Below are 1113912 nucleotides of genomic sequence, written 5' to 3'. Positions count from 1 at the left end.
GTGATGCTGAAAAGGGGCTAGAATTCCACGAAGACACCTATTAGATTAGGAATTAAAAGTGATATGCTTACAACTGTTTCAAGGTACTTATGAAAATTTAAGGCGATGGTATGCGAACAGTACGAAACAAAAACTTTGTGTAAAAATGTAGTCAATTGGTTTACTGCTGCTTCATCATTAACTGAAAAAAGAAAATGTTTAAATATTATTGATTCATAAAAGATCGAAAAGTTTACACCCTCCTAGATTCCAGAACACCATTACTAATTTTTTAAATGAACTCTGCAGCTGTCGTGGAACTTTTACGTGTATTGTAGGTATTTTGGGATTCTCGAAGCATTCTTTGACATCTCTGGTTACATTTACTTTTGTAGATTTTTTTTATTTATCAGGCTGCACTCACAAAAGTTTAGTGAAGTTAGGTATGAGATATGGGAATGTTGTACAGGGTGGTTAGAAAGTCTGAGAAGCTCGTGAGTGTATTGTAGGGGAGGTTGTGCTGAGATATAACTGTTTAGGGGGAAAAACTGATACGTTGCACTGTTGCCGAGTTATTTAGCATTGAGAGGCTAGCCAATCAGGTCGTCGCGCGTGGACCCAAGCAGCCTGCCAGAGACTGTGTCGCCAAACTTGCTCTTCGCTTGGTTGCCTCAAACCGAACAAACGTAGCTTTTGCTCACTTAGCTTAAATTTATCACTTCCGTGGAAGGCACATTTTAAATGGTAATCAGTATTTCAACAAGTAGCTGCACATGGCACCACAGTTGTCTATGCATTAACGCATTTTCGTGCGTGCAGGTGCTAGGATTTGCGTGCGCAAACATCTGATTGGCTTAATTCAGAATTAAATAATTTGAAATGACGCAATTTTTCGAATTTTTTTCTTAACGATTATTTCTCAGCACAACCTCCACTGCAACATCCTGTAATGGTATACTGTGCGCATCATCTCCTTTAAGATCTGTGGAATATTTCGTTCGTGCTTACAGGAACTAAAACACTCATCATTAATGTTCCAAAAATATTTATTTTAGATTTTGTTGTGAACCGGTTTTCAGTTTTCTTGGCTAAAATCATCAACAAAACCGAACAAATAGTCCACTCGACAGCTAGAGATTCTAGCTGTACAAAGACTAATTTCCAAAGATCTGTGACGATGTGAAGATCGAAGCCATACAGTTATCAGTTAAACTTTCTAAGAACAAACTGATAAACTGTCGTAAGAATACTGTAGTGCACACAAAGAAGGTACGCGCAAGTAAGCATATTAAATTGTACTCAGAGACTGAAAACATCTGTAAGACTCAGCGGCTAAAAACATGTACCCGGGTGCAGTTGCTGGTTGCCTATCTAAAGGCTTTCAAGGGCGCCAAAATCTGATCTCAGTACTTCATGGCTAAATTTAAAGATTTAAAAGGCTGTCATAATCTACTCAATAAGCGGTATAATCTTGCATTAAATGTCCAACACAAAACTCTAAAATTAAGTCAGAAACTGTATATACCATGAGGCATTCTAACTCAACAACATGCAAATTATCCTGACTAAATTCATTCAGTATTTGAGACTGAGGACGCTTAGATACTTGCAACAAACTTTACACATAGTTTCAAACCTTTTAGAAACTTCTTCTCGCCGATACTCGCCCACAAAGTAATGAAAAAACATTTTATCACTTACTATATTTTCGTTTCTCAGACATTTAGAACTGTTTTATAAATGTGGTTCGATTATTTAAAGAGCCGAGGGTGGAAAGTATTATTGGTACGAATTTAAACGTTAAAACATTACACGAAGTCAGTACTAGCATATACTATGGCATGTGAATAGAAATACAAACGTTGCTGAGTCTGATGAAGTGGAAAAATGGGGGTGGCCAGAGGAGAGGAAAGAGACAATGCAACGTGGCAAGTGGGAAACATTACACAACTCACAACAAGCATATCATATTACGACGAGAACAATGTTAACTGGCTGCTGCTACTCTAGCAAGGGTGAATACTGGGCCTCTGTTTGATTACTAAGGATTAAATCTTGTTTGTACGACTGGTGTTTATTTTATGTATTTACAACACTCTCCATTAAATATTTATTTATAGCCAGTGTTTCTAGTACCGTTAATGAAACTGTTTTGCATTTATTTGATGCATGGAGAATATTACATTTAATAAAAACGAAATTCATTCAGAGCAAACTCTGCAAAGATAAAATCGTTTCCTTTTTAGGCTCCAATTCCTTTCATGTTCAGTCTTTCTTGTCGCTATAGCTGTTCAAATGGTTCAAATGGCTCTGAGCACTATATGACTTAACATCTGGGGTCATCAGTCCCCTAGAACTTAGAACTACTTAAACCTAACTAACCTAAGGACATCACACACGTCCATGCTCGAGGCAGGATTCGAACCTGCGACTGTAGCAGTCGCGTGGTTCCAGACTGTAGCGCCTAGTTATAGCTGTACCTGCTTAATCTACACACAATTTTCCACACAAATTGCACTAAATCCTATAAATTCCACTGTATTGTGAAGGTGGAATCTTGTCTCTACTGTTGAACAGGATATGGATCAGAGTACTCCTTGTGTAGAATTGTGGAGTGTGTTACCTACGTTTTCGTTTGATGGCAAGCGCACAGTAAAATATAAAATACCACATTATTGTGGAGCATTAATACTGTGTGATTCTGTTTTCAATATGATCTCTTTTACCCAAACTGCTTGATGGTACTGCCACATTAACAACTAGTTGATTCAGATAACACAACATGTGATTTTTAATTTTCGCATTGGTTTGAGGCAACCCAGAGGAGAGCAATTTAGCCCATCTTTGTAAATAGCAGTGATATGTGCGGTTTGGCATGCATCACTAAACGCGCTATCTGCCACGCTGGTTAACTAAAGTACAGTAGGAGTTAATTCCGCATCGCAGCCGTGTGGAACGGCAAAGAAATCACGTAGAGACAGTGCTCCCGCCGATTTCCGCTCGCAGAGATATTCCCCCGGTAGCTGGCCGCGCACTCGTATCGCTCAGGGATCTTCATCTTGGCGTGTGGCGAACCGGTTCTTGCCGCAAGCGCCGCGGCGGTACTGCAGCCTGCGGTACCGTTCGTTAACTGCGCACGCCACGCGGCCCTACATCCATACAGCGGCGGCGGCGCATTCCGACGCTCCGGAAACGTGATTATTAACCGGTGATTTGTTTCGGGAACGCGCTATTCGGACGCACGCTATTCCGTGCTGTAACTGCCTCGTAAAGATCGGGTGCCGTGCGTCCGAAAAGGGAGCGACTGCGGCGGGAAGGCAGCATAGCTGGAAACGAGCGTCCTTAAAAACTCGCCTAGAGCGGAGCAGGCGTCGGCGCCGCTTATTATGGACGCCCGTGTCGGATACGCTACACCTCGTAAAATATGTCAATTACACAGGAATCTCTGACTTACTGCCGACCGGCGAACGCCGATAGCTGATGATGACACTGGCGTTTTGCTCTCGCGAACAGTCAACAAGTGCAGTGGGTGTGGTTGCGCTATAGGAGAAGTCGTAAAAAGACTCACACTGCGTTACTGTCTCGCGTAATCTATGGCGAGCTTGATACGTCGTCATTGAAGGATGATAAGAACACTGGAGGGTAGGGGAGGGTAGTCGTAAACAAGATATAAAGGTCTCGTTTTAGGCAGAAAAAAAGGGTCAAGTTGACGTCATTTTGGATTTGTATGTTTCTCTTCGATATCTACATACATACTCCAGAAACCACTGTGCATTGCGTGGCGGAGGGTGCATGGTACCAGCAATTTCGATTTTATTCCCATTTGCGCCCGCGTCTTGAGCAAGGGGAAAACGATCGTCTATATGCATCAGTATGTGCTCTAATCTCTCTTATATTGTTCTTACGGTCCCTACGAGAGATATACGATGGTGCCAGCATAATGATAGTTAAGGTTCTTGTGAGATAATGAAAGGTTTGGGGATCTCAAGGTGTTACTGAACTACTTACAATGGGTGACTGCGATCCTAAAACTTGCTCTCTTTGAACACACGCCACAAAGAGTCCATGGGATATTTCCATTCAAAAGCAACAGCCACACGCTTTAAGCCATTTAGCCAGTTTCGTAGAACGCGGTCAGCTGTTTTATTTATTTATTTAATTTACTTGTTTATACGTGTTCAGAAGAGAATATTATATATATATATATATATATATATATATATATATATATATATATATATATATATAAAATTCCTGCAGTTGAGTAGGTGCTAGTGGTCTTGAGGTTCACCGCACTCACACAGATCGTCCACTGAGTTGTATCCCCATTTCTTCATGTTCATCTTACACCGAGGTACTCCAGTTCTCAGACTACTGAGGATCTTTCATGTCTTGAATGGGAGGTGATAACCTGCAGCAAGTTCTTCCTTGGGGTTGTCCCAATATTTCTCTGATGATGAGCTCTGCCAGAGTTGTATCCTACGGCTTGCAGGTGTTGTGTGAATCGGTTGCATTGTCTGGAGGAAACTTTTTCTCGATTTGAATCTTGGTGGTTGATGTTCTCTTCCAGACAGAGGGTGCCTTTGTCCGTCTCCTGCTTCTTTCCGCCGGCCGGTGTGGCCGAGCGGTTTTAGGCGCTTCAGTCTGGATCCGCGCGACCGCTACGGTCGCAGGTCCGAATCCTGCCTCGGATATAGACGTGTGTGATGTCCTTAGGTTAGTGAGGTTTAAGTAGTTCTGAGTTCTAGAGGACTAATAACCTCAGATGTTAAGTCCCATAGTGCTCAGAGCCATTTGAACCATTTTTTGCTTCTTTCCTTCTATTTTAGCTGCCGTTCTCCTTCGGATGTCTAGAGGTGCTACGCCCATGAAGTAGTAGCTTTTGTTAACAGGTGTTTCTATAACCCTATCACTACTATTGTAATTTAGTATGCTTTTACCTAAATAACAGAAAACCCTGTCTCTGTGTTGCCACGTATAACCCTCTTACTAAATTTTAGTTTAATTTCGAAATAAATTATACTATGGGAGGATAGTCCTGTTAAAAGGAAAAGGAAAAGCTAATCAATAGAGTTACCCTTTGTACAGAATTTGACCTGAGTTGTGTCTAATGGATGAGTAAATCAGACTATTAAATTCTTTTCCTAAGATCTTACCCAGGGGTTAGAAAGAAACGCAGTATGAAGAGTATTATACTGAAGCGAGGACAACTCAGTTCTAAGTTCATTTAGCGGTTTAAAATATGTAAAACGGTCGCCATCGTTTCTAGGCTATGGAATACTGAAGTATTGGAAAAGCAGTATTTTGCCTACTTTTTGCTACTGTTTAATTTGGTTTTTCAAATAAATATTACTCCACTTCAACAATGTTGGACTACACCCTTATACATTACAAGCTAAGAAATTTGGCCGTGGGAGACCTTTAGAAAAGGACTTTCCATAATCAACAAACTTAAATACTAAAATACTTAGATACTGAAGCATACACTTTTTATACTGAACATTTCACTTCAAGAAAACCTCTTTCTTACTGGAATTTATACTTTCAAAAGCACTTATTCTTTGAACTAACACAGCATAGTCATTTAACAGATTCTAGTGACTTGGCTTCACTCTGATTGAATTTTTCGTAAGCAAACTTTTACTGTAACACTTTGCAATGGCTAGGAAAACTTTCTCGTTATTTAAACAAAAACAATTTAAATGGTGCCTCTTTATATTAACTCGGCACTTCATACGTCTGTAAAACAGGATAATCGGATTAATCGAAAGAAGGAACGCTATTTTGGTGTATGATGAGGATGAAATAACAGAGTGAACCGGTTTCTTTAAAGTTAAAGAATGATTGTTAAAATACAGTTTAAATTAATGGTTCACGCTTTACAAAAGTAAAATACAAAAAAATCTTATCTGGTGGCTGTGGGCTTCGGTGTGGCGAACAATTATGACGGCTACACTACCCACAGTACGGCCTGCAAATATCTTGCTGGCGTCGTTAAAATTTACATACAGTAGCCCAACAATTCGCAGCTATGCTGTAAGCCGTTTGCAGTCTCCATCTGAGCCATTTTTGTGCAAATTTGCAGGCAAAGCTTCTGCTACTCCACAAAGGTGTTGCCTCAAACACTGATACTTACAGACTGCCTGACTTACTTCGCGCGCTTGCTCTATTAGCGCGCCAATTCGCCCTTGCCACCTTTTCCACTTCCCAGTGCAACTTCAGTTTCAAACAAAGGCACACTGGCTTTTACATAACACCTATTTCTTACATTGTTCCTAAGCGTGACCCTTTTCTTACAATTGCCAAATTTACATCAGCATGAACAGTTGCGTACCTTTGATTCAGAGTCTCCACTCGGCTCTGTACCAGAGGTTCAGACGGTTCTGCGACTGTGCAAGCTTCACATTCGTCGACTTGCACCATAGGGAGGTGGGGTTTCGGGTTCCACTACATACATCAGGAGTCCAGTACAAGCAAGGGCCGGCTACACAGGTAGCAGAGACTGTGTGGCGTGGACTGAGTTTTCTAGATTGGACGACCTCGGGGAAATACGAACAGAGCTTCAGTCTCAAAGGATGCAGATCGAACATAGGAAAAACGTAGATATAGGAACCATCAATATAATAGTCGTAAATTGTCTAGCTGTGTTGGGAAACTACCAGAGCTCCGAGCGCTGACAGAAAGCACTGAAAGCCGACTAAAGCCGTAGATAAGTTCAGCAGAAATTTTTTTGCGAAGAACCTAATGGTTCCGTACGGATAAGCAAAACACAGCTGGCGGTGGTGTGTTTGTAGCTGTTAGAAGTAATTTATCTTGTAGCGAAATTGACGTAGATAGTTCCTGTGAGTTATTATGGGCAGAGGTCATTCTTGGCAATCGGAATAAAATAATAACTGGATCCTTTTACCGACCTCGCAACTCAGATGATACAATTTCTGAAAGGTTAAAAGAAAACTTGAGTTTAATTTCAAACGCGAATCCGACTCATACAATTATAGTTGGTGGTGACTTTAATTTATCCTCGATATGTTGGCGAAAATACATTTGTAATTCTGGAGGTAAGCATAAAATATCATCCGAAAATGTAATCTTTGAAAATTATTTCGAGCAGTTAGTCCGTAAGCCCACGCGAATAGTAAACAATTGTGAAAACACACTTGACCGCTTAACAACAAATAATCCTGAGCTAATAACGAGCATCAAAACGCGTACAGGGATTAGGGAACACAAGGTTCTCGTAGCGAGATTAAATATTGTAATCCCCAAATCCTCCAAAAATAAACGAAAAATCTACCTATTCAAAAAGGCACATAAAAATTCACTTCATGCCTTCCTGAGAGACGATATGCTCTCCATCCAAATTAATAATGTAAGTGTAGAACAGATGTGGCTTGAATTCAAAGAAATATATTGATAGCAGCTGAGAGATTTATATCAAATAAATTAACAAACCTCGGAGCTGATCCCCCTTGCTACACAAAACGGGCCAGAACACTGCTGTAGAAACAACGAAAAAAACATGCCAAATTTATACGAGCGCAAAATCTCCAAGATTGACGATCTTTTACTGAAGCTCGAATTTTGCACGGACACCAATGTGAGATACTTATAATAGTTTCCACAACAAAACATTGTCTAGAAACCTGCCAGCAAATCCAAAGAGATTCTGGTCGTATGTAAAATATGCTAGCGGCAAGACAGTCAGTGCCTTCCTTGCGCGAATTCAATACTTTTGCCTGCATGTAAGGTAAAAACAGTAACTCATAATTCTGTTTTTAAGACCAGTTTCACCGGCAGATTAAGCGCTAATGCAACAAACGGGAATATCAGACAGTAACTTCCAACTCCTTCCTGAAATATTTTGTGCTTAAGGAACACACAAAAAACCTTTTAGATGCCGAATTCACTTCATGTTTTCAACTGATATAAAACTTCTCTTACAACTATTACACATTGCCACTGTATTCCAAGTTAGTAGAATAGAGAACACTAATATTTCAACGAACGAACTTTCCCTACTGAACGAGAGAATATCATCAGGTCATTCTGCTAGTATTTTGATCACGCTGCGAAGAGGGAAGAAAAAAATATGACCACTCTGCTAGATAGAGCTTCAGTTTATTTGGGTCACAAATTGTCCGGCCAGAACTATGTAACACACAACTTGCTGGGCGCCCCCGTGCATTCGTCAGGTGGTCTTTGTGCCAGTCAGAGCCATTATCGGGGGAAAGGTATTGTTCTACATACTGAAGGCGATAGGCTGCGATTTTCTTAATCCTAAATTGGCTGTGGCTGGAGCCTAACCTACTGGCTTAAGGATCTGTGATTTCCTATGATGGCCGGTATTTTCCGACATCTGTTGCAGAGAAAGTTCAAAAAGTCCTCCCAGGAAGCAGCTCCTTACAGAGGTCTCATTATCGGGAGCAACAAATGGCAGGTTAAATGCCTACATTCTACATCAGATTCTGATCGGACCAAAGGCATAAATGTTAAATAATTTCGTCGAGTGGTTTCGTGCTCGCGAAATGTAGGAGTCTCCCTGCAGCCCTCATCGTGGTGGAGTGGTGTGTGCCCTCTGTGGCGGATGTGGTGTTCGTAGTGAATTTCAGACGTCAGGGTAAACTTTCTTAAGCGTGTTATTTCCGGCAGCACGGATAACTGAGAGATTCCCAAACGTGCGTCACCGTACGCGGGCGTTAATTTCGTGTTGAACTTCCTGGTATTCTAGGCGAATGTTGCCTTCAAGTGAGCGCGAACGTGCAGCTAGCTGGATGGTAGTGTTTTAGTGATGGAGGCGGTGTAATGATCTATTGCCGGTGACCATACTACCGTCCTGTGCTTACATCTCGAAATCTTTTCTGAAAGTAGATAGCTTCAGGGTTTTTAAATATCGGCTTTAGAGTCGTGAGCAGTTTGAACATGTCTCGCGGGCCAAAGCGAGGATGGTGACATTTATTCAGAAAGGTTGGTGGAGTAGCAGAATAGGAAATTAATCTGGGTCCACCAATAAAAGTTTATTAAATCCACGGAACAGTACGTCGCGTAATTTACCTCGCACGCCGCGCATCGCTAAGAATGCTTGTATTACACCCACAGCCGCGAGTGTGATTTCGCGTGACGCCACGAAAGTTCCGACATACGGACAAAAGCAATGTTTCAACTAGCAGTAAAAAACGTAGGGTGCTACCGTTATGGAACGTTGTATTCAAAGGCCAGCTCAGGCGTTAGATGAAGCGTGTTACTGGCGCGTGCTAGTCCGCTACATCACACGCGGCGTCATGATTCTGTATGTCACAGTCAGATCTTTAATATCAAACAGGACATCATTAAAACGCATACCGCTGGCAGATGATGGAGTGCAAATGAGCTTGACGTACACGTCAAAGTGACTTCAATTACAGGACGTGTTGCGTAATTGCGTAACGAAATAGTCGCGAAAGAAAACCGCACATTAGCGCGTGTCTGTCTCGCCATGTCGTCACACCGCACAATTAGACCACTATGCCGACCTCTGTAGAAATTCTAAGTGTGTGTGTGTGTGTGTGTGTGTGTTCCACACCACTGGAGCTATTTCAACTAAACGTGCTACTCAAACGTTATGGGGTTAAAAATCACATACCTATCAAAGGGGCGAGGTGGGGGTGAAAAAGAAGCGCAGCGAGCGACGCATGAGTTCCCAGACATTATTCACGGAGTATCTGAGAATGACAGCACTTAGCGATTTGCAACAAACTTTACGTATAGCCGGCCGGTGTGGCCGCGCGGTCTAGGCGCTTCAGTCTGGAACCGCGTGACCGCTCCGGTCGCAGGTTCGAATCCTGCCTCGGGCATGGATGTGTGTGATGTCCTTAGGTTAGTTAGGTTTAAGTAGTTCTAAGTTCTAGGGGACTGATGACCACAGATGTTAAATCCCATAGTGCTCAGAGCCATTTGAACCATTACTTTACGTATAATTTCAAAACTTTATGTATATTTTTCTCGCTGACAATCAGTGTAAAATGATAAACGAAAACATTTTATCGGTTACTACTTTTATGCTTTTCAAGCAGTAAAAATATCGCAATAGGCATGGCATTATAATTTATTACAGCTTTACTACTGACTATAATCCCATCACATTTTGCAGACAGTATGCACATATACCAGTGAATCTAACAGCAAAATTTTATTATTATACGACACATGGTGCAGGAGATATGACGTCATAGACTATTAGATGAGTGTAAAACTGCAGCATCGTGGATAAAATTTAAATTTATTACTTCGTTGCTACTACTTCCACTCGCAACACATTTTGGAGCCATTGCTACATATTTCGCTGTATGTACCTACAGAATTATATCATAGTACGACACATATTCCAGGAGATGTGACGTCATAACCATGAAACACAAGGCCAGACGCTGCCTGGTACTGATGTGGCAGCACAGCTGTAAACAAATATCTGGGCTACAACGGGTTTCTCTGCTAGTAAGTAGTTAGTAAGGAAGCTGCAGAGAAAAATGTCGCGATGACGGGCAGAAACCGTTTTGTACATTGCAAACTAATTTCTGCTTCATTACAGGACGTTTCCAAAATATTCTTTGATATCATTAATCGGTATATTTACTGTGCTATGTATTACAAAGAATGGAACAGAAGGAACATCTTTCATTCATAAGGCAAGTACTATACTGAATATGCCAAGTAAGTGATTGACAGGAGCATGCAGCGATAGAAATTTACGAAATCAGTTATCTCTATAAAGTTTATTTCACTTCAGTTTCTAATATACGAGGGTTGTCCAAAAAAGTTATGCACCGCATTTTTTTTTTCATCAACAATTCTTTATTGAATACAGTGAGAATTACACACACGAAAGAATGGTGTTTTATCCACACACGCTACTTTTCCACGTAATCTCCATCCCGTCCTATGGCCTTCCTCCAGTGCGAAATAAGGGCGTGTAGGCCCTATCGGTACCAACCCTTGTCCTGCTGGCGGAGCCACTGCTTCACTGTGTAAATCATCTCCTCATCGTCATCAAAATCTTTTTCACGAATGGCACAAACAAGTGGAAGTCAGTGGGGGCTAGAACAGAGCTGTAGGGTGGATGGGGTAACATTGTCCAACTCTGTTTTACAGTGTGTTCAGTTGTCCTCAGACATGTGTGGGGCCGAGCGTTATAGTGTTGCAGCAAAACATCTCCTGGGCTGCTGTGGCGCCGAAGCCGCCGGAAGCGCGTATTGAGTTTTGTTTATATGTTGACATATCCTTCTGAATTAATGGTACCACCTCCTGGCATCACAGAAATGAAAATCACACCTTCACAGTCCCAGAACACAGTGATTATGACCTTACCCGCGAAGCTAATGCTTTGAATTTTTTCTTCCGTGGCGCGCCGTTCCATCGACTGTCGTTTTGTTTCAGGCTCAAAATGGTGAACCAAGGTTGATCACCTGACACAATCCGGGACAATGGGACAAGAAGGGCTCCCCCTCAGTTTCAAACCGTTGCAACAAATCAAGACAAATGTTTTTTCTGTGCGATTTGTGACCCATTGTTAGACACCGCAGGATCCATCTTGTCACGCTTTTGAATATCCAAGAGTGCGGATAATTACATTCACAGTTCCTTTGCTGACTGACAGATGGAGCACCAATTGCCGAGTCGTAATGCGTCTGTCGTCGCGAATGACAACACCAGCTTGCTGCAACATGTCAGGTGAGACAGCCATGGATGGTCTCTCCGACCGCTGCAAATCGTGGAGCTCCACCGAACTGCTTCCTAATGGCCTAACCCTCCGTGCCCAGCGACTAACTGTACTTCTGTGGACAGCAGATGCCTCGTAGACTTTGCACAAGCGTTTTTGAATATTCCCCAGAGTTTCTTTCACTGCAGTGAGAAATTCAATGAGGCACGTTGCTTGTAACGTACGTCACCTACAGGCGCCATTCTGAAACTGTCCTGCAGCCACGCTATGTGTTGGAAGAGATGGAAACTTGGCACTCTCACTCAGGAGACTTCAAATAATGTATATGTAACGTTTGCATTGTTTTCGGCTGAGAAAAAAACTGTGGTGCATTACTCTCTGGTCAATCCTCGTAAATTTTGTGGTTGTGGTCCTCAGTCCGAAGATTTCTTTGATGCATCTTGAAGCATGGCTTACTTATGAAGTTTTCACACTTTATACCATCTTAATTCCACTTCTCTGTTAAGATGTGACACTAAAAACCTTCAAATTATTCACGTGCAAAACAATAGATAGTAAGCACGTTTCATAATCTATAAAGCAAAAGTTACCGTATACTAATCACGGAATTCTATTGTTAGTGGTTCCAGTTAATCTGCCGGACCAAATTCTTTGGAAGTCAGATGAACATTGGTTGGTTACTGTTGTTCTGGCGCTGTGGCTTTCTCGTTCGAGCGCGTGTGCGTTTTTAATTGAGTCAATGGGAGTTAGAGCAGTACAGGCATTTCGAGTAGTACTTGATATGAAATGCAAAACTAACGATAAGTAAAACAGGAAAAATCATGAAAGAAACAAAATTAATAATACGTGGTATGTGAATGTTATTAAGGAGTATCTTTGTGATAAGAATGGGTTAAATAATTGTGACTAACAATACGTCGTAAGCAGTAAGAAAGAGTAGCTGATAATGTATGACTTTTAGAACTAAATCCTGTGGGTTTAAAGTTTCGTATCTAAATCGAGATGAACACTGAAGTACATTCTATAAATGTAATTTTGAAATAATAATAATGGCATGTAGTTTAACTGCATGGTGAAAGTTCTTCAATCGGATGCCACTTCGGCGCCTTGCATTGCCCTAACCCGCCTTATTAATTCTACCTGGGAAAAGGGACCTGCAGTTTGACGTGGTATCCAAACCAAGTCTCTTTCCTTGCGAATCGTCACAGCACTGAGAGATGAAGGATAGGTTAAAGGAAGACTGCTAGTTCCATGGTCCAAAGGGGAGTCCATCCCACGACCTTCTGGTTTCCAGGCAGGCACTTTACCAGGTCCGCTAATTTGGAAATAATTCAGATTGAAAAAACTCGTAAAGAAGGTTGCTTTGTAATTATGGGAAGAGTGATACCTTTTCCTGTTAAGATGGAGAGTTAAGGCTTGTCAAATAAACAGTGAAATTATTGCGTGCTCGATGCGTTCTGAATTAGAGATTACAAACATTCTCTAATAACTGAAAATAAGAAATTAATGTGACTAATTATCAAAATTCATTTAACTTTAACACGAAGATGCAAAGCTGGTACTTTTTGCCGATGATAGAAGTATAGCTATCACACCCAACAGACAAGAATTAACTGGTGAAATTGTAAACCATGTTTTTCGGAAAATCATTAAGTGGTTCTCTACAAATGGGCTCTATTAAACTTTGACAAAACACAGTATATACAGTTCCACACAGTAGATGAAATGACACCATTAATAAATATAGACTAGGTGTATACATTGATGAGGGATTGAACTGGAAAAAACACACTGAGGATCTACTTATGCTATTAGGGTCATGCAAATTTTGGCGATACACATCTCAGTAAATTAGCTTACAACGCCTATTTTCATTCTCTGCTTTCGTATGGCATCATATTCTGGGGTAGCTCATCATTGAATAAAAGAGTGTTTATTGCACAAAAGCGTGTAATCAGAATAATTGCTGGAGCTCATCCAATATCAACCTGCAGACACTTATTTAAAGAAATAGAGATCTTCACTGTAGCCTCACAATATATATATATATTCACTTATGAAATTTGGCTACAAGACTAGGAGAAAGGATGATCTTTACTACTCAAGGTTAAATCTAACTTTAGCTCAGAAGGGGGTAAATTATGCTGCCACAAAAATCTTTGTCCACTTACCTAATAGCATCAAAAGTCTGACAGATAGCCATATAGCATTTAAAAGGAAATTAAAATAATTTCTTAATGGCAACTCCTTCTACTCATTAGATGAATTTTTGGATATAGTAAGTAGGTAATTTCCCCAACCCCCACAAAAAAAAAAAAAAAAAAATATAAAAAATATTAAGCGTCATGCAATATTTTGTGTACTGTAATATCTTGTATAGACACCTTTTATTAACCTGACACACGAAGCGTTTCATATTTGCCGATTTGCCGAGTTCTACCCTATGAATAACTACATTCTGATTGCGTTGAATTAAATAACATAACTGAAATACAAGACGACAGACGGGAAAGGTGTCATTCTTTTGGGGCGGGGGGGGGGGGGGGCTGGGAAGGGGTGGGTGGGTTCGGGCTCTACCTATCGTCAGTTTCCCTTGTGGAAGAACTAGAGAGAAAGTGAGATACAAATTGGGAACGGTCAGAATAAGAGAGGAAACTGTTTAGACAAAGACTACTACGACTTGAGCGGTACGTACAGCAGAGCGCTTAGCGGAGTGGAAATGGCCTATAAGCGAACGCAGCAGGGGTCCGAGGGCAGCGGAGCGGCGGGTGGCGGCGTGTGGAGCAGGCCGGCCTACTCAGCAGGCGGCAGGCGCGTGTCGAGTATCGACGGCTCGGGGAGCTTGTTACGACAAACACGCCGCAGGGCAGCGCCTCGGACAAGGTCGCTGCCAGCAGGTACACGCTACCTACTGTACTCGAGTTGTGGGGGTGATACCCTAACGGGTCTTGCCTTAAAAATCAACCATTTAGTTTCTCCCGTCATCACAACGCCTCCAGCCAAAGTGGTATACAATGTCTCAGAATTGTATGCACAAAGCATAGACAATACTCCTCAACATTTTATCAAAAATCATTCTGGAAGTGACAAAAATAAATACTATTCGATACAGTGTTACAGTCTGCGAGACTAAGACATACCACCAGACTTTCAAAAGAACGTCATCCACACGATTTCAAAGAATTCAGAGACAGATAAATGTGGTAACTGTCGCAGGATCAGCTTAGCAGTTGATGAGAAGATAATATAAAGAAGAACGCCAAATAAAACTGATCATCTGTTAAATTACGATCAGTTTGGAGTTAGGATAAGTAAAGGTACCAGAAACACAGTTCTGACGCTGTGCTTGATGGTGGACGCAAGATTTAAGAAAAGTCAAGACACTGCCACACTATTTGTCGAAATAAAAAAGCGTTCTACAGTGCAGAGACCAAATTTTTCAAAATTATCTGAAAAATGGGCATATGTAGTGAGATACAGAAGGAATACCGCACGTAATAAAGCGACAGAAAACAATACCATAGGAAGAACATGAAAGAAAAGCTCAGATTAAAGAGGGTGAAGACAGAAATGGAGTCTTCCACCGTTGTTGTTCAATATGTACATTGAGGAAGCAATAGGGAGAATTGAAAAAAGTTCAGGAGTAGGATTAAAATACAGGAAGGAACTATATCACTGACAAAATTAGACAATGTCATTGTCACCCTTGATAAAAGTGAGGAGGAATTACAGCACTTGAATGGAATGAACAGGCTGCTGACCACAGAATGTGGATTGATAATGAACCAAAGAAGACGAAAGTGATGTGGAGTAGCAGAAAAGGGATTATTGATAAACTTAACACGAAAACGTGGAACCACAAAGTAGAAGAAAAGAACAAACGGCAAAATAATGCTCGACAAACGAAGCATTTATCCATTATTATTAAGGCTGTCAGAGCTGTATATACAGCAACAAACATTTCCGATTATTTGCCCAATACAATAAGATGTCTGAAAGCTATGAAAATAATTTCTCCTGGAAAATTTCTGCACAATGGATGAATTTCTATTTAGAAATTGGTAGCCAACACTTGCTTTAAGAATCATGAAAGAAGGTTATATACATGGAAGAACCCTGGAGATACTAAAAGGTATCAGATAGATTATATAATGGTAAGACAGAGATTTAGGAACAGGTTTTAAATTGTAAGACATTTCCAGGGGCAGATGTGGACTCTGACCACAATCTATTGGTTATGACCTGTAGATTAAAACTGAAGAAACTGCAAAAAGGTGGGAATTTAAGGAGATGGGACCTGGATAAACTGAAAGAACCAGAGGTTGTACAGAGTTTCAGGGAGAGCATAAGGGAACAATTGACAGGAATGGGGGAAAGAAATACAGTAGAAGAAGAATGGGTAGCTTTGAGGGATGAAGTAGTGAAGGCAGCAGAGGATCAAGTAGGTAAAAAGACGGCTAGTAGAAATTCTTGGGTAACAGAAGAAATATTGAATTTAATTGATTAAAGGAGAAAATATAAAAATGCAGTAAATGAAGCAGGCAAAAAGGAATACAAACGTCTCAAAAATGAGATCGACAGGAAGTGCAAAATGGCTAAGCAGGGATGGCTAGAGGACAAATGTAAGGATGTAGAGGCATATCTCACTAGGGGTAAGACAGATACTGCCTACAGGAAAATTAAAGAGACCTTTGGAGATACGAGAACCACTTGTATGAACATCAAGAGCTCAGATGCAAGCCCATTTCTAAGCAAAGAAGGGAAAGCACGAAGGTGGAAGGAGTATATAGAGGGTCTATACAAGGGCGATGTACTTGAGGACAATATTATGGAAATGGAAGAGGATGTAGATGAAGATGAAATGGGAGACACGATATTGCGCAAATAGTTTGACAGAGCACTGAAAGACCTGAGTCGAAACAAGGCCCCGACAGTAGACAACATTCCATTGGAACTACTGACGGCCTTGGGAGATCCAGTTCTGACAAAACTCTACCCTCTGGTGAACAAGATGTATGAAACAGGCGAAATACCCTCAGACTTCAAGAAGAATATAATAATTCCAATCCCAAAGAAAGCAGGTGTTGACAGATGTGAAAATTACCGAACTATCAGTTTAATAAGCCACAGCTGCAAAATACTAACACAAATTCTTTACAGACGAAGGGAAAAACTAGTAGAAGCCGACCTCGGGGAAGATCAGTTTGGATTCCGTAGAAATATTGGAACACGTGAGGCAATACTGACCTTACGACTTATCTTAGAAGAAAGATTAAGGAAAGGCAAACCTACGTTTCTAGCATTTGTAGACTTAGAGAAAGCTTTTGACAATGTTGACTGGAATACTCTCTTTCAAATTCTAAAGGTGGCAGGGGTAATATACAGGGAGCGAAAGGCTATTTACAATTTGTACAGAAACCAGATGGCAGTTATAAGAGTCGAGGGACATGAAAGGGAAGCAGTGGTTGGGAAGGGAGTAAGACAGGGTTGTAGCCTCTCCCCGATGTTATTCAATCTGTATATTGAGCAAGCAGTAAAGGAAACAAAAGAAAAATTCGGAGTAGGTATTTAAATCCATGGAGAAGAAATAAAAACTTTGAGATGACATTGTAATTCTGTCAGAGACAGCAAAGGACTTGGAAGAGCAGTTGAACGGAATGGACAGTGTCTTGAAAGGAGGATATAAGATGAACATCAACAAAAGCAAAACGAGGACAATGGAATGTAGTCGAATTAAGTCGGGTGATGCTGAGGGAATTAGATTAGGAAATGAGACACTTAAAGTAGTAAAAGAGTTTTGCTATTTGGGGAGCAAAATAACTGATGATGGTAGAAGTAGAGAGGATATAAAATGTAGACTGGCAATGGCAAGGAAAGCGTTTCTGAAGAAGAGAAATTTGTTAACATCGAGTATAAACTTAAGTGTCAGGAAGTCATTTCTGAAAGTATTTGTATGGAGTGTAGCCATGTATGGAAGTGAAACATGGACGATAAATAGTTTGGACAAGAAGAGAATAGAAGCTTTCGAAATGTGGTGCTACAGAAGAATGCTGAAGATTAGATGGGTAGATCACATAACTAATGAGGAAGTATTGAATAGGATTGGGGAGAGGAGAAGTTTGAGGCACAACTTGACCAGAAGAAGGGATCGGTTGGTAGGACATGTTCTGAGGCATCAAGGGATCACCAATTTAGTATTGGAGGGTAGTGTGGAGGGTAAAAATCGTAGAGGGAGACCAAGAGATGAATACACTAAGCAGATTCAGAAGGATGTAGGTTGCAGTAAGTACTGGGAATTGAAGAAGCTTGCACAGGATAGAGTAGCATGGAGAGCTGCATCAAACCAGTCTCAGGACTGAAGACCACAACAACAACAGCCTATAAAAAAGTAAGAAAATGTGTTCATTAATGTTAACAGTAGTGACGTGTAACGTATGTCTATAAACTTACTTGTTCCACATCATTCTGATATAAGAAGCGTTCGAACGATCTATGGAATATGTAGCTAACTAAAGAATTCATAGCTAGAATAAGTCCACTAGTATGGAAGCTATGCCTTAATTTGAAGAAGAACGTGTTGTGAATGTACGATTGAAGTGCATCATTATATGGTAATGAATCACGAATTATTGGAAAACCGGAAAAGAAGATAGTAGAATTGTTTGATATGTCCAGCAATACACGGATCCTGAAAATTATGTGGAGTGGTAACAAAAGGAAAGGTCCTCCGCAGGGAAGTCGAGGAAAGGAATGTGAGGAAACCACTGACTAAATGACGGTACATATGTAGCGACATTAGGGATGACGTATATCGTACTAGTGGGAACAGTATAAGGCAAACTTTTAGGGGAAGACACTGACTAAAATATATCCAAAAAATAATTGAGGACGTTGGTTGCACGTCTTAGCCCGAAGTAAAGAGGTTGGCACAGGAGACGCACTCGTGGAGGACTTTTGGGAAAAAAATTAACCAATACAATATAACTTCCCAGATCTATGACAGCGAGTGAATCTGTTATAATGATCTACCATCAGATAATCTGGTGATATCCACCAAACCATAGCGACCCAAATCTATGAAAACAAATGAATGTATTATAACACCATCAGATAATCCGGTGATATATATCAGTAGGAACATACAGTTGGAAACATGCATTGTAATTCCACTCGAGGTCAATGATATGTCTCTTTTGCTAATACAAGGTAATCAACGCATCGTCTTCCGCCGAGAATAACGCTAATAAACACTGTCATTATCTATGAATTTTGCTCTCAGCTACTCAATATTGAGTAGTTAAACATAGTTTAGTTCTGTTACTCGGGTATTCTTGGACCACCGTTCTGAGGTGCAGATATTTCCTTCTCGTACCCATTGTCTCTACTTCTTGTTTGTTTCGAATCGCTGGAGATTATTTCGATATCATCTTTGTCTCGTGAACATTAGGTAGAGTAGACGTATTAAAGCCAGACTACGAGTGAGAAAAATTCCAGGTATTAATACAAGGATGTAACGCAAAGGAGAGATAGCACAAATATTTGTAATTCCTATTATGTGATTACTTTAGATGTCGGTATTCCCTGCGGCAAAAAATGTTCAAATGCACACACACACACACACACACACACACACACACACACACACACACACTCACTCACTCACTCACACATGCCCGAGGGAGGACTCGAACCTCCGGTGGGAGAGGCAGCGCAATCCGTGACATTGCGCCTCAAACCGCGCGTCCCTACGGAAACAATGCAGTATTACTTACAGCAATATTTCTAAATAAATTCCCGTGTTTTTACAAAAAATTCTATATATTTCTGTACAGTCTATGCTCGTTAAGGTCAGTGATTCCCGAAAACGGTGTTTTCGAACAAGACTGCAGTCTTTCGACAGGAAAAGCTATTTATAAGCCTGCAAAACTGTTGACGTCAGATACTGGTGCAGGGGATTTCGAGTTATCCACAGTTCTCGCTAAATCATGAGACGCAAGTAAAATTGCTCGAATACAGGACCCCAGTAAGGTGAGTTCTAGGATTGCGGATTCGCCTTTTCGACAGCATGCGTAAATTTTGTTTTGAGTGTATTCTGGAGAGCACTTCCATTAATTATTATGTTGCATTTCTCTAAAGCAGAGACAACACTTAGAAATGACTTCCATATTAAATATGATTTGCTTCCTAAGGAAAGACTTCTGTCGCACTGCTTCTGTGTACTGATTCCGGTTCTGAAATGAGAAACTTGACCAGTATGCTCAAAAAAGACAACTCAAGAGAATTAGGTTACACAACAACCACTTTCAGTATTCACTACAGAGACCTCTAAACAAGCTGTAGCTAGCATTTGCATTGTAGACATCTAAACTGTATTCATGCCAATATTAAATACGCTTTCTTAATCGACGCTTACAGATCAAGCATAATTCCATTCGGGCTAGAGGACAGAGTGAACCGAAGGTCATAGCGACCCATCGATATGCCGATTTACTTCTGAATTAATACTGAAATATTCAATTATTCAATTTTCCCTATAGGAGCTTCCACATTCCAATCGAATGAAATCTGTCTATAGCATCTGCCAAGTGACAAACTGTCGTGACATAGGTTACCTATGCGAGACCTCGGAGCCGTCGCCTCTCGAAGCGTTCTTCCTCTCTAGCAGCGTGGAATGTCCGCTGCAGAAACCGTGGGTCCTTCGGCAGCGCGTAACGAATGGCTCTCGTGGTTTACCGGCCCGCGGTCGGGTCATCTCGTGAGGCCACTGCGATTCTGCGCCCCTATCTGATGTTAAAAGATTGCATCTCGGTCACGGTGAATGGATTTCACAAGCGCGAGCTTAGCCGTGGTTACCTTCGAAGAAAAGTAACCGATCTCATGAGACTTCCATGACAAGGAAAGAAGGAAGTAGGATTGTGGTTAACATTCTGTCGACGACGAGGTCATTACAGGAGGTGAATACGCTCAGGAAGAAGGAGGATGGGTAAGTGCTCTTCTTAACTGGTTTAGGGAGGCCATGGAAAGTTTAAATCTGAATAGTCGACGGGGATTTGAATCCTAATCCTCCCCAATGTAAGAGGTACCTTAACCACAGAATCTCCAGCATCGTAATCAGATATTATAGCAGAAGTTTGTGGCAAGTCCCAGCATGAACAGAATATAAAGCTATTAATAAAAAACATAAAAATTATTTATGCACAATAATAAAGGGGGAATTACCGCACTTGTTTTCCTGCAGAGTGTGAGAATCCTTGTGTGGAGTAAGTATGTACCTCCAAAAGAAAACAAATGTTACACTGAGAATAAAGGGTGCATCGAAAAGAATCATCCGATTTGGCACGTCTATGTTTCTGAAACTAATAAACATATACAATGAATTTTGTTTTTTGATAAACGAGAAACTCAAAAAGTTTTTTCATACCTCTTCATAGGTGTTCAATACGCCCCCCTTGAGATCCACGGCGTATGTCCATTCGGTATTCAGATTGTTCCCACACTTCAGCAAACATGTCTTGAGTACGGCTTCCACAGCTGCTGTTATGCTATGTCTCAGTTCATTCATTGTTGTTGGTAACGGAGGCACATAAACAGAGTCTTTAATAAACCCCCACAAGAAATAATCACATAGTCAGGTCCGGTGACCTTGGAGGCCAGTAATGTGGGGCTGAATAATTTGACCCATCGTTCAGTGATCCTTTGATTTAATAATTCCTGCACTTCCAGATGCTAGTGTGGTGGTGCTCCGTCCTGTTGATAAATGAAGTAGTTCGAAACAGTCTCCACCTGTGGGAAAAGAAAGTTCTGGAGCATATCGAGATACGTGCTTCCTGTAACAGTGTTCTCGGCAAAGAAAAATGTACTTACCTTTTCCCGTGAAACTGCACAAAGCACATTAAATTTTGGAGAGTTTCTCTCGTGTTGTGAAACTTCATGTGGTTGATCCGTACTCCATATTCTCACCTTATGACGGTTCATCTTTCCGTTTAAATGGAATGTTGCCTTGTCACTAAACCTAAGCGTGGAAGAACACTATCATCCTTCATCTTGACAAAAGCAAAATTACAGAACTTCACACGTTGTTGTTTGTCACCCTCACATTTTGTATGGTTTCATGTGTAAACGTCGACGCAACACACGTCAAACGGACATCAGGGGCGTGATGAGGTGTCGAGCTGCACGGCGAACGGATTGCTGCGGACTCTTTGAGAAACTATGGCGGATGCGTTCGACGTCTGTGTCAGACACTTTGGGACGGCCTGGCGATTTGCCTTCACACAAATAACCTGTTCTCGGAGTTGTTCATGCCATCGTCTAATGCTCTGTGCTATAGGAGGATCCACACTATACCTAGTATGGAAGTCACGCTGAATAATTATTACTGACCCGCAATACGCAAAACGTATAACACAAAACGATTTCTATTGTCCCGACACAATTTTTACTAGAACTGAAGTGGGCGCACACTGCTGTTACCTATGTGAACCATTTAAAACTCGAGAGTTTGCTCTTTCCAACAGTACGTTGTACACGCACGTATCTCAAATAAAATAATAGTTACGACTTTTTTTAAACAGGATGATCCAATACTGAGATATGCATCGTAAATGTGGGTAATGAAGGAAAGGTACGTGTGCAGGACACAGGCGTGTAAGGTACAAGGATTCGGTGAGTGAAATTGTGTTGAGTTTTGGTGGCCAGGAAATACTGTGACATAAAGTAAGTAAAATCGTATGACACAGCTGACTGGGAGACCCCGAAGGGCAGGTCGAGCCGCCTAATTGTAAAGATTTTCCTACCCTTTGCGCACAGTGGCATCTTTTTTAGTATCCGAGGGTGATTCGGATTGCCCGCCTAGCGTAAGTAGAGATAGAGGACTTCAGAGATAGTAGAGCTCCAGGCGACATCCGCGGCCAGCACCTGCTCGGGGCACAGTCACCACGGCAAGCACGTGAGGTGGCGTCGCCCTCTGACGAGTGTTTACCGACATAACGCAGCCCGGCGACTGCGGCTTATCCCTCGCTAGTCACTGAAGACTTACGTGTGTGCCCTTAGATAGAGTATTTTGACTTTGCCTGAATAACCATTTGTGATTTTGGCTTTAACTCTGTTTGCAGTATATGCTTTGACTACTCGGCTACGATCTCTTCTTCTGTTCGTTATTAATTCACCTCTTCATCTCCTCCAGTCTCCTCTTTACCACCAATGCGAGCAGTCATAAATGGTGTTTCTACCTACGGAAGTAGGTAGGATTTCCTTCGCGAAATGTGACAGTTCTGTATTTTAAGAATATGTGATAAGTATATGCGACTGTAATGAGTGTGTGATAAGTACATATGACAGTAATGGGTATGTGTAGTGGGTGTCATGTTTGTGTTGGGTGATGATGATGATGATGATGATGATGATGATGATGATGAAAGAAGGGAGAGGAGGAAGTGGGGGAAGGCCGGTGCCGGAACATGGCCCACTCCTCTCGCACAGCACCAAGTGGACCGCCGAGCTTAACATCCCCATCCGACGGACCGTTCATCAATAGTGTCACCTGCACACTCTATGAGACACTGCGGAGAGATTTCGAATTTAATCCAGGCATTGGGGTAGAGACTGGAAATCAGGGGGCTTCACACGCCACCACTTCCCCTCCACTTTGCCGTGAAGCTAAGGGAACGCAGTTAACAGCGGGTGGCATATCCAGGTGGTTACCCACCCAAGTACTGGCCACGCCCGACGGTTCTGAACTTCGGTAACTTGACAATAACCGGTGAATTCAGTGAGGCGAGGCCGTTGGCACTGTAAAGGTAAAAGTCTTATTCATTGCTATAAGTTACAGCACTTGTGATGTTGTGATATGTTGTGTTCTCCCAGTTGAGTCCTACAGTCTAAAATTGCCAATCATCGGTACCTCCGTCAGCGACTCACAGGTGTCACGTAAAGCGGAAAGACACAGCTGTAAGAAATCTGCACGCCTTTAGTTCCCAGCGGGTAGCCGTGACGCGGGGTGACAAATGGAGCTTCCCTGGGGTCATTAACAGCGCGACATGCAGCGAGGGAAAAAATAATTTAGCAGGCCGCGTCTCGCGCGCTTTATTTCGCTGAGCCCGGGGCGGCCGATTTATAAAGGCAGCCAGAGCAGGGCAGAGCTACCCCAACTGGCGGCCCCCCGCCCTCGCAGCCGCGCAACCTCAACCTCACAGCTCGCCTCGCCGTGTTTATTTTCCGCGCCCGGCGGGCAATCATGCGCAGACCCCGGGAAAAGGTCCCGGTGCGACGCGCAGACTGCCCACTTTTCATCAGGAACAACGCTCCGCTGTTTATTTTGAAAGACCGCGCCCACGTCTGTAATGAAAGCGTTCATTTCGGCGACGAGAGAAAGAGAAATGACGGGAAAATATCAGGACTGCTACTCAGGGCTCAGACCCGTACGGTTTTCCTGGCGGAGGGCAAAGCTAAATATTTCCCGAGACAAAATGTGCTTGTTCAGAAGATTCGAACGTTACTATAAATCAAAGGCAGTTCGCTGGTCTGTATTGTTTTCTTTGCTCCTGGGAGTCTAAGATACATCAAACAGAGGTTGCATTCCTTACAGATAATGATAGCAAAGACTGGCATGCCTGTAGTATCTGTTTCTGATTATCATATTTGGATTAGTTTAGATCAGTACCACCGAACCGCTAAAGTTTCGATGTAGCATGACAAAACGAAGAAACGTAGTACACTACGACAATAATATCAGTGACTCACAGTTGGAATCGGTGAACTTATACAAATATCTGGATGTAGTACTTTGTAGGATCTAAGCACTATGGGACTTAAGATCTGATGTCATCAGTCCCCTAGACTTAGAACTACTTAAACCTAACTAACCTAAGGACATCACACACATCCATGCCCGAGGCAGGATGCGAACCTGCAACCGTAACAGCAGCGCGGTTCCGGACCCATAAGAAACAGGCTAACGGGGGACACTGAACGTACACACAGAAGGGTAGCACTAATGGTCACAGGTTTGATTGACTTGAACTGGCAGAGTCTTTAAGATAGACGTGAACTATCCAAAGAAAGTCTACTACCAAAGTTTCAATAACCAGTTTAAATGATGATTCTACAAATATACTACAACCTTCTACGGATCAATCACATGGGGATTGTGAAGACAAATTAGGATAGTTATACCACATACAGAGGCATTCAGACAATCATTCTTCCTGTGCTCCATACGTGAGTGGAACGAGAGGAAACCCTAATTAGTGGCACAATGGGGACCCTCTGCCATGTACTTCATAGTAGTTTGCAGAGTAAGTATGTAGGTGCACATGAAGGTGTCGATGCAGATGATATGCGGTTGCAGTGGTAAATTTATACAGGGTGATCCAGCTGCCCTACTGGTCGATTTTATACAACCTGCAACGCCTTCAAAAACCACACGCGATATTCTCATATTGACTCGCTCGCTGTGAGCAAAATGTTAGTCCTACAGAAAACATGAACAGGACCTTTTTGTAGGAAATTCATTGTAGTCAAATTTTATAATGGACACATTTTCGCTGGAGGCCATGGTTCTCGAGTTATTCAAGAAAAACTCGTTTGAAGGTCACTTTTGAACATTTTTCTTGAATAATTCGGAAACTACAACCTGTAGCAAGAACACGTATCCCAGTACAAAATTTAACTACATTACATTTCGTACAAAAATACCTTGTTCATTTTTTCTGTAAAACTAATAGTTTGAGTGTACCGAGTCAAACAATATGAAAATATTGCACGTGGTATTTGAAGGTGTGCATGTTGCATAAAAGACAGCTGTAGCGGCAGGGTTTTATCAGTTGAGTTATATTCACTGAAAAGAAACGAGTGGATGATGGGTATGAAAACAACAAAGATGCAATGACATGTGAAATAGTACCGAATACCAGTCAGAACTGCTTAACCTAGAAACGAATTAATAATTTCATGTGGCTCATTGGCTACCTACAAGACTTTCAATTGGACGCCACATCATCGGCTTTCATGTCACTGGCCTACCGCGGTTGTCCAAACAAGGAAAGAGGACCTACATTTAACGCGGAATCCGAACCACATGTCATCCCTAGTGACTTCTCGCATAGCTGAGAGGTGAAAGCTGGATTAAATACAGAGTCAAAATTTCCTTGCTATGACCGGGATTCGATCCAGCGACCTCTAGTTAAAATTTGTGTTACAGTGAGACTCAAGCACCGGTTATTCGCTTTTCGCAAGCAGTGTGCTAACTGAGTACCCATCCAGGTCTGACTCAAAGTTTTGTTTTCGCTGGCAAAGAGAGTCACGATCTTTCATCGATTTCATTCCATGAAAGCACTGGTAGTAGTATTCTTGTAACATATGGTGAAATATCACTGACAGTGGAAGTTTGAATAAGGTTTGGAGACGAGCTCAGATGGTGTAGTTCCCTGTTTATGAATCAGTCTATTTAAAAAACTGGCATACGACTTAATGCACTCACTAAAAATGGTTAAGCCCACTGTTCGAGGAAAACAGTCAATTTGTCCTTGCACAAATTTATTTTCATTACTCGTGACATATTTTTGTACAATATACATGTGCAAGAGTGGATGAACAGAGTCGACAAGTGCAGCAATAAATGTAACTAAATAATTATGTCGATTTCCAGTTTACAAAGGACGTTCTGCTACACACTATGTCGATCCATTTTCGAAACTCCTCGATAAACCTTTCTGATGTGCGCATATTCGTTGTCCCATTTCTACTTGTTCTATTCCTCTTTAAAAAGCACCTTTCCTCCAGCAGATCCTTTGCTGGAGGAAACAAAGAGGTATTGCTCATGTGTACTGCTAACTCACTTTGACTCCCAATTCTGCGACAAGTTTAACCGAGTTTTCCTGTGCTACACCGTGATCAAGGAGTCTTTCATATTTTCTAACAGTGAAGTGTGGTACAGATGATCACTTGGCCAGTGCAGCATTTGTGTTGTATGGATAATACGGCATTGAAAGTAAAAAGGAGAGTGGGGAACGAGCTTCCATGCGCCACATAACATACACTATTGAAGAGCACCAGACTGGTTTCTATAATGGCTGCACCTAGACTGTGAAATGTGTGCGAGAGTATTCCTCAACGATGATGTTCTTTGTGCCTTACTTAGGATGCTAGTTGATACGTGGCAGGCAAATACACATATTTCCATCACCAGTCAGTTAACTATCATTAAAATGTATTCTTTAGAGACAAGTACCTTTATTTGACAGCGATGTACATCGTTAATCGTACACTTTCCACGACAAACTGCTTGTCTTACCTTTTTACTTTCTTTACCGATACAAATTTATCACATGCAACAACTATGTGGTGATGACAATATCCGTTCGTTACACATCATCGATATGTAGGGAACTTATCAGATTCTACTTTTTTGTGGATTCAAAGCCAAACTTGCTGCACCCGTCACAGCAACTGGAATTAGTTACGGTGCGGAATCTGTAAGCTTTTTACGAACGTATGCACTGCAGGAAATAATGACTGAATACTAAACAGCTATACAGTTTTTTGTGGTCAGTACCATATCGAATGTTTGTGAATTCGTTTCGTGATTTGCTGCTACTGTTTTTGACCTTACAGTACTAATTTTTTGCTAAGATTCTGCTATTAATCATGGCCTGCTAACATTTGGAGAGGGAAGGAAATAGCAGACATAGGGTCATCTCTCACTACGCCTGAGTCTGACCTGAAATAATTAGCTGCTAGTGCATTTTAAGCCGTCCGAAGATTCTACGGAGAATACCACAATCAGGCTGTTGATTTCTCAGCAGCTGATAATCGAAGCAATGTCCGTTAGATACAATCTGGTGTCTGCAGGGATGGAGCACGATGTAAAGTCAAAGCCAGCCGTGTTGGCCGAGCGGTTCTAGGCGCTTCAGTCCGGAACCGCGCGACCGCTACGGTCGCAGGTTCGAATCTTGCCTCGGGCATGGATGTGTGTGATGTCCTTAGGTCAGCTAGGTTTAAGTAGTTCTAAGTTCTAGGGGACTGAGGACCTCAGATGTTAAGTCCCATAGTGCTCAGAGCCATTTGAACCATTTTGTGAAGCCAAAGTTGCGTATTCCAAAGAAGCGCGAGGATGGCCTTCTCCTGGTGCAACAACACCACGTCGTTTGCTAACGTGGTCCTCGGCACGTGGACGCCTGCGTGCGCACATGGGTCGCGTTTGCCGCAGGTCGCCGGCTCGCGGCTCGCCGCTGCCCGCCAGTTCATCGGCCAGTCATTCCATGTCGCGACCCTCGTCCCCCGTCGTGCCGCCGACCGGAGCAGCATTCTTTGTTTTATCTTCTACGTGCCCGGCCCTCCTAAAGTCATCCTCCACCCGCGCTCGCTGGCCGCCGGCCGCCTCCTAACGACTAGAATCCGCCAGAAAAGTGCTGTGCGACGGTCCTCTCCTCTGTTTCGGCTCCGCCAACTGCTTGACAGCAAATATGTACCATCACACTTGGTCCCTACGTAACAAAGTGTCGTCTGATAACGGAAGAACGAGATTTCTTCAAATGCAACACGTGTAAAATAATCTCGAGTTTAGAGCAGGTGATATTAAATCTGAACACCTATTTAAATAAATTTGGGGGTACATTGGCGACACATACGGCCAGGTTCCAAACCAAAAAGCGTTTTATGGTTTGCTTATATGGAACATGTAGTGTCAAAAACGCATATTTTCAGGTACTTCTTCACGTTATCTACACCTTTTAAAGTCCAAAAGCGTGTAACAGGAATTATTTACAATGGAAATAAAAAAAAGATCCTGCCGAAGCTAGTTTCAAAGACCTTGATAGAGTAACTGTTGATTCTCGTTATATTTCTCCCCAAATGTAATTTATTTACCTTAGTCGACACAAAATACTAAGAACGGAAACAATTTTCAATAAGGCTTAAACATTCTTTTTTGGTACAAAAAGTGTCAATAATTCACGAAGACTCATTTCCAATAAACTGCTAGCGACCATAAAATTTTATCAACTACAGTTGAAACGTCCCCTTAGAACAATTATACAAGACTGTGCTTAAACTGACATACAATATTTTTAGCGCAACGCAATCTGACTTTCAATAATCCCTACAAAAGAATGGCCCTGACTAACATTAAACTATACCTTTCACAAATCACTTACCTCACAAAAATCTTCGCTACTCAAGCTACTGCAATACAGCGAGCGCCACTACTGCCAGCTAAATAAAAGATTCAAAGTACTGACGGCACTAACTACTGATAGGCATAGTTAGAAAATGAAAGATTTTGATAGAGAACAACCAATGTATTTACCTCAATAGTCATAATATATATAGCAGTTCATGACAGCCGGCCGGCGTGGCCGTGCGGTTCTAGGCGCTTCAGTCTGGAACCGCGTGACCGCTACGGTCGCAGGTTCGAATCCTGCCTCGGGCATGGATGTGTGTGATGTCCTTAGGTTAGTTTAGTTTAAGTAGTTCTAAGTTCTAGGGGACTGATGACCACAGTGTTAAGTCCCATAGTGCTCAGAGCCATTTGAAGTTCATGACAAATTACAAAACTCCGCCATCTCTCTCCCCACATCCACCACTGCTGGCGGCTCACCTCCAACTGCGCAATGCTACGCGCTGTTCACATCCAGCTGCCGCTGTCCAACACTACAATGGCAGACAACAATGCAAACCAGCCACAGACTGCACACAGCACAGCCAGTGATTCTCACACAGAGCGCTATGTAACGTTGCCAATAAGAAAACATAAACAGCCTACTTACACAGTGTAAAAGAAACCCTGAAGGATTTATACTCAGTCTATGAATATTTTCACAGAAACCACTGCGGTTTACATTAAACGACCACATGCAGGGAATTCTATGTAATATTTTGCTTCTGTACATCTTATGTGCGTAACGGGTGTAATTAAAAACTGCGAACTCTGATAAAACTGTGCACGATTTCGCACCCGTCGTTACTAGGATTCACCTGGTGACTGACTCTCGAGGATTCCGGCAGTCCTTCACCAACATTTGTTTTTCTCAACGTCTCCTGGCGTGGTGTTTAGCATGTTTTAGAGTGTCATAGCACTCTTCTCATTTGACGATGTTTGGCTTCAACAAATCTGAAGTTATTTTGTACTCTTCAGAATGTTTACGTTTATACACCGATGAGCCAGAACTTATGACCACCTGTTTAATTTCTTGTTTGTTCGTCTTTGGAAAGAAATACATCACTGAAGCTGCACATCCTGGATCCAACGGTTAGTTGGTAGGCTTAAGGAGGTATGTGGCATAACATGTCTCAACGTACAGGTCATGTAATTTGCGTGAGTAATGGGTCGCTGATTTGCATACGTGGTGATGGCGCCCAATAGCGACCCAGATGGGTTCCATAGGATCTGGTCACCGAGAAATCATTATAACGCTCCCCAAACCACTGTACAGTGGTTTTGGCTCCGAGAAACAAACAATTATACTGCTGAAAGATGACATCGCCATCGGGGAAGACATAAAGCATGAATGGATGCAGGTTCTTCGCAACTTTCAGCGTATCTCCGATTACTAGCATAGGTCCCACGCAGGCGCAGGACAATGTCTCCTGTAGCGTAATACCACTCCAACCAGCGTGCACCTCGGTGACGGTATTTGTGGGAGACGGCCGTCGACCTCCTGTAGCAAAGATATGACTCACCCGAAGACCCAACACGTTTCTACTGACCGACGGTCGATTCCCGCCGGTCCCGTGCCCACTGCCAATCGTGACTGACGATGTCGTTGGGTCCACATGTGAACACGTAGTGGTGGTCTGCTGTGGAGCTCCGCGTACAACAACGTACGACGAACGGTGTGCTGCGTAACACTTGTGCGTGCACCAGCATTGTGCTCTTTCGGCGGAGATGCCTCAGATCACCATCCATCCTACTTAACAGAGCAGACAAGCCTCCGAACCCAACGTTCTGTGTAGAATCGTGGACGACTAACCGTTTACAGCCTAGTGGTAATTCCACTATACTTCTACCTCTTTCCGTAGATGCTCACGACAGTAGCACGGGAACATTTGAACAGCTTCACCGTTTCGAGATACTCGACCACAGGCTCTACAATAACAATCTACCCTTTGTCAATGTCGCTTATCTCATTGGGTTTCCCCATTTGTTGCCCGTGTCTTCGCAACGGTGATCCTCCAGCTGCACTTTCGGACGTGCAGATTTCTTACAGCTCTTACCCTCTGCTGTATAGCGACACTTTTGAGGTGCAGAGAGTGGTACCTATGATCTGGAATTTTGGACTGCGCAGACTGTAGGGGCGGCATACTGAGTTCTAAATTGGCACAGCCGAGATTTGTGTCATCTCACGCCATTCTAACTCACGTTCTCCACACTTTTTCTAAGCAATATCAAACAGGTGACTGGATCGTGTGGTCAAAAGACCGTATCTTCCTCTTAGGCTTCGAAAGTCATGATTAGATAACTATCGAAGAATGTTAAATAGCGAAAATAAAATATGACCGTTTTAGCCATATGAAGGAGAAACCTTACTGAGATGTCCATGTGAAATGAACACACACACACACACACACACACACACACACACACACATATATATATATATATATATATATATATATATATATATTAAATATCGGAACGACATAATAGTTATGAGTCCGTCCTTGTAACTGAGCTGTCAGACATGTGAATGATCCGCGTTTACTTACCCGTACAGACAGGGATTTTTTTCTTGGGGGAAGGACTGGAGCAGAGTACATACAGCATCACGGAGTCAGCTGAAAAGCTGTACTGTCTCCAAGATTTACAAAGCTAACAATGGTTGTGAGAGCGGTGTACTAACACATACCCCTTCATACTGTATCCAAATGATGCCGTAGGTAAAAGATAGCATCGTGTGATCTTCAAGGTCTTGTAGCAGAATTTCTTGTTTTTCCCAAACTAATTAAATAAAGATAGCCAGTGCCCGAGCGAGACTCGGGCGTCGTCTCGAAGAGGTGACAAGGCGAGTCATTCAGTAGAACAGAATCACCTTCATCGTCATTGTTGAAATCACATGAAACCACTGCCTCTTTACACTTCTTTACAGGTACAATGACACCACTGTCACTGGAATCGTCCTCAGACCCTTAAGAATATTCATTCACTCAGTCATACGGATCTTTGTTCACACTAGGAACATCTGAAAAAAAAGCACTCCGTCTTTAGGCCACAAGTGGCCCATCGGGACCATCCGACCGCCGTATCATCCTCAGTTGAGGATGCGGATAGGAGGGGCGTGTGGTCAGCACACCGCTCTCCCGGTCGTTATGATGGGTTTCTTTGACCGGAGCCGCTACTATTCGGTCGAGTAGCTCCTCAATTGGCATCACGAGGCTGAGTGCACCCCGAAAAATGGCAACAGCGTATGGCGGCTGGATGGTCACCCATCCAAGTGCCGACTACGCCCGACAGCGCTTAACTACGGTGATCTCACGGGAACCGGAGGAACATCTGAATAATCGTCAAAAATCGCCGAAAGTACTTCAGATTCGTTCATTTCATTCCGTTTTCTGAAAAGAGTCATCTCTAAAACCAGGAGAAACATCAGGACGAAAATACTAACTATTCTAAAAATCAAAATACAATCATTACTCTAAATAAACAAAATGTACATGAAGGCAATGAAGTTCGATTTGTAAACACCTAAAAACACGAAGCAGTTAAAATATATCACAGCAGATGACATCTACAGAAGGCGAGTAGGAATCACGAACTATCTCAGCATCCTTAACCGATGGCGTGCGAAACGTGAGTAAACTCGGGATCCGTCCTCAATGAGTTAATTCTCTCAATGAATTCCGCGTGCTTAACAGGAATCAGAACGACAAAAACCAGAACTATTTTTCAGGATACTGGTTCACAACAATTGGTGTTACGCAAGAGCAACGTACGTATTGCTGAAGCAATCTATATCGGAAACTGAATCCAGTTCTGCGTACAAGGAGATCAGCCTACGGAAGCATAATACGACTTTTCACTGGCCAGTGGTACTTTTTTCAAAGATACTTGGATTAAGTTAGGAGTAATTTCCTGCTAAACAGGATTTTTGTTTTACTCGTAAGAGTTTAGGGCGTTACAAACGTTTTCGGTCGATTAGCTCTCTCGTAGCGAGCTATGTAATGGAGCTTCTTTCGCGCTGGCTCTTGGGAAGCCGTCGGAGAGTATTTGGCACTAACGCGCCGGGAGGTTATTTGTTGGAACGAATTGGCAGGCATACTCTTATTTTCGGTAATTGCTCTATAAATATTCATCAGATAATTGCTGTCCAGTTTGCTTTGCTTCAAAATAAACAGAGGCGGCTAAGTATTACGTTATGTATAATGGCTTGAAATATCCCTGTTGCACAAAGAAACGCTTGCAACATCTAAGGAAGCGAAGAGGGAACTCTGGCGTTATTGCATAACGATTACAAGTTGTTACTGCGCAATTCCTTCTTCGCCAAAGCCATGACATTACCAGATTACCATAAGCTTAGCGATAAAATTGACAGTTGGTCCTATTATGACGAAAAGTACTTATAATAAAATACAACAATAAGCAATACATATCTGATACCAATTTCAGTTATGAATTACTTGTAATTCCACATTATCTAAAAATTCTGAACATTTCGCATGCTGTTTTTTAGTGACGTCTTCCCCAGCGCCAGCGCGATAGAAGCTCCATCACATGGCTCGTTACACGAGAGATAATCGACCGAAATCGTTTGTAACATCTTAAACTCTTACATACCATGAGATTTAACTTGAACAATGGTTGATACATTATTGAATTTTATTTCGCTTTCTATAAGTGAGCAGAGGTAGAAGCGACCTTCAATTTCACACAAGCAAAATAGTATAAGAAGAAAATGTAGAAGAGGCTTACATCAAGCGATCAAAAATAAAATAACAAGAGCCAATTCCAAGTAGAAGAGAAGGCCATCTTGAAATATCGTTTTGAAAAGGAGATAATGTGCGTACCTTGCACGGAACTTCCACCCGAGAACATTGGGTCAAATCACAATTCGACAATTCTGCTTCAACATTTTAACAGTTTATGCTAAATTTCTCAAGGTAAATACCAAGTCAAATTCGATTTACTATATCCTCCTTGCGCAATTTGAGTTTGTGTTTAACCAGCAAAGATTGTCAACGGGACAATAAATTCTAATCCTCTTCCTATTTCGTGTTGGAGGTGAGTAATCCAACACTTTGATTACTTTCCTAAAAGTAATTCATGTGTGTTTGAAATCCTCTTTTATATTTATGAACCAAAACATTCCACCACCTGCTTAATATAGCAGCGATTCTGCGTGGCATGAATTAGACAAGTTTTTAGAAGGTTTCCAGAGGTGTGTGGCATGAGATATCTACGCATGGATCACGCAGTCATATATATTGTTTCTAAAGTCAACATTCCTTTTTGTCAACACATGTTAATCGTACAGGGATGAATCAGGTACCATTAGTAAGGTTTCTCTTAATCAGGTTCTGCCACTGAATACCTATTTTGCGCTAAAACTTACTATTTGCGGAACAGTGTAACGTAAAAGAGACTTTTAACTATCACAGGCAAAAGGGATCATTGATGCCCAGCTTCATACCTATATTTTAAGAAGCTAATTTATTAATCACGAATAAGAGACTCCCTTTTCATATTATCTTATTACAAATACCATTTCGTTTGTTTTAAAGAACTTATTCACTAGATAACTTTTATGTAGCATTGCCATACATAAAAATCGAGACCACTGCGTCAGTCCATTCTCTCTTCCGTCGTACAAGTTAACTTTATAAATGAATGTACTTCCCGAAAGGACAAATAAATCTGTGTTTGTACTGCCCTCTTGAATTGTGTTTTACCTATTACTACTACGCCCTAACATTCTTATATAAAGTACGAAATGCAGTTAAAATCTCAAAATACAGTTAGACGTTATTATGGTCGCAGTTTTGCATTTATTTACTTCTTTGCATTTTATATTCGTATTTCTGATAAGGGTACAAGGATATGTCATAAATTCATGATTGTTATTTCAAGTCTTTCGTCACATTTTTAAAGATGTTTTTACTTCATTCCCACGAGTACCCTTATCCGAACGACTACAGTCATTCTGTATATTGCCATTATTTAAAACTACAGAAGTGCGTCCTCTGTTCCCATAAATTACGGGCTGGTGGTTTGTTGGTGCATAGACGAAGCTCGATAGCATCACCGATGTGTTCTAACGGGTTCACATCAGATGAATTTGGTGTTCATTACATAAATGTGAATTCACCATCAAGCTCTTCAAAACCTCTGTGGCACGATTCCGGCCTTATGGCACGAATAGTTATCCTGCTGGATAGTGCTATCGCCGTCGGGTAATACAACAAGAATGAAAGGATGCAGGTGGCCCGCAGCTGCCATGATACTTCCAGTTACTGCCTCAGGTCACATGAAAGCCCAGACGAATGAGCCTCACAGCGTAATATTTCTGCCACCACTACGTTTCCGCGGCGCAGAGCATGTTTCGGGCTGTAGTTTGCTTGGAAGATGCCGTATCCGGACACGATCATCAGCTTAGCATAACAATAGAGGTGGGTCAGCGGACAAGGCGACTCGTTTTCATTGGTCCACAATCCCGTCTCTGTCGCAGTCGTAATTGGAACATCCGGGGATCGTCAGCCGCGGAGCCCCACGTTCAAGAATGTGCGCTGAAGTGTGTGCTCGGAAATACTTAGTTTCACCATCCGTCAATCAACTTCCAAGATGGTCACGACAGCAGCACGTGAATAGCCGGCCAGCTTAGCCGTTTCCAAGACGCTCGTTCCCAGGCGCTGTGCCGTAAGAAAGTGCCTAAAGTATTTGCTAAAATTTTTCAGTGTATATTGTTGCTTTGTGATGTAATGCAAATCAGTTGTCACATTTTTCGAAAGACTTCTTGTCCGTATTTTATAGTTCAATCGAGATGGGTAGATATGTTGCAAGCGTATATGTAGCGGCGGACGGAAGAAACACTTGAGACTTCCGCGTCGGCACTGTAGTGGATCCTAGCAAGCCTAGATTTACTTCTGGAGGAGGTCGAGGAGATACTACAACTCACAAAACATTAGATCACTTTATTAAAACTTGATCAAGATAGAATACTTAGCCTCGCGGGATTAGGGGAGCGGTCTAAGGCGCTGCAGTCATGGACTGTGCGGCTGGTCCCGGCGGGAGTTCGAGTCCTCCCTCGGGCATGGGTGTGTGTGTTTGTCCTTAGGATAATTTAGGTTAAGTAGTGTGTAAGCTTAGGGACTGATGACCTTAGCAGTTAAGTCCAATAAGATTTCACACACATTTGAACATTTTTTTAGAATACTTAACTTTGAAACAATCCCTATCCACAGGATGACAAAATATATTTGTCACTGTCGCTGAACTCTATAAGTAATAACTTAATACAGTTCAGAATGATAGTTTCTTCTTGACGTACAATTACCTATAAACTTCCGTATACAGTTCCTGCCTGTAACACAACTCGCGCTGCAGGATCTGAAGTAAGACGATGCTGCCGTCGTAAGCGGTGATTGCAGCGTGGGCTGAGCGGCACTGCGCTCTCACAGAAGCACTCTTGTAGCAGCGACGGCGTATCGAACCTCTTGAGGGCATGTCTACACCGACGGCTTTCATTCGTTGCTGAGTCGGGCAGCGACTGTCCTTACTTGTCGATCCGTTGTGAGGTACATGGGACCTTGTTCCTCGGACGGCACCGCAACATCAGTTGTTTATAGCAGTGTGCGGCTGTGAAAAGGTTACTTTTAATTAAAAGTACGCAAATGCCGCCGCCCGCCCTCCCCCCCGTTGCTGCTGAACCGTGGTGCGGTGCGGTGGCTTCCGAGCTTCAGCGATACAGACAGCCATACCGTAGGTGCAACCACAACGGAGGGGTGTCTGTTGAGATGCCAGACAAACGTGGTTCCTGAAGAGGGACACCAGCTCTTCAGTAGTCGCTGGGGCAACAGTCTGGACGATTGGCTGATCTGCCTTGTAACAGCAACCAAAACGACCTTGCTGTGCTGGTACTGCGAACGGTTAAAAGAAAGAGGGAACTAAAGCCGTAATTTTTCCTGAGGAGATGCAGCTCTACTGTACGGTTAAATGATGATGGGTAAAATACTCCGAATGTAAAATAGTTCCCCATTCGGGTGTCCAGGTGGGGCTACTCAGAAGGATGTCGTCATCAGGAGAAACAAAACTGGCGATCCACGGATCAGAGCGTGGAATGTCAGATAATTAAAGTCATATCAGTGGTAATTAGTGAATTTTGCCCGCATCTCGTGGTCGTGCGGTAGCGTTCTCGCTTCCCACGCCCGGGTTCCCGGGTTCGATTCCCGGCGGGGTCAGGGATTTTCTCTGCCTCGTGATGGCTGGGTGTTGTGTGATGTCCTTAGGTTAGTTAGGTTTAAGTAGTTCTAAGTTCTAGGGGACTGATGACCATAGATGTTAAGTCCCATAGCGCTCAGAGCCATTTGAACCATTTTTTTTGAATTTCGGTGGCAGGAGGAAGTATAAATACAGCGTTATATAAGGGCGATGGAAGAATGGATTTAATAATGAATTCGGTTAAGCTACTAGCAACAGCATAGCGAATTTTCTGTCATAGCGAAGATAGAATCGAAGCCCTTGGTGCTGCAAGAAGTATGCTGACGATGACATGGGTAGACCACGTAACTAATGAGGAGCTACTACTCACAATAGGGGAAATCGGAGAGACAAGAATCTGTGGGACAACTTGACTAAAAGATGGGATCGGTTGATAGGACACATTCTGAGACAACAGACGATCGTCAGTTTAGTACTGGAGGGAAGTGTGGGAGGGTAAAAATCGTAGAGGGAGACGAAGAGATGAATACAGCAGTCAGATTCAGGATGTAGGTTGCAGTAGTTATTCTGAGATGAAGAGGCTCGAACAGAATACAGTAGCATGGAGAGCTGCGCCAAACCAGTCTCCGGACTGAAAACAACAACAACAACAACAACAACAAGCACAACAACAACAACAGCAACTAGTGCAAATGAGTGTAGAGCTCTGGGAATTGTCTAGTTCTATTTAAGATATTGGTTGGCGCCATTTTATCAAATTATACTTGAATTACCGTTTATAATGGTCTATTAACTCCAATACGTGAGAAACTAAAGGATGCTAAATACCAATCGTAATATTCTAACAAATAAAAAGCTCCTTTCGGAACAGTTGTGCAGTGTTTGTTACCATATAAAGCAACGGAGCTTAGCGTCCGATGGGCGAAGAGGAGGCTGTCTAGTAAGGGTGGCCAACAATTAGTGGCTGCGCGGCGCGGCGCGGCGTGGCGTGGCCCGGATCGGAGAGGCGGCCAGTAAAACGCTGCCTCGCAGTATCTCCTCTCAATTAGCGGCTGGTGGATAAAACGCAAATCCCACTATCCCGGCCATCTGCAATTAGGGTAATGACTGTCGCCGGTGTATTTATTCGGAGCCGCGGCCGTTCATTAGCCGGCCTGGGTCGGCGGTGTCACGCGGACGCTCGGCGCGTGGGAGCCCGCGTCTGGAAGCCGTCATCTGGCACCGAGTGAAAGCAGCAAAAACAGTAAACACACCGTGTCTCAAGAGAGATTCATACGATTTTACAAGACCACATCTGCATGAATGAAGATAGAAACTTCGGGTTAAGTTAACTTTTGCACAGGACTACAAATCCTACCTCGGCGCCAAACTTTTGCACAGGACTACTAATCCTACCTCGGCGCCACTGTAAGTTCTCAGTTCATGTAGTCGCCTATAGGTGTATTCCTGTTCCTGTGGCAGCCAGCTCGCTCACTCGTTCATCTGGCTTTCTCCAAAGCTGCGAGAACATGCTGAAAATTTCATTTTTCAGCATTGCGGAACAACATCGCACTGCTATCTGCATGCCAGACCTGTTGTTAACACAGAGTTGTCTCTTTGGCGAATCGATAGTAAGCAGCGTACGGGTCTCGCAACACATTTGCCTCCAAGGTCGCCTGATTTCATAGTACATGACTATTTTAGTAGGATCTGCGATGAACTCTGCGTACGTTGTGTGTCTCCTTTCAACAACATCAGTGAATGAAGTAACTTTAAACAGGCTCACGGGGATATGCAACGTGTGCAATTGTCGTCTCGATGTTTGACGTACGGCCTGTGCAGGGTAAATGAAAACTTTGATCCTAAGCATAACTTGACGTGACACCTTTAAAATCGCATACTTTTTTTGAAAAGAAAAACTTTTTAGTCCTATGTGTAAGTTATCTTCATTCACGTAGAAGGTATAGTCTTGTGAAATCGGATTAATGTTTTCGAGGCAATATACACCGATAAAATTCTCTCGAGCTTCCAGCTGCGTAGAGTTGTTTAAATCCCACAAGCTTTCGAAAAAGTACTCTTCGACCACTGGCATGTAATGAATCCCGTGGTTACTGCTACTGCGTGTTACGTCAGAAGCCCCAGGGCAGCGCCTTATAAGGGAATGTTTCCATTTTTTATCTGTTTAGTTTCCTGTCACAGCTGCATACATATTCCATAATGACGAGTTTTGAACGAGTCCATTCAAATTAGAATCATTGCCTGCGTCTTTACGATGTGATTGTAAAATAATCCAGTGTAGTATACAGAAGTTTCTTCTGTTCTTACAGCATACATTCCAACTGTCTAAAGATATTTTGTTACATTGGCCTAGTGCAGCGATAGTCAACCCAGTCCCTACCGCTTACTAGTGGGCGCTCCAGCTTTCATAGTGGGCGGTAGACGATATGGGTTTAATTTTATGGAGCACTGCTATATAAATTTCAGAAAGGAAAACTAGCCGGCCGAAGTGGCCGTGCGGTTCTAGGCGCTGCAGTCTGGAACCGCGAGACCTCTACGGTCGCAGATTCGAATCCTGCCTCGGGCATGGATGTGTGTGATGTCCTTAGTTTAGTTAGGTTTAACTAGTTCTAAGTTCTAGGGGACTAATGACCTCAGAAGTTGAGTCCCATAGTGCTCAGAGCCAACTGAACCAAAGTAAAATTACTTCTCGATAAATCACCGTTACTGTGGAACTGTTGGGTGACTATAAAATTTCATTACTAACAGAAAAGTGAACGTGAGTGGTAGGTATAAAAGTTTCACTACACTTGGCCCAGTGTAAGGAAATCATTTGTGCCAAGGACATAGAGTTCGAATTATACTGTAAGAACAGAGGAAAACTATTATATACTACACTGGAATTATTTTATAATCACATGAAAGAGACTCAGACAATGGTTAGAAAATGAATGGACTCGTTCGAAATTGGTCAATACTAAGGAATATACATGCAACTATAACAAGAAACTAAATATAGCTGCTGGTGCTTTATGCTAGCGTAATGCTGGAACACAAAGATAATGTTTTGGTTGCAAGACCGCCGCGGCCGCTCCAGCCTTCCGATGGCCGGGTGCCAAGCTGTGGAACTGCTGACCGCCGTCGTTATTCAGGGTGTTTTCAGAAATATTGATCTTCATCGCTTCTTGTTTGATGCTATTTTAGAAACCATTTGTCCATTTAATAATAAGTGTTTCACTGAATGTAATTCGGTATACATTTTACAATGTTTACATTATCTCAGCGTAACTGTTGCAACTATGTTCAGAAGCACATTTCCTGTCTGAAACACTGAACAGGTTATGACAGTATTCTTGGTATAGAGTCCCCTTCCTGAAACAGACTTCTTTCTCGGGGTACACAGGTACCTGGCAACAGCACTTAGTTCACTCGAACAACAACAAAGAAGCAGCCGAGTTCAGCACCCTGTCCGACGGCTGGATCTCCATGAATGAGAGTACACGCCATCACCCCATGAGAAACTGCAGAAAGGTTTCAGCATTCACTCAGACAACGGTGAGCAGAATGTCTGCAGGAACTGACGCTTGCTAAATCTGTTCCACTTCTCACCAAGTCCAAATTTATGAAAATTTCTTTCACAACCCGCATTCGAAAAGTTCACGTGGAAGCCTAACTGCATGACACCAATATGTGAACATTACATGGAGGTCTACTGTCTCCACACCAGTGCATGCACGGAAACGGGTGACGGAACAGTCACGTGAAATCCAATAGGAAACACGGCTTTAAACTTAAATACATGAATTTCCATGATTACGTTATCTAGGTGTCAGTGAACCGACTCTAGAACTGTGGGCGTATGTACGGCCTGAAAACCTGTAGTCATCTACAAGAGCTTTTTTCCATTTATATCATTGGCTTTCTGCCCCTTCTCCAACCTTTGCACCATTCGAAGCCAACTGGGATAGCTGGCTGAATAGAATACTTTTCTGTTCTACAACAGGCCTTCATGATTAGGGAATAAAACACAAAAAACAAAAATCGATGTTCATTCGCACATAACTGTACTCTGATTCATTCTTTTCTAAATTAGCTGTGTAACTAACGTAGCGCGAGACGACACATAAAAAATTATTTTGGCCTACAGCAGAAAATGTGCTTACACAACATGCCTGCACCTTTGACGATTGTTTCGTCTGAAAATCTGACCTTGACAAGTCGACGACAATTGGCATTGGGTACTGTGGAGTTAATCTTCCGCGATAGAACATTACACGCCAATAATTTACAATGGTTCATATAGTCCTAAAGCCACTGCTAAACTGGAATAGATGATGCTGTTCCTTGGAGTGAAATGGCTCTGAGCACTATGGGACTTAACTTCTGAGGTCATCAGTCCCCTAGAACTTAGAACTACTTAAACCTAACTAACCTAAAGACATCACACACATCCATGACCGGGGCAGGATTCCAACCTGCGACCGTAGCGGTCGCGCGGTTCCAGACTGTAGCGCCTAGAACCGCTCGGCCACTCCGGCCGGCTTGGAGTGAAGGAACAACTAATATTTGTAACAGCAGTCAGTTGAAGAAACAGTGAACTCTGTAAACGGTCGGAACACGAAACACCTCTCATCAAGAATACTTTTTTAAAAAAAAACATTGGTTTCAGACAAATCAAATTTCACCTGATACAATTATGTCGCATACTAATACCAAGAGGACATTTGTGTGACTTCATTAAAAAAACATAAAACACCATGCATTATTTAGTGGAATTGTATAAAGGTAAGGGAACAAGTGTGTGAGCTAATTAGTTTGCGCATTAGTGCGGCTGCAGCATTGCAATATAAGTCACAAAATTTTAATATGAAATCTTAATATAAATAGCTTCTCAGACGGGTGAAACAGCAAATATATTTGCCCCCGGAAATGTCCACGGAAGTAAGAACTACTGTAAAAGGAAATGGAAAAAAGAACACATTGACACCGGTGTGTCAGACCCACCATACTTGCTCCGGACACTGCGAGAGGGCTGTACAAGCAATGATCACACGCACGGCACAGCGGACACACCAGGAACCGCGGTGTTGGTCGTCGAATGGCGCTAGCTGCGCAGCATTTGTGCACCGCCGCCGTCAGTGTCAGCCAGTTTGCCGTGGCATACGGAGCTCCATCGCAGTCTTTAACACTGGTAGCATGCCACGACAGCGTGGACGTGAACCGTATGTGCAGCTGACGGGCTTTGAGCGAGGGCGTATAGTGGGCATGCGGGAGGCCGGGTGGACGTACCGCCGAATTGCTCAACACGTGGGGCGTGAGGTCTCCACAGTACATCGATGTTGTCGCCAGTGGTCGGCGGAAGGTGCACGTGCCCGTCGACCTGGGACCGGACCGCAGCGACGCACGGATGCACGCCAAGACCGTAGGATCCTACGCAGTGCCGTAGGGGACCGCACCGCCACTTCCCAGCAAATTAGGGACACTGTTGCTCCTGGGGTATCGGTGAGGACCATTCGCAACCGCCTCCATGAAGCTGGGCTACGGTCCCGCACACCGTTAGGCCGTCTTCCGCTCACGCCCCAACATCGTGCAGCCCGCCTCCAGTGGTGTCGCGACAGGCGTGAATGGAGGGACGAATGGAGACGTGTCGTCTTCAGCGATGAGAGTCGCTTCTGCCTTGGTGCCAATGATGGTCGTATGCGTGTTTGGCGCCATGCAGGTGAGCGCCACAATCAGGACTGCATTCGACCGAGGCACACAGGGCCAACACCCGGCATCATGGTGTGGGGAGCGATCTCCTACACTGGCCGTACACCACTGGTGATCGTCGAGGGGACACTGAATAGTGCACGGTACATCCAAACCGTCATCGAACCCATCGTTCTACCATTCGTAGACCGGCAAGGGAACTTGCTGTTCCAACAGGACAATGCACGTCCGCATGTATCCCGTGCCACCCAACGTGCTCTAGAAGGTGTAAGTCAACTACCCTGGCCAGCAAGATCTCCGGATCTGTCCCCCATTGAGCATGTTTGGGACTGGATGAAGCGTCGTCTCACGCGGTCTGCACGTCCAGCACGAACGCTGGTCCAACTGAGGCGCCAGGTGGAAATGGCATGGCAAGCCGTTCCACAGGACTACATCCAGCATCTCTACGATCGTCTGCATGGGAGAATAGCAGCCTGCATTGCTGCGAAAGGTGGATATACACTGTACTAGTGCCGACATTGTGCATGCTCTGTTGCCTGTGTCTATGTGCCTGTGGTTCTGTCAGTGTGATCATGTGATGTATCTGACCCCAGGAATGTGTCAATAAAGTTTCCCCTTCCTGGGACAATGAATTCACGGTGTTCTTATTTCAATTTCCAGAAGTGTATTTTATAGAGGTGGTGTTGTACAGCTTAAGTGAATGCTGAGAACTGCACTATGCAATACGCAGCTGTAACGGTAGATTTTATTAGAGACGTTTGATTTTGGTCTAAGATAAGACGACATCGGTTCCAAAAACCATCTGAGCTATGCATTTCATTGTTCCATCATTGATATTAGCTGTAAATTCGTAACATTACGTCTATTTAACCTCACAAAGGTATTCGTGTGGTGTATCTATGCACTGAACAAAACTGACCTCCTTTGCTCCGTGCATGATTGCCTGATACCTGTGATTCCAATTACGGATGTGCATAGCTGAAATGGTTTTTGGACCCGATGATGATATGATCCTAGACGGAAATCGATCGTCTCTAATAAAATATACCGTTACAACTGTGTATTGCACAATGCACTTCTTAACAGAAGAATAAGAGTTAATTTTTAAAATACTGTATAGTGTAACTTATCTTGGGTGGCTGTATTTATCACAAAGTATTGCACAATGTCTTCTTCAGTGAGACAGGGCTCGCAGTTTGGAGAGAGTATAATGTGTAACAAATATCTTGTTTGATTAGTACTCGTGTGACTCACTATTAGTCTGTTAATAGCAACAATTTCTTTTCTGGAAAGCACCGAGGGGGGAACCACGGGTGACATGGAATCTGTCAATGAATCGCCCAGTACCATGCAGCGCAGCTGCTACGCTCCTTATCCTGGATGGAAAGAGAGGACGGTTTCGTACAGCAGTGCCACGCTTGACATACTCCAGACTGCAGTAAATTGATTGTTAATGATTCAGTGTATTGTACTCGAAGGTTCTCAGATTTATGTTCTACTGTGGTGCACAATCTGAATAACAATTGCTTTATTTCTGTAACAACCGAATAAATAACAGGAAACACTGTGTCCGGTGACATTTGGGCCACCTGAGAGTAAAAGACAGGAAGCCTCGCAAACGACTTTTCGAAAGTCACAGTCAGAGGAGGCCGCAGCAGAGGACGGCGCCACGGAGAATAACATGTCATATCGGAGGAGGGCAACAGGCGCCCGTGGGAACTGGCGCCCGAAAATAGGGCGAGCAATTACCGAGGCGCGGAGCGCTCGCGGCTGGCCCGCCACGGTCCCGCCTCATGCATATTCACGAGCTGCTCGCCCGCGGCGCCGACGTAACGTGCGCTGCGGCTGGCTGGTTGGCTGGCTGGCTGGCGGCGCCGCGTCGAGGCGGCAGCGGGCCGGGCAGCTCCGCTGCGTCTCCGTGCCAGACGGACGCGTCAGCTCTTCCAGCTGCCCTCCTAACAAACAGCGGTAGATAACTGCTTTGAGACCAAGACGTAATGGCCGCTATCGACAGGGGATCTCAAGTTGATTCCGTATTTCTAGATTTCCGGAAAGCTTTTGACACCGTTCCTCACAAGCGACTTCTAATCAAGCTGCGGGCCTATGGGGTATCGTCTCAGTTGTGCGACTGGATTCGTGACTCCTGTCAGGAAAGTCGCAGTTCGTAGTAATAGACGGCAAACCATCGAGTAAAACTGAAGAGATATCGGGTGTTCCCCAGGGAAGCGTCCTGGGACCTCTGCTGTTGGCTCTAAAAAATGGCTCTGAGCACTATGGGACTTAACATCTGTGGTCATCAGTCCCCTAGAACTTAGAACTACTTAAACCTAACTAACCTAAGGACAGCACACAACACCCAGTCATCACGAGGCAGAGAAAATCTCTGACCCCGCCGGGAATCGAACCCGGGAACCCGGGCGTGGGAAGCGAGAACGCTACCGCACGACCACGAGATGCGGACCCTCTGCTGTTCCTGATCTATATAAATGACCTGGGTGACAATCTGAGCAGTTCTCTTAGGTTGTTCGCAGATGACGCTGTAATTTACCGTCTAGTAAGGTCATCCGAAGACCAGTATCAGTTGCAAAGCGATTTAGAAAAGATTTCTGTATGGTGTGGCAGGTGGCAGTTGACGCTAAATAACGAAGAGTGTGAGGTGATCCACATATGTTCCAAAAGAAATCCGTTGGAATTCGATTACTCGATAAATAGTACAATTCTCAAGGCTCTCAATTCAACTAAGTATCTGGATGTTAAAATTACGAACTACTTCAGCTGGAAAGACCACTTAGATAATATTGTGGAGAAGGCGAGCCAAAGGTTGCGTTTCATTGGCACGACACTTAGAAGATGCAACAAGTCCACTAAAGAGACAGCTTACACTACACTCGTTCGTCCTCTGTTAGAATATTGCTCCGCGGTGTGGGATCCTTACCAGGTGGGATTGACGGAGGACATCGAAAGGGTGCAAAAAAGGGCAGCTCGTTTTGTATTATCACGTAATAGGGGGGAGAGAGTGTGGCAGATATGATACGCGAGTTGGGATGGAAGTCATTAAAGCAAAGACGTTTTTCGTCGCGGCAAGATCTATTTATGAAATTTCAGTCACCAACTTTCTCTTCCGAATGCGAAAATATTTTGTTGAGCCCAAGCTACATAGGTAGGAATGATCATCAAAATAAAATAAGAGAAATCAGAGGTCGAACAGAAAGGTTTAGGTGTTCGTTGTTCCCGCGCGCTGTTCGGGAGTGGAATGGTAGAGAGATAGTATGATTGTGGTTCGATGAATCCTCTGCCAAGCACTTAAATGTGAATTGCAGAGTGATCATGTAGACGTAGATATAGATGTAGATACTTCGCGGCTAATGTCCCGCGATGGATTGGTATAGCGATGCAGTTGTTTACACGGTCTCCTGTCGAGGAATAACGTTCCGGTAAGTGATGGCACGTGGGGCGGTGACACAGTTGAACGAGGGCCATTCAGTAAGTAATGAAACACATTCTATTTTTTCTGAAGGCGGGTTAGTTTCATTCAAGACTCTAATTTACCGTACTATTCCCTACTTTTTTGGCTACAAAACAATATTTTTCAACATAATCTCTGTTCAACGTGACGACCTGGTACCATTTCACTGGTAGGGCCTGCTTGCCCCCATGGTACCATTCTATTGGTCGACGTCGGAGCCAACGCCTTGCTGAAACAGTAACCTCCCCATCATTCACGTACTGTGTCCCACGCAGTGCATACTTCAGATGGGAGTCGCAAGGTGCCAGATTCGAGCTGTTAGAGTGGATGATGAAGACTAGTCCGGTGAAGTCTAGTGAGCTCTCGGGTGCGCAAACTTGTCATGGAGAGGGAGAAGTTTGTTCGTATTTTTGTCGCGAGGAACACGCTGAAGTCGTTTCTTCAATTTGCTGAGGGTAGCACGATACAAATCAGAGTTGATCGTTGCACCAGGAGAGAGGACATCAAACAGAATAACCACTTCGTAGTCGCAGAAGACTATCGTCAAGGCCGCTCGGGATTAGCCGAGCGGTCTAGGGCGCTGCAATCATGGACTGTGCGGCTGATCCCGGCGGAGGTTCGAGTCCTCCCTCGGGCATGGGTATGTGTGTTTGTCCTTAGGATAACTTAGGTTAAGTAGTGAGTAAGCTTAGGGACTGATGACCTAAGTAGTGAAGTCCCATAAGATTTCACACACAGACACTATCGTCATGACTACCAGCTGAGGGTGTGGATCTGAACTTTTTGTTCAGAGGAGAGGTGGTATGGCGCCACTGTATGGACTGCTGTTGTCTTCCCGGTTACAAGTAATAAACCCGTTTCACAGCTTTGACGGTGTTCGACAAAAAATTATCACGATCAGCCTCGTAACACGGAGACAATTCTTCATAGATGGTCCATCGTTGCTCTTTATTGTCTTCCGTTAGACGGCGAGGAACCAAGCGGAGCGGGCACACGGCTTTCAGTACCCCAACTGGTGGACGACGGTGGCAGCCCTACCAACAGAGACGTCCAGTTGAGCAGTTGACTGTGATCTGTTGATCACCACAACAAATAGCGTCTGCACTTTCAACATTGTAGGAGCTATAGCTGTATGCGGCAGGCCAGCACGTGAGAGTTCGGACCGGTCTGAAAGACCTTATTGCGATGATGACCAAGTCGCCTCGCCCGACGACTCACCGTGCTTTTGTTCACTGCCAGATCTCCGTAGACGTTCCAGTAGTGGCTAAAAATATACGCGAGTGTTTTATACATCTATTTTTAACGTATGTTATATAAAAATAAATACATAACATAATGTAATAGAGAGAGCAAGAAGTTGTTAGCAAGCAAGAAAATTGCATTTATGACTTATCGGCTTATGATTGGAGTAGTACAACCGAATCTGAATTTTCAATAACAATAAACACGGCTGAAGGTCAGAGGGAGGGGGCAGAAGGAGGAGATGTGCGGCTGGACATAGAAAGAGGAAAATGAGTGACAGACAGAAATAGGCAGTAGGAGGAGATGAAGAGAGAGAGGCGAGATGCTGAACACAGAAAAGGGGACAACGTGATGGACAGAGAGACAGAGCGAGTGAGGAGGCAGGAGGAGTTGCAGAGAGCGGGGAGAAGAGAAGACAGACAGAGGGGAAGGAGGAAATCGACAACAACAAAAAAATGTTCAAATGTGTGAGAAATCTTATGGCACTTAACTAATAAGGTCATCAGTCCCTAAGCTTACACATTACTTAACCTAAATTATCCTAAGGACAAACACACACACACCCGTGCCCGATGGAGGACTCGAACCTCCGCCGGGACCAGCCGCACAGTCCATGACTGCAGCGCCCTAGACCGATCGGCTAATCACGCGCGGCGAAATCGACAGAGAAAGGGTGGAAGAGGAAATTGGCAAAGAGAGGGTCGAAGTAAGAGGAAATAGTCAAAGAAAGGGGGAAGGAGATGGACAGAGACACTTAGAAGAAGGAGGTTAGGGCATAACTAGAACTTAGAACTAGTTAAACCTAACTAACCTAAGGACATCACAAACATCCATGCCCGAGGCAGGATTCGAACCTGCGACCGTAGCGGTCTTGCGGTTCCAGACTGCAGCGCCTTTAACCGCACGGCCACTTCGGCCGGCTACGATGGGTTTCTCGCATTTGGAAGAATATGCTATTCTTTTAGGGGCATGTGTAGTAGCAGAACCAAGAATTCTCTATTCTAATACTTCGCATTCGGAACGACGGTTCAAACCCCGCGTCCAGCTATCCTGATTTAGCTTTTCCGTGATTTCCCTAAATTGCATCAGGCAAATGCCGGGATGGTTCCTTCGAAAAGGCATGGCCGACTTCCTTTCCATCCTTCCCTAATCCGATGGGACCGATGATCTCGTTGTTTGGTCCCCTGCCCCCAAATCAACGGACCAACAATTCTTCTGTTACTCTTTGGATCCGTTTCGGTCAACTCTAGGTATTATGAAAGATGTCAAGCTCGTCGAAATATTTTGTGTACATAATATTACTTCCTCCATAAAGAAAGAAAGACGCGATGTTTAAAGCTTTCCCGGCGTACTGATTGTTCCATAAAAACACGGGAGAACTGCCGGATGTCAGTAACGTCCTGCCACGACGTGGCAGGACGTTACGGACATCCGGCAGTTCTCCCGTGTTTTTATGGAACAAGAAAGAAGCGGATCCCACTGGTCCAGTCGTCTAACCAAACATCTGCCTACAGATAACCACCTAGTACATACATGCTATAGAATTTTCTTTGCCTCTTTATTGTGTAAGCTGTGAAATTCCTGAAGGTCTTCTTTTCGTTTGAGACTCTTCTCTAAGAAATAAAATATAACAACAACGACCTCATCCACTTTAAGTGGTTATCTTCCAGCACCTTTCTCAATTGCTGTATTAATCAGGTGGCAAATACAAGCTATGAGGGCAGTACCTGGTTGAACTTCCTTCAGCACTGCCCATTTTTGTGTCATATCATTGTCGGAGCAGAAAGCCACACAGTTTTTAGTTGGTATGCTATGAGGATTCAGCAGTGATAACATCAGGTTACGTATGTTTCGCCCTGTTGAGTTCCCGTCTAACGCTGATATGGACAGCACACAGTGCTCACTACTTTTTCCTGCGGAATATCATAAAATGTAACAACAACAACAACAGGATACGACTTGGCATTCGTTATCGTTGCTTCCATCCGTTGGCAAAGAAAATGGTCCGTTCTGCAGCACTTACCAACTTCAGATGATGCATTTCTTGTCATTTTATTTACAATTCATGTCGTTTTCGTGCTACAACAGCTATATTTCTTTGCCACTTATGATGTGGGAAACATCTTAAATAAAGTACAAGCATGATCAGCCACACTTAAGGGCACATTGTGTTTCAAAAAACACTCGGTCCTAATTACGTCACTGTCATCGTTTCCAGACTTGACAAAATACTTGTTGATTTTCTTGCTATCTTCCTTCGATTTGACGTAGCTTATGCGTTCACCCCACTTCTCATGATTACTTAAATCGTTTCTTCCATTATTCCGTGTGGAATATTAATATTATACCCACATACCGCGCAAAAGGCAATTTTTTTCCCTTTCTTGATTTTAGTATGCACGGCAAATCAACAAAAGACGATTCTTTAAATGTCTGGAAATACTGTTTGTTGACGGACTTATTTTTGAATCCTACAAGAGGAGTATAGAGCATGAAAATGTACGAGAGCAAATGTCTCGATATGTACCGAAACATCGAAAGGAAGCTGGATCACTGAACGTCACATAAAATTATAACATAATCACTCAAGGCAGTCAAACACTTGATTGAAAAATGTGAAAACACACAAAGTCCTAAACCATTAAATGAACACGACACCAACCTCGTGAACAAACGATATGCACATGGTAAAAAACATACACACACACACACACACACATATATATATATATATATATATATATATATATATATATATATATGGAACGAATGCAATTGGTCCATACATGTCGAAGAATATGGTTTAAATCACAACAAGGAACGGAGCGGAACAAAGAATTTGCGGAGCGGAAACTGTCGCCTTGCCTTCAACCCATGCAGACAATCGATTGTACGGAAGTGGGGTGATTATCGACAGTTAACGCTTCAAATTATTGGCTGCAAAGTCGTAAAATGACACCGTTCATCCGTAAAACCGTGAAATGCTGCAGCTTCCGTAAATTTTACGGATAAACTGTAAAAACTGGCAACTTTGTATTAGTCCTACAGGACAAATGAATAAGGCCTTTTTGTAGGATATTTAATACAGTTAAATTTTGTACTAGGATGCGTTTCCGCTAGAGACTATAGTTTTCGAATTATTCAACAAAATTGTACAAAAGTGACATTATATGCATTTTTCTGGAATAAGTTGAAAACCGTGGCCTCCAGCGAAAATGTATCACACTACAAACTTCATTAAATTTCCTATAAAAAAGTCCTGTTCATTTTTCCTGGAGACTAAAAGTTTGTGCATAGTGCACGAGAGAATATGAAAGTTTTTTGCGTGGTAGCTGAAGATGTTGTGGGCTCCATAAAACCCAGTAGTAGGGGCAGCTGAATCACCCATAAAACAAAAGGAGCAGTACAAGTGCTTACAGATTTGTTTGACCCATGGAAGAGCGTCAAGGAGACTCTGAAAAGAATTTAACTGGCAGATACTCGAAGATAGACGCAAACCATCCTTTGACAGCCCACTTATAAAGTTTCACAAATCGCCTTTAACTGATGACTCTCTCAATGGAGAGACGTCTACAGACGTTAAAGTAACCTCTGGCGTGCCACAGGGGAGTGTTATGGGACCATTGCTTTTCACAATATATATAAATGACCTAGTAGATAGTGTCGGAAGTTCCATACGGCTTTTCGCGGATGATGCTGTAGTATACAGAGAAGTTGCAGCATTATAAAATTGTAGCGAAATGCAGGAAGATCTGCAGCGGATAGGCACTTGGTGCAGGGAGTGGCAACTGACCCTTAACATAGATAAATGTAATGTATTGCGAATACATAGAAAGAAGGATCCTTTATTGTATGATTATATGATAGTGGAACAAACACTGGTAGCAGTTACTTCTGTAAAATATCTGGGAGTATGCATGCGGAACGATTTGAAGTGGAATGATCATATAAAATTAATTGTTGGTAAGGCGGGTACCAGGTTGAGATTCATTGGGAGAGTCCTTAGAAAATGTAGTCCATCAACAAAGGAGGTGACTTACAAAAAACTCGTTCGACCTATACTTGAGTATTGCTCATCAGTGTGGGATCCGTACCAGATCGGTCTGACGGAGGAGATAGAGAAGATCCAAAGAAGAGCGCCGCGTTTCGTCACAGGGTTATTTGGTAACCGTGATAGCGTTACGGAGATGTTTAGCAAACTCAAGTGGCAGACTCTGCAAGAGAGGCGCTCTGCATGGCGGTGTAGCTTGCTGTCCAGGTTTCGAGAGGGTGCGTTTCTGGATGAGGTATCGAATATATTGCTTCCCCCTACTTATGCCTCCCAAGGAGATCACGAATGTAAAATTAGAGAGATTCGAGCGCGCACGGAGGCTTTCCGGCAGTCGTTCTTCCCGCGAACAATACGCGACTGGAACAGAAAAGGGAGGTAATGACAGTGGCACGTAAAGTGCCCTCCGCCACACCGTTGGGTGGCTTGCGGAGTATAAATGTAGATGTAGATGAATTTACTGCTGTCCCCTATGAATCGGTCCTGCAGCGGATGTGAAGACAATATTAGACTACTCACAGCCCTAATATACTTTTAAGCATATTATGCCTGCACTCCTTATTTGAATGGAATGGGAAGAAGCCCTAGTAACTGGTACAGTAGGAAGTGTCCTGTGCCATTTAGTTGAAAGTGGTTTACAGACTGTGAATGTAGATGAAGATGTAATTGCAATGCTACCTTGCGCGAAACATAAGAATTCATTTTGCCAATTTAGAGATGCTTGAAATTTTAATAAACAATAGGACATTCAATGGGCGATATCCTTGCTTGGAGACTGGGCTTGTCAGCTCTCACATTTGTCTCAGCCATAAAACGCGGAGCAGTTTGGGGTCGGCGTGAAACGGTAGTCTGGAACGAATGGAGAGCACAGCAGCGCGAGGAGATCCCGTTGGCGTCGTGACCGGCAGAGCCTCCTCGGGACAGGAGGGTTTCGGGAGGTGCGGAGGAGAGGGGTGCGCACGTAACGTAACGTAGCGCAGCCCGCGGCGCGCGTCCTCCCACGCAGCGCACGCTTTGTCGATGATTTATGTAATTCGCAGTGAATGGCGGTTGCCGTGGCGTGAAATAAGAGAACACTAACACTTCATTAAATGCTGTTATTCAGAAGAGGAGGAAAAAAGGCACAGCTCATAAATCCACTGCGAAGGAGCATAAATAACGCGAAGCAAGCGCAATACGGTGGCGCTACGGGCGACAGCGCAGCCAGACCGCACGCCCCATTAGCATAATAAAACTGCGGCGGCTGCCGGAATTCGAAGTGGAGTCGCTGCAGCGAAAGCCGAGGAGGAGTGGCCAGACGCGAATGGGAGCGCCGAAATTGTCAGTAATTAGTTGGCGGCGCCCGCCTACAGCCAATGGCCCCAGCGCGCAGCCGCGGCCGCAGACTCGCAGCTGGGCCGAGTCGCCGGGCGGGCGCCCATTCAGTGTAAAAATCCCTAATTAGAGGCACTCTGCGCTGCGCCGTGGTCGGCAGTCCCCGGACGCGATGGAGCCCCTTGCGTCACGGCAGCAGCCAGCGCAAACGTGACACGCCTCTTCTGCGGACTTCATTTCATATGCCACCATTTACAATTGACCCTCCACTCAGTGACTAAGGCAGGTCATGTTTTCCCAATATTAAGTCCTACGTGTGCATAAAAACGAAGCGTATTTGGTTTTCTAGTGTTTTAACGAAGATTTAACAGACTTACAGCTTCGTATACTTCGAAACCTAAAACTAATTAGGAAACTGAAAAGTTTAAAATTAACTGTTCGAGTATTAAGAAGATAGCACAATAGAAAGATATAGATACATAGACTGCCACGATCGACGTCGTCGAAGAGGCAGTTCTTGGGAAATACAGAGAACTTTGCTCCCCGTGATCCTACACTTAAAGTTAGCATCTGTTTTTCTTCTGCTTTAAACGGCAGCGTGTGCTTTCCTCAGCTTCTACATTTGTCTTGTTATAATAGGTTTGTTTATAAATAAATAAATCTTCTGCTACCAGTCATGATTTTTTCCTTATTTTACTATTCGCTCGACGCGTTTAGAGAAATAATTCCCACTTTCAAGTGCGTTTTTTGGTGTGTATTAAGCCATTTCTTTTGATGTTGTCAGTATGTGTGAGTCTGCTTCAGTTTGTTGACTTTTACTGTAATACATAAGAAACACGCGATTTTTAGTTGGGTATTAGTTCTTTTTGAGAGGTTAGTGGCTAAAATTTAGAAGAATTTGTACTTACAGTTTTCTAATGGTCCATTTGTGTAGAGTCTCACACACACTTAACATCACACACAACTTGTTGTACACTTTACACATCCAAAATATCTTATATAAACAAAACAGTTACAAAGATCTTCTTACAGGTAGTCCACAGAGATAACATTATAGGTCTTCCACAAATTATGATATGCTTTTGTACAGAGGTTATTTATCTTAACTATTTGGCTCATGAATTGCTTATATTGATTTTACAATTGTGCTTATTTCTATGTTTTACTATTTTTATTTAAGTATATTATCGAAACATCTGAAGAAATTCACTGATTCACTTTCAAGTTTTTCATTTAATATTTTATCTTCATATATTCTGTAATGTGAATATATCTCCAGTTCTTCAAAAATGGTTCAAATGGCTCTGAGCACTATGGGACTTAACTTCTGAGGTCATCAGTCCCCTAGAACTTAGAACTACTTAAACCTAACTAACCTAAGGACATCACACACAACCATGCCCGAGGCACGAGTCGAACCTGCGACCGTAGCGACAGTTCTTCAAGCAAATCCATTTTATGTCCTTTATTTAGTCGGTGGAGCACTTTGACATTTTGCTCTATTTTTCCAAATGGGTGTCCTGTATTATGTATGTGTGTTGCTGTTGCTGATGTAGTGTGTTTGTTGTGTGTGAATGCTCTAATGTGCTCTGTGTACCTGGAGTTGATATTTCGGCCTGTTTGTCCTACGTAGAACTTGGAGCATTCCTGGCACGTTACCTTGTATATTCCAGAGTCTGAATATGGATCATGATTACACTTTACATTATGTAATAGTTTTTGGTGTAGAAAAACCAATTTTTACTCTGTGATTTGTCTTGTTGCTGCTGTGGTCTACAGCCCAAGAACTGATCTGATGCAGCTCTCGATGCTACTCTATCCTGTGCAAGCCTCTTCATTTCCGAACAACTACTGCAAGTCACATCTTTCTGAATCTGTTTACTGTATCCATCACTTGGTCTCCCTCTACGATTTTAACCCCCTACACTCCTCTCCAGTACTAAATTGGTGATTCCTTTATTTATCAGATTGTGTCCTATCATGCGACTCTTCTTTTGGTCAAGGTGTGCCACAAATTCCTTTTCTCCCCAGTTTCATTCAGTATCACCTCGTTAGTTACGTGGTCTTCAACATTCTTCTGTAGCACCACATGTAAAAATCTTCTATTCTCTTTTTATCTATACCCTTTATCGTCCATTTTTCGCTTCCATATATGGCTATACTCCAGACGAATGCCTAAAGAAAAAAATTTCCAGACACTTAAATCTATATTCGATGTTAATGAATTTCTGTTCTTCAGAAATTTTTTTCTTGCCATTGTCAGTTTACATTTTATATCCTTTATACTTCGGCCATCCTCAGTTATTTTGCTGCCCAATTAGCAAAACTCATCTACTACGTTAAGGGTCTCGGTTTCGAATCTAATTCACTCAGCATCACATGATTTAATTCGACTACATTCTTGTTGCGCTTTGGTTGATGTTCATCTTATATCCCCTTTCAAGTACTTTGCTGCATCTGACAAAATTACAGCGTCATCAGCAAACCTCAGAGTTGTTATTGCTTCTCCCTGAACTTTAATTCCTACTCCAAATTTGTCTTTGGTTGCTTTTACTACTTGCTCAATGTACAGATCGAGTAACATAGGGGGACAGGCTACAACACTGTCTCACTGCGTTCTCAAACACTGCTTCTCTTTCGTGCCCTCGACTCTTATAACTGCCATCTGGTTTCCGTTTTACGAATGATATAAACGTAGGTTTGTTTTTCCTTAAACTGTCTTCTAATGGAACTAATAGGGTCAGTATTTCTCCAGAATACAAATTTTTCGATCCCGTGCTCGACTCCTACCAGTTTCTTCATTCCTATAAACAATTTGTGTTAGTATTTTGCAGTCATAACTTATTAAAGTGATAGTTCGGTAATATTCACACTTTATGTAATTGAAGGGGGGAGAACAAGCAAAGCGAAGGAACTTATGATATCAGCTGCATCGGGCCTTCATGCGGAATCAGCGGCGACGAGTGAAGGTGTCCCAGACCGGGATTCGAGCTCCCGATTCCCCGCTGACTGGGCAGCTGCGTTAACCACTGCGCCATCCGGCCACACTCTCTATGACAACTGTGGCCACTATCTCGGCACACCTGCCGGGCGACCCTCATTCCCACACAGCGTCACCTATCCCCAGAAAGCCAAATATCCCCCGAAAACTTACGGTACTTCGCTTAAAGGCAACAGAAAGTAAATAAAATCGCTAATATGAAAGAGATATAAGCGCAGTGTATTTTCTAGACATTTGCATCAAATCAGCGTTACTGAATCCCCATCTGCATCTACATACACGCTCCGCAAGTCACCCTACAGTCCACATGAAACTGTTTTGAGTGCGACGAAGCATCAGTTCGGGATTTGAATCATGTATTTTATTTTTGCTGCAGGTGGGACAGCAGTCACCAAAAAGTCTAGTCGCCCTTTTAGTAAGATACCAACTGCATAGACTACTTGCTACACAAAATACTGGCTAATTTTTTCTATAAATTTAATATATTTATTCAAACAAAATCGTAATATAACCACGAAAAGGAAATGTAATACAAGGAGTACAAAAACAAGTATTAAAATTAACATGGGTGAGAGAACACAACATTTTGTTACGGTCTTCAATCCAAAGATCGGTTTAATACCGTTCTGTAGATTAGTATCTCCTCTACAAGCCTCATCATGCTGCTACGGTCGTAACTGGTACGATATAGGGCTACATCCACAAGAATTTGCTTAAACTGTACAAGTGTACAATTAGTGAAGGAAAACAGACAGCTGCAGGTGGTACTAAATCATGTGAATAATTCAACGCAGCTGCAAAAAAGAAGCATTGCAGTAATCATTGGATTTAACGTCCGGTCGACATCGAGGTTATTAGAGACGGAGCACAAGCTCGGATTGTGTCAAGAATGGGGAGGGAAATCTACTGTGCCTTTTCAAAGGAACTATCCTGGTATTAGCCTGGAGCGATATAGGGAAATCACGGAAAACCTGATTGTGGAAGGCCGGACGCGGGTTTTAACCATCGTCCTCCGAAATGCGAGTCCAGCGTGATAACCACCTCGCTCGGTTAGCAGCTGCAGACTCAGTCTCAATGAAGGTCGACGGCAGTAATTGAAATCGGTACTTTTTCCTTCAGTTGTTTGCTCTCAGTCTTGTGATTATGGTTCTGTGTTAGGTAGATAAACACCTCAGTAAAAATTGCTTGTACTTAATAAAAGGTGAGTTAATGACTGTGAGCTCTCGTGAATTGTGTGAGGGCAGCCACTGAATAATTCTTTTGTGAGAACAAAATTGTACAGTGTACGAATATTACTGGCGTCTGTCTTGACATCGAAGGACCATACCGAGCGAGGTGACGCAGGGTTTATCACAATGGACTCACATTCGGAAGACGGCTCAGTCCGTGTCCAGTCATCCAGAGTTATGTTTTTCTTGATTTCTCTAAAACACTCCAGGCAAATGCTGGCATGATTTCTTTGGAAAGGGCACGTCCGATTTCCTTCCCTATCCTTTCCTAATTCGAGTTTGCGCTCGGTCTCAGATCACCGCGCTGTCGACGGACGTTAAAATCTATCGAAGAAACTTGTCACGTTCAGATAAAAATTCTTATGGGAAATAGTACAACAGCACCATTTCTGTTATAGCGGGAAACTAGACCGCGGATAACAACAGACTCAGATCATGAAACTGTGCATGTAGAATTGTATTATGAATGATATCTCCAAAGTTAAACAACACCACAGATCTCTAGCTAAAGATGAGAAAAATAAAAAATATCGAAAGCAAACATATGACCTCGATAACTTTAGCAGATTATCATTTTTGTAATGTATGGTTTCTTTTAAGTGCAATTAACGGAGCTACATCGAGTTACACTAAAACGCTTAATTCGTTTGGGCTCGGTTACAAATACTCAAATATTGAAAAACAATTGCTTTAGTCCTTTTCAGCAGTTTCTTTGCTGAGGCTGAGAACTGTCACAACAAAAACAAGGGAGAGTAACCACAGAGCACGTTTCAAGGGAACAGCCTCGTTCCGGACTCGAAGCACAGAGCGCCTGCTCTGTAGATCACCAGTCCAATCGAACTGACGTAAAGCACGAGTATGTGCGTCGTTGCGGAGGCGTTTTATTTCCCGTCAATCGTGACCTAGCGCCCACGTCTTTTGCACTTCAATGAACAACGTCTAGGACAATAAACAGAAACAGAACAATTCTAATAATTCAATGCTCACGAACTGGTGAACTCGATGGTGGAGAGCCGACGTAAATCATTGCGAAAGTTACTTATTTCAGTCGTGCTACGTACAACTAGATAACCCTGCTCGACATACACGATTACACGGTTTGCATCGTTTTCATTGCAGTAATCACTGGCCAAAGTTATTTCGTATGATTGTAAATGCATATTCGCTATCCATTATGCAGATTCTAAGCTAGACAGCAGCACTGAAGGGAATGCTGTATGTGCACGTCTATTACGCAAGGAACAAACGTACATTTGAGCGGTTATAAATCGTATCACGAATCAAAGCTGATTCAGCAATTTATACCGGCTCGGTGGTTAAATGCGTAAAGATCAGACTAATAAATCCAAGAGTTTAACGTTCAGACCATGATTTTTCCTGTTACTTATCATTTTCAACTAAAACAATGATTTGTATCTGAATAACTTCTGTAAGCTATATATAAGGGACAGACAAATTAAAACGAGACAGATGGAAAAAAGTAAGTAAACTGTTCATTATTTCAAAAGTAAGCGTCCTAACTGTTAACACATTTATCCCACTGTGACACAAGGCGGTCAGCGTCTTCATGGGAAAACCTTTGAGGTTGCCTACGGAGCCATGACTGTACCCAGGCGTCTGCCTCTTCGTCCGAAGCAAATCGACAGCCACGAATGTGTTCCTTCGGGTCTCAAGAAATATAGAAAATAGAAATACAGAGGAATCGGGAGTTGCACGTCCTTCAGTAAGAGCTTCCCAGCAAAACTGCAGCAGTCTAAACAACCTTAGCAACACGAGGGCCTTCACTGAAGAAAGACATTCGTGACCGTCGATTCCCTTCAGAAGAAGACGTGCACGCTCGGTAGAATGATGGTTCTGTAATGTAATAAAACTGGTTATTGTGAGATAAATGTACTAACCGATCTTAGATCATATGAAATGACCGATTCCAAAGTTGATGACTCAAAACCCAGAAAACCACTACCATATAGCTATAGGAAAATTTATTAACTTCAACGTATATACTTACGATGCTGATTATGGACTTCTTAAAAAGATAAGCAAAGATAAGCAATTATTTGTACTTTATTTTTGAAATATATGTTTCAAAGATGATTTTACACAAGTAGATCGATGGATGATAGTCTTTTCTTTGCTATAGGTAAATCATTGTCTTTGGGCAATTAGTAGTACGAATTTGAAGTGCGAGGATGGAGAAAAAATTGTGTGTGTTGTGTTAGCATGATGGTTGATGTTAATTTGCATTGTAGAGTGAAATGATTGAAAATATATCTATTCAACAACAGAAGGTCCACCAGTCTTCATATTATTTGACAAAATGAAGCCAAGCATCCTCTATACCGGTATATAAAGTTGCATTTGGAATGGACTACGAGCCTACAGCTTACGACAAAGAAGAAGAATAAAAGATGAGTATTATGAAAACTGTTTCTTCAAATTCTACATTGCTACCTCTCTCTACAGTGTATCACTATCTCAGTGTGCCAAGTCATATGAAAATGTCATCAGCGGCACAAATTATTAACTTACTTCAAAATTAATAATTAACTTTGGGCTACAAGATGGTGGTGACGGTCAGAACTGGCAACCACAAACACCTTTCCATGAAGGCACTGACCGTCTTGTCTCACAGTGGGATAAATGTATTAACAGTTATGGCAATTGTTTTTCAAATAATAAACAGTTTACTTACTTTTCTCGATCTGTCTCGTTTTAATTTGCAGCCCCTTACATATTTCACAGCGATACTGAATTTAGGCGATTGTCTTTCGGCATATGCCGAAAAATAAGATTTCTTCGCTGGCTGAGTTCAATGTGCCACAATGGGATAGCTCCATCGCTGAAGTGCTACCGAATTTAAGATGTCGATACTTGTGACGGAAAATGTGAAGTTTGGTAAAAAATTAAAAAAAATAAAAACCATTTTCCACCTCGACTGTTATAAAGTGTCATCTACACGACCAGCTGATTTCGGGGATGTGTCATTTTCCAGCGGCACAACAATTATCGCCGTGCTGACAGTCCTGGTCCTCAAGAAATCATTGCACTGTCTGTATGGTTGCTTCTCTTCCTGCAAATAAGGTACGTGACAAGGTTATATGATCTTACACAGCCGAGCGAACACTGTGTTTGTCCTTTAGGGTGACATTCGCATGAGGCTTTCGAGCTCCTGCAGGACGTCAAGTTTGACCTCGTAAACAAATCGATTCCATACTCGCATGGCAGTCGTGGAATGTCGACCAGCCGGCCGCGGTGGTCTAGCGGTTCTAAGCGCTTCAGTCTGAAACCGCGCGATCACTACGGTCGCAGGTTCGAATCCTGCCTCGGGCATGGCTGTGTGTGATGTCCTTAGGTTAGTTAGTAGCTCTAAGTTCTAGGGGACTGATGACCTTAGATGTTAAGTCCAATAGTGCTCAGAGCCATTTAAACCATTAGCCAATCTCGACGATTGCAAACGCAGAACGATAAAAAGTGGGTTTGATAGGTACGATCCTGCCGTTGTCGCATTTTGACACGTGCTGGTAGACGTTTCAGCTTCTTACATCAGATTTAACACGCTAGCAAACAACATTGAAATGTGATTTCTAGCAGAGAATCTCTCTCCTAGTTTTCGTCACACAAGTTGATTTGGCTGCTCCTATCGATGTCGTTTTATGCAACCCGCAATGTTGTATCTGGCCTTCAAAAACCATTCGTGACATTTTCATATTTTTTCGCTCGCTACGCGCAAACTATTAGCTCTGCAGAGTTGCAAAGTTGATGTTTGTTGCATGTAGCCTTCGTGATGGGAGAGCATGAATTGTATTGAGGGTGAAGTTTTCTTGATACAGTTGACCCGCGGGATGCCTTTGTACCTGCGCAGGCGCCATGTGACACTTGAGTCGGGTTAGATTACAAAAGTCATTGTCTTGCTCAAGTGCTACCTAATTAAATTTGATTATCGGTTTCGGCTTTGCAGTCATCATCAGACGTAAGGATTACAACAGCAACACTATTGATTTTTGTAATCAAACTAGCCGCAGTGCCCAACGTTGCCCGGGATGTTTAATATCTGCCAGACATAGTGGTTGGCGTTGTGCCTTGTTGATGGTTCAAATGGCTCTGAGCACTATGGCACTTAACTGCTGTGGTCATCAGTCCCCTAGAACTTAGTACTAGTTAAACCTAACTAACCTAAGGGCATGACACACATCCATGCCCGAGGCAGGATTCGAACCTGCGACCGTAGCGGTCGCGTGGTTCCAGACTGTATCACCTAAAACCGCTCGGCCACTCTGGCCGGCCACCTTGTTGATTCAGCGAATGCTAACCGCATGGGAAATTGCAATCGCTTTGAATCGAAGGGCGCACTTGAATACGATTTATATAATAGATGGTAATCCAAGCTAACAGCCACGCTTCCTAACGACCAAACTAAGCAATAGTCAAATAAGAAACGGTGTTGTAGGAGACTTTAAAACTTTTGGTTCCAGAGAAAGTCGAGTTGTGCTTTGTTATCAGTGTTCAATAAACAGAAATTCGATATTTCTGTTAAACTTCGGTAGGAAGTAGACGACTTCCTATTAGTATTTTCATTTCATTTCTTCAAGCAAACTTTTGTAAACCTTATATTTTCCTTGTATGAAAAGATGACCAGTTGTGGCAGCTGTTGTTACATTTTGCGATAAATATTTTGTTGCGTTTTTGGAGAATACGTCTTCTATTGTTTCAGCTCAGTTTTCACTGTTTCAAGTAGGGCTGTGTTTCAGCACGACTCTTATTGCTCGAAAAGTTTATGTCGTGGTTCAGAAAATCCGTGGTTCTGTTAGATATTTTGATTCATCCCGCGATGTATTGAGTTTTGCTGTATATCCATGACCTGCCTTAGTGTTTGTGTTGCACTGTGGATTTTAATCACAAAAAAAGCTGTGAAACACTGACTAAAATGTTTTCTAAGGTGTATATCGTATGTAACGAACGAAGGCAACTAATCAATAAGTAAGTGTCTGTAATCATCTTTCTGTAAAAATCTCGAGCTTTCGCTCGTTAAACGATCAGATGACGTGTGATGGTACTATTTCCAAGACGGGTTTTGCCTCTGTAATTTAGTCTCGCTTTAGGAATTTCAGTCAGGTTATCATGATACATTTCGTTTTTTTTAAATTTAATTTTTCGTTAATTTTTTCAGTGTTTCATCTGAGTGTAAAATTTTGAAGTAAATTGTCAAGGAACTTTTAAGCAAATAGGTCAAATACTTTTCGAGATGTTTCGTCTCAACGTTTCCCCTTTATAGATTTTCAGTATATATATCTTTTCTTAGCAGAAGAAAAACTTAGCCAAGATCGTAATAAAACACTGTATTGTGGGTAACCGGTTTCAGTAAACTATGCTACCATCATGAGATCTTCGTACAGGTTATTACAAATTTCTTGTACCAGATGCACACGATATCTTTCCATTAAATTTCCAGATGCACAGCATGTGACATGAATGATGTATTGGCACGTCAAAAATAAAACTTAAAATTATTATGTACACAAATCACCATATGTTTGAATCTGGAGATTAAATGGAAAGATTTCGTGTGCATCTGATACAAGATATTTGTAATAATCTGTACGAAGAACTCATGATGGTAACATAGTTTACCGAAACCGGTTACCCACAACACAGTGTTTTATTGCAATCTTGGCTAAGACGTTTTTCTCCTCCTACTAAAGTAAATACAGATCGCCTCTTCATACTCAGTATGGGTAAACTAATTTATATACTGTGTATATCAAAAAATACATAGCCTGTGTGCACCCAAATATTCATTAGGGTATCTTGTAGAAATATGAAGTAAATCGGTAAGAACTTTTAGAGATTTTTTAAATAACTCTTCCCCTTTAAATATTACGTACACATATGTTTTAAGTCTGATTGCGGAATCTTATGTTGACAGTGATCTGACTCTTGTTTTGAATGTAAAGAGTCCAAATTTTCACCGAGTTCGAAATAAAACTGTAAATTTGTATAAACTACGAACAAAAGGACATTCTTCTTTGTATATGCAGATCCGGTACCAATATAAGACGTTACACGCTATACGGCAGTGTGTACATACAACGATTTGGTTGAGACGCACTGTTGACTTGCTGCGCCTGCGCCTTCGCCTGCGATGTTCCCTCTCAGGGGGATGAGCAGCCGTGAATGATCGGCGCAGAGGACGCGCCGTGTCGGTCCCGCGCGGCGCTTCACTCCATATGCATGAGGCGCGGCCCGGGCGTTCACCCGCGCTCGGAGCGGCTCGGCTCCGCTCCCACCCACAACACGCCGGCCGTTCACCCTCCCCCGCAGTCCCACACACAGCCCTCCGACACTGTCCGCTGCAAACTTCTAGGGGACCCCGTAACGACCCATAGAGCAGCCCTTACCGAACTCACCGACAACGGCCCTTCACTTTAGCACACCTACACGTGAACCCCACGGCCATTTGAATCTATCGGCGGTTAAACACTCGATTACAGTGCTGCAGAGGATCTGTACCAGTCTTACACCATGGGGTGGCAATAGCTGCGGACTGCAGCAATTGACAACGCCAAAGTGCGCTCGGAAACCGTGTGAGATCGTACCTCCGCGGGAGCACGCAAACTTTTATCTCAGTCAGTAGTGATTAGCAGAAGATATAATCCGATTTGAAGATATGATCCGCAAATGGGGACGAAACTTCGGGTTTCTCCAAGAAATTCATTCGATCGTAGCGTAATAACTCGGAATATTTTAATGCACTCGAGACGGCGCCCCAGTCTCAACCGTGCACTAGCTCAGTCAGTGCACAAGTGAGACATATGCGCCGTCTCAAAAGAATTACACTTTAACAAAACGAATCATTCATAGAACGTCGTTAGTGTCAATATCACCTAAAAACACTGCATCCTTACGATTCTATACAGATCTAATGATGTCACTGTCACTGCAATAGTCCTCCGAACCATAAAAACATTCAGTCACACAGTCATCAGATCTTCAATCTCACTAGGAACATCTGAATAATAATCGTCAAAAATATTCCAGATTCGGCCATTTCCTTTCGTTTTCTGGACAGGGCCATCTCTGAAAGCAGGAGGAACTTCAAGACGGAAATAATAACTATTTGAAATACCAAATAAAAATACCAAACAAGCAAAAATTACACGAAGCCAATGAAGTTTGATACCTTGATTGCTGCTGTATGTATCTAAACAGACGAAGTAGTTAAGATATGTCGCAGCAGATGGCATCTACATATTGAGCGCAGGAAACACGAGTCAAGCCGGAGACCCGTCAGTAACGGATGGCGCGCGAAACACGAGGAAATTTGCGATCCATCCGCAGTGTGTTAAAAAAGTGAAACTTCCGGCCGTTAAATCTTACATTTTATAAATACTACAATGCAGATAGTATTTAAGATATACCATCCGTAGAAAGCGATCAGTGGCTGTGAAGATTGTTAGTGGTCTAGTGGTTAGCGTTGCTGGTTTCTGACGTGAAGATCCCGGGTTCGATTTCCGGTGACCATCTCATCCTTTTTCTGTGTTGGAATAGTCTGTAAAGGGGTTCACTCAGCCTCGCCAGGTTAAACGAGAAGCTGTTTGAGTAAACAAACAGCAAAGTGACACACAAGCTATCTGCGGCACGTCACGTTAAATAAAGTCTTGGATCAGGCTGGAAGCTACAGGCAGGATATGAATTCTGTTAGGTAGATCAAGAATTTTTCGGTGTGGTTTTGATATGAGGACAAAAGGTCGTACATCACACGTTAGAGAGGAAAAGGATGCAGTGAAAACTTCTCAAAACGTTGTAATGTAAAGTGAACAGCAATAGAGAACAACAATAAAACTAAAAGGACTTTAGCTTTCTCTCGTGTTTAGCCGTGTCATGGGATCAATGTTTCATGTTGCTTCCTGTATCGTCAGGTCAGTCACTCATCGGCCGCGCGGGGTAGCCCTGCGGTCTACGGCGCCTTGTCACGGTTCGCGTGGCTGCCCCCGTCGGTGGTTCGAGTCCTCCCTCGGGCATGGGTGTGAGTGTTGTGCTTAGCGTAAGTTAGTTTAAGTTAGATTAAGTAGTGGGTAAACTTAGGGACCGATGACCTCAGTGGTTTGGTCCCACAGAACTTAGCCAATTTTTTTTTTTCTTCAATCATCCAGGTGGTTGCCTCTGCAGCTACTGAAAAGGCTGTTACCCATCTTCATAAATATACGTCAGTCTGACCTCTCAAGAAATAGCCTTACAGCATGGTTGCACCTACGACTCAGATATCTGTTTCGTGGAGGTACCCAAGCCACCCTGCCACAGGAGAGCTCGTGGCCCATATGGGGCGCATTGTAACAGTACTGCCTGCACAACTGACTTGGAGAAACAGTTCTGTGCAGTAGCGTAACAAATATTGTACAGTTCCGATAACGTAACTGTTCAACATTTGTATTTTACCGTACAAAAATGTTCCTTTAACTCAGCTATCTAAAATGTCGAAATGCTAAACACAACACAGGGATGCAGCGCAGGAGATTTGCACGCAACTTCGGCGCCAGCAGTAATTGTAGCAGTTAGCTCCGTGATATAGTCCTGTCACGTTAACAAAGCCCTTGTCTTGGTCTTCAAGCGGACTAACATACTGATGAGGTTTATGGTGATCAAAACGGCCACAGAAAAGAGCAGATGGACAAATTCGTCGTTTTATGAACTGTCCACGAAAGTGTTTCTTACAATCGCACGCAACATTTAGCGACACCTAGCCATACTGATCCTACATAAGCATATGAACAGTAACTCCCAACTAGACTAACAAGGGAACCTCCCCATCGCACCCCCCTCAGATTTAGTTATACGTTGACACAGTGGATAGGCCTTGAAACACTGAACACAGATCACTCGAGAAAACAGGAAGAAGTTGTATGGAACTATGAAAAAAATAAGCAAAATATACAAACTGACTAGTCCATCTGCAAGATATGCAACATAAAGAATAGTGTAAGCTCAGGATCGTCGCGGTCCCGTGGTTAGCGTGTGCACCTGCGGAACAAAAGGTTATTGGTTCAAGTCTTCCCTCGTGCGAAAATTTTACTTTCTTTATTTTCGCAAAGTTATGATCTGTCCGTTCGTTCATTGACGCCTCTGTTCACTGTAATAAGTTTAGTGTCTGTGTTTTGCGACCGCACCGCAAAACCGTGCGATTAGTAGACGAAAAGACGTGCCCCTCCGATGGGAACCGAAAACATTTGATCGCAAGGTCATAGGTCAACTGATTCCTCCACAGGAAAACACGTCTGATATATTCTATACGACACTGGTGACGGCATGTGCGTCACATGACAGGAATAGGTTGTCGACCCACCTAACTTGTACACTTGGCGAATGGGTAAAAAGATTCTTCTACCTTGCCCGATTTAGGTTTTCTTGTGGTTGTGATAATCAGTCCCAAAAAAAGTGATGAAAACATAATAGTTTGTCACATAAACTGCAACAAATGAATGCAACAGTTTCACAGTCGCTCAGTTTTCCCTGTGCTCTGTCAAAAAATGTTTTTATCGTTTTCAAATTTTTCCGTGTGTAGACCGTCAAATCCTGCATATGTTCAAGCAAATCTGAACATGTCTTGGAGTTTTGGAGATCGAAGTTGACTTTGTGTGAGTGCCTGTACTTTGATAATTGTCTGAAAATAAAAAATTAAAATTTTCACTCTAGGCGAGACTTCAACCAAGGTCCTCTCGTTCCGCAGCTGCTCAAGCTAACCACGAGACCACGGCGCTCCTGAGCACACAGTCTCCTTAATTCTGCATATCTTACACATGGACTACTCAGTTTGTATATTATGCCTATTTTTTTCCTAGTTCCACACAACTTCTTCCTGTTTTCTCCATTGATCTGTGTTCAGTTTTTCAAGGCCTATCCACTGTGCCAACTTATAACTAAATCTGAGGGGGGTGCGATGGGGAGGTTCCCTTGTAAGAAAGTCTAAGAAAGTTTCCTTTTCGACTATATATGTGGAACGTAACGTCTTCCTATGAGGCAGTGACACGTTCCTGCACGGTAACTGCCATTTGTTACTTAAGCAAAAAAAAAAAAAAAAAATTGCTTTCATGCATTACACGACTCGAGATATATTCCGCTGAACAGTAGATTATTCTTATGAAGCACTATAGGTAAGACAAAAACAAGCAACGCTGTAACATGAAATGTGAAAGTAGGAAGCAAGTTTAAGACTTAGCGTCTCGTTGACACCGAGGTCGGCAGAGACAAGAAGGTTACGCAATGAAATCGGACGGGGCTTTTTGAAAGGAATCATCCTGGTATACGCCTAATGCTACTGAATAACACTTATAATATGTTGAAGATTTTAGGTTAGAAAATTCTGTATAATATTTCCTCTTCTATAATCATTGTTAGAACATTTAAGTGCCGCAATATAAAACGAACTGCACACAGTTCCTTAGCAAATGGTAAATATTTTTCATGTATCCCTATTTCCGTGCATCACAGTAGAATGACAAGCCAAGGATACTACAGTGCCATATTATGCATGTTGTGACTTTTGTATCGGATTAGATTATAAAAGTCAGTGTGTAGCTGCTGTATCATTAGATCTGATGATGGCTGCAAAGCCGACAGCGATAATCAATTTTAATAAAGTAGCATGTGTGCAAGACACTCGCTCTAATAATCTAACCTCATACAAAGGTCACAGGTCTCCTCTCCAAGTTCAAATGGGATCTCGCGGGTCAACTGTAGAAGAGAAATACATCCCCAATACATATCAGCCTACTCTGTCATTGTGAATATTCTGCAACATCCTACTGCAATGTCTCGTAAGCACACAGCAAAACAGCCTCACCAATTCTTACCCGTCGATGCGCATTTTAGCACATGTGGAACACAGAAAGACTGTCCATTTACTCTTAATGAGTAAATATAAAAATTTAACAAGATACTTGAAGAAATTAAGGGAGTTGCTGAATGCCCTATTTCCCGTCAGTTTAATTTTACAAGTTCAATCCCGTAATGATATCATATCAGTATTCGAAACTGACTGTGTTAAAGAGCAAATTTAAGTTTCTGTGTTGTAAACAGTCATGTAGTGTCGTCAGCAATAGTTGATCTCAGCGAGATGTCTGTCTACAATGCACGCGAACGAGCCTTATGAGTGATCTAGGAGGGCATGCTGAAAAGTTATGCATCCGAATTTTTATGTGAAAACCCCTGAAGTTTTTTTGAAATAAAACAAACTTTATAAACATTCTACATCTTTATTCTTCGTGTCTACATATTTGCAGCCCTCTGCCACTAGGGGCCTCCGAATTTTAGTGTGTAACATGGCAGTGTGTGTGAAACAGCGTGTTGTAACCCAGTTGAGAATTGGAAGAGTTTTCACATAAAAAATTCGGAGGCATTACCTTTCAGCACGCTCTCATATCTAGCTCTATGTAGGGCAGCCTTTAGTGGGGTAACTATGATGAATCTCCACAATTCTCTGTAAGCATTTGAGAACCTTCTTCGCCTGATACCTGTCTGCAGAGGTTGATCCCAGTGCAGAGTCCGGTTCCCTGATACCACTCTTGACTACACAATTACACTCAGAATGTGTGAGCCAAAGTTTTCGAGGTGCAGACACGTACACTTGTTGCTGCAGAACTACTGAGACACAGTTCGGGAGTGAGTTTCGTACTGGAATTCAGCAGGGTTATTTAGTCAAATAAACGGATTGTACATGCTCTGCTAGATCGTCTCTACACGATTCAGTTGTGAGTAACAGTAGCACAGGTCCCGAAGACAAACTTTCGTCCTATTTGGACACAACATGCCTGAACTGTGATCTGATAGAAAGAACCGTCGCCTTGTCTGCTACTTGGTGTATTCATACTCTACCAGTGGACGGTGCCAAAATACGCCCGACTCATCCGACGAGGTCTCCTTTCGATGGCGATGATTCTGCATACTTGCTGATTGCTACACCTGGTGACGCAGTTTAGTAGCGTTACTCCTGTGGTACGGTTATTTGTGTACTTGTATTTTACAGTGTGAAAATGGTACGGCATTGTACGGCTACTATATGTAGTCCTGCACTGAACTGGGCAACAGTATACTACTCATCGGATCGTCTATGAAGCTACTTTCAGTTACCCACAGAAGATAACTATGACTGCGAGATTTTCACAGGTGTATGTTGGCGCTATAGGCAATGGTACAGAAGTCTGAGGAAAGCGCAGTATCTTCTCACTTGATGCTCCTGAGCTCTGATTGTACGATCAGGATGAAACTTTTGTAAATCTAGTGCCTTGTCCATAGTGTTACAGGTCAGAGCAAGAATAATGACAATAAGTTCAAGTCATAGACAACTAAAACATGGGCGAGATTATTGAAGAGCCGATTGTCCAACATAACAGCGGTTTCCAGAACGAAATTTTCACTTTGCAACGGAGTGTGCGCTGATTTGAAACTTCCTGGCAGATCAATACTCGGTCCGGCAAACAATTTTAATCTGCCAGGAAGTTTCATGACCGCTGTTTATAACGCAGTTGGTCGTTACTATGTATGTTGGTGAATGAAAGCCAAGCGAGCTACAGGCATTAACTGGCGCACGCTGACGATCACAGATACGTATAAAACAGGCGATTCTACCGAGACTTCAGCGACAAAGTTGGAGGATCAGGAGGTGGCAGGTCTGCGGGAATTAGCAAAAGGCTACGGACGGTAGACAAAGGGTATACGTATTGCACGGCTTGACGGATTTCCTTTCTCATAGTGGCTCGCGAAGCGCCCACAAAAACGGCAATCAGACGGCGGCTTTGCACGGGACCTTCAGACGTGATGCGGCGATCCGTCACCGGCAGAGCTACGGGCCGGGCGGATCGTCCGTCTCGCCCAAGGGCGGCCAGCCGGCCGTGGGACACCACCCAGGCCATTCCGGCCCAGACCCACCCAAAAGTCGACGCCCTTACGTGGCGACCGGCGCTGTGCAGCTCTGGCAGCAGGAATGTACCGACAGTCGGCACGGCGGAAACACAACTGTCCCGAAGTGCGGTGGAAAACGTGACGCAGCTAATATCCTAAGTAAGGCGGCTTCCACGAACAGCGTAAAGTACGAGAGACCGCTCAATGACCTGAGGTAAAACAAGTCACCACGATTCGATGAGACACCTTCGTATACACCAAAACCACCGGGATAACTAGCAGGTAGAATCTTATTTTATACGGAGTGCATAACAATCGCAAACCGGCCCAGATGAAAGACGTAGACGTAGACGAAAGTGTACGATAATACGAAAAAGCAGTGCCTGTGTTATTACGAAGTACGATGCAATGTTCTTTAGGACATATATGCTTGTGCGAAGGATACAGGCGCTGCAGCGACTACAGACGTCAACAAATACGTAAAATGTATTCGCAGTTGCGAATATGAACCACCATCGGTCGTATATTGGAATGACGGCAGTGAAGTTTGTACCGGATTAGAAGTCAAACCCGAATTTCCCGCTTTATGCGAGCGGCCGCCTCAACCGCTTCGGCTATCCGTGCACGAATCAGAGCCAGAGCCAAACTTCCATACGTCGTTTTCGTTGTGTCACAACCTGCAGTCGTAGTTACATATATCCCCCTCCAGGAAGTTGTTGAGAGTCGAGGGCCTGGTACTGCCGAATATATACGAAACATCAGCTGTTATTAAGAAGTACGAACGCACATTCACACATGCATGCATCCGGCAGTGATCTGTGCTCGGATGGCCGAAGTGGTTAAGGCGACCGCTCGCTTAAAGCGGGAAAAGCGGCTTCGAGTCTCTGTCCGGCACAGAACTGTCTGCGAGATAATTGAGGGTGTGTGGCTACTAAGCGTCATTGACTTCATAATGGGCCGGCCGAAGTGGCCGAGCGGTTCTAGGCGCTACAGTCTGGAACAGCAGTTAAGTCCCATAGTGCTCAGAGCCATTTGAACCATTTGACTTCATAATGAAGTATTCTCCCAATTACTAGAAATTGGAAATTTGTGGTAAGATCTTATGGGACCAAACCGCTGAGGTCATCGCTCCCTTAGCTTACACACAACTCAATCTAACTTAAACTAACTTACGCTAAGGACAACACACATACCCATGACCGAGGGAGGACTCGAACCTCCGACGGGGGGAGCCGCTCGGACCGTGACAAGGCGCCTCTGACCGCTAAGCTGCCCCGCACGGCCCCAATTACTAGAAAAATATTTTAAATTTAAATTTTTAGATCAAGTCTCCACTTAATTCGGCTCAAATTTCATCCATGGCCTCCCTTAACAAGAAACACAATACTGCTCCAGCACGTTAAATGTTACAGTTTATAATACACTCGCTCCTCTTAAAGGATGTGTTCCACGTGTCGTCCGCACATTTGGATGCAATGCTGCACTCGTCTCTACACTGACAATGAGTTACAAATTCTTTCAGACACCATCCGTAAATCTCGACAAGACTGTGAAATTCACGGCTCCATTTCTCCACCTTTATCAGCGGGGGTGCTGTATACTTCATTTCTGAGATGACTCTAGACACAAACCTCCAGAGAATTGAGGTCACGTGATTTTTGGACGCCAAGATAAAGGCTCTGCTCGACCTGTCCATCTTCGACCGTACTGGCGTGTTAGAAGCCATTCTACAATAGCAAGAAAATGTGTCGACCTTCATCTTGCATGTATCATCACTACTGCTTAATTTGTTCATCAAAGAAGATATCACAATTAGAATGAAATTGCAAGAGGAGAATATTATACAAGGCGTCCAAATGGACTGGCTGAAGAGTACTGGTATCAAATACCTATATTACTAAGCGACTGTCTTGAAACCCCCGTCCCAATTTCCGTGTGGATATCCAATGACTTCCAGGACCAAAGAAATTTGATTTTCAAAAATTTCGCAAAAATTATCGACCAAGTTTAAAAAGTTTAAATGCTGTCATAATCTACTTATTAAGAGCTATAATCTTATCTTAAAAGTTTGACACACAAGACGAGTATTACGATTAGAAAATGTATGTTTGTCTTCAAGCATCGTAACTGATGGCGCGCAAATACCCGGACTTTATTCACTCTATATTTGGGAACTAGAGCACTTAGCTACTTCACACTTTACAGACAATTTCAAATCTTCGGAACTTTCCCTCGCTGTCACTCCGCACAAAATGATTAAAGGAAGAAAGTTATCGGTTATTACATTTCCGCTGTTCATGCAGCGAAAGAGTGGCATCATACATGGCATTTTGACGGCCGGTGTGGCCGTGCGGTTCTAGGCAGTTCAGTCTGGAACCGCGTGACCACTACGGTCGCAGGTTCGAATCCTGCCTCGGGCATGGATGTGTGTGATGTCCTTAGGTTAGTTAGGTTTAAGTAGTTCTAAGTTCTAGGGGACTGATGACCTCAGATGTTAAGTCCCATAGTGCTCAGAGCTATTTGAAACATTTGAACCATGGCATTTTAATTTATTACTCCTCGGAAGCAAGACGAGGAGAGTAGCTAGACTGAAAACAAGGAAGTGTTGGAAACGTTGTGTTATAGATATATCTTAAAAAAGTGTACAGAGAAATCCTAAAACCGTGACAGAAAAAGGAAGACCTGTCAGGGAAGCCTTTATAAGAAGTAAAAAAAAGTAAATGTAACATGTTGTAAACCATTCAGTTGGAGTTTACTAGGTTCCCAAAAGAGCAATACTGGTAAGAAGCTTTAGAAACAGATAAAAGTACTATTTCTGATGTTCAGTATAGTAGATGTGGAGAAATAAAAGTAATAGCACGAGCTAGAAACAGGCAGAAATGCAAAATAGCATCCTAGGCCTGATTACGTATAAAATAAATAAGAAAAATCTGTGAACAGCAATTGATGTGATATTGTATTGATGTATATTCTACTGTGCAGAGTTGCAAATTTTCTGTACAGCAACAACTTACGTTGAATTTAATGAGAACTGGTACTACAAAGACTCTTTAGCGATCACTCGCATACGGCCAGACGCAATGCGGCTCACGTTTCCTGTAAATCGATAAAAAGCGTTTGTTGCAGCATACGTACTGAATGCAGAGTCTCGCGGCAGACACGCACGGGTTCGTACGCCACCCGCTCAGTGGAGCCGCCGCGTCATAAATAAAAGCAAAACACTGCGAAAGAGTGACAGTCGCACGCACGCAGGCCAGGCGACAATGACTACAAAGGCTCTTGTAATGACAGCGAGGGAATTCTAGTAGCGTGAGAGGCGCTCTGCGACGCGCTGACGTATACCTACCGCGAGAATACCCCAGACTCTGAATGCCTGATTACTGTCGCCATGTTAATGGTTACCGTGCGGTGCAATCTAATATTAATTAAAAATAAATTCCGTTTTTCTTGCCTGACGTAGATGTCTAAGAGACGAATCATCAGCCCGACCGACTCTCACAGCGTCCCACATCTAACAATCAATCCCGTCAGGATTATATTGTCATTCAGCTTCACTCTGTATTACCGAACCTAAATCAGGAAAACGACTGGCTAATTTACCAATGCACACGCTATAATGTTGGAGCGACCGAAATGCCGAGAGAGTTGAAAATTTTGATCAGCTGCATTGGTAAATCAGGTTTGCTCTATAGCAGCAATAGATGAAATTATAATCTTCTCTCTCTCTCTCTCTATCTATCTATCTCTCTTACACACACACACACACACACACACACACACACACACCACACACAGAGAGAGAGCCGGCCGGTGTGGCCGAGCGGCTCTAGGCGCTACAGTCTGGAACCACGTGACCGCTACGGTCGCAGGTTCGAGTCCTGCCTCGGGCATGGATGTGTGTGATGTCCTTAGGTTAGTTAGGTTTAAGTAGTTCTAAGTTTTAGGGGACTGATGACCTCAGATGTGAAGTCCCATAGTGCTCAGAGCCATTTGAACCATTTTGAACCACACACACACACACACACACACACACACACACACACACAGGCACACACTTGAATCTATCTCAGATATATATGGTTTCCCGGGAGGAATAGTCAGTATTCTGGGGTAAGACAGAAACGATCATTCGAAGCAAAAAAGTCTATTAAACATTGGCCCTAAAATGCACAGGTTAAGAGCTATGAGCGGTTTTTCATCTTCGTTACTATGAAACACATCTCTTCTGCTGCAAGTACTTTGCTTCCCATATTCTGAGAGGTAGTAGTATGGACCAAAAAAAGGAAAAATTTCCAGTAAACGTGGGCTCTAAAATGCATAACTCATGAACTATGAACACTTGATTCATCTTCGCCACTCTCAAGTAGATCTCTTCTACTGAGTACTCATAGCTCTTGAGGTATGCTCTTTACAGTCCATGTTTACAAACAATTTTTCTTGTTTTGATCTATACTACCTCATCCAAAAATATGTAAAGCAAAGAGCTTGCAGTAAAAGAGGTTTGTTTCACAATATACAGGGTGAAGTGTTCCTAGGCCTTATGGTGTGCAATTTAGACCCCTTGTTTACTAGACGTTTTTGCTTCGAATGATCATTCCTGGCATATCCCTGAATACTGACCATTCCTCCTGGCACACACAGTATATTGGAGAGATCACGTCCGTTACAGAATTCGGTTGTTTTCAGAGAAATATCATAAAGATGAAAGTGCGAGAATTGCCAATGAGATTGACGTCGCACCGGCGACTTGGGTGTCTATGATGTGATGACGAAGGTAGCACAACACCCAGTCCCCGAGCGGAGAAAATCTCCGATCGAGCCGGGAATTGAACTCGGGTCCTTCGCATGGCCTTCTGCTGCGCTTAACACTCAGCTACGGAGGCGTACAATAAGCAGTGATAAAAGGAATATCGAACTCTGCCACTATGAATTTTACAATGAAATGAACACCCTTAGCTGCTTACAGGCGTTGACATACGTCAATGGGGACAGATGAAAATGTGTGCCCCGACCGGGACTCGAACCCGGGATCTCCTGCTTACATAGGAGACGCTCTATCCATCTGAGCCACCGAGAACACAGAGGATAGCGCGACTGCGGGGATTTATCTCTGGCACGCCTCCCGCGAAACCCACATTCTCAACGTATTGTCCCGCACTACATTCGTAGTGCCGCCGTCCATTATATTCATTACTCGCGGCGCGTTGCCGATTTCCGTAAAAGTTCAGGCACTGTTTGTGCATTCGCACAGAAGAAGAAGATGGTCAAGTGGCCGGTGAGCCTTAACTATATATTTACTAATGTCCGAAAGAACAGATACCATCTTAGTAAACTATGAATTTTGTTCACCGCACCGTACGTTTCAGGAGGCGTTCCTCACGGATTCCGATACGAGGGTTCATAAACTGTCGCTGAAGTCCGACATTCATTATAAATTTGGGCAAATAGTTTACTTATTGACCATGCTACACCTCATGATGGAAAATATAATATGAGGAATAAATTGTGAATAAAAATTTAGCGTTCCCTCTTTTTTCACTGCTTAGTATGTTTTAAATTTGTTTTTGTCGTAATACGGGCAAGACAAAAGTATAAAAGTATGTATGCGTACCAGGAAAAATTTATGAGAGAGGACATTCGATGGCTTGCTAAAATTGCACTGCACTAACCTGAGAGCGAAAACGCGATAGCTCAGGGTACTGCGGCGGCTCCTACTGCACGTGCCTGTTTTACTTATAGCAGCAGCAGCAGCCCGTGAGATGAGATATAAGGAGGTGAGATGCGGATGGAGATTCAGCAAAGCGCGGAAGGTCTGCACGGATGGCTGCCGCGGGCGGAGCGCCGCTGCCTCACGACTGCGGGACAGCCGGGTCGGCCGAGCGTGGACGGGACGGGAAGCCGATCGGCGATTAGCGGCAAAAACACAATCGCGCCGCCGCGGATCGTGATCTGGCGGCCACGGCCCCCACAAGAAAGCCGGCCAGGCCGCAGCCGCGTAATCAGCCGCAGCGGAAAGAGGCGGGCCGGAGCACAGGTCGCCGCGGCCTCCGACTGATAGCCGCGGCCGACGGGGGCGGTCCCTGCCACGCGGCTCACATGCATCGAGTCCTCAAACTGCGACTGCTCCCTGGGAGTACTTCCTCCATCCAGCTGCGCTGCTGCCGCGTCTCCATCAACACAACCCACCATCTCCAACTCTCCGTCTCCTTTCCCAATGTAATTTTGATAGCGTTCTCTTCCAGGCCATTAAAACATCTTTGAAATCTACTGTCCCTTCCAACCATAACCTACACCAACCCCACCGACCCCATCCCATCCTCAACGAGGTTTCAACTCATCCTTGCCCAACTGGCATCCCGTTCATCCCCCACCACTCACAACCCACCTTATCAGTTGCACCCCACATACATTTACTACTCAGGATGAGTTTACCAATGACGGTGGGAAGAACGGCAGGACCTATTGAATGCAATGAAAAGTCCGATGAGCATACACTCTCGACTGAGAGTAAATTGAAGAAAGGCTGAAGTAATGAGGAATACCATAAATGATACTGACGGTAAACTTAGAATCAAAATTGGGTACCACAAAGTAGACGAAGGGAATGAATTCTGCTACCTCGGAAGCGAAAAACAACTGCGGATGAAGCAAGGAGGGCATATAATACGAATTTCCCTAAGCTGAGAGGCTTTTTATGGCAACAAGACGTGTTATTATATTGAAGATTGGCTTTAATTTGAGGAAAACATTTCTGAGAATGTACGGTTGAGGATAGCACGGTATGGAAGTATATATATATATATATATATATATATATATATATATATATATATATATATATATATATATATATATGAGCGTATGGCATTGGTGGCCGGGAGACCCCTCGCGGGGCGGTTCGAAGAATGTTGACCATTAAGTGGACTGGTAAGATAAGAAATGAAGAGGTCCTCCGCAGAACCGGCAAGGAAAGAATCCTATGGAGAACACTGACGTGAAGAATGATAGGACACGTGTTAAGACACCAAGGAACAACTTCCGTGGTCCTTGAGAAGGCTGTAGAGGGGAAAAACTGTAGAGGAACCCAATGATTCGAGTATATCCAAGAATTAATCGACGATGTTGGCTGAAAGCGCTACTCTGAGATGAAGAGTGTGGCACAAGAGAGGAATTCATGGCGGCCCGCATCCAGGCACTCGGCAGTGGTACAACGGGAAAAAATCCACTATACTTCCCACATCCCCATCTCAACCCAGTTACCCGCAGCCCTCGTCATGCGATACTCAAAATAAAGTGGAAGTACATCAAATAAGTTTAATTTTGTAACAAACTAGGTCGCTTAATTTACCTTTTGAAATTTTATAATATGAAAGCTGAAAAATTTGTAACATATTGCGGAAGAGTGGTAGTTTGGCCGCTGCACTCTGCCGCCAAGTGGAAGGAAAATAAATGACTGACAAATGAAATAAAAAAGAAACATCCAGCTGACAGTAAACAGACTCCGCCAGAGTAATGCCGAGGTATTTCAAATTCCGAAGGCCTCCAAAGCACTTTCATGCCACAATCTACTACAGGATATTCACGTTTATGAAATGCAGGTGTCGGCAACAATATTGCAGTGGAGACATTTTGTTTTGCTGTATATGGATGATAAATGACATACCGAGACCATATACGATTGGAGTGTCTGCATATATTAGTGTACAATGAAACTGAGAAGGGAGGAGGAGATTAGTGTTTAACGTCCCGTCGACAACGAGGTCATTAGAGACCCAGCACGTGCTGGGTTACGGAAGGATGGAGGAGGAAAACAGCCGTGCTTTTCGAAGGAACTATCCCGGCATTTGCCTTAAGCGAGTTAGGGAAATAACGGAAAATCCTAAGTCAGGATGGTCAGACGCGGGTTTGAACCGTCGTCCTCCCGAATGCGAGTCCAGTCTATCCAGCTCGGTGCAATGAAATTGAATCTACGCCTTAGTTACAGGGTGGCATATGAAACGAACTGTTCTTTCTTTATTTCCGCGTTGGTCCAAGCGTCACTGATTTGTTGAGTGTCAGTCACCGTGCTCAAAAACTTCACAGCAGTGCTAAGTTACGTAGTATTTCACGATAATCAAGTGATCATTAGTTTTTGTCATCATTCTATGAAGTTAATAATTTCGTGTTCTGTAGTGACTGCTTTTTGTATTACATCTCTTCGAACATGTTACTTCCCGGCTTAGAACTCATTTACCTGTGAGATTCTAATATTATAAGATTCCACAGTTTTGGAAACTCATCTATTTGGAACTGTGTCGCTCACTTTCACTTCCACTACATTCTCTAGACTTCGTACCCAGAAGACGGTCTACATCCATGAATATATGACGACGTGATATGGTCACAGTGAGAGAGACAGGGTGTGGAATCTAATTAACCCTGATTACTGTATACAGTATGTAAGTATTCCCGTGCTGCCTCTCCTCCGGAGGAAAAATACTTTAACTTGACCCATGCTACAGTAACTATGCAGTCGATGTGCAGAACACTTCCTTCAGATTGTCAAATATTTCAGTGAGGAAGTATTCGCTAGTAACAAACAAAATAACGATACGTGAAGATTCTCAGTATTGTTAATCGTATGTGTGGAAGACAAGTGGACCCATATTGCCAAGATGATTCTGAATTCTATTTTGCCTGTGATAAGGAGAAGGAAAAGTGGTATTTGATGCCTTATAAAACCTCCAGTCTGGTAATCCGTATCAGGGTAAGGTCGATATTAAATATCATGTCGTTAATATTGTGCAACCTGCTAGAGCCCCATATGGTTTGCTATTAAACAATGCTATTCGCCTCTCCAACACGGGAGGCTCCACAGTACATAATAACACTTTTTAAATTTGTAAAATATTAGTAACAGGTTGCTGGACGAAACAAATAGGATCCACATGTTGGAGTTAGGCCACGACACTAAATCTAGAAACCATGAACTTCTTTGTGGTTGGAAGAGAAAGTGTTTTGGAGATTCGCCTACAGGATCGCTTTAATCATAAATCTGAGGTTACTTAATAGATGTACGCAGAAATTAAAGACGCTCTCCGCCTTACGATCACGAGCAGGTATGGGCTCAGCGGTGACAAGCAGCAGTCAGGCAGAGTAGTGAGGCGGCCAGCACGGTCGCAGCCAGCCATAGCTATGCTCGTAGCGTGTCTGCGGGGAGACACGACGCGAATCTAGAGGACTGCGCCTCTCTTATACATTCCGAGCCCGGGCTCATGCGCTGCCGGGCCCTCTGATTGGCGGGAAATCCCTAAAACGCAGACGGCGACTTCGACGGTCGGCAGCGAATGCCAACTACGGCGCAGAGTTCATCAGCACCGCCTCCACCCGCCTGTGTACGCCGTGCTAACGATCACACGGTGTCGTTACGTCCCACGCACTCCGACATCTGAAACCTCTTTTTCACTGTACAGTAACGGTAGACAATCACGAATGAAGTTCTAATTTCTGTGTATCCAGTTCTTTGCCGTTATCGGTTAATTTTCTGCAAGTATCACGCTTAATTTGTGCTCTACGTACACGTTTGTAACAACAAAGTACCCCTTAGTGACTGTCTATTGAGAATCTGCTTGCTGTCCAAGGAACAGGATGAAGAGACTTAGTCCTTATTTCGGCCACAGGACCACACACTAAACGCTGCAGGAGCGGGCGCCTCCCAGAAGGCCGGTGTACCAGTGACCAGGCGCTGGCCCGTTTGGCAGCGACGGCTGGGTGAGGTGAGGTGAGGGCCCACGTCTGCCAGTCACGGCCCACCGCCTCTGGCTGGACGCCGGCCACTGCCGCGGTCGCCCTCTCGCCGTGTTCGCCACCTCCCCAGCTCTTACTGCAAAACTGTAGGGCTCGCACTCTTTACTACCCACGGGGGTGTGTCATGCTTTTATAGGCTACCGCAGGACCCAACTCTTCCCCACGCATACACCAATGTCGACACGTGCAACTATGTTGTTCTCGTTGTGCTGACATGAGTCCGAATACTGATTTAAAGCAGCTCTCCACTCTAATCAGTCCTGTGTAACACTCCTGATTTCTATGTTACTACCGCAGCCTGCATCCATCTGAACCTGCCTCTATAATAGTTACCACACAGATCTTCCTCAAATACCAAATTAACCATTCCTTGACGCGTCAAGATGTGTCCTATCAACGTACACCTTACTAGTCAAGATTTTCCATTAAATTCTTTTCTTCCCACTTCAGTTCAGTATCTTATCACTATATCATTCAGAAATATAACGTACGCCAAGAACGCTTTTTATTGATTACCTGTTTCGACAGGTCTGTGCTTTCAACATCGGACCTTGTAAGATTTATCGAAACCGTTGATTAATGAAAAAAAAAAGAAAGAAAAGCTCATAAGCGACCTTGACGTACCTGATATTTCAGAATAATATAACAATTCAGATTGCCCCCAGCAGCTGACACAATGTCAAACACATAAACACATTTCTTCATTAGTTACTGAATCTACCGATCTAATCGTTGGCATTCTTCTGCATTATCACATATGAAACGTTCGCAGGAGAGCTTCTGTAAAGTTTGGAAGGTAGGAGGCGAGGTACTGGCAGAAGTAAAGCTGTGAGGACGGGGCGTGAGTCGTGCTTGGGTAGCTCAGTTGGTTGCCGGCACGGTAGCTCAGCGTGTTCGGTCAGAGGGTTAGCAGCCCTCTGTAATAAAAAAAACTGAGTTAACCGATCAAAGACGAACTTAAACGGATGTCTTACGACGTCCGCCCCGAGCACATACAACGAACGAAAACGAACAAAATGAGAATAAAAAAAAAAAAAATAAGTTGGTAGAGCACTTGCCCGCGAAAGGCAAAGGTCCAGATTTCGAATCTCGGTCCAGCACACAGTTTTAATCTGCCAGCAAGTTTCAAACTTTTTATTGATTACCGGTTTCGACAGGTCTCTGCTTTCAACATCAGACCTTGTAACATTTGTCGAAACCGTTGATTTAAAAAAAAAAAAAAAAAAAAAAAAAAAAAAAAAACCTCACAAGCGGCCTTGGCGTACCTGATATTTCAGAATAATATAACAATTCATTAGTTACTCAATCTACCGATCTAATCGTTGGCATTCTTCTGCATTATCACATGTGAAACGTATCGATCAAGCGATCGACACGTTTCATGACTTAATTTGTCACTTCCGCGTCACGTCTGCCACTCTAAAATTTATCCTGCTACAGGTGCACCAAATATGGGGAAAAGTTAAATGATGCTGTTTCATTGTATTGGGTGATTAAGTGGGTGTTCGAAATGCATTTTAGTACCATGGAGACGGCCGCTGTGACCGAGCGGTTCTAGGCGCTTCATTCCAGAACCGCGTTGCTGCTACGGTTGCAGTTTCGAATCCTGCCTCGGGCATGGATGTGTGTGATGTCCTTAAGTTAGTTAGGTTTAATTAGTTCTAAGTTCTAGGCGACTGATGACCTCAGAAGTTAAGTTGCATAGTGCTCAGAGCCAAAATATGTCCAGACAGCTGGAACTGAAGTGCTTCATTTGACGTTAGAGTGCTGGACGTTCTACAACACCAATCTTGTTTACTACGTGACTCTTTCGACTAATGTAATCTGTTGTTATATGCCACGTGAGTGAGTGATGCTTATGTTTGCACTTACGATGCGTTATCAGCTACCTTACATTTGTTCCTGATTCTCCTGTTTTGTATTTTTTAGCACTGAAGATGACTATGTAACAGTTGAAATCTAGATCTGCTGTAACAAAACAACGGATTTGGCGATAGACTGCTGTTCTTTTCTCCATTGTCTAAAAAAAGTTTAAACCGTGTTTTACTAGACATGACACTACCAGAATGGTAATCCTTTGACGTACCCAAACAGATATTCGGACACTTTCAGTGTAACGTGGACTACGGTCCACGATAGAGTTTGACATTTCCTAACACTAAAAAATAATTTCCATAGGTGAAAGACGTCATCACTTATAGAAGAAACCTTCGTTGACTGGGAATCGAATCATCGACATCTGTGTTAGCAAAGCCTACACTCTGAACGATCGAGCCGCACACAGAAAGCTTCAAAGCAAATGTTGATGTTGCAGGGTATCAGCAGGAAAGAACTGCGAGGAACAACTATAGTGCAAAATAAATCTAGGCGCACTATCACTGCCATATCCATAGTTTCAGTATCTTGAATAATTTCTACGGCCACGTTACATCGGCAGACCGCTTATACTCTGAGCTCTCCTTCCTGCTGCTTCGGCAGTTCTGCCCCATACCGGAGCCACCGTCCGTTCGTCGCGGATTCTGCAATTCATGAACGCGCCAAGGCGGCCGCAGTGGAGCAAGTTCTCGCGTCGGCCTGATGACAAACGGCCACCGCATGGAGATGGCGGCGCCAATTTCGCGGCGTCTCCTCAGGTGCCGCCGATACGTCAGCGGCTGCTGTCTCCGGCCCAGGCGTGCGCCTGGCTCTGCGGGCGGCACTTGACTTCAGACTTGCTGCATACGACGAGCACCGAGCGAACGTTGACGGGTTCTCAGCTGCACGCCGAGCGCGCGTACTCGGTGCTCGCGCTTCCCCGCACTGGTGCCAAATCAGAGTGGACGGATCTTCTTCTAGACGTACATGTGAAAGCCGCCCACACATCGGTTCCGTTGGAAAGCGTTCTGGGATGAGAAATCGTACGTCAACCTACCTACTCGTTGTTGGATTCACTCTCGCGAGAAAGTTATATATATATATATATAAGCAAGAAATTGTCGTTAAATATATTTACGTTTACACTTCACCAGCAGTTATTTTCTTTCATGGGTGAATTTTTTTTCCTTTGGAAATCCTCATTCATCGTCTGAACGATTCATTTTTATCACTTACGTGTTTCTTCATCTACAAAACAGGATGTAAAAAAATAAGTACATAGAATTTTAAAGTGTTTAGAAGAGATGAAAAGAAACACTTTTTCATGTGACGAAACTCTCCGAGATGCACCGTTTCCCTGCTAGCGGTCTTCGAAGGCTTTGACGCTAGTGATATTCAGAGACAGTGCTCTGACCCCCGTTTTATGAATATTGTTACTGAAATGTGTTCTGTTTACATTAGTGCACAAACAGAATGTGCATCCTACTGATTGTCTGACAAGCTAAAAACAACCAGGTATTTCACGAATAAATGCTGAAGCGTCACCCAAACGGGCAATCACTTCTTGTACAGTGTCTATTGGTGTCTTGCACATCAAACGCAATTGTCATGGACGAGTATACACTACCGTCCTTTCCACTTTGGCAAACATACGAGTAGTAACCTCCGCGCGATAGTGGCTATTACTTTGATCAGTCAAATGGAAACGAGACAGATGGAAAAACTAAGTAAACTGTTTATAAGCTCAGAATCAGTCGCCATAACCTTTAATAAATTTAGCCTGCTATGAGACAAGACAGTCAATGCCTTCACGGAAAAATTTTAGTGGGTGCCTCCAGAGCCGTGATCTTACCCAGGCAAACATGTCCTCGTTCGAAAAAATCAACCGCCACGAATGTCTTCCTTTAGGGCATCAAAAGTATGGATACGACATGAGGAGAAATCGGGACTATTGGAGGGCGTGTAAGAGCTTCCCAGAAAAAGTTCTGCAGCGTAGTCGAATCAACCCTCCAACAAAATGTCAGCCCACACACTGCCAAGGTTGTTTTGATAACGCTGAAGAAGTTTCGCTGAGAACCCCTTAAACGTCCTTCATATAGTCCCGATCCCTTCCCACACGATTTCCATATCTTTGGAGCCCTGAAGAAAGACGTTCGTGACCGTCAGTTAACTTCGGACGAAGAAGTGCACGCCTCGGTACAATCATAATGTCGTAGGCAACCAAAAACATCTTTCCATGAAAGCATTGGGCATCCTGTCTCACTGTGGGATAAACGTGGTAAGAGCTACAGCGATTACTCTTGAAATAATAAACAATTTACTTACTTTATTCCGTCCCTGCCGTTTTCATTTAGTTGTCCATTATAGGGCTTAATGTTAATTTGCGCCTTTGAGATTGTATACACAATTTTCTTTAAATGCGTTGTCAAAAAGCACAACTCTTCTCGTGTCCTAACAGTCGTGATTTCCTCTCCATACTGAATCGAGAAGCGGCCTATAGGTAACACATGTCACTTTCCCCAATTTTATTAGTCGACGTACGACGCTACTCAAAAGCGCGTTCAGAATATCTGACACGCCTCATAGTACTGTGCTAGTCTGGGAAGACGCAGCAAAGTACCTTTTCCAAACTTTGGCGTGATAAACTCGTCACGTAGCACACTGACGTTACAATTCACAGTCGGTGCAAGGTTGGCTTTAGGCTTGCTATGGGGATGAAGATGTTAAATGTGTGATATGTAAAAACTATGGCAGGAGAACGCATACACATTCCACTTCGTTTCGTAACTAACTGGTCTAATAAGTAAAAGGGTAACGCTGGAAGGTCAGTTAATAAACAAGTAAACTAGACTACCTGACAAAAAAGTGAAAAACCCAGAAGGGGAAAAGGAAACAAAATGCGGGCATGTGATGTTATTTTAGTGATTACGATATCCAGCCAAATTTTTAAAGAACTTGGCAGTATTATCCCAATTATCAGGATGACGTTGTACCGCCTCTGGTCTAGATGCATGCACTAATTCGGTTGGGAAGAGTGTCATAAATCCCTAGTATCATCTCCTGAGCCCAACTGTTGTAACTGGTAGTTGATATCCTGAATACTGGCACTGGGACAGGGTCGACGTCCGAGCTGGTCTCTGCTGGCCGCTGTGGCCGTGCGGTTCTAGGCGCTTCAATCCGGAATCGCGCTGCTGCTGCCGTCGCAGGTTCGAATCCTGCCTCGGGCATGGATGTGTGTGATGTCCTTAGGTTAGTTAGGTTTAAGTAGATCTAAGTCTAGGGGACTGATGACCTCAGATGTTAAGTCCCACCATAGTGCTTAGAGCCATCTGAACCATTCGAGCTGGTCTCTCACATGTTCCTCGAGAGTAAACGTCAGACAGACCGTTCATTGAGACACGTTCTATTTGTAGGCGAGCACTGCCCAGTTCAAAAACGGCCCCACGATACTGTCTCATAACAGTTAACGTATGGGGACGCACGATGTCCACGACGTACTGTTGTGCCGTGCCCTCAGTCACTTCCAGCCGTGACCCGAAGTCATACCGGACGGCTCCCCATACCATGACGCTAAGAGCAAAACCGCAATGCCTCTCTAAAATTGGAATATTGGGGCTCTCCGACGACGACAACCAGGTAGTGCATAGCAGCGACTCATCGCTAAGAACAATGCGACACTATTCATCAGCAGTCCATTGTTTCTGGTCACAGTACTGGTCCAGACGCGGCCATGTGTAACGTGATGTTAATGACAGCTTATGGGTGGGATGGTAATTCCCTGTTTCGCCCGGTCTCCATCCAGCATAGCAAGGGTACCATTACTTGTTCTCGGATGGCAGGCGCAGATGTGAATGGGTTACGATGTGCTTAATCCACAACACTGCGAGCCTCCTTTTTGGTGGTCAGACATACTCTACTGGAACCTTGACGACAAGTGCAAGTGCTATCACTTTTCCACGCAATACAGTATCGTGTAGCTGTCACGTCCGAATGCTCAACAAATCTGGATATTTCACGATTCGACCAGCAGGGCAAATGCAAACCTTCACTGACGTCCCTTTCGAAGTCTGCCGGGTGCTTATAACTCTGTCTCACACGAGTACACATGTTCGTATCCTTCGTAGTGACGCAGTTCATGCCACGTACAGACCCTATCAGGTTGTTCAAGTCACATATCTATCCTACCAGGCCTGGTAACGACACTAAAAAGTAACAACTCTAATGCACCTGTCACAAAATATTGCAGCTCTAATGATGTACACTCCCGCCAGTGGTGTATGTGAGTACGAAGTTACACTCGCATCCGATCATGTATACCCGGTGCTTCACTTTTTTTTTCTTCAGACAGTGTCTGTCTGTCACATGGCTAATGGCATGACACCTCAGTATTCACGTATTACTGACAATGACTCGAGAAACTGAGAGGCACTCCTGGAACTGAGTTGCGTTCGTAGTCATGAGGGAAGGGCGGTGTTTCGCCTTATCCCCCTCCCCCAGCCGCCAGCCTCTAATCCCGTCGCTGCGTCATCTCCCTTTACACCTCTGCCCTCAAATTTCGCCTGTTTTCTCTTCTGGCGTGTCCTCCCGTCGGCCGAGACTGCAGTAAACAGCCGCTGTCGTGCCGGACCGGCGTGTGTGCAAGTTCGCGGTGTTTCCAATTTCGCGGCAAGATAAAATCCTTTGTGGTACCGAAAAAGGGGCTTTCTCGCTTTTAATTAAATCTGGATGGAGGCGTCGACAAGGAAAGCGGAGTGCGCCTGCGCACAGATCGTATGCGTCATAATGAATTCTTCCGGCGACACAGCGAAAACTAAACTCTCGCGATTTTCGTCTGGTGGGAAGCATCTGCGGTATCCCTGACTGCTCTCTGTTGCAATTTCGAACTGTATAATTCATCATCCTCCAGCGTGGGCAAATTAGCGTTCATATGTAGAATAGTACCTCCCTGTCAATGCCAAAACTTTCACTTTGAGATATCACTTGTGTCCTAATTTTTCCACCTCAATTTCAAGTTGTGTGTTGTAATGAGTATTGTATTGTGGCGTAGATTGTTGTCCAGCTTGATCACGGCCGTCTTCACGTCTTGGTAGGATGTCCGTTCAGTTCAGATCTCAACATTAGCCGTTGTGGGATCACATAGACATCTGTGTTAGGGCTTCTTTTTCTGAGAAATCCATGACGCACATACACGGGCGAATTATGGAACACAGAATGACACACATTTAGCAGTGACTCCAGTGCTGAGAAATGTAGGAGACCAAGCTGCCTTGCAAACCGCGACTTAAGTTTTCATGGTTCTCTGACGGGCGTATAAGCCTTCCGCTTCACATGGGTCGCCTTCTACCGCTCACATTCCGGTTGCGGTGTTAGTACGGACGGTAATTTGACGGTACTTCAAAGAGCAGGAAGGGAGATCAGTTACTCGCTCTCGATCAAACTGACCAAGTCAAATGCTGACGACCCATCACATAAGCGATATCCGATGCAGCTTGCATTGCTGCAGTGGTTACACGGTCTTTGAGAGGGCACTGCTGATCCCATGCAAGCGCTACGCTCTACAGTTCCATTTGTTAGTCATTTCATAAGGCAGCTACAAAATACGTTTATTCTGCAAAACTCTTTCGCAGCACTGTAGCTCATTTCTTAATGCATTTTGAGTTAATTTTTCACCCTGAAACAGAGTGTGCGCTGTTTGAAACTTCCTGGTAGGTAAAATATGTGTGTCGGTTGCCGTGCTTTTACCGACTAAGCTATCCATCCACGACTCGGTAAGAGTATTGCTCACGAAAGGCAAGGTCCGGTACACAGTTTTAAACTGCCATGAAGTTTCATAGCTGTGGACACTCTGCTGTAGAGTGAAAAATTCACCCGAAATGAATTGTTCGTATCAAAAATGAGCTATAGCGCCCGAAATGTTGTAAAATAATACAAAAGTAATATAAAATAAACATATTTGATAGCTGCATGATAAAAATTTTCCCTTATAGAAGCTGTGGATCCAGTTTATCCACCACAATCTGGAAAAGCAGCAAAATTTATTACTTAATAATCAAATTTGAGGTTACTAAGAATTAGAACTGTTTTCCCCCATTATTAATATCGTAGCATGTAAGATCATAGAGAGAAGATTAGGAGCTAATTCTCAGATTGACCACTGCAGAAGGGACCAAGCTGTACATCGAGCCCCATCAGCATTGATGCAGCACTTCAACTATGTCGTTCTCTGAATGATACCGATTTATTATTTCCTATTTTCGTACTCCTCCGGGATTTATATAATCACATTTACGTTAGCGTGGTTCAAGCATTTTACGTTTTTCCTCCAGTCATTTATACACTGTACGATTCCTGTACCGGGCACCGGGCATTGTACCTGTTATTTACTCTATCCTCTACTGGCTATCCTTTCTACCAGTGTTTTCCATTCTGTTTCGTTATAAATATTTGCATTAAAGGGCCACAAAGCTCCTGTGGCATTCAAATGGTTCAAATGGCTCTGAGCACTATGGGACTTAACATCTATGGTCATCAGTCCCCTAGAACTTAGAACTACTTAAACCTAACTAACCTAAGGACAGCACACAACACCCAGCCATCACGAGGCAGAGAAAATCCCTGACCCCGCCGGGAATCGAACCCGGGAACCCGGGCGTGGGAAGCGAGAACGCTACCGCACGACCACGAGATGCGGGCTCCTGTGGCATTGTTTGACCAGAATTTAGTAGCTCAAGATGCTTGAGCAAATTTTTGAATCTGTCACTCTCGTACTAACAGATAGGACAGTCTCCTCGGGCATTGCTTATGACCTCAGTATTATAACAATGTTTTACTTAATCCTTTCATGTCTTCTCGTAGGTTTGCCTATTATGTGTCATAAGCACTTCCTGATCCTTATGAGAATGAGCTACTAAAACATTCTGCTATGAATCTCAAACCATGGTCATATGGTTTATTAAACTTTCTTTACAAAATAATTAAGTCCAAATCCAGACGACATTATTAGTGCCTAATGTAGAAAACTAACTGCAGAGACCTATCACAATCAAGGGGTCAACACAGCAAATTCAAATTCTGAGATATTACTCGACAAAGCACACGGAAGACGTTGATGTAGTGGGAACTTAACAAGGTTCAGCCACGTTCCAGTTCAGAGTAGTGAGTGTGTTAGTCGTAGCTTGCAATGCAAGCATGGAAAATACATTCGCGTCCAAAATTAATGCAACAAACGGAAATTTTGTAAGATTGCTTTTATTTTGTCACAAAACAGTATAAACAGCTGATAGAAAAGTAGAAACAATGTAAAGAACACAGAACGTAATCAACTGCAACATTCATAACGGTAGAGGAAAATGTTCTTCATTTCTTCCAATTTAACGGATTTGCACACACCTTCCGACAACTGGTCAGTGTGCTCACTATGGGCTGTGGCCACCTCTGGCACCCATACAGACCTGACAACGACGGGACATGCTGTGAATGTCATCAATCTCATGTTGAGGCGATAACACCCATTCTTCCCGCAGAGCTGTTCACAAGTCTTGGAGAGTGGCGAGCTGCTCACGCCATGTGTGCCATATCTTCCGGAAGAAAAAAAAACCACCCAGGCTCTGTGAGGTCGAACATTATCGTCCACCAATACGAAGTCTGTGGGCCGTAGCACCTCGTAACAACCACGCATGAGATCTCCTCACGGTACCTCACAGCAGTAAAATCTTGCTGATTCACCAGTACAATTTCATGAAGAGGTGTTGAAGTGGTCAGCATAATCCTTGCCCACACCATTAGGACTCCTCTCGATATCGGTCTCTTTCCACGTGCCCTCCAGATGCGAATCCGTCGAGAACCACTCTCCAGGCCAAATCTGGACTCAGCTGTGAAAAGAACACTGGCCCACTGTTCTACCGTCCACGTGGCGTGTTGACGCCTCCACTCTAGACTTCACCTTCTCTGATGACACTCCGGAGGTAAACAGACCGCAGGTCTCCAACAATAAAGGCCATTCTGCTGAAACCTTCTGTACACCGTTTACCTCAATACAACACGTCCCCAAAGAGGTCAAATGTCAGTTGCAATGCAGTAATAAGGCGGTACCGTCGTGCCCTTCCTGATAAATAACGGTAAACTCTTTCTGATCTCGCACGTGGTCGGCCCTGTCCTGGTTTCCGGGACACAGTTTCGGTCTCGATAAACTGCCCTCTCATCCGAGAAACAACAGAACGATTCACATTAAGCCTTTGGGCCACATCAGTTTGTAACGCTGTTTCCATTCTTCCTATGGCCCTCCACAGCAGAGAGCCTGCAGGCGTCTTCTCTACGCCATACTGCTCCGTCTGTGACTGTGTGCATAGCGACTGTGGATGCGGGACTACTCCGCTAATGCCATCTACCGAGAAAAACACGATTGTAACATCTGTTGACAGTATGTATGATTATATCATGAGTTAGCCACAGGATGTGGAAACAGCAGCTTGTTGCTTTTGTTTTGGACACCAGTGTACATTCGAGTCTACTTTTTGTTTGCGTTTTCAGTTATCTGACGACGAAGAGAACGGTGACGTAACTTGAAAGCAGAGTATGTCGCTGGTGTACAGATTGTGGAATGGGGGTCATGATGGTGAGCGAAGCGGCATTCAAGTATCCATACCATAGGAAAAGAAGTAAGGTGCAATCAATAAATATCTCACTGACGATTCGGATACTGTTTATGTGTTACTAGGAAGGAATTTATGCGATATTACGAACAATACAATGAAACATTAACTTTGCGAAAACTTCATAGCTACTGTTACGCAGAACTGTACTTCCCTCTGGGAAAAATATTTTGTCTGCGCGATTTGGTGTTAACAGCTGCTAGTATAAACGAGTCATATGAAGAACGGAATGTCAAACGTTTTAAGTGCCAATTCTCACATTTGAAATGAGAATCGAAAAAAGATATAGCTCTTTCTTTATATAACTTATTTGTGATCAAAAAACTCAGAACTATCTTGGATACTACAGAATTAAGCTGCTCGGCTCACCACTACAAAAAAACAATGAACCAAATTAGAAAATAAATAATTTACTAGGCACGTTCTAGATGCTATACCAGGAAACTAACTATTCTAAGGCCGATAAGTAAATTTTTGTTTCAAGTACCATTAACATTGAGGCACTAGGCTTTATTTGTCTTATTACAAGTACAAAAACAGAGCACTGACATTTTAACTAGTAGAAAAGTAGTCAACAAACCATTTCTCAAATGGTTTTAATTTTTACCAAGAGAAAAACAAATTTGACCTCTGCTTCTTACAAAGCTACAGGCTAGTGACCAGATGTCGCCAAGTTCACGTACAACTTCCCGCGCTGTTGAAGAAGAGATGACCACATCGTCGATATTTCTTTGTGTTTTGCGATTGATAAACATGGCTCGTCTCTAAGATGAAGTATGGCATGGCATATGTGAGCCATAATCTTCCTTATTTTGAATAAGTCACCTAACATTACCGCTGGATATATTTCGTAAACCATATCAAATACTGACGAATCGATTACACAGACCGAACGTGAGGAGAGGGGCTAGTGTAATTGGTTAATACGAACCATAAAAAATGCACGGAAGTATGTTTTTTAACATAAACCTGCGTTTTTTTAAATGGAACCCCTTTAGTTTTGTTAGCACATCTGAACATATAAACAAATACGTGCTAACAAAACTAACGTGGTTCCATTTTTAAAAAAACGTAGGTTTGTGTTAAAAAACATACTTCCGTGCATTTTTGTACGGCTTGTATTAAACAATTACACTAGCCCCTCTCCTCACGTTCGGTCTGTGGAATCGGTTCGTCAGTATTTAATGCGGTTTACGAAATATATCCAGCGGTAACGTTAGGTGACTCACCCTATATATATATAGGGTGGTTAGAAAATGTGTGAAATGCTTGTTGGGATGCTGCAGGTCAGGTTGTACTGAGGCATAAATGTTAAGAAACAAATTCGATACGTTGCGCCGTTTCCGAGTTATTTAACATTGAAGTTAGCCAATCAGATCGTCGCGCGCGTAAATTCAAGTTCCAGCTAACGAGACAGAGCACTCGTTGGGCAACACCGCCCCTGGCAGGCCGCTTGAATGCGAGCGCGCGACGCCCCGATTGGCTAAATTCTGTGCTAAATAACTCGGAAACGGCGCAACGTATCGAATTTCTTTCTTAACATTTATGTCTCAGTACAACCTGCCCTGTAACATCCCTACAAGCATTTCACACATTTTCTGACCACCCTGTATATCGAGAACACACAATAGCACTGAAAACGCGTTTTGTGTAAAAGTGTCACATAGAACGTTTGACATGGTCCACTCTCCATATGCAAACGAGAGTACGGAGTTTGCAGAAAAGCATGTTGATTAGATTTTTACGGAGAGAAATAAAATGTGGCCTCAGAATTAAATCATCCAGACGAATCGTGAATGCACGCACAGTACACCGTGAATAAATGTTGGTGAAGTGCTAGTGAGTGAAGAATATTGCAAAACAAAAGTACTGACCAGTGTTTGATTGCTCTGCTATAGAGGGCATTGGCAAACAGACCTGTAGTGTGTGACAGCTCTTTATGTGAATGCATATACTTTTCCTTTGGCCTAAACACAGTGGTGGTTCCATCCTGCCAGATGTGTAGTTTGCTTTGCCGTGTAGTAGTATCAAGGACGCCCATGGTTGTATTTTCTTGGATACTGTAGAAGTTTATTTTTAGGCACCATCGCATGAGATCATAAATATACTGCCAGTTCGTGATTTCAATAACAGTGCTCACACGATTCAGTGCAACGGTAATCACAGGAGGCGTGGCCGCATGTGCGGGAAGGCAGTGGTTTGTGGCGAGCTGCGGGTGGCGTGGTGGGCAGGCGCCGCTGCGGCCATCACCATGGCAACGGCGGCTGGGCTCTGCGGCACCTGCACGACGTCTCCAGGGCGACCGTCCGCAGCGTTAATTAACCCTTATCGTGGAAGGCGAGGAAGCATCGCATAATGAAGCCGCTCGCACCGCCACTGAACACGTCGCCGCCGTTGCCGAAATTGACAAAGTTCTACGACGACGCTCGCCTCAGCGCACTGCGTCCATTCTGAGACTCTACGGAGGATGGCTAAAAAATTGGAGGGGGGGGGGGGTGGGGAGACGAGGGGGAAGTCCCGCTACTACTGCTGAGGCTGCAAGTTTAGAGGGTCGGTCCTGCTCGCTCGTTGTTTTCCTAAGTCGGAGACAGGCAGGGACGGCATCCAGCCGTCAGATTTGAGACCAAATCCAGTAACTTGATTATCTCTGTCAGTCGCAGTGTAACAAATTTTGCTTACAGATAAGGCATAACAGAAAAATCTTGAGAATGTATTCCACTGAAATACTGTAAAATGTTGCAATGCAGTGGCTGCTACTGCAGGCATCCGTTAAGTTGTCGATGCGTACTTGGGCTCAGCATGCTGAAATAAAGACACTACTGTACTCCTACTAAACAATATATTCGTTTCATTCGGAAGGTGGTGAATATTTCATGACGATGTTAAATGTTCGTTTCGACAAGACAGATAAAATTATACACAGACTCTAATAAATTTTACTTAATTCTCTGTGAAGTACATTATTGAGTTGCTTAAAGCAGAGAAAGGAGGAAAAAACCTATTACTATAATGGCTTATTCTTAATACTATTTTCTGCGTCTGTGCTGAATGATTTCGTCACCAGTTAGAGGGCAAAAATGTGACCTAAAGTATAATGACTGTCACCTAACATATCACGCGCCTACCCGAAAGTTTTCTAGTAAAACTTTAACACATTGTCAACCTCTGAAGCATTTCTTATTCGTACGGCCATCCATGAAAAATGGTTCATCAGAGTGCACACATTTCTTCCGGCAGTCCTCTGTTATGCTGAGCGTTCTCTCTCAGGGACGATTCTTGATCATTTTCCTTCACGATTTATTAATCTGAGCGTACTATTTACATCTGGGTCCATTCCGCCTGATAGTTTTAGTTGTTCAGCTACAAGATGCAAACAAATTTTCGCCCTTTGAAAATTTCAATGCTCTCATTTCGTGCTACTTACTTTTTCTTGCACTTCATACAAATAGCGATTCACAGGTCAATACTCAATTTTCCCGTTCTTTTGTTCAATTTTTTCGTTTACCCCTGTCAGTTTTTTATCAAAGCCTCTTTCGTCGTGTAGATTAAAAACTCGAAAACAGTAAAAATGACTAACAACTTATCCTGTTACATTCTCGGTTCGTTTTGTTACATTTGCTAATATAATCCCAAAAAATGGCTTTAACAGGGCAGAATGGCACGAAATATCAAGATATGTTTTTTTTATTACCGACAGTCATATTTGTCATATCATGACAACCTCTCTGTGTGTCACACGTCCTACAGTATGTCTCAAAATCTCAAATGTGTGTGAAATCGTATGGGACTTAACTGCTAAGGTCATCAGTCCCTACGCTTACACACTACTTAACCTAAATTATCCTAAGGACAAACACACACACCCACGCCCGAGGGAGGACTCGAACCTCCGCCGTCGTGTTCTACGGCGTTCCGTGAACCATCCTGCCCACACCCGTTGCACTGCCGAAACACTTCATCCCAAACGAGCAGCAATTTCCCGGATGGATGCATCCTAGTCTCTCATGCCAGTAACGCACCCTCTTTCAAACTCACTGATTTGACGGTACGGTTCGCACATACATCTCCGGGGCATCCTGCACGTCTGCTCAAATCACTCTGGTCCATTACTTTCGCTTTATAGCGACAACGAGAGCCGCAGGCACATTTTACCGGTAGGTGGTGTTGCTCAGCGGTATCGAATCTGACCTTGAACCCGAGGGTCTACATGGTTCAAGTACTATCATTTCTGCAAAACATACTAATCTACATGTCCTGTGAACACGAGTATGAATGTCCTATCTGTAGTCGTTCAGTGTGTTCTCTTTTTTCTAAACATGAGTGTACATACGATGCATTACGGAGGCTAACTTGTAGCACTATTAGTCATTCCTCTTCCTGTTTCACTCTCAAATGGAGAAAGGTTTAAAACGACTGTTTAAATGCCTCTGAACGAGTCCCAATTTCCTCTTATCGCGCCTTCGTGGTCCTTACGCGAAACGTATGTTGGCGGCAGTAGAATCGTACTGCAGTCAGCTGCATATGGCGGTTCTCTGAATTTTCTCAATGGTGCCTCGCGAAAAGAACATAGCTTTCCCTCCAGGGATTCCCATCTCAGTTCACGAAGCACCTCCGTAATTATCGCGTCTTGAACGAACCTACCGGTAACAAATCTAGCACTAAGCCTCTCAATTACTGCGATGTCTTCCTTTAATCCGACCTGGTGGGGTCGCCGTTCACTCGAACAATACTCAAGAGTGTGTCGTCCCAACGTTTTGTTGGCGGTCTCCTTTATAGGTGAGCTAAATTTTCTTATATTTCTGCTAATAAACAGAAGTCGATTTTTCGCCTTCCCTGCTGCCGACCATATGTGCTCGTCCCGTTTCATATCGCTTTAGTGTTAAGCTAAGTTATTTAACCGGAGTCACTGTGACAAGTAGCACACCACTAACACAATATTCGAACATAAGAGGATTCTTTTTCCTGATCATCTAATTATCTTGCATTTTACCGTATTTACAGAAAGCTGTCATTCGAAGTCACGAAACATATCCTGTTTAAGACACAAAGGAATTACAGACATTGGCTGCGAGTGGGCATTGATTTAAATCAATGGGTTAAGTTGAAAATTTATGCCAGACCTGACTCGAACGTGGGTCCTGCTTACTAGGCAGCTCTGACCACTAAGCCAGCCGGACAGGGTGGTCATCGCAATTGCACAGACTACACTAGCACGCCTCTCGACAGACCCACACTCTCAACTTATCCACTTACTACTAACGTAATGCCCGTCGCCTATTATCCATTACTCGCGGCATTTTGCTGACTCCCGTAAGAGTTCGAGTTTGGTGAGCAAATGCACTGAAGAGATCATTGGTCGTCCTCGCCTTAATTTTATATACATAGTGCCTGTTTTTTTGGACACGTCCGAAAGGACAGACACCACACATTTTAAGCCATCCTAGTTTAATATAATGTAAGATTTCTGGTCTCCCACTACCCTTAATACTTACGAGGTGACCAAAGTACTCCACGTGGCCAAAAGCCACGACACGTCCATTGCCGTTCATTCCGTAAGCGTCAGTCATATAACTAATAGTGCGTAGAATGCCATTTTGCTAATATTAGAATGTTAAATCGTCAAGGACAGCTTTCTGTTAAGTTTTGACATACTAAAGGCGAAATTTGGTAACATTCATCGAGAAGCGTATCGAATAATTTAGGTTTAAATAAACTTGACACGCTACTGACTTCCTAGCTCATCTCAAAAACGTTTCACGCGGTTACGTTTGAAGTTTTTAAAACATACTGTAGTCGATATTCTTCGAACCAGGAGGAGATGATTCTTTCTTTGTGACATTGTAATTATCGTGCATTGGACATGCTCTGCTGGACAAATGACTTTTCTACATATTTGCTTGCTTTACGATCTTCAGCATGTTTTCTGATGTCATCACCCATCTTTTTTTCCAACTGGTCTTGGACTTTTCTGAACTTACGTAATCCAGCAAACAACTTAATTGGTCCAGCTACCCACAATTCATCTGTCGTCACTTAATTTTGATTACACTTATAATTACGGCTTCCAATCCAAGCTATTACCTGATGCACTTTTTGCTTTGTTTTCCAGTCTGTGTGGTAATTCAACAAAAGTATTTCACGGCCGTAAGTCAAAATTGGTAAAAAAACGGAATTGTTTGGACTATGAATATGTTGCTACAGTGTGATAAATTAAGTTTGGATCAAGTGGTTTCATAAATGTCTACAGTCACTTTTCCATCAACAAAACTAATGACCCGAGTCCAAAGCAAGATAATAACAACCGCATGCATTATCTTACCTACAGCGAATTATCTTGTTGCCACTACAGACTCAGATGCATACTGTTCGTCAGGTATCTGACAGTCAAACACACGGTTAACTGTATACGGTATCATGTAGTGTGCATCACCAACCAAAATTGCAGTCCTCTGTTGCTACACGAGACGATGAATAAGCGGTTTGTTCATGTGATCAGAGGTTCCTGGTATCAGTCTCTTGACGGATCGTTATGTAACAAACCTCTATACCTTTCTTCCTAAGTAGTTGATAAGAGTTTCTGAGACTGGTTTGTGCAATGTGTTTCAAACACACAATACAGGTTTACACGGTCGGTATTTACATAGATGGCGATTATTGCTATGAGGGAATTAAGCTGTGATTTACGGCGTATTTCTGTGTTTCTTTAACTTCTAGCAAAAAAGAATTATGCAAAATCCCTTGCATATGCGACCAAGTACACTTATGAATTGCTAAAAGAAGCATTTGCGCACTGCTTAAGGAACAAAAGAGCAATTGCACAGATCATACAGTGGGACGAGGAAACCACTAACTTCGTTTCTCCGATATTAAAGAGTTATCGAAAACCAATCACCACAACACTAGTATATACAGGCACAACACAGAAATTTTACAGAAATTTTACAGCACAAAATAACTTTAACAGGAAAGAAGAAGTGTTGAAATTAGATGAGTTGGAAGCCCTACTGTTTTGCAGTTCAAGTTGCATAACGCACGTCGGAGCATCTCAGTTATCTTAGACAGCGGTCTAACGACATCATGATCCGACCGTTACTCGGATACGAATAAGCAGTCCATATCAGTGAGCTTCTTTAAGTTTGGGCCTTTAAAGCGACTCATGATGCCCCGATATTAGAGGACGTAATATTAAGCACAGACCACGACCTCATGTCCATATCACAAAACTCACCAACTATGTGCTTTAAATAACGCAACTAACGCTTTCTCGCACGACTTCCCGAAAACTATGGATCAGAGCAGTCAGGGAGATGCAGTAGTTCTTGACTTCTGAAAAACATTTGCCTCACGACCACATCGACGCTTATTATCGAAGTACAGTCGTATGTGTTATGAAACGAATTTTGTGACTAGATTGAGGGTTTCTCAGGATAGAAAAAAATGGTTCAAATGGCTCTGAGCACTATGGGACTCAACTGCTGAGGTCATTAGTCCCCTAGAACTTAGAACTAGTTAAACCTAACTAACCTAAGGACATCACAAACATCCATGCCCGAGGCAGGATTCGAACCTGCGACCGTAGCGGTCTTGCGGTTCCAGACTGCAGCGCCTTTAACCGCACGGCCACTTCGGCCGGCCTCTCAGGATAGAGGCTGAATGGAGATCATCAGTAAAGTAGAAGTAGGTTCTGATGTGTCACAGAGAAAAGTGTTTGGATTCTTGTTGTTCATGTTGTATGTTAACGAACTCGCTGAGAATGTTAACATTAATTTCAGATTTTTCACCGATGGCGCAGTTATCTATAATGAAGTAGTGTCCGTAAAAATCTGCACAAATATTAAAAAAACACTGCACAAATATTCAAAAGAGCTATTCAAATATTCACTCATGTCTTGAGAAGATTTCAGAGTGGTGCAAATATTACAAACTTGCTTCAAGTGTTCAGAAATGTGAAACTGTCCGCTTTACAAAATGAATACACGTACCGTAGTATACTGTACTGCAACAACAACTACTCAGAACTGGAAAAAGTCGACACATATAAATACCAAGGTGGAAGAAGTTTTCGGGAAATGAAATGGATCACGATGGTTCAGTGGTAGGTAAAGCACGTGGCAGGGGTTCTTTGGTAGAATACAAGGGCAATGCAACAGTCTAGAAGGAGATTAATTACAAGACATCTCGTGTAACCCATCCTAGCATACTGTTCAAGTGTGTGCGACCCGCAGCAAACTGGATGAGCAGGGGATAGTCAACGTACATGAAGAGCAAGACATATGGTAACAGTTTTTGTTGCTCTGGGAGATAGTTACGAAAATGTAGTGGTTACCAGAGTACAGATGCAGAAATTTCAAGAGTTCCGATTAGTTGGTTTCTTAGATTACGAGAGCAATTACTGAAATTATTGCCGTCGTGATGTTTGAATTCGTTGGCTGAGATCTTAATGCAGCACGCAACAGTGGCTCGGATGACCCGGTTAGAAGTGGCCAGGGTCGGTGGAGGACTCGACCGTGGCATTTAAAGACTGTCCGCGCCAGGTAATTTACTGAAAAGTTGGCGGACTTGAAGCGGAAAGTCGACCCCGCGAACACAATGGTAACCTTTCGCCAGCCGACTAAATCCTGCCCGAATGAGCCGAGAACTCGGCGTCTCGCGTCTATACCCGGATGCGGTCCGTAGGCAACGAGACCGTCGCGGGCAGTTAGACACACAGGAATTCGCGTCGAGCGCGGGCGCCCTTGCCGACGTTAAAACCTCCGGAACAGCGCGCGGTGTCAGTCGCCAGGCGTGCAAAACGACCGCACGGCGGGCTGTAAAATGCCATGTTAACGCTCGGCAGTGCGCGGCGGTGCACGGCAGCCGCTTATCCCGCGAGTGCGGTATTTCCATTTCAAATGCTCGCGTCCTCTGGCCGGCCTCGCCTCGCCTCCTCCTCGGCCGCGCGGCGTCGCGTGCGCTGCGGCCCGTTCGCCGGCGGGCGGCAGCCGCAGCCGCGACCGGACGGGCGCGAACGCCGACTCCGCGGCGCGTGTGTGCGCGAGCGCCGGCCCGGCCCCGCTGGCATCCCGCCTCGCCTGCGCCGCACTTTAATGCCGCTTTACCATGCAAATCTGCGCCGCGCTTTACGGCCGGCATCTCTTACACAGTGTCACCGTGGCTATCCTGCCTTATCTGCCGCTAAAGCACTCGCACGCCTTTTCATGCTCCACTTGCGTGTCACGTCAAGGACTGCAGAACAAGCGAGTGCTTAGTTGCACCTTCACTTGCGAGCTGCAACGTTTTACTGCGCGAGGGGACGTGTTAGGCTGCGAAGCCTGACAGATTTTATGCCTCGTACGTATTCCGTGCGCCCGTCTCTCGAACATTCACTTGGCGTTTAGAAGAATCAAATTGACTTTAGCACCCGTATTTATTTTAAATGTCCGGATTTTTTCATTTGCCTTCCCAGTGTTCTTACATGATGAGCTACACTTCATATCGGATTTCACATTGCTTCATGTGAAATTTCCTGGCAGTTTAAAACTGTGCGTCGGACTGAGGCTCCAACCTGATATCCTTACCAATCGCGAGCAAAATCTCTACGGGTTGAGATATTTAGGAACGACTTCCCACACTGGTCGCGCTACGAATGCAGAACAACATCGGTGGAGTTTGATACTGAATAAAAGTGATAGATTTAGCTAAGTTTAATTGATACCACATATATTTCATTTCTTTCTGAGCAAGCCTTAGAATTGTTTTTATGTGACTCTTTTTCTATTGCCTTTGAACAGTAGTGCTGATTTGTTGGGTGGAGTCGTTAGGGCGGAAGTAAAGCTGCGAAGGTGGCTCAGTCGGTAGAGCATTTGACCACGAAGGGCAAATTTTGCAGTCTTGAGCCCCGTAAGGGCAGGAAGTTTCAGATCAGCTCACAGTTCGCTGCAGAGTGAAAATTCAGTCTGATTACTTCACTTATATATCACAACGGCCGGCCGGGGTGGCCGAGCGGTTCTAGGCGCTACAGTCTGGAACCGCGCGACCACTACGGTCGTAGGTTCAAATCCTGCCTCGGGCATGGATGTCTGTGATATCCTTAGGTTAGTTAGGTTTAAGTAGTTCTAAGTTCTAGGGGACTCATGACCTCAGAAGTTAAGTCCCATAGTGCTCAGAGCCATTTGAACCATATCACAACGTGATTCCTGTTGCTACACTGACAGTTAAACCCAAGGAATAGATAGTAGTGAACACGTCATGTAAGTGTGAAGTGAATAAATTTGATTCTGTCACGTGCTGGTACGTCGTGTTTCCAAGCAACATCGGGAAACCACCACTGGTCCAAGAAACGCAGCCTAAGTTACATGGTGCAGGGGCACAACGGCGATGGAACTAGCGCCAAGCTGCATGTCTCACAAGGAGACGTTTCCATATTAAACTATTCTGTATGTCATCGGTGTTCGAGTGCTCCGACGCGGTCCTTGATCTCTTCGTCTCTGAGTAGCACTTGCTATCCACATCCTAAATTATTCGCCGCATATATTCCAGTCTGCTTATTTTCTCTTTTATCCCGCGCGGATAAGCCGTGTGTGTTAACGCGCCGATTCCGGGACGACGGGATGCGCGGCCCCGGATACAATCCGCCCGGCGGATTAATGACAAAGGCCGGTGTGTCGGCCAGTTGGAACTGGTTTTTACGCGGTTGCTCACATCCCACTAGGTGAACAGCGGGCTGGTACCCAAGTACTGCCTCAACTACACGATTTGCGGACATTTAGAAATCTTTCAATAATGGTTCAAATGGCTCTCAGCACTATGGGACTGAACTGCTGTGGTCATCAGTCCCCTAGAACTCAGAACTACTTAAACCTAACTAACCTAAGGACATCACACACATCCATGCCCGAAGCAGGATTCGAACCTACGACCGTAGCGGTCGCGCGGTTCCAGACTGTAGCACCTAGAACCGCTCGGCCACTCCGGCCGGCAGAAATCTTTCGCTCACTTTCACATAATAACGTTACGTGCAGATCTTGGATGTACATGATTTCCATCCCAGGGCGCTAACAGGTTGGCGATAGAAGAGAATCAGGCCACCCCTTTAATCGTGCAAAATTCGTTAATAACCGTGCCGACGCTGCGCCGATTCCGTGCAGAGGCACAATAAAAAGAAAAAGAAGAATAAAATTCCAGTCTCTGTTTGCACCTTCTACAGCTCCCCCAAGTAGCTTGGAAGTTATTCCCTGATGTCTTAACACTTGTCCTATCATTCTGTCCGTTCTTCTCCGCAATGTTTTCCATATATTCCTCTCCTCACCCATTCTGCGGAAAACGTCCTCATTTCTTATCAGTCCACCTTACACGAAGGCACAAAAAAAAATAATGGTTCAAATGGCTCTGAGCACTATGGGACTTAACATCTATGGTCATCAGTCCCCTAGAACTTAGAACTACTTAAATCTAACTAACCTAAGGACAGTACACAACACCCAGTCATCACGAGGCAGAGAAAATCCCTGACCCCGCCGGGAATCGAACCCGGGAACCCGGGCGTGGGAAGCGAGAAACGAAGACACAAATTCACAGCCTGATCACACCGAGTGCGCATAACTAACCAGATATATTTTTTGAGCCCACGAGTAGAGCCGGTAAACCACAGAAAGCTGAGCAAGGCAAGACAGAAAGGGAAAGATCCTCCACAAAGAACAAAAGTAACGAATACCAACTTCCCGAAAAGTGGGCAAATACGACTGAAAGAAACGGTATTTCGTTCAGTTACACGCTCGCATATCCAGGGTATGCAGGCCCGTGTCCAGTATCGTAGTGCTGATTGAAATACTGATAAAGCGAATGCAAAGTTGACTTACATAGTTTGCAAATTATGACGTTGTTAGAACTGTGAGAGTTTGTTACTAATATAGTTCTTAAATCATTTGCATGACATACTTAGATTTCAGTATTTCGGATGAATAGTTTTCGGGTTTTCAAATTACGTATTTATTTGAGTGCAGTCTGCAGTCTTTGGAAGTGACGTTCAATATACTAAGCACTGCTTTAAAAATTTATTAATTTGTGTTCCGGTGGTGGAGTGCAGGGGAGGGGGGGGGGGGGGTTTACACCCAGTAACATACGTGTTTTCCTCCAAGACCGTGGCTGTTGAAAGCACTTGGCAGCCAAACAGAGGTTCCTATCGGAACATATATTTGTGGAAATTTGTTTGACGGATGCACAAAGTAGCGGCAAAGGAGCAGTGGAAGCCACGTGTTCATAACACCATAACATTGGTGAACGTGCAGTGGTCGAAGCACGCGAAAATAACAGTATGGGCAGGAGAAAAATTATCGATACAGCTGTGTTGTCTCGTAGGACTCCGCTTGTCGCTGCTATTTTGAGACGAAAGTCTCGCCAATGCCTGTATCTGCCACGTGGTCGACAGTATGCTGCTGACAGCATTGCGGGCCTCCCCATCCCAACGACCCGCTAGGGGAGCTGGAGCCACGCAAGGGATTTCACTGGGGCCAACGCTGAGTCGCTCGCCTTCCCCGGCCGCTAACCCACCGCTACCAGCCTTCACCAACTCGCCGTCGACCTGGTCCCGGCAGGATTCATTTGCATTTCCCAAGCCTCGTCCCGCTACAGGCCTCGCCTTATAACAGCTCAGAGCATATGTGTCTAGTGCTGTCCAGCCAAACGCCTTGGGAAACTCGCTTTTTCAGCTGCCCGTCAATATTTCTTCATTATTTTGAGGAGGCGTCGATTCACAGCTTCTAGAAGTTTTTGGAAAATTATGATTTGCACACAGCTATACTATCACTTTATTAATCAACCAGTTTCGCTCATAAACTAAACATCCTAAGGCATAATGTGAAAACATAATAACATGCATGACAAACCATAACTATTATCAAGCACCATGTTATAAACCAACAGGTTAAGTGAACTATAAACCTGGAGCACATATGACATACAGGTTTATAGTTGGACCAACACACTAATTTACAACAAGATGATAACAGTTTTGATTCGTCATACATCTGATTAAGAAGTCACATAACACCTGTGGATGGTCCTTTTATAACCGAAACTCGTTATTTAATGAAGCAATAGTACAGATGTGTACAAAGCAAGACTTTTCCAATATTTGTTTGTTTCTCACTAATTCAACTGTAAATTTGCTATCGACTTTGTTTACGCTCATCGACAATGATTCAAAAAAATGGCTCTGAGCACTATGGGACTTAACATCTATGGTCATCAGTCCCCTAGAACTTAGAACTACTTAAACCTAACTAACCTAAGGACATCACACAACACCCAGCCATCACGAGGCAGAGAAAATCCCTGACCCCGCCGGGAATCGAACCCGGGAACCCGGGCGTGGGAAGCGAGAACGCTATCACACGACCACGAGATGCGGGCGACAATGATTCAACACATGTGCTTGGCACAATAAATATTTTATTCCCTGAAAGCCTAAATGCCTGTATCACATTCTTATCATCTCTTAGTAAGAGGACTGCATGCAGACTGCAGCATGTTTTAATACGCTTCAAGAATTAACTGACTCCTCTACGGTTACTCTAACCGTAAATGAATTAGTGTTTTCATAAATTTAGGTCTCATTTGAAATGAGATACTAAATTTCAAAGCAATATGTTAAAGGAATTTTAAGACACCATCGTTTCGTAAACCAGCATCTAATTAATAATGCTGATAATCTTTGTTATTCTGCTTCTGTACGATAGGTGAAGATGCACCTGTGGTCTAGGGGTAACGTCCTCGGTCCCGGGTTCGAAATCCGCCACCGCTTAAAATTTGATTAATAATCAGCATTAGCGTCGGAAGACTTTCGGTATAAGAAGTCACCCTCATTCTGCCAACGGCCTTGTCAAAGACGGCAGTGGAGCGGACAGAAGTACAGGGCACTCTCTTGTCCTAGGGGTGTGAAACTGCCTGAAAGACACGTAACATGTATCCAAAGGACATGTGGCCTGTAACTGAAAATGTGTCATGATGATCTCTCCATTGGCAAAAGATTCCGGAATAGTCCCCCATTAGGACCTCCAGGACGGGACTGCCAAAGGGGAGGTGACCATAAAAAAAAGATTGAATAACCAACGAATGGATAACGTTCTACGAGTCGAGGTGTGGAATGCCAGAAGCTTCAACGTGGTAGAGAAGCTAGAAAATCTGAAAAGGGAAACGCAAATATTCAATCTAGATATAGTAGGAAGCGAAACGGAAGAGATACAAGAATTTCTGGTCAGATGATTATAGGGTAATATCAGTAGAAAATGGAATAGCAGTAGTAGGATTCCCTAGAATAGGAAGATTGGGCAGAGAGTGTGTTATTGCATAAAGATCAGTGATAGAGTTGTTCTTAGCATAATCGACAGCAAACCAATACCGACAACAATAGTTCAGTTATAGGCCTACACGCCGATGTCGCAAGCTGAAGACATACAGAAAGTGTATGGAATACTGAAGTACGTAAAGGGAGACGAAAATCTAATAGTCATGGGCGACTGGAATGCAGTTGTAGGGGAAGGAGTAGAAGAAAAGGTTACAGGAGAATATGGGCTTGGGACAAGGAATGAGAGAGGAGAAAGACTAATTGAGTTCTGTAATAAATTTCAGCTAGTAGTAGCGAATACTCTGTACAAGAATCACAAGAGGAGGAGGTACACTTGGAAAAGGCCGGGTGAAACACGAAGATTTCAATTAGACTACATCACGATCAGATTCCGAAATCAGATACTGGATTTTAAGGTGTACACAGGAGCAGATATACACTCAAATCACAATGTAGTAGTGATGAAGAGTACACTGAAGTTGAAGAGATTAGTCAGGAAGAATCAATACGCAAAGAAGTAGGATATGAAAGTGCTAAGGAATGATGAGATATGCTTGAAGTTCAAAAATGTTCAAATATGTGTGAAATCTTATGGGACTTAACTGCTAAGGTCATCAGTCCCTAAGCGTACACACTACTTACCTAAATTATCCTAATAACAAACACACTCACCCATGCCCGAGGGAGGACTCGAAACTCCGCTGGGACCAGCCGCACAGCCCACGACTGCAGCGCCCCAAACCGCTCGGCTAATCCCGCACGGCTCTTGAAGCTCTACAAGTCCTTAGATACAGCAATAAGGAGTAATTCAGAAGGTAGCAAAGTTGAAGAGGGATGGACTTTTCTAAAAAGCGCAGTCACAGAAGTTGGAAAGAAAAACATATTTATAAAGAAGATAACTGCGAAGAAACCATTGGTAATAGAAAAAATACTTCAGCTCATCGAAGAAAGCAGGAAGAACAAAAATGGTCAAGGAAACTCAGGAATACAGAAATACAAGTCACTTAGGAATGAAATAATACGAAGTGCAGGGAAGCTAAGGCCAAATGGCTGCATGAAAAATGTGAAGAAATCTGTAATGAAATGTTTGTCGGAAGGACTGAACCAGCATATATGAAAGTCGAAACAACCTTCAGTGAAATTAAAAGCAAGGGTGGTAACATTAAGGGTGCAACGGTAATTCCACACTTAAACGCAGAGGAGAGAGCGGCGAGGTGTAAAGAGCACAGTGAAGGCCTCTATGAGGGGGAAGATTTGTCTTATGTGAGAGAAGAAGAAGCGGGAGTCGATTTAGAAGAGATAGGGGATCAAGTAATAGAATCAGAATTTAAGAGAGATTTCGAGGATTTAAGATGAAATAAGGCAGAAGGGATAATTAACATCCCATCAGAATTTCTAAAACCATTGGGGGAACTGGCGACAAAGCGACTATTCACGGTGGTGCGCAGAACGTATGGCTCTGGCGACATACCATCTGACTTTCGGAAAAATATCATCCACACAATTCGGAAGACTGCAAGAGCTGACAAGTGCGAGAATTATCGCACAGTCGGCTTAACAGTTCATGAATGCGCTAAGTTTCTGACAAGAATAATATACAGAAAAATAGAGAAGAAAATTCAGGATGTGTTAGATGATGATCAGTTTGGCTTTAGGAAACATAAAGGCACGAAAGAAGCAATTCTGACATTGCAGTTGATAATGGGAGCAAGAGTAAAGAAAAATCAAGACACGTTCATAGGATTTAACGACCTGAAAAAAGCGCTCGACAATGTAAAATGATGCAAGATGTTTGAAATTTGGAGAAAAATAGGGGTAAATTATAGGGGGAGACGGGTAATATACAGTATACACAACAGCCAAGAATTACATGATCTGTTGAATGGATTGAACGATCTAATGAGTGCAGAATATCTACTGAGAGGAGTAAATCGAAAAAAAGACGAAAGTAATGAGAATTAGCAGAAACGAGAACAGGAACTTAACATGAGGATTGATGGTCATGAAATAGAAGAAGTTAAGGAATCCTACTACCTAACAGCCGAGCGGTTCTAGGCGCCTCAATGTGGAACCGCGCGACCGCTACGGTCGCAGCTTCGAATCCTGCCTCGGGCCTGGATGTGTGTGATGTCCTTAGGTTAGTTTGGTTTAAGTAGTTTTTAAGTTCTAGGGGACTGATGACCTCAGATTTTAAGTCCCATTGTGCTCAGAGCCATTTGAACCACTTACGACCTAACATGAGGATTGATGGTCACGAAGTAGATGAAATTAAGGAATTATACTACCTAGGCAGCGAGATAACCAGTGACGGACGGACCAAGGACGACATCTAAAGCAGACTAGTAGTGGCAAGAAGGCTATTTCCGGACAAGAGAAGTCTACTAGTATCAAACATAGGCCTTAATTTGAGGAAGAAATTACTGATAATGTGCGTTTGGAGCACAGCGTTGTATGGTAGTGAAATATGGACTGTGGGAAAACCCGAACAGAAGAGAATCGAAGCATTTGAGATGTGGTGGTACAGACGAATGTTGAAAAATAGGTGGACTGATAAGGTAAGGACTGAGGAGGTTCTGCGCAGAATCGGACTGGAAAGGAATATGTGGAAAACACTGACGAGGAGAAGGGGCGGGATGATAGGCCAGGTGTTAAGACATAAGGGAAAGACTTTCATGGTACTAGAGGGAGCTGTACAGGGCAAAAACTGTAGAGGAAGACAGAGACTGGAATACAGCCAGCATATAATTGAGGACATAAGTCACGAGTATTATGTGTTACTCTCATATGAAGAGGTTGGCGCAAGAGAGGAACTGATGGTAGCAGGCCGCTTCAAACCAGTCAGAAGACTGACGACAAAAAAAAGGTAACATTGAAAGCGATGAATTCAGCTGAAATAACATTATCGAAAAACTTCGCGACTTGTTGTCAAAACTGGGCACGTTGAAATAGACGAACTGACGGAATGCTGCTACCTCGTAAGCAACAACTGAAAACAGGGCATTCCTCATTAAAGATGACTGCTAATATCCCACGTAGAACTTAGTTTTAAGAAGCAATTTCGGAGAATGTTCATCTGAAGCTCAACGTTGTGTGGAAGTGAACTGGTAAGACAGGAAATGAAGAAGTCCTCCGCAGAAACGGCGGAAAGGAATGCGTGGGAAATTCCGACTTGAAGAAGGGACAAGATTATAGGACACATGTTGCGACATGAGGGTCAAACTACCATAGTAATACAGGTAGTCGTAGATATAACAAAAAACTGCAACGGAACACTGGTAGCTTTAAAAATACAGAAACTGTTTACAATGGTATGAAGGTCGCCTTTATCGCTAAAAAGGGCTGCTGAAAGAATACATCATTTATCGTCGAATCTACCTTCTATGGAATGATCCTCTTCGGTCGACGTATAGAAGAACAGAAGATATTAACAGTATCTGAAAGACTGTATAAATAAATTTCCAGTATCAAAAATATTTACGGAAGTATCATTACAAGAAATGATTACAAAGAAGATCCGCTGAAATCAAGAACCATAAAGAAATATAAAATATCTTACGTGTTTGCTTCTTAGCGTCACCAGCTACAAACGGTATCACAGGACTAGATCTGGTAAATATGTACTGACATTAACCAGAGACAAAACAAACCTAAGATCTGGATCGGATGTATCACCACACGAGAAGTCGTGTGTTGATTATTCCGCGTTGTCACAGAAATTAGGGTAATCGACGAGAGCATGAAAGCCAACGAAAGTTACCTACATATTCTAACTATGTACGAGTTTGTGAACATGTAACTAGATACTGGTAACCGGAGATATTCGAAGGAACATTCCAGTCGAAATGAAGGCGCACATTGAGTGTTTTAATAATAAAACACGACTTTTCAAAAATTGTACAAAAATCACGCTTTCGTCTACCAACAAATATTAACTAGAGAACATATACCTACGAAGCGAAATGTTTTAAAGATTCGAATACACTCAATCGTCTCGCAGAATATGATGCAAAATATGCCTGAAATACATGAATATGTGATAAGGTAGTGATTATATCGGTCCACGACGTGGCAAACTATTCATAATACAATGGCGTTTATTGGCCGGGATACCCCTTCAGGGTTCGGCCGCCGTATTGCAAGTCTTTTTAGTTGACGCCACTTCGGCGACTTGCGTGTCAATGATGATGAAAATGAGGATGAAGGAGGAATTCCCCTGCCGGGAATCGAACCCCGGCCCCCTAGCATGGTACGCCTTAACGCTACCGCTGAGCTGCGGAGGCGCACTTCATAATACGAGGGTCACTCCAAAAGAAATGCACACTATTTTTTTTTTAAATCCATCTTTTATTCTACATGTTTGAAAGTTTTACAGTGTGTAGATACATACTTTAGGAGCAATATTTTCATTTCTCCACATAACTTCAATCCCTCTCAACTGCCTTACCCCATCTTGGAACCAGCGCTTGTATAACCGCACGGTAAAATTCTGGACGAACCTGTTGGAGCCACTGTTTGGCAGTGTGCACAAGGGAGTCATCATCTTCAAATCTTGTTCCACGAAGAGAGCCTTTCAGTTTCCCAAAGAGATGATAGTCACATGGAGCCAGGTGAGGACTGTAAGGCTACATACCTTTTTTCTTGTTGCTTTGTCAACTTCCTGGGAATCCACCTGGCACAAACCTTTTTTAACGCCAACACTTTCAGTATTCTGCAAACACTTCCTTCCCCTATCCCTACGTAGCGTGACAATTCGTTCACTTTGATGCGTACGTCAGCAGTCACCATTCGTTGACTCTCTGCACATTGTTTGGAGTGTGTGCAGAACGAGGCCTGGCGCTGCGAGGACAATCCTCAATATTGCCGTGCCCGCTTTCATCACGTAACTTGCTTGCCCACCGACTGACTATACTGCGATCGACAGCACCATCTCCACACACTTTTTTCAACCTCTTGTGGATGTTTGCCATTGTCCCGTTTTCACAGCACAGGAATTCTATGACAGCACATTGCTTCTGACGAGCGTCAAGTGTAACAGCCATCTTGAAGACATGCTGTGACGGCGCCACTCACGGGAACAGGTTGAACTAAGTTTGAAAACAAGTGGGAAGGATGTATCTGCACACTGTAAAACTTTCACACATGCAGAATGAAAACTGTACTTTTACAAAAATAGTGTGCATTTCTTTTGGAGTGACCCTCGTACAATGACTGAGAACGTATGAAATTGATATGATCGCTACACCATAGTGAAAAAAACAAGTGAATATGTTTTCCACTTGTAGCCTCACGACGTAACTGAGAAAGAGGCATACAACAGTAAATTTTACGCTTAATTTAGAATCTATGAGTATGAGGGAGATTGCCGTGGCTTGCCAAATAAAGGTGAGTCTGAACTTGTCTAGCTGACATCATTCCTTTGCAACAGCTACACTCCTGGAAATGGAAAAAAGAACACATTGACACCGGTGTGTCAGACCCACCATACTTGCTCCGGACACTGCGAGAGGGGTGTACAAGCAATGATCACACGCACGGCACAGCGGACACACCAGGAACCGCGGTGTTGGCCGTCGAATAGCGCTAGCTGCGCAGCATTTGTGCACCGCCGCCGTCAGTGTCAGCCAGTTTGCCGTGGCATACGGAACTCCATCGCAGTCTTTAACACTGGTAGCATGCCGCGACAGCGTGGACGCGAACCGTATGTGCAGTTGACGGACTTTGAGCGAGGGCGTATAGTGGGCATGCGGGAGGCCGGGTGGACGTACCGCCGAATTGCTCAACACGTGGGGCGTGAGGTCTCCACAGTACATCGATGTTGTCGCCAGTGGTCGGCGGAAGGTGCACGTGCCCGTCGACCTGGGACCGGACCGCAGCGACGCACGGATGCACGCCAAGACCGTAGGATCCTACGCAGTGCCGTAGGGGACCGCACCGCCACTTCCCAGCAAATTAGGGACACTGTTGCTCCTGGGGTATCGGCGAGGACCATTCGCAACCGTCTCCATGAAGCTGGGTTACGGTCCCGCACACCGTTAGGCCGTCTTCCGCTCACGCCCCAACATCGTGCAGCCCGCCTCCAGTGGTGTCGCGACAGGCGTGAATGGAGGGACGAATGGAGACGTGTCGTCTTCAGCGATGAGAGTCGGTTCTGCCTTGGTGCCAATGATGGTCGTATGCGTGTTTGGCGCCGTGCAGGTGAGCGCCACAATCAGGACTGCATACGACCGAAGCACACAGGGCCAACACCCGGCATCATGGTGTGGGGAGCGATCTCCTACACTGGCCGTACACCACTGGTGATCGTCGAGGGGACACTGAATAGTGCACGGTACATCCAAACCGTCATCGAACCCATCGTTCTACCATTCCTAGACCGGCAAGGGAACTTGCTGTTCCAACAGGACAATGCACGTCCGCATGTATCCCGTGCCACACAACGTGCTCTAGAAGGTGTAAGTCAACTACCCTGGCCAGCAAGATCTCCGGATCTGTCCCCCAATGAGCATGTTTGGGACTGGATGAAGCGTCGTCTCACGCGGTCTGCACGTCCAGCACGAACGCTGGTCCAACTGAGGCGCCAGGTGGAAATGGCATGGCAAGCCGTTCCACAGGACTATATCCAGCATCTCTACGATCGTCTCCATGGGAGAATAGCAGCCTGCATTGCTGCGAAAGGTGGATATACACTGTACTAGTGCCGACATTGTGCATGCTCTGTTGCCTGTGTCTATGTGCCTGTGGTTCTGTCAGTGTGATCATGTGATGTATCTGACCCCAGGAATGTGTCAATAAAGTTTCCCCTTCCTGGGACAATGAATTCACGGTGTTCTTATTTCAATTTCCAGGAGTGTATATGGAATCCATACTAGAGCTTCGCGTAGAAATAAAATGAGGCGGCAGAATAGTCTAAGAATAAGCATGCGGGAGTGGCGCGCATCATATTTAAATCGCTAGCAATCTCAACTGCTGAAATTACGTGCCAGTGATGCGACCAGCTGACTCGTAATTTGAGAGTGGCCGTTTGGAATTACAGCTCCCTGCACAACGCTTGGAGTTTCTTTGACTTGCTCGGCTAATAGACGACGTGTTGCGAGTAACGTAACGGCGAATCGTAAATCAGCAGAGGAGGAGGGCTCCAGAAGGCGTCGAAGAATGGCTAATGAAAGAAATAAAGAGGCAGATGTCGCGAGAGAGATATTGTGTAAACAAGCCGCGGCCGGTGTTTAGGCCGCAGTCGCTTTGTAAATAATTCGCGGCGATTCTCCGCCGGGCAGCTAATTAATATATACCGGAGGCCGCCCACGGCCGGCTGGCGTATATCAAAGCCGCGCTCAACGGCGTTGCGCAACTCTGCCGCAGCCGGTCCGCCGGCGACACGCGCCACTCGCAGTGGGCCTCCAGAAAACCCATCGTTCCGTACTCCGCTCCTCGGACGCACTGCTGCGTACGCCGGTGAATATAAGAAACGGTTATTACCTTGTGCTCTATCGGAAAAGAAGAGCCGTGCCCCATGGAACAAGAGACATTTTATGCGATAACCAAGTTATATTGTTGGAGGCTATCACGCCTCAGTGTCAGAAGAAAGACATATCTGATAACCATCGAGAGCTGCTGATGAAATAAACTTTTATTCACTATCATCATCAGATACTATATAATTATTCACATCAGCTTGTATCATACTGTTCGTACTGTGGTGTCAAAAAATGAGGTAAAAAGACTATCTTGCTTGATAAATTGCCGCCAGTAGTGAAACTCATTAACACAGTAAACGGCAAAAACGTTCATATAGTTAAATAATCTTAGTGCACTGTCTATGTTCAGCTTCCACACTCCGGTGCAGAGTGCACTCTGCGCGCAGGATAGCTTTTTAATTAATTTCTTTTTGTGTTAGTAAGATCGATACAGTACAGGCTGATGTAAATAACTTTATGATATCTGATGAGAATAGGCTAATCGAAACTGAATAAAAGGTTATTTCATCAAAAGCTCTTGGTGCTTCTGAAATACGACTTTCTTCAAAATTTGAATATGCTTAGTGATTAGCTTTATTTCTCTAACTACCCTGTGGACACGAGGAAGCGCTGAATGTAAAACATGCTTTTTCTGTGATGGGTTTTGAAACTTAAATAAAAAAGTAGAGCACGAGATATAACTTGTAATATTACAGAAATAATTAAAAAATCGCAAGCGTCTTGCAATGCGTTTCTTTAGTGAGGAAGTTGTAGGCCTAATGATCGGCATTACAAGTCATCTACAGGGTATTATTTCATACAAGTTAAAAAGGTAAAGATACTATACGGCTAACTAAAGCGCTAAAATTAACAGAAGTACTCATTAAGTTACACATATATCCGCCTCCTGGCTGAGGCAGCTAATATATGCAGCGATAATGGCATACAATTTCAGACCAACTTACTCTGGATCTTGTCGTTAAATCTTAAAACTTACGGTAATGTCTAATTCAATGGATGCTCTAGGTACAGAAAGTGCAGAAACGTTCTAGACTGCGCTTAAGCAGTCTCTTCCCCCTTAACCTTTCCCTCTGAAGACACCAGAACAGAAGGCGATGTCAGTGCCACGTTGAAATCAATTTAGATCACAAAGCAACGTCCAAAGCTGAGGTGAAACAGCAGTGCTGCAGAATTAGTCGCGCACACATGTCTTAAGATGTAATCTGTGATAACATCAAGGAATACTCCATTTGTGTTCGAAAATTTCTCGTTACAAACGGCTGTAATTTTTATGTCGTGCAGCTTTATTCCAACACCACTTCACACTTCTATATTTTGCTTCGGATAAATTCTAACAAAAATGTAGGCACTAAAAGATAATGAATTCCTGTCAAGAAGTCATCAGTACGAGGACAAAGATTTCAGAAAATCAGTAGTTACTGTTACCAGTCTTCCTTTAGGTTTATTAAGACTTTGGTTCCCTATGTATCTAAAAAAAACTGTACTGAAACAATGAACACACGAAGTTTCATCAGATAAAAATTCTATAAATATTAGCGGCCTGCTGCACATTTGTTAAATAATTCTTAGTACGGAGTTACATCAAACTGTAACCCACCCAAGCCTACATTCATTGTGGCTTTTGAATACAAGATTGTCGACTCCTAACTAAAATTAGTCATGCAATACATATACCCAGGAGTGACATTATAAAGCAGGCCGATCGCAGTAGCTCAGTTGTAGCTAAATCAAAAGGCAAGCTGCTCGTTATTGGTAGGATGCTCAAGAGGTGTCCTTAGTCAAGAGACTGCATGCGAAACAGTTGTACGTGACTCTTCCTCTTCTTCGAATCTGACTAACAAGCAACACCGAGCGCATACAAAAAGAACGCGTATACCTCAAGACATGAAAATTCAGAATTAAAAGCTTACGGAACGTTCAGCAAAACTATGTTCTGCAGCTTAAAAACTGGAGTTTCACATCGCTTTCTGTTCATCAATTTCGTATAGGGAAGGAGAAGTTCAATTGGCCTTGATCTGAATCACTTTTTTCTCTGATTGCAAGAACTAGGAAGGGAACATATTAGATATGACCTAGATCTAAAAATTAGCTGTAGTGCGATCAAAATTAGGTATAATTAAGACACTAGACAGAAAACAACGGAATTTAACCAGTAGACAATTTCGGTACCGGTATCTGAAAGCAAAGAGTGGTTGGGCACAGAAAGCAATCACTACAAGAATAAACATAAATTTAAGTTAGAAAACACATGGCCCAGAAGTAAATTCCTGACCGATAGTCTGTCAATTGTAACGTAGGCGATGAGACATATCCTTTACATAAGCAATCCATCCAAAACATATGAATTCCCCAATTGTTAACGGAAAATAACCGTTAATTTATTTTCCTAAATACCGTGTAGGCGCTGCAGTCACACAGTTGATGAATATCAAACGTACTCTTCCACTACTATTTGAGTCATACTTTTAACACCGAATTAAAGAAACTAGGGAAGGAAGGAATATAAGAATTTAACGGAGAACAAGCTCGAATGAGAGATGGAAATCGGACGTGTCTCTTTCCAAGGAACCATTTGCCTGGAGAGATTGAGGGAAACCATGCAGAACCTAAATTTGAATGTGTGTTCTAAGCGCCGCCCGCACCTCCCACCGCTATAATGCGAGCACAGTGTACTAAATACTACATGTCTCGTTCCAAAATGGGTATTGGAGTATGTTCCACAGCCTCAAACTGTGGTATAGAGTGATCATTACCTAAACTGACTTATGATGATGACTGCACGTAGCTGTTTGGAGAATGTTGAATATGCAAGATGAACCATCTAAATCTTGCATCCCTTTTATTTCGTGAACCCTTCAACACATCGAAACAATACAATTTTCTGTTTCAGTCGCGTTTAACAGCAATCAGGTGCACATCTATTAATTATACCTTACGTTGCATTACTACGTACGCTACAATACGATATTTATGCTGTTTTGTGTGCCAGCGAGACAAGGTAGCGAAGTTCTATGGCGTGACTCTACGAGCACATCCAAATTCCTGTGACTTCTATATCAGTAAATGGAGATCCCGGAGCACGGTGCACGGTCCCAGTTGCTTTCAGGGGAAAGAAAAATCAGAATTTCATTATTTCACACAGCTCTTGGCCGAATTCAAAAATCTGAAATGCTGTCATAATCTGCTCATTAAGAGGTATAACCTTATTTTAAACCGTAAACAGAAGAAAACAATAATATAGCTAGAAACCGTGCTTATGTCGTGAGGCACCCTAACTCAAGATGCGCAAACTACCCAGACTATATTAATCCAGTATTTGAGAACGAGAGCACTTAGCGAGCTCCAACAAACTTGATACCTAACTGCAAGCCTTCATGAACTGGTTGACACACCTCAAAAAACACTGAAAGAAAAAAAAATCATGGCTTACTACATTTTCGCTGTTCATGCAGTGCAACTTCAGCACCAGGCGTGACGTTTTAATACATTGTAAGTAGGCTGTTTAGGTTTTTATGTTGGTAACGCCATGTAGCGCTCTATATGAAAATCACTGACTGCGCTGTGTGCCGTCTGAGGCTGGTTGGCATTGTTGGAACATTCGCTATTGTAGTGTTCGACAGTTGGATGTGAACAGCGCGTAGCGTTGCGCAGTTGGAGGTGAGCCGCCAGCAGTGGTGGATGTGGGGAGTGAGATGGCGGAGTTTTGAGAGTGGACGATTTGGACGTGTGTCCATCAGAGAGAGTAAATTTGTAAGACTGGACGTCATAAACTGATACACTCCTGGAAATTGAAATAAGAACACCGTGAATTCATTGTCCCAGGAAGGGGAAACTTTATTGACACATTCCTGGGGTCAGATACATCACATGATCACACTGACAGAACCACAGGCACATAGACACAGGCAACAGAGCATGCACAATGTCGGCACTAGTACAGTGTATATCCACCTTTCGCAGCAATGCAGGCTGCTATTCTCCCATGGAGACGATCGTAGAGATGCTGGATGTAGTCCTGTGGAACGGCTTGCCATGCCATTTCCCCCTGGCGCCTCAGTTGGACCAGCGTTCGTGCTGGACGTGCAGACCGCGTGAGACGACGCTTCATCCAGTCCCAAACATGCTCAATGGGGGACAGATCCGGAGATCTTGCTGGCCAGGGTAGTTGACTTACACCTTCTAGAGCACGTTGGGTGGCACGGGATACATGCGGACGTGAATTGTCCTGTTGGAACAGCAAGTTCCCTTGCCGGTCTAGGAATGGTAGAACGATGGGTTCGATGACGGTTTGGATGTACCGTGCACTATTCAGTGTCCCCTCGACGATCACCAGTGGTGTACGGCCAGTGTAGGAGATCGCTCCCCACACCATGATGCCGGGTGTTGGCCCTGTGTGCCTCGGTCGTATGCAGTCCTGATTGTGGCGCTCACCTGCACGGCGCCAAACACGCATACGACCATCATTGGCACCAAGGCAGAAGCGACTCTCATCGCTGAAGACGACACGTCTTCATTCGTCCCTCCATTCACGCCTGTCGCGACACCACTGGAGGCGGGCTGCACGATGTTGGGGCGTGAGCGGAAGACGGCCTAACGGTGTGCGGGACCGTAGCCCAGCTTCATGGAGACGGTTGCGAATGGTCCTCGCCGATACCCCAGGAGCAACAGTGTCCCTAATTTGCTGGGAAGTGGCGGTGCGGTCCCCTACGGCACTGCGTAGGATCCTACGGTCTTGGCGTGCATCCGTGCGTCGCTGCGGTCCGGTCCCAGGTCGACGGGCGCGTGCACCTTCCGCCGACCACTGGCGACAACATCGATGTACTGTGGAGACCTCACGCCCCACGTGTTGAGCAATTCGGCGGTACGTCCACCCGGCCTCCCGCATGCCCACTATACGCCCTCGCTCAAAGTCCGTCAACTGCACATACGGTTCACGTCCACGCTGTCGCGGCATGCTACCAGTGTTAAAGACTGCGATGGATCTCCGTATGCCACGGCAAACTGGCTGACACTGACGGCGGCGGTGCACAAATGCTGCGCAGCTAGCGCCATTCGACGGCCAACACCGCGGTTCCTGGTGTGTCCGCTGTGCCGTGCGTGTGATCATTGCTTGTACAGCCCTCTCGCAGTGTCCGGAGCAAGTATGGTGGGTCTGACATACCGGTATCAATGTGTTCTTTTTTCCATTTCCAGGGATGTATATATACTACGACTTTTGAAAACTATTAAGGTAAATACATTGTTTGTTCTCTATCAAAATCTTTCATTTGCTAACTATGCCTATCAGTAGTTAGTGCCTTCAGTAGTTAGAATCTTTTATTTAGCTGACAGTATTAGCGCTCGCTGTATCGCAGTAGTTCGAGTAACGAAGATTTTTGTGAGGTAAGTGATTCATGAAACGTATAGGTTATTGTTAGTCAGGGCCATTCTTTTGTAGGGATTTTTGAAAGTCAGATTGCGTTGCGCTAAAAATATTGTGTGTTAGTTTAGTGATGATCAGAATAAGTAAAGAGAGAAATGTCTGAGTGGGTTCAGTTTTGCACAGCTGTTTGAAAATCAAATAACGTAAGGGATTTACCAGCATAATCATTCATAAATTTTTCTAAGGGGACGTTTCAACATTACTTCTTTACTAGCAATTCTATTCGCAACACATTTCGCAGACAGTATCCACATTTAACACTGAATGTACCTGCAAAATTATCTAAGTGTACGAAATACATTTCAGAAGACATGACATCATAAAGACTGAGATGTGTGAAAAAATAGCTTCTTGCCTAAAACGGAGCACAGAATATCCAAAGCATACTCATCCAGAGTTTGATACTGAGAACACTTAGCGACTTACGACAATAAACAAAATTCATTGCATGCTTTCTGCAAAATTTTTCCCACTTACATGCTCAACGTTAAATATTTAACGCATTAGTTGATTTGCAAATTAATTAAACGTCTGATGCTGTTTTACACATAGAAGATCGATTCTTTAAAGAATTGCGGGTTGGGGAGGAGGAGGAGGAGGGGCGTTTTTTGGTAGATCACTAAACAAAAACAGTAACATCGCTTACAGTTCTAGGATGGTATATTTATACTGGAGTCAGAAACGACTGTCATTTATGGAATTCTCAAACTTATAATAAATACTCGACACCATAATGGCACCCATTCACCTGTCTACGAGAAATACAGCACATAAATTGTATTACTATAAAAAGAAATTATGTAATGAAAACAAGTGAAAGTGTAAGTGAACTGCCCTCAAGTAAATATTAGAATTTTTTCGAAAAAGTCTCATAAGCAAGAATTATCAATTTACTGGTATCAGTACAAAAATTTATGTTCTTGTGAGTTTTAATTCGGTTTTAAGCTAATTATGGATCGACATAGTATCGGGAGATTTCAGCTGAACGGCTATGAAATCGGAAGAAAGTAGATTTACTTCAATGGTAAATACATATATTTACTTTTTGTGGAGGAGAGGAAAATAGCGCAGTGGAACTTCACTGATTATTCAGAGCAAGCTCTAGATTCGTCTGTAGTTATGTACTGATCAATGCATCAGCGCACATCTAAAAGCGTGAAAAACACCCCTCTCCCACATACCCTTTCTCTGCCTTCTCCCCACCCCCCCCTCTCTCTCTCTCTCTCTCTCTCTCTCTCTCTCTCTCTCTCCCTCCCTCCCTCCCTTTCTTTCTCCCGGTCTTCCCTCCTCCCTCCCCCCCCTTTCCCATCTACATTGACAAATAAGATAGGAGAGGGCGAATGGAGATGCAGAAGAAGATATGCAGCCGACATCGAAAACGAAATAGTGACCGACTATGGATGTACAGCTGAAGATTCTAAGCCGCTGCCACTGAAAATTCCGGAGGTGTATCACAATCATTTTACGTTGGATTACAATCAGTGCTACAGACGGGTCCCGAGAACCATCGTGCAGCGCACAGCGCGAGGTCCTGCCCCCTGCCCCCTGCCGGTGCCTGTCCCCTGTCCCTGGCTGCCAAAGTCCCGCTCCGCCCGCTGGAGTCAATCACCTCTTTAGACCGGTCTCCGTGTCAGCCCGCAGACGCTGGCTGCCATATTCGGGCACGTTTGCCATAAGGCCAGCAAGACGCTGTTGAGCTTTTCTCGGAATGAGCGTCACGCGGCTTTAGCAATTCTAAAGACGTATTGTTCGCGCAAAATTTGATTATAAGAGGCGGCTGTCCTAAATGAGTAACGACGACCTTCCGGGGGTTTGTCAGCGGTGCAACAGCCAGTCTTTAGGCAGATCGATCGATGACGGCTGCGATGTGCGCGATGTTTTATGTATCAGCGGCGGTCCACGGCTGCAGGCCGATGCACTGCGGGCTCAAGGAGAGGGCGTGGGCCGTCTAAGGCGGCGATACCCTGCGCCAAAAATACCCGCTCGCTCATTCTTGTCTACCGAGGTCTCCCTTTACAGATTCATAGTTTTTCTGTAATTTTCCTGACGTCGTATACTCCCACCATTTCTGCGGCTAGATCGTTTCCAATCTCGACGGATCCTGTTACCATTTCAGCTCTTGCTTGTTTATAAACCCACAGCACACTCCCGATTGCGGCTAGGGACTGTCTGGTTTGCAGATTAACCGTGCGTGATTCACCGATTTCTGAAAAAATAAAAATACTAATGGCTTCGTTTCTAATACAAATATCTGATTATGAAGACGTAGATGTCAAAAACATCTGCTGGCGACTGGATAGCGACAGCTACGAGCCACGATTTAAGCAGCTAAGTGGAGCGAATATAGTGAACTACGTCTAATCGCTAGAGGAAGAGAGTGAAGTCAAGAAGATCAGCGAAACATTGTCACGCGCACCGAGGCCTTGAAATGCGTTGATCTGTTACTATACATAGTATGAGAGACAAAATATGTTTGACTATATCGATGGTTCCACTGTCCAGAAAATGAGTACTATCATCAGAAGGGACCTAACTGAAAAAGGGAAACAGAAAAAAAATGGATGATTATTTGACAAAAGTGAACTGAAACCAAGTGGGGCAAACTGCAGTGTGAACATTCGCAACTGTTACAAAACATTTAGGTAAACTAGTATTTTTTAGACCATCTAGTACCACACAGACCTTGTAATGTTTTGAAATATCCATCTTCCAATACTGCCATCCTTAAAGTTAAAAACTGACCACCAATTTGTTTTTCCAATTCTATCCTTGGTCTATAATCCACAGATGACGCCGTTGACCACAAGATTTAATTGACGAATGGGCTGCGCGAAGGAAATAAATAATTTTGGAAATTTATTTGTTCAAATGGTTCAAATGGCTCTGAGCACTATGCGACTTAACTTCTGAGGTCATCAATCGCCTAGAACTTAGAAATAATTAAACCTAACTAACCTAAGGACATCACACACATCCATGCCCGAGGCAGGATTCGAACCTGCGACCGCAGCGGTCGCTCGGTTCCAGACTGTAGCGCCTAGAACCGCACGGCCACTCCGGCCGGCATTTATTAGTATTCCTATGATCAATATTATCGTCATTACCAGGCAAACGGAGCATTTGTGACACTACACCAAAGAGCTCAGACATTTATAATTATACCTTTATCTTAAGTTATATGATGCACCCCATTTATCAAGCTTAACAAATCCCATGAATTATTCTTTTACTGAACAAACTGTAATTTAACTTATTTCAAAGATAGAGGTACGTTAGCAGTCAATAAAGACAATCCCTAACACTTATTTAATTTCTTTTTCAACGCTCTCTTAATTTATAGACCCATAATTATTCATAAAATCAATTTTGACAATTTAAAATTAATATTTTAAGTTTTATGAGGTTACGCTTACGTCATCTTCAAGAATGTCATCTCGTGGATTGGTGTAGCTCTAAAACTGGTCATAAAAATTTGTACTCGTCTGATCGTAAGTATTATAAGCGCAATAATATTTTGTTTCAAAATTAGGCTTCAGTTCGGTCTGCTGGTCTCGGGAATATGGCTCTGGCTGAATTCACTTTTCAATTTACATGTCGTCAGTTCCAAGATACGTGGGTGGATCTAAGACTTTTTAAGTAATAGAGCCTAGTACACTGTGCTTGACTGTCAGGAACACTGCAAGGATGTGCGATAGGACGCTCTTATTCTCTATAAACGTAAATGATTCGACAGGTTGGGTAAACAGCAATCTGAGACTGTTTGCTGATGAGGCTGTTGTGTACGGGAAAGTGTCGTCTGACAGGATACAAATTTCAGAATATATCAGCAGTCAGCATCAAATAATCCGTGATGAGGACGAAGATGTGGAGAACAAATGGAAAAAATTCAAACGCATCGTTCGATATGACTTAGACAAGTATGTTCCGAGTAAGGTCTTAAGGGATGGGAAAGATCCACCATGGTTTAACAGCCATATTAGTAAAGCGCAACGTAAACAAAGAGCACTTCATCTCACATTCAAGAGGAGTAGAAACCTAGCTGACAAAGAAAAGCTGAACGACGCAGAAATGAGCGTAAGGAGAGCAATGAGAGAAGCTTTCAATGATTTTGAAAGTAAGACGTTGTCAACCGAACTGAGTAAAAACCCTAAGAGATTTTCGTCGTGTGTAAAATCAGTAACTGGGCCAAAGTCATCTATTCATTCTGTCAGTGACCGCACCGCACCGTAACAGAAGATAACAGAGAGAAGGCCGAAACACTGAATTCGGGTTTCCAAAATTGTTTCACCGCGGAAGATCGTAACACTGTCCCTCCATCCAATCGTTGTGCGAACGTCGAAATGGCAGATATTGAGATAAGCGATTGCGGCATTGAAAAGCAGCTACAATCGCTTATTGGTGGAAAGGCTTCTAGACCAGATGAGATACCTATAAGATGCTATAAAGACTATGCGAAAGAACTTGCTCCCCTTGTAGTAGTAATTTATCGTAGATCGCTTGAGCAACGAAAGGTACCTAACGACTGGAAGAAAAGCGCAGGTCATTCCCGTTTTTAAGAAAGGCCGTAAGACAGGTCCACACAATTATAGACCTATATCTGTGACGTCAATCTGTTGTAGAATTATGGAACATGTTTTAGGCTCAAGAATTATGACGTTTTTGGAAAATGAACATCTCAGAAATGGTTCAAATGGCTCTGAGCACTATGGGACTTAACATCTTACGTCATCAGTCCCCTAGAACTTAGAACTACTTAAACCTAACTAACCTAAGGACATCACACACATACATGCCCGAGGCAGGATTCGAACCTGCGACCGTAGCGGTCGCGCGGTTCCAGACTGAAGCGCCTAGAACCGCTCGGCCACTCCGGCCGGCAATGAACATCTCCTCTATAAAAATCAACATGAATTTCGAAAACAGAGATCCTGCGTGACTCAGCTCACCCTGTTCCTCCATGAGATCCACAGCGCATTGGACAACGGCGCTCAGGTTGATGCCGTGTTCCTTGGTTTCAGTAAGGCATTTCACACCGTCCCGCATTGCCGTTTAATGAAAAAAATACGAGCTTACGGAGTATCGGAGCAGACCTGCGATTGGATTCAAGACTTTCTTGCAGACAGAACTCAGCACGTCGCTCTTAACGGAACCTAATAGACAGATGTAAAGGTAATATCCGGAGTACCACAGTGATAAGGCGTCGGATACTCTTTAGGGCTATTCGCAGATGATGCAGTTGTTTGTAGCAAAGGAGCAACGCCAGGAGAATTTACAGAACGACATGTAGAGTATTGATGAATGGTGCAGGCTGCGAACGTAAATAACTGTAACATATTGCGCATGCATAGGAAAAGAAATCCACTACTGTACAGCTACACTACTGATGACAAACAGCTGGTGACAGTGTGTGCCGTAAAATATCTACGCGTAACTATCCAGACTGACCTTAAGTTGAATGACCATATAAAACAAATAGTGGGAAAAGCAAACACTAGACTCAGATTCATCGGAAGAATCTTAAGGAAATGTAACTCATCCACGAAGGCAGTAGCTTATAAGGCGCTTGTTCGCCACGTTCTTGAGTACTGTTCATCTATATGGAATGCCTATTAAGTAGGACTGGTAGAGGAGATAGAGAAGATCAAACGAAGAGCGGCGCGTTTCGTCACGGGATCGATAAGATGGCGAAAAGAGCGTTACGGAGATGCTAAACAAATTCCACTGGCAGACGTTACAAGAGAGGCGTTGTGCATCACGGCGAGATTTACTACTGAAATTTCGGGACAGCACTTTTCAAGTGGAGTCGGACTACATATTACTTCCTCCCACGTACATCTCGCATATTAAGCACGAGTAGAAAATTCGAGAAATTAGAACCAATACAGATGCTTACCGACAATCATTGTTCCCATGCACTGTTTGCGAGTGGAGCAGGGTTAGAGGGATCAGATAATGGTACCTAACACGCCGTTAGGTGGCTTTCGGAGGATGATGTAGATGTAGAAGTCTTTGTGTGGCTGTAGAAGGCTACAGGGTGCCTAAATTTCTATACGATGTGCCTAATGACAGCTAAATGTAGAAAAATGTATGTTAATGAAGATGAGGAGAAAAACAACTCTGTATTGTAATATTCGAATATAGTATCGGCTATGTGCTGCTTGATACAGTCACAACAATTAAAAATGTAGACCTAGCATTTCCAAGCGATATGAAATGGAATGAAAACGTAAGATAGGTAGTACGGAAAGCGAGGTTTAGAGTTCCACTTATTAGGAGAATTTGAGGAAAGTGTAGCTCATCTACAAAGAAAATCGCATACAGAAGACCAGTGCGACGCATTCTTGAGTACATCTCGAATATTTTGGACGCCCACCAGGTCGGAATAAACGATGACATCGAAGACGTTCAGAGGATTGCTGCTAGACTTGTTATCAGCAGGTTCGATCAATACGCAAGGATTACAAAGATCCTTCGTGAAAGACGGAATACCTGGAGAGAAGACGACGTTCTTTTCGCGCAACGCTGCTGAGAAATTATAAAGAACCGACGTTTACAGCTGACTGGAGAAAGATACTGCTGCCACCAACGTATAAATCGCGCACGTTGATAGTCGTTTTTCCATCGTTCTAATTGCGAGTAGAACAGGAAAGGGAGTGATTAATAGGTTTCAAGGTTCCCTCCGCCATGTGCCATGCACCGTATGGTGGCTTGTGTAGTGTGAATGAGGGGCGTTCCATAAGCAATGCATCACTTTTTTCTGAGAGCAGGTTTTTTTTTCAGGATTCCAATACACCATGTTGTTCCCCACTCTTTTAGCCACATGACCGTTTTTTCAACATAATCTCCGTTGAATGTCACGGCCTTATACCATCTGTATGCCGCATGGTACCACTTTGCTGGTCGACGTCGGAGCCAACGTCAGTAACCTCCCCCGTCATTGGGCCGAGCAGATGGGAGTCGGAAGGTGTCAGATCCGGGCGTTAGGGTGAATGAGGAACAACAGTCAAGCCGGCCGCGGCGGCCGAGCGGTTCTAAGCGCTTCAGTCCGGAACCGCGCGACTGCTACGGTCGCAGGTTCGAATCCTGCCTCGGGCATGGATGTGTGTGATGTCCTTAGGTTAGTTAGGTTTAAGTAGTTCTAAGTTCTAGGGGACTGATGACCTCAGATGTTACGTCCCATAGTGCTCAAAGCCATTAGAACCATTTTTTGAACAACAGTCAAACGAGGTTTCTGAGTTCTTCTCGGGTGCGCAGACTTGTGTGAGACCTTGTGTCGTCATGGAGAAGAAGAAGAAGTTCGTTTGCATTTTTGTAGCGACGAACACGCTGTGGAGCTGTTTTTTTTTCAATTTTCTGAGGGTAGCACAATATACTTCCGAGTTGAGCGTTGGACCATGTGGGAGGATATCAAACGAAATAACCCTTCAGAGCCCCAGCTGACCGTCGCCATGACCTTACCAGCTGAGCGTGCCGATTTGAACTTCTTTTTCGGAGACGAAGTGGTGTGGTACCACTCAGTGGACTGCCGTTTGTTTCGAAGTGATGAACCCATGTTTCATCGCTTGTAACGATGTAAATTGTCACGATCGGCCCTGTAACGCGCAAGAAATTCCTCACAGACGGTCCTCCTTTGCTCTCTACGGTCTACTGTTGGCCGAGGAACTCAGCGGGCACACTCGTTCGAATACCCCAACGAGTGTGTCTCCGCTAGCAAAAGAGACGCCCAGTTGCGCAGTTCAGCACGTTCCAACACTGCACGAGTCACACCTGTGTGTAGCCGGCCGGCACGCGGGCGATCAGACAGGTATACGCGACCTTGTTACGATGAAGAGAGATATATCGTCCAACGACTCGTCGTGCTTTTGTTCACTGCCAGGTCTCCGCAGACATTCTGCAAGCGTCTATGAAAATTTGCGATCCTCTAGTTTTCCGGCGGAAGAAACTCAATGCAATGACAGCTCTCTGTTTGGATCGCACCTTCGTGACAGACGCCATTCTGGAGGCTACATAGGCCTATAGCGCCGTCACCTATCGAAACTTCGTGCAAGTAAAGGGGCTGAAGCGGGAATATTCCAAATGTCCTACAGCAAAACCCAGCATATTTTAGACACAAGTTGGCCGAGAAAAAGATGTTGCAGTACTTATTGAACAACTTTCGTATGTTGATGTAGAAGCAGATCAGTTGGTGTCACTGGGGTTGGGTGGAAGTTTTTGTACGTCCTGGAAGAATGAGAAACTTTTGACGATTAATCGTGAAAGCATGAAAAATTGTCCAGAGCAGCCTTCAGGTTGGCTGCTGCTTTGGTATTTTAGTGAGGAATTACGCTCGGTAGCACTGTGAGGCTAGGAACGTGTAAGCCGCGTGACGACCTCGCCCAGAGGCCAGCACCTGCCGGCTGGTGGCTAATTCTGGGGCTGGCAAGAGCGGTTCCCACGGCGCGCGCATTACTCACCGCCGCCTCACCCCGGCAGCGATTCTCCGTGCCGGAGAAAGCCCGCCGCCTAATTGTGACGTAAATTGTAACGCGGCTGTAATCTGGCGGACCTCGGTGCGGCCGTAATGAAGGCGCGCCGGCGCTACCGTCCGGACCGAGTAATCGCTGCGGACCAGCAACAGGTCGTGACGCACACGCAGTCTGACACGCACGTTGCGCGGCGTGGCCACCGCACAGCACCACGCCACGTGCGTGCGCCGAATGCCTCCGAGCCGCCGCCGTCGCGGTGAGCTCAGTGTCCCCGAATACCTCGCAGACCGCCGAGAGTTGAAGGAACTCCCCCTCCCTCTGCACCTGCGAGGCATTTCAACGGAGCGCGAGCGTCGGCCGTCATGTACGAATTGCGGCGACCGAGACAAAGAGACGCCGGAATGCCAAAATTTGAAGGCGTCGGCGTGTGACGCGAACGCCGGCTCCGGCGTGCGACCGCGGGAACGTCACTCGTTCTTTACGGGCAATAAACCCGAAACATCTGGATGAACAAGAAGTGACTGTCCTCTGTCGAATGATTAATACTGCTCTCACGGTGACAGAATCGTTGCTGCCAGTCGAGATATGAAAGTAGCAGCTTCGTCATTGTTTACTATTTTCTCCGATGTCATGTTTACACTTTAAAAATAGGTGGGCTTGGTGGTCTAGGGGGTGATCTGCATGCCTGGAAACCGAGAGGTCGCGGAATCAAATTCCGGCCAAAGCACAGAAATTTTCAGTTTGCTTCGAGTCTAGCCTTCACGTCTCAACGATGTGTGGAGTCGCCAGAAACCGGTGGTGGTAGGTGCTCTTACCCAGGCTGGATAACCGGGGCCACGCAGATCGCGAAGTGGCGTCAAATTGAAAGATTTAGTCCATCCATTGACCCACACGAAATCATTATTACTACTTTCAACATTTTTTCCGTATGAATGCTTTCCTTGGGTGTTTCCCTTGCTACCACACAAATGCAGAAGTCACTACAATTGTTATGTAATAAGTCAATTTGTCACATTCTTTTCAAAACACATGACATTTATTGCATTCAAATACCTAACAAACAGTTCTTTAAAAAATAATACTAAAACTCCCACTAACATTTACCCTATTACAAGGTTTCAATTGGCAAAATTCCCCAGTACATGTCACTTACAAATGAGCTCACACATAAGTAAATTAAAACGATACAAACTGCTGCCCACCCACTTACAGTAAAGCAGAATACAAATGTCTTCCTACACATTTATAGGAAAACAGACACAAATCTCTTAATTACAGTTAATAGTCGTGTGTAATTTAATGAGTTTGTCCTCAAGCTAGAAGCAACATCAGAGTCACAGACAATACGCTCCTTTCAACAATGAAATATTTTTAGACAAAGGTATATTGCAATACAAGATGTCCTAAACCTTTTCGCTCAAATTGAAAAAAGGGTGTAGTGGCGACTCAACCGATTATATTGAGACAGGGAACCATTAATCGGAAACGCATATTTATCTTGATATGGACGCGCACAGCGTACAGCGCATAACAACAACGTACTTCCTTGTAACTGTTCAAATCGACGACCGCCAGTCTCAAACTATGCAGTTCTGCCGCACTCTCACAAAGACCCTGATATATAGCGTACACCCCTGAGCACCAAACACACTTTACACAACTTTGCTCACAGCACATGTGTCATGTGACGATCGCACGCATCCCACCGGCGCACTAACCTGTGCTGCACGCACACTATCCCTGATGTCAGTTGTCCCTTGCATTAGATAGTGTGTGATGCATCTATTGTGAGGTGCGTTACTGTGTATAATGAGGCGTAGCCAAAGGTGGAACGTTACTCGTCACAGGGGTTGGCAGACGCATTTAATGTTCGGTGAGGCAAGATTCGGTGCCCGTAAAGCAGCACGGATGTATAGAGAATGCTTTCCCAACAAGCGTCATTCTAATTGAAAGAATAGCTCCGTGGATACCAACTTACGAGAGACGGGATCGTTCAAACCACAGAGAACCGGCCAAGATTCCTGCCAAAGACATGCCCGAATACCAGAATTTGAGGAGAACGTGTTGGATAGTGTGGCCAAACCCAGCAGTAAGCACCTGTCAACGTGCCCGCGAAACGCATACTTCGAAGGATACAGTGTGGTGAGTACTGTACTGGTGGAACAGGTATTACACCCCTGACATTAAGAACGTGTGCAGGAACTGGAACCGAAGGATTTACAGCCCCACATTCACCTCTGTCAGTGAATTATCCACCACAGTGCTGTAGTGCCGAACATCGTAAAGTTTGCATCGTTCACGGATAAGGGCTCATTCACCCGCGTTGGTGTTTTAAACAGCCGCAACAGCCACGTCTGAAATGAGGACCCCCTTACCCCCCTTCCTCCGCCACTCACATCGGTGGCCATCAGCAACGATTCTCTGTCAACGTGTGAGCGGCCATTGTTCAAGATCCCCTAATGGGACCTGATTTGCGGCTTCTCCATGTAAGGTGCCAGGTAAATCCAACACCTTCCATGAAAACCCTAACATGATAAGCAAATCCGGCAGTATGTCACATAGCTCCGAATAAATCCTGACATTAAATTAACCAAAGTAAAACGAGTAACGAGTGAGCAAATGGAATACCAAAGACTAACACAAGAATGCCTAAATGCATGTCATACCTTCCCACCGTGAGACAGACGCAGTTCCGAGGGGAGAAACGAGAACAGAGGCCGAGAACAGAACCGTGTTAAGCTAGAAGGCCCTACGATAAGGGAAGGACACCCATGTCTCCAGCTAACCGACAGGACCACCCCCAGCCCATGTTAAAAGCTAGAGCCCTCCAGAAGAACAGTATAGATCTTACGATAACACTAAAAGGGCCACACTAGCTGCAAGTTTTAGCGTGAGACTTTTTCGCGTCTCTGTTACGTTGCAAACGTTAAAAACATTGCCCCACCACAAAAAGTAACCGACAGGACCACCCCCCAGCCCATGTTAAAAGATAGAGCCCTCCAGAAGAACAGTATAGATCTTACGATAACGCTAAAAGGACCACACCAGCTGCAAGTTTTAGCGTGAGACTTTTTCGCGTCTCTGTTACGTTGCAAACTTTAAAAACATTGCCCCACCACGAAAAGTATAACGTTTCTCATTGGATAGACAGAATTTTTGTAGGCGGAGCTTAAGGTTAACATTGAGACCCTGATTGGTCAGATGAAAACACAGCCAGATAGTTTTTTTTAAACCAACTTCGGTAAATTGTAGTAAGGTGAAGTTAGAAAAGAGTTGCTTCCGAGACGGCGAGCTGGATGGCTGTGCTGCACGCCGCCCCCTGACGAACACCGACAAGGTAATGAAACGCACGCGATGCCGCATTTTTGAGCGCATAAGGCTTCACTCAGAACTGCAGAAGTCTCATCTGTTACATCCCCTTTTTACGTAATGCTAGTGTCGATCGTCAATTGAAGCTCATGGTATTCACATTTGCTACGTAAGTTAAAATCTGAAACGTGATGATTTTTCTGTTATATAATTATTGAGAAGCCACATCAGCCACTGTAATTTACGACAAGTTAGATAAGTTATTAAAGATAACTGAGGGTCACTGTAGACCATTTTGACAGTTTTCTCTTTTGTGAAACTTAATTTAAACCTAGATTATAGATGTGATATGGCATAGGTCATCCTTCGATACATTGTAGAACTTGGAAACCCATTCAGGGAATATTCGTTCACATTTTTGTTGAACGCAGTTGGTTTTTATCATCCTGTATTAAAACATTTCCTTTTATCAATAGTGCAATTTATAAACAATGTTTTGTGTGTAGAATGAAATTTCCAACGGTAAACTTAACTGCTTTTTCGACGTTATTTTCCAGCTATCTAAAAATAGGAAAGCCTTGAACCCCTTCCACTAAATTTAGTTAGTATTAAGATTCTTTTACAGGGAGTGCAGTGGAGCTGACGCTGAAATCATTAAGTATTTGGTTATATCATCGCTAGTCTCACTGAACTCTTCTGAACTCTACATGTCATGTTTGATCTGGCGTCTCCTTACCAGCAACAGGTCCCAGGTTCAAACTAGTCAATTCCCTAAAAAACACGCTCAGAGCGTCGTTGCGCGAAAGTGGTAGGGAGACACGGATTAGAACAAACAGACACCACGCAGAATGTTAGAACCATACAACTAGTCCACGTTACCTGGTGTTCCTGTGAGATGTGCTGCCATAGTTCTTGCAGACTGTACCGCTTGTTGTCCCCGAAAGAATGTGGTTTCAACACAACGGTGCGCCTGCTTACTTCGGTGTTAATGTCCACGAGCACCTCAACAATAGATATCCTCATCGTTGGACTGGAAGTGGTGATCCTGTCCCATGGCCGGCGCGATCACTGGATGTAACACTTCTGGACTGGTGTAAGAAACCCCCGTAGAAAGGGAAGAGGACCTGCTTGCTAGGGTCCAAGCTGCCTGCCTCATGATACGACAGACATCAAGTATTTTTTCGAGAGTGCTGCAGAACTGCCTGCCCCGAGGCAATATATGTGGTAGTCACTTTGAGCAGTTACTACGAGCTACTCTGTTGTGTGGTGTACGCTGTGTACGCCCATAACGCAATAAATATGCAATTCCTACCATTGGTTCCCTATCTCAATATTATCGGTTGTTGATCTACAATCACCCATTTCAGTTTGACCCAAAAGGTTTGAGACACCCTGTACACTCAAACAACGAACAACATCATCTTATTCAAATTCATCAATTAGTTCACATAGCGATACAAGTCATTACTTGTCGGTATAATATAAGGAGCGTTCAAAAAGAAAAGAGCCAGAGGCATAATTACAGAAACCAGTACTGGTATGTTAGAAGTACTGATCCTGGCTGTTGAACACTTGTCCGACTGTGACGCAAGGCGGTGAATGGCTGTCTCATAAAACTCTCGGGGCTGCGGTGTTAACCAGTTCTGCACGTACAGTTGGAGTCGTCGTCCGAGGTTAATCGTTTGCCCCTCAGAGCCTTTTTGAGGGGACCAAAAATGGCGCAGTCACAGGGAGAGAGGTCCGGACTGTATGGAGAGTGGCCGAGAACCTCCCATTTGAATTTCTGCAGGAGCGCCGAGACTGTGTTGGCCGTATGAGGCCTTGCATTGCCGTGGAGCAGAATGACCCCATGGGTGAGATTGCCTGGCCGTTTTGATTTAATCGCCTGACGAAGGGTGGAGAAAGCTTGCGAGTAACGCTGGGCATTCACTGTTGCCCGATGCTGCAGAAAGTGAATCAGAAGGGCGCCATCTTGGTCAAAGAAGAACGTCAGCATAACCTTTCCTGCACTCCTGTGGATGGACTTAGCTTTTTTTGATGGTGGTGAGACTGGATATTTACACTGGAGACTTTGTCGTTTTGATTCTGGTTCGAAGTGATGACACCATGACTCATCTCCAGCCACCACTCGTGACAGGAACGCATTCCCTTCCCGAGCATAGCACTGCAGATGAACGAGACAGTAGGGCAATACTGGAGGAAAACTCCAAAGCAGGGCCAGGTCTCCGTCCAGCAGTCGAGTATATGAACTCTCGACTGTATTCCTGCTCACCTACATCCTCAAATAAAACTTGGACTCCGCTCTGCAGTCTAATTACTCCAGAGAAAAGACACTGCATGAATTTCAAAGAAAGTAAGCGACCCCTGCCGCCCAGAACAATAAAGCAGTGCTGTGTTGGTTGGTTGGTTGGTTTGGGGAAGGAGACCAGACAGCGTGGTCATCGGTCTCATCGGATTAGGGAAGGATTGGGAAGGAAGTCGGCCGTGCCCTTTCAGAGGAACCATCCCGGCATTTGCCTGAAGTGATTTAGGTAAATCACGGAAAACCTAAATCAGGATGGCCGGACGCGGGATTGAACCGTCGTCCTCCCGGATGCGAGTCCAGTGCTGTGTTCCAGGGAGCCATTGTACCTGGAGAGCGACTAAGAAGCCATGGATCAACGTCGCGAGTAAACAGAGGTGCAGGGAAGAAATCTGTCAGCTATCAGTCAACGGCCAAATGAAAGCTTACAAGCGCCCCTGGAGATCTAAATGCGCTAGCACCATGCCAACGGCCTACATCTTCATGCAGTGTTGATAACCATCGTGTGGTGAGATAAAATGGTTAATTCCCCTCAACATGTCCAATTACTGAGCCGCGTCTACGCTCAGTTAAACTGTCCCTGAGAAATTTATGTTTAAAATTTATGGGGTACAATAAGCACAACCATTCTTAAACCGTTCTCCTATTTTAATATAATTTTATTTACTCAACACTTTTTATTCGTGCGCCTTTTCAGTTTCCCTCATAAGAATTTCAGTAATTTGTCTCGAGTACGCTTTACGTTTTCCTTGTAAGAACTTAGGCCTTTGCGGCTACTCTCGGTTATGCTAAAAGTTCTTGGGTATTGGTACCGTGTCATTCCCATAGAACGTTTCAGCCTAGTTGTTGAGGCTTTGTTCGAGGGACTCCCTGCACACTATTTGCGCATTGTTTTGTTTTTATAGTTATTTCAGTTCTCCACATAGGTGGCGGGCTGGCAGACGGTGAAACCGATCTCCAGCCAAATATTTTACGTATTGAGCAAAGTTCTGATTAAATAAATTAAGTAAATCAGTGAAGAGTTGTTTCTAAGATTATAAAAATGTCGTTGATTTTAGAAAAACTAAAATGTGATCAGTGATGATGATTTTCATGCTCTTACAATATAATGCTGATGTAGATGTTGTATGAAAAATCATGTTCATGATGGAGATGGAATAATGAGTACTACAGTGGGACGTTATGGAACCGCAGAAGGCAACTAACAGTTTTGTAGGGTAGAAGGGGGGAAACATAAGGCTGGGCTGAGTTGGAGCTTTGTTGGCGTGGTCTGGGAGAAATAGTGTATCTCGGGACGGGTTTCATCGTTGTGTAGTGCACGTTGGCACTCAGTTACGTCGAAGATAGGATACTGATGTAGGGGTAAAGCAGAGTACTTAGACTGGTGAATAGTGCATAGGATAATGGACGCTGTTTTATTTCCGACTACTAACGGGTCCGAAGGCTTTCCAAGAGGAGAGGGAGGTGTGCGAAATAAATGCGTTGGTATAGGATGCGAGCTGGGGAAGGTAGGCAAATGCAGAAGGTGAGATGGAGTGGACGTCTTTCTGGTATTTGGATGGCTTTGCAGCATTTAGATGAGGCTGAGATCCAGGTCAGTTTGACATAATGTAGGATAAGGCAGATAAGGGTAGAAAGATGAAAACCCCTGGTGCGGTGTGTTAGAAATTTCAGGCATTGTTTTGGTTGGTAAGGAAGTGTTAGTGTACCGGCAAAGTTTAGATTTCGTAATCGCAATTTTAAACGGAGAGCAAGTTCACTGCACTTTTCCAAATTTATGAACTGGTTAATATGTAAGCTAATAAGTTTGCTGGAGCAGCCAATTTCCACATAAGCTCCATAAAATTTATGTTTGTTTACAAGAAAATAAACTGCCCTTTGCAAGTTAGTTTGTGTAATCTAAAATTCTAAAATAATGAAAGACGACATTCTAAAATAATGAATGATTTTATTTTGTTTGATAAAATATCGGTTATATGTTCATACAGCACATTTGTCGATTTTTAAGCAGAATGAAATCAAACTTACAGAAAATACTCCTTTCACAAGTTCTGACAACTTTCCAGTTTTCCCACTCTGCGCGCACAGGTTCAGAATCATGTTTAGTTGCGATGGTCTGGTGGACTGAAAAAAATTCAATTTATAATGAATCTGCGAACAAAGTGTGAAAATGTACCGAAAATGGGACTGTCGATCTGTGTTCACATAGTGAACAAACGGTAAGGAAAATTGTGTACCTTCATTCGGCTCATAATTCAAGACCTTACTGACTATAATTTCTGCTGTTTCAAACACAAGTGTAATATTACAAAATGCACAGTGATGAAGATACTTAAATTCTAAACGCGTCTGCGCTGAAAATATAGACATTACAGCACACAAAAGGCAATTTTGTTGATTAAAAAAAAACATAGCGTAAGTTTAGTTGGTATGATAGAAAGCGTCTTCTATTCATACTATGAAATAATATCCCTCAGCGCGTTTGTCTGTCTCTTTGTGTAGCTCACTGTCAGGAATCACTGTAGGGATTTGATACGGCTTTCACTGATTACGAGGATTGTTTGCGTACACAACTTACTAGCGCTGCGCTAGACAACTCGTCCGGCCTTAGATACTTAGTGCCACCGTGCGAAACCACGGCTTGTCGCTAGTGATATAATAAACATGTCTTGTAATTTTGTTTAAAGTTTACTTCATGGTATAGTATTCCTTGCCCTGTTGATTTACCTGCATCTTAAACTACGTCCCTTGTTGTTTTCAACTGACAGTTTCGTCTCCAGGAAATAGCAGCGTGGTTCAAAATGGTTCAGATGGTTCTGAGCACTATGGGACTTAACTTCTGAGGTCATCAGTCCCCTAGAACTTAGAACTACTTAAACCTAAGGACATCACTCACATCCATGCCCGAAGCAGGATTCGAACCTGCGATCGTAGCGGTCGCGCGGTTCCAGACTGTAGCGCCTAGGACCGCTCGGCCACCAGGCTGGCTAGCAGCGTGGGCAAGGATTTCTGTAACATTTCCATTCTTAGGTTACTTGTACAAATAACAAATGCGGTACACATTTTTCTTTGTAGTTTTCACTGTCCCTTTATTAGCGCTCTAAAGGTTTGATTATCGGTACGGCTTATCAGCGTCTCGTCAGAGCTTCTGAAACCGAGTGAAGTAACTTTCAGCGTTCCGTACTTCGTCTGGAAGGTAAGTTTCGCGGGCTTGTTACAGAGTAATTGCATTCCGAATACTTTTTTACTCCTTCTTGCTTTTGTATCTGTACTCCATCGAAAATTCATACCAGAAAGCCTCCGTGTTTGCAAGCTACAAACGTTTTTGATGCCGACCGCGGTGGTCTCGCGGTTCTAGGCGCGCAGTCCGGAACCGTGCGACTGCTACGGTCGCGGGTTCGAATCCTGCCTCGGGCATGGATGTGTGTGATGTCCTTAGGTTAGTTAGGTTTAAGTAGTTCTAAGTTGTAGGGGACTAATGACCACAGCAGTTGAGTCCCATAGTGCTCAGAGCCATTTAAACCTTTTTGACTGTTATGTATGTATTTTCAGAAGCAAAGATAGTTCTGAAAACGAACTGAATGAATCCTGATTACGTCATTACTCTGTAAAGAATCGCCCATGCCAAAACGTTAGGAAAATATGACTGAACAATCACCGAAGACATTTTATCGGTGTAGTTAGAGTCCAAGTTGCGGAAGGGCTATTTTTCTCTTTTTCCCCAAGGCCCGATAGGCCGTGAAATGAAAACTGCAGTGAAAAATCAAATATGCTTTATTTGTAACATTTAGCTACAACTTTCAGCTACTTTTCTACACACTCGCGTCTCCGAATTAGAAATTTGTCACAGCGTTGTAGCAACTTTGTAACACTCTCTTCGTAGAAGGCAGCCAGCCACCTGTGCTTTCCGCGAATTCTCTGTGCTGTCGGCAATTTTTTTCTGTGTGAAAATGTTCTCGTCATAAACAGCAGTTCACGTGAGCAAAGAGATTAAAATCAGAGGGAGCCAAACCCTGGCTTTATGGTGGGTGATCAAACAGTTCCCATCAAAATCCCTGTAGGAGCGTCTCTGTTACGGCTGCAGTGTGCGACCGGGCATTGACGTGAAGGAGGACAACGTCTGATGACAACATTCCTTTTCCCTTGTTCTGAACTACCCTTTGTATACGATTTCCTCGAATCGCCTGATCCACTTGCCGAACAAAATCATCGGTTGACGCTCGCTTCCCTACCTGACCGTCTGAACCATGAACGTCTGTACATCCTTCCTGTCCCATTTGCTGCACTTCGCTATCACGGATGATATGATATGTAGGCTGCATGGGACCAGGCGGAACCCCTCCGCATGAAGAAATCGAACGGCAGTACGCACTTCACACTTGTCGGGAGACTACTGTTTCAGACATGTTTACTGTGTGCACTGAAAAGTGAGACGTGACGCTATCGACGGGCGCAATACGGACATTGCGCAACCCATCTATGAGAATCTTCATCGGATTTTCACTGGAGTAGATATCGAAATAGACGACAGAGGGATAGAAAAACAATTAAAATCGCTCAAAAGAGGAAAGGCCGCTGGACCTGATGGGATACCAGTTCGATTTTACACAGAGTACGCGAAGGAACTTGCCCCCCCCCCCCCCCCTCTTCTTGCAGCGGTGTACCATAGGTCTCTAGAAGAGCGTAGCGTTCCAAAGGATTGGAAAAGGGCACAGGTCATCCCCGTTTTCAAAAAGGGACGTCGAACAGATGTGCAGAACTATAGACCTATATCTCTAACGTCGATCAGTTGTAGAATTTTGGAACATGTATTATGTTCGAGTATAATGACTTTTCTGGAGACTAGAAATCTACTCTGTAGGAATCAGCATGGATTTCGAAAAAGACGATCGTGTGAAACCCAGCTCGCGCTATTCGTCCACGAGACTCACGAGGGCCATAGACACGGGTTCCCAGGTAGATGCCGTGTTTCTTGACTTCCGCAAGGCGTTCGATAGAGTTCCCCACAGTCGTTTAATGAACAAAGTAAGAGCATATGGGCTATCAGACCAATTGTGTGATTAGATTCAAGAGTTCCTAGATAACGGAAAGCAGCATGTCATTCTCAATGGAGAGAAGTCTTCCGAAGTAAGAGTGATTACAGGTGTGCCGCAGGGGAGTGTCGTAGGACCGTTGCTATTCACAATATACATAAATGACCTTGTGGATAACATCGGAAGTTCACTGAGGTTTTCTGCGGATGATGCTGTAGTATATCGAGAGGTTGTAACAATGGAAAACTGTACTAAAATGCAGGAGGATCTGCAAAGAATTGACGCATGGTGCAGAGAATGGCAATTGAATCTCAATGTAGACAAGTGTAATGTGCTGCGAATACATAGAAAGAAAGATTCTTTATCATTTAGCTACAATATAGCAGGTCAGTAACTGGAAGCAGTTAATTCCATAAATTATCTGGAAGTACGCATTAGGAATGATTTAAAATGAAATGATCACTTAAAGTTGATCGCCGGTAAAGCAGATGCCAGACTGAGATTCATTGGAAGAATCCTAAGGAAATGCAATCCGAAAACAAAGGAAGTAGGTTACAGTACACTTGTTCGCCCACTGCTTGAATATTGCTCACCAGTGTGGGATCCGTACCAGGTAGGGTTGATAGAGGAGATAGAGAAGATCCAACGGAGAGCAGCGCGCTTCGTCACAGGATCATTTGGTAATCGCGAAAGAGTTACGGAGATGATAGATAAACTCCAGTGGAAGACTCTGCAGGAGAGACGCTCAGTAGCTCGATACGGGCTTTTGTTGAAGTTTCGAGAACATACCTTCATCGAGGAGTCAAGCAGTATATTGCTCCCTCCTACGTATATCTCGCGAAGAGGCCATGAGGATAAAATTAGAGAGATTAGAGCCCACACAGAGGCATACCGATAATCTTTCTTTCCACGAACAATACGAGACTGGAATAGAAGGGGGAACCGATAGAGGTACTCAAAGTACCCTCCGCCACAAACCGTCGGGTGGGTTGCGGAGTGTGGATGTAGATGTAGATATAGAGTTTTCATTTCGCAAGCGATCGTACCTTGAAAAAAGAATGTAGCTCTCTTATATAGTCAAAGAGAGAGTGCCCTCGGCCGGAGAAAGGATCGCAAAATGTTGATAAAATTACTCACGAATCGAAACGGGTCGATTACTGTGAGGGTCAGGAGCTCTGCATACTGCAGTGGCGTTGCGAACAGTAGTTAGCAGTAGCGCGGGTAGCTTAGGGCGCAGTCCGCCCGCAGCCGGTGTTCTGAGAAACACTACAGAGCCGCGTACAAGCAGGGAGGTGATGAGTGAGGCAGGCGCGTATCGAGTTGCGGCGCCACAGACGGAGGGCAGGTGGAGCCGGTGTGCAAACAGTGGGGCTCCCCCACGCCGCGCGTCACGTTACGGCCCGCCGGCTGGCTGGGTGCGCGCGCCGGCTCGCCAAACACCGCCTCCAGGGCGGCGAGGCTCGGCTGACACACGGCGCGGCGCGAGCGTGCCTGCGCGCTGTTTGAGCAGCCGATGCCCAGAAATGAATAGCGGCCGTGTAATTTCACGCCCCGCTGCTGCCACAGCCGCCGCCGCTGCCGCCGTTTGACGCAATTACCGCGACTCGCGCGGAGCTGCGATTTTTGAGCGCCCACCGCGTGTCCTTTCTGCGGGTCTTGCTAATTGGCAGATGAAACAGTCGAGGACCGCGGGCGGGCAGCCTTCGCCACACGTGCCGCTCCTCTCTGCGGCGAAACAGGCTCTCAGGACACCCGAGGAACGCGTTCTGGTTATCCAAGTGCTCTCACGATCACGAACACAATAACTGTGTTTTCTGCCAAAGGAGAGTACTGGCAGTTCGAACGGATCACGTTCGCCTAGAGTTACGACCGAACAGTGAGGAAGATTATCAAGTGGTGGAGTAAATGCAAGAACTTCAGTTATCCGACAATTACTCAATTTCGTGGAACTTACTACAGCCATGTACAAATGTGTTTCGTATACGCCTGTAATCAAACTTTCTGGATGATTAAAGCTGTGTTCCAGACCAGTACTAGAACACGGTATGTTGCCATTCGCACCCGCTCAGCAGGAGCGACATAAACCAGAGGACACATGGAATACCACGGTACGGCTGTCAAACTCATCACTGAGTGCCCGCTACGTTTCCTCCTTGGGACGTAAACTCGGTCGGAAGTTGGAAAGCGTGTGAAACACGACTCACATGTCACCAAACTACTTTCTTCCATTGTTCCACCGTCCAGATCTTATAGCTTCGGCACAACGGTTTTCTGTTACGGGCACTTGCATAATTGATGAGTGGTTTTTGGATTACAGCTCGTCCTGCAGTTCCCGGCTTACTGATTTGGTTATCATAGAGATCTCAAGTGCGACATTCAGTTCTGGAGTGACTTTAGCACCCTTCGTCGCCTTTTCGCCACAGTCCTCTTCAACCGCTATATTAAATTACCTACTACTATACATTACAACACTGCGTAATTTACACAAACTTATGGGTTGACGAAATGCCCTTCGGGTCAAGCGTTTGAAAATGGCCTAACGACAGAAACTGCAGTAACACAACTAAAGGTTACAAATTCAGCCAGCAGTAGAACTAAATTGTCGCTCGGAAAACTCCCAATAATTGAGAACTCACAAAAAGGAATAGTTTGCTTATTATCTGAAACTGCATTTCCTACTTTTTGTTGCTCTAACGTACTTGTTAATTGTATATACTAAGGTAGAAACGTGAAAATTCAACATCGTTCATTAACCCAGCTGCAGACGAAATTAAGCGGATAGATCAGCTGATGAAGAAAACGCTTTGCTCAATGTAGAACAAAACAGATTCGAAATAAGGGATATAGAGACTTAGCTGCAAAAGGGCATTGAAATAAATTCAGTGGTGAAAGCTGAAAATTGGTCCGGACCGGGACTCGAACCCGGATCTCCCGCTTGACGTGAGTGGTTGCCTTAACCGCCTCGGTCATCCGGACAGGCTTCACGGCCAACCCACATTCTCAAGTCACAAGCTAGTAGCGTCCCTATCCATTAACGACATTGCTCGCAGCATTATCCGTATTCCTGCAAGAGTTCGGACGTGGTGCGCATTTGCAATGAAGTTATGGGGACCGTCTTCGCTCATTACTATATATGTGTGGTGTCTGTTCTGCCGGACAATAAACGAAAACAACCGACAAACCCGAACTGTTCTAGGATTTAAAAACAATGTGAAGTCACTTCCAACAGCAGCGATCCAGTATGTGCAATGACTCAAAGCGCGACACCCTCTGAAAAAAAATGGTTCAAATGGCTCTGAGCACTATGGGACTCAACTGCTGTGGTCATAAGTCCCCTAGAACTTAGAACTACTTAAACCTAACTAACCTGAGGACATCACACACAGCCATGCCCGAGGCAGGATTCGAACCTGCGACCGTAGCGGTCGTGCGGTTCCAGACTGTAGCGCCTTTAACCGCTCGGCCACTCCGGCCGGCGACACCCTCTGAAGATATCCTCCCTGATAAGGTCTGTTCGGCGGGGCTAGCCAGAAATTGTATTCGACCACAGCATAACTCGATGACACGGGAACCCACTGGGCATCAAAGTGCCTGCGTCTGGTCGCCTGTACCACTCCATCAACGTAATGAACCTTCAATGATACAGTCCACCACAGACACGCTGAGGATGATATCAGTGCATTTTGAAGATTTTAAAAAAATTAACACATCGCCGAATGGAAGTAAGCAACCAACTGATCTTAGTGAGTTACCGGTGGTGATTGAATGACCTTGGATCAGGTGTTCTCTCCAAAGGCTTTGATGCCGCGTGCACCCAAGGCCACGGCATGTTGCCGCCGTCATCGGAGCGCAAAGAGATGCTACGCACTACTTCGTGGGTGGCTAATTCTAGTTTTCTAGAGTCAACATGGTACTTACGTGAAAGAAACCGCACGGTACGTCAATACAGAGCAAGGACATTTCGATATGGTGATCTAGTGAATTGTACGTACTAATTAGACGTACCAGATATGTTCATAACGTTTACTTACCAAAGCGGCTAACAGACGACCAATCGCTTTAGGGAGATCATAACAGGCGGTGAAAGATACTGTACCTGTAACCAAAGGTTAGTTTGTCGTCAAGAAAATTTCATCATCAATATTTCAATCATTTTATTACATTATAGTAAATGCAAACATTATGATACCAGCGGCACCAAATTGCTGTTCCCAAACACGAATTATTATAAAGTTTATTAGAGTAACATAAAAAATGTGACGTGAAAATCAATTATTCTACACTATTAAAACTACCAGAAGAGAGAGCTACACAGTTCGCTACTGCGAAAGATGTCCTTTGATTTTCAGAGCGTAAATATGAACCTATTTTAAAAGGCCAGCGCTCTTGATTTGCTGCAGATTTCAATTTAAAATCTTTCCTCCTTTCAAATGAAGAAACTGAGAAACAAAACATAATAACAGAATGTTTGCAATATAGGCACAATTATATTACCTTTTCGTAATAATTTCCATAACACACTAGGGACTTCTCCGTCATTCGACACCACCCTTCAGCATCATTTAACCTACCGTCTCTAATGCTCGTGCTGTCAGCGTGACATTAAACTCTAATCTTCCTTTTCTCCATTTGCCGTTATATCATACGACGTCTTTTAGCCTATCTCGAAAAATCAATCAGTGCCCTTGCGCTTGTAAGAACACTTTTAGTATAACCGGCAAACTTATGCATGTAGCTGACTGGGGCATATCAACGTGCGTAGTTAACTATCCTTGCCATCTGCTAGCGTGATAAAATCTGCGGCGTTATGTTTTCTATGACGTAATGATTTGAACCAGAAATACATTTACTGTTTCATGCGTCTGCTATGCTTGGCCATCGTCGAGCTGAGGTGGCATTGTGATAACGCAACTGTTTAGTATTCGTCAGGGCCACGATTCAATTCCCAGTCCGAACATCCAGATTTAACCTTTCCATGAGTCTTTAAATCGCTTGAGACGAACGCCGCGGTTTCTGTGAAAAGTTACGGCCAGTTTCCTATCTCATACATCAGCAACACAACATTGTGTTCCTCTTCTTCACCAGTTACATGACCGCTTTAAGTCTACGATTGCTCCATCAGTTTACATGGAACTCAATGAATGTGTAAATTCATTGGACCCCATTGGATGCTTTTGGCATTTATATCTGTGGAACAGTAGCTTATATGTAGAACGTGGGTACAGTGAAATACTGCAAATCGTTTCGTATTCTTATCATGGTCTACCCTTTTTTCAACTGCTTGGAAAAAAACAACTGAGATATCTAACCTTAGAAAAACAATCGAAAAAAATTTCGGTATTTTTAAATGAATACTGACTTTTTTTTTAAATTCTTTGATACGTCACGCTAGAAGAGGGCAAGAGGCAAGACATGTCCGTTCAATTGTAGCTTTCTTTACATTTGGACTGTGAGATAATGCCTGTAGTAACGAGCCAGCAGCCGGCAGTATCCGACTGGAAGGTTAGCAGCGAGCGTCTTCAGTATGGCTTAACGTGTAGGTATTTGGGGCGATAATAAGAAACGAAATGAAATGGAATGTTCACGTATATTCTATAGTATAGAAGGCAAATACAAAACTATGATTTGCTAAAAGGGTTTTGGCAAATGTGTCTGTGAGGGTAATGGCATGCAAGGTGCTAATGCGATGAATTCTAGAGTACTATTCCAGTGTTTGGAGCCCTTATCGACTACGCAAGCCAAAAGCCATCGAACGAATTCAGGGTCGCAACTGGTGGACAGAGGCCACACGAAAATGTAACAGAAATTCTCGTGTACCTTCAATGGCACTCATTCGAAACAATACGACGCACTGCGCGCAAAATCCAAGTGGGCGAATTTAGAGAACCTGTATTAGAAAGAGACTTTGTGACGATTCTACTGCCAGGATTGTATATCTCGCGTTAGGATTATGAGTAGATAAGAGAGATTAGGGTGCGTACAGAGACGGAAGACAGTCAATGGGCAAATGTAACAAAAAACAAAAATATTGGAAAGAAGTACCATCCGTCATTCACTTTTCTGTGGTTTGCGGACCATATATACAGCGTGTTTTAAAGTATTTGAATTATTTGCATCAGCTGGAGAAACTTTTGTTGGTGACAAAATGTTCTCTGACATATCCCGTCGACGCCACTCTTCATTTTATTGACTGCGTCTGCCCTGGGACGACGAGATTTACCGGAAATAGCAGAGTCTGGCAACCACGTGTGCCGCATCTGCATTCTGCCTACCCCAGATAGAGTGATTCTTAACAAGAAATCCTCAATAATGAGTTTTCGTATGTCCATCCTTGTGACTGATCGGCTGTGGGACTGTGGCTGTTCACTTACGTAATAAGATGAAACACCTGCAGCCGTCGTTTTGATGTTATTTTGTTATATTGAACCAGTTTCGGTGACTGAATACACCCTCTTCAGGCCGTAATTGACGCTGAAGGAGTGACCTCAGATCGTTTGCAACCATCAACTACCAATCACAGTTATCATCAGAAGGATTTTTGGAGCCCTGTGTTGCGGTACTGAAACACGTGCTCGTAAAAATCCGACCTGAGGTGTAAAATTATTTTTTCATTATCTCAGTTTCACATAGGTAAACTTTTAAAATTTTACTGACCCACAAAATGCCTTTCATATGAGTGACATGCCCTGCTGTGGGACGGGAAAGAAGGGAACCAATGGGAAAATACTCCTGTCGGGGCATAAAAAAGGCGAATATGGTCATGATTAAAAGAGTCTCACTGAGAAGTGGGGTACAAACTGCGTCATTTTACCTTCCTCAGCACTTTTATGCTGGGTGAGGAGGAGACATTTGTAATGGGAAAGAGACCGAAAAGTAATAAATACTGAAGATAGTAAACAGTAGTAGTTGTATCGAAAGAGCGCAGGAGACAAAGGCAGTGTGAGAGGTACAAGGATACACTGGCTGTGACAAAACAGTGCTGGGAAGAGATTGAAAGAGAAGTGTCAGTGGGCGAAGAGTAAAGAGGAGAAAGTGGACGTAGGTGATAGCCAGTGATAATGAGAGACAGAGTTTGTGACAGAATGAGTACGAGCGACTTTGGGCGAGCGAGCGAAGTGGCGCAGTGTTTAGCAAGCTGGGCTCGCATTCGAGACGACGACGGTTCAAACCGGTGCCTTGCCGTCCTGATTTCGGTTTTCCGTGATTTCCCTAAATCACTTCAGGCAAATGCAGGGATACTTCCTTTGAAAGGACGCGGCCGATTTTCTTCACTATCATTCCCTAATCCGAACTTGTCCTCCATCTCTTAATACTCCGTTGTCGATGAGACGTTAAACACTAACCTCCTCCTCCTCCGACTTACAGCGATGGACTAGTGCTTCTGACAGAGCTTGTGTAAGAGATGACTTGCTTGTTAAAAAGAGGGCGAATGTGTTCGCATGTCAAAATTTTTGGGGAAGTTTTTAAAGCTTCAGAGGAAGGTAGAATGAAGCAGCTGGTACCCCACTTTTCAATCGGAATCTTTTGAACAGGAGCATATTCGCTTTTTTTTGTGCTGCGAGAGAAGCATTTTTTCCGCTGGTAGTGTTTTGGCTCATACACTGTAGTTGCAGTTATTGTCGGCGAATGTCCCGCGCATGCTCTGACGCGTGGGCGGAGCGCTTCCGCGGGACGCCGTGGCTGCGGGCTCCCCTCCTCGGCTCTCCAGTCCTCTAAGTAATTGCTTGTGGCGGCTGCCCACTGGCCGACCACACGTCGCAGACCTGCCTCCCTCCACCCCCCACCTCACCGACACAAAGCTCGTGGTACGATATTAAAGTGCGGAAAACCCGCCGCCGCCTACCGGCCAACTTTTTACACGATATATATATATATATATATTATTTTTTTCTGCTTCCGTACTTCGTGGACACATTACCTCTACGTCGTAATGGAATTGCGTTCGCGGAAGCTGGAAATCCCGGCTCCTAGGAACTGCATTAACTTTATTCTAGCCCGGCAAGGCGCGCGATATTTTCTCGTCGAAATGTTCACTTACAGCGAGAGCTGCGGCTCCTCTGACAACGGTAGTGTCGTATCGCGAGCATTTGCCACTACGATTACAAAGACGTGCGAGACAGAGGGATGGCAGACAGCCCCTAAACTCTAAGGGATCCCCTCACTGCGGCTGGTAACGCAAACACGAAACACCCCGCTTACGGCGCATTTGCATGTGCCACACACACGCCCCTTCCTCGCATTAAACGTTAACAGCCGAGTGGCCAACAACCGGTGGGGCGGGGGCGGGGGACGGGGGGGGGGGGGGCGGTAACTTCCCCGCTCTCAGCGAAACACCACCCTCCCAACGGCGGCACCTAGAACTCCCCTATGCAGTTTAGTGCCTCAGCCAGAAAACAGCTGCTGTCGCGGTGTCACGCCGGCGCCTCTTCTGCAGTATTGTGCCACGTGGTCTCTCTTCCAGGGGCGACGACCAATCACCAAAACAGAAAAATTACTCAGTGAATCTTCTATATCTATACACAGGGTGATTCAGCTCCCCTACCACTGTCGTTTTATACAACGCGCAATATTATAGCTTGCCTTCATAAAACAAGCGCGAGATTTTCACTACGCGCAAACTATTACTCCTACAGAAAAAAAATTAGGCCCCTTTTTGTAGGAAATTTAATGCAACTAAATTTTGTACAGGGATACGTTTGTACTGGACGCCGCGGTTTTGGAGTTATTCAAGACAAACGTACAAAACTGATCTTCAAATGCAACTCCACTCAACATTGATCCCTCATCGGTCAGAATTTCTAGTATTTTGTTGTCGGTACTGCCTCCTGCCTCTGTATAAAAATTTCCAACTACATGAACTATTCCAGTTATTCGACCATTTTTGGTCTCCATCGATTGGGCTATTATGCTACCACCATAGTCTGCTGGTACATTAACATCAGTAATTTAAACGTGCCCGTGAGGATAATGAACGAAAAACGACTTCTGTAAACTTTATACTAAAACTAATTACGTTGACTATTTGATCCAGACTTAACCCTAACAAGCAGACTGGTTTGGTAGTCAGAAGGCCTGAGGAATACAATGATGTATTTGTTTTATGCTGCTAAAATCCACAAAATCGTTAAATTTACATTAACATCAACTTAAAAATTTGTAAGTACTTGACTAAGGATACAGCTTAATACGACCCGTAATTGAAGACTAAATAAGTTCGAATGTGGGAAATAATTCGTGCAGTCACAAATATTGTACAGTGGTATGAGGGAGTGCCATGAAAAACATACTAGAAATTCTGACCGGTGGGGGCTGAGTGTCGGAGGAGCAGAGGTGTATTTGAAGGAAAATTTTGTATGTTTTTCTTCAATAACTGGAAAACTACGGCCTCTAGCGGAAACGTATCCCAGTAAAAAAATTAACTACAATAAATGTCCTACGTAAGTATTCCCTTCCTTTTTCTGTACGACTAATAGTTTGCGCGTAGGGAGCAAGAAAATACGAAAATCCCGCACGTGGTTTATGAATGCCAGGTGTAACACTGTGGGCCGCGTAAAATGACAGCTTTAAGGGCAGGTGACTCACTCTGTATACATATTATAAAAATGTGTGTATGAATGTTCAGCATTTCCGACTCAATCACTGCATCGACCTGCCTTCGATAGGGGTGGCGGTGGGGGTAAAAATGGGGTGACACAGAAGCATAATTCGGAAATATCTGGAGCAACTTCAACCAAATCTGGTATGTACATGACTCATTAGTGGTATGAAACAACTGTGGTTAACATATCCCCACCAACCGCCCCTAGGGGTCGGTGAGGGGATGAGAAGGCGTGACATGTAAAAATATTCAAGAACGACCGGTATCAGTATCGAATCCATAGTTTTTGGGGCCACTAGACTCAATGGTGACAGTCCAGACGACGTTTCGTCCGTAGGTGTATGCATGGGAAGGGGGTGGATGCTAATATAGCGACATATGAGCCCATATCTGTAATTCCTGAAGCAATTTCTGCGAAAGTGAGTTTACGTATCACTTGCAATCTGGGAAAAAAAATACTGTGACACTAAGGCCGCCACCAGCTGAGGAAGGAGGTGAAAAATGGTGGCAAAAGCTTAACTTCGTGACGCTTGGAGCAGTTTCAAACAAATTTCGTGCATACATGACTATTTTATGTAAAAGTACTGTGGGAGCAAGATACCGCTACCACCATAGATATGGGGATGACGGTAAGAAGGGGGCGTAAAAGCGTTCTAATACGACCTGTTGGTATTTGTTTCCTCTATTTAGCTGACTTTGGATACATTAAATGTATTAAGCGCAATTTTTCTCTCTATTTTTGCTGCTTAACGGTGTTTTAATTAGGGAGGGAGAATGAGCATCGCTGTAAGCAGGTAATTTTGTCAACGTGTTTCAGGACCAAAGATGAAGCCACACGGCTGAATACTACAGCTAAATTTAGCATCTTCTCTGTCGCACCTGATCATCTCAATCCAAGTGCAGTATTCGATGTGGCCCTTTAGCACCTGCGTTTGGCGGGCCGTAAATTTTTTTTGTGCATTGTGTTAGACAATTGTGTGTTTACGTTTAGTTAATATTAATTGTTTTATTTACCGGTCTAGTGATTTCCGCTGATTAATTGCAAAGTATAGTACAGCAAAAACTTACCATATTGATCACAAGTAAATAAGAATAAGCTTCCGAATTACATCGGTACCAGTGAATGACCTACGTGTTCTTTTCTAAATAGAATCGGTAAACAAGAAAGAAGGGACTAAAGGACATAAACACAAAATAAGAACAGCTTTTGCATGGTTACAGCGAGAATAATAATTTTTAACTTATACGTATACAATAGTTCACATTCACAAATACGTCACCCGGTGACGTCACATGTTCAACATTTGTCGCCCGCTTTTGGGGGGATTTCCCGACATTTGCGAACCCGTGTGTCTTAAATTACTTGTCTCTGCGTCATCAATTATTTTAATAAAAATAAAAAAAAAATGGCTCTGAGCACTATGGGACTCAACTGCTGAGATCATTAGTCCCCTAGAACTTAGAACTAGTTAAACCTAACTAACCTAAGGACATCACAAACATCCATGCCCGAGGCAGGATTCGAACCTGCGACCGAAGCGGTCTTGCGGTTCCAGACTGCAGCGCCTTTAACCGCACGGCCACTTCGGCCGGCAATAAAAATCATCCTGTATGTGACAAACACATACAGCAGCAAAGGTGAGGGTGAAAATTAGTGGTAACTAAAGCATGAATGACAAGAAAGGCAACAAGGATAATTGGCTCTGAGCACTATGGGACTTAACTTCTGAGGTCATCAGTCCCCTAGAACTTAGAACTACTTAAACCTAACTAACCAAAGGACAACACACACATCCATGCCCGAGGCAGGATTCGAACCTGCAACCGTAGCAGTCACGCGGTTCCAGACTGTAGCGCCTAGAACCGCTCGGCCAGACAAGGATAATTACTCATACACATAGTCGGTGAAGAAGAACAGGTGGTGCCGTGTACAATATAATAGTTTCCGGAGTGCAAATGAAGGTGGAAATTGTTCAGCACGAGGGCTAGTCATAAAGTCTTAATTATCACCTCGAAAAATAAATTTTATTTGCAGGTAAATGTTTCCAGTCCTGATACACATCAAATCTCAGCACCACATTATCGCAGCTTCCTACTGGAGGATGCAAGACAAAATGGTTTAGCCCAATGATAAGTGGAGTATCGCGTGATAAACTGTTTACTGCCTTTGAAGGTGACTAAATCTGCAAGAATATATGTTAAGTTAGCGGAAATGTACGGCAACAACGCTCCAAAATATGACAAAAGGCGAGATGACTCGGTCGCTTCCAGTGTGGTCAAACAATTATGAGTGACGAAGAACGGAGTAACAGACCATCTCTCTGTGAAGAACAGAGATTCGCAACGGAAGTGAGAAATGGCTCTGAGCACTATGGGACTTAACATCTGAGGTCATCAGTCCCCTAGAACTACTTAAACCTAACTAACCTAAGGACATCACACACATCCATGCCCGGGGCAGGATTCGAACCTGCGACCGTAGCGGTCGCGTGGTTCCAGACTGTAGCGACTAGAACCGTTCGGCCACTCCGGCCGGCGGAAGTGGACAAGTGGTGCTCCAAGACCAGCATGTCACAATCGAGAAGGTGCAGCAAAAAGTGAAAATTAGTTATAGATTAGTCTTCAACATCTTCCAAGACATTTTGAAAATGACAAAGGTCGCCGCCTGCTGTGTTCCGCGACTGAGGCCAACCCTAATGACATCTTTAGCCTACTAATCACCATGGATGAGTGCTGGGTGTAGCACCATGACCCCGATACAAATTAGCAAAGCAAGCAGTGGGAACTTCTGCATTCACCACCGCCCAGCCATCTTCGGACGAGGTGATGCTGAGTGTTCCTTTGGGACTGCCTTGTGTGACGCTAGATGATTGTGCTCGAAAGGGGCAAGCTGAAACAGAAGTGCCCTAACGCAAGCTAGTGACGGGGTTACGTCAGGCTGCAAAGACCCAGCGTCGCAGGACGCAGTAGTTTGTGTAATAATTTTGGATCCTTCGAATAGGCCACAGTTTTCTCCTTCACTAAGTGTTGCTTAAAATGACTTACATTTCGTGTACATCTTCTGGTACCAATATAATTTCTCCTCCCCCGCAATTTCAGTTCCTCTCGCGAATGTTGCGCGGGGGAAACAATTGCTGGTACGCCTCCACGTAAGTTCAAATTTCTTGACTGTCTAGTCTTACTGAGTTTACAAGATGCACACCGTTACTGTAAATCTGGAACACGCTCAGTGCTACCACTGCCCGCCGTTTCATTGGCACGCCGTTCATATATGTTACAGTTCTGTACTAATGGCCGCGCCCCGGTAGTACGTGGTGTTCTATCTGAAACACTGTCAACTGCCATTTCACCTCGCACACTTCACTGGAGGTACTAAAACATCACAAATTATCGAATACAGACGTGCAAAGTTACTCATCTGATTGCATCGCTGTTACAGAGAGCTCCCAGCATGTCAAAGCTGCTAATATTACTTTCTTATTTTTTCAAATAAATTAAGTAAGATGTAAATTCACAAGCATATTTTGCTTAGCGCTAAGTTACAGCATTACGCAAAATATGAGTCGTTTAATGTACAGAACTGGTGGGCGAACTGCCAGTACCCGATCTAGTGTAGCTACTAAAGTTAAAAAGGGAAAATTAAAAAGGTATACTTACTGATGACTGCTAAAATTGGAAATGACCTAACATTGATTCTTAATTTGATCTTCACAAATGTACATTATGTTCGTGTAAAATCTGAGTCGCATTCGAGAAAGTTATACACTTGGAACAAAGAGTTAAGACATCAATTAAAACGTAAAAACCAATACCAAAGATTGTATCGATCTACTGTTTTCGCAGGTCACCACAGTCAGATTACGCGCCGGCCGTTGTGGCCGTGCGGTTCTAGGCGCTTCAGTCTGGAACCGCGTGACCGCTACGGTCGCAGGTTCGAATCGTGCCTCGGGCATGGATGTGTGTGATGTCCTTAGGTTAGTTAGGTTTAAGTAGTTCTAAGTTCTAGGGGACTGATGCCCACAGATGTCAAGTCCCATAGTGCTCAGAGCCATTTGAACCATTTGAAATCAGATTACGCCGTTTTATTGCGTAATGATTCCTTATGTACATGCAGCAAATATTTTACTCATTATCACAGAATAAAGCTAGCTGAAGGAGGAACAGATTGGAAGAAAGAAAAGAACTATTGAAAGTTGTGATGATGTTTTACAGCACTTAGGCGTTTCATATCAAGCTCGAAAGCCCCAACCACTCCATTCTTACTCTAGAAGTTTCAACGTCGGAATGCATGTGAATGAATAACTGGCTATGAATCAGGCAAATGGACTGTAGTTTTGAGGGACTGAATTGCTTTGTTATAATTCCCTTTATCCTAAAGTAATCCATCTAGAAATAACACTTAAATAGGAAAATAATGTCTCCTCCCACGTCACTGGCTCCGTGGACTTTAACAAGAGAATTTATTCTTACCTAAAACGTGTAATCTTGTTTAAAAATGGGTAGTGGCTAAAATAAAGTGGAGCTAGTTGTGTGGGAAAGGGTCCAGCTTTACTTGTACATACACGAAGTACAAAATTTTCAACCCTTTAGCTCTCTCTATCTCTCTCCGTCCGAATAGGCTTTGGAAGGCACAGTGGTACCGACCGTCCGCCGTGTCATCCTTAGCCGATAGGCGTCACAGAATCCGGATATGGAGAGACATTTGGTCAACAGACGATCCCCCGGCCGTTTTCAGTTTTCGTGACCGGAGCCGCTACTTCAGAGTCAAGTAGCTGTTCAATTCGCCGCCAAGGGCTGAATGCACCCCATTTGCCAACAGCGCTAGGCAAGCTCGAACGGTGACCCATCCAAGTGCTAGCCAATCCCAACAGTGCTTAATTTCGGTTATCTGACGGGAACCGGTGTTACTACTGGAGCAAGGCCGTTGGCTTTAGAACTATCTTATTTTCATCGTTTCACGTTCATACACCCAAATGCGGGGAGGCCTCCATGGAATGTTTTCAACGCTCATGTAAATACAGGAAACATATGCAAACCTGGATACGAAGACGGTGTCGGAGTTCCCTGTGGCGACGTTCGGTGGTGCCTGGTGATTCCGGTGCGAAGCCCAGCGTTCCGCACAGCCGGCGCAAACGCGGGACTCTGTGGCCGGCGGGCGGGGTCAATGACCGTGGTCCCGCTGCACCGCGCTGCGGCCACTGTGTCCAGTCAGTCAGTATCTGCTGGCCCGCTGCGCGGGTTAGCTCTTGGCAGCTCGGTAGTCTGTGGTGCGTAGCTTTCATTTTCTGCTAACCCTACTGCCTTCTCTCGGATGAGCTCAGCTAGAGGACGGAGCCATCGTACACAAGACAGGCAGAACGTGTTCGTACGGTTCACTGTAGGGCGCTACTGGAAGGATGCATCTACAGCTACTCTTACATCCGCACACTGCAAACCACTGCGAAGTGCACTGCAGAGCTTACGTCCCATTGTAGCAGTTCTGGATTTTTTTTTTCGTTCCATTCACGTACGGAGCTCGAGAAGAATGATAGTTTACAACTACATCTAGATCATACTCCGCAAGCCATCTGATGGTGAGTGGCGGAGGATAGTTCTGATACCACTAACTGATCCCCACCTAGCCTGTTCCACTCATGAATGGTGCTTGGAAAGAATGATGGTTAGTATGCTTCCGTACTGGCTTTAATTACTGGAGTTTTCTCGTCGTAGTCATTACGCGAGGTGTATGTGGGGGGAAGTAATATGTTGTCCTACTCTTTCCGGAAAGTGCTCTCTCGAAATTTCAATAGTGAGCATATCCGTGATGCACAACGCTTCTCTTGTAACGTCTGACAATAGAGTTTGTTGATTATATCGGTAACGCTCTTGGCCGACTACACGATCCCGTGACGAAACGCACCGCTCTTCGTTGGATGTACTCTAACTCTACACTCATTCACACCTAGCAAGGATCCCATATCGATGAACAATGCTCAAGAATCGGCCGAATAAGCGCTTTATAGGCCACTTTCTTCGTGGATGAGTTACATTTACTTAAGACACTTTAAAAAAAAAAAAATGGTGTTTCGTTAATTCCTAAACGTTACGACTGATTCCTCTGAATTAGAGTCCGTACTCACATCGCTTTTTATGATACAGGCAGTAAACAGGACCATAAACGCGATCCCTTATCCCCGTCGAAATTGAGACACTATGCGGCGTTAGCTGTAAGCAACATTCGTATTTAATAGGTTCTAGTGTTCCAGTCGTAGTAACCAAAGTTCGAAAGGAATTTCAATAATGCAAGTTAGTTGTATAACAGGCATGGTAGCTCATTTTGTCTAGAACGAACACTGTTTGACATCTGCTTTCGCAGGATTTTCGATGTCTCGTATCTTGATCAATACTTTGTGTTGTCTTAAAAAACTGGAAAGTCTGCCGACGGTGTGTCAGACAAATTCGCCTCGAAAAAACTTGGCTCCAAAAACTTCACGTCAAACCAGTGGCGTATACAGAAAAACCTCAAGGGTGGGGGCGCTAAACATATCTTGAGCTACCTTTACTTTTACCGTAACAATATTTCTGTTTCTGAATGTAAACTAGCTTCCTATTCTGCGAATAGTTCGTATTTATAACGCAACGTATCCAAGGTTCTCTGTACAAGAAAACAGTAGAATAATCGCGACTTTTCTCGAACAAATACCAGACAGAATAACGTATCGACATCACTAGAATGGCCGCAGTTTTTCTCGTAGGAATATAATGTGTTAGCTATCCATGTGCGAGACAGAAACGTATAAAATACGATGACACGGACGCGCGTGCTGGATAGGAAAGTACAACAACGCGATAATTAGATTCAGTTGAAACGATTGAAACGACTGAATAGCGTACGGGCTGACTGGCGGGGCGACGCGCGTGGTAATGCAGGGGCTCAGTAACCGAGGGGGGAGGGGTGGGATGGAGGGGAGGATGGGGTGGCGCCCCCCGTATGTATCCGCCACTACGGTGAAACTTAAAGCATTTTCCGTGTTGACTGTCTCAGAAATCGTGCATTTGTAGTAGCTTTTACGTGTATTTTTGCGTATTATGTGCCACGGAAAACGTATATTGTGCTTCAGCATCAGTTGTAATCAATATGTGCATTATACAATTTTAGCAGTAGCACCCTAGTTCGAAGAATCATTCGCTCCGAATTCCAGTGTGTATCAACGTTAATAACCGCACTTTTCTGAGAATTTTTGGAAGTTACAAGCGTTGTGCTTAATATATTCCGCAGAATATCGACGTTTATGATATAGTTACTGTAGTGCATAATTAACATATCTTGTTATATTTATTTTTCCCTTTCCACAGAAGTTTATGCTGTCTGCATTTATGGTAAATGAACGCTATTTCCGAGTTTCTTGGAGACTATAACCTCAAAAATGTTTTAGAAATTTAGTAACTTTTTCCTCAGTTTTTTTCTGTTGCCTGAACAGAAATCTCGTTTTGAGTACTAAATGCGTCAGACCTTAAAGGGAATTAGTAATACTTTTAGCTTAAAGATCCAGATACAGAAATGAAAAGAGAATATCAGGCTTATTTTGAAGTTGTTTATTAAGACATTGCACCAGCCACTGTGCAGCCCCAATGTTAACGTTGTTCTCGAATACGGTATGAAGTAGTTAACGTTTGTAAGCAGTTCGAAATCTCCCGACTACTGTCAAACGATTGGAAGCTGCTATGTGTGGGCGTTTTGGGAGAACTCCCAACAGTCGTGTTCAGATGTACCAAAGTATATCAAGTACTAACCTCTTTTGCGGATCTTGTTTCCTCTACAGGAAGTGCGGGATCTCTCACTAATCGCCCACTCGACTGCGAGTGGTGGCTGCACAGGAGAGACAGGAACGAGGTAGAGCTCAGGATGATGTACCGACTCCCCAGCAAATCAACAAGTTCGAGGTAGTGTTTTCCAATGAAACCGAAACTGACCCAGTGAGACTCATTTCATCTATTGGAAAACCAGGTACGTCCTGTGTTAAAGGATAGGGGGTCTATTAACCGACAACAATTCATACTTATGTCGAATAATGCTCCCCTCAGGGAAATGGCAGCAAGGTATGGGAAGGAACTCCATGTGTACTCAGTGTGTATGCTTGTGGGCTTCATAGAACATGTTAAAGAGGCTGTTTCGGCAGCTATTGGGGGAACAAGACACAACCAACTGCAGACGGTGACGCACGTTGGAACAAAGTATGCTGTTGTCTGGGCTCCGATGTCATACTTGGGTCATTCCTGTGAACGGCGGTCTCGCGGTTAAGGCGCTCAGTCCGGAACCGCGCGACTGCTACGGTCGCAGGTTCGAATCCTGCCTCGGGCATGGATGTGTGTGATGTCCTTAGGTTAGTTAGGTTTAAGTAGTTCTAAGTTCTAGGGGACTGATGACCACAGAAGTTAAGTCCCATAGTGCTCAGAGCCATTTTTTTGTGAACGGCGGAGATGGTTGAAAACACCAACCTTGTTCACGGAGTTTCAACAAGGTTACCATTTCCAGCATTGTTCCTAGAACTGATCGTGATCCCTAGTTCTGAACCGAGTTGAGCGAGAGACTGCGAAGGCTCTGTGAAAAGTTATGCTGCGACTTTCTGGATTTCAGGTGTAGGGTTGAGAATTGCAGCGTCTCCCTGAACGGGTCAGATCAGAGACTGCTTCCGAGGTAGCTGACTGTGTGGGTTGCACAGGATCTTCCTCAATACGTTCCATCGGCAAATGATATTAATGTCGATTTCAATATGTAACTCGTATCAGCAATGCTTTGTAATTTATGACATCCGTTAACAATGACCGAGACACATGCACAGCTGAATCTTATTTTTCTTACACTCCGGTCTTAGTTTCATGACCTATGTTTAGATTTCACCGAGACCAGTAATAACGTCAATAGTAAAGAAAATGTTCTAGCGTTCTTGGACATTATTGTGATCAGATTTGAGAAATAATTGGCGTTGCTCTCCTGTACTGGTTTTGAAAGTGTGATTATTATTACAATAACGTGTTCTCTAGACTGCGTTCGTAAAGTTTATTTACACAGGTTCGGTGTGTACGTATCATGCTTGACATCCATTTCTTTCCATGCTTACGTAGAAACATCTGCATGTTCGCGTGTTACATCTCTGTCTACAATACGGAGAGACAATATCAAGGTGATTTCTTACCACTAAACATGGCATGTCACATGGCTGTCCCGATAACTTTAGCAGTTCCAGTAATGCTAATCAAACTCAGTTGTTCAACAAAACATGGAATTTTGCTCACAAGCTGACTGGATAAAGTTCTAATTAAATTCCGGGCAGAAGTTACTTTCCGTACAGGCGCTAACTTCCGGGAAAACGGTAAAAGGATAAAAAAAAAATCCGGACATGCGAAGTCTTTGGCATTACTCCACGTGCCGAAAGGCGTAACTTACCCGGCGAAGTGGAAAAACGGGCACACGCTACAAACAGGAAACCAGCGCCGGCAGAATTTGGCGGGGAACAAGTCGAGCTGATGGCAGGGTTGTGTTGAGGCGCGGGGGCGTGCACCGAGAGAGGGGGCGGACTGCTGACAAAAGAAGTGCTTGCCGCTGCCGCTCGCGGCGGAATTAAAACACGAGATCAAACGCGCGCCGAATATTTCGACGAGTACGGCTCCCCGCACGGCGGCTCCTGCAATTCCGCCTGACGCCTTCGATTGGCAGCGACCTCTGAAGAAACTCCAGACACATCACCGGTCGAGTGATAATGTTCACCGCGTTTGCTGCTAAAAATATGAAAACGAAAAAACTGTTCAAAAAGTCGCTTTTCCAGAACTAAAAATGAGACGCTTAAGAGAAATTTAATTTTCTAGAAGATCCTCTTTTGCTGCCTCTTTGTTTCTTTAAGCGAATACAGACGATTCTGCCTAACAGTAGAACAAGGCTGTATTTGAACTTATCATTCATGTTCATTTGGCGGTGGATAGAAATGGGAGAAGTAATCAACCGTGGATTTACACGGAAGTAGCATGGTCTAAGAGGTTTGTGGAAAGCACGGAAATCTAAAGATGACTGACATGACGCGCATATGAACTCATATTCTTATGAAAACAAGTACCATATTCAGTATTTTCCATATCTTACACCGCAACGTATTACATGAATTCAGACACTTACTGAAGCATATTTTAAATTATCCAGGAATCGAGACTGTCTAGTAACTAGTCCACCACGTGCCATAGGAATCGTTAAAATACTTTACAGCGTGATACGTGTGTCTACCATGTGCGACCTGCGACAGCCGGCCTGTGTGGACGAGCGGTTCTAGGCGCTTCAGTCTCGAGCCTCGCGACCGCTACGGTAGCAGGTTCGAATCCTGCCTCGTGCATGGATGTGTGTGATGTCCTTAGGTTAGTTAGCTCTGTGCTCAGAGCCATTTGAACCATTTGAACCTGCGACAATAGATTTTAGAATAAATGTACGAAATATAAGTTGTACTAGAAGCAAATAGTCGAATCAGTTGGAAGTATTTGTTGGGTGTGTTGTATGCTGCCTACTCATCAAATATGGGGTGTCTAGGAAAACTGCATTCTCGGATCGCTAAAGTCAAGCATATCGTATTAAAGAGTTTTATTATAGAAAATAAATGACAATACTTAACTTTGAAAAGTGCATAGAAGTGTTGAAAGTAAAGGGCGACATTTAGTATAATCAATGTCCTTCTATATAATGATTCCAGTACAAGTGAAGGAATACTGTGGATGCTTCTATCCAGGTCGCTGTTCTAGACGCTTCTGTAGAACTCTTAGAACTGGCTGTGGCCAGGCAGCGCGGCGCTGTCCTCTTCGTGTAGAGTGTGCTGCCGTCGCGTTGTCTTCCTGGAGAGCGGTCGGTCAGAGTGTAGTTGACTGACTTCATCTCACAGCCCTCTTTGCTCTAACGTTCCCGCCTGGCGTGCCGAAGCTTGACCTTACGCCGGCACAGGTTGGCTGGTAATAATACTACTGTAAATATACAGAATTTTTGTAATGATTGTAATATACACAGGAGGACTTTAGTGTCGCTTAAAAATGTTACATTTATGAAACCTGTATAACATATCATTCCTGGACGCGTCCGTTGGCTCGTCATCTGGGGTGTTTTGGACCCCAGAGCCGGATTACAGCAACCTGTGCATGTAGGCTTCGTCCAGCCTGTAGCTCAAGGGCTACACCTTCCACTAACCTGTCTATGTGGTATATGTTCGAAGGTTAACGGAAATACATGCGTTCTGTTCCTGCATCTGGTTGGATGGAAGATCTGGATGTTGAAATACACTGAAGCGCCAAAGGAACTGGTATAGGCATGTGTATTCAAATACAGAGATATGTATACAGGCAGAATACGGTGCTGCTGTCGGCAATGTCTATACAGGGTGTTACAAAAAGGTACGGCCAAACTTTCAGGAAACATTCCTCACACACAAATAAAGAAAACATGTTATGTGGACATGTGTCCGGAAACGCTTAATTTCCATGTTAGAGCTCATTTTAGTTTCGTCCATCTACGCTCAATGGAGCACGTTATCATGATTTCATACGGGATACTCCCCGGTACCAAATGTAGAGACTCTTCGTGCTCGTATTGTGGACGGTTGTGATTCAATAAGCCATTCTCCAGGGCTGCATCAGCGCATCAGGGATTCCATGTGACGGAGAGTGGATGCATTTATCCTCGCTAACGGAGGACATTTTGAACATTTCCTGTAACAAAGTGTTTGAAGTCATGCTGGTACGTTCTGTTGCTGTGTGTTTCCATTCCATGATTAATGTGATTTGAAGAGAAGTAATCAAATGAGCTCTAACATGGAAAGTAAGCGTTTCCGGACACATGTCCACATAAGATATTTTCTTTTTTTTGTGTGAGGAATGTTTCCTGAAAGTTTGGCGGTACCTTTTTGTAACACCCTGTATAAGACAACAAGTGCCTAGTGCAGTTGTTAGATCGGTTACTACTCCTACCATGGCGTGTTATCTAGATTTAAGTGAGTTTGAACATGGCATTATAGCTGGAGCACGAGTGATGGGACACACCATCTCCGAGGTAGCTATGAAGAGGGGATTTTCCCATATGACCATTTCATAAGTGTACCTTGAATATCAGGAATCCAGCAAAACATCAAATCTCCGACGGAAAAGAATCCTGCAAGAACGGGACCAACGACAGTAGTAGCGCAAACTTTGTTGTGGTGCATTTTGTTAGTGCGGGTTGCCTATGTCAGGGGCAGGTACGCACTCAGGGGCGCCACAACGTAGTTTGCCCTACTACTAATGAATGTAACAGTAGTGCAACCCTTCTGCAAACTGCTGCAGTTTCAATGCTGGACCATCAACAAGTGTCAGTGAGCGAACCATACACCGAAACATCATAGATATCGGCTTTCTGAGGCGAAGACCCACTCGTGTACCCTTGATTACTGTGAGACAGAAAGCTTTATGCCTCACCTGGACCTGTCAACACGATATTGGACTGTTCATGACTGGAAACATATTGCCTGGTCGGACGAGTCTCGTTTCAAATTGTATCGAACAGATGGATGTGTATGGGTATGGAGACAGTCTCATGAATTCATGGACTCTGCATGTCAGCAGGGGACTGTTCAAACTGGTGGAGGCTCTGTAATGGTTTCGGGCGTGTGCAGTGGAGTGATATGGGACACTTGATACCTCTAGATACGAATCTGACAGGTGACACGTACGTATGCATCCTGTCTGATCACCTGCACCCATTCATGTCCATTGACAATGAACTTGGGTAATTCCAGAAGGACAATGCTACACCCCATACGTCCAGAATTGTTACAGATGGCTCCTGGAACTCTCTTCTGAGTTTAAACTCTCCTACCGGCCACAAAGCTCCTCAGACATGAACATTATTGAGCATATCTGGGATGCCTTGCAAGGCATTGTTCAGAAGAGATCCGCAACCCCTTGTACTCTTACGGATTTATGGACAGCCCTGCAGGATTCGTGGAGTCAGTTATCTCCAGCACTACTTCACACATGAGTCAAGTCCATGCCACGTCCAGCTGCGGCAATTCTGCGTTCTCGCGAAGGTCTTACGCAATATTAGGCAGGTGCACCAGTTTCTTTGGCTCTTCAGTGTAATTACATGGAGCAGCTTGTAGCTCGAAAAATCTATCAGTCCTTTGGGGTGTAGGAGGAAAGCCTTGTGCCCTCAGGGACTGAAGTGATCTTTCAAAGTGGCCAACATTTCGGAAATCGAGAGTGATCAACAAAATTACTTTTCCAACACGGAAAGCCTACGAAGCTGTATAATGCATTGCTGTGCATGGAATTCTGCTTGGTCACTGCCCGGTTTCTAGGCGGGCGTTGCAGTTTCGTGAGCGGTCTTATGCATGGTAGTAGGCCGTATATCAGAGTGTGGAGTTAGTAGCTATCTGGTCATTGTTTAACGAAGAAGACCGACTTGAGGAGTTTGAGGCCAACGTATTACCCTTGTTTCCAAGTTAACTTGAAGCTTGGTGCATTGTGTGGTTTTGGATCTATTCACTTTGAAATGTTATCCTGTCTTTATTTGTGTAGGTTCGAGTATTATCGGCACAAGTTGGTATGGAGCGAGATGGAAGCGGTGTACATTTTCTAGTTCAGCGATCGGATCTCAGAATATTTCTGAAAATAGTTCAAGTCCTCCAGTGCTTTATTTAACGACTTTCGCGTAGTGACAGTTTTAATCCTGAATCTCTGATTAAACTACGGCTGGCGACCCATATTTAGAGAGGTTTTATTTCTGCAGTAGTTCAGAAAGTTAACCCGTTTGTAAGAAAAACAGCTGTACATCAGACCGCTCGCAAAAACTGTCTTGCGCGCCTCATGTCGCTGGACTTCGCGTGACGCAACGGACCATTAGCACTAGGTCACTTTTACTTCCACAGTTGTGTCGATTTGAAAACATCGACCTCCAGGCATTTCACTGATGTACATTAATATGAGCGATAATTCTTCCGAGGGCAACTGCTAACGATTCTCCTTATGGCCACGTGATTGTGATGTACTCAAAATGACAACATGAGCGCGACAGCCAAGTCATGGTGGCGCTGGTCTTACGCATGTGATAGCGCTTGATAGACCTTTCGTTTGGGAGAAAAATGAGAATCTCAGCATCTGCATGTCTAAAGCAATTGTCCGAGACGACGTGTCTGTGACCAGTATGGTAAGAACTCATCGTTACCCAATGTTCACTCAGCCCTGCGTTGAACAACAGATCTTTAATGGACGCTTATGCAGTGACACTAAACCCAGAAGTAGCCAGTTCGAAACCTTATAAGCCAAATACCCAATATTTCACTGTAGATATTATGATGCTGTTAGTTTATTATTACCAATACTTACGGTTAAATCCGAAACCTCACCAAACTTCGAAAGTTAATAAAACAACAACACTTGTTATATTGGCTGCATTTATGGAACTGCAACCAGTTTCATTATTTACGAACATTTTCACGTGAAGAAGTGACAGAAAAGTGCCGGTGTCGGCAAAGGATGTTCATAGAGTATGAGACCGGATGTAGTTCAATAAATGCAAGCCAAATGTTTCACTAACATTCATGTTAATTATCTATGGAAGCTCAACATGATCAAGATTATTTCCACGATGTCTCACGCACAGACGATATGTGCCACTGCTGATGGTGATGTGGATAAGTCATCACGCTAGGGACGTTCAACTCAGCAGTAAGGACTAGGCTGCCGTGACAGTACAAAGATAACTGTCTCTCCTTGGGAGAAATGCATTCGTCACCGTATTTCTGTGTTGAGAAATAAATATACGGACATGAAAAGTAAATACACAGAACGTTTGTTTTATTTAAAAAGCTTTAAGAGTTTTCACATAAATTCGGAGGCATTATTTTTCAGCAGAATAATAATGTACAATGTTAACAGCGTCACTTTGGTTTAAAAATCTTTAAGAGTTTTCACATAAATTCGGAGGCTTTACTTCTCAGCAAGCCGTATGGAATCCGCAGTTGCCTTTTATCTGTGGTTCGCTGAATAACGTGCGAAAAAAGGGTAAGCTGAGTTTCTCTCCACCGTTCTTTCGCAGACAGCCAGAAAAAAGACGACATCGTGATCGGTTACTGCGTACAAGTACATTTGTAGAGACAATATGTGCGTCATCTTCCTCCAACACGACAACTACAACTGATTCAATTGCTCTTCAACGTACATTGCTCTGTCACAACAAAGGATTGTGGAACTGAATGGTCAGTCCTGCTTCCACCATAGCCAGTTGGCCGTGTTACTCTGTCTAAGTTGCGACGTGTTTTGTAACGCAGTAGCTGCGAGTGCCGGCATTTGTTGAGGACATAAATGGCCGACGGGAAGGAGCCGGAAGGCGGCGTGAGAGCGGAGCCGGCAATTACAGCGGCCGCTACACACGCCGCACGCACTGCTCTGTAGCGTAATTGCCGGAAAGTTCCGGGCCAGAGCGGCCCGTGCGACCGGGAGGAGCAGGGCGGTGCGGCGCCGCGCCGCGCCGGCCATTCGTTACGCCGCCCCTTGCCAGCATCAGTCGCGGCAGCCCGCGGTCCGTCATCAAAGCGGCGACACTGCTGCGGCGAGACGCGTGGGATGGCTCAGCACGGCTGCCCGCAACACGCCAACTCGCGGTTGCGACCTGCGGCGGCTCCTACCATCTTTCTTACTCACCTGACTTCACCTTCACAGCGACGATCTACCTCTCAATTTTCCTATGTCCTCCGCAGGCCAACGTGCAATGCAATGAGCTGATAAAAATCACTGGATACCTCCTAATACCATATTGGACCCATGTTGGTCCAGTGTAGTAAGCACCGACTTGCCATGGGCTCAACGTGTCGTTGGAAGCCCGTTGGAGAAATAGTGAACCACGTTGCCTCTATAGCTGTCCATAAGTGCGAAAGCGTTGCCTGTGTAGGAGTTTGTGCACGTACTGATTTGTCGATTAAGTCCCATAAACGTTCGATGGGATTCACGCTGGGATACCTCGGTAGCCAAAACATACGATCAAACTGTCCAAAATGTTAACAATCGTGAACAATTCTGATCCGCTTACGTGATGTGCATTGAACCGCGAACCTAGAAACGACGCAGAAGCTTCGTCTCGCCTTAAAAACCATCCACAGGCTGGCCGGCACACCGGACCTCGACACTAATCCGCCGGGCGGATTGGTGCCGGGGGCCGGCAAGCCTTTCCGCTCGAGAAGAAGAGCGTTAAACCGCGTGGCCAGCCGAGGGGGGGTGGGGGGGGGTGGAGGAGAACGTTACTGACGTGGTACGTTGTCATCCATAAAAATCCATCGTTGTCCGGGAACACGAAGTCCAGGAGTGGCTGCAGAGACTTTCCAAGTAGCCGAACACAACCATTTCCAGTCATTGATCGGTTCAGTTGGACCAGAGGACCCAATCCAATCTATATAAGCACAGCGCATAACATTATGGAGCCACCACTAGCTTGCACAGTGCCTTGTTGACAACTTGGTTAAAACAGAAGTAATATCCGTCGTTCCCCAAGGAAATGTTATAGGCCCTCTATTGTTCCTGATCTATCTTAATGACAAAGGAGACAATCGGAGTAGCCGTCTTAGATTGTCTGCAGATGATGCTGTCATTTATCGTCTTGTAAAGTCATCAGATGATCAAAACGACTTGGAAAATGATTTAGATAAGATATCTGTATGGTGCGAAAATTGACAATTGACCCTGAATAAAGAAAAGTGTGAAGTTATTCACATGGGTACTAAAAGAAATCAGCTAAATTTCGATTACGTGATAAGTCACACAAATCTGAAGGCTGTAAATTCAGCTAAATACTTAGGGATTACAATAACAAATAACCTAAATTGGAACGATCAGCCGACCGGTGTGGCCGTGCGGTTCTAGGAGCTTCATTCTGGAACCGCGTGACCGCTACGGCCGCAGGTTAGAATCCTGCCTCGGGCATGGATGTGTATGATGTCCTTAGGTTAGTTAGATTTAAGTAGTTCTAAGTTCTAGGGGACTGATGACCAAAGATGTTAAGTCCCATAGCGCTCAGAGCCATTTTGAACCATTGTGAGTAGAGGAAATCAAAGACTGCGATTCATTAGCAGAACACTTACATGGTTCAACAGGTCTACTAAAGAGACTTCTTACATCACGCTTGTCCGCCATATTCTGGAGTATTGCTGTGCGGTCTGGGATCCGCATCAGGTGGGACCGACGAATGACATCGAAAAAGTACAAAGAAGGGCAGCTCGTTTTGTATTATCGCGAAATAGAGGAGACAGAGTCGCAGACATGATACGTGAATTGAAGTGGCAATCATTAAAACAAAGGCATTTTTCGTTGCGAAGGGAACTTCTCATGAAATTTCAATCACCAGTAGAAAACTGCAATTGCGAAAACATTCTGTTGGCACCCACCTACATATGGAGAAATGATCATCACGATAAAATAAGAGAAATCAGGGCTCGCACAAAAAAATTTAAGTGCTCGTTTTTCCCACGTGCCGTTCGAAAGTGGAACGGTAGAGAGACAGCTTGAAGGTGGTTCACTGAACCCTCTGCCAAGCACTTTATTGTGAATAGCAGAGTAATCACGTAGATGTAGATGTTCCTTTACGTGGATGTTTCGGTCTTATCTTTGGGGATCCAGAAAGGTTCCGCCCACCATAACTTCATTTTCATGACGGTCATAAACACATCCAGTTTGCTCTCTGAAACCTTTCGTTTATTCTCCTGTGTCTTATAATGTGTATATCTGCATTACCCTTCGCGCAGCTCTCAGTATTTTAGTGGTTTTCGCAGTAAAAGTCCGTCTGTCAGTGCCCTGATGCACACAGAATGTGAACTATTATACGAGCTGGGTGCTTGGTTTCGAAAACTCTTCAGGCATTTTTTTTTTTCCATTTATTTTATTCCATGTCCATTCACTGTTATCTTCGATTGTCATAAATACAAGAGATCTTCAACTCGTTCTACGATTTCACTGTAAACATGCAAAAGTACCTTTTCGATATAGCATATATAACGTTTTTCTGTTATTACTGTTGACTTTTAGGTCTATTTCCAGCTAATTTCTTCTGTTCGTAGTTGACGTTTCCCCACATTAGGGGAAAATAGGTCGGTCTCCATTAACACGTATTTCTTCTTTGTTTTCTATTTTCAGAAATCCGGAAACATCCTCCAGAGACGCTAAAAATCGATTTCGTGGTCCAGAATCTGCTTGTCTGACTCTTCTTTTTCTTATTTCTCTCCTCTCTGTCTCTCTGTCTCTCTGTCTCTCTCTCTCTCTCTCTCTCTCTCTCTCTCTCTCTCTCTTTCTCTCTCTCTCTCTGCCTCCTCTTTTTTTCTTTTTTTTTTGGGTGGAGCGGGGGTGGCAGCTTGGACAGTTTTGTCGGTCACTAGTCAGTGTCGGCGTCTGGAGTGGGGGACCTCTTAACAACGCTCCGTGTATGGCAAGCTGGTAAGTGCAGCAGGGACAGTAGCTACAAGAGGTAGGGGCGCAGATGAGCGCGACTGAGTGGTTGATTATTCCAATCTGAGGGTCATCTGGCGCCGAGTGTACACAACACGAGACTGGATGATGCAGAAGTGAGTACACACGTTCAAAATCAATCCAGAATTTTAACGTACGAGTACTGAAGCTCGAAGCCTAACTGATGCTTTTATCACTCGTAACCTAAGACTTTAAAAGGTCTGCATTTAAAACAATAACATCTCATGATCTGTAGAAAAACTGCGCAGAATCATGCGTGAACAATCATTAGCAGTACTAACAGCAGTGTCTCGTGAGGTTGACTTTAAACAAGATTAAAAATTGTTAATGGTAACTGAAATTACTTCGTTCTTTTGTTAAATACAATCATCATATTGTTTTATTAGTACGTGTCGGCGGTTCAGTTTTAAGGTGACAAAATACGCATTCAAAGTCGATTCTCTGTACGTCCTAGACTTTTTGTCTCTTATCGCTTCTCTCATCTCTTGTAATATTTGGCAGTGTGAAAAATGCTAAGTGGCGCCGTGGTTCGGATCCACGTTAAACTGTGCGGTCCTCTGTAGCTGGCTGGGTAAGTAAGTTCCGAGATCGGAGGAAGGCTCTAATAGGGCCGTGCACTGTCGTGTTCAAAGCACCCTTCGGACTGATGCAAGCTTTACCTAATTTAGTGTTTTATACAGCCTCAATCACTGGTTGGATTATACGTGTATAGTAATCACTTTAGTGTTGCTCTTTCCCATTATTTTAACTATAAAATAATGCACCACGAAATATGACACATTTATATTCTACTTTGAATGGTCTACACTTCGTCCTACAAAGACGGTAAGGCGGGTGAAGAAATATTTTATTTCAGAAAAAAAGTTCGTTGAATTAATGGAACAGTGTCATTGGAATTCTCACCACACATTCTGTCCGTGAAAGCTCTTCCCGTCTCAGCTACCAGTATCCGATAGGAAGTGAATTCCTGGGGACGGTGATGCACTCTCTCGTTTACATAATCTCATCACGGCTGATGTCTACCGTTAGGTGCTTAAACAGAGGGGTAGGATGCATTAAGTACCGTATCCCAGGGCTTCCGCCAGAATTTTAATTCCAAATAACGAGACGCCTTTAATTCACTTGGCCTATCTTCCACGAGCATAATTAGGAGGCCGCCAGGTCTCGAGAGAGAGTTCGTAATGAAGTTCTGAACGCTCCCTCAGGAGAAACTGTAGGCACGCAACGACAAAATTTTTTACGGGCAATATGTCACTGGACAAGATTCCTTTGCAGTCCTCAACTATAGGCCTACAAATTAGCAGGAGGTCCCAACCTGTTTGCAAACGTGAATGTAACACACTTGTTAAGATCTTACTATTATTGGTTTCTTTGACAATAGAAATTTTAGATGGGGCCATAGAAGTGTAAGGCCTACAAATTAGCACGAGATCCAGAACTAGTTTTCAAACGTGAATGTAACACACTTGTTAACATCTTACCATTGATTGGTTTCCTTAGGAGAGAAATTTTATAAAGGGTTACGAAAGTGTACAGTGCGCTAAAAAGGCAATCCGTATTTTGAGAGACGATAGCATGTACTAAAACGAGAAAAAATGTCCAGTAAACATGGGCTCTGAAATCGTTACTGTGAAGTACATCTCTTCTACTGCAAGCACTTTGCTATTACGAACTGCCTACAGGAAGCACTACACAAATAAGTAAACAAATGAGAACACATTATTCTGTTACTGTGAAACAGCAGCGTCTATAATGTAATGTGCCCACTGTTACGTACGAGGTGCACTTGTGAGCCATTGACGTAGGTGATGCTCAATATGGCGTCCGTTCATAGTAAGGCATGCTTCTGTCCGAGTCTTAGGGAATCAGGCACACTCTGAAAAACTCAAACTTGCTCACGGATGCAGAGCAGGCACTGTTGAAACGTTCCTGTAATGTCTGTGCATCATTAATGCAGCTTGCAAACACGAAAGATTTCAAGTCTCCCACAACCAAAAATTCAAGGGATTGAGATCAGCGGACGATCTGGCCAACGCACTGGATGTCCCCGACCTATTTATTGGCCATTAAATGACTGTGTGAGATGTTCTCGGACATTACGCTGAAAATGGACTGGTGCTCCTCCCTCTTTCATGAGCCCCATCTCCAGACGTTATTGGAATGGTACTTCCTCTAGTAAGACGGATAAATCGTTTTATAAGAATTGGATATATATCGCACAAGTCAATCTCTTTGGTAATATGTAAGGTCCTGTTAGTCTATCACCAAAAATGTCTGCTCTTATCCAGTGAAGAGCCTAAACATTATGACCACCTGTTTAATGGCGTGTTGGTCCACTTTTCAAACACACTACAGCAGCGATTCTGCTTGACATGGGCTCTACAAATCCTTGATACCTTTCCAGATGTATGTGGCACCGGATGCCTACTCAGACGTCACTAATTACTGCAAATTACGGTACTCTGGTTTGTGGGTATGCAGCTGGCGCCCGATGTGTGTTTCCATGGTTACAGATCAGGGGCATTTGCTGGCTAAGACATCAATGTGAATTCACTATCATGCTCTTCAAACCACAGCAGCACGATTCTAGCCTTATGTCTAGGGGAGTTATCCTGCTGGAAGATGTCGTCGCCATCAGATAAGGCTTCAAACATGACAGGATGCAGGTGGTCCGCAATAATGTTCACGTAGTTCACCGCTGTCATGGGTCTTCGAGTACTGCCGTATGTCTCATAAAAGCCCAACTCAATGTACCCCATAGCACAATGCGGCTCTCATCGGCCCGCAATGTTGCGCGATGCACGTTTCAAGCAGCCATTCGCCTGGATGACGTCTTGTGAGGACCCAACCATCATCCTGGCGTAACAATAAATGCGAGTCATTCGACAGGCAACACGTTTCTATTGATCCACGGTGAAAACCCAGTGATGCAGTGCCCACTGTAGTTGGAACTGACGATATCGTTGGGTCAACACAGGAACACGCAAGGGTCCAGTGATGTGAACTCCATGTTCAACAATGGTCTCTGAACGATGTGCTCCGAAACACTGGCGCCTGCACCAGCATTGCACTATATCATCTGATCTGCCACTGTTCGCTGCCTATCTTGGAGTACACAGTGAGGGATCCTCCGACCTCTACGTTTTGTGGTGAGACGTGGACGTCCGTTACCATACACCATACTTGTTGTTATATCATCCGCCAACCACGTTCCATAGGTGTTCACGACAGCAGTAGCGTCGGCAGCATCACAACAGATCAGGGAGCAGCCTGGAACGTCGAAAGGGTAGGAAGTGAGAGGGAAGACCGCAGGTGACATGAGAATGCGCTAGGAATATTGTGGTGCTTGAAAGATTTGGACAGAGTAAGAAGGGCATAAGATATGAGTGACTATCGAATAAGCGAGCTATTGGATAAGTTTTATTATTACAGAGTGAAGAACACAGTGAAATAAAGTGGTGCTATCAATCTTAAGAGAGTATGCCAAAAGTTGGTGCCAAGAACAATAAACAGGAAATAGTAAGTAATAATTCAAAATAAATAATTGTAGATCCATTATTTCGTTTAATCACTTACACACGAAATAACTTCAAGAAAATGACGATGCACTCAAGCTGAGTTCACCATCATCTTCAAGGGAAAGTGCAGTAATTTTTACAAGAGAGAGACTTGCATGCATCAGATTCTTTCAATAAAGTTTTTATCAGTTATATGAAATCATATGAATGGGTATAAAAATAAAAGTTCATAAACAGTTTGATAAAGGAACGAGGCATTATATTTGGCTCCCCATGACAGGATATATAAACCCACACTTTATACTTCGCTTCACATGCCAGGATAAGAAATGTTATACATGGCTTCACACGCAGTGTAAACAGTTTATAACGAAAGGAAAACGTTGTAAACTCTAGAAATTACAGGCTACGTTCAACACTGGGTACTTCGGTGCTGCTTGATGTGGGCCTGACCATGCGGATGGGCTTGCAGACTGAACAGTAACATTCCTGTCACAAGTTAATCGCACCTGTCGTCAACAACATCTGAGGTCATCAGTCCCCTAGACTTAGAACTACTTAAACCTAACTAACCTAAGGACATCACACACATCCCTGCCCGAGGCAGGATTCGAACCTGCGACCGTATCAGCAGCGCGGTTGCGGACTGAAGCGCCTAGAACCGCTCGGCCACAGCGGCCGACTCAATTTTATACTGTGTAAATTATAAAGTTATAAAAGATGCAAGAATCTGTTGATGTAATAATTCTAAAAATAATTGAAGCATTGAGAACCATAAGAGCCCAGAGTACGAAATAAAGTTCTGAGAAAAATAGATGTTTATGACAGTCAAATTTATAGACAAATCACCGGTCACATAAGTCTGAACTTTGTTTTTTTTCACCAAGTTTCAACATCCTACGCTACCTACAAAAAAAAGTATCCATTTTATGTTATGAAATAGTAATTAATATTTAAGGTTATGTTTATTTTTAATGTTAATTCACAAAATGTCTACATATAGGTTAGTGACAAAAGTGTCTTTTAACAGTTGTAAAATTTGTAATTAATGTGAAACTAGAGTCACAACGTAAAGAACAGGTACTAAATTCACACACACACGTTATGACCTATTTCAGCACTTCGTGGTCTTCATTATCATCATTTTCATTAAGCATGTCCATGGGTTTGAGATTCAGATTCAGTTGCCCATACACCTCCGACTACGAAGTATTACTACTATGTATACGATGTGGTTACTAAATTACGTTGTCAGGCACCTTAGAGCAACAAAACTATGCTTTGTGCTTTGGGCCCTTATGGAACTGAATATGCGAGAAATTGGTGAGACAGCATTTCGTGAATGTTCATATGTGTGGGGCTAAAGATAAAGATAAAACTGGTTCATCGCAAGATAAACAGACGTCAAGAGCACGCATTCACTCTACTGTTTCAAAATCTATGATGGTGTGTTTTAGGCCCTTATGGTTCTCGTTCTCAGCACCTAAATTGCATGACACACGTACGCTCTTCGCTATTATGACGGCGTGTTCTCTGCTGGGGATGCTGTCAATGAGGTATGGAGCAATGGCAGCCCATTTTTCGTCAAGAACCAAAACTGGAGAAAGTAATGATGCTGGAAGCTGGGGTTTGGAGCGAGCCCGACGTTGTAACTCGTGCCGAAGGTGCTCCATTGCGTTCAGCTCGGCGCTCTGGGCAGCAAAATTACTATCCACAAACTGTTGCTTCGAGATGCTGCTGTATGACAGGATGCACCGTCATGCACTGACGTCTCCGAATTGTTCTTCTACTGTACGCAACACACAATGCTGTAAAATATGTTGACATCCGTCTGCATTTAGAATTTTCTTAAGTGCAGTAAGGGGACCATATCCTAACAACGAAACATATTCTAATTTCGTAACACCACTTCTTTTGTGCTTCACTATTGTGACAACACATGATGGCAGGTACCGTTCTCCAGGCATACGAAAACCCAAACCCTTCCACCGTATTGGCACAGGGTATAGAGTGAAAGCATCGTTCCAAATCACACGTTTCCAGTCATCGGAAATCCAGTGGCGTCGCTGTTTACACCACCTCAAGAGTCGCTTAGCATTGGCTGCAGCAATTTGGTGTAGCTGCTCAACCATTGCACTCAATTCAATTTAACTCCCTACACACAGACATTGTGCCACCTGGACTCTCAGTGGTCAGTCACGAGTGATTCCTTCCACTGTTTTCATGGCTTTTATTCCGCAATGCCAGACGGTCCCTGTCTACCTGGCGTTGGCTTATCAATGATGATTCCTTCGCGTTTCCATTTCACAATCATATCACCTACAGCTATCTTGGGCAGATTTAAAAGGGTTTCAGTGTCCTTGATGGATCTGTTACTTAACTGACATCCAATGACTAGTCCACGTTCGAAGTCGTTGAGCTCTCCTGATTCATCCACTCTGCTGTTTCTGTTTCTCTACTAACAACACAGTACTTCCCGCCTGCTTTTATTCTGACTCGCTCGCCTCTCGTGTTACTTAGTCGTCATTTCCTCATTACATGGATGTGTCCGGAATCTTCTTAAATTCTCGGACGTATGCTTTTCAAAATCTATAATTCTCCGAACGGTAATTTCTTGGACGTAACGCTAAGTTGATCTACGAAGCACCCATGTGAACAAATTATTAATAATAATAATAATAGTAATATAATAACGAAAGTGGTATATGTTGTGTAATTAAACAAGTTATTATCATTACATTAAAACATTCTAGGGCTGGTGCATAAGTTCGTAGCGTTTTTACAGAAGTTTAATTAAAACAACAGATACACGTATCAGCGAGTATAGCCATCAATTATATATACACCTTCACTACTTACAAGTCTGCTAACGCTGCGGTAACTTTTCGATTCCGCGAATGTAGGAATCATTTGATTCTGAGGCGAAGAGCTCTTCGAGACATGCTCGGAGCGTATTTTCACCCTGAAAGGAAGTTCGTTGAAGGACGTTCGATACAGAACGGAAATGCTCAGGGTGCAAGATCAAGTGAATAAGGTGGGGGGCGGGGCACGGGGGGGGGGGGGGGGGCGGAGCGTGCGGAATGACTTCCCAACCCAACTCCTGTAAAGTATTTTCCGTCAGTATGGCAGAATGCGGGCGGGCGTTATCGTGTGGTAGCATCACTACACGGAGTCTTACTGGTCGTTGAGCTTGGATTGCATCTGCAAAACGCCTCGGCTGTTGACAATAAATCAATAAATGTCAGCAACGATGGTTGCACCTCGGGAAGCAATTCTCAGGACACTATACCGTCGTTGTTTCAGCACATCTTTTGTGGATGCACGCACCTCTTTGTACAGGGAGTTACTGCTTTGATTGAGCTTAACTATTTCTTTATTTTCCTTATGTTAGCATGAAGACGTCACTTAACGTCACCAGTAATATTACAGGATATAAATGGTAGGTGTCGTTCAGGAGCCAATTGGTGACAAGCAAGCAGAGATGCTCATATAGGCCACCAGCTGATTTTTGTGATTTTGGCTTAGAGCTTGCGGTACCGATATACCTGATAATGAAACCTTCCCCACTGCGAGCAAGCGTCGCATGACAGTTCATCACAGCTGCCAGTTATCGTATGTAAACTCAAATAGCTATAGTGAACTACAAATAAAAAATGATGATTGATATGTATACCGATAGCAGCTCGAATACCAACATGTAAAACATAAACGCTACGAACTTACGCTCCAACCTAATATTTTACTGCGATTATCTGTACGTACAGCCCGTGTACCCATCACGCTGTTTAGCTAGTCATGGACCCAAGGAACCGTACGGGCTATTAAATTCCGCCGTCGGCAGGCAGCTACCAACAGGAGCGGCGGCTCTGGTGGCAGGGGTCGCGTTCTTGACACGGTCCGAGGTGCGCCCAGCCGCAGGCAGCCGGTCGTGGGCAGACGTGAAGAATTTATGGTGTCGGTGTGGCCGGCCGTGGACACGTCGCGCTGATCGCGCGCAGGATTCTTTGCGCTAATCCCCCGCACGACTGATGAAGTCGCTGCTCATTAATCTTCTTTAGCGCCGGGCACTGCGCGTGGCTCAGTTTTTCCTGGCAGGGCGTAATGTGTCAACGTTCGTGGCGCTTGGCCGCGCACGTGACAGCAGCGAAACGCCACAGCTGGACCCCGCCTACCGCCGAAATTAACTGACTCTGCAGCGTACCAGAAGTTGATGACTTCCGGATTCACACATGTACTTTTGTTGTCTTTTGCTGTGTGCTGTTTGGCGATGGATTCCTGGCCCTACTCAAGCCGGACCTAATTAGTCCTCGTGTAGTATTTACCTCCAGGAAACTTCGTATGAAATACGTCTGGAGAACGTTACATATGAGCAGATCGGGCGCCACAGGAGGCTTCTTAATATAAAATTATCAAGGTACCAGATACTGCAGAAACATAGTCAACGTATTCTTATTCAGTACTACAAGTAAAGTGTCTTTGCTACGCAGCAAGACCTAAGATACCCTACCTCAAATTATAGGTTGGTTCAAATGGCTCTGAGCACTATGCGACTTAACTTCTGAGGTCATCAGTCGCCTAGAACTTAGAACTAATTAAACCTAACTAACCTAAGGACATCACACACATCCATGGCCGAGGCAGGATTCGAACCTGCGACCGTAGCGGTCGCTCGGTTACAGACTAGAACCGCACGGCCACTCCGGCTGGCCAAATTATAGGAAAAAAAGACATACACTATTTCAATTTCTGTTAAGGAATGATTTTTGAGTAATTGTAGTTATAAACAACGAAGTGGTAAATAGTCTCCACTGAGACATAAATTAGTAACATTCGACATTAGATCACTATAGCCATCCATTTAGCACACTGTTTGCGGGATTCGGGCAATTGCGCCGGCACTGGATCGGAGGATTAACGACGAGGGCCGATGTGGCTTTTAGGCGATTTCCCACATACGACTAGCTGAGTACAGGGCTGGTACCCGCGGCCCGCCTCAGTTATACCATTCGTGAACAATTAAAAAACGTTCTCACACTTTCACATGGATAACACTACATGCAGACAATTGGGGCACACGTATAACACCCCGAGGTAAAGGGGGGGAACCAAATTTGCATAATTCTTGAACAAATTTACGTCAGTGAGACAGCTGTGCTAGTTGAGATAGAGCATTCCTAGTAGTCAGTCTGCTATGGTCTCTGCTGGCAGCAGAACAGCCGGCAGGAAGGACGTGCCGCTTGCTCCGTGGAACATCCGCCACTGCTGCTGGTTTCGCGCGGCTGACCCAACTCGGATTAGCGTCCCGCAGTGTAATCTTGATGGACGAGCGCTGGCCCACGAGACTGGCTTCATTTCCGTGACGAAACAATTCCTACCGTGACTTCCTCCGCCGACGCTCAATTGAAAGAGAAAGCTCTTTCCGCAGACCATCAAGGAGAAGATCGCAGTTCCAGGATGGACTGTGCTTCGCTAGGGTCTGGCTAACACATGGATTTTATTGTCCTAGTTGAATGACGAAAACGGGTGGTTGGTCGTGTCGGTATTATTACAGAACAGCAGTTTCATCAAAGATTCATTGCAAGGATATATACACATAATCTAGCGAAAGACTGTGTGATAATTCGTGCAAGAACAAGAAGAAAAGTAATTTTCAAGATATTTTATCAACAAACAAAGAAAACAAGGAGCAAGTGCACTTTGAACTGCAGCGCTACAGAAAGTTTGTGATGGTGTAAAGCAGGCATGGGCAATCTTTGGTGACCTGCGGACCTGATTGGAATACTTACTTAAGCTTGCAGGCCGTCTCGTCACGAAGCGACTACGACGCTTCTAGCGTTTAAAGTCAAAACTATAGCGTCCGTGAGGTTAATGATAATGGGGTAACGCGCCGATACGAATGACACCGCTTTCCCGACACGCCACGTCACTACATTTTTCCTCAAAACACGTCTTTCTGAGAGTATATTTTATGTTCACCTGCAATTTCTTTCGCGTACCGGACAGAAACCAATCGCGGACCGCGGGTCGCCAGTTGCCTACCCATGGTGTAGAGAGAGATGTTTCTCAATTCTTTGAACAGTGAGAGAGTCAGATAAATGACGAAAGTCGAGACGACTAAGCAGACGTAGAAAATGAAATCTGTAATTCAAGGATGCAATTTATTACATTTAACATTTAGTTTTTAAGAGGATGAAGCAATGTAGAAACTGTAATGGAAGAATAAAGAAGAGGAAAGGATTACAACGCACTAAATCACTAATGAAACCGGAAGTCTGGAACATATAAGAATGATATAAAAGTGAAGCAAAATGAGGAAAGATGGATGATTCGAGCTTATCGTCCAGTCGACATCAAGATCAATATAGACAGACGACGTCGGATTTGAGACACAAGGGGCAAGGGACCTTCCGTGGTTTTGTTGAAGGTATCATTGCAGCATGCACCTCAAATTATGTAGGAAACCACGGAGGACCTACATCAGAATGGCTAGTAAGCATTTGAACTCCAGTAACCCAGAATACGAGTCTGGTTTGTTTGCCACTGCATTGGCAGACGGAAGAAACAACACATGTAACACAGATAATGGATTCAGACTAAAGAAAAGAAAAACGGTGTCATGTGGATTGGCTTCAAATGGCTCTGAGCACTATGGGACTCAACTTCTGAGGTCATCAGTCCCTTAGAACTTACAACTACTTAAACCTAACTAACCTAAGGACATCACACATAACCATGCCCGAGGCAGGATTCGAACCTGCGACCGTAGCGGTCTCGCGGTTCCAGACTGTAGCGCCTAGAACCGCACGGCCACTCCGGCCGGCTGTCACGTGGATTGTTGTCTATGTCAAGCCCTGTAACTTTACACCATTTGTGCCGCTTGCGTATCAGTGTAATTACTAATACATTCAAGGAGTTTCTCCATTGTCCTCACGGGGCTAAGAGGAAGCCCTTCTACACGTCTTCACTACAGGAAAATGCAAGATCGTCAGACAGAAATGATCGTGTTGGTTTCATGACAGTAATTAGCAGCTGTAACCAATAGACAACGACGGTGATCATTGGATAGATTCAGTTCCGTCATAGTAAAACAAATACTCTACTAGTTTAGAGTAACCTAAATTTCGTAGATCTATTTGCCTTCAAACGCAAAAAAAACAATCACTGTACGGTAGTTGGCTTTATCAGTGGGTTGCGACATTTTGGTTTGCCCCCTCTAGCGTCGTGCAGCGGCAGTGTGACGAACTAAAAATGGTTCAAATGGCTCTGAGCACTATGCGACTTAACTTCTGAGGTCATCAGTCGCCTAGAACTTAGAACTAATTAAACCTAACTAACCTAAGGACATCACACACATCCATGCCCGAGGCAGGATTCGAACCTGCGACCGTAGCGGTCACGCGGTTCCAGACTGAAGCGCCTTTAACCGCACGGCCACACCGGCCGGCTGTGTGACGAACTGATTTCAGTGTGTGTCAGGACTGTAGATATTCATATGTACCCAAATAGAAGATATGATTTTCTTTCGAGGCTATAACTGAGTCTTTACGAATAGGGTTGCGCCCGTTCTTCCTAATTAATACAAGAAACCAGTAAGCAATACAAGCGTAAGGTAATTGAGAACGCGGATTCGGTTCCAATATGACCCAGCACTTGCTCGGAAACAGTAGCGCAACGCTTCTTATGGAAGAGCCAGAACTGTGTGGAGAGTGCTTCGACATGATACAAGGACTATTAGGCTGCTTTATTACGTTACTTCAGCTGGGCTGCAGCGCAGGGAAACAGCGGACTCGCGCCTCGCGTCTGCCCTGTTGGCCGGCAACAGACCGGGCCTGACCGCCTGTACTGATCGACATCGGCGGCCGGCCGTCGGCCGCAGCCGGCGTAATTGACGGCCGCTAATTTCGCTCAGCCGTCGAACAATCGGCCAGCGCAGCGGTCTGGCGTGGTGGCGGCTTTCAGGGGCCGGCAAAGCCACCAGTCCACGGCCTTCCATTAACCACGGGCCCGTTTCAGGGTACCCGCTTTGTCGCACCGGAAATGGAATCACACAACTATCGCTAAACACGCAGCTAGGAATGGGTAAAACCGACACCGGTATTTTAGTTCTGAATAACCGGTATTTTCGGCATTTGTTTGGTCTCGGGTATAGCACTTTTCATTTGATGCTAACAACCGAGTAAAAAAACGAAATATCAATTACCCACAGCAGCAGCGGTAACATTTTTCCTTTGAAAATTAAAAAAAAAGAGTAATTTCCATTCGTAACATTTGCATTGATTTAAATGTTTCGTTATTGTAGAAAATGTGAATAGCAATCAGTGCTATTTTAATAACAATGCCGAAATAAACAAGTTACGAACACATGGCATAAGAATTGGTATGACACTGCCGACACAATAATGTCCCTGCTGATCGTGTGTCGTGGCGTAATGTCAGGCACGTGCGTGCAGTGTGCACGACTTCTTACCGTAATTTCTCGCTGTCGTCACCGGGCGTACACTGTACTGCAGAATGCCATCAAGCTAGCCTGCAAATACTTTTAAGAAGTGCTGTAACAGTGAACTACAATGCTTAATTTGCTTTAAAAGACTGAAGATTTGTCTGCTGTTTCTATGTAATATAAAATAGGAACAAAATTATGATAACAGTAATAAATTAGAAACTTAACAACAGTTCATTCATAATGGACAAATTAACAGGAAAAACAGAGTTCTTCAACCTTAGTTCTCACCCTTTAGCACTGACTATTCGTAAAGCCCAAATAGTGATACCATTCCCGATGACAACACGATTTTTCGGGAGGTTTTCAAAAAATTAGATAGGAGAGCTACTGATTTTTTATTCATCCACTTATCACTTTTCGCGAAAAGTAGCGAAAAGTGGGGGGACAAAGTTATCTTCATTTGCTTATTTAAATTAATATTTTAATTCTATGTCTCTTAAAACTGAGAGAGTCAAAATCTTTCAATCTTTGTTCGGTTTCTACGTTTATTGCATGTAATAATTGAAACAAAAGAAACAAAAATCGATTATTTCGTAGACCAGTTATTTTGATTGGTTTAACAGTCCAGTTAAACTGGCGTGGAAAAAGGCCGATCAGATAGCCTTTCACTACTCTCACCATCTCGTTTCTCGACTAAAAAAGAGGAGCAGATTTCTTCTATACAACCAGATCGTTGATTATTTTTTAACAGACGCAATTCTGTTTCCTTGCAGCGTAGGTCACTGTGATGAATACGCGTGCAAGGTATGGCCTTGACGGATTAAAGTAATAATCCCTCCACTCTACCCTCTCACCCACTTCTCTCTCTCGTCTCCCACTCACTGTTATTATTTCGTCTAAATACTGCTAAAACTCCTTTAGATAATCGTAAACAAGACAAAAGGAAGCATACAGACTCTGATTAGAACTGCTAGTGTTGGTCTTCGCGTGTACAAGTCACGATTAGCTGCCGCGTTATTACGAGTTCCCGCAAAAGGTGGGAACCAATCACATTGTAGTATACGTTGGAAAAATATTCCAAATCATACATTTTACAAAAATAAATGAACGAGTAACTTCCACTTAAGCACAAATGCTTCTCACCTACGTTTTGACGTTAAATGTTATCGAAACGGTACAATGATAAGCTGAAAGGACATTGGATACCAGAGGTGTATTTACACTTTTAGCCATTAAAATTGCTACACCAAGAAGAAATGCAGATGATAAACGGTTATTCATTGGACAAATATATTATACTAGAACTGACATGTCATTACATTTTCATGCAATTTGGGTGCATAGATCCTGAGACATCACTACTCAGAACAACCACCTCTGGCCATAATAACGGCCTTGCTACGCCTGGGCATTGGGTCAAACAGAGCTTGGATGGCGTGTACAGGTACAGCTGCCCATGCAGCTTCAACGCGATACCACAGTTCATCAAGAGTAAGGACTGGCGTATTGTGACGAGCTAGTTGCTCGGTCGCCATTGACCAGACGTTTTCAGTTGGTGGAAGATCTGGAGAATGTGCTGGCCAGGGCAGCAGTCGAACATTTTCTGTATCCAGAAAGGCCCGTACAGGACCTGCAACATGCAGTCGTGCATTATCCTGATGAAATGTAGGGTTTCGCAGGGATCGAATGAAGGGTAGAGCCATGGGTCGTAACACATCTGAAATGTAACGTCCACTGTTTAAAGTGCCGTCAATGCGAACAAGAGGTGACCGAGACGTGTAACCAATGGCACCCCCTACCATCACCCCGGGTGATACGCCAGTATAGTGATGACGAATACATGCTTCCAATGTGCGCTCACCGCGATGTCGCCAAACACGGATGCGACCATCATGATGCTGTAAACAGAACCTGGATTCGTCCCAAAAAAAAAAAAAAAGACGTTTTGCCATTCTTGCACCCAGGTTCGTCGTTGAGTACACCATCGCAGGCGCTCCTGTCTGTGATGCAGCGTCAAGGGTAGCCGCAGCCATGGTCTCCGAGCTCATAGTCCATGCTGCTGAAAACGTCGTCGAACTGTTCTTGCAGATGGTTGTTGTCTTGCAAACGTCCCCATCTGTTGGCTCAGGGATCGAGACGTGGCTGCGCGATACGTTACAGCCATGCGGATAAGATGCCTGTCATCTCGACTGCTAGTGATACGATTTGAAAAGACCCCATCCTTTAGATGTAGAAACATGCCTGCCAACATTCGTTTATGTCGCACAATTCCTTCTTGGTGTTGCGACTTTTTTTTCCGTCAGTGAATATTACATCACCACATCGGCGTTTTACCTCAGTTTGTGATACACCATTCATACGCCCAATGCTTCATATGCCAATCCGATAAGTGCACAGCTGAATCATTCAGAATTCAACTGTGTTTCCAAAAATCCGTTATTACCTTTGGGTGCGCCTGATTGCAATTCCCGTGCAAGACCTCTGCCGTCTTTTTTAAATGTTGGCTTCTGTCTATACAGCAAGTCATGAACTTTTTGCGAGTTCTATGTTGTTGGCTTCTTCAGTTTCATTTCTAATGTCTGAAGGTCCTCTTAGACACTTGCAAACCATGGCACAGTGGCTCGTCGCTATACGCCCAGTCAGCGATCCTTTTATTTACCTTCCGTTGACCATTTGTTTAGGTGTTCGGGAGTTTTGTTCCTTTTTCAATTTCTTCTTTTCTTTTATTACAAATTTCTAAGTTAGATATTGTGTGTTGGCAGCTGTTATTGTAAAGGACCCCTAGAGTTCCTGGAATAGTGGCACTCTTTTTTTTCCTTCAGTCCTTCGATGAGTCCTTTTTTAATTTTTCTTTTGCATTGTTTCGATAGGGTGCGAAAATGGTGGCTCTGGAACAACTTTACGGTAATATACCTGTTATCGAGAAATAAAATCTGTACCTGGACAGGGTGGTGTATCCTGACGGGCACTTATAGGTTGCTGTGGATAGCTCGCGTCGCGACATATGATTGGCTGTTTCGTATTTTCTTTAAAGCTTTATCTACAAGCCGAGTTCAATTTTCATTATTTAAGCAAAGAAGCATAAAGTTTTCAATGCTATCCACAGCAGAAGGAACAGAGCTGTGGAGATGAGATCAAAGGTGATTTATGTGAACAAAAGTAAAAAGATGCCATACTTGTGAAATCCATACATATTATAAAAATGTTCGTACGTATCCGTGTGTGTATGTTCCACATCTGCTCCTAAACCACAGGGTCAACTTCAAACAAACTTGGTAACCATATACCTTACTATCAGGCAACAATCGCTGTGGGGGTAAGAACCACTGTCTATCTAAGGTCAGGAGAAATAACGTCATAAACAATCAGATGATTGGAAAATTGGCGCATCAGGCATAGCGTTTTAAATTTATTAGTTCTGTGTTACTAAACTGTATTCGCAATAAATTTCACAGGCAATATCCACATATGCCGCTAAATAAAAAATGGTTCAAATGGCTCTGAGCACTATGGGACTTAACTTCTGAGGTCATCAGTCCCCTAGAACTTAGAACTACTTAAACCTAACTAACGTAGGAACATCACACACATCCATTCCCGAGGCAGGAGCCGCTACATACACCTACAAAATTATATCATGGTATTGCACATAGCTCATGAGATGTGACGACATACACACTGAATGTAAAAACTGGCGCATTCTGCATAACGTTTACATATATTACTTCTTTGCTACTATTTCCACTCGCAACACATTTTGTATGTACCTACACATACGCAGCATTGTACGTCAAATAGTTCAAGAGATATGATGTCTTAAATATTGAGATATGTGAAAAGAAGTCAATCCATGACATCTGGCAGGGCTTTTGACAGCTTTAAACTGCTAAGCGCAAACGGCTGCAGCGAAAGCAATAGCCGTCTATAGAGCTATGAAGAGGCATTGGTATAGAGAAGTTTACAAAATCGCTTACAGGAACGAAACTGTCCAGAATGTTACACTACAAACACAGTTCATTGTTTTCGTTTGATTTGTAACAGAAAACTGACAAAATGAATAGCCAAGCAATACCGGGTTTTTCAGCTACTAATCTGATATATTCACTTCGGTCGTGAACCTGTCTGAATGTCGGAACATAATAAAAAGGAACCCTTTTAATCATGCCAGTGAATCACACACTTTCGTCTGAAATTAATGACATATATGAAGATTGAAATACATGCCACGGAAAAGCAGCAGATTCGTATTAAAAAAGAAAAGAAAACTCAGTGCGACAGAGAAATGTGGCCGCTCGCGTGGAGGAGAGCAGTGCTTTATGAAGCGCGATTTATTCTGCAGGGCGCGGAGGCGGCTGCCGTGACCGGCTTAGCGGGCTGCCGCTGTCCGCGGATTTCGGAGCTCGTGGGCCGAGGCGGACACTGACCTGCGCTGTCGCTTTGTCTCTCTGCACGGCGCACTGTGAGCACACAGGTCATCAGCTCGCTCGCTGGGCGCCGGAGGGCATCAGTGAGTGAGCAGATGCTCTAACCAAGTGGTGGGGCACGGACAGTCTGCGGCAATGTTCAGTCCAACCCGAGATCATTATTCACCGACGCAGTGCGACATGGTGAACTTGAACTGTGAAGCATCTGTGAAAAAATTCTCTCTCTGATCTGACTATCCATCTCTATTTTTCTAATGTAGCCAATTCCCTTTTCTGGGGACCTGAGATAACGGTCCCTAATACAATCCGGTGGCGCCAATTGTTATTTTCCGTGGCACGATTCCACTCCTGGTGCCAGATCATCGACCAATAACCAGGACACGATTATGTGGGGTATTTTTGCTCTTTATGACTGGCCTGATTAATTTTTGACTGATCAGACCGAGTACGCTGTACCGAACGGCGAATGTTCAACACAAGCATAAGTAAAATCCGTAGTGCCTCAAGGAAGAGTATTAAGGTATTCAATGTTCTCTATACACAGAAAACGATTTATCAGAGGGGATAAGCAGTGCAATAAGATTGTCCGCTGAATCTGACATTTCTACAGGAAAGTATTGTCGTCCGGCAATCATAACTAGACGCTGAAAGGAAAATTTCCATTTAGTATATTGAATTACAGCTCTTTTTAAATGTGGATAAATGTAAGATACGCCTATTACAACGAACTCAAACTCGATACTATTCAATTATAAGATTAGACACGTCATGTTGCTTAAATATTTAGGGATATTATGAAATGGGAGAGAAATGCAGTACGGAATGTGATTGGAGGAATTTGATTTGTTAGAAGGATTCTGGGAAAACGGGGTGTATCTATGAAGAAACTTGCAAACAAGAAGGTAGTATAACCAATTCTAGACTCGTACTCCAGCGTTTCGATTCCTTATGGGTAGGCGTAACAGCAGACGTCGAATTCAGAGATGCGCTGCTAGGATCGTCACAAGTCTTAACAGCCCACCGGCAGTTTAACAGAGATGGTCGGAAAATTTGAATACGAAACTAAGAACGGAAGGCGATGTTATTCTTGCAAAGTCCTGTTGAGTAAATTTTGAGAACTGGTATTCGAGGAAGACTAGCCGATAATTCTTCTGTCGGTATCGTACATCCCGCTTGGGGTCATAAGATAAGAAAGATTGAGTGAGTAAAAATAAATACGCACAGCAGTTTCTCTCTCATTGAGCACAAGAGTGAAATGGGGAAGAAAATAGCTAATTTTATTTCGAAGCAAACTCCACCACGCATCGCATACTATAGTTTTATTCTGAGTTATATGTACATGTAAATAGTATCACATGTAATTAACCCTAGCGTCGGACTGCAAAGCCGTGCACGCCCAATGTCTTTGAAATCCGACATTTTAACGTGCGAGCCTTCTGATTTTAACTTGATGAATAAGCCTATTATATTTTCGAAGCGGGCAAAGGAATTCTCTCGCATTTCTAAAGACGGCAGTGGAAACCAATAAGCTGTCCGGTGTTTCACCCAGTTCGCTGCATCGATCTAGGTCAGAGTCACCTGACTATCTCATAAACTCGGGTGCTACGCGATAACTTACGTAGGTACGTATGTTCTTGTGTGAAGATGCTATTACAGGACTAAATTACATCAGTGCATAAAAAGTTGCGAAATAAAATATTCCTAAACTATTTTTAGCATTTCTGCAACGAATTCCTGCAGCGCCTTAGATTTCGCTAGGATTTCTTCGATGACATAACACAAATGCAGGTGCAGTACAGCAGATCATAAAAATCTCTTAATCCTGCGACGCTTTGGAGCGGGTGTAAAATATTACCAAATGCTACTCTTTTATTGTAACTGGCAGCCTTTACAGTACTATAGTCTAAAGTCGTGAAGGTCCGCGCTGCTGCTAGCCCTGTATACATGCTGTTATAAAGAAAACCAATGACACACGTGCGTGTAACCTTTGCAGATATACAGTGTACCATTAGTTCAAATTATTTTAACAAAACCTTTAGCTAAATTGATAATATTTTCCATTGCAAGTATTTTATGATCAAAGAGCAAACAAAAAGGATTTAATAATTTATTACATCCAACGTAGCTTTGTGTCCCAGGAGGAACAGACAATATTCAGGGATATGGCAGGAAAGACAATTTGGAGTAAAAACGTCTACTAAACATGGGCTCTAAAGTGTTTTGGGCACTTCATGTCCGATGCTGTGAAACCTCTATCTTCTACTCAAACCTCCTAGCTTCCCATTTTTTTTTTTTTTGGGGGGGGGGTGTAGTATGGACCAAAACAAAACAAAAGAATTGTGTATTGCGTAGTAAACGTGGGATCTAATATGATTAGATGAAGAGCTATGGGCACGTGCTCAACAGAAGAGATGTCTTTCACAGTATCGAAGATGAACAAGTGCTCATAACTCGTAAGGTGTGCATTTTAGAGCTCACGTTTACTAGAATTTATTGCTTCGAATGATCGTTCCTCTCATATCCCCGAATATTGACCCTCCTCCTGGAACACCCTACATTCTGTATCGCCAATGCTTTTTGTTTTGACTAAAATGATTTGGTGAAGATTTAGTACTCTTTTATAAAAACAAACCTTTTAACAATGCACTTGAAAATGTCGTAGACTGACTAGTAGAATACAATATTATTGAGGCTTTCGTGGGCACTTGTTGACATATTGTCTATTGACTTTCGGCTCAGGATCTTCGTCCGACGTTTGTTTGATGATTTTTCTGACTTTTCGCCAGCACTACTGGCTGACATCGACACAGTTTCACCTTCCATTCACCAACAGCAGCAACAGAGGATGGATCTTCGACAATTCCAGAAACTCGTGGTGGCGAAACGTCAAAAAATCGTTAACAATCGTCGGCTGAAGATCCTGAGACGGGAGCCAACAGGGAACATATTGTACAAAAGTATGAAAATAAAATAAACATTAACAGCTGCATGCATCATGAAGTCATTAAAACAAGTATTATGTAGGAAGGAATGTGTTAATGTGTAGTAGATCTTTAAACTGAGTTTTAGTGCTTTCCTAGAGTTCTGGCAGAGGTAGTACGCACTTTATGCCTGTCACTCGAAGGAAGCGAGAATATTTACTGCACATGGAAACGCGGATTCCAATAACTGCGCCAGCGGCAGTGGCAGTGGTGGCGTGGGCCTGCCGCTGTGACAGGCGGGCAGAATGCGTTGTGCCGCACAAAAACACTGTCTGCGCCCATACAGGCGGGATTGCGAGCCGGACGTCAAACAGCGCTATTGACGTACACGTGCGTGGGCGGGGCGCTGCTGGTCGCGGCTTCCAAAATAAATCCACGGCTGGCCGGCCCCTGCCTCTATTACGCGGCTGATTAATGAGTCCACCGGGACAATGCGGTCACCGCGTCCGGGCCGTTCTCTCCAGCCACCAGTGTGCGCCTACCGCTATACCCCTCATTAAGCGTGCCAACGGCCACAGCAGATCTGGCGCTCTCTTCTTTCTTTGCTCATTTTCAGCCTCGCGGGTGCCCGCAGCGCACGTTGGTTTATGCGTATTGTCTGACTTCGCGTCTACTCCCTTCCACGTACTGCCATCAATGTGCGGCTCCCGCAAACCACTCCCGGCCCCTGAACAAGAATTTTCAGCTACTATCCCCAATAAAGATTAGCACCTACTTGAAATCTAAATCGTCAAAATCTGAACGCTCGTAATTTTAAAGTGACGCAATATAAATTGTATGTATAGTGTCGTCAATTAAATAAAACCTACTCAGCCGAAAATAAAAAACTAGTAGATCCTGGAAAGACGATATCGATTTTTATCCGATGACGGCTTATGCCACCTAGGGAATAGTACTGATAATCGTTTGAACGTCGTTCGCCAAAGGCTAGAGAAGTGGCACGTGTGTCTACCCTTGAATAGGGAATGCTCACAGCCAGGAGGCGTAGTGTGCAGCAAGCGTGTGAAGCAAGTAGGCAATCATTCCACTGAGATGTGCTTCCTACATCCAGCTAAGCAAAATTGAAAGGGGGCAGATTGTGACCTTACGAGTGGAAGGATGGCCCTTTCAGAGAATTGTCACACAAGTTGGACGTGCTGTGTCATTGGTGCAACGATGCTGATATCACTAATCACATGAACATTCTCAGATCTGTAGATGAGGTTCTGGACCTTCACGCAGCACAGACGCCCGCCAGGATCGTCGTATCCTACGGGTAAGCAGTGGCAGATCGTACAGCTACCACAACACAGATAACAGGGCTTGTGAGCCCAGGCGTGTCAACACGATCTGTTGCGGACCGGTTACTGGCAGTGGGATTACGGGCACGCACACCTCTAACCCATCTTCCACTCACGCCACAGCATCGACGTGCAGGGCTCGACTAGCGCCGTCTGAGGATCACTTGGAAGATGGAATGGCGCACCTAGGTCTTCAGCGAGGAAACCAGATACTGCCTGTACGCAAGTAATAGTCGTTTGAGCATGCGACGTTAACCTGGTGAGCACTGTCTCGCACAATGCATTCGTTCAAGACACTCCTGCCCCACCCCAGGCATTATGGTCTGGGATGCGATAAGCTACAACTTACAACTCTCCTACAATTTTGGTGTTTCTGCAGCAGACGCTAACCAGCGCTTGGTGGGTGCAAAATGTTGTTAGAATAGTTCTTTTGCCGTTCTTGCAACAGGAAGGTGATGTGTTGTTGCAAAAGTGTAATGCTCGCCCACACACTGCCAGTGAAACTCAACGTGCTCTCCAAGATGGCAGCAACTTCCCTGGCCAGCACGGTCCCCGGAATTGTCTCCAATTGAAGAAATGTGGGACATGATGGGACGAGAAGTGACTTACGCGACTCATCACCCAACAACGCTTACGGAACTACGTGAACAGGTCGAATAGGCACGACATGACGTATTCCAGGAGAGATTCGCCATCTGTACGACCGACTGGATGCCAGAGTCAGCACCTCCATTGCCGCACGTGGAGACTACACCACGCACTAACATGGGTCGAAACCTGGTACCTCAGAGCAGCTTGTGCTAACTTAATTTCATGTATTCCACATGCACTGTTGCAACAATAAATCTGGAGGGAACTGGAAACCTCTAACATGGTGCATGAACTATTTTTCGGCACTGTGATTTGTTAAATTAAGAATTAACGAGTCAGTTAGACGCTTGGTACTATCTATTTCTAACAATCTTTCCCATATTCCGCCTGGTGATGGCCAATAAACAATGAGAGCTCCACTCAGGCAGCATTTAATTCCTGATATTTGTTTCCATCGCTATCACAGTCAAAAATCTACTTTCATAGCTGTAAATTTTGAAATAGGTTTTCTCAAGACTTGTTCTATTTCATGAAAATCTTGTTTTCGGTACTTTGTCTTCACGTACTCCAAGTACTTTTACTACGACTGCAATTTTGCAATCTCAAAATACTCCATCATTTATTTAAAATTATATTAGTTCCCGATTTACTTGACCATTTTTCGGGTAGGGAAAATAGTTGCTAATAAAATGCATTTCTGGTGAAGCCCCAATAGCGCTGCCGATACAGTAATTCTTGCGATTTAATCATTTCTAACAACAATGCAAAAACAAAGAAGTAAGACGAATCGTGAAAACAATGGGAGTAGACAGAACGAACTGCGAACGTAATATTTCCAAGGCTATCAAAGTGTCGCAAATGTTTTCGTGCATTTAGTATGTCGCTCATATGCACATAGCTCGTTCAATTATTGCTCTTTTGGTGCTCACGCATTCAATTGTTCAAAACGTCGGAACTGACTCATGCTCCCCAAAACTCTGGGTAAATAATAAAAGTGTAATAAATAATTACTAGGATTACTTGATATGACAGATGATGTAAGGTAGAGATATGAGTAAGGGTATCAGTTGGAAGAAATCGAACAAAAATGCTATAGGAATCGAGTTGAAATTAGTCTACATCAAGAAGTACCGAATTATCTCCGTGTCCCTATGTATGTAACATACGAGCGGCCTTCAATAAGTATTCTAACACGGTTTTTTTCTGAAAGCAGTTTGATTTTATTCAGGATTCCAATACACTATTTATTCCCCAGTTTTTGGGCTACAAAGCTTTCTTTTTCAACATAATATCAGTTCAGTGCGACGGCCTTACGCCAGCCAGGCCTCCGTGGACATTCTGCAGCAGCCTACATCTATCTGTGATAGCCTGGTTTGCCGCCAAAAGGAACTCGACGTCAGCTCTCTGCCTGGAACGCAGCTCTATTGTAGACGCCAATTTGGAGACTTAAGTGTAGCGCAGCCACCTATCGTAACTTCATGTAACTCTAGAGGTGAAATGGGAAAATGCCATGACTGCGAGTTTTTTCAACCGAAATTGGCCGACAAAAGAAGATGTACTGCATTACTTATTGAACGCACCTCGTACATTTCGTGAACTACAGAGGCAACTTCAACTCTCACGAGGAAGTGCTACACTAAGTGCTGTTGCGCCTCTGCTGCTTTGTATTCCGAACAGAAGCGTCAATGCGTCTCCCATCGAGCGGAAGTCCAGCCCGGAGCCGTCCCGTCGTCACGGCGACCCACTAGTTCCGCATAATCTCTTTCTTTCTTTCTCTCGCTCTCTCTCTCTCTCTCTCTCTCCTCCCCTCGTGTCGCGCTGCCACAACCCTTCCGCAGTGAGGGAGACCGTGAGGTGGTCCTGCCGCGACCCTCTGTGGCACCCATCCCGGCAGACAGACAGTCCCCGCTCGCTCCATAAAGAAATTTAATTATTCCGCGACTCGTAATTCAACTCTCGTGTTTGGAATTTGAAATGGCGTATTAATTTTAAACGTTACAGCAGACGAGACCGCTATCGCATCTGAAGAAGTAAAATTAGTTTTGTTAACTTTGCTGTTCCGCTGAATATACAAAATTCATTTACCTCGTCATTTACGAAGCGGAATAAAGCTCTCGACAATGGAATCCGAGTCTCGTTTTCAGGTTAGAAAGGTAGCAGGAAAAATTAATTTCACCGCTTTTAAGTGCAGAAATTGATACGGCTACAAATGTTTATAGATACCAGACAATGTACTGTTTAAATTACTTCTTCTTGTCTCTTTTGTCTGTACTGCTGGAGTAGAAACTTATTTGAGAGTAATATTTTGTACGAATGAGATGTCTGAGATGCTGCGGAAAGAAGAGATGTTTTAAACACGAGTCCGCCTTAGCTCAGACGATCATCAACAGCTCTGTAAGAATAATAATGTATGCCAGTTCATTTTTAGTCAGCAGACTGGCGGCTCATTTGCAAATGAGAATTCGGGTCTTATCTTTGGTTGTGATTCGGAAACGATTTTTCAAAAATTCGCTGAAAATTACAAACGGAAATATTCTGATATTGTTACTAGTGTTATTTCCCTATGAAAAGTACCCCTTTTTCACCGTCGAATTATGGTTAGCACGTAACAATTAATTCAGCATGTGAAGTTAATTTTACCTTTGGTTCTGATTTCTTCGACTGTATTTCTACAATTTTTACAGTTCGAGGATTAATTTAATTGGCTATAAAGAGTTGCGCTGTGACATAAAAACAAATGCTGGGAAGTTTAAATTATACTGTCGTAAAAATGTTACATCATTAACATTTTGCTCCCGTGTTGGGAGACAGAGCATATAGAGCATGTCTAAAAGCCAGCCGGTGTGGCCGTGCGGTTCTAGGCGCTTCAGTCTGGAACCGCGTGACCGCTACGGTCGCAGGTTCGAATCCTGCCTCGGGCATGGATGTGTGTGATGTCCTTAGGTTAGTTAGGTTTAAGTATTTCTAAGTTCTAGGGGACTGATGACCACAAATGTTAAGTCCCATAGTGCTCAGAGCCATGTCTAAAATGTGCAGTTGTTGAACTCGAGGGCCAGTTCCACAAGAATATTAGCTTTTGGGACTCCCTCGGTTCTTATGATTTACAGTTTCCTACATGCTGGCTCTGTATTTCACCATTTTCTGTCGTTGCGTTTGAAGTATCAGTTGTTGTTGCACATTCATAAATAATTGAAGATACATGCATTGCATGATCATAGAAAAATTACACACGAAAGTATGTCATTCACAGGTTACGGTTGAGGCTCCCAAAGGCTACTCGATTTGGCCGTTCTTCAAGACCATGTTTTAGAGTTTGCATCACGCCTTCCTGTCATATCGAACAGTTTTTATAAAATTTAATAATGTGGCGCTATAATCCGCGCATCTGCTGTCACCCCTCCCGTTAAACTATAGTGTATCAGGGGAATTACTTACTTTCCCACCATTCATGTGCTCCAACATCCTCGTCTGTTATAAACAACAAATTTTCAAAAATATTTTTGTGACCCAAGTAAACTACTAGTAGTTCAATCGCAGAGATGTGTCAATATCCTCATAAGCAAGTAGAATGTCTTGGTGCTCAATTCTGCAAGACGCTTATCATCTTACATTTAGAAGCTTAAAGGGCAAAAAAACTGAAGTAATTACCACAATCTGATCAAACTGAAGTAAAATATTCTGGCAGAGTACTCTCGGGCGTTGTTCACATTCAACCGACTCTTGCTACATGATAAATTTCTTAATAAGCGGCTTCACACTAAACAACGCACAACAGTCGAGTTACTTCAGTCCAAGCATACTGATGCAGAACAAACTTATCGTCGTCAGTTGTGCCAAAACAGTTCTGCAGTAGTCTTGGTCCGGCGAAAGCGGAATGTGTGCTGTAATATAGGTGCCACCCAAACCACAGCCTACACTAATATTTGGAAAAATTGAGCCATCGAAAAAGAATGGCTCAGACGAATGTGTAGAAGCGTTCACCAGCAATAAATGATTAACACTGCATAAAGATGGCGTACGGGAAGATACACAAGCACTACCTCTTCTGGGAACGGAGAGGTTAATATTACGCCAAACTTTGTCGATGAAACGCCGTAAAATAAAGCGTATTTGTGAAAGCAAGTGAAACATCAGTTTGTGAGTGAATTAAAATCTAATATAATTCCAGTCTTCGAGAAATGGATTTGGCGTATTGTACACGCTGTGACAGTGATGATGTACGGATATAAGACGCTCGCACTCGGCGACGACCAGGAACTGGACGACGTAAATGAGATCACACAATGGAACAATCAGCAGTTTGTCCGCGTGACTGTCACGGACATTTCGGCTTCGACACAACGCTGCGGCTCTGCCATGGATGTGGGCCTCTCTTCGTTGATTGTCCAACGCCCTCTGCTACGGCTCGGAATGGTGGCACGCACACAATAGCGCCGGCCGTCATCATCTAGCAATCAGAAACGCCTCTGACTGCAAGTGGTCGCCCTCTCTTGTGTGCTGAGTGGCAAGCCGAACTCTCTGCCGTAACCATTTGAGATGCAAGTCCACCAGGCTAGCAGGTACGGAGGGAGGAGGGGGAAGGGGGGGGGGGGAAGGTCGATTTGAAATTTCGAGATAGTCCGCGAGGAGAGCTCGAATAGTGGGTGCATTTAGTAGCACACTGCCTGACGAATTAGGGAATTCGGAATCGAGCCCTCCTTGCAAATGTTTAAAGAGTAGAAAAATATCATCTGAAAATCCAGTGAGATGGGATAAATGCTATTCTAAGCTGCCTTGGAATGAGGGCACCTACGATATGTGTAAGATACTACTGCGGTCATTTCAATCTGGTAGGCTGCATTGTTGAGCGGAATAACGGGCATAAGCCGTCTGATAGCTTGAGGCCTAATTAGAAACAACACGTGATCTCGATCCCTACACTTATCTAGGCAAATAGAAATAATAAACGATACATCAGGTATACTTTAAATCCATAGGGATACCTCTCCCTCAATTTAGGCAACAACACGTGCTACACAGGGAGTAACAGGTGTAAGTAGAGATATTTCTATTGGTGACTGAGGTCGGTGTACCGAACAACATTAAATCAGTATTTACATCATTTGCAGACTAATAATAATGGCTATTAGTAGTAGTATATTTTTAGGCTGGTTAGTACGTCCATGTATAAGTATATGTGGCAATAGCAAGCTATTAAAGCCGGCCGCTGTGGCCGAGCGGTTCTAGGCGCATCAGTCCGGCACCACGTGGCTGTTACGGTCGCAGGTTCGAATCCTGCCTCGGGCATGGATGTGTGTGATGTCCTTAGGTTAGTTAGGTTTAAGTATTTCTAAGTTCTAGGGGACTGATGACCTCAGATGTTAAGTCCCATAGTGCTTAGAGCCATTTTAACCAAGCCATTAAACCCCATTTTCCCCTTGGCAACAGGTCAGGTGTTGAAGTGGGGATGCATGGACGCAAAACTGTTAGTCTATACAGGCAGGCGCAACCCGCTTAGTGTTGCAATTACGACTGTGCAGGACACATCATCTAGTAAATTATGTGACACATTTGTAGGCAGACTGTTAGATGCACTGGTATGTGTACCTATTAAGGCACCACATGCAAAAATATATGCACTTACATCCGTTACGCGCTGTACATCAGCAGGGCAATGATTGGTCTCATTTATTTAGCAAAACGTAAGCCTTCGTCTGATTTGCTGGCTTGAAAATTTTGCCTAACATGACGACTATCTAAAGTATCTGGAATACTGGTGGTCAGTAATACATTCATCACGATCCACCAGCAACAACCACTGTTAACGCTTTATGCCATTCCATAGCATTATATACAGAGAATTTCATTGTAGCACATGAGGCTTCAGACCATACTCGATTCTCAGTGTCAAAGAACATGAACAACAACGTAACACAAATAAATTCTTTAGTTATAAACTAATTTATGGTATAAAGTTCATTTCAGTCACATGCATATTTCTTGGTGCTGGAATTTTCGCATTGCTTTGTCTGTATCGACTGCTATCTCGGTTACATCCTTAATGTCCAGTGAAAGAGATGCCCAGAGAAACCTGGAGGGACACGTGTGCATGGAGTCTACGAGTAAGAGGGAAGAGTGGGCCTGGAAAACCAGCAAGGCAACAAAAGCCAAGGCGATTGAGAGTGACGCCATCCTGCGGCTGCCAATTGACGAAGGTGAAGGTGAGTGGGTCGCGCGATGCTGTCACCGCCACTGATCGCCGCTAATGAGACCCTCACCGGCCAGAATGAGCACCGATTATCTGAGGCACTCCCTCGATTCTTTTTTTCTTTTTTAACAATGAGATCACTACATTCGAGTCGTAGATTTCGGCTATTCTGCTGCCACTCGTGTTGGTTTGCTTACTCCGGCCAGAGTTCTGCCAAATGCTGAAGAGCTGTTCACACCGAAAACGAATAAGTATCTTCTAACCCCAAATGTTACATTTATGAAAACAAGAATAATGGCTGCTAGAGCAAATTTAATTAAAGCCTTTATCTGAAGGTCTTCTCAAATGGGCCGTTAAAAGGCTAAGCAGTCTCATACTCGGGAAATGAGAAGTGGAATTCTGCATAGCCGTTCTAAACGAGGTCCTAGAGGATGCGGTTTGCCAATTCCTTCCTTCAACTTGTTGCGAAGTGTCAAATATGTATTTTTTCATGCTGCCATCTCAAAGCGGAAAGACGAGCGACAGTATGTTTTGAGGCGAGTTTTGTGTCAGTAATGACGATACGAATGTAAGGGCAACACAACACCCAGTCCCCGAACGGAAAATGTCAAATGTGTGTCTGAGCCGTGTGGATGAATGCGATGAGCGCTTGTGCAGTGTAAACATGGATTTTTTTTATGGATACAGAGAAGGGAAAGGGTAAAACCGGGTGCCGGCACACATCCTATACTTTTCGATTAGCAACAAGAGGGGTCGCCGAGCTCAGCGTCACCACCCGACGGGAGAATCACCATCAACAATGTCGCAATATCCCACTTCTTGAGACGCTACGAAGACGTTTGGTATTTAAACCACGACACTGGCGCAAAGACTGCTCATCACGAACTTCACGCCACCACTCCTCCTCGCCTTGCTGGTCAAACATCTGCAAGGACAATTTTCGAACTAGCGTATTTCCGAGTCGAGTGCCTCCGCACAAGTGTGCCATAGAGGGCTCGGCCAGCCGTCAGCTACATGGTCGTTAGTGCATGTCGAAGTGCTGCACTGCTTCTCTGCAACCCACCCCACGAGTGCTCAGTGGGATTATGTCGGGAGCACGGATTGGTTGGTTTTGGGGAAGGGACCAAACAGCGAGGTCATCTGTTCCATCGGATTAGGGAAGGAAGCGATTTCGGGAAATCACGGAAAACCTAAATTAGAATGGCCGGACGCGGGACTGAACCGTTGTCTTCCCGAATGCGAGTCTAGTGTGCTAACCACTGCGCCACCTCGCTCGGTGGGGACAGGGAAGGCCAGTCCATTCGCCGAATATCCTCGTATTATAAGAGCTCCTCCGCGTGGCAGGGTCTTCTCAGCCCTCACTCACACCCCTAGCTGGGATAGGAGTATATCATACCCACAGTATTTCCATGCAGATGATCAATCATGTAAGCTATACACGAAATTTGGCTGAAATTGCTCCAGTTCTTCTTGGGTTACACAGTTGTGTCGTCCTCTTTTCGCGTTTGGGCGACGTATTTACTAGCTGGAGGTCAGCTTCACTTACTTGTACTATTACTTTATCACCTTCAGAAAGTGGTCACTACTTTTTGACTAACAGATCTCCCTATATGTACACATGTCGCAACACACACACACACACACACACACACACACACACACCACACACACACACATATATATATATATATATATATATATATATATATATATATATATATATATATAAGAATGTCTTATTGTCACTGCAACTTTTTCCCTTCCTTAGGGATGAAAGTCGTCTGAACTGTCAGTATAGAGCCAAGAGGATTCGATACTAACATAGGTCATTATCAAATATTTTTACATCGCACAGCTTCTCAGCCCTCACTCACACCTCTAGCTGGGATAGGAGTATATCATACCCACAGTACTTCCATGCAGATGATCAATCATGTAACCTATACACGAAATTGGCTGAAATTGCTCCAGTTCTTCGTGGGTTACGTATTTGTGTCATCCTCTTTTTACTGACATCCCAATGGGGGGTAGGTGGTTTTATATTTGTTTTTGTCCCAGTCACCAGCCTTGTTAGGGTGGACACTGGATTTTTGAACACTCTGTATATTAGTCGTATCTGAGTAGCAATAATGAGCACTCTGTACTTTGGACAAGATAAGCAAGACGCTGAGCTGCCGTAATAACTCGCTGCCCGCTGCCCACTGCCGCCCCACGACACGTTGACAAGCCGTGGACGTTTGAGTGGCGGGGTCCGCGACCGGCCGTGCCGTATTCTGCAGCGCCGCCGCGGACGCGGAGCCCAATTCTGGCGGGCTGCAGGACCGGCCCCAGAGGGCGGTCGGCGGCCGGCGGAATTCTTGCCGCACTTGCGGGCCTGCATACAATGCAAGTCAATTTGCATTGAAAGAAACGCTGCCGCACGCAGCCAGCAATTTTTTCCTTTTCGCTTGCCTGGCGCGTGTGTGCGGTAGGGGGGACCCAGCCAGCGTGTTGTGCGAGTTTGGAAACCGCCAGTGGCGGTGCTGAATTTCTCATATGGCTCTGGAGCTGCTCCGCCTGCTGCCAGCACCCATCTTCCGCGTGAAGGGCATCGTAGTACCCGAAAATACTATGAATATCCGCGACAGCCAAATAGCTTTCTGCATTTACATTAATACTCTGCCATTCACACTTAAGTGGTTGGCAGAGGGTTTATAGAACCACCTTGACACTATTTCTCAACAGTTACACTCTCGAACAAAAAGTCTGAAAGACGAACACTTAAATCTTTCCGTGCGAGATATGATTTCTTTTGTTTTATTACGATGGCCATTTCTCCCTAAGAGGGTGGGAGTCAACAAAATAATTTCACATTCGGAGAGCAAAGTTTGTGATTGACATTCCGTGAAGAGATTCAGCACAACGAAACCGCCTATGTAGTGACTGACTGTTCCGTCGGCTCTCGGTAGAATATTTTGCAAAAAAAAAAAAATGGCTCTGAGTGCTATGGGACTTAGACTTAACTTCTAAGGTCATCAGTCCTCTAGAACTTAGAACTACTTAAACCCAACTAACCTAAGGACATCACACACATCCATGCCCGAGGCAGCATTCGAACCTGCGACCGTAGCGGTCGAGCGGTTCCAGACTGTAGCGCCTAGAACCGCTCGGCCACCCAGGCCGGCAGAATATTTTGCACATTGTGAAGGTGTACATTAAAAAGAGGTACCTGTTGATGGCATAAAAGCCGATAGATAACCAGTTTGTGAAATAAACAATAAATACTGCAGAATATTACACCAGTTTGTTTTAATAATTGCCAAATCAAGTAGCTTACCATATCCGTAAGAAACACTCCATTACTTCACGATAATACACAACCAGCTCCTTTTATTTGAACGTATTCGACGTTCTCTTTCATTCCTATCTGGTAAAAACATTTTCTATGGTCCGATTCCAATTTAAATTGTTCGTCACCGTAATCACTTGGTATTTCGTTCAATCGAGCACCTTTAGATCTGAGTAACTTATCGTGTAATCGAAATTTAACGGATTTCTTTCTGGCACTCTGTAGAAAAGTCACACTCTTTATTGTTCACCATCAACCGCCACTTTTCGCCCTTACGGATATCTTGTACGAATCATTTTACAACTCGTTTTGATTTTCTGATGACTTTAGTAGATGGTAAACGACAGCATCATGCGCGAACAATCACAGTGTGGTTCAGATTGTCTCCTAAATCGTTTGTATAGATTACAACAGCAGATGGTCTGTAATACTTTCTTGACTAACCACAGAGATCAGTTCCCGTCAGTTACTACGAACAGCGATCTTTCTGACAGGAAACTCAGACAATACTCGCAATTTGATTAGAAGTCACTTGAGAGGAACAACATAAAAAGGCTTCTGGAAATCTAGAAATATGGAATCGACTTTATATCCCCTGTCGATGGCACTCGTTAATTTGTGAGAATAAATAGCCATTTTGGGTTCACAACAATGATATTTCCTGAGTAATCCGTGCTGGTTATGTGTCAATTTCCTTTTCTTCCACATATGTCATGATGTTCGAAAACAGTGTATGTTGCAATATCAATTGCAAATTGATGCAATTGATAAGCCACTTACTTTTCTTCTTGTGTAGTGGTGTCACCTGTGTCACTTTCCAATACTTAGATATGAATCGCTCGTCGAGCGTGCTGTTGTTTATGACTGCCAAAAATGGAACTAGCCCTTCAGCATATTCTGAAACAAATCTAATTTGTGTACAGTCTCGAGTTGCTCCCCTACACCGAGAGTGTCTACTTCCAAGTCATGCAGATGGCAAGAGGTCTTGATTCCATTCCTGGAATACTTACTGCATCCCCTTTGATGATGGATTTCGGAAATCCGTGTTTAGTAACTTTGCTTTAGTGGCGCTGTAACTGATAACATTATCATTGATATCGCGCAATGAGCGTATTGGTTGCGTTTCACCACTGCTAGACTTTTTATATACGACCCGAATCTGTTTGGTCTTTTCTTTGTGGAAAGTATTAAAAGCGTCTCATAATTTAAATGCAGACAAAGTTAAAATTTCATCAAGCACGGAAATGACACTGATATGAATGAATTTTTTTATGTTATTTCATTTTTCGAAGTAAAAAAACACAAGTGTCAATTTGACTTTACGTTTCTCAAAAGTAGTGGTCTTTCGTATTTCTTCCAAAAGAATACACTGGGTTACGTTGCCATGAAAAAGACTTTGTTCAGGACGATTTCTCGCCAAATGAAATTCATGCAAAGTCGGTGGAAGTCCATCCGGGTCATCTTTCTCATCAAGATATGGGACGCTAAATTCAAAATTGCTGTAGTTCTCTCGAAAGTGATCTACACAAAGGGCTTTCCATAACGGAAAACGTAGCGGAAAGAATAGAGGACGTATATACATGACACTGGTCGATCGTCGTTTATACACGAAATTTCTGGCCCCACTCTGTGTCTGCACAAAAAGCATGGCATATTTTGCACAGAAAATCATCGACAAGAAGGCATCGTACAAGGCGTCACACTACGTTCGACAGTCTCGAGAAGAAGACGCTAAACGGTATATACCACAACGTAAACGATTCTGGATCTACGTGATTACTCTGCAATTCACAACTGAGCGGCACAGGGTCAATGGAACTGTCTTCAACCTATTTCTCTACCGCCTACTCTTCAGATTCTGAAGGCATATATTCGAAGATAATCATCATTAAACATTAATTCTTGACGCGTACTTGTCAGGTGAGGTTTCCAACTCGGTAGTGAACAACTGTGTTTTTAGATAAGTATGCACTCATTTCGTGAGATAAGTCTCCTTTTAGAACCATGCACTCCTCCCCAGTTTTTTTCTCAGATTCCCACCCTTGAATTGTAATTCTGGAAGATATGAAAAGTGCCAGTCTACGTGTGCTGTGTATCCCAAATATTTCTCAGTTATTGTATCTTTCTATGCTCCGTCTCACTAGCTTCGCTCCGCTGTTCTGATTATTGCTTCACTCCTTGTTTCACAAGTGTCAGAACCACATTCCATTCACACTAACGAAAAGTGAACAAAAATAAATAAATAAATGAAATATTTAAACTACGATTAAAACATTCGATTTAGCACTTGATTTTTGTCAGCAGGCGTGGGAGGTAGAAATTATTTCTTTTTTGTTTAATTGTATATCTAGAATGGAAACGGACCTTTTTCAGATTTGACTTCCTATTCCAACAATTATTTATTGTGTGTCTCTTGAATTCCTAGGAGCTTGTAAATGGAGTTTTAAGATAGACAGTATACACAGTAACTCACGTAACGTCATGTTTGTTAATATTTTTATAAAAGATTTTAGACATCGACACGAGATTTGCGGTGGATGGTGCTGTCCATTGTAAAACGTACTATTTCTTTTTAATTTACATTCGCAACTTTCTGTTTATAGAGATATTAACGCAGTTGTGCTGTTTAAACAGGACAGTGTGCATCTCTTAACAGTGTTTGGTAATTAGAGAAAATATCACATTTTTGTAACATTGTACCGTTCGTAGCTAAACTTTTCACAAAAATGTCCGAGAAATTTACTGGAAATGAGTTCAAAGACTTCTGTTACATCATGCATTCAGTTTCATCCCATTCTCTGTACGATCATGAACCTTCCATTTCGTGTTTTCTGCGCATGCTGGATTCACTCTGAGAACATTTTTCACCGCAATTTTCGCTAAGCACTTTGATATGTTTTACATCACTATCTACAAAAATTGAAAAATACTGTTTCTTCACCGGCTGATGTGGCCGAGCGGTTCTAGGCGCTTCAGTCTGGAACTGCGCGACCGCTACGGTCGTAGGTTCGAATCCTGCCTGTGTGTGATGTCCTTAGGTTAGTTAGGTTTAAGTATTTCTAAGTTATAGGGGACTGATGACCTCAGATGTTAAGTCCCATAGTGCTTAGACCCATTTGAACCATTTGAACTGTTTCTTCAGTATTTCGATAGATAAGCAAGTTATTAGCGTTAAGTACCTTGGGCACAGTTACTTGAACAATTTCAGGTAATGTTTTGGCCAAAAATTAGGAACTACTACCCATCAATGTTTCTTTCTCTGTACATGGCCCAACAATTAGTGACATTCGATCAGATTGTACCCTTTCTTTTATGTATCGTCAAGGAACAAGAATAAGACAGCACCGAAAGTTGCCTCGTTAGAAGGAAGATGAGGAAAAGAGAAATAGAAGAAGATGGGGAGCACTGGAAGACAGAAATCAATGGCGACAGATGTGTTGAATGTGGCGACAGCCGTAGGAACGCACCACAGGAGATAGAGATTGCTAACCCACACTTTACAAGGAGGGGGTTATAGAATATTATGTTCTTTTCAGACAAGTTACATCAATTTAGTGTAGAATCCCACTTGGAGGCAGGTTTCAGCTCCGGAATTTATCGTACAAGTAAAACCTATTTAAAGTGGAGGACAAAGAGATTGTTTTTTTTTCAAATTGTTCTCAGAAAAATGTGACTCAGTCAAGCACCAGTAAGGCTGAGGAACGAATGTGGATTTGTGAATATTAAAAAGACGTTATAGCTAATTATTTCCTTGACACGTGATGACGAGCGATCATTTCCTTTTCATTTTATTCAACCAAAGCCACACCACAAATAGCGGGTAGCCGCTTACCAACAGTTTTCTGGTCTGGGAGATTTACAGGTTACTGCCTACCCGCAATAAATTCGGACAGTTTTCCATCTTTGCTCATGCCCAAAGTAAAAAAATCACAGTTTATACACAATTCCGGGATGACTGTTTGACTCGCTAAAATCACATACGATGTGACACGATCGGTATTTACTTATTTTGGTGTTCGACATTTAGACGCGAACCTATAAAGCTCTTAGACTTGTCACGCTAGAAGGCTAAATATCGATAGCCACGCGCAAATTTTGATGCGTATACGGCCTTCCCTTCTGCGAAAGTGGCGTCACTACGGTAGACGATTACGCGGCAGTAATTGGCCTGAAATTGCACGCCCGCGCCCCGCCTGTCATCGCGTCCCACAAACAACACAACAACAACAAAAGCCACTTGCACAACGCGGGAAAGCGCGGCCGTTACGTGAGGGCACTGCTATGCCATCTCGCACTCATGCAGAATCTCTCATCTGCTACAACCTTTCGCTCCAATAAACGCGACTAACATACGCCCAACGAGTCACGGATTTTGCTCATCTGTCACCAGATTTTACCACGTACTATGATGTACCAAATGTTGCTCTACTACGATGGCGCCCTCAAGCCTTTTCGACAAATTGACGTTCACCGTTTTATGGGTCTTATGAATACCTTATGAGGGCGTCAGCGTTCGAGCAGCAGCGTTAGCCCAGCTGGATAAGACGGTAGGCTAGGCTTTTGACCTTACTGTGTCCGAAAGAAAGAAGGGTAGTGTTTAACGGCCCGTCCACATAGTGGTCATTAGAGACGAAACACAAGCTCAGATTAAGGGAAGATGGAGTAGGAAATCGGTCGTGCCATTTGAAACGAACCATCCAGCCATTTGCCTTAAACGATTTAGGGAAATCACGAAAAAAAAACTAAATCAGGATGGGTAGACGAGGATCTGAACCATCTCCTCTCCCACGCCCGTCCAGTGTGCTAGGCACTGCGCTATCTGGTATTCGAGTTGCCACTTTCTTTTTAATCTTTCGTCAAACACTAGTATCCCTATAATGCTCCATGTCTCTTCGAAAAGGAACAATAATAACAACAATACCTTGTCTTTTCGTTGCGGCTTCACCTGCGTAAGTATTCAGTATATATACTGAACACACCTCCTCCTCCCCCTCTCTGCATCCCTCCCTTTGCCTATCCACCTCATCCTCCCACCTATGTCTCCTCCTCCCCACTCTGTCTCTTCATGTCCTCCTTCCATTCTTTTTGTCCATTACCTCTACACCAGCTCTCTTACCATATCTTCATCCCCCTTCCTGTGATCATATCCTCCTCCTGCTCTCTCCGACTGTCCCTCTCGATTTTCCATCCGTCCGCTACCCCTCTAGACCCTCCACTTGCTTCAAGCATCTGTCCCTCCTTCACTCTTTCAGTCCATTTCTCATCCTCCTCACTGTGTCCACACCCTACCCCATCCAACGCAACATATTCCAGCCATGCTCGAAAGAAAAGGAAGGAAGATTGGGTTTAACTACCACTCTAGACCTTCCACCTGCCTCATGCACCTCTCTCTCCTTCACTATCTCTGTGCACTTCCTCATCCCCCTCACTGTGTCCATAACCTGCTCTATTCTGAAAGGAGTAGGGAGGAAGATTGGGTGTAAAGTCCCATCGAAATTGGGGCTATTAGAGACGGAACACAACCTCAGAGTGTGTCAAGGATGGGGAAGGAAATCGTATGTGCCATTTCAAAGGAACCATCCTGGCATTTTTCTGTAGTGATTAAGGGAAATCACGAAAAACCTAAATTTGGGTGATCAGATGTAGATACAACAATCATCCTCTCAAATAGGAGTCCAGTGTGCCAACTCCTGCACCACCTTGCCAAGTCCCAGCCTTGTTCATCAGCATGTGCAGCTCATATAAAGTACAATACAGTTCAGTTAAACAGGCTGATGCTACTTTCACAACATATGTTCTACAGAGCAGGCTACACGTCAGGGGCTCAGAAGTCATTTATTAGATCCTGATGTACAGGCTACCATGCAAAGCAGGTCGATAAGACTGGCCAATACTGCTTCAAAGCAACATTGTTGTCAAGCAAGGCAGCCTATATAGGGCACATGAAACCGTTTCTTTCTCCTGATATGTAGGCTGCCCAGCAAAGCAGGTTGATTTGAGAGCCGGCCGGAGTGGCCGAGCGGTTCTAGGCGCTACAGTCTGGAGCCGCGCGACCGCTACGGTCGCAGGTTCGAATCCTACCTCGGGCATGGCTGTGTGTGATGTCCTTAGGTTACTTAGGTTTAAGTAGTTCAAGGGGACTGATGACCTCAGAAGTTAGGTCCCATAGTGCTCAGAGCCATTTGAACCATTTCTTTGTGGGCATACAGGATGCTGACAGCTATGGAGTTTACACGAGATGATAGTCACTTCATCTGCCTATACAGAAGCAACTATCTCGGCTTCGAATGCATTTCATCGGCTTCCTTTCATAATCGCAATGAAAATGAAATGATCGTATGGCAATTACTGGCCGGGATATCCCCTGATGAAAATAATAATGAAGGAGACACAACACCCAGTCCCCTGCCGGTAATCGAACCTGGGCCCCCTACCTTGGCAGGCGGTAACGCTACCGCTGTGCTACGGAAAAACACCTATTAAAAATTTCTGTAAAAATGTTAGAACAAGTTGTTCTTTATTCACACTGTTAAAAATTTATCACGAAGATAATAAGTGAAAAATATTTCATTTTGCTTTGTGTCATTCAAACATTACATAGTCTCCAGGATTGTGTTTATTAACGTAGAGTTTTGTGAAGGAATGAGAAGTTAGCTTTTTTGGACAATCAGATGACGTAAAGAACAAAATAAAAGAGAAGCACAAAATCAGCTAGCAGACGGGAATCACGTAGGCAGATGAGCCTAGATGACGTCAGAAAGAAAGGCAAAGAAGGAAAAATTTGTCACTGGGCGCCGATTGTGCAATGGGAATTCCTGCACTTAGGCCTATAATCAAGGTACAGTAATAGATTCAAATTACGTCTGCCGCTGCAGATGAAACCTGTACTCACCTCGCTACTCAATGACACTTTGCTACCTTACTATGTATTCTCCCGTAAGGTAAACGTTTTGGAATCTCAAAAACGGCGTTTCATGCATAATTCTTAGAAAACATTACATGCAACTCGTATTCTTCAGATAAATTACAGAATTAGCTAACGGTATAATAAGTATATCCAGGCACGAACGAAGTTAAAGAACCACGATTCTATAACTAAAACACAGGCTCAGGAAGAGGAGCTTGTGCTGTGATTTATAAAGTCCAACGAAAAACATTCCCATCTTTTGACAGTAATTTCATCTGATGGTTACTTAAAATCGTAATACTAGATATTAAAAACGTAGAAACTAAACTAGGCAGACTTTTATTAGCTACTGTTATGTTCTGATAGGAGAGAGAGAGAGAGAGAGAGAGAGAGAGAGAGAGAGAGAGAGAGAGTAAATTCAGTATGCTTGAAGTCTGATACACGGGTCAGATTCGTTGCGGCTACTTACACCCCGTCTATCCAAATGTTTATTTCGCCCCAGCTCTGCATAAAATAGCTCTTCAGAGACGTAGAACACTATTTACATGATTAACAGTCTAATTTATACTCACTTTAGGCTAAGCCGATGATGTGACGTGTGGGTAGCCATAGGGCCACAGAAATATAAACAACTAGTTGTTATCCGTGGCCGGCCGGAGTGGCCGAGCGGTTCTAGGCGCTTCAGTCTGGAACCGCGTGACCGCTGCGGTCGCAGGTTCGAATCCTGCCTCGGGCATGGATGTGTGTAATGTCCTTAGGTTTAAGTAGTTCTAAGTTCTACGGGACTGATGACCTCAGATGTTAAGTCCCGTAGTGCTCAGAGCCATTTTTTGTTATCCGTGGCTGCGCTTGCCTGTCAGTAGTTTCATTGTGATGATCTGGGTAAACAGCGATGTAGACATGTGTGTGTGTGTATACAAATGTATGTAGAGTCAGTAAATCACACACCCTAGTTAATGGCACCAAGGACGTACAAAATAAGGTCGTGACTTGCTAACTGTTTGCCTGTAACCAGGGCTGCTGCTTCTTTATTAGTACGTAATAAAATGGAACACCTACAGCCATCGTTTTGATATTATTTTCTTATATTACTACCAGTTTCGGTGACTCAGTACACCATCTGCAGGCCTTAACTGACGCTGAAGGGATGAACTCCAGTCAGCTACCAGTGGTTGATGGTTGCAGACACATCATCACTTTACAGTCTTCTATGGAAGCCAGTTCACAGATGTTGGCCACAGACGGGATCGTGTATACGATTGGTGTTCACTTCCTCAGAGTCAGTTAAGACCTGAAGATGATGTATTGAATCACCGAAATTGGTTGCAATATAATAAAATAGCATGAAAACGACGGCTGCAGGTGTTTCATTTTATTACGTAAGTGGACGGCCGAAGTCCCGCAGACCATAATCACAGGGAAGGATATTTTTAAAAAAATCATCTCTCACGTCCCCCGCTCGCTGTACGCCGTAGGTGCATCTCACTAATTTGTAATCTTCTCCTGGCACGTTCTCTAACCCAGTTTTAAACGTTGTTATTGGATGGAAACACACTCTGAATGTTGAAAACAGTCTTTTTCTGTGCCTTGGATATTTTTACACTTCAGGCTGCTTCATTGGTTTCACTCTCCATGAAGGAAAACTGTAGGAACTTATGGTAATGATTAATTGATGGAAACAAAGAGCCAGTTCTATAGAAAATTTGACTTCTGCTCCACACCAAGTGAAGTCATCTGAAAGCATGAATTATATTTTCTAACCACATTTAAAAAGTCTCCATTACATTCATACAGAAGTATAGCTTTTGGAGGTTCCTCTGGCTCACCTAATAATGAAAGTGAGACAGAGTTGCTCTCGCATTTACTAGTACGGTTTCTAAGCCGACAGAAATAGAAATAAATTCGCGGTCACGGTGCCACAACGGGAAGAATTGCAAAAAAAGGTGAATTTTTTATAAAAGATTAAACTTAACGGACAGTTGTTGACTTCATCCCAATAATGATATCCACTTTGCAGAAGTCGGGAGTTGCTATGGCGCTTATCTCTAACCGATTACATAAAATTACGCCATAATCGTAAGATTTCCCAAGGAAACCTAGGTACCAGAACTGCAATACCACTGTGCTAACTTGAATAAAAGTGACGTAACAGACTACAAGTCGCTTTTAACAAGGCGAAACTTTTCGTACTGTGATTGGGAGGTGCACTACCACTCTTACACACTCTTACACGGGTTTATTTATGCTGAACTGCTTGCTGTTGCTACTACGCTTTAATAGACGCAAAATTTAATAACGCTTTCAACGTAATGTCGGCTACGCAAATATGGTAATAACTTATATTTGTTTCAAAAGAGTTACAAGTCACAAAAGGTTCCCACATTTGCGTTCTCTCTACAAGACTGTCACAAAACGACAGAATATCATACCCATTTCTTTCTTTTTCGTGACTCCTCAGTGACAACTGAAAATGCATCGACGGCAGAGACTTGATTCCCCATGTAAGCGCCGGATCGGCTACAAAGGATTCGAAAGAAAATAAATAAAACTATAAAGCTTCTTTAAAGACGAAACTAAAAGCACTGCGTTGTGTTGAAGCCCAGGGAGGTGTGTGAATGACACATGAGTGAGGAAGGCGATGCGATAAGCAAGCGAAACTTCACAGAGTAACGTAGCCACATTTTTCCTTTGTTAGTTACCGTCGCAGCTACTACGATAACGCAATTGCGTGATTTATAGTATCATCTCATCTGATCTGCAATCCTTGTGGACACGCACGTGGACGCAATGCTATTTGTATGGAACGATTTGACCCTGGCGTCGCAATGATTCACTGGGAAAACTGAGGGGTGTGGCTGTGTTGCCGTTTGCTCCCCTGCAGGCTGTGGCGACTGCATTACGCGCAGAATTTAATGAGCATCGAGGGGGTCGTAATACGCTCAATTGACAGGTATTCCTGTGTACTGTGGGCGGTGTTATATATGACGAAACAGCTTTGGTTACTGGAGCATTTCAGTGGGGTACACACGCGTGCGAACATCGGCCTGCGCTCAGAGTATCAGCTTTCACCCGTCATTCTAGTCACTCATCACACAAAAGACTCATTGACAGTCATTTTGAGTTCTTTTCTGTAGTCTTATGCGTTTATTTCCGCTGTTATAAGCGCGAAATCCACAAATCAGGATACAATAAACGTATCGCACGCATATGCATATATTTTTGATTTAGAAGGCATCTTAATTCGCTACAATGTTAAAGCGCTAGCTAACTTGCATTTAGTTTCATGTTTAGTAGGAGGGGCGAGGAAGACTATAAGGGAGAGAATTTCGGGGTCTTACAACAATGAACGTTAAAATACTCATCGCAGCAGAGACAGTGGACATTTCACGCGATCCCGAAAAGAACTCGTTATGCGTCTCAAACGTAATGAACACCCGAACCTACAGTACCCTGCTAAATTCGATAAGGCAGTCTCCGACATATCTGAAAAAAGAAAGAAGCCATTGGACATATCTAACTACTTGCAGGAGACACATGTTTCCTGTTCATTTAATGGGTCTCAGTCTGCTTCTGTTGCATGATGCTTTAGGTACATTGTGAGAGCTCTGTCGATAACCTTCGCCATAGAGAATGAGAAGTCGCGGTTACAGTGTTTTTGGAAACAACACACAATCTGAAATATTCTACTCCATGCTCATAGTCTAATTCTCACGAGTGAAATATGATGTGAAAACGACACATTTAATTGTAAGTAGGCTGTTTATGTTTTCTTATTGGTAACGCCACGTAGCGCTCTATATGAAAAATCACTGGCTGTGCTGTGTGCAGTCTGCGGCTAGTTTGCATTGTTGTCTGCCATTGTAGTGTTGGGCAGCGGCAGCTGGATGTGAACAGCTCGTAGCGTTGAGCAGTTGGAGGTGAGCCGCCAGCAGTGGTGGATGTGGGGAGAGAGATGGCGGAGTTTTGAAATTTGTCATGAACTGCTATATTTATATATGATGATATCAAGGTAAATACATCGTTTGTTCTCTATTAATATCTTTCATTTGCTAACTATCCCTATCAGTAGTTAGTGCCTTCCGTAGTTTGAATCTTTTATTTAGCTGGCAGTAGTGGCACTCGCTGTATTGCAGTAGCTTGAGCAGCGAAGATTTTTGTGAGGTAAGTGATTTGTGAAAGGTATAGTTTAATGTTAGTCAGGGCCATTCTTTTGTAGGGATTCTTGAAAGTCAGATTGCGTTGCGCTAAAAATATTGTGTGTCAGGTTAAGCACAGTCATTTGTATAATTCTTCAATGGGGACGTTTCATATGTCGACCCTTAGCCGAGGATACCTCACTGGAATCTTCTGATTTTTTGTTGTAGTTTGTGTAATTAGTGTAGATTTTGTTTATTGCTAGCGCGTAATTGTAGAGAAAATCTCCTTTGTAGTTGCAGTCTTTCATTGTTGTACAGTAAAACAGTTGTGGCACGCATGTAGATTTGCACCAAGTATTTCGCAGCTGCAATTAACTAGATATTATTTTCAGTGCTATGTTAATGTGTTCTCTTATTTTTGATCTTCAAATTGTGGTTTTCTGTGTTGTCGTGTGAAATACTGTGACAATAATGGCGTGTGAAAAACGTAATACTAGGCTCCAAAGTAAACTGAGAAATGACAGTGAAAATGAAAGCAGTGTGTTAGCGCCACCGAGTAATGAATTAACTGATGTTCAAAGTAGTAATTTGGTAATTGTGCATAGGGAAATGGAGCGGGCTGCAAACAATGGTGTAGACAGTGAAACAGGTAGTGAACAGGGAAGCATTATCGATCGATCGGTCGGCAACAGCTCGCCTCAGGAATCCGAAATGACAGGACACAATTTCGCAAATACTGTAGATTCAGGTTTTGGGTTATCACCATTTTCTCAAATAAGTCAAGACGCATTTTCTGCTTGTCAAAATGTGAATGTTGCCGGTGCAAATGCACTGCCGAAAAGCGTAGAGAAACAGATTCCAGACACTAATACATTATTATTGCAATTAATGCAACAAATGGAACAAAATCAGAGACAAATGGGACAAAATCTTAAAAAGTTAGACACAGTGGAACAAAATCTCAAAAAGTTAGACACAATGGAACAAAATCTTCAAAAGTTAGACACTACACTTGAACAAACACGTGAAGATTTAACCACTGAGTTACATAACATCGAATCGAAATGTCAAAAGGTCTGTAATGACGTAAAAACACAAATTTGTGAGCATTTCCAACCTATTTTTTCGCGTCATGAAAATGTATTACAGAATCACGAAGCAGCCATAAAAGAACTGCAAACTATTGTTCATGAAAATCATGAGACCTTGCAAGCTAAAATTGACTCAGTTGCATCTACCGATTCGGTTACGCAACTTGCAAGAACTCAGGAAAACTTAAAGGACACAGTAGATATCCTGAAAATTGGTTCAGAAAGACACATGGAGGAAATAAGTACACTATCGGAGAAAGTAGCCGAACTTTCGGATCAGGTCACTAACTTATCTACAAAGGTAGATGATGATCTGAATGACACAAGACCCGTAGCCTTCACTGACACAGAAGAGTATGAACAAATAAGAAAATTCAAACAAAATCAAAATTAAATCAATACACAGTACAAAAGAGAAATCCGGGAAGTACAAGATCAGTTGACGCAGGTAATACAAGAATTACGTATTTCAGAGGACACTCGCGCTCCAATACGGGAAGAGGGACATAGAAATACGGAACAACCACAAAATAATAACACCGGACACTTCGGAAATTATGAAAGAAATTGGCAAGGCGCATCGAATTTTGAGATGGAACCGCCGAAACGAAGTAACAATGACCGACATGCGACTCGCCGACATGACGATTTTGACTATAAGCTGTTCATTACTACACGTAAATTCAAAACGTTTAAGAATTCTGCCAACGACATTCATCCACAAGCATGGCTCCATCAATTCTCTCATTGTTTTCCTCCCAACTGGTCGTTAGAACACAGATTAGAATTTATGTGTGGCTATTTAGAGAATGAACCAGCTGTAAGAATGCGATCGGTCATTCACGATTGTCACAGTGAAGGAGAATTTTACCATGCCTTCCTCTCAGCGTACTGGTCTCAAGCTACACAAGACCGACTAAAACATAGCATCATAATGATGAAACGTTTCGAACAATCTGAATTCTCCAGTCTTGTGAAATATTTTGAAGACATGTTGCACAAGAATCAGTACCTGTCAAACCCATACAGCCCCTCAGAACTCATCCGCATTTGCTTAATCAAATTACCTGAACATTTACGGCATATTATTTTAGCAGGACGTTGCAAAGACGACATTGAAGCTTTTCAGGGACTGTTACAAGAACTAGAAATTGACACTGATAATCGCGGAACGCGAAAACAAGGACACAACAATTACAGGTCACATCCGTCACAATTCCGTGACGACAGAAACAATAACCGGACACGCCTGGTCTATTCTTACAACGCAAATCGTGACCAAAACAGACACCACCCGTATGACAACCACTGGCAGAATAACAGTTACAGGCAAAGATCGCATTTCCATAGTAATGAATATGACAGAGACAATCATAGAAACAGACAATTTGGCAACCAGAACTATTATTATCACGGGAGACAGAATACCTTCAGACGCAATGGTCCAACGTGCAGTGATAATTCAGGGAGAAATTCTCCACCACTTAACCGACGAGAAAGAAACTACAGGAACTACCGACACGACGACAGACGATATGATCGTAACGACAGACCTGAACTGCATCAGAACTGGCGGGATTCAAACAGGGCAGGGCCTTCTCGTCAGAGTGAATTTGTTGAAGTTAGGTCTCCTAATCCCAATAACGGCGCGCGCCAACAAAGAGACAGACAATGACTCGCACAGCAGGCAGCCGCGTGCGCCCGCTGGCTCCGAGAAAAATAACGTAAGACGCTAGCCTTGAGAAAAATTTTAGCATTCTTTACCGATGTATACAACGTGATAATTGCGTTGAAGTTGAAACTCTGTGCACTCGGAAGAGTAAAGGTTTACACCACATTTCGCATGCAAAACCGTTTATTGAAAGATAATCTGCTTTTTAACTTTGTCTTTGCCATATAACTTTTCACTTTACATTACTAGGATGCTGTGTCAGACTTAAGAAACTGTTAACATACAACAACGTTTGAAGTTAAATATCCAGTCTAGAACCTAGGGAACATTTTTAAACAGAAATTACGAATGCATTGTTATAGTGAACAGACGACACAGTGTTGTATTTGTACATTCTTGCTTGTTAGTTGCACGATTATGGAACGACTATAAGGCTTACATACTTAGAACATTTACCAGTACTGCTAATGAGATTTTAATGCAACATTTTGGTTTACTTGAAAATACATTCTGGGTTTAAAGTACTTTTTGTGAGATACCAGACGACACAGTGGTTAGTTTATGTGACAACTACACGGTTTTATCACGACACTACTAATGAGTGAAAATTTACAATGTTGCTTTTGCAGTGTTTCTGTTTTATATCTGCACAGTTTTCTGTTTTATTCTGGAAAGTAAAACAGGTTTTAGTAGTAACTTTTGTAGTATAGCTACAATGAGACTGCCTTTTCTGTAGCACAACAATACGTTACTGTACAGTACTTTCTTCATCACGGCAATAAGCGTAATAACTAAGACATTTATACGCAAAGCATTTCACTTTTGTGTATTATGAGGTAAGTACATTGACTTCTGCAGAACTTAGCTTTCGGAGGACGATAACTACGACACTTCCACAGAGATTATGTTGCAACAAGACGCACATTTAGCGCTACAGAACACGTATTTGAGTGATTAATTTTGTACTTAAAACATTTATTTTTAAAGATTTTTGAATTACAAAGAAAGTTTTCCGTGATACATTTCATTCCATTGCTGTAATCTGTAACACCTGAGGGTATAATTACAATAATCCTCAGGGGGGTACACGCTTACTTTGTGTACCATGTGTGTGGCAACCACAAGGAACCCTAGCTAATATGGTATTTGCTTATACAACTTTACACATCGGTACCATATTTCTCTAACACAGAATTACACAGCTACCTGATCATTTAACTGAGTGATAAACATTTTTTTTACTACATCAGTGACAGATGTTTACGTAATTACACAGTTGGATAACTTCACACTTACGAAATTGTATTTTGTCTGTACTTTGAGAAATGCTCATATTTTTCGGAACCATTGTGATACTACGAGAGCTTTGAATGATGTATTTGGTATGAGATCATGATTTTTAAAGTACGTTTGAGGTAGGTGACACTATTTAAATGAGCAGAGAATTCTTTTTAGGCTTTGAAATTATTGGAGGAAGCTACGACGATTGTGAGAATTGACTGAGATGTTATGATATTATTACGACGATGATGTGTACTATGCTGTTGAGATATGTTTATGATCAATAAGATGAGGCTACCGTATATGAGGAATAAGAAGTATGTTGGAAACTAAGAATCGTGCTTTAAGAGTTATGAAATGTGCGTAAATGCGTGACTGTATCACAATGCGGACGAATATTTTATTTGGACACTTATATTTATAGAATTTTCTTTCTACAGATTTGCAACGCTAATTCTTGACCTGTGAAATATTTTTATGTGAGACTGTCACTGTAGCGGAAACTGCTGTCGTAAATATTTCCGTAAGAAAGTTAAGTGACCACCTGCACGTAATGCGTCGTGGGCACCCAGCTGTGTCGGACGCCTGGAGAGAGGGCCATTGGCGTGTGCCTTTCAGAGCACAGGAAGGAAAAAAAAAGGGAGGCCATTATCCTGGCCATTGTCATTCCTTTAGAGAAAGCATCGCAAATCCGACATGCTAATTACTTGGAAACATATCGTACTTTCTGATATTTACTGAAATGCCTAATGAAATGACAAGAAATAGTTTGTCTACACACCTGACTATGACTACTGTCTTTCTAGATGAGAGATTTTTTTACTACTTATGAAATGCCACATGACTATTGAACGATGTTCTTACGCTTTGCTTTGTACATAGTTGCTTATTTCATTTGATATCTGGTTTCTAGCTGCACTGCAGCATTGATTAAAATAAAATTTTATAGATGTACTAATATAAATATTTTCTGTCTACAGATCGAGTATATAATAATTTTTTTCAAAAAAATGAGGGAGCACAAAGCGACATTTACCTTCGCAGGAACTGCATTCATAATTTTCTTTTCAAGTACTTGGTAATTTATTTTGTAGAATAAATTGTGATGCATCACTCTAGTGTTAAGATGTGACATAGGTATTAGACATGGCCATTTTTAGTGTAATATTTTTTTCTGCTTGAGCTATGTCATGTTTTGATATAAGTTATTACATTTGCTGCTGCTAGCTTTGCCAATCTGTATTTTTTGTCATTGCTGCTTGTGTTAATTGTTTTGTGCTGCTGCATTGCCTCGTCCCTTAGTTTAGCATCTGAGCTCAGTAGATTTAAGTTAGCTTAAGATGGGGTAGGCTATATGAGAGAACGAGATGTGATGAATTGGAAGAAATGCATTGAGAAGCTATAAGAAAATGGTTTGGCCAAAAAAAAAGTATTTTGAAAGAAGATATGAGCAAAAAAGTAGGGTTTAGGGACAACAGGTTTACGTAGGATTTTCTTGGAAATAAATAATGAGGTAAGAAATATGTGAACATATAAATACAGAAAGCATGCTTTGATAGGATTTTTTTTGGTGGAAACAAATTTTGAAATAAGATGAAAGATCTATGGAATGAAGTTTTAGGTTGGACTGCAGTACCAAATGTTACACTGAAAACAAACCCTGCCCTTTCCTCTTGTGTTATTCTGCTATGTGTTTGTGTACTCTTGTATATTTGTGTTTTTCCTGTCTTTATGTGTTTAGCGGATATGAGTTACATTGTAGAATTTTTCTGATACTATGTTATTTACTTTGTAAAGATGTTAGACATTATTAATTCTGTTCTGTTTAATGCTCACGTGTGAAGTTGATGTTTCAAAAGTTATTGTGATCTTTTATGTATGTACTCATGTCATAATTCCACTGATGTATATGTTTATTTCTATTCTGTTGTAAAGCCGGTACTACAAACGTTATCTGTATTATTATGTTTTTAATGATGTGTTTTGTACCTTTGTTATTGTATTCTTATGTTATAAAATTGTAATTGTCACCAGTTCATGATATTATTAACTTGTTAGTTACATTTCACTGCACACGTTTCTGTTGGTCATAGTATATGGACAATATGTGAGAAGTAGGGACTGATAGTGTTTGCACGTGTGTTAATGATTCAGCAAGGGACTGGATAACAGCATTGCTGGTTCTAAGGACAATTTCAAAAACTTTGTGAGTGCACAAGTGGTGGTTTATGGACTTGCTATATTATCCGCAAGACTCTTCAACGGTGATTGTGCACCTGCACAGTCACAACAGATGGCTGCTGGCTATCTCTCCAAGGACTACAGTGGGTCTGCATCTTTGATGACCCACCAGTACCATTATCTCTACAAGGACTACAGTGGGTCTGCATCTATGATGACCCACCATGCCATTATTTCTACAAGGACTGCAGTGGGTCTGCACCTCTGGTGGCCCACCAATACCGTAATCTCTACCAGGACTACAGTGGGTCTGCTCTGTGATGACCTACCTACCAATACTCTTCAAAATTTCGACTGACTCTGCTGTGGGTTTGCTCTATTGTGGCCCATTACCTGTATGCATGTCAAGAGTCAGCACTGTCTTTCCGTTGGATGGACAACACTACTTCTTCAAGACTGCATGGAAATCCACTACTTCCGTGTGCATTTTCTTCTACTGCTCAGACTTTGAGAAAAACACTACTATTTTACCGTAACGAACGATCAGGACTGTCTTTATGGACTGTGAGAAAATTTGAGCTTTTGACCAACATTGTATCAATAAGTGTGTGCATTTGATTTCTTTGTTATTGTAATTATGAAAAATTTTTGCAAATCTGTATTGGCCACTGCCCAATCCAATTTGTAAAATTTTTGTGGGGAGCATGGGGGCTATGTAAGTAGGCTGTTTATGTTTTCTTATTGGTAACGCCACGTAGCGCTCTATATGAAAAATCACGGGCTGTGCTGTGTGCAGTCTGTGGCTAGTTTGCATTGTTGTCTGCCATTGTAGTGTTGGGCAGCGGCAGCTGGATGTGAACAGCGCGTAGCGTTGAGCAGTTGGAGGTGAGCCGCCAGCAGTGGTGGATGTGGGGAGAGAGATGGCGGAGTTTTGAAATTTGTCATGAACTGCTATATTTATATATGATGATATCAAGGTAAATACATTGTTTGTTCTCTATTAATATCTTTCATTTGCTAACTATCCCTATCAGTAGTTAGTGCCTTCCGTAGTTTGAATCTTTTATTTAGCTGGCAGTAGTGGCACTCGCTGTATTGCAGTAGCTTGAGCAGCGAAGATTTTTGTGAGGTAAGTGATTTGTGAAAGGTATAGTTTAATGTTAGTCAGGGCCATTCTTTTGTAGGGATTCTTGAAAGTCAGATTGCGTTGCGCTAAAAATATTGTGTGTCAGGTTAAGCACAGTCATTTGTAATTGTTCAAAAGGGGAAGTTTCATAATGGCTACTGCCAGAATTTTGTTTGCAATGAACACGGTAAAGAAAACACAAGGCATAATAAAATTCTCTAATCTGGTGTAATTCCTATCGTCCAACATTGCTGTACTACCCACATTGCACACTGCGTTAAAATGATCGGCGGAAAGTGAATCAATGCAATTCTTCATACTAAACATTTACAGTTGTACTATCGTCTCCATTAAGGCTATGTAGTAGTGTAGAGGTGTATTAGAACATTTCCACATGCTGCCAACAACAGTTTTTACGACAGCACGAATTACGGGTTACAGAGGTATCTGATAACAGCGACGCAGTAATGAGGACGCAAATGAGCAGCTACTGTTGCGACTGAGACTGTGAATAAAAATTATGTTACAATCAACATTTTCGAAGAGCTGAGTTACTCACTAAAGGAACAATGCCCGCGCCAGGAACCGAGCGAGTTGACGCAGTGGTTAACGCAATTTACTTTCGAGAAAGAAAAAAGGAAATAAAGAAGAAGATTAGTATCTAATATCTCACCAACAACGAAATCGTTAGAGATGGAGTCCAAGGTCGAAATGGGGAAAGTACGTATAGTAAAATTGACCGTGTCCGTTTCAGAGGAACCAGTCGCTTTCGTGAAGAGCAGAAACCAAATCCCGCATGGTCAATCGGTTATTCGATGGTTTTCTTTAACGAATTTAGAAATTCCGGAGTGATTCCTTAAGCGATAAGAAGTCTTTTTCTTCTCACGTTCTACTCAAGGTAGCGCTTTCTCCTCAATAATGTCGCTGCAAACGACACGCTAAACTCTAATCTTTTAGTGCCACCCTTCTTGACGATGAGCAGACGTTACTGTCGTAGCCATGTATATTTTAATGGCACTGCCAAATGACACATGGAAGATGTGTTGATGAGAGGGTCAGTGTGATTACATCAAATATAATAATCAGTACTGAGTGAAACTTTGACCTCGCACGCAGCTGAACTTATAATACTTTGTTAATAGATGTATACAGCCATTATCAGTAACACTATCTGACCGTGTTTGCATACCAACAAACGGCGAAATAACTGGGGTTTTGACAGTTGAAAAAACGTTTCTACAATAGTAGTAAAGGAAATTTTGAGAGAAACGTTACACATAATAACAGTAGCATTACTTGTTATCCTTTACAATAGTAGTACTTGCAGTTATTGTGAGAGATACTAGTAAAAGGGAGAACTGTATTGTTGGAGCACGGAACTTATTCACTACTTGCAGACTCTTGTCTTCTACGTCGCCCGACACATTACAGTTAGACAAAAACGTTTCAGTGGGTCTGTAAGTCATAAATGATTATTCGTTTATTTTTTTATATAAAACTTATATCATTGTCTGCAACAGTATCTGAACCAGGTAACAGATCAGCAAAAGTCCGCAAAATTTCATTAGATTACCGCTATATAATGTTACTTGACATCAGCCAAGAATTTTAGAGACTGTCTTTGTGGTTTTATTGTTTCCAGTGATTTGCAGAACAATATGACAAACTTACTGAACTGTCTTTGTAAAGTCGAATTTATTGCGTCAATCATGCAAAAACTGATGAGTATTTGCAACACTATTCCTGAAATCCTTTAGATAACACCTCATCGGCGACTTGTCAAAACAGACCACATGTAGTACCGAGGAAAGCAGATTTATCTGCTTCAAAACTGGACATTTAATATCCCGTTGAAACGAATACATCGTCATATCTCCAGCTACATGCCTTTATGACACAGAATCGCAACATAAATATCCTGGAATTATTTCAGTATCTACTTGAGGAGCACTCGGATAGTTCATTTGTAATTTTATCATGAGAAGGGGACTGTGTAACGAAACAATGTCAGCTCTGTTCAGAAAGCGTTCGTGTTGTTTGGGACACTTTAGTTTAAGAATTACAAATATTTAAATATTTGGCCAATAAGGTATCTTACTCATGATTTTTAATCCATTTCACCGATATTCTTTTGGACGACAATGAAATTAATGACTAAAACGAAAGTGAAAATAAAGCATATACAATTATCTGCTCAGTCTGCCAGCGTCCGGGCCACGTCACAGTCTAGTTGTGAAATGATATGACACTTTAATCCTGCCGACCGGAGTGGCCGAGCGGTTCTGGGCGCTACAGTCTGGAACCGTGCGACCGCTACGGTCGCAGGTTCGAATCCTGCCTCGAGCATGTATGTGTGTGATGTCCTTACGTTAGTTAGGTTTAAGTAGTTCTAAGTTCTAGGGGACTGATGACCTCAGAAGCTAAGTCCCATAGTGCTCAGAGCCAGTACTGTCCTTTGCATTCTAGTGACAACTTATCGTATAGCTACGACACGGGGCTCATCAAGAACGCATGTCTTCGGCCGGTACCCTCTGACAGGTGCAGTTTAGGTAGAGATCACTGGACAGACGCCATTAAATAAGGAGAGCCTTAGGGAGCTGTTAGAGGCGTGAGAGGGAGAGGCGGCGGCGTGGTGTGGGCGGGGCGGCCGGCAGCCAGGAGCCCCCTGGGACAGACGTCGCTTCACTTGGCTTCGCGGAGCACCGCGGCGCCAAGGCCGCCGCTTAATTAATATCGCAGGCACACAATGCGCCGCGCCGCCAATTATCATAAACAAGCCCTGGCGCCACCCGGGACACGCTCCGGCGCAACGGGGCCCACTCCCACCCTCTCCGCGTCATTATTTCACACTCGCTCGTTTTGTCCCCAAACTAAACGACAGAAAACAGGCGTACTTCATATTTTGTCGAGCCATTCTGGTATTTTAAATTGCTTCATTAAACTAGTAACGGTAACCAATAAAGCAACTTGTACATATATGAGTTTTAGTTTGTGCTGGTAGTACATCAAATGTACCCAGGTGAGCGATATAAAGACAGCTGCCGTGTTGGCTGGATCCAACTCCGCTTCGGTGAATGGAACATTTCGATGTCACTCGTGATGTCGTCAAACACGTTACATACCGCCTAGCATGCGGGATGGGCAAAACACGACACCCGAGAGCATTCTTTCTAGCCGAATAAGAGGTTAAGAACATTTGTTCTTTACTTAGAAAGTATCTTCTGGCAATGACGTATTTGGATACTGACTGGAGCGGTCTGCAGTCAACACACCGTTCTCCCAGATGCTTCTCATTCGGGTTGCCCCTTTGAGACTGAGTACACCCCATCCAGTTGTCCCAAAAAGAGAATTGCCCTGGCAGTACTGGGAATCGTATCCTGCGCCTACATAGGGCATTCAGACTGCAGAGACAGAGTCGTAATGGGCAAAATATTTACTTATTATCCTCGGGATTCACAGCCTACTACAAGACTTTCAGCTTGGCGGCATTTCGGCAGCTTGCTTTTACAACGTATCAGATGTCTTAATTGCACACCGTCGTTGACGTATGAATGTTTTATAGGTATTATCCTATTTATGTCGAAGGTGACAGATGGAACCTCTAACGGGATGCTAAGCCGACCGGGGTGGCCGAGCGGTTCTAGGCGCTACAGTCAGGAACCGCGCGACCACTACGGTCGCAGGTTCGAATCCTGCCTCGAGCATGGATGTGTGTGATGTCCTTAGGTTACTTAGGTTTAAGTAGCTCTAAGTTCTAGGGGACTGATGACCCCAGAAGTTAAGTCCCATAGTGCTCAGAGCCATTTTTGATCGGGATGCTAAGTAACATACTCCTCTAACAGAACTAAGGGTGCTGACGAGCATGAGGACGTCATCCTACGGGCAGATCACCACTTACCATCAGTGATTGAGTCCCTATGGAGAGGACTAAAATATGACACTTCACATTTGTAGTGCTATGTAAGTTGCAAAGTATCTCAGAACTTTCCCGTCCGCACTATGTATGGTTCAAATGGCTCTGAGCACTATGGGAATTAACTTCTGAGGTAATCAGTCGCCTAGAACTTAGAACTACTTAACCCTAACTAACCTAAGGACATCGCACACATCCATGGCCAAGGCAGGATTCGAACTTGCGACCGCAGCAGTCGCGCGGTTCCGGACTGAAGCGCCTAGAACCGCTCGGCCACTGTGGCCGGCCACTATGTATGGTACAGCGTACAGAGTGTACCGTAATTAGCGGTGTAAGCGCATTCAGTTGAAAGTACGCGATACTAGAAGGAAAAGTCTAAGTAAACAAATGTCCACAAACGAACAGTTTACGAGATAATTGCGACTCACTAGACACTAATGGACTGATTCTGTGTAAACACCTAACGCTATTCCGTGGTGTAGCCTTTGTTTACATTTTCGAGGTGTGGAGTTGTAAATTGAATGGATACGACAGCAAATTACATATTCAGAGTGCCCCTCCTGTCAGTTGTCTCTGGAATATCAGTTGTGTTGTTTCTAGTATTGGTGGCAGAAGAGAATATTACAGTAACGAGGAATATGCGGATATGCATTTCATGTGTAGTCAGACTCAAGATCTCGACTGTAATACGCGTGCGTCTACAGGGCGACATGTTAAGAGTTTATCCTTTTCTGTGTTTTGCACGTAGTATATTTATTAGATTTCGTGCGTGTCTCTGTTTAAGAGGGTTAACTCGCGTTTTTGTAAGTGTAAATTCAGTCAGTGATCAGCGCAATTGTTGCTCACTGAACAGCAAGCTACGTAGCAATTCAAGCCATCAGCCTCCATTGGCGACACACCGGAGAGGAGCAAGTCGCATATCTAGAACCGTCTGCTTTAATGGTTCACTTCTTCAGTTAGTCTTGCTGGGACAGATAGGGTGTGTGCATTCGGTGTGCGGATGTAGGAGGAGCTGACCGCAGTGCTGTTTGCTACGGTGACTCAGGCTGCTGCTACTTTGGGATGTAGCGGTGCCAGAGAATCTGGCGCGTCGCACGGGACACCCAGGTCGTCACGTGTTTTGCCCACAGGCTCTGCTTCCGAGGCACCTCCCAGAGCACCCGACGCGGTGGATTCTCCCTCACAGCAGGGTGAGTGCCGGGTGGTAATGCGTTCGAGTCGCTCGAGACGGACGACCAATGTGGAAATTGGCCGCCTGTCTACATTTGACAGTAAGAGAAGCAGTGTTCACTCGTGATTGTGTGTGTAATTATCACAATTATCACGTCTGGAGTCATCTTGGCTCCAACCCACATCCTGTCCATGAGTCTCCACGTCAGTGACGTTTCTCATTGGAAGTATGGTTAGGGGTACTAGGTAATCATCTTATTGGGCCGTACATGTTACCAAACAAACTCAGTGGACGGAATTGCCATCGGTTTTTGCGGCATCTTCTTCCAGGACTGCTTGAGGATGTTCCCTTAGAGCAACGACGGAGGATGTAGTACATGCCCGTGGAGCACCGGCACATTTTGCAGCTATGGGGAGGTGGTATTCAACGCGCCGATATAGCGAAAGATGGAGTGGACGAGAAGGACCTGTACAGTGGTCTCAAAGATCGCCTGATCTGAACCCCATCGATTTCTGTGTTTGCGGCTATCTTAAACGTTTGGTGCACGCCAACCCGGTTAATGTGGTTGAAGGATTGGAGCAGAGACGTGTCAGCGCTTGCCAAGATTTTCAAAATGGGCAAAGTATGTTTGAAAAGATTCGAAACTCACTGCGGCGACGAGTTTCATTCTGCATACGGGTACGAGGAACGCAATTTGAACACATCTTTTAGCTACGAGTACAGTTATGCAACTGTTATCGTGTTCATTCAAAACATCTTCTGCTAAAGTATTTCTAATAACTTATCTTAATGTTGAACAGTATTGTTATCTTTTCCTAACTGGGATAACGTTTACATAGATTCTAGTCAGTGGTGGCTGGTAACCACAAAGTCGCAATTATGTCGAAAACCGTTCATTTGCGGACCTATGTTTCCTGAGACTTTTTTGCTTCTAGTATCGTGCATTTTCAGCTCTATGCGCTTACGGCATTAATTATGATGCCTACGGTATAATGAAACTAAAGAGTTCATTATAACAATATTTTTGTTTAATATAAACTACAAAGTGTCTTGTTTATTGTTACGCATCACATGTACGTCGCGGAAATTTGACGAACGCTGACGGCTGTACTTGGCGTAGCACGTCACTGGATACAGTATTCAGGTGGTACCGCAACAAGAGGCCTCGAGCTATACCGTGTCTCCTGTAGCGATCATGGTCTGGTAATAAAATAACTGGATCAATAATGCGTGTGTGTGTATTTTTTTTTAAATGTAGTCAATCTCCTCTTGGCCAGCCTCGAAAGCAGCTCACTTTTATTGAACGAGTTAAACATTTTATTACGTGGCCGACCTTTGTGTATCATTGGTGTGAATAAACCATGTGAAAGTGTTTTGTGGAAAATAACTAATATTTCAGTGACATTTACTACTTTTTTACCATAGTGGAAGATAATTTCAGCAGTGTTTATTATGGAATTTTGGTGAACTGGTTAAACGTATATGAAGAGTTATTCAGTTATGAGAAGTAATGAATGTCAGTAATATATCATTAATCTTACAGTACTTGGACGACGTGAATATAAAAAAAAAAGTATCTGAAGGATAGGAAATAAACTACAAACTACGGTATATATTAACGAAAAGTAAGCAGTTTAATTATTTGGGAATTAATCCTATGGAATAGTAATGTTGAAGAATATTATTTTCAAGTGCAGTTGCTAATATAGAAGGTAACGATTTATCGACTTTATTGAGTATGTGATAGGCAGCATCGCTTGTTGTCTGGACAACTAAGTGAACCAGTAATTAAATTTTTTGAGTATTTCCTAATGTGATCGTAGAAACTGATCTTCCTTTCACTCCCTTATTCTCCCTCAAGTGAGGCGAACCAGTTGGCACACAATACAGTAACAACGTACAGTCAAAGGAATTATTTAGTGAAAACGAAAAGTTGGTACATTTATGATTACGGCGTAGGGTCGATGTGAGAGTCCAATCGACTCAATATCCATCAAAGTTAAAATTTATTAACGTTAAGGGAACAATAAATCCTAATAACGATATAGTACCAATTATCAGACAACATACGGCCGGAATTTAATTTATTCTTCATTAATTCTCACGCTCCATATTATACCGCCTACTGATGATGAACTGTAAGCCACCACGCTTTCGACTGGCAATCAAATGCTTCTTACATGCTTAAGAACCGAATACGCTGCCTCTGCACTATAACCGCTGTTCAACTGAACGCATCTACTTCGGCTGCGGGATTAGTGTCATTAAGATATAGATAGCCGATCACTGTCGGCAAGCTCGGATTATAAATCTAGGTGATTGGTCGAAGAGCAACAGAACATTAGTCGAATCAGTGGCTACCAACCTGCAAGTACTCACACCATCTAAAAAATAAAAGCCAAATATCTCTAACGATTCTCTCACCCAGCGTTGACAAAAGAATCAGCACAGGAATGTCGAAAGCAAACATCCCACAGACCGGAACCTCGAGCTCACCTGATGACAGTCATCCTCCTACTCGGAAAATGTTTAACAGTTATCGTTCAGCGCGTGTTCCGAAAGCTTCGGCTATCTTCATGACAATGAAGGGGACCAGAGAAGTGTTTCGCATTGCTCATCATTCGGTGCTAGAAACACGTTATTTGGGAATCCATTTCCACCATGTTAGCGCCTCCAACTCTTATCGGTAGACACGGAATTTTTGTTTTGGGAAATTTTATGAGCTGAATGATGCCTTTGGACATTGAATTACTACGGTAAAGTATATTTTCTCTCCCGCCTTGTCTGGATCAGCTACAATCTTTGTACGTTGGAAAGAAGCACGTGCGCAGTGAATACAGCACTTTCGATAAAGGAAACCGAATTCACTGGATTTCACGGTCACGAGATAGAACGCGCCATCGGAAGAAGGCCATTCGCGCCAAATTTTCGCCCAGAGTTGCAGCTCCCGAACTCATTATCGTCTGTCGACTGCTGTCGCAATGGGAAGAAAGCAGACGGGCGCGAGAGTGGATTCGCTTCTGAGAAAGGACGACAGAACGGCCGGACGTCGGCCTATTCGGCGACCACAGTCAGTGGACGTTGAACTTGCGCCCCTAAGGGTAACATCCTCTGGTTCACGCTTGTACTTACATGAATTATCTTCATTAACACCCTTCAGCAACTCTATGTTATCACTAAATCGTCTTAAAAACTTATACAGCGTCAAAATTGTCACGACTGCAATGCGCAACCTGCAAATCATCTATCTGAGTATCGTCGATAAATTCACAAAATCATCTTATGAGACGTATAAATCATAGTGCCCCTAAGTACGAAACACCTTATGAAAAGACCAGAACAAGTTGTGCGCTTCCAAAACTCACTGCGAAACGTATTACAGAATTTGATAGTAAAGCAGCAAACAATACATCAGATAAGCACTTAAGGTAACATACATTAAGACTATCCATGGAAAGAACATAGTCTCCAGATAATATAACGCGTAACCCCTGACGCTGCGCCGGCCGGGGTGGCCGAGCAGTTCTAGGCGCTACAGTCTGGAACCGCGCGACCGCTGCGGTCACAGGTTCGAATCCTGCCTCGGGCATGGATGTGTGTGATATTCTTAGGTTAGTTAGGTTTAAGTAGCTCTAAGTTCTAGGGGACTGATGACCTCAGTTGTTAAGTTCCATAGTGCTCAGAACAATTTTTGAACTTGTCTTATTGTGTTAAACTTTTAACCTAAGATTGTGCCTGTTAATGAGTAGATTATGTGAGCGTTTTAAATTTTTAAATTCAGTCAATAATTACGTGAAACATTGAAAATCGAATTTTCGTCGCCCCTGGGAGCAGTTAGATAGACAACCAGCAACTGATGCCGGGTTCACGGATAGCGGCCTAGTTATATACAGGATGTTACCGTAAGAGCACGCAAAAATGTAACAGGACGTAGAGAATGCTCCACTTAACAATTTGAGATCGGGTCGGGTCGGAGAAGCCACCTTATGGAGATATGGAACTGAACTTGTCTACCGCTTTGTCTAGCATCACTGTTTTCCAGCTTATTTAGGACTAACATGCGTACAAGTTTACAGTGGCCGCGCGGTTCGATGCGGCATGTCACTGTTTGCGCGGCCCCTCCCGCCGGGGGTTCGAGTCCTCCCTTGGGTATGGCTGTGTGTGTGTGTGTGTGTGTGTGTGTGTGTGTGTGTGTGTGTGTGTGTTGTTTTTAGCAAAAGTTTGTTTAATTTAATTTAAGCAGTGTGTAGGTCTAGGGAAAGATGACCTCAGCAGTTTGGTCCCTCAGGAATTCACAGACATTTGAACATTTTTTTGATACGGTGATGGAATTAGTTGCCAGAATTGTAGCTGCCTGTGATGTGATTCGAAACACACCAGGAATACTTGTCAGGTTGCGCCAGAATCTTGTTCGCCGATGTCATGCTTGCATTGAGGTTAATGGCCGTTAGTTTCAGCAAATTTTGTAAGATATGCTACATATGGTACTTTCACTGTGTCAATGATGGTATTTGTAATTAACTGTAACTAATATAAATAAGAAAGTACACAGTAATATGATTTTATTCCTACAATCTCCTTCAGCTGGCTTTTCCGACACCAGGTTCCCTTCCTCAAATTTTTCAGTGGAGCATCCATCTTCTACGTCCTGCTAAACTTTTGCACGCTCTTACTGAAACACCTTGTAGATCTGTAGCTCAACGAGGAGACAGTACTCTACCTCATAAAATATATCACCTCTGTGTATGTGAAACAACGCATGTCGCCATCCGTTTTGGTTTTTATGTTACAGACGCCATTGGGCTACTAAGTTAGCTAAGAGATAAATTTCTCATAGTGGTCTTGTTCTATGTACGATCATTATCAAATGCTACAGCTGAGTGTTTCTTCTTCTTCTTCTTCTTTTCTCGTCCACCCGCTCTTCATCCTAGTCCTCCTCCTGCTGTCAGTAGAAGAACTACATTTATGACGCTCCATTTGAGGCGTTCGCTGAATACGTCCGACTTTCTATTAAGGCCTAATGTTATGTTACACATTCGACAAAACAGCAGTGAGCATTCAACAAACCAGCAGTAAGCGTTAGATTAGCCTGCGTCTTGCCACTTCATTTACGTGTAGTTTTTCATTCTTTTAGTGTTTCTCTCTTGTTTCTTTGTTGAGGATATTACGGGCTAGGGGGAGTAACAATGCCCTATCTTGATAAAGTTAAATTTAACATATCTACAGCCCATCTTCTGAGGAAATATGTAAGATAATAGAACAAAACTTTTCTAGGATATAAAGTCAAATATTTATTGATCTGCTATCAAGTAACTAACTTTTCTAGGAATTAAGACATGAATTTTTTAAGGAATTTCTTAAAGAAAATATTTTTATGATCAAACTATGACTATTTCTGTACCATTGAGGTTTCACATAAACATAGTACCGCTGTCAATCAGAGATAAAAATTTCAGAGCTATAGCTTAAGTAGTTTCTCAGATAATGGGAAACATTTGGAAAAAAATCAGTCTTTCAGAAATCGCACATGAAAGCTGAAGTAAAGAAAAACTCGATACTGAGGGAAGAGACAGCCTAAAACTCTCCAGATTTTTAATCTTCGTCTTCTTGAGGATCAACCAGATGCAGTCTCTTTCTCTGTCCGAGGGATCTAGTCACTTCTGTTGTACTTTCTTCCATAATTTCTGCCTTGGAGTCTCGCTTGCAGGACTACTTCTGTTTTATGGCCAGACTTAATTTCAAACCGCTTCAGAGCCTTTACTCCGTCTGCATTTCCATCACTGAAGGTGATCACAGCAATACTTCAGTGTCCAAATACTTCAGTGTCCAAACACAAACAACGAAAGGTGTAGTGGGCCTTACAAAACGTGGATGATACAATGCATTATACCACAAACAGGAAGAGGAGGAGGAGATTAGTTTTAACCTCCCGTCGACAATGAGGTCATCAGAGACGGAGCACGAGATCGGATTAAGGAAGGATAAGAAAGGAAATCGGCCGTGCCCTTTCGAACGAACCATCTCGGTATTAGCCTGAAGCGATTTAGGAAAATCACGGAAAACCTAAATCAGGATGGCCGGACGCGAGTTTGAACCGTCGTCCTCCCGAATACGAGTCCGTAGTGTTAACCACTGAACCACCTCTCTCGGTCACAAACAGGAAGTGTTATCACAGCAACCAATGTAGCCGACCTATGCAGCAGGATGTTTACTATAAATCAACATAAATCACTGCCTTCTAGAGCAAATAGTTTCCGAAATATCTTGTCATAACTCAACTAGTGATCATTGAACCTGTAGAAATTACTTCTGCAGTAAATTATTCCAAAATAAATTAAAAATACTTATAGTCTTCCAAAACCAATGAAACATACATTAAATGAAAGAGAAAACTCTGAACAACAATTTAACATAAAAAATAAAAATCGGTATTTTACACATACATCGCCTTTTGTACTCCCCTTAATGGCGAGAAGGTGATGATTAACATCTTCTTCTACACACTTTTTTTCTTTTTGTTCGACATTATATGTGTCTCAGTGTATCCACGTTTAAGTACGCTGCTACTAGGCACCAAAGCCATTCGCTTGTTATCGAAAAAAGGCTCAGTAACGACTGTGATCAACCTCAAAGGCTCTCGGAAGAATTTCCTTGCTTCTTATATGCTGTTACTAAGGGCACTTGCGGTAAAAGAAAATGTTTGATAATTTTATATAACATTGTTGGAGAACAGCTATCTTTATTGTCATAAAATTATTTACAAAATATTGATAGCTACCGATGTTAACTCATCACGAGTGTAAAAGTTAACTTGTAACGACTGTGACAAAATATATATACATCACATGACAAGTCAGTTTTGGGCGACACATTACTAATAGCAAACATTCAGAAGGCGACATCATGAATAATCTTCACGTTATGCCCACCAGCCCTAAAGGTTTAATTTTAAATATGTCGGAAGAACTAGAAATTTTTACTAAGTATACGAAAAGCCTGCTAGCTCTGTTAAATGAACACTTATATTTTCGTGATATATCCTTTTTTGAATTACTTGAAGACGTCTATTGAAATATAGGGTACGCTTCTCCAACTATCTATGGTTCTATTTGATTTTTAAGCTTGTATGTTGCAGCCAGTTTTACGATTTTTAGCAACAAATAGACAACAAATCTTATAAATGTACCACACTGTTCTAATAGTTGTGCCGCTCTCCTGATATAAAACGTGGAACAGTCGCAGAGATATTAATTTATAATACCAGCAGTAACATGTATACGATTTACCCATAATTTCTATAATTTTACTGCTCTTCTTAAGATATATTTTTATTCTAAGAAGCAAATGTTTATAAATTATTTGTAAGAAATCGTTTCCTCTTGTGAACAGTGATGTATTGCTTTGAGTATTGATGAGTGATATCGACCTCCAGTATTATACAGGCGTTAAGTACATCTTTGACAACTGACAGATGTATCAACCTGGATGTCTCCATGGAAACGGCGTTCTAATACGTTATAACAGGCACAGAGAGACGGTACACATATTCAACTATGCATTTAGTTTTTCCTAGGGTTTTTTAAGACTTTAAATGACTGACTACTAAACAAATGAGTCAATATGCGTAATTTCCGTATTAATACGCCATACATTTGGTTTTATTACGAGTAGCAGTAGCTGCAGAATTATCGATCTTATAGTACTAATTATTTTCTCCGGACAACGCTCTGGCCCTCCGTTAACGAATTACACTAAGTTTTAATCCATTTTATGAGGCTGGCTGTAATATAGATTCAGAATAAAAATAAAAAAAATTCGTTTCTCGATTAGGTAAGTTTGAAAGATAAATATTTAAAAATGAAGACAAAAAAATATGTAAGTCGTTCCCCACTGGCTGACGGCGATGCCTTAGGCTCTGTAGCGCCCTTTCTCTACCCTATACAACTCGTGGCTGCTTAGACATCAGCATCAGTTATAGTGGCCGATGCATCAACAGCGGCTCAGGCGTCATTGCCATCGTCCAATTGGGTAAAGATGCGTCGTTTTAGACTATATTTTTACATCATTGGCTTCTCTATGTAATATAGCACTTTTCTTTGTTATTACATCTACATCTACGTGATTACTCTGCTATTCACAATAAAGTGCCTGGCAGAGGGTTCTACGAACCACGTTCAAGCTGTCTCTCTACCGTTCCACTCTCGAACGGCACGAGGGAAAAACGAGCACTTAAATTTTTTTGTGAGAACCCTGATTTCTCTTATTGTATCGTGGTGATCATTTCTCTCTATGCAGGTGGGTGCCAACAGAATGTTTTCGCAATCGGAGGAGAAAACTGGTGATTGAAATTTCATGAGAAGATCCCGTCGCAACGAAAAACACCTTTGTTTTAATGTGCCGTTTTCGGCCTTTTAATTACAGGCCATCATCACTGCGAACTATGATGATGGCCTGTAATTAAAAGGCCGAAAACGGTCAGAAGTTAACATCGGCTGCGATAAAGACTGTTTTTAAACAATTTTATGAAAACGTTTGAGTTCAGCAAATCGTCTACCACATGGACATTAGGGAAAAAGCACGATTTCCCATAGGATAAGGCTGGGAAAGGAAATCACAGTGTTATTTCAAAGAAACATCCTGACAATACCTTATAATCAATTTAGAAATGCGTGGAAAGCCTAAATCCGATTTTCCGGATGGTGTTCTGAATGCAGCAAGCACTCCACCTCTGCTGCTCGCAGTATATACCCGACATACTATACCCACGGATGAAAGCCGAAAGAAATGTTCTGTGAGGGATGTCTGGTCAGATTTCTGTTATGCGCAAATCTGCAGATCCGGTGCCGTAACCCCACGCTGAGGGACTACTATTTCGCCGGCAGACGTATTCGACGACTCGCTATTCCAGTCCCGCACGCACCAGTAAGCCAAAATCTGGCACGGCTGGGTCTGTAATTGGAAGCGGCTGCTCCTGTACTGATTGGATGCGCGGCGGCTGATCTTCGCCCACGGCGGCTCTAAAGCAGTGCGTGGCGCCGAGGCCGGAAACTTTATTGGTTCTCAGGGGCCGATCCAGCCCGCTTCCCACCCTTTCTTCTCTCCTCTCTTTTTTTTTTTTTTTTTTTTTTGGCAGGCTCCTCCGGTTCCCCTCCGCCCAAACGCCTGCCGAGCAGGGCCACAGACACTGTGAGACAATGGCAGCGCCGCTATAAACCTGATTTACGCCTCTTTTTACAGCTCGTAAGAGCCGACAAACTGTGCGGAAAAAGGAACACGAGTGCCGTCGGCGTGAACTATGAATCTCTGGGCCGAGCCCGCACTCCGTATCAAGCGGAGGGACATTGTTTGAGGTCCGGGAGCGCCGGACGCAGATTGCGACACGGAGGACGGAGCGGCGCGCGAGCTGCGTGGGCCCGACAACAACGCACGGAGCGGCCAAAGCAACGGCCGAGCTGATGAGGAAGGTGTAAAAAAAACCTGGTGGGAGCGCTGCGGCGTACGACCAGCGCTGTTCTTAAGTTCAGTGCTAACTCATACACACGATTTGAATAAAGCTTGACTTTGTGCTATCATATAAAACGCTCAAACAACTAACAGAAACAATTAATAAAATATTCCGGGCTACTATGATGCAGGCGAACGGGTTTCACACTAAAAGCCGTTCTGCACAAGGGCAACTGTGGAAAGGAAGAGGCTGACAGATCAGCTGTTGCGGCCAGGAGACCTCCACATTTATTTTGATATGACTCAATTACTGGCAACCATAAGCGGACATCGTGTAAGGCTAATCAGAGAAGTCATAGACATTGCTAAGCACCCTAAGAATTTCGATATGAACGAGGAGGGCGAAAAAACTGAATGACATCTGAATCCCAATGCTCCAGATGATGTGTACTAGTCTGCCACCATGGAGTGATAGCAACAGCAAACGACGGCGACCGACAACGGCCAATAGCGCTGTGGTATTCAAAGCATGGACAACACGCCACTGCGCGAGACCACGCGTTATCAGTCAGTAGCGAGCCGAGGTGTGAACCGGACACACAAAGAAGCTATGATCCCCCTTGCTTTACATTTTACAACTTACAGGAACACAGCCGCGTTATGACATGACAACCGCCGACATTTCGATAATTTAACGAGGCAGGAATGCAACGACAGAGCGCTCTCCAAGGAAATTTATATCCTCGGTATGTGGGACTGTTCTGACCAAAATTCTACAGCCCACTTCACACTGACCATCATGTCACGCCGAAACATTTCACAATGTATTTCAAATGGCGGCATTCACGTACGCCGTCAGCCGACCGTCACGTCACGTAACGTCGCGTCAAGGTTTCTTCACGTCAAGGTTTCTCGAGAAGAAAATTTTGACGGTGGTGTCGCTGTTAACATGGGAAGTTAATTTTTTTTTGCAACGCACTCGTGTTTTAGTAATGGATTTCGTGCTTATGTTTCTTCTTAGTGCGTATTTTATTAATGTACTTTGTTTTCATGGTAAATTGCAAATATTCCATGCCGTAGTGGATGGTTTTCTACTGAGTGTTCAACCACAAGCGGGTTCAGTTATCAAAAAGTGAAACATTATTTAGGTTTATAGTAATAGAACAGACATGATGCCAACAATGTATATAAATAAGAACGTAAATTGATGAAGCAGCTTTCCTCAATAGCACTTAAAGTGAAAGTCAGCTCTTCATGAAGGAGAAAATTATAGTTGTTTATGAAGTTATTAGTTATGTAAGAAAAAAAACATTTTGGAGAAGGCAAACAGGTTCTATTTATTCTCTTCATCTTATTATTATTATTATTATTATCATCATCATCGTTAATTCCCCCTTAAAGAAAGCTTTAAACCACAATCCATTTTCATTGCATTTTTTCTGTCTTTCTTTTTTCCTCCCAGAAACCTATTACATATTCACTGTGTTTCTAAATCTTCTCCTCTGTCCACTTCTTTCCTGTTTTCTCCTCTCTGGGCGTTTGTTGAAGTTCCTGTTTTTCTGTTTTTTCTCTGCATTTTCCCCTCTGGTATTTGTTCTGTAAAGATGTTTTGTTTCTTGAAGTTTTTCATGTTTTCTTTTTTTTTACCCAATTGGTTTTCCCTGTATTATTCGTCTCTATGTTAAAAATCTTCTTGGTCAGACTGTTTTCGTTCATCCTATGCATATGTCCCTAGAACTTTGTCCTCTTTTTCCAGATGTTTGTAATCTTCTATATCTGTCTGTACAGATCTTTTGTCGATCCCTCTATCCACATCTACCCTTTATGAACCGGTCTGTAGATGTTTATCACTATTTTCCTCTCTTGTTTTTCCATCTCCTTGATTTTCGTTCTCCCCTTGATCGCTCTTCTTGCTGAGGCACACAAGACCTCTGGTAAGACTGCTGTACTATAGTGCCTCTATCTGGTACTGGTCTTAATACTTCTTTAGTTGTAGTGATTCCATGTATGCCTGTATACTATTTTGTAGTTTTGTGAACATTTCATCATTGGATGTCCAGTTCAGTTCTGTTTCCTGTACAATATCTTCCTGATGTCTGAAACTTTCTACTTGTGTTATCTCTCCATACTTCGATACCAGTAGGTGGGTATCTGTGGATTTTGTGTCGATATACACTCCTGGAAATGGAAAAAAGAACACATTGACACCGGAGTGTCAGACCCACCATACTTGCTCCGGACACTGCGAGAGGGCTGTACAAGCAATGATCACACGCACGGCACAGCGGACACACCAGGAACCGCGGTGTTGGCCGTCGAATGGCGCTAGCTGCGCAGCATTTGTGCACCGCCGCCGTCAGTGTCAGCCAGTTTGCCGTGGCATACGGAGCTCCATCGCAGTCTTTAACACTGGTAGCATGCCACGACAGCGTGGACGTGAACCGTATGTGCAGTTGACGGACTTTGAGCGAGGGCGTATAGTGGGCATGCGGGAGGCCGGGTGGACGTACCGCCGAATTGCTCAACACGTGGGGCGTGAGGTCTCCACAGTACATCGATGTTGTCGCCAGTGGTCGGCGGAAGGTGCACGTGCCCGTCGACCTGGGACCGGACCGCAGCGACGCACGGATGCACGCCAAGACCGTAGGATCCTACGCAGTGCCGTAGGGCACCGCACCGCCACTTCCCAGCAAATTAGGGACACTGTTGCTCCTGGGGTATCGGCGAGGACCATTCGCAACCGTCTCCATGAAGCTGGGCTACGGTCCCGCACACCGTTAGGCCGTCTTCCGCTCACGCCCCAACATCGTGCAGCCCGCCTCCAGTGGTGTCGCGACAGGCGTGAATGGAGGGACGAATGGAGACGTGTCGTCTTCAGCGATGAGAGTCGCTTCTGCCTTGGTGCCAATGATGGTCGTATGCGTGTTTGGCGCCGTGCAGGTGAGCGCCACAATCAGGACTGCATACGACCGAGGCACACACGGCCAACACCCGGCATCATGGTGTGGGGAGCGATCTCCTACACTGGCCGTACACCACTGGTGATCGTCGAGGGGACACTGAATAGTGCACGGTACATCCAAACCGTCATCGAACCCACCGTTCTACCATTCCTAGACCGGCAAGGGAACTTGCTGTTCCAACAGGACAATGCACGTCCGCATGTATCCCGTGCCACCCAACGTGCTCTAGAAGGTGTAAGTCAACTACCCTGGCCAGCAAGATCTCCGGATCTGTCCCCCATTGAGCATGTTTGGGACTGGATGAAGCGTCGACTCACGCGGTCTGCACGTCCAGCACGAACGCTGGTCCAACTGAGGCGCCAGGTGGAAATGGCACGGCAAGCCGTTCCACAGGACTACATCCAGCATCTCTACGATCGTCTCCACGGGAGAATAGCAGCCTGCATTGCTGCGAAAGGTGGATATACACTGTACTAGTGCCGACATTGTGCATGCTCTGTTGCCTGTGTCTATGTGCTTGTGGTTCTGTCAGTGTGATCATGTGATGTATCTGACCCCAGGAATGTGTCAATAAAGTTTCCCCTTCCTGGGACAATGAATTCACGGTGTTCTTATTTCAATTTCCAGGAGTGTACTTTGTGTTTTCGTATAGGATTTGCAGTCCCGTTTTGGATGAGATTTCGCGCAGTGTCTATAGAGATTCTTTGGCTTTTTTTCCGTTATTTTTTATGATGACTGTGTCATCAGCAAACGCCTGAAATTTTGTGTTGACGTTACTATCCTTGTGTCTCCCTGACTTTACGCCACTCTCTCCTTTGTTCCACGTCCTAATTATTTCCTCCAAACTGAGTTAAATACATGTGGAACGGGTGACAGGCCATCTCCCTGTTTCAGTCCTGTCTTGATATCGAATTGTTTTGACGTCTCTTCTATGAACTTCACTTTGGATGTTCGTTTATTATTCCCTTATAAGTAATGTTGGATTTGTTTGTATGTATATATTTTTTCTAGCAATATTTTGAAATGTTGTTTCGCTTTCGAGTACTTTACCACACAAAACTGATCAAGAACAAATGTTGTCAAGTTTGCTTTGGCCATTAATAAACTTAATTGTTGTTAGTTCCTCAATTCCGATACTATACTCTGTTTGCATCACGGATGGAAACTCATAAACTCACTTTCACCGTTCGGAACTGGGCTAAGAGAACTGGCGTGGCGTGACGAGATGGACAGTGTGAATTGGCTTCAGTACGTCAAATGCAGAAAGAATTTATGCAAAAACTTCAAACTCCCCCATTTACAAGGTCACTTGCTGATTTATTCTGAACTGCTTCTTTAAAACCACTGTCCCAATGACTGGAAGAGTCTCTCTGTTGCCATATTCCATAGGGCGACAAGTATCAAGACAGTGTTCTGTTTGTGCATAAGTGTCACACACGCTTACAACATACGAGCAAATCTGATATTGCAGGACACTGTCTTAACGTCGGTCACCCGGCGGTATATAACACTGAGATTCTAGTGTGCAGTTACAGTTATTGGGGTAGTGTTATTGAGGAGGCAGTTGTGGTTAAATTAGTAAGTCACCTTACAGAAACGGAGGTTTTTGGTCAAATTCTACTTGGTATCCTGCTCTCTCTCGCTCTCTCCCATCAAACAAAAGGACAGAGTTAATACTACTTGCTAGCCCATTCTTCATTAATATTCACAACAGATAACTTCTGGCAGTTGTCATCTTTGGTTGCATGGTGGCGGTAATTGCTTAGAGTGTGAGTGTTGTCTTTCTGCACGGTTTTCACACGCAACACAGAAAAAGAATACTGCAGAGATGGACACAGGCACATGCATACTGAACGAATTAGTGCTCTCAAAAGCACTGCTGCCACCCAACTAGAAACAAGCAAATGCGCCTGCTTAGAACAAGAGATTCAACGAAACTGGGAAAAACAAAGAATTGTTTTTATGATACGATCAAATGTGAAACATGAGGATGAAATTCGACGTAAGTATTTAATTGTAGCTCTAAGTTTAACACGTCTCTTGAAAAACTAAGTCAGAAGTCATTACATTGATTCATATGGCTCTGAGCACTACGCGACTTAACTTCTGAGGTCATCAGTCGCCTAGAACTTAGAACTAATTAAACCTAACTAACCTAAGGACATCACACACATCCATGCCCGAAGCAGGATTCGAACCTGCGACCGTAGCGGTCGCTCGTTTCCAGACTGTAGCGCCTAGAACCGCACGGCCACTCCGGCCGGCGTCATTACGTTCCTAATATGAGGAATTCAGTACTGACACTGCGACACAAAGATTCACTAATCCATTAAAATTAGTTTTATTCATCCTTTGATGGATTAGTTGTATAAACCACGTCACGAAAATTCATTTAAAAACACAATAAACCATTTTCTCTAGTAGCGGAATGGGCAACTCAGTACATCTTTCATTCAAAGCTACATTTTCCGTGCCATAAAATACGAGTGAAAATAAATTTCTGCTGTAGCAACATTTTAATTTGGTGAAAGTTCACAAAACGAGCTAAATTACACATCAGTTTTGTTCTGACAAACACAGGTATAAAGCACAAACAGAATAAATTATCAGCTGGGGAAACTGTGCGCCCATACAATAATTAAATGTAATTGCACTTTAATTAAACAAATGGAGCCGTGGTAAAGTCTGACGCTCCAACCCCTCTAGGGAAGTTGCTCGGGAACTGAGTTAAGCGAGAAACGTTAACTTTTTCTGCAAATAGCATATCACAAGTGCAGCTGACCCAAAGTTAGCCACAGGCGGCAAGTATTGTTTTTACTTCGCAATAAACTTCGCTGTACAATTTTCATCGTAACGGTAACGTGTGACTTTTGGTAAGATTGTGCACAGAAGTGCTCCAATCTCTCAGTACCTACTATCGAAAATTGTGCTGATTTCTCCATGCTGTAGCTGCTGAAAAGTATATTTTCGCTACCGCCACAGCCTCACTTCCACTGCATTCGTCTTTTTCTCTGGGCAGCAACTACAATAAACGCTGTTACAATAACAGACACACTTCCTGAAAACTCACTACACGTATTTGTTAGTTTCAAACGACAAACCTTGGACTAATATATTACGTGCCGAGCTCATTTTAGCGTAGCAAAGCTATACAGTTAAAGAGGTCGGTGGAAAAAGTGCTAACCCTCAGTTTAGTAAGGATTAGACTGATCACGTCGCCTATTGTGCTTTCGAATTCAACATACGGTTGTAGCAAATAGTTCCATTGTACCACTCGAAAGCGCTGTCTGCTAAAGCTACTAGCTGACATATCAGGCATTGACCAGGTATGCATTTTGCCAATTTTCTATTAAAAAAGAAAACAAAAAACGAACTGCGTTTGCAGTGAAACATTTAAAAAAATTTAGTTTCCGTGTATTCGTGAAAACACATCTGACCTTATGAAACAGTCGCACAAAGAAATATGCACAATTCAGGAATGTATACGTACAGTATACGAATGAAGAAGCGCGATCTCAGAGTTTCTGTTCGCTGGGCGCAGCTGCTTCGCCTGTCTAAAACACGATTTTGTTAATGTCTCCACGGCAACGCCTCTTCATAGCTCTGTAGCTGGCTATTGTTTTCGCCTACAGTCGTTTGTGCCTCGTGGTTGGCAGCTGTCAAAAGCGTTGTCAATGCATCGGGGATTTCTTTTAGCTGATTCGACTGTGGGAATGTCTTAGCAGTAAAGAACAAATGTACTAAAACTCCATGCATGATGTTGCAATTTTTTCATGTATCTCAGTGTTTACGAAGTCCTACTCTTAAACCATGTGTCGTACTCATACAATGAAATATTTGTGTAGGAACATTCAGCGGCATATGTGGATATTGTCAGCGAAATGTGTTTCGAATAGAGTGAATAGCATACATGGAATAAATTTAAACGCTATGCATGATGTGGCAGTTTGTCAAGCATCTTAATGTTTAGAAAGTCATATCTCCTGATCTACGTGTAATACAATGGCATAATTTTTGTATGTATATTCAGAAGCTTATGTAGATACCGTCACCAAAATGTTTTGTGAATAGTGAGTAGAAACGAAGTAATGAATTTAAACGTCGTGCACAATGTGACAATTTTTCACGCATCTCCGCCGGCCCCTTCAATTGCTGCCATTTAATAATACCAACACAATCCTCTCGAGTTGTGAGCTGCGTCAACAGGCGTAATCGTTCAAAGCCCGTGAAATGGGGAGCGTTGTTTAACACATATTATTTCCACGAATGGAACTACAGATCGTTGGTTTGGTATGTTTACCATCCTGATATGATTTTTAAGTGGTTCCTCGCAGCACTCGTCAGAAATACATGGTTGGTTCCACTTATTCGCCTGAGAAAACCAATACACATACCGAAGAAACCACAAAAAACCTTTTTTTTATTATTAGCTTAATTGGGTGCAAGAACTTCCCCGCCATCTAAAAAAACATATATATATATATATATATATATATATAGGCCTAATAGTCTTAAATCCACGATGGCCGAATGCTCGCGACATCCCGAATACGAAAAAGCGAGAACTATGTCTTAGAAAAAAAAATATCCGCTCTTTGTGGCTTTCTTATTTTAACTGTACTACAATGGAAAATTCATCAGCTAATTAAATCCACTACTTAATCATACATGAGTGCCTGAATAAACACTGTTTGTGTACTACTGCGGCCTGAGATGGTCCCGCAGCAGAGATTCGGGGCGGAAGGACTACACAAACCTATTTTCTGTTGAAAGAATTGTGAAGGCTGATTTACCGCAAGATATTAGTCTGCGATTATTTGCCATGACAAGTAATATGAGCTTCACAAATGTGTTATAGCATACGCTTACTACAATTAATAGCGAAGGGCGATATAAATGTCAAATAATCTCGTTATTACATGCTTTCAGTTATGATTTATCGACGTTCACGATCAATTTACGTACTAACGTGGCGATCTAAGATTTTTAGGCTGGTACTTCAGTCACATAGAATTCTTATTAGAGAAAATGTTGCACGAGATGCTCGTTCGTAACCTTAATTGTGCCGCATTGGTTCTACTTTTATTTGTAATAATCATGATTAATTTTCGGTGGTATTACTCACTGTGGATTATCCACCACCAATGTGTATGCCACAATCCCACACTGTTGCCCTCGACAACCAAAACGCTGGAATATTCCTTTTTTTTCATATATTGGCCGTACCGGTACCCTAACAACTTCTCCATATAACAAATTAGGGCACACTCTTTTTTTTCACTTTAGATGTGTGCCAATTATTCGAAATATATTACTTTATACTAAGATTTCCCTCTCTGCGCTAACGTGCAACAGTGGTAGCGCTTGAATGATTAGCGTTAACAACAAATAAGCCGCGTTCTGAAACACAGATATACCTCGTAACTGGAAAACATCCCAAATGAATCATCGACACTGAGTAGTCTAGTACTCTTCCGAATACATCACAAATAATTCTACTCATTTTTTTCTCCTTCCCACATTCCCCGTTTGTATAGATTGTCCACATTTCTCTCAGAACTTTGTTTTCTACCACATATTTTTCTGAAACCTTCACCACAGGATCAAATTACGGATCCACAAAATTATTTTTTTCCTGACAAATGCAATTTCATGATTATCTGAGATGTTTATGCAGATTGTAAAAAAGTAAAACGTTGATGTTGATGACATTTAATATGATATAATGTCTATAACTGACAATTCCGTACTGATAATTCAATTTTTTTAAAAAAAATGCGAAGAATAATTGCTAATACTTGCAAAAAATTAACTAAAACTGCTTTCACGGAAAACTTGAATCGAAAATGCTTCATAGTATTCAGAATCTGAAAGAGCAATCGTATTAAATTGGTATTTATATTTACTCGTTTCTAACGAATTTAAAAGTCGTTAAAAGTAGAAATAAATGAATACCTTGTTCAGAACACACTCTCGCTCTATCCACAACGCTTTTCTATGGCCTCACCACCGTCATTGGGTAGGTTCTATTTGCTTTAGATATTTAATTCTGTTATCTCCTTGGGAATGCGATGTTTGCTAACAACTAACGAGATAACAGGAATCGTGATGAGAATATTTGCGCTAAAAGCGAAATAATAGCATTAATTCCAGGACTGATGGATCGTAAACACGATTCTAAGGAGGTGCTGAATATACACTAAGGTGACAAAAGTCGTAGGATAGCGACATGCTCATATACACATGGCGGTAGTATCGTGTACGCAAGGTATAACAGGGCAGTGCATTGGCGGAGCTGTAAATTGTACTCAAGTGATTCATGTGAAAAGGCTTCCGACGTGACTATGGCCACATGACGGGAATTCACAGACTTAGAACGCAGAATGATAGTTGGAGCCAGATTGTTGGCTCTGAGCACTATGGGACTTAATTTCTAAGGTCATCAGTCCCCTAGAACTTAGAACTAATTAAACCTAACTAACGTAAGGACATCACACACATCCATGCCCGAGGCAGGATTCGAACCTGCGACCGGAGCGGTCGCGCGGTCCCAGACTGTAGCACCTAGAACCGCTCGGCCACCCCGGCCGGCGGAGCTATATGCATAGGACATTCTATTTGCGAAATCGTTAGGTAATTTATTATTACGAGATCCACAGTATCATGAGTGTGCCGAGAATACCAAATTTCAGGCTTACCTCTCACCTAGGACAACACAATAGCCGACGGCCTTTATTCAACGACCGAGAGCAGTTGACAATGCTAGACAAACGTATCCGTTAGGACAGTGCGGCGAAATTTGGCTTTAATGCGCTGTGGCAACAGACGACCGACGCGAGTGCCTTTGCTAACAGCACATCGCCTGCAGCGCCTCTCCTGGGCTCGTGACCCTATTGGTTCGACACTAGACGACCTGAAAACCATGGCCTGGTCAGCTGAGTGCCGAATTCAGTGGTAGTGTTCGATGGTGGCGCAGGCCCCACGAAGCCATGGACACAACTTGTCAACAAGGCACTGTGCAAGCTGGTGATGCCTCCATAAATGTGTGGGCTTTGTTTACCTGGAATGGACTGGATTCTCGGATCCAACTGAACCGATCAATGGGTGAAAGTGGTTATGTTCGGCTACTTGGAGACCATTTGCTTCCGTTCATAGACTTTATGGCACCACACAACGATGGAATTTTAATGGATGACAATGCGCCATGTCATCGGGCCACAACTGTTCGCGATTTGTTTGAAAAACACTCTGAACAAATCGAGCAAATGATCTGGCCACTCAGTTCGCACGACATTAATCTCATCGACAACTCATGGGACGTAGTCGAGAGGCCAGTTCATGCACAAAACCCTGCACCGGTAATTTTTTCGCAATTGTGGTCGGCTATTGAGGCAGCATGGCTCAATATTTCTGCAGGAGACTTCCAACGGCTTGTTTATGCCACGTCGAGTTGCTGCACTACACCGGGCAAAAGGAGGTCCTAGACTATTTTAGGAAGTATCCTATGATTTCTATCACCTCAGTGTACATACCGTAAAAGGAAACGTAATATTCGTACTTTGTACTCATAGCGCAACATGTACGTACTTGTGTGTCGGTACATTTTCAGTACAACACTGGCATTGGAAGCCGTTTAAAAGGTGCTATTTGATGAATGAAAGTCTGAAGTATTGACAAGAAAAAAGGATGCATCACAACTGGATGTGATGCAGTGCTCATTATAGGCTTCACAGTTTAGATAGCAAGGCGAGATTAATCTCATCTAACTGGAATAGTTCCAGATATAGCCAACATCGATGTCTTAAGAGAGGAAGCACCTGCTCATATCCGTCAAGTTTGTAAAAAGATATCATCCTCCGTTAAATGAATTACCGCAGAAATCGATTGAGCTATTTTAGGAAACCAGTCAGGAATCGGAATCCGATCTTCAAACATGTGTGTCCAGAGTCTTAATCACAGCACAACCTCACTCGATCCGATATTAAATTCTGCACTGGTAATTCGTAAACCTCCTTTTGTGGAATTCTGGACATGAACACACAGTGTGCCGGAAGTAAAGCGCTTCTTGTATACTGTGCAAGTGCACCACACAGGTGATACTGTATTTTTAGTCAAATAATACGAGGGTATGCTTAAAAGTAATGCCTCCGAATTTCTTATGTGAAAACTACTACAGATTTCTAAATAAAACAAAAGGTATTAGCATTTACAGCTTTATTTTAAAAGCTTTACGAGTTTGCACATAAAAAATTCGGATGCCTTACTTTACAGCGCACTCTCGTACTCTGAACATGTTTCGAGGACACTGTTTGGAACATAGAAGATATTAAGACGAGAAAGGAAGAGGGAGCTAAAGCCCCATTTGGCTGTGGTTCAAATGGCTCTGAGCACTACGCGACTTAACTTCTGAGGTCATCAGTCGCCTAGAACTTAGAACTAATTAAACCTAACTAACTTAAGGACATCACACACATCCATGCCTGAGGCAGGATTCGAGCCTGCGACCGTAGTGGTCGCTCGGCTCCAGACTGTAGCGCCTAGAACCGCACGGTCACTCCGACCGGCTTGACTATGGTTACTACAGACTAAGCAACATGGAAGACAACGAAATATTGATTCATGTAACTGCAACGGAAGAAAGGAAGGATGGTTAGCTACAGATTTACTTATAATTCACGTAGTGGTTGAGCACTAAGTCAGACTGGGTTAGGATGAGAGAAGGAACCAGCCGTGGATTTGTTAAACGAACTGACCGAGTAGTTGTCTGAAGTGATATCAGAGAAACCAACGTCAAATCTTAATTTGGATAGCGGAAGAAGATTTGAAATTCTTTTCTCCCAAATACAAACTAGGTGCCTTAAACACTACGCGACTTCAAGAACTTGGGAAAACGTCATCAGTTATTTTGACAGTTTAGACGAGTAGTGTTGAAAACACTGACAGCTGCTGATATCAATCACCCCATTACGATGGGGAAAACACTAAATATAATGAAGCAGAAAGTGACGATACATTCTCGATTGTGTCTGATTACAAATGATACTTTCGAGGGGAAAATTTCTTGAAACAGATTATACTTTACAACAATTAATCCGACACAAAATGCTCATTTGAGACATCGTCATTATTTACACTTGGGCATGGTGATGGTTTCTGTATGGAAAGTGGTGGTCAAATGAGGTGACTAATCTCAGCAGATGTTGCGTTTTCAACATGACTTTCCTTAAATATTTAACAGCTGTAAAGCACTTTTTATCGATAATATCAGTAACAGTCGTTCCACATGAACTTCAGCCCCGGTTAGCAACTTGCATCGTAGAAGATGCATCTTACGTGATGGACGCATTTTGTCCGTGTTTTTGCAGGCTCTCGATACAGAACTGATTTTTTAAAAAGAGCGGCGAGCGGGTCGACAGCGCGGCGCGGTTCGGCCCCTTGTCCCGTAGCCCGCGGCTGCGGCTGTGTCGGTTGCGCTGGCGCTATCGCGCGCTCATTAATTACCCATGCTAATTAGCCGGTCTGCAGATGACAGACCGCCCCCCTGGGCCCGGCGCCGTGGCCCCAGGCCTGGGACTGCACTACATATAGTGCTGTCTGCACAGGCGCAAAATCACATGCACTCCTTCCTGCTCAACCACACTTGCCAAAGCTCTCACTATCATTGCTTGTAACAGGATGCTCAATACGACCATCAAAATCACCCATACACATACTCTAGGCTTATATTGTATTTAACTGGGATGTATCATCCCAAAATTACATTGTTTGCTGGACCGTCATTCCAACAAGAAACCTTTGTCTATTGCGGGTGCGTGCTCTACCTACCGAGTTACCCAAGCAAGACTCTCGACCCCCTCTCAAAGTCTATTTCGGCAAGTACGCCTCTCCTGGCTTCTAGACTTCACAGATATTCTCCTGTATAACTTGTGGGGTTAGAACTCCTGGAAAAAGGATATTATGGTGAAATGGTTGTTACAACCTAGGGAATTGTTCTCAGAACGAACGGCATTGCAGATAGAAAAATCATTCTGGAAACAATCACAAAGTCTGTTGCTACGCCACTTCTCCGTTATATATTTTCCTCCAAGAGTTCTATTCCAACGAATTATACAGGAAAACTTCTGTGGAGTTTGGAAGGTAGGAGAGGCGCAAATGTACTCATGGTCACAAAAAGAGCTGCATCTAGAAGGATAGGACGGATAGCTATCATTGTTAGCAAACACGAGATGGTTTCACACATACAAAATGTTTACGTTTTCAACTTGGATGGACCAGTATGTGCTGTGATACAGAGTCGCAAAACGTACATGCTAATATGGCGTCGAGTCCCCGTGGTTGTGAATACAAGCGTCAAGACATGTGGAGTGGATCTCTACAAATCTCGGCTGTAGTCCTGTGATACTACATCCTATGCCGTTTGAAACTGAGGACGAAGATCCTACAGACTGGTCGGCCGCGGTGGACGAGCGGTTCTAGATGCTTCATTCTGGAACCGCGTATGTATGTGTGTGATGTCCTTACGTTAGTTAGGTTTAAGTAGTTCTACGTTCTAGGGGACTGACGACCTCAGATGTTAAGCTCCACAGTGCTCAGAGCCATTTGAACCATTTGAACTACATCAGGGCCCCATCCAGGCTCCTCAAATGCGCGGCTGACCGTGCAATGGAAATCATTGGCATAGTTGATGGTGTTCAACACTGCCACAGAGTGTGTTATGATAATATGGATTCTTCTGAGCTGAACTCTTCTTATGATAATCAGAATAGATTTGTGAGAGCGGGTAGAAAGTCGTGCTTTGATAACTCAGTCGGCAGACACCTTGCCCGCAATAGGCAGTTCGGCCCACAGTTTTAGTCTGCCAGAAGTTTCAGATCAGCCCACTCTCCGCTACAGAGAGCAAGTTAGTTCTGGAGAATTAATAATAGTCGCCATATCCCGGTTCTGACGAAGAATTTCTGGAGGCTTTCCTTGGTTGTGGGGCAAAAACTGGAGCTGGAAATTCCCTTCCAAATAAATCGCATTGGGATCCCCTCTGCCCCACAGCCAGCTCGCCTGTTACTGAACTGAGAAGTCTAAAATCGGCTAAATACAAAAAAAAGTCGTTCAAGCACAATCTGATGTTAATGAGCAGGAAATAAGCTAATCGGACATAAAAATAGGTGAAGTTACTTAAATAAAGCCGGCCGCGGTGGTCTAGCGGTTCAGGCGCTCAGTCCGGAACCGCGGAACTGCTACGGTCGCAGGTTCGAATCCTGCCTCGGGTATGGATGTGTGTGATGTCCTTAGGTTAGTTAGGTTTAAGTAGTTCTAAGTTCTAGGGGACTGATGACCACAGATGTTAAGTCCCATAGTGCTCAGAGCCATTTGAACTTAAATAAACTGTAATGCTTTTACCGTCTCTTTAATCAGCTGCGATTCATAGTACCGTGAAATGCAAAACATGTGACATCACTGTCCAGCCACAGCTACGGCAGTTCGGCAAGGAGTGGAAATGGGATACAAATCCGGATATTTCGTGATTGAATGAGACGTGTCACTGGCAGTGAAGAGCTTTATCCTAAGACCGTACCGCTAGAATGCCGACGTGGATCCGCCGCGTAACTCTTTGGCTGGACTCTCTGCAAAATACAAACTTGAATGCCAAAAAGGAAATCACAGACAAGAAGCAACTACAATGTAGCACATGGAGATCACTGAATACATTAAGAGAAGAAGTGGCAAAACACCAAATAAGAATAATTAAATCGCGCTACTCTGAGGTGATCAGTGTGAATGCCGAGAAACACAAGGCGAGTGAGCATTTGCTCATATGCCCAAGGACAGAGTCTGTTTGCACAGCCGAAGATCTATTTTTACGCAGTGACAAGCCCAATAAAGCTGTAGAGTTTTGAAAGAAAATAGTTTTAGATGTTCTCGCCCTGATACGGAAAGCAAAGTAGTAATACTGGACGTGACCGTTCCTCACGCAACATAACTTGTCACAATGTGGACGTGACAGTTCTCAAGTTATAACAGCGGGCTAGTAATGTAACAGCCCCTTTACGAGACGCAGAAAACAGGGGAAAAATTGTTGTCCAGAAGCTCGGTTTGGCAGTTCTTATACACAATACACTCAAACAAAACGACATTTATGCCGAGTTAAGGAATTTCCCCAGAAAAACGCCGAGTGCCCGTGATCTTGCACACAGATGGCAAGATAGGATGCTGTAACCCTCCATGGTCAACTACTGGCGTACCTACGACAACTGTAAAGGTACGCCATGTAGGCATATGTTAGACACGGTTTTCCCAAGGAAATTAATTTCAACTTCCCATACAATTTTTTTTTAATTTCTTTCGGAACGCGCCCATATAGCCATCTCAATAGTGGAGATGTTATATAACAGTTTGTTTTGACAATTCAAAGCAGACATTAGTTTAAGTCGTATCCTGCTACGAAGTTACGTGGGCTTAACAAAGGACTGATTCCAACATAAAACAAGTTTTACAACCATAGGATGATCAAACGAATAAACAAGACGAAAATGAAACACAGGCTCATTGATGTAGTATTGCCCATACGATTCGCGCATTTCCTCATTTCCTACATTATTGGTGACCTATTTTTCCTCATACTGCTGTAGCACCACATGTAAAGCGCTTCGATTTTCTTCTCCTCCGGGTTTCACACAGTCTCTCCCATATAAAGCTGTGCTCCAGACGGACATTCTGAGAAACTTCTTCCTCAAATTAAGCCCAATATATGATACTACTAGACTTCTTTTGGCCAGGACTGCCTTCATTACCTGCGCTAGTCTACTTTTCATGTTCTCCTCGCTTCGGCACCATGTGTTATTTTGCTTAAAAGATACCAGAATTCCTTCATTTCGTCTACTTCGTGGTCCCCAGTTTTGATGTTAAGTTTATCGCTAATCTGATTTTTGGTACTTCTTATTACTTTCATCTTTTGTCAATTTATTCTCAATCCATATTCTGTACTCGTTGGATTGTTCGTTACATTCAGCATGTCGTGTACTTCTTCCTCTCTTCCACAGAGGATAGCAATGGCATCAGTGAATCATGTCACTGATATTTTTTTCAACCTGAAGTTAAATGCCACATCTGAAGCTTTCTTTTATTCCCGTCGTTGCTTCTTCAACGTACTTAGCTCTTGGTCTTCCTTCCTTACAGCTCCCTCAAGGTCATTGTATCTATTGTATACTACTACACCCGGCCGCACTTTGCTATGGTTCAGTCTGCTTAAATGGAAAGGAAACAAAAGAAAAAACACACGCCTCTATTATGTATGGGAATTGGATATACTTCTTTATCTCCTTCTCTTCTCCGTCTTTGTTCATCTACAGCTTCCCCTTTCTTGAGCCACCTCCTCTTTCTTACCCGTCTCTCTGTCCATCATCTCCTCCGTCTCTCTCTCTCTCCATCTCCTTCTGTCCTCCTCTCCCCCCTTCTCCTAGTCCATCACCTCCTCACTACTTTCTCTGTCAATCTTCTCCTGTCCCTTCTCTCTGAATCTCCTCCCTCTGTTCTCCTCATTCCCGTTTCCTATGCCCGTTTCCTCCCATCACTCTGTCGATTGCCGACCGGTGTGTCCGAGCGGTTCTAGGTGCTTCAGTCTGGAACCGCGCGACCACTACGGTCCCAGGTTCGAATCCTGCCTCGGGCATGGATGTGTGTGATGTCCTTACGTTAGTTAGGTTTAAGTAGTTCTAAGTTCTAGGGGACTGATGACCTCAGATGTTAAGTCCCATAGTGCTCAGAGCCATTTGAACTCTGTCCATTTAATCTTCTCTCCCCAGCTGTCATTGACTCTTGTTTATTTTAAAGCAAATTCAGATTCTGTAGTAGTATTATAATCATAGATCATAAATACAGTTTACCTGTTTGCCAACAATATTAAAGAAATAGGTACCTTAAAACACACCCGAATTAGAACTAAACGTTGTATCAAACTCTGAAAACTATTCCGAGATTAACAATTCTGATTAACAGTCGTACTTTTATTAATATAGATTTTTTTTATATAGATTACTCAAATTCTCTTATGGCTTTCACCTATTTTCTTGAATATTTCGAACATCTTGCCCCATTTTACATTACCGACTGCTTTTTATGGTTAGACAATGAACGCGTCTTGATTTTTCTTAATTCTTGATTCAGTTATCAAGCGCAATGTTAAGACTGTCTCTATGGTGCCTTTAGCTTTCCTAAAGCCAAACTGGTCGTCAACTGAAAGATGTTCACATTTCTTTTCCATTCTTTCTACGTTAGATGTAAGCGAATGTTAATGTGACGCAGTACTATTTTGGCAATAATGTCCTCAATGTACACCTCGTTAATGCTGATTTACGGAAACCAGTATGTAACCATGTTGTATGAGGGACGGAACTCTTGATAATGCATTAGGTCGGTCGTGTTGCAATTTATTAGCGGCCACATTTGTCTGGCCCAAATACTGTCAATTTGCCAAGACGGGAAACGGGAGCTGGTTCTAAAATACGATAGCGGGTAGTTGGCTGGAATGCACGAGCATCTGCAAGACGGGGGCGGTCATCTGATTACGGCGGGCGCGGTCCCAGCAGCCAGCAGGCAGCGGGCTACATCCAGCAGGCAGCGGGCTACATCCACCAGGCACCCGGCTCGCGGAGTGATTTGCTAGCCGGCGATAAGACGCCGTGTCCGCGACGGCTGTTCTGTTCAACAAGGCCGCTCATTATGTCCCGCGACCAGCCTGCCCGTTAGAGGACCGCACTGCCACCGAGCACGTGCACCTACCGGAATTTTACGTAATCGAATCGAAACAGCTCTCCAGGATGATTCACTTAACGTCTCACTGCTATGATGCGTGGGCATCAGTTGAAACTTATCTCCACTTGCGTCTGTATCATAGCAACAGTCAACGCCTGAGTCAGTGTGTGAGGCGTGGATTCAGGAGGAATCGATGGGGGACAGGGTAGAGGGTTGGGAACGGCGATGATACCCCCCCCCCCCTCCCCCCAGCAAAAAATTTTATAAAAACATGTATGTTTTTGTGTAAATAAGTTCCCAAGTTTCACAGCTAACTCTCGGGGAATGAGGTGGCATGAAACATAAAAGTCTCAAAGTTCTAGAAATTATAAGCTCTCTTTAACACAAGAAACTTTTCAGGTGAAACTATATAGTTTCAGAGACCTTCTCATGTCTCAAACACCTATGATGGATATACACAGACTGAAGAGGTGAGTGAAAATTTGTACCAAGGCCAGGATTCGAACCCAGGTCTCCTGCTCACTAGGCGGCTGTGCTAACTGCTACGCCGTTCAGATACAGTAGCTTTCCACAGATGCATGAACTGCCACAGCATGCTTCTTTCCTCAATCAAAGTTGCCACTCACGTCTCAGCCCACTTCGTTGTCCCCCTAAACCATGGTGGTGTAGTGGTTCGCACATCTGTCTAGCAAGCAGGAGACTAGCGTTCAAATCCAGGCGTTGGTACAAAATTTCATTTATCGCATCAGTCTGCACATATACATCAGTTTTCAACTGCTTACATGACGGTCTGCCGACGTGAACGTGCTTGTGGCCTAACCAGTAACATTCCAGCCAGTAAATGCATGCATTTACTGTACATGCTGTCAACAACAAATCCGACACGGTTCGTCATTCTTTTCCACAGGAAAAACAAGCAAAACACAGGAAGATAAGTAAGGGAAGACAAAGGAAAACAGCTTCCTTTAAGAAAGTGCAGGCTGACTTGTCGGACACAAGTGCAAACGCCTGGACGAAACAGCGTTCCCTCCATTTAAAGGCTCGCATTTTGTGTAAACCATAACGTTGTCAAAGTTGTGAAAATTTCTTACTGTCATAGTTATTCAAGTAATTGCTTGACACATGTTCCCAAAGACAAACACATCCCTTTCAAAGGCTATAGTTTTCTGAATTTAAATTTCTTGGAGTTATGCTGAGGCAGTGTATATACAAATTATGTCTGATATATACAAATTATGTCTGCCCCCAGTAGCTGAGTGGTCAGCCCGACAGAATGTCAATCCTAAGGGCCCGGGTTCGATTGTCGGCTGGGTCGGAGATTTTCTCCGCTGGGTGTTGTGTTCTCCTAATTATCATCATTTCATCCCCATCAACGTGCAAATCACCGACGTGACGTCAACTCGAAAGACTTGCACCCAGCTAACGGTCTACCCGACGGGAGGCCCTAGTCACACGACATTTTATTTTACACAAATTATTAGATTAAAACTTTTTGATCTAATGTACAGAAATTATTAGTTAAAGCGTTTGATCGCAATTTAACAGTTCACTATTATTACTACTTCTACTTCTACTACTTCTACTGCTACTACTACCACCATTATTATTATTACTATTATTATTATTATTATTATTACACTAGCCAATCACATTAACGTGATAACCTATCCAAAACCTGAATAACCACCTTTTGCAACGCGGATCTCTGCGAGACGTCCAGGTGGTGAGTCAATCAGGTTTTGAAAGATATCGACAGCGATGTGAACTCGTGGCGACTTCAGTGCCGTGGCAGCTTCGCTACGTTTCTCGGTTGAGTATCCATGGCGCGAACAGCCCGATCGTAGTCGTCTCACAGATTCTCGATCGGGTTTATATCCTGGAAATTCGATGGCCACAGGAGTAGGGTTAACTCATCCCGGTGCTCTTCGAACCTCGCTCGTACACTGCGAACTGTGTGACACGTTACATTGTCCTGTTGGCAGATGCCATCGTTGTTGTGGTCCCCAAGGATAGATGCATACTTGTGTCGGTCTACTGTGCCTTCCAGAATGACATCACCCAGGGAATACCACGAAAACATTCCTCAGATCACAACGTTCCCTCCTCCAACCTGGACCCTTGCGGCGACTGTCGCAGGGTGTTTGCTTTCAGACGTCCACGCCGTACACGCCAATGGTCACCTGTCCAGTGGAGCAGAAGACGGGCGACATAGCCGGGAATCTGTCATGAAATAACAAAAAATAGAGACTGACAGAAGAAAATAAGCCTATTTGCTTTCAGTATGTTTTTTTTTTTTTTAACTGTAGTTAAAGGCTTTCGGATTTACATATAACTACTAGATGCCTATACCTAACCGACTTTTTTGGAAATACGTTGCATTGTACTTATATCTGTGCAACAGTATTCTCTGGAACCCTAAAAGTTACTTATCACCTTGATAATTTGTGATAATTTGGTTTCAATAAATGTCGCAGCCGTGCGATATACTTTTTGTATAAAAGTATTTCTTTGTTGATTTACCACTTTCAAGTCCCTGTAGCTCATTTCATATTTGTATTGTTACGTGTCGAAATTACGACAAAAATTTTAGAAAATCGGAAAACGACCCACAAGTTGGCAGCGACATCTGCCAGAACATGGCGCACCCAAACGCCTACAGGAAATAATTTTAAACGGAACTACTGAAACCTTGAAATCGTGTGAAATATTCCTGCACAAAATATAAATGAACTCAGCACGAACACTCGAGAACAGCATTTTCCTGAATGAAATGCACGTAGTGAGTGCTCTGTACAGTGACCGTGATGGTCACCGATCGTCGGAATGCGGGCAATGTGGAGAGTTTGAGTTCGGTACCCAGTCGGTGGCTTGGGTGTTTCGTGTAGGCGAGACACGCGCGGCTGTTGGACGGCGGGAGGGAGGAATGAACAGCAGCGGACACGGAGGAGACGGAGACAGCTGCCTGGCATTGCTACGCCACGCTGCGTCGCCGAACGCCGCCTAGAGACCCAGCAGTCGTCGAGTGTCCTACAATGCAATGCAGTACAGGGAGAAACCACCAGTAGCAGTTACTCTAATAGAGGGTCTGTCTGTTGTTGAATTTTGGAAAATGTTTTATGCTCGCATATTATACCATTATTGGAGACTGTAGGCATATACATGGATTGCGAAAACTATGTTTGAAACCCATCTGAATCTTCTGGTCCACGAGACCTAGAAAATAGTAAATACCGACGCCCAAACTGATGACGTGTATCTTGACTTCCGGAAGGCGTTCGAAACAGTATCATAATCCCGCCTAATGAACAAAATGCGAGAGTACGGAACAACGGACCAGCTGCGTCACTGGATTGAAGATTTACTGGAAAACAGAACACAGAATGTCTCTCAATTGAGAATAGTCTACACATGTGAAAGTAACCCCGGGCGTACCCCAATGGTGTGTACAGCACAATTACTTTTCACGATATCCATAAATAACCTAGTAGATAATGTCGGAAGTTCCATGAGTTGGTGGATAATGCTGTTGTATACAGAGAAGTCGCAACCCCAGAAATGCAGGCGTACCTGCAGACTGTCAACGCTTGGTGCACGGATTGACAGTTGACCCTAAATACTAACAAGATAAAAACTATTATGCTTAAATAGGCAGAAACACTCACTCACATTTATTAAAATATTCCGGTCTATTATGCCTTGGTCGGATGAATTTCTTGTTGAAACCCAAAGTTTCGTTATTACTGAGCCAGGGTGCCCATCGGAGTTCGAACGAGATACAACTCCCCTTGAAGAGGTCCTCCAAAGACGGAGACGAAATGTTGTGTAGAAACAAGAGATCCATTCACTCACGGCAAAACAGCCCGGAATATTGTAATAAAATTTAATAAAATAAATTTTAATAAAACCGTGAAAGTTTACGTTTTACTGAAAGACACTTTATCGCACGATTATCGATTGCAGAATCATCACTAGAAGCAGTCACGTCCATAAAACATCTCCAAGTGTGCTTATGGGCCGGTTTATGGTGAACGAACACATTAAACTAACCGCAGGTAAGGAAGATGCTAGACAGATTCATCAGGAATAATAGTCCATCTACAAAGGAGACAGCATACAAAGCCCTCTTTCGACCAATACTTGAATATTCCTCGTCAGTCTGGGACCCGTACCAGATAGAACAGATAAGAGGAAATAAACAATATCCAAAGAAGAACAGTGCGTTTCGTTACCGATTCATTCAGTAAGCGCGAAAGCATCACAGAGATGCTTAGCCAACTCGAGTGTCATGCGCAGCAAGTCAGGCGTTCTGCATCACGGTGTAGTTTACTGTTAAAATTCTGAGAGCATAAGTCCCTAGGAGTGCTTACAAATATATTGATTCCTCCTAGGTATATCTCACGAAAAGACCGTGAACATAAAATTGGAAGGGTTACGAACAATCGTTCTTCCCGCGAACGACTCGCAATTAAAACAGGAAAGAATAGAGACGACAGAAGTATCACAAAGTACATACATGGAGACTTAAATGTACAGGATGTCAATAAATCTTGCTCGCAGCTAGTTGAAGTGTTGAGGCACTGGGCAGGCACGGAGAGCCAGTGGTTTCAGCCGCGGGTGACAGGGATCACCCCCGGCTGACTAATTGTAACAACGAATACCTGGGCCGTAGTTCAGTAGAATATTCGACAATTCAGTGCTGGAAAATGTCATCTGAAACATGTCATCCTGCGGCATCTTTTTGCTGTGGAGGTGAATACAAGTTTAGGAATTTTCTTTCTGTTCGCTTATCAATTACAGCAGCCGGTAACTATGTCGTCATCCAACCATTCGTGAAAACCAATAACATTCTATCAAAGACAATCCCCGCCCCCCGCTCCTGTATTTTGAAATAGCATACAACAGCCCGATAAGAGAGTTTCAGTAGTGTACCAAATTTAAATGTTACAGGGAAACCTACAAAAAAGCGTGGATTTTGATAAATGTAGAATCGAAGTGTACCGACACTATACAGTTTCAGTTCATACAGAGTGACAGGGGTCAAACTGAAACTTTGGTCCCACATTTAGCATTCTTCGCATATTTGTTCTGACAGATTTCTCTGCGATATTTTGTGTTTCCTGGGCACATCGAATGCCGTTACAGAAAGTGCAGTGCTAACGCTTAGGATAAATTGAGATCCTTTAGGATCTCGGTAGATAAAAGAAGTTACTGTTATTTACAGTACAGTCAAATGGTCACCAAACTGAATCGCTCGAGCCGATACATTTCAATTCAGATCTGTGGAAATATGTCTTTACATCTAATTTTTCCGGAAGATGAACGGGATCCATTTGTACGGTATACATGCACTTATCTTATTCTTATCTGCCGCTCATCATCACATGTGCTCTTCAGTTCGACTACAGAGCTTAGCTGGAGATTTGATTTGATTTATTGCTCATTTAGAGACCTGTTGGCTTACATTTTATAAGAGGTCATTCATTTAATAGCTTTTCAAGTAGATTACAAAACATATTCCATATTACAAACAGCAATTATTGTTTTCAGAAATTAGCTGGAGAACACTACGTTTAGAAATTCTCTGCGTTTCACCTTACTCACGAAGAATGTCAGAATTACTCGATGAATACTGATGGCCAAGGTCACCTGAGTTGTTCTTAACAGTATTTCTCGGATGCTACTGAGAGCGTCGTGTACACCTGCTCCTACATAATGCCGTGGGCGCTATTGAGCGATCACAGACAAGCACTGTTTATCAATTCCAGTGTCTTATGGCTTTCGTTCTGTAACTAGTCACTGCCTTCACTGGAGAGAAAGCAACTGCAAACAAGGTATAATTCAATTGTCCATCAGTAAGCACTATAAAGAACTGCCTGCGTAATTATGGCACGAATTTTTGGTAAATATTAACTGACACTGTGTTGTAACATGGTTTTCACCTCACTGATAGATAAGAAAATGAAATAAAGTTAAAAGGAAGTCTTTCTAGGAGTGGGAAAGGGAACTCTAGAAAGAAAGCGGACCAACGGGAAAGAGGCAGTCCATTGATCTGCATGTCCTCCGCTGATACAGATCTCGAGAGGCACAATGTGAAGAGCGACCCTCTATTCATCCTTGCCTTATAGAGTTCTGTCAAATGAGTAAAGCTGAGTCTCAGTAGATGTACAGGTACCAATTACACAACCCGGTCTCACAATAAAAACAAAGTTTTCACAATTACAGCCCAATTTTTATTTACACTATGAATATCTTCGTTCATAAACTAGTGAAATACTATAAAATTTTGTTGCTCTTTAAAAAAACATTTTGACAGCTATAAGAAACAAAATCTAACGGAATCCTATTTCAGACACGCATGTCTGATAAGAAACGATTGTCACTCACCAGTGCTTGATAATAGAATTTTTATTCTTCAGCCACGTACCTGTAACAAAAGAACACCGAGTATTAGCTATCCACAATATTTTGATTCCATTGTTTATTACAAGTTCTTAAGTTTATTATTGCAGAAGCAATATTTTTTATGTATTTTGAAAGAAAGAAGATACAAACTTTTTTAAAAAAATTTGTGAAATAGAGGTATTATGATGCCTTCCTATATTTAACAATGAGGATGCGACCGCTGCTTATTTTTCTACCTATGCTTCACTTTTGTTTTTGACGTTGATCTTTTTAAATATATTTCAGTTACATGATGATAATCTATACGATCGCTCTTACCCCAAAATTAAGTTTTTTTTTTTCTTACGAGAGAGAGTCTAGCCAACTATCCTACAACGACATGTAAGTACCGCGTTCGTTACTCTGAACAGAAACAACGTGTGAGGAAACATTCTAGTGTGAACTATCTCATACCACTGGCGAGCTGCATTTTCAGCAAGAGATTGCACCATACTATCAATATGAAACTGTGTTCAAATGGTCTGTGAACACTCCAGAATAGTGGAGGAATTCCGCTGGCCCTGGCGTCACTGATCTCGAGTCACGTGATGCTGTCGTAATGCACTATCGTGTTGCGTGATAGGGTTGAGGGCCCTAGAAACCGTCCGAGATCTCGTGGATGACGGCGCCGCAGAGGTCCGTGTTGCCGTGCCCGGGGTCGCAGTGCACGCCAGCAGGGGGCGTGCGAAGAGCCAAGCGCTCCGCCAGTGGAGCGTCTCCGGTGAGTCAGCCCGGCCGGCCGCGGCCGGCGCGCCGAACCGCGCCAGCGGCCACACGCTGGCGGCTTAACAACTAGACGCACCGCGCTCGCCCAAGCGAAACCCCAAAAACAATGTAAAAGTGCCACGGCAGCCCTCCGTGCCGTGGAATAAATCCGTTATTCGTTGGATTGCCGCTTTTCGTACGATTTCTACAATTTGCCTTCAGTTTTTTGTCTCACATGGTGCTGTCTTACATTACGCACGTAAATACGGGTCACTAACACAGCGTTCTCCTCACCCCTCGCCCCATCTTGTTAGGACAAACAAATCAAACCCATTTGCAGGATGTTCGGAACTTCCCGTTACAAACTTCTAGGACTTGTGGATTGGAGTGAGTACATAATATTTTGAATAGAAACCCATGTCCGGAAAAGGATCGCTTCCGTTCGATAACGGTCTCAATTCAGATGTGCCACGCATCCATGTCTGCTGAAGGAAAGAGAAAAATCTTACAGTTGCTTGTCCTGGTATGCAATAGGGTAGACAGGATGACATGCACCACGCCAGATGGTCACTTGACGTCACTTAACGTCTTCCTTGCTGCGAGACCTGTTCAATACCTGTGTGTCTCTGGTACAGTAAACATAGTTCGGTACAAGTTTTCCGAATACACAGACATGTTCCTTGTGTATGGCGAAGCTCGATATCACGGAAGAGCTGCCAGTCGGCTGTGTCACGAGTTTTTTCCGCGACGTAGTACGCCATCGCAGACACTTTTTGCCCAAGTTATGTAGCGGTTTCGATAAATAGATACCTTCATCGTGATGAGGCAGGACTGTGATGCTCTACGGTAACACCGCACGCCCGTATTTAAGGAAGATGTATTGCACAGCATTGAAGAGAACCAATCAACGAGTACACGAAGAATTGCGGGGACAATGGGTGTCAGTCACAGTACCGTATGCGACAATCTGCGTATGCAACATTTACATCTGTACCACTGACAAAGGGTACACGCTATGGATCCAGCAGATTTTCCACAACGCGTTGCCTACTGCACGTTGTTCCTGCACCACTGCATTGACACACCCCTATTTCCACGTCGAGTTCTGTTCACAGATGAATGTAAGTTCACTAGAGACTGTGTTCTGAATTCGTGAAACAGCCATGTCCGAGTAGACGAAAACACTCGTGCAACGCTTGTTCAGCGATTTCAGCAGCAGTTTCGTACTGACATGTGAGCAGGTACTCTGGACAGTCATGTAATTGGGCTGTACCTCCTTCCACTCAAGTTAACTTGTCCTTCATATCTGATCTTCCTACAAAACGTATTGGACCCGTTTTTGGAAGCTGTACCAACACGAAATGTAGTTTCAGCATGATGGCGCACCACCCACTTCTCACGTACAGTTCGGAGGAGTTTCAATAGGCGACATGGTAAAAGATGGATAGGTCGAAGTGGTGCAAGCGCGGGGCCGTCACGATCGCCGGATTTAACTCCTGCAGACTACTTCTTGTGGGGTCGTATGCAAAGTTTAATTTACGAGATTCCTGTAGAGATAGAGGGAAATCTGGTAGCTCGACTTCTGTCCGCTGCACTAGAAATTGAAGAGACACCAGATGGGATGGAGAGTCTGTACCAGAACATGCGTCGTAGGTTCAATGGCTGTAACAACTTTGGTGATCGACACATCGAACCGCTGTTGTAAAGCATCAGTGCTGTTCTTGTGGTGTCACCGCCAGACACCACACTTGCTAGGTGGTAGCTTTTAAATCGGCCGCGGTCCGCTAGTATACGACGGACCCGCGTGTCGCCACTATCAGTGATTGCAGACCGAGCGCCGCCACACGGCAGGTCTAGAGAGACTTCCTAGCACTCGCCCCAGTTGTACGGACGACTTAGCTAGCGATGCAACACTGACGAAGCCTCGCTTATTTGCAGAGAAGATAGTTAGAATAGCCTTCAGCTAAGTCAATGGCTACGACCTAGCAAGGTGCCATAGCAGTTGATAGTTATCGTATGAAGCATGTCTCATCAAGAACGATGTATACAAATGATGGATTAAAGTTAAGTATTCCAGCAGCTACGTACTTTCCTTTATAGCATTCATTCCGTATCCTGTTTCAGGCCTCACGCCAGCCTGCTTGAGTTTAACGCGTGCATGTCGGCCTTCTCTAGCTATACAACAAGTGGCGACGAGGATGGGATCACGTTGCCATTAATGTCCGAATTGCTCTCATCTGCGCAAAGAAATTATTCACAGATAGAGAAAGAAGCTTTGGCTCTCGTCTTTGGTGTTACTAAGTTCCATGATTTCTTGTATGGTCGTCATTTTACCATCATCACAGACCACAAACCTTTGACATCGCTTTTTCATCCGAACAAGCCTGTACCTCCACGTACAGCGCAGAAATTCATTCGCTGGTCAATTTTCCTCTCTCAGTACCGCTACGATATCTTGTATCGGTCCACTGCTAAGCACGGAAACGCCGATGCGTTGTCCCGTTTGCCTGTTGCTGAGGATAGAGCATTCGATTCCTCCGAACTTGCTTGCATGTTCATTGATGCGGAAACCGATGACGTGGTCGAATCGTTTCCGATTGATTTTCGTCGTGTAGCTACAGCCACAGCTGCTGACCCTGTCCTTGCTGCCGTTTTGCGTTTTGTTGCTACACAATGGCCCACAATTCATGTCCGCAGAATTTCAGTCATTCTGCAAGGCCAATGGTATTCAACATCTGACATCCGCGCCGTTTTCGCCTCAGTCAAACGGTGCCGCTGAACGATTGGTCCGGACTTTCAAGTCACAGATGTTGAAGTTGAAAGAGTCGCATTCTCGGGAGGCCGCGTTGTTGCTCTTTTTGTCATCGTATCGCTCTCAGCCCCGAGATGGTCGCTCGCCGGCTGAGTTGCTCCATGGTCGTCCTCATCGAACCTTGATGTCTTTGTTGCATCCGCCACATCAGGTTCCTGTGCAGCGGCAGACACTTGCTTTTGCCCCTGGCGACGTTGTATACTATCGCAACTATCGAGGTTCACGGCGTTGGCTCGCAGGGCGCATTCTTCGCTGCCTCGGCCGCGCTATGTATTTGGTTTTGGGGGCCTCTGGTGAGGTGCGTCGGCATCTCAATCAGCTGCGCCTCTGTCGTCGCACGGGTTCTGTCGCTCCCCGTCTGCTTTCAGCGACGGTGCCGTCCGGTCAGCGCACTGGAGACCCATCTACTGGCTCGCCTCATCCCCAGGTATTACCGACGCTGCCTTCCATTTTGCCGCCGCCGCCGCCGCCTGTTCTACCGCCGGCGCCGCCCGCAGTGGACGCTTCGCTGCAGCCGCCGGACGCCTCCCAGGGTCACGCGCCGCCGATCGCTTCCCGTGACCAGCTGTCCTCCGCCATGGAGCTCTTGCCCGCTCCGGACCACTTGGCGTCTTCGCGCGTCGGATACCCCGACGCGATGGAGGTCGACCCTTCGGCCCCTCCTGTCTCTTTACGGGCGCATACACCGCATGTTGGCGTGCACCCTGGACTAGGTTTTCAGGCGTTTCCTAGCTGCCCTCGGACCGAATGGCCGGGTGCGGGTGGCACAGCCTCGCCTGTTGTTAGGCTCCCCACCTCCTCGCATACGCCAACATGGGGTCCTCCCCACGGCGGGCGGAAGCCTTATAACACGACCGTTCGCCGATTTGCGGGGGAGGAATGTGGTGTCACCGCCAGACACCACACTTGCTAGGTGGTAGCTTTTAAATCGGCCGCGGTCCGCTAGTATACGACGGACCCGCGTGTCGCCACTATCAGTGATTGCAGACCGAGCGCCGCCACACGGCAGGTCTAGAGAGACTTCCTAGCACTCGCCCCAGTTGTACGGACGACTTAGCTAGCGATGCAACACTGACGAAGCCTCGCTTATTTGCAGAGAAGATAGAATAGCCTTCAGCTAAGTCAATGGCTACGACCTTACAAGGCGCCATAGCAATTGATAGTTATCGTATGAAGCATGTCTCATCAAGAACGATGTATACAACAAGGATGGATTAAAGTTAAGTATTCCAGCAGCTACGTACTTTTCTTTATAGCATTCATTCCGTATCCTGTTTCAGACCTCACGCCAGCCTGCTTGAGTTTAACGCGTGCATTTCGGCCTTCTCTAGCTATACAACAGTTCTTTACGTACTTTTGGAATAATGTAAACTCATAATGTTTAAAGGCTAATACACATGTGCTTAAGCTAGAAGTCTTTCGCTATGTTTCCTTTGCTTTCCTGTTATCTAATAATTGTACTGCGTCACGCCTAATTCAGTTCCTCAAGCAGAGGTGGATGAGTTAAACATCAGAACTGAAACCGTTGTAGAACGGAAAGGGCATATTTCTGGGCATGGGATCCTCTTCAAAATATCGTGTGCTCACTATCCTCTACAAGCATAGAAGTTTGTAACCGGAATTTCCATACATCCTAGATGTTATAAGAATGGATGTACGTATATATGTTTGTATACTCCACGTCTCCTCCTGAACCACTCGACCAATTTCAACCAAACCTTGGTACACATACCACTTGCTGTCTGGAAAGAGCCGCTGTGAGGGTAAGAAGAACCACCTGCCTGTAAAATACTAACTGTATTCACGACACGTTTTGCAGACAATGTTCACATGTATCCCAGAATGTACCTGCACAATTATATCAATGTACGACACATAACTCAGGAGATAAACATAAACACAGAAATGCTTGAAAAGCTGCCGCATCATACAAAACGTTGAAATTGATTACGTCGTTGTTACTAACTTTATTCGCAACACTTTTCGAAGCCAGTATCCATATATGCTGCTGAATGTACTAACAAAAATATACCACTGTACGACATTTATTTCAGGAGATATGACGTCAAATTCTGAGATACCCGAAAACCTGCCGCACCACACATGACGTATTAGTTTATTACTTCTTTACTACTAACTCTATTCGCAACACATTTCGCAGATAGTAGCCACATATACCACAGGGTTTACCTGAAAACTGTATCATTGTACAGGACATACTTAAGGAAATACGACGTCATAAACCTTGAGCTACGAGAAAATGAAACTGTAGAGCGAGATTCGCTTGAGATACAGGTGAAATGTGTGTACAAATACGTGTGAAACGTGTTAAATTTATATGAAATATATTTGAAATGTGCGCACGTGGACAAAGCCATGGATAAATAGCTCATCCGAAACCTCTGGAACGATTTCAACAACATTTGGTACAAACATTAGTTACAATCTTAAAAGAAATAGTGTGGGGTTAAGAACCACATGCCTGCTATTGGAGTGAGAGTGATAACGTGGAGAGAGAAGGGGAGAGGAATAGATGGACGGAGCGAGGGGGAAGGAGGATAGAAGACTGAAATAAAAATACATGCCTGGGCAATGCCGGATACTCAGCTACTAGTATATACTCATGCTTTATCTGTCCTTTAATTTTCGATAGCCGTCTTCACATAATGATTTCAGTTTTTCTTTTCCTATTTTCACACATTCAAAGTTTCTCTTGAATAAAATGTGGTGTGCCAAGAGATGGAGCGAGTGTGGCACGTAACTAGTTGCCTCATGGCCTGCGATTCGTCGCATCCTATTCCTGAATGGGACAGTCTTCAAGTGCATGATTGTGTAACAAAACTGCGAAATTTTTAAGGAGTTTAACAAAATGTCATGACATTAAACTCATATTGTAGGTCTAACACTCTATATCACCATTATCATCATTGTTTTCACCATTCTCAGCCATATGAAATAAATTGGCGGATACTTCACCTATGCACATTCAACGCTGCCACTACTAGTTTCCTAATATCGGCCAGCGTTTCGTTAAACTGTCGTCTCTGCCTTTTCTCGTGTCTTGGAGTTCAGCAGCACTCTTCCTTCACCTTGCTGGATGTTCATTCCATTCTCGTTGCAATCATTTTTAGGTTACACACTCACTCATTCATGCGCTTGTTTTCCTGGTTCTTCTGGCAGATCCACAATAATTCCCTCTCTTGCCCTCTGATCGACCGTCAGTTTAATTGTTTTGCATCTAAATTCCGTCTTGAAGACCTTCACTGAATATGGTAACACCCTGAACAGCAGCCGGCCGGTGTGCCGAGCGGTTCTAGGCGCTTCAGTCTGGAACCGCGCGACCGCTACGGTCGCAGGTTCGAATCCTGCCTCTTGCATGGATGTGTGTGATGTCCTTAGGTTAGTTAGGTTTAAGTAGTTCTAAGTTCTAGGGGACTGATGACCTCAGATGCTCAGTCCCATAGTGCTCAGAGCCATTTGAACAATTTGAACTGAACAGCACTGAAAGTGCCGGAGGAGAAACACACCTCTGAAGATGTCCAGCGCAGCTCTGGACGAAACGTTAGGAGCTGAAGAGTTTCATGGACCACGACCTTACATCCCGGAAGGTTTACCAGAAGATATAACAAAATATGATTGAATAAATTGTTTCTAGCATGGAAACCACGCATTTCCGGACATAATTTGATTAGACCTTTATTGTTCCGTATTCTTTCATCGATCAATCCCTACAGTTTGTACACCGTGGAAATAATTATCCTGTAGACAGTGTGATTACGCAAGATGACGGAAGCAAAGGTGAAAATGTTCAAGAAAACATTTCTGCTTTTACATGGAATAGATGACGATATTTCTAAAACAGAACGTCCGAATGGGGAAGTGCTGGTACGCCCTTTGTTGTTAATCTGTCAATCACTGGGACAGAGCTGCACAAGACAGTTAATTACTATTAATCTGAGATTATTCACAATTAAAATCTTAAACTGAAGAAAAACGACGAAATCGCGCCGTCTCTGGATCGCAATCCTCTTGCTGCGAATTCTTCTCGAATGTTTTGGTGAGGTGCGAAAATTTCATGATATAGATACTAACTACACGACTGAATTTCAACTGTAGATAATAGACGGAGAGAAAAAGGAATCCAAAGTGAGACGTCTCGCCTCGACCGTGAGAGTCAAATCTTACACTTGCACGCTTAGCGTGTTCCGACAAAGACTGCCGTTCCACTTCATACACCATCCACGATCCGTGAGAGCAGCGAGGAGGTCGAGAGCTAATCGAGTTCAGTGCAGAAGTATAAAAAAACTGCAACTGAGGCGAATTCTGTTTTCACACAGAGCCTGCCGAAGGCGGTACTGGTGAAAGCCCTTATAAAGAGCATTCTTTGTTGCTGTTGTGAAGCAACTGAAGAAATGAGGAGCAATTTTCTGTGAGTTCACGACTCTATACGCACTTCCACGATTCAGAACGGTCGTTACAGAAAACGGTGAAAGCTCACGTTCAGCATTGTCTGAAATGCGGTAACAAACTCTGGAACTGTAGCATACAGGATGTCTCTCCTAAGAACCGTCAGGCGCCTTTTCTCTGACTTTTCGGCAGTTATTTGTATAGTTTGTTTGTAGCTGGAATCAGCTCAAACGAATACTGTTCATTACGTCTTTCATGCGACACCCAGCGTCGACGGAAAACGTCGGTTTGTTTCCCGTTAAAAACAAAATGATTTTTTAAGTGAAATTTTACGTGTCCATACAACAGAACGTCCCAAATCGGTCTAGTGTGATATTCCTTTTATCAGTATGCATGAACAGGGACAGGAAACACGGAGAATCATCAGTACCCCGGCAGCGGCAGCACCGCCTTGGCCCACGCTGACTGCTACCGCCTTGCAGAAACGCGCTGCACATTCCCTGCTAAAATACAGACTATTCTTCTTGTTTCACTGTTCTTGTTAATACGTATCGACAAAGGGTCCGCTCTACCGAATGAGCACGTAAAATTTCGCTTTAAAAGTAATTTAGTTTGCAGTGGGAGACAAACCATATGAAAGAAGTGTTGAGCAGGATTTCTTTGGGCTGATTCCAGCTACATGTTCCAAAGCGAAACTGCAAACATGTGCTGAAACACCAGAGAAAATACGCCTGACGACCCACAGGAGAGACTCTCGGTGTATGAACATTCCGAGAGATGAAAGATATGGAGTCTTATCAACGTAGTTTCCTGACCGGCCGATTACGAAAAAAAGTAACAGAAGATACGAATTACAACATGTGCTCTGTTGTATTTTCTCCCGTTTCCACTATGCTTCTTTTCGAGCCAATCACCGATAACGTGCCAGGGCAAAAAGCTACAAGCATTTACAAAGGGAAATAAAACTTTGTACAGTAATCAGTATGTGTGCCACCACTTCATGTGTAGTAAATATTTTAAATGTTTTCATGTGGAACTTGATCAGCAATGCAAACTTTCGATGTCAGCAGGAAATCGAAAAACATCTCCTTCGCTTCCTTCGGAGCGAGTATTATGCTAGCTGAATACAATGATTAGCAGCGTGAACTGAAGTAACAGAAAACTCCAGAGAGTTTGATCAAGATTCTTACTAGTGGGATGTACTTCCTCCCACTCGAATGACCAAGACTTGATACGCGCCGGCCGAAGTGGGCGAGCGGTTCTAGGCGCTATAGTCAGGAGCCGCGCGGCCGCTACGGTCGCAGGTTCGAATTCTGCCTCGTGCATGGATGTGCGTGATGTCCTTAGGTTAGTTAGGTTTAAGTAGTACTAAGTTCTAGGGGACTGATGACGTCACTAGTTAAGTCCCATAGTGCTCAGAGCCATTTGAAACATTTGAACTTGATATGTGTCATCTGTAGCCTGATAGACAGGTTGTTTCACGATAAGCTGTGAACAGTTGAGCAAGTGATAGTATAAACCATTCCTAGCACAAATATTCATATAAATAAATGCCCAGTTTTCCCGAGATTTGTAGTCAAAGCTTTTTTAATATCATTTCGACACAACAACTTTACAATACGCCGACTGTTCACTGAACAAAACAATAAATTTCAATAGTTAACATCCCATATCACATCTGAAGACATTTCAGATCCAACGCAACGTCAATATATTTTAAACGCTTCGTTGCCTGAGGGTACTAATGTTAATGACTTGAGCTACACATTCGTCACTTTTTATCTTGTTATATACCCTTAACGGCCCGGATACTACAGTTTCCGTTCCAGTGGTTACAGAATACGATATTTAGCTGTCGTGTCAGCTCTCGGCAACCACATGCAGCTGGTCCGTCATGGTGAGAAAACGAAGAAGAAAGGCTGCTCGGACCTGGAGTCAAACAACGTAACAGTAGTACAAGTTCATCTATGGGGCAGAGTGAGGTGGCGCAGTGGTTAGCACACTGGGCTCACATTCGAGAATACGACGGTTCAAACCCGCGTTCGGCCATCCTGATTTAGGTTTTTCGTGATTTCCCTAAATCGCTTCGGGCAAATTCCGGCGTGGTTCCTTTGAAATGGCACGGCCGACTTCCTCCCCCTTTCTTCCCTAATCCGATGGGACCGACGACCTCGCTGTTTGGTCCTCTTCGCCGAATCAACCAAACCATCATCACATGGCCAGCCGGAGTGGCCGTGCAGTTCTAGGCGCTACAGTCTGGAACCGCGCGACCGCTACGGTCGCATGTTCGAATCCTGCCTCGGGCATGGATATGTGTGATGTCCTTAGGTTCGTCAGGTTTAATTAGTTCTAAGTTCTAGGCGACTGATGACCACAGAAGTTAAGTCGCATAGTGCTCAGAGCCATTTGAACCATTTGAATCATCACATGGGAAATCTTCGTTAGTGACTAACTTGCAGTAGAAGGCCACGCAGGGAGGCCTGCGAACGTTGTACAGTTGACTGAGCACGCCCATAACACTACTTTCTGGTCATTCAGATCATTAAAGAACTAGAATATACTGATTACAAAAACTTTAATGACCATCAAAATATCTACCAAGAAATGACAATTCTCACGCAGACACAGATTAGAGGTGACGCATTGGAAAGTTCGTTGTCTATGAACCTAAGCAGGTTTGTACTTATTGTGCCACTTGTAATCTGTGCGCCTTTCACAGTTGTGACGTCTTTTTGGAGAGACATTTTGATGATGCTGTATGATAAGAACGTTTTTATAACAAGCAGATTATTGTTATTTTATCTACTTGTCGCAATGTTAAGGGTTCGCTCAGTTCTTCTTGGATGTCTGTTGTAGCACATTCGTGCTTTGATCTGCCGTTCTGAGTACATCGCCGTTACGAACGCTGCCTTCTCCGTGTGGCGCTGAACGGTACATACATATTGCCGAAATGGTCCTTAGAGTGGACACCACCTTACATCAGTGATAGGTGCATGTCATAGACCTTTGTCATCCTTCAAGCAACGTTATCGATGATAAGCTAGTAGTTAATACTTGTTGCCGAGTTTCTGAGAAACAGGAGGCTGAACATTTAATGACGTCATTACCATTGTTTACATTAGACCTACCTCCATTTTCACAACTGCACGAGAGTTTATAACAAAAAAAAAAAAAAAAAAATGAAAATTTGTGTGAAGATGTAGGTCATAATTCAAGCACATTTGAAGGAGATATTAACTCATGCTATCAGCGAAACTTGGTTATGAAAGAACTTCTTTACTGCATACGAAATAGACTAATGGGAAGGAAACGAAAAGGATGGTCACACTATACTGTGATGGCTCCATTAAATTTGCTTCAGTGCGGATGCGCTAAGATCATCAGAACTACAACAGAAATTAATCAATTGCACGTAGGGGTTTAATGGACGAGGGACGCCGCATTGTAGCGTGCGATAAGTTGGAAATGTGGATCGCTCAGGGATCGTGCTTGCATGACCGAAGCGGTTAAGGCAACCATTCATGGGGAGCGGTAAAGCCGAGTTCGAGTTCCGGTCCGGCATAAATTTTCAACTTTCGCCATTGCATTTTCACAATGTCCTGTGCGGCTGGAAGTCACTTTCCCTTTCGATCCCATTGCTCTTTACCACACAGGATGTATAAACTAGCCGCGTCATCAGGAGTGGTGTCTATTCTATCGGACATGTCCGACAGAACAGACACTACTCGTATGTATTATACAGAACGCTGCTGCTTGCTTTAAAGAAGGAAGGAGTGGACATGAGCCGCGGCCCTGAAAAGCTGTCCAATAGGAAGGGGACGCCACGTGGCTGTAGGGTCTGGGCCCGCGTCACGCTCCGTTAGGCGCCGGCGGTAGCCGACGACAGGGAGAGCGGCCGGTCATAAAGGAGGGCGCGCTGCAATTAGCTGGAGCTGCCGCGGGTAATTATTGGGCTTACGTGCCTCTGATAGGCGGCCGGGCACGACACGGTGCCTCGAGAGCCAACGCAGCCCGTGTTTCCCGGTAATCCGTTGGGCCCTTGAATGACTAGACACTCTTTTTTTCTGTCTCGTAACGTGTACAAAAATTGCATGTTGACCGAAAATATGTAAAGTGTATACAAATATTGAACGACGCTTTCTTTCCATTTGCACTTCCGGAAAAAAATATCGCAACACCGAGAAGGAGTTGTGCGACATAAACGTAAGTTGGTAGGAGTGTTTCTACATGTGAAAGACGATTTCTCTTCAAATTTCGCGCCAATTTCAGAAGAGTCGTGCTAGTTGTGCTACAATGAGTCTGCAAATCGGATTTGCTTTAAATGCACGCTGTAATGGTTGTGGGGTTAGTTACCTTTGAGATCGGATATGGTGAGCTGATGATAGTCAAGAATGCCTTTAAGGCGGCAAAAGTGCCATTATTAACACCTCGTTTAGTTTTTACGAGGTCGTGTAATAGGGCGACTAGAAACTCGATATTCCTTCTGAAATATTCCAAAAGGACTGGGCAGGAAGTAGCCACTGTACATGATATCTGGTACCGCGTGGTAGCCGTGCGGTCTGTGACGCCTTCCCACCGTTCGCGCGGCTCCCCCCCCCGTCGGAGGTTCGAGTCCTCCCTTGGGCATGATGTGTGTGTGTTGGCGTTATCGTAAGTTAGTTTAAGTCTGATTAAGAAGTGTGTAAGCCTAGGCACCCATGACCTTAGCAGTTTGGTCCCACAGAACCTACCACAAATTTCCAAAATTTACCGGTGGTCATGACAATGTACGGTCGCAAGATGAACGGGCTGCGGACGTCATGTTGCACTACCGAGAGGGAAGATCATCGTGCTCGGCATTTGGCTCTGACGCATCGCACTGAAACTGCAGCAGTAATATGAGCAGCAGGTGAAACCACAGTGACACAACGAACTCTTACAAATTGTTTGCCTCACGAACAGCTCTGAGCCAGACGCCATGTGGTGTGCAGTCCAATGATCAGTTTGTGACTTCAGTGGTGTCAAGCAAGAGCTCGTTGAATGACAGGTCTGTTGTGTTTTCTGATGAAAACCGGTCCTACCACGGCGTCAGTGATGGCCGTGTGTTGGTTAGAAGAAAGCCAGTTGAGGTTCTGCAACCAATCTGTCTACGTGCTAGAAGCATTGGACCTGCACCTGGAGTTATGGTCTAAAGTGCGATTTCGTATGACGGCAGGGGCACTCTCGTAGTTATTCCAGACACCCTAACTGCAAATTTGGTCGTCAGTCTGGTGATGCGGTCTGCTGTGCTGCCACTCATGAACAGCGTTCAAGGAGTTCTCCAATAGGATAACGCACGCTCACATACCGCTGTCGTAACCCAATATACTCTACAGCGTGTCGACAAATTGCCTTGGCCCGTTCGATCACCAGATCTGTCTCCAGTCGAGCACATACAGGACATCATCGGACGACAACTCCAGCGTCATCCTCAACCAGGGATAGCCGTTCCTGTATTGACCGACCAAGTGCAACAGGCATGGTTCAAATGGCTCTGAGCACTATGGGACTTTACATCCGTGGTCACCAGTCCCCTAGAACTTAGAACTACTTAAACCTAACTAACCTAAGGACATCACGCACATCCATGCCCGAGGCAGGATTCGAACCTGCGATCGTAGCGGACGCGCGGTTCCAGACTGAAGCGCCTAGAACCGCACGGCCACACGGCCGGCTGCAGCTGGCATGGAACTCCAGTTCACAAACTGCTATCCGGCTCCAGTGCAACACAGTGCATGAACTTTTAGCATGCTTTGATTCAACATTCTCGCGGTTGTACCGGTTATTAATGTACCGTTGAAATTAATATTTAATGTTAAGTGATTTAATGTATTCCCGGAATTTCATTATTCTACATTAATTTTTTTTTGGTGCTGTATTTTTTCCGTCAGCGTATTTTACTTTCAGTCAACTGAACGTCGCTGTCAATGACGCACTATCACAGAACACGCTATAACACAGGTAACAAATTAGCAGAAACAAGTACGAAAAATAAAACATGTACAATGTAATTTCATAACGAAATCGCCATCGCCATCGCCACCACCACCACCACCACCACCACCACCACCACCACCACCACCAACAACAACAACAACAACAAAAACAACAAAAATACAGTGTATTTGAATCTGAGGGTCTTATTATTTCTAATATAAAGCCTGATAGCCTAATTAGAATCAAAGAGGAATATGTTATCCAATACGTTTACCCCAAAATCGAGATTTAAATAAAATAAACGATATACTTCGAAACAGACAAAATTACAGACGGAAATGCAGAATTTGGTTTTACGGTCAAGTCCGAAGAATTTACGACTCCTGATGACGAAACGTATCTTCAACGTCTTGTACATGAAGTACTAAAAGACGTGAGTACCCGACCGGAACGTGCACAAAATCGAAATATAGCCTGAATGCTATCTCGACGTTGGGGACTTCCCGAGCCTGGAAATGGAAAAGAGGTGCCAAATTCTCGGATTACACACAGTAATTTGACGTACAACATGGAGCTCAAGCAACGAGAAATGAGATAATTTGTCCCATTTCACGCCTTCACGGCCGTTACTCAGTGTACCTGGTGAACACGGAGTAACGTTAGTACAGCCATGGACTAGTCTGTGAACAAATATGCCGGTAGAAACTAAGGAATCACAATTTACACAGTATCTGTAAATTTGATGAGAAGTGACATGGTCACATTGATGGTAACAACGCTTCAATGTTTGAGAATACGTGGAAACCAAAACATATTTTTACAGAAAATTCGTTTTATTCAGTTGAATAACCGGTCTGGATCGTTATCATCATGAATGGCTTGATCAAAAAAATGTTCATTTTTAGGAGTAAGAGGATTAAGACAAATAGTTGCGTTGGAACTTCAGAAGGAGATTTTCACTCTGCAGCGGAGTGTGCGCTGATATGAAACTTCCTGGCGGATTAAAACTGTGTGCCGGACCGAGACACGAACTCGGGACCTTTGCCTTTCGCGGGCAAACTTTACAGAAGCTCTCCTGCGAACCTTGCAGAACTAGCACTCCTGAAAGAAAGGATATTGCGGAGACATGGCTTAGGCAAGCCTGGGGGGTGTTTCCAGAATGAAATTTTCACTCTGCAGTAGTTGCGTTGATTCACACTGCCTGAGAAGCCCTTAACAAATAAAGTACTGGCGCCTTAAACTTATTAAAAGAAGTAAATAAAATTTATAGCAATGATTCGGATCGTCACATAATATAAAAACATGGTAAAATTGTAATGAATACTCATGGCCTCTGATACATGGCCGTCGTTAGCACACTGTTCTTACAGTTGTACAAACAGCTGAGGAGGCTAGGTCAGTAGATGTCGCTGGTCGTATGCACAGTTTATAATGGTATGTTACAAAGCCAGAGAGAATATTTTTAAAATTCTACATAGGATGAGCTAAAATGTAATTAAAGGCGGTTAGAGAATAAAAATGAGTCGCAGTTAAATATTAATGAAAATTATAAATGACAGCTCTCGTACGGGTGTTTACGACGTATATAGTAAATAATGAAATTAACTAAAATTAGCATAAACTGGAAGTTTGTCGCAGTCTTAGGTCGCAGACAGACGGTTTAAATATACTGTATTAGAATTAACCTCTTTTTATAATTTTAAATATTGTGGGAAAGATGTCGACCAATCCTGGCGTTCTTCTGAGAGTATCTGGATTAGGGCTTGACGTCCCGTCGATGACGAGGTCGTCAGAGACAGAGCACAGGCCCACATCGGGGAAGGGTGGTGGAGAATATCAGCCGTATGGTTTTCTAAGAAATCATCCCAGTATTTTCTCTAGGTGACTTAGGGAAATCACGAAAAACCTAACTCTCGAGAACCACACAGGGGTGCGAGCCCAGTGTCTTAACCACTACGCGGCTTCGCTATGTAAAGTATGAACAGCACCGCAATTGAGTTTCACCATCATGCCATGCTCAGTTTGTAGGACGATTTGAATTCACGTATGTAACAAAAGTTTTCAGTCTGCCTCTTCAACAATGTGATGCAGGATTATCCGACAAGGAAAGATCACTAACTCGTTGTTCGCCACTCGCTCCGCTCCAGCGCAGCCGCCTAACGCCCAGGCGCGGAGCACTGTGCTGCGGAGTGACAAATCAGAGCCCTCCTAGTCGCAGAATACTGAAGGTGAGGCAAGTGGAGGGGAGAGGTGGACACTTCTCTCCAACGTGTTTTGAAATCTTGTTAGAGAACAGTGATGTTATTCTATGCCAAAAAATAGTAAGTAATATGGGTACGTAATACGGCACGCTAACGCTAATATACGTTCAATATCATTTTAACAATATTTTCATACTGATATTCTGCAGTGACATATACGCTTCAAAATCAAAATTAATAATTAACTGAAGGATAATTAGTAAATTAATGATTTCTGTTTATAGTTTCATAATGCCAGTCACGTTGAAGGATAACGCATCTCCTTCACTTCAACAAAAGTGTTCAAATACGTGTGAATTCGTAAGGGACCAAACCGCTGAGGTAATCGGTCCCTAGACTTACACAGTACTTAAACTAACCTAATGCAAGGACAACACACACACACACACACACATACACACACACACACATTTGCCCGATGACGACTCGAACCTCCGGCGGGAGGTGCCGCGCAATCCGTGGCATGGTACCTCAAACCACGCTGCCAATCCGTGCGGTTCCATTCCAACAGTGCAAGTTCTAAAATCCAAAGAAAATAGCGCACAACGACGATGTCAATACGTAAAACAGCGCTATCTACTTATTTAATGATACACCAAATAATATCATTCATTTACTCTGAATCTGCGAGTCTTAACACAAATATGATCAAGCAAAGAGATCTCTGGCACCAGCTAAAGGTTAGAAACAGCGCACTCTGACACAATGAAAAAAGTATGTTACTAATACCAGAAAGTACTTCACACACCTCTTACTCCGCTGCAGAGTACTTCGTGCTCGGACATTAGGCTGTTGCAGTGGTGCGGACCGAATGACAATCAAACGGTGTTTATTTCTCTTTAAAATAGCAGCTCGATTGGCGATGTTTCCTTGTAAGGTCAATAAAGGAAAGGCTAAGTGGGCTGCGGGGATTTGTGCTTGGATTACACAGAAAAATGTTCGAGAGCTGCTTCCATCAATGGAAGTGCGCAGAATGGCGAAAGGATCGTTGTCGGTTCGGCAAGTGAAGCGTACGTACGCAGCTCTGTTTATCAACTCGTCACGTTATACAAAAGTCGCCATCGCGACACCTTACGCATGATGAGGTCGTGCAGTACAATCAAACATTAATCAGCAAATGACGCGTCGTTTAAAAACCCAAACCACTAACAACGACAATTCAAAGTACCTTTAGTAAATTTTAATAATTTAAAGGTAAATAAACTTGTTCTACTTTTCTTAGTGCACGTTTGTACATATATGTTTATAATAGGTCACCTTTCATTTCAAACAACAAAAATTAGTCAGCATGATTGTTCAAATAGTTCAAATGGCTCTGAGCACTATGGGACTTAACATATGTGGTCATCAGTCCCCTACAACTTAGAATTAATTAAACCTAACTTACCTAAGGACAGCACACGCATCCAAGCCCGAGGCAGGATTCGAACCTGCTATCGTAGCGGTCACGCGGTTCCAGACTGAAGCGCCTAGAACCGCACAGCCACAACGGCCGGCAGCACGACTGTTGACGTTCCCAACATTGCTTAGAATATTTATTTCATGAAAGTTGATACGTGTATTATTAAGAAAAATGGTGCCATGTTGCTTTTGCGTTAAAATAATTAATTACTAATAAAATAAGCCGTGTCTCATAAAAGCTAATAAAGCATAATTTCGACCAATTTTCAAACTGTGGAACAGAACACAGTGTTGTTCCTGCCTAAAGTGCCTCAATTACTGTTTGTTCACTAAAAAAAAGTTGACCATTTAAATTAATGAAGGACTAAAACGGCAGATGTTTTATTACAATTGGCACGTAGATTTTTTTCGCTAACAATATATTAATAGTACAGAAATCTGACCGCAGCTCTACGAATGCTATACAGTATACCCCAGTGGTTATAAATATGCTCTAGCACATGTTATCTTTCGTAGCACATGACAGAAATCCATTAATCGTGGTAATCTGCGTTTGACTGAAAGTGTGTTGAGGTTACTGACTATCACGAACGGAGTTCTCGAGGTTGTGGACAACTCGGGACCAGATTATTCACGACACTGAATTAATGGAAATGGCGTCAAGTGAGTCGTGCCGGGACGATTACCCAAGAAACACGAGCAAACGAGGTCGGTGAATTGTACAAATTAACCACTGGTTTCACACCTTCGGGCTACGAGCACATTCTTGTAGGAATACATTTCCGTCTAATACACCTAAATTACACACCTCACATCAAAACGTATCCTTGCGTGATTTACCACTTCAGTAATACGCAACGTCCTTCCCGAGATGATTGTGCTTGCCTTGCAACCACAGGCTACGTTACATTAATGCTGATCTCCTAAGCAGCTTTTTCCTCCCATCTTATATTGCCTCATGTCGAATACTGTAGCAACCTCAGTCTAATTTCATCCTGAGGATTTCTTTCCGAAACTACGAGGGGGTACTGAAAAGCAACACCTTTGTATTTTTTACGTGAAAACTATTTAAGCTCTTTAAATGAAACATACGTTATTAGCATTCTACTTCCCTATTCTTCCCGTCTACATATTCATTCCTCAACATAGTCACCCTGGTAACGAACACATTCCTCCCAACGAGAGACCAGCTTGCTGATATCATCACTGTATAATGTTTGACTTTGTTGATGGTGGTAAGCCGCATCTCTGCTTGCGCCGCTTCTTCACTATCAAATTAAAGTCCTCGAAGGCAATCTTTACCTTTTTGAGACAGATGAGAATCGGATGGGCCCAAGTCGAGACTGTATGGATCATGATCGACGACAATGGGCCGAATGGATCAGATTCTCGCAGATGTCGCAGCACCCGTGTGTTGTCCGGCATTGTCATACTGAAGCAGAGTGTGCTCCTTGTGTGAACAAATTCTTCGAATTCGAAACTAGATTACAGCACCGTACGTCTCTCGCATCGACGTAGTTACGTTACATACCGCCATGTTACACGCTACAATTTGGAGCCGTCTAGCGAAAGACGGCTGCAAAAAGAATTAAGGTGTGGAATGTTAATAAGTGCGTTTTATTTAAAAAGCTTTAAGTGTTTTGATTTAAAAAATTCGGAAGCACGCCATTGTATTTCATATATTCGTTTGCAGAAATCTATAAAACATTGGCACTGGACATCATATTACAGTATTCATCAGAAACTACTCTGAGTTTATGACGTACGGGAGAGAGTTGTACCTTTCGGATGGTATACCTAGGAATTCAGGATGTTTCCTGGTCGGAGTTTGTCGACTGAGCGATTTTAGAATCATGTGGAGGAATGCGCACTATAGATCGCTATAAGCAGGTTCGGGCTGTTCCTACTTGTTTTGTTGCTGTGAGACATGCTATTGTGTTTTGTGCAGCAATTTTAAATATTTTTAGCTCTGCACACTTAAGTGCTGTATAATATTTTAAAGCTATTCGGAAGATACCGTTAATTCTCCAGCTACAGAATTCTAAGGTGAGTAAATATGTATTTTGAAACACTAGTTACATATCGTGTGGAAGGTGAAGCCATACTTCGTAGGTCGTGCTCCGTCTATTACCGTGATACAGAATGTCTTCTACCCTCGAACATGTGATTTGAGTTTCTTAACTGTCTCAAGAATTTTATCTCTCTCAAAAATTTAAATTTATATTAGTTTTCTGTAACTTCTATTTCAAGATGTATGTAACTTTTAATTGGTCTTTAATAACACTTCTCCTTAATTTGTTTACTGATTATTGTTATATAGTAGATTAGTGATGTGAAAGAAAGGCTATTAACTGCAGTATTGACAAAATTCTCTCGATTGCAACACATTTAAATTTCAACAGAATATTTGATTCTAGGTACATGACCATGAGCTACCTTTTTTCACATTTGGAGAATTCTTTCTTTTCCGGAGTAATTTTTGTACTTTCAGAAAAAAGACTGCAGCACACAAAAAGTGGATGCCATTATTTAAAAATGGAATGAGAAAATATATTAAACTTGTTTTACAGACTTAGCCAGAACGAAAGTCTGAGAAGTATTCCAGGAACACCACTCTCCCCCGCTTAGCAAAAAAGACCAACACAGCTGGAGATACTATTTTAGCACTACATGTACATTTTACTGACGTTTCTACTGCTGTATGGTGCCAACGGGGGACTAATTTAGGTTTTTCGTTGTGATCTTCCTGATCTATGTTATGCTTCATCCTGCGTCCTCCCGCATTGAATAACGTACTAAGACACCGTTACTCTCTCTGAAGTTAGAGGTAACATCTGATTCAAGAGTCATGCGAGCTAATATCGGAATCGTCTCCAAACAAATTAAGCTACTTTCCCTCATGGTTCCGAAAGAAAAGAACACGACACTCAGCGAAAGGAAGTTCATGTATAAAATGACAGTTTGATTCCTCATATTTTTCCGAACTGGGCTGGCGTGTGTTTTGAAACGCCTCGCAGACTTTTCGGGCCTTATCGCGGATTGCCTCCTGGTACCAGTGTGACATATAACGCACCGTAAACGACGACACGGGCATTCATTCCACGAATGGGTAGCACTTTTCAGTCCTTACTAACGACACAGAATTTAAGGGACAAGTGTCGACACCGTGTCACGTTATGCAAAGCTAAGTGTTCCACGCCACCGCTAGCCCGCTCCCCTCGCGGCCGACAAGTAGCTTATTTAACAGCTAATAGCTGGCAGACCATCTCGCCAGCTCAGGTAAATAGCTGAGCACCGTGTCATTAACGCTCGGATGCGAAGAGTCATCAGGGACTAATTAAGAACTTCTCGAATCGTTCTCGCCTTGCCACGTGTACTACCATGAAAACGACAGCTACAGTCCGTAATTTCCTTGCAGATATATACAAAAACAGGGGAAAAATAACTAGTGACGCGAATAATATAGAGGGTTGTAGCTTAGTGTTAGTTCGTTGGAAAAACCACTCGCGTTAATCCTTGTGTAAGTGCTACGAGCAAAATAATCATAAACATTAAAACTACGACTGTGTTGCACAAAGTAAGACACATTGTGAAGGACAGAAATGAAATGCGAAGCTTCACAGAGACCAAGATTCGTAGAAACAAATACTCGCGACGGCAAGGCTGACAGCAAACGTGCTGTTAAGTGAAAATGTAAGTATTTACTTTAAATAAAGTGAACACAGTGACTCAACGGCCATTGAACAAACTAAAAGGCATTACGTATAAAAAATGTACATCACGGCTATAATTTAAAAACTGCTTATGAATTATGGACTGAAGAAAAGACACACGAAAATAATTATTTAGTGAGTAGTTTCTAAATCCAAAAATAATTGCTTATAAGGGCAGTTAATGAATTTTCGAAGCTGTCTCTCAAACTTAATGGCTTCATCAGCTGTGTTACTGCAGAATCAGTATTTGCGGAGTGTTAAGTGACAAAAGGTTTTATAAATGTATGCGCAACTGCATCATTGAATAATACAAGCAACTGGACATCAGAAGTGAATGTGCATAAGTGAATAACGCAACTCAGACTTCAGTACGAAATAGATGAAGTGAGGTTTTTCTTCCAGTGTAACATCCTCAAGAGAACTTATTAAGCCGGCCGGAGTGGCCGTGCGGTTCTGGGCGCTACAGTCTGGAACCGAGCGATCGCTACTGCCGCAGGTTCGAATCCTGCCTCGGGCATGGATGTGTGTGATGTCCTTAGGTTAGTTAGGTTTAATTAGTTCTAAGTTCTAGGCGACTGATGACCTCAGAAGTTAAGTCGCATAGTGCTCAGAGCCATTTGAACCAGAACTTATTAATAGGTATCCGTTTGTAAACCGTAGAACAAGAATCTGTCATCTGTTGTTATGCGTTAAATAATGTTAGCAGTTTTACATTTGTAAAAATATACCTATACTTCAAACGCGTTCACGAGAAATCCTTCCCCGTTGCGGCGCAAGTTTATTGGTTCATCTTGTTAGTTATAGTACCTATTCGTGAACTCACAAACATTGTCATGTCACTTCTTCCACAATATAGGCAATTCTTATCTCAGTCCTCGCGTGAGGCTGGGTTGCCATGAGATACAGCACCTATTATATCCCGAAGCAATAAATTTGCCAGTATAAGCATTCGATGAATTTTTCCATACGTCTATAGGAAATGAATTGCCTATTGTAACACATATTCTTTTCTAGTAAAGTTGAATTCTACTTTTATTAAAATTCACTGTTAAATTACTTGCGTGTTTGTCCCTAGCTGAAGTCTCCTGAATCCTTGCTACATTACTACTCAGTTTTCCCAACGCATGTTTCATAGGTACAGTGTAATTAAATAATTACAAGCAGCTTTACCTATTAAGAACACAGTCAAGTTCAATAACTACGAGGGGATTTAAAAAATTAAACTACACGCGTAGACCCGCGCAAAGACCATTTCGTAACAAAAGCGGCTCATTGTCAGAAGAGAGCACATGTACTAGATTTCCTGCAGACGCGGTTCTGCTGCAGTAAGGGAACGTAGTTGCTTCAAATTTTAAGTATACGGTGCACTACAATTCTTATAGTCAAAACTCCCAAATTGCACACAGATTAACCGTGAAATTCTGGAAGTTTACGGACCAAATGCAATGTCGCGTCCAGCCATCGTGAAATGGTGTCAACAATTTGACCAAGGTCGCACAGACGCAGGTGATACTGATGGGGAACAAAGACCAGCGACATCGAGCATAGACGACAATTGGGGAACTGACTCGCAGCAATTCACACAACGGTTCTCCGTGACCAAGGAGTGGATTTCTATCGTCGAGGAATTGAACGATTCGTAGAACATTCCGACTGTTGTTTACAGAGACTTGGCGACCATGTTGAAAAGCAATGTCATGTATCTAAGACCGTTTGAAACGTAGAGGAATATTCAATAAAAGATACGTGGCTTACCATAATAATGAGGAACGTTTTGAAGTCGTCTCGTAGTTCGGTAACGAAACGCATAGACTGAATCCCAGTGGCTGGCAAGGTTAATTTTGTACGAATATACAGGTTAAAAGCATATAGCGTTTCTTCCATAACCTGAAACAACAACACAGATTTTACAGTAATTGTGAACCATCGGAAAAACGCGGCACACCGCAATTGCAAAACGAAAATTTTTTTTGGAAGTTAATGGACTATTCCAGATCGGTAAACTAATGCACTCCCTACCTCATCAGTCCCTACCTGACGAAACTACTAGATGCAATGCAAGCGACGCTCAATCGTCCTGCAGAAAATAGTTCAGTTCCACGGGAAATCTCCATCTAACGTACTTGCTGCGGTGACTCAGCTGCTGAAACGTCTACGGATTCCATCATGCAGAAACCACCTGCGTCAGCATTTAAAAGAGGGGCTATCTTTCAAGTGCGCCGAAAATTCGATAAGTGGAACTATATTACCGATCTGCAGTTCTTCAGGTTCACGTGTTAGTAAGGTTGAAACACAAGATTATAGAAACCAGCTAAAGCATGAACCAACAAAAAAATAATAACTTAAAACTACAGATAGCGACGTATTATCAAAATTTTTTTGCACCTAATTCGTTTTATTGTTCTGTGTCAAAATAGATAGTTGTAACAAACTCTATCCTCTACGCTCTTTTTCCGACACATCGAAAGAAAAGTGCTGGAACTTGGAACCACATTACAGATGGTGAAATCCCTGCGCCAAGTACCATCCGCAAGATCCATCCTAATTGGTTGGCGAGTCCGCGAATCAGCGCAGGCTCTGTGAAGTGAGCAGCCTGAGTAGGTCTAACTGCTACCGCATTACGGGACAAGTGAATGCAAATCAGTACTCAGATGTTTCTCACGCGTAGGAAACGGCAATTTTAATTCGAGGGTTTTCGCCGCGTCGTGGTAATCACGTGTTCTAGTAGTGCTCGCGTAGCGCAACGAATGCCTCTTTACACAGTTGGCCCCTTTCAATTCCACAGGCCGCCTTTGATGTTTTCCGGCGCGTCTCTATGAGCCATTAGGTCGGCATTATACAGCAGACGTGCAACAATTTGCCGCCACAATGAAACCCCTCCGGGCGCGGGCAGCTTCGTTGTCGGCACATTACGGAATCAATTTGGGAGCTCGCACAGCCAGGGTCTTGAGCCGAACGGGGGTTTCCCCTCCAGCGTTCAGGCGGCAAATAGCGAATCGATAAGCCGCGCGCTGCCGGCATCTGTACCGACGCTCAGGTTACACAGGGGCCTCCCGGCTCCTAGGCAACCCGACGCTCGCGCCGCTGCGTCTACACGCGCCCTGCAGCCGCGCCTACCCGTCTCACACGGCGGGGATCACGTCCAGGGCCGCAGCAATCTCACGGCACAGACAACTTCTTAAAGAATTCGGGATGAGCCTTTGACCTCTTCTGATCTGCGATCGAATAACTCTTTCAAAAATACACTAACGGGGAGTGAATTAAAGACGACTCCGTAGTACGCTACTGGTCATGAAACTGTAAACTAGGAAAGATGGAAAATAAATTTTATTTATCGTACATATACGGTATAGTAGGAAGAATATATAATAAAATTTGTTGGAATTTAATTATCTATTCTCACAAGGGAACCCCCCCATCGCACCCCCCTCAGATTTAATTATAAGTTGGCACAGTGAATAGGGCTTGAAAAAATGAACACAGATCAATCGAGAAAACAGGGAGAAGTTGTGTGGAACTATGAAAAAAATAAGCAAAATATACAAACTGAGTAGTTCATGCGCAAGATAGGCAATATCAAGGATAGTGTGAGCTCAGGAGTGCCGTGGTCCCGTGGTTAGCGTGAGCAGCTGCGGAACGAGAGGTCCTTGGTTCAAGTCTCCCCTGGAGTGAAAAGTTTAAATTTTTATTTTCAGACAATTATTATCTGTCCGTCTGTCCGAAGCGACGTAACTGCGCCGTAGTATGGGGACGCTACACCTAAAACAAACATCTAAACACACGACGTCAGTCGACTACAGCGCAAAAACGTTAAAACATATGTTTTGACAGAGCACGGGTAAAAGAGTGCGACTGTGAAACTGTTGCATTCATTTGTTGCAGTTTATGTGACAAACTCTTATGTTTTCATGACTTTTTTGGGAGTGATTATCACATCAACAAGAAAACCTTAATCGGGCAAGGTAGAAGAATCTTTTTACCCATTCGCCAAGTGTACAAGTTAGGTGGGTCGACAACATATTCCTGTCATGTGACGCACATGCCGTCACCAGTGTCGTATAGAATATATCAGACGTATTTTCCTGTGGAGGAATCGGTTGACCTATGACCTTGCGATCAAATGTTTTCGGTTCCCATTGGAGAGGCACGTCTTTTCGTCTACTAATCGCACGGTTTTGCGGTGCGGTCGCAAAACACAGACACTAAACTTATTACAGTGAACAGAGAAGTCAATGAACGAACGGACAGATCGTAACTTTGCGAAAATAAAGAAAGTAAACTTTTCACGCGAGGGAAGATTTGAACCAAGGACCTCTCGTTCCGCAGCTGTTTACGCTAACCACGGGACCACGGCGCTCTTAGCTCACACTATCCTTGATGTTATCTATCTTGCGCATGGACTACTCAGTTTGTATATTTTGCTTATTTTTTTCAGAGTTCCACACAACTTCTTCCTGTTTTCTCGATTGATCTGTGTTCAGTTTTTCAAGGCCTGTCCACTGTGCCAACTTATAACTAAATCTGAGGGGGGTGCGATGGGGAGGTTCCCTTGTCATTCAACAAATAAAATTTATTTCCTATCTTTCGCGCTGTTGCAATTTTACGGCCAGTAGTGTATTACGGAGATGCTTTAATTCAGTAGTTCATTAGTCTATTTCTAAAAAAGAAGAGTATTTGCAAAGTTCTGGGTATAGACTTAAACAAATTTTCAAAGAATGTAACTTAGAAATTTGAGTATCTAAAACTATAATAATGGCTTTTCTGTGAAAACTCCCAATCTTTTGAAAGAAAATTATCTACAGAAAACCAAAAGGACAAATTTCTGGCCGGCCAGTGTGGCCGAGCGGTTCTAGGCGCTTCAGTCTGGAACCGCGCGAACGCTACGGTCGCAGGTTCGAATCCTGCCTCGAGCATGGATGTGTGTGATGTCCTTAGGTTAGTTAGGTTTAAGTAATTCTAAGTCTAGGGAACTGATGACCTCGGATGTTAAGTCCCATAGTGCTCAGAGCCATCTGAACCTTTTCTTTTCTTTCTTTTCTTTTTTTTGGACAAGTCTCTCTTTTCTGCAATCTATGAGCAGGCATACGCTACAATAATGATACAGAAACTGACAATCAACGTCTTGAACACATACAGGGTGTACGGAAATTCCCCTTACAAACTTCTAGCACTTGTAGAGGGGAGTGAGGACACAGCAGTTCTAATTGGAAGCCCTGTCCAGAAACGTACTGTTTACGTTCAACGATTGTTCCAGTTTAGATGTGTTATGCGTCCACGTCTGCTGAGGGAAAGAGAAAAAAAGTCTCAGTATTTTTTGTCCCGGTACGCAATAGTGTAGGTAGGATTACGTGTACTGCGTTAGATGATCACCTGATGTCACCTATGCCTTGCTGCGAGACTCCAGTAGAGACAGAGGAAAATCTGCTGGCAGGAGTTCTGGCAGCTGCACTAGAAATTAAAGGCACACCAGGTGGGATGAAATGTATCTACCAGAACATGCTTTGCAGATACAATGGCTGTAAGAAACTTGGTGGTTGCCACGTCGAGCATCTGTTGTAATGCATCAGTACTGTCCTGTACGTACAGTATGCTGGGTCCTTTTTTTGTTTTTTGAATTATGTAAATACGTGATGTTTTAATTGTTAATACACAAAAATGTGCTGTAGTGGTAAATGGATGTTTCGTTGTTTCATTTCGAACTGTTGCCTAGTAACTGTACTGCGTCACGACTAATTCAGTTCCTCAAACAGAAGCGGATGAGTTAAACATCTGAAACGATACGTTTCCTGACGTGGATTCATATTCAAACAAGTCTTAGAAATTTGTAAAGAGTATTTCCGAACGGCCTGTATGTGGTACTAAAAGCAGAATGTGAATAATAAGACAAGAAAGGACACCAGAATCAACATTTGTAAAATAATGGCAATACCAGTTTTAATATATGGGAGTGAGTCTTGGGTGCTTACACAGAAGGGTATGAATAAGATCCAGATAGTGGAGATGGAGAATACTTAACAGACACATAAGAAAAGAACTTAGTGCTTATAGTATTGAGGTAAAAGTGAACGATTACAGAACAAAGTAAAAATAACTTCAACGGAATGAATGAAGATAGACTGGAAAAAGTCTTAAGTCTTTACAAGCTGCAAGGAAGAAGATATTCCGCGGGACCTTGGCAAAGATGGGAAAAACTCTCAATGTGAATTCCGTGCAGTCTCCTATTTCACGCGTAAACTCATAACAAGTGCAAATAACGCTGAACTCAGTTGCGATCTGTCGGCGCTGAGTAGTGCATCTCGCGCTCTTGTCTAACGCGCGCCTGAACAGTTGAATGCGAAAGGTGTAACCGCAAGCGCCAGAGACATCTTACGCAGCCCCCGCTCGGTATAATACTGTTTCTGACTTCTTCATTATTCTTAGTTGTTACGTTACTGATAACGGTAATAAGATTTAGAAGTAGGGTCTCCGGTTTTAATCATACATAAACGTACACGTGTTCTACACTGGGCATTTATTTAATTGTCGTGTGCCATCAAAGGCGCATAAGAGAAATTCCATGTTTAAAGTAAAACGGAAATGAAAGTTTGATGCCAAATGTATAGAGAGTGCTGTAGGACAATTACTCACTACATGTAATTGGGGTGCTGTTCCAAAATCAATTTTTGATTTACCATAACCACTGAGCGCAGGCTACGCTATAGACTGAGGTTGCGTATAATTCGGCTGTGTGGAAGAACCAGCAATTCCTATACGGTAGTAATATTCCACCTGACATCATCGGACAATTTAACTAGCAAACCGCATTCACTCCGCCCCACAAACTCCGAATTTGTATGTGACAATTCACCATTGCACCCAGGTGAGCCCGTCATCTATCTGCACGGCTTAGAATATGTTTCTGTGTTTGTCGTAGTAAAGAATTTCAGGAGACGCAGCAGCTTCGTCATTTCATCAAGTGAAAACTGTGTGTGGTGTGAGTGATCAACACGACAGATTCTGCAGCTGAATAATTCTTTCGTTCAGAATTAAAGATCGATAACTGTATCTTTATATCAGTTCAGATTTTCATCTCCGGATATTCAGTATAATTATTCGTGGTTAATGTCAATGATTTCTGTTACTTTACAGCCAAGTTCATACTCAAGAGCTACTTTCAAGATCAAATCTGTTAACTGCCAGAGCCAGTTAGTGAGCCTTTCGTTCAAGAATTGATACAACCGTCTTCTCCAAACTTCGAATGTTCTCAGGATTAAATGGTTTTGTCTGTGTGAGTGTGTGCTGTGTAGTCAAAACCACATGCCCTTAAGCAGAGCAAGTTTTTTATTATAGATACATAAAATTTAGTTGAAAAGCAAAACGAGGATAATGGAATGTAGTCGAATTAAGTCGGGTGATGCTGAGGGAATTAGATTAGGAAATAAGACACTTAAAGTAGTAAAGGAGTTTTGCTATTTGGGGAACAAAATAACTGATGATGGTCGAAGTAGAGAATATATAAAATGTAGACTGGCAATGGCAAGGAAAGTGTTTTTGAAGAAGAAAAATTTGTTAACATCGAGTATAGTTTTAAGCGTCACTAAGTCGTTTCTGAAAGAATTTGTATGCAGTGTAGCCATGTATGGAAGTGAAACATGGACAATAAGTAGTTTGGACAAGAAGAGAACAGAAGCTTTCGAAATGTGGTGCTACAGAAGAATGTTAAAGATTAGGTGGGTAGATCACGTAACTAATGAGGAGGTATTGAACAGAATTGGGGAGAAGAGAAGTTTGTGGCACAACTTGACTATAAGAAGGGATCGGTTGGTAGGACATGTCCTGAGGCATCAAGGGATCACAAATTTAGCATTGGAGGGCAGCGTGGAGGGTAAAAATCGTAGAGGGAGACCAAGAGATGAATACACTAAGCAGATTCAGAAGGATGTGGGTTGCAGTAAGTACTGGGAGATGAAGAAGCTTGCACAGGATAGGGTAGCATGGAGAGCTGCATCAAACCAGTCTCAGGACTGAAGACCACAACAACAACAACATAAAAAACTAATATATATATATATATATATATATATATATATATATATATTTATATTTATATTTATATAAACACATAATTCGGTACAGAGAGAGAGAGAACGTAATTCGGAACAGGCAGCACACTTTTTGTAGGAGCTGTGACTCCAACTCAGCTGCTCATCGAGGCGAACTGAGCTTGTATGACAGATACTGGTACGTCAATCCATGCTGTTTCACTTCTGTATCGGAGTTCATGACTCACAGTGGCTGGCAGGTAGTTGTATGCCAATCTCTTTGCAACCCCTTCCAAGATGTTTTCTGTTTGTCAGAGATCTGGAAGATGCTGACCAGCGCAGCTGTCGAACACACACTGTATCGAGGTAGGTCAGGACGGTGCGGACAACATGCTGTCTTGTATTGCCATGTTGAAAAGTAACGTCACCGTCACCTAGGAAACGGGCACGGCCACCGATCTAATGCCCATATTACCAGCTATCTGAACCAGAGGTGAACGTGTTGTGTACCAATATCACCCCATACCATCATGTCAGGTCTGGGGCTATTTGAAGATAAAGAACGCAACCTGGTAAAGTTCGTTCTCCACGGAACCTCTAAACATAGCAAGGTCCATAGTGATGCTGTACGTAGAAGCGAGACTCGTCTGAAAAGACGATGTGGTGCCACTATTGTGTCGAGTATTGACGCTGTGTTTACCACCGTCTGGCTGCCTCTCCCTCCTGCCGCGTCAAAGGAATCCGCAACAATAGTTTCCATGCTGACAGCCGGTAGTGCTCCGGCGTCGTCGCACTTCCCATATGGGTAGTTGTCTCGCTGCAGAGAAGCCCATTTCCAGCCTCAACGTGCGCCATGTGACTGTAAGATTCTGCATAGCGGAGCGGGCAATCTCTGTCTAGCGCTACTCACGTTGTGTAGAGTAGCGTTCAATAAGTAATGCAACACTTTTTTCTGAAAGCAGATTGGTTTTATTCAGGATTCCAACAAACCATATTGTCTCCAACTCTTTCGATTACAAAGTCGTATTTTTCAACATAATCTCCATTCAATGCGACGGCCTTAGGCAACCTTACGTGGAGGGCCTGTATGCTCGCATGGTACCTCTCTACTGATTGACGTTGGAGACGTGGTCTTGCTGCATCAATATGCTCCCCATCATCCACGTACTGCTTCCCGCACCCATCCTTCATTTGGCCAGACAGATACAACTCGGAAGGTGCGAGATCCGGGCTGTAGGATGGATGAGGAATGACAGTCCAACGGAGTTTGGTGAGCTCCTCTCGGATGCGCAGACTGTGTCACAGCTACCAAAAGAGACGTCCAGTTGCGCACGAAATGTTTGGTTGTGATCCATCAATCAACTCGAATGAGTGTCCGCACGTTGTAACACTGCAGGAGTCGCACTTGTGTGCAGGCGGCCGGCACGCTGGAGATCAAACAGGTTTACGCGACCTTGTTACGATGACGACAGATACATCGTCCAAAGACTCACCGTGCTTTTGTTCACTGCCAGGTATCTGTAGACATTCTGCAAGCGTCTATGAATATCTACGATGCTCTGATTTCTGCCAAAAAAAAAAAAAACTCAGTGACAGCTCTTTACTTGGAACGCACCTCCTTTACAGACGCTATTTTGAGGGCTACGCATAGTGCCGACACTTGTCGGAACATCATGAAACTATACGGGCTGAAGCGGTAATATTCCACGATGTTCCACAACCAATTCCGCATTTCTAAAAACTTAACTGGCCGAGAGAAAAAAATGTGTTGCTTTACTTATTGAACGTCCCTCGTATAGTCGCATGACAGTCGCAGGATCCCGACTAACGCGAGCAGGAATTTCATGGAACGATAAACCTCAGCTTCTATAGGCCACGATCCTGGCGCTATCGAATCCTAGCACATACTGGTAGACGTCACTCTTTCTTACACTGGTCATAACACTATCTTCTCGCACATATGCGATTTCTTAATGAGAAACCAGCTGCATAATCTATCCTTATACGTTGAACGTATAGGGTGACAATTACTGAACTATATCAAATAAAATCGTCATAACTTCCGAACGGTTTGCGTTAGGACGTTCAAACTGCACGGCTGGCCGCGGGATATGATGGGAATTAGTACGCGCTTTATTATTTAGGAACGAAGCTCACTTTCATTTGGATGGGTTTGTCAATGAGCAAAATTGGCGTATTTGGGGAACTGAGGATCCGCATTTCGCGATAGAAAAATCTCTTCACCCTCAACAGGTGACTGTGTGGTATGCAATGTCCAGTCACGGTATAATCGGTGCGATATTCCTTAATGGCATGGTGACTACCTAACGCTACGTGAAGGTCTTGGAAGATGATTTCATTCCCGTTATCCGAAATGACCGTCATTTCGATAAGATGTGGGTCATGCAAGCCCGAGCTCGACCTCATCGAAGCAGGAGAGTGTCTGATCTCCTGGAGGAGCACTTTCGGGATCACCTTCTGGCTTTGGGGTACACAGAGGCCACTGGAATGGGGCCTCGATTGGCCATCATACTCTCCGGATCTGAACACATGTGACTTCTTTTTGTGGAGCTATAATTAAGACAAGATGTACAGCAATAGCCCCCAAACCACTGCTGAGCCAGAAACAGCCATTCAGGAGGTCATCGATAGCATCGATTTTCCAACACTTCAGCGGGTCACGCAGACTGTCGCTATTTGCCTGCGCACACCATCGCTAATAATGGCAGGCATATCGAACATGTCATAACCTACATCCGAATATCTGTAGTGACGTTTACATGTTGAATGAAATGTGCGCACGCCGTAGTTTGTAACTAATTTACGTACTTTTTCATATATTTCAATAATTGTCACCCTTTATATGGCGTTACTATTACCTATTTTGCGCAGGTGCCAATCATATGCATACCCTATCACAGAGCACATTTAGACCAGTCTGACATTTGTTGCATAACAACACCATGTTGCTGCAATTTTAATGGGCCACAGTGTTGATTGTATCGCCCCCTACCATTCTGATGGCAACAACGTCTCGTCATGGCATGCAGTCCGCGAGACACCGGAATGCTAGGGACTCATACTCATACACGACGCCTCAACATACGCCCACAGCCCGTGAAAATCTAGAATGTACTCAGTTCGAATGTTCTATGGAGGATTAACAAAGAAGTCTTACACCTTTGCCATGAGGCTGCTGCATTGCCCTTTTGAAGGCACAATATACTGTATAAGGAAAGTGGGATGTGACAAACGAATACGTACGGTTTGTGAGGGATGGCGGAAAATGTATTATGGATCCCATTTCATACCCATAAACAATTCCCGTACAAGAAGACCAGACGTCCAGGCATCCAGGCACAGCGACGACCTGTGTCGTGGTTGAGGTACGCATGTCGTCCTGCAGTTTCCGCGGGAGACGCTCCTTATCTAACGTGCCATAGGCAACCGTCCCAACATTTGTGAATAGTAGGTGCGCGAACACTGCAAGAAAAGACACCTTCCAGCGCACATCTGAATCGAGCGGTCACTCTGTCCGCTGATTTCCGTCATTAATATTGGGAGTTTCTGGACGTATCTGTAGGAGACAGTCCTTCTTTCTTGATGGCTCTGTTACGGAATCTACATTTGTTGCACGAAGTGTTGATATCACCTAATTTGGAGCCTTCAGCTTGGTTAAGGTCTTCCGCATTGTAGAAGCTGTCCCTTGTAACCAGGTGATTCAATTGAAAAGCGTGATTAGCGTCGCACGACGGGAATTTACACACTCTAAAAGCAGAATGGTAGTTGGTGCTAGAGACATGGGACACTCCATTTCGGAAATATTCCGAGATCTACAGTGTCAACAGTGTGCCGGGAATACCAAATTTCAGGCATTACCTCTCACCACGGACAACCCAAGCGGCGTTTGCGTAGAGTTATCAGTGCTAACAGACTAGCGCCTCTGCGTGAAATAAACACAGAAATGAATGTGGGAGTAGGACAGTGCGGCGAAATTTGGTGCTAATGAGCTATGGCAGCACGCGACCGACGCGAGTGTCCTTGCAAACAACAAATCGCCTGCAACGCCTCTCCCGGGATCGTGACCATATCGGTTCGACCCTAGACGGCTGGAAAACCGTGGCCTGGGCAGAATATGTGAACCGGTTTCAGTTGGTAAGAGCTGACGGTAGAGTTCAAGTATGGCGCAGACCCCACGAAGCCATGGACCCAAGTCGTCAACTAGGCACTGTGCAAGCTGATGGTGGCTCCATAATGGTGTGGACTGTGTTTACATGGAATGGACGGAGCCCATGGTCCAAGGGAATCGGTCACTGACTTAAGTGGTTATTTTCGGATACTTGGAGACCATTTGCAGCCAGTCATCGACTTCGTGTTCCCAAACCACGATGGAATTTTTGTGGATGACAATACTTGTTCGTGATTGGTTTGAAGAGCATTCTGGATAATTAGAGCGAATGATTTGGTCATCCAGATCGCCCGACATTAATCCCATCGAACACTTAGAGGATATAATCGAGAGGTCATCGTGCACGACTTGCTGTACCGGCAACACTTTCGCAGCTATGGACGGCTACAGAGGCAACATGGCTCAGTATTCTCAAGGAGCTTCCAAAGACTTGTTGAGTCCATATCAGGTGGATTCTCTGCTCTTCGCCAGGCAAAAGGGGTCCGACACGATATTAGAAAGTATCCCATATTTTTGACACCTCAGTGTAGCTCTACGCAACGCTTTACTTTTGAGAAAGCAACCTGGCTCTGGAGCTTATCAGCGCCCTAACTCGTGCGGGTATCGACAGACTGTCTTGAAACGAAATCCTCTGCCCCTTAATAGTTTGAAAGAAATGGCGGTCGTTCGCTAACAAAATGGCTGAACGAGCACATCAACCCTCCAACTGTGTTCTGACACACCACCCGAATAAAGCATAACGCAGCGTGGCTAGTACAGTAACGGGTAAAGCCGTTGCACATCGTACGTATTCAATATTGAAGAACGAATATTACACGAAGCTCTAAGTACCGTTTCATTAATGCCTGAATCTTTTAGTTGCTTGTATGTTTTCTCCCCGCTCGCACTTTTTGTCCAACTCGCGCCGGGGACGCACCGGTATCTTTCGTACTACTCAAATTCATTCCGCTCAGCGGACTCGGAGAATCAGAAACGTTTCATTACTTTCCTCTCGTCCTTTCCCCACGTTCGTGTCGAGTCGGTAGATTTCGTATTCCTCTAATTTCCTGTGCTCAGTGGAGTAAGTCGTTAGTGACACGGAGTATCGAGTACATTTTGTCCCCCGCCACGTTTTCTTTCCCGAACAAAATTCGTGTCCGACTCGGGCAGAGTCGGCAATATTCGTAATCCTTCCAGTTCCTTCGCTCCACGTGCTACGGTTTCCGCTGCACGACAAATCGCCGAACTGTGCCACTGTAGAGGTCAACCTCCGCACGGCAGAAATGAATTGAAATAAAATGTAAGTACGGGTTTATTGGCCGGTAGTAACTAGGCTCACTTCGGCGACTTAGCATCGATGATGAAATGATTCGGAGGACAACACACCGAGGCCAGAAAACTCTAGACACGGCCGGGAATCGAACCGAGAACCTTATGATCGACAGTCAGCAATGCTAACCACAAGGCCACGAGCTGCTGACCGAAGGGCAGAATTTCCTCAATTGATCTAGGAGAGGTACTGCTGTGGGGATTCAATTTGGAATTATTTTTATTTGACAACGAGGTTAATTCTTACACTTCAGCTGTTATCATTAAAGCCAGTGTGGCAGTGATAAATCTTAAAATGTGTAGAAGAAAAAAATATGTAGAAGAGAAACATGTGTACAGGATGGCAAAAAAATAGTTATGTGTAATGGCTACAACAGTAATGAACTTTCGTAAGAACACTTTGTAACGGGTATGTCTATCGACAACGCCGAATACGTGCGGTACAAAATTCAGTCGCTACTTTTGCAGCTCGAACACCAGTCAGAGCTGTGCAGCGCCTGACCGTTGATGCGGAAACACTGCATAAGCCACTGCTGTGCAGGAGCATGAACTTCGGCTTATATGCGCCTCATTAACATTCAGGTATTAGCGACATTTAGAACTACTCATCACATCTCGACATCTTTACCATGCTGTAGCCAGCCACTGGCGATATATTGAATCAACCTCCAAGTCTAGTGAGCGCGATTAATTGAGGTATTCGTATCCGATGTTGGCAAGGAGAATGTTTGTTAGGCTGCTATTGCTTTGTTATTAAAAGTCCACTGAATTGACGATACATGTTCTGCTTTGTTCCTTCTCGTTTTTGTTTCAATCTGAGCAAACCGATAGCGCAACAGTGAGACACATCTTCTGTGGCTAAAGACGAATGATGTATAGCGGAAATTAAATTAGCCATAAACTTCGCATCAAAATTGGGTACCACGTAGGAAACGAAGTGAAGGAATTCTGTTACACTGGAAGCGAAGAAAGGCTCACAGGAAGAATGAAAGAGGAAGTAAGAGGCAGACTAGTACAGGCAAATCGAGCATTCCTCGCTGAAAGAAGACTGCTGGTATCAAAGATAGGCCTCAGACTGAGGAACAAATTTCTGAAAATATATATCTGCAGCACGGCATTGTATGGACGTGAATAAAGAAATGTAAGAAAAAATCCAGAAAATGGGGTAATCGAGGCGTTTGAGAGGTGGTGTTACAAAAGCATGACGAAAATTCAGTTGACTGCTACGATAGGGAACGAGGAACTTATCCGAAAAATCGACGAGAAAAGCATTATAAGGAGAAAATTGACTACAAGGAGGGGTAGGATGAATGATGAGACCTTAGGGAATAATCAACATGATACCGGAGGAATTAGTAGAGGGCCAAAACTGTATGGAAAGGCAGAGATATCCGACAAATAATTGAGGGTGTTTGGTTAAGTACTACTCGGAGATGAATGAAAGTCGCGGCGGGCTGCACAAAACCATCCAAAATATACCGATGACATAAGAAGTGTACACAAATTAACTGTTTAAGTAAGAAATAAATTCATTAGCTTGGTGAGAGACGGATCAATTCCAAGACAATAGTGGCGTAAAGAGATGTTTAACTTTATGGTGTAAAAACCGAATGCTTAAAATTGACAGCTTTGACTTGAGAAAACCCCAACCCGCGCATAACTAAAAGATAAAATAAAAACGGCCACCGACGTGCAAACATTACTCACTTTCCCACGCATACCAAACCGTGTGCAGCGGCCGCATGTGTGTGCGAAGTTAATTGAGCAAGAACCAGGCGCCGCAGGTCGTGCCAGTTTCCGATCGCTGATACAGGGCCACATATACCGCGGCGTGACGCAGACGTGTCGCGCGTGTCTTTTTTCTTTTTTTTTTTCACCCCGCCGTCCTTCTCTGATGAAACTCTCGCTCCTTCTTAATCTCGAGTCACAAGATTTTCGGACGTGAGAAAAAGAAAATGTAAGACAAACGAAAGCTGATTACTGTAATTTCGGCCTCCACGTTGTCAGGTCGGAGCAGTGAAACTGCATTTATCGTATCGGCAATTAAGCTCAGCCCAAGCGAGGTGAGACGACTAGTTTGACGGTTGTCGGCGGCTCATTATGTAATTGCCTATTCACCGCCGCGGCGATCAGTGATGTGCGACTGGCAGTAGGTAGGATGAAGGGTCTACCCACGTGCTCAATATCGTGAAATCGTCTCGTCTGCTATGTAATTGCTGTGGATTACTACGGCTTCCAAACTTAAAAGAAAAAAAACCATTATGTGAATGACAACAATCTGCTGCACTAGCTGTCATACTTCCATTAGAATATCATTTTATTTCGTCTTTTTCAGAACTCTGCAGTTTCGGTTCTGTAGCCGTTTACTAGCGTGTGGTATAACCCGCCAAAGGGATATACTTTAAAAGCCCAATATACTGCGGTTCGATACACCGGAAATTCAGAGACAACACTGTTATTTATGCTGTACGAAATGAGAGTGGAAAAACCGTCGAAAATGATATTAAAGATTAGGAGGGGAAAAAAGAAGAAGGAGAAGGAGGAGGAGGAGGAGGAGGAGGAGAAGGGGAAGGAGAAGGAAACAAAAAGGTGAAGGCCTGGAAGATGCTCCAATTACATGTAGGATATTAGATGCCATTTTAAAAACTCATTACGTGGATTAACAGACAAAGTGAACCAAATCATATTAATTTGTTGGCCCTTACAAACGTAAACAGTACACACAAAAAAAATTGCATGGGACGACCCGCCGAAATAGATATCTGGCTTCTTTGAAAGAGCAGAAGAATAACCTGCAGTAGTTTGGAGCTACTGTTTTGTAGTGTAATTTATATAACCGTAGTGTGCAAATTTTTGTTGACGTAGAAGCGACAGATGAAAGTAAGGTAGTTGATGTTGGGACAGGAATGACGTGTCGCTTAATTAGTGGAAAAGAGTGATAATCTTACGGAAAGGAGGCAGTTTTCTTTGTGGTAAAAATCTGTCGGCTCTTTTACTTGAGCTGTGCTGCAAGTTTTGATTTTGAGTCCGAAACTGAAAATAAAAGCCGGCAGGAGTGGCCGTGCGTTTATAGGCGCTACAGTCTGGAACCGAGCGACCGCTACGGTCGTAGGTTCGAATCATGCCTCGGGCATGGATGTGTGTGATGTCCTTAGGTTAGTTAGGTTTAATTAGTTCTACGTTCTAGGCGACTGATGACCTCAGAAGTTAAGTCGCATAGTGCTCAGAGCCTTTTGAAACATTTTTTCGAAAATAAAATACACAAATTCCAAGCTGTCTGTAGTACCATTAGCAGAATATTGGGCCACGAATTACAAAAAGAAACCACCAGAAATGAGATTTTTGAGGAGGTCGACGGGCTGTACAAGAAGTCATGATTAGCAATGAATAGATTACAGGAGAACAAAATATTTTCAACATGAATGAAAACATTTAAAAGTATTTTGAAAGTTGTTGACAGCACCTCAAGACAATGCCAGACAAGAGAATTTCCCAATAGACGCAGAATTGCAATCCAAATGGGAAAAAGCAGATTTTGGAAGACCTCGAAAAGTTTGGAATGATTTTGGTGGCTCAGAAAGGGCAATACATTTATCTTTGAAAGGAAGAAGATTATGATAAAATTCGGAAGGTTTCACGTGGAGAACAAGATTATAGTACAAATTATGTGGAAGCTAGTTGGGTTTGCAGATACGAGGGGAATTCAGAAGTTGCGAGGAGATTACCATAGCTGCACTGTTGTAATAAATTACTGAAATTTAAGAAGAGGCGCCGTTTTTGACATTATCATCGAAAAAGAGGAAGTACAAGAGACAAGATTTAAAGAATTTAAAATTCAGCAGAAGATCGATACAGAATAGTAGAAGATTATCAAGACAAAGAATCAAGACTTAAAAAGTACGACAAGGGACCAATCGTCATCATGAAACTTAAATACATCCTGCACTTATAAAAACTGGATACGAAATAGTTAATGGCGTTGTTTCTTCTGAGAGGCAGAGTGAAGTTCTGAACTACAACAACGATACGGCATATGTTACAAAAGTGACTGTTATTACGTCTTGCGTTTGAGAAGGTGAACGGTGATTTGATCAATTAATGTTCAAAAATGGTTCAAATGGCTCTCAGCACTATGCGACTTAACTTCTGAGGTCATCAGTCGCCTAGAACTTAGAACCAATTAAACCTAACTAACCTAGGGACATCACACACATCCATGCCCGAGGCAGGATTCGAACCTGCGACCGTAGCGGTCGCTCGGTTCCGGACTGTAGCGCCTAGAACCGTTCGGCCACTACGGCCGGCAATTAATGTTAAAACGCATTTAATGTAGGGACCAAATCACTCGTTAAAATTCAGAGTGATAGTTTAAATAAAAATAGACGCCGTGATACTACAAATACGTCGTTACATAGGTGACCATTTTTGTGTGTAAAAACTATGTTCGTATCTCATCCCAGCATGTCCCAGTCCCATATCTTTCCTAAAGATAAGAGAAAGTTTATCAGTGAAATCTGCAAAGCAAGACAGCGCACCAGACCAACAGTGGAAGCAATTCGTCACCATATTCTCATCTTTCCATGGACCGCCAAACGCCTGATGCTCTGCAGCTCCGGTGATTGTCAGCCACAGTGGAAGACGCTTCTCAGGCGAGTAAACGATATGAAAGACAGACAATATTAACGATAAACCCAAACGTATTGCACAACGCATTCAGACGCAGAATTCTCTCTCACTCAAATGCATCATCTCATGATATGAAGCTACCAATGTAATCGTACTTAGTTGACAGCACTGTGTTATATGGAGTTATGTTTTGTATGTCAACTGGAGTTAATAACATCGCAGTTCGAATTAGTTGAGTAAAAATACGCCCATTTGTATTCTTTCATGTGGACATTCGTCAATGAAACTGAACTTGAGCAATACCATTCCTAACATCACAGTAATAATATTACAATAGACACCTCGTTATCCATTCCGTTTGACCCTCTCTTTAACATACAGGTTGCTCCATAGATTTAATAATTTATAATAGTTTATACATCCACAATATTACATAAGAAAATCTACTCTAGTTACATTGAAGCACCACTTAGCTAAAAAACGAGATATAACGTATCGATCTAAATAGTTGTACATTATTGTGACTTCCTTTCCGGGCGAGAAGGCGCGCCAGTCCCCGGCACGAATCGGCCCGGTGGATTAGTGTCGAGGTCCGGTGTGGCGGCCAGTCTGTGGATGGTTTTTATGTGGTTTTCCAACTGCCTCGGCGAATGCGGGCTGGTTCCCCTTATTCTGCCTCAGTTACACTATGTCGACGATTGCTGCGCAAACACTGTCACCACGTACGCGTACACCATAATTACTCTACCACGCAAACATTTGGGGTTACACTCTGGTGTGAGACGTTCCCGGGGGGAGGGGGGGGGGGACACTGGGGGCCGAACTGCACCCTGTGTTCGGTGTGGGGCGGCGGTGGGGTGAGTGGACTGCTGTAGCCTGTTGTGTACCACTAAGGTTCTACGGCGGGGACGTAGCCTCTCCGTCGTTTCTAGGTCCCCAGTTCAATATAATAAAATTGTGACTTCCTATTGGCATCTGTTTTATATGAGTGTGAATAAGCGTATATAGGTGTGAAACTAAGTCACCCGTCACAGGCAAGGACAGACACGCGCCCAATCATATATAAATTATGTGGAAGCATTTGTCTAGTACTGAATTACATTGGCGAAACAGTAGCAAGTTTGATGGTAGCATTTCATGTGTATGTCATTGACAGTGGCAGCAGGTAGTCATGCAAATATACAAGCGTATGTGTCCAGTACTCCAGGGTTACTTAGGCAGTTTGCATAAGTCTGTGGCCGGCCGCGGTGGTCTCGCGGTTCTAGGCGCGCAGTCCGGAACCGTGCGACTGCTGCGGTCGCAGGTTCGAATCCTGCCTCGGGCATGGATGTGTGTGATGTCCTTAGGTTAGTTAGGTTTAAGTAGTTCTAAGTTCTAGGGGACTGATGACCGCAGCAGTTGAGTCCCATAGTGCTCAGAGCCATTTGAACCATTTGAACCATAAGTCTGTGTATAAAAAAACAGACATATATTGCACCGTTTTAGTGGCCAGCACAGTCTCTTGCTTTTGGGCATAGTAGAACATTCACCAACTGCAATACAAAAAGTGAAGTTTGATTCCTTCGACGAAATAATGCTTGCAAAAGTATGGAAAGGAAAGTGTTGATCCTTCCATGTTTCGCCTCCCTGCAAGTAACTTCATCTACCAAAGCGAGAGAATTTCGGTGAAGATCTTGAAAGAACGCGTTGCATATGGCCATATCTTATTACCGAGAAGTAACCCTTGATGGGACAGCGACATTAGTCTCCCGAGATCGCATCTCGTGTCACCGCGTCGCCGGAGCGACTTTCTCCAATTACTCGCCTCAGCGAGCGCAGGGAGACAGACCTGCTGCTAGGGTCTGACGTTTCTCTTTTTCTCGCTGCCAGGAAACTGGTCATCTCCCACGCAGTTTGCATTTTTCTCGTGCAGAGAGTCGGCAGTGATTGAGCGCACGAGCCTCGCGAAAATCGCGCCGCCGCTGACGTCTAATTTTAGCTCGTTAGTTCCGAGGCAACGCCTCGCGCCTGCGTAAACGATCAGGTGACAGCGAAAACATGACACTATCTCACGTGCAGTGACGTGTAATTATGTTCACGGCTGTTGCACTAATCGGAATCGCTGCATTGCTAATTGACACATTTTTCGGCGTACTGTGGACTCGACTTCTTTTCCTGCCTCAGCGTGCACTATATACTGTTTGGTCGTAAAACGTGATGTCGTATTGCTGCGCAAAGATAAGTCTGGCGTCAATGGCCACAGCACTACACCACACATTAAGCTGTACTAGCTGAATATCATATGGCATATATGTTCAATACTGATAAGTGTAAAAGATTATGTAAAGCATCATTACGTCCATGATGCACATTCTGCAAATCACGGGTCGTTCAGAGTAGTCTCGTCATATATCTACAACCAGAATGGCCGTTCCTCCCTTCTCTCCATTATTTCCTGCCAATTGGCACATCGCATCTACGAATTTACTTTGCACTTTCCAGAGAGTCTTAAGTCCTTCAAATAATTCAGTTTATGTATGCCAGGTGCCACATGTTGGTCTTTCTTGCTGTAATAAATCCTCCTCGGAAATTTACACTCATTGTTTATCAGGGCTGCTCCGGTTATGAACATATGCCATACGACACATATATCGACGAGCCAAAACACTTTGACTATTGCGCGACCGCTACGGTCGCAGGTTGGAATCCTGCTTCGGGCATGGATGTGTGAGATGTCCTTACGTTTGTTAAGTTTAAGTAGTTCTAAGTTTAGGGTACTGATGACCACAGAAATTAAGTTCTATTATGCTCAGAGCCATTTGAACCAACTTTGACTATTGCCAACTGCGAGATTCAATGCCACTTGTTCGCACTGCGCGCACGTAACGCGCTAAAAAAGTTTATAAGCGGAACAGAGACGACTGGAGAATCAACACTTCGGAGCCATTCAAAGGTCTCCGCAGAGTAGCTGTTTTTACTCCTGAGTCGGTACAGCGCCAAAAAATTTAAATTTAATTAAGTCAACAGCCGCCATCTTCCTGGACACTGAGCGTACTTACGACAAAGCCAAGAAGGGGAACCTGCTCAGCAAAATCCAGATGCCGCGCAGGATTAGCCGAGCGGTCTTAGGCGCTGCTGTCATGGACTGTGCGGCTGGTCCCGCGGAGGTTCTAGTCCTCCCTCGGGCATGGGTGTGTGTGTTTGTCCTTAGGATGATTTAGGTTAAGTGGTGTGTAAGCTTAGGGACTGATGACCTTAGCAGTTAAGTCCCATAAGATTTGACACACATTTGAACATTTTTTTTAAAATACAGATGTCCAATAGCTCAGCAGATAGCTACAAATCTAATCGCCAGCTTCCTTCACAACAGACGTTTCGGTGTCCGTTTGGAGTGACAACTGTCAGACGTTAGAATTACTACTGCCGGCTTACCGCAAGGATTAGTGCTTTCTCGTTTCTTGTTTACAGTTTATATCTACGACATTCGCAAATGCACGTCGCCCTATTCCATGACGATATGGCTTTTTTCTTCAACGGCAGAAATGACAACGTCCATCGACTCTAACGATTTCACTAACGAATTTTCTCTAACAATGCAAAGTAAGCTTAAATGCGCAGAAAATGACTGTTGTCTTCTTCAGTAAAAAAAAACAACAAACGTTACGAGACACGTAACATACCATGGAGTCCCACTATCCGATACGTTCTTCCATAAACACGTGGAGGATCTTAGGACGAAATAACTGGCAATGCAAAGCAGCTCATACCCCTCTGGCTGAGCAACGGATGAAGAGTGACAACAAAAATAGGACTATGTAAGCGTATAGTGTTATCGCAGATGTATATGCTACATCCGTTTGGCGCCTGACGAGCTAAACTAAGCCCCATAATTGGAATGAAAATAGTCCAGAGCATATGTTTACGATGGATTTTGGAAGGAAATCGGTATTCGAAAATGGCAGACTTATACCACGACTCTTACATAGACGTGCTCGACATAGCAACATCAACTTAGCAATACAGAAATAGTCCACAATTCTATACAACAGGGTCGACCAGATCCATGGGACCGTCAGATAACTACAACAAAAGAAGACAACAAACCCATGCCCTTGTTATACATACAGAGTTCCAGAGGCGTTAGGGAGACGGTGTGAAACAAATCTTCTGGAACAATATAGTCGGAAGTAGGCTTACGAACCCTCAGGCTTTTCCAATCCCCTTGAAAAATGTAATAAATGAAGTGCAACCAAATCTTCACCTTACACGCATACGAAAAGCGAAGGTCGCCTGAAGGCGATGAGCCTTCGACAACGCAAGGAACTAAAGCAGGACGGGTGTATGTATGGTCGTGGGGGGGGGGGGGGGGGGTGGAGGTGGTTGGGGTATCATTAAACGGACGACGGTGGCTCACAAATGGGGAAATCCTCTGTCATGGGCGACTTTGAGAAAGGGCAGATTGCTATGGCCCGGCTCCAAGGAACGAGTACCTCGGAAACTGCGAAGCTGAAAGGCTGTTCGCGTGCTACTGTTATGATTATCTATGGAAAGGGCTTGAAGGACAGTGAAACCATGAATAGGCGACAAGGTGTCGGACGTCCAAGCTTCTTCACAGAAAGTGGAGTTTGTAGGCTTGCCCGCTTTTTAAAGCAGGGCTATCAGTGATCCGCAGCAGAGCTGACAAAAGAGTAGCATGCAAGTAGAGATGCAAGCGTTTATGAGCACACCGCTCAGTGCACATTGTCAAACACGAGGCCCCACAACAGATTATCCCACTGTGTTCCCATCGTGACCTTACCACATCGTCAGTTATTATTGCAGTGGGTACGAGATCATCGAGATGGGACAGTCGATTAATGGAAACGTGTCACCTGGTCACGTTTCATGTTACACTACGTCGATCACAGTGTCCAGATATGCCGTCATGCGAACGGCTGTTCGAAACACGCACCGCGTCACGGATGCATGCCGATGGGGGCAGTGTTACATTACGGGGAACATTCATTTGGCCTTCCATGTGACCTGTGCTAGTAATCAGGCTCCATGACCGCTTTGGACTATGTAATTTCGTTATTATTCCCTATATTCTGCTTGGTAGCCTGCCGCGCACAACTGCGACTCTTGCAATGTTGGAACGTACGGAGGTAAACAACGGGTCAACACTTCGCTGCACAACTGGACGTCTTGTTGGTAGTGGTGACACTTTCATCCTCCAGTTGGGGTACTGAAAGGGGTATGCTCGCTGGGTTCCTCGCTTACTACACACCTTCCGACTTCCATCTATTTGGCCCAATGAAGGATGCACTCCACGGGAAGCAGTACGTGGATAATGGGAAGATTATCGATGCAGCAAGACGTTGGCTCCAAAGTCGACCAGTAAAGCAGTATCAAGCAGGCATACACGCTCTCCCAGAGAGGTGGCGTAAGGCCGTCGCCTTGAGTGGAAGTTAATGTTGGAAAACGTGGTTTTGTAGCCAAGCGTGTGGGCAATAATATGGTGTATTGGAATCCCGAATTAAAGCAACCTGATTTCAGAAAAAAGTGGTGCGTTACTTATTAAACGCCCCTCGCATTTCATTACAGTGTGAAAGGTTCTGATATTAACTGAAGACAGGTCCCCCGTACCGCTATTTATACGGTCCTTCATAGACATTCCGAATAAAGGAGTTGTCTGAAATAGTTCAGATAAATCTGAACTGCTGAATTCAGCCTGTTCTTTTCGTTCATGAGACTTATATTTTCATGGGTTTTCTTTTTCATACGTGTAAGCATACTTTCAAAACGATTTACGTCCCTTCATAATATTATCTTACTTATATTATTGTTTAAACGAATGGGTAGCGGTTTCTTGTATGCATAACTCTGTGGTGGCTACTGTAACTTTATTTCAGAAGTAAGAGTTTAACTATTCGCGGAATGATGTTTGGTCGTTTGGCACAAGGCGCTCTAATAAATTGTAATTTTATGACCGCTTATCATCATTACATCTGGTACAGGGAATGATGCGTTATTTCCTAGAAAAATGTTATTAGTGCTGTAAGGTACCTAGTAGAAGTTATTTTAAATAACCATGAGATCGTAAGAGACTAATCTTTCTTTTCTTGAGTTTCTATCGGACGGTGCCTCAGTCTTTTGAATTCTGTGAAGAACTCTTTGCTTGCCGTAAATGCTTTTTCGTACAAGATGAAATTTATTCTGAAGTACAAGCGTAAAAGAAAATAGGTAGTAGTTTGTATAATATTCCCACAGAAATGTTCATGTGGTACTTAATACTTGGCATTTTGTTATCTCTTGTCTACCTCTAACATTTCACTCACTCCTGTCGCAATATGAATACCTATTTCGTTTGTTTGACTTTTCATTATGCGCGTTTGTCTGAGATAGTATAACGTTATTATAATAAACAGAAGAGAAAAGCGCCATCGTGGCAGACGGCGGGCGTTCATTAGGGCTATGTCGAGCGCTTCTGTCACGCGACTGGCGTGTTTTACATACCAGACTTGTACGAGTCGCTTCTCGCCTGCTGCGGGGTCGTTAAGAGTCCGTAGAAGAGTGTGGGAAAGTATTTGGCGCTCTAAAATCGTTGGGTAATTGGTGTCCATACCCCAGAGCTCTGTATTTGATGAAAGGTGAAATACAAAAAATAGACTATACCACGGAGCAGCGAGCGGCACAAGTAAGAGCTGTTGCCTGAGGACAATTGGTAGGTGGCCACACCGTGAGAACGAACCAGCAGTCGGCCAGCTTCTGGTTACTGGCCGACCCTTGTAATTGTTGCTGATCCTGTGGGGAAAAAACGCTGGCTGGAGGAAACAGGACTGTTCACAACACGTGCGTGCGGCAGCATGACTTCTGGTTAAGGCTGCTCCTTCCACCTTGACCGAAAATTTCTAATTTTCAAAAACTTGATATAGGATAAACCTGCCTACCTCCGTGACATACATTACTTCGTGATAGCAAACAATTTCTTTATCTTTAAGTAAGGTAGGCGAACTACACACAGTTCCAACCATCAACAAATGGATGGATGTCTTCACAAGGGAAAGACAGTCTGGGGCAGAATAGATGTTGTGTAGGGAACAGGCAGTTTATTATCCGCTGTGTGGAGGGAAATACGTCGTTTGCTGCGCTGAACCTGTGATACAGTTTTGTTACGGTAAGTTACCCAAGACACTTACATACAATTCTATTACCAATGGAACGTACAAATATGTCGCCAAAGTTGGATTTAAATGCCTTAGTGCTAAATCATTCGTTTAGGAACACGGCAACAACTCTCAAAGTCTGTGTCCATTTCAGAAACAACGGCTCCATCTCTAAGCAAATACGCGGAGAAGAAGACGCAATATACAGGTTATTTGAGAAAGAGAAAATAATCCTATTCAACCTATGACCTCCATGGAGTACTTCGGAAGATTTTGGAAGAAAAGTGGTCGATGTACAAAGCTGCCAAACATTTCTCCATTCCATGGAGTACCTTAAAAGGCTATGTAGACCGTAGTGATCGTGACGAAGATAATGTGACCATTGGTAACGTGAGTAGATCGTTTGATCTTACGAGTGAATTGGAAGCTAAGTTAGTTGGTTTCATAATACAACTGCAGAAATAGGATTTGGCCTGAAGGTTAACCGAATAATCCACTAACCATTGTAGCACAGTGATATCAGTGTCTAAGGAAAAAATAGTGGTCAAAGAACAATAGAAATGATTATATCAGCGCCACTTGTAAAGAGAGATACATCTGTGGAAAGAACAAAAGTGCTTGGATTCAGTGTTGTTTGTGTCTGCTATGGTACCATGCAAGTTGTCAGTCCAACGATTCACCTTATGCTTTGGTATTTATGTGTAATGTTTGTGCAAATGTTAGTGACAGTGACACCAATCCTGGAAATGAACGGAAAGTGCGTTAAGTGAACTCTAACGATGCAAAAGAAAATTATCAGGAATTAAGCACATTATTACGAAGTTAAGTATATACGGTCACAGAATTAGATACGCTATACCGAAATTAGGTAGCATGCCCACTTTGTTTACTACATTTTGCGAATTCAAAAGTTTTCCATTTCTTAAATATTCTTTATCGTGGGTTAGTACAGCAACGTATTAGTCTCATACATTTAAAATACGTAATTTCTAGATTGAGCATTTGTTTTACTTTTCCATTTACAATCCTTAATATCACGAAGTTAAGTAGGTTTTCCCCAAATCATTTACATGACACTGAATTCCATTCTTCCCCAGCATTTGAAGTAGAAGCAAAGAAGATTATGGCTACCACAGATTGCTTGTACTGATGCTGTAATGCCGTGGGTAAACAAGGTTGTAAATGAAAAGGATTTTTAACTGCGGCTCCTTGTGCTTATGGAACATAGTTGGGTCATTATGTAGCCTTTGCATGTACGCCATATACAGGGTGTTAAAAAAGATACGGCCAAAATTTCAGGAAACATTCCTCACACACAAAGAAAGAAAATATGTTATGTGGACATGTGTACGGAAACGCTTACTTTCTATGTTAGAGGTCATTTTATTACTTCTCATCAAATCACATAAATCATGGAATGGAAACACACAGCAACAGAACGTACCAGCGTGACTGCAAACACTTTGTTACATGAAATGTTCAAAGTGTCCTCCATTAGCGAGGATACATGCATCCACCCTTCGTCGCATGGAATCCCTGATGCGCTGATGCAGCCCTGGAGAATGGCGTATTGCATCACAGCTGTCCACAATACGAGCACGAAGAGTCTCTACATTTGGTACTGGGGTTGCGTAGACAAGAGGTTTCAAATGCCCCCATAAATGAAAGTAAAGAGGGTTGAGGTCAGGAGAGCGTGGAGGCCATGGAATTGGTCCGCCTCTACCAATCCATCGGTCACCGAATCTGTTGTTGAGAAGCATACGAACACTTCGACTGAAATGTGCAGGAGCTCCATCGTGCATGAACCACATGTTCTGTCGTACTTGTAAAGGTACATGTCCTAGCATCACAGCTAGAGTATCCCATATGAAATCATGATAACGTGCTCCATTGAGCGTAGGTGGACGAAACTAAAATGAGCTCTAACATGGAAATTAAGTGTTTCCTGACACATGTCCACATAACATCTTTTCTTTATTTGTGTGTGAGGAATGTTTCCTGAAAGTTTGGCCGCACCTTTTCGTAACACCCTGTATAGGGCGAACTCTAATTCTATCCACAAAACTTAGCTTCTTCAGGCATATTTTTTTAGTATTTTGATGCAGCGGTGCAGCAAATCCGTTGTTTCTATTGTCTCGTTACAGAGTAATAGCGTAATTATGATTTATTTGGTTTGTTACCTCCGTTACTTTCGTTTCTTTGAAAATAGCGTGGCAAATCCCCGTAACATGAAAAAACGGAAGTATACAACACAAAACAGATAGTAACGCAGCAATCTTCAGACAAAATATGTGCACTTTTTCACAATGTTTGCACTCTGTTCTGTCCGTGTACAGTAAATAACAAGTGAAGAACTGCACCCTTACAGGTATTGCACAAAATATCGACCACCGTGACCACGACAGATTGTACAGCGACACAACTTTAACGGTCACAAACGCTCAAATATTGTAATTCGATTTATTTAGTTTCTGGCCTTCGGCGTTAACCACTTATCCAGAAAAGTGAGTGCTGTTTGCCTTAGTATACAATATCGTATAGAAAACACAAGCGTATTAAATTTCACTAATACGACGTTAACATCGTAGTAAACTCAATACTTTCAACACAGTCCACGTATCACATCTTCTCACGCTTGATTGTTTGGGTTTGATGTATGACCAGATATCCGCTTCTTGCAGAAAGAGGGCAATACTGATGTAGTCCGTTGTCGGCAGCTGCCGAAACAGGTCCGTCACAGATGTAGGTTAGGGAATTCCTGCCAGGATCAAGGACGGCCGTAAGAAACTTGCGCCGTTGTCAGTCGTAACGCGAACATCCCAGTATCGCATAGTTTAGGTCTCCAATCTCGGTTGGGTGCACTTTGCAGTAAGGAGATGGCTGAACTTCATGGAGATATGAAGAGTAACAGCAGTGATCTAGCTGTATGCGCATCACTGTAGTGTTATTACGTCTAGAGCGCTGTATTTGTGAATACCAGGTTTTTTTCTGAAAGATCGCCTACATTGTGGCATAATGTCTTCCTTTGCACTGTCGAGAGATCTGTCACGTGTGTGACCATTGTTGGAAGACTTGTTTCTTTACACCAGCAGCAAAATTTGTATGTGGAAGGCAAGTGCAAACGTAGTAAGGCTGACCATCAATCATACTTTGTTTCGGCAGATGGTCCGCCAACTCTTTACGTGAGATACTTCTCGAATGCGGGACAATAAGGATGTCGCCGAACTGATTTGCGGCTTAACGAAGGGTCTCTTTTATTGCAAGATCTTCGGCAGTGAAGTTGCTGCGTTCCGTCGGAAGTAGTCCAAGATAGCTGATCCCCCCAGAAGTAAGCAAAGCTAGTGACCCCCTCGTATTTTGAAGCCGTTTCAGAATATTTTAACGGATGGTGACCACGTTGATCACGTTGCTGAGTATCATTGTTAATGTGTAGCTAACACTGACGAAAAACAAGCCAGGCAGAACCGAGTAGTACTGAAAGCGAACTTGAGGCCGAGGAACAAATTGGGTATTACTGCTTCAGCAACAAGTAACCAGAGTTAATCGAGCAAAATTGTTTCGGAACAAAGTACATAGCTCATACCGTCGACATTTACACTGTTGTGCAGATATTTTCACTAAATACGGGTGCAAAGGTAAATGAAGGAAAGAAAAAAGACATGTAAGTGTACTGTAACAAGCCACTAGTGATCACGTGTGCACCAGAATAATCAGAAAATGTACCTGAAAAATCTCCGAAATTTTGTCGGTGAAGTTCGGTTTTACACTCAATGTCATCATGGAAGTCTGTTACAGATCACACCACGACATTCAACAGTGACCCGAATCTCGCGTGTGTTGTACAAGAGGCGCTCAGTAAGTAACGCAACACATCTTTTTCTTGGCCAGTTACAATTGACAGAATGCAGAATTTGATGTGGGATGTTGTGAAATATACCCACTTCAGTCCCTATAGTTTCATGATGCTCTGATAGCTGCTGGCGCTAAACGTAGCTTTCAAAATGGCGCCTGTAAAGGAGGTGGGTTCCAAGCACAGAGCTGTCATCGAGTTTCTTTTAGAGGAGAACCAGAGCATCATACTCAGAGGCGCTTGTAGACTGTATACGGAAATCTGGCAGTGGACAAAAGCAAGGTGAGTCGTTGGGCGAGGCGTCTGTCATCATCGCAATAAGGGCGCTCAAACCTACGCGATCTCCCGCGTTTCGGGAGGCCGTAGACAGCTGTGACTCCTGCAATATTGGGACGTGCGGATACTATCATTAGAGGTGATCGACGTGTCAATCAAACATCTCGCTCCTCAATTGGACGATTCTGTTGGTAGTACGGACACACTCGTCCACCATTTGGGGGACTCAAAGGTGTGTGCCCCATGGGTTTCTCAACACAAAACAGATTACCATAAAGGGCAACGAAGGATCATCGGTGAGGAATTGCTTCCGCGTTACGTGGCTGATCGCGACAATTTCCTGTCGGACATCGTTACAGGCGATGGAAAATGGCTTCATCATTTCGAACTGGAAACGAAAAGGCATGGAGTAACGACACACCACCTCTCCTCCCATGAAAAAGTTCAAAGCCGCATCCTCAAAAAGTGGTTCAAATGGCTCTGAGCACTATGGGACTTAACATCTGAGGTCATCAGTCCCCTAGAACTTAGAACTACTTAAAACTAACTAACCTAAGGATATCACACACATCCATGCCCGAGGCACGATTCGAACCTGCGACCGTAGCGGTCGCGCGGTTCCAAACTGAAGCGCCTAGAACCGCTTGGCCACACCGGCCGGCCGCCGCGTCCTCAAGAGTAAAGTCATGCTGACAGTCTTCTGGGACTGAAGGGTTTATCCTGTTTGATGTTCTCCTCCCTGGTACAATGATCAACACTGAAGTGTAGTGTTACGCTTAGGTAAAGCCGCGCGGGGTAGCCGCGTGGTCTCAGGGGACCTCGCCACGGTTCGCGCGGCTCTCCCCGTCGGAGGTTCGAGTCCTCCCTTGGACATGGGTATGTGTGTTGTCCTTAGTGTAAGTTAGTTTAACGTAGATTAAGTAGTGTGTAAGCCTAGGGGCCGATGACCTCAGCAGTTTGGTCACACAGAACTTACCACAAATTTCCAGTTTGCTTAGGTAAGTGGAGAAACGACTTCAACATGTTCGTCGCCACACAAGCGCAAACGAACTTCTCTGTCTCCATGACAACTCAAGGCCTCACATAAACCTTTGCACCCGAGAGGAGCTCATAAAATTTCTTTGGACACTTCTTCGTCATTTACTCCACACTTCAGATCTCGCACTTTCCGACTTCCATTCTAATGACGGTTGCACTCCGCGTGGAGCAGTATGTGGACGGCGGGGATGTTATTGATGCAACAAGATGGATGGCTCCGACGTCGACCAGTATAGTGGTACGATGTGGACATACAGGCCCTCCCAATAACTTGCACTTCCCCCTTCGAATCGAACGGAGCTTATGTTGAAAAATATGGTCTGTAGGGGATTGTGCCAGGAATAATATTGAGAGGTTACATGCCCTCTTTTGGATGTAGCCTCTCATTTTCATCAATTTTATTAATGTTTTATGTCATTGCACGGTTACATGCCCTCTTTTGGATGTAGCCTCTCATTTTCATCAATTTTATTAATGTTTTATGTCATTGCACGGTGGTAACAGGCTGAATAAGGTTATTCTAATGAGAGCATTTGTACAGAGAGCTCAAAATACTTTTCACTTGCTTGCTATTCATGTTGGGAACTGTATGTGGCCTTGCTTTTAGTTTCCCCTGTTACTTCCTTGGGTGGCCTGTGCGAAGCAGGCACCGTAGGACGCGGCACACTGCATTTCCGGTGGGGGGCTGCACTTCCGCAAATACTGAGAGGGTCGTGCATCAATGGGCTTGAGAAACTGGCAGAACGAATGACCTCGGTCGAGTTTCGCATATTGTACGCAGGGCAAAATGACATGTGAGCCGTCTGAGTGTCGCCGCAGTTTACGTGTTTACCGTTCCGGCGAGCCTGGAACGAACACTGCTGGCATCGACTGACTGTATTGTCCTCATGATTCCGAGAATACTTGTAGACCGTGCGATGCTGGGCGCGACTGTCTGGCGCCGGATGACCGGTGGTCTAGGCATGCTGTTTTCGTAGCCGGTCAAACGTCAAGTTCAGTGCCCCTAGCTAAATAGCAGAGGCATGATTGGTCAGCTTTAACTGAGGCCTGTTGACATCATAAAGCCCTGCTCGAAATTGGAGGGGACGGTCGCTATTGGCACGAATGATGTTCTGAGACAGTATGGGCGAATTTTGGAATCAGTACTGAACGCTGATTCGCGGTTTTCGAGGGTAGTGGGGTGTTGAGTAACGTTTTCGCTCTTGCGCTACACGGGTTCAGGTCGGTATCTGATCTTCGTCAGAGTCGGACGGTCTTGCGGCTTAGTCGCACTTTTTCGAGCGGTTCTGGCGCTACAGACTGGAACCACGCGACCGCTACGGTCGCAAGTTCGAATCCTGCCTCGGGCATGGATGTGTGTGAAGTCCTCAGGTTAGTTAGGTTTAAGTAGTTCTAAGTTCTAGGGGACTGATGACCTCCGAAGTTAAGTCCCATAATGCTCAGAGCCATTTGAACCATTTTGAACCCACTTTTTCGGCAGAACTTATAATTCTCGGACAGCCTTCGAGGCCAGTGGTTAAAGCAGAGCTGCTGCATAGCAGAAGTCGGCGCGTACATGATCAGAACGCTGACTACCTGCAGGTTTCAGGACTGGTAAAGTATTTTGCGGCTCCGGCATTGTAGGACCTATGATTTTTATACTGAAGTCCTCAGCGGTACACGCGTTCGCTTTGCTACAAGTCCACCTTGCTTGTTTCTTCATGTGATCCCATTTGAGCTCTCACTACTAATCGCAATACTGCACTATAGTTGGGGGAGAAATATTTGATTCATTATGACCTCCAGTCATTATCGTCAATCAGTTGCTTCACAGAGTAGGAGCCCCTTGTTCTCGAGCCAACTCTTATTCTCATAATAGTTCTGTATAACCTACCCTTTAGCCTACTGTTTGTACTGACAATCAAGTACCTTTGTGTTCTGATTTATAATAAATCACATTGTAATATTTAATCCGCATATCATTTCATAGATAGATGCAGAATCCCATTTCCTGTCGTTTATTATGATAAATTTCCCTTTTTCTTTACTGAGTAGATCGTTATTTTTATTAAATTATTGTGAATGTGCAGTCCTTATTTTACCAACTAGCAGGGTGCACCACCAATTCCTTTCGTTACCGTTGTCCACATAATCAATTAGGTAGTAGGTAAGGAGGGGGTCTAGTGCATGTCCAGTTCTCATGCAGAATTCGCCAGAATTAAAGAGGTACAAACTCTTCTCCACCCCGTCACCTCTCAATATGGTGTACTGGAATCCCTGTTTTCAGAAGAAAATGTGTTTCGTTACTTACTGAATGCCCCTCGTATATTCTAACGTAAAGATTTTGAAAGATATAGTTACACGTAAAAAACAACGTCTTCGCCTAAGACGATTTTGCCAAGTTACAGTTTCTGTCAAAGTTGATCGCTGTCATCCCTCCTGTTATACCTTGTTAATTGTCATTAATATCACTGACATCTTTACCCCTCGCACAACGACTAACAGATTTTCATATAGATCCATAATCAAGCACGTGTGGTAATATTACGACAGGTCATCATTCATAGCTTTACCACTTTTCGTGGTGCATCTTACCTCAGATCACCAAGTCAACATCGCAGTATATTGAAAGTATTTTTTATGATTATAGTATGCGCCCTCTACAATAAAAAACCGCTTAAAACCTTCCTGATGAAACGAGTGGAGTAATTCAATGGAATCCTGTCGTCAGCATACGTGACTCTAAGAAGATCATACAGGGTAGGAAAGTAGTTTCCAATTGATTCCAGGAGCGATTTGTTTCACTGCACTCTGCAATATAGCTTATCTCGCTAGGACGACACGCACTTCCAGTCAACGCTCCGCCAAACTGCGTGGGCGGGAATGTTAGTTATGTGTTTACGCTACCCTCCTTAACTGAATAACGAATTGCGTCTGCCGCGAGATAAATTTCGCGACCGCTGTGTTATTGATAGGTAATGGCTATCTCGGCGGAAAGAATGTGCCGTATTAATATCGGGATAGCTGTGCGACGTGCGTTACGACGTACGCACGAGTTTCTGAAGTCATAAATTGCGCTGGAGGGCGGCCAAGGTCGCGGATTAATAACCACGGTCTGGCATAAAGCTGTCTGGAAGCTGGCTGGTTCGCATTAACTTCCTAATGCGTCATTACATTTGGTTAAATACGTAGCAGTCGACCATTCGTGCTCCGCTCTGGTAGGAGACACTTTTTTATGTTCCTTTAATCCTGTTGTTCGTTATGCAAATAGTAGGATGACAGGAGCGACTTCGTACCGAGACGTCTAAAACCCTCAGAGGCGACACTGGGGACTAATGATCTTGATCGCAACTGATACATACTGCAACATTATTGTAAACTATAAGGACTGGATACTTTATTTGGATGAGAAATGCCACAGAAGTTGTTGACGGAGATTAACTGCTATTTCAGAAGACAATTTGTATTGGTCGTTTCCTTGCTTACTGTGATGTATTATGGCTACGTTTCGTTTGTTGGCAGACAACCAAAGCATGCCGTCGTAAAGGAACTTCGTCAAGGTCTAATTCTTTGTCTTGGAAAATGCTGTAGACAGTTGAACTCGAACAATCGATCATTGTAATGGAGATAACTTGTTCTCTGATGGCTCAACAAGACGTGTTGCCTAGCATACAAGTTTGATATAACGATTAAAAATAGGAATAAAAATCGTGTAAAGAGAGGCACAGTTTATACGGTTACTTTTTGTCACTCAATGAAATATTCTCCGACAAATTAATGTTGAACATTTCTTAAAATTTATGTTATCAGCAAAATATAATAAAAACGACAGAACACAAGACATCCAAACAACAAAACTGAAGATATTCCTGGTCTAACTTTGGCAACGAATATAAAAAAAATGGTGGCTATTTTACCAAGACAGTATCAACTGCTTCTTCTTTTATGGCCATTTTATTAATTTTTGAGGTAAGGTAAGGATGTAATTTACTCGAAGGTGGGCTTTACCAGGCCTCTTCCTATTAGAGGAGATATGCCGTTGCCTTCCTTGCCTTCCTCTCACCTCAGACTGACAAATCCATACGGGTTATAAGAGAACCTGTAGTGCAGCTTCCACTCAGAACCACGGTGCAACGCGGCAAACTTCATATTGACAAACACTGCCAGAAATGAAAGAAGTGATAATGTGACAAATAAATTCCTACTGCTACTTTTTTGTTCTCCCGCAAAACTATATATTGTGTGGATATCGCTGAAAATAAGACAGTGTGTCTTAACAGTAATTGTATTACAGGCACTCAAATAGCTTTATCCTCATTGTTAACCTGCATGTTCCAAAACGCCGCGCATAAACACGGGACTTTTCCGGGTTCATACTTCGGATTTTATTGGCGATGAAAGAGTGGGATCAAGTACTCAAAAATGGTTCAAATGGCTCTGAGCACTATGGGACTTAACATCTGTGGTCATCAGTCCCCTAGAACTTAGAACTACTTAAACCTAACTAACCTAAGGACATCACACACATCCATGCCCGAGGCAGGATTCGAACCTGCGACCGTAGCAGTCGCGCGATTCCGGACTGAGCGCCTTAACCGCTAGACCATCGCGCCCGGCGATCAAGTACTCTGGATATCCATTCGGCTAGAGGCCTCTAGTTTACCCAACAGACGGATCATCTTACTGTTACTATTGTGTAGTACGAGGTCAAAGTTTGAATATTACACGCTTTCTCCATCTTAGGAACATGGAGAAAACGGTTGTGTCGCTTTTGCATCTTAAGGAGCTTATGGAGGCACCATTTAGTTCGGAGGTAGTTCCTAAAAAAAAAAAAAAAAATATGCGTTTTGGGCACCAAAACCGAGCTGCAGATTCCACGGCGGCTACTCACAGAAAATGCCTGAAATTTTTAGGATTTATTCCTAAGATACCGGTCTCGATCAAGCATGAAAGTTTTCTTGATATCTTATCCGTTTCCTAGAGGTTCAAAGTTACCCTACTTTCGTGCGTCAAATATGCACGTAAAATTCGGTATGAAGAAAAAATTTTGTTTATAAGGTGACGTAGCACGGAGAAATATGCTATAAAGGTCTCCGTTACGATCACAAGGGTTCTGAGAACGCCATGTTGTTGTAGTACTGAAGTACACGCTAAATGTTTTGTGTGTGTACAATCCGGTCTTGCCGAGAGAGCAAGAGGGAGACATTGACAGTGAGGGGAGGCAGTAGTAGCAGGACAGAACGAAGAAGACTGCCTTGTGAGACACGGAACAGTTACGGAGAGACACGAAGGTATAATGACAATGAGATGCGCTGAGTGAGTGAGAATGGGCACGTAGGAGTAAATGGGTATAAGCGATTTGCAACCATGGACTAGTGGGTGTGAGCGAGTTACATTTAAGGGAGCTTCTGGGAGTGAGAGGTGATCTGTATCTTAAAAAGAGCGCAAACATGTACGGAGGCCAAAACTTTTGTTACATTATTTAAATATTGTGATGCTAGTAGGACGACGCCGCTGGTACCACATTTTCACTCACAAGGGGAGGCCACCAATTGTGAAATTCAGATTCGATTCATACTGCACATAATAAAAGCTCATGGCCAGAGGTGTAATGTGGCAAAGCACCAAGATGCACTTCTCAGCCGTTGTCGAGAAAATCGACAGTTAAAAGAAACCGCTGCGGTGAAATACTCTCTACGATTAATAATTTTCTGCAGCGTCGTAGCGCAGCGGTAAGCGCTCGGGTTCGTTGGGTCTCTATTCTAATTCGAACGTTTGACTTACGCTATACGTATTCGTTTCGGAATATCGTTTCTACGTCTTCCGTTAACTATACGTGGTTAACATTATGAGGACAATTAATAACATTTATGAAATACAACTTTGTTTGCGGAAAACATAATGATGTTCGAAGTCGCCAGTTTTTCCACGACAAACGACTTTCAACAACTTATTATATGCATAATTGTTCCAACAGATTGCCGGGAATGTGTGTGTGTGTGTGTGTGTGTGTGTGTGTGTGTGTGTGTGTGTGTGTATACACACATTTGAACTACAAAAAACAAGTACTAAAAAAAAAAGGTTGCATGGTGCGAGTTTCGATCCGGCGACCTTCGGTTTACGAACCGGAGCGCTTACCGCTGCGCCACGAAGCTGTGGAAAGTTATTAATCGTAGAGAGTATTTCACTGCAGCGGTTTCTTTTAACTGTCGATTTTCTCGACAACGGCTGAGAAGTGCATCTTGGTGCTTTGCCACATTACACCTCTGGCCATGAGCTTTTTTTATGCGCAAAATGAATCGAATCTGAATTTCACAATTGGCGGCCTCCCCTTGTCAGAGTCTTTTACTAAACAGGAGCATATTCTTTTTTTTTTTGCGCTTCGATAGGAACTTTTATCCGCTGGTGTGTATAAATGAATAGGTGAACTCCTAACAATTATTTTCAGCAATGACGGGAACGTATGTTGTTGCTGGAGCTTAGGATTTTGTGCAAAGGAACAACACTATATTATAAATAAATAAATATGCGTATCGCCCTAGACTATCGCAAGCATTGTCATACTGAACAGTGTATGGCTTTGCTTTTTCTGTGAACTGGCCCACCCCAAAGGCTACAGTTTCAATGTCAATCTGAACAACACTGCAACTTCATTTTTGCAGCAGTGAAATAAATGACAATTGTCGCAAGAAATTATAGGTTGTCATGCATCTAATTCTGACCGCTAGGAGTTTCATATTTTGTGCAGCCATGGAGCTTCCCACAAAATGTTATTAAGTTCTACGGAATTCTACATCAAGTCGGACGCTGTGATTATTCCCCTTACTCTATCTGTGATCAGCTTCTTAGAACAGAGTGAGAATAACGTAATATGTAAGACAGGTACATTTATTTTGGTCAACTTTATAACTTCGTGCCTTCAAATGTCAACAAAAGGTTATCCGCTTCCCATATCCATCCATATTCTCATTTCAAGTACAGTAATAGAATCATTAACTTGAACGTAGAAACGTTATCGCATTCATTAGAATTTCTGTAACAAAGAACAATTAAATCTGCTTATATCTGCAACCGACGCAATGGTACCGATTTTAGATGTAATTTATATCGAACACATGCTACTCTGATAAAAAATAATTATGCTTTTCAGCTACGTTGCACATCAGTACCATGCGACAATATTCATTATTTGCAAGTTGGGTAACTTTTTTTGTATTTTACACTTGCTTCTGATTCTACACTCCTGGAAACTGAAATAAGAACACCGTGAATTCATTGTCCCAGGAAGGGGAAACTTTATTGACACATTCCTGGGGTCAGATACATCACATGATCACACTGACAGAACCACAGGCACATAGACACAGGCAACAGAGCATGCACAATGTCGCCACTAGTACAGTGTATATCCACCTTTCGCAGCAATGCAGGCTGCTATTCTCCCATGGAGACGATCGTAGAGATGCTGGATGTAGTCCTGTGGAACGGCTTGCCATGCCATTTCCACCTGGCGCCTCAGTTTGACCAGCGTTCGTGCTGGACGTGCAGACCGCGTGAGACGACGCTTCATCCAGTCCCAAACGTGCTCAATGGGGGACAGATCCGGAGATCTTGCTGGCCAGGGTAGTTGACTTACACCTTCTAGAGCACGTTGGGTGGCACGGAATACATGCGGACGTGCATTGTCCTGTTGGAACAGCAAGTTCCCTTGCCGGTCTAGGAATGGTAGAACGATGGGTTCGATGACGGTTTGGATGTACCGTGCACTATTCAGTGTCCCCTCGACGATCACCAGTGGTGTACGGCCAGTGTAGGAGATCGCTCCCCACACCATGATGCTGGGTGTTGGCCCTGTGTGCCTCGGTCGTATGCAGTCCTGATTGTGGCGCTCACCTGCACGGCGCCAAACACGCATACGACCATCATTGGCACCAAGGCAGAAGCGACTCTCATCGCTGAAGACGACACGTCTCCATTCGTCCCTCCATTCACGCCTGTCGCGACACCACTGGAGGCGGGCTGCACGATGTTGGGGCGTGAGCGAAAGACGGCCTAACGGTGTGCGGGACCGTAGCCCAGCTTCATGGAGACGGTTGCGAATGGTCCTCGCCGATACCCCAGGAGCAACAGTGTCCCTAATTTGCTGGGAAGTGGCGGTGCGGTCCCCTACGGCACTGCGTAGGATCCTACGGTCTTGGCGTGCATCCGTGCGTCGCTGCGGTCCGGTCCCAGGTCGACGGGCACGTGCACCTTCCGCCGACCACTGGCGACAACATCGATGTACTGTGGAGACCTCACGCCCCACGTGTTGAGCAATTCGGCGGTACGTCCACCCGGCCTTCCGCATGCCCACTATACGCCCTCGCTCAAAGTCCGTCAACTGCACATACGGTTCACGCCCACGCTGTCGCGGCATGCTACCAGTGTTAAAGACTGCGATGGAGCTCCGTATGCCACGGCAAACTGGCTGACACTGACGGCGGCGGTGCACAAATGCTGCGCAGCTAGCGCCATTCGACGGCCAACACCGCGGTTCCTGGTGTGTCCGCTGTGCCGTGCGTGTGATCATTGCTTGTACAGCCCTCTCGCAGTGTCCGGAGCAAGTATGGTGGGTCTGACACACCGGTGTCAATGTGTTCTTTTTTCCATTTCCAGGAGTGTATTTACTGCTTTATCGTTAATCCACATGCAGATCTAGAAAGAACAGAGAAGTTCTTTTCATTAAAACGCTAATAAATCCTTGTCTGTCAGAGTGTATTTTTTTTTACGTGAATGGTTCCTAAGTCCATTCACCTCTGTTGGTCCTCTCCAATCTTAATCCCGTAAGGTGCAATCAATACCTGCCCTTTCTTTCAGGCGCGCCTGGACCACTATCATCTCAACGCACCATCTCTTCGCGACAAGAAGGAAGAAGAATCTGCTCTGAAAAGCAATTGAGTTTCTGCAGTTATCAGAAACTGGTCTCATATTCGGGAATAGAACCGTTTTGGTCTCGTTATCCCTATTGCGTTTATACTGCTGTTATTAATACCGTCGTTACTTATGTCATCATAGCGTCCCTAAATAAAATAGTGACAATGATCTCTTCTCAACAAATATCAAAGATATTAGGATATAGAAAGTAAATTCTTGTTACCTAGTCTAGAACCGATTAGGATAGCAAGCCGGAAGCAAGAAAAGCACTTTTTGAAGACAGCTGATTTTGGACAAACTGTATTGTTGCTGACTCTTTTGCGGAGTATACGCAACGGTGAAACATTCGTGACAAGTTAAAATTGTGGGATGGATCGCGACTCGAAACGGGATGCCAGCCTTTCGTGGGCAGGACGCCATTAGTTGTGCTAGCCGTCCACACCCCATGGGCAGGTGCATAATTTCAACTTCTAACTTCTATGCTTCCACGTCTTCGAAACTCGTCTAGACAAGCTGAAGCTCTGAGACGATAAACGAGACACGCAAGAATACAGTAACTACTCACGAAGGACTACCATCCGGCTTCCAGCCCGGGTAAGGCAGACAATTTTGTCAGGTTACCCTCCATTCAGAAGGCTGTTGCACGCAGCGATTGTTGTATTGACTTGTACATAATAGATTTCAGCTATCAGTCGACCTTTTGAAATTTTATTGGCAGATCTAGATTTCAGCTAGAAACTAGCCATTCTCAATGCACTATCATTTTTTATCAATGCATGTAATGCCTGTTGGTCGGGCTTCATCCACGGTTCATTGAGTATTACATGCATTGATAAAAAATGATAGTGCACTGAGAATGGCTAGTTTCTAGCTGAAATCTAGATCTGCCAATAAAATTTCAAAAGGACGACTGATAGTTGAAATCTATTACTTACAAGACAATTTTGTTTTGTCGCGAATCTCTCAGCGTGCTACAGTCCAGGATGTTATTAATGGTCGGGTTTTAGATTGTTGACGCGTCTAGATAATATGTCACGCCGGACGTAGTGAAGAAGACTGAACTCAGTAGACTCTACATTTTGGCGTTTTCTCCACCAACAACGTCTTCCTTCGGAGATACGGTGGAGCAGTGTCACACAGTCCCGAAAGTCGTGTATGATTATGTCAACTCTTAAAAGTTTAAGACAGAGATGAATCCCAAAAATTGGTAATTGGAGGACTCTGTCATACTTACGTGGCCTGTTGATCGTTACACGGTAAAAAAACGGCCAGTAGCTGTGCAACACACTAAATCTCCAGCCGAAGATCATAGGCTGTAGTCTGAACAACGCAAAAAATTTTAAAACGTTTGTAAAACTGGTCTCATCGTCAATTAAAATCGAGAGTACATCCCCACTTACAATAGCCGCTGTCTTCTGGTCCAAATATAAAATTCATTCTATTAAAACGTGGCTTATGGTCAGTAGTACGGCACAGGTATGAGAGAGTGGGGGATCTTCCCGCCCGAGTAGGAAGTCGTGTTGTAAGGGGCAGTGTCCTATTCGGATGTGGGGCAGGGTAACTTCGCCTCGTCGCCATAACTGATATTGGGCATGCCACTGCCGTATAGGTGGCTTCACCGTAATGTGGAGAAGATCCAAACACGAGACGCGAGTTTCGTTATAGGTTTGTTTGGTAATGGTGAAAGTTGTGGCGGATATGCTCATGAGTAGCAGACGTTACAATAGAGGCGTTGTGCACCGCGGCGTGATTTACTGTTAAAATTACGAGAGCTTACGTTTTCTCGCGAAGAGATTACGAACGCGAAATTAGAGATAACCGAGACCACTCGGAGGCCTACAAAGATTCTTCCTCTGCGCATACCATTTCCGGCTGGGACAGAAGAGTGGGTGGAGGGGGGAGTGTAAACGAAGTACCCTCCGCCACACACCTTACTATTACTTGTGCTGTATAGAGTAAATCCTCGGTGTGTTCTTCTCATCAGCGTCTTAGGCAGCAGGTTACTTTTACTGGAATGGGCACTGAATAATACAATGCATCACCAACTTGCCGCGGAGAACTTCATATCTAGAGACTTACTCCGGACAACAGTGTCCGCCTCTGATTTTTTACCTGCAGGCGTCTTAACCAAACTAACTCCGTTACTGGATTCTCTGTTACTTCCACAGATCACGACAAGCAAGTGCCGGGAAAGTAGTATCAAAAAGGCCGTGGTCAGGTTCCTGCTAAGCAATTGTTCAAGTTAAAAATTCTCCGTCTCCACAAATCCCAACAGCGCCTTCCAAGTATCTAGTAATACCAGCTTTTTCTGTGTTGAACGTTCCGAGCACGTTCCGTGTTCGCAGCGCCGACGAGGTGGGACCGGTCTGTGCAGCCTTACAATACAGATAACTTTGTAAGTAGGCTGTTTATGTTTTCTTATTGGCAACGTTACGTAGCGCTCAATATGAAAATCACTGGCTGTGCTGTGTGCAGTCTGTGGCTAGTTTGCATTGTTGTCTGCCATTGTAGTGTTAGGCAGCTGGCTGTGAACAGCGTGTAGCGTTGCGCAGTTGGAGGTGAGCCGCCAGCAGTGGTGGATGTGGGGAGAGAGATGGCGGAGGTTTCTAATTTGTCATGAACTGATATATATATTATGACTTGTGATGATATCAAGGTAAATACATTGTTTGTTCTCTATTAATATCTTTCATTTGCTAACTATCCCTATCAGTAGTTAGTGCCTTCCATAGTTTGAATCTTTTATTTAGCTGGCAGTAGTGGCGCTCGCTGTATTGCAGTAGCTTGAGCAGCGAAGATTTTTGTGAGGTAAGTGATTTGTGAAAGGTATAGTTTAATGTTTGTCAGGGCCATTCTTTAGTAGGGAATTTTGAAAGTCAGATTGCGTTGCGCTAAAAATATTGTGTGTCAGTTTAAGCACAGTCCTGTATAATTGTTGAAAGGGGACGTTTCATATGGCGACCCTGCCAGGATACCTCACTGGAATCTTCTGATTTTTCTTGTAGTTTGTGTAATTAGTGTAGATTTTGTTTATTGCTAGCGCGTAATTGTAGAGAGAATCTCCTTTGTAGTTGTAGCCTTTCAGTGTTGTACAGTAAAACAGTTGTGGCATGCATGTAGATTTGCACCAAGTATTTCGCAGCTGCGCTGGCAATTAAGTAGACATTATTTCCATTGCTATGTTATTTTATTTTGCTCTTCAAATTGTGCTTTTCTGTGTTATCGTGTGAAATATTGTGACAATTATGGCGTGTGAAAAACGTAATACTAGGCTCCAAAGTAAACTGAGAAATGACAGTGAAGACGAAGGCAGTGTGTTAGCGCCGCAGAGTAATGAATTAACTAATGTTCAAAGTAGTAATTTGGTAATTGCGCATAGGGAAATGGAGCGGGCGGCAAACAATGGTGTAGACAGTGAAACAGGTAGTGAACAGGGAAGCGTTATCGATCGATTGGTCGGCAACAGCTCGCCTCAGGAATCGCGAATGACAGAACACAATATCGCAAATACTGTAGATTCAGGTTTTGGGTCATCACCGTTTTCTCAAATAAGTCAAGACACATTTTCTGCTTGTCAAAATGTGAATGTTGCCGGTGCAAATGCACTGCCGAAAAGCGTAGAGAAACAGATTCCAGACACTAATACATTATTATTGCAATTAATGCAACAAATTCAGAGACAAATGGGACAAAATCTTAAAAAGTTAGACACAATGGAACAACACCAGAGACAAACACAGCAACAGTTAGACGCAATGGAACAAAATCTTCACACCACGCTTGAACAAACACGTGAAGATTTAACTACTGAGTTACATAACATTGAATCGAAATGTCAAAAAGTCTGTAATGACGTAAAAACACAAATTCGTGAGCATTTTCAACCTATTTTTTCGCGGCATGAAAATGCATTGCAGAATCACGAAGCAGCCATAAAAGAACTGCAAGCCATTGTTCATGAAAATCATGAGACCTTGTGGGCTAAAATTGACTCAGTTGCATCTACCGATTCGGTTACGCAACTTGCAATAACTCAGGAAAACTTAAAGGACACAGTAGATTCGATTTCAACACAAATGGACACTCTGAAACTTGGTTCAGAAAAACACACTGAGGAAATGTGTTCACTATCGGAGAAAGTAGCCGAACTTTCGGATCAGGTCACTAACTTATCTACAAAGGTAGATGATGATCTGAATGACACAAGACCCGTAGCCTTCACTGACACAGAAGAGTATGAACAAATCAGAAAATTCAAACCAAATCAGAATCAAATTAATACACAACACCAAAGAGAAATCCGGGAAGTACAAGATCAGCTGACACAGGTAATACAAGAATTACGTATTTCAGAGGACACTCGCGCTCCAACACGGGAAGAGGGACTTAGAAACACGGAAAAGCCGCAAAATAATAACACAGGGCATTTCGGAAGTTATGAAAGAAATTGGCAATGTGCACCGAATTTTGAGATGGAACGGCCGACACGACCTAACAATGACCGATATGCGACTCGCCGACATGATGATTTTGACTATAAGCTGTTCATTACTACACGTAAATTCAAAACATTTAAGAATTCTGGCAACGACATTCATCCACGAGCATGGCTCCATCAATTCTCTCATTGTTTTCCTCCCAACTGGTCGTTGGAACACAGATTAGAATTTATGTGTGGCTACTTAGAGAATGAACCAGCTGTAAGAATGCGATCGGTCATTCACGATTGCCACAGTGAAGGAGAATTTTACCATGCCTTCCTCTCAGCGTATTGGTCTCAAGCCACACAAGACCGCGTAAAACATGGTATCATAATGATGAAACATTTCGAACAATCTGAATTCTCCAGTCTTGTGAAATATTTTGAAGACATGTTGCACAAGAATCAGTACCTGTCAAACCCATACAGCCCCTCAGAACTCATCCGCATTTGCTTCTGAACATTTACGACATATTATTTTGGCAGGACGTTGCAAAGACGACATTGAAGCTTTTCAGGGACTGTTACAAGAACTGGAAAGTGACACTGACAATCACGGAACGCAGGAGCACAACAATTACAGATCACATCAGTCGCAATTCCGCGATGAAAGAAATAATAACTGGACACGAAAAGGCTATTCTTACAACGCAAATCGTGACCAAAACAGACACCACCCATATGACAACCGCTGGCAGAGTAATAATGGTTACAGAGAAAGATCGCATTTCCGTAGTAATGACTATCACAGAGACAATCAGAGAAACAGACAATATGGGAACCAAAACAAGTATTATCAAGGGAGGCAGAATAACTTCAGACGCAACAGTTCGGCGCAGAGTTACGATTCAGGGAGAAATTCTCCACCACATAACCGACAAGAAAGAAACTACAGGAACTACCGACATGACGACAGACGATGTGATCGTAACGACAGACCTGAATTGCATCAGAACTGGCGGGATTCAAACAGAGCAGGGCCCTCTCGAGGAGGTGAATTTGTAGAAGTTAGGTCTCCTAATCCCAATAACAACGCGCGCCAACAAAGAAACAGACAATGACTCGCACCGCAGGCAGCCACCTGCGCCGGCTGGCTCAGAGAAAAATAACATAGAAGCTAACCTTGAGAAAAATTCCAGTATTCTTTACCAACGTATACCACATGATAATTGCGTTGAAGTTGAAACTCTGCGTACTAGGAAGAGTAAAGGTTTACACCACATTTCTCATGTAAAACCATTTATTGACAGATAATCTGCCTTTTAACTTTGTCTTTGCCATAAAACGTTTCACTTCACGTTACTAGTATGCTTTAGAAACTGTTACCATGCAACAATGTTTGAAGTTAAATATCCAGCCAAGAACCAAGAGAAATTATTTAAACAGAAATTACGAATGCATTGTTATTGCGAACAGACGACACAGTGTAATTGTGTGTGTACATTCTTGCTTGTTTGTTGCACGATTACGTAACGACTATAAGGCTCACATACTTAGAACATTTACCAGTACTGCTAATCAGATTTTAATGCAACATTTTGGTTTATTTGAAAATACATTCTGAATTTAAAGTGCTTTCTGAGAGATACCAGATGACACAGAGGTTAGTTTTTGTGACGGCTACACGATTTTTATCACGACGCTACTAATGAGTGACAATTTACAATGTTGCTTTTGCGGTGTATCTGTTTTATATCTGCACAGTTTTCTGAATTCTTCTGGAAAGAAAAACATGTTTTAGTAGTAACTTTTGTGGTATAGCAACAATGAGACAGCCTTTTTCGTGGCACAACATTACGTTACAGTACAGTACTTTCTTCATCACGGCAATAAGCGTAATAACTAAGACATTTATATGCAAAGCATTTCACTTTTGTGTATTATGAGGTAAGTACATTGACTTCTGCAGAACTTAGCTTTCGGAGGACGATAAATACGACACTTCCACAGAGATTATGTTGCAACAAGACGCACATTTAGCGCTACAGGACACGCATTTGAGTGATTAATTTTGTACTTTAAAAATTTATTTTTTAAGATATTTGAAGTACAATGATACGAAGTTTTTCCATGATACATTTCATTCCATTGCTGTAATCTGTAACACCTGAGGGTATAATTACATTAATCCTCAGGGGGGTACACGCTTGCTTTGTGTACCATGTGTTTGGCAAGCACAAGGAGCCCTAGCTAATATGGTATTTGCTTATACAACTTTACACATCGGTACCATATTTCTCTAACACAGAATTACACAGCTATCTGATTATTTGACAGAGAAACAAACATTCTTTTTACTATGTCAGTGACACATGTTTACGCAATTACACAGTTGGATAACTTCACACTTATGAAATTGTATTTTGTCTGTACTTTGTGAAATGCTCATATTTTTTCGGAACCATTGTGATACTATGAGAGCTTTGAATGATGTATTTGGTATGGGATCATGATTTTTAAAGTACGTTTGAGGCAGATGACACTTTTGACATGAGCAGAGAATTTTTTTAGGTTTTGAAATTATTGCAGAAAGCTACGACGTTTTTGAGATTTGACTGAGGTGTTATGATATTTTTTACGACGACGATGTGTATTATGCTGCTGAGGTATGTTTATGATTAATAAGCTGGTGCTATATGAGGAATTTGGTTATGCTATGTATTTATTATGATGAAATATTGAAGTGTCGTCGCAAGGTTGACGTGTCGACGAATATAAATATGTGTAATAAGGTAAGGAGTAATGAATAGTGATTAGGGACTCTGACTTATGGAAAAGGATGTTGGAAACCAAGAATCGTACTTTAGAATTATGAAATGTGTGTACATGTGTGAATCATGTGTGAATGTATCACAATGCCACTGAAAATTTTTTTGGACACTGTTATATTCATAGGATTTTGTTTCTACACATTTACAAAGTAAATTCTCGACCTGTGAAATTTTGTATATATGACTGTCACTGTAGCAGAAACTGCTGTCGTAAATATTTCCGTACGAAAGTTAAGTGACCACCTGCACATAATGCGTCGTGGGCACCCAGGTGTGTCAGACGCCTGGAGAACAAGCCATTAGTGTGAGTGCCTCGTCAGAAGCACAGGTAGAAAAAAAAGAAAGGGAAGGCCATTGTCCGCGCTACTGACATCTCCTTGTTGAAAGCATACTGTGGAGCTCGTAATTTATGATATTTACTGAAATGCCTAATGAAACGATGAGAAACATTTCACAGCTATTGCCTTGCTAGTTAAGAAAAATGCCATATGGCTTGCTTTATGTATTTATTTACACATTTTGTTTAATATCAAGTTTCTAGCTGCACTGCAGCATTGGTTAAAATAAAATTTTATAGATGTACTAATATAAATATTTTCTGTCTACAGATCGAGTATATAATAATTTTTTTCAAAAAAATGAGGGAGCACAAAGCGACATTTACCTTCACAGGAACTGCATTCATAATTTTCTTTTCAAGTACTTGGTAATTTCTTTTGTAGAGTAAATTGTGATGCATCACTCTAATGTTGAGATGTGACATAGGTATTAGACATGGCCATTTTAGTGTAATTTTTTTTCTGCTTGCGCTATGTCATGTTTAGGTATAAGTTGCTGCTGTTTGCCAGGCATAGTGTTATTGAATTTGACTTTTGCTAATTTATACTGTAGCTTGCTTTGCAATTTTCCATTTTTTTCATTGCTGTTTATAATAATTGTTTTACGTGCTGCTGCATTGCCTCGTCCCTTAGTTTAGCATCTGAGCTCAGTAGATTTAAGTTAGCTTAAGAGGGGGTAGACTATATGAGAAACTGACTATGGAGAATAGGTAAAGAATGCATTGCGAAGTTATATAAAAAGGATTTGGGCCCAAATGAGTATTGTACAATCAGAAATAATTACTTTGAAAGAAATATGAACAGAATACAGAAAGCATGCTTGGATAAGATTTTTTTGGTGGAAGCAATGGTTGAAATAAGACGAAAGATCTATGTAATGAAGTTTTGGGATGGACTGCAGTACCAAATGTTACACTGAAAACGAACCCTGTCCTTTCCTTTTGTGTTATCCCAGTATGTGTTTGTGTACCCTTGTGTATTTGTTATCTTCCTGTCTCTGTGTAGTTTCATAGAATTTTTTTCTCTTTTAATATTAAGCTACATTCACTATGATGAGGAATACTGTTATCCTCAAATATAATTGGCATTAATAATATGTTATTTACTTTGTAAAGATGTTAGACATTATTCATTCTGTTTAAGTGCTCATGTATAAAGTTGATGTTCCAAAAGTTATTCTGATATTTTATGTATCTACTTATGTCATAATTCCTGTAACACAGATGTATGTGTCTATTTCTATTCTTTTGTAAAGCCTGTTTTACTACAAATGTTATCTGTATTATTATGTTTTTAATAATGTATTTTGTACCTTTGTTATTGTATTCTTACGTCATAAAATTGTAATTGTCACCAGTTCATGATATTATTAACTTGTTAGTTACATTTCACTGCACACGTTTCTGTTGGTCATAGTATATGGACAATATGTGAGAAGTTGGGACTGTTAGTGTTTGCACGTGTGTTACTAATTCAGCAAGGGACTGGATAACAGCATTGCTTGTTCTAAGGACAATTTTAAAAACTTTGTGAGTGCACAAGTGGTGGTTTATGGACTTGCTATATTCTCCGCAAGACTCTTCGATGGTGAATGTGCACCTGCACAATCGCAACAGATGGCTGCTGGTCATCTCTACAAGGACTACAGTGGGTCTGCACCTCTGGTGGCCCACCAATACCATTATCTCTACAAGGACTACAGTGGGTCTGCACCTCTGGTGGCCCACCAATACCACAATCTCTGCCAGGACTACAGTGGGTCTGCTCTGTGATGACCTACCTACCAATATTCATCAAAACTTCGACTGACTCTGCAGTGGGTTTGCTCTGTTGTGGCCCATTACCTGTCAGCATGTCGAGAGTCAGCACTGTCTTTCCATTGGAAGGACAACACTACTTCTTCAAGACTGCATGGAAATCCACTACTTCCATGTGCATTTTCTTTTACTGCTCAGACTTTGAGACAAACACTGCTATTCTCCTGTTATGTACGATTAGGACTGTCTTTAGGGACTGTGAGAAAATTTGAGCTTTTGACCAACGTTGTATCAATAAGTGTGTGCATTTTATATCTTTGTTACTGTAATTGTGAAAAATTTTTGTCAAATCTGTATTGGCCAGTGCCCAACACCATTTGTAAAAATTTTTTGTGGGGAGCATGGGGGCTATGTAAGTAGGCTGTTTATGTTTTCTTATTGGCAACGTTACGTAGCGCTCAATATGAAAATCACTGGCTGTGCTGTGTGCAGTCTGTGGCTAGTTTGCATTGTTGTCTGCCATTGTAGTGTTAGGCAGCTGGCTGTGAACAGCGTGTAGCGTTGCGCAGTTGGAGGTGAGCCGCCAGCAGTGGTGGATGTGGGGAGAGAGATGGCGGAGGTTTCTAATTTGTCATGAACTGATATATATATTATGACTTGTGATGATATCAAGGTAAATACATTGTTTGTTCTCTATTAATATCTTTCATTTGCTAACTATCCCTATCAGTAGTTAGTGCCTTCCATAGTTTGAATCTTTTATTTAGCTGGCAGTAGTGGCGCTCGCTGTATTGCAGTAGCTTGAGCAGCGAAGATTTTTGTGAGGTAAGTGATTTGTGAAAGGTATAGTTTAATGTTTGTCAGGGCCATTCTTTAGTAGGGAATTTTGAAAGTCAGATTGCGTTGCGCTAAAAATATTGTGTGTCAGTTTAAGCACAGTCCTGTATAATTGTTGAAAGGGGACGTTTCAACTTTACTCACTCACGGTGTGCTTATTAGTCCGAATCGCATATACAGACCACTTTTCTTTGGCAGATGTTGTACTCGTTCGGTTCCTTCTGCAGCAACATACATTTAACACTGCAGTCATATTCCTTCCACCGTCACAAATGTGTAGGCAGAAATAATTCTGCAGAAAATGTGACTAGTGTGTTAGCCAAGACCAAGTACTGTACTTTATTCGAGATGCAAACTAAGGCAGCGTAATAGCGGATTTGCAAGCATCAGCATCACTACTTAACTCGCCATCGGCTTAAAGGAACAATTTCGTTGCTATATTCTACGACTGTGTGGTGAAGTCGCTATAATAAAACGATAAATAAAATCCAGTATGTTAAAGGTGAATATATTTAGGGACGTTAGTGATTTTCATTTTTGTCACGGAAGAATTAACCTTAATACTTTTTGATATGTAGGAAAGAAAAATATTTTGAAACTGAAGAAGGAAGAAGATAAAAAGTGCGAAGAAGACAAGTAATTATCTGCAAGTTTTTTAACAAAGAAATAAAGATTGAAAGGGCGTTAAAAGCGAGTAGTTAAAAGTTTAATCGACTGCATCATACACCCTTTTTCTTCCGCCGATCCAGTAGATCTTATGGCCGGTTTCGGGCCTGCCCATCTCTACCTCGGACTTTCCACACTGCTTCTTCCAACGAGACTGTATTCCATTAATTGTCCAAGCATGCTTTCGTTGGATCACTTTTCCAGTTCATGGCTGTACCCTCAGCTTTTTCCCTAATTCTTTATTTCTCATTTTGTCTTCTATTGTGCAACCTTTCACAGAGCTAAGTAATTTATTATTATTATTGTTGTTGTTGTTGTTGTTGTTGATTTGGCCTACAGAGTGTCCAGGGAACTTAATTTCTGGTGTAAGGAAAAGAGAGAATGATTGGGTTAAACGTCGCGTCGGCATCGATGTCATTAAAGACGGAACTCAAGCTCGGCTTGTGTCAACGATGGGGAAGGAATTCGGCCGCGCCCTTTCAAAGGAACCATCCCGCCATTTGCCTGAGTGATTAAAGGATATCACGGAAAAGCTAAATCTGGGTGGCCGGACGCGGATTTGAACCGTCATCCTCCCGAATGCGAGTCCAGTGTGCTAACCACAGCGCCATCTCGCTCCCTAGCTTCATTTCTGAGGTTTCATGTTGTCTTAGGTCATGTGATGTTAATGTTCAACTTACTGTTCCATACAGCACTGTGTGTAGCACCATGACTTTATAAAATTTCATTCGGTTTCTCTTCTCGTTTTACGCTTTAATGTGCTCCTTTTCGTGCCCACAGAAACAGTATTTTACGTTTTTAGGGGTGTTCTAGAGTAGGTTGTGCTGGGAAATAAGTGTTTTAAAAAAATTCACTACGTTGCGCAGTTTCCGAGTTAATTAGCATTGAAGCTAGCCAATCAAGTCGTTGGGCGCGCAAATTCAAGAGGTCCGCCATAGACGGAGTCGCAACGTGTTCTTCTCGTTTCCTAAAACCGAACAACATAGTGATATAAAAAACTGGATATGAGACGATAATAATGATCGAACCCGAACCAAAGGATGAGCAGTCTCGTGCGCTTCATTTACGCTATGAGGACAACATTGACACTAATCGTATCCGGCGGGTCATTGAATTTGTGCGCACAACGACCTGATTGGCTAACTACAAGTGGTAACTTAACTTAGAAACAGGGCATATTATTTCTTAACAATTATTTCTCAGCACAACGTACCCTGCGCCACCTTTACAAGCTTTTCAGACTGTTTCTGACCACCCTGTTCCTTGACATGTCTGTCATTTCTTCAGAAGTTACGCCATATTCTACATATATATTACGCCACATTCTTCACCTCCGAAGATGTCCAACGTAGCTTTGGACGAAACGTCGGGGATTGAAGTGTTCCGTGGATCACGGCCGGAAGAATTCTCGGCAGCTGAAACTTGCGGTTGTGAAAGCAGTCATTTTACGAATTTAGTCAGATTTTAATTCATTTGGTTCTGGAAGGATAGTGATAGTCTATCTCCAAAATCACTTTGAAGACGTATAATTGTGTGTAAATAACGAAAGGCAGCCGACAGTCTACCATTGACATATATCATGAGGTTAATATTATCATATTAAAGTCATTCAGAAGCAGTAAGTTTAATAGATCGAAGAGATAAAAGTGGTTAAAATTAGCACTTTGTAATTCCTACAAACTGTGGAAGTTCAGTATCTGACCCGCTTCTGTTAGTAGGATCAGTGTGCACTCTCACTTCTACGACGCTGGTTTAATAAGTCTGGTAAAAAAGCTAAAATTGTTTCGTAAACAACTCACCTTACTTCTGTACATAGCCTCCTTTGGGGGAAACACACTTGTTCCAGCAGTCATCCAGTTTTTTCATCCCATCGAAAAAATAGGTTCTGCCAAGCTCTGCAAAATACTCGTTGACTGCAACTATCAGTTCATCATACGACGAAAATTTCTTCCAAGCAACCAAAGTTTCAAGTCAGTGAATAGGAAAAAGTTAAATGAACAGGGTGGACGAAGAATCAGTTCGAAGCACAATTCGTGAACTTTCGCCATTATTATCCCCGACATGTAGGATGGACCATTATCCTGGTGAAAGAGCACTTTTTGCGTGACAACCTTGGTATTTTTTCAGCTAACGCAAGTTTCAGACCATCCAACAATGAAACATAGTGGGGTCCAATTATGGTTCTGCCTTTTTCAAAGTAATCTATGAGGATTACTCCTTGGGAATCTAAAAAACAGTGGCCACCACTTACCAGCTGATAAAATGGTCTTTGCCCCCTTCGGTGCACTTTCACCATACTTTGTCCATTGTTTTCACTGTAATTTTGATCATGGTGTGTAACTATGGATCCAAGTTTCACCAACAGCCACAATTGGGTGCAAAACGTCTTGCAGATTGCGATTAAACATCGCCAGAAATAGAGTTCAAATGCGGATGTGCTTTGGTTGATTGTTTGCAAGAAGCACACGGTTTCTTCATAGTCAGTTCTTTGTGCAAGATATTATGCACTCACTTAGTTGAGATGCTTGCAGTCTCAGCAATCTCACGAATTTTTATTCGGCAGTGCTGGATTACGATATCACGGATTTTGTCAATGGTTTCTTTTTGGTGACCTCAATTGGGCGGCAGGAGGGCGCTCCGACTTCGGTGCTTGTCCGATCGCGTTTAAATTCATTAATCCAAAAATAAATGGTCTTCGATTATGGTACATAGACCGCGTGAACTTCAACCAGTTCTGATTTGATTTGTGTGGCAGTCCATCTCTTCAAATGAAAATGTTCAATAACAGCACGAAACTCGATTTTCTCCATTTTCAATCACAGTCGACGCCTGACCAATTCATACAGCTGTAACATGAAGTGTACTCTGTACATCGTTGAAATTCTTTATACGATCCTTGGAATAAAGAAGCTTACCAACCACGAAGGCGTAACAAAAAAGTTCCATTCTTTCGTCGAAATTTACCAGATTTATCAGGCCACCCTCGCAAGAAACAAGAACTGCTATCAGGGACCGGCGGGATCATCCCCAGAAGATGGATGGCTGTGATAGCGTGGATGGCGACAGCACATTAGCAACCGCACTGCGGCGATACGGAGAGCAACGGTGTGTGTGTGTGTGTGTGTGTGTGTGTGTGTGTGTGTGTCCACGCGACCAAGAAATTGCGCTGGTGGCGGCCTTCGGTAATGCGTTTCGTTACACGGTGGCGTGCGGTCTGGCCGGCGTAATGTGCTATTAAAGCCGCAACGTTGGACGCACTGCATTACAGGCGGTGGAGCCCACGGAAGAGACGGGGCATTATCCGACACTGGGCGGTAAATCTTCTCCTCGGAATTGCCACCAATTCCTCCGCTAATTATCTCCAGCAAATCCCGAGTGCGGCGACCGCGCCGTGAACGATGTATTAGCTGCCTTGCGGCTCATGTAGATAGCGGACTTCCCACCAAGGTCTTCTGCTGCCGTCAGATGCCACACTATCTAACAAGGTGGCTTATCAATAAAAGAGGTGTACACGTGGAAAATGACTGGTGCAAACAACTTCTTGATTTCTTAATATTCACATACGATTGTTTTCGAAAGATTTCTTTGTCGAAGCGCTGACCACTACGGAATCATATGGCTTCCCACACTTTTTCAGCTATCAAACCTTGCGTGTTTGGCAGTTTATCATTACATTAATGACGTTGCTTCCGATATGCTCCGCTCACACCGCTAAATACATCGATCCCTTGGCTTTGCAGTCATCCCGGATTAGTCGAACACCGGCGTTTTATCTACCGGGTGATCAAAAAGTCAGTATAAATTTGAAAACTGAATAAATCACGGAATAATGTAGATAGAGAGGTACAAATTGACACACATGCTTGGTATGACATGGGGTTCTATTAGAACCAAAAAAATACAAACGTTCAAAAAATGTCCGACAGATGGCGCTTCTTCTGATCAGAATACCAATAATTAGCATAACAAAGTAAGACAAAGCAAAGATGATATTCTTTATAGGAAACACTCAATATGTCCACCAACATTCCTCAACAATAGCTGTAGTCGAGGAATAATGTTGTGAACAGCACTGTAAAGCATGTGTGGAGTTATGGTGAGGCATTGGCGTCGGATGTTCTCTTTCAGCATCCCCTAGAGATGTCGGTCGATCACGATACACTTGCGACTTCCGGTAACCCCAAAGCCAATAATCGCACGGACTGAGGTCTGGGGACCTGGGAGGCCAAGCATGACTAAAGTGGCGGCTGAGCACACGATCATCACCAAACGCCGCGCGCAAGAGATCTTTGACGCGTCTAGCAATACTTCTTTTTTTTGGTTCTAATAAAACCCCAAGTCATCCCAAGCATGGGTGTCAATTTTTACCTCTCTATCTACATTAATCCGTGGTTTATTAAGTTTTCAAATTTGTACTGACTTTTTGATCAGCCGGTGCTTAGAAGAATATCATTTTTTATTCGCGAACTAAGAATGACCGATGTTGTCTTATTGTAGATATTATTTTACATTTTATTCATATTCTCTACTCGCATAATCGCATATTACGAAGTGCTGTTTTCTTTTATCTACAGACGTTTTTTTAAGTTACTAAAGCGAACTAGGTTTACTCTTAGTCACTATCAGTCCAATGCTACTACGGTCTCCGCGGTCAATAGAAGTTGCCTGTCTTATTGACTTTAATGAGGCCAGTTGCACATAAAGTGAGTCAAGGAGTGTCTGCGATAGTTGTAGCAAAAGGAAAATTGAATTTTTTAGGTCAATGAATTCTTCTGTGACTGTTTGGTAAATTGAAAAAATTTATCAATAGAATACACAAATTTTGGGAAAATTATACTGTATGTATTCACCGAAAATCGAGGAAGATTTTAGTAACTGTTTCCATTTAATTGCTCGAAAATGATTGGTACTAGCATCACGTTTCAAGATCTGTAAACATCACCAACACAAAACAGTAGAGAGAGGTGGAGATCTTTACTGCAACGTTTCGGCAAGACTTCGTGAAGAACGAAAAAAATGGCTCAAATGGCTCTGAGCTCAATGGGACTTAACATCTGAGTTCATCAGTCCCTAGAACTTAGAACTACTTAAACTTAACTAACCTAAGGACATCACACACATGCATTCTCGAGGCAGGATTCGAACCTGCGACCGTAGCAGTCGCGCGGTTCCGGACTGAAGCGCCTAGAACCGCTCGATCACCGCGGCCGGCTCGTGAAGAACGGTTCTCTTAATATAAACGTAAATATATTTATTTACTCTGTTGTGTAAAACGTTTCTTTAGAGTCTCCAGCATTCGTTTCCAAGCTTGGAAATCTGGAAATCATCGAGAAATACTTCCTTTGTACTTTGTACTCTATGTTACAATTTACCGCCCAAAACGATGATTTCATTCATTATTTCCATGCACTTTCAACCATCTCTGTTGGTTCAACATCTTAGGAAGAAAAAGGAAGCAAGCGTAGAGTTTAACATTTCGTTGGCGGCGAATTCAGTAGAGACGCGTGGGTTGGAGAACAACTACTCACTCGTTATCCTTAATTCGTTTACGAAACCACGCTAAAACCTAAAGTGATTCGTGCTCCTTGTAAATACAGATCTAGTGCGTTAACCATTGCAACACTTTGATCGGTTACACTTCGCTGCTCCTACTTTTTCGGTAAGTTTGGACTGAACCACTTAGAGCGACAGTTTATCATCAAGTTGTGCACAGCAGGTAAGAATGGTGCGTACTAAATTTTAGTTAAGGAGTTTGCATAGTATCAGTAATATCTCATGTTCTGCATTCATTATTCAAATGCACGACCTTTCTTACACGAAGATTTCTTAGTGCAGCAGCATGTTCACAAGTATGATTTATCAGCACTGTTTTTAACAAGTACGTGGGCAATATCGTTGGGTTTTGTAGCTTGCACAACGAATCAACCGTTAATGTACTGAAAATACAAGGATAAACTGCTGTACGGTGACTCCTTATGTAAGTCTGGAATAGGCTCCTGAAAATACATTGAAAAGTCCGAAATCTGATACGAGATATTGTAAGTAAACAATTTAAAAATGTGGATAGACGCTGTTTTTAGTTAAAAGTGGTATACAGATACTGTGCACAAGTGACGAGAAGCCGACGAGAATTTGGAAGATCTGCGCGAAATCCTTTCGCCGCGGGGAACGTCTGCATTTGGAACAGCGATGAGTCACCAGCAGCAGGAGCAGCTTACGTCAGTGAGATCAGAGTCACTTCTTTTACGATTGAAAGAAACCTGTCTAGGACCAGTCCCTTTCCGTCCACGGGTTCATGAATACCTGCTGGCTGGCTAAGATAAGGCGAAAGAAAGTGAGGAGTTTCCAGACACGGCCAACGCAAAAAAGGTGAATGTCGTTAGCACAACACACGCGCTGGCGAGACAGTTCTTGTACAAGTGGCAGCACAAGGCTCGTGAAAAGATTCTGCAAGGCAGATATTTACTTTCCAAGGACATGTACGTATCTTTCAGAAAGGCGATATAAAGCTACCTACACATGAAACTCAACAAAGGCTGAGAGGTCCATTCGATTCGTGTCTATCGAAAGTCGGGACACGGTGTAAAAAAAGTCTATCTTCAGTATATTCAGTGCAATGATCGCGCAATCGCCGTTTTGTTAACAGAAGGAACACGAGAAGCAAAATAAGGAAAGCCTTATGTTCGGCTTAATAAAGCTGCATGTTAACGTGAAATGAAACCCATTGTCTGTTTCCTGGTTTCGTTTCTGTTATAAGTTATTGTATGCATCCGACAATGGCACAGAAATACTTCTTTTCTTCAAATTAAGGGTCAGCTCTTATAATGAGCGAATGTTTTACGACCGCAGTTTCCTTTTTAGTTACAAGTATTACCACTCAAAACTAAAGAAATTACACTAAATTATAGGAAATACAGTATTAATTAGTTTATAGCATTAGGATGTTGAAAAAAATCAGGTAGTGAAAAAGTTAATCTTTGGACTATGTCACCTCAAAAGAAACGAGACTGCTTGCATTGCTGAGGAGCTATTTGCAGCGGCGTATTAGTGCACGACATTTTTTTCGACCTCGAACAGTGATCTTAGGTGGTCACAAGTTTCATCAAATGCGATCAACACAACGGCAGTGGACGCGCCGTCTATTACAGCCGTATTCTTGCACGACGTCGGACAAAATAGAAAACTGATATCGCACATTTCTGTATTGAAAATAATAATAATAATATCGTCAATATTAGTACTTGTTGCCTTCTCCGTGCTCTGCCGATTAACACCACTGTTTACTAACACAGAGGTTTCTGGCTCGATTTCCGGTAACTACATCAAATTTTTTCCAGGTCCTGTAAATAGGTCCTGTTCCTTGATCACATTTTTTCTACCAAATTGATATCCTACCTCACTTCCAGACGCATATCTCTTAAATCCGCCTTATGTCTGTTCCCTTAACTGTCTATCCCCCCACGTTCCCCACATTCAGTCAACCAGCACTCTGCCGATTGTATCAAACATGTTTTGCAAATCTTTGAGCACATATGACAGAAGTTCCGCTTTATAGAAGATCGTTCTACGAAGTAGAAAACTTTGCTAATAACTGTTTACATTAGATTAGTACTTGTTCCATAGATCATGAATACGACACTTCGTAATGATGTGGAACGTGTCAGGTTAATAAAAGGTGTCTATACAAGATATTACATTACACAAAATATTACATGACACTCAATATTTTAATTTTTTTCTATTTTTTTATTTTTTTTTATTTTTTGGTGGGGGTAGGTAAATTATCCACTTACTATATCCAAAAATTCATCTAATGAGTAGAAGGAGTTGTCATTAAGAAATTCTTTTAATTTCCTTTTAAATGCTATATGGCTACCTGTCAGACTTTTGTATGCTATTAGGTAAGTGACCAAAGACTTTTGTGGCAGCATAATTTACCCCCTTCTGAGCTTAAGTTAGATTTAACCTTTAGCAGTGAAGATCATTCTTTCTCCTTGTTTTGTAGCCATGTACACTGCTATTACTTTTGAATTCGTTCGGATTGTTAACAACAAGTTTCATAAGTGAATGTATATATTGTGATGTTACAGTGAAGATTTCTAGCTCTTTAAATAAGTGTCTGCAGGATGATCTTGGATGAGCTCCAGCAATTATTCTGATTACACGCTTTTGTGCAATGAACACTCTTTTACTCAATGATGAGTTACTCCAGGATATGATGCCACACGAAAGCAGAGAATGAAAATAGGCGTGGTAAGCTAATTTACTCAGATGTATATCGCCAAAATTTGCAGTGACCCTAATAGAATAAGTAGTTGAACTCAAACGTTTCAGCAGATCCTCAGTGTTTTTCTTCTTTTTTTTCCAGTTCAAATACGCCTAGAAATTTTGAATATTCTACCTTAGCTACCGATTTCTGATCGAAGTCTATATTTATTAATGGCGTCATTCCATTTACTGTGTGGAACTGTTTAAATTCATCAGCAACGCTGTATAGGTTTCAGATCAGGATATGTCACAGTAATTCGTAGATATCAGAGTATTATTAAGACAAAAGGTGAAAAATGAGTAGAACACGGACATCGATTGACGTTTATATCGATAGTTGCTCACCTCTGTATCTTTCAACCATTTGACATGGTTAATAAATGACTAGGAAGATACTGGCTACAGCTTAGACTAAATCTACATACAAATTCATCGCAATTACGAGGTCTTGGAGAACATAAGATACTTGATAATTTTAGGTGTGTTTTCAACACATTTTCTGGCGGTTTTCTTCATCGCATCGAAAAAATTGTGTAGTCTGGCAGGTACAGCGAAGGCAGGGCCGGTCACGGCGTGAGCCAACTCCGCGCGAGCGGCGTGTGCGAGCTAAGGTGCGGCTTGTCACTCGGCTTTACTCGGTCCTTCTCGGAAGTAGCCGGAGCGGCGCGACAGTGAGTTGCGGCGCTTTTTGGTCGGCGCTGGTCCCAGAGTTCGGCAGAATCGTAGTGTCAGCGCTGTTTACCCTTCGCTATTTGTTCGTGGTATGAAGGACGTTCACAGGACCAATGACTGTCTGCGCAAAAAGAGGCAACCTAGCGATCGACGGGTACTGCTTACTTGCCAGGCCACGGCCTTACAGTACCGTGCACAGAGAATGTAAACATTTAAATGGCAATGAAAGAAAAAATTACAACGATCGACAGACGGGAGTCACTGTTCTGTATAACAAGAAGCACTCTGTGCTAAATTTGCAGGCATGAAGATGTGAAGCCGCGCGGGATTAGCCGAGCGGTCTTTGGCGCTGCAGTCATGGACTGTGTGGCTGGTCGCGGCGGAGGTTCGAGTCCTCCCTCGGGCATGGGTGTGTTTGTTTGTCCTTAGGATAATTCGGGTTAAGTAGTGTGTAAGCTTAGGGACTGATGACCTTAGCAGTTAAGTCCCATAAGATTTCACACACATTTGAACTTTTTTTTTTTTTTAAGACTTGAAGAAACTGGTGGCGCAAATAGCAAAATTCCTGAAGTCGCACCCATTAATCCATTTTCAGTTGCAACAGTTTTCAACTGAAATGAATGAAGAGTATGGAGACTTCATATATCACTACAAAGTACGTTGGTCAAATCAAGGGGCATCCCTCGAACGATTTTTCGATTTGAATCTCACTATTGCTCAATTTATGAAGGAAACAGGAGTGCAGAAACGAAACTTAGAACATCCGGAATGGATTACAGACTGCGAATTTTAAGTGGACTGTCACTGCCCACAGTAAAACACTGCAAGGTAACTTCTTTCTGATTTGACGAGGATGCATTAAAAAAAAAATGTGACGGGACACACTGAGGCAAAGACAGTCCAGTACCCTAAAATTACTGGCGTTGCAGAAAGCGCGACATTTGAAGAATTCATTGTGGCCTTACAACAATTAAAAGGATGGTTTTATCTCTTTCAGAGCTTCTTTCGAGAGCGTTTGTCGTTTCAGCTGATAGCGACCCTATGCATGTGCAGACGTAACTGACTGACTTGCAGGGTAATTCCAGGTTCAATGACAATTCTTTTTACGTTAAACCTGTCCAGGGCGTCTACATTGCACTCCTCAGGAAGACAGTCCAAGTCTCCTCCATCATGAAACTGCAAAACTGCTCCAATATTTCGATCGACATATTTGTGGGAAAGACCTTTCTTCGATTACGAAACTAAATAAATTACGGTTACGTGACGACTTGACTCCGAAACTCTGTGAGATTGTCTGCGTATGTCTGTATGCCGGCAGTTTGTAAAAGATAAAAATTATATTATGTCTTCAGCATACCAAAAATAATTAATTAATGCTGAAAAATTGTTTTCTTTGTGATCTCTGTTGTTGAGAAATGTGAAACAGAAAACCAAGTCGAATGCACTGAGACTGCACTGCTACTGAAATGCGGCGCGTTCCCTGATTTCCCGTCCCTCCTCTGCGCGCTTAGACAGCGTGGCTTGTCAGAGGGAGAAATGTGAAGCGAGGCTAAGTGCTTTGGCAATATGGCCCGGGCATGGCCCGCAAGTCAAAATCTAGGCCATAAGTGAGTTCCTAATCTGTGTCTCACGAAAGACCGTCGGACTGAATGTTTTGCTGATACAAAGATGCATCGTAATGTAATTTGAACCATATTATGCAGGTACCAGAACTAATAATGGGATCACATTATAAGCTCATTTAGTCCATCATGAAATTTAGTTGTAACACAGCAGCTTTTGATAGGAAGTTACATGAGTTCATGTCGTTGTACAAGATGGCCAGATACAGTCTGAAAAGCTGGTTAGAAACAGTATGGGAAAACCTTTGAGGGTGTTGCAGGGTAAATTGTGCTAAGAAATAATTGTTGTTGTGGTCCTCAGTCCTGAGACTGGTTTGATGCACCTCTCCATGCTAGTCTATCCTGTGCAAGCTTCTTCATCTCCCAGTACCTACTGCAACCTACATCCTTCTGAATTTGCTTAGTGTATTCATCTCTTGGTCTCCCTCTACGATTTTTACTCTCCACACTGCCCTCCAATACTAAATTGGTCATCCCTTGATGCCTCAGAACATGTCCTACCAACCAATCCCTTCTTCATATACAGAGCTAGTTGGCATATAAACCTGTACTACTGTAGTAGGCGTGGGCTTCGTGTCTATCTTGGCCACAATAATGCGTTCACTATGCTGTTTGTAGTAGCTTACCCCCACTCCTATTTTTTACTCATTATTAAACCTACTTCTGCATTACCCCTATTTGATTTTGTATTTATAACCCTGTATTCATCTGACCAAATGTATTGTTCCTCCTGCCACCGAATTCCCACTATATTCAACTTTAACCTATCCATTTCCCTTTTTAAATTTTCTAATCTACATGCCCGATTAAGGGATCTGACATTCCACGCTCCGATCCGTAGAACGCCAGTTTTCTTTCTCCTGATAACAACATCCTCTTGAGTAGTCCCCGCCCGGAGATCCGAATGGGGGACTATTTTACCTCCGGAATATTTTACCCAAGAGGACGCCATCATCATGTAATCATACAGCAAAGCTGCATGCCCTCGGGAAAAATTACGGCTGTAGTTTCCCCTTGCTTTCAGCCGTTCGCAGTACCAGCACAGCAAGGCCGTTTTGGTTATTGTTACAAGGCCAGATCACTCAATCATCCAGACTGTTGCCCTTGCAACTACTGAAAAGGCTGCTGCCCCTCTTCAGGAACCACACGTTTGTCTGGCCTCTCAACAGATACCCCTCCGTTGTGGTTGCACCTACGGTACGGCTATATGTATCGCTGGGGCACGCAAGCCTCCCCACCAACGGCAAGGTCCATGGTTCATGAGGGGTGGGGGGGGGGGGGGGGTGGGGGGGTGGGGAGGGGAGAAATAATTATTAAGAAAAACTTCTCTACGTTGGGCGGTTTCCGATTTAATTAGCATCGTAGTTAGCCAATACGGCCGGTGCAAATTCAAGGGGCACGCCATATAGAACTAGTGTCAGTTGTTCTTATAGCGTAGGTGATAGCCCATGAGACTTTCAGCCTTTTGCTCCGGTTCGATCCTTATTACCGTCCCATGTCCAATTTTTGTATCACCATCTTGTTCGGTTTTAGGAAAGCACCCGTTTGGCAACACAATCTCTGGAGGGCCGCTTGAATTTGCGCGCACAATGACCTGATTGGCTAACTTCAATGCTAATTAACTCGGTAGCGACGTAACGTATCGAATTTTTTTCTTCACAGTTATTTCTCAGTACATCCTACCCTGCAGCACCCTCAAAAGCTTTCCCCACTGTTTCTAACCACTCTGTATACATTCATGTAGGCATATGCCAATATGAAATGCATGTAACTTCAGGTTGACATATGTCTATATTAATGCATGTTTATAAATAAGAAGTACGTGAAGTGCGAGGACAATTCTCTTATTAAATTTAGAGTCCGTTCCTATGTTTTATGAATTTAGCTGAAAATATTACTGACTTCAGACAATCAGCGTTACGGTAGTGCCCATGTAAAACAGGCATGAAGCACATCATTAATTAATGACGTATACTTGAATGGTGGCACCAGTAACAAGTAACCATCTCTCACGGTGCAATAGTTACGTGAGGAAAAGGTGGTATTTAGAGGACTACCACTGACCTTCCGCGCAGTAAAGAAAGACTGTCTCTGCGACGTGCCGGCGACTTCCCGTTTCGGCCAGTAAGCACGCCTCGGCTTTCACCGGTGACTGCTTAATCATGAGACGGTGCGCAGCCGGCAGTCTCACCGGGCAATTTAAATGCACCAGCCAGTCGCAAATGTCTACGGCCGATAAATCACGCAGAAGGTCATCGTACCCGGTCAAAGCCGTCACGGAGTGGTCCGGCGACTCATCTCGCGGCTTTCTGCAAATCAGGATTCATTCGCTGGTCCATCTTGCTTTCATAGCAGCAATCAGTCTCAAAACGTAAGAGGCAAACCACCCTGCCGATCACGAAACATATTAAGAAGCACTTTTTTCACAGGAAGGTTCATTTAGCGATAAGAGAGCTGCTCCACAGTTGGAGGAAAAGTCTGGTAAAGCACGAAACCAGACGCTTGTGAAGAGCAACCAGTCTCCACTGTAGGACGTCGCTCCGGCGCTCACTTCACTGCAGCTTAATTTTGTGGGAAAAGCACGTGTGCCTCATAACCACAGAGCTGGCAATAAATTGAAAACTTTATCGTTCATTCCCTCTCCGAGGAAGCTTCCGGGGCTGTGTCTAAAGCTTTTTATGCGACAGTAGGAGTTCTCACCGCAAGGTGCGCATGGTACAGTTCCCTGCAGTCATTTCCCCACCTCTATTAAATGTATAGAATATGTAAAACTTTCACACTTATTTATCAGGTGCAACAGCTGGGTCACTCCTGCCGGAGTAGATATAGACCAGTTTATTACTCACGTTGAAATTTCTTATAGATATTACATCACAGTACAAATTGATCGTAATTTAGGCACAAAGATAAACTTTCTTTGTCTCTACACATCGTAAATTAGCATTGTCAGCAGTTTATTAAACACAAAAGAGAAATTTTGGAGTCATAAAAGAGAAAATAAAAGTGTTGCGGCGTTCACAGTTAATTTACCTATCAGTAATTATGAACAAGTTTATCGACGAACAAAACCCAATAAGCTACGAAGCTCATTACATTTAATGCCCTTTCCACACTGAGAGTGTTAGTGTGTGCAGGCTTAATTGGACAACGAAAGCGGAAAACATTAGCTGCAACCATGTTGAAATATACATCTAAACATCCACCTCATTTGTTTTAAGATGGTTCAAATGGCTCTGAGCATTATGGGACTTAACTTCTGAGGTCATCAGTCCCCTAGTACTTAGAACTACTTAAACCTAACTAACCTAAAGACATCACACACATCCATGCTGAGGCAGGATTCGAACCTGTGACCGTACCGGTCGCGCGGTTTCAGACTGTAGCGCCTAGAACCGCTCGGCCACTCCGGCCGGCCATGTGTTTTAGGAATATCACCGGCAGCATACGGTTGAAATGCCGAAGAGTGATGTGTACCTTCATTGTGACGAACACGATTCTTGTGTTTAAAAGGCTAGGGCATCACATTAACTAAAAAAGTCGAGAAAGTGAATTGGGTATGGCCATTAACAATCGGAACGTTTCACTGGTGTTACGCTGTTCCTTAATTGTGTGGGAGTGATGAAAAATGCACTAGTTAAAAAAGGCATACAACGTTAAGTGTTTGGGCCCATTATTCTGCACAGAATCATACTGAGTTGTATTTGTAGCACAGCGAAGACCTGACTGTTCTATTACAATATACATTGAGCAGACAGAACATTATGACCACCTATCTAATAGCCGGTACGTCCACCTTTGGTACGGATAACAGCGGCGACACGCCGTGGCATGGAAGCAAGGACGCCTTGGGGGAGGAGGGAGTCAGCACCACATCTGCTCACACAAGTCACCTATTCACGTACATGGTGGAGACGGGGTCGATGAGCTCTGACGTCACAATCAATCACATCAAAGATGTGTTTAAAGGGGTTCAGATGTGGCGAGTTGGGAGCCAGCACCACAGTTGGAATTTGCTACCTTGTTCTTCGAAGCACTTCATCACACTCCCAGTCCTGTAGCATGGTCATTTTCTTGTTGTAAAATGCCACTGTTGTCGGAAGACACGATCCCCATGAAGGTGGGTACGTGGTGTACAGCCAGACGACGATACTCCTTGGCCGTCATGGTGCCTTGCACAAGCCACACTGGAAACACGGATGCCCACGTTAATGTTCCACAGAGCATAAGCAGGTGCCGCCAGTTTTTCTCCGTCCCGCAGTACAGGTATCAAGGAGCTGTTCCCGTGGAAGACGATGGATTCGCGCCCTCCCATCGGCATGGTTATATTAGTGGTTCGTCCACCCAGGCAACGCTGTACCACAGCGGCAGCGTGCCCATTTCAGTAGTAGTTGCCGATGTCGTCGTGTTAACATTGTAACATGCATGGGTCGTCGGCTGCGGAGACCCATCGTTTGGAGCGTTTGGTGCACTGTGTGTTCAGACACACTTGTACTCTGTCCTGCACGAAAGTCTAATGTTGGTTCCGCCAAAGTTCACTGCCTGTCCTGTTTTACTAGTCTGCCGAGTCTACGACGTCCGACATCTGTAATGAAGGGTGGCCGCTCAACCCACGACATTTGGACGTGATTTCACCTTGGTTTCGTCACCTGCTAAACACGCTCACCACAGCACTCCTCGAACATCCGACAAATCGTGCAGTTTCAGAAAAGCTCGTGTCGAACCTCTGAGCCACCACAGTCTCATTTCGGTCAAAATAAGATAGCTCGCGCGACTTCCTTACTCTACATGGACATCACGCTCACTGACACTACATGCGTGCGTGTCCGACTAGCAGTCATTCCTCGCCAGGTGACGCTACTATCACCTGGACTGGTTTACATCGTTAATAAGTCGGTGGTCATAATGTTCTGGCTGAACAGTGTACGCCACGTGCTGTTGGCAGGTGGGGTGCACTTAGCCCTGGTGAGGCCAGATGAGTAGCTACTTGACTGAGAAGAAGTGACACTGGACACGTAAACTGATAATGGCCAGGACAGCGATACGCTGACCACATGCCCCTCCGTATCCGCATCCGGTGACGGCTAAGGGCACAGGATGACACGGTGGCTGATCGGTACCGTTGGGCTTTGAAGGCCTGTTCGGACGGTGTTTCCTTTTTGATCAGCGTATGATACCCCTACAAGGACGTGCTGAGAAGTAATGGCCATGAATTTTTTATGTGAAAACTCTTACAGCTTCTTCAACAAAACAAACTTTATTAACATTCTACATCTTTATTCTTCATGTCTACATATTTGCAACACCGCCGCCAGAGGGTTCCGAATTGTAGCGTGTAACATGACTGTGTAACGTAACCACGTCGGTGCGTGAGAAAAAGCATGCTGTTATCCAGTTTCGAATTAGAGGAGTTCGTGCACAAATGGAGCACTATATCCTTCAGCATGACCGTGCCAGACCACACATGAAGCCGGCCGGTGTGGCTGAGCGGTTCTAGGCACTTCAGTCTGGAACCGCGCGACCGCTACAGTTGCAGGTTCGAATCCTGCCTCGGGCATGGATGTGTGTGGTGTCCTTAGGTTAGTTAGGTTTAAGTAGTTCTAAGTCTAGGGGACTGATGACCTTAGATGTTAAGTCCCATAGTGCTTACAGCCATTTGAACCACACACGAGCGCTGCGGCATCTGCAACAAACCGCGCCTCAAGGTCGCTGTCATTCATCATCCTCCATACGATGCCGACTTGGTCCCATTCAATCATCATTTATTTCCTAAACTTAAACAACTTCGAGGACTTCGTATTGGTAATGATGAAGGGGTGCAAGCAGATATTCGGTTGCAGCTCCGTCAACAAGTTTTAAGATTCTACAGTCACGGTATCGATAAATTGGTCTGTCATTAGGAGAAATGCGTTCGTCGGCAGGGTGACTATGTTGAGAAATAAATATGTAGACACAAAGAATAAGGATGTACAACATTAATAAGGTTTGTTTTATTTAAATGGCTTCGAGGGTTTTCACATAAAAATGTGGAGGCATTACTTTTTAGGTCGCCTTCGGACAGTCTTCTTATCCAGCATCACCATAATCAGTTTGTGGAATTTTGTTTAACATGCCGTAAAAATTGTGAAATCGATAATTTAGTTCGTCTTCAGTCTCTGGCACATACAATATTTTGAGTTTCCCACTGCAAATGTAAACAGTTTTCTTTTCAATTTCATCCATATTTTGTAGCTGCAAACGTGACTTTATTCTATACACTATAAGTTTGAAGTCACAAATTTTCGTGTTTTATTAAATACATGATGAATTTCGAACCCTTTGGGTCCATCATCAGGTGCAACTTTCTTAATATATGATTTATTTTTGTTCTTGAATGAGGTGAAAGGCATATTCCTGTCATGAAAACGTTTGATGTCAGGTTATGAACTTCATAAGTTAAATGTAGAAAATATATGCAAAACAGTGGAAAAAATTAATAGCGTAAACTTACCATATAATCCAAGAAAATCGCTTTTAGCTTTTTAATGCCATCATATATTTGTTTCTACATCGTGTTCATACATATCACTTCACTCAAGGGACACATTTGCATGCACATTTTTGTAAACACTTCACAGATGTTGTTGTACGTGATGTGATCATAGATGAACTTATTCGCAGTGCCAAAGATCTAATTACTAAAAGTTGACATATGCAGGGAATAACTTTAGAATAGGTCTTTAAAGCTGATGAAGTAACTGTGACTCGCGAAACCTATTTGTTCATTAACACAGACTTATTTTATGGAGGTGTATCTCCAGTTATTCTAACAGATTTAGTGTCTTAGCATTGAATTCATTATGCAGTACTACCAAATTGTTTCCTAGACTGTTGATGATATGTTTAGTTTCCATAATTCCGAAACAAAATCAGAAAAATGGTTAATAAATTCAATTTCCTCTTCACAGAAAAACAAGAAAAAACATGCATTTTAATGAATCCCACAGCAAAGAGACTGTGAGCTCTCCTAAGACCCCAGTCCTATTGTCAATTCCAAAAATATACCTGCCTTCAAAATCTCTGAATTACTGAATGAAATTCTGAAGCAGTACTATACTTTTGGTAAGTCATATTCACCAACAAAAATTAAAGATATAGACATTCCTGCAGGTGCCAAGTTTGCCTCTGTTGATGTAACTTACCTATTTACAAATGTACAAACTGAAGAAACAATAGACATAATCTTTGAAATCTTAGTAAAACATAAAAAATTGTCAGTTGCAGAAATATCAGAAGTCAAGGACATATTGCAGCTAGTCACACAATTATTTTACATTTAATGGGAAAGTTTATCAACAGAAAGAGGGTATTGCCATGGGTTAGTAGCATATCAAGTTTCCTGGCAGATATGTTTCTCAATTGTCTGGAAAGTAAGTTCTTTAAAGAAAGCAACCGGCTCAAACGTAAAATAATATTTTAGTGGAGATATGTTGATGATACCTTGCTGCTGTCGAATGGAACAAAAGAGGAGATCGAAGAACTATTAGAATTATTCAGTTCTTTCCAAAAAAATTCACAATAGAAAATGAGGACAAAAAAGCATAAATTTCCTGTATCTTAAAATCGGCAACCACCAACAAAAACGTAAGTTCGGCATACACAGAAAACACACACACAAAGACGTAACACTGGACTACTCATCACGCCATCCCACCACAAAGAAGCATACTGCATTTAGGTCCATGCTACACAGAGTACACTCCTGATTTACAAGAAAACAGCCTCAAGAATGAGATAGCTACAATAAACAGCATTTCCGTAAACAATGGCTACACAGTCAAAACAACTGAGAATTTAGAAAGACGAATACACAAAAGTAGGACAACAAATCGCCACAACGTGGAAGCAGAGAAAATGTTTGCCAGTATCTCATACCTAGACCCCACATCACAAAAAATCGCCAATCTTTTCAAAAAACAAATGTAACAATTGCATTCTCAACTAATAACAGGTTAGAAAACTTAAACATCCATAACATAACATCAAATACACAAATATTCAACAACAATGGAGCGTACAAAGCATCATGGCCCAGGTGTCCCACCTTCTGTATAGGGAAAACTGGTGGAAACTTCAAACTCCTTTTCAGGAACACATAAATGATTTCAGGTTCAACCACTTCAAAAAATCCGTTGTTGCACAACGTATGCTGGAAACGAAACATATCATCAACAGTCTAGAAAATAATTTGGTAGTACTGCATGGTAAGGCCCTAAATCTGTTAGAGCTACTGGAGATATGCGTTCATAAAATGAAAAAGCATAGCCTTTGTTAAATGAACAAATAGAATTCGCAAGTCACAGTTATTTCAGTAATACTAAAGACCAATTCTAAAGTTATTCCCTGCATGTGTTATTTGTTTAATTATTAGATCACCAGCACTACGAAGAAATTCATCTATGATCATACCATGTACAACAAAATCTGTAGAATGCTCACAAAAATGTGTATGCAAATGTGCCTCTTGATTGAAGTGATATGCATGAACAGGATGGAGAAAAGAATGTCTGATGCTGTCAAAAAGTTAAAAATGCTTTACTTGGATTATGCGATAAGTTTACATTGTTCATTTTTTCCACTGTCTCGCATATATTTTTCGCAATTGACTTACTAAATTCATCACATACCATCAAATGTTTTCATGACAAGAGTATGCATTTCACCTGATTCTAGAGCAAGAATAAATGATGTACACTCCTGGAAATGGAAAAAGGAACACATTGACACCGGTGTGTCAGACCCACCATACTTGCTCCGGACACTGCGAGAGGGCTGTACAAGCAATGATCACACGCACGGCACAGCGGACACACCAGGAACCGCGGTGTTGGCCGTCGAATGGCGCTAGCTGCGCAGCATTTGTGCACCGCCGCCGTCAGTGTCAGCCAGTTTGCCGTGGCATACGGAGCCCCATCGCAGTCTTTAACACTGGCAGCATGCCGCGACAGCGTGACGTGAACCGTATGTGCAGTTGACGGACTTTGAGCGAGGGCGTATAGTGGGCATGCGGGAGGCCGGGTGGACGTACCGCTGAATTGCTCAACACGTGGGGCGTGAGGTCTCCACAGTACATCGATGTTGTCGCCAGTGGTCGGCGGAAGATGCACGTGCCCGTCGACCTGGGACCGGACCGCAGCGACGCACGGATGCACGCCAAGACCGTAGGATCCTACGCAGTGCCGTAGGGGACCGCACCGCCACTTCCCAGCAAATTAGGGACACTGTTGCTCCTGGGGTATCGGCGAGGACCATTCACAACCGTCTCCATGTAGCTGGGCTACGGTCCCGCACACCGTTAGGCCGTCTTTCGCTCACGCCCCAACATCGTGCAGCCCGCCTCCAGTGGTGTTGTGACAGGCGTGAATGGAGGGACGAATGGAGATGTGTCGTCTTCAGCGATGAGAGTCGCTTCTGCCTTGGTGCCAATGATGGTCGTATGCGTGTTTGGCGCCGTGCAGGTGAGCGCCACAATCAGGACTGCATACGACCGAGGCACACAGGGCCAACACCCGGCATCATGGTGTGGGGAGCGATCTCCTACACTGGCCGTACACCACTCGTGATCGTCGAGGGGACACTGAATAGTGCACGGTACATCCAAACCGTCATCGAACCCATCGTTCTACCATTCCTAGACCGGCAAGGGAACTTGCTGTTCCAACAGGACAATGCACGTCCGCATGTATCCCGTGCCACCCAACGTGCTCTAGAAGGTGTAAGTCAACTACCCTGGCCAGCAAGATCTCCGGATCTGTCCCCCATTGAGCATCTTTGGCACTGGATGAAGCGTCGTCTCACGCGGTCTGCACGTCCAGCACGAACGTTGGTCCAACTGAGGCGCCAGGTGGAACTGACATGGCAAGCCGTTCCACAGGACTACATCCAGCATCTCTACGATCGTCTCCATGGGAGAATAGCAGCCTGCATTGGTGCGAAAGGTGGATATACACTGTACAAGTGCCGACATTGTGCATGCTCTGTTGCCTGTGTCTATGTGCCTGTGGTTCTGTCAGTGTGATCATGTGATGTATCTGACCCCAGAAATGTGTCAATAAAGTTTCCCCTTCCTGGGGCAATGAATTCATGGTGTTCTTATTTCAATTTCCAGGAGTGTATTAAGACAAGTTACACCTGACGATGGACCCAAAGGGTCTGAAATGCGTCGTGTATTTAATAAAACACGAAAATTTGTGACTGAAGGCGTTTTTAATTTATTCTTCCAGTAAACACTTTTCAGCTGGAATAATAAAGAAAAAATGAAATTTCAGTGTGTTTGGATTTACTTTCACGTTCTGTTGCCTTTCACCCTATCACTAAAAAATGTCAATGAGCGTCAAAAAACTGACATCGTCTCAAATATGCGTAAGGTGTTCCGAACGTCTTATCGAGTCAGCTTACCTGCATTACTCCAGAGGCACAGTCTACCACTGTCGAGCATACAACACTGCCAGACTAAGAAACAGTCCTAAAATATCGACTGCCAATGTCTGCACATTAGTTAGAAAGGTAGAAAAAACAATGAAGTAATATTTTAGAGAAGCAGCAGTCAACGTGGGCAAGGAAATGACGACGGCCGTCAACATGGACTGAGAAACAATCTGTCTCAGCTTCTAATATTTTCGGGAAAGCTTTACGAGATCTAAGAAAGTACTGGATATTCGCACATAGAATCACAGAGACAGTAGACGACTTAAAAGTTATTGTTATTACTTTATTGTTATTATTATTTTAACGGAATACAATTTTTACCAGTATAATAGAGTCTCGTCTATTCTGTAACCATTGGCTGGAGTGTTACCAAGCAACGTAAAAGTTCGTTAGACTTGCAAAAATTAGATAGAATAAACTGTTCCAGTATCGACACTAAATATTCGTTTATAAAATAAGGTGTTACTTTTAGCCGTCCAGTCACCTTGAATTTGTTTTCAAAACTTCAGTTAAGTATACATAACTACCAGCTTGTCTCTCCTTGGAGCAAATATTATTTTCGCTTTAGTCATACGTTTGGCGACAAGCTATCTATAAATGAAGTTCTAAACATATGTTAAATTCATTCGGAAGCCAAGTCCTTAGTAAATTTAGAGATTGTCGATCAACAGTAACATATTGTAGTTCATTAAAATCGCTATCACTATCCTTGTCTGGAACAGTAATGTTATTGCAAAAGATTCATTCCTAAATCTATTTTTTCAGCTTTCTGCACTTGACGTACACTCTCGTGGAACAACAAAGAGCGCTCTAATCCACATTACTCTCATTTTTTAAAATCGCTATTCTTCGTAAACAGCATTACTGCTATTGTATTGGCTCTCAGTTATGCAGCAACAACAAAATTAATTAGCCCAGCCTGAAAATAAAAAAATAAACGCTCTTCAATCCTATGACGAGCACGGCAATTACGTGATTCGCCGTTTTATCCCTTTTTTTACAGACACAGCCAAACTGTCAATTACCTACGACATCCTTTCAGGATATGAGGCAATCTATCGCTAGCCACTGAAAAACGACAGGACAGCGAAACATATGACATCAAAAAGAACAGACGAAATGTTGCCAGCATATGAGGCATGAATTCTTGCTATCAAAGAAAGAAAGTGATTTCTGCACCCATTCCTTCGTTGGCGATCACAGCCCCTTAAATGGATGCGTAAAACACAGTCACAGAATTTTCCTGCACCAAATATTTACATCTGACTCTCTCGATCAATATATCACACATTGTGTGATATGCGAAAACAACATTTACGCTCCCGTTAAACTGCGTAACGCATGCCGTCATTACAACAGTGAAAAATAGATGAGGTGTGAGTCAATCATGGAGAATATGAATCGAAGATACCTGGTCTCTTTCAAAGACACACCCAAAGGCGAAAACAGTGACTGCTTAGTAAAAAATCTACAGAAGATGACTAATAGGACAAGATTTAACATGTTTCGGTAATGGGAACAACAAAATAGATTCAAAATAGTTACAAAATGTGTCAAGTTGTTTAAAAACTCGTCAACACTAAGCATGGATAAGCCTTACTTCGCAGTCTTTGGAGAACAGAGCGAGGGAGGAAACCCTCAGAACAAACACATAGCATCACATGCAGCGTGGACAGACATTAAAATATGTTGTTAATTTTTTTACGAGTAACACTAAAGAAATGGATGAATATTGCGTTGTTTGATTAGAACTGTTGTTTCGTTAGAGCTCCTAAGTTTCTACATCTGTATTCTGTAATTCACATTGTGGATGAAGCGTGTACCGAGGGTCCTGCTAAGGAGTTCTTAATTTCAAAACTAATTATCGCCAAAACTAAGGTCGATAGATAAATGCAACAAACTGCGTGTTTATTGTAAAAGCTGTAAGATTTTTATACAGAAGTTTCGAAATGGTTCGAAAATCTGCTAACTGATAGTGCTGTAATCGCAACATGTAGTGTCTCTAAATACAGCGCCGCAGCTCGGAGCGATCAGTTCCACCTTTGAAATTTGAAAGAAGGTTAGCGTACCGAAGGAAGAGGCTGAAATTATGTATTCCATTGACAATGTATTTTTCTGGTACTGGAATACTACAGACGATCTAATGTTCCAAAATGACTCTATGCCAAACCCATTCGCAAGCTCTTCGTCAAACTCCAACGAATAGGCTGCGTGGCTGATGTTCTAGAGGGGAATGTTTGCACCAGGCAAACTGTAGTTACTCCTGAGAATGTCTCCTTGGTTTCTGGAATTATTCAACAAAATCCATGGAAATGGGAAGAATTGCTGCACAGACTAGTTTGGTGCGCCAGAGCCTACACATGTTTCCATTCAAAATCCAAAGCCACCAGGCTGTACCTGTACGAGCTGTGCAACACAGAGCTGATTTTACGAATCAGACACGATGACTGACAATGAAGGATTTGATGTTGGCTGCCTCTGGCCCCCAGATAAAGAAATCATCCACCTGAATGGCGTCTCGAATAATCAAAACTGCCGCTTCTGAGGTTCCGAAAATCCCCATTTACGTGAAACGAAACCACTCCTTTCTCCCAAAGCTACTATGTTGGCTGTGGTACGCAACATTCGAAAAACGATCTCTAGTGAAAGTTGCGTTGCAATTTTGGGACTATTTGTCACCACATAACTAGCGTTGAAGGGTCGGCCAGGGACTGAGTGCTTCATGCAAGATGGGGCTAGACCATATCCCACCGAACACGGTGTCACTTCTTTGATGAGTACTTCGAGAATAGAGTCACTGCTTTGTATAATTGCAAATTTACTGCGCACTGATGGATTGGCCTCCATATTCGCCCGGTCTGACTCCATGTGACTCTCTTGTATGGGATAGGACGAGCCCAATACCGTACGAGCTGCACTGCGTACAGCGCCATCTCTTACCTGCTTTTCGAAATGTTTCGAAACTTCTGTAGAAAATTCTTATAGCTTTCACTTCATATAACAAAATATTACTTTCTGGCAGGGGGTATTAGTTACAAGTCTATGTGACTAGCTACTATCTAAACACAGCAGGATTCTGAGATAATTACCGCTAGCACCAAACTGAGTTCTTGGAACGCTGTTTCAAAGAATTAAGTCGATTAGACGGCATATTCTCCCATCTGGAGACACAGCAAGTATGACTCGAGAGAAAGTAACGTATTATCATCCACACGTCAGTACAAAACGTAATACTGCACAAGAGGATCGTGAAGTTTTCTCTCATAATGTTGAAGAGTTCGTCTTTTTGTTAGTTATCTTTTTGTGGAACCTGATGTCTGCTGGCTGCAGTGCCTTTAATGTGCATCAACTTCCGAGAATCGAGTCAAATATGCATTGCAGCTACAGTGAATCAAATGATCTTTTCAGGTATTATCCTAATGGCAATGTTCTTACAGTTTTCTTCCAGTGAAGAGCAATATTAGCACTGTAACTAGGTGTGGGTGAATTTATGGTTATTCAGTGCATGCGATCTCTAATAAGTATGAAGAAATATGTTTCGATAAGACGTACAATTCTTTTAATGCCAAACATACCATCTTTACTACAATTTCATGGGCCCCATTCAGTTGTTACACGTCGCCCCACAGATCACTACCCTCGTATAAAACAAGACGGAGTATGTGTTCGAGAGAAGCCAGTGGTATTTTGACGCTTAGTGTGCTTCCCGTGAACGAAAGGTGACAGGGTTCGAAAGTCGGTGTTTCCGTTGGGTGGGCTTGCTTTACTAACGATGGTTGTTGCGAGTGCCTATGTGGTAGGCAGAAATTCCGGATGACTGCTGATATAATTTGTCTTGAGGCAGTTGAGTACATGTGTTGATATTCTTGCAGATGCAGCGTAATCCTCTGCACGTTGTATACCTGTTTGTTGCATAAACAATGCCCGTATACTGCTTGTGACGGGTGTCATCCGGAGCAACGTAAGCTGGAAGTGTTAGTGTAACATATGATGAACGAGCGGGCGAGTTTGATGCACCAGGAAGACCCCTTCAGGTAACCACATGAACCGATAACTTACAACTGGTGCCAAGCAAGCTTTTAGTTTTGATGCACCCCAAGTTTCTGTTTTTATTCATATGGAAGATATAGTCGCGTGAAATCAGACGAATTACTGAAAACTTTGTAATCCAACAATGCTATATTACAAATAAAGTGATTTATCTGTAAACAATATGCATGTCGTACTACACGAAATATCCAGAATGGATGTGGCAATCTGCAGTGGAGTGTGCGAAAATGCGAAACTCCCTGTCAGATTAAAACTGCCTGACAGACTGGACTCGAATCCAGGACCTTTGCCTTTCGCGGCCTAATGCTATACCGACCAATCTACTCAAGAACGGCACACGAACCGTCATCACAGTTTACTTCCCCAGTAGCTCGTCTCTTATGTTCCAGACTTCACAGACGTTCTGCCGCATGACTTCCGGGGTTAGCACTCTTGGAAGACAGTATATTACGTAGACACGTATTACGAAACATGATCATCTGTCGATTTTTCTAGCGCATGCAGTTGTAACAAAGTAGTAGGGGCGGTCAATTAGCAATGCAATACATTTTTTTTCTGAAAGCAGGTCGGTTTTATCAGGATTCCAGTAAACCATATTATTGCCCACTGTCTTGGCTACAACCGTATTTTTGAACATAATCTCATTTCAGTGCGATGGCCTTATGCCAGCTTACTTGGACGGTCTGTGCGCTCTCATGGTACCACTCTGGCGGTCGACGCCAGATCCAGCGTCTTGCTGTGACGATGTACGAAAAGAGAATTGTCACGATGAGTCTCGTAACACGCAAGCAATTACCCAAAGATGGTCCTTCGTTGCTCTTTGTGGTCTGCTGTTAGATGGCGAAGAACGCGGCGGGGACACACCAACAGAGACGTCCAGTTGTGTAGCGAGGTGCTTCACTGTGATACGTCGATCACCTCGAATGAGACTGTTCGCACGCTCCATCGCTCCAAGTATCACACCTGTGTACGGTAGGTTGGCATGCGGGAGGTCGGAAAGGTTTGGCTTCAAATGGCTCTGAGCACTATGGGACTCAACTGCTGAGTTCATTAGTCCCCTAGAACTTAGAACTAGTTAAACCTAACTAACCTAAGGACATCACAAACATCCATGCCCGAGGCAGGATTCGAACCTGCGACCGTAGCGGTCTTGCGGTTCCAGACTGCAGCGCCTTTAACCGCACGGCCACTTCGGCCGGCTCGGAAAGGTTTGTGCGACCTTAGTGGAGGGGGTGGGTCCGTTAACAACGTGAGGCGATTTTGGCGTTTTTCCGAGCACCCCCCCCCCCTGCCCCCTTGGTCAGATGTCATGAGATTTGGCTCGACCTCATCCCCTCCCCCCCCCCCCCCCCCCATAATCTCACGTGAGATTTTTCAAAATGTGTATTTTTAGCGTAAATACGCTAATCTGTGGGTGATTGCGTTGAATTTATTTAAAAAACAATCTACTGAATTACTTTTATTTAAGACTAGTTAAGAATAGAACTTAACACAGAAATTAGTCTAGAATCACAGTGAAAAAAATCGAACCGTAATATACTTAAATATAAGGAACTACTAAAACAATATGCATTCTAATTCAGTCCACGGGGACTCATGTGTGGTCTCAAGAGTGACTACTGGAACCAACATATCTATGCGATTTCAGTAAAATCATCTGCTCCTTCATCCTCGCTCTGATTTAGCCACTCTAAAACCGTTGTCGCTTGCACACAGAGGCTCAGTACTTCAACGTGTGACAATCAGTGAGGGTCGCTCTTTGTGTGCTTGTGCGACTGGTGCCCTGTAGACCACACGCCAGAGCTCTGCAGCTCCTGTGATGGCATGTACTGCAGTATCTCTTTTCTGGATCACCAAGTACACTTGGGCATAGAGGTCATAGGACTCGCTGATCAAAGCGTGCTGAGGTTGAATCGGCAGGTAGCGGTGATCTGTTTTCAAGGCAGATCTGTCGTTGGTGAAAACCCATGCAAAAGTTGCTCGAGTACTCCCCCTCCGTATCGCGAACTCGAGATGTCTTGTGTACAAAACAGAAAGATTAAGGATTGCCAGAGTAACCCGGCCTTTCTCTCCGCCGCTTCTCTGAGGAGCTGTTCGATCTCATGCTGAACGTGTAGCATCAAGTCTTCGTTTTTGGGGAATCTCCGCTTACCTGCGTTCCATAATTTCCTCACTTCTTCCTGACAGCATTTCTTTGTCTTGTAGACGTGTCTTTTTACGTATGCAACATGATAATCATGATAACTCATCTGGAATGAGCGACAGCGTCGACTGAGCCGTCGGGTAACAAAAAACATTTACGAGCACAAACACAGCAAATATCTCCGCGCGTCGCTGACACCCTGGCGGTATGCCTCAGCGTTCGTCGTTGTCACGCGTTTGGCTGGTCGGTGGCGGCTGAACAATCGAAGGGCTACTGTGCTACTATGTGGCGTTCGTATAATCGAAATAAATATTACTATGTAGGATTTAGCCATATTTTAGTGGAGAAACATGTTTTACTTTATTGAACCCAGTTTTCTTGAAATTTTACACTGTTTCTTGCGGAAAAAATTTACGCGATATTTGCCGAGACCCTTCCTCCCTATCCCCATGCGAGATTAGGTGAGATTTGGCTCGACCCCTTCCCTGCTTCATTAAATGCCCCACGTAATTAATGGAAGCTCTCTTAGTGCGATGGTGACAAACGCCTCACCCAACGACTCACCGTGCTTTTGTTCACTGCCAGGTCTCCACAGGCATTATGCAAGCGCCTGTGAATATCTGCAATGTTTTAGTTTTCCGCCAAAAGAAACTCAATGCTTGGAACGCACTTCCGTTAAGACGCGATTGTGGAGGCTACGCATAGCGCCGCCACCTATAGAAACTTCATGAAACTCTAGAGACTGAAGGGTGAATATTCAACGATGTCCCACAAGAACATTTTTTCAACTGAAATTGGGCAAGAGCAGAAATGTGTTGCATTTCTTATAGAACGCCCCTAGTAGTTACAAAAGGTTTCAACGTTGACAGTAGGAATAGAAAAGCCATTACGCAATTACTGCTAGTTACTTTCGGTTTCTTAGTATCTATTAAGACATTGGGGTGTAGAACGTCATATTATCGATACTGGTTAAAATTGTTTTCTCTTTCGGAGCTAAGAGAAAATTTACGAGGAGACGAACCTGACGGGCGGGAGCAGCTCGCAGGGCATATATCAGAGCCCTTTCTCCGACATAAATCCGGGGCGCTGTGAGAAGACGGACGACGTGCTGGCAATATTCGGCGAGCGCGCCGGCGATGGGTCGGCGATAGGCGGCGGCCTGTGGCGGCCTCATCGATATTCGGTGCAGGGCGCCTCGGCGGCGATAGCATCTGGCCGCTACCGGCGTTGGCCGCTGCAACCGGGTCATCGCCTGCCGGCGGCGGCGGAAGCTGCGGTCCGCCCAGCCGCCTCTCATCGGGTTTCCAGGGGTCGAGTGGCTCACGACTCCTCCCTTTCTTAGGGCTGGTTACCACCGTAGGCCCAGTGCCGAAGAGTTTCCCGCTTCAGTGGTTATCGAAGTACTTGGAATACCCGAATGCGGAGTTACAGCGTGGTTATTCCCACCCTAAAACTACCTCTCTGCAATTTTTTGTAGACAGATTCAGCTAATTTCATAATGTTGCCAGTAGACTCAATGAAAATGAAGCATTATTGAAAAAAATTTATTTAATACAGCTGTACTGATAAAAATGTTGCTCAGAAGATATTACATATATCGTCAAAATAAACTGCAACTTGTATAAACTTTCTATAAAAATGGAAAGTAAACGAAATATATACATACACTAGTTTTAGTATGACTTATGGTAAATAACATATTTTATTTTATATCCATAAATTATTAATAGTGCACAAATTATTAATCACAAATAAAAGAAAAAGGGCTGCAATTGAGAACTGAGTAAATATCCTTTTCCAGAGATCGTGTTTTTATTACAAGTTTGCTCTGCATATCAGCTGGAGCACAAAAAGTACTCGATGGAGTTGCAAGTAAGCTACATAATCCCTGCTATCTTCCTCCACCATCGCGTCCGGCAATAGTTTTCAGTCGACATTGACCGCAAAATACGATATAGCAGTATTCCTTCGGACATGCATGCATGGGCGGGGAAGGGGGGGGGGGGGGGGGGCGGTGGTTGCTAGTAACCAGCTGGAGACGGAATATGACTGCTTGTGGAAGGCCTATACGTTTTCCAATCTACTGATCGGACCTGGGAAACTTTCTGAATGCAGAGTGCTGCAGGGGTTTTACTAGTGTTGTAGCAATAGTAACAATTCTAGCTATACTCGCGGGTCAAAGAGAGGCTGGCAGTCCTTATTTAAACTGGTTCAAACAGTGTAACGGGGTAGAAGGTTTATGCAGATCCGCAGAAAGTTTTCAGAGTAAATTTGCGAAACAGTTTGACGGGTAATTTGTTTGACGCGGCACCACGGAAACTCCTAGAAGAGACGAAAGCGATGTTTAAACATTTTTCTGAACCCAAGTGCTAAATCACCTTGCTCGCTAATTAGCGGTATTGCCGACTCCTCTACAACGTAAACGTGAACTCTGTGCCGATTAGGTGGTACGCTTTTATTTACGTTATGAAGCTTAAGCCAGTGTCTTCGTCAGACAGCAAGAAACTGTGCCAATGAAGTATTGTGTATACTCTTTAGAAGCGCCGCAGTGGCACGTTGTAGCGGTACACGGGCCCTGCGGCCGCCTTCAGCGCCGATTAACGAGGAGGTTGTCAAGCGGCGGTCGGAACTGCGGCGGCGACTGCGCAGCGCCTCCGTGTAACTTGCTAGCTGGACAGCTTAGCAGCGGACCACGCTTTGCGGTCCATCATTGTTTCTCAGCAGTGCACGCCGAGTCATTCCAACGACTGCCACCCTTCCCCTGTGGCATGTCCGGTTTAGGGAAGCTGCCCAAGAGTGCAAAACTGCCGAGCGAGCAGCTGTCTCTCAACAAGGGGCACTCCACCACGGAAAAGGTGAAATCCTTACACCTACTTCTACATCTACATTCTCAGAACTTGTTGAAAAACCATAGTGAGAAATCAAGGGCCGTACAGATCCCAGGTCATGCAAAGTGTGATTCACTGGCGTTGAAAAAGGTGTTACTAACGTATCACTCGTGCATCAATATATAGGCTGTACCATAATTAGCGTCGTACACGCATACAAAGAAAACTAGAAGCAAAAAAATCTAGTAAACATGGACTGTAAAATTTACACCTCAAGAGGCGTGAGCTCTTCTTCGTATTCGATACTGAGAAACAAATCTCTTCTACTACAAGCTCTTTTCTTTCCGCAATTTGGGAGGGGGTAGTACGGGCCAAAACAGGAAACATGGGCTCTAAAATGAATATCTTAAGAGCTATGGACATTTGTTCAATAGAAGAGATGTGTTTGACGCGCTCATAGCTCTTAAGGTAAGCATTTGACAGTCCATGTTTGCTGAGATTTTTCTGCTTCTGTAGTAGTGAACTTTCATCTGTATACGCTCACGCCATTAATTGTGATATATCCTGTACTATACAGACGTTTAATTTTGGATCTGTGCGGCAGATCAAATGTGGTGTAGATAATGCTGAAAGGATCCGAAACATATGCACCATTTTTCACACAAATCAATATTCAAAGGGCTGTTGCTATTTTATATAGGTCACAAACTACAAGTCGGAAGAATATACAGGGTGTTTTTAAAAAAAGTGTCAAATATTCCTACAGGAGGTAGTATCTGTCAAAACTTGAAGAAAAGTTCGAATAATGATACGTCCGGAAATCAATACATATTGAGATACGGGCCGTTGAAGACCTGCTGTTCACTGTCTGCATTTTATTTGCAGATGAGACAGGATCCACAAGAGATGGCATAACAAATTACTGCAATGCGCACGTGTGGGCAGATGCAAATCATCAACCAATCACAGAGGTGAAGCACCAGGATCGCTTCAGTATCGATTCATGGGCAGAATTTGTCGGTAACAAATGCATAGAGCCATACCCCTTACCAAACAGTTTAACAGGTGCTGTGTATCACCGATTGCTGTGTGATGACTTACCAGTGCTACTGCAGTAAATCATCCTTGCAGAAAGACAACTACGGACAACGACTGTTTCATAGGCGAATGTTTGGTTCCGGTAGCATGGCTTCTCCGTTCATCGGACCTGTATCCGTAGTACTTCTGGGTATGGGGACATTTAAAGGCATTGGTGTATACCCATCTCAACGACAACTTGCAGGCGATACAAGAGCGTCTCGCCATTGCATGTGACGCTGTCAGAATGGAGGCAGATGTATTAGAAAGAGTGCGTAATTCTCTGAATAAGTGCTGAAGGCTATGTCAGGAGGCATCGTAACGACATGCAGCACCTGTCTATAGTGTGTACTTCTAAGTGATGGAGAGATGGAAACGAGAGTTCAGATTTGTTCATATTTCACTGTGTATTGGTTTCCAGACATACCATTACAGAAGCTTTTCTTCTAGTTTAGAATACTACCTCATCCAGGAATATGTGGCACGTTCTTTAAACACTCTGCGTAATTAATTAATTCGTACGTAAAATGGTCACATTATACAACTTCATGGAACTGCTTCGAGTGAACGAGGCACGTTCATCGCAGAAAAATTCAACAGCCAACAAAAGAGGTTTGTAACTTTCGAAATCACACTTCCTCCAAGTTTGGTTGACAACGTGTCTTTGGCCGGCCGCTGGTGGCCGAGCGGATCTGGCGTTACAGTCTGGAACCGCGCGACCGCTACGGTCGCAGGTTCGAATCCTGCCTCGGGCTTGGATGTGTGTGTTGTCCTTAGGTTAGGTTAGGTTTAAGTAGTTCTAAGTTCTAGGGGACTTATGACCTCAGCAGTTGAGTCCCATAGTGCTCAGAGCCATTTGAACCATTTGAACAACGTGTCTTTCAGCAAATATGGCATAGGCCTCTTTTTCTTTTTTCTTTTTTGGCTTGTATTTGCCATGTCTTATCATGTACCAATGGACCATAGGGTTCCAACGTGCCTGCCTGTTCTGACACCTCCGCCGCGCTCTTGCCTAATGTGGCCACAGGCGGTCTCCAAAACCTGTTTCTATAAACGTGATGGGGTGCTTTAACTGAATGCTGCTATCAATTCAGCCCAAACATCCACGGTAGCGTCAAATTTATTTTTAGTTAAGGCGGTGCTATCCTGCACTTACATTTCAGCAAAATAATGCTCACCTGCACAGAGTGAAAGTTTCTATTGCTTGTCTTATCAATCAATGCCGAGCCAAATAACTGTCTACACAAGGGCCAGAGGTGAACCAACGTGTTGCCGACTTGTTCAACTTGTGAAGCTCTTTCTTAAACTGTAATCTTTTTCGTCTAGATACGTACATCGCCTTACCAATTTGCGTCGTATTCGGCTAATTCCTTTGTGGGCGAGTTCTTTATTTATTTTTTATTTCTTTCTTTATTTACTTTTGTTTTAGAGTGTGTTTCTTGTAATTCTGGAGGGGCCTATTTTATGACCAGACTGCTTGTGCAGGTGGAGAAGGGCCCAGACACATGTTGTTCAGAGTATTTCCGTTGGGACACTGCTAGAGTGTAGTCAAAAATGTAATAAAGTGATGTATAGCTTTAAACAGTGATGTGTAGCGACTCAATCAGCTGCACATATTCAACAAATCGTGATAATGTAAAAACTGGCAGAGAACTGACCGGTTTTGTCACCCGCTGAAGTGAGGAAAGTAAACAGTAACTTTTACGTTACTTTCAAGACAGCAGTGTCGGCTAGCTTTATTACATGTACTACAATGTGAACTGTGTCAGATATAGAAAAAGGTTTTTGGCAACTCATTTCTTTTCTGTAGATTTTCAGTTAGTTTTCTTTATATTTTTCAACTTTTTAACTATGTTAGCCCTTAGAAAGAAGAGTAGAATTTTACGGCGCTAGCGAAGGTGTACAGTAAAACATTTCGCAAAAACTTTGGTGCGCAATATGTTAACCATGAACACTAAAACATATGGCACAGTGAACTTTCACCAGATTTTTAGGAAGAACGTTGGGTAAGGATGCCGAGACTCTCCATTATTCCCGTTAATATTTGTAGATACAGGAAAAGTAATATGTAGCGAAATGCATAGATGTTACTATCAATCGGAAACCTGCACTACATGTATCTGGTGGCTACAGAAGAAGGAACGGACAGATGAGACGAACGGAACAACGGAAACCACTACCTGGTATGAATAGCTAAATATGTGTAGTTAATAACCAAATAAACATTCAGTTGCAAAAGACGAAATGTTTCTTACAAAAATAAATACAAGCTCCCTGACGGAGCTGCAGCGCAATGGTCTTCGCTAGCGACGCCTGCCGTAGGCTACTACGTACCTGCCTGAGGTCGACAGTGGGACTGCAGACTTCGAAGTCCGCTGTCCCCTAGCCTCGACTTTTACGAGCGGACTACGTCGGCCTCACGCTGAGCTGAGTCCGCAAGTAATCCATAATGCATACCGCCTGTTCTTTTAGTTCCTGCCGTACCGTCGCAGATCTTAATCGCGAGCACTGAAATATTACTCTAGGCGAACTACGAACGTGGCCTTTCCTAGAATTCCTACATACCCAGCAGACGCAAACGCACCGGGAATAGTTTCGCATAGCGCTGTGAACGATTAAAGGCCTAGCCAAGTGGTGCTGCCATGAATACCAACGACCTGCTGCCAGATGTAAAGAGATGTCAACCGGCCCGTTGCGCAAGGCGCGACGTGCGCCACCGGTACCAGTACCAATGCGGGTACCAATAGGAGTCGCGCCAGCCTGCGGCATGTCCTCGCCGCAGCTCCAAGGCGACGGCTCGCTCCTCATGTTTATTTATTGCCTATTATTTCCTTTAGGAGAGCACGCGTAAACGGCGCAGTCCAGGGGCCCGCCGCTCCCGGAACGGCATCACTCGTGGGCGGTCTGCACGTCACACCAGTTCTCTGACGGCGCGCAACTGGGTCAAGGCCGAACCACTTGCTGAGGGTAGCACAGCACATTAGCTCCGTAACCGTCTCCATCCATAATGGGGCTGCCTTTCACCGAAATGCTTTCTCTGATCTGGTTTTAACTGTTGTTCTCCGCGTTTCTAGAGGTGGGTCGTTCGAGATGGAATGTATCCAAAGGAAAGTTTCCCCAAAACTGAAGGACCGAGGAACGTCTTCTAAGTAACGCTCGCTCACTGTTCTCTTGAGGCCGGTTATGTTGCCGCCTAGGTCCTGTTCCTCGTTCCAGTTCCGCCATTCCCCGTTCCAGCCTTAGCCTTGTTCTCCTTTCCATTTCCACATTTCCTCCATCGTGCCTCCATGTCGTTCCTAGTTTCATTTCTGAGGTTCCTCATTCCAGCCTCAGGCACAGTTCCTAGTCCCTGTTCCGCCATTCCTCCTTCCTGCCTCAGTCTCGTTCCTCGTTCCAGTTCCAACGTCCCCCCATCCCTCCCCCCCCCCCCCCCCCCCCCGCCCCCCGTACGATCTCGTACTTCGTTCCAGCGTTCCAGTCCATCATTCCTCGTCCTTGACTTTGTCTCGTTTTGTTGGAGTCTTTTTTCTGGTGGCCATTTGTTCCTCGTTCCAATCGCATCGTTCTTTGGTCAGCCGAATAACTGCTTGTGTAAGGGCCAGAGGTGGATCAATACGTTACTGACTTGCTCAATTTATGAAGTCTTTCTCTTGAATTTATATCCAATTTTTCTGAAATTGTAATCATTTGTTTATCTGCACTTGTACATCGCACCCACTGATTTCCATCCACATGGCATAATTCCTTCGTGGTGCTTTTTTTATTTTCATTCATTTATTTTTTCAGCTTAGAGTGTATTTCATGTTCGCAACTTCATCGTTTCGTTTTCTTGCTTATGGCGTTACTAAAATTTTATTTTGTTACCGTATCTATCCTGCCAGCACGAAAGTAACGCCCTAACAGTAGCGAACAAAGAATTAGATGTGCCTGCTTTGCGAAAACTCCCCCAGTATAAAGCGGTAATGTTTTATGGAAATCATCCGGTCAGGCACCTCAGACAACTACCCAGCTACTCCATACATAATTCGTCTCCTGTGCGTGACTCATGTGTCTGGCAGCTCGGTGTTATTCACACGTAAAGTGACCAACTACGTGTGTAGCACAAATAAGGCTACTTCCCATTTAATTTGTTCTTGTTTGTTCATTCATGTTCATGGATCTCTATTGTATAGACACAGCACTATCTCGCTAAAAGCTGTGTCTCCGGTAGTTTCAGGTGTTTATGCAACACGTCATGAAACATTCTGATATATCTGCATAAATGGTCCTTGTATAAAAGACATTGGGAAGTGTAGGTCCTATGCAGTTCTTTTATACCAGCAGATCGATTTTTGTGAGCGTTCATTACGATGGCGACGCTTGCCTAGTTGAATGTGAACTGCACAGATCTAGAAGAAACTAACAATGGACAGAGATACTGCAACACCTGTAGAGAATTGGGTGGACTGAAAACGATTGAACTTTCCAAAGATGAGGTAACGACGTGATAATAAACTGTGTGTATCTCAAGGATGTTGTCATGAAGCGTTTGAATCACTGAATGGTACAACTGGTGTTGCAGTTCGACAATAGTCCATTGTTTAGTCTGATAGTACCCAGTTTTGTGTTGTGTTTTTAACAACTTCGTTTCCGTTGAAGCTTCCTTCACTTCCCCAATAGGCCTCGAGTGTCTATATGGCGTGTTTTCCCAAGTCTTCGGGATAATATTAGTGCAATGCAATCCGTAATGTATGTGACATGTCGACCAGCTACAAAGTATCAATAACCTCCTCTTTTCGAAAGATGACGAATGTCTTTAGTATAGCATCCAAGCACCTATTCGTTAATTCACTCACGCGCCGTATACCATACTGCATGCAATACCAGGCGGCTCCGAACGATACGTGTAACGCGTAGCACGGTTCACCGTGACCGGCCTGCGGGAAAGCGATATCCCAGCAGGTAGGTAGGCAGCTGACCGCAACAGGTGCAGCACCGGAACCCTACACCAGAACACGAGCTGCCAGGCCCTGCCGCTTGCTGTGCGTTATGGGTTCGCCTCACACCTCCCCCCCCCCCCCTCCCTCACCATTCTTAAGAGCGCCACATCCACTTCCTCACATAACCAAGGCGCACTAGGAGCTTGTGAAAGCCATCCCGCACTGTTCGTCTACCCGAACGAGAAGAAAGTAGATAAGGCGCTGAGCTTCATGCCACATTCCTTGACTTCCAGAAGGGGGTCGCCAAAGCTACGCACTGTCGCATAATGAACGAAATACTAGCGTAGGAAATAAAAGCTTTGCCTCCTGATTCGAGTGAAGAGTTCCTACCAAGTAGAACATTGACTTTCATTCTTATCGCAGAGTTCACAAGTAAAAGTTACTTCGGGCATATTTCCAGGGTCAACTGGTATTCACATCCGAGAGGTCTAAGGCGCTGCAGTCATGGACTGTGCGGCTGGTCCCGGCGGATGTTCGAGTCCTCCCTCGGGGCATGGGCGTGTGTGTTTTTCTTCAGGATAATTTAGGTTAAGTAGTGTGTAAGCTTAGGGACTGATGACCTTAGGAGTTAAGTCCCATAAGATTTCACACTCTTTTTTTTGGGAGGGGGGGGGGGGGTATTCACATTATGACTCACTACTGAACAACGTTGAAAGCTCCGTGAGGCTCTTCGTAGATGATGCTGTTGTATACAGAGGCGCCTTGCCAAGGTTCGCGCGGCTCCCTCGTCGGAGGTTCGAGTCCTCCCTCGGGCATGGCTGTCTGTGTTGTCCTTAGTGCAAATTACTTTAAGTTAGACTAAGTAGTGTGTAAGCCTAGGGATCGATGACCTCAGCAGTTTGGTCCTACAGGAACTTAACACAAAGATCGCAACGCTAGATAACAGTAGCGAAAAGTAGGAAGAGCTGCAGACCATTGACGCTTGGTTAAGGGATTCGTGATTCACCCTCGATATGAACGAAAATTAACATGTTGCGCAGAAATAGGCGAGAAGGCTCATTACTGCATAATTACGACTACTGGGCAGTCACCGGAAGACCGGAAGCTGTTATGTCGATTAAATATCTGGCAGTATAAGAACGGAGAGATTTCCAGTGGAAAAGACCACTAATGATTGGAAAGGCAGATGCCAGACTAAGATTCGTTGGAGAATCCTCAAGAAGTATAGACTATTCACAAAGAATGTAGCTTTCGTTCAACTGATATTTGTGTATTGCTTGCCAGTGTGAGGTCTTATCAAACAGAGAAGATACTTGACTTAACAGAAGATTCATATTACAGGAGCACGTCTCGTCACGTTTTCATTTAGCAAGCGCGGAAGTATCACGGATATGCTCACCCATCTCCCGTAGCAGAGGCTGCAATAGGGACGGTATTCATCACAGTGTGCTTGACTCTTAAAATTTACAATGCACACGTTCCCAAAGGGGCAACAATATACTGAATACTACTCGTTGTTTCACTGCCCATTAACCCGGTTCCACAGACACAACAGTAGTAGACGAACAGCCGACCAACTTCGCCGATTCCTAGGTGAACGTTCCCAGATATAGATGTGAGTGATATCTGTTCCGGCGAGAATGTCCGACAAAACAGAGATCACTCATAACTCAGTGGGTCTAATGCTATTTGACGAAAAATGTTTCTTTATTAAAATTCGTGGTGAGACCTTCAGCTGCCATTTATTTTGCACAATTCGGTACTAGTAGCTGATGATAGTAGTAAATGACAGCAGAAGCTGAAGGTTTCACCATGGATTTTCACAATTATTTGGCGGATGAATATCCCCACCTGCAAACATACATAAATAACTAAAAAATTCAGTGCGGACGCAAACCTAAGGGAATCAGGGCCGTTGCGTTGCGGTCAGCAGGCAGTTGGGAATTTGGATACGACGGAAAGCGTTTCCGGACGGCCGAGGTCGTTCAGGCTACCGTTCTAGAGAAGCGGAGCATCCTGGTTCGAGTCCGGGTCCGGCACGAATTTTCAACTCTTGCAGTTGCATTGAAGCAATGCCCTGTGCGGCTGGAAGCAATTATTTCCTTCGTATCTCGTTTTCCATTTCGTTTTTTTTTTTTTTCATTTCTATCATCCCAATTATTCGTGATCTGTCCTTCATCAAAGTCGCTTATTTATTTCTCCAATTGTAGGCCGTATCGTCGCTAGAATGATTCCCCATTCGTCTGTGTTTCGCTTATTTACTTTCCTTACCGCGGCACGTGCCCGCAACAAAATCAGGCGGCAGTCGATGTTAGGCTGGTCAGTGGTTATAATGTTTTGGCTCATCAGTTTATATGCTTAAATCAGTGGTACCGTACACATTGACCTGCGGACAAATTGTGGCGTCCTCCCTTGCTAAGGAGCACTGTACCGCAGTACCAGACAGCCGTGTGGTCAACGCGCCATTTTCCTGGCCGTTGATGCCGGCTTTTCACTGAAGTCATTTATAAACTTGTTGCTTGCATAGTGCTGGAAACTGGGGACGTCAGCTGTGTAATATTTTGTTATGGAGAATGGAGGCTGGTCCTTACTAATTTTCTTCCACTCAGGTATGTTTGTTAGTTTAATTTGTTTTGTTATTAATGATTGTTGTAAATATTATTGGAATAACAGCGGTCTCAGTGCAAAATTTTGAAGTTAAAAATTAAAACAGTCTAGATCACATGCAAATATTCATTACAATGGTGACCGATTTCTATCTGCAGGCCATCTTCAGACCATTCTCCAATGCTGGTAGGCTAAGGTGGTGCACGGAGTACGTACCGGCTGTTGTTGAATAGTTGACGAACGTCCTTAAACAGAGGATACCTGCTCCGTTCATCACCTCTTCCTGTCACCATTGGAGAATGGTCTGAAAATGGTCTGCAGATACACTGAAATAGATCACCACTGCAATAACTGTGTGTATGCGATCTAGACAGTTTTAATTTTTAACTTTAAAATTGTTTATTGTTGATTTCGCAGCAACTACGCATCCGTCTTCGGGCATTTTAAGACTGTGATCGATGCGACGTTCCATACTAAGTATATCCTGTTAATGTACCGCAGCATCCTCTACTGCCGTCTTCAACTCGTGCGGTAACTACAAGACTCACTGGTCTCCTTCAAGCACTCCTCAGTGATGTCCACGACGCTGAATCGTCTCCCTCCCATAATCCTTACGATGGAAATAAAGCCCAAAGTAGTCGGTTTCAAACCCTGGCCTTTTGTGCGATAATTAGATATCACGATCATCATCCCATTGTCATCTTGAACAGTGTCAAGCACCAAGCTGGGACTGTTCGGAACGTAAGTCTCGCCATCTAGTCCTGTTTTTCCCTCATCTTTGTGTGTTCACTCTATTCCAGTCCTCGCCTCTTTTCTTCAACGCACTTCTCCACAACTTTCAGCCATCTGTCTCTCGGTCTTCATCTTAGTCGTTTCCTTCGCATCTCCGTTTCATGTATCTTCTTGGGAATCCTCTTGTTTTCCATTCTATTAAAGTGCCCACACCATCTTAGCCAGCCAGCCGGAGTGGGCGAGCCGTTCTAGGCGGTACAGTCTGGAATCGCGCGACCGCTACGGTCGTAGGTTCGAATCCTACCTCGGGCATGGATGTGTGTGATGTCCTTAGGTTAGTTAGGTTTAAGTAGTTCCAAGTTCTGGGGGACTGATGACCCCAGAAGTTAAGTCCCATAGTGCTCAGAGCCATTTGAACCATCTTAGCCTTGACGTCAATACGGAAAGGAAATAAAGACATTAGCTGTCAGTGGGCATTGATTTATATCAATGGGTCAAGCTGATAATTTGTGCCAGTCTGGGATTCGAACCTGGGTCTCCTGCTTACGAAGCAGATCCGCTTACCACTACGCCATCCGGACACGCTGATCACTACACCCGCATGGACTACCACAGCACACTTCTGAGGAACTTCATACCACGACTGTTAATTACAAACATGAAACTCCTTGCAGTCTCCAAGTAGCGACCTGTGCTCATTTGAACTACTGTTTTCTTCGAGACGCTGTTAAAAGACTCCCTCTCTTGGTTCTTTCATATTTCATAGATAAAACGAAAATAGCTATGGCTCTGAGCACTATGGGACTTAACTTCTGAGGTCATCAGTTCCCTAGAACTTAGAACTACTTAACCTAACTAACCTAAGGACATCACACACATCCATGCCCGAGGCAGGATTCGAACCTGCGACCGTAGCAGTCCCGCGGTTCCAGACTGTAGCGCCTAGAACCGCACGGTCACACCGGCAGGCGGAAATAGCTATGTCTCATTCTTTTCATCTGTACCGCTTTTTCTTGCTCCCCACTACCGAAAAAACCTCACGTTTTCAAATAAAAAATTTTAACAGGAATTACAAATTCAGTCAAGCGATCTGGAAATTGATAGTAGCCACTTGGAGGCCACGCTCTTTGCCAATTTGCCCGATTGCGACGAATTCCCGTCCCCTTTCGTGTATTAAGCGCCTTTGAAAATCACCTCTTCGGCCTTGAGCTGTCCAAGCGAATGTGTTAAATAATTGGAGGGCTGTCTTTCGAATGTGGTTACGAAGGGCAAGTATACGCAACAGAAAAAAAACGGAAAGATGATGGAAGAGTGCCGTCGGCGTAACTGAAGAGCTGCAGCCGGTAGCACGCACGCCGGTAGCCGGGGGCCGGGCGTCGCGTGCGGCTCTGCGCGCCCGGCTCCGCCCGTGGGCCTCCGCCGCTTCCCACGGTGGCCCTCCGCCGGCCGCGCGCAGCCGCCCTCGCGGTGAACGCCCGCCTCACGGAATTCGACACCGCGGCCCGGGGCGCTCACGTGCTCGCTACCTGCGCTGCCACTGTCTTCCTCCTTACCGAGATACGCGATTCACAGAAACCACCTGGCTACGGATCTCCGTCCAAGTAACACCCTAGTATACGAGCAAAGCTCGGTTTTGACACATGTAGGGGAAGGCGAGGCAAGACGGGGAGGTGGGGTAAGACGGGGAAGGCCTATAAGCTACAGTTAGAGTGCTGCTTTCTGTGGATAGCTACGTCAACATCATCAATAAACAGGTCCCAGTGTTGACATTGCTGAACCTTAGTTTCGTGGCTGTTTCTGTGAGCTTTGCAAGGTACGTACAATTGTTATCCTGATTTGCAATGTTTTACACCTTTCGAGGTCCTAAAACATGAGTTTCCTGAACATTTGTCCAGACTGTATACATAGCACTGAATAGTACGTCTTATTAACTGTAAACTGCTGTGTCAGTAGTCAATGTTCACTAAATAGTGTTCATGTAGGCGTAACATAACCTGACAGCATGGTAGGGGGCAAAACGGGGTGGGGCAAGATGGGGAGCTTCCCCGTCTTGCCCCTACTATTTGTCCAACCATTACGTTCTTATCGTCTCATGTGTTTACCTCGCTGCGCGTTTCGAACACGTACATTATACGTTGAATACAATTGTAAATAGAATGGTATTCGTTATTCCAACGTTTCCTAATTAATTACAAAGTATGCCTTAGGCTATATGGTGAATACAAATACACAAAACGTGCAAAGTCAGTATTCTTGCTATGCTTTAATGACTGACTATTGGAAATATAGTATTTACTATATAACATAGATTACCAGGAATGATCTGACTCGATAGTACGTTCCACGTGTTTTATTTCAGATGGTTCGCAAGTATCGGCGACAAACGTCTAGGCAAGATTGGTCATTGGAGCCAATGCAAGGCGCTGTAAATGCTCTTATAGAAGGTCATATGGGTTCTTTCAAAATGGCTCTGAGCACTATGGGACTCAACTGCTGAGGTCATTAGTCCCCTAGAACTTAGAACTAGTTAAACCTAACTAACCTAAGGACATCACAAACATCCATGCCCGAGGCAGGATTCGAACCTGCGACCGTAGCGGTCTTGTGGTTCCAGACTGCAGCGCCTTTAACCGCACGGCCACTTCGGCCGGCATATGGGTTCTTTCAGGGCTGCTCGACAGTTCAACGTACCACAGACAATGATTGAACGACATGTGGCAAAGAAACGTGCTAATCCTGGCTATACAGTTGTGAAAAGGTTAGGACCAATCAGTAGTGTGTTTACCCCAGAACAAGAGGCAGAACTTAAAGACTACTTAACACAGACGAAAGGACAGCTGAGTTTCAGAACTAAAGCAACAATACAGAACAAAAGCGTTGCAAACACGTTGCAGACCACGCACAAAGAGAAGCAATTACACAATACAAAGGAAAATCACGTGGGACACACCGAGAAACACTTAAATCGACACGTAATGTAGCACTCTACATTTACACCTACACCTAACTACAGTGGGTATATCATCTTTACATAAGAGGCGACCAAAAATATTCCATTTGTGGGCGTTGCTGCAGCGTATGCAACGTAGCGCGGGTCCTATATGGGTATATAAGCACCGATATGTGGACAAGGGATTAGTGTGGAACTCGTCTCTTTACGACATGCTTGCGGTAAATGAGGAAACGTGAACTGTGGCGAAGTATTTACCAAGTGCGACTAAACTGCGCCAGTGCTCTGTTCTCGGCTGCCGAAAGACAAACAGCGGTAGGCGTCCACCGGAGAATGTAGAATGTGCATGGGGCAACATACCTGTGGTATGGTATGCCAAGTTCGGTGCTGGACGCGATTCGACATAAGTCGCCGGTCGAAACGTAGAAGTTACGTCAACTCGAATGGGAGACACTGAAGACCCCGCCGGGCCGGAGTGGCCTAGCGGTTCTAGGCGCTACAGTCTGGAACCGCGTGACCGCTGCGGTCGCAGGTTCGAATCCTGCCTCGGGCATGGATGTGTGTGATGTCCTTAGGTTAGTTAGGTTTAAGTAGTTCTATGTTCTAGGGTACTGATGACCTCAGAAGTTAAGTCCCATAGTGCTCAGAGCCATCCGGTTACGACGCCTTCAGTCCCTTAACAAAAGGGTTTGAAGGGGCGACCATTCCTGTCGGATGAGGACGCGCAGCAGGCAATTTATCAAATGGGTATGTACAACCTGGTTCGTCGGTGGTAAGAATGCCTCAACGCCCCGGCGGTTTTGCCTGACTGGCATGCCGATGCTGGACTGTATGTCCTTCGAACGGAAACTTTTTAGTTGCTCCCTTATATTAAAATGCTTGTTGCCTTCCACGTGTTTTTATACCATTCATGCCACTGCGGTAAAACTTTGACCAGTTGCTCTGTGCACGCCTGCAAATTTTCTGTGAGGGTAAGAACCACCTACCACCCATACCGGTATCGGTGGGACAGAAGTTTAACTGGCTCTGAGCACTACGGGACTTAACATCTGAGGTCATCAGTCCCCTAGAACTTAGAACTACTTAAACCTGACTAACTAACCTAAGGACATCACACACATCCATGCCCGAGGCAGGAATCGAACCTGCGACCGTAGCAGTGTCGCGGTTCCGGACTGAAACGCCTAGAACCGCTGGGCCACCGCGGCCGGCACAGAAGTTTAACTCAGCAATTTTGTATATACATTACTCATTATTTGTATAATTATTTTGTAAAAATATTTTATTTACTCCAACCGCCTTACGTGTAGGGTTGGGGATGAAAAGATGTGAAATGACATTAGTATCAAATTCAGTTCTAGGTATCGTTGGACGTACCGGTGAAACACAAAATGGCGTTTCACCCTTAGACTTGGGGCTACGCCTCAAGTAATTTCTACCAAAATTGGCACACATATCACTTGATATATGGAATAATTTACTGTGACAGCGAGACGGCCCTTGTCACTGACAGTTTGGGGTGAAAAGGAGTCACATAAAATGAACGCCCCGAGCAATTTCAACCAAATTTGATGTATACGTGACTCATTATTTGTATAAAACATGTTGTGGGAGTAATATATCCCTAATACCGCTAGGGTCGGAGATGACAATGAGAAGGTGTGAAAATGGTTCAAATGGCTCTGAGCACTATGGGACTTAACAGCTGTGGTCATCGGTCCTCTAGAACTTAGAACTACTTAAACCTAACTAACCTAAGGACATCACACACACATCCATGCCCGAGGCAGGATTCGAACCTGCGACCGCAGCAGTCGCGCGGTTCCGGACTGCGCGCCTAGAACCGCGAGACCACCGCGGCCGGCGAGAAGGTGTGACATGTAGAATCCCCTGAAAACGACTTGTTGGTATTTCTTTGTGTAATTAGTTGACTTAGAATGCCTTAAAATTATGAAGCATTATCTGTATCTAATTTGCGTTGTTCACTGCATCAGCCTCGCTGTAAGAACGACCACTGCAGCAAGCCAATAATTTTGCCACCATGTTTCGGGGCCAAAAATCATGTCACACTGCTCAATACCACACAAACATTTAATATTTTCTCTATACTCACACGGTCTGGAACAGCCGAGGATCCGGCAGCAACAGTTCCTTTTTCTCGAACCGACAGTCAGTTAATGACAGAGTTATAAGTTTCCTCAGAATTCGGATGGAACCCTAGGGTGAAAATTGCTACATATATAGAAGTAAAACGTGTAGAAATATGTGTGAAATAAGTTATATGTTTATGACAGCCCAAAAATTTGTCATTTCTGCAGAAAGCAGAAAAACCAAAAAATTGCATATCACAAATCACTTGTTAAAATTTTAGAATGTAATTTCATGTATAAAACATCATTGTCTTTCATTCACATTGAGCATATACATGTGTTTGCCTTCTACATGTGTATCTGCTTAGAAAGAAAAAGAGGCATTGCAACGCATACTGGGCTCAGCTAGTAATTAATAACGAAAATTAACACGGACGCAAGTATACAACAGTATACGACAAAAGAATCAAAAACGTTGCAGTAAACATGGAATTACAACCGGGCCTTTAGCGACATAACTAGGGATGTGTGATTACGAGCCTATCTTTACTGAAACGTTTTTGCTTCTGTATCGTATATTTTCGTCCACGTCAGTTTTCGGAATTAATCAAGATAGATCCTGTATACTCTGCTAGCTACCGTATGGTGTACGGCAATAGGCACTTTTGGTACTACTATCAAATTCCCCCGTCACCTGTACCCTTCGCAAATTATGCGTACGGAGAACGACCGTCGCTAAGCTTTGGTATGAATTCTGATTTCTCTTATTCTCTGGTCGTAGTCGTTTGGTGAAAGGTATACTGCAGAAACTAATGTGTCTTCTGATGCTTTTTGAAACGTACAGCCATTTGATTATAGTACTGAAACTCTCCGTGATGCACAACTCCTCTCTTTTAGTGCTTTTAGTGTCTACGAATGGAGTTTATTGGGCAACTTCGTAACGCTATTGTGTTTACTAAACGATCCCGTGGTGAAACACGCGGCTCTTCGTTGTATTTTTTTTTTCTCCTTATTGCGGCCCTGGGAATCATCAGGTTGCACATTCATACCCTCGATGAAACCTTATGCAACAGTGCTGGTTGTGTTCTGTTCATCAGATAGAGATCTGAGCTCAACGAGCACCTTGCTATTATTCGGGTTTAGGCTATGAACCAGGTGTCACCTTCTGCCTGGCTTTCATATCCGCAACCATACAGAACACACACGCAACACCAATGCGCACATCCATAAGTAAGACGCATACTTTGCTCATTACCCTGAAGCAGCCAGCCCCCTCTCAATATTTCAGGATATATCTCGATTATCGCTGAACAATAACGTGACCTTGTTGATGGAATTATCCAGTCCACCGTCCTAAGTGATCTAGATAAACTACGGCACGCCGAGCAGAGATCTAAAGCCCATTGTTCCCGATTATGAAACTGATTTGTTGAGACATTATGCGTCTTGACCGATTTCGAATGTGAGTTTCCCTACATCATGTGGATTATGAATGAAGATCCACGAGCAATCTAGTTAACGGTGAAACCATTGACCGATACCCTCACAACACGGAGTAGTTCTGCCGCTGAGATGTAAGTCTTTTCGGTTGACGCCATATTGGGCGACTTGCGTGTCGATGATGATGAAATGATAATGAGGACAACACAACACCCAGTCCCCGGGCGGGTAAAATCTCCAACCCGGCCGGGAATCTAAACCGGCCCGCTGCATGGCAGTCAAACGTGCAGATCACTCAGCAAAGGGAACGGTCGGCGTGATAAACGTCTTCAGTATCATATATATGAAACTTCTTCCTAGTACATGTAATTACAAAAGAACAACTACCAATTTCACTATTTCTAAAACGAAAAAAAGTATTGCACGTCTCATAAGGAAAATTGCTAAGTTTTGGACGTAGATCTACTTGACAGATAGCAGATCCCATTCACTGTGAACCCTTTCACATTTTCCTCTAACTACTACTACCACTGTTTTTCTTCTGATGTTATTTACTATTTACTTTAAATTAAACCAGTAAAATCATATTTAATTAATTCAACTGACAACTGGAAAACTTGTTTACAATAATGAGCGAAAAGAAAACAAAATAACAAAACTGTAAAGTCTCTTTCATTCATTTCACAGCCATGGCGTAAGATTTAAATCCCATCGCACTGGAACCGAAGGTCTGTAATTCGATTTACTAGAAATTACAGATCGTTTTGGAAAATATCACCTCATTCACATTGACCCATGGCGGCGTTTGGTTTGTGTGAGAGCACTATCATTTACATTTGGATTACCGCACTTCGCGCTGATCCTGTTATAATCTCCACGTGGAGGAGGCAGTTACTGTAACCAGTTGAGAAAAGTGGATTTGGTACTAATTTTTCATTAATATGCAGGAACGTTCCTTGGACCCAATGCCGTTCAACGCAGCTCCATCAATAACAGCTCACCTACCTTGGTCAAGATAATTCTTAACCTTCACTTCATTTTCTGTCTTAGGATTCCGAAAAATAATCCTACACAGACTCGCGACCAACAAGAGCAACAGTCACACGACTATAAGAGTTCATCGCACCTCTTCCACGACGAAACGACCTACAGAGCAGGTGCGGAATTAAACACACTTATCATCTTTCACATGTATTACATCAATTGAGAAAAGCTGGCATGTAGTAGGTTTCCGCAGCCAGCTTTGTTGACATCTCCACATCTTTCACTGAGTGTTAATATCTCTCACTCTCGTGCGTTCATTCAACACCAGTTTGACAACCAGCAGTGATTATTTACAGAATATGTTATATAGTTTTACATAGTTTTTTTTTTCGAGGCCCGTCACGCGCATTTAACTATTGCATTTATGTGATTTCCACTCGGTCTTTAAGGGCTGGTAGGCGGGTTACGCAACGGAAGAGTGCTCTATAACATAAAACTATGCCAACAGATCTCTCAGTAAAGTGATACATATCTTCACTTGATTTCATAAGTATATAAAAACTTCGGTGGGACGCCTTTTACTGACTTATTGATTATGGTGCAAACTCTACAATAAATGTGTACAGAACATACTGCATTCATTATCCATGCTCTTGCCATACAATGCTTGTTGCGTTTGTGAGTGAATAAATCCATCACAATGCTAGAAGAATAAATCGTGTGAGAGCATAGACATTTGAAACTGCAAACTTCAACAAAAAAAGGCAACAAAAAGCAAACTTGTTGCAAATTTTCCGTGTTTAACAACTACTTCACGAATGATTAAATATATGTTCGAGTAACTCCGGCACTACGAACGAGATGTTTCTTTTTTTACACTAATTAGTTGACTGGTTCAAAATGACTCTGAGCACTATGGGACTTAACATCAATGGTCATCAGTCCCCTAGAACTTAGAACTACTTAAACCTAACTAACCTAATGACATCACACAACACCCAGCCACCACGAGGCATAGAAAATCCCCGACCCCGCCGGGAATCGAACCCGGAAACCCGGGCGCGGGAAGCAATTACTCATCCTAGATGTAATTATCACTGCTGACATTTACTGTCAACAACTTAGACGTACTGCTGGCGCAATCCAATAACAACGACAAGGAAGACTGCGTGAAGTGATGCTATTCCACGATAGCAAATGGTTGGTTCAAATGGCTTTGAGCACTATGCGACCTAACTTCTTAGATCATGAGTCGCCTAGAACTTAGAACTAATTAAACCTAACAAATCTAAGAACATCACACACATCCATGCCCCAGGCAGGATTCGAACCTCCGAGCGCAGCGGTCGCTCGGCTCCAGACTGTAGCGCCTATAACCGCACGGCCACTTCGGCCGGCTCCACGATAACACCCGCTCGCATTCTGCTAGCCTGTGAACAACCTATACAGGAGTTAGATTGGAAATTCATTCCCTACCCACATTATTGTCCTGATCTTGCGAACTCAGATTTTCATCTTTCCCTCTCTCTATCGAACAACCTTGAGGGAACTTCCCTTCCGGATGAAAATGCGCTCCTCCGCCTAAAAACCAAGTGATTCCTACAATCACGGAATCGAACAGTCACTCCAGAGGTGGCAGACTGCTGTTAATAGTGAAGGAGAATATATTATTTACGACGAAAATCTCTGTTATGTGTATCTGTAGCGTTATTAAACTTATGGAAAAACGCTGTGAACTTATGCACCAAAGTCACATAATCTGAAATTCTGAAACACTTCCTATGTTTGCCTTCAGATGGTAGGTGAAATGTAAATACAGCGAATAAATAAAATACGCATTTACGTACACTCTACAGGGCAATTTATTGAGAAACGTAATACTGCTCGAAGCACAGCAGCAAGAGAGTGAAATCTTCCGCATAGTCAGCACTGTCTTCCGACCCCTGCTGCCCCGCGTTGTTACTGCCGTTATTACACGTCTGCGTAACTATAAAAGGCAAACGGTAAAACCTTCACTCGCATTCCGGAAGTTGTAGCTTGCAAACGCTTAGCGAAGGACCGCGCAAGACGAAACCCATTTGTGCAGAGGGGAACGTCTTAATCGGCGTGATTACCTTCTGCGCGCAAGCCGTCTCGCTACATTTTGGGAGAATAATACCGGAAAGAACAGCGGATGTCGCGTTTTGTACGATAACAGCTGTTTAATGAGTGTGAAGAGTGTAGTATTATGAGCGGTAATGCGGGCCATTAATCTGCGCAGAGAAGCGCGGCGCTGGCAGTGCGCGGAGACCGCGGCAATTACGCAGCCGCAGCGGGCCGGCGGCCGGAGCTGGCGCGTGGGCGGGTCCCGCGCGTGGGCCGCGCCGGGCACAGTTAACTTGTCCGCCGAGAGATACTGCCGCGGCCTTGCGGCCCAGACAATGCCCCTCACATTGGCCCGCGCGGCCAAAGACAGCCGGGCGCAAATATACACCCCGCGTAAAAAATAAATATTTATCTGCCGTCGCGAGCGCCGCTACGACACGGCCGCGGGCAGGTCGGGGTTATGGCGAACCCGCGGCCTTGGCTCGTACACGTCGTCTGTTTCTCGTATGACTTCAGTCTTATTTGGAGGCCTACCTTGAAACGGATTCGTTTTCGATACAGCTCGACAACGTAATGTTTGTCATAACGACAAGAGCCCGACTGTTCTGGGTAGCAGCCCTGAACTTTGCTCGCAGTTCTGTAGAGAAATTCAGCATTACGATGTTTGATTGAACTACTGTTCAGGGTGCATTACACTTAGTAGCGTCATCTCACTCGGGTGAACGTGTACGGCAAAAGCAGCAAGAACTTTCTGATAAATAAGAATCCGAAAACGAGACGTTTACGAGATAATTACAAGTATGGGGTTACGAGAAGACGCTGATTCAAGTTTGTCCTCGTTAATGCAAATGCAGTTGAAATGCAAACTTTTCGAGTAAGTCCCCATCTAACTGGGTTCAAATTTCCACTATTTGCTACTGATGTAAGACGATAACATTAGGGGCCCTAAATCCGTCCTTCCACCTACATCTACTAACTTACTCCGCAAGCTACCATACGGTGTGTGGCGGAGGGCATCCTATCCGCTACTATTCATTTCCTTCATTGTTCCACTCGCAAATAGAGGAAGTAGGCTGTTTATGTTTTCTTATTGGCAACGTTACGTAGCGCTCTGTATGAAAATCATTGGCTGTGCTGTGTGCAGTCTGTGGCTAGTTTGCATTGTTGTCTGCCATTGTAGTGTTGGGCAGCGGCAGCTGGATGTTAACAGCGCATAGCGTTGCGCAGTTGGAGGTGAGCCGCCAGCAGTGATGGATGTGGGGAGAGAGATGGCGGAGTTTTGAAATTTGTAAGACTGTCATGAACTGCTATATATAATATGACTATTAAGGTAAATACAGTGTTTGTTTTCTATTAAAATCTTTCATTTGCTAACTATGCCTATCAGTAGTTAGTGCCTTCCTTAGTTTGAATCTTTTATTTAGCTGGCAGTAGTGGCGCTCGCTGTATTGCAGTAGTTCGAGTAACGAAGATTTTTGTGAGGTAAGTGATTTGTGAAACGTATAGGTTAATATTAGACAGGGCCATTCTTTTGTAGGGATTATTGAAAGTCATATTGCGTTGCGCTCAAAAATATTGTGTGTCAGTTAAAGCACAGTCTTGTATAATTCTTCAAAAAGGGGACGTTTCAGTGTTCCATAAGAGCCCTAATTTCTCGTACTGTATCATCTACATCTACATTTACATTTATGCTCCGCACGCCACCCAACGGTGTGTGGCGGAGGGCACTTTACGTGCCACTGTCATTACCTCCCTTTCCTGTTCCAGTTGCGTATGGTTCGCGGAAAGAACGACTGCCGGAAAGCCTCCGTGAGCGCTCTAATCTCTCTAATTTTATATTCGTGATCTCCTCGGGAGGTATAAGTAGGGGGAAGCAATATATTCGATACCTCATCCAGAAACGCACCCTCTCGAAATCGGGCGAGCAAGCTACACCGCGATGCAGAGCGCCTCTCTCGCAGAGTCTGCCACTTGAGTTTGTTAAACATCTCCGTAACGCTATCACGGTTACCAAATAACCCTGTGACGAAACGCGCCGCTCTTCTTTGGATCTTCTCTATCTGCTCCGTCAACCCGATCTGGTACGGATCCCAAACTGATGAGCAATACTCAAGTATAGGTCGAACGAGTGTTTTGTAAGCCACCTCCTTTGTTGATGGACTACATTTTCTAAGGACTTTCCCAATGAATCTCAACCTGGTACCCGCCTTACCAACAATTAATTTTATATGATCATTCCACTTCAAATCGTTCCGCACGCATACTCCCAGATATTTTACAGAAGTAACTGCTACCAATGTTTGTTCCTTACGCGAAATGTAACTACGGTGCTCCTCAACAGTGATCCTCGAAAAGAACGTCGCCTTCCCTACAGTGATTCCCATTTGAGTTCCCGCAGCATCTCCATAATACGTACTTGCGAGTTGTTAGAACATACAGGTAACAAATCTAGCAGCCCGCCTCTGAATTGCTTTGATGTCTTCCTTTATTCCAACCTGGTGCGGGTTCCAAACACTTAAACAGTACTCAACAATGGACAGCATTAAAGTCCTATACTCAGTCTCCTTTACAGCTGAACCACACTTTCCTAAAATTCTCCCAATAATTCGAAGTCGATCATTCGCCTTCCCAACTACAGTCTTTACAAACTGATGCCACTGCTTTGCAACGGTACGCCCCGATATTTAATCGACGTGACTGTGTCAATCAACATAGTACTTATGCTGTATGCGAACATTATGGATTTGTTTTTGTTTTAATTTCCTTTGCACGCTTTGTATTTCTTCAGTGGATACAGGAGCGAGGAAGAGACGAATATCGTGGATAGAGAATTTAGGTATTAATTTTTTCTACGTCTAATATCGAATAGTGAAAGTAATACTTAATTTTGTTTCTGTAGTTGCTGTGTCGGTTACTAACAATAATTTTGAACGTGGAAATTTATACAGATACAAAGATTTACAATTCAGTCAGTCTCTAATACAATAACGAGTCCTGACCGCTATGAAAGTCTGTAAATGTTATGAAATGGCAAACACACAATGGGTCTGTGCATCGATATTTGAGCTTAAGTAGCTGCGCCACTGAACCTGCTTGCATATCATTGGCAACTGCGTAAGCCCTCACGCCGTGGTGGTGGCGTGACGTGTTTCAAAGAGCGGCTAACTGGATGGCGACCGATACCATACTTTTCCTACTCGTCTACATTAACTTACATTTTTTTACATTTAGATCTAGCTGCCATTCATCACAGCAAGTAGAAATTATTTCTACGTCATCCTGTATCCTACGGTCATACACCACAGTATGATCAGCAATCAGCCGCAGACGGCTGCTTATCCAGTCCGCCAGATCATTTGTTAACAACGTACTGGGTTCTGTTACTTGAGAAGCCTTCGAGACATATATCTAGTACGCTATTCTGTATGTTTGTACCTTCATTAACAGACGGTAGTCTGGTACAGAGTCAAATGTTTTACAGAAATCTAGGAATTTCTAGTAGCCACAGTTGATAACTAACGTTTAGCTGTGTACGAATGCCTGACTTCATTTCATTGTCTTGTTGAGAGACTGAAATGTGCAGCACGTTTAGCTTCCGTGTACTAGAGATAGAGAATTCATTTTTAGGTCGAGGTGAATTAGTGCAGAGTCAAATCAATAGCGTGCTATTCCTAGTGAGAGCACTGATTCCCTTTCAAATATTGAGCTGTATTTCAACCGTGTACTGTAATTTGCTGGCATTTAACAAGCGCAGTAAATGGTTTGGCGTACGTTACTGCAGCAGTCATTATAATAAAACTGGGGAGGTTCGTAATGCCGTCCTCCTTGTAGTTCCCATTTATGTCCTGTGGGCAAGTTTTGGAACTCTTATTAAAATTTAATTTTATTTTCTATTTATACAGATTATTTTACTTTTTCCGACAGGAAAACGCACGCGGAAAGAAATGAATTCGTCTCATGAAACGCTTGATTTGATATCACGAAACATGCTCTTCATCTACATAGACATACAAATTCATGCGTGACATATGTTTAGAAGGCAGAAAATAAATTGATAGTGTTGTTCCTTTGTGGTGTTCAAGTGTTTTGTAATATTGAAAGTGTTTGGCAACGTTAGAATGTAAAAAATACATTTAAATTAATTATACTTTTTGAGAATTGTATTGGGGACAAACTTACGAACACTGTTTTAGTATTTCAGGTTCTACAGTGTTAACTCTTTTGTCCTCTACTGACTATAGTATCTTATGACAATTTAACTGTAACTTGCCTACTAGTGGGGAAATAAATTCAGGAATATATGTACCAATTTTCAGCCTTCTCCATAACTTTTTATAGTTTATACTGGACCTAAACTGTCAGGGTAACTACATTTGTGTCCCCATCTCACCTAACGCCCGAATTTGGTCCAAGACGAATAGATCGAACAGGGTCTTGGTCTTCAAGATCACCTGACGTCAACCCTCTTGATCTCTGTGTCTGGAGTCATCTGAAAACCAATGTGCACAACACTCATGGGATTTGCGAAGAATTGCAGCCGCGAATTGTATAAATTTCGCAAGTTTTATGAGATATTTCGAAGGCTTTCTACTGGTTTCGTAACTCAGTACAGACATGAGACAGCAGTGCATCCAGATGCGAGGACGACACGTGGATCACCATTTTTAACAGGAACAAGTGCACACTAAATTGTAGCAAGTTACGTTTCTTGTTAAAGTAAGTCTTGCGTGAAATTTTAGCGCAATTACATGGGAACTTAATCGAAAAAGTTGCATTTGAAATACATTTGTACTGACGCGGGAGATACTTCAAACATTCACAGTTACCTAGAAAAGGACTTGTTTGCATACTCATGTGCACCGTAGCGCTTGTGCTTCTGTTACTGCATATCTTCACCCGTGTCGATCTTCGTGATTCATTGCAATATACTCTGTACACTTGCGATTTCAATGAAAGACCACATTGTTGGAACACAACAGATGGGTTTTTCATTAGTATTCTTGTTGCTGCTGTTCTTCCTGTCTTCAGTCAGTACCTCTCCAAGTTGGTCTATCCTGTGCAAGCCTCTTCACCTCTGCGTAACTACTGCAATCTACATCCACTTCGATCTGCTAATTATACTCAAAAGTTGGTCACCGTTTTCAGATTTTAGCCCAAAATTTCCCTCAGTTACCAAATTGGCGTTCCCATCGCACCGCATTGTGGGTCCTAAAAAGTAATGCCTTCTTTTAGTCAAGCTGCGCCATAAATTTATTTTTTCCAGATTCGGTTCACTACCTCTACTACCTCTACAGGGAGATGAAGAAGCTTGCACAGGATAGAGTAGCATGGAGAGCTGCATCAAACCAGTCTCAGGACTGAAGACCACAACAACAACCTCTACATTAGTTATTCGATATACCAATATGCATGTTTTTCTGTAACACACCAATTCAAAAGCTTCTATTCTTTTTTTATCTGTAGTGCTTATCGTCCATGTTTCGTTTCTATATAAGAATACACTTGAGAGAGGTGTGCCTTGGACCAGCAAACCATGCGACTTGTCTTCCAGTATCGATCCTTCTTAGCTTGCGCTCTTTGGCCGCTTCTGTCTGACCAGACTTCCGGGTTCCTATGCGGCGATGCCCGTTGAGGAACGAGTATTTAACACGGAAGTATAAAGGGAGTGTTGTCATGACGTCCGCCAAGTTCATAGGGCAAACATTAGCTTCTGGTGAAAGTGTTTTGGTAGAAAATGCTAGTTTGCATCATTTACAGGTGCACTACTCGTTCCTGTCATAGTCTAAAGCGTAAAGGAGTCAAAGTTCATTCGTAAAAACACTCGTTCAAGCGAGCGTTAATTGTGCTGGTTACTTTTACTGTAGTGGTTTTATTCCTGTAATTTCACTTTAAATTTCCTATACATCCAACTTGCAAATCTCTCTTGTGAACGCTGTGTGAAGGAAAGGTTGGAAAACAACCAACATGGCAAAATACGTTCACAGCATTTTCGGGAAGAGGACGTAGATAGATCAGTTTCCTCATTCTGTATTAAGAAAAATATAACCAAAAGGAATTTACATTAACGAGGCGAAATGCGTCGTATTACTGAATCAAATAAGCACTTAAGACTAGAAAATCATTTGAAAATGCCTTTCTAATGTAGTGTTAGAAAAGCACTGTAAAATTTACTATTTAAAACAACTGTTGCGTGCACGCGACAAACATTAATAACAAGAAGCAATGGTCTGCTAATGTTTAGAACAAACTAACATGGCGACTGCGGCTTCAAAGCAACGTACGGCGTAAGACTGTAGCGCCGTCTCCTCATTGTACCTCCATGGTGTTTAAGGAGTAGCATAAGCAGTACGGTGTAGAGTCGCCTGGACGAGGAAGCGCAATTGCAGTGTACGGACGTTGGCTGTTCCGCGTCTTTTTGGTAACCGTAGTGGGCCTGTGGCCGCGACGGAGGTGCAGTACGTTTGTCAGCCGGCCACTTGGCATGTGGTCTCTATTCTGCAGTATGGTTCTGGACAGCGCTTCATAAGAAAGCTCACACTAGAACAACTTCACTGCAGAATAACGGCCTGTAATGAGGAGCAATTTCTTGGATTATTTGCATTTTGGTTCGCCTCTCTGTGTAATTTGTTGAAGGAACGCCTTTTTAATTATTTGTCATGTATTATGCAAGTAAGTAATAGATTATGTGTTTCAAAACTAGGTGGTTCTGTAACTGTGTCTTGTTTGTAATGGAGCCTGCTTAGTCGTTGTCGCAAACTAGCCTAATGTACTGAGCTCAACAAATACGGCGGCTCATATTAGTACCTAACTGGGCCAAACTCAGAAGGTGTGGTAAAACTGATGCATGACTGTTCGTTGATCTTGGCTCTGCTGTCGTTGCCAAACTTTACCAAATTTAATAAGCTTACTTCAGTGTAAAAAAATATTTGTGGCATACTAATTAAACCGTGAAGTCTCTCGAACTGTTTGCTGTATTAAAATTTCGAGTTGTATTTTTCAAACATTTTCAGAACTGTTTAAAATATCGCCTTAGCTAACTGATGACATATATTGTCTTGTGTGTCAGTAAAGTTGCCTTGGAATATAAGACTTCATCATTAATAGGTTTGAGCACCGTATGTTACACTTAACGTCATGTGTGACTGCGTACTAATTTCGATAGTGGGCTGCGATTAGAAATTAATCCATCCAAAAGATGGTTAACCGAAAGAGAGTATATTTTTAAACAATTGTTGGAATAATAATTTGGGATGTTGTTTTCGGTCAAACCAAATTTGTTCCTTTCTTTAAATGAAAATTTGTATTCGTATTTTAATTTCAATTACTCCTGCCAAACAAGGCTCGGAAATCCCAACGGTACTGACCGACCGCCATGTCATCCTCAGTCTTTGGGCGTCATTGGATGATCGGAGCCGCTACTTCTTATTCTAAGTAACTCCTCAATTTGGCCGGCCGCTGTGATCGATCGGTTCTAGGCGCTTCAGTCCGGAACCGCGCTACTGCTACGGTAGCAGGTTCGAGTCCTGCCTCGGGCATGGATGTGTGTGATGTCCTTAGGTTAGTTAGGTTTAAGTAGTTCTAAGTCTATGTGCTGATGACCTCAAATGTTAAGTCCCATTGTGCTTAGATCATTTCAAACATCCTCAATTTGCCTCACAAGGGCTGAGTGTACCCCGCTTGTCAACAGCGTTCGGCAGACCGGGCGATCACCCACCCACGTGCTAGAGAAACCTGAGAGCATTTAACTTCACTGATATGATGGAAACCGGTGTTATCACTGCCGCAAGACCACTGAAATTTAATTTCAATTCCTAGGATAACATTTTAAGATTTGTTTTCTTTTTATAGCCTGTTCTGTGTACTGCTTATTTAGAACATCCAAAGGGACTGCATTCAAAATATAAACAATCTTGCTTATCAAAAATTTTCGGAGCTGTCTGCCGTAAGTGAACATTTGTAGCATTTCCACCAAAAAACGTTTTGAAAAATACGAGTACCACTGCTTTTAGTGTCTCAATCTCTAAATCAGTTACATCAGCATCTACAGGTTTATTAATATAAAAATTACTTTCTCTTCATTTGAAGTGAAACTGCTGAAAAAAGAAACGGAACGTGACGTATGTCAAAATAATGATAATAAAACAAAGCCGGCCGCGGTGGCCGAGCGGTTCTAGGCGCTTCAGTCCGTAACCGCGCGACTTCTACGGTCGCAGGTTCGAATCCTGCCTCGGGCATGGATGTTTGTGATGTCCTTAGGTTAGTTAGGTTTAAGGAGTTCTAAGTTTTAAGGGACTGATGACCTCAGATGTTTAGTCCCATAGTGCTCAGAGCCATTTGAACTATATGATAATAAAACAAAACTAGCTCTGCGGTCAGGCTCAGAGATCGACATGGTACCAACCGCACACTGTATCATTAGAAAACTAGCTGCATTGTGGTAAGGAACGCTGTACAATGCGCAGTGGAGGTGAACATGCCAACAACTGTCTTTTCCGTTTTGAATATTCAGTCTTACAAATTTATATGAAAAAACACCTCGACATCTAACAAAGTTAGATTCGGAAGTTTATATATATTTTGCACCAAGTCGCCATCTTCACCGATAAGAGTCGAATACATTCTAATGGTCGCCTCCTGCAGTACTAGATGATTAGTGACGCAAAGAAGAGCAGATGATCCTTGAAAGCATTCGCATAGTGAAAAGATTGTGCTCAAAACAAGCATTAACTCACCCAAGACGAATAGCCGCCATTCGGATGACATACCTACAACAGAAAGAAAAGTGTATCATGCAGTAATAGTAAATTATCTTACGTTTCAATTGATTTAGTATCACAATAATTTAAAATGTTATATCTAAGTTAAATCTGTCAGTCATCTATTAAAAAACAAACACAGGAAAAAAATGACGTTTGGCACCGCAGTAATATCATTTTGATTACGAATTCCTTTGCACACAATAAGTAAAAGACAGAAATGAATACATTAAGCACAGATTACTTTGGTTGCTCCGACTTCCGATTTATTCTAACAAGTACCGAGGAATAATTTTGTGAATGATTTTATTACACTCTAGCTCATTTACTGTTGTTACTAATAAACCAAACTTTGCTATTTATGTAAATAATCTCTTGTTTCTATTAGCTCTTCCAGATTTGCTTCACCCATAAAATTTTGATGCCAAATTGTTGGCGAAAAGAATGCGAATTCATTTCGCCAAATGGTTACTCAACTAGCTTGTATCGTTTAGTCTGTCACAAACGTAAGATCTACTTCCTTGTGTTGTATCGCCCCTATTTTTCAAAATGTGGGACGCAAATTTATATCAAGCACATAGCTGTTCTTATACTGAGAGGAGGTATTATACTATATGTCGCCAAATTGCTGATCGCTACTTTTTACTGGGAAATTTTGTCTCTTGTACATGAATTGTCTATTAGTTTTCCACGAGTAACAAGAATGGGTTCACTTTATTTATACGTGACGCATTTCGCTGGGTTTCGCCTTCTCATGAGATTTGTTCCCAACAATTTCAGTCAGAATCGGTCAAGGGAAGTATTACAGCCAAATAATAATCATTTTTAAGAACGCTGGAGTAGTATCCTTGTGACTGCCACAAATACTGTGTGTAAGAGAGTGCGCCTATGTACCAAATTGAGTGTAGATCAAAGTCAGACTGTTCATTTAGTTAGAAATGACAAGGAAAACCTCAGGTAGTCGCAGTAATGCATTCACTGACAACGATATCGTGCTGACGACGAAAACAGTCTATAAATTCCATTAACGTAGTGTCATAACACCTCCTCTTCAACATATTGCTATAGCCTATGTAAAATGCAAATTCGGGATTTATTCCACTGAGTCAGGTGAGTGAAAGCCTTCTCGTTTTCGTTTATGTTGTAAATAAACAAATTTATTTGTAACAATTCTCAATGGTAAATATTAACTGTAAACAGTTTCCGCCAATTAGAAACTCACTATTTGCACCGCTGTAGCACATTAACTTGCCATTAAGACACAGCATCCATTCAAATATATTACCACTACAACTCATCTAAAATGGGAGCCGGAAAAGAAACAGTTTATACCATTTATTTGCAGCGTGCAGCGACAGAAAAACATTAAGTGTTACAATATACAATGTCGCCGTTAAGTTGCGTGCGAAGACAATATCGGAGAAAAATTTTACGACCGCTCTACATTAGACAACGAAGCTGGTTGTTTTGTGTGTGCGCTTGCGTCGCACGTCGGTCGAGGTCACGCGTCATTGTTCATGGGCAGATGTGGGCGGGTGAAATACTCGGGGCGAGTGACGTTGGCTCACCTGGCCAGGCCCACGGCCCATAATGCTCAAGAGTGCCGCGCTGCGAAACTCCGAAACAGACTCCACAATGCGCACTCCTGCAAGGTCGCGACCCTTTGTGTTGGCCTGGTTGAGGAAGGTTGCATCATTAGCAGCTTACGAGGTCCTCTTTTTTGCGAAGAGATGTGATGACAGTACAGTTTCTGCGGAAAATCCTACGTAGCTCGTTTTATTGCTTTTTATTAAATACATTAATTTATAATGAATATCAGTTACCGCCGTAATCAGATACAAAAGTTTGGATCTGATGATGGCAGTCGCAAACATATGTCATGCAGTGATACAGTGAATAAAAAAATGAGTAAGTGATTTAGGTAATATTATTCGAAAAAGTTCATAATGACTGAACACATTCCATCAACTTATTTCGTTCAATAATTTATCAGGAGAATAGTAACCAACTACCGCAACAAACTTGTGACTGTATAAAAGATCCCCTAGTGTTCTTAAGATAAATGTTGCGGACTTTCTGTGAAACTCACCACAAAGCAATTTAACTTGACAGACGATACTCATTGAGAACAAGAACTTTATGGTAATTTCCTATTGAAACGAAATTCACAGTATGTCCGTCTACACATCACAGTTTTAAATACAGTTCGGCGAAGATCAACTAGATTGTGTCGAGCATGTCGTACAGTGAACAATCATAGCTGTAATTTTCTTGTATGAAACCTACTGCACAACTAACGATGACGTTTGCTAGTTTCCTAGGTGCTGTCAGTAGTCGCTGAAATACGAAGCTCCTCTTCAGTTTATGCAAAGTACAGGGTCAGAATTACAGAAGAGTTGTGAGGTGTCAGGTGAGCTGATTAGCGTGCCCCTAGAAGTCCGATTCCCGGTGCCCTACAGGGAAGGGAAGCTACCCGTAAGATCATGAAAGTTTAGGAGAAACGGTGTCACTCAGTGAATAACGGCTTACTCAATAAGAATTACAATTAAGCATGAAAGTACGGGTACCACACTTCACACAGATATATTAATGAAGGAGCTCAACTGACTACAAAAATAAATTGGTGATTTCTAGAAAAATTTGATTTATTACTGTAAGACATCAAACCAATGAATTTCCCACTGAATTAAATATAACAACATTTAACAAGTGAAAAAGGGTTGTAATTATGAGCTACAGCTTTTGGCACATGTAGATAGAAATCTGAAAGCATAAGATGAAATTATATTGTGGATATGGCTCATGACTGCGAAAATGTTTAGTGATTCAAAGAAAGGCCCCCAGGAAAGCAAGAACAAGTACCAACAGATTTGCGAAAGTGCATAATGGTAGCAACAAGCTGGCTGTGATTGTTAAAACTGCACAATTAAACCCTGATGTACATTAACTAGCCTCGCATCCCCCTCAACTAGGTGATTAAGTCGCTGGATAAAGCTTAGAAATCTTAAATGGTACGACAATAACGGCTGGAATTTCTGAGTCCGGCTCTACCTCTGTAGGCTGCCGTATGTAGGCGACGTCCCTCTGTGTACTTCTCTGCATCGCCCTTTCCACAAGAGCCTTCTGACTTTACTTTCTGAAATTTAGCTGGTTCTGCTAGTGTAGGAATCTCGCAAATTTAACAAATTCCTACCGTCACACGTTTATCATGGTTAACCAACAATAGTATGACCTACGAAGGAAGGCCACACCCGCAAACGAGAAGGCCTGCATGTAGATACACATGGGAAAATGCACCTTTGCAGATATCATTACTGTATTGCGAGACAATGACAGTCAGATTGAAATAAACATTCCTTACGCCATTGTTGCGGACAACGGTCAATTCCACAGTCTCCAGTTCTGAGTGCTTCACGTGGCTTCAGATACTAAGATTTCTCACTGCGTCTTGCACAACGCAGTTTTTATGGCAAACAGGCTCTCGTCCTACGTGCCTGCTGTACGGAGACAGGACAGTGCTGCACCCTACCCTGACCCTGCTCGGGGGTTGCTTTCAGCGCCAAACACGTTTATGACACTCCGGTCCTTCTACGTTTACTTCCCTGCCATGAGCCAGCTAAACAAAGTTCCAAGGTTGCAGAAAATAGCAGGCCCCCTCACAGTAATAAAAGGACTTGAGAAGAAGTAATTAGCTATTTAATTATTTACAGTAGTGAACGCTGTATGCACTTTTATGCAGTTATAAAGATTCAATTATACTGACTATTGGGTTGTACACATCACTTAATTAGACAGGTTGTGTGACAGTTTGGGAGTAATGTGACAACATAACAGAGTAAAACCAAAGCGCTTATATCATTTTTTTTTATTAACTGGTGAACAATGTACATTGTCATGTCCAGTGCTGAACAACATTAAACAAGTTACTCTCATTCGTGAATCAACATCCGTGAAACAATGACCTTGCAAAACCCCTAAATATTGAGTGAGGGTCTCCATTGCCAAGTATCTTCACGTATTCCAGTAGCAGTAGTATCAGTAATAATAATAATATTAATAACTGCAGGTCCCAAGCCGGGGGCCTCATCTCGTAAGTGATGAGGAGGGAGGAGTAACACCTGGCTTCGGATGGTAGCACCTCGTGAGGGCCCCCGCTTAGGGTCACAGGTGAAGCTCTAAAATCCAGACTCGTCTGTGTGGTAGCCACCGGTACTCTGGTCAGCGCCTGTTGGTTCTGTGAGCTCGGCTGTGTTTGAGTCTTCCTTAACTCGAAACTCCAGTCGAAATTATGTGAGATCCTTTGTGATTTCACCACCAAAACCTCAACACCAACCAATAATCATGACAGAACAATGGCAAAGAATCCACTACCCTGGGCCCCAGTCAGTAAGACTGGGTAAAAAACCTGATCATCGTATTCCAGGGGATCAGGAATGTCATGAAGAGAAGAATTGGAGCTTCTCAAAAACCCTCAAGACAAAGAGAATATTTTACATGGGAACACTCACCACAAACACACTGCTGAAGCCAGGTAAATTGAAACAATTAACAAATACCATGGATAAATTCAACATCAAAATTATGGCAATACAGGAAACGCGATTCGCAGATGAAAACCACTCTGATCCGAAAAATTACAGAATATATAAGGGGAAACAAGCCATAACCATTACAGGAAGTAATCTCAAACTCTTCGGAACAGTATTTGTAGTACATAAATCGATACTAGACTCTGTAATAGATTTCACCTCAAACTCAGAAAAAATTTCAACACTCACGATACGATCTGGAAACAAAGCCTATACACTAATTAGTGCACATGCCCCCACAAATAATTGTAACAAGAAGAATCTAGAGATGATAGAGGAATTCTGGGAAGATCTGGAATAAACTACCAGCAAAATCCCCAAGAATCACGTGAAAGTGTTACTAGGGATTTCAATGCCCAGTTAGGCGAGGAAAGAAAATTCCGAGACACGACAGGAAAACACATGGTCCACAAGAGAACAAACAAAAATGGAGGCTGTGGGAACGGGGCGTGAGTCGTGCTTCGGTTGCTCAGATGGAAGAGCACTTGCCCGCGAAAGGCAAAGGTCCCGAATTCGAGACTCGGTCCGGCACACAGTTTTAATCTACCAGGAAGTTTCATATCAGCGCACACTCCGCCTCAGAGTGAAAATCTCATTCTAAAAATGGAGAGGACTTGATAAATTTCTGCAGGAATTTTGAGCTGAAAATCATGTCAACACAATTCCAGAAACTACACAGAAAACTAGTAACTTGGAAACCCCCATCCATGCTCTAGGATAATTTCAGGTAGACCACGTAGCAATGTCCATGAAAAACGCTAGGGAAATAATGAACGTAAGAACTAGGAATGGAGTTTTTCAGTCTGATCATCACATTCTCCAATCAAAGCAAAATTTATACCCAACTGACAAATCAAGAGAACCAACAGACCTTTCAGAACAGATCCAGAGCACCTGCAACTACACAAGAAATAAATAATAGAAGAAATTACAAAAATCAACAGCAACAACTGGGCAGAACTGTCTGAAAAAATGAGAGAACTGATGAAACTGGGGCAACCAACGAGAAAAAGGAAACATTGATGGTAGAACATGTCATGCGACAGAACCATAGAAGGCAGAATACAAGCCTGGAAAAAATTTAACAGCTATAGAACAATAAAAATGGGAAGAAGTCAACAGGATATAGAAAAATACTTCAAAAATAATCCGAGAGAAAAAAAGAGGTTACGAAAACAGCAGGTTGAAGGAGATAGAAGAGGACTTCATCGGAAACAACACACGAGATTTTTATAGAATATTCCAAGAAAATATGACAGGATACAACCTTCAGGCTTATGCTTCAAAACACAAGATGGAACACTGGAGACAAATCTGAAGGAAAACTGTGAAATATTAGCTCGATAATTTGATACATTGCTCAACTGCGATGAACCAAAACAGAGATCACAGTTTACAATATCAGAACCTAACCAGGCCTCCGAACCCCCAACACACGAAGAAATAGTGAAAATAATAAAATCATTGAAAAATAACAGAGCACCAGGAGAAGATGGACTGATTGCAAAAATATGGAAATTAGACCATGAAAACATTACACCCAAAATACACAGAATAATCAGAAACATCTGGGAAACAGAAAAGGTGCCACAAGAATGGAAGTCAGCCCTAATACACCCCCTTCACAAGAAAGGAGATTAAACAGACCCTAATAACTATAGAGGAATTTAGTTATTGCCTGTCACATACAAAATTCTACCCAAAGCTCTGTTAAATCGCCTAGAACCTCAGATCGATCCACATATTGGAGAGTATCAAGCAGGGAAGATCGTGCAGTGAACAGATCTGGTGCCTGACAAGGGAACCTCACCATTGCACCCCCCTCAGATTTAGTTATAAGTTGGCACAGTGGATAGTCCTTGAAAAACTGAACACATATAAATCGAGAAAACAGGAAGAAGTTGTGTGGAACTATGAAAAAAATAAGCAAAATATACAAACTGAGTAGTCCATGCTCAAGATAGGCAACATCAAGGATACTGTGAGCTCAGGAGCGCCGTAGTCCCGTGGTTAGCGTGAGCCGGCAGCAGTGGTGGATGTGGGGAGACAGATGGCAGAATTTTGAAAGCAGACGATCTGGACGTGTGTCCATCAGAAAGAGTAAATTTGTAATACTGTATATCATGAACTGATATATAAATGATGACTTTTGATCATTATTAAGGTAAATACATTGTTTGTTCTATATTAAAATCTTTCATTTGCTAACTATGCCTATCAGTAGTTAGTGCCTTCAGTAGTTAGAATCTTTTATATGGCTGGCAGTAGTGGCGCACGCTGTATTGCAGTAGTTCGAGTAACGAAAATTTTTGTGAGGTAAGTGACTCATGAAAGGTATAGGTTATTGTTAGTCAGGGCCATTCTTTTGTAGGGATTATTGAAACTCAGATTGCGTTGCGCTAAAAATAATGTGTGTCAGTTTAGTGTTGATCAGAATAAGTAAAGAGAGAAATGTCTGAGTACGTTCAGTTCTGCTCAGCTGTTTGAAAATCAAATAACGTAAGAGGTTTATCAGCACAGTAATTTCAATAATTTTTCTAGGGGGACATTTCAAGTGGAACGATCACAGAGATATGTAAGTAAGCAAAACACATCACACACTTCGACTTATTGGCCGCAAAATAGGAATCCGACTCTTCTTGGAATGTATACTCTCGAAATTAAAACAGCAAAAATCTCCGTCTTGTAGCGTCAGCCACTGGAACTGTGATTTTTCTCAACTGGTTCTATCAGTCCTACCTAGTAAGGGCTCCAGACTGAAAAGCAGAACTCCAGATTCGGTCTATCAATTGTTTAAGCCACTTCTCTCGTGTGTTAATTACATTTCCTAAGATTTTCCCGACGAAACTTAACCTGCCATATATTATTCCTACTGTTTTTTATGTAGTTATTCCGCTTTAGTTCTCTCCGGATGGCTACTCTAGGTATTTTACGGTGGTTACTTTTTCCAGCAATCTGGCGGCACTAGTGCAGTAGAAGAGAAGGACATTCTGTGCCGGATTCTCTTGTCCACGGTGCAGTAGAAGTGGCGACTCCGCATAGCTCAGCACTCCATACAGTGCACTGACGTCTGACAGACGCAAGCAGCAGAGGCAGCGGACGGCGACGAGCGACGCAAGGTGAAGGCCGTGTGTGCCGCGTGGTGCCTCTGCGCGGCGGGGAGCCCGCGCCAGACCGGGCCGCTCTAAATTACGCGAAACGCGGCGACGGTGGGAGGACAAGGCGCGCTCTACGTCAATGTTGGCACCGCCGTTAATCTCGCGCCGGTGCTGACTCACCTCACGTCACGTGACGGCTGCCGTTTCCTCCCAAAGGCTGTGGTCCGGCGCGTTGTGGGGTCTGCGCGACACCGGACAGATGGAAACGCTAACCCGTAACTTCGCGCCCATCCCCCGTAGGGTATCTGATAATGACGACGACATCATATACCACCGCATAGGTTTCACGTCATGCATGCAACGGCCATCTGTACAACGGCGCATAAAACGTGATTCATTCGAAAGGCCATTTGTCACCACTCAGTGGACCTTCAGTTGCGCTATTGGCGTACAAATTCCAGACTTTGTCGCCAATGAGCGGCAGTCGGCATGCTTGCATAAACCAGGCACCTACTCTGGAGTCTCATACGCACCAACGTTCGCTGAACGGTTGTTCAGGAGACACTAGTGGTAGCCCGCTCTGGGCCGTCAGTTCTCGATTTTTCACATCTAATCGCCCCTCGTACACATCTTCCCAGCTGTCGTTCACCCTAGTCATCTATGACCCTTGGAACACCACAGCTGCATCAGCGCGGTTTCGGGTAGCAGCATTTTGCTACGCATGATGTACTTTAACCACGGCGGCACGCAAACATTTTACAAAATTTAGCCGTTTGGGCCGACCGGTGTGGCCGAGCGGTTCTAGACGCTTCAGTCCGGAACCACGCTGCTGCTACGGTCGCAGGTTCGAATCCTGCCTCGGGCATGGATGTGTGTGATGGTCCTTAGGTTTGTTAGGTTTAAGTAGTTGTAAGTCTAGGGGACTGATGACCTCAGATGTTAAGTCCCATAGTGCTTAGAGCCATTTGAACCATTTAGCCGTTTCGGAAATGCTTCCACCCTCGGCCCGAAAGCTAATCACCATGTCCTCTTGGACGTCAGATAAACCGCTCTGTTTCTGCATTACGACGACTACACTGTTTAACATGTCCTGGAAGGGTTTTCCTGCATGCCTTGCTGAACTATAAATCTCGAGAGCTCAATCACCGTTCCAGGATATACAGTCCGCTGCGGACTGAAAGATTAATTTTGGAAACGTTGCTAACAGATTATATCCCTCACACCTACAAAACTTTGATTCGACCCATCTTCTACCATGCAAATGCCGCATGGATATCCGCACCACCTAAGCTCTGTAAGTCCCTCCAGATCCTAGAACGTCATGCAATCCGCCTTCCTTCTTCCTTAGCGCATCCGTTTACCACCCCCCCCCCCCCCCATGAATACTACGATACTACGCCATCTGTTCAAATTCCTAGCTCCTTTCGCTCACAATGAACACCTTCCAATGACCTATACCATCCGCAAACTGCACTGCAATAATACTATTTTTTCCCCTCCAGTTTCCAAACTTTGTACGCTCCACACCTCTACGACACATCCCACCAACCCTACTCCTGCACACCCTCCACATACTCTCCCAACGAAATTTCAACTGTCTCCTCCTCCCACACCACTAATTCCGTCCCGACATTTACCCATCCTACCAACCACAAATCCACCACACCCATTCCACGTCTTCAGGGCTCCCTTTTCCTTTCCTCGCCATATTTTGCTAGCCCTTTCCCTATTCCTCCCTTCTTTCCCTACTCCTTATTCCTCTTCAAATTATTGCGTTACCAATACCCTCAACTACTCCTCCCTTCCTGTCTCCCAACATCCATACGTACTCCATCGACACTACGCAACAGTCCTCCCTGTCCCTTTCCCCCCACACTCCTACCCTCCTCAATAGCCAATGTTCCCCCTTCAACAACAGACCATCTTTCCCGGGACTGGTCCTGCCACTTTTGGCAACACTTAAGTGCTTGTTTTTAAGATCAGTAATGTTCACCACGCTTTATATATACTCTTATTGTTCTTATTTTTATCAGCACCGTTTTAAATCAGAAACGAAGAAACCCCTTTTCGTACACAGGATGTTTAACTTAGAACAACTAAATAGCTCGAGGAAGTTAATACTTTAACGGGGTACAGTGTCTGTGATAAAACTGCCCAAACCATAACCCATCCTATTAGCTTCAGTTCTGCTCTTGTACTTCTCAACTGTCACAGAAGCTGGGATTAACCACCCTGCAATAAGGGATATTGTGGAGCCACAGTCCAGGGTTGCTTCCAGAATGAATTCCTCTTCATCATAGCATACACTCCCTTGCAGAACGAAAGTATTCTTTTGGAGGTAATAATTCGTTAGCTTCAGTACAGGTAACTATTGTGTTGTTGTGGTCTTTAGTCCAGAGACTGGTTTGATGCAGCTCTCCATGCTACTCTATCCTGTGCAATCTTCTTCATCTCTGAGTAACTACTGCAACCTACATACTTCTGAATCTGCTTAGTGTATTCATCTCTTGGTCTCCCTCTACGATTTTTACCCTCCACACTGCCCTCCAATACTAAATTCGTGATCCCTTGATGCCTCCGAACGTGTCCTACCAACCGATCCCTTCTTCTAGTCAAGTTGTGCCACAAATTCCTCTTCTCCCCAATTCTATTCAGTACCTCCTAATTAGTTACGTGATCTACCCATCTGATCTTCAGCATTCTTCTGTATCACCACATTTCGAAAGCTTCTATTCTCTTCTTGTCTAAACTATTCATCCTCCATGTCTCACTTCCATAAATGGCTACACTCCATACAAATACTTTCAGAAAAGAGTTCCTGACACATAAGTCTATACTCGAGAATAACAAATTTCTCTTCTTCAGAAACGGTTTCCTTGCCACTGCCAGCCTACATTTTATATTCTCTCTATTTCGACCATCATCAGTTATTTTGCTTCCCAAATAGCAAAACTCCTTTACTACTTTAAGTGTCTCATTTCCTAATCCAATCCCCTCAGCATCACTTGACTTCATTCGACTACATTCCATAACACTCGTTTTGCTTTTGTTGATGTTAATCTTATATCCTCCTTTCAAGACGCTGTCCATTCCGTTAAACTGCTCTTCCAGGTTCTTTGCTGTCTCTGACAGAGTTACAATGTCATCAGCAGACCTCAAAGTTTTTATTTCTTCTTCATGGATTTTAATTCCTGCTCCAAATTTTTTTTTTGTTTTCTTTACTGCTTGCTCAATATACAGATTAAATAATATCGGGGATAGGCTACAGCCCTGTCTCACTCCCTTCTCAACCACTGGTTCCCTTTCATGCCCCTCTACTCTTGTAAGTGCCATCTGGTTTCTACGAATTCAGAAATTCATTTCTTAAGCACAAAGAATTATAAAGAAAAGCATGACGTGTTAAAATAAGACCAAAGCGATTGCCTTTCTAATCGATCAGTATTGTATATTTGCAGACGACGGACAAGCACCGTAAATAGGCGAATCGACAGAAGGAATGGAACAATTAACAAGCACAAGTTATACTACATGATTAAAAATTTTATTTCATTATAGAATATAATAGAATAAAATAATTATAGAATAGAATAATCATAGAAAAGGAGTTTTCGTTGCCATCAGTTGTCTATATTAAATTTATTCTTGACCGGTTTGGGTTATTTCAACTATCAGCTGTAAGACTGAACCAACAGGAAAGAACACATGTAGTAGACGCAGAACAAAAAATCGAAATGTAAGGGTTTACCCCTGAATATCAACATCATATGCAGTACTTACAAAATTATAACATCCGTTAGTATAAAACTGCATACTTCTCATCGGAGACACTTTCGTATGTCAAATGTAACAATGACAAAACGTGGAATGCAGCAACCATGTTTTAACCATAACTTGGAAAAACTCAGCAAGTTGGGCATAAATCCTGATATGTAACAGGCGATTGTCATATCAGGCCTGTGTAACTCAGATGACCAGAGAGTATAATAATACAGAGTAAAAACGTAAGGTGACCTGTAATACAATTGTTGGTAAAGTTAGAGGGAACATTAGTGAACAAGACTAGTTACAGCTTTGGCACCATGTGGCTACTATCAACATTCTGTGAGTATATTAGTCGACCGCAATATTACTGCACGCGGGAGAGAGGGCGCTTCGGTCGGCTAGTCGTGCTATTTAACGAGGACACGCTGAATCACTTGATAGCATACGCAAAACTGTCTTGGAATCATTCACAAAGCGATGCGTTGTTTTGAGTCACCACTGTACTTACTTACGGTAGCGACACCGCTTGTTCCTGACAACGGCCACGAGACGCCAAGGTGCATAGGGAAAACAAATGCTACAGGACGCTATCTTGCAAAATATGTCAATCAAGTGAGATGTACATACGAAAATAATGTCTTTTAATAACAGTATAATGGTATAATAGTGTTGTATGGACGACATTTGTATATAGTAATTACGATAATTGAGCTTATCATTAAGTGAAGAAATGTATGGACATTCCTAAATTGAATGAGAAGCTCAATTATCGTAATTACTATTCACAAATGTCGTTCATACAACGCTGTTATTACACCATTACATGCTCTAACAAGACTTTTTCTATGTACATTTCACTTTATTGACATTTTCTGCAAGACAGTGTTCTTTAGCCTTTATTTTCCTTACGCTGCACTCATAGAAAGTTGATCGTTTATAGTAACCACATGGTGCCAACATTGTAATTAATCTTGTTAACTAGTGTTCTCTGTGAATTTACTAACGGTTGTATTACACAGATCTTGTCATGTTTTTACTCTGTGATATTATACTCTTCGTTCATCTGAGGTTGCATAGGCCTGAGATGCCAGTCGTCTATTAACTGTGCATTCTTACACCAACACATGTTATAATTTTGTTAAGTACTGTATAAGGTTTTATTTATTTTTTTATTTACATGTCAAGTCCCGTAGGACCAAATTGAGGAGCAAATCTCCAAGGTCATGGAACGTGTCAGTACATGAACTTACAACATAAAAGTAATAACAGATAAAAATAAATGTTCATGAACTTGAAAGAAAATCAGTCCATAAGTTTAAGCAAACGCTATCAGCAATACAATGAGAATCAGCTTAATTTTTCAAGGAACTACTCGACACAATAGAAGGAGTGACCCATGAGGAAACTCTTCAGTTTCGATTTGAATGCGCGTGGATTACTGCTAAGATTTTTGAATTCGAGTGGCAGCTTATTGAAAATGGATGCAGCAGTATACCGCACACCTTTTTGCACAAGAGTTACGGAAGTCCGATCCAAATGGAGGTTTGATTTCTGCCGAGTATTAACCGAGTGAAAACTGCTTATTGTTGGAAATAAACTAATATTGGTAACAAGAAACGACAATAAGGAATATACATATTGAGAGGCCAATGTCAAAATACCCAGACTCGTGAACAGAGGTCGACAAGAGGTTCGTGAACTCACACCGCTTACTGGCCGAACCGGCCATTTCTGAGCCAAAAATATCCTTCTAGAATGGGAAGAGTTACCCCAAAACATAATACCATACGACATAAGTGAATGAAAATAGCCGGCCGCGGTGGTCTAGCGGTTCTAGGCGCTCAGTCCGGAACCGCGCGACTGCTACGGTCGCAGGTTCGAATCCTGCCTCGGGCATGGATGTGTGTGATGTCCTTAGGTTAGTTAGGTTTAAGTAGTTCTAAGTTCTAGGGGACTGATGACCACAGATGTTAAGTCCCATAGTGCTCAGAGCCAATGAAAATAAGCAAAGTAGACTAATTTACGTGTCGAAGTATCACTCACATTCGATACCGTTCGAATAGTGAAAATGGCAGTATTAAGTCTTTGAACAAGATCCTGAACGTGGGCTTTCCACGAAAGCTTACTATCTACCTGAACACCTAGGAATTTGAACTGTTCAGTTTCACTAATCATATGCCCGTTCTGTGATATTAAAACTTCAGGTTTTGTTGAATTGTGTGTTAGAAACTGTAAAAACTGAGTCTTACTGTGATTTAACGTTAGTTTATTTTCAACAAGCCATGAACTGACGTCATGTACTGCACTACTTGAAACCGAGTCAGTGATGCACACAACATGCTTTACTACCAAGCTAGTGTCATCAGCAAACAGAAATATTTTAGAGTTACCCATAATACTAGAGGGCATATCATTTATATAAATAAGGAACAGGAGCGGCCCCAACACTGATCCCTGGGGCACCCCCACTTGACAGTACCCCACTCAGATCCTACATCACAGCCGTTATCAACATTGTGAATAATGACCTTTTGCTACCTGTTGCTAAAGTAAGAGGTGAACCAATTGTGAGCTGCTCTCCTTATTCCATAATGGTCCAACTTCTGGAGCAATATTGTGAGATCAACACAGTCAAATGCATTTGTTAAATCAAAAAATTCGCCAAGCGTTCGAAACTTTTTGTTTATCCCATCCAGTACCTCACAGAGAAAAGAGAATATAGCATTTTCAGTTGTCAAACGACTTCTAAAGCCGAACTGTACATTTGATAGCAAATCGTGTGATATAAAATGATCAATTAACCTTACATACACAGCCTTTTCGATAACTTTTGCAAACACTGATGGCACAGAAATAGGTCTAAAATTATCTACATTATCCCTTTCTCCCTTTTTATAAAGCGGCTTTACTATTGAGAACTTAAATCGCTCAGGAAACTGACCATTCCTAAAGGAAAAATTACAAATATGGCTAAATACAGGGCTAACATGCGCAGCACAGTACTTTAATATTCTACTAGACACCCCATCATAACCATGAGAGTCCTTAGTCTTCAGTGATTTAATTATTGACTCAATCTCCCTCTTGTCTGTATCACAGAGGAGTATTTCAGACGTCAATCTCGGAAAGGCATTTCCTAGAGAAACTAAATTTTTATTTAATTCACCAGCAATGCTCAGAAAATGGTTGTTAAATACTGCACATATATCTGATTTATCAGTAACAGAAATATTGTTACTGCGAACTGACTTTATATCATCAACCTTGTGCCGCTAACCAGACACTTCCTTCACAACTGACCATATGGCTTTAATTTTATCCTGTGAATTAGCTATTCTGTTTGCATACCACATACTTTTTGTCTTGCTAATAACATTTTTAAGCACCTTACAATACTGTTTGTAATGGGCTACTGTAGCCTGATTGTGACTACTTCTAACATTTTGATATAATTCCCGCTTTGTTCTACATGATATCCTTATCCCACTAGTCAGCCAACCGGGCTGTCCATTACTGCTAGTACCCCGTTTAGAATGTTCTAATGGAACATTAGCATTATATGCTGATGTTCAAAGGTACAACTGTCATATTTCGATTTTTTGTTTTGTGTACACTTCGTGTGTTTGTTTGCTGTTTGTTCAGCCTTCCAGCTGATGGCTGAGATAACGGAAATCGGTCAAGAATAAATGTAATATATACAGCTGATGACATACAAAAATTCTGTCCTATATGCTGTACTTTGGAATTATCTCACTGGCTAATTTTTACGCGACAAATGTCTTCTGCTCTGTACCGTCGCCAGAGACTGAATTCTGGTGTAGCGTGTCCGCTGTGTACCTTAGTGGTGAAACTTGTACGTGGGCGGTGGAAGTACGCGCAACCTGCGCCAACTTGTTACAATTTAGCCGCCCCTCCCCGCCGGCCGCGCCTTCATTTCGCGCTGTCGCCGCCGCCGCGTCCCGCCTGTGCCATTGTGAGCCACATATTGGCTGTCCCGCCGGCAGAATGGCCCGCCCGTTCCAGCGCGCCAGACGGCGTCTCCGGCCCCGACGACGCCTTTGTGGGCCTTGATGCAACTCGCTCCCATCTGCATTGAGTACGGCGGCACGACGTACGCTGCCTGCCTCCGCAACGGAACTAACCACAGCAAAACCCGTCTTCACTGTCGGCCTTACCGCACCGATTTTTGCGTTGACACAAAGGACGTCTTCTGAATTTGAAGTTGAGTTTCTTTTCAGTTACAGTCGAATACATTTTCTCGTGTGAACCAGGCGATACTCCAGAGCTCTGATCATCGGAAATCACACTGTTCGTTGACAGTTACAGGTAGCCATTTCTTCTTCATAACAATTCCCTCAACACATTAATAACTTGCTTCATTTAAAAAAGAACTTCGCAGCGAATCATTTCGTCGATGGAAATTGGATTATAGCAAGTCGCTTGTATCGAGTGAAACATCTAAGTAATTTTCCAAAGTTATTTATGGTTCAAATGGCTCTGAGCACTATGCGACTTAACTTCTGAGGTCATTAGTCGCCTAGAACTTAGAACTAATTAAACCTAACTAACCTAAGGACATCACACACATCCATGCCCGAGGCAGGATTCGAACCTGCGACCGTAGCGGTCACCCGGCTCCAGACAGTAGCGCCTAGATCCACACGGCCACTCCGGCCGGCAAAGTTATTTATGGTTGCCATGGACAACTTATTTTAAATATGATATCGGGCAGAGCTCATATCCCAGGCTTTCCCTTTCATCCCCCCCCCCCCCCCCCCGCCCCTTCCTCTCCCTCTCTCTCTCTCTCTCACACACACACACACACACACACACACGTGTCCAGGCGTGGTTGCTGGGCATAAGTACTACGTTCGGGCTGAATCACTATCTCCTTTCTGGAACATCAACACTTCAAACTTTTCTTAGCTAAAAGGGACTTGGCTGTGTAGCTGTTAAACTAGGTTCTTTCAGGTAGTACAAGTAAAGCGAAAATGCTAAGAATTTAGTGGCCCGTTGACACTAAGGTCACTAGAGACGGAACTTGGTCTCGGACAAGAATGAGACAAGAATTGAGTTATTAAGTTGTTGAAAGAACATTACCGATACTCACCTGATATGATTTAGGGAAACTATGGAGAACCGAAACTAGAAAGACCAGACGTGGATTTAAATCTAACTTATCCAGAATCCCACTCGTTTATCTCGATTGCTGAATCACATAGCACAAAGCTAGAAAACTGAAATAGCGAACTTGGCAAATAGGAATAATACAGTACTATTTTGTCTTTTACTCACATATTCTGCTTAATCTTCTCTCCAACAACCGTGCATTAAACCTTCATAACATAAAAGTCCGCAGCTCGTGGTCGTGCGGTAGCGTTCTCGCTTCCCGCGCCCGAGTTCCCAGGTTCGATTCCCGGCGGGGTCAGGGATTTTCTCTGCCTCGTGATGACTGGGTGTTGTGTGCTGTCCTTAGGTTAGTTCGGTTTAAGAAGTTCTAGGGGACTGATGACCATAGATGTTAAGTCCCATAGTGTTCAGAGCCATTTGAGCCATAACATAAAACCTTGCGGCTTTTTACGGCAGCTAACGTGTGAGCATGCTAGTAAGGACTTATCTTCTACAGGAGCGTATGTGGTATTGTTACACTGATATATGGTATTACACTTTCCATTAAATACTCAAGACTATGAACAAGCGCGCACTGATTAATCGTTTTGCCGTCCACCGCACCGGATGTACGCCTCGGATCCTTGAAGGAATTTTAAATAATTTATGACCGTCCTACGCTTCAGCAGTGCATACTCTAAGGAAGAGGCTGTAGAAAATGTGAGTCTCTTTTACTGGTTTTCTTATGAATAGCCTGTCGAGATTGCTCTGAGGTCATGTGGAAACACAATGGTGTGAAAGCAATCGCGCAAGAATAGTACTTATGACACTGTTATGCAGCTTTCGAGCAGTTTTATATTTCTTTTTTCTGTTTTGCGATACGAGCGCAGTCCACTCAGTTATGATGAATGCATCAATGAATCACTGAAGGTGTGACAGGGAATAACACTGGAAAGTGATGTCGAGCGAAAGCCTAAGTTTTCTGGAATCATTTTTAGACGTTTCCACTGTATTTACCACTGCAAGAATCATAATTTCTTCTCGATACTACGCAGTCTTTGTTATACGTAATGTAAAGCAGGCATCAGGGAGACACAGACTTGTAACAAAACAGAACCGTAGAAATCGTCTAATACTACGCAATGAGAAGATCCCAGTATAATTATCGAAGTTATTTTTAATTAGATTCCCAAGCAACGAAAGTAATTGTAGGAATAACAGTACGTAAATAACAACACAGAAATTGTTAACGTAGTTAATAGCATGCCTAATAGATTATCGACAAGGTAGATAATAGTTTTCACACTAAAATCGAACATCTATGTCAGGTTATTAGAGTCATACGATACTCTTAAGCACAGTTAAAACCGGATTCGACTATGCAAACCTGAAATGAATGCCCATTTTATATCTGACAATGAGTAGAATTTGTCTATAGCTATTCACGGCCTGAACGAGGAGCTCGAGTTCGTACTAATAACTGTGCGTAATAGTGTTACGAGCGATACTATAGGATAATTAATTTTCCGGACAATGATACCTCAGTGCGCAATGTGTCAACTATGTTTAACACACACATATATATAAAGTGCAGCAGCACCTAGACATGGATGACAGCTTTTGTTTTTTCTTGAATTGAAAGGGGCCATAAAGACTGTAAGCAAAGTTGCATATGGTTTTCAGATTCATAGATTCATTATCAACCGAAGTTACTAAGCTGCTACACCGGTTTTAAACTCCGCTCAAAGTCAAATTGTTCTGACTGAAGAATTTACTTTTTCTCTTTTACACACATGTAACGGTTCATCCTCTCCCAGTTGGCGGTTTTCTTCGACTGTTAATTTCTACAGACTATGTCATATCTTCAAGGATCAACTACTTGTACGATTACCGCAGCTATCCTTTGAGAAAGTTGCATAAGCTCTCATGTCAAAAGCAGAACTAGTACACTTCTGCAGTCGTTGAAGAATATTTACATCTAATTTGACAAAATATATTATCCGCATGTTCCTTGATATCATGAGGGCGCTCAATGCACGAAGACGATTCTCAGTTCTGCTGCTGCCAAACGAAAACAACATTGACAATTAAAGCGTCGCGACTTTGTTGTTGCTGAAAATTAATCACTTGACAGCACGCAGTACCTTACAATCGAAAGCAAAGTCCTTACAGCACAATTCCTAATGGAAACGCGAGCCAAAGTTATTTATTCGAGGAACGAGCTAGCTTATTGATCACCGACATCAAAGGCGCAGTACGTAAATTACTCCGATACTATCACACACACACACACACACACGACACTGACGATCTTGTTCTGCAGCGTCACGACGTGGCCTGTCGAATGCCCGCTGCAAGTCAGCCGAGGCAAACTCATCGGGCCACGTCGGATCAAAGCGATAATCTTGCAGATCGTTCAGCTCTCCGGGAAACGGCGGTCAGGGATTGGAGACTCAAAGGCTGAAGGTCCTCGGATAACGTGGATTCTCGTGCCACTCCTCGCCTACGAATACTGCCGGCGGCAACAGTGCCGAGAGGACGCAGCCTACAGACAGCCTAAATGGCGGCACATTCCGAAGGTCGGACCGATGATAAATCTGCTACTCATTATAGAGCTGCAGTTTAAGTACACAGTGATCTAACCGACGACTGGCTCCAACACTGCAGTATTTCATTAAAGGAGGGTTACAGATAGGAGTGGGAAACAGTTGACGAAGATACTTGATTTTTTCATATAAATCAATTAATGAATGTCGTGTGACTAGGGCCTCCCGTCGGGTAGACCGTTCGCCGGGTGCAAGTCTGTCGATTTGACGCCACTTCGGCGTCTTGCGCGTCGATGGGGATGAAATGATGATAATTAGGACAAAACAACACCCAGATCCTGGGCGGAGAAATCTGCGACCCAGCTGGGAATCGAACCCTTAGGATTGACATTCGGTTGCGCTGACCACTCAGCTACCGGGGGCTGACTTTTCATATTCCACCTTGGTGGAAGTGAAGGACTACAGGGAGTTCAATATGTGGACGTTTAGATTTCCAGTTTCACACTTACCCCTGTTCACCAACCACTTTTGTTTTAGTAACCTGTGCTGACGGGCAATAACATTAATACTCGGCGCAGTTTTCCTCGCTCTGCACACCTTAGAAATTCTCTTGCGTTCCAACTATCTGTACTTAAACGGTATCTATTCAGTAGTTCCTATATGAGAATAAGCGTCTACGAGAATTGTAAAGTTTCTCAAGTACCCTCAACTGCATTCTAAACACCTGACGCCTTGCCAGCATGAAATCGACTTACCCCGTCATCGTCGTAACGAGAAAGACAAAGCCTAGACTGTATTTTTTCGGGAGATTTATGAGAAACATGGTGTCACTTAAGTAAGAAAACATAATTAATAACATTTACATTAGACTACTTCATTATCAATTTTCATTCTAACCAGATAGTGCATGTTGTTGTTTTGTTGTGGTCTTCAGTCCTGAGACTGGTTTGATGCAGCTCTCCATGCTACTCTGTCCTGTGCAAGCTGATTCATCTCCCAGTACGTACTGCAGCCTACGTCCTTCTGAATCTGCTTAGTGTATTCATCTCTTGGTTCGTAAGAATAGAAAAATGTTAAATTAAAAGAAAAGCTTCATTCAAGATAAATTTGAATTTTCAGCACTAGATTTTTTTACTGGGTCATGAAGATACTATAACAATAAATATCTCTTATAGTTTCGAAACAGTCAATCTTTCGATTTCTACAACCTAGACCGAGATTCCACAAAACCTATAGAGATGTTAGAGCACATATGAAAACATGTCGGGTGTTGTTTTTCCGTGAGTGTAACATGAACTAACACGAATGAAAATGAACCACTTGTTCTCTGCCAAACAGCGTAAGATTCTTGAGATGAAAAATTGTTCAATCATGACAGACAGTGCATAACGCAGTGACCAATATGAAAAGATGGAATTAAAAGTTGCGTTTGCTGTGACATTTCCCAATAAATGTAGGTGAGATCTTCGTTTTGCTACCGAATGAATACAGCGAACACAGAGAGAGCGTTTACCCCCTTCTGTTCTATTCAAAATTCCACAGACAGCATGTCTCTGGAAACCACCAAAGAGCCGAGGGTACTAATTCACAAAAATGGGACCACTCTTTTTTCCTTATTTTCCGAAAAGCACTTATTTATATGAACTTTGCACACGTATTATCGGATTTCTGGATGCTGAAATTTGCGCACAATGGTACCTCTGCGTCCAAATTGGCAATTGCGTACTTCTACAAGTAAATAATATGTCAGTCAAGAGCTAGTGTGTGTGTGTGTGTGTGTGTGTGTGTGTGTGTGTGTGTGTATGTGAGAGAGAGAGAGAGAGAGAGAGAGATTTCTTTTTTGTTCGGGGGGGGGGGGGGGGGGGGGGAGGAGGAGTGTAACCGAGTACGACCCTTGAAAATAAATCAGGTGAATATATATCAGCAGCCATCAATATCGAAGACCTGCAAGCACTATTGAAGTTCGCTCACTTTCAAACATAAGCGTTCATAAAAATGGGTGTGATTATCAATCTTGCGAAGTTTTCATACATGTAAAAATAGCGTGGTGGAGCCGAGTTGTTAGGTAACAAAGGAAGCAGTGTTTGGTTTCAAATCCATCGACGTCAAAATCATCAGAGTTATAGCTTTATCAGCATCAAACAATGATTTGAATTGTAAATCGGCGTGGCCACGTCATACTGCCTATCCCAGGATAGTTCCACAACGACCTTCTCCGCGATATCAAAGGACAGCACTACACCAGTGTATGCGTGTTTTTCTGTTCGACTTAAAAAGAAATGATCTTCTTGTGTGCGTAATAATGACATGCGATGAAAGACGATCATTACATGGCAAATGACGCTGATTTCCACAATGACCAAATGCTGATAAAGCATTTACGAAACCCTAAATGACTCGTTGTTATAAGTAATGTTATAAGTGATGCTACAAGTAATGAATAGGGAGAAATCGTTGCCCCTATGATGTAAACCTATGAAGAATCCAAAGTAATTTTCCAGATCGGCACGAAAATGATTTACTGCTTCATACCGTCGTGGAGTCCATGACGAATAGAAAGGGTACAGAAACTACATCATGCTGTCTGAGAGTCGCCTCTTTTAACGGTAAACTGTTGCACAAATGAAGCAGCAGGGGAATATACACTCCTGGAAATTGAAATAAGAACACCGTGAATTCATTGTCCCAGGAAGGGGAAACTTTATTGACACATTCATGGGGTCAGATACATCACATGATCACACTGACAGAACCACAGTCACATAGACACAGGCAACAGAGCATGCGCAATGTCGGCACTAGTACAGTGTATATCCACCTTTCGCAGCAATGCAGGCTGCTATTCTCCCATGGAGACGATCGTAGAGATGCTGGATGTAGTCCTGTGGAACGGCTTGCCATGCCATTTCCACCTGGCGCCTCAGTTGGACCAGCGTTCGTGCTGGACGTGCAGACCGCGTGAGACGACGCTTCATCCAGTCCCAAACATGCTCAATGGGGGACAGATCCGGAGACCTTGCTGGCCGGGGTAGTTGACGTACACCTTCTAGAGCACGTTGGGTGGCACGGGATACATGCGGACGTGCATTGTCCTGTTGGAACAGCAAGTTCCCTTGCCGGTCTAGGAATGGTAGAACGATGGGTTCGATGACGGTTTGGATGTACCGTGCACTATTCAGTGTCCCCTCGACGATCACCAGTGGTGTACGGCCAGTGTAGGAGATCGCTCCCCACACCATGATGCCAGGTGTTGGCCCTGTGTGCCTCGGTCGTATGCAGTCCTGATTGTGGCGCTCACCTGCACGGCGCCAAACACGCATACGACCATCATTGGCACCAAGGCAGAAGCGACTCTCATCGCTGAAGACGACACGTCTCCATTCGTCCCTCCATTCACGCCTGTCGCGACACCACTGGAGGCGGGCTGCACGATGTTGGGGCGTGAGCGGAAGACGGCCTAACGGTGTGCGGGACCGTAGCCCAGCTTCATGGAGACGGTTGCGAATGGTCCTCGCCGATATCCCAGGAGCAACAGTGTCCCTAATTTGCTGGGAAGTGGCGGTGCGGTCCCCTACGGCACTGCGTAGGATCCTACGGTCTTGGCGTGCATCCGTGCGTCGCTGCGGTCCGGTCCCAGGTCGACGGGCACGTGCACCTTCCGCCGACCACTGGCGACAACATCGATGTACTGTGGAGACCTCACGCCCCACGTGTTGAGCAATTCGGCGGTACGTCCACCCGGCCTCCCGCATGCCCACTATACGCCCTCGCTCAAAGTCCGTCAACTGCACATACGGTTCACGTCCACGCTGTCGCGGCATGCTACCAGTGTTAAAGACTGCGATGGTGCTCCGTATGCCACGGCAAACTGGCTGACACTGACGGCGGCGGTGCACAAATGCTGCGCAGCTAGCGCCATTCGACGGCCAACACCGCGGTTCCTGGTGTGTCCGCTGTGCCGTGCGTGTGATCATTGCTTGTACAGCCCTCTCGCAGTGTCCGGAGCAAGTATGGTGGGTCTGACACACCGGTGTCAATGTGTTCTTTTTTCCATTTCCAGGAGTGTAGTTCCAAGAAGGTTCTGCGTTTCAATGTGTCGAGCTTCACAAAATGAGTCGACATTTAAATGCTATGTATTCAAATACAAGTATTTGCATCACCGTGCAAGTACAGATGCACGTCGAGAAGTAGTGCAGAATTCGGTATAAAGTGAAGCAGATTTGTCTGCAGCAGACAGCCGAACGTTCAATAAAAATACGCGCCATTGTGTTAAACAGCAGTCAACAATTACGAACTACGCAGGCTGCGTAACAGAGATAAGAGTAGAACACAGGTGTACGATTACTTCAGTCACTTTCGAGGCGGAAAGGATACTTGATAGTGTGCCAAAGGTTGACCAACAACAAGCATTATGACGGATATCGAGAAAGAGTGACAAAATCAGGCACTAAATCCACTGTCTTTAAGATTGTTATCGGAGTGTTTTTGGATTGGCAAAAGTAGTGTTACTTCATTACTGACAAAGATATCGGTAAACGAAGAAATGTCCCGCGAGCAGACGTGAAATGACCAATATCCACATTCTGTGCAACCAGCATAACATTGGATACTGTTTGGTGGTACGAGCTCACATTGGAGAAGAGTTACCAAAAATGACAACAGGAATTACTTCGATGGCTAACAAAGCTATTTTGTTTCTGCCATCTGTCATTATTTTATACACTGTCCAGTCACACTAATAAGGCCACCAGCCGTTTAAATCCTAGGCGTCTGGTGGCCAGGGCAGTACGATAAACTCATACACATACAGTGCGACCTCTGTGACACGCTGCATTGTCCTGTTGGTAAATGCCGTCGTGACGAGGAAAAACATCCTGCATGTAGTGGTGGACGTGATCTTCCAAGGACAGATGCATACTTGTGTTGACCGACTGTGCCTTACTGAATGACGAGACCACCCAGGGAAAGTCCGAAAACATTCTCCAAACCACAACGCCCCCTCCTCCGGCCTGGAGCCTTCTAACGATTGTTGCAGGGTGTTCGCTTTCTGACGTTTCAGGCTGCACACGCCAACGGCGATCTGTACGATGGAGCACAAAACATGATTCATCCGAAAAGGCCACCTGTCACCACTCATTTGTGGTCTAATAGCGGTATTGGTGTGTGAATTCCAGTCTTCGTCCCCAATGAACAGTAGTCAACATGGGTGCATGAACCAAGTGCCTGCTGCGAAGGCCCCTACGCAGCAACGTTCGGTGAACAGTGATTGAGGAGAAACTGCTGGTAGTCCCTTGGTTCGTCTGGGCGGTCAGTTGCTCAACAGTTGCACCTCTATTTGCCCGTACACTTCTCTGCAGCCGTCGTTCACCTCTGCCATTTACTGTGCATTGTGCACCACAGTTGCCTCGGCACCGGTTTTTTGTAGCACCATTTTACCATGCACGGTATACTTTAACCACGGTGGCGCACGTACAGTTTAAAAACTTAGCCGCTTCGGAAGTGCTTCACAATTTGCTCGAATGCCAACGATCATGCCCTATTGGACCTCAGATACAACGTTCCGTTTCCGCATCACAATAACGATTGCACTGTTTTCAGAGTCTTCGCGATACACTTTGTATACCCTCCACTGCTGGTGCTGCCATCTGTGAATGGTTATTGCAAGTTGATGTCGCACAAAGGCAGTGGTCACATTATTGTGACTGGGCCGTGTAGTACCGTTAACCGAACATTATTATGTATTTACACTACTGGCCATTAAAATTGCTACACCACGAAGATGACGCGAAATATAACCGACAGGAAGAAAATGCTGGGATATGCAATTTTCAGAGCATTCACACAAGGTTGGCGCCGGTGACGACACCTACAACGCGCTCACATGAGGAAAGTTTCCAACCGATTTCTCATACACCAACAGCAGTTGACCGGCGTTGCCTGGTGAAACGTTGTTGTGATGCCTCGTGTAAGGAGGAGAAATGGGTACCATCACGTTTCCGGCTTTGATAAAGGTCAGATTGTAGCCTATCGCGATTGCGATTTATTGTATCGCGACATTGCTGCTGGCGTTGGTCGAGATCCAGTGACTGTTAACAGAATATGGAATCGGTGGGTTCAGGAGGGTAATACGGAACACCGTGCTGGATCCCAACGGCCTCGTATCACTAGCAGTCGAGATGACAGGCATGTTATCCGCATGGCTGTAACGGATCGTGCAGCCTCGTCTAGATCCCTTAGTCAACAGATGGGGACGTTTGCAAGACAACAACCATCAGCACGAACAGTTCGACGACGTTTGCAGTAGCATGGACTATCAGCTCGGAGACCATGGCTGCGGTTACCCTTGACGCTGCATCACAGACAGCAGCGCCTGCGATGGTGTACTCAACGACGAACCTGGGTGCACGGATGGCAAAACGCCATTTTTTCGGATGAATCCAGGTTCTGTTTATAGCATCATGATAGTCGCATCCGTGTTTGGCGACGTCGCGGTGAACGCACCTTGAAAGCGTGTATTCGTCATCGCCATACTGGGGTATCACCCGGCGTGATGGTATGTGGTGCCATTGGTTACACGTCTCGGTCACCTCTTGTTCGCACTGACGGCAATTTTAGCAGTGGACGTTACATTTCAGATGTCTTACGACCCGTGGCTCTACCCTTCATTCGATCTCTGAGAAACCCTAAATTTCAGCAGGTTAATGCACGACCGCATCTTGCAGGTCTCGTACGGGCCTTTCTGGATACAGAAAATGTTCGACTGCTGCCCTGGTCAGCACATTCTCCAGATCTATCAGCAATTGAAAACCTCTGGTCAATGGTGGCCGAGCAACTGGCTCGTCACAATACGCCAGTCACTACTCTTGATGAACTGTGGTATCGTGTTGAAGCTGCATGGGCAGCTGTTCCTGCACACGCCATCCAAGCTCTGTTTGACTCAATGCCCAGGCGTATCAAGGCCGTTATTACGGCCTGAGGGTTCGATTCCCGGCGGGGCCAGGGATTTTCTCTGCCTCGTGATGACTGGGTGTTGTGTGATGTCCTTAGGTTAGTTAGGTTTAAGTAGTTCTAAGTTCTCGGGGACTGATGACCAGAGATGTTAAGTCCCATAGTGCTCAGAGCCACTTGAACCATCTGAACGGCCTGAGGTGGTTGTTCTGGGTAGTGATTTCTCAGGATCTATGCACCCAAATTGCGTGAAAATGTAATCACATGTCGGCTCTAGTATAATATATTTTTCCAATGAATACCCGTTTGTCATCTGCGTTTCTTCTTGGTGTAACAATTTTAATGGCCAGTAGTGTAGTTGTTAAAACTGCCGAAAAGTATGGAATTTAATTTGATTCTAATTTCCCTTCCCATCCAGTTAATCTTTATCTAACATCCACGGCCAAAACATACTTTTGGTGCGAATCAATGTGAACCGCTGTAGAGTCAGTATCCAGACAAACTCCCCGTTTATGGAATCGATAATACAGAATCAGGATGTAGGTACAAACGCTTGTTGTGTCGCAGTAAAATGGAAAACACGAGTACTTAAAAGATATAAATAAATATGCCGCGTCTTAAAAAGGAATGCTACACACTCTTAAATATTCGCTATGCCTTCGCCCTGGTCTTAACACGTGACATTGAGGCGCAGTCTGAAGCACAGATGCTGCATAGCTTGGTTTGCAAAATATGTAACCTTTACTTCTTATAATGATTCAGGTTTAATTAGCAAAAGTAATCAAGGACGCAAAAACCTATCGTAAACTACCGTTCCAGAGTGATGTAATGCGAAAGCCTTTGGGAACGTCACTTCTCCAAGATGTATTCATAAATCACACCGTAAATGAACGACAACACCGTGTAAAAGTTCTGTTCGGCCTACATTAATGTGCGACAGCAGGCGCAGTTACAAAAAAATACTCGTTTTATTACTCGAGTCAACGGCGTTAACGACATTGCATTGCGGGAGCGTATTCGGAAAGTTCGTAATGGGTGGTCTGCCAACAGCGGAGTGAAAAATTTCTCGGCCTGGCCGTGCACAAGCCGCTGCACTTCTAAATCAGAGCCGTAAAATAGCAGCTCCTTCATACTGAGCCGCGCACCCACAGATATAGTCAGCGATGACGGCTTTACGACCTGCCCGCCTAGTCCGTGTGCCACGCTAATAGACCAGACGAGCCGCAAGTAGCACTAGACCACACAGCACGAGCCGTGTTCTCCAGGAACACTACCACCGGTCGCCTTAATGCGGATCATTAGTAAAAGTAATTACGCACACAAGCAGACATCCATAAATACCGGCGACTGCTAGAAATGACTTGTCCCCGGAAGTCGCGCCGTAAAATAATCATATTAAGAAGGCGCACACTAATGATACTTATCTTCATTCCAACAACTTTCCCACAGCAACGCCAGTAGTAAGATTAGATCTTACCGTTATTACAAGGAAACTCAATAATTAAATAGATCTGATGCAGTGTCTGGGCTTAACCCACCTTGTTGTTTTACCTCTTTTTATTGCTTCAGTGGGTGTCTGTCATAGCAAGGTCCAGGTAAGGTGGACGATCGCCCAGTTTGGTAAATGTTATTATTTTATCGATCTTCAGCAAATGTAGTCGTATAACGAAATAATAAGCAACTAGTCGCACAAAACAAATTTAATTTACAATGAAAGTAATCTATAATGAAATAATAAGCAACCAGTTGCATAAATGAAATTAATTTATAATGAAATAATAAGCACCCAGTTGCATAAAAGAAATTTAATTTCTTGACTTTTCTGGCAATTAGTGACTTCCTTCGGAAGTTTATGTCTATCGCATTGTTAGCGAGTGTCAATAATAAAGTTCATACAGCAAAATGCCATGGTTCTAAAAATATGGAGGAGCAATACGTAATACAATACAACACGAGTACTGTATTACTTATTACTCCTGCATATTTGTTAAGACCACGGCATCTTGCTGTGTGCAGTTCTTTCCTTTTCTGCTTACTGTAAAATATTGGATGGTATGTATTTAGTTTTATTTTGTTTTAGATCTGAAGATGATCCAGAGTGGTCCAAAAATGTAATCTAATTAAAAATGTGAAACTGAGATTGAACAATAAATAATTAATATTCAGTTATCTTAAACATCAATACATTTTCTGAGTTTCTCAAGACGACTATGTCGGTTGTAGTCTCGTGGAGGTATTCAAGAAATTCGCCACACGAGTATACGAAAACTCGAGACACTCTAACAGCCTCTTCAGCCTGAAACTGGGTAACTACGACCACAACCAAAGGTGGAAGCGCAAGCGTCCAAGATCACTTTCCCTTAGAAGGAACTGACCACCTATGGCAGGCTTAAATTAAGCACACGACCACTACAATATCGGCGAACCCCTGTGTCATAGCTAATGTGACTGGCATCGGCAGCTCTGCTCGTACGGTCTACCAAGAGGCACCAACAGGGAAGCCGAACATCCAAGTCACAAAGAAATAGCACACGACTGCACACAAAGAGCGACCAATTGTAGACCAACTGACCATTCAGATAACGACTTATCTTGCAAGTATGCTGACTATGCTGACGCTGCAGCTGGCCCAGGAGGCGTAATCCGACGTCAGCTACAACGGTAATATCTCTCTTTCTACTATGATTTCCCAACACAGAAGCTTGAACTGTAACTGCTAATACAAATCCGACAGCAGCCTTACTACCTGTCACGACTGTCGCAGAGGTTTTCTTACCACTGCACTTGCCGTGGCACCTTTATCCCCTCTGCCTTAAAAACCGCTTCCCTTCAATTGCTTTTGTCTACTATTTCCTAGATGGGATGGTATTAGTGGGTGATGGGTGATAGCACCCAGAAGTACAGACAACATGATAGACACATGTCATGTGACTCCTAGATTAGCATACCAACTCTTTGCAGCGGTGGCAGAAGAACTCTTTGTGGTGGTCACCCTGCTAGTGCGGACATGGAGGGGAAAAGAGAGAGAGAAATCAAAGGAGGGCGAAGCGTGAGACAGTACAGAGTCGACGTTGCAAAATCTCCTCCCCCCCCCTCCCCCCCACCCCACCACCAGTTCCTCAAGAAGCAGTCTTCTTCTTATTTGCACACCACTGTAGGCATTACAGTTTTTTACATTACCACGTTGAGGATGTTCCTTGCTTGTTAATATCGAAAAAATGATGTCTCCACGATCAGTACCAGAGGACCAAACGCTGACGATCAGCCGCCCTGTCAACTTCGGCCATTTGAAGTCCACTGGATGCGGTATGGAAGGGCATGGGGTCCGTTGTTAACTTGCCAGGCCTTGGAGCTACTACTCATTTATGTGGTTTATCAGTTGATCTCAGGAGACTCACTGCAACCGTTTACAGACCTCCCAACAAGAAGAATCCCTCGAAAGTGGCTTTCAACAGAGAATAAGGTTTAGCTTGGACACGAGCAGATACGAATTTCTCAGTTTAGTGATTGACATGTTTCGGTGTATACCATGAGAAACTTTTTTCTTATTGTAAATCAACTAAGTTGTCCCAGATCCAAAATATATACCGAAACCACACTCAATAGGACAAACAGTTGAAGTTTAAGGTGACCACTTCAAAATATCTAACAGAAAGATGCATACTGCTTCTGACTGTAGCAATGGTGAAAAATGGGTAAAATGTTTTGTGAAATGAGTTTTTTAAAGGAAGTAAAAGAAACATTTGACGCGCCTTTGGCTGATGATCCAAATCATGTGACTGCCTGGTACCTAATTCTCTGTCTCTCTTTTTTCTTTTTTTCTTATGCAACCTGCTACGAATTCTCTCTCAGCGCTTGCAAGCTACATCTTCAATGATTTGCTGAATGTATAACAACCTATGTTTTCCCCTACAGTTTTTACCCTCTACAGCTTCCCTTAGTACCGTGGAAGCTATTCCCTGATGTCTTAACAGGTGTCCTAAAACCCTATCTCTTCTTCTTGTCGGTGACTGCCGTACATTCCTTTCCTCGCAAATTCTGCGTAAAATCCCCTCATTGCCTACCTCATCACTCCACCTAATTTTTTACGTTCTTCTGAAGCACCACATAGCAAATGCTTCGATTGTCTTCTGCTCTGGTTTCTCCACAGTTCATGTCTCATTACCAGACAGTGCTATGGTCCAAAGGTACATTGTCAGAAATTTCTCCCTGAAATTAAGGCCTAAGTTCGATACTTTCTGTCAGCGCTGGTCTGCTTTGGGTGTCCTCCTTGCTCCGTCCGTCATGGTTTATTTTGCTGCGAAGGTAGCAGAATTTCTTAACTTCATCTGCTCCAGTCCTGATACTAAGTTTCTCGCTGTTCTCATTTCTGTTACTTCTCAGTATTTTCGTCTTTCTTCGATTTACTCTACGTCCATATTCTACACTCATTAGAGTGTTCATTCCATTCAATAGATCCTGTAATTCTTTTTCACTTTCACTGAGGATAGTAATATCATCAGCGAATCTTACCATTCACGTTCTTTCATTTTTCATTTTAATCCCTCTCTCGAAGCCTTATTTTACTTCCGTCATTGCTTCTTCGATGTATAGATTGAACAGTAGAGGCGAAAGATTACATTCCTGTCTTACACCCTTTTTAACCGGAGCACTTTGTTCTTGGTTTTCCACTCATATTGTTCCCTCTGGCACTCTAAAAAATTCTGAGATTCGAAGTTAAACATTGAGCTTTGAATTCTCATTCGGCACTTTATTTCTTCTAGATGTTTCCGAGCGTCATTCAGAGCCGTATCAAATACTTCTCTAATCTATTTTACACCATTTGGCCAGAAGTATCTGGTCACTCCTATGTAAAGGGGAACTGATCATTGGTTGTCACGAGAAGCGTGCTCACTAGTACAAAAGGAGGGGGAAATATTGTGTCAGCAGAGGAGCAGTAACAGCAAAATGGGTCGCTCAGGATAGCTCAATGACTTCGAACGTGGATTAGTCAGTAGATGCCACGTGAATAACAGATCAATCGGGGACAGTTAAACCCTTCTGAAGCTCCCGAAGTCGACTTTTGGTGGTGTGATTATGAAGTGGGCACGCGAATGACCAGCCACAACTAAACCAAGGCCAGGCAAATCTCATGTACTGACGGACGGCGACCGACGCCGAAGGATTCACTCGTGAGTTCCAAACTAATGCAGTCCAGCTAACACGTTGACTGTGTGTAGGTAGTTAAAAATAATGGAGTACTGTGGTCGAGCAGCTCCTCATAAGCCACACATTACTGTCGTCAACACCACGTGACCCTTCAAGTGGTGTATAGACAAACTCCAAATGTTCAAATGTGTGTGAAATGTTATGGGACTTAGCTGCTAAGGTCATCAGTCCCTAAGCTTACACACTACTTAACCTAAATTATCCTAAGGACAAACGCACACACCCATGCCCGAGGGAGGACTCGAACCTCCGCCGGGACCAGCCTCACAGTACATGACTGCAGCGCCTTAGACCGCTCGAGACCAACTCCGCTGGGCAGTTGGGGCTGGAGACGAGTAACTTGCAGTGGTGAGTCGCGCTATACCCTGTGACAATTCGATGGCGGATTTGGGTTTGGCGAATGGATGTAAAACCTTACGTGCCATCACGTGTAGTATCATCAATGGAGTATGGAGAACGTAGTGTTTAAGGAAAGGCTGTACTGCGTACAGTAGAGGAACAGTTCAAAGACGGTGATTGACTGTATCACCATGACAGTGCACCCTGTCATATAGCAGAGTCTGTGAGGCAACGGTTTGTGGACGATAACTTTGCCGAAATAGACTGGACTGCCGAGAGTCCCGACCTGAACCTAATTTAACACCTTTTGAATGAATTAGATCGTCAGCTTCGCTCCAGACCCCATTGTCCTAGTTAATGCCTTCTCTGGTTTCGGTTTTTGAGGACGAATGGGCTGGGGTTCACCCACAGACATTCAGACAAGTCGTTGAAAGTGACCGCAGTCGAGTTCCAGCCGTCATAAAAACGAAGGGCGTACACACCCTGTATTAATTATCCAAAAATAGGTGTCCGGATGATTTTCGCCGGCCGAGGTGGCCGAGCGGTTCTAGGCGCTACAGTCTGGAACCACACGACTTAGAAGTAAAGACCCATAGTGCTCAGAGCCATGTGAACCATTTTTTGATGCTTTTGATCAGATACTGTATTTCTTACTTTTACGCAATTCATTTCGCAAAACAGTTGGCTTTTTCCAAAAAGTACTTTTTGTAGAGACTCAAATATCACAAGCATGCAACTCATTATGCATAAAATAGCTAGGCTTTGAAGAGATGAACTTTTTGACACTTCTTTTACGTAGGCAACAACAGCTGTTCGTGAAATATATCAATTTTTCCTCAAATCACTACATTTTTCTTAAAGACCTTGATTTCTCTCAAGTAATTATTTTTTTTCTTCAAAACCAACCTCATGCTGGTCAGTTTGATACCCCTTTGTCCAATTCCACTCCTCGCTTTATTTGACTATGAAAAATCGTACAAAAATCCATTGTGTAATGTCTAGGTAGTCTTGTTTTAGCTCTGCTCAAACATTTGACCAAAAAGGAGAGTAACATATTTAACAGATATTCGGAAGACTGATTTGGAGCTCGGTACGGCCGTCGTCCGCTGTTCCGTGACGCTGGGAGGTTACTAGCACACACAAATAGCTAGTCTGCGGAGGACGTATGTCAGACTGGTTGCCATCCCCTCCTGTCTTTTACATCCGATGCCTCCCCCTCTTCCTGATAATGGCGCCAGTTTACATAACGATCCAATAAAGACGGGCTGCCTCCCCGTCTCCGCGTCGTCTAAACGAAGTGCGGCCGGGCTGCAGTCGAGCACGCTTCGCTCTGATATACTCGAATCTGTTTGAGAGAGTGAGCCGCAACTTGGCGCTCAGAGAGATGTGGTCCTCGTGGCCGATAGCGAATCTCAGCTCGTTCTGCATTTGTTATGCTTTTTATTAATGCGACTCGACGCCCACAAGTGTTTTGACGACTGACAAAATAAGCCCCCAGTCACTGTTGACCTATAGACAAATCGCATAACATCAGCGGAAGGAAACGATCCAAGTTCCAAAGTGGTATCAGCAGTCCAAGTTGAGCTATCTGACCACTCCTCCCAGCTTGTCTAAAACTTTCACCGCCATTTATTTTCCCTCACAGAATTTCCTAACACTACAACCAGAGGTTCTTCTACGGTACACGTCAGAATAGCACAATTGGGGCAACGGATTTAAAGAGATGGTACATTATTCTGCCATCAGGATGTATACCAATTGAATTAATGGAAGGAATGCCGACAATACTGAAATATCCTCATTATTTTGCAGATTCAGCATTTCTCAACGGGTCTGATATCATTGACTTGAATCCCATTGATACGACCAAGTCTACGTCAGTCATTCGTTCCACAGTGTACCGGAAAGTTAATACGACACACATAATCTCTTGATAGTACGAATAGACTGTTTTCACATTATCGCGATTAGCTAAAAGTTAGCGTATGAAATCCGACATGATTCCTTGATCACTTCAGCGGCACATTAAATGCTCACAAAGCAAGAAATATCGTCAATCTGAAGGTCTCAACACGACGAAAGATTCAACTTCTGATTAGTTTTGTTATGTAAGACTCCTACAAGAGTTCGTCAAAATAATAATTACACATGATCGAAAATGCTACAATATTTAATCACCCTACACCTTCGCTATACGTACGGCTCTGATGACATGGGCGTGAGTCACATCTTCGCATTAGCTGCACCAAGAACAATGGGGATTGTCTTTTCGACAGAAAGGTCACAGGGTGAAGAGTCGAGATGGATAGAAAGTAAGCAGAAAAGCCTATGCGTTTCTAACAACACGACGAAACGAAAACAGAATTAAAATTAAAAAAGAATAAATGCTTACGATGTACGAAATCTCTGTCGTGTATTTTCTATTTTAGTTATATTTTATGATTTTTTTCGATTTGTCCAGTTGTTGAAATAATCACGTTTGAACAGATGTGTTCGTTTGAACAAAGGCGTTCGTTTGTTCTTAATGAAGCACTGGAAAAAAATAAAACAATATTGTAAGCTTCTCTCAATGTATATCCAAGAATTGGAAGAGGAAACAGTTGCAAGAAGTAAAATCTTCAGATTAGAGTGAACTAGGTGGCAGTGTGCTGCGCAAGTTAACAATTTCCACCATGCAAACTGCTGCCGAGTTGTGAGCTGGTTGAATTTCCTAATGATAGAGATCTAATTGGGCTGAAATACGCTGCCTTGTGAAATTTAACCCGTATAGATGTACAATGTGGCCCTGAAAATATTAGCCCCCCTTTACCAGATATTTGCTGTGTCGTATGTCTTGCGAATTTCAATTTTTTAGCTTTAGGAGCTATTTTTTACTTAAGAAGAGCAAGTTCGGAAGAGAAAATCCATTACTTGCACTGTTCTCCGAAATCGGGTCGTATACAGCATCTCAACAACGCACTGTTATGACGTCTGGATAAACCCATGCTGAAAGGACTCGGGCAAATGAAACGAAAAAAAAAAGATGTTACCTACGTCCGCTTAGTGGTTATTTTCCCCACGTCTGCCTTAGAAACATAACACTGGACAATAACAATATGAGAAAAATGTGCTGAAGAGCAGTATAATATTGTGAGATAGGAGAAAAAGTATGACACCTTGTATAGTGTCTGACTCAGTTCCATCTCAATCAAGCCATTCTTTATGTTACTGGTAGTCACGCTCCATATTAACCACTGCATTAAGAAAATGAGAGTAATGTAATGGAAAAGAAAAATGCATATGTATATTGTACTGCACAATAGTGTACTGATGAGTCTGGTCCGCTAAGCACATTTACCATTCCTAGCTGAATTTTAAAATGTAATATACGAATGAAGTAGCTATCTTCAAGCCTGAGAGTTTGATAAACACGCCACTGGATCATTTTAGAATGAAATTTTTTTCTAAAGAAGTTACAGTATAACAACAGATGAGGAATCTGGTGAATCCTGTTGATGCCTTGGGCAGATTGAGGCAATATTTTGAAGAGTTGATCAATGTAGGTGAAAATACGATCAGTAATGTTTCAGATTTCGATGTACAGTGGGATAGGAATGATGACGGAAATAGGATCACATTTGAGGAAGTGGAGAAAATGGTCAGTAGATTGCAGTGCAATAAAGCGGCTGGGGGGATGAAATTAAGTCGGAACTCATCAAATACAGTGGAATCTCAGGTCTTAAATGGCTACACAGGATAATTGAAATGGCGTGGGAGTCGGGACAGGTTCCATCAGACTGGACGAAAGCAGTAATCACACCAATCTTTAAACATTGAAACAGAAAAGATTGTAACAACTACAGAGGTATCTTTTCAATCAGCGTTGTGAGTAAAATCTTCTCAGGTATTGTTGAAAGGAAAGTGCGAGTACTAGTTGAGGACAAATTGGATGAAAATCAGTGTGGTTTTAGGCGTCTTAGAGGTTGTCAGGACCAGATCTTTACTCGTAGCTTACGGCAAATAACGGAGAAGTGTTACGAGTGGAATAGGGAATTGTATTTACGCTTTATAGATCTAGAAAAGGCATATGACCGGGTTCCTAGGAGGAAGTTATTGTCTGTTCTACGTGATTATGGAATAGGAGGCAAACTTTTGCAAGCAATTAAAGGTCTTTACATAGATAGTCAGGCAGCAGTTAGAGTTGACGGTAAATTGAGTTCATGGTTCAGAGTAGTTTCAGGGGTAAGACAAGGCTGCAACCTGTCTCCAGTGTTGTTCATATTCTTTATGGATCATATGTTGAAAACAATAGACAGGCTGGGTGAGATTAAGATATGTGAACACAAAATAAGCAGTCTCGCATATGCGCATGGCTTAGTTGTGATGGCAGATTCGATTGAAAGTTTGCAAAGTAATATTTCAGAGCTAGATCAGAAATGTATGTACTATGGTAAGCAGATTAGCATCTCCAAAACGAAAGTAATGTCAGTGGGAAAGAGATATAAGCGGATTGATGCCAAATAGGAGGAACGAAGTTAGAACAGGTGGACGGTTTCAAGCACTTAGGATGCATATTCTCACAGGATGGCAACATAGTGAAAGAACTGGAAGCGAGGTGTAGCAAAGCTAATGCAGTGAGCGCTCAGCTACGATCTACTCTCTTCTACAAGAAGGAAGTCAGTACCAATACTGTGCACCGTTCAATCTTTCGACCAACTTTGTTGCATGGGAGCGAAAGCTGGGTGGATTCAGGTTACCTTATCAATAATGTTGAGGTTACGGATATGAAAGTAGCTAGGATGATTGCAGGTACTAGTAGATGGGAACAATGGCAGGAGGGTGTCCACCATGAGGAAATCAAAGAAAAACTGGGAATGAACTCTATAGATGTAGCAGTCAGGGCGAACGGGGTTAGATGGTGGGGTCATGTTACACGAATGGGAGAAGCAAGGTTACCCAAGAGACTCTTGGGTTCAGCAGTAGAGGGTAGGAGGAGTCGGGGTAGACCGAGGAAAAGCTACCTGTATTCGGTTAAGAATGATTTTGAAGTAATAGGCTTAGTAAGAGGCACCAATATTAGCACAGGGGATCATAGAGGAATTTTATAAGGGGGACTATGCTCCAGACTGAACGCTGAAAGGCATAATCAGTCTTAAATGATGATGATGATGATGATGATGATGAGTTACAGTATCTATCGAGGAATTGTGGAATGCAGTGATTGGTGTAGATGCTGCGAGAGAATCTAATGTAAACCAGCCCTGTTAATGCCAGTGAAACGAAAACGCACTGATGCTGGTTTCGCACACGTGTGCCCCGGGCTGTGAGAGTTTGTAAGACACGTGGTACCGCTGCGCGTGCGCCGCAGGGCTGCTGGCTGCCAGTCGTTGACTCCGCGGGCCCAGGCGAGACAATGGCCGCGGGGCGCCGTGACTGAGCCGGGCATTGTGGCAGCCGCGGTCACCGCCACCGCCACGAAGGGAGCCCGGGCGCCGCGACACGCGCTTCACTGCGCGCACTTCTCCCCGCAGCGCGAAGCTTACACGCCTTCCAGAACCTCCAGATGTACGTACGTGCGTGGAGGCTATTCCCTGATATCTTACCAGATGTCCTATAAACCTCTCCCGTCTTCTCGTCAGTGTTCCCCATAAATTCCTTTCTTCGCCGATTGTGCGCAGAAGCACCTTGTGCCCTATGTTATCAGTCAACCTGATTCTCAATATTCGTGTGTAGCACCACACCTCAAATTTTTTGATTCTCTTCTGTTCCGCTTTTCCCACAGTCCAAGTTTCACTACCATTCAATTCTGTGTTTCAAAATTACTGGGGGTCGGAAAAGTCTTTCCCTGATTACATAAACTGATAACTCAGACTAGAACTAAGATACAAATATGAAACCGGTGTCTAATTGTTTACAAACTATCAAAGTTTTTTTCACACATCAGTAAACTTCCACTTCCATTGTTGCCCAATGACAGTACACGTCGATATGACTTTGCAGTCGAAATGCTGTCACGTATTGTGGATGATGATGGTTATCTCAGACGAATTGCCTTTTCCGAAGAAGCGACGTTTTTGTCAGTGGAGTAGTGAATCGCGGATGTGTGTGATGTCCTTAGGTTAGTTAGGTTTAATTAGTTCTAAATTCTAGGCGACTGATGACCGCAGAAGTTAAGTCGCATAGTGCTCAGAGCCATTTGAACCATTTTTTTAGTGAATCGCCATAATGTGCGCATTTGGGGTTCACATCCCCCTGGCGAGGTCATGGAGTGCACCAGAGGCAGCCCATAAGTATGGACAATAGAAGCAAAAGCGTACCAGTAAATCAGTAAACGTGTGCATCCATGGTTACGAAGCGCCACTGACTTCACTATCGAGTACTGCTCTAGTTATTACAAATGTATCTTCAATGTAAGCTTTTCGATTAAGTGTCCATCTAACTGGGTCCACGTTTCGCCTTTGGACAATGGTTGGGTTTGTGGTTCATGCATGGACGAGCACGGTATATTGCGCTGCTGACATCTAACGTGCTAGTACGGTCCAACGACGACAGGTCGAGCACAGCACGAACCTTGACCTCCGCGATTACCTGACATCTATTACTTGGATTTTTCTGTCTGGGGCCATCTCGAAACAGATACAGTTTACGAACTGTAGCGGCGAACTGTGCAATCTTGCCGAAATATACGAGACCATCAGGTGGTGGTCGAAAGAATTCGTAACTAACTGCTGAGACGATTGTAGCACTGCATTCAGATGCGAGGACGAGACGCGGAACATTTCCTTTAAGAGTACAGAAAATTGTAGCTTCTAATGTACTCAAGCTGTATTGTATTTCTTGGTAAGGTAGGACCGTTAGATAAATGATTTAATCCAAAACACTACAATGCAAATACATTTGTGCTACGTAGGACAATGTTTCACACTGATATCTATGGCGGCTCGTAGCACACATTCGCAGTTACCCCGTCTGCGGAACCATGTTCAGTAGAACCTTTGCGCTTCTATTGTCTCTTTTCACCCGTGTTAGCTTCTTGTCAATAATTATAGTACACGCTATACGTACATTACCGGCAACTCTACCAGCGGATCTCTGAACGTACTTAGGTGCAATCGCGAGCTGGTAGCGAGACGAAGAAAAGGCGATCCCGTGCAGGAGGCTAGAGGCGGGCACAGCTGACAGCGCGGCAGCCGCCCCGGCTTTACGGCGCCGTAAAGAGGCGGTGGGTATTTGGATGCAGATGTGACGCGCAGACTCGCTTTCTGCGAAACGCGACCCGCGACCTTGGCATCGCGCTCCCACTCGCGTGGGGTGGTCGTGGCCAGCGGTCCTCAAATTCACTTTACGACCGTTACCGCCCTTTATTTCCGGAAATAAAATCATACCAGCCGAAATCGTGCGGCGCTCAAACAGGAATGACAATAAAATGGTCAACAACAGCTTAGTAGCTTATTCGCGATTTATACCCGTTTATATCATACGTATGATGTAACATGCGCAAAATTTCATATCACACACATAACATTTCTGCATTTCATATGCTTCTACGTCTCTACAATTTCACTGAATATTAGTATGAAGTATATGTTCTTTTGTACGTTAAATGGATGAAATTTCTATGCAATACTGATGGTTCTTGCTTAGGGAAATAGAATTATAAACGACAGAAAAAGGGGGAGGGAAGTCCCTTTGTGCCTGATAGGTGGAAGCACTAATACTAGAACAAAGAGCAGTCTGTGGCCAGCCATTGATGTAGAACCAACGGGATAGAAGAGCGAGGCAAATTTGTAGCTAAACTGTACTAAATAAAAGTTTGGATGAAACTGGCATTTCGCCGGCCGGTGTGGCCGAACGGTTCTAGGCGCTACAGTCTGGAACCGCGCGACCGCTGCGGTCGCAGGTTCGAATCCTGCCTCGGGCATGGATGTGTGTGATGTCCTCAGGTTAGTTACGTTTAAGTAGTTCTAAGTTCTAGGGGACTGATGACCACAGCAGTTAAGTCCCATAGTACTCAGAGGCACTTGAAACTAGTATTTTTTCATAACAATGTGGTAAATAATGATATGCTTTGATTCATAAGTCTGTTGGTAAGAAGAGGTTTTGTAGAGCATGGTATACGAAGAACCATGGTTGCATAATTGTAACCAACGCCGCCGCCGCAGCAACTCAGCTCTTCCACCACCTCAAAGCAATGTAAGGAATCAGAATTGTAATATTACGCTTGAACTAGAGTTTCGTGACGTTTACTCAATATAAAAGGCCCTTTACACTCTCAGATATTTGTACCGACTTGTCTGTACAGACAGCGTTTGCACAGACAAATAGTTTCGTGTGAACGAATCGTCAACTGAAAAGTTTGTCTGTGTTGGGCTGGTGCGAAGTATGGCTGCGCTTGAATTTACGCAGTCCAGACGTGCAGACCATATGCAGTGCTTTAGTACTTTCGTACATGGCACGACGTGTTTCTGGAACGATGTGGCTCAACGGTCACGGTGATATAATACCTGAAAACTTAAGATAAGCATAGCTTCGAAAGAGTAACAATGTTACTGCAAGTCTTTCATAATTGCGATGCCATTTCTCCTTAACATGGTGTTTGAAAAATGCGTTTACAAACTTTGGGGACAGGTTCCTTACACCAAAACAAGAAAAAAGTCTAATAAACATGGGTTCTAAAAATGCGTACCTTAAGAGCTAAGAGGAGTTGTTCATATTCGCTAATTGAAACAACTCTTCCGTTGAACACGTGCTCATAGCTCTTAAGAGTTGCAGGCTAGAGTCCATATTTACTGGACTTTTTTTCCGTTCATAATATGACCTCTCAAAACATGGAAAGCAAAGCGCTAGAAGTAGAAGAGATACGTTTCACAGCATCAAAGGTGAACAAGTACTCACAGCTCTTACGACTTAAAAATGCATTTTAGAGTTCATGTTTACTAGACTTTTCTTGTTTTGGTGTAGGAACCTGTTCCCAAATTTGCAAGCTTATTATCGAAATACCCTGTACACTATGTAACATACTGCAATTACACAAACAATGATTCTTCGTCCTAGGTAGTTAAACAGTCGATTTTTTTTTTCAAAAGATTAACATGCTAAAGTGTTACGCGTTTTAGAAGCCAATGTTTTGTTCATTTCTCCGTACTGATGCTTATTATTGCCGGAAAACACTCTGCACTCACGAGCTCCTGATTCAGTACTGTGCGAGAGCTGCATTGTGGCTGGTAGGTGTAAATGCAGATTTAATACTGCAAACCAGATGTGCAGACGGTTAATACAGACATGGTCTGCTCAGAAAAACTTGAGTGTGTAAATGGCACTTAAGTATTTATTTCAATTACGTGAGTCAGGTTTACATTTTTGGCCTACATCACTTTATCTATATTACGATCATATTCCTGATCCACAAACAGTTCCGAATGATCATAAAGCTGAAAGCTGTTATTTAAACAGTTATATTATTTACGAACATGAGTTAAATATTGAGCGAAGCTAGTTTTTTAATCTGAACGATAATGCTATATTAAGTGTTCCACGTGTTCATAAAAATGACTTAATTAATATCAAATTATATTTGCTTAATTTTGACTAAAAAAACTGCTACTGAAGGTATTTAATATGCGGCGCAAATTGGGCCAGGAAAGTATTTTGCAAAGTAACAATACACGAAGATCCGGACGACCGACAGTCCTAACATGTAAAGAGCCCTTTATAAGTTCAGGATCGTTTGTATCGGACACCCAGTCAACGTCCAACAAACAGTTCAGTGTTGAAATTACAAGGAATGTTTTGAACGCAGCTGATATTCAGAAAGAAGCCTTTTATTTCTGAAGATAACCGAGGGAAACGCTTGCAGTTCGCCAAAGATTATGCCAATAAATCGATTTAATTTTGGAATACTGTACTATTTTCTGACAAAACCAAGTTTAACTTATTTGATCTGACGGAAAGGGAAAAGTGTGGCGCAAACCAAATACAGAGCATTACAGAGAGGAGGCTGATAGAGCTATACTGTTTCATATCTTGCCTGTTTCCTATCTCGTGAAGTGGGATAATTATAGCATAGTTCTAGCTTGGGGCCGGCCGGAGTGGCCGAGCGGTTCTAGGCGCTTCAGTCCGGAACCGCGCGACCGCTACGGTTGCAGGTTCGAATCCTGCCTCGGGCATGGATGTATGTGATATCCTTCGGTTAGTTAGGTTTAAGTAGTTGTAAGTTCTAGTAACCTGCGATGTTAAGTCCAATAGTGCTCAGAGCCATTTGAACCATCTAGCTTGAGAAAATTGCCTTCCTCCACACACATACTGTATACACATTTTACAAATTCATTCTGTATTTTTTTGTAATTTATTTTTCTCTGCCTCAAAGGGTGGAGCTAGCTGAGACTGGACCCATTGTAGAGCCCTCTTTTTTTTAAAGCCATAGTCCAGAGAACTGGAAATGGGGCAGAGGGGTTCTCAATTGGGATAAAGTTGTTATTTTTGTTAATACATTTCATTGTCTGCCTCGAATTTGACCCACTCCAGAGTTCTTCCTAGCCAAATGCTATCCTAGATGATAGTGGTGTAAACGATTCGGGGGGCTTACCCATGTGTGGGAGTGCCACGAGTCTATGTCTGAGAAAACGGAAGGACCGAGTGATCGAAAGCAAAAGCCGCACACAAATCCGAGAGAACGAACCGAGAGAATTCCAAAACGTACAAAGACACAATAGCAAACCGAGAGGAAAGTCAAGAGCAAGCGAGTAACCGTGTGCCAAAGCAATGCCAGCGAGCGGAAAACTGCGGAGACATCAATACAACTGCACGAGGGAAGAGCGCAAGCACACGTCCTAAGGCCAGGTCTCTCGCGGTGCGGACGCGCAGCCCAACAACTCCGTGTGGCTAACGCTGGTGCGCGCATCTCGACTCCGATTCTGCCGAGGATACTAAAATATTTACTTTACTACCAGGGGAAACTTCTAGAAAACCTTCCTTGCACTGGAGGACTGGAACTATTTTTAATTCATTCGTGGAAGGTCGTGTGCGTGTTTGAGTAAATATTTAAGTGTGTGTCAGTGAAGTCATTGACTTATTGGACATGTGCAATATACCTATCCAAAGGCGACGGCATATTATACAGTGCTTCCAGCTTTATTCACTCCAGTTAAACCTGGTGTGAGATTAGCCGTAATACCTCGCAGCAACTCTGCTACCAGTGGGCTATCAGTAACAGGGACAACGAAATGCACAGCTTGCCATGACTCGCAGAAACAAAACAACCACGTTTAAATTGGTCCACCGTCAGGACCAAGGGGTCTTGCTATTGAATCACTGTCTCATGGTGCCTTTCATTTCTCCATACATTTAAATACCTTACACATCCTACATGGCATTACTTTTAGAGGTGCCATTATCTTCATAATAACTGTTCGTGTATCTGATTGACATCTTGAAGTGGGATGCTGGTGCAGTTGCGGCACTTCCTGTGCCACCTACCTTCCCAGCCGATGTGAGGCGGTGTACAAGTTACCTAGGCACTCAGCCCGCAGCGAGGCGAGCCTTCGGGCAGTGCGCGGCTCGGCCGGCAGCTGTGACCTTGCAACTAGGTCAGTGGCAGCCGCTGCACCACGTGCCGGAACCCGCGGCCAGTACACACAGCCATGTGGACGTTGCACTACTCCTATCAACAAGCTCCACCGCTCAAGTGTTTACCCCTGTACTCCGTGCTATTCGGTTGATACTATATTGTATTATTTTTATAGCAGTGACTGTTCGCAAACATTATCACACGATGTTAACAATGGCCGTACAAGTCATACTACAATTTTATTTACTGTTTATTTACTTTAGGCCTATTAACTGTTTAGGAACCACTTACATGTATACTCCGTAAGCCAATCTACAGTATGTGCCGTAAGTAGCCTAGTAACAATACCAACGATATTCTTTCCTGCTCCATTTGTCCGTTGAACAAGAGAAATACGATGATTGAATATTTGTGAATGGCTCTAACCTCCCTTATCTTACTATTCCTATGCAATGGTGGCAGCAGAACTGTCGCGTAGTTCTTCTCAGATGTCGATTTTCTAAATTTGTCCAACATGGTTTTGCGCGAACTAGGCTGTCATTCTTCGAACGCTCCCATTCAATTTCCGCGAGTATCTCTGTTACGCCTTCGTATAGGCAGTAACGACTGCTTGCAGCTCTAGCTGTCCTACTAAATTATTTCTATGTCTCAAGTAAGGTCTACTTAATATGGACTCTAGAACTGATCGCACTAGCGTTTAATATGCCGTTTTCCTTGAAATATGCACTGCTCTATCTCAGAACGTTTTCAACGAATTTAGATTTCCATCCACGTTACCACTGCAGATTTTTCTGTTTCACAATGCATCTTAGCATTATCACTAAATGTTTAACGCTAAGACGATCTCCAGATGTTAGACGCTGATTTTTTAATCGCATAATATCGGGTTCTCTTTCTTACGGTGATTATCCCGTATTTAGTAGTACACACACTTACAAGAGGTACATCTTAAATTTAACATATTAAAAATAAATAAATACCATGGACTTAACATTTAAATTTGACGATATATCGTCAATATCGGTTATTAATTTAAACATCGGCTCATCTGTTCTTTCAAGGTCTAGGAAATATTCCAAAATTCTCACCAAATAGAAACCTGAGATAGTTTCGGAAATTGACACTGAAAACTAGATCCCGAAGACAGCCAACATTTTTAACTGCCGACGCTTAAAATGAATTGGTTTTGAATGCCAGTGTTCCTTATGTCTGTGATGTTCCACTCTTTGATCTATTTCAGCGCCATATGCAGAGCTATATTGGCTGCTTACAGACAGCCGCAGAGATTTTCCTACCCTCCATCTTCTCTACTGTCTTATCAACGTACACTATCCCCCATATCTCTTCTCGACCTAAACGCTCTTCTGTGAACAATATGGCAGAAACAACCATTCCCATCACAGAAAAATCCTTTCTGTCCCACTCCATCGTTCAGACATTTTCTCAAAGTCTTTCTCAGTAGCAAGAATCCGACTGTGGAATAACCTCCCGCATTATTTTAGAGAACTGAATAACATCTCCGGCTTCAGAAGACAGTTGATGGTATATATTGAAGCAGCAACAACGATTACCATTGTTCCTGCACCCACTCGTTCTCCCATACATCTTTTCCAACCAGATCTTCCTCATTTAGTATTCTTAGTAAGTGCAGTCCTTCTAAGTTTCCTTTCCCCAGAACTCTCTCTGTCAGAAAACATGTATTTTTACGCCAATAGTTTTTTTATATCTGCCACTATTATTATTGTTATTATTAGTGGCATCAGCAGCAGGGGTAGTAGAAGTGCTGCAAGTGTTAACTTCATTAATTCATGCTCAGTATTATTTACTAACATTGTCAAAAAAAGAAATGGTTCAAATGTCTCTGAGCACTATGGGACTCAACTTCTGAGGTCATCAGTCCCCTAGAACTGAAAACTACATTAACCTAACTAACCTAAGGACATCACACACATCAATACACATCAACCTTTTGGTAGATGTAAATTGTTTGCTGGGCGACAATATGAACGAGGGTTCAGGTCCAGGTTCAGCGCACAGCTCTAATCTATCAGGTTCAATGGTTCAAATGGCTCTGAGCACTATGGGACTTAACTGCTGAGGTCATCAGTCCCCTAGAACTTAGAACTAGTTCAACCTAACTAACCTAAGGACATCACACACATCCATGCCCGAGGCAGGATTCGAACCTGCGACCGTAGCAGTCGCGCCGTTCCGGACTGTAGCGCCTAGAACCACTCGGCCACCGCGGCCGGCAATCTATCAGGAAAGCTGTGCACTTCTGCTATTATTTAACAATTAAAATAAGGCAGCTTTTAAGCTAGATGCTTTTGCAGGTTTGAAAGATCGTTAAGTGGTATCTTGGTCTTCGTCTCTGATGATGCTATGAATTTTACCAAGAAATGATTCCGGTTATGCAAATAATATTAGTATTTCAAGGAAAGCAGCGTGTACACTGTGTGATCATAGAAACAACTCAAATGTATATGTTCAGGCATCGGTGACTGTAGAAGTTATAACCTGCGTTTGTACCATCGATACAGTGAGATAACATATCTTTACAGAAAAACAGTGCAAATTGTAGTGATAGTTTACCGTACTTACGCAATCTGATAAAGTTTCTAAAGAAAGACAAATTCAGTGTAAAAATTGTAATGTTTGTTAAAACTACCGCTGCTATCCGACAACCAACCTAAACAAATTCAGTATCAAAGATGATGCACACCATCAGAGTTATCCACTGTGATAGCAACCAACAAAATCACATTATTTTTACAGTCTGGAACCGCGAGACCGCTACGGTCACAGTCTTCAGCTGTCACAAAGACACAATATGTCATTTTCGAACTTGTGTCTGATACTCCTTTGTTAAAGCCTTCTTTGTCATATCATTATTCCAAAATAGCATTGTTCAACACCTTTAGTAGAACAAACTGCGCTGTTCTGAATTAGTGGTGATCTGACGTGACTTGTTTGATTTGGTGGGGTGTACGAATTAGATCTGCGTCCACCACACGACCCGACAGTCAAGAGTGATGTAGTTGTGTGCCATTTCATTTCATAACAGGACCCCTTTGGTTGTCATCCACGTTACCCTTACAGCTCAGGAGTACGTCGACGATATTCTACGCCCCGTTACGTTGCCATTCGTGGCAAGCCGTCCTGGGCTTACAATTCAGCAAGATAATGCCCTCCCGAACCGTCGAGAGTTTCTACAGCTTGCCTCCGTGCTTGCCAAATCCTACTTTGGCCAGCAAGGTCGTCGGATCTCTCTCTATTTGAGAACGATTGTAGCATCATGGACAAGCCCCTCCAAACATATCGATATTTTGACGATCCAGCGTGCCAGTTGGGCAGAATTTGTCACGATACCCTCTGCAAGCCATCCAACAATTATATCAAACAGTGCCAGGCGCAATAACTCCTCGCTAAAGGTCAAAGGCGGACCAACGCATTATTGACTTGGTCAATTTGTGAAGCTCTTTTTCTTCAGTAAATCAATTTCTTCTCAAAATTGTAATCATTTGTTTATCTGTACATCTACGTCACACCTACCGATTTCCGTCGCATTTGTGGTGCGTCGGATGTCTTTTAGTGCGTTCTTTAATACTGTTGAATACCGTTCAGCAGTACGGAACCTTTACTGGGCAGGATTAACAGGAGTAACAAAGCGTGGTTCGATTCATCACTGAATGATTTAGTGAGCGCAACGGAGTTATGGAGATGTTCGGCAAACCCCAGTGGCGGACATTACTAAAAAATTGTATGAAGATGGTATCTCTTCTTTCGGACATGTCCGAAAGAACAGATACCATTGGTGATCTTGCAGCTCTCTAAGAATGAAATTACAGTGAAATTCACGCCTTTAGCTACTGACGGGCGTTGATAAATACCAACGGGGACAGTTGAAAATGTGTGCCACGACCGGGACTGGAACTCGGGATCTCCTGTTTACATGGCAGACGCTCTGTCCAACTGACATGTTGGATATGTCAACGGACAGCTCTGAAAGAACAGATACCATCTTCATATAGATAAGGCTTACCGGACGGACAATGATCTTCTTCAGTGCGGATGCACTCACGTTGCTCGAACTCTTACGGGAATCGGTAGATTGACTGCCGCGCACTGCAGGGGCACTACAAATGTAGGGTGTGGACAGTACGTTGGAGATGTGGCTCTCACGGGGAGCGTGTCAGAAGTAAGTCCCTGCAGTCACACTATCCTCTGTGTCCCCGGTGGCTCAGACGGCTAAAGCGTCTGCCATGTAAGCAGGAGATCCCGGGTTCGAGTCCCGGTCATGTTCAGCTATCCCCGTTGATATTTATCAACGCCTGTCATCAACTAAAGGTCTGGATTTCATTGTAATTTCATTACTAGAAAAACGTTGTGCATCCCGGAAAGATTGAAACTCCAGGAAGACTCTGACAACATATTACTTCCTTCCAAATACGTCTCTCAAAATGACCACGACAAGGAAGTCAGGCAAATTAAAGTCCCTACGGTGAGCCGACAGTCCTTCTTCCCACAGGTACTTCGCTAGTGAAAAAGGGGGAAAATATATGTACCAGAAATCCCCTCCACCACACACCATAAGTCGGCTTGCGGAGTACATATGTGCATTGGATGTCGAATTGAGGACTGAAAATAATTAGTCTTTGACGTTCGCTGGCAGTTTCCGGAGGTAGTAACTATATCTTAGGAGGTAGTAACTATGTCTTAAATAGAGCCAGTGCACGGTTAAAAAATGTGTATAAAGCGAACAAATGGGAATGCAGTACTATTCAAGACAAGAATAATAATTCCTGAATTACATTATCAGAAAATCGTGAAACGTTTCCGACGTTAACAGCATTTCCGCTTTGCCACTCCGTAGCGAACAGATTGCCCAAGGATGAGCAGCGGTACGCGGCTACGACCACGGGCCCTTCCGGCGCTCTGCGCGGCCTTATCTGTGGTTAACTAGCGTCCCAGGCCCGGCAGCTCGGCATGACACGAGTCGTGCATTAAGGCGCTGCGCCCGCACTCGTCGCCTAGCATTGCGGGCACCAACCGGTACACGCCCACTCGTCGGCTGCCACAGCAAACGTAGCAGCAGTGGTGCCTCTGAGGCTGCAACACACGTTTACCGTAAGTGAGCCATTTATTAAGTTGTCCGCCGTCTCACATCTGAGTCACACCGATAACATCGTGCCGTTTGTCGACAGTGTACACGTCACAGAATGCTGTAAAAACACCAGAGGCTCAGAGATTAAAACAGGGCCCAGCCGAATCGTGTTAGTCATATTCGACCCGCTTACGGCGACTCCGTACCCAAAGTTACGTCATACAACATCGACGCTGAGCGTCCATTATACAGGATAAGTTCTCGACTCCAACGACAAAATTTAGAGGGTTGTTCAGGGACACATTCTCAGTATTTTTATTCAAGAGAAGCGTCGACACAGGTGGCACGTTACGGATAATTAATTGAATTGTTATTTATTTGGTTTCTTTCCGCGAATCACCTTTCTCTCTGTGAAAGGATCTTCACAACACTGATAAAGCCGGTTATACGAAATAATCAAAAAGTACAAAGAAAACACAGAGTAACTCAGCAACTTTCGGACATATGCAAATGTTCTGCGACGTGTTTGCCGTAACTGCAAGAACACTTCAGCATAGCGCCTTTGTGTTGCTCTTCCAGTGTATTCAGTGAACCTGTACACGAAGTAGATATCGGCCAACTCCTCATCAGTAAACTTATCCACACTGCCGGGGGGTTCGGCAGGCCGGTGTAGCCGTGCGGTTCTAGGCGCGTCAGTCTGGAACCGCGAGACCGCTACGGTCGCAGGTTCGAATCCTGCCTCAAGCATGGATGTGTGTGATGTCCTTAGGTTAGTTAGGTTTAAGTAGTTCTAAGTTCTAGGGGACTGATGACCTCAGCTATTAAGTCCCATAGTGCTCAGAGCCATTTGAACCATATTACTGGGCATCACTCTTAGGGTATAACTAACACTGATGCAAAAACAAGCCCGAGACAAAACTGAGATGTACTGAATGCTTTGTTGAAGGGCTACTGGAGAGTTGGAAAGACCAGAAATAAACTGAAAGTGGTCCTATGAAATCTCTGCCAGCCATTTAACTGTAGATTGCAGAGTTATTATGTAGATGTAGATACAGAGTAAAGTAAACATTACTATTGTCTATATCAGGTACCACGAATGAATAGACCAAGTTTTGTTCCACACAAGATACATTTGCACTGTTACGTGGATAATTACAAAGATAAATAGCAGTAAGAAATCAGGCGATATGTAATTCCTCTGAAACGAGCCATCGGGGACAACAGTTCCCTTACACCAGAACACTTAGGAAACATCCGTGGAGACGTCTCAAACTTCGTCAGTGGAGTTCGTATCCGCGCTGTATACTCTTTATGTCATCCAAATATCACACAACGGCACAGCAGATTTGTCTTTCTCGCAGTTCTGTTGCGGATGCGGATGAGTCCTCCGGCAGGTTGCCGGGACGTTTGATGATGATCCAGGGAACTTATGAAACTGGAGGAAAGCATATCAATTACTGATGGATTTGTTACAAGATTTTCTTGTGAACTTATTGTAATTATTCGTAGATGCAGTGGCACAATCAGTACTCTGCAGTATCCATTGACAATAACCCACATAGTGCGGTCTCTTGTTATCCTGTGAAACAGCCCAATTTGGATTAATCAGCAAACGTGCCATGCACCCATCGCGCTTCCATAACTTTTCCCAAGAATATTTCATGCACGGTACTGCTGCAGACCCATAACGTACAATCATATCCAATATCCATTGCCATCGCGGACACAGCCGTTCGCATCACCCTCTAGCAAACATTCCAAACGCAGTCTGCATGAACTCGCGTTCTTATGTCCTAAGAAATGGAATGATCGTATGGTATTTATTGGCCGGGAGACCCCTTATGGTGTACTTCGGCCGGCTGGTGCTATTTGACGCCATTTCGGTGACTTATGGATCGATGAAGATGAGATGAAGTGATTAGGACAATACAAACACGTAGCCCCCTGGGTATATGGGGGATATTTACTGTTTTCTTAAAAATAATCCACTTATATTAACCAAAATTGTCTGTCAATTACAGCGTGCACTGATGATCAATCTCTGATGCACCCTAAAAGGAAAATCATTATCTTACTCGTATTTCTTCTTATAGATGGCCCAGAACATATTGACTTTGGGGCAGAGAACAGGGCAGGGAACTTTCAATCATTTACTAGTGACCCACCTTGGACGACTTTCTGCCATAGCGGTAATAAACTATACGCATAAATCTTCCTCTTGAATCAATCTATTACTGACTACCGTATCAAAATCCTTACGTTACTTCCTGAGATTAGCCTTCACCTAAAAGCGAGGGACTTTAAAATGTGTATAGACTCACACAACGACAAGTATTTTGGGTGAGTCGGGTTAGTCTTTTACCACTAGACCTCCGATTGTTTAAACCATCGAACTCCCAAATATCAAACAGACTCAAAAGCCTCATTACTTTGTAAATGAGCTAAAGTATTAAATATTTGACGTTAAACATGCAAGCGAGAAAAAATTTAAAAAGGTTTGAATTATGCTTAAAGTTTATTGGAATTATGTAGCTGGGTAATTTGCACTACACTTATTGGAATTATGAAACACTGGGTGAATATAACTATGTCTCGTACAACAATATAATTTTGCAGGTACATTCAGTGGTATACGTGTATACAGTCTGAAGACTGTTGTTGCGAAGAGAGTTAGTAGGAAAGAAGCCATAAATTAATACGTGATGTCTGATGCTGAAATTTTACTGCATTGACAACGAAAAGCGATAACCTTTTTTCCTTTCATCATTTTATGGAGGGCGTCAGCGAGGAAAAGTTTCGTAAAAGTTTGAAATTATGTACAGTATATAGTTTGATGGATGTTGCTAAGTGCTTATAGCGTTAAACTTTTAACTTAACGTTATTCTTCTTAATAAGTAGATATTCAGAGCGTTTAATTTTTTAAATTCCGTCTATAATTATAGGCTATATTGAAAATCAAATTTTGTAAGCCCTGGTAACCTGTGACGCACACTTGCTTCCGGAACGGTCGCTTAGTAATATACGAGGCCTAACAAGAAAGTAACCGACGTTTTGGTCCATCGCATTGCTGGGCGGGGTTACAGTCGCCATCTTGGTGTCTCAATGTTCCTTCACTCCATCGGTGGTAGCGTGTGGCCCGTGTGACTGTTACTTTGCTTTCTGTGATGTGTTAAAACATGAGATGCAATAGAAAATCCCACCACTTGTTGGATGCGTTCTGTAATTACGGTTTTGTTGGCAAAAAATTGCAAGCCTATTGAAATTTATCGCGACCTTCGTGATGTGTACGGAAAAGGAATAATGAACGAAATCCGAGTGATGCAACCGTGCACTGATTCTAAAAAGTAGCGTACCAGGGTTCACGATGAGGACCGTAGTGATAGGCCTGGCTTCGTTACTGTTAAACTGGTGATGAAAATCGACAAAATTCGTGAATGTCGTCGTTTCATGATTACGGAATTTTCGCAACATTTTTCCCAAATTTCACCGACTTTGGTGCATGAGATTGTGGCGGAGAAGCTTGGTTACCCCAAATTTCGTGCTATATACGATATTGCAGATCCCGTGTTATTTAGAATCACGAAAGATTGTTTCTTCGAACACGTATGCGGAACAGGTCCTGCGGCTACTACAGCCGTTCTGAAGTACGTGAAATGTATTGGCAATTACGAATATGGACAACCATCAGTTGTAGAATGGAATGACGACTGTGAAAATTTGACAGGTACTCGAACCCGGATTTTCCCGCTTATCGCCTTACCATTTGGCTATACGAATGCGACTCACCGCCAAACCCACACTTCCGCATGTCGTCAACCAAGTGTCTACAACATATACTCGTACATAAATTTTGTATATTCCCGTAGAGGGAATACATTTTTATTTGAAGGTTGCTTGCCCCAGTGTCGGCTGATAATTACGGTATTGCAGTGCATGTGTTGTTCCCAATTACGATGCACTGTTCCTTTGTTTTGGGGCTCTCGCTGATTTCCTTGAATGTGGCACGACAATTAACTCAGAGGTATTGTCAAACACTGACAAATTTAAGGTGGTCGACAGAAAATAAGCGGCGGGGAAAACTTAGAGCAAAATTTTTGTTTTTTTCACGACAACGTACGTCCACATATGGCCAATCGTAGCCGAGAGCTCCTACAGGGTTCTGGATGGGAGGTATTTGAGCATCCGCCATATGGCCCGGAGTTGGTGCCGAGTGACTTCAACCTGATCCCAGCAATGAAGACACTGAGCCTTAATACTGACGCCAATCGGCATTGTAAAACCTGTGCCCCAACACCATAAATACCTCAATTTGAATGGCGATTGAGTAGAAAAATAGCTTATGAGGGTACCACTAAAATGTACGTAATAAAATTTGGTTCCATATTCTTAATATTTTATTTCAAAATGTCTGTTACTTCCTGGATAGCCGCCGTAGATAGTGTTGCAGTTTTTGTGTCTAACAATGTGCCTGAGTGCTGAGCTATATCGTGCGCGATGCACTTGGCAGTGTAGCTGGCGGCGGGGAGAGCCGCGCAGCTCCCTCCCCGTCAGGGGACTGGAAAAAACCTCGGGCGATTTCAATCAAGGTGCCGGCTGCGTCGCGAGGAATCCGTGCCCGGCGTGTCCCGCGGCAGATATGCAATAAACCCGGCCGCCGGCCAGCGGCCACCAGCCTCCGCAAATTACACGCGCTGGGGTGGGGGCGGCATTCCAGCGCCGGCTGGGTGCGCGGAAGTGGCTGCCGCCGGCGACCACTTCCTGCCCTCCGCTGCTACATGCGCCGTGTTGCATGTTGCCTCCAGAACCACTCGTGAGGCCCCTGGTGCGTGTCTCGCCGTTGTGACGCACTTGCAAGGCAACTACTCGTAAGGGCTAACTGCAAACGCGGTTACGAATAAAAATAGTAAATACTCCAGCAACTGCACTGCACCTTTGGAAAGTGCGCCTTGTTTCCCGCGGAAATGTCCTCATATTTATGCTACTGAAGGGCTAATCCGGTTTAAGGTGCACAGTACCTGCTGCAGGTTGCCGATATAATGGCCTCAAGGAGCAACAAAAATTTATTTTCAGTATTTCAAGCAAGAAGAGCAGTTGAACGGAATGGACAGTGTCTTGAAAGGAGGATATAGGGTGAACATCAACAAAAGCAAAACGAGGATAATGGAATGTAGTCGAATTAAGTCGGGTGATGCTGAGGGAATTAGATTAGGAAATGAGACACTTAAAGTAGTAAAGGAGTTTTGCTATTTGGGGAGCAAAATAACTGATGATGGTCGAAGTAGAGAGTATATAAAATGCAGACTGGCAATGCCAAGGACAGCGTTTCTGAAGAAGAGAAATTTGTTAACATCGAGTATAGATTTAAGTGTCAGGAAGTCGTTTCTGAAAGTATTTGTATGGAGTGTAGCCCTAATTGGAAGTGAAACGTGGACGATAAATACTTTAGAAAAGAAGAGAATAGAAGCTTTCGAAATGTGGTGCTACAGAAGAATGCTGAAGATTAGATGGGTAGATCACATAACTAATGAGGAGGTATTGAATAGAATTGTGGAGAAGAGGAGCTTGTGGCACAACTTGACTAGAAGAAGGGATCGGTTGGTAGGACATGTTCTGAGGCATCAAGGGATCACAAATTTAGCATTGGACAGCAGCGTGGAGGGTAAAAATCGTAGAGGGAGACCAAGAGATGAATACACTAAGCAGATTCAGGAGAATGTAGGTTGCAGTAAGTACTGGGAGATGAAGAAGCTTGCACAGCATAGAGTAGCATGGAGAGCTGCATCAAACCAGTCTCAGGACTGAAGACCAGAACAACAACAACATTTCAAGCAATTGTTGATCGATTTTAAAAATTTAATATCCTGTTATAATCTACTGATTAAGAAGTGTAATCTTACACTGAAGCTTAAACACAGCAAGATAAATATTACAGTCAAAATCTATGTCTATGTCTTGAGGCAGCATAATTCACCGCCCCCAAATACTCAGACTGTATTCATCCAGAATTTGACAACGAAAGCATTTAGCGACTTTCAACGAACTTTAAACACAATTGCAAACCTTTCCTAAACTTTAATTCTTTTACATGATTAGAGTCAAATATTTAACACATTACCTCATTCGAAAAGCAATCAGAGGTTGGCAACTGTTCTATACGTGGGAGTTCGGTTCTGTAAGACTCGGGCGTTTACTGGTTCTTCACGATACCTCGATCAAAACGACACAGTGACAGTGGTCGACAGTCGATACTGGGAGGTGGCGATGATGTCGGTTCATATTTATGCAGCGAATACCTCTGCGGTAGCTACAACTGAGCATTTCCGTTCTGTATATGTCCACACGTTGTCCGTTAACGTCCAGGATTTGTGTTTGCTTACCGTGGTAGTAGCGGTATCCCGACTTTCGCAACTAGTCTAGGACATTTTGTAGTGTAAAATCAACACATCACACAGAGAAATAACGCAAAAACGAAGTCTAGTCACAATTATTACGTTACCAGCCTCAAGCGTCGTCTGCAACTGGCTGCGGTAACTGGCACCTGAGGAAGCAAGACGATAAAACGACGGTGAACAGTAAGGAAAGCGTGACCAATGTCATTCTCTGATAGATTGTCGTTATAGTACCTTTGCTTCAAACAAGTAGCTTTCAGTCACTGTGTTTTTCTGATACTGATACAAAAAAAATATTGGCGGCCATAGTGGAAATTAGTCGCCTTACCAGTGCTTTTTAACATTTTCTAAGTGTTTATTTGCTTGTTGCTTACACGAAATTCTATAATGCATCCGTTAACAATCACTATCTCACTGTCTTAAAACGATTAAATGAAATGTTTATTATTAATTTCACTCCAACTTTGTTCTGATTCCTTCTCTCTTCCTTTTTTGACAGAATTTTTGTTTTTCTGCATTTCTTAACCAAACCAACTCTTCGAAGTAAGAATAGAGAAAAATCATAAGGCTACGGAGTGTGCGAAACACCACGATTCAACGTTGCTATCATACGGTACCGACCGTTTTTCTCGCGGTGATACGTTTCTGGTAGTCCCGAAAGGTAGACAGAAGAACATCGGTGCTAGTCCTGCAAGAGTCGCAGGAGAGCTTCTGTGAACTTTGGAGGCCAGGAGACGAGAAAGCTGTGAGGACGGGGCGTGAGTCGTGCTTGGGTAGCTCAGTCGGTAGAGCAATTGCCCGCGAAAGGCAAAGGTCCCGATTTTGAGCCTCCGTCCAGCACACAGTTTTAATCTGCCAGGAAGTTTCATATCAGTGCAAACTCCGCCGCAGAGTGAAAAGTTCCTTCTGAAAAAAGTCAGTTGAGTTAGGGAAAGAGGAAAGAAGTGCCGGGAAAAATAAGGCTGTAAGGTCGGGTCGTGTGTCGTGCCCAGTTAGCTCAGCCGGTAAAGCATTGCATGCGACAGGAAAAGGCGCCGGCTCGAAGTCCCTGTCTTGCACGCAGATTCTATCACGCAGAATACTGAAACTGCAAACGATTCGGCAAGTAACTGAATAAGTAGGGTTTATGCTTTGCCTTTCTACTACACACAATTTCTTACGATATTTGGCAGTAGCTTCAGTTCTTCATAATAAATTCATGAAGCTGAAACTCTATACAGGGACATCACAAAATGCCCCACTCCATTTCTGAGTCATGTTTGCTGTTTCATTGTCCTAATTCTGAAATCCTAGAACCCTGTGTCGTTACCAGAGGAAATGAAAAGTTTTCCTGTGGAAACGCAACATTATGGTGAGCACAACAACAATTTAGCTATGCACTACCACAGTGATTTTCTGTGGAATGCTTCATATCCATAATCTAATATACAGAGCGTACCCTAACTTCATCGACAAAATTTTGGAGATTGCTCAGAGGTATTTTCTGCTTATTTTCGTATATGTAGCCGTGGCCTTTGGGAGCTGATAACACAGTAATAATGTATTTATGATGTATTAAGTTTGTCACCCAATTAACTTTCTTTCTGTGTAAAGATCTTCACAACTCTGAAAAACCCTGTAATATGCAATCATCAAAACGAACAACACAAGGCACACAGTAACGCACGAACAAAATAAAGCCAAAGAAAAATCTGGAGAAGGAATTAAAGTTCAAGGACAAGAAACAACATCGTCTGGTTTGTTGATGATAATGCAACTTTTTTAGAGACAGAAAAGGACTTGGCAGAGCAGTTGATCGGAGTGGACAGTGTCTCGAAGGGAGTGTATGAGACGAACATTAACGAAAGCAAAACAAGGGTAATGGAATATAATTAAATTAATTCAGCCGATGTTCAGGAAATGGGATCAGGAAACTAAAAGTAGGAGCTGAGTCTTGGTGTTTGGGCGTTAAAATAACTGATGATGACTGTAGTAGGGAAGATATAAAATGTAGACTGGCAATGGCAAGAAACGAGTTTCTGAAGAAATGTGTTAACAGCGAATACAAATTTAAGTGTTGGAATGTCTTTTCTGAAGACATTTATCTCGTGTATAGCCTTGTATGGAACTGAAACTGGACGACATGCATTTCAGACAAGAAAAGAATAGAAGCTTTCGAAATGTGGTGCTACGGAAGAATGCTGAAGATTAGATGTGTAGATCATGTAACTAATGAGGAGGTATCGAATAGGACTGAGGAGAAAAACGCTTGATCAAAAGAAGTGATCGGTTGATAGGACACATTCTGAGATCATCAGGTTAGTATTGGAGGGAAGTGTTTGTGTGGGTGTGGGTTGGTGGGGGGGGGGGGGGGTGGACAAGGGGGAGGAGGCTAACTGGGAGTAAAAATTAAAGAGGACGACTAAGAGACGAGTACAATAAGGAGATTCAAATGGATGTCGGCTGCAGCAGTTATTGGGAGGTGAAGAGGTTTGCACAGGATAATGTAGAGCGAAAAAAGCTGCATCAAACCAGCCTTCGGACAGAAGACCGCAACAACAACAATGCAACAACTCTCAGATGCGAAAGTGTTGTGATGTGGTGCCGTCGTTCTTCCAGTGTATTCAGTGAACCCATACATGAGTGGCATATCGGCCAACTCTTCACCAATCTACTTATATTGCTCTGTATCACTGTTAACGTACACTAACACTGCTGCAAACACTAACCCGAGTTAGAACCGAGCGGTGCCAAACACGAGTTTGAGGACGAAGAGTGAAGTGTTATAGACATAAAGATAAATGGTGGTAATAAATCAAATGAAACGCAAATACTCTGTAACGAGCCACCAAAAACCATGGGCCCCTGCTTCTTAAATATTCAGAAAATACCCCTTAAAAACCTCCGAAATTCTATCAGTGTAGTTAGGATTCACCCGGTGTTCATGGTTAGCCTTGTAGTCAGAAGCATCATAATTTTCTTAAAATACACTGCCGAAGCCTAACTGATGATGATTGTGCCTGTGCAGATCGTGATGGCTTTTGTTGGAGAAGTGCTTTAAGACATGTAAGATGAGAAAAAAATTAAACACATCCGTAAAGCGCCGCAGCTCTTGGTTCTCATCTTTTACTGACCCAGATAACCAACAGTCTTATCTGAGGCGTACAAACAGGCTACGTAACAATGGTTTACTGTATGTTCATCTCTTCTAACACGGTATGAACGTAAACCTAACTATTGCTGCAATCGCTGATTAGTTAGTCTTGGTATCATTTTCAGTTTTTGCTCATTATTCTGCCTGTCTGTCAGCATTGCAAATACAACGTGTCCATCAATCTTTAAAGGCAGTTTCGAAAGCCTAGGTTTTTTTCACGATTTCTGGAGGATATCGGGTCAGGTGGAATTTCTAATTTCGCACTGACTTGATGAGACATGTACCGGAATGTGTTTCTTTGACATTTTACTTAATCAAAATAGATAGTGAACAATTTGTTCTGCAATTTATGAAGCAGTCAGTGCTACGAGTAATAGGCTGCACCGCCGCCGTTCCCGTCTCCTGTGATCGCAATATGTCCTATGTTTGATACGGTGTGACGTCTACATCGATCACAGTCACTAGGACACTGTGCTGTGTGAAAGTTACGTCCGCGGAGCCGTTCACCTTCATTGACAAGTTACATTTCTGAGTTAACAAGCAAATCGGACTTTAATTGAGTGAGTCTTTGGAATGGAAACAACTTACTCAATAAAAACTAAACACACTAACAACTTCGTTTGTAAAGTTTTTAATATGTAAAATATTTTACACGTGGGCTATAACAATTATCCCATAACGACAGTCAGTCTTTGGAGACTGCACGATGATCCAGACAACTACGTGATATTTTAAGTCATTTTACAACGACCTATTCCTGGTGGTTCAACTTTCTGCATTATTGTTCCGTACACCAACTGCGGTAAAAATTTTTCAAAAAATGGCGGGAAAGAAATGAACTCCTGCGTGGAGCGGGCGAGTAGGAGGAAAGAGATGTCCGTCACAACAGGCTAAAGACTATCTATTTGCCACGCGAACGACCATGTGTATGTCACACAAAAAGTGACGATACGCACTTGCTGTCATTTCGTTGATCTTTTGTGACGTTGACTGTAAAAACCTTTATGTTGGTAGGAGAGGTACTTCATACAGTGATTTCAAAAGTACTTTTTGGAGAATTGACTTTAAGAGTACAGCTACGCTGCCTCACATTGTGTGGAATTCATTAGATTTCCAGTTTATTGCAGCTTGATTCGAATTTACGGTCTTTTTCCTGATTTATTTCCAGTGAGTGTTCTAATTTTTTGCTAATTAAGGCTTCGAGAGAGCGAGAGAGACATTCAGAGGCTCTCTAAGTGACTTGTACTATTATTCGGCCTGCCTGTTAGCGGTTTGTTGAATGCACGGAAACAGAAGAATGTAAAGGCAAGTAACCGGGAAAACATCTACGGAACTCGGCATTTGTGACGTGAAGATCACCGCACACTTTTGAATTCGATGGCATAACATTGTGAGGTGTCCAAGACACACACCTCCACGTAGGCTACCATTTGTCAGTTTCTAAATAAACTATGCTATCTCAAGTAAAGCCTCTCTGTGTACCACTATTCTGTTTCGCCTGCTGGCGCTTGCGAGTAACTGACATTCAGCTATTGATTGCGATACACCTCATAGAGAAGCTATTCTTCCGCCAGCTGGAGTGTGACGTCTGTGTCTCTCTGCCTCCATATGATTTGTGGCGTAGCCGTTAAACAGATCCACCTTTGGCTGGCATTCTGGGAGGAATGGAGAAAATTTTAACATGGCTGCTCTGCACCAGTCAGCCTTACTAGAACGTTTGGATCAGATGACGCAGCATGGGAACAAAGTGAGTCAGCAGGAAGCACGCTTCTTTTTTTATAAATTCTGCTAGCTGCCGAACATAGTTTTGTAATGCATTCAGCGTTATTTTCCGGTCCATAATAAATTTTCCTGTCAGAATTGTTACCTGCGACATGGAACCAGGTGAAATAGTAATTACTGCTTTTATTAGTAACAAACCTACCTCATGTACCTTTTTGTTGAATGTCGTGTATTTCATTTAAGTCGTGGTTTAGAGGGTTGGTTGGGTTGTTTGGGGAAGGAGACCAGACAGCGAGTCATCGGTCTCATCGGATTAGGAAGGATGTCGGCCGTGCCCTTTCAAAGGAACCATCCCGGCATTTGCCTGGAGCGATTTACGGAAATTACGGAAAACCTAAATCAGGATGGCTGGACGCGGGATTGAACCGTCGTCCTCCCGAATGCGAGTCCAGTGTGCTAACTGCTGCGCCACCTCGCTCGGTCGTGGTTTAGATTGTTGTTTCAGAATTTCATGATGAAAGGCGTTTTATTAATCCTTTTGCGAAACTATCACTAAGTAAATATCTAAAACAAATGTATTTATTTAAAACAGTGTTTAATCATGGTATGGTGCCCCTCCCCCACTAAATTTCGTTGTTGTACTTGAAGCAAAAGGACTTTATATAGACATTACTAAAATTTATCCCTTCGGAATTGTTCCAGCCGGCCGCAGTGGCCGAGCGGTTCTAGGCGCTTCAGTCCGGAACCACCCTGCTGCTACAGTCGCAGGTTCGAATCCTGCCTCGGGCATGGATGTGTGTGATGTCCTTAGGTTAGTCAGGTTTAAGTAGTTCTAAGTCTAGGGGACTGATGACTTCAGACGTTGATTCCCATAGTGCTTAGAGCCATTTGAGCCATTTTTTTATCTCCTTTTTTTATTGTTCCATTCAGTTTTGATAGGGTGCTACAGCAACCAAGATTGTTTTTATTCTGAATTCAATCCTTCACTTTTCTGAGGATAATGCCACATCCAAATCCAGCATCTCAGTTTACTATTTTATATAGTTTTCTGCACAAGTCATGAAACTGAAGCGTTATCGAATTAGTTAATGATTCATTTGATATATAACTTTCATCACAAGTGCCTACTCTCGGCTACGTATATTTTCAAGTAAATTTTGGGGTCCATTCGGTTGTCCTGTCATCTACATACGTGAATAAATATCTATGTCCCTGACCTTACAATACAATGCTAGACAAATAGGAAATAAAAAAGTCATACACCGGACATGTAGTCTTCAAAATGTCGTCTGTAACGGAGATTCGTTCCAAGCAGAGAGTTGTTGAGTTTCTTTGGCGGAAAATCAGAGCATCGCAGATACTCACCGGAGCTTGCAGAGTCTCTGCGGAGACCTGGCAATGAAAAATAGCGTGGTCAGACGTTGGGAGAGTTGTCTGTCATCATCGCAACAAGGTCGCGCAAACCTGTCTCATCTCCCGTGTGCCAAAAATGGTTCAAATGGCTCTGAGCACTATGGGACTTAACATCTGTGGTCATCAGTCCCCTAGAACAGCGGCGGGCTCGCGTGTGCCGGTCAGCCAGCGGCACAGCTGTGACTCCTGCAATTCGAGGTGATCTACGGATCACAATCAAACATCTCGCTGCTCAACTGGACGTCTCTGTTGGTAGCGCCGGCCGCGGTGGCCGAGCGGTTCTATCCGCTGCAGTCCGGAACCGCGGAACTGTTACGGTCGCAGGTTCTAATCCTGCCTCGGGCATGGATGTGTGTGCTGTCCTTAGGTTAGTTAGGTTTAAGTAGTTCTAAGTCTAGGGGACTGATGACCTAAGACGTTAAGTCCCATAGTGCTCAGAGCCATTTGAACCCTTTTGTTGGCAGCGCTGGCACGCTGGGCCACCATTTGGGTGGTGCCCGCTGGCTTCCTCGCCGCCTAACGGAATACCATGAGAGCAATGAAGAACCATCTGTGCTGATCTGCTTGCGCATTCCGAAGCTGATCGGGATAATTTTTGTCGAGCATAGTCACAGGCTATAAAACATGGGTTCATCATTTCGAACCGGAAGCATAACGGCAGCCCATGCAATGGCGCCACACCATTTCTCCTTCGAAGAGAAGTTCAAAGCCGCAACCTCAGCCGGTAAAGTCATGGCGACAGTTTTCTCAGTCTCTGAAGGGTTTATTCTGTTCTATGTCTTCCGTCATAATGCATCTATCAACTCTGAAGTGTATTGGGCTAACCTCAGGAAATTAAAGAAACACTTCAACGTGCTAGTTGCCACTAAAATACGAGCGAACTTCTCTATTTCCATGAAAATACAAGCCCTCACATAAATCTGCGCAACCGAGAGGAGCACAGAAAACTTCATGGATCTGTCTTTCTCATCCACCCTACAGCCCCGATCTAGCACCTTCCGACTTCCATCTGTTTAGCCCAATGAAGGATGCACTCCGCGGGAAGCAGTACGTAAATGATGGTGAGGTTGTTGAAGCAGCAAGACGTTGGCTCCGATGTCGAGCAGTAGAGTGGTATCATGCGGTCATACTGATCCTCCCAGTAAGGTGCGTAAGACCGTCCACTGAACTGAGATTATCTTGGAAAATATGGTTTTTAAGCAAAAGACTGGGGAATAATGTAGTGTATTGGAATCTTTGAATAAAAGCAACATGCTTTAAAAAAAAAAAACTGTGTTGCATTAATTACTGAATGCTTCTCGTATATAGTTGAGTATCAAATTAAACATAATATACTTGTGCATTTTCGCTGCGTTTATTAATATTTATGAATAACGATTTACAGGTTTATTAATCAATTTATCTTTTGACAAATATTTTTTATATTTCGTCATAGAGAATTTGTTATTAATACATAGTCACATCAGGTGCTTCCGATATTTTATGCTTTCACACACAGAATGGTGTACATATCTCGGTATGGTGTCAAGGCTTTGGAGTGTGGTACGTGTATAAACCTTATGCATGTATCACAGAGTAAGCGCACTTACGAAAATATTGCACTTCATGGTCTTATTTGCAAACAGGCATCTCAAGAAATCAGGATCCGTCGATCTGCAGAAGTACGCAAACGAAGGTTGTGCTTAAAGGAATTGGACGACCGTGTGCTATGGCAGAGTCAAGCCGACTATAGTGTCGGTAGCCATTTTCCTGCTACGCTCACCTACTTCCAACTAAGGAGTACGAGTTGTCTCTTTTAAAACCTAACAGACATTGGTATGCTGGACGAACAAAACGCAATGCGGCTACAGAGAAAAGTGGGGGGGGGGGGGAAGGGTGCAGAGAGTGAGAGGAGGAGGGGGAGAGGGAGAGGGGGAGAGAGAGAGAGAGAGAGAGAGAGAGAGAGAGAGAGAGAGAGGGAGAGAGGGAGAGAGGGAGAGGGGCGAGAGAGAGAGAGGGGGGGGCGAGAGAGAGAGAGAGAGAGAGAGAGGAGAGAGAGGGGGGGGGGGAGAGAGTGAGTGAGTGAGAGAGAGAGAGAGAGAGAGAGAGAGAGAGAGAGAGAGAAGAGAGGGGGGAAGGAGGGGGGGGGGTCTGTGAGGGGTAGTGAAAGTAAATTTCCCCAATATTCGTAAAATGTTAATTATATTGTACTGTTTCTAACATTTATGTTACTTGGCGAGTTGCACGAAAAATTAAATTCTTTTACTAACGCGTGATTGTGTGCAATATCACCAAAACAATGTGTCATCACCGTGAAGACTATGATTTTGGACCGAAATCGGTTAGTTGAAGTATCACTGAACTATTCGTAAGTCTGAGACTTTAACTCATGTACTTCGCTGCTTCTGCTAATATCGGTCACCATTTTTTTTCTTTATTTCTTTTCAGGAAATAAGGTCAACTTGAAAATTATTTTTTTGTGCATCTGCTTCCCTGTTTTTGGGTCTCTGAGATTTCTCTCAAGAAAATGAACTTGTTCCAAGGATACATAGACACATTATAGTTCGAATTCGACTTCGCTTCATCTTCTTTTTCTCACCTTCAAGGAGTTGGCTCCTCGCCAGTTCCGAACACATCTAGACATCTCTTCTGTGATCTCACAGGATCTCGTTTTCCGTACGGTTTCTAGTTCAATTCTTCTTTTCCTATCGTTCCTTTTGGCATCCTGTCGGTATGTTCAAGGCGTTTCATCAATCCGTTATCTGACTAAATTCCCACCTCAGCTCTGATGTCTTCATTTCTTATCTGATCACTCCAGTTGCAACCTTTCTTAAGTGTAATAAATTTCATTTCAATACCATGAATACGCGCAAAACTTCTGAGCCGCTAGTCAAAACAAGCGCAGCCATTACTTATGAATTCGATCAGCTGACGGTAATGTCTTCTCCTGTCCTTACTCGATAATGTTAGCGTTCCGTTATCAATAACCTAAATGCTGACGTTATGTTCTACATATCTATATTTTTTTGAAGGTACGTAATTCTGGTAGCTGGTCCGCATGATTGAAGAGTCGTTCCTGCTGTAAAAATATTCCAGTTACGTTGTGCGCTCGGCCGCAGCGTCTGGCAAGACTCGTTTTGTACAGAGAGATAAGGTCCGCGAAGTGAAACTGAAGACGCGGCCGTCCGCTGCCCGCCGAAAGGAGTGCGCAGTCGCTTGGGAAGCCCGCCCGGGCAGCTGCCCGGCTGTAAATCAGACGCCGAATGGTAATGACGGGGTGGCGGCCACAGTCCTACTGAGACGTGAGCTGATCCGAATTTCTCGGGAGCGCCCGTACTGACCATTTGCATAAGCAGTGGTCTCTGCGGGCGTGACCGAAATCGATAGCGCGGAACACATCGATTCCAATCACTTGGCAGTGGCCAGTGTGGGGGGTCACGACCACTGTACCCGTACTTGGGGCAAAGAACGAAACCTGCTTCATCCGATCAGTCTCATCAACCATTTATCCTTCAACATCGTTTGTCTTAGTTCTTTAAAAAAATGAGTTGTCTCATTACAAAGCGCTACGGACAATATCCTTTCTTTTTAATTTCCGACGTATTTAACCCAATGGTGCGCACAGTAATCACTGAGGAAAAAAGGACTCCGTCACTTTATCATTTATTACAAGCATTATCACTCATCGCATGTATCCAATAAGTACAACAGCATTCATAAAAAGGTTGTTTCCTCTTTTTTTTCATCCACCGCCAACATTAATCACCGTCATGAGCAGTAGCTGTTTCAGTTGCCGTCATATGCTCATTTTCTTAAGAAATTTCAAAGACGAAAAAGGGAAATCAAATACACAAAAACAGAATTTTCAGTTTGAGCTTATTTCGTGCGAAAAAGGAATAATTGGTGAACGATTTTTGCAACATGCTGTTTAAGCTATAGAAACTGAACTTTTAGGACTTTTAATCTAGTTTGGCGTTTTAGTTCTCACGTTTGGATTTATGTATAAAATCATCATTTGTAATACGAAGTTGTAAACACAGCAGTAATAATAATAATAGTAATAATAATAACTAGAAGCGAAGCTAGTCCAGATGGAAACCACCTTCAACTCTTCCTATAATATGAATATTCATGAAGACAAAAAAACTTAGTGGTGAGTAGAAAAAACACCACTGTGTAAAGCTCACTTAACAATAAGCAACCGGAGACCATAGAATCCTTTCCCTACCAACGGAGTAAAATTACAATAGACGGAACATCAACGAAGGATATTGCAAGCCGAATCCACCAGGAAAAAGCTGCTTTTAACAAGAGAAGAAACCTTTTCATGTCCAGCAGAATAGACAAACATCTCAGAAAAGACCTCATAAAGGAATCTGTTTGGAGTGTGCTGCTGTACGAAAGTAAAACACGGACACTCGGAGAATCAGAAAAACATAAAATAACAACCTTCGAGGAATAGCGCTACCGCTGGTTGCTCAACATTTCCCAGGAAGACAAGATACGAAGAGATGCTACACAGAGTGGAAAACTCATTAAAAACATAGATCGGCAAACTAATGAGATATGATGCTATCATCAAAAGTATCACTGAAGAAACAGCAGAGGGGAAGACTGCAAGAAACAGGCATAGACTAGAACGCATCAACCACACCATGGAAGATACCATATGTACCACCTGTATTGCTGTCAAGAGGAAGGCCGAAGACATAAACGCATGGTCAGCTACTTCTAACCAACCTGATGGTAGAAGCCCAAAGAACAACAACAATTTTCTTTTCGTTTTCCTTCGTTTTTCTCACTCATGTGGCAAGTCTTCTCCATTTTCCTCGGTTCCATACTTTCCTTTCTCTTAGATCTTTCTTCTTCTAGTCCTCGCCTACACAGTCCATTCATCTTGTTCTTGGTCTTCCTCTTCCTCTATCACTCCCACTACCATTTCTACCATTGTTTTGCCAACATTGGTGATCTCGCTTCTCATGACGTGTCGATGCCACCACTGTCTTCTGTCTTGAACCTTCATTGATATCCACTGCGCTTTAAGGCTGCCTCTTACACTCGTTTCTGAGTCTACCGGATCTGGTGACGTCACAGCTACCGACTTACAACGTGCCTCAGTTGGTGCCCATGTCGCTGCTCCGTTTCGAATGCTGATCTCACTACTGACTGTACACCATATCTTTAGTCTTCAGATTTATTCTCCTCTCGCACAACACACCTGACGACGTTTTCCCGTTCACCTAATCTATCTGCACTCTACGGGTTGTCGGCATAAGCGCGCTCGCATGTTCTGCATCACCGCCTAAACCACTGGAGTGATTTCAACCAAACTTCGTACCCATTGGTACACATATCCTTTACTGCCAAGCAACAATCACGGATAGTTAAGAACCATCTACGTAACATAGTTCAAGGGATGTGATGTCATAAATAATGTGATGCACGAAAAATTGCCGCATCATGTATGATGACATGTTTAAACGTATTGCTTCTGTGCTGCTAACTGTATTCGCAATCAGTTTCTCAGGCAGTGTCCACATATGCACCTTTAAAAGTATATCATGGTACAACATATAGTTCAGGAGATATGACGTCATGACGTGCCGCATCAAATATGAAGTTTTAATATATTTATTCTTTACTACAAAGACACTCGTACAGTGGAGTCAAATTAAGGAAACCCCTGACACCTGGCAGCACTTTTGACAATTTTCAACTGCGAAGCACAAACGACTGTAGGCGAAAACAGTATCCGTCTAGAGAGCTATGAATAAGCGCTGCCATAGAGACGTTTGCAAAATAGTGTTGTAGACAGCCGAAGCAGCTGCTTCTAGCGTACAGAAAATGTGTGGGATCTTGTTTCTTAATCTGGATACGATACTTATACATTTGCACAATATGAATTCTTTGTACGACTGTTTCATATATTTAAAAGTTGCTTTCACGGATACATGGAAACCAAATTGTTTCGATACTACACTACAAACAAAGTTAATTTTTGTTTTCATTTCTAACAGAATACTGGTAAAATGAATACTCGGGCTATGCTGGATGTGTCACCTAGTAATAATAACAATGAAATATTAGGCATTGACTCCAGCTTCATAAACGCTGCAAAATAAAGCCTGTGGTAACTGATTAATTCTGTCAAGACGACACCTATAAACTAATAACGTTGTCCCAGCAGAAACTGGTCAATGTGTCTGACTGGGATGACGAGTTAGATTCTCTATACTGCCACGGATTTTTCCACGGTGGAAGGACTGGGACGGGGCTCACTCAGCCTCGTGATGCCATTTGAGGAGCTACTGGAGAGTGCTACATGAGTCTAGCTGATCCCGCGCGCCTCCATACCGCACCCAAATGACGCCGTTGGCAGAGGATAATACGGTGACCGGCCGGTCTAATAGACCCGTCAAGCCTGGTAGCCGGAACTACGTCCCAGAGAAGCATATTGCTCGAGGATAGAAGCAGTCCCTTGACTGGGAGTCCCGCTATCTACAGTGTATATTTTGACAGGAAGTTGAGGGTACAGGTTACGAGTGACTCGTACAAACAGCCCTACAAATTCACAACAGAACACGACAGTTCACTGAGCATTTTCGTAATACTCTCATACTGACGGAATGAACGAGCAACAAATCTAGGAGCATTGCCTTCTGTATCCGACCACTTGGGGATCCCAACAATCGAGCTGCACTCAAGACTGTGTCGCACTAGCGTCCTGTACACAGTCTCTTTTTTAGGTGCGCTCTACTACCCCACAATTTTCCCAGTTAATGATATTCGGCCCTTCGCCTGCCCAGTAACTGATGCCTTGTGCTCATAATGACATCTCACGACGTTGCTGCTAGGAATCGTATCCGAACTTTTTGTTTTCTTTTCCGGCAACAGAATATCAAGACGTAACAGAACATACTCAAGATACCAGTAAGGATTTCTCATGATTTAGCAATACGTTCGCCGTGACCCTATCTGGAAGTAGAATGACAGAACCGTGCTGCGTTCAAATAATGCAAGCCACATGGCGCCCATGTAATTCAGCGCTGGCTGCCGACCAATAGACCTACTCAGTTAACTCCCAAATAATTTACTAAGATAAGAGGGCAGCTCGGTTACTCGCTGCGGGCTCTCTAGCACGGTAGCTAGCAGCTTCAAAAGGAGGCAGGCGGAGAGCTTTCCCGTAGAAAGCGACGACAGTGTTTCAGCGATGGATACGGCAGATACTCCCCAGTTTCTTTGGGCGGAGGCACGTAATGTTTGGGGAGAGCGCGGCTGCCGCTACAGCAGTATCTGCGCCGTTACGCGCGATGCGCCGATAGCGGCCTAAGTGGTCGTATTTCGCGCCGTTATGCGGCAACAAGTGTTTCCGCAACGGCCGCTATCTGCGACGCCGTCACATCTGGAGCACAGCCGCCGCAGCAGCCCACCGCAGGCTCCGCAAGGTACTCCCGGTTTATGGCACACATATTCTGTTCAACCACGAAGCAAGAAAAGCCGATCGTTGCTTAAAGTACACTACACTACCGATCAGTTGTCACAAGCTCTCTCTATCCGTGTACTCGGTATACGCAAAGAGCAAGACTTTCTAAGATATAGCGCAGATCGTGTTTTCGGCAGCGTGTGTCGTCAAGAGCCAACCGTGGTCGATGTCTCGGATAGCTTCCTGCAATAGCCGAATGAATTCCAGAGGCGCTGTTAACTAACGTCGTTATCTGATTGGTTACGTCAAAACAATATTAGAGAATCAATTTGGTCCTCACAGTGCAACGTAGAGAGCGTTAACTTACCAACACGAAGAAAAGGAGGTTACAGCTGAACATCTACAGGAGTCATAGCGCTCACTCTGATTGTATAATGATGGAGGTATGCCGTGGTCTTATTGAAGGAACCTTCCCGTCATTCGTATAATTTAGAGCAGTGGTCGTCAGCCTGAGGCCCGCGAGCTGCACCAAGTGAAATGGCGCGGTGGTTAGTACACTAGACTCGCATTCGGAAGGACGGTGGTTGAAATCCCTGTCCGGCCATCCACATTTAGGTTTTCCATGATTTCCCTATATCGCTTAAGGCAAATGCGGGGTTGGTTCCTTTTAAATGACACGACCGATTTCCTTCCCCATCCTTTCCTTATCCAATCTTGTGCTGCGTCTCTTATGACCTCGCTGTCGGCGGGACGTTAAATTCTAAATCTTACTTCCTTCCGCGGCCGCATGCCTCCCGAATCAAGTATTGTGCGGCCCGCGATTCTGATTCTTATAGTCATATACATCTAGCAACTGACAGCCGAATCCATAAACGTTGACTAACCTGGCTGCGCGGGGTAGCCGCGGGGCCTAGGGCGTCTTGCCACGGTTCGCACAGCTACTCCTCCCCCTTCCCCCCCCCCCTCACCCGCCCACCCCTCTCCCCCGTTCGAGTCCTCCCTCGGGCATGGGTTTGTGTGTTGCCCTTAGCGTAAGTTAGTTTAAGTTAGATTAAGTAGTGTGTAAGCCTAAGGACCGATAACCTCAGCAATTTGGACCCATAGAAACCTACCACAAATTTCCAGTTTCCGTTAACTAACATAAAGAACTGCTTAACAGTGTAGTTTTTCTGCTGGGTAACGAGCAAAAATACTTGCAGAAACAGTACTGTTATAAGATGTGCTTAATTTTAATTAACTAGCGAATTCGACGATGAGCAAAGTATAGTTAGGCGATTATCTCAAGAGCAGAGGGTGGTTAGAGGATGCGACAGGGGGGAATATTTCATTGCCTTTCAGTACTGACAACTGACGAGCGTCTCGTACCAAGCGGGTGATATCGGGTAACTTTTGCCACGGTAGTAACACGGGTTCCTGAATGGCATTACAGAGATGGTCATCTTCAAATGCGGTACATATTTCTAGCATGGAATGAGAAATGGAATTAAGGTGTTGTTATGGAACGCAATGAGAAAAAGGATAATTACGCTCAAAACATTTAGTAAACATTTGCGTGCGTATCTCATATTGCACAAAGCATTTAAACGTAAATGCAGTTACTACTATTAATGAATTATTTGCCTGATCACACAGTCAACACTACAACATTCCAGGAAGCAGCGGTGAGGTACACGTACACACATCGTTTCCGTTTTCAATTACGGAGTGGAATAGAGTGTGTCCCGACATGTCAGGCCAATAGATGTTCAATGTGGTGGCCATCATTTGCTGCACACAATTGCAATCTCTGGCGTAATGAATGTCGTACACGCCGTAGTACATCTGGTGTAATGTCGCCGCAGGCTGCCACAATACGTTGTTTCATATCCTCTGGGGTTGTAGGCACATCACGGTACACATTCTTCTTTAACGTACCCCACAGAAAGAAGTCCAGAGGTGTAAGATCAGGAGAACGGGCTGGCCAATTTATGCGTCCTCCACGTCCTATGAAACGCCCGTCGAACGTGTACCTCACCCCTCATGGTAATGTACATGTGCGTCAGTGAAAAAGACCAATAAAAAGGTGTTAGCATGTGGACGTAGTGTGCTGTTCCAGTCTCTTCTGTACCTAAGGTCCATCACCGTTCCCTTTGGATTCCTACGTAATTCGGTGCTCTCCGATACACATGATCGAACAGCGGAGGAGTGGTACTCAAGCGTCAACTTTAGGTTACAGTATCTCGGGATGTAATTAACATTTTACAATGCAACAAACGGCACTGATTACGTATTTGTTTACACGCTCTGATGTGCTAACAAAACCAACGGGGTTCCACTTAAAAAAACGTAGGTTTGTGTTAAAAAAACATACTTCCGTGCATTTTTTAATGGTTTGTATTAACCAATTACACTAGCCCCTCTCCTCACGTTCGGTCTGTGGAATCGATTCCTCAGTATTTGATGTGGTTTACGAAATATATCCAGCGGTAATGTTAGTTGACTCACCCTGTATAATGGTAAGACACAGATTTAGGAACCAGGTGTTAAATTGTAAGACATTTCCAGGGGCAGATGTGGACTCTGACCACAATCTATTGGTTATGAGCTGTAGAGTAAAACTGAAGAAACTGCAAAAAGGTGAGAATTTAAGGAGATGGGATCTGGACAAACTGATTAAAACAGAGGTTGTACAGAGTTTCAGGGAGAGCATAAGGGAACAATTGACACAAATGGGGTAAAGAAATACAGTAGAAGAAGAATGGTTTGCTCTGAGGGATGAAGTAGTGAAGGCAGCAGAGGATCAAGTAGGTAAAAAGACGAGGGCTAGTAGAAATCTTTGAGTAACAGAAGAAATATTGAATTTAATTGATGAAAGGAGAAAATATAAAAATGCAGTAAATAAAGCAGGCAAAAAGGAATACAAACGTCTCAAAAATGAGGTCGACAGGAAGTGCAAAATGGCTAAGCAGGGATGGCTAGAGGACAAATGTAAGGATGTAGAGGCTTATCTCACTAGGGGTAAGATAGATACTGCCTACAGGAAAATTAAAGAGACCTTTGGAGAAAAGAGAACCACTTGTATGAATATCAAGAGCTCAGATGGAAACCCAGTTCTAAGCAAAGAAGGGAAAGCAGAAAGGTGGAAGGAGTATATAGAGGGTCTATACAAGGGCGATGTACTGGAGGACAATATTCTGGAAATGGAAGAGAATGTAGATGAAGACGAAATGGGAGATACAATACTGCGTGAAGAGTTTGACAGAGCACTGAAAGACCTGAGTCGAAACAAGGCCCCGGGAGTAGACAACATTCCATTAGAACTACTGACAGCCTTGGGAGAGTCAGTCCTGACAAAACTCTACCATCTGGTGAACAAGATGTATGAGACAGGCGAAATACCCTCAGACTTCAAGAAGTATATAATAATTCCAATCCCAAAGAAAGCAGGTGTTGACAGATGTGAAAATTACCGAACAATCAGTTTAATAAGCCACAGCTGTAAAATACTAACGATAATTCTTTACAGGCGTATGGAAAAACTAGTAGAAGCCAACCTTTGGGAAGATCAGTTTGGATTCCGTAGAAATATTGGAACACATGAGGCAATACTGACCTCACGACTTATCTTAGAAGAAAGATTAAGGAAAGGCAAATCTACGTTTCTAGCATTTGTAGACTCAGAGAAAGCTTTTGACAATGTTGATTGGAATACTCTCTTTCAAATTCTAAAGGTGGCAGGGGTAAAATACAGGGAGCGAAAGGTTATTTACAATTTGTACAGAAAGCAGATGGCAGTTATAAGAGTCGAGGGGCATGAAAGGGAAGCAGTTGTTGGGAAGGGAGTGAGACAGGGTTGTAGCCTCTCCCCGATGTTATTCAATCTGTATACTGAGCAAGCAGTAAAGGCAACAAAAGAAAAATTCGGTGTAGGTATTAAAATCCATGGAGAAGAAATAAAAACTTTGAGGTTCGCCGATGACATTGTAATTCTGTCAGAGACAGCAAAGGACTTGGAAGAGCAGTTGAATGGAATGGACAGTGTCTTGAAAGGAGGATATAAGATGGACATCAACAAAAGTAAAACGAGGATAATGGAATGTAGTCGAATTAAGTCGGGTGATGCTGAGGGAATTAGATTAGGAAATGAGACACTTAAAGCAGTAAAGGAGTTTTGTTATTTGGGGAGCAAAATAACTGATGATGGTCGATGTAGAGAGGATATAAAATGTAGACTGTCAATGGCAAGAAAAGCGTTTCTGAAGAAAAGAAATTTGTTAACATCGAGTATAGATTTCAGTGTCAGGAAGTCGTTTCTGAAAGTCTTTGTATGGAGTGTTGCCATGTATGGAAGTGAAACATGGACGATAAATAGTTTGGACAAGATGAGAATAGAAGCTTTCGAAATGTGGTGCTACAGAAGAATGCTGAAGATTAGATGGGTAGATCACATAACTAATGAGGAGGTATTGAATAGAATTGGGGAGAAGAGGAGCTTGTGGCACAACTTGACAAGAAGAAGGGACTGGTTGGTAGGACATGTTCTGAGGCATCAAGGGATCACAAATTTAGTATTGGAGGGCAGTGTGGAGGGTAAAAATCATAGAGGGAGACCAAGAGATGAATACACTAAGCAGATTCAGAAGGACGAAGGTTGCAGTAAGTACTGGGAGATGAAGAAGCTTGCACAGGATAGAGTAGCGTGGAGAGCTGCATCAAACCAGTCTCCGGACTGAAGACCACAACAACAACAACAATTAATAATAAGATCGTTACATATGAGGTCCGAGATGCCGCCTCTTAATGTCAGTATCGGCTCCTGAGCAAAATAGTTTGTCGACCACTGATTTAAAGAAACCACACAAACGTAAGTCAGGGAATCGGACGTGGACTCGAATGACACACAAGCCGAATGTGAGAGCAGGCTTACTCACTGCGCCATCACACACTGTGTTAATCTGCGAAGCCATACTGGGATCTGATTGCCTCGATGGGCTTAGATCGTCTGATACATTGGGCAGTCTGGAATAATTTAGACACTGTTCAAACAGCTTTACTGACAAATGGCGGCCAATCCATTTCAGATACATGAGCAATACGTACGAACAGATTGAGATTAAAAGCGCCGGATTCGTAGGCTGATATCTTCTGTTGTCGCACAAACAAGCACGTGTGTATACACACACACACACACACACACACACACACACATGCGCGCCTACACAAGAGCTCGAAATTCTACAGCAGAGAGTAGTTTTAAAGCCTGTCTTGGTAAATGTATTTAACATACTTATTACTGTACAAGTCCGCCTCCATAGCTGAGTGGTCTACGAGTGTGACTGTATGCGGAGGTTCAAATGGCTCTGAGCACTACGGGACTTAACATCTGTGGTCATCAGTCCCCTAGAACTTAGAACTACTTAAACCTAACTAACCTAAGGACATCACACACATCCATGCCCGAGGCAGGATTCGAACCTGCGACCGTAGCGGCCGCGCGGTTCCACATTGTAGCGCCTAGAACCGTTCGGCCACTAGGGCTGGCTGGGGGGGAGGGGGAGGGGGGCAGTGTGCTGCTGACTTCATACCCCTCAATATCACATCTAAATGACAAAGGAAGGCGGCTTTCGGCATCGCATAGTCCTCAGGACCTGACCGCAGTGGATTAACAAGTTGAAAATTTGCTATCGAAGTGACGAACCGAATACGATACTGATTGTGATTCCCATTCTGTACTTCGTAGTAACCTAGCGACAAGACACTATTTACTTTTTAATAAGACCTCCATCACAGACAAGTGCTGAAGCATATACGTATCTTCTTGTCCCTCGAATTATTATTCCATACTTACAGCCAGTCTGTAGACAAAATGGCCCATATTTATTCACAGTTAGGCGATTAAAGTAATGCTTTTGTTTTCAAAGAATGCTTCTTAGAGCTACCTGAACATCACGCAAAGTGACCACTACCAAGTGGTCTGCGATAGCTGCGACCCTGCCTAAATGAAACTTTAGTCTCGTACGCTGTACTGTCGTACCTCGATGACATGAAATCGGTAGAAATGGATTACATCTGAAATGGATAGAGCGTGTTCTGACTGCCAAAAAATTTTTTTGAAATCAAGCACTCCACACAAGATTGTCAAATTAGCCAATACTGCTTCTTTAATGTTCCAGCGTAATAATATTATCGTATCAGTTGATGAGAACCATCTTGATCATGCACGATGTCATATTGCTAACAAAATGATGAAGCGTAAGAAAAAAAATGTTTTCCATGTGACCGATCCATCGTCTTCAAACCATTGCTGTTAAGCCATGTGAGAAGAATAGACTCGATGCCCTTTGCTCCAGAGCATTATCTTATTATTTCATGTGAACTATTATTCTTTCGGAGGAATCAACGAGTAACATTAATTTCGCAATGGACATTTATTTGTTTACTTAAATGAGTCATGTATGTACAGTTGGTCGAAATAATCAAAATCAATGTGTCATGGGCTACTAATCGCAGGAGGACATCGATCACAGTGACGGGTAGTGGGGCAGGGGTGAGGGAAATGGCGGTGTATTACCACAAACAACGACTCTACAGGAACAAACGGATGTCATAGGGTCATGCTGTAAATGTGAAGCCGGCTAGAGTGGCCGAGCTGTTCTAGGCGCTACAGTCTGGAACCGCGAGACTGCTGCGGTTGCAGGTTCGAATCCTGCCTCGGGCATGGACGTTTGTGATGTCCTTAGGTTAGTTAGGTTTAAGTAGTTCTAAGTTCTAGGGGACTGATGACCTCGGAAGTTAGGTCCCATAGTGCTCAGAGCCATTTTTTTTTTTGTAAATGTTACAGAAGTACGGCCAACAAACCAATAGTTGAATAAAATAGTTTTGTGTATCAGGCAGCGTCATTATAAAACTAAAGCAACTAAGACACAAAGGAATTAATGACATTTAGCTGCTAATGAACGTTGATTTACGTCACTGGGGAAAGTTGAAACTTTGTGCCCGACTCGAATTCCAACCTGGGTTTCCTGCTCAGTAGGTAGGTGCTCTGATCACAATGCCATCCGGACACTGCGGTCAACGCAACTGCACGGACTACCATAGCGCGCTTTCCGTCAGACCGAGATTCTCAGCTGGCCCACACAGTACTGACGCGGTGCCCCTACCAATTATCCTCACTACTCGTGGCGTTTCTGGTCACTAAGGTATCCTGACATGTCCGAAAGGACAGACATTACATATATGAAGCAAGTTAACTTCTGACGTTTCGACCTACTTTGCAGTGGCGCTCTTCAGGTCGGTTGAAGAGGACTACTGTAAAGTCGGTCGAAATGTCAGCAACTTAGTTGCTTTTGTTTTGTAGTGATGCGGTCTAGTAACCAAAAACAATTAATTCTAAGTGTCTGTGGTCGTGGAAACCCAAGAACTTAATCTGTAGTGTTGGCAGAAAAGCCAACACTGTTTTTCTAGAGGAGGCCGAAATGCACGCGTTTAATTACACGCTGACTGGCGTGAGGTCTGGAACAGGACAATATCTTGAGAGTTGCAAATAAAGTACGTAGTTGATATAATACTTAACTTTAATCCACAATTGTAGAACATCTCTCGTTACGGTACATGCTTCATAATATTAATTATCAATTGAATACGGCGCCTTGCTAGGTCGTAGCAAATGTAGCTGAAGGCTATGCTAACTATCGCCTCGGCAAATGAGTGCGTATTTGTCAGTGAACCATTGCTATGAACGTCGGCTGTACAACTGGGGCGAGTGCTAGTACGTCTCTCTAGACCTGCCGTGTGGTCGCGCTCGGTCTGCTATCACTGACAGTGGCGACACGCGGGTCCGGCGTATACTAATGGACCGCGGCCGATTTAAAGGCTACCACCTAGCAAGTGTGGTGTCTGGCGGTGACACCACATAATCCAACACCTAACAGCCAATTCTTGTGAAAGCTCGTGTTGCATGTACTGGAAGTAAGCGTGGGAATTTTAGACATCACATTTGTTTTGTGGGTCGAAGAGGACTCGCGCGCAAGAAGAAATGTAAGGAGATCACGAGCGGGCCGATAGCAGACTGACCGGAAGGCAAACAAAATCCCGAGGAAGCGATCAGGCTGGGGCGGGCGTGGTGCTGTGCGGTGTGCCGCTTGTGGTGCGACACGCGTGCGCATTGTTTATGTGCGCGGACACGCACGCACGCAGGCGGGCGGCGCGCAGGCGTACGCAGCGCAGCGCGGGCCGACGTGCTAGCGCGCCCTGGCCCGGGCACACACTCGTCAAAACAAAGGCGGGACCGGCGAGCGTTAGCCCGCGCTCGCCTCGGGAATCCACAAGCCGCGCCAGCCGGCAGCCACCGACCCCGCTAGGTGCGACGCGGAGATAGGCAGAGACAGAGAGAGAGAGAGCGAGGGGGGAGAGGGAGAGAGAGAGAGAGAGAGAGAGAGAGAGAGAGAGAGAGAGAGAGAGGGAGAGGGAGAGGGAGAGAGGGGTGGGGGAGGAGAAAAACTATTAAACCTATGCCGATACATTCTGTGAGGATGGCATCACACAGAAATTAGGAAAATTAGTGGTAAGTTCCTATGGGACCAAACTGCTGGGGTCATCGGCCTCTAGGCTTACACACTACTTAATCTAACTTAAACTAACTTACGCTAAGGACGACACACACCCATGCCCAAGGGAGGACTCGAACTTCCGACTGGGGAGCAGCGCGAACCGTGGCAACGCGCCTCGGATCGCGCGACTACCCTGCGTGGCAACACACAGATCGTACATTTTAAAGGAGGTATATTTAAAATCCCCCAAGAGCCGCTGATGAAATGATCCTTTACTCACTACAAGCTTCCATCAACCAACGATCATCAGGTAGCAGTCGCGAGAAACAACCTGTCACAGGCGCAGAAATGCAGCCTCGCTGTGAGCGCTGGCCGGGGTGTCCGACTCACCAGGAAAGTACTTGGGCTCGAAAAAACACAAATACACCAAAATCGTGTGAGAAATAATGTGAAGGTCTCTTACTGCACTAGTGATACTCCCGCATCTGCAAAACTCTGTAGTCGTCCGTTTGAGGCCTCAGCGTATGCCATGCCGCATTGCACACTGACCTGCCGGTACGCCAGTCGGAACCAGTAGGGACGGTGCAGTGTGCCTCTGAAGTTGCGTTTTGTGACATTATTTGTGTATTGAAGCGTCAGATGGCTCTGCGATTGGTAATCAATCCTGCTAATGTATTGCGATTGGTTGAGATGAAGTTACGAAGAACCCTTCTTCGTGAAGATGGTATTGGTGTAGAAGACGAATCATTCGCATGTTTTCTGGTTTCTATTATAGTGCAGAAATATGAGCATAAGTTAGAAACAGATACTGTTGTAACACTAACAAATGGTTCAAATGGCTCTGAGCACTATGGGACTCAACTGCTGTGGTCATAAGTCCCCTAGAACTTAGAACTACTTAAACCTAACTAACCTAAGGACAGCACACAACACCCAGCCATCACGAGGCAGAGAAAATCCCTCACCCCGCCGGGAATCGAACCCGGGAAACCGGGCGTGGGAATGTAACACTAACACATAATGATGATGATAGGGACGATAATGACGAACAACTCATTGCAAACGGTAGTGCTACGGCAAGTGCGGGAAGAGGCGATGCAAGTAGTGACAGTGAATACCAACCGTCTCCCAAGAAGAAGGTTAAAGTTGCAAGTATCATCACGGCGTTTGATGACAACACACTGGAGAACATGTACGATGATTATTACGTAAGAGGTTTTGACACATACGACAAGCTTCTGAAAAGATACCCTAAACTGCAGTCTAAAAGCAATATTAAAAACATACTGGATTACGTGGCAAAGAAAAGAGAAGGAAATTCAGTTTTCAAAGGAAACGTTTCTTGGTTGGTTGGTTCTGAGCACTATGGGACTTAACTGCTGTGGTCATCAGTCCCCTAGAACTTAGAACCACTTAAACCTAACTAACCTAAGGACATCACACACATCCATGCCCGAGGCAGGATTCGAACCTGCGACCGTAGCGGTCACGCGGTTCCAGACTGTAGCGCCTAGAACCGCACGGCCACTCCGGCCGGCTGGAAACGTTTCTTACTGACGTCAATGAGCATATCACGAAAGAAAACATCGATATTAGTTCTGTATGGATCTGTGATCAGAGTCAGTTCAACTATGAACTTTCTTGTGACAGAACACTATCCATGAAAGGGGAGAGAAACACTGTCGCGATGTTGCAATCAGTTAACTGTGCAACACATAGTTACACGATCGATGTTGCTATATCAATGGACGGACGATTGACAGTCAAACTCTATATTTGCTTCCAAGAATCCAGTGGAAAGTTTGGACCCCGCGTGTCAAGGGAAACAGAAACGCGGTGCCCTCTAAATGTCGTTGTCGATGCAAGTGTGAGTGGGAAGATGACGAAACAACATCTGAAGACGTTTTTTCTGTCAGTTTTGAATCCACATTTGTCGAGAAAGTCATTAGTACTTTGTGACTCCTGGTCTGGACACAAGGATGAACGAGTACTACTGGAAGCATCTGGCAGAAAAGATGTAGATTTAAAAATCATTCCGCCTAAAACTACAAAATATGCACAACCTCTGGATGTGTATTTCTTCAGGCAATATAAAATATATGCCAAGAGAATAACAGACTTCATTAGACTACGTTCCAGTAATATACAGCCGAAATTGCACGACAGATTCTTTATCGTGAATATGCATTCTGTCATTTACAATCAGTTATCTGCGGGAGTATACAGACCAATGCTTCGTTACGCGTGGCAGTACGCTCGCTACGATGTTGGTGAACCAGTGAACAACTTAAAACGTGTCATTGACGTGGCGTTCAACACTGATGTTATAGAAGGTGCAAATACGCCATGCGATCAACTTGCACTTCTTCACTGTGCGTTTTTCAGTCATTCGTATTGCTCGGAGCATATTATTGACATTCCGCATTTACATTTATAGTTAAGATTGTTGCATTGTGTATGGCGTCTACAATACATCTACAGTGATATCTAGAACATGACTGCAGAGTTTTGCAGAAAAACGACACCCACCAGCACATTCAGAGGTACATAATGGTCCTGTAACCAAACGTTCATACAGATCTGTTTGTTCGAGCCCAAGTACTTTCCTGGTCACTATACCACTGTTAGTCAAACGTTATTGGTCAAGAGCCGATATTAACATTGTGGGACGTCATCCCGAGCCACATATGTAGTGAGCTTTCTATCAACTGGTAAACTGCATAAATTAATATGTTATGAGTCCCCAATAGGCTATAAAGGGCGCAATAGGCTGGCGGCCGACCCCCAAGTACTGATCCTTAACAGTGTGCGCCATTCGGAACACTTCGTGTTGACTGTTCTCTGTTTCAAATGGTTCAAAAGGCTCTAAGCACTATGGGACTTAACACCTGAGGTCATCAGTCCCCTAGACTTAGAACTACTTAAACCTAAGGACGTCACACACATCCATGCACGAGGCAGGATTCGAACCTGCGACAGTAGCAGCAGGGCGGTTCCGGACTGAAACGTCTAGAGCCGCTCGGCCACAGCGGCCGGCTGTTCTCTGTTTCCCCAAAGTTCTGACACTGTCATTGTCTGACGAAGTCTTGTATGTTCGTTGTCTGTGAGAGTGGACGATTAATTGATTAATAACAGTAATTGTATTTATATTTAAATGAGTCATGCAGTGTGAGACACGTTCACAAAATTTTAACTAAATGTTTCGGGTATCACTTTCCTATTACTCATGGCATTCTGTTAGAACCGTCTTCATTTAATTTCATATTCCTTTCTACAAATATGACCGTAGTAGAGATGGCCGCCTCTGTAATGCGTATTCACGATGCCATGTTATTTTCGTGTTAAAATTTACACAATAGCAGCACATCGTTACGAGTAGCACTTGCCCGGGAGTCGTCAGTACTGGAAGGCAAACAATGAAACATTCCCCCTCTCACATCCTCTCTAACCTCTCATTGGCAACGCTACCTGCTCCCTGCCTCCAAGGTAGGCAGGCAACTTTAGTTAACTCCGACCGAACACACTAACGTCATGTAAAATTGAACACGTCTTAAGAATTTTTGTTTGTTATTGAGCATGATGCATATTATTACAAAAAGCGGCTGGGAACTGCGTGTCGCACGAACACCTGGTTCGGGGCGCAAGCGACCCGCTGGCTGCAGTTTGACGACACTGCAGCAGATCGTCACCTTCCGATCTGCTCCTTTAAGCATTCTCGTTCCTGTTGCCGCGTCCCGCAGCGTAGCGCAGTCAACGTTGACAACAATATTTCTATCGTGAGCTGAGGTTTACTAAAGAAAACCTTTAAAGGAGTGAGAAATGGAAAGTCACCAAGGTTTCCTTCCATAGGTGATGCCTGGGCGGAAAGCAGTGATCGCGGCTCGTAGGAAGTGAACAGGGGTGCAATCACTTGAGAATTCAGGAAATGTATTCGCAGTTGCGAATACGGCAACCTCCAACTGCAGAATGGAGTTACACTGGAAATTTGTGCCAGACTGGGACTCGAACCCGGATTTCCCGCTTGTCGCGAGCGATCGCTTTAACCAATTCGGCTATCCGTGCATCAGTCATGACTATGCTGATATCCAGCGACTGCGGACACCAGTCATTTCACCCTCGTTTTCATAAACTCTGTCTTGGACATTTGCAGCAGTTTTATCATCGGTATCGCTTGCCAGAACAGTTGCTGCACCATTGAATGAAAATGGTAACCTAAAATGCGCTGCATCGAAACACTGTACTATAACAAATAACATTAAGATATCTTAATCAACAACGAGTATTCGACAATGAATAACGATGAGTATATGTTATTTCAAAAGCACAGCCGGCCGGGGTGGCCGAGCGGTTCTAGGCGCTACAGTCTGGAACCGCGCGACCACTACAGTCGCAGGTTCGAATCCTGCCTCGGGCATGGGTGTGTGTGATGTCCTTATGTTAGTTAGGTTTAAGTAGTTCTAAGTTCTAGGGGACTGATGATCTTAGAAGTTAAATCCCATAGTGCTCAGAGCCATTTGAACATTTGAGCCAAAAGCATAGGTTTCCTTTAAGGGACTTTATATCTTCTAATTTACGCAAATAGATCCATACTTAACTTTCATCAGCCCTCTCATTGTTTTTCCATGATGGGTTTAATACTGTTTTAATTACGGTATTAAATAGTAGAGACGATTCAGCTCTGCCACTAAAGACTGTTAGCGTCCAAACTCAATAAATAAATGTTACTCGTGAGCTAGTTTCACAGAATGTTCAAAAGGAAGATAGTGTTTATTTGTAGCAATCTTGAGGGTGTATATTTCTCTGTAGGTCGAAGTATTTGGTTGAATGAACTCTGAAACAGATTAAAAAGAAGGCTTAACCTCGGAAATGCTCCTAATAGATGGAATATGATGAAAGACTGTCAGTATTTCTCCTTCCTTGTGTTTCGAAATTAGGATTCAATCTGCTAGTACAAAGTTATTTACATATTCAGGATACAATGCTTTCATCTTAGGAAAGTGAATGCGCCTTGGCAGATTACTCCTTTCTCCCAGGATGCAGCGCGTCCAAATATGGGTCAAGCGGGAAGACTCACAATTCTGGCGTGAGAAGTCGGTACGACACAGTTTTAGTGTCCATCGTTCGTAATAGCAATCACAACGCTGACGCGTGAAAGTTTTCACGGAGAACGGATGTTCTCTCACTCTTGAGCGTGAAGTACTGAGCCCATTAACTGAGTATGTCCAGCTGGTCGTCATAAATGAGCGCTTTCCTTGGGGGGCAGCGGTGCGAGAAGAAGTGAGAGTGTCAAGTACCAAGAGTGAAGTGTCTTACTCGACGTTTCCCGACCACTTCCTGGCGAATTGTACTTTCCTCATAAAGTACGTGTTTCTATTTCCTATAGTAGTGTCTCACTAATGTCAGGCGTCCAAAGGATGTAAGCCACACACCAGTTGAAAGAAATTACTTTTCGAGACCGTTGTTCGTTACGCCGACTGACAGTGAGAGCGGATTAGGCGGCATTGTTGAGTTCAGTTACAGGAACCAGCAACATTTTGAGCATTTATTGCGCTAATGTGGTATTTACAGGTAATCACGCTGCAACAGCATGCGTTCTCAGAAATGATAAGTTCACAAAGGTACGTGTATCACATTAGAACAGTCGAAATAAAATGTAGAAATCAGGCCTAGACTCACTGGAAGAATCTTAAGGGAACGTAATTCATTCACGAAAGAGGTGGTTTACAAAACAATTAAAGGTCGATTCTTGAGTATCGTTCATCAGTCTTAGACCATTAACAACAGTTTCAGTTAACGGAAAGGACAGGAAAATTCCAACGAAAAGTGACGCTTTTGGTCACAGGATCGTTCAACAGGCGCAAGGACGTGGCAGAGATGCTCAACAAACTCTAGTGGCAGACTCTTCACGAAAGGCGTTGTGTATCACCGCAAGATTTGCTAAAGAAATTCAGAGACAGCACGTTCCACGAAGAGTCGAGCAACATATGACCACCTCAAACGTACGTCTCGTGAAATCTTCACGACGAGAAAATCAGAGAAATTAGAGCTCATGCCGCTATTTATCGACAGTCCTTCGTCCAACACACAATGGGGCATCGATTAGTGATCCGGTACCGTACGGCTCACGCCACCCTTTTCCTACCTACTTCCGGCAATGGAAATTTGCAATGGAAATTTCTGTCGCCACCAGAAATCGAACCAGCTCTGGATCGAGTGATTCAGGGCTATTGCAGTCACTTGAGCTACGCCGTAGTGCTTGTGTAACAGTTGCTACTTCTGCAAGAATTGCAAAGCTGTATGCGACCCTGGTGCATGGGCTGCACGGTTGTGATCAGGAAATTGCTACAAAAATCGGCGGTGCCACCTATATGCCAAGTGGAGCGCATCTAACAGCATCTCCGCAACACGGCGAAACAGCCAGCTTGTGGAAACAAGGGGAACCGGTTTGACCGAAAATCCATGTCGCCATCCGATAATTAAAAAATGCCTTTTACGCTAACAGAGAGTGGAAGCGCCCTGCGCATTGTGGTCCCACATACAGGAATGCTCCAATAATCGATGCGCGCCTCCAAAACATTCACACGACATGCTGTGGTAACGTACCAACAGCGGCATAAAATGCCATGTCCACGAGAACAATGAAAAGAAATGGTTATTAGGTTGTAAATCTTTGATAATTTAATTACTTAAAAAACATAGAGTGGTCACAGTTCACTCAAATAAATGAAATTTTTTGCCTCATCCTACCTTCTGACGATGACATAATTTTCTTATAGAAATGTATTTTTCGTCCACTCGCTAAAAAGATATTAAACACATGACGTGTTCTTCAAATCATTTTGGCTCACGAAACAAGCGTCAAAACATTCGTCATACAGTCCTCAGTTCTTCCCACTAATTATGCTTCATAAAAACAGCGTTTATTGGTTAAAACATTAACGGAAGCATTATTTCTATAAAAAATATGTAGGCGTGTCTCGTAACACATTTGCGTCGTAAATAGAAGAGTCAGCTTTGAAGCTGAAAGGAGCAAAATAATTTTATTGATTCCACGCAATTGTGATTAAGTGGAATTATATTTTTTTCGTTCGTTATCCTTTTGCAAAGTTTCAGAATAGTATAGCAGGGATCGCGCACTACACAATGTCCACGACTAGCAAGACCAGCCTAGTCAGGTGGCCCCCTATTAATGCATTAGAATGTAACTCGGCAGGAACGGAATTCCAACACACGCTCCGATAACTTGGCTTGGTTTCTCCAAACCACATCATCTTTGGATGAAGAACGTGACTGCTCGTTAGATGAAGATCAAAGCGACCGATTTTTTTAAAGTGAAAGTATCTCAAATGCGGTTGACTGCAGTAAGATTTGGGAACTCCTCTAGAAACGTCTTTCTCTTCCAAGAATTGGCTGATTATGATGATGCCTGTGATGTTGCAGTATTATCTGGGAGAATCGCTTTTCCTCGACGCTCATACAGGAGAAACTAATAACGCTCTCCGAGATGTCACACACACGTCTCAGAGCAGTCATGCATCATCATATAGCATTCTGCACATACCGCAAGATACGTGCTACCATTGGCATACCTATATATATATATATATATATATATATATATATATATATATATATATATATATCCCTGATCCTCTATGTCTAGCCATAAACCCATCCATGAAAAGGTCTAACTAGCGCTGCTGGCAGCTATCATTCACACACGTCATTCTGTGGTAATGCGAAAAATATGAACAGATTATTGCGCTACTTCTTAAAAGATATCGTCGAATACCATATGTGGCCGCGAATGCCACTCAATACACATCTGTGTACTTGGTACACTAATATCTGGTGTCAGCAATAGACTAGTAGGTCACTACCATGGAGCATTGGGTTCCGCAGCTGCAACAGTCTTTCGTGGCTACTGCCAGGTCAACAGAACTGCATAACGCACCTCCTCGTGAGTACTTCTCCCCTAGGCATAATTATAGATGAGAAAAACTACTTTACTGACAAGCAATGTACCCAACAAAAGTTATATTTATTGAGGTTGATAGCGAGAAACCTGTGAAGTGTCATAATTTTCTTGCTGTAACGATGCTACATATCTTAAATACATAAACGTCCTGTAGTGTGCGTATCTCTTATTTGAAGAATCCTTACTGATGTGTGCTTTGATCAGTGCTTAAATCAATAACTTTTTTATCATCTTTAATCAGTTGTCAAGTGGCTGTATTTCTCTATCAAGTTCATTATAAACACGAGATCTACGTCAAAATTCCCATAATTTAATTAACGAAGACAAATTTCGTTCTGTTCTTATTTCGAAGAGTTCTCAACTGTGACCGACGTTACCACATGCTACCATCTTGAGCATCATTCGAGACAAAAGAATCGTATCTTTAATGTGATAACGACGTGTTTTCTGAGTGAAAATGTCTGAATTGGTGACGTTGTTTTACAAGAGTGGAATCAGCGTTAAAGCGAGCGAATTTGGCACGAAGTACCAGCCTTTGTCTTTCGTTGCCTTACGATCATCGACACTACGTAATTTGGAATGTATGACAGAGCTTCGCTGCATAAAGTACTACGTGACATGATCGGTTATTAAGCTGCAAGAATGGCCTTTTGTCGCAATTCGTCCGACGAAGAAGGCTCTACGAATCGATCAGGCATGACTTGGTGAAAAAAGGAGAAGAGGACGACGAACGACAGATATTATAAACATCGAATTTGTAAACATGGAGACATTAGTGAATATCCGCGAATGAGTGAAAGCCCTATCCGGTAGGTTGTGAAATCTTCAGGCGTTAACGCCTCCGTGGCCAATCCGACACCCTCGCACAGAGGACGTGCGCGCTCATAATTGGACGCGCAGCGCCACATCGGGAGGGAAGCGGGTCTAAAAGCGGATGGATGCTCCTCGGAACAAATATAACAAGCTCTCGCCGCGGTGCACATTTGTGAAACTCGAGAAACCATCAAGCGAGAAGGGATGCGGTTGCAACAGCGAAACATCGAAGACGCCGCAAACGAATCCTCCACTGCTTTCGATCGATACCGCGCTTCTAGTCGAAAGGACAAACAAGGTTCCTCGAGTTCAGCAAATGCACGCCACGAGAGAATGACGGTTATTCTGTGATGGCTGGTTTCTGCTCTCCTCAACAAGTACCTCTGGTAAATGAGAGCTTGTTACTAACTGTAACACAACAGTCCGCAGAATTTTTTACAGAGCAGATGCGGCGTTGACAGAGACTGAGCTCCGCAAATGAACTGATTCACAGTTGAGAGCGAATTACTGAGAGGTGCTAACCTATAAGACAAACTTAGCGAAACAGTTTTTTTCCTACGTTTTTAAATGAGCTACTTTTTATCATTTTAGCAGCACGGAATGACCCAGTAAAATATGAAATGCTGCTGAACATGCCAATGATGTAAACCATTGAAGTTGAGATCAGAATAAAGTGCCTCAAATTTTTCGACATGGTTGCTATTTTCCTTTATGTGCTTCATAAATTTCCCGTTGTCTGCAGCACCTATCTTCAATTCCAGGTATTTTTCTTGTGTGGGATTCGTTTCCAGCAACCTCTTAAGATTTTTGTCGCGAGTAGTTTCTGACTGTCATTAGCATGTCACCTTACAGTCAAATTCCACCGTCTCATTCTGAATTCAGAAACACTCCTCATCAATCTCTTAGACTCTGATGCATTTTTTCCACGGCAATTTGGAAGCTCGTTTTCAAGAACTGTTGACGCGAAACCATCAATAGCTCGTTTATGCCAGTTGTAGCTTTCCCTATTCTACTGAACTGTCGATACTTGGGGTTTATTGCCTTCTTGCATAACAGTTGTTATGTATAACAGATCTCGCATGTTCAATTTGCATTATCTGGCTACACTACTTTGTACTTTGGTTTTGCGTAGATTTAGACATTTTCCTTTTGATATCGAGGTTCATCCGAATTTTACAATCTATCAGTCCATATCATCAGCTGCTGTTCACTCCTTTTTTTTCTCGTAATCAAACCGAAAATGAGCGACAGCAATCACACAGTCTTGTGTTTAGGAACACTCACGCTTTATTCACCAAAGCAATGATGATGATATAATCATTACGCATTACACATATCGACGGTTAAGAAGAAATGACAGAGTAAGCGAAAAAGACATAATGTACTGTTAAACAACACATAAAATAACAGAGATGGAAAGACCCAAAGCCTATGAAGAGTAAGGGGCATGATGTGACAAGGAGGTGTTGACCAAGAAACATCAGCACCTCAGATGTGTATGCATTATTCTTTCTAAAATGCTATGTAGGCTACCATGGAATTTAACTAAGTTCATTTGTGAGCAAATTTAGAATTTCAAACGGTGAAGTAACCAAACCCTCAATCCCAGTACTTGTCTCTAGAGAGGGTTTCTATACCTATATTTCTCAGGAGTGGTCTCGGGATAGCAATCGCGAAAAATTTTTAACGTTCTGATTCATCATCACATGGCAGACTATTGGCGACAAAAGTTACATGATGACCTCATTACATTAATTATTAATTATTAACCTTTCACTACTGCATAGGTTCCTAGTTTATCATCGCAGACCCACGTTAGTATTTTAATGCACTCAGATTCTAACACACGCTTTCATCATCATCGAATTTAACGACATTTACGAAATCCAATGCTCTAAAATATTTACGAAATCCAACGCTCTAAAATATGATGCGACTTCGGTGTTCCAAATTTATTTTAGTTAGCTCAATCTGGCAACTGACCCGTTTCGTGAGTTACAGACAAACTGTGTTACGACACTTATGTAGAGTAGGAAGGAATTCGATGCTGCTGCCTGCGTAAGGAAGCGAGCAACAACAGTTCGCTTGTAGCCTCAACAGCGCTGCGGAAAGAGTCGTCGGAAGCTAAGACTCACGATAACGAGAACTTGTTCAGATCTACCCTCAATTAGTGAGTTCCGATTTTGTGCCAATTATTCGTCTTTCGTTTTGTTTCCTTCCGCAAGGAGGACTTTATTTCTTACACTGTAAGTTGCATGCCCGTTAGACAGCATTTACAGTGCAGTAGTCATTGATAAGCCGTACACGCATGTAGTTCAGCAAATGAGCGTGGTACCAGCGGAACAACTTTTAATGAGCTAATTAACAACTACAACTGCGTTTTATTACGCTGTAACTTCATTGCTCTCTTTGGAGAAACTTTAAATGAGTATCGAAAGATCTAGTGCACTATTTTATTATGAAAAAGAAGGAAAGGAATGCAGATCATCAGAAAGTAATTAACGAAATCAAAACTACTAACTGACGAGAGTGAAAGTGGTTTTAACCGTATATAACAAGTTACTGAATGAATTCAGTCATACACATCTGCAAACATATACCAACACCTCAACTTTTCTAAAATGTAAGAAATTTACTTCTCCTTCCTGAACTCACATACCAAAGAGAGAAACACTTTTACCAGTAGCTACAAAGTAAGCTGTATGTGTTTTTTTTAACGTAGGAAAGTAGGTAGTCTAGAGTAGAAAATTAGTTCTTATACCGACGAAGTGCACAAGAAATTCCCCTTTCAAATTGACAGATGAAAATTTTGTTAACGAGAGACGTAATTCCACTTAGCTTGACACAGTAAGGCCGCTTGACTACCAAGGATCGTTATACTGTACATCATCTAATGTGTTCGTAGTCTTCTCTACAAAAGCTGTCAAACACATAAACCGCACTCTAATTAGAAAAGCACTGTAGCTAGCAGTCAGCCAAGTTGTAGACCAACTTGCTTTTCATTTTACAATGAATTAGTACTCAGCTCACGATCTCCGGAGGCCAGTACTCAGAGCAGCAACACTTATAATATTTCCCTGCTGATTTCGGACTTTCATCGATCGTAGAAGGTAAATATCGAGGTTTAAAAAAATCAATGAGATATCATAAAACTGAGATTAGACGGGCGCAAAGAAACAACGTAGACAACTTTTAGAGTGTTTAGAGGGGATAAAAAGAAACTTTTTATGTCACGAAAATATCACATTTCCCGCTACGAGACCATGAAGGTTTTGAAGTTAGTGATATTCAGAGACGGTGTTCAAACTGCCACATGATGAATAATGCTGGAAATTTCACCCGCTTACATTAATGCACAATTAGCATCCTCGTACAGCTCTTCTATCAGTGTCTCATACACCAAACGCATCCTCTCCCACAAAAATATTATAAATCCATAGAAGGTCAACAACATAACTAAAAAAATATTCATCGCACTGCATTTTGATTACCTTCTCTGAACATCACTAACGTCAAAGCCATCATGGATCCATTCTTGGGAAACTGTACACCTGTGACACTTCATCACTTTTTTTTAATATCTTCTAAACACACAAAAATTTTGTATGTATATTTTCTTACGCTCTGTATAAGCACTCTAAGCATATTCATGTAGCATATACCTTTGAGATTATTAGATCCACTTGCACAGAAAGACTCTGGAATGTAAATTTTTCGTTTAGGCTATACGTGCAAAAGTTCTCAACTCACAACACCTGTCCTACCAGAGGACTGTATCAGTTAAGGTCTCTAGCAGAATTAATATGACTGCATTTATGGAAAGATACGAAATATCAATTACTAATAATGTCATAAATAAATCACAGTTTGTCGAGTGCGCAGGTTTTGTATTCTGGCAATGTAAATCTAACGTCTCACAATAACCAAAAAACGAAGAAGAAGATAAAAATAATTGGTAAGCATCCAAATGACCAAGCATTGGACGATCAGTCGATCACGTCTCTTAAAACATAATGAACTAGAAAACCACAAGGGACAGCCCACACACGGACGACAGAAATTACCGGTGTAATAGGCCAAATAACGTGCGACAGGAAAATACATTTTGCAATCTCGCAATTAGCAAAAAGATAATTAAGCACGGAATGATGTTGCATTAAGTATCCATTGCTTCCAAGAGCGAATTACAGACGACGAGAACGAGAGCAAAACGAAGCGGGACTGAAACTGTTGGTCGAGTGCTCACCCACACCGGTGGCACAATGTTATTTTCTTCTAGTCGGCGCCGTCCTTTTTTATCCGGCCGGACAATTATTCTTGCTTCCTCCCGGCCGGTAATGACGCAAACATTGCTGAATTGGTGTAAAACAGCGGCCCGAATATAATTATAATTACACGCGCTTCCTGCTTAGAATGCCGGCCCATATGCACTGCCGGAGCAGAGCACTGGAGTAATAGCCGTGATTATGGCGCGCCCGGCGCACAAAAAAGGCGCGCTTTCAGATTGGCGCCGTAATGACCTTTCCGAGGCCGCAGGCCGGCCTTCCCCCGGGGTGAACACCCTAGCACACTACCTACAGTCAGGACACCGCAGGGGCTCCGGGTCAGGTGAACCTACCGCGCCACAGAGACGACGAGGTACTGCGCTCAAGTTGCTGGGGAAGACGCAGTTGGACCTACGGTCCAGTTGCTAACGCGACTTTAGTGGCTTTCTTGCTAACACCGTAAACGGGGCGAAAGCTTATCAGAAGCTACTTTCTGACAAAAATTCTGACTCTGCTGTAGATTACACGTGCGTAGAAACATAAGATTAGAGATGGGATGGGGGTCTCGTCTCCTTACATCGAAAGTTATCTGATCTCGCCCCGTTCACTCACGTTGTAGTAATGTATTGTATGCTTTGTGTCGTCTTAATCCTTTATTTGTCTTCTCATGAAATTTCAATCGCCAGTTTTGTCCTGCGATAGCGAAAACATTCTGTTGGCACCCACATACATAGAGAGGAATGATCATCACGATAACGTAAGAGAAATCAGGGCTCGCACAGAAAAATTTAAGTGGTCGTTTTTTCCCGCGTTTCGCTCGAGAGTGGAACGGTAGAGGGACAGCTTGAAGGTGGTTCATTGAACCCTCTGCCAGGCACTTTATTGTGAACAGCAGAGTAATCACGTAGATGTAGGTGTAGATGTTGTCCGCCCCGATAGCTGAGTGGAAAAAAAAAGTGGTCAGCGTGACGGATTGCCGTCCTACGGGCCCGGGTTCGATTCCCGGCTGGGTCGAAGATTTTCTCCGCTCAGCGATTGGGTGTTGCGTTGCCTTCATTATCATTTCATCCCCATCCGGCGCGCAGGTCGCCCAATGCGGCGTCGAATGTAATAAGACCTGCACCAAGGCGGCCGGACCTGCCCCGTAAGGGGCCTCCCGGCCAATGACACCAAACGCTCATTTCCACAATCCTTTAATTTATTCTTTGCTATGTTTTTCTGCCACACTGCGAAGGTTGCATGAGTGTCCTCCATCACGTATCACAAAACGTACTTCCAAATAATCTTAGGGCTCTTGGTAATCGTTTCCCAAGCGGCCTCCAAACCCTGTTAGCATACAACGAAATAGCAACGTATAAACTGCAGTGCGAGTTCGTCAAAAGCTCCAACATCAAGATATAGCTCACGGGGTTGCTAATCTAACGCTCTTGGCAATTAGAATGCCAGGCGGACACCAAAGCCCAATTAACTGACTATATTTCCACGTGCTACTCAGCAGAATATGGAACGATCAGCCTCTAAGTGTATGTCACTATGTATCAGCTATATGTACGTGTCTGAATACTGGTGTAACAATACATATGGCTGTAGTACCCAAATCTGGGTCTTGTAAACTAAGTTTCCCTTTTCTCTCTAGCTTGTACTTATAGACCTCAAAAATATTCATTTCTCTATTCTCAGCTCTTGAAACAATTCTTGCAGAACATACAAAAGAACGTTTTGTTTTTATTTTAGATATACTCATTAATATGGATTGAATTGGGAATAAATGTGTAGCAACGGCGATTTATGATCTCTTTTTGTGTTACCAGCGAGATTTTTATAGCATACTACTTCTGTGTATCATGTGTTACATTTTCTTTGCCGCGCGCAGTAGCCGAGCGGTCTGGATGCGGCTCCCCCGACGGAGGTCCGAGTCCTCCCTCGGGCATGGGTGTGTGTGTTGTCCATAGCGTAAGTTAGTTTAAGTTAGACTGAGTAGTGTGTAGGCTTAGGGACCGATGACCTTTGCAGTTTGGTCCCATAAGACCTTACCACAAATTTCCAAAAAATTTCTTCTTGTTTACTTGTTTTAGTATACTGTGGTTGTAAACCTTGTTTTACTTCGGAATCATTCCTTTGTTAAGTCCACGTAACTTCGTACCAGAATACGACTTAAACTAATATCTACTTTGAATAGTCAAAACACACTGTAATCTGTAATGTAACATTTCCAGTGTTAAGATGGCTGTATGTGCACGTTCAAAAGTCAATAATTTAAAAAAAAAAAAAAAAAGTTGCAGAAGGAGTTGATATGTTTCCTGCTAGTCTTCTCTCCACAAGAGAGGCGAAATATCTGAAGGCGAAAAGGTAAGTTCAAATGGCTCTGAGCACTATGGGACTAAACTTCTAAGGTCATCAGTCCCCTAGAACTTAGAACTACTTAAACCTAACTAACCTAAGGACATCACACACATCCATGCCATAGGCAGGATTCGAACCTGTGACCGTAGCGGTCTCGCGGTTCCAGACTGTAGCGCCAGAACCGCAGGGCCACTCCGGCCGGCGAAAAGGTAAGTAGGCTATACAATACTTGGACAGAAAAGCCTACATTGTGATTAAATAAGAACGTAAGTACATAAATCTTTTTTCAGATGAAAACTGTTTCCACAGTGAAAAAGATCTACAGACTGAGAGAAATAATTTTCGATGTTGTTTAGCAGTTAGAATACAAGATAGAAAGGGTAAAGTAAAAATGGTCTTGTGAAAATAGTTTGTCTTGAGCAAATAAATGTTTGGATGACACTTTTTCTAGTCTTTCAGTTCTCAGCAGTGTGGAGAATTTTCCATACACCTGTTGACAAGAACATCCACTATGAATTTTGCTTTAGTCATTAATAAACTCTATTGTCATTATTTGTTCCATAAATTTGTCGCTATATTTCAAAGGTTTTTGTAGAAGACCGTCCTCCATAGTCACATTTTCGTATTCTGAGTGCCAAACGGAACAGAAATTACACACATAAATTTTGGCACCAATGTGAAAACGAAAAAAAAAATCAATCGTGACAGGCGCGACTCTACATGAATAATACACCAGGGATGCTGCAGGAGGCGCACTCACCACACGCAATCGACTGAGAGTCGTTCGTGTAAGAGAAGCTTAAGGCTACAAATATTGATCCCATATACTTTAAGGTGGAACTGCACGTTTACGGTAGTTGCGTTGTCTCGTATTCAGGCCAGAAACGACTGGCGTCTTTCCCTGTACCGAGCGTAATCGCTCAAATTCGGCAACAATTGGCAGCTGCGAAGCGGATGCAAATGAGCAGAAGTTTCTGGTGGCATGTGTAAGAGAAAGTTCCCTCCACCGCTGCAGGAGAAGGACTCCATATTAGACCTCTCAGATTAGCGGTAGCGTGACTACTGCAGTTGGACAGGGTGTTTCAAAAATATTCACAGAATTTCTTTGAGACCCTAACTCCTACACGAATGGAGATACAAACTTTTGGTGAATTTTAACTTAGGTTTCGAAAATAATAGCTGATCTTATCGGCAGCTGTAAGTTTCCGGTTCATGTGGTGGCGGGTTATGGTCGTCAGCTAGCTCATTCGCTTGCTAGTTCATCATCCAATGGTGTCGAGTAGACATGGCGGTAACACCGCAACAAAAAGTCGCTTTCCGTTCTCCGTTTCAATAGGTGTAGTTCACTTACACCCGTGTGGCCTGATTTACGTCCAGAATGCGCCACTGCGCCTCCTGTCTCATAACATCACTGGCCTGCTAGGTCACCTGTTCTCACTGTGTGTTACTTTTTTTAGATGAGGATTCGTGAAAAAATCCTTGTGGGGGCCTCCCCATCCAACGGCTTTGGGTGAACTCCGAAGTCGCGTAGCAATATCAGTAAACTCTGTAACTCCAGATACGCTCGCAGAAGTCTTAAGTGTTTGTCACGCGACCGGTGGAGAGCATATTGAATACTTGTGAAAGGTAAATCTAAACGTTGATTCTAAATGTAATCGTAAAAAGTAAACGATGGTTCTATGTGCATGCGTGTAAAAGATATATTCTCGCAAAATCGGGTAGTTTACAAAAATAAAAAATAAAAATACAGATATCCTTACAGTCTAATAAAAACTCCGTCCAGACAGGCCTCGGAAGGCCCAACGGTACCGACCGACCGCCGTGTCATCCTCAGACGACAGGTTTCACGGGATGTGTAAGTTAAAAGGTACCCCAAGAGTCTACCTTCATTCATGTAGAAAATATAGTCTTGTGAAACCGAATTAATTTCTTTAGACACGCTAGAGTTTGGAATGTTTATTAGTACCACAATTCTCGAGTTAATACTTCGAAAGGAATAAAAAATTATAGAAATTACGAGAATGTACCGCATACGCTCAAGTGGTCTTCTTCATGAAAAGTTATCGTCTGCTGCTAATGATGCAATAATGAATACATGGTAAATCTGAACCGCACAGACATAATTTCGGAGGTTTTCAGGGATATTTTCTGAGTAGTTTGGAATATGGGGCCCGAGATCTTCGGTGGTTGGTTACTAAGAAATTTCATTTCATTTGATCAACTAACTCATTTATCTTTGTATTTATACATCTCAGAAAATACCTAGGGATGGGCAGAAATGTCGACGGTACGCGCTTTGTGTGTCGTTTGGATACACTTTCCGACCTCAAGCATGCATTTAGTATTACTCAGTTCTAACTAGAATAAATATTTCTGGCACTATTACTTGTACATGTTTTTATTTGTTTCTTTTACTTTAACAGCGATACACAGGGGTTCACTGAATGTACTGTAAGAGCGGCACAATGATGCTATGCTGAGGTGTTTCCACACCACAACACCTTTCGATCTGAGGTATGTTCCACTGCCGTGTCTTCCTTGAGTGCGCTTTGGTGATTCTTTCAGTGTTGTCAAGATATCTCCACAGAAACAACAGTAAATGGGAGGGGGGGGGGCGTAACAAACCGAAGGAATCACAAATATCTACATTACTTTCATGTAATGAACCCCCTTACACGACAGCTGTAAAACACCAAAATACTCAGAAAATACCAGGGAGCAATCTCCGAAATTTTCTCTGTAGAGGCCGAATTCAAGCTGTGTGTTGGAAAGTATGTTACTTCACTGTAGGACTCTACGAGAATGGCACCAGAGTTTTCTTGGTGGCATCATCTGATTATGTCCGAAAATCATCGTGAAACAGTTTTTCTGACTGAAAATGTAAAAGAAAAACTCGGCAGAAAAAAGTGATTTACCTGAAAATGGGACTCACGTTTCCACAATTAGGTAAATTCACTGTGCTAAAAGATGCAGACTTCCGATATTTCGGTGCTGCGTTATGTCGTTACTATCCTTTTATATTTATTGACCGATCTGAACGACCAACAACAGCATGAGAAGCAACAGCTTGTGTTGAAACCATCCGAACATTACTCACACTTGCAAAAATCCTTTTCGCACATGAATCACGGGTACAGTAGGTGGTGGTTGTTTAGTAAACAGGTAACTGTCAACAGAGAGAGTACGAATCGTGTTTTCTTTTCTTCGAAAGTAAGTGTTGGCAAGTACTAGTGCCGGGCAGCGGCCATCGGAAAAGCAAAGTAAGCTGCCATCCGTCAGATGAAAGAGAGACTCATTACACGACCTGTCCGCACCTGTCAGTGCTGACTAACAACGCGCCACTGGCTTGCCGGGCGAGTATAGTAATTAGGTTTGCACGCAGGGGCGGCGACGTACCTGCATCTCCTGGATGAGCTCCTGCTCGTCGAGCAGCACCACCTTGACGTGGAAGGTGCGGATCCTCTTGCAGAAGCAGCGCATCCTGCTGGCTGACTCGGGCGACTGCGGCTGCGACGTTGGCTCCGGGCTCGATCAGCACGCACTCTCGCACGCGGCAGTAGCTAGCACTGCATGCCGGTCCGCTCGGCGCCGCGCACAGCACTGCACTGTCCTGAGGCCGGGATCGCCGCGCCTGTCGCCGCTGCCGGGGGGTGGGTGGTGGGCGGTGGGCACCTCTTCACCGGGCACGCGTCCTCTGCACACAAAACACGACGCGCGTTACGCAACAGCTCACTATCACCACACTCATCGCCGTCACCACTGTCATCATTTTTACCATCACCATCAACACAACCATCATCATCATCATCAACATCAACATCGTTATTTACTGACTCACTCATTTCTACATTGTACTGGTACAATTTTAAGTAGGCAGTTTAGGTTTTTATATTGGTAACGCCACGTAGCGCTCTGTATGAAAATCACTGGCTGCGCTGTGTGCAGTCTGTGGCTGGTCGGCGTTCTTGTAATATTCGCTATTGTAGTGTTGGGCTGTTGGATGTGAACAGCGCGTAGCGTTGTGCAGTTGGAGGTGAGCCGCCAGCAGTGGTGGATGTGGGAAGAGAGATGGCGGAGTTTTGAGAGCGGATGATCTGGACGTGTGTCCATCAGAGAGAGTAAATGTGTAAGGCTGGATGTCATGAACTGCCGGCCGGGGTGGCTGAGCGGTTCTAGGCGCTGCAGTCTGGAACCGCGCGACCTCTGCGGTCGCAGGTTCGAATCCTGCCTCGGACATGGATGTGTGTGATGTCCTTAGGTTAGTTAGGTTTAAGTAGTTCTAAGTTCTAGGGGACTGATGACCTTAGAAATTAAGTCCCATAGTGCTCAGAGCCATTTGAACCATTTTTGATGTCATGAACTGATATATATATTATGACTATTAAGGTAAATACATTGTTTGTTCTCTATCAAAATCTTTCATTTGCGAACTATGCCTATCAGTAGTTAGTGACTTCAGTAGTTAGAATCTTTTATTTAGCTGGCAGTATTGGCGTTCGCTGTATTGCAGTAGTTGGAGTAACGAAGATTCTTGTGAGGTATAGGTTATTTTTAGTCAGGGCCATTCCTTTCTAGGGATTATTGAAAGTCAGATTGCGTTGTGCTAAAAATATTGTGTGTCAGTTTATTGATGATGTGAATAAGTAAAGAGACAAATGTCTGTGCACGTTCAGTTTTGCTCAGCTGTTTGAAAATCAAATAACGTAAGGGGTTTATCAGCACAATCATTCATAAATTTTTCTAAGGGGAGGTTTCACAATGATGAGACAAAACATAATGAACATCGGGCATTACGAAACTGAATTCCGCTTGTTCCCGTTTCGGACACACGACGCGGAAAGGAAACTATTCGTTTTAGGGTAAGTTCAAAGCACTTTTGTTTTGCCTGTTGGTATTCCGCTAGCTACAGGTTTATTTATCGGTTGTTTTTTATGTGTATTTGCATATTGCTATTTGAGTTTACATATTGTCATTTGCTGACGGTGAATGAAGCTGTGGACGCTAGAAAACGGACTGCGAAGTGGTAAAGCAGAACATTTCCGACATATTCTTCTGTTTCAGTTCAGTAGAGGGATGACAGCAGCGGAGGCAGCCAGAAATACCTGCGCCCTATATGATGATAATGCCTTTGGATAGAGAACGGGCCGGCCGGAGTGCTGAGCGGTTCTAGGCACTTCAGTCTGGAACCGCGTGACCGCTACAGTCGCAGGTTCGAATCCTGCCTCGGGCATGGATGTGTGTGATGTCCTTAGGTTAGTTAGGTTTAAGTAGTTCTAAGTTCTAGGGGACTGATGACCTCAGATGTTAAGTCCCATAGTGCTCAGAGCCATTTTTGAACAGAGCACGGCAAGAAAATGGTTTTCTCGTGTTAAGGAGGATCGTCTTGACATCTCCCCGCGTTCAGGAAGACCTTAAGGGTTTGATGAAGCTCGTTTAAACGCGTTCCTCCACAATGATCCACATCAGTGTACTCGAGTACTTGCAGATGTGATGAACTGCGATCATTCAATCATCGTGTGACATTTTCATGCACCGGAGAAGGTTAAAAAATCGGGCGTATGCGTACAGCGCGCTCTAAGCCAAAATCACAAAAGTCAGCACGTGGTCATCTGTCATCTCTGCTTGCATATCATCAGTTGGCTCGTGGACAACGCCAACCATTCCTACTCTGTATCGCCACAAGTGACGAAAAATGATATCTTTATGCTAACGTAAAGAAAAGAAAGGAACGGTCCACCCCAAACAAATCAGCAACTCCCCGTACAAAGAGCTACGTGCATTCATAGAAGATAATGTTATGCACCTGGTGGAACAGCGCCGTTTAACGATCACTGCTGACATTTACTGTCACCAACGGAGACGTCTTGCACACACAGTCCAAGACCAACGACCAGGAAGACTGCGTGGAGTGATGCTACTCCACTATAACGCCGGCTCGCATTCCGCCAGACTATAAAACGCTACACAGGAGATGGGTTGGAAAATTAATCCCCACTCACCATATTCACCTGATTTCCCGCCCTCATATTTTCACCTCTTCCACTCTTTACTGAACAACCTTCAACGAACTTTTGATATCTACAGTCGCGGATTCGAAAAGTTACGCCAGCGTTGGCGTATTCCTGCAAATAGCAAAGAAGAATATATTATTGATGACTAAGGTCTCTGTTAAGCGTTTCTATTGTGTTTTTAAACTTTTGAAAAACGCCACTTATGCACCAACCCAATATATATGCTGAGCGGGATGAATAAGGAATCATTGTAACGACGATAGGGGCCCCAAATGGGGGAATCCACTGACATAAGTGTCTGACGAAGGACATATTTTTAATGCACAGCATGGTCGGGTGAATCGCGGACAACACCTGTGGGATCAGTTTTACGCTATGGAGGATACTGACCTGGGCTTCCACGAAACGTGTTGTATTAATCAAAGGCACCATGACAGCTACGGACTACGTGAACATTAATGTGAAAAACCTGTATGCTTCCATCCTAGATGTCTTCCCTGATGGCGACGGCATGTTGCAGCTGGGTAACTGGTGGTGTCTCTTGCTACAGTGCCTTGGTCGCCAAATTCGCCTGATCTGAACTCCACGGAACACGTCTGAGATGCTATCGGTCGAAAGCTCCACACTCACTCACCATCGGCCCGCAATTTATGGTAATTGCATGACCTGTGCGTGGACATATCAAAGGTGGAGCATCGCGCTATTAAGAAGCTGTTCACAATACTATCACAAACTTAACTATGCACTCCAGACATACGACGAACTATTCTGCAGTTCCTAAAAGTCAACATTTTCGTCGTTTGGCTGTAATTATATCCGCTACTGGGCACTTTCCCACCTGCAATACATTCCTGAGCATATGAAAAAAAACTTGTTGCTCAAACATCCGCATTACATGTCGTCTTCAAATATACTCCTTTTGACATCTTTTCGTGACGTCCTCTACTAATGATATTTCTAATTGTAAAGACATCAGATGGTGTGTGGGTGTATGGGGGCGTGGGAGGGGGGCAGTCCATTCTGGGTGTGTATGTGCGAGTAGGTCCGATATCGTATCTCCCAGCTTACTGCAAAGCAGTTCCTCCAGTACAAGATGATTTACGCCCTGGTTTATATCCTCCTAAGATCAAGAAAAGCGGTAACGCATCGTGAAAACGTTATCGTCTTATTTACACGTATACAGCAGTTGTAACGAACGCACGCGCACACACACACACACACACACACACACACACACACACACCTAGACCTAGAGTCTACAAGTATTTTGAACTATTTATTCAAGTTGTAAAAATATCAACTTGGTGCAAGTAGCAGTGGTAACTGACTTTTAACTGCTATCAAGATCTGCATTGGTTTCTCTGTGTCAGTTGTGGGAAAAATAAATCTTCTGACGTGAAAGCCCACGTTGGGGCAACAGCTGGTTCAAGTCATGTCTTTTCTATTCCCCCTCTGGAGTAATAAATATTTCTGTCAACTTTTATTGTACTCGACCGATGGATTTGCATAACACACTTTATCCAGATGGACTATGAACCAATCACCGGTGTGAGGTGTAAACAGAGAGTAAAACAGTGTCCAGAACAGTAGTTTATTTGAGCGGCGACGCTTGTACTTATCAATGTTGAAGCTTGTTATGCGAAGGCACTAGTTTGCAACAACTCGTGTGGCTTTTCATCTTCTAGAAGATTCCAGTAATATCTCTTTAGTATTTTGAACCGCAAATATGATAGTAAAACCCTGTAACTTAGGCACGATAAACAAACGTTACACAAGATATAAAAGAATGGGCACAATATTTTGACTTTGTACAAATTTCGGATATTAGTAATTAGCACCCTCTAACATCTTAAAAATACACACAGCAAACAAGAAATATACAGAAAAGTTTTCATCGTTCCGAAAATTGATTTTAACTCGATAGTAGATGTGATCCTCAAGGAAATCGTTTGTTCTAGCTTTCTCTCCCCAGTGTATTCAAAAGGTGAACAGGCCAGTAAACAAAAATTGTATCGAATTTACAGTCCACAGCAATTAATTCGTGATATGTAAAAATGAGAGCGTCAGAATACAGTTTCCTTTGTAGTGCATGAATTTTGTCATACTATACAAATAAAAACGTCTTTATCTGCATTGTTTTCTAAGGGTACAAACTGGGCAGCAAACGTTTGTCGGTTACGATTCGAAGTATTTCTGCTTTGCAACACCTAATTTCAACTGTCATAATATCGAGAATTCAATATCGCTATGCGGTTAGAGAGAATAATTGCTACACTAGGAAAGAAAACAAGAACAAAGATTGCAGGACCATAACAGACACAAACTGGAAACGAGAGCCAGCGGACAGTATCCGTAAAATCAAATAAAGCGAAAGTAATTACGCAGCGATCCAAAGGAACACTAGTGAGTTTCATTAATGAATTCGTGTCCACCGATTAAATTAAACGATATCACTCCACATTTTCACTGTTTCGAGTCCGATCCGATAACGTTGTTAATGTATACTGTCGAAGCAAGTAGATATTTAGCACACGAGACGCAATAACATAACTGATCGGTCTGCAACATGACTGCAGGATAAAATGAGATGATATTTAGGAACGATCTGCATGTGATGACTCGCGACCTTCCATAGACTTCTAGTATCGTACGCTATAACACATGTGCCAAATGATGAGGACTTCAAACACAGGATAACAAACTTGTAGCTACTTACAGTAAAGGATGATGGAAAACGCCAGTTTAAGGCCACTGAACAACACATTAGATACGAGGCAAAACAGACCGTATAAATATAAATTACGTATTATTCCTATAGATTTTTTAAATAAGTATATTTTTAGGAGTTTCATATCACAGCAATTGCTTGGTTTTAGCCGATAAGACGCAATTCTAAACAGAATGCGCCCGTATGCTACATACGTTATTTCGCTTCTTCCTGTTGTAGACAAGGATGGGGCCATGAAAAAGAGCCTTTACTTTTTAACCCCGCCCATGCACATTATCTCTTGCGTTCTGTAGTCTTAGTCCTTACGTAAAAGGGCGGGGCGGAGGAGGGGGGCTAGCTGGAAGTGTTGATAAACGTCGCCTCGTCATATTAACAATACCAACCGCCCTGCATTCCTTGTTTTGTACGTAACACACTTAAAATCTACAACTGACAAGTAGAGAAAACGAACACTTGCGTGTTTCATGCACTCTAAGTTGATTTTTTAAATCCACTTATGCATATAACAGTTTATTCTGGACAAATTTAAGTATGTGTTCATAGAAAACAGTAGGCTGCAGTGAGTTGAAACACAGAATGGAGGCCATCGTACTACTGGTCCAGCACCATTTTCTGTTCGCCCAGAAAGCCTAAACGAAGATGATCGAGATGATTCAAGTTCCTCGTCCTCAGTGAGCAATGTGAGGCACAGAGAGAATAAAAAAATTCAGCAATTGTCTGCAGGGAAGTCAGAATAATTCCTTAAAGTTCTCCACTAGTCTGAAAGCTGACACACTTTGATGTCTCGGAGGCACACGAGCCGGGCGAAACACAACACTTACCGATGCTGTGTTTTCTAACCTACCTCTCCCTTGGTCATAGTGAGAAAGGTGCTTCCCAGTACGATGACAGTTGGGTAGTGAAAGTTAGGTAAAATGAGCCTCGTGGCATAATGCGGTATGTGAGTGTGACAGTGTGGCGTTTTCGCCTGTAATTGGCCACCTGGGAGGGAGCAATTACACAGGTGCGCCGTGACCCGCTCTCTGCTCCAACAGCTAGTTACGGCTCGCTCTAGCCGCTGTGCTCGAGTTAACCCTGCTCGCTGACCTACCCGTCACCGCGTTTTCTCACGCTATAGGCTCTGCGAAATTAGTCTAGGGCGGCGACCGTTTCACAAGCAACTCACACGTAGCGTGGCCTCGAGTCTCCTTAACATTTGCCTCATAAGTTTCTAGAATATGTTCCGTGATTATAATCATTAAATACAATAATAATAAAATACTAGCATTTACTTGTAAACTGGACTGCATTCTCTGCATGATATGTCCTACTGAACGTCGACCTCTCTAAAATTTTATTAATGATTTAATAGGTAGAAACAAAATTTTCTGCAAGTGTTAACGCCCAAATGGATAGTTTCAGACATCCAGTTTTCTAAATATCAGTTTTTTTTAATGGAAAGTCTTACTTTACTTTAGGCCGGTATTACACTATCAAATTTCTTTGCCAAAGATTTGATCAAAGAAGTGATCCAATATTCCGTCAAATATATTTGACAAAGATCTTTGACGTAGCGCTAGAAGGGGTATTACATTGTCATCATATTTTTCGTCAAAGTTCAAGATGGCTGACAACAACAACTTGTTAGTAATCACAGCAGTTGCATGTACCACAATTGCACTGTGTGCACATGCGGAAGAGAAGTTGGGGGAAAAAAAAGTAAATATACCTGGGTGAAGCCGTAGGTTTTACGACGACACGATAAAAGCATTCAACAAAACTTGTTACGTGAGCTTATAGTTGAGGACGTCAAGTCGTACATCAATTACTTAAGAATGGATGAGCATACATTTCTGTATGTGCTCAATGGAGTGTATCATCATATCACAAAGCACAATATTCACTTAAGAACTGCTACATCTGCAGAAGACAGGCTCACTGTAACACTCCGATTCCTTGCTACAGGAGAGGGTTAGGTTAGGTTAGGTTAGGTTAGATTAGGTCAGGTTAGGTTAGGTTAGGTTAGGTTAGGTCAGGTCTCCAATCTTCTTAATCTATTTTTGTATTCAGCGTGCCTCACGTTGTAAAGCTCCTGAGCAGCTTCATACATCTCTATTAATGTAGTAGTTGTTGGCACACATCAATTGTATTTACCGGCAATGTTTATTAAAACACTACAGACGACAGAATGCTGCAGCGATGCTAGCGCTCCATGTGGTAACATGTCACATTGCGGTGAACAGAAGACAAGCGACTTCTTTGATCAAATCTACAGCGAGGCCCTAGATTTGATCAAATACTGGACGACATTTGACACAGTTCCCTATTACACCATCAGCTATCTTTGACAAAGATATTGGACAAAGAAATTTGATAGTGTAATACCGGCCTTACAGCATTATTAACACCAGTGGAACGATCACCGAAATAAGAAGGGAATTTCATCTACTTCTACATGATTAATTTGCAATTCACACTTAAGCGCCTGGTAGAGGGTTCAACACCCATCTACATGATTATTCCGCTATTCACACTTAAGCGCATGGGAACAATGAATATTTACTAAATGTTTCCGTGTGAACGCTGATTTCTCTTATTTTATTATGATGATCGTTTCTTCCTACGTAGGTTGGCGTCAATAAAACATTTACGCATTCAGGGGAGAAAGTTAGGGGAATTTCGTGAAGAGACCTCGCTGCAATAAATAATGCCTTGCTTTAATGGTTGCCAGCCAGTGTCGTCTGTAAAACCGGTGACGTCATCTCGTACGGATCCCATACCGCACACAGCACTCTAGCGCGGGACGCACAGGCATCGTGTAACCATCTCTTTGGTGGATCTGTTGCATCTGCTAAGTGTTCCCAGCGTTCTGCATTTCTCACAACATTATCTATGACATCATTCCAGTTTACGTTGTTCATAGTTTTTATCCTCAGGTATGTAGTTGAACTGACAGCCTTTAGAATTGTGTGAGAGCTGGAAGCTTTCGTTTACTCCCATATATACTGTGGTTACTGTCAGACATTAACACAGGTTTGTACATAAGAATGCGTTTCTTCAAGTAATGACATTTATCGGAACCCGAGTTAGTGTAACTTGTCTAAACCTGGAGCAGAATAATAAATTGATTGACAGCTACGCGTAACTGTGGACCGACGTCGTCTCCTCCCGGTTTCCTTGCTAAGGCACAGTAAGGCTCCGGCAGCAGCAGCAGCAGCGGTGTCGCAAGAATTACGGGTGTAAGTGCTCCGTTAACTTCCCATTAGTATTATAACTTTCCTAACAAACTGTCTGTTAGTTTCACATTCATTCCGTAAAAGAAACATACGGCACAGAGAAACCAACCCGAAAGAACAATTTACAACAATATACACAGACTGCGGTTGTAGAGAGAGATGACAACTGTGCGCAGGGCAGGCCGTGTGACCAAATTCGTGCTCTGGATGACTGTTGCTACGGTAGCGGAAAGAAATTTAAAAAATAGAGTAGACGGTTTTCCAAGATATGTTTATTGATTTAATATGCTCTCACACATTTATCCACGTGAAAGCTTAACAGTGTCATCGCATCTGCCTCAGACGGACGAGCAAAATCGCCAATATTGCTTGCGAGAAGCTTGAATAACGATCTCTGTTTACAGAAAATAGAACCAGATGGCACTGAGTGCTTCTAATAATGCTGGTACTTGTCGTCCCACACAAAACGGAAACTTAATTGTCCAGATATCTAATGTTATAATTTAACTCCATTAAATAATACGCGTTTTTTGATGGTTATTGGGAAGAAATCCCTCGCGAAGCGTTCTTAGGTCGTCAAATTTATCTCGTCGTGTCTCTGTCTGTCAGCAACAATAACTGCACACCTGGAGACGCATTGAACAGTTCACATAATTAATCCGACCTAGAGAATCAGCAGCCGATACCAATTTCTTATTTTCTGCAGCTTGTTGAACACAGTTGATCATCAACTAGGTTGTGCCTCTGTCTTTTTCGTAGCGTTAAAAAGATCAAGGGTGAATTTCTATGTCACTTCCGAGACGCGCCTGCTAGGCAGCAGCACCTCACAGATAATAGAACAAGTTTGGCCACAAACGGCAAACTCAAGTGGCTACATCCACATCCTGCTATGGGGGGGGGGGGGGTATTTGACCGAAAAGCCTGAATGTTAAAATAATTTTGTGCAGCAGTTTTGGAGCTCGCGAAACTGGGAGTCAGCCAGCAGCCATCGCGAGATTAAGACGGGAGTCGTGGGCCATGTGGGGCAGGGCTGTGGTTTCGAAAGTGTTGCGTATACGAGGTCGGAAGTGAGTGGTCCTCAGCGATCAAAGAAGTTGTTGTTCTGCTACGAAATATTAAAAGATTTGACAACATTTTCCATACATGGGTGCGAAGGGCTCCGCTGCTTTCCAGTCTTGTGAGGAAGGGTACGGCTCAATGAGCGAGCACGCTAGATGGACAGAGGTCTCATATCAGAACACGGAGACATCGGCTATCTGGAGGTAGTGTTCGAATAACGTGGCAGACTTGTTTCAAGGCAAACTTCTTGTATTTCTGGCTGCATACTTCACCTTTTTTAATTTTAAATTTTTGTTCAGTTTTAGTTGTGGATATGACACTAAAAACTGTTTGGAGACGGTGTTGTGACAATTTGCGGGGTTATTTTCCGGCCCAGTGGTCCGATCGGAGAAGCTTTTGATTACTACGAGACATTAATTACTGGTACAGAAATTCTTCAGCTATCGCTTTGGCTTGAGAGACCATGCGAGTCCTCTACACTCTGTGATACTCCTGGCTGTGGCCGCCAACATTTTATCTTGCTAGAAGCTCGCCTTGATGCAGCTTGATACACGTGAAGTAGCATATGGTACAAAAGTGGAGTGACGTACAAGCAGCAGATGGTACAGTATGTACTATTCCCGTGGGAGAGTCCACCAGTTGTACTGAACTTGCTTCTGATTGGTCGGCACATTTGGGTGGTAAGCACCAAAACGCCTAACTTCTCTTATTAATTATTTATATACTTTTCATTGTATTTAACTCTTTTTTCAGTATGACTATCTCTCATGATTACCCTACGATTCTACCGTTTTTGTTTATTAAATTTCGCTAGTTTCGAGAAACAGAAGAGTAATGATATTACAACCGAAGTGCTTCGGACACATTCGGGTCGCTTTGACGCGCCTGGGAGACGAAGTACTTCGGCTGCGCTAGTCACTCTGTTTCGGGTGTTCTTCAGAGCCGGACGTATATCTCTGTTCCGGAAGGACATTTCGTACTCTATATCGGAAGTTGTCAGAAAAGTTACCGTACTATTATAAAACCTAAAACAATGGCTCTGAGTACTATGGGAATCAACTTCTGAGGTCATTAGTCCCCTGGAACCTAGAACTACTTAAACCTAACTAACCTAAGGACATCACACACATCCATGGGCAAGGCAGGATTCGAGCCTGCGACCGTAGCGATCGCGCGGTTCCAGACTGTAGCGCCTAGAACCGCTCGGCCACTTCAGCCGGCTATAAAACCTAGATCGAGTGTTGTAAAAGACAGTGTAAAAAGAGATATTTTAAAATATAAACAAACAGGATACATTAATGAGAGGTGTCGCCTACCATCATTGTCAGTACTACAGATCTTGCTCTCTGTAGATACAGAGACTAATCTGGGCAAGTAGCATTCCACAAAAAGCGCACAAACACAGGTTCAAGTTCGAGATGACAGCATAACAGCCTCCGCCGAAGCAGATCCCACAACCGACGAGCCGTCTTCTGCGCTGGGGTCACAACTTTAGAAGACGACAGGTCGGTGGAAAGAACGATGGACTCCTATTGAATCTCTACAGATCTCTCCAGCTTCCAGATCTGACTTCCAACACGACAACATATAATTTTATAATTCCTCCACAAATCATGTCTGTCCCCGGCTTTCGTGGTCCACTCTCCTACTGCCAAGTCCATCGTCTCTGTATCCCTCATGTTCTAACATGTGGCAGCAAAGAAGACTTGTAGCTAACAAAAAGTTCTTACAGAAATATTGCAACGAGATCACAATCACAAATTAATGAGAATAAACACAGTACAAGATCTTGAGCAAGGCATTCAATGATGGCAACCGACTGATAGCTCACGAAGTATCTTTGAAAAAAAATGGTTCAAATGGCTCTGAGCACTATGGGACTCAACTGCTGAGGTCATTAGTCCCCTAGAACTTAGAACTAGTTAAACCTAACTAACCTAAGGACATCACAAACATCCATGCCCGAGGCAGGATTCGAACCTGCGACCGTAGCGGTCTTGCGGTTCCAGACTGCAGCGCCTTTAACCGCACGGCCACTTCGGCCGGCAACTTTTAAAAGAATAGACATATATAAATATTGGGGAAACGTTTTAGCGAGTAGAATAAAACGGAAACTGAGATTACGGCAAGGATCGAAGCGTCAAACAGAACTTATTTTAGATTACGAGATGTGCTGTGCAGTAAAGCAGTTTCGAGAAGTTTTAAAACCAGACTATACCAAAGTGTAATTCTCCCAGTATCTCAAAAAGGATCCGAAACTTTTACATTAAGGAAAACATACGAACAAAAACTGCTGGTCTTCAAAAGAAAGATATTAAGGTACAGAAGTAGTTACTATTTTAACCCTGTCTCGCTAGTCAAAGTGAAGTTTGTGACCCTTATTTCACTTGAAAGCTTGTGTAGCAGTCCATAAAAATAAACCTGGCTCGCCGACAAACGTTTCCGGGGAAGTCCAAGCAGCTGAATTCGCGTAATTCGTCTCGCGCACCGCACGGCGCTGAAAGTGCACGTGTTCTGGCCGCGGAGTACGATTTCGCGCTCCGGGTAAGGACGAAACGAAACGTTTCAAATCCACCTGCCCTAGGTAGACGGAATGTACCTCCGTCAGCTAGAGTACAACGACAGGACGGCTGGGCTCCGTCTCGGCGTGACGAGCCGGCTGCCGCGGGCAGGGGTCGGCCCGCATCCTGGAGTGCCTGCCGTCTGCGGCTCTGTATTCCAGGCAGGGCCCGTCCTTCCGAGAAGCAGCGCGCCTCTGCAGAGGTTCGGGTTCCCAGCGGCGGCGGCGACCACGCAGCCACTAACAGTAGCCACCCAGTGGTCAACTCTGAGCACCGTCGCATCGCTTCCCTTCCGACGAGGATTTATGGAAGCTGCAAATAAAACTCAGCCCAATATTTCTCGCTACATCTCATTTCTTCCATCCTTTTTTTTTATGACATCTGTGAGCAATGCGTTCGCGACAAATACGGGGTCTTTCACGAGGAATGGTAAGTATTGTACGTGGTGGTAGTATAGAAAAATTCAAGTAAAACACTCCATGTAACATGTAACCAAGTTTTCTTGGTTACAGTGATATAGCTGTATCAATGTAAGTCATAAAAAAAAACAACACAGAAAGTGATAACCAAACGCAAACTATTAAATTCCTAGCTGATAATAATAAATTCCCCCTCTGTCTTGAAGAATGCACTTTCGAATACTCTTGACAACACCACGTGTGGCTCAACTGAGCTCATCGCATTATGATACTGCTGCGCTCGTAAATGTACTCCGAGACTACCTGAAAGAGCTGCACGTTGTCACAGATGGAATTCAAGAGAATCAACTTTGAACTTATTTGCCTTTGTTTAACGCCTTCTATGAGTATTTGAATTATTTTCAAATAGCTCTATCTCTGTAATCCAAAAACACTTAACAAATATTATGTGGAAGATTTCATTCGAATTAGTTTACAGTCCCACCTTCTAAAATATGCACTACTCGACGATGAACGCCCTATGTTATCAATATCTTTCATTTCATTTTGAAATGTTACAGTACATTTAACAACGTTTCAGTTTTCTTGAGATTAAAAAAAAATCGAGTGCCTGTATGACTAGTCAATTTACACCTGGTCTGGAGAAAATGTACGCGAGTGCCAGAATCCTGCAGAAACAACTTCTAGTACACGTTTTCGACATACGACTTTATCACGGTTTTGGTTCGTCACGATTCTCCAAATGTTTTCAATGCGAATGCATATATGGTCTCTATAACACGTCTACGTCCAATACCTACTACTGTCAAAATATTACCGCCCGCATCTCGTGGTCGTGCGGTAGCGTTCTCGCTTCCCACGCCCGGGTTCCCGGGTTCGATTCCCGGCGGGGTCAGGGATTTTCTCTGCCTCGTGATGGCTGGGTGTTGTGTGCTGTCCTTAGGTTAGTTAGGTTTAAGTAGTTCTAAGTTCTAGGGGACTGATGACCATAGATGTTAAGTCCCATAGTGCTCAGAGCCATTTGAACCATTTCAAAATATTACCTTACCGATGCTGAGATGACTCCATATCCAACAAAACTCTATAACAATTGTCCAGTATCACTAGGAATTATACATACAAAGGTCTTTTCTCATACTGAACGCTACTGAGCAATGTGTTTATTAGCTGCCAGTTGGTACTAGAGGAGTTAGCTTTGCATAAACAGATACCTGCACGACATCAAAATGGTCGGTTCAGAGCACTCGAGGTCACTCACAACGCTACTGTTCAATCCTTTTTCATTGCTGGTGTAGTATACTGTGCTCATAAAAGAAGACAATTTACAGAACATTATTCGAAGGGGCAGAATGCAAAATGGCAGTCTGAAAAGTAAGCTATCATAAAAGTATTTGGCTTTTTAGGCTAATGGAATTATAGAAGGCTATCATCAAACTATGCCAACGTATGATCTCCCGATATATTGTTGAAAATGGGGAGACGAAGATCAGGGTTTACTGTCACGTAAACGACAAGGTTATTGTAGTCAGAGCACAAGATCGCATTGGGGGAAGGGCGAGGAAAAAAAGCAGCCATGTCCTTTTCAAAGGGATCAACACCTCCATTCGTCTTAAGCGAATCAGGAAAACCTAAATATGGACAGCATGTAGGGGATTTGAACTGCAGGCCTCCGGAATACGAATCCAGTGTACTAATCAGTGCAACACATCCGTCGGTATATACAGGGTGATTCAGCTCCCCCTACCTATGGGTTTTATGCCACCCATAACGCCTTCAAAAACCATGCAGGAGATTTTCATATTCTCTCACTCGCTATGCACAAACTACAGTATTAGTCCCGCAGTAAAAATGAACATGACCTTTTTGTGGAAAATTTAGTGCAGTCGAATTTCCTACTGGGGTACGTTTTCGCTGGAGACCTCGGTTTTCGAGTCAATCAAGAAAAACACTTTTGTAGGTCTCTTTTGTATATTTTTCTTGAATAATTGGAAAACTACGGCCTCTAGCGGAAACATATCCCAGTACAAAATTTAACTACATCAAAGTTCCTACTAAAGAGTCCTATTTATTTTCTCTGTAGGACTAAGAGTTTGCCCATAGTGACTCAGAGAACCTTAAAATCTTGCTAATGCTGTTTAAAAGTACTGTGGATTGCATAGAGCCCATGGTAGGGGCAGCTGAATCATCCTTTGTATTGGAAAAGTATAATATTACGTTCGAAATAATTAATAAAATTACCTGTTTAGGCGTACAAATGTCAAAAAATGGTTCAAATCGCTCTAAGCACTAAGGGACTTAACATATGAGTTCACCAGTCCCATAGACTTAGAACTACTTAAACCTAACTAACCTAAGGATATCACACACATCCATGACCGAGGCAGGATTCGAACCTGCGACCGCAGCAGCAGCGCGGTTCCGGGCTGAAGCGCCTAGAACAACTCGGTCCAGCGGTCGGCTGTACAAATCTCCAGCTATTACATTGAGATAATAATTAAAACACACTCAGTTCTCCTCTTCCAGTGGAAGGAGATGCGCAGACCACCACGTAAAAAGAAGAGTTCTTGTTTGATTGTGTGCTGGTGCCAAATACACCTGCGAAGCCGGCCGTTGTGGCCGAGCGGTTCTAGGCGCTTCAGTCCGGAACCGCGCTGCTGCTACGGTCGCAGGTTTGAATCCTGCCTCGGGCATGGATGTGTCTGATGTCCTTAGGTTAGTTAGGTTTAAGTAGTTCTAAGTTCTAGGGGACTGATGACCTCAGAAGTTAAGTCCCATAGTGCTCAGAGCCATTTGAACCATTTTTGAACACCTGCGAAATGATGTACAAGCAAAGTAGCTTTCCTTCCTTCCTTCCTTCCTTCCTCTCTCTCTCTCTCTCTCTCTCTCTCTCTCTCTCTCTCTGCGCGCGAGCGCGCTAGTGTGTGTGTGTGTGTGTGTGTGTGTGTGTGTGCAGCTAGTTTATCATCAGAGGCAGCATGTATTCAACCGGACACACATCACCGTCACGGTTGGGTCGAAAGAAAAATTATTTAAGAAAATCAAGAAGAATGTGATACACCATTCGCGTTCGCGACCTATTGAACTCATGCCTGCTTGTTTGTACGTCTAGAAAGGTTATGTATTCTCCATGCAATGGCAAGTCCCAAGATCTTTGTAACTCTCCTCAGAATGCGGTTAACCATCAACCTGCGACGCTGGAAACCTTTAAAAAATCCGTCTAGTTGCAGCTATTTTTATAAATTATTCAATTTATGTTGTTAATCAAAAGATTAAAATTTTAACCTTCATCTTTTTTCGTAAATAAAAATGTAAGGTGAATGTGTAATGGAGATCCTGCAGTGGGTTAGAATCGTCCTGAAAGACTTCCCGGTGTGTTTCACACCTCCCGTTCGGCCAACGTTCCATGAAATCACGCTGGAGGTCGGCGGAAAATCCAGAACAGCTGGTGCGCGGGCGGTGTTCGCAGAATCGGTCGGCAGTGTGGTCACACAAAGAGAGCCCAGCCAGCCACGCCGCCTTTCTGGAACAATCAGGCCGCGCAGGCTGGATTCTGTCCGCTACTCTATCTTAATTGCTGCACGCGCGACGGCTGGAAGCGCCACCCACGCACCACGTATGCCATACCAGGGACTGAACTTTACGATACAGGCTAAGTGCTTGGAAAGACTTTCTCCCCTTCCTAGCGCATACTCTCTCGTCTAGTCTCATGCACTTCGTCGTTCCTTCTGTGTCCATGTCTGGTGTCCTTTGTCAAAGGTAGTAAACAATCACTCAAAAATTTACTACTACTTACATTTCTGAAAAAGTAAATATGTGCTTGCATTATCAAGGTGGTTCAAATGGTTCTGAGCACTATGGGACTCAACTGCTGAGGTCATTAGTCCCCTAGAACTTAGAACTAATTAAACCTAACTAACCTAAGGACATCACAAACATCCATGCCCGAGGCAGGATTCGAACCTGCGACCGTAGCGGTCTTGCGGTTCCAGACTGCAGCGCCTTTAAGCGCACAGCCACTTCGGCCGGCGCATTATCAAGTGTCCCATAAATTATTTGTTGCTTTTGCTGAGAGTTTAACACATTGCTTTTTTGTCTATTTTCTTTAACACTTTCTTCTGTCAAATGACACGAAAAAGGAGATTTCTATGATTATCTTACTGACCCTTTGACACGTCAAATTTTAAGAACAAGGGAACCGATCACCTTTTCTGTCATTTTCTTTCGCTATAGCACGGTTCATGCCCATTCGCCTGTTTCCAGACAGCTCAGCTCTGTTACACATTCATTATTGTTCTATCGAGAGCTGCGCGAAAGCTGCAGCTACTCTATGTGAAGTAGCCACTTAGGAACATCATGATCCCCTCCCTCCGTTTCATTTCATCTTTCAATAAGCCTGTGCCATCTAGTGGGAAAAGTGGAAGGCAAAGAATGTTAGCGACCATAGAGGGAACAAGAGAGAAGGGCGGTTCTGAACAGAAAGGGAGAGACAGTACGAAGCAAAGTAAGAAGGAGTCTTGTTGTTGTCGCTGCAACACGACGTCAAGCGTCCCCTGCAGGCCCCATGTGGGCGTTTTCTCTTTGCTGTTTATTAAGGGACTGACCTGCAAGATTCGCCCGCGCCCTCAGCAGTTGGAACGAGCGAGGACATACTCTTCATCACCTGACTGGAGACTGCATTTATCCCACTAATACGTTAAATGGCTGGCAATATTACCTGCCGCTTCCGCAGGAGCACACCCACAAACATGAAACAATTGTTACAGGTGAACAAACAAACAACACAGATTATGTCAATAAACAACAATTCAGTCATTATTTGACCCCTAACGATATTGAAATCAATTCATATGACGTGATTAATTAAGTTAGATGCAGTTTAAGTTGCTTGTTCATTTTTTCTTCGTCTGTTTTCTGCTTTTGTGCCAGTTAATATCATACAACTGCGTTGTGCAGAATGACTAATTCGAAGTTCCTCCCCATGTCAAGGTGTATCTGGTTTGCAGGGTCTGCAGGTGAGTAATTTCTTGATGAATAATTAGGCATTCGATTTCAAAGGTATTTTTTGCAGGATGTATTCTTATAGTTATCCAATTCAAAGCACGTTTCTGCACTGCGGAATGTATTTAGTTAGCACGCTATTGGTAGTGTGAGAGTTAGGAAAAGCCATAGGGAGCCGTTCCTGCAGAACGTCTTTAGGTAACCTAATATTAGAGTCATGTATTGAACTTAGTATTTCATTTTAGTTGAACTTACTTTAGTGCAGTAGGTATTAATCCTTTTCTCTATTTTGAAGCACATTATTACGTGCACCATTAAAAACTGCAAGGTGTCAGATAGTTTTTCAGTATACTAAATCAGTTTGTTTGTGCCTGCTGTGAAATCCAACTAAAAAGTAACTACAGCTATGTGCAATTTATCTTTTACAGTTCCGAATTTCTTTAACGATTAACTGGATTTTGGATATCTTCCTTTTTCCCATTTCTGAGTGAAACAGTTTCAAATGTGCTAAGGAAGGATAACGTCAAGTTACTGATAAGGTACACAGATAAAGTAACATTTTCGTACCTGTTATGCTTAAAAATTACAGTTAGTAATAGTGTGGTACCGTCCAGAGATCACGGTACTACACCAAAGTCGGTGACGCATATCGATACCACAGGTGCTAGCGATGCCTCGCTGCAATTCGCAACGACGAATCGGAGGCGCAACTGAAGACCACATCTCCTGTCTCAGCATAGCAGTGCGCTCACACTGAGGCCAATACAGTGTCGAGTATGCAGCAGCTCAGACTAGTTTGTGACCTCAACTTCAACAGTCAACACCATCTAGTAGAACAGTGTTAGTTGAAGACTCAGAAGAACATGTAGTTGTGTTTATATTGAACGTTGTACTTCAAGAGAACACGTTGTGATTGTATACGTCCAGTGATTCTTTCATACTCAATGACAGTTGCGAATATTCTATACTCTAATGCGGCAAATAACTGTCTCAAGTAATTTTTTAATCATTTATGTGATAAAGTGAACTAATATTTCACCTGTCGTAGTTAAATAAGAACCATCTCCCGGAGGAATCGAAGAATCCACAGTTGTGGTCGGACGATTGAGTTTCGTCTGGTCACAATAAACAGTTCAATGAAAGAATTACTCCGACTTCTTTTTTTAAAAACTTCTTTCAATTTGGAATTAATAAAGATGCTACTTCTTCCAACGATTTGTAAATGCAAAAGGCAAATCACTTCAAGTACTTGGTGTTTTTATAGCACGGCAAAGTGGGGAGTATAACGTAGTCGGTCCCCGGTAAGAAGTGGGAGTCTTGGGAATGGCTGGGGACGCGCGGTACACCGGAAGATGGCCGGTGGACGTGAGAGTGCGGGGGCGGGGTGGGTGGTGGGTGGGGTGGCGTCATGTCCGCAGGAATGTCACGCGCGCCGGCCGGCGCGTGGCCTGCACGCAAAGTCGCCGCATTCTCCGTGGGCGCAGCCTCTGTCCCCCAGCGGAAGCATGCTTACCAACTAGGCTCCGCCACTCACCGTACAGAGCATTCGTCGAACTGCTGTCGCGCCACTTTGAAACGCTTCAAATTTGCAAACCTATTCACAAATCCTGCGATTCATTTGAGGCTTAGCAGCCTATTTACGGGCTTATAATGCTTGTAATTAAACACAAGACACCGAACACTTGCATTAATATAATTTATTTATTGTAGATCTGAAAGTTGCCGTGGAAGCTGGAAGGATGGAGTAAGAAGATCGGCGAGGGGGCGAGGATGAAGCGTCGTTATCTGCAGATATCTGACGCGGTGCTCAAGCTTGCTTTTCAAATTTCTTCATTGTTTTCATTCGGAAGCACCTCAGTTAATCCGTATATTCCGGCATAGCTCGGCCAGTGATCTCATCCAATTCTGATGATATATCTACGCACCCCATGAAAGCAATAACCACTCAGAAAATATCTAAAAGAGGAACATTCGTCTTGAAAATCACTGTAACAGCTGTCACAATTTGTGGTATACATTCTTCTCTGAAGTTGAGGCATAAATTGAATCTTCATACAGCCGAAACCATGAACTACAGATTTTACGTTATCAAGCTGTAAAATACTTCAGAAAATTAATAAGAATCATATTAATGGAAAGACGGCTATTAATTCTAGAGCTGGTTTCCGGGAGTTGCAGCTGCTATGGTTCCCTGTCAAAACTGGCACTTGTAACGCTAATTTAGTATGTGTATGATGTACTGATACTGACAAAACGTATCGCCAAGAAACACTACATTAATCCATATTTAACGCAGCCGACACAGCCGGTGACTTCTTATTTTCTACATAAAAGATATGAAATTTACAGTTTAATGTCTCGTGCACACCGACATCTATAGGCATGCAGCATTAGCACCTACCACCGACGGTGAGAGATACTACACCAAATTTGGAGTAACTCTGTTGCAGAGCACACTTAGAGGATGACAATTATTAAATTATATAAAAAAACGTAAATTCGTTACGAATTAGGGTGTGTGCACAGTTTATTCAAAATGTAAACGTCGCTACAGATATTCGGCTTTAGGTTATGACATGTTCGATGTGCCTGCCATCATTGGCGATGATGTGGAGCAGTCGAATAGCGAAATCTTGCACGATCCGCTAAAGTGTCGGAACATATATGCTGTTATGACCTCCTGTTTTCAGCTCAGCAATGGTTTTGGGGTATTGCTGTACGCCTTGTTTTCAATATCGCCCCACAAGAATGAGTCGCATGTGTTCAGATCAGGAAATATGGCAGGCAATCGAGTCCCATGCAAGCGGCCTCTGGATACCCCAGAACCAGAATGCGGGCCCCAAAGTGCTCCTCCAGGATATCAAACACTCTCCTGCCACGAAAGCGTCGAGCTGCTCCTTGCATGAACCATACTTTGTCGAGATCAGGGTCACTTTGGTTAATGGGGATGAAATCATGTTCCAAACGTTCACGTACCGTTCGGTATTCACCGAGTCATCAAGGAATATCGCACCGGTTATTTCGTGACTGGACGTTGAGCGCCACACAGTCTCCCGCTCAGGTTGAAGAGACTTCTCGATCGCGAAATGCGCCAATTTTGCTTTTTGCCGAACCCATCCAAATGAAAATGGGCTTCGTCGCTAAATCAAACCATACTGAGCATGCTAATTTCCATTACGCCCCGCGGCCAATCGTGGAATTTTAACTTCCTTACGCAAACCGTTCAGAAGGTATGGCAGTTTTACTTCATATAGTTCAATAATTGTCACCCTTTACATACACTCAAAATGCATTCATATTTTTTTCCAGAAAAAGTTTTCACTCTGCTGTGAAGTGTCCGCTGACTTCAAACTTCCTGACGGATTGAAACTGTAACTAACCGGGACATCAACCTGGCACCTTTACCTTTCGAGAGCAAGTGGTCTACCTATTTACAAGGGGAACTAACGAAATTCCCCTCACCGATTTGATTCATATTGACAGGATGCGTAGGGCACGACTAGGACCTCAACGTATGTAAATAGGAAGACGCAACTCTTAAGCCGATTTTGAGAAAATCTAGTTTGTACCACCGGTAGTTGTCAAGGAATTCGTAGCTTAGTGAATAAGCGCTTAGCTTCGTAAGCCGAAGTACCATGGATCGAATCTCGCTGCTGGAAATTTTTTTTCATTCGCATGAATTCTAACGATAGATATAATTACGGCTGTACATAGTATCTATTTAATGATTCGTTTATTAGTTTCATAATCTGTAACATTAAAAAATGAAGAAAAATCTTTTCGTAAGGTTGATTGGTTGGTTGTTTGGGGAAGGAGACCAGACAGCGCGGTCATCGGTCTCATCGGATTGGGGAAGGAAGTCGGCCGTGCCCTTTCAGAGGAACCATCCCGGCATTTGCCTGGAGTGATTTAGGGAAATCACTTTTCGTAAGGACATTGGAAATAATAAAGGATACATGAGAACATTCACTCAAACCAGTATAGTCATTTCATTTATATTATTGAATCAGCGTGGAGCACTGTACGTATCAGGATGATGATGATTGTAGAAACTTGGAAAACAACAATTACTGCGACATACAGCACATGCAATGGACGCCGAATTATTGCATTTGCATGATTGGAGATCACAAATCTGATATGGGATGTATTACAGCTCGTGACATGCGCAAGAAACGTAACCAACAATACAAAATTACATTACAGAATGTGTCCAGCAAATTTAATAATAAAGCTTTAGTTCTTAACGCGATTAATTCGCTTCATATTGTCAGTTCAAACAGCGTACAAGAGTAATATCGAAAACATCTCAATCGGTGTCATAAAAGGCAGGCCGTAAACGCTGATTTGAGCTCCATTAATTTCAACTGTAATAACAAACACTGTTCGAACAGGCCTTGAATGTCCAACTGTGCCGACCGGCCGCCGTGTCATCCTCAGCCCTTAGGCGTCACGGGATGCGGAAACGGAAGGGCATGTGGTCAGTACGCCGCTCTCCCGATCGTTGTCAGTTTAAAGAATATTTTTACTGTGTTATGGACTCTCAATTCGTAACTGGTCTTTAGTATTAGCGGCTAGTCCTTCACGTATATACGTGAAAAATATATTATCGCGTAAGTGCAAGCTTTTTGTCCTACTATTCGACGTAACAGGAACGCTGTAATCACTAGCGTCGACAGAGGCCACACGCCCAACTTGTCCACACCTAACACGCACGATAGAACGTTTAATCACTACCGCCGCTGCGACGAGAAGAGAGACCATCTGAAAATTTAATTCCCTTTGTAACACCCCCACTTCCGCCTCCCACCTCTCCCCATTCCCCCTCGTGACGCACCTGATTAAAGCCGTGAAAATCCTGTAAATGTGATGTGGCAAACTTGTCGACGGTCCCTGCTGGCGCGGTGTGTTGGCCGACAACAACGCGGTAAGCGGGAGTGGTGTGGATGGGTGGAGGTGGCGGTAGGAGGAGGTGTGGGGATCAGTACAACTGATTGCCTGCCGGCTACCAGCCGAGAGCTGGCGCTCCGGTGATTGCACAAAACTCCGCACTACACACACACACACACAGCACCCCACGAGTGGCAGATAAACAAAAAGATAAATAATTACCGAGTCCTATTAACTGCCGGCTTTCACCTTTAGTTCAGTCAATTATTACGGTCTTTTTTGGGTGCAGCGCTTTGCTTTTTTGTCCCGGCCTCTGACGAGCCGTTCGCCACTCTACTCTAGTCCACTGCCCGCTCACTGCGGAAACGTCCGACCTTGCAGGTGCGCAACGTCATAGGCGCAGTAGCTCATCTAAACTATTCTGTCAATGAACACCAAAGATACGACATTGTAGCACTGATCAATTTCTGCCCTGCAGTTTTTGTTTACTACTGTGGCGAAGGAAGTTGCTCTGCTGTACACTAGACAGAGGCCCAAGACTGCAAATTAACGTTTGTGCACAACTAACGACGGTTGGTGAAGAAAAATGACACTCTAATCATCATTCATCTTGTTTCTAGTAACTGACAGGTACATGCGAATCTCGGGTGTTTACCAGTGATGGATACTCGCTTCACAATTCCGAACACGCCGAACAGCGACTGAAAACGAGGCACTATTTCCGAAACCCACTGTACATTTTAAGCACCAGTCTAATTAGGTCCATCAGCTTTGGTTATCACCAGCAGAAGAGCCCACAACTGGTGACACATAAGCGGATATCGAACTGGTATTGCTAAGTGCAGCTAAACCCTATACTACTGAGATTTTCTCGACATCCCAAGATTATGGAAAAGTCTTTTAACATATTTACGCACGTGAGCTCCTGTCTTCTACTGTGTTACCGGGCTTAACTAAAAAGACCTGTGGTATATTTCTAAGCGAAAACAGTCTAGAACTCTTAAGTTGCTGTTAACTGGTATTATCTCATTTCTTCACCAACGAAATGCGCAGATAAGATTGCATAATATATATTTCCAATCTGCACGGTATGGATGTGAAAAGTGGGCTATCTTAAATCCAGGGAAGAAGAAATTGGAATCTTTCGAAATGCGGTATATCGAACAAAGTTAAAAATCACATGGACAGCTAAATACTGAATGAATATGTGCTAATAATAATAAGTGGGGAAAGGAGCCATGGAAGACTGTTATTAAATAAAGGAACAGCTTAATGGAACATCTGCGGGGTCATTCATAATTGTTAACTTGATATCGGTAGAGTCAATAGAGTAGACAATAGCAGGGACAAGGAAAGACTAAATATGCAAAAAAAAAAGAGTGTTGAGGATGTTGGGGTTAAGTGAAGTGATCAGTGCAAGGTACGAAAATGTGGAACAGAGCAACAAATCCCTCGAAAGACTAATTTGTATATGATACAATTACTCACTGTAATAATCAATGCCTCAAGTTACGTATGCGTCGCATTGGTTACTTCTAGCTGTTAAAAGGGAAGTGATTCCCCAGGCGCACGAGAAAGACAGGCGGCGGCGTGTACGTCATGAGGCCAGGCCTGAGCTCGCTCGCTAAGCTCAGCAGACGAAATGCGTTTCTACACCTGATAAATCGTAACTGGGTATTTCCGATTGCGTATTTAGATACAAAAGATAATTGCATCTTCTTCTGGAATCTACTAATATGGAGCCTTATTGTTTATTAGTCCCACAACAATCGGAATTCTGTAGGGCTGCTAGTAACTTCTTACGACTCTACTGGTACAATAAAATTAAAATCATGCGAAAATGATTATCTGTTGCATGAGACACACCTTGTATGAAATGAGGAATGTTAATCAGAAGAGATGAAATGCTATAAACAAGCCGGCCGGTGTGGCCGTGTGGTTCTAGGCGCTTCAGTCTGGAACAGCATGACCGCTACGGTCGCAGGTTCTAATCCTGCCTCGGGCATGGATGTGTGTCATGTCCTTAGGTTAGTTAGGTTTAAATAGTTCTAAGTTCTAGGGGACTGATGACCACAGATGTTAAGTCCCATAGTGCTCAGAGCCATTTGAACCATTTTGAGCTATAAACAACCGTTATACCATTTAAGTCGAGCATAGATCTAAAACTACAGCATACCGCAAAGTTATGTATTTCGTTGTAGTATTAGTAATCGATAAGACCTAATAACAGCAGATTCCAATAGACGATACCATTCTCTTTCGTACGTAAATACCCAATTACGAGGTACGAGGAGCACAACCGCAGTTCATCTGCCGAGCTGAGCGCGCGAGCAAGCTCGTGCCTACCCTCATGACGTACGCCCTGCGGCCTGTCTTTCTCGTGGGCCTCGGGTTATTCCGTTACGACGTAGGGCGCAACTCCAGGGTATTCCGTTCCTCCTACTGCCACTCTCCGAGCAGAAACTGTGAGTAGCGCTTTCCGTTATCATCTCTCCCTTTATGATGTCATCACTGCGCTACCGCCGGCATCCCGCGAGCTACATTCTTTCCCATCGTTAAAACTTAATGTTACGGTCGACAGTACACTTGAGAGTCATATCCAGATCGATGCTCTTCAACTCCGCTATCATGAGTTTCGCTGTTAGCCGCGAGACATAGTCAACACCTCTATTTTCCTTCACTAGTACTCGAACTCTCCGTCCTAATGTCACTCGTCTGAAAATTGCGCTCAGTCGGTCAGATTTTAATGTAAGATGACATGATCAACTTGAAGGTAACCGCGATCCAATGTGTGGCAACATGTGAAAACCAAACCAGTCTATGATCACATATATTTGTTTTATCCAATGACCGGTTTCCTTCGTTATGAATATCATCACATTAATATAAAAAGGAGTGTGTACATTTACGAGCAAAAGTATTACGTTAAATTAACAAAATTATAAGCAGAATTGTTGATTCATATTATCTGAGTAGCATCTAACAAACAACATACCTGTCTATTTGAAGTTAATAAAAGAGGTGAATAAAATTTATTGCCATAATTGGCATCGTCAAGTAGTAGAAAAACATGATAAAATCATGATCATGGTCCGCGACACAGAGCAGTCGTTAGCACACTTTGTGTACAAGTGCAGTACAAACTTGTGAGGGGGCTTGGCCGCTAGGCGCCGCTGACCGTAATCGTTGTTTACACGGCGTATTACAAAGCCAAAGTTTTTAAGTTTTACATTCCACATGAACCAAAACAGGATGAGTTAAAAATGTAATTAAAAAACTGCTAGAATTTAAACGTGGGTCCACAGAAAAATGATGATTAAAATATTTATTTATTTATTTATTTGCTTATTTAGCCTGGCCATAATAGGGCCTTAAGGCTGCCTTTCAAATAGGTTTCTGCGTCGTATACAATGTATAATGAAGTTAATTGAAAACAGCTTCTCGAAATGCGAAAAGAACACAAGAACAACGGGCTCGCGAAAACAGATCCAAGAAAAAGTGGGAGGAGTGGGGTCACGGACAGAAAATAGACAGAATCAGAACATCAGGACCTCCAAACAACAACAGCATATCATACAGGAAAAACAGGAGTCCAGTGCGAATTCGTTTCGTTCGTTCAGAATTTTTGTAGGGTGGTGCATCTTTTTCCCGCAGATGTCTGTTCCAAATATTCAGCAGACGATCCTTTGGCGCAATGTGTACGCCTTGCTTGTTGTAATTTATGTCGGTTACTGTCCAAATGTAGTTTTGTTCTGCGGATGCGTATGTTCCCTAACTCTAATATTAAAATTTCCACCCGTCCGTCCAATATAAAATCTATCACAACTAGCGCAATGTATTCTGTAGATGCCAGACTTTGAAATTTTATTACATTTGTTAACTATCTTGTGTCAACGCAGCAGTTTCAGAGTATTATTTATTTGAAAGCCGCGCCTGACGGTTTTCTTCTTCAGTTGCTTCTCTAGCAGTTCAGAAACTTATCATCCGCGCAGAATTTTTGTTAGTTTTCGTTGCCTCTTACGCACTTGAGTGCTTATGTTCTTTCTTCTTTATCTTACTGTAATTCTTGGCAGTCTAATGGCAAGCGAATAAGTCGGTAAACTATTAAAGTAAAAAGAAAAAAAAGGCTCTTCTATACGGCATTAAACCAGCCGGTCAAATGGTGACCCACAATAACTTCCCTTAAAAATTGTCAGGTGCTGATAACGCCGCCTCACACGAGTACGCGGCATCTCCATGTCCTTCATAATGATCACTCAATATCTGACGATGTTCACGATCCTTATATGACCTACAAGAAATCGTAACCTCATTAATGCATTATGGTGGCCTTTCTACCATTCGCAGAGAGTTGCAGCTAAGCATTCACATATCCGCCGACGGTGTGCGTGTACAAAGTTACATCGACATCATCTGCGTGCTTCCCTTTGTTTTTCAGGCATTGTACATCTTTAGTCTCAGGTTTTCTCTTGCATTTTCGAATTTTATCTTGGATATTGTCAAGCCATCTTGCACGTAGTCGTCTCTTGCTACTGGTCGAATACAGTTTGTCTTTCATTATCCGTTTGGGCAGACTGTGATCTGGTATGCTTTCCATATGTCCTAACCAGCGTCTTCTCTGAGATTTAATAAATTTTACGGCATCTTTCCCTTGTATAACCTCTTGTGAGTGTTGTCAATTGCGAAAATCCTTTGTGAACTAAGTCCATAGCGACAGTAATGGAACCTCTTGGCTTGCACTCTTGGAAAAGGACGGGAACCCCACACTTTGTCGTGGAACGGTCATCCTGGAGGTGGTTGGTCGCTGAATTCCTCTGAGCCGTCCACAATAACAAACCTCAGAATCGAGGCGCGAAGTGGTGAAGACATTTGGGAGGAGCTGAGTTCAAATTCTCGCCCAGTCGATGACCCACTGGATTTTCACGGTTCCCAAGAAATAATGCGAAAAATGGCGGAATGGTTCGTTTGAGCGGATCATTGCCGAATTTGTTTCCCATCTTTGTCCGCTGAATGGTACTACTCCGTCTCTAAAAATACCTCCACGTCTATACGACGTTAAATCCTAATATTTCTTCGTATCGAGAGCCCATCTGTTTTTAAACAGGCGACTGAAAAGAGAACTCGTGCGTGAAAAGTGTCTTCTGAATGATATGGTCAATATGAAACGCTTTGGCACAACATAATACTTCTCTCGCTTAGTATCAAGGGTATCGACAAGTTTGTCTTCATCGTATACTCAGACCCCTTCACAATTTCACACATCATTCAGGAGACACCTAGGAAACTGGCGCACAGTCTAATGATCAGGCACATCACCTCTCCACCTGAAATTCATCCCATCATCTTCCGCTGTTCCCGCCAAATAATGATAATACTAGGAGTGGCAATAAAGAAACAAGACTCGTCGAAAAAACTTAAACTTACGCAATGCAAGTGTTGTCCACTTTTATGTTGTGTCGTACCCCCACCCCCCCACCGGTCCGTTCTCCGCTCCATGTGAATTTTCCACTGTTTGAAGCAGAGCTGCAAGTCTTTTTCTGTTATGCCATCGAGGAGGCTCGTCGCTTTTTCCTTCATTGCTTACAAGGACTCGAACCTGGTTTCTTTTCACGCAGACCGTCGCCTGAGTATTCGGGCAATTTCAGAACTTGCCTGCATCAATAAAGAAACCGTTAGACAGATTTTGCACGATGATCTGGGCATGACATAGGCTTGTGTCAAAGTGGTCTCAAAAATCCTCACAAACGAGCAAAAGCAAAATCGAGTGGATTGCTGTGCTGACACTCATCCTTGAACTTCTTAACCCACTCTAAAACTTGCTTACGAGATAGACACTAACCACCACAAACTATTTTCAACAAATTGTAAGTTTCTATGGCGGGTTTTCCAAGTTTTGTGAGGAATTTTGATGTTAACATGTTGTTCCGCTTCAGAGCGTAGCATAACTCCAAAGACACACGACCCCTTTCTAACAAGCCTCACAGCCAGACTAACCACCAAAGTGGCGTGAAATTTTGTACGCGTGTCAGGGAGAGTTCCAAGGTTATTCCCCCACACTTCTCTTTGACATCGACGAAGCCGGAGATGCGCACAACAACCAGCGCTTTTTCTTTATTGCCACTTCCCGTATTTCTTCAAAAACCTGAACTGAAACTTCCTACTTCAGAGTCGAGTGCTGCAGCATTCACACACATAAGCGACCTAGGCTAATCTACAGCTGCATTTATAGTCTGCAAGCCACCAGGATACTCTGTGAACCAGTGTCATTGCCCGCTTTTCCTGTTCCATTCACGTATGAGGAGACGCTTGAGATCAGGTGTGAGTAAGACCAGTGTCAAAAAAATGGCTCTGAGCACTATGGGACTCAACTTCTTAGGTCAGGACATCACACACATCCATGCCAGAGGCAGGATTCGAACCTGCGACCGTAGCGGTCTCGCGGTTCCAGACTGCAGCGCCTATAACCGCACGGCCACTTCGGCCGGCTAAGACCAGTGTCCCTCAATATCGGAAAACAATAAATCAGTTAACAGCCTCTTCAAAAGAGACGAATAATTATATGTTGATAACAGATCAGCATGGAAATTTTTAATGATTCGCTTAAAGTATCTACACCAGAGGTTCCCAATCTTTTAGATTACATGGGCCACAGTTGAAGAAGCTGAGTAACACTAACAGAGAATTGATCGTAACTTTATAGAAATGGAATTATCGATTTTTTTTATTTACCTAGAGTGTGACAGATGCTCAGTTTATTGGGCCGCAATGATACTTGCTTTGGGCCGAATGCGACTCACGCCCTGCAATCAGACACCCCTGATGTACAGCACCGCAGAGCAGTCACTGAAAACGTGTCGCAGAACGATGATTTCTGTATTTCTACAGGACTCTCTTCCATGCTTCATTATATAATATTTGGAAAGACTACTCTAAACGATGTATTTATTTACTTATTCAGGTGCCTGAATTAGACTCAGCAAATATCGAATTATAGCGAATAAAAACTTAATTTGAAATCGTATGAGATTTACATATTGTTTCCGTAATCACAATATGTGACTAGTATTGATAATAAATAACGTTTGTATTAAAAGTCCTCAACAATCGAAAGATTAAATAATAGAACGGAAGATCGTAATGCTGGCACTGATTCTGATACCTCAGCTGAGGTAAGGTCAAGCCTGAAGCTGCCGTAGTAAACGATACCCGTGAAGGCTGCTCTCACGACAGTTTTGTTTCTCCTGCTCTCAGCAGAACAGCAGGCGTGAACGATGGAGGACAAAGCTGCAGCCGAAGGGGTGTCAGCTTTCCCGTCCGAATCAGATCCGCAGCTCCGTCCAGAATAAACTCCCCTTTTATTTACAGACAACAAAACGTTCTTCGAAGGCGGGCTGAGAAGTAATGCCTCCGAATTTTTATGTGCAAACTTTCAAAGATTTTTAAACAAAACCAACTTTATTAACATTCTACATCTTTATTCTCCATGTCTACATATTTACTTCTCTCCCCTGTTTATCAATGTGCATGTGGGACGTGCAAAACGTCTGTAAAATCAGGACACAAGCTTAATGATTTCCACAAACGATCCAAAGGCGAATTCTAAAGATCAGTTATCACAACTTAAGTGATGAAAAGAAATGGGATATGCAGCCTGCATAAAATCATTGCTGAAAGAAGACTGTAGTTCGCGGGGTGTATTCTACGAGTGAAATATGGAAGAATCCTCAAATTATCACAACTGTGGAAAGTAACGGATGTATAAAGAACAAGAGGAAGACCTCGTGACACATGGAAACGAGCCTTTGCACTTGATTTATGTTTTGAGGACTCTTTCCAATTAACCTCATACAGAGTTTTCTTATGCAGACCAAAATTTTCGTTAACAGTTCCTAGACTTTCGTCCTATCGGTACGAGCTACTTATTATTTTTTAAGATCGCTCGGTCGTGAAATTGAAACCACAGTGCCAATCCGATGAAGCTTTGCGCACATGTGTTCTTCAGTGTCTCTAGTAGGCCCGTCAATTGCTTCACGTCGCACTGTTGAGTTCTGAGCGCACAGCGAGCAGATGAATATGCCTGGAACAATAATCTCTCCAGCGAAGTGTGAAGTGCGTGATGTCATTCGCTCAAGGTTTCCACCTGATCTCACGCAGCCTACATAACGTAACTGTCATGCGTAACAGCAAAGCGCAGCGATGGTACAGGAAATCACTGCAGCTGCAACACAGACGCTCCTGCAGCGTTTTCGATTGGAATTATTGGTCATCCATCGCAGAGCCCGGACTTGGCTCCTTCCGATTTCCACCTCTTTGCTCACATAAACCACTGGCTGTGGGGACAGCATTTTGGCACAGACAACGAACTGCAGACCAGTGTAGAGAACTGGCGGCAAGCATATGAGGCTGCCTTCTGTAACGAAGATATTCGAAAGTTTGTGTAACGCTACGACAAATGTCGTAAGTCGGAGCGGCGACTATGTAGAGATGTAGCTGTAAGTTGTACCTCTGTGTTGCAAATAAAATATTTTTGATTTTCACTGTGGTTTCCATTCCTCAATGATCGGATGCTGCAAAAAAAAAGGAGAGAGAGAGAGAGAGAGAGAGAGAGAGAGAGAGAGAGAGAGAGAAGTTCTCGTAATAGGAACTAGCAAAGAACTAAACCATACCGACGTGTGAAAAACTAAAAAATTTTGGAGCTAAGTTAACCTAGAAATAAACCTCTTGTGGTCAGGAGACAAAAATAACATGTTAGAGTCGTGCGTCCACGGTTCTGATGCAGACCTGAAGCACCAAAATACGCCTTCAGTTGCAGCGCATTAATGGACCTCACGGTAAAAATGAATAACATTATTTAGTGTTACAGTTAGAGTGTCACTAATACATTATTTCTATAACACTTCCCAGGTGACGATTTCTTATTTCTGCCTAATATGTAGACAACTACACACATTGCTGGACTCCATTTTGGCCTGATGCAGCAACAGTGTTCCAAAAACGGAAAACAGTCTCCGTTGCTAGGGTTTAATGACACCTTTCGCTAAGTTAGCCCATCATCAAATTATCATGAACAGCAGAGACCGCATTAGTCATATTTAAAAGCAATTGCTATGATGGCGTTAATTCATGATAATCTGATGATGAGCTAACCGGACGAAACGAGTCATTAAACACTTGTAACACAGACTGTTTTCTGTTTTTAGAAGAACGTAGACAACTAACCGTCTTCGTCAGCTGCTCAAAATCGTTCAAATGGCTCTGAGCACTATGGGACTTAACATCTGAGGTCATCAGTCCCCTAGACTTAGAACTACTTAAACCTAACTAACCCAAGGACAACACCCACAACCATGCCCTGCGACCGTAGGAGCAGCGCGGTTCAGGACTGAAGCGCCTAGAACCGTCAGCTGCTATGCGAGATAACGTTCTACGTACGGAATACCAGATCGCCAACCGGACTGTTGCCAGGTAGAACATGAAACAGTGTTGTTCGCTGTATGTGATAATTATTGGTAGATCTATTGTCGAAATATTGTGCAGGAAACTGAAGTTTTCAACCCAGCTTGTTACCGGGAAGCGTATCTTTAAAATAAGACCGTGGAAGAGGCAGTAACTTCACGTAATTTTCAACGACCTGTCATCACCGTTTTCGATGGCTGTCAGCAAGGCGACCAATGAAGTCGTAGTAGTAGGTGTCCCGTATGTCGTTTCGCATTGGATACGCCAGTGATAAATTATTACGCTCTGCGAGTGAGTACGGAGGACAGGTGACCTGGCGCACACTGGGGCGCTCGCCGGCGCGAAACCTGTCCGTCGGCGCGCTTGTCAGGCCGTCCAGCGGCGGAGCAGACGGCGAACACGACAGCCGCGCCGCCCGCCGAGCTACGCACGACCGCCGCCGTCGAGCCGGCCAACAGGCCAGGGGGACGAAATCAGTTAACGGCCGGCCGGCTGTCTTGTCGCACGCAGCTTTCTCCACGCCAGCGGCGCCGCTCTGGCCGCAGCCGGTTCGCACCTCCACATTACCTCCTTAGTCTCCCGTCCCTAGATACTCCAGCACACCGGACCGGAAATTACTCTGGGGGGACCACATACAACACATGACCAGCCGAGCTAGCGTGAGGCTCAAACAGCTCTACCCTATGTTCAATAGGCGTAGCACACTGAACGGAAGGGTGTCGAGGTCCATGTACATGACACATATCCGACCCCTGATGACGTACGCAGCTCCTGTCTGGTGATACGCTGCGCCTACACGCCTGCGCCGTCTGCAGCCCATACAAAACAAAGTACCCAAAATCATAAGCAATGCTCCACGATACACACGCATCGCGGACCTTCACCGGGAATACCGACTTGAGACTCTCACGGAGGTAATCCACACTCTCACCACAAGACTATACAGAAACTTCAGACATTCGCAGAACCCGTTTATTCTGAATCTGGGGAACTACGACCACAACCATAGATGGAAACATAAAAGACCAAAAGACATACTTGTAAGGACCTAACATCTATGGCCAAGCATACGCGAACATAACGGTACAGGCGAGCCCCTGTTAATCAGACGCCATTACTGGATATCCAGCTGGAATACACTGCCGAATAACTGGCACCACGCAGGGAAGCCGTACCGTACACTGCATGCAGAGAAGCTCCACACATCCCCCACACAGTGAGATGATCTATGGCCGATCTCCCACTACTGTATAACGATCCTGATTGTTCCAGGAATGTAGCGGCTGCAGCAACTGGGATACAACGCCATCGCCTGCCACGGTAATGATACATGATGCCCATACTAACAAATCCAACCTTGCATGAACTATCGCAGCTAGTAAGCCACTACTGCTCTTACTACCCATCCCACTGTCGCAGAGGGTTTTTTCCCACGGCACAAGCCATGCCACTTTTTTCCCTGTGCTCTTCAAATCGCTACCCTCACTCGCGTTTCGTCCACTATCTACCACCTGATGGACCGTGTTAATGCGCAGTCTTACCCAGACGCACGGATAACATCACAGCCCAGCATCCTGTGATCCACTTACTAGATAACTAACATGCTTACGGAGGTGACAGTAGAACTTTCGGTTTGGTCACCACGTTGGGGCGAGCGTGGAGGGCCCCATCTCTCTTTTTTAAACCGAACGTAAGACATTTAAATTTGTCTGTTCCTTACTAACTTCCTGTCAGTGCAAATGTAAATGATAACGTCGACGATACAAAAGGGCGAGTCAGCAGCTCTCGACGAAAAAACGTCCTGCAGAGGTTTGGGGAGCGCCTCAGGCTTAGAAACGGTGAAGATGCCCAGCAACTTCTCGATATCCACCTTCAATCATGGTCTGTGAATTTATAGCGCACGTGAGAAGAACAGGGTGAAACCACCCGACAAATTTTGAGAAGAGCTTTGTGCATGAAACGTCGTAACGCTGTACTTTGGTTAGATAAATTATTGTAAAATTAGAAAACTGTAGTAACTTTAAATATAAGGACCAATAGACATGAATGCTGAGTATGTTCGATCCACTTCAGAACTGAATAAACCTGGAATTCGCTCGCGTCTGAAGGACGTTGCCGTGCGAAACGCGAGGATGGAAGTAACTTTCGCATGATGTGTTACTGCCGAGTAGCATCGCTCGATAAAACTTGGACCATACACAGGAAGAACTGCTGCAGTATAGTACAGCAAGTGACTGAAAGAAACACACAATGGGACCTACAGAGATGACGACGGTTCAATCCCGTCTCCGACCATCCTGATTTAGGTTTTCCGTGATTTCCCTAAATCGCTTCAGGCAAATGCCGGGATGGTTCCTTTGAAAGGGCACGGCCGATTTCCTTCCCCATCCTTCCCTAACCCGAGCTTGCGCTCCGTCTCTAATGACCTCGTTGTCGACGGGACGTTAAACACTAATCTCCTCCTCCCCTCCTACCTACAGAGATGACAGTGTTATTTGAAGACAATGATTACACTGACATCATCGGGATTTAATCATGAAGGTCCCAAAAAGGGAAGTAGAAGTAATCCGCTGAATTACAGGCCTATATCAGTAACGTCGATTTGTAGTAGGTTTTGGAACATATACTGTATTCGCAGATTATGAAGTACCTCGAAGAAAACTATTTATTGACACATAGGCAGCACGGTTTCAGAAAATATCATTTTTGTGAAACACAACTAGCTCTTTATACTCATGAAGTAATAAGTGCTATCGATGTCAAACTGATTCCATATTTTTACATTTCCAGAAGGCTTTCGACACCGTTCCTCACAAGCGTCTTCTAACCAAACTGCGCGCCTACGGAATATCGCCTCAGTTGCGCGACTGGATTCGTGATTTCCTGTCAGAAAGGTCACAGTTCGTAGTAATAGACGGAAAGTCATCGAGTAAAACAGAAGTAATTATCCGGCGTTCCCCAAGGAAGTGTTATAGGCCCTCTATTGTTCCTGATCTATATTAACGACATAGGAGACAATCTCAGTAGACGTCTTAGATTGTTTGCAGATGATTCAGTCATTTAACGTCTTGTAATGTCATCAGATGATCAAAACGACTTGGAAAATGATTTAGATAAGGTATCTATATGGTGCGAAAAGTGGCAATTGACCCTGAATAACGAAAAGTGTGAAGTTATTCACATGAGTACTAAGCGAAATCCGATTAATTTCGATTGCGCGATAAGTCACACAAATCTGAAGGCTGTAAATTCAAATAAATATTTAGGGATTACAATTACAAATAACGTAAACTGGAACGATGACATAGATAATATTGTGGGTAGAGCAGACCAAAGACTGCGATTCATTGACAGAACACTTGGATGGTTCAACAGGTCTACTAAAGAGACTGCTTACACCACGCTTGTCCGCCGTATTCTGGAGTATTGCTGTGCGGTGTGGGATCCGCATCAGGTGGGACTGACGGATGACATTGAAAAAGTACAAAGAAGGGCTGTTCGTTTTGTACTATCGCGAAATAGGGGAGATAGTGTCACAGACATGATACGTGAATTGTTGTGGTAATCATTAAAACAAAGTCACTTTTCGTTGCGACGGGATCTTCTCATGAAATTTCAAACACAAGTTTTCTCCTCCGATTGCGAAAACATTCTCTTGGCACCCACCTACATAGGGAGAAATGATCATCACGTTAAAATAAGAGAAATCAGGGCTCGCACAGAAAAATTTAAGTGCTGTTTTTTCTCGCGTGCCGTTCGAGAGTAAAACGGTAGAGAGACAGCTTCATTGAGGGACAGGTTCATTGAACCCTCTGCCAGGCACTTTATTGTGAATAGCAGAGTAATCACGTAGATGTGGAAATTATAAAAGGTGAGACGTGGTGCTTAATAAGGCAGTGCATACTCTACAAAGTGCTCCCACGCTAGCCACCAGGTCGGTTAGGAGTTCTTGTGGTTAGGCCCTCCATTCCCCCCCCCAGCGCGATTGACGGCTGCTGGATGGTCGTTGGTGCATGTTGGCGTGCTGCAATGTGTCTGCCCAACGCACCAGTTACGTGCTGGATGGGATTTAAGTGGCAGGCCTGTCCTTTCACCGAATACACTCTCTTTCCCAGAGGAGCTCCACCTGCACTGTTCGATGGCGTCGCGGAATGTTATCCACAAAAATGAAGTCCAGGGCCAAATGAACCTCTGAACAGACGCACGTGGGAAAGAAGCAAGCACCGTGTCACAGCAACGTTTACCGGCGAGAGTACCGTGTTCAAAGAGTTGGGAGTCAGGTACGCCCACGCAACGTTATGCATACCCATCGCAAACGGTGCCTCCGATGTGCGGCTGTCAACAGAACACAACTTACTGGTTGTCGGGTAGAGAGAGAGAGAGAGAGGGGGGGGGGGATGGGTGATGGGGGGAGGGAGGGAGGCCGTCACCCCAAGCACCCGCCTTGCCACTGTGCAGCGTGAGATTGCGTGCCTTGCACACCAGTCAAATGTTGTTGCAATTGCACCAGCTGTTTCATGTGGGTTCCTTCTCGTGTGTCGCAACGATGAATTGCAGCCGTCAAAAATTCGGCTTTACGCTGTGTCGTGCAAATTTTATCTAATACAAGCCGATCTCTGTGATTATGATAACTGTATACGTGACGCTCAAACGTGCCTTGTGCAGAGTATCCAGCAGTGCTTGGACAGGGCTCTGTATGAAACGTGTGTATTCCGTTAGCATAAGTTTATGTGTATGTGTGTGTGTGTGTGTGTGTGTGTGTGTGTGTGTGTGTGTGTGTAAGTGTGTGTTGTTTTTGGTGTGGTTATCGTGTGTGATCAGATTCGAAATGAAAGTGACAGCACCACGATTTGGGATCCAAACACATTAGGAAAGAAAGCCAAGCAAGGAATTGGAAGTGACTGACTAACTGTTGGGTCAGTTTGGCCACGGCGAACGGTTCGAGCTTGACGTTGAACGCCCCGATTGGAGGAAACCAGCTCCAAGGCGCGAAATGTAAACTATCAAGAAATTTTAATCAGACTATAGTTACAGTGTTGCACTATATTTTACTTTCCTATGGAAAGTCTTGCCTCAGCGTCTGAGATTATCTCGCAGACATCTCGGGTCACAGAGAGAATGGAAGGGCACGGCCAGTTCCGTGACCTGAATGATCGCACGGGCTCCCCGTCTCCATCTCAGAAGGTTATTACGAATGTAACGTCGCTAGAAACAGTATGTGGCCTTACTGATTGTATCTTTACAGCCCTTGGCACTGCACAAGGAAAAAAAAATACAAAAGTAGTACAAATTAACACAAAATAATTGTGCCAGTCTTTGCCATTAACAATTATTTGTACATCAAAGCAAAGAAACTTATGTCCTTTGTTTCGATATGTTTTATGTAGGCTAATGTGCGATATTTTTTGGTCTGAAACCGTATTTTTCTAAATAGTTATTACTGAAAGCTGCGCGTTTCTTGTGGTGATGGATACGAGTCAGAAGCAATGACTTTCGAGGTTACTATGATGGTAGCCGTACCAGGGGAATTATGTTTATGTAGTCCATCTGTCATACGAGTGAGAAAAAGTGGACACCTGAAGAAGCAAAACGTAGTCTTCTGGCAACGTGAAAGGACGTGTCGGCCAGATTTGCCACGGTCTTCAAATTGAAACGCAGGACCGCAATCTCATGTTACCGGAGAAAGTTTGATTTCCTTTGTGGTCTGACGGTGCAGCTTCACTCTTACAGCTTTGACTGTGACGCCATGTAGCGGTCAGAGGTGGCGGTTTCGCTGTCTTCCAGGAACTCCTGAAGAATAATGGTTTCTTTCACATCCCACATCAGGGAGCACCTCCCTCATTGCTCAGTTTGTGGAGTTCGTGCGCTGCTATTCCGAATGTAAATTACTTGCCTCCGTTGTATCAAGGTGTCCCTCCGTCCAGTAAACAGTAATCAAACGCTCCATGAAACTGTCTCCTTAGGCTCCGCACATTTTAGCCTATACTGAATTCAATGGACGGTGTCTCTTTGTTATTAGTGTGGATGAACTAACTGAGATTCTCTTCTGTTTCGTGAGGTCATCCTGGCCCCCAATAAGGTTTTTATTCCACGTACCTTTTATGACAAGAAGACAATGCCTCCAGAATGAATTTTCAGTCCGCAGTGGAGTGTACGCTGATTTGAAACTTCCTCATCATCATCATCATTTAAGACTGATTATGCCTTTCAGCGTTCAGTCTGGAGCATAGTCCCCTTTATAAAATTCCTCCATGATCCCCTATTCCGTGCTAACAGTGGTGCCTCTTCTGAGGCTAAGCCTATTACTTCAAAATCATTCTTAACCGAATCCAGGTACCTTCTCCTTGGTCTGCCCCGACTCCTCCTATCCTCTACTGCTGAACCCATGAGTCTCTTGGGTAACCTTGCTTCTCCCATGCGTGTAACATGACCCCACCATCTAAGCCTGTTCGCCCTGACTGCTACATCTACAGAGTTCACCCCCAGTTTTTCTTTGATTTCCTCATTGTGGACGCCCTCCTGCCATTGTTCCCATCTACTAGTACCTGCAATCATCCTAGCTACTTTCATATCCGTTACCTCAACCTTGTTGATAAGGTACCCTGAATCCACCCAGCTTTCGCTCCCATACAACAAAGTTGGTCGAAAGATTGAACGGTGCACAGATAACTTAGTCTTGGTACTGACTTCCTTCTTGCAGAAGAGAGTAGATCGTAGTTAATCCTCCTATTTGGCACTCAATCCGTTTATATCTGTTTCCCACTGACATTACTTTCGTTTTGGAGATGCTAATCTTCATACCATAGTTCTTACATTTCTGATCTAGCTCTGAAATATTACTTTGCAAACTTTCAATCGAATCTGCCATCACAACTAAGTCATCCGCATATGCAAGACTGCTTATTTTGTGTTCACACATCTTAATCTCACCCAGCCACTCTATTGTTTTCAACATATGATCCATATATAATATGAACAACAGTGGAGACAGGTTGCAGCCTTGTCTTACCCCTGAAACTACTCTGAACCATGAACTCAATTTACCGTCAACTCTAACTGCTGCCTGACTATCCATGTAAAGACCTTTAATTGCTTGCAAAATTTTGCCTCCTATTCCATAATCACGTAGAACAGACAATAACTTCCTCCTAGGAACTCGGTCATATGCCTTTTCTAGATCTATAAAGCATAGATACAATTCCCTGTTCCATTCATAACACTTCTCCATTATTTGCCGTAAGCTAAAGATCTGGTCCTGACAACCTCTAAGAGGCCTAAACCCACACTGATTTTCATCCAGTTGGTCCTCAACTAATACTCGCACTTTCCTTTCAACAATACCTGAGAAGATTTTACCCACAACGCTGATTAAAGAGATACCTCTGTAGTTGTTACAATCTTTTCTGTTTCCATTTTTAAAGATTGCTGTGATTACTGCTTTTGTCCAGTCTGATGGAAACTGTCCCGACTCCCACGCCATTTCAATTATCCTGTGTAGCCATTTAAGACCTGACATTCCACTGTATTTGATGAGTTCCGACTTAATTTCATCCACCCCAGCTGCTTTATTGCACTGCAGTTTATTGACCATTTTCTCCACTTCCTCAAATGTGATCCTATTTCCATCATCATTCCTATCCCATTCTACCTCGAAATCTGAAACATTACTGATCGTATTTTCACCTACATTGAGCAACTCTTCAAAATATTCCCTCCATCTGCCCAAGGCATCCACAGGATTCACAAGCAGTTTTCCTGACCTGTCCAAAATACTTGTCATTTCCATCTTACCTCCCTTTCGAAGACTGCTAATTACACTCCAGAATGGTTTTCCAGCAGCTTGACCCAAAGTCTCCAACCTGTTTCCAAAGTCTTCCCAAGATTTCTTCTTGGATGCTGCAGTTATCTGTTTGGCTTTGTTTCTTTCTTCAACATAACTTTCTCTGTCTACCTGAATTCTAGTATGTAGCCATTTTTGATACGCCTTCTTTTTCCTTTTACAGGCTGCCTTGACTGTGTCATTCCACCAAGCTGTTTGCTTCATCCTACCTTTACACACTACTGTTCCAAGACATTCTTTAGCCACTTGTAGTACTGTGTCCCTGTACCTTGTCCATTCCTTTTCCAATGACTGTAATTGACTACATTCAACTAACTGGTACCTTTCTGAGATCATTGTTATGTACTTGTGCCTGATTTCCTTATCCTGAAGTTTCTCCACTCTTATCCTCCTACATATGGACCTGACCTCCTGCACTTTCGGCCTCACAATACCAATTTCACTGCAGATTAAATAGTGATCAGTGTCATCAAAGGATCCCCTGAATACACGTGTGTCCCTCACAGCCTTCCTGAATTCCTCATCTGTTATTATATAGTCAATGATAGATCTCGTTCCCCTGCCTTCCCAAGTACACCGGTGAATGTTCTTATGTTTAAAAAAGGAGTTTGTGATTACTAAGCCCATACTGGCACAGAAATCCAAGAGTTGTTTCCCGTTCCTGTTGGCCTTTATATCCTCTCCAAATTTACCCATAACCTTTTCATACCCTTCTGTTCGATTTCCAATCCTGGCATTAAAATCACCCATGAGCAGAACACTGTCCTTGTCCTTTACTCTGAGTGCATCATAAAAACTATCCATCTTATCTTGATCTGTCCCTTCACAATGCGAATATACTGACAGATTAAAACTGTATATCGAATCTTTGCCTTTCGCCAATAAGGGCTCACCGACTGAGTTACCCAAGCACCATCCAAAACCCGCCCCCACACGTTTTACTTTCTCCTACCCCAACTTCACAAAAGTTCTCCTGCGTACCTTGCGGGACTAGCACTTTTGGAAGAAAGGATACTGCGGAGACAGGGCTCAGCCACAGCCTCGGAGGTTGTTTCCAGAATGAAATTTTGATTCTGCAGCAGAGTGTACACTGATCTTAAACTTCCTGTCTGATTAAAACTGTGTGCCAGACCGGGACTCTAATCTGTGGCCTTTCTTCCGAGAGCGCTAGTGCCGCAATATATGCAGGAGAATTTTTGTGAAGTTTGGAAGATATGACCTAAGGTGCTGGCGAACTGAAGCTGTGAGAGCGAATCGTGAGTCATGCTCGGATAGTTCAGTCAGTGAGAACTTGCCCGCAAAAGTCAAAGCTCTCAGGTTAGAGGCTCAGTCCGACATACAGTTTTAATCTGCCAGTAAGATTCTAAAAGGGCTACTCGTCGTTTGCTTATTTGTAAGGTAATATGTATTTCACGGAATAACATTTCGGGGTCTAAAAACACCCCTATTGAATACCAAAGAGCGTAGCGTATGCCGAGAGTCGAACTCTGCGATAACTAAGATCACCGAACAAAAGATTAGTCACCCATAGAGAAATCATTACAAGCATAATTTAATACCGTGTAACTCAGCTCTTGGACTTGATAGCCGCCTGGTTTCGTTCAGGACGTCACATCACGTTAAACCACTCGCTGAGGATTTTATCGTGCTGTTGCTGGTGATGGCGTTTTGGCCACTGTTTCAATATGTCCCACGGATTTTCTGTTCGTTTCTAGTCAGATGATTTTGCAGACCAGTCGAGATATAAAGGTGTGGGGGAGTGTTCAGGAGACCAGTCACATATCATTCGTCAAGCCCGAGGAACATTGCTGTTGTCTTCATGTGCCTGTGTGAACAAAGGCCTCTTGCGAGGTGACAGACTCCGAATATTCATTGCATGGAGTTCCCGTCGTAACTGGTGGGGATGAATCTTCATTCACTGCCTGAAGCAATTCCTGTCAGGTCTGGAAGCGATTTTGATTCACAAGCCATGAAACGCGACTCCGGTACCTTTCAGTCAGCATCTTGTTTCGATCACACTTCTGACGTCGTGTTTCGTGGTCACTGCTTGTAGACTCGTCGGGCCGGTCCCCGTGAAACACTAAGAAATCAAGAAAATTCACGCACAATATGGTCATGGGCAGCGCCAAACGCGATTGCTCCTTTTGCCACTGCCACGTTCTTATATTTACCCATGCTTACGTAGATCACCCGCTTTAAACATAAATGTCTAACCGATCGCTACTATCTTGTGCTCATACAGAGGCAGTGCGCTTGCGTTTGAGCACATGACTCGATCGCTGAACCACCTGTAAAGATTTAACGATTCATCTGTGCTAGTACACTGGACTGGCTATTCTTTTTGTCCGGTGAGCTTAGGAGCGCGATACCAGCAACAGTTCACATTGTGGTGGGACTTCAGGCAGTGAGTACCCGTAACACATCTCGCAGTGCCTGAAGACGAGTGGGTCGGTGGTCGAAATATCTTACAGAAAAAGAGAGTCAACAAGTTGGCTCAGCACCGACAGGTACACCATTAGGCGACAGGGAGGTGAGAGCACTCAGAACTACCCCAGAGTTGCCCTTTGCGATGTTTACTGCCGTTGCAGGACTGCAATGATTTTTTGTGGACGGAGTGTTTGCGAGTACGGAGGAGCCGCTGCACAGGTGAGTTCGGAGACGCCCCACGTAGCGAAGTGATTAAGCGCGGCCGCGGTCGCCGGTGTCGCAGGCCGGGCAGGGCCGGAGCCTCCGCAGCGCTTTCTCCACGGCCGGCCGCTATTGTTCTGCCCGCGACGTGCACGAAGCCGCCGCAAGTAATTTACGGCCGTAATGATCAGCTCGCCGCACACACCCTCGCGGCTGCTCAACTTTGAGCACAAGCGCGCACGCCACACGAGAAAAGAGAGGCCGGCGCACCGCAAACCTTTGTGTCGCACGTTCCGGGCATTAAGACTAAGGCGCGCCATGACCTCTACAATTAATTTCGATACTGCGTGCCTCTCGTCCGAGTAACCGCTGTTAACGCTGCCTCGTCATGGCGATTACTATTTATTTTCTCGCCAGCCAGAAGGCAGTTCGCAGGAGCCCATTATCCCTGCGTCAATTCACTACAGCATTTCACCCTTAAAAGCACGTATGTAGATTGTTTAGCTCAGCGCGCGCTCGTGTGTGTGTGTGTGTGTGTGTGTGTGTGTGTGTGAGAGAGAGAGAGAGAGAGAGAGAGAGAGAGCGGGAGGGGGGGGGGGAGGAGAGGAGAGGAGGGGACGGGTGCGGTCTGGCATGCCGTAAATCCTAGCGGTGAAATCCAATATAGGGACCAAAATGCGCTTATTCAATTACACCAAAATTACTAATAGAATAATCAGTACCTTGCAGAAAAACGACTAGGTGAGTAGGTAAATTAAATAATTTATGTGTGATTGGCAGAATAGCCTTCATTGTTTTCCTAGTTACGATTTCCTTCTTGCAGCTGGTCATGTGTTTACTTTGTTTTCCCCTTCGGCACCGTGGCCTTCCGCCATGCAGTTTGTTGCTAGCCTTCACGGGCTGCTTTCACCACAGCGGCTTGTTAGCAACACGGTCGATTATGCACATAGTGTAGTGTTGGCAGAAGAACCAACACCGTGTTACAAGAGGAGGCAGAAAAGCACGCTTTTAAGCTCACGCAGTCTGGCGTGAGGTCTGGAACAGGTCAGAGAAATAAGACTAGCAAAACAGGAGGTAACTGGTAGAATACTTAACTTTAATCCATAAGTGGTGTACATCGGTCTGACGGTACAGGCATCACAAGTTAAATATCTATTGATAATGGCGCCTTGCTAGGTCGTAGCAAATGACGTAGCTGAAGGCTGTGCTAACTATCGTCTTGGCAAATGAGAGCGTATTTGTCAGTGAACCTTTCCTAGCAAAGTCGGCTGTACAACTGGGGCGAGTGCTAGGAAGTCTCTCTAGACCTGCCGTGTGGCAGCGCTCGGTCTGCAATCACTGACAGTGGCGACACGCGGGTCCGACATATACTACCAGGCCGCGGCCGATTTAAAGGCTACCACCTAGCAAGTGTGGTGTCTGGCGGTGACACCACACATAGTATATGATTTTAAGTTTTATTTGCATTGCTTTTATACAGCTGGTGTCTACAGAATCCTGTAATATATCCTACAGAGCGTTATCCGGTAAGCTATTTTCAATATTTTTCAATATTCGTCGATTCGATTCCATACTATAATATTAATTTTTCAATCATATCTTCTCGTGTACACATAGTACGTTCCAAAGACGTCAGTCAAGTTTTAGGCATTTTATCGCCGTTCATATTGTGTCCCATTCATTGTCTATTTCCCCTCCACTTTTTTCTATTAGCCTGGCCCAGTCAGCAGTCATTCTTTGTACTCTTTTGATAAACATTTTTTGGCTGTACTCAATTTCATTATGGCAACCCTCGAATGTGGTTTGATTGTTAACGTGGATAACTCCCCGAATACTGACATTCTGTAATTTTCAATACAACTAACTCCATCCAAACAGCCCACGGAAGGCCCATCGGTACCGACCAACCACAGTGTCATCCTCAGCTGATAAGCGTCATTGGATGCGGATATGGAGGGGCATGCGGTCAGCACACCGCTCTCCCGGCCGGTGTCAGTTTTCGTGACCTGATTTTGTCCATATAAATTATGAACATATAACCATGTGAGTTCTTGTTTGGCAGATAAATCTGAAGACGCATCTAAACTGACGAGAAACCGGAGGATGCGAATAAAGCACTTTCATATAGTTTAGTTATACGCATTTCGAGAACACTCATCATTCTTGACTTTCTAAGTGATATAGTTTTAAGATAATTTAAATGGTTATTGAGTGTTGAGTGTTTTAATGTTATTCGCCATGTTTCTGAACTGTGACTGCCCTCTCCAGAAAGGTGTTTGCATACATGATGATGATTTTTTGAAAAAGATACATATTTACAATGTTCTGAAGCAATTTTTATTTATTCAGTACGCAATTTTCGGGTTCTTGAACCTCCACTGGTGAGAACTGACTGTTGCAGACTATCTTAACCGGACTTAAATTGAAATGGAGCAGAGACAGATGTTAGATGATAAAGTCACACCGATTTTTATAATACATGGATGTAGAGCGCTGGTAGCATAGATGGAGCAGCGGTAAAATACTGGATTCGTATTCGGGAGTATAGCGCTTTGATTCCCGTTCAGTCATCCAGATTTAAGATAGCTGTGGTTCCCCTAAATCGCGTAAGGAGAATTTAGGATGGTTCGTTTGAAAGGACACGCCCGATTCACTTCCCCGTCTCTCCACAATCCACGCTTGCATTCCATCTTTAATGAACCAGTTGTCGACGGGATGTTAAACTTAAATTGTCCATCTTTTCTTGGAGCAAAGTATGCGAACCGGCATATTTCTGACGCCTGCGCGATCCGCCAAGGTGCAGTTAAACAAGAAATTTCCATCGGCATATGTGTAGTTAAGAATTATTGTTGCTGGCTATAAACCTTATGTAAATAGCCCGAGAGATGAATAGAACACTCCCACATAATAAGAATAATTCTTTTCTTCACATAAGCTTCAAATTTTACAATCCCTCCTACAACTTTGTTCTTTCAAACGGAAACAAAACATTTTACGTGTCTTTTGCATCTTCACTACGTGTAGGAAAGAAAAAAAAAACAACTGAGAAGCATTGCAGTTTTCAACTTAAATTCGTCATCTGTCACTCTGAAATGTATCTGTGTTATCAAAATAGATCACATATAATAACCAGAAGGGCACATAATCTTCCTCAAAAATCTATATTTAATGTTTAGTTGAGAGAAATACACTGTAGGGCACATCTCTACGAAATAGAGTGGTAATATAAATCAAGGAGGCAACTACATCACTTCAGATACCAAGTCATATACCATAATATAAAAATGTATTACGTTCTAGATTAGGAAGTAAGTTTCCATGAGTTTTTTAATCATTTTATACTAACTGAGTATGTATTTAGGTCGTTTGTAATTTATATCATTAGTAGCGACAGAGCTGAGTCAACGATGTAAACTTTGTTCAAGAGGTGTGTACATTCTTTATGATACTTCATTTTGGGAATAATATGAAATTTAAAACTCTCGTTAATTTAGTACCTTATTTATCGATGTCTACCGTGCATCATGAAGTTCTACATAACAATGGAATGTATGCGTAGTCCATACGCCAAATGACATGGAATCAATTCCTGGTCATCCTGTCTTCCGGATCACCGTTTTCGCACTAGTTTGGAAAGAGATCTTTTTTTTTTTACATCTCCAGAAAACTGGAACATCTGATATAATAGGCTTACGTGCGCACAGAATAGGAAAGTATTTTCTTTTCCTTTCCAGCCACACTTCTTGGCCGCCGTGTTATAGCCGGACAAGAAACGAAGTACACGGATCTTTTGTCTGCAGGCCCAGACAACATTTTGACTCCATGCTATGGATAGATGACTGAGAAGTTACGACATTTCAGATCTCTGCCTGTTCCTAGTTATTTTATCTCCGATTACGTCAGTCAGTTGTCACTTAATGATTGCTTAAGAATCTGAAAACATGTTAAATTCAAAACCAGTGATGTAGAATATCAAGAAAGTGTTTCTTTTTTATTATGAGTAGGAAAAGTTTATAAGTAGATGACAATACTTTTTTACCTTTTCCTCTTATGTATTGTAGTAAACCAATTTTTAGTTTTGGACACAAGTCCTACGATAGGTAAATAACATGCTTATATACTTCTCTTCGCGCATTAAAGAATGAAAGGAAATTGCTACACAGGAGATGATTTGGAAAATGGCGAGTTGTTGCGTTTTCTAATGCAAAGTTAAGTCAAATACAATGTTAAGTCCTCCAACTGTCACTGAGAGCTACTTTCGATCATAGATTGTTGAACGTGTGATAGACCATTTCCCGTGGCCGGTAAAACCGTAGTATTGATACGTAACACATCTTTGTTCTATTTAGAACTGGATAAATCATTGTGAACCTATTGCCTCATCATCACCTACAGAATTAAGTGCTGTACTACACGAAAAGCAGAGTAACATCTACCACCAATCGAAGGTGTATGGGTGACTGGTTGTGGTCTATGTTTGTTCAGACGGAATTTCTTTGACAGCAAACGTATACGCTTATACACAATACTGGTGCAATGTCTCATTTATACAAACATGTTGGCTGGTTATGCGAAGAAGACCTTTTCCTGAATGTAATAATTATTACGAAAGCATTGTGGATTATGTATTTATACGACGCATAATGAAGAGTCTAGTCATGCTCACGTGACTAAATGAAATACTCGCGAGAATCACTCTACATGTACTGAAGGTGCCGCAGCAAGGTCAATAAGGGATGTTACCATACACCGATATGATGGCAGTCATCCGGCCACGATAAATAAGTAATTAAATAAAATAATTTAAGTGAAGATTATGAAGATAACGATGAAATTGTTAAAAGACTTTTCAGTTAGTTCAAAAATGGGTCAAATGGCTCTGAGCACTATGGGACTCAACTGCTGAGGTCATCAGTCCCCTAGAACTTAGAACTAGTTAAACCTAACTAACCTAAGGACATCACAAACATCCATGCCCAAGGCAGGATTCGAACCTGCGACCGTAGCGGTCTTGCAGTTCCAGACTGCAGTGCCTTTAACCGCACGGCCACTTCGGCCGGCGTTCAGTTAGTACAAAGTTATCGCTTCCAACCTGAAATCGACATGAGAAAACCATGATATCTTCTGAAGGTAGAGGAGGCACAAAGGTGGTGCAAGCGTTCCCATGATAAGAAAAAAGCGGTAGGTGAGTGAATGGCATAAGCGAGTCATCTTTAAAGCAATATTCTGACCATACATCTGGAGTAATAGGAGGAAAAGGCGGAAAGCTACGATGCCACGCCGGCACTTTGAGACGCGGCGAAAGTCGGCTGATGGTACGGTAGCTGCGAGTGGGACGGAAACGAATGGCCTGGGGCCGCGTCGATTACCCTGTTTCCATTACCACGCAGATGCAAAGTAATATGGCTGTAAGGGTCCAATCGTGCGTAATTGGTGGGCCAGTGCCTGCGACACGGCGCGGTGGCTTCCAACCAGTCGCGGCGCAGATCTGCTTCCAACAGGCGGCCAGGCACGACCAGCCGTAAGTAGAGGTCCCACAGCCACGAATCGACGAGGGTTACAGCTAAGCTCCCCAGACACTCTCACATGTCCAAAACTTTACAAAACTTGCCTATGGATACCCTGGCATCGCTGAAGGTAATAGGTAGTACGAAATACAATGTTAGTGATTTTAAAAACTGCGGGCTCTCACATTTACTGAGTCAAGATAAAAGATCCAGAGAAACAGGTGACAGAATTACTGTGCATGTTCAATGAAGTAGCAGAGGTAAGAGACAGAGCGAAACAAGTGACAGAACTTCAGTGCATGGCCAGTCAATTGGCAGAATTAAACAAAGATTCTGTGAACAGATCTCATGGTGACCAGCTCTTTTAGTAGTTTTACTACAACCTTTTATTCAACCGTGACTTAACATATTAATACGAGGGTTGGAAGCCACAAACTATGGGGACGCTGTCGGCGTTTTACCCGTTGTTCCGATATGCTCTGCAGATTTTCTGTGGGGCTGCTACAAGGTATTTTGCATGCCAGTCGAGATACATTACAGTGCGGAGGAGTGTTCAGAAAACCAGTCACATATTCTTCCAGCCAGATGAACTTAGCTGTTGTTTTTATGTGCCTCTTGCGAGGTGACCGACTCAGAATGCTCATTACATGCAGTTTCCGTCGAAATGTTCTCTCGCTAACATATTGGGATGGCCCTTCATTTACTGCCTGCGATAATTCCTGTCAGATTTGGAAACGATTTTCATACACAGCGGCGACACGCTTCTGCGATACCTCTCAATCAGGATCTTTTCTTCCATCACAATTTTTACGCCGTGTTTCGTGGCCTCTGCTTGTAGACACGTTGAACAGTCCGTCGCGAAACACCAACAAATCCAGCAACTTCACACACCATACGGCCATGCGTGCGGCCAAACACAATTGCCCATTTTTGCCATTGTCACGCTCTTACATTTACCGATGTTTACGTAGAACATCCGCTTTAAACATTAATGTCTCATTGATAGCTACTGCCTTGTGCTCACGCAGGGGTATTGTGGGCCTGTTGAGCACAAGACCCAATCGCTGCGCCGCCTGTAAAAGTTTAAGGAGTCATATGTGCTTCTGCATTGGAGTGACTGATTTTTGTCCTATGAGCTTATTTTTATATGTGCGTTGTAGCTGCCATACCTTTCTTTACTCTATGTGCAACTAAGTCGGATATACGCAGCTCAAAATCTGTTGGGCACACTAGATATCCTTAAAATGTAGCTTGCACGAGATTATTGTTTTAATAACCATATTTCATCTATTTGTTGGAAAGAACGTGGAGAAGACAGACTTGCAGATCATTATTAAAAACTGATTTGATGATTTTGTGAAACTTTTTGTTGTTCATAGTGACATAGTTGATGCCCGGGAAGAAATCATTTATATTGTGAAACCTTTTGCAGACGCGACGTAAATTTCGCGGTACATTCAATGAAGTATCATTTCTTCACAACAATAATTACGATGAGAATTAAGAAAAGTCTTAGAAATTATTTTCAGATGTACAAGAAAGTATTGGGCATTTCTACAAGTCAGTTGAAAGTACCGCGAGCACGTCATTCACACCAGGCAATAGGAAATGGTTGGCTCTGAGCACTATGGGACTTAACTTCTGAGGTCATCAGTCCCCTAGAACTTAGAACTACTTAAACGTAACTAACTTACGGACATCACACTCATCCATGCCCGAGGCAGGATTCGAACCTGCGACCGTAGCAGTCGCGCGTTTCCGGACTGAGCGCCCAGAACCGCTTGGCCACCGCGGCCGGCAATAGGAAATGGTTACAATAATACAAGCGGACATCTTGGAATTCTTCCGCAACGTTACGGTCTGTAATAAAACGCAATCCTTGTACGATGCCTCATGTATTTCATTTCCCTTCGTGACTGCATTCGCAATATAAAGTCTGAATACTGTTTCAGCTCTGTAGTGTTAACAAGGGAATTTACTTCTGACGAATGATGGTTTCATTCTTCTGGATAGTCACCACCGTCGTTTAACACCATGGCGCCTTGAAACTCTTTCGTAGTCACAAATATTAAACATATTTACGGAAATTTTTTACCGAGCAAAAGGCGATTGCATATTCAAATCTCAATGTGTAGCAAACTGGTCATTTTCACAAATTTGTGAATGTCTGACTGGCCTCCGTTTCACTCTTGTTTTCCTTTGTGGAGAGCTGTGGACGAAAGATGCCACTGCTACAAGATCGGAATACCGAAATGTTGAATTCAAGAATTAGTGCATTTCCGCTGGATAAAACCTTTATTGTTCGCTGCGAAAATCATAGCATATTTACAAGCATTGCAGTGGAGGATCAGCATTTGACAATCCCAACCACCCGTATTGGCGAAACGTCAGGAAAAAACCTTAAACAACCGTCGGCCGAAGGTCTCGACACAGGAGCCAACAGGCAATACGTTACTGCACACATCTTCAGCTGTTCAGTGGCGTGTTGGATGTATTTGCATAATTTTGATTCACTCGAAATATATAAATTTTGTCCTCTTTTCAACAATCTTCCTTTTCTAGAGAGAAACTGTAGTCTTAAGTCTGTCAAGAAAATTAATTTTAACGTTTAGAACAAGCTGAGTGAGTCACGAACGTGCATTGTAGCTGCCATATCTTTCTTTACTCTATGTGCAACTAAGTCGGATATACGCAGCTCAGAATCTGTTGGGCAAACTAGATATCCTCAAAATGTAGCTTGCATGAGATTATTGTTTTAAATAGGTGTTACCACACACATTCCACCATATAGAAAATGTTGAAAAACTGCAATCGTTTCATCACACTCGCCAGCGCCAGACAGAACATATCAATAAGAGAATAACGATTTGCTCAAGCTTGTACTTTTCGGGCGTTGTTACTTGGACGTCTGACAGTTCTATAGGATTAATGTCTTTGTGGTTTCCTTCTCTATTTATACAAGGAAGAAAATTTGTTACGTCTGCTCCCTTACACCTTGTAGGAATGTCATTTGAGCAGTTTTAATTTGCTCTGTGTGAAAGGCTGCAGCAGGATATTATTCAAGGAACAAGAACAAAGACCTGTCTAGGCGGTGAAGACAATATCTTTGCAAGTATTGTTATATTTCTGTGCCTTTACTTTGGCACGAGCGCATTTTCTACAGCGACAATGTTTGAAAATTGTTAGTCCGCTTCCTCGCTAATTGTCGTCACACATCATGCCGACAGGCTGGCGAGCATAAAGCAGCACGTCCTTACACGCCGCTACAGCATTCCAGTTGAGCAAGTGCACCGTTGCATTTTTTCCCTTCCACTGTTCGCTCGTTTCTCGCTTGGGACGGTAGACTGCACTTGCGACAGCAAGTTATTGTAATGCCTGCAATGTCGCCAGATGCCGTGGGCCGACACAAAAGCGGACTACTGTGACTATTAAATGGGTGTTTTATAGAGCCGGCCATCAGTCCAGGCGCACTCGGGAGCTCGCACTCGAGACAAAGGCGGCAGCCACAATGTGTAGGAGCGCCGCGCCGCGCCGCACCGCCGGCTGCGGGAGCGACGAACCTTAGCACGGGCAGCAGTACATCCAGAAAGGAAAACGTGCAGACCTAGTGTTTTTCACGCCGCAAAAGTATATAGACGTGTTCCCACTGAGTACCCAACGTGCTGGAAAGCATGGAGTTGTTGGAAAGTGACGGCGGGTGCGCCCAAAGGAAGACTAATAAGGACCTAGAAAATTCTCGTAGTACATAAACGACTTATCGGATGGGATCAGCAGCACTCTAAAATTCTTCCGTGGCCATGATGATGTATGCGGGAAAGTATCGTCGGTGAACGATCATAAGCAATTGCAGAAAGAGTTTGGCAGCTCTCTGTAAAACTGGGTAAACGTAGGTAACGGCTAGAACACAGAGAAAGAAAGAAGAAAATGATTACAGGATTACTGCTGAATATCTTGATCACTTCAAATCACATAAGCAGTTAGGGACGATAAGAAGCGATATGAAATAAGACCATAGCATAATGGTGGGCCGGCCGGTGTGGCCGTGCGGTTCTAGGCGCTTCAGTCTGGAACCGCGTGACCGCTACGGTCGCAGGTTCGAATCCTGCCTCGGGCATGGATGTGTGTGACGTCCTTAGGTTAGTTAGGTTTAAGTAGTTCTAAGTTCTAGAGGACTGATGACCTCAGATGTTAAGTCCCATAGTGCTCAGAGCCATTTGAACCGACAAGAGACATGTAATAAGTTTCCTTGAGACGGAAAAGCTTCTGTCCACAAGACAGCACGGATTCAGAACGTATCGCTCGTGCGAAACTTAGCTCTTGCGAAAGACAGTTGAAGGGCAACTGGTAGTTTCCACATTGCTAGATTTCCCGAAAGCGTTTGACACGGAGCCCCATTGCAGACTGTTACGAAAGTCCGAGCATACAGATTAGGTCCCTAGATATGTGAGTGGCTCGAAGACTACCTCAGTAATAGAACCCAGTACATTGTCCTTGACAGGAAGTGCTCATCAGAGAGAAGGGTATCGTAAGGAGTACCTCAGAAAACTGTGGTAGGACCGCTCTTGTTATCTATATACATAAATGGTCTGACGGACAGGGCGAGCACCAATCTGGATCTGTTAGCTGATGACGCAGTGGTGTACGGGAAGATGTCGTCGTCGAGTGACTGTAAGAGCATACAAGATATCTTTGACAAAATTTCTAGTTAGTGCGATAAATGACAGCTTGCTCTAAAAGTTAGTTAGTGTGAGTTAATTCAGATGAATAGGAAAAACAAACCCATAATATTCGGACACAAAAATAGTAACACGATGATAAAATGTGGAGGTGTAACGTGATATGAAATGGAACGAGCACGTAAGGATGCTAGTAGGGAAGGTGAGTGGTCGACTTTCTTTTATTGGCAGAATTTAAGGAAGTGCAGTTCATTTGTAAAGGAGGTCGCCTATAAATGCTAGTGCTACCCACTCTTCAGTACCTCTCGAACGTTCCGGATCCCACCAGTTCGGATTAAAGGAAGACATCAAGACAAATCAGAGGCGTGCTGCTAGATTTGCTGTCGGTAATTTCGATCAACAGGCGTGTATTACGGAAATGCTCAGGGAATTCAAATGCCAATTGGAGGGAAGACGACTTTTTTTGCGAAACATTTTCGAGAAATTTTAGAGAACCAGGATTTGCGGCTGGCTGCAGAACGATTCTACTGCCGCCGACGTAAAATTTGCGTAGGGACCGCGTAGAGAAGATACGAGAAATTAGGGTCCGTACGAATGAGTATAGACAATGGTTCACTTCTTTCTATTTGCGAGTGGAAAAGCAAATGAAATTATTAGCAGTCGTGCAAGGTACAGTAAGCCATGCACCATACGGTGGCTTGCGGAGTATGTATGTAGAAACAAATATCGAACGGATTCAGAGACGCTACTGGGATTGTAACCTGTCGGTGTAGCCCACACGAAAGCGTAACAGAAGCGCTCGGGGAATGGAGAAGGTGATGTAGTCCCGTGAAACGCTGCTCGATAACTTTAGAGATACTGTATTTGAAGAAGATTGTGCAGTCGTTACGAAGTCACCGTCGTGTATCTCACGGAGATCGTGAGGCTAACAGAAGGACGATTCGGACCCGTTCCAAAGCACACTGACAGTAACATTTCTCTCATTCAATACGCGAACAACACAGGACAGAAAATCGGTAATACTGGTATCCTACGACATATCCTCCACAACGCACTGTAATGTGGCTTGCGTGTCATATATGTGTATGTATCTGTAGAAGTGAGACGCCTAGGGTTATTTCAATAATTCCACAAAGTTTAAGTTAGCACTCCCTGAGCCTTGAAATGGTCTTCTTTTGTGATTTACACACATGCTCCTATTATCATCCTTCGACAAAGAGCTCTTTTAGTCCTTATCAGCTCCTATGTCAGTCAGTACATTTTGCACCTTCTAAATGAATGACAACTTTACTTTCTTTAATTATGGCCTGTGAGAACCGTCAAAGTCGAATCAATTTTTGCGTTTTTCGATAATACTTCATACAATTTCTGTTGTTCGTTACAAACACATACATCGCGAAGCAAATGGAAGAAACTAAGGTGTGAGCAAGTGAAACGGAGCGTACAACCGCAGCCATCACCTGCGTAGGACGCGGCGATCGCTGTAATTAATGTACAGATAAACAGCTACCTGTCATATTACATTTGATTTATTTGACTAGTTTCACTCGTCAGACGAGACTATGATCACATATTCACTGACCTGGTAGCAATACACTGGAGGTTAAAAGCATCGCCTGACATCATCGTCAACTTTAAACTTCGCATGTGTTATTAGTTAAAGACAGGCAAATCGGAAAAAAATGCTGTTTTCTAAGGCTTATGCGTACCACCGCAAGGCGATATGCAACCCTGGAGATACCCGTTGCTGACAGAATAAATTTTTAATGAACAAAAAAAGAATTTCAGTGAGTTGCAAAGAGATCGAGATATTACGCGGTAAGCTTGAAGGTGTTTTACAGGGAGGAAAAGTTTCATTTCTTAGAAGAAATTTACATGACTTAGATCCTAGTTAAAATTAAGAACAGATTTCTGACATGCTTCGAGAGGCTAGGGAGATCTATACCATACGTGAAATGCAGATTTTTTACGTAATTTTTGCTGGAGATAGATACCTTAAAGCGATTTTCTTTCGCCACACACAGCTGAGTACTGTGGCGTCTGCCTCTAGACGCAACACTTAGGGCGACTTCGTACCTTAAACGATCAGATGCCAAGAGGTTTAAACTAGGCTATAATGATCTTGACGTCGACAATGCGTTAAATTCATACAAAGAAGGGAACACTATCAAAGTGAAGATCAAATACTGGTTATCAGCCAAGGAATATCAACTGTATGGCTACTTGGACAGGTAAATGCGCCACTCCAGAAACAGCAGGTTTTTAGTGTCATCGCGCTACAATGAAGTCGTCCCGTCCCACTAATAGCCTCTCAGGGACAGGATGGGCTACGCACCTGCCCGCTTCTTGTTGACTTAGCGCCCCGTGGGGACCTCGACTGCCTCTGCCGTTGTCTTCCCATTAGTCACGCACGACTCACTAGTAGACACGCCGTGCTTGCCAGCCGCAAGCTGCGACATACCCTTTGTCCACGAGACTTCTAAATCCTCAGGATATCTACTCTGCAAAACACTGTAAGGGGGCTAGCAGAGGAGACTTTATTGTACCATTAAGGCAGTAAAGAACGCAAAATGTAGACTTTCAATAGCAAGAAAAGAGTTTCTGAAAAAAGGAATGTTGACGTCTAGTATAAATTTTATTGTTATGAAGCTTTTTCTGAAGGGACCAGTCTGCAAAGCAGCCTTGTTCGGAAGTTAAAGGTGTACGATAAACAGTTCAGACAAGAAGAGAACAGGAGAACTCTGAAGCTTAGATGGGCTGATCGGATAACGAAAGAGAAGGTACGGAATAGAATTAGGGACAAAAAAAAATATTGGGCACAAATCGACTAAAAGAGCGATCTGACACATCCTGAGGAACAAGGAATACGCAGTTCAGTAGTGGGGGGGGGGGGGGGGGGGAGTTTGGTGGGAGTTGGGTGGGAGTTGGGTGGGAGGGGGGTGAAAACGGTAGAGGGAGATCTTAACATGAATGCAGTAAGCAGGTTCCAGAGGAAGTACGTTGTAGCAGTTACGCAGATGTGAAGAAATTTGCAAAGGATAGACTAGCATCGCAATCTGTATCAAACCCGTATTTATTTATGCTACGTTCATGAACTTAGTGTGGAAAGAAGGACTGCTGAATCGCTTCTGCGCGAGCCGTTACTTTCCAATCAGCTTCCGCGACTGCGGCTGAGGAACTTTCGTATATTCTGTCCTGGTTCTCGATACTTTCTAAGCAGGTTCTCGTGAAAGAGCAGACGTCATTCCTCAATTCTGTGCCTGTAAATAATTCGCAGCACTCCTGTTTCATTCTTCCTCGAAGTCTCTGGCCATTTTTATGGTCTTCCTTCGCATACGCTCCAGATTCTCTGAGAGTCCACTCTCATAGTGGGTACCTACACTTCAGCAGTGCTCCAGTATGAGATGTTGAAGTATTTACTAAGCGACTTTTTTACGCAGATGAATTGGAGCTACCAATAGTCTACCAATAATCGAAGCAGGCCACTTGTTTTACGTAAGACTAAGCCTTTATGATCGTTCCATTACAGATGACCATGCATTATGGTCCCAAGTACATGTGTAATAGGTTCAAAAACTGACAATTAAGCTAACAAACAATCTGGAACAGCCTTAATATAGTTTTACACGCCTCAGTAACTAAGCAATGATTTATCAGTTCTCGAAACTACTACAATATCTGGCCCGTAAGCTGAACAACAAGCACTTCTACTTTTGTGTGTCAGCGTGTATATTCGTCAGTTTACACTCTAGCTATTACAGCAAGTACAAGAAATGATATCTCGTTCCTGCGTCGTGCAAAAAGATTAATCTCCAGTTGACCACGGTGTAGAAAACGTCTTCCTGTTTCATATCTGAAGATGACCTGATTCAGCCGAAAAGGTAATTACGGTTACATAACATACATAGACTATTCTGTTCATAAAATTTAACGGGAGGGCATCTAGTGACAATTCGTCCATACAATGTCTTAAAAACCCACCCCTCATCAAATTCTTCCCAAACTATTGAAACCACCATTCTGGGAAAGTTTCTGAAAAATGATCACTTACCTTTAATCTTTTCTCATTCATTAATTTTGATCAATGAGTTGCCCATTCCTGCTCCTCAAAATAACAACAACAACAACAAAAACGATAATAACGTGGAACGCTAAGAAACGTCTAACCTGCATGGCCATTTTGATGAAGAAACAGAGACATCAGTAATATGTTTTCGAAGTATATCGCATCAAGACACTCACACACAAACGCATTAAGTACGATGCAACAGTCAGTTTCAACGAGCATTGATAGGTGTTTGTAGGATACGCATGTCCATGATTCCCTGTTACCTCGGACATTCTACCCTGTAAAATAAAACACACACACATACACAAGCACACACACGCTCACGGAGAGGTGTGTCAGTCTACCGTGTAAACGAAGCATTTGCAGTATAACATCATTTCTGCACACGCTATCAATGTACATTGAAATTTACTGTTGCATTATACTTATTTTATTTCAAGATTTGTACGTAGGAGCTATAGCAGAACATTACACATCATAGAATTAGTACTGAGATGTTCCGACAGCCGTGCGAGCTGCATACCAGCACGCTTTTGCAGCCACTGCTGAGAGTATATAATCACAGGGTACGGTTAGACACGCTTTGCCGCTTTCACGATGTAATCTTGGGATGCCATTTTAGAGTTGTCATTTCCAACCCAAGTTTACACGATTAAAATGTTTGCCAGTGCCTGAATGTAAGTGCACCTTGCGAAAATCCCTCCGTATGGTTTGTCACTTGCCTAATGCGTGACTTTTTAAGTTCTTCGGATAAGTAAAATCAAGAGAGTGGCTTCAGTTTAATCGGTAGGAAATAAATAGTAATGCAGTTGAAAAATTGTAATGTCTTGCGTGTCGTAACAAACGTTGCAAAAGTTTTCCAAATATACGGACAAGTTAACGTCTATAACACTCTGTTGGCATGAAATGTGATATGAGATTGGTTTCACCTCACGGCAAGCATTACCAGTATCTGTATCCATAAAAATATTGTTTATGCTACACTCATCCTTGACTTACACAGACGAGGACAAATTCGAGAACATAAATCCTATAAATATAATTCTGAAATAACAGCAGTCATTAATTAGTTTTTTCAAAGTCTTGAGATATATCCCTGCTCACGGACACTTATAAACAAGACTTGAATTTCGCACACTCTGCCTGGGATTCCACACGGGACGGCAGTGTGTGTGTGTGTGTGTCTGCAAACCATTGTGTTTGTGTTTCTTCGTACATGTAACCAAATAATTTTAATGCATATTCAGCAAGTGAAAATTCCTCTTTGAAATTAGAATAAAACAGTTTGCATCCTATTTTTCGTCTGAAAATGCAGCTGTAAGAGCCTCATGCTGCTTACGTGTTTTATCGAGGAAACATTTTCAGATATTCAGTATGCATTGCATTCTGCAGAACAAAGCCATATAGAAGCACATGGCTGTCCCTCGTCACTTCCCTTTTTCGCAGTCCGCACTGCCCTTCACAAATCTCCTCTCTCCCTCCCCCCTTCGCTCACTCCCCGCCTCCCCCCTCCCTCCCTCTCCACCCCACCTCTCTCTCTCTCTCTCTCTCTCTCTCTCTTCTCTCCCCCCCCCCCCCCCCATTACACACACACACACACACACACACACACACATGCGCGCGCGCGCTCGGACACACAAGTAGATTCTTAGTACTGGGAGGCGAATAGGTGTGGCACTCATTTCCGTGAACTAGAAGACGCTTAATTCCTGCAAGGCATCTTCTGACCACACAAGTTCATCCCATGAACGAAACAGCAATACACACAGCCCACGTAACAACCGTACATGTTGTTGTATAAGAGGCTTTGCTAGCGTTATAATCAAACGTCGTCTCAAAGTTGCTTAGATACACCAAATGACATATTTTGTGTCAATCCCAGAGTGTTTCAAAAAAAGAGTCCTCAACTTTCACAATACTGTATCTCCTAGATGAAACAGAATCGGACCATAAAACAAATGTCAGGCAACGTTAAAAGAAAAAACCATTGCATTTACGTATGTGTTAACAACATTTCTGTACTGACCACTGTTTCACTTTGGCATAAGTATACATCAACGGACGCAGTAACACCCACAAAAAATCTATGATTCTCACGTTCCTTTTAGCGCAGAGTCTGAGATGTATCTTGACCTATCTTTTATTTATACCATGTGTCTGCTCGTTCATAGTGCATACGGTTGACAGGGGTTTAGTATGTCAATGTACAAAGTGACGATGATGTCCGTAAATGTACAAGTAAGTAAAGTTCCGCGAAGGCAGTGCTTGCAGAAAGTGTTTGCGTGTTCTAGAAATTGCTTGTATGATGGTCCTAACAATCTATATTCGAGAGATATTTCTGTAAGTTTAAGTATCACTTGACAATGATAGCTCTCCATGCTATGCTACCCCGTAGAAGGCTCATCATCTCCGAATAACTACAACAACTTTCATTCTTTTGAATCTGCTTACTTTATTCATTTAGGCTTAACCATATGAATATGGTATATGTTCTGTCGGACATGCATCCTATTTGCCGCCACGGTAGCTCAGCGTGTTCGGTCAGTGACCTGGCTGGCCTCTGCAATAAAAAAACTGAGTGAAAAGAAGTTCAACAACGAACTTTAACGGATGTCATGTGACGTCCGCTACGACGAAATACAGCGAACCATAACGAACAAAACAGCCAGCACGGTAGCTCAGCGTGTTCGGTCAGAGAGCCGGTTGGCCTCTGTAATAAAAAAATTGGTGGAAGGATCAACAAAACGAGCTTTAACGGATGTCATATGACGTCCGCAACGACCAAACACAACGAAAAAAATGAAAAAAAGGATGGATAGAGCGTCTGCCATGCAAGCAGGAGATCCCGGGTTCGAGTACTGGTCGGGGCACACATTTTCAATTGTCCCCGTTGATGTATACCAAAGCCTGCCGACAGCTTAGGGTCTTGATTTGATTATCATTTCAACCATATTTTAGTGTTTTGTCGTCCAGCGCGGATAATTTGTGAGGAAATACCTATCCCCGTTAATTAGGAATACATACAATGGTACGCTTCTCAGAGTAAATATCCTCGAAAATAACTCAGCCTGCGTGATTTTTGAGGTAACGTTTCCTCGTTCCTCTCTGCTACGTCCAAGATTTTAAGAGTTTCCGAAGTATTATCCGGTTATCCTTCCGGTACCGCTACAAAACCGGCCGGCCGTCGCCGTACTGTGCTTCGGCACTCAGGTGCCCCGACCCGTCCGTCTTGGCTACTTCGTGTGTCAAGCGGGACCAACACACCACCCAGGGCTTGAGTTACGCCTACCGTTTCATTTCCACTGGCGTTCCAACCTCTACTAGTATAGGTAATCATTCATTAGGCCACTTTGATAATAAAAACACTCCGTCACCTTTCATGCAATAAGCGTTAACTATTTACAAGGTGTACGTGACACTGTCAGTCTTCTTTAAATATTCATATATACCACCTACAACCTATCAAATGATACCTAATTCCGGTTGTAAATCACGACAAAGTAGATGAGTGCTTGTAAGGTGCTAAATTATAGCCACCTTATAATCGTAGGGTCACTATTGCCTCACAAGTTCCTGCATTTCTCCGGAATCCAAATTCACCTTCCTTGAGGTCTGCTTCTACCAGTTTCTGTAAAAAATTAGTGTTAATATTTTGCAACCGTGACTTATCAACCGGGGGTAGGTGGGAAAAATAATGAGGCGCTGAAATGAGTAGGAAGAAAAAGTTATGGCACAACTTGACCTAAAGGAGAGATCGGTTGATAGCACACGTTTTGAGCATCAAGGTATGGTTAATTTGGCAATGGAGTTGAGTAGGGTAGTGGGGGTACGAAGGATTAAATACTGTGAACAAGTTCAAATGGGTGTAGGAAGCAATAGTTACGTAGATATTAGAAAGGCTTGTATAAGGCAGACTAGCGTAGATAGCTGGATGTAAACTGTCTTCGGACTAATGATTACAACAGAAGTAGCAACAACAGTTCGTGCAATATTAAGTAATTTCATTCTAATTGTTATCAAATGTCAGTCCCTACTTATCATCCTCCATCCGTTTTCTGCGTGGTATCTGGGAAACCGTTATTTCTTCTTCCGATATTTAAGCTGAAAATCTTCCAACCATTGTGGAGTCGATGGGTTATTTACATCAAATTACCGAATAAAAATTTGAATCTCGCTCCTGCTGACTTGCAAATCCAAGATCTTAAATACTGCACCACTTCTCTCTAGTCCACGTGATAACACTTTCCCGAAGTACTTTGTTCATTTTTGTCAGCTTTATCCTTACTTCCAAAAACTTCTCTCCGAGCGTGATTATCTTCGGCGTCCTTTGTGTTCGCCTCTTCTTTGAAGCCAGCTGAGCTATCCATTTCCTAATTGCAGCGTGCGTTGCGTCCCCCCAGGCAGCAGCCTACATACAATGACAGCGGCAGAGCTGGACAGGCGCTGCGTGGCGTCCCTAGCGAGGCATCGGCCCGTCGCTTCGCGTCGCGGCGCGGGGCTAGGCATGGAAATGGCACGCAGCCGGCAATTGGGCTGGGCGCTCACTCCGCTGTACGGCGAATAATGGCGCGAGAAAAGTTGATTTCCCCAGGGACTTTCTGGCTCCAGTTATTATTGTTACGTATGTTCTCATCGCACCTTCCTGAATACTTTCTCAGTGTTTACAAGCAGCTGCTACGAATGGAGATCTCTCGGTTAACAGAATAACCATGGCGCATGGTATGGAATTACCAGCTATTCGTTTAATGGACCTCTTTGTCAAGGATAATGCTGCATTTTACCTTTCATATTCGGAACATGCTCTGGGATGACTGTCCGCACATTGCACCAGATAAACCTGTAGATTTTCTTACTGGGCGCAGCAGTGCACAGCGTTTATTGACAAGGAACGAGAATAATTCAGACACACCTGAACTGCAGATTTAGCGGAGCTGCCTGATCGTCTCAAAACGTGTTCAGAAACATTTTCGACTCGAGACCGCAATCACAAACCCTGTACAGCGCGCAGGTAAACCGATTCATAGGCCAAAACTCATACGCAGTCAAACACACCACGGTCCGAGCAGCGTTCGATTCGAAGTTGTGGATGCTCCCGGTTCAGCCGCGAACTGCCGGTTCCGCTGATACCACGTGACACAAACGGTATTCCATCCGTTAGTGCCTTCGCTGATCAATTTCTCTGTAGTATAGTTACCTGCTACGCTGCAGTGATTGCCCCTGTCGGATATCTATAAGCTGCCATAATTTTGCAGTCAGTGTCTGAGCTGCTGCTACCTTCGCGAGACAAAAGAATCTCCTTCCTCGTCTTCTTCCATCACGCTTCCGAACCAATGACCCGTCCATTTCGGAGAATGTGAAAACTGGCAGACATCGAAGCCCCATGACGCACTACCATTTATTTCAAGTTAAAGAGTAGGAGTTTCGCAACGAATCACTCCAAGTGTAAAATGACCAGCCTCAAACTGAAACAGCGGTGCGCCTTACACGATACTGTGGATGTTGTTGTGATCTTCAAAAATGGTTCAAATGGCTCTGAGCACTATGGGACTTAACTTCTGTGGTCATCAGTCCCCTCGAACTTAGAACTACTTAAACCTAACTAACCTAAGGACGTCACACACATCCATGCCCGAGGCAGGATTCGAACCTGCGACCGTAGCGATCGCGCGGATCCAGACTATAGCGCCTAGAACCGCTCGGCCACTCCGGCCGGCGTCCTGATCTTCAGTCGGAGGACTAGTTTGACGTGGGTTTCAAAGCAAGTATATCTGTGCAAGCCTCTATCTTTCCAACCCACCTCCGTTTAAACCTGCTTACTGTATTCGAGCCTTGGTGGTAGAATATTTACCTCCCCAACCCATTACTTCCTTCTTATCTACCCTGTTTATCATCCATTTCACCTTTCCAACATGATGTGGCTTGCGAGCCTCTATGATATCCGTACAGTTGGTACAACTACACTGGACGAAATATGAAGAGTCCAGACAAACATATGGTTTCTGACGAAGGACAGTAGCATTTTGAATAGCTGCAGGGGCATCAGTCTGGATAACTGACTGACTGGCCTTGAAACACTAACCAACATGGTTGCTGCATTCTTACTGCGAACGCCTAAAAGCAAGGGGAAACTACAGACGTTATATTTCCCTCAGAAATACAGCTCTGCTATAAGGCTTAACGGCATTGTTGTAAATATATTGTAAAAACTGAAATTTGATGCCAGAGCGGCGTGCTTTGCGCGAGCATTCATCATAACCCACTTGTTATGTGAACTCACCTCCAGATCTGACACAAACTTTCATTGTTACTGATGTTTCCATCTACAATTTCCAAACACTGCAACCAGACTTTCTGTGACAGGATGACAGGAATAGTAATATTGTACGTATGGACTTGGAGGATCCTTATCAATTTCATTTCAGCGAGTTTAATTCCAGTCCTATAAACCCCTTATGGGAGGAAAAGCCGCGGTCCTCCAATGACCGGTCGCGAAAAGCAGGAAATCCTGGATTGAGTGACAGTAACGTCCAAACACGAAACCGGTCTTGGATTGTCTTGCTCACAGTTCTAAAGCATTCCGAAAGAGTTGTGAAAAATAAGTTACTTTGTCATTGATGTGGCTCAATACAAATTAAACATTGCGAGAATACTAAACATTTCGAACGCAGTATTGACAAATTAATTAAATTCTGCTGTCATCTCCCATGATGCAGTGAATCCATTAAATACCCAATTAAGGAAAGCCGAATTCAGATTGCACAACGAATAGGAGAGCAGTTCTTATCAAAATATTACCTCGATCGGTTTGGCAACTATCGATAAGCATGTACGGAATGTGTGATCAATTGGTGGGAGAACAAGTCATGGCTCCTTCCAGTGCTCCAAATTTCGCTCGGCCCAGAACTGGCGTCGTGTAATGGCAGAAACGTGTGTCGCCGGTGAAGAGGGGGAGGGGAGGGCTGAAAGCAGAAAGAGAGGTGGTGGTAGGGAAGGGTGTGACGGAGAGATTACGCTCCGCAGATAAGCTGTTGCATGTGCACAGAGAACGTGACTGCGGTTTCGGCGGTACGCGCAGTAATTTAGTGAGACACACGTGGCGGAGGCCTAATAGCGGGTGAAAGTCTAATTGGCTGCGAGTAGCGGTCCAGCCGCGGCGTCTTCAGCCCCCTTGCGCCACTGAGTAGCTACGTTCGCCGGCGCCGTCGCCTCTCGTGTTAGAGGCCGCGCACGGCAGCCACTTAACTGACGACTGCTCCCGTTGCGCTCAGTTGATATTTCGAATCAAATTACGGTCCTCTACGCGAACCGATTCTGTAAGACAGGTGCAAAAAATAGCGCTCCAGTTTTTTATTCTACCGTTTACCGAATGGCGTAACGTGAGTTCAGACTACACTCGTAAATTAAATGGAACTAGATGATCTGTGCTACCAGCGCTGCGTGCGACTTTCGTATAGGCCTTGCTTGCCGACCGTAAATAATTACACTCGTTTCTTGCGTCAGCACGCAGCCGAATCTCTCGTGTGGCTCAACTGTCTACAGAATTCTTCCTTCAGTAGCCTCAGTGACGGTTACCGTGACGATGCGGTGGTGCTCAGAGAAAACATATGACCGTTGAAAGAAATCCCAATTCTCGACTTTGATTGGCGAGTGAATAAGACTTGGTGTACAGTTTCTCAGCACTATCACCCAGGGAAAATCCCAAACCACTACAGAAATTTCGCATGAAGCAGGGCATAAGAGCCGGTCGTTGTGGCCGAGCGGTTCTAGGCGATTCAATCCAGAACCGCGCTGCTGCTACGGTCGCAGGTTCGAATCCTGCCTTGGGCATGAATGTGTGTGATGTCCTTAGGTTAGTTAGGTTTAAGTAGTTCAAAGTCTAGAGGACTGATGACCTCAGATGTTAAGTCCCATAGTGCTCAGAGCCATTTGAACCAGGGCATAAGACACTGTTGATGACGATCTGTCTGCAGAGTGATCCTAATGTTAGTCCTGACTGTCCTCATCTTTTCTTAGGATAAGATTATGTGCTGCATCCACTTTCACTGCTTCTGTCTCACTTAATTCTAAGCTTCCTTCTGGCAGCGCAAATACAATATGATCGAGCAATATGGCGCAATAACTCAGATATTAGATTTATATTTAAGAAGGAATGGTACTGAAATTCCCGGTCGATTACGCTGATTTACACTTTTAGTGGGCTTCGCAGATCATTTCAGGGGAATGTCGAGATCGTTCTTCCAAAAAGGGCCACAATGGATTTCTTTTCTCAAACTTGACCAATCCGGATTTGTGCGCCAATTTCAATTACTTGGATGAATAATACTCTGACCTTCCCTCTAGGACGTATTCTGTATACTTCTGTAAGGTAGGTGGCATCATCTAAGAAATTAGGAGCTTGGCAATGTGACCAATCAGTTTTCCCGCCAAAATTCAATCGTCAGATAAAACAAAATGTGATTCATATATCCCCTATAGAGAATTCTTCATAAAGAGGTTTGTGTTTCCACAGTGATCTAATTTTAAATATCGCGTAACGAGTTATCACATTTTACCACTTCATGTAAAAATACATTCCTGCGTGATGATTGATGCCGGTTGAGTAACGAACAATAGGACTTAGCAGCATTTTAGCCGCATGTTGCAATGTGACCTAAATCAAAAATGATGTGTAAACGAGGAAAGACGGATTTTATTGACATGCCGATGTTGTAGGCGCCTTGGCACTGACCTTCCTCTGTTTATGCTACGCTCTTTGACTGTCGTATGCACCAACCAATTTTCTTAGTATCAAGCCATCAGTCGACATATATACATCTGCGTGTCAAACTTCCGTGCCTATTGATACACAAGATGCTATTTTTATCGCTATCTAGAAAGCCAAAAGAAAAAACGGCAAACTGATAGGTCACAGGACAAGAATAAACACGATATCTGTTCAAGAACGCAACAGGCAGAAAACAGATATATGTGACTGTTACAAAAAGCAGGGGCGGTCTCTCTCACAGCCTCGAGGAACTCACTCTAGGGAAACCTTCTCCATAGTCATCTCCAGATGTCAAACAAATATTTCAATTAGCATCTTGAAACAGCTATTAGCATATGCTAATTCAGAACATTTGTTAACATGAACTAAACGAATGAAGACCAGTAGATCATGTCACTGATATTTGGTCAGGACAAGATAATTAACCTCGACCAGCTTTCGTCTCGTCAACTGTGGCGACCATCGAGGAATTTAAAGACGTCTGAATATTTATAATTTTCCTCCCTTCACAGCAATTCTTACAAAAGTTTGGATTCCTGTTTGATGCAAACGACCCAAGCAGTACAGCGCAAAAACGCATTTCCGAGATGAATCATACCGATATTGTGGAGTTTTATGTTATTTAGTTATGGTTAATGAATTTTTCAGTATCTAAATACATCCAGAGGTTTGATGACCGTTATGTTTCAAGAGAGTGAGCCCTGGATTTACTCGAAAACATCGTTTGCGTTCTGCCAACTATTTCTGTCGTTATCCAATGAAGCGATATCCTGCTGATAGACATGCCGCTTCCAGCAAATGTTAAGTATTACATTCGCGCTTAACGAACATAAAAAATCCGGGCAAGTGGGAGTAGTATTCGCGTACCGAGAGTTCTGCACAAACTTAATTATTTATATAGACAGTTCATCCATCATGGGAGTCGAGAATCTCAACGATTCTTGCCTATTATCAATATCGATACTGGCAAGATATCGGTCCCGGGGATTCCATACTTTCGAGAGAGACAGAAATAAACATTTTTTTCGTATGGTATAATTACAAATCAACTATTTTCGGATTTTTCCTTTAGCTGTACCGTGAAACCTTGCTTGCTGCCAAATTTCATGATTCTGCGTCAACGGGAAGTACCCTGTAGGTTTTGATGAGCGAGTTTGCGGGTATCAAAACATGTTACATAAATGACCGCATCTTTTGACTGGAATGACGTAGATTCTTCAATTTTTTTACATTGCCAAGGGACTGTAGGCGTTAGTATACTACATACATTTCAACTTGATACGTCTACCTGTTCCTGAGAAAAATTGTTTTTAACAGTCGGACAAACATAAGTGCATACTTTTTAACGATTGAGGTACGGAACACTAATAATGCTGCGTTCTCATAAAATTTTTATATGACCCATGGTCAACTGATCGACAGAAGTTAAAAGTGGACGAGACTTGTTGGGTAAAATCAGCTAAAACGAGATCCTTACAGATTTAGCAGAATACGATGCCAAAGCGATATAAGGTAAGACACGGTATGAAGACTAATCATGTTTCAAACAACAACAAAAATGTCGTGAAAAATGGAAAAATCGTGTTACCATAGCAAAACCAGAAAGGAAAGCAATCTCTAAAGAATAGGAATAACCGACAAAAAAGATTTAACTTAAGTTAACTGTACAACAAAAGATCAACACGCTGCCAATGACGACAACGACGGCAGCGGTGGCGGCGACGACCTTGAAGAAGATTAAAAAGAAGGGGCAGGAGGTGATGATGCATCCATAGAAAGGCAAGATGATAGATTATTATTCTTAGTAGTATTATTAGTATTTATTAAGGCAAACGATTATTATTTTAATACAATGAAGTAATTGATGCTGACGCTGGTGATGATACGTTGATATTAAAGATTATGGTCCTCATTACACGTTTAATTACTTGCTACGTCATAGATGGTTCTTCGCAGATTCAGAAAAAGTTTTGAAGAGAAATGAAGCAGATTAAGGTTCTGATTTACCTGCTAATACCTAGAATAAGTGTCCGTCTTCTTAAGTTGAGCGATTAGCGCGGCTGACTGCCGGTCAATGTGCTGAAGACACGCCCCTCCATGCCGCATGCAATGTCGCCATTGGCAGACGATGACATGGCGGTTATCGGGCACGGTTTGCCCTTCTAGGACCAGAACGCGGAACTTTATTCTTTACGTACCGAATAAGTGCGAAGTCGGGAAATGCTATGAAACTAGCCAGATGGGTAAACGGTTTAAACTCCTATCACATAATTTTTACTTTGAAGAGTTAACGAAAAGCGCACTTTCTGATCACCGATCACTGATATGATACGTTATGAGTGTTTCTCACACCCGTGTAAGGAAGATGGTGAACCAGTTCCTATTCGCTGTCTCAGACACAGCACACAATGACCTGAATGCTGAAAAAATTGTTCAAATGGTTCTGAGCACTATGCGACTTAACTTCTGAGGTCATCAGTCGCCTAGAACTTAGAACTATTTAAACCTAATTAACCTAAGGACATCACACACATCCATGCCCGAGGCAGGATTCGAACCTGCGACCGTAGCAGTCGCTCGGCTCCAAACTGTAGCGCCTAGAACCGCACGGCCAATCCGGCCGGCAAATGCAGAAAAACGCAGTTTACACGATCCAGAGGTGGAGGTCATAGACGACGTTCACTTTCATCTTGGAGAACTTGCAGGAAGCTGGGAAGGTTAAGGTTAACGTTCCGTCGTCGACTGAGACAAAGCGCATGCCTTAATTGGAGAAATGGGTAAGGAAATCAGTCGTGCAATCTCAAAGGAAAATTACACGTATCTACACTGTCCGGTCACATTAATGTGACCACTCATCAGAAGCCTGAATAATTACCTTTTGCAGTGCGTACCGCTGAGAGCCGTGCAGGAAGACAGTCAATGAGGTTCTGGAAGGTATCGACAGGGATGTGGAGCTATGCTCACTACAGTGTCATGGCCAACTACCTATCTTTCTCGGCTGTGAATCCATGGTACGAACAGCCTGATTGAGGCGGTCCCTCATATTGTCGATTGGGTTTAAATCCGAGAAATGTCGTAGCCCAGGGAGAACGGTAACTCATCTTGGCGCTCTTTGAACCACGCACGTACGCTGCGAGCTGCGTGGCACGTTGCATTGTCTTGCTGGTAAATGCCACCGTGCTGAGTACGTACAAACTGCATGTAGGGTTGGACATGGTCACCGAGGTTAGCTCGATACTTGGGTCGATCTCTTGTGCTTTCCAGAAAGACGAGATCACCAGCTGATTGCTCACCAGCCTGGATCCTTCCGAGGATTGTTGAGGGTGTTTGCTATTAGACGTTTCACGTCAGACACGGCGACAGCCATCTGTTAGATGGAGGATAAAACGTGATTCCTCTGAAGATTCCACCTGTTACGGCTCAGTTGATGTCTAGTTGCGGTAGTGGCGTGTGAACTCCAACCTTCGTCGCAGATGAACAGCAGTCAGCATGTGTGCAAGAAGCATTCGCCTGCTGGGAGGGGGGAGGTAGCTGCATACTGCATACGCAGCAACGTTCACTGAACGGTCCTTCAGGAAACACTGTTGGTAGCCACTTGGGTCAGCTGGGCGGTCAGTCACTCAACGGTACGCTCATCTATACGCCCGTACATATCTCCGCAGCCGTTGTTCACCTCTGACATCTATGACCCATGGTGCACGACAGTTGCTTCGCCGCCAGTTTTCAATAGTGCTCTTTCACTATGTTCGGTATGCTTTATCACGGCGGTACATGAACAGTTTACAAACTTAGCCGTTTCGGTAATGCTTCCCCCTTGGCCCGAAAGCCAATGATCATGCCCTTTTGGATTTGACATAAATCGCTGCGCTTTCGCATTAAGCAATGACTGTGGTATTTTCCGTGTTCCGCTGACACCCTTTGTATACTCTCTACTGCTAGTGCTGCCATTTGCCGTCTGTGAGTGATTACTGGCCGTTGACGTCGAACAAACTAAAGGACTAAAATGGTTCAAATGGCTCTGAGCACTATGGGACTCAACTGCTGAGGTCATTAGTGCCCTAGAATTTAGAACTAGTTAAACCTAACTAACCTAAGGACATCACAAACATCCAAGCCCGAGGCAGGATTCGAACCTGCGACCGTAGCGGTCTTGCGGTTCCAGACTGCAGCGCCTTTAATCGCACGTCCACTTCGGCCGGCTAAAGGACTAACCCTGGGCACAATCGCAGTTGCAGGTTGCCTATACACCGGCTTCCAGGGGCAACGAAACATTGATTTTGAGTAGTTCAAACAATTATTGACTGAATTTATAATTTAATGCTGTCATGATCTACTCATTAAGAGGTATAATCTTATGTTAAAGTTTTAACACAGGAAGACAGGTATTGCAGATGTAAACTGTCTTTAGTTTTTGACGTTTCGTAACTCACAGACTATCTTCACCCTGTGTTTTAAATGAGAAGCGACTTTCTTCATACTTTACACGTAATTTCAAACTTTTGCGTAACTGACACCTCCCACGAAATAATGAAAGGAGAAACAAGTTTATGGCTTACTGTAGTTTCGCTGTTCCTGCAGTAAAACTTTAGTATCAGCCGTAACGTTTTAATTTCCATATTTTTAGATTTCCAGAAGGCTTTCGACACCGTTCCTCACAAGCGTCTTCTAACCAAACTGCGTGCCTACCGTGTATCGCCTCAGTTGTGCGACTGGATTCGTGATTTCCTGTCAGAAAAACGTTCAAATGTGTGTGAAATCTTATGGGACTTAACTCCTGAGGTCATCAGTCCCTAAGCTTACACACTACTTAACCTAAATTATCCTAAGGACAAACACACACATCCATGCCCGAGGGAGGACTCGAACGTCCGCCGGGACCAGCAGCACAGTCCATGATTGCAGTGCCTTAGACCGACTGTCAGAAAGGTCACATTTGGTAGTAATAGACGGAAAGTAATCGAGTAAAACAGGAGTAATATCCGGCGTTCCCCATGAAAGTTTTATAGGCCCTCTATAGTTCCTAATCTATATTAACGACATAGAAGACAATCTGAGTAGCCGTCTTAGATTGTTTGCAGATGATGCTGTCACTTACCGTCTTGTAAAGTCATCAGATGATCAAAACGACTTGGAAAATGATTTAGATAAGATATCTGTATGGTGCGAAAAGTGGCAGTTGACCCTGAATAACGACGAGTGTAAATTTATTCACATGAGTACTAAAAGAAATCAGCTAATTTCGATTATGTGATAAGCCACACAAATCTGAAGGCTGTAAATTCAACCAAATACTTAGGGATTACAATTACAAATAACCTAAATTGGAATAATCACATTGATAATATTGTGGGTAGAGAAAACCAAAGACTGCGATTCATTGGCAGAACACTTAGAAGGTGCAACAGGTCTACTAAAGAGACTGCTTACATCACGCTTGTCCGCCCTATTCTGGAGTACTGCTGTGCGGTGTAGGATCCGCATCAGGTGGGACTGACGGATGACATCGAAAAAGTACAAAGAAGGGCAGCTCGTTTTGTATTACAGAGAAGGGCAGCTCGTTTTGTATTATCGCGAAACAGGGGAGATAGTGTCATAGATATGATACGTGAATTGGAGTGGCAATCATTAAAACAAAGGCGTTTTTCGTTGCGACAGGATTTTCTCATGAAATTTCAATCACAAGTTTTCTCCTCCGACTGCAAAAACATTCTGTTGGCACCCACCTACATAGGGAGAAATGATCATCACGATAAAATAAGAGAAATCAGGGCTTGCACAGAAAAATTTAAGCGCTCGTTTTTCCTGCGTGCCGTTCGAGAGTGTAACAGTAGAGAGAAATCTTGAAGGTGGTTCATTGAACCCTCTGCCAGGCACTTTATTGTCAATAGCATAGTAATCACGCAGTTGTAGATGTAGAATTTATCACTTCTTTGGTACTCAGTCTATTCGCAGTCTATTTTGCAGACAGCAGCTACGTATACCACTGAATCTACATGCAAAATTATGTCACTGTACGAATCATAGCTCAGGAGATACGACGTCATAACACTGAGATACGTTAAATAGATGTGTTATACACGGGACTTTGCTCCCTTTAAAGAGATGGAGTGGGGGTTACTGGTTTGCCCTAAGTGACTTACCGAAACGACAGGAAACCTAAATCTTAATTCTCTTCCGAATTCCAGTTTCTATCTTGCTCGGTAGGAATAAAAAGGACTGGAGTACGATCGTATGAATCGATGAGTTCAATACCCAGGACGCGCGAAAGCCTTAAAATGAATTTGTGCCAGGAAATAGAGAAGATGTAAAATATTAAAGTAATGAGAATATGGTGGCCAGGACCCGCCGTTGTTTCAGAATTAAACGAAAAAGCCGCCAGTGCGGGACTCGTGGGGCAGAGTGGCACCCGACGAGCAAGCGACGCGGCGGGCCACTTTCTCTCGTTACGTATGTATAGCGGCGCGCTGTCCCTTAACTAAAGAGCCCACCAAGGCTGCGGCACAAAGATGCCTGCAGGTAGCCGCAGAAAACGGAGCAACCGGCCCAAGGCCCCGCGTTGCCCAACGCCGAATCAATGTCACGCTCTCGTTCCGAGCCCGAGATTAATTACGCCGCCGCGGCAGCCGTCTTCTGCTGACAGGTGACGCGGCATGGCACCCACCGCGGCCTTCGGATCTCACAAAGGAGGTTCAGCTAAATAGTGGCCAATGGCATGCGCGGACAAACGCGAAGCCTCGCTCTGGTGCAGACTAGGCAAGCGTACACCCTGCGAATCACCGATTATGCTCATCTTTCGCACGACTGTAGTTTGTACTCAGACGTAACAAATGCTATTCCAAGGCGATTGTCTTCTCAAGCGTTACCGCAAAATCAAGTTTTCGAACCATCTGAATATCACACGAAAGCGCCAGCCGCCAAGCGGTGACATTGGCACAAACGACCAAGGTTTCAGATTAGAAGTCTGCCCGTACTGCCTTCTAGTCTCCTTACTTTCTTCCTAAGCCTGTGTCGCTGTATATAAACATGTTTCTTCGAAACAACATTAATAATAATGAAGAGGAAACACTTCCTGATTTTCGCTTAAACTATACCTATTTGCACACGAATCGGCTTTCAGCTCCTTAGGCGACTTTCAAGTAACAACTGAATGTCGCAAACACAAATACAATCACCTGCGATTTGCACAAATATTATCAACATAGAAGATGCAAAAATGATGACATATATGAGTGTCTACAAGCACAGTATTACATTTTATGTCACGCAAAAATAACTATAGAAGCTAAAGAAAAAAGCAAAGGTCTTTTGTAGAAAAGAAAATAGGTTCCTTTTTTAGTTAAAGCATTTATTTCTTCGTGGCAAAAGATTTAACAAGGACCTACGTAATCACTCTCTATGTTACCATTTTTCTATCTTCTGTGTAAGTAGTATTTGTGTAAATCGCACGTTATTGTATCTGTGATTGCGACGTTCACTTGTCACCTGCAGGTAAAAGAGCTTTCTGAAGTTGCTTCTCTACAGCTACTAAATAATTTGGAAAAAGAATATTTGTGCCATCAGCTCTACAATTTTATGTTTATTCTCTGCCGGTTTCGCTTGTTACAGTCATCTTCAAGGAGAAAAACATTATACATCATTAGATCAACCATAAACGACGGAAATAGATGTACAATGTTTTTCTCCTTGAAAACGACTTTAACAATCGAAACCGGTAGAGAATAAACATAAAATTGTACAGCTGATGGCACAAATGTATTTCCAAAATATAATTTTGCCGAACATCAGGAAGTGTTTCCTGTTAATTATTATAATCATTTTCTGCCAAGCACCGACGAAAAATTCAATTAATGTTGATAATAATAATAATAATAACAAAATAATGTTAATCGCAGTGCTACAGTCTAAATATGAAAAAGAACTGTAATGAATTGAACATTTATGTGGCAATTCATTCATGCGCCTATCGTAGCGAAATCATACCGCGCTATACCAACTTTGAACAACGTACGCTGTATTTGTACCGATTTTGGAACAGCAATAGGAAGCAATTGTATCCACTACTCGTGTACTGGGCCGTGGTGTCTACTTCTCCACCTGCTCTTTAGCAAACCGCTTCATTTCGATACCAGAAGTAGTAAAGTTGTTAGTCAACAGCTGAGGACGCTCGTTCGTTACTGTACTCTGCAAACAGACGTTTGCTGCGTTTTTGAAATGAAGCCGTTACAACACCATTCGACGGTGACTGAAGAATCTTCGTACCTCTGATGGAATATTAGGAACAGAAAACTGACATGTCTTAAAAGCTGTACGGTTTAGACAACACTAATAGCGTTTCTCGACGGCTGGCGAACTCTTACAGTATTCAATAATTTCGTAAAACCATGAACCCCAATTTCTTGGAAATATCTGAGAAGTGCCTCTACTAGAGGAACATTTGTTACACTTACGTCTGTACTACGACCATACGAATAATGAGCAAATTGGTGACCCGTTGAGTGCTTGCTCTTCTACTGAATCTTGTACAAAAACACTCACAATATCGGGCATTTCGCGGGGAAATATCGATATTCAAAATGTAAATAGTTATTAGAGTCAGAAAATATCTGTCTCCGTAGCCGAAGTCGCAAACGGCGGAGGAAATCCGGTTTCGAATCCTGGTGATCGATGAAATTTTCACCTCAGTATTTGGCCGGCAAGAGGAGGCGAAGTGGTGGCGTATAAAGTTCCTGACCACTACTCTTTGCGCCATTGTGCTTGATTAAATTTCAAACCGCTCCACAGTGTCTAATTAAGTGAGACCATGTGACACAGTTGATAGTAATCCATCCGTCGGATGGGGACGTTACGCTCGGCGGCCGAGGGGAGTGGGCTATGTGCCGGGTCAGCACCGCGCTTCTCCCTTCTCTTGTCGTCGTCGTCGTCGTCGTCATCTCCATTGCACTCACCTACACTCCACAATTACACGCATGACAACCCTTATTTATCTGCAAGGAAGAAGGTCATTGTGCGCTGAGGAAGAAAAACTTTTCCGCTTGGCGGTTGAACCCACTCTGTGGAATTTCTCAGTCAACAACAAAATAAGACATTTACATTTACAATTATACTCAGTCAGTTGACGGTATCATTTTGACGGACGGAGAAAGGGGTGGCCGACGAAGGAAATTTTGTTTCTCTTTCCTTGGCATTAGTAGATGTAAGGGAGTTGTGATTGACGGTGGGGAACAGCTACTGTACTGACGTAGCCAGTTTTCGAGACAGTGACTAAACTTCATCTTCTAAAGAGAATGCGACACCTGGCAGTATTTCTACAGGCGTCACCCAGATTCTGAGGTTATTAAAAGAAGTACAGCAGACTAAGTCTGATCGTCGATTGGTGCCGTGGTTCAGCAAATAATTTCAGTAGAGATAAAGACACTGCTAAGCACTTACTGCACATGATCACTATTGGATGAGGCATTACTACGAATGCAGCTCACAGAACACATCTCAACTAAGGAACGTTATGTCAACATTTTCAAGCCGTCACACATGCCGTGCCGGCCGGGGTAGCCGAGCGGTTCTAGGCGGTACAGTCTGGAACCGCGCGACCGCTATGGTCGCAGGTTCGAATCCTGCCTCGGGCATGGATGTGTGTGATGTCCTTAGGTTAGTTAGGTTTAAGTAGTTCTAAGTTCTAGGGGACTGATGACCACAGCAGTTAAGGCCCATAGTGCTCAGAGCCATTTCAACCATTTGAACCACACATGCCGTCACGAAAAAGCGCACGATATAACAGCCGACTACATTTGTACGGGTGTGCTGTACTCGTTTCCTCCGGAATTAAAAAATGAGTACCCTTGCCAAACCCTTTTAATTCTTTGTTGTTTTTAAAATCGAGAACTCCAGATGAAGGATCAACCTGGCTTCCTGGAAATTCTTAAACATAACTTTTCTATCTCTATTGTACCAACCGCTCCTTCGCATCAAACGATGCTGTATACTGCAGCTATCATTAGTTTCACTTGCTTTTAGCTGTGAAATGTGAAGAACGGATTTCGTCATGTTTAGAAAATGATGTTAACTCCATCATAACCAACAGAGAAAAACGTAGTTATCGCAAATCTTAGCCCAGCAATCGAGTAAACGTCTTCAATACCCGTGTTGTACATGGTTTTCTATACGCGAGGTACTGCATCACAGTTCGGGTAATTAGAAAAAAGAAGACTGTAGATATTTTTAAGAAATATTCCTGAATGCCCATTTCCATGAATGTTAATACTCAACTTCGTGTAGACTAAAACGATCCATTTGGCAAACGAGAACACTGAAAAATTTAGCAACGTTCTTGTAAATTACCGACTCACTCTTAATACCCCTAGGGTCTGCCTCTAAATACTGTATGAACAGGACCCCACACTTTTATTATGGGCGTCGACCTAGTTAGGCTCTTCTACAGGATGTTTAAAAAATATCCATCGGATTTTACAAGACTATATCTCCTTAATGAATGATGAACTGAGATAAATTTTAACATGGGCATCTAAACCAAAAGCTTACCTTGGCCCCAGTTGTTAAGTTACCGCTTCTTGTAGTTTTTGGAAGGGGTCTCTCTGGTAGAAATCGTCGCTCGCTCGTTCATTTTCACCGTGATAACACAGCAACGAAAGGCAAGCGTCTTCAACAGTTACAATTCGGTTACAACCGTGGCGCGTGAATTTCATTCGGAGTAGGACGCTGCATGTATTGCAGCATAAGGTGTTTACAGATCTCGCACTGCATCGTTGGCCTCCAAAGTAGCCTGATATCATGATTTCCCACGGGACCGGGGGGGGGGGGGGGGGGGCAGTTGTGAAAAATTCTTTCTATATGTCTCCCCTCCTACCTTTCAACGTTTTTGGGTGAACAATGTCGCCACATTCGTTGCGGTGGCGAAAGCAGTAGCTCCGGACATGCTCACAGAAGTATGGGACAAGTTCGAGGATCGTCTGCACGTTAGTCATGCTTCTAGTACAGGGCACGTTCGACAATAGAGAAAAACGTTGATCCTCAACTTAACTGTAAAATGTACCCCAAAACTGTATGTGCAAGCATGTAAAATAGATACCCTTCTAAAATCGGAAGATTCTTTAAAAATAAAAACCTGTGCATAAAGTAAAAATCACCCTAAATTCTCTTTCCGTTCATGTAAAGGATAGTTTTGTGAAATCAGATGAATAATTCTGAAACCTCCTCTATTTAAAGAAAGTGGGTTTCTAAGTTCGTTCTTGGTGAATGGTTAGCATGTCTGACTGCCAGACGGAGGATTCAGCCTTGATTCCTGGTACTGCCAAGGAGTTTTTTTGCAAGTAGAGTACTAGGCCGGAACTAATGAGCTTCGTAAAGACAACTGGGAAGATCCTGTAGGAAGTAGCAGCTCCGATTTCCTAAAAATACCGTTATCATCATCTGGGAGAGTTATGTTTTAATGACATGTCCATGTAATGTTGGCGTCCAAAGCTCTGGCATGATGAAACAGTAGTCGGTCGGGTTTCGCAGTTACGTAACCCTGATCATCGAACAGCCCTGCAGAAGTTCTATAATTGATAGTCGAATCATTTCTTATTATTAAGGAAAACGAATTTACTAACAGAGTCTGCTATCGCTTTATCTCGTGAATATCAAGATCGCAAAACTGTTTTATTCACATTTTATCGGAAATTTTGAGTACTGTAGCTCTAAATTTCATCTCTGTGCGAGTATAGCCAGTTCCAAAACTGATCACAAACATTTTAAGTAACTTAATTACAATAAAATAATTAACTAAAGTAAATACAGAAAGACAATGTTGAATTAACGAGTTTCTAGGTTCATTGTAATTATTTCCATTTGGCACTAGAAAGGGTCTTCAGTTACAGAGTTCTATTTTAAACGCAGAAGAAGCACTTCCTAAATCTTGTAGCTTATGCCTGCATACTGAAGCTACAGATTTATTCTTATAGCGGGTTCAGTTCCATACATCCTACACAAGAGTGGAGCAGTTAGAGAAGTATTAACCCAACTGGCAGTACTCTCCTTCCAACGGTCAATAATGGCACGCATAGCCGCTTGCAACCGGTCGTTTGCCATTCGACGTAACAGGAAGAACCATGCTTTAAAAAACCCAACATCGTAATTATCGTAATAGCCGTGCGGCACGACTCTTTAATGTGCGAAGACCACAAGACGTTACTTCCTTAACAGTCCCAGAGCACGCGTCTGCACATTTCTTGGACTACCAAGGTTAGACTTTAAGTGCATTTACGTCTCCGGGATTTATGTTGTCTCACGCAGAGGACTTAATTTAAAAGTCCTGCGATTTATTATATGTCTCGCAAATAGCTGCTGTGTGGACAGGCCTGCGGAGAAAGCTTCGTTGCACATAACGTAAATGATATACGCGGCCTACGCTGTACCTTAACCTGCTCTGTATTTATCGACCCATCGGCTAATTCGATTACAACGTCAGCATAAAGTATATTTGCCAGAACCCGTATTAGCGTGTAGCATTCTGCCTTTTCTTCCTTCTAGTTCTACTTCAACAGAAATTATAGTTTTAATTTGATTCTGCTTTCACAGTTTAATAGTTTCGATTGCGATTACTGTAAACATGTCCTGCTCAAAAGTATGGAGAAAACGCTAAAAAAACTGTTAGTGCCACTTCCATCAGTCTTTGGAACCAGTTTCTTCTGGAAAGTTAACAATCAGAAATAGCAAGCCCGCTTCTATTGCCTTAGAAAATTCCACAGCACTGCAGATAGATTGTATTGCATTCTTAGCCTGTACATAGGAGAAAAAGCTATGAATAACGTACTAAAGTTAAGCCTCTACACAGTTTATGCAAAAATACTGATTCCATGGTCTGCAGGAACGCAACGACACCAACGCAAGGCAGGCAGCACAAGTGTAATCCTAACATTAATTTCCGAGGATCACTATCTGAGATAGTGTGTGTGCGTGCGTTCATCAGTATCTTTCTCAACAGACGTTAGTAGGGAAAAGGAAGTTTATCAGTAAATTATCAAGGTGAACGGCTTCATGTTTCTTTTTTTCTTTCATTTATGCTTTTTGACAGATGCAGAGTTTCCTGTTTGCCTGTTAATTTAAAAACGTCTTCACATTCAGCCGAGGAAAATGCTCTCACAAAAGTAAAGTGACAAGTACTTTTCACTTCAGGAATTGTATTGACAACATTTCATACAGTCTACAGCTGAGAAAATAAAATTAGAAAGTAAAAAGAAATATAGGTATTTATGGTTATGTTGCGCATTAGATGAAAATGGGAACATGGCGCTACTTGTACTGAGCTAGCGTAGTACTGGAAGTTACCACCCAGCATGTTTTTTAAGCTGTTATAAGCGCTTGGAGAGTCCAGAAACAAGTGTCCATTCTAATCTCGCCGTCGCCGCCGCCACCACCAACACCACAGCAACTGATTAATTTAGAAACATGAGGTTCTTCATTCCTGTTTCAGATACCCATCCACCTGAGTTACCCTGCTCCAGAAGTGGGTAGTTTGTTACAAACCCTGAACAAGTGGTGAATAAATCGAGGATGAACCACTGTCGCTCCAACAATGAATTCCTCTACTGGACAACGTCGTTGCTAAGGACATGGTGACTAGTATAAATAAAAAAAGGAGGTCGCCTTTTTTAGCTAAGCAAAAACAAATTAAGCAGCTGATTTTAAAACTGGTTGCTTCAAGAGACTATTATCTGTGAGTGTCGAAAGTTACTGACATGAAATTTTCGATCTTGATGTTTTCAAGCTCGAGAAACGAACAAAACAAATTGAACAGTAATTAGAGTGACAGCTTAGAGTGTGCCCACAAAAAGCAACTGGCTCGAACTTTTAAACAACACTGTTGTCCACCGCCTCAGGTTTCGGAACGGGGTTTGTTCCGGGTACTACGAGCCGGCCCAGTGACAACAACAAATGTGCTAGTGCGGCAGCCCCGCCCACGCCAACGCCCCGCGTCACTTTGCGAGGCAGGTGCTCGGCGGGAGGCAGCGAAAGCAGTGCATCGAGCACTGCGGCTCCCACAAAAGGCGACTCGCGTGCCGCTGCTATCTGAGCAGCATCGGCCTAATCGCCTTACTCACAGCAGCCCGCTGCCTCTTGTGCACTGGCCGCCTACTCCCTAAGTCTGATTGATACTCGCTATCGTGATAATTCGTGTGATCCTGCCAGCGTAGCCAACTTTGGCTACCACCAGTTTTGGAGTGCTCGCTGACGCCATAGGACAGTCAAGCAGCGCGGAGAAGGTGTGTCTTACAAGTTCGAAGACATCATGTTTCTAGAAGGATGTGTATAAAATTTCTCTTTAAAATCAGAGAAATTTCAGTCGGTGATTGGTGGATAGAATGGCAGTTAACTTTAAACTTACATAAAATCACCTAGCTGTCAACAATCTTGTGACTCGTTTGGCACAGCATGCCACAGATTCCTCTCTTGTGCCAACCTCTTTGTCTCAGAGTAGCATTTGCACACAGTAGCCTCATTTATTTCTTAGATATATTCCAATCTCTGTCTTCCCCTATAGTTTTTGCCCTCTACAGCTTCCTGTAGTACCATGGTAGTTTTTCTCTCATGTCTTAACGTATTTTCTCCGAAAATTATAACGGGTGATCAAAATGTTTCCGTCTGAGGCCATTGCAGCTGCGCACATGTGACGTGGCACAAATCCAACACGGCTGTATAAGCAACGACAGGTGGACAATGGATTACTATGGCTTTTGTGTCTTTCCGACGTGCGTGCGGTAAATGCGGATATGTGAACTGTGACGACGTAACACCCATCTGCGTCCAAACAGGAGCAACATGCTGTTATTCATTTCTTGACTGCCAGTAATGAAGAATGTGTATAGCCAGCCGGTGTGGCCGTGTGGTTCTAGGCGCTTCAGTCTGGAACCGCGTGACCGCTACGGTCGCAGGTTCGAATCCTGCCTCGGGCATGGATGTGTGTGATGTCCTTAGGTTAGTTAGGTTTAAGTAGTTCTAAGTTCTAGGGGACTGATGACCACAGATGTTAAGTCCCATAGTGCTCAGAGCCATTTTTGAAGAATGTGTATGGGGCAGCATGTCGTCGAAAATCTAAACTTCCGGGAAAATTACAACAAGTAGTGCTGCTGCTTCAAGATAGCACACGTCCCCTTGTCGCAAATTTCGTAACGCATAAGTTAACGCCACCACAAGTCCGAGATCTCTACAGTCCTGATGTTTCCCTCTGCGACTATACGCCTTCAAAAAAAAAAAAAAAAAAAAAACAGGGAAACAGGTTGCGCAGTGATTACCACACTGGACTCGCATTCGGGAGGGCGACGATTCAAACCCGCGTCCGGTTATCCTGATTTGGGGTTTCCGTGATTTCCCTAAATCGCTTCGGACAAATGCCGGGATGGTTGCTTTGAGAGGGCGCGGCCGACTTCCTTCCACATTCTTCCCTAAACCAATAGGACCGATGACCTCCCTTTTTTCTTCCCCCCCCCCCCCCTCCGCCCCCGAATCAACCACCAAACCTTAAGAAAAGGCCTCGAAGGGTCGGTAATTCCTGTCGGACGAGAATGTGTAGTATGCAGTTACGGACTTCATCACTCATCAGAACAGGGTACTTTACCAAACGGGAAACTTCAGCCAGCAACCTGGTGCGTTGGTGGGATGACTGTCTCGACGATCACGATGATTTTGCCTGTTTGGCATACCGATTCTGGAGTGTAGAGTCTTCGAACGGAAAGTTTTTCGTCGACCCTTATATTCTGAACTATTAGTTCAGAAGCCCACTCGAATATTTACATTGTTGTGAAAACATACTCGACCTCTTCGCAACAAATAATCTCGAACAAATAGGGAACATTATCACTGATACAGGCATTAGTGACGACAGGGTCATTGTGGTGGGACTGAATGCCATAACAACCAAACCTACCAAAAATAAAAAAGAGATATATATTTTAAAAAACAGATAAAACTTCGCTTGATGCCTTCCAAAATGACAGCTTCAGCCTCCATTGCACCCAATCGACTATGAAAATTTATACCAGATGCGACTTGAATTCCAAGAAATAGTATGGACAGCAATGGAGAGATTTATACCAAATGTCCTATCATCCTGTCACTTACTCCCGATACTGTTTACCATTATTCCTGTTTTCGTCAGTTCTTCATAGAACCTCCTCATTCCTTATCTTATCAGTCCACCTAATTTTCAACAACATTCTGTAGCACCACGTTTCAAACGCCTCGCTTCTATTCTGTTCCGCTTTTCCCACAGACTATTGTTCTCTTTACACAATACTGTGCTCCAAACGTACATTCTCAGCAATTTCTTCCTCGTTGCCGCATATTGCACGTAAACAGGCGAATAGATACGTTACTATTCGATTTCGCTATTGGCGAAAAATCACCAGAAACAGTATCAACCGTAAAATATCTAGTAGCAAGCGCCCGTAGCGACTTAAAGTGGAATAAGTGCATAAAACGTGTAGGTAGAGTATATGCCAGCATGAGATCTAGTGGAAAAATCTTAAGGAAATGTAAATCATCCACGAAATAATCTGTGTACGAACCCATTGTTCTACCGATTCTTCTGTATTGCGTCAGTCTGCGACCCTTACTAATCACGATTAACGGAAGAGGCAGAGGTTATCTAACGAAGAACGACACTTTCGTCTCCTTATCGTTTAGTAAGCGTTACTGAAATACTCAACAGACTCCGGTGACAGTCGCTACCAGAGGTACCTTTCGCCACACACCATAAGGTGGCTCGTCGAGTCTAAATGTAGATGTAGGTTCAGAGTTTTGATAGTAGCTTTCTGTAACGCTCTAATGCAGGCATAGGCAAGTTTTGATGACCCGCGGCCACTGGAAGTGATACAGACGCAGGCGCCGCGCTTGCTGGTCCTACGCTCTCATGCGTTTGACGTGTGTGGGAGTGAGTGAACCGCCCTACCGCCACACATTTATGTTTCGTAATAATGTGGTGGCACCTGAAGAAGCTTTAGGCTTTGAAACCGGTCGTGCAATAAATACGAAGTTACTGGCAACTAAAGCTGATTCTTTATTCTACTAAAATGTTCCTCAATTACGAATGTTCGCCTGTTCAGATATTTTGTACAATATGCATAGGCTTGTCTGAGGCACTTCTGTCGATGTTTGTCTATCAAATGTGTCTCTGTTTCGAATACTCTCACAACACCCGTGACGTAGTTCATAAGATGCGAGTTCGTAACTGGAATTCATCTTCCAAGTGACATTAGCCGAGACTGCTAAACGGCGTGGTACCTAAGGTAAATCCCTTGCGCACACCCGAGTGTAACGTGAGAGCTGCCCTTCCTGCGCAAGAGCCGACGGAGGCCTTAGCTTTCGTCGCAGGCGGTCAGCGCCGTTTCACCTGCAACAAAAAGCGAATGCCGGCCAGCACAAAGAGCTTAACAGTGTTAGTCTTTCCAGCTGATTGGCCTCCTACTGCACACACAAAAACAGTGTGCAGTAGCTTGTCGTAACACAATTACTCTCGTCAGGCTGTTGCGGCGCCTGTGTTGCCTTTTCAAGCTCAACTGGAATTACAACGCGTACGTTGAGATTTTCACGTCAACGCTGACTTGTGTATTCTGCATATGAAACCGTTATCCACCGCACAATAGGAACAGAATGAAACTCTGAAGCAATTTATATACCATTCACCGCTGCAGCATTAAACATACCTTTTCAACGATCATTTCACAGCTTTATAAGCAAATTGCAAATTTATTTTACCAGATACACTGCCTGACAAAAAAAAGAGGTCAAGTACCCAGAAGACATAGGCAGATGTCGATGGAGAACGACCACCAGAGAGCATTAGTGTTGTTAGTGTTTAGTTAGTTCAAATGGCTCTAAGCACCATGGGACTTAACATCTGAGGTCATCAGTCCCCTAGACTTACAACTACTTAAACCTAACTAACCTAAGGACGTCACACACATCCATGCCCGAGGCGGGATTCGAACCTGTGACCGTAGCAGCAGCGTGGTTCCGGACTGAAGCGCCTAGAACCGCTCGGCCACAGCGGCCGGCTAGTGTTTAGTATTAATCGCGTTTAGGGTGTTGTTCTCAGTGCAGGTAGCGTATATAGAGGTCGGAAACAGCATCAGATGTTTGAGTTGTCACTGTGAAGGACACGGAGATGCCGCCGGAATCGTGTGACGCGGAGTTATTTATCGACAGGTGCCTCATTGTGGTTCTACATGTCGCCGGCTGGTCAAATCGTGCAATATCCCGTTTTTTTGGGAGGGGGGGGGCATTTACATATGACAGTGGCGGCTGGTGGACTGCATGGGAACATTAGGACAGGTATATTTGTCGTCAAGGTTCTGGTCGGCTACGTCTGACTACGCCAATGGAGGATCACCGTTTTGTGCACCAAGCACATCGTAGGCGCTTCACGTCTCTGACTGCCAATGCAAATGACATCTAAATATCTTCTTAGAAATAGCAACAGCCGTGTATGTGTCGAAATGTAACAGCTTTACATTTGGATATGTTTTGACTTGTTTGAATTTTATATACAAATGTGCTGTGAAACGAAAAGTGTGCTTACTCGTAAATAAGTATGAGTACCGTTACTGTGCTTGGAAACTATTTAACCGCTACTGGAAACAATAAGTAATTTTTCGGTTTTGTCTTATTTTTATAAATATTGTAGTCACAGTGTGCCACCCTGTAATATACCTATGAATTCTAAACAGGATAAGAAGTAACAAAAAAAAATTAGACTCATCAAGGACCTGAAGGTGAGGTCCCAGGGCTCGAAATGCATTGTTTATTGAGATAAAAATGGTTCAAATGGCTCTGAGCACTATGGGACTTAACTACTGAGGTCATCAGTCCCCTAGAACTTAGAACTACTTAATCCTAACTAACCTAAGGACATCACACACATCCATGCCCGAGGCAGGATTCGAACCTGCGACCGTAGCGGTCACGCGGTTATAGACTGTAGCGCCTAGAACCGCTCGGCCCCGCAGGTCGGCTCAGATAAAAATCACAATTTGTCTCTGGAAGAGGTCTGCTTTCATTTTTTTTACGAAAGCAATACAGCTGCAAGTAGCAATCATAGAAATGTGCAAAATAAAGTTAACGCTTTGGGATTGTGGATGGACTCTTCTCGTAACCACCGCCTTGGATATGAGCCTGAAAGCAGCACTGCCCTCATACATAAGATGTTTTCCGAAGCGAGGAGAAGGCGATTCTGCGGGAAGAGCCTAGCACTGCACAGCGACATTATCGCTTGCCCGCGCTCCTAGGGGACGGAGCGGGCGGGTTATGCCGCTGCGGGAAAAATAGCCAGGCGCGATCGCGCACCGCACCGCCGAGAGCCGAGGGGTGGCCGTAAAACCCACTGAAACGGCGCGCCGGCACTTATAGGATTGCACATAAACATCGGCCGGGCAGTTTTTGTTTCCGAGGACAAAGCGCCTTATGCATGCCGCGCATACCCAGCGCCACTCCGGAGCCGGAGCGGCTCATTAAATAACTCTGCTCTTCTCGCGGGAAAGAAAGGCACTGCCGCCGTTTCCTCCAAGGACAGGCGAGACAACTCATTTAAATCAAGCTCCCCGTATATGCCTTCTCATTTTTCTGGAAACTTTATTCCGTTATGAGCAGGAAAAGCACTGTAAGGTGATCCATGTCAGCGAATAAAACCTGAGGGTTTTAAAAAATGCTCATACTAAACTTTGCCTACTTATAGTACATCCCTCAGTACTACAGGAAGCAAACGAAAGCTTGATTAAGGGGAGTTGGAACGCCCTATCCCGACAATGTTAAATTGTATCTCAGAAACCACAGTATCCATTGACATGAAATCTTTACAGGACATTAAACTGTATGTCCCGAGTCTACTGAACTACAATAATTGCATTTCAGCCACTTCTTTCGGAAATACAATTTTTACTTACACGGTAAAAATTTTGTGTACTTTTTTGTACGTTATCCTAAACAATTTTAATTATACATAACATTATGTTCTTCCTTTAATTCAGTTGACTCAGGATATGAATGTTATTACTCCCTGAAAATTTGAATGCTCTACTCGAAGTGGTTTCTGAGATTTAGGGAAAAATGCAATAGAAAATTTAAATTTTGAGGAATGGCTTCTAAAGTTTCAAGACTGTAACTCACTTAATATATGCTTAATTCCTTATTTTGTCACTCAGAAGCACCCTGCACCATCCTGTACATCATCCTCTTGAACTTTTTCCAAGTTTTTATTCTTTCTGCACTCCTTAGTGGCCTACTGTGGTGCATACACTGTTTTTTCAATGCGAACCTTGTCCATCTGTTAAAGTTCTCTGATGCAGTTTGCTCCAGAATTAGTTCCCGTATGCTGTAGCACTTTCACCCTACCAATGTTGCCATCATTAAAAGCAATAACAGCATCACTGTCCCCACCTCCAACTTTAGTTTCTTCATTCCAACAAAAAAATTTTTTGGTAAGCGAGTCCATATACGATTATTGAACGACTCATTGGGATTTTGAGTCTGACCGTGCAGACACTTCTTCAGTAATTCAGGATTTGCCAGGTCTCTGTAAATAGGTTTTATGACATCCATGACTGCTGCTGGGATGGAATGTTTATGGCTGTATGAACTGTTTGAGACCTGGGCATTGCGATAATTGCACCATGAATCAGGTCCAGGAGGGCAAAGGTTGTGTACTGGTCTTCCATCAGTTGACAGTCTGTGGAAGAAGGTAGCCCATAATGCCTGCTTCATTTTCAACAAATCCTCAGTATTATTTCTAAGCCAGCCGGAGTGACCGAGCGGTTCTAGGCGCTACAGTTTGGAACCTCGCGACCGCTACGGTCGCAGATTCGAATCCTGCCTCGGGCACGGATGTGTGTGATGTCCTTAGGTTAGTTAGGTTTAAGTAGTTCTAAGTTCTAGGGGACTGATCAACTCAGAAGTTAAGTCCCATAGTGCTCAGAACCATTATTTCTAATGGCCATCCCATAATACTGCTGTAGTTCATCAATCATTTTGTCTGTCACCCTGCCTCTTATGGTTTTACTATCAGAAAATTTCTTGTCTCTCAAACTTTGTTTCAACTTCCTCAACCTTGTTCCCCATCCTCTTCTGGACATGACCTTCATAACACAGCCTTATATATAAAAAATGAGCGTTTTATTAGATCTTGAAGTAATGCATGTAAAAATTTTAACATTTTCAACAAGTGTAGATTATATTTAAAAAAAAATAAAATACTTCCCATGTGAGTTTATAGACGATAAATATGTATCATTTCATTCGGGAAACTGCAAATTTTATAATGAGATAAAAATCTGAAAATGTGAAAAAAAATTTCGTTCTAATTCCTCTTAATACGAGTGCAATCCAGGAATTAAAGTATTCTGCATTCCCTACAAGCACGTTCGTGTCATCCGAGCTCGAATGGTTTCCTTGACATCTTGTGACGATATTGTGCGAGTGAATATCGAAACAAGTTGATATAGTGCTTTAAACTCAACTGTGTTATACGAAGTCCTGCATATTGTGAGGCTACAGGTTTTTGTGTTGCAAATAAAGAGCTATATCTACACTGTTTTTATTTCATTTATTTACATTTCTTTTTTTTTCTGCATGTTGCATCTCCGAAATTAATCACAAAAAATGAATATAAATAAAAAAATAAAAACAATGAGCAGCTATGACATTTCTATTTGTAGAACTGATGCTTTATCAACTACTGACTTGCTAATAGAGTTATCCTTCGAAAATAATGGAAAATCATATAAAGGAGGTCAGAGGTGTTAGTCAATTTCTAAATACTCAAAGGAAGTGTATGGCGACGTGGTAGCGAACGAAATAAATGTGAGAAACCTGTGTGAATGTTCCTTAATGGACGAACAAATGTGCATGACCAAACTTGACTTGACTTCATCCGTCATCACAGATGAAATGAAATGGTGGTACGGCATTACTGGTCGGGAGATCCTATCTGGGGTTGTTCGGCCGCCTTGTGCGGATCTTTCTATTTGACGCCACTTCGCCGCCTTCGGCATCGATGCTGAGACGATTTGAAGATTCAAGTGCAGAACGAAGTTGTGTATGACATCTTTCGACTAAGCTGAAGAAGTTCCTAGCGGAAAAAATTTGGAAGCGAGGTAGAGGTGAACAATGAAGCAAAGAACTGATTCAATGGACTGGTGGTAGCCGAATACTACACGGGGATTCTAAGGCTCGTGGTTAGATACAACAAATGCTTAAATAATGGAGATAATTATGTAGATAAAGAAAGCAACTTTCAGCACTCTAAATGAAGTTTTTAATAAAATATATTTCTTGAATTAATTAAAGCCAACCGACTTTTTTTCCTTGGATTATTTTCGTTTTTTCCGAGTTTTCCGACTTTCTCAGACACCGTAACACACCGCATGAAATGGTACTATACTCAAATAAAGAAATAGGGTTAACATCTGTGCGTTACGGTAGTTTTTCAACTTTCAAGTAGAATCAGGGCGGAAGTGGCGACTTTTTTTCCCATATGAGCTAATGTTTCGTCCATACAAAGTAGCCGCTGAGGACATATCTAGCATAAGCGTTAATGAAACTTATTCTTTCCTTGAATCTTGTTGCATCCTGGGTACCTGCAACGATTCTGTAGCCAAAACACGTGATCTGTGTCCTCAATACCAAAAGAACTGCACACAACTGAAAGTTCACATCGAGATCCGAATCATTTTTCCTGATGTCTGTGAATAAAATGATGATTCATCTCTGTACAGCCCGCTAACCAAACGGAAAACTAACTTTTTAAGCACCACTAATATTACCTTTGAGACGCAACTTATGCTATATTGTTCACATACTGCACATTTTAGAACAATTCCTTTATCAACAGTTTATCTCCACCGAAATAAATATACAAATGACAAATGGTGTATAGATGGTTTTCGTTTACAAACATATATTCATCTCTGAACGGAAACTTCATGAACAAACAACATTGTTTACTTTTTCACATAGGCACTGGCACCTTCGCACCAGTAAATCTTGGTACGTTTTCTTTTTTTAAGATTGTCGTATGGCTCACGGCGTGGTGCAAGTAAAAGTATACGTTATTACTGACTACAGAATATGACAACCAAATCTCTAGACATCCACGTAAAAGTACTTCCTTATTTAGACTAGTTCCAGGTTTTCATTAATACCATGTGTGTCCCATAAATCTGTTACTCTTATGCAGTATATCAACAGCAGTAAATTATCTATCACCACACCCTCTCTAACAATCATAAATACAACTGCCAGTTGATCGTGGATGCCTAAATCAGCTGCTCAAAGTTTTTTGAAAATCACATGCATTAAGCTGTAACGGCATGTCATCACAGCCTAAACACCACAAATCGATTACTATCACAGCTATTTCTATGTCTATAGAATATTTACGAAAATGCACATTATGGCTGTCAAGATACGGTACATCACTGGCATTTACAGTGTTGTTCCATGAGTGTCGCTAGACACTGGTAGAAAAAGGTTATAATTTTTGGAACAACGAATTTCCATTATCTTGAAAGAAATCGGAACAAGGGCGTGTGACAGTTATGCATACTACCTACCAGCGACCATTTTAACTTGTTACACACATGTCAAAAGTATGGACAAACATCAGTTTGTGAACACTGCAGCAAGAATCTCACAATGCTCATAATCAAAATATCGTTATTCTCATAATGCAAGAAATATAAAAAACATTCCAAAGGGAAAGTTTTACACTGATTATAGCATCAGATGGACTCCTATCTGTCAAGACATCTCGGGCGACCACCATACTATAACACTTTACTGAAGTCCTCAAATGTCAGACTGTGTTGCGCAGTTATGTCCATTCATTGAGCATATTGTCTTCTTTTTTATTCAAAAGGGCACAAATCTAGAATACCTATAATATGTTAAGTAAACTACCTCTACATTGCTTATGCAGTACAGCCAACTGACACCCATTCTGTGGTTTTCTGTTCTCAGGTGAGCACTGAAATTGACATTCTTTACCTGAAAGAACGTCTTCTTTAAAAAAACTAATTAATATTAGATTACAAGGAACTAGGTAATGTTTGTAGGAGAACAATAGACATTCTGGATTAACGTTGATTTAAAAATCGTTGTCCCGCTCCATCGCCAGCCCCCCCCCCCCTTTCTTCCATCTCCATCCCTAATCCTCCCACACCCCTCACACAACCCTTTCCACTCACCCCTCTCCCCCATTCTTAAACGATTTCCATTCCTAAGGCATGTCTGTTTTTGGGTCATATATTAGGTATGGAGGGAGGAGGGTGATTCGGAAGGTGGAGTTATAGGGGGTAGGAGCGGTGGTGGCAAGGAGGGGAAGAGCAGGGTCAGGGGACGTGAGGAGGGGGCAAGGCATAGGTGAATGAGAGGTCGGAGGCTAGAGGGGAGGGAAAGTTCGATGTTATATTTTATCCAGAATGCCTATTCTCCTCCTATTATTGTCTCTGGAGCACACCATCTAATACTAATGTAGTTTTTATTGAAAGTGTCTTGATCACAAAATTCAATATCAAGGTTGACCAGCTCCAGCTGCTAAATAGCCATCATTAGAGACACTCAACAGGTCATATTGTGCCGACCACTGTAACATGTTAGTGTGTGACATTCTAAATGGTTCTGCTAATGGCTGTTTAATAGATGAAGCCAGTCATTCTCGTTATTATTCAAGGCAATTTCAATAAAATCAAAGAAAAAAAAGAGAAACACTTTTCTGGTCTTTGGGCTCCATTTTAGAAATCGAGGAAAAATCAGAGTCAGAAATCAATAAAAGAATTAGTACCGGTCGGAAGGTCATTGGGATGCTTAACTCAGTCTCATGGAGCAGGAATGTAATAAACTAAAAAATCAATATACAAATCTATATTAGAGAGTGTGGTTCTGTATGGAACGGAGACCTGGACAATTAACCTGAAGCACATTAAAAAATTACAAGCTCTAGAGATGGACTTCTGGAGAAGATCGGCAAAACGCTCCAGGAACTAGAAGATAAGGAACACCGAAATAATAAGGAGAACGGAGATAAAAGAAAGAATATATGACGTAATGGATAGGAAGGAATTACAGTGGTACGGGCATGTACGACGAATGGAGGAAGCCAGAATACCAAAATTGATACTGAAGTGGGAACCGTAGGGGAGAAGAAGAAGAAGAAGACGACTTATGACCACCTGGCTCCAAAATGTACAGCACACAATGAGGAGAATGGGTGCAGAAGAAGAGGACACACAAGATCGAAACACCTGGAGGAATATTTTGAAAATATAGCTTAAGATCGTTTATTCTCTGTATAGTAGTTTCCAAGTAAATTATTATGTTGGAGAAAAGCCTCTGTAATGAGGAAAAGCTCAAAATAATAAAAAAGTTTCAATAAAAACATTTGTTAATTTTTAGGTTAACTTACGGTGTAGGATGGGAAGAGAGCATATTAGATGCTTTGATATCTCTTCTGATACTGCAAGAAATGCTTTTTTTCACTCACTGCCGAGGTCTTCAGCTGACCAGCCAATTAAAGTTTGTGAACGATAGGTGAAACTGAGACAAGCAAGTGCTGTGACAAACGGGACACTTTCCTGTCATAAGCCAGACTGGACTTTTGTTGACTTTACATTTTTCATGTTATGTTCGATTTAACTGCGAAAGGTCAATACACTCAATGTCGTTAACATAGCTCGCGCCTTTTTTTTAATTTTTTAGAAGTAGAAAACTCTTTTTCAACTGTTTATTCGCCGTTACATAAACGGAAAGAAATCGAAATTCCAGTGTATTTCACTTGAGCAGTTTCTCGCATGCTAATAATGTTGCCAGCTGCACTAGTCGTAACGAATTTTCCGCCTGGATTGGCCTGGAGCGAGTCTTTATCGACAGTTACGAGTTGCTGCAAATCCAGAGCGGCGCCGGCGATGTTATCCGTCAAAACTCGTTAGGCGTACATTCGTATTCAGGCCAGATTCATAAAGGCGGCCGGCAGATAACGCGCGCTCCTGCCCCTCCGTTTGCGAGCCTCTAGTTCTTCGTTCCTCCGCAGCGCGGCGCGCGCTCCCACTGCTCTCTCCGCTAAGAACGGGACAGCAGAAACTGTTCCTGTCATACAGCGACGACTTCAGTTTTGCAGAATCTACTTTATGAAATAGGATCTGTCAAAGTGAAAAACTCTGCCCTATTTTCACAGTGTATTACATGGGTGAAAACTGAAGGAGATGGAAGATGAGGAAGCGTTACAGCCGTGGTTTGGCAGCCGTGATAGAAAGCTTCTCCGAAAGCAATGAGAGTTACACCGCACAATTAAACATTAGCCGAAGACTCGTGGGCAAACAAAACTACACGAAACCAAACTAAAATTAGCGTTATGCGAGAGTGCCTGAAGCCTTTAACAAATGCGAAAATAAAGGTCTGTGTATTGATCTGATAGAAAATCCTAAGGATGTTTGATCTTAAGTTATATCAGCAAACGGATCAAAGCCATCTGTCCATTCAGTGAACGTAATGGCGTCCAAACTAACGATGAAGCCGAAATACAGATAGTGAACTCCGCTATTCCAAAATTGTTTAGCTGAGGAAGATCGAACTGCGATTCTAAGTTTTTCGTCGCACGAAGAAGAAAATGAGATATCTAGATAGGTGACCGTCGGATAGGAAATTTACCAAAATTGCTACGGTCGTAGCTTCGAATGCTGCTTCGGGCATGGATGTGTGTGATGTCCTTAGGTTAGTTAGGTTTAAGTAGTTCTAAGTCTAGGGGACTGATGACATCAGATGTTAAGTCCCATAGTGCTTAGAGCCATCTGAGCCATTTTTGAGAGACGTTAATGTTCAAATGTGCATCATACTTATAGCAGAGCACATGATATCAAATTAAAACTGTTATAACAGAATTACGGTACTGTCAGCAAACATTGGCAGCAATTGTAACTCACACTAAGATTTATAATTTCTACTGATTTGTAGTGATCAGAACTACGGTTAAAAATTTGCATTATCACAGTTATTCAGAAATAACACCGCATTTCCTTGTATTTCCGTAAATTAATTTCATTATGGTTCTCTAAATCTCGCAGTTCCATCTGAAGTTTTTGTAAGGTAACAGACTAGCGCATCTGACGGATTCGTTGTTTATAAGAACGAGACTTTGGGGGTGCAGCAGTAGGCAATGTTAAGAGCAGGATGGACGAATAACAGAATACCATCGTGTGGCGGGAATTTCAGATTAAAAATATTTATCATAACTTTATGTATACGGAATTTTATGGACGTTTTTACCGATATTCTGATACATGCTCACTTCTTGAGCCTCACTTGTACTTGGTTTGGACCGCATGCGGGCCGCGGGCAGCGGGTTGGATACCCCGTTTAAATGACGTTTTGAAACGTCCCCTTAGAAAAATTATGAATTACTGTGCTGGTAAACCCCTTACGTTATTTGATTTTCAAGCAGCTGAGCAGAACTGAACGTACTCAGACATTTCGCTCTTTACTTATTCTGATCAACACTAAACTGACACACAATACTTTTAGCGCAACGCAATCTGACTTTCAAAAATCCCTACAAAAGAATGGCCCTGGCTAACAATAACCTATACCTTTCATGAATCACTTACCTCACAAAAATCTTCGTTACTCGAACTACTGCAATACAGCGAGCGCCACTACTGCCAGCTAAATAAAAGATTCTGACTACGAAGGCACTAACTACTGATAGGCATAGTCAGCAAATGAAAGATTTTGATAGAGAACAAACAATGTATTTATCTTAATAGTGCTCAAAAGTCATTATATATCAGTTCATGATATCCAGTATTACAAATTTACTCTCTCTGATGGACACACGTCCAGATCATCCGCTCTCAAAACTCCGCCATCTCTCTCCGCACATCCACCACTGCTGGAGGCTCACCTCCAACTGCGCAACGTTACGCGCTATTAATAGCCAACTGCCCAACACTACAAAACAATGTTCCAACAATGCAAATCAGCCACAGACTGCACACAGCACAGCCAGTGATTTTCATACAGAGTGCTACGTGGCGTTACCAACATAAAAACCTGAACAGCCTACTAACAGTTTTACCGAAACCTGTTCTGCGGTGTCTAATCGTCAGTGAGTGGCTTCAGCAGGACATTGCATATCCAGACAAACTCGAACAGACCGCGGTCACTTCCTCAAGCACCCTTCTCCAACCGAGCTGGTGCTACGCGCCATCTCCAAGGACCTCGACGCCCCCATCTCCATCCCATCTGAGGGACGGCGGAGAGGGCTCAGTGCGCTCCCGGTCCGGTCGTCCTTGCCTGCGAGAGGCGGGACGCCGGGCCCCTTATGCGCTGCGCACAGTAAATCTGCCGGCATAAACGTCTCGCCGTATTTCACGCAACGAACGGCTTCATAAAATTTGTCAGCGGCCGGCGCCGCCAATAAGGGGGCGCGACGCGGAACGGCGCGGCACGCGAGCAGTGGCCGGCGGCCCCGGTCACAAGAGTGCGTGCCTGCAGCGGCCATCTCCACCGAGCCGCCTGCGATCGCCGGCACCGCCCAGTCTCGATCGCATACACAGCTCCGTGTAGCCACGCCGGCGCCGTCAGCCTACTCACAACATTCGTGGGTAACATACGAGGGGCCTTCAATAAGTAGTAATTTGACACAGTTTTCCCCAAGAGCAGGTTGGTTTTATTCAGGATTCCAGTACACCATATCATTCTCCACTCTTTTCAACATCGTCTCCGTTCAATGCGACGGCCTTACGCCGTATCACTCAGAGAGTTCTGTATGCCCGCGTCTGGTCGACGTCGGAGCCAGCTTTGCTGAATCAGTAGCCTCCCCATCATTCACGTACTGTTTCCCGCGGAGTGCATCCTTCATTGAGCTACACACACGAAAGTCGGAAGGTGCAAGATCCGGGCTGTAGTATGGATGAGAAAGAATAGTCCAATAAAGTTTAGTGAGCTCCTTTCGGACTCGCCGACTTGTGAGAGACCTTTCGTTGTCGTGGAAAAGTTCGTTTGCATTTTTGCGCCTAAGAATACGCTGAAGCCGTTTCTTCAATTTCCTGAGAGCAGCACAATTCCCTTCAGAGCTGATCTTTTCACCATGACGGAAGGCATCAACCAGAATAACCTCTTCAGAGTCCCAGAAAATCGTCGCCATGACATTACCGACTGAGGGTGCGTATTCGAACTTTTGATTCGGAGGAGAGGTGGTGTCGCATCATTTTATGAACTGCCGCTTACAGAATGAGATTTTCACTCTGCAGCGGAGTGTGCGCTGATATGAAACTTCCTGGCAGATTAAAACTGTGTGCCGGACCGAGACTCGAACTCGGGACCTTTGCCTTTCGCGGGCAAGTGCTCTACCAACTGAGCTACCCAAGCAGGACTCACGCCCCGTCCTCACAGCTTTACTTCTGCCAGTACCTCGTCTCCTACCTCCCAAACTTTACAGAAGCTCTCCTTTCATATCAGCGCACACTCCGCTGCAGAGTGAAAATCTCATTCTGGAAACATCCCCCAGGCTGTGGCTAAGCCATGTCTCCGCAATATCCTTTCTTTCAGGAGTGCTAGTTCTGCAAGGTTCGCAGGAGAGCTTCTGTTAAGTTTGGAAGGTAGGAGACGAGGTACTGGCAGAAGTAAAGCTGTGAGGACGGGGCGTGAGTCGTGCTTGAGTAGCTCAGTTGGTAGAGCACTTACCCGCGAAAGGCAAAGGTCCCGAGTTCGAGTCTCAGTCCGGCACACAGTTTTAATCTGCCAGGAAGTTTCAACTGCCGTTTAGTTCGAAATTATGAACACATGTTTCATCGCCTGTGAAGATGTTATACGAAAAATTGCCCCTATCAGGCAATTCCGCAAAGATGGTCCTTCATTGCTCTTTATAGTCTTCTGTTAGGCGGGCACACACTTTTAAGTACAACTGGTGGACGAGTGTGCCATCGCTACCAACAGAGGCTTCCAGTTGTGCAGCGAGGTGTTCGGTTGGTATTCGTCGATCACCTCGAATGAGTGTGTCCGCATGTTCCAAAATTGCAGGAGTCAAAACTGTATGTGGCCGGCCGGCACGCGGGAGGTAGGACAGGTCTGCGCGACCCCGTGCTTATGTCCTCTGCCAGGCCTCCGTAGACATTCTGCAAGCGCCTATCGACATTTGTGATGATATCGTTTTTGGCAAAAAGGAGCTCTACTTAGAGCGCACCTCAGTTACAGATGTCATTTTGGAGACTATGTGCCCGTATATCGCCGACACACTGTTGGAACTTCATGAAACTACCGGAGCTGAAGAGGAAACAAATTCTGTTTTTTTTTTTTTTTAACCGAAAAGGCAGGAAAAAAATATTGCATTGCCTGTTTAACGCCCCTCGTAAAACAGATCGAGGAAGGAGCGTGCCGAAAAAAGCAATTATGTCCTTCTGAAACTTATAGCCAATAAGTGTCTCTCTCTCCCCTGGTGGCCACCTACCTAACTATAATTTGGAGGTATGTGGACAAGTACTTTCATAGTGAGTTCTCAGAGAGAAGATAAAGTGATGGAGTTTTTCCATCATCTCATCTCATCTCCGTTAATAAGAACATCCGTTTCACTATGGAAATAGAGAAAGATGACCGTCTGTCTTTCCTAGATGTTTTAGTTAGATGGGACATTCAATTCATCACAAGCGCACACACACTCACCTTGTATTTGGAATCAAGTTGTCATCACCAGTCGCAAACTACGAGGGATGTTACTTTAGTAGTGACAACTACTTACGTATAAAAAATGGTTCAAATGGCTCTGAGCACTATAGGACTTAACTTCTGAGGTCATCAGTCCCCTAGAACTTAGAACTAATTAAACATAACTAACCTAAGGACAACACACATCCATGCCCTAGGCAGGATTCGAACCTGCGACCGTAGCGGTCGCGCGGTTCCAGACTGAAGCGCCTAGAACCACTCGGCCACTCCGGCCGGCATTTACGTACAATTTATATAAAATAAATAATTGTTACAGAGTATTACTGTCCTTCAGAATAGTCGCCAGCTTACGTATACCCTGTTACCAGTAATGTGGGAATCGTAGAAAACCCATAACAACGCGAGTTGTGTTGATAGTTTGTGTAGATCCTTCTATTGCCCAAAGAATCCCTGCAAAAGTTCTGAAGCACATACCAAGAAGTGTTTCTTTCAATTTAGGAATCAAGCTGAAGCAACAAGGTCTTACGTTTGGGGCATGTGGTGTGTAATACAGTCTGCGACCAGATTAGAGAAAGAACCAGCTATCATTTTCAGGACAATGCCCGGGCGCATATGGCGCAAGTTGTGACTGACTTGTTCGATCGATGGCTCTGTGACGTCCTGTTACCACCCATCACACTCCCTGGACTTAAGCTCTTATAATTTCAACTTGATTCCTAAACTGAGGGAAGTAATTCATACAATTCGCTTCAGAACTGTTAGAGATATTCGTCGGGCAATAAACCGCTACACTTGAAGTATCAGCACAACTGCCTTACTAACACTGTACGAAATGCCTTCTCTGAAAACTACCTAGAACATCTAGTTAGGTACCCCACTCATGACAGAAATTTATTGGGTCTAATGGCAACGAACAGACGTGACATCTTTGAGGATCTCCACATCAAAACTGGTATCAGTGACCATGACGCGGCTGTGGCAATGTAGTTTACTGAACATATATTAAAAAAAAACTACATAAAAATCAGTAGTGTCATATCTCTATGAGGAATTTGAAACTTTTGGCACAGGTCAGGAGCATTTAGACGAACCCTGGCTCAAGTTTAACAGAATAATTGACCACGCACTGGATACATATATACCCAGTAGAACAGCTCATAATGGAAGGGAATCTCTATGGCATAGTCACTGTAAAGAAACACCTGAAGAAACAGAGATTACTGCATAATAGGTGTAAAACAAAAAGTAGGACTAAGGAAGATGCTGAATGAAATGCTTTTACCTCTCAAGAGAGCAATGTGTGATGCCTTCAACGACTACCGTAGTAGAATACTGTCATTTGATCTTTTTCAGAACCCAAAGAAATTCTGGTCGTATACGAAGCCTGTTAGTGGTACCAAAGTTAGTGTCGAGTGCCTATAATGCAGAAATTGAAATTGAGGGTAGGAAACCAAAAGCTGAAATGCTTCACTCCGTTTTCAAATGTTCCTTTACAAAAGAAACCTCAGGGGAATTGCCCAATGTAATCCTTGTACTACTGAAAAGATTAATGAAATATGTTATTGAATTTATGGCTGATTTAGCTCCTCTTCTAACTAGAATCTATTGTAGGCACCATGCTTTCAGATAATTGATAAGCCTGGCTGGGCAATGGTTCAAATGGCTCTGAGCACTGTGGGACTTAACATCTGAGGGCATCAGTCCCCTAGAACTTAGAACTACTTAAACCCAACTAACCTCAGGACTTCACACACATCCATGTCCGAGGCAGTAGTCGAACCTGCGACCGTAGCGGTTGCGCGGTTCCAGACTGTAGCGCATAGAACCGCTCGGCCAACCCGGCCGGCGCTGGGCAATGGATCCATCCACTTTCTTCAGTGCGAATGCATAAATACGTCCAACCTTCTGTGGGAATCTCTTAAGTAGCGAAAAGCAGTATAATGGACAGGGTTTGCGGATAGGTGAGGCTCGGTGGGAGTCTAGATCGGCTGTGAGGTGTACCGAAATAGTCCGTGTTGTTGCGATAACACTGTGTCCCGGATGGCGCAGTGGCTACCGCACCTGCCTAGTAAGCAGGAGACCCCGGGTTCGAATCCCAGTCCGGTACACATTTTCGCATGCCATCGCTGACTCCACTTAATATCCTGTTGCATCTGATAGCAGTGATTCCCCTTCAATTTACATATTTCGTAGATCCCTCGAACAAAAAACCGTTCGCAGTTCTCGGAAAAGGCACAGGTCTCGCACGTCTACAAGAAGGGTATTAGAAGTGATCCACATAACTACCGCTCAGTATTCTTGACATCGATTTGTTGCACAATCTTATAACATATTCTGAGCTCAAACATAATGAGGTATCTTAAACAGAATGACTTCCTCAATGCAAATCAGCATGCATTTCCAAATCATCGATCATGTGAAACCCAACTAACACTTTTCTCACATGACGTACTGAAATGTTTCGATCAGGCTTCTTCATTTCTGATAAGCATTCGAATCAGTACCGCACTTACGCTTATTGTCAAAAGTACGATCATATGGGATATCAAGTGAAATCTGTGAATGGATTAAGGACTTTTAGTAGGGAGGACGCATCACTTTATCTTGGATGGAGAGTCATCTTTAGACGTAGAAGAAACTTCGGTTGTGTCCCAGGGAAGTGCGTTCGGACTCTTGTTGTTCATGTTGTATGTTAATGACCTTTCAGACAATATCAATAGTAATATCAAGCATTTGGCAGATAATGCAGTTTTCTATAATGAAGTACTATTTGAGAGAAGCTGCATAAATATTCAATCAGTTCTTGATAGGCTTTCAAGGTGGTGCAAAGATTGGCAACTTGCTCTGAATGTCCAGAAATTTAAAATTTTGCACTTCACAAAAGGAAAAAACGTACTATCCTGTGACTATAATATCAGTGAGTCACTGTTTGAATCGGCCAACTCATACAGATGTCTGGGTGTACACTTTGTAGGGATATGAAATGGAATGATCACATAGGTTCAGTAGTGGGAAAAGCAGGTGGTGGACTTGGGTTTATTGGTAGAATACTGGGGAAGTGCAATCAGTCTACGAAAGAGACTGCTTACAAATCACTCGTGCGATTGGTTCTAGAATACAGCTCAAGTGTGTGGGACCCATACCAGATAGGACTAACACGAGATATTAAACGTATACAGAGAAGGGCAGCAGGAATGGTCAAAAACTTGTTTAATCCATTTGGAAGTGTCGCAGTGATACTTGAGGAACTGAAATGGCAGACTCTTGAAGACGGACGTAAAGTATACCGAGAAAGTTTATTAAAAAGTTTCAAGAACCGGCTTTAAATGATTACTCTACGGACATACTACAACCCTCTACGTATCGCTCACATAGGGATCGTGAGGACAAGATTAGAATAATTACTGCACGCACAGAGGAATTCAAACAATCATTCCTCCCGCTCCACGCGTGAATGGGACAAGAAGAAATCCTAATAGCTGGTACAGTGGACGTACCCTCTGCAATGTACCTCACGGTGGTTTGCAGAGTATAGATGTAGATGCAGAACTGGCGCTGCCAAGGGTGTCCTACGACTTCCACATGGCTGCAACGGGTTAGACATAAGTTGGCGACTATCTTGAAGAACAGTACAACTTCGAAAAATTTATCTGTCTTGTATAAGTTACAGATGATAGTAGTCATTATTAAAGTTCCAACCCCCGTATTAGTGTGCTTAAAAAACTTGTATTAAGGGCTTACACAGTCTTATATGCGTATAGTTTACCTAAAGAGCTTGCCCACCTAAGGACAGCGTTCGGGAAAAATGGATATTCTACCAGGCACATTAAGAGGGGACTGTCAGTTAAAACAAAAAAGCATAAATTGGATAAATAGGAGAAGACGCCACGAAGCCCTCTACCATTTTTTCGCTTTGTTGGCAATATTTCGCAGGCGGCAACGCTGACACGAGTCCTGCGGTTCCACCAGCGAGGGCACTGCCACCGGCTGTCAACTTCATTGTGATGTATGCTCAGAATACTCGCGTCTACGTCAGTCTTCGATGGCTCACTTGAGGCTGAGCAGGTCCCCAGTCGAAATATCGCGGACTGTAAATGATGACGGCCGGTTGCGAACCCGAAATTTCTTCCAGCACAACAAAGTGCTGTTTTACCACGACAACGCGTCAGCACGTTCATCTGGAGATGTCACCGGAAAACTGCATCAATTGCTTTATGAACTGTTACCAAACACTCCGTATTCGCCCGCACTAGCTGCCTACGATTTCCTCCTGTTCCCAAAAATGAAGAAATGGCTTACACACATAAATGTGCTAACATAAAGTCATCGTCGATACAGGTACTCATTTCTGTTTATGCAAGAGTTAAAATGGCTGGGACGCTGGGAAGAGTGTATATACCAGAACGGGAACTGGTGAAAAACAATTTGCTTTCGAAAAAATGGTGTTGTCTTTCGTAACACGGGTCCTATTGAGACTCTTTCCTACAACAGAGTGAAAATAACATGTGGTTAATGGAACGGCTACTGGTCAGAACGTGACGCATTTATATACAAGACATACACGTAAACGCCCATCAACTCCACGGTAAGAAGACAAAAGCAAAACGTATTCGTGTGGATCTGGTTCGAAAACAATCAGATTGTTGAACTGGTAGCGTAGCACTGGCCCTTCCATGTCAGTTTTTTTCCGCAGAATATTTTTCCCAATCTGGTATAATTCATCTTGTGCAAGTCAGTTTGCGGTATAAGTTATACCTGTGTGTCTGTTATAGGTTCCTTGTAGACTACTCTCGTGGACAGGCTGTTATGCTTGCCCCATCACGTGCGCAATAACACATGACTGAATGTAAGAAATGGCTTCATGACGAAACAGGGACCGTCCGCTACCTGGCCTTACCACTTCTCCACGACTGAGGTCCCAGAATAACTTTCTGCGAACATCTGAGAGCCTAAAGTTCCATCTGAGGATTAAATTTGGAGCCGCGGAAAGAAAAGACATCTAACCTCACCCTCCACTGATGGATGACAGCAGCGTAGCAGATAACCCATGTATGCAGATAAGGCTGGCCTGCTAGGATCTTGCTGAACAGGTTACGATCAGGAGCGAGGACATTCAAGGACAACATGAGATAATGGGTCGTCAGCACAGGTGATGTGCCCTCTGTGTCCAACATCTTGCTCAGAGATTGGTCTCACGTAAGGCAGCACAATAGTCTTTGTTGTTGCAGAGTTCTGGACGTATGTAATACGAAGACGCAAGTTCAATGCCTGCCTTCATCTGTTGATTTGTATATTAACTACAAATTTGCATGCAGGTAATAGTGGAAACCAACACAGGAAAACAGGTAGAGCAACTTAGGGTGGAAAAATCACTACGATTTCAAGGAAACAGATTCTGATGGAGAAGAACCAGGGAGATACACAATTAAACCGATTAAAGCATAAATGTGGGGACGTCAAGAGCACCATGGAATAACAAGTGCTGAAATGCAAAAAGGTGTATCACTTGCAGCATCAAAATTGATGATAAAGAAATAAGAACGTAACGGAATGAAGAAGGCTCTGAGCACTATGGGACTTAACTTCTCAGGTCATCAGTCCCCTAGAACTTAGAACTACTTAAACCTAACTAACCTAAGGACATCACACACATCCTTGCCCGAGGCAGGATTCGAACCTGCGACCGGTATGAAGAAGCTGATGTTTGCGAGAATAACAGAAACATTTCTCGAAATTTGCCAAACCCTAAAATAAGAGATTTAACCCTTTGTTTCCGAAACTGAGCTCATCCGAGAAACACAAGGCTCAAATTTTTGTTTGTTCATCCTAATTTTGATTTGCTTTAATTGTCCTAATTCAGTTCAGGCTATTACTGCCCTGGTTCCTTTGATAAGCCACACTGATTTCCCCATTAATTCCTTTCTGTTTCTAGATAACACTCTGGCTTTAATGAGTTACACGTCGACAGTGCGTTAAAGTCCAGGGTAAATCTTCATAATTCCTTCGTAAATGGTCTCAGACTGATTACCGATACTCACGAATCGGACTAGTTCTTGTAAGCAACTTCTCTTATGGATGAATTACACTTTCTTAAAATTCTTTAAATCGCTCTCAACCTGGCATCTGCTTTTCTTGCTGTTTGTTTTACGATGCCATTCTGCTTTAGGTCGCTCTGGACGATTGTTATTCCTAAGTATTTTACAGTTGTTAATGTTTCCTATTATTTTTCACAAATAGCGTAATCGAGCGGTAGTGGAATCTTTTCACCTATTTACGCTCAATCTGCTTACGTTCGGGGTCAATCGCCAGTTCCCAAACCAAACATCGACCCTCCACAGGTCTTCCCGCATTTCTCTACAGCATTCTATCGTTGCAGCCTTCCTACAGACAACAGCATCGTCTGCAGGTAGCTCCACGGAGCTTCCATTGTTATCCGCTAGGTCATCAATATAATCGTAAAGAGTGACGGCCCTATAACACTCACTTGGGAAATTTCCGAAATTCTCTTTACAGCTGTTGATTTCGTAACGTTAAGATTAAAGTGTTGATTTCTGTCATCTAGAAAGTTCTGAGTCCATTTACAAACCTGGTCCAGCACTCGGTAAGCTCGCATTTTGTTCACCAAATGAGAGTGTCAGACAGACTCGAATGCCTTCAGCAAGTCAAAGAATAAGGCATAAATCTGACCACCTTTATCAACGGTGCTCTTGATTTCATGGCTGAACAGAGCGAACTGTATTTTTCAGTATCTCTGTTTACAGAATCCATGTTGGTTTTTTAGAAGCGGTTTTCACTCTTCATCTACATCTACATCTACATAATTACTCTGCAATTCACATTTAAGTGTTTGGCAGAGGGTTCATCGAACCACAATCATACTATCTCTCTACCATTCCACTCCCGAACAGCGGGAAAAACGAACACCTAAACCTTTGTGTTCGAGCTCTGATTTCTCTTATTTTATTTTGATGATCATTCCTACCTATGTAGGTTGGGCTCAACAAAATATTTTCGCATTCGGATGAGAAAGTTGGTGCCTGAAATTTCGTAAATAGATCTCGCCGCGACGAAAAACGTCTTTGATTTAATGACTTCCATCCCAACTCGCGTATCATATCTGCCACACTCTCTCCCCTATTACGTGATAATACAAAACGAGCTGCCCTTTTTTGCACCCTTTCGATGTCCTCCGTCAATCCCACCTGGTAAGGATCCCACACAGCGCAGCAATATTCTAGCAGAGGACGAGCGAGTGTAGTGTAAGCTGTCTCTTTAGTATACTTGTTGCATCTTCTAAGTGTCCTGCCAATGAAACGCAACCTTTGGCACACCTTCCCCACAATAACATCTATGTGGTCTTTCCAACTGAAGTTGTTCGTAATTTTAACACCCAGGTACTATGCATGAGCATAGAACATGTTCCACAATTGGGTATAATATCATCGATATGCGTCAACAATTATGTGACTCAGCTCGACGACTCTTCCTCAAGAGGGAAATGATTTGCGCTTTTTGCCAATCACTTCGTTATACCGATAAACTAGAGCCGCTATTACTTTCGCAGCAGCTTTGGAGGGAAATGCGGAGAAAGCAACAAGAAAAATAAAAAGAGAAACTGGCAACGTACAGAAAGTCGTAGAGCCAAAGTCACTAGAGAATATCTGCGTGGGTCGTAAAACGGAAGATGTGGATGAAGATGAAGTGTTCCCGCCCCTGCTGACAGTGCAAATAGGTGGGCAACGAAGGTAGGACGGTCAGTGTCAGCGAGCAGACAGCTCGGGCCTTACACAGGAGAGCTTTGTGGAGATGAGTGGCCTGCCTTGGTTCACTTCCGCCTACGTATCAAAAGAACTGCCCACGGTGACTACGATTACCCGCTCTGTGTGCACCGTAACTTGCCGAGCACGTCAAAGCAAAATTGTTCGTTCGTGAGGAGCACGGACGCAAATCAGTTCTTTAAATCGACGCTCTTGACCGCTCGCATAGCGCAGAGAACGGAGTTCGGTCAACCTGTTGTGGTCTTCCGCTCCGTTAGCCAGAACTAATATGCCAACGATATTTCTGCGCTTCGCAAGGATCAGCGCAATTGCTATAAAGCACATGTTCTAACAGTTGGTCCTCCAATCTTCTTTGTGTAACTGTTCCTTTTGCTGTTGGAATTACAAAATATTGCCGTTCGGGTACGCTTTGCTCGCTCAGAGTGATTTGCCGGAAACCAAACGATCGTGCGCTAGTGTTTTGCGGTATGGTTAGCAGTGTAGCCTAATTTGCAGTTCCAGCGTTGTCCATCGGCAGTTCATGTAGTTCATACAGCCACAAATTCCGCTGTTGAATCTTTGATCATCATCAGGGGAGAAACGCCAAAACGTGTAAATCTATCATTTTACTCCAAGTTACGCATTTTAATAATGAATCATAGCACCACTTACGGAAATATTCTACGTGCCCTATGACATCACGAAGTAAATATCGGGCCTGTGGCAGCTAGAGAGAATCTTTTGTAATTTTTGTACTTCGATTTAACCCTTTTAACTAACTATAAAGTTACTGTTATAACGAAAAGTCTATCAAGAAGTTAGCACGAGCCACTTTTGCACACTTATGTACTACGAGGAACAGTGCCATCACTAATCGAAACGCAGTCATTACCTACCAGACCCAACAACTCTAACTCTTTCGCACCAAAGTGATACCCCTAACTGTGATCGTCATTTGGAAGTGCCAGAATCTATATACATGGATGTGTGGTGTCTGTTCTGTCGGACATGTCCGACAGCACAGATACTTCTGGTGGTACAGTGGCTGTATTGACAGTCCCCTGGTTGTAGCCATTCGCTAAGTCCCGCAGGGATTCTGAATATGTGGTGCATCCGCACTGAAAGTACCAACAACCGTCCTCGCTCTTACACACACATAAATATGTGGTGTCTCTTGTGATGGACATGTTCTAGAGAAGCGGAGCATTCCGGTTCGAGTCCCGCTCCGGCACAAATTTTAAACCTAAATCGTTGATTTATTTCAGTGCCTGTAACTGGTCAACTGCCTTGATTTCTGTTAATCATGTAGAGTCCATATAGTCTGACCAAGTGTTCTATCATACCACATTGTTATACCTTGTTTTGTGATAAAATCGCCTTCAACATTTTAAACGATGTGTGATTGAATGTATGGTTGAGCAGGTATGCCAGTGGCAGAACAAAAGTCAAATTTTATTGTAGAAAAAATTTAAAAAATTGGTCGTCGACAAGCATGCAAACACGCCAATTATTGTTTAGGGAAGATCGAAAATAACGCTCGTGTGACGAACTGAACATTTATCTGCTACAGGAGCACATTTCCTCCGTATGAGGTTAGTTAAATTAAGCAGCTTGAAATCGCGAGGAGGGAGCGAGCGGGCCATAGCGGCTAGTGGGGCCCATGTGGCCAGGACCTGAAATCTGATTTGCTAGCGGAACAAGTGGCTTTCGACAGACCGGCTATTCGAGGGCTGCGTCGAACTGGGGAAACTTTGGTCAGCACCCTCCCGCATGCCTGGCGGTTCGTTTTCCGCGGCCCTTCACAATTTAACCAATTACGTACGGCCAGCACACTCAACCCGCGTGCAGATGAGTAATCCACAGGAGGATGGCTGGGCGGGCGCCATCCTGAAACTTGCATCTGTCCGCCAGTTCTCAATGGCCCTCCTTTCCACAGATGCGCAACGAAGCCCCTGCCACGTAGTAATAATCCACACAGCACGTCAATAAAGAGATGATCTGCACGTCTCAAACAATTACTTTATCAGCACCAGAGAGCTATTTCATGTTCATAGTATTTGTCTTTACGACAGAGAAAGTAAAAAATTAATGAGATTATTTCTGTTTTTTCCTTACTGAATACGTATACATTGATGAGCCAAAAAATTATGACCTCGTTAACACCGTGTTGGTCCACCTTTGGAAAGCAACACAACAGCAAATATGCGTGGCATGGATTCGACAAGTCCTTGGTGAGATTCCGGACGTATGTTGCACCAAATAACTACGCACAGGTCAAGACACCAACGTGAGTTCACTATCATGTCCTTCCGATTATTGTAACACGATCTCCATGCAGCCATCTTCTGATGGGTATTGGGACATTGTTATTTTTTTCATATAAGCGGTAAGGATAACACAACTTACTAGCTTTATTCATACGCAACCGCTTTCGGTGTTACAGCACATCTTCACAGAGGGGTCTACATATGCTGTGCTCAACACCTAAAAACCGGCTGCATAGGAATGAAATCAATAAATATAGCTGATGGTTCAGAGCATACTGATACAATACTTAGCAGTCCATACTTAGCAGTCACATATAACGCTCGCTCCTCGAAAGATCGGTACCTAAAGACTGGAAAGTTGCCCATATCAAACCAATACGCAAGAAAGGAAACAGGAGTAATCCGCTGAGTTACAGACTCTTATCGCTAAAGTCGATTTACAGTAGCATTTTGGAACATATGTTGTGTTCGAACATTATGATGGTGGTGGTTTTAAGTTCCTACAAGACCAAACTACTGAGGTCATCGATGTCTAGGCTTACATACTACTTAATCTGACTTACGCTAAGGACAACGCACAAACACCCATGCTTGAGGGAGGACTCGAACCCGCGACGGAGCGAGCTGCGCGAACCGTGGCAAGGTGCCCCAGACCGCTCAGCTCGAACATTATGGACTAGGTCGAAGAAAACGATTTACTGACAAAACAATCAACATGGATTCAGGAAATGTCGTTCTCATGAAACATAACTAGCTTTTTATTCCCACGAAGTAATCAGTGCTGTCGATGGGTGACGTCACATTGATTTCATACTTTCAGATTTTCAGAAGGGTTTTGACACCGTTCCTCAGAGGTGACTTCTTTTTAAATTGCGTGTCTATGAAGCGTCATCTCAGTTGTCTGACTCCGTCTGTGATTTTCTGTCAGAAATGCAATCCAGTACCTTACTCTTTTTCCTGTCCTGTTACCGATCCACATAAAGGATTTAGCAGACAACTAGAGTAGCCCTGTTACATTGATTGCAGATGACGCTATCGTTTATAGTCTAATAAAGTCACCATACAATCAAAACCAGCCGGCCGGAGTGGCCGAACGGTTCTAGGCGCTTCAGTCTGGAACCGCGCTACCGTTGCGGTCGCAGGTTCGAATCCTGCCTCGGGCATGGATGTGTGTGTTATCCTTAGGTTAGTTAGGTTTAAGTAGTTCTAAGTTCTAGGAGACTGATGACCTCAGATGTTAAGTCCCATAATGCTCAGAGCCATTTGTACCATTTTTGATCAAAACCAATTGCAAAATTACTTAGGCAAGATGCCTGTGTGGTGCAAAAAGTGGCACCTGACTCTAAATAATTAAAAGAGTGAAGTCATCCACATGAATGCAGAAAGAAATCCGCTAAATTTCGGTTACGCATATAACACACAAATCAACAGGCTCTTTATTCAACTGAATCCTTAGGTATTACAATTACGATAGCTTAAATTGGAACCATCAAGCAGATAACGGTACTGGGAAAGCAAATCAAAGACTGCGGTTTATTGGAAGAACGCAATAGTGAACAACCTGATAGGGGTGTTGACACTACACTATCTGATCAAATGTATCCGGACACCTATCCGTGGACATTAAGATGGGTGGGTCAACTCTTTGCCTCTGTGACCACTTCACTCTGCTGGGGAAAAAAAAATGGATCAAATGGCTCTAAGTACTGTAGGAGTTAACATCTGAGGTCTCCAGCCCCCTTGACTTAGAATTACTTAAAGCTAACCAACCTAAGGACATCACATACATCCACGCCCGAGGCAGGATTCGAACCTGCGACCGCAGCAGCCGCGTGGTTCCGGACTGACGCGCCTAGAACCGCTCGGCCACAGCGGCCGGCTGCTGGGGACACTCAACGAAGTGTCTGAATGCCAGATGAGGAGTGGCAGTCCATTATTTCTCATGAGTCGAAACCAGAGAAGGTAATGATGTTGGACGCTGATTTCTGAGGCGAAGTCGACATTCTAAGTCATACCAAAGCTGTTCCATTGGATTCAGGTCAGGATTCTAGGTAGGCCAGTCCATTTCAGGATTATTATTATCCACAACCCGTTGATATTGCTTTATGACAGAGTGCACTGTCATAGTGATACGAACAATCATGGTTTCCAATGTGTTCCTCTGCTGCACGCACTACGCAATGTTATAAAATACGTTCGTATCCCTCCGCGTTAAGAGTTTTCTGGAGCCCAATGATCACACCGTAAGAGCGAAAAACTCCCTCACACCGTGTAAAAACTTCCACCGTTCCTCACTGTTGGTGCAATACGTGGCGGCAGTTGACGTTCTCCAGGCATTCCCCAAACCCAACCCCTTCCGTCGGATTAGCACAAGATGTAGCGTGATTCATCACTGCAAGTCACTCTTTTTCCAGGCATCCACTGCCCAGTGGCGTCGCTCCTCGCATCATCTCAAGCGTCCCTTAGCACTGACTACGGATATGTGTGGCTCATGGGGAGCTGCTCGACCATTGCATCCCATTATTTTTGTCTATGCATTGTCACTGTGCTAGCTGGACTGTTGGCAGCACTTTGGAACTCGCGAGTGATTCCTTCCGTTTATTTCATGGAATTTCTTAGAATCACCTTCCATAACACTCAATGGTCCCTATCCGTCAGTACATGAAATCTACCTGGTTTTTTTTAGTCGTGGTTCTCCCTCCTCGTTTTTTCTCCGCGTTTCCACTTCCCAATCAAATGGTTCAAATGGCTCTGAGCACTATGGGACTTAACATCTATGGTCATCAGTCTCCTAGAACTTATAACTACTTAAACCTAACTATCCTAAGGACATCACACAACACCCAGTCATCACGAGGCAGAGAAAATCCCTGACCCCGCCGGGACTTCCCAATCAAATAACCGAAAGTCCACTTGTGTAGCTCTAGAAGACTTGGGAGGCCCCTGGTGGATTTGTTACTCCGATGACAGCCAATGTCACAAACCTCTCCTGGTGGACCTATTCTGCTATTACTGCTATTTTACTGCCAAAATACTCCCCGCGTCCTTTTATACTGGCTGGTCCGCCTCACATGAAATCTAGATGTCTATTCTACATTACATACTTTTGATCAGATAATGTATTTGATAAATCATTTGTATATACTGAGAACATTAGTGGCCCTATTTTGCTTCCTTGAGGCACACTCGATATTCCTCTCGTTTCTGTTAATCGTTCGCGGTTCAGAGTAACGTACTGGAATCCATTACTCAGAAAATCATAGGGGCCATCGTTTAATGAACAAAATCCGCATGATCGTGTGTTGATTATTAGTCAACGATGCTGCGTGGCGACAAACGCCTTTTGGAAACCTACGAAAACGAAATTTCCTGTTCACCTGCATTAACTGTTTGCAAGATATTGAGCGTGAATAAAATAAGCTGCATTTCACACCGGCAGATTATTTTTCTGAAGCATCGTTGATTCGCTGAGAGCGAGCGACTAAGAGCGTCATGGCCTTACAATAGCCTGTATGATCCTGCAAGAGATCGAGATCAGCAATAGTGGGCTGTAACTTTGCGCGTATGTTATTTTATCGTTTTTGTAAACTATAGTAGCTTGTGCTGTCTCTCAGACACGTGGGATTATTCGCTTCATAAGAGATTCTCGACTCAAATGTGGTAGAAAAGGGGTTGATTTCACAGAGTGTTCAATGTAAATAAGACTTGGAATTCCTTCACAGCCTGGTTCTCTGTTCACTCTGAGGAGTACCATTATTTTTTTATGTATTTCTTGCCTGTGTGTCAAACAAACATTAATAGGGTAATGTCCTTAATGTGAGTGCATATTTTTAAATTCGTAGCTTAACACTGTGTTTTCTATTTGCTTTCCTCAATAACAACGTCAAACTCACCCACCAACGATCGAATAGTAAGTTTTGCGTCTCTTTTATTCAGAATAAAAGTATGTTTCTGCTCTCGTAAGCGGATATTACAAGTTCAGACTGTGTACCAGAACAGGACTCGAACCGGGAAAACTACCCCTCTGGCAGACAGGATGTTACGAAATGTGGTACCCGAGCACGTCTGACACGGATTCAAAGCTTCCATCTGGCTCGGACTTGGAGACGGTCCGCGGGGTTTACGGAGAGAACTCTGTTTTTGCACTGCTGCCATGACCACAGAAATTTTTGAACTGATGCTCGTGGGAAGTACAGATCAGGCGTAGTACACGTAACCCAGATAAAAGTAAAAATCGTTACATAAACATGCATAATTAATTCAAGACAGGAAATTTTAGTTTTCAGTTCTTAGTTAACAACAAGTTGGTTTCCTGTATGCTAATGCAAAGAAACGTTGTATCGAAGATACAACAAAAAGAAGAATTGCGGTTCAGAGAGTTCTGTGGGAGGTATGAACAGAGTTAGCGCACATTGCAGACTTTCAGCTTGCGATTTCCACGTAGTACCCGCAAGTGAGAGTAGTTCAAAGAATATCAAGATGAGTACGGGCCGGTGTGGCCGAGCAGTTCTAGGCGCAACAGCCTGGAACCGCGCGACCGCCACGGTCGCAGGTTCGAATCCTGCCTCGGGCATGGATGTGTGTGATGTCCTTAGGTTAGTTCGGTTTAAGTAGTTCTAAGTTCTAGGGGACTGATGACCCCAGAAGTTAAGTCCCATAGTGCTCAGAGCCATTTGAACCATTTTATCAAGATGAGTCACGATCTACAAACTAAGAAAAGATAGAGATTACCTAGTTATCTCTATGAACGAGATGATATTTTCTAGTGTCATGAATCGATAAAAATTAATGGAATCTTCTGACACGTCGTTACTATGAGCTGACGACTCGTTAGAAATTAATGTGGATTATCTACTTCATATTGTAACCTCGTTAAAGAGTCATAGGGTGTAATTATCAAATCTTAGTTTCTGTATCTTATTCGCGAAACTAACAGAGAATCGTAAATTACTGCAGAAGAATGGGACACAGGGAGATGGCCTCATTATAAGGTGAAAGTTTAACGAAGAAACTCCATTTTGTTATTCATTTCTGTAACGTAACCCTTTAGGCAGGCAGAGGTCATAATATTACTTTTATAACGGTGTGAGCGTTTCGTAAAGTCAGCGTCCCATCTAAAAGAATATTGTTTATAGGACATTTAGACCAAGTTACAAATTTTGTTTCACTTTATTCTTATGGCACACTTACGATGAAAAAGCATTAATCGGTGCTTCGGTGGAAATGCAACGGTCCATTATATCATCACCACGCCTTTCCATTGCCTGCAGTGTAGTTCTGACCTTACATATTCATCGAGCCCAAATTTTGCCGGTCGTATCATGGTTCCTTCCAAAAATTTTAAAGACGGAGGCTCCAAATGCTTCGCTATAGACGCCTGCACTTCCTACTGCGTGTCACTCTCGACAATGAGGCGCAGGCGACGTTTAAACTGCAGTATGTACGAGGCCTGTGGGCACGAACGCAGCGTCTGGTTTATGGGTCGTTTGGGTATGCAGCACGGAGAGGCTCTTCCCACGCGCAGGGCACAAGCCCGCCTAGATGTCCTACGATAACGGCCTCCCTATCTGATTTGAGGGATTGACGTACACTGGCAAGCGCTCTTGATTTCAAATCACTCCCTTTGTGCTGGCTGACAGGCAGCGGACGGCCGTCGGACGCGACCTCTCGGTACCCCTCCTACGCTCTCTGCCACCTCTCTCGTTGGTGTTCGTGCCGCTTACGTAAAGGGGTATAGTGATCGGTCCTGTACTATCCAGCAACAACACACTGCTTTAGTATTTCTCAGATTTTGTATTTCTGACAACGCTTTGAAAAATTTTTCCTCTCTACATGTCAAGCGTGATGAATTCCAGACGAGTCACTGCTCTATAAAATTTTGGGTCACTTTTAGATGGTGCCATTCACTTATTTTTGAGTGCATGAAACAGTGTGTGACGTTAACACTATGCCCGCTCCTGGGTTGGGAAATAATTTTTAGTTAAAGTAATTTTCGTTTACTGGAATTCTTATTCCGTTGTTCACATTATCTGGAATATGCACTCACTCTTACTGACAGTGAAATTTCCGGCCCTTCAGTGACGATCAAGAACAGTATTTAGAATATGAACTCACTCTTACTGAAAATCATATTTATAGCAACTCAGTGACAATCAATGTTTTTTTTTTCATTATCACTGTTGCTTCATATCTTCCATTAATATTCACCTTGCAGCGGTAACTGCCCCTAAAATAAAATCTTAATATATTTGCATCTTTTCTCAATAGAAGCGCTTTGGTTGCAAATCAAAACATTACTTGCTGCAAAAGGTGTGAGTGAAAAATTACATATTAACATTCAATAATAGTTTCGGTGATATTTATTTTGAACTGCAATTTTACCTAACGCGAGGGTCTGAGGAAAATTGCGGAACAAAGCAATGCTGTAAAGTCGAAAACTCAAGATCATGTGCAGGTATTTTGGCATTTCCCATCACCTTTCAATACCATACGTATTTATCGCATATTTAACACTAAGTGTGCCATGTAGCGTACAACGAGTGAATATTACTAGATGAGGTCATAGATATCCGAAACAACTGATGGCTTATACAAAAAAGGAGTTTTATAAAGTACCCACTGTCTTCGCATTATTTCCTGACCATATATAATTAATAGAGTCACGGATGCTGAAAAAAATTAATAATGTTATTTCTGTACGTCGTATACTGATTGTCCCATACTTTAGGTTTATTTAAGAATGAAAAAGAAACTACCATCGTGTTTGTTCTACTTTCAATTTAATTTTTGACTTCGAAGGTTGGAAGACTGTTCCCATAAATATTTTATATTTCAAATCACCGTTGCTGCTAACATTCATGGTAATTTATTGTGGAGACATGTTTCAGAATATACTATCATTTCCTTATGCTGATTGTTTGTTATTTTATACACTACTGAAAACGTCAATTCTATGCGCGGACTTACTTACTTAGATTCTTCCAATTAGGCTTTAACAAATGTGCCTCGAAATAGTTCACATCGCATGCACACTATGTGTTTTTCGCAGTTTGCTCAATGAGTCCCGTCTTTTCGCCAAAGTAGTGTACTCTTACACAAAAAGTGGAAACGTTATTAGAACATCATGCGATCTTTACTATTTCTCGACATCTGTTAAGAGAAATCTATTAAATCCCGGTACATTAGCTTTCTCAAAAAAAATATATCTGCTAGGGGCTGGGAACCACTGCATCATCCATCTAGACAAGAGCTAAGAACCGTATAATAATAGCAGTCCAGCCGGGCAAATAGTACAGAATGGACATATTCCATTAGAAGAATTTCGCATCCCATTTTTCTTTAAACCACAATTTAACGCCATCGACTTGGCGAATGCCATCAAGTCGGCAGCTTGACTAGATTTACAGCGGAGATGCTTCACCAGGAAAACGAGTAATAGTCATAAATACCCTGATTTACATAGCTGTGTGGTGAGTTAGGTGTGGTCCTTCTGCAAACTTATACTTGCAGATATATCTGATTAAGTGCAAGTGCCGCTTCCGTTCATCGGAGTGACATATAGGGGCATTGCCTACAAACTGCAAATAAAGTTTAATTCTGGCTAACTTCGGGTTAACGCTCCGTTGACATCGACGTTAATCAGGACGGGGCACTGACAGTTTACAAGAACGTGGGAACCAAAGGTCTTTGGCTTTCTTGGGTTTCAGTACCACGTCTCGCGCCAGAGCACTAACGCCGTGCTTCAGTGCCCAAAACATTGATTATGCATTCTGTTGATTCAGTAAGATCAAAAATGTTTGTTTAGTTTATTACCAAGCGATAAATTATGCGCTTTTGACAGTGAGATGTGTTTTTTCCTCGCTAAAACAGCTGTTAAAATATGTAATATCAGTAACATAACCAAAAACAGGAAAATGGGAGAGGTTATTATATGGTTGAAATCGTAAGTTATATGAGAAATTACCGACTACGTCAATTCCTTTGACCTACAAACTGACGCACAAACTTCCAACCACTAAATGTTTTTATTGTTGCAATGTCTGTGAAACTCTTAGTAGATGCTACATACTTATACACTGAAGCGCCAAACAAATTGGTATAGGCAAGCTTCTTCAAATACAGAGATTTGTTAACAGGTAAGATAAGGGGCTGCAATCGGTAACACCTATGTCGGTTACTGCTGCTACAATGGCAGGTTATCAAGATGTGATGTTACAGTCGGCGCACGAGCGATGGAACACAGCATCTCTGAGGTAGCGATGAAGTGGGGATTTCCCATACGACCATTTCACGAGTGTACCGTCAATATCAGGAAATCCGTAAAACATCAAATCTCCGACACCGCTGCGGCCGGGAAAAGATCCTGCAAGTACGGGACCCACGACGACTGAAAAGAATCTTTCAACGTGACAGAAGTGTAAACCTTTCCTCAAATTGCTGAAGATTTCAACGCTGGGCCGCCAATAATTGTCAGCGTGCGAACCAGTCTACAAAATATCATCGATATGGGCTTTCGGAGCCGAAGGCCCACCAGAGTACCCTTAATGATTGCACGACACAAAGCTTTACGCCTCGCCTGGGCACGTCAACGCCGAAATTGGACTGTTGATGACTGGAAAAATGTTGCCTGGGTGGACGAGTGTCGTTTCGAATCGTATCGAGCGGATGGACGGGTAAGGGTATGAAGACAACCTCATGAATCCATGGGCGCTGCATGTCAGCAGGGGACTGTCCAAGCTGGTGGGAGCTGAGTAATGGTGTGGGGCGTGTGCAGTCGGAGTGATATGGGACCCTTGATACGTCTATATACGACTCTGACGGGTGACAGGTACGTAAGCGTCCTGTCTGATCACCTGCATCCATTCATGTCCATTGCGCATTCGGACGTACTTTGGCAATTCCAGTAAGACAATGTGACACCCCATACATCCAGAATTGCTACAGAGTGGCTCCAAGAACACTGTTCTGAGTTTAAACACTTCCGCTGGCCACCAAACTCCCCATACATGAACATTATTGAGCATATCTGGGCTGCCTTGCAACGTGCTATTCATAAGAGATCTCCATCCCCTCGTACTCTTGCGTTTTATGGACAGCCCTGCAGGATTCATGGTGTCAGTTCCCTCCAGCACTACTTCAGACATTAGTCGAGTCCTTGCTACGTCGTGCTGCGGCACTTCTGCGTGCTCGCGGGGGCCCTGCACGATATTAAGCAGGTGTACCAGTTTCTTTGGTCTTCAGTGAGTAAATTTTATTGGCGTTGTGATAAAATTTGAACTGAATGACTATTTCAGAAAAGTATGCAACTGGAACCTCTAAAATATAAAAGTTTTGACTTTATAATTGTTGTTCCGTCTTTTGTTTCGCAATCTTGTAACTAACTACTTAGATACCCAATTTGATATTGCAGTCTCATGCGAGTTTTTCCCATTTGAAGTACCCATATTTTTGGGTACAGCTAAGAAATGAAAAGCACATGTACTTAATAACATCTAGATTTGTGCAAGATATCGTCGACTCTCTTTATCTGAGTTAACTCCATAAGAATTTTTTTTTTTAAATTCGATCTTTATGCCAAACTATGACGTGCATCTCCCACAAATAAACTTACTGTGAAGAAGATTCATTTATTTCATTGAAAACAGTAGATGCATTTGCGCAGATTTAGGATGTGTATGGATTCTGTTCCAAAATTCCATCGACTACGATAATGATGTAACACGACGCTGATACTAGCAAGAATAATAAAAAAGTGTTTTTTGAAAATTGTAAAACAAGATCATCTGTTTAAAACCTTGTAACATATCGTAAGCTCGAACACAATGGTGTAACGTGACAGAAAATTACATTTTTTGTTTCAGAATATCGACTCAGATCTAGGAAGAATTATTTAAATAAACAGAGATCGTTCTCTTCAGAAACGTCATCTTTCACATCGTGTTTGCAGGAGAAATTCTACATGGGGCGACAAAAAAATTTCCGTTAGGTCTTTGCTGCAGCTTATACGCAACATGTCGCGACTCCGAACGGGTATATAAGCACTGACATGTAGGTAAGTGATTAGTGTGCCATTCGTGTCTTCCCGACGTGCGTGCGGCAAATGTGGAACAGCGAACTATGGCGACGTTTTTATCAAACGCCGGAACAGGACCAACATGCTGTTACTATTTTCTTGGCTGCCGAAGGACAGATAGCGGTGAACATTCATCGGAGAGTAAAGGATGTGTATGGGGTCGAAAACCACCGTTGTGGAATGGTGTGCGACAAGAGGTCCTGCTGTTTCATTATAACGCATGTTCTCATATCTCAAATGTCGTAATGCAGAAGTTATGCCAGACCGAGCGAGAGACATTCGAGCACCCGTCCCATAGTCCTGATCTCTCTCTATGCGATTTTCATGCCTTCGGCCAATTACAAAAAGCACTGAAGAGCAACGGTTCCTGTCGGACGAAGATGTGCATGAGGCAGCTACGGACTTCCGACGCAACAGGGCACGATGTTTTAACAAACACGTATCTTCAGCCTGGTGCACCGGTCAGAGATTGCCTCAATGTTTACGGCGATTCTGCCTGATTGGCATAGCGATGCTGGACTGTACGGCCTTGGAAAGGAAACTTCTTCATCGCCCTCATTTATTCCGAATGTCTCAGTGCCGTTCACTCATTGAAAAGAAAGCACCATATGTGGCACCTTTCGAACTTGGCTCGAAGACTTCTTGACGGACAGTATCCGACAATTAAACATCGACGGTGAACCCTCATCAGAAGTAACTGTCGGTCACAAAGACGCGTTCTCAGTACATACTGGTGTATTGAATTGCGCAGGCAGACTGAACAGAATAGTCCTAGGTATTGTTGTCAAGACATTTCGTCTACAGGAAAGTGCCACCGCTTAAAATTGAAAGAAAATGTAGAATTTTTCTACCATATTTCCTCTGGGTACAGCGACTGGCAGCTTGTCCTTAATGTGGATAAATATGGTGAGAGGCGCACTACTTACCCACAGAATCTAGAACCACACTTATTGATTCAACTTCTAGCAATACAGTAACGGACAACAAGACGCGGATCGATAACAAAACGTTTGAATGGAAGGGAGTGTTCTGGAAAATTGCACCACATCAGAAAAATGAACCTGCTATAAAACTTGAGTGACGTCTTAAGAGAATTTCGGGTAAGTGTGTGCAGATAAGGAAACATGTGAATATATGTTTAATCTTTTATTTTAATCTAGTTCTTTATATATCAGTCTGTTATTTAAGCAGCCACTTATTAATAATTACAAAAATAGATGAATTTTTACGCTTAAGACAGGCATAATAAGAGTGCGAGTACGAAGGCAGAAACTGCGTTCTTATCCGTACGGGCAAATAAGAATAAGCAGTCAGTCGTGAAATTCTTCAGCAGTGGTCGCATAGGTAACGTCCTACACCTTCATAATCCGAATTGTCATCATGCCAGCATTCTTTACATTTAATAGTACTCAGTACTCATTGAAATCACGTTCACACCCTGGGCGGAATCAGTTTTCTGGAGAATTATGAGCAGTTTTCTTTCAGAATGAGGTTTTTCTGTTCTCGAAGATACTGTTTTCTCTTTCACTCTTCCTTTTGGTTTTCCTTCTGCTCTTCACCCCTCTGTTGCTGTTCGAAAACAATCATCAGCCGTGGAGAGGAGAGGATTTCCGATTTTTCGGCCCTGATCTCCCTTCTGTCAACCGACGACAATTCTAGCATGGCTTCCTGCGGTAGATTACTGTCTCCAGTGGCGTTATTATACAGTACTCGATAATCTGAAGTGGAGTTTCGTCTCCTGTCATTATACGGAAAGGTGTCAAATACTCTGCCAAATAATCATTAGGATTGTGTAGGTATTTTCCGATTACTTGAAATGCTTTTCCCTGCCTTCTCTAGCGTTAATATCCCATGCACGAAAATTCGCTAGACAAATCTATAGTTAGGTCCCATCACATGACGATCAGACAATATCCACCGCTTGGACAAGAGACCAGTATCACGCGTGTTTAGCAGTAGGTGTAATAAATTAAATATCATTGGTTGTTGGTTAAAACCGCTTTCATTACTTTCAATCCTATCAGAAACCCTTTCTTACCCGAATGCTGAGAAAGAATGGAGAAACAGCTGCAGACATTTGGTTTCCATATCACTACAGACTGCTACAGTGACTATCCAATGCGAGTTACCCGTCACATGCTGCAAACACAGAAAAACTTAGTGGGTATGTAGGTAACGCGTAATCTTGAGCGAATACCCCTTGGTAACCATTTTGTGGTTAAAATTTATTTTGCGTATATTTGAAAAACACAAGGTCAAGATGTGTCTTCCTTTGTGATAAATAATACACATTCACTCCCAAAAAAACTGAGCTGACCGAGTTTGAAAATCGTGAGGTGGGATATTTGTGTTCCACGAACCTTATACGTATACATCAGATCAATTCGCAATTGCGAATAATGACTACCATCAGCTGTAGAATGGAATGACGACAGTGAAAGCTCGTGCCGGACCGGAACTCAGAGCCAGATTTCCTGCTTATCGCGAGCGGTCGCCTTACCATCTGGCTGCCAGTGCACGGCTCACGGCCACACCCAAACTCCCATATGTCGTCAACCACACGTCTACAATCTCTACTCGCACATCCACTATGTGTATTCCCGTACAGGTCAGATGTTATCTTTCAAAGTCGTATGCCCGGTATCGGCAGATAAATACGATATTGCGGTGCCAGTGTTATACTGATGACGATGCACTGCGGTGACCACAGATCTTACTAAACACATCAGATGAAATGGCAATTGCGAATTCATCTGATGTGTTTAGTAAGATCTGTGGTCACCGCAGTGCGTCGTCATCAGTGTAACACCGCCACCGCAGTATCGTATAACTACATCCATGTTTTCATGTGAACCTCGGATTTTCAGAGTTAAACTCTTCATATTAGAATGATTACATCAGGATGACAATAATGAAAAAAGTACAACAAGCCAGTACGGAAACACATTTATTCTCCTGGCAATGGAGAACATTAAATATCGCACACAAGTTTTCAACGTACCATCTGAAGATAGTTTTGACGTACCACACACCTATGTTTTCTACATTCTGTGAGTTTTATGGGGCATATACGTCCCATTACACACAAATTATGTACAAACCAGCAGAATTACTGAGGTGTGACGTAACGTTTGAAAACAATATCTACGATGTATAAGGAAACACAATTAGTTACTTCAGACGCCAGCCGTTGTGGCCGAGCGGTTCTAGGGGCTTCAGTCTGGAACCGCGCGACCGCTACGGACGCAGGTTCGAATCCTGCCTCGGGCATGGATGTGTGTGATGTCCTTAGGTTATTGAGGTTTAAATAGTTAAAAGTTCTAGGGGACTGATGACCTCAAATGTTAAGTCTCATAGTGCTCAGAGCCATTTGAACCATTTTTGCTGCAGACATTGTTGGAGTGGAGAAGCTGGCGATTTGACCTGATTTCGTAAATCTGGCACACTGTGCCACCTATAAACACTCGTTGGCCCATTTGATCGGTCACGGCGTTCTATATATCCACCCCATGGTCCGTAGTATTTTTCTCGAGGTTCCGAAAGCATCTCGCTACATCAAACTTCCTAGCAGATTAAAACTGTGTGCCGGACCGAGACTCGAACTCGGGACCTTTGCCTTTCGCGGGCAAATGCTCTAGGACGGGGTGTGAGTCGTGCTTGGGTAGCTCAGTTGGTAGAGCACTTGCCCGCGAAAGGCAATAGTCCCGAGTTCGAGTCTCGGTCCGGCACACAGTTTTAATCTGCCAGGAAGTTTTATGTCAGCGCACACTCCGCTGTAGAGTGAAAATTTCATTCTATCTCGCTACATGCTAGCACTTGACAGATAGAAGACATACACGCCCCAACGTTCAAAACAACGTATTACTTCAGTGGTAAATACGTATCACATCAACAACGAAAGGGCTAAGTACTGCAGAAATGTTTAGCGTCACTTACGCGAATGTAAAATAAAATAGTTGAAGGAACAGAGGTGCGCCGTTAAGGTTGTAACCCTATCGATCTGGTCAGGAAAATTAAAACCCTGTGTTGTACAAAATTTTTGAAACTAGAATAAAATAGAGTAATACGACGACAGCTGCAGCCACTTTTTCGCCGCCTGAGCATCTGCTAACGGTGTGGGGTAGGGCAGCTCTGGCCACGCGCCTGTGTGCTCCCACGGTGGCAGCAGCACAGCGGCGCATCGTGACGAACGGCGCGACCACCAGCCCACGCGGCAACAGCAAGCTGCCATATATACGGCCGCTGTTTATATGGAGCCGTCAGGGGCCGCCCGCGTGCAATGCACTCTGCCACTGTGCGCCAACGCCCGCACTTACTCGCTCTCAAAGATCGCTCCTGCGCCATCTTCGTAATTTCTTGGGAACTCGCGACGGTACACAACTGGTGACAAGTAGGTACGTAGGTATAATAGGATTTAACGTCTCGTCGACGACGAGGTCATTACAGAGAGAGCAGGAGCTCGGGTTGGTAAAGGGTGGGGAAGTATCCAGAATGAGATTTTCACTCTGATATGAAACTTCCTGGCAGATTAAAACTGTGTGCCGGACCGAGACTCGAACTCGGGACCTTTGCCTTTCGCGAGCAAGTGCTCTACCATCTGAGCTACCCAAGCACGACTCACGCCCCGTCCTCACAGGCCAGTACCTCGTCTCCTACCTTCCAAACTTTACAGAAGCTCTCCTGCGAACCTTGCAGAACTAGTACTTCTGAAAGAAAGGATATTGCGGAGACATGGCTTAGCCACAGCCTGGAGATGTTTCCAGAATGAGATTCATCGCGGTATTGGCCTCAATCGATTTAGGGTTACCTCAGAAAACTTATTCGAAACGAAAAAACAGATGTAAAGGCAGTCTTATGAGAACTGCAAAGAGGGACCAGTACTGTTTACAGTATCCGTATGCATGCGACAGTTGTCATCACCACACCTTTGGCACTGACAGTCTCACACATATTTACAGGCTCCACAAACAGTAACACTATATATATTCATATTCCCTCAGTTTCCTAACTATCCAGAGCACAGTCTGAAGTCAAGTGGACATAATTCCCACTGGAACTTCTGTTCATATACACCGAAGAGCTAAGGAAACTGGTTCACCTGCCTCATATCGTGTAGGGCCCCCGCAAGCACGCACAAGTGCCGCAACACGACGTGGCATGGACTCTACTAATGTCTGAAGTAGTGCTGGAGAGAACTGACACCATGAGTCCTGCAGGGCCGTCCGTAGATCCGTAAGAGTACAGGGGGGGGGGGGGGGGGGGGTAGATTTCTTCTAAACAGCATGTTGCAAGGCATCCCAGATATGCTCAATAATGTTCATGTCTGGGAAGTTTGGTGGCCAGAGGAAGTGTTTAATCCCAAAAGAGTGTGGGTTGTCGCATTGTCCTGCTGAAATTTTCCAAGTCTGTCCGAATGCACAATGGACATGAATGAATGCAGGTGATCAGACAGGATGCTTACGTGCGTGTCACCTGTCAGAGTCGTATCTACACAAACCAGGGGTCTCATACGACTCCAAATGCACACGCCCCACATCACTACAGAGTCTTCACCAGCTTGAACAGTCCCCTCCTGACATGCAGGTCCATAGATTCGTGAGGTTGTCTCCATACCCGTACACATCCATCCGCTCTATATAATGTGAAGCAAGACTCGTCTGACCAGGAACATGTTTCCAGGCATCAACAGTCCTACGTCGGTGCTGACGGGAGCAGGCGAGGCGTAAAGCTTCGTGTCATGCAGTCATAAAGGGTACACGAGAGGACCTTCGGCTCCGAAAGCACATATCGATGATATCTCGTTGAGTGGTTCGCACGCTGACACTTGTTGATGGCCCAGCATTGAAATCTGCAACAATTTGCGGAAGGGTTGCACTTCTGTCACGTTGAACGATTCTCTTCAGTCCTCGTTAGTCCCGTTGTTGCAGGATCTTTTCCTGGCTCAAAAATGACTCTGAGCACTATGGGACTTAACATCTAAGGTCATCAGTCCCCTAGAACTTAGAACTACTTAAACCTAACTAACCTAAGGACAGCACACAACACCCAGTCATCACGAGGCAGAGAAAATCCCTGACCCCGCCGGGAATCTAACCCGGGAACCCGGGCGCGGGAAGCGAGAACACTACCGCACGACCACGAGCTGCGGACTCTTTTCCTGGCCGCAGCGATGTCGGCGATTTGATGTTTTACCGAATTCCTGATATTATGGTAAACTCGTGAGATGCTGCGTCCCATCGCTCGTGCCCTGACTATAACACCACGTTCAAACTCACTTAAATCTTGTTAACCTCTCATTGTAGGAGCAGTAACCGATCTAACAACTGCGCCAGAGACTTATTGTCTTATATAGGCGCTGCCGAGCGCAGCGCCGTATTTTGCCTGTTTACATACCTCTGTACTTGAATATGCATGCCTATACCAGTTTCTTTAGCGCTTCAGTGTACATGACCAATATGCTTAAGTATGCATCACTTTCTTCTTTAGTCAGAGCTCCATCACAGTTTGATCTTGCTTTTTTATGTTTCTCAATTTGGATTACTCTCTGGATGGTTCAGGCCTTACGACATTCTTCTCTGTATTCTGGACTTCCCTGCTGGTAAACCGTTCAGTACATCGTTACCGACCACGTGGGCCTGCTTGTTTATTCCACCGGTCTCCGCCTTATCGTCTATAAGAGAGATCGCGAACTTTGTATATACGTTAAAGTGTACAGCAAACCACACCCTAGGAGTGTTACCGAAATGAATTTTTCATTGTGCAACGGAGATGTAATGCATTGAAACTTCCTGACGAATAAAAAGTGTGAAGCAGTCAATTCCACTGTTATTACCAAGGCTGAATGGCTGGAGGAAATGTAAATTATCACGAGACTGTCAGCAGATTAAGGATGATAATGGAAATTTAATCGCTACGTATCACAAATCTAAATGAAAATACGGACGATGGCTCGACGAAAGATCCGCATCTAAAGACGAAAGTTGCGCAGGTCACACTCCATACACAAGAAAGAAAACAGAAGCTGAATTATGAGGCCATATCACTGACACTGATTTGCAGCAATATTCTGCAACATATACTGCGTTCTACTGACACGCAACCAGCACGATTCAGAAAACATCGTTCATGTGTTACACAAGTGGCTCTTTATTCACACAAAGTAATGACTGCTACCGACGAGGCATCTCAAGTTGATTAAATATTTCCGTATCTCTAGAAGGCTTTTCACAACGCTCCTCACAAGCGGCTTCCAATCAAATTTAATGTATGTGGAATAACGTCGCAGCTGTGCGACTGAATTCGTAATTTCCGGTCAGAGATGTTACTGATCGTACTAACTGACGAGAAGCCCTCTAGAGAAAAAGACGTGGTATCTGGGTTTCCCCAAGTAAGTATTATCGGCCACCTTTTGTTCTTAAGCTATGCATACGACTTAGAAGACGACATGAGCAAAAGTCTCACATTGTTCGCAGATGATTCTGTTATACACTGTCCACTGAAGTTGTCAGAAAATCAAAACGATTTGCAAAATTATTAAGACAAGATATCTGGTTGGCGAGAAAAGTGGCAACTGGCACTGAGCAACGAAAAGTGTGAAGTTCTCTACTTGAATACTAATAAATGTCGTTAAACTTCGGTTACGTGATAAATCACAGAAACTTAAGGTTTGTTCTATTCGACTAAATACCTAAAGATTACAGTTATGGACAACTTAACTTGGAAACATCTCACAGAAAATGTTGTGGAGGAAGGAAGCCAAAGACTGAATTTTATAGGCAGATCACTTAGAAGTTGCAACTAATCTATCAAAGAGACTGCCTACACTATACTTGTCCGTCCTCTTCTGGACTACTCATGCACTGTATGGGATTCCTACCAGACAGGGAGGGCATCGAAAAAATTCCAAGATTAGCAGCTAGTTATTTACTAGCGTTATATAGGGGACAGAGTTTCATGGATATGATACGCGAGTTTCGATGGTAATCATTAAAACAAAGGAACTTCTCACTGCAGCAAGATCCTTTAACGAAACTTCAGTCATCAGGTTTTCTCTCAGAATGCGAAAATATTTTGTTGATTCCCACATAAACAGTGGAAAATTAGCAAGTACTATGAGGGAACACAAGCTCACAGGGAAAAGTTTAGGTGTTCTTTTTACCACGTTCTATCCGAGACTGCAACAGTCGATAAATGGCCTGAAAGTGGTTCTGTGAACCCTCAGCGAAGTGTGCTTTGCACAATAGTCATGTAGATACAGATGTATTAACTACGACTGAAAGCAAAGCAATGTGAGTGTGCAAATAACTCTGTGTAATTGTGGATTCCTGGTAGCTACTGACAATTTTGTATGATACATGGTCGTACGATCTGGTTTAGTTCGACACATACTGCAATGAATTAATGTACGATTACATTTGTTGTAGTCTAGGATGGTAAGCAACTGGCAGGGGAATTCTGTGTCGATCACAGCGACATCAGCTTTACATTCAGGACTGCGGCTGACTGAGACATTACACCTTCAGTCGATGGCCACACTCCAAACATATGTCGGTGGAATCTTTGGTTTTCCATTATTTGGTCTAGTAGTGTGTGAGCTGGATTCTGAAGCTATGGCTATCAACTACAAAAGCTGATCGGTGGGTCCAGTGTGAACTGGGTCGCCTTGCTCCCGTCGCCATTGCTGCTCGGAAACATTTCCCTCTTTCCTCTGTACGTTCCTTTATGTGCCATGTCATAGTTTTTGGTGAGAGGCCAGCATTTGGCATTAAGTAAATTACATGGACACCACTTTCCATCAGAGAACCAATTTTTGCATCGCCCTGTTCTTTTTACCTCAGGTGCATCGTCACCCCTCAACCTTCCACTAACACGCGTATAAGATCCACGATGAAGTCATTAGAGACGGTGAAATGTCCCTTTTCGTTCGTCCTCAGAGTTACTACTAGGCGCAGTACTGCTCCGTAAATTTACTAGGAAACTTTTATTGGCGGATCCGGATTAAATCTCTGCACCGCTATATTATCGCAATCAGTCTAAATAAGGGATTCTAGCCTCGGTTGACCAGCGAGAAAGTCAATGATTGAAAGTCGTGTAGCTAGCCACTCTCAGGAAGATTCTGAAATTCGACCACTACAGTGGAACATTTACACCGCTGATAGTTCATAATGCGCCTTCACATAGCTCCAGGCAATGTCCGTAGATAATCTCCACAACAACAAAATAAAAGTCACTAAGGAAAAAGTACACGAAAACGTCCTGCTCAGATCTCTAAACAAAGACGTGGAATTTAGTTGCCTGAATTAAACGTCGCCAGATTCGATTATCACTGAATAGCACAATCCATTTAGCTTCTCGACTCCACACTCTGCTATGTGGCTTCGTCCGACCGAAGATTTGGAAGCTCCACACCATCCCAGCAAACTGTTGAACGTTTAGCCGTTTTAGTCGGTCAACCTCAGGAACAGAGTTCAGACATTTCCATTGGCCACTTCCTGTTGCCGCTAACATTAGGCTACGTCTCTTTAGAAGTTACCAGGTGCTGGATAACACCGACCGTCATGAGAAAATTAATCGCCTTCGAAGAGACTAGTGCGCCCAGACCACAGCCCATTTTGATCAGAGGATCGGCTCATCATCAACAGAAAGAACAAGAAATTCAATCCCTGGAGAGCAGAAACCGGCTCTAGCTGCCAGGATGAACCGACGGGCGCTGCTAAACGTGACCTTGATTCCAATCATTGGTATGTAATAGTTCCCATTGTTTCACACACTTGACTTCTGAACGATGTCGTGTGTCTAGCTAAAACATCGGGTGCGACAGGGGAAAGAGTCGACGAGGACAATTTGCAGCTGTCTGTGGCACGCTGAAGCTACTACAGGAAGTTGGCCGGCTGTTGCGCAATTCCCAGTACAGTGGGAAGACGCTGGGTCCCGCACGGCGCGCCGCCTTGCGCAAAGGCGGACTGTGGTCGATTTCACGCTCCAGTTGGCCGGACGCGATCGGCAGGTGAATGCACAGAGGGCTGTGACAGCACGCCCGCCCGATGCGCGCAACCGGGGCGCACGCGCCGAGATACACAGCTCTCTCCGCACAAGTTGCTTCTCGACCACGTCGAGAACGTGCGGTTATGAAATGAGGCTACATGCTGGCAGCTGTTTCATACAAGATAGCACTGCGCGTCTGACGTACTGACAACGTTTTAATATTATCTATCTTAGGGATACAGCTTCATTACGTCAGTCGTTGTATTATTCAGCAAATAACTCACAACAGAGCAGCGTTAACAAACAACTACGTGTTTCACGAGTCACGCTCTCATCATCTAGCTATCTTCGGCCTCATATGTTATTTTGCTTCCAAGTTACTACAACTCCTTCACTTTGTCTGCTTCGCGGTCCCCAACTTTGATGTTAAGTTCATCATTAATCTCATTTCTGCTATTCCCCAATATTTTCGTCTTTCTTCGGTGTACTCTCACGAGTAGAATCATAGATAAGTGCGGAGTGGCCGTGCGGCACTAGACGCTACAGTCTGCAACCGCGAGACCGCTACGGTCGCAGGTTCGAATCCTGCCTCGGGCATGGATGTGTGTGATGTCCTTAGATTAGTTAGGTTTAAGTAGTTCTAAGTTCTAGGTGACTGATGACCTCAGAAGTTGGGTCCCATAGTGCTCAGAGCCATTTGAACCATAGATGAGTGGTCAAAATAAGCGGACCTTGTCTCGGCTAAATCCGTAGGTGTTCGATCGTTTCTAAGAAAATGAGAGTCAACGTTCTCAAGTGCCTTTTAAAGTATAACAAAACAAAACTAAGCGGTGGCGCAGTGACTGGCGTCGCCAATTCACACATTTGTATCCCGTGTTCGAAGCTGGATTACTGTTTTATTTATTTTTGTTTCGTTTATCTACCCACGTCCGTGAAGATTAATACACGAATGACTAAGACGAAGTAATGCACCAAATCTTCCTGATGAATAAACATAGGAATAAAATATAAGAATTAATTTACGAATTGATATAAGAGTGAAATATATAAACATGAGAAAAGACTGTAACTCCTGAAAATACCATACACACATATATTATATATTGTAACGCCTGAAAATATCATACACACATGTATTATATATTAAATGTATGACACTTATTATGAACCTAAGTTGTAATTTTACAATTAATATAACGCCCTTTTATCCCCTAACTTGATAAGAAATGTTCGTGCACTAACCTACGTACATGAAAAAATAAATGAAAAAAAATTGAGTAAAAATAATAATCACATTTCGAGTATGGATCGCAAAGTGTGCAGCCGCGACGTTAGCGAGTTCGCCTTCACTTCGGCTGAACTTACAGCGCTAAATGGCATCTGAATTACACCTGAAAGTTTGACCGTAGTTTTCTCAGATAAGGTAAAGTATCTACGAGTAAGCTGAGACTTGTGTTTGCTTATTTTCACCCGTCCTCCACTGGGCGACGTTCCTGGGAAATCTGTTTATGGCACTTGCCGTGTTCTGCTCGTCAATACATAATGCGTGTTCATTCGACTGTTCATTTCATTCAACAGGTTCTATAATCCTTCCTCACTTTCACTAAGGACGGCAATATCATCAGCTAATCTTTTTCACTGATATCTTATCACCATGAACATTAATCCCATTCCTGGATTTTTTATTATTTTCGTCTTAGCTTCTTCGATGTATAAATTGGCCAATAGAGACAAAAGACTACATCCCTGTCTTATAGACCTTCTAAACCGAGGTTCTTGGTTATACAGTCTTATTTCTCCCTTCTGGTTCTTGTACGTTGTGTATATTACCTCTTTCCCTCTGGCTTACACTTATTTGTCTGAGAATTTCGGAAACCTTGCACAATTTTATATTGTCGGACGCTTTTTCTACGTCGTCAAACTTTAGGAAAGCGTCTTGATTTGGTATGAGCTTTCCTCCATAATCAAGGGCAACATCAGAATTACCCCTCTCGTGCCTTTGCCTTTCCTACAGCCAAACTGGCGGTCATCTAACAGATTATTTGTATATGGAAATACAGTACGCCCCTCCGCACTACTACATGTCAGTCAAATGTTCAAATGTGTGTGAATTCCTAAGGGACCCAACTGCTGAGGTCATTGGTCCCTAGACTTACACACTACTTAAACTAATTTAAACTAACTGATGCTAAGAACAAAACACACACCCATTCCCCGAGGGAGGACTCGAACCGCCGGCGGGAGGGGCCGCGCAATCCGTGACATGGCGCTTCAAATCGCGCGGCCACTCCGCGTGACTGCATGTCAGTCAGTCATTTCCTTTTACGTTATTTAAAATTAATAGCCCCTCATGTTGTTTGTCAAGTTTATGACAAATTTGCCAACTGTATATTCACAACAGTTTTTAAGAGACCAAACTTCGACTAAACATGGCTTGCCTTACTGATTACTGCTAATATGGCTGACGGAACTATGAATGACCATATGTAACTATGCCGGGTTCTGTACTGTTCGCTGCAAAGGAAACTTGTAAGTGGAGAACAACTTAGTGTTTCAGAGTACAATTTTATATAGCTAAATAAAAACAAACAACTCAGTATTTTATCACCAAACAATCATTATCTTAATAATTCAGAGATACTAAAAATCTTTTCTCATTTTCAACATAATACCTTAGCCTTAGGATAACTGATGCAATGTTTGCAAACAAATTCTTATCAAACAAGCTGCAATCTTTCCTAGGGTTTCTACGGTCACGACAAAAATCTCTTAGATTTACGATTCTTACATTTTTTTTTCTTTTTGTCTTCTCTGGCGATGCATTTATTTAAATAGAATGCATCAAGCTTTCTATGTTTAAATGATTTGAAATGGAAATGAGCGTTTGGCGTCATTGGCCTGGAGGCTCCTTGCGGAGCAGGTCCGGCCACCTTGGTGCAGGTCTTATTACATTCAACGCCACATTGGGAACTGCGCACTGGATGGGGATGAAATAATGATGAATCCAGCACAATACCGAGTCCCTGAGAGGACAGAATCTCCGACTCAGCCGGGAATCGAACACACTGACCCACTTTTTTTTCCGTAGCGTTTGGTCTGGGCGGACGCCACAAGACATCCGTTCAAGTTGATCGTTGATTCCTTTACCCAGTTTTTTTATCACAGAGGGCGAGCAGCGCTCTGACCAAACATGCTGAGCTACCGTGCCGGCCCCACTCAGCTATCGGGGCGGACAATGATTTGAAATGTAAGCACAAGACACATCTTTCTGTATTACCACACTACAAGAAAAATCTACAACAGCCACATTGACTAATACTTTGTGCAGAGGTGAGTTACTTTCAAAGTTTAGTTACACGATAAATATCCTATTAGAAGAAATTGAAATCTCGACTGTCTCTCTGAATGAACGAGATGAAGCTTACCTTGCCTGGTCGTTTCTCGTTATTGGCAGAATATCGAATTATAAGGCTAATCTTTACGAATTCTGTCATTCGTCAACATTGCTTCGTCGCAGACTGATTTATCCGTAAATTTTGATTTGTAGCTATACAGTAATAGCGTTTGCTTTACTCTGTTTTTGGTCAAATAAATATTTGAGCGGAGAGAAAACAAGACACTCTAGGAAGTACACAACAGATTCTTGTCCGAATTATTGCAGCCAAACGAAGAGAAGGGTGGAAAATGGAGGAATGACGTATCAAATTGCCCAACATAAAGTATGGTTTTGAAAAAAAAAAACTTGAAAGTAAACACTGTAATTTAGGAACACTTACTCATTTCAGGAAGATTGAAATATTTTATGAACAGCTTAGCTATGGAAATGAAGTGCCAAAAATTGCGTCTCTTCATCAGGTAGCTATATTGCACATAAAAAGTTACTTTGTTATGATATTTGAAGGTCAGTAAAAATTTGTCCAGAATGGTCAAAAGTTTTGTGGAATGATTTGCCAAAAAGTAAGAAACAAAACAGATTAGAGAAACATTTGACACGCCTTTGATGCTGCTCGAAATCCTATACAGAAAATGAGATACCAACTGAGAATTTATTGTTCGGTGTTTAACTTAGAATCATAGAATGTTAGAGTGCTAGAGAATATTTGTCTGGTGGGCTGTGTAGACTGTGCAGTCTCGAATACTGTACAAGATTCGAGTATCGTTCAAAGACGCGTCAAATTCTTTTCTAATATGTTTCATTTCTTAATTTTAGACAAATCATTTCACAAAACATTTGACCATTTCTTTGTTTAATCATTATGTAAATGTCTTTGCTATTCCGAAGTAGGGCTCCCATTCAGTTATCACACATTTCTGGTAATGCAGACGAAGAACTAAACTGTTTCAACTAGCGTTTCAGGGGAAACTGCAAGCTGAGCATAAATTTACTTGATCGTGCGAACCACGACGGAGCATGATCTCTAAAGTGCCTTCATGTTCCTGCTGCTCTGTTTTTATTGCTATCTACATCTTATAACTGCAATACAAAAAGGAAAAGCTCTCGGAAAGAGAGCTTTTCGTACCCAGTCTCGTTTTTGTCCACTATTTAGTTCTCTATTACGTTCCAAGAGATAAAGTTATGTCATTTGTTTCCTACCGTGACCTAGTTGCGGTACTGCGTCCGGCCTTTCCACCAATTAGAAGCCAAATACGAGTGGTCAAGATTTGAATGTCTATCTCGATTTCGAACAGCAACGCAGAAACACTATTTGTTAGCGACATCGTCCACGAATATAGGTAGGATGTTGTCTACAAGAAAGTAGCTACGCTACAAGACTGTAGCGATATGCGAAAGAATCTGCAGTGGACTGATGAATGGTATATGGATGGCAGTTGATGATGAATGTAAATAAATGTAACATCCGTAGGCTAAGAATGTACTATTGCATAGCTATGCCGTCCGGAACCACGCGGCTGCTACGGTCGCAGGTTCGAATCCTGCCTCGGGCATGGCTGTGTGTGATGTCCTCAGGTTAGGTTTAAGTAATTCTAAATCTAAGGGACTGATGACCTCAGATGTTAAGTCCCATAGTGTTTAGAGCCATACCTATACCACTGATGATAATCTGGAAACAGTATCTACCGCAAAATGTCTAGGAGTAAATCACCAGAGCGCTCTTAAGCGGAACGAGCACATAAAACAAATAGTAGGAAAAGCAGATGCTGGACTGAGATTCGTATAAAGAATTTTAACGTAATGTACGTCATCCGCGAAATAAGTGACTTAGAGAAAACTTGTTCGACTGATTCTTGAATACTGGTCATCACTCTGGGACCCTTATCAGGTAGAACTAATAGAAGAGATGGAGAAGATCCAACGAAGAGCACAGAGCGTTTCGTCACAGGGTCATTCAGCCAGCGCGAGAGAGCTACAGAGATGCTCAACAAATTCCAGTGGCAGACACTAAAAGAGAGACGTTGCACATAACGTAGTGGTTTACTATTCGAACTCCAAGGGAGTACGTTCCAGGAAGAAGCGGACAACATATTACTTCCTCACACATACTGTAACGTCCCCTTTGAAAATTAATGAATTGCTGTGCTGGAAAACCTCTTACATTATTTGATTTTCAAACAGCTGAGCAGAACTGAACGTACTCAGACATTTCGCTCTTTACCTATTCTGATCAACACTAAACTGACACACAATATTTTTAGCGCAACGCAATCTGACTTTCAATAATCCCTACAAAAGAATGGCCCTTACTAACAATAACCTATACCTCTCATGAATCACTTACCTCACAAAAATCTTCGTTACTCGAACTACTGCAATACAGCGAGCGCCACTACTGCCAGCTAAATAAAAGATTATAACTACTGAAGTCACTAACTATTGATAGGCATAGTTAGCAAATGAAAGATTTCGATAGAGAACAAACAATGTATTTACCTTAATAGTGTTCAAAAATCATAATATATATATCAGTTCATGACATCCAGTCTTACAAATTTACTGTCTCTGATGGACACACGTCCAGATCGTCCACTCTCAAAACTCCGCCATCTCTCTCCCCACATCCACCACTGCTGGCGGCTCACCTCCAACTGCGCAACGCTACGCGCTGTTAACAGCCAAATGCCCAACACTACAACAGCATATACTCCAACAATGCAAACCAACCACAGCCTTCACACAGGACAGTCAATGATTTTCATATAGAGCGCTACGTGGAGTTACCAACATAAAAACCTAAACAGCCTACTTACAATACATCTCGCGAAATGATCAAAATGAGAAAATTCGAGGTGTTTGAGTTCATACATAGGCTTACCGACTATCATTCGTCCCATGTATCATCCGCGAATGGGACAGGGAAGGGGGGGGGGGGCACCACAAATACCCTCCGCCACACACTGTCACGTGGCTTATGAAGTCCTGATGTAGATGTAGGTTTAATGCCGAATACAGGGATTCAGACGCAAAAGGTTCAGGACTGACAGCCATATCTGTGCTGGCACGGATACAGTTGAAAGAGCGCCGTGGCCGCTGTGCAGCAGGGTCTGCGCATGCGCCGTCGCGGCTGGTCCCCCTGGGCTGGGCAGGTGGCGCACTGCCTGCCTGCTTCCTGTGCACCTGTTGGCGGCGGCCGCCTAACCGACTTCGCCGCGCTCGCCTGCAGCGCTACGCGCCTACCTGTTGAGATGAAGCCAGCAGCATCTTGCCTCCTGTAAACGACCATTATAGGTACAGAGTGACCCATCTCGCAGTGTTACTATCAGAGTTTGTGCGGGTGTCGCTGGGTGAATATAATTTTCAGGGGGTGGTACCCACTATTGCTCTTATATCTTTGACAATTGCCTTGAGCTGCTGGTAAAATACTTAATCTACACAATATTATGAAAGGATGGATCGCTATTCACCATATAATGGAGAATGAAATTACAATGAAATCAAGACGTTGATGAATATCTACGGGGACAGTTGAAAATGTGTGCCCCGACTGGGACTCGAACACAGATCTCCTACTTACATGGCAGACGCTCTATCCGACTGAGCCATCGAGGACAAGAGGATAGTGCGACTGCAATGACTTATCTCTGGCACGCTCCCAGTGAGACCCACATTTCCAACTTACTGTCCACACACTACATTTGTAGTGCCGCTGCCCACTATACTCATTACTCGCGGCAGTCAATCTACCGATTCCCGTAAGAGTTTGAGCACTGTGAGTGCATCCGCACTGTAGAACATCATTGGCCGGTAAACCTTATCTACAGGGTGTTACAAAAAGGTACAGCCACAGCCAAACTTTCAGGAAACATTCCTCACACACAAAGAAAGAAAATATGTTATGTGGACATGTGTCCGGAAACGCTTACTTTCCATGTTAGAGCTCATTTTATTACTTATCTTCAAGTCACATTAATCATGGAATGGAAACACACAGCAACAGAACGTACCAGCGTGACTTCAAACACTTTGTTACAGGAAATGTCGAAAATGTCCTCTGTTAGCGAGGATACATGCATCCACCCTCCGTCACATGGAATCCCTGATGCGCTGATGCAGCCCTGGAGCATGGCGTATTCTATCACAGCCGTCCACAATACGAGCACAAAGAGTCTCTACATTTGGTACCGGGGTTGCGTAGACAAGAGTTTTCAAATGCCCCCATAAATGAAAGTCGAGACGGTTGAGGTCAGGAGAGCGTGGAGGCCATGGAATTGGTCCGCCTCTACCAATCCATCGGTCACCGAATCTATTGTTGAGAAGCGTACGAACACTGACTGAAATGTGCAGGAGCTCCATCGTGCATGAACCACATGTTGTGTCGTACTTGTAAAGGCACACGTTCTAGCAGCACAGGTAGAGTATCCCGTATGAAATCGTGATAACGTGCTCCATTGAGCGTAGGTGGAAGAACATGGGGCCCAATCAAGATATCACCAACAATGGCTGCCCAAACGTTCACAGAAAATCTGTGTTGATGACGTGATTGCACAGTTGCGTGCGGATTCTCGTCAGCCCACACATGTTGATTGTGCATATTTACGATTTGATCACGTTGGAATAAAGCCTCATCCGTAAAGAGAACATTTGCACTGAAATGAGGATTGACACATTGTTGGATGAACCATTCGCAGAAGTGTACCCGTAGAAGCCAATCAGCTGCTGATATTGCCTGCACACGCTGTACATGGTACGGAAACAACTGGTTCTCCCGTAGCACTCTCCATACAGTGACGTGGTCAACGTTACCTTGTACAGCAGCAACTTCTCTGACGCTGACATTAGGGTTATCGTCAATTGCACGAAGAATTGCCTCGTCCATTGCAGGTGTCCTCGTCGTTCTAGGTCTTCCCCAGTCGCGAGTCATAGGCTGGAATGTTCCGTGCTCCCTAAGACGCCGATCAATCGCTTCGAACGTCTTCCTGTCGGGACACCTTCGTTCTGGAAATCTGTCTCGATACAAACGTACTGCGCCACGGCTATTGCCCCGTGCTAATCCATACATCAAATGGGCATCTGCCAACTCCCCATTTGTAAACATTGCACTGACTGCAAAACCACGTTCGTGATGAACACTAACCGGTTGATGCTACGTAGTGATGTTCTTGATGCTAGTACTTTAGAGAAATGAGTGGCATGTCAACACAAGCACCGAAGTCAACATTACCTTCCTTCAATTGGGCCAACTGGCGGTGAATCGAGGAAGTACAGTACATACTGTCGAAACTAAAATGAGCTCTAACATGGAAATTAAGCGTTTCCGGACACATGTCCACATAACATCTTTTCTTTATTTGTGTGTGAGGAATGTTTCCTGAAAGTTTGGCCGGAACTTTTTGTAACACCCTGTATATGAAGATAGTTTCTGTTCTTTCGGACAAATCCAAAAGAACAGATACATCTTCATATATAATGGAGATGGTGAGCAGCACACAGGCACAACAAAAAAACTGCTAAACAAGTGAGCTTGCGGCAAAAAGCCCTCTTCTAAAGTAGACAAAAAGCACACACACACACAACTTGCGCGCGCGCGCGCGATCGCAGATCACCAATTTAGTACTGGAGGGAAGGGAGAAGGGTAAAAATCGTAGAGGGAGACCAAGAGAAGAATATATTAAGCAGATTCAGAAGGATGTAGGCTCCAGCAGTTACTCGGATGTGATGTGACTTGCACACGATAGAGCAGCATGGAGACCTGCTACGCGGGATTAGCCGAGCGGTCAGAGGGTAAGCTGTCCTCTGTAATAAAAGAAACTGAGTTAATTGATCAACAACGAACTTAAACGGATGTCTTACGGCGTCCGCCCCGAGCAGATGCAACGAACAAAAGCGAACAAAACTAGAGTAAAAAAAAGCGGTCTATGGCGCTGCAGTCATGCGCTGTGTGGCTGGTCCCGGCGGAGGTTCGAGTCCTCCCTCGGGCATGGGTGTGTGTGTTTGTCCTTAGGATAATTTAGGTTAAGTGGTGTGTAGGCTTAGGGACTGATGACCTTAGCAATTAAGTTCCATAAGATTTCACACACATTTTTGAACATGGAGACCTGCATCAAACCAGTGTTTGGACTGAAGACCGCAACAACAACTAGGATATGGCAGATAACTTTATCACTTGGAACCCTGTTGTAAACTAAATAATAGAAACAAACGGGAGTGGGTACAAGAAACACTCTTCCCGAGAGCTTTCCCTTTTTATATTGCAATTGGAAGATACGTATGACAATAACAGAACAGCTTGAATATGAACTTATTTTAGAGATCACGCTCCGTCGTGTGAAGTCTCCGCAAGGAAACCCACGATTATGTTGCAGTTTTTTCTGACATACTTAGAAGAAATAGTTTAGCTCTTCACCTGTGTTACCAGAAATCCGTGATAAATGGGTGGGCCGCTATATTGAAATCGCAACGTCATTTACCTAGTAATTCTCTGTGTTCAGTTAATTATTGCTACAAAAGGGATCAGTGATTGAATTATAGTTTTAGATATTTTTCCGTCACAATCACTATACCATTACTGTTAGTTGACGATTTTACGTATTCATCAAATCAGAACGACGTAGTTAGACACGCAGTTACTTATTACGAATTACGTACGACAAATGAGCTTACATAGTTATTAAAGAGAGTAACTACGTTCGTTGCTGTATCCGTTTGATCTGACGATCAGCAAATAATCGAACTCAGGAATTCACCTGTACTATATAGTGACTGGGAGGGATAATAACAATTTCAATAACATTTACTGATAGCATCAGTTTTCCTTACATTTTCAGCGAATTTTGATGAACGTCGTGAGTGAATTGATTTCCCTGGGATATGCTAAAAACACTTTTTCTCGCCGAGACTATCAATGCATTTCAAATAAAATGTCTTATGCCACACTATTAACTATTTCTGATATGTTGTTTCTTTTAAGTGCGTCTACTCATGCGTATAGCGTTAAAAATCGCACGCAATGGCAAAATAAAGATCCAAACATCCTAGACCCGCAGTGTCAACAGTGTGCTTTGAAACATTTTATTTTAGGTAAGTTGATAGTCTCATTGGAAGAAACACCTGTTTTTAATCAATCAATGGTGGCTGTGATCCAGGTACGGAGAAAACAATTGCTTATCATAATTCGGTACTGTCCCAAAATTCGGCTACCACCGGTGAACTCAGATGGCCATTTTACTTCTTACTTAACCCCCTTTTCGCAGTTTTCACTTTTCACCATCGTCATACGGCCACTGTTAACACACTTTTTACTATTTATTTCGTTAGTTGCACCAGCTCATCCAGAAAAGGGAGGAAAAAGAAATCGGTAGCGGTCATATTCAAAGAAGCTATTCACCTGCAGTGACTTAGAGAAAACATAGAAAATCTAAAACTGTATGGCTGGATGGGGACTCGATCTACGGTTCCCCCATGTGCGGTTAACAACCCTGACTATTCCGTGACAAGGACCAAAAGAGAATCTGAAAGCACCTTTAGACCATTCGCGTAAAAAAATTTCTCGGTTTGGATAAGTTGCTACTTGCTTTACAACTATGTTAAAATGGTCATGTACGTGGACTGCATCTCTACGACAGCTCTCTGTCAAGACAGGCCCTTCTGCAGTAACTTTAAAAATTCAGTGTCATAATATCTGCTACCTTTGATTGTGGTCATTTTTAAAATATTTCTTTCATGCACAATGTATAAACAGCATTACTAATTCTACGATTTTGGTACAATATATACTATGCAAGATGTATGAGACAGATTTCAGGAAGAATGTAATAATTTCAATTTCAAAGAAAGCAGTTGCTCACATCTGTGATAATTACTTAACTATCAGTTTAATAAGCCACTGTTGCAAAACGCTAACACGAACTCGTTGCAGAAGAATGGAAAAACTGCTCGAAGACGACCTCTGGGAAGATTAATTTGCATTTCGGAGAAATGTAGGAACACGCGAGGCAATACTTACCCTACTACTTATCTTAGAAGATAGGGTAAGAAAAGGCAAACCTATGATTATACCATCTCTACACTTAGACAAAGCTTTTGACAACTGTGACAGGAATACTCACTTTGAAATTCCGAAGGTAACAGGCGTAGAATACAAGGAGCAAAAGGCTACTTACAACATGTACAGTTGCACATAGCAGTTACAAGAGTCGAGAGGCATGAAAGAGAAGCATTGGTTGAAAATGGAGTGAGACAGGGTTTTAGCCTATCCCCGATGTTATTCAGTCTGTACACTGAGCAAGCAGTAAAGGAAACAAAAGAAAAATTAGGAGTATGGACTAAAGTCCAGAGAGAAGAACTAAAAACGTTGAGTTTTTCCGATGGCATTTTAATTATGTACAAGACAGCAAAGGACTTGGAACAGCATATGAACAAAATGGTCAGTGTCTTGAAAGGAAAATATAAGATGAATGTCAACAAAAGCAAAATACGGATAGTGAAAGTAGTGGAATTAAATCAGGTGATGTTGAGGGAACCAGATTAGGAAGGCAGACACTTAAAGTGGTAGATGCGTTTTGCTATTTGGGCAGTAAAATAACTGATGATGGGCGAGACAGAGAGGAAAAAAAACGTAGACTAGAAACGGCAAGAAAAATGTTTCTGCAGAAGAGCAAGTTGTTAACGTAGAACATAGACTTAACTGTTAGGAAGTCTTTTTGAAAGTATTTGTATGGAATGCAGCCTTGTATGGAAGTGAAACATGAACATTAAACAGTTCAGACAAGAAGAGAATAGAAACTTTGGAAATGTAGTGTTACAGAAGAATGCTGATGGTTAGATGGACAGATCACTTAAGTAATGATAAGTTACTGAATAGAATTGGGGAGAAATGAAATTTGTGGGACTCTCTGACTAGAAGAAGAAATCGATTGATGGGCACATTCTGAGACATCAAGAGATCACCAATTTAGTACTGGGGGAAGTGTGTGTTAGCTATTCGGAGATGACGAGGCTTGCACAGGATAGAGTAGCATGGAGAGCTGCATCAAACCAATCTTCGGACTGAAGACCACAACAATAACATATTGCTCTGAACTGTTAGCATTACTAAAGTCAAAAATATATAGTGGCTCTAGTGAATACACTTTTCATATTCAGTAGCGATTTCAGTAATAAATACAAGGTACGGGGTACACAGGTTGTCCAAGGGACGTGGCGCTACAATAATGGAAGAATGCAGCTCAACCACACTGTCTGCGTAGCAGTATGAGCTGTTCTTTTTTCATTTCGGAGAATTTCGCTATAATTAGAGTACATGACGTAAGCAGAATCGAATTACTAGAGCCTATTTTACAATTCAATGAGCTACGCCGTCACTCGCGGTACTAATCGAGTAACCGTCAACGAACCGAGAGCAGCGTGTTAATCACTTTTCATATAACGTTTGTCCCCTGCCGCGGCTACTGCTTGGAACTGACACCAGGCCGAAATTTTTCATCATTTTAAACTTCATATATTAAACTTCAACATAAAACATTGGACATGCTGAAGAATAAATATTTAGATTTCAAAGGTAAAGGTAAATACGGATTGAGTAAGTACATGTATCACCTGTACATTAATCGGCAACAGCGGAAGAGAAAAAGGTTCTTAGGAAGCAGTGGCTTACCTAGTTCATCGATCAATCACTACAGACAAAAAGTACTTAGCATTGGCACTCTATTTTCCACTCGTGAAGATGGAGAAATGCTCGCAAAGTGATTATACTTAGCTTCTGATTGTAGCTCAGGACACATTTTTCAGAAGAAATTCGAAGTTAATGTTAGCACACATACCAACTTAGAACGAAAGGTAATGTAGTTCAAGCACTCTCAGAACAATAAAATAAACAGTATTCTTTGGTGAACAGGTATTGAAGGATTATTCAGGATCGATTTGTGATCAGTTGAGACAATTTACTGAAAAGTTATGCCAAATACAGTCATCTAATTCATGTAATTTCATCTATAAAATAGTATTTATCAAAACTACAAAATTAAAGTCCAGAACGACGCACTCTAATAATCACGAAACTCATGATTATAATAGTAGCTGGTAAAAATTAGGTGTGTTAATTAGTTAATATATTTGGCGTGTTGTTATGCCACAACGCTCTAGTCGTAGCTGGTCTTTAAAATTGACACTAGAAATCCTAATACGAATCCATGACTTGAAGCGAGTCTTTTGCCAGCGTTTAATATGAAATTGGAAATTTGTGGTAAGGTCGTATGGGGCCAAACTGCTGAGGTCATCGGTCCCTAAGCTTACACACTACTTAATCTAACTTGAACTAACTTACGCTAAGGACAACACACACACACACACACACACACACACACACACACACCAATGCCCGAGGAAGGACTCTAATCTCCGACGAGGGGAGCCGCTCGAATCGCGGCAAGGCGCTTAGACCGTGCTGCGTTTGATATGAGTATGTTCAAGTGCAGTTACAGCGTTGTTCTCTGGAGTAGATTTTGTTAGTGCGAAGTGAGAAAATTTGAATAAATAAGAAAGATACGACCTCATTATTAGCAAAATTACTGTTAACACAAGAAGTTCGAAGGTTCAGTTAATGATAATATTAGTTGCAATAAACAGTCGTACTACAAATGCTTGAGTTATGGTGCGGAACATCAAAACGCGGTCTAGCGATGCTGTAAAGCGCCTCTTCCGGGACGGGAAGGCGCGCCGGCCCCGGGTGGAATCCGCCCGGCGGATTAACGACGAGGGTCAGTGTGCCGATCAACCTGGATGTAGTGTTTAGGCGGTTTCCCACACCCCACTACGTGAATACCCGGGAGGTACCCGAGTACCGGCTCAGTTACACTATTCGGTAACATTAAAAAAAAGTTCATCTACATTTACATCTACATACAGTGCAATCCACTGTGAAATCCATGGCAGAGGGTACGTTATATTGTACCTGCTATTAAGGTTTCTTCTCGTTCCATTCACGTATGGAGCACGGGAAGAATGAATCTTTAAATTTTGTCCTCACTACACTCATGCGAACGATAGGTAGGGGTTTGTAGTAAATTCCTTATCACTTAAAGCTGGTTCTTGACTCATTGTTAGCAGACTTCCTAAGGATAGTTTACGTCTTTATTGAACAGTCTGTCAGTTAAGTCTCCTCAGCATCTCTGACATTCTCTCATGGGTCAAACAAACTTGTCACCATTCCCTTCTTTGCATATGTTCAATATGCCCTGTCAGTCCTATCTGGTATGGGTTCCACACACTTAAGTAATTTTCTAGAATATGTCGCTCTCTTTCACATGATTAAGACTACACGCAGACAATTGGAGATGTACACATTCCGCCCTGCTGGGGGTTAACGGGGTTGTGAGAGGAAGGGCATCGGGCCAGTTCTTAAACTAACCACGCCAAATCGTAAATAACCATACCAATTCTGAGCCGATTGCAGGACAAAGGCACAAAAAGGAAGAAGATAGAGCGAATCATGAAATTCACATAATTTGCTGACAAGATTTGACTAAAAGCTTTTCTTCAGTTTATATATGCCGTTACCCACGTCATACGTTGTAGCAACTACTGTAGCTACAATACCACAAGGTGACGTTACAAAATTGGACAGATCAGTAGGCCTGTGGATAACTGCGGAACTCAATAGCCTTGTAGCCTTGGATCTGTGTGATTCACGCGAGCCGGTCGGTGTGGCCGTCGGTTCTAGGCGCTTCAGTCTGGAACCGCGTGACCGCTACGGTCGCAGGTTCGAATCCTGCCTCGGGCATGGATGTCTGTGATGTCCTCAGGTTAGTTAGGTTTAAGTAGTTGTAACTTCTAGGGGACTGATGACCTAAGATGTTAAGTCCCATAGTGCTCAGAGCCATTTGAACCATTTGACTCACGCGACGACTCCATATTTGCCTGCTAAGTATTTGATCGGGTAGATATCGCAGGCAAAAAAAGAATGGCTGAGAGTTGCAGAAAATCGTGTGGGCTAAATAACAGCTAATCCAGTGCTTAAGTTTGCTACATTGTAGCAGCAAAGGACTTGGCACTACCGTGTGCGGGAGCTTCGTATAATAGATCCGGTGCGCATATCTTCTCATAAAGAGTGAAGCGCCGTAAGTAAAAAGGCTGCGTGTTTGCAGAAGGGTCCAGTCACGCCGCTAAGCACACCGACGGCACAGCAAAAAGCAAGTACAGCGGACTGTAGGTGAGGCGCGTGCTAGGCGGCGGCCCGAGCCTTGAACCCGGTCGGGTGCGTGACGCATCGCCTCTGCCGGCGTCCATTCATTCGGCCGCCGCATTCAGCACCCTGAAAGGCCGTTTAGCGCCACCGTCTCACCGACCGATTACATCCCCATCCCAGAACTAATCTCACGTCTCTGCGAGAAATGGACCGAGCGGCCGCTCGTGTAAGTAGCTCCACACCTGCTGGAGCTTATCTCGACTGTGCAGCCACGTTAACGTGCAAAAGCGATGTCTACCGGACGCAGGACACACTGCTACAACGTAAGCCCTACGGACAAAATATGAGTCACCCCTTTTACAAAAGCACAGTGGTCGCTTTGAAGCACTGTAGTACAGCTGGTATCAGGCTCTCACGAGATCCTACATCGCCGGCGTTCGTACGGAATCAGTGTATTAAGATTGGTTGACGTAAGGACGCGACTAAATATCAGAAAGGAGATACTGTTTTCGGGCACGGATCCAGGGTTCGGTTCTAGGATAGGTAATAGTTACTGTCTCGTCGTCGTCCTCCTCCTCTCCCCCCTAAACCGCGTGATTTTGTGTATATTACACGAAGAACGCTTACAATAAAATATCACTCACAGTAAATAAAAAATCCAACACTGTAACATTCTCATAAAACCGGAGTGCCATGCAGTGGAATATTTAATCTCCAACAAAAGGGAGAAATTGAATACCTAGAAAGAAAGAAAGGTACTACGTAGAATACTCGATCCAACGAAAGTTAGAAGTAAGTGGATGAGAAGAAGTAACGCAAAAACCTACACCCAAAGCATATAACTGTCTGTTAGAGAAAGGAGAATTCCATTTCATTGTCAATGGGTTGGAATGACCCCGTAAAGACAATCCAAAAAATATTTGACCATTTCGACAACAATCTCAAAACGCAACTCGGTTGGTTCTGGGAAGTGAAAACGAACTTAGCAGAAATTAATGTTACAAAATCAGAAGTTCTATGCAGACCAACGTTTCGAAACAAGATAGGAGAATCGGGGGTTTTCAGGAAAAGACCAGAATGCGCGTCACTGTTTAGACAGATGAAAGAAAAAAAGAACGCAGTGCAAGAGTGAGGAAATACTGGAAAGATCCAAATTCACGAAAGAAGACAAAATCTCGAGGAAGTAGCTCCACGCCAAAATCGAAGAAAACGGAAAGAATTTGTCTACATCAGAGCTTAGTACATTGCTTTGACGTAACTTACAAGAATTTCGGTTCAGGGAAGTACAGCTTGTTAAAAGCAGACTCCAAAAATTTGAAAAGTACATGCGTCAAGCAACCGGTTTAAGAACTACAAGGTGTTTATAATTAAACTTTCGCTACTTGACTGGGCCTCCTTGAAAAACGAGTGATCGTAGGATAATGAATCTTTGTGGAAACATTTGTAACGACATGGGGGAGATAAAAATACGAATACACCACTGAAAGAATCACATTTTAATTTCCACGTAAGAAGGTAACATTGGTTAGTTGCTTACCATATTTACGTCCCAGGTTACAAACGTTTCTCAATGTGATGACCATCTGCATCGACGACAGCCTGGAAGTTTGCATCGCTTTTCGAACGGTGGACCTAGGAACGTTCAGCTGTCGTGACAGAGTTCGTGCACTTCTTGAAGATCGCACATTGCGTCAAAGATTCTGAGGACATTCAAAGATGACGCGAATAAGGCAGAAATACATATTGAAATTGACTCTGTACGAACACTTTTCTTCAACAAACGCTCACATGTAGATTGTTAGGCCGCGTCGGGTTTCTTCGGCACGCTCGGCGTTTCGGCCACTTTGCTGGGAACTTGTTCAGGACCTTGTGGTGTTCGGGGTTAGCTGAACGTTCACATCTCCTTAAATATATTAGTTTTTTTATTTATGTGTAGTGATCGAATAGGAGACATTTCATCAGCAGGAAAATGACACACATCTTAACAATCTACCTAAAACGAAGGCTGAACACGAATGACATACTAGTCATTCGTTTAAAGTTCTTCCACCTCCCACAGAAACTACTCGAGAATTGCGTAATGTGTAATGTAATTCTGTGCCTGTTTATAGACAATGAGATGAATTATAACAGCATTCCTATCCTTATTGCACGCAGTGAAAGAAAGACTGGCAGAAAAACTAATCTACTGGGAAATGACATCGATCTGGACAATTCATGAAATCTGCTTAATCTTATTCTCGCTGCCACACTATTTCTATTCTTTGTGCTCGGTACTCCACAAAGCCTGCCACCAGTTTCAGTGACAACTTAGTTCATACTAGTTTCAATGAAACCAGCCTCGCATTCGCCTTAAAGGTCTTAGACAACTATGAAAACCATGAATCTGGATGGTCGAGGCAGAAAAGCGAACATAGTCATCCCGAAAGAGAGTCCATTTTATTAACCGGTTCGCCAATTCGCCTGACCATGCACTCTGAATTTCAGTTTGTCATCTTTGAGTCCGGTGAACTGGCATTTAAAGCAATAAATAACGACTAACTTACATTCAGACATATGCCATCGATTTGGCTTTACAATGCTGCAGAGTGTTGGACCAAAATATCTCATTTGGTTGCATGTCTGAAAACTGACTGAACGTGAACTGTGGTGCAAAGTGTAGCGCAGAAACGCTGTCAGAACCTTAAATCTTTATTCTCTATATCATCTAAAAAGACCTGAGACATAAAACTTTTAACTAACATGAAGGTTGCTAACTTCCTAAACGACGAAAGAGAAATTGACTCCAGCACAGTGATTACAATAAACAATGAGTTAAGTGTTTGAGCAGTAATGGAGCGCAGATAAGTCACGTCCTTCGTGTAGCTCAAGTTGCTACAGCCAATACAACGCAAAAACTTCATTACAATGCAAATTTTCACTTGAGTAAATACCCACTTAACTAGAAAAATTACGGGAGAAAGGAATGGATGTTCTGTTGATTGTATTAACTGTAAGACCTTAACGGGGAATGGAAATTTATTAATGATACGGAAAAATTCAGTATGAGGCTTAGCAGCCATGTTGCACACCGAATTCCAAACTGACGTACCTACACTGTTTATCGACTGAAATTGCCTTACGTGTTTTTATTGTACACCGTTTCCAAAGGCATTATACAATTATAAAAGCCTTCATATTAAAAATCTTACACTTAGAGATATATAAACTGATCCAGTTGATATTAGAGAAGGAGACACTGCCAGAAGAATGGAAATTGGCTGTAGTATGCCCAATATACAAGAAGGGAAGCAAAATTGAATGTAACGTATAAGGTACTGTCCATCATTATCCTCAGAAAATTTTAACCATTCATAGAGAATAACATACAGAAGTACAAAGCTTGCTTTCGACCAAACCAATCGACAATAGATCACATTTTGACACTAAGATAATTGTTTGAAAAACACTGGGAATATAATAAGGATATCTACAGTCTGTTCGTCGATTTTCAACGTGCGTATGACAGCATCCACATACAGTGCAAGGCGTGACTTCAGAATCCCTGAGAAGCTAGTGAGAATGGTGCTAGCTCGTATGGAAGGGACAAAGGGAGCAGTACGTTTCCGAGGAGCCATATCAGAAATATTCGATATTGAGACAGGCCTCAGACAAGGATATGATCTCTCATGTGTTCTGTTCAGTGTCATTTCAGAGAAAGTAATAAAAGTGTGTAGGTAACAGAAGTGGGCTGGAGTACAGATTGACGGTAACTTCAACTGTCTCGCATATGCAGATGGCATAGTACTACAAAGTGAATCAAAGCTTGAGTTGAAAGGAATGTACCAGAAAATGAACAATTATGCACAGAAGGTAGGGCTCAAAGTGAATCAAGACAAAACAGAGTTCATACAGTTAGGAAGAAGACAAGAGCAGGAAGAATTTCTTGAGATAGGTGGCAAAAGGTTCAAGGGAGTACACCAGTTCAAAGACTTGGGATCTTGGTTTACCACGGGCAACAACATAATAATTGGACATCAAGGAAATAATAGCAGTGGGAATGAAATGCATGCATTCCCTCAGTGAGACACCCGGATCTAAATCGATCTCAGTGAACAATAAGATGAAAATCTACAACACAGTGATATGCCCAGCAGTAATGTACGGTTCAGAAACATGGAGCATGACTAAGCGAGAAAAGGAAAAACTATTAATATTTGAAAGAGGAGTAATGAGGAGGATATGGGGACGAGTTTTAGATAACGGAGAATGGAGGAGAAGGAAAAGCGAGAAAATCTACCTTCTGATGCGACAACCAACAATCCTACAGAAAATAAAAAGTGAAAGAATACAATGGGTGGGCCATGTAGCCCGTATGCCAGATGGAAGACAGGCGAAGATGGCACTAGAGGGTAAACCAAACACCAAACGCTCGATTGGACGACCAAGGCAACGCTGGATGGACGACCTGACGAAGGACCTAGCAGCCCTGGGGACTGAAGACAGCTGGAGGAACCGGGTACAAAACAGGAAGGAATGGAGGTAGTTTGTGGAAGCAGCGCGTGGTCTGCAGGGCCTGTGATCGCTGGATGTCTATCTTCATATTAAAAACACTGTATATATTGCACCAGTGTGTTGTTCATAACAGATGACGAGGTACCCATACGTTCAGTATATGCAATACTCTTTATACTAAGGTTTTTACATATGCCTTTGAAAATGAGGTACATTCGTAGCGCTTAAAACGGTTCCAGTCAATAAACAGTGTGGCTAAGACAATTTGACATTCTGAAAGGAATGGGTAGTTGTTCTCAGTGCATCGTCGAATCATCCCTGTTGCTTAAGTTGGCTGAATCTAAGATGGAACGCTTCGAAGCCAGTCAGTGACACACAAGTAGGACTGCACTGGAACTAGAGTACCTCGGCGTGGCCTGCTCTTGCTTTCTGGCACACAGCGCTAGATTTCCCTTTCGTTCGGGAGCGAGCCAAGAGACAGGAGGTTGGCTCTGCTGCGAGACACACCACACACTATGTACGCGCCGCTGGTACGCTATGTGAGCAACCAGTCGCTGAAATTAGCGTTGCCACGAATTAATCTTATCGTAATTTGTATAATGAAAACTGCACCAGTCACTTATTTTTTCATGCTTAGCGAAATGCGTTTCGAGAATTTATCATCATTTTCAACTGCATTTGTTTACATAAATAATTTTTTGTGACGTTTGCGTGTGTGATTTTTCTGTCTCTCTTGGAATGTAGTTGTCTTTTTGAAGTTACAAGGTATTTTGATGCCTCCTTCATTGCAAAGAATATCGCAAAAAATATGCATCTGAAAATGAGAATGAATTCTTGAGACGCGTTGTGTTAAACATAGAAAATACGAGGGGTATTCAATAAGTAATGCAACTTTTTTCTGAAATCAGGTAGATTTTACTCAGGATTCCAATGTACCATATTACTCCTCACTCTTTTGGCTACAAAAACCTATTTTTCAAAATCTCCTCCGTTCAACGCGCCGGCCTTACACCACCTCACTGGGAGGGCCTATAAGCCCACTTTGTATCACTCCACTGGTCTACGCTGCAAGTAATTCCGCACAGATGGTCCATGGTTGCTCTTTTTGGTCTACTGTAAGGTGGTGAGGAGCCCAGCAGTACACAAACTTGTAGACGAGTGTGTCAGCACTACCAACAGAGAGGAACAGTTGTGCAGAGAGGTGTTTGATTGTGATCCGTCGATCACTTCGAGTAAGTGTGTCCGTACGTTCCAACATTGTGGGAGTCACAGCTCTGAGCAAGCCGGCTGGCACGCGAGAGATCGGTCAGGAGTGCATGACCTTCTTGCGATGGTGACAGACGCCGCGCCCAACGACTCACCGTGCTTCTGTTTACTGCTAGGTCTCCGTAGACGTTCTGCAAGCGCCCATGAATATCTGAGAAGCTCTGATTTTCCTCCAAAAGAAACTCAATAACAGCTCTCCGCTTTGAATGCACCTCAGTTACAGATGCCGTTTTGTAGGTTGCTCATAGCGCCGCCACCTACCGGAACTTAATTAAGGTATAGGGCCTGAAACGGGAATGTTCCCCAATGTCCCGCAACAAATTCGGCATTTTCTCAAACGAAATTAGCCGAGGAATGAATGTGTTGCATAACACATTGAATACCTGTCGTAAGTAACTGGTGCAGTTTTTCATTCTGTAAGTCGTGAGTGCAACAGTTGACGACTTTCCTGAAACATCAATTATGATGAACGAATCTTACTGAGTCGACACAGGTGCCTTTTTGTTTGTGTGGCAGGAAGCAAGGAGACTAGGAAACCTATGTACTCTCTCCAGACCTGCTAGATAAAAAGCTTACAAACTATCGTGAATCATGCGTCTTCTATTAGACACAGGTAAGCGTTTCCTCATTCCGCTGCAAATGTAACACAGAGGATGTCGGCAATAAATAGATGCTAACGTGGTACACTTTTCATCTTATTTTCTTTACTCGTGTAGCACAGAATGAGATTTTAGCACTGTTTTTCGCCTTCTGTCCCATTCATAGACATCCGCAGATCAGAAACATACTAAAGAAGGTAAATATTTCTTTATGCTTAAATCGATGTGGCACACTCTTCCTCAGCTACTCTTCCACACGTTTTGTACTTCAGGAATGTTTGAAATACAGCTTCCGCACTTTGTTTATATAAAATGAATCAGTCACCTTTTACAAGGTTGGTGTAGGAGAAACTCTGACATACAAATTATTGAGCAGGGGTTTACGCTTCCAGTTTATAGAATATATGTTATGCCCTTTTTGTTATGTTGCTTCTCCAGAGAACAGAGATGGGTTGACATATTGCTGTTTCCCGTTGGCCTATTTTGTTTTGTCGACTGTGCTTCTGCTATTGAATGACAACAGCGATATTTCCAAGAATATGAAAATGTCAATTTTTTTTTCATATTTTTGTCATTTCAGTGTCTAAGTCTTTCACATTTCTTTCTCCTACTGCTACATATTCAGTTTTCTCAATAATAATTTTCAGTCCGCATTCTTCTTATTTTTTCTCCAGTTTTCGCACCATTTAATCGTTCTGATCTCCAGCTTAGTCAGCAAAGAGAAGTTTAATGTTCTCTGTGTATTCCTGTTCCGCAGCACTGCTCTCTCCATCTCTTAAGAACTTCCTCAAAGCAGATTTCACATAAGGCTGGCGCCACAGAGCAGCCTTCTCGCAGTCCTTTGGGAATGCCTGAGAACTAGTACGGCCTGTGTAGGATTACTGTATAGCTTCAACATTCTTGTTACTTGTTCCGCGGACGTAGCTCAATGGTCAGCCTGTGTGGGTTCCATTGCCGGTATAGACAGGAATTAATCCTTGGTAGGAGGCCTGGAACGGGGTGTACTTAGCCTCGTGATACCAACTGAGGAACTACTCGTTTGAGAAGTAGTGGCTCCAAGGTCTAGAAAGCAACCACGGTCGGGAGAGCGTGTGCTGAGCCCAAAACCCTCCATAACATACCCACATGACGCCATTGGCAGAGGATGGCTAAAAGACGGGTCGGTCCTAACTGGACCGTCTAGGTCAGCACAGGGAGCTTTTCTTGCTTGGCAAGCTTTGTAAAGTACAATTATTCGAAATCTTTTTATAACATACTGCATAACGAGTGAAAATGCTCATCGATCTAAAATTATTCATTGGAGAAAAAGTCAGAATGCTGAAACCATTGTACACAACGCTCTTGATGTACTCAGGTAACGTATCTGACATACAGGAAATTTGTAACCGCGTTTTCAACCACTCGTTAGTATCGCTCTTCTATCATAGTGGTGTAGCACACTTGATGGAGAAAAAGCGATACGTTCTGCAGAAAGAGAAAGAGAGAGAAAAAGAAAGAGAGAGAAAAAGAAAGAGAGAGAGAGAGAGGAGAGAGAACTTTGAGGTGTCGCCAGCGAGTTTTGTATCTCTATCTCTGTCCCATACCTCACGCTCCAGCTATTATCTACCCTTGTAACTGGCAACGCTGAGGTGAGAGCTACACTTGGCCACGGTTTCTGCTTCTGACTCTCCGTATTAGAATTTATACGCTCAATAACTATAGCTGTCGATTCCTAACGTACTGCTGGTTGTGTTTGTTTTGTGCCATCGATATTGAGCACCGTAGTGGCTAAGAACAAGGGGCATTTAGTATGCAATGCAAGATATTTTTTTCTCCGTTAATTTCAGTAAAAAAAAGAGCAATTTGTTGTGGGACACCATGGAATATTTCCGTTTCAGTAGCTATATTTCCAATAAGTGGCGGCGCTGTAAGTAGTCCTCAAAATGTTGTCTGTAACGAAGGTGCGTTCCAAGCAAATAGCAGCCGTTGAGTTTATTTTTGCGGAAAACCGGAGCATTTCAGATATTCATAGGCGCTTGCCGAATGTCCACAGAGTCCTGCTACTTAACAAAAGCACGGTGAGCCGTTGAGCAAAGAGACAGTCAGCATTGCACCAAGGCCGCGCAAACCTGTGCAACCTCCCGCTTGCCGGTCGGCCGCACATCGCTGTGTCTTCTGCAGTGTTGGAACGTGTATACACTCTCATTTGAGGTCATTAAGGTATCACAATCAAACACTTCTCCTTCTCCATGACAACTTGAGGCCTCACACAAGTCTGCGCATCCGGGAGGAGCTAACAAAATTTTACAGTTTTTCCTCACCCACCGTACAGCATGGAACTCGCACTTTCCTACTTCCAGCTGTTTGGCCCAATGAAGAACGCACTCCGCTGGAAGCAGTACGCTGATGATGGGAAGGTTACTGATGCAGCAAGACGTTGGCTCCGACGTTCAAAATGGTTCAAATGGCTTTGAGCACTGTGGGACTTCACATCTGAGGTCATCAGTCCCCTAGAACTTAGAACTACTTAAACCTAACTAACCTAAGGACATCACACACATCCATGCCCGAGGCAGGATTCGAACCTGCGACCGTAGCAGTCGCGCGGTTCTGGGCTAAAGTGCCTAGAACCGCTCGGCCACCGCGGCCGGCGGTTTTACAGTCAAAAGAGTGGGTAATAATATGGTGTATTGTAATCCTGAATAAAACCAAACCACTATCAGAAAAAAATATGTTGCATCACTTATTAAACGCCCCTCGTAATTTCATCATATGTAAACTAACATCAGAATCAACTGTAAATTATCTAAACGAATCCGGAAGCGCGTGCTGCAGGCAGATGCGGCAGAACGCCATTATTGGCTGGAGGGTCACGTGGCACACAGTTCTTCGCCACTGCGCGTATCCCCACCATCCGCCTTCTTATGTGCACTCTACTACAGCCAGCCGGCCGAAGTGGCCGTGCGGTTAAAGGCGCTGCAGTCTGGAACCGCAAGACCGCTACGGTCGCAGGTTCGAATCCTGCCTCGGGCATGGATGTTTGTGATGTCCTTAGGTTAGTTAGGTTTAACTAGTTCTAAGTTCTAGGGGACTAATGACCTCAGCAGTTGAGTCACATAGTGCTCAGAGCCATTTGAACCATTCTACTACAGCTACGTGTTGCAGGTCGTGAAACGCGAACGCATGTAAGAGACGTCAGTGCTACCTCGTATCGAAATTTCAAATAAACGTAACTAATCCCTGTCTCGCAACGAAGCAAAAGTAGGTACAAAGCGGCCGCGTGTCAGCTGGGAGAGCCCGGCGCTGTCAAAAGCTGCCCGGGGACAGGGCTTTGATGTGTGGCGCGGGCGCGGCCGGAGCCCACACGTCGCGTCGCTTTGGCGGCTTCCCTGCCCCCCTCGCATCCTCGGATTTCCCGCACGCTCCACATCCACACCTCTCGCCCTGCAAACTCACCCAGACTCATGTACTCATTCAAAATTTACAATCAGTCACTGCATTTTAATCTGCCTGCGTATTTCCATTCGATCTACGTCCTCACTCGCTCGTCGCTTCATTGTTTATATTTTAATTCGAGCTCTTTGTCTTTGATGTATTAGCGGTGACTGATACGTGCGCGACTGAAGCACTCTCTGTTAGTTCTCAGCGCTCGTCGTCGAAGCGCGGTTCCTATGAAATACGCCAAATTGTCAGCATTTACAAAGGACCAAATACTTTTTTTCTGTATTTTACAATTTTTCTCAATAGAAGAGCTATCACACGCTTTCCCCTTTAGCTATAACAGTTTCCTTTTGCGTTTAAGACGTATAATTTCTCAAAAGCTCTTTCCGAACAGAAATATTTTAATCCATTTCGACAACTGTACCACCGTGAACTTTGAACACAACAGACTTACTATTTTTGGATCCAGACAGCTCCAGTTGTTACAGCCAATGGAAACTGGTAAAGATGTAGCTTACAGCGGAAAGATGAAAGCACAAGATCAACATTTTGTGAAACAGCTGTAATTTCATAGACATCGTAACAATGAAATAACGAAAACTAGGAAAGGAAATGAATCACAGATATTTTAATACAGATCACGACTGGTGAGAAACAACTGCTATGAAGAAAGTGACGATATACCGCTTTTAGTCCAAAGAGGTTAGAATATAGGGGAGATGGCGTTATCTGTGTCGAGCCCAGACATAAGTTGAAGCCTGTCCGCCATCTTCGCGAATTTTAGATGTCTGCTTCTCCGTTAAAGTCCTGTTTAAAAATCTACCTCAGCGTTAATGCGATCAATTAATAGTCAGTTCTAAGTACATACTCTGGAACAATACACTTTCTTGGGTGAATACTTATTAGACAGTTCATATACATGATCTTCTAACGATAATTCTCAATCGTCGAGCATGGTGTCCACCGTAGCAAAACTGTCCGAGGAACGCTTCACGAAGTCTTAGCAATATGGCGGAGGCACGCTTCACTTTTTTCACGTAAGTGCGTCTCCCTATGTTCTAACCTCCTTCTTTAGTCTCAGAGTAAACTGGGGCCGCGCGGGATTAGCCGAGCGGTCTAGGGCGCTGCAGTCATGGGCTGTGCGGCTGGTCCCGGTGGAGGTTCGAGTCCTCCCTCGGGAATGGGTGTGTGTGTTTGTCCTTAGGATAATTTAGGTTAAGTAGTGTGTAAGCTTAGGGACTGATGACCTTAGCAATTAAGTCCCATAAGATTTCACACACAGTAAACTGGGAAGAATGCGTGACACGAGTCGATAATGCACGCAGGTGTGGGCAGCATTCGACATGGAGGGCAGATCGCATCGTGATGATGGGAAAATATTTCATTATCAATACATATCCTATGAGGAGAAGACAGGTGACTGTGTTCCGGTCATCAATGCAATGGGTGAAATCTTAAACCACTTAGTAGTGTCTCAAATATCGGGTGAACCTAAAATAATTGACGGTGATTCGCCCACTGGATACGGACGGGTAAGTGAGGCCGTTGTCCTGGCGATATTCGAGAGGAGCACGCTATGTCTCGAAACAGGCTTCCGCCCTATTCGTTTTGTTTCCATAACCATCCATACCAGTACTAATGCTCAAAAGCGGTCAACCAAAGTCAGCTACAAGACAATGTCACACTTTATATTCACTACGGGAGAAAGGACTATAATCTAATCTTGGAACACTCGAACTTAGCCGTTTCACATAGAAACTGACGCACTATTTGACATAAATGAATGAAGTTACACAACAAATGTACACTGAAGGTCCAAAAACATAAATGATATCGTTCAAATATCAAAGCGTTTACATCGCACTCCTGAGTCTTAGCGGCAACATACATTATAGGGGAAAAAAAAAGGAAGGGACATTGGTGTTTAACATCTCGCAAGTAGCAAGGATTGAGAGACAGCGACCGATCGTGGTGAGGCATGGCTTTAGGCACTGGACTCCTTCCGCTCATCCTGAGTTTGATTTTCTATGGGTCCCCTGATAAGCTTTCCGTGAATGTCAGTATGGTTTTTTAGAAAACCTTGTGCTACGTCTATAATGGTCTCGCCAACTATTAGGCGTAAAAACTTGGCCTTCCTTAATTAGAGAGAGCACAAGCTGAAATAACAGAAGTCCGTGTCCTTTTTAAGGGAGATATTTTCGGGTTGTTCGCAAACAGAGCAGAAGAAGGCAAAACCAGGTACTTCTACTGTGCCTCAGGCTAAATCGTTTTGACGTGTAGGGTATTCGAAAGAATCCACCTTAGATCGCTTAACAAAACAAAAACGTGTCCAGTAGATGAAAGAAAGCACAGGGCACATGCGTCTACAAAAAGTGTAGCAGAAGTGATCCACAAAACTGCCGCCCAATATCTTTGACATCCATTTGATGGAGTACCTCAGGACATACCCCGAGCTCAAATGTAATGACGTATCTCGAACAGAATGACCTCCTCCATGCCAACCACCTGGATTGATCATTTGACTCAGTACTGCATCTACGCTTGATATCAAAAGTGTGAACACATGGGGTCTCGAACGAAATTTGTGACTGAATTGAAGATCTTTTTGAGGGAGGACGCAGTAAGCTACCTTGGACATAGAATCATCGGCAAATGCAGAAGTAACTTTGGCTGTGCTCCAGGGTAGTGTGTTGGGACCCCTGCTGTTTATCTGTATCTTACTTCCCTTGCGAACAATATTAACAGCAAACTCAGATTCTTTACAGACGATGCAGTTCTCCGTAATGTGGTATTATCTGAAAGAAGCTACGCAGATACTCCGTCAGAATTTGTAAGATCTCAAAGTGATACAAGGGCTAGAAACTTACTTTAAATATTCAGAAGTGTGAAATCGTGCATTTCACAAAACGAATACACTTAGTATCCTATGGCTATTATGTCAGTCAGTCACCGTTGGAATCGATCGACTCATACAAATAGCTGGGGGAACAATTTGTAGCGATGTGAAAGGGAACGTTCATCTAGTCTCAGTAGTGGGTACTGCAGGTGACAACAGCGGTTAATTGGTAGAGTACTAGGGAAATGCCATCAATCTACAAAGGAGAGTGCTTACAGAATACAGCATCCTAGAATATTGCTCATGTGTGTGGGACATCTATCACGTAAGACTAACAGGGCATGTCGAACGGATACAAAGAAGGGCAATACGATTGGTCACAGGTTTGTTCGATCCATGGGAGTGTGTCAAGAAGGAGAGAATTTAACTTGCAGACGCTTGGAGACAGACTTAGAAACTTTCTAGAACGAACGTTAAATGATGAATCTAGGAATATACTACAATCCCGTACGTATCGCACCCATAGGGTTCGCAGAGACAAGATTTGAGTAATTACAGGACGCACACATGCGTTCAAGTACACTTTCTTCTCGCGATACATACGTATATGGAACGAGAGAAAGCCGTAATAATTGGTACAATGGGACGTGAAATACCCAATGAGACGAACAGAAATTACACTTTTATACAAAGACAATAATTATACCGAAGACACCGCGATTTTGTGATCTTCTCCAGGACAGTACAGAAGGCGGGACATTGCTCTCAATAGTATCCTAAACGTGCCCCCGGGCTTGGTCACAAGGCTGGTAACGAGTTGTGGCAGCGCGTTCCATTCCCCGACAAGCGCGGCTGAAAACTGCCGGACGGTCGTTGGTGCATGTGGTCGTGCTGCAGTACGTCTCCATCATGCATGGCACACGTGATCGATGAGATTTAAGTCCCGGGAACGGGCACTCCATTCCTTTCGCCGAATCTATTTTCGTTCCAAGAGCTCCTTCACTTGCGTTGTTCGATGCGGTAGCGCATTGTCATCCACAAAAATGAAGTCATGACCGAATGTACTCTGAAAAGACGCACATGAGGAAGGAGTACAGTTGCGCGAAAACGTTGACTGGTATATGTACCGCGTTCAAGTATTTGGAGGGCAATGCACACATGCAACACTATCGCTTTCCATCATAACACCTGTACCACGAAAATGATCACGTTCTACAATGTTATTGGGTACATTACGTGTCCCCTTCTCACACCATATGAGGCTATATCCAGAATTACTACTCAGACCGGATCTGCTCTCATCCGAGAAGAGCAAACAATCCCACTCCTAATTGGTCCAGTCCCTAAGACCACGGCACCATCTTAAACGGCGCTGCCGATGTTCGAGTGTCATTGGAATACAATGTGCTGGTCGTCGGGCAAAGAGACCACGCCCATGCAATCGCTGTGCTATTGTGGAGCCTGAGTTGCGTGCCTTGCTGTCCTGATAAACGTGATTGCAATTGCACCCGTTATTTGACGTGGAACTTTTTTGCCTATTGCACACTTTGCGGACAATATGTTGTAGCTGACCGTGGTCGATCACCTCCACGCCTTCGGGCAGCAGTGCTTGTGGTTCGGAACGCTCCTCATACACGAGGAACAGTGCTAAGAGCTATGCCAAAATCCTGGGCATAGCTTGTCGTAACTGTGCGACTGGTCCCGGCGGAGGTTCGAGTCCTCCTTCGGGCATGGGTGTGTGCGCTTGTCCTTAGGATAATTTAAGTTAAGTAGTGTCTAAGCTTAGGGACTCATGACCTTACCAGTTAAGTCCCATAGGATTTCACACACATTTGAACTTGTCGTATTTCAGCAATCTTTCAATTTATCAATGATTATTTTCCAGATGAAGTCATCCAGATGCTGTGTCCGGGCCATGTTGTAATGAAGAAAACCACTGCAGTGCACCATAACTGCTCGCTAATAGACACACACTGTCTTTTCCTATTCCTCTAACTGCCGGTGTTGTGGGGCAGCCCAATTTACCGCTGTAGCCAGGCTGACCTCACATTCCTTTCCACCGAGAGTTACTATGTTACAATATTTCATCTATTTATCCATCTCATCCTTAAGTTTTGCAGAACAGTGTAGACGTAGAAGGCTAACAGCACGGTTTCAAAGCTTCCAGGGATCAGAACTGCAACATACTGGGCACATTTACTACCGCTTGTGAATGTAACAGCGTAAGAGCGCGCCACGAAGTGCTAGAAACAGTGCTTCGAGCCTCTTAACAAATTTATGACTGCCTCCTCTGCTGGAGAATGCGGCGCCGGACCGTTACGCAGCGAGCCGGCTTGTTAATGCCCGCTAGGCACGAGGTGCGCAGCTACTTCTTGCTCCCAAACTAAAAAACACCCCTCACCTCGCGGGATGACTTCTCGCAGCTTCCCACTAGTTAATGACGCACACGCACAAGCATTCGATAAGAAACACTTTCGCTAAATAAGGAAGGGAAAAGAATGGAGAGGTCGGAACGGAAAAGCAAAACCAAAACAAAAAACTGTTCGAACTCTGAGAATTTCCGGCGAACAGCATCCTCCCCACGCCATCCTACCGCATTTCGCCATTTGTCTTAGACCCGTGCGCTCTAATGCCTCGGCATGTAAATCACGGTTTCATAAATATTCAACAAGTAAATAGCCTTTCTCCGCGGCCGCGGTGGCGCTGCGCAGTCTTGACCTTCTCGGTCGCGAGTGCCACCTTAAAAAAGACGACATAATCGTAATTATCCGCGAGTCTCTTTTAATCAGCGGCCGCGGCCGCGTTTTAATGACCGAAATCGCGTCCTTTAGCTCCGCGAGCGGCAGCGGGCACGGAGACGGCGCGCCGGCTCCCAGATCGCTCCCAAACCTGTTTCCGGACTTTTAATCAGAACCTTAAAAATAAAATTGCACCGTTACGAGCTCGTTAGTCCGTGCAAACGACTTGCAATGAGGCAAGCCCCATAACACGGATTCTGCCCTCTCAGCACCGTTATTTCGGAAATGAGAGTACGTTTCCTGTGACTTACCCTCAGGTTCGTATTTGCGAGCGACAGGAAGATTCCACATGATTGGTCACTGATATGAATTGAAGTTACCAGCAGGTTGCTAGGTTGAAACAGCGTGCCATCAATTCTGAAGACAAAAGATTCCTTTCACAAACGTTGTTAGTTCTAACGTTGGCAACAAATATAACAACATAGGGGATGTTATTCCGAAGTATATAGCTATATTCATGTTCGACAAGAAAACCGTACGACGTGTAGCAAAAAGACACACACTGGTAAGAAAGTAAATGTACCCCATTGTGAGAGTGTCGCAACTTCGCTGCTTTCATCATTGTTATGCCTGCGCAAAGTGTACGCCGAAGACATCAGAATAGCTTTCATTATATTTTGAATTTTCGTGAAAAAAGTTTTTTCACATGATGCATGACAGCTTTTGCGAAGCGTTTGATACTCAATATTTATACATTCCTCCATCCAGGCAACAACGAGTCATTTAACAGCTCAGCAGTTAAGTAGAGCCTCTGAATCTCTCTTGTCATTTCGATCATTTTTTGGTGACTTTTTATAACAATTGTATTGTGTGATAACGACAAAATATCAAGTATGGTTACTTGTTCCAAGTGTATCTTTGATTTGCGCTATAGGATGTGCAGAACCCTACATTAAATTCTCGTCTTCCAGTAAACCTGTACACTGTTTCCATGTGGTGTGTCGCACCGCTTGTCCAGTACGTCTTGGTAATGCAACAGAAGACGAGCCAAAATAAAATCATCTACATTTGATTAAGAAAAATCCAAGGAACAAAATCTGCAGGATGTCAGTTTGCTTAATAAATTGCAATCGGCATTATTTATTTTTAAGAGAAAGTTATTTTTTCTCAGGCTCTGATGCTGACACTGAAGTTAGGAAGAACGTAACCATCGTGACCTGTGTAGACCTTTAGGACGACGGCACAGTTTTCAGTTAGCCTTCGAATTTCCTCTTAAGAAGCACACGGGGAACTGCTTCATACTTGTAGCAGATTGCACGGATAACAGCGTATATATACATGTATGGTCTCATTCCGCTAAGAAGAAGAAGTTGTTCATTGTATTTTTAGTGTTTGCGACGAGTTCCTATCACTGTAACTCCTACATAGATTCCTTAAGACTACGCTGAAGCTCATATTCAATGAAAAGGGAGAGTTAAGGGCTGTGACAGTGAATGAAGATAAGATAGTACACCACTGGAGCGATTCCGATGAATGTCTTGACGTCGGTTACCTTCTGAACATAGGCAAAACGGATCTTCACTGTGCAAATTGTATACGGGCACTGAAAAGCAAAGATAGCATGTTATCGTCGCAGAAATAACACACAATGGCGGTAAGTGGGCGTGATCTGTCGCAGAGAAAATGAAACAGCCGCGTCGTATAGTGGACGCGAGCTCTTGTGACGCGCGAGGAAGAAGCCGGCGGCAAACCGGAGGTGCTGGCTGCTGACGCGTCCTCCGCAAGGCAGCGCCTAGCGCCTGCCAGCGCCTGCGTCCATCAGCAATGCCGCCGGCGTCTGGCGTCCCGGTCACAAAGCTCGCCTCGCAGCCGGCGAGGAATTAGTATGTCAGTGCCACACTCCGATGAACATCTCTGCACCCTCTCCTCCGCTTTGTTTCTTCCTCCTCTCGTACACGCCGTGTCGTAACAACACTACGACAAGGCATCCCTGCATACGTAAGCACTGTGGTGTCCGTACGGATAAAACGACAAAAAAACTGATTCTTTTTTTCCCTCGCACATCCAAGTGCGGCAATATAAGGGACAGCGGCGCCCGTACCAGACGCCGTAAAGCAAGTAGGCCGCACGACGCCGACTACCACCCAGCGTCCACTCCACGACGACACACCAAGCACAGAGGAGAGGGCAGGCACTTACCTTGTGGGTGAGGTGGCGGTGGCAGTGGGAGGCGTCGTGTCGACTGGCGTCGCGCGGCCGCTAGTGGCAGACTGGGGTCCCCGCGGGCATTGACCGTGGCAGCTGGCTGCGAGCATGCACCACAGACTGAGTTGCGCGCCGACTGACTGCCGCCGCTCTCCGTCTCAAGGCCTCGCTGCCCCCTCCCCGCGCCGCGCCGCCAATCGCGGCTGTTCCAGGCAGCGCGCCGCGCGGCGGCCGCCGGAAGCTCCAGCCGTGGCCTGGCCTGCGCTGACCGGCGGGTTACGATGACCACATCCGTGCCGGTAAGAGAGCCACCTCCCGCCGCTCATTCGGAAGCCGAGCGACTCGGCCTTATGGACAGGAAAAACCTACCGGTTAAAACTGATACCGCTATATTTTAGCTCTTAATGAACGGTATTTTACTAATGTTTGTTTGGTCTCGGTTGTGACAGGTGTTTTTATATTTTACCAATAACCGGGTAAGAAAATCGAAATATCAGTTCACCGTAGAAGCAATGCTACAATTTTTCGTTTTTATATAAACCTTTTTTAAGGGGGGTAGGACGTCAAACGGGCCGACTTGGAGCAGGAGAGGCAACACAGGACATTTTAATTTCCACTGTGTGTACTTTGCCGGCCGAGGTGGCCGAGCGGTTCTAGGCGCTACAGTCTGGAACCGCGCGACCGCTACGGTTGCAGGTTCGAATCGTGCCTCGGGCATGGATGTGTGTAATGTCCTTAGGATAGTTAGGTTCAAGTAGTTCTAACTTCAAGGGGATTGATGACCTCAGAAGTTAAGTCCCATAGTGCTCAGAGCCATTTGAACCATTGTCTATACTTTTACAAATAAATTTCGAACTTCCACTGCAATGAGTGTGAATCCTGAATCCTTACTGGTGATGCTGACAAAGTTTTATGAATTTATTTGTAAAAGTGTTGACACTGGAAATCAAAATGTCCTGTGACGCCTCTCCTGCTCCAAGTCGACCCGTTTGATGTCCTACCCCCCTTAAAAAGTGAGTAATTTTTATTCGTACAATTTGGAGTGATTTGAAATATTGCGTTATTACAGAAAATGGGAAAAGAGGTCAGTGCTGTTTTAGTAACAATGTCGACGGAAACGAGTAGTAGACACATGACATACGAATTGGTACAGCAGTGCTGAGACAATAACGTAACTGTTACGCTGCGGCGTGGCCCATTAGACGGTAGAGTGAACAAACATGCAGTGTGCAAGACTTGCCCCATCTGGTCTTTATGGTAGTTTCACAATGTGGTAGTTTCCCACTGCCGTCGTCGAACATAAGATGTGTTATAGAATGGCACCATCCCTAGTCTGGAAGTATTTCAGAAAGTGCGGTTTCAACGAAGTTCGATGCTGCATTTGCTTCAAAACGTTAAAAACAGAAGGAACCACAACCAACGACTGACAAAATATAAGGAGAAAATGTAAAACTTAGTATTTCATTCAGGTAATCTGCTGCTTGTGTCTATATGCCTTTATCTCTCTGCCTGTAGCCCTGATGAACAAATTAACGAAAAACAGATTCCCTCGACCTTAGTTTTCATACCTTATCACTGACTATTCGTTATATCCAAATAGTGACGTGATCCCCGATTACAACTTGTTTTATGACCAAAATTTCGGAAGATTATAATCAATAAGATAATACTGCAGTAGTCAACCACTTACACTTTTAGAGAAAAGCAGCAAATGGTGGACAAATTAAGTTTTCTTTTTTTGTCTCTCTAATTTAGTTTTTCGACTCTATGTATTTTGAAACTGGGGGAGTCAAAATTTTCCAACCTTTGTTCGACTTCTACTTTCGTTGTAGGAAATAATGGGAATAAAAAACCGAAAATCGGTTATTTCAGAAACTCGTTATTTTGACCAGTTTTAATAGTCCGGTTAGACTCGCGTTGAAAAAAAAAAAAAACAATATAACCGGAAACCGGTTGTTTCAGCGATAACCACCATCCCTACTTGGCCGGAGCACACCCATTCAGAGGACAATCGCCCACAATGCAGGATGTACGTTGTACACCAGACCTATGAGAAAGAAGGGGCTACAAAAATATACTATCAGTGCTATTTACCTTGTAGATAAGAACAACAGTTACTCGATTTTTGCAACGATTTTATAATTATTATTTTTAAGTAAACAACACTCATTTAAAACAGATTCTCGTTTTAATTATCGCGTCAAATCTGGGTAAAATGTCGGGATTTCTACGAAGTCTTCTATTGTCCTCGTCAGAAACAACTCACTGTCGTGGCTGCTGTTGTGGTTACCATTAATAGTCCATTGACGGCTTGCGACTGACTGGCTTACCGCATCATTACGTCATTCTGCCAGAGTTGCATTCATGTCTGCACTTGTTGCACTGGCCTTAAGTGCCCCCTTGACGGTCAGTAATATTGCACAGTTCTCTCTATACTGTTCAATAATATTGTGCAATAATACTGTGATTATGAATTTTGGAAGACAAGAACACTGATGAATGATAAGTGCTCTACATTGTTGCAAGGAGAAAAAAAAATGGATGAAAAATTGGTTCAAGGAGCGCCAAAGATCATTCAGTAAAGCCCGAGAGCAAAACCATATCAAAATAACATCTTGCAAGTTGATGGTCCAGTATTTGATACATTACTAGAAATGATTGTCCTTGTTCATAGGCACTTCCCTTCCCCCTCCCCCCCCCCCCCCACATCCAATGGAATATGGAGTTTCTATTAATTACAAAATCATCAACAAGACACTTCTATAAATGATTTCCCACTGTTGCGCTAAGCCTCTAGTTTGCCCAGATACAATATACGTGGCTGATCGTGGTGAGACAGTATTATGGCTTCAAGTGGATGACCATAAATTCTCTCGGATGCGGTGTGTTTTTTGATTTACCTATGAAAATGCTGGCATGACATGTTTCGAAACTGACCAATTCATTTATATCAAAGATTGCAATTTCAGATTCTTAGCCTTGCTGCATCCCTAAGTCTGGATAAACTTCTGCTGACTGCTATATCTCCAACGTCAAAAAAAAAAAAAAAAAAAAAAAAAAAAAATATATATATATATATATATATATATATATATATATATATATATATATATATATATATGCGATGCGATTCTAATAAGTCAGGTTTTATGTATTACGCTACAATATTTCGCTACTGCCAATTCTTCAATTCTTTCGAAGACTTAAAACTTAGAACTGCAGTTCCATCAAAAGTGTTTGAGACATTGTTATGGAAACGTTTCATTCAATAATATGTACACTAAGGGGCTATATTCGCGTAAGTAATGTCTACACACACACTCACACACACATACACACACATAAACATCAATATGTACTTTTATTCACGATTAGGAGTTAATTAATTGTTTTGTTTTTGAAATCAACTTTCTTCGTGGCCGTTCACTGCTTTTTTTTTCTGAGCAACAAATTATACGATTCATTCTTGACATTTCTGTTGTTATACTCATCTGCCCCAACGTCTAAATGGCGGCAATGATTTATGCTTCCCCGAGCATTGTAATAATAACTCTCTTTCGTTTGGTTTTGAACTTAATTTCTACACAAAAACGAACAGTGACACGAAGATATACAGACTCTGCAGCAGGCGAGAAACTGGCAAGCATATCGGCAATACTACTCACAGACGACACAATACTTCCGGGCAGCACAGTACATTTCAATATTTGTTGATGTGCTCAATATTATTGCGCAACCTTTCAATCCCACCCCTCCACTTTCAGTATTATTGCGCATCCGCAAATACTGCCGCTTTAGACCAGAGATAAACACAGAACGCAACTACTCTAGTTCTGTAGTAATAAGGTTTGAAACCAACATCTAAATTGCGTGACGAAGGGTAAAAACCAAGTTTCTGTCGTTACGTCCTGTAAAGTAATTGCGTGTGCCTGAACGTGAAAGTTTTTCAATTGGACGCCTTTCTGGAGACATGAGTATCCTTAATCTATCCCAGTTACCCAACCGCAGAAAGGGGACCTATAGTTAAGTGTGGAATCCGAACCATTTGTCGTCCAGGCACTTCTTCACTTCACTTCATTCAGAGGTGACGGCTAGACAAAAGACAGACTGAAAGTTTCTGTAGCCCAACCGGGTATCGATCCTGCGAACTCCTGGTTTCCAGGAACGGGCTTTACCCATTATGTGAAGTGAAGTGGACAGTTACAGAATTTCTCATTTATAACTGAAACCGACCGCTGATTTAGCAATTGAACGGCTTCTTGTAGTAGCATTACACATTTAGTAGTTGCAATTAACCTAATTTCTCTGCATTTCCAATTATTAACGCTATGGTTGTCATTTTTACATTTGGCCAGGTGAAAGAGTGCCAAACAGTTTGAAACACTATACTGGTAGTTTCTTTTTTCTTTTTACAAGCGACAGAACTGCAGTTCTTCAGAGAACTCCTGTATTCGTTAGACTGCGAGTTATTTAGTTCACAACTGCACAGGAGTAAAAGACAAAATACCAGTTTGGCAGGAAGTATTTAGTTTTATGATGATTCCTCAACAACACGTGTGAAATTTTTTATCGTGCTTTCATAAGGAATGACATCCGTTACTGTCCACAAGTCCAGTTTTTAAACAAAGTAACCGTTTATGTTCTATGACTTCGGCTTAATCCAGTACTGGTCCGAAACGGTATAAGGAGCATAATGTACGAGAAAACATTAATTACAGAGGAACGTTTTGAATTGAGTTAGTTGTTAACACTCTGTGGTCTCAAAATCTTCGTCATTTGTCGAGTTTTAAGACCGCAAATTAACACATTTTTACGGGATGGGTATATAATGATCCTGATCATTTCATTCATGTTATTTATACACGAATAAGTACTCTCAATTAGAAGATCATTCATATCTACTTGGTGACATTACAATTCCTTAGCTTCAGTCTGTAAATTCCCTGACTCTCGAAAAATGTGTTAATAATTTTTAAAACAACTCTAGCTGTGGAAAGAAATATTGCTTACTTTCACATATCTTTCGTTACAACCAAACGCTGCACATGACTTCACCATTGTAATAAAGAAACCTACACTAAAAACACAACTACTACGATAAAGATAAACTGAACAGTATTCCCGAAGTCGCCTGCAATCGGATGCCACCACCACTCAACTCACCGAAATGTTGATTTCAATATAAAGACGTCACGCACAGTCTATGTACAGGGTGGTCAATTGATCGTGACCGGGCCAAATATCTCATGGAATAAGCGTCAAACGAAAAAACTACAAAGAACGAAACTTGTCTACCTTGAAGGGGGAAATCAGATGGCGGTATGGTTGGCCCTCTAATTGGCGCTGCCGTAGACCAAACGGATATCAACTGCGTGTTTTTAAATAGGAACCCCCATTTTTATTACATATTCGTGTAGTACGTAAAGAAATATGAATGTTTTAGTTGAACCACATTTTTCGCTTTGTGATAGATGGCACTGTAATAGTCACAAACATTTGGCTCACAATTTTAGACGAACAGTTGGTAACAGGTAGGTTTTTAAATTAAAATACAGAACGTAGGTACGTCTGAACATTTTATTTTGGTTGTTCCAATGTGATACATGTGCCTTCGTGAACTTATCATTTCTGAGAACGCATGCTGTTACAGCGTGAATACCTGTAAATACCACATTAATGCAATAAATGCTCAAAATGATGTCCGTCAACCTCAATGCAGTAGGCAATACATATAACGACGTTTTTGAGATTCCCAATTCTCGCGCAATTTGTCTGCTACTGATGTACGGACTAGCCGCGACAACAGCTAAAACACCTGCTTGGGCATCATCATTTATTGCAGGTCGTGGTTGACGTTTCACATGTGGCTGAACACTTCCTATTTCCTTAAATAACGTAGCTATCCTGGGAACGGTCCGGACACTTGGATGATGTCGTCCAGAATACCGAGCAGCATACATAGCACACGCCCGTTGGGCATTTTGATCTCAATAGCCATACATCAATACGATATCGACCTTTTCCGCAATTGGTGAACGGTCCATTTTAACACGGGGAATGTATCACGAAGCAAATACCGTCCGCACTGGCGGAATGTTACGTGATACCACGTACTTATACGTTTGTGACTATTACAGCGCCATCTATCACAAAGCGAAAAAAGTGGTCCAACTAAAACATTCATATTTCTTTACGTACTACACGAATGCGTAACAAAAAATGGGGGCTCCTATTAAAAAAAACGCAGTTGATATCCGTTTGACCTATGGCAGCGCCATCTAACGGGCCAACTATAGCGCCAGTTGGTTTCCCCCTTCAAGCTAGACAATTTTCGTTCTTTGTAGTTTTTTCGTTTGATGCTTATTTCATGAGGTATTTGGCCCGGTCACTATCAATGGACCAATCTGTATATTCCTTGAAGCGGGAATTTTGTGTTGCTCGAACAGGACACGGTGTGTTGCGTCGGCAGGGACGGAAAACTTAAACACGTGGTGCGCTTGTTTATTCCCACAAAATGAAACCGCAGTGCATTAGCTATTCAGTCGACATATACTGTCTGGGAAATGTTGTCAAAGTGCTGTTACTTTAACCAAAGTCCTAAGATACAGTGCAGTACTGATCGACTTCAGTAACAGGACTTAAGCCGGCCGAAGTGGCCGTGCGGTTAAAGGCGCTCCAGTCTGGAACCGCAAGACCGCTACGCTCGCAGGTTCGAATCCTGCCTCGGGCATGGATGTTTGTGATGTCCTTTGGTTAGTTAGGTTTAACTAGTTCTAAGTTCTAGGGGACTAATGACCTCAGCAGTTGAGTCCCATAGTGCTCAGAGCCATTTGAACCATTTGAACAGGACTTAGGTTCGCTGTCGCTGTGTGAAAAGTTAATCAAAAGTACTTCACTTGTCAAACCCTTGCCATAATACGGTTCTTACGTCCTTGTCGTAGTAGTTTTTAGTGAATTTGGTGATAATAATGTAATCATTTACTTAGATATTGATAATAATCCTAAATTTTGAATTTGATGACAATGCTGCATCAAAATAATGCGTTATTAAATATATTATTGAAAATATTATCTCCAAAAATGTCAAATAACTCTGATAAACTGTCAACAACGAACAAACAAGTAAAGGACAAAACAGTGGTTTTATCCATGAACAATTGCCTATTTAACGTTTTTTTTCATTTGAGTTTACTTACTCTTCTTGTTGACAAATATGCCAAAGCCTGCATTCATCGTGTCCCACACACAAGTATACTATCTAATCAAAAGTATCAAGAAACCTCTAGACATCACGAGAGGCGGATCCGCCAGTATAAAAGGAGGCGGGGAATATCGTATTGCGAACAGAGAAGCAATAAGAGCAGAATGGATCGGCCAGGAAAGCTCAGGAGCTTCGAACGTGGACTAGTCACTGTGCCTCACCTGAAAAGCATAACCATCAGAGATATTTCAGTCCATCTACGGCTGCCCAAGTCGACCGCTGGTTATGTGACTGTGAAGTGGAAACACGAAAGGACAATCACAGCTGAGCCAAGACCAGGCGGGCCTCGTGTACTGGCTGACAGGGGCCGTCGAGCGTTAAAGAGGATGAGATGTTTAATCATTTTATTTGTTTATTTTTGCCCGTGTTTCAGGAAAGCACAATCCTGGATAGTTGTAGAGAAAGTTTTTAGTTTGTCCCGATGGGAAGCGAACGTTTGAAGTCGCCTAGCGGTTCTGGCTTGACCACAGGAGGTCCATCACGAAGGCTATGGTGCAAGGAGGCACACCTTGTGGGTACCGCTCGCAGAAGAGTCTGCAGAAAGCCACTGCCACTGGCTGTCTATTTCGGCTTCGAATGCAGCTCCTCTTTTGAAAAGAGCTGTTACAAGCCCCCAGAAGACAGTTGTGCGTGACGAATTCACCCTCCTGTACACAGATCGCAGAAGAGGACGATCAGTGGCACTAGCCCACCGTGGGAAAAACTTGATGCCTTTCCTCCAAAATTTGGTTATCCAGTCATGTGGACATCGTCCGACACCATGCTTTGGTGTGAAGGACTTGAGCAATAAGTGAAACTTGGCTAGCTGTCAATACCAACCAATGCATGAGAACCCTATACACCTCAGGATTTGGGCTGAAAACCTAAACATCTGTAAGAAAACTCTAAAAGAAAAGAACATCCTGGGCAACAGCAGGAAAGAAACTAGAGGAGAAAGCCTCAAAAGACGCACATATTGCGCAACGCCCCAGAAAACAGGCTGAAACACATTGCATCAATAATATGGGAGATGCACTTCGACAACATACTGAACAAGGAAGGACTAAGAGGAAGACCAGATGGCAGAGAGGATACAATGCTACAAACAACCATGGAATGGGTCCCATTGGCCACAGAAGAGCCATTAAAAACACCAAGAACAAGAAAACACTTTACGAACACCTCCCTGAAAGCCATATGGGATTCAGCAAGGGAAGATCAACTCCGACTGTAATAGAACTCCTGCTAAAGAGCGTATGGGAAGCCCTTGAACACAGAAAAGTTTAATGTGGGATTTATAGACTTCACAAAAGCCTTCGGCTTTATAAACAGAACATTAGCTATCAAAAAAACTAGAAGAAACCCTAGGAGAAAACAATATATGGACACGAATCATAAGCGCAATACTGCGATGGAACGAAATAAGGATCTTAGACAGCCCCTCCCTATCGGAGAGACCCACTGAGTCCCCTGTTATTTATCGTTTCAGCGGAAGAAATTGTAAGAATACCGCAAAGGGAGGGTTTCATATGCATATGCAGAAGATATTGTAGTAGGTGCAAAGGACATTGCAAAGTTACAGGAAGCGATAATAGCTCACAGCACTGCGTAGTGTGTAAAGCAGAGCAACAGTCCGGAGATGATGACTGATTTATCAGCCTGTCATAAATCAGCGTCTGTGGAAGAATGGTTTGTGAACAGTAACATTCCTGAAATGGACTGGTCTGCCGAGAGTACCGACCTGAGTCCACTGGAACACCTATGGGATTATTTACAATGTACACTTCGTTCCATACCCCAGCATCCAACACTTTCACCTTCTCTGGTCTTATCTCGTTAGGAAGAATGGCTGCCTTTCCTCCACAGACAATGAGACACCTAATTCAGAGCGTCCCCAGAAGTGTTCAAGCCGTCATAACGACGGAGGGGGCCACACCCCAACGTGCTTTAATAGGTTTCAGTTACTTTGCTCAGATAGTGTACGTACAGGCACTGCGTCAATTAAGAGTTCGTCTTCCTCGTCACTGAATCGCACTTGCGGCCTCTTGGCACAGTTTGGAGCCATTTTGAACACGAAGTCATCTGACTTGCAGCAATTGGTTCACTAGTAGGCCGCACATAATGCATTAGACTCGACCGGAACCCATTGGCCTGTCACGCCTAACATAAAACGGTGTCACACTAAGCATTACGCTCTGTCGAAAAACACGTTCACTATTTTGTCACCGTCGAGGGGACGACGCACTGCACCAGACGCATTACGTATGATGCGGCGCAGAATTTCTGATGCTAGGAAAACCTGTAGTATGGTGCCCTCGTAGAAACTCAGACCATCCAGCGCATTTCTCTGTGTGTTCTAAGCATCGAGAACGTGCTTCCACACACTGTTAAGGTAATAGCCGCTGCCCCGGTTGAAGCTGTCGTCGCACATTCTACCGGGACAGTGGCTATTACCTTATTAGTGTGTGGAAGCACGCTCTCGGCGTTCTGAACACACAGAGAAATGCGCTGAAGCGTTTACATTCGTACGGGATCGCTGACACCACCAGTGCAAACAGGGAAACAATCTCTGGCAGTGCGATCTAATGATGTCGTACATCGATCAATCACAATCCGTCTTTACCATAACAGCAGCAACGACAGGTAGGTGTTCCCGATGAGAGACGATGGAGGGTTTGCCCGAAAGTGCGAAATTGTATAAATTGTATCCATATTTGATGTGACAAGCAATCCTAGAATGTTTTAAACAAGGATGTCGACGCAAGAAACTTAGATACCAAACCTGGACGCATTTAGAACTATTAGGCAAGTTCAGTGATCTACAAAGCGATAAAACTGTTTGCTTAACTGTGAGTATTTTGTTTTGAGATACACAGCGTTTTACATCAGCATCTTTAGTTAATTTAGGAATTAATCTAAAAGTGCTGGTAGGATATCTCAAAACGAATTATTTGTTGTTTAGTAAAAAATTATGCCTGTTATTTTTTCGTATGCCATTGAAGATACCTAAAACAAATAGGTGAAATATGTTTGAAAAAAAATTAATAAAAATTCAGTTGCAAAAGACAAGCTATTCTCATCAAATACATAAACATCTATAAGAATAATTACTTAATGCAGTAATCGCTTCATTGTAAGACTCTATTTAAAAAGACGATGTTTATAATTGCACCTTGTGACTATATCTACCCATCCTCAGTGTGTGTAAGGAAAAAATTAACAGTAAAAAGTAAAAACTAACAGTAGGTCTTTCCATGATTGTCGAAAAGAAAAAATATGCAGACATTACATTTTCTATGAAAATAAAATTAATTAATCAGAATAACGTTACTGCCAGGTAAAAAGTTCTACGGCAGATTATCTGAAAAGTATTAGCTCTTGACTTTCTTACTGCCTCTGCTGTCTTTCTCCTTCATCTTTGTCCATTTTCCAAACACTTTCTTCTCTCCTCAACCACTGTCTTATTTGCCTTTTTCTTCCTTTGCATATACTTCTCTCTTGTTGATAATGTCCTTACTTGGAAACACAGTCTAAAGGCCTTGTTCTTCCTTCCCACTACCTCTTTGCTTCCTTTACTCCGTTATTGTGTCTCTTTCCAGCGTTTTCTGCCACTTGTCTTTCCGCACACGGCAACTGCAGCTTCTATCACAGCACTTTTAAACTGTCCCCACTCCTCTTCTCCTGTTCTTAGTTCATCCGTTGGATATCTTTCCCTTATAATCTCCCAATATTCTTTTTAGTTTTCCTATTTCTTGAGTATCCATACCCTAATTCTCCTTTCCTGGTTCTGTGTCTCCTTCCATTCCTTCGTGTTTCTCATGCTAGTTACCATTAGCCAGTGATCACTAACCAATGCCCGAAATGGTAGCACCTTTATATCAATCACAGTCCTCTTCATTTACCAGTCCACCAAAGATTTCTGTGCTAGGTTGCTGGTGTACCACGTCACTTTGTCGTCTCTCTCTCTCAAAGCCGTGAGTTACCTATCAATAAACAATTTCTCTTGGAGAATTCCAGCAATTTCTTTCCTTATTCAGTTCTACTTTCTCATTCTTCTGCGTGCAGTACATTTTCATACACTTGTCTTTTACTCCATACACATGCATTCCAGTCTCCCATGACCATTATCCTTTGCCCATTCAACTGCTTTTGTAGTTCTTCCTCAGAGTACTCCTCCTCTTGAGATGTACAGCCCGCTTCAGAGGCATGCACCTGAACCACCTACATACTTCCTCCATCTGTCATTATTCTGATCTTCACTATTCTGTCTGTCGCTGATCCTCTGCACCTCTTCTTTTAGATTATCCCTCACAACAACTCCCTCTCCCTTTTGTCTTCCTTCTTCACTTCCACTCTAGTACAATCTGTAACCTTTCCATATTTCTCTACTGTCTTCTCCTTCCCATCTTGTCTCTCCCGTGAATAAAATATCTACCTTTCTCCTTTCTGTAATATCCACTATCTCCTCCACCTTTCCTGTCGGTGTTCCAATGTTCAAAGTTTCAATTTGTAGTCCGTTTGACTTGCCGAGTTGTTGCCTTTTGTATCTATCCTTTCCTTGTTGAAAGCTGGTTATTGATCGACTGTTCGCTAGCTAGGCTATCACAGCCTGTACTTGGAGGAATATCATGATCTATATCTAAAAATGGACGTACTTCTACCAAATTTCTACCAGAATAAGTGTTAACTGCAGTATGAAAACTGTGTTCTTTCTCAGTCCTAAGTTTGTTAAAGATTTTGGATAGCCACTTTTCAATCTAAAGAATGGTATTTCAATACCATAAATCATATTGTTAATACAGAATACATCTCCATTTTATCTTTGATATGCTACACTTATGTACTGAAAATTATTTGGTAAAAAGTTTAACCAATCCCTGTTCAACTGTGGCTTTGTATTTATGTCCATATTTTCTAAATCCATTATCCAAACCCATTTACCATAGTAAATACAGAACAATTGGTCAAGAGTTAAAAAGGTTTACAATTTATTGTTCAACACACACAACTCTGGTGCAGTTCACTTACATCATTTTTAGTTGGTGGTTGGCTTGGTGGATCAGGGTCATTCGGTTTTCTGTATAAATTCTGTATTACAAGAATATCATCTTTCTGTAACTCGATGTTTGAATTATTATATATTGCATTCATAACTGATTCTTCTGTGCTCATATGTGTTAAACCTAATGTATGTCAAATTTCATGAACCAAAACTGTGTAAAAATTTACTTATCTTTTGGAGTTGTTGAAGTACCAAGCCTCATCTTGATCCATATGAATTTCTGTAATATTTGGATAGAATACATGTGCTAACACTTTTCTATCAAAACGTCTTGGACAAAAATATCTACCAGAAGATTCATTTCTATTAAGAGTCTTTTATTGGAAATTATAATATTATAATTTATATAATCTTTTACAAAAATTAAATCAGTTTTCTCTTTACAAGTCTGAAAAGCTAATTCTACTATTTCATACATTCTTTTAGTGACCACAAAATATGTCATTTTATATTTTATGCCATTTTGAAATGTGTGACGTAAATGTTGCAACATGATCTTCAACACCACATCCAAGTCTATTCATTAAATCCAATGTTTCTTTAAATTGTTTTTTATTTGAATAAGGTAATGGCTTCTTTCTGTTTATAGTTATTTTGTGAAATTAGTTCAATATTATCAGTTTCTGTATCCATATAACCATAATTATGTAAGTATTTTATAACTTTTTCATTATTAGTGCTATCATCTCCCACAGCTGTGTTTAGCAATAAGAAGGTGAGAATTAATACTTTCATTTATAATTGTTTAAATTTGTTAGATTATGGTGGTCCACAATAAAATTTATATAACTGGGTTCATTCACCACATATGTCTGCTGTTTCAATGCCTATGTCTGTAACAGTATTGTTTTCAAAAATAGGTAAAGTAGAATCTATTTTTTTAAACCAAGATGTTTTTTGTAATACATTTCCTTTATATGCTTTCCACACTCACAAAGAATTTTCTGATACAATGGATCGAAATGTATGGACTTCAGTATATGACTACTTGTTTGTTGATGTTTGTTGAGATAAGAGTTACATACATATTTCCCACTTTCACAAAAAACTGTCTCAAGTAATTTTTTATTGTTAATCTCAGAACATCTTGTTACTACATCTGGATGTTTCATTCTATAGTTTTTACTGTATTGTGCTCTTCTATCTTTATTATTAATAGTGAATTCCCTATAGTGTTCATTTTTACACTCCTTACAATAATTAGTATAACCATATTTTTCAGTCTTTTGTCAACGAAAATAATCTAAACTCTTGTTCTAACCACATTTTTTAAATACCTTAGTTGTCAAAACTTCATTGGACTCTGGGTTTTTGGACTACATTATAGCTATTTGTTTATATAAGTAAAAATCTCAAAAAGAAAATATTCAATTTTTTTGTGTAATTAACAAACAACAATTTGCTAATGTAAACATAAAAAGTCTGTGAAATTTAGACACCTGTTAAACAGCTAGTTTTCATGGATATTTGTTCTAACATTTACAAATCTGTGAAACTGGTCCGTAAGTGCGTTAGAAAACGTGTGATAGAAAAAGTTGGTTGTTTCGTCAATTTTTGATTGTGTCACTTAGTTTTTTTACGACTTTTGGAAAAATTGTGACTTGCCAAAATGGTGCAAATGAGCCTGAAAAAGTGGAAGAATTTCGAATTTTTGAAAAGTGCGGTATTTTAAAAGTGTGGAAAAAGTGCGAGAAAGTGCGAAAATGTGATAAAAAGTGCGAAAAACTGCGAGTTTAGAAAAGTGCTAAAAAGTGTGAAAAAAGTGCAGAAAAAGCAGAAGAAAGTGCTAGTTCTGAAAAAGTGCTCTATAATCCCCAATATACATCTACTCACCTGCATTGTCGCCAGTAGAGGCACGCCACACACTAAAATGGGTGATTCAGCGTAGATCGATACCTAGTAACTGAGAATCGCTTGTGCTACTGATCTGTCACTGTAATCATTTTATGTACTCCATATGCAGTGCTGCAACAACGAAGCTTGAGTGAACTGCAAACCTCTAAAAGGATACTCCATTTTTTTTTCTGAGAGTGTACATTGCTTCTTCATTATCTCAGTTTAAGAATCTGTTAAACCTCTGTTAACTGCTGAGAATAACTTTGGTGAAATTGAACGTTCTTGTCTGCCTCTAGTTTTGAATTTTCCACAATTCTGGTGAAGCCTAATGAGAACTGTAGCACGGATGTAAGTATTCTTCATTGTATTATCACTGACTGAATCAACATCTTGTTTCTCAAGGGCTGTTAGCACAAATTTCGTTGAAACTGTGTTAAGAACTTCTTCAAAACATATCACTGGTTTACATAATAACTGATATTCACTCTATAATTTTGTTCACAATCTATTGACTGAGTCCACTTCTAAACTAATCTTGTTCCTCTGATTGCCTTTTGCCAGAGACATAATTTTAGCAAATATTTTATTAAATACAGAGAGAAGGTTAATAGCTATATAGCATTTTATGTCTTGGCCTCTCCTTTCATATGGAATAGCACAATTAGAGTACTTTTCCAGCCTTCTAAAATTACCTTCCACCACATACAATCTGCACACAGTCTTAATAGAGACATAGTTTATGTTTCTATTAAAAGTTGATAATTTTACATACTGTTTTACTATTTTTATCTTAATTTTTAATTAGCAACAGCAAAAAAAAAAACTTTCTGAAAAATAAAAATACGTAAACATCGAACGCAAAATTAAGTAATAGAAAATATTTTTTGAAAATATTGCGTGCAGTGGCGCGTTATATGGAGATTAATTGTGGATAATAAACAATACAGGGAAGAAGACGAAAGAAGCTTTTAAAATGTGGTGCTACAGAAGAATGCTGAAGATTATGTGTGGATAGATTGGCTAATTAATGAAGTGGTATTTCATAGAATTCGGGATAAGATGTATATCAAGCAACTTGATTAAATGAAAGGATAGGTTGTTAGGACACACAATGAGAAATGGAGGATCAGCTGTTTTGCTTATGAAGAGTGAGGACAAAAATGGTAGAGAGCGACGAAGGCTTGAATATAATAGGCAGATTGCAGTAGTCATGCAGCCATGAAAAGAGTTGGTCAGCACAGACAAGCGTAGAGAGTTACATTATATCAGGCTTCAGACCGAAGACTACTACAGTATTTTAAAAACTATTAAAAATCTCTGTGGTCTATCGGATGAACTTCTTTAGTATCACAATCTGATTAATCAAGCCATAAATTTCGATATAGCTGATAACCTCATTGTCGGAATTTCCCATAAAAAGCAACAATATACTGCCTCACATATCATCACTGCTGGATGAGCGGTATTGAACCTAAAATATAGTTCTTGACAGGTCAAATCTACAGAAGGGTAAAAAATAACGTTTTCTACGAATAAGAACATGGTTAAATATTTCATAGTTGAGACCACAGAAAAAATGTAACTTGAAGCTCTTATTTCCTGGATATGTCAAGAAGTACTGTTACCTGCCGTATTCAAATGGCTCTGAGCACTATGGGACTCAACTGCTGTGGTCATCAGTCCCCTAGAACTTAGAACTACGTAAACCTAACTAACCTAAGGACATCACACACATCCATGCCCGAGACAGGATTCGAACCTGCCGTATTAAAGTCAATTTGTATGATTAAGCATTGTAGTTACTTGATTTCTTCTTAATCTTCCATATTAATGGCCTCTAATAGAATTTAGCTACGATTACATTTCTATACATTAGGCCTTTAAAATGTGTTTCTGATTCAGGTGTGCAACATTGATGATGCTGGGACACGAATATGAATGGAGAACATGGCGTCAGAACAGTAGCATATGACTTAAGCAACCTAAGTAACTTCCTCTGAATTATCACCTTTCACAATGACAGGGAAAAATCGCAACACCAAGGAGGAATTGTGCGACGTAAACGAAAGTTCGTAAGCTTGCTCCACATCTGAAAGTTGGTGTCTATTCATATCTCGCTCCAGTCGCATAACACTGGTGCTACTAGCTCCATTATGAAGATACAGATCAGGCATGCAACGTATTGTAACGGTTGTGCACGTTTTTTACCTTTTGGATGTCGTGAGTTGATGATAACCAAGAATGTCTTTAAGGCGAGAAAGACACCATTATCAAAACCTCACTGAGCTTGAATTAGGTCATGTAACAGGGCTACGAGAAGCTTGGATGTTCCTTCTGCGATATCACAGAAAAGCTTGGCTAGAATATAGCCAATGTATGTTACTGCTGGCAGCGGTGCTCACGGGAATATACGATGGCAAGAAGATGGCCACGTTGCCATCGAGAGGGAAGACCAGCGTTTCCATCGTACTATATCTGCAGTAGCAATTTGAGCAGCAGATGGCACCACAGCGTCGCAACCAACTGCTACAGATCGGCTACTTCAAAGACAGCTCCGAGCCAGGCGCACTTTAGCGTTCATTCCGCGGACCCAAAACCACCGCCATTTGCTACTTCAGTGATTTAAGCGAGAGCTTATTGGAGGCGGGGGGGGGCAGGGTGGAAATCTGTTTTTTTTTTCTTATAAAAATTGGTTCTACCTCGGTGCCAGTGGTGGCTGTGTGTTGGTTAGGAGGAGGCCAGTTGAAGGCCTACAGCCAACCTGACTGCGTGCTGGACACATTGGACCTACACCTGGAGTTATGGACTGGGGTGCAATTTCGTACGACAGCAGGAGCGCTCTCGTGCTTATCCCACAAACCCTAACTGCAAACCTGTACTTCAAGCTGGTGATTCGAACTGTTGTGATGCCATTCATAAATAGCATTCCAGGGGGTGTTATCCAACAGGATAACGCTCGCCCACATACTGCTGTTGTAACCCAACAAGCTCTACAGTGTGTCAATACGTTGCTTTGTCCTGCTCGATCACCAGATCTGTCTCCAATCGAGGACATAATGGACATCAACGGACAACAACTTCAGCGATATCCACGGACGGTATTAACCGTTCCTGTATTGACCAACCAAGTGCAATAGGAATGGAACTCCATCTCACAGACTGCTATCCGGCATCTGTACAGCACAATGCATACACGTCTGTCTGCTTGCATTCAACGTTCTGGCGGTTACACCGGTTATTAATGTACCAGAATTTTACATTTGTAATGGCTTACCTCACGCTTACATTAACGTGTCATCTGGCAATGGTAGTCACTTAAATATGTTACCTAATTAAATGTATTCCCGTAATTCCATTACTCTATATTAATTTTTTCCGTTTAGTGTATTAACAACAAATATCACTTCCTTAATAGTTATTATTAATAGAAGGGTATAAATCCCGTGCCGCGCGGAGTGGCAGCGCGGTTAGAGGTGCCAAGTCACAAATTGCACGGCCTTTATTGCCGGAGGTTCGAGTCCTCCCTCGGGCATGGGTGTGTCTGTTGTCCTTAGCGTAAGTTAGTTTAAGTAGTGTGTAAGTCTAGGGACCGATGACCTCAGCAGTTTGGCCCCTTAGGAATTCACACACATTTGAACATTTTTGAAATCCCCGGAGCAGGAAAGGGAATGATATTACGCCATAATTTAAAGGGGGTTTGGTAAGGTTCGAATTATAGTTTTATTACGTCAGTAAAGCATAGGTAGTTAACTTGAACGTAATGGACAATAGATTAATAATAATATCAGCAACTAGGAGAGCTTTAGTCCTGATAGTGATTAATAGTTGTGATTCATAACGAATAGGTACAAATAATATCTCACATAAGCGTCCACGACTTGGAACAGCAACACGTGGCGCAGGAGAGGCGGGAGGAGAAAAGAGACGAGGGGATAAGCAAAGGAAAATCATTCACACATCGCTTCACACGTATAATGAGAGTAAAACACCACTTTTCACCACGGCTAGTAACCACACATCTATAGTAAGAAACTGTGCATGGGGGCTTAATTAAATAATTGATTATGCAAATAATTTTACTGTCTGTGCGGTTACGCAGTCTCGTAAACGGTTGGCCCTGACTGGTATTAGTGCGCAATCTGACTACATAGAATAACAACAAAGAATGAAAGAAAAATTCCATTAACACAATTAATTAATTAAGTCCCCAGCAACTATAGAACGTACGAAACCAAAGCACAAGTGTAACTGTTCTGTGTGTGGAAGTGTGATTCAACGTACACATCTGGCACGGTTCTTCTTCAATAAGACAAGAAATTTTAAATACCATTTATACTGATGTAATTTAAAAAAATAGAAATACTATAATTGCGCAAGAAAACCAGAATTACACTCTAATACAAGAACACAAGCCAGCTGCTTTGTTGACTGAACCTGTAATGACACATTATTTAAGACATTGAAATAATAAAAAGAAAAGGGAATTATTTTACCTTCATATATATTGACGAAAAGCACTCTGATCATTACAATATCTCCATTCGAACAACGTCTGCTGTCTAGCCCATCAAACAACTGCATAAAACATGGAACAAGCACTCCCTACTACAACATCTCAACACCGACTGACTCCTACCACATCTCAACAAGCACACTCCACCACGACTTCTCGACAAGAACTGCCAGTGGAGGCGGCGAAATAAAACTCTTTGGCGCAATCTCTAGCGCTTTGGCTCAGTGTAGCCACCTTTCATATGCCCTTCCTCCACGGGCCAGAATTTGATGATATTTTTGCCAGCATTGGTGGTGAAAATACCACCAAATTCGTCCACAAAAATAAAGACAAAAATAAATGATAATACTAATACGTAAATATCACATAATTAGATAAAATTTTGGCTTTGCACTGACCTTTCAATAACCTAATATATAAAATACAGTAAGCAATACAAATTCTTTCATACATGTGACTTTACATAATAGTTTACACAATACACAAAAAATCAGTTTATACAAATTTCACATAAAATGCTTTGAATGATTAAAAAAAACAAGTCGTTGATAGTTCCAGCAGTAGCACCCAGCAATGGTCAACAGGTGCAAATACCAACAAGTGACATCATCTTAGTAGAAGCAGTTCCATCAGTGGCACCCAGTAATGTTGAACAGGTGCAGACAGCAACAAGTGACATCATTTCAGTAGAAGCAGTCCATCAGTGGCACCCAGTAATGTTGACAAGTGCAGACACCAACAAGTGACATTATTTCAATAGATGCAGTCCATCAGTGGCACCCAGTAATGTTGAACAGGTGCAGACACCAACAAGTGACATCATTTCAATAGAAGCAGTTCCATCAGTTGCACCCAGCAATGTTGAACAGGTGCAGACACCAACAAGTGACATTATTTCAATAGATGCAGTCCATCAGTGGCACCCAGTAATGTTGAACAGGTGCAGACACCAACAAGTGACATCATTTCAATAGAAGCAGTTCCATCAGTTGCACCCAGCAATGTTGAACAGGTGCAGACACCAACAAGTGACATTATCTCAGTAGAAGCTGTCCATCAGTTGCACCCAGCAATGTTGAACAGGTGCAGACACCAACAAGTGACATTATTTCAATAGATGCAGTCCATCAGTGGCACCCAGTAATGTTGAACAGGTGCAGACACCAACAAGTGACATCATTTCAATAGAAGCAGTTCCATCAGTTGCACCCAGCAATGTTGAACAGGTGCAGACAGCAGTCCATAATATTCACTATCACTAATCACACTGTTCATCAGAGCGTATCAGCAGAAATTAAACATGTCCTAGTGGCACCAATCATGTAGAAAAAGTGCAAGTAACAGTCCATAATATTCACTATCACTAATCACACAGTTCATCAGCAGAAATTAAACATTTCTAAGTGTCACACATCAATGTTGAACAGGTGCAGGTGTGAACAACAGTTTGAATGCACACACAATTGCTTTTACAAAATTATACTCAATGCTCTTACACTAAACATACAAATTATAATAAACACACAAATGATATCAGATAGTTGCCATATTACTATTACAAATACACAAATATCAGTAAACCTATAATATTTATGGGTGTCAGTGCAAGCCACAACAAACAAGTAAAATAATATTTAGGTGATAGGTTGGTACCAATTATCTGGGATTAGGAAGGGAAAACACACAAAACACACTCACTCATCTTTCGTCCACATTAGTGCTACTGTGTAATTGAATAGTGTTAACTGTGTAAATACAATTCTGTCAAAGATTTGATGTTCGGCATGTGTATCAAGTAGTAGTGGCAGCTATGTATAACAGTCAATAATAGTTAGTCAACGTCGTAGTCATCATGTCAAGACCCATGTTTGCCAAGCCAGATCAAAATGTACGGTTGCTGAACAACTGTCAGTGTGCCAGGATATGCAAATACTTCCTCTCTCCAAAAAAAAGTATATACTGCTTAGTGATTTAACAAAGTGTGTGTGTATTGACAATCTTCATTCTACTTGAGTGTTCTGGTCTGCCATCTTCATCCTCCTTGTTCCATATAAACCAACAAAAAAATATGCTCCTCACTTGCTTTACCTCTTATCCACCAAAACTCCAATAATCATCAGCATCAGATAATCTCAATACTTCAATAATACCTCTTACGTCGATACATATAAACCTTATCATCAATAGCATTTACCTTACCTCTTGTCCACCAAAACTAAAATAATCATCAACTTCACACAATCTCAATACCTCAATAATATCTCTTCAATACGTCGACACATATAAACCTTATCGCCAATATCATTTCACTTCCATAACAACTCTTTCTTCTAGTCAGTCTCCTCGAACAAGTACAGATAAAATCCTAATGCAAACTTCATCATCCCATGCAATCCGAAGACAGTGTCCACACACAACCTCTGTGTAATCCATTTGACCCAAATCTTCTACTCATTATGAATTATAAGATAGATTTTGGTTACCTTGTCCATCATTAAAGAAAAGAAATGCATGCATGACTTCTAACAGCCTTTAGTTTGAATAACTCTCAGTAAGTAAGTACGATTACGAAGTGTGAATAATCGTGATATTTCAGTGTGTACACCACTCCAAGAATTATGGCGAACAGAAGCAAACATGTGGAGTATTTCTTGTGTCAAGTGTCACTAGCTATTTCAATTGCTCACGAAAAATGCAGTGTAATAACTGTCAATGTTCTAAACCTAGTGTTGGTATGTCATGTCGTTAGCTTCCTTTCTATTAGCACAAATTTATACAGCTTCCATAAAACCTCCAGCTTATGTGACTTCGATGAAGTTTCTTGTACTAATGTCGTTCGTCGAATTATAGCAGTTCATTTTCTTATCTTAAAATATAAGGCACTAAGCGTAGGCAAAACATGCAATAGCGAGTAAATATACCAGTGGAGAACAGAATGTCAACAAGTGGATGCAGCACAATTCCTACACCGAGTCTCTGTCAAGCGAACAATCTATGATTAACACCATACTGTGGCCTAAACTCCATGTTCGTACACCTTATATCAGCATCTCTATACACCAAATTAGAGTATATTTATGACAACAAAACAGAAATGTGTAAATATGCAATCTATACGCAAAGCAGCAAATATATATCTTACACAATAAACAGGTCATTAGCATCATATCAGCATAAGCAAATAAATGTTCATATGTAATCTTAATAAGTAAACATGAAGGCGCAAGCAGACACAGCACCAAGTACAACCTACATACACAACCATATCAGCACAATTAATCATGTGACAATTATAATTTAAATAAATAAGCACAGCAGGCACATAATAGAAAAATATGACATCAGTGAAAAAGCAGTGCAGCCAAGCGATGCACAATATACATAAGTAACAACCCTGTTCATTAATCAATCATTGTCAAAATCAGCAAATGTACACAAGCACGTCGCTTCACAAGTAAATTCATAGAACATGAAATTAGCACAAAGTATGAATCACGTAATCGCGAGCAGCAAATTACGTCTAAAGTACGTACCTAAGTGGAATTATGTTACCTGAAAAATAAACTCAATTAATAGTTACCTTTTTAGTTTATTACTTTCTTCTTCGAAATTACATTCTTCCTTAAAATTTCTCGATAGCAAGCCCTCTTAACGTCGGACACACACAGAATTTACCTGATGTTCTTAAATATTTTATACGACCGTATCCTGAATAATATTGAACGTTAATAACATAATTCATCAAGTCACTATAGCTTTATACTGAATTTAATCGGAGAAATTTGACTGTGTATTTGTTTACGGCTGTCAGTGCATTTGCACTGAGCGCTCGATCAGCTGTAGGCGCCTGACATAGGAAGTGATTGTTTGCGGTCAATGACAGCCTTGTGCGGCGCGCAGACTTGACTGTTGCTTTGAGTATGTGCCGCCGCCAAAACACAGCGCGGTATCCTTGTATTCTCTGCATTTTTACATGTAGCTGTTAGTTTCTCAAAAGTATGTCATTCCACAAAAATTTTAACGTTCGATATATGATTTATTCCCTTAGAGAGCCGAGATTTAAGAGTTTCTACTTCAACAGTGTTATCATGAATAATTTTGCGAATTCTATATGGACCGTTATAAAGCAGAAAAAATTTACGACACAAGCCTTTCCTATGTGAGACAAACGATGAGACTTAATTAACACCTTCTGACCAACTGACAAGATTTTTAAACGACCAGGATATTTAGCTGATTTCTCTCTTCTAGCAGCCGCAGATGCAATAATTTGCAGAGCCAGGTTGACAACTTCAGAATGCCGTAGTTTCCGTGTAGGTGGAAAAGGAACGATTTCAGAAATGCGATTTGTCGGTGCTTTATTTTTTAATATCAATATAGGCGGTAAAGAACTTAAATCATTAGGGAGTTCATTCAGAATGTTTTGAAAAATATGAAGATACTGATCCCACGTTCTGTGATTCTGATGACAATAAAGACGACACAATTTATTGATTTCCTTCATCCATCTCTCTGAAGCGTTAGATTGAGGGTGAAAAAGTGAAATGAAAATTGGTTTAATCTTACGACGCCGTAGAGTACGAAGCCAAATTTTAGAGCGAAACTGTGATCCATTATCTGATATAACCTTATCAACATGACCCACTTCTTTAAGAAAATGTTTGATGAAAGCATTAGATACTGAACGAGCTGTTGCTTTGCGTAAAGGTGTAATACACACATATTTTGATGTCAGTTCCACTGCTACCAAAATGTACGCAAAACCATTAGTAGAACGAACCACTGGACCGAACAAATCAACTGCAGCCATGTCCTTTAATTTCGCTGGAATGATAGGAAACAACGGTGCTCTGTGAGAAATAGTTGGCGGCTTAGCCTTTTGACATAATTTGCATTTGGCAAGAACAGATCGAATACGTTTTTCCATATTACTGAAGTAGCAATTTTCTCGTAATTTATGAAAGCATTTTCTGGGACCAAAGTGTGCATAACTGAAATGCGTATACCAAATCAGTTTATTAACCCACTCATCAGGAATACAAACTAACCAAACAGAGTTGTCGACCGATTTTCGTTTAAAAAGAATATCATTGCGAACTAAATAATGCTGTCTAATCGCTACGCTTTCCTTTCTCCTCCACTTCTCCTTAATGTCCTTCCAGATTGGATCCTTATTTTGCTCCTTAGCGATGTCCTGGAGCGAAGACGAAATAAAATTCTCAAACGCAACACATCAAACAATAATTGTTTTCTTTGCAGTCCTCCTCAGAACTTTGTTTCAAACCCACAGGTGAACGTGATAAAGCATCAGCAATAATATTTGAAGAACCCTGTATGTAAACAATACTGAAATCAAAATCCTGTAGATACAGCGCCCATCGTGACAATCTTCCATGAGTTAATTTTGTTGACATAAGAAATTCCAGAGCTCGATGATCGGTGTAAACCTTAGTATGTCTGCCAAACAAAAATATGCGAAATTTTGTGAAAGCCCAAACAACAGCCAAGGCTTCAAGTTCCGTAATCGAATAATTATTTTCTGATTTAGAGAGAACACGACTACCAAATGCAATAGTTTTCTGTACTACAACGCCGTTTTCTTCTATCTCTTGAAATAAATGTGCACCTAGGCCTTTGTATGATGAGTCCGTCGCCAAACAAAAATCTTTAGATAAGTCCGGATGTGAAAGAAGTGGAGCAGCAACTAAAGCATCACGAAGTTGTTCAAATTCTGACTGAGCTTCCTCATCCCAACACCAATTAGAATTCTTTCCAGATAGTTCACATAAACGAGGTGTGGCCAAATAGTCCAATCTAACAAAGCGTCTAAGAAAATTACAGACACCAAGGAAACTACGAACATTACGTTTTGTAGTAGGAACAGTATAATTACGAATAGCGTCTAGTTTTTCTGGATCAGGAAGAATACCTTCTGTAGAAATAATGTGACCAAGAAATTTCACCTGAGAACAACCAAATTCAGATTTTTCTAAGTTCACTGTAATGCCAACTCGTGCAAAAATACGTAATAATGAATCCAAAATTTTGTTATGCTCACTCCAAGAACGTTTAGCAATAAGAATATCGTCAACATATGAAGTAATATTGTCACGAAGATAAACAGGTAAAATTTAGTTTAAACTACGAATGAATGCTGATGAAGATACAGTAAGTCCAATTGGTAATTTCCGAAATCACTTTTAGGTAAAATAGTCATATCCGGTTATTCTTTACCGATTCTCTAGATAGATTGATAGTCGAAGAGTCGTTTTGACAGATGCAAAGAATAGTAAAAGAGTAGGCAGCGGTGCAGAAAACTAAAAGGGAAATAGCACCACTACAGCTCGGGGCCCTATGCACGCTACGGCACATATTCACTTAGTGTAGTGAATCCCCTGAGGACATAAAAGGCCGCTCATAAATTCCAGTTTGTGACTTAGTGGCAAATTTGGCGGAAGTGCGTACGTAAATTGATCTAACCATGCACATGGATGTATGTCATTCTTAGAATTGCGAAAGATCTTAAATTTACGAACAGTCAAAAAGTGTTTATAGTCAAAGTTTTCGCCTCGTGGCGACAAAGACCTACCGCGTCTGTCCCAGTCCCAATGTCGATTATTGTCAAGTTCGCGCGCCTGGCGCTCTCTTGTTGCATCCCGTAAATGAAACAAATTATTTTCTTCAAAGCCCTCTGCTATCTGTGATCCTAAATTTCTTCTGCTGTCTTTTCCTACGATTTCGCCTTCAATTTGTATGACTTGCTTTTGTAATGCCTCAAATTCCCTTTTAACGCGTTCATTAAATTTTCCCTGTTTTTCAACATGCTTATTTATGTTCTGATACTCTTCGGTTTCTGCAAATGGGAATGGTGCTGTATCATCTGAATCTCTGTCCCCATTTAAACTAAGACTTGTCAATTTATCTGAAATCTCCTCAACTCTTTCCGATAAGTCACTTAATTGTTTATTTACGTCTTCCGTAAGTGTCGCGACTCGGGTTTCAGTATTGACACATTTATTAGTTAACTGTTCATATTGTTGTGTTAGATTATTTATTCTGTCATTTGGTACGGATTCCTCGATTCTCTCAAATATTTCCTCCTTATCGTGTGCACGTTGTAAATTTAACTCTGAAAATTTTTGTACTATCTCGCGATCTCTTTCTTCCTGTTCTCTATCCTGTTCCCTTTGTCTAATCTCTACTGCAATTAATCTATTATTGTGAGCATTCAAAATCGGTTGTACTTCCTATTTAATTTCTTTCTTTAATTCATCTTTCATGTTTTTGAAACATGTCCCTATTCGCGAATCTAACCGTGTTTCCATTGTTTTTATATCAGTTTCTAATCGTGTTGCCAAAGTTCCCATCTGTGATCCCAGTAAGTCTAACCGTGTTTTAATTGTTCCCATATCAGTTTTAATTGTTCCTATTTCTGTTTTTAATTGAGATCTGAACTGTGTTCCCAAATTTAATATTGCACTCATTAACTGCTCCATATCTTCTGTCGTTAATCTCGTATTCTGAAAATTTTTTGATTGTGAAACATTTTGAACTGTTTCCGGACTATTTTCCCGACTTATTAAATTGTTTTGCACTTCATTATTCATCATACTATTCTCCTGTGTTGGCGAGTTCGCCATGTTAACAATTTCGTCATTCTCACTATCCATAATTGTTGCCTTTTTCATCGATCGCGTAATCATTTACAAAACATACAAAACTCGTCACTATACGAAAATTACACAGGATGACACTTTATACACGAAAATTAGACAGAATGACACTTTATCTCCAACAATACCATTCACACGAAATACTTCCCGACAAACACGCCTAACGAACAATTAATCTTCACAATTGCACAAAATTGTCAAACGCGTATACAAGGCATCAAAAATTAAATTTTGCAAAATACCATTAGAAGAATGACAATTACCACATCTACACATGCAATATAGACTACAATTACTAAACTACAAATTACTACAACAATACTACTGTCTGCTATTTTTACAATCAGAAGAATTCCAAGGGACGATCCGAAGCAGCGGTCGCCACGTGCATGGGGGCTTAATAAAATGATATGATTATGCAAATAATTTTACTGTCTGTGCGGTTACGCAGTCTCGTAAACGGTTGGCCCTGACTGGTATTAGTGCGCAATCTGACTACATAGAATAACAACAAAGAATGAAAGAAAAATTCCATTAACACAATTAATTAATTAAGTCCCCAGCAACTATAGAACGTACGAAACCAAAGCACAAGTGTAACTGTTCTGTGTGTGGAAGTGTGATTCAACGTACACATCTGGCACGGTTCTTCTTCAATAAGACAAGAAATTTTAAATACCATTTATACTGATGTAATTAAAAAAAATAGAAATACTATAATTGCGCAAGAAAACCAGAATTACACTCTAATACAAGAACACAAGCCAGCTGCTTTGTTGACTGAACCTGTAATGACACATTATTTAAGACATTGAAATAATAAAAAGAAAAGGGAATTATTTTACCTTCATATATATTGACGAAAAGCACTCTGATCATTACAATATCTCCATTCTAACAACATCTGCTCTCTAGCCCATCAAACAACTGCATAAAACATGGAACAAGCACTCCCTACTACAACATCTCAACACCGACTGACTCCTACCACATCTCAACAAGCACACTCCACCACGACTTCTCGACAAGAACTGCCAGTGGAGGCGGCGAAATAAAACTCTTTGGCGCAATCTCTGGCGCTGTGGCTCAGTGTAGCCACCTTTCTACTGCTTTACGTATTTTAATCCGGATTTTGAGCAAATGGGAGAAAATTATATGGTCATGGACATATTCTTTCGGCATGGAAAGTCCATTATTACTAGCCTAATAAACAGATTACTTATTTGTTTGAGAAACAGACACTTTACATAGATAACACGCGATACACTAATTCACAGTAAAGTTCATTCACTCTGTCTTAATTTAGTACAAGAGGACGGAAAGCATCTGGTAATTCAGTTTTAAAGAAAAAGCGATTCTGATGGGTTCACGATCACTTGTGGTGGTCATGAAGAAGAAAAATTCTATCTTTCACGAAGATCTATGAGGCACGACTAAAACCAGAAATGAATGCATGGTTAAATACACGTAGAAGGTGAATACATCTGAAATTTACTCGACAGACGGATGACGTCGATTCATTTCAATAGCATATGGAGAGCCAGTGAACAAAGAATGAAGACACATACATGAGAATGAGACCTGGCAGTGACGACACAGTCACTGACCTCACTAATTGCTGATTTACTTGTTTCTGTAAGCATAATAATTGACTAGCAGGAGAAAGAGGTTAGAAAAGAAAGTTTATAGATTTGGTTGTTTATTTAAGAGCATTGGTGAAAATCGCATGCTGATCTCAGTTATGGGTTAAGAGATATTTCAATGTCAATACTGAAATCAGAATTCGTGGTGGTGCCCAGAGGTCGGAGTCAGTCACTGCTGTGAGTTGGGGCAAGAGTGCACCCAAGGACACCGCATCATCATGTCGAGGTTTATAACGTGTCGTCGGAAGGTTTTCGAGAACCAGCACAAAAATATGAAGGGCTAAAGTAAAAGTTAGACGTAGTGTACGAGGACGGACACTCTTTAGCAACCAGAAAGTGAACGAGCCAAAGCATGGCGTAATAGGACATTAAAAATTAATAAAAATGAACACAGCCTTCCAAAATCTCAAAAACCATATACATTATATTCTCTACGATTTTTTAATTATGTATTTGTCTGAAAACTTCCGTCTTACTTCTTCTTGTACCACTTATGTCATGGCGCCTTATCTGTCTCGACGGATAGAAGAAGATGTTGCTGTTGTACTATTTACAATAATTACATTTGACTTAAACATGAATTAACGTCGTGTAGCGTTATTAATATTTCTTGGCCTGACCTTATTTCTGAATATATTTCACAGAACTGTGATCGGGGACAGAAAAGACTTTCGTGTTACTGATTCTGTGATGGTACAGATCGGAAACCATTGCTGCAGCCTTAAACGCGTATTGCACGACCCATAAAATAACTCGAGTTTTTCCGCAAATTGGTTTACGAAGACTAATACTAGTGCTGAAAAATTTACATTTCTCTCCACGGTTGTGCATCACTCTCTTAGCAGCGGCTCCATAATTGCAGACTGTGCTGATCCATAAATTCGTCCCCCTCATAAGATAATTCTGTCTTCTCTCTTTCTGCTAATCATGTGGAACAAATAACATTGAATTGATTACCTACGAGGGAGGAGGAATTATAATGGACAACCGAGGAAAGATGGACAGTCCATCGGAAAAATACGTTTTGCGAGAGTGCATATTAACCTACATGCCCTTACCTGCATCACAGGTAAACCACATTTCAACACAACTCGAACCATCATACGGAGATAAGCTAACATTGCACAAACCAGTGAAACTCACAAGAGATGGCATCAGTTTGCGTATGCGTGACCACAGTTCACAGCAAAACAAAGCGCCCTCGGGGAGATCTCATTCTACACTCACAATGTGTTTGTGTGTGTGTGTGTGTGTGTGTGTGTGTGTGTGTGTGTGAGAGAGAGAGAGAGAGAGAGAGAGAGAGAGAGAGAGTAAAGAAAAAAGGGAACCACAACAAATTATTCTTAGCATTCTGTCACAGAAAGAAAAACTTTTAGCATTAAGAATACTCAAAAACGAGGCAACCTAATCCAGACTGTAGCAGGAGTGTTTGCGAAAACATGTCCAACAACGCTCACCACCGAGGCCAGAATGTCGCACGCAGCCGCGCCAGAATGCTTAAGAGATGATTTGTGGTGAGGGCAAGCAAAGAAGGCCGCTAGCCAGCGTGAAGGCTCTAACATGAAAAACTCCCCTTGGTGTGCCTTATGGATGTAGACAAATCTTTCTGATATCTTCTGTCACCATCACAAGTCGGCAGAACTGCCAGTCATGCTACAGGTTGCCGTTCCCAGCGAAAGTTTCAAATTAAAGCCAATTATACAATCATGCAGCCTTGCTTTGACACAAAAAGGACAGGTACGAGCACAAAAATATGCCTATACTAGAAGGGCATAGAACCTTCTCTCTTTTCCAGAGGAATATTACAATTACATATACGTAACTTGTAGTGTACGAAGCTGCAATTATTGCTCGCAGAGAGGGAGTTTAGATGTAGAAACTATCCTAACTGGCCTTTTTCTACATAGTGATTCAAATTCTTTTCTCTCCACGGTCGTGCATCACTTTATTAGCAGCAGACTAATAATTGCAGATTGTGCTGATCCATAAATTCGTTCCCCTCATAATTCCAATTTCTCTCTTTTTGCTAATCATATGAAACAAATAACATTAAATCATTTACCCAAGAGGGGGGTGGGGGGGGGGGAGGAATTATAATGGACGACCGAGGAAGACAAACAGTCCATCCGAAAAACACATTTTAGGAGACTAAGAATTAAGGGAGAACTATTTCAAAGAGCGTTCCGGAAACGTTTCCCGTGAAGGAACGATTAGAGCATTACAGTTTTAATAGAAAAATTATCAGCAAAGTGGATTGACTGATGTCATAGAAATCCCAAAAGTTATAAGTAAAGAGAGCGTGCAAGTGCTTGGCTAAGGTCGGACCTATTCAGATAGTGGTCGATCTTAATTACATCATAGGCTTTGTATTTGTTCATTTGCTGTTAAATAAGTCTGAATGCATACAGTGCTGTTCGCAATAGCTACTGGACTTAGAATAAGATACACTGAAGATCCAAAGAAATTGGTACACCTGCCTAATATAGTATAGGTCCACCGCGAGCACGCAGAAGTGCCTCAACACGACGTGGCGCGTACTCGACTAATAGCTGAAATAGTGGCGGAGGGAAATGACACCATGAATCTATCAGGGCTGTCCATAAATCCTAAGAGTACGAGGGGGTTGAGATCTCTTCTGAACAGCACGTTGCAAGGCCTCCCAAAGATGCTCAATAATGTTCATGTCTGGATCGTTTGGTGGCCAGCGGAAGTGTTTAAACTCAAAGGAGTGCTCGAGAAACCACTCTGTAGCAATTCCGGACGTTTGGGGTGTCACATTGTCCTGCTGGAATTGCCCAAGTCCGTCGGAACGCACAATTGACATGAATGGATGTAGGTGATCAGAGAGGATGCTTACGTAGTACGTATCACATGTCGGAGTCGTATCTAGACATATCAGGGGTCACATATCACTTCAACTACACACGCCCCACACCATTACAGAGCCTCCACCAGCTTGAACAGTCTCCTGCTTGCATCCAGGTTCCATGGTTTCGTGAGGTCGTCTCCATACCCGTACACATTCATCCGCTCGATACAACTTTCCGGCCGCAGCGACGTCGGAGATTTGATGTTTTACCAAATTCCTGATATTATAGGTACTCGTGAAATGGTCGTACGGAAAATCCCCACTTCATAGCTGCCTCGGAGATGCCGTGTCCCATCACTCAAGCGCCAACTATAGCACCCCTTCAAACTCACTTAAATCTTGATAACCTGTCATTACAGTAGCAGTAACCGATCTACCAACTGCCCCAAACATTTGTTGTATTATATAGGCGTTACCGATCGCAACGCCGTATTCTCCCTATTTACATATCTCTGTATCTGAATACGCATGCCTATACCAGTTTCGTTGGGCTTCAGTGCAAATAAACTGAACAAAGCTTATAGCGCGGCATATGTCATCACCCAACTAAATATCGGTAATTTGGACGATGCTGATTAACTGGTTGTGTACTGTCTCAATGCTGCTATAGATTATCGCTGACGGCGGTCTGGTCGCAACTAGTGTATTTCTTGTCTTGGAGGAACCGTGGACTAATAGGTGGCAGATCCATGAACTATCCTGGCTGATTGTGTTTAAGTCCCACATGCCAGAGCAGAATAGTAATCGTAAAGGTGTATACGAGCAGTTAAGTCGGCAGGGCGGAATTGTCTTGTCAATCGGAATTAGTTTAGTCACTCCAACTTCTTGAAGCTGGAAGGTAGTTTATTCTTAAGAAACAGCATTATATACTGTCGCTGTCAATACAACGGCTGCTTTGAATACTGTCATCTTTCAATAGTGAAGATGACATGCTGTTGCCTTCCTGCTACGGCACTGACCACCCACACAGTTAAGGGGTGACCCTCAGATCCACGTGGAATCCGAAATAGGCCACGGTTTGACAGTTTTCACACGAAAAAGACACCGATAGTGCTGAAAATTCACATAAGTTCCAGGTAAATTTCTAAGGCCAGCGGGTCAAATGCAGAATCTTGGAATTCATGGTTTTACATTAATCCATAGAGCCACAAAGCTACATAAAATTAATTTAATTACGGCAAAAAATATTTTCACATATTATATAGTAAATTTGAAGTGCAGGGCCTGAAACAATAAATGACAGATAAAATTACCAATTATTAATACCTCTGAAGAAGTCCATTGTTGTTCCAGCATGGTCACGCACGTAAAATATCGTTTTGTTTGTTGAATGTCATGTAATAAATGGGCACGTTATGGGTTTTTATGAAAGAAGAAGTTTCTGCATGCGGATATTTGTAATGTAAGATAGTTTCGGCTGAATAAGCTCGAATACATACTGAAACGATTGGATTCTCAGTAACAGTTTGTGCATTTTGTGGAAGTATTTAACTGTCTTCAAGCAGGTTATTTAGCCCAGCTTTAATAAAGAGGAAATCACGTTAAGCCGAGCACTGAAATACAGCTCTACAGCACATGAATAAAACTGAAAATTCGCAAACAGGTATCACCACTCCCAAAAACAGCACGCCGTAGTCTGAGGATACACTATCAACTGTCTCGTTCTGTTATTAATTTGGTGCAGATGTTAAGTACTGGGTTTCTTCGTTCTGATAGCAGGTACCGAGAATTTCCAGCGTATGTGGCTCCACAAATTTCTCCCACCCAAGTTACCTCTGTTTCAAAGCTGAGGCGAGAGCTTCAATAAATTTGTAGCAACAACTGGTCGTCATTTTTTAAAGATAATTGTCATTTTCACTTCAGGGTTTCATGAATTTGTTCAAAAATGGCTCTGAGCACTATGGGACTTAACTTCTGAGGTCATCAGTCCCCTACACTTAGAACTACTTAATCGTAACTAACCTAAGGACATCACATACATCCATGCCCGAGGCAGAATTCGAACCTGCGACCATAGCGGTCGCGCGGTTCCAGACTGTAGCGCCTAGAACCGCTCGGCCACCCCGGCCGGCTCATAAATTTGTTTTGGAGGTTAGTTAGAGAGTCGATACTATAAAACCAGCTCATTACATTGTTCCTCAAAGTTTCTTATGGATCTGCAGTACAATTTCCCCTTACGAATAATGATATTATTAATTACTGCAGCAAAACTGATGGAATTTAGCTAAACGAAAATTTTTGTACACAATGAACCAAAGCATCGCACTGTATATTACACTTCCTACGAATTACCTCTGATAGTCTTCCTGTTCCTTGCAGTAACTACAAGACGGGAAGAGCCATCCTAAGAACACAAAGACCTGTTTTCCATAGTTATCTGTTCCGAAAATCTTTTATAGGTTTTCAGTAACTCAGTTTAAAGTTGTTGAATATCAGAGCTGTGTACAAATCACCGTCAACGCCTATATTACTATTTAACAATCCGGAATAAATAATGGTTACAGTCACTACAACACAAACGACAGACGAAAGGAGAACATACTGCGCTAGTCGTCAACAGTACATAATCCAAACATAAAGAAGAAATATAGGTTTTTAAAAACAAATTTGCGAAAACGCAAGGTATGTGTAATGAAATGTGCACTCAAATGTCAAGAATAGGAAGGACGTTCTGGATTGTACGGGACATCCGAACACAATCCCGTAGCGGCACAGTCATGAAGAATGGAGCACGAGAAGTGAAGCAAACTGTTAAAATATCGAATAGCTTGTGCACCCATACATACTTTTTAATCTAATAATGGCCAAAATAATTAAATATAAAACATATTCAGTACTATTTCATCACAAATATTATATACACAGACGGTAAAAAAGACATATGTATTACAGGTACTGAGGATGTTTCGAGAATGAAGGAAGCGAACGCGTCAGGTAACAAAGAGCTCTTTATCTTCGTCGCAGAGGCAGAACTTACAAATTAAGAAGATATTAATAATCATTTACGTGACTAACGAACTGAGGAGAAATCAGTTTTGTCCTAACTAATATTGAAACTGTCAGAAAGTAGAATTATGTCTCCGTAATCTATTGCGTGTATTCCAGCTCCGAGGACGATAACACGTGTCCTTGTTGGAAAATCTCAAATTATGCAGGTGAGAATACGCTCTTTTAAAAATTTCGATTAGTTACGGTCCAGCTGCACTTCTTAGCGTAGTAGCGATCGCCAGGGGCATGTAGAACACATAAAAATGCACTTATATAAAATTTAAAAACCAACAATGCGAAAAGTGCTTAATAAACCAAATACTTTTAAACGGCATTTTATCGTAATGGAACGCTTATTTCCCAACGAATTTCCATTGTGGTTAAATACACATTCTTCAACAATTATCTAGCTTAACAAAGCTTACAAAATGCTGCCAAATAGAGGCTGCTGTCAAATATAGACTTTTTCGACAATGTTCTCTGCCTTTAGCGTCAATTTTTTCCAACGCTGTGGAAAATAATGGCGCCAAGCCAGTTATGAAGAATAGTGTGCATGAAGAAGTTCGACAATTTTGTACCTTCTAAATCCATACCTTTGAGAAAGCATTATTCTGCTGAAATGGATCCTGTGAAATTTTGCCTTTAAAACCTGGTGACACGAGTGTAACTCTGCATTGTAAAAAATTGTAAGGGAAAACATTATCCTAACGTGTTCTCAAGGGAATGTTCTCGAAGTTATCTGAACCGGTGAATCCTCTCACACAATTTGAAGAAGGCTGTGCGAAGCTCTTCATGGCGATTTCGTTCAGGAAGGAAGAAAGGAAGTTTAGGACTTAACTTCGACGACGAGGTCGCTAGAATCGGATCACATGCTTGATATGGGCTAGGTTGGGGAATAAGGTCTACCATCAAAGGAACAGTCCCACCCTAAGTCTTAAGCGATTTAAGGTAATTATTGAAAATCTAAATGTGTTATGATACTTAGTTATGCATAGTAGACACTTTTTGACGTCAACACGATGACCACGATCCCTTGTATCACTTTGCTGAAGAAATATAAAGTATTTGGCTGTAAAACTAATCTGGGAGTTTCTGGATTCGGGTCCGCTAGAGAAATATTTTATTTCATCGCCCTGCAAATGCAATGTCATAACGAAACAGTACTTCAGTGAGGTCCACGTATGGTCACATCTTTGGAATTGTTTCGCAAATGTTAGACAGGTGTTCTCCACCATATTAGTACGCTCTTACTGCTCTCCTTGTCTAAGTGTGATTTTAGCGGTATGTCGTAAGGTGATGATGATGATAATGAGATGATGAGATCCCGTACTCCGAGGAACGTAGAGAACGATGCGGGAGACCCGCACCGCCGACTAGGCAAGGTAAGAGACAATAAAACCCTTTTCTTTGCCCAAATTTTTCCCTCTTCTAGTTTGTTGCGCTAGTATGAACGAGATGTGCTTGACTACCCCTTTGCCACAGGATATAATTATTAGGTGCTACAATGATCATAGCGGTCTTGACTGGTCGGAGATAATCCTACCAAGAATTTGTTGAAACAACTCTAAATTCATTTCCTTGGTTCAAGAAGTATAGTATCGCACGACGTTTCTGAGACTAAGACCTTTGACCTAAACTTTAAAGATTGCGGCAAATGGATTGAAAGCGTACAGAGAGCGAGCAGTTAGCTGAAAAGAACGCCCTTTTTACTCAGGTTTCAGCGGTAGCGACAGCATCTAAATTCCCAGAATAGCTTTCAACTCCAGGAGAATTGTCTGAATTCTGTAAACTAACAGAAGACATTGGGACGGAATGAAAGCAACGGATTTAAAATTTCCAAATGGATTTGATCAAGACATTGAATGCTATCCAGTCCTACTGTGAAACCGTGTAAAATGTTTTCAAAGTAATCCTCTCGTTTTAACTCTACGACTGAAAGTGTCTGAGTGTTGACTGGAGCACAACAAAGTAGTTCGATCTATTGCTCTGCTGTAGCTTGTTACAGGCTAGAGCCATTTGGCTCGTCTGTTTTCATTTATTTACGATAAATAATTCGATTGGATGGGACTTGTGATCCACTAGCTGTAACAACAGAAAAGTATAAGAGGGCCAGTAAAATTATAGTGGTTTTATTCCCTGTTTTCATTTTCTTTTTTTAACATCGTTTAGTTTAACCCGGTGCTCGCTGTATCAATTGCTTTTCTGGGTGAGCTTTAGTAGTAAGGAGAGCTGTGGGTAAAGGACAGGTGAGTTATATACAGACTCAGTGAAACGCCACCGTGAGCCGGGGGCACATGGCCTTCCCCTGAACTGCGGGCGGAGAAGCGACAGGGTAGCCACCTCCGCGTTGTCGTGGTGTTTATTCTAGGTATCCACTTTGGACGGCAAACCTGAAAGCATTTGTTCCAAATGACGGAATTCTACCAACAGGTGCTAGACATTAGGCCCGTGTTAAGAAAAATACTCGCAGCAGATTAAAAAAAAATCGCTTTGACACACTACCGGTTCAGAAGATGCTGCAGTGTTGAGCACAGTTCTTTAGCGTTCCCCAGGGCCTGTACTGCAAGGCTAGCTGCTACTTGAGAACACGCTGACTGCTGAAATTGGTATGACATCAGGACGACGAAACATGTAACCGAAAATCTTTTACAAAAGGGCGGAGGAAATTGAGAGCATTTGTTTTTTAACGTTTCACATCTTCTTGGCGGGACATTTTGTTAAAGAAACGATAACTCCATTGATAAGTCGATACAGCTTTAACTAGGGCTGGTTGTCAAGTTTATTGGCAGGAAGAAGGGAGCTACTGACTACATAGAGAGGCTTTATTTCTGCTCTGATCACATCGGTACTCCACTGGTTGCAATCTCAAGAGGAACAGCTGGCTGGAGTCCAATGTTCGAGTCCTCAGCAGAGCAGTTCTAACATTGTATTTCATGGCAGCCAGATGTGGTGTCACCACTCTGCTCTTATTACAGCGAAGCTTATGGTGAGCACAGGTTGGATCTCTGACATGTCAGGACAGTCGCGAGTTGGAAGTTCAGATTCGTGATAGGATTCACTGTCCCACATTCGTCAGCGTATTCTCAGATGCATGGCCTTCTTTGGTTCTCTTTGCACACAAACAATCACTGTAACAATGTGTAGGCAGTTGAGACAAATTTCACAAAGTCAGATGCATGACTATTAAGCAGTCGCAACCCCATCGAATAGTTTTGCCAACCGAGAGTTTCATTTTCCAATTCTTATCGTTAATTATACTTTAATTTTAGTGGCTTCATGATAGATTTAGTTGCTTGTCCATTCTAGTGCTTTTTGTAGTAAACAATTCACTTCAATCTTGTCTTTATTATCACATTTAATACTTTTCAGTGATAAAATTCTAATTCTCCACCTTAAGATTCATTGGTAGGACCTCAGACTTTCATAGTTCAAATGAATTCATTGCACACATTTATTTCAGCATTGGTTCTCAAGGTTGTGTCTATATCACGATTAGTTCTGATTTAGTTTAATTAGCTTACACACACAAGATGTTCTGCATAAATTGGCAAATTATGTTCAGGATCGAATTAAAATAGGAGATTCTAGAATGCAGCCAGAAATTTAAGCTTCTGTTAGTCTTTAATGATTCGGTAACTGGACACGTTTAGGACTGCGGTAGCCTATAGAACGATTGCTTGAAAGGGTAACGAAAAGCTATACTTTATTTTCACCTTTCTTTCTCTGTTTTCGTGCATTCTGTTCCACTTATGACTGGTTATCAGTGTCATGATTTCAGTATCGAAAATTTTTGGAAGGGTTATGCTTTATATAGAAGGGATTCGTTTGAGTGATGTGGTATGGTAAGACGTTAGCTGTCACGAGGTTCCTTTCTTATTGTGTTAACTATTGTCTTCAGTGTTTAATTTGATTGATAGTGAGGGGTAAGACGTAACTAGAACAAGAACAAGCTAAGAATGAAACAATAAATATCATGGAGCACGGTCAGGATTGAGTCGATGGTGATTCAGGAGGTGTGCAGTTGGCCTTCCTCACAACAGTCAAGTCCAAATGTTATCGAAATGAAGCACTTGGTTTGGACAGCATACAAGTGGATGACGAATTAAATGATGCAACGGGCAGCAATAACTAGGAGGAAGATGAAGTTGCTTCACGGCATTCTGAAGCCTTGTAATAATAACTAGAGACAAAAATTTAGGAATAATAGATTTTTTAAAAAATGTGGATGAGGAAGCACAGTAGCGGGCAGTCAAGGAAAGAAGTAAAATATAAAGCAGGAAATACTAGGAAAGTAGCAGGGCAAGCACTCAAAGAAGCACAAGAAACCAGAGAAATAGCGCAAGAACTGATTGGACGTACAAGAAAAATGATGAAGGATTCCCGAGATAATACTTGGAAATTAACCTATAGAACTGTAAACGATAAAAATAAAAAATCAATTTTCAGGTCTGCAACAGGATCAAACGAAACTACACGAATGCTAGAAAGAGGTCGAGGAACGTGTTCATAAGACAGAGGAGTGAGTGGTAAGACCGAAGAACTGACTGACAGAAAGTTAGATGCCATGAATAAATTAAGGACTCAGAATTGTGAGATTGTTGAAGAAGAAATATGTAAACCTAGTGTATGTTCAGACTTTACCAACCAGGTATCGACAGTAGAAACCCAGGAGGTACAGTCACTGCTTATGTAATGAACAAGAAAGCATCATTGAGAGGCAGTGAAATTGAATGATGAGTTGGATAAGTATTACAACAGGCTTCAAAAGGAGGTAGCGCTAATGTTAAGCTGGGAAACAGAATCAACCGAAAAAATTGGAAATTTGTGGTCAGTTCCTATGGGACCAAACCGCTGAGGTCATCGTTTTCTAGGCTTACACATTACTTAATCTAACTTAAACTAACTTACGCTAAGGATAACACACACACACACACACACACACACACACACACACACACACACACACACGCACACACACATCCATGCCCGAGGGAGGACTCGAACCTGCGACAGCCCAGAATCAAAGGAACACCTAACTATGTAACACTGAGCAGAAGTAATGCTCACGGGGAAAGTAAAAGTAGATCTGTATACAGCATAGTGAGAACTTTCTACACCTACATGATTACTCTGCAACTCGCAGTTAAATGCCTGGCAGAGGGTTCACCTTTAAGCTACTTTTCTACCGTTCCATTCTCGAACAGCGCACGGGAAAAAAGAACACTTAAGTTTTTCCGTGCGAGTTCTGATTTCTCTTATTTTATTACGATAACCGTTTATGACTATGTAGTTGGACACCAATAAAATATTTTCGCACTCTGAGGAGGAACTTGGTGACTGAAATTTCATGAGAAGGCCTTTGTCTTAATGACTGCCAACCCCATTCACGTTATCATACCCATGGCGCTCTCACCCCTATTTTGTGATGGTACAAAACGAGCTGCCCTTCTCTGAACGTTTTCTATGTCCTCTGATGTGGATCTCACATTGCACAGGAACACTCCCGAAGAGGACGTACAAGCGTAGTGTAGGCAGTCTCTTTAGTAGACCTGTTATATTTTCTAAGTATTCTGCCAATAAATCGCATTCTTTAGTTTACTTTCCCCACAGCATCACCTATGTTATCGTTTCCATTTAAGTTATTCGTAATTTTAATCCCTATGTATTTAATTGACGTCACAGGCTTTAGATCTCTGTGATTTATATTGTAACTGAAGTTTGGCAAATTCCTTTTAGTACCCATGTAGAGGACTTCACACTTTTCATTATTTAGAGTCAATTGCAAATTTTTACACCCTACAGAGATCTTATCTAAATCATTTTGCAATTCGTTTTGATAATCTGATGACTTGACAAGTCGGTAAACGATAGCACCATCAGCAAAAAATCTAAAAGGTCTGCTCAGATTGTCTTCTAAATCGTGTATGTAAATAAGAAACAACAGAGCGCATGTAACACTTCGTTCGAGAACTCCAAATTTTACTTCCGTTTTACCCGATGACTTTTCGTGAAACCTTCCCGTCGATGACCTTCCTGACAGGAAAGTACGAATCCACTCACACAGCTGAGATGGTACTCCATAGGCACGGAATTTAATTAGAAGTCACTTGTGAGGAAATCTAAAAATACGGAATCAGCTTGGCGTCCCCTGTCGATGACGCTCTTTACTTCACGAGAATAAAGAGCTAGTTGTGTTTCACAAGAACGATATTTTCTGAATTCCTGTTGGCTATTTGTCAATAAATTGTTTTCTTGTGGTGATTCATAATGTTTGAGCGCAGTATACGTTCAAAAATCCTACTGCAAATCGACGTTAGCGATATGGGTCTGTAATTCAGTAGATTACTCCTATTTCTTTTCTTGAATATTGATGTGACTTGTTTGACTTCCCAGCCCTTGGGTGCGGATCCTTCTATGAGCGAGCAATTGTATATGACTGCTAAATATGGAGCTATTGTATCGGCATACTCTGAAAGGAACCTGACTGGTACACAATCTGGACTGGAGGTTTTGCCTTTCTCAAATCTTAAGTTGCTTCGCTATACCGAGGACATCTATCTGCCTCTGGAGCGCAGAATGGCCGAGCGGTTAGAAGCATCATGTCACTGATTGCGCAGCCCCTCCCGCCGGAGGTTCGAGTCCTCCCTCGGGCATGGGTGTGTGGGTGTTGTTCTTAGCATAAGTTAGTTTAAGTAGTGTGTAAGTCTAGGAACCGATGACCTCAACAGTTTGGTCCTTTAGGAATTCACACGTATTTGAACATATTTTTTACTACTTCTAAGTTACTGATGTTGGCAGTTGTTCTTGATTCGAATTTTTGAATATTTACTTCGTCTTCTTTTGCAAAGTAATTTTGGGAAACCGTGTTTAGTAACTCTGCTTTAGTAGAAATGTCATCAATAACATCACCATCACTATCGCGCAGTGAACGTATTGATCGAGTCTTGCCACTGGTGCACTTTACATACGACCAGAATCTCTTTGGGTTTTCTGTCAGATTTCGAGACAGAGTTTCGTTGTTGAAACTATTAAAAGACTCTCACACTCAAGTTCTCTCTAAGTTTTGAGCTTCCGTAAAACTTCTACAAATCTTGGGGATTTTGTGTTCTTTTAAATTTGGCGCGCTTTTTTCATTGCTTCTGCAACAGCGTTCTGATCTGTTTTCTGTACAATAGGGGGATAAGTACCATCTCTTACTAGTTTATTTGGCGTATTTCTTTCAATTGCCATCGGCAGTATTTCTTTGAATTTAAACGGCATCAGGTCAACGTTTATATACTCAGATTGGAAGGAATGGAGACTGTTTCTTCAGAAGGTATAAAGCGAATTTATATCTGCTTTTTTAAATAGATGTATTTTGCGTTTATTTTTGGTGGGTTTGGATGTTACGATATTCAGTATAGATACAACAACCTTGACGTCGTTAATCCCTGAATCTGTCATGATGCTTGTTATTTGGTGAAGATTATTTTTTGCTTAGAGGTCAAGTACGTTTCCGCAACCAATTACACTTTGAATGGGCTCGTGAACTATCTGTTCAAAATAATTTTCTGAGAAGATACTCAGTACGATTTTGGATGGGTTTAATGGCTACCACCAACTTTAAACAAGTATTTTCGCCAATATATCGAGGGTGGATTGAAGTCAGCGTCAACTATAATTGTATGAGTGGGGTACCTGTTTGAAATTACGCTAAGTTTTCTTTGAACTGTTCAGTAACTGTACCATTTGGGTCAGGGTGAGTTGGTAAAAGGAACAAATTATTAATTTAATACAGTTGTGAAATGTAAGCTCTACTCATGCTATCTCTTTCACTGCCAGCCACACAATGGAATAATCTCCCACTCAACCACAGGTGAGGGATCAACTTCAGTACAGGTGTACCAGGTGTGGCCACAGTAGTGGACCGATCGGGGAACACATTGGTTCTGCTGGACATCCCTTAGATCTCCCCATCTGGAGCTCCACAATGCTGCCCCACTGGCAACAGGCTCACACAGCGTGGCCAAAGCCTACACTGCTTGGAGCTGTAAGCAAAGGGTCACCAACTCAGCTCTTATCTGAACACACCAGTCACATTTCCTATCCATACAAAAGACGGCCTGATAAATACACAGACATGCAAGAAACATAGGAGTTGATGTTAAAGAACATTGACGAAATGTACTGTCAGTCAGTTTTTATGAGAATCTGTATCAACTCCCAAGTACTCTGATGTGCTGCTGCTGCTATGAGAGCTATCACTCAACTGAGGGGTCAAACTGCTACAAGTTACTCTTGAAATACAAAACGAATGCCTAATGAGACGCAGAAAGCAGTTACATGTACTACACTGTTAACAAAGTGTGGAACTGTGATAAAACAAACAAAAATACATTAAATATAGTTTAAGCTGAAGAACACTGACGAAATTTAAAATAAATCGCTTCTTATGAGGAACTGTGTCAACTCAAGAACTCTGATGCACTGCTGCTGCTATGAGACTATTGAATTGAAGAAATAAGAAGCACTTGACGAACAGCAGTAAGGCCAGATATCAGAGAGGCAGAACGGTTTGACTTCAGATATTTTATCTCAGAGTGAAAATTTCAATATTATAATGATAGTGGGGATACACTTCAGCTCAAAACATGGATGGCTCAGTTTGATCTATCGTTCCCACCTCAATGGTCTTTGGAATTTGAGCTTGAATTCCTTTCTGCTCACCTCGAACGGGCAACAGCGGCAAAAATGAGAAGATATCTGGCACTTTCACATCACACAGAGAATTCAGGGGTGCTTTCCTCACGAATCATCGTCACGAGAGATGCAGGAGGAATAAAACACGAAATGGTAATGTGCAAAGGATTTAACAGCATCCATGTCCAAGAGCCCTGTGAAGTAATGATCAAAAAGAACCAATTCTTAGACATCCTTTGCAGCCCAGCCAAGATCATATAATACTGCTGCATGATACTGCCGACTAATTACTACCAAGTACAAACGTGGTCCAGGAGACATAAAATGTAGGCTAAAGGCAATGGAAGAAAGTCATTTGATCAGATGAGTCTTGTTCACACAGTATCCCAAATCTTTGCCACATTTACGTCAGGCTTGCATTGGCCCAGCATCTACGGTACATGCTGCTAGCTGCCATCAGTGGACCATGATAGGGATTTGGAGACGATTTAGGCAGCAATGTCATGGTATTTCATAGACGCGATGGTTTTTCTGCAAGGCCTCACTAATGCCAAGGACTATGAGCATGTGATCATTTTGGCTGAATAATATTTACCACCCGATGGTGATGTGTTACGGGACGACAGGGCCCTGGCCATGCAGCTCGCATCATCCAGGTGTTTTGTCAGCACAAGGATGAACTGCCACTTCTCCCCTGGCCAGCGCAGTCATCAGAGCTCAGTATTATTGAGCTTTTGTGGGTGGATGATCGTTATCCACCTCTATTGTCGTTGCCCAAATTTGCGAATATTTTGCGGGAAGAATAACATATGATTCCCTTGAAAACCGTATGGGACATGTATTTATCCATTCCGAGACGACTGGAAGCTGTTTTGAGTGACAATGGTTGCCCTACACTGTATTAGACGCGGCAGTGTGTTGTGCTTTTGGTGTGTCCAAATTTCTGTCCCTCCCCCGTAGTTACCAACGGCGTCTTGGTCGTGGTTTTCTTTATACATGCACGACACAAACAGATCTAGGTCTTCGATTAGTGTGCCCCGATCCTCCTTTGTATGAGTTTTTTTCATTCATTCTATCCTGTTTTGTGTGTTCGCCTCAGATAATATCACTTCCTTGTATTACTCCTAATCATTTGATGACAATATTAATGTTAACAACATAGCGTAACAGCCGGCCGGTGTGACCGAGTGTTTCTAGGCGCTTCAGCCTGGAACCGCGCGACCGCTACGGCCGCAGGTTCGAATCCTGCCTCTGGCATGGATGTGTGTGATGTCCTTAGGTTGGTTAGGTTTGAGTATTTCTAAGTTCTAGGGGACTGATGACCTCAGATGTTAAGTCCCATAGTGCTCAGAGCCATTTGAATCATAGCGTAACATATTTCTCTGTCTCAAGCCGCAAACAAAGTACCTGAAGTTCATCGGCAGCAACACAACGATTAGTTTCTTAGTCTCTGGTTTTGGAAAACTCTGAGCAGTCTAGACATCACTGTACTGCTTCCCATGCTCATATGGAGGAGCGAGAGTTGGTATGATTTGGAGCAGAGTTTGCATTGCACTTTTATACATTTTCTCCCTTTTCAGAGATAGGTTTTACTTACTAGAAATAGACCATCTCCACATCAAATTCAGATTCTTTTTTCAATTAGCAAATAAATATCTACTTTTTCTTCTGTCTTTTGTACTTTGCGAATTACTAGCGAACAGACAAAAAGAAATTTTCTGCTAATGAATGGTAAGAATTCTAGTGTCAGGTATAAAAATGAAGCACATTATTTAAATGGAACATGTTGCAAATCCACTGAATGGAATGTCAGATCGCTTAATCAGGTATGTAGGTTAGAGATTTTAAAAAGGAAAATGGGTAAGTTTACGTTAGATGTAGTGGGAATTTGTCAAGTACACAGGCAGAAAGGACACGATTTGTTGTCAGGTAAGTATAAATTTATCAACACAAAACCAAATAGGGGTAATGCATGAATAGGCATAATAACAAATAAAAAATAGGAATGCAGGTAAGCTACTATGAACTGCGTAGTGAACACATTATCATAGCTAAGATAGAAACAAAGCCGTCGGCCACCACAATACTATGTTTATATGCCAATTATTTCCGCAGATGATAAAGTGATTGAAAGATAGTATGATGAGATAAAAGAAATTATCCAGGTAGTTTAGGGAAACGACAATTTCATTGTGACAGATGACTTAAGCCGATATTAGGAAAAAGAAGAGAAGGAAAAGTAGTAGGAGAAAATGGACTGGGGAAAAGGAATAAAAGAGGAAGCCAGCTGGTAGAATTTTGGTCGAAGCGTAGTTTCTTCGTCGTTAATAGCTAACACTTGATTCAAGAAACATGAAACAAAGTTGTGTACGTGGAGGAGACCTGCGGACACCGGAAACTTTAAGATTGACTAAATAATGGTAAGACGCTGATTTTGAAACCAGATTTTAAACTATAATACATTTCTAGGACCAAATATAGAATCGGACCATAGTTTTTTGATTATGAACTCACAAGGAGAGGTCCCCAGCGGTTCTATTGAATTTTTTTAACTATGTATACAGTGATGTAGGTTATGATCCCAGGTATCACACACAGCCGCCATTCACGCTCGTGGGCCCTCGTTTACGAGTAACTGACGGGAAAAAATCGGAATTTTGTGTGATACTCAGCAGCGTTAATAGAGTTGCATTATGTTGCCTAGTTGCGTAGCATAATATGGAGTCTTCATCAAAATGAATTTGATCACCATCTTTATTCAGTTCATTAATTTAAGTGTAATTTTTTAATTCCATTCCTTTGTGACAGCATTTTAGTCACCGAATGAACTTTTTCATGTTTCATTTTTTCTGTATACCCTCTTTCTCCAATCGGAATTTTTGTGAATATGAATTAAGTTACATTTATCTGTTGTAATATGCAGTTATTTGAAAATTCCGAGCTATCAGTTAAAAACAAAAGACAAAGTAAACTATTTGTATTTGTGCAGTGGTCTGAAAATGTTTTTTGTTAGCAGCTATGCAATTTTTTTGCGCGGTGTTCGTCATAAAAATATTTAAAACGTAACATAAATATCTGTTGCACTATGGACAAAATACTGCAGACGAAAATTTAAATAAAAACCGGTGAATAATTAAAACGAAATACAAGCAAAAAGAGAAATAGATGTAATGAACGCAATAATGTGGACGAAAAAACAGGATGTTAAAGCAGAAATTAAATCGAAATTAATACATAAAATTAATTAAAAACACATTAACAAAGATTTCAAGTGGAGAAAGAATGATAGGAAGAAAAATGAGAGAAAATGAAGTTGATATTATGATTAAAATGGTGTGACAAAGGAATTACATTAAGAAATACATTTGAATCAATTAACTGAATAAAAGTAATCAAAGTCATTTCGGTAAACAAAATTTTAAAAAATCTTACTGCACCTGACAAGATTCGAACCCACAACCTCCTGCATGTGAAACTCTTATGCCATCCATTACAGTTCGCAGCCAGACTATAAAGTAAATCTTTAACGCTATCATTAAACAAAATTCCGAATTTTTTTTGTCAATTACTCGCAGATGAGGGCCCACTAGGGTGAATGACTGCAGTGTGTGATATCTAAATCACCGTATGGATAGTTCCAAACAGTCGATCGCACAGCTGGGGACCTCTCCTTGGCAGATTAAAACTGAAGAAATCACAAAAAAGTCGAAAATTAAGGAGATGAGGACAGGATAAACTGAAAGAACCAGAGTTAGTTAAGAATTCCAAAAGGAGCATTTGGCAACAATGGATTGTAAAAGGAGGGAAAGGAATAAAATAGGAGACGTATGGGTTGCTTTAATAGATAAAATAGTGAAGGGAATAGAGGATCACACAGGTAAAAAGACAAGGTCTAGTAGAAATCCGTGATTAACACACGACATCTTGATTTGAAGTGACGAGGGAAGAAAACACAAAAATGCAGCAAATGGAGCAGGCAGATCAGATGGCAGGCCAGTACTAAGCAAAGAAGAGAAAGGTGAAAGCAATGCATAGAGCGTCTGTATGAGGGAAACAAACTGGAGTAAAATATAGTAGGAAGAGAAGAGCAATTAGGAGACGATTGAGATACGATACAGCGAGAAAAATATGACAGAGCACTGAAAGACTTAAGTAGAAACTAGACCCGCACTCAAAGACGTGAGAAGGAACGAGGCCTCTGGAGTAGACGACATTCCCTCAGAATTATTGAGATCCTTGGGAGAGCCTATTTTTGCAGAACTATTCCATCTGGTGTGTAATATATGGGAGACAGGGGAAATACCTTCATACTTCATGAAGAATGTAATAATTACAATTCTAAGGATCTTTGGGTACTGACAAGTGTAAATTTACAGAAGTATTAGTTTAATAAGTCTGGTCACAAAATATTGACACGAATTATTTACAGGTGAATGAAAAAGCTGGTTGAACCCGACCTGGGAGAAGATCAGTATGAGTTCGTGAGAAATTTAGGAACACGTGAGGCAATACTGACCCTAAGTCTTACGCTGAAAGGGAGGATGCTGAAAGATAAACCTATACTTATACCATTTGTAGATTTAGAGAAAGCATTTGACAATACTGACTAGACTACACTCTTTCAAATTTTGAAGGTAAAAGGAATAAAATACTGGGAGTGAAAGTCATTTATAGCTTGTGCAGAACCAAGATTGCAGTTCTAAGATTCAAAAGCCATGAAAGGGAAGCAGTAATTTACAAGGGAGTGGGACGGGATTATAGCTCATACCTGATCTTATTCAGACTGACCACTGAGCGAGCACTAAAGGTAAGCAAGGAGAAAATTCTAAAAGAAGTTAAAGTTCAAGGAGAAGAAATAAGAACTATCAGGTTAGCCGACAACATTGTAGTTCTCTCAGAAATGGCAAAGGACTTTGAAGAGCGGTTGTGCGGAATGGATAGTATCTTAAGAAGAGATTACAAGATTATATCAACAAAAGTAAAACAAGGGATATGGAATGCCGTCAAATTAAATCAGCCGATGCTGAGGGAATTAGATTAGGAGAGACACCAGAAGTAGCACACGAATTTTGCTATTTATCCAGCAAAATATGTGACGCTGGCCGAAATAGGTAGTACATTATGAAAGTGTACATATGAAATGAAGACTAGCAATAGCGGCAAAAGCATTTGTGAAAAAGAGTAATTTGTTAACATTCAATAGAAATTTAAGTGTCAGGAAGTTTTTTCTAAAGGTATTTGTGTGGAGGAGGAGGAGATTAGTGTTTAACGTCCCGTCGACAACGAGGTCATTAGAGACGGAGCGCAAGCTCGGTTGAGGGAAGGATGGGGAAGGAAATCGGCCGTGCCCTTTCAAAGGAACCATCCCGGCATTTGCCTGAAGCGATTTAGGGAAATCACGGAAAACCTAAATCAGGATGGCCGGAGACGGGATTGAGCCGTCGTCCTCCCGAATGCGAGTCCAGTGTGCTAACCATTTGTCTGCAGTGTAGTCTTGTACAGAAGTGAAACGTTGACGTTAATAAACTTGGACAAGCACAGTAGAATCTTTTGAAATGTGTTGCTATGGAAGAATGCTGAAAATTAGATGGATAGATCGAGTGATGTACTGAATCGAATTGTGCAAAACAGAAATTTATGGCGCAACCTTACTACAAGAAGAAATCGGTTGATACGACACATCCTTAGGGATCAATTAATAATTAGCATGGTAATGGCGTGAAGCGTGGGAGGTGGGGGTGGTAAACATTGTAGAGGGAGACCTAGGAATAAACACAGTAGGCAGGTCCAAGTGAATGCAGGTTACAATAGTTATTCAGAGACGAAAGGTCTCGTGCAGGAGAGACTAGCGTGGAGAGTTGCATTTAACCTGTCTTAGAATAATATCAGACATAGATGACATAAAAATTAAAAGCTTGATACGTACTTTACTTACTTTCAGTCCATAAAATCATGTAGTGTCACATTGTGGGATAATTTTCAAAATCCAAAAGCGGGTAATACACATTATTTGCGGCGTGAGTTAACTAACTTCTGTAGAAGGCTAGTCAAGTGACTGGGTATACTAACTGCTGCTTCGCGATACAGTTATTAGTTAATGGAATTAGTTGTAAATAATATATCCCTTTTTCCAACAAACAACTCAGTTCACAAAATCAGTACTAGGAACATAAACAGTCTAGATAAAGACCATAACGAACTTACTTTAGTCCAAAAGAAAGGGCCACTTTTCAGGATACACATTTTACAATTTGCCACCAATCATAAAAATTTATCTACAAATGAAGTTCAGTTTAAGAAAGGAATGAAAGATTTACTTCACCCCAACTCCTTTAATTCCTTGGCGAATTTCCAAACAGAATCAGCTGAATGCACTCTGTGTAGTGTTACTCTCATTACTATTACTGCATATTTTTATAAATTAATACCAAATAATGCAAAAAAATAAAAAATGTTACAAATTCCACATCCATGATGGTAATTTCCAAGAATGTTTGCCTATCGAAGCCGCGGGCTCAAAACGATAGGTATCGAACGTGGGATTATAAATCGATCACGCGACTGTGGTGGCGGGCGTTATGAGCATGTTTATAATGGTCACTACAGCAACGACAAAGGAAGAGCGTTACTAAAAAAATGGTTCAAATGGCTCTGAGCGCTATGGGACTTAACTTCTAAGGTCATCAGTCCCCTAGAACTTAGAACCACTTAAACCTAACTAACCTAAGGACATCACGCACATCCATGCCCGAGGCAGGATTCGAACCTGCGACCGTAGCGGTCGCACGGTTCCAGCCTGTAGCGCCTAGAACCGCTGGGCCTCTTCGGCCGGCCGTTACTAAAATACTTGTAATTACCAAGGAAACGACTTACCTCACTCGTCATCGACGTTGTCGTCATGAGAAAATCCATTTGATGTGTATGCTAATCCCTTCATCATCTGCGGAAATAATTGGCATATAAACATAGTATTGTGGTGGGTGACGGCTTTGTTTCTATCTACATCTACATCTACATCTACATCTACATTTATACTTCGCAAGCCACCCAACGGTGTGTGGCGGAGGGCACTTTACGTGCCACTGTCATTACCTCCCTTTCCTGTTCCAGTCGCGAATGGTTCGCGGGAAGAACGACTGTCTGAAAGCCTCCGTGCGCGCTCGAATCTCTCTAATTTTACATTCGTGATCTCCTCGGGAGGTATAAGTAGGGGGAAGCAATATATTCGATACCTCATCCAGAAACGCACCCTCTCGAAACCTGGCGAGCAAGCTACACCGCGATGCAGAGCGCCTCTCTTGCAGAGTCTGCCACTTGAGTTTATTAAACATCTCCGTAACGCTATCACGGTTACCAAATAACCCTGTGACGAAACGCGCCGCTCTTCTTTGGATCTTCTCTATCTCCTCCGTCAGACCGATCTGGTACGGATCCCACACTGATGAGCAATACTCAAGTATAGGTCGAACGAGTGTTTTGTAAGCCACCTCCTTTGTTGATGGACTACATTTTCTAAGCACTCTCCCAATGAATCTCAACCTGGTACCCGCCTTACCAACAATTAATTTTATATGATCATTCCACTTCAAATCGTTCCGCACGCATACTCCCAGATATTTTACAGAAGTAACTGCTACCAGTGTTTGTTCCGCTATCATATAATCATACAATAAAGGATCCTTCTTTCTATGTATTCGCAATACATTACATTTGTCTATGTTAAGGGTCAGTTGCCACTCCCTGCACCAAGTGCCTATCCGCTGCAGATCTTCCTGCATTTCGCTACAATTTTCTAATGCTGCAACTTCTCTGTATACTACAGCATCATCCGCGAAAAGCCGCATGGAACTTCCGACACTATCTACTATCTTGGCTATGATAATGTGTTCACTACGCAGTTCATAGTAGCTTACCCGCATTCCTATTTTTTATTTGTTATTATGCCTATTCATGCATTACCCCTATGTGATTTTGTGTTGGTAAATTTTTATTGATCTGACAACAAAACGTGTCCTTTCTGCCTGTGTACTTGACAAATTCCCACTATGGCTAACTTAAACTTACCCATTTACCTTTTTAAATTCTCTAACCTACATACGTGATGAAGCGTTCTGACATTCCATTCAGTGGATTTGCAGCATGTTCCATTCAAATAACGCGTTTCATTTTTATTCCTGACACTGGAATTCTTACCATTCATTAGCAGAAAATTTCTTTTTGTCTGTTCGCTAGTAATTCGTAAAGTACAAAAGAAAGAAGTAAAAATAGATATTTATTTGCTGATTGGTAAAAGAATCTGAATTTGATGTGAGCGTGAAGGTCTATTTCTTGTATGTAAAGCCCATCTCTGACACAGGAGAAAATGTATAAAAGTGTAATGCAAACTCTGCTCCAAATCATACCAAGTCTCGCTCCTTCATATGAGCTAGGGAAGCTGTACAGTGATGTCTAGACTGCTCAGAGCTTTCCAAAACCAGAGACTAAGAAACTAATCGTTGTGTTGCTGCTGATGAACTGCAGGTAGGCCGTGCGGTTAAAGGTGCTTCAGTCTGGAACCGCGTGACCGCTACGGTCGCAGGTTCGAATCCTGCCTCGGGCATGGATGTGTGTGAAGTCCTTAAGTTAGTTAGGTTTAAGTAGTTCTAAGTTCTAGGGGACTGATGACCACAGAAGTTAAGTCCCATAGTGCTCAGAGCCATTTGAACCATTTTTTTGAACTGCAGGTACTTTGTTTGCGGCTTGAGACAGAGAAATATGTTACGCTATGTTTTTAACACTAATTTTGTCATCAAACGCTTAGGAGTAATACAAGGAAGTGATATTAACTGAGGCTAAGACATAAAACAGTATCAGAGCACACCAATCGAAGACCTGGATCTGTTTGTGTCGTGCATGTATAAAGAAAACCACAACCAATACGCCGTTGGTAACTACAGGTGATGGACAAAAATTTGGACACACGAAAAGCACCTCACATTGCCGTATCTAATACAGTGTAGGACAACCATTGGCACTCAAAACAGCTTCTAGCCGTCTCGGAATGGATAAATACACGTCGTATACGGTTTTCAAGGGAATCATATGTTATTTTTCCCGCAAAATAATCGCAAATTCGGGTAACGACAATGGAGGTGGTTAGCAATCATCCACCCACAAAGGCTCAATGATATTGAGCTCTGATGACTGCGCTGGCCAGGGGAGAAATGGCAGTTCATCTTTCCGCTGACAACACAGCTTCTGGATGATGCGAGCTGCATGGCCTGGGCCCTGTCGTCCCGGAATACATCACCATCGGGTAATAAATATTATTCAGCCAAAATGATCATATGCTCATAATCCTTGGCAGTAATCCTTTTTGCCGTAACCTGGGTAAACTCTGCCAATATCACGCAAAAATATGGGTAGAGTGTCACACGCGCTAACTTTTCCTTGCAACCGCAGGTTACAGAAACAGAGGTACTGAAACAAGTAGAGTTCATCTCTTTCTGTTGGACACTCTTCTCTTTTAATGGGAGATTTCACAGATTTCCACAGCCGCTCGATCTTGTGCGTGTGCGCACTGGGGTCATCCGAAGACACGAACTCTACAGAGTGGTTGACGCACTCGTGGTTGAATCCTTCTCCTTTCAGTGTCTTGTAGGACTGAAAGCCGTCTGTTCAAATGGTTCAAATGGCTCTGATCACTATGGGCCTTAACATCTAAGGTCATCAGTCCCCTAGAACTTAGAACTACTTAAACCTAACTAACCTAAGGACATCACACACATCCATGCCCGAGGCAAGATTCGAACCTGCGACCGTAGCAGTCTTGCGGTTCCTGACTGAAGTGCCTAGAACCGCACGGCCACCGCGGCCGGCAAAGCCGTCTGTTATCACTTTACTACCGGGCAGTACAAAGTGCTTTATCAAACTGACTAAAATTACCTTGTCTCTGGACATCAGTCTCTCGACAAAACACTTCCGATACTATCGTTCTATACCTTCGAATACCCAAATGTGTTTGATTGCATTCTTTGAAGGTCGTCCTCTCTGGTTTTTCCTTCTTGCTATGTGAGATTTGTTCACTTAAGCTACTTTACTTGGTCCACTGATCGGTACACTGTCGTTCGCCACTATTACATAACAAACTTCTCTGCAGAACCCGAAATAGTCGCACACGGAATTAGTAGATAAGTCAGTGTCCAACGCTGTTGCTTGCAGGGTGTAGTCCCTAATCCAGCAAGAATTGCGCTGGTCTGGATGGATAATTTTCAATAGTCAAACCACGTATTCTTCCTGATAGTCGTTCGTTTTCCGCACTTTCCGTAATGAAATTATAACGGTGTTTCAGTACCAAAACTCCTCTTACGAAGTTTTATAGACTTCGCCCTACTGCCGTCTATACACTCCCTCCATTCGTCATCCGGTATTAGTCCATATTTAGGGCAAAAAATCAGTTTCCTACATTGCATAAGCGTGGAATCAGATTCTTCCACGTGAGGTAATCGGCCGAAGAAACTACAACAATACCAGACATCTCACTCACTACCGACATAAATCGTCTGGCTTTCCCTAGAAACTCAAAAATAATTTATCATGACGCCCACCACCACATTCGCGTGATTGATTTAAAATCGCACGTTCAATAGCTATCGTTTGGAGGCTGTGGATTCGATAGGCAAACATTCTTGGAAATTACATCCACAAGAAACACCTCAGTATAGACCCACGCAATGAAGAATTCATATAATCTGATCTAATCTAAAATCACACGAATAGGACAAAATTAGGAACGACGCCCATCATGGTCTTGCATTGTGATGAATAAAGTAGAGAAGTCACTGCGACAAAGCGCGAACCTTTGTCGTTCACCAGAGCCTTGCCTGAAGGAACACTATTTATGCAATTCGCACGACGCATCTCTTCGGCGGGAAGTATGGATACTAGGCATGTTAGCTGGATGTATAGTGCCAAACTCTATATTTCCAGAGAGAACTACGTAATCCTTAGGCCACAATCACATTTAAGTCGCGAGTTATACGGATTTCTCAGCTGAAGAGTCTATGAAGGGTTATTTGGTACTATAGTGCTGCACAGCTTAAACGAAAATAGGATGTAGTGTTCAGAGAATATCACCTTTATTTAGATGCTAGCAGCTCCGTCGTCCCAGCTAAGAGCTACGTAAATCTGTCGATAATGTCCGTCATTGGTTGGCTTCGTGCCGTCGCTAAGCAACGAAGCATCATTACTACGCTGTCAGTACCAAAAATTCGTCTCTCTGATCATAAGGATTCGAATCAGAATAGAGCTCATCATTGACTATGACGTGTAGTGATCTGTGGTAAGTCGAACACTAGTTTGGTGTAACACTTGGTTATCGCAGGTAAGTGTAAAGGGACTGGTGACAAACCAAACCGTCCTAACAGCGAATCTGTCCGTGTAGACATAAGGAGCATCTGGCTCAGCTCCTTCCTAGTTGGCTGGCTTACTCGCGTGCAAGAAATAGAATTGGAAGAAGTACTGGCCGCTGAACGGTTTGTGTCCACATTTAAGGCACTAAGCAGAGATGTCGGTTACACAAACAGGAGGCGCTGTAGCCGAAGATTTTACGACCAGCAGCTTCTAGATATCAGTTGTAAACGATTCGCTTCTCATATCACTTGCCGTCGTGGGACACCGGAGAGACAAGAATTCGGAAGAATGGAGCAAAAATTTAAATCATTCCTAGATCGGTTTCAAGACCATTAACGCTTAGCTTATGCGGAAGCTACCAAATAACAACCTAATATAGAATTCACCTTAGACTGTAGGCACACTGCCTGATATGGGTCACAGGGAACGGAAAGCCAGAACATTCTACACGTCCACACTAGTAATAAAAACTGCACAGTTAAAATAAATCTTTCGAAAATGCTTTCACCATATATTGCATTAAATAAATTATGTTGTCTTGTAGCAGTTTATAAAAATATGAAGTACAGGAATAAAAATGATACTCCTCCAAGAGAAAAAGTATATCTGTTGTAATTAAGTGACGCCGAATCAATATGTACTGGGACTACCGTTTACTGTAGTCTTACCTAACATATTTTGTCGTTGTGGTCTTCGGTCCGGAGACTGGTCTGATGCAGCTTTCCATGCTAGCCTATAATGTGTAAGCCTCTTCATCTGTGCCTCTGAACCTGCTTGCAGTATTCAATCCTTTGTTTCCTTCTACAATTTTTACCCCACACCCTTCTTTCCATTACAAAATTGATGATTCCTTTAGGTTGTGTACTATCGCCTGATCACTTCCTTTAATCGAGTTGTATCATAAATTTCTTTCTATCTAATCTTCAGCATTCTGTTATAGCACCACATTGCAAAAGTCTCTATTCTCTTGTTGTCTGATCCGCTCATCGTCACTTCAATACAAGGCTACACTACGCAAAAATACCTCTAGAAAAGAATTCCTAAGACTTTATATTAGATGTCAAAAAATTCGTCTCTTTCAGAAATGCTTCTCGTGATATAGCCAGTCTGTCTTTTTTAAACTGAGGATGAGACCATTCACAGAAAATCAGTCAGTTATACTTTTAAAAACATTGTTTACCATTGCTTCTGTTGTTGAATAGATCATTGAATTCATTACAATACTAGTGTCACCCGCAAAATTAAATTAGTTTACTTGTTGTAGATTGGATGTAAAATCGTTTACACACATAATACACAATAGTGTACCTGACATTGAGCCTTGGGGAACCCACCCATGACTTCTCTGCAGTCAGAATACCCCCTGAACTACATTGGTTGAATTACTAAGTACAACATTCTGCATTCTTTTGGTTGGCTTCAAATGCCTTAGATAGATCGCACTACTTCAGGCATCAGTTGTTGTTCTCCTTTTGTTTAGATTTATCTGATAATCTCTTTTGAAGGAACTATGCTTCCGTTCAGTTGATCTTTCAAGACCTACGCAATCTCTGACAGAATTACAATGTGGTCAGCTAACCTCTAAATTTTTATTTCTTCTGCCTAAACTTTAATTTCCTTTCCAAATTCTCCTTGGTCTCCTTTGTTGCTTGGTATGTGTACAGACTGATTTGAGTCGTGGTTAGGCAGTAGACTACACTCCTGTCTCACTGCCTTCTCAAAAACTGGTTCCCTTTAGTGTCCTTGGACTGTTGTAACTGCAGTCTGATTTTGCACTAGTAAATAACCTTTCGCTCCCTGTGTTTTATCCCTGTTATCGTTATAATTTTAAATAGTATAGTGCAGCCAAAATTTTCAAAAGCTTCCTCTAAATCAACAAATGCTGTAAACGTAGATTTGTTTTTCATCAATCTATCTTTTAACATAAGGCGTCTAACATAAAGCGCAGGGCGAGTTTTGCATCACTTGTTGCTACATTAACCTATACTGGTCATCCCCGAGGTCGGCTTCCACCTGTCTTCCCATTCTTCTGCAAATAATTCATTTCAATATTTTGCAACTATTCTCGATTAAAAGTATGGTTCAGGAGTATTCACACCTTTCGGCAATTGCCTACTTGGAAATTGTAATTATTACATACCTCTTGAATCTGAGAATATTTCGCCTGTGTCATATACCTCGCCCATCAGGTGGCTGGTTCACCCAAGGATCTCACTAATTTTTGGGGAATGTCGTCTAAAAAATGGCTCTGAGTGTTATGGGACTTAACAGCTGTGGTCATCAGTCCCCTAGAACTTACAACTACTTAAACCTAACTAACCTAAGGACATCACACACATCCATGCCCGAGGCAGGATTCGAACCTGCGACCGTAGCAGTCGCACGGTTCCGGACTGCGCGCCTAGAACCGCGAGACCACCGCGGCCGGCGGAATGTCGTCTACTCCAGCAGCTTAGTTTCTGCTTAGGTCTTTCAGTGTTCTGTCAAATCCTTCTCGCAGTATAATTTACATCAGCATCTACATATACATCTACATAGCCACTCCGTAAGCCAACGTACGGTGCATGGCCGAGGGTACCTTGTTCCGTTACTAGTCATTTTCCCCTCCTGTTCCACTCACAAACAGAGCGAGGGGAAAACGACTGTCCAAAACCCTCCGTACGAACCCTAATTTCTCGTATCTTATTTTCATAGCCCTTATGCGAAATGTACGTTGGCTGCAGTAGAATCGTTCTGCTATCCGTCTCAAATTTGCGCAATGAAATCTCATGTGACTGCAGCGCCGGTTGCTACAACTGGGATATGTGGATATACCAGGCACTGTCTACACGTGAGTAAGAGACGGAAAGATAGGTTGGCAGGGCGTCTTGCAGAAAATGTGCAGGGGGCCACCATCACACAAAGTAAGGTCTCTGTGGTTACTGACATCAGAGAGGTATCTTTTATAGGTTAGAAACAGCATTCAGGCACGCTGTTACGAAGGAAGTCAAAAAAACAGCAGATCCCAAAACATGCTTTCGAATGTACAGAAAAGTAAAGCTAACTTGTTTCATCAGAAAATTAGAGGACTGTGTAAACGGTAGACGAGCTTCTTGTCTGTTTGGAAAAATACAGAACTCTGAAAAAAATAGACATCCTCTGCCCATCTGAGCAGCAAATAACCACAGGGTTAGATAAGTTACACGTAGGAGATTGCACTCTAGCAGCTTGTTCATACAGAGCTAATATGAGAAAAGGAAACGTTGTTACATATATTAAAACAGAACATAAGATCGAAAACATTGAAACAAGTAGATTTTGTAATGATCAGCCCATAGAAGAGTATGCTTGTGAACCAATTTTGAAAAATAGTTCGCTTTTAATTGTATCTGTAAGCAGATAGCCATTGGGGAATTTTGAATTGTTTATGAGCAATCTGGATTCCTTACTACGCTAGCTGTCAGGCAGCATCGAGCAAGTAATAGTCTGTGGTGACTTAAATGTAGATTATCTGAAGGATACTGACAGGAAAAATTATCTAGAAACCTTATTTGAATCCTGCAATTTGAAATCAGTAAATAACTTTCTAACATGGGTGGATAAAGACAGTAGGGCCCTGACTGAAAGTGTTTTCTTTGGTGAAGTTCAAAGCAAGAAAGTAACTGTTTAGCCTGTAACAAACCCTCGCTCTGTTCATGACACACAGTTACTGAGGTTAAATAAGACTGTGTCTTAGAGTAGAGATCACTTAGAACAATTAATGACTCCAGGACAAATGTTTTTAAGAATAGTTTACAAGAGATCTGGCATGAAATTTATAATGAACCAAACGCTAAAATAAAATTTTATGTATTCCGTGATAAATTCATATCATTGTTCGAAAATAGCTTTCCATATAAGCTAATCAGAAAGGACATTAGGAAGCCATGTAAAAAACCATTGATCACTAGAGGGATTACAGTGTCTTGTGAAAGGAAAAGGGAAATGTATCTGTTGGTAAGAACAAGTGGAGATCCTGCAGCACCTACACACTACAAAACTACCTAAAATTACTGTCTAAATTTATTTAAAAATCAACCCACTGCAGTTCAAAAGGAAGAATGATGTACATAACTGCAACACCAAAGGAAAAAACATTCATTACTCCACAATAAAGTTGTCTTTAGCAATACAAGAGTACACAATGCCACAAGTAAAGTTTTTGATAATTTACTCAGTGATATGAAATGTCTGACAGACAGCATGGTAAAATTTTAAAACAAATTATAAAAATTTCTTCTTGACAATTCCATCTATTCCGTAGAAGAATTTCTGTCATTGTAATGTGTGAAAGGTGGTGGGTAGGAATTGGCCTGTATGTTAAAAAAAGTTATCCTGTAAATGAACAGCATTTAGGAATATTTACAAATACTAACATACGATCTGAATGTAAGATGACTCATTTCACGTCTGTGTGATTTATCGTACAAATGACCCAGGAAAAATGGAACTAACTAGTCTATAGTTCCTTTTTTCTGCTATATTTGCGGCATTCTTATCTTTTTCCCCTCTGTCAATTTAATTTAACTTATATGACAAGTGTCGAAAAGGCTTTTGCAAATACCATTAAATAAGGTAATTGATTACTTGAAATATGCCATAGACACCCATGAGGCCGCTATATTGGCACTACCAGACTTCAGGAAAGCGTTTCATGCCGTCAACTTTGAGGTACTGCTCAGAAAACTGCAACAACTAAATTTCTCATACATTAAGCTTAAATGATTTGCAAGCAAATGTAATAACAGACACCAACGTGTAACGTGGAAGCATGTTCTCTCAGAAGCGCCACATGGATCAGTCCTGCGTCCACTGTTGTTCTGCTTATGTATCAATGATATCTTGTCAGTTCCGTTCTCCAGTAAATCTCATTTTTATGCCGACGTTCTCCAGCTTTACCGAAGTGCCAGCTTCGAAGACATCAATACTACTGCCTTCCGCGTGTATACTGATCTGTCTTCAGTGGTAAGATTGGTGCAAAATCTGAGACATGAAGAAAATGTGAAAATGTCCCAAGTAATTTTAATACCCCATCAGAAACTAATAAGTTCTGAATTCTGAGAACAGATACCTCCTTTTCGTCTCTACTGTATTCCAACAACTTATAAAGAAACAATGTAGAATTTGGGTGTAACGAACATCTCAGCTGGGCAGTAAATACCGTCGACAAACGCAGGAAGATTTCCGATCACCTCTAAGTTTTGGAGCATATTTCCACAGCATGTGACACGTTAACTTATTTAGCCACTCGTTCTACGGACCCTCCACTACCGCGATGTAACCCAGCGCAGCACGAGCAGTGAGAACGCTAGTCGTCTAGAACTAACCGTGAATGCTTGTGTGCGCCGCATCTACAATATCCAATTATAATAACATATATTTTAGTCTCCTTTATTCCTAACTTTTATCCCAGGTGCGCCATCTGTCACTGAGCCACGTAAACTTCGCTTTATGTCGTACTTTAACTATTTGTGTAACATTATTTCTCGAAAAACGAGCACGGAAAACGGCTTAAAACGCAAACTCCGGCTGGCCAATGTGCCAAACCAATTGTGGTTATTTCGTCGCGCGAATTTATTCCTGGCCGGGTACATTATCCAGCACAGGGTATCGGACGAAGAACCTTGGTGCAATTCTGGATCAGAATCTCAGTTTTCCACTTACCTCTATGCGCTCAAAAAGTTCCGGAACGTATTTACGGAGGATATGAAACCTACATGGAAGAACCCTGGAGATACTAGAAGGTATCAGATAGATCATATAATGGTAAGACAGAGATTTAGGAACCAGATTTTAAAATGTAAGACATTTCCAGGGGCAGATGTGGACTCTGACCACAATCTACACAATCTATTGGTTATGAACTGTAGATTAAAACTGAAGAAACTGCAAAAAGGTGGGAATTTAAGGAGATGGATGGGACCTGGATAAACTGAAAGAACCAGAGGTTGTACTGAGTTTCAGGGAGAGCATAAGGGGACAATTGACAGGAATGGGGGAAAGAAATACAGTAGAAGAAGAATGGGTAGCTTTGAGGGATGAAATAGTGAAGGCAGCAGAGGATCAAATAGGTAAAAAGACGAGGGCTAGTAGAAACCCTTGGGTAACAGAAGAAATATTGAATTTAATTGATGAAAGGAGAAAATATAAAAATGCAGTAAATGAAGCAGGCAAAAAGGAATACAAACATTTCAAAAATGAGATCGACAGGAAGTGCAGAATGGCTAAGCAGGGATGGCTAGAGGACAAATGTAAGGATGTAGAGGCTTACCTCACTAGGGGGAAGATAGATAATGCCTACAGGAAAATTAAAGAGACCTTTGGAGAAAAGAGAACGACTTGTATGAATATCAAGAGCTCAGATGGAAACCCAGTTCTAAGCAAAGAAGGGAAAGCAGAAAGGTGGAAGGAGTATACAGAGGGTCTATACAAGGGCGATGTACTTGAGGGCAATATTATGGAAATGTAAGAGCAGGTAGATGAAGATGAAATGGGAGATATGATACTGCGTGAAGAGTTTGACAGAGCACTGAAAGACCTGAGTCGAAACAAGGCCCCCGGAGTAGACAACATTCCATTAGAACTACTGACAGCCTTGGGAGAGCCTCTCCTGACATAACTCTACCACCTGTTGAGCAAGATGTATGAGACAGGTGAAATACCCTCAGACTTCAAGAAGAATATAATAATTCCAATCCCAAAGAAAGCAGGTGTTGACAGATGTGAAAATTACAGAACTATCAGTTTAATAAGTCACAGCTGCAAAACACTAACGCGAATTCTTTACAGACGAATGGAAAAACTGATAGAAGCCGACCTCGGGGAAGATCAGTTTGGATTCCGTAGAAATGTTGCAACACGTGAGGCAATACTGACCCAACGACTTATCTTAGAAGAAAAACTAAGGAAAGGCAAACCTACATTTCTAGCATTTGTAGACTTAGAGAAAGCTTTTGACAATGTTGATTGGAATACTCTCTTTCAAATTATGAAGGAGGCAGAGGTAAAATACATAGAGAGAAAGGCTATTTACAATTTGTACAGAAAGCAGATGGCAGTTATAAGAGTCGAGGGGTATGAAAGGGAAGCAGTGGTTGGGAAGGGAGTGAGACAGGGTTGTAGCCTAACCCCGATGTTATTCAATCTGTATATTGAGCAAGCAATAAAGGAAACAAAAGAAAAGTTCAGAGGAGGTATTAAAATACATGGAGAACAAATAAAAATTTTGAGGTTCGCCGATAACATTGTAATTCTGTCAGAGACAGCAAAGGACTTGGAAGAGCAGTTGAACGGAATGGACAGTGTCTTGAAAGGAGGGTATAAGATGAACATCAACAAAAGCAACACGAGGATAGTGGAATGTAGTCGAATTATGTCAGGTGATGCTGAGGGAATTAGATTAGGAAATGAGACACTTAAAGCAGTAAAGGAGTTTTGTTATTTGGGGAGCAAAATAACTGATGATGGTCGAAGTAGAGAGGATATAAAATGTAGACTGGCAATGGCAAGGAAAGCATTTCTGAAGAAGAGAAATTTGTTAACATGAAGTATAGATTTAAATGTCAGGAAGTCGTTTCTGAAAGTATTTGTATGGAGTGTAGCCATGTATGGAAGTGAAACGTGGACGATAAATAGTTTACACAAGAAGAGAATAGAAGCTTTCGAAATGTGGTGCTACAGAAGAATGCTGAAGATTAGATGAGTAGATCACATAACTAATGAGGAGGTATTGAATAGAATTGGGGAGAAGAGGAACTTGTGGCACAACATGACTGGAAGAAGGGATCGGTTGGTAGGACATGTTCTGAGACATCGAGGGATCACCAATTTGGTATTGGAGGGCAGCCTGGAGGGTAAAAATCGTAGAGGGAGACCAAGAGATGAATACACGAAGCAGATTCAGAAGGATGTAGGCTGCAGTAGGTATTGGGACATGAAGAAGCTTGCACAGGATAGAGTAGCGTGGAGAGCTGCATCAAACCAGTCTCAGGACTGAAGACCACAACAACAACAATGAAACGTAAACTTCTGTAATCACTCGTTCTACCGAATTCCACTATTGCGATGAAATCCAACATGCCACGAATAATGAGGACAGTAGATGATTAGAACCAACAATCAGTGTATGTGTTGCGTTATTCTGCAACTTCCGTCTATTTAACCATGTTATTGCTTCATATGCCCAGTGAGACTGGTGGCAGCCAAACAAGTTTCGGGACCATCAACTTCATCGTCTTCTCAGTGGACATGCACCTCAGTATCTTGCATCACAGGTGTCATCTGTCATCTCATCATAATCGAAACACAAGGTGTCAGTCCTCTAGTATTCTAGCTGTACCATTCATAAAACAGAAATTTTCATAAACTCCTCCTTTTTTGTTGCCGTCCGCCTCTGGAACATGCTGACCTACATTCCACCCACAATTACATAACCTGTTGCTTTTAAGAGGAAGTTGAAGTGTTTCCCTCTGTCATCCTCATACTGTTCTCCAAAAATTAATGTACATGGCTCATACTCCCTCCGTCAACCCATTTTCGCTTCTTGCTCCTTTCATTTCTCTTTCAGCCACGTCGCACTCTTTGCTCTTATTTTCATTAATAGTGCTTTGTCATGTTTCTCTTTCTGTCCTTCTTCCACCCTTCTCTCACGTCCATTGCTGCTAGCCTCCGTGGTTTAAAGCTTCCTTCTCGTTAACTGTCTCTGCTGTGTTCTATTGAACGAATGTAACCTTTATTTTTTTCTCTTTCTCCACTACAGTAATCACTAAATGTTTTATAATATTGTATGTTACATCTAACTTAAAAGATGATTATCGTAATGAATGTAATGTAAAATTTGTATAATGCCTGGTTAGATTTAAGAGAGGGCCTGATGGATCAAAATCTTGTCACCTAATTAAATAAATAAAGTGCGTAAGAATTTCGTAAAATCGTTTAGAACAAAAAAGTACTATTATTCTAACAACTAATGGTTTATTTAACTTCTGAGCCGGATTACAGCAAAGCTCCAAACGCACATGAGCTTATATGCATTTTTTATTATTAGGTCATAAACTGCTGCATAAGTGGCATAGGTATTTTAAAATGTAAACATTCACGCCCAGAAACCGAATACTTATTAAAATACTTTGCGGCTTTGTTACTCCGTGGTCAAATGAATTTCTTGGAGACTCAGCGTGTCGTCCCCAACGTCGAAGGACAAAATGAAAGGGGGCTGTTACTTGTACGAAGTTGCGATTCGGAACCCGGCTCACAACTGACTGTAACGAGATTTCATTTTCGCGTACTCCTGCAGAGGCGCAAACTGAAGCGAAAAGAAGCTAAAATTAATAAAAAGAATGGAGACGAAGGTTTATTGTTAAGTTCCGTTGATGGCGATGTAATTAGAGACACAGCACTGTTTGAAAAAACTCTCGTGGTAATCGTCTCCAATAATTTCGGAAATAAAGCAACAAGAGTTCGGATGATTATTTCAACTGAGTACGGATAGAGTGTCTTCACGAGTCCGCCGCCTTACTTTGTGAAAATGAACAATAAAGAGGAACGAAGTCAGTTGATATCGTTGGTGATGATGACACGAAAATTATTAAATTTTATGTGGTTGTTTAAATAGGGCAAATTTAGTCTATCATTATAAAGAAGCACAAAAGAAATATTCATATCTACTGACAACGTTTGCAGCCACATGAAATGTTTAAGTGTTGATACCGTAAAAATGTTTATAGCCCAGTAATTTTGTTTCATACCTGGTAGGAAGACCATGGACTGAAAGAAGGTGAGCCGTTTAAGGTGCGAGATAAAACGTACAGGAATAATTATAACCGAACTACTTCAGTAGCTGCCTCCTTGACGGGTAATTTCCATTTGAGAGAAAACGTGTGAAATATGACCTTACTTTTGTGAGTCGGATATCGTTTTGCAACCTGTACTGAAACGACGTCCTGTTACACGCTTTGGGAAGACCAGTTTAAATGCATGAACCTTATCTGGAGACAGGAAGTTGAAAACAAGTTTTTGTTACTGCACTCTCAGGCACGAATCTCGCACTCCTCTTAATTTCTAATATTAAGCGCCTGAAGAAGTTCAGAAATACGTGGAGGGGCAAAACCGAGAATAACGTAACCTTCTGAGACTCTCTGACAGGAAACGATTCGGTTTTACGACCTGAATCTATTTCACTCGACACGGCATATAACTTGGGCTGTTACCCCGACAGTTCCTATATGAAACAAACTCACTTCTTGCTTGGGTGTAGTTCGTGGTGCAGTCCGCCTCTTCTCTTTCTGGAATAATAATTAATGAAGCTCGGCACTACACACAGGATGCAAAGGAAGATCTCTTGATATAATTTTATTCGTTTTGTGGTATCACAGACTATGGGGCGGAAAGTAATAATCAAATGGTCTGTCTGTTTCGTTATATCATTGCAGAAAGACTTAAATTGTCTATTCTTGCTTTCCACCTACCTTCGCCGTTGACATGAGCCCGAAAACTATTTTTGCTGTCAGCCAGAAAGCGATGGACAACATACTGACGACAATTTCCAGTTTTCAAGTCCACATTACTCTTTGTGCTCATTGAAATTAAATGTTCCTAGTTGCTATTTACTCAGCGGGATCATGAATTATGACTATAAATAAAAGGTTTGAGTTTAAGTAATCGATATATTCTGTGTAAGTTCACACAAAATATAACTCTTAGTATTGTAACTACCATCCCTATCGGAAACAGCACTATTAAAAGTTAAGAGGCGACTTCTATAGGAAGTTGCAAGTAAAATGATCTATCGCTCCGACTTCTAATCACCAAAAGTTAATTTCTCGCCTTAAAAGTGGAAAACAATCTCGTCACTTTTCATCCTGTTTTATCAACATTATGAGCGGCATGGAACAATTACTTTCTGGAAATCTAAGGGATCCAAGACGATGTACTGTCCTCGCGAGTTCACTTCCTACTTTTGCATTCAAGTCTGCCCAGCTCTGACGTCATCCGAGCCAAAACGCACGCATGCGTTTGACTGAAGTGGACAGTTCTACATCTTGGTGTGAAGTGTGTCTTAACACTGCCTCCCTGGCTGTATTTATGTAGTGGCGTAACGGACTACCAAATGGAGCATTGCTATTACCAACTCTAGGCACAGACAGCAATATCTAAATGGTTCTTTCTCGGACGCCTATTTATTAATAGCTCTGTTATTTAAAAATTTACAATCTCCTTACTTTTTTATAAATAGAGTTAAGTTTGCTTTAGTTACTAAAAGAGTTAACATTACTGCATTTAAACTTTGCTGGCTAGAATTTTTAGAAGGGAACCAACAGTAGAACATGACCTCTGAACTGCCTTCTTAAGACTTCTTATTTATAGTAGTCTTGAAACTTGGGACAGCGGTATTATTGCATGAATGTAGTCGTGTGTTATAATTAAGACTTTCTAATAAAAATACGAATGATACTTAATCTACCACCAATATGAATGTTTTCGTTCCAAATTTGATATCGTAGTGAATAACTTGAAAACTAATAGAGGGAGCTTATTAGTGTCACATATTTCATGTTTTTACATGAAACTGAGTCTGGATATGAATTTTGAGCTTCCTGTGTCTAATATTTAGCGGCTTCAATTTTCCGTAAAAATGCCCATTTTAATCGAAATGTTACTCTGATCAAGTTGAGACATGTAACTTTTAATTGTAACACATTTGCAAATTCTGACCAATTTTTAGCTTTCTAGTTTCATTATTCAGCGCCACTTATTTTTTTCTTAAGATATTTTACCTAAAGTATTAATTTGATCATTCAGAGTTTGCAATGTTAACATTAATATACTTAAGCTCACACTGACGAACTTTGGAAAAGTTATTTTAATATTTAATTTCACTCTTGAATTATGATACAATCATTTGTATATTAAGCACAGGCGTGTTATGACGAGGTGGCGCTGGCAGTAGTGAACTGGGTTAAGCCCTGGCACCCTCGCTCGAGTGTAACCTCTTACAATGATAGAGCGCTTGTTTCGCCTCAATAACGTGATGACTTCAGATGCTGGCAGTATCTGACTAACCACACGTAGACTGTCAAAGAATCACTTACTCTTCTTTTTAAATGCAACCGGCTTTTTAGCTTCATACTCATTCTCAAAACCAGTGACTTCGATGCAACTACACTACATGACCCTGTACTACTGATTGTCAGAGTTCGCTTACTGGCAAATAATAACACAATTAATAATAACTGAAAGCAGCAGTACCAACATAGCCGGCCGCGGTGGCCGAGCGGTTCTAGGCGCTTCAGACAGGAACCGCCAGACTGCTACGGTTGCAGGTTCGAATCCTGCCTCGGGCATGGATGTGTGTGATGTCCTTAGGTTGATTTGGTTTAAATAGTTCTAAGTTCTAGGAGACTGATGACGTCAGATGTTAAGTCCCATAGTGTTCAGAGCCATTTGAACCATTTTTGAAAGTACCAACATACATGGCTGTACGCTCAGTATGCATTTCCAGGAACGAGTTGATGTGAACGTTTTCGTTATTATTCCTATAAAGAAAAATGTCCTAAATTTTGTCCCTCTAGTTCCTAGTAGGACTTTATATTGAGAACATGGTGCTCCTATGAAGGTAAGCAATTTCCTAACTTAACTTTAACGGTGGTGTCACTACTGTATACAATTAAAGCTTCTTGCACATAGAGGGTGCCGCAGGAGAAATGATCATTATTCAGGGACATGACAGGATCTGTCATTCGAAGCAAGAAAGTCACGTAACCATAGGCTATAAATTGATGATCTTAAGAGCCCTGAGCTCTTGTTCATTTTCTCTACTGTGAAACAAATCTCTTCTACTGTAAGCTCTTTGCTTTCCATATTCTGAGTGGCGGTAATATGGACCAAACCAAGAAAAAAAGATCCGGTAAACATGGGTTCTAAAAGGCTATCGTAAGAGCTGTGAGCACTTGTTCATCTTCGCTCTTGTGAAACGCATCTCTTCTACTGAAGAAGTTCTCGTAGGGCTAACGTTTACTAGACTTTTTTGCTTCCAATGATCGGATTGTTCCCATCGTATCCCTAAATACTGACTATAACTCCTGCGACAGATGTATATGTTGAATCAAGTAATGCAGACACCACGATTATATCGTAAACAGTCTTACGTTACGAAATAAAGTTTCCTCCGGCTGGTAGTAATCAAAACCGCAGGCAATTTGCTGTGTTGGTAATTTTATTAATTTCATCCACCGAAGAAGTGAAGCAATCATGGTTTCGTTCAGTTGAATGGTACACTTTTATAACGGTATTCGGAACATCGTGAAAATTTTTCAGTGACAAAATGTCTGTGAAGGCTTTCAGTGAAAGTTTCGCAAAAAGTCTAGGTAATTTTCAGGATGCAAGAACCAAGGCAGGCGTAAAACACAATTTCTCCTTTGCAGCAAAATACTTTCGACATCGGAGCGAGATCGTTCTAAAACGTTTACGCTCTTAGCAGAGGAGGAACAGTGTCTTGCTGCCCGCATTTGTAGTTGTATAAAGAAAACTACGTAACTGTTTTTACGAAAACATCACTGTAAACATTAAGACACGTTATATCACTGAAATCATCTTTCGAAAACATTCCGAATTCCGAGTAAGAAAGAATATCGTTCCGCTTTTAAAAACAAAAAAAAATAGTTTCAGTATATCCGGAAATTAAGAATATACAAGTGTTACCAACACAGCAAATTACTTAGTTTACTTAGTCCTTTGCGTAGAACATTCTTTCGGCACCTAGGCCCGTTTACAAAATATCTGATGCATTAAAGTTACTTTAGATTATGCTTATCCGTTACGGATATTTTAGAACCGTTACTGTATATTGAATGTAAATAAGTTATACATAACTGCAACCAGTCACTTTTTTTGAATAATAATGCTTTATTCCATGAACCGGTTTTCGAACCTTTTCAGGTTCATCTTCAGATGGTTTCGGGAGGATCCGGGAAGTTACATCCTCCCGAAACCATCTGAAGTGACTGGTTGCAGTTCTGTATAACTTATTTACATTAAAGTTACTTCTGAGTAGCAAGTTAGTTGAAAATCATAGTAACTATCAACCATAGAAAATTTGCTTTTCATAACGAGGAACATCTGCTGTGACTTGATTAGTAGGTCCCAGGTAAATGGATGATTCTTTAGTCACGGTTTTGTCCAAACCGGAACAGCGGGGTTGTGTAAACAATGAACAAGACCCGGCTTTACGGAACGACGGTCCGATGAAGATGGCTTTAAAGAACGTGGGTAGTAGGTGATGTTTAACGAAGCGAATCTAACACTGAGGATCGCGATTACGGCACATATCTATCCCCAAACTGTCCTAGCATCAACGAAGATCGAGAGCAGGCCATTCGAGAGTTGATGTACAGTAATCGGTCTCACGTTGCTGTTGGAATACTCCAGTGCTTGTCAAACTGAGCGACGTAGCATTCCAGGGCAGCACTACAGAGGCGCTTAGAAAATATTCCAATGTTAGACACCTTCTGTACTTTGGCGAACCTTGGTTGCCCGATCGCCATCATTGCGATCCAAAATGTCGTAGAGCAGCGGTTCCCAACCGTATCAGCTGTGCGTACCGCCCAGTTTGTAAAAAAACTGTGTGTGTGTGTGTGTGTGTGTGTGTGTGTGTGTGTGTGTGTGTGCGTTGATATTTTTTACTAGGCCACTAAGCTTTATTTACAAACTGGGCGGTATATATATATATATATATATGATCGGTTACTGCTGCTACAGTGGTTTCAAGATTTAAGTGAGTTTGAACGTGGTGTTATAGTCGGCGCACGAACGATGGAACACAGTAGTTCCGTGGTACCGATAAAGCGAGGATTTCCCCGTACGACCATTTCACTAGTGTGCCGTGCATATGGGCTGAAGAGCCAAAAAAACTGGAACACCTGCTTAATATCGTGCAGGGCCCCCGCGAGCACGCAGAAGTGCCGCAACACGACGTGGCATGGACTCGACTAATGTCTTAAATACTGCTGGAGGCAATTGACACCATGAATCCTGCAGAACTATCCAAAATTCGTAAAAGTACGAAGGGGTGGAGGTCTTTTCTGAACAACACGTTGCAAGGCATCCCAAATATGCTCAAAAATGTTCATGTCTGGGGAGTTTGGTGTGCAGCGGAAGTGTTTGAACTCAGAAGAGTGTTCCCGGAGCCACTCTGTAGCAATTCTGGACGTGTGGGGTGTCGGAGTGTATTGCTGGAATTGCCTTGTACTTCGGCATGCACAATGGACATGAATGAATACCGGTGACCAGACATAACGCTTACGTGCTTGTCACCTGTCGGGCAAGTATCTAGACGTATGAAGGGTTCTATATCACTCCAACCGCACACACACACCCACCATTAAAGAGCCTCCACCTGCTTGCTGACATGCAGAGTCCACAGATTCATGAGGTTGTCTCCATACACGTACACGTCCATCCGCTCGATACAATTTGAAACGAGACTAGTCCGGCTAGACAACTTGTTTCCAGTCATCAACAGTTCAATGTCGGTGTTGACGGGCCCAGGGCAGGCGTAAAGCCTTATATCGTGCAGCCATCAAGGGTACACGAGTAGACCATCGGCTCTGAAAGCCCATGCCGATGACGTTTCGATAAATGGGTTGGTTGCTGATAATTGTTAATGGCCAGCATTGAGATCTGCAGCAATTTGAGGAAGGATTGCAGTTCTGTCACACTGAACGATTCTCTTCAGTCGTAGTTGGCCCCGTTGTTGCAGGATATTTCTCCGCTCGCAGCGATGTCGGAGATCTGATCCCGATATTCACGGTACACTCGTCATACAATCGTACGGGAAAATGCCCTCTTCATCGCTGCCTCGGAGATGCTGACTATAACACCACGTTCAAACCCATTTACATCTTGATAACCTGCCATTGTCGCAGCAGTAACCGATCTAACAACTGCGCCAGACACTTGCTGTCTTATACAGGTGTTGCCGACCGCAGCGCCGTATTCTGCCTGTTTACATATCTCTGTATTTGAATACGCATGCCTGTGCGAGTTTGTTTGGCGCTTAATTTATGTGGGTGCGTGTTTGTCTGTCAATAGGCTTAATTAGTAAAACATAGTGTGCAAGAAGGATTCAAAAACATTTATATTTTTTTATAAAGAGAAGATTTTTATTATATTCATTAACCTGTCACAACTAGATGAAAACTCGAAATAGAGTGGTCATTGTTAAAAAGAAATGAATGGTGATTTTTACATTGTTTGTGACCAACAAGGGAATCAATATCTAGATTAAAAGTGGTAAATTTGTAGAATCGAATCTCTATCTACATTCAGTCCATTCCAGTATCTATTTTTCAAAAACTTTAAGTTGAATAGGCTCAGTCACGTAGATAGTTGTCGAAATCCCCGTCAAGTGCCTCAGTACTTCGGTAATATCTTGAAGGGGATTGAGCGAAGTGGTGTAGTGACTAACGCCCTTAACCCGCATTAGAGCGATCAGGGTTCAGTTTGCGGGTCCACCAGGCGTATATCAGTTCTCTGCTGTCACTCAGGTCATTCCATGCAAATGATGGGATGGTTGCTTGAAGGGGCTGTCGTTGCTTGCTACCCCTTTAGTAGTAATAAATTCGAGCAAAGCTCCGTCTACCATAATCTTACCTGTGGACAGGATATAAAACACAAGTGCCGGCCGGAGTGGTCGAGCGGTTCTAGGCGCTACAGTCTGGAACCGCGCGACCGCTACGGCCGCAGGTTCGAATCCTGCCTCGGGCATGGCTGTGTGTGATGTCCTTAGGTTAGTTAGGTTTAAGTAGTTCTAAGTTCTAGGGGACTGATGACCTCAGAAGTTAAGTCCCATAGTGCTCAGAGCCATTTGAACCAAAACACAAGTCGTCCTTTCTTCTTCTTGTGTTAGGATATCAAATGAGCAAAAATTCTAGCGATTTGTTCTTGTGTCCGAGAAATTACCAACTCTACAAATTACGGTCAGATTGTGGCACGTCATGTGTTTACTTCGTGAGATGCCAGCCAAGCCAGCACGCCAGTCCTGTAGCGCAGCCTGTAGAGACACAGACTTGGTAAGTCTCAACGCAATATAAATCTGGCGGTCTGAATTAGGAGCGTCTTTTGACCTGTTCTTTCTGTGTGTGTTAAAAAAAATTCGGTTCCGACATGACAGAAGGGGCCATGATATAGAGTAGCGATAGAACATTTCAACTCTATTTTGCTCTGCACTCGCTGACTTAGACAACTGACGAGCAAAACTCGTAAAGCGCCAGATAATTTTCATCTTGTCTTAGACTCGCGACCAGCAATGAAAATGGTACCATTGGAAAGCTAAAGAATAGACCTTTACATTGATATGCCACATGGAAGGTTTCTGAGAATTCTCATACTAAAGGTCATTGACCTTGATCTTTGACCTTGAATGTCTCAAAACACGCCATCTTCAATTTTTTTGAAGGAAATATATTTAATTGCTCCAGTATGTTACTATAAATATAGTAAATATCAAGATGGCATTAGGCATCATGTACAAAACTTATTTTGTCAACTTAAGCACATCATCAACATGCAGTAAGCAGCTATGTATCCAGTTTTTTTCTACAATACCAGCCAATAGCAGTACTTTTATTCAGATCAGTTCTTTAAAATTTCTAGCTGTGAACAGCCAATGAGAGACAATTTTATTTCAACCAATCAACATTAGCCTGTTTTAGTGAACAGCCAATCAGAGAGACTCTTATTTCAACTAGTCAGCATTAGTCTCTATATATTATGCAAATTTTGTTTCGTGTGTTTTATGTCTGGGGCTTGTTTAACAAAGTACAGCGTAAATGTGTCGTAAAATAATATTTAGTAAAAAATGGATTTCAAGTCAGAATTGTATTGTTGCAATCCGTTTAGGGAAGAAGAATTTAAGGAATGTTCAGCAGTGAATGATTAACACATATCCTAATGTATTGTTAGGTGAAAAATTTGCAGTAAATGTAGAAAAAAATATCGCAAAACCCACACAATCACTGCATCACTGGATCAGTTGTGCCAGGTACTTCCAGAGAAGATTTAAGTGGAGATGAAGTAGCATCAGATCTGTCACTCGATGTTTTAAATAGTAACCTTCAGTATTTAGATGAATCTCCTGTGAAGAAAAAGAGGCTTCAGAGTGAGAAAAAGTACCCAAAGCAAAAACTGAAAAACAGCCTCTGTGTTGGACCATACTTATGTGGCACAACCGGAAAAAGAAGAGAGTGAAAATTCTGAAAGTGAAATTATCACCCAGCTGAAAGATAAATTTCACAATTCAGACCGTATGTGCGACAAAACACAAATTCTAACTGTACTTCCAAAGAGTTGGAGTACAAGGAAATCAATGAAAGAATTTTCTGCTTCAGATTACATGGTACGGAGAGCAAAACAGTTAGTAGCAGAACATGGTATATTAGTGACACCAAATCCAAAGCTAGGTAAGACATTATGTGAGAAAACTGTTCAGTGTGTGCGTGATTTTTACTGTGATCATGACGTGAGCCGTATGATGCCAGGAAGAAAAGACCTTGTTTCTGTGAAAGAAAATGAAATTACAGTACATAAACAAAAGCAACTAGTGCTGCACAACCTTAAGGAACTGTATGCATATTTCAAAGATAAATACCTAGATATAAATACTGGATTCTCCAAATTTTGTGAGTTGCGGCCAAAACACTGTGTTCTTGCCAATGCCGGTGGAACACATGCTGTTTGTGTGTTTGTCTTGCACCAGAATTTCAAGTTAATGATTGAAGGTTGTAAACTTAAAGAACTAAAAAAGAGTGAAGAATACACATTACCATCATACACGGACTATGTAGCATTTGTTACATGTAATCCTGCACTACCAGCGTGTTTCTTAGGTTCATATCCCTATCGTCCAGGCGTGACAAGACTAACTGATTATCTGTATGGCCTGTTTGGTAAGAACTGCACTGACGAAATTGCAAATAAGTGTTGGTTAATTACAGGCAGGGTAGTTCTAGAGGCTATAACAAAGTTAACAGATATTTAATTGAGGTGTTTGCAACGAGATTACAACAGCTACTACCGCACTCATTTATCTCCCAGCAGCAGTCACATTTCTGTAAAATCATTAAAGAAGGTCTCAAAGTAAATGAGTTTTTTGCTCCTTGTGACATTGCAGAGAATTACTCCGTCACCATTCAGGATGAGTCACAAGGATTCCACTGGAATATTTCACAGGCTAGAATTCACCCATTTGTAGCTTACTACAGAGACTCAAGCACTAATGAAATACGACATGTATCATACGTGGGAATATCTGACTGCCTTCAGCATGATACAGTGTGTGTTTATTCTTTCCAGACAAATTTCATCAATTCCTTAAAATGTTAGTTTTCAAATCCAAAGCACATTTATTACTTTTCGGATGGATGTGCTGCCTAATACAAAAACAGAAAGAACTTTATCAATCTATCCTACCAGCAAGAAGATTTTGATGTTACAGCAGAATGGCATTTTTTTGCTACAGCGCATGGTAAAGGACCTTGTGATGGGGTAGCAGAGACTGTAAAGAGATTAGCAAGACTTACCAGCCTCAAGCGACATTACGAAAATCATATTTTGACATCACGACAGTTGTTTGAGGGGTGCGAGGAAAGTATTCCTTCACGTGTCTTCCATTATACATCGGTTTCTCATCATGATGAAGATACAGCCAAGATGACACTACGTTTCAAAAATACAAGGACGATTCCAGGAACCCATAAGATTCATTGTGTAATACCTGTTAACAAAGGTTTAGTAAAGACAAAGACATATTCTGCTTCTTTAGTGAGTAGGGAAGAGTCAGTGATTGCTATGGTGAATGAAATACTGTTAACAAATATGTATGGATTTGTTGCCTGTATGTATCACAGTCAGTGGTGGGTCGCATATGTCCTACAAACATATGAAGAGACAGATGAAGTAAAGGCCAACTTCTTGCATCAACATGGACCATCTCCGTCATTTGTGTTTTCTGCCAAATCGGACACTTGTGTCATTAGAAAATGTGATATTATCACAAGAATGGATCCAGTGACACCAACTGGAAGGACATACAATCTCCCTGCATCAGATCTGGCGAACATTAACAATTTAGTTGGAGAATTGTGAGGAGCGATCTAATGACTTTTCATTGCCTTTTTCATTACAACTGTAATGTAAATAATTCATAATAACACTATAATAATGTAAACCATATTTTTGTACAAAATTACTTATGGATTGTACTTCATCACAATTTGTGTTTCAAGTATGTGTGTTACCTTCTTCATTTCGGTGGTGTATTGATGCTGACAAAATATTTTTTGCGAATGATGCCTTGGGTGTGGCATCTTGATATTTACCATATTTATAGTAACATACTGGAGCAATTAAACATATGTTAAAAAAAATGAAGATGGGGTGATTTGAAATATTCAAGGTCAAGGTCAATGACCTTTAGTATGAAAATTCTCAGACACTTGCCATGTAGAACATCAATGTAAAGGTCTATTCGTTAGCTTTCCAATGGTACCATTTTCACTGCTGTAACTGAATTAGAATCACAATTACAATCATTTATGTTGTAACAGACGCATGTAAATTTCGCACTAATTCCAAACTTTACAGACCCACAACTTCCTTCACAGTTGTAACACACACCTGCAAATTTGTATTTTTCCATCTCTTATCTGGGTCATAGAATGCGCCAAATTTGAAAGAAATCTGAGATGGTCAGGTTGAAATTGTTACTTTACTGTGTTGAACTGACGTGGAATGTCGCGTAGAGGAATAGCAGCCATACTCCACTTTTTGAGATGAGCGCATTGTGGTGGTGAAAACTGTTTAAATCAAGCGCAGTGTTGCCACGTTATCAATAGCAACCATAGGCCTTTTTCCTTATAACCGTTATTTTGCTATGATGCTACTAGCCTTGTGGCCGTAGTACAAATCACTGTTAACAAGCTCGCACGTTTACAGTCCCGGGTCGAGTATAATGTTTGTCATCTACACCATACTCGGCAAGCCACCTAATAGTGTGTAGCGGAGAGTACTTTCGGTACCACTATCTCATCCCTCCAACCCTGTTCCACTCGCGAATAGTGCTCGGGAATAATGGTTGTCGGTAAGCCTCTGTATTGGCTCTAATTTGCTCCTCGTGGTCAATACGCGAGATGTATGTGGGAATAATGATATGTTGTCCGACTGCTCCTGAAAAGTGCTGTCCTGAAATTTCTCCATGACGCACAACGCCTCTCTTGTAAAGTCTGCCAGTGGAGTTTGTTTAGCATCTCCGTAACGCTCTCCCGCCAGCTAAACGATCCCGTGACGAAACGCGTCGCCCTTCGTTGGATCTTCTCTGTCTCCTCTACCAGTCCTACCTGATAGAGATCCAAGATATACAGGGTGGTCCATTGATCGTGACCGGGCCAAGTATCTCACGAAATAAGCATCAAACGAAAAAACTACAAAGAACGAAACTCGTCTTGCTTGAAGGGGGAAACCAGATGGCGCTATGGTTGGCCCCCTAGGTCGCGCTGCCATAGGTCAAACGGATATCAACTGCGTTTCTTTAAGTAGGAACCTCCATTTTTATTACAAATTCGTGTAGTACGTAAAGAAATATGAATGTTTTAGTTGGACCACTTTGTGACAGAAGGCGCTGTAATAGTCACAAAAGTATAAGTACGTGGTATCACGTAACATTCCGCCATTGAGGACGGTATTTGCTTCGTGATACATTAACCGTGTTAAAATGGACCGTTTACCAATTGCGGAAGAGGTCGAAATCGTGTTGATGTATGGCTATTGTGATCAAAATGCCCAACGGGTGTCTGCTATGAATGCTGCTCGGTATCCTTGACGACATCATCTAAGTGTCCGGACCGTTTCCCGGATAGTTACGTTATTTAAGGAAACAGGAAGTGTTCAGCCACATGTGAAATGTCAACCACGACCTGCAACAAACGATGATGCCCAAGTAGGTGTTTTAGCTCCTGTCGCGGCTAATCCGCACAGCAGTAGCAGACAAATTGAGCGAGAATCGGGAATCTCAAAATCGTCGGTGTTGAGAATGCTACATCAACATTGATTGCACCCGTACCAAATTTCTATGCACCAGGAATTGAACGTCGTGTACAGTTCTGCCACTGGACACATGAGAAATTACGAGACGATGACAGATTTTTTGCACGCGTTCTATTTAGCGACGAAGCGTCCTTCATCAACAGCGGTGACGTAAACCGGCATAATATGCATTATCGGGCAACAGAAAATCCACGATGGCTACGACAAGTGGAACATCAGCGACCTTGGCGGGTTAATGTATGGTGCGGCATTATGGGAGGAAGGATAATTGGTCCCCATTTTATCGATGGCAATCTAAATGGTGCAATGTATGCTGATTTCCTACGTAATGTTCTACCGATGTTACTACAAGATGTTTCACTGCATGACAGAATGGCGATGTACTTCCAACATGATGGATGTCCGACACATAGCTCGCGTGCGGTTGAAGCGGTATTGAATAGCATATTTCATGACAGGTGGATTGGTCGTCGAAGCACCATACCATGCCGGCACGTTCACCGGATCTGACGTCCCCGGATTTCTTTCTGTGGGGAAAGTCCAAAGATATTTGGTATCGTGATCCACCGACAACGCCTGACAACATGCGTCAGCGCATTGTCAATGCATGTGCGAACATTACGGAAGGCGAACTAGTCGCTGTTGAGAGGAATGTCGTTACACGTATTGCCAAATGCATTGAGGTTGACGGACATCATTTAGAGCATTTATTGCATTAATGTCGTATTTACAGGTAATCACGCTGTAACAGCATGCGTTCTCAGAAATAATAAGTTCACAAAGGTACATGTATCATATTGGAACAACCGAAATAAAATGTTCGAACGTACTAACGTTCTGTATTTCAATTTAAAAAACCTACCTCTTACCAACTGTTCGTCTAAAATTGTGAGCCATATGTTTGTGACTATTACACCGCCATCTACCACAAAGCGAAAAAAGTGGTCCAACTAAAACATTCATATTTCATTACGTACTACACGAATATGTAATATAAAATGGGGGTTCCTATTTTAAAAAACGCAGTTGATATCCATTTGACCTATGGCAGCGCCATCTAGCGGGCCAGCCATAGCGCCATCTGGTTTCCCCCTTCAAGCTAGACAAGTTTCGTTCTTTGTAGTTTTTTCGTTTGACGCTTATATATGGCCCGGTCACGATCAATGAACCACCCTGTATGAACAGAACTCAAGAATTGGGCGAACAAGTGCCTTATAAGCCACTTCTTTCGTGGACGAGTTACATTTCCTTAAGATTTTTCCGATAAATCTGAGTCTGGTATCTGCTTTTCCCACTATCTGTTTTGCATGGTCATTCCACTTGAGGTCGCTCTGGATAGTTACGTCTAGATATTTTACGGCAGACGCTGTCTCCAGCTGTTTGTCACCAATAGTGTGGCTGTAAAGCAGTGGATTTCTTTTCCTATGTATGGCAGGAGGAACAAGACTTTTGGTCAGGTGACTACAGGGTTATAAATACAAAATCAAATAGAGGTAATGCAGGAGTAGGTTTAATAATGAATAAAAAAATAGGAGTTCGGGTAAGCTACTACAAACAGCATAGTGAACGCATTATTGTGGCTAAGATAGACACTAAGCCCATGCCTACTACTGTAGTACAAGTTTATATGTTTAAATGTTGGAACACGTGAGGCAATACTGATGGTTCAAATGGCTCTGAGCACTATGGGACTCAACATCTATGGTCATCAGTCCCCTAGAACTTAGAACTACTTAAACGTAACTAACCTAAGGACATCACACACATCCATGCCCGAGGCAGGATTCGAACCTGCGACCGTAGCAGTCGCGCGGCTCCGGACTGAGCGCCTTGAACCGCTAGACCACCGCGGCCGGCAGGCAATACTGACCTTACGACTTATCTTAGAAGAAAGATTAAGAAAAGGCAAACCTACGTTTCTAGCATTTGTAGACTTAGAGAAAGCTTTTGACAATGTTGACTGGAATACTCTCTTTCAAATTCTAAAGGTGGCGGGGGTAAAATACAGGGAGCGAAAGGCTATTTACAATTTGTACAGAAACCAGATGGCAGTTATAAGAGTCGAGGGGCACGAAAGGGAAGCAGTGGTTGGGAAGGGAGTGAGACAGTGTTGTAGCCTCTCCCCGATGCTATTCAATCTGTATATTGAGGAAGCAGTAAAGGAAACAAAAGAAAAGTTCGGAGTACGCATTAAAATCCATGGAGAAGAAATAAAAACTTTGAGGTTCGCCGATGATATTGTAATCCTGTCAGAGACAGCAAAGGACTAGGAAGAGCAGTTGAACGGAATGGACAGTGTCTTGAAAGGAGGATATAAGATGAACATCAACAAAAGCAAAATGAGGATAATGGAATGTAGTCGAATTAAGTCGGGTGATGCTGACGGAATTAGATTAGGAAATGAGACGCTTAAAGCAGTAAAGGACTTTTGCTATTTGGGGAGCAAAATAACTGATGATGGTCGAAGTAGAGAGGATATAAAATGTAGACTGGCAATGGCAAGGAAAGCGTTTCTGAAGAAGAGAAATTTGTTAACATCGAGTATAGATTTAAATGTCAGGAAGTCGTTTCTGAAAGTATTTGTATGGAGTGTAGCCATGTATGGAAGTGAAACATGGACGATAAATAGTTTAGACAAGAAGAGAATTGAAGCTTTCGAAATGTGGTGCTATAGAAGAATGCTGAAGATTAGATGAGTAGATCACATAACTAATGAGGAGGTATTGAATAGAATTGGGGAGAAGAGGAGTTTGTGGCACAACTTGACTAGAAGGAGGGATCGGTTGGTAGGACATGTCCTGAGGCATCAGGGGATCACAAATTTAACATTGGAGGGCAGTGTGGTGGGTAAAAATCCTAGAGGGAGATCAAGAGATATATACACTAAGCAGATTCAGAAGGATGTAGGTTGCAGTAAGTACTGGGAGATGAAGCTTGCACAGGATAGAGTAGCATGGAGAGCTGCATCAAACCAGTCTCAGGACTGAAGACCACAACAACAACAACATGTATGCGTAATATGTTACATTTGTTTACGTTCAGGGTCAACTGCCAGAGCCTGCACCATTAATCAATTCTCTGGAGATCGTTCTGTAAATTCTCACTATCTTCTAGCATTGCTACTTTGATATCGACAACTGCATCATCTATGAATAGCCTTAAAGGGCATCCGACGCTTTCTACTTGATGATTTATGTATTTTGTATACAGCAACGGTCCTATCACACTTCCGTACTCTAGATATTACCTTTACATCTGTCGATTTTGTTCCGTTACGAGCGACGGTTCAAATGGTTCAAATGGCTCTGACCACTATGGGACCTAACATCTATGGTCATCAGTCCCCTAGAACTTAGAAGTGCTTAAACCTAACTAACCTAAGGACGTCACACAACACCCAGTCATCACGAGGCAGAGAAAATCCCTGACCCCGCCGGGAATCGAATCCAGGAACCCGGGCGCGGTAAGCGAGAACGCTACCGCACGACCACGAGCTGCGGACAATACAAGCGACGTGTTGAGTTCTATGTATAAGAAAGTCATGAATCCAATCGCAAGTCTGCTCCTATACTCCGTAAGCTATTATTTTTTCAGAATGAGATTTTCAGTATGCAGCGGAGTGTGCGCCAATATGAAACTTCCTGGCAGATTAAAACTGTGTGCCGGACCGAGACTCGAAGGTAGAAGACGAGGTACTGGCGGAATTAAAGCTGTGAGGACGGGGCGTGAGTCGTGCTTGGGTAGCTCAGTTGGTAGAGCACTTGCCTGCGAAAGGCAAAGGTCCGGAGTTCGAGTCTCGGTCCGGCACACAGTTTTAATCTACCAGGAAGCATTATTTTTTTCATTAAACGGCAATGCGGGACAGTGTCAAATGCCTTACTGAAATCAAGGAACATGGCGTCAGCCTGAGCGCCATTGTCCACGCGCTGTGGATCTCATGGAGGAACAGAGCGAGCTGAGTTTCGTAGGATCTCTGTTTTCGAAATCCATGTTGATTTTTATAGAGGAGATGTTCATTTTCCAAAACGTCGTAATTATTGAGCATAAAACATCTTCCATAATTCTACATCAGATTAACGTCAACGAGATTGGTTTATAATTGTGTGGATCTATCTTACGGCCTTTCTTAAAAAATGGGTATGACCTATACTTTTTTTCCAGTCGTTAGGTACCTTCCGTTGCTCAAGCGATCTGCGATAAATTACTTCTAAAAGGGGAGCAAGCTCTTTCGCATTATCTTTATAGAATCTTATAGGTATCTCATCTGGTCCTGACCCCTTTCCACTACTAAACGACTGTAGCTGCTTTTCAGTTCCGCGATAAGTTATCTCAATACCTGCCATTTCGACGTTCGTACGACGATTGAAAAAAGGGACATTGTTACGATCTCCTGTGGTTAAAGGACGTCGGAAGACCGAATTCAGTATTTCGGCCTTCTCTCTGTTACCTTCCGTTTCGGTGCCTGTGTGGTCGCTGAGAGAATGAATAGATGATTTTGACCCACTTACTGATTTTACATATGACCACAATCTCTTAGAGTTCTTACTAAGGTCGGTTGGCAACGTCTTACTTTCAAAATCATTGAGCGCTTCTCTCATTGCTCTCCTTACACTCGTTTTCGGTTCGTTCAGCTTTAGTTTGTCAGCTAGGTTTTTGCTTCTGTTGAATCTGTGATTAAGTGCTCTTTGTTTACGTGGCGCTTTTCTAACACGGCTAGTAAACCATGATGGATCTTTCCCATCCCTTAAAACCTTAGTCGAAACATACTTGTCTATGGCATACTGAACGATGCCTTTGAATTTTTTCTATTTTTGCTCCACATCTTCGTCGTCATCATCGAATATTTGATGCTGAGATATTCTGAAATTTTTATTCTGTCACCACTGCTGAGCAAATATATATTCCTACCATTCTTAACATTCCATGCAGGACCCGACGTCATAGATGCTGCCACAGCCTTATTATCACTGATACCTTCCTCTACGTTAACTCATTCGATAGGTTCAAGCCTGTTTGTTGCCAGGAGGTCTAAGACGTTATCCTCGCAGTTGGTTCTCTAGCTATCTGCTCAAAGTAATTTTCGGACAAGACATCCAGAACAACGCCACACGAATCCCTGTCTATGGTACCAGTTTTGATGGCATAACACTCCCAGTCTATATCTGGTAAGTTGAAGTCACCCCCTACTACAACGGCATGATCAGGAGAATTACTAATGACTTCTGCAAGTTCTGTCTGAAGCGCTCTGAAACTGCAGATCTCGACGCAAGTGGTCTATAAAAACATTAAATCACCATTTTTGACCGTCCTTTGATACTCAGTTTCACCCAGATTACTTCACATTCGGAATCCGTGATAATCTTGCTAGATTTTATCGAATTTTTTACTCCAATAAACACGCCGCCACCACTGGCGCCTAACCTATGCTTACGGTAGACATTCCAATCTGAACTTAGGATTTAGTTGTCATTGACGTCTGGTTTCAACCAGCTTTCTGTCTCCAATACTATCAGTGCTTTACCACTTTCACTAAGCGATAATAATTCTGGGACCTTTCATTGGGTGCTCCTGCAGTTTACTAAAATCACATTAATCTTTTCTATCTCTGATCTGCGAGGACCAAGATTCTGTGAGGTCACTGTGGCCGATTTAACGGGAAAATCGTCCTTGATCCCAAGAGAGGGATATTCTAACCTAAAAAGGCCCCTTATGCACGCCACGCGAACTCCGCTACTCTAGTAGCCGCTTCCTGCGTGTAGTGCACACCTGACCTATTAAGGGGAACCCTACAATTCTGCGCCCGATAGTGGAGGTCGAGAAATTCGCATCCGATACCGTCGCAGAGTCGTCTGAGCCTCTGGTGTAGACCTTCCACTCTGCTCCAAACCACAGGACCGCGATAAACTGTGGATACGATGCAACAAATAGACAGCTTAGCCTGCACCCCGCGTACGTTGCTAGTTGCCTTCGCAATATCAGCTAGCCACCGAAAGGGGCGGAGGATGGTCCCGTAACGCAAGCGGCAGGCGTCATTCGTGCCGATATGTGTCACTACATGCAGCCGGTTGCACGCAGGGTGCTCGATAGCCGCCGGATGGGCCTCCTCCACATCACGGATGTGACCTCCCGGCAAACATGCCGAATGCACACTGGGATCCTTTGCTGTCTTGCCTGCTGTCTCCCTGAGGAGCTCCATCAGCCGCCTAACATTGGAGCTCCCAGTAATAAGCATACCCACCCTGTGTACTCATCCGGACTGAGCAGGAAAATCGGCCGCTATCCCAACAGGACAGGCAGCCCGTGCTGGTTCAGATTTATCAAAAACTATGGGTAGCACCCCGTACCTGTTCCTAAGACACAGGGAACCAGCCGCACAGCCTGCTTCGCCTTTCACCTTCAGCCCAGTGACACGCGAACCCACCACTGTTTGCCACCCACTCTGGAGTGATGGCGGACTAGTCAGATGTTGCGTATCAGAAGCTCAGCGACGTCTGAGTACCCAGGGGATCCCAGCGGCACCGAAGGTGTCGCTGGTCTCGTTACCAGCGCCCCGACGTCACCGCAACTTTGAGCATTAGCTAGGAGCTTGTCGACGGTAGCCAACGCAGCTTTTAGCTGTTTAAACACAGCAGCCAATTCTCCTTGTGTTCGCTCACAACAAGCACACTCCCTAGCCGTATCGTACTGTGTATAAAATAGATGTAAGGTCTCAAATTGCACTACTAAGTATACAAAATAAACCAAAATATACCAAATATATACCAATATACCAAAATATACCAAAGTATACAAAATACACCAAAGGAGAATAAAGTAACACTAAAAATTGCTGTGCAGATTTCTCAGTGTACTTTGAGACCGCAACTATTAAACAAGAATAAATCTTTCTACTGAAGTTGACGTATTTACAGATGCCTGTTATTAGAAGCCCTGTTTATCGAAAAGTTACTGCACGAGTTAATATTCAAACTAGAATGCACTGATATAAACTCTATGCTGTCTACCACCACAAAATTAAAACTTAGTGGCGTGACGGAGTTTCTGGCGACGTGAAAATTTTTACACTAGGACATCGCCCTACACAAAGATATTCACAAGACTTACGCAAAAATGAAAACTACGATTAATTTTCTAACCACTATACAGTAAACTTTAGCAACGGCCTTGCCGCAGTGGATACACCGGTTCCCTTCAGATCACCGAAGTTAAGCGCTGTCGGGCGTGGCCAGCACTTGGATGGGAGACCATCGGGGCCGCCATGCACTGCTGCTATTTTTCGGGGTGCACTCAGACTCGTGATGCCAATTGAAGAGCTACTAGACCGCATAGTAGCGGTTCCGGTCAAAGAAAACCATCGTAAAGATCGGGAGAGCGGTTTGCTGACCACACGCCCCTCCTATCCGCATTCTTAGCTGAGGATGACACGGCGGTCGGATGGTCACGACGGATCACTTGTGGCCTGCAGACGGAGTACCAAAAAAGCATACAGTTAAATAAACACGTATAGTTCACTTCTTTGCAGAAGCACGTGAAAAAAAACAAAGACTAAATTAATTTACTATTTTCCAGATACTTTCTGCTTCTACTGCTGCACGTCCTCTCGGCTCCGCGGCTGCCGCTATATTAATATGGAGGCTGTAGTCAACGGTCACTTACTCAATTGAGTCACGCGACGGGTCTGGGGGCGGGAGAATTTAAACTTGGATGCCGCCCTATACAAGTTGCAAGGGAAAGAAACACTAGTGGTGGGAGAGCTGATGTAATCCCCCCAGCTACCACTGCCGTCATCCCGCAGTATAGTAGTACGGTAGTTACATCAATTTTTAAAATTTGCTACTGTTATCATTCTAAAATACGCAAGTATTTCTGGAATGTGAAAGAGCAAGATAGAATTGTAAATTAAGAGGACACAGCGTAAACTAGTGGCGAGGTTTCGTTGAAGCGAAATTTTCATACATATGATGACACTTTAATTTTAACTTAGAGCAATAAATGACGTAAAAGAGAACACAGTGTGTACTGTGGCTGAAAAAAATTAAGGCAAACTGTATACTTCCAATTAGTAAATCAAACTAAGAACAGCCGACCAGTTGCAAAGGATAAAGCAATCTTTACCTAGGTTTCAATAGATATAAATCTATCTTCTTCAGAAGATGCCTGGGGACAATGAACATCGTAATATATATTAAGGTATGAAACATGAGTCAAGTTTTTTTTTTTTTTTTTTTTTTTTTTTTTTACTTTATTGTTATTTTAAAACCTGTACAATTCAGGTAGGCTGGCAGCGGCACACTACGCCGCTCTTCAGCCATAGCGTTTTACAAGAGTATGAAACATGGTGAATGACAATGAACAAAGTGACGGGCAAAAGAGAGAGGTCACAGAGACATAAAAAACACGGAGTCGTTCACAGGTGACGATAACAACACTGAAAACACGTTGGCACGGCGCACAAAACACTGGTAAGTCCGACGGCACAAGTGAACGTAGGAGTGGGACGGCGGACACCAAAAACACTATATGACGTCACACACACGAAGCACAAAAGGCGACGATCTCCGGCGCGCGAATGTTCACTATACGTGTGCGAGTCCGGGGACCTGCCAAGAGAGGAGGAGGAGGGAGGGGAGTGGGAGAGCGAGAGGGGAGAGCAGAGATGCCACGGGCAGGGGAGATAGGGGGAGGGAGGAAGGGGGAGAGGAAGCCCGGGGGAAGAGGGGGAAGGGAGGGGACAGGGAGATGGGAAAAGAAGGGAAGAGAAGAGAAGGGAGGGAGGGTGCCGAAAGGAAAGGACACGGGAAGTGGGGGGTGGGGCAGGGTCAAAGTTGATAGGAGGGGTAGATGGAGGGGACGAGGACATCATCAGGGAGAGGGAGCCGGCGGAAGCCACCTTGGGAGAGGGCATGGAGGGTGGAGAGATGGAGACCGGGTGGGGCGTGCGAATACAGGCGCGGCAGCGGGCGGGGGTGGGAGAGGAGTGGGGAAACGAGCGGGTGAGGAGGATCAAGTTTACGTGAGGTGTACAGGATACGAATCCTTTCAAGGAAAAGGAGGAGGTGGGGGAAGGGGATGAGATCATACAGGATCCGCGTGGGGGAGGGGAGACGGATGCGATAGGCAAGGCGGAGAGCATGGCGTTCAAGGATTTGGAGGGATTTATAGAAGGTAGGGGGGGCGGAGATCCAGGCTGGATGGGCGTAACAAAGGATAGGGCGGATGAGGGATTTATAGGTGTGGAGGATTGTGGAGGGGTCCAGACCCCACGTGCGGCCGGAAAGGAGCTTGAGGAGACGGAGTCGGGAACGTGCCTTGGCTTGGATTGTCTGGAGATGGGGAGTCCAGGAGAGGCGACGGTCGAGGGTGACGCCAAGGTACTTAAGGGTGGGAGTGAGGGCGATAGGACGGCCATAGACGGTGAGATAGAAATCAAGGAGGCGGAAGGAAGGGGTGGTTTTGCCTACAATGATCGCCTGGGTTTTGGAGGGATTGACCTTGAGCAACCACTGGTTGCACCAAGCGGTGAACCGGTCAAGATGGGATTGGAGAAGGCGTTGGGAGCGTTGCAGGGTGGGGGCAAGGGCGAGGAAGGCGGTGTCATCGGCAAACTGGAGGAGGTGGACGGGGGGCGACGGCGGCGGCATGTCCGCCGTGTACAAAAGGTACAGAAGGGGGGAGAGGACGGAGCCTTGGGGCACACCGGCGGAGGGGAAAAAGGTGTAGGAATCGGTGTTATGGATGGTGACATAGGAAGGACGGCGGGAGAGAAAGGAACCGATCAGACGGACGTAGTTAATGGGAAGGGCAAAGGTTTGGAGCTTGAAGAGGAGACCGGAATGCCAGACGCGGTCATAAGCGCGTTCGAGGTCAAGTGAGAGGAAGATGGCGGAGCGACGGGAATTAAGCTGTTCGGAAAGGAGATGAGTGAGGTGAAGGAGAAGATCGTCGGAAGAGAAGGATGGCCGAAAGCCACACTGGGTGACGGGAAGGAGGCGGTGCTGGCGGAGATGCTGGTGGATGCGGCGGGTGAGAATAGATTCTAGGACCTTGCTGAAGACCGAGGTAAGGCTGATGGGACGGTAGGAGGAGACTGCGGACGGCGGTTTGCCAGGTTTTAGGAACATGAGGATACGGGAGGTTTTCCACAGGTCGGGGTAGTAACCGGTGGACAGGACTACATTGTAGAGCCTGGCCAGGGTGGAGAGGAAAGAGACAGGAGCTTCACGAAGGTGACGGTAGGTGGCACGATCGTGACCAGGAGCGGTGTTGCGTTTTGTGCGGAGTGTATCAATGAGATCCTGTGTAGTGATAGGGGCATTGAGTTCCGTGTGTGTAATGTTGTCCAAGTACTGGAAGCCAGGAGCGAGGGGAGGGGAAGAGGTGTCAGTTCGATCGCGGACATCTGGGAAGAGGGAGTAATCGAACTGGGGATCATCGGGGACGGAAAATACATCGGAGAGGTAGGAGGCAAAGTGATTGGCCTTACTAAGGGAGTCAGGGAAAGGGTGATCATCATGGAGAAGAGGATAATAGGGGGAGGGTTTAGTTCCGGTAAGGCGACGGAAGGCCGACCAGAACTTGGACGAGTTGATTGGTAGGGTTGCATTTAAACGGGTGCATGTCTGTCGCCAGTCCCGGCGTTTCTTAGCCGCGAGCAAATTACGAACGTGTCGCTGGAGTTGCCGGTGGCGTCGTAGTGTGTCCGGGTCACGCGTGCGGAGGAAGGCACGGTAGAGACGACGGGATTCACGGAGGAGGAGAACGGCCTGTGGGGGTAAGGGAGGACGGTGGGGTTGGATGGCGACAGTAGGAACGTGGGCCTCCACGGCCTCAGACAAGGTCCGCTGGAGAAAGGAGGCGGCATGGGTGACATCGTCAGGGTGGTGGTAGGTGAGAGGGTGGCTATCGACCTGGGTGGAAAGGGTATCCCGGTAGGCATTCCAGTCGGCTCGGGAATAGTCGTGGACATACTTAGGGGGAGGGTCAGTACGAGGGTCGGGGCGAGGGCGACGACCGTCTGAAACGGTGAGGAGGACAGGGAGATGGTCGCTACCAATAGGCTCCAGGACATCCACCGTGATGCGGCCAAGGAGGTTGGGGGAGGAGAGGATAACATCAGGAGTGGAGTTGGATTCAGGACGGGTATGCCGGGGGATGGGGACGAGGTCACCTTGAAGGGTGGAGAGGAACCGATGCCATCGCCGTAACTGGGCAGCGGAACGACTATGGATGTTGAGGTCGGCGGCGATCACGTAGGAGGAAAAGGTACGATCGACGTGGGAGAGGAAGTCGAAGGGAATAGGAGCGTTGGGGCGGACATAGATGGTGGCGCAGGTAACGGTAAGGCCGGGGAAGAAGAGACTAAGGATCAGGTGTTCGGTGGGGTCGGGAAGGAGAGGTTGGAGCCAAACGGGGATCTGGCGGTGGTGACCAATGGCAACTCCGCCACGCGCAATCGGGAGGGGATTATCGGAGCGGTGGAGGAGGTAGGGCGAAGTGTGGACTGTGTGTTGGGGTTGCAGGAAGGTTTCATTGAGGAGGAAGGCATCCACGCGGTGGGTGGCAAGGGTGTGCAGGAACAGGTTTTTGTTGGCAGAAAGGGAGCGGATGTTGTTGAAAAGGATACGTTGCTGTCGCGCCATGACTGGGATTTAAACGAGGGTGTCAAGACGGGAGAAGGTGAAATGGGCCTGGTTGTTGGAGTAGGTGGCGTACATCTTGAGTTGGAAGATGGAACGGGCAGCAAGGGAGATCTGCTGGAGGGTGTGAGGGCGCTGAAAGGGATGAACATTCTGGAGGACGATGGTGAGGAACCTGATGATGTCCTCAGCGGTGGGTGGGGGACGAAGGGAATTGCCAGGGGGGGTGGGGGCGTCCAGAGGACGGACAGGTACGGTGAGTTCAGGAGTGGTTGGAGGGGGTCGGGCTTTACACTTTTGGGAGTAGGTGGGATGAGGGAGATTGCAGGTATTACAGGAGGGAGGGGATTGGAGGTTAGGGCACTGCCGGAGGAAGTGCGCCTGCCGACAATGCGGGCAGGTGGGGGCCTCGCGGCACTCAGCTGTGGGGTGCGCATTATAGCGCAGACACCTCTGGCAGCGCAGGGATTGAGGAGGGGAACGGGAAGGGTCGACCTTGTACCGCTGGTGGAAGAGGAGGGCACCCTCCTTCAGGAGACGGTCAATGGAGGGGGCGTCCTCAGAGAAAACCCGCATAAGGCGGGTGGGGCCGGCCGAGTTGAAAATGCGGCGGACCGCCCGCACCTCCAGCGTGGGATGGGCCTGGAGCTCCGCCAACACCTCCTCCTCCGTGATCGACGGACTGAGCCGCGTGATCACGGCGGTGAGGGTCGGCGGGCGACGCGGGGGTTGGGGTTGGCGGGTAGGAGATGGAGAAGGAGCAGGGGTAAGGGAGGCGTTGGGACCAAAACGGGTGATGGGGAGACGGGAGAGGATGTCAGTATGGAGGGTTGGGCTGGGGGAGGAGATGAGAACAGAATCTCGGCGAGGAGTGAGGAGGGAGATGGGGGCACCAGGACAATGCTGGCGAAGGAAGAGGGTGAGGTTCCGGGCTTCAAGGAGAGAGGGATCAGGACGGGAGAGGAGGTAGCGGTAGGAGGAAGGGAGAGAGGAGGAGGATGAGGGGGCAGGGACAGGCGGGGAGACTTCCATGGCATCAAGGGTGGGGGAAGGAGGACGAGGTGCAGCCTTTTTGGAAGCAGAGGAAGCAGGGGTGCCACCGGGGCGCTTGACGGCGGTGGAGGAGGTGTGGGGGATGGGAACAACGGGAATGTGGCGGGGAGGGGCAGGTCCCGGGGCCGGAGTCGGCGCCGGAGATGGTGACGGTGACGGTGAAGGCGACGATGACGATGACGGCGGCAGAGGCGGCGGTGATGGCTAAGGTGACTGGGAGAGCTGGGCGTGGGCAGTGGCCCGACGGGCCACCACCCGAGCTGGAGCTGCAGTGACAGGCTGGGGGAGTGGGGGGAAGGGATCAGAACGAGAGGAGCGGGAGGAAGAAGCGGGAGAGGGGGCGACAAAGATAGAGGGTGAAGGGACAGTGAGGAGAGGTGGAATGGAAGGAGGGAGGTGGGACTGGGCACACCAAGTTATAGTGGTGGAGGCGGCGGAAGGGGAGGTATAGACAATGGCGGTGGTGGTAGTAGTGACAGTGGTGGTGGGGGCGGACATGACGGGAGAGAGAAACAAGAACGAACAGAACGAAGAGGAGAGGACAGAAACCGGGGACAGACAAAGACGAAGACGGATGAAGACGAAGACGGCCGTAGACCAGGGTCAGGACGGCGGCGATGGTGGCGACCAGGCGGCACCGGATGGCGGCGGCGGCGGCGGCGGCGGCGGCGGCGGCGGCAAGGACCGGAAGGCGGCGACCAAGCGGCGGCGGCGGCAAACAGACGACACGGCAAGGATCTTCCACGTCGAAGGCGCACCCTGAGAGTAGCCCAGGCAGTGAAACTCTTCGATGAAGAAGAGAGGGAATCCAACCCTCGAATGCCCATGAGTCAAGAATAAAGTTTAACATATATTAGGAAAATATTGTATTACAAGATGTGAGAAAGATTCTTGGTACTTACAGTATTATAACAACATAAAGTGATATGTCCTTATCGTTTAGGCAAACATCTGCATAGTTACATTAATCATATAAAATATAGCCCTGACAACAGGGTTTGTCAAACAAATAAAATAGGTACATAGAAGTTGCAGAGCGCCTAAGCGACTGAGTAAAGTCGGCCAGCGTAGTAGCACAGCGGCCAGGGCAGGTGGCGCTCATGTCGCGAACTATGTGCCGATAGGCGTACTGAAGTAACATTTGAAACATCAATTTTAAATGCGTTCTTAAATAGAGTGATAATAAATAAATTGGCAAGCATTTGACACTCCCGTTATGACATTGTGGGAGGTATAGGAACAATAACGTAGATACATACATCAAAAAGACAGGTGGCGCTTCCGCCGTGAGTTACATGCAGTGGTCTATATAGCCAAAATATAAAGTTATATTACCATATTAGTGAAGCCCATAGAACGTATATAAGTCAAACCATCAAGAACAATCAGTAATGGCTTTTAAGAAAATTACGAGACCTGGTCTACAATCCAGTTACTACGTAATATAGAATAAGAGAAAATTACATGGGGGCCGCTGTAGTGGCAGCCATATATCGTGAAAAGAACACATTATATAAACGATAGTAAACTGGAGGATTTGAAAGTGCATTATAGCTTCCTGAGGAAATAGACTACTGAGGTTACTAACATTAATGTTATACATTACACAGTACGGGTTTAAAGCCTTCAAAAAATTGTTTACAAGCAAGGTTCAACTGATCATTCAGAATATTGCCGTCTTTGAGCTCTAGATGTTTAAAAATAAATAGCTCTTCCCACAGATCTAGTCTCCGTCCTTTGACCTGTCTATGTAGGATAACCGTGTCTTCTAACTGTTTAGGCATATGGCCGGTTATCAAGAGGTGTTCAGCAAAGGTAGAGTTGCGAATATTCGTTCCTTTTTTACCTAACAGATGTTCTTTATATCGTGTTTTCACAGCTCTGCCGGTTTGACCAATATAATAAGAGGGGCAGTTATTACAGGTTAGCTTGTAAATACCTGAATTAGAAAACCAATCGCTGGCAATCTCTACTGACTGTACAAGATTTCTTTTTAAACTGTTATCTGTAGAAAAGGAGACGTTACAGTTATATTTTTTATTCAGAAGACGTTTAATCCTATACGATAAGTTGCCCAGGAAAGGGATGGAAATAAATTTTTTAGTTTCTATGGTATCCGTGGGGAGAGTATTTCTCAAAGTCGAACATTTTTGGGAGATTTTCTTATTGAGCAGGTAATCAATCATATTCTGGTTATACCCATTATTAACCGCAATCGCTTTGATGACATTCAATTCCTTTTTTTGATCCGCAGGTGATAAAGGAGTGGTTATCATTCGGTGAATGGCGGAATGAAAAAATGCCAATTTATGAGCTTTTGGATGGGTTGAGTCAGCAGGAATGACATTATCAGAATATGTTTCCTTGCGGAAGATATTAAAATGGAAGGAATTATCTTCTATAGAAATTGTTAAATCGAGAAAATTAAGCTCACGTTTATCATTTTGAAGTTCTTTTGTGAAGGAAATTTTTTCATGTAAACCGTTGAAAGTGTTAAAGAGATGCTCTAACTCATGATCAGTGCCATCAAAAGCAATGAAAATGTCATCAACATACCGTGCATAATAGCGGATTTTGTGGCGTAATTCTGAACTTGAATTGAAGAACGTTGTTTCTAGGGCGTTAATGAAAACCTCTGCTAGAATACCGGCGAGGGGGCTACCCATTGCTAGACCATCTGGTTGTACATACATTTTCCCGTTAAATGTGAAGTAATTGTATTTTAAAATGACCTTGAGCAAACCAATGAGTTCGGCAATCTGAGTTTCACTTAATTTTTTGTGTTTAAGAAGATTCTCTTTTACAAGGTCTATGGTTTCATCAACCGGAACATTTGTGTAAAGGCTGACGATGTCAAAGGACACCAGTCTAGTGTCAGGTGTACAACTTATAGATTGAATATTGTTAATTAATTCCTTACTGTTTTTTACAGAAAAATTATTTTCAAAAGTGAAAGCATCTTTAATTTTAAAATGGAGGCGCCTAGCAAGTGTGTGATGTGGACTGCCTATACCATTCACTATAGGGCGGATCGGGTGATTTTGTTTATGCGGTTTAAACTGACTTCTAAGCACTGGTGGTTTAGGGTTCATATTTATAAGCCCTTTCTTTTGGAACTTATTGAACAAGCTGACGGAATTCGTTAAAGTACGCCGGATTTCATTTTGCAGTTCAGTAGTAGGATCTACAGTAACCTCAGTGATGTCGTTTTCCTCAAAAAACTTTACAGTCTTCTCTATATATTCATTTTTATAAGCCACGACCACGGTGTTCCCTTTGTCACTCTTAGTGATTAATGCGTCGTGCTCTCTAAGTTTGTGATTAATGCTTTTTATTATACTATATTCGCCCGATTGCTTATTAGGAGATAATTTAATTTCTTTTTCTATTATGTTGTTACATTCGTAGGCACATTTGACTTGCTCTGTTTTCTCTAATTTCAGAGATTCTAAACCGATTTTTAGATCTACAATGAGATTACAAATAACTGGATATTTATCGAGTTTAACAGGCAAGTTATATTTAAGGCCTTTACACAACAAGTCATTTTCGGCCTGCGTAAAAGAAATATTGGTTTTATTTAGTACTCTATCGTAAAATAGGTGCTTAACACTATTGTCTGCTGTATTATCACTTTTACTTGTGGTCCTATTACTAAACTTTAAAAGCTTTCTTTCATGTCTGGCCTTGATTGTTTCTTTACGATTAGAGAGCCATTCATTAATACTATTCCACAGGTGGTCAATTTGAAAATTACAAAGATCTTTAAAGGCTTTAGTTAAAAATAGGTGTATACAGTAGGCTTCACTATTAAGGACATCTTTTTTCTTGTACAAATTTACTGTGCTCTCGGAAATGACTAAATGCACTAGTTTCTTTTTAATAGAAGGCACCCTGTTACACTGTTTAAAATTTACGTACGCCTTCACATAATCAGGGATAATGTCTTTCTCTAGGCACTGGTGATTAAAGTCAATAGCCATACCTGCTTTCACAATTTTTAATTTGATGTCCATATACCTGGATGCAGCTTTTGATACCTCGGCAGGCAAAAATTTCAGTACTTTAAACATAGCTGCGCTACAGCAATGGTTCCACGTAAATCAAACTAAGAACAGCCGACCAGTTGCAAAGGATAAAGCAATCTTTACCTAGGTTTCAATAGATATAAATCAATCTTCTTCAGAAGATGCCTGGGGACAATGAACATCGTAATATATATTAAGGTATGAAACATGAGTCAAGTTTTTTTTTTTTTTTTTTTACTTTATTGTTATTTTAAAACCTGTACAATTCAGGTAGGCTGGCAGCGGCACACTACGCCGCTCTTCAGCCATAGCGTTTTACAAGAGTATGAAACATGGTGAATGACAATGAACAAAGTGACGGGCAAAAGAGAGAGGTCACAGAGACATAAAAAACACGGAGTCGTTCACAGGTGACGATAACAACACTGAAAACACGTTGGCACGGCGCACAAAACACTGGTAAGTCCGACGGCACAAGTGAACGTAGGAGTGGGACGGCGGACACCAAAAACACTATATGACGTCACACACACGAAGCACAAAAGGCGACGATCTCCGGCGCGCGAATGTTCACTATACGTGTGCGAGTCCGGGGACCTGCCAAGAGAGGAGGAGGAGGGAGGGGAGTGGGAGAGCGAGAGGGGAGAGCAGAGATGCCACGGGCAGGGGAGATAGGGGGAGGGAGGAAGGGGGAGAGGAAGCCCGGGGGAAGAGGGGGAAGGGAGGGGACAGGGAGATGGGAAAAGAAGGGAAGAGAAGAGAAGGGAGGGAGGGTGCCGAAAGGAAAGGACACGGGAAGTGGGGGGTGGGGCAGGGTCAAAGTTGACATGAGTCAAGATTTTTTTTTTTTTTTTTTTCTTTATTGTATTTCAATTCCCCTATCGGGGCGGGCTGGCAGCAGCATATGCGCTGCTCTTCAGCCGAAAGACATAGAACAAAACAATAGAAGACATTTAAAAACAGCAAAGGAGAGAAGAAGGCGAACATAGATATAAAAAGGGAGAACATCATGGAAGGCAATATACAAAAAACGGGGTGACTGTAAAATGGAGATAAAAAACTGTTTAAAAGTAGCACACACAAAAAGCCACACACTGCGACGATTAAAAGAAACACAAGGCACAGTATGACTGGAGCATAAAGGTGTTGACGGCTGGCATAGCACACAGCGTAGCACTGACGGCGAACCTCAAGGCAGCACACAATTAAAATCACACCTCTTGACGCACACGAGAAAAGCACGAAACACAACACTGACGTGGTGCACTGATGTTGATCAATACAGAGGATCTGCCAGGTTCAAGGAGATGAGGGAGACCTGAAGAAGGGAGGGAGGGGAAGAGATGGGGGAGGGGAAATGGGGGGCGCTCGGAAGAGGGCCAGGTAGGGAGGGATGTGGGAAGGAGAGAGGCAAGTATGGGGTGCAGGGTCTCAGGGGAGGGGGGGATGGAGGAAAATCCGCTCTGGGAGAAGGAGGAAAGAGGAGAAGGGGGCCCTGGGGAGGGGGGGGGGAACAAGACCGGGTTATAGTTGGAAGGAAGGGTATATGTCACGGCGAAGTTCGTCATCCGGGAGGGGGAGGCGTTGGAAATTGCCCTGATGAAGGAGATGGAGGGTGTGGAGGTGGAGAGAGGGAGGGATACAGCGATAGAGGCGCGGCAACGGGCGGGGGGTGGAGAGGAAGGAGGAAACCAGAGGGTGGGGGGGATCAACCCTGCGAACAATGTAAAGGATGCGGAGATGTTGGAGGAACAAGAGGAGGTGGGGGAAGGGGATCAGTTCATACAGGAGCCGTGTGGGGGAAGGAAGGCGGATACGGAAGGCAAGGCGGAGCGCATGGCGTTCAAGGATTTGGAGAGCCTTGTAAAAGCGGGTGGGGGCGGAGATCCAGGCGACGCTGGCATAACAGAGGATAGGACGGATGAGGGATTTGTAGGTGTGGAGGATGGTAGAAGGATGCAATCCCCATGTCCGGCCGGACAGGAGTTTCAGCAGGCGGAGGCGGGAATGGGCTTTCTGCTGGATGGTCAGGAGATGAGGGGTCCAGGTGAGGTGTCGGTCAAGGGTGAGGCCAAGGTATTTCAGGGTGGGGGTGAGTTGGATAGGACGACCATAAAGGGTGAGGTAGAAATCTTGGAGGCGAAAGGAGCGAGTGGTACGGCCTATGATGATTGCCTGGGTTTTGGAGGGGTTGAGACGGAGGAGCCACTGGTTACACCAAGTGGTGAACTGGTTAAGGTGGGTTTGGAGGGTACGTTGAGACCTTTGAAGGGTAGGATAGAGAGCCAGGAAGGCGGTGTCATCAGCATATTGGAGAAGGTGAACTGGTGGGGGTGGCTTGGGCATATCAGCTGTATACAAGAGATAAAGGAGAGGGGAGAGGACAGAACCCTGGGGGACGCCAGCCGTGGGATAAAAGATACGGGAGTTGGTGTTGTGGAGGGCGACATAGGAAGGACGGTGCGAGAGGAAGGAAGCGACCAGACGGACAAAATTGATAGGCAGGGCGTAGGTTTGGAGTTTAAAGAGGAGACCGGGATGCCATACACGGTCATAGGCATTTTGGAGGTCAAGGGAAACAAAAATGGCGGAGCGACGGGAGTTGAGCTGGAGGGACAGAAGGTGAACAAGGTTGAGGAGTTGGTCATCAGCAGAGAAGGAGGGTCGGAAGCCACACTGGGTAAGGGGGAGGAGGTGGTGTTGAGCAAGGTGCCGATGGATACGGTGGGAGAGGATGGATTCAAGGACCTTACTGAAGACGGAGGTGAGGCAGATGGGACGATAGGAAGAGGCGGCAGAAGGGGGTTTGTTGGGTTTGAGGAAGAGGAGGACGCGGGAGGTCTTCCACAGGTCAGGGTAGAAGCCAGTAGAGAGGATGACATTATAGAGATGGGCGAGGACAGTTAGGAAGGAATAGGGGCTTTCTCGAAGGTGACGGTAGGTGACACAGTCGTGACCAGGGGCCGTGTTGCGTTTGGACTGGAGGAGAAGTTTAATGTCTTGTGCTGTGATGGGAGTGTTGACGTCCGAGGGGGGCAACTGCCCCAAGTACTGGAGACTAGGAGCAAGTGGAGCGACTGAGGTATCAGCACGTTCCATGACGGTGGGGAAAAGAGAATAATCAAAGTGGGGATCATCGGGGATGGAGAAGACCTCGGAAAGGTGGGAAGCGAAGTGGTTGGCCTTACTGAGGTTGTCTGGAAGGGGGCGATCGTTATGGAGAAGGGGGTAGTGGGGAGCGGAAAGGGAACCAGTAAGACGATGGAAGGCAGACCAGTACTTGGAGGAGTTGATAGGGAGGGTGGCATTGAGTCGTGTGCAGGTCTGGCGCCAGTCCCGGCGTTTCGTTGCTGTAATAAGGTTCCGTACGTGTCGCTGTATTTGCCGGTGGCGTTGGAGTGTATCCCTGTCACGAGTGCGGAGGAAGGAGCGATAGAGGCGGCGGGATTCACGGAGGAGGAGGACAGCCCGCGGAGGGAGAGTGGGACGGTGTGGGTGGATGGTTTTAGTAGGAACATGGGCCTCCACGGCGTCAGTAATTACCGTCTGAAGGAAGGACGAGGCGCGGATGATGTCGTCAGGATGGCGATAGGTAAGAGGGTGGCTTTCGACCTGGGTGGAGATGGAGTCCCGGTAGGCAGCCCAGTTGGCACGGCGATAGTCATGGACGATCTTGGGAGGGGGTGCAGGTTGCGGAGCTGGAGGGGGGCGGTTTGCAGACGTTATGGTGAGAAGGACAGGGAGGTGATCGCTACCTGTGGGGTCAAGGACGGCGACAGTGATACGCCCAAGGAGGTTGGCGGAGGCAATGACAACATCGGGGGTGGTGTTACTTTCGGGTCGGGTGTGCTGGGGAATGGGAACAAGGTCACCCTGGATTGTGGAGAGGAACTGATGCCACCGCCGAAGGGCAGCAGGAGTGCGGCTATGGACGTTGAGGTCGGCGGCAATCACATAGGTGGAGAAGGTGTGATCAATGTGTGAGATGAAGTCATAAGGAAGAGGAGCAGTGGAGCGGACATAGATGGTGGCACAGGTAATGGTGAGGGAGGGGAATGAGTCAAGTTTTTTTTTTTTTTTCTTTATTGTATTTCAATTCCCCTATCGGGGCGGGCTGGCAGCAGCATATGCGCTGCTCTTCAGCCGAAAGACATAGAACAAAACAATAGAAGACATTTAAAAACAGCAAAGGAGAGAAGAAGGCGAACATAGATATAAAAAGGGAGAACATCATGGAAGGCAATATACAAAAAACGGGGTGACTGTAAAATGGAGATAAAAAACTGTTTAAAAGTAGCACACACAAAAAGCCACACACTGCGACGATTAAAAGAAACACAAGGCACAGTATGACTGGAGCATAAAGGTGTTGACGGCTGGCATAGCACACAGCGTAGCACTGACGGCGAACCTCAAGGCAGCACACAATTAAAATCACACCTCTTGACGCACACGAGAAAAGCACGAAACACAACACTGACGTGGCACACTGATGTCGATCAATACAGAGGATCTGCCAGGTTCAAGGAGATGAGGGAGACCTGAAGAAGGGAGGGAGGGGAAGAGATGGGGGAGGGGAAATGGGGGGCGCTCGGAAGAGGGCCAGGTAGGGAGGGATGTGGAAGGAGAGAGGCAAGTATGGGGTGCAGGGTCTCAGGGGAGGGGGGGATGGAGGAAAATCCGCTCTGGGAGAAGGAGGAAAGAGGAGAAGGGGGCCCTGGGGAGGGGGGGGGGGAACAAGGCCGGGTTATAGTTGGAAGGAAGGGTATATGTCACGGCGAAGTTCGTCATCCGGGAGGGGGAGGCGTTGGAAATTGCCCTGATGAAGGAGATGGAGGGTGTGGAGGTGGAGAGAGGGAGGGATACAGCGATAGAGGCGCGGCAACGGGCGGGGGGTGGAGAGGAAGGAGGAAACCAGAGGGTGGGGGGGATCAACCCTGCGAACAATGTAAAGGATGCGGAGATGTTGGAGGAACAAGAGGAGGTGGGGGAAGGGGATCAGTTCATACAGGAGCCGTGTGGGGGAAGGAAGGCGGATACGGAAGGCAAGGCGGAGCGCATGGCGTTCAAGGATTTGGAGAGCCTTGTAAAAGCGGGTGGGGGCGGAGATCCAGGCGACGCTGGCATAACAGAGGATAGGACGGATGAGGGATTTGTAGGTGTGGAGGATGGTAGAAGGATGCAATCCCCATGTCCGGCCGGACAGGAGTTTCAGCAGGCGGAGGCGGGAATGGGCTTTCTGCTGGATCGTCAGGAGATGAGGGGTCCAGGTGAGGTGTCGGTCAAGGGTGAGGCCAAGGTATTTCAGGGTGGGGGTGAGTTGGATAGGACGACCATAAAGGGTGAGGTAGAAATCTTGGAGGCGAAAGGAGCGAGTGGTACGGCCTATGATGATTGCCTGGGTTTTGGAGGGGTTGAGACGGAGGAGCCACTGGTTACACCAAGTGGTGAACTGGTTAAGGTGGGTTTGGAGGGTACGTTGAGACCTTTGAAGGGTAGGATAGAGAGCCAGGAAGGCGGTGTCATCAGCATATTGGAGAAGGTGAACTGGTGGGGGTGGCTTGGGCATATCAGCTGTATACAAGAGATAAAGGAGAGGGGAGAGGACAGAACCCTGGGGGACGCCAGCCGTGGGATAAAAGATACGGGAGTTGGTGTTGTGGAGGGCGACATAGGAAGGACGGTGCGAGAGGAAGGAAGCGACCAGACGGACAAAATTGATAGGCAGGGCGTAGGTTTGGAGTTTAAAGAGGAGACCGGGATGCCATACACGGTCATAGGCATTTTGGAGGTCAAGGGAAACAAAAATGGCGGAGCGACGGGAGTTGAGCTGGAGGGACAGAAGGTGAACAAGGTTGAGGAGTTGGTCATCAGCAGAGAAGGAGGGTCGGAAGCCACACTGGGTAAGGGGGAGGAGGTGGTGTTGAGCAAGGTGCCGATGGATACGGTGGGAGAGGATGGATTCAAGGACCTTACTGAAGACGGAGGTGAGGCAGATGGGACGATAGGAAGAGGCGGCAGAAGGGGGTTTGTTGGGTTTGAGGAAGAGGAGGACGCGGGAGGTCTTCCACAGGTCAGGGTAGAAGCCAGTAGAGAGGATGACATTATAGAGATGGGCGAGGACAGTTAGGAAGGAATAGGGGCTTTCTCGAAGGTGACGGTAGGTGACACAGTCGTGACCAGGGGCCGTGTTGCGTTTGGACTGGAGGAGAAGTTTAATGTCTTGTGCTGTGATGGGAGTGTTGACGTCCGAGGGGGGCAACTGCCCCAAGTACTGGAGACTAGGAGCAAGTGGAGCGACTGAGGTATCAGCACGTTCCATGACGGTGGGGAAAAGAGAATAATCAAAGTGGGGATCATCGGGGATGGAGAAGACCTCGGAAAGGTGGGAAGCGAAGTGGTTGGCCTTACTGAGGTTGTCTGGAAGGGGGCGATCGTTATGGAGAAGGGGGTAGTGGGGAGCGGAAAGGGAACCAGTAAGACGATGGAAGGCAGACCAGTACTTGGAGGAGTTGATAGGGAGGGTGGCATTGAGTCGTGTGCAGGTCTGGCGCCAGTCCCGGCGTTTCGTTGCTGTAATAAGGTTCCGTACGTGTCGCTGTATTTGCCGGTGGCGTTGGAGTGTATCCCTGTCACGAGTGCGGAGGAAGGAGCGATAGAGGCGGCGGGATTCACGGAGGAGGAGGACAGCCCGCGGAGGGAGAGTGGGACGGTGTGGGTGGATGGTTTTAGTAGGAACATGGGCCTCCACGGCGTCAGTAATTACCGTCTGAAGGAAGGACGAGGCGCGGATGATGTCGTCAGGATGGCGATAGGTAAGAGGGTGGCTTTCGACCTGGGTGGAGATGGAGTCCCGGTAGGCAGCCCAGTTGGCACGGCGATAGTCATGGACGACCTTGGGAGGGGGTGCAGGTTGCGGAGCTGGAGGGGGGCGGTTTGCAGACGTTATGGTGAGAAGGACAGGGAGGTGATCGCTACCTGTGGGGTCAAGGACGGCGACAGTGATACGCCCAAGGAGGTTGGCGGAGGCAATGACAACATCGGGGGTGGTGTTACTTTCGGGTCGGGTGTGCTGGGGAATGGGAACAAGGTCACCCTGGATTGTGGAGAGGAACTGATGCCACCGCCGAAGGGCAGCAGGAGTGCGGCTATGGACGTTGAGGTCGGCGGCAATGAGTCAAGAATAAAGTTTAACATATATTAGGAAAATATTGTATTACAAGATGTGAGAAAGATTCTTGGTACTTACAGTATTATAACAACATAAAGTGATATGTCCTTATCGTTTAGGCAAACATCTGCATAGTTACATTAATCATATAAAATATAGCCCTGACAACAGGGTTTGTCAAACAAATAAAATAGGTACATAGAAGTTGCAGAGCGCCTAAGCGACTGAGTAAAGTCGGCCAGCGTAGTAGCACAGCGGCCAGGGCAGGTGGCGCTCATGTCGCGAACTATGTGCCGATAGGCGTACTGAAGTAACATTTGAAACATCAATTTTAAATGCGTTCTTAAATAGAGTGATAATAAATAAATTGGCAAGCATTTGACACTCCCGTTATGACATTGTGGGAGGTATAGGAACAATAACGTAGGTACATACATCAAAAAGACAGGTGGCGCTTCCGCCGTGAGTTACATGCAGTGGTCTATATAGCCAAAATATAAAGTTATATTACCATATTAGTGAAGCCCATAGAACGTATATAAGTCAAACCATCAAGAACAATCAGTAATGGCTTTTAAGAAAATTACGAGACCTGGTCTACAATCCAGTTACTACGTAATATAGAATAAGAGAAAATTACATGGGGGCCGCTGTAGTGGCAGCCATATATCGTGAAAAGAACACATTATATAAACGATAGTAAACTGGAGGATTTGAAAGTGCATTATAGCTTCCTGAGGAAATAGACTACTGAGGTTACTAACATTAATGTTATACATTACACAGTACGGGTTTAAAGCCTTCAAAAAATTGTTTACAAGCAAGGTTCAACTGATCATTCAGAATATTGCCGTCTTTGAGCTCTAGATGTTTAAAAATAAATAGCTCTTCCCACAGATCTAGTCTCCGTCCTTTGACCTGTCTATGTAGGATAACCGTGTCTTCTAACTGTTTAGGCGTATGGCCGGTTATCAAGAGGTGTTCAGCAAAGGTAGAGTTGCGAATATTCGTTCCTTTTTTACCTAACAGATGTTCTTTATATCGTGTTTTCACAGCTCTGCCGGTTTGACCAATATAATAAGAGGGGCAGTTATTACAGGTTAGCTTGTAAATACCTGAATTAGAAAACCAATCGCTGGCAATCTCTACTGACTGTACAAGATTTCTTTTTAAACTGTTATCTGTAGAAAAGGAGACGTTACAGTTATATTTTTTATTCAGAAGACGTTTAATCCTATACGATAAGTTGCCCAGGAAAGGGATGGAAATAAATTTTTTAGTTTCTATGGTATCCGTGGGGAGAGTATTTCTCAAAGTCGAACATTTTTGGGAGATTTTCTTATTGAGCAGGTAATCAATCATATTCTGGTTATACCCATTATTAACCGCAATCGCTTTGATGACATTCAATTCCTTTTTTTGATCCGCAGGTGATAAAGGAGTGGTTACCATTCGGTGAATGGCGGAATGAAAAAATGCCAATTTATGAGCTTTTGGATGGGTTGAGTCAGCAGGAATGACATTATCAGAATATGTTTCCTTGCGGAAGATATTAAAATGGAAGGAATTATCTTCTATAGAAATTGTTAAATCGAGAAAATTAAGTTCACGTTTATCATTTTGAAGTTCTTTTGTGAAGGAAATTTTTTCATGTAAACCGTTGAAAGTGTTAAAGAGATGCTCTAACTCATGATCAGTGCCATCAAAAGCAATGAAAATGTCATCAACATACCGTGCATAATAGCGGATTTTGTGGCGTAATTCTGAACTTGGATTGAAGAACGTTGTTTCTAGGGCGTTAATGAAAACCTCTGCTAGAATACCGGCGAGGGGGCTAGACAGAAACGAAGTTAATTGGGGCAACAAACTGAATAAATCATAATTACATTATTATTCTGAAACGAGCGGCCAGAGACCGTGGGTCCCTTGTACCAAAATACTCAGAAGGTACCTCTGAGGAGCCTCTGAAAGTTTGTCGGTGGAGTTCTGGTGGTATCTCTTTAGTCGACCGCACATAGCGCATCGCGTGCCGCTGACATCTCCGTTGGAGCAGATAAATTTAAACCTCCCGCCAGTGCGTTTCCATCCGCCCCTCTGTCTCAAGCGCTCACCGTCTTCGATGGATGGCTCTACGGACGCCATCAGAGGAAATCATCTTCGCGTCATTCACTGCAGCTCTTTGCAAGTACTTTTAAGACGCTGCACTCCGAGGTCAGCCCAGATCTCGGACGACTTGCAGTAAGAATACATCCAAATAGCACGACAGAGAATATGTTTACGGCAGTTTGTTACAATAACGAGCACGATAACTTCGTGTTGCATAGTCTTAAAAAGAATTTCGAATTTACATGTCCATACACTGTCAATAATTATGCTGTAGAATGATGGTACTTCCGCTTTTAAGACTAAACAACAAAACGATAGCCGTCATCTGCGACATGGCTTAAATCAATTTTCTGAGGGTATGAGATTCCCATTCTAGCCCCGAAGTCAGTATATGTTAGCGAAACTCACGAACCTTCCTTTCACTTGCGGTTTACGACAGACAGACGTAAATAAAACGAACTCAGTTTCCGTCTTTTGTGGCGTACAGTCCGCGCTCTTACGCAATGGGGTGACTGTAGTTACTCGCTGACCCGTTACGTACTCGACAAGAGACAGCGGCCTAACCACAGGCCTTCCTCGTGACGTAAGCCCGCGTCCTGTGAGGCAGTGGTGTCAGCTGTCAGCTGCCGGAACAGACTGGGCCCGCAGTTTCAATGGAGTGCTGCCTGTCTCCATCCTACTCCACTTCAGATGGTTTTTTCAGCCTGTCTCTGCTAAGATATACATCTGTTGGTGAGGAGGCTACCTGTTATAAAAAATAATTCTTTTTCTTTCGTTCACTGAAATATCTATGCTTGCCCTGGGCAACCGTGTAAAGAGAAAGATAGGAAGTCACTAGCCATTTTTAACCCCTTACATCTACAATGCAGAGAAGATGAGCCGCATTCTATTGATACGTTTTGGTCTCATGTTTACCACATTTCACGGCTAGCTTAAGAAAAGTTTTACTACAATTTATAAGTGATCTTCGGAAACAATATCTTTATAGGAAGTGCCATTCAGATCCGTCACAAGTTGCAACGTAGTTTCGAACTATTAAGAGTACAAATGCACACTAGCTTCTGTCATCTGTCCATATAGGCCAGATGCAGTAATGGTAAATTTAGAATTCAGAGCGATTCCTGAGACGGAACTCGAACCGACGACTTTCACTTTACGAGGAAGTGAATTTACTCCGGCAGCACGAAACACGGTATGAAAGGAACCATAACTTTCGTCCTGGCCTCATGTAGTAAATGGATGAAATGAAGTCAGTATTTATTTATACACTGACATAATTTCCATTTCATTACCAGCAATTTGCGTCTTCTTATATTCCCGAAAGGTGTTCGACTTTTTATCACACAATCGAGTACCAATAAATATAAGATTACACAGGGTCTTCTCAAACATGTGATTTGCGTGAAGTGATTTCGACCGGTAGAGAAGATTGGGTCCACTATATGGAGAATGTTCGATAGAAACGAATAAAATCGGTTGGGCCAAAGAGAGCTGAATAGGAAAGCATAGGCAGCAAAAGATTTGTCATACAGGATTAGCAGTTCTTTCATTATGTTCTTTGGTAATGTCAGTATTTAAAGAAAATTCTCCCCATCCACATCCATACCCCACGTGCCACATTACGGAATGTGACGTAGAGTACTTGATATTCCACTATCGTTTCTCATCTTTCTTGACCCACTCGCAAATAATGCACAGGAAGAATGGTTGTCTGTTACCTTACATACGAGCACGAACCAACGTGGTCATTTCGGGAGGTATATGTGAAGGAATTACACTGAAGAACCAAAGATACTGGTACATCTGCCTAATATCGTGTAGGGCCCCCGTCAGCACGCAGCAACACTACGCGGCATGGACTCGACTAGTGTATAAAGTAGTGCTGGAGGGAATTGACAGGATGAACCCTGCAGGGCTGGAGATCTCTTCTGAACAGCACGCTGGAAGGCAACCCAGACATGCTCAATTATGTTCATGCCTGGGATGTTTGGCCATTGGAAGTGTTTAAACTCAGAAGAGGCTTCCTGAAGCCACTCTGTAGCATTTCTGGACGTGTCGCACTGTCCTGTTGGAATTGCCCAAGTCCGTCAGAATTCACAATGGACATGCATGGATGCAGGTGAACAGACAGGATGCTTACATACATTTCACCTATCAGAGTCGTATCTCCAACTCCACAAGCCCCACACCTTTACAGAGCCTCCACCAGCTTGAACAGTCTCCTGCTGACATGCTGGATCCGGGAATTCATAATGTTGTCTCCGTACACGTCCATCCGCTCAACACAATTTGAAACGACACTCGTCCGACCAGGCAACGTCTTTCCAGTCATCAACAGCCCAATATCGCCTTGACGGGTCCAGGACAGGCGTAAATATTTGTGTCGTGCAGTCATCAAAGGTACAAGAGTGGACCTTCGGCTCCGAAACCCATATCGATGATGTTTCAAATGGTTCAAATGGCTCTGAGTACTATGGGACTTAACATCTGAGGTCATCAGTCCCCTAGAACTTAGAACTACTTAAACCTAACTAGCCTAAGGACAGCACACACATCCATGCCCGAGGCAGGATTCGAACCTGCGACCGTAGCGGTCGCGCGGTTCCAGACTGAAGTGCCTAGAACTGCTTGGCCATACCGGCCGGCGATGATGTTTCGTTGAATGGTTCGTACGCTGACATTTGTTGATGGCCCAGCATCGAAATCTGCAGCAGTTTCTGGAAGGGTTGCACTTCTGTCACGTTGAACGATTCTCTTCAGTCGTTGTTGGTTCCGTTATTGCAGGATTTTTTTTTCCGGCAGCAGATTTGATGTTTTACCGGATTCCTGATATTCAAAGTACACTCGTGAAATGGGCGTACGGGAAAATCCCCACTTCATCGCTGTCTCGGAGATGTTGTTCCCATCGCTCGTGCGCCGACTGTAGTACCACGTTCAGACTCACTTAAATCTTGATACCCTGCCATTGTAGCAGCAATAAGAGATCTAACAACTGTGCCAGACACACGTAGTCTTGAAAAGGTTTGCAGGAAGGTTTTGGAAGGAAGCAGACGAGATCCTGGCAGAAGTAAAGCTGTGAGGACGGGGCGCGAGTCATGCTTGGGTAGTTCAGTTGGTAAAGCACTTGCCCGCCAAAGGCAAAGGTCCCGAGTTCGAGTCTCGGTCCGGCACACTGTTTCAATCTGCCAGGAAGTTTCATATCAGCGCACACTCCACTGCAGAGTGAAAGTCTCATTCTGGAAACATGTTTTCTGACTCGTATATAGGCGTTGCCGAGTTCAGCGCCGTATTCTGCCTATACCAGTTTCTTTGGCGCTTCAGTGTAATATATCGTCTGATTCTGCTTAGAGCGTCCGCTGTCTGAATTTAACAGTAAATCTCTCCACGACGAAGAAAGCATCTCATATAGCGTCTGCCGCAGGAGATTGTTGATCGTTCAAGTCATGCCCGCAATACTAAAAGACATCTTGACAAAACACGCTGCTTTTTTTTTCTTTGATCATCTCTAGCTCCTCTATAAATCCTATGTCCCAGACCTGGTGAGCAATACTCGAGAATCTTCGAACAAGTTTTCTGTACAGTACTGCTTTCGTTGTTGAGGTAAAAGTCCTTCGTAAGTATCTGCTTCGAAAGGGTATTACTTACAACGAGGAGTATGCGTTCGTTCCACTTTAAATCGCTCTGGACAAATACTCTAAATATTTAACGGTTGTAATAGTCTCCCGTAGTGACTTACCAGTGTTATTATCAAACAATAACGAGTTCTTCCGCTTGTTTATGGACACTAGATTACTTTATGTCAACTTCCAGTACCCGCATCAAGCGTAGATCCTCTGATAGTTTTCCCAAATTTCGTTTCCTACATTATCCACAATGTCATGTAAGTGGCGGTCATCGTTAACACCGAGACGATGAATTCTATTTTCTATTAAATTTTCAGAGTCAAAGCTGGTATATTCCGAGAGCTTGTATTTCTTTCACTTGCCCATAGGGTGGAACTGTATCGAACGCCGCCCTAAAAAAAAAAAAAAAAAAAAAACTTACGGCGTCAACCGACTCCTCAACCTCCTGAATGAACAGGACGATTTAAGTTTCACAAGAATGTTGTTTGCAGAGTTCCCACACAGGAGAAATCCGGTCTCCAAAAGGTTGTAATGTGTGACTGTAAAACGTTTTCTGCAATTCTACAATATATCCACCTCTTTGTCGTTGACTACTAGTTATGTTCATCTGTCCGACAACCCTTCGTGAAAACGGTTAGAGCGGACGCGTTTTCAAGATCGCTTGGAACGTATCGTTGTTCAAGTAAACTGCTATTAGGAGGGGTAGAAGCTCTTCGCAAAATCCGTATAAAATCGTGTAGGTATTGTATCAAGATCAGTCGCCTTTCCCCAGTTCAGCTAGATTTGTTGAGTTTGTTTTCCACGATCGATTATCTCAGTGTCTGTCATTTCGAGTCACTTTATAATCCTAAGCAACTGTATAGCGATTTTGATTGTACTTTTAATCGCTGTACAGAATGACAGTTCTCTTGAAACGCAGGTAGATCTAAGGCGGTACCCACTAGAAAGAGAACGAATCAGCTAGCAATCAGTTGCAAGGTCGGTGGTAAACTTTTCATACCTGTTACACAGTTTAAATATCAGGTCATATTACAACGAAGGGATCTGAAGTAGGACGTTCATTTGACACCAGTAGTAGGAAAGGCGAATGAAGTACTTTGCCTGACAAAAAAGTGAAGCACCCACGGGAGGAGAAGGGAACGAAATGAAACTTCACGGCTTGAGAGGGTATATGATGTTAGTTCAATTACTAAAAAGTCGAGTCAAACTGACAAAGAAGTTGGCATTAGAAGCCCACTTATCAGTATAAAGGTGAATCAGCAGCCCGGTCTCGATGTGCTCGCTGTATGCACTGGTTCGGTTGGAAAGTCAGATAACCGTCGAATCCTCCGCTAAGACAAGCTAACCCACAACAATTGTAACTAGCCTTTGATATCCTGGACACTGGAAGTGAAACAGATTGGACGCCGAGTTGGCCCCGCAAATCTACGTATTATCGGGGACGAATCTGAGGATCTTGCTGGTCACGGGAGTACGTCAGCATCGCGCACATAGTTCATAAGTATAGGGTGTCCATAATCAAAGTTCCAGTTTCAAAACGCTGCAGAAAGAGAACCGTTCCTCGGGATGACGCCAAATTTTAACAGCTTATTATTGACGCAGGGGGAACGTCGTGGATAAAAAACCTGACCAATAGAGGGCGCTGTGAGCGTCAGAATATGAGCACCAATAGACGAGCTGCCCACGGCTGTTCCTCAGTTTGCGTCTGAGACGCCTAACATGACTTTCTCCATAAAGGAGACGCGCAGCTGGTAAAGCTCTTTTACAAGAACGGTGCATGTGCGCCAGTAGTCATGTAGAAGTTCCGGACACTCAAGGGCATGAAAAAACGCAAGTTTGTATAACGGCCTGCAGAAAATGATTACAAAGTCGAAAAGACAGGTTCTTTTGAAAAGCAGCGTAGCAGAGGGAGAAAAGTAGTTGATCCGACGTCTGTCGAAGACGTGGCCACAGCACAGCAGGAGTGGTCGAGCGGTGGTGTGCGAACATGCAGTGTACGGGGAATTGCCATAACGCTGGAGTTGCCTGCGACAACGGTGCATAAAATCCAACGAAACATCCTGCATTACTATCCATACAAAATCACTCATGTCGAGGAGTTGCTTACTGATGATCTGCCAGCAAGGCAAAAGTTCGCTGTGGAATTTTTTGCAAGGAGGTGGAAATGAATAGACAGACGAAGCCCATTTCCATCTCCAAGGACATGTAAATACGCAGAATTGCAGAATACGAGCAACGTAAAATCCGGACGTACAGTATATCAGCAGGTACAACTTCACTCTAGTGATCTGGATACTGTAGAGCCATTCTTGAATTTCTCGAATTATCGGCCATCATTTTCCCTACAGCTTGGCCGTCCAGATCATCTGATCTTAATCCGTGTGACTTCTGGCTTTGGGATTATCTGAAAGATGACGTGTTCAGAACTGCAGTTACGACCGTAGTTGAATTTAAGGCACACATAGCGCAACGTATTATGAACGTGACGCCCGAGAAATTCCGATCTGTTGTGGAACAAGCAGTTTCTCGATTTCAACATGTGGCAGAAAACAGTAGACAGCATATTGAACACGTCCAGCGCCAGTCTCACGACGGTTAGAAACCGATGTCATTTTGCTTTATATGCGGTTTTTGAACCCTGGACAATTAAAAAACCCATGTCGTTTTGCTTTGTATACGGGTTTTGGCCTCATGACAATTAAAAACTGATTATTCCCATCCGGTGTGGTATGACCTTGCCTTTGTGGGTTGGCTTACGCAACTAACAGCGGCACAACTGTTGACTGCCGAACGTGTGCAATCAGGTACCTCAAGCGGTATGGAGGGTGTGATGTCCAGCTCAAACCATAGCCGTCGTATTGCGGTTCATTTGTCATTTGAAGTCGACCCCGTTTACGAAGACGATTACGGCGTCATCCACTGGTAACACTTTCGTTAATTAATTCCACGACTTTTCCTCCTGCGTCAAACTTGACGTCATTCTGAGCAGTGATTCTCTTTTACACCGTTTTGGAACTGGAACTTTAATTATGGACATCCTGCACATGTGCAATGTATGGAAGAATATCATCCTGTTGAATAATAACACCGCGATATTATCGCATTAGTGGTAACACATGAGGTCGCATAATGTGTGTGACGTAGGGTTGGGCCACCAGAGTTCCTCAGTCACTACCAGGCGTGACCTGAAGTCATACAGAAAGCTCCTCAAACCATTACCCTAAGAGCAAGAACGCTGTGCGTCTGCAAAACAATGGAAGAACAAGACCTATACCCTTGTCGCCACCGATGGTGCAGAAGTGCGATTCTTTGCAAAACTCAGAGCGACGTCGTCATGAATAGTCCATGTTTCCCGGCCACGGAACCATTGCAAACACAGCCGTTTGTTTTGTGTCAGCCGCAACCAACGCATGGGACGGTAATTTCCTAATCCGGCCGCTGCTATTCTCTGACCAGTGGTCCGGGATGATACAGAATGTTGCAGGGAGTCCATAACCTATTCTCTGATGGCACACGAAGATTTGAAGTGCTTGGTGCAGATTACGGCCATCCTCCCTTGTGGTCACACGTAGTCGAGCGGAGTCTTCGCGACGAGTATGCCTGACCTCACGATTCCATGCAGGCCAAATCTGAGACACTGTCACATCCGAACTCCCCAGAAGTTTGCCTGTAGCTCGATTCGACTAGCCGGCCAAATGGGGACCTACAATGAAGCTCCCTTTTTAACTGAGCTCCCTTTTTAACTGATGCTAGTAACGCTGTCTCAAACGAGTACGCCGTATCTCCGTGTTCTTCACAGTGACTATTTAACGTCTGACGCTGTTCGTGTCCTTCATAAGCCTGCCAGGCCTGTCAAAAACGCCAAACACGAATAACTTTAATTCACTCCGATCCTGTCATAGAGAATTGCAACTCGAATCATTTGTATACCCATAGATGGTGTGTATATGTACGAAGTTACATTGACATCTGATCACGTCTTCTAGGTGCTTCAGTTTTTTCAGGCCATGTACTGGATTTACCGGGAGGATACAATAGTAGTGTGGTGTATCTGTACCGGAAACCGAAAACCGGTAACGATACTGTTTCTAAGAGAACTGCTCATACGTTTTCAGTCCTAGTCAAATGACAATAGATACCGAACATATTCAGAGTTGATTTCCTATCATTGAAGCTGGTCAGTACAGGCTACACTGAAGTGTAACAGAGGCAATAAGATGACGTCAATGAAAATCTTTGGAGGAAGGTGGTGTTTTTATCGTCAGACATCATGGAGGAAGACTGTAAAACATTTCTGCTGTTTCCATCGCATGTCACGAGTACTGACCAGCAGAATAAGATAAGAACAATTAGGACACATAGCGTTGAATACTGACAGATATTATTCCTCAGCTATACAGTTGTAACAGGTATAAGTGCAGATATTTCTTTTGGTGACTGAAGGCGATGTACTGAACAATCAAACATCAATATTTACATCGTTTGCGGACTAATAATTACAGCCATTAGAAGTCGTGTATTTTTAGGCTAGTTAGTACCTCCAAGGACATGTGGAAAGAGCAAGCCTTTAATGCTTATTTTCCCCTGGGCAGCAGGTCAGGTGTTAAAGTGTGTACGTGTGGATGCAAAGTGGTTAGACTATACCGACAGTAGTAGTCCACTTAGTGGTGCAGTTATGACTGTGCAGAAAATACCAGGTTGTAAAGTTTGTGACGTCTTATTGGGAAGACTAATCGACGCATAGAAAAAACAATCAACATATTAAGGTACCATATATCAAAATATCTCCACTTATGCCCATTACACCCCATGTATGTGAATGAAATACGACAGAAAATCATCAATATTGGTACATACAGTTACGAGGGCATGCTGAAACATAATGCCTCCAAATTTTTTATGTGAAAACTCTCAAAGATTTTAAATAAAACAACCGTTTTTAACACAACTACATAGGCTTCCACAGCCAGATGTGGTGATGTCCTCTGTGTGTTGTGCCAGGTCAATGTGTAAAATAACTTACTTGTAAACTGTAAAAACGACGTTTCGAACGTATAACAACGGCCTTCCTCGCAGCAGGACTGGTTTTGTTGTAGAAAAATGCCTCTATTTATTGCAGACGATCGGTATCAGCAGTCATATCTGTGAAACTCTATTGCCCAATAAATACGAGGGTTATTCGGAGCCGGCCAGTGTGGCCGTGCGGTTCAAGGCGCTTCAATCTGGAGCCGCACGACCGTTACGGTCGCAGGTTCGAATCCTGCATCGGGCATGGATGTGTGTGATGTCCTTAGATTAGTTAGGTTTAAGTAGTTCTAAGTTCTAGGGGACTGATGACCTCAGACGTTAAGTCCCATAGGGCTCAGAGCCATTTTTTGGTTATTCGGAAAGTAAGGAACGATCGGTCGCGAAATGGAAACCACAGTGAGAATCCTATGAAGTTTTGCACAGGCGTGTTGGGCAGTGTCTCTAGTATGCCCGTCGATCGCGTTACGTCTTTTTTTTTTTTTTTTTTTTTTTTAGTTCTGAGTACAAAGGGAGCACATAAAGATCTAGAACAATAGTGTCTCCCGCAAAGTTCGAGGGCCTGGTGAGAAATTTCGCCTGAAGCTACCTGAAGCTATGCAGCCAACATTACATAACTGTCGTACATTTTCTTCTTCAAGAAAATTCTCAGCCGCATTCTGCAGGGCAATGAAGATGCTGTAGGCCAGCGTAGAGAATTGGCGGAAAGCACTATCGGCTGCCTTCTACAACGAGGGTATTGGAAAGTTGGTACAACGCTACGACAAACGTCTAAATCGGACTGGTTACTATGGAGACAGGTAGCTGGAAGTTGTTGCTAACTATTGCAAATAAAACAGTTTTGATTTTCACTGTGGTTTCCATTTCACGACCTGTCGATCCTTACTTTCCGAATGGCCCTCATGTAATATGCTGATCATGGCATAAGGAAGACAGCAGAAAATGAGCTATTCGTGGAGTATCTGGCTTTTCAGTGATTGGGGACAGTCTGCAGATCGACGCTTGGTTTCTGGAGGGAGTGTTTTCTTCTTGGTGTGAGCGGAAATGTACTGACAGTTTCTCTATAGTTGTTTGTTTAGGCTGTCACGTCAGTGCCTGGTGGCGCTTCTACCCTGCGATCACATGTGACCAATTGAACAGAGACACCAGCCAGCCAGAACACCGAAAGTTTGTAGCCATCATCTCTGTTGATGTTGTCAGGCTGCTTAATAATTTCAGTCACCTCTTTTATTTTGAGTAAGCGCGTCGATGACTCTTTTGCCAGCACGAGCTTCCTGGAATAAGGCAGGCTGTCCACGATTATGGTGACGTTCTGCTGTCGCCGATTTATTATGCTGTACTAATCGCACATAGCGTTCATATTCTGCTACTCGTGTGCTGACTGGCCTACCTGTCTCACATATGTAGGCAGCTCCGAACTCACAACGTAGAACATATACTCCTGCGATATTTAGCGTTCGCTGCGTCCTTGATGGAACTTGACAAGTCTTGGATCCTGTGGCTGCTGCTGAAAATCGGTTTGAAACCTCGTCGGCCGTTCACTGACGCATTCACATACGATTCCCAGCAGCAGCCACAGGAACAACGACATGATAGGTTGAAAGGTTCCTTGTCCTCCTTTGCGTGTCTCCTCTCATTTTCACCAATTTTATTAATGTTCTATGTCATTGCACGGTAGTAACAGACCGAATAAGGTTATTGTAATGAGAGTATTTATACTGAGAGCTCAAAAAAATACCTTTCACTTGATTCCTAAACATGTTGTTCTACTACCCTGGGTGGCTTGTGCAAAGCAGTCATCGGAGGACGCAGCACACGGCATTTCCGGTTGGGGGCTGCACTTCCCTGAATTCTGTGGGGTTCGTACAATAGGCTTAAGTGCCTGGCGGAACGACTGACGTCGGTCGAGTTTCCCCTATTGTATGCAAGGCGAAACGACCAGCGAGACGTCTGAATGTCGCTGCAGTTTATGTGTTTGTCGTTCTGGCGCGTCCGGAACGAAGATTCCTGGCACCAACTGACTGCATTGCCCTAATGATTCTGAGAATACTTGTGGACTGTGCTCTGCTGAGTGCGAGTGTCTGGCACCGGATTGCCGGTGGACTTGGCAGGTTGTTTTCGTAGCCGGTCAAACGGCAAGTTCAGTGCCCTCAGCTGAAGAGCATAGGCATGATTGGTCAACTTAAATTGAGGCTAGCCTGCTCGAAATTGCAGGGAATGGTCGCTGTTGGCGCAAATGATGTTCCGAGACAGTGTGGGGGAATTTTGGAATCAGCACTGAATGCTGATTCGCGGTTTTCGAGGAGAGCAGGGAGTTGAGCAATGTTGGCTTCGCTCTTGCGTCGCATCACAGGGGGATTCGGGATCTGATTTTTCTCAGAGTCGGACGGTCTTGCGACTTGGTCGCTCGTTTTCGGAAGAACTTAGAATTCTCGGACAGCCTTTGAGGCCAGGGGTTGACACAGAGTTGCTGCACGGCAGAAGTCGGCGTCTACATCATCAGGACGCTGCCTACCGACGACGTGCTGCAGATTTCAGTACTGGTACAGCATTTTGCGGCTCCGGCATTGTAGGACCTTATCAGTTTTATACTGAATCCCTCAGCAGCACGCGCGCTCGGTTTGCTACAAGTCCACCTTGCTTGTTTCTCAATGTGATCCCATTTGAGCTCTCTCTACTAATTGCGATATTGCTATACAGTTAGGAGATTAATATTTAATTCATTAGGACCTCCAGTCATTATCGTCAATCGTTTGCATCACAGAGAGTAGGAGCCCCTTGTTCTCGAGCCAACTCTTATTCTCATAATATTTCAGTATACCCTTGTCCTTTAATGCACTGTTTGTGTCGATAATCATGTACATTTATGTTCTGATGTATAATAAATCTCATTGTAATATTTAATCAGCATATCATTTCGTAGGTACATGCAGAATCCAATTTCCTGTTGTTTATTATGATAAGTTTTCTTTTTTTCTGAATAGATTACGATTTTTATTAAATTATTGTGAGTGTGCACTCCATATTTTACCAACTAGCAGGGTCCACCATCATTTTCTTCCGTTACCGTTGCGCACATAATCAATTATGTGGTATGTAAGGTGGGGTCGAGTGCATGTTCAGTTCTCATGCAAAATTCGTCTGAAATAAAGAGGTACAAACTCTTCTCCACCGCGGCACCTCGCAAGGTTGCACAAAGAATATAGTGAACAAACTAAATACTACAGGAGTACGTGAACTACTTGTGAGTGCGGAGTTACCTACATAGGTGAGACCGGGAGGCCAGTCATCACAGGAGTAGCGGAACATGAAAGCTATGTGCGATTAGCATAGCATAATAAATCGGTGATAACGGAACATCACCGTGACTGTGGCCAGCCTATCTTGTTCCAGGAAGCCCCTGTCCTGGCTAAAGAGTTGTAGACGCGCCAACGCAAAATACGAGAGACAATTAAAATTATTAAGCAACCTGACACCATCAATAGAGAGCGCCTATAAACTTCCAACGACCGCGAGCGGTCACAGGGCACAAACCTCACCGGGCACGGACGCGACAGCCTAAACAAACAGCTATAGAGGGGCTGTCAGTGCATTTCGGCGCACACCAGGAAGAAAACCTGCCCACAAGAAACCAAGCGCCAGACCACACACGACATCTGCAATAATCCGATGCCTTGGGTTCACGTCATCGACCATCCTCTACACAGTTCCGACTTGGCCCCATCCGACGTTCACCTGTTTCCAAAACTTAAAGAACGCCTTCGAGGACTTCACTTTGATAGTGATGAAGCGGTGCAAACAGAGGTGAGGTTGTGGGTCCGACAACAGCAAACTGGACTCTCGTTGTGAGAAATGTGTTCGTCGCCAGGCTGACTATGTTGAGGAATAAATACGTAGACATGTAGAATAAACATATAAAATATTAATAACGTTTGTTTTATTTAAAAATCTTTAAGAATTTTCAGATAAAAAATTCTGGGGCATTACTTTTCAGCATGCCCTGGTATATACAGATGTGGTGAAAGCAGAAGTCAGTAGAAAACTCTGGAAGTTGCAGCCAGCTGAGCCATAGTCGGCTATGGAAGAAGCAAAGGACACAGTATGTACGCTCAACAGTGGATACTCAGAACCAGGAAGATAGCAAATAGCCTGAGAGAGGATTGCCGGTTGAAGCCTCTTTGAAGTCTTTTCGAAAAGCTCAGCGAGAATAGATTGCGTGCATGTCTAACATACAATAATAAATGACAATATTTATGAATCTGTATACACTGTGCTCCGCTGTAAACTTCTCTCAAAGAGTCGTGTACGTCCTCACAACAGGGAAAACTGTTGCTCTCGAATTACACAATGTATATCAGTCCACAATCATATGGCAGATTGCAAAATGGTTCAAATGGCTCTGAGCACTATGGGACTCAACTGCTGAGGTTATTAGTCCCCTAGAACTTAGAACTAGTTAAACCTAACTAACCTAAGGACATCACAAACATCCATGCCCGAGGCAGGATTCGAACCTGCGACCGTAGCGGTCTTGCGGTTCCAGACTGCAGCGCCTTTAACCGCACGGCCACTTCGGCCGGCAGGCAGATTGCACGGAAGAATTCCTAACAAATAATCTAACATAACGGATACCACTTCCTGTAATTGCAATAACAAACGGCGTCACAGTGTCACCACTTCATAAATCTGTTGTTTCCTAAAACTTAAATGTTACCACTATTTTCGCATATGTCTGAAATTTAGAAACACTCCATGTTTTTGAATAACATGGACTGAGCGAGGTGAGGCATAGGTTACGAAAATTTTCTCCTTTTATGAAGAAGAAGAGTTGAGTTCTTCATCTGATCATTTAAATTTGGATTTATATTTTCCGTTGTGGCCCAAAATCACTGTAGGTGACGGATAAGACAGTTCTTTTGAGCAAGTCACCGAAGATTTACTATCCGAACTTCATCCAGCTGAGATGGTGCTCTCCCGTAGAAACACTCATGTCAACAAGGTGTTAAACTCTAATCTTTGTTTCGGTTTTCCATGCAAGTCTGATCAGTATGGTTGCTGTCTTTACCGTAGTTCCAATGTTTCTCCTTTGACTCAAGCTATGTTGGTTTAACTCAACTATCAAAGATACAGACATAATAGAACGAGGAAAAAGAGTAGCATGAAGGTAGAATACATTCACAAGAGAACAATAGTATTACATTCATGGAACTCCAGCATTAGCTCATAATTCTGTGGGCTACCCCACGACCTCCAACCTGGCCTTCCGCCTGAAGGACATAAGCATTACTTAACAAATGCGAAACTTCTACCCGGATATGACAGTGGCTTCAGTTTTGGCAGCTGTTAGACTGAGGTATTGGCGTTAGATAGAAAGTATTGCAGGAAACATACAAACGAGTCATCAATTGCATAAGGCTGCAGGCGAGGGAGTGTTCGTTCTGATCTATAGATATTAATAAATTAAAATCGCCCGCTGCATTTCTCTGTCAGTATGTAAAGGCTAATCTCAGGAAGTAATAGCTAGCCTAATTCACGAGCAAATTTTGCGCGTAAGATTTACTAACGCTACGTCAGCAAGTCGTCTGGCCGTAGATAGTTAGTGCTACCCATGTGAAGTCGGGGCAGCTTGCTAGATAAATACTAAAAATATGCTTGCCTGTTATACAGCCGTAGTAATTCCTGGAGGAAATAGTTGTTTACGACTGGTCGAAGTACCTTCTAGGAAATGAACAACCAAAAAGTTGACTGATTCTACAAGAGATTGTAGGACTCCCTTTGTCAAACATACTTTTTAAATCGAATTTAAAAAATTCCGTCTTTAGTGCATAGCATCACAAAGTCTGCCAAACAGTAGCAAAGAGCTCATGATAATTTTAACACGAAAAGTCTGTAGGAAATCCAACAGGAAACGTGCATTTTACTAGCGTCAGTTTCGAAGGATAAAAGGTATTATAGATCTGGATGGTGTCGCCTTCTACACTTGCACTGAATGAAAAGTAATACAGCGTGAGTATGATTGCAATTACAAACTGTGATCTACAACCACGGCCTGTGCTCAGTAGGCTCCAACCCTGCTGTGGAAGAAAGCCATTGTTTGTTTACCGCGTCAATTTCACACTAAGTATACGTTCTTTTGACATAGCTAATACTGTTAACAAAATTGCACTTTTTCATCTTTCATTTCACATATTTAGATTATTTAAAATTCCAGTGATAAATTATTACTGTGAGAGTTAATTCATCTTCGTGCTAATTTGTAGGTTTCTAAAGGTAAACCTTTATCTTTTACATAGAATGAACCGCAAAGTGTGGCTACATTAAAATTTGCAGACACGTGAGCTAATGTACATCTTCATTGAACATGGGACTATACTGCACTTGAGCTCCAGATTTTTTAAAATTCTACTTTCTTCCCTACATTCTGTTTAATGCAGTACGAATACAAGTATCTGGTTTGTAAATCACTTATATAATGCACACAGACAATTTTCTGATCCTATTGTTGTTTGTGTATTGCTTTTCTTCCAAGATACACTTTTGCTTACAAACAAATTTCCGAAATCACACACACTTCTAAGAACGTATTCCTAATTTCTGTAATAATGTTTAATGCCAGATAAATTTGGTTCTAAAAAGAATGGTTCATTTCCCTGCGATAGTCTTTGCGTCTTGTGTGTTTCATTTCTCCTGCCATATTTACTTCCTAGACAGCAGAATTCGTCCACTCGTACCGTATATTCCGAACTGTAGTTCTTAACAAGCCGATATCCACATTTTTATAAATTTGTTTTGTAGGTACTGTGTTAGGTGGCGTATCCATTCCGTTTAACCATTCTTCTAGGACGTCCTAGTGTTTGGATAGATGGATGTTGTCATCTACGAGTCTTAGAATCAGTCACTTTGAGAAGTTCACTTTGTACGCAAATGTTTGCTTGGAATGTTAGGAGGATGCAGCCTACAACAAAATACAACTATATTCCATTTACTCAAAAGTTTTTGATACAGGTGAAAGAAAAACGTTTAGTTGAAAATGAAACAGTAATTCTGTGCATTGCTCAAAGTGGCACCTTCTCAATATTTAGTACTGGTATTTCCATCCTCGCTGTACCAACCCTCCAATGTACTTTCCTATCTCTTGATTCATTCGCTATTTGACATGCAAGTTTGGCAATAGTGTTGGAAACACAACCGGAAGTTAAATCCTTCAGCAATTTTTCTTGCTTTTCAACCTTCACAGTTTCCTCTTGTAGCATGCATTGGAAATTAATACCTTCTTTTCCGAAAATAATTAAATCTTAATCGTGTCAAAGATCAAGCAATGTAATGAGGACATCATAGCTATTCGGTCACCACACCTGACACTAACGTTAACGTCGAATTTGTACATTTAGTACCCAAACACAGTGTGAAGCAGGTCTAATTGTCCGGTTCCTCCTCAATTCATTTCTATTACTGTCTGTATTATCGTAGTCAATAATTGAGAACCAAAATATGTGAAGCTGACTATACACTACTTTTCAGATGTACACTGCCAGGCAACAAAAGAGGGAAGCACCCAAAGGGGAGGAGGGAAAGAAATGATACCTCAGGATTTGAGAGGGTGTTGATGTTATTTTAGTGGTTACAAAATCGAGTCAAATTTACAAAGAACTTGGCAGTATGCACCCACTTATCTATATGACTTTGCATCCACTCTGGCCTGGATACATGCCCTGATTTGGTTGAGAAGGGTGTTATATAGTTGCTGTATCTTCTGCTGAGGCAAGCTGGCCCGCAAATTTTATAACTGGTTCTTGATACGCTATATGGTGGCATTGGGACAGAGATGGTATCCGAACTGGTCCCACATATGCTCTGTCGGGCAGATCCGGGAATCCTTTTGACCACGGGAGTGCCTCAACATCAAAGAACACACTCCATAACCACAGGTTCCACGTGTGGACGAATATTACCCTTTTGAAAATTAGCGCCGCGATAGTGTAGTATGATAGGTTACACATGAAGAAGCACGATGTCAGTGATAAACTGTTATGCCATTAGTGTTCCCTCAGTCACTACCAGCCGTGGCTCCATGTCATACCCGGCGGCTCCCTACACCATGACGCCAGCAGTTTCACCACTGTGGTGGAACAGAACATCTCCCCATGTCGTCGCTATACTCGCCGACGCCTTCTGCGCCAGGCCTCGCGCGATCTACCTGAAGAGAGAGTCATGTCCGTTTCACGCCACGCGGGAGCTATGGGTCCTTTCGTAGCTCTGGACAATGTGGTTCGTGGTCTCGACGCACGCAATTCGGCGATCATCCCTTGTAGTGGTCGGATGTGGTCGCGTGGAACCTTGATGACTACTATGCCTGTACTCACGTTTCCGTGCAGTTCTGGGACACTGTCGCATCCGAATTCCCCACAAATCTAGGTATTGCGCGATTCGACTATTCGTCCAAATGGATATCTACAACGAGACACTTTCAAACTCTGTCAGATGGTGGTAGCGCTGTCTTACAATGCAGCATCTCAGTGTCATTCACAGTGATCACTCGACATCTGACACTGTTCATGTCCCTTATGTATCCTACCAGGTCTGGTAACAGCACAAAACAGGAACAACACTAATGCACTCTGGTGCCCATTCTACCTATCACAGAAAATTGCAGCTCTAATCATTTACGTATACACCCGCCGCTGGTGTGTGCGTTTACCAAGTTACATCGACATATGCCCATGTCTTCTGGGTGTAGCTCTTTTTTATGCCCGGCTGGGTATATGCTTGTACTTTCATCGGTAACGAGAGCAGATTGATTTTCTGAAAATCTGTCGATCCTCTACCATTCCTGCATTGCCACTTTGCGCTTTCTGTCAGTCTTATTATACATATTTATATTCCATTTCGCTTGCTTTATTTACGGCATTTTATATTTTCTGTTCTTTCTATTTAGTATTTCGTGTATTGTGCAAGTATGTTTGCTCGGTATTGTCTTTTTGCCTAATTGTTACTCTGTTGCCTTTACTGTTTATCTCTCAACGCTAACCATTCGTCTTCCGTTGCATCTCCCTCGCCTGTTTTTGTCAGCCCCTTTGAAACCCTTAACTAACCCTGGCTGTTGAAACCTATCGAACTCTCATCTTCTTAATATCCTACCTTTCAGGAATTTTTCAACTTCAACCTGCAGTTCGTGGTCAGTACATTTTTGTCAGAGTCCATGTTTGTTCTTGAAGATATCTTTGATTTCAAAACTTTCTTTTTCTTTTGAGAAATCTGTCTTACCATATATTCGTAAGTGTGTGTAAGGCATTATCAGCCTGGGGACACCATCTGTTCGGCTGTCTTGTGCAAGTTTTTTCATTTGACTCCACATCAGCTTACTCGTCGATGCTGAGGGAATGATGAGGAGGACAGCGCTTCTTCCCCCCTCAAGCCCCGAGCAGAAAACAGCCCCTACCCGGACAGGAATTGAACCTGAGGTCGTTTGTTAGAGAGTCAGCAACACTAACCACAAGATCACGACCTGCTGACACCAGTACATTATTAATCTGAAAACCTGCAGTGCCCCCAGACCTCATCCACGTATAAAACATTTCTTTCTCCAGTCCACATTCTCCAACTGCTTCATTTTCTATTCCTTTTCATACTTTCGAATTCCAGTCCCTCATCACAATTAAATTTTCATCTACCATAATGCACGGAATAATTTACTTCGTCTCGTCATGTATTTTTTTTATCTCTTCGTCGTCTAAGAAGATCGTAACCATATAAACTTGTACTTGGCTTTGTGTGACTCAGTGGTGAGATACTAACCGCGCATTCTGGAGCACGGCGCTTCACATCATCGTCCCGTCCAGTCATGCAGTTTGAATTGTTCGTGACTTCTCTACATCTCTTACGGAGATCCAAGGGCAGTTTCCTTCCATATCCTTCCTGAAGCCGAGCTCATGGTCCGTCTCTGTCACCGGCATCAACGGGGCTTTAAACACTTGTCCTCCTTCCTTTGGATTTGTGTTTATCTTCGCAACAATAACGCGTTCACTATGCTGTTCATAGCAGTTTACCCGAATTCCTGTTCATTATCAGACCTATTCTTGCGCTATCCTTCTTGATTGTATGTTGATAACTCTATATTCTCCTGAATAGAAATTCTGTTCAAGCTGCCATAACACTTAACAATTCCCCTTACATATAAATTCAACCTATCCATTTCTCCTTAAATTAACTTTAAAAAAGTCAAACTACGTGTGACTATCAACAGACAAACACATTAAACACTTGCTGTAATGGAATTTATAGTATTACAGACATCAGTGAGTAGAACGCCCGTATTTTCCTGTTTGTGCAGATGATTTCATATGTATACGGTTGATATCACCCGCCCAACTTGGCTCTTCTTCTTTCACATTCAGTTACCACCTGGCAGTTGAAGCCTCTACAAAGTGCGATTTCTTCCGGCTATAGTTGTGTTTTCTAATGGTGCGCCCTCACAAGATACGACCTGCAGGATGAAGAGAATAACGAGGCACTGAACACTAGACAGGCAGCTGCGTAGAGACAGAGGTAATAATCGGCTATTAAAAACAGAGAAGAAGAACACATTCAAAGATAAAACAGTGTTTTTATGTATATATCTTTGAAAAACTCTTGCGATGCGTGATAAGAGGCGTTTTATACACAGCACCAGATGCTGTTTTTTAATATGACGTCTGTTGTACCGCTGAAACTGAAGGTGCCAGTAATTCGACCACTAGGCATCACTGTCCGTACAGCTAGCGAGTCATGAATCAAATCCAAATGTAATCAGCGTTCTGATTAATTTTTTGTCGCTCTGGTACACTGATCAACCAGGGCGTGACTTCTTTTTTCGTCAACTTCATACACCTTTCGAGAGCATATGTACCTCAGTGTACTGAGCATTTACAGGTTTCGTGATAAACTTGCTTTTATCTTTTAAATGAAAATATGTTTATGATTTTTTGACTTATTCGATATCCGTGGGGACCATTTTACTTGGGATTTGTTAAAGGTACATTACCATATTTGTTTTTCTTCGCAAATACTACTGTGTATTCACGTTATTCTGACACGTCCTTCATCCTGAAGGGTCTCCTCACTATGGATCTATTAGAACGAAAAATACATCTAATCTAATCTGATGAAAATACCGGATGTTTCCCAATCTCTGACTCAGAAATACAATGCATATTCAAGTAAAATATAAAATCGCTGGGAACTAATTTGCACCACACGCCAACGGACAGCGTACACTCTTTTCTCTCTCATGTTAAGTAAAAGAGGCGACAAAAACTATATTCGGTCATTGGAACTAAGCGTTCCTAGTGCCGGGTAAGAAGCAGAGCCTTCATCAGTGAACGTCAAATATGAAGAAGAAAACACAGAACAAGAAGGTGTACTGAAACTCGTAGCTGATTGACTCAATCATTCTATGAAATAAGTTACTGCTGACGATACTGCAGAGAAAAATTTCCCCTTGCATGATGGCTTTAAATAATCCCAATCCAATAACGACAGTGTCCGCCTCGGTAGCTGAGTGATCAGTGTAGATGGGTGTCATACTGAGGACTCGGGTTAGATTCCGGGTACTGTCAAGGATTCTTCTTTTGCAGGAGGGATGGCGGGGGTGCATTCAGCTTCGTGATGCCAATCCAGGAGCTGCCTGATTGAGAAGTAGCGGATCCAAGATCTAAATGGCGCCAACGACCGAGAGAACGGTTCTGTACGACGCTACATGACAGAGGATGACACGGCGGTCTGTGACATCGCGTGCTCTTAGTAGCCTAATATCGAAGTTTCGTTTTGATTTTCGTCCTAATAACGAAAGTAAACTACTTCAGTGTCCGAAAATTAAGAACAATAAGCTAAAGAGGAGAACTGAAGAGGAAATCCACCATAAAGAGTATCTCCAATAGTTTAGAAAATTTTGTAATAAGTAGTCACATCAAATGGCACACACACTACATGCGTGTAACACAGAAAAAGAAATCACTGGAAAAAGTAACATGCCACATTTCACATACTTAAAAAATCTTCATCAAAACATACAAACAATAAAAAATAAAATATAAGAATTTGAAACTGAGTTGCATTTTTTGATCTGCAGAGACACAGATATCTAACATGTAATATTATCGTTGTATGAAGGGACAAATTCTTACTGTAGGACTGTTTCAGAGGGTGGCGGACTATGCATCTACATCACAAGAGAAACGTAGTTTAAATCAAGATATGATACCAGTACAGTAAGTAGAGACAGACATATTGAACTATCAGCTATTGAATTAACAGAGATTGACATCAACAAGAAATTTATCATTTTGTTTGTGTATAGATTACCAGTACAATTTTTTCAATAAAGTAACAAAAGTTGTAGTTAAAGTCTTTCACAAAAGTTAAGATAATCTTGTAAGGTGACATAAATATAAACACCAATATCATAAACGAAGCTAGATGCACCCTCACAGATTAACATTGTTCAGAGCTTTTGTATTTCCTTCTTGGTCAATAGTGTAATACAGCTTACTACAATGACTGAATCAGTAACTGATCATGTGGTCAGAAACATGTACATGAAAAAATGTAACTGTAAAAATCTTGGACTCTCAGACCATTTCTGCCAAATTATAACCGTAAAATCAGATATGGAAAAAATCCCTCATCTACTAGCTTACAAAAATCTCCACCACAAATCAGAATATAAGATTTTTCAAGAGAACTAGCAAACTAAAATTTTGATTAAGTGTATTTACAAACCACTGTAAATGCAAAATGCTTGAAGTTCTCGACATATTTAAATCGCGCTTTGGAAAGACATTTCCAATAGTACCTACTTCAGCATCATTGTCTCACAGAAACAAACGGACAACACTGGGTATTAGGAAGTCCTCCCGAACCCTTGAGTACTCTAGTTCCATGAAAAAGAGTCATAATGAGAGTTCTTAAATTTCTATCATAGGCGAAAAAGATTTATAGGAAGGTGCTAATTGCTGCAAAAACTCATTTAATGGCAAAATAATATAAATGGAGATGATAACAGTAAAGCAGCCTGTGATGGCATTAAAAAGGAAACAGAAGATACAGTCAGAGCATAATAATGATAATAATAATACTGCCAAGTCAGCGGCGAAAAGTAATAAGTGATCCACACCATCTAGCAAATTTTTAAATGATTATTTTTCAAGTATTATAGAAAAATTACAACAATAATTCCCCAAAACAAATATAACACCTGCAAATAATTATGCACTAAGTAAAATGATGTTCTACCAACCACAGAGCTTGAAGTCAGTAAAACTGTACAAAACTTAAAAAGTAATAATTCAGTAAACTTTGATGAGTACACAATTTTGTTTCCAAAGTGATGCAATAGCGGAACAAGCACGGAATCGGACACAGCATAATTTACAAAAGTGGTACTTGGTGTCCTTGACAAAGACTAGTATGCCACATGCATTTTTTTTTTCTTACATCTGTCTATGGCTTTTGATACTGTTGACCGTAAGATTCTAATCAATAAGGTAGACTGCTGTAGCTGATGTACATCAATCACTTTGCCAATACTGAGGACTCGGGTTAGATTCCGGGTACTGTCAAGGATTCTTCTTTTGCAGGAGGGATGGCGGGGGTGCACTCAGCTTCGTGATGCTAGTCCAGGAGCTGCCTGATTGAGAAGTAGCCTATGAGGGAAACTTTATATTTGCTAATGACGGGAATATTTTAGTCACTGAGAAAAAAAAAACTCCGTGCAGAGAAAGCAGATGAAACCTTCCAGGAAGTTTAAAATTGGTCAATAAGCAGTAAAATTACGTTGCACATAAAGAAACAAATGTCTGAATTTCAGTCTGAGAGAAAAAATGACATTGTTACATCAAATGTAGATGGCACCTTTATAGATTGTATCAGGCATAAAATTTCTAGGAATGAATACTGATTCCCCATTGAAGTGGCGTGAACACACAAAGATGCTTGCTAACAGAATGCTATCAGCATGTTGTGTTCTTAGAAACCCGTCATCATTGCGTTGCAGCCAGTGTCTTTTAGTTACATGCTGTTCGTATGTACACTCAACTCTCAACTGTAGAATTCTTTTCTGGGGAAGAAATGTACAAAATACGAACACAGTTTTGAAACTAGAGAAAAGGGCATAGGAATCTGTATAAACAAAAATGTAAACATTCATTTGTTCAAAATCGTGTATCTCCGAAAGTTCTTGGCCGATTGCTTTGAAAGTTTGACACGAAGTTTCATTCTAATAAAGGCGTGTGTTTAGGTACCTATTTCTTTAATATACATAACTTTGTGAGATTCTTTTGTAATAACGTTTTCCTATTATTAAATTTGTAAAAATAATATAATAATAAATAGGTATATAATAACATAAGTTTGAGTCAAAATTTCAGTGTGTTCGATCAAAACCATTCAGAGAGTTGGATTAGGAACATTTACTGTTTTATTATACGTACAAACGCAAATGCTTGAGTCTTCAGAATCTCAAATCTCCGAAAATTCTTCACAGATTGGTTCGAAATTTTGACCCAACACTGCATTTGCATACTCAAGCATTTTTATATAACTGTTGGAACTCCATCTGGTATATATGTAATATATGCTGAAGATTAGATGGGTCGATCACGTAACTAATGCTGAAGTATTGAATAGAATTGGGGAGACAAGAAATTAGTGGCACAACTTTACCAAAAGGAGGGATCGGTTTATAGGACACATTTTGATAGGTCAAGGGATCACCAATTTAGTACTGGTGGAGGAAAGTGTGGTGTACATATCGTAGATGAAGACCAAGAGATGAATATAGTAAGCAGGTTCAGAAAGATGTAGGTTGCAGTAGTTATCCGAGGGTGAACAGTCTCACACAGGATAGAGTAGCACGGACAGCTGAATCAAACCAGTTTCAGGCTGAAGACTACAACTACAACAACAACAAGTAATAAAAGGGTGAAGTTATAAAAATGTAAAAGGTGGTTTGTTCAGAAACATTGATCACCGAAATTTCATAATAGGCTGCTTTGAATTTTTCACACAATGTTGAATTCTAATACTGGCTTGTTTTTAGGTACCTAATTCTTTAATAAGTGGCATTTTTAATACATGTAATATATAAATATACACTACCGGTCATTAAAATTGCTACACCACGAAGATGACGTGCTACAGACGCGAAATTTAACCGACCGGAAGAAGATGCTGTGATATGCAAATGATTAGCTTTTCAGAGCATTCACACAAGGTTGGCGCAGGTGGCGACACCTACAACGTGCTGACACGAGGAAAGTTTCCAACCGATTTCTCATACACAAACAGCAGTTGACCGGCGTAGCCTGGTGAAACGTTGTAGTGATGCTTCGTGTAAGGAGGAGAAATGCGTACCATCACGTTTCCGCAATTGCGGTTTATCGTATCGCGACATTGCTCCTCGCGTTGGTCGAGATCCAATGACTGTTAGCAGAATATGTAATCGGTGGGTTCAGGAAGCAATACGGAACGCCGTGCTGGATCCCAACGGCCTCGTATCACTAGCAGTCGAGATGACAGGCATCTTATCCGCATGGCTGTACCGGATTATGCAGCCACGTCTCGATCCCTGAGTCAAGAGATGGAAACGTTTGCAAGGCAACAACCATCTGCACGAACAGTTCGACAACGTTTGGAGCAGCATGGACAATCAGCTCGGAGACAATGGCTGCGGTTACCCTTGACGCTGCATCACAGACAGGAGCGCTTGCGATGGTGTACTCAACGACGAACTTGGGTGCACGAATGGCAAAACGTCATTTTTTCGGATGAATCCAGGTTCTGTTTACAGCATCATGATGGTCGCATCAGTGTTTGCCGACATCGCGGTGAACGTACATTGGAAGCGTGTATTCGTCATCGCCATACTGGCGTATCACCCGGCGTGATGGTATGGGGTGCCATTGGTTACACGTCTCGGTCACCTCTTGTTCCCATTGACGGCACTTTGAACAGTGGACGTTACGACCCGTGACCCTACCCTTCATTCGATCCCTGTGAAACCCTACATTTCAGCAGGATAATGCACGACCGCATGTTGCAGGTCATGTACGGGCCTTTCTGGATACAGAAAATGTTCGACTGCTGCCCTGGCGAGCACATTCTCCAGATCTCTCACCAATTGAAAACTTCTGTTCAATGGTGGCCGAGCAATTAGCTCGTCACAATATGCCAGTCACTACTCTTGATGAACTGTGGTATCGTGTTGAAGCTGCATGGGCAGCTGTACCTGTACGCGCCATCCAAGCTCTGTTTGACTCAATGCTCAGGCGTATCAAGGCCGTTAATACGGCCAGAGGTGGTTGTTCTGGGTACTGATTTCTCAGGATCTATGGACCCAAATTGCGTGAAAATGTAATCACATGTCAGTTCTAGTATAATATATTTGTCCAATGAATACCCGTTTATCATCTGCATTTCTTCTTGGTGTAGCAATTTTAATGGTCAGTAGTGTATAATCATAATATATTAATAGAAAACATTGTTACCAAAAATCTCAAACGTATCTTTCCGATTTATTTCGAATTTTTAATTTGTTTGTCTCGGAGGGTGACATCCAATGATACCCCATTTGACCCCGTGCGTGAGTCGCGGGATGGGGAGTGGGGAGTGGGGGGTGGGGTAGAGGTGGGGGAGCAACTTTGAAATCTTTCATGGTAACCTTCATTTTTTATTGCTTATTACGATTCTACGGCGAAATCTACATACGTTTTGTCTGAAATATTCTCATCGTTCGCCGCAGATGGCCTGTAATCCGAAGAATAGAAACGGGTACACAATCGTAATTTACGACATGCCACTCGATAGCCCTTGAATATCCATTGGCACATGGGACCCCACCTCCATGCTGCGAGGATAGAACAGGAGAGTATCTCATAACTTCTAATTGGGAACCCCACTTGCAACGTTGTATTCCTCCGACATATCGAATAGCGGACTACTCGATGCGCCACTGTGCCCTGGCTCGACGCGAATGCTACTCTACATTTCCATTTTCAAACTTAATACCATCAACTTCAATACACCTAGTGATTCGCTTTTTAAATAACCGTACACAGGAAATAAGCGTATTTTCGGAAATGTCCGCATAGGCATTTCTGATGCGGTCGATCATGTCCTCACGGCCTGTTGACACTTATTGGTACACCTTATCTTTTAAATATCTACACAGAACGAAATCCAGCGACGTCAAATCCGGCAACCTGGCGGGCCAGTTAACAGGACCACCTCTGCAGATCCACTGACCGTTGTAAACACTGTCTAAAACTTCCCGGGCTTCAATTGCATAATGCTTTGGGCAACTGTCATGCTGAAACGTTGTCGAACGTCCAGGGCAACATCCGACAGTAGTACCGTTAGTTCCTGTTACAAAACCGTTCGATATTTGTGTCCATTCAACGTGCCGTCGATAAAATACGGACCATTGAGTTTGTTCCCCATGATTCCATACAATACGTAAACCGACCAAAGATGTTGATGGTCAACTTTCCGTAGCCAGTTGGGATTGTCTACACTCTAGTAATGCACGTTACGGCGGTTAACGCTACCAAGGTTTGTGAATGTACACTCATGGAAAATAATATCTTGGCAAAGAACGTAGAGGGGCCTTTTACATTTGTTCACGTGCCCATTCATAAAACACCAGCAAATAGTGGAAATCGGTGCCAGGAAGTTTTTGATGCAGCGACACATAGTATGGATGATACTTATGACGATGCAGTATTGTGACAATACTACCCACGGAAATAGGAATTGCGGTGTAATTGAGGAGCGTTTATCCTAGGGCTGTGATTCACTGCCGCTAGTACAGGTATCTCATTAGTTTCTCTTGTAACATGTTTGCTACGTATTCTTTCGCCGGTCTGTACGCTGCCATTACACATAAAAGCGTTCACAATCCTGTAAAAGAACGAACAAGAGCGAGCTTTCTCTGGAAAACGCTCGCCATACAAGGCAACAGCAGGCTTAACGTTTCTCCTGCATTCTCCGTAAATCAGGATTATTTCAATTTTTTCTTCAGTAGTTGCAAATATTCATCGTCCACTTCCACATCTTTTCTCCAAATAACTGGTAGGTGCGGTGGCAATAAGCGCTGCGTAAGTACTGCAATGTTTAGAGCCGCTATCTGTTCTTCGTCTGCACGATACGCGAGCACCAATAGCAGTGTACTGCCTGCTATGATACGTCGTAGTTCGCTACACGGCCACGTTGGCGCGACGAGTGACTCCCCCGTTTGGAATGTCGGAGGAAAACGAAGTTGCGAATGGGGTCCTACGTGCCTTTGGATATTCAAGGACCATTGAGTAGCACGTCATAAATTACGATTGGCTACCCATTTCTATTCCTCGGGCAGCGCCGTCTGTGGCAAAACGAAGGAAACGCTTCAGACAAAACGTATGTAGATTTTGCCATAGGATATCAATCTTCAATAAAAGGATGGGGATTACCTTTGAACATTTCAAGCTTGCCACCCACGCACGGTGAGGAGTGGTTGGTTGAGAATGGTATTATTGTTTGCCCCCCTCAGAGACAGACAAAATGGAATTTTCACTTTTGTAGATCAGATGCGTAGTTTTCGACGTATTCAGTGTCTTCAGTCAAAATGGACTCCCCGTGAAACGTTGTTAGCAAACAGGAAATTCGTATCCATTGGTTTATGATTAGAATAATACTAAAGAATCTGAAATTACAGTAACAATAAACAAGACTCAAAATCAGAGTGAGAAGGGAAGAGGAGATGGACAGAAAGGTGAGAAGGAAATGAATAAGGAAAACGGGAAGGAGGAGATGGAGAGAGATGGGGGGGGGAAGGAGGAGATGGTGTGAGTTGGGGGGGGGGCAGGATGGGATGGAGAGAGAGGGGGTGGGGAGGAGAAAGTGGACACAAGGAGAGGAGGAGAGGTGACGGACAGAGAGAGTGAGAAGGAGGGGGAGATGGGCAAAGAAAGGGGGAGTGGGAGATGGACAGGGACAGGGGAAATAAGGAGATAAGGAAGTATATCCAATTCCCATACATATTAGAAACGTGTGTTTTCCATTTTCTCTCTTTTTCATTCAAGTGGACTGAGCCACAGCAAAGCGTGGACATGTACAGCCCGTAATAATAAGAAATGGTAGTCGAACTCACTGTTTAGATCTCTTCAAAACACTGGAGATTTCAACTACACCATGTGAGTACAATTACCAATTAGCTGTGTACATCAAAAATCAAATTCATAATACCTACACAAACAGTTCTGTTTACAGTCATAAAACCAGGTCTACAATGGGCTTACACATGCGTAGAAAGAATGAGCATAAGTCTCACAGCAGCATTTTTTAACAAGGAACATCACTGTACAATAAATTTCCAAAGAGATTACTAAAAGGAACTTATTTAAAAAGGCAGTTCTTAAGCAATAAATTCTACACAGTGAGGGGTTACATACATAACACAGAGTAGATATTTGGCAAAAAATGTAACACATATTTATAATAATACTGATAATAAATCTCTATCAGTACATGTAACACTTTTATGGTATTTTTTCCTTGTTTTTTTCTTTTCTTGTTTTGTCTTTTCATTTTTTGTAAGCTATCCAATATATAATACTAACACATTTACTCCTTCTGGTCTCAATATCTTACTTATTATAGAGGGATGTTGACTCAGTTTTTCAGGCTAGTAAATGAGAAGTTGCGGTACACAAAATGGAAACCATTGTCCTGACCTCAGCTGATTATGTAGTGTAACGTTATGTAATAATGTAGGTATGGTGTGTAGTGTGTGCAGTGACTGGGAGTGAGAAATGAATGAACAGTACAGCACTAGCCTACTACATTATTAATTAACTTATTTGCAAAACATTACTGTACGCAAGGGATAAACGGAATGAGATAACACTGTTTTCAACAGACTGGCCTTGTACTCTGGAGTATGGAAGCTTCAGTCTTCATCCTCCTGCCATCCTGATTCAGGCTGTACGTGGCTTCCCTAAATTACTTCAGGTAAATGCTGGAATGGTTCCTACATTAAGGCCACACTTTTCGATGGCGTAGTTGGTCCAGACATCCTCTTCATAGAGGATAATGCCAACTCGCAACGTGGTGCTTAGGGGAAATTATTCTCCCATATAAAGATACCCACGATGGAGCTGGAATGAGGTCTCCGGATTTTAGTTGTCCAGAATCTGGCGGGAATCCATTGTGGAAGAAAATTAAGCCCGTCAGCTGTCAACTGCACCCAAGGAGTTTTCCAGAAATTCGAATGAGGCTACCAGCACAGTTTTCACAGGACCCCATCGTTGAATGGAGCAGGAAACAGGAGACAATATAGTGGTACCTGAAGCACCCTCCTCATTACTTCGTAATTGATGCAGAGAATAGATGTGGGAAATGGGAAAAAAGGAATCTAGCGGTAGCCAGTGCGTGTTTGTGGGGCGAATACACCCTGTTATATATATATATATATATATATATATATATATATATATATATATATATATATATATATATATATATGTGTGTGTGTGTGTGTGTGTGTGTGTGTTTGTGTGTGTGTGCGCACTGTTTAACCAAGTGGAATAGCAATATTCTGCGACTCACCGTCATAGAACTAGACAAGACCATCTGATGACTGTTGCAGCGGCACCCCAGGCGGTTTCTGGGTCTGGAGTATATTCTTATAAGTTTCAATTTGAGCTGCCATATTCCGAAGATTGATTTTGTATGTCAAAGATTTGTCTAGGATTACTCCTAGGTATTTTGGAGTATTGCAGTATTGGAACGCTTGGCCCCTAAATGTAAAAGTAGGTTTAAAGTTTGCTTGTTTATTTCGTGCGTGGAAAGTTGATACAAGGTCTTTTGAGGATACGGTCGGAGAGAGTTATGTTTGAAGTATTCATCCGTCTTCAGGTCTGGTGTTAATGTCGGTCCAGCTTCACTAGAGCTTTGATCCAGAGCGATCAGAGCAATATCATCAGCATAAACAAATTTCCTGGACTTTGTTTCTGGAAGATCGTTGGTATACAAATTAAAAAAGAATGGGTTAAAACAGAACATTATGGGATACCATAATATATTTTGTGAACTCTGCCTTTAGATTTCTCTGAGAACTCATGGAAGTATATGTTGTTCAGCGTTTTACCGATTAGAGTGGATAGAGGAATTGCATTTGAAAGGAACCATGGAAATTAGAGGTACCAGGAAAGTTCTATCAAGATCAGCTAACTTCAGTACCTTATCGCGTTGGTATACAATTATACAGACTGTTACTCTGCATTGGAAACTGGATAGAAACCTATTTATTGTGTTGCGAGAAGTTAGAAGTGCACTGCCCCTTACGATTCTTTCTCGTGTGCGTGATCTTATAAGAACAGTACGGAATATTTATGTCACGGCAAGAAAGAATGGGAAAATGGCCATAAAAGAACAACATCAATGGCATTAGCACTGCATTTGGCCAAGAGTGCCTTTGCTCGATTCCTGGTCTGCGCATAAAACTCGTACTTCTTTAGAGCAAACTATACCTCTTGTAAAGAGTGTGATATAGCTGTTCATACCACCTGGAACCACTGGACAAATTCTGCCTCTGGATGTCTGTTTTTTGTGTGCCTACAAAACATATTATCGAACTATTTACAGATACTCCTTATAGGATAGCCAGTTTCGCGATACGCTCCACGATAGACTGTTTTGGATTCGGTCACATTCCATCAGTTCTCATCACTCAGTTACACCAATATGTTCCTGTATGTATTCTTTAAGAGTGGATACCTAGCTGAACGTCCTGCACGGTTTGTAAACTCCAAAGAAGTTCGCCTTTGATCTTGACGGTGCGAACATTTGTGATCATTGTGGCATGCCATTTTTTATTCTGTTTTCATGGCGTAAGCTAATTGTGTGTTTCGAACATTTCTTGAATGTCGACGATGTCTATGTTCTGAAGTGCAATACTTACATCTCACAGAATGTTGGCCTCTGCGCCTTCCCGACACTCATTTTCTATCGCCCTCTTGGTGCACATGGTGAGTCATTAGCAGCTAATATTTTCCTGTCATAATTGTTAACACAAAACTTTCAGATGAGCGTTATTAAAGATTTAAGTTGCGATCTAGCACTTTGAAAAGAAGGTGTTCATCCATTTGAGAGTAACAGGATCACAGTGCAACAGAAACTCAAGGGGAATACCATCTATGGCTGCTGCCTTCCTAGATTTTCGGTTCCTTATAGCTTCTATGGAATCTGCCAATTTAAATGCGGTGGCTTTGTCAGATGTTTCTGAAGCTGAAGCCGAAGTTGTCTAACTTCTCTGTTGATTTGTTTATCTCTTGTTGACTTCGAGATGGAGATCATGTAATTGGCCATATCTAAATTTATGTTACACTTTTGTCAGATGGTGATGTTAGCTGTATCCAGGTTTATTATTAAGGACCAGGCAAAGCAATCGTTTCTTTCCATCTGTTTTGTCTGCTCTCATTTAGTAACTGTAGAAGGTCGGAGGCAGTAACAGGATTACCACTGTCTTCGAATTTCTTGAGACGCCTTTCACTGTCTTCATTCCAGCTGGAAATGCATTCTTTGCGATAGCCTTGTGAGTTAACAAGCATTGCGCTCTCATTTAAATATATGGCTGAAAGAGTCAACCTACAGGAATTGTAAACGAACCCTGTCGTCCAGGACCGTGTCCCACAAAGAGCGCACATTCAGCACGAGATGGGGAAACTCACAGGCGTCTATGGTCTGTTGAGGCCTAAGCGCTGTAGTGTGCGAGTGAGACAGACGAGAACCTACGTCATAGGAAACCCAGTAGAAGGCATTGTGGCCAATCAGACGTAGAAGTGTTAAATACGGCATTTACGAAAACTATTTAACTCTCTGGTAATGCAGGGAATCAAGCCACAGTAATTTTAAACTGCCATCCTCCATAAATTATCATGGTGATCCCAATAAAACTTTAATACTGATCAAATCTACAATAGTTTAGTTTACTGTTAAAGTGAAATGAACAAGTTTTGTAACAAAGACCTGACTGCTAAAATCTGAACGCTTTGGTTGATCTTAACGACCTACATTTCATACAGCATCGCATCATTAAAATGACAAACGTTGTAAATATCAATTGTGTAATTTTTATTTGTTTAAAAGCTATAGTAAATTTTAATTATCAGTATTTTCAGTTAAGCATCATACCATCATTTTCTCCACATAAAATACATTGAGCGATGAGAACACGACACATTATTGAATCATTAGGTAATAGAATATTTGTTGTAAGGTTTAGTGCGTAATAGTTACTTTTGTTCTTTATTTATCTGAAAGCACATTGGTGCAAGGCTACTGGTCGTGGCATTCAAAGTTAAGAAGGAAATTGTATTGGTTTTATGTAAAAGAATTTAACGTTTATTACATAATGGATATTATTGTTACTTTATTTAGAACGTGAAAGTGGTCAAGCTTTGATTATTTAAATATGTTAAAATGTCAAATAATGTACAATAAGCTGTAGCCCATAAAATGGACGGCTTCAGGAAAGGGAACTGCACTAGTCAGCTGAGCGAGGATATTCGGCGCGTGGGAAACGCGGCCGGGGACGGACAGTGCTGGTGCAGACGCGAAAGTAGACAGTTCAGCTGGAGACACCAAAGGGACAGTTCGGATGCAGTCGCGAAAGCGGACGGTCGGTCTAGGAAGTGAAATAACATAGAAAATTTCGCGTTGTGTGGTATCGCGGGACTTAGTCTCTGAGCGGTGAGCAACCGTGCGCCTAGTGTGAACTCTAACATTTCGCTTAGATAACTTGTATTTCGTGATGAGATTGTGAATGATCGAACCGAGTCAAATGGATATGCGCTCGAGTGTAACGGTAACTCTAATACGACCACTTTCGCTATTAGTTTGCTTTCTGAATAAACGTTATTCTAACCAAATAACAACTTTGTGGTCTACATGATTTGTTGTCGTTGTTGTGGTCTTCCGCCCTGAGACAGGTTTGATGAAGCTCTCCATGCTACTCTATCCTGTGGAAGCTTCTTCATCTTCCAGTACCTACTGCAACCAACATCCTTCTGAATCTGCTTAGTGTATTCATCTCTTGGTCTCCCTCTACGATTTTTACCCTCCACACTGCCCCCCCCCCCCCCCCCCCCCAATGCTAAATTTGTGATCGCTTGATGCCTCAGAATATGTCCTACCAACCGGTCCCTTCTTCTTGTCAAGTTGTGCCACAAACTCCTCTTCACCCCAATTCTATTCAATACCTCCTCATTAGTTATGTGATCTACCCATTTAATCTTCAGTATTCTTCTGTAGCACCACATTTCGAAAGCTTCTATTCTCTTCTTGTCCAAACTAATAACCGTCCATGTTTCACTTCGATACATGGCTACACTCCATACAAATACTTTCAGAAACGACTTCCTGACACTTAAATCAATACTCGATGTTAACAAATTTCTCTTCTTCAGAAACGCTTTCCTTGCCATTGCCAGTCTACATTTTTTTACCTCTCTACTTCGACCATCATCAGTTATTTTGCTCCCCAAACAGCGAAACTTTTTTACTACTTTAAGTGTCTCATTTCCTAATCTAATTCCCCCAGCATCACCCGACTTAATTCGACTACATTCCATTATCCTCGTTTTGCTTTTGTTGATGTTCATCTTATATACTCCTTTCAAGACACTCCTCCCCACCGACGGCAAGGTCCATGGTTCATGGGAGGGTGATTTATGGGTCGGTAATTTAGTTCCCGAGATTATTATTACTGTTATCATATGTTATGTTTACTTTGTATTTCGCAAACTTGCCATCAACCAGACAATTTAACCAAAGGGTCTCAAAAGTCTAATTGAGGGCGTGTAATGCGACACGTGCAGTTCAACCGCTAGACAAATTTGAGCCAAGACATTTCGACAAAGAGGAATCGCATGTGATCCTGAACATCTTTGGGATGTTAGCTCGCAGCCTCTTGGTATATATCGTTCCGCTGCGCTTTTCGATATGCCAATGAGTCTGTTGTAGTTTTTGAAGGCGGGTTTTATCTATCTTATATAAGCATCTCTTGGTTCGGAAAATTTAGATCAGTTGGTTTTTGTAAAGTAACATTTTTGTTTTGGATAGGAGCGGATGAGATGTATGAACGATTCTGTCTGAAGAATTATTGGACGATGCTTGATGACTCTGATGGATTCTCGTTACGAACTCACTGGGTACTAAAGAACATCAAATTAAAATCATCTTACTCCAAGAAACCCACGTAAAATACGATGTATAACTCCACAGTAGCGGAAGGAATCCAGGCTTTAAAACTGTGCCTGCTAATAGTCATCCTATACATGGGTTAGAAACTTATGTAATAAACAATATTAGTAACTATGATCGCACCGTTTTCACACACACAGTTAAAGTGTGGACCTTGACGATAGTCAACCTTTACAAACCACGAGAATGCAAATGGCCCTCTCCATATTCGTCCTCACCGCAGCATCCAAGTACCATCGCTGGGGACTTCAAAGACCACCGTATATTCAGGAGATATCAAGAATGTGACGAAAATGAACACAAACTTGTAAACTGGATGGAAAAAAGAAAAGCTCTAACTTTTTAGTATTAATGTAGAGAATATCATAGATTTTATTGTTTAGGATCACATTTCGCATCATGCAGATGTCGTGTCTAAAGTAATTTGCAGTCTGTTGAGGCTTTCTGAAGGCTTTATTAGACGGTAAACGACAGCATCATCTTCAAACAATCTAACAAGGAAACATTACCAGCTCGACCACTTGTTATAAGGAGATCCCTGGCGAAAATTTGGGCCATAATTCTGATAGTATGTAGTTATGACCTTCCTATTGAGCAGTTTTTAAACTTTAGTGCGCAGCTGTTGTTTGTCACTCCCTCCGCCTCACTGCAGCCGCCTAATGCCCGAGCACGAAAAACTGTGTAGCAGAGTGGCAATCAGCGATCTCCTATTCGCGGGATGTTGAGGGCGAGGGTTGATAGGGGGCAGGTGCTCACATCTGCCCAACGTGTTTTGAAATCTTGCTCGAGAACACGTTATTTTACGCGAAAAGAATACGTACTATGTCAGTATTATGAAAGGAAGTTAATAATTTTCGATTTGCCATTAATCATGCCAATCACATTGAAATTTAGCGTAATTCCTACGAATATACTTCACTTTATCAGTGTCAGCTTTACAATACAAAGAAAATAACTCGCTGCAGCGATGTTGATAACTGAGTAGTGCTACGCTACTTCTTTAATGAAACACCCATTCATTTCATTAATTTACACTGCATTTGTGAATTGCAACATAAAATTGTTCACAGAAAAGAGATCTCTGGCACCTAATACAGGTTTGAAAACGCGCACTTTGACATGATGAACCAAGCAGTATCACTTGTTCGTTCATCGACATTATTAACACGATACTATTGCTCGCTCCGCGGTATAGGACTTTACGCTCGGGCTTTAGGCGGCTGTAATTAGGAGGAGCGAAATGACAACTGGTGCGCGTGAAAATTTAAAAGCTGTACATTCAGAACGTCATTGCCGCCTACTGTCATAATTATGGCCCAAATTTTCGCGCCCGGTCGATTCCTTGGGGTGGTACCTTGCATGTGTGCTTTCTTTCACCTTAAAATATGAGGTCAAATTACTGATGTTTATTTGTAAGAAGACACCTAAAATTGCCTCCTAAATCGTTTACATAGATTAAGAATTCCAGGGGGCCTAGAGCACTTCCTTGTGAAACCATAGATACTACTTCTCTTTCACTAGATGACTCCCCATTAATTATGAACCATATGCTCAGTCAGTTTCTTTAATGTTGTGGAAGATCTCTCTCGGTTTGTTAATCATTTCTGAACCGTGCGTTTTCAGTTTCAGACATTACTTAACCCAGCAGTGGTCGCATGCATTTACATTGGTATGCCAATTTCTCGAATAAAAAGGAAGATCTCGAATTTTGAAAAAAATTATTGATTCGTTTATGTGTACTAAAGTAATTTTAATAAAAGTTATCAAAAAAGTGAACACATTTCCTCATATTTGAAAAAACAACAAAATTTTAGTAGTAGGCCTAGGTCACAAGTTAAATGAAATGACATCATTAGCTTTGATTGTGTTTAAAAAATTACATATTCCGAAAAATGCTGATCTAATCATTTTGAAACAAGACACATGGGCAATCTTGGAATGAATGGGAAAAATAAATTTATAACATTCATTTCACACGTTTTGGGTACTTTAATTTTGTGTTCTTCTGTGGTCGTAGCATTGAACCATAGATTTCCGTGCGCCATTCCAGAGATTGATGGCTTATTTTCCGCTTGAGGAATGACAAGAAAGTCTTATTTTTAAAGACAGGCTTCGTGGCAACATTTTTATTCTTAACTTCCGTGGGCCAGAGATTTCATCCAAGTCAGAGACGTGTCAACAAGAAAATCTCGACGTAACAGAACATGGTTTTGCATACTCACTGAAGGCGCCAAGTTTCAGAAGATCATAAAATAGAGTAAAAGGCCGTCTTCTAGAAACTGAAGTTGGCGGTCAACAGTACCATCAAATCAGAAAGTTCTGATAAATTTAAATCTACGCTCACACACAGTAAAACTAATTACATCAATTCCAATCTGTTTTATTTGATCAAATATTTTCCGAGTCCTCGATCGGTTATTTTCAGCTCCACAGTCATCAAAATAATGACAATAAACTCCTTTCTTTTAGTTTCATCTGTATGTTTCAAATGTGAAGTTGGGTAACAAATGGGAAAAAATATTTTTATGCGATATAATTAGGAATTAATACTTTTCGGATTTTTTTCTTCAGTTGGACTCCTTTGCTTCTTGGCAAATTTCGTGAGTCTAGGGCAACAGGATGTACCCTATAGGTTTTAACGAGTGACTTCTCAAGTATGAAAATATATGACATAAATGGCAGTATCTTTTGAGAGCACTGACTTAGAAGCTTGCGTGTATTGCACACCCAAAGACCCATACAACTTGGTATATGACATAAATTTGAACTTGATACATCTACACTTTCCTGGGGACGAGAGGTCTTAACAGATGTACAGACGGAGAGACAGCTGGATACCAAACGACAAAAAAAGTTTCTCATGTGATATAATCACAGATTAACAATTTTCGAAATTTTTCTTTAGCTTTACTGTGAAACCCTACTTCTTGCTAAATTTCTTGATTCTAGGACAACAGGAAGTACCTTATACGTTTTGACGAGTGAGTTTACGAGAAACAAAATATGTGGCATAAATGGCCGCATCTTTTGAGTGCACTGATTTAGAACCTTCAAGTGTTTACACAGCCGGAAGACGGACGTGTTTAGTATTTGATATAAACGTCAGCTTGATACATCAACTCGTTCCTGAGGCAAAGGATTTTAGAAGTCGGGCAGATAGACAGACAACCAAGTGATCCTAGAACGAAATTTTCACTCTACAGCGGAATGTGCGCTGATATGAAACTTCCTGGGAGATTAAAACTGTGTGTCGGGCCGAGACTCGAACTCGGGACATTTGCCTTTCACGGACAAGTGCTCTACCAACTGAGCTACCCAAGCACGACTCACGCCCCGTCCTCACAGCTTTAATTCCGCCAGTACCTCGTCTCCTACCTTTCAAACTTCAGAGAAGGTCTACTGCGAACCTTGTAGAACTAGCACTCCTGGAAGTTTTAATCTGCCAGGAAGTTTCAACCAAGTGATCCTGTAAGGCAGGGCCGGCCACGGCGTCCCAAACTTCACGCGCACCGAGTGTGCTGACCGTGTGCGAACCGAGGCTCGGCCTGTCTTGGCTTTGCTCTTCCTTCCACGAAGGGCAACGTATAATTCGACATTTTATTTAGTAATACGGTGAGGCATTTTTCGGTCGGCACCCTCTCTCTTCAGTTCAACAGAACCGTTGTGTCAGTTCTTTTTACTCTTCGCCATTTGTTCGTGGTATGATGGAAGTTCACAAGTACTGTGGCTGTTTGCACAAAAAGAGTCATTCTAGCAATTTATCGCCACAAGACTCTAAAAATAAATGGGAATAAGCGAAGGGTACCGGAAATTTGCCGCGAAACGATATTACGATATTATGCAGAAAGAATGTATTGATTTATTTGGTAATGAAAGAGCAAAATGTTTCAACGATAAACAAATGAGATTCATTATTCTGTGCGTCAAGAAGAAGTTTGTGCTAAATTCGCAGACGTGCAGCAGGTGAAGAAATTGTTGGTATGAAGAGTAAAATTTCTGACGTCGCACGCGTTATTTCACTGCCAGTTGCAACAGTTTTCCTTGTAACCGAACGAAGTCTGTGGAGATTTTATGTATTACTGCAAAGTACGTTGGTTAAATCAACGGCCATGCCTGGAATGATTCTTCGAATTAAAACTCTGTATTTTTGAATTTATGAAGGAAAAAGGAGTGCAGGGACGAAAATTAGAATATCCGGAATGAATTGCAGTGCTCGCATTTTATGTGAACTTGACTGTACATTACTCAGTATAAGGTGAGAAAAACTTCTTTATGATTTGGTAGGGTTGCATTTAAAAATAAAATCGTTTTATAGAGGGGACATATTCTGACAATCTTAGTCCAGTTTCCTAATCTCACTGTCGTTAAAGAAAACGTGAGGTTTGAAGGATTCATCGTAATCTTGAAAGAATGAAAAGAATAGTTTCCTAAACTGACAGTCTTTCATCTGTTTTCGAACAGTTTTCGAGACCGTTTTCCGTTTCAGTTTAAAGCGCCCCTGTTCATATGCAGATGTAACTGACTGACCTCCAAGATAATTTCCGTTTTAATGACAAATCCTTTTATGCTAAAACTACCCATGACATCTACAATACTTTCCTCGGGTAGAGTTTCCACGTCTCCATAATGAGGTTGCAAAAGTGCTACAATACTTCGATCGACATATTTGTGTGAAAAACTTTTTTCGAGTTTGAAACTAAATAAGTCACGATTACACGGCAACCGGAGTGCGAAAATCTGTGAAACTGTCTACTTCTGTCTGCACGCGACAGTCTGTACCAGATAAAAATTATATTACGTCATCAGCACGCCAAAAATAATAATACTGAAAATTTGTTTTGTTTGTGATCTATGCTGTTGCGAAGAGTGAAATATAAAACTAAGTTGTATACAGTGCGGCGCCACTGTCATTTAAATACAGCACGTTCGCATTTTCCCCACTACCTGCCCCTCGCGCTAAGAGAGTGTGGCCTGGTGATTGGGGGAAATGTGCAGCGAGTCAGAGCGCTATGCCACTCCTATGAGGGCACGGCTCGTGAGCCAAATTCTTGGTCGCCCCTGTTATAAAGGGTTGCATTTTTATCGACGGAGGCACAGAACCCTAAACCAGGGACCGCAATGCGCAATAGTAGTTTTCTGTCGAGTAGTTCCGTTAGACCAATAACGCACATATACAATGTTATGGGTTTGAGTGGTTCCTATATTCAGAGGAGGAACCTTTGTTCATATATTGTCATCTATGCCAGTATAAAAATCAACTCACCTACTTCTTCAGGATGGTTCGCACATGCAAATACAGGATTATTTTGATTTGCCTCATCTGGGTTTTCTTTCCCTCACTCAGAATCAAACTGACGGTCCTGCTCAAATGGTTCAAATGGCTCTGAGCACTATGGGACTTAACATCTGGCGTCAACAGTCCCCTGGAACTTAGAACTAATTAAACCTAACCAACCTAAGGACATCACAAACATCCCTGCCCGAGGCAGGATTCGAACCTGCGACCGTAGCAGTCGAGCAGTTCCGAGCTGTAGCGCCTAGAACCGCTCGGCCACCACGGCCGGCGACGGTCCTGCTCTTCTGAAAAATAATCTTCATCGCTAGGACTCGAGTGAGCCGAGCGGTTCTAGGCGCTACAGTTCGGAACCGCCAGACCGCTACGGTCGCAGGTTCGAATCCTGCCTCGGGCATGGATGTGTCTGATGTCCTTAGGTTAGTTAGGTTTAAGTAGTTCTAAGTTCTAGGCGACTGATGACCTCAGCAGTTAAGTCCCATAGTGCTCAGAGCCATTTTTGACTGGAGTAAGGAATATCTTCCTCGTTCTTGTCTCCTACAGCCAACCTAGTTTCGAGTTTGTTTCCTCTGATCCAAGACGTTTCTAAAATTTGATGACAATACACGATTACTTCATATGTTTATACATTCTACAACAATAATTAGTCAGTATGATAAACGTATTCTAAGAATTAAAGAGGGAAAAGCACTAAGAAAAGAACTATAGTCCAAAAATGCTTACGTAATTTGGGTCACGTAGATTACAGTGTTAGATCGCCGACTTCGCGGAACTCCTCTGCCACAGCCACACGCCACCGGCAGAGAGGGTCTGTCGACAATCGTTCTGGAAGTACACAGAGACTCGAGACATTCTCGTTACTCACCTTTCAGATTTTTTTGAATTCCCACAAGTGGATTACATTTGTAATACGCGTGACCACTGCAGGGTTAATCGCATCTTTTGGATAAAGTTAACTTATTCTTTAATACCTCCGGCACACCGTTCCTCTTTTCTCGATCGTGGCTAACTCACAGACTGCCGTGCTAGTAAAGAAACACACGGAAAGGGAAGTCCGTTTGCGCGCTACGGGGACTGCCGCACAGCAAGTGCAGCCAGTGTCAGTGCGAGAAGCTGACAACGGCAGTAATTGGCCGTGGCGACCTCCCGCGCGTACGGAAAGCGATACGGCGGCGGGCGGCAGGCGGTGTGCGGCGCGTGGCAGTCGCGGAGCACAACAAATGAGGGGAGCGCAGCCTGATTAGCATACAATGTGTCAGCCTTCGGTGCAGACACCCACGAGGCGCTGCGAGCGGCGGCCGGGGTCTGTAATGGGCCGCGACGTATGGCGTCTGGCCGCGGTGACACACATCGCGGCCCACTCCGCTAACGGAACCACCAGACAGCCGCGTCGTCCGCCCCCGGTACCAGACGCAGCCGCAGCCGCAGCCGTAACGTCGACTAACAGCCTACAGCTGTCTCCTCCAACACTCGCCTTCCCATCTGCACACCCAGAAACACTTAACTGTGTTGCACGTTCATAGATTCTCCAGCTAGACACGGATGTGTGTTAAGCTATCATTGGTTGGGGAAACCTGCCATATAACTCTAGAAAATTAATTGATACTAAATCACAGGAAACCCAGTTATCATATATTCTAACACACAATCCAACGAAAACTGACATTCTGATTACACAGAATGGTCATATGGTGAGTATGAACAATTCACCATTTCTAGATCTTCAGATAGGTAGCAAACTGTCATGCAAAGCCCATGTTCAGGATCTTGTCCAAAACATGAATGCTGCTTGCTAAATTTACAATTAGAGCAGTATGTGCAATAAGTGCCGTCCAACATGAAAATTTAGTCTACTTTTCTTGTTTTCATTCACAGATGACACACGGCGTTACACTGAGGTGACAAGAGCCATGGGACAGCGATATGTACATACGGAGATGGCGGTAGTGTCGTGTAAACTGTCATTTGTACTCAGCTGATTCATACGAAAACGTTCCTCACGTGATTATCAGACTCTGAACGCGGATTGGTTAGTTGGAGCTAGACGCATGGAACATTCCATTTCGTAAATCGTTAGGAAATTCAGTATCCCGAAATCCACAGTGCAAGGCGTGTGCCGGGAATTCCAGACTTCAGGCACTACCTCTCACCACAGACAGCGTAATGGCCGATGGCCTTCACTTAAGGACTGAGAGCTGTGGCGTTTGCGTAGAGTTGTCAGTGCTAACAGACAAGCAACACTGCGTGAATAACCACAGAAATCAATGTGTGACGTACGACAAACGTATCCATTTGGACACTGCGGCGAAATTTGGCGTTAATAGGTTGTGGCAACAGACTAAGACGGCTTTGTGATACGCTAAGCTGTCTTTGCCTTAAATTCATACGTCCAATCGGGCAGGTACTTGGATCTGAGCGTGACTTTTTGTCCGAACTGAAAACACTTGTGTGTGGGATGGCAAGGGGGGTGGGGGGTGGGGGTGGGAAGCGCCGATGGGGAGGGGGGCAGAACCAAAGGAATTATTTGAATGCACTGATGATGCGAAGGACAGCTGCTAGGGACTGGTTTTTAGATTTCAAGAGATCGTTTCTAAGACAGTCATTTGGGGCATGCCTAAAACCATATTCCTAACCAAGGAAGCGGTATATGATTAATTGCACTCGGGGTCATTAGACAGGAGACGGCAGTCACGAGATAAACCCTGGAGGCAGGCAACCCAGTCTGTGTATGACTGTCCTTGGAGTTTGACAACTAAAATAACTGTGGCAGGCGGCCTCTACGTGCACCTGAGAATCAAAGAATTCAAATAAACTTGCCTTCGTGATGATAATATGTACGGGCCTACGAATGCCAAAAAGAAAGCGCGCTGCTGGTAATCGTCTGAGATGCTGCGAGCCAAGAAATGCTGCTCCATTCATGAAGCGTCGTTTGACTATGGTCGACCTTCTTGTTAAACTAGTGTCACCAACCAGAAACCCCTTGATCACGGAGCCGATCTCGGAGAGGCAGGAAGAGATTCCCAGAGGCGACATGGAGATGGTCGCCAGATGCTCGATCACTAGTCCATGGATGTACTTCATCTGGAGTAGTACCAACACTTGGGCAGAGGGATCCACCGTTTCCATTATTCTGTAAGCTACGTAGTAACGAGCGTAGTGTCAAGTGGAAAACACACGTCAAGCACTGACTACCTGGATCGGAGCACAAACGTGTGACTGACTGAAAACAAAACCTCGTCCGCCGACAACAGCACAAGAAATACCCAGGTAGCAATAATTGAACAAGTTTATTAATCAAAGATCAATATCCCATGTACTCCAACATGGACTAAAACAAAACATAAGTCACTTCTTGATGGTGAGGCTTCCGGGTTGTATGGCCGTGGTCCTAGAAACTTTTCATTTCCTGACATTTCGTCCAGAGCTGCGCTGGACATCATCGTAGGTGCTCCTGGCGACGCTGAGTCTTGCCAACTGATGCGTCATACGTTGGAAAGCGACTTAAAATACTGTGTAAAACTGGGGTGATCTAGTTTACTCGTGCTCATCAGAGATAATCCTTGTCAGAGATAAAACGTGACTATGAACTGTCTTCTGCCAAGGATAAAAAATTTTTTTTATCGATTTTGCGGAGCCGCTGTCCGTATATCACTAAGTTTCATGGCTTCTTCTTTTCTGATAAATTCCCCTTATTCTTGCATATTTCTATGGCTTCTCTAAATAGCATTGGGTAATAGATTGTCATTGTAGACAACATTTACGTTTCAGAAAAGTACACTTAATGGCTTCTTAACTTGAGAGAATACTCTGTCACAGCCGATGTTTCTTTTCTCTCTTGTCAGCAAAGACTTCTGTGATCTTTCAGTCTTCTATTTATCCTTCTCGCAGTAGTTGCAGTGCAGACCTTTCCACAAGTACACTGAATCTTATATATCCCACACGCCGAGAGAGGAGGGCGTTTATCCTTTACAGATCTGAGTGACTGACATTTTTTTAGTTGGTCTAAAAACCGATTTGATGTCACTTCATCTAAACCTATCCCGATCCGATCAGTTACTTTTTGATAAAGGGAAGAGAAACGATTTTCTTTCATCACTGCATTTTATCATTGTCATTTGGCTTACCGTTATTTTGCCGCAGAACCCTATTTACTTCTTTGCCGGTATAGCCATTTTTCCCGAAAGCCTACTTCAGATGTCTTAATTTGGCTACCACGTGTATCGGCGTGTAAATTCTTTCTTGGACCACAGCCATACAACCCAGAAGATGACCAGCAACTATGACATCTGGTCCTGAAAGCCTTTACTGTAAGAATAATACTTCTGGTGGATGAAGACTTGTTAGATTTGCACTGAATGTCGGTTCATTGAACACACACCTTATAAAAGTCAAAGCCCTGTAGGATGCCCAGTGTTAAAGTACAAACTGAATCAACAAAGTTTAAATACTGTCTAAATCCCGCGTTAAGTCATTTGAATGTTAAACACAGATGTCTACAAGTCTGCCACGATGACAGAGTCCCCAGCAACGAACTCACTAAGTTCACAGTTGGCAGCTTTTGTGGCAGTGACATCATGGACCCAACTCTCGAGTGAAAATCATGGTTGATGGAATCCTTGTGGAATTGGGGCCTGTTCCAGGAAACACACTCAGAGCGTACTCGTCTGGTCTCCCCAGTCCCCTTCCGAACAAGCCTGGGAAAGGCCAACGGTACCGACCGGCCGCCGTGTCATCTTCACATGACAATCATCGCAGGATGTGGATATGGAGGGGCAAGTTGTCATCACACCGATCTTCCGGCCGTTGGTCAGTTTTCGCGACCGGAACTGCTACTTCCCAATCAAGCAGCTCCTCAAGCCTCACGAGGGCTGAGTGCATGTCGCTAGCTAACAGCTCTAGTAGACTCGGACAATGACCTGTCAAACTGCTCGCCAAGCTCAACAGCACTTATTTTCAGTGATCTGACGGGAAGCGGTGTCTACACTGTGGAAACTTCGATGGGGCTAGTCTGCCCCAAGAGCTGTCCTAAATAGCACTCAGCGCTGGCATAAAGTCAGGCCTAATTTCAATAATATGTCTTGCAGAACAGAATAGGTCCATGCAGGTCACGGCTTCCAGTGGCACTTGCTCGCCTTCTGGTGGATTGTCGGAGAAAGGTCAGTCGTCTTCTGGAAAACTGTCCCCTGTGTTTTAGGTACCTTGGAACCATTTTTTTTTAAAATTAGGATACTCTCCATCCAGTCTAGATAATGATAGCTTTAGGAGACTCAAATGTGCCAGTATAATATCGAAAGGAAAGCTCCCCCCCCCCCCCCTCGTCTTCTTCCCTCCCCGCCCACACACACACACACACACACACACACACACACACACGCGCGCGCGCGCGCTCAACACAGACGAGAATATTAAAACCACAGTAGTTAATTGCCAAAGCATTTAAAACAAAGAGTCAGACTTTATCAACAACAAAGAGCCAGAGTTTAACGCCTAAAAAGCAGTGAAGCTCACATAGTACTAGCTACAGACAACTGGTTAAAGCCTGAACTTGACAGCAATGAGTTTTTGGGAAAAATTTAAATGTATATCGAAGGGATAGGCTAAAGGGCAATGGAGGTGGTGTATTTGTCACAGTAGACAAAAAATGAAATCCACTAGTATAGAAACAGAATCTGTATGTGAGGTTGTTTGGGCAAGTCTCAGTATCAGGGCTGAATGTAAAATTGTAATTGGATCCTTCTACCAACCACAAGACTCACATCCTGATGAAATTGACAACTTTAGAGAAAACCTCGGTTCCTTTGACCATAAGTTCCCAATCGTATTGGAATCATCAGATTAGACTTTAATCATAGAACAATCAGTTGGGATTATGCAGGTCCGTTAGTGGTGGGTGTGACAAGGTATTCTGTGGAATATTACTCAATGCTTCTCAGAAAATTATCAATAACAAATATTTCGGAACCGTACTCGTGATGGAAATATATTAGAGCTAATGGCAACAAATAGACCTGATGTCTTTGAGGATGTCCACACCGAAACTGGAATCAATGAGCATGGCAGTTATAAAAACAATTATTAACAAAAACCAAAGGGCAACTAAAATTAGTAGAAAGGTTTATATGTTCAGTAAACTATCCAAAGAAATAGTAGCTCCTTATCTCAGTGAAGAACTTGAAACTTTCAGCTATAGGACCGTAGATAGAGAGACGCTCAATGAAAAGCGATTGGCTGTCAAGAGAGAATGTTTGTAGCCTTCAGTAGCCACTGTTGCAGAATACTGTCAAACGATCTTTCACAAAATCCACACAAACTCCAATCTTATATAAAGGCTGTCACTGGGACCAAAGTTAGTGACTAGTCACTCATGGATGAGACAGGAACTGAAATTGAGAGCAGCAAAGCAAAAGCAGATATGTTCAACTCCTTTTCCAAATGTTGCTTTACAATAGAAAACGCAGGAGAATTGCCCCAATTTAAACCTCATACCACAAAAAGATGAGTAAATAAGTATTAGTGTGAGTAGCGTTGAGAAATAATTTAAACAGTTAAAACTCAACAAAGCTCCTGGGCCCAATGGAATCCCTATCGGATTCTATAATGAATTTGCAGCTGAGTTAGCTCTTCTTTTAACTACATGCCTACCGAAGTGTCCTCGAATAAAAAATCATGCCCAGTAGTTGGGAGAAAGCGCAGGACACACGCGTCTACAAGAAGGGCAATAGAAGTGATTCACAAAACTGTCTTTAACTAGCCTTGATATCGATTTGTTATAGAATCTTAGGACATATTCTGAGCTCAAACGTAGTAAGGTAGCTAGAACAGAGAAAGTTCATTCATGCCAATCAGCACGAATTCCGAAAATATCGATCATGTGAAACCCAACGCGCACTTTTCTTACATGACATACTGAAGGCTTTGGATCAAGGCAGGGAGGTAGATGCAGTATTTCTCGATTTCCGAAAAGCATTTGACTACGACATCTACGCTTATTACCAAAAGTACCATAGTATAAGGTATCAAGCGCAATTTGTAACTGGATTGAGGAGTTTTTGATAGGGACGATGCGGCAAGTGATCTTGGACGGAGAGGCACTGACTGACAGATGCAGAAGTAACTTCGGGTGTGTCCCAGGGAGGCGTGTTGGGACCCTCGCTGGCCATACTGTATATTAATGACCTTGCGGACAATATTAATAGTAACATCACGCTCTCCGTAGACGAAGCTGTTATCTATAATGAAATACTGTCTGAAAGAAGCTGCATAAATATTCAGCCAAATCTTGATAGGATTTCAAAGTGTTGCAGAAATTGGGAATTTGCTTTAAACGTTCATAAGTGAACAATTCACATTTCACAACACGAAAACGAGTGTCTCCTACAGCGTTAATGTCGGTGAGTCACAGTTGGAATCGCTCAACTCATAGAAATGTATGTGGGTGTAACTCTTTGTAGGTATAGGAAAACGAACAATCACATAGGTTCAGTCGCAGGTAAAGCGGGTGGCAGACTTAGATTCATCTGCAGAATACCGAGAAAACGCAATCAGTTTACAAAGGAGATTGCATACAAATAACTCGCGCGACGCATCCTAGAATATTGCTCAAGTGTTTGAGACCCGTACCAAACGGGACTAACAGGGGATATTGAACGTATACAGAGAACTGCAGCACAAATGGTCGCCGGTTTGTTTGAGCCGCGGGAGAGTGTCACAGACATGCTGAAGAAACTGAACTGGCAGACTCATGAAGAGAGACATAAACTATCCCGCGAAAGCCTACCTACAATGTTCTAATAACCAGCTATAAGTGATTACTCCAGGAGTACACTACAACCCGCTACATATCGCTCTCCTAGCGATCCTGAGGACAAGATTACACCAGTTACAGCTCATACAGAGGCATTTAAACAGTCATTCTTCCCGTGTTCCGTACGTGAATGGAACGATAAAAATCCCTAATAACTAGTACTGTGGAACGCGCACTTCACAGCGGCGGTCGTAGAATTAGCTCATAAAAAAGTGTGAATATGTCGACGATGTTTTGATTTAAATGTCGTTGAAGCTGCCAGATAAGTCGAAAAGCTAGTTTCCTTTTTTCACATCCCTAACTATGCCCAGAACGTATTTGCCTTTTTTGTGATACGATAGGACCATTTTTTATTCTCGTTCCCAACTTTTGCACTAGCAGAATTTTCAGATTAGACAGCCATAGGTTGGCAACCGATGTAGATTTTTGTTGACTCGGGCGATCACTGAACAGGTATAGATTTTTTTTATTGTCTTTCAAACCTTGTTGCTTTTATCGTAGCAGCGGATGAAGTTTTCAGAAAACAACAGGACGATCATTAATTACAAAATTTGATCATTCCCCGGAAGTTTGAAACAAAGAAGTGCTGCTCGTAAAAGTCTCACAATAAACGGGTTTTTTGCAGGCAAAATCCGAATGAAGCTAGATTTTTTAAAGCGAGTTTTCAATTTTATCGCAAGAATGCATTTTTTATTTATCTGATTCACTTTTAAGCCGTTTCCGCGCGTTCAATTCGCCTAAGAACGAATTTTACGTGCTACATTTAGCTCAAATTTAAATCATCGTATCTCGCCAACGGGTAAAGATTATAGGATACAAAAACTTGGTTTTGACTTTATTCATTCATCTGCCATCGTGCAAAGTTTGAACCGATTTATACACAAACGAAGCAAGATTTTTTCAGATGTTTAAAACCTCTCTTAGACTAAGATCCGATACACCGTCGCACCAAATATGATCGGTCAGTCTTGCTCCAGTCCGAAGTTATTTAAGGGTGACTTTGCACGTAAAATCCGAACGGCGTGACTGTTTTTGCACGTAAAATCCGAACGGGGTAATTGTTTTTGTATGTAAAATCCGACCGGTGCACATACAAATTGTGCCGTTAGCTGAGCATTAATACCAGCCCAATTAAAACCTTTCAGTTAAAATCTTTTGCGAAATGAATTAATAGATTCGCACAATTTGCTCTGGTCCGTCGTTAAAACATTGCTTAATATGCTGTAACATAGCTATATTAAGAAAGATGTTCCACTGGCTATACAAATAGCAGCAAGTCCGGTTAAGCAAAAAGCGTGTTACCCCATGTTCCTAGCTCAAATAGGAACCGAGCACCAAGATCCCCATCCAAACCGCGATTTGCGCGCGGCCATTTTAGACATATTTGTTTCAGCGCTTCGGCGCTATAACGATAAACAGAATTTGCGAGCAACCAGAACCGGCAATTCGTGAGTGATTCAAAATGTCATTTACATGCACGGAGCTATCTGTATTATTGATTGGTTGGTTTGTGGGATTAAAGGGACCAGACTGCAACGGTCATCGGTCCCTATCTGTATTATTGGTCATCAACATAGTTACAATTTACATAATACTTAATTTGAATCATTAGACATGCAATTCTGAAGTGCGTTATGTCTGAGCCATGAGAATGTAGTCAATAGCCTAGAATACAGGCCTCAGCTGAAAGGGGGGTGGGGGGAGGGAGTTGTTTCTGGCAGTTGCAGTCGTGTGAGAGGTGGTTATCGTGAGAGCTTTAGCAGATGTGTGTATGTTTACACGACGCTGCTGCTTTGTTTTTGCGTATGGTGAAGGTGGCAACACTGACTCACACGTCATTCGGTGCCTCCGTGTTACGTTGTTTATAAACAGGAAAAAAACTGAGATTACTTGAAAAATCCGTATATTATTTATAAAGCTTAAAAATCATCTCAAACATTCGTATGTAGTCGTGAACCTCCACTCGGCACAACAAACGACCAAAAGATAAGTATATGCAAGGGAACTATGCATTTGGGAATCTACATTAGTAGTGGGAGCTCGATTTCATGACGATTAAAATAAATAATAGGTAGACCTCAAACTCATCTTATTACTCACAGCCTTAATGCGATTGTTGAATGTAGTAATTCCTTTAGTAGGTGTCAAAATATTCACTGAGGTTGCAATTTAGATATTCTGTCATTTTCAGGCATACTAAAAGCAAAATTGTCACAAAATCAAATAAGCAGGCATTAAAATGAAATAATACAGCGTTAAATCGGAGAATGTAACAATTACTTAACGTAGGATGTTAAAACCCACTCTAGAACGTTCAAGTTGTGGTATAGTGGAACAGTATCCAGCAGTCTGAATGCTGCTTTTTTTCTTTATTGTTGTTTATTGTTGTTTCCCACGAAGGGGTGGGCGGGTAGTGAATGAAACCGCTCTCAGCTGAATATCTTACATACGTAATAGCAATTTTAAAATAAATGAGAAAGCAGACGAAACGAAGTGATGTTTAAGATTACAGTTCGATGGAACAATCATCATTTTAAAAACTTTTTAGACCATTTTCTATCACAGTTAAAATATAATCAATGCTGATGATAATGCTACTATGGTTGATCGTGATGCTGCTGCCGCAGTAAAATGATAATTTTCATGATTGAGGGGCAATGATGACTATGACTATAGGGCCTTGTTGAACCGCACATAGCCAATAAAAGACGTTGAGGGGAAGGGAGGAAAGTAGAAGGATGGTTTCTGATGGGACTTTGTGACTGCAGCTGGAAAGAAGGGTAAATACCGGGATAGGTGGAGTGCACTTCTTTTCAAGGTTTCAAGGTATTTGTAAAGACAACGATCTAGATATTGTTTGCGTATGAAAGGTTAGAGCGGATGAGGAGTTTATAGAAGAGGATAGTGGTAGATGGATGTAGACACCAAGTGCGACATATTAGTAGTTCTGATAGTTTTAGTCAGGTCCGGTCTTTGCGTCGGCAGATAAGGAGGTGTGCATTCCACGTTCGATGTCAGGTATTAATTTCAAATACGTTACTGTGTTAATTGGAGGTGTGGGGTGGTTGCATTTAGAGAGGTGCAAATCTGGAGCATGGAAACGATGACTGGAGTGATCAAAGATTGTGGCTTAGCTTTTCTGTGGATTTAATTGAGGTTCGTTCGTTCTGAAACATTCAACCAGGGGATTCAAGTGCCGCTGGAGGGAGGTATGGGAGAGACAGATGGTGTGGTAGGTAATTAGGTGCCCATTCACAGCCCGATCGGTCGAGAGAGCCGCTCATCAACCGTAGTCGCAACCTGCCCTATTGTGTGTGGACGCCGGCTATCGTTTGGCGGACCCAACCGGCCTTTACTGAGGGAGTGTGGACTGGCAGGTAGAGGTCGGAGTAGACAGTCAGCGATTTAAGGTGAAACCACGGACCCGACCGCGAGCCCATATCCCACACACAGGCGATATGCTCGTCTAACTGGTCAGGCTGTAAACTGATGCCTTTAACTGTGTAGAAGGTACAATCAGCATATTGCAGGATGTAGGTGGGGAGGGGGGGGGGGGGAGGGGGGTGTAGTGATGGCCTATTGCAGTATATAAAATGAAAAGAAGGAGGGACACGACAGAGCCTTGAGGCACACTGGCAATGGGGTGAAATACGTGGGAGCAGGTGTAGCTGACTGTGCTGTATGTACGACGGCGGTGAAAGAAGGATACAATAATGCGGATGTAGTTTGCTGGTAGTACTTATGTTTGTAGCTTTAAGAGCAGTCCAGAATGCCATAACACGTCAAAGGCTTTTTGGATATTAAGGAGACAAGCCCGTTGGATTTTCCATTCTTCAGTTGATGGGAGACAAGATCGGTAAGGAAAAGAAGTTGGTCATTGATGCAATAGTTGGGCTGAAAGCCAGATTGGTTGTTGGGGATAGGTAAGTGTAGTGTTGGCAGTTAGCCAACACTACGCACACTAATTGAGAGAGGAGGCCGAAATGCACGCGTCAAACTCACGCAGGCTGGCGTGAGGTCTGAAACAGGATACGGAATGAATGCTATAAAGAAAAGTACGTAGCTGCTGGAATACTTAGCTTTAATCCATCATTTGTATACATCGTTCTTGACGGTACGGTACAAAAAATATCAACTGTTAATGGCGCCTTGCTAGGTCGTAGCCATTGACTTAGCTGAAGGCTATTCTAACTATCTTCTCTGCAAATAAGCGAGGCTTCGTCAGTGTTGCATCGCTAGCTAAGTCGTCCGTACAACTGGGGCGAGTGCTAGTCAGTCTCTCTAGACCTGCCGTGTGGTGGCGCTCGGTCTGCTATCACTGACAGTGGCGACACGCGGGTCCGACATGTACTAATGGACCGCGGCCGATTTAAAGCTACCACCTAGCAAGTGTGGTGTCTGGCGCTGACGCCACAGTAAGTGTGTTGCTGAATGTAAATACGTATGGTGCTATATATCGTCCATTCAAAAATTTTCGACACTGGTTTTATTCTTAACGTGTAACCGATGTCAGCGCAGTGACTATGGTGGCAGTCTGAACAAACAACTATTAGCGCCAGATGTGCATTCAACGACTCAGTTGTGACAGGCCATGTTATGTAGTGGACATGCAGCCCACGTGTGTCAACGTTATTGTATCACACTTCGCAATGAAGCAACAACCCTAAATCAGGTGTTCAGTACATCTATCAAAATGTTTTGAAGAAGAGAGAGGTATGTACGAAGTTTGTTCATCATGTAGTATCTAGGAAATCTGCATATTCGGTTCGCTACACAAGCAACGAAGCAAGTCGTATTAATGAGTTTTATTAAAATAAGAAAATTACAGTACTTAACTTTGGAAATTACACAGATGTGTCGTGAGAGAAAGGGAGACATGCAAAATACTCAACCTTCTTCAGCATAGACAATCCCACGTCTGTGCTACATAGAGAGACAAGTAAAGTGACTAGCGTTGACGGTAATATCGAAGTCCCCTAATGTTGCAGCTGCTTTTGAACTGCGCCGTCACCAGTCGGTCGCGGCGCTAATGTCCTCTTCACATAGGGGCAGCTGCTGTCGCGTTGTCGTCCTGGAGGAAGGTCTACATCTACATCTACATCGATACTCTGCAAATCACACTCAAGTGCCTGGCGGAGCGTTCATCGAACCACCTTCACAATTCTCTATTATTCCAATCTCGTATAGCGCGCGGAAAGAATGAACACCTATATCTTCCCGTACGAGGCCTGATTTCCCTTATTTTATCGTGATGATCGTTTCTTCCTACGTAGGTCGGTGTCAACAAAATATTTTCGCATTCGGAGGAGAAGGCTGGTAATTGGAATTTCGTGAGAGGATTTCGTAGCAACGAAAAACGCCTTTCTTTTAATGATTTCCAGCCCAAATCCTATATCATTTCTGTGACACTCTCCTCCCATATTTCGCAATTATAAAAACGTGCTGCCTTTCTTTGAACTTTTTCGATGTACCCTGTCAGTCCTATCTGGTAAGGACCCCACACCGCGCAGCAGTATTCTAAAAGAGGACGGACAAGTGTAGTGTAGGCAGTCTCCTTAGTAGGCCTGTTAAATTTTCAAAAATTCCGTTCCGGTACCGGGAATCGAACCTGGGCCTCCTGGGTGAAAGCCAGGTATCCTAGCCACTTTTTTTTTCTTTTTGTTCGTTGTTGATCGTTGCGTTTGGTCGTTGCAGACGTCACATGGCATCCGGTCAAGTTCGTTTGTTCATCCTTCCACTCAGTTTTTTTATTACAGAGACCTACCAGCTTTCTGGCCGAACACGCTGAGCTACCGTGTCGGCAAAAATGATGATAAAGGACATACAACACCCACTCCCCTGCCGGGAATCGAACCTATGCCCCTGCGTGGTAGGCGGTAACGCTACCGCTACGCTACGGAGACGGGTATCCCTGTCGCTCCTGACTGGTGTGCCGGCGCTTGACTTTACGCTCTAACGCATCAGACCTTGACTCCCGAATAAAAACAATAACATGTGACTAGACTGAAATGCAAAATAAGACAGTTCTTTGTCAAAAAAACTAAAAAAAAACATTGGATACGAGACTTTGATTATCAGTACTAAGCTAGCACAAAAAACATAGTGCAGAAATTCACTTTCAGTTCCTCACGTTTGTATGAATGGTATAGGAGTTAGTCGAAACAGTAGCTCAGCGTGTTCGGTCAAAGAGCTGAAAAAGAGAGAGAGAGAGAGGGAGAGAGAGAGAACTGAGTGGTGAAGTGATCACCGATGCACTTCAGAGGCTGTCATTTGATGTCTGCCAAGACCAAGTATAACGAACAATATCGAAAACAGAACAAAATTGGAAAACAAGAAAAAAAAGGGGGTAGCGTCTTTCAATGGTGCCGGCCGGAGTGGCCGAGCGGTTCTAGGCGCTTCAGTCTGGAGCCGCGCGACCGCTACGGTCGCAGGTTCGAATCCTGCCTCGGGCATGGATGTGTGTGATGTCCTTAGGTTAGTTAGGTTTAAGTAGTTCTAAGTTCTAGGGGACTGATGACCTCAGCAGTTAAGTCCCATAGTGCTCAGAACCATTTGAACCATTTTTTTTCCCTTTCATTGATATCAAAACGTCCACAGTCCCGGGTTTGAACCACACCACTGCTTAAACTTTGAATAAAAGCCGTCAGAAATGATTGCTGAAGACTTCTGTCATATGAAGTCACCTTTATTCTGAGAACAGTCTTGTCAAAGAGAGTGCAGCGCCGAACAAAGGTTCAGAGCTCTCCCTTGCCCTATGAATGGGAAACTGCGCCCTAAATGGTTGAAGAATCAGCAATGACCAATGGCGTGACGATGCAGAAAGCAATGGAAACAGCTGCATTAAAGACACATAACGTGTATCCACAGCATTTGTGGCATGTAACTGAAAAAGTACCATGATGACTCTCCATTGGTAAAAGGCTCCGTACAAGTCCCCATTCGGATCTCCAGAAGGGGATTGCCATGGGGGAGGTGACCAAATAAAAAGTTTGAGTAATCAACGGAAGGATAACGCTCTACGAATCGGAGTGTGGAGTGCTAGAAGTTTGAACGTGGTAGGGAAGCTAGAAAATCTGAAAAGAGAAATGATAAGGCTCAATCTAGATATAGTGGGGTCAGTGAAATGAAATGAAAAGATGACAAGGATTTCTGGAGAAATGAACATAGGGTAATATCAACAGCAATACAAAATGGTACAACTGGAGTAGAATTCGTTATGAATAGAAAAGTAGAGTAGAGAGCGAGTTATCGTGAACATTACAGTGGTAGGGTTGTTCTCATCAGAATCGACAGCTAACCACCATCGACAACGATAATTCAGATATATACATGTCGACGTCACAAGCAGAAGATGAAAAGACAGACAAAGTATATATGAGATTATTGAACGGGTAATTCAGTACGTAAGGAGAGATGAAAATCTAATAGTCATGGGTGATTGGAATGCGGTTGCAGGGGAACGAGTAGATGAAAGGGTTACAGGAGAATATGTGCTTGGTACTAGGAATGAGACAGGAGAAAGACTGAGTTCGCACAGCTAGTAATAGCGAATATTCTGTTCAAGAATCACAAGAAGAGGAAGTATACTTGGAAAAGACCGGGATGTACAGGAAGATTTCAGTTAGATTACATCACGATCAGGCAGAGATTTCGAAATCAAGTATTGTATTGTAAGGCGTACCCAGGAACAGATACAGACTCAGATCACAATTTAGTAACGATGAAGAGCAGGCTCAAGTTTCAAAGACTAGTCAAGAAGAATGAATGCGTAAAGAAGTGGAATACAGAAGTACTAAGAAACGAAGAGATACGTCTCTGAGGCTGCAGATGCGGCTATAACGAATAATTCAGTACCCACTTCATTTGAAGAGGAATGGACATCTCTAAATAGGGCAATCACAGAATTTGTAAAGAAAAACATAGGTACAAAGAAGGTAACTGCAAAAAAAGCCATAGGTGACAGAATAAATACTTCAGTTGATCGATGAAAGAGGAAAGTACAAAAATGTTCAGGGAAATAAGGGAATTCAGAAATACAAGTCACTTAGGAATGAAACAAATAGCAAGTGCGGGGTTGCTAAGGCGAAATGGCTGCATTAAAAATGTGAAGAAATCGAAAAAGATAATGAAAAGTCAAAACAACCTTCGGTGAAATTAACAGCGAGGATGATAACATTAAGAGCGCTATGGGAATTTAACTGTTAAACGCAGAGGAGAGAGCGGATAAGTCGAAAGAGTACTTTGAAGACATGAGATGGAGGACTTGTTTGATGACGTGACAGAAAAAGAAACAGGAGTCAATTCAGAAGAGACAGGGGATCAACTACTACAATAAGAATTTAAATGAGCTTTGGAGGACCTGAGATCAAATAAGGCAGAAGGGATGGATAACAATGAAGTATTTCGGCTCTGCTGTTCAAACTATACATCGAAGAATGAATGACTAAAATAAAAGGATGTTTCAAGAGTGTAATTAAAATTCAAGGTGAAAGGATATCAATGATAACATTCGCTGATAACATTGCTATCTGGCTACAGCAAGATCACAGATAGTGCATGCAGCCGGTAGGTTCCTGCAGACGAGCAGATGTTCGTCCTGTACGTCACCACACTGACAAGTTTCCTCCTCATTACTGAAGCTCCACTTCCTGAGGTTGACTTTGCACCTTGACACCCTAACTCGCAGTCTGTTCAAAGTCTTCCAGGTCGCGTATGACAGGTGTGAACCTTCGGCTATTTCCTCCTTGACCGTTATGTGATTGTCTTCAGCTAGGGAGTCTCGTCAAAGCTCCTCTCTGCGAGTTCTGGGAGACGACCGAATTGCCATAGTTTTTTGTAGGAAGCTTTTTCTTGACCTCAGTCTTGGCTGTTGAGGGTCATGTCCGAACAAACGTTGTCTAGAGTCGATTTCTTGTTTTTCCTTCTCCACTTCTGTTGCAGCTTGCCTTCGAATGCGTGGCGGTGCTATACTCATAATTTGGTACAGCTTTTTTGACAGGAGTAGGTCGTAAGCTCTGTGGCGGAGAAACATAGTTCCAAGGCAGATGTTCTAAGCACTTTTGGCTGGGCACCCCAGGTGGTTCCTGTAAGTTTGCGGATGATGTTGTTCCGCGCTTTTACTTTGAGGCTCGTTTCTTCACAGTGGGCTTTGAATGTGAGGGAACGGTCCATCTTCACCCCAGGGTATTTAGGAGTTTCGCAGTGGAATAGTTGTTCTCCTCTCCAAGTGATGTTCAGTTTCCTTTTGGCTTCCCAATTTCTAAGATGGAATGCACAGACTTGGGTCTTTCCAGGGTTCGGTTTCAGTTGGTTGTCGTCGTAATACTCGGCCAAATTTTCAAGAACTGTTGTCAGTTTCACCTCTACTTCCTCAAAGGTCTCACCCTGGTCAGCGAGTGCTGTATCATCAGCGTATATGAATGCCTTAGTTGAAGAGTTAATTGGCTAGTCATTTGTGTAGATATTATGTAACAGCGGAGACAGCACACTTCCCTGAGGAAGACCATTTTTCTGCATTCTCCATTGACTCTTCCTGTCTTGGAGAGAGACGAAGTATCTGCAAGAATTTCTGAAGTATCTCCTGTTTTGCAGCATACACTGAAGGATCTAAATTAGTCGGCAATCCTTTGTAGCTAAGTATACTTTTCTAAGCGGCTTTTTGTGGTTAACGGTATCATAAGCCGCCGAGAAAGAAAGAGACTGGAATACATCCAGCAAAAAGTTGAGGACATTAGTTGCGGGTGCTACTCTGAAATGAAGAGGAACTCGTCGCGGGCCGCATCAAACCAGTCAAAAGGGTGATGACTCAATTTAAAAAAAAAAAAAAAAAATTAAAAAAATGATAAACCAGTTCTGCAGACTTTACACAATTTGGGAGACAATATGTAGAATAACATCTGAGGAATTAAAACCATCATCTCAATTTATCTCTGTTTGTTTTACTTATCCAGTCTCAAAACGTTTTGGTCTGAGAGCCGCATTTGCATAAACCATGTGAGCATGAGCCATGTGGCAGGCACGGAAACAGCAATTAAACTTTATAATGGTTTAGGCAGGGTATCAATTAGTGCACTATGTAATCGAGTCAGGTATCGAATCTAGCATCACATGTTGTTGGGTAACGATATCTGCTTTTGAAATTTCCACTCCCTGTTTAAGCGAATATGTTTGTAACTGAAATGTCAAACATCGAAATTGTGTCCGAAATACTTGTAATTATTCAAGGTCACAATATTCGTCTTATATTCTTACGTTTGTTGTCCACGTCTCACAACCATATAAGGCTGTACTCCAGAAAAATACATTCAGACAAGACTTCCTAACACTAAAATTTATGTTCGATGTTAACAAATTTCACTTTTTCAGAAACACTTTCCTTGCCATTGCCAGGCTACATTTTATACCTTTCCTACTTCGGTCATCATCAGTTGTTTTACTGTACAAATAGCAAAATCCATCTACTACTTTTCTTGACTCATTATCTAATTTAATTTCTTCAGTATCGCCTGATTTAAGTCGACTACCTTCTATTTGAAGTTCATCTTACGTCCTCCTTTTAACAGACAGTCCATTCCATTCAACTATTCAAATCTCAAGGATTTTTTATTTTTTCTCCCTGAACTTTGGTTTTCTTTGCTGCTTGTTTAATGTACACACTGACTAACATTGGGGATAGGCTACAACCCTGTCTCATTTACTTCTCAACCACTGCTTTGCTTTCATGCCCCTCCACTCTTGTAACTGCCATCTGGCGTCTATACAAGTTGTAAATAGCCTTTCGCTCCCTATGTTTTACCCCTGCTACCTTCAGAATTTCAAAGAAAACATTCCAGTCAACATTGTCAAAAGATTTCTCTAAATCTACAAATGCTATAACCGTAGGTTTGCCTTTCCTTGACCTATCTTCTAAGATTAGTCGTAGGGTCACTATTGCCTAGTGTGTTCCTACATTTCTACGGAAACCAAACTGATCTTTTCTGAGGTCGGTTTCTATTGGTTTTCCATTAAATAATTCGTGTTAGTATTTCGCCAATCACGACTTATTAAACCGATAGTTCGTTAATATTCACACCTGTTACAGCTACGTCCTTTGGTAATGGAATTATTACACTCTTCTTGAAGTCTGAAGGTACTTCATCTGTCTCATACATCTTAGACACAAGCTGTAATCGTTTTGTGATGGATGTCCCACACAAGGATATCAGCAGTTCTGACGAATATCTTCTACTCCAGGGGCCATGTTTCGACTTAGGTCTTTCAGTGCTCTGTAAAATTCGTCTCGCATGTCTTCCATCTCCTCTATTTCCATAAAATTGCCTTCAAGTTCATTTTTCTTGTATAGCTCCTATGTATTCCTTCCACTTTTTAGCTTTCCGTTCTTCGGTCGGTACTCGATTTCCATCTATGATCTTCATATTCATGTAACTGCTTCTCTTTTCTCCAAAAGCTTCTTTAAATTTCCTATGGGTGGTATTTATCTTTGCCCTAGTGATTCATGCTTCTGTATCTTTACGTATGCCCTCTAGCCATAACTGCAAAGCCATCTTACAGTTTCTGACGACTTCATTTTTTAGACGTCTCTATTCCCTTTTGTCGGCTTCATTTTGTGCATTTTTATATTTTCTCCTTTTATCAATTAAACTCAATATCTCGGATGAAGTCTAAGCATTCCTACTACGCCTTGTCTTTTTACGTTATTTATCCTCTGCTGCATTCACTATTTCATCTCCCAAAGGTACCCATTCCTCTTGTACCGTTTCAGTGAATTGTTGCCCAATGTTCCCTTTCAAACTCGCAACAACCACTGGTTCTTTCAACTTACACAGGTCCCATCTCGTTTCATTTCCTACGTTTTTGTAATTTCTTCAGTTTTAGTCAATTGTTCATGACCAATGGATTATAGTCAGAGTCCATGTCTGCCCTTGCAAATGTCTTTACAATTTAAAATCTGTTTCGAAATCTCTGTCTTGCCTTTGAATCATAAGTCTGAAACCTTCTATAGTTCCCACTATATTTAGCTGCAACCTATCGATTTCTCTTTTTAAATTTTATAACTTACTGCCTGATTAAGGAAACTAACGTTCCACGCTCCGATCCGTAGAACGGTAGTTTTGTTTATCTTGATAACGACATCCTAAGTAGTCGCCACTCCGGGATCCGGATGGGGTACTATTTTACTTCTACAATATTTTACCCAAGAGGATGGCATCATTACTTGACCATAAAGCAGGACTCCATGCCTACGGGAAAAATAATGGCTGTAATTTCCCTTTGACTTGAGCTGTTCGCAGTACCAGCACAGCAAGACCATTCTGGTTGGTGTTAACAATCCCAGACCAGTCAGTCATCCAGATTGATGCCCCTGCAGTTTTTGAAAATACTCCTGCCGCTCTTCAGGAACTACACGTATATCTGGCCATTCCACAGATATCCCTCCGGTACGGCTATTTTTCACGCAGGGTAAAAGTCACTGTCTTTTCAAAATTTACAACGCATCTGGAAGCCTAGGTGACAGTGAATCCAGACTGCATTGTATTCCTTGCCAGTCTTATTGGAATGAGATTTTATCGAAATATGAAACATTTAAACTGCGTCACCAACAGAAGTCTATTAGATTATTATATTGTTAATTTAATTAACAACACTTAAAAGTTAACCTTAAAATATTTATTTGTCGAGTGTGTATTCGAAACAACTACCTCGGTTAAATTACCTGTACTGTTAAATGAAAACACTTCTAACACACCCGGGGGTCCAAATGATGGGGGACCCTTAAGGGTGTAGGACGTCAAACGGGCCGACTTGAAGCAGGAGAGGCACTACAGGACATTTTAATTTCCACTGTCTATACTTTCATAAATAAATTCACAAAACTGTCAGCAAAACCAGAATTCACACTCATAGCAGTGGAAGTTCAAAAACATAACAAAATCAATTTTTTTGCATGTGAAATTCCATCATTTTTTCACTTACTATTGGCTGCATTTGTTGCTATAGATACACTTTTCTTCATAAGTAAGAGAGATTCTTCGATGAATTTTGCACAGCATACAAATCATACTTAAGGGAGTATGAAACTTAAGAACTTATTTAATTTATGAAAAAATGAATGAGCTGTTAAATTTTAAACTTCATGTTTAGAAAAAACTCAAATTTTATAGTTAATTACATCAATTTTTAGCACAGTTTTTAATAGATTTGGAAAATACTAGAGTTTCATAGAGTATGGTCTGTACGCTGTGCAAAATTCATCGAAGAACCTCTCTACTTATGAAGAAAAGTGTACCTTTAGCAACAAATCTAGCCAATAGTAAGAGAAAAAATGATGAAATTCCACATGTAAAAAATTATTTTGTTATGTTTTTGAACTTCCACTGCTATGAGTATAAAAACTGAGGCCTTCCTAGTCATGCTGAAAAAGTTTTATGAATTTATTTGTAAAAGTATAGACAATGGAAATTAAAATGTCCTGTGGCGCCTCTCCTGCTCGAAATCGACCCGTTTGACGTCCTGCCCCCCCCTCAAACTGTTCTCTCTTTCCACTTGGACGAGCGTCGCGTAACCGACACCACGCGGGAGATTATTGATGATGCGGAAGCCAGATGGTCGAACGAAAGTTCTTACGCACATCACGTAGACACAGATATCTGGTCTGACACTTGTAGTAATATAACACAGTTCATAAAAGTTAATTTACAGTTCATAGTCCCCGCTTGTACGAGTGTGCGCGTAATCATCGCGACGCGTAGTATCTGTTTCATTCTAGAGAAGCTGCACGGTCATCAATGGTATCTATTCTTTCGGAACAGATACTACCTTCATATATAGTTAAAATATGGTTACCCGGCCACTGACCTTCTTGTACGAACGCAAACGCTATACCCCAACTCGTACGGGACTTGGTAGATTAATCTGCCACGAGTGATGTGTGTGATGGGCAAACATCTATTAGGCGCACTACGAATGTAGTGGTGTGGACATGTTGGGAATGTGGGTCTCACGGGGAGCGCGCAAGGGGTAAGTCACAGCAGGCGCAATATCCTCTGTCCCTTCGGTGGCTCAGATGGTTAGAGCGTCTGCCGTGTAAGCAGGAGATCCTGGGTTCGAGCCCCGGTAGGGGCACACATTTTCAACATGTCCCCAATGATGTATATCAACGCCTGTTTGTAGCTAGGGTGTCGACAGTGGAAGATTCATTTAGGCAAACGATCAAAACACAACATACAGAGGACAGGTGGATTTAATTACGGATGGAAGTCTGTCTAGAGTAAAATAGCACGGTCATCAATGGTATCTGACCTTTCGAGAACAGTTACTACCTTCATATAGATTCTTTCACCGTTGAAATATCCGCAGCTCGTAGTCTTGCGGTAGCGTTCTCGCTTCCCGCGCACGGGGTCCCGGAGGGGTCAGGGATTTTTCATGCCTCGAGATGACTGAGAGTTGTTGTGTCTTATTCGTCATCATAATTCATCCCCATTGCGGTCGGAGGAAGGCAATGGCAAACCACCTCCGCTAGGACCTTACCTACAGCGGCGGTGCGGGTCTCCGGAGCGCATCGTTCCCTACGCTCCTCGGAGAATGGGACCTCATCATCATCACCGTTAAAGTGAAGTTTTACTTATTTTTTGAAATATATTGTATATTACGTAAAGTAGTTTCATTATATATAAGTTTATTGCTCTAATTTCGTTTTATTATCGTAGGTTCTTCCGTAACATTATCAGATGAAACAAAGTTACAGCAATTACATTTTAGAATTGTAAATAATTAAGAAACTTCATCTACATCTTTGAACAAGTGCAAGACTATGATGTTACCAGACACATAAAAAATTAATTGAAGCGTGGTACATGTTACAGTATGATAAAATAGCGCGGAATACAACTAAACCACAGCCATTAAAACTATGAGGACAACCAGACCACAAACAACCATCTAGGAATTCCGTGTACAGTTTCCTGCTATAAAGAAAACGCCTGAATCACTTTTCGAAGTTATGTATACCAAAATAGTAAGAAACAAACTTCGTAATAAATGTAAAATCCTAAATATAGCACCTACATTTTATTCAATAATTACCATTTTCACAGTTGAGCTGACAGTTGGCAAAGTATTTTAACATCCGATGCATGGACAGAAATAATAATTACCAGCACATTTTCAAAGTTTACATTATTACCTGGTTAGACGAACAACAGAAAAAGCACAAATTGGACAGTGGAAGATTCATTTAGGCAAACGATCAAAACACAACATACACAGGACAGGTGGATTTAATTACGGATGGAAGTCTGTCTCGAGTAAAATAGCAAAATTTCAGTGAATTGCTTAAAGCGCCTCGAGAAATAGTGTGCTATGCTGGTCTTTTCAGACCGAGTATGCAAATCAACGCTGTTAGTGTAACAACTATTCACTAGGAATGTGGTCATCGGGTTATGCCTTAAGCTCTGTACAGAGCTTTAGTTAAGCAGCATATTAACTAATTGCATCTGTCGCGGTCTCAGATGTAGTTGTTATACACACGTAATGAACATCCACACGAAGCAACTGTGCGTGTCGATAAGCGGATTTTAACGGCCGCATTTTTGGTTCGTCTGACAGAATGTCTGTTCTAAATTAATATGGAAATAACGGTTCATTTATAAGAGAAAATTACGTAACTAGATAGCTGCTACAGCATTTAGAAACAAAAGAATTTTATTGTTTTGGTTTCAATAAAATCATGACTGCCAACTCCGAAAAAAAACACAAGTATAAAAATAAACAAAACACTTTTTGTTATAAAGTGCATTAGGAAATAACGTAAGAATACAGTTTAATCAGTTCTTAATGAAAGCAATATATTTTTTCCATATAGAAGATATACTTGTTGTTGTTGTTGTGGTCTTCAGTCCTGAGACTGGTTTCATGCAGCTCTCCATGCTACTCTATCCTGTGCTAGCTTCTTCATCTCCCAGTGCCTACTGCAACCTACATCCTTCTGAATCTGCTTAGTGTATTCATCTCTTGGTCTCCCTCTACGATTTTTACCCTCCATGCTGCCCTCCAATACTAAATTCGTGATCCCTTGATGCCTCAGAATATGCCCTACCTACCGATCCCTTCTTCTAGTCAAGTTGTGCCACAAACTTCTCTTCTCCCCAATCCTATTCAATACCTCCTCATTAGTTATGTGACCTATCCATCTAATATTCAGCATTCTTCTGTAGCACCACATTTCGAAAGCTTCTATTCTCTTCTTGCCCATACTATTTACCGTCCATGTTTCACTTCCATACATGGTTATACTCCACACAAATACTTTCAGAAACGATGTCCTGACACTTAAATCTATACTCGATGTTAACAAATTTCTTTTCTTCAGAAACGCTTTCCTTGCCATTGCCAGTCTACATTTTATATCCTCTCTACTTCGACCATCATCAGTTATTTTGTTCCCCAAATAGCAAAACTTCTTTACCATTTTAAGTGTCTCACTTCCTAATCTAATTCCCTCAGCATCACCCTACTTAGCTCGACTACATTCCATTATCCTCGTTTTACTTTTGTTGATGTTCATCTTATATCCTCCTTTCAAGACACTGTCCACTCCGTTCAACTGCTCTTTCAAGTCCTTTGCTGTCTCTGACAGAATTACAGTGTCATCGGCGAACCTCAAAGTTATTGTTTCTTCTCCATGGATGTTAATACCTACTCCGAATTTTTCTTTTGTTTCCTTTACTGCTTGCTCAACATACAGATTGAATAACATCGGGGAGAGGCTTCAACCCTGTCTCACTCCCTTCCCAATAACTGCTTCCCTTCCATGTCCCTCGACTCTTTTAACTGCCATTTGGTTTCTGTACAAACTGTAAATAGCCTTTCGCTCCCTATATTTTACCCCTCCCACTTTCAGAATTTGAAAGAGAGTATTCCAGTCAACATCGTGAAAAGCTTTCTCTAAGTCTACAAATGCTATAAAAGTAGGTTTGTCTTTCCTTAATCTATTTTCTAAGATAAGTCGTAGGGTCAGTAATGCCTCACGTGTTCCAATACTTTTACAGAATCCAATCTGATCTTCCCCGAGGTTGGCTTCTACCAGTTTTTCCATTCGTCTGTAAAGAATTTGCTTTACTATTTTGCAGCCATGACTTATTAAACTGATAGTTCGGTAATTTTCACATCTGTCAACACCTGCTTTCTTTGGGATTGGAATTATTATATTCTTCTTGAAGTCAGGGTATTTCGCCTGTCTCAAACATCTTGCTCACCAGATGGTAGAGTTTTGTCAGGACTGGCTCTCCCAAGGCTGTCAGTAGTTCTAATGGAATGTTGTCTACTCCCGGGGCCTTGTTTCGACTCAGATCTTTCAGTGCTCTGTCAAACTCTTCAGGCAGTATCATATCTCCCATTTCATCTTCCCCTACATCCTCTTCCATTTCCATAATATTGTCCTCAAGTACATCGTCCTTGTATTGGCCCTCTATATACTCCTCCGTCCTTTCTGTTTTCCCCTCTTTGCTTAGAACTGGGTTCCATCTGAGCTCTTGATATTCATACAAGAGGTTCTCTTTTTTCCAAAGGTCTCTTTAATTTTCCTGTAGGCGGTATCTGTCTTACCCCTAGTGAGATAAGCCTCTACATCCTTACATTTGTCTTCTAGCCATCCCTCCTTAGCTATTTTGCACTTCCTGTCGATCTCATTTTTGAGACATTTGTATTCCTTTTTACCTGCTTCATTTACTGCATTTTTATATTTTTTCCTTCCATCAATTAAATTCAATATTTCTTCTGTTACCCAAGGATTTCTACTAGCCCTTATCTTTTTACCTATTTGATCCTCTGCTGCCTTCACTACTTCATCTCTCAGAGCTACCCATTCTTCTTCTACTGTATTTCTTTCCCCCATTCCTGTCAATTGTTCCCTTATGCTTTCCATAAAACTCTGTACAACCTCTGGTTCTTTCAGTTTATCCAGGTCCCATCTTCTTAAATTCCCACCTTTTTGCAGTTTCTTCAGTTTTAATCTGCAGTTCATAACCAATAGATTGTGGTCAGAGTCCACTTCTGCCCCTGGAGACGTCTTACAATTTAAAACCTGGTTCCTAAATCTCTGTCTTACTATTATATAGTCTATCTGATACCCTCTAGTATCTCCAGGCTTCTTCGAGGTATACAACCTTCTTTCATGATTCTTAAACCAAGTGTTAGCTATGATTGAGTTATGCTCTGTGCAAAATTCTACCAGGCGGCTTCCTCTTTCATTTCTTACGCCCAATCCATATTCGCCTACTACGTTTCCTTCCTATTATAGAATTCCAGTCACCCATGACTATTAAATTTTCGTCTCCCTTCACTATCTAAACAATTTCTTTTATCTCATCATACATTTCATCAATTTCTTCGTCATCTGCAGAGCTAGTTGGCATATAAACTTGTACTACTGTAGTAGGTGTGGGCATCGTGTCTATCTTGGCCACAATAATGCGTTCACTATGCTGTTTGTAGTAGCTTACCCGTACTCCTATTTTTTTATTCATTATCAAACCTACTCCTGCATAACCCCTATTTGATTTTGTATTTATAACCCTGTATCCACCTGACCAAAAGTCTTGTTCCTCCTGCCACCGAACTTCACTAATTCCCACTATATACAACTTAAACCTATCCATTTCCCTTTTTAAGCTTTCTAACCTACCTGCCCGATTAAGGGATCTGACATTCCACGCTCCGATCCGTAGAACCCCAGTTTTCTTTCTCCTGATAACGACGTCCTCTTGAGTAGTCCCCGCCCGGAGATCCGAATGGGGGACTATTTTACCTCCGGAATATTTTACCCAAGAGGTCGCCATCATCATTTGACCATACAGTAAAGCTGCATGCCCTCGGGAAAAATTACGGCTGTAGTTTCCCCTTGCTTTCAGCTGTTCGCAGTGCCAGCACAGCTAGGCCGTTGTGGTTAGTATTACAAGGCCAGGTCGGTCAATCAACCAGACTGTTGCCCCTGCAACTACTGAAAAGGCTGCTGCCCCTCTTCAGGAACCACACGTTTGTCTGGCCTCTCAACAGATACCCCTCCGTTGTGGTTGCACCTACGGTACGGCCATCTGTATCGCTGAGGCACGCAAGCCTCCCCACCAACGGTAAGGTCCATGGTTCATTGTGGGTGGGGGGGAAGACATACTTAACCCGCTGATTTAGATATATATTTAACTTCAGACGTAGAACATTTAATTTGCAGCCCAAACATATGCAATAATTTCAACCATAAATTATGTAGATGAGTCACGGCTTGCTTGATAGTGCGTAATTAGTTAGACTGGTACCGGAGACTCATGTTCCATCGAAGGAATAATAGGCAACATGGCGTATCGATATGCTGAATGTAAACGTGCGCGAATGCGAGGAATACTTCCACAAAATCCGTGATGTGGTTCCTGTGAAAGACACCAAAAAGCTGAAGACAGTCGAGTCTCTCGAATTACATATGTTGAAAATTTATGAAGATCTTTCATTAAGAGCAATCATTTTTAAAATAAAAGCGTTAAAAAGAAGCCACTTTCAGTCGCCTCTGCAAAATATTTGTAGTGGAGACATCAAAATTTATAGCTTAAATAAATAAATGTTTCCAAAGAGAAGTAACGCTTAACGAAGCCTGCATCTGCTTGCGATGGCATTTATTGTGACATTACGTACACTATGTCTTTTTTAAAGATTTCTGTGTCTATTTCTTGTAAATAAAACTCACAATTTTGTATTTTGTGCCTTGCTGATGTTGTCGCCGTAATTCACCCAATACAACCATCAACATAAATTTGCCTCCTTGTCAAAACAAATTTTTAAACTTTCCAGGTGCGTTCAATCGAAGTAGGCAAGAGAATTCGATCCCGGGAACCAGAAGAAGGTTGTTCACTTCTAAAATGGATTATAGTTTTATTTTATTTGATACAATGTTAGATTTTCGTAAGAAAAATTAACGCAATCTGGAGAGCACGCTCAGGCAAACAAAGTAATTCGATTTCTAAACAATATCAAAAGCCTAACTGTCTACACAGTGGAGACAAAATTCATGAGATACCTCCTAATAGCGTGTCGAATCTCCTTTTGCCCTGCGTAGTGCAAGAATGCAACAAGATGTTGGAAGTCCTCTGCTGAAATATTAAGCCATGCTGCCTCTGGAGCCTCCATAATTGCGAAAGTGTTTCAGGTACAGGATTTTGTGCGCGAACTCAGCTCTCAATTATAGCCATAAATGTTAGACAGGATTCATGTAGTCTAGCTCCAATTACCAGGCTGCGTTCAAAGTCTTTTAATTCCCGTCGTGCGTCCACAATTACGTCGGATACCTTTTCACATGAATCAAATGAGTACAAACGACAACTTCGCCAATGTATTGCCCTTTGTATCTTGTTTACCCGATGCTACATATGTCTGTATACGTGAATATCGCCAACCCATGACTTTTGCCACCTCAGTGTATATGTCCGAATACATTTCAAATTTCGTGTAAAAACTTAGGAAATTTGCTGAAGGAAGGAAGTAATTATACATGGCTACTACAAAGAAAAGTGATGCATACTATACTTATGGTGATAATCAAACATTTACCGTCGGAATATGACTAATGTACTCTTCATTAGCCACACGCACACTGGTAACCTACAAAGAAGTGCTACTAGTTGCCTGATTGTCTTGAAATATGTTATTGTTACTAGGATAGCGAATAATTGCTGTTGTATTTTGGTTTTCAACATTGATACATAGAGAACAGATACAACATTGCTATTTACTTCTGGGACATGTATTAATTATTCTCTGGGCCACGACTTCCACTACATCGTCACAGATATCCACCTAAAAGCGCTATATTTAATACAGCTGCTTCCCGCTCACGCCAGACGTATTGCACAGCTCATTTCAGCTGACCAATTTCCTCGTGTGTTCCTTGGCGTTGCCGGCCTACCAGACTGTACGTATCCTATTTGCTGTTGATAGAACAGCCACAATCGGCCTACTGTCCACCCCGCAAGTAACACGCGGAGTGCCGGGGTACCGAGAAGTCGAAAGCGCGTTTACATTTTTCGAGAGCCCTAGGAGGCACGCCTTACGAGAAATGATCCAGAACTTCTCGAGTGTCTCAGGACGCGCGGTCTCGTTGCGCGTCCCTACTTTTTGTTGTTAGAGGCAACATTTAGATGATTTCAGAACTACTTAAAATGCTAAAGCACATGAGAGAGAAATACAGTTACAGCTGTCAGTCAAATACAAAAGAAGAATAATACGATTTATACTCTGACAACCCGAGAAAATTATGTATAGGACTTTCTTATTGTTATATTTGAACTTTTCTACGTTTTCATACAATTTCTATCCATATATAGAAGTGTCATGATTGTCGACTTTGTATTCAGTTGTTATTTGCTACTTTCATATGTCTCACAACATAGTTGTAGGGAACTTATGCTTTATGTTAATATGCGAGTTGTAAGGGATCCTTGCTTCCTAGCCGATAATCAAGCGAGGAAAATAAGTAAATGGAACAAAAAAAAATAATGGATGAATAAAGGTTTTCCTCGGGAAGGACGTCGCAAATGCGATGGCAAGATGCAATCATTATTATGACACACGGCAACAATTGTGTAAGTAGGCTGTTCAGGTTTTTTTATTGGTAACGCCACGTAGCGCTCTGTATGAAAATCACTGGCTGTGCTGTGCGCAGTCTGTGGCTGGTTTGCATTGTTGTTGGCTATTGTAGTGTTGGGCAGCTGGATGTGAACAGCGCGTAGCGTTGCGCAGTTGGAGGTGAGCCGCCAGCAGTGGTGGATGTGGGAAGAGAGATGGCGGATGATCTGGACGTGTGTCCATCAGAGACGGTAAATTTGTAAGACTGGATGTCATGAACTGATATATATATATGTATTATGACTTTTGAACACTATTAAGGTAAATACATTGTTTGTTCTCTATCAAAATCTTTCATTTGCTAACTATGCCTATCAGTAGTTAGTGCCTTCAGTAGTTTGAATCTTTTATTTAGCTGGCAGTAGTGGCGCTCGCTGTATTGCGGTAGTTCGAGTAACGAATATTTTTGTGAGGTAAGTGATTTGTGAAAGTTATAGGTTAATGTCAGTCAGGGCCATTCTTTTGTAGGGATTATTGAAAGTCGGATTGCGTTGCGCTAAAAAATATTGTGTGTCAGTTTAAGCACAGTCATGTATAATTTTTCTAAGGGGACGTTTCAAGTTATCGGTTTTTCTTTATATTGTGTCATCTTCACTGAATTTTGTAGGCCATCGCTTACGATCTTCCTTTCGATGCATCATGGCCTGATAGCTATTGTACATCGTCCCTGTTTGAAAACATTTTGACCGTGAAAATATTAATCTGATATCCACACAAAATGTCGTAATAAGTATTAGCTCTGAATTCGTAGAAACATTATCCAGATTCGACTTTTTAGGAATGTAGTAAGTTATTTCAACGACAGAGCGAGATAAGCTATCGGTCTTTCTGCCTTCAAACAATCTGTACACAATCCCTGATACATTCACCTGTAACATAAAGCTCGTACAATAAAATTAATATGGCCTTACTAGAGGTTTCTATAAGGAATGCAGACACGTTTACTGTCAGTATGGCAATTATTGGTCAATATAAGAGATAAATTACAGACTTCAGTCACATGTATCTCCTACGGGTTCGTAGGCAACATCTGAAATGCGTTACGAAAGGAAGGCCTCGTTTTTGAATCTTACGCTTTACAAAACATTGAATGAGATATGCAAATTTTCTTTATTAATTTCTCGTATACACAGTCTTTGAATTACAGCCAATATTCATCCTCTAGTCTTTGACGATGTATACATATTTCATGACATTGTTCTCATACAGATTAATTAATTCACCGTAAGAATTTTTAAAAAATGAAAAATAATACATCTTTTACAAATTCGTTTCAGTGTGTTTTTAAGAAAGACTGCATCTGCTTGTGATGACGCTTAGTATGGCATGACGTATTTGAAGAATTGCAATAAGCGTAGCCGGCAGCCAAATAATAATAATTATCTGGCGAGGAGAATTCAAAAAATCGTAAAGAAGATCCAGAGTGGCAACCGCTCGGAGCTTATGAAGATGTGGGCGCTCCGACAGCGATAGTTGTTTGGAACAACGGGAAGCGTGAAAACAACACGTGCCTTGTCAAAATTGCTGACCAAACGCAGCGCTCATATGCGAAAATCACTGTCAAGAAATTCCTTATTCTGACAGATTGGCCAAAGATGTCATAATCAGGCAAAACCCTCACGTTGACTTGCGAAATTAGTCTCTACAATACAGCAGTCCTTCTCTGCATGAAGTTGTAAAAATTATTGAAGCAAAAGAAGCTACTCAAAAAATTGTGAAAACAATTAACTGTGGAAACAAATTCACCGGAAGTTTTTCGGATGACCAGCCAGTACAAATCGATAAAGCCACGTTCAAGAAGCGCCTCAAAAGCAAGAAACCCTAATGTTTCTCAGCACATTAATGTTACTGTACTTGATTAAATTTTTATAAGTTCTGCCAGACAAACTCAGAACAGAGAAGGTTACCTCTGGACCTCTGTGCCAGTCGGAATGCCATCAAGCCGTACCGCCGATGTAAATGACGTCAGGGCAAGAGGTTAGCTTTGCTACCAAACCTCGGACCAAGAACGGCAGAAACGTAACCGTTGCTGTGCTAAATAACAAGGCACTGTGAGATAACACAACCCAACTTTAACACCCAAATGCCACTGGAAAATGGAATGTAGGTATAAAGATCTGAGCTCGCCGACCCTGAATAATTACTGAATTACGCACACTGAAACAAGGGGCTCTGACGGGTCTTACAAAACAGCGCAGACGTACAACCAGTGTCACTGCGTCATAGGCGCGGGTTTGGCCTGTTAAATAACAAGGCTTTTGGAGCTCAAAGAGACATTCAGTCGTTCTGCCATTCTGTCCATGTCATTAGAACCAGAGAGAATAACGGTTTGCTGAGTTTCAGTGAAACCATGACAATCTGTTCGACGATGGTCTGCCTCTTACCTGCTTGCTGACTTCAACACTGAGATGAAGACAACTTGAAGCATGCCTCAGTCGTGGTCTGTCATTTCTGTCTACTGAGTCATTGCGGATGAGCTGGTGTGCAGCCATCCATCCCCCGCTTCAGATCATTGTGTACGGTCTGTAGACTGCCATCTCTAACCAACCAGGTGTGCCACATTCGCACAGCCTTCTTGCCGACTCGCGAGCATCTGCTGTAGCCTTGGTCGATCCATGATGGATGACCAGGGCCTAATCTTCACTAAACCGATATCCTGGACGATAGTTGATAGTCTCCACCCGAGAGTGCGACGGGCTGCCTTTGAGAGCACTGAGTTGGTAGTCGCACTGTATCGTGGAATGTTCTTTCCTAATCCATACGCTGTCGCCAGCACAGCACGCAGCTGTGGCACTGACTTGCGGGACGATGCCACGACTAGCTGACAAAGCATCAGTGCTTCTTCATCGCATCCAGGGCTACGCCCGGCCGCGAACCTTCAATCCGTTGACATTATACTCTGGAGAGCCAAAGAAGCACGACGTGGCATTGACTCGAATAATGTCTGAAGTAGTGCTGGAGAGAAATGACACCATGAATCCTGCAGGGCTGTCCATGAATCCGTAAGAGTACAAAGAGTTGAAGGTGTATTCTGAACTGCAAGACATCCCAGATATGGTCAATAATGTTCACGTCTGTGTAGTTTAGTGGTCAGTGGAAGTGTTTAAACTCAGAAGAGTGTTCTTGGAGCCACTCTGTAGATATTCTGGACGTGTGGGGTGTCGCATTGTCCTGCTGGAATTGCTCAAGTCCATCGAAAAGCACAATGCGCATGAATGGATGCAGGTAATCAGACAGGATCCTTACGTGTCACCTGCCAGAGTCGTAGCTAGACGTATAGAAGTCCCACATCACTCCTACTGCACACGCCCCACACCATACAGAGCCTCCATCGCCTTGAACAGTCCCCTGCTGACATGCGGGGTCCATGGATTCATGACGTCGTCTCCATACCCGTACACGTCCATCCGCTCGACACAATTTGAAACGAGACTCGTCCGACCAGGCAACATATTTCCAGTCATCAACAGTCTAATGTCTGTGCTGTCGGGCCCAGGCGAGGCGTAAAGCTTTGTGTCGTGCAGTCATCAAGGGTACACCAGTGGGCCTTCGGCTCCGAAAGCCCATATCGATGATGTTTCGTTCAATGGCTCGCATGCTGACACATGTTAATGGTCCAGCAACGAAATCTGCAGCAATTTGTGGCAGTGTTGCGCTTCTGTATCGTTGAACAATTCTCTTCAGTCATCGTTTTCCCCGTTCTTGTACGATCTTTTTCCGGCCGCAGTGGAGATTTGTTTTACCGGATTCCTGATATTCACAGTATACTTGCGAAATGGTCGTACGGGAAAATCCCTACTTCATCGTTACCTCGGAGATGCTGCGTCCCACCGCCTGTGCGCCGTCTATAACACCACTTAAATTTTGATAACCTACCATTGTAGCAGCAGTTACCGATCTAACAAATGCACCAGATCCTTGTAGTCTTATATAGGCGCTGCCGACCGCAGGGCCGTTTTCTGCATGTTTATATATCTCTGTATTTGAATACATGTGCCTATACCAGTTTCTTTGGCGCTTCAGTGTAGCTCTATACGTTTTAATGGATAAATAAATGTTATTGCAGTCATCACTGCATCATTAACGTCTCCTGGCATAAACCGGTCCGCTCACATACACTCCGTGCTTGGCCTCCTGTTCACAATGCGACCCAGCTCACCGGATTGCAACAGCAGGAAAAATGTTAGCCATGCTAAACTGTGGAGTAACTCATAGTCGGAATGAATGAAAATTCAGAAATGCAGTGTGCAATATCTGCAAGTATACTGGCCACATACCCACCGTATAATTGCTCAGAAATAAACAAAATGGCTCTGAGCACTATGGGACTTAACTCAGAAATAAACCTCATTAAACTGCCAAGAAGAATAAATATTCAAACTCAAAGACCAGGAAACCACAGAATGAAGCAAATGAAGCTGCATCGGCTAAGGAAATCAGCAGTAATGAAATTGTCAGCAGCAAAGATGCAGGAAAAATCTACATATTAGTAGAAATCAGTGGCTGCACAATGAAATTCCTGCAAGAGACTGGTACAGATTGCTTGCTACTAAACTCGGATGCTTGCTAATTGCTGGAAACACCAAAATACTTAAATTCATATTTGACATTGAAACCAGTAAACGGAGCCCGGATTAATTAAAAGGAAAAGTCGATGGCAATGGTCAAATACAAATACGGTTATTCAATTAATGATTGTCAACTCACAAAAAACAGCCAAACTAATTGGCATGAATTGGTTCAGTACCTTAAATTTAAATGTTAGCGAAAATAAGTCACTGACTGCAAACATGGTGGACCAAAATAGCTTGAAAGTAGCCGAGAAGAAAATACGACAGGATCGTGAATCTCTTTTCCAGCCCGTCTTAGGCACCCGCAAGACCTATGAATATAAAGTAATTCTGAAACTGAAGATAGAAGCCACACCAAACCTTTCAAGTTCAGACCAGTACCATTTGCTGTGACAGGTGAATTTGAATAAGAAATTGAAAGACTGACCAAAGAAGGAATCGGCAAGCCGGTGAAAACCATGCAGTTGAAGCCGTACCAATGATAGGTGGATAAGTTGGAATCTGTGGAGATTTCAGAGTGACTGTAAATCCACACCTGGAAATACAACAGTATCCGATTCCAAGGATTGAGGAGCTCTTTCAGAATTTCATAAATGGTAAATGTTTTACAAAAACAGATTTACAGATTCACATCTCCAGTTGGAACTGAATGAAGAATCCAAGACATGACGGTTGTCAATACTCCACTTGGACAGTTTAAATACAAAAGGTAACCATTTGGCATAGTAAGTGCTCCTACGATGTTCTAGCAATTTTGGAACGCATCACAAGTACATATCTGGAAGACATAATTATGAAAATATGGGTGAACACATGAGGAATTTGTGCTTGCTTTCCACAAGACTGGAAGAAAATGGCCTGAAATGCAATAACAAGAAATGTGAATTCTTCAAAAACAAAATAGGGCTTCGTTACTTCATTGATGCACGCGGAATCTAATCATCCGAAGCTAATATGGAAGTAATAAAAACGCTGCCTCATCCAAAGAATATTCAGGAACTAGAATATTTAATTGTACAAATAAATTACTACAACAAATCCATAAAGGGATCTGCTGAGATCGCTGGACCACAGTATCAACTCTGAATGAAAAATGCACATTTCAAAAGGACCAAGCATGAAGAAACAGCATTTTTGAAGCTCAAGAAGGAAATTATCAAGGAAACTAGATTGGTGTACTTTGACCCAATTCAAACTGTGGTATTAGCCACTGATGCATCATCGTACGGAAACAGAGCAACATTGTTACCCAAGTATTCCGATGGATCAGAAAAATCCGTCGCCTTTGCTTCCAAGACTTTAAATGAACATCACGGCAGCTGAAGTCAGACTGAAAATGATGACTATCCATAATTTGCGGCGTCAAGAAATTTAACCAATACTTCTATGGAAGGAGGTTTCAACTGATCACGTATCACAATCCTCTTGTTTCAATATTTCATCTAAACAAACAGCTTCCATTAATAACAGTTTAGACATAACAAAGATGGGCAACCACATTACGGGCTATAACTATGAAATCACATATAGGCCCACAGAAGAACACAGAAATACTTTATCAAGGCTGCCTGATGGTTCGGACAAAAAATTCGATATGTCTGAAGAATCCTGCTTGCAACTTCGTGAAGATATTAATAAACAGATCAATTCATCTTCAGTTAACCACAGAAAAAATCGAGGCCGTGGGCAAAGATGCAGCATTAAAAATGATTCTGCGTTACACGAAAAATCGGTGGCCAGACTATTTGCCGAAGGACGTTTTGATAAAAGGATTATCATCAGGTGGTGGTGGTGGTGGTTAGTGTTTAACGTCCCGTCGACAACGAGATCATCAGGTGGTGGTGGTGGTTAGTGTTTAACGTCCCGTCGACAACGAGGTATTAGAGACGGAGCGCAAGCTCGGGTTAGGGAAGGAAATGGTTCAAATGGCTCTGAGCACTATGGGACTTAACTACTGAGGTCATCAGTCCCCTAGAACTTAGAACTACTTAAACCTAACTAACCTAAGGACATCACACACATCCGTGCCCGAGGCAGGATTCGAACCTGCGACCGTAGCGGTCACGCGGTTCCAAACTGACGCGCTTAGAACCGCACGGCCACACCGGGCGGCGTTAGGGAAGGATTGGGAAGAAAATCGGCCGTGCCCTTTCAAAGGAACCATCCTGGCATTTGCCTGAAACGATTTAGGGAAATCACGGAAAACCTAAATCAGGATGGCCGGAGACGGGATTGAACCGTCGTCCTCCCGAATGCGAGTCCTGTGGATTATCATCAGAACCACCAATGGCTTGTTACTTCTTCAGAGAGGTTTTCCAAGCAATATTATAGCCAAACTGTGCAAAGAAAGTTCTGAAGGCACTTCATGATGGACTCTGGAGCATCGTCAGAATGAAACAAATAGCAAGACGATGTTGTTGATGGCCACAAATGACCATAAATGGTTACTCAATGTGAACCTTATCAAATTACAAAACCAGATCCAAAAAAGTGTTTTCAAAATGAGTCTCCAGCAACAGAACTGCGGAAAAGAACTCACACTGATTATGCTGGATCATTTTGGAAAGCACCCCAGTTCAAGTGTGTGGGTGCATACCCACAGTTCCCATATATATTGGACATAATGCAAACAACTTCAGAAGCCACAGTGCCCCACGACCACAGAGTCTCACAATGGCCCACAATTTGTACAAAACGAATTCAAAGATTTCTGTGACATAAATGGAACAGAACACCTAACCACAGCTCCATTTCACGCTGCTTCAAATGGTGAAGCAGAAAGATTTGTCAAAACTTTTATGAAAGGTATCAAAAAGCTGGGAAGGAGAGAACAAACAAGATGCTCCGCAGAAAATGGTGATTGCTTATCGCACAACTCTAAATCAAATAACTTGCAAATCAATTGTTAAACTACTTCATAGTTGTCATTCAAGACCACATTGTCACTGATTCTTTCATCAAAATAGGAGGCAAAGCCAAAGAAGGGTTCAAAGTCCGAGGTTGATAATCAAGTCTATACCACAAATTTCTCACTTTATTTGTCGAGTGGATCGCAATAAATCACTGGCAGCGTAGTCTAACGGCTGGGAGAATTCTGTACATCGTAAGACTGCAAAAACAAATTCAGAAAATACTACATCTTGAAGAATAGTAGGCCACGCGGAACTGAAAAGGAATGGCATTTAATTCGACTGCCTCCAGAACCAGCAGTAGAAGAGGATGAAAATGAACCCCAGTCTGCTTTAGGGATTGAATCAGAAAATACACAGATTGCGGGTATTTCTATAAAACTTAAAAGATCAAGAAGGATTCGTCGAAATGTGGTTCGCTGCAGCCCATTCTCAAATTAATTGGGGAAGGAATGTTATATTTAAACTTTTCTACATTTTCGTAGAATTTATATGCCTATGTACAAGTGTCATGACTTTCAGTTTTGTATTAAGTTGTTATTTGCAGTGTTCGCGTATGTCACAATACTACTGTGCAGAATTTATGCTTTGTGTTAGTAAACATGTGTTTTCATTTCTGGTGTCAAGGCTATTTCAAGAATTGCAATTAGCGTGGCCACATATTGTACTACTTATCAGACAGATAGCTACCACTTAACACTTGCCCTAACATTTACTAACAATACTCATACAAAATATCAAAGACTGCTATTCAGCTTTTAAGTGACATAAAAAGAATTACCTCACATCCAACATGGCTATTAGCACTCGCTGTTGAAAGCAAGTGTTTTGTATCTGTATGGGGCCACATACTTCTTACAAGAATACCGAGTGAACCAACAACAGTTAGAGCTACTATTGAAGACGATAAACAAACAATTTCATAGTGCAGATAAACACAGTATACATGAAGGAGGGCAACCTACATCAAGACCAACTACAATACAATTTATTGTAGGTGGTCGTGCCTACATGTACGCCAGTATTAACCGGGAAAAAAGAAGCGTGACAATAATCTACGAAAGCTAATAATCTAAACAATTATACACAAACCACTACGGACAGAAGCCAGAGCAGTAAAAATGAAACCACAAACGGGACACTGCAACACACGAGAACAGTCATCGAGAAAATAGGATATGCACTGGTATTATGAAGTATTAACATAACTTAAAAAAATTAGCTATTTGGTACAGAGGTATGCGCGGAAACTCAGACATTAGGCTTTTATTAGTTAAGCTATCAGAATTGTAAGCAATGCAGTGCCCAGCAGAACCTCACATGAAATACAAAGAACACAGCACGACACGGTATTACAAAACTGCCTATCTTTACTAGAAGTTTTGAACCAAATAAATCACTCACCATCGAGAAACATACATCGAAATAATGAGAAGTTATAAATAGCAGACCCCTCATTTTCCTCGAAAGCTGCCACACGAGTAAAGAGCAGTATCAGAAAAGGAATATTTTGTAAACGTAATGAATGTGTTTCAGATCAAATTGTTGCACTTTCCACTGTGATCCCTGCTGTTGGAATCAGCAGTTCATCAAAATGTACAAAAGAGCTTTTGTGGAGTTTGGAAAGCAGGCGTGAGAGAACAGTAGGTTGAAATTGCGAATAAGTAAGTGAGCTGCAAACACTTATTAGCTCAGTTGACAAGAGACAGAGATATGGACGTTTGACAAAAATCGAAATGATACAGCATTTCTTTGTAGCATCATAAAATTGATGTAGTAGATTTGAGGGAATTTCTGGTATCAAACAGCTGATACCACAGCAACGAACTTTTCGGTAAGGCATTTCTCAAGAATGACTGTCTCGCTTGCGCCACATACGATCATTTCTTATTCAAGAAATACTATCTGAAGTGGCCGTTCTAGGAACTGATTTCGATGGTATGCTTATGGCAAAAAACAGTATTTGTCAAGTCTATCGATTTCTTGTATCTCGGAGCTGTGAGCGAAATATTTGTCTAATGCCAAATGAGAGAAATAGTGAACAGGAAAGTAAAACATAATTCTTTTACTGGATAGATAATGGTTACGAGGAAATAGGAATATACTTTCCAGTATTGTCTTCACATCTGTGATAACTTTTTCTTAAAGATTGAATTATGATTGGTAAATTTCTCTTGGTGCGTGTAATTTAGAGGTTCTCCATTTGACTGTGATAAGATGTGTAAGTAGTTTTATATATCCGAAAGAAAGAATTCGCTACAATATCTGACAAATTTTAATAATGGGTAGCAAATTCTATGAATTCAGCGACTATAAATGGTGGAGTCAGAGTCGGTAACTTGGTGAAAAACAATAGATCATGGTGTGGTATTTCACCTATCGATGTAACAAAATGGGCGTGGTGGTTTAGACTGGTAGAAGGAATATCTTATATGCGACAGCTTTAAAACAAAGTCTTCAACTATTCTGTAACATTAGGGTTAGGTCTCCTTAGATTCGCACCATAGCGTATATAGCTGCGGAGCCCCTCCAGAAGGCTTAGGCGTGCACTATATATTAGAGGAACCTACCAAGGCAGCCAGCTGTGTGTTAGGCGGACATTATGCTTTCTTACTTCAGACGGCTGTCAGTCTGGACGGGCGAAATGGGCTGTAGATGTCACCAAAATAATCACTTCAGGCACCAAGACATGCTCCCAACAGATGCATTCTATAAAGTGGGCAGGAGGTGTAATTCAACATTCGGTGATGAAAGCTGTCCAAAGCCAGAGACTGATAGAATTGACATACCTGGAATGAATCTAGATATATACCAAAAGGGTTGGATACATGGGATGGATGTTATTAGATAAGTAGACAAGAAACGTAAATCTACTCAGACAGAACTTAAGCCTGCATTAGAGGTAGTTAAGGTAGTTCAATTAGCTGTAGGTTAAACCTTACTTTTAAATCCTTCTACCTGCCACCATAGTCGTCCATAGAACTACCTGAAAACTTCAAAAACAGTCTTAACAATTCGCTAGTACTCTACGTTCACCGAACATATCAAACCGTTTTAATTACTTTGCAATAGACTGGGAGAACAACAATTTTATTAGTGGCTGACGATTCTAACCTTCCTGTCAAATCAGTCTAAAAACTTTCCCTAAACTACAATGATATATAGTTAGGATAGTCGCCCGCGACATAAATACATTATTCCTGTTCATGACTTATAAATCGATCTCTGGGAGAACGATCGGACGGAGAATCGGAGAATGGGATCAAAGATCATGACACAGTAGTAGCCATAATGATTCCGGCGTGCCAATGACTACAAAACGTTATCCGTTTATGTGTTCAGTAAACTGGATAACGAGAAGTTAGTTCCTCTTTCACACACGACTTACAGTCATGTAATTCAAACAATGTTCATTTAAAGTAACTCTAGAAAATGTTAAAGCAAATATTTTACCAAACGCTGTAAAATTTGTAGCTTGCAGAATATCTGAAAACAACAGAAATCTCACATTAATGCAGAAACAGTAACACTGAAGTTCTTCACAAAGAACGCCTGCCGAACAATAACTAAAAAGCAATGCATAATATCGCAGATTGTCAAATGTTAATCAAAACACGCTTGGGTACCAACAAGACTACCGCTGAGACCACTTTCAAAAACCTAAGATATATTAATTATAGGCTGAGCCTGTCAGTTACATGACAGTTAGTATTCAGATACGTATTTGCTACAGATTGGCCGGAGCAGACAATCGCGAAAGGACAATGAAAATGATTAATTCTCTCTTCAAGCAGCCATCCACAAGTAAAATTTTGGAAGCAGGTGTACCAGTCAATTTACTTTACTACTACCAAGGTGTGTGGTAGAAAAGTCATTACTACTAGCGTTAGCGTTGCTACCTCAGGGTTCGTCTGGAATTTGCTCAGTCCGAAGGAGCCCGTCGGTTTCAACCCAGAATTTGCAAATGAATTATCTCAAGTCACAACCACATGTACCAGCTATCTACAAGGGAAGGAAAATGCAGCCATTGCTTGAAAATATCAAGGTCATAAGCACTTAACAAAGGCAACAATACCGAACCACATAACTACGAAACTATGTTGTTCACTAAGAAAAAGTTTTACAAATACCGCGATCCAATCACAATTTTTGTTGACTACATAATTATGTAATTAGACCTCACCATCAGGCTCCAGTGGCAATGCAAAACACATTTAAGCAAAGTGCATATACACTCCTGGAAATGGAAAAAAGAACACATTGACACCGGTGTGTCAGACCCACCATACTTGCTCCGGACACTGCGAGAGGGCTGTACAAGCAATGATCACACGCACGGCACAGCGGACACACCAGGAACCGCGGTGTTGGCCGTCGAATGGCGCTAGCTGCGCAGCATTTGTGCACCGCCGCCGTCAGTGTCAGCCAGTTTGCCGTGGCATACGGAGCTCCATCGCAGTCTTTAACACTGGTAGCATGCCGCGACAGCGTAGACGTGAACCGTATGTGCAGTTGACGGACTTTGAGCGAGGGCGTATAGTGGGCATGCGGGAGGCCGGGTGGACGTACCGCCGAATTTTTCAACACGTTGGGCGTGAGGTCTCCACAGTACATCGATGTTGTCGCCAGTGGTCGGCGGAAGGTGCACGTGCCTGTCGACCTGGGACCGGACCGCAGCGACGCACGGATGCACGCCAAGACCGTAGGATCCTACGCAGTGCCGTAGGGGACCGCACCGCCACTTCCCAGCAAATTAGGGACACTGTTGCTCCTGGGGTATCGGCGAGGACCATTCGAAACCGTCTCCATGAGGCTGGGCTACGGTCCCGCACAACGTTAGGCCGTCTTCCGCTCACGCCCCAACATCGTGCAGCCCGCCTCCAGTGGTGTCGCGACAGGCGTGAATGGAGGGACGAATGGAGACGTGTCGTCTTCAGCGATGAGAGTCGCTTCTGCCTTGGTGCCAATGATGGTCGTATGCGTGTTTGGCGCCGTGCAGGTGAGCGCCACAATCAGGACTGCATACGACCGAGGCACACAGGGCCAACACCCGGCATCATGGAGTGAGGAGCGATCTCCTACACTGGCCGTACACCACTGGTGATCGTCGAGGGGACACTGAATAGTGCACGGTACATCCAAACCGTCATCGAACCCATCGTTCTACCATTCCTAGACCGGCAAGGGAACTTGCTGTTCCAACAGGACAATGCACGTCTGCATGTATCCCGTGCCACCCAACGTGCTCTAGAAGGTGTAAGTCAACTACCCTGGCCAGCAAGATCTCCGGATCTGTCCCCCATTGAGCATGTTTGGGACTGGATGAAGCGTCGTCTCACGCGGTCTGCACGTCCAGCACGAACGCTGGTCCAACTGAGGCGCCAGGTGGAAATGGCATGGCAAGCCGTTCCACAGGACTACATCCAGCATCTCTACGATCGTCTCCATGGGAGAATAGCAGCCTGCATTGCTGCGAAAGGTGGATATACACTGTACTAGTGCCGACATTGTGCATGCTCTGTTGCCTGTGTCTATGTGCCTGTGGTTCTGTCAGTGTGATCATGTGGTGTATCTGACCCCAGGAATGTGTCAATAAAGTTTCCCCTTCCTGGGACAATGAATTCACGGTGTTCTTATTTCAATTTCCAGGAGTGTATATTAAAGTTTCTTCATACAGTCTTCGTATGTGCTGCGATCATCATGTGGAGAAAGAGGTGAATAACGGAATAAGAGGCGGTGTTACATTGTATGTTGGTCTGCTGTACAGATGAAAATTTTTTAAATAGGTACCCACTCTGTTCTCGTCGCGTGGCAGTCTTCTTACCATGTGTTGAGATACCTCTATTTCTATTGCTCTTTTGATCTTGTTTGGTCATTGCTCATAAACTTCTAAGTATACCTTGAAGCGCGTTGCCACAAACACATCAACAACACAGGAAATAAGATAGCGGTCAAAACAAAACTTATTTCGATTTGACTATCGATATGTCGATCCTGGTGTTGTCAGTCATTTGCAGTGTCTTCTGCACGCTTTGCTGTCGCATCACTGATTCTGTTGGTTGGCGTTTATATTACAAAATGGGTGAGTATGATAATTTTATAAAAAATGACAGCATAGAAGTTTGTGAACAATGGCTAACAAAGTCAAAAGAGCCAGAGAAACAGAGGTACATCAACACATGATAAGACAACTGCCACGCCACATGAGCAGAGTGAGCGATTATTTAAAAAAAGTTCACGTTAACAGCAAACCAATATACAAAGTGGCATCGCCTCGTATTAGGTAATCCTACTATTTCTTCATAGCATGACCTCAGCACGTGCGAAGAATATACAAAGAAACTTCAATATATATGTGCAATTGTATCGAATTTTTTTGCACTACCACTGTAGCCTGATGACGAGATCTCACCTCGAACGATGTTACTAATCAAACAATTAAAGTAGTCAACATATAATGTGATTGTTAACGGTATTTGTAGAAAGTTTCTCATATTTTTGAAGCAGTCACGGTCGATTAACAGTCAGTATGGCTTTAAATTATTATACTGTATTCCATTTGTAGAAGAATTCTGCACACGTTTAGAGTTCAAATGTAATGATCTACCTGGGACAAAATAATCTTCTCCATGGCAACTACAATGGATTTCTAAAACAGACCATATGAAGCCCAGCTTACGCTCTGCACACATGAATCCTAGGCGCCATTGACAGGGCAAATGAGGAATAAATGTGTTTGTCGATTTCCAAAAGCTATAGACTCAGTATCGCTCTGACGTTTACTAAATAAAATTCACCTTTACGGGATTAGTAGCTAGGTTTGTGAGTGGAGAGAGAAGTATGCAACAATAAGAACACATGGTATGACAGTAATCCGCCCTAACACATACAAGTAATTTCTGTGAAAACGTGCTACAGTCCACACAACGTAGCCCAAATGTACCTCACGGGCTCAGTAAAAACCCTATTAAGTTTCATTATTTGTGCAGTACGCATGGTTACCAGTATAGGTGCTTTAAAAACAAATAACTACTTTTTTACAAAATTTCATTCATGAAATGAATGGAACCATTTTCTAGCCAAGTTATAGTTACAGGGTAATTTTTTTTATAAAAACTGATGTCTGCAGTAAGAAAAATGTATGGAATCAGTTCTAGAACAGGAGAAACCTCTTTAAAAATTAGATATTTTGACAATTTCGAGTTGTATAGGTTAATTGGCGTCTTTAGTAATTGTAATAAAAGTCTTATTAAGACCAGACGCCTTTCGTTTCATTTTAAAGCATCTTTAAGTGGTCAGTGTAACATTTTGTTACGATCTTTAACAGTTCGCCTGCTTTACTTATTAGTATAAACAGTTTTTATTCTTTTCGTTAATCACTGATTTTTGTTGTTCACTGCATTCTTCTTGGTCTTCTACGTGTATGTGATGAGTTTCTGCAATGTCTAAAAAAAGGAAGATCAAATGGACATCTACCAAAAATCTGGCATTTACTAACTGCAGTGTAATGGCAGTGTAACCTAGGACAGACCAGCAGAACTTTTGAAATATAGGGAACATAAAAGAGGACGGAAGTGTGGCAGCAGCCATTCGACATTTGCAAAACACTTGAGGCAAGAAAACCAGCACCCTACTACAATAGAAAAGGACGTGATAATAGATTTAGCTACAAAAAATATATGCTACACATACAAGAGAACATCCCAAATTAAAAAAGCAATACTAGAGAAGAAACACGTAGTATACAGACATCAGCAACCATACTCTATTTAGACTAATAAAACATATTGTTGATAAAGAACAATCCCCACAGACACTACAAAATAATGTCACAAACCAGGTGGTATCCCCACCCTAGATCATCCACCGCTGTACCATGGTAAAGCAGTAACTTACACACACAGTAGATAGGAGTGTCAATAAAATTCTTCTGGGCTGTTGACGACATTTTCAATACATGAAATTGTCCATTATTGCAGGTGACCTCCTTCAGGATTTTTTGCTCAGCGGACTCAGCTCAACAAATGGTTCAAATGGCTCTGAGCACTATGCGACTCAACTGCTGAGGTCATCAGTCGCCTAGAACTTAGAACTAATTAAACCTAACTAACCTAAGGACATCACATACATCCATGCCCGAGGCAGGATTCGAACCTGCGACCGTAGCGGTCACGCGGTTCCAGACTGAAGCGCCTTTAACCGCACGGCCACACCGGCCGGCTCAGCTCAACACAAGGCCCTGAAGAGGACCACCTGCAATAGTGGTCCAAACGTTGGACAATTTTATATATTGACAATGTCTGTTGTGACAATGCCAAGCCTAATCTTACAGTAAAATACACACACAAACAAACAATGATAAATACTCCGACTTAAAAACAAAAAAATACAAAATAAAATAAAAATCATGTATTCTCTCTCTCTCTCTCTCTCTCTCTCTCTCTCTCTCTCTCTCTCTCCCTCCCAGTAGTCGGAAAATGTAAACACACAAAGATCGAGAGCAGACGCTGTTACCACAATCAATACAAACAAAAGACGAACGCATGCCGCAGTAGCAATACAAAAGACAAAGAATGGCGAGAGAACAGTATACTTCCCAACACCAAAGAATAAATGTGTTAAGAGCAGTGAAAGTACTGTTTGCAAAAACTCTGCATATATACTGGAGGAAGAAGAAGAAGAAGAAGAAGAATGGAGTAAACAACGACGAAACGTGAGTAACGAAAAGAATAATGTTTTTTGATAGTAATAATAAAGACGCGAACTCTTAACGATCATAACAAACAATATCGTAAGAGAAGAAAATCATATAGTTACAGTGACCACTTGAAGATGCTTTAAAGTAAAGCGAAAGACATCTGGTCTTAATAAGATTTTACTACAACCGCGTGGAGTGGCCGCGCGGTTTGAGGAGCCATGTCACGGATTAGGCGGGCCCTCCCACCGAAGGTTGGAGTCCTGCCTCGGTCATGGGTGTGTATGTTGTTCTTAGCATAAGTTAGTTTAAGTAGTGTGTAAGTCTACGGACAGATGACCTCAACAGCTTGGTCCGATAGGAATTCACACACATTTGAACTTTTGTTTTTACTACCGTTGCTAAAGACGGGAATTAATCTATACATCTTGTATATGAGCAACTGCGGCAAAACTGAGGCAGAGAAACAAAGAAGATAACATGTATTTTCAATAACATCCTTTGCCAGTAAAATATGCCTCTTTCCTCAAAAAAATGTTAGAAGCGCATGATTTTAATACTAAGATGAAAACAACTTCCACTATGAATTCACGCATTTAACATAAGCGGTGAAAGCAGGTAGTTATATCTATATAGAGGTATTCAACAGCTTACCGTAGAATATTAAATACCTTGTAAATAAAGTTGTGGAGTTTAAGGCTGAACTAATGAGTATTCAGTTAGCCGCAAGCCCCCTTCAATGAATGTCATCTACAGAAAGATGGTGAAAATAATGCTCTTGGCACTTTTGAATCATGATGTTGTATTGCACTTCAGATAAAATACAGACTTCTCTTGTTACATCCTGTAAACTCTTATCTATGGGATCAGTTCCATATGATTCATATTGACTGCAACTACAACGATAGAAAACAGCACAGATAGTTAATCAACAAGTGGAAATGATACCACACGCGTTCAGTTTATGATGTTGATTATGGCTAACTTCCAGGCTCCGACGTTGTTTACATTCGCAGAATGATGCTGACTAGTACATAGACTAGTATTACTTAGTTTGTAAGCGCTATTGGTATGCAGTGAACTTTTAAAGACCACCAGTTCACCTCCTGTAATAATTTTCTCATTCGTATCATCGTGCCGAGAACTTTCTTTTATTTACAATCGTATGGTCTGTTCGGACATACGTTCAGCATTATGCAGCGCCGTTGCCAAAAGGATACAAAGAATAAAACGAATACCTAATCTTTGTGTGAAACACGATACTTTAGCTAGTGGCAAACCTATCAAACGAGATCGACAAACAACAGTTCGTAAAACAGAATAGAGAAGTAAGAACAGTTCATCCTTAACATTGAAATTTGTGATTATAGAAATTGAAATATCCTCCAGCCTACCCTGCCTTTCCAATGAAAGTACCCAGTAAACGCAATGTGCTGTTGTGTGTGCGTGTGCGTGTTTAGTGGTTGCTGCATGGTAGATCTGGCCTGTATCCTTGATTGTATGTTGCAGATATATTTTAAGCAGTGGCTTCTACAATCTTACACCATATCGCATGTCTAATTTACGTCTTGTAGAGGAATTTAGAAACATACGGTCTGTGAATTACTACGGTTGTATCACAACACTACATGACATATGTGATGGGTCCCAACATAAAAACCGAGTACAAAAAAAAAGGTAGTGTTAAGAAAGATTGCAGAAACTCAGGACGAGCGAGTTGTAAATCAACTCCGTTGTAGTTTATTACGTTTAGACGATCACTGCTCCAGAGGAATGACGATTTTGTAAAATCCCAACAATAGTTAATCTGTCTCGAATACATTGTTGTCTTTGAATAAGAAGTACAAAATTAAAACTGAAGAAATCACTTTTGTGCTCCTATATGGCAATTCTTACAATCCATGTTAAACTCGGATGTATATCATAAAAGTGCCTTAGATATATGACAATCGCAGTAAGAGTGTTCGTAGAAGACGAATGGTGAATTTTGTGACAACTTGAAGTGCAGCACGTTTAAGATAGCTTTGTTACTTGTATTCGCGTACTTCTTCCATGTAGAGTGGAATAACACGGACTGAAAGTGGATAGAGAAAGTGTTGCATGTTTCTACTGAGCACAACACATGTTCTTCCGAAGCTTAATAGCCGGCCGGAGTGGCCGAGCGGTTCTAGGCGCTACAGTCTGGAACCGCGCGACCGTTACGGTCGCAGGTTCGAATCCTGCCTCGGGCATGTATATTTGTGATGCCATTTGAATTTGAAGCTTAATATAACGCAGAGCTGTCATCGTCACCATCAAACACCTTGCCTGGTGGAGCTAAGCAGAGTGCACAACATGCGGCCCGTTACGCCCCTCGCGGGAGAATCTTTGGTTGGTTGGTTGGTTGGGGGGAGGGGATCAAACAGCGAGGTCATCCATCCCATCGAATTAGGGAAGGATGGGGAAGGAAGTCGGCCGTGTCCTTTCAAAGGAACTATCCCGGCATTTGCCTGAAACGATTTAGGGAAATCATGGAAAACCTAAACCTGGATAGCCGGACGCGGGTTTCAACCGTCGTCCTCCTGAATGCGAGTCCAATGTGCTAACCACTGCGCTACCTCACTCGGTACGACAATCTTTGAAGAATGGTCAGTTACATACTTTTGATATAATTCTATGATTTGTTTTAGATGAATCTATTATGATGATAAATCTAGGTAGCATCCAGGTAGCATTTAAAAATTCTTTGTGTTATTACCAACTGGAGTCCCTGCGACAGCTACGTTAAATTAGGTTTACAGTATTTAACATTTTAGTAACGGAAGTGTTTGCGAGAAGATGGCAGTTCTGGGCTTGGGTCCACTGGCAATATCATTAAACAGCAGTCAGAAAAAAATGCACTACTAATGCACCCCAACAAACATGTGGTATGCGCACCTACCCTTGTGGCGCTCAGATAGTGATATAGGGTAGGGGAACCTGCTAGATCGCTCCTATCCCACGAAGACTAAGTCGCGGATATACGCTAGTTACTTCATACACGTACAAGCATACACTGCATGTGACTGTTGGGCTTTAAAGTGACATGTGAACGGAAATCTTTCGTAAAAGGCGATAAGTTTATTCCTCTGAAGGGAAAGCAGAGGACGACGTGTGAACTGTTTCCAGTACTTACAGGTTGTTGAAAGGGGAAACCCTGCCACAGTACTGTAGTATAGCGTATGTGTCCTGTAGTAAGGTCGTCCCAAAATATAATGTTTAATTTCTGAAGAATGTTTACATCCTACTGTTATAATTGAATCATACATATACCTATGTATTTGTAGTACTCTTGTCTAATTAATACTGCTGGAATAGCTTTGATTAAAGAAGAAAATTATTGTTTTTAGTTTGAAGTTCAAATTCAGATGTCTTGAGAAGAACATACCACTTTACTTAGAGCTTGTGTCAATTACCACGAGCCCTCTCCTGTCTTATGTGCGTGCACGATAAAGTACGATTTGTAATTATTAATGTTCACTTCAAGGTGGCCAGGAAGAATGAGAGACAACAACTGCAAACGGAAAATTATGACTGAAAGCAGAGAATTTAACACGGAGTGGACAAAAAAGTACTTTTTAATACTGTACAACGGTGAAATACTTTGCTTGATTTGCCGCGAATCAATCACAGTTGAACAAGAATACAGTACCCGATGCCATTTTGAATCCAAACATGCTGATTTGGGGAAGTGGGAAGATAACGAGAGGAAAATCAAGGCGTCACATTTATTAAAATGTTTGTTAAATCAACAGCAGTTTTTCAAGAAAGCAAAGAGAGAGTGTGTGAAGTAACTACAAAAGTAACCTTCCTAATTTCTAAAGAAATTGCTACTGCTGCTGCTGCTGCTGGAAAACCTTACACGGAAGGTGATTTGTTAAGAAAGTGCATGATGATCGCCGTATCAGCACTATGTCCAGGAAAAATCAAATTTTTGAGAGCATAAGCTTGTCCTGGATGGCAGTTCAAAGAAGAGTGCATGATATCTCTAACAACCTTCAAGACCAGTCAAAAAACAGAGCTGTAGAACTCAAGTACTACTCATTAGCCATGGATGACAGTACTACATAAATGATGCCATTCAGCTTTTAGTTTTCATCCGCCCTGTTGATAACACTTTCAACATCAGAGACTAACTGTCAGGATTGTCTTCCATGAAAGGGCGAGCAACTAGTGGGAACATCTCTAACAAAGTGAAAGAATGTCTCACGAAGAAACTGGGTTTGACTTTTGAAAATACTGTGGCCATTTGCACCGATGGAGAATCCTCTGTGTATGAAAAGAAGGTTGGTGCAGTATCACTATTGGGAGAACATGCCGAAAAAAAGCGAATTCCACCGTATTATGCACCAATTAGTGTTATACAGTAAATTTCTGGGATACGATCATATCATGCCAACTGTGGTTTCTGTTAACTACGTCCAAGAGGGCTTAAACGCCGTACATACTGTGCATTTCTTGAAGAAACAGAATTCGGGGATTTATTGTATCACACGGACGTTTGTTGGCTAAGTCGTGGGAAAGCACTGCAACGCATTTTTGCACTAAGAGAGGAAATACATCAAATGAATTCCCAACTGTGAATAATGGCTACCATCAGCTGTAGAATGGAATGACAATGAAAATTGTGCCGAGTTCGAGTCCCGGTCCGGTACAGTTGTCTGGCGATACCGGGCATGCGACTTTCAAGCACAACGTCTGATCTGTACGGGAATACACATAATGAATGTGCGAGTGCAGATCTGAGACGTATGGTTGACGACATACGGAAGTTAGGGTCAGGCTGTGAGTCGTGCAAGGATGGCCAAATAGTAGGACGACCGCTTCGCGATAGGCGTGAAATCCGGATTAGAGTCCCGCTCCGGCACAGATTTTCACCGTCGTCATTCCACTCTACAGCTGATGGTAGTCATTATTCGCAAACTGCGAATTCATCTGATGTGTTTCGTAATGGCTGTGGTCGCTGCAGTATAACACAGACACTACAATATCGTAATGGAGGAAAAAGTATGTTATATGAAAAACGACCTAAAGGACTTTCCTGAATTGAAAAATGAAAATTGGATCAATGACGTATGTTTCTTACTGATATGATGGCTCACTTAAACGAGCTGCAGTCAAAACCACAGGGAAAGTTACTGTCTATTTTCCATACGTGTTTTCGAAACGAAACTTGCACTCCTCAAAATCCAATTGTTGAAAAGAACATTACTCATTTACCTACTTGCAGAACAATTTGTTCAGATAAACATGCTGTGCCAGTAAGGAAATTTTCTCGCTACGATGATAAATTAATTGAAGAATTCGACAACAGGTTTGCGTTATCAAAAGAGGAGGAAATCATGTTCAACGTGGTTAAAGATCCTTTTTCTGCAGTCCCCCAAGGGATATCTGTGGACTTACAACTGGAGATCACAAAAATTCAGTGTTCAATTTATAAAATCAAGTACAGACAATGTTCTATTCTTTATTTCTATAAAAGCTTGGACAAAAATAAATTTGATAACCAACGAGACGCAGGAATAAAAAAAAATCAATATTGTTGGTAGCACTTACATATGTGAAAGACATTTTCTGTTATGAACTTAAATAAAAGCAAATTTCGCTGTTGTTTAACTGACGGAACATTCAGAACACACACTAAAAACTTCAACATCAAATATGACTCCAGACTTTGAAAAACTTCAGATGCAATGTCTCACATTAAAGCTTTGTTTTAGTTTATCATCTTTTTATGCTGTTTTGAGTAATAGTTTGTCCTGTTAGTAAGCTACTAAAATAATCATTCCTTACTGTCATTAAAAGGGTATTTTAACAAATATGTTTTGTAAGGATTGTATTTCTTCAGGAGTTTAAAAATATATTTTTTGTTGCTGCATACGTTACACAATCTTTATGTATAAAATACGTCAGCTATTTCTAGGTCACAGTTCAATGAACAACGTGGCCACTCGCTATTGATTCGAAATCAAGAAACAACGTTTGCACTAAATGACAGAACACAGAAGAAATTAATGTTTTTCGGTATGGGTAATGTTCGTAATTTTATCGGCCAAGAAGAGGATCTAACAACGATATAATTTATAGAATGACTTCTTATAGAGCTGGAAAAAGAGGTTCAGTAGTATGGCACATGAGAGTACGTACAGATAAGCTTTACATTAAGAAATAGTCTGTTCAGTGACGTTTTCAGTTATGTAGTGCTCTTGCTCAGTGATATGGAATATGTGACTTTTTATAGAAAAGATTTACACAAATAAAATTGTTGGCTCAGTGAAGTTTTCAGTTAGGCAATGTGTAAACAAGGAAACGACAGCCGATATACTAAGAGCTGACAAGTTCGGGCCCAAGTTTAGTAAATTTCTCAACTATTTTTGAGGACAGTTGCACATCAATAATGTAAGTTACATTTCAGTACTTCTTATGTACTATTAAATGTCGCTACAAAGTTAATCGCTCCATTTAAAAAAAATAGTGTTTGGTATAGCTGTCAGCTGATAGGATAATGTGAATCTTGAACACATAGGAAAACACTCCTCCCTTTGTGTTAATATCCAATGTTTTTTGAAAACCTTATTTCCATACGTTGAACCGTTTATTAAACAGTATGTCCACACTTTGCACATACGACGGTTATTTAAAGTACAATACAAATTTAAAATAATGATTTCTCAACATGAGGGATGGGCAGCAGGCACCAGTAAGACAACTGATAAGCTAGGACAAAGTCTGCCGTCTATACCTTATATTCAGTGACTAGAAGAGAATATAAACTGGTTGTATGATCTACAGACCGTAAGCTAAAAATAATAACAAAATAATGTAAGCCCTGTGGCTATCCAAAACACACCTGGGAAAACGATGGTAGTCGTTAGAATACCTGAAATAGCGCAATTAAATCCCAAGCGGAAATCAGGAAAGAAATTCCCGTTAAGTTTCTTAAGTGCGGAAGGAACAAGTTGGCTTATCATTCGGAGCTAGTACAGGATGCTCCTTGACGCTGTACTGGAAGGTTGGTGTCTTAGAAAATCTATAAATACTTACAAAAAAAATAATTTTTTCCTCGAAAAAAGAAAATGACTACGTAGACTTTTTTAACGTCAGCTTATTTAAAATTCTTGGATGATATTCTGCTAAACGGCATTTCGCAATTGTACCTCGTAACAACCTTTTCTCTCATTTGTCAATAGTTACGAACTTTTCAGCATAGCTTTCAAGATATTATTTTGACTTATCTCTACCGTACTGCTCAATGTAAGCTGTGTGCGATAGTCTGATGGGAAGTCTCTGGTTACATACAGAAAGAAGGGAAACGAAAACTTTTGTTTCATCGAAGTAAATTCTTTCGGCTGTGAAGGGAAGCGCTGTAGTAACGAGCTTTAAGGAAGCAGCAGAGCTGTAAGCAGCGTGTCGAATGGGGCCGCTATTACGTAATCACCATGGTGACGAAAAACAACAGTAGCGCCGTATAGTTCGCTAAAACAGAACAATCAGCTAAACGTACAGAAAGTTCTTCTCGGCTGCAGTTGCAAATTAGAAGACACAGTGACAGTTATCTTGTTCATATACACTCCTGGAAATTGAAATAAGAACACCGTGAATTCATTGTCCCAGGAAGGGGAAACTTTATTGACACATTCCTGGGGTCAGATACATCACATGATCACACTGACAGAACCACAGGCACATAGACACAGGCAACAGAGCATGCACAATGTCGGCACTAGTACAGTGTATATCCACCTTTCGCAGCAATGCAGGCTGCTATTCTCCCATGGAGACGATCGTAGAGATGCTGGATGTAGTCCTGTGGAACGGCTTGCCATGCCATTTCCACCTGGCGCCTCAGTTGGACCAGCGTTCGTGCTGGACGTGCAGACCGCGTGAGACGACGCTTCATCCAGTCCCAAACATGCTCAATGGGGGACAGATCCGGAGATCTTGCTGGCCAGGGTAGATGACTTACACCTTCTAGAGCACGTTGGGTGGCACGGGATACATGCGGACGTGCATTGTCCTGTTGGAACAGCAAGTTCCCTTGCCGGTCTAGGAATGGTAGAACGATGGGTTCGATGACGGTTTGGATGTACCGTGCACTATTCAGTGTCCCCTCGACGATCACCAGTGGTGAACGGCCAGTGTAGGAGATCGCTCCCCACACCATGATGCCGGGTGTTGGCCCTGTGTGCCTCGGTCGTATGCAGTCCTGATTGTGGCGCTCACCTGCACGGCGCCAAACACGCATACGACCATCATTGGCACCAAGGCAGAAGCGACTCTCATCGCTGAAGACGACACGTCTCCATTCGTCCCTCCATTCACGCCTGTCGCGACACCACTGGAGGCGGGCTGCACGATGTTGGGCCGTGAGCGGAAGACGGCCTAACGGTGTGCGGGACCGTAGCCCAGCTTCATGGAGACGGTTGCGAATGGTCCTCGCCGATACCCCAGGAGCAACAGTGTCCCTAATTTGCTGGGAAGTGGCGGTGCGGTCCCGTACGGCACTGCGTAGGATCCTACGGTCTTGGCGTGCATCTGTGCGTCGCTGCGGTCCGGTCCCAGGTCGACGGGCACGTGCACCTTCCGCCGACCACTGGCGACAACATCGATGTACTGTGGAGACATCACGCCCCACGTGTTGAGCAATTCGGCGGTACGTCCACCCGGCCTCCCGCATGCCCACTATACGCCCTCGCTCAAAGTCCGTCAACTGCACATACGGTTCACGTCCACGCTGTCGCGGCATGCTACCAGTGTTAAAGACTGCGATGGAGCTCCGTATGCCACGGCAAACTGGCTGACACTGTCGGCGGCGGTGCACAAATGCTGCGCAACTAGCGCCATTCGACGGCCAACACCGCGGTTCCTGGTGTGTCCGCTGTGCCGTGCGTGTGATCATTGCTTGTAAAGCCCTCTCTCAGTGTCCGGAGCAAGTATGGTGGGTCTGACACACCGGTGTCAATGTGTTCTTTTTTCCATTTCCAGGAGTGTAGTTACTATTGCTGCTGTCAACGCGCACTGCTTTAATAAAAAACGTTCTTATAGACGACTGATGTTACCTATTTACAGCTGATGTTATCACTATCGTACAGAATTTTGAAGCGTGCAAAATGCCCTGACCGATTACATACAGAAAGGAAATAAACAGACATTTTCTTGTATCGTAATATATAGTTTGATGATTACCTTGCTGCGTTCCTTAAACTTGCTGAAGTCCTGTCTCGGAACACACTTAAAAATGCCCTCGAAACCCCTCAAAGATATTCATACGGAGCTAGCAACGCCATTACCAAAGATGGTTAAATTTTAATATATCACTATCATACTTTCAGGCTCTACAACACAACAAACCGAGAAGGAAAGGTCGTATCGTGGATAGATCTTTAATGCGCTGTAGTATTGAAACTGCATATTTCTGCTGTAAGCAAGTATAAATGCGAAATCCACCAGATATGGCATGATAACTTCCGAAACTATGAAATCGAGATTGCGCTGTACGGTTTTCTTTTTCTTACGCAATCTGAGCACAGGCCACGTGATTTAATTAGCCAATTACAACGAGCATAGCTGACGTGATCTATTCAGCCTACGGCAGCGTGACTGTTTCGTCGCGTGCGCACACAAATTAATATACATACAGTATAGAAATAGTAGAGCTATGACTTCATTTATAATTTTGGTTCTGCTTTGTCTTCATCAGATATGTGGTTAGGCTATGATGTAAGATGACATCTTAAATTGATGCAAGTGAAGCAATGACATTGCTACTCTTGTTTGCAAGAAATGTATGGCTCTTTTATTCCGGATATGTCGTGGTTTCCATATCGCGATTTCCGAGGGTATGGTATGGCTTGCACGTAACAACAGATCTAAATTCTAGAATATTAAAGGAGGTGGCCGAAGGGAACACTGCGACGTTGTTCTCGCTTCCCACGCCCGGGTTCCCGGGTTCGATTCCCGGCGGGGTCAGAGATTTTCTCTGCCTCGTGATGGCTGGGTGTTGTGTGATGTCCTTAGGTTAGTTAGGTTTAAGTAGTTCTAAGTTCTAGGGGACTGATGACCATAGATGTTAAGTCCCATAGTGCTCAGAGCCATTTGAACCTTTTTTTTTTTTTTTTTTTTTTTTTTTGCGACGTTGTTACTAAACAATCTTAAATTTTACTACTCCATATTTTATTCAAAGCAAGTGATAATTTATTGTTTATGTACTAGTTAATTGCAATTATGTCTCAAGTGGTATATCACATACAGAATAAGTACCAAAAGTGATTTTTACACCATATACTCGCAATTAAACTACTCAAAATGTTGGTGGGTATCACGATTTTGTGCCAAGTGCAATCTTAAATTCTTGGAGGGCTTAGTGATCTAGGGTTACGTTTCTGGGGGTAAAGCAGTGACTTTTATGTTCTTTGTTGTTACCATTAATTCGCTGTTCTACGAATAGGCCGTGATTTCCAGGAGTTTGGTTAAGCTGTTTTCGGATGTATTTTCCGAATATAACGCCGATTTCTGGGAACTAAGAGCACAGTTTGAATTGGCAGAAAAAATCTGGTTGTGGTGACAGACTGATCTTTAGCGTAGCTAGAGGTCTAGTTTAGGCTGGAATGCAACTGTTTGATTGCGAGCTGGCGAAGCCAACGAATGTGAAAGAAAAAGTCTGGGCGTCGTGACAGAGTGATCTGTAGCGTAGTCAGAGATCTAGTTTAGGTTGGAATGCAACAGCTTGGTTGTGAGTTAGCGAATCGAAATGTGGGAAAAGGAGACGCAACAGAGGACTTGATATCGTAGGAAATTGGGTGTTCGGTAGAATTTAGCGATGGTCGATAAAATACTTCCTTGAGCCCATTGAATTTCGGAGCAAGGAAGTGTTGTCCAGAATAGTATAAGAAAAGATCTTTCATGGTACGACGATTGTTAGTGACTGCTTCAGTTCATACAATGCTCTAGATGCTGAAGGATTTCAGTATCTTACAGTGGATCATAGTCTTAATTTCGTAGATATGAAATATCGTTTCGTTCATACACAGAACGTCGACAGAATGTTTCGGAAGGGCCGACGTGACGTCCCACGATGTGGCAGGAAAGTTAAACAGTTCACATGTTACCTAACTGAGTACATGTTCCGTCGAACATATTGCCAGAAAGAAATGTTGAAACATTGTAAACATTGTAAACATTACCCTCTCGGCGGAACTGTCATGCAATAATTCTTTCAAAGAATGCTCGAAGCACGACTGGTGGTGATTACAATTTCATGGCTTTCGAGGAAACCGGCGCCTTCAGTTTCGTTAACATTACAGGTATGTTACAACATCGTTTTGCTTGGTATCGTACATTACATTGGAATACAAGCCTTATTCGTATTTCATTCTTAACATTTTTTCGTCGTTTGTGTGTTCGCGCATTGAAAATGTGATGATATGATTGGCTGATTACATAACGTGTAAGGTGCTCTCATTCTGTGCTCTGATTGGCTGAGGAAATCACCTGCCGTGTGCCCGGATAGTGTAGCCACAGCTCAACGCACAGCGCAATCCCGAAGTCATTGTTTCCAAAGCTATCGTGCCGTATTTGATGGATTTTATATTTACTCTTGCTTATTGCACAAACATGCAGTTTCAGTATTACAGCCCATTAAAGACCTAGCTGAGAAACGTCCTTTTTTTCTTGGTTTGCTATGCTGGAGTGCTTGAAAGTGCGATACCAATACATAAAAATTCTACCCCAAAGATTACCACACACTCACTCTACAGACTTCGAAATAAATTAAAACGCTGTGCAATAATAACCACAGTCTAAGATAACAGTCGCGACACTCCGTCTTTTTTCCCAGCGATAGCAGCGTTCCAAGCGGCCAGCAAGCAACACTTCTGAATTCGATGTCGGGTGAATGTGATTACTAACTTTTACATTGATTTGTAACATAGGTTTTACAAACATTGTGTATGTAGCATCGTAAAAATCGATAATAATTAAAAAAATTACGCGACATTCGTGATTAGTTAGTTTCCTAAGCACCCCGAGGGACACGAAACGATCTTTAAAGGACCGTTTATTTACGATTCTCTTGTAACGTACAGATCTTTACTGAATAATCTTGTTTTCCTTTAACAACAAAAAATTGCGATTAAATACGAGAAGACCTGTCCTTTTACAGAAAGACGTCGTATATCTATTTAATGAAGTAAGGGTTTTGTTCGCTACACTTTCGGCCAAATCAGTGGATGTGGAACGCAGGAATCCTATAAGGAATTTAATATCTATATTATTTAACGTATCAAGTAAGTCACCACAATTGTATCTTAATAGAAAACCACAGAAATGTGATAATAAATCGTCAACAACGGTAAAACTGTCTCCCAGCACAGGAGAAAATAAATTTCACAGTTGTTGCGGAATTTCAGCCACAAACGGCAAGAACCTTCAACACATTCGCTTCTGAAGCAGAAGTAATTACATTTACAAAAATATTCGTATATTAGAAAGTCGAGCGACGTGTAAGAAAAGGCGAATCACTGGACTCCATAAAAAATTGTTAAGTGTCAAGAAAAGTGCCTATGATAATAACAAAAGACAACAAAAGCATTTCTTCATGAATTGCATCATTGAATCAGAGTGATTCGACTGTTTTTAGATGTACGGTATTTCAAGATAGCTCTCATCTCTTGATAAATCCCTAAGGCATGTAACGCAAAAATATAATAACTATTCAGTTAATTACGTAGAAAATAATTAAAAACAAACATTATCCATACGACGCAGGTCACTGTCTGCTTTCTCACCACTTGGAGCGCTAGTGTCGCTCATGCTGTCAAATAGCAACAACTTTCACACCAGAGAGTGTCGTGCCGCACGCCTCTCCCACCGGAGGTTCGAATCCTCCCTCGGGCATGGATGTGTGTGTTGTTCTTAGCATAAGTTAGTTTAAGTAGTGTGTAAGTCTAGGGACCGATGACCTCAGCAATTTGGTCCCTTAGGGACTCACACACATTTGAACAAGAGAGTGTGTAACACCATAACTCTAGTGGTTTACTGATTTATTTTGCTTTCGTTTTATTTAATTTTACATCATTGAGCTGCTGTAAATGTGTTTGGTTGAATAGATAACACAAAATGGTATACTCCTTTCTTTGTAAAAACTTTGGTGCCATGATTTGATTCTATGCAAAGTAGTGTATGTGTCATTTAAATTCTTTGTCCCATTTGGAGGGAACAAAACTTACTATATATAATTGTAATTTCTGTGTAAATAATTTTTTGTAGAAATGTCAATATGTGCAAATGATCTGTTCTATTTAATGTATTTGGTTGCTGTAATGTAAACTGCTGATCCTCACTTAGGGTTCTTAGTTTGTATGTAAAAGGTGTGGTGGTTCCCCTCGGGAACGGAACTGTGTAGCGTGCGCAAATTGTGGTTGGCCTAGGTAGAAAAGGTGGAGCAAGAGTCAGTCGGGGACGAGCTACGAGTCGGGGACGAGCTACCAAACTGTGCACTGCCATGTAAAAATTGCATATTGTGCGGGTTCCGAGAGAGGCTTTTCTGCTACTTTCCAATGCCTCAGATGGATGGATAAATAGCTGGAACGATTCTGGATTTGGTATTCATCGTCGCCACCAAGAAGGGCCAGAGTCCAGCAATTCTGCCTGCGAATCCACCTACCAACATGCAGTTGCCACCACGTTGCGCAATCACTGTAACGTAATACTATAATGGTGTACAGTGAAGGATCAGCTTAATGGATGTGTTAGTGTGTTCAAATATAAGGTAATTTATATCTGAATTTATGTACCTACCTTGATTTTTCTCCTCCTCATAACACCTCTCAGGTTCCTTTCCGTTTGAACAAAAGTGATTTCCGAGTGTCCTTACTGAAAGAACATTAAAGCCCAGTGTTTTGCTAATTGATGCCTCTTGAACATAGTAAAAAGAAAGCTAAAGTTAATGTGGCAAGAGAGTGAGTTAAAGTTAATGATGCTTGCTGAAAATAATTTTCCTAGTAAAACTGCTTATTAATGTGTTGTCGCCATCTTCAAATTAAAAGTTCTTAAGATGGAGGCTTATAAAGGTTTGCTTAGTAAATGATCACATTACTGCCTGTTGTAAATCGCAGAAGGTGAGTCAGTATCTTACATATATGTTAATTTTGTCTCTCACTGTAGTGAAAGTGGTAAACTGCAGCTGTGAATCGTTATATACTCATGTTTGCTAAGTGTTTGTCTCTCTTGTGTATTAGAAGTGCATATTAATAGTATAACAGGATCCACAGTTTGTCTGTTGTGTTAATGCTCGGTAACAAGTAAAGGAAAGACCACTAATTATGAAAACCATAATTTCTTTATTCAAATGATAGAAGCAACCTGTTAGTGGATTCCAATTAACTTTCATTTTAAATAATAAAGTATTTAACTGAGAGAGACTTAACCTATATCCAGTTAACGATTCTGCAGTGAATAGTAATAGTAACGTTATAACGACCATTCAGTTTGTGTAAGCCCAGAAAGTAATAGTATGTTTCGGTATCTGTTATAATTTTGCAAGTAGTTTGGGCTCCAGTTGTTAGCTTCAATCTTAACGTAAACATATGTATGTGTCAGAGTTCATTGCTCTCGCGTGTGGCCAAGTATAGGTTGTGTTTATCCATTAAAGTTACTAATAACTGTTTTCTTGAACGAGAATGTTAATCATTCTCTTGCCTAGTTAGGCTGGCGACCGTTTTCTTTATCAGTTAAACAGTGCAGATAGACAAAATTTTGTTTGTTACTGTTCAAATATTTACGTAATTCTGACTTTCATTTCCGATAAGCCACCTTCGTTAGGTACAACACGGTCAACATAACAAAATTCCTCTCAGATGGTAACACCGCCCTGTTGCTTTATACCATAATTGCGTTAACAAGATAGTTTTATTTCACGACCTGCTTCCAACTTTAAGGTTATGGTATAGCAGTAGCGGACAGACGTGTTATAAGTGTCGTGATTGTATTTATTAGACTGTGATAATAACAAAGAATTCGTTAAGATATTGTACTGCATTGCTTTTGATATAACAGCATTCCACTCCAAGGGGCATACATGTCCCGAAATAATGTCTCACAAAAATTATCTTTCAAATTATACCGTAAGTCATATATAGAATGTTGTTGTAGCTCTACGCATTTTTATCGTATTTCGTTACCTCTGTCCGGAGATGTGGCGTACTTAATGGCTGCTGACTGATGCAACACTCGCGCAAACGAAGTTGACACTCGGCGCGTTGGCTGATGGGAGCGACCGTAAATGGGAAATGCCTTTCCGATCGCTCCCATCAGCCAACGCGCCGAGTGTCAACTTCGTTTGCGCGTTTAATAATTATTTCATGCTGATGCGTCAGATCAGTGAATGCTTTAACCAAATATCGACATTTTGGTCTCGTACTATTTAAAAATGCTAATTATATCAAATTATACAACGTAGAGAACCCAATTTGAGATAAACATAATGACGATCAAGTTATTATTTACTCAGAACTAATTACAATTACAGAAAACGAAATTGTGGTGCCTGTGGAGAGTCAGAAAGCTCAGTGAAAAAGATAGAGGGACGTTGGCAAGCTTTCTGTAACATCGTCAGCTGCATACATGTTGACAGCGACTTAACTGAAATGTACGCTGTTTTGAACGAAAGTTAGACACATCAGTGATCAAGATCAGGCAAAACTGGGGGACTAAATTGGCTTGTTCAAAGCTACATTCACCAATAATGAGTGAGTGTGAATGCTCGATGTACGATAGGTTGTGACTGACGTGAGTGACGGAAATGTAGAATGCAAATTACTTTAACATTTTAAATTTCAGATAAACGCCACGTCCAAATCATCGCTGCCTTGTAACAGAGTCAGCCTGCCCTTCTCTTTCACTTATGTGTTATCTAGTTGTCTTATAATGTAAATGTCGGATGATACTTGCATCTCTATTTTACTTCGATATTTGGCATATACAAACTGGCTATTTCCCTTTCTAAACTTTCGTAGGAGGAACAGTCATATTCACGATATGGTAAGAAAACAGCATATAAATCTTATTCAGATAAACAGCTGTCCACAGTCTTTGTTCTGAAATACTTTCGGAGTGTATGTCGTTTTCAGCGGTTTACTGTGTACTCAATAACGATGATATGTTTTTCCTCATATGTAAAGCTATCTATCTTCTGGCCAGTAGTGGGATAGCAGTGTATCTTCTGTACGCCTCCATAGCTGAGTGGTCTGTGCGGCAGAAACCACGCGAGGGGCCCTGGTTCAAGTCTCAGCTGGGTCGGAGAGTTTCGCTGCCCGGGGACTCGGTATTGTGTTGTCTTCATCATCATTTCACCCTAATCGATACTCAAGTCGCCGAAGTGGTGTCAACTTAAAAGACGGCAGGTCTACCTGATGGAAGGTCCTAGTCACATGCGGTTTTTATTTTATTGTATGTTCCGGCACAGGCAAACATCGGGCGACGCTGTAGGTTATCAGCGCAGGTATGAGTTCATATACGTATATTACGACAAGGGACTGAAAAGGACTTCTGGTGTCCGGTTACACATCCGGGCGACTTATAACAATGAAGGTTAGCCCTCCAATCCCATCTTCCCTGGGGAATCACTAGCTTACTGATCGAGTTCATCCAGAGCAGCTCCGACCCCTCTCCTTCTCCCCCTCCCCTCCCCACCCCGTGGACCAATCAGATTCAAACACCCACTCCCCATCCTCATCTTTCATAAGTGGGGCGCTTGTATGGGTTGCTCAGCACAGGGAGATGACAAGGCTGTGTCTATTTGTAAGTACCAAATTATTGTAATTACTTTTAGTCATGTCACTCGTGGTCTGTTTGTTAATAACAATTCAATATTATGTGCTTTTTGTCTTTCGAGGAACCAGCAAAGATCACACCCAGGAAGATACGTAACTAAGGGCTGAGAAATTTGCATTTTTTTATGCGTAATCGTTTCCAACTTAGTTGGTAGCGGAGTAAAACAGTTACGAAAGCAGGCACAGCTATCCCGCCCACGGCAAACATACCACAACCCGTCGTTGGAAATGGGGACTGGGTTGCACATAGGCGACTGGCTATCACCTCCCTCCTTTCTGTCTGGTCCAATCAGAATGAAACTTTCAAAACTACCGCTTATGCGTGGACGATGTCAGTCTCGGTCAGCCAGAGCTCCGAGGCAGAATCAACTGTGTAACCCGCAATAAACTATTGCATAATTATTAGAGCGTGTTTGACATTGTAAGAAGACATGTAAATAACTACGAAAAAATCGAATAGGAGAGCTACACACTGATAAGGTCAGCCTGGAGTTCCTTTTAAAGGTGGGCAGGAGGGACATAAAGACCGATTCCCACTACAGTGCGGCGAGCTGCAACGGCAGCGGCAAGCGTTTTAACGCGGTGACGCGGCGGTTCGCGGAATTGGAGTTCTCATCTGGAAGCGGCAGACCATAGCCAATGACGAACCGCTACTGAGGTAAGGGGCGGGACCCACTGAAGGCCCGGTGCATTTGATTAACCACACCGTTTATTTTTATTTCGAGTCAAAAACATTACAACAATATTTACAATATATACAATATAACAAATCAGGTCAAATCATAAAAGAACAAACTAAACGGTATTAGCCCAAAATTGTGCAACGGCAGCAGCATTGTCTGAAACATCAACAAGCTCTTGTGTGGAACATGATACAGGACATCTAGGACAGTTAATTAAATGTTTGGTTGTCTGTTCTTCTCCGCAGTCACACAAGGTGGAAGATTCCTTCATGAAGCCCCATTTAAACAGATTGTCCTTAGTTCGTCCGACGCCACTCCTGAGCCGATTTAGAGACTTCCACACTGTCCAGACTTGATTTCCACCAGGAGGAAGGGTCTCAGAAGGAGTCATCCAATCGTTACTGTCAGATTTTGCTGTCCACTGAGATAGTCTGGCTGCTCCAGTCCGACCGGTGAGGGGTGTAGTAGTTCTCATGAAGCTCCTCCTAGATTTGAGTCTACTAATTGGTAGCTGGTATCCATGTAGCAGGTGATCGGTGTTATGATCTGCTTTATGTCTCTCAAGTTTGGCTGCGACTTCACGCCTTATGTCTGGAGGAGCAATACCTGCTAGTTTATGGAGTTTATCAATAGGTGTAGCTTTGAGGCATCCCGTTACTGTCCTGCAGGTTTCGTTCAGGGCCACATCAACCTGCTTTGCATGAGATGACTTGTACCATACAGGACATGCGTATTCAGCTGCGGAATAACACAAGGCCAAGGCTGATGTTCTTAGTAGTTTGGGGTCTGCACCCCAAACGCTGCCAGTGAGCTTCCGCAGGATGTTGTTACGAGCAGCAACTTTCTGCTTGGTGTTAGTGCAGTGTTTTCTGTAGGTCAACGTTCGATCTAAGGTGACACCCAGATATTTGGGGTAGAAACAATGTTCAAGCTCTTGATCTTCCCAAAACACTGTAAGTTTTCTATAGGCCTCTCGATTGCGTAGGTGGAAAGCACAAACTTGAGTTTTAGCAGGGTTCGGTCTTAAGTTATTGACTCTGTAGTACTCAGATAGGTCCTTGAGAGCAACAGTAAGCTGGTTTTCTACTGTGTCAAAATCTCTGGCTTGTGTGACTAAGGCAAGATCATCTGCATAGATGAAACTCTTTGTAAGAGAAGGTTGAGGCTGGTCATTTGTAAATATGTTGAACAATATGGGGGAAAGGACACTACCCTGAGGCAAGCCATTCCTTTGACTTCTCCATCTACTCTTTCTTCCTTGGAACTCCACATAGAATCGCCGGTTTTCCAAAAGTGTCTGCACAGTTCTGGTGAAATTAATGTCTCTAGTGATGTAGTAGACTTTGTGCAATAATTGTCGATGTTGAATGGTGTCATATGCTGCTGTGAGATCCACGAAGACAGCCCCGGAAATGTATCCTTTTTCATATCCCTCTTCAATATGTTCAGTCAGATTAAGGACTTGTGCTGTACAATTCTTTCCAGGTCGAAAACCTGCTTGTTGAGGTATGAGTTGTTTTTCAACAATGGGGGTGAGTCTATTTAGCAACATTCTTTCATAGATTTTATACAAATGGCAAAGGAGCGAAATCGGTCGGTAGTTCTTGGGATCAGCTGCACCCTTTCCAGGTTTTAGTAAGGGAATAACTTTAGTTTTCCTCCAGATGGCAGGGATCTGTTTCCGCTTCAGACAACCATTATAGAATTGCAGAAGCCATCTTTCCGTGATGGGACCAAAATGTTTAATTTGCTCAATCATTAGGTCGTCTAGACCAGGCGCTTTACCATTTTTGCATTTCTGAATTGCGGTTCTGAGTTCTTGTAAGATGAAGGCCAAAATTTCGCGGGTTTCAAAGGATTCCAAACCAGGCCTCCCTGCACTGTTACAGGCAACGAAAGCAACAGTTATCCATCCATTACCCAAACTCGAAGAAGAAGAAGTTTTCATTAGAGAAAAATTAAACCTCGCACCACAAAACAAGGTAGGTCCGTTTAAAAGAACAAATTGAGCAGTTTTACCTACTCCGCGTACTTCGTTCTTTTTTCCCTTCGAGGAAGATGCGGAAGCACCAAGAGTACCGTCCACATTTACAAGTGTCTTGTAGACAAGCAATCGTCGGCGACGAACTTACATGAAAGAAAGACGAACTTGGATGAAGACATAGCAGTTTCTTATTTTCTTTACGATGTACACTTTCACGTATTCCATTATTCATGTTTTCTTATTTCACCGTAGACAGATTTGATGATTTTTGCTCATAACTATTTACTGTCTTGTTTGGAAAATCATCACCCCAGAACACAAACTTATTGTTACCTTCATAACAGCTTTTAGTACTGCAAATTGCAGTAACTATTCATGTTTTCTTATTTCACCGTAGACAGATTTGATGATTTTTGCTCATAACTATTTACTGTCTTGTTTGGAAAATCATCACCCCAGAACACAAACTTATTGTTACCTTCATAACAGCTTTTAGTACTGCAAATTGCAGTAACTAAACGCAGTTTACTATAGTGAAATGGCAGTCATTTATGTATAATTGAAAATGTCTGATAGTTCATCCTCAGTATTTGCTATATTAATGTCAAGTATTTTCACTACTCTGTGAATGTTAGTTGTTGAAACTACCAACAAAGTAGTATCACAAAACTAAGCTCCATCTCTAAACTGCCATTAACATTTCATTACCAAGGCAGACATAAAGCTAACACCCACACCACAGTGATACAAGTTGACATGCCTACCTGCACCACAGATGATGACCAGATTGAAACAATACACTATAAAAGAGCGAGACAAAAATTTAAAATGTGATGAGAGACTGGAGTTCGGTAACAGGCACAGAAAGAGAAAATAGTAGGAAAACATAGGCTTGGGGAAGGGATGAAAAGGGAAGCTAACTGAAAGAATTTTTCACAGAGCGTAATTTAATCATCACCAACACTTTGCTTAAGAATCATGAAAGAAGGACGCATATTTGGAACAGAGTTTTCGAAACCAGATTTTAAATTGTAAGACATTTCTCGGTGCAGAAGCACACCGAAGATAATTTATTGATTATGAGCTGCCGTTTACAACTAAAAGTTAGTAAACCGTAGCAAATTGAGGGAATGGGACCTGAATAAGTGAAGAACCAGAGTTTCTCGATAATCTTAAAGAAACCATTAAACAACAACTGACTGAAACGGAAGAAGGAATTCACTACAATACGAATGGATATGTTTGAGAGAAGAAGTGTTGTAGGCAACAGAGGATGTAAATGGGGAAAAGATACAGTATAAATCCTTGGATAAAACACGATATCTTGAATTTAATTGACTACAGGTAAAATATAAAAACGCACCAAATAAAGTAGGCCATAGTGAACAGAGATGTTTAAAAAATGACACTGACAGAGTCCAAAATCGCAACTGCAATTTCGCACTTGGAAAACATAGAAGCCGAATCTAAATAAGAAAAAAAATAGGAAATAAAACTTTGTTCAGAAGAGAAGCAACTGTCAAGAGCTCATTTGGCAATCCATAACTAAGCGAAGAAAAGAAGGCTGGAAGGTGTAAGGAATATCCAGAAAGGAGAGCGGGAAGGGCTATACAAACTAACGTGAGCACAATGTCAGATTCCTGTGAAATATCTGAATACGCAGAGGAAATACTGATCCTATCAATTAGTTTAGTAGACAGACTGAAGAAAGGCAAGCTTGTGTTTATAGCATTTGTATATTCAGAGAAAGGTTTGGGCAATCTTAACTGAAGGACACTCTTTGAAACGTTGGAGGATCAGCGATAAAACACAGGGACACAAGATTATCTACAACTTGCGCAGGAACCAAACTGCACTTGTAAGACTTCGATGATTTGAAAGGGAAGCAGTAACTGAGAAGGTAGAAGTAAAGAGGATATAAAATGCAGACTGCTAATAGCAAGAAAACCGTTTCTGGAAATGGAAATTCATAGACATCGAATATAAATTTAAATGGTTGGATAGTATTTTTATAAAGGTATCTGTGTGGAGTGTAACCTTGTATGTAAGTGAAACGTGGACGGTGAACAGTTCTGTCAAGAAGACAGTGGGCGCTTTCAAAATGTGGTGCTAAAGAAGAATTCTGAAGATTAACCGCGCGCTTAGAGGCGTCATGTCACGAATTGCGCGGCCCCTCCCGCCAGAGGTCCGAGTCCTCCCTCAGTCACGGGTGTATGTATTGTCCTTAGAGTAAGTTAGTTTAAGTAGTGTGTAAGTCTAGGGACCGATGAATGCAGCAGTTTGGTCCCTTAGGAATTCACACACATTTGAACATTTGCTGAAGATTAGATATGTAGATCGTATAACTGAAGAAGAGATACTGAATTAAAATGAGGAGGAAAAGGAAATTATGGCACGACTTGTCTAAAAGAGGGGATTAGTTGACAGTTCATATTCTGAGGCATTAAGGAATCGTCAATTTGGTAGTGGACGTTAAATTGTAGAGAGAGGGAGAGAGAGAGAGAGAGAGAGAGAGAGAGAGAGAGAGAGAGACCAGGCCTTGTCAACGGAGAGCAGATTCGCATAGACTACTGTACAACACTGTATCAACACAGTCTTCAGGCTGAAGACCACAGCAAAAAAGTAGTGAGACGAATTGTATTTTCAGTTAACGCAACCCAGCAGCAAATAACATTACCTTTGATTAGGTAGATCAGATGCGTATTTATTGCCAGAGTATTCGTTTAATATAGCCTGTGGCACATGTCACTAGTGATGTATTTGTGTATGCCGCTCTATTTCTCACTGCAAACAGGCTCATGCTAGGGAAAAGTTGCAATTTAAATGCGGTTTTATTATGGCAACTGTCAGCAAATGATAAAGTTGAAGTAGTGTTGTGGCCACTCTGCCATTTGTGGTAGTTTCCATAAGACATGCATTCCTTCATGAACCAACAACCAGTGATTTGTTACGTATTTACATGACTTTCGAATGCACGGGCAGTTCTCATACTCTGTAGAAGTCTTCGGTGGCCAATGTATCGTAATGTGTGTCGTAATGCAGTTCTGCATAAGCTATCATAGGTTTTTTGTGCATTTGAGGCTTTTCTGCTTACTTCAAATATCATGTGACGATTCTCAAACTTTTTAAAGAATGTACTAACTTCGCATTGAACTATTTTCAATTGCCGTTTGTGTCGGGAAAACAGGTTAATCAAAAAATAAATACTCCATTTTGGCAACCAAATATAAAATCGGCAATTGCGTCATAACACATAAAGTGGTAACTGTGAAACCCATTATTATGACTGGTCCTTCATAACTACTTGCAAGTCTGGGATTAGTGAGACTTCATGGATATTGAAGACGATGCATAGAAGGTTGGGTTGGAACTTAAATAGTCGCAGCTTTTTATTCACAACCGATACAAAAGAGTTACATGTTTGCACCTGTTACTGTCCTTCAAAGTAGTCGCCAGCCTTGTGTAGAGCCCGTTGCCAGTGATGTGGAAGGCGCAGTATACCTTTAGCAGAGCCTGTTCTGTTGATGGTGCGAATGGAGCGGTCTACTGCCTGTCGAATCTCGCCAATGCCACGAAGTGGTTCCTTCATCTTCGGAATCAAATCAAAGTCACAAGGACTTAAGTCCGGGGAGAATGATGGATGGTACAGTACTTCCCAGTCCCATCGACCGAACAGAGCATCCACAGCTTGCGCTGTATGCGCCCGCGCATTGCCGTGCAAAATGATGGGTGGGTTGCGCAGAAAGTGTCGCCGCTTCTTTCGCAAAGCTGGTGTCAGGTGATGCTCCAAAAATGAACAGTAATACTGTGTACTGACGGTCTGCCGTGGAGGAACGTAATGCGTTAGGATAACACATCACAGTCGTACACGAGAATCGCCATAACTTTCGCCATAACTTTTACCATACTGGGGCTCTGACGCACTTTTGACTTTCGCGGCGACCCATAATGACGCCATTCGTTGGACTGGCGTTTCAGTTTTCGCTCGTACGATGTGGCCCATGTCTCATCCACTGTTACGATACGGCGTAAGAAAGCCTCTCCTTCGCTATCATAGCGCTCCAAGCGCGTCTGAGCAGCGTCGTAACGCATCCATGCATTTCCGTCAAGTCATGCGGAATCCATCGTGATGCGGGAGTCCACCATTCGGGGAAGTTCGGTCGCCGAGGGCAAGTACGTATTGAATTCGACGCCACATTGGGCGACTTGCGCGTCGGAGGTGGGGATGAAATGACAACCCAGTCCCTAAGAGGAGAAAATCTCCTGTCCCAGCCCGTCATCGAACCCGGGCCTCTTGGCATGGCATTCTGCCACAGTGACCACTCAGCTAGCGGGGGCGGACTGTTATCTACAAATAACACATATCAAAACAAATTGGATTATTCTAGATTACACTGAAAATGCCTTAAAGTAACAGACGAAACATGTCTGGAACAAGTAACATATATTGCAGCAAGAAAAAGCGTGTGTTACTTACAAAACCAAATAATCAATAGTTGTAGATGTTTAGCTAATTACAGCTTATAACATACTAGAAAATTAGTTTCAGTTTAACTTCTGTAGGTCTACGAAGAATACTGTAAATATTAATGTGTTCCATGTCACCGTAATTCTCATTTCACATGATATTAAATGCTGTTTAAAAAATTTGTTCTATCCATCGTGAAAAACTATTGGTACTTTCACATCTCAATAAGTACAAATAAACACCACGCGAAAAAATATGTGCTCTTTACGAACTATCATTTGCAAAAAAAAAAAAAAAAAAAAAAAAAAAGAGAGACACGTTTCGGTTTGATGAACCGTCTACGGAATTTAGCGCTGATACATCCACACGATTTACGACGAGCAGGGCGAAGCATCGGTCGCATTGTGAGCGACCCACACGCGGCCACCGCGCGGCCTGTCCGCCGACATGTACTCCAATATGCCGGAACGGTGGTAGCTATCGTCCTGCTCTCAACTTTAAAAACAATTTCCATTAGTTTTCTAAACTTCATACCCAATAATGTATTACCTAGAATGAACTGTACGCGAAATCTACGCAATGTGTTTTTACCTGTGCACACTCAATAAAATTTCGTGTAGTGGTGTAGTTGAAAGCGATTGATCAAGTAACCACAACAGATAACAAAAAGAATTTCAGTCCTTTATCGAACTTAGATATCAGGCTATAAGATGCAGAAGAATCAAATTTTTTCACCAAATACTTTTCTTGAAATCGGGTGGTAAGTATTTCATAGCTGCTGCAGTGCCCAAGCCATCGCTTCGGCGAAAGTTCGTATAGCCGGGGGCTCTGTACCTGACGTCACGCTCGGCGCGTTCTGTGGCTGGCAGCACGAACCTGCAGCTCGGCATGCGGCAGCGGTCGCGGTTCGACATGTGCAAACCGCGACGCATATGTGCCGCGCTGCTGATAGCGTTTCCATGGCAACAAAGGCCCTGCCGCGCGGTTTTGCCCTGCAGCAACCCTGTGGGAACTGGCCTTAACTGCTGTATACCCTCCGCCCCCTTTCCCCTAAACATGAACCACACGGGGAACTTTGGGAATAATTTAGCGACAAAACATAATGATAGTGTATGAGGTCTACAAGGCTCCAAGGCAGAATAAAAGGACATGTAACACGACGACTCAGTCGAAAGTATTAAACGAAAATCGTTCTGATACACCTTAAAATGGAATATATATATATGCTGATGTTTAAGGTAGGGATCAAAATAAGAAACAAATATCTAGTCTAAACGAGCTCTAGAATCTATACCTTAAGAGCACTTCTTATGTAGAAAAGATGTGTTTCGTGGCAGTGCAGATGAATATATGCTGACAGCTTATATGTTATGCACTTTAATGCTCTTGCTTACTGGACATTTGTTCCTTGCTTTGGTCCATGCTACCCCCTCCAAATGTATGGAAACCAAAGAGTTTGCAGGAGAAGAAATATTTCACAATATCAAAGATGAACAAGTAATCTTAGCTATTGAGGTATGCATTTTAGAGCGAATGTCAACCAGACATTTTTTCTTGTTTTGTTGCAGACAACCACCTCTGAAAGTTGCCTACTCTACAATATTAGTAATATTCACTGTCAGAGGTAGCAGAACGACTTTTTCCTATAATTTTCTACGCATCCTTCCGAGACCGTACCTAAAATTGATACATTTACCTTCCTCCATCATCCCTGAAAGTTTGTAACATCATTGCACACATATGTACCTACCGCCCAAATGAGATTGAGCAATGGCCACAGAACACCACAAATGAACTGTTTCTACATAATGTTGTCATAGACTCACAGAGGTCATCTCACCTCTTTCGCTATGCCACAAAATGCGACCTTAGAAAGAGCAGCAGTGTTCACGCGCTTTCTGTCGATAACCCAATTCTCTACAGACACACATGTAATTACAGTTAATCTTCCACAAACGGGACTTAACTCGCAAAGGACACACGCGCAATGACTGCTGAAAAGATGGCCTGCAGAAACGTGGTAACAGTAGACTCACCACCTTCCTACTTGATTCGCGAAACTGCCTCAAGTGAACGCTGCCTCGACTACTGCATGTCTCCAGGTAGCTTAGAGGAATACAACTGTCGACGCAACGACACTCTTCGTGTAACTGAAACTTCTCGCCCTGAGGAAGAACGGTCACAGCCTCAACGTGCGGACATTGGTTGACTGTAGCCGCCGAAAGCGTCCTGCGCAAAACTAATAAAAGAAATCGCCGACCTGAGTGTTGCTTGTGGTAATGGTCAAGAAATTCCTTCCCGCCGTCCGCGATCGCAGTGTCGAGAACTTGGAGGCTACTTAGACGCTCGTAAATGAACAGGAGCTGGGTAGCGCCTATACACTACCGGCGTCGCAGAAAGCTGCTGCTTGATAAGGCTGGCAGTACCGTACCTGTCAGAAACATGTGAATGTGTGACAGTCAGTGGGCGCTGAACACAGGCCGCTAGAAAACGTTATAAATTTTATTTCTCACTATATGTTTCTCTAAATACTGAGAATAATACCAATAACATACTATTAACGGTAGCAGAGTTTTCCCCTGCGTGAGGAATTTATTAAGTCAATTGTATTAAGAAAAAACGTTATGAGACAAATATACGGTAACTTGTTTCCTGCTGTCCATCGTGATTGGGTCGTTAAATGTATGTTTTGGTTACGTATTCAGTGGTAAGCTACTATCGCTGTATCACAAGACAGGTCTAAACATTGTTTCCCATGAAAGAAAATAATAAAAAAGTTATAGCCAGCCCTTGGAATTTCTAAGTTCGCTGACTGCATTTCTTAGTAGCGAATCCTTTGTTACATGCATAAAAGCTGTTAACACACTCCTTACTAACTTAGTAGAAGACTTTACCCAAAAACCGATAACGTAATGCTTGACCTGTCACCGGTAACTTCGATCAGCACGGTATATTACGTGAACTCAAACTGGACAACACTCATTTCGCGAAAACACTATTGAGGACTGAAATTCACAGCTGACTATGTACATTTCACGAAAGTAGAGCTCGTACAGATAGAATGTTTCCCTCTTTAGAACCGTTTTTGTGAGTGGTACAAGGTACCTTATGGAGTGTGTGTGTGTGTGTGTCTAAAAAAAATTTAAAAATACTTCAAGAAGAGACATCATGAACCCTAAACATGTAAACTTTGAACTGGGGGTAAAACAGGGTTCCATGGATGATCTACAACACAGTTCTCGCGATAATTATAGCCCACATCTGTGAATCCAACCTGGTAAGTGTCTCAAACTGATGAGCCAATGCCATATTTGTCATAACACACCCCGGAAATCCCAAACATGTTGTATATATGATAAATAATTATAGATTCGATAAATAACCGTAGGTATTTATTTTCAACACACATACTGACATTAGTCCGTAGCTAGTGGTCTAGTGGCAAGGGTTGCTGCCTATGGATCACTGGGTCTCGTGTTCCATTCCCGGCCGGGGTGGAGATTTTCTCTGCGCGAGGACTAGGTGCTTGTGTTGTCTTCATCATTTCATTTCATCATCATCATCATCATCATCATCATCAACATCATTATTATTTATGACAGTGACTAGATTAGATAGTGAAAAAAATGGAGTGGCCCATCGGGACCATCCGACCGCCGTGTCATTCTCAGATGAGGACGCCGATAGGAGGGGCGTGTGGTCAGCACACCGCTCTCCCGGTCATTACGATGGTTTTCTTTGACCGGAGCCGCTACTTTTCGGTCGAGTAGCTCCTCAGTTGGCATCACGAGGCAGAGTGCACCCCGAAAAAGGCAACAGCGCATGGCGGCCCGGATGGTGACCCATCCAAGTGCCGGCAACGCCCGACAGCGCTTAACTTCGGTGATCTCACAGGAACCGGTGTGTCCACTGCGGCAAGGCCGTTGCCTGGTGTAACACATCTAGGACGGCTATATTTCTGCCAGACATAGCGGCGACTGCACAATAAAACATGTTTCCCAGTCTTGGTCCTGTAGGAAGTATCCGTCATCAGCAAAGCGGCAGAAAAATCGATTTTACTGAAGCGGCAGAGTACCATTGAATTCCATTTTTAGGTCATCAACAGAATCATTACCTTTTGTTGTTGTTGTTGTGGTCTTCAGTCCTGAGACTGGTTTGATGCAGCTCTCCATGCTACTCTGTCCTGTGCAAGCCTCTTCCTCTCCCGGTACCTACTGCAGCCTACATCCTTCTGAATCTGCTTAGTGTATTCATCTCTTGTCTCCCTCTATGATTTTTACCCTCCACCCTGCCCTCCAGTATCAAATTGGTGATCCCTTGATGCCTCAGAACATGTCCTACCAACAGATCTCTTCTTCTAGTCAAGTTGTGCCACAAACTCCTCTTCCCCCAAATTCTGTTTAATACCTCCTCATTAGTTATGTGATCTACCCATCTAATCTTCAGCATTCTTCTGTAGCACCACATTTCGAAAGCTGCTATTCTCTTCTTCTCTAAACTATTCATCGTCCACGTTTCACTTCCATGCATGGCTACACTACATACAAATACTTTCAGAAACGATTTCCTGACACTTCAATCAATACTCGATGTTAACAAATTTCTCTTCTTCAGAAACGCTTTCCTTGCCATTGCCAGTCTACATTTTATATCCTCTCTACTTCGACCATCATCAGTTATTTTGCTCTCCAAATAGCAAAACTCCTTTACTACTTTAAGTGTATCATTTCCTAATCTAATACCCGCAGCATCACCCGACTTAATTCGACTACATTCCATTATCCTCGTTTTGCTTTTGTTGATGTTCATCTTATATCCTCCTTTCAAGACACTGTCCATTCCGTTCAACTGCTCTTCCAAGTCCTTTGATGTCTCTGACAGAATTACAATGTCATCGGCGAACCTCAAAGTTTTTATTTCTTCTCCGTGGATTTTAATACCTACTCCAAACTTTTCTTTCATTTCCATTACTGCTTGCTCAATATACAGACTGAATAGCATCAGGGAGAGGGTACAACCCTGTCTCACTCTCTTCCCAGCTACTGCTTCCCTTTCATGTCCCTCGACTCTTACAACTGCCATCTGCTTTCTGTACAAATTGTAAATAGCCTTTCGCTCCCTGTATTTTACCCCTGCCGCCTTCAGAATTTGAAAGAGAGTATTCCAATCAACATTGTCAAACGCTTTCTCTAAGTATACAAATGCTAGAAACGTAGGTTTGCCTTTCCTTAATCTTTCTTCTAAGATAAGTTTTCCAACATTTCTGCGGAATCCAAACTGATCTTCGCCAAGGTCGGCTTCTACCAGTTTTTCCATTCGCCTGTAAAGAAGTCGCGTTAGTATTTTGCAGCTGTGACTTATTAAACGGATAGTTCGGTAATTTTCACATCTGTCGACACCTACTTTCTTTGGGATTGGAATTATTATATTCTTCTTGAAGTCTGAGGGAATTTCGCCCGTCTCATACATCTTGCTCACCAGATGGTAGAGTTTTGTCAGGACTGGCTCTCCCAAGGCTGTCAGTAGTTCTAATGGAATGTTGTCTACTCCCGGGGCCTTGTTTCGACTTTGGTCTTTCAGTGCTCTGTCAAACTCTTCACGCAGTATCGTATCTCCCATTTCATCTTCATTTATCTGCTCTTCCATTTCCATAATATTGTCCTCAAGAACATCGCCCCCGTATAGACCCTCTATATACTCCTTCCACCTTTCTGCTTTCCCTTCTTTGCTTAGAACTGGGTTTCCACCTGAGCTCTTGATATTCGTGCAAGTGGTTGTCTTTTCTCCAAAGGTCTCTTTAATTTTCCTGTAGACAGTATCTGTCTTACCCCTCAGGAGATAAGCCTCTACATCGTTACATTTGTCCTCTAGCCATCCCAGCTTAGCCATTTTGGATTTCCTGTCGATCTCATTTTTGGGCCGTTTGTATTCCTTTTTGCCTGCTTCACTTGCTGCTTTTTTGTATCTTCTCCTTTCATCAAATAAATTCAGTATCTCTTCTGTTACCCAAGGATTTCTACTAGCGCTCGTCTTTTTACCTACTTGATCCTCTGCTGCCTTCACCATTTCATTCCTCAAAGCTGCCCATTCTTCTTCTGCTGTATTTCTTTCCCCCATTCCTGTCAATTGTTCCCTTATGCTCTCCTTGAAACTCTGTACAACCTCCGGTTCTTTCAGTTTATCTAGGTCCCATCTCCTTAAATTCCCAATTTTTTGCAGTTTCTTCAGTTTTAATCTACAGTTCATAACCAATAGATTGTGGTCAGAGTCCACATCTGCCCCTGGAAATGTCTTACAATTTAAAATCTGGTTCCTAAATCTCTATCTTACCATTATATAATCTATCTGATACCTTTTAGTATCTCCAGGGTTCTTCCATGTATACAACCTTCTTTCATGGTTCTTGAACCAAGTATTAGCTATGATTAAGTTATGCTCTGTGCAAAATTCTACCAGGCGGCTTCCTCTTTCATTTCCTAGCCCCAATCCATATTCACCTACTACGTTTCCTTCTCTTCCTTTTCCTACTGTTGAATTCCAGTCACCCATGACTATTAAATTTTCATCTCCCTTCACTACCTGAATAATTTCTTTTATCTCATCATACACTTCATCAATTTCTTCATCATCTGCAGAGCTAGTTGGCATATAAACTTGTACTACTGTAGTAGGCGTGGGCTTCGTGTCTATCTTGGCCACAATAATGCGTTCACTATGCTGTTTGTAGTAGCTTACTTGCATTCCTATTTTTTGTTCATTATTAAACCTACTCCTGCAGTACCCCTATTTGATTTTGTATTTATAACCCTGTAGTCACCTGACCAGAAGTCTTGTTCCTCCTGCCACCGAACTTCACTAATTCCCACTATATCTAACTTTAACCTATCCACATCCCTTTTTAAATTTTCTAACCTACCTGCCCGATTAAGGGATCTGACATTCCACGCTCTGATCCGTAGAATGCCAGTTGTCTTTCTCCTGACAACGATGTCCTCTTGAGTAGTCCCCGCCCGGAGATCCGAATGGGGGACTATTTTACCTCCGGAATATTTTACCCAGGAAAACGCCATCATCATTTAATCATACAGTAAAGTTGCATGTCCTCGGGAAAAATTACGGCTGTAGTTTCCCCTTCCTTTCAGCCGTTCGCAGTACCAAAACAGCAAGGCCGTTATGGTTAGTGTTACAGGGCCAGATCAGCCAATCATTCTTTTTTGTTTGGCCTCTCAACAGAACCCCTCCATTGTGGTTGCACCTGCGGTATGGCTATCTGTATCGTTGCGGCACGCAAGCCTCCCTACCAACGGCAAGGTCCATGGTTCATATTATATATTATATTCACATTATATATTCATATTATATATATATATATATATATATATATATATATATATATATTCATATTATATATTTAAAACTATGGGCATGCCGTGCATCGTTTCATAACCCATTATAGATATAGAATTTTTTTTCAAGTATTGAGGAATGGTATTTCGCCCTACCATTACCGAATATTCAATTCAAACTGCAGTCTTCCACAACATTTACCCATCCAGCTAAAATATAACGCTCATATATTCTAATTTTAGGAGTCACAACACGAAATGACGTCATGATCACCTGATCAACATACAGCCTAATATTACATGCCAGTAGACAAAACTGCAAAATTACATTATGCCTACATATACGAAAACTTAAACAGATAATGATCTAAGTCTACTCGACGCATTGCCTCCTTTACATATCATGACGGTATAATTTGTTCTATATCTTTGCAAGCAAGGCAGTCAGGCTTTCTAGAGATGTATAGCTGTTCTTTATATTCTCAGATTTACTGTCCTTAGAATTTTAATATTCTTAACACTAGAAAAAAAATCTCCTGGAGGGTATTGTATCACATACTCTTTTGATTACCACAAATAGTTATTCACCAAGAGACAGTCCACAGTAGAACTGACAGCATCACTGTCTGGTAGTTCATGCAATCGATTTCCTGGTTAAATAATTAAAACTAATAGACACACACAGCATAATTTTATAACTAATTATTGATTTTGCTTACCTGGAACGTTTGTACATCCGCTTTAATTCTCCAGGAGATGGTTTAAGTCCCACGTGAGTCTGTCTTAATATTTGTAAATGTGTGAGACAATCATTGGAATGCATCTTAGCACACCAATATGATAAGAACGATCAAGAGCTAATGCTTTTATTGATGCTGATTATTTATAGTAATAGCAAAAACCTTCTGGTGAACGTCATGATAACGGTTCCAGTCAAGCGATCTTTTGGTCATACCGTCTAGATGTGAGTGGACTTGCAATTCAATTATAATATTTTGTGCGTGCTATGACGTGGGTAACCCAGGGGCATGTGGTGGGGTGTCAGCAACAACAAGAAAAATGAGTATGTTTTATCTGTATGCATAGTGCTACTCTGTACATCAAAAATGGATACTTGCATACTTAGCGGCGTATATTTGATAGGCCTACTACAGTATTAGACCTGATGCGTATCAAAGAATTCGAGGTGCCCCTCCCAGGCCCGACAGTCAGATGGAATAATGTGATAATGTCAGCCTAGCACGCAGGGTCGTCATAATATATGGATACGTGTGATATCGTTTTAGGTAAGTCTAAGACGTGTATTTTGATCAAATAATACGCACAAACTTGACTTCCGTCCTCAATCCAGCGCTTATGCTCTCTATTGCGTCGTAAACGATGCAGAAAACATTGTTGTATAAGAACTCAACATCAGAACAAGTTTGCGTAATCGATTTCTGCGTTACGTAACTAAAATTTTAGACAGACGGATAATATTTTGCATCAGACGGCAATAAATCAAACACAGTTTAGTTGGTGATTCATGTTGGTGGTAGAGAAACTTAGGCGAAAGACTCAAGATGGCTGCACTTTCGCTCGTATTCTGCATGTAATAAAACACTATTTGTGTGTGTTTATGAGTGTCTGTGTGTGGTGCCATGTGAATATCCCAGGGGCAAGAGTAGGATGACTGTGATTTTATTTCTGTATGCATGGCGTTGCTCAAAATGCATACTACGGAGAAAATTCTCATTGCCGGCAGCGGTGGTCTTGCGGTTAAGGCGCTCAGTCCGGAACCGCGCGACTGCTACCGTCGCAGGTTCGAATCCTGCCTCGGGCATGGATGTGTGTGATGTCCTTAGGTTAGTTAGGTTTAAGTAGTTCTAAGTTCTAGGGGACTGATGACCGCAGAAGTTAAGTCCCAATGTGCTCAGAGCCATTTGAACCATTTGAAAATTCTCATTAAAGTGTTGTGTTTCTTATACAAACAGTATCTTTGGTTGGAAATTGGTAAAACTGTAGTGCCTATAGATTTTGCTATGATGTCATTAATATGTCATGACATTATTTCTACCAACGAGTTCGTTTCTTGCACCAACGCTGTGCTATCACACACAATATCTAGTAATGTAGTGATGGCTTCGCAAGGAAAGATAATCTGGGCACATTTTGTTCCTTTGTGATCGGCTAGAGCATCATCATGACGCTGACGCGATGTGCTATTGATGTGACACTGGGAGCCGTGGGATGGAGCTCGTATAATAGGATAAAACAAGTAAAATTTGAAAAAATAAGAAAAATTGTGGAAAAATGAGAGTACTTACATATTTGCCTGGTTATGATCTCTGCTAGTGCCACAAATGACGGAAATCACGTAATAATAAACTGCTGTTAACACATAGGTTTCGACTGACGTGATTTAAAGTAATTGCAATAATTTGTTGTTAACGAATAGACACAGCCTTATACTCTCCCTGTGCTATACAGCTCCAGAATGAACTCACTCAAGTGTCCCAATTATAAAAGATGAAGATAGGAAGGGGTGTGTGAAACTGATTGGACCAGGGGGCGCGGAAGAGAGAGGGAGAGGAGGGGAAAGGGAAGGGATGGGGCTCCCCTGCATGCTCTTGATCAGTTTCCAGTGTTTCCCCGTGGGGAAACCTGCTGCTTATCAGTTACGGTGTTAATACGTCACCGAAAGTGATGCGTTCCCCGATGTTTGTTTGTGGCAGACCATGCACTGCTGTCCTACTTCCAGTTATCATTATAATGACTTGAAAGCCAGTCACCATTAATACCGTCACATCATTTTTCTCTATTCTATGTTCGAAGCAAGGACTCTTTACCTGTTGTGTGTCTGGCGCATAGTTGCTACTTCCCCAAGAATCTTTTTGCGTACGATCGTGAGCAAATTAATAAGAAACTTGCATTGGAATTTTGTCGCTGTAGAAATTTTTATTTCGATTCCTTTCTTGCATGTCCATGGAAGAATACCCACTGATCACTAAATGTACTCTCATTGGAAGGAAGAACTGGAAATTTTTTACGTTGGCTTTGAGTCACAGCTCATATGTGACAACAGGAATCACAAGCAGAATCACAGGGTGCTGTGCTGTCTCCACCGTTTTACGAGAAACAGAGCTCCCGTAGGCAGACTGCGACTACCGCCTGAAATTTCGACTTATTCCTCGTACTTCGGCAGATTGTGTATTGGTTTCACCCAAAAAATAAATTAGGCAAGTCAGGAGCAGTCTTGGAAAGAGGTCCGAGAAAATCATTGGGCCATTTAGCACTTCACACCGATGAGTCGGCAGTGTCTCCTCACAGAGCTGCGTACGTACCGAAACTTTACAAGGTAACGGCAGTAAGTTGATTAGCCAATTAAGATATTGTTCCTCAACATCAATAAACCAACTGGCCATTGTAGTCTGAGTTGTAAGAAAGGTTGTTCCCGAAATGCTCTTTTTGTGATGGAGTGTGGCTGTATTTACTCGTATTGGGGTTTGTGAACTTGCAGAACAGCCGACACTGGAGTTCTGAATGACCTTTTAATTATGTAGTTTCACAAGTGAAGTGTGCAGTTGCAGCAACACGAATTATTGGACCGATCTTTTTGCACCATACGTAACGTCTGATAGGTGTATTCCAAGAGAACTAACAGCTAACGAAAAGACCTATGTAGAACAATGCAAAAACACACACCGAAAGTTCGTCTTCGACAGTATTACGGAGAGTTTGTGATGATGGTAACTATAGTATCAAAAACACCTCGTCACCTCTTGCATTTGTATTTTGAATTATATTTGTTAATGTCTTATTACGTTTCCAAGTCCTTTACTAAATTTTATCTCTTTCTACAGGTAATTCTTTGAGTTACCGCCACAGTTGTCACTTTTTTTCTTTATTTATGTAGAACAGTTCTTGACACTGCGTTCAGAGAATTACCTGGATGTCATGTTGAAAACACGACTGATTACTTCGCCTCGCTGTGTTGCACGTGTAGACAGAATTTAAGACGTGTGAGGATATTCAAAATGTCAGAAAGAATTCGAGAAGAATCAAAAGAGCATACGCAAGACCGTGAATAACAGGGTTGAATGTGTGCATCGTGTAAATAGCTTAAATTAAAAACTGAATGAAAGTGTGTTATCATTGGCTGATTTATTGACACTTTATTTCTTTGAAGAGTGTACATGAAACACATTCCTTTAATTTTATGGCCTTACGTTTATGACAGAAATTTTCATTTTTATTTTAGCGTTTCAGAGGAAGGTGATTCACCTAAGATTTGACGTAGGAAAGCCATTTAAACATATCCTCAAAGCCATAACAGTACCGAGGTTATCTTGTGGTCCGGCCACAACTGACAAAAGCTTTGGCGGCTTCCAGTCTCTGTAAAACTACGTCTTCCAACTTTTTCTACGTGGACTTATCAAATTTTATAGTTTCTTAAGTGGATTCAATATAAATCAAGCATTACTGGCAAACATTGCATGCAATAACTTGAATGTATCATGGTATTTAGGAACTTACGAATTGTATAAATGATGTAAAGGACTTGAAAGTAAAAAAAAGTCTTTACATTACTATTTATGGCAGCTACTGTACATTAGTTTTAGTATTATATACAAGAAGAACAGATTTTATTTGCCCCCTATAAATTATTAATTGTTCAGAAATTATTAATCAGAAAAAAGAACTATAATGGGAATTGGGGAAAAAAAACTTTTCCAGTTTTGTTTTACTTTGCATTTCCTTTCTTTGGGCAAAGCAAATACATTGATTGTGTCACTGCGGTCAAGTTCTGCAATTATGTCTTATTCTGTCGACAATATAGCTAAATTTGACAGTAAGTTTTCACTACTCTGATATCAGAATATCCAAATGGGAAACAGTGTCAATGCTCTTCATCAGCTTTGCCACCTGAAAGTTAACAGCAGCTATTTAATTGATTACACTGTTTTTTCTATAGCTCTCCTATATTTGGCACGAGATTAAATTGCACAGTTTTCAAGATAACATCCAGGTAATGACGTCAGATGAAATGGCGTGATATATGTGAGATCTGTTTTCCATTTCGCTTGTGAACCTATGCATTACTTTGAAACATTCTAGTTTATACACTTTCTGAGTACACATCATGTGCGCCTTACATTCAGTCACCTCACCAGCCATCCTATTCACCTTTATTGACTTTCTAACCGCAAAACTGTTTTGGATGCCTTTGGCTGTGTATTTAGGCACTACTTCTTCACGTGTTTGTTTTATATTTCTCACCAAACCAGGTAGAGAAGTCGATGCTGCATCAAAATCTTAATGCATACACACGGTCCAGTCACATTAATGTGACCACCGCCTATGTTCGACGCCTACGTGCAGTAAGTTCTCACAGACGGCGGATGGCAGCACTAACTGTGGAGAATCACAAGGCGTGTCGAGGGGCCGCAGAAAACATTTCAGATCCTCTCTTAATGTGGAAACAGAGCGATTTATTTCACGTTCAAGAGGGCATGATCATTGGCTTTGGGGTCAAGGATGGAAGTATCTCCGAAACGGCTAAGTTCGTAAACTGTTCGCGTGCCGCCGTGGCTAAAGTATACAGCGCAAGGCGAAATGGCGCTGTCAGAATCCGCCGCCAAGTTCATAGATGACAGAGATGAACGATGGCTGCCGAAAAGTTTACGGGAGAATAGACGTGAAGCTTTTGAGCAACTGACCGCACCAGATAAACTAAGAGGCTACCAACTTTGTTTCCCCAACGACCGTTCAGCGAACGTTGCTGCGCATGGATCTCCGCAGCAGACTCCTGGTTCGTCTGGTTCATACACCCATGCTGACTGCTGTTCATCGGTGACGAAGGCTGCAATTTGCGCGCCAATACCGCAACTGGATGTCCGTTGTATGGTGACTGGCGGCAATTTCAGATGAGTCACGTTTTGTGCTCCATCGGACAGATAGCCCTTAGCGTGTATAGCGTGAAACGCCTGGAAGCAAACAGCCTGAAAACAAGATGGAGCGTCATGCTCTAGGAAATATTTTCGTGCATTCCCTGGATGATGTCGTAATTCTGGAAGGCACGATGGATCGACGCAAGTATGCATCTATCCCCAGGGACCATGTCCACCACCAGACGGAGAATGTTTTTCCTTGGCACAATCACTTCTACCAGCATTACAATGCAACGGGTCACACGTGTACGTGCGTGATTCGAAGAGCAAAATGATGAGTTTACCCTTCTCCCCTGGGCACAAAACTCCCCGGATTTAAATCAAATCGAATATGTTTGGGACCACATCGATCGAGCTCTTTGTACCATGGAGGCTCCACGGAGGAACCTAGCGCAGTTGGCCACAGCACTGTATCTGCATGGCTCTGTCCCTGTCGGGACCTTCGAGACTCTATTCCTACTTGTCTCGCGCTGCAAAAGGCAGTTATTCAGACTGTTGACGGGTGGTCCCATTAACGTGACTGGGCAGTGCAGAAAGCGTACGTCCAGTAGTCCTACGAAACAAGATACTTGACCATTGCAGTCGATGACTAACGTCACATCATACGCTTGATTACACGAAGATTCGCCGGCCGCGGTGGCCGTGCGGTTCTGGCGCTGCAGTCCGGAACCGCGGGACTACTACGGTCGCAGGTTCGAATCCTGCCTCGGGCATGGGTGTGTGTGATGTCCTTAGGTTAGTTAGGTTTAAGTAGTTCTAAGTTCTAGGGGACTGATGACCTGAGATGTTAAGTCCCATAGTGCTCAGAGCCATTTGAACCATTTGAACCGGTACCAAAGTTAGTGTTAGAATAGTGCGCAGATGCCTGAACAGTGCTGGGTACAATCCCAGAGTGCCAAGACGGAAACCATTCGTCAGTAAGTGTAACGCAAAAAGGCGGATAGTTTTTGCAGAAGAATTTGTCGGCAAGGATGTGACCTTTTAGAACAAGATTCTGTAGAGTGATTGAAAGAAAATTTACGTCGAGCCACCTGGATGCCGCAGTTTAGTGTGGAGTCAAGTACACACAGAGTGGGAACGCTAAAAAGATGCGAGCAACCATCAACATGGAGGCGGCAGTGTGATGGTGTGGGGATGCATGTCTTCCAGATCTGTTAGCGAGCTTGTCTTTATTGAAGGCACCATGGAATAATTTGTTTATCTCGATATACTCGAACAAAATCTGACGAAAAGTGCCGCGAAGTTGGATAGTGGAGGTGACTTTTATTTCCAGCAAGACAATGATCCTAAGCATACGGCGAAAATTGTCAAACTGTGGATCCTGTACAACAAGCCTCATCGCCTCATTATCCCATCCCAGTTTCCGGACATCAGTCCCATCGAAACCATCTGCAATGAACTGAAAACGAGGCTACACAAATGGCATGTGAGCAGTTTGACACATTTCCGTGTACTGATAGAAAAAGAATGGGTGAATATCGGTTCGGATAAAACGAAAAAGGTTGTTTACTCCATGTCACAAAGACTGAGGGCTGTAATACAGAGAAAGGGACGCATTATTGTCGGAATACTTTTGTGCATTGCATATTTCGATTTTCTCCTTTCTTTTACATATGCGTGTTTTGTTACTTGTTGTTCTGCATATGTTCAGATTGACTTACGTATTACACATTTGTAAAGAATAAAATATATATTTTGAGCTAAAAACTCGTTTAAGGTTTACTTCTCTGACAGTGTCTGAATACTTTTTTGTCCGCCTCTCTATGTCATCCGTTACGGATTTCAGTAGACGAACTGCAGGGTTTTCGCTATTTTCTGTTAGGAAAAATCTTCCACTGACTGTAATCTGTACGCTAATCTTTGAGTTTTCAGCCTGTGAGACATTCTCGCTTTCCGTTCCCATGAGGCTGTGAGGCGTCGCATGCGGGAACTGCGCTGCGGCCGCACGCGTCGGCGTCACGTTTACAGCTCCGGCATTGCCCCTGGCCGGCAGCGGGCCATGCGCCGCCGCCAGCACTCAGCACGACCGTGCTCAGTAGAGATGGCGGTTATCAAAGTGGCTCTGAGCACTATGGGTCTTAACATCTGAGTTCATCAGTCCCCTAGAACTTAGAACTACTTAAACCTAACTAACCTAAGGACAGCACACACATCCATGCCCTAGGCAGGATTCGAACCTGCGACCGTAGCGGTCGCGCGGATCCAGACTGAAGCGCCTAGAACCGCTCGGCCACTCCGGCCGGCTGGCGGTTATCGCTGCAACAGTAAGTTTTTGTAGCACCGTTTCGTTTCGTCTCCACTTTAACCTGACTGTTAAAACCGATTAAAATAACCGGTTTCTGAAACAACCGATTTTCGATTTTTATTGCTATTACTTCCACTAAGAAATGTCATCTCAGAATAAAATGGAAAAATCTAATGAAGATGAAGCAGTAAGAGATTTCTATTGATGTGGGGGTTGAGGCTGAGGCAGAAATCGGTACCACTGTGTCCAGTAAAGGTGGTGGAGGTGAAGGAGACGGGTACGACGACGGCGAGAGAGAAAGGTCGCAAGCTGATTACTTTCCTGCATCTTCACTTTTGTATGGTATCAAGTTTCCATCCTCCTAAGGCTTTAAATACTATCCCGAGTTCATAACATACCAATATTGTAGGTATATCAAAGAAATTCTAAAGAACATTATGGATGCTTCCTCCGTGTAAGACGTCGCAAGTTTATTGTGCGTCCTTCCGTTGTTTATCCTTTAAAGCAAACGGAGCGTTGTACTGCACTGTCGACACACTTCGTAAAATCCTTCCAAGTTATGGAGGTGCTATTCTGCAATAAAACTAATGTCCGGTGACGATAGCGATAAACTACATGCATAACGTCTAATAGGCCACGCCACACGGTAACAGGTAGATTTTTGTCTCAGCAATGCCGTACCGACTCTTATGCTTTTGTTGCTAGTTTCCATCTTTCGGTGTTGTTACTAAAACAGAACTGATCGCGTTTCTGAATTTATATAATAACCAATATTTCAAAGCAATAGAAATTTTACGGATAAACATTACTCCTTATTTTTTACGATTTCGTCTTCCCTTAGTTGCGGTAAAATTTGTTGTTGTTGTGCTCTTCAGTCCATAGACTGGTTTGATGCAGATCTCCATGCTACTCTATCCTGTGCAAGCTTCTTCATCTCCCAGTACCTACTGCAACCTACATCCTTCTGAAACTATTTACTGCATTCATCTCTTGCTCTACCTCTACGATTTTTACCCTCTGCGCCGCCCTCTAATACTACATTGATAATCCCTTGATTCCTCAGAACATATCCTACCAACCGATCCCTTCTTCTAGTCAAGTTGTGCCCAAACTTCTCTTTTCCCCAATCCTATTCAATACCTCGTCATTAGTTACGTGATCTACCCACCTAATCTTCAGCATTCCTCTGTAGCACCACATTTCGAAAGCTTCTATTCTCTTCTTATCTAAACTATTTATCGTCCATGTTTCACTTTCATATATGGTTACACTCCATACAAATACTTTCAGAAATGACTTCCTGACACTGAAATCTATACTCGATGTTAACAAATTTCTCTTCTTCAGAAACGCTTTCCTTGCCATTGCCAGTCTACATTTTATATCCTCTCTACTTCGACCATAATCAGTTATTTTGCTCCCCAAATAGCAAAACTCCTTTACTACTTTAAGTGTCTCATTTCCTAATCTAATCACCTCAGCATCACCCGACTTAATTCGACTACATTCCTTATCCTCGTTTTGCTTTTGTTGATGTTCATCTTATATCCTCCTTTCAAGACACTGTCCATTCCGTTCAACTGCTCTTCCAAGTCCTTTGCTGTGTCTGACAGAATTACAATGTCATCGGCGAACCTCAAAGTTTTCATTTCTTCTCCTTGGATTTTAATTCCTACTACAAATTTTTCTTTTGTTTCCTTTAATGCTTGCTCAGTATACAGATATACAGAGGCTACAACCCCGTCTCACTCCCTTCCCAACCACTGCTTCCCTTTCATGTCCCTCGACTCTTATAACTGCCATCTGCTTTCTGTACAAATTGCAAATACCATTTTGCTCCCTGTATTTTACCCCTGCCACCTTCAGAATTCAAAGAGAGTATTCCGCTCAATATTGTCAAAAGCTTTCTCAGTCTACAAATGCTAGAAACGTAGGTTTGCCTTTACTTAACCTATTTTCTAAGATAAGTCGTAAGGGCAGTGTTGCTTCACGTGTTCCAACATTTCTACGGAATCCAAACTGATCTTCCCCGAGGTCGGGTTCTACCAGTTCTTTCATTCGACTGTAAAGAATTCATGTTAGTATTCTGCAGCCGTGGCTTATTAAACTGATAGTTCGGTAATTTTCACATGTGTAAACACCTGCTTTCTTTGGGATTGGAATTATTATATTCTTGTTTGAACTCTGAGGGTATTTCGGCTGTCTCATACATCTTGCTCACCAGATGGTAGAGTTTTGTCAGGGCTGGCTCTCGCAAGGCTATCAGTAGTTCTAATGGAATGCTGTCTACTCCCGGAGCCTTGTTTCGACTTAGGTCTTTCAGTGCTCTGTCGAACTTTTCTCGCAGTATCATATCTCCCATTTCATCATCATCTACATCCTCTTCCATTAACATAATATTATCCTCAAGAACATCGCCCTTGTATAGACCCTCTATATACACCTTCCACCTTTCTGCTTTCCCTTCTTTGCTTAGAACTGGGTTTCCATCTGAGCTCTTGATATTCATACAAGTGGTTCTCTTTTCTCCAAAGGTCTGTTTAATTTTCCTGTAGGCAGTACCTATCTCACCCATAGTGATATACGCCTCTACATCGTTGCATGTGTCCTCTAGCCATCCCTGCTTAGCCATTTTGCACTTCTGTCAATCTCATTTTTGAGACGTTTGTATTCCTTTTTGCCTGCTTCATTTACTGCATTTTTTTATTTTCTCCTTTCATCAATTAAACAAAATTTATTGGGGTATATTCCATCTTTGCAACTAAATGAAAGGCAGTTTGTTTTTTGCCATACGCGTTTCGTTTATTTCATTTGTGAAACATCTTCAGTCGTCTGTAGCGCAGGTTTGTATTATCTATGTAATAAATGCATTATATAGCAGTTACAAGTACGTTACTTTATTCTGTTTTCTGTTGTTATAGGTACTCTTCTTTTTCAGGTCAGAAACAACTTTTGCAGCACAACGTTCTTGAGGTTAAATTCTGATAAGTAACACCGAACGATAATTTAACCTCACGAAACATGTGTTGCAAAAGTTGTTTCAAACCTGAAACAAAACGTAGCATGGTAACATACTTATAAAGGGCAAATAACTTATTTGTTCGTACATAAAACAGACATGTATTACAGGTCACTGAAAACGCTTCACGAATACAAGAAGGCAAATGTGTTTGGCAATAAACAAACTGTCTTCCATTTAGTTGAAAAGAGGGAATTATCTCCATGATACACTACTTGGTTAAAAAAAAAGTTTTGCACTGCTGCTATGGCAAATTGATATGCCGGTTTTTTACCTGGTCATTAGCAAAAAATGAAATACCCTCTTATGACTGAGACCAAACATATACCGAAAAATACGAAGTTATTTAGAACGGAAATACCGGTATCGATTTTAACCCGTCGGTTTTTCCCATCCCTAGTGCTCAGAGTAATTACAGTTTGCACACATCAACTAGTGCACGGTGGCCTGGTATAATTGTGAATGATGGAATGTGTTTCAATATACCAGTCCTAAAATACCTAGCTCCACTGAGGCCAGACAACGGAATTCCGTCACTACATCCCTCTTGATAAACAGAAATTACTCGATAGTCACTTAAAGCCTCACCTACATGACCACACTGGATTTCAAAGGAGAACTTGAATACTCTTATGGTGCACAATCCTAGGCCAACTTATGTTACCTAAACCCCACTTAGACTTCCGTTGTCATGTGGTGTTTCATGCTGTCTCTTGTCTCTTATATTAAAGAACTGCAAATTCACAAATATCTTAAGTTTCACGTAAGCACCTGTAATGAACTGCGAAATATGCACACCAATAACACCATCTGGGGTTTACACGATCACGATCAAAACTGAACTTCAAAGTATCTCTTCTTAAAATCGACACCTTCGAATAATGCACATTAACAAAAACAACCATACAACAGTCAAATATTCAACGTCCAATACGACAAACTTGTCTTGCTTTCTACGGTGCACAGCTCAGCGTCAACACGTCCTCGTGACGAGGCTTTAAGCCGGACTACAAACCCTCGGCTACGAAGACGGACTTTAAAAAAAGTAAAAATAAATTTTTACAGTGGAAATGGATTGTTTCTCAAAAGAAAGGGGCAGATTACGCCAAATGATATTCCGCTTGTTTGGGAAAATATTCTCGAACTGGTTCTACACTGGGTATGAGAACTTCCACGTCACTATCGATTGATTCTGAAATTGCCTTTCTTTCTTGTTTTTTTATTCCGAGTACTTTATTCACCAGAGCCGTTGGCAAGGACTGACATCGTCACTCCTTGGGGCGATGGTGTACTTAATTTTTCTTCTTACAGAAAATGTCCACTCACCTTTCGGTGGTATCTTCTTCCGCAGTCCAATCCACAAGCCTGTCCTGTTAAAAGACGAATGTTTTTCTACTGCAGTAGCTGTAGTAGAACCGGTAGCTGCTAATGCAGACGTCCTACTGTAATTGGTGGCTGAACTCCGAACTTCGCTTAGATTCCACAAACAGATTCTTCTAGCTTACCAAATGGACATGAACATACTCTCTTCCCATTGGCTGAGAAACGTTACAGCCAATGACTTGTCAGTAGAAACCCGTGCTATCCCGCATCTTTTACGATGGACCAATCACGTCTTAGTAGATTTTACTGAGTAGTTTATTAAATGAACAAATTTAGAAGACAAACAAATGTCAAAATAACTCTCTTTTTACATAACTGAATTATCGTAACAGTTTTCTTTTTTCCCCAGTACCATAAACTTGCGAATTACACTTTACAAATTTCCTCTCAGCGTATGATTCAATCTGTCTGTACATTCTACCATTTCCTCAGTTAATAGTCATAACATTACGCATTTAATATATTACTTTGCACTCAAACCTTCATTCACGACGAAACCATGGACTGCTGAAATTACTGCATTTTCAAGAGCAAAACACAACAGAAAGACGCGAAAGATGCGCCAATCTTCGACATGGCTTTTCTTGTGCATAGATCTATCATCAACTCTGTCAAAGAAATCTCACCCCTCAAAAATTGACTTAGCAAAAAGCATACCCTCATCAACGCACATGCCCCCACCAACGTGGACAATAAGAACAATCAAAAAATTCTGCAACCAACTCGAAAGACCCTAAGAAAAATTCATGAAGGTAACGTGAAAATCCTAGTGGGAGACTTCATTGCTCAACTTGTCAAGGAAAATATCTATCGAAAAATCATTGGCAAGAATTCTGTGCCGGCCGGTGTGGCCCTGCGGTTCTAGGCGCTTCAGTCTGGAACCGCATGACCGCTACGGTCGCAGGTTCGAATCCTGCCTCGGGCATGGATATGTGTGATGTCCTTAGGTTAGTTAGGTTTAAGTAGTTCTAAGTTCTAGGGGACTGATGACCTGAGAAGTTAAATCCCATAGTGCTCAGAGCCATTTGGACCATTTGATATATCGAAAATTCAGGAAACAGAAATCGCAGAAGAATGGGAGAAAGAACCGGCGGATGATTGGACTGACTTGCGCAAGAAAATAATCAGAAGGGCCAAAGAACTGATCCCACTGCAAAAGAAGGTAAAACACCTCTGATAGAATTCTAACTATGATCAAGTCAACACTAATCGCCGACTCGCCTTCCAAAATACAACAGCCACAAGTCACCAGAAACCCAAAAGCACTTCAACATCCGCAAACAGACAAACAGAACAACCAGGAAAACAAAACGCGACTACATCACTGAACAACTCAAATCAATAGAGGGTAACTTCAGGAACTTCAACAGCAGACATTTCTACAAGACTTTCGCTAGCAAAATTAAAGGTTACTCACCGCAAAATCTGACTTTCAGGTAACGAGATGGAAAACTTGCACTCACCATCCAATAAAACTGCGAAGAACTGGCACGGTACTTTTCCGACCTTCTCAACTGCCCCAGACCACCCGAACGTTTCCAAAACCTAGTCCCAAAGCACACAAAACCCTGTGCAGAACCACCAACACAAGAAGAAATCCATCACAACATCAAAAACCTCAAGAATGGAAAGGCATCAGCACAAGATGGAATCGTCACAGAACTTGCACTCACCATCCAATAAAACTGCGAAGAACTGGCACGGTACTTTTCCGACTTTCTCAACTGCCCCAGACCACCCGAACGTTTCCAAAACCTAGTCCGAAAGTCCAAAGTCCCCTAGTTCCAAAGTCAAGCTCAGCGGAGAAATCTCCCAAACTTTCCTCATCAAAACTGGCGCCCGACAGGGTGACGGATTCTCCCCACTACTCTTCGGGAAATCACAAACATCATCCAAGAAATATGGCAAAGTGAAAAACACCCACACGACTGGAAATGTGCACTCAGCCATGCAATCCATGAAAAAGGAAACAAATTCGACGTAAATAACTACAGAGAAATCTCCCTCCTCCCCGTCCCTTACAAAATACTCTCCGCCTGCCTCCTACAACGAGCACAAGAACAGCTAGAGCCCCTAATTGGTGAAAACCAGACAGGGTTTAGACAACACAGATCATGCACTGAACAAATTTTCAAACTGAAATCCACATTAAAACTTCGAGCCACACGAAATCTCCCAACCATCTGTACATTCGTCGACTTCAAGAAAGTCTACGACCCCATCGATCGACAGTCGCTCTTTAATACACTCGAAGAAAGAAATGTTGTCCGGAAAACACAACGACTCATCCAACAAACCCTAACCGACACAACTTCCAAAGTCAAGCTCAGCGGAGAAATCTCCCAAACTTTCCTCATCAAAACCGGCGTCCGACAGGGTGACGGATTCTCCCCACTACTCTTCAACATCGTTCTCGATAGGGTCATCAAAGAATGGGAAAAGGAACGGAAAAAAGCGAAACAGCTGAAGACCCATCATGCTAGGAAAAAACGGGATAACATCAGTGTCGCATGTTTAGCATTCGCTGACGATCTCGCAATCTTTTCGGAGGATGAACATGCAGCAGTTCGTCAGATCAAAGTACTTAAAGAATGTGCCGAAAATGTCTGGCTCCAAATCTCTTTCATAAAATCTGAATTTATAGCCACAAAACACGTCAAAACAGAACATTTGCTCACAGAATACGGCACAATAAAAAGAGTCAATCACTTTAAATACTTGGGTGAAATCATCGACCCCACATGAACAGAAAGATTAGCCTAAAAATCACGTGAAGTTAAACTGAGAAAAGCATACGGAAAAATTGCGAACATCTACAACAAAAGGAGCATGAATATCAAAACAAAAATTCGACACTATGTGATTGTCATTAAACCCGTAACACTGTATGCAAGCAAGACCCTAAACCTCAATTACAAAGGGGATATTGACAACATCAAAAAAGTTTAAAGGAAAATCATTCGCAAAACCTTGGGTCCAAAGGTCACAGACGAAGGATATCGGCTACATGCAAACTCGACAACAGTAAAATACTCTAACATTGAAACGGACTTCCGCAAACGACGACTGAAGTTTTATGGATGTATCATGAGACTGGGTGACAACAGATTAACAAAGAAAATTCTAATGCACTCACAGAAACTAAAACGACAACAGTCTGGATCAAACAAGTTCAAACTGATCTCAAAAATGCCAAAATCACATCCGCAGACATCGCAGATCGAAAAATCCTCAGACAGTGCTGGGAAGTTGCACCAGAAGAAAAATCCAAAAGATCTCGGAAAAATGGACGGAAGAGCGTCGAGCTTAACATAGCGAGTGGATAAAACAATTCTGGAAGGACAAGAAAAATAGCAACCACAGATCGTAGTTTGCTTTGTGTGACCCTTTATGGGTCTAAACAGTTTAAATAAATAAAAGACATAATTTTTGCAGAAGATAAATAAGTCTCATTTCCTAAATAGATGATTTTGACTACTGAGGATTTCACAGCCCGTAAGATGTTGACACATTTTCACTGTAGTCGTACTACTAGATCATGCTCCATCGTAAGCGCAAATCTGTTGCAGAAGACGTGACTCATCATCTGCGTGAAGCTATCTGACCTCGTCCGACTTCGACAGACGAGATGCAAGGCGTAAGGCCGGTATTACACTATCATATTTCTTTGACAAAGAAATGCGATCAAATATTCGTGAAATTTCTTTGACAAAGATCTTTGACGTGGCGCTAAAAAGGGGTATTACACTGACGTCATATTTCTCGTCAGATTTCAAGATGGCGGACAACTTATTATTATGCGTTGCATTGCTAGTACCACAATTGTATCGTTTGTGTATTTGAAAGAAAAACGGCGGAAAAAAGGAAACATACTTGGATTAAGCCATAGGTATTACGTCGAGATAATAAAAGCATTCAGCAAAATTTGTTACGAGAGCTGCAAATGGGGCAAGTCAAGTCTTATTATATAAATTACTTACAAATTGATGAGAGTGTATCTCAGTATTTGCTCACCACAGTGGCGTCTCACATTACAAAACAGAATACTCTCTTGAGAAATGCTGTATGTGCAGAAGACAGGAAAACTTTGACACTGCAGTTTCTTGATACAAGAGAGAGCTACTCCAGTTTACAGCACAGCACTCGAATATCACATTGCACATTAACCAAAATAATTTCAGAAACTTGTGAAGCTATTTATAAAGTACTGAAGGGAGAATATGTAAAGGTAAATAAATGTATTTTATACTATAAGGACAATAATAACCATTTTTATTTTTGAATAATTTAATGGAATTAGTGTTCCAACAACTACAAAATGAATAAAAAGCACGAAACAGGTGAAGCACTTTTTAACTTGTGACATCCTGAGTTCAAAAACAAAGTAGAATGAAAAACTAGTTTAAACAAATCGGGCTTTCTGAATAGCTGCCTGGATGTTACCAGATGTAGAGGTGGATGGCTGTAGTTGTAATTGTGGACATGAAGTCGCCTGCGGCATATTCCATCTGCCTACCAACACACAATTAATAATATGCACAATGCCCCTTGCTCAAACCCCCGCCATAGTCGAAACAAGTTTATATAAAAAAAAGAGTCGAAGGAACACATTAACTTTGAAGCCATGTTTACGAACACACTACAGCGACGTCAAATAGCTGCTGCGATGCCAGCGCTCCAAGCGGTTACATTTACGTTGCAGTGAACAGATGACGAACGACTTTTATGGTCAAATCTACGTCGAGGCCCTAAATTTGATCATCTTTACTTGACGACAGGCGAGATTTGACAAGGTTCCCTATAACACCATCAAATTTCTTTGACATAGATATTTGACATATCAACTTTGACAAAGAGATATGATAGTGTACGTACTAAATTATCGTTAATGCAACCCAAAAATATAACGATGTGCTGTAAAATAGAAGTAATCTCTCCACTCAGGTCACAATTTAATTGTGCAAATGAAATTAAAGAAACGTAGATAGGTCGTACTGGTTGTTGTGAGAGACACTTACAGTAGTTCCCGTACGAATCCCTCACGCCGTCTACTGCTCGCGCGAGGTATGTGAATTCACGGAATTGTCGAAACGTGTATGGAAAGTAAAATTGGATGATTTCTAAAATTGTCGAGTCGTCATGAGACACTGCGTATGAGAAAAACCAGAAACATGCGAGTAACGAAACGTTTGAAGCAGTAATAAAACTGAACCTAGAGTTTGGTGGAATATTCGTCGCTAAGTAATGAATATATATGATATGCAGCGGCTCTAACAACAACTTGCAATACTGCCGCCTCTCATCCACGTAACTGGTGGCTAAATATTACTGATCTTCAGTATGATTTACTCCTCTATACAATGAGGCCGCGTTTTTAAATAACTTCAGATCGATAATGGGAAGTTTTTGCAACATCATACGTAAAGGCACTTCAGTTTCATCAAAATTTTGAAGGAATTACACCTGAAATATCAATAATGTATTTACTTTAGCAACTTCTAACATATTGCTTTCCATTTCTGGCTGAACTTCACTCAGTTGTTAATCAGTTTTCGTCTTTACAGTCCATGCCTCACAGTCTGTACTCTGTAGCTGTGGCTTCATTTTATTTATCCGGCACATTCCACCTGTAGGGGGATTGAAGCGTGGTAAAAATAGCTGGTTTGAAGAGCGCGCCGCAGCGCGTAGTGTGAAGCAGTCGCCCCCTGTTTCTGGCGGTGGCGCCGCTGTGGTAATCGCAGCTTTGGTATCTCCCTCTGGTGGAAAAGGGGAATGGTTGCCTGTTCAAGTTCATTTAAGGGGCGCTATGAGCTCGGCAGTCTGTCAGTCACGGCGAGTCTGGTCATTTGGTCAGCCGGGTCGGTATGGGGCAGTCAGTGTGTGTCGTTAGGACCAAACTTTAAAGCCAGAAAATGAGAGTCTTGCCACTCCGCCAGTAACAGAACTCAGCGAGCGGTCGCCCGGTCGCGGCTGAGTTCTTACATCTGAGTCTGCGCATTAGGCCGCGAGTCTGCTCGAGTTGCTCGGGCAACGATCATTGGCGGTTGGATCGATCGGTTGGTCGGTCTCACACTGGGACACAAGATGACTTGTCCGTATTGAGCGTCGGCGCATGTGAGGTCGCCACGTCAGTCCAGTGGGCCGCGCCGTATAGCGAGGTGTAGTGGCTTCGCGGCCGACACGAGAGCAATAGGAGTCAACCCATGGCATCGGTCTGGCCGGCGTGAGCTGCGACGCCGTGAGGCGGGAGATCGGCGCGCCTTCCTGCGTCCGCTGAAGCGGCTGGCAGCGGACGGTTCGGGAGAAAGTTTTGGGCGTGCTGCACCAAGTCTTGGCCAGACATCGCAGTTTATTAGCAGTTAAGTGATTCGTGATATATTGATTCATTTACTTGTTAAATTCTACTTGTTTTCTTGGTCAGTCTCTCGTTCCCAGCTTGCTCATCTGTCTCCCGTCCGCATTTGCTAGGCAGTTAGTGTCTGTCTGTCTGTCTGTCGGTCTGGCATATGTTAATAGCTGCCTCTGTCATGTTTTTCGGATTCGGTGTTAACGAATTTATTCCTTGAAGTGTAAAGGCCGAATTCCTGGAATATGTTTTTATCTTGCCTATCATCTTGAGAGGCGGCATATGTGTAATGTAGAGCATGTTTGTACATTTTATGTAAGACTGCATTTCATGGGTTTTTATTTAAATGACCATTTCAGTATATAAAGTTGCCACCCTTCCACCGAAAGAGGTTGTTTTTTTTTTTTAGTGTGTTTTGTACCATTTCCATCCTTCCTATGGGGTGCATAGTTTGTGTGTTTGTGTGAGTTGTTAAAAGTTTTAGTTTAAAGTAATCTGGTGTGTTGCAGATTTGCACCAGTGTAGTCTTTCAGAGTTTGTTGTGAGCGGTCGTGACTACGGCCGTGTTAAAAGGGAGCGGCAAGGTTCTCAGCCCGAAAGCTCATACTGCCTCTGAATAAATTGTAACTTGATATTTAGAGGGTGCTATCTGATTATAATTCTTAAATGTTTTTTTTAAGAGTTTTTAGGAATAAAATTTCCATTTGTTGAAAGAAATTTGTTTTCATCAGTTACCCACTGGCAACTACTTCCACGCTCACATAGTGTGATTAAATGTGTTAATTTTCTTGATGAATCGCTACTAAATAAAGTAAATTCTTTAAGAAAAGATTTTGAAAGTAAAGTCACGTTTCAGGGGTGACTGGCTGCACTCTAGGATGAGGCCGATAAGGGATTTGTAGGTAGGGTATATCGTACAAGCTTATAGATCCCCCACGCGGCCTTTACATGTTCCGGAAGTCATTCTGTATGCTGAATTCGTCCTGAGACGACTACTTTCTTCACATTTTTTTCTGTACCCATTCCGCCTTACATTCCTTTTTTACCTCAATATTTTAGCACCCTATTTCATTGGACGTAGATTCTTCTATTCTTTTAAACGTCAGTCTACTCTTCATCATTATCAAAGTGTGACCTGACTGTAGATATGCTTCTGGGTATACCTTAAAATCCAGTATCTGACTTCGGAATCTCTGTCTTGCCATAATGTAATTTAGCCGGCACATTCCCAGCCTTTCCATATGCATCATCTCATCTTGCGATTTTTAAACAGTGTAACTGATATTACTAGCTAAAATGTATTGCTGGAGGCAGAGAGTCTTTCTCCTCTTCCAGGCCTATTGCCTAGTCGATATTCTGATGTAATGCAACAAACTGTGTTGACAATTCAGTATCCTCAAATACTCGTACTCTATCTGCTCACCTTCTAGTTATGACGTCGGCAGGTATATCTGTAGAATTGTAGTTGCTTTGGTTTATCGTTGACTCTGGTGAGAGCACTCCTCCATTGAACTGTTCCTAGTAGCTCATTGTTTTTCTCTACTTCCGTAATCATAACGGATATTGCTCCTATTATACTATTTTCTATTGCTAATGTTACTCTATGTTCGTCTGGCCAGAAATCAACTTAGTTCCTTTTGTCTCCAAAGAGCCCTACTGCATTCCAATATCCAAGCCTCCCTATCACATTCCAATCTTTTTATCGTGATTACTTCCGCCTAAGAAATCCCTTCGCAAAGAGTCGATGGCGGGGTATAAATGGCATACAAGGGAATCAGACGGATAATTCGGTACGTAAACGGAATTAAAATCTAATAATCATGGCAGTTTGGATCGATGCAGTAAGGAAAGGAACAAAAGGCAGTGTTTCTGTAGCTGTCCATTTTATTCTTTTATGTTTGTTCTAAGGTTCAAATGGCTCTAAGCACTATGGGACTTAACATCTGAGGTCATCAGTCCCCTAGACTTAAACCTAACCAACCTAAGGACGCCACACAAATCCATGTCCGAGGCAGGATTCGAACCTGTGACCGCAGGAGCAGCGCGGTTCCTGACTGAATCGCCTAGAACCGCTCGGCCACAGCGGCCGGCTTTTATGTTTGTGACCACATATAGAAAACAGTATTCTGCATCACATGCCATTTGGAATGATCCACAGCATGTCAGTGTGAATCATTCAAAATGGCTTTTGGTGCAGCATTTTGACATACACCGAATGATCGTCAGTCTCAAATGCAGCCTCTGATTGCGTGAAATCTGCGATAAATCATTACACAATCTTATGGCGATAGTGCTACCCAGTTTCTACGAAACGAAAGCATTTATCACCATGTGACTAAAGTTACGGCTGCTGAGAGGAGAAACATATAGTGTAACTCGTATGCGGAAAATACAGAATCACATAAAAATAACTTTTATAATAAGCATAAAACTGTTAAGAGGTACATGGTGTTCTCTTCAAGTAACAGTCTAATTGTTTAAATGAACATCCTGCAAGGGAAGGCGAGTGGTCGATATTACAAAGATACGCTGTTTCGGACGTTATGCATGTACGGTATGCTTGGATTAAATTACGACGAATGAGTAATTTTTCAGCAATGTAGCAACGACGCAGAACAATACATGAGCCTAATTAGGGGACCTAAGTAGTACAATGGCCGGAACATTCTCCTGGCTTCTAATTTACACTTTCCGGTGAAACTTTAGCTCGCCCATTGTTTTAAGTCTGTGAAACTAAGGAGGAAAAAACTTGTCAAATTTTTTCCGCTTATTTTCCGCTCTGTGGGTCCCAATTATATAAAAGACTACTGATCTTTCATTGTACGGTATAAGTGCAGCGTTAGCATTTAGAGACGAAAACCAAGACAAAACAGATACGGAAATATGTTGGCGACTACGTGGTTCAATAAGAAGAGATTCCAGCCATATGTCATTCTAATGGGATGGAAATCAGACACACGCACCCACTGATGAATCAAAACACTTTGACTTAGCCCACCGCGACATTGAACGCCGCCTGTTGGTGTACCGATACGTGACGCAGTAAGGAAAGCACGTAAGTGGTACAGGGACGAATAGGGAATCATTTTAGCGATGATATGGGTCACAAATGGGGAAATCCACTGACACAAGCGCCTTTGTCAGAGGCGAAATTGCTAGATTGTTTTGGCCGGTACCTACGTGCGATAGACCATCTCGCAAACGGTGAAGCTGATCATCGACTCTTTGAGTGCTATTGTAGTGAGTATCTATGTCATGTGGCTGAAGGGCGGAGAAATCACAAGGCAAGGTGTCTGATGTTGCGCCTCATCACAATACGTGACGGGCCAAGACTTGCCCATTCTATAAAACTGGATCGACGGCGATATGCGGAAGATCTAACGACAGATTCAATGGCGGAGTTGGCACAATTATTTCGGAACATACCCTTCAGTGCGCGTTTCTGAACGTGGCGCTCCATGTCAGACGTGACCTAATGTTGACCAATTGACATCGTGAATTACGTTTGCAGTCGGCGCGGGATCATTAATATTCGAAATATCAACGGAAACGTATTACCTGGTAGGAAGATTCAAATACACTCCTGGAAATTGAAATAAGAACACCGTGAATTCATTGTCCCAGGAAGAGGAAACTTTATTGACACAGTCCTGGGGTCAGATACATCACATGATCACACTGACAGAACCACAGGCACATAGACACAGGCAACAGAGCATGCACAATGTCGGCACTAGTACAGTGTATATCCACCTTTCGCAGCAATGCAGGCTGCTATTCTCCCATGGAGACGATCGTAGAGATGCTGGATGTAGTCCTGTGGAACGGCTTGCCATGCCATTCCCACCTGGCGCCTCAGTTGGACCAGCGTTCGTGCTGGACGTGCAGACCGCGTGAGACGACGCTTCATCCAGTCCCAAACATGCTCAATGGGGGACAGATCCGGAGATCTTGCTGGCCAGGGTAGCTGACTTACACCTTCTAGAGCACATTGGGTGGCACGGGATACATGCGGACGTGCATTGTCCTGTTGGAACAGCAAGTTCCCTTGCCGGTCTAGGAATGGTAGAACGATGGGTTCGATGACGGTTTGGATGTACCGTGCACTATTCAGTGTCCCCTCGACGATCACCAGTGGTGTACGGCCAGTGTAGGAGATCGCTCCCCACACCATGATGCCGGGTGTTGGCCGTGTGTGCCTCGGTCGTATGCAGTCCTGATTGTGGCGCTCACCTGCACGGCGCCAAACACTCATACGACCATCATTGGCACCAAGGCAGAAGCGACTCTCATCGCTGAAGACGACACGTCTCCATTCGTCCCTCCATTCACGCCTGTCGCGACACCACTGGAGGCGGGCTGCACGATGTTGGGGCGTGAGCGGAAGACGGCATAACGGTGTGCGGGACCGTAGCCCAGTTTCATGGAGACGGTTGCGAATGGTCCTAGCCGATACCCCAGGAGTAACAGTGTCCCTAATTTGCTGGGAAGTGGCGGTGCGGTCCCCTACGGCACTGCGTAGGATCCTACGGTCTTGGCGTGCATCCGTGCGTCGCTGCGGACCGGTCCCAGGTCGACGGGCACGTGCACCTTCCGCCGACCACCGGCGACAACATCGATGTATTGTGGAGACCTCACGCCCCACGTGTTGAGCAATTCGGCGGTACGTCCACCCGGCCTCCCGCATGCCCACTATACGCCCTCGCTCAAAGTCCGTCAACTGCACATACGGTTCACGTCCACGCTGTCGCGGCATGCTACCAGTGTTGAAGACTGCGATGGAGCTCCGTATGCCACGGCAAACTGGCTGACACTGACGGCGGCGGTGCACAAATGCTGCGCAGCTAGCGCCATTCGACGGCCAACACCGCGGTTCCTGGTGTGTCCGCTGTGCCGTGCGTGTGATCATTGCTTGTACAGCCCTCTCGCAGTGTCCGGAGCAAGTATGGTGGGTCTGACACACCGGTGTCAATGTGTTCTTTTTCCCATTTCCAGGAGTGTATATTGTTAAAGCAGATGATCCTTTTGTGCGGATAGGCCGTTATCCAGACGAACAGTTGCTGTAAACATGCACCGCGCCGTCGACACAGGCCGGCGTGAGCACTGTTAATTTCTTGGGATGTACTCCTGGGCTTTCATGCGACTTGTGTCAGTGACAGAAGGGATCGTGACACCTGTGGGCTATGTGAACGTTATTGCGGACTACCTGAATCCGTTCATGTTTGATGTCTTCCCCAACGGCGTGGTATCTTCCACGAGGATAAACGTCCGTGTCGCAAGGCCAGAATCGTGCTGCAGTGGTTTGAAAAGTATTAGAAAGAATTCACTTTGATCTCTTGGCCATCAAACTCGCCAGATCCGAACCGGATGGAACACAAGGGGGATTACGCAGTGCGCCAGTTCCGCGCCCAGTAATCACTGGTGCCTCATTTACAGGTATGTGTGACCTGCGCTTAGAATCTGGTATTACTTGTAATGACTGAGAAGTTATGTGCCCACCCAATACAAATTGTCGGTAGTCCAAATGTTTGTGGTTGTTTTTCAACTTAGTTCTCTTTTAGAGCCACACAATTCTGGCACCGGTGCTGCAGCCGCATTGTACCCTCCTTGTAGAACGTCTCTTCCTGCACCTAAAAAAAGTCCTACATCGCAACCATGACGTCATCATCCAACTGAAAATGGTTCCAGACTGATGTTTCTTGAGTTTAGGGAGGAGATGAAATTCAGAGGAGACCAAATCGGATAAACAAGGCGGATTCCGAAGCGTTTCGAAGCCACAGGGCTCTATGGTAGACATCCCAATGACGGAACTGTGTGCGAGTGCGTTGTCTTGATGAAAGAGCACTCGTTCGGTCAACAACCCGATGTGTCTCTCTCAAACGCTTTAGTTGAGGTATTCAGTCAGGATGAAAGCCCACGAACCCCAAATAAACAGAGACTATCACCTTGCCAGCTGTTGCGCCTGGTTTGAACTTCTTGGGAATGGGTGAGGTGGGGTGTTTCCACTGTTTCGATCGACCATCGATTGGGGTTGAAAGTGGTGAAGCCATACGTCATCCATTGTCACAAAACATTTGAGAAACGTCACACTATCTGCCTCAAGTTTTCGGCGCACGTGACGTGTCTCCGACGTTTTTTTTTTTTTTCTGCTGTCAACGTTCTTCTACCCATCGACATGAGATCTTGTGCGTGTCAAGTACAACTCTTATGATGTGTCCAATGCGTTACTGAGACATTCCCATTTTCTCAGCAATGCAGCGCACTGTCACACGCCGGTCTGTCACGATGATAACCTGGACTGCAGTGTCATTTACCTCCGTACTGGCCATTACCGGTCTTCCAATGTGAGGTGCATCTTGGACAGAGGTGTTATCCCGCTTGAATTTCGCCACCCTGTTTTTCACGGTGGAATAGGAAAGGGAATTCTTTCCTAATGTTTCCGTCATGTCATTATGGATCTCCTGTGCACTTTTGCCCTATTTCAGCAGGTATTTGGTGACCGAGTGCTTACCATCTTTATCCATTTTTCAAAATTTGTACTCCTCGGACACTTGAAATTCCACTACTTGAACAAACAAAAGATATTAGAGAAAAATTTGCTTTGTAAACTGGAGAAGGAATGTACTACTACTCGCTAAACTGACCTTCGGCTAGGACAAGTATTTTATGGGTGGGCCGAGAACTTTTCAATCGCCGATGAGTTACCTTCCAAAGGTGCACCAACATGATATTAAACAGGTGGTCACAATGTTTTGGCTTATCAGACGTGGCACCAAAAATTTTTATCAGGCAACTGTGAACAGCATCGGCTTGAAGAAATGCATGATATGCATTGTGCTGTCTTACAACATATTTATACACCACCGAATTCGATCATGAACTATCCCCACAGTTGAAAAATTTTTGTTGTGTAAACTTCACATGTCATACACGCCATTTAGCCAGGACAGCATACGACATTCGTGATTTGAAAACGTCAGAAAATTGACACTTACTGCCGTAATAGAGGCTTAACCAAGCAGAAAACAACGTTGGCTCAAATGGCTCTGAGCACTATAGGACTTAACTGCTGTGGTCATCAGTCCCCTAGAACTTAGAACTACTTAAACCTAACTAACCTAAGGACATCACGAACATCCATGCCCGAGGCAGGATTCGAACCTGCGACCGTAGCGGTCGCGCGGTTCCAGACTGTAGCGCCTAGAACCGCACGGCCACTCCGGCCGGCTAAACAACGTTGAAAATCTGACAACATTTAAGAGCAGTAAGTGCACAGCACTATTGTTCATTGTAATCGTAACAAGGTTGAGAACACACATTGAGTCCCTGGACAGAGATAGTATTTAATCCCTCTGGCGAATTCGGTGATATCTCGCGGCTCCGGGTGGTGGCTTCGCTGTGAGCCGAGGAGATGGTTGTTGACAGCAGAGTGCGAGCGGCAACGGGTGTCAACAATGGAGGCAGCCCGCTGTTCTATCGGTCCGGAATAGGCGGTTGATGTTTTGGAATGCGTGACTCGCTGGTGTTCTATTCGCAAATGTAGCTGAGAATTCTGAAATTCTGACCCTTAAACTGTGGGACCCGCAAGTGTGCATGTACTGGGGAGGATTGATTTTCGGCCAGGTACTGCAATCCAGATTCTGCCCTCGCGTACCTGTAGCTACTGAACTAATAAGTTGTTAAATAAACTGGCCGCTATTTATCAGGTTATATGTCACAGATAATCTAAATTTTGTTGCCCATTAAGGGTTGCTACTATTTTAAATCAGTTCCCAGTGGCCAGTAGGGGCTGTTTTGGCTTCTTGCATATTGTTATGTAGCTACCTCTTTGTAAGAGTTTCTGTTCCGTGTAAGCTATTAAGCCTCATCAGAGAGAGGCACCTTTGCTAATGTTGTTAACATGTTGTTGTGTTCTGTGTCTAATATTCAGCTGCTGTTGTTTAAAAGGAGCCAGTTTCAGCAAGGTAGGCTTTTATCTAATCCCAGAACCTCGTTTCATAAGCTCTGTCATTATTTTCATATTCTGTTTGCGTATTGATTTTATAACTATTAAGCTGTATTTTAAAAAGCTCCGGTTTTTGCACAGTGTTTTCTGATTTGATTATCTCAATTTGTACTCCCGAGGGGCTTTAGTAAATTGTTTGTGAGCTTTGTTTTTACTGTAGTGTTTTAAGGTACTGGGCCAACTGCTGATTACGTCAGGTAACCATTTTAAGGTCTTGTTACTGGAGCTGAAATTGCCTGTTTTACAAGTTCTGTTGTTATTTGAATAAATGTGGAAGATTTAAAATTAGTAAGTCAGTCAATCTGTCCTAGCCTTCTTTCATTCTGTCCAGTACTGAGACAGTTGTACATCTTCATATACAAACAAGTCAGCTTTGTACGTGGGCACCTTCAGACCTCGTGCTTTTTTTCTGAGCGGAACTCGTGATAAGGAATTAGACGCGAAATTAGTTCTGGAAAGCTGTTACTTCATTGCTGGTATTACGAAATTCAAAAGATCATTGAAACAAGGGAAGTCTATCTAGAAGAGTCTTTCTGCGGTTGCCCATCTGTAAGAAAGGTGCGTGAGAGGGGGAGGGGAGGGGGCGGAGGGAGAAGAAGAAACAGTGAGCCAAATAACGATAAATATGTGGCGGATTTATAGAAGATGATTAAGGCAGAACCACCAAAAGTTGAACAATTATTCCCTCGCTATACGAGTTTCATAAAGTCATTGTTTAGTATAACACTTTTTGAGACGCTGATACCGAGTGATGTGATGCAGTACCACGACACTGGAGTCGCATTCGCGAGGTCTGGCGTTCAGATCCCAAATTAATTTTCCTCGTGGTTTCCCTAAATTTCTTAGGTAAAAGCCAGGACGATTCCTTCGATGATTTTCTTCTCCATTCCCGTCCACTCTTAACAAATGCTTCGTCTCCAATGACGTTGACGGCGGCGGGACCTAAAACTCTAACCTTCGTTTTTGTAACCAGTTACATATTTCCAAATATCATACTGTCACTTCTACTGATGATTTTATGCTTTTTCTCATGGTACTCGTCGAGAAAATGAGAAAACCAGAAGTGCATCTATATAACGTTCTAAGTTAAAAGCGTGGCGCAGTTAACGTGTTGTGCGACGGCGTCATTCCTGCCACGAGGTGAAAACGGATTGTTTAATTTTCCGTGTGGTAGGTTGTGGGTGGCTGTGATATGGATGTGTTCGTGGTACAGGCTCGCCAAGAACATAGAAATATTGAAAACTTAAATTCAAATTGGTATCCATATTACAACACAAGAGCACAGATTAATTCTTACGAAAAGAGGTAAAACAACAACCAACCACTATTGGTAATGCTATTTATCTAATATACTCTGATCAGCCAGAACATTGTGACCACCTACCTACTATAGATGTATACCCGTCCAGGCGACAGCGGTATCACCTGGCGGGGTGCACGGTGCATTTAGCATCAGTAAGCGTGCTGTCCGTATGTAGAATGGAGAAGGCGTGTGTGACCGAGGCCAGATTGTGATGACCCGGAAGCACGGCACGGGCACTTCGGAAACTGCACGACTCGTCGGATGATGTGGTCAGTGGCGAAACCAAGGTGAAACCACTTCCTATCGTCGTGGAGTTGGGCGGCCACCCCTCATCACAGATGTCAGACGTAATAAGTTAGACATACATGGGGAAAAAAGGACACTCGGTGAACTGTGACGAAACTAACATCAGATTTTAATGAGGGGCAGAGTACGATGTGTCTGAATACACAGTGTGCCGAACACTACCTAACGATGGGCCATCGCAGCCACCGACCCTTGTATGTGCCGATGTTAATACCACTCGCCACGACATCGGCAACTACCACTGAAATGGGCACGTGACCATCGGCTCTGGACGTCGGCGCAGTGACAGAGCGTTGCATGGTCTGATGAACCCCGGCATATCCTTCACCATACCTCGTCTTCCAGGGGAACAGCTTCTTGACTGCGGGACGGATACAAGTTGGGGCGACCCCATTATGCTCTGGGGCGCATTCACGTGGTCATCCATTGGTCCAAGGAGCTCGTGCAAGGCACCAGAACTGCCAAGGAGTATCGTACACTGGTTTCACACCATTTCATGACGATCATGTTTCCCTTGGCAGTGGCAGTTTTCGACAAACAAACAAAAAAAGCCATGTCTAAAGGCCAGGAGTGTGATGGAGGCGTTCGAGAAACACAGTGGCAAGTTCCATTTGTTGTGCTGGTCCCCCAGTTCGCCGGATCTGAACCCGATCGAACACATCTGGGAATTTACGGAAATTAAGTGACTTGTGCGTGCAGATGTGGTGCCAACTCCCTCCGGCAACCTAGCAAGGCCTCATTACTTCCATACCACGAGACGTCGCCGTTGTTATCCGTGACAGAGTTGGACATACCGGCTGTTAGTTAGGTGTCCATAATGTTCTGGCTGATCGGTGTATAAACATGAATATTTTTTTGTTCGTCTTCTGTGGCTCCTACAGCGTTAACCCGATTGTGATGAAATTTTGGTTAGGTTTCTCACGGAGTAAGAATCACCTAACTCTCATAAGTGGGGGGAGAGGTGAAAAGGAGGGCTGCAGCAATTCCAACCACATTTAGTAAATACGTGGGCCATTATTTGTGTAAAACTACTATGGAGCTGGTATACTCCTACCACCACTAAGGATGAAAGTAACGGTGAGAAGGCGTGACACGTAAAAATATTCGATGACGACCGATAACAGTATCAAACCTCAGTTTTCGGGGTCGCTAGACCCATTCGTGACATTAGCGATAAATCTGCATCCCTATGAGCAGGCATGTGTGTGAGGTTGGGGATGCCAAGTCAGCGACATGTCAATATATCTCTATAGCGACTGAAACAGTTTCTACCAACTTCGTACATGTATCATTGGGAAAAAATACTGTGGTTTTTAGGCACCCCTAGCATCCTTATGACTGAGGGTGGGAATCAAAATGGGTGACTTATAAGCATAACGCATGGAGCAATTTCAACCAACTTTGCTGTATACATGACTCGCTATTTGTATAAATATACTATGGGAATAAGATCCCCTAATATCCCAGGTGGGGATGTGAAAGAATGACATGAAAAAACATTCGTTCGTATTTCTTTTCTGTATTTAGTTGACTTGGAGTAGCTTAAAAGCATGAGACTCATTCAGTCTCTTTTCAAGTTGTTCAGTTCGTCAACCAGGCGGTCGCGAGAATGAGCACTGCATCGAGCCAACGATTTTATCACTTGGGCGAACCCGCGGGAAAAAATTGATGCCAAACGTCGTCGAAACGGCAATTCTCATCATTCACAACGACATGCCATTTGATTTCATGCGAATGGGGTTCCCCGTTCGTCTTCCATTCTTAGTGACTATCAACAACGCACAATATTAATCGCTTCAAGAGTATGGATTGAATCTGGAAAAATCCATGTTTTTCACATGGTCCGTTATAAGCCACATGGTCAACAATCGGACAGTCGAAAAATTTATTTGTTTTTGTGGAAGACGGAAAGCCCAAATATGTCGTGCATCCTAAAGCACTTAAATAAACTTTTTCAAATTTAATTTTACGCACACAATATAACTGTTTCATTTATTTTGTAAATGTAAATGTGCCTGCTTTTTATATGTGTGGTTACATGGAAAGAAAAAGAGGCATTGCAACGCATGTCAGGCACAGCCAGTTACGAATTAATATTACAGTTAACAATATCTTAATAAATTCCATTATTTACAGCTACTCGTTGCTGTTTTAACTTTCTGTAAGCATTAACATCGATTTTTCCACAGTAGCCGTGACACCATGTCAATTCTAGACAAATACGAGTAGATTACCAAAAACGGCAACACTTGGTGAGCCGTATTTTAAGAAATGAAGCACCATTTTACACACACACACACACACACACACACACACACACACACACACACACACACAATGTATGCATCTACAAGTGAAGCTGCAAATTATGAAAAGCAGAGACGTTTATTTTAAACAGAGTCTGAGAAGGGTGCCGTCGACATAGGACACTATATGGAGCGGCGATAAAATAATATGGAATTTATTGTAAGTGTAGTAGAAGGGTTGCATTTTTCTTAATGCATGATTACTTTTAAGGAAATAACTGCTGAAATCGTTTCAGTGTATCCGCAAAAAATGGAAATTAATTTTTAAAAGAATGACAAATACAATGAAGGTTGAATAAATTAAATGACCTGCTATCTGATCTTCTTTAGGAAAAAGTACACTGGTTGATTAACTGCTAGACAACGACAGGAGAGAATCAATTTATGATACGTGTCCCGTTTATTATATAAGACAAACTGGTAGGCTTTTAACGTCAGGTACAAGGAATATTTGTTGAGAAAGAGAGGCACTAATGTACAAAATTCCACTTTTACTGCTCATCTACTAATTTCCAGGCACAAACCGAAACGCGTTGTAGAAATCTCCGTTTTACATAGAGAAATGAAAGTTCATAGACTCGATGTACTCGAAGAGATGAATATTTTCAAGCATAATCTAAGAACGATGCCCTCATCCTCAATGAACAGTTACAACTACGTAACAAAAATTTTTTCAGTGGTTCTAATCGACTGCTCGCGGAATTTTGGTTTCTCTATTTTTTGCTATTTTAACCCTGCTTCTGGTTTCGAAACATTATTTTCTTATAATCTCATAGATATGTCCTGCTGAAGTTACCTTCATGCAAATCTTTTCTGGATTGTACAGCTATTTGTAAATTTTTTCTATATCATCCTGTCATTTACGCAATAGTAATTTCCGAAAAGCCTAACAGATGGCTCTGTTATACTTATTCTGCTTGACTACTGTGTATATTCAAAAAGACATTAAGTTCTCTTTAAATTTGTTTCTAAAATTAACTGTGTTTTTTTTTCATTTATTTCTGTTATAATGTTTAGAATGGACGCATGTTACTGTCCGCGCCAGATAGGCAGTTCAACTCGTGTTGTTTTCGTGGCAGCAATATAAGCCACTGAGCCGATCAGTCCGATACTGTTCCCAGCTAAGCACACGTGGCAAAGGGTAGAAAGTTTTATTTTACCTTTGACTTGAGCATAGCTGCTCCAGATTCAGACTACTGATTTTTAGCTATGTAATTTTACGTAAGTATCCTTTGTGCGCCATAAAAATTGTCATTTGGTTAACGTGTTTTTTGTCATACTTGAATTCTATGTATTATTTTATAGGATTTAGCAAAATGCCATTCTTATGAAGACAGCCCTATGAGGTGTCGAAACCTAGGTCAACGTACCTACCGTTTATGTGCAACCGGCTGGCTGCTTAATTCTAAGTTGAACCTAGTATACGGATACTGAGTAACAGCCTTGTTTAAAACTGAAAGGATAGAATATTACAGTTCATCGTATCCAAGCAATGCCGGAACTAGTCTATGCTGCAGGCTTAGAGTAACGCCCAATCTGGAAGGATAAATAGGGCTTCGGGTTCGTCGACGACGACATCATTAAAGACGGAGTAGCTCGGACTGTGGCAGCAAATCTGCTGTAACCTTTTCTTTTCTATCGAAACATCCTGACATTTGCCTAGAACAATTTCGGGAAACAATTAATTTCTAAACCGGGGTTGGCTGGACAGAGCCCAGTGTCCCAACATTGCGTCACCTTGCTAGGTGGGTTTTAATTCCAAGAATGATTAAAATTAAGTCAAGTATGGCACACGCAGCCGTTGCCTATCTGGCGAGCATTCGTTGCTCGGCATGTGTACGGATTAGACATTAAAATACTATTCTTGCTGAGCCTCTGGTTGTGGCGTTATTTATACCTATCTTGCTCGATTAGCATCAGGTAACGTGGAGATGCTTGTCTTCACACTGACGCGGAGAAAATTATTCTTGCTGCAGACTGGCATCTGGTGACGTGGTGAGCTTTTTTCAGGCTGGAGGAGGAAGTTATTTTCGCAATACGTCAATACAAGCTTGCCTGTGGTATGGTTGGTGGCTCAGTCCCGGGATGAGCCGATTGCGGGATTGACCCGACTTTCAGTAGAAATTTTGCAGCCTTGGCTTAAATTCTTCTCAATGTGACTGCGACAGTAAGAGGCCTAAAAGAACCAGCCATCCGCGGCTATGGTGTATTACTCTCCCTGTAGCCAAACAAATGGCAAACGTGGCGTATTTTACCTAATCCAGGGAATCCTCACTTCCATATCGCAAAGATTACAAAAGTGGGAGAATCTGGGTTGGTTGGATGTCGAAGGGTTCTACATGACGTCAGTGAAACATGCCAGAACGTTGTGATGCAAACAGCAGTAACTGGAGCTCCTGCCAAAAAGCAGCACAAACAAGAGATGTAGCCGGATTTCTGAGACATAAGTCAATAATAACAACATTTATTCATCCCTTGATCATTTTCCACAGTGATCAAGTCACTTTGACATGGATAGACATGAAAATAACGTCATATGTAAACACGTTTTTGTTTGAATTAAGAACAAATGTAATGAAAACCTTATCTTCTAATTCATATCTCAGCACTACAACAATCTTCTCTTCTCTCTCTCTCTCTCTCTCTCTCTCTCTCTCTCTCTCTCTCACACACACACACACACACACACACACACACACACACACACGCAACACTGACACCACTCCACACATGCCACTTCACGCTCGTAATTTCACTCAAGCAGTTACTATTTTTCACCAAACTCGCTGCAGTAGTTTTATAGGTGCCTAAGACAGATACTTCCGAACCGGGGCAAAAACTTGATAGCAGCGCCTCCTTTGTTACCGTTTGCTAGATAAAACGAAGTAGGCCTTTCTAATATTGCAGCGGTTGTAACACACGCCAAATAAGCGAGCCTGTTTTGGTGCAAATCGTCATTTTTATCTTCCTCATTTACGTAAATAAAACAATAGAATATAATTCACTAAGTACCAATATCAAATGCCTATTAGGCCTACTACATGCAAAAAGTTTTATGTTAGAAAGTTGCTTCATATTTCATTCATATGCTCCAGTTTCTCAAGCTGGGCGTTTAATCTTTCAACGCTCGTGACATTATAGAGATCGGAAAGTAGTACTAGTCGAAACTTTTATATAAATTTGGAATCGTCATTTTCTTCGATGTAACTTGTGTGATATCCCCATTTCTTCTCCTTCGTCATTCTAACAAGCAATCTTGTCATCAGCAATTTTACAGCTATTCCTGTCATTATCAAAACTTATTCTCCTGTCAGCCTTACTAACCCTGCCAGTGCAGGGAAGCTACGACGAAATGGCTGCAGGAAAAATGTGAAGATATCGAAAAAGATATGATTGTCAGAAGGACAGACTCAGCATACAGGAAAGTCAAAACAACCTTTGGTGACATTAAAAGCAACGGTGGTGACATTAAGAGTGCAACGGGAATTCCACTGTTAAATGCAGAGGAGAGAGCAGATAGGTGGAAAGAATACATTGAAAGCCTCTATGAGGGTGAAGTTTTGTCTGATGTGATAGAAGAAGAAACAGGAGTCGATTTAGAAGAGATAGGGGATCCAGTATTAGAATCGGAATTTAAAAGAGCTTTGGAGGACTTACGGTCAAATAAGGCAGAAGGGATAGATAACATTCCATCAGAATTTCTAAAATCATTGGGGGAAGTGGCAACAAAACGACTATTCACGTTGGTGTGTAGAATATACGGGTCTGGCGACATACCATCTGACTTTCGGAAAAGCATCATCCACACAATTCCGAAGACGGCAAGAGCTGACAAGTGCGAGAATTATCGCACAATCAGCTTAACAGCTCATGCATCGAAGCTGCTTACAAGAATAATATACAGAAGAATGGAAAAGAAAATTAAGAATGCGCTAGGTGACGATCAGTTTGGCTTTAGGAAAAGTAAAGGGACGAGAGAGGCAATTCTGACGTTACGGCTAATAATGGAAGCAAGGCTAAAGAAAAATCAAGACACGTTCATAGGATTTGTCGACCTGGAAAAAGCGCTCGACAATATAAAATGGTGCAAGCTGTTCCAGATTCTGAAAAAAGTAGGGGTAAGCTACAGGGAGAGACGGGTCATATACAATATGTACAACAACCAAGAGGGAATAATAAGAGTGGATGATCAAGAACGAACTGCTCGTATTAAGAAGGGTGTAAGACAAGGCTGTAGCTTTTCGCCCCTACTCTTCAATCTGTACATCGAGGAAGCAATGATGGAAATAAAAGAAAGGTTCAGGAGTGGAATTAAAGTACAAGGTGAAAAGACATCAATGATACGATTCGCTGATGACATTGCTATCCTGAGTGAAAGTGAAGAAGAATTAAATGATCTGCTGAATGGAATGAACAGTCTAATGAGTACACAGCATGGTTTGAGAGTAAATCGGAGAAAGACGAAGGTAATGAGAAGTAGTAGAAATGAGAACATCGAGAAACTTAACATCAGGATTGATGGTCACGAAGTCAATGAAGTTAAGGAATTCTGCTCCTAGGCAGTAAAATAACCAATGACGGACGGAGCAAGGAGGACATCAAAAGCAGACTCGCTATGGCAAAAAAGGCATTTCTGGCCAAGAGAAGTCTAGTAATATCAAATACCGGCCTTAATTTGAGGAAGAAATTTCTGAGGATGTACGTCTGGAGTACAGCATTGTATGATAGTGAAACATGGACTGTGGGAAAACCGGAACACAAGAGAATCGAAGCATTTGAGATGTGGTGCTAGAGACGAATGTTGAAAATTAGGTGGACTGATAAGGTAAGCAATGAGGAGGTTCTACGCAGAATCGGAGAGGAAAGGAATATGTGGAAAACACTGATAAGGAGAAGGGACAGGATGATAGGACATCTGCTAAGACATGAGGGAATGACTTCCATGGTACTAGAGGGAGCTGTAGAGGGCAAAAACTGTAGAGGAAGACAGAGATTGGAATACGTCCAGCAAATAATTGAGGACGTAGGTTGCAAGTGCTACTCTGAGATGAAGAGGTTAGCACAGGAAAGAAATTCGTGGCGGGCCGCATCAAACCAGTCAGTAGACTGATGACAAAAAAAAAAAAAAAAAAAAAAAAAAAAAAAAAAAAAAAAAAAAAATATGCGTGGTCTGTACAAGTGCCCCTTAGTAGTGTAGCGATCTGGCAAAAATGTTCTGTCAAAATTTCGTTTCCTTGGATACATTGATAAGATAATATATAATATTTCTTACCTGTTATTTCTGTTAGTCATTTATTTCCTCTCTGGTAGTCTGAATCTATGTATTTTGCTAATAATTATAACAACGCTTATCATTCTTTCACAAATCCAATCAACAACATAAACAAACAGATGCGACTGGGATTCCTCTGGCACAGACATCACGTAGACTATGCACGCATTCAAATATCAACTTCTGATTCTTTCAGATATCACTTTAGAATGTATTAAAATGCTCAAAAACCAACAGGGATGCGTTTCAAAATCATACGAACAATCTATAGACCAACGTGCTGTGGATGCTAGGAGCTCTGTGAAACAAGGTGCTCCAAGAATGTGAATTTGGCGCCCCCTGAAATTTCCGCCCAGGGCAGAAACCCCCGGTTTGCCTCTTCCCCCCCTATCCGGACCTGGCCTGAACCAATGAAAAGAGAAAAGTAGCGGTCGACATCTTCTGTATTTGGAATACGCAATATTCCTCATTTACACAAAAACTAATAGATGTTAGTATTTTTTTCAATTCTTTATCAAATATATCGGTTTTTGAGAGTATTGCCGCAGGCAATCCATTGTAGATTACGTTAGGCTTATCGAGCATACTTTTCTGATAAGTGGTCTTGCTATGAACTTCTCCGTAGAAACCAGACCTGTTCCTAGTCTCATAATTCTGAACTTTGCTGTTAAATGCTGAAAATTTTCTATATGACTGAAGGTAACACACTTTCATACACAGATAAATCCCTGAAAATAGAAAAAAAAACTTTATTCCTGCGTTGCACCATGTTGATAACGCCTTTCATTATTCGTATTCGTCGTTTTTTCTTTTTAAACGCGTTTCCCTAGAGTATCACACCGTACCGTTAATTCTTTGTAGGGTTTGCGTACAATGTACATAGTACTGTTTCAGTGGTTGGTTGGTTGGTTTGGGGAAGGAGACCAGACAGCGTGGTCATCGGTCTCATCGGATTAGGGAAGGATGGGGAAGGAAGTCGGCCGTGCCCTTTCAGAGGAGCCATCCCGGCATTTGCCTGGAGTGATTTAGGGAAATCACGGAAAACCTAAATCAGGATGGCCGGACGCGGGATTGAACCATCGTCCTTCCGAATGCGAGTCCAGTGTCTAACCACTGCGCCACCTCGCTCGGTCTGTTTCAGTGTTTCAGCATTCCATAAACCTGAGTACTTAAGTTTTTACTGAATGTTTTTGTTCTTGGGCAATCAGTGGGCACTTCTCCCTCATCTGCTTTTTTTATACATCTTTTTTTCCTTAAACAAGCTATAATTAAATGATACTGATGCTATCGTCTCGTATTGGCAATAGAGAGGTGCGAGTATCGTATTTTCACTCATCTTGCTCTGATTTCATTTACGTATTATTAACGGCGCTCCAATAGTTGTAGTCTCCTACCAAGACGCAAATCTTCCACGACCATTGCATTTGAATAAGGGATCTGAGCAATGTAGAGGAAATATCGACGCTGCCCCAACTGAAAAAGAGCCGGCCGGTGTGGCCGTGCGGTTCTAAGCGCTTCAGTTTGGAACCGCGTGACCGCTACGGTCGCAGGTTCGAATCCTGCTTCGGGCATGGATGCGTGTGATGTCCTTAGGTTAGTTAGGTTTAAGTAGTTCTAAGTTCTAGGGGACTGATGACCACAGAAGTTAAGTCCCATAGTGCTCAGAGCCATTTGAACCATTTTTTGAACTGAAAAAGAGCGCTCTTTTCACTCACCATACAGCGACCTCCGGTGAGCACCACTGTCATTCCTAGAATAAATTGTCACTTGAAACAGCTTGCCACTCCTTAACACAGTTGCATGTGATACTGCACGAAGTGCGTGGTACGTTCCAGTAGCAAGCTTCTCGGTATTATGGTATAGAGACAACGGGGACCAGCAGTTAATTGATGACTACAAGCAGTGCGTAACTGTAGTGCAGTAGTGAGGCTCGTGCGGGTGCGATCAGATAGCAACGATGCTCATATCGGCAAGACAGAAGTGGGGACTAGTTAATTCTGTCCTGTATGTGACCTCGCCGATGACAGGACGTAAAACCGTAATCTTCCGTTAAAACACTATCTGCTTAATACGAAGTAAAATATAACTTTAGTATGGATATCTACTTTCGGGAGACAATGTTTTGTCAACTGTTCTGTTCTAAAATCCAGCAGAAAACACAGTTCTGCTGTGGCACTAGGGAACTTGGTTGTGTGGGTAGCGATATGGTGCAGGACCCCATTAACAATACATGTTCCGTTACATTAACCGTAATATATTTATCAAAACAGCTGCGCAGTCTATAACTGAACAGTGACAGTTGAGGTTGGCGAAGTCTGAATTTAAGAAAACAGTTAAGACCAGAATCCAAAGACACTTCTCTGAACAGAAAACAAATATAGTCCTTAAAAAAATCAATAACATTTCTAAATATATCTGCAATTTTATTAGATATATTTATACTAATTTCGTAGAAAGAAGACAGTTTGTAGCACACTTGCGAGATGTGCCTTTGCTAAGATCGTGCTCCAAATTTCTCACTCGTTTTGCAGTGAAGTCCTTCCAACATTTTTATTACAATATACAGTTTTCTTCATACCAGTAGACGTTAAAAAAAAGATGCACTACATTACATCGCTTTGTTAAGAAAACGTTTACTTTCATCCCCTCTACTATTTCAGAAAACTAGAAATAGTCATGATACACCTTGTATAATGTTCTACTAAAATCAGAATCGTTTGTAATGTAGGAAGACACGAAACAATAGTAAATCGTGCCTCCAGTTTCCCGCTGCGGCTTTGAAGCAACTGACACACCAATAAGATGAATCGTAAATGAGTGTGTACAGCATAAATATGCCACAAAAGAATGCTAGCACCATGACGCTTTCATGAAGTAGGAAACTGAGAGAATAATAATAAAAATTGATTTGAAAAGTAGTGATGAAGACAGTTATCCGGAACCGAAGATCGCGACAGCTAGGGAATTGGTTCAAATGGCTCTGAGCACTATGGGACTGAACTGCTGAGGTCATTAGTCCCCTAGAACTTAGAACTAGTTAAACCTAACTAACCTAAGAACATCACAAACATCCATGCCCGAGGCAGGATTCGAACCTGCGACCGTAGCGGTCTTGCGGTTCCAGACTGCAGCGCCTTTAACCGCACGGCTACTTCGGCCGGCAGCTAGGGAATTGAACAACAGCTTGACCGAGATTTACATAGTAAGAGAGAGAACTGATACGACTGACTAACTTGCAAGTACGACTTCAGATGTTACTCGATAACGAATTATTGTAAAATATATGTTCACTTTCAGAATGAGATTTTCACTCTGCAGCGGAGTGTGCGCTGATATGAAACTTCCTGGCAGATTAAAACTGTGTGCCCGACCGAGACTCGAACTCGGGACCTTTGCCTTTCGCGGGCAAGTGCTCTACCAACTGAGCTACCGAAGCACGACTCACGCCCGGTACTCACAGCTTTACTTCTGCCAGTACCTCGTCTCCTACCTTCCAAACTTTACAGAAGCTCTCCTGCGAACCTTGCAGAACTAGCACTCCTGAAAGAAAGGATATTGCGGAGACATGGCTTAGCCACAGCCTGGGGGATGTTTCCAGAATGAGATTTTCACTCTGCAGCGGAGTGTGCGCTGATATGAAACTTCCTGGCAGATTAAAACTGTGTGCCCGACCGAGACTCGAACTCGGGACCTTTGCCTTTCGCGGGCAAGTGCTCTACCAACTGAGCTACCGAAGCACGACTCACGCCCGGTACTCACAGCTTTACTTCTGCCAGTACCTCGTCTCCTACCTTCCAAACTTTACAGAAGCTCTCCTGCGAACCTTGCAGAACTAGCACTCCTGAAAGAAAGGATATTGCGGAGACATGGCTTAGCCACAGCCTGGGGGATGTTTCCAGAATGAGATTTTCACTCTGCAGCGGAGTGTGCGCTGATATGAAACTTCCTGGCAGATTAAAACTGTGTGCCCGACCGAGACTCGAACTCGGGACCTTTGCCTTTCGCGGGCAAGTGCTCTACCAACTGAGCTACCGAAGCACGACTCACGCCCGGTACTCACAGCTTCTTTCAGGAGTGCTAGTTCTGCAAGGTTCGCAGGAGAGCTTCTGTAAAGTTTGGAAGGTAGGAGACGATGTACTGGCAGAAGTAAAGCTGTGAGTACCGGGCGTGAGTCGTGCTTCGGTAGCTCAGTTGGTAGAGCACTTGCCCGCGAAAGGCAAAGGTCCCGAGTTCGAGTCTCGGTCGGGCACACAGTTTTAATCTGCCAGGAAGTTTCATATCAGCGCACACTCCGCTGCAGAGTGAAAATCTCATTCTGGAAACATCCCCCAGGCTGTGGCTAAGCCATGTCTCCGCAATATCCTTTCTTTCAGGAGTGCTAGTTCTGCAAGGTTCGCAGGAGAGCTTCTGTAAAGTTTGGAAGGTAGGAGACGAGGTACTGGCAGAAGTAAAGCTGTGAGTACCGGTCGTGAGTCGTGCTTCGGTAGCTCAGTTGGTAGAGCACTTGCCCGCGAAAGGCAAAGGTCCCGAGTTCGAGTCTCGGTCGGGCACACAGTTTTAATCTGCCAGGAAGTTTCATATGTTCACTTTATTTATTTTTATTTTTTAAATTGGTCTTAGCTACTTTCAGTTCACTTTAAAACAAAAGGCTTTGTATTATATTGATTTGAATATTGACGAAATGTCTGGTGCCTGTAACGCTGTTATATAGTGTGTTCTATCCCCGCTCGACAAAGGCGTGGCTACGCATTTTAGTAGACACACGTCAGCGCGCTCATATGAACTCGTAAACCACTATTAGTCGTGCAATCAGTAGCATAACATAACCTACTGGCCTATACATTTAAAAATCGTTTTGGGAGCCTTTCGTTCAACAAATGTTTCAATCATAGCACCAGTTGCCAAATTACGGTATATTCAGTCGCCTAGGCCCCCAAATCTGTGAGATGATTCATAGTTGATTTGAGACATTCTGATCATTATCCAGAGTGCTGAATGAATTTTCTCCTTCAGATATAGTCAGTAGAAGAGCGGAAAAGACGCGAATACCGACACATACATTCGGAAATAAGTTTGAAATTTTAAGCTCGTGCTTCTTATTCAAGAGGTCTAATGTTTTCAAAGTAAAGTACTCAAAAATCTGAAGTATTAATTGCTTTCAAATATTTCATTACTGTTTCTAGACCTGTTGTGACATCATTATTGTAGTCATTGATAAATAACTTTCATGGTCAGCGACCTGATTATCAGTCATCTTTGAGTCCATAAAAACCCAAATGATTAATCTAAAATCACTGTTTCGTATCGTGCTTTCAAGTTAGGTGCTAGGTTGTCAAAAATGACATACAAATATCTTGAACAAATCCTCTAAATTCACATCTGTCTCGACTGCCATTACTTCCCGGCCGTTGTCTGTTGTGAGAGAATTGGGATTGCGAGTTTGGGCTGCCAGTCAGTTGGAACGCGTCTGGAGTGCAGTCCGGACCTGCCAGTCGGGGAGTTGCAATGCGGCACTAGTGCAGTCGGGTTGGAGCAGCAGTGAGGTCTACGTCGACATGGCTCGCCCGACCATTGCCGCCACGCATCGCTTGAGCCGGGCCGCGGTCTTGGTGGATCGGCGGTCGGTCGTCCTACCGGACGACGCGTTTTGGCTCGCCGATCGATCGTGAGTCGGCTGTGTGTGTGTGCATCGACTCCCGATTTGTCTTCGTGTGTGCTTAGTTACTGTTGCGTATAGTTCAGGTCTTCGTGCAAGTGTTTGTCAGGTTGTGTGTGTAGTTGGCGTTAGTTTCACTGACGACTGTTTTAAACGTTGTTGGCGTACTGCCTGTGAAAGGTCGGTCGTCTCATCGGTCGACGTGTAACTGGTTCTCCGAGGGCTTCTGGGCCCCTTCAGCTACCATCTTGAGGAACTTGAGTCGGTCCTTTCCTGGTGCAGGGATGTCGTTTAGCCAGTGGGTGTGTTTCCTCTGCATGGCTGGGTCCGAGCCAGTGTGTTTCGGCCGTCGTGTGCCTGCAAGTAAGTGGTAGATGCACCAGCAGTTCAGTCGCGACGGAGCAGCGGTCGCGGACGGACCAGCACGGAGTCGGTCGGTTGCTGCGGACCAGGGAAGTTATCTCCGCGCGGTGCAGTCGGCTGGGTCCGCTGCGCAGTGTCGGAGCGTGTGTGGAGCTGTCCGATCGCTATGAGCTTCGTGGTTCACCGACCCAGGACGTCAAAGTTGAGTAGTGGTTTCAACTACCCAAGACACGTCCATTCATGTTGTGTGGTTCGATACATATTTCATTATGGATAATCACGTTCGTAACTTTTGTGTTCGAGTTCTCATGTACTGATTGATGGGAAGCAAGTCGTTGTCGGTCGGTCGGTCCGTGGCTGTCTCCTGGTTGGGTTCTGACGGATCAAGTGTAGTTAGGCTCACCACCTGTCTCGCCTAAGTGAACTTGGAGGCTTCTGAGTGCCACCGGTATTTAATTATCTGTTTTCAGCTACTTAAAATTTAAGGCTTATGGTTATTTTTTTCTTTTTTCTTAAAATTTTGCAAAATTAATTATTAAATTTATCTTTCGAGCTTAAACATTAGGGCCTTCTGCCTTTAAAAAATTATGGATATATTTTAAAATTTGGTAGCTTAATTGTGGCCTTCAGCCATTGGTATTGCACCTTGCATATGTTTGTTCTATCGCCTTTGCCTTGAGGCTTTCCACTTAGCAGTGATATGTTTTTTGTTTTTATTTTATTTGCCTCTTTAATTCCGTTTTTATCTTGTTGCTTTTTAAGATTCCTTGCTTTTAAACATTGTGGCCTTCTGCCTTTAAAAGTCTATGGCAATTTATTCTAAAATTTTGAAACTAAATTATGGCCTTCAGCCACTTGCATTGCATATATTTGTTCTATCTACTTTGCTGTGATGTTTGTTTTTTAATTATTCATTGCTATCATAATTAGATTTTTATCTTGTTGATTTAATAAGATTTCTTGCTTGGAGTCCTTCAGCCGTGAAAGAGTTGCATTCGGTAGAGATCCGGCTATGTGCCGCTTTGGTTGTAAAAGTGTTATTAAATTACAATTAGAAGGCGAAACTGATCCCAACCTATTTGGACATTTCCACAATCCTAATTACCTGTTCTACCCAGCGGGTTTAGCGGGCGTATCAGGTGCACCAGCAGATCAGGTCAGACAATAACGCAGACGATTTTCTTCATGCAATAAATGCCCTCCTCCAGAAGTTCAGTTTTCCAATTCGTATTGAGTTGCACTGGCTGGTTATAATTAAACTGACGGTCTTCAGAGTCCTGCAGTGCGGGCTGTATTCATCGCAGGACGCTGAAACATCTTAGGTATTTTCATTAACTGGTGCGCTCGTGTAGTACGCTTAAAAAAAAAAAATTAACTTTCTGCCATCAGGTGAAAATATGCCGCTGTGAACTCTCAGAATATGTTGTCCGTGCAGGAAAATGGAAGAAGGAACTGTTGTACGTATGATAATGACGGTTCTGGCACGCGTATTAGGATTTGGTCACAAGTAACAACATGTGTTCAATTTGGTCTCGCGACTTAGCAACATGCTGCACCGTAACACAGCATGGTCGATAGTTGCTCGCAGCATATCTGGTGTAATCAGAGCGATATATATGCTATCCTTCAAATCAGAAGGAATTCGGATACATTCCTGATAGACACAGTCTTTCAGATATTCCCACAACCAGACGTGATTTTGGTCACGGAATCTGGAAGACCACACACCTTGAAATTGCCTGGGGATGACATGGTCACTACCAAAGATTTCTCGAAGCAAGCAAGCGACGTGTGCTGTTACCTCGTCTCACACGAAAATAGTGTTGTGGACATGGTTGCATTCTTGCAAAGCTGTACACCTAATAGACCCACGAGGTGTCATTTCCTTGAAGAAAAATGGGCCAAAAATGAAGCAGCCTGTGAAACCACTCCATAGAGTCACGTAAGCTTAGTGCAGTGGATGTTTCTGCACAACATATGCGATAGTTAATTGCATTCACGGTACCGTGCAGAATAAAATTTACCTAATCTGTCCAAGGAATATTCCCCAGTTACATGTCATATATTTCTATGCATGGCAAAAAGGAAGGGCAAAGTCACAGCTTTGTGGCCTGTCTTGGGGCTTCGTTTGGTGTACCTTCTGAATCTTGTTGGGATACCAGTGTAAAATGCACTGTAAAATGTTTGGAACTGTTGACATGGGGAGAGAGAATTCGCGTGACGCAGCTCAAGCAGTGGCTGCAGAATATGAGGCATCTGCTGCACGGTCAGCTACAGCATCTTCATCAACAATTGAACCACGTAAGTCCCCTGTTTCTTTAAATTTCTTGATCATATTATTGAGCCCGTTTATTGACACAGTGTCTCTTCGCAGCTGTTTCTGTCAACGATATTCACTCAATGCAACGCTGGTATTGCTGCCGTTCTAATAAAACGACTGTACCAGCAGTTCGCGATCTTCGTTCTCAGCAACCATTGCGTTTCGTACGCAAAACGTCAGTCATTTCAACCCCTTACAACAACAGTCACTTTACAAAAGAAATTCACGCTCGTCGCCATGCGACAAACAGCATACCATGTCAAAACAGGTAATACACTACTGGCCATTAAAATTGCTACACCAAGAAGAAATGCAGATGATAAACGGGTATTCATTGGACAAATATATTATACTAGAACTGACATTACATTTTCACGCAATTTGGGTGCAGAGATCCTGAGAAATCAGCACCCAGAACAACCACCTCTGGCCGTAATAACGGCCTTGATACGCTTGGGCATTAAGTCAAACAGACCTTGGATGGCGTGTGCAGGTACAGCTGTCGATGCAGCTTCAACACGACACCACAGTTCATCAAGAGTAGTGACTGGTGAATTGTGACGAGTCAGTTGCTCGGCCACCATTGACCAGACGTTTTCAATTGGTGAGAGATCTGGAGAATGTGCTGACCAGGGCAGCAGTCGAACATTTCCTGTATCCAAAAAGGCCCGTACAGGGCATGCAACATGCGGTCGTGCATTATCCTGCTGAAATGTGGGGTTTCGCAGGGATCGAATGAAGGGTAGAGCCACGGAGCGTAACACATCTGAAATGTAACGTCCACTGTTCAAAGTGCCGTCAATGCGAACAAGAGGTGACCGAGACGTGTAACCAATGGCACCCCATACCATCACGCCGGGTGATACGCCAGTATGGCGATGACGAATACACGCTTCTAATGTGCGTTCACCGCGATGTCGCCAAACACGGATGCGACCATCATGATGCTGTAAACAGAACCTGGATTCATCCGAAAAAATGACGTTTTGCCATTCGTGCACCCGGGTTCGTCGTTCAGTACACCATCGCAGACGCCCCTGTCTGTGATGCAGTGTCAGGAGTAACCGCAGCCATGGTCTCCGAGCTGATAGTCTATGCCGCTGCAAACGTCGTCGAGCTGTTCGTGCAGATGGTTGTTGTCTTGCAAACGTCCCCAACTGTTGACTCAGAGATCGAGACGTGGCTGCACGATCCGTTACAGATAAGATGCCTGTCATCTCGACTGTTAGTGATACGAGGCCGTTGGGATCCAGCACGGCGGTCCGTATTACCCTCCTGAACCCAGCGATTCCATATTCTGCTAACAGTCATTGGATCTCGAGCAACGCGAGCAGCGATGTCGCGATACGATAAACCGCAATCGCGATAGGCTACAATCCGACCTTTATCAAAGTCGGAAACGTGATGGTACGCATTTCTCCTCCTTACACGATGCATCACAACAACGTTTCACCAGGCAACGCAGGTCAACTGCTATTTGTGTATGAGAAATCGGTTGGAAACTTTCCTCGTGTCAGCACGTTGTAGGTGTCACCACAGACGCCAACCTTGTGTGAATGCTCTGAAAAGCTAATCATTTGCATATCACAGCATCTTCTTCATGTCGGTTAAATTTCGCGTCTGCAGCACGTCATCTTCGTAGTGTAGCAATTTTAATGGCCAGTAGTGTATTTCACATCCCGACTGCTTACAGCCCCATACTTCCACCTAGTGACAGAAAATGGAGCTACTGTTTTTCAGCATACTATGCGAGTGTACTAATTAGTAAACATACCTACGATGTTTCAGCATCCTGCGCTGTGTATAGCCCTTACTGCAGCACTCGGAATACAGTTACTTTAATTATAGCCACCCAGTATATTTTGATGCTTTCATATTGCTGACTTTCTTACTGAAACACTGATGATTACGATATCAAAGTGATTAAATCGCATTTAAATTGTTACTCTGTAGTGAGCCCCTTATGACGAAATAGAAAATATCCCTCAGACAACCTCCGAAATTATGCCACTGGAGCTCGATTTCACTGTGTATTTGTGGGGCCGCTGTGTGGAAGATCCGATCGCCGGCAATTGCGCTGCCCTGGGTACACCGCCGCGACATTCCGCGGACCCAAACGATCACTCAAATGAGGACTTTCCTCCAGGCCGCCTGGACAGACTCCGAAATTATGTCAGTGGAGATGGAGTCCAACCTGAACGCGAAGGCACACAGCACTTACGACCCTGATATGTAGTAGAGATTACTTTCATTTGGGTAGTAAGTACATACAAATTTTTAGAAGATGTGATTAGAAGTGTGGTGTACAAATGTAGCGTCGTGTTTAGTTACAATACGTCGATTAAACATCCATTCTTTTGTTACTCCGATTGGATGGTATTGCATTAAAGGTCAGTGAAACACCACCTTCTAACCATGAATAGTAATGTGGAAAAGCTGCTTGCTGCTATATAATAAGATATAATAGTTAACTAACTACATGTTGTAATTACACTCCTGGAAATTGAAATAAGAACACCGTGAATTCATTGTCCCAGGAAGGGGAAACTTTATTGACACATTCCTGGGGTCAGATACATCACATAATCACACTGACAGAACCACAGGCACATAGACACAGGCAACAGAGCATGCACAATGTCGGCACTAGTACAGTGTATATCCACCTTTCGCAGCAATGCAGGCTGCTATTCTCCCATGGAGACGATCGTAGAGATGCTGGATGTAGTCCTGTGGAACGGCTTGCCATGCCATTTCCACCTGGCGCCTCAGTTGGACCAGCGTTCGTGCTGGACGTGCAGACCGCGTGAGACGACGCTTCATCCAGTCCCAAACATGCTCAATGGGGGACAGATCCGGAGATCTTGCTGGCCAGGGTAGTTGACTTACACCTTCTAGAGCACGTTAGGTGGCACGGGATACATGCGGACGTGCATTGTCCTGTTGGAACAGCAAGTTCCCTTGCCGGTCTACGAATGGTAGAACGATGGGTTCGATGACGGTTTGGATGTACCGTGCACTATTCAGTGTCCCCTCGACGATCACCAGTGGTGTACGGCCAGTGTAGGAGATCGCTCCCCACACCATGATGCCGGGTGTTGGCCCTGTGTGCCTCGGTCGTATGCAGTCCTGATTGTGGCGCTCACCTGCACGGCGCCAAACACGCATACGACCATCATTGGCACCAAGGCAGAAGCGACTCTCATCGCTGAAGACGACACGTCTCCATTCGTCCCTCCATTCACGCCTGTCGCGACACCACTGGAGGCGGGCTGCACGATGTTGGGGCGTGAGCGGAAGACGGCCTAACGGTGTGCGGGACCGTAGCCCAGTTTCATGGAGACGGTTGCGAATGGTCCTCGCCGATACCCCAGGAGCAACAGTGTCCCTAATTTGCTGGGAAGTGGCGGTGCGGTCCCCTACGGCACTGCGTAGGATCCTACGGTCTTGGCGTGCATCCGTGCGTCGCTGCGGTCCGGTCCCAGGTCGACGGGCACGTGCACCTTCCGCCGACCACTGGCGACAACATCGATGTACTGTGGAGACCTCACGCCCCACGTGTTGAGCAATTCGGCGGTACGTCCACCCGGCCTCCCGCATGCCCACTATACGCCCTCGCTCAAAGTCCGTCAACTGCACATACGGTTCACGTCTACGCTGTCGCGGCATGCTACCAGTGTTAAAGACTGCGATGGAGCTCCGTATGCCACGGCAAACTGGCTGACACTGACGGCGGCGGTGCACAAATGCTGCGCAGCTAGCGCCATTCGACGGCCAACACCGCGGTTCCTGGTGTGTCCGCTGTGCCGTGCGTGTGATCATTGCTTGTACAGCCCTCTCGCAGTGTCCGGAGCAAGTATGGTGGGTCTGACACACCGGTGTCAATGCGTTCTTTTTTCCATTTCCAGGAGTGTATTTCAGTTTATGTTGTGATCTTTCGATTATTTACAACCTTAGAATGTCTTGTATCTACATGTAATGACATTAGCTTGCCAATTAGTCTATCCAGCATTGCAAGCTCCTCCATAAAAAAAAACACGTATGGAGCATTTGCAGAGCACTGCATTACCACTCAGGATCCTAGAGATGACTAATTCCTAGTGAACGAAATACGGCTTTTACACAGCTTTAGCGTTTAATATACCATCCAGATACGTAGCTATCATTTACATCCCACCTCTACATGGAACTGATGATCTCGCTGCTTAATCCCTTAACCCTCCAACCTACCAATGAACCAACACAGTCATAAATTCAACAGCATGTGGCACGAATATTGGAAGAATATTTGCAGTGTGAGCACAGTGCCCTGGCTTTATAACAGACTGCTGTACAGGGAAAATAAGCAGAAGCTACTGGCTCTTTGAAATGTCGGCCCGAACCTTATCATTACGTCACATTAGCGAAAATTATCCATTCCAGCTGCTCTTGTCAAACAATTTGACAAGCACAAATCGATCTAGTGTCTGGTCCAGCATTTCGGTATTAACCGATTCTTCATATAAATTACAACGAACGAAAGCTGTCTGTCCAAGCTGCTTGCAAGTATGCCAGATGCGACAGTGAAATATTATGGTTCAGATGTTCTCTAGGAAGAAAATACGCTTATCTGGGCACTTCAAGAAGTCAATAAGATGAGTGCAGAATCGTAAATAGTGTCAGTCAGTGTTATGGAGTTCAAGTAGGTTACAGCTGAACTTCCCACTTTAGCAGACGAATGGTCATTAAGTGAAGTTATTCTTTCGGTTTTAGTTTTTCCAAATGACGTTTCAGCTGCTAGATGTATTCTTATAACACCAGTGGGCGCATTCTAGAACACATCACATCATACATCCTATAGGTTTCGTCGCATAGAAGCATATGGCTTGTAGTACATTGTTAATGTTGCTTATCTGTATAGAGTCAATAACAGTAATTATAAACCTTACTCAGGGAATACGAATATCAGAGCACTTTGAAAAGCATCAAAGAAGACGTGGAGCTAATTAATTATTAGATTGCAGGTTGATGGCAAACCCTCAAGGTCAGAACACTAGAGCGATCAGTGATGTTAAATATCAGAAGTCACAATGTTGTTCCATGTGGGCGAAAACTGCTGATGGAGGCTTCTGTATGTGGAAAGAAGTTGCCGAAGAAGTGAAGAGGTGCTAATCATTAACAGCTAATTATTATCGTATACTGTCATTATCGATATGAAAGTCGTTTCATACACGCCTGCCGAATGGGAACTTGAGCGGGTAATTCTTACATAAAGCTGAAAAAAACCTTATGATGTGGTCCAGAACACCCAAATGTCAATGTCCTTTTTTGTGTTAAGCGTAAAGAAGGAGTCTGAGGAATCCTAAAAGCATCCTAATTGTAACTAATCATTTTTATTTGAAACATTATAAGTCTTTAGTCGATGAATATTTAACTAATAAAATACTATGTGTGAAACTGGGCAGCGAATAAAACATATTTCAATGTACATAAACGATTTAGGAGATACGGTCAGCAGCACTATGATTGTTCAGTGACAGTGCTAATACGTAAACGAAGGTATCATTACTGGACATTTATAATAAATTGCAGAAAACTGAGACTAAAGCTCGATAATGGATATAACATAGAGAAAGAACCCGATAATATGTAACTATATGATTACTAGTGAATATCATAAAAGTATTTAGAGATACCATTAAATGGAACTATCACATAAAATCACTATTAGAAGAGGAGAATGGAAGTTTTCTGAGAAAAAGCACTACATCTGTAAAGGAAATGGCATAGAAGACGCTAGTGCCACCATTTCTGGATTATTGTTCCAGTGTTTGGAGTCCTTATCAATAAGGCGTAACAACAGACATCGAAATTAAGACACACTACTACGATCTTAACAGATCGATACAGCCCCTTAAGAAAGCGTAACAGAAATTCACAGGCAGCTTAAATGGTATTCCTTGGAAGAAAGGCAATATAGTTCTTGTGAAAACCTGCTGACTAAATTTAGAGGACCAGTGTTTAAGGAAGACTGTGTCATCATCAAATATCTCTTGTATGGGTCACAAGATAAGAGTGAGTACGGTCGATAATTTCTCCTTCATTTAACTCACAAATGTAATGGGCTGGGTGAAGTAATAAGCAATGTGAATAAATTTCTTCTCTAGAACGTAATTTCTTCATGCGTTGGGTACAGATTTGGTCCTGCGATCACCTGTAGCTCTCAGGGTATCTGCTGCCATTATGCTGCTAATAATAAGCCGTAAAATTTAACAGACTTTGAACAAGAGCAAACAGTAGACAGTTGTCACAAATCTACTAGAGGTCTATAGTGATACTGCGTCACATGTTACAGCAATATACGTGACTCATGGAGAAACTTCATTTGTTAAATGTAACAGGGAAATAGTAACTTAAGGCACAGCAAAGGGTTAAAGAAGACTGTGCTCAATCTTCGATGTGCATCTAGAGAACAGTGTCAATGAAAACAGTGTGACAGAAATTGCAGAAGTAGTGTATTGAGCAATTTGCTACAGTTTTGCTGTAACATGATGACGTATGGACTAGTTTGTTACCATAGCGATGTATGATAAAAAAAATTTGTTACAATTTTGCTGATGAAAATATGACGCAATTTGCAACAACTTTGCTGCAACATGCTGGAGCATTTCGCTGCAACATGACTATGAAATAGTCATGCATCAGGTAATTTGTTAGACCTTTACTGTAATATTGCGATGTATGGAGCATTTTGTTATAACATGACGATATATTGGAGTATTTTGTTACAGTAGCGGTGTATGCAGGATTTTGCTACAATTTTGCGACAACATAATGATTTACGGATTAACGTAGTACAGTTTCATGTAACAGTTGTGATTTGTGGGTAATTTGTTACAATTTTGCTGTAACACGACAGTGAATCGGGCAACTGGTGAAGCTTACGATTTCTAGGAATGTGATATCATGATAGTGCAGACATGTCAACGTAAATGCAATGTTCTGATAGTGTAGACATATAAATGTAAACTTATTGGAATGCAACATTTGTATTTTCACACAGTCTTGCTACAGTTTTGCTGTAACACATCAATGCATGGAGCAATACTACAGTTTCGTTTAATATGCTGATGTAAAGAAGAGATAGTTTGTTACAATTTTGCTATAAAATAGTGGTGTATGGGGAGAAATGTCATTTAGTAGCCACTGACAGATTACGTAACTCAGCATTATCAGTAGAAGATGACAAACATTTTGTTGTGAAAGATAAAGTTAATCCCCTAGCTGGGAGTCATTGTAATGTTTGGAAAACTTTTAAAAATAGATGAAAATGATTAGTTGAAAGCATAGCAACTCTCGTTCCTGTTCTACACAAATGTGTATTACTAGTGATCAGCATTCTGTTTCATCAACTGCACTGTGTGTTGTTATACCGGCATGCAGTTTACCTAGTGACAACAAGGTTTATTTCTATCACAAGACAGCCACGTTAACACTACTGCGGTAGAAAATTTGTCAGATATGGCCTAGATTTGCGGTAGACGTTACCCTCTGTGAGAAGTTTAGAAGTTTGACCGAGTTTGCCTTACGAAAAATTGGTATCGAAGCTTAATTTCGTAAGAATAGCTGTAGGTGGTTAGCAGAAAGAAAATAATTTTGCAAAAAGTAACAGCAACTGATTACTGTTAATTGAAATAGTTATACGGTCGCCAACCTAATTAGGCATAATAATGTTAAAGAATTATTTATAAAGAACATATTTCTACTAATCCAAAACGAACTTTCATTAAATACTGTTCTGTGAAGTGCAATGAACACATCCAAATGGACAAATTACCCAGTGAACAGCAGCAGTTGTCACTTTAGTAGTAAAGTAGTCACAGGATTTGCAAATGAGACCCTTCTCTTGTTTAATTTAATCATTACTTTTGCCTTTAACTAATATAGTCTAAACTTGCTCTTCACAACCCACACAAGACCAGAGAGCACAGGATAATAGTGAAGTACAATTAATACACACATTTACAATACAAAAGCAATAAGGAGACACAGCACACAAATCTTCTACTTTTGCTTCTCAGTAATCACTTCAAGATTCATTAACCAGAAACCCATTAATCTGATTTATCCGTTTTATTATGATGGAAAAGAAATGTGGTCCCACAAACCATCCCCTTCATTGTAGCAAAACTATTCACACTTCCAGAATTATGTGGCATTATGGTAGAATTGGGTTACTCTTTCATCTGAGATCATTACGTTTGTACTAATTTAACACTCTTTACCCTGACAATAACCTTTACAAATCAGAGATAATCTCCGGTAAAATTTTTCCTTCAAACAACGTCAAATTGTTCAAATGGATCTAAGCACTATGGGACTTAACATCTGAGGTCATCAGTCCCCTAGACTTAAACTACTTAAACCTAACTAACCTAAGGACATCACAAAATCCATGCCGCGGCAGGATTCGGACTTGCGACCGTAGCAGCAGCGCGGTTCCGGACTGAAGCGTCTAGAGCCGTTCGGCCACAGCGGCCGGCTTTCAGACAAACTCAAGACAAAGTGTTATGATACCTCTTGTGAAGCAAGTAGTTTTTAAAACAACTTCAAAACAACAAACATTAGAACACTTTTGTTTTCCAAGTAATACTCCTTCCTAAACTGATACTCAAGTTCATTTTCTAGCTAAGTTTCAAAATACTCAAACATAAATAGTCTCTTTTATATGTATGAAAAACAAGTAAATTTTACCCTGCACATTAAGTTTACTGGCATAACTTTGCCATACATCACTAAAATGCACTATAAAACTGTTAATGGTTTTTATGCAAAGGACACTCTCGGATTTTATCACTTAAATGAGAGGATCCTACTTGGATAACTGCATACGATGGACACATTGTTCAAACACATTTTGAACATTAGGATTATATTTTCACAGAACCAAACGCAATATTATTGGTTCATACAGTAATACAGTTCTGACCTCTCGTATGTGTGACGAAGTAGTTGCGCAATCGTGGTGGCGAGCATCTGACGGCTAGGTGGTCTTTCCATTGGCAATAATTAGCTCTATTTACGAGAGGCCATTCCATTCCAATTGCAATACTGTAAGTCTCACTCGGCACCTGCGCGTTATACTCGTGTTACTTACTACCGACTCTACGGTGCTCTCTCACTTGCCTCCCAGACTGAGCACCACATCCACCTTTTCCTAGCGCTCCAACTCAATTCCGTTGCGAAATATTTTGGGTTTCTCTTTATACAATACAATACAAAGTCCCTATGTATGAACCAGTTATTACATAGTTGCCAGCAAACATATTTTTAGAAAGCTCATTATTTAAACATATGAAGAAGTTAACACAAATATAAATAACTGAATACCACTTCCCTCCAAATAATACAAAGAACTAAACTTGCGAAGAGTAAACATGTCACACTACCTTTCCACTACTTTACAGAAGATCAAAGACATTTCATAATAAAGAATATACACTTGACTTTATGCAGGATTTATCAGTACAAGTTATTAACAATATTGATTGTAGTGTTACAAGTTTCATCGAACAGTTCACCATTATTGAACATTTTCCTGTCACATTCCTGCAGCAATGTGAGGAGTGTGGAACATGTGTGACTGTCAAGAAGGTAGAATTTCTGATGTCGAAGCAAACAGATGTTTGAAATTTCAAGAAAGTAAGCATAGGCAGAATGAAAAGATGGGATTGAATTTTGTCTCGAAACCACTGAATTTTCGGCCAAAACCATTGAATTGTGTGTCAAAATCGGTGAATTTTATGTCGAAAACAGAATTTTGTACCAAAAAGCACTGAATCGTCTCTTTTGGAAAGTTGATATAGAATCTACGACTATAGAGTCTCAACCATGAGACCGTAAGGCCAAGAGAGAAATGCTCAGATTGAAAAGGGGCAAGAAAAGGGTGCAGTCCTACCCCGTGCTGTCGAACTTGCAGATTGGAGAACCAGGAGATGGTGTAACATTCCATGTAATTGATCCATTAGAACAACTATTTTAACATCAACCACTTCCAGTTTATATCTCATGGCCACAGGAGTTTCAGGTGCTTACTCGCTGCTTAATTAATTAATTTATTTATTTTATTTATTTTATTTTATGCCACAGTGCCATTTTCGTATAGGAGGAAACGTATTTTTGCCTTGACACTATGTCTCACAGAGTTGAAGATGGACGTGAAGGATCTGACCCTGTACTGCATGTTGCCTATCTGCCATGCTCCTTGTAGAGCATATTGCCTATCTACCTTGCTGCAGTGGAGGGGGGAAGTGCAGTTTGCAACTTGTCAATGAGGGGGAACTACAGTTTGCTACACAAGTACGGACTATGTGGAAAATGTTCACTGTTCCCCTACTAACAATCATTATTAATATCGCTGTTTGAGACTGATACTTGTTTCACAGCAACGTGTTCTAACATATCCCATTTCATCAAAACAGTACAAAACTTTGACATTTTCATGAAAATTAATGCATCAAGAAATTTAAAGGGCCAGATAACGAAAACACATCACCATATCCGAGTGATGAAGTGGATATTGTTACTATTATTATTATTAGCGAATGTCCCCAAGCGGGTAATTTTCAGGCTTTCTTGGGGTTATTCTTATTTTCCCAATATTTCTTCAATTCCTCCTTGAAGTCCTTTTTTCTTTCTTCGGTCCACTTTGGTCGGTATGGTTTTGGTTCCATCTCTGGAATAAACTTCCACTCATCAATTTTGCTTCTGAGTGTATCCCTGTCTGATGGTGTATTTTGGCAATTTTTTATTTTGTCAAATCCTTCTTAACTTCAATTACCCAAGGTACTGATGCCTTAGGGGATGTCACGTAGTCCAATAGACGTTTAGTTAGTCTGTTTCCAGGTAATCTGTCTAGGTGTCCATAGAACTTCATTCATCTCTTTCTGATGTCAATTTCGATGTTTGATACTTTTTCTATTGTCTCGATGCTTCTCAGTCTGCATCCGTCTTGTGTAAATTGTGGTCCCAGAATTTTCCTAATAATCTTCCTCTCTTCTTTCCTAATTTCTTGTAAATCTAGTTTTCGATTCAATAAGAGTGTTTCACCTGCATATGTGACTGTCTGATTGATTACTGCATTATAGTGTCTGATTTTAGTGCCGTTTGACAGGCATTTTTTGTTACACAAATTGGAAACAAGTCCAGACGCTTTCTTGTTTTTCTGCAATTTATTTTTTCTGTTATTTTTTCAGGTACTGTTGGTTCAATAAGTTCACCAAGGTACTTAAAGTGTTTAACTCTGTTGATCTCACCATAATTTGTTTTAAGTTTCGGAGTGTCTAATTGGAACACACGAATTCAGTCTTCTCAAAGGAGATTTGCGGGCAAACCTTCTCTCCACATTCTTTGAGGGTCTCGATTTGCTTTACAGCTTTTTCTTCACTGTCAGTTTGAATCGCCAAGTCATATGCAAACGCCAATCTCTTTCTAGTTCAATTGGCTTCCAAAACTTTTCTTTTCTTAGTTTCATTTCTCATTCTTTCATTACTTTGCCTAAGACTATGTTTAATAATCGCCTTCTCTTACTCCTGTTTTAACTAAGAACGTCAGGAAATTTTGTCTATGAACTTAATTTTTGATTTGGTTTCTGACAGTGTTTGTTCGATCAGTTTTCGAGTTTTGGTGCCGAGGCCAGGTTCTTCTAAAATACTGCATGGAGACTGTCTATCTATAGAATCGTATGCTATTTTAAAATCAACAAATGTGCGGACTATTGGTTTTGACCTGATTGCTTTAATTTTTAAAATAGTTTTAAGATTAAAGGTCTGTCCTGGGCATGATCTATTAGGTGGATATTGTTAGATTAATAATAATAAATTGTTTATGTTTATGATTTATACGTATCTTTGATGCAACAGTAACAGGTCCTGAGTTCTCATCCCGTAATAACCCAACACTTCTTGTTGCTACTTTACTGATTTTTTGTTTTTTGTTTTTTAATTTGAATGTGGAAGATAAAGTTTCAAATATAATATAAAATCAAATATAATATCAATATACGGACTCTGACTCACTTATAAATTACTATGACCACTCTATGGTGGGCTCTTCAGTCTATCTATTTATAAAAGTCTAGCAATCAACTTATTATACACATTGTTTTTTAGATTATTTGCAACTGATTTTGGTATTTCAGACAGATTTTATATTATTTACTGTATTGCAGGATATTCAAGTTTTTGTTTTCAAACAATTAGTAACTGTCACATATTAATACTATTGAATTTTAGATTTACTATGTCACTTTTCATTTTCTCTGCTGTCATAAATTACTTTGTTAAAATCAAGTTACAAAAAACACCCATATAATTTCAATTATTTATCATTGATTGGAATATGAAAATAATTTTTTTTCAAATTCATAACTTTTTATAAATCCGATATTTACATTGAGAGGTGGCTGCCCTTTCCGGATGGCCCGTCTCACCCTTGATCAGAGATAGAATGGAGTAATACGCCAATGACAATAGAGTGTGACAGAGGTACTTAGAATCACAAGGTCAGATATAGCAGTGATTACAGAGGCAGTTTTAATTATGTACGTTGCTCTTCCTCTACTGCCATAAAAGGCGCACGTTGGGTCGCTTGGGGAAGATGAGAATGAGGCAGCGCGGCCCGCCGCAATAGTTCTTCCCTCAAGACGCAAGCAGCAGTGTCGTTTTCATAGCTGAACGGTGAATCACAACAGTGAAAAGCGGCAGACTGGTCTTCATGTGGGCAGATAGTCAGGAGCTGGACCTCGGTCCCTACCAGCCTAGGACAATGTGAAATGACGCAGCAACAGTGTCAAAAATGCGAGCTGCACACTGTTGCCACCATCCCAGCCTGAGGACAGCATAGGGCGCCCACAGGTGGACGAGAAAAACACGTGGGTGGCGTGTTGGGATATCAGAGAAACACCATTCTTGGCTTGCATGAGTATAGACTCCGGATGTTGATGTCATCTTTAGAAAGTTGATCAATATACACCACCGTCGGTGCCGTTATTGCATGGCGGGTGACTCTCCCAGCGAAAGCTAAACCATTTTTTTTCTTCTTTTGCTTCCTCACAGGGGCGAGACTGCGCTGGTTGAAGCAACACGCCTTGTAATTCGTTGGCGGGTTGTGATGTCTGTCCTGAGCTCCACTTTTTGAGCAGAGATGCTAAAGAAGTTGATTGAAACAGAAGTTTTTACAGAGCTGATGGAGGGAATAGGAGAGACTTAATGATACTATTGTCCAATGTTGACGGCAAAGCGGGAGATTGGTTGGAAAATTTCAGGAGCGCGAAAACCTGTAGCCCAGCTTGGAGGAGATACAATGGATCACATAATTCATTAGGAGAAAATAAGTGCAGATGTTCATATCAACGTGTAATAATTCATTCAGGTTCTGGATTCTGAATTGGAATTATGCAGGCAAATAAGTAAGTAGGTTCAGTATGTCGAGTAAGCAAAATTCGGTATCGAAAGATGGCAAAGGCACCGTCATGCGACCGGCAGTGACAGAGGGCAGCCCTGAGCTACTATGTTCGATGCCAGCTAGCATAGCTCACAGTAAGACTGCACTGCTGCAGCCGCATGCCAGAGACAGTCAGGCTCAATAATTTGTTCTTTTGGATAGAATCGGCTGCCTCCACAACAGTCGCTCTGCCCCACTAAGAGAGCTATCTTCATTTGCTATCAATTCCTTACAGTACAATCATTGCATGCATACCACACAATTTCGGATTTCTGTAAATAAGATACAATCATGTCACAACATTATAGATATTCTTGCTCCTCTCTGGACCTTGCCATCCAATTGTGACGATTGGTAATGTAAAATGACATATATTATTTGGGATGAGATTGTGAATAATATATGTCCAATCCTTCGAACTTCAACGTTGTTTATGAAATAAATTCTGCCTGTTGAATACAATGACTTTATTTTCATAGCTAGCAAATCTCATATCACAATAAAGAGTTATAGAAAATGCAAAGGATCCCACTCCGGATTAAGTACTTTGGCTCCCTTACATCAGATCGTGTTGAAAGATACCACTAGGGTTAGGCTATATTCAATCAAATTAGTCACTGTTATGGACTAAACGTCCCGTCTCAAGGTGCAAGTCCTCCACTGCAGCTAGATGTATAGAAATGAATTGTGCACAAGGAAATGGAAGGAAGGGTGGCCTTACATGTGAGCTGGAGCTGTATGCCCTGATAAAGGTTAATAAATTACTTAGTAGTGGCGGGGTTATCAATTACGATAATGAAATAAGCGCTGTAGGTCACGTGCATTTATTGACTGAGAATTCGAATAATAACGCTCAGAACAAACACTGGATCACGTAACTCGTTAGCAGAAAATAAGTGCAGATATTCATATCAACATGTAATAATCATGGATCACTGGGAAATAAGGAAACGGAAATGTTATAACAGAATAAACCAAGATACTAATGACGTGTCCACCCGTGCTAAATGAATTTTAATCGCGTTAAACTGATGGCCATGACTGCATAAGGAGGTCAGTGTTTAGAAATATGAGACCCCCAAAGAACGATATCAATGACGAAGTCTTTTGGTCATGAGAACACCGTAAAGGTGAAAGAACAATTAATATGAAGATATGCACCTACAATACTATACGATATTCAAACGCTACTTCGCTGCGAAACTTACACCAGTTGTGTGGTACGAGGTGAGGCAAGGTCGCAGGTGGTGATGGACTCTGGCATGGCGCAGCCTATCTGCTCTCCAAAATACTAAAGCCGAATGCTGAATGTCGAATCTAGAATGCTGAACTTCGACTCCTGTCTGTTGAACGTGTGAGCCCAGCCGAACGCTGCAGTTTAAGCCAATCTAAGGCTGCGTACCTTTCCCTTCCAATCAGAAATCTTCTAACAAGTTTATTCCAGAACGTTCAGCGCCACTTTCTGGCAGATTGTGAGTACCGATCAAAGGTAAATCACGATTGTCAACGGATAAATCGAAGCTGTCCTGCCAAAACTCATGTAAATTTCCTTTACCAACGTTTACTATCGTTGCGCTGTTGGCTCCACGACACAATACAAACGCTTGCCTACAGAAGCATTTTGTGTCTCCTAGGCACACAGTATTGTGCGGGTGGTCAAGAGCCTTCGAAGAAACTCCACATTTATATCTGTCTCTGTGGCGAAATCTGAGGGCAGACATTGAACTCTCAGCCCACATTCATCATCCTCCTCGAGTGTCGCTAAACTGGTCAAACACTCGTGTCGCCTCACCCCAGAGAAGAGGCTGAGGGCCTTCTCCTTAAGAGCTAAAACAGATTTGTGTTCCCCCCTCCCCCCCTCCCCCACCCTGCCTGTCATGCGTCCGGTGACTCGCTTCCCCTGCTGCGTGCAGCAGAAAGCGATGAACCACAGCTTCACTACCCACTTACTACCAAAGAAATAAACTTAACATGCGTTTTAGAATTAAAAGAAAAAAATAAATCCTCGACATTCATGATTCACTCTCACGGTCAATACTACTCTATACTGCACATACATGTAGGCGAAAAAAGTTTTGGGATACCTCCTAATATCTTGTCGAATTTCCTTTTGCCCAGCGTAGGGCAGGAACTCGATGCGATATGGACCGAACAGGTCGTTGGAAGTTCCCCGCAGAAATATTGATTCATAGTGCCTCTATAGCCGCCCTAATTGCCAAAAAGTTTCCAGTGCACGAACTGACCTCTCGGTTACGTCCCATAAATGTTCAATGGGATTTTAAGGAGGTGTTTTTACCCAACTCCCGGACAAAACGAAAGCAAGCATGAATTAAAAATGAGGTAATTATGGGATATGAGTTTCAAGGATCAGGACTCAGAAGCCCAGTAAATTTTTTCAATGAAATGCTGGAATACAACCAACGCCTGGATGTACTATACAGCACAGAAGAGATAGTTCGACTTTGTTTCCAAAAATTACTCCGGCAGCAGCAACATATACTGATTGGACGCTGCAGTAATGACATTAGACGAGTTCAAGAACTGTCTGCAGGAAATCAAATTTCTACATCATAACGATCGCCAAATGAATCGGACCATGATGCAAGCATCTAACTTTACCATCCTGCAGAGACTTACTGATATTTCTTGTTTTCTTTGTACATGGAACACGCATTTCTGCTCCCATACAGATTTGCGTTACATGGATAAAGGTAATGAAGTTCTGAATAAGCAAATCCTTTTGTTTGTCAGTAGGCTGGTGATCCCTTATACCACAATCAGAATGATCTTACGTCATCTGGGGAATTATTAATAAATTTGGGCACACTTTAGAAATGCAAAATGGAAATTACTATAACAGTTGACAAACATTTGTGGATTTTACGTACACTTTGTTAGCAGGAATTTTTGGAATATTGCCTTGTGTCAGTATTAAGAAAAATATGTCTATCGTTTACTACTGATACAATGATAATAACACAGAAACCTACTTCATGTTCTGATAAAGTTAAAGAAACTTATTATTAAATGACTTTCCAAATGGCTCTGAGCACTATGGGACTTAACTTCTGAGGTCATCAGTCCCCTAGAACTTAGAACTACTTAAACCTAACTAACCTAAGGTTATCATACACATCCATGCCCGAGGTAGGATTCGGACCAGCGACCGTAGCGGTCGCGCGGTTCCAGACTGTAGCGACTAGAACCGCTCGGCCACTCTGACCGGCACTTATTATTATTCCACGAAGATTGTCAATTAGTTATGTAAGGTTATGAGTCTCTTACGTTCATGCAAGTAAATTTATGGAACTGTTGATGTAATTTTTAGTGGTATACCAACCAAAATTTCCTTCAATAACAGACTCAGCATTAAGAGTAGACAGAAAGAGTAGTTCTCGCAAATACGACTGAGTTATTTAAAATGTTGATACTATATATTGAGCTTTGTGTTGTCCTGTACAATTCCGAGATAGCAAATGGAAATTTATAATATAGCGAGGAGACACTGACCTTCTAAACATTGCTGTGGGGATGCTACACTAGCAGTCTTTCTGTATGCCACCTGATGGGAAAAATTATCTTTGCAAGGGAGAAGTAATGAAAGGTGACTAACCTTTCCGACTAATCACATCTCCCCTTGCACAGAGATAGAATGGAGTAATATGCTAATGACAGACAGAATATGACAGAGGCATTTAGAATCATTATCAGAGTAGCTCATCAGAAGATTATCTTGGGAATTTGTCACCGTATAGAGTAGGGTAAACATAGTCATGTGTAGGGACTGTGGTTGTTGTGAGCGGACGCAAGGAGAATTGGCCACTCTTCGGGGGCAGGTGGAGGCTTTGTCTGTTAGGCTCATCGAGCTCGAGGCGCAGGCGTCGGCTCGTAGTGGCGTTGGGGCAACTGTGGTGAGACCTATGCCTACTTCGGTGGCCTTGGAATCACATGGAACCCCTGATGTCGCTGCGTCTTCCGGCAGTGAGCATCTTACCGGTCAGCCATCACTCCAGGGTGAATGGCGGACAGTGGTGGGCTCGCGCGTGCCTGGCCGAAAGGCGAAGGTGGGATCTGGCCGCGTGGCAGCTGCCTTACCCCTTTACAACAGGTACGGGGTGCTTCCTAGTGGTGATGACATCGTTTCCGAGCCACCACAGGATGCCTCGCCTGTTGGGCCAGTGGCCGATTCTCCGGCAAGGTCCCGACAGTCACGGAGGGCGGGACTATTAGTTATAGGGAGCTCCAACGTTAGGCGGGTTATGGAGCCCCTCAGGAAAATAGCGGGTAGGTCGGGGAAGAATGCCAGTGTGCACTCGGTGTGCTTGCCGGGGGGTCTCGTCCGTAATGTGGAGGAGGCCCTTCCGGCAGCTATTGAACGCACTGGGTGTGACCGGCTGCAGATAGTAGCACATGTCGGAACGAATGACGCCTGCCGCTTGGGTTCTGAGGCCATCCTTGGTTCCTTCCGGCGGCTGGCTGATTTGGTGAAGACAACCAGCATCGCACGCGGAGTGCATGCTGAGCTTAATATCTGCAGCATAGTGCCCAGAGTCGATCGCGGTCCTCTGGTTTGGAGCCGTGTGGAGGGTCTAAACCAGAGGCTCAGACGACTCTGCGACTATAATGGTTGCAAATTCATCGACCTCCGTTATTGGGTGGAGAACTGTAGGGCCCCCCTAGACAGGTCAGGCGTGCACTACACACCGGAAGCAGCTACTAGGGTAGCAGAGTACGTGTGGCGTGCACACGGGGGTTTTTTTAGGTTAGAGGGACCCTCCCTTGGGCGAAACGATAAAATACCTGACGGCTTACCAGAGAGGACATTATCATCGTTGATAAAGAACGTCCGTCCTCAGAGACCAAAAACAGGAAAAGTTAACGTAATATTGGTAAACTGCAGGAGTATCCAGGGCAAGGTTCCTGAATTAGTATCTCTTATTGAAGGAAATAGTGCGCATATAGTATTAGGAACGGAAAGTTGGTTAAAACTGGAAGTGAACAGTAACGAAATCCTAGACACAGAATGGAATATATACCGCAAGGATAGGATAAACGCCAATGGTGGAGGAGTATTTATAGCAGTAAAGAATTCAATAATATCCAGTGAAGTTATTAGCGAATACGAATGTGAAATAATCTGGGTTAAGTTAAGTATCAAAGGTGGGTCAGATATGATAGTCGGATGCTTCTATAGACCACCTGCATCAGCAACCGTAGTAGTTGAGCGCCTCAGAGAGAACCTGCAGAACGTCGTGAAGAAGTTTCGTGATCATACTATTGTAATAGGGGAAGACTTCAATCTACCAGGTATAGAATGGGATAGTCACACAATCAGAACTGGAGCCAGGGACAGAGACTCTTGTGACATTATCCTGACTGCCTTGTCCGAGAATTACTTCGAGCAGATAGTTAGAGAACCAACTCGTGAAGCTAACGTTTTAGACCTCATAGCAACAAATAGACCGGAACTTTTCGACTCCGTGAATGTAGAAGAGGGTATCAGTGATCATAAGTCAGTGGTTGCATCAATGACTACAAGTGTAATAAGAAATGCCAAGAAAGGAAGGAAAATATATTTGCTTAACAAGAGTGATAGGGCACAAATCGCAGAATATCTGAGTGACCACCATCAAACGTTCATTTCTGAGGAAGAGGATGTGGAACAAAAATGGAAAAAATTCAGAAACATCGTCCAGTACGCCTTAGATAAGTTCGTACCGACTAAGGTCCAAAGCGAGGGGAAAGATCCACCGTGGTATAACAATCATGTACGAAAGGTACTACGGAAACAAAGAAAGCTTCATCATAGGTTTAAGAGTAGTCGAATCATAGCTGATAAGGAAAAGCTGAACGAAGCGAAAAAGAGCGTAAAGAGAGCAATGAGAGAAGCATTCAACGAATTCGAACATAAAACATTGGCAAACAATCTAAACAAGAACCCTAAAAAGTTTTGGTCATATGTAAAATCGGTAAGCGGGTCTAAATCCCCTATTCAGTCACTCGTTGACCACGATGGCACCGAAACAGAGGACGACCGAAGAAAGGCAGAAATACTGAATTCAGTGTTCCGAAACTGTTTCACTGCGGAAAATCGTAACACGGTTCCTGACTTCAGCCGTCGCACGGACGCCAAAATGGAAAATATTGAAATAAACGATATCGGAATTGAAAAACAACTGCTATCACTTAGTAGCGGAAAAGCATCCGGACCAGACGAGATACCCTTAAGATTCTACAGTGATTATGCTAAAGAACTTGCCCCCTTTCTATCAGCAATTTATCGTAGATCGCTGGAAGAACGTAAAGTACCTAGCGACTGGAAGAAAGCGCAGGTCGTTCCCATTTTCAAGAAGGGTCATAAATCAGATGCGAATAATTATAGGCCTATTTCGCTTACGTCAATCTGTTGTAGAATAATGGAACATGTTTTGTGTTCTCGTATTATGACGTTCTTAGATAATACAAATCTCCTTCATCATAACCAACATGGATTCCGCAAACAGAGATCATGTGAAACTCAGCTCGCCCTATTTGCCCAAGAAATTCACAGTGCCGTAGACACTGGCGAGCAGATTGATTCCGTATTCCTGGACTTCAGGAAGGCATTTGATACGGTTCTGCACTTACGTTTAGTGAAAAAAATACGAGCTTACGGAATATCGGACCAGGTTTGTGATTGGATTCAGGATTTCCTAGAAGAAAGAACACAACATGTCATTCTTAACGGTTCAAAATCTGCAGATGTAGAGGTAATTTCGGGAGTACCGCAGGGAAGCGTGATAGGACCTTTATTGTTTACAATATACATAAATGACTTAGTTGACAACATCGGTAGCTCCGTGAGGCTATTTGCAGATGACACGGTTGTCTACAAGAAAGTAGCAACATCAGAAGACTCGTACGTACCCCAGGAGGACCTGCAGAGGATTAATGCATGGTGCGACAGCTGGCAGCTTTCCCTAAACGTAGATAAATGTAATATAATGCGCATACATAGGGGCAGAATTCCATTCCAGTACGATTATGCCATAGGTGGTAAATCATTGGAAGCGGTAACGACCGTAAAATACTTAGGAGTTACTATCCGGAGCGATCTGAAGTGGAATGATCACATAAAACAAATAGTGGGAAAAGCAGGCGCCAGGTTGAGATTCATAGGAAGAATTCTAAGAAAATGTGACTCATCGACGAAAGAAGTAGCTTACAAAACGCTTGTTCGTCCGATTCTTGAGTATTGCTCATCAGTATGGGACCCTTACCAGGTTGGATTAATAGAAGAGATAGACATGATCCAGCGAAAAGCAGCGCGATTCGTCATGGGGACATTTAGTCAGCGCGAGAGCGTTACGGAGATGCTGAACAAGCTCCAGTGGCGGACACTTCAAGAAAGGCGTTACGCAATACGGAGAGGTTTATTATCGAAATTACGAGAGAGCACATTCCGGGAAGAGATGGGCAACATATTACTACCGCCCACATATATCTCGCGTAATGATCACAACGAAAAGATCCGAGAAATTAGAGCAAATACGGAGACTTACAAGCAGTCGTTCTTCCCACGCACAATTCGTGAATGGAACAGGGAAGGGGGGATCAGATAGTGGTACAATAAGTACCCTCCGCCACACACCGTAAGGTGGCTCGCGGAGTGTAGATGTAGATGTAGATGTAGATAAGTTGGGATATGACAGTGATTATAGAGGCAGTACTAATTATATGTTTTCTCTCTCTTTATGGATATTATTTATCTGGAGGTATAGATGAAGGACGCTGGGCCATCGAGGGCAGAAGACAATGAGGTGGGGTCGTTCCCTTGGGACGCCTGCAGCAGTGTCTTTTTCGTAGCTGGCTCATGAAGTCACTACAGGGAGGACGCGGTAGAACAGTCTTTGTGCAAGCGGATGGCCAAGTACGGGACCTCGGGCCTTCCTGGCTAGGACAATGCAGTAGGACGCAGTGACAGTGGTAAAAATGAGAGCCCCCCACTGTTTCTGCCAGTGTAGCCTGCAGAGAGCACAGAGAATCCGCAGGTGGACGAGAAAAACACGCCTTGTGGCGTGAGAAGAGTTCAGGGAAACGCTGTTCTCGGCATGCAGGGACGTAGGCGCCGGATTTAGAATAACATCTTTAGAAAACTGGCCAAAAAACGCCAACGTCGGTGCCATTATCGCAGGGCGGATGACTCTCCCAGCCGGAGCTAAAAGAGCAGAACCAATTTTTCCCTTTTGTTTTCCCACAGGGACCACATCGCGCCGGCGAGAGAACACGCCTTCCCTTTAGTAGTCGGTTGTGACGTCTGTTTTGTGCTCCACTTTTTGAGCAGAGCCGGGCACTAAAGAAGTCAATTGAAAGAGGAGTTTTTACGGAACCGATGGAAAGAGTAGGAGAGATGTTATAAAATGATGCTGGTGGTCATTGTTGGCGGCAAAGCGGGAGGCTGGTTATAAAATTTGAGGAGCATTAAAAGCTGTAGTTCGGCGTGGAGGAATACACTTTTTAGACACATTCGGATTCTAGATTGGGAATCGAGTAGGCGAATAATTAAGAAGTACATAGAAGTGGTATTGGATGTCTGAGTAAGCAACTTTCGAAGTCGGAGAAAGGCAGCGGCGCACGCACACGACAGACAGTGATGGAAGGCCACCCCAAGTTACAGTGATTCGACCTAGCCAGCACAGCTCATGATAAGATTACAACGGTGCAGCAGTATGCCAGGGACAATAATGTGTTCGTGTGTATAGAAGCAGCGGCTCTGCCCCAATAGGAGAGTTATCTTCATTTTTCGTCAGTCCGTTACCGTACACTCGCTGCTTACCTACAATTAGACTTCACGCGCTGTAAGTATGACAGGACGGCATCATAACCTGATTGATATGGTTCATCATCTCCAGACTTTGCCAACTAATAGTGACGGTTCTTAATGGAAACTGTCATATATAATTTGAGACTAGATTGTGAATAACAGATGTACAATCGTCCAAACTCCTACTTTGTTTATGAAATAAATTCTGCATATTGCATTCTTCGACTCTTCATTCATAGCTTGCAAATCCCATGTCACAGTAAAGAATCGTAGAAGCTTCAAAGAGACCCCACTCGTGATACAGTGCTTAATGCCTCTCACACTAGACAACGTTATCCAAAATCTATTTAGTAACCTAAATAATTAGCACTGGATCCCGAGGAGAGATCTGCTGCTGGAGTTAGATCGCTCAGATCAGAAATAGAACCATATTATAAGGTGGAGGTCTCGCAACATGTTGGGAACAACTGATCTCCCCACACATCCGTGTTTTTATCACACATACGTTTTTAAATCAATAACTATATTCAAGTTTTGAACCAAGAAAAAACTCCCAGAGAATAACAAATATTTGGAAATATCGGTGGGGTTGTATACTACTTTTTGTGTATCGATTCTACCTTGCTACTTCATGTTGACAGTTACAAGGTTCAACATCAGATACCTGTTCGCGTTTAAAACTGCATAGATCTTATGTAGCACATGTGATGTCAAACATACTTGCAGCCGAAATATGCGTGTGCGTGTGCTTGCTTGTGTGGTGCTGCACACTGTCAGTTTCTTGAAACCTCGAAAAAGTGTTACATCTCGCTTCCTGTAAGGAAAAATATTGACTATTTCAAAAGCAGTCAACAGTGCTGTGAAAGGATGCAGGAGTTTTGATGGCTGCACCAGCCAAGGAACTTTCGCCTCAATGAAAATCAGCCAACATCACATATACAGCATAAGATATTTGTAATTTTAAATCGTGAACAGTTGTTTGATGGCGAACCTGTCGGCTCGAAACCGGTAACGATGCCGTTTGTTCTTACAAGGGAACCTCCCCATCGCACCCCCCTCAGATTTAGTTATAAGTTGGCACAGTGGATAGGCCTTGAAAAACTAAACACAGATCAATCGAGAAAACAGAAGAAGTTGTGTGGAACTATGAAAAAAATAAGAAAAATATACAAACTGAGCAGTCCATGCGCAAGATAGGCAACATCAAGAATAGAGCGAGCTCAGGAGCGCCGTGGTCCCGTGGTTAGCGTAAACAGTTAGGGAACGAGATGTCCTTGGTTCAAGTCTTCCGTCGAGTGAATAGTTTAATTTTTTGTTTTCAGACAATCATCACCACACGTACTGTTTATCAACAAATGTAGGAAATAATCATACAAATGTTCGACAATCGTTCTATCCCTTAAGGAACTTTCCGATTCCTTACAGTTCGGAAAATATTCATTGACCTTGTTATTGAAGTCGCGAGCTATATTTGCTGGATTCATATTGCCCACGGAATACATCTCACGTATTTAATGCACTCTCGTCCAAAGTAGCGAACAGTCAACTACAAGCCAGGGAGCCTCGTTAGCAGGAATACTCTCTCTTCCGTGCGCTGTAGTCGACAGACGTCGTGTGTTTCGATGTTTGTTTAGGTGTAACGTCCCCATACTACAGCGCAGTTACCTCGCATCGGACGTACGGACGGACAGATAATAATTGTCTGAAAATAAAAAATTAAACTTTTCACTCGAGGGAAGATTTAAACCAAGGACCTCTCGTTCCGCAGCTGCTCACGCTAACCACGGGACCACGGCGCTTCTCAGCTCACATTATCCTTGATGTTGCCTATCTTGCGCATGGACTACTCAGTTTGTATATTTTGCTTATTTGTTTCATAGTTCCACACAACTTCTTCCTGTTTTCTCGATTGATCTGTGTTCAGTTTTTCAAGGCCTATCCACTGTGCCAACTTATAACTAAATCTGAGGGGGGTGCGATGGGGAGGTTCCCTTGTTAGTAAATAGCACTATTAGCAGTGGCTGGTTGTTAGTTTTGCTTTATTCTACGAATTTATCTGTATTTTTACGCAGTCACAGTTTCACGATCAGTTTTCGGCAAAATAGCTTGTGCTTTTAATTTGAGCTTTATTTATTTGTTTCACGAGTTACACGTAGGATTTGTAGCAGCAGAATTTGACAGCGTAGTAGCGATGCTGCGGACATATGAGCAGTAAAGAAAAGTAGGTTCATTTCTCAGGTGTGTACCCAAACTTTCCGTTGCTCAGAATGGGCAGATAAGCTCAAGCAAACTCACTAGAAACTAGACGACTCTGTTTCATTCAAGCGCCCAGTAAAAAAGAAAGAGAACAAGTCGCGCTGTACATAATATTCATGTGTCGTGTTTCGTACTATCCAAGTGTCATGGGGCTCACAGAAAGAAAAAGAAAACATAACCGGTCGGAAATAAATATACTCGAGTACACTGTAACACATACATGGAATATCCGCATGAGGGCCGTAATAGCGCGAATTGCAGGCAGGGGCGCCATCACCGTGGCATCTGCACCACAGGACAGTCTGATGGCGGCGGGGTCCGCATTAATTACTTTTAGACAACTGATTTCCCAGACCTCATCGAAGTTTACCCTCAGACGTGTCCCTTCGTTACTTCGTAATTTCACACTTGATTTGCCAGACTCATTATTTTTGCACTACGCCCATACTCTGATAGACAAGTAACAGATGTAGGGGGAACCAAAAACGAATTACTCTTTTGTTCTGACAGAGTGAATTAGTAGAGAGTGGAATGCGCGAAGGAGGGCTGTAAGAAAAATACTGCACCTTTCCCGTGACATCTCAGGGGCGGAAGAGCTTCCGGCTGTGCAGGTGTAATCAACACAGAGTAACTACAAGGCGACAAAAAGTTCTTTCACAACCATTGTTGCAGATACTGGTACAGACGACAGTCACGTTGCTCACAAAGCGGGTAAGAACTATAGCGGACCGGTTTTCGTGCTAATGTTAGGACCAGAACTGTTCGCGAAACGGATGAGAGGAAATACTGCTAGTCAAGTGTTACACATTTCATTACTTTATATCACCAATGTGTGTTTTGGAGAAGTATGTTACTGGATTTTTCTGTTGTATATTGAAATAAAGTCGTTTTTATCTCATTATAAAGTAACAGTTTGGAAGTATTACCAGGCCTTTTTGTTAGAGTTTTGATGCTGTTAGCTTCGTACGTCTCGCACTGCTTCTTTTTTTTTAAAAAAAAAAATTTCCCGTACGTGCAAAATCGACAATTTTCGTAGATTTCAAAATTACGTTCTTTGGCAAACAGATTTCTTCTCCTAAATACAGTGTTTTGTGTGAATGTCTCCTAATGTCTGCATTGTGCACATCAGAGATTACAGTATCGTTTGCGAAATTAGAAACACCTTGATATTATGACCTCAATTAATCCAGTCTCGGAGAATGTGTAGAAGTATACACCAACTGATTAGAAGCCGGGGAAAGGGGGGGAGGGGGAGGGGTGACTGGAAAGTCATTCAAGCTCATTCAAACCAGAGTCATCAAACGAAGTCTAAAATTAGGACACTTTATCGGTGTCGGAAGTGACCAATATCCAGAAGCACAAATTTCGAATGGATCTGAGTGACCAGTCACCAGCACATATGCTGTCACTGCGACTTAGTGAGGATGTTTGATTGCGTCAGTTGTAATGTTCTGTTACAGAAATTAACTTTTTTTGGGGTACATGGTTCAGTACATGCCTTGTCTGAGTTAGTTCGTATTTAAGAAACAGGATGCAGGAAGTTATACCACGACGTGCGAGTAATACACCAATTAGAACCGACCCATCACGAAGAAGTTATCCGAGGGGACGGAAACCGGTGGATGTGATACGCAGTTACGGACAAACAAATGATTATACAGTTTCAGAGAGACTGGATGATTTATTCAAGAGAAAGAGCTTCACAAACTGAGCGAGCAGTATTTCGGCTCGGTATTCACAGAGTTGTTGGCTGTCCTCCTGAGGGATATCGTGCCGTATTCTGTCCAATTGACGAGTTAGATCGGGAAAATCCCCAGCTTGTTGGAGGCCCTACTCATGATGCTCCAGACGTTTTCAATTGGGGAGAAGACTGGCGACCTTGCCGCCAAAGTATTGCTTGCCAAGCTCGAGGACAAACATTTGCCGTTCGCTGGCCGGCATTACCTTACTGATATCATATGGCCAGGATGGCTTGCCATGAAGGTGTGAGTTGGCTTCCACCTCTTGCATCCCAAATATTTCAAAATGTTTCTGCCACAATGAAGACTGTATCCCAGACTGGTGTTAGGAGCAGCACAACAGAGGATCTGAACCGATTTAATTTTTAAACAATGAGATTTGGACGCTCCGTGCTACGGGCGCATCACTCTCCATTAAGTAACCAAAGATGTATATTTGAGGACTGTGTGAAGCGATTACAGAGATCGCACATGTTTTCTGTTGGAGAGATTTTGCTATTGTTGTGCGACGCTGTTAAGCTCCATTGTGAAGGTTAAGTTAGTCGATGGCACAATAAACAAATTCAAGAAAATAATACGCACTCAACGTGTGTGTTTATCAATTTATACAAGATTTGACAAACATTCTTCAGATATCACGTGACGCAGATCGATCGGAGATGCAGTGTGGAATGATAGTGCGAGCCTGTATCTTTTCTTCGAAAGAATATCTCAGAAGCAATAAACTTCTCGTTGTTAAAAAGTTAGACACATCAATCCATACGCACCGTACAACATAGCACCTAATTGTGCCGAACGATCTTCGTAGTGAATGAACATTTTAGAGATTTCTGGTGGAGCAGTTCCGACGAGGAGTATCAGTTAGATCGACGCTGCGGGACGTATATCTAGCTCTCATGTGGTACGTAAAACTAAAGACTTATATGAAACTTCCTGGCAGATTAAAACTGTGTGCCTGACTGAGGCTCGAACTCGGGACCTTTGCCTTTCGCGGGCAAGTGCTCTACCAACTGAGCTACCCAAGCACGACTCACGCCCCGTCCTCACAGCTTTACTTCTGCCAGTATCTCGTCTCCTACCTTTCAAACTTTACAGAAGCTCTCCTGCGAACCTTGCAGAACAAGCACTCCAGAAAGAAAGGATGTTGCGGAGACATGGCTTAGCCACAGCCTGGGGGATGTTTCCAGAATGAGATTTTCACTCTGCAGCGGAGTGTGCGCTGATATGAAACTTCTTGGCAGATTAAAACTGTGTGCCGGACCGAGACTCGAACTCGGGACCTTTGCCTTTCTAAAGACTTATATTCTTTAGCTATTAAAAGACTGAAGTTAAAACCTAAATAAAACCGCTGGAAATCTTAACTAAAAATACCAAAAATAAATAAGAAGCAAAGAATTTTCTTAAACAAAATTTCTGAAATATATAAATAAACTTAACTAAAATATAATAAATGGCGTCCGATTACAGGGTAGCCAACAATTAAAACTGTTGTTTATTTCATAAATTTGTGCATGTACTAATCCATATATTGTATGTATGTTTCATGAACATGTAATTAGTGGAGTCCGGTCGTGTGAGCTGAGCAGTCCCGATCCCCACCGCAGAACTTCACATCGCTGCAAGCTGGATAAGGCAAGCACACACACACACAACTATCAGCAATCTCACCTCAATCTGGTCATTTAAGCTGAATAGTCTCAATCTTTATATTGTAATATAGTTCTACATTTTCACTTCAATTCCGTATTTTCTTCAGAAGTAGTCATAGACACTTATTTCGTGCATTCTCTTCAGGAGGAATTTTTATGTGAGATAGTGCAATTAAGTGTGTACAAACATGTAGACATTTTTATAATTTTGTTTTGGTCAAAACTAGATCACAATTTAAAATGGATAAAGAGAAAGTGTTGTATGTTGAGTAAATTGGTGAAAACACGAGTGTAGAGGAGATAGCAGCTTCGTCTCAACAGGAGACAAATCCTATGACTCAAATCTTAGAACAACTAAGACTTTTGTCAGTATCGGTAACGACTATATCAGGTGTGGTACAAGCAGTATCACAAAAGCAGGAAGACATGTCACAGAAGCAAATTTATATGTCACAGGTGGTACAAACAGTATCACAAAAGCAAGCAGACCTGTGTCAAAAGCAAACAGACATGTCAGCTGATATTCAGACATTAGTTAGCCAGCAACAACAAATCTCGAATGAGATAACCAAGTTGCGAGATGCGCAAAAGCAGTTTCCTCTGGAAATGAAAATGATTACCGAAGAAATGCAAAACATGAAATCGAAGCAGGAGGAAGTAGAAACTTTCGTAGTGGAATTAACAGAAACTCTGACTTCCTTTGCTCCTGGCAGTGAGCAACTGATACGAGAGAATTTGAGTAAATATCAACAGGATTTCTCAAATAAATTAGATGAATGGGTATCCGCTAAGGAAAATCAGGTGATGCTATGTGTAGATGCAAGTATAAAAGGAGCAGTAAGCAAATTGCCTGCTGACAGCTTACCAATTGCAGAAAATATTGAAGAAGACATTAAAGAGGTAAAAGAACAATTAGAGGCGAATTTAAACAGTGGAATGACGAAATAGTCCATTCTGTTGAAAATATGTCCTGAGATATGGATCATATGCGCGGGACAGTAAAAGACCGTAGAAACGAGCTGCGTGAAGAAGAACAAACGGAGGGCTCAAGCCATGAATCATGTTGTGGTAACGGACATGCTTCGCCGGAGGTAAATATAAATTGTAACGGAATGCATGCAGAGCCCCAAGCTAATAATGTGTAGGCTGCAGTGCTAATGGAGAAAAAATTGTTGAAACAGACAGTTTCATACTTTCTCAACTGACCAAAAATCTATAATACTAGCGGCATTTATACGAGGATTTCGTGGAGGACTACCAAGGGCATGGACTGAAGCGCAAAAGATCAATTACGTTTCGGGATATATTCAAGGTGATGGTACGTTATGGGCCACGAATATGATGGATACATCCGAAATGTACGAGGAATTTGAGAAGGCTTTTCTTGCTAAAAGTATTGATCACGGGGTGTGCAAGACGAATAAGAAAAGAGGTCTTTAACCCGGAGTTGTTCTGTGTAAAAACAGGAAGTCCACGGCGATACTTTGAGAAGTATTTAAATAAAGCAAGATACTGGGATGAACTTATAACGCACGAGGATATTCTGCGGATTTTAAAGGCGAAACATCCGGCTGACACGAGAAAGAAGTTCATACACGCATCAGAGGAGAATTTAGAATAATTCATGTCAGTCTTGAGACTCCATTGATTTGATCGAAGAGAATACTAAGGCAAGACCAGACAGAGACAGCGCGCACTCGCAGTCGAATAACGCTTACGGCAGCCAAGCGAGCAATCAGCTGATTCAGAAGACAAATGCAAATGGCGCTCCGCAGCACTTCAATAATTACGACCAACATCATATTCCGCGTATTGGTAATGTAAAAAATTTCAGATACGGGGAAAATAGACAGAATCGATACGACAAAGTATAATCCAGGTTATAATGTGAACTCGAATTCTACGAATTGGCAAAACTATAATAAGCAGACACAATCTTCTGTGCTGATGGATAATGACTGGAGGCAACGAGCACCAGTTATTACAGAAGTGAGAGAGGGGGCAGTTCATGCAAATGAATCGCGCTCGAAAAACTGATTCCGACCGAATCGTTCCCCGGGGGTGCGTTCGAGGAAAGGTATAGGGGCTATGAGCAGAATGTAAATATGATGAGGTACAACGAAGGAAGATTAATAGAAGAGGAACTTTTTGCTGACACCACATCGGAAACCATTTCTGCAATGAAAATTGAAATAGAGGGTGTTCCAGTAACGGTTGTTTTGGATACGGGAACATCATTAAACGCAATAGCAATGTGTTTTTAATTAATAAAATAATGAAGAAGACACCTGTACCGACATTACCTGTGCAACATTGTAAAATACTAGGAGCGTTTAGACACAGACGATGCTAAAATTGGATCTAGAAAATGCAGTAAAAACATGCGCATTTCTAATAGTGGATAAATTAATAGTTGACTGTGTTCTAGGATTAGAAACTATTTGGGAGAAGGACGCAAAATTAGACTTCTCTAACGGGAAATTAAATTTTTGGACCACGGAGCCCTCACCCAGGTAGATTTGCTAAGGAAAGAAAGAAAACATGGAAGATACTGCAGCTGGCTGGAGTGACCGAGCGGTTCTAGGCGCTACAGTCTGGAACCGTGCGATCGCTACAGTCCCAGGTTCGAATCCTGCCTTGGGCATGGATGTGTGTGATGTCCTTTGGTTAGTTAGGTTTAAGTAGTTCTAAGTTCTAGGGGACTGATGACATCAGAAGTTAAGTCCCATAGTGCTCAGAGCTATTTGAACCATTTGAAGATACTGCAGGGGGCAAAGCTACAAATGATAATGAAAGAGCACCGGAAATGCAAAAAAAGTTTGATTAAAGTCATCCCAGTAGTAGAAATATCCGAGCAGATAAAACAGAAATTGAGCGAGCCAGCGCACTTTAATGATGAGCATAGAACACAACTGACTATCCTATTAAGCAAGTATATGAGAGTGTTTGAAGAACAACATGGTATCATTAAGGGTTATACATGTTATTTGAATGTCAAGCCACACAGAACATACTGCCTTAGTTTCTACCCCAGTTCTTGGAAACAATGCAATGTGGTGGACCAAGAAATACAGAGGATGTTAGATTGGAATCTAATTGAACCTTCAAACATTCCTTACTGCTGTCCGCTTCTTGTTGTGCCAAAAACAGGTGGAAAGGTACATCTTGTACTTGATGCTTGTGTAATTAACACAATTATTGTACCAGTATGTACTCAACCAGGAAATATACACTGCTGGCCACCGCAAATGCAACACCAGGAAAGACAAGAGGTAGCACAACATAATTTATTTTGTAGATGACATGTTCACCAAGTATCAAATGATTACGTTTACAGACATGTGGTTCCTGCCAGAATCAGTAGCCAGAGTAGCCGCCATTGTTGGAGATTACGCCACACGTCTCGGCATTGAGTCAAAGAGACGTTGGATGTGTTCCTGGGGTACAGCAGCCCAAGCAGCTTCCACACGTTGCCAAAGATCATCTGGTGTGGCAGCTGGGGATGTAATCTGGGTCACTCGTTGAGCAACCATGGACCACATGTTTTGTATCGGCGAAAGATCCGGAGACCGAGCCGGCCAGGGAAGCACTTCAATCTGGTTATTGACGAAGAACCTTTGGACAATGCAAACCACGTGTGGTCGCGCATTATCCTGTTGAAATATGGCTGTGGCCGAGCCCTGAAGGTAAGGAAGGACAACTAGCTCCAGCACCTCGGATATGTAGCGCCGGCTATTTAAAGTACCGGCAATGCGTACTAGAGGCGTGCGAGAGTAATATCCAATACCGCCCCATACCATAATACCCGGTGCAAGACCAGTGTGGCGGTGCATAATGCAGCTGTCCAGCATCCTCTCTCCACAGTGTCTCCACACTCGAATCCGACCATCGTGGTGCTGCAGACAGAAGCGTGCCTCGTCAGTAAAGACAACGTCATTCCATTCTGCCGTCCACATCCGTCTGTCATCACACCATTGGCGACGGAGATGTCTGTGGTTCTGCGTCAATGGTAGACGAAGCAATGGACGTCTTGCGGACAGACCACTCTGCTGTAAACGGCGTCCAATGGTACGCGAAGACACTGGATGATGCGTTACAGACGCAATGTGCTGTGCTATGGTTCGGGATGTCACTGAGCGATCCGTCACTGCCATGCGCACAATTTGCCTATCAGCACGTGCAGTGGTGCATCGAGGTGAATGCGATCGACCACGTCGGTCCGTCGTACCCTCCTGCATCCAACGGTCACGTATCCGCGTTACAGTTGTTTGGTTTCGTCCAACACGACTAGCGATTTCTCTGTATGATAATCCACAATCTCGGTAAGCCACTATCCTTCCTCTGTCGAACTCGGATACTTGATCAAACGATGTTCGCTGTTGTCTACGAGGCATAACTGATCGTCTTGTGAAACAACCACAAGGTAAACACACGTGCCGAACGTACACTCGTCGAAATCGCCAAGCCTTAAATGGCGCTATGAGGTGGCGCCACAGGCGCGCGTGATGTGCGTCTGCGCTGAAATTCTAATCAGTTGCATATCTCATCGCTGCAAACCCATGGTGTAAATTTCACTTGATTCGGATGCTTCCTTGAGGGTGTTGCATTTACAGTGGCCAGCAGTGTAGATGAGTTGATCCAAAAGTTCAATGGAACGAAGTATTTTACAACAATCGATTTGTGTGCTTCATACTGGCAAGTCAAGTTACATGAAGAGTCGAGAAGGTATACTGCATTTGTATATGCCAGAAGAAGTTATCATTTCAAGGTTCTTCTGTTTGGTTTGAATATCAGTGCAGAAGTATTCATATCCATGTTGGATGCAGCATTAGGACCTGAACTAAGGATTCAACTAACATTGTTTGTGGATGACACCTTGATAGCTACAAGTACCTGGGAAGAACATGTGAATCTACTGATGTGAGTATTAGAGAGATTTTCTAGTGCGGAAATAACAGTTAATCTCCAAAAGTCACATTTCTGGCTGGAGAAAATAAAATTCTTAGGGCATTTAATAAATTCAAGAGGCATCTTACCAGATGAAAAGAAGGTAAGAGCGATAAAAAATATTCCTGTTTCTAGAACGAAAAGGCAGTTAAAAGGATTTTTAGGTATTGCATTGTTTTTTCGTCAGTTCATAGAGGATCAGTCGATGAATTCTGGGCCATTACTAAATTTATTAAGGAAGAAAGTGCATTGGCATTGGACTGAGCAATGTCAATGAGCATTGAAAGCAATCACGTAAGCTTTGTCTAATGCAAAGATTCTCTATCTTCCTGATATGTCCTTGGAATTTGGATTTATGACGGATGCTTCATCTGTTGGTTTGGGCATTTGTTTGTTCCAAATTCGAAAAATAGATGGCAAGCCCACCTTTTGCCCAATAGCTTTCACTAGTAGGACACTGCCAAGTTGTGAAAGATCTTATACTACCACAGAACAAGAGGCTCTTGTAGTAGTGTGGACATTCAAAAAGTTTAATTATAATTTATAGGGAGCAAGTACCACTTTGTGACCTTCAAGCTCTTAGCTTTTTACAGACTGGTAAGCTATTACATGAAGGATTAGGGAGATGGATGGTCGCTTTTCAAGAGTACCAATTTCGTATTGTGTTTATAGAAGGGAAGGAGAATATAATAGCAGATGTGTTATCTCATCTTCCAGAAGGATTAGAAGAAGGCATCATCTTGGATGAAAATGAATTTCCAATATTATTGATGAGAGATCAAGTAAACCGAAAATACTATTTAGAGTTAAGTGGTGATACCACGAGACTCCAACAAAGTGATCCAAGATGGATGAATATTCGATAGAAATTATAAGATCCACAAGAAAATAAAATCAACCAGTACTATAAGGTAGTGAATGATGTACTGTTTCATCGTCGGAGTAAGATGAGTCAGAATTGGTGTGTATGTATACCCGAGGAATATGAGGAGAAGTTAATAACGTATACTCACAATACTTGGGGACACTTTGGTGTTGCAAAATGTGCGAACAAACTGAGGATGTACTGTTACTTCCCAGATTTACATAGAAAAGTATTGAGAGTACTGAGAAAATATGTAATATGTCAGAAAACAAAACCAAATAACAATGGCAGTAAAGGCCTGTTACATTCCATTATTCCAGAAAAGCCGCTAGCTGTTTTATCAGTGGAGGTATGCGGACCATTACCGAGGGCTAGAGGAGGCTGTAAATACATTGTAGCTTTTTTGGACAAATTTACAAAATATGTCAATTTCTATCGAATAAAAACTGCTACAGCAGCGCCAATTCTGAACCGTTTATTCAATGATTACATTCCTCCAGTTGGAAAGCCGAACGCAGTGTTATCTGACAACGCTACAAATTTCACTGGATATAGGTGGAGGCATGCATTAGCTCGAGCCAACATCACACAGATATTAACATCCAGATATAACCTGGGCGCGAAACCGATCGAGAGAACTTTTCGCGAATTAAATAGATTTATGGGAACATATTGCCATGCGAAGCGGACAAGATGGATAGAATATCTCGATACATTTGAGGAAATACACTCCTGGAAATGGAAAAAAGAACACATTGACACCGGTGTGTCAGACCCACCATACTTGCTCCGGACACTGCGAGAGGGCTGTACAAGCAATGATCACACACACGGCACAGCGGACACACCAGGAACCGCGGTGTTGGCCGTCGAATGGCGCTAGCTGCGCAGCATTTGTGCACCGCCGCCGTCAGTGTCAGCCAGTTTGCCGTGGCATACGGAGCTCCATCGCAGTCTTTAACACTGGTAGCATGCCGCGACAGCGTGGACGTGAACCGTATGTGCAGTTGACGGACTTTGAGCGAGGGCGTATAGTGGGCATGCGGGAGGCCGGGTGGACGTACCGCCGAATTGCTCAACACGTGGGGCGTGAGGTCTCCACAGTACATCGATGTTGTCGCCAGTGGTCGGCGGAAGGTGCACGTGCCCGTCGACCTGGGACCGGACCGCAGCGACGCACGGATGCACGCCAAGACCGTAGGATCCTACGCAGTGCCGTAGGGGACCGCACCGCCACTTCCCAGCAAATTAGGGACACTGTTGCTCCTGGGGCATCGGCGAGGACCATTCGCAACCGTCTCCATGAAGCTGGGCTACGGTCCCGCACACCGTTAGGCCGTCTTCCGCTCACGCCCCAACATCGTGCAGCCCGCCTCCAGTGGTGTCGCGACAGGCGTGAATGGAGGGACGAATGGAGACGTGTCGTCTTCAGCGATGAGAGTCGCTTCTGCCTTGGTGCCAATGATGGTCGTATGCGTGTTTGGCGCCGTGCAGGTGAGCGCCACAATCAGGACTGCATACGACCGAGGCACACAGGGCCAACACCCGGCATCATGGTGTGGGGAGCGATCTCCTACACTGGCCGTACACCACTGGTGATCGTCGAGGGGACACTGAATAGTGCACGGTACATCCAAACCGTCATCGAACCCATCGTTCTGCCATTCCTAGACCGGCAAGGGAACTTGCTGTTCCAACAGGACAATGCACGTCCGCATGTATCCCGTGCCACCCAACGTGCTCTAGAAGGTGTAAGTCAACTACCCTGGCAAGCAAGATCTCCGGATCTGTCCCCCATTGAGCATGTTTGGGACTGGATGAAGCGTCGTCTCACGCGGTCTGCACGTCCAGCACGAACGCTGGTCCAACTGAGGCGCCAGGTGGAAATGGCATGGCAAGCCGTTCCACAGGACTACATCCAGCATCTCTACGATCGTCTCCATGGGAGAATAGCAGCTTGCATTGCTGCGAAAGGTGGATATACACTGTACTAGTGCCGACATTGTGCATGCTCTGTTGCCTGTGTCTATGTGCCTGTGGTTCTGTCAGTGTGATCATGTGATGTATCTGACCCCAGGAATGTGTCAATAAAGTTTCCCCTTCCTGGGACAATGAATTCACGGTGTTCTTATTTCAATTTCCAGGAGTGTATGAACAGTTTGCCTCATATGACGAAAACCTTTACACCTGCTGAACTGATGTTCGAGAGAAGAGAAAGAAATGTATGGATCGATAAGATTCCAAAGATATCAGAAGGGGAAACCCAATGGCAAGATAAGATAAGAACAACTTTAATAAATCTGACCGAAAGTGCTAGAAAGAGGAAGGTAGATTTTGACAACAGAATATTACGCAGACAATCCTTTGGCTTTGGCGAGAGTATTGTTACGTACACATCCTCGTGCGTTGCTGCTAAACAAGACAAATAAAAAAATGGCAATTGATGTACGAAGGACCATTTGAAGTGATTAGGATACTAACTCCAGGAGCATATGTCTCAGGACATCCTGAGACCATAAATATATAGGGATTATATACTCACCACGATTTAAAAAAGTTTCATTCCTGAGGGAATGAAGAACATAAGAAAAGGAATATAATTTTTCTAATAGTAACATAAGTAATTTTTTCAGAATTTCAGATAAGATTATGATGGGTCGACAGGGATCCATAAAAGATGAATTATAATGATTATGTAAATATATATGTTTTCTTTCAACAACGTGATTTTGTATGTTCTGAAGGAAAAGTAATTATGATGTTTTTTAATTTCAGTAAAAAATGTAGTTACATTGGATATCTGTTTCAGTTTTCATGTAATTGTTAGTAACAGGTACATATATATATATATATATATATATATATATATATATATATATATATATATATACAAAGCAACGAGACAGCAATATAGCTGATTAATTATTTTAAAGAATAAAGTCAAATCACTTGGTGGAGTTTCAGGAAATTTTATCGAGATAGATTACCAACGAAAGTATTTGGAAGGACAATGCTGGACCAGATTGAGAGGGATATGTGTGATCATTGTGCGGTGTTTGGTACTAAATTGTAATTATTTGAAGTATGGTAAATGATGAAGAGAAACGACTGGGCTGAATTTGAGTAGATTCAGGGGAAGTAGATAAATTCGTAATTATATTCTGTAAAGGTTAAAGCTAATTTCGAAGACTGATAGAAGTGCGGTGTAGTGATGGATTCCGTGAACAGCAACGAACTTCAAGTGAAGTGTTGTGTGTTTTCAGGTACAAAATAAGTTATGAACACGTGCGGGTGCAGTGTCACAAAAAGAAACTAGTGATGAGACACATGAGTGGTTACCTGTGTGCTAATAAGCAAGGATATACACATGTGCGTCATATTCGAAAACGATTTTGTGCTTCATTGAAGAAAAGGGTGAAGTCACGAAAGAGAAATATCACTAGAGTTTACTAAGGACAACGAGTGTGGACCTGGTCCTCTGATATTAATAAACATATGTATAAAGGAGAAAATAATTGATAATTATGGCGAAATATTGCCCAAATATTGAGTAATAACATGTATATTACTTCTTCTAAGTCATTAAATTCAGATCAGTAGCGTGAGAATGAAGAGTATATGTAGTAACACGTTCTCTCACAGCGCTTTCCCATCAGTAATGATTAGCATTGATACTTGTTCCGGGATATGTTACATGTTCACGCATCACTGCCCTGTGATTGGCCCTATGAGGGTATGATCCAGCCGTTCTCCTACCTGAGGATCAACCCTGATCCTGACCATCCCATACACATTAGCAAGCGGGCCATTCTCCGTCTCTACAAACAACTGTCCTGCATTTTCCATCAGATCTGTGCATTTAGTTATATCACCGTATCGGTCTTGCTTGTTAGTCGGTACGAGGAGCTCCTCTCGGCCAGAATAGATTATTAAATTACAGCAGGAAAAATGAAACACGACATTTCCCTCTCGTTGCTGCGATTTTAACACATAGTAATTTCTACATCTACATCTACATCTACATCTACATGATTATTCTGAACTTCACAATTAATTGCTTAGCAGAGAGTTCATCGAACCACCTTCGAGCTATTTCTGTACCGTTCCACTCTCGAATAGCGCACGTGAAAAACGAACACTTAAATCTTTTTGTACTAGCTCTTACTTCTCTTATTTTATTATGATGATAATTGCTCCCCATGTAGGTGGGCGCCAACAAAATATTTCCACACTCTGAGGAGGAATTTAGCATTGAAAGCTCTCCGCAAAGGAAAACGCCTTCGGTTTACTGATTGCCATCGCAACTCACGTATCATATTCGTGGCGCTCTCTCCCCTATTTCGGGATAATCAAAACGAGTGGCCCTTCTTTGAACTTTTACGATTACCTCCGTGAATCCCATCTGTAACGGATCCCACACGGCACAGCAATACTCCAGAACGGGGCGTACAAGCGTAGTGTCAACAATGCTTTTAGTAGACCTATTACGTGCTTTAAGAGTTCTGCCAATAAATCGTAATCTTTGGTTTGCTTTACCCACAACATTATCTATGTGATCGTTCCAACTTAAGTTAGCACTATCTGTAAACCCTAAATATCTAGTTGAATTTCCAGCCTTTAGATTTGTGTGCTGTATCATGTAACCCAAATATAGCGAATTCCCTTTGGTACTCATGCGGATGGCTTCACACTTCTCATTATTTATAGTCAACTGCCACTTTTCGCACCATGCGGACATCTTTTCTAAATCGTTTTGCAAATTGTTTTGATCATCTGGTGACTTTACTAGACGATAAATGACAGTATCATCTGCAAACAGTCTAAGAGTGCTACTCAGATTGTCTCCTAAGTCGTTTATAAAGATCGGGAACAGCAGATGACCTATAACACTTCCCTGGGGAACGCCAGATATTACTTCCATTTTACTCGATGACTATCCGTCAGGTACTACGAACTGTGACCTTTATGAGAGGAAATCACGAATCCAGTCGCACAACTGGGGCGATACTCCGTAGGCACGCAGTTTGGTTAGAAGACGCTTGTGAGGAACTGTGTCGAAAGCCTCCTGGAAATCTAAAAATATAGAATCAATTTGACACCCCTTATCAATAGCGTTGATTACTTCGTGAGAATAAAGAACGTGTTTTGTTTCACAACAACGACATTTTCTGAAACCGTGTTGGCTGTTTGTCAAAACATCGTTTTCTTCGAGATAATTGATAGTATCTGAACACAGTATACGTGCCAAAATCCTTCTACAAATCAACGTTAGCGGTGTGGGTCCGTAGATTACTCCTACTTCCTTTCTTGGGTGTTGGTTTGACTTGCGCAACTTTCTGGTGTTTGGATACGGATTTCTCAACGAGCGATCAGTTGTATATCTTCACTAAATATGGAACTATTGTGTCAGCGTACTCTGAAAGGAACCTGACTAGTGCACAGTCTGGACAGGAGGCCTTGCCTTCATCAAATGTTCAAGTTGCTTTGCTGCACCAATGATATCTACTTCTATGGTACTTGTGTTGGCAGTTGTTCTTGGTTCGAATTTTGGAGTATTTACTTCTTCTTTGTCGAAGGTGTTTAGTACTCTGCTACCACGCAATGAAGGTATTGACAGTGTCTTTCCAGTAGCGTAATTTACATACGACTGAAGTCTCTTTGGATTTTCTCCCAGATTTCGAGACAGAGTTTCATTGTGGAATGTACTGAAAGCAACTCACATTGAAGTTCGCGCTTCATTTCGAGCTTCTGTAAAATTACTTTGAGGGTTTTGCGAACTTTTAAATTTGGTATGTTTTTTCGTTGCTTCGGCAACAGTTTTCTGACCTGTTTTGGGCATCATGGGGACCAATAACATTTCTTATTAACGTATTTGGTATGTGTCTCTCAATAGAGATCGACATTATTTCTTCGAATTTATACCACATCTGATCTACGCTTACATATTCAGATTGGAAAGAGTGGAGACTGTCTCTTAGGAAGGGCTCAACCGAATTTCTATCACTTTTTTTTAAATAGACGTATTTTGCGTTTATTTTTTATGGGTTTGGATACTGAGCCTCGCTACAACAACCTTATGGTCACAAATCCTCTTATCCGCCATGATGCTCCCTTTTTGCCCATGATTATTTGTTGCTAAAGAGTCAAGTATGTTTTCGCAAACATTTAAACTTCGTGTGGGCTCAGGAACTAATTGTTCAAAATAATTTTCTGAGAACGCATTCAGAGTAAACATGTATTTTCGCCGATATGTCGAGGATAGATTGAAGTCACCACAAACTATAATTACATGAATGAGGCACCTACTTGAAATAAGACTGAAGTTTTCTTTTAACTGTTCAGAAACTGTAGCACCTGAGACGGGAGGTCGGTAAAAAGAAGTAATTATTAATTTATTCCAGTTGCCAAGCATAACCTCTATCCATACTAACTCGCTGGAACCATCTACTTGGATTGCACTACGAAGTAAACTACTTCTGACAGCAATAAACATTTCACCACCAACTGTACTTAACCTGTCCTTTCTGATCATGGTTAGGTCTTTTGTAAAAATTTCGGCTAAATTTATTTCGAGCGTTCCTCACTTATAACGATTTGAGCTTCAGTGCTTTCAGTTAGCAGTTAGAGCTGTGGTTCTTTTCCAATAAAGCTACGACAATTTACGACTGCAATAGAGGTTGTTTCTAGATTTACCTTAGCTGTGTTTGTCCTGCATCCTTTTAGAATGACACTTTTCTTCAGTTTTCCGGAGCCATCTAACCTAAAAGCCCTTACGTTGCTTTCCATTAAGGTTATCTGGAAAATCAAGAAAAAAAAAACAAGTAACCCTTGGTTAACTAAGGGAATTAAATCTCGTGTACTAGAGAGAAGGAAATTATATAGAGGCCAGAATGAATCAAGGTCTAAAATTGCTTGCATATTACAAAAAATACTGTAGCACTTTAAGGAAAGTCATTATTATATCTAGCAGTATGATTCCCTGATGTAAATAAATAATGCAAGTAGTAAGATTATACAAAGGAATTAGGGCTTATTGAAAACTTACAACAAACAAATATAATCATTTCTGTAATGAAAGAAACAGAAAAGAAACTGAAAAAACGAAATATTTGAATAATTCCACATTAATTTACACTGGAATTGAAACGAGTAGCGAGTGGAGTAGACGTTCTTATAGATGAAAAATGGAAAAGAAAGGTAGATTTGTATGACTACATAAACGAAAAGATAGTGACAGATAGATTTAAAATTGATACAGGACATTTCTGTGTCATAGGAGTATATGCACCAAAGATGGAAAATGTAGAGATTCTCAAACATTTTATGAAGAGCTGCAAAAAGAAGCAATTAAATACACTGTGCACATAAAGTCTAGGAACACTTTCAATTGTTTATTGCACAAGAACTAAACATACGTCATACATATTTTATTTTGAAGAGAAACTCTGAAAGTTTTTTTTACAAACATTCGATATGTAAACCATGAGTGACCTGGCAGATATCAATATGGTAATCGAATTCTTGCCATACCCATCCCAGCATGGCATCGTCGACTGTGAGAGTCGCTTCCCTTGTTCTCTCCTGGAGCTCTGCTACATCACGTGGTAGAGGCGGTACATACAGCAGATCTTTAATGTGTTCCCACAGGAAAAAGACGCACGGAGTGAGATCTGGTGATCTGGGAGGCCATTTCATGTAACAGCTGTCCCCTTCTGTAGCACAGCACCTGCACTTGCCATGTTTGCGACTAGCGCTGACTATTGGCTAATTACCAAACTACGCTGTGGTGGTAAACATGAAAAAAAAACTTTCAGGGCTTCTCTTCAAAATGACATATGTATGATGTCTGTACAATGTTTAGTTCTGGTGCAATAAATAATTGAAAGTGTTCCTGTACTTTATGTACACCCTGTAAAATAAAACTGATCGTTTGTGAATACTAGGAGACTTAAATGCAAGAATTGGGACGACGGCAACACCATATACAGTAGGTACAACCCGTGAAATAACTTTAAATGAAAATGATAAAACATTAAGAGATGTTATTACATTTAATTGGCCACAAAATTACAAATACTTTCTTTAGAAAGAAAGACACAACTAAATACACCTGTAACGCGACAGTTTCATGCTCAGTAATGGACTATGTAACAACTAATAAAAAATAACATCTCAAATTTGAGATATTCACGTATTTAGAGGTAGTGATGCAGGTTCTTATCATTTCTAGGTTACTTCGAAGATTGAAATATGGGCAAGATGGAGGAACCAACAACTGAAAATCAGAAGTCAAAACCTGAAGTGTAAAGTTCAACTTCTACAGGAAGAGAGCATAAGGAAGTTATATCAATACATAGGAACTGCAAATGGGTGAAACTAAAGACAATATTGAAGCAGAGGGGGAAGAGTAAAAACAAGAATGTTGAAAATAGCTAATGAGGTACTAGAGAGAATTAGAGTATTAAACCGGAAAAGGGATCTGAAAACATGGAAAATAGAAATAGCTAACATTATTAAAGAAAAACAAAATGATTGCAACACCTATTTACAGTCATGAACAAATGAAGTCTGGGAAACTATTAACAGAAAAAAATAAAACAATGAATTTAACAATAAGATACCATAATGAATTGTGGGAAATATTCATAGCTAATGTTCAACATGAGATTCATGGAAGACAGAATATAATGCTTAAACTTACGAATAAAATGAAAGTTAGTGCAAGCGTTAATATAACACAGGAAATCAATGATAAACGATTACAAAAATTTATGGTATGATGAAGACAATGACAAAAGTTGTTCTATAAAAATAGATAACTCAGTCGATCAAATAGAAAAAAATTAAAAGCAGACTTCAATGTAAGAAAGTAGATAAGCTACTAGCCTAGATGGTACTAATGCTCAATTAATCAAATGTGGAGGAACCATTTTAGAACTCTGCTTCTTTCATTTTTTAAATGTATGTTGGAAGAGCTGCTCTTACCTGAAGAATGGAACACTGTTAAAGTAGTTTCTCTACTTAAAATAGGCCATTGGAAAGACACAGGAAATCATAGAGGAACAAGTCTACTAAACACTGGATACAAAATTTATGGGAAAATTCTTAATCAAATGCCACAAACTATCACTGATGCAATAATCTCAGAAGCACAATCACGCTTCAGAGAGAGATGTTTGTTGTAATGATAATATATTTATAATAAGACAAATTACTGAAAAACGTCAGGAAATTGACTTAGAAATGCATTTAACATATATTGATTTTGAGAAAGTCTTTGATGAGGTAAAGAGACCCTTTGTAGAATAGTGGAAATAAAAGGTTATCTTAAGCATACTATTAATATGATAATGAGTCAATATGTAAACATAAAAATAGTTGTATGTAGGGGTCCGAAAATGTCTGATGAAGTTTTAATAACTCAAGGTGTTTGACATAGGTACAGATTATCACCCAGATTCTTTAATTTATATATTGACAACATAGTTATTAAGTGGAAAGATGAAATACACTTAGGAATTAAAATAGGGTCTAGTGTACCATTAAATACTCTGTTATTGCTGATGACCAGATAATTATACAGGACGCAGAACATACAAACAGCAGTATACAGATTGAGCCAAAATGCAGTATATTATAACATAAATACATCTGCAAATAAGACAAACACAATGGCTTTCAAAGGAAAAAATCCAGTCAGATCGAAAACTATAATGAAAGTGAAAATTTTAGAACAAGTGTCCCACTCCATTTATGTAGGATCTGATGTTAGTTTTAAGTCGGCAAAGACTTTGGGAAGAAGGTTAATAAATGTCAAGCTATCTGCGGAATACTTCGAAGAACTTTGTGAAGAAAATAAAAAAAGAAACACAAATGAAATTCTATAAAGTTATGGCTGTACTTACTCTTGTATATGGTTCTGAATTATGGACAGTAACATGAAAAATCACATATACAAGCTGCAGAGATGAAGTTCATGAGATATCTAAGAGGCTCTCATAAAATGGATAAAATAAGGAATGAAACAATAAGATCACATTTAAATATCTTTTCACTTAATGAGAACATGGAAAAGAACAGAATGAAATGGAAGGATTATGAACGACAGAAAACAGATTGCAAAAAAAGATAATGAATTGTGGGCCGACTGGAAAGACAGAACTAGGTAGACCTCATAAGATGTGGATGGATGGATGGATGATAAAGATTGGAACAGGCGATTATGACACCTAATCCTTGGAAGGAGATGAAGATGTTGATGATGATTATGATATGTTGATGGAAACTTGAAATCAAGAAGAATGTTACTGAGCTTCTCAAATAATGAAGTTCAGCTACTTTCGCTCTTCATATAGCTGCTTGTCTTGGAAACAAACGAATCAATCTCCTTATGTATTTTGCATATTTCCACTCGATAATGACTTATAGAATAATTTTCCGGGATAACTCGTAACTTATAAAAAATTATTGATTACACAAAAACAAGCAGTACGAATACATAATATGTGGTGTTTACTCACAGACATCGTGTAAGTATCTCTACAAGGAGTTATGCATTTTAGCTGCATCACATAAAAGATATTTTCGCTAGCGAAATCCGTCGTAAATAATCTATCACAGTTTGAAAATAAAAGTGAGATCCACGTAAACGACCCTAGCGGAAAAAACGACCTCTCTTATCCATTATCAAAACTATCAGTAGATCAGAAAGGAGTTAGATGTGCAGCAGCAAAAGTGTTTGATCATTCGCCCAATAACATAAAATGTAGAGAGGTAGAAATAAGTTTTAAATCTAATCTAAAACATTTCTTCTGGACAGCTCCTTCTACTCCATGGATGATTTTCTGTTTAAAAACAGGTAGGCCATAAGAAAACTAGTTCTTAAGTGTATTTGCACGAGTAGGACTAAAAATCAATGTGTTCATTAACGTTAGCACTGAACATGTAAACTAAGTCTTTCAACATTATTTCAATAAAGGAATCGTTATAATTACCTATGGAACATGTAACTAACAAATTAACTAACTGAGGTAACACTAGGTTTCAACACAGTCACCAAATCTCTGTAAACAACAATCGTTGAGTTCTATGTGTCGTTCTGTTTTTCGACGATAGAAATCTACACTTTGGTCAAGGAGCCATTTGAGAACAGCTGTGTGAACGTCCTCATAGTTTTAAAATCTCTTCCTCTCCCCCCCCCCCCCCCTCCCCAAACTTTACTTCAGCTTGTTGAACCGATGGAAACCTCATGGTGCAAGATCTTGAATTCCCTATTAGAAACACCCAAGTCCTTGGCGCCGTAGCCAACACAGTTACTCCTCCAGTTCGCTATTGTCTTCATACAGACAAGTGCACCATGTGCAAACATTCTACATCGAAACAAGCTGTACAGTGCATGGCAGAGGGTACATCGTAGGAGTATTATTGATCTCCCCAATTCCATTCACACACACACCGATTGAGTAAAAAATAAAACGGTTGTGTACATGTCTCCGTACATGCTCTAATTTCCCTTATGTTTCATGAGAACTACGTCATCTTTTCCCTGAGCAGTCTAAAAGCTGCCTTTTCCCGTTATAGGACCTTACGTCCTGGAAATTTAGAATAATGCCCTTCCCCACTACTCCACCCAATATGCCCACACTGGACCGACAGGTTTCAAGTTGGAACCACTTTCCACCATTCCTTCCAACTTTCCCATCCTGTCACAGAAAGAAGGCATGTCATACGCTAAAAACTGAATCGAAAGTATGTCATGAGCTGCTTTTTATAAGCAAGGGAGTGAGTGGAAGGATAGAAATGGTACATAATAATATGGATTTGGTTTACATTCTTTGTCACCATACGCATAAGGCTGGTCACATATAATATAGTTGTCCATAAGAAGAAGAAGAAGAAGAAGAAGAAGAAGAAGAAGAAGGTAGCAGTATTGGTAGATCAGGAATGGCCACGAATTCGGGATGCGAACAGTGCTCTTGCTCACATGCCATAGCTCTTACGGCTGAGCGCACATTTTTCCCATCGCCACACCAAGCTATCTGAGTCTGAGGAGGGGGACGAAGGGAAACAGCGAAAACGACTCATGTAGATTGCTATGCAGTCATACTACATACGATTTGATTTCAAATTTGTCAACAAAATGCAACATGGTCTAAAGAATTTTCGGTACTGTTTAGTTATTTTTGGTGCTGAATATGTCATAATTTTTGTCTGGTACAAATTGTCGGAATATGGATAGATGCAGACAGTTTCACGGATTTTCGCACTAAGGTTGCCACATAAACGAGATTTATTTAGTTTCATAATCGAAAAAAGCCTTTCTTACGTAAACATGTTGATGGAAATATTTTATCATGTTAGCAGTTTCACTATGATGACGTGGAAACTCTTCCCGAGGAAAACAACGTAGTTGTCTTGGATAGCTAAACCACAACAAAAATTTGTCTTTTAAAGGTGAATTATAACGCAACTGAAACAGTTCCATCGCTCACGCATAGTGGTGTTTTCAACTGAAACGGTAAACGGTCTCGGAAAAAGCTCGAAAACGAATGTAGGGTTGACCGTGTCCTCAAAACATATAGAAAACTATCCTTGTAATTCTTTAACGAATTTTTCAAACCTCACATTTTCTTTAGCACATTTGAGTTTAGGGAAATGTCCGTATCTGTTGTTTCTACCGCAATGTGCTTTTCTTTTTAAATTCATCCCCATCAAATCAGAAATAAGCTGTTTCTCATCTTGCAATATCTTATTGTGCTCTGAATCAAGTCCACTTAAAATGCGATGTCCGCAACCATTTTGGATGTCCTAATTTTCGTTCCTGCTCTCTTGTTTTCTTCATAAATTCAACAACAACGGGTTTTAAACGTAAAAATCATTCCATGTACGCCCTTGACTTAAACAACGCACTTCGCAGTAATATACAGTGTGGTACAAAACTTCGCGAGCTTGTAGAGGGGTGTCGTGAGGAACAAATCGAGGATAGAACCCAAGTCCGGAAACGTCAACCAGCGACACCACAGAGTGTCGAAGTTATAGGCTACCCGGAACGTCTAGCATTGTTTGTTGTCTAGTGATTGCGACTGATTGACAGGATCGGCAGTGGAGGAGACAGAGCCAGCTGCTGAGCAGGTAGGCCTTGTCTCCTATCAATTCGATGCTCTGTTTCTTCGGTGTATTATGGTTTCACACAGGTTTCCACCCACAGCTTATTTTTCTCCTGGAACCCTCTGAAATCTCCAGGGCTTTTCGGTATGTAATGGAAATGAAGTCCCATGTTTCTTGTCAGAGCGTAGGGGAACGATGCGGGACACCAGCACCGCCGTACTAGGCAAGGTCCTAATGGAGGTGATTTGCCGTTGCCTTCTTCCGACCGCAATGGTGATGAATGATGATGATGATGATGATGATGATGATGATGATGATGATGATGATGATGAAGACGACACAACACCCAGTCACACCGGGGCAGGTGAAAATCTCTGACTCCGCCGGGAATCGAACCTGGGACTCCGCGCTCGGGAAGCGAGAAAGCTACCGCAAGATTACGAGCTGCGGACGCTTTTCGGTATACAAAAGAAAAATAAACTGCGGATGGAAATCCGTGTACGAAACCTTCATTCGCCGAGGCAACAGAGCATCGTATTCATAAGAGACAAGGTCTATCTATGCAGCAACTAACTCCATCTTCTCCACTGCCGATCGTAGCAATCAGTCGCAACCGCTGAATAACAAATAACATTGCGCGACATTCCGCATGTGGTCCACCAGCATACAAAATCACGTTTGCTGCTGAAGGGGTGGCATAGCTGCAGACGCCGGTGCCTAAGTTCGACGCTCTGTCGTTGGATCACATTTCCGGACATGTGTTCCTACCCTCAGTTCGTTGGTCACGACACCCTCTACAGCCTTTCTAAGTTGGTCGGTATCGTTTTGTAACCCCATGTATAAAGTCTCTATATTCTTCATTTGGTTCCATCGAAAACTGTTGAAACAATTGGAATAATTCGTGAGTGTTCACAAAATTTATTATTCGTAGCACCAATTTCATCACGTGCGGCCGGCCGAAGTGGCCGAGCGGTTCTAGGCGCTACAGTCTGGAACCGCGCAACCGCTACGGTCGCAGGTTCGAATCCTGCCTCGGGCATGGATGTGTGTGATGTCCTTAGATTAGTTAGGTTTAAGTAGTTCTAAGTTATAGGGGACTGATGACCTCAGAAGTTAAGTCCCATAGTGCTCAGAGCCATTTGAACCATCACGTGCGTCATGCCTGCAAATTTAGCACAAATTTCTTGTTGATGTACGAGCAGATCGATGAGTCCTGTTTGTCACTCGTTGTAATATTTTGCTCTTTCATTGAACTAAATCTTTAAAATTCTTTCTGTAAAGTGTTATAATGCCGTTTCATGAAAATTTGCGGTACCTATGTGACTGTATATATATCATGCAGTATTGAGTTTTCTTATTCTTATCTTCTGTTCTTCCCATTCTTTTTAAAGGCTCGCGACGACAGATCGCTAGACTGCCTCTTTTTGTGCAAACAGCCACTGGATCTGTGAACTTTCTTTACACTTCCCACAAATAGTGAAGGGTGAAAAACACTGACAATACGAACTGAAGACAGTCTCGCCTACCGAAAAATGCCGCACTGCAGTGCTAAACCAAACGTCGCACTGTACCGAGTACTTCCGAGAAGGACGATCAAAGAACAGACAGGCCGACCCTCGGACCACACTGCGGCCCGCACATCGTGTTAGCATGCCGTTTGGCATGGCAGTGCTGAATCTGTAGTAGACTGTAGAGAAAATCGCAGAAGGTCGACGATTGGTGCAGAGAGTTTTGGAGTTGACACTGGATGTAACATTTTGCGCATAAATAAGGGAAGAAGTACAGTAGCGTTCCACTACCCTGTCACTGGAACCAGTAGCTACCATAAAGTATCTAGGAGTAGCCGATCTAAAGTGGAATGAGCACATAACGTAGAAACAGTTATAAAATTTCCTATACGTATAGACATTAATAATTATTAGGCAAGGCCCATGAGAGGATTATTTGTACAGTTGATTTAAAGTGAAAAAATATAAAGACGACGACAATAAGCAAATCATACCTGGTTTCTGGGATTCAGCAGTGATATAACGATAGGGTTTGTTACACTTGACACACAACACATATTAACTAACAGCATGCACGCTACATTGTAGTTCGTACAATAAAATACGTTCTGGTACATTTTATATCTTTTGATATGGTATAATGATACTGCTGTGTTTCGTAAAGTATCTGTTGATTAGTTATTTTATTTCTGTATACAGATCTGAGGATGATTCATGTTGAACCTAAACCAGGAATTGTGCACGATTACTGGCAAATTTTAAGCAAAAATCTCTATTTACAAAGTCACTTGCTAGTTTTACGGGTATCTCAGCAACTTCCCTAACAACAGTTTTCCAGTAACTGGATGCTCACGCATGAATTTATGTATTGCTGTATTCCATAGAATGTCTGTTACCAAGAGAATGTCCTGCATTAGCAGATTATCTCTGGTACTGTAAGCGGTCCTCCGTCGTCCGAATGATCTGATTAATTTATGACATGCTACAGCCGCACGGAATACTGTAAAACACCTGCCTTACGCAAACCAAATCTCAGAAAGTGATCGAAAAACACACTTCACTCATAGTTTTTCTTTTTACAGAATACGACCAATCTTGTTGGAAATGTATCCTGCATAAGGCAATAAAGTTGCCGACTAAAAGCTCCACAGCGCTATTCTCATCGTTCAGCCGAATCACGGTTGGTCGATAGTGCAATAGGTGTCTGATTTGGCTCTCACTACAGCCTTTCTGACGAGATGTAACTTCAGCGTGGGCTAATTCAGATGACAACCAATTCCTTCAGTGTCTGAGACGATGTGAACCCTATGAACCTAGGTACGAAGTACCCCTTCAAAAAATGGTTCAAATGGCTCTGAGCACTATGGGACTTAACAGGTCATCAGTCCCCTAGAACTTAGAGCTACTTAAACCTAACTAACCTAAGAACATAACACACATTCATATCCGAGGCAGGATTCGAACCTGCGACCGTAGCGGTCGCGCGGCTCCAGACTGAAGCGCCTAGAACCGCTCGGCCACACCGGCCGGCAGTACCCCTTCAGGCTGAACGTGAAGATACAGATCAATGTGATTTTACTTGCTATAAACAGGGTGTGGAAGGAAACGATATACGATATTTTTCCACCTCCATAATGAAGCGCGAATATTCAATACAGTCTCTTGGGATTGTCAAGTGATATCACACTCATCTACCGAAATTTGTGCAAACAGTATAAAGCGATTTAACTTCATAGAATACTGTGCAACATTAAATTAAAGAATATGTTTTATACATTCACACGCTTACGTAACGAGAGCTCATACTGATGAAAAAATTTTAGTTAACAATACAAATTATTTCCAAAATTTCAGAACGTTATTTATATAGGCGATGTGCTTCTAAATCACGAATAATTCTTTCATTGTTATTTTTTCAATAATTTCATTAATTATAGGAGCATTATTTTAGTACATGGAGATCTAATCCCAATGCGACATAATTCTCATATATTATTCCCGTAGTTAAATTTGTAAGAATGTCATTAACAGTTAGAAAATATTTCTCAACCTCTTCATTAAACAAGAAGTAAAGGAAATAAAAGAAAAATTTCATGGAGATAAATAAAAACTTTGCGGTTTGCCGAGCGCATTGTATCCTGTGAGAGATGGCAAAGAACTTGGAAGCAAGATACATTCGATGGTGTCAAAAAGGAATTGTAAAATAATAACAACAGAATGTATAAAGAAAATGTATGTCTCAATGAGAAGGAAAAAATCTCCAAACAGCGCATGAGCCATTTCAGTTGAACATACATGTGTGAGCAACAGCGATACTTGCTTCTTATGTCGATACGTAGAACAGCAAGCAAGCTGAGGAACTGGTTGAGGGCTTGATGGCGCCTGGTTGGTATGCAGCCCAACCAACGCTTCTGTTACCGGGCTGCTTACTTCGCGTAACAGATGGTGGCGCTATGAGATTAACAGCACAACAACCACTCACATCTCTACCCCTGTCACGAGAACAATTCGTGCAGCCTGGCGTTAAACTTCTTTAATAATCTCTCTCTAACCATTATGCAGCGGAAAAGTCTTTCTTACTATCTAATCGCGTGTTTCAGGACGGCACGGGCGGTAAATTAATTAAGGCTCTCTGGTGACGAGCGTAATTTTCCTCTTAATGAAAAACGTCCTCTGCTGTCCGAATTTCCGCCCTCAACACTGAGGAATCTGATATATTCACATCTCCCTGCTTTGGACAGGTCATTTCAGCATATGTGGAAGATATATATAGTACATTACTTGTTAAGAAAGAGTATGCGGTACTCTCGTATCCTCGTCCTAGCCCCTTCAGATGTAGAAATGGTGAATTCATTCAAGAAAATTTTTAAGTTACTACGAACATCCGTAGCACATGGATTTTTGTGATTCCCATTTTCGTTGAAATACCACTGTGTTTTCTTGTGGTGGTCTTCAGTCAGACCGGTTTGATTCAGCATCCCAAGCTAGGTTATCCTGGCAAGTCTGTTCATCTCTGCATAACTACAATTTACATCCGTTTGAATCTGCTTACTATACTCAAGCTCTGGTCTTCCACACAATTTTCACCCTTCCTCCCCCCACCCACATTACACACTTCCTTCCATTACCAAACTGTTGTCGATTCGCCAGCCGGAGTGGCCCAGCGGTTCTAGGCGCTTCAGTCTGGAACCGCGCGATCGCTACAGTCGCAGGTTCGAATCCTGCGTCGGACATGAATGTGTGTGATGTCCTTAGGTTAGTTAGGTTTAAGTAGTTCTAAGTTATAGGGGACTGATGACCTCAGATGTTGAGTCCCATAGTGCTCAGAGCCATTTGAACCATTTGTTGTCGATTCCCTAATGCCTCACGACGAGCCCCGTCATCTGATCTCTTCTCTTAGTCAGGCTCTGCCACAAATATCTTTTTTCCCCACTTCGATTTAGTCATTTGATCCACACGCCTAATATTCAGCATTCTCCTGCAGCATCACATTTCAAGAACTTCTCTTCTTATTGTTTATCATCATCGTATCACTTCTGTGCAAGGCACCTTCAGAAAACACTTTCAGGCATTTAAATTTGTACTGTATTTTAACAAATTTCTCCTTTTAAGATATGCTTTTGTTGCTATTGCCAGCCTGCATTCTATATCATCGCTATTCGACAATCACCAAATTTTTTTGCCCAAATAGCCAAAATCGTCGACTACTGTTACTATCTTATTTAATCTAATTCCGTCAGCAGCGGCTGATTTAATTCGACTACAGTCTATTGTTGGTATTATATTACAACTCGTTTTTGACATCATCGACTCCGTTCAAGTTATTTCTAACTTCTTCGCCGTCTCTGATAGAATACAATGCGATTGGAAAACCTCAAAGTTTTTATTTCATTTTCCTGAAAGTTTTCTTTTGTTTCCTTTACTGCTTATTCAGTATAGTGATTGAATAACACCTGGGGCAGGCTACAACAGCGTACCCCTCTTTTCTAAACGACTGCTTACCTTTTGTGTCCCAAGACTCTTATTACTGCAGTCTGGTTCCTGTACAAGCTGTTGCCAACTTTTGCTCCATAATTTTGTCTCTTTTATCTTCAGAATTTCCCTTTCTGCAATCTTCTAAGTTAAATCGCAGGATCAGCATTGCCCCGCATGTTCCTACGTTTCTCCGGAAACCAAACTGATCTCCACCGTGGTCTGCTTCTACAAGTTTTTGCATTTTTCTTAGACTAATTCGTATCACTATTTTGCAACTATCCAACGGCCTTGCCGCAGTGGTAACACCGGTTCCCATCAGATAATCGAAGTTGAGTGCTGTCAGGCTTGGCTAGCACTTGGATGGGTGGCCAGTCGGATCTATCGAGCGCCATTGGCAATCGGGTTGCGTTCAGCCATTGTGAGGCAAACTCTGGGGCTGTTTGATTGAGAAGTAGCCGCTCCGGTCACGAAAACTGACAACGGCCGAGAGAGCGATCTGCTGATCACATGCCCCTCCGTATTCGCATCCAGTGACGCCTATCGTTTGAGGATGACACGGCGGTCGGTCGGTTCCGTTGGACCTTCCGAGGCCTGTTCGGACTGAGTTTAATCAGCTTTTTTTTATTTTGCAACTATGCCTTTTTAAGCTGATAGTTCTGTAACAATCATACTTGTTAGCACCTGCCTTCTTTGTAATAGGAAATATTTCTTCAAGCCTGTGGGTATTCGCCAGCCTCAAATATCTTACATACCATGCGGAATAGTTTTACCGTGGTTGGTTTCCCTATGGATCTCAACAGCTCCGAGCGAATGTCGTCTGTTCCAGGACCTTGCTTCCAGGTGCTATAATGCTCTGTGAAATTCTTATCGCGATTTCGTTCCTCCCATCTGATCTTCAGCTACTACCTATTCCCTTTCTATAATATCGTCTTTAAGATTGTTTCCCTTAAACATTATCTGACCAAAAGTATCCGGACATCTGTTAGTGGACATTTATATGGTGTGTGTCGGCCCTTCGCCTTAATTACAGGTTGAATTCAGCTGGGGATACTTCCAGTGAGGTGACGCAGTGTCTATGTAGGAATGGCAACTCATTCCCCCTTGAAGAGCCAAAGCTAGAGAAGCTAGTGATGTCGGACGCTAGGATCTGGAGCGACTTCGACGTTCTCGCATCTCAATGCTGTTCCACTGCGTTCAGGTCGGGGCCCTGGGCAGGCCAGTCCCTATGTGGAATATTATTGTTCGCAAACCATTGCCTCACAATACTGCTTTATGATAGCGTGCATTATCATTCTGATACAGTCATCGCCTCCCACTTGTTTCTCTGAAGTACACAGTGCTGTAAATTTGTTCATATCTTTTCGTGTTTAGCTTTTCTTAAGCACAATAAAGGGGGCAGACATGTCTAACCATGAAAAACATCCCTACAGCGTAACACGACCTTCTGCGTACTTCACTGTTGGCACTATACCGTATTACAGGTAACGTTCTCCAGACAATCGCAAAACCGAAATATTTCTATTAAATTGCCACAAGCGACAGCGTGATTCGCCGCTCCAACTCACTCGCTTCCAGTCATCCGCTGTCCAGTGGCGTCGCTCTTTAGACCACTAGAAACATCGTGTAGCATTGACTGGAGCGAGGTATGCCTTCTGAGGAGCTCATCCACAATTGTACCCCTTTCTTTTTAACTCATTGTGTTAACGGGACTGCTGCTAGCACTTTGGTACTCACGAGTGGTTCCTTCCACTGATCGTATGCGATTTTTTACAATCATGCTTCCTCCGCAATGTTGTCCGTCAGTATGTGAGGTCTCCGTAGCCTTGCTTTAGCTGTAGTTGCTCCTTCGTGTTTCCACTTTACAAACTTTGGTAGCTTTAGAAGGACTGAAATGTCCCAGATTGATCTGCCACTCAGGTGACATCCAATTAGTGCACGTTCGAAGTCACTGAGTTCTCATGACCGACCCATTCTGTTCTTGTTGCTTCACTAACGGCATCACAATACTGTGGTCAGTTCCGCCTTAAAAAGGGGCGTCCGGATACTTCATCAGACAGTGTATGTGCCTTCTACACACATAAAAAAAGTTTTGTATCACCCCGGTTCCCAGAACTCTTGAAGATACACGTTGACTGTGGATATTTTATCATAGACACAGTCCCTTTTGACTGTTCAGAGATGTCACTAAACCCGCCCAAAGATGTAAACAACCATGCATGAGCAGCGCCTATTAGGCGGAGGGGGTCAGACAGCCGATCAGTTCCAGTCATTCCACCAGCAAGAAGGTACACGGCTCGTGTTGTCTCTATTTCAACCATACCTAGACGGTCAATGCCGCGGTTCGATCGCGTCCGCATTGCTATTTTGTGCCAGGAAGGGCTCTCAACAAGGGAAGTGTCCAGGAGTCTCGGAGTGAACCAAAGCGATGTTGTTCAGATATGGAGGAGATACAGAGAGACAGGAACTGTCGATGACATGCCTAGCTCAGGCCGCCCAAGGGCTACTACTGCTAGCTACGGATTAAGGCTTGGAGGAACCCTGACAGCAAAACCACCATGTTGAATATTGCTTTTCGTGCAGCCACAGGACTTCGTGTTACAAATCAAACTGTGCGCAACAAGCTGCATGATCCGCAACTTCACTCCCATCGTCCATGGCGAGGTCCATCTTTGCAAACACAACACCATGCAACGCGGTACAGATGGGCCCAACAACATACCGAATGGACCGCTCAGGATTGGCATCACGTTCTCTTCATCGATGAGTGTCGCATATGACTTCAACCAGACAATCGTCGGAAACGTGTTAGGAGGCAACCCGGTCAGGCTGAACGCCTTAGACAGACTGTCCAGCGAGTGCAGCAAAGTGGAGTTTCCCTGATATTTTGGGACGGCATTATGTGGGGGCCGACGTACGCCGCTGGTGCTCATGGAAGGCGCCACAACGGCTGCACAATACGTGAATGCCATCCTCCGGCCGACAGTGCAGATACTGGCATTCGTCTTCATGGACAGCAATTCGCGCCCCCATCGTGCACATCTTGTGAATGACTTCCTTCAGGATAACGGCATCGCTCGACTAGAGTGGCCAGCATGTTCTCCAGACATGAACCCTATCGTACATGCCTCGGATAAATTGAAAAGGGCTTTTTATAGACGACGTGACCCACCAACCACTCTAAGGGATCTACGACGAATCGCCGTTGAGGAATGGTACATCATCGATCATCCTCCATACAATCCTGAGTTGCTTCCATCAGATTTTCGTGTTTCCACAACTTATCTTCGAGGACTATTGATAGTGATGAAGAGGTGCAACCAGATGTGACGGTATCACCTAAATGATCTCGTGTTGGGAGAAACGTGTTCGTTGCCAGGGTGACTGTGTTGAGGAATAAATGTGTAGACACGAAGAATAAAGATGTAGAATTTCAATAATTTTTTTTTTTTTTTTTTAAGTTTGTATGTTTTCACATAAAAATTCGGGGGCATTACTTTTCAGCACGCTCTCGCATTTCTTATGCCATTTATTTGCCATTTGTCGCTGGATATTTGAACGTTACGTGTAAGCTGGATAAGTCGCTATCGTGAGCAGTAATACAGAGGGCTACTTCAAAGCAACCGGACGCTGATTCGCACGGTCGGCAGGCATACAGCGAGTATGGTCGCACAAGATGTCTCTCTAGGCACTTGATGGTGTGAAGAACCGAACGATGCGTGAGTGCATATCTACTGTACAATCGTAGACGCCGCGGACAACCCGAAATTAAGGAGTGAAACAATACTTTTACTGTACCAAATGTTAAGTATTAGAGTCCGCTTTTAACATAGTAAGTTCTAGGGGAGGTCAAAGAATCATAGAAGATTATTTACTATTACTAGGCTATAAAGTAAACTGGAAACAAATGTCGGTGTAGACGCTACCAACAAAGGCAAATCCTTCCGATGTCTTAAGAGGTTTGCTAGTGATGCTTGTTGGGCAACAAGTAAGTCAATCGGCGTGGACTCCGTATCATTTTCAATATTATAGGAAATAAATTATTAGACTGACTTTATCAATAAACGCACTGTAAAGGCATCCCGAACAATTATTTAAAGTAGGTTTGCTACATACACGTCCAATCATAGCCACGCAGTCTGAACTTCTAAAGCTCATAATGTTTCGAGTGCGCTACTATACCTACTGCGAGGTACATTGACGAGAGAACTGGACAAACAGGTACGAAGAAGTACTAATGTCAACTCGCAAAGGTTATCCAAGAAATTTCTCTTTGCAGTCTCGGGTGAAAAGGCAATCTCAGTTTGACTGTACAATTCCAGTGTCGCCTTCTAGGGACTCGTCGCTGTTCTGCGAAGGAAGTGGATGTTTACTGCTAGAGCGAATCTTGCAACGTCCTCATTATTTCTCATTTTCCAACCATCCTTAGCTTGTATTGTACCAAATATGCCTGTTCTGTCAGCTTATAGTTCATTACTAAGTATTCATAAGCATATAAACTTTCTGATCTTACCACTATGCCAAAGTATTTAAAGTTTTTATTTCTCGATACGCATTTCTTTCAGTGGGTATAACGTGTCAGACCATATGCTTTTTCCATTTTATTTGCTCGTACATCTAGTACAAATTTTTCCTGCTATACTGTTTCTCCAAGATATTTACTGCTTCGCTCTAAATATAGATTCAGATGCTAGCCAAGCTTGCATGGTATCGAAAATTTATAGAACATACAATAAAAGCAGTTATACACTGACGGAAAAATATCGTAACACCAAAATGTAATTAATCTAGAGTAATGAAATTTCGTAAGCACATTTGTGTAGATAACATATTTAACTGATTAACATTGAAAGATAACAGGCTGACGAAAGCGCGTGATAAACCACTGAAAATGTGAAATGGTGGTACATTAATAGCCAGTATAACCGCCAGAATATTGACTGCAAGCAAGAAAACTAGCATGAAAAGTGTTGTTCATGTGCCGGATATCAGTTTGTGGGACTGAGTTCCATATCTGCAACACTTCGTCAAACAATAAATGATTCAAATGGCTCTGAGCACTATGGGACTTAACTTCTAAGGTCATCAGTCCCCTAGAACTTAGAACTACTTAAACCTAACTAACCTAAGGGCATCACACACATCCATGCCCGAGGCAGGATTCGAACCTGCGGCCGTAGCGGTCGCGCGGTTCCAGACTGGAGCCCCTTTAACCGCTTGGCCACTCCGGCCGGCCGTCAAATAATACAGGGACGGTTAATGCTGGTTGTGGACGACGTTGGAGTTGTCGTCCAACGATGTTCCATACGTACTCGATTGGAGACAGATCTGGTGATCGAGCAGGCCAAGACAAAACGTCGACACTGTGGAGCATGTTGGGCTGCAGTAGTGGTACGTGCGGGAGCATTGTCCTGTCGGAAAACGAGCCCTGGATGCTGTTCTTGAATGGCTGCACAACAGGTCGAATCACCAGACTGACGCACAAATTAGCAGTCAGGGTGCTTGGGATAATCACGAGAGTGCTCCTGCTATCACACGAAATCGCACCCCAGACCATAATTCCAGCTGAAGGTATACTAAGTCTAGCACGCAGGCGGTTGGCGGCAGGCACTCAATTGGCCTCCTCCTAACCACCACACGGTCACCAATGGCATCGAGGCAGAACCAGCTTTCAACAGAAAAAACAACAGATCTGCATTCCGCCCTCCAATGGGCACTCGTTTGACACTACGTAAGTCGCAAATGGCGGTTGTATGATGCACGGTTGAAGTAACCGATTTTTAACAGTTCGTTGTTTCACTTGGTGCCACGTGCTGCTCCAGGGCTGCTTCATGTGCAGTACGATGAGCCAAACTCTTGCGCCATGCCACGTAGCCGTCCAGAGCCCCTGAGCGTCTGGTTCCGGCGGAGGTTCGAGTCCTCCCTCGGGCATGTGTGTGTGTGTGTGTGTGTGTGTGTGTGTGTGTGTTTGTCCTTAGGATAATTTAGGTTAAGTAGTGTGTAAGCTTAGGGACTGATGACCTTAGCAGTTAAGTCCCATAAGATTTCACACACATGTATTTTTTATTTATTTATTTATTTATTTTTCGTCCAGAGCCCGGTCTTGTTGCGACCGTCCATCCTCGTGACGACCGCTGGAAGAAATCATGTACAGTGACTACGTTCCTGCCAAGTCTTTCTGCAACATCACAGAAGGAACATCCAGCTTCTCGTAGCCCTATTCCAAGACTTCGTTCAAACTAAATGAAGCGGCCGCGCGGAGTGACCGCGTGGTTTAAGGCGCCCTGACACGGACAGCGCGGCCGCTCTCGTCGGAGATTCGAGTCATCCCTCGGGCATATGTGTGTGTGTGTGTGTGTGTGTGTGTGTGTGTGTGTTGTCCTTACCAAAGTTAGTTTAAGTAGTGTGTAAGTCTAGGGACCGATGACCTCAGTAGTTTGGTCCCTTTGGGATTTACACACATTCGAACATTTTTCAACTAAATGAGGCGCTGATAACGTCGTCTTTGCTGTCTTAAAGGCATTCTTGACTAACATCGACTCACCACGTCCAATCTCAAAGGTAACTAACGAGTGTACTTAAAGCGAACCTAATTTGCATCCTCAGCCACGTTTATGCGATTGGTGCGAAATTTGCATAGTTATCATCTTTTAGATGTAAAAAGACGCCTACCAACTTTCTTTATGCTGCACACTTTCTTCTTGGTGATACGATTTTGTTTACGTCAGTGTACGTTATCTGGTAAGTCACAACGCGAAAATAAGTGCGTGATGATCGATACTGACAGACGGTCACTGAAGTGGACTATGACGAAAAATAAGAGGACGACAGCAGAACTGAATGTCGCTCTCGTGAACCCTGTCAGCACCAAAACAATGCAAGGGGAGCTCAATAAGTAGGGAATTGCAGGGCGAAATGGAATTCCAAAACCACTCATCAGTGATGCAAATGCCCGTACCAGGAAAACTTGGTGCAAAGAAAATGGTTCAAATGGCTCTGAGCACTTTGGGACTTAACAGCTGAGGTCATCAGTCCCCTAGAACTTAGAACTACTTAAACCTAACTAACCTAAGGACATCACACACATCCATGCCCGAGGCAGGAGTCGAACCTGCGACCGTAGCGGTCGCGCAGTTCGAGACTGAAGCGCCTAGAACCGGTCGGTCACACCGGCCGTCTTGGTGCGGAGGTGAGAAAATCTAGTCTGTGCGACTATGGAAGAAAGTTGCTTGGTGGGATGAGTCTTGTTTCGCACTGTTCTCAACTTCTGGCTGAGTTTACTTCGCAAGAGTGAAACGTTTCGGCTGCTCGATGATGTTTTGGGGAGCCGTATGGTCGTATCCAATCAGTCCCTGTGTACGCTGCAACGTCACGTTACTGCCAACGATTCTGTGATCAATTTGGATGATGAGATCCATCCTATAGTACAGTATTTGTTTCCCAATGGTGATGCTGTGTTTCAAGACGACAGGGCACCTGGTCACACGGCTCAGCTCATCCAGTACTGGCTCTATGAGGGGAAAATGAAGTGTCGCGTCTCTCCTGGCCACCGCAGTCACCAGATGTCACTATTATTGAGCCTTTGTGGAGAAGTCTGTGTGATCTCTATCCACCTCCGGCATCTTTGAACCTGCCACTATTCTGCAGGAAGATTGGTATAAGGTTCCGTTGAAAAATATAAAAATATCTGCATTTATCCATTTCGATACAACTGGAAACTGTTTTCCTACAGCAAATTAGCATGGTTATGTGTAGTGTTTTTGATGCTTCCACATATTTTTCCACCCCTTGCATTTGTGTCTCTCTGTATTTGGATGTATTATTTTATATTTGTCAAGAATTTTGTTTTTTCAGCTGAAATTCTGAGCTCAATTCTACTCGATATGTTTTATGGAGTGCCATCAGCAACAGTCGCTTTTTTTCCAAAACAGACTACCTGAGTTCAAATTTAGAATATAATTGTCTTTGGACGCGAAGTGCACTGTGTACCAAAGGGACCACGAAAACGTTTGAGTCACTGTATGAGTAATTGTTTCCAAGACCAGAAGCACACTCTTCGCCTCCGGAGCCATAGCCAACCTTTCTCTGTATTTCATTATTACAAACTGAAATTTTGTATTCTTTACACACCTGTGGCATAGTTTCCACGAACTTGCGACATCATTCGCACAATATGAAAACTGACACCCCAGTAGTACAGCTTAAAGGGTGAAACGCAATCCGCTGATATTTCGGGCACCACCCTGTATTTACGTGAGACTGCGGAGCTGTGGCATTTTACATATCAGCGGAACAGCGAATTTCGCGCCGGTGAAAGCGAGTGTGCAGCCAGCTTTCGCGTGTAGACGGGCGCCAGCGCCAGGCGTGGGCGGCGGCAGCTTCGGGGCTCGGAATATGAATCAGCCGGTGGGCGGCGGGGGGGGGGGGGGGGGGGGGGGGGGCTGGGGACAGCGGGGCCTGTGATTTACTCCGGCGCAAAATGGCAGGCGATTGTTTCCCCGGCAACTGATTTACTGTCACGTCTTACCGGGCCGGCCGGACGGCGGCTGGCCAGCCCGGACTTCGCAGACGCCGTGTGCGCTGGGCATCTGTCTGCAGCACCAGCGTGGGCACCATCTGGCTACTGTTCTCCAGGACATCGCCTTCTGTTGCTGTTACCCGTTGCCCTGCTCCTGTGACAACGCAGATATGAGTCTCGCAAGTGGCACGTGGTAGAGGCTCTTTGAGGATAATTCTAGGAACAATAACAATCGGACGAGAACTTTTTTATTTGTAATGTTTCTAAAGTTGAAGACTAAACAAATTCATCATCAGTTGAGACATTTTTTACACATTGAAGAGTAAGGATTGTGAATGCCATCTCTCCATCCAAACCACAAAAATCCAGGCAGCAATCATTGGAAAAGCAAGCCGAATGTTCCGCCGCCCAGGCACCTTAAACAGAACATTAAAAAACCTTGGACACTCCATTTTAAACTAATCTGGAATCCTCACTTAGTAACCATTCAAAATAAAATGCCAACAGCCTGAACATAGGGTCTCAATCCCCCCTCAGTTATCCACATCTACAACACACCCATCTGTCTCATCCTACCTATTGGCTCTGCCTTATATTCCGTACCCATCTACTCTTCCTTTATCAGTTAATCGAATTCTACATCTCCTCTAACATTTAGAACTCCTAAGCGTCTCCTACATCTACAATAAATTCGAGACCCGACAACCTACTGTCTCCCACGTCCTTGAGAACTCTGGCCTAATGCTGCAACTCTATCAACATGTCTCACGTTCTCTCTATCTGCTTGCACCCCATACACATTCCCTAAGGCATTTTAATCGGCTTCCACAAAGTGAACTCATCTCTGAAATCTACTCCTCCTTCCGACCATAGCCTACCTCACCCATCCATCCGAAATGAAGTCTCAAATACAACCTCTCCTTGCCCAGTGGGAATCCCACTCGTATCCCCTAGCTACAGGTTCATTTCCACAAAGGCATCCCTCACTTTTGTTCTATCCAACAACCTCCCCCATACCGCTCATACTTCAATCCCCAGTCTCAGTTACGAGAAGCTCACATCACACCATTTCATAATGATTTAAAATATACACTCCCTGACAAAAGTAAGTGAAAGGGAAAAAGGAAACAAAATGATACTTCAAAAGTTGAGAGGGTATCCGATACCGTTTCAATGCTGGTCTATGCACTAATTCATTTAGGAAAGGTTCCTCCCATAAGACAGTCTAGTCCTTCATAACCTCGATACTGGCAACGGGACAGAGGTCTGATCCGAGCTGGTTCCACACGTGTTCTATTACAGACAAATCTGGGGAACTTACAGGCCACTACAGTACCTCAATATCATTCAAACAGCTGCTAGAGACACGTGCCTGTCGAAAATGTCGTGTGTTAGATAAAACAAGAGGACGCAGGATGCCCGTAGCATATTGTTGTGCCCTCAGAGTTCCGTCAGTCACTACAGCCGTGTCCTGAAGTCATACCCGTTGGCTCTCACACCATAACTCCAGGAGTTACACTTTGTGCCTTTCCAAAACATTGGATGAATGGGACGTTTGCTCACATCGCTGTCATACTCGCCAATGATGGTAAACCATGGTAGTGCAGAATTGTGATTCATCGCTGAATATAATATGACGCCGTTCATCAGGAGTCCGTACTTCCTGATCACGACACAGCTCCAAACGCAGCATTTTGCGTTGTGGCGATAAAGGCAGTCTACGCAGGGGACGGTAATTCAGCCCTGACCATTTATGTGGAACGACACGGAATGTTGGCCAGCCGGAGTGGCCGAGCGGTTCTAGACGCTACAGTCTGGAACCGCGCGACTGCTACGGTCGCAGGTTCGAATCTTGCCTGGGGCATGGATGTGTGTGATGTCCTTAGGTTAGTTAGGTTTGAGTAGTTCTAAGTCTAGGGGACTGATGACCTCAGAAGTTAAGTCCCATATTGCTCAGAGCAATTTTTTTTAACTCAATGTTGGAGGGACTCAGGCTACTGTTTGTCGGATGTTAGCTGCAGGTATGAAGGAGTTAGGAGGTGCTTGGCACATATAGAGTGATCCTCCCTTGCGTAGGTTAGACGTGGTCGTCTGTAACGTTGACGACGAGTTGCCTGCTCCCACGTTCCCATGCAGTGCAACATCGTACCACTGTCACATTAGAATACCCCACGGATCTGGATGTTGCACGATTCGACCATCCGTCCAAATAAGACCCACTGTCAGGCACATTTCAAGCTCCTTCAGTTGCTGATAACGCTTTCTCATACGATTATATGGCATCTCTGCGTTTTCCAAAGAGAGCACTCAACATCTGACGCTATCGACGCACCAAATTTGGCGTACGAGGCCTGGTAATGATACTAAATACGAACAACAGTAATGCACTTTGGTGGCCGTTCCATCTGTCACAGATAATTACAAATCTAATCACTTAGATATCTGCAAATGGTGTGTAGATGTACGAAATTGTACTGACACTCTACCATGTCTTCTGGGTGCTTCACAATTTTGTCAGACAGTGTGCATCGTATCACCACCATCCTGTTCATGTCCATCATGTGTATCTTAACATCATAAATTGTTATGATTTAATCTTAACCGTTTCGTAAAAATCGACAGATGAAAAGCAACAACATGAACGCTGCCAGCCCGACTCCGCCCCCTTCCCTCCAACGGCAGAAAATGTAAATAACATTTCACTAAAATAAATAAAAGGAAAAATCTTAATATCATTATGACAGCTCTACTACCATCGAAAATTAAACATGTTTAACGAAATGCGAACGAAAGTCACTGTTATTTTATTGGGTATTTTTATGAAAATCTTCAGTGTAAGTTGATGAAATACTTACTCCACGGGGTGTTAAAAAGTCTCTCCGCAGTGCTGTACGATTGTTAGCCGTGCGTGCCGTGTGATTGTGGGTCCCACATTTTTCAACGGAACAATAAACGCACAACGATACTACAGTGACATTCTGTACCCATTCATAGGAGAACGTGTGTTGAGTGAAATACTGAACGCTTATTTTCAACAACATAGTGCAACTGCGCATACAGCTCGCGTTTCAATGTCACCTCTTGCTGATGTTTCTGGTGATCGCATAATTTCACAGGGACTTAGGCCTCCACGATCGCCTGACCTGACACCACCTGACTTTTTCTTCTGGGGTGCAGCGAAAGCAACTGTCTATAAAAACCGTCCAAAATCCATCGATGAATTGAAAACTGCAATATCCACTTTCACTGCTTCTGTTACAGAAGCAATGTTACAGCTTGTGTTTGGAAACATGATTAGACGAATTGAATTGTGTATTCAACAACAGGGGGGACACTTTCAACATGTAATGTGAAAATTTGTAAGTAAAAATGAATATTCGATAAATTAATAACTTGTATTTCACTGAGTGTCATTTCGGTATATTCACTGCGGCATACGGCGCGCTCGGCTAAAAATCATACGGCAATGCGGAGAGACTTTTTGAACACCCCGTACAAAAGTGACCAGTGGGACTACTGCGTTAAGGTGGTAACGGAAAAACACTGCAGTACGTAAGAAAATCGCTATAGATGTAGTTCAGTTTCATTTCTTGTCGTTATTGAATTTGGGGATATAATTCCCTAAATTTCTCGCCGGCCGCGGTGGCCGAGCGATTCTAGGTGCTTCAGTCCGGAACCGCGCGACTGCTACGGTCGCAAGTTCGAATCCTGCCTCGGGCATGGATGTATGTAATGTCCTTAGGTTAGTTAGCTGTAAGAAGTTCTAAGTTCTAGGGGACTGATGACCTCAGATGTTAAGTCCCATAGTGCTCAGAGCCATTTGAACCATTTGAAGCCTAAATTTCTCATACATCAGCATTTTTTGATGTTTCTCAAATTTTCTGTTTTTTAATGAACAAGGTGTTAGTTTGAAATTAAGAAGTTGTTTGCTGAAGATCATGTTTGCCCACAATGTTTCATTTAATTTTAATTAAGATCAATATCATATGCTAAAAATAATTTACCACTGTTCTTGTTCATAAAACTCTTCAGGATATGTTACCGCATAGTCAGAATCTAAAATTCCTCTAACGCTGTGAATACTGAATGAGAGAAACCTTTACTTCTCATATATGCTACTGCAAGAAGCTATTCTCACAATCCGATAGTTTACTGAGGATGGGGAGGTGTATAGGATGTCCTTCGATGCCGCTTGCTGTATTTCTCATTATTGGTGTTTGTTTTATTTCTTGTTATTAGTGGTGTAGCGTCCCTACCGAGTTTTAAGTGAATTTGTACAAACCCCCAACAAATCCCTGAAGTTTCCCTTAAAACTCGGTACACCACCAATAATAAGAAATAAAGCAAACAGCAATAAGTACGTCTACTTTCACCTGCGTCTCCTACAGCAGTGGTCTAGGGTTAGCGTCATTGATCAGTAATCAAAACGTCCTCGATCCCGCCACCGCTAAAATTATGAATAAAAAACATCAACAGTGGCGGCCAAAGAAATCGACATCATTCTGCTAACGGCCTTGTCAAAGAAGCCGGAAAAGTGGACAGAGGTTTAGGGCAGTCTCTTGCCCTTGGGGTGGCGAAACTGCCCCTAAAGGCGGACGAATCAGCAATGATCAACTGCATGAGGATGCAGAAGGCAATGGAAACTACTGCATTAAAGACACATAATGTGTCTCCACAGGACATGTGGCCTGTAATTGAAAAAGTGTCATGATGATCTCTCCACTGGAAAAAGATTTCGGACTAGTCCCCCATTCGGACTGCCAAGGGGGAGGTGACCAGAGAAGAAGATTGAATAACCAACGAAAGGATAACGTTCTACGATTCGGGTGAAATGTCAGAAGTCTGAACGTGGCAGGAAGCTGAAAAATCTGAAAGTGGAAATGCTAAGTCTCAATCTAGACATAATGGGGATCAGTGAAGCGAATGAAAAGAAGACAAGAATTTCTGGTCAGATGAATATATGATAACATCAACAGCAGCAGAAAATGGTATAACGGAAGTAGTATTCGTTATGAATAGGAAGGCATTTCTACGGTAGAACCGACAACAAACCCACACCGACAACAACAGTCCAGGCTTACTGCCGACGTCGCAAACCAAAGTTGAAGAGACAGAGAAAGTATATGAGGACACTGAACTGATAATTCAGTACGTAAAGGGAGATGAAAATTTGATAGTCAAGGGGGACTGGAATGGGGTTGTAATGGAAGGAGTAGAAGAATCGGTTACTGGAGAATATGAGCTTCGTACTAGAAATGAGAAAGGAGAAGACTAATTGAGTTTTGCAATAAAGTTCAGCTACTAACAGCGAATACTCTTCTCAAGAATCAGAAGAGGAGAAGGTATACTTGGAAAAGGAGGAGAGATAGTGAAAGATTTCAGTTAGATTGCACCAGCAGGCAGAGATTCCGAAATCAGATACTGGACTGTAGGGTGTACCAGGAGCAAATATAGAATCAGATCAAATTTGGCGGTGACGAAGAGTAGCCTGAAGTTTAAGGCACCAGTCAGGAAAAATTAGCGCGCAACGACGTGGGATACGAAAGTACTAAGGAATGAAGAGATTCGCTTGAAGTTCTCTGAGGCTATAGATAATACGATAAGGAATAGCTTAGTAGACAGATCTGTTGAAGAGGAATTGGCATATCTAAAAAGGGCAATCACAGAAATTGGAAAGAAAAACATAGGCGCAAAGAAGGAAACCACGGAGAAATCACGGGTAACAGAAGAAACACTTCAGCTGGTTGGCGAAAAAAGGAAGTACAAAAATGCCCAGGGAAATTCAGGAAGAGTGAGGTACAAGTCACTTAGGAACGAAATAAGTAGGAAGTGTATGGAAGCTAAGGTGAATGGCTGCATGCAAAATGTGAAGAAATCGAAAAAGAAATGATTGTCGGAAGGACTGACTTAGCGTGTAGAAACGTCAAAACAAGCTTGGGTGAAATTAAAAGTAAGGGTGGTAACGTTATGAGTGCAATGTGTAATGCGAATTCCATCGTTAAATGCAGAGGAGCGAGCGGATAGGTGGAAAGAGTTTATTGAAGGCCTCTATGAGGGGGAAGACTTGTCTGATGACGTGATAGAAGAAGAAACCGGAGTCGATATACAGTAGTGGAAACAGAATTTAAAAGAGCTTCGGAAGACTTACGATCGAATAAGGCAGAAGAGACAGAAAACAGTCCATTAAAATTTCTAAAATCATTGGGGGAAGTGACAACAAAACGACTATTCACGGTGGTGTGCAGAGCGAGAATTATCGTACAATCAGCTACTCTTCTCACAAGAATATTATACAGAAGAATGGAAAACAAAATTGAGACTGTGTTAGATGACCATCAGTTTAGTTTTAGAAAAGGTAAAGGCACCAGAGAGGCAACTCTGACATTGCGGCTGATAACAGTAGCAAGACTGAAGAAAAATCAAGACACGTTCATACGATTTGTCAACAGGAAAAAGCATTCGAAATTATGAGGAAAATAGGGGTAAGCTATTGGGAAAGACGGGTAATACAATACGTACAAGAACCAAGAGGGAACGAAGTGCTTAGATAAAAAGGCTGTAAGACAGGAATGCAGACTTTCACCCCTGCTGTTCAGTCTACACATCGAAGAAGCACTGACAGAAATAAAAGAGAGGTTCAAGAGTGGAATTAAAATTCAAGGTGAAAGGACGCCCATAATAAGATTCGCTGATGGCATTGCTGTCCTCAGTGAAAGTGAAGAAGAATTGCAAGATCTGCTGAACGGAATGAACTGTTTGATGAGTAAGGAATATGAATTGAGCGTAAATCAAAGAAAGACGAACGTAATGAGTAATAGTAGAAATGAGACAGCGAGAAATTTAACATCAGGGCCGATCAGAACTAGACGAAGTGAAGGAATTTTACTATCCAGGCAGCAAATTAACTCATTACGGACGGAGCAAGAATACAAGAAGCAGACTAGCACTGGCAAAAAGGGCATGGCGAAGATAAGTCTATTAGTATCAAACATAGGCCTTAATTTGAGAAAGAAATTTCTGAGAAGGTACGTTCCTAGCACAATATTGTATGGTAGTGAAACATGGACTGTGGGAAAACCAGAAAAGAAGAGAATTGAAGCATTTGAGATATGATGTTACAGAAGAATATCGAAAATTAGGTAGACTGAAAAAGTAAGGAATGAGGACGTTCTCCGCAGAATTAGCGAGGAAATAGATATACGGGAAACACTGAGAAGGAGAAGAGACAGGGTGGTAGGACATCTGTTAAGACATCGCGGAATAATTCCATGATACTAGAGGGAGTTGTAGAGAATAAAACTTTTAGAGAACAACGGTTGTTAGAATATATGCAGCAAATAACTGAGGACACAGTTTGCAAGTGATACTCTGAGATAAAGAGATTGACACAGGAGAGGAATTCGTGGCGGGCCACATCAAACCTGTCAGAAGATTGATGACTCAGAAAAGAAAGACACGTGTGGAGCCCTGCGTTAGCTACCAAACTACCTCTGCTCGTTAGGTTCAATGTGGCGACATGTAGGTTCAACAACATATATACACAGAAGAACTGTGAGACAGGCCATCGATGCTGTGCAACACCTGCACCATGCAGCGGTAATAGCCAGAGTGGTCAACATGGCGGTGTCACCACACTAGGGTAAGAACCATGTTATGAGCTACATGACCGGGTGCTGTATAACAATGCAACAAATGCGCCCCAGAGCAGTATAAATAACTGTGAATTTTGAGACAGATGCATTTGGAACTCAGCGGTACTACCACAACATCAGGGCTACACTATACGAAATGACTGGAGGCTCCCTGCTGCAGCCATGGGTTCGATACTTGGTTGGGCCAGCTGCCTATCGCACTTCGCTCTCCGTGCCTGCTACAACCAGACTCCTTCCAGGCGGCAGCGGGTCATATCCTTTGCACGGCAGTCTTCCCTCACCACTGTGGAAGACTGGAGCTTCACCTAGGTTGCCTGGTTGTGGGCGTTCAGCAGCAAAGGGCAGACACAGGATGAAGAACTGACGCTTCGCTGACGTCAGGGCCTTGAACCGCAGCCCGGTCTGACGTCAGCAACACGGGGCACCTAAGTAGTTTCTGTCCTGGAGGTGTGGAAACAGCTGACCACAGAGATCCCGATGTGCCAATGAGAAAGATGGCTAGTGCCTAGTGCCGGCTGAGGCGTGCCGGTACTCTGTGTACGTACGGGCTTTATGGTCTCCTGCGCACTCAAGCGCGTTGCTTTAAGTGAGCTCTCGTCCTGTAACGCTGTTACTGCTGGCATGTAAGCCGCTGGAAGTGTGTACCAGTCTTCTCTTTTCATGTTGCTGGGTCACATGGCTATTTCTATTGCCTCTCTAATTTTCCTCCTCAAGATAAGCGGCTATTTCCTCAGTACGGACTCTTCTGGTAATATCTGTTTGCCACACTCGGTCTGGTATTCTGCCACCACTGACTTGACGCGTTGTCTTAGACGAATGTACCTTTAATGTTCAGACATCTATGTGTGCTAACTGGTCACTCAATCTCGCCTACATACGCTAGTTCATATTCGCAGCCGATTTTGTAGACTCCAGCAGCATCTAACTTGTAGACTACATCTTTCGTTGAGCCAGAACGTCTTTTCATTTGTTGGTGCTTCGGAAAATTTGCTTTATATCTGCTCGGGGGAGAATTTCGCTCACACGTTCAGTGACTCCTTGTGTGTGTGCAACTGGCCAATGCTTTGTGCTTCCTTCTGCTCTTCCCCACTGCCTTCGTTCTTTCTCAGCATAGTTTTGTCCATCATCTTCATCACATAAACTGGCTCCAGATATGAACCTCAGGTTTTGTGGATCCGCTTTCAGATGGTCATAATCTCCATTCCTGTAGGGCCTCTTGGTTCAAGTGAGCAGAGGAGATGCCTTCTGCATAGGGTGATGGTAGGAGAAGACATGCAGGTACCTGTCCGTGGGTGTGGGTTTTCTATACACTCTTTGGTCAAATTCACCATGAGCCTTTCGCTATACTTCCACGTTGCTACAAGTCGTGGCTCACGCAAAGCCGCCCAAACAAAACGTCAGTGAGGAAGAACGTCTGGAGGACCTTCTTAGTGAGCCCTTCTGTAAGAAAATTAAGGGGGATCCGAAAGTCAAGATAATAAAATCGACACAAGCACTGCTGAAGCATACCAGAATTAACTTCGACATGCTCAGAAGATTCATCCCACAAGTTCCGCAAAAACCAAGGTATGTGGGATATCGAAGGACCAAAAAGAGGTCTTTTCCTTTACTTGATAGTATTAATTCATAGATCTGTAAACTAGCAAAAGAACTGGCTCTGAAACTTTAACATACAGTACCCCATACTGATTTGTACGTTAAAGACTACACCCATTTTGTGACTTTTTTATTAAATTTATCTCGGCTATGGTTCTAATGATTAGTTTCGACGTGAAGTCTTTATTTGCGAATGTACCAGCCTCAGACACTGAACGCCTTAGCGGAACGCGTGTCGCCTGATGTCTGCAGACTAGTGCGCCACTGTTTAATGACCACGTATTTCATGTGGAAAGGGGAACTCTATGAACACACGGATGGTGTAGCTATGGGTTCCCCTCTCCTTCTATTGCAGCAGGCATCTCCATGGATAAATTTGAAAAAGCAGCTCTCCAGTCCACGACAACTAGCCTAGATTGCTGGTTCCGTATGTTTATGATATCTTCGTTATCTGGCCATGTGGAGAAGAAGAGCTACAGAAGTTCCACCAACATATCAATTAGCAGCAAAGCAAAATCCAGGCCGGCCGCTGTGGCCGAGTGGTTCTAGGCGCTTCAGTCCGGAACCGCGCTGCTGCTACGGTTGCAGGTTCGAATCCTGCCTCGGGCATGGATGTGTGTGATGTGCTTAGGCTAGTTTGGTGTAAGCAGTTCTAAAGTCTAGACGCGGCCGGCGGGGCCCCTCCCGCGGGTTGCCTACCCACTAGGGGCGCTGCAACACGGCTACCACCGCGCATGCATGATGACCTTAGATGTTAAGTCCTGTAGTGCTTAGAGCCATTTGAACCATTTGAAGCAAAATCCAATTTACCATGTAGACAGAAAAGTAAGGAGTGTTGCCTTTCCTCATCATGCAAGTTTACCGACAGCCTGATGGTAAACTTGGCGACAGCGAGCATAGAAAACCCACTAGCATGGATAAGTGCCTACATGCCTCTTCCCACCATCACCCTACCCGGAAGAAATCCGCCCTGCATACTTTAACTGGAGCCCTACCGATCAGTGATGAAGAACATCTGAAGGCGGAACTACAAAACATCAGGCCCGTGTTTGGGGCCAATGGTCATGGGATGAAGATGATGAACAAAACTATGGCCACAAAGGATGGGGGCAATGGGGAAGATCAGAATGAAGCACATAGGAGCTCCCAATTACATACCTACTACGGCTCACTAAACGTATGTGCAAAATTCTCCACCGAGCAGGTATCAAGCCAATTTTCCAAAGCAGCTTAGTAACAAAATAAAGAATGGGGCTCAACGAAACATGTAGTCAACAAGCTACATACTGCTGGAGTCTACAAAATCAATTGCGAGGATGGACTAGTGTATGTAGGCGAGAAGGGACGATCAGTCAGCTCACGAGTGTCTGAACATGAAAATACGTTCGTCTAAGACTACACACCAAGACGGTGGTGGTGAAACACCAGCACGAATGCGGCAAACAGATAATATTTCGAGAAACCTGCATACTGAGGAAAGAGCCAGTTATCTTGAGGAGGAAGATTAGAAAGGCAATAGAAATAGCCATGTGGCTCACCAACATGAACAGAAAAAACGGGAACACAATTTAGCGTCTTGATGGCAGCAGTAACAGAGCTGTGAGGTGACAGCTTTCGCAGAGCAACCCGCACAGGCACTCGGGGGGACCACACCAGTCATAGGTCACAGAGTACTGGCGCGCCTCAGCCACCACTAGGAAGAAAGTGAACAGTGCTACGCCCGCCCATTTATCATTCGCCTATTTTTGCCAGTGCCAAGAAATAAAGCAAACGCCAGTGAAGGACCTCTATTTTCGCTGTAGGACTGAGGGCCAGTGGGTGGAGTGGAGGCTGGTGGAGCCCAGAGACAGACTGATGGTCTAGAAAAACAATTACTCATTTCGTCATTGTCAGTCTTTTTTAAAATGAATGTATGTTGTAAAAATTGTTTCAAATTTCAGTAGTTAATAAAGTTTTTCTTGTCATGTAACTCGTAAAATAATGTATTTGACTATTTCCTCTCTGATGGTGGCGACATTTTTATCGGGCACAGCGGCTAATTCGAATCTAAATCTTGAACACTTAAGATCCACTTCTAAGAGTCCGCTAAAATAGAATCGTCTGGTAAGTGTTCCAACACAAAGCTTTCCACACGCTATGGAGGAAGCCATTCAAAATCAGACACACTAAGATTCGGCAAAATTGCTCCGCTGTGTAGGCTATTCACATCGAAAGATAAGATGTATGATTCAAATATTTTATCATCGTAATCAGACATGAACTGTTGTTGGCAACTGTATGCCTGCGAGGACAATGGGCAATACCGCCTCTAATACCTCTTTCAACAAACTAGTGTTATTCCGAATAGGTCCGAAAAGTTGCGAGTAGTTTCCTCCTGATGAATCAGCAGAGGTTTCTCGTCTTGTAGGTGAATTCTTGCTGAATCAAAGCCTGTGCATCCACATTCTTTTCTCGTACGAAAACAGCCTTTCGGCAAAAAAAGCGGTTAAGTCCGGTCTTGTTGACATATGCATCATATTGTTCTTTTCACATTTCAAGACACGCGTATCCTCTCCACCTCTATGGTTGCATCATATTCTGCTTCCAACTCCCAAACAACAGGAAACAGACGAGCTTCCTTAGCTCACGGTCACTTTTGCTGGCAGTAATTGTAATTCTGCAGTGAAATAAACTGTACCTGGCGTCGTACGACAACGCATTGTGATAAGCAACTGTAGCAAATTGAGATAGGAAGCTCACACCGGTCGCTGACCGCGTTCTCCGTCCCAGCCGCCAGCTGGCCTCTGCGGCCTGCGCTTCTTGCTGCGTGACACCCCCAAACACTCGTGACCTCTTGTGACTATTGCTGTATCGATTGTTTCCCGCACCTAAGTATAAAATCGAGTTCTCATTTCTTTGTCATGCCCTCTATGTAGGTGGCACTCAACGCACTATTTTCACTTTACGAAAACACCCAGATATTTTATGAAACACCATGCCGTATTGCATTTCTTCGGAAGTTTTACATTAATTGCCTTGATTCCTAGCTCGAGAACCTAATGTGCAACTAATACTCTCCACCTGACTGGAAAATACGGCATATCTTCTCTGAGATTAAAGAACTTATGCTATCCAGTGTTAGGGATGCGCATCTGGTAGAGAATCCTAAAGCAAATTATAACTCCAAGATTATGGAGGTAAAGAAACGAGACAGCAAGCGATGAGGAAACAACAGATCGCGTGTTTCATATACGATATCCTTCAATAGATAGATACTGTTCGTTGATTTGCGGGAGAGGACAAGACAGCGAGTTCATCGGCCCCACCTTCCCAAAGGAATCACCCCGGCATTTGCCTGGAGCGATTAAGGGAAATCACGGGAAACCTAAATCAGAATGGCCGGAGGCGGGTTTAAACCTTAGTCCGGCCGAAAGCTAGTGAAGTGTGCTAACTACTGCGCCACCTCACTCAGTGCACATTCTGTGTTTCTAGATTTGCGAAAGTGGTACTAATCCTTTTAAAAGATTTATCAGACTGTGTCTGCTGGCTGTTCACTGGTAGCTTATACAGCCAGTGATAAGGGATATAGAAATACGGAATTCATAGCAGGGAAAGTAAATGAGAAACTAATTTGTTTGCGACAGCGCGGTGAAGAAAACCACATGCGAGATACAAGTGCGAACAAGTTTGCTTTCGTGTTCAAAGTCCTTATCAAGTATACGAAATCAGAGATGTGACTCTAGAATCATTACAGTCTTTAAAAAATGTAACAGATTTTGAAGAAGGGTGGTCATGTTTTCACAAAGCTCTGCCACATTAATTTAGAACTATATAATCATTCTAGGCTCTCTTGCTATGACAGGACGATAAGAGAGATTGTAGCATATGCCGACACATATAGGCAGTCAGCTCCCTGGAATAGTATAGAATATCGTTGATATTGATAAGAAACATAAACACCTATAAGACACATACGGTCAAAAAATAGCGAAGTGAAAATAAGCAGAGGAAAGTGATGTGCGCAGCAGATTATTAAGCCTAAACGGTGGTCTCCAGGTCATATCCCAAGTGCCTAATAGATAGTGCCGAAAATTGGTATGCAGACTTCCGCTTCCACACATCACACCAGCCGCCATGAATGTCATCGTTTTGGTTACACGAAGATAACGTAGACGCTATGAACGAACTAACACTGTTCTGTATTTGCTCCCTGTATCTTCACTGATTGTCTGGAGGCGTTTTACTCTGAAGAGCCAAAGAAAGTTGTACACCTGCCTAATATTGTGTAGGGCCACAGCGAGCACGCCTAAGTGCCACAACACGACGTGGCATGGACTCGACTAATGTGTGAAGACGTGTGAAGAGAAATGATACCATGAATCCTGCAGGGCTGTCCGTAGACACGTAAGAGTACGAGAGGGTGGGGTTCTCTTCTGAACAGCAGGTTGCGAGGCATCCAGATATGCTCAATAATGTCCATGTCTGGGGAGTTTGGTGGGCAGCAGAAGTGTTTAAACTCAGATGAGTGTTCCTGGAGCCACTCTGTAGCAATTCTGGACGTGTGGGGTGTCGCATTGCCCTGCTGGAATTGTCCAAGTCCGTCGGAGTGCACAATGGACATGAATGGGTGCAGGTGATCAGATAGGATGCTTACGTACGTATCACCTGTGAGAGTTGTATCTAGACGTGTCAGGGGCCCATATCACTTCAACTGCACACTCCCCACGCCATTACAGAACCTCAATCAGCTTGAACAGTCCACTGCTGACATGCAAGGTCCACGGATTCATGAGCTTGCCTCCGTGCCCGTACAAGTCCATCTGCTGGATACAATTTGAAACGAGACTCGTCTGACCAGGCAACGTGTTTCCAGTTATCAACAGTCCAACGTTGGTGTTGATGGGCCCAGGCGAGGCGTAAAGCTTTGTTTTGTGCAGTCATCAAGGGTACAAGAGTGGGCCTTCGGCTCCGAAAGCCCGTATCGATTATGTTTCGTTAAATGGTTCGCTCACTGACCCTCGTTGATGACCCAGCATTGAAATCTGCTGCGATTTGCGGAAGGGTTGCACGTCTGTCTCGTTGAACGATTCTCTTCAGTCGTCGTTGATAGCATTGTACAGGGCATAACTCAGTCATCGCTAACACTCGGTTTAAGAATCATGAAAGAAGATTGTATATGTGGAAGAGACCTGGAGGTACCGAAAGGTTTCAGATTGAGTATATAATGGTAAGACAGAGATTCAGGGACTAAGTTTTAAATTGTAAGACATTTTCTAGGGACAGATGTGGACTCTGACCACAATTTACTAGTTATGAACTGTAGATTAAAACTGAAAAAAACTGCAAAGAGGTTGGAATTTAAGAAGATGGGACGAGGATAAACTGAAAGAACCAGATGTTCTAGAGAGTTTCGGATAGAGCATTATGGAACCATTGACAAGAACAGAGGAAAGAAATACAATAGAAGGAGAATGAGTAGCTTTGAGAGATGAAATAGTGAAGGCAGCCGAGGATTAAGTAGGTAAAAAGCCGAGCACTATCGGAAGTCCTTGAGTAACAGAAGAGATATTGAATGTAATTGATGAAAGGAAAAATATAAAAATGCAGTAAATGAAGCAGGCGAAAAGGAATATAAACGTCTCAAAAATGAGATCAACAGGAAATGCAAACTGGCTAAGCAGGACAAATGTAGGGAAGTAGAAGCATATATCACTAGGGGTAATATAAATACCGCCTACAGGAAAATTAAAGAGACATCCGGAGAAAGGAGAACTAACTGAGAGCTCAGATGGAAAACAAGTCCTAAGCAAAGAAGGGAAGACGGAAAGGTGGAAGGAGTATATAGGGGATCTATACAAGGGCGATGTACTTGAGGGCAATATTATGGAAATGGAAGAGGACGTAGATGAAGATGAAATGGTAGATATGAAACTGCGTGAAGAATTTGACAAAGCACTGAGAAACCTAAGTCGAAACAAAGCCCAGGGAACAGATAACATTCCACTAGGACTATTAATAGTTTTGGGTGAGTCAGCCACGATAAAACTCTTCCATTTGGTGAGCAAGATGTAAGAAACAGGCGAAATACCCTCAGACTTCAAGAAGAATATAATAATTTCAATCCCAAAGAAAGCAGGTGTCGACAGGTGTGAAAATTAGCGAACTACCTGTTTAATAAATCACGGTTGCAAAATACTAACACGAAATTAAATTCCAGTGAAATGAGGTGCACTAAATTGGTGGGGAATTAAATAATATATTTTTATGGATTCTTCCCTTGAAACGATTTCTCTATTACTCTTTAACATGTCGAGAACATCTTGTATTTCGTGTAAATTTTAACTTTTCTGCAAAAATAAACATCACAGAATGTACAAAACGGAGTACATGAGGGGAGGGGGGGGAGTAATTTTTCGATACAGGAGAATGCTTTACGTCTATTTACAAAACTTTTACCATGAAGTGTCTGATCAGTCTGCCCTCCCCAAGAATTAATGATGTCAAGAAATTTTTCTTGTCCCACATATCAAAGAACGACAGATTTTAAAAACTTTTCGCACAGCTCTTTAGTGAACTGGTCGCCTCTTATTTCAACAACCGGACCAAATTTCCCGGATAGTTATATAAGGAAACGTAAGAGAACATCTTTCCTGATGCAGTTATGGCGAGTGCTGCCACGAAATCAATTTTTTTAAGTGATTTTGCGAGATATATAGTATTGAAAATGATATCCTGTTCGTTTAAATTGAAAAAAAGAAAAGAAACACGTGCAGGGTTTAAACCAGTAGCTCCAGTGTGGTGGCGTGAACCTGAGCCGCTGCGCTAAGCTCGCTTGCTCGAAACATAATTGAAGTTACGGGTATAGGAGGTACGCATGAAACTTCAACATCGATTTTCTAGGAAACGAGGAGCCGTCGCATAAAAAGCAGCTAGCCAAGTGCTCATGAAAGGTCTCTCTCTACACAATACCTAACACTCATCGAAATCCGTGATTAACAGGTCTGAAGGTTCTCCTTGTTAGCCACAGCCCGGGGGATGTTTCCAGGGGTGCTAGTCCTGCAAGTTTCGCAGGAGAACTTACGCGAAGTGTGAAAGGTAGGAGATTGGGTAATGGCGAAAGAAAGGCTGTGAGGACGGGTCCTGGATCGTTTTTGCGTAGCTCAGTCGGTGGAGCCCTTGTCCGTAAAAATCAAAGTACCAGTGCAGCACTCACTTCTGATCTGCTAGGAAGCTTCATATCATAGCACTCTCTGCTGCAGAATGGAAAGTTCATTCTGGAAACATTATGATGTTTTGTGATTTATGAGGGTGAATGTGTATGGGTGCTGAGTAACTCTACTGCGAGATTTCGTAAGTTTATTCCATTCTTCTTGATTTCTTTGCCACACAGCTATTTGTTTATAATGAAGTGATTTCTGCAACATTGTGTACACGTATAGCGTCCAAATAAATTTATATATCACTGTCTATGAAATGTTTCTTTATGTTTACTGTGTTTACAGAATCTTTTGAAATGATTCTTGCAAAAGATAAATTTTATTTTCAGTATTCCCTTTGAGTAACGTTGCCTGTGACCATCGGCTGGCCGCGACAAGATGATACCGAAGCATTACAAATTTCAGTCCTTTTAAACGGAATGATAAACGATGAAGTGTGTCACTGGTTTGCAGAAAACTTTATTGAATCACACAACTGATGATTATAATTCACTTGGGCCTTCTTCATCAAAGAGTCTCGAAATATTTACGCCATCACTTTCTAACTATACGGATTGTTTGCAGAAGAGAATATTCATGATTACTGTCTGTCTCTTGAGAACACTTTTTCCTCTAGACATTTTATTTCCATGGGTAGATTGTCAAAGAGCTGCGTATCTCACCTTTTTCTTCACCATCGTTAGATTCATTAAAGTGTAATTCATATCATTGTTCCTTCTAGTGGTGTACTTGTGAATATCTCTGTTACTCTAAAATCATTAGTAAATAAACGAACCGTTAGGCCGTGGTTAATATTCCCAGGTGCTAAAAGACGTCAGCAAACTGAAGGAGGAGGAGATCAGTGTTTAATGTCCCATCGACAACGAAGTGATTAGAGACGGAGCACAAGCTCGGATTGGGGAATGACAGGGAAGGAAATCGGCCGTGCCTCTCGTAGGAACCATCCGGGCATTTGCTTTAGGTGATTTAGGTAAATCACGGAAAACCTAAATCAGGATGGCAGGGCGCGGCTTGAACTGTTGTCCTTCCAAATGCGAGCTCCATGTACTAACCACTGCGCCACCTCTGTCAGTAAAATGTGTGTGTGGGAACGACACTCAAATCTAATTACTTCCTTTTTTGCTATGAATATGTTTTGCCTAAGTCAAGAGTTGCCCTTCAATATTTCCCATAAGACATCAGTGAACTAAAATATGCAAAATACGACTTCTGTACCCCAAAGTTGACAATTATTCTTACTGTAAAAGTAGCTGAACCTAAACGTTTTAGCAGGTTTATTATATTGTTTCTGCACTTGAATTTTTCATGAATATGTTCGCTTAGGATTAGAGTTTAAAGCTAGCTCATTTCTACAAAACCTGTCTGTAAGTTTCACAAAAACATTATTTACCGTTTTCTCTGATGAAGCATCTCTGCTCGGCTTCACAACAACCATTGTATCATCCGAATACACGACTAATTCGGCTTCCTGGTTCAAATAAAATAGAAGACCGTTAACGTAAACCTAGAGCAGTAGTAGGCCAACAATCTAAACCTGTGAGGCTACAATTGTAATTTCTGCTCGTGCAGATGTCTTGGCAACCCTCTTTTTATTGCTTGAACGGACTAGTGTAACTTTCAGCATTCCGTTTCTCGCATAAGAACATCATCAGGCGTCTGCTGAAGTACATATTCTATAAAAACTTAACTTCTGCAATAGAGTATTATGACCGACAAAGTCAGATGCATTTGATAAGTCACAGAAGATCCCAGCTGGTGATATTTTATTATTTGCTCGATAAATATATAAATAGCCGACACAGTCGTGGAGTGGAAGTTTTGAAATACAAACTGTGGTTTGCTACGTATCTCATTATTATACATGTGGATAACAACCCTGCAGTACATCACCTTCTCGAAAGTTTTAGAAAGTGATCAAAGGACTGAAATCTGTGGTAGTTATCGACATCTGCAAAGCCACTATCGGTACATAAGAGGCCTAGCAATGTTATATTTCAGTCTGTATGGGAAAACACCTTTAATTATAGACGTATTACAAAAATGACTGAGCACGTTACATGTTGTGGGACTGCAACATCTAAGTGTCGTATTGGAGTATCCACCCCATATGAACTTTTATTTTTTTAGAGTCGTGTGATCTTCCTAATTTCGAATGGGGATGTGATAAAATATTTACTTTACTAAATTTTCTCTGTGTTACTTCTATGATATCCTGTTTTGTTTTCACTTCTCAACAGCACACATCAAAAAAAACTTTTGCATCACCCCAGTTTCCAGAACTCCTGAAGATAGTCGTTGACTGTGGATATTTTATCACAGACACAATCCCTTTGACTGTTCAGAGCTGTCACTAAACCCGCACAAAGATGTAAACAACCACGCATGAGCAGCATCTATTAGACGGAGAGGGTCCGACAGCCGATTACTTCCAGTCAATTCACCAGGAAGGAGGTTCACGGGTCGTGTTGTCTGCAGTTCAACCATACTCAGACGGCCAATACCGCCGTTTGATCGCGTCCGCATTGTTACTTTGTGCCAGGAAGGGCTCTCAACAAGGGAAATGTCCAGGCGTCTCGGAGCGATGTTGTTCGGACATGGAGGAGAGACAGGAACTGTCGCTGACATGCCTCGCTCAGGCCGCCCAAGGGCTACTACTGCAGTGGATGACCGCTAACTACGGATTATGGCTTGGAGGAACCCTGAAAGCAACGCCACCATGCTGACTAATGCTTTTCGTGCAGCCACAGGACAAAGTGTTACGACTCAAACTGTACGCAATAGGCTGCACGACACCGTGCAGCGCGGTACAGATGGGCCCAACAGCATGCCGAATAGACCGCTCAGGATTGGCATCATTTTCTCTACACCGATGAGTGTCGCATATGCCTTCAACCAGACAATCGTCAGAGACGTGTTTGGAGGCAACCCGGTCAGGATGAACGCCTTAGACACACTGTCCTGCGAGTGCAGCAAGGTAGAGGTTCCCTGATGTTTTGGGGTGGCATTATGTGGGGCCAACGTACGCCGCTGATGGTCATGGAAGGCTCCGTAACGTCTGTACGGTATGTGAATGCCATCGTCCCACTGATAGTGCAACCATATCGGCAGCATATTGGCGAGGCATTCGTCTTCAGGGACGACAATTTGCGCCCCCATCGTGCACATCTTGTGAATGACTTCCTTCAGGATAACGACATCGTTATATTGGCGAGGCATTCGTCTTCAGGGACGACAATTTGCGCCCCCATCGTGCACATCTTGTGAATGACTTCCTTCAGGATAACGACATCGTTCAACTAGAGTGGACAGCATGTTCTCCGGACATGAACCCTATCAAACATGCTTGGGGTAGATTGAAAAGGGCTGTTTATGAAGGACGTGACCCACCGACCCCTCTGATGGGTCTACGCTGAATCGCCGTTGAGGAGTGGGACAATTTGGACCAACAGTGTCTTAATGAACTTGTGGATAGTATGCCACGACGAATACATGCATGCATAAATGCAAAAGGACGTGCTACTGGGTATTAGAGGTACCGATATGTATGACCTCTGAAGGTCTCGCTGTATGGTGGTACAACATGCAATGTGTGTTTTTCATGAGCAATAAAAAGGGCGAAAATGATTTATGTTTATGTTGATCTCTTTTCCAATTTTCTGTACAGGTTCCGGAACTCTCGCAACAGAGGTGTTGCAAAACTTTTTTTGACGTGTGTATTTGCACTAATTTTCTCACCTGTTTTTAAAATGCAGTTACACTAACATCTGCTACAGATGAACCGTATTTTTGCAAAGCTCTTGTTCTCTTTAACACTTTTGTCCCCATAGCGTCGATAAAGAGCCTGGTACGAACTAACAATGTCAAATGTTATTCTCACTGGTCAAATCAGGAGATGTGCGCTTTGTAAGAATAAAATTGTCAGAATTTGCCACAAATGTATCATAAATTTGCATGACATTTACGTTGCACAGTTTCACGCATCATGATATTACATTTTTTTATTTCCTTATCTAATTGATTACTTAATAGTCCATAACTTGTAATAATGAAGACTGACTATCAGATTCCTAATAATAAACATTGATTAGCATAAAATTTGTTTTATTATTACTATTATTTCTGTTCCGCAGTACTGTACTGTGCCTACTGTCGACCAACTGAAAAAACTTCCATTCACATCTGACAACTACTAATTGCTGTTACAGCTGTTGTTCGTGGCCAATAATAAATTACATGTGAGAATGATGAAGCTCCATGTCAAAAACGTTCTGGGCATCCTTGGGTTCACAGAAGTAATTTCATCGTCTGTGGCTTCCTCCCCTGTCTGTTTTAACAATATTCCAATCTCATATGATTTTAATGTCTGATCTGCCTGTTTCAGAGATGATGTATACGTTACAGGATTCTTTATAATATGAAAGTGTTTCTGTATCACTTATTGTTCTGGCTATATTATACGTATTCCTTTTTCGTTCTGGAGAGCCTCTGATACTTATGGTGATCCAAGGTTTCTCTAATGTTTTTCCATTATTACATTTAATTACCTTTTTAGGAAAACTGTTTTCAAAAAGGGAAACAATTCGTTAACAAATGTATTGAATTTCGAACTAGCATTGGGCTCATTGTAAACTGCGCCACATTCGAGATTTTTTAAGCTTACTACAGCAGCCTCACTGTTTGCTTGAGCGTTTCTGTGCTACATCTGGACCTAATTTACTGTGCATCGTGTTATAACAGACTGTTTGTCACAGAATAAGTAACAGTTTCTGTAACTCCCGCTTGTTGTAAGATTACAACTTGTGTAAGTAAATTAATGAATGACACTAGATTATAGGTGACTAACAGCTGATCTAGATCACTTTTCTTGTCTGATTCCTTCAAGAAATTTATATTATAATCAGCAGAGACTAATAATCCCTTCCTTCCATTTGATAAAGAGAAAAATAAACCATCAAAACTTTTAATGAAAGTTTCCCAGTTTCTCTGTGAAGACCTGTATACTGCCGCATTCATAAGTATTACTCTTCCCACTACTAACCCACCAGCACACTCTTCTGAATCCTGGACTATACAGGATTTACTCATTTCTACATTTTTATTTTCTTTCTTTTATGAATCTGACAACTCCTGCTTTATCCATGTTGGAAACACATGAATTTGCAGCTAGTATATAATCATTTACGTTGAGATTTTTTTTATCTCTGTAGCTGTATAGTGTTCAGACAGACAAACGACGTCAATTTCTTTGCAGCTAATAAGATGCTGGAAACAAATTAACAACTCGTTTACTTTATTTTTTCCTCTAATATTCTTTCTTTTATTTCCTTTATTTCACTTTTCGATCTATTATTACTAGATTAACTGAGTCATTGTCAGTTTCATTTCCTTTAAATTTGACTGTCTGGATTCTGAGTCTGATCTGAATTCTGGCTCACCTGACGTAATTAACCAAACGAATTTGTCTTTACGTGCCAGTGGCCCCCCTTGTGATTTCTGTTAATAGCCGGCCGATGTGGCCGAGCGGTTCTAGGCGCTTCAGTCTGGAACCGCGCGACCGCTACGGTCACAGTTTCGAATCCTGCCTCGGGCATGGATGTGTGTGCTGTCCTTAGGTTAGTAAGGTTTAATCAGTTCTAAGTTCTAGGGGACTGATGACCTCAGATGTTAAGTCCCATAGTGCTCAGAGCCATTTGAACCATTTTTGTTAATATATTTCCTAACTTGCCCTTATCCCTCCCACTCAGGGGTAGGCCATAAGAAGTATAATCCCATATTCCTACAGGAGCTACAGGAACAGCACCAGTACGAGATTTTTCTGAATATGAAGCAGCCCTCTCAGCTCCACGTTCACTCTCTTAACAACAGAGTTAACCCAGGGACGGTCATGCAGCCACAGAACCTCCAAGAAACTCATATTTTTGTGCTCTATAGCTGCTCCTATTTTGTCCGTGTCACCCCTTACACTGTATTTTTAGTTTTTAGCCCAACTATTGCCAGCTCCCTCAACTATAAACACCTTATCTTCTTTGTTAGAATCCTTATACATTTGTCCTAAGTTTTCTGTCACCTGGCTAATGCTAGCACTGGGTTTCATAAAACTTCTAACCTTACAATGAACATAACTTTTCCTCTTGCTGCTGCCCTGCATCCATCCCAAGACTTCCAACTAGCACCAGAACTATTCTTTTTCCTGTTCGGTTCTTCAGCCGACATAACTGGAAGTTCCTTAGCATTGTTATACTTGTAACTTGAGTTCCTCTACATTTGTATGAGCCCTTTCATCTCTAATTCTGGTAGCAAATGAAATCTATTGCTTGACTAGGGGTCACCTACTCCAGGACTGGAAACCCTTACTGTTTGTCAGGATGAAGCCTAAGGAACCTGTGTGGGGTCCCCAGACGCAATAAAACAGGATTTATTTCTCTGAACACATGTCCTCACCGTATCACCAAAGAAGTGTTAATGTCTTACGCTTAGTGACTGACTAACTGTGATGTACTGTTTACACCTAGCGGCTGACTTGTGTTGATAGTTACGTGTGCTTGGGCAATGCCGTTTTGTTTGAACTTAGAAAATTTCACTCTCCCATTCCCTCAATTCCTTGATGCGCAACACTTGAGTGAATTTCAAATTTGCTAAAAAAAAAAGAATTCTCCTGTTCGCTCTTTGCTTGCCTCCTTATCCTAGAAGCCCTCCTCTTCCTCCCACTTCTACTGTTGCATTGTTTTACTCACAAATTATCTTTCACGATTTTCGTGGGTAACAGTACAAATCTCTGAAGAAATGCGATATAAATTACTTCAATTAAAGATATAAAATATTTTTGAAAGAGGCTTTACATCCTTCTTGGAAATGTAATGAGGAATTCTGCAGACCTGTTACGCTTTTTAGCAATAGACGAGCTGGGGGACCAACAGACATTCGAAATTACATTAGAAGAGCACCATCCAAAGGAAAAATGGTCTATCTTTATGGCTTAGTGACACAGAGGCTGAATGCTGGACTGCAAATTCAGAGTCCCACTGTTATTTGTTTTAGATGCTTTTTTGCACTTAATATGACTTGACTGATTTCGTAAAACAGTGTGTCTGAAAAGCTGTAAACTTCATACTGATGAAGATGCCAGGAGCACCTCAGGCCGCCCAGTAATGACGGCTCAACTGATTCACTGGGCGCTAGAAGGGAAGACCATGGCACTACCAGCGGGTCTGTGCTAATATTCCTTTCAGATCTGAATTTCTTATGGAGAAAGGAACATTTTTCTTTATACGGTAATGCTCTTAGGTGATTTTTTTAAAGATTTCAGATGAAAGATTTATACAAAAATATGTACCTGTTTTCAAAACATAGTGTGCAGACTTGGCTTCATTTATGGACGAAAATAATTAATTGCGAAATATTCTCTATTTTAATAAATATTAAATTAACAATTCGATAATTACTGTACAAAAGAACAATAACAGTGTTCAATTATGCAGTGGAATATAGCGAACCAACCACAAGGCGCTCTGCACTGCTACATTGGCTGCTGATGTTTTCATACTGATGCTGACAGCACTTGGGCTTGTTGAAAAGATTGAACATTCACAAATATGTACCCGAGGTTTCCATTGGAAAAAAATACTACTGTTGCAGCTAAGACACAGTAATCAAAGTTAATGTACACAACTGTAGCCAGAGAGCCTGAAAGGGATATAGCATACCAGTACTCGAGCGAGTCTTCGCGTTGTCAGTATTCAAATTATAAGCATGCGTTACAATGTTTTCGGATCTTCCCTTACAAGCACATCCACAGGTAGTAGCAGGTAAATGGAAAAAACCTCACTTTATGCTTTTATGTTTTTTTAATACTTTTTTGGAGTCCGGCAAATCTCCTGTGTAGCAGTTTAGCGGGAAAGTAAACGGAATTTTCTTAAAGTCAAAAATAGGGGAAAATAGTAGAAGAAGCGAAATAATTGTCCCGTCTATTAATTAATAGTACACAAGACAGCCGACAGAATTGTGGCCTGTAATTGATACAGACGGAGGAGACCTTTAACAAAAAATCTTACACTAATCAAATATTGACGTAGATACGGAAGCAGAATTTTCAGCAACTGTGCGTCTGAAACAGTTTGTGGAACGACAGTAACAAAAACTTACGTTGTTTCAGAAGGATAACAAAACTTCCGACACTGGCAGTTAGCGCCTTAAAATTCATGTTCAACAATTTAATCGCAAATCTTTTCACCACACACAGCGTCTTTCGTTTGAGGGTGAGTCAAATGGAAACTTTAATTATTTATTATTATTAAAATCAGAAAATACAGAAAAATTACAGATGTATCGAAAATTTCACTGGGGGGGGGGGGGCGAGGTGATATGTTTTATCGTTGCAATGGTAGAACGGGCAGCAGTAGGGATGAATACTGTCGTGTTGCAACGGAAGACCTGCGGTCAGAAGTTCTTGACGTTTATTCTTGACTGTAGGGTGAATATGATTTCGTAGCAGATTCCAGTACGAATTACTGGTAACGATTAATTCCGTTTCCATATAACGCTCCAATATTACAGCTTCTGCATCGCAAACGAGGGTAAGTATGAATTTTCCTTCCGATAGTTGAGAGATGACTTTTTTGCCGAAGAACTATAGCGCAATTCCTTGCTCGACATTTTCGTTTCAGGTTGGTGATAGTGCACCTAGGTTTCCTGTCCTATTGCACATCTGTCTAGAAATCACTGACATTCACCTGGAAAAGACGGAATAGTTCTTTACAAGCATCGACGCGATGATTTCTCAGTTCGACAGTCAACTGATGTAGCACCCATCTTGTGGACACTTTATTGAATCGCAGAACATCATGAACGCTATTGTGTGCTGATCGAACTCAAATATGAAAAAATGTGACTATTTCGTTTAACGTAATATGCCTGTTTTCCTTCACCGGCTCTTCCAAGGCAGCGATGTTTTCGATGTTCAATACGCGGTGAGCCTGGCACCGGCGCGAATCGTCTTCCACAGGAGTTACGAATCTTTCAGAGTTTCTGCATGACTCGCACACTTCCTGCAGGGACACACACAGAATAGCCACACTGTGACTGAACGTGTGACGTATTTCCACTGGTTTAACAGTTTAAAAACTCTAAAAAAAAGTATCGCAGATCATTGCTCCTGCGCGGTACAAGCCGCACTCACACAGTTTCCTTTTCATTGATGCAGCAAAAGGCTGACAACTGCTGATCATATATCTATTCACGAAGATAGCTTCTGCCGATTGTCAAATCCATAGTACAACTTTTAAGAATTTTCAAAATGAGATTAAAGCTCATTCTTGCGTCTGTGTTTGCTTGCAAGTAAATTTGGATGTGGTCCGCCTTGAGCAAATACAATTTCTTTTCCAGAATGTTCATTCTGGAAACATCCCCCAGGCTGTGGCAAAGCCATGTCCCCGCAATATCTTTTCTTCCGGAAGTGTTAGTTCTGCAAGTTTCCCAGGAGAGCTTCGTTGAAGTTTAGAAGGTAGGAGATGAGTACTGGCGGAAGTAAAGCTGTGAGGAGGGGTCCTGAGTCGTGCTTGGATAGCTGAGTTGGCTGCCGGCACGGTAGCTCAGCGTGTTCGGTCAGAGGGTTAGCTACTCTCTGTAATAAAAAACTTGAAAGGTGGCTACACTGAGCCAAAGCGCCAGAGATTGCGCCAAAGAGTTTTATTCCGCCGCCTCCACTGGCAGTGCTTGTCGAGATGTGGCAGTAGTCAGTGCTTGTTGAGAAGTAGTAGGAGTCAAGTCGTTGTTGAGATGTCGTCGTAGTGAGTGCTTGTGCAGATCTTGCTGGGAGGATATTGATAGCTGTGCTATTTGTGGCCATGTTGTATGCAGTTGTTTGATGGGCTAGACACCCAGATGTTGTTCGAATGGAGATATTGTAATGATCAGAGTGCTTTTCGTCAATATATATTAAGGTAAAAAAAATTCCCTTTTTTTCATTATTTCAATGTCTTAAATAATGCGTCGTCACAGGTTCAGTCAACAAAGCATCTCGCTCGTCTTCTTGTATTAGAATGTAATTCTGGTTTTCTTGCGGAATTATAGTATTTCTATTTTTTTTAATTACTTCAGTATAAATGGTATTTAAAATTTCTTGTCTTATTGAAGAAGAACCGTGCCAGATGTGTACGTTGAATCACACTTCCACACACAGAACAGTTACACTTGTGCTTTGGTTTCGTACGTTTTATAGTTGCTGGGGACTCAATTAATTAATTGTGTTAACGGAAATTTTCTTTTATTCTTTGTTGTTATTCTATGCAGTCAGATTGCATACTAAAACTAGTCAGGGCCAACCGTTTATGACACAGCGTAACCGGACAGTTAGCTACTAAAAATTTAAAAAGTATTTGCATTTCATATTTATATAATTAAGCCCTCATGCACGTGGCGACCGCTGCTTCGGATCGTCCCTTGGAATTCTTCTGATTGTAAAAATAGCAGACAGTAGTATTGTTGTAGTAATTTGTAGTTTAGTAATTGTAGTCTATATTGCATGTGTAGATTTGGTAATTGTCATTCTTCTAATGGTATTTTTTTTTTTTTTTTTTTTTTTTTTTGCAGAATTTAATTTTTGATGTCTTGTATATGCGTTTGACAATTTTGTGCAATTATGAAGATTTCAATTGTTCGTTAATCGTGTTTGTCGGGAAGCAGTTCGTGCGAATGGTATTGCTGGAGATAAAGAGTCATTGTGTGTAATTTTCGTACAGTGACGAGTTTTTATTTTTTGTAAATGATTACGCGGTCGATGAAAAAGGCAAAAATGATGGATAGTCAGAATGACGAAATTGTTGACATGGCGAACTCGCCAACACAGGACAACAGTATGATGAATAATGGAGTTGAAAACAATTTAATAAGCAGGGAAAATAGTCCGGAAACAGTTCAAAATTTTTCACAATCAAAAAATTTTCAGAATACGAGATTAACGACAGAAGATATGGAGCAGTTGATGAGTGCAATATTAAATTTGGGATCACAAATACGAACAATTAAAACTGATATGGGAACAATGGAAACACAGTTAAGATCTGAATTAAAAACACAGACGGGAACTTTGGCAACACGGTTAGAAACTGATATGGGAACAATGGAAACACGGTTAGACTCACAAATAGGAACAATTAAAACAGAGATGGGAACTTTGGTATCTGAAATTAAAACTGATATGGGAACAATGGAAACACGGTTAGACTCACTGGGATCACAAATAGGAACAATTAAAACAGAGATGGAAACAATAGAAACACGGTTAGACTCACGAATAGGGACATGTTTCAAAAACATGAAAGATGAATTAAAGAAAGAAATTAGAGAAGAAGTACAACCGATTTTGAATGCTCACAATAACAGATTAATTTCAATAGAAATCAGACAAAAGGAACAGGATAGAGAACAGGAAGAAAGAGATCGTGTGATAGTACAAAAATTTTCAGAGTTAAATTTACAACGTGCACACGATAAGGAAGAAATATTTGAGAGAATCGAGGAATCCGTACCAAATGACAGATTAAATAACCTAACACAACAGTATGAACAGGTAACTACTAAATGTGTTAATACTGAAACCCGAGTCGCGACACTTACGGAAGACGTAAATAAACAGAAAGAACAATTAGGTGACTTATCGGAAAGAGTTGAGGAGATTTCAGATAAATTGACAAGTCTTAGCTTAAATGGGGACAGAGATTCGGATGATACAGCTCCATTACCATTTGCAGAAACTGAAGAGTATCAGAACATAAATAAACATGAAAATCAGGAAAAATTTAATGAACGCGTTAAAAGGGAATTTGAGGCATTACGAAAGCAAGTCAAACAAATTGAAGGCGAAATCGTAGTGAAAGACAGCAGAAAAAATTTAGAATCACAGATAGCAGAGGGCTTTGAAGAAAATAATTTATTTCATTTACGGGATGCAACAAGAGAGTGCCAGGCGCGCGAACTTGACAATAATCGACATTATAATCGACATTCGGACTGGGACAGACGCAGTAGGTCTTTGTCGCCACGAGGCGAAAACTTTGACTATAAACACTTTTTGACTGTTCGGAAATTTAAGATCTTTCGCAATTCTTAGAATGACATACATCCATGTCCTTGGCTAGATCAATTTATGTACGCACTTCCACCAAATTGGCCACTAAGTCACAAACTGGAATTTATGTGTGGATATTTAGAAAACGAACCGGCGACGCGCATGCGTGTACTTTTTAGAGATTGTAATAATATAAATGATTTTTATCATGCATTTCTATCGGCATGTTGGTCCGAAAACACGCAAGACAGAGTCAAACACAGTCTTATTATGCAGCGTAGTTTTAAACAGTCTGAGTTCCGCACGCCAGCAGAATACTTTGAAGAGATGATTCGAAAGAATCAGTTCCCCTATAGCCCGACTGAATTAATTCGCATTTGTTTAACTAAGCTGCCACAATCGATAAGACAAATTGCTTTAGCCGGAAGATGTAAAGATGACATTGAGACTTTTAAGACTTTGCTACAAGAACTTGAGTATGACAACGACGACGGGACTTCTTGTAATTTTTTCAGTAACAGTAATTACAATAGATTTTCAGAGAAAAGGGATAGTGATCGGAACGGGCGTTATATGGGTAATTTTGAGAATGACAGACGTAACAGACAGGACAATAGATACCAGCCTTATGACAATAACAGACGTTCTAACAGAAATTGCACAGACAATTATAATAACGGTAATTCGTACCGGAATGATCAACCATACGGAAATAGTAATCGGTATCATCAAGACAGAAATTATTCATACAGTAATAGAAATTCTTACTACAGAAATAACCAGGGTAGTAGGTCTAACAGTAATTTCAGAAGTGACAGTCGAAATTACACAAGAAGTAGTCATGCAGACAGACAGGAAAATAGAAATTTTAATAACAGACACAACCAAGAATTTGTATCTAACAGACAGGAGGGACCCAATTGGCATCCTCCACGTGACAGAACTTCAGAGAGACAAGTGCAAATCGTAGAAATTGATCCGCGAAATGACGCGAATAATCAAAGTCGTGACGCAGGCAATCGACAATGACTTGTAGCTTCGGCTTCTGGCAGCAATATAGACGGTTCAGAAAGTAATGACACTACGACTTTACACTACGTACGCCTGGAAGACACGAGAGACATTTTGCTAGACGAAAAGGAAAATAATGTAGACGCATTTTTACATCCTGTTGTTGAAGTATGTGTGGGTAAGAATAAGTTCACTGCAGTTTTAGATTCTGGGAGCCCATTGAATGTCATTAGTGAATCAGTTTTTCGTATATGTGTAAGAACTATTGCCTGTCCTGTGTTACCTGTTTCTAAAACTACAATTCGAGGCGCTATTTCTGGAAAAAGTGTGGAAGTCAAACAACAGACCAACTTAAATTTCGTATATCAAGGATACGAATTTTCTGCTAATTTTATTATTGTTCCATTACTCAGTACACAAATTATATTAGGTATGGAGTTTCTTAACACACATAAGGCAATTTTGAACTTTAAAGAAGGAAGTGTGAATTTGACTGTTGCCGGAATGCCGAAATGTTTGAAATTTTTCGAGTGTTTAACAAGATCTGAATCAGATACAAAATGTTTAAGGTTTCTTACTTCTGATGTTTTCGTTGAGCACTATGACGACAGTGTGTTTATTCATGACAACGACAATAGATACAGAGACGCGATGGATGATATAATTAATAGTGAAGAATTAATTAATGAAAAGGTTAATAAAGCTGAAGTGCCAGATGACATTGCAAGAGAAGAACTGCACCAAATTTTGACTTCACATGCTACAGTATTTAGTCATCACACAGGAACTATGCAAGGCTTACAATATTTATTTAAAGTAAAAGAACACACACCATTTCGGGGGAAAACGTTCGCTATTCCTTTGGCTTACAGAAACAAGGTTAAGAGTGAACTTCAATACATGTTACATCAAGGCATTATTGAGCCAGCAGTCAGTCCTTATACCAGCCCATTACACGTCGTTCTTAAAAAGGATGGGTCAATTCGTTTGGTTCTGGATTCCAGACAGATAAATAATATCATCATTCCTGAAACTGACCGTCCACAAAATTTCGATGAACTTCTTCAACATTTCCATGGAATTAAAGTTTTATCCACGATTGATATGCGCGCAAGTTTTTGGCAAATAGAACTCCACCCTTATTGTAGAAAATACACTGCCTTTTTAGCCTTTGGTAACTGTTACCAGTTTCGGAAATTACCGTTTGGACTTACTATATCTTCTGCAGCATTCATTCGTAGTTTAAACGAAATTTTACCTGTTTATCTTCGCGACAATATTACTTCATATGTCGACGATATTCTTATTGCTAAACGTTCTTGGAGTGAGCACAACAAAATTTTGGATTCATTATTACGTATTTTTGCAAGAGTTGGCATTACAGTGATCCTAGAAAAATCTGAATTTGGTCGTTCTCAGGTGAAATTTCTCGGTCACATTATTTCTACAGAAGGTATTCTTCCTGATCCAGAGAAATTAGACGCTATTCGTAATTATGCTGTTCCTACCACAAAACGTGATGTTCGTAGTTTCCTTGGTGTCTGTAATTTTCTTAGACGCTTTGTTAGATTGGACGATTTGGCCACACCTCGTTTATGTGAACTATCTGGAAAGGATTCTAATTGGTGTTGGGATGAGGAAGCTCAGTCAGAATTTGAACAACTTCGTGATGCTTTAGTTGCTGCTCCACTTCTTTCACATCCGGATTTATCTAAAGATTTTTGTTTGGCGACGGACTCATCATACAAAGGCCTAGGGGCACATTTATTTCAAGAGATAGAAGAAAACGGCGTTGTAGTACAGAAGACTATTGCATTTGGAAGTCGTGTTCTCTCTAAATCCGAAAAGAATTATTCGATTACGGAACTTGAAGCTTTGGCTGTTGTTTGGGCTTTCACAAAATTTCGGACATTTTTGTATGGCAGACATACTAAGGTTTACACCGATCATCGAGCTTTGGAATTTCTTATGTCAACAAAATTAACTCATGGAAGATTGTCACGATGGGCGTTGTATCTACAGGAATTTGATTTTAGTATTGTTTACATACAGGGATCTTCAAATACTATTGCTGATGCTTTATCACGTGCACCTATGGGTTCGAAACAAAGTGCTGAGGAGGACTGCAAAGAAAACAATTATTGTTTGATGTATATTCAAGGTGTTGCGTTTGAGAATTTTATTTCGTCTTCGCTCCAGGACATCGCTAAGGAGCAAAATAAGGATCCAATCTGGAAGGACATTAAGGAGAAGTGGAGGAGAAAGGAAAGCGTAGCGATTAGACAGCATTATTTAGTTCGCAATGATATTCTTTTTAAACGAAAATCGGTCGACAACTCTGTTTGGTTATTTTGTATTCCTGATGAGTGGGTTAATAAATTGATTTGGTACACACATTTCAGTTATGCACACTTTGGTCCCAGAAAATGCTTTCATAAATTACGAGAAAATTGCTACTTCAGTAATATGGAAAAACGTATTCGATCTGTTCTTGCCAAATGCAAATTATGTCAAAAGGCTAAGCCGCCAACTATTTCTCACAGAGCACCGTTGTTTCCTATCATTCCAGCGAAATTAAAGGAGATGGCTGCAGTCGATTTGTTCGGTCCAGTGGTTCGTTCTACTAATGGTTTTGCGTACATTTACGTAGCAGTGGAACTGACATCAAAATATGTGTGTTTTACACCTTTACGCAAAGCAACAGCTCGTTCAGTATCTAATGCTTCCATTAAACATTTTCTTAAAGAAGTGGGTCATGTTGATAAGGTTATATCAGATAATGGATCACAGTTTCGTTCTAAAATTTGGCTTCGTACTCTACGGCGTCGTAAGATTAAACCAATTTTCATTTCACTTTTTCACCCTCAATCTAACGCTTCAGAGAGATGGATGAAGGAAATCAATAAATTGTGTCGTCTTTATTGTCATCAGAATCACAGAACGTGGGATCAGTATCTTCATATTTTTCAAAACATTCTGAATGAACTCCCTAATGATTCAACTTCTTTACCGCCAACACTGATATTAAAAAACAAAGCACTGACAAATAGCATTTCTGAAATCGTTCCTTTTCCGCCTTCACGGAAACTGCGGCATTCTGAAGTTGTCAACCTGGCTCTGCAAAATATTGCATCTGCGGCTGCTAGAAGAGAGAAATCAGCTAAACATCCTGGTCGTTTAAAAATTTTGTCAGTTGGTCAGAAGGTGTTAATTAAGTCTCATCGTTTGTCTCACAAAGGAAAAGGCGTGTGTTGGAAATTTTTTCTGCTTTATAACGGTCCATATAGAGTTCGCAAAATTATTCATGATAACACTGTTGAAGTAGAAACTCTTAAATCTCGACGCTCCAAGGGAATACATCATATATCGAACGTAAAATTTTTGTGGAATGACATACTTTAGAGAAACTAACAGCTACATGTAAACATGCAGAGAATACAAGGATACCGCGCTGTGTTTTGGCGGCGGCACATACTCAAAGCAACAGTCAAGTCTGCGCGCCGCACAAGGCAGTCGTTGACCGCGAACAATTACTTCCTACGTCACGCGCCTACAGCTGATCGAACGCTCAGTGCGAATGCACTGACAGCCGTAAACAAACACACAGTCTAATTTCTCCGACTAAATTCGGTATAAAGCTATAGTGACTTGATGAATTATGTTATTAACGTTCAGTATTTTTCAGGATACGGTTGTATGAAATATTTAAGAACTTCAAGTAAATTCTGTGCGTGTCCGACGTTAAGAGGACTTGCTATGGAGAAAATTTCAGGAAGAATGTAATTTCGAAGAAAAAAGTAATAAACCAAAAAGGTAACTATTAATTGAGTTTATTTTTCAGGTAACATATTTCCACTTAGGTACGTACTTTAGACGTAATTTGCTGCTCGCGATTACGTGATTCATACTTTGTGTTAACTGATATTGACAATGATTGATTAATGAACAGGGTTGTTACTTATGTATATTATGCATCGCTTGGCTGCACTGCTTTTTCACTGATGTCACATTTTTTTTACTATGTGCCAACTGTGCTTATTTATTTAAATTATAATTGTCACATGATTAATTGTGCTGATATAATTATGTATGTAAGTTATACTTTGTGATTTATCTGCTTGCGCCTTCATGTTAACTTATTAAGATTACATATGAACATTTATTTACTTATGCTGATATGATGCTAATGACCTGTTTATTACGTAAGATATATGTTTGCTGCTGTGCGTATGGATTGCATATTTACACATTTCTGTTTTGTTGTCATAACTACTCTTTAATCTGGTATATAGAAATGCTGATATACGGTGTACAAACATGGAGCTTAGGTCACACTATGGTATTAATTATAGATTGTTCGCTTGGCAGAGCCTCGTTGTAGGGATTGTGCTGCATCCACTTGTTGACATTCTGTTCTCCACTGGTATATTTACTCGCTATTGCATGTTTTGCTTACGCTCAGTGCCTCATATTTTTAAGATAAGAAACTGAACTGCTATAATTCTACGAACGACGTTGGTACAAGAAACTTCATTGAAGTCACATGAGCTGGAGGTTTTATGGAAGCTGTATAAATTTATGCTAATAGGAAGGAAGCTAACGACATGACATACCAACACTAGGGTTAGACCATTGACAGTTATTACACTGCATGCTTCGTGAGCAATTGAAATATGAAGTGACACTTGACACAAGAAATACTCCACATGTATGTTTCTGATTTGCCATGATTCTTGAAGTGGTGTACACACTGTGAAATATTACGATTTTTTCACTCAAGGTCTTATGTGATCTTTCATACTATGTACTCGTACTTACTTACTGAGAGTTATTCGAACTAAAGGCTGTTAGAAGTCATGTATGCATTTCTTTTGTTTAATGATGGACAAGGTAACCAAAATGTATTTTATAATTCGTAATGAGTAGAAGATTTGGGTCAGATGGATTACACAGAGGTTTAGTGTTGACAGTGTGTCTTCGGATTGTATGGGATGATGAAGTTTGCATTAGGATTTTATCTGTACTTGTTCGAGGAGACTGACTAGGAGAAAGAGTTGTTATGGAAGGGAAATGATATTGGCGATAAGGTTTATATGTGTCGACGTATTGAAGAGGTGTTATTGAGGTATTGAGATTGTGTGAAGCTGATGATTATTGGAGTTTTGGTGGACAAGAGGTAAGGTAAATGATATTGATGATAAGGATTATATGTATCGACGTAAGAGGTATTATTGAAGTATTAAGTTTATGTGATGCTGATGATTATTGGAGTTTTGGTGGATAAGAGGTAAAGTAAGTGAGGAGCATTTTTTTTTTGTTGGTTTATATGGAACAAGGAGGATGAAGATGGCAGACTAGAAGACTCAAGTAGAAGGAAGATTGTCTACACACACTTTGTTAAATCAATAAGCAGTACATACTTCTTTTTTGGAGACAGGAAGTAATTGCATATCTTGGCACACTGACAGTTGTTCAGCAACCGTACATTTTGATCTGGCTTGGCAAACATTGGTCTTGACATGATGACTATGACGTTGACTAACTATTATTGACTGTTATACATTGCTGCCACTACTACTTGATACACAAGTTGAACATCAAATTTTGACAGAATTGCATTTACACAGTTAACACTATTCAATTACACAGTAGTACTTAATGTGGATGAAAGATGAGTGAGTGTGTTTTGTGTGTTTTCCTTTCCTAATCCCCGATAACTGGTACCGACCTATCTCCTAAATATTATTTTACTTGTTTGTTGCGGCTTGCACTGACACCCATAAATATTATAGGTTTACTGATATTTGTGTATTTGTAATAGTTAATATGACAATTATCTGATATCATTTGTGTGTTTATTAGAATTTGTATGTTTAGTGTAACAGCATTGAGAATACTTTTGTAAAAGCATTTGTATGTGCATTCAAACTATTGTTCATGCCTGAACTGTCTGATTAGTGATGGTGAATATTATGAACTGTTACCTGCACTTGTTCAACATTGATGTGTGACACTTAGAAATGTTTAATTTCTGCTGATGAACTGTGTGACTAGTGATAGTGAATATTATGGACTGTTACTTGCACTTTTTCTACATGATTGGTGCCACTAGGACATGTTTAATTTCTGCTTATAAACTCTGATGAACAGTGTGATTAGTGATAGTGAATATTATGGACTGCTGTCTGGACCTGCTCATCATTGCTGGGTGCCACTGATGGACTGCTTCTACTGAGATAATGTCACTTGTTGGTGTCTGCACCTGTTCAACATTGCCGGGTGCCACTTATGGACTGCTTCTACTGAAATAATGTCACTTGTTGGTGTCTGCACCTGTTCAACATTGCCGGGTGCCACTGATGGACTGCTTCTACTGAAATAATGTCACTTGTTGGTGTCTGCACCTGCTCAACATTGCTGGGTGCCACTGATGGACTGCTTCTACTGAGATAATGTCACTTTTTGGTGTCTGCACCTGTTCAACATTGCTGGGAGCCACTGATGGAACTGCTTCTATTGAAATGATGTCACTTGTTGGTGTCTGCACCTGCTCAACATTGCTGGGTGCCACTGATCGACTGCTTCTACTGAGATAATGTCACTTTTTGGTGTCTGCACCTGCTCAACATTACTGGGTGCCACTGTTGGAACTGCTCAACCAGTGATGAGATGTCACTTGTTGGTGTCTGCACCTGTTGACCATTGCTGGGTGCTACTGCTGGAACTAATCATTGAAAGCATTTTATGTGAACATTTGTATAAACTGATTTTTTGTGTATTGTGTAAACTATTATGTAAAGTCACATGTATGAAAGAATTTGTATTGCTTACTGTATTTTATATATTAGTTTATTGAAAGGTCAGTGCAAAGCCAAAATATTATCTAATTATGTGATATTTACGTATTAATATTAGCTTTTATTTTTGTCTGTATTTTTGTGGACGAATTTGGTCGTATTTTCACCACCAATGCTGGCAAAAATACCATCAAATTCTGGCCCGTGGAGGAAGGGCATATGAAAGGTGGCTGCACTGAGCCACAGCGCCAGAGATTGCGCCAAAGAGTTTCATTCCGCCGCCTCCACTGGCAGTGCTTGTCGAGATGTGGCAGTAGTCAGTGCTTGTTGAGAAGTAGTAGGAGTCAAGTCGTTGTTGTGATGTCGTCGTAGTGAGTGCTTGTGCAGATCTTGCTGGGAGGATATTGATAGCTGTGCTATTTGTGGCCATGTTGTATGCAGTTGTTTGATGGGCTAGACACCCAGATGTTGTTCGAATGGAGATATTGTAATGATCAGAGTGCTTTTCGTCAATATATATTAAGGTAAAAAAAATTCCCTTTTTTTCATTATTTCAATGTCTTAAATAATGCGTCATCACAGGTTCAGTCAACAAAGCATCTGGCTCGTCTTCTTGCATTAGAATGTAATTCTGGTTTTCTTGCGGAATTATAGTATTTCTATTTTTTTTAATTACTTCAGTATAAATGGTATTTAAAATTTCTTGTCTTATTGAAGAAGAACCGTGCCAGATGTGTACGTTGAATCACACTTCCACACACAGAACAGTTACACTTGTGCTTTAGTTTCGTACGTTTTATAGTTGCTGGGGACTTAATTAATTAATTGTGTTAACGAAAATTTTCTTTCATTATTTGTTGTTATTCTATGCAGTCAGATTGCATACTAAAACTAGTCAGGACCAACCGTTTACGAGACTGCGTAATCGAACAGACAGCTACTAAAAATTAAAAGTATTTGCATTGCATTCATTAATATATAATTAAGCCCCCATGCAAACTGAGTGAACCGATCAACGAAGAACCTAAACGGGTGTGATTGGACATCCACCCCCAACAATATACACTCCTGGAAATTGAAATAAGAACACCGTGAATTCATTGTCCCAGGAAGGGGAAACTTTATTGACACATTCCTGGGGTCAGATACATCACATGATCACACTGACAGAACCACAGGCACATAGACACAGGCAACAGAGCATGCACAATGTCAGCACTAGTACAGTGTATATCCACCTTTCGCAGCAATGCAGGCTGCTATTCTCCCATGGAGACGATCGTAGAGATGCTGGATGTAGTCTTGTGGAATGGCTTGCCATGCCATTTCCACCTGGCGCCTCAGTTGGACCAGCGTTCGTGCTGGACGTGCAGACCGCGTGAGACGACGCTTCATCCAGTCCCAAACATGCTCAATGGGGGACAGATCCGGAGATCTTGCTGGCCAGGGTAGTTGACTTACACCTTCTAGAGCACGTTGGGTGGCACGGGATACATGCGGACGTGCATTGTCCTGTTGGAACAGCAAGTTCCCTTGCCGTCTAGGAATGGTAGAACGATGGGTTCAATGACGGTTTGGATGTACCGTGCACTATTCAGTGTCCCCTCGACGATCACCAGTGGTGTACGGCCAGTGTAGGAGATCGCTCCCCACACCATGATGCCGGGTGTTGGCCCTGTGTGCCTCGGTCGTATGCAGTCCTGATTGTGGCGCTCACCTGCACGGCGCCAAACACGCATACGACCATCATTGGCACCAAGGCAGAAGCGACTCTCATCGCTGAAGACGACACGTCTCCATTCGTCCCTCCATTCACGCCTGTCGCGACACCACTGGAGGCGGGCTGCACGATGTTGGGGCATGAGCGGAAGACGGCCTAACGGTGTGCGGAACCGTAGCACAGCTTCATGGAGACTGTTGCGAATGGTCCTCGCCGATACCCCAGGAGCAACAGTGTCCCTAATTTGCTGGGAAGTTTTTTTTGTTTTTTGGTTGGGTTTAACGGCGCTCAAGTGCTGAGGTCATTAGCGCCCAGTCACTGTTGTTAGAGCACATGGAATCTGTTAAAACTCAAGGGGATGGGGGGACACCAGAAGGACCTGACAAAGATGCAGATAAAATAAGTAAAAAGGTTAAATGTCTTTGGACAAGCCAGTTAAAGTTATAAAACGCAGAATACGAGCAGCTGCTCGAGCGTCATCAGCTAAAACATCCGGTAAAGTAGATGGCAGGGACAGGACAACACGAAATTGACTAAAACGGGGACACGACAATAAAACATGGCGCACTGTTAATTCCTGACCACAAGGGCACTGCGGGGCCGGGTCACCGGAGAGCAGGTAGCGGTGGCTAAACCGGCAATGCCCAATCCGCAACCTGGTCAGAAAGACCTCTTCTCGCCGAGATGGTCGGGAGGAGGTTGTCCAAGCAGTTGGAAACGGTTTTACTGCCCGGAGCTTGTTTCCTTGAAGTGATGACCAAGTATCCCACCACAAAGACACAAGCCTCTTACATACATCCCCACGAACGTCAGATGACGGGACACAGTGGGAGGCTGGCCGAGGCAGGAGGACTGCAGCCTTGGCTGCAGCATCCGCAGCCTCATTTCCAGGCACTCCTACATGTCCGGGAACCCACAGAAAGCTGACAGAACCACCATTATCAGCGAAAGAATGGAGGGACTGCTGTATCCGTTGAATCAAGGGATGGACCGGATAGGGAGCTCCAAGGCTCTGAAGAGCACTGAGTGAGTCAGAGCAGAGTACGTACGATGAATGGTGGTGGCGGCGGGCATACTGAACGGCCTGATGGAGAGCAAAAAGCTCGGCCGTAAAGCTAGAACAGTGGTCGAGGAGCCGGTATTTAAAGGTGGCGGCCCCGACGACAAAGGCACAGCCGACACCATCGTCAGTTTTGGAGCCATCGGTGTAAATAAAGGTGTGACCGGCAAGGCGAGCACGAAGTTCGACAAACCGTGAGCAATACACTGCAGCCGGAGTACCCTCCTTCGGGAGTGAGCTGAGGTCGAGATAAATATGAACCGGAGCCTGGAGCCAAGGTGGTGTTGGGCTCTCACCCTCTCTGAAGGTGGTAGGGAGGGCGAAATCCAATTGTCGAAGCAGGCGACGGAAGCGGACTCCGGGGGGCAGCAGGGCAGACACATACAACCCGTACTGACGGTGGAGAGAATCGGCGAAGAAGGACTTGTAAGAGGGGTGGTCGGGCATAGACAACAGTCGGCAGGCATACCGACACAATAGTACGTCGCGCCGGTAGGTCAATGGTAATTCGGCAGCTTCAGCATGAAGACTCTCGACAGGACTAGTGTAGAAGGCTCCGGTCGCAAGACGTATCCCCCGATGGTGGATGGAGTTGAGCCGGCGTAAGAGGGATGGCCGAGCGGACGAGGAGATGAAGCTCCCATAATCCAGCTTCGACCGGACTATGGACCGATACAAGCGAAGCAGGACAGTGCGATCCGCTCCCCAAGATGAACTGCTAAGAACTCTGAGGACATTAAGGGAACGTATACAACGGGCCGCCAAATAAGAGACATGCGGAGACCAACACAGTTTCCTGTCCAACATGAGCCCTAGAAACTTAGTTGCGTCCACGAATGGGAGAACAACAGGACCGAGATGTAAGGATGGCGGAAGGAACGCTTTATATCGCCGAAAGTTGATACAAACCGTCTTCTCTTCAGAGAACTGGAAGCCATTTGCCACGCTCCATGAGTAGAGGCTGTCTAGACAACGCTGAAGGCAGCGCTCCAGGAGGCATGTTCTCTGGGCACTGCAGTAGATTGCGAGGTCATCGACAAAGAGAGAGCCTGAGACATTAGGTGGAATGCAATCCATAATTGGATTGATCGCGATGGCAAAAAGGGCTACGCTGAAGACGGAGCCCTGAGGCACTCCGTTCTCCTGGAGGAAGACGTCGGAAAATACGGAACCCACACGTACCCTAAACTTTCGATCCGTTAAAAAGGAATCAATAAAGAGGGGCAGGCGACCGCGTAGGCCCCACCTGTGCATAGTGCGGAGGATACCTCCTCTCCAACAGGTATCATAAGCCTTCTCCAAGACGAAGAACACGGCTACCGTTTGGCGCCTTCGCAAAAAGTTGTCCATGACGAATGTCGACAAGGTCACAAGGTGGTCAACAGCGGAGCGGCGGCGACGAAAGCCACATTGGACATTACTAAGTAGTCGTCGAGATTCAAGAATCCAAACTAACCGAGCATTAACCATGCGCTCCATCACCTTAGAGACACAGCTTGTAAGAGAAATGGGGCGGTAACTAGAAGGAAGGTGTCTATCCTTCCCGGGTTTGGGTATAAGAACAACAACGGCGTCACGCCAACGCCTGGGGACTTGACCGTCGGTCCAGACGCGATTGTAGGTGCGAAGAAGGAAGCTTTTGCCCGCCGGAGAAAGGTGTGCCAGCATCTGAACGTGAATGGCATCTGGCCCCGGAGCAGAGGATCGGGACAGTGCAAGCGCACGTTCGAGTTCCCGCATAGTAAAGGGGGCATTATAAGTTTCTAGATTCAGCGAGTGGAAGGAAGGTCGCCGAGCCTCTTCTGCCTCTTTCCTGGGAAGGAAGGCAGGGTGGTAATGGGCGGAGCTTGAAACCTCCGCGAAAAAGCGGCCAAAGGCGTTGGAGACAGCCACAGGATCAAGAAGGACCTCATTACCTGAGGTCAGGCCAGGTACCGAGGAGTGGGCCGTAATGCCCGACAGCCGGCTCAGGCTACCCCAAACGACGGAAGAGGGAGTAAAACTGTTAAAGGAGCTGGTGAAAGAGGCCCAACAAGCTTTTTTGCTGTCTTTGATGATTTTACGGCATTGCGCTCGGAGTCGTTTGTATTCAATACAATTCGCCAACGTAGGATGGCGGCGAAAGGTGCGTAAAGCACGTCGTCGAGCACGGATAGCGTCCCTACAAGCCTCGTTCCACCAGGAGATGGAAACGCGACGTGAAGAAGAAGTAGTACGAGGAATGGAACGTTCGGCAGCGTTGATAATAACAGCCGTGAGGTATTCGACCTGACTGTCACAACTGGGAAAATCGTGGTCCGGAGAGGTCGCCAGGGAGGAGTAAAGTCCCCAGTCAGCTTTCAGTATGTTCCAGCTCGAAGGACATGGGGATGGGGTGTGGTGCAGGAGACGAACGACACAGGGGAAGTGGTCGCTCTAATAGGTGTCAGAAAGGACATACCACTCGAACCGATGGGTAAGAGTGGTAGAACAGATCGAGAGGTCCAAGTGGGAGTAGGTATGAGTAGAGTCCGAGAGGAAAGTCGGGGCGCCGGTATTGAGGCAGACAAGATTGAGATGGTTGAAGACATCTGCCAAGAGTGAGCCTCTTGGACAGGATGCAGGAGAGCCCCAAAGGGGATGATGGGCATTGAAGTCACCGAACAATAAGATCGGCGGGGGAAGCTGAACGATCAGGTGCATCATGTCAGCCCGACTAACAGCAGATGACGGTGGAGTGTAGATGGTACAAACTGAAAAAGTAAAAGCAGAAAGAGTAATGCAGACAGCTATTGCTTGGAGGGGGGTGGTCAATGGGATGGGATGGTAATAGACATCGTTCCGAACGAGCAACATGACCCCACCATGAGCTGGGATACCGTCCACAGGGGTGAGGTCATATCGCTCCGAGGTATAGTGGGTAAAGGCAATACGGTCAGTCGGGCGCAACTTGGTTTCCTGGAGACCAAGGACGAGCGGACAGTGCAGGCGGAGGAGCAGTTGTAATTCCTCCCGATTAGATCGAATACCTCTTATGTTCCAATGAAACAACGCCATCGCTAGTCAAAAAGTTGTGGGAACGAGACGGGGGAAGAGCTGGTCACCTAGACGGCCGTGGAGGGCCAGGTTGCGAGGGAACAACGCTACAACCGACGGGAGGCGGATCCGGTTCCATCGACTCGTCGCCAGCTGCGGCCGCTGTCCCTGATTGTGTAGGAGGGGCCGCATCATTTGCTGACGAAAGGCCGGCGGAGCGCCTGGCAGCAGAGCGTCCCGGCGAAACTGAGGACGGCCGGGAGCAGCGACTCACGGATGAAGCGTCAGACGAAACGCGCCGGGGTGGAGAGGGGGATAGAGACTTCTTCTTGGAGGCCTTCTTGGAAGGCCGAGGAGGCACAGGGATGGTGGGCTGGACCCGAAGAAGGTCCTCACACGCGGGGTCCGTTTTGGAACGCCGGACCTCAGAAGCTGGGGTCCGGAACGTTTCCCCGATGAACGCCTGAGAAGAGGATCGCTTCTCAGGTGGCGTGGGGGGAGGAGGAGGAGGATGAAGGGTGGCCCCTGGGGCAGAGGGGGTGGGGGCCACAGGGGAGGAGGATTTGGAAGGGAGGGATTTGGGAGGCGGAGGCAGAGCCCCCTGATGGGTGGAGGAGGTGGAGGGGGCACAGGATAGGGGTGAGGATACCGCGGAAGGAGTGGACACAACTGAGGCAAACGAAGTGGTCAATGGCATGGGATGAAGACGGTCATATTTCTTCCTGGCCTCAGAATAAGAGAGCCGATCCAAGGTTTTAATTTCTTGTATCTTCTTCTCCTTCTGATAGGCGGGGCAGTCTGAGGATCTAGGCGAGTAGACGCCAGGACAATTAATGCACCGAGGTGGTGGGGTGCATGTATGTTCCTCACGAAGAGGACGTCCACAATCGCCACAAAGGGGCTCAGCCTCACACCGTGACGACATGTGCCCAAAGCGCAAACACCTAAAACAGCGCATAGGAGGCGGGATGTAAGGTCGCACGTCGCACCGGTAGCACATCACCTTGACCTTCTCCGGGAGAACGTCCCCCTCGAAGGCGAGGATAAAGGCCCCGGTGTCGATGCGACGGTCTTTGGGGCCACGCTGGACTCGCCGGACGAAATGCACGCCGCGGCGCTCCAGGTTGGCCCTGAGCTCCTCATCAGATTGTAGCAGGAGGTCACGATGAAAAATAATCCCCTGCGTCCTATTTAGTGCCAGATGTGGGACAATGGATACTGGGATGTCCCCGAGGCGGTCGCACGCCTGGAGCGCCGCCGACTGTGTGGCGGAGGTGGTCTTGATAAGAACGGACCCGGATCGCATCTTGCTGAGAGCCTCGATTTCCCCGAAGACGTCCTCAATGTGCTGAACAAAGAACATGGGCTTGGAGGTGGCGAACGTCCCCCCATCGGTTCGAGAACAGACCAAATAGCGGGGGAAGTACTTCGCCCCAAGCCGGCGGGCCTGTCCCTCCTCCCATGGAGTGGCCAAGGGGGAAAGGGCAGGAGAACCAGAACTAGAAACGGTACCTTTTCTTTTGAAAGACTCAGCCGCAGAGCGACCTGATACGTGTTGACGTTTCATCTGCGAAACGTGCCCCCCGATACCACCCACTCCGACCAGGGGCTCTCCCCATGGGCGCCACCCAGCCGCAGCAAGGGCCACCTGGCTGGATGACCATTGCCGGGAGTCCTGATGCCCCAAGGAGACGGGCATCTACTCCTTGGCCGACGTGGGGAGGGTGCAGCTCAGGTATCGGCAGTACGATCCCTGTGTTGTCAGGGGGCTACAACCTAGAGGGTACATGACGACCCCACCACAACGGGCTGGCTACCGTGCTGGATTTCTGGTGCCATGGAAAGTCCATCATGATCGCTGGTGCAGATGGAGATGCACTATGGGCGTAACTTGGACAACCCATCAGGCGTTTAGGCCCAATTTGAGGAATAGTGGGTATGGGTATAACGCCGGTGCAATGCTGACTGCCAAGGTCTTAGTGCACTTAGGACCAGTGGTACACCATGTAAGGTGTCCTTCCCCAAAAGGCTCGTACTTCTGTAGAATTTTGAAAAATGGAGGTCAAACCCCAAGGGGGACCATCACATAAAAGGCCGAAACGGTTGAAACTCCTTTTAGTCGCCTCTTACGACAGGCAGGAATACCTCGGGCCTATTCTTACCCCGGACCCGCAGGGGGGTTGCTGGGAAGTGGCGGTGCGGTCCCCTACGGCACTGCGTAGGATCCTACGGTCTTGGCGTGCATCCGTGCATCGCTGCGGTCCGGTCCCAGGTCGACGGGCACGTGCACCTTCCGCCGACCACTGGCGACAACATCGATGTACTGTGGAGACCTCACGCCCCACGTGTTGAGCAATTCGGCGGTACGTCCACCCGGCCTCCCGCATGCCCACTATACGCCCTCGCTCAAAGTCCGTCAACTGCACATACGGTTCACGTCCACGCTGTCGCGGCATGCTACCTGTGTTAAAGACTGCGATGGAGCTCCGTATGCCACGGCAAACTGGCTGACACTGACGGCGGCGGTGCACAAATGCTGCGCAGCTAGCGCCAATCGACGGCCAACACCGCGGTTCCTGGTGTGTCCGCTGTGCCGTGCGTGTGATCATTGCTTGTACAGCCCTCTCGCAGTGTCCGGAGCAAGTATGGTGGGTCTGACACACCGGTGTCAATGTGTTCTTCTTTCTATTTCCAGGAGTGTAGAACAAAATGACATCAACAAAAAAATAAAAGGTTGGTAGAGCAGTTGCCCGCGAAAGACAAAGGTCCCGAGCTCGAGTCACGGTTCGGCACACAGTTTTAATCTGCCAGGAAGTTTCACAATTTTTTTTCTTTTTTACCCAGACATATTTCACTGAAGTTACAACCTCATCAGTGGGTCTTTATTTTATTTCTCTTAAATAACATATATATGATGGCTATTTACTGTTTTTACGTATAGAATTTTAGTTTTTAAGTAAAATATTCGCAAATTTGAAAATATATATTTTATATATCTTGTTTAATAAATACTGTAGTTTCTGTGGCTTTCTGTTCTCTGTTTTTATTTTACAGTTTGTCAGTCGTAGCCACAGAGAATTACATCGAAAATTTACGACTGGGGATGTTAGACTGTTCTGGTTATCATTATTTCATTCTGTGTGACAGACAGTACTATAATGGTACATGTCCCTTTCTATCAAAATGTTCGTAGATGCACAGAAAGTAAATATCCTACGTTGAACTAACTGGTCAAACGTTGTGAACATTTACATAATTTCATAAGGCCAGAAACATTATACTAGCAGATAAATGTTACTTAACTGGCTATGGTTGTCTCGTTGTTTAGCGTGTCGGTTCATGTTTATAAATTCCAATTAGGTCTTAGGTTTTCCGTTTCAGTAAAAGTCGCTGGAATGTTGTTGCAGTTGACTTCATCGGTATTTATTCATAAATTCTTGACACTTTCTACGGCAGCACTTGTTAAGTAAATGGATTGTACAAAATTTCAACACAACACAAGAATTTGATAGTTACATAGACCTATCTCGACAACAACTGGAACTAGTATGCCGCGTTTGATGCCTGAAATTTCTATAAGTATTATGTACATAGCTTTCCATTCCTTCTCGAACAGGATGTAATTCAAATGAATTTTGTTGTAACTGACTTAACTGAAATTACGTTCAGGTATTATTTAAAGAATTTTTCAGGAAATAATTGTTTATATAAATATGTATGCAGCTTATAATTGATAATGAAGGTTACAAGTTTTGACAATGTAAACACTATCAGTTTCTTTGAATATATAATTGTCGATTGAATTATCGATGATGAAAATTAGAAAAAGTAAAATAGATTTTTGTTTACATGAAAACTAAACCATAATGATATTATTTTCACTATAAAGTGGTTTTGGACTCATTTAAGTTAACAATTGTGATCGCTGATTTTCATGGCCCAAGATCTGCGTTGCTAAATGAGTCAATATGAAAAACAAAAGTGTATTATTAGAAAAATACTGTTTTGGTTATCAAATATATGCAAAATTATTTTTAGATGTGGAATAAAATTTAAGTATAAAAATTAACTGAAGTCAGGCCGAAACTGATCCGAAATAGAACATTTCAACTGAAGTATGAAAGTCTTGAGGGGGCAAGATTCATTATAGTATGGTTCCCAAATTCACTGTTTACAATATACGGAGACAAAATGCTGAACATTTAGATGTGTTCTGGTCAAGAGTTTTGAAACTTGTTTTCTTGTTTTGGCCTTAGGGTTTCAGAGAGGTGTGTGGGGGGGGGGGAGGGTTAGAAAGGCCTGACAGTTCTTTGACGGCAGAGAACAGAGTTTCAGTGCAAATATCTGAGTATTCATTTATTTTTTGTTTTCAAATTAATTAAAACTTTACTTAAAAAGTGAAATTATATACGTACAAATTGTAAAAAGTTATTTTTATTGTTATTAAAAAACATTTTTGATGGCTTAACTTCATGTCTGAGTAGAAAGAAGAAAAACTTGTGACTGCTCTAGGCGGAACCCTTCGAAAAACTAATTTAGGAACTCTATTGCACTATTATGGTTTTCATTTGAATTACTCTTCCACTGAAAAAATTACGTAGCAGCCAAGTTCCTGATACGATAACCAGCCATTTCACGCATTGATAGACGATAAAAATCCCTTTAATCTTGGACTAAATACCACAGTTGCCTTCAGAACTAAATCTACGACAATTTTCAGAGAAACACACGAAGAACGGTAAGGACAGGGGAGTAGCTGCCAACCGCAGACTGCTGAAAGACTCCGTACAGTTAACAAGGCAGCAAAGGCAAGGTTTGTAGGAGTAAGCCAGCCTCGATGAAGGTCCGTGTCTGTGTCGGCAGGTGGGACGCTGGCCACCAGAGCGGCCGGCCCCCTGCGCGAGGCGATACAGAGGGACGCCTCGCTGTCCGCCTTGCGGTGTACCGCATCGCGTGCTCCGAAAATTTCCCCCCAACCTCGAGGAGGCAGCAGACAATTTGCGGAGCGCGGGATTACCGGTCCCTCCGCGGCGCAGACAAGCCGCAGCCACGCGAGGGCGCTCGCCGTATCGTATTTATCGACAGCCGCGCCCCCCTCGGCCGCGTTTGATAAATTGATAAAATAATGCCCTGCGTGGCGCGCTAAAAAACCGTAATTGATCGCAGGCGGGCGCAGCTCATTTGGCAGGGGGGCTGTGCAGCACATCGCCGGGGCACCGCGAGGACGCTCCCACACTGCAGTCAGTAGCCGCACAAGTTTTTATTTACTTATTAATTTTTGCCCTTGGGCGGCAAGGACCATACAGCCAACAATAGCTACAGAAATGTAATATTAATATAACTGCAGTGTCCACAGTACAATAATGAACAGATGTTCGGTGAGCAAAGGTAAGTTCTTAATATAGAATAAAAACACTAAAAGGCAAACGCCAGACTGTCAGGTTCGAATGTGTGTGATGTCCTTAGGTTAGTTAGCTTTAAGTAGTTCTAAGTTCTAGGGGACTGCTGACCACAGATGTTAAGTCCCATAGTGCTCAGAGTCAGACTGCCAGCAGCAGTTACAACAGTGATAAGTCAACATTTGTGCAGTTTTCACAATAGATCAGTGATAAGAGTGTCAAGTACAAAGGTAAGTTCGTTATTGGTTTAAATGGCTCTGAGCACTATGCGACTTAACTTCTGAGGACATCACTCGCCTAGAACTTAGAACTAATTAAACCTAACTAACCTAAGGACATCACACACACCCATGCCCGAGGCAGGATTGGAACCTGCGACCGTAGCAGCAGCGCGGTTCCGGACTGGAGCGCCTAGAACCACTCGACCACCGCGGCCAGCAGCAAGTTATAATTGAAATGCAGTTTTGTCAAATATTTACACTGTTGGAAACTGTGGCTGTTATTCGAAATACTTTGTTGATGGTGTACAGTAACAAGGCAGAAATATATTTATACACTACTGGCCATTAAAATTGCTACACCACGAAGATGACGTGCTACAGACGCGAAATTTAACTGACAGGAACAAGATGCTGTGATATGCAAATGATTAGCTTTTCAGAGCATTCACACAAGGTTGGCGCCGGGGCGACACCTACAACGTGCTGACATGAGGAAAGTTTCCAACCGCTTTCTCATACACCAACAGCAGTTGACCGGTGTTGCCTCTTGAAACGTTGTTATGATGCCTCGTGTAAGGAGGAGAAATGCGTACCATCACGTTTCCGACTTCGATAAAGGCCGGATTATAGCCTATCGCGATTGCGGTTTATCGTATCGCGACATTGCTGCTCGCGTTGGTCGAGATCCAATGACTGTTAGCAGAATATGGAATCAGTGGGTTCAGGAGGGTAATACGAAACCCCGTGCTGGATCCCAACGGCCTCGTATCACTAGCAGTTGAGATGACAGGCATCTTATCCGCATAGCTGTAACGGATCGTGCAGCCACGTCTCGATCCCTGAGTCAACAGATGGGGACGTTTGCAAGACGACAACCATCTGCACGAACAGTTCGACGACGATTGCAGCGGCATGAACTATCAGCTCGGAGACCATGGCTGCGGTTACCCTTGACGCTGCATCACATACAGGAACGCCTGTGATGGTGTACTCAACGATGAACCTGGGTGCACGAATGGCAAAACGTCATTTTTTCGGATGAATCCAGGTTCTGTTTACAGAATCATGATGGTCGTATCCGTGTTTGGTGACATTGCGGTGAATGCACATTGGAAGCGTGTATTCATCATCGCCATACCCGGCGTGATGGTATGGGGTGACATTGGTTACACGTCTCGGTCACCTCTTGTTCGCACTGACGGCACTTTGAACAGGAGACGTTACATTTGAGATGTGTTACGGCCCGTGGCTCTACCCTTCATTCGATCCCTGCGAAACCCTACATTTCAGCAGGATAATGGACGACCGCATGTTGCAGGTCCTGTTCGGGCCTTTCTGGATACAGAAAATGTTCGACTGCTGCCCTGGCCAGCACATTCTCCAGATCTCTCACCAATTGAAGACGTTTGGTCAATGGAGGCCGAGCAACTGGCTCGTCACAATACGCCAGTCACTATTCTTGAATAACTGTGGTATCGTGTTGAAGCTGCATAGGCAATAAAACCTGTACACGCCATCCAAGCTCTGTTTGACTAAATGCCAAGGCGTATCAAGGTCGTTATTACGGCCAGAGGTGGTTGTTCTTGGTACTGATTTCTTAGGATCTATGCAACCAAATTGCGTGAAAATGTAGTCACATGTTAGTTCTAGTATAATATATTTTTCCAATGAATACCCGTTTATGATCTGCGTTTCTTCTTGGTGTAGCAATTTTAATGGCCAGTGTGTACACTGGTTTTGATGAAAGCATGAAAAACCCGCCCGATGATGAAGTGTGAAAAATTCGAAAGCTGCAACGGTACTTTCTAACTAAAGTAACGTAAAACTAATTTGTGGTTGGTTGACGTACACCTTCAACAAATTATTGCAATCGAAACCTGGACAACGGCATTGTCTACAAAGACAAGTTCTGAATGCAAAGCAAAAACACAAATAGACATTCCAGTTTTCGAAACGGCCTGGTTCCATGGGAGGACAAGGTACATACAACTTACAATTGGAAGCTAAATAATGGCAACCGCCTAGAACAATACTGCTTCCCGCCGAGTGTTGGGGGTGCCCGCTACGAGGTTTCGCCTGGTTTCATGCAAACCCTACATAACGTTCCTGTCATCCATTTGCTTTTTGATGACAATTCTCGGCCCCACGCTGCAAGGATAGTGAGGACACCCACGTAATATTTCTGATGGGAAGTGTTTCGCCACCCACCATACAGCCCTGACTTGGCTCCCTCTGATGTTTATCTCTGTTCTTAGGACCCGCTGGTATGAAGACAACATTTTGACACAAAAAACGAACTGCAGACTAGGGTATGGAACTGGCGGAAAGTACAGGCGGCTGCCTTCTTTGACGAAGATATTGGAAAGTTGGTACAATTCTACGACAAATATCTAACACGGTGTGGCGAATTTGTAAAGAAATAGCTGGAACGTGCAGCAAACTGCTGCAAATAAAACATTTTTGATTTTCACTGTGATTTCCATTTCGCGACCGATCGGACCTTACTTTCCAAATAGCCCTCATAGTTAGCGACCAATAATACCTATATGAATATAATGAATCGATGACGTAAAGCAGTTACACTTCTAGGGAGAGGGAAGCCCCTCGCAGCCTATTTTTTGCACAAGACCGCCTATGTGGCCGGCTAATTGGTACAGGCCAATACGACGTGGTTCTGATCCGCTACCGCCGTAAAGTCCTGATCACAGTGCCCAGAAGCGATTGTTTTTGACTGTTATACGTGGACAGGGTAACACATATGTACCAGCCTCATGCGGATGAGAGGGGTCACATGAAATCTACTATGCATCGCAGAGGTAATCCATGGCCGGGAAGAGACGTTCGGTTGTATGGCCGCCAAGTGGCCGCCCTTGTAGTGCTGGGATACGTGCCATTCACAGTTCCACTCGTGATAAGCAACTTTCTTGACCGTCGAATTGAAATCCGTGTCACGCATTGGTGTTGGTGGGAACTATCCTTCACTCTGCATAAATACTACAACAGATAGACTGACGTTCGGTGACAGTAGTGCACTTTCACTTTTCTTTACTCGGTGAAAGCCAGGGTAGTATTTACAATCTACAGACTACTAGGCTCAAGCTGTCGTGCGGGGTTAACCCGGGAGATTTTGTGATAATTATCACTGCAGAACAGTTTTCGAGTTAAAAACTTTTAACTCAGCGTTAGTGCTTTGTTATAAATTTTTTTCTGTGCGCAGAGCTCAGAGACAAACAGCAATACGACGAGAGACCTCACCGCACAGGTACAACCACACGCCATCCATCTTCTCAGTTCCTCGCAGCCGGCTCCAGATAGCGCTCGCTGATCGGGACTGTCTTGTGCTTCTGTCCCACGTCCACCAGCGCCTCAAATTCGTCCGCCTGTTGTCACCACCAAGCAGGGATCATCTCTAGAGGGAACTGCCCTGTACTCGTACTGATGGTGCAATGTTTACCGAGTGGGTATTTCCTTGCGTTCAGTGTAACATTGTTTAGTTGTTGCTTCTCGTGTTTTAATGTGTTTGCCTGGTACTAGGAATTCGATTTGCCTGGAAGTCAACTCTTTAAAAAAGCCCTGTTGCCTGTCAAGCAGTGCCGCTGGCCACCCATAGTGGTCGGCGACAATGTTGCGCATTCCAAGGCGACGGATCAAAACATTTTGGAAAATTCTTGTCTTGTTGTAAAACTTCATTGCGGTCTCTTTAAATCTGTAGTGTAGGTACGTCGTAGGGAAGTTCCTCGAGACACGATATATCCTTCGTAGAGCTATTTTGGATACGTTGAAATTTTGGTGAGATGAGTCCTCGCAGCTGTTCCCCAGACGCGGAGTCCATTATATCTGGAAGGTAAAGGCAGTGGAGAGAGCTGAAAGCTCATTGATGAGCAGATGAAGAGCGCCCGGGGTCGTGGTCGTCTTCTTGTGGACTTCATCGACGTGGAGCTTTTACAGGAGTTTGCGGTCCAAAGTCACACCGAGGTATTTCGTTGTTGGTGTCCATGGAATTAGCAAGCTGAAGAGCGTAATGTGGGGGAAGTTCGGCAGAAATCTCCTAGTTAGTAGCAGAGCTTGACTTTTTGCAGCATTAAAACCCATGCACCAGTCTATTGCCCATCGTTCGATGTCGGCAGTTTATAGTTTTGGCTGAACAGCTATTGGCAGCCGATTCCGGTAGATGAGGACGGTGTCATCGGGGTAGACATATCTGGTGCTACATGCTAACATACGGAGGTCTGCGGTATATGAGTTGCATGAGACAGGGCCTATTACTGACCCCTGCGGTGTTCCTGCACGTACTTCATGGAACTTTGATTCAACGTGAGAAGTCCTGACGACAAAGGTTCTGCCTTCGAGGTAATCAGCGAGTAACTTCATCAACGATCCAGTAATTCATTTTGTGTAAAGCTTGTGCAAAAGCCCACGATGCCAGATAGTCAAATCTCGTCTAACATCTAAGAATATCATGCCACAGTATTCCTTGTTGTTGAAAGCTTGTATGGGTTCATCTATTGCCCAGAGTAGCTGATGCGACGTAGAATTTTCAGGCCTGAAACAAATTGCTCTGCAGGTAGGACGTCTTGGTTAAGGTGGAGGTTCAGTCGGTGAAGGAAAATGCGCTCAAAGCTAAGTGTTGTGTTACTAACACGTAGTATTCGGTTTGCCTTCTCCACATCATTATCTATTTGATCGTTCCAATTTAAGTAGTTTTTTTATTGTAATTTCTAGGTATTTAGTTGAATTGCCAACCTTTAGATTTGTGTGATTCATCGTTCAGCCGAAATTTCGCGGATTACTTTTGGTACTCACGTGGATGAACTGACACTTCATTATTTACGGTCAGTTGCCACATTTCACATCATACAGATATCTTATCTAAACAATTTTAGAATTGGTTTTGATCTTCTGATGACGTTACAAGACGGTAATGACAGCATCGTTTGCAACCAATCTAAGACAGTTTCTCAGATTACCTCGTAAATGTTTATATAGATTAGGAACGGTAGAGCGTATTACACCTCCTTGGGAAACCAAGATATCACTTCAGTTTTACTCGATGATTTTCCGCCAACTACTTCGAACTGTGACCTTTCCGAGAGTACATCACAAATCCAGTCGAACAACTGTGACGTTATTCCACAGGGATGGAACTTGATTATAAGCCGCTTGTTAGGAACGGTATCAAAAGCTGTTTGGAAAGCTGGAAATATGGAATAAATCTCAAATCCCCTGTTGATAGCACTCATTACTTGGTGAGAATGAAGAACTAGTTGTGTTTCATTTTCTAAATCTGTTCTCACTCTGCGTTGACAAATCGTTTACGTAGCGGTAATTTATAATATTTGAACACATTTAATGTTCCAAAATTTACTGCAAATAGACGTCAGTAATATGGGTCTATATTCATCGGATTACTCCTACTTCCTTTCTTGTGTATTGGCGTGACCTGTGCGTCTTTCCTGCCTTAAGGTACCGATCTTCGGTCGAGCGAGCGGTTGTATATGGTTGTTAAGAACGGAGCTATTGTATCAGTATACTCCAAGAGTAATCTACTTGTACACAATATGGACCGGAGTGTTTTAAGCAGCTTTGCTACATCGAGGACATCTACACTACTGGCACATGAAAATTGCTGCACCATGAAGATGACGTGCTACAGACGCGAAATTTAACCGAAAGGAAGAGGATGCTGTGGTATGCAAATGATTAGCTTTTCAGAGCATTCACACAAGGTTGGCGCCTGTGGCGACATCTACAACGTGCTGACATGAGGAAAGTTTCCAACCGATTTCTCATACACGAACAGCAGTTGACCGGCGTTGCCTGGCGAAACGTTGTTGTTATGCCTCGTGTAAGGAGGAGAAATGCGTACCATCACGTTTCCGACTTTGATAAAGGTCGGATTGTAGCCCATCGCGATTGCGGTTTATCGTATCGCGACATTGCTGCTCGCGTTGGTCGAGATCCAATGACTGTTAGCAGAATATGGAATCAGTGGCTTCAGGAGGGTAATGCGGAACGCCGTGCTGGATCCCAACGGCCTCGTATCACTAGCAGTCGAGATGACAGGCATCTTATCCGCATGGCTGTAACGGATCGTGCAGCCATGTCTCGATCCCTGAGTCAACAGATGGGGACGTTTGCAAGACGACAACCATCTGCACGAACAGTTCAACGACGTTTGCAGCAGCATGGCTATCAGCTCGGAGACCATGGCTGCGGTTACCCTTGACGCTGCATCACAGACGGGAGCGCCTGCGATGGTGTACTCAACGACGAACCTGGGTGCACGAATGGCAAAACGTCATTTTTTCGGATGAATTCAGGTTCTGTTTACAGCATCATGATGGTCACATCCGTGTTTGGCGACACCGCGGTGAATGCACATTCGAAGCCTGTATTCGTCTTCTCTATACTGGCGTATCACCCGGCGTGATGGTATGGGGTGCCATTGGTTACACGTCTCGGTCACCTCTTGTTCCCATTGACGGCACTTTGAACAGTGGACGTTACGACCCGTGGCCCTTCATTAGATCCCTGTGAAACCCTACATTTCAGCAGGATAATGCACGACAGCATGTTGCAGGTCATGTACGGGCCTTTCTGGATACAGAAAATGTTCGACTGCTGCCCTGGCCAGCACATTCTCCGGATCTCTCACCAACTGAAAACTTCTGTTCAATGGTGGCCGAGCAACTAGCTCGTCAAAATATGCCAGTCACTACTCTTGATGAACTGTGGTATCGTGTTGAAGCTGCATGGGCAGATGTACCTGTACACTCCATCCAAGCTCTGTTTGACTCAGTGCTCAGGCGTAACAAGGCCCTTATTACGGCCAGAGGTGGTTGTTCCGGGTACTGATTTCTCAGGATCTATGCACCCAAACTGCGTGAAAATGTAATCACATGTCAGTTCTAGTATAATACATTTGTCCAATGAATACTCGTTTACTATCTGCATTTCTTCTTCGTGTAGCAATTTTAATGGCCAGTAGTGTACTTCTAAGTTACACAAGTTGGCAGCAGTTCTTGATTCGAGTTCAGGAATAGTTACTTTATCTTCATTGGCGAATGCATTTCGTACACACATGAAGAAGTTTATTTACACTATGTACAATTAATAATTCAGTTATACATAAATTTAAATGCTGCAGTTTCTTCTATGGTGCTCAGTTGTATACAATTTGAGTAATGTTCTTGATGGAAACTAGTAATCTTCAACGCTGATACAGTTACTATAAGTCTCTCAATGTTAGTGATACTTAGCAGTGTCGTACTATGTTCGATGTAGTGTCCTCGTTGATGTCTTGCACAACAATGTTTGTAATTCTAAGGATGAACTGTATCTGGGACGAGCGCAGAATTGCAGCTGCTTAAAAGGATGCTCCGGCCAATCAGTCTCGAGCATTGAGGTCGTGCTGATTTGCATCACCAGGTGGCGTGTATGCGTGGCGCCCATCATCGCAGACAGCGATCGACGGAAGTGTAGCGTGCCGGGTGCTGTTGACAAAGATAGCGCACTCGTCCACTCCAAAATTGCGTTATCACACGCACCTATACTATACAATGACGGCGAGAAGGGGGGGGGGGGGAAATGTGCCAAGATGATGCTGCTCATGGAGTTAACTGTGGCGTGATGGCAAATGATGCCAACTAACCCATCTCCCGACATTCGTCTTGGGAACCATCGAGCGAAAATTTGCTGAGAAACTAGAGGTAGGTGCGGCATTGGCGCAGCTGATTACGCAGAAGATGGAACAGCTAGAGCAGGCGATGGCCGTCACAGCGAATTGCGATGAATGCGGTGGCTGCGGCAGCGAGTGTGCAAGCAGCAGTAGCTGTGAAGATGGAAGAGATTATGGAGGTGGGCAGGACTCGATTTCTGTGGAGGAGTTGAGGTAGACCTATGTGCCTGGACATCAGGTACCGGAAGGGCTGGTCGGGGATAGCATGCTAGGTTGCAGGCAATATGACTGAAAAACGAAAATCCACGGCAGGGTCGCTGTAATCATAGAAGGGAAAGACGTCCTGGCGCCATCGATGGGTGCCGAAGGAGCAGCGAGTGGTGTAATGACCAACGCCAGACTATTGAGTGACGACACCGGAACAGTGTATCGAGGGTGAACGAGATGTAGCAGAGTGTGGTGGCGACAAAGCATCGTGAGCAGGCAGAGTGCGATAGGTACTCAGAAACAACAACATTGCGTTTTCACTCGAATGTGAATCACAATGTTTGGACGGCTAAGCCTTAAAACTGCGAACGAAACGTTCGGCTACGCCTTTCGATTGAGGAGAGAATGGTGCCATTCGTTTATGTTGAATTCTATTTTGTTAACAAAATTGTTGAAATGCCGACAAAGAAAAATGCGGACCATTTCTGATACAGCTGTTTCTGGGAAATCTTCTAATCAAAGGAGCGAAGCAACTGCTTTAATAGTGCTAGCGCTAGCAGTCGAATGCAGTGGAATGACAAAGATTTTTACTGTACGCATCGACGATAATAAGCCTTCTTTTGTTCCAGAAAGACCCAGCAAAATCAATATGGATACGGCAAGAACTGTCAGGTCGAGGCCAATTGAAAAGTTCTCAGCGCGGTGCTGCCGTATTATCCGAGCGCGCACGGCAACGGGCGGCCACATCTTTTATTTGTTCCAGCCCGAGTCATGTACTGTGTTCGTGCCTTAGCTGCTTAGTTCTGTTCCCAAAAGTTCTTTATGTAATAGTTTCAAAATACTTTGCAAAGAAGTGGGGATCAAGACTCACGTTGGTTTGTTAAAATGGCGTTCGCAAAGTACTGCATCTGAAGTTGATCACGGGTTTAGAGGCCAACCTATACATATGTAGTACTTGAGACACAAGAAACTTCTGATGCGTCGAAATTCAGATCATTTCCAATAGTTAAACGAGACAGAACGAGTTTGCATGCTGTGCAGTATGGCGATAAATAATTTCATATTGGTAACTGGAAAGAAATAGACACCAACGCTGAAGCTTCTGTGCTGCACGAAAAGGCACAGTCATTGGCTTATGACCACTCACAAGAAAAAATTTTCTACCATTCAGATACTGATGAAATTTTCTGACGCCGTAGATTATGGCTAAGGGTTCCTTTTTCAGTTGACTATTGCTAACTTGGGCCTTTTTCAACGTCTTAGATGCGAATGCTACAAGGCGTTCCAAGTTCCTAACCTTGTCAGATGAAACCGCCCTTATTCCATGTGATGATGTGTCATAGTCAAGCCTACTAGTTTTGATTGATCTAAATACATAAAACATGGGCGACTAAGCTATGCATGTTCCTATTTCTGAAAAGACTGTTGACATTCTCCACTCCATTTAAAAAGAGCATTTTTACATCGGAGGCTATGCAAAGCAGCAGCTGTTTGCACTGCATTCGGCATGAATTTGATGTAGCATCTCAGTTGGCCAAAAACAGCTTGGAGTTCACATACCCTTGAAGGAGAAGTTAAACTCCGTATGCCCCTAAATGCTTAGTCGAGGGACAAGCACCGTGAGGGTCTATTACATGTCCCAAATATTCGATTTCAGTATTGAAAAACGAACATTTCTGTAAATTACGCTTGAATCCTACACCAGTTAAAACATGAAAGAGACTCCACATTTTTGAGATCCTGTCAGGATACAATGCTATCAAATAAAAAATAATTTGTGCAGGTTGGCATTGTCGACGTCACTTGTTCAAGAAAGCGTTGAAATAATGCAGGAACACAGGCGCTTTGTTTCCTCGTGCAGGGGAAGTTGGAGATCAGCATGGGCTAAATCAATTTTGGAAAAAAATCGTCCGTTTGATAGGCGATGTGTACGCTCATCAGTACATGGAATAAATAATTGTTCGAGTGTTGACTATCTGATCTTCCTGATCTTTTTTCTTGTGATCACAATGGGAGATGCCCATTGACTTGCAGAAGAGGGTTTTAAAACTCTTATTTGTTCTGAACTGTTGAGTTCAGATGCAACTTCACACTGCAGGGCATGTGGTACCAGAAGAACACGGTAAAACTTTGGTTTTGCATTATTCTGAAACGTAATAAGGACATGAAAATTCTTTGCATGTTTCAGTCTGCCGTCGAATAAATGTCCATATTTCTCACACAGCTGATTAATATTGGCATGGAAAAGTTGCGTATCGATAGCTCGCACGTTTCCCTGAATATCTAAACCAAGTACGCATCCATGCCAAAATACTGAAACCAGAACGTGGCTGAACTACCGTGAATGACACTGATGTAGTATTATTTCTATATTTTTCTTGCAAAGTGCACTTTCCAAGAAAAGAGATACTTTCGCAGTTGAAGCTGTGAGGTGATGGCGTGGTTTTTGTAGCTGAGGGCGTTCCAGTTGATCATAAGTGTTTTGGTTAATCAGTGTGACGGAAGCACCAGTATCCATCAGAAATAGTGCAGATTGATTGCAAATCTGCAGAGAGATGAACAGTATGTGGTTTGTCTTCTGAATGTTACTACCTGTTCTGACTAGCAGAAGACTGGCTGTCTTTAATTGGATTGTGATTGACCTTTAGCTTTACGTGTATTAGAGGAGAGCTAATTAGAATGAGGCAAGTTTTGCCCATTGCATTTCAGTTACATACTTTCGTTTATAGTTGCTATGTAAGTTGCTAGGAGCATTGGGTACAGAGTCAGAAAGAAAGATTATATTTGTTTCTATTTCTCAACTCGATATTTGTGAGCAACAGAATTTTCATTTCTTTTGCAAATACATTCGTGTGTGTGTGTGTGTGTGTGTGTGTGTGTGTGTGTGTGTGTGCTGAATTATGACAGCGTCGCCATTCCGCGAGGAAAGCAGTTTTTGCGGTCATGCTTTACATAACATTTCACACAAAACTGTGGAAGGTGTGAACGAGCCGAAGGCGCGGCTGAGCACGAAGCTCTGTGTTTGTTCTGTCGCCAGTGGCAGCGGTCGTCGTATACTATACGGAAATGAGTCTGCTTCCAGATGTACGCAGTCAGCTTGCAGCAACAGGCACACTAAAGTCAAGTTCTACATCTACATACATACTCCGCAATCCACCATACGGTGCGTGGCGGAGGGCACCTCTTACCTACTAGCATCTTCTCTCCCTGTTCCACTCCCAAACAGAACGAGAGAAAAATGACTGCCTATATGCCTCTGTACGAGCCCTAATCTCTCTTATCTTATCTTTGTGGTCTTTCCGCGAAATGTAAGATGGCGGCAGTAAAATTGTACTGCAGTCAGCCTCAAATGCTGGTTCTCTAAATTTCCTCAGTAGCGATTCACGAAAAGAACGCCTCCTTTCCTCTAGATGCTCCCACCCGAGTTCCTGAAGCATTTCCGTAACGCTCTCGTGATGCTCAAACCTACCAGTAACAAATCTAGCAGCTCGCCTCTGAATTGCTTCTATGTCCTCCCTCAATCCGACCTGATAGGGATCCCAAACGCTCGAGCAGTACTATTCATCTGCATTAATTTACATTGATCTATTATTAGAGTTAGCTGCCATTCTTTACACCAATCACAAATCCTGTCCAAGTGATCTTGTAACCTCCTACAGTCACTCAACGACGACACCTTCCCGTACACCACAGAATCATCAGCAAACAGCCGCACATTGCTATCCACCCTATCCAAAAGATAATTTATGTAGATAGAAAACAACAGCGGACCTACCACACTTCCCTGGAGCACTCCAGATGATACCCTCACCTCCGATGAACACTCACCATCGAGGACAACGTTCTGTGAAGTCTAACTTCCTGAGCTTCGATCACTTTAAACGCATCATTGAGATGCGACCAGGGTCGCGATGCTGTAGAATCTCAGCCCGTATTCCATTATCAACATGGTTTTGAATAATGGCATCGCGAAGCATTTCGCCTTGAAATGGGGCTCCGTAAGGACATGTAAATGTATAGCTCCTTGCCGTGCCCTTGAGTTCTGTAATCCACTCCCAGTGAGGATGAGTACAAAAAAAATTTGGAATGAGCAGCAACTCCATTATCTGTGCTTGAAAGTTGTCGACTGATGCTCGGAAAATGTCTTCATACGGTAGGATTTGGGGATCTGAGGGAACAGTTTGTGACCGAATCTGAAAATCTCCGCCGGCCGGGGTGGCCGAGTTGTTCTAGGCGCTACAGTCTGGAACCGCGCGACCGCTACGGTCGCAGGTTCGAATCCTGCCTCGAGTATGGATGTGTGTGATGTCCTTAGGTTAATTAGGTAGTAGTTCTACGTTCTAGGGGACTGATGACCTCAGAAGCTAAGTCCCATAGTGGTCAGAGCCATTTGAAAATCTGCCACGAAAAAAAGAAATACCGTCGTGATGTACCCGACATGTTGTACAGAGCGAAGTGGTGGTGTAACTGCAGACGGTACTCCGTCCTTTCCTCACGTTCTGCAACGAAACGAGCAGAAGAGTGGCAGAGGCCACACCTGGCCGCTGGTTCTCTGTGCCTCAGTCGTTGTAGTTTACGTGGGCTTGCGTGTGCTTCCATCAGTCTCCCAATAGCAGTGAGCACAGAGGTGATGTTTTGGCTCTGAAACTGCATAAGTGCATGAAGGAATGCTCTCCAGAAATTGCTATTGCATACAGAAATGGAAGACACGTGAAGCGGAGACAAGTTACACACACAAAAACCATAACAATATTACTGATAGGTCGCCGATCAATGGCACAGAAGCATCAGCCTCATCAACAGTTGATGTCTGTTGTGTCGGTAGTTGAGGTATCCAATAAATGCAATCCGATATCTGCAAGAAGTAACTCGTTAACAACTTTATTTACACTATGTATATTTAATAACTGAGTTGTACATAATTTTTATTGCTGTAGCTTCTTCTGTGGTGGTGAGTTACATACATTTTAATGTCCTTGATAGGAACAAGTGCTGCTACAGTTATATCACTGATTCTTCGAAGCGTCGCGCTGTGTTGGATGTATTGTCCTCATTGAAGTCTCCCACATTTATGGTTATAAGTTTACAGATGTACTGTATCTGGTACGAGCTCTGAACAGCGGTTGCTTAAACGATGCTCCCGTCAGGCAAGAGTCTAGAGCAGTCAGTTGGTCCAGACCTGCGTTCCCTGGTGGCGTGTCTCCAAATTTCTGTTCCAGTGCCGCCCCATCAGGCAAGTGTACAATTACGTGTTACTAGCGTGTATGGTGCTACCTCAATCAAAACTATAGTGTACATATGCTATTGTCTACATCTACTTGGTTAATCTGCAATTCACACTGAAGTGCCTGGCAGAGAGTTCATCGAACAATTTTCATACTGCTTCTCCATCATTCCACTCTCGAACGGCACATGGGAAAAAGGAATACCTAAATCTTTCCATTCGAGCTCTGATTTCTCTTATTTTATTTTATTATGATAATCATTTCTCCCTACGTAGGTGGGTGTCAACAAAATATTTTCTCATTCGGAAGAGAAAGCTGGTGTTTGAAATATCGTAAATACGAATAGATCTAAAATGTGTGAAATCTTATGGGACTTAACTGCTAAGGTCATCAGTCCCTAAGCTTACACACTACTTAACCTAAATTATCCTAAGAACAAACACACATGCCCGAGGGAGGACTCGAACCCCCGCCGGGACCAGCCGCAAAGTCCAGGTCTGCATCGCCCTTGACCGCTCGGCTAATCCCGCGCGGCTACGAGTAGATCTCGCCGCAAAGGGAACCGCCTTCGTTTCGGTGACTGCCACCACAACTCGCGTATCATATCAGTGACACTCTCACCCCTATTGCGTGATAAGACAAAACGAGCTGCCCTTCTTTGCACTTTCTCGATGTCCTTCGTCAATCCTACCTGGTAAGGATCCCACACCGCGCAGCAATATTCCAGCAGAGGACGGACAAGTGTAATGTAGGCTGTCTCTTTAGTGGGTTTGTCGCATCTTCTAAGTGTTCTGCCAACAAAGCACAATCTTAGTTTCGCCTTCCCCACAATATTATCTATGTGGCCTTTCCAGTTTAAGTTGCTCGTAATTGTAATTCCTAGGTATTTAGTCGAATTGACAGCCCTTAGATTTGTGCGATTTATCGTATACCCAAAATTTATCGGATTTCTTTTAGTACCCATGTGGATGACCTCGCACTTTTCTTTGTTTAGTGCCAATTGCCACTTTTCGCTCCATACAGAAATTCTCTCTAGATAATTTTGCAATTGGAACTGATCGTCTGATGATTTTACCAGACGGCAAATTACAGCGTCATCTGTAAACAATCTAAGGGGGCTGCTCAGATTATCACCTAGATCATTTATGTAAATCAGGAATAACTGAGGGCCTACGACACTACCTTGCGGAACGCCAGATATCACTTCTGTTCTGCTCGATGATTTACCGTCTATCACTATGAACTGTGACCTCTCTGAGAGGAAATCATGAATCCAGTCACACAACTGAGACGATACTCCATATGCACGCAATTTGATTAATAGTCGCTTGTGAGGAACGGTATCAAAAGTCGTCTGGAAACCTAGGAATATGGAATCGATCTGAGATCCCTTGTCTACAGCACTCATTACTTCATGGGAATAAAGAACTAGCTGTGTTGCACAAGAACGATATTGTCTGAATCCGTGCTGGTTTTGTACCAATAAGTCATTTTCTTCAAGGTGCTTTATGATGTTCGAGTTCAGTATATGCTCCAAAACCGTACTGCATATTGACGTCAGTGATATGGCTCTCAAATTCAATGGGTTACTCCTATTTCCTTTCTTGAATATTGGTGTGACCTGTGCTGCTTTCTAGTCTTTAGGAACAGACCTTCTGTCAAGTGAGCGGTTGTATGTGATTGCTAAGAAAGGCGCTATTGTGTCTGCATACTCTGAAAGGAACCTGATTGGTATACCACCTGGACCTGAAGACTTGCCCTTCTTAAGTGGTTTGAGTTGTTTCGCAACGCCTATGATATCTACTTTTATGTCACTCTTGCTAACAGCTGTTCTGGTTTCGAATTCTGGAATATTTACTTCATCTTCTTGCGTGAAGGAATTACGGAAAACTATTTAGTAACTCCGATTTAGTGGAACCATCATCGGTAACATTTCCATCGCTATCGCAGATTGACGGTTATTGACTGCTTTTCGCCACTGGTGTACTTTACATACGACCAGAATCTCTTTGGGTTTTCTACCATATTTTGAGACAATGTTTCATTGTGGAAACTATTAAAAGCATCTCTCATTGATGTCCGCGCTAAATTGCGAGCTACCGTGAATTTTAGCCAGTCTTGGGGATCTTGCGTTCTGAATTTGGCATGCTTTTTTCGTTGCTTCTGTAACAGTGTTCTGGCGTGTTTTGTGTACCATGATGGATCAGTCCCGTCTCTTATTAACTTATGCAGTATGAATCTATCTATTGCTGTCGATACTGTATCTTTGAATTTGAGCCATATCTGGTCTACACTTACATAATTAGCTTGGAAGGAATGGAGACTCTTACTTAGAAAGCCATCAAGCGAATTTTTATCTGCTGTTTTAAATAGACATAGTCCGCAGCTCGTGGTCTCGCGGTAGCGTTCTCGCTTCTCGAGCACGGGGTCCCGGGTTCGATTCCCGGCGGGGTCAGGGATTTTTCCTGCCTCGAGATGACTGGGTGTTGTTGTGTCGTCTTCATCATCATCATTCATCCCCATAACGGTCGGAGGAAGGCAATGGCAAACCACCTCCACTAGGACCTTGCCTAGTAAGGCGGCGCGGGTCTCCCACGTCGCTCTCCTACGCTCATTATCATCATTAAATAGATATATTTTGTTTATTTTTAGTGGTTTTGGCTGATATGTTTTTGAGCCTCGCTACAATGACCTCGTGTTCACTAAATACCTGTATCCGCCATGACGCTCTCTATTAGATCAGGATTGTTTCCCTTTACACTTCCGTGTGTGTTTGCCAGTTTATGTTCTAACTAATTGATACGATTCAACAAATGATTGCGACATTTATCTTTGCAGTACTTTATGCGTGTCTGGTATTTTCAGGTTCGATTAACCGACATTTGCACTGTAAGCAACCTATTTGCATGGTTGCAATATGTGATTACACATCTTTAGGGAGTTAGTTTGTTTCAACCGTTGGGAAGTGTTAGCAGGTTGGGAGTCAAGAAGAAGTGCTGCCCTGTGGTCCAACTTTGGAAGGAGACTGCCTTTGTCTGGTGGCGATCTGTGCTGCCGATGAAAGAACTGGGTGAGACGATTTCAGTTATTTCCCTTGGTAAAGCTTGGGTAAAATGTTTAGGTTATGTCGGCATTGCTTGCTGACGGTTACTGTCCGGTTACGGAGACACCAGCGTGTTTGCGGGTGGTAAAATGGAAACTCGTAGATTGCTCACACTTGACTGAATGGAAGCTGATGCAGCGCCGTGTATTGTTTTTCCAATTCGTCGTGTTGTACATTCAAGTTTGTCACTCTATCCTAAATTATGAAACAGTTATTACCTTGCTCAGAGTCGTGGACTGAGAACGTGGTATTTCGATTATTTCTCGTGAATCTGAATTTTGTATTGTTGCTTTGAAGGTCAGAGGGGACTTGTAAATCATTTGCCTGTGTTTAACAACAACACATACGCTTATCAACTTGCTTCTTCCGAAATTATTTCTATCCAAACCACATCATTCCTTGCCCTAAGGCATAATATAGTGCCACGCTACATGACCGCCATCTTGTTGCGTATCGTGGTTCCACCTCACAGGCCATGAATTATATGACCACGTTTTTCCACATTCAACATGATTTATTCACGTCATTACGATCAACATTTTTTTTAAGAGTAATAAGCTGAGGACAGTTATAAATTTACGTTTTGCTAGTAATTGTGATTCTTGAAGTTTTCCCGGCCTACTGAATATTCTATGCGGTTTTAAAATTTCAGCCGGATCATGTGACTTCTTAACACAGTATTTCGGCTGGCAACCGCGCAGCCACCTACAGGTGGACACTCACCTGAAGACGACTGGACGGTTGCCAGCCGAAATGTTGTCACAAGAAGTAAACATGATCCAACTGCAATTCCGGAAACTCATAGAATGCTATCAAACTGTTTTATGAATGTGGTGTCGTTGAAGTGTGAAGTCCCAAGTGGAACGTCACGCCAGCACCACAGCTAAAGACAGCCGAAGTATTTTAGATTCCACAAATTTTAACCAACTTATCTAATAATTTGTGTGTATTGCAGTATCTGCTCAGTATCCTCCAGAAGTAAATCTTGGCTTGCTACGACACACCTCAGTGGTTGCTTTTGTACTCCAGTGTGTTGTCCTGTCCGCCATACATCTCATATGGTGATAAGTTGCCACACTTGTCGTGATTACATAGTGTGTCGTCAGAAACGGCAGCAATAAGAACCGTATATTTTTGTGTATCCTAGAGAGAGTTTAATAATGCCTGAGCCCCCATCGAAACTGCCTCTAAACGAAATTGTTCAATTTCAGGCGCAGGAGATAGAACGACTGCTGCTCAGTGTACAACAGATGACAACCTTACTGTCGCAAAAACCAGCCTCACAACCGGTTGCTGCACCCAAGTTTAGTCAGTTTCACGATAAACAAGAGGACTGGTCCGGATTCATACCCAACCCGAAGCAACTTCGCAGCATACAATATAAAAGTTATGGCGTGCATTGCATTTTTCTGTCAATGGTAGGAGCTGACATGTACAGACTGTGTGTAAAACTGTTCGCCGATTCTCACCTCGAAGATGATGTTTATGACGCACTCGTTCGTAAAACCGACGAGCATTACGAGGCACAGATTCATATTACTGCGGGGAGATTTGAATTTTTTTGTCTAAAGAAGAGCCTGAACAGTCATTGAATCAGAAGATTGCTGAACCTAAAGGGCCAGCAAGATATTGTGGGCTCAAGTGTCCTTGTGGAATAAGTTACAGGGATGTTACTTCATGTGATGGAATCCCTAAAAATATGTCAGATTCACGCATACTCGTTGTTATCATAAAATTGTCATATCTGAAAACTGTTTCCAATTATCTGGACACAACTGAAGTTGGTATTGAGGCTCCGTCTGTTTCTATTGTTCGCAGTACACAAGGCACTCAGTCAGGCATCCAGACTCAGTCTACAATTAAAGTGAATAAAAACAGGGCTCAGATAAAAGCAAATTAAAATTTCAGTCGTTTGGTACTCGAGGTGTACTTCAGACTAAGGTGAGGAAGTCTGTATGATAAGAGCCTCTTCTCCCTGTCGTGATGCAAAGTGTTTCAAATGTAACCAAAGTCGTATTCAGACCGTCTGCTTACAAAGCAGCTGGGGTATGCACCAGGTTACTACACGACTACAACATGGCATTCAGCAAGTAAATGTAGTGTCGACACTGCCATTACAGCCAGCGCCAACAAAGGTTTGCTTTTCCACTTAGCAGAAATCTTCTGCTGTCGTTCACAGACAGAGGAACATTTTGCCCAATTAAGAGCGGATCGAAAGACAATTTTCAGTTTAACACAGACACGTGTTTCCCTTATTAATAAAGATACCTATGAAGCGATGGGATGCCCATGGCTTCAGAAGCCTACTTCTGTTTTATCTACATGTAATGTGCAGCCGGCCGAAGTGGCCGTGCGGTTTTAGGCGCTGCAGTCTGGAACCGCGAGACCGCTACGGTCGCAGGTTCGAATCCTGCCTCGGGCATGGATGTGTGTGATGTCCTTAGGTTAGTTAGGTTTGAATAGTTCGAAGTTCTAGGGGACTAATGACCTCAGAACTTGAGACCCATGGTGCTCAGAGCCATTTGAACCATTTTGTAATGTGCACGAAATTCCTTTACTTAGCATGAGCAATTAGTTAACAACTTTTCGTATCTTTACGAACAATGTTCTAGAAATACCCTCTTTAGTCTTTGATATCTGAATTGAACAATCACCTGAAGTGTGGCGAATTCGAATTATGCCGAGAGTAGTATAAACTGCCTGCGAGATTTGAACGTTCCGTGCTACGGACACATCTCTCTGCAATAAGTAACCAAAGATGCATATTTGAGGACTATTTGAGGACTATGTGAAGCGATTATAGAGATCGCCGTGTTTTATTTTGGTGAGATTTTGCTATTGTTGTGCGACGCTATTAAGCTCCATTGGAATGTTTAGTTAGTTGATGGCACTATAAACAAATTCAAGAAAATAATACGCATTCAAGGTGTGTATTTATCAATTTATAAAAGATTTGACAAACATTCTTCAGACATCACGTAACGTAGATCGATGGGAGGTGTAGTGTGGAATGATAGTGCGAGCCTGTATCTTTTCGCAGTCAATATTCTCGGAGAGAGTATGTCAGAACCAATAAACTTTTCGTTGATAAAAAGTTAGACACATCAATCCACACGCATCATAAAACATAGCACCTAGTTGTGCCGAACGATCTTCGTAGCGAAATAAACATTTTAGAGATTTCAGGTGGAGCAGTTCCGACGAGGAGTACAGCGAGATCGACGCTGCGGGACATATATCTAGATCTCCTGTGGTATTTAAAACCAAAGACTTATATTCTTTAGCTTTTAACAGACTGAAGCTAAAACCTAAATAAAACCACTGGAAATCATAACTAAAAATACAAAAAATAAATAAGGAGCAGAGAATTTTCTTAAACAAAACTTCTTAAATTAATTAATTAATTAATTAAAATATAATATAATGGCGTCCGAGCACAGGACGGCCAACATTTAAAATTGTTATATATTTCATAAATTTGTGCATGTACTAATCAATATATCGTGTATGTGTTTCATGTACAATATAATTAATGGAGTCCGGTCGTGTGAGCTGAGCAGTGCCGATCCCCACCGCAGAACTTCACATCGCTGCAAACTGGATAAGGCAAGTACACACAACTATCAGCAATCTTACCTCAATCTGGTCTTTTCAGCTGAACAGTCTCAATCTTTCTAGTGTAATATAGTTCCATATTTTCACTTCATTTCCGTATTTTCTTCAGGAGTAGTCAGACACTTATTTGGTGCATTCTCTTCAGGAGGAATTTTTATGTGTGAGAGTGTAATTAAGAGTGTACAAACATATAGGTATTTTGTGTTTTCTAATTTTGTTATGGTCAAAACAAGATCACAATTAAAATGGATAAAGGGAAAGTGTTAGATGTTCAGGAAATTGGTGAAAACACAAGTGTAGAGGAGATAGCAGCTTCGTCTCAACAGGAGACAAATCCTATGACTCAAATCTTAGAACAACTAAGACTTTTGTCAGTATCGGTAACGACTATATCAGGTGTGGTACAAGCAGTATCACAAAAGCAGGAAGACATGTCACAGAAGCAAATTTATATGTCACAGGTGGTACAAACAGTATCACAAAAGTAAGCAGACCTGTGTCAAAAGCAAACAGACATGTCAGCTGATATTCAGACATTAGTTAGCCAGCAACAACAAATCTCGAATGAGATAACCAAGTTGCGAGATGCGCAAAAGCAGTTTCCTCTGGAAATCAAAAGGATTACCGAAGAAATGCAAAACATGAAATCGAAGCAGGAGGAAGTAGAAACTTCCGTAGTGGAATTAACAGAAACTCTGACTACCATAGCTTCTGGATGTGATCAATTGATACGAGAGAATTTCAGTAAACGTCAACAGGATTTCTCAAATAAATTAGATGAATGGGCATCCGCTAAGGAAAACCAGGTGATGCTATGTGTAGATGCAAGTATAAAAGAAGTGGTAAGCAAATTGCCTATTGACAGCCTACCCATTGCAGAAAATATTGAAGAAGACATTAAAGAGGTAAAAGAACAATTAGAGGCGAATTTAAACAATGGAAGGACGAAATAGTCCATTCTGTTGAAAATATGTCCAGAGATATGGATCATATGCGCGGGACAGTAAAAGACCGTAGAAACGAGCTGCGAGAGCAGAACGAACGCAGCGCTCAAGCCATGAATCATGTTATGGTAACGTATATGCTTCGCCGGAGGGAAATATAAATTATAACGCAATGCACGCAGAGCTGCAAGTTAATAATGGGTACGCTGCAATGTTAATGGAGGAAAAATTGTTGATACATAGGCAGCTTCAGACATTCTCACCTGACCGAAAATCCATAAACCCACTGGTATTTATACGAGGATTTCGTGGAGTACTACCAGGGGCATGGACTGAAGCGCAAAAGATCAGTTACGCTCCAGGATATATTCAAGGTGACGGTGCGTTATGGGCCACGGATATGATGGATACATGCGAAACGTACTAGGAATTTGAGAAGGTTTTCTTGCTAAGTATTGGTCACGGGGTGTGCAAGAATGATTAAGAAAAGGGGTCTTTAATCCAGAGCCGTTCTGTGTAAAAACGACAAGTCTATGGCGATACTTTGAGAAGTATTTAAATAAAGCAAGATACTGAGATGAACCTGTAACGCACGAGGATATTCTGCGGCTTTTGAAGGCGAAACATCCAGCTGACACGAGAGAGAAGTTCATACGCGCATCAGAGGAGAATTTAGAAGAATTCATGTCAGTCTTTGACTCCAGTGATTTTATCCAAGAAGATATGAAGGCAAGCCCAGACAGACACAGCGCGTACTCACAGTCGATTAATGCTTACGGCATCCGAGCGAGCAATCAGCTGATTCAGGAAACAAATGCAAATCGCGCTCCGCCGCCCTGTAGTAATTACGACCAACATCGTAACCTACGTAGCGGTAATAGAAACAATTTCAGATACGGGAAAAACAGACAGAATCGACACGACAGAAGGTAAAATCCAGGTTATAATGTGAATTTGAATTCTACAAATTGGCAAAACAATAATAGGCAGACACAATCTTCTGTGCCGGTGGATAATGACTGAAGGCAACGAACACCAGTTACTACGGAAGTGACATAGGGTGCGGCTCATGAAAATGAATATCACTAGGAAAACTGATTCCGACCGAATCGTGCCCCGGAGGAGCGGTCAAGGAAAGGTGTAGGGGCGATGAGCACAATGTAAATAATGAGGTAAAACGAATGAAGATTAGTAGAAGAGGAGCTTTGTGCTGACATAACTAAATGTATGGAGGAATACTCATCGGAACCCATTTCTGCAATGAATGTTGAAATAGAGGGTGTTCCAGTATCGGTAGTTTTGGATACGGGCACATCAGTAAACGCAGTATCAATGAGTTTATTTAATAACAATGAAAAAGACCGTTACCGACATTTCCTGCGCAACATTGTAAAATACTAGGAGCGTTTGGCTCGCGAGCACAACCTGTGAAGACACAGACGATGCTAAAATTGGATCTAGAAAATGCAGCGATAACCTGCGCGTTCCTAGTAGTGGATAAATTAATAGTCGACTGTGTTCTGGGATTAGAAACTCTCCGTGAGAAGGACGCAAAATTAGACATCTCTACCGGGAAAGTAAATTTTTGGACCAACGGAGCCCTAGCCCTCGTAGATTTTCTAAGGAAAGAAAGAAAGAAAGAAAGAAAGAAAATATGGAAGATATTGCAATAGTGTGGGCATTCTAAAGTTTATTATTTATATGAAGCAAAAACCACTATGTATTGTGACCATCAAGCTCTTAGCTTTTTACAAACTTGTAAGTTTTTACATGCAGGATTAGGAAGCTGGACGGTCGCTCTTCAAGAATATCAATTTCGTATTGTGTACATACAAGGGAAGTACAACATAATACCAGATGCGTTATTCCGTCTTCCAGAAGTATTAGAAGAAGGCATCTCGGATCAAAATGAAGAATTTCCAATATTACTGATGAGAGATCAAGTAAACCGAAGATACTACTTAGAGTTATGTGGTGATATGACGAGACTCCAACAAAGTTGATGAAGATTCGACAGAAATTATAATATCTTTAAGAAGATAAAATAAACCAGTACTATAAGGTAGTGAATGATCAACTGTATCATCGTCGGAGTAATATGAGTCAGAACTGGTGAGTATGTATACCCGAGGAATATGAGGAGAAGTTAATAACGTATACTCACAACACTTGGGGACACTTTGGTATTGCAAAATGTGCGAACAAGCTGAGAATGTACTGTTACTTCCCAGATTTACGTAGAGAAGTATGGAGAGCAGTGAGAAAATGCGTAATATTTCAGAAAACAATTATTTGAAGTATGATAAATAATGAAGAGAAATAACTGGGCTGAATTTGTGTATATTGGGGGAAGTAGATAAATTCGTAATTATACTCTTTAAAGATTAAAGCTAATTTCGCAGACTGATAGAAGTGCGGTGTAGTGATGTATTCCGTGAACAGCAACGCACTTCGCGTGAAGTGTTGTGTGTTTCCAGGTACAAAATAAATTATGAGCACGTGCTGGTGCAGTGTCACAAAAAGAAACCAGTGACGAGACACAAGAGTGGTTATCTGTGTGCTAATAAGCAAGAAATCACTTACGTGCGTCATATTCGAAAACGATTTTGTGCTTCATTGGAGAAAAGGTGAAGTCACGAAAGAAAATTATCACTAGAGTTTACCAAGGACAACGAGTGTGGACATGGTACTCTGATATTAACAAACAAATGTATAAAGGAGAAAGGAATCGATAATTATGGCGAAAGATTACCCAAATATTGAGTAATAAAATGTACATTACTTCTTCCGAATCACTTAATTCAGACCAGTAGCGTGAGAATGAAGAGTATATGTACTAACCCGTTCTCTCACAGCGCTTTCCCATCAGTAATGTTTAGCATTGATACTTGTTCCGGGACATGTTACATGTTCACACATCACTGTCCTGTTGAATGGCAGTATGATCCAGCAGTTCTCCTACCTGAGGATCAACCATGTTCCTGACCATCCCTGGCATCCCACACACACTAGCGAGAGGGTCATTCTCCGTCTCTAAACACACCTGACTGGCAAATTCCATCAGACTTCGTGCTGAAGTCGCTTCAAGACATCAGCGCAACGTCAGCGCGGCGAGTTATTAATTCCGAGAGTAGTATAAACTGCCTGCGAGATTTGGACGTTCCGTGCTACGGACGCATCTCTGCAATAAGTAACCAAAGATGTATATTTGCGGACTCTGAAGTGATTACAGAGACCGAACGTGTTTTATGTTGGTGAGATTTTGCTATTGGTGTGCAACGCTATTAAGCTCCATTGTGAACGTTTACTTAGTCGATGGCACTATAAACAAATTCAAGAAAATAATACGCACTCAAGGTGTCTATTTATCAATTTATAAAAGATTCAGAAGGATTCAGAAGGATGTAGGTTGCAGTAGGTACTGGGAGATGAAGAAACTTGCACAGGATAGAGTAGCATGGAGAGCTGCATCAAACCAGTCTCAGGACTGAAGACAACAACAACAACAACAAAAGATTTGACCAACATTCTTCAGACATCACGTAACGTAGATCGATGGGAGGTGCAGTGTGGAATGATAGTGCGAGCCTGCATCTTTTCACAGTCAATATTCTTCGAGAGAACATCTCAGAACCAACAAACTTTTCGTTGATAAGAAAAGTTACACATCAATCCATACGCATTATACAACATAGCACCTAGTTGTGCCCAACGATCTTCGTAGCGAAATAAACATTTTAGAGGTTTCAGGTGGAGCAGTTCCGACGAGGAGTATCAGCGAGATCGGCGCTGAGGGACATATATCTAGCTCTCCTGTGGTATTTAAAACCAAAGATTTATATTCTTTAGCTTTTTAAAGACAAACTAAAACCTAAATAAAACCACTGGAAATCATAAGTATAAATACCAAAAATAAATAAGGAGGAGAGAATTTTCTTAAACAAAATTTCTTAAATAGACAATTAATTAAAATATAGTAAAATACGTAAGAAGCCATTCCGTGTTTTACATGTGTGTGCTGATTTCAGAGCAACGGTAAACTTGCGGACTGTCGTTGATTCATTTTCTCTCCAATGACCCGTGGAATTAATGGACAGATTGAGACAGTTCACATTCTTTTCCAAGATCGATTTATGTGAGGCATACTTACAGTTACCGCTGAACGAGCAGCCCAAGCAATATTTTGTGTTCAACACTCACATGCGATGGTTCAATTTTCGAAGACTACTGTTCTGCAGTGCTTCTGCTACTGCTATTTTTAACATATCCTGGAAAAATTCACAGCCAAGGTCCCTTCATGTACAAATCAATTGGAAGAAATTGTTGTCATGGGTAGCACACCTGATTAACATTTGGCAAATTTAGAATTTTTGTTCAGAGAGATTGCTGTGGCTGACAGATTGTAAGAAGGAAAGTGCTCCTTCTTCCATGAAGAACTCTAATATTTAGTGCATGTTATAAATGTACAGGGTATCATCCTGCTCCTTAACACTTGCATGTGATTAAAGATTTACTGGAGCCCCAAAACATCAAGGAGACACAGGCCGTCATGAGCAAATTAATCTGTTACATTAAGTTGATTTCAAACACTGTTAAAATTTCTGATCCGCTGAGTTGCGCGTACCAGAAAAGTGTCCCCTTTTTGTGGTCTTCAAAACAACATGACACATTTCAGCGGTTAATGGACACATTGTTAAGTTGTCGTTGTCTGACTCATTTTCTTCCAACTCAGCCTGTTGTCCTAGCTGTGGATATGTCTCGTTATAGGACTAGAACTGCCCTTCCCATGGAATTGGTTCATCTGATAGGCCCCTTGCTTTTGCTTTAATAATCTAAAAAAGTGCTGTGCAATTACATTCAACTGGAAAAAGGGGCACTCGCCATTATCTATGGTGTTACCAAGTTCCACCAATATTTTGACGGTCAGGAATTCAATTCAATTCAATTGCGAATCATCGGCCCTTAATGACTTTGTTCTAGTCTTCCAAGCCTGTTCCACCATGGACAGTGGAAAAATTGCAACGTTGGGCTCTGTTATTGTCTACTTGTCAGTACGAGTTGTTGTAAAGGCCCACAGCACAACATTCGAACATAGAATTGTTGCCTCGGTTACCAGCCGGTACAGCACTTTTTGTTCTGAGGATATGTTATGAAACTGACGTTCAAGGTTTTGAAATTCTTCATAATTTTCCCCTTGACTTACAGCAAATTGATAGTGCAAGTGTTCGCACACTAGCTCATCGGTTAGTTCTGCAATACGTGCACCATTGGTGGCCACATACTTTGAAAGAAATTCCCCACCCAGTGGCGCATCGCTGCTTTTCGCATCGTCATGCAGTATCCGCATGGTCAGGTGTTCTGCTGCTCCCTATAGAGAATGACGATGCACGAGTTGTGATTCTTCACGTACTCCAGAGGGAAGTTTTGTCACTGTTGCACACAAAGGAACTCACCCGATGTCATTGCACTAGGCAGGGCATCGATGCCGAAATTCAGCAAACGATCTCTCGTTGAAATGTTTGTGCAGAGCATCAGTCTGCTCCTCCGCAATGTGTTTTCCAGTAAACACGTCCATCTGGACCGTGGTAATTTATACACATCGATTTCACACATTTGGAACACATAACGGCTGTTGGAGGTAAATACATACAGTAAATTTCCTTTTGTAATCTTCATGACACTGATGTCTCCTGCTAAGACGGTATCGGCTTTTTCTTCTACTTTTTGTCTCTAAGGTTCTCCAGAGGTCCTTGTCTCGCACGATGGACCAGAATTCACACCAGCCGAACTTCAACAGTTTGGTCCGACAATGGCATACACCATATAACTACTGCTCTTTTTTTACCCTTAGTCTAATGGTGAAGCTGAACGGTTCATTCGACCGTTGAAAAGTCGCATCGAGAAACTCCGGTCCTCCAACACTCTGGAACAACCCTTAAAGATTTTTCTTTCCTCCTACCGCTCCTTGTTCTCACGTGAGGCGAATTCACTGGCAGAATTATTACACAGTCGTCACCGGAGTCTGTCGCATATTTTAGGGCTGTTGTGGAAATAGTGCGGTCTCCCGTGTCAGACACAATTTCAGTCGCAAGACAATGTTTTCTTAAAAGTTTTTGGGACGAAACGGCGTTGGGTACATGGTGTCATCGCACAAGCATTGGGTCGTTCGTCTCCCGTCGCTCAAGGTTCCTTTGGGCTTCATCAGCTTCACCAGAACCAGCTACGGCGCTCCAGTCAGTGATTCTGCCGCAAGATGTCTGTGGAGGCGCCCGGACTGATGTCGCAACGCCCCTGGAGTTCTAACCGTCCACGATGTCTGTGTCCCTGGATGCACGCGTGCACCCTGTTGCCGCTTTTGCAGCTGGTGTTCCTAGTTACTCGACAGGTGGATACCGGGCTACGGTCCCTGTTTCCTGATCTACGTACGCATTCAAGCCTACCCACCTCAGTTATCAAATAACTCAGCACTACATGAAGACTGTGCGGAGGTTTGTGGAGGATGCTTGTGGTGACATGCGAAGAGTGAGGTCTCGGTTTACAGTTGTTACCTCACGACTTCGCCTCAAGCTAAAAACAAGCGCTGCCAGAACCAGTCACGAATGAGACTCAAGGGTCAAAGAGTTTCCACACGCCTTCGCTGCCGGAAGCTTACTTTCGTCAAAGCGCAGCGCCGTTCAGCTCGCTCTGTAATCATTGCCTACGATGACGGCATCGTCGTAGCTCAGATCTGGCTGTTGGCTGGTTGATTCGGGTGGAGGGGACCAAACAGCATGGTCATCGGTCCCATTGGATTAGGAAAGGATGGGTAAGGAAGTCGGCCGTGCCCTTTCAAAGGAACCATCCCGGCATTTGACTGAAATCACGGAAAACCTAAATCAGTATGGCCGGGTGCGAGTTTGAACCGCAGTCCTCCCGAATGCGAGTCTGGTGTGAGAGATCCGGCTGTAACCTAGAAGAATTGTTAATCAGAAATGTGTATCTAAGTTTACAGCCAATTGCACACTGAGATGTGGCTGTCATTCTGTATTGTCTCAACTCATTATATAGTGTCCACTACAGTGACAAATACATAGACATTCCTATGGATGTGGATTGTTTCCAAGTTAAGTAATTTAGATTGTTCAAATCTAATATTTCGTGTCTCTAGCAGTATTCGCTCGTCCTCTTCCAGAAGTAAATGTAGGCTTCTTATGACCAACAAATAACCAGTACGACGCATATAATACACAAATTGAATTGGGTAGCAGTAACGTGAATTCTTTTTCTTGTCCTAAGGAGTCCATTTTTCTGGATTTGGCAAACTTTATTTCATTATTTAACTCTGGCTTCAGATGACCATCCTGATTCCACATCCGTCAGGGTAAGCTATGGGATGGAAGTCGTGCGCCATATATTCGTGTAGGCTCTGTTCTGTGTGTAATCGTATTTTGTCTGTTTGCGTACCGTATTTAATATGGGAACCAGCCAAGCATTTGCCTAAAGGAATGTGGGACACTGTCTAAAAGCCAGACTCAGTTTGGCCTGGGTAGCAGCTTAGGGTCGTATGAGCAGGTCGGTAGCAGTAATGTACAATAAACAGTCTTCATAATTATTTTTCATCAGTCGACAATGGAGGTGAGTTATGCATAGCTGCGAACCAAAATTTTTTAAATTCTAATTGTATTGTAACTAGATTTAGTAGTTTTTACGAACAGAAAATGCACAGAAGTTGACCCAAAAAACAAATTCTTACATTGACTCTCTGGGCTCGGACACATGACTATTTATAGAATTATGAAATACACTCCTGGAAATGGAAAAAAGAACACATTGACACCGGTGTGTCAGACCCACCATACTTGCTCCGGACACTGAGAGAGGGCTGTACAAGCAATGATCACACGCACGGCACAGCGGACACACCAGGAACCGCGGTGTTGGCCGTCGAATGGCGCTAGCTGCGCAGCATTTGTGCACCGCCGCCGTCAGTGTCAGCCAGTTTGCCGTGGCATACGGAGCTCCATCGCAGTCCTTAACACTGGTAGCATGCCGCGACAGCGTGGACGTGAACCGTATGTGCAGTTGACGGACTTTGAGCGAGTGCGTATAGTGGGCATGCGGGAGGCCGGGTGGACGTACCGCCGAATTGCTCAACACGTGGGGCGTGAGGTCTCCACAGTGCATCGATGTTGTCGCCAGTGGTCGGCGGAAGGTGCACGTGCCCGTCGACCTGGGACCGGACCGCAGCGACGCACGGATGCACGCCAAGACCGTAGGATCCTACGCAGTGCCGTAGGGGACCGCACCGCCACTTCCCAGCAAATTAGGGACACTGTTGCTCCTGGGGTATCGGCGAGGACCATTCGCAACCGTCTCCATGAAGCTGGGCTACGGTCCCGCACACCGTTACGCCGTCTTCCGCTCACGCCCCAACATCGTGCAGCCCGCCTCCAGTGGTGTCGCGACAGGCGTGAATGGAGGGACGAATGGAGACGTGTCGTCTTCAGCGATGAGAGTCGCTTCTGCCTTGGTGCCAATGATGGTCGTATGCGTGTTTGACGCCGTGCAGGTGAGCGCCACAATCAGGACTGCATACGACCGAGGCACACAGGGCCAACACCCGGCATCATGGTGTGGGGAGCGATCTCCTACACTGGCCGTACACCACTGGTGATCGTCGAGGGGACACTGAATAGTGCACGGTACATCCAAACCGTCATCGAACCCATCGTTCTACCATTCCTAGACCGGCAAGGGAACTTGCTGTTCCAACAGGACAATGCACGTCCGCATGTATCCCGTGCCACCCAACGTGCTCTAGAACGTGTAAGTCAACTACCCTGGCCAGCAAGATCTCCGGATCTGTCCCCCATTGAGCATGTTTGGGACTGGATGAAGCGTCGTCTCACGCGGTCTGCACGTCCAGCACGAACGCTGGTCCAACTGAGGCGCCAGGTGGAAATGGCATGGCAAGCCGTTCCACAGGACTACATCCAGCATCTCTACGATCGTCTCCATGGGAGAATAGCAGCCTGCATTGCTGCGAAAGGTGGATATACACTGTACTAGTGCCGACATTGTGCATGCTCTGTTGCCTGTGTCTATGTGCCTGTGGTTCTGTCAGTGTGATCATGTGATGTATCTGACCCCAGGAATGTGTCAATAAAGTTTCCCCTTCCTGGGACAATGAATTCACGGTGTTCTTATTTCAATTTCCAGGAGTGTATATATTGTTGAAGTCATAGTTTTAACAAATTGGCAACTACAAAAGTAAATTTATGTTTAATTAGATCGCACTATGGCGTACATTATGGACTATAAATAAGGATCACAAAGTATTTGATCTATAAATCTGCAATTTGGAAAACATGCAGTTTTAATTATATGTAATCATTAAGTATTAATTTACTCAATAATTAATTTATAAATTCATTTCCAGTTTTACAGCGTTTTCATTGTGTTACAGCAATGTGTATTTTCGAGTCGTGTGTTCCTCTTCTTCAAACATTACGTATGAATAGTAAATATTTCGTTGTTTACATGACTGACAACGTAAGTTATTACATATTTGCCAAAACAATTTACGAGTAATTAACACAAATGAATAGACATTACTTGAGTTTGAATATTTCTGTAACGCAACAATGTGAATACGGTCTCTGTTGCCTCAATATAGTGACTCTTGGTCTGTCACACAACCATGTCCACATAAAAATTAGTATTTCAGTTTTAAAAATAACATATTGTAACTAAAAGCATACGTGTTGAAAGGTTCCATTTCGCCTGTCATCTCGAAGCTGCCGTAGCGTTGAGCAAAATCCTTCTCGAGACTGCGGCCAGAGCCCATGCATTCACAGCATCGTGCGATGCGCGAGACGGGGTATGCCATGTGTTACTCTGGAAACGTCCCCGGAAACGTTTGTTGGCAGGCCTGGATTACTATTGTGCAGTGTTGCACCTAAACTGTCGGTCTAAATAAAGGTCGTCAGTCTCGCTTTGACCAGCGAGACAGGATTAAAACATTCAGTGCCTCTACACCACTAATCAGTGCCCTGTAGCAGCCCAACTAACATAAAAAACTGTCAGACTCGACCTCTTGATTCGAAAACGAGGACCACAGTCACTAAAACATCACCAACCTGTTTCTACCACGTCCTCTATACATAACACAGGATCACATTCTAAAGTCAAAACGAGAAAGGAACACGCAAGAACTGTGCACTTCAAATTTCTTCTGTAACAAAATGGTGTTTGTTATCTTCTACACAGATTCTCACAAATTCACTTCCTTCGTCAAACATCATCTCCAGCTATCTGGCGACTCCACGCTCTGCTACGGAGCCTCTTCCTACAGAGTAGCTGTACGTTCAATAGAAGGCAACACCCGCCTTGGAAACAAGCAAAGGACTAAGCGAGCTCGTACGCCAGTGAATGAGAATGCACTCACGGACTCTAGTGAAACTTTCCGTACGTGCAATACAATTTCCTTGATCACTGACTACCAACTTTCAAAATGCATGCCGCAGCACTACTTCAGCCCCAGAGGGCTGAGACTTACGAATCTCACGATAGCTGTAGGTTGACTCCTCGATTTCGCGACCTCCCAAACGCACCAAGGTATTATTTAACTTTAAGCTAATCAGGATGAGAAATACAGTAGGATGTAGGTATTTTCATTGGCTACTTTCTGCTCCCGCGAAAAGAGCTTCTGTAAGGAGCTGCTTCCTCGCAAAACTTTAACACTTTTCTCTGCAATGGGTATCAGAAAACATTTGCCATCGTGAGAAATCACAAACCTTTAAGATAGCCATGTAAGCTCCGACTACAACACATTCAGAAAGGATAGGAAGACAAGCCCACCACATCCAGAGTGGAGAACACCTGCTTTTCCCTGATACTGACTCTGGCACATACAGTAGCTACCTGTAGAGAACACAGGTACGGCCCAGAAACGATATTTTAGCTCCCTGTAAATAATCCATACAATTTAATCAGTAGTAATTTAAGGAAGCTAGCCATCTATCTCATTTATTCAAACGTTATGATGGAATTTCATATGTTTAAATGTTGAATTAAGCAAGGAGATTTATCAGTAACTTCCCCAGGTCCAGGAGTCATTGAACCAGAAGCTTCAGCATGATAGCATTAACCGTCAGTTATTAAATTACGAGTGCTCTTCGGAAAGTAAGGACCGATAGGTGGCGAAATGGAGACCACAGAGAAACTCCAATGAAGCTTTGCACATGTGTGTTGGACAGTGTGTCTACTACGCCCGTCGATCGCTCACGTCTGGCTTTCCAGTTCTGAGCGCATAGTGAGCACGTTAAGATGCCTAGAAAATAATGTCTCCCGCCTGTGAGAGATTTCGCCTGATTTATTGCAGCACACACAACGTAACTGTTATGCATTGCCTTCTTCGTGACAATGGTTGGCCTCACGCTGCAGGGGCAATGAGGATGCTCCTGCAGTGTTTTCTATGGAAATGTCTGATTACCCATTATACAGTCCAGACATGGTTGCCTCTGATTTTCATTTCTTCTCAAGTGAACTGCTGGCTATGAAGACAACATTTTGCCACAGACAACAAGCTGCAGATCAGCGTATAGATTGACAGAAGGTGCAGGCGGCTGCCTTCTATGACGCGGGTTCTTGAAAACTGGTACAATGCTATGACAAAGGTCTCATTTGGAGCAGTGACTATGCAGAAAACTAGCTGGAAGCTGTAGCTAACCGGTGAAAAAAAAATTGTCACTGGTTTCCATTTCGCGACCGATCTGACCTTACTTTTCGTATAGTTCTCGTTAAGTCCGTAATGTGATGGCTAAGGAGAAGTAGACGTCGGAGAGTTTGAACTTGGCTACTTCTTTAAAAGCACGCCTTCAACACACACAGTTGATGCCAACCGAATGCCTTTACACTGGTCTAGGAGCTGCATACAAGTGCTGGCGCCATCGTCGCTGGAGAGTTGGTTACATGCAGACAGGCATTCTCCTGCTTTCCTCAAACCGAGATACTAAAACCGCGGGCACATCCTGACTTTCTCTCACTCTGTACCTGCGGTTCGTCTGGACAAGATCTAGGCGATGTCGAGACGTCCGATGTAGGACAAAAGAGGTGGATTGTTACACCGTCAGTTATCATAGGGCAACCGTCTTTGTGTTTTACGATACAGGCAATGTTAGTAAGTGTTGGTGATTCAAGGAAGTCAAGCATTCCTCTGCGCTTTAAACCATATTTGAGACAATATTAATATCACCAACTACGCCACGAGCTTATTCATGATTCACCGCCACCGATGTTACAGCAATGCCCGGAGACGCCTCTTCTTACCCAGTAATCACAGCCAAGCCAGGTAAAGAACATACTACGTCGAGGCTTCCGTTCTCATCCTTACTACGCTTTCTTGCTCTTCCCAACGATTCTTTTACACTCCGAGGTTGTGAATTAGTTTCACACTCTGTTCAAGTGTGTTCTTCAAGTTAGTAACAGGCTAGAGTCAGAAGTAATGAGTGTGCTGCTCACTGTTTCTCCCAGCAGAGACAAACCCTAACTTAAATTGTCAATTAAAATTTGTGTTAACCGTTCTCATGAATCATTATGAGACAGTAGCTATTTTGTATGGTGAACAGTATTGTCATTTGTCAGCGATTTACTTTCTGTGCAATTCTCAACGTTGTTGCACGAAAGAACAGTGTTGTTTTTCCATCTGTCTGGCTTCTCATTATGTTAGTTTGTTGAACTCGCTATCCTGGTGATCCCATATGTTGTACAGTGGAATTATCCCAGGTATGATCATGTACTAGAACGAAACCTTCATGCCTGCAAGTAAATGACGGACCCAAGTAGCAACTTTCAGCTGTTTTAGCAAATAACCACGGCCGCTAGCTAACCTAGCACATAGTTATTCAAGTAATTCCAGATAACGAGATGGCAAACAAGAAAGTAAATTTCAATCCATTAATTCAGATACAATACTTGGCCGCAACATCTCCTTAACGAATAAAATTATCTGAAAATGGTTTTCCCCAGGTTCATTAGCTCAAGAATGCGAGTCTTCGCTTGAATGAAATGAGGTACGAAATAAATCGTATCTAAGCGGACTCGACTCACTTCAAATCGCCCAAGTTCCACTACGCAGTTTTGAAAAGTCTTAGCGATTTTGCCAACTGACGTTCCACGCTTTCGGCTGCGGCCCACTGGGAATTTGACGCGAGAGATGACGGGGCACAAAGGTGAATGCTTACTTAATTCATACCAGCTATTCACAGAAAAATTAAACTGAGTAAGCCCATCCAAAATAATAATGCGTACGTCTTTTACAGTTGTGTGAGGGTGCGTACCAAATTATTAAAACAAGCATTGTTTCTATTTTGTCCGCAGCTCGTGGTCGTGCGGTGGCGTTCTCGCTTCCCACGCCCGGGTTCCCGGGTTCGATTCCCGGTGGGGTCAGGGATTTTCTCTGCCTCGTGATGACTGGGTGTTGCGTAATGTCCTTAGGTTAGTTAGGTTTAAGTAGTTCTAAGTTCTAGGGGACTGATGACGACAGCTGTTAAGTCCCATAGTGCTCAGAGCCATTTGAACCATTTGTTTCTATTTTAAATTTTCGTTTTGTGGCTGCACCCTAGATAGTGTGCACGTAAATGCAGCCCTGGCTTAAACTGTGATAGGAATCATCTTATAGTCTCCAAGAAGTAGACCTGCAGGTGAGTATGGACTGTCGAGTCTCATTGTGATGTGTCTTGTAGTAATCGACCCCTTCATGGTTTTAAAAAAAATTGCAGTTAAATTGTTTAAGTATTACAGATATTTGAACTTAACAATATTTTCTAAAGCAGTATCTTATAGAGCTACGGATCTGTAGCCCAAACCTCACCGACGGCCGAAGAGTGCGAGCAGCGCAAATACTGTGTTATATAGTTCTATAGCAGGTCGCTATGTGAAGAGCGGTTCGTTGCGTAAGAAGATGTCTTGTTCGTTGGTACATAGACCATGGATGATCTGCAGAACTGTCGCCAAACTGCCATATCTTTAAATACCAATATAAATAACAAAGATTCATTTTTTTACGTAGAAAACGTTTCTCAGTTACTGACCATAATTGTGGTATTCAGCTGCTTCGCTGTACATTGATCTCCACTGTTCTGCTGACAGATAATCCAGCTCAGTCGTCTTCGCAAGTTTCATCTTTCCTACAGCTTCTAGAATTTCAGGCTTGGCAACCGTCGCGGTAGGTCCCTGAAGTGGTGCCAACTGTCGTACAGGGGAATGTGAGAGCTCCTCATTGGAGACTGCTTCGAAGTACTGCGGCCAGTGGTAGACGTGAGGATTTTAAGCTCCGCAGTCTCGGTCATCGCGCGTCGCAAATTTCACACCCTTCTTGTCGCTCGGAGCTGAGAGGCGATAAGCAACGCCGCATCTTGCAATTAGTGCCGTGCACGGCCCTTCCGGGAGCGCTCTTTCGCTTTTTTAGAGCGGTGATCCGGCGGCGGCCCGCACAGCGGCGAGGCGAGGCGAGGCGACCGCCTGCCCAGAGTCGTCTCTCCCTCCTCTTGCAAATCCCGTCAGCGGCGCCAACACCGGCCGGCTTATCTTGCTTGGCTGGCCAGCAGCGCGCAACACGATTATTGCGGGATTTCATATCTGCAGATGGGCGAGCAGACTGTTACGACCGCTTCCATCTGCCCCCCTCCTCTCCCCCTCCGCCCATCTCCTTGAAGCTGGCGCAAATCCGCCCAGAGAGTGGATGTGAATGGGCGCCAAACAGGAGGTGCTCGGCTGTGGCGCCACTCACCACTTGTATCGCTCGTGGCTTCACAAATCAAGCAAGTGGCTTGCACATGGTAAAGTAGATTACCTTTCCAAGAATGAAAGGGGTAGCGACTGGTAAAAAAGAAAAAAGCGCAGGCAGCTCCCGTTTTTAAGCACAGGTCTTCGGATAGTTGTACATAGCAAAATCACTGAGTAAGCAGTAAAGAAGACCAAACACACATTTAGAAATAGAATTCAGTTTCAGGGAGAAGAAGTAGAAATTGCATGTTTGCCGACAGAAAGTACGAGGGACGCTCTATAAGTAATGAACGTAACATTTTTTCTCTCGGCCAGTTTAGGTTGAAAAAATGCGAAGTTATTGTGAGACGTCGTGTAATATTTCTGCTTCAGTTCCTATAGTTTCATGAAGTTGTGATATGTGACGGCACTATACGTAGCCTTCAAAATAGAGTCTTAAACGGAGGAGAATTCCAAACTGAGAGCTGACAATGACTTTCTTTTGACAGAAATCCGGAGCATCGCAGAAATTCATAGGCGCTTGCAGAATGTCTACAGATACCTGGCAGTGAACAAGAGCACGGTGAGTCGGGCGAGGAGTCTGTCATATTCGCAACAAGATCGCGCAAACCTGTCTGATCCCGCGTGCCGGACGGTCACACACAGCTGCGGCTCCTACAATGTTGGAACATGCGGACATTCTCATTCGGGATGATAGGCAGATCACAATCAAATACCTCGCTTCTCAGCTGAACGCCTCTGCGTACCCGAGAGGAGCGCACTAAACTTTGTTGGACTGTTCTTCCTCATCCACCCTACAGCCCTCACGTGGCGTCTTCCGACTTCCGTCTGTTTGGTCCAATAAAGGCTGCACTACATAGGAAGCAGTGTTTTGAGTGATGGGAAGGTTGTTGATGCAAGAACACGTTGGCTGCGATGTCTAACAGTATAGCGGCACCATGCGGGCATACAGGCCCTCCCAGTAAGGTGGTTCAAATGGCTCTGAGCACTATGGGACTTCACATCTGAGGTCATCAGTCCTTTAGACATAAAACCAATTAAACGTAACTAACCTAAGGACATCACACATATCCATGCCCGAGGCAGAATTCGAACCTGCGACCGCAGCGCCGTTACAGACTGCAGCGCCCAGAACCGCTCGGTCACAGCGACCGGCTAGTAAGGTGGACTAAGGCTGTCGTATTGAAAGGAGAGTAATTTGAAAAACACAGTTTTGTAGCCAGAAGAGTTCTCTTGTGGTTTTAGGGCGCACAACTACAGTGGTCATTAGCGCCCAGACTAAATTATGAATTCACTGCGAGGCACAATGTTAAAACAGCAACTAAAAAGGACAACACTATAAAAGGCACATTAACAGCCATGGGATTAAATGAAAACAGCATAATAAAATGTGCTTGGAAAGGTTTGTCAAGTGGATAAAACCAAGAACGCGAGCAGCTGCTCCTGCGTCATCCGCTAAAATTTCATCCAGAGTACATGGCAGACCAAGATCATTGCGCAGTGTATTAAAATTCGGACAGGACGTTAAAATGTACCCACATGGGCAGAACGGCGCCGGCGCTGCCGTCAGCAGACGGCGGTGGCTGAACCGGCAGTGTCCAATCCGTAATCGGGCCAAAACGACGACCTCCCGCCGAGAAGGGCGGGAATAGGTCGTCCAAGCCGTGGGGAGAGGTTTCAAGGCCCAAAGCTTGTTTGCAGTAAGTGTAGACCAATCGGCATGCCTCAGCGATAAAATGCACTGACAAATGACCCTGCTAAAATCGGATGAAGGCACACAACAAGAAGCTGTCCGAGGCTGGAGGACCACAGCCTTGGGCGCGGCATCTGCAGCTTCATTCCCAGGGATACCGACATGGCCAGGAACCCACATAAAGGTAATCGGAGAACCGTCGTCCACCAGCTGCTGGAGAGAGCGTTGGATCCGGTGCACGAAAGGGTGAACCGGATCGGATCACTGAAGCTCTGGATGGCACTCAGGGAATCAGAACAGATGACATAAGCAGAATGTTGGTGGCGGCGGATGTAAAGAACAGCTAATAGAGGCCAAATAGCTCAGCTGTGAAGACCGAACAATGGCTATGGAGCCGGTATTTGAAACTGTGTGCCCCGACGATAAAAGAACACCCGAGCCAGAAGAGTGGGGAATAATATAGTGTATTGGAATCCTGCATAAAACCAACCAGATGTCACAAAAAAAAAGAAAGAAAAAGAAAAATGTTGCGTTACTAACTTAATGCTCCTCGTAAGACTGTCAGAGGATGGAAAGGTCTTGAAAGAGTAGTTGCACCGAATGGGCAGTGTCTTGAAAAGATGTTATAAGATGAACAACAAGAAAAATAAAAAGTAAAACAAGGGTAACAGAATGTAGTCGAATTAAATCAGGCTGTGTTGAGAGCATTCATTTAGAAAATGAGATACTATAAATCGTAGATGAGTCTTGCTGGTTGGGTAGCAAAATAAGTAACGATGGCCTATGAAAGAATATATAAAATGCAGACTGACAACAGCAAGAAAAACATTTATGATAAAGAGGGCTTTGTTAATATTTAAACACTTTTGTGAAGTTATTTGTCTGCAGTGTATGGTAGTGAAATGTGGACGATGATCGATTCAGAAGAAAGAGAAAATATAAACTTTAAAAATGTGGTGCTACAGAAGAAACCTGAACGTTAGATGGCTAGAACGAATATCTAATGGTGGGATACTGAACCGAACCCGGTATAAAATACATTTATTTTACAGCGTGACTAAAAGAAGGAATCGTTTAATAGGACACATCCTGAGGCATCAAGAATCGTCAGTTTGATAATGGAGGGAAGTAAGTACGTTGGGAAAGGGGGGGGGGGCGCGAGGGCGGGGGGAATGCAGAGAAAGAACTCAAGACGAATGCATTACACAGGTTCTAATAGATGTAGGCTGCAGTAGATTTTCGAGATATACTACCGTGATGAACTGCATCAAACCAGTCTTAGGACTGAAGATCACAGCAACAAACATTTTACGTCATGTGATGTAGAATTGTTATGGAACACGTTTTGTGTTCACATATTACGACGTTTTTGGAGAACGAGAACCACCTCTAGAGAAATCTACATGGGTTCCGCAGACAGAGATCTTGCGAAACTCAGCTCCATCTGCTCGTCCTCAAGATCCGAAGACAAAGAAGGCGCCCAAATTGATGCTGTGTTCGTTGACTTTCGGAAGGCATTCGATGAAGTTCCTCACTGTCGTTCAGCGAACAAAACATGAAATTACCGACTCAGGACTTCCTGGCAGACCCTATAAAAAATTGTAGGAAAAGCAAATGCCACCCTGAGTCTCACCGGAAGAATCTTAAAGAACGAACGATACGGGTTACAGAACACTTGTGTTTGGGAACATAGAAATTCCTCCCAGGTATTTCTTCCAAAATGATCACGATGAAAAAATCAGAGAAATTAGAGTTATCAAAATAGCACCTACATCGTCATCAATTATTTGTTAAATTGGTTAGTTACGTGTCCCATATACAGGGTGCTCCATTGAAGGTGACCGGGCCAAATATCTCATGCAATAAGCGTCAAATGAAAAAACTACAAAGAACGAAACTTGTCTAGTTTGAAGAGGGAAACCAGATGGCGCTATGGTTGGCCCGCTAGATGGTGCTGCCATAGGTCAAACGGATATCAACTGTGTTTGTTTAAATAGGAACCCCATTTTTATTACATATTCGTGTAGTACGTAAAGAAATGTGAATGCTTTAGTTGGACCCCTTTTTTCGCTTTGTGGCAGGTGCGCTGTAATAGTCACAAACATATGGCTCACAATTTTAGACAAACAGTTGGTAACAGGTAGGTTTTTTAAATTAAAATACATAACGTAGGTACGTTTGAACATTTTTTTTTTATTTCGGTAGTTCCAATGTGATACATGTACCTTTGTGAACTTATTTCTGAGAACGCATGCTGTTACAGCGTGAGTACCTGTAAATACCATATTAATGCAATAAACGCTCAAAATTATGTTCGTCAACCTCAATGCATTTGGCAATACGTGTAACGACATTCCTCTCAACGGCGAGTAGCTCGCCTTCCGTAATGTTCCCACATGCATTGACAATGCGCTGACGCATGTTGTCAAGCGTTGTCGGTGGATCACGATACCCAATATCCTTCAACTTTCCCCACAGAAAGAAATCCGGGGACGTCAGATGCGGTGAACGTGCCGGCCATGGTATGCTGCTTCGACGACCAATCAACCTGTCATGAAATATGCTATTCAATACCGCTTCAACCGCACGCGAGCTATGTGCCGGACATCCATCCTCCATAGACTTGATTGTCATCTTAAATTGTACCGAACTTAAAACCTGAATTCGATGATTTATTGTAGTATTGGCCAACTTCATGACGTAGTAGTAAGAATTATGTTGTAAAGAAACTTCTTATAAAATTAGATATTGTTGTGCTTAGAGTTATTTCACTTACTCAGGACGAGCTGTGTTGTCTTAACATCTGTCCTAACACTGTCACATTGCAAACTGTGAAAATTCGTGTATTTCTATGAAAAAATTAGCATTAAAAACCAATACATTTACAGATTATACACAAAGTTGTGCACTGTCATACTATGAGGATCCACACCTAGACCGAAGTGTTAGACAGTTAATTACATTTGTAAGGTCTCCAACAGTATGTTAGACATACAAAAAGTACAAAATGTCCTATTTTACACCCTATACTGACAATACCAGATTGGTGGAAACCGTGAATTGGTACCAGTTGCAACTGCAAATTTGATGAGAGTTCAGTAATCTAGGATTAATAATGAGTTTAGTCTAAATCACGTATATACACCTCTGACCAAAAAAAATGAAGTTCTCAAAAGACGCGGTCGGACGTCAGTGTAATTTCGTACACATACATGCCATAGGTAAGTATGTACAGTATTAGAGGTGCAGCTCTCTCTGACAAAATGCCCACCAGAGGGCATTAGTGTTTGTGTTGTTACCGGACCTGGTAGGGTGCATAAGGAATGTGAACAGTGTCAGATGTTCAGTGATCACTGAATGACACGGAGATGCCGCATACTCGTGTGAGATGGCGTTATCAGCAGGTGATAGAGTTTGAAATGGGTCTCCATTTCGCTGGCTGGTCGAAACATGCCGTGTCTATGTTTATGGGGCATTAGAACGCGACAATGGTCCGATGTTGGGCTGCATGGGAATGTGAGGTGAGGCATACTCGTCGACAAAGTTTCAGTCGACCACATCTGACCACCAAAAGGAAGGATCGCCGTATTGTTCAACAAGCATTGTACATGGTAACGCCTTCACATCTGCGTCTGCCGTAGATGAACATGTGATGCACTCCCTGCAAAATTCTGTGTCATATTACACCATTGGTCGGTAACTAGCAGCAGCCGGACTATTGAATTAGGCTGCTACTGACACTACAGCACAAACGGCTGCATTTGGAGTGGTGCTGTGACCAGGAAGCATGGACAGCTGATGAAGGGCGTCGCATTGTCTCCAGCGATGAATCGCGGTTCTGCACTACCACAAATGACCATCGTCAGCGAGTATGGGGGTGACATGGAGAGTGGTCCCATTAGTCCATTGTTTTTGAGAAGTACAGCGGTGTCACTCCTGGCTTCATGGTGTGTGAAGCCATTGGTATATGACTTCAGGTCAAGACTCGTAGAAACAAAAGTTACGTCGCGGATATCTGTCGTCCTCAAGTGTTACGTGTGATGCGACGGTATCGTTGTGCCATTTTTCAAGAGGACAATGCTCGTTCACACAAAGCACGTATCTCTCTGAAGGACACCGCCATCTGTAGTAAATCTATCAATTCAAATGCTTCAGTCGAAAGAAGAAAATGCCATTTGATGCGCTAGAAGAAAAGTAAAAATGTTTGAAATCTTAAATAATTGGAATCTTCTCAACTCTACACAATTACGAATTCAGCAGTGGTGGTGATATGGCTGCACAATAATATGACAAATGGTAGAAATGAGGATTGGCTTGGTTAAGTCCTAGGCTGTTAAATGTCGGAACTACCGAACATTTTGGAAGATTTCTCAAATTTATCTAGTCGGTTAAAGGTCCTAGACTACACTTCACATACCCAAGACGAAAAATGTAGTTTTCGAAACATATTGTATTGAATTTTAATTATGCCAGTCAACATAAAGAAATACAAGGTATTACAAACGGCCGAGCGGAGAAACCACTGCGTGAAGTCTGGGTAGCTGTTGGGACCCTGTGAAGTGTCAAAGATGCGAATAAGACATTATTATGCTCACATCAAAAAAACGTTTTTCCTCACTTTGCTTCCGAGAGTACAGAAAATTGGGATAGAAACATAATCATTTCGCCCCTTTTAATGCTCATGAAAACCACGCATTGCATGTTGTACCACCATACAGCGAGACCTTCAGAGGTGGTGGTCCAGACTGCTGTTCACACCGGTACCTCTAATACCCAGTAGCACGTCCTCTTGCACTGATGCATGCCTGTATTCATTGTGACATACTGTCCACAAGTTCATCAAGGCACTGTTGGTCCAGATTGTCCCACTCCTCAACGGCGATTCGGCGTAGATCCCTCAGAGTGGTTGTTGGGTCACGTCGTCCATATACAGCCCTTTTCAATCTATCCCAGGCGTTGTCGATAGGGTTCATGTCTGGAGAACATGCTGGCCACTCTAGTCGAGCGATGTCGTTATCCTGAAGGATGTCATTCATAAGATGTGCATGATGGGGACGCGAATTGTCGTCCATGAAGAAGAATGGTGGTGGTGGTGGTGGTGGTTGTTGGGATGTTTAAGGGGGACTAAACAGCGAAGGTCATCAGTCCCCCATTCCAAAATCAGGCGAGCCGAAAATCTACGGAGCAGATAAAAACCAAAGGGGGGGGGGGGGGAGACGTCCCCCCAGGCGCTAAAAGAACACAAATGCAGCAACAAACACTACAGACAAGAACAGGACAGAGGTACACCAGACAGAAAGAAACAGAAGAAAGGAAGATGGCCGGAGACTGGTTGACTGACCACGAGAACAAAAATGGGAAAGAGTCAACCATCTCACGGCACACCAGAACAGCAACAGACACAAGGACAAAAGACACAGAAAGGGAAAAGGCGCAGGACCTCCCTAAATCGAACCATAAAACGGACTACCACGGATAAAATTTAAAACGTCATCAGCCATGGAGGCATCGTCGGATAAAACCAAAGCCAAAGTGCCCGGGAGATTAAAAGATTGCCGGAGTGTGCGCAGTCGAGGACACTCCAGCAAAATGTGGCCGACCGTCAGCCAGGACCCACACTGACACGAGGGGGGATCCTCCTGACGTAACAGATGGCCGTGCGTCAGGTATGTATGGCCGATGCGCAGCCGACACAGGACTACCGAGTCCCTGCGAGAAGCCCGCAGGGAGGAACGCCACACATCGGTCGTCCCCTTGACAGCCCGTAGTTTATTCGGGGCTGTCATGCCACGCCACTCAGCAGCCCACATCCCAATCAGCTTATGGCGCAACACCAGCTGCTGGTCGCGAGCCGTAAGGCCGATCTCCAAAGCCGGGGCGTCGATCGCCCCCTTTGGCCAGCCTGTCTACACGTTTGTTCCCTGGGATGCCAACATGACCGGGCGTCCAAACCAAGACCACCGAACGACCAGAACGGGCAATGGCGGAAACAGACTCCTGAATGGAGGACACCAGAGGAGAGGAGGGATAGCAGCGGTCGATGGCCTGAAGGCTGCTCAGGGAGTCACTGCAGATCACGATGGACCTACCTGAGCAGAAACGCATATGCTCCAGAGCGCGCAATATGGCCACCAGCTCTGCAGTAAAAATACTGCAGCCAGCCGGCAAGGAGCGTTGCTCAACATGTGCAGCATGAGCAAAAGAGTAGGCAGTGCGACCATCAACCAGGGAACCATCAGTGTAGACAGTCTCACAGTCCGAAAATGAGGCGAGGAGCGCAAGAAAACGGCGACGGAGGGCCACAGGCGGAACCGAGTCCTTGGGTCCCTGTGCCAAGTCCAGACGGACGGACGGACGGCAGGGACAAACGCCAGGGAGGCGTAGGTGCACGGACCCGGAAGGGAGGCGGAAGAGGGAATGAACCCAATTCCGACAGCAGGGACTGAACGCGGACAGCGACGGAAAGCCCAGACCTAGGTCGCCGTTCGGGCAGATGGAGGGCCATGGCAGGGAAAAGCAGGCGACGATTGGGATGGCCTGGCGAGCAATGCACGTGGACAGCATAGTCGGCGAGCAGTCGATGGCGGCGAATTCGCAGCGGGGGAACCCCGGCCTCCACCAGTAGACTATCCATGGGGCTCGTACGAAAAGCGCCAGTTGCAAGCCGGACCCCACAGTGGTGTATGGGGTCTAACAACTGCAACACTGAGGGTGATGCAGACCCATAGGCCAGGCTCCCGTAATCAAGCCGAGACTGCACATGGGCTCTGTACAATCGCAGCAGCGTGCAGCGATCTGCACCCCAAGACGTGTGGCTAAGGCAGCGGAGGGCGTTGAGGTGCCGCCAGCATTTTTGCTTCAGCTGAGCAACATGAGGAACCCATGTGAGCGGGGCATCAAACACGAGTCCCAAGAAGCGGCAAGTGTCCACCACTTCAAGCAGGTGGCCGTCGAGGTAAAGTTCAGGATGAGGGTGGACCGTCCGACGCCTGCAGAAGTGCATAACTCGAGTCTTGGCTGCAGAGAACTGAAAACCGTGAGTCAGAGCCCATGATGCTGCCTTCCGAACGGCTACCTGCAGCCTGCGTTCGGCGACTCCCGTAGTCGTGGAGCTAAAGGAGATGCAGAAGTCGTCGGCATACAAAGAAGGAGACACCGACGACCCCACGGTTGCAGCCAGACCATTAATGGCCACTAGAAATAAGGACACACTCAACACCGAGCCCTGCGGGACCTCATTTTCCTGTGTATAAGAAGAACTAGAGGCGGCACCGACTTGCACCCGGAAAGAGCGGTGCAATAGAAAGGTTTGAAGAAAAGCCGGGAGCCGACCACGAAGACCCCACCCATACAACGTGGCGAGGATGTGATGCCTCCATGTGGTGTCATACGCCTTCCACAGATCGAAAAATACAGCAACGAGATGCTGACGTCGGGCAAAAGCCGTACGGACAGCAGATTCCAGCCGCACCAAATTGTCCACTGCAGACCGGCCCCGACGGAAGCCACCCTGGGATGGAGCGAGGAGACCGCGCGACTCAAGGACCCAACACAAACGCCGCCTCACCATACGTTCGAGCAATTTGCACAAAACGTTGGTGAGGGTAATGGGACGATAGCTGTCCACCGCCAGTGGGTCCGCACCGGGCTTCAAGATGGGGACAATAACACCCTCTCGCCATTGCGACGGGAACACGCCTTCGCTCCAAATGCGATTAAATATCGCGAGAATGAGTCTCTGGCAGTCCCTGGAGAGATGCTTCAGCATCTGCGCGTGCATGCAGTCTGGGCCTGGTGCTGTATCAGGGCAATCGGCGAGGGCAGCGAGGAATTCCCTCTCGCTGAAAGGAGCATTGTATGTTTCAGAACGATGCGTGTGGAATGAGAACGGCGTCCGCTCGGCTCGCTCCTTTAGAGAGCGAAAGGCGGGGGGATAGGAGGCAGTCGCAGAGCTCTGAGCAAAGTGCGCGGCAAGCCGGTCAGCAATGGCGGCAGCGTCCGTGCAGACAGCGCCGTCCAAGGAGAGCCCAGGGACACCCATAGGGGTCTGGTATCCATAAATCCGCCGGATCCGGGACCACACGAGTGAGGGGGAGACATGGGAGCCCAAGGATGAGACATACCTCTCCCAGCACTCCTGCTTACGCTGTGCAATAAGACGACGGGCCAAGGCACAGAGCCTCTTAAAGGCGATGAGGGTCTCGAGAGACGGGTGCCGCCTATGCCGCTGGAGAGCCCGCCGACGGTCGCGAATAGCCTCAGCAATCTCCGGCGACCACCAGGGTACAGCCTTCCTCCGAGGGAGGCCAGAGATCGGGGGATGGCAGCCTCGGCCGCTGAAATGATGGATGTGGTTAAAACACGGACCACCTCGTCAATGTCACTCTGTGGGGGAGACTCAATGGCAGCAGCAGAAGTAAAAGCCGGCCAGTCTGCCCTGTGGAGAGCCCAGCGGGGCAGGCGCCCAGATGAACGACTCTGGGGTAGTGACAAATAGATGGGAAAATGGTCACTACCGCACAGGTCAGGGTGCACCCTCCAGTGGAGGGATGGGACAAGTCCGGGGCTGCAAATAGAGAGATCGATGGCCGAGAACGAGCCATGGGCAACACTGAAATGCGTGGGAGCACCAGTATTCAAGAGGCTAAGGTCGAGCTGAGCCAACACATGCTCCACAGCCCGACCGCTGTCATCGGAGACAGTCCCACCCCATAGAAGGTTGTGGGCATTGAAATCGCCCAGAAGCAGCAAAGGTGGCGGGAGTTGAGCCAGCAGTGCAGCCAAGACATGTCGGGGGAGCCCCCCATTTGGAGGAATGTAAACAGAGCAAACAGTAATGGCCGGCGAGAGCTCAACCCTGGCAGCAACTGCCTCTAAAGGCGTCTGAAGGGGTACTGGCGAACTACAGACAGAGTGGTGAACAAAGAGGCAAACCCCACCTGACGCACGATGACAGGCAGCACGGTTCTTATAGTATCCCTGATAACCACGAAGGGCGGGGGTCCGTAGTGCAGGAAACCAAGTTTCCTGCAGAGCAATGCAGAGAACAGGGGAATCACTCAGAAGCATCCGGAGCTCAGGCAGGTGGCGGAAATAACCGCCGCAGTTCCATTGGAGAATGGAAGCAGGAAGGGACTGGGAGGGCGTGAATGCGACTAAGAGGCAGACAGCGCGTGAGAGCCAACCGCCGCCACTGGGGGAGAGTCAGCTGAGTCCATAGGAGAGGCCCCCAAGGGTTCCGTGAGGGCGAGATCCGTGGGAGAGGTGAGGATCTCCACCTCATCCCCGGAGCCAGGACTATGTACAGCAGGCGGTGCTGAAACCGCCGGAACGTCCTTCTTCTTGGACACATTCCATTCCTTCTTCTCGCGTCTGCCCTTAGGGTGAGAGGGCTGGGAGAGCTTCTCTGAAGGAGCGTCGGAGGCTGACGACGACGCAGAAGCCCTATGATCAGCAGGTGGCGGAACCTTCAGCCACTGGCTGACATCTGGCTGGGAAGGAGAAGAAACGGAGGAAGGGAGAGCCCCGAGGGACCCCTTCCGCGAGAGAGGAACCGGCGGAGGCAACGCCGCCGGAGAAGGAGGGGGAGGAATCGAGCCTCCCAGTTGTGGAGCAGATGTCACTCCCGAAGTAAGCTTGGGGGGAGCGACAGAAGAGGGTTTGCCCCCAACTGCTAAGGGGGCAATAGAGGAAGGCTTGCCCCCAGGCACGAGGGGGGCAGACAGATATACATGGCCCCGAGGGCCCACTGAAGGCGGCACAGATGAAGCGACAACCGTCGCTCGCGTGGGCGACGATAACGTGGCTGCAGGATAAGATGTTCGAAGGGAAGCAGGATACAACCTTTCATATTTCTGTTTAGCCTCTCGATAAGTAAGCCGGTCCAGGGTCTTAAATTCCATTATCTTCCACTCCTTATGAAGAACAGGGCAATCCGGCGAGCATGGAGAGTGGTGCTCCCCACAGTTGACACATACAGGCGGGGGCGCACATGGAGAATCGGGATGAGAGGAGCGTCCGCAATCTCGACATGTAGCGCTGGATGGGCAACCGGAGGACATATGCCCAAACTTCCAGCACTGGAAGCACCGCATCGGGGGAGGGACGTATGGCTTCACGTCGCAACGGTAAACCATTACCTTGAGCTTCTCGGGCAAGACATCCCCCTCGAAGGCCAAGATAAAGGCACTGGTGGCCACCCTGTTTGTCTTGGGTCCTTGATGGACACGACGGACAAAATGCACACCACGCCATTCCAAGTCGGCTCTCAGCTCGTCATCGGATTGTAACAAGAGGTCACGATGGTAAATAATCCCCTGGACCATATTTAAGCTACTGTGGGGAGTGACGGTAACAGGGACGTCACCCAGCTTATCACACAAGAGCAACGCTCGTGACTGGGCTGGGGAGGACGTCTTGAGGAGGATGGACCCATTCCTCATTTTTGACAACCCTGCCACTTCCCCAAACTTATCCTCCAGGTGTTCTACAAAAAACATAGGCTTCGTCGGAAGAAAGGAGTCACCATCAGTCCTGCTGCAGACAAGGTATTGCGGTACATAAGGCACTAGATCGGCGTCCCTCCCATGGCGCAGCCATCGAGGGGAACGTCTAAGGGTCATATTGCGCAGCATCGAAGTTGACTCTACCTCGCTTAGAGACGCTGGTGGCCGTGCGACCACCAGCTTGGTGTGATTTATTGCGCTTCATTGCGCCACATCCGCCCAGATGCCACCTACTCCGAACGAGGGCTCTCCCCAATGGCGCCACCCAGCCAAAGCAACGGGTACCTGGCCGATATGCCGTTGCCCGGAGTCCCCGTGCCCCAGACAAGATGGGCACATGCTCCTTGGCATGCACGGGGAGGAAACAGCTCTGGCATCTGTAGTGCGATCCCTGCGTGGTCAGGGGGCTACCACCAAGAGGGTACATGACGACCCCACCACAACGGACTGGCTATCGTGCTGGATTTTAGGTGTTTAAAGGGTCCACAGTTGTCGTAGGCGCTAAGAAGAAGAGTGCGCACAAGGCGAGAAGGAGACAACCCAGAAGATGTTGGGCGTAGTCCCCCCCCACACGACAATAGGTAACATGCAAGATGGTGAAGCATGATGGACCAATACAAAAACACCACGTAAGGTGTCCTTCCCCAAATGGCGCGCACTGACGACGGAAATTTGGAAGAAAAAAGGAGGTCAAACCCAAGAGGGGACCATCACAGAAGGCCGAAACGTTTGAGACTCCTTTTAGTCGCCTCTTACGACAGGCAGGAATACCGCGGGCCTATTCTTACCCCCGAACCCGCAGGGGGTGAAGAAGAATGCCTCGCCAATATGCTGCCAATATGGTTGCACTATTGGTGGGTGGATGACATTCACGTATAGCACAGCGCCTTCCATGACCACCAGCGGCGCACGTCGGCCCCACATAATGCCACCCCAAACCAGCAGGGAACCTCTACCTTGCTGCACTCGCTGGACAGTGTGTCTAATGCGTTCAGCCTGACCGGGTTGCCTCCAAACACGTCTCTGATGATTGAACGGCTGAAGGCACATGCGACACTCATCAGTGAAGAGAACGTTATGCCAATACTGATCAGTCCATTCGGCATGCTGTTCGGTCCATCTGTACCAAGCTGCACGGTGTAGTGGTTGCAAAGATGGACCCCGCCATGGACGTCGGGAGTCATGTGGCGCATCATGGCACAGTTTGAGCCGTAACACACGTCCTGTGGCTGCACGTAAAGCATTATTCAACATCGTGGCGTTGCTGTCAGGGTTTCTCCGAACCATAATTCGTAGGCAGCGGTCATCCACTGCAGTAGTAGCCCTTGGATGACCTGAGCGAGGCTTGTCATCGACAGTTCCTGACACTTTGTATCTCCTCCATGTCCGAACAACATAGCTTTGGTTCACTCCGATACGCCTGGACACTTCCCTTGTTGAGAGCCCTTCCTGGCACTAAGTAACAATGCGGACGCGATCGAACCGCGGCATTGACCGTCTAAGTATGGTTGAACTACAGACAACACGAGCCGTGTACCTCCTTCCTGGTGAAATGACGAACTCATCGGCTGTCGGTCCCCTCTCTCTAGTAGGCGCTGCTCATGCATGGTTGTTTACATCTTTGGGCGGGTTTAGTGAAATCTCTGAACAGTCAAAGGGACTGTGTCTGGGATAAAATATCTGCAGTCAACGTCTATCTTCATGAGTTCTGGGAACTGGGGTGATGCAAAACTTTTGATATGTGTACTTCAGCTATTTATTCACAATGTTTACAAGTCGTCGTTCTTGCGCATTAGCCTCGGCTGTTGCTAATTCAGCTGCGTTTTGGATTCTAGCTGACCTCCGCCGAGTCAGCTCAGCGTTTGCACGTCCAGGATGTGATGTCAGCGATCCTGGCAGAGTGAAGGGCTTCTCCAGCCGGTTGTGGAGTGTGCTCGGTTCCACTCCAAATTCTACAGTGACTCTTGATGGCTCATCCTCGACGTACCTACTCCTTTCTACCCCTACCAGGTTTCAGCGCCTAAAGGTGCCTGAGTGTTGATCAGGAACATGGACCCCAAGAGTCCCTGTTGCTGGCTTTCGCGTTGAAGTTAGATACTGGCAGCACTCTATGGTGTGGTTTCCGTTTCTCCGTCAGTAGATGGTAGGCTAGTTTGTAGACTGTGATGGAGCGTCTAGGACACAGACTCACTACAGTATCGTACTCATGGAATCGACGGCTTTTACCTTGAATGCCATCGATTCCAATGACCAACTCATGACAAGAGCTGGACAACTTCAGTATTTGAAGGGCCCTAGCGGGAGGCTTCGACACAGAGTTCGGTTCGTAATGACCGAATATGTCGTCCTTATTCTGCTGCATTCCCTTAACAGGCTATTAACTGCTGCGTCGGACCATCACTATGTGCTCTTATGAAATACATTTTCTTGCAATATGCCTTAAGAGCTAACGAATATGCTCGTCTCGCTTCCTTTGGTTTTCCGTCCTCTTTTCTGCTGAATGTTTATTCCTCACTCGGCAGGCAGTGTCGCCGACCTGACCCACTTGCTACAGAATGGCTCGCTTCCTGATTCTGCATCTGTCTCTGGAATGACATGAATTTGCCTGAGACAAAACGAATGAGTTTAATAAAAAAAATTCTATTCTGTATTGTAACAGCATGAAAGTGGTGAAATGAATCCATTAACGCGAAGAAATGGATGTTACTAGATGACATAAAATATAAAAACCTGTATTTCAAAGTTTACAGCCCATTCCTCCACTATTGATGGCTTTTTCAGTTTTATGCAACTGACTTTTTTCTGATCCAGATTTTTAATTTCCGTTTCATACCTCATTATAAAGCTGTGACAGTCTTTTGTGATTCTTTTCTAGCTCTATTTCATAACTCGTTTGATACGATGGATTTAATCCTACGAGGCTGAAATTTTATACTTATTTAAAAATGTCTCATTAATATTCACAGTGATAAAGATGTACATACATCTGTTCAGGTATCAAAGTAATCCATATTGCAAATATTAACCGGATAACAATGAGTCATTTGAGGTACAATAAGTTATGTGAGATTCTTATCAAATTTAGTACTGAAGGCACTACTCGTTTTCAAACTCACCAAATAAGTTACACAAAAAGTGGCAGTTTCAGAAATTTGTCCATTCTACGGTAAATTTCTGTGGATGCCGATACAGGGATCTAGACTGAACTCTCTATAAACTTGCTGGAGTTATCGGTGCCTCTTACTTAGACCTTATGCCATCTTTTGACTGTAAGCTACGTCTCCGCTTCGTGACGCACATAATTATTTCCGATCTTCGCCATCTCCTAATGCACTCACTCAGATAGTTGCCGCTCTCCAAGTAAACGCAAGGCTCGCATACGATACCAAGGCGGAGTCCGCTGCCAAGAGCAAATACAACGCTGCATTATTTATCCTCCTTTTTCGTCTTCCCGTGGCCTTCTGTACCACGTTGCGGCGGAACACTAAGCCTGTATGTAGTGTGGCTGCTTTGCTCGTAGCCCAGCTAAGAGCAAGTGCTTCCTGATAGTGCCACGCGAAACATCGCTGGCCGCAGGAAATTTTGCTTATTGTGAATATACAGCAGAGTAGGACGAACACATGATTAAATTTGTACGTGATTTGAAGGTACACGGGTTGCGAAATTTACTACGTAGTGCTGATACATCTGCCAGCAATAACTGTTGAAACCCGTATGGGCATACAGTAGAACTGAGCCTGCGTGACAGCTTCGGGTGCGTCATCCTATTCTGATTCAACTCTGTGACGGAATTAATCCATCTCATTTATAGTTACACTTTACGAAAACTGCGGTTCGGTAGTTCTGGTGCAGTACATAAAAGGCGTAGTAAATGATAGGATTGCTTTTAGTATTGGTAGCTTTGGAAGGTAAAGGAACATAAATGAATCTGCGAGACAGAAAGCGGGTGCCGACGACTTTTCTTGGTTTTTCGTTTTATTGTTTGTTATTTTACAGATAGTTACAACCGCACACCGTTAGTTTTCGTCCATTGTGTATTTCCTTAAAAATATAAACTGCACTTTATAAGTAATAAAAATTAGTTGCTCTCTTACCTTTTGTGCAATTATGTAAGCAAACCAATTACTTTTGATACAAGTACATTCACATGCACAAATATAAAAAATCTACACAATTAGTGTTGTTACTTTGTAACCAGTAGAACGTTTTTCATAATCAGATGAAACCATATAATTCCAGGGACCCTTCCAAGCCCTAAACATCTATGATGTATATATGCAGACTGAAGTGACGAAAATGTGTACCTAGTCAGGTATTCGGAGCTGGCCTCTTGCTCACTAGGCAGATGCGCTGGCCACTGCGCCACCCTAGCATACTGGCTTAATACAACTGCACGGAGTATCCTTGCACGCCTCTGTTCGCAATCCAAATTCGCATTGACATATCAGCCCACTTGGTATTCACCCCCTGAACTCTAGCAGCACTGCACACGCCCTCCAGCTGTATTGGAATAGCATTTCAGCAGCGAAGCGAGGTCTCTGGAACAATATTGTCGCAGAAGAAGCTGAGTTGCAAAGTCGCCGTAGTGTAGTGGTTATCATACTAGACTGTTGCATGGAGGGTTGTGAGTTCAAAACTCCCGTGAGCTGTAAAATTTCTATGTTCGTTTCGAGTACATTCTAGAAGTATCCACAAAAGGCAAGAATCATTGTACTGGAATGTTCTGTAGCTGTAAAATATATATATATATATATATATATATATATACACTCCTGGAAATTGAAATAAGAACACCGTGAATTCATTGTCCCAGGAAGGGGAAACTTTATTGACACATTCCTGGGGTCAGATACATCACATGATCACACTGACAGACCCACAGGCACATAGACATAGGCAACAGAGCATGCACAATGTCGGCACTAGTACAGTGTATATCCACCTTTCGCAGCAATGCAGGCTGCTATTCTCCCATGGAGACGATCGTAGAGATGCTGGATGTAGTCCTGTGGAACGGCTTGCCATGCCATTTCCACCTGGCGCCTCAGTTGGACCAGCGATCGTGCTGGACGTGCAGACCGCGTGAGACGACGCTTCATCCAGTCCCAACACATGCTCAATGGGGGACAGATCCGGAGATCTTGCTGGCCAGGGTAGTTGACTTACACCTTCTAGAGCACGTTGGGTGGCACGGGATACATGCGGACATGCATTGTCCTGTTGGAACAGCAAGTTCCCTTCCCGGTCTAGGAATGGTAGAACGATGGGTTCGATGACGGTTTGGATGTACCGTGCACTATTCAGTGTCCCCTCGACGATCACCAGTGATGTACGGCCAGTGTAGGAGATCGCTCCCCACACCATGATGCCGGGTGTTGGCCCTGTGTGCCTCGGTCGTATGCAGTCCTGATTGTGGCGCTCACCTGCACGGCGCCAAACACGCATACGAACATCATTGGCACCAAGGCAGAAGCGACTCACATCGCTGAAGACGACACGTCTCCATTCGTCCCTCCATTCACGCCTGTCGCGACACCACTGGAGGCGGGCTGCACGATGTTGGGGCGTGAGCGGAAGACGGCCTAACGGTGTGCGGGACCGTAGCCCAGCTTCATGGAGACGGTTGCGAATGGTCCTCGCCGGTACCCCAGGAGCAACAGTGTCCCTAATTTGCTGGGAAGTGGCGGTGCGGTCCCCTACGGCACTGCGTAGGATCCTACGGTCTTGGCGTGCATCCGTGCGTCGCTGCGGTCCGGTCCCAGGTCGACGGGCACGTGCACCTTCCGCCGACCACTGGCGACAACATCGATGTACTGTGGAGACCTCACGCCCCACGTGTTGAGCAATTCGGCGGTACGTCCACCCGGCCTCCCGCATGCCCACTATACGCCCTCGCTCAAAGTCCGTCAACTGCACATACGGTTCACGTCCACGCTGTCGTGGCATGCTACCAGTGTTAAAGACTGCGATGGAGCTCCGTATGCCACGGAAAACTGGCTGACACTGGCGGCGGCGGTGCACAAATGCTGCGCAGCTAGCGCCATTCGACGGTCAACACCGCGGTTCCTGGTGTGTCCGCTGTGCCGTGCCTGTGATCATTGCTTGTACAGCCCTCTCGCAGTGTCCGGAGCAAGTATGGTGGGTCTGACACACCGGTGTCAATGTGTTCTTTTTTCCATTTCCAGGAGTATATATATATATATATATATATATATATATATATATATATATATACCGTATGTGTTCTGGCTGGAGGTAGTTCGCTCCGCGATCTAGTATGTGCAAGTGCTGTATAAACCTTCGTTAAGTGAAGTTAGTGTTCGTCCATCTAATTGTACCTTCTTCTACGTGACATTCTGGTGGAGACGCTGGGTATTAGAACTTGCGATGCCGCACATTATCGACGACACAGTGGCTCCCATCAGGCCGCAATAGAGCCGCCGTTTACGTGGCGAAAAACCTGAGTCGAGCCATATTCAACAGATCGCAATCTACCGGAGACAGAAGAAGAGGACGTTACGATGACAGCAACTGTGTGCCACCACATGAGAGATCCTTCCGGGTTCTGTGGTGACAATGGCCAAGATCCAAACAAGCGGCTGAAGGTATATGAGTGTTAGACAAATTTAACAAATGGGATGACACCGTGTGTTTGGCTAACGTATTTTTCTATTTGGAGGGCACTGCCAAGCAATGGTGAGAGAACAACGATGAGACGTTCATAAGCTGGGAAGCATTCCAGGTGGAACTGCGCAAATATTTCGGCGACACATAACGACAGAAGTGCAAGGCTCAAGATAAATTAAAGAGCAGGGCACAGCGTCCAGGAGAAACGACAGCATCCTACATTCAAAATGTCTTGAAGCTGTGTGAAGTAGTGGATCCTAGAATGAAGAAAAAGGATAAGGATAAGGTTGCACATTTCACGAAGAGTGTTGCTGAGGACATGTATCAATCCCTACTCCTGAAGGAGGTTTCGACAGTAGACGACTTCATAAAATGGTGCCAGTATATCGAGAAAATGCAACAAAAAGGAATTACACGCAAGAAGTTGGAACGGCTTCCATATGTCGTATCGAAGGCTGTGATGGAGGAGGAAACTGGTTTCACAAATGTTCTTCGTCAGATAGTGAGAGGAAGTTCAGAAGGCACTTGGATTGCACCGAGAGCAAAAAACCGAGACGCTTCAACAAGTCATAAGGGAAGAAGTGGAACAGACATTGAACCCAATCTCTCGTCCTTCATTTCCCTTTAAAACGGTAAAAAACTCAAGACCCTCCATGCAACAGTCTAGTATCATAACCACTACCCTACGGCGACTGCTAATCAGCTTCTTCTGCGACAATATAATTTCATTCGATTAAAGCTCCTGTGCTTGGGTTTCAGGCAGGATGCCCCGTTTCACTGGATGCTGAGATGCTCTTCCAGTACAGTGGGAGACCCTCTGCAGTGCTGTTGGAGGTTAGGGGGAATACCAAGTAGGTTGAGGTGTGAATGAGAATATGGATTGGGGAGGAAGGCGTACTAGGAAAGTCTACGCAGTTGTGCAAAGCCACTGTGCCAGGAAGGCGTAGTTGTTAGCCTAGTGAGCGAGAGACCTGGATTCCAAAGCCAGCCTTGGTACAAATTTTTATTCGTCTGTTCAGTCTGCATATGTACATTGTTTTTGTTGTGACCAATGGCAAGAGCTTTCTGTTATTATTGATAAGTGGGAAAGTTGTTCACGAATAACAGAAACATATTTTATACGGGTGGGGCGAAACCACACCACATATACACCCGCAGAGTGATCCACACCGAATCAGAGCGTAGCGTGGGCTGTGTCAGTGTGAGTGGAGCAGTGCAAAGGGGACGATGGTACTCTCAGTGGAGCAGCGGGTGTTCGTTGTGGAAAGTTACGTGGGAATAAAGTAGTTGAAACGGTGTGGTCAGTTATGGTGTCAAAGTGGCAGCAAATAGTGCCACGCAACGCTTAGTCCTAAAATGGCTTCACACAGGATCTGTTTTGAAAATGTCAGAAAACAGTCCGTAACCTTCCCACACACCAGAAAATACGACTGCAGTTCACCAGATAATGCTTCAGAGTCCTACCAAATCAACCTGACGCCTGTTGCAAGAGCCCGGCACATGTGGTCATGTGGACGAACACTCCACCTTGACATGCAGTCTCGTCGTGGCCCTAGCTGGCCATCCAGGTCACGTTATCTGACAGTGTGTGATTACCTTGTGTGGGGAGCCCTCGAGTCTAAGATGTAGCTCAACACCCCTCATAGTCATCAAGGACTGCAGTAGAACGTTTCGGATGAGACTGCAGAAATTCCAGAAGTCCAGCTTCGATCCACCTTCAGCAACTTTATGACCAAGGCCCAAAAGTGCCAAGAGATGAATGGTCGTCACTATCAACATCTGTTAGAGTCAGATTAGTACCGTGTTCCCTTTCCTCAGCTATGTTTCTTTGTACTCTGGAACTTTTTCTCCGGGTCACTTATTTTCCCAACCGCGAAGTATCGAAGCAATGCCTGTTTTCATTTTACCTTTTTATTTTATTTTTTCTTAATAAATTGAATTTTCTAGCTCTACATGACAAGTCTGTATTATTGTTTTTTTTTTTTTTATTTTCAATACAGATTCCCTCTGTTTCACGTTAGAAATCAACAATTTTCGAATAAAACCTAAATTAAACATTGACAATTTCAATTTTGCAATAAATTCTAAACAGACCGAATACGGCGCTGACGTCGGCAACTCCTATATAAGACAACAAGTGTGTGCTAGATCGGTTACTGCTGCTGAAATGGCAGTTCATCAAAATGTAGTGAGCTTGAACGTGCTGTTATAATCGGCGTAGGAGCGATGGGACACAGCATCTCCGGGATAGCGATGAAGCGAGAATTTTTCCTTACGACCATTTCATTTCACAAGTGTACCGTGAACATTAGGAAATCGGTAAAACTTTAAATCTCCGACATCGCTTCGTCCGGAAAAAGATCCTGCAAGAACAGGTCATCAACGACGACTGAAAAGAATCGTTCAACGTGGCAGAAGTGCAACTCTTCCAGATTGCTGCAGATTTCAATGCTGGGTCATCAACAAGTGTCAGAGTGCGAACCATTCAACGAAACATCATCGATATGGGCTTTCGGAGCCGAAGGCCCACTCTTGTACTCTTGACGACAACACGACACAAAGTTTTACACCTCGCGTGGGCCTTTCAACATGGACACTGGACTGTTAATGACTGAAAACATGTTGCCTGGTCGCGTACGTCTCGTTTCAAATTGTGTCGAGTAGATGGACGTGTACAGGTATGGAGACAACCTTATGAATCCATGGACCCTGCATGAGCGCAGGGGACTGTTCAAGCTGGTGGAGGCTCTGTAATGGTTTTGGGCGTGTGCAGTTGGAATGATAAGGGAGCCCTGATACGTTTACATACGACTCTGACAGGTGACACTCATGTAAGCACCCTGTCTGATCACCTGCATTGTGCATTCCGGCGGACTTGAGCAATTACAGCAGGACAATGCGACACCCCACACGTCCAGAATTGCTACAAAGTGGCTACGGGAAAACTCTTCTGAGTTTAAACACTTCCGCTGGCCACCAAACTCCCCAGACATGAACATTGAGCATATCTGGGATGCTTTGCAACGTGCTGCTCAGAAGAGATCTCCTCCCCTCGTACTCTTACGGATTTATGGACAGCCTTGCACGACGACGATGATGATGATTATTGGTGTGTGGTGTGTGTGGGGGCGCTCAACTGCTCGGTCATCAGCTTTTTTTGTTTGTTTGGGGTTTAAGGGTGCTCAACTACTGAGGTCATTAGCACCCAGTCACAATTGTTAGAGCACATAGAATCTAGTAAAACTCAAGGGGGGGGGGGGGGGGGACGACGACACCAGAAAGTTCTTACAAAGATGCAGATAAAATAAGTGAAGGAGTTAGATGTCTTTGGACAACCCAGTCAAAGTAATGAAACGAAGAACACGAGCAGCTGCTCGAGCGTCATCAGCTAAAATATCCTGTAAAGTAGATGGCAGAGACAGGACAACACGAGATTGACTAAAACGGGGACACGACAATAAAACATGGCGCACTGTTAATGCATGACCACAAGGGCACTGCGGGGCTGGGTCACCGGAGAGCAGGTAGCGGTGGCTAAACCGGCAATGCCCAATCCGCAACCTGGTCAAAAGGACCTGTTCTCGCCGAGATGGTCGGGAGGAGGTTGTCCAAGCAGTTGGAAACGGTTTTACTGCCCAGAGCTTGTTTCCTTGAAGTGATTACCAAGTATCCCACCACAAAGACACAAGCCTCCTACAAACAACCCCACTAATGTCAGATGACGGGACACAATGGGAGGCTGGCCGAGGCAGGAGGACTGCAGCCTTGGCTGCAGCATCAGCAGCCTCATTCCCAGGCACTCCTATATGGCCGGGAACCCACAGAAAGCTGACAGGAGAGCCATCAGCAGCAGAAGAATGGAGGGACTGCTGGATCCGTTGCACCAAGGATGGACCGGATATGGAGCTCCAAGTCTCTGAAGAGCACTGAGTGAATCAGAGCAGAGTACATACGATGAGTGGCGGTGGCGGCGGGCATACTGAACGGCCTGATGGAGAGCAAAAAGCTCGGCCGTAAAGCTGGAACACTGGTCGAGGAGCCGGTATTTAAAGGCGCCGGCCCCGACGACAAAGGCACAGCCGACACCATCGTCAGTTTTGGAGCCATCAGTGTAAATAAAGGTGTGACTGGCAAGTCGCGCACGAAGTTCGACAAACCGTGAGCAATACACTGCAGCCAGAGTACCCTCCTTCGGGAGCGAGCTGAGGTCGAGATAAATATGAACCGGAGCCTGGAGCCACGGTGGTGTCGGGCTCTCACCCTCTCTGAAGGTGGTAGGGAGGGCAAAATCCAATTGTCGAAGCAGGCGACGAAAGCGGACTCCAGGGGGCAGCAGGGCAGACACATACAACCCATACTGACGGTCGAGAGAATCGGCGAAGAAGGACTGATAAGAGGGGTGGTCGGGCATTGACAACGGCCGGAAGGCATACCGACAAAGCAGTACGTCGCGCCGGTAGGTCAATGGTAATTCGGCAGCTTCAGCATAAAGACTCTCGACGGGACTAGTGTAGAATTCTCCGGTCGCAAGACGTAACCCCCAATGGTGGATGGAGTTGAGACGGCGTAAGAGGGATGGCCGAGCAGACGAGTAGACGAGGCTCCCATAATCCAGCTTTGATCGGACTATGGACCGATACAAGCGAAGCAGGACAGTGCGATCCGCTCCCCAAGATGAACCACTAAGAACTCTGAGGACATTAAGGGAACGTGTACAACGGGCAGCCAAATAAGAGACGTGAGGAGACCAACAAAGTTTCCTGTCCAGTGTGAGCCCTAGAAACTTAGTTGTTTCCACGAATGGGAGAACAACGGGACCGAGATGTAAGGATGGCGGAAGGAACGCTTTATATCGCTAAAAGTTGATGCAAACCGTATTCTCTTCAGAGAACCGGAAGCCATTTGCCACACTCCGTGAGTATAGGCTGTCTAGACAACACTGAAGGCAGCCCTCCAGGAGGCATGTTCTCTGGGCACTGCAGTAGATCGCGAAGTCATCGACAAAAAGAGAGCCTGAGACATTAGGAGGAATGCAATCCATAATTGGATTGATCGCTATGGCAAAAAGGGCTACGCTCAAGACGGAGCCCTGAGGCACTCCGTTCTCCTGGAGGAAGACGTCGGACAAGACGGCACCCACACGCACCCTAAACTTGCGATCTGTTAAAAAGGAATCAATAAAAAGGGGCAGGCGACCGCGTAGACCACACCTGTGCATAGTGCGGAGGATACCTCCTCTCCAACAGGTATCATAAGCCTTCTCCAAATCGAAGAACACGGCTACCATTTGGCGCTTTCGCAAAAAGTTGTTCATGATGAATGTCGACGAGGTCACAAGGTGGTCAACAGCGGAGCGGCGGCGACGAAAGGCGCATTGAACATTGGTAAGTAGCCATCGAGATTCAAGAATCCAAACTAACCGAGCGTTAACCATGCGCTCCATCACCTTACAGACACAGCTTGTAAGAGAAATGGGGCGGTAATTGGAAGGAAGGTGTCTATCCTTCCCGGGTTTGGGTATAGGAACAACGACGGCGTCACGCCAACGCATGGAGACTTGACCTTCGGTCCAGACGCAATTGTAGGTACCAAGAAGGAAGCTTTTGCCTGCCGGAGATAGGTGGGCCAGCATCTGAACGTGAATGGCATCTGGCCCCGCAGCAGAGGACCGGGACAGTGCAAGTGCACATTCGAGTTCCCGCATAGTAAAGGGGGCATTATAATTTTCCAGATTCAGCGAGTGGAAGGAAGGTCGCCGAGCCTCTTCTGCCTCTTTCCTGGGAAGGAAGGCAGGGTGGTAATGGCCGGAGCTTGAAACCTCCGCGAAAAAGCGGCCGAAGGCGTTGGAGACATCCACAGGATCAACAAGGACCTCACTACCTGAAGTCAGGCCAGGTACCGAGGAGTGGGCCTTAATGCCCGACAGCCGGCGCAGGCCACCCCAGACGACAGAAGAGGGAGTAAAACTGTTAAAGGAGCTGGTGAAAGAGGCCCAACAAGCTTTTTTGCTGTCTTTGATGACTCTACGGCATTGCGCTCGGAGTCGTTTGTATCCAATACAATTCGCCAACGTAGGATGGCGGCGCAAGGTGCGTAAAGCACGTCGTCGAGCACGGATAGCGTCTCTACAAGCCTCATTCCACCAGGAGACGGAAACGCGACGTGAAGAAGAGGTAGTACGAGGAATGGAACGTTCGGCAGCATTGATAACAGCCGTGAGGTATTCGACCTGACTGTCACCACTGAGAAAATCGATGTCAGGAAACGTCGCCAGGGAGCAGTAAAGTCCCAAGTCAGCTTTCGGTATGGTTGGTTGTTTGAGGTTTAAGGGACCAAACAGCAAGGTCATCAGTCCCTCGTTTCAAACATACTCCATTCTGCTAATGGGACACCTCAGAAAAGTCAGAACAATAAAACGGAAAAAGGGAAAAACGTAAAAGGGCAGTCACGTTGTCATTGGTAAAAAAAAACAAAATGAGGGAAGTCAGCAAGAGAACGAACCCAACACTATGCTGAAGCAGCATAGGCAAGACCACCTGTGACTTAAAAGGTACAACTGCTATAAAGCAGAAAGTACGTATGGGAATAGAAAGACTAACCAAGCCTTAAAAAAAAAGGGTAAAATCAGAGTAAAAGGGGAAGAAAAGAGGATTCCGGTCAGGAAGGTGAATCGGGAATCTCTGAACACTGCCTACAGTGGGAGACACCCAAACACTCACCGCCCTGCCCCAACACCAGAGAGAGATTAAAAACCTTAAAACTGAGAATAAAAACCACTCTCCCGGAGGAAACCGAGAACCAGAGAGACCATCCGGGAATCGTCAGCCAACATCGAAGGTAAAGTGTGGGGGAGTCTGTACTTAGCACGCAGAGCCAAAAGAAGGGGGCATTCAACCAAAATGTGGGCCACTGACTGGAAGGCTCCACAACGACATAGCGGGGGTGGCTCATCACGCAAAAGAAAATCATGGGTCAGCCTGGTATGGCCAATGCGGAGACGACACAGTGTGGTCGAGTCCTTTCGGGAGAGGCGAAAGGAAGAACGCCATGGGCCTGGTGTCACCTTAATTGCACGAAGTTTATTAGACAGGGGAGTAGCCTCCCAAGGATTGGTCCATGACTGTGCGAAGTGGGATTTGATGTGAAGCCGTAAATCCGCTGCAGGAGGGGTTACAGAAAACGGGGATAAGTAACTGCTCCCCCAGCCAAACGATCAGCGAGCTAATTACCTGGGATACCCACATGGCCAGGGACCCAAAGGAAGTCAATGGAACAAGCAGCACAGTGAATAGCAGCGAGATGGTTATGGATGGCAGAGACCAAGGGATGGCGCAAAAAACACCGGTCAATAGCAAGAAGGCCACTCATCGAGTCCGTACGTAACAAAACGCGGTTGTGTTGGGGTTGTTTAATAAAGGTAAGGGCCTGGGAAATTGCCGTCAATTAAGCAGTAAACACCCCACATGTAGGTGGCAGCAGATGACTTTCCGTTCCAACAGAGGACGTGAAGGCATAGCCAACATGATCAGCAGATTTAGAGCCATCAGTGTAAAAAACAACAGCATCCCGAAACTCCCATAAAATTTGGTGGAAAAAGGAACAGAACACCACCGGGGGGGATGGAATCTTTCGGACCTTGGCGGAGATCCATCCGAATTCGAGGCCGAGGAACTAACCAAAGAGGGGTGGAGGGGAGGGAGCGAGGAAGACAGGACAAAGAAGGGAGCTGAAAATCATGGCAAAGAGACGCAAGGCGCAGCCCAACTGGTAAACCCGCCCGAGGGCGGGAGTCGGGTGGGCGACGTCCATGGTCTGGGAACAGGATAGAATAGGAAGGATGAGTGGGAGAGGAACGGATAGTGAGTGCATAAGACACCAGAAACTGGGACCGCCGAACAGAAAGGGGGGGATCCCAGCTTCAACCAGGAGACTATCAACAGGGCTAGTAGGGAAGGCACCGGTGGCCAAACTGATACCATGATGGTGGACTGGATCCAGCACGTGCAATGTGGAAGGAGCAGCTGAACCATAAACTTGACAACCATAGTCCAAGCGAGACAGAACTAGAGCACGATAAAGACGGAGGAGGAGGGAACGGTCCGCACCCCAAGAGGAGTGGGCAAGGAAGCGAAGGACATTGAGTTTACGGCAACATCCTACCTTCAGGAGTCTGATATGGGGCAGCCAAGTGAGCTTGTTGTCGAAAAGAAGACCCAGGAAACGAAACTGTGGAACCACAGGCAATCGTTGTGCAGCGATATAGAGCTCTGGATCAGGGTGGATCGTAGTACGGCGACAGAAGTGGACCACCCGCGATTTTAAAGGAGAGAATTGAAACTGTGGGAGAGGGCCCATGCAGAGGCACGCCGTATAGCCACCTGGAGCTGCCGTTCTGCAGATGCCATCGAGGAGGAACTAACCCAAATGCAGAAATCATCCACATACAGGGCAGGGGCGACCAAGGGACCGACACAGGCCACAAGTCCATCGATAGCAATGAGGAAAAGAAGGACACTCAAGACAGAACCCTGTGGGATGCCTGTCTCCTGGGTCCGTGGAGAACTAAAAGCAGTACCAACTCGAACTCTGAATGACCGATGGATCAGGAACTGGCGGATAAAAATCGGGAGTGGGCCCCGAAGACCCCACTGATGAAGGGTTAGTAAGATGTGATGGCGCCAGGCCGTGTCATAGGCCGTGCGAAGGTCAAAAAACACTGCAACCAAATGGCGGCGCTGGGAAAAAGCCTGCCGACCTGCGGATTCCAAGTGAAGTAAATGATCGATTGGAGATCGTCCCTCTCGAAAGCCACACTGGTAAGGGGACAATAGATCCCGAGATTCGAGGACCCAATTGAGCCGACGGGCTACCATCCATTCAAGTAACTTACAAACAACATTGGTCAAACTAATTGGCCGATAGCTGTCAACAGATAGGGGGTTCTTACCAGGCTTAAGGACAGGAACCACAGTGATATCCCTCCACTGAGAAGGGAAGTCACCCTGGAGCCAGATACGGTTAAACACCCGAAGAAGATGTTGCCGTTGTGGAGCACTGAGATGTTGAAGCAGTTGGTTATGAATGGAATCTGGGCCAGGGGCCGTATCATGAGAAGAAGATAGAGCAGAAAGAAATTCCCATTCAGTAAAAGGTTCGTTGTAAGATTCTGACTCACAAGTGGTGAAACATAAGGTGGGAGCTTCAGCCTGCTGTTTTTGATGAAGGAAAGCAGCTGGATAGGAGGCTGACGCTGATGCCACTGCAAAATGGGTCGCAAGATGTTCTGCAAGAACTAATGGGTCCGTACAAATGCCATCTGGGAGGTGAAGGCCTGGGAGGGTGGACTGCCGATGGCAACCTTGGAGAGAGCGAAGTGTAGCCCATACCCGTGACAGAGGGACAGTGGAACCAAGGGAAGAAACGAATCGTTCCCAACATATCCGCTTGCTCTGTTTGATTAAATAACGGGCTTTAGCGCGAAGGCATTTAAAGGCAGTAAGGCTGGGTACGGATGGGTGCCTCTTAAAGTGTTGCAAAGCTCGACGGTGATCACGGATGGCAACGGCAATAGCTGTACTCGATCACGGGACTTGCCGGCGACGAAATGGTCCAGATGAGCGCGGGGCAGCAAGGCTAGCAGCGCGAACAATCGCGTCAGACACGTCACGGAGGACGTCATCAATACAACCCGACAAAGAGGGAGAAAACGCGACCTGTGCAGTGTATAGAGGCCAATCGGCGCGTTGGAAAGACCAACGAGGCAACCTGGCCATCGGGGAACGGGAAGGGAGCGTGATAATCAACGGGAAATGGTCACTATCACAAAGGTCGTCGTGTGGCGACCAGTGTAATGAAGGGAGGAGAGAGGGAGAAGAAAGAGAAAGATCAATGGCAGAGAAGGTACTATGACTGGCACTAAAATGAGTAGGGGAGCCATCATTAAGAAGGCACAGGTCGTGGTCTGCAATAAATTGGTCTATAAGAAGACCTCGTCTAGATGGAAAGGCACTGCCCCACAAAGGATGATGAGCATTAAAATCCCCAAGGAGGAGGAAAGGAGGAGGAAGTTGCTGAAGAAGGGCGGTTAAGGTAGCAGGTGTAAGAGTCCTGTCAGGAGGGAGATAAAGATTGCAAACTGTGATTGCAGAGTCTAAGTGGACCCTAACAGCAACCACTTCCAATGTAGTTTGACGAGGAATCCACATGCTAGCAATGTCTGTAAGGACCAATGTACAAACGCCACCAGAAGCCCGCAGGGGTCTGACCCGATTTCGACAGAAAACACGGAACCCACGGAGGGTCGGTGAGTGAGCATCAGTAAAATGAGATTCCTGGAGAACCACACAAGCTGCAGAGTAGGACGAAAGAAGGGATTTCAATTCCGGAAGGTGGCGATAGTATCCATTACAATTCCATTGGAGAACCACAGAACGATGGTTTGAATGGGGGCTGAACACTTTAAATCCAGTAATACCGCCGGGTCCCCACCCGTCACCGACAAGGAGGGGGCGACATCCATGAACGACAGGTCAGAATCCGCTTGTGAAGTCGGGGAAGGGACCTCCGGTGACACCGGAGGCTCTTTGTCCCAGGACTTCTGTTTCTTCTGCCGTTCAGGCTGAGATCGAGGAGGGCTGTGTGGCATGAAGGAGCCAGCTGCAGCAAGATCAGGAACAGAAAGAGACCGGGCGACCTGGGGGCCGACAGACCGCTGCTCTCGCAGTCGTCGCGCGGCAGCAGACCTTTGGCCTGGAAGGTGCCCGGAAGGGGCATCCCGGGAGAGGCGCCCTTGACCGGCAGACGCCGAAGGAGTGGGACACTTCTCCTGCTGAGGAGGGGGAGCAGCGCCCATAGGAGAAGGTGTGGGAGCTGCAGGGGAGGGGGGGAGGAGAGGGGTCTGGAATGGGGATAAGGAACGGGGAGGAAGGGGAGCTTTCGGTATGTTCCAGCTCGAAGGACTTGGGGATGGGGTGTGGTGCAGGAGACGAACGACACAGGGGAAGTGGTCGCTCGAATAGGTGTCAGAAAGGACATACCACTCAAACTGATGGGCAAGAGTGGTAGAACAGATCGAGAGGTCCAAGTGGGAGTAGGTATGAGTCGAGTCCGAGAGGTAAGTCGGGGCGCCAGTATTGAGGCAGACAAGATTGAGATGGTTGAAGACATCCGCCAAGAGGGAGCCTCTCTGACAGGATGCAGGAGAGCCCCAAAGGGGATGATGGGCATTGAAGTCGCCAAACAATAAAAACTGCGGAGGAAGCTGAACAAGCAGGTGCATCATGTCAGCCCGACTAACTGCGGAGGACGATGGAGCGTAGACGGTACAAACGGAAAAAGTAAAGGCAGAAAGACTAATACAGACAGCTATTGCTTGGAGTGGGGTGGTCAGTGAGATGGGATGGTAATAGACCGCCTCGAACGAGCAACATGACCCCACCATGAGCTGGAATACAGTCCACGGGGTGAGGTCAGACCGCTCCGAGGTATAGTAGGTAAAAGCAAGATGGTCAGTGGGGTGCAACTTGGTTTCCTGGAGACCAAGGACGAGCGGACAGTGCAGGAAGAGGAGCAGTTTTAATTCCTCCCGATTAGATCGAATACCTCTTATGTTCCAATGTAACAAAGCCATCGCTAGTCAGAAGAAAGGGGGAATGAAACGGGTGAAGAGCTGGTCACCTCGACGGCCGTGGAGGGCCAGGTTTCGAGGGAACAACGCTACAACCGGCGGGAGGCGGATCTTGTTCCATCGAGTCGTCGCCAGCTGCGGCCGCTTTCCCGGTTTGCGTAGGAGGGGCAGCATCATTCGCCGACAAGAGGCCAGCCGAGCGCCTGGCAGCAGAGCGTCCCGGCGAAACTGAGGACAGCTGGGAGCAACGACTCACAGATGGAGCGTCAGACGAAACGCGCCGGGGTGGAGAGGGGGATAAAGACTTCTTCTTGGAGGCCTTCTGGGAAGTCTGATGAGGCACGGGGATGGTGGGCTGGACCCGAAGAAGGTCCTCACGCGCGGGGTCCGTTTTGGAACGCCAGACCTCAGAAGCCGGGGTCCGGAACGTTTCCCCGATGGACGCCTGAGAAGAGGATCGCTTCTCAGGCGGCGGAGGGGGAGGAGGAGGAAGGGTGGCCCTGGGGCAGAGGGGACAGGGGCCGCAAGGGAGGGGGATTTTGAAGGGAGGGATTTGGGAGGCGGAGGCATAGACCCTGGATGGGGTGAGGAGGTGGAGGGGGGGACAGGATAGGGATGAGGATACTGCAGAAGGAGCGGACACGACTGAGGCAAACGAAGTTGCCAATGTCACGGGATGGAGGCGGTCATACTTTTTCCTGGCCTCAGAATAAGAGAGGCAATCCAAAGTTTTTAATTCTTGGCTCTTCTTCTCCATCTGATACACAGGGCAGTCTAAAGATCTAGGCGAGTGGATGCCAGGACAATTGACACACCGAGTTGGTGGGGTGCACGTATGTTCCTCATGAAGAGGACGTCCACAATCGCCACAAAGGGGCTCAGCCCCACACCGTGACGACATGTGCCCAAAGCACAAACACCGAAAGCAGCGCATAGGAAGCGGGACGTAAGGTCGCACGTCGCACCGGTAGCACATCACCTTTACCTTCTCTGGGAGAACGTCCCCCTCGAAGGCGAGGATAAAAGCCCCGGTGTCGATGCGATGGTCTTTGGGGCCGCGCTGGACTCGCCAGACGAAATGCACGCCTCAGCGTTCCAGGTTGGCCCTGAGCTCCTCATCAGATTTCAGCAGGAGGTCCCGATGAAAAATAACCCCCTACGTCCTATTCAGTGCCAGATGCGGGACAATGGACACTGGGATGTCCCCTAGTCGGTCGCACGCCTGAAGCGCCGCCGACTGAGTGGCGGAGGTGGTCTTTATAAGAACGGACCCCGAACACATTTTACTGAGAGCCTCGATTTCCACGAAGATGTCCTCGATGTGCTGGACAAAGAACATGGGCTTGGAGGTGGCGAACGTCCCCCCATCGGTCCGAGAACAGACTAAATAGCGGGGGAAGTACTTCGCCCCAAGCCGGCGGGCCTGTCCTTCCTCCCAGGGAGTGGCCAAGGGAGAAGGGGCAGGAGAACCAGAACCAGAGACAGTACCTTTCTTTTTAAAAGACTCGACCACAGAGCGACCCAATACATGTTGACGTTTCATCTGCGAAACGTCTGCCCCGATACCACCCACTCCGACCAGAGGCTCTCCCCACAGGCGCCACCCAGCCTCAGCAAGGGCCACCTGGCAGGATGACCGTTGCCGGGAGTCCTGATGCCCCAAGGAGACGGGCATCTACTCCTTGGCCGACGTGGGGAGGGTGCAGCTCAGGTATCAGCAGTACGATCCCTGTGTTGTCAGGGGGCTACAACCTAGAGGGTACATGACGACCCCACCACAACGGGCTGGCTACCATGCTGGATTTCGGGTGCCATGGAAAGTCCATCATGATCGTAGGTGCAGATGGGGACGCACTATGGGCGTAACTTGTGCAACCCATCAGGCGTTCAGGCCCAATTTGAGGAATAGCGGGTGTGCTTACAACGCCGTTACAATGCTGAGTGCAAAGGTCTTAGTGCACTGATGACCAGTGAGACAACACGTAAGGAGTCCTTCCCCAAAAGGCTCGTACTTCTGTAGAATATTGAAAAATGGAGGTCAAACCCCAAGGGGGACCATCACATGGAAGGCCGAAATGGTTGAAGCTCCTTTTAGTCGCCTCTTACGACAGGCAGGAATACCTTGGGCCTATTCTTACCCCGGACACGCAGGAGGGGGGGGGGGGGGGGGGCGGTCATCAGCGTCCGTACAAAGCTCAGTTAATACACAGTCCAATTTTTCACGCAATCCAGTCGAACCACTGTTACGAATGATGATGGTGGTGATGAAATGACGAGAACAACAAACATCCAGTCCCTGGGCAGAGATAATCCCAAACCAGTCAGAGCATTGAACCCGGACCCCATGATCCAGAGGTAGCAATGTTAGCCACTAGACCACGAGCTGCGGGCACAGCCCTGCAGGATTCATGGTGCCAGTTCCCTCAAGCAATACTTCAGAAATTAGTCTAGTCCATGCCACGTCGTGTTGCGGCATTTCTGCACTTCTGTCGCGGGGGCCCTACACGATATTAGGCAGGTGTACCAGTTTTTGGCTTTTCAGTGTATATTGCGGTAGGCCACGACAGCACAGAAAACATGTGGCATTGCATTATCTTGTTGAAACGTAACGTTATGGAGATCTAGCAGATATAGCGCAGCCACTACCCTTAACATGCCGCAAATTTAACACCTGCTGTCCAAATTGCCGACTATTTGAACTGGTAATGATCTTGTATCCAGTGATAGCAATACCATCACGCCATGCACGGGCCTTATATGACGATGATGAGTATGCTATAATTCGCGCTTGCGTCCACTCCTGTTTGATTACACACTGTGTTTATAAATTAGCTACACAGTAACCTTTAATTGTGGAAAGGCAAAATAAATTACGTAAATGTTTGCTACAGCAGTGAATGCAGTATATATTGAAGTATTAATCACGCCTACTACTGTTAGTTCCTGAAATTTCTGCTGGATGGCAAGCACGAAAGCGTTATTGAAACAGTCACTATGGAGTCGTATGAAGGTGCAGAGTGTTCCTTATGCTTTCAGGAACCCAAATTCGTTACTGCAGTTCAGAGACAATTCAGGAGTAAATACCGCAGTCCATCACTTCTAAGCCAAACTGCTGTTATAAATTGGTGGAAGACGTTTCACCGAAACTGGCTGTGTATCGCATATGACGCTGGGTCAGGTTCAGCCAGCAGTCTCTGACGCAGCAATTTAACAAGTTCGGCAGTCCTACGTTTGTAGTCCAGGTAAATCAACATTATCTAATGCCTGAATTACGAAAGGATATGGGCACAGAATTTATTTTCCAGCAAGTGGCGCGGCATTACAATATCATTGGGAATTTGTCGCCTACCTCTTTAGGAATGTGCTTACTTAGTGGAATAATATCCTGGCTACCACGAAAACCTGATTTAACCCCAATTGACTCCTGCGTGAGAGGTTAAATTACAGATAGTATTTGTTCCTACGCATCCGGAAAACGCCGACGGGCTGCGACAGTTGATAACACAGTCAGTTCCCACCATACATCAAGACATGCAACATGAAATTTGGCAGGCAACTAGTTACAGATTGAATATTTGTTGCCGGCCGCTGTGGCCGCGCGGTTCTAGGCGCTTCAGTCCGGAACCGCGCGACTGCTACGGTCGCAGGATCGAATCCTGTCTCAGGCATGGCTGTGTGTGATGTCCTTAGGTTAGTTAGGTTTAAGTAGTTCTAAGTTCTAGGGGACTGATGACCTCAGATGTTAAGACCCATTGTGCTGAGAGCCATTTAAACCATTTTTGAATATTTGTCGTTTCAAAAGGTAGCCGCACTGAATATTTGTATATAAAACTTGAAGATACACTACACTCACTCAGTGCTGTATCAAACATTTCTGTAAGTTATTTAAAATTCAACTCCGTCCGAACAGGCCTCGGAAGGCCCATCGGTACTGACCGACTGCCGCGTTATCCTCAGCCGATGGGCGTCACGGGATGTGAATATGGAGGGGCATGTGATCTGCACACCATTCTCTAGGCCGTTTTCGTGACCGGGACCTTTACTTCCCAATCAAATGGTGGCCTCAGAAGGGTTGAGTGAACCCCGCTTGCCAACAAGGCTCGGCAGGAGAGCTAAATTTCCGTGATCTGACGGGAATCGATGTTACCACAGCGGCAAGGCTGTCGGCGTAATTTATTTACCTTTATCACAAGGAAAGGTCAATTTTGTTTAACTGATACATGAACATCCTGTATGTGTGTGTTGTTTGTGTGTCAGAGAGCGCAAAAGTTTTTTGGCTCGATGTGTGTCAGCAACCCTCAGCACTAATGCGATACTGAAGGCCTATTGAATTCAAACGTAGAAGTAGTGTGCTTCAAACCCTTGTCGAAAATATTCTGGGTTTCGGATCCACTTCTAGCTGACAACTTTTTATGTGCCGTGGTTTTCCTATATAGACTTAGAGACGTATAGTGGTATGTCTCCTCCGTCAAGGCCACGACCGTTTCTGTTCCCTGCTTCGCCGACCAAATTGTCAGCAGCTCTGGTCGTGTGGTTAGCATTGTTCACTCCCGATCATAGAGCCTCGGGTTCGATTCCCGGCCTGGTCGTGGATTTTCCCCTGTCGAGGCTAGGTGTGTGTGTGTGTGATTTCACCATCACCGATAGGCATGTCGCCGAAGTGGTGTCAAATAAAAAGTCTTCTACCACGTGGCCGGACTCCCCTGAAGGGGACTGCCGACCACAAATGCCATACGCACGTCGACCAGATTGGTAAGCGATCTTAATAATCGCAATGTCGGGAAACTTTCTGGCAGATTAAAACTATGCACTAGACTGGGGCTCTAACCTGGAACCTTGCCATTCGCTGTCAGTGGTTTTAGCGACTGGGTTATCCAGGCCCTCACTCCCTCACTTCAACCAGTGCAGACTTAAAGATGGGCTGATAGCAGTGAGGGTGAACTTGCATCCCAATATTAAACCCAGGGGAGGAAACACTTACGCAACGACTCAGATGAAAGTGAAGAGTACGTCAAAAGTGCCGGCAGAGGTGAAGCTGTGAGGGTGGGTCGTGTGTCGTTGCTGGATAGAAGGTATGCCACATATTTGCGACTTATGTGCATGTCACATTTGGTATTTGGTACACAAGTTTACTCACTTCTCACAGGCAGTTTTAAGACTACTGATAACTTTGGAAGACGAGATGGCTTAGGACCAGACCTTTTAACATCTCCTACAAAAGGTGCTCCTTGGAAGGTGAAAGCAGCATCAGAGCCACTTCAAATATTTTTAACACCGAAACCCTCAAGATTAGTTATAAATGAAGAAACGGGAAAAAATTAGGAAATGGAGGAATGAACAGAAGAAACGGCCTTGAGGAGAAAGATGCCAATAAAGGAAAAAGGAAGGTAAAACTTCGTGAGCAAGCTAAAAAGAACTGGAAGGCAGGTACAAACATCAGGAGGAGCACATAGCCAAAACTGAGGCAGCAAATCTGAATGCAGACGAACAGTTTGTTGTCGTAGCGGGAGAAACTGAACCATCTACTGAATTGGGATTAAAGCTCCGTGATTTCAATTCCAAAACATATCTAATAAGGTGGTGTCTCTCGTGTGTTTCATTGTTCTGCAGTTGAAACAAACTCATCCTGCACCCAAGGGTGCTTTAGGATGTATTCTGGAATCCAGAATGGAAAAGAAAAGGTCTTGTAGTTGTAAAATGTTGCTAAATGAGGTATGATCACTATAGTGAAATGAGAATTCTTTGATCTCTGGCATAAAATGACATGCACGTTACTAATGGTATTGCGCCATGTTGGGCGCCAAAACTATGGTGAACCCTACAAAATTCTCAGTGATATGTCATAGCATACAAATTACCAATTATCCTTAAGATGAATTTTTGTAGATCCAGACTTTCATGCCATTCTTCTGAAAACAGTCAATCTCTCAATTAGTGTAAAAATAATGATTCTCACACTTAAGTTGATCTATCATATTAAATTATTATTTATCTCAAACAGAATCATATCATAAAAAACTGGACAATTGCAAGTAGGATCGCGTTGTGAGATTTCCATACAAACTTAGTCTTTATATACAAAGGGCAGTATCCCGACTGACTGACACACTCACTGACTCATCATCGCCCAGCGCAAACCACTAAGTACAGAACCATGAAATTGGCAGAAGGCGTTGATCGTCCACTGCAGACGTCGTTGAAGAAGGGGTTTTGTGAAATTCCAACCCTGGGGAAGAAGGGGGGAGGGGAAGGGGGGAGGGGGGTGAAACAAAATAAATAATACGTGTTTCAGTTTTTTGGAAACTTAATCCCTACGGGGCTGAAATAGGAGGTAAAATGTTTTATGGAAATGTTTCATTCTGAGAGCATTTTTAAAATTAAGTTTTTGAAAGCTAGTATTTGGCTTCTCTCTCAGAAACGGAAATACACGTGTTTCATTGTTTTTGGAAAATCAACCCCTAAGGGGGTGGAATAGGGCCAGACTGATTCACTGAAATTACTCGATGCGAAAATCTTTTCAAAGCTAAATCTATGAAAATTTGTGTTTGACATCAGTCATAAAAAAAAGTTTCACAGTTTTTGGAAATTGAGCCCCCAAGGGTGTGAAATTTTAAGAAAGTATTTCGTTATATACTCAAGCGCCAAAGAAACTGGTATACTCGTGCATATTCAAATACAGAGATATGTAAACAGGCAGAATACAGTGCTACGGTCGGCACGCCTACGTAAGGTAAGTGTCTGGTGAGTTGTTAGATCGGTTATTGCTGCTACAATTAAAGGTTATCAAGATATGAGTGAGTTTCAACGTGGTGTTATCGTCAGTGTACGATGGATGTAACACAGCATCCCTGAGGTAGGGATGAAGCGGGGATTTTCTCATACGACCATTTCTTGAGTGTACCGTGAATAACGGAAATCCGGTAATACCTCAAATCTCCGACATCGTTGCAGCCGGAAAAAGATCCTGCAAGAACGGGACCAACAACGACTGAAGAAAATTGTTCCGCATGACAGAAGTGCAACCCTTCCGCAGATTGCTGCAGATTTCAATGCTGCGCTACCAACAAGTGTCAGCGTGAAAATCATTCAAAGAAACATGGCCGACATGGGCTTTCGGAGCCGAAGACCCACTCGTGTTCCCTTGACTGCACAAAACAAAGCTTTACGCCTCGCCTGGACCCGTCAACACAGGCATTGGACTGTTGATGACTGGAAACATGTTGCCTGGTCAGACGAGTCTCGCTTGAAATTGTAGTGAGCGGATGGACGTGTGCAGGTATGGAGACGACCTCAAGAATCCATGGCTCCTGCATGTCAGCAGGGGACTGTTCAAGCTGGTGGAGGCTGTGGTTGTGGTTGTGTGGGGCATGTGCAGTTGGTGTGATATTTGACTCCTGGTACGTCTAGATACGACTGACAGGTGACACGTATGTGAGCATCCTGCCTGATCACCTGCATCCATTCATATCCATTGTGCATTCCGACTGATTTTGGCAATTCCAGCAGGACAATGCGACACCCCACACGCCCATAATTGCTATAGAGTGGCTCTTGGAACACTCTTCTGAGTTTAAAGACTTCTGCTGTCCACCAAACTCCCCAGACATGAAGATTATTGAGCATATCTGGGGTGTCTTGCTACGTGCTGTTGAGAGGAGAGATCCATCCCCTCGTACTCTTACGGATTTACGGATAGCCCTGGAAGATTCATGGTGTCAGTTCCCTCCAGCACTACTTGAGACACTAGTTGAGTCCACGCCACATCGTGTTGCGGCACTTTTGCATGCTCGCAGGGGTGCTATACAATATTAGGCAATTATATCAGTTTCTTTGGCTCTCAGTGTATTACAGAAAACATGAATTCATAAAAATTAGTATTTCACTCACAGAGGGGGGGGGGGTGTAAAACATAAAAAGTATGAGCTGGGAGATGAAAGATTCTACGGTAGTATCACCACAAGAACGCAAAAGGCATGAATAACAAAAACCTTTGTCTCTAGCTACCAGAATCATTTTTGGGTCGGAAGTACATTCGGAAAAGACGATGCTTTAGAAGCCTTAATTAAATCGGAAAGTATAGAAGGTGTCGCAATTTGTGAAGTAACTCAAATAAAGCTGTTTACCAGTCGCTACGGCAAACTGTCAGAATTGCATAGAAAAAGAAACGGCTCATTAAAATATCAATTTTTCAGTAGGCCTAATATATGCTTATAAAATTAATTTTTATATAATTACTATGCAAACATAAGCAAAGATTGTTCAGCTACGAGTCTTGGGTGAGTCGGCGAATATTAAAATATGTGACAAATGACCCAATGTTTTGATTGCACTGACTCTTAAAAACTAATTTTTTACACTGCAACGGAAACGTAGTCCCTCGTATTTGACGTAAATTTTAACTTTATACTTATGTCCATTCTCGAGAAAAGGGACAGACGGACAGCAAATGGCAAAAAAATTATGTGACATAATTACAAATCAACAGTTTTGGGATTTTTCACTTGTGTTACCGTGCTTCCTGCCAAATTTCATGATTCTGTCAACGGGAAGTACTATATAGGCTTTGACGAGTGGCATAAATGTCGTATCTCTCGGTTTCCTTGAGTTAGAAGCTTAATTTTTGTACAACGCCAAGGGACCGTAGACGCTATTAATTGACATAACTTTCAATTTGATACCTGTAACCGTTGCTCAGAGGAAGTGTCTTAACTGACAGACGGACAACAAAGTGTTCCTATAAGGGTTCCTATAAGGGTTCCGTTTCTACCGATTGAGGTATGAAACTCTAAAAAAGAATAACTCGATCCGATAAGATCGTTGACAGATAAACGCAAGATTCTGAGTTCAAATCCCTCCCAGATATCTAGTTTTAATCTGCCAGTAAGTTTAAACAGCGAACATCCCGCTGTTATTTGATAAATTCATACTGGAAACCTCGATATTCACGAGGTGTTGGACTTTAAACTCTCCTAGAAGACTACTTCAATCATGCAGGACAATCGCCGCCACCGTCTTTATTCAGCTTATTACTGCACATCAAAGATGCTCTTTTTATGCAGCGCAAACAGTTCCTCCGGTCGTATCTTTTCCGTTTCACAATCGTTTTCATTCAATTAGTTTCCAGATGCTCCTGAAAGTATTCTTTCGATGCGCCTGTGTGCAAACACTTGGCTTCCATCACAAGATTAAAGGCGATCTGACAGAAGTTAGGGTGAAACTTGCATTCCAATATTAAACCCAGAGGCAGGCGGCATAGCGGCCGTATCGACTTCGCTGGAAGGGTAGAGGTGAATTTAATTGAAGCTCGTTTCTACGTGTGTTTGCTTTGTTGTTAGCTTTCGGTCAACATGTTCTTTTTGGGCGCAGCCATGCTACGTACTCCATTCCATGCTCTCTTATTGACGTTTGCAGATAAAGTCACGTTACCCAGAGCAAATACAGCGTAACCGCGCACAAAGGCTACCCTGTTGTTAAAACGAAATGGACGGTGACAGTTCTCACAGACTTTGTTACTAACTTTGTTACTAACTTTTTCACTTGCACTAGACTACTCTGTCTTCTTGTTCGTATTTTTAACTCGCTGCATTTCGCCATTTAATTCTGAGACCTTTAATCACAAACGAGGAATAAAAAGTGCACACTTCGGAATACGAGACTTTTACAGCTTAGAGTAGTATAGAAGCAGCTTTCATTTCATTGCTATATATAGTATGTGGTACCTTCACTGAAAAATTCACTGTCGACCTCTATTTTAACATGGAAAAATGTCGGCTACTATTGTGATACAAACGTTCATACTTTTCTCAACTCTTGAAAGCGTTTACTATCAGCCTTCTGACTGGTTTGATGTGCCGCGCCACGAACTCCTTTCCTGTGCTACCCTTTTCATCTCAGAGTATCAGTTGCAGTCTACGCCCTCAATTATTTGCTGGGTGTATTCCAATCTCTATTTCCACTACGATTTTTACCCTCTACAGTTCCCACTAACACCATGGAAGTTATTCCATGATGTCTTAACGGATATCCTACCATCCTGTCCCTTCTTGTCAGAGTTTTTCACACATTTCTTTCCTCGCCGATCCTGCGGAGAACCTCCTCATCCCTTGTCTTGACAGTCCACCTAGTTTCTAACGTTCTTCTGTAGCATCACGTCTCAGATGCTTCGATTCTGTTCTGTTCCGATTTTCCCAGAGACCATGTTTCACTACCATACAATGTGGTGCTCCTCATGGCCAGGAATGCCCTTTTTGTCAGTCCTAGTTTTTTTATGTTCACCTTGCTCCGTTAGTCACGGTTTATTTTACTGGCTACGTAGCAGAATTCCTAAACATCATCTATTTCGTGATCGCCGGTTATGAAGTGAAGCTTCTTGCTTGTCTCATTTCTGCTACTTCTCATAACTTTCATCGTTCCTCGATTTACTCTCAATCCATATTCTGTCCTCATTAGAATGTTCATTCCATTCAATAGATCCTCTAATTCTGCTTCACTTTCCCTGAGCATAGCAATGTCGTCAGTGAATCTTATCCTCGATGTCCTTTGACTTTGAATTTTAAATACACTCTTGAACATTTCTTTTGTTCCGTCATTGCTTCTTCGATGTACAGATTGAACAGCTGGGGCGAAAAACCGCATCCCTCTATTACATCCTATTCAATCCGATCACTTCTTTCTTTGTCTTCCAGTGTTACTGCTCCCTCTTGATTCTTGTACATATTGTATATTACTCATCTTTCCCTATAGCTTACCCCAATTTTTCTCAGAATTTCGTACATCTTGCACCACTTTACAATAACGAACGCTTTCTCCAGGTCAACAGATCCTAAGAAATTGTTTTCATTTTTCTTCACTCTTGCTTCCATTATCAACTGCAACGTAAGAAACGCCTCGCTGGTGCCTTTACCTTTCATAAAGCCAAGCTGGTCGTCATCTCACAGATCCACGATTTTCTTTTCCATTCTTCTGTATATTATTCTTGGCAGCAACTTGGATGCATGAGCTGTTAAGCAGATTGTGTGATGATCCTCGCACTTGTGTGGATGATGTTTTTCCGATTGGAAATAAACCATCAGACTATCTCATACATTCTGCATACGAACGCGAGTGGTTTTTTGTTGTCACTTCCTGAACGATTTTAGAAATTCCCATTGAATGTTATCTGTCCCCTTTGCATTACTTGATCTTAAGTCGTGCAAAGCTCTTTTAAATTCTGTTTCTAATACTGGATCCCCTATCTCTACGTTGTCAACTCCTGTTTCTTCTTCTGTCACGTCCTCAGACAAGTGTTATGGAAAGTAGAAATACGCGAAAGTGAATCTAATTATCTGCGAAGCCCCCGTGAGAGTTCTGTCTTAGTCACATAATTGTTAAACTTTTCTATATTCTTTTCCGTGACTTCTTTTCACACCGGGCAACATAATAACCTTCCGCTGAAACGAGCACATTATTTGCTATGATGTGCTGCAGACTGGGTAGTACCAGGCTGCCATTTCAACCTCTATTTCTAATGTAGATCGTAGTAACGAAGCGGCGTGTATGTGCCAGTCAGATGTATGGTACAAGCGCAGTAAGGTAGGCCGTGGTGCAGACGTGGTAGAATGGCAGAAAATAGGCTATCGTGTCTGGACGTGCCCATGTCCAGACTGCGAGTGGTGGTGCCAGTGCAGTGGTATGTCAAAGTGGACTGTGCACCGGGCTCTGCATTATCTGCACTGCGAAAATGATGAACTGAAATAAATCACTGCACCGCAGATTGGCATTTTGCTTATTTACCAAGCTACTGTTTTTGCAAATTAAATCTCTGTTCCTTTTCTGAAAATATGGTAATCACTGTTCACGCAGTTGTGCAAGGTGTGGCACTGCAACTTTTTACCAAACAAATTTTTCATTTAAACAATTAGGATAAGTTTCAGTGGAATGCGTCGTAAATAAGTAAGAGGGTATTTTGCAATTAGATTGAAACCTTTTAATAACACAGAGAAAACTGGAACTAAAGCAGACTATTTGCCTCTTATCATTGCCATACACTATCAAGAAGACTACTATACAAAACGTAGATTACCTAAGCCTGGTAGCCAAAAAGTACATATCACCTATGTGTCCGGCGTACAAAGATGCTCAAAATGGTAAACTGTGAAGTACATCAAATAAACCGACATTTCTCATGACAGATACATTACTCGTAACCATGTCTCCCAATATGTACACCTTTCAAGCTACACCTCTTCAGTGCGACAAACATCACAAAAAGCGGACAGTATTTGACTGGACATGTTTGTGTAGTGCCTCTTTTCAAACGATGCAAAGCAACATTTGCACCTACGGCCCTGTAACTTGTTTAGCTCGTGGTATGCAGAGGATGTAGTTCTGGCCAGATACGAATCTGTCACTTTTGGGGTCGTTGTTCCTATCTAACTTGGTCTCACTCATGTTACTGTGAAGATGAACCAGGATTTTTATTTCAGCATTCTCGGTGACCAACCGTTGCCCTTTCTTCTATATCTGCACAATGAGTATATTGTGGACATCCCGTTCTCCACTATAACAGCAGTGTTCACACAGCTGCACGGACTTCTAAATCACCCAATCTTAATCCCTTATAAATGTCTTGGACTGTGGAGCAGTGGGTGGAACGCAGCAATCAATAAAACAGCGTAATGTGTTAGTTCTGCTGAATATAATCCTCAGTGACTAACTTCATCTGGATACGGCGAAATTGAAGAAACTTCTGAACTCTCTTTCTCGCATTATGACTGCACGATCAACGCTGGAAGGAAGGAAGGAAGGAAGGAAGGAAGGAAGGAAGGAAATTAATGTGTTAGACAACGAGATCATTAGAAACGCGGCACAAGCTCGCATTAAGAAAGGATGGGGAAGGAAAGCTGCTGTGCCCTTTCAAAGGAACCATTCAAGCATTTGCCTTAAGCGATTTAGGGAAATCACAGCAGATCTAAATCTGGATGGCCAGACGGGGATTTTAACCGTCGTCGCCCTGAGTGCGAGTCCACTGTGCTAAAGACTACACTATCCCGCTCGATTCTTCGAGGCCGCTAGTAGTGTGCAGAAAACTGCATACGACTGGTCATGTGAACTGTTGCATTGTTTATTGTACCTGATGCTTTCTGCACATTATTCACTATAATCAGCTTACGGTGGTAACATGCTGCAACACGCCATCTCCTTAGGAGCTATGCTGACCTTCCTCCCGCCTCCTCTGAACCCTGTCGCCTGTCATTTGCACGTAACACTTACGCCTTCATTTCACACTATTCATAAATCACAGTCCTTTGTGACATGAATTATTTGTAAGTTTCGATAACGATGGTTTCCAGAATTTTTTTCTCGATAGAACCCTACTCTGTATGTATAGGTCTTCTTTGAAAGGAGATAGTCAATTTTTTATCCTGATTGATACTGAATTGTAATTTCTTTGTAAGCAATCAGGTTTTCTTATACTGTGCTAATAATTTCCATCGATTTTTATCTTGTGCTAGTCCTTTAGTCTACTCAAATTGTAGTGCATCCCTCAGTAATTTTCACTGAATGGGAAGTTCCTGCTGCAACTCCGGATAAAAAATGGGGGTGAGATGCGAATATATGGACTCAACAGAAGAGTTCTTTTAGCCTCTCTCACCTCAGTTCTCCACAATTCTATCTACACGTGGTGCCCCTCTTAAGCTGAGCAACCCAGTGGAATGTGGGGTAACCAACCCCAGCTGGAAACTGGGTCAGCGAGCCGACAGGATGTGTAGGACAGTCGAAGGCAACGGGAAACTACCACTGGAATTACTTCCCTAGACGTTCATGGGTTGGACCTCTTTGTAAAATATTCCGGGGGTATTCCCCTCAATAGGATCTCCGGGAGGGGAATACAACGAGGACTTCAGAGATTATGGCAAATGCAAAAGGGAGGGAGGAGGAGGAGAAGGAGGAAGAAGATTTACTGAGGATTGGGGCTTGGAATCTTTTAACCCTTCTCCAGGAAGGGAAATTAGAAAACGCCAAACACGAAATGACAAGAAACAAACTGGATGTACTCGAAATGTGTGAGGAGAGATGGGGTGATTGTGGAGAACTAGAAAGTGCCGACTTCCGATTGTACTCTTCAGGTGAAGATAAAAATGGAATGTATGGGGTTGGAATTTTAATAGGTAAAAGACTGAAGGACAAGGTTATCAAGGTTGAATATGTTAGTGGAAGAACAATGATGATGACACTGAAAAGGAAAAAGAAAGACTTAGTTATTATCCAGGTCTATATGCCAACAAGTAATCATTCAGATGAAGAGGTAGAACAATGTTATAAGAAGGTAGAAAACTTAGCAGAGAGAGAGAAAAATGCATGTATTGTTGTAATGCGTGATTGGAATGCGGCAGCTGGTGAAGGACCAGAAGGATAGGGTCTGGGAAAATTTGGACTGGGAGTTAGAAACGAGAGAGGGCAAAGATTGTTGCAATACTGCAATGAAAATTTCATGGTAGTTGGAATTATTCTATTTGATAACCACAAAAGACGACGGTACACTTGGATATCTCGATTTGACAACAAAAAATATCAAATTCATTACATAATGAAACAACAAAGATACCGAATTTGCCTAAAGAGTGTCAAAAGTTATCCAGTGGCAGATATTTATTCAGATCATATACTAGTAGTAGCTGAGGTTCTAATTAAATTGAAAAGAGCGTGGGAAGAGCACATTAACTTTGAGAAACTGGAAGACAAAGGCAATTGTGAAAAATTAGAGAAGGCATATTGTAAAATCATGATGCAAGGACAGGAAACGGAATTCACAGAAGGAAGATGGGATCGTTACTAAAATGGGATCAAAGAGGCAGCTAAGGAAACGCTTGGAGTCAAGGAGAGGAACCAAGTAAAGAAAGAATGGGTAACACCAGATATGACAATCAAGATGGATGACCGCAGGAAATGCAGAACTGTAAACATAGAAGAAGGGAAGCGCAACAACAGGAGGTTAAATAATGAATTACGAAGGGAGACAGTAAAAGCAAAGGAGAAACGGCTGACAGAAAAGTGTGACAAGATAGAGAAATTAGTGAAAGGAAAATATGATTTGATGTACACTCTTTGACATAAAACTCGACCGGCGACCGGCCGCTTCAGAGGCTAAGTCCGCGCCGATCGCGACATGGGACAAAAAAACTGGCCAACTCGCTAATTCTCTAAGTCCGGTTATCTGCACAATCTGGCAACACTGTAGACTGCGGCACTTCCTGGATGATAACTTGTCCCATGATAGAGAAACACTAGGCTGATTACGCCTGTGGTCTAGCGGTAGCGTGCGTTGTTTCTGTTCGTAATGTCAGTGGATCGAGAGCAGCTGGCATAAAATACTTTTATAGCCTCTTCCGTCTGAATGCTGAAGACGTGAACGTAATGGTAGCGCAGATTCAATCTATTACGCTTTCTGACACACCGATATCAAAATTTTATCCAGTAACGATTTTGCGGCAGATTTCCTGCAGACTGTCCTCCTCTGGACGCCGTATGCGGCAAAGCTCCGGGATCCATTTGCTGGCTACCGGCAGCGGCCGTGGCGACAGCAGCGGCGCTGCACTTCCCCGTTCTTTATCGAAAGCGCCTGCTCCCGCTCATCGCTTTTGATGATTTAAAACGCTTTATTATTAAATGTTGCTCCACAGAAAATTTCTACGATTTCCATTCACGCTCAAAAGCAACGGAGACAGACGCCCTGATTAGTAGGCGGATATTATATTACATTAATCGGCAAGAGCTGAGTATGGCCCGAAATTAATTTTATAGACTGGGACGAAATTAAACCACCTCGCTACATTCGATGAATTTATAAATGCTTCATACCTCGTTTCTTTTCCTTTCAAACTCAATTATTTGTGCAACTTTTGGTCAATGTTCGGATGTTTTCGTCAAGCCGGGGTGAGTGTGTGGTGTAAAGTGTATTACAGTTCTTGTTTCATTCCTTATGGTAACTCTATGCGATAAACTGTGTGAATACCTTGCAATGCATGCTCTGTAGCAGTGCAGGAACACTGCACATTTGGAGTTCCATGTATGGGTTCATGAAGTATTTAATGTTGATCGGAAGTGATAGTTAAGGTCATCAGATTTAGACCAGAAAAATTTGTCGTTTTGGAGGTTTCAGAGAATGGAAAGGAATTGCTAACGCCGGTGTTAGAAAACGTCTACAGTTAAATGCTATTGCAAAAATTTAGAAGAGGGGAACTATGTTAATCAACACGTGCACTTCATAAACAACCTTCTGACATGTTAGACCTATATGACGAACAAAACTCAAATTTATGTCGTTGACAGTCGCTTTGAATCTTTTCAGGATCTATTTTACAGTGAAGCACCTTGGCATTTGCAAAGCAGACATCCATGATATTAACTTAATTTACTAAGTCGAATCGGACGAAGATTGATGTTTAAAGGCATTCTTCAGATTTCGTATAAAGAATTTTTACTAGCCGTTTGCAACTCCATTAATTAAAATGGAAAATAAAAGGTTGTAGTCAGCGGCTTCCACCGAGATTGGAACTGCTATGTCATACAGTACGACCACCGACCGCAACGCACAAGGGAACCTCTTTTTTTTTAAATTTTGCTTTTTTTCTTTTACTTTTTTTGACGATTACCCCTTTTTTCTCTTATTTTAAAGCCCCTTAGGAAAATGGCAATAAAAAAAGAAACTAAGTGCCACCGCCACTTTTCATCCTATAACAACAAAAAAATCTGGTCCACTTCAGGCGTTGGCTCCTGACTAAACCTACCCCAAGAGCTGCCTGTATACCAGGGGAAACATGGGAATTCAAGGTTAGGGCTATCATTACAAACATAACAAAATCTTCCTTTTTCTGAATTTTATTTTTATTTTGATTTTTGTTTTGTTTATTTTTGTTGTGTAATTGATCAGACGCCTTCTGCACCCCGCTGGTAATATGTTGAGTCACATCTTCTCGAAATTGGTGTGTTCCGTTCAGTAGTTCAGAAATGTTCATTGGTTCAAACTGGAAACCTTCTTCACCCTTGGCTTAACACATTCCAGCTGCGAGGCGGGTCGTGGAAAGCACTCCCAAGGAAGTTCGAGAAAAATTGTCTGTATTTTGGGTGGCGGACAACGACATAATGACGGTCGTTGAGGTATGTCCAAAAATCGAGTACAGAGCCTACAGTTTGTCCAACTAGGTAGTGAATGGCATGTCCGCGAATCCAATTCACAGCATTGGTCTTTGTCCGAGGAAAATAGTCACGTCCCGGAACTAATAATGAAAGGGGAGTATTCCGATTCAGAATGTCCCGCGTTAGAAAAGCCACAATATGACGAATAACCTCTGAGCTAACGACACACTGGCGACCACAGACGGACTATAGTCACTGCGATGTTGCCTGAGCCTCAAAACGCAGCCTTAAAACACACAAACAGGTGTTACTTATGTGAAGAACGCCATTCTTGGAGTCCAGAAATTAATTATACTTTCTAAGTGTCTCATCTTACAGTGGATTCTATCGTACGAGTCTTCGATGTGGAAAACGAATGTCAAGTGAATTTAGCGAGGTAACGCCAGCCTACACCCGGAAGTAAATGCACTATCACAGTGTTGACAAATACTTGCTACGACGCTGCCACTTCTCGGTTCTCTTACGAGGCAGCTCTTCAGCGAAATGCTTGCCGTGATTCTCCGATGCGGTCCTTCAGAGTGGAGACGCGCGCGCACGTTTGGTTTTTATGCGGCGTTCTCCCCTGATGGTTTCTGACGTCGCCTTGTGGGCTATGTCTACATTTGAGACATTCAATTATCATTAATCCAGAATGATACAAGTTTCAGCTTCCAGCGTGGAAGAAGGCTGTTGACGCCGACATTATATCATTTCAACGTAGGGAAAGCAAAACGGGTCATTCAATGTTTCTCATTCAACATAAAGCATGTGAGATAATTTTCCGTAACGTTCATAATCATCTAAAAATACAAACGAAGTAAAAATACATCTGAAGCTTATTCGAATTGAATATAATGTAAGATACCAAACGTTTTGCACCTCGATGTCGAATTTGTCCACGTGCAATCTTTTGCAGCATACAAAATGAATGTCATGATTACCACGAGAATGAAGAAATATGTTGGTACGGATGGAAGCAAGGAGAGACGCAGTCAACAAATATTCGATTCCTCATGGCATTCATTTCATTTGAGACGTAAGAAGAGTTAAAGCGGGATATTACTTTCGTTAACACGAAAGATATGCCGCACATATTGATAACGAGGAAGTCTGCGTCTTCATACGTTTCCTCCTTGAAATCTGTATGATCTCTTATATACTAAGTAGCCTGATCATTGTTTCAGTAATGTTACCCTCTTGTTTGACCCCGTAACGATGAACAGATTCCAAATGCATGTCTCTGCATGAAAGTAGCTGTTCGAACCCTTCCTGGGTTGCTTTTTGTGTTTTATTGCTTGGAATTCCTGAAGCAGACCACTGTGCCTTCTCCCCTTATGGGTTAGGTCTCAAAACTAAACCGCTTTTTATCCAATGGCATAATTTATTCAGACAGCATCAGCACAAGACTGTCAAATAAAGCCTTCCATTTACAGTTGCAACACTCTAACCAGCACTGACCGAAGTGTAATCCACGGTCATGGTCCGAAATTAGCAGCTGTCTGCTACTGTGGCAAAGTCCGTACTACACTTTCGATTCCGCAGCACCATTTTATCTGGTAACACTGTGTAGTTGCAGAGTTGTGCCAGCATGATTGTCCTCACACTGTCAACTTTATGTATCTCACTTCTCCTGCAGCGTTGATCACGAGGAGCAGAAGTAAATGAGTGTATTCTGCATGACGTAACATTCAGTATTCCCTTCTTTCATAGCCACTCTTCATGTGCATCGATACCAAATAGGAATGTGAAAACTCTTGCGAGTGAGAGAATGACGATAACAATCGTAACAAGAAAAATCAAATAATGAATGATGTTTATTCCAACGCAGAACGAGAATGGCTTTAAATATAAAAATCTATATCTATATCCATATCTATTGATCTTTGAGTTGGCACAATGCAAATATATTCTTAGCATTTAGTTACTGAATTTAGTTCGGGATGTTTGCAGAGAAAAGGACAAGTCGGTACTTCTCGCTAGTGTAATATAATGTGAACCAGCAACTACCCTTTCCTTAGAACACGACTCAAGCAGGTCCCCAAGTAGGTACCAAGGCACTGCTGCATTCTGTTCCCTGACATTGCTCTGATGACGGTTAATGCAGATAGTTCCGATTATGAAATACAAAACGTATTGCAGGTTAGTTCCTAGGATAGTAACATTAAATTTGCGTTGTAGACGGCACATGAACGTGACGACTATCCATATTACTCATCAATATAAAAAGACAATATTATGGGAATTTAGCAGGATTACTCAACATGAATTCTGAAATTGGTTGACTGACCGCACAGGTGCTAAACGTCGTCAAGAGTATACGATGTCCTTATCGCATTAGGAATATGAAGATCGTCTTCGACAGCTCGCAACTTTCACATTGCTATCTCCACCCTACTCCAGACAGCCCTCGGTGGAGTTGCACTAAGTTGCCGATGCAATGTAAGGCCTTCAAACCGACAACAGACCACATATTGAAAAATACAAGCGAGTTCTCTTGCAGCGTAAGCTTATTGTAACTAATCTAAAAATTATTGGACGGGAACATTGTCCTATTCAAAAAAAGCTGTCCAGCAGGTCCTCTAATCGCTCCTTGGTACAGTCGTTTGACTATTGAAAATGGTTCCAACAAGTCACCACTAGAAAACACTGCTCTGTACCGCAATAACTCAAGATGTAAAGTAATACCACGATACTACAAATATCAGGGAACACCTTATCACAGATAAGACTGTCCTTAAGGCTTGTAAGCTCACATTTATTGCAATAAATGACATACCTGAAATGTTACCACTCTCATTATTACGTCAGATTGGTCGTATTCATGATTTCCTCTTCAAAGTAACACACCGTACTTATACTTATTATCTAACACAAAATGACATTAAAAATTTAAGTTATTCACGAGCAGCTAGTTGAGAATATGTGTGAACTTCAAATGACACGACGAACCGTCTTGTTCCGCATATGGATTCAAACCCAGCTCATGCAGACTAAGCAAAGCTTTCGTTACTGACGGAAACTAACAGTCATTCCTGATTAAGCATACAGAGAATGATATACCTCGATTTTAGACAGTATCAGTTAGCAAATATCAACTTTAAATTGCATAACGCAAACATGTTTAACAGACGCGAATTCCTACCCATCATCTATTGTCCCTGTTAACGAACTACGAGAGATGTTAAATATTGCTTCTTCACAAGTAACTTACTTGAAATGCCGTGAGGTAAAGCTTTGTGTTGGACACGGATTCGAACCCAGAACCTAATCGGATTGCTATCGAAGCACAGTCAAATGTGACATATCGGATTTTCGCGGCAGTAGGTAGATGTTTTAACTGAAATGACGAGACGAAACATTAATTTTTTCCTTCCCAGGACTCCTACCCGGCACCTATCGCTGTTATATTCTAGAGAAAACTAACGTTAAATATGGGTTTGTTGCGCCAGCAGTGATGTGTGAGCATGTTTGAACTAGAAATATTATGACGAAGAGTTCAGCGCTCACTGGGAATAGAGCCCCACATATATCGTTGTTGACTACACACAAAGAGACGTCAGCTACCGAATTTTTCTCCACCAGCTGCTCAGAATAACATCTCGCAAATAGTTCTGTGTCTCACTGGGAGTTAAAAACGTCAGATATCGTTAGTGCTGACAACGAATGAAAATAGATTAAAAATCAAAATTCTTATCCACCAGCAGATAGGTGTTCTCATGGTAGAGTTTGATAATACATAATTAAATCTTTAGTGCCGATCCAGGATTCGATCCCATTCACGCGTAATATGTGGAGATGTTGAGGAATCTGCAGTTTTGAACAAACAACAAATTGTAGCCGAGCTGTATTGTCACGAATGAATCAAATTCCGCGTTAAGGGCGGTCTGAGTTGCATTCCCAGTTCAGAACCAATCTTATCGCCATACAGAAGCTCAGATAAAAGATGGAATAAGTGTCCTGTGACCATACATAGCGTTTGTTTCGTCACTTGAAATAAATAACTAGTATAAGAAAGGTTACTGGTGATAGAGTTTCTACATGTCGCCACTCCAGACTTCATTGTGGTTCAACCTACCGGCTACTTGGTAGAGAAGGAAAATCATCTTTAATGTGAATTTTCAGACCACACTGCCATTACACCTTCTTCACTTGGTGTAGCCAGGAGAGAATGGACTCTGTCTCTCCCTATCTAAAATCATTGACAGAAGTGGGAATCCAACGCAGACCATAGGTATAACAACCTACCATCCGCCCAACAGACCACGAAATCCTCTTCTCTCATTTTTCTATCGTAACGCCGTTGCGCCACACTGGATGAGAATTCTGACACACAGGCGTCCTGTAGTAATTTGCACCATGTTCAGTAAATTCATTTACTTGGTTGACCGAATCACCATGAACTAGCTGCCTCGGCTACCCAGTGCATACATTCCACTCTATATTTTGTAATCACCGAAATAAAATCACGTAACTGCCACCTACACAGAACTGCCAACAGTGTAGGATGCAGAAATTTAAATATGAAGTGTTCCTTTCCACTTGAGCTATTCTATTGCGCTATCTGTTTGTAAAAAAGGTCGTGCAGCGCAAAAGAAAAGCTGTAACTGTTTGTCTCTCAGAAGTCAAGACCTGGCCATATGCATAATCTCACAGTGCTGTGGAATCAAAAAGTTCTGGAGGAATAGTTGTCGAGCTCTGGAGCTGTTGTAGCTACGTGTCAGCTAGTAGCGTAGATAAGATGTCGCGAGTTCGAATACATTCAGTGCTACATTTTTTAAAACGCAATTCTGCTGTCTGCTGAAGTTGTCAATCTAATGGAACTTTGAACATACTTCCCTTCACTTCTCAACTCAAAGTAGTCGCATGTGGAAAAAGGGCTAACTACTGTGACATTTTGTTCTGTTCAGGTTTAATAGACAGCAGGCAGCAGATGCGTCTCGAAGATGTGTAGGGAGAGCGGATCATGCCATAATATGTCAGAAAAGTATTTTCTACATTAGCTGTCGTGTGGTAGTGAGATTTTATTCTTCTTCAAACTTTGTTTGACAGCTTTAACTCAGAACAAGTTTTCTACATGCATGTAATCAATAAACTGCACGTGCATTGTCATACTGTCATAGATAACATCAGAGAATTCGCATATATCGTTGATGATTAATTTCTCTCTCATGTTTACTATTGTTTTAACAACACTAAAAGAAACCTTACGAAAATTGTGCACTGTATTATAAGAAATGAAATAAAAGTAACCACGATAACCTTACGACGAAAGTATGTTTTAATAAAACCGAGTATCTGTACACAAATGTGCCTCTACCGACACGAATTAGTAAATTAATACTCACTTAGATTTTGATTGGGTCTGTGTTTCATTGGTATGCTGTGTCGTACTCAAGAGGTATGCAAATGTGGTATTTCATAAATATAGTAACGTATTCCTAGAAACCCAAAATTCGCTTGTCAGCAGCGGAAAGAGGCGTTGCCTGTTGTGCAGCAGTGTAAGTTTTTCAACATTGCACTATGAGCCAAAAGTATTTTCTTGCGATTTCCTTATTGATGTTTGATCCGGCTCCTTGTAGCTCTTTCACAGAAGGGATAAAAACGTTGCAGTCAGTGAGACTGGAACTGCAAACCACAACAGACGCTTTTCCACAGGTCAGCACGTTACCACAGAGCTGGCGAAGAGGTATGGGTCTGAACTTCCTCATACGAGGGCAATAGTGCCTAGAACTCGTAAACCGCTATTTAAAGGTCGAGATTAGTTGCGATTTCCACCTGCAACGACTTTCCTGGGCTGAAAACCGTAAATTTACAATCTTTTGTTACCCTTCAAGCGATAATAACTCAGATTATTCAATGGAAATGACAGGTAAAATCAAGTGAACTTTGAGGCTTAATTCCGTGCACACCAGGAAGTAACTCGTCGATCACAGAGTTGCCAAACATACGTTGCCTTGTTGCCAAATCTCAGTTACAGTACCAGCAGGAAGAAGACGAACCGATGTGATCCTACAGCGGGCTGGGAAGTGACCATAGCTGGTGTCTCCAAGTCGCGGCTGCTACGGCCTGGAATACGTAATGCGTCTGACTCGCTTACTGTAACTAGGTTTAGGGATTGGAGCGTAGTTACTAATAATACTCAGAACTGACTGCAAACTAAGCATCATAAATCGGTAACTCTCATTGTTGTTTTTATATTTCTTTAGTAAGTGTACTCAAAACTAAGAAACTCATTCACAGGCGTTTTCGTGCCTCGCCGATAGTCGAGCACAACAAAAATAAAAGAGAATGTTTATATATATGTGCGAGTGCGAGTGCGCGTTATAAAAGAGAGTGTAAAAAATTGTTGTAAAGAAATTGAATCATGGTATTTAAAGAAATCTTTCATTGTAATGACACGTTCCACATCATTACGAAATGTATTCATGATCTATGGAACAAGAAGTAATCTAATGTAATGTAATCTAATCGAATCACATATTGATGACTAGCCGTAAAGAGTCATGAATTACCGAAATTTTTGCCAATACCAGTAACCAAATCTAAACTTGAAAATAAAAGACAAGTTTTGTAATAAACCGTAACTCCTCTCAAGACTCTTTCGTCCCTGTTTTCTAACCACAAAAGATGTCTGATATACCTCCATTCTGAAGTAACTAAGTGTGCATGCATTTAAAGATGAAGTGCATGATGTGAAGTTCTGTGACGGAGATACAAACCCAACACGTAATCGAATTGTTAACTAAGAAAAATCAAATGTTACGTATCGGTTTTTCTTACGAGCCGCTAGGTGTCTGAATCTAAAATAAGGATACAAACTTTTGTGCCTAAGAGACAATCGAACTGCACACCTACCGCGCATCCACGAACGTAGCTTAAGTATCAGTTTCTTACTCACGAGCAGTGAGATGTGTGCGTGTTTGACCAGAAATAACGACACCTATTGCGATTGTTGGCAACACATGAACAGACATTAAAAATGCGCGTTAATTTTCACTAGCAGGTGGGGGTGCACTTGATGGAGCTGGAAATGAAATTATGAATATTTTTGTACTGGATCAGGATTCGGACCCACATATTTACCTTTGTAGGAGACCTAGAGAAGACTGCAGTCTTGGGAAAAGGAACGAAATGATTGAACTATACTGTTCCGAGAGATTCAGATCCTCTAAAGAGGAGATACGAATGCGAATCACAGTCAGCACCAAATTTTTCAACGTCTCTAGTTCAATCAAGTGCAAGTAAACTAAGAGCCGTGTCCCTTTAAATGGCTATCGGTTCATCAAATAAAATAAAATTTGCTAATGTAAGTAAGCTTACTGGCGACTGTATTTCTGTTTACAATGACTTCCGCTATGTCATTTCCCAACGCAAACTGGGTCTGCCCAGTTGGTAATGAAGGAACTGGTGCTTAATGCTGATTCTGGATTATAACGTCTTTCTCTTGAGGTTACCAGAGGTAAAATAAATCTGTTTGTGCCTCTTAAAAGCAAATGCCTGAACCCACGAATTGCACCTGTGATAGTTCGTTCCACCAGACCATTGTGGCCACATTTCCCAGTCCCTGGAGTGTGCTGTAACGGATGATGTGCTTAGCTTACTGGTTACTGGTATTGGCAAAAATTTCGGTAATTCATGACTCTTTACGGCTAGTCATCAATATGTGATTCGATTAGATTACATTACATTAGATTACTTCTTGTTCCATAGATCATGAATACATTTCGTAATAATGTGGAACGTGTCATTACAATGAAAGATTTCTTTAAATACCATGATTCAATTTCTTTACAACAATTTTTTACACTCTCTTTTATAACGCGCACTCGCACTCGCACATATATATAAACATTCTCTTTTATTTTTGTTGTGCTCGACTATCGGCGAGGCACGAAAACGCCTGTGAATGAGTTTCTTAGTTTTGAGTACACTTACTAAAGAAATATAAAAACAACAATGAGAGTTACCGATTTATGATGCTTAGTTTGCAGTCAGTTCTGAGTATTATTAGTAACTACGCTCCAATCCCTAAACCTAGTTACAGTAAGCGAGTCAGACGCATTACGTATTCCAGGCCGTAGCAGCCGCGACTTGGAGACACCAGCTATGGTCACTTCCCAGCCCGCTGTAGGATCACATCGGTTCGTCTTCTTCCTGCTGGTACTGTAACTGAGATTTGGCAACAAGGCAACGTATGTTTGGCAACTCTGTGATCGACGAGTTACTTCCTGGTGTGCACGGAATTAAGCCTCAAAGTTCACTTGATTTTACCTGTCATTTCCATTGAATAATCTGAGTTATTATCGCTTGAAGGGTAACAAAAGATTGTAAATTTACGGTTTTCAGCCCAGGAAAGTCGTTGCAGGTGGAAATCGCAACTAATCTCGACCTTTAAATAGCGGTTTACGAGTTCTAGGCACTATTGCCCTCGTATGAGGAAGTTCAGACCCATACCTCTTCGCCAGCTCTGTGGTAACGTGCTGACCTGTGGAAAAGCGTCTGTTGTGGTTTGCAGTTCCAGTCTCACTGACTGCAACGTTTTTATCCCTTCTGTGAAAGAGCTACAAGGAGCCGGATCAAACATCAATAAGGAAATCGCAAGAAAATACTTTTGGCTCATAGTGCAATGTTGAAAAACTTACACTGCTGCACAACAGGCAACGCCTCTTTCCGCTGCTGACAAGCGAATTTTGGGTTTCTAGGAATACGTTACTATATTTATGAAATACCACATTTGCATACCTCTTGAGTACGACACAGCATACCAATGAAACACAGACCCAATCAAAATCTAAGTGAGTATTAATTTACTAATTCGTGTCGGTAGAGGCACATTTGTGTACAGATACTCGGTTTTATTAAAACATACTTTCGTCGTAAGGTTATCGTGGTTACTTTTATTTCATTTCTTATAATACAGTGCACAATTTTCGTAAGGTTTCTTTTAGTGTTGTTAAAACAATAGTAAACATGAGAGAGAAATTAATCATCAACGATATATGCGAATTCTCTGATGTTATCTATGACAGTATGACAATGCACGTGCAGTTTATTGATTACATGCATGTAGAAAACTTGTTCTGAGTTAAAGCTGTCAAACAAAGTTTGAAGAAGAATAAAATCTCACTACCACACGACAGCTAATGTAGAAAATACTTTTCTGACATATTATGGCATGATCCGCTCTCCCTACACATCTTCGAGACGCATCTGCTGCCTGCTGTCTATTAAACCTGAACAGAACAAAATGTCACAGTAGTTAGCCCTTTTTCCACATGCGACTACTTTGAGTTGAGAAGTGAAGGGAAGTATGTTCAAAGTTCCATTAGATTGACAACTTCAGCAGACAGCAGAATTGCGTTTTAAAAAATGTAGCACTGAATGTATTCGAACTCGCGACATCTTATCTACGCTACTAGCTGACACGTAGCTACAACAGCTCCAGAGCTCGACAACTATTCCTCCAGAACTTTTTGATTCCACAGCACTGTGAGATTATGCATATGGCCAGGTCTTGACTTCTGAGAGACAAACAGTTACAGCTTTTCTTTTGCGCTGCACGACCTTTTTTACAAACAGATAGCGCAATAGAATAGCTCAAGTGGAAAGGAACACTTCATATTTAAATTTCTGCATCCTACACTGTTGGCAGTTCTGTGTAGGTGGCAGTTACGTGATTTTATTTCGGTGATTACAAAATATAGAGTGGAATGTATGCACTGGGTAGCCGAGGCAGCTAGTTCATGGTGATTCGGTCAACCAAGTAAATGAATTTACTGAACATGGTGCAAATTACTACAGGACGCCTGTGTGTCAGAATTCTCATCCAGTGTGGCGCAACGGCGTTACGATAGAAAAATGAGAGAAGAGGATTTCGTGGTCTGTTGGGCGGATGGTAGGTTGTTATACCTATGGTCTGCGTTGGATTCCCACTTCTGTCAATGATTTTAGATAGGGAGAGACAGAGTCCATTCTCTCCTGGCTACACCAAGTGAAGAAGGTGTAATGGCAGTGTGGTCTGAAAATTCACATTAAAGATGATTTTCCTTCTCTACCAAGTAGCCGGTAGGTTGAACCACAATGAAGTCTGGAGTGGCGACATGTAGAAACTCTATCACCAGTAACCTTTCTTATACTAGTTATTTATTTCAAGTGACGAAACAAACGCTATGTATGGTCACAGGACACTTATTCCATCTTTTATCTGAGCTTCTGTATGGCGATAAGATTGGTTCTGAACTGGGAATGCAACTCAGACCGCCCTTAACGCGGAATTTGATTCATTCGTGACAATACAGCTCGGCTACAATTTGTTGTTTGTTCAAAACTGCAGATTCCTCAACATCTCCACATATTACGCGTGAATGGGATCGAATCCTGGATCGGCACTAAAGATTTAATTATGTATTATCAAACTCTACCATGAGAACACCTATCTGCTGGTGGATAAGAATTTTGATTTTTAATCTATTTTCATTCGTTGTCAGCACTAACGATATCTGACGTTTTTAACTCCCAGTGAGACACAGAACTATTTGCGAGATGTTATTCTGAGCAGCTGGTGGAGAAAAATTCGGTAGCTGACGTCTCTTTGTGTGTAGTCAACAACGATATATGTGGGGCTCTATTCCCAGTGAGCGCTGAACTCTTCGTCATAATATTTCTAGTTCAAACATGCTCACACATCACTGCTGGCGCAACAAACCCATATTTAACGTTAGTTTTCTCTAGAATATAACAGCGATAGGTGCCGGGTAGGAGTCCTGGGAAGGAAAAAATTAATGTTTCGTCTCGTCATTTCAGTTAAAACATCTACCTACTGCCGCGAAAATCCGATATGTCACATTTGACTGTGCTTCGATAGCAATCCGATTAGGTTCTGGGTTCGAATCCGTGTCCAACACAAAGCTTTACCTCACGGCATTTCAAGTAAGTTACTTGTGAAGAAGCAATATTTAACATCTCTCGTAGTTCGTTAACAGGGACAATAGATGATGGGTAGGAATTCGCGTCTGTTAAACATGTTTGCGTTATGCAATTTAAAGTTGATATTTGCTAACTGATACTGTCTAAAATCGAGGTATATCACTCTCTGTATGCTTAATCAGGAATGACTGTTAGTTTCCGTCAGTAACGAAAGCTTTGCTTAGTCTGCATGAGCTGGGTTTGAATCCATATGCGGAACAAGACGGTTCGTCGTGTCATTTGAAGTTCACACATATTCTCAACTAGCTGCTCGTGAATAACTTAAATTTTTAATGTCATTTTGTGTTAAATAATAAGTATAAGTACGGTGTGTTACTTTGAAGAGGAAATCATGAATACGACCAATCTGACGTAATAATGAGAGTGGTAACATTTCAGGTATGTCATTTATTGCAATAAATGTGAGCTTACAAGCCTTAAGGACAGTCTTATCTGTGATAAGGTGTTCCCTGATATTTGTAGTATCGTGGTATTACTTTACATCTTGAGTTATTGCGGTACAGAGCAGTGTTTTCTAGTGGTGACTTGTTGGAACCATTTTCAATAGTCAAACGACTGTACCAAGGAGCGATTAGAGGACCTGCTGGACAGCTTTTTTTGAATAGGACAATGTTCCCGTCCAATAATTTTTAGATTAGTTACAATAAGCTTACGCTGCAAGAGAACTCGCTTGTATTTTTCAATATGTGGTCTGTTGTCGGTTTGAAGGCCTTACATTGCATCGGCAACTTAGTGCAACTCCACCGAGGGCTGTCTGGAGTAGGGTGGAGATAGCAATGTGAAAGTTGCGAGCTGTCGAAGACGATCTTCATATTCCTAATGCGATAAGGACATCGTATACTCTTGACGACGTTTAGCACCTGTGCGGTCAGTCAACCAATTTCAGAATTCATGTTGAGTAATCCTGCTAAATTCCCATAATATTGTCTTTTTATATTGATGAGTAATATGGATAGTCGTCACGTTCATGTGCCGTCTACAACGCAAATTTAATGTTACTATCCTAGGAACTAACCTGCAATACGTTTTGTATTTCATAATCGGAACTATCTGCATTAACCGTCATCAGAGCAATGTCAGGGAACAGAATGCAGCAGTGCCTTGGTACCTACTTGGGGACCTGCTTGAGTCGTGTTCTAAGGAAAGGGTAGTTGCTGGTTCACATTATATTACACTAGCGAGAAGTACCGACTTGTCCTTTTCTCTGCAAACATCCCGAACTAAATTCAGTAACTAAATGCTAAGAATATATTTGCATTGTGCCAACTCAAAGATCAATAGATATGGATATAGATATAGATTTTTATATTTAAAGCCATTCTCGTTCTGCGTTGGAATAAACATCATTCATTATTTGATTTTTCTTGTTACGATTGTTATCGTCATTCTCTCACTCGCAAGAGTTTTCACATTCCTATTTGGTATCGATGCACATGAAGAGTGGCTATGAAAGAAGGGAATACTGAATGTTACGTCATGCAGAATACACTCATTTACTTCTGCTCCTCGTGATCAACGCTGCAGGAGAAGTGAGATACATAAAGTTGACAGTGTGAGGACAATCATGCTGGCACAACTCTGCAACTACACAGTGTTACCAGATAAAATGGTGCTGCAGAATCGAAAGTGTAGTACGGACTTTGCCACAGTAGCAGACAGCTGCTAATTTCGGACCATGACCGTGGATTACACTTCGGTCAGTGCTGGTTAGAGTGTTGCAACTGTAAATGGAAGGCTTTATTTGACAGTCTTGTGCTGATGCTGTCTGAATAAATTATGCCATTGGATAAAAAGCGGTTTAGTTTTGAGACCTAACCCATAAGGGGAGAAGGCACAGTGGTCTGCTTCAGGAATTCCAAGCAATAAAACACAAAAAGCAACCCAGGAAGGGTTCGAACAGCTACTTTCATGCAGAGACATGCATTTGGAATCTGTTCATCGTTACGGGGTCAAACAAGAGGGTAACATTACTGAAACAATGATCAGGCTACTTAGTATATAAGAGATCATACAGATTTCAAGGAGGAAACGTATGAAGACGCAGACTTCCTCGTTATCAATATGTGCGGCATATCTTTCGTGTTAACGAAAGTAATATCCCGCTTTAACTCTTCTTACGTCTCAAATGCAATGAATGCCATGAGGAATCGAATATTTGTTGACTGCGTCTCTCCTTGCTTCCATCCGTACCAACATATTTCTTCATTCTCGTGGTAATCATGACATTCATTTTGTATGCTGCAAAAGATTGCACGTGGACAAATTCGACATCGAGGTGCAAAACGTTTGGTATCTTACATTATATTCAATTCGAATAAGCTTCAGATGTATTTTTACTTCGTTTGTATTTTTAGATGATTATGAACGTTACGGAAAATTATCTCACACGCTTTATGTTGAATGAGAAACATTGAATGACCCGTTTTGCTTTCCCTACGTTGAAATGATATAATGTCGGCGTCAACAGCCTTCTTCCACGCTGGAAGCTGAAACTTGTATCATTCTGGATTAATGATAATTGAATGTCTCAAATGTAGACATAGCCCACAAGGCGACGTCAGAAACCATCAGGGGAGAACGCCGCATAAAAACCAAACGTGCGCGCGCGTCTCCACTCTGAAGGACCGCATCGGAGAATCACGGCAAGCATTTCGCTGAAGAGCTGCCTCGTAAGAGAACCGAGAAGTGGCAGCGTCGTAGCAAGTATTTGTCAACACTGTGATAGTGCATTTACTTCCGGGTGTAGGCTGGCGTTACCTCGCTAAATTCACTTGACATTCGTTTTCCACATCGAAGACTCGTACGATAGAATCCACTGTAAGATGAGACACTTAGAAAGTATAATTAATTTCTGGACTCCAAGAATGGCGTTCTTCACATAAGTAACACCTGTTTGTGTGTTTTAAGGCTGCGTTTTGAGGCTCAGGCAACATCGCAGTGACTATAGTCCGTCTGTGGTCGCCAGTGTGTCGTTAGCTCAGAGGTTATTCGTCATATTGTGGCTTTTCTAACGCGGGACATTCTGAATCGGAATACTCCCCTTTCATTATTAGTTCCGGGACGTGACTATTTTCCTCGGACAAAGACCAATGCTGTGAATTGGATTCGCGGACATGCCATTCACTACCTAGTTGGACAAACTGTAGACTCTGTACTCGATTTTTGGACATACCTCAACGACCGTCATTATGTCGTTGTCCGCCACCCAAAATACAGACAATTTTTCTCGAACTTCCTTGGGAGTGCTTTCCACGACCCGCCTCGCAGCTGGAATGTGTTAAGCCAAGGGTGAAGAAGGTTTCCAGTTTGAACCAATGAACATTTCTGAACTACTGAACGGAACACACCAATTTCGAGAAGACGTGACTCAACATATTACCAGCGGGGTGCAGAAGGCGTCTGATCAATTACACAACAAAAATAAACAAAACAAAAATCAAAATAAAAATAAAATTCAGAAAAAGGAAGATTTTGTTATGTTTGTAATGATAGCCCTAACCTTGAATTCCCATGTTTCCCCTGGTATACAGGCAGCTCTTGGGGTAGGTTTAGTCAGGAGCCAACGCCTGAAGTGGACCAGATTTTTTTGTTGTTATAGGATGAAAAGTGGCGGTGGCACTTAGTTTCTTTTTTTATTGCCATTTTCCTAAGGGGCTTTAAAATAAGAGAAAAAAGGGGTAATCGTCAAAAAAAGTAAAAGAAAAAAAGCAAAATTTAAAAAAAAAGAGGTTCCCTTGTGCGTTGCGGTCGGTGGTCGTACTGTATGACATAGCAGTTCCAATCTCGGTGGAAGCCGCTGACTACAACCTTTTATTTTCCATTTTAATTAATGGAGTTGCAAACGGCTAGTAAAAATTCTTTATACGAAATCTGAAGAATGCCTTTAAACATCAATCTTCGTCCGATTCGACTTAGTAAATTAAGTTAATATCATGGATGTCTGCTTTGCAAATGCCAAGGTGCTTCACTGTAAAATAGATCCTGAAAAGATTCAAAGCGACTGTCAACGATATAAATTTGAGTTTTGTTCGTCATATAGGTCTAACATGTCAGAAGGTTGTTTATGAAGTGCACGTGTTGATTAACATAGTTCCCCTCTTCTAAATTTTTGCAATAGCATTTAACTGTAGACGTTTTCTAACACCGGCGTTAGCAATTCCTTTCCATTCTCTGAAACCTCCAAAACGACAAATTTTTCTGGTCTAAATCTGATGACCTTAACTATCACTTCCGATCAACATTAAATACTTCATGAACCCATACATGGAACTCCAAATGTGCAGTGTTCCTGCACTGCTACAGAGCATGCATTGCAAGGTATTCACACAGTTTATCGCATAGAGTTACCATAAGGAATGAAACAAGAACTGTAATACACTTTACACCACACACTCACCCCGGCTTGACGAAAACATCCGAACATTGACCAAAAGTTGCACAAATAATTGAGTTTGAAAGGAAAAGAAACGAGGTATGAAGCATTTATAAATTCATCGAATGTAGCGAGGTGGTTTAATTTCGTCCCAGTCTATAAAATTAATTTCGGGCCATACTCAGCTCTTGCCGATTAATGTAATATAATATCCGCCTACTAATCAGGGCGTCTGTCTCCGTTGCTTTTGAGCGTGAATGGAAATCGTAGAAATTTTCTGTGGAGCAACATTTAATAATAAAGCGTTTTAAATCATCAAAAGCGATGAGCGGGAGCAGGCGCTTTCGATAAAGAACGGGGAAGTGCAGCGCCGCTGCTGTCGCCACGGCCGCTGCCGGTAGCCAGCAAATGGATCCCGGAGCTTTGCCGCATACGGCGTCCAGAGGAGGACAGTCTGCAGGAAATCTGCCGCAAAATCGTTACTGGATAAAATTTTGATATCGGTGTGTCAGAAAGCGTAATAGATTGAATCTGCGCTACCATTACGTTCACGTCTTCAGCATTCAGACGGAAGAGGCTATAAAAGTATTTTATGCCAGCTGCTCTCGATCCACTGACATTACGAACAGAAACAACGCACGCTACCGCTAGACCACAGGCGTAATCAGCCTAGTGTTTCTCTATCATGGGACAAGTTATCATCCAGGAAGTGCCGCAGTCTACAGTGTTGCCAGATTGTGCAGATAACCGGACTTAGAGAATTAGCGAGTTGGCCAGTTTTTTTGTCCCATGTAGCGATCGGCGCGGACTTAGCCTCTGAAGCGGCCGGCCGCCGGTCGAGTTTTATGTCAAAGAGTGTACAAAGAAGCAATGGATTTGACATTCAGGGAAAAAACAATGGACTAAAGGAAGTAAAGGCAGCAGACTGTAAAATGGTGAGTGAACCCCAAGAAGTAATGAGAAGATGGAAACAATATATATAGAATGGCTATACACTGCAGACAGCCGACTAAATGAAGAAGAGCTTGAGATAGAAGAAAAAGTTGCCGACGATGACAAAGGAAATACAGTACTAACTAGTGAGACTGAAGCATCTATGAAGGAAATGAAAAATGGAAAGGCAATGGGAATTGATGAGATTACTGCGAAACTATTAAAGTCATTGGAGAAAGAAGGGAAAAGGGAGTTGATTGAATTGTGTAATCAAATATACATGACAGGAAAATGGCTAAAGGACTTTACAGAGTAGAGAAGAAAAAGAACAGAAAAAAGTGTGAGGAACATAGAACAGTGAGCCTGATAAAAATCGCATGCAGCCTAAGTCTTGCTGAGAACGCTCAACAGAAGGATATATGGAAAGTTGAAAGGAGTAATAGGAGATGAACAATTTGTGAGAGTGATGGGGGAGACGTACATCGAGAAGAAAAGGAAGGTGTATGTTGTGTGCATTGATCTTGAGAAGGCTTTTGACTGTCGGATGGGACAAACTGATGGAAAACCTAAGGAAACATGGAGTTGACTGGAGGGATAGACAGCTAATTAGAAATTTATATTTGAACCAGAGAACAAGAGTAAGAATAGGCTGTGAGATGAGTGAAGGAATTTAGCTGCGAAGATGTGTAAGATAAGGTGGTTGTTTGTCACCAACACTGTTCAATATGTACCTGGAGGAAATTGTTAATGAAAGTTTTGATGGAAGGAGAGGAATTTGTATTGGGGGTCGGAGGGTGGACTCTATAAGATTTGCAGAAGACATGGTTGTGATGGCAGAGAGTGCAAGAGAGATCGAACAAATGTTAGATGATCGAAACAAAAAATTATAAGAATATGATATGAATATTAACTGGAAGAAAACGAAAAGCGTGGTAATTGGAGAAAAGGGGATATGTATTGATCAACAGAAATTAGGAAAAGAAATGCAATGGCAAAAGAAGGGTTCAAGAGGAAACAGAAATTACTTTGTGGACCACTAAACAAAGATCTGAGGAAAATACTTCCCAAGTGTTACATCTGGCGCGTTGCTCTCTATGGTGCGGAGACCTGGACATTGAGGAAGGAACATGAAAGAAGACTGGCGGTACTAGAGCTGTGGATATGGAGAAGATTGGAAAAAGTGAAATGGGAAGACCGAGGAAGGAATGAAGTATTAAGAAGAGTTGGAGAAGAAAGTAACATGCTGAAAGTCATCAGAAAGAGAAAACGGAACTGGATTGGACATTGTTTGAGAAGGGACTGTTTATTGAAGGAAGGAATAGAAAGAATGGTGGAGGGAAAAAGGGGAAGAGGAAAGAGAAGGTATCAAATGCTGGACAATATCCAAGGAGACAAATATTCAGAAATGAAAAGACTGGCTATAGACAGTCGAAAGCGGAAGAGGATTAACCCATGCCAAGACCTGCCGTAAGGCAGAATATCCACTACTACAACCATATACTCATTTGCTGTTTTGTGCAACATGCAAACTGCTCTATTTAACGTATATTCCAAGACTTAAGATTATTTGATCATTTGCAAACAGGAGTGTATTTATAACTTTACATCATTAAACCCCCCTCCCCATGAACCATGGACCTTGCCGTTGGTGGGGAGGCTTGCGTGCCTCAGCGATACAGATAGCCGAACGGAGGGTATCTGTTGAGAGGCCAGACAAACGTGTGGTTCCTGAAGAGGGGCAGCAGCCTTTTCAGTAGTTACTGGGGCAACACTCTGGATGATTGACTGATCTGGCCTTGTAATACTGACCAAACCGGTCTTGCTGTGCTGGTACTGCGAACGGCTGAAAGCAAGGGGAAGTTACAGCCGTAATTTTTCCCGAAGGCATGTAACTTTACTGTATGATTAAATGATGATGACGTCCTGTTGGGTAAAACATTCCGGAGGTAAAATAGTCCCCCATTCGGATGACCGGGTGGGGACAACTCAAGAAAACTGGCGTTCTACAGATCGGAGCGTGGAATGTCAGATCCCTTAATCGGGCAGGTAGGTTAGAAAATTTAAAAAGGGAAATGGATACGTTAAAGATAGATATAGTTGGAAGTAGTGAAGTTCGGTGGCAAGAGGAACAAGACTTTGTCAGGTGAATACAGGATTATAAATACAAAATCAAATATGTATAATGTGAGAGTAGGTTTAATAATGAATATAGAAATAGGAGTGCGGGTAATCTACTACAAACAGCATAGCGAAAGCATTATTGTGGTCAAGATAGACTGGAAGCCTACGCCTACTACAGTATTACAAGTTTATATGCCAACTAGCTCTGAGAATGACGAAGAAATTGATTAAATGTATGAGATAAAAGAAATTATTCAGATAGTGAAGGGAGAGGAAAATTTAAGAGTCATGGGTGACGAAATCGACAGTAGGAAAAGGAAGAAAGGAAACTTAGTAGGTGAAAATGGTTTGTGAGTAAGAAATGAAAGAGGAAGGTGCCTGGTAGAATTTTGCACAGAACATAACTTAATCAAAGGTAACACTTGGTTCAAGAATCATAAAAGAAGGTTGTACACATGGAAGAATCTTGGAGATACTAGAGGGTATCAGATAGATTACATAATGGTAAGACAGATTTAGGAACCAGGTTTTAAATTGTAAGACATTTCCAGGGGCAGATGTGGACTCTGACCACAATCTATTGGTTATGAACTGCAGATTAAAATTGAAGAAACTGCAAAAAGGTGGGAATTTAAGGAGATGGGACCTGGACAAACTGACTAAACCAGAGGTTGTACAGAGTTTCAGGGAGAGCATAAGGGAACAATTGGCAGCAGTGGGGGAAAGAAGTACAGTAAAAGAAGAATGGGTAGCTCTGAGGCATGGAGTAGTGAAGGCAGCAGAGGATCAAGTAGGTAAAAAGACGAGGGCTAGTAGAATTCCTTGGGTAACTGAAGAAATATTGAATTTAATTGATTAAAGGAGAAAATATAAAAATACAGTAAATGAAGCAGGCAAAAAGGAATACAAACGTCTCAAAAATGAGATCAACAGGAAGTCCAAAATGGCTAAGCAGGGATGGCTAGAGGACAAATGTAAGGATGTAGAGGCTTACCTCACGAGGGGTAAGATAGATACTGCCTACAGGAGAATTAAAGAGACCTTTGGAGAAAAGGGAACCACTTGCATGAATATCAAGAGCTCTGATGGAAACCCAGTTCTAAGCAAAGAAGGGACGGCAGAAAGTTGGAAGGAGTATATAGTGAGTCTATAGAAGGGCGATGTACTTGAGGACAGTATTATGGAAATGGAAGAGGATGTAGATTGAGATTAAGATTAAGATGAAACTGGAGATATGATACTGCGTGAAGAGTTTGACAGAGCACTGAAAGACCCAAATCGAAATAAGGCCCTGGGAGTAGACAACATTCCATTACAACTACTGACAGCCTTGGGAGAGCCAGTCCTGACAAACCTCTACCATCTGGTGGGCAAGATTAATGAGATAGGTGAAATAGCCTCAGACTTCAAGAAGCATATAATAATTCCAATCCCAAAGAAAGCAGGTGTTGACAGATGTGAAAATTACCGAACTGTCAGTTTAATAAGTCACAGTTGCAAAATACTAACGAGGATTCTTTACAGACGAATGGAAAAACAGGTAGAAGCGGACCTCAGTGAAGATCAGTTTGGATTCCGCAGAAATGTTGGAACACGTAAGGCAATACTGACCCTACGAATTATCTTAGAAAGTAGATTAAGGAAAGGCAAACCTACATTTCTAGCATTTGTAGACTTAGAGAAAGCTTTTGACAATGTTGACTGGAATACTCTCTTTCAAATTCTGAAGGTGGCGGGGGTAAAATACAGGGAGCGAAATGCTATTTACGATTTGTACAGAAACCAGATGGCAATTATAAGAGTCGAAGAACACGAAAGGGAAGCAGCGGTTGGGAAGGGAGTGAGACAGGGTTGTAGCATCTCCCTGATGTTATTCAATCTGTATATCGAGCAAGCAGTAAAGAAAACAAAAGAAAATTAGGAGTAGGTATTAAAATCCATAGAGAAGAAATAAAAACTTTGAGGTTTGCCGATGACATTGTAATTCTGTCAGAGACAGCAAAGGACTTGGAAGAGCAGTTGAAAGGAATGGACAGTGTCTTGAAAGGAGGATATAAGATGAACATCAACAAAAGCAAAACGAGGATAATGGAATGTAATCGAATTAATTCGGGTTATGCTGAGGGAATTAGATTAGGAAATGACACACTTAAAGTAGTAAAGGAATTTTGCTATTTAGGGAGTAAAATAACTGATTATGGTCGAAGTAGAGAGGATATAAAATGTAGACTGGCAGTGGCAAGGAGAGTATTTCTGAAGAAGAGAAATTTGTTACCATCGAGTATAGCTTTAAGTGTCAGGAAGTCGTTTCTGAAAGTATTTGTATGGAGTGTAGCCATGTATGGAAGTGAAACGTGGACGATAAATAGTTTGGACAAGAAGAGAATAGAAAATTTCGAAATGTGGTGCTACAGAAGAATGCTGAAGATTAGATGGGTAGATCACATAACTAATGAGGAGGTATTGAATAGAATTGGGGAGAAGAGGAGTTTGTGGCACAATTTGACTAGAAGAAGGGATCGGTTGGTAGGACATGTTCTGAGGCATCAAGGGATCACCAATTTAGTATTGGAGGGCAGCGTGGAGGGTAAAAATCGTAGAGGGAGATCAAGAGATGAATACACTAAGCAGATTCAGAAGGATGTAGGTAGCAGTAGGTACTGGGAGATGAAGCTTGCACAGGATAGAATAGCATGGAGAGCTGCATCAAACCAGTCTCAGGACTGAAGACCACAACAACACCACCATTAAACTCCTAATGGTACACTGCTTTGTTCTGCCATGTCTGGAAGACGTAGTCTACATACATATTAAATATTTTGGGTGATAAAGAACACACTCGTCTCACTCCTTGAGGGATAGTTCTCGCAAATGTAGTTCCTTTTTCTACTTTGATTTTGTTGTGTACATATATACACTCCTGGAAATTGAAATAACAACACCGTGAATTCATTGTCCCAGGAAGGGGAAACTTTATTGACACATTCCTGGGGTCAGATACATCACATGATCACACTGACAGAACCACAGGCACATAGACACAGCCAACAGAGCATGCACAATGTCGGCACTAGTACAGTGTATATCCACCTTTCGCAGCAATGCAGGCTGCTATTCTCCCATGGAGACGATCGTAGAGATGCTGGATGTAGTCCTGTGGAACGGCTTGCCATGCCATTTCCACCTGGCGCCTCAGTTGGACCAGCGTTCGTGCTGGACGTGCAGACCGCGTGAGACGACGCTTCATCCAGTCCCAAACATGCTCAATGGGGGACAGATCCGGAGATCTTGCTGGCCAGGGTAGTTGACTTACACCTTCTAGAGTACGTTGGGTGGCACGGGATACATGCGGACGTGCATTGTCCTATTGGAACAGCAAGTTCCCTTGCCGGTCGAGGAATGGTAGAACGATGGGTTCGATGACGGTTTGGATGTACCGTGCACTATTCAGTGTCCCCTCGACGATCACCAGTGGTGTACGGCCAGTGTAGGAGATCGCTCCCCACACCATGATGCCGGGTGTTGGCCCTGTGTGCCTTGGTCGTATGCAGTCCTGATTGTGGCGCTCACCTGCACGGCGCCAAACACGTATACGACCATCATTGGCACCAAGGCAGAAGCGACTCTCATCGCTGAAGACGACACGTCTCCAATCGTCCCTCCATTCACGCCTGTCGCGACACCACTGGAGGCGGGCTGCACGATATTGGGGCGTGAGCGGAAGACGGCCTAACGGTGTGCGGGACCGTAGCCCAGCTTCATGGAGACGGTTGCGAATGGTCCTCGCCGATACCCCAGGAGCAACAGTGTCCCTAATTTGCTGGGAAGTGGCGGTGCGGTCCCCTACGGCACTGCGTAGGATCCTACGGTCTTGGCGTGCATCCGTGCGTCGCTGCGGTCCGGTCCCAGGTCGACGGGCACGTGCACCTTCCGCCGACCACTGGCGACAACATCGATGTACTGTGGAGACCTCACGCCCCACGTGTTGAGCAATTCGGCGGTACGTCCACCCGGCCTCCCGCATGCCCACTATACGCCCTCGCTCAAAGTCCGTCAACTGCACATACGGTTCACGTCCACGCTGTCGCGGCATGCTACCAGTGTTAAAGACTGCGATGGAGCTCCGTATGCCACGGCAAACTGGCTGACACTGACGGTGGCGGTGCACAAATGCTGCGCAGCTAGCGCCATTCGACGGTCAACACCGCGGTTCCTGGTGTGTCCGCTGTGCCGTGCGTGTGATCATTGCTTGTAGAGCCCTCTCGCAGTGTCCGGAGCAAGTATGGTGGGTCTGACACACCAGTGTCAATGTGTTCTTTTTTCCATTTCCAGGAGTGTAGTTTGAATTACGCTTGTTGGATGCTGAGGTACACCATCACTTTCTAAAATTTCCCATACTTTATCTCTTAACTTTATCAAAATCATGCTCATGGTTAATAAAGGCTATGTATTTGGGATGGTATTCTGATTTTTTAATAATTTGACATATTGGAAAAACATTGTCTAAGCAAGATCTTCCCATCCGAAACCCATTCTACTCTTCTCTAAGAAACCTTTCTGAAAGTATCCACAGTCTATTTGTTATCAGTTTCGCATGTATTTTTAACCTGAGCTC

At 43.2% G+C, this 1113912-nt stretch overlaps 1 long non-coding RNA gene, 1 other non-coding gene and 1 pseudogene across 2 annotated transcripts; 2 read left to right on the top strand and 1 right to left on the bottom strand.

Annotated features, from left to right (window-relative positions):
• Positions 1-140510: 140510 nt before the first annotated feature.
• LOC124616204 lies at positions 140511-636648 on the bottom strand. Its single transcript, XR_006979857.1, has 3 exons — positions 636519-636648; positions 477188-477485; positions 140511-140629 (listed from the first exon to the last, which is right to left on the bottom strand). It is a non-coding gene; the product is annotated as an uncharacterized LOC124616204 (long non-coding RNA).
• Positions 575342-575416, top strand: Trnat-agu. The gene has a single exon. It is a non-coding gene; the product is annotated as a tRNA-Thr (tRNA).
• Positions 636649-719685: 83037 nt separating the features above from the next.
• Positions 719686-719803, top strand: LOC124617149 (annotated as a pseudogene).
• The last annotated feature ends 394109 nt before the right edge of the window (positions 719804-1113912 follow it).

This window comes from Schistocerca americana, chromosome 5 (assembly GCF_021461395.2).
Source record: "Schistocerca americana isolate TAMUIC-IGC-003095 chromosome 5, iqSchAmer2.1, whole genome shotgun sequence".
NCBI lineage: Eukaryota > Metazoa > Arthropoda > Insecta > Orthoptera > Acrididae > Schistocerca > Schistocerca americana.
The sequence above is the reverse complement of the archived record's forward strand: the minus strand, read 5'-3'. Positions and strand labels throughout refer to the sequence as shown.